This window comes from Balaenoptera ricei, chromosome 20 (assembly GCF_028023285.1).
Source record: "Balaenoptera ricei isolate mBalRic1 chromosome 20, mBalRic1.hap2, whole genome shotgun sequence".
Taxonomy (NCBI): Eukaryota; Metazoa; Chordata; class Mammalia; order Artiodactyla; family Balaenopteridae; genus Balaenoptera; species Balaenoptera ricei.
In genome coordinates this window covers 606,450-1,750,532 of record NC_082658.1, presented here as the reverse complement: position 1 = coordinate 1,750,532, position 1,144,083 = coordinate 606,450, and the positions used below count along the sequence as shown (strand labels likewise).

The following is a 1,144,083-nucleotide window of genomic DNA, read 5'->3' as shown; positions in this document are numbered from 1 at the left end:
GGGGTGGGTGTCATCTCCACCCACCTCCCATTGGCCTGTACTTGGTCACGTGGCTGTACCTGGGTGCAAAGGAAGCTGGGAATTGTAGTCTTTCATTAGTCCAGCTTGTGACTAGCTGAACTTCTGGAGGTTCTAATACTGGGAAGGAAGGTGGGGAGAATGGATATCGGTGGATACATAGGCACTCCCACACTGGAATGGTTACACTGTCGTGGTTGGGGGATGGGAAAATGGGAGGATGCAGGAGGTGGGGCAGGAGAGGATTGGAGTGCTGGTTAGTTTTTATGTAGCCAAATAGTTTGTAAATATCTATGAAATGCAGTCATGCTCTATTCCATGGCTGGGTGGCTTTTCATTCATTCAGATGGAATGCCTGTGAGGTGCCAAACACCAAGAAAGGGGGTAGGAAAGCTGCTTATCTATGGAGCTCTGTTCTTGCTCAGAAGAAGGTGGGGAAGTTGGGTCTGTGGGTCTTTGGTGGATTGTAGGGTTGTGAGATGCTTGAGCTCCCCCAGCCCCTTTCCAGCTTGGGACAGCTCCTTGATTTCTGTGAACCCAGGGTGATCATTTGACCTTCTTCCTAGGGTTATTTGGAGATACATAAAATGAGGTGATACATATGTAACTTTTTGTCTGTTCAGAACTTTATAGGGTGCAAGAGGAAAACAACTGTATTTCCCCACCAACACACACACACCCCATTCTCCCTTTAAACCTACACTGTGCATTCTTTCTTTTCCTAAACCCTGAATGAAAGCTCTGGCAAGTCCTGTATCTTTTCTGGTCTCTTTCAGAAAACAAATCCTCCAAGCACTGTCCGTGACAAAAACCATCTCGAGTTAATTCTGTTTGCACTGCAAATGTTAGCGTAATGAGCAAACTCAGAACTTCATCCAGAGGTCAAGCTCCTTCCTTCCTGCAGCCTGCATTGTTCCAGGCTGCGCCGCCTGGGGTGCCCGGGCTGCGGAGACAAGGGTCAGCTTCTTCTCTCCTGTCTGCCTTGCTCTTCTTTCCTTCCTTTCCCACTCGTTGTGGAGCCTCTGGCCCCTGGAGCGGGGAGGTGGGAGAACAGGGAAGCGCTTAGTTGACTGACGCAGAAACCACCCGTCCTGCTGACTCTTACTTGGGTGGGGGGTTTCCTAGATCCTTGAGGGCTTTCTGGCTTCGGCTTCCGTAGTCAGAAGGGACCACGAGTCCCCTTGCTGGTTGCATGAGGGCCTCTCTGGGCCCTTGAGCATCCCCTGGTCCCCATCTGAGTTGTGGTCACATCTCCAGTTGCCTGGGGCGAGATTCAGATGGCTGCAGCCACTCCCTTCCGCGCGCAGCCCCTCCGACACCAGCATCCTTGCCCCAACAGGGCACCTGGTCCTCCCTCCGACCCCTCTGCTGCGTGGCCTCAACTGACCTTCACTTTCCTCCGGTCCCGCCCTTCTCACTCCGGAGCACAAGCCAAGCCCCCTGAACGGCCCTGTGACACCCCCTCACTTAACTGAAGAGAGGGCACAACCCCTCTTCCCCAACAGGCTGGACGGCAAGGATACCTTTTGGTCCACCAGGTGGGCACTCCTGTCCAGCACCTTGTCTGGACCTGGGCGAGTGGTGGGCACCTACCGGTTTATTCTCAGTCTTTGGGGCCACAGCAGAAACAGAGACAGAATCCCGTTACCTTTGTCAGAGTTTTGGGAATGTGCTTATTTTCCTTCTTTTGAAAATTGACCACCAGGGCCATTTCTCCGGGAGTCCTCAGGCGTTTGTCCCTTGGCCCTCTGGGGAGGGGACCATTAGTGGCCCCCTGGAGGCTGTGAAGTCGTTTACCCTTAGAGGAGACAGTGCTGCCGGTTGCTAGTTTCAGGAAACGGAAGAAGGATCGTGACGTCTGCGTCAGCCAAGGTCTCCGGGGTCCCAGGGTGCAGAGAAGGCGAGCCGGGGGTCTGTGTGTCTGGGGACACGGGGCGTCCCTCTCCTCAGCCTCAGAGGCCCCGCCCTCCGCTCTGGGGACAGTCCCCTCCCCACACTTCACCAGAAGGGGGCGTCCCAGGCTCATGGATCCCCAAAGAGGGGCGGCTGGGCTTTCCCCTTAGGGATTCAGGGACCTGTTGTGGAGAAAGTCCTTTCCTTGTTGGAAAGCCGGCTTGGGGTGGCGTGGGGAGCAGAGGGGACCGGGCTTCCCCACGCACCCCGTCCTCAGCCCCAGGGCCCCCGGAGCCGGCGAGGTGGGAGCTGATGGTGGCGGGCGGTGGGGGGGGGGCGGTCGCCGCAGGGTCTCCTGGCTGCTGTGCCCTGGGGGGCTAAGGGGCCTCTGCCCTGTTTCTAGTGGCTTCGGATAAGTGTTGAGACTCTGCCGAAAACCTCAGAAAACCTCGTGCGGAAAGAAAACTCGCTCCCTGGCCTGTGGACCACGGCCAAGAGAATTCCTCCCTTTGAGGGTCATCTCTGTGTGTCCAGCTCCAACTCCTGGCACCGCAAACTGATCAAGCCCCCTTCATCTCCCCTCCTCAGCCTGAGTGACTCGTCAGCCCCTCCGCTGAGCAGGTGAGGTCGGGGCCTGGGGCGTCCGGGGGCGCCTGCGCGGGGTGATGTGCAGGGGGAATAAGTGGTGCCAGAAAAGAAGCTTTTTCCGCTTCTGGTGGGAGGGCGCTGTATGGCCACACGATAGGGGATTGAGGGAAGAGATGGCTCATCTTCTTCTCAAGAAGTGAACCAAGGGTCTCCGAAGGCCGCTGTGGCTAGAAGGAGCGTATTAGGGACGGCGGGGTGAGTGTACAGGCGCCAGTTTATTGGCGTCAGCCGCGGAGGGGAGGGAGCCGGCCCGTGTGCGTGACAGTGTGCGCGTTCACACGTATGCACGCACAGGGACCACATGCGAACGCCCTGTCCGCGTGTGTAGGGAGTGCCTCTGTGCTGCCCACATGGCATGCTGCGGGTGTGAGCCAGGTTCCGGCTGCAGTGGGCGCACCACGTACACCCAACGCAACAGCAACTCAGCGGTGAACTTGGAGACCACGATGCACGTGGCAAACATCACAGGATGTGTCCTTGAGATGTTGGTGACGAATGCCTCTGTCTTCCTTCAATTCTTTCCCTTCCGTCCCTCATTATTTAATTTATTTATTATTATTATTTTTATTTCTTGTGGCATGCGGGCTCAGTAGTTGTGGCTCGCGGGCTCAGTAGTTGCGGCACGCGGGCTCTAGAGCACAGGCTCAGTAGTTGTGGCGCACGGGCTTAGTTGCTCCACGGCATGTGGGATCTTCCCGGACCAGGGCTTGAACCCGTGTCCCCTGCATTGGCAGGCGGATTCTTAACCACTGCCCCACCAGGGAAGTCCCTGCCTCTGTCTTCCTGATCCCAAATATTTAGGGAGAGGGGGCACTGCATGTGAGACAGGGTGCTGGGGTCCAGTGAGATTCAACTGACCTGACCAAGCCCATGCTCTAGGCTGGTCCTGGGCAGAATTCCTGCAGGACTCTGCTCAGAACCTTGAGAAAGAAATCCTTTTTCCATCTTCTAACCGGCTCTTCTTCCTCAACCATAGGCGGCCACCAAGCTGTGTTGTCCTGAAGATCCCCGTCTCGGGGAATTAGGGATTTGGGCAACCCCAGCTTCCAGGCTTACACTGAAAGAGTCCCTCCATGAATTCTTGCTTCATTTCATTCTCACTACAGCGCTGTGGGGGGAGAGCATCTCTACCTTCATTTTGCAGGTGTGATTTCCCCACTTGTAACAGGTAGAAGCACTCCAATGGAATCTAATGCACCTTATTTTCTTTGTGTGTTAATTATAATTCAATTTTGGAATTTAAAAATACATAAAAATACAATGAATAACATAGCAAACATCCATATGCACATCACCTAGAATTAACTCATGTTAACTTTTTGCCCAAATTACTTCTAATACGTAATAAAAAAGCAAAACAATATTTCTATACTCCTGCCTGCATCCATCCTCCCTTCCACCTTCTATGTCAGCAAAAATGAACAGACAATAAAGATATGAACGGATGCTTAACATCACTAATCTTTATGTAAATGCAAGTTCAAACCACAATGAGATACCACCTCACCTCTGTTAGGAGGGCTACTATCAAAAACCCCTGAAAACAACAAGTGTTGGCAAGGATGTGGAGAAATTGGAGCCCTTGTGTATTGTTGGTGGAAACGTAAAATGGTGCAGCCGCTCTGGAAAACAGTATGGTTGTTCCTCAAAAAGTCAAAAACAGAGTTGCCATATGATCCAGCAATTCAATTTCTTGGTCTATACCCCAGAGAACTGAGATCAGGGATTTGGACAGATTTTTTTTTTTTTTTTAATTAATTAATTTATTTATTTATTTATTTTTGGCTGTGTTGGGTCTTCGTTTCTGTGCGAGGGCTTTCCCCAGTTGCGGCAAGCGGGGGCCACTCTTCATCGCGGTGCGCGGGCCTTTCACTGTCGCGGCCACTCTTGTTGCGGAGCACAGGCTCCAGACGCGCAGGCTCAGTAGTTGTGGCTCACGGGCTTAGTTGCTCCGCGGCATGTGGGATCTTCCCAGACCAGGGCTCGAACCCGTGTCCCCTGCTTTGGCAGGCAGATTCTTAACCACTGCGCCACCAGGGAAGCCCTGGACAGATATTTGCATATTCATGCTCATAGCAGCTTTATCCACAAGACCCAAAAGGTGGAAACAACTCAAGTGTCCATCAGTGGAAGAACGGATAACTGAAATGTGGTCTATCCATACAGTGGAATATTATTCGGCCTTATGAAGGAAGAAAACGCGGACACAGGCCACAACATGGGTGAACCTTGAGGACATTACACTGAGTGAAGTAAGCCAGTCACAAAAGAACAAATACGGTGTGATTCCAATTATATGTGGTCCCTAGAGTCGTCAAATTCATAGAAACAGAAAACAGAGTGGTGGTTGCCAGGGCCTGAGGGGCAGAGGGGAATGGGATAGAGTTCCAGTGTGGGAAGGTGAAGAAAGTTCTGGAAATGGACGGTGGTGATGGTTGTACAACAACGTGAATATACCTAATGCCACTGAACTGTTAAAAATTGTTAAAATGGTAATTTTTATGTCGGGTATTTTACCACCACACAAAAAAATGGAAAAACCATTTTTACCACAAGGGCCATATGAAAACAGGCTGTTGACTGGATTTAGCTCCAGGCTCAAGGTTTGCCAACCTTGATGTTATTATTAGTACCATTACGGTTTTAAACAAATGAGTCATTGTGACTGTTATTATTGTTTATTATAGTCAATGCTGATTTAGCTTCAACTGCATGTTTACCCAGCTCTTTGCTCACCGTCACCCCTAGGATCCCACTTCCTCCTTCCAGGTCCACTTTCTTTTTACTGGAGTGCATCTTTTAGTGATCTTTCATCAATGGCTTTGATTAGGAAACTGAGTTTTTTGTCTGAAAATGTCTCTGTTTTACCCTCATTCTTATTGTACCCTAACACTATTTTTTCCTTTGAGTATTGCTTTTGTTTTATTTATTTTTTATTTTTATTATTATTTTTTATTGAAGTATAGTTGATTTACAATGTTGTGTTAATTTCTGCTATACAGCAAAGTGATTCAGTTATGCACATATATATATATTCTTTTTTTTCATATTCTTTTCCATTATGGTTTATCATAGGATAGTGATATAATTCTCTGTGCTATACAGTAGGACTTTGTTGTTTATCCATTCTATTTATATATAAAAGCTTACATCTGCTCATCCCACCCTCCCACTCCATCCCTCCCCCAACCCCCTCCCCCTTGGCAACCACCAGTCTGTTCTCTACGTCCACCTGTCACGATTTTTATCATTACCATTAAATGATTATTTAGCTGGATAAAGAATAAGTTGAGAGTAATTTCCTCTCTGCATTTCAGATATTATTTCATCCTTCTGCCCTGTCTTGCTGCTGATGAGAAGTCCAACTGTTGTTATTTTATAGATTTTCTTCCCCATTTCACTTCCAAGAAGAGGTCTTTACCTTGAGGGTCCTGCAGCTTCCCTGCCGTGTGTCTAGAGGTGGGCATGTGTCTGTGTGTCCTGCTCAGGATGGTGCTTATTCAATCTGAGGAGCCAGGTCTTGTTTCCATTCTCAAAATTCTCATCCACTGTCCTTTGAATAACGTTCCTCTGTCCTCTTTCGGCAGCTCCTATTATATGTTTGCTATACCTTAGGGAGAAGTCCTGTCTTTTATCTGAGCCCCCTTTTCCTGTCCTGGGCAGCCCTTCAGGTATTCCAGCTTGATGGAGGGGACCTAGGTCTGATCCCCCAAGTCTCTGAGCGTCCTGTTGTTCTCCCCCAGGGCCTATGTAATTGTTATCTTCATTTAGGATTATTTCTGCATTTTATAACAGAAGGGAGTCCGTGTTAGCTCAGCTGTCCTGTTGCTGGAACTAGAAGTTCATCCGGGGTCTTCTTTTCCACTGCAACACAGCTGTCTGACATATATATATATATATACACACACACATATATATGATATATATGTATATATATGTATATATATAACATATATAATATATATTATTATACACATATATTTATAAGTATACATTTCATATAAATTCTCAAATTATACCATTTCCCTCTCTATTGTAGCTCCATTTAAACAGGGATCTCTGGCTCAAGAAAATGCATCTCCAAACTTAGAACTGTAGGCACCTCAGCAAGCTGTGGATGTAATTTGGTGGCAGGAGATTCATACGGAACATCTTGTGAGGCTGACTGTGGCTCTGGCCCTGCTGTAAAATGCCTCTTTACTCTCCACCCCAAACGCACAGATGAGTTTATACCATCCACTTTCATCATTCCATCCACCCATCCATCCACCCACCCACCCATCCATCCACCCACCAATCCACTCATCCATCCATCTATCCAACCATCCATCTGATAGTATCCACTTGGACCCACCAATGTGATATGAAGCCTATTTTAAGCTGAAAATATCTGAACAAACAGCAGTAGCAGCAAAAACCTTACCTGATTTTTTTTTCTTTCTGACTTAAAGCCTCAAAAATACAGCTGCCATAAATCCCCTCTCTGGGAGGTTTACAGCCAGAAAGGAGATGGACCACTTGCACCTGCATGAGAAATTACATAAACAAAACCTTATCAAAACTTTCCATACCCTTTGCTTGTTTCTCCTATTTGTTTCTCGTTAGTTTCCCACCATTTGCTTTCCCTTGAAGTCCTAACCTCCCTTTTGATTCAGATGACATATAGACCCTTAACTAGTTGTTCAGGAGGCATTTCTTTGTGTGCTCTCATGCTCATGAATAAACTTTGTTTTTTCTCTGTCAATCTGAGAATTAACCTCCATTCATTAATCTGTTAATCTGTCCTTTTGTCAGTTAATTTGCAGGCCCCCAAGCAATGGACATAAATTGGTAGAGGGAAAAGGTTTTTCCTTCCTATCATTTCCATCCATCCATCCAATTTCATAGAAGGCCAACTAGGCATTTGGTATGTTGCCATGAATAAAATTAGGTACTGCTCTCAAGAATTCATAGTTTAGTTGGGAAACATACTTTCAAACTAAGAATTAGAATACACTATATTAAGAGGTGGGGCAGAGCATGACAGTAGGAGCACACTGCCTGGTGCACAGCACCTCGGGGCAGATCCAGGTTCTACCCTTTCCTAGCTGAGTGACCTTAAACATTTAATAAAACTCTCCAAACTTGGTTCTCTCGTCCATAAAATTGAGATCTGTGTAATACCTGCCTCATACAGGGGTATGAAAATTATGGGAAATTTTATGTAAAAAAAAACTCAGTTCAGTGCCTGGTACCTAGTGAATGCTCGATGACTATTTGCAATTTTTACATGCAAGGTTGTATTGATGCAAAGAAGAGCCTTCATAAAGTCTTTCTGGCCCCAGAATGTGGCTCTCTGTGAGTTGGGCTTGTATGGGGAAGGATTTCATTCCCTTGAGGAACATGTGAAACATATCAAAATAATCTCAGAGCACTGACCTTCAATAAAATGCAAAACAATGTGGTGAGATGTTATCCATATAAAATGAGAAGGCATAGAACGAAGGAGACACCCATCTCGGTGAGGAGCTGGCATAAAACACCTTCTGGGATCCAGTTTCTAGAAGCCCAGGGAAGGAGGACAGACCAGAGCCTATTTCAGCCAGCAGGGAAGCATGACCACCTATTCTGGGAGGAGAGCAAGCTTCATTCCCAGTAGGGCGCAAACCTTTGACCCAAGCCGTTAGCTTCTATTATGTGTTGATACGTTATTAATTAGATGTTAGAGAGACCTAGGTTATGGATTTCTACTTTCCTTGCAGCCTCCCTGGTGCTGGTCCTTCCCTGTATTAATCCTCTATATCCTCTCACTCTTTGGCTTTGAGGCAAAAGGAGAACTTGAAGCATTTGTACTGCCCATTACTCTCACCTCAATCAGTTTCAACAAAGGGAACTTCTCCAGGGCAGGAGTCACGTCTATAACCTCATCTTTGTACAGACCCCAAGGCAGTACCACACTTAGTTTGGGGTTTAGGGGGTTGAGGATGTCGGGTCACCTATAAAAATAAAAATCTCCTGATTACACAGGAAACGTCCAAATACATCACTACACATTGCGACTAATACTGTGGATTGGTGGCCCTATTATTACCTCACTTTTACATCTCATATTACTTTCTATTATTTTTGGTGAAATAGGTGAAAAGTCAATGACTTCACAGCAGTTATGGGTGTCCAGATTTCTATGTCTTTTTTAAAAAAAAATCCCGGGACTTCCCTGGTGGTCCAGTGGTTAAGACTCCGCGCTTCCAATGCAGGGGCACTGGTTCGATCCTGGTCAGGGAACTAAGATCCCAAATGCTGTGCCGTGCAGTCAAAAAAACAAAAAAATCCCTAATGGTGAATCTACTGAAACGTTAGTCATGCTGGATTCGGTTGGGCCCTAAATCCAGTGAATGGAATCCTAAGAAGAGGAGACGATACACAGAGACACACCGAGGGAATGTGAAGACAGAGGCAGAGATTGGAGCGATGCAGCGACAAGCCAAGGGATGCTGTGAATTGCCAGGGCAACCAGAAGCTGGAAGAGGCAAACAAGGACACTCCCCAGAGCTTTCAGAGGGACACTCTGCTCTGAAAACAAGGACACTGCCCTGCCTGCACCTTGATTCCAGACTTCTAGCCTCCAGAACTATGAGAGAATGCATTTCTGTTATTTTAAGCCCCCTAGTTTGTCGTACTTTGTCACAGCAGCACTGGGAAACCAATACATTTAGTTTGTATCATGGTTTGATTATTCTCCTGTAGATGAACTTTAAGTTGTTTTCAAGTTTTCATGAAAACAAACAATGTTGCAACCAACACCGTGGTGCATTCCTTTCTGGGCACATCTGCAAGGACCTCTCCAGGACAGAAACAAAAAAAGAATCCCTGGGTTAAAAAGTATGCATATTTTAAAGACCAATCCACCATAACAAATTGCCTCTTTTTTTTTTTTTTTTTTGGCAGCGTTGGGTCTTCGTTGCGGTGCATGGGCTTCTCATTGCGGTGGCTTCTCTTGTTGCGGAGCACGGGCTCTAGGCACGTGGGCTTCAGTAGTTGGGGCGCACGGGCTTAGTTGCTCCGCGGCATGTGGGCTCTTCCTGGACCAAGAATCAAACCTGTGTCCCCTGCATTAGCAGGTGGATTCTTAACCACTGTGCCACCAGGGAGGTCCCCAAATTGCCTTTTTAAAACTCTGTACTAATTCAGATTTCTACCGATCTGAAGGTCTGCGGGCAATCATTTCCTTGCATGCTAGCTGGAGCTGATGTTGACACTGTTACATTGTCTGTGCTGCATCTGCTCAGCACTGAGATCACCTGGGCTCGAGTACTTTTTTCTAGAGTCTAGGGCAGGAGGCCAAGTGTGCTGGGGCCTTAGTCTCTCTGAGCACCCCTGACCCTTGGGGGACAGGACAGTGGGGACGGTCACAGACACTGAAGGACATGTGCCTCCCTGCCTGTCCTCTGGGGCATCCCAGCCTCGCTGGGGCTTTGGGTGTTTGTTGTTTGGTGTCACTGTCACCCGGGGTCCCAGCCTACAGCTTAACAGGAAGTGGAGGAGCCTTTATTATGACCTCAGTTACAACGCATTTTGTGTTGTTTCCATATGTGGTTTATTTTCCCTAGAAGCGGTGACGTCCTTGGGATCACGTACACGTCGGTCATCTTTGCATGGATGCAAAAGGTACAGAAAAGTCCGGTTCCTGGAGGGTAGAGAAGTGAGAATCTGTTTCCAGCCTTCTCTTGGGTGTTCTTCCCTTGAGGCTGCTGGTGCCTCCACATCTTCCCCAGCAATGAACTCTGTGTCTGGAGACGTAAGTGTGATCCGGACGTCACACTTAACAGGTCTCAGGATATCAGTTACCAGGTTGGGCCGCCCTGACCCCAGAAAGTGACTCAGGTCCCTCAAGGCCACCCGGCACGCTCACAGTGGGAAGACCCACCCAGGAGAGGCTGGCTCCAGGGCTGTTGAAATAGGAGAGGCGGGTTCTGCCGATGACTGCTTAAAATTCATGTTGCCATGGCAGCGTGGCATTAGGCCACGGGTGATCCCGGCTGCACAGAGCTTTCATCTCGGGGAAGGCAGGGTTTCTTCCGCTCTCGAGCTGGTTCCGAGGGGACTCTGCCTTGGGGTCAAGCTTTGGCTTTGCTCTTGCGCCTGGGGATTGTCCCAGAAGTGAAAAGCTGGGGACGAGAAGACAAAGAAAGAGGCCCTAAGAAGTCAGCTAAGCCCTGAGACTGAGATTCTAGTCTGGGGGTGTTGGCTGGAAACCCTCAGGGCAAGAGATCTGGGTCTGAAGAGAGAGCAGCTGGGCGGGTCTGTAATGAGGGATGTGTCTGCGCTGCTTGACTTGTGAGGAAACGCCAGTGAGATGGTGCGTGTGTGTGTTTAGCAGCGGAGCCAAGGAAGAGAGTTCTTTATCCACATATGTGGCCTGGCTCGGCAAGTCTCAACAACCTGAGTAACTTAAGGGTTCACTGAACACCCGTTATGAGGATTTACGCACGGCTGTTGCTGGAAGATGCAGGAATGGATCGCACGGCCTCAGCCCTCAAGGACTTTGTGGGTAGTCAGAGCGCTAAGACCTGCATTAAAATGATACAGAGCAGAATGTGATCAACTGCCTAGAGAGTACAGAGCTTCAGAGAAGGGAGAATCACCCCACTGGTGCCATCAGGGTTTTCATAGATGAGTTTAGGTTGAAACTTAAATGATGGGAAGGGGAGAAGGAAAGCGCTCCAGTTCTAGAGGGACCCACGAGGACAATGCGGTGGCCAGAGGATAGAGGGGGGGAGCATTCCAGAACAATGAGGAGCCCAGCTTACTAAAGGGCCAGTAGGGGATGATATTGTAGCTTAGGTTGACCCCAGAGCTGAGCTCAGGAGGATGGACGCAACTTGATAGGTGACGGGAGAGTCGCAGGAAGCTTTTGAGCTTGACAGTGGCTGATCAGAGCCACACTTTGGAAGAATAACTCTGGGGACAGGGTTTGGGATGGATGGAGTCACAGCAAGCTTGTGAAATCTCCATAGGGCTGGAGAGGTAAGGGGACTGCACAAGGGTGACAGCAATGGGACTAGAAAGGAAAGAGCAGCCAGAGGTCGAACAGACCTGGAACATGTCATCAGGGGAAAGGAGAGGGTGAAGGCGAAGGCACTGAGACCGGGGAATCCTGTGAGTTAGAGAACGGAGCTGCCTTTGATGGGACCAGGAAACCAAGAGGAGGGAGTGGTTTGGGGGAGATAAATTCATGACGTTGAGTCTGAAGACGCCGAATGGGTTCCTGGGAGAGGAGACGGGAAGGGTGATGTAGCTTTTGTGGGCTTCCTCAGAGACGTGATGGGAGCGTTGAAGGCCTGGTGTTCGAGGAGGATATTGAGGGACAGAGCAGAGGGAGAGAAGAGATTCAAGTGCAGCATCTGGGGGAGAGTGAAGTGAGAAAGGGCCAGAGGAATGCGGAGGGTGACTGGCAGCGTTGAGGACCCACTGGCGGTTAGAGACCATGAGTGCACGTTGATGGCGCCCAGGGAGGGTGTGTGTTGTGTGGCCACTCGATGTCACAAGCGTTTTCATAAGCAAATGCCTCAGCCCCACCACTTACTTATGTGTCTAAATATGTGTTCTTTAGTCCTCTCTCCCTGTAGGCTGACTCTCCATATTTGACCTCATCAGCCACATTTTTGGTGACCTTCAACTCTTTCTTCTTTTTCCCAAGACATAGTTGAAATTCCCTGGTGTTATCACTCCTATGTAGAATACAGAAAAAAATGCTTAGTCCTCAAACAACTTTTTCTTTCACCTTTCTCTTCACCCACTTGACCCACCATGTATGATGAGGGGTATACAGGTAATAATATTATTTTTTCCTTCCCTCATCGGTATTTATGATCATCTGTGTTCTGTGTGTATCTCAGTGGTTCTTAAACTTGGCACTAAATATCTTTTTATTATTCCATCACCATCCTGGTGTCCATCAACAGGAGAATGAATAAACAAAGTTTGGTATATTCATACAGTAGAATGCAATAAAAAAGCAATAAAAAGAAACAAACTATTGGTATATGCAACAGCATTTCTAAATCTTGATATGAATTTAGAGTTTAAAAAAATTTCTTACAAAGTAATTCCACACCTAGGAGTCTAGTTGGAGGAAATTATCTGAAATGCAGTGTTATTTCCTAAAGTAAAAACAAGCAAACAAAAATCCCCAAACAAACAAACAAAAACTCCCTAGCACTTTAAGTACTTCTGTAATGTTGCCATTAAAATTATTTTCATAGGTGACATTTAATGGTGTTAGAAAATGCTTGTGATAAATGAAAATAGAAGATAAAGCTGACTGTACAATATGCTTTTAGCAATAGAAAAATGCAGTTAAAAGGTAAATTGTGCGAGGTAGTTTTTTGGTTGGCTTATTTGAAGAACATGCCTTATTTTCCCCTTTCTATGCATTATTTCCCCCCGTAGAACAGTGGTTGCAAATTGTTAGTCATGGGTTGAATTTGGCCCACAATCATATTTGTTTTGCCTGGTGTTTTAAAAACAAAAAAGATTTCCAGTATTTAAACATTGAGATATTTTACATATAAATTCTGATTTTCAGGTCCTCTTGAAGATCTGGCAACAATGCTCCCACGTGGCAACTCCTCATTAGAGCTGTGTAGTGGCTCCTACAGGAAATGTGCCCTCCGATCATTTTTGTTCTCACTGGTGCCTTGTTTACACCACCTTGCCTCCACAGGCATCTGCTTGTGCAATCCCTGATTACATGCTGAATTTAAACCTTGGATTTTATCAGAGCATCAGAGCATCTTTTCCTCAACCACACCACTTCAGCTCTTTGGCTTCAGCTTATGGACTTTGTTACTATAATCACTGCAGGCAGTTGTTGAGGAGGTGGTTCTCTGCATGTCACAGGGTAAATTTTTCTCTGCACTCAATGCTAGAACATACCTCCGCTTCTCTCCAGCTATGTTTTGTTTTTTTTTTTAAATCCCATGGATGCCTTGAATCATGTGACCAATCATGGCTCTCTCAGCACTGGCTTCTGGGAAGGTCAGAGCCAAGTTGTCCATAAAGTACAGCGTGTACTTTCTCTAGATTCTCCCTTTTCACTCACCCCCAACCCCTCACAACCTGGTCACCAAACTCCGGGTTGGGGAGTTGGGGGTGAGTGAAAAGGGAGAATCTCTAATGTATAGAGAAAAGAAGGGAAGGAGATGCATTTGAGCATCAACAGCAACAACATAGCTGTTTTCCTAAAAGCAGACCCTGAGATGGAGATTCGTGTGCAGGTGATTTACTACGGAAGTGCTTCCAGGAGAACCTGGTCAGGGAGGGGGAAGCAGGATAGGGATGGGGAGGAAGCCAAGTCAGAATGCAGTCTCAGTATAGTTAAGAGTAGCTCCAGTCTCCTCCCACAGGGAAACTCAGGAGTGTAAATTATGCCTCACCGCATGCTCTACTCCTTCGCGTATAGTCTGCCCAGCCACCTCTCCCTCTCTGCACATTCGGGCAAAGCAGCTCCAGGATCCTGAAGGTAGCCCTTCAAAGAGAGTCACAGGTGCTCGTGGTGAGAAGCAAAGCCACACTGGACCCAGGAGAGGAGCTCCAGAAATGGTCGAAGGAATCCGTGGGCTCTCAGTGGAACACCAGAGTCCACTCCCCGGTGATCATTTCTGAGAAGCAAGCTTATGTGTGATGATTACACTTTTTGTACATTTTAGTAATGTTCAGATTTCTACATGATTAGAATATATTATTTTAGAATTGGAATAAAGACTAAAATAAAATGTTAAACCATCTCTTGATACTATTTTCCTCTAGCCACTGGCCTTTCTTCTTTCCCTCTTTGATAAGCTCCCTTTAAAGAACATTTAAGATAAACTTTATTTTTCTTATTAAAAGCACTACAGAAGGACTCCACAGTCATTGTAGAAAGGATAGAAAATACAGATTAGTAAAAAGAAGAAAATAAGTGCCCTTGATCCTACCACACAGAATAACCACTATGATCACCTTCAAATATATTCTTCAGTGTGTATGTCAAATATCAGTACAAATAAGACAGGACTGTAAATATCTGGTTTTTAAGATATTTAGACAAACTTTTACATTTGAGAATAGTTTTAGATTTACAGAAAAGTCGTGAAGTAGTACAGAGAGTTCCCACGTACTTTTCACCCAGTTTAATACCTACTTTTTTCACTTAATTTGTCATGAACACTTTCCCATGACAATAGATATTCATCTCAACATCATTTAAAATAATCAGATTGTATTCAATTGTAGGGAATATAGCATATTTATTGAACTAATCCCATTTTGTTGGCTATTTGGGATATTTCTAATTTTTCACTTTTACAGGCGTTTCTTACCAAAAAATTCCTACAAGTATTGCTTGTCAAGCACCAAAGAGTTTGGTGACCGGGTTGTGAGGGGTTGGGGGTGAGTGAAAAGGGAGAATCTAGGTGTTACTAATCAGTGTTCTCCAGAGAAACAGAACCAAAAGGAGATACACAGATAGGTATGTAGGTAGGTAGATAGATAGATAGATATCGAGAGAGAGATCTTAAGGAATTGGCTCACATGATAGTGGAGCCTTGGTGAGTCTAAAATCTGATGGGGGAGGAAGGCTGGGGAGAGCTGCAGTTTGAGTCCCAAAGCTGTCTTCTGGCAGATTTCCTTCTTGCTCGAGGGAGGTCAGTCTGTTCTTCTGAGGTCTTTGATTGGATGAGGCTTACCCACATTATAGAGGGCAATCTGCTTTACTCAAAATCCACTCATTTACATGTTCATCTAATCCCCAAACACCTTCACAGAAACATTTAGAATAATGCTTGACCAAATACCCAGGTACCGTGATCCTAACCGTCACGCAGAGGCAAGTCCTACTTCCTGACTTGGTCTTTGACTGGCTGCATGATGTCTTCCAGCTGGCGCTTTTTGCTTAGCTTTGTCTTTTGATCAGATCATCAGTACCTCAACGCCCTGATTGCCCACAGCACCAAGCACCATGTCGAGCATTCAGTAGGTGCTCAGTGATCCCCCCCCACCCCCGCCGTGGTTCATAAACTGGTTTCAAATTCAACTCACCCTTTGTTGAGTAGCCATTCCAGGCCAGCACTCTGCTGGGCTCATTGACCTCCATGGGCTTCTGCTGTGCCAACATCACTAACTTGTAAGGTAAATGTAGTAAGTTAGTGAATGTAGTTGATACAGAGCTTTCAAGAAAAGTCTAGAAGGCTTAAAGGATACTCTAGTGGTATGGGTGACGGCTCTCCTACCTTTATCTTCTAGGGCAGGGATGTTCAGACTGTTCTGACAGCCATCCGTGATACAAAATACGTCTTACATGGTGGAGCAAATGCTGCTGTGCTCCATGTATATTCCCTTGGTCTCCCCCAGCGTCCTCACAGACAGTTTCTCTGCACTCTGTCCCATCCCTCTGCCTGAAGGGGTTCTCTGGCCACGGGGGCATATTTGGTCTACGTATGGAACATCCTAGAAGCGACAGGGAGCTAATACCCAGGCGAGACCCTAACCGATGGAGGACAAGCCTTTGTGGACCAAGGTTTCAGCTCCCTCATTTTTGGTGGGACAACTCAGAATGTCCCCAGAGGGACGGAGCTCCAGTGGCCCATGGTGGCAGCCCAGTAATTAACATGCAGTTCATTGGCTTTCTTCCTTCTTCTCTCATTTACCCCGCCTAGCACAGAACTTTCTGGAATCACCCCCCCCCCCCCAAATAAGCGACTTGCCCCCAGATCCTTGTCTCAGGGTTTCTCTGGTGAGGAAGTGGTGGTGGTGATGCGGTAGTTGACCCAGGGCACTCAGATCTGAAGTAGAGTTTCAAGGAACAATACGTAGCCTAATACATCCAATGCATTCTGATCTTTCCTTTTCTTTTCTCTTCAGTTCTGCTGGACACAATCCACTACATTGATTAGATGACTCACTCATGGGTCTCAGCCTGGAGATGGAAAAATCACCATCCCAGAGGGCGGGTGTATTCAAAGGAACTGGGTCTTGATCAGAAGGGCGGTTTGATAGCTGACCTCTTCCTTGGGGGGTACAGCGGGCAGCTGAGGTCAGCCGGGGGGCGGTGTTCTAACAGCCTGGGGATGCCTCCGTTTCATCAGATTTCAAACCAACACTTCTTGTCAAGGGGCTACTTCACTGGCCTCTGCTGACCATCCTGGCACGAAGCCAGATAGAAACAATGCCCCTGTTTTCTCTGCAGTCCTTCGGGTCACCTCGAAGAGGACCAGGGCTCTGAGTGAGGGTGGGGAAAGCAATTAGTAAGGAGGAGGAGGAGGAGACGTGGATTTTCAAAGGTCAGCTGGAGTATGATTAGCAAACGCTTGGAGGTTTATTCCAAGGGCCTTTCCTGACTGGAAAAACAACAATAAAAGAAAAAAAAATGCCCCAAACCCACAAATGGGGTGGAAGTTGAAGAACACTTTAATTCATAAGGAAAAGGACTTGAATAATTGATGCTGCCGCCATGCCAAAGATAATTTCAGCTCGCTCTCTATCTCACAAAGACATTTAGCATTGATTGAGATCAAAGCACCTAGAACCCCTGCTGCTGAGCTGAATGGCAGAGCTCGCAGCCGCCTTTCTCCGCTCTGATAATGTCGTCTTTATGTAGTTAATAAACTGCACACTTCAGTCAAACTACATCATTACAGAAGACTTAGGGAGCTAATAATTTAAAAGCAAAGAATTGCCTCTGTTCCTCACTTTGAACTAAACAACATTCTGTTGAATGAGGAGCACATCAAAGTCTTGTCACTATTACCAGTGTGGATTGAGCAAAAGGCTGTACAGAGTGGGTACTTCAGTCATCGAGGGGGAGAGAGACAGAGACAGAGACAGAGAGACAGAGACAGAGAGAGACAGACAGAGAGAGACCGAGACAGAGAGAGATAGAGAAACCGAGACAGAGAGACAGAGACAGACACAGAGAGAGACAGACACAGAGACAGACAGAGAGAGAGACAGAGAGAGAGTTGGGTTGGCTGATCAACCCAAAGGCAGTGCCAGGTGTTTTATTATTATTTTTCCTACCATGCAAGCATCAGGTGGTTTGCTTATTCAATGAGCATCTTTGTTGCACGGATGTACTTGAACGAGGTCACAGTGCCCGTTTTTCACCTTGGCCCCGTTCTGGACTTTGTCTCAGCTGCCTCAGCCTGCCCACCCCCTCACCGCTCCTGGACCCCCAGGTTCTGTGTGCCGGCTTCCTCGGCCTCTCTCCGTGAAGGGCAGGGAATCTCCACGCCGCCTTCTCGTAGCGCTGGCTTGTTTGTTATTGCACGGCTTGTCTGCTCCTACTTCGCCTCGAGACTCACTGGCTCGCTGGGTGAGGGCAGCCCGTGCACGTGTGTTTGGGGAGATGCGTCCATTCAGAGCAGGGTGTCCTGGGATGGAGACCCCCATTCTACCAGCACACACGCTCGTGCTGCCTAGCTGTGTGGTCACGCGCTTTAAAGAGTGACAACCACACAATGCACCTAAGACCTCCCACCTGACGCCCCCCACTGCTATTGGATGGGTGTTTCAAGATGGAGTCTGTGGAAGGGATTCCCAGGGAAATGATCTACTGATCGAGGAAGGCTCTTGGGAGAAAAGCCTTTAAGGAAGTGAAGGAAGCGGGCTAGAGGAAGAAACTCAGCCGCGATGTGGTTCAGCTGAAGTCCGGTCTTAACCTGATCCCGTGGGGAGCTTGGGAGCAGGAATGGAACCACGGGTTGTGCCACCTTGAGGCCAGGGAGCTGGCCTTTGCAGCCTGTGTCAGTCAGCCACTGGCTGCGGCCTGCCCTGGGGGCGGGCTAACATGCCAGGCACTTCTCAGGTGGGTGGCTCCCATAGGCCAAGGGCGACGCTCCAAATGACAGTGCAGCTGTGAGCCCTTTGCAGTCAACGTGCCCAACAGGTGGGAGACAGGTGCACCAGGCTGGCAATGGGGTTCTGGGCAAGGGCCATGGAGGGTAAATCAAAATAGTTCTCAGAAGATTTTAGAAAATGTACCTATCGTTTAACCCAGCGGTTTTGTTTTCTTGGCCCTTGTTTATCTATTTTACATATAGTAGTGTGTGTCTGCTGATCCGAAACTCCTAATCTATCCCTCCTCCCCTCTCTTTCCCCTTTGGTAACCTTAAGTTTGTTTTCTTTTTTAAAAATTTATTTATTTATTTATTTTTGGCTGTGTTGGGTCTTCGTTGCTGTGCGCGGGCTTTCTCTAGTTGCAGCGAGCGGGGGCTACTCTTCGTTGTGGAGCATGGGCTCTAGGCGTGCGGGCTTCAGTAGTTGTGGCACGGGGGCTCAGTAGCTGTGGCTCACGGGCTTAGCCGCTCCGCGGCACCTGGGATCTTCCTGGACCAGATATCGAACCCATGTCCCCTGCATTGGCAGGCGGATTCTCAACCACTGCGCCACCAGGGAAGCCCCATAAGTTTGTTTTCTATGTGGACCTATTTCTGTTTTATAAATTAGTTAATTTGTAACATTTTTTTTTAGATTCCACGTATAAGTGATATCATATGATATTTGTCTTTCTCTGTCTGACTTACTTCACTTAGTATGATAGTCTCTAGGTCCATCCATGTTGCTGCAAAGGCATTATTTCATTCTTCTTTATGGCTGAGTAATATTCCATTGTATCTATATACTACATCTTCTTTATTCCTCTGTTGATGGACATTTAGGTTGCTTCCATGTCTTGGCTATTGTGAGTAATGCTGCTGTGAACACTGGGGTGCGTGTGTCTTTTTGAATTAGAGTTTTCTATGGATATACGCCAAGGAGTGGGATTGCTGGATCACATGGTAACTCTATTTTCAGTTTTTTAAGGAACCTCTAGCCCAGCAGTTTTGTTTTTAGGTTTTTATCCTGAGAAAAATAGAGATGTATAAGAAGCTGTGTGACTGTCACCATCACCGTCATCACCATCTTCATCATCCTTGAATGAACACGTTTTTGCTGGGTACTTTACACCTTTACATCTACTATCTTATTTAATTCTTCCAACGACTCTGTGAGGTAGTGCCAGTGTTTTATAAATCAAGACACTAAGGCTTAGAGAGATAATGAGCCTTGTGTTAGAACCCACAGCTGAGAGTGACCTGCCCATGGGACGTGCGTGGCAATGTTATTTACGGTAATAAAGATTTGGAGATTCAGACAGTCCCCAACTTAACAGTGGTTTGACTTATGATTTCTCAACTTTAAGGTGGTGCGAATTTGGATCTTTTCCTGGGCTGGCGATATGAGGTCCGATCCTCTTTTTTTTTTTTATAAATTTATTTATTTATTTTTGGCTGTGTTGGGTCTTCGTTTCTGTGCGAGGGCTTTCTCTAGTTGCGGCAAGCGGGGGCCACTCTTCATCGCAGTGCGCGGGCCTTTCACTGTCGCGGCCTCTCTTGTTGCGGAGCACAGGCTCCAGACGCGCAGGCTCAGTAGTTGTGGCTCACGGGCCTAGTTGCTCCGTGGCATGTGGGATCCTCCCAGACCAGGGCTCGAACCCGTGTCCCCTGCATTGGCAGGCGGATTCTCAACCACTGCACCACCAGGGAAGCCCCCGATCCTCTTTTGATGCTGTGCAGATGCAGCCGGGCGATCACGAGGGTAAACAACCAACACACTGACAACCACGCTGGATCCAGACGACCATTCTGGATTTTGCTTTCGGTCCGGTATTCAATAAATTACATGTGATATTCAACACTTTATTATAAAACAGGCTTTGTGTTGGATGATTTTGCCCAGGCTAACGTTAAGTGTTCTGAGCACTTTTAAGGCGGGCCGGGCTAAGCTATGATGTTTGGTAGGTGAGGTGATTTAAATGCATTTCCGACTTATGGTGTTTTCAATTTACAGTGGGTTTATTGGGATGTAAGCCCATCATAACTCAAGGAAAACGTGTCATGAATTTCTCCAACACTGGGTGCACTAAGGTAAGTGACTGCACCCCAGACAATGGCACAGCATGAAGTCAATAAAAATGCCATCATGACACAGGCATGGGTCCACAAGGCATCGCTACATGGAAAAATTAGGCCACAAAGCTGCGTCCTCCTGGGGTGCGTGTGTGCGCGCACATGTGTGTGCAGACAATATCTTTTCAACATTAAGGGATATTTCTGTATCTCCATTTCCTTTTACCCTTTGCTGAACTTCCTCCCAGACCGCTATCTCGGAATTAAAGTTCAGCTCTTTGGTGCTTATTGCCTCGGGGAAGGGATGTAAAACAGGAAGCAGTGGAAAAGGAGAGTCTCAGGGTTTGGGGCTTGAAAAACAGAAAGGTCTTGAGGGCTGCCACAACAGAAGGCACGATGGATAAACTTTCCCCCAGCTCCACCCCAGAAAATGTCCTCTGGGGTTAAGATCGGAGGCGGGGGAGGGACAGAGGGATGCTGGAGGGGGTAGAGGGAGAGAGGCTGAGAGTTTAGAGGCTGGAGGGTTCCTGAGAAAAAGTCCTGGGACTTCCGCAGTGGTCCAGTGGTTAAGACTCCACGCTTCCCCTGCCGTGGGCACGGGTTCGATCCCTGGTGGGGGAACTAAGGTCCTGCCGTGAGGCACGGCCAAAAAAAAAAAAAGGAAAAAAAAGAAAAAGTCCTGAGCTTTGCTCATCTCTTAGGCAGAGCCTTCCGGGGGGCTGCATGGAGGTGGAGGAACCTTCAAAGGCTCTGAGGACCAAGGGCGTCGGAGGCAATTCCCCTGAGGCCTTTGACCCCAGAGAGAGGGTGCTTTGTGGAGAGGATCCTGTGATGGGGCCTCAGACCGCCTCTGTGGCATGCCCCGGCTTGCCCCCAGCTCCAGGGGACCTGCGGGGCCTGCAGATGGGAGTGAGGGGCAGTGGGCAGCAAACCACATAGATGGATGCCCAGAGCCATGGACCAGATCCCCCGGCCCCCAGTTCCTCCTCCTTCTCTCCTCCACCCACCCTGAGAATTTGGATACGACTCCAGCGAAAAGAAGGGGGTTGAACTGATGGGGTGAATTCCTGCCTGCAGGGAGGTGGGCTCATAACAGAATTCAAGCTGAACTAGAGGAAATCAACATCTATTTCTTGCCCACCTGAAGCTGGGGACCAGGGTGTATGGACAGGAACGGAGTAAGAGGACACACCACAGAATTACGACTCGGGGGTTATCGCTGAGCGATTTCTGTCTCCTTCTGGGTGCGTTCCTGTGGTTTTCATGTGTTTGGCAATAGAACATCCTTAATTTTGAAATTAGAAAAAAACTTATTTCAGATCCTTTTCCAACGACAACAGTAAGAGTTCACATTTACTCAGGAAGTTCAATATGCCGGGCATGGGGCTGGCTACTTTATATCACCCCATTCATTCCTCACAACCGCTGGGATCACATTTTACAGGTGAGCAACTTGAGGCTCAGAGAGGTTAAGCAACTTACCTGACGCGGCAGAAATGTGTCAGTCGTCCAGATCTGACTCCACAGAAGCAGATCTGGTTCTCTGCTCTTTCCATCTTACCCCGTGGTCTATCAGACAACGTTTTTTCCTGCCGAACGCAAAATTAGCCAAAGCATCTGGGATGGGGTTAGAGGTTCCAAGCGAGCACAGGTGCTGAGCAGAGCTGGCCTTGCCAATAAACAAGATGAGTCCACACAAAGGGCCGGCCAGCATGGGGCCTGGGACACAGCTGTCTGTACAGTGTGAAAGGAAAGCTTGCCATGATGAATTATATTGATGCAACAATGAAAGAATCGTTTTTGAAAGAATTGAACTGTTTTTGAAAGACAAAGGCACATGAATCACATCAACATTGATCTATTCAGTGTAATTTTTGAGCCAGGCGGTCTTTTTCTTTTTTAAGGTACATTCTCACTGAAGTCTGACATAAATAGAGAGGCTCACACAGCGAACCAGGGTACAGCTTGATGGATTTTCACAGGCATTTCAAGAACCCCAGGAGCCTCCCTGGTACCCCTTCCAGTTTCCTGCCCCTTGATGACAATAATAACCACCCTGACTTCTAACACCTTAGGTTAGTTTTGCCTGATTTAAACTTTATGTGGATGGAACTTTCTGAACATTATATAAATGGATCACACAGTATGTTTATGAGATTTGCCCATGATGTTTATCTAAAGTTTGTTCAAGCTCATTGACATACAGTATCCACCGAGTAACTACATTTACAACTGTGAGTCTACACAGTAGATTTTACCCGTTCTCCTGCCGATGGGCATTTGATTGTTTCTGATTTTTTTCATGTTGTTCGGTGAATGTGTTTCTTTGGGGCACATACCTAGGAGTGGAATTGTTGGGTCACAGGGTCTATGTGTGTTCCGCTTTGGTAGATCCCACCAAACAGTTTTCCAAAGTGGTTGTACCAGGTTATGTCCCATCCTCACAGTGAGTAAGAGTTTCTCGTGCTCTGCTTCTTTGCCCACACTTGGTATTTTCTATTTCGATGGGCACGTAGTGGTATGTCATTGCCTTATTGAAGCTGAGTACCTGAATACCTCTTCATGTGTTTATTGGCCATTTGGATATCCTTTTTTTTTTTTTTTTTTTGTGAAGTCCTGTTCAAGTCTTTTGTAGAGAGTGCTATTTTAAAGAATAATTACTACAGTCCTTTGTGGTATAATTCTGGTTCTGTTGATAAGTTGAACACTGGGGTCTGTGTGGTATGATTTTTTATGTTTCCTTACTTAAAATATATGTACCAACTAGTCTTTTCACTAATGCCTGAAATGTCTACATCAAACTTTCTTTTGAGGTAAGACCTGCACGTGTTAGGCGGAGAGAAAGGTATGATAGGTTCTTTTAAACTGTATGGAACAGGGGTGCGTTCAGGCTGTGTTAATGGGGTTTATGATAAGGGGACCCAGGGAATCTAGAGAGACAGCAAACATCTTAGCAGCTGCATAGCCACGCCCCACAAAGAACGGGAACATCTTATACCATAACAGGAGTTATGGGATTTTTTTTTTTTTTTTTTTTTTTTTTTTTTGTTATCCAGCCACTGTTTTAATATTATAGTTATATGCCATTTCATGTTTTGTCAAAGAACAGTGTCAAATACATCATGGGAGAATTCCAAGTTATTTGGATCCTTTCAGATATTAGTTTCTACTTTTTTGAAACAAGTGTCCATTTTGGCAAATTTCCTATAAATAGACCAACTATAAATTCTTCTGTGGAAAAATGCAAAAAAGAAAATTTAACCAAGACTTAAAAAAGAATATTAAAATTTTATGAATTTTATAAATAATGACCTACATAAAATAATTCTTCGGTGTCAGAAAAACAAATCTAGACCTTGTTATAAAGTGTCTACCTGTAAGTGCCATTGTAACGTGCACTGCACATTGAGAATCTCTGTTTTCTTCTTCAATATAAATAAGAGATATATACAACAGAATGATACATAATACATTTAGATTCGTAGCCTATTTCTATGATTATAGGCTTTGACTGGAAAGACATTAATGTATACTTAATTGAGTGGGTGTTTTATTTGGCTGTCTATATTAAAAGAAATTGATCTTATTTCACCTCAGGATGTTTTTAGTCATGGTTTTTTTTTTTTGTTTTTTTTTTTTTCACACACACACTGTATTTTATTTTTACAAGAGATAAATCGACTGACACCAAGCATTGTACATGGATGACCACAACAAAAGCAACAATGATTGCAATTACCAAACATGAAACACACTCATACTATGTCATAGTATTGACATTCAGTCCAGTAATCCTCCACTGTAACAGCTCCTTTACTTTGCAGTGAAAATTGATTTGTATATTCTTTGCCTCTGAGTCCGTGTGGAATTTTTTTTTTTTTTTTTTTTTTTTTTTTTTAATTCAGACAGAAAGTCACAAAAATTATACTCATCCTCATCAGTTCACTCAGTCCCATGTAATTAATTTTTTTTTTCGTCTTGATCTTTTGTTAGCACTTTTATGAGTTCATCAGTTTTTCATTAGAGTTCTGAAAATGCTTATTCATTCAGTTCAGCAGTACAGTCCGTTACCAGAAACCTGTACTTGTCAGAGTCTTTTCCATGTATTTCTTGAAGATGAAACCCTTTTATAGGAACATATTTGCAAAATCATCAGAGTACACCCAGAACTGTCTGTAAATGACAAAAGACTTAAAAATGACCACGGTTAAAGATTTGATGACAGTTCATAATAATGCAGTTGACAAGAAAATTAGTTATTTCTGAGATATACATTTTAAAGTAATAACTAGGATTATTACTTATAACATTATACCAGAACATATAAGATTTTTAGAACTTTCATGTAATGTCTGAAACATTTATATTAACATATTTCCATACATATTTCCATACAAGTACAAATATAAGATTTTTAGTAATTTCATGTAATGTCTGAAACATTTATATTAACATATTTCCATACATATTTCCATACAAATACAAATATAAGATTTTTAGAAATTTCATGTAATGTCTGAAACATTTATATTAACATATTTCCATACAAATAACCCAATGAAAGTTTAGTATTAGTTGTTTTGTTTGTTTTTTTATACTGCAGGTTCTTATTAGGCATCAGTTTTATACACATCAGTGTATACATGTCAATCCCATTCGCCCAATTCAGCACACCACCATCCCCACCCCACCGCAGTTTTCCCCCCTTGGTGTCCATATGTCCATTCTCTACATCTGTGTCTCAACTTCTGCCCTGCAAACTGGCTCATCTGTACCATTTTTCTAGGTTCCGCATACATGCATTAATATACGATATTTGTTTTTCTCTTTCTGACTTACTTCACTCTGTATGACAGTCTCTAGATCCATCCACGTCTCAACAAATGACTCAATTTCGTTCCTTTTTATGGCTGAGTAATATTCCATTGTATATATGTACCACATCTTCTTTATCCATTCGTCTGTTGATGGGCATTTAGGTTGCTTCCATGACCTGGCTATTGTAAATAGTGCTGCAATGAACATTCGGGTGCATGTGTCTTTTTGAATTACGGTTTTCTCTGGGTATATGCCCAGTAGTGGGATTGCTGGGTCATATGGTAATTCTATTTTTAGTTTTTTAAGGAACCTCCATATTGTTCTCCATAGTGGCTGTATCAATTTACATTCCCACCAACAGTGCAAGAGGGTTCCCTTTTCACCACACCCTCTCCAGCATTTGTTGTTTGTAGATTTTCTGATGATGCCCATTCTAACAGGAGTGAGGTGATACCTCATTGTAGTTTTGATTTGCATTTCTCTAATAATTAGTGATGTTGAGCATCTTTTCATGTGCTTCGTGGCCATCTGTATGTCTTCTTTGGAGAAATGTCTATTTAGGTCTTCTGCCCATTTTTGGATTGGGGTGTTTGTTTCTTTGATATTGAGCTGAATGAGCTGTTTATATATTTTGGAGATTAATCCTTTGTCCGTTGATTCATTTGCAAATATTTTCTCCCATTCTGAGGGTTGTCTTTTCGTCTTGTTTATGGTTTCCTTTGCTGTGCAAAAGCTTTGAAGTTTCATTAGGTCCCACTTGTTTATTTTTGTTTTTATTTCCATTACTCTAGGAGGTGGATCCAAAAAGATCTTGCTGTGATTTATGTCAAAGAGTGTTCTTCCTATGTTTTCCTCTAAGAGTTTTATAGTGTCCAGTCTTATATTTAGGTCTCTAATCCATTTTGAGTTTATTTTTGTGTATGGTGTTAGGGAGTATTCTAATTTCATTCTTTTACATGTAGCTGTCCAGTTTTCCCAGCACCACTTATTGAAGAGACTGTCTTTTCTCCATTGTATATCTTTGCCTCCTTTGTCATAGATTAGTTGACCATAGGTGCGTGGGTTAATGTCTGGGCTTTCTATCTTGTTCCATTGATCTATGTTTCTGTTTTTGTGCCAGTACCATATTGTCTTGATTACTGTAGCTTTGTAGTATAGTCTGAAGTCAGGGAGTCTGATTCCTCCAGCTCCATTTTTTTGCCTCAAGACTGCTTTGCCTATTCGGGGTCTTTTGTGTCTCCATACAAATTTTAAGATGATTTGTTCTAGCTCAGTAAAAAATGCCATTGGTAATTTGATAGGGATTGCATTGAATCTGTAGATTGCTTTGGGTAGTATACTCATTTTCACAATGTTGATTCTTCCAATCCAAGAACATGGTATATCTCTCCATCTGTTGGTATCATCTTTAATTTCTTTCATCAGTGTCTTATAGTTTTCTGCATACAGGTCTTTTGTCTCCCTAGGTAGGTTTATTCCTAGGTATTTTATTCTTTTTGTTGCAATGGTAAATGGGAGTGTTTCCATAATTTCTCTTTCAGATTTTTCATCATTAGTGTATAGGAATGCAAGAGATTTCTGTGCATTAATTTTGTATCCTGCAACTTTACCATATTCATTAATTAGCTCTAGCAGTTTTCTGGTGGCAGTTTTAGGATTCTCTATGTATAGTATCATGTCATCCGCAAACAGTGACAGTTTTACTTCTTCTTTTCCAATTTGGATTCCTTTTATTTCTTTTTCTTCTCTGATTGCCGTGGCTAGGACTTCCAGAACTATGTTGAATAATAGTGGTGAGAGTGGACATCCTTGTCTCGTTCCTGATCTTAGAGGAAATGCTTTCAGTTTTTCACCATTGAGAATGATGTTTGCTGTGGGTTTGTCATATATGGCCTTTATTATGTTGAGGTAGGTTCCCTCTATGCCCACTTTCTGGAGAGTTTTTATCAGAAATGGGTGTTGAATTTTGTCAAAAGCTTTTTCTGCATCTATTGAGATGATCATATGGTTTTTATTCTTCAATTTGTTAATATGGTGTATCACATTGATTGATTTGCGTATATTGAAGAATCCTTGCATCCCTGGGATAAATCCCACTTGATCGTGGTGTATGATCCTTTTAATGTGTTGTTGGATTCTGTTTGCTAGTATTTTGTTGAGGATTTTTGCATCTATATTCATCAGTGATATTGGTCTGTAATTTTCTTTTTTTGTAGTGTCTTTGTCTGGTTTTGGTATCAGGGTGATGGTGGCCTCATAGAATGAGTTTGGGAGTGTTCCTTCCTCTGCAATTTTTTGGAAGAGTTTGAGAAGGATGGGTGTTAGCTCTTCTCTAAATGTTTGATAGAATTCACCTGTGAAACCGTCTGGTCCTGGACTTTTGTTTGTTGGAAGATTTTTAATCACAGTTTCAATTTCATTACTTGTGATTGGTCTGTTCATATTTTCTATTTCTTCCTGGTTCAGTCTTGGAAGGTTATACCTTTCTAAGAATTTGTCCATTTCTTCCAGGTTGTCCATTTTATTGGCGTAAAGTTGCTTGTAGTAGTCTCTTAGGATGCTTTGTATTTCTGCAGTGTCTGTTGTAACTTCTCCTTTTTCATTTCTGATTTTATTGATTTGAGTCCTCTCCCTCTTTTTCTTGATGAGTCTGGCTAATGGCTTATCAATTTTGTTTATCTTCTCAAAGAACCAACTTTTAGTTTTATTGATCTTTGCTATTGTTTTCTTTGTTTCTATTTCATTTATTTCTGCTCTGATCTTTATGATTTCTTTCCTTCTGCTAACTTTGGGTTTTGTTTGTTCTTCTTTCTCTAGCTTCTTTAAGTGTAAGGTTAGATTGTTTACTTGAGCTTTTTCTTGTTTCTTTAGGTAGGCTTGTATAGCTATAAACTTCCCTCTTAGAACTGCTTTTGCTGCATCCCATAGGTTTTGGGTCGTCGTGTTTTCATTGTCATTTGTCTCTAGGTATTTTTTGATTTCCTCTTTGATTTCTTCAGTGATCTCTTGGTTATTTAGTAACGTATTGTTTAGCCTCCATGTGTTTGTCCTTTTTACGTTTTTTTCCCTGTAATTCATTTCTAATCTCATAGCGTTGTGGTCAGAAAAGATGCTTGATATGATTTCAATTTTCTTAAATTTACTGAGGCTTGATTTGTGACCCAAGATGTGATCTATCTTGGAGAATGTTCCGTGTGCACTTGAGAAGAACGTGTAATCTGCTGTTTTTGGATGGAATGTCCGATATATATCAATTAAATCTATCTGGTCTATTGTGTCATTTAAAGCTTCTGTTTCCTTATTTATTTTCATTTTGGATGATCTGTCCATTGGTGTAAGTGAAGTGTTAAAGTCCCCCACTATTATTGTGTTACTGTCGATTTCCTCTTTTATAGCTGTTAGCAGTTGCCTTATGTATTGAGGTGCTCCTATGTTGGGTGCATATATATTTATAATTGTTATATCTTCTTCTTGGATTGATCCCTGGATCATTATGTAGTGTCCTTCCTTGTCTCTTGTAACATTCTTTATTTTAAAGTCTATTTTATCTGATATGAGTATAGCTACTCCAGCTTTCTTTTGATTTCCATTTGCATGGAATATCTTTTTCCATCCCCTCACTTTCAGTCTGTATGTGTCCCTAGGTCTAAAGTGGGTCTCTTGTAGACAGCATATATATGGGTCTTGTTTTTGTATCCATTCAGCCAGTCTATGTCTTTTGGTTGGGGCATTTAATCCATTCACGTTTAAGGTAATAATCGATATGTATGTTCCTATGACCATTTTCTTAATTGTTTTGGGTTTGTTTTTGTAGGTCCTTTTCTTCTCTTGTGTTTCCCACTTAGAGAAGTTCCTTTAGCATTTGTTGTAGAGCTGGTTTGGTGGTGCTGAATTCTCTTAGCTTTTGCTTGTCTGTAAAGCTTTTGATTTCTCCATCAAATCTAAATGAGATCCTTGCCGGGTAGAGTAATCTTGGTTGTAGGTTCTTCCCTTTCATCACTTTAAGTATATCATGCCACTCCCTTCTGGCTTGCAGAGTTTCTGCTGAGAAATCAGCTGTTAACCTTATGGGAGTTCCCTTGTATGTTATTTGTCGTTTTTCCCTTGCTGCTTTCAATAATTTTTCTTTGTCTTTAATTTTTGCCACTTTGATTACTATGTGTCTCGGCGTGTTTCTCCTTGGGTTTATCCTGTATGGGACTCTCTGCGCTTCCTGGACTTGGGTGGCTATTTCCTTTCCCATGTTAGGGAAGTTTTCGACTATAATCTCTTCAAATATTTTCTCTGTTCCTTTCTCTCTCTCTTCTCCTTCTGGGACCCCTATAATGCGAATGTTGTTGCGTTTAATGTTGTCCCAGAGGTCTCTTAGGCTGTCTTCATTTCTTTTCATTCTTTTTTCTTTAGTCTGTTCCGCAGCAGTGAATTCCATCATTCTGTCTTCCAGGTCACTTATCCGTTCTTCTGCCTCAGTTATTCTGCTATTGATTCCTTCTAGTGTAGTTTTCATTTCAGTTATTGTATTGGTCATCTCTGTTTGTTTGTTCTTTAATTCTTCTAGGTCTTTGTTAATCATTTCTTGCATCTTCTCAATCTTTGCCTCCATTCTTATTCCAAGGTCCTGGATCATCTTCACTATCATTATTCTGAATTCTTTTTCTGGAAGGTTGCCTATCTCCACTTCATTTAGTTGTTTTTCTGGGGTTTTATCTTGTTCCTTCATCTGGTACATAGCCCTCTGCCTTTTCATCTTCTCTATCTTTCTGTAACTGTGGTTTTTGGTCCACAGGCTGCAGGATTATAGTTTTTCTTGCTTCTGTTGTCTGCCCTCTGGTGGTTGAGGCTATCTAAGAGGCTTGATGGGAGGCTCTGGTGGTGGGTAGAGCTGACTGTTGCTGTGGCGGTCAGAGCTCAGTAAAACTTTAATCCACTTGACTGTTGATGGGTGGGGCTGGGTTCCCTCCCTGTTGCTGTGGCGGTCAGAGCTCAGTAAAACCTTAATCCACTTGACTGTTGATGGGTGGGGCTGGGTTCCCTCCCTGTTGGCTGTTTTGCCTGAGGCAACCCAACACTGGAGCCTACCCGTGCTCTTTGGTGGGGTTAATGGCAGACTCTGGGAGGGCTCACGCCAAGGAGAACTTCCCAGAACCTCTGCTGCCAGTGTCCTTATCCCCACGGTGAAACAGAGCCACCACTCGCCTCTGCAGGAGACCCCCCAACACCAGCAGGTAGGTCTGGTTCAGTCTCCCCCAGGCTCACTGCTCCTTCCCCTGGGTCCTGATGCACACATTACTTTGTGTGTGCCCTCCAAGAGTGGGATCTCTGTTTCCCCCAGTCCCGTCAAAGTCCTGCAATCCAACTCCCACTAGGCTTCAAAGTCTGATTCTCTAGGAATTCCTCCTCCCGTTGCCTGACCCCCAGGTTGGGAAGCCTGACGTGGGGCTCAGAACCTTTACTCCAGTGGGTGGACTTCTGTGGTATAAGTGTTCGCCAGTCTGTGAGTCACCCACCTAGCAGTTATGGGGTTTGATTTTACTCTGATTGCGCCCCTCCTACCGTCTCACTGTGGCTTCTCCTCTGTCCTTGGACGTGGGGTATCCTCCTTGGTGAAGTCCAGGGTCTTCCTGTCAATGATTGTCCAGCAGCCAGTTGTGATTCTGGTGCTCTCGCAAGAGGGAGTGACAGCACGTCCTTCTACTCCGCCATCTTGGTTAATCTCCGAGTTATGGGATTTTGATAGCCAGGTTTTTCAATAGGGCATTTCAAGAGTTAGGGTATTTCCATGGCAACGCCGGTCATCCAGCAGAGAGTGACTTGGTCATACTATTGCCCTTTGAGCAGAAGACATCTGTTAGCTGCCTGGCCAGTAGGTCCCTGCTGCTATTGACATAGTGGCATCAGATTTCTTTCTTCCCGTTTCCTGGATGTTGCCATGTTAAGCTTCTAAGTCTCAGACCATCTATGACATCTCCTGTCTTCTTCTCTCTGTGTGTCTTTCAGTGGCTTCCCCCACCCTATAATCACACCTCTCTCTCTTTTTCTCTACAAGCCTCATTTTTCAGTGAGAGAATCTGATTGGACGGCCACTGTAGGTCACTCCTGGTGAGTAGAGCTCTTCCACCAAAGCACCGCAAGGGCCACTGGCCAGCCAAGACCACTGCGCATGTCAGTTGGCTGTGCCAGCATCAGTTGGTTCAAAACACAGCAACACACGCATAGGCACCTCTTCTGACCACTCTGCTTGGAAGGAGACGGTGGCAGAAGATCCGATACACACAGATGCTTCTCCCGTAGGCCAAGACATCATGAGGCATAGATGCTGTTCCAGTTAGTCAGATCAGCTGGGCCCACAGGGAGAAAGACATGGCAGAAAGAATTCTTGTGAGGCCCTTGAGGCTGGGAGACTTTCCATATATGTTTATGTTATTTCTAATAACAATTACAGGTGGGAAACAGACAGTGCGTTATTTCCATTTGAAAAAGGAGGGGGTTAAATTCCAGTACATTTCAGTGGCTCCTGTAATTTGCATCTTATAAACGGTAGATCTGGGATTTGAACCCACATCTGTCGTATTGTCATCATTCATTCTATGGCATCCTTGCAATGGCTCGGGCACCTTTCTGGGAACTAGACACATCAGTGAACAAAGCTGACCTACTGGTTCTAAAAGAACTGAGCCCTGCGGAGGAGGCCAAGTCTAGGCAGGGGGCTGTATTAGTCAGCATTGTAAGTGACAGAAGCCAACTCGAACCAGCTTAAGGGAAAGTGGGTCTTGATTCGAAGGATACCGAGCGGGTAACAGGGCAGTTCTGAGGACCTCAGAGTCACAGACTCTCACTCTGCTCCCATATCTGCTTCTTCCTGGGGGGGCACCTCCTTTCTCTCAAGCAGAGAGCATGGCTGCCGGTAGCTCTGGGGTCCCGTTCATCACCATGGTATGGGGTCTATGATTAGACCATCCTAGCAACCGTGTCCATCCCAGCAACCAGGGAATTGGCATTTTTCGTGAGAAGCTGCAGGTAGGGAGCAATGCTGAGAAGACAAAAACTAGTTCCCCAGGTGCCTCAGAGGGGCCCCCCTGAGTAGCCGGGAGTAATAAGAAGATGGGATTCACAAGGGATTTGACTCCAAGATGAACTTGGTCTATATTCAGGCAATATTCATTGAGTTCCTTAAAATAGCAGGCCCTGGGTGTGCTGCTCCGAACAAAGGGGTAAATAAGATATCGTTCTTATCCTTGAAAAACTCAGTCCGGCCGGAAGATAGTGATATTTGTCTCACATTAAGTGATAACAGACAAAAAACTCTGTTGTGACCACATGGTCAGGACAGATGGGCCCCTCTCAGACCCAAGGGAGAAACCGTGATTGGACGAAGCCAAGTGTAATCCCCAGTTCTACGGATTGGCTTAGGGTGTGGTCATGTGACCAGATTTGGCCAATGAGACGCTAGGAGAATTTCGTGGGGAGACCTCGCGCATCTTTTTGACTTGAGAATGGTTGTGTATAGAGATGGCATTTGGAGAGGTAGCAGCTAGATTGGGATCAAACCAAGGATGAAAAGTCAAATGCCGAGTTTCACAACATGGAAAGAGAGAACCTGATTCCTAGCAGGCCTCGTAGAAATGCTGTGCCAATCCCAGAACCCCCTCCCCCTGGATTTTTTCTTAGGCAGGACGATCAGATCCCTTCAGCCACTGTCAGGCACTGTACACCTGGGAGCAGGACACATCCCAGACGTACAGAGGGCTGAGGACGTGGAGAAGGGAGTTGGGTGTCGAAGGTGGGACAGATCAAGGAAAGCTTCTTGGGGAGGAAATTTTTGAGGTGAACCCCGCAGTATAAATAGATGTGTTAGAGAAGTGTGGGGTGGGGGAGGGAAGAGAAGGAACACCCCAAAAGAACAAGGCAGAACTGCACGGCATTTCTATGACTTAGCCTTTGACATCACATGGTGTCACTTCTACATCCTCTACTGGTCAGGCAGCCCTCAGGCCCACCCTGGTTCAAGGGCAGGGGGATGCCAAGGTTCTAGAAGAGCATGTGGGGAAAGAAGACATTATTGCAGCCATCTTTGGAAAATGCCATTGGCCAGAATCCTTTACCCTGGGCCCCAGAACTACTTCACAAGTCCTAGGGCTTTCATGAAGGTAAACGTATCGGAGGGAGAAGTGGAGAAAAATACAGCTGCAGCCTGAGACAGAGCAGGTGAGTGGGTGTAGCGGCCAGGTGGCATTTCTGTGTTCTCCACATCTCTCCCTCTGGACATAGAAGCCACCTTTCCATTCTGCTTGTCCTCAGCCTCAGCTGCTTAACCTGGCCTGACCAATCACAGTGCTTATTCCATTTCCCACCCCGCCGCCATCACAGTGGTTGGTTCAGGAACAGTCAAGGGACCCAAGGCAGGCCTAGCAGAGTCAGCCCTGGGAACTTAGCTAGAACTGCTGGGCGAGTCCTACTCTTTTCACTGTGATCATTGGCTCTAAGGACCAAGCAGGCTTGGAGCTACTTGGGCAGCATCTTTTTGAAGGCTCCGTGTGTAAGAACCTGCCTAAGAAGGAAGCTGGAACTGAGGAAAGTAAGGCTGAGGGATGAAGAGAGAGAAAGATTTCTGATCACATCGTTTATGGACCTGGTTTCAGCTATAGGCAGAGGCAAATCCACCTCTGGAGTTTTGGTTTACATACACCAATAATTCCCCTCAGGCCTTAAGCCGGGTTGGGTTGAGTTTCTGGCACTTGTAACCCAAAGTGTTCGATTAACATAGTGAGCTTTGTACATAAGTATTAACATGAAGAAATTGGATCAGAAGTTTGCAAGATGCTCCTTGGAAAAAAGATTCAAGGTCCCAAGGAAATCAGATCACCTCCTCCTCCTCCGGAATGGACAAAACAGAGGCAAGGCTGGGCCTGAAAGAAATGAACCTACAGCTAAGTGAGACTTGGATGGCTAAAGAAAGATGGGACACATTGGGTTGGTTCTGCTGTGTTTCTGAACCTGATCATGTCTATTGTGACATGGAACCCTGGGCAGGAGAGAAAGCATCTGCTGGTCTGATAGCATCTCCATCCACCTATTCATCTATCCATCCATCCATCTCTGCATTTGCCCATTAATTAAACAAATATCAATTGAGTTTAAATAACTGGCACAAGAAAGTAAGTCAGACAGAGAAAAACAAATATCATATGATATCACTTATATGTGGAATCTAAAAAAAATGATACAAATGAACTTATTTACAAAACAGAAATAGACTCACAGACATAGAAAACAGACTTATGGTTACCAAAAGGGAAAGTTAGGGGAGGGATAAATTAGGAGTTTGGGATTAACATATACACACTACTATATATAAAATAGATAAACAAGATCCTATTGTATAGCACAGGGAACTCTACTCAGTATTCTGTAATAACCTATATGGGAAAAGAATCTGAAAAAGAATGGATATATATGTATATGTATAACTGAATCATTTTGCTGTACACCTGAAACTAACACAACATTGTAAATCAACTGTACTCCAATATAAAATAAAAATTAAATAAAAATAATAAAGCTAAAAAATAAATAACCGGCACAAGGTGTTATGAGGGAGGGGAATTGAAGCACTAAGTCATAGTCAAATAAGCCTTCCGTGCCTGGAGGCTGGGACTCAGTCAGATGCCCTCTTTTTCATTAGAAAAATGAGAAAATCTAACTAGATACTTGCTCACATCCCTTTGAGGCTATTCTATGACGATTCAAATGGTTTTCAAAATGGATGATAATTTAGAGGGTTATCTGGCCCGATTTTCTCACGTCTGGGGTGAGAACAACCAAACTTTTGGTACCCAAAGACCTGACACCCACTCCACTCCCTCATGACTTCATCACTTGCTGATGGCTGGTGGGCGGGGAGAGAAGGAAGACTGTGACAGAACCGCTGCTGGTTACAGGCAACAGGGCTGGTTAAAGACCAGTGGCCGCTGCTGTTGTGATGGTGCAGCGAGGGGCGGGGAGAACCCGCCCAGGCAGCAAAAGTGGAAGAAAAGAGCTGGGAGCCACAGAAAAGCTGCCTTGGGCTTCTTTCCCCCAGCAGTTGAAACACAGAGCATCTCTGCCTAGACTGGGAAAGGAAACGGGCCCAGCTGCCTTGCGGGACACGATTTCTGAGCGGTGGCCCTGGGAGCACGTGAAATGCCACTCTGGGCAGGCTCGCGGGGATGCCAGGCTGCTCTACCCAGTAGCTGTTGCCCTGACTCCCCTCCTTCAGAAAGGAAACGGCAGGCTTGTTACTGCTTTGCTCAGGACCGGGGATTATGGAGCTTAAACTCTCTCCTTCAAGCCACGTTCAAGTTTTTGACTTAAAAGGGAAATGTTTCATTTTAGGCCAAATGCATCCCCCTCTTTCCCCCTTCCTGGACCAAGAACAAAGCAATTCAAATCAGAAAACAGAGGGAACTCCGTGTGCACTGTCCACAGGGACCCGGCTCCCAACTGGATCTGACGGAATTTGATTGAAGTACAACTGAACCCCTCCGCGTTTGTTCAAATGTCATTTCAATAGAAACGTTTCAAATCTCTGCCAAGGAACTGCCCAGGGGGTGGCGGGCAGCTTGGGCCGGAGACCGCAGGGGCGGGACCCAGGCGAGGCTGACTCAACCCAGCTCAAAAGGGTGGGGGGGGGGGGGGAGTAGTGGGAAAAGGGGAGGAGGGGAAGGAAGGAAGGGGGTAGAGGTGGGCTTTCTGGGCAGCTCTTACACTGCAGAGGCAAGATATAAATGAGACACGAGATGCCTGGATATTGGCAACGTATTTTCCTTTTATTTTTTTTTTGTTACAGACAAATTCAAAGCCTGGAAGGATTCATATCAGAAGAGTGACGAGGCTTCAAGACTTGGCTAGTCACCCCCTTGGTCCACGGTGATCCAGCGCGAACGCACCACGCTTGTCAGTTTGGAAAGGGGACCATGTGTCTGGCTGGCCTGGGCTTGTCAAGGCAACTGAATAGGATTTTGGTTTGAGGTTGGGGCGAGGAGGTGGCTCTTGGTTTTCTTACCCCGCGTGGTTGGTAAAGGTGGCCGAGGTCAGGGGCTTGATAGACAAAATAATCTTTAAAAAGTAGACCTAGGGGCTTCCCTGGTGGCTCAGTGGTTAAGAATCTGCCTGCCAATGCAGGGGACACGGGTTCGAGCCCTGGTCCGGGAAGATCCCACATGCTGCAGAGCAGCTGAGCCCGTGTGCCACAACTACTGAGTCTGCGCTCTAGAGCCCGTGAGCCACAACTACTGAGCCCACGTGCCACAACTACTGAAGCCCACATGCCACAACTACTGAAGCCCGTGCGCCTAGAGCCCATGCTCCACAACAAGAGAAGCCACCGCAGTGAGAAGCCCGCACACCGCAACGAAGAGTAGCCCCTGCTCGCTCCAACTAGAGAAAGCCTGTGCGCAGCAACGAAGACCCAACAGAGCCAAAAATAAATAAATAAATCAAATCAAATAAAAAATAGACCTAAGTTGGAAGACTCATACTTTCTCGATTTCAAAATATAGAGTAAGCTACAGTAATCAAAAATGTATACAAAGCTATAGGAATCAGGACTGCTTGGTCCTGGCATGAGGATAGACCTGTGGATCAATGGAATAGAATTGAGAGTCTAGAAATAAATCCGTATACTTATGATCAATTGATTTTAGACAAATGTGTCAAGACAATTTGGTGGGGAATGAATAGTCTTTTCAACCAATGGTGCTGGGACAATGGGACATCCACATGCAAAACAATGAAGTCGGACACCTCCCTCATACCATATACGCGAATTACCTCAGCATGGTCAAAGACCTAAATGTAAGAGCTAAAACTTTTAGAAGAAAACATAGTTGTAAGTCTTTATGGCCTTGGGTTGGGCAACAGCTTCTTAGATATAACATCAAAGGCAAAGAAATCCCCCCAAAACTGATAAATTGAACTTCATCAAAATTAATTGCTTCAAAGGACACGATCAAAAAAGTGAAAAGACAACCCACCGAATGGGAGAAAATATTTGCAATTCATATATCTAATAAGGGCTTCATATCCAGAGCTCTTGTAACTCAAAAACAAAAAGACAACTAACCAATTTTAAAAATGGACAAAGGATTTGGACATTTCTCCAAAGAAGATGTGCAAGCAGCCAATAAGCGTATGAATGATGCTCAACATCATTAGCCTTTAGAGAAATGCAAGTCAAAACCACAACGAGGTAGCACTTCACACTCACTAGGATGGCTGCAATAAAAAAGACAGACAGTAACAGATGTTGGCAAAGATGTGGACAAATTGGAAGTCTCCTCCATTGCTGATGGGAATGTGAAATGGTGCAGCCATTTTGGAAAACAGTTTGGTAATTCCTCGAAAAGTTAAATATAGTGTTAGCATATGACTGAGCAATTCCACTTTTTGGTATATCCCAAGAGAACTGAAAACAAGTGTCTACACAAAAACTTGTACATGAATGTTCATAACGGGATTACTCATAATGGCCAAAGGTAGAAACAGCCCACATGTCCATCAATTGATGAATAGATACAAATTATTCCTACAAGGGAATATTTTTCAGCCAGAAAAAGGAATGAAGTACTGATACATGCTACAACAAGGATGAACTTTGAAAACATTATGTTATCTGAAAGAAGCCAGACACAGCAGGCCACATATTATACGAGTCCATCTATATGAAATGCCCAGAATAGGCAAATCCACAGAGACAGAAAGTAGACTAGTGATTGCCAAGGCCTGAGGGTTGGAGATGGGGTAGAAAGGACAAAGGGTACAAGGTTTCTTTTAGAGGTGATGAAATTCCTCTATAATTTTAGAGGAATTATATAGTGGTGATGGTTGCACAACTTTGTTAACACACTAAAACCACTGAATTGTCTACTTTTAAAGAGTGAATTTTGTGAATATGAATTATACCTCAATTTTTTTAAAAGGCCATGGGGATGAATTTGGGGCATGGCTTAGGAAAGCTAAGAGGGCACGTGAGAGCTTAGGAGGTAACAAGACTCATTTCTCTTGGCCACACTAGGGTTTTTCCTTAATTATCAAATATCAGTGAGGCATGCAAGAGGTCACTCATGCATAGTGACAGCGGCCCAAACTAAGTGACTGAGACATGCATGTTTTGGTCTCGTTTCTTCCACTGCTAAGGGACTTTAATCCGGTCATTGGACATCTCCTGATTTTCTCTTACACACGTAGGTGGCTCCGTACAGAAGAAGGAACTAGAGCTTCAAAGCCAGGCAAGGCTGTGTTGCATCTTGGTTCTGCCCTTTGCTCGCTGGGGGACCTTCGGCAGGTTACGTGGCTGCCTTCACCTGCATTTTCTCATCTCCAACGTGGGTTGGTGGGAAGATGCAATGGCAGCTCCGGGCACCTGCTGCATACCCAAAATGCCTTGCTTGTCCCTCCTCCTTATCTTCCCAGAGCCTTGTTTATACGTGACAGAGAAAGAGTACAGGAAGGCTGGGCGAAGGGACAAATTATACTCCCCCCGACCCCATGCACCCTCTCCAACAGGAGGGGAAGCTGATTACAACCAAATCCTCCAGGTCTACATTTTGTCTGAGGGCAATGTCAGAATTGGGCTTACTGTGCTATCTCTCTAGGGCTGCCCCCAAAGGATGGTGAAGAATCCCATTCCAAATCCCTCAGGTGTAGACTTTGAGGGCAACTTCCCATGAGTCCTACAAGAATTCAGCTGGACCACAAGGCTCGGGGCCGGATGGAAACCACTATAAACTAGGTAACACCCATGAGTTTTCAGGAACCCAAGCTTCTGTTGCCCCCTCTCCCCCCCCACCCCCGGAAAAATTCAGATTCCTTGTCAGGTTCCCAGGTGCCTGCACCACTGCAATGGCTGCCATGATGTCACTGGACTTGTCCTCGTGACCTCCCTGCCACCCCCTCCTTAACACCAGAGAGAGCCTTCGGTGGACGTGGAAACTGAGTCAGATGGTTCCTTCCAGAAGCCACTTCCCCCTCTCCCCGCCCTCCCTCCCCACTCTCTGACCCGCAAGCTGGTTTTCATTCTCCATCTCTCTCAAGCTGCGAAGGGTATGTCTTCCTAACACTTGTCAAAAATTAAAGCGAGACCTGCTTTCAAACGTTCTGTCTGTGCTTGCCGCCAGGAAAGCAAGTCTGTCTCCAAAGAATTTGCATCTACAGTTCCAAATATGCACTGGTGCTCAGACGAAAGAATGTCTTCCCGCTTTCAAGCTGGGTTTGGCGTGACCTCTAGGTTTTAATATTTTCAACAAAGTGTCATTTGACAATGCCACCGCGTTCAGAAAGAGGAGAAAAGTGAATGTCCTTTCATATACGTGTAGCCTGGCTTGAGAGTCAGATGAGAAGAATTAGCCCAGAGCCACATACTTGATTTTATCTTTTGCTTTCACCCTTTATTTAATTTAAAAAACCTGCACAGAAGCATTATTGTTTTCATTTCTAGGTTTTAACTGCTGTTTTGGTGAAGGGGGTCAACGTGAGTTTTTTTAAGAAGACCGAGGTGTCTGCAATTCCTAACACAAGAGCAGCAAGTCAAGCCCTTTCTCCTGTGTCTCCATCACTGACCTCACGCCCAGCCCCCTGCCACGCACCCTCTCCCCAGCTCCAGCAGGAGGGGAAGCTGATCGCAGCCAAGCCCCCCACGTCTAGATTTTGTCCAAGGGCAACGTTGCACGAGTCCTGCAAGAATCCGGCTGACTGAGCTCTCTCTAGCGCTGCCCCTAAAGCATGGTGACCGGTGGGGTTCCCGCTCAGAGTGGTCGGCTCTGGCCACCCCCAGACAGGGAGCCCCAGGGGCTGTGACAGCCGCAGTGCCCCGGGTGGCCAGGAGGAGGGCGTCTTGTGCTTCGGAAGGTCCTCTTTCAGGGCCGTGGTCCCCGGCTCTTAGCTCTTATCCCCCTGCCCTTCATGCACAGAAGGCTCCGTCTTGACAGAAGTGGCGGCCACCGCACGGCCCTGCCTGTCCATCAGCTTGTCAAAATAATCAGCGCTGCCCCAGGCCACGCCGCCCAGTTTGACTTAGAAGTCGGCCCAGCGGTGGGTTTCTCAGCTTCACTCAACACCCCGACAGGCCTGGGGGCCCAGGATGGGCAGGTTGACACAGATGTGGGCCTCTCGGCGCCCGAGCAGGTGTCCGATAACCTCATTCTCCACCCTCCCAGTGAAGAGCCCCCTCGTGCTGGAGGGAGGAGAGGCCGGTCTTTGGAGAAGACTCGGGGGGACCCATCCCCTGCCCGTGCTGCGGGCTGGCTGGGGAGTGGGAACTTGAGCTGAGGCTGGGGGGCCGTGGCTTCGGTCCAGTTTCGGGAGAGCACGTGCACGCTTCCCATAAACCCTTCATCGACTCATCGCGGCCGCCCCTCGAGGTGTTAGTTTTCCCATCTACACCCCCGAAGACAGGCTCAGATTCACGAAGTTCTTCGCCAGAGGTCACAAAACCAGGAGGTCTCGGAGCTGGGCCCGACCGGAGGCCCTCTGAGCTCTCGGCCCAGGCCTGTCCCCCCTGCCCCACCTGTACAAACAGACGTGACCCTTCGGAGGCGGAGGAAACAGCCAACCATCAACACGTGCTTTCAACCCGTAAGAGTCTTTCCGCATCTACTTCCGTTATCTTGTTTGCTTCTCCCGGGAGATCTGTGATGCCGTGGCGGGGGGAGACGGCAGTTCTGGCGCTGCCTCTCCTCCCTGCTGACCTCTCCCCCCCAAGGGACCCCACCCCCCGCGTCGGGCGGCCTGCACCCCGGAGTGTGTGGGCGGCCGCCCTCTCCTGAGAAGCCCGCTTGGGCGCAGTGGCCTTCGTGGGCCCCATGAACCGAAGGAAGATGCCCGAAAGTTCTTTGAAGTGTTCTATTTTATCTAAAGAAGAAATTTCCCGGAAAATTACATTCAACTTCATCACCTATCTGCTTCTCTTCTTTCTTTCTTTTTTTAAAAAAATTGTAATAAAACGCATATAACGTAAAATTGACCATATTAGCCGTTTTTAGCTTCAGTGGCATTAAGTACATTCACACTGTTGGGAAACCATCACCATCACTCACCTCCAGAACTTTCTTGTCCTCCCAGATTGCAACTCTGTCCCCATTAAACACTAACTCTCCACCCCCCCTCCCCCCAGGTCCTGACAACCACCGCTACTTTCTGTCCCTATGAATTTGACCCCTCTAAGTACCTCACGTAAGTGGAATCATACGGTGTGTGTCCTTTTGTGACTGGCTTTTTCACGTAATGTCCTGAAGTTTCATCAATGTTGTAGCATGTGTCAGAATTTCCTCCTATTTTAAAGTTGAAGAACATTCCAGTGTGTGTGTGTGTGTGTGTGTGTGTGTGTGTGTGTACACACACTACGTGTTATCCATTCATCTATACCTGTTTCTTTCAAATAAAATGTCTTAAAATTACTTACTGGTTAAGCAGATTATTCACACCGTAATAAAGCCTGGCAAATAGGGCCAGGGGTCAGCAGACGTTTCCCTAACAGGCCAGATAGTAAATATTTTAGGCTTTATAGGCCATTATGTTCTCTGCCGCAATCACGCTACTATATAACTGCCGTGGTGGTATGACCACCATGGACCAAGCAGAAATGAATGGGGTAGTTTGTGTTCCAATAAAACTTTATTTACAAAGGCAGGCAATAGGGCGGATTTGGCCTGTGGTTTATAGACACCTGTCCTGGGGGTCAATATGGTATCTCATTGAGATCACAGGTTAGTGGGATGATTGAGTTCACACAAAAAACTTCCCTCCCAGGCTCACATGGTCAAGGCCCGGCCAGCACGCTCCGTCCCGAGCCACCCTCAGCCCTGATCTTCAGGTTCTGTGGCCACGTCTGCCACCCTCTGGCCAAAGTCCTTTTCCCAGCGCGACTGATTCTCAGATGACCCAGGCCTTCCCAGCACCACTGCCCCACGTTTGCCAAATACATCTGCCAATGACTGAACGACCCTTGTGTACAAGATTTTCCCCAAGAGGCCCTCAGTCCCTCAGGTCCCAGATGGAAATAGACACCTGTGGAGTTGGGTGTTGTAGCTCCAGATGCCGGGAGAACCTGATGCCCAGCACTGGCCCAAACAAGAACCCTAAGTCACTGTGTCCCAGTGAAATCTTTGTCGTTTCTTGCGAAGTATCCCTGTCTGTTTTCCCTTCTTGGGAGGGGTTTCACCTGGGATACTCGGCCCCCGGACTAGGCCTCTTAGAGATGCTCTCTCTAAACCAGGAATGTCTCAGGAGCAGAACACAGGAGGCTGGGCACCAGGCAGATTGTGCAGCTGGGAAAACAAGATTCCAAGGGGAGACTTTCTCCTCTGCCTTCTGGAAAGCCTTAAGACATTTTAAACAACAGCTTTCTTAAGGTGTAATGGACATATAATAAGCTGCACATAAAATGTACAATTTGACAAATTTTGACGTACATCTATATCCATGAACCATCACCACAACCAAGAGAGTGAACCTCTCTCTGTCCCCCTAAAGTTTCTTCATGCTCCTTGTTGATATTCCCTCTCTCTCCTCCCCACACCTTTCTCCCCAAGTAACCATGATCTGCCTTCTGTCTTTATAGATTAATTTGCATTTTCTGGAGCTTTATATAAATGGATTCATGGACTTCTCTGGTGGTCCAGTGGTTAAGACTCTGCACGTCCACTGCAAGGGGCGCGGGTTCGATCCCTGGTCAGGGAACTAAGATCCCACATGCCATGCGGCATGGCCAAAAGATTTTTTAAAAAAAAAGGATTCATAAAGTATGCACTCCTTTTTGGTTCACTTCTTTTGCTAAGCATAATAATTCTGAGGTTCATCCATTTCATTGAATGATTCATAGTTTATTCTTTTTTGTTGCTGATAGCTTTTCACTCTAGGCGTATAGCACAATTTGTTTTTTCATTCCCTGTGGATGAGCATTTGGGTTATTTCCAGTTAATTAGGTCAAGATGGTTGATAGTGTTGTCCAAATCTACTACATCTTTGCTGATTTTCTGTCTACATGATTTATCAATGATATAGAGAGGAGTGCTGGGATCTCCAACTATAATGGGAATGCGTCTACTTCTGCTCTCAGGTCTATCAGGTTTTGCTTCATGGATTTTGAAGCACTGTTATTAGAAGCATAAATGTTCAGGACCATTACGTCCTCTTGATTCACTGATCCATTTATCATTATGAAACAATTTTGTTTATCTCTGGTGCATGGCCCAGAAGGCAACATTTTTGTTGCTTAAACTTGGTTTCACCAATCAAGGCTGCAGTGATTGAGTCAGCCCCTGATGGGAGGCTGAGTCAGTCTTGTACTTGGCCTGCCTTGATGGGCTGTGCGAGGTCCCATTTCCAGTTTCCTTCCCGTGTTTCTCCACTGGGAGGGGCTTCGTGAAAACCAGACCCAGGGTGGGGTGGGTTAGGGCTGGGGGCCCAGGACTTGGAATTTCTTGGTTTATCACTGGGCACGATCCCCAACCTGATGACGTATGAAGACCCAGGGGTGGCAAAGAGGTCATGATGACCCTGTCTAGACTCTGAATTTATTTTTAAGAGACAGTTTTGTTGGAACCAGGTCCCAGACTGTTCCGTGTGTTCTGAGATAGTGCTAAAAGGATCTCCTGTACAGGGGCCATGTCCTAGGTTTACAGTTTCCTAAGTCCGCCATAAACTTAACTGTCTTTTCTTGGGCTTTGAAGCCCTAAGACTCCCCTTTTGGCACGGGACTCCCGCCCCCCGCACACACCCAGATTCCTGGCAGGAAGCACCGGCTGAGGATCCAAGTGCCAGGGCGTTGGCACTCTCCCTCTTCAGGAGGTGACGTCAGGGAGAAGCCACGTTGCCAACAGCACGCTGGAGCGTTTGGAAGCAAGTGCCCGGGCGTTGCTGCTTCTAGGCCCTGCCCAGAGTGCTGTCTTTAGCACCAGGGAGTCCAGCTCATCATCTCGTCTGCCCAAGCCCACCCTTCTATGGCGCAGGAGCTCTGCTGAGTCTGCCAGGTCTTACCCATGTTGTCTTAGATCTCGTGTTATCCTCACTACAACTCTGGAAGCCAGGTATTAGTGTACCCATTCTACAGAGGAAGACACTGAGGCCTGGGTGAAAGTAAAGGAGTTGAGCGAAGATACACAGCTAGGAGGTGTAGAGCCAGGGCTCAAACCCAGGTCATCTTGTTCTAAATTCAGGGTTTGTTCCATTATGCTGCACACCTGTATCTGTTTCCTACGGCCGCCATGAAAATTATCTCGAAACTGGCGGCTGAAAGCAACAGGAATTTATTCTTTTCTACGGTCCTGGAAGTCAGAAGTCCAAAATCAAGGTGTTGGCAGGGGAGGTTCCTTCCAGAAGGAGATTCTGTTCCACGTCTCTCTCCAAGCTTCTGGCGTTCTATGGCTTGTGGGTGCCTCGCTTCAGTCTGTGTTTGTCTTCACACGGGTCTTGACATGACCTTCTTCTTTGGATAACAAGGAAATAAGTTGGAGAGTTGGAGGCCCGGTGGGAAAGGTAGTCCAAGACGTAAGGAGGGAATAGAGTCAGGGACTTCTAGGCCTGGGCAATCAACTCATGCTTTCCACGCCTGAGCCTCCTTCCTCATCTGTAACATGAGGCTAGTGATCTCACACCTCAGGGGCTCTTGTAAGAGTTAATTGTATGCAAAGTGCTTCGCCCCAGGCCTGGCACCAATGAATATGAGTTATGAAAAAAATAAGATTGATAAGATGGCTCCTATTTCCCTGCAAATAAAGCCCGAAGTCTTTGCCGTGGTCAACGAGACCTTCCATGATACGGACCCAGTTCTTTCCAACCTCACTTCTGACCCCTCACCCCTCTGTTCTTGGCATTTCAGCTGCTCTGACCTCATGGCTGTTGTTCCCTGCATCTGCCCAGGGGCTTTGCATCTGTAGCTGCTTCTGCCTGGCTTGAGTCTGGTCTCTCTTTAAAGGTCATCTGATCTGAGACCTGCCCTGGTGTCCCTATTTAAAATGCTACCCAATCAATCAATCAATCAATCAATCAAATTCCACCCTGGTCCTCCTATGTGTCCCCGTTTCCAGCACTCTGGCCCCTGTGGGCTGCTTTCTTTCTTCTTAGCACTTAGCATTAATTGATGTATTAAATACTGTTGACCCTTGAACAACGCGGGGTTTAGGGGTGCCACCGTGTATAACTTTGCAGTCGACTCTCCATATCCTAGGTTCCTTATTTGCTGACTCAGCCAACCGCGGACTGTGTTGTACCGTAGTATTGACGGAAAAAAAAACCCTGCATACAAGTGGACCCGCGCAGTTCAAACCTGTGTTGTTCAAGGGTCTATTGGATTTATTTATCTGATTATTTATTTCTGTCTTCCTCCACCAGAGTGCAAGCTTTTAGGGAGCCTGTTTTGTTCACTGCCAAATCCCTAGTGCCCATGATAGTGGTTGGCAGGTAGTAGCTCTCAATCTCTCTGTGACATGCATGCATGAAATCCGATTGGGCAGCCCAGTTGGTAATGTAATTCACGTATACAATCTTGCCCCACTAGCCATCTTTTGAAGAGGAAAATGACATTTAGCATCTACCACCTACTCCAGGCACTATACTCAGTGTCTCAATTCACCTCATATCTACTTTTGTAGGTGAAGAAACAGGATCAGAGAGGTTAAGTCAGTAGCCTAAGATCACACAGTTCATCAGTGGAGAGATGGCATTCATACCCGTGTCTGCCTCTTTCCTGCCCCCGGTCCCTCAAGCTGAGGTGTCCCTCAGCTTTTGATTCTAGAGGAAGAAACTGGGGAAAGATGGAATCTGCCCCCGTTAGGGGGCTCCCTGGGAAACTCTCCAACCTCGGCTCCCAGAAGAGGGTCCTGGCCTCTGGAATTCTTGGCAGGAGGCAGGAGATGTGCCTGGGCCCTCCTGTCACTGACCTTGAAGAAGTGTCTTCAGAAACTCTTTTAATCTAAAATCCCCTGCAGCTTCCAGCCACCCACATCTTAAGTCATGTCAGCAGAGCCTCTCATATTTGACATTCTTTCCCCGAGTTCCTGACCCCAGCATTCTCCAGCACTGCTCGCCTCTGCTTTCTCCCCTCCGTGGTTACTGGTGCGTCGGGGAAGGAGGGGTGAAGGCCGGGAGGGGCCAGACCTTAGCGCCCCGGCCCTATGGGGGACGGGCGGGGAGCCGCAGGTCCTCTGGGGCTGTGCCTCAGAAAGCCCACCTCTAGGAAAGACTCCAGAAGCTGCCATGAGAGGCTGGGGTCCTCCAGGGGATGGCTGGGGTCAGGGGCCATGGGCTTGTGGCTCAGCACGTCCTAGTCCAACGTCGGGGGCACGGGCCCACCGCGTGGGCCAGCAGAGTCGTCCTCAGACAGCAGGACCCGCACCCTGGGCCTCCGAGTCCACCCCGCACGGCTCCCTACCCGCCACGCTGTCTCCATCAGGACCGAACCGAAAACGCGTATGGACCCAACGTACAACTTGTCTGGGGCTCTGGGCCTTCTGTGCCCACCTTCCCTGCCCATCCATTGCCTGCTCAAGACCTAGCCCAGATCTCAAAACCATCCTGAAGGCTCCCCAGCTTAACCTGCTCCAGATTTTGACACCGATTCCAGCATGTGGGGTTTTCCCCCAACCACAACCGAGCAATTCTCTGCGACACCAGGGGGGTGTCCTGCAGTTCAACTCAGCTCTGACACTGTCTACCTGGAAACAGCATCAGATCCCACAGGCGAAGGGCTCAGTCCTACAGGACTGCCCCTTGCCCTTCAGACACCAGCTGAAAGTCCAAATTGTCGCCCGCGTGTCTGACCGAATTGCTATAGATCCGAGGGTCCAACGACCCCCTCCTTGGGTTCAATTAATTTGCTAGGGTGGCTCACAGAACTCAGAGAGACATTTTACTCGCTAGATTACCCGTTTATTGTAAAAGGATATGATTTAGGAGCAAACAGATGGAAGAGATGCATGGTGCAACGTATGGGGAAAGCTTGTGTGCCCTTTCCAGGCGCGACACGTTCCTCAGATCTCCACGTGCCCCAGATCTCCACGTGCCCTCCGAACCCGTCCTTTTCGGGGTTCTTATGGCGGTTTCATTACCTAGGCAGGATTGATTAAATCATTGGCCACTGGCGACTGATTCAACCTCCAGCCCCTCTCCTCTTGGGGTAGGGGGTTGGGGGATGGGATTGAAAGTTCCAACCTTCTAATAACTCGGTTGGGTCTCCTGGCAACCAGCCCCCATCCTTAGGTGCAGGTCCAAAAGTCATTTCATTAACATAACAAAAGACACCTTGATCGCTCTCATCATTTAGGAAATTCCAAAGGTTTTCGGAGCTCTGGGCCAGACGAGGGACAAAGACCAAATATACATTTCTTATTATAAATCATCATATCACGTTGCTCAACTCAGATCCCTTCAAACTGCAGGCCACATGGGGGCCCAGGTTCCCTCTAGAGCAAAGATCTGATGAGGAGTCTCGCTCCTGGGTCAGGCTAAGCCCCGGGCTTTCCAAGCTCCTGGGACGCCCGCTTGACTGTCTCTCCAGCCTCGTCTTTGCTCTTCCTGATCTCTGCAGCCACTTTCTGTGGCCTGGCTTTCCCTTTCTTCTTCCTGCCTTTTTTGCGTGCTGTCCCTCCTGTGGGCAGTGTTCCCCACAAACTTGTGTCCTTCCCAGAACCGCAGAGTGTGAACTTCTTCGGAAGTAGGGATGTAATTTGTTAAGCTGTAGGCCTACTGGAGTAGGGAGGGCCCCGAGGAGACCAGAAACACGCAGAAGAGAAGCCAGGGAAGACGCAGGCGGAGATTGGAGTGAGGCGGTCGCAAGCCCAGGACCTTCAAGGCTCGCCTGCCACCACGAGAAGTGAAGATAAGGGCAAGGAAGTCTCCTCCCTTTGAGCCTGGCCCTGCCAACACCTTGAGTTTGGACTTCAGGACTGTGAGAGAATAGATTTCTGTTGTTTCCAGCCATCCGTTTGCGGTGCTTTGTGACGGTGGCCCTAGGGAACTAGTCCTTGCTGCATGGACACGGCTTCTCCCCTCCCCCATCACACCTCACTTTCCGACCTCACCAGGTGGGGTCGTCCCAAAACGCATCGTGTATTTTTCCTATTGGAGCAATTTCCCTGTGGTCCCTGGAGGGCCAGATTCAGGACTGCGGCTCTCTGAGCCATTGCAGGCAGATTGCAGCCTGTTTCCCAGAGCATCTACCAAGAGAAGACTCCCCCTGAATGAGCTCTGTGGTTGTACTCGCCATGAAGCCATGGGCGCTCTCAGATCCCCTTGCCTGTCTTCTTCCCCGCTCTGGGCTGGCGTCCTTGCTCTTCTTGAAGACTGAGATGGAAACTCACACCTCCAGATATGGAATCTGGAATCACTGCTGAGGGGTCTGGAGAAATCCTGTGTGCCCAGCAAGCACACCTGCTGGACAGCCTCGTGGTCAAGTGGTACCCAGGGGGATGACGCATCGTGTGATGACGCTTTGCGCCTCTCCTCGCCCCCTTTCTCCTCCCTTCATCCTTACTGCCTTTATCCTCACAAATAAAGCATCAGCACTTTCTTCTTTGTCTCCTAGAGGGCCCAGTCTAAAACAGTGGTCAAATAAGATTAGGAAATACTACCTATTTTACCCCACTCCCTGCTTCCGGAGTCACGTAAGCACATAAGCATGTCAAAGACTGAGCAATTCTGCAGTAAAAAAAAAAAAAACAAAAAACAAAAAACAAAAAATCTGTTTACCTTCCAGGCTGACATTTATTGAACACTTACTCTGTGGTAAACATGATTCTAAGCATTTTACATATATTGACTTGTTAAAATTCCCATGGCCACCCTCTGAGGTAGGTATTATCTTTCCATTTTACAAACAGGGAAACTGAGCCACAGAGCATTTAAGTAATTGTCTAAGGTAGCACAGTGAGCCAGTAGAGAAGCCTGGCCCGAGTGCCTATGCATAGTCATAATGCTGTATATACTCTTGCTCTCAGTCAGAATTGCCTTTGTTTTTGGATGATGGAGTTAAAAAAAATCATATCACCTACGAACATCGACTGAGCCGGTTCTACCGAAAACAGTTTGCTCCAAGTTTATCTTAATTTCCTGCAGAAGTGTCGTTGCAGCCGGCAGTGATCCTTCTGCCTTGATCTGCTCAGAGACCTACCCCAACTCCCATGAGCTCACAACTTTGCCCTATAATAAATGTTTGAGGAAGGGAAGGAAGGAAAAAAGGAGGGAAAGTTGTCCTTATAAAAAAAGCAGGATCCCTGTCTTAAGAGCAGGAACCCTGGACAGAAATTCAGTGGTACTTTCGATTCTCAACTGTGGTTCCCACATGGAAAGAGACAGTCTTCTTCTATTACATACATCATCATCAGCTGCTCTACTACTTTGTGGCTTCTAAACGTGGGGATGGCAGAGAAGAAAACCAGAAGAGGCTGCTGCGATAATGAGACACAGTTCCCTGGTTTCTGGAAGTGGAGCTGCCTCGTACAGTCGTATAGGTTGCACACTGCACAACTGTAGGGGTGGCCATTCCCATGATTGTCCATTGCACGATTGCCCTGAGCGGGAAGCACACAATCCAGCAGCCACAATGCTGAGGTTTGGGTGGGGTGGGGTGAGGGTAATTGCAGGACTATAATCATTCCAAACACAATCTGTCTTATCTGAGTGGCTCAGGGTGTAGTCCATGCCATATCACAAAGCACCAGGAAGGTCTGACACTGGCGCCTGGAAGCCTGCCCGGTCTGAGGCGAGGCCTGAGCTCTAGCGGGAGTGTCTGCAGTGGCATCGCCCTGACAACCTGGCCTTGAGTGCCCACTTCCGCCCAGTGTCCTGTGGCCCCTATCAGCGGGTTGGGCCGGGTCATTCTTTGCTGTGGGCGTGCTGCCTGGTGCCTTGAAGGATGTTTAGCACATCTTTGGTCTCTACCCCCAGATACAACCAAAACTGTCCCTAGACATTAGCAAATGTCCCCTGGGGAAGAAGATCACCTGGGATTTGCAAAGCAATGCTTTCGAGGTTAACTCAGTGTTGTCTAGATGGTAGCAGCCGTGGCTCTCGAGCACTTGGAATGGGACTGGTCCAAACTGAGATGTGCTCTGCATGTAAAATACACACCAGATTTCAAAGAGTTGGTATTGGGTTGGTCAGAAAGTTAGTTTGGGTTTTTCTAACACAGCTTACGGACAACCCCGAACGAACTTTTTGGCCAACCCGTTACAAAACAAAACAAAACAAACTGAAGAGTGTCAAAGATCTCCATAACAATTTTCAAGCCTTGATTACACATTAAAATGACAATATTCTGGATAGGTTGGGTTAAAATATAACATTCTTTTCATCTATTTCTTTTTACTTTTTTTTTTTTTAATGTGACCCCTAGAAAACTTAAAATTTACATGTGAGTCTTGACTGCGCTTTCTGCTGGAGAGCGTGAGGCTAGCTGTTCCCCGCCCCCCCCCACCCCCCCGTCATCCAGGACTCAAGGTAACACTATGGAATGAGTGTCCTGGGCCTGCCTCTGTCTTACCCTGGCCCCCCTCCTGCCCCACCCCAGGGAACCTCCTGCTGCATCTGAACACCCAAAGACCATGCTCAGGCCCAGCCCCTTTAAAAACACCCGATGGATGAAGTGAGAGAGTTGCATGGACATATGTATACTACCAAACGTAAAACAGATAGCTAGTGGGAAGCACCTGCATAGCATAGGGAGATCAGCTCGGTGCTTTGTGACCACCCAGAGGGCTGAGATATGGAGGGTGGGAGGGAGGCTCAAGAGGGAAGGGATATTTGTATGCATATAGCTGATTCACTTTGTTATACAGCAGAAACTAACACACCATTGTAAAGCAATTACACTCCAATAAAGATGTTAAAAAAAACAAAACCAAACCAAAAACCCAGTGCTTGAAACTTCACCCTGTCAATAGCTCCAGGGAAGAAGGACCCAATAGGCCTGCTTCTCTATCCCAGCTGGGCCTGCAGGGACCTCCCCCTACCCTCAAAAGCATCTGCATTCTTGTGTCCCCCAGTCATGGGGTTCTACTATTTTTGCCATTCTGGAACCATTCCATCAGTTTCTTAACGCTTTTCCTGCTGCAATCTTCCAGATGCATTGCTCTGATCCTATTGATTCCCCCATTTAAGAACCTTCAATGGCTGCCTCACGACACCGAGATAGCCCAGACCCCTTAGCTGGGTGTTCAAAACCTGCTGCAAACTGGCCATAATCCACTCCAGGGGTTGGGACTTTCGGTCACAGGGTTTCCTTCCTGTTCCAAACAAATGGGTTTACTTCCTCGTATGTCCTCTGCCCTTGGCATGTCTCCTCCTGCCAAAGCCTATTCATCCTTTAAGACCCTTTTCAATCTCTCCTCCTCTAAGAAGCCTTCCATGTTTACACCATCCATGGTCACCTTTCCAATTGTCAGACCACATCTGCACCAAGTACTTGGGAACAGTCATCTGATTGTCTTGAGGAAACTCTGGTATCTATTCTTAAATGACTGTATCACTCTTTAGCTTTTCCTGGGTTTAGATCTTCTTTACGCACAGAGTTTGTAAATTCCTTGGACTTGCCTTCTAGGAATATACTCATGAGAATAACTAGACCCGATATTTAAATATGAGGGCTCTCCCTCTTACATTGGAGATGGATGGTGATTACGTTTAAGCCTCTTGCCATTTCCTGAAAGCCCAGTACTGTGCAAGGTGCATCTGAGTATTCACAGATGTTGGCTGGAGAATAAGGCCCCCATTTAGAAGAACAAATCAGTTGGGAGGGGTTCAGGCAGGAGAGAACCTTGGAGAGGCTTTGGGTACATGTATTGCCACCTCTTTGCTATGACTTAGATATGCGTGTGTAATCGCCCCACCTCTGATGTTCTTCTCTGAGCGGGGAGAGGGTCGGGGGGCATGGCTGGCAACGGCGTCCCACATTCTTTGACGGAACATCTGAGGTGCAGTCTCCCTGGCTCTCTTCTCGATCAGCGATTTCCTCGGAAGTGGCGATCCTCTCCTCCTGCCACCTTACAGCTCAATATCTGAACTGGCAAATTATGGCGATTAACCAGAATGGTGGGCCTCTTTTCTCTGCATCAAATGGTGCCGGGCCCTGGAGATGGGGCTGTAAACCCTGACTCAAAGGGAGACGGCCAGCCGAGGAGGACGGTCCTTCCTGAATAACACACTTCATGTACAATCGACCTGCGAGAGCCGTCACTGCCCCTCCATTTATATGACGGAAAAACCACCCTTTGTTTACCGGGCTCTAAATGCTCTGCCCTCTTCTTCCTGACACCTAAGCTGTGAGCAGCCTCTCATCATCAGGGGCCGATGCTTTGCCATAAAAGTTACTCCTTCCCTTTGGCTTTGTCCTCAGCAGGATTAGAGGAAGAGATCTGGGTCTTCCCAGGCCTTCTCGGGGACAGTCTAGCCTGGCCCGAGAAGGGGCAGGACAGACAGAAAACCCTGCCAAGTAGCTGTGTCCATCTGCCCTCTCAGGCCTGAGCCTGTTCCAGGGCCTGTTCTCAGAGCCGCCGGTAGGTGGCTCTGTGACACACTGATCACGTCCCCTCGGGTCCTGCAGGAGGACGGCCACCAGAAACCAGATGCTGAGAGGCCTTCCTCCCCCTCGGCCCAAACTGCATCACCCACCTTGCCCAGGGGACTCCTCAGGTCCTCTCTTCTTGGCAGGAAGCAGGAGAGGGCATTTTAGGGACTCGGAGAAGGCTGGGAGGACCAGAGCAGGCGTGACTCGATGGAGAGACCGGGGAGAGTGAGGTTTGCGCAGAGTGGAGGAGAAGCTGGGGGCGGTGGGCGCACCCTCAGTACCAGGCGGGCAGGAGGTGGGGGAGGAGGGAAGGGGCCTGGTGGAAGGGGGGTGCCATTGCAGAGGCGTTAATCACACAGCCCCTGGAGGAAGGGCTGAGTCTGGGTTTGTCTCCTAGCTTGAACTCCTACAATCTGTGTGGCTTTAGGTAAATGACTCAACCTCTCTGTTTCCATGGATTCATCCATAAATTTAAGACACACTACCTCATAGGGTTCTTGAGATAAGAGCCTGCATGAACAGTGCCTGCCATGTAGTAAGCACTCAGTGAATCTTAGCTATTGCTTTTTTTTCTTATTTTTTTCTTTTTGGCCACACCACATGGCTTGTGTTCAATCCATAACCAGGGATTGAACCCACGGCCCCCTGCATTGGAAGTGCAGAGTCTTAACCACTGGACAGCCAGGGAAGTCCCTTAGCTATTTCTTATTAAATAGAATAGGCAGGCTGGCGAGGCTGGTGCAAACTTACCCTCCCCCCACCACACACACACACACACACACACACACACACACACACACACACACACACTCCCTTTAAAGACAGGAAGAGGAAGGCAAGAAAATAGGGCAGGGAACAGGAATGATCCTTTCCCTTTGGCGGTACAGAGAGCTGATACCACCAGGGGATTAGATGAAGTCTCCGTGATAAAGGAAGGCTCCCCTGGAGACGGGAGAAAACAGTTGAGAACTTGGAGGCCAGATTTATTCAAACCAGCAGGACCTGTGGAGGTGCACCTGAGGGATCCCCGAGGGACTGGTGCATGCCCGGGTGGGCCTGTTATCCTAGTGGCATCACAGAGGACGGGAGGGGGGGCCCAAGAATGGGACGTGGCAAATGACTACCCACCTCTGAAGGGGGACAAGAGCAGAGAAGCCCTGTTACCCAGGGACCCGCAGGCTGAAGCTTTCCTGGGAAGATGCTAGAACTGACCAAAGACCATCTGGGGGGGAGGAATGGGGGGAGACGGCTTAGCGACAAGAGCAGGGGCCCTAGGTTTCAAATCCTAATTCCCGCACTGATTACATGACCACAGGGCAAGTGCATTAACCCCTCCAGTTCCTTCTACCTGCCCTGAGGAGGCTGTAAGGACCCAGTGAGCTAACCTAGGAAGTGCTAAATAAACGATGCCCGTTACCCTGAGATGGAGGAAGTAACCAGGTGACGCTGGGAAGCGCACGTGATCCCAGACCGATTTAACTTAATTCATCGTCGCTTTAAGGCGAAAACAGGGCACGCTGGGGTTACCAGGGAAATCCAAGCATTTTGCTAAACCAAGGCTCAGACAAAAGTAACTTATCCAAGGTCATAAGCTCATTAAAGGCAAAGGTGGGATCTGGTCTCCTGACTTTAAGTCAAGTGCTTTTAAGAATTATTATTACGCTTCATCCTGATGTCAAGACTTAATCGATAACAGCATTTCTACAAATGTTTCTCAAAGAAATAGTAATAGGTGTGTCTAGAAACAGGGTTTTATAGATAATTAAATTTGGGGAATGCTGAGTTTGAAAAAATTACATAGGATTTCTCTTTTTGTTTTACTGCAGGACTTCTCAGAGCCTTTACTATGTGTACACACATTGGGAATCTCCTAGAGGCCAGTATGGTGAAAAGCATTTCTCAAAGGAATTAACAATGTTACCCTTGTTTTCTTGGACCATTTCATGGAGGTATTCATGGAGTATACAGTTAACTCTTGAACAAGGCAGGGGTTACGGGGTGCCAACCCACCATGCAGTTAAAAATCTGAGTATAATTTATAGTTCGCCCTCCCTATCTGTGTTTCCTCCGTGTCGACGCCTCCTCCGCATCCCGGGGTCCTCCCATCCACAGATTCAACCAACCATGGATCATGTAGTACTGTAATGTTTACTACTGAAAAAAATCCTTGTCTAAGTGGACCCATGCAGTTCAAACCCGTGTTGTTCAGGGGCCAGCTGTAGTTTGGGTTGCACTCGCATGTGTGCTTGTGTGTACACATTACATATAAAAGCTTTTGATTTGGGCATGTCCGTGTAGTAGCTGAGCATGAATAGTAACTAGCTCTCAGGTCAATGTATACGATCAAGTTCGCAAATAAACACAAATGTGTATCGTTTAATCCCCGTTGATTAATGTGTGTGTGTGTATACATATATATAAAACAAGAAGGGCCCACACAAAAAGACAGCACTTACACCTGCATGGTGGGATTACAGGTTATTTTTATTTCCTTCTTATGCTTATCTGCACTTTGTAAATGTTCTACAAAGAACGCACTTTCTAGGGCCAGCAAGGAAAGCCATGCTTTATTGCATAATCAGTACTATGGCATCGGCTTGAAAGGCTGCCGCCCCTCTGGGGATTAAGTGCCGGGCCTATCTTTACTAATGACTTAAACAAAAGGATGGAGGTTGTACTCCTCAAATCCTCACATGATGCTAAATTTGGTGGGGTGACTCCCACTCAGAAAGCCAAGAATAAAATTCAAAACAACCATGACAAATTGAAAACACGACCCTACAAAAACCGGATGAAATTCAATAGTACAATTAGACAGGGATCTATTTCGGGCTAAAAGCAGCCACCATGCGGAGGAGGAAGAGAGGACCAGCTCCCAGTGGGTCACCGACACCAGGTGAGCACCCATGAGGCGCTTTCCCCTGAGCTACGGATCAGGGCCAGACACGGGGATGGAGAAAAAGGCCTAGTGGCGATCGCTGCCCAAGTGGCCACACTTTCCGAATACAGACTCCTAACAGAGTGGTCTGGCATGAAGAATAACTCCCGGTTTGCTACAGGGAAGGGTCTTTGAAATCTAGTACCGCCATCATGTGACCTCGCCACATGGGGATGTCATCTGTCCCCTGCCAGGCTGGGGGACACTTTAGTGTCACATCCCTGGGTAGGAGGCACTCTGGGGCCTGCAGGGTGGAAGCGGAAAAGTTAGAAGTTCTGGGACATTTTACAGGTTTATGGGGACCATCAAATAGAATATTTGAAATCTGAACCATCTCCAAAAAGCCCGTCCTGGAAACTCCGGGGCATCTGGTCGCAGTCAACAGAGCGCCTTGCCTTCTTCAAAGCCGGCTGGATTCCACACGCATAAAAGGCCCGTGACATGCCCCGGCCCCCAGGTTATCCAGTCTCTCGGGTCCGCATTAGTCAGCTCCTCGTTAGGCCGCTGAGCTGGGTCTGTGTCACCCTCCTGCGAGGGCTGGGGCGGCTGGAGAGTGTCCAGTAGGAGCCACAGAAATGATCAAAGCAGTGGAAACAAGGGCCTGTGAGGCAAGGTTAAAGGAATTGGAACCATTTCTCTTGGAAAAAGCTAGGGAGAGTCTGAATAACTCAACTCCAGAGACGAACCGCACAAACCCCACGTTAGCCTGACCGTCTTCCATCGATGGCTTTCATCCAAGGGCCCGACCGGAAGTAATCCCAAGAGCTCCTAATCCCAAGTAATCCCATGACCAGAGCTCCTCGTCACGCACGTGGGATGCTCCAAGCTTTCTGCTAAGAGCTCTGCATAGTCGTCATCTCATTTCATCATCACGACGGTCCTGGGACGGCCCTGCCTGCACATGAGGTCCAGCACAGAAGTTATGTAACTTGCTTCGGTTCTTGCTGGGCTCCAGCGCCAGCAGTCAGTCTCATGCTGTTCCAGACGATCTTCCGACAGCAAAGGTTCTTTCTGGTGCCCTTTACGAGAGTATCCTGATCTCCCACTGTAGGGCATGAGACGTGTGGGTGACTGCTAGCGAGGAAAACTTGTGAAATGACAGAAGGTACCAGGCTGTCGCCAGATTCGGTTTCAACAATGTATGCTATACAACCACGTGATAAATACAACCACGTCCCCCTACGTTACATCTGGAGTTACAGGCCGAATTGTGCCCCTGTCCCCCCGCCCGCAATTCGTATGTTGAGGTCCTAACCCCCAGGACCTCAGATCATGACTGTATTTGGAGACGGCTCCTTTAAAAAGGTCATTAAGGTAAAAGGAGGTCATTAGTGTGGGTCCTAATCCAACATGACTGGTGTCCTTCTAAGAAGAGGAGACTGGGGCACAGACACAGAGGGACGACCACGTGAGGACACAGGGAGAAAATGACCATCCGCAAGCCACGGAGAGGCCTCAGAAGAACCCTGGTGACACCTTGATCTTGGATTTCCAGCCTCCAGAACTGAGAGCAAATACATTTTTATTGTTTAAACCCCCCCAGCCTGTGGTACCCTCTGATGGCAGCCTCAGCAAACTAATATACCGAGAAATTCTCAGCCAACACCCTTTTCAGAAGAGGAAACCGTGTCTTGGAGGATCCAGTAACTTGTCCACTGTGACAGAGGAAGCCTGCAGGGGAAAGAGATTCAAGCCCCTTTCTGTGACCCGGGTCCCGCATTCTTTCCAGTATCCCCAGGAACACAGAGGAGAGAAAGAAAACACGCGAATATTACACAGCACACACCAGGTGTGGGCAGGGGAGGGTGTCAAACCTCGACTGGTCCAGGCTGTATTTCGATTCCACATTTCAGTGGATTCGCACAGAGTTCTTTTTAAATCAGTATATATCTTTAATTGAAGTATAGTTGATTTACTATGTTAATTTCTGCTGTACAGCAAAGTGATTCAATAACACACATATATATACATTCTTTCTTTTATATTCTTTTCCATTATGGTTTATCACAGGATATTGAATATAGTTCTCTGCACTCTATAGTAGGACCTTGTTGTTTATCCATCCTGTATATAAAAGCTTACATCAATTCGCAGAGTTTCAATAGCGGAGTTAAACGTGGGATGGGGCAACCCTGTTTACTGAAAAAAAAACAAAAAACAAACAGGAGCCAAGGACCTGGCAAGGCACACTTACAATGTAAGCCTGAAAAAGCTTCCCCGGCTCCTCTGTGGGGGGATAATACAATGGATCAGAGTGTGGAAACACAAACCTGGCCCATCTCGAACTCCAGCAAAGTTCTTGCAGATCAAAGAAGGACGCCCCGGCTATCGTCCTGCAAGGGAAAATGTGAATTAGGTGTTGGTAATCAGACCTCCACTTAGATGCAGGGCAACGATGACCACTGAGTAAAGAGAAATAGAGGAGTAATCCACAGGCCCCAGCTTGGGCTCCCTGGGCCAACGTGGGAGACAGGGCTGGTGGGGGAGAGTGGCCCAGAGGGCTGGGGGCTCCGAGGGGACTAAAAGGCAATCAGGATCTGGCTGCCCCGGGAGGAATCTGGTTTCTGAATGGGTTTTGGGAGGGGGCTGGGGGATTTGCTCACAGACCCTGGACCAGAGCAGCTGAGTTCTCTGACTTCTGCCCACTGAGGGTGCGGCCTATACATGACATAGTGATGGCTACCACCTATGGCACGTGTGTGAGTACCAAGTACTTTATATCTGTTTTATCTTGAGGCAGCCCTGATGTTCCAAGATATCCTTACTTTACGTGGGAAGAAACGGAAGCACAGAGAGGTCAAGTAACTAGTCAGAGGTCACACAGCTCATAAATAGCAAACCCAGGTCTTGAACCCTGGTCCACCTTATTCCAAGGGCCCTGTCCTCTCCAGTACGCTGTGTTTTCTCTTTCCCTACCGTCTCTTTGCTTTTCAGTCTTCCCAGTGTTCAGCCTGGTACTCGGTACTGAGCGTGGCACTCCATTCTGCCGGATCAGGTAATAGCCGTGGTGAAACACAAACCAAAGCATCCAACTCCCCTTTGGACCGAAGTATTACTGAGTGTTCCTCAAAGTATCTGTTTTGGCACACTGCTCCTCAAAGATAGGTTTCTGTGGTCAGATAGGAGCAGGGACTACGCCTTTGAAGGCACCCTCTTTGAGAACCACAAACCACTTTGAAGGTAAAAGGCACAGAGGATGCCTGCCGTCCCTGGTCCCAGGGCCCAGCCAGGCCCCTGACTCCAGAGGAGCTCAGCCAATACTACACAAGTGAAAGAATGAGTGACCGTCCTACTGGAAACTTCCACAAGGTTTAACACAGTAGGTTAGTCTGCTCAGGCTGCCGTAGCAAGACATCATAAACTGGGCGGCTTAAACAACAAAAATTTCTTTTCTCACTGTTCTGGAGGCTGGAAGCACAAGATCAAGGCGCCGGCAGGTTTGGTGTCTGGCGAGGGCAGATGGTCAGGTGGTGGTGGGAGGGGGAGGTGGGGGACAATGGAGAGAGAGAGAGGGACAGACACTGGGACGGAGAGACAGAGAGGGAGGGAGCAAGCCCTGTCATGCCTCTTCTTCTAAGGGCACCAATCCCATCACGAGGGCTCGCCCTTCATGTCCTAATTCCCTCCCAAAGGGGCACCTCCAAGTGCCTTCACACTCCAAGTGCCTTGGACATGAATTTGGGGGAGACACAGGTATGTGGTCTATAACACAGATTGAAAAGGATTCTGTTTTTTTTTCCCCCCCTTGGAAATTGAGAAGAAGGGGAGAGAAAGAGAGAGAGAGAGAGATTGATGGAAGATTGAATCAGCTCAACCTGGACACCGAGGGTAGGCACAAAATGACCTGACGAGGTGGCCACCTCCAAAGATGAGGGCAGGAACGAGGGAAAGCCAGTGGGTCCCTGTAAGGAACGAATCCCGCCGTCGCCCTGTGCTGAGCCCACGGAGGGATGGCGGGTCCCTCTGCGGCAAACTTGGCACCCCTTGTGCCCACAGAGGTTGGCAGGACGAAGGCTCAGGTCATGGAGGTGCCCACAGTGCCCTGGGTGACGAGAGCTACAGGATCCCTGGGGAACCCCATCTCTGGCTGCTGTTTCCCGGGGTGGGGAAAGCCTGGGATACCTCCCCCCAGAAAGTGCACTCAGGCAAGAGGGACAGGATTCTCTTCCCGCTTCTATGAACTTGACGCATCACGGATGCTCTGTCCTCAGAATTTCATCTGCTAAGTGACCCCCCCCCCATAAGTTCCCTTCAACAGTGGCATACGATTCCATGATTCAGCATGGATCTAGGGGGGCTTGGAGCCCATCTTCCTGGAAGCCAAAAGGTCTGGCTCGGTGGGAAGGAGGAACCCACCTGGCCTCCCCTCCCCTCTCCAAAGCGGGAGCCCCATCCCGGTGGGCCCACGGTCTCACGGCAGAGCCAGTTTGGAATATTTTTGTTCCATTCATGGGCCTCTAATGGAATCAAGACCGGGCTATTTATATTTACAGATGGTGCAAACTTCAGTGGAACATCAAATGTGCCAGATGTTGTCAGGACAGAGCAACATGAGGGAACTTGGCTGACAGAAATCAAAGAGCCCCCCACCCAAGACTTCTTTCTGGACCCAAGATACACAGGACCCTGAACAGGCAGGTAATGAGAAACGCCAGGATGCTGGACCCCTGGGATGGAGGGCGGCCCCTGCGACCTGGGGAGGAGAGTTGGACAGGGCTTGTCTTGCTGGAGGACAAAATGGAATCACTGTCTCTTCCATCGTTCCTCCCGAGACAACTCGGGGGACCAGGCAGCAGGCGTTTCCTCTCCAATTATTTTCAGCCAAAGGAAAAAACAGATGGTAAATAGCACTGGAAAAAAAAACTTTTTTGGAATTAATATTAATAAAAGATATGTGGGCGGCTCTGGCTGAATCCCGAGGAACCAGGGCGGGGTGCGGGGGGGATGAAGGGAGAAGAAGGCACGGGGTAGGGCCGAGCTGACTGCTCCCTGAAGGATCCCCAAGGGGCCAGAGGGCAGGGTGGGTGGGGCGGCACCCTTGGGAGCCCAGCATCTGGCGGGGGCTGGAGCCCTGCAGCCACGAGGCGCCTGGCCAGGCCCTGAGCTCCGGGGGGAGGACAGGACTGCCCAGTGCTCGCGAGGGACACTGGCATCACGGGGCCCCGCTTCCAGTGCACAGAGGGGGCGCGGGGGTCCTCACCTCCCCGGCCACGCCAGCTCCTCTCGGCCAGTCCCCGCGTCCACCTGTCAGCGAGTCCCATCGGCTGTCCGCCGGCTGTCCAACTGTCCGTCCTCTGAGAGTCTGGATTCCACGTTCAAGCAGAGACACTGATCGGGCTCCTTCAGGATTTGTAGGTTTCATGGGGGAGGAAAGAGTGACAGGCAGCGGGTCCTGGGTGCGGAGGGGGAAGGGCAGCTTCCTGGGGACACTCGTTTACTCCACGAAAGCTCTGGAGCACGGTTAGGTGCTTGGGATTGGTCTAAGGAACCAAAGAGATGAGGGCCCTACCCTGCGGGATCTTCCAATCCAGCCAGAGAGAAGCAGTCGTCAAATGCACACTCACGTGTATGTCAACGACTGTCAAGTTCAATTAATCCATAGGAAGTGACAAATAATGACAGTGTCGTGAAAGAAAGAACAAGAATGCTGGGAGAGCTTCCTGGGGGTGAGTCTGCGTCGTGTTGATTAACAGTGTCTCCGAGCTTCCTTCTCCCCTTCATCCCAGAGTTCAGGGTGGTATAAGCTTGGAGAAGAAGCTGGAAGAGGGTAGGCACCCTAGGCATTAACACTGAAAAAATAAAGTTACCCGACAAGACAGAAACCTCCACTTGGGACCATCCTGCTGTCTTGTCTCTCTGATCTTGTTTCTTTCTTTGCTTTGGCCGATAGAAAGCTCAAGATGGAAGCATGGTTCATCTCCAGCGACAACCGTGAAGGGTTTCACGCGATGTCTTTTTCTGAAGTAATCTCGTTCTCAGCTCTAGTGTTTCTTTCCTTCTGTTTCATTTCCTTCGTCGGATGTTTTTAATTTGTATTATATCTTATTATAGATGCGTGCCCCCTTTTTGGTATGCTGTTTGAAATCCTTTCTGAAACCCAGCAGAGAAAATATAAACAAAACAGGATGCATATTGATGGGGTTCAATTAAGACCAAAAAATCATCCTTGTTTTCTGTGATTCGAGATGGATCATAAACCAGAAGGTAAACGTTGCCAGAAAGGACATTATTGGGATAATTGATGAAATCAGAATATGGACTATGGACTGTAGATTAGGTAAAAGCCTTGTTTGAATGGAAATTTCCTAAATTTGGTAATTTACTGTGGTTACATAAGAGAATGTCCTTGCTCTTGGGAAATACACCCTAAAAAGGGTAAAGAAGTATGGTATCTGCCACCTCCTCTCAAATGGTCCAGAAATGGGGAGGAAAAAATGTATATGTATTTATATACATTTATATACAGACGTCTTTTTGTATGTATATATAAATGTATGATGAGAGAGAGAGAAAACAGGGAAAGAGGAAAGATTACAATCTCATCCTTGAAAAACGAAAGCACTTGTACATCTAAGTGAATTTGCCTTGCAATTTTAATTACAGTGGGTGTCCTTTTAAAAGGAGATCTCAAAAAACAGATTTCTTCTTGCTTTCAACGCTGCCTGTTTCCTTCTGCCCTCTCCCTGAGGACTCTCACCGCCCCTACCCACGAAATGCTAAAAGAAGACTGCATTTTGGAGTGATTCCGGGAAGAATTGTTTTCAGATAATTAGGCATGGTCTGCAGTTGCCTCTGGCATCGGTGTAGATACAAAAATCCCATCTGGATGATCAGCAAGTGTTTAAGCTTTGAAATTTTTTCTTCTGGAGGCTTTTATTAATCCACTGGGGAAACGCCTCCACCTTTCTCTCCCAGCCCCAACTTCTTGTCATTTGCAATCCAGCCACTTTGGGCTTCAGAAGAGAGAATGTTGCCAGCGTGGGTCATCGCAGGCTTTCTAGAATCGGAAATGAGCCCTTTCCACTGACTCAGTGGCACTCCAGCCCAGCACCGCCTCCCTCTCCCTCTCTCTCTCTCTCTCTCTCCCCACCCCCTGTACTCTGGGCAAGACGGGCTTGGGTGGAAAGCTCTGGCAGACACTGCTGAGTGCCCACCTGTACCTGTTACTCAGGAACGCTCAGAACAGGATGCTCTGGTCCTTCTCTTCACCCCCTGCTCCTACTCCTGAGCCATCAAGACTCCAAGACAAGGACACGACCCTTCTAAGAAGACCTTCCGCTCTGGCAATGTCCCTGCCATCCTCTCCTGTCTTCAGACCACGGGGCGGACACCCAGCACCCCCCGGGGGGGCTCAAGCCCGGTTCAGGGACTTCAGCCTGCGTCCGGCCAGTGGAATTGGTCCACTGGCCCCTCTCCTTGGCCAAGGCTTGGCAGGGCGGCCTTCTTACGTACCTGCCCTCCTCTGACCACTGACCCTCTCACCCTCCTGCAGGTCCTGCTGCCCTGCACTTGCCGGCTGGCTAGTGGGGTGACCCCCGTTCAATGACCGTCCTTCTCTCCGAGTCTCCAAGTCGTGGGCGTGCTGTGAACCTGACTTGTTTATTCCGCAGCCATGCCCGTGTGATCTGATCAGGGGTCAATATAGTCCACGTCCATGGGGAGGAGAGGCAGAGAAAACATGGTGATGGCAGGATGGCCTCCAGTGGGTAAAAACCGTGGTGCGAGCGCCGAAACACAACGCGATTTTTCTCTCAGCGCCCAGCAGTGGCTCTTTATCCCCGTGGCCCATTATTTTGCTCTTTTCAGCTCTCTCCTTCAAACCCCCTCTTTCCTGCAGTTCAAAGTGGCTTTTGAACCTGGAGCTCTTTAATCCTGACACTCAGGCAGCCGACAATGACCGTGATCAGCCCCGGAGCAGAGGAGCTGAGCCCCGGCCAAACCGGGGGGTTGAGCCTGGGACACGTGGGCCCCCCGCCCTACAGGAGCTCCTGGCAGGGGTGGGAGGGGCCGGCCGAGCAGGGCTTCCGGTTCAGGTGGAGAAATTGGGGGTGAGCCGGTGGGTCACCGGGGCTCGGGGTCTCTCCAGCCAGGGGCAGCGATGGCCGTGGGCCAGGGTCGAGACCTTGAACTTTGCTCCATCTCCCGGCCCAGCCCCTGGCTCTGTCCCCTCCCCACCCACCCTGCTCCTGACACCCTCATTCGGCTCTCAAACTGCCCAGGCCCTCCAGCAGGGAACAGAGGCCCGGGTTCAAGTCCCCTCCTAATCACCTGCCAGCTGGGTTTACTTGGATGTCTCTGGGCAGTTGGGGTGTCTGACCTTATAACGTGGTCCATCCTTGACCTGCCAAGCTGGTCCCTCTCCTACTCTTAAACCAGTGGGTATTTATTTTCCCTGCAGCCTCTCTGCTCTCAACCTACAACTTAACTTATATTGAGGTTTGTGTAGGCAAAGGGTGACTGTGGTCCCCCTTCCAGGGAAAATGTTTTCTTTTAATTTAGACCTTGTGGCGGTATGGAAGGGGCTAAGGGGATGACAGTCGGTATTTAGGAAGGGGGTTGAAGGATGTGTTAGGACGATCTACCTCCCACCCCATCATCACAGTGGCGACCAGGCCCACCAGAGTAATTACAATTCACTGCTGGCGCCAGGCTCATCCTGACCCAAACCATTTAAGATAGGCTGGCATTTCCCATGTTATAAATGACGAGTCTGAGACCTGAGATGCTGCAGTAACTCACCCAAGCCCCCGTTGCTGGTAAGCAGCCCAGCAGCATTTGCAACCTCAGTCCCTCAAATCTGCCCTAATCCTACATCCTGAATTCAAGGTACTTTGAAGAGCTCCCACAAAATAGTCCAGGGGCAGCATTTCATCCATCAATTAAAAAGTGTATATGTACATATGTCAACAGGTGCCATGTCCTGTCCTGGGACTTGGGGAAAAGGAGGGTGTCAGATGGACGCAGCTCTTGGGGAGTTTGCAGTTGAGTTAGTTTCCAGCCCTGTAAATCGGAGTTTGCAGTGCAGATGGTGGAAAAGGCCCAGAGTGAAGAGAGAAGAATCTGGCAGGGGAGAGGCCACTTTGGATCAGGTGGTCCGGGAGGGCTCCTCAGAGGAGGTGACTTTGGGTGGAGATCTGGAGGGTCGAGGGAGCTGAGAGAAGCAGAATCCGGGTGGAGGGGACCACAAGGGCAAAGGCTCAGAGGCAGGACCCTGCCTGGCATGTCAGAGGATCTGAAAGTGACCTGTTGTGGGTCAGAGAGACATGAGCATCAAGGTGGGCTTTGCAGATTGTAGGAAGACGTTGGGATTGTATCTTATTGGAGGGACTCTAGCCGGGGTGGGAGGCTCTGATTGGTGCTCTGAATAGATGGTTCTGGCTTCTGTTGAAGGGTGGACACTGGTGGGGGGAGTGGAAGCTGGGAGACCCTCCAGGAGTACCTGGGAGGAGGCCAGCGCATCTCACACTGGGGAGAAAGGAGTCTGGAGCCACAGACTTAGGAAAAAGAAATAGTGAGACCCCAGCACGGGTGCTGCTGCTTTGCTGAGGCCGAGAGAGGATGGACAGGAGGTATGAAGGCCCTTGGGATGGGGCTCCCCCTGGGGGTCTAACTCGAGGACAAGGCGCCTTAGAGGCACATTCACAGGGGTCAGCTCGGAGCTGGTGCCCGCCCCAGAGTCACTGCCAGAAGCAGCCGCCCAGACAGCACCCAGGCCCTCTGGGCAGACAGAGCCCCGAAGGGTGCCCGGCCTGCAGTAGTTGCAGAGCGAAATGTCCTGTTTCAGCTCCACTTTGGGCCCCTGGGCTGGGGGCCTTTGTGAGCTCCTGCCCCGCATCACACGGTGGCCGGTTCAGAAGATGAGCAAACCGCTCACACAGTTGTCAGGGGCACCAGCCGGGGGGCAGAGCAATGACGGCTAAGAGTCGTGCAGAATTTACCAAGAACCAGGCCAGTCCCGGTTCTAAGGCCTTCACGTGCATTAGCCCTTGACCCACCCTCAAACAACCCTATGAGGGGGGCACTATCGTTACCCCTACTTTACACTGAGGAAACAGGAAGGCGGTGCACAAAATGACTAAGCAACTTCCCCCAGGTGAGGGAGAGACAATGGAGAGACAGACAGAGACAGAGGGACAGAGACAGAGAAATAGCGAGACAATGAGAGAGAGAGACAGAGACAGAGACAGAGACAGAGAAATAGCGAGACAATGAGAGAGAGAGACAGAGACAGAGAGACAGAGACAGAGACAGAGAAATAGCGAGACAATGAGAGAGAGACAGAGACAGAGAGACAGAGACAGAGAAATAGCGAGACAATGAGAGAGAGAGACAGAGACAGAGAGACAGAGACAGAGACAGAGAAATAGCGAGACAATGAGAGAGAGAGACAGAGACAGAGAGACAGAGACAGAGACAGAGAAATAGCGAGACAATGAGAGAGAGACAGAGACAGAGAGACAGAGACAGAGACAGAGACAGAGAAATAGCGAGACAATGAGAGAGACAGACAGAGACAGAGAGACGGAGACAGAGACAGAGAAACAGCGAGACAATGAGAGAGAGAGAGAGACAATGAGAGAGACAGAGACAGAGAGACAGAGACAGAGAGACAGAGACAGAGAAATAGCGAGACAATGAGAGAGACAGACGGAGACAGAGACAGAGAAACAGCGAGACAATGAGAGAGAGAGAGAGAGAGACAATGAGAGAGACAGAGACAGAGAGACAGAGACAGAGAGACAGAAACAGAGAAATAGCGAGACAATGAGAGACAGACAGACAGAGAGAGAGTCAGGGGCCCAGCCAGCATCCAAAACCCCCGTCAGCTTTGGAGTTCTTGCTATTGAGGCCGACCCTACCCTGCCTCTCAGAAAGTTCCTCGAGGCGCTAAGAGCTCACATGTCCTTCAAGGTCCAAGCTCTCCACAGTAGCTGGCAGCAGCCCAAGCCCTCGCTTCAGCAGAAGACCATGGGGCAATTCAGCCTCAAAAAATAAGTCACCCATGAGGCTGTCCTCTGTGTCTGTGACTCTGTTTCTGTTTCGTAGGTACGTTGGTTTGTGTCGTATTTTAGATTCCACAGATAAGTGATATGTGGTATTTGTCCTTCTCTTTCTGACATAGCTTTGCTTAGTATGATCATCTCTAGGACCATCCATGTTGCTGCAAAGGGGAAGGAGGTTTGGGGGAGGGAAGGATTGGGAGTTTGGGATTACAAGGTGCACACTATTACATATAGGATGGATGAACAACAAGGACCTACTGTATAGCATGGGGAACTATATTCAATATCCTGGGATAAACCAAAATGGAAAAGAATATGAAAAAGAATGTATATATATATGTATTATGTATAACGGAATCACTTTGCTGTACAGAAGAAATGAACACAACACGGTAAATCAACTACACTTCAATAAAATTTTAAAAAAATAAAAAAATAAAGATCACATAAAAAGTGAAAAAAAAACAAGTCGATCAGAAAATGAAAACCCTTACGAGAGAGAGAAAAAGGCCGGGCGTTCTGAGAACCTGCAGTGGGCTCTACGGCGAAGCTGGGAGGGTCCTGGGACGGTCCGAGGAGAGATGCTCCTGGGTATCTGTGCCAGCCTGGCTTCCCTGGGGAGACGAGAGCTGGGCTCCAGCCCCCCCAGGGCGCCCCCGCTGCCGAGCGGCTGACACCAGAAAAGCCAAGCCCTTCTGTGGGAAAATCAAGGACGGCTGTGACTGCCCACCCTCACTCCCAGCAAGCCTATACTTACACGTGATTAAGTCCGCTCTGTGCAAAGGAAATGCCCCACCGTTTAGCCAAACATGGGGGCTCCCCCCCCGTCTCCCCAGCACCGTTATGGTGGTTTATGCGGCGGACTCTGTCCTGAACCAGGACCAAGTCCGTCAGGCCAAGTTCCAAGCTGGCTTTTTTCCAGCAGCCGGGGCCTCCCTGACGCCAAGGAGGAGCCTCCATCCCGGGTCACGCTCACAGCTTGGGGTGAGGGTGGGGGAACAATGAGCGCCAGTGGGTCCTTTGTGCCTCTCAGCTCCGGACGGGCTGACCTCCCAGCCGGCCTAGCTGAGCCTCAGAAACATTCAATTTCCCTTCTCCAGGGAGAAGCATTGGGAAGAACAGGATCTTCCTAGGTGAGGGGAAAAAAACCCCGGAATATATGTTTGTTCCTTGCTCATGTCAGTCAATTAAGGGAATCTGTAGGTGACTTGGTAAAACCAATCCCCTAGAAATAGAGATTATGGTTTCCAAAGTGGGCATTTTCCCTCCCCAGTGCGGTCAGAGGCAAAGCACTTCATTCTCTTAATCCTACGGACACCCACTCACATACGTAAATACCCGTACACGAGGTGATATTCCTGTGCAGGTGTGTGTGTTTGCACACCCTCACAATCTGCTTCCAGAGTGCTGTAATTAGCACCCCGTAAAGGACAATTCTACGAATTAGAAACCCCCAGCCTCCATCCTGGGTGACTGACAAGCCAGTAAACTTAATTTCCCTCCTTGTAGGCGAGATCTTTTAAGCTACTGTTAGATCGCCTCAACAGATTAGGCCAGTTCTGCACTGCTCTGGAGAAATGTGTTCCTTTACCCCAGCTCTCCCCACCCGCTGGGTGATAAGGCATCTGTAAACAGTCTCTGAAGCTCTCTCTCCAGCCTTCTTGGCTTTGCCACTTTGAAGTTGAACTGCAGGAGGGCCTCCGTAGGAGATGAAACTGTCTTGCCAACCGATAAAGAAGTGCGGACCCAGCTGAAATCCACTCGGTCACACGGATTAGCGAGCCTGAGAAGGTTTGTTTGGGTGGAAGGCTGAGTTCAAAACTGTGAGGTTTGGATTCAATCACAAACGAATGCAGACCCCAGTCACCCGGCCCCCACCCCCATCCCACCATCGGGGGTGCCCAGCCAGGCGCTGGGAGCGCACCCACCTCCCCGTTCACAAAGTCCTTCACGCTCATAGGACTTTCCCTCTGCACGGTGGTTCTTCGATTCCGTCAGGCGTGCACATCACCAAAGAGCGGAGTCCTCTCTGCAAGGTCGAAGGTGGGACTCGGTGAGCTGGATTTTTAGGATGACTCCGGGGCTTCTGATGCAGGTGACGACTAGAGTCTTACAAACACTGACAGTGGTGATACCGTACAGGCAGGGCTGTGGTCTGTACTGCATGCGGGGTGAAAGTATGGAACTCTGGGGGTAAAACGTTGATAAACAGCCCCAGCCTCTAGTCCTCCGGGTGCCGCTGGCTGCCCCGATTGCCCTCCCTTCCCCCCGGGACCTCCTGGACTCTCCCACCCTTCAGGCACCGAAGAGTTAATGCCTCCTGAGCCTGCTCTGACTGGTCAGAGTCTTGTCAGTGGCTACGCGTCTTATCCTCACACCCAGAGGGCTTCCTGGCAGGATCCCACCCAGCTCTCCGTGCGAGGCGGCCACTTCTCTCAGCTAACCCCATCAGGGGCATCACGAGCCACCCTCTCCTGCAGGGGCATCTTCTTCTGCCCCTGCCCTGATTGCTCTCCCGTCCACTCCTTGCCTTTGCTGCTCCCCCTTCCTTGGCTCCGCCCTCTCCAGGTTGGGTCCCTCCTTCCGTCCAGCCCTCAGTGATGACTTAAGTACCACCCACAGGTCAGTGGTAGCCAGTGTGTGGTTACCTCTTCCTGGAACCCCAGGCATGTTTCATCATTGCCTGACACATCCACCTGGATGGAGCACCTCCAGCTTCACAAAGACAAAGCAGAGCCCCTGATCCCTCCCCTCCTGCAACCCACCCCGTCTCTGCCGACGGCGTGTCTACACCCATTTGTTGACTCCTCTCTCTTCCTCATCGCCCACATCCAATCCACCGGCAGTTCCCGGCAACCTATTCGGGATCCACCTACCTGTTTCCACCTGCCCCTGCCACCTGGGTCCACCACCACCGCTTGCCTCCCATATCACCCCCCTTCCCCCACTCTTGCCCTGGCAGGCCATTCTCTGCCTGCCGGCAGGGTGGTCACACCAGAACAAAATCAGATCCTGTCACCACCTTGCTTCAAGTTCTCCGTGACTTCCTCTTGTGTTCAGAATGAGACCCAAATTCCCCACCGTGAGACACATAGCATCTGCACTGCTGACCTTCCGACTTCACGTCGCACCACTCTCCCTCTGGGCCGTGCAGCCCAACCTCTCTGGTCTCCTTTCCCATCCTCGGAACGACCTCAAGCTCATTCCTGCCTCAGGGCCTTTGCACTAGATGTGCTGTTGACCTGGGATGCTACGTCCCCGTGGCTGGGTTCAAAAACTAGCCCTGGTGTGCTCACACTTCACAAGCTTGGTAAGCACTAGCTTAGCGCACAGGCATGGAGACACCTAGTTCAGACGTGTGGGGAGAGACCTTCACTGCCTGCTCCCAGGACAGGGTTTCTCAAGGGCATTGCTATTGACATTTGGGGATGGGTGACTCTTTGCTGGGAGATACTGGCCTGTGCACCCTGAGATCTTTAGCAGCATCCTTGGCCTTTCCCTGTAGATGCCCTGGCACCTCTCTTCCAGCTACGACAACCAAAAATGTCTCCAGACATTGCTTCATTTTCCCTGGAGGGCAAGACCCACTGCCCCAGGGTTTCAGCTACGTTTTGGATAGCCTATAGGAGACCTCTGTAGTCAATGGTCGAAAAGATTCCGTCACCCAAAGTCTGCAATAACATAGGCAACCACTCAGAAGGCCAACTTTTGTTATGCTAGACAACTGCCTAAACCTATACATGCTTATGTGCTGGCTTTGTGTACCTGGAAATCAAGAACAGCTTTTAACTAATCCAAAAGAGATATCCTGGTCAAAGCGTATCTGAAGACTGCCATGTTTTAAAACTCGACGTGACTTAAAACAGAATCCTATAAGTTCCTCTGCTAAAATACTTTCAGGATATATTAGGTATAACAATAGTTCGCTACATGAAAATGGCTTTGAAAATCTTAAAAGTGTTTTAAAAGAAAAGGGACTTCTTTTTTGGTGCAAGGCGTTAAACTGGATGTGAATATGACAGATTTCAAAGACTGTCAAAATAACAAATTTACATCATAAATGCACCAGCTTTCTCTTTAAAGGCTTTTCCACCACTGGGGAAGGCATTTAATGGTGGGCAGGTTCAAAATGTCGCCAACTCCCACTGGTACAAAGGGGAGGCGATCCCCACTAGAGTCTCCGGGATTCAGATAATGTCTCTGCCTCTTTTCAACTTAATAAACTGCACTCCTGTCAAAATGCAGATAAATGAAAGAGACGGCACCATTGTTTTCTCCCACATCTTGCTAAGAAAGATATCCCCCAATATTTCGGGAGGACCAGTATGCCAAAAAATAAACCTGAAATAAATCCACCCCGCCGTGACTTTACCAGATCAAAGACAACAGAATTTCCACAGAGGCACTTTTCTGAAGTTTGCAGCGCTTTAGTTCAGAGAGCGGCTCGTTAAGAAGCTTCTAATGCGTTTGATTGTTTCAAAGTTAGCCATCTAAATTTTTAATCATGTGTGGGTGCAAGATAGTCCTGGGGTTGTACCCAAACACTGTAAAGCCTTTATATTCTGAAGAGTCGTGTCAATATCATATTTTCCTGAATAATCAGCAGGTGGCTCGGGGAGAGGGTGGCTTCAGACAGCTCCCTTCTTTGATGGAAGGGTGGACAGTTTCTGAAGTTGCCTTTGGAAAGAGAAATACGTCTGAGTGTTTGGAAATCTGGATTTCTTTCTTTTTTGAGGGAGTGAGGCTGCCGCTCTCTGTTCTCCCCTGTCTCCTTTTCTGTCCGCAGAGATGAAACTGCTATTCGTAATAAGGAGGAAAATAGGGTTTAGCTGGGAACCCAGCCTCTCCACCTAGAGTCTCCTGGAAAAGAAGCACATTCCCTTGTTCAGCACACTCGGGTTAAATCTCTTCCAGTAGGAACCACAGACCGGTTTTTTGTTGCTCCCTCCTCTTTGGGGACAGCCTGTCTTTCCTTCTCAAGAGCCTGATATTTGATGGGGAGCATACAAGGGCATGGGGGCAGCTGACCACAGCCCTTAGCTCTCGGGTGGCCCCGGGTACCAGCACCTCATGCTGACGGAAGTGGGAGTTGTACTTAACTATGGGCAAAAGGTGAAGGAGAGGAGGGGGCTGGAGAGACCCTGCTGCAACCACCCTGGAGAAGAGAAGGCACAGCTCACCTGGATGGGAAGGAGCTTGGGAACCCTTGAGATAGCTCTGAATCTGCTCCTTATTTCTTGAGCGTTTACTCGTCTCTGTTCTAAGCTCCTTATTTGGAGCCTCACATTTAATCATCACAGCAACCCTGGGTGGTGGGTTCTTTTATGATCCCCATGTTACAGGTGAAGAGGCTGAGACACAGAGCCAGTGAGTTGCAGAGGCAGGATTCGAACCTTGGTCCTCGGGGTCCAGAGCCTATGCTGGAAGTAGCTTCCTTGTAGCACCATCTGTAAGAGTGAAAACTTCCAAACAACCTAAATGTCCAAAAAATGGAATATTGCTTAAATAATTTGTAGCAGATCCACACCAGTGAATATTCTATGATAAACACATTACAGCCATTATATGTGACATGTGAAATAATAATGACATACAGCAGTAATTAACACAACACTGTAAATCAACTATACTTCAATTTAAAAAAAGTAAAAAAAATTAATGACACAGAACACAATTCATACTATATAGTTAACATAAGAAAGCAAAAGGCGGGAGCTGAGTGTGGCCGGGACCTTGGTAGATGGTGGCTTTTCTGCAGCCCTGTTCCTTGGAGGTAGAACGAAAGCACGTTAGGTAAGCAGTAACTTGAGAGACAAAGCCCCAAACCAAACGTTTGGGGCTTTGTCCAGAAGGACACCAGTGAATCCATAGCGCGAATATCTGGGAGGAGAAATTCACTGGACTGGAACAAACTACAAGGCAGAATTGCCATCGGGAGGCCCCGGCTGCAGCCCCCCACTTAGCACTCAGTCTCCACACCCCCCAAGCCTAGAAGCCGGGGGTGGCACCACCCTGCCAACCTAACGCAGTATCAGGGGCAAGATCTAGATTTCCATGTTTCTGAAAGTGTTTCTTTCCCCAAAGTTGAGTTTCTTTCTAACGTCCGTCCGGCAGACTTGAACTCACTCGCACAAACGTGCAGAAAGCATGAACGCTAACTCAGGTATGTGCAGTGGAAAGCATGACCTAAGCTGAGAGACCTGCACCCCAGCCCTCGTCTGCCAGTGACGGCAGGTGCAACTTCGAGCAGGCTGTTTGACTCGATTTTCACATGGGAGTACAGATGTGTGCCCTGCCTACTTGATGGAATTACTTTGAACGCGGGCTCTCTTACCACTGTACCCCCGGTGGCTTGGGCAGAGTCTGCCAACAGGATGGATTTGAGGGAAAAGAATCCCATGATTCAGAAATCGAAAGCCCTTCGGTAGCAGAGCAGAAGCCCAGCCAGGGGGTCTCTAAGTTGGACAAACATGACAGCAGAGAAGCACCCATGAGTGCTTCTGGGGGGAAGATGGGGCTTCAGAAGACCCCTCACATCTTAAACTCTTTAACACCCATTGAGGGCTCAACAAATATGTTCAGAGTGACCACATCAAGAAAGACTGTGAGCCAAAAAGAACAATACGACCACAGAGAAGTACTGAAACACGATGATGAAAGAATACTAACTGAAAATAATGAATATACAAAATAGTATTAAGTAAAACACTTTTCAAATTCTCTGGATGATGGGGTTGTAAATTTTTTTTAACTTTCTTATCGAAATTCTAAAAAACTAAATACATTTTTCGGAACCCTGCCAAAAAAAAAAAAAAAGAAAAATGTGAGCTAATCTCTATGAAAGTGGTTTTCAAAGTACAAAGAATATTACACTTTGTGACAGAGACGGATGCGCTGCTTACTGACTCTTTTCTCCCTGGGTTCACAGCTAGACAACATCTCCCAGAGTCTTGTAGGTCAGGCAATGCAGGAGCCACGGCCATCGAAACATCTGGAAAGCCAGGTGTTGAAGATGGTGCAGCCATAAGGCGGAAGGAGATTGGATCCCTGAATGAGAGGAAAGAAAGCCTGTGTCCCATTAGGCAAACCTGTTTTGACTTTATGTAAGTAAGTCATAAACATCAATTTTGCGTGAGCCTGTGTACATCTTAGGGGTTCTTTAGCATCTGGTGCTATCCGAACCAATGTACAGTCTCTGGTATAATTTACATCCAAGAAGCTCCGAGAGGCTGTGTGATGTTGGGAACAGAGCCCAGGTGCTCAGATCTGGAGTCTTGTACACAATTCCACTGCAAGGGCTGTGACAGAAACAAGCTTCCAGAGAGTGGGAAGCTTGCAAAAATGTCGTTCTGACAATGCAATTTCAAGGGGTCCCAACGAGGAAGCAAAGTGGGCGGGGGCAGTCTGAGGAGACTGGCTGCAAAGGGGGTGTCAGGAGAGCCAAGGTTCTAAAAGGACACATACAGCCCAAGATGGAAAGAAGTTCACTAGGACAGAGATACCGAAGTGGTCTAGAATTCGAAACATGATGTCTGCTAGCTGAGACTTCTGAATGGTACTTAGGATGACTGTATTAGTTAGGGCAAGGCTAGCCGCCAAAACCAACAAGGCACAACACTTCAGTGGTGGGACATCATTCAAGCTAGTTTCTCATCTGTGTGACAGTTTAACGAGGGTGTCTGGGTAGGCAGGTGGCCTTCCACACAGTGAAGCAGGAATCCACACCAGGAGTTGGTGGAAGTGGGAAAAGCAAAAATGAGGAAGAGCACTCATATCCTAAGCTCTTTAGCCCAGAAGTGATATTCATCCCTTCTTCCGTACTCTGCTGGGAGCAATTAGTCATACAGCGCACCGGGATGCAAAGGGGGCTGACAGTGTGGTGTCTGGCAGGCCAGCCCTTCCCAGACACAACCCTACAGTATGAAAGGGAAAGCATAGGAGTTCCCTTGCGGTCCAGTGGTTAGGACTCAGCGCTTTCACTGCCAGGGTTTGATCCCTGGTCGGGGAACTAAGATCCCGCAAGCTGTGTGGCGCTGCTGAACGATAAAAATAATTATAAATAAAAATTATTAAAAAAAGGGAAAGCGTAGATGGTTGGTGAACCTCTCACTGTCTCTACTACAGCAGTATAAAGGGCTTTTCTTTTTTTAAGTGATAACACAAGAAGATGAAAGGGGTGGACCTGCTCTTTCAATCTAATGGTCCAGTACTTATGCTGGAAAGGAGATGAAGTTCCTCCTCTCCTCTTGCTTCTCCGTGTGGATTTCTTTGGGAAGAGAATAAGCAGACTGAACGGAGTAGGACGGATGCTGGTAGAATAGGAGTGAAGCTCTGGAAGTGTCACTGACTGCTGTGGCCTGGCCGGTTCTCCGCCAGAGATCACAAGACCAAGACGAGCCAAGCTAATCTCAATTCATCTTCTTAATCTGGTAAATCAAGGAGGTGCAGGAAACCCTGAAAATAGAGTTTTGTACAGCATTTGGCAAGGCCTCTCATAAAACCCGAGGGAGACTCTATGGCCTGGGAGATGGTACAACTAGGTGGATTTGTAAGTAGCTGACGATCATACTCAAAGGGCGCTGGTAAATTGGGAGTAGGGCCTGCCAACTGAACAGCTTCAGGAGTAAGACAGATGTCATCGTTTAGTAGGACTGGGCAGGGTGCTTGATAATAGGCAGGGATGGGGACATAGACAGAATGGAGAGCCTTTGTGTTGACTAACGGCTGCAGTGGTCACTGCATACATCCAGGTGGGACGTGCAGTCTACAGCCCACAGAGCTACGCATAGCTGCCTTGGCCACGCCAGCTGGCTGTTGCCATGTTGGACTCTGGACCCAGTGTTGAGATATATTCAATCTTTGAGGAGAAGCTGAAATCCAGATGTTGGCCACTGAATCAAAGTTAAAAAAAAAAAAAGGAAAGAAAATACCATGCAGGCCAAACAAAACACATCTGCAGGCTGCATTTGGCAGCTGGACCATCGCTGTGTGATCTCTGACCCCAAGAAATATTTCTAATAGCACAGGGTTATATCGTTGGTCCGGTTCGATTCAACATTTTTAACCAATGACTTGGACTAAGCTCCAGAAAGCATGTGGATCAAATAGGCTGTTGACCAAAAGGCAGAGGGACCCCTGGACGGCCGACTCGGAATTCTGAATAACCTCAACAGGCTCGGACAGGGCCTGAGCTGCACAGAAGGTGCTCTCGGGTAGATATATATATATGATCATATCCTTGGGCCCCAAAATATCCAATATATATGATCATATCCTTGGGCCCCAAAATATCCACCATCCAAGTACAGAAGGGCTTAACAAGAGCACATGTTAAGAAAAACATGCTGTAGAGTTTCAGTTGCTTGCGGATCAATGTGAGACAGTAGTGTGATGTGCTTGCCAAAAAGCAAAGGCAGTCTTAGCCGGCATCAAAAGCAGCAGATCCTGCCCAGCTCAGGCCAACGGCATCTGGAGCTCCGTCTTGCGTTCTGGGAAACACTTGAGGAGGGACGTGCAGAAATTGGAGCACATTTGGAGGCCATCAACTGGCCTGGTGAAAAGACTGGAAACTCTTCAAATGAAGAATAGCTAAAGATGTTAGGGCTACTTTGCTTAGAGAAGGAAAGCCTTGAAGATACATACGTGCTGGGTTCCCACATTTGGGGGGTTCGTCATGTGGATGGGGGAATTTGGCTTTTTGCTTGTGTGGAGACTAATGGCGAGAGGGAAATGGTACAGAGAACCAGAGTTCAAGTCAATGTTCAGACGCCTTCAGACACATCTCTGGTGAGGGGAAGGGCTGTCCAGAACAGAAATTGGCCCCCTACACTATCCCTAAAGATAGAAACGTGGAAGCAGAGGGTGCGAAACCTTTGGGACAAAGTAGAGGGAACTGGACCATTATACATGTGGCCATTAGAACAGTGATGGGCACAGCCGAGATGGAAAGCAGACAGGGCCCAGGTGGGATATAGGGTTTTCCTAGCTCTTGCTACAAAGAAATAGCCACACAACAAACTTCTGGCAGGTAGAGCTGGCGGAAAATAGAACATCAAAGAAACTTATTGGGGTGGTCAGGGGGAAGCAATGACAGTAGGGATGTAGGAGAAATCTAAGTGTCAGAATCACTACAAGCCACAGTGTCAGAAAAATAAATCACGGTACATGGGGTTGAAGATGACATATCAGTCCTGCGGGCAGATTTGGGGACTGAAGCTTAAGGTGATATTTTAGTAATGGTCGTGAAAATGTTGGGTCTCCTCTTGGTGGGTATTGTGTATCACCAGTTGAACCACAAGTTCTAGAACAAAGGTAACTTGAATTCTTAAGCCAGAACCCTTGCGAATGAACTAGTTCAATCTCTTTGTTGTACAGATTAGGAAATTGACTCCCAAAAAAAGGAAGTGACTTGTCTAGGTGTAACCAAAAGTGGGGTCCGGCTGCTCGCCGCTCAAAAGCCAATAAAGAGGCTAGGTTGGTGGAAAGGAAAGTTTGCTTTTATTTTGGATGCCAGCAATGGCGGGGGGACAGGGGAGGCGGTAGGGTGGACTCCTGTGCAAAGGCCAGCCACAACCAGTGGGTGAGAGCTTTTAAAGGCGGAGGGAAGCGCCTACATATAGAAACAGCACAGTCAGCTCTGACAGTCATCACGAATTTGGTCATGCGGCAGTCTGACCAGCATCAATCTTGATTGTTTTAAGTACAGTTAGTCTTCAGTTCCAGGGTCAGTTTGTTCTCATTTCCTTGAGCCATTTCTCAGAATTGTGACAGCTTATGTCATGGCTACAGTCTGGCCATCATGTAGTTAACTTCTTCCATCTGGTGGGGTTTCAGTATCTACAAGACAGCTCACGGGACATGGCTCAGAATATTATCTATAGCCCTTGAGGAGGAACTAAAAGTCCTTGACGATGCTTGGTGACTAAACTAATATTATTTAGTCTTGTTGGACCGTTTCCCTTTGTTTCTGCATTTTCTCACCTCTCTGATTAAACTTATTCTTTGGCTAAAGTTTTTCCACAGACAAAAGGCAGGTGGAGGACATGGTGGGGAAGGACCTTAGGGCCCTACTCCATTTCATAGGGTCATATAGCTGGTAAAGGACAGAATTGCAACTTGACTCAGGTTTCCTGACCTAAGCTGTTTCCATGATGGTCATGCTCAGTGTGAATACTCCATGGAAAAATTAACCTCAGAATCATCTTTATTCTCAGAGTCACCTCCCTCCCTGCCTTTGGTGGCTAAAAAACTGGTCTTGGTAGTAATTATAACGGTCTCCAGACACAGAGCCTTCTAGAGCCTGAGAGCGGATCTTGACACACCCATTCTGGTTCCCCTTTTTTTCCCCTTAGGTAGGTTGGTTCCAAGATTCATCATATTCTTTCTATGCCATAGCTCACTCTTATCTGTGGTTCCTATGACATCTTCTTGCCCAAATGCAGGTGCACCAGGGTCCCTGGGGAGAAACTGGAGTCTTCTCGCTCCATCTGTAAAGACCAATTCCCAAATCCCCTTCATATTCTGTCTCTGAAGTCCAGCAGGCATGACGGGGCAGGCGAGGGCTGCCAATGCCCATCCTCCAGCCTGTGCCTGAACATAGCCCAGTGGTACAGACTTTCCCAAGCTCATTGCTGGGCCAGTCACATCCCTTGAGCTCCTCAGAAATGCTGTTGAGCTGCCTACTCAGTGAGAGATGCACAGGGGCACATTGATCAGGGATGAGCTTCCTCCTTATTGAGGTACCATCCCAGTTCAACAATTCTCCATCAGCTCCCCCTCAACTGTAGCCAGAACGGTGATGGAGCAATGCCCCACTGGGGAGCCCACGTGCCACCAGACCAAGATCCACTAGATAGAACCCCTGTCTTGGAGTCTTGGGGCTTTGGCTGTTATTCTGCTGAGGCGAGGCTTTCTGCACAGACCGGAAGTGGCATCCGTGGGGTTCTCCTCCCAGCAGGTCAGCAGACCTCTTGTTTCCCTCCACTGCCTTTCCCCTCTGTCTCACTGCTGCTCAGGGCTTTCATACTTTGACAGTCGTGATTCTCGCAACAAGTTCTTAAGAGAAGAACTCTCTCCCTTCCAAGTTCTGGAATGTAAGAAATCTGCTCCCTTCCCAGAACAGGCTTGGTCTGGACCCTGTAGGCTCCTGAGGATACCAGGCAAGTCTAACAAAACCACAAAGCCTGAGGGATCAACTACCTTCCTAGGGACAGAAGGAAATGTACATTTCATTGCAGCCAGAGGAGGAAGAGAACCCCCGAAGTCCTTGTGTACCACATCGCTGCAGTACAGACACCTCCCAGAGCAAGAAGTGAGATGGATTCTAGGTGAGATAGGGAACCTGAGCTACAGACCCACCTCCTGCTTCTCTGGTGTGTCCTATCCCTTCACACCAGCTGTCTTGTGGTAGGACAAGGTGGGCCTTCCATTAAGGACCGACTTGCTGCAGATCCTGAGCCAGAACTTGATTGTGCCCAGCAGGGACAGCTGTGGTTATCAGAGCAGTGATGCCAGCTCACAGTGAGCAGACGGGGTTTCCAGGCTGGGACCAGCCCCCTGTGGCCATACCTTGAAGGTGACCTTCAACCAGAGCTTGAGTGTCATCACAACTGTGTACCTCCACACCCCAGTCCTTCTCCTGGGCGTGGGACCTCTCATTTGATTTCTATCCTTAGCACTTGGCCTGGCTTGTTACTCTGTGAAAACTGGGCTCCATATGGCCCCCAGCTTTCCTCACCTTCTGGTATTCACAGCCTTGTGCAATTCCCTCCCACGTCAGTTAGAGCTGACCTGAATAGGGCTGACCCACCGCAGAAAAGACAGAAAGTGTGACTATTTGGGCTCCGTCTTAAAAAAATTACCTCTTTCTCGTCCGTCTCCCTCTGATGACTCACTCTAAGGGAAGCCATGGGCCATGCTGTGAGGATGCTCAAGCCGCCCTATAGAGAGGTCTACTTGGCAAGGAGCTGAGTGAATGAACCACCTGGGACTGGATCCTCCAGGTCCAGCCTTCAGATAACTGTAGCCCCAGCCAACCTCTGGACCGCAACTTCACGAGAGACCCCGAACCAGGACTGCCTAGCTAAGCTGCTCCTGGATTCCTGACCCACAGAAATAAGAGATAATATTTGTTTGTTGTTGTTTAAGCTGCTAAATTTGGGGGTCATTTGTGACAGAGCAATAGACAACTGATACTCCATTGATGTTTGGTGAATGAATAAGTGAGTGAACAAGGAATGAAGAAATCTGACAACGCCTGTACATGACCCAGGGGTCATTGCCACTCACTCCGATGGAAGAAGCAAAATGGCCATGTCCTACCACAAAAATACCTCAATCAATACAGGGGGAAGGAAGTTGACAGCTTAACAAGATTCCCATTCTAGCAAAAGAAACTCATTTCCCACTAAATCCCATTGGGTAAGGGATGTGCTAGTCCCCTAAGGTCACCCTAGATACCGGAAACCCATTCCCTCACCCCTCTGCACCATTGCACGGGCTCTCCACCCTCACTGCGATGGCCTTCCTTAATTCCTCCTCTGAATAGCTTCTACTCACATCTCACAAAATAAGAATACCAAAAATTAAAATTCCTGGAGGGAACATATGGTTCCCTGTGAGTCCTCAGGGGCCCGTGGACCCCGGTTTAAGAAACCCAGAACAATGGGACACCCATGTGATGGTATGTTATACAGCCACTTACAGGAATGTGGGAGGAGAACAATTCATGGCCGGGAGAGCTATTTATGATACACTGTTAGCTGAAAAAGGAAAACAGCTTACAAAGCAGCAAGCGCACTTGAGCAAATATATGATGTAATATTTAGCATCGCTTAGCAGTATGTGTTATCCAGTTGTATGTATACATTTGTCATTCCCGTGTACACACGGTGAGAGAGAAAGAAGAGAATATACATAAAATGTTGATAGTTCTCTTCTTGGGGTGAGGCATCACCAGTAATTTTTGATTTAATTTTTAATTGTTCTGTGTTATCCACGTTTCCACATTGAACATGTGTGCCTTGCTTATAATTAGAAAAAATGAAGTCTTTTCCAAGAGGGAGGAAAGAGGGCACAGTTGGCTTAGGGCTGCCTCCTCAGGCTTGGTGGGGGCTGGAAGAACAAAGAGACTCCAGCGCCCACGGGTCCTTGGGGATCTCCTGCAGCCACTGGGTCAGGTTTGAAGGGAGCTCGGGCTTGGCCGGGCTCCCACCAGCATGAAGAGCCAGGAGCGGCCCAGGGGCCACCATCTGGGCTGGAAGGTCAGCGTCTCTTCCTTCCAACACAGCAGGAGCGAGACAAAGGAGTTGTTGGGCAATCAGGAATAAAGAGCTGGGATGAGAATGTAGGTCATCAGGAAATCGAGGAAATAAACAAAGCGTTCCTGCGAAGGGAGGGCTCGCTTTGATCCTGGGCTGGGAGTGGGAAGGGCTGCCCCTGGGAAGAGGGACCGGGTTTCTGAGACATCCCCAGCCGACCTCAGGTGGACATGGTTAGAGTCTTAGCGCAGCACAGATGGATGCGGAAAGGGCTCCCGAGTCAGCCCACCGGCATCCTCGCGACGTCCACGTGCCCGCAGGCCACACGGCAGCTCCACGGCGGGTCTCCAGCATCTCTGCTCTGCCTGCCCACGGCCATAGCCTCACGCATCTCTTAATGGGGCCCCGCCTGACACCCCGCCCTGGCACAGGCTGCCCCTCTGCCCAGACTCTTCTCCCTCTATTAAGAGTTAGTTAAAAAAAAAAAAAAAGAAAAGTTAGTTCAGCTCCCCACTCTCCAGAGCAGAATTATCTACCCTCATTGCCCTGACCACCCTACCTGTCTGTCTTTCCCAGTGGCCTGTTGACACCCCTCTTATTCCTTTCCTGTCCCCGGTACCCAGTGGGGGACCCAGTACAGCATCCTTACTCCCTATACTGCTTGCCTACCTAGATGTACCTGATTTCCACCTCTCCCAAGGCCTTGGGCCAGCCTGACTTTGCTTGGTGTTCGGAGCAGCTTGTCCTGGGGAGTCCAGGTCACTCTGACATCAGGGCATTTTCCCCAGGCCGGGCAGAGCTGCCAGCTGGGGCAAATCACAGCTCATGGTTTAAATTTCTTGCTGGCGTATATCTCAGGCACATAAATCCATTATTTTAACGTGTACCCAAGTCTCCCTTACCCCAACACATCTTCTGATTGTTAATTTTATGTGTCAACTTGACTGGGTTAGGAGATGCCCAGAGAGCTGGTAAAACATTACTTCTGGCTGTGCCTCTGAGGGTGTTTTCGGAAGAGATGAGCGTTTGAATCGGACTGAGTAAAGAAGATCATCCTCGCCAAGGTGGGTGGACATCACTTCATCCGTTGAGGGCCCTAATAGAACATAAAGGTGGAGGGAGGGCAAATTCTGTTTCTTACGGAGCTGGGACATCCACCTTCTCCTGCCCTCAAACATAGGCTTTCAGGCTCAGATCACACCATTGGCCCCTCGATTCTCAGGTCCTTTGGATTTAGATTGCATCCCAACGCCAGCTTTCCTGGTTATCCAGCTTGCAGATGGCAGATTGTAGGACTTCTCGGCCTCCTAACTGTGTGAGCTAATTCCTATCACAAATCTCTGTCTATCTAACTATTTATCTATCTATGCATCCATCTATCTATCTATCATCTATATATCTACCTATCTATCCATCCCTCCATCCATCCATCCATCCATCATCTATTCTATTGGTTCTGTCTCTCTGGAGAACCCTGATTACTACGCACCTATATCCCAAAGATGTATCCATTAGATCCAGGAGGCTGGTAACATGTTGGCCTTAAATGCATAGCATTACAACTGTTTTTTAGAAAGAAATCCAGAAAACAAAACCCAAAATGCTGCCCTTGTCTATCACTGAGTTGGATTGACAAATAACAAAATTGAGAATAATAAGCTTTCAAACTTTCTTTTTCCTTCTGAGACTCACTAAACACAAACATCTGGGCTTATTCCGTGGACCTGCAGAGTAGAATTCCCCTGGACTTGGGAGAGTGGAAAGAGAAGGAGCTTTGAAATCAGACAGACCTGGATCCCAATTCCCTGATCAGCCACCTACCGGCTCCGCGACTTTGGGCAAGGCCGTTAGCCTGGCTGAGCCACGAGGATCTCATCTGTCAAAAGGGATGATGTTATTTATGTCTCATACTGTTGGGAGCGTTCGGGAAGCTAGCAACTGTCAAGCACAGCGCACAGGGCCAGGTACGGTGTAGGTGCTCATTAATGGCAACTTTTTTGGGAGTCCATCAGCGTAGTTCTAGTCTGAGCTCAAGTTGATGAATTTCCGGCTCTCAGTGGCTTTGTCGGTGAAGTGGGAGAGGAAGGGGCCAGACTCTGCCCCCCCAGCCATACTGACCTCCTTTCAGTTCCTGGTACAGATATTGCTCCCTCGTGGTGGGGACTTTGTGCTTATAATTCACATTAGTTAGGATTAGACTCAGCTGCATAGAGAGAAAATCCAAAGGAGGAGTGAGTTAATGAGATAGGGGTTTCTCTCCTGTAAAAGTCCAGGTAGACTGTCCAAAGCTTGTCTGGTAGCTTTATGACAATCGAGGCTCCTTCCATCTTATTGTTCACCATCCTCAACGCACAGTTGCTATCGCGCGGCTAAGATGGCTGCTGAGTTTCAGCAATCACGTCCACATTCAGTCAGCAGATAGTTGCAAAGACAAAGTGAAGACACATCCTCTCCCATTAAAGACATTTCCCGGAATGTGCGCACGGCACTTCCACGTATATCCTGTCAGGCAGTACTTGGTCACGTGGCCTCACCCAGCTGCAAAGGAGGCTAGGAAATATAGTATTCATCGCAGACAGCCACGTACACAACTACAATTTGTTAAAACTTTAGATAAGCTGAAATTTGTTAAATAGCTTCTCTTCCTGAAGGAGAAGCAGTAGATATACCAGATATTGGGGCAACCGTCTGTGATACGGTTTCTTCTTCCCTTCCCCTCCGCCTCCTAGTAAACTCCTACTCCCATAAGGAAGAATTACATCCTTCTCCCAGAAGCTTATTCATTTCCTTTAGAACACTTGTTTTGGGTGTAATTACACATTTTATTGTGATTGATCCCTCTCTCCTCCTAGAGTATAAGCATGATGGGAACGAGAATAGTGTCTAATTTTATACACCTTTGCACCCCCAGTGCCTAGCTTAAAATCTAGCATGTAGCAAACACTCGATAATGGCTGAGTTAAATAATGATGAGTCCTAAAGACCCTCCAGCTCTAACTTTCTGTGGACCTATGAGGTTTCTCACATCAGTGCTAGAGACTCCCACTTGGACCTCTCCAGGGAAGTACTTGAATTTCTCCTTCATGGGAACATACAGCCTCCCACGTTGTTCACGCCTCATCCCCGGGGCATACTATAAAGCTGCAGTCATTAAGACAGCGTGCTACTGGTGTAAGGAAAGATAAATAGATCAATAGGACAGAATAGAGAGTCCAGAAATAGACCCATGCATATAAAAACAACTGGTTTGAGCAAGGTGCAAAGTCAATTCAGTGAAGAAAGAGTAGTCATTTCAACAAATGGTACTGGAACAAATAGATATCAATATGCAAAAAACAAAAAAAGAACTCTGTGCCTCCCCAATACTGTGTAAAAAAAATTAAACTGGATCCTTAACTTAAATATAAAACCTAAAATTATAAAGCTTCTAGAAAAAATATCACAATTTTTGTGACCTTAGGTTAGGCAAATGTTTCTTAGAAATGACACCAAAACCCAACCCACTAGAACAAATTGTTAAGTTGGATTTCATCAAAATTATAAACTTCTGCTCTTCAAAATATACTGTTAATGAAAAGACAAGACAGGGGAGTGCAGAGAAGGAGGATTGGATAAAGGTGGTCAAAAGATACAAACTTCCAGTTATAAATAAGTGCTAGGGATGTAAGGTGCAACAAGATAAATATAATTAACCCTGCTGAATGTTATGTATAAGACACTGTATTTACTCAGACGACTCACAGTATCTGGAGCTCATGCAAATATGCGGCTGTTGAAATAATTCCATCACCATTAGCTGTCTGATGCCAACAGGTTGGGATCCACTGCCACAGAGGATTATAACTTTTGCAGTTAGTTGGACCAAACATTTGTCTCTTACATATTTTAATTCCTCTATAAGAGTGTGTCTTCTTTTCTTGCATTAATAGTGAGGCAACCAAAGCCTTCTGTAGACCTAGGAGAGTCACAATGCTTATCTCTTGGATGAGGTATATGGTGGGTGGCAAGATGCATTAGATGGGGGAAGGCAGAGTCTTTAGATCACAGATACTGCTTTTCATGTTCACAACAACTGTGTGAGGCAGGGACTGTTATTACCTACGTATTACAGTTAAAGAAACTGAGCCACATGTGGATAAGTCAACTTGCCCGAGGTCTCACGGTTACAAAGAGATGGAGCCCAGACTTAATCCAGGTCTCTTTGACCCTCTCATCCAAGGTCTTTTTATCCTGCTAGTCTGCATCACGACAAAAAGATGAGGATTTACATTGTTTTCTTTTTTGTTTTTTAAAGATCTTCAGATTACCACACTAAACAAAGATGACAGTCAGGCAGATAATTCAAATTGGTAGACAATAAAAACTCAGGGTCTCTTGAGTCAGACAAGGTTTGAAATCCTGTCCTGTCATTTTCTACCTGTATGATTTCCACAAATTTCTTAGCTTCCCTGACCCTGTTACTTCATTTATAACATGATAATTATAATAACATCAATTTTACAGAGTGGTTCTGAAGATTATTCGCTCATTAATTTATGCAACCGACGTTTGTTGAGCACCTGCTATGTGACAGGTACTGTAGTGCTTGGGATTCATCAGGACGGACAAAAATCCTGCCTTCATGGAGCCTGGAAGTAATGATACCTCAGTAGCCATGAGCACAGCAGCACCCAGATCTTAGTCTCAGTACCATTCTCCAATAAAGGAGACCAGGGCTCCTTGGAGAAATGGCTGTTTCTAGGGATTGGGCAGGGAATGGGCCAGATGAGTCTGGAACAGCTTGTAGTTCCAGAAACTGAAGAAACGCTCAAAAACCAAAATGATGAGGACAGGTCCCAGGTGCGTAGGAGCCAAGCGGAAAGAGCTCACAATGGCCAAAGCTGGAAAAATTTGAATAACAAGGTAAGTGACATCATCAGATTACGATCTAAGGCATAAAAGAAGTATCCATGAGCCCATGAGTCCATACTAATATAAAAAAAAGATTGAATAAATAACTAAATGAGGGAGAAGAAACAAAACCCCATGCAGAATAATTCCAAATAATTTAAGGAGGTACTCTACTCTCAGAGACCGGAGGCGGTTATATTCATTTTCTAGGGCTGCCGTAGCAAAACGCCACAGACTGAGGGGCTTAAACAACAGAGATGTATTTTCTCACATCTCTGGAGGCTGGAATTCCAAGATCAAGGTTTGGTTTCTTCTGGGGCCTCTCTCCTTACTTTCTTGCTATGTCTTCACGTGGTCTTCTCTCTGTATGCGTGCACGTCATGTCCAAATGTCCTCTTCTCATAAGGACGCCAGTCCTATGAGATTAAGGCCCACCCTGAAGACCTCATTTTAACTAAATTGCCTCTTTAAAGACCTTATGCTGAGGTGCTACGGGTTAGGGCTTGAACATATAAATTTTGGGAGAATACATGTGACGCATAATGGCTGTGTTTAGAGACCTGCTTCCGAAGACTAGACTATAGGAACAGAGGAAAGTGTAACTTCACAGTAGTGACAGCTGGCAAACCTTACTCCAGCAAGGGGATCAAGGTCAACTTCCTCAGTGCTAAGTCATGTTGATAGTCTGGGCCTTGGTAGGACCGCCCTTTGCCCCCATGGTCTTCCTCCCAAAACCCATCGTCCTGTTTAACCATGAGCGAAACCTCAGGTAAACCCAGACTGAGGGACCAGCACACCTCAAAACTGTCAAGGTCATCCCAAACAAGGAAAGTCTGAGAGACGGTCACAGACCAGGGAGGCGAAGGATGCGTGATGGCTAAAAGCAACGTGGGATCCTGGATGGAACCTTGGAACAGAAACCAGACATTTGGGGAAAATTAGTGAAATCTGGATAAAGCCTGCAGTTTCATTAATAGCAACATACCATTGTTTCCTTAGTTGTGACAAAAGTACATAGTAACGTAAGAAATTACCAGTAGGAAAAACTGGGTGTGGGGTGCACAGGGCCTCTCGGTACAACATTTGCAACTTTGCTGTAAATCTAAAACTATTCTAAAATAAAAAATTGTGTTTGAAAAAATAGCCCACCTTCGTGGACTTTCCTTCTTTTTATTTATTTATTTATTTATTTATTTATTTATTTATTTATTTATTTATTTATTTTTATGGAAGTATAGTTGATTACAATGTTGTGTTAATCTCTGCTGTACAGAAAAGACATTCAGTTATACATATATATACATTCTTTTTTCAAATATTCTTTTCCATTCTGGTTTATCACAGGATATTGAATACAGTTCCCTGTGCTCTACAGTAGGACCTTGTTGTTCATCCATCCTATATATAATGGCTTGCATCTGCTAATCCCAAACTCCCTATCCATCCCTCCCCCAGCACCCCCCATCCCCCTTGGCAACCACAAGTCTGTTCTCTATGTCGTGGACTTACATTCTGATTGTGGGGTGGGGACAACCAGCAATAAACAATAAATAAGTTCATTAAGTAAGTCAGGTGGTATGTTTGAAGGAAATAAATACCCTGAATAAAAGAGCAGGATAAGGGTGGGAAGAACAGGCCAGGAAGGCTGCTGCAAGGTTAAATCCTAAATCGACTGAAAGCATATAAAGGGCTGGCCCAGGGTTGCATGTAGTAGGTGCTCAGTAAATCAGGGCCATCTTTCTCTTTCATATTATCAGGCCTGTGGCAACCCTCCCTTGCAAGTATTTTTGTTAGGGTGATGTTCAAAGGAATTGCGTTATTTAAAGTATGAAAAACAGAGGACAAAGAAGAACAATTCTAAAGCTCTTTGGCAGCAACATGGATGGAACTGGAGATTGTCATACTGCGTGAAGTGAGTCAGACAGAGAAAGATGAATATCACATGATATCACTTATATGTGGAATTTAAAAAAATGGTATAAATGAACTTATCTACAAAACAGAAATAGAGTCACAGATACAGAAAACAAACTTATGGTTACCAGGGGGGAAAGGAGGGGGAGAGATAAATTGGGAGATTGGGATTGATATGTACACACTACTATATATGAAGTAGATAACTAATAAGAACCTACTGTACAGCACAGGGAGATCTACTCAGTACTCTGTAATGGCCTATATGGGAAAGAATCTAAAAAAGAGTGGATATATGTACATGTATAACCGATGCACTTTGCTGTACAGCAGAAGCTAACACAACATTGTAAATCAACTATACTCCAATAAAAATTTTAAAAATTAAGTTATATACCTTAAAAAAAAAATAAAGCTCATTGGGTGTCAAGCGGAAGTCAGATAATCTACAAAATGAGAAAGTAGAATTTAGCAGCACACCTAAGACCTAAGGCTGCCTGTCCTGCTAAAAATCTGGGAAGCAGTATCATAAGAGCCCTTTCCATTAGCTCAGAAGCCCAAGATTTGAGAGGATCGAGTTTAACATCCCCGTTATCAGTGATAAATAATTACAGGGGGAAAAAAAGAGCAACATCTACTTCTGGAGTCCCTTTGACACTCAGGCTGGGTGTCGTCATCCTCAGAATAATCCTGCAAAGGAGATGCTACTATGCCCATTTTACAGGTAAAGAAACAGAGGTTCAGAGTGCTTAAGGGAATTGCCCAAAGTCACAGGATTTAGCACCAGCCAACCCTCCCTGCTACTCTTCGACATTGGGGCAACGTCAGTCCGTTTGTTCTGTTCTTCGCAGCCTCGGAGCCTCAGCGCCCCACGCTCCCTTGAAGCAGGCTGGCCAGACGCTCCCACCCCAGCACAGGCCAAAGAACCAAAAAGGCCCCATTCATGTGGTCCCACAGGAAGCCGGCGTTGAAAGCAAACACACACGGAGCGGGTGATGGTGACTCACAACTTCTAACCCTCCTTCTAGCCAGTTGCATACACTTTTCCAACGTATTGAAGTCTGGTAGAAATCGTGCTTCCTGGGAAGATATCAAGGAAAATGTTCCAGGAACGAACCAGCAGGCCTTACTCTGAGTCCTCGGCCCCCTTTTTGAGGTTTTTCTTTTTTTTTCCCCTCAGCAATTCCTTTCAAAAAAAAATTTTTTTTTCCCCTCACCATTGACCTTGTTACAGTTGCTAGTACTTTTTCCCCTTACACTGTAGCACTTCTGTAAATGTTTTTGTTCTTTCTTCTACTTCCTGTGCTCTTTGAGCTTGGCTGTGATGTCTGTTCACTGGGGCCTTTCTGATCCCATTGTCCCTCGTCTGTACATCCTCTCCCCAGGTATCAAAAATGAGGGCAGCGGGGCCTGGGGGGGCCCTCATTAGAGGGAGGGAGGCTCGGGTCTTCCATCAGTCACAGCAGAGAGGGCAGCGCCAACTCCACGAATGACCAGTGTTGAAAAGAAATCTCCGGGGGTGAGAGAGACACCAACTGGCAGAGTCAGAAGCAGAAGGTTAAAAAAGACAAGAAAAGCCAAAAAAAAAAAAAAAAAAAAAACCCAACCCACAAAAGCCTCCTTTCTGACTGCCTAAGGTCCTCCCTTTCTTTCCAAAAAAACGTCCTGTGAAGAATAGGCCATTTCATGCTGCAAAATCTTCCCTCTGAGGGCAATGCCTCGGGTCCACCGGGTATTCGTTCCCAGAGTTCTTGGCCAAACTCAACTGTCTGCTCTGGAGAGGAGGGGTGTCTTTTATCTCAGCCAGTTCTGCCATGGGGATCAGAGGGGAGGTTGGTGGCCAGCTCCGACGGGAGCAGACTCCAGGAACTTTGCTGGGATCCACGTGAGTCAGCCTCCTTGGAGGGAGGAGCGGGGGTGGGCAGAGGAGCCCTGGAGAGCTGCCACTGGTGGGCGGGGGGTGCAGAGCTCTGCATCGCTGCGGTGGTCAGCGGGGGCACTGGCTCTCCGCAGGTTCGCGGAGGCTGGCCCTCTACAAGGGGCTCTGCTTACTCAGGTAGTGGAAGTGGTATTGGCCTTGGGCATCAGAAGACCTGGCTTTGAGCCTGTCTGACCCAGTGTGACCTTGAGCAAGCTGTCTCAACTCTCTGAGCTTTCCTTTTCTCTGAAATGGTGACAGTTTCTTGTCTTCATGCAGCATCGAATGTGCGTTTTCTTGAGCACCTACTATGTGCTGGCTGCTGGAAATAGAAAGGTATCAAGATGGTAAGATGCCTGTGGGCAAGGACCGCTCACTCTCTTGGGGAAGACAGACACACGAACCAATGATTAAAATCTGGTGTGATGCGTACAGTGAGAGAGGTACCACATGGGGAAGGCAGTCATTCTTTCTGAAGCTGCCTTTAAGCTTTGAAAGATAACTTCCCGGTGTTATAGGCAGGTGGGAGACAGAGAAAATGGCGTGACAGGCAGAGGCTGTCCTTGGTGATAAATGCTGTCGTCCACATTTGAATAATCTCTATGGAAACTGGATTGAGGTGATGCCATATTGGTGATGTTCCCTGGTACCTTGTTGGAGAAAATGAAAATTCTCTCTGGAAAAAGATAACCGCGCAAACACGAAATAAGAGAAAGCTCGTATAACTATATTAAAACAAGGTAGATTTTAAGGGGAAAAGAGCATTACTAGAGACCAAAAAGTTGAAAATACTAAAAGTTTCAATTCATAACCAAATTATATAAGAATTCTAAATTTCCATGCCGCAAACAGGATAACTTCAAAATACATAAAGCAACAATCTTCAGAACGGCAAGGAGAAATGGGTAAGTTCATAGCCATAAAGGGAGATTTTAATATGTCTTGAAGTTACAATAAAACAGACAAATAATCAGTAAGAACATAATAGATTTGCACAACATGAGCAGCAAATTTGACTTAATGGATATATATGAAATGCTGGAATCAATGACTTGAACTACACATTTTTCCCAAGCACTCATGAAAAAAGGGATTTAAAATGACTATATGCTGGGTCATAAGACAAATTTCAATAAATTTCAAACTATTGAAATCGTGCATCATAAATTCTCTGACCACAGTGCCATTTAGCTAAAACTCAATAACAAAACAGTATGCAGATAATCTCCATATGTTTATAAATTAAACAAAATATACTTCTAAATAACCCATAGGTAAAAGAATAAATCACAATGGAAATAATAAAATGTATTTTAAATGAATTATAATGAAATATAACAAAATTTGTGTGATGCAACTAAAGTGATGCTTAAAGGAAGCTACATAGCCTTAGTTTCATACAGTAGAAAAAAAGAAAGCCTGAAAATCAGTGATCTAAGTACCAAACTTAAGAAGTTAGAAAAAAGAACAGTAAATCAAACTCCCCAAAAGTAGAAGGTAACAAGAAATAAAGCTATTTGCAGAAATTAATGGAATAGAAAACAAACATAAAATAGACTCAATAAAGCCAAAAGGTGATTCTTTAAAATAACTAGTAAAACTGTAAAATTAATCAAATAAAAAAGAGAAGGCACAAATAACCAGTATCAGGAATTAAATTTAAAGGAAGACATCACTACAAATGCTAAAGACATTAAAATTTTAACAAAAGAAGATATTGTAAAGAATTTTATGCCAATAAATTTAAATGTAATGGATGGACAAAATTTTAGAAAAATTTAACTTACCAAAACTGACACTAGAAGAATTGAGAAATGTGAATAGTCCTAAATCTACTTTAAAAAATTAATCTGTGATTTACAAATTTTCCGCAATGAAAGATCCAGGTCGAGATGACTTCACTAGCAAATTCTTTCAAACAACTGAGGGAGGAATAACACCAATTTTACATAAACTCCTCCAATAAATGGGAAAGATAAAATGCTTTTCAACTCTATTTATGAGGATAGCATATCCTTGACATCAAAACCTGAAAGGAAAATTACAGGTCTATGTATCTAATGAATAAAGATGCAAATTCTAAACACAAGATTGGCGAGCCAAATTCTGAGATATGAAAAAAGATAACATATCACAACCAAGTTGAGTTTATTCCAGTAGTGTTAGCTTCATTTGATATTATAAAATTAATCACTGTAATTCACAATACTAGCAAAAAAAATGAGAAAAATATTTATTATTGTCTCAATAGATGCAGAAAATGTATTTGATACATCTGTATATGATAAAATTTGATAAATGTATTTGATAAAATTTTGTAACCATTAATGGTTAAAAACCGGAAGTCTTCATAAACTAGGGATAGAAGAGAGCTTCCTTAACCTGATAAACAGTATTTACAGAAATCAAAGCAAAACAAAAAAGTCTCTCAACTTATCACAAATATAATCTTTAATGGTGAAATGTTAAAATCACCCCCTGAGATCAGGAAAGAGACATCAGCACCTAGTACCAACACTTCTTTTCAGCATTTTACAGGAAGAACTAGCCAGTGCAACAAGGCAAGAAAAAGAAATAATGGTATAAGGATTATTATTCACAAACAATAAAATTGTATATGTAGAAAATCTTTAAAAATTACTGATAAACTCAAATAAATCATAAGGGAATTTAGAAAATTATTTGAATATATGAATTCAACATACAAAATCACTTACATTTCTATATGAGAACATCTAACAATCAGAAAATAAAAAATTTTAATTGCACTTACAACAAAATGTAAAATCATTAAATATTTAGTTAGGACTAAAGCTAGTAAAAATACTCAAGACCACTTAAAAAGTTACAAAAGATTATTGAGGGAAATTGAAGAGGACTTATTATATGGAGAAATATACTCTATTCATATATTGAAAGAGTCAATACTATAAAAATGTCAATTCTCCCAAAACTAAGCTCTAGATTCAATGAAATCCCAATCAAAACCTCGACAGATATTTTGTGTGTTTGTGTGTGTGTGTGTGTGTGTATGTGTGTGTGTATGTGTGTATGTGTATTGACAAGATGATCCTAAAATTTATATAGAAATACAAATAGCCATGAATAGTCAAGACAATCTGGAAGAACAATGACAAAGTAAAAGTACTTGCTCTACCATATATGACGATATTAATTGCTGTAATTAAGACATTGTGGTAAAGGTAAGATTTTAGCTAAATAGAGCAAAATAACAAAATAGAGTCCAGAAGCAGAAACTGATGTCTACATGTATGAAAACGTGATTTCTTATAAAGGTAGCACAACAGAACCATGCAGAAAGGATGATATTCTCAATAAACAGTGTTGGGTCCATTGGACAAACATACAGAACAAAATTAATCTTGATATTTTTTCATACAATATACCATAATCAACTCCATAAAGTTAGGCTCTTACCTTACACCATATTATTGAAATATGTGTTGTGCCTGGAAACCTGGGCTTTTGGGGACCCCTGTGTGTGTGTGTGTGTCTGTATGTGAGTGTGTCAGGAAGTGTGGGTCTATACATGGGTGTGAAAAGGTGTGTCAGTAGTGTATAGGTGTGTGTGAATGCACACGAGTGTGAGTTTGTGGGTGTGCGAGAGTGTGTCAGGAAGTGTGCCCGTGTGTGAGTGTGTCTGTGAGTGAATGAAGGTGCTCCTGTGTGGGCGCACGTGTTAGCATGTGTGCACACCAGCGTGGGATTGTCTGTGAGTGAATGCATGCGCGCGTGGGTGACTGAGCGTGTGTGTGCTGGGGTGAGGACTGGAGAAGACGGGAGAAAGGAGCAGGGAGCACGTGACCTGGGCTGTGCTGTCCGGGGTGGACGGGCCACCTCACCTGACAGCCACAGCAGTGAGCCCAGGCCCAGCGTCCAGGTTTGCCCGGGGATCCTCAGGTGTGTGACCCCCAGAGAGGAGGTCCGCGTGGCTGTCTGGGGAGGGGTCTCCACCACCATGGAGCCCCCCGGAGGCCAGCAGAGGGACGTCTGGAACTGGGTGGGTTGCATTATGACGGCTGCGTGTCTGGGGAGGACTCCGCATTGGGTGGAAAGAGGCTAGTCCCGTCCAACAGGCCAGTGGAGGCTGGGGCCTGAAGCCCCCATCTTTAAGTGCCCTCCCTGGATGCTGGGACATGGGCCCCGCCTTTGGGACTGCAAACTGTGTCCGTGTGCAAACCCAGTGTGCAGGCAACCCACCCGGCCCCCATCAGCTTCTCCAAGTGCAAACCTCCACGAACCTGGGGACACATGCTGGGAGTCGGGTCACCTCTCCTGGCTCTATCTCACCCGCATCCTCCCGGATCCACCTGAAAGGAGGGTGGGGCTGGCCCGGGGGCTGGGAAGGGCTGGGGAGGGAGGAAAACGGGGCTTTTCTTCAAAGGGGCCAGCCCTCCCCTCTGCACTGAGCAGGTCCTTCCTGAGGGGAGTCACCCCCAAAGTGATAAGGCCTCTCCACAGGGGGGCTGGCCCCCAGCTCCAATCCGTCTTTGAAGTCGGCCCCCCAGTGCTGGGAGGCCTTTGCAGGATGCTGCAGCCCCTCGGTGGGGAAGTCTTTGAAGTGTCTGGTGAGACAGGCGGGGAGGGGAGGGGAGGGGGAGACTGACAGCTCCTTGTCTGAGGTTGATCGGGAGCTGAAACGAGCCAGAGGAGAGCCCTCCGCAGGTCCCTGTCCCTGCCCTGGCGGGCGGAGCGCCCTGGCAGCTGATCCCCAAGACCCTGGGGACGCCGAGGCCCCGCCTGCTATCAGGGGCGGGGACCTGACCCCAACCCAGCCGCCAGGCCTGGGCCCAGAGCCCAGCATCCCTCTCTGTCTTGTACAGAGAGAACCACTGCAGGGGCGGGGTTCCCACCAGTAAGACGGTGGGCTCCACCTGGGCCTCCTACAGGGACCCCCGCGAGCACGGTCAAGGTTGAGGAGCACTGTTCCATGGGGATAAATAGCCAGCAACCCCCTGGCCTCTCTCTGGAATACAACTGCAGTGGGGGAGGGGAGTAAAGGGGGCATTCACGGGCACAGGACAAACACTGTTTAACAAAGCACCTCGACCCTCAGGATTGTGAGTGACAGTTAATAGCATGAGTCCTGCCGTTTTGGAGACAAGGAAATTCATCTGGGCTTGCGCAGGGGAAGGTTTACAGATGGGTAAACTGAAGCACAGATGGAGGACTGGAGCTCAGGCCTCCTCTCCCTGGATGCCACCTTTATACCTGGGCAACCGTTTAACTGGCCTGACCCAGTGGAAGGACGCTGGGCGGGATGGGGAGTCCAGAATCCTGAGGTTTATCTCCGGCCTGGGCTTGGCTGTGTGACCTGGGTCAGGTTGCTTAACCTTTCTGGGGGTCTTAGGCCACATGCTCTCAAAGAATACTTTCTGCTCTGCAATGAAGAATTCACCAGAGGATGTTCTCTTTGTAGATTTTAGAAGGTGACTCAAGAAGGTCAATAAGAAGGTGACTTATTAAAATTCTTTTTACATCCATCCATTCCGTAAAACAGGGCACTTATTTTATGGGAATGGGGCTTAGGCTCTGGTTTCAAGTATCATTAACGGGGAGGTGCCAGGCACTAAATGCTCAAAGCAAGGTCAGGAAGAAGCTGGACCTGAAGGAGAGGAGGTTTCGCAGGTACCCACGGGTTTACCCTCTGGCAATTACCTACAAAATAAGCATCACAGGTGGGAGGGAAGGCTCATCTCACCTCTCCTGCTTCTGTGGCTTTTGTCTCTGTGTCCTGCTTTTAAATTTTAAATTAATAGACTTTATTCTTTAGAGCAATTTTAGATTTACCAAAAAAAAAAAAAAAAAAAAGTGGAAACTACGAAGAATTCTCCTATTACTCTCCCTCCCCCACTGTTTCCCTTATTATTAATATTTTGCATTAGCGTGATACATGTGTTATACCTGGTGAGCCAGTATCAATGCAATATTATTAACTAAAATCCATAGTTTACATCAGAGTTTGCTCTCGATGGTGAACGTTCTGTAGGTCTGGACAAACGTCTAACGACATGTATCCACCCCGATAGTATCACACGGGAGTTTCACTGCCCTAAAAATCCTGTGTGCCCCACCTGTTCCTGCCTCCCCTATCCCCCGATCCCTGGCAACCCCTGATGCTCCCGCTGTTTCCATAGTCTGGCCTTTTCCAGAAGGTCATAGAGTTGGAATCACACAGTAGACTGTGTGATTTTCAGACTGGCTTCTTTCACTTAGGAATCTGCCTTTACGTTTCTTCCATGTCTTCTTGGAGCTGGCTAAGCCCCTTTCTTTCCAGCACCGACCCTGCGACCTGACATGAGGCAGGAGATGCTGCAGGCTGGGTCAGCATCTTCCCGGAGGCCCCCCGAGCCTGGCAGCACAGACCGTACACAGCGCAGGCCGGGAGCCCGCCCCTCCACCAGGCGGGCCAAGAACAGGGACAGGGGGGGCAGGCTATCGCTAGAGCCCACCCCAGACAGGTAGAAGTGGCTCCGGAGAGCCCTGCAGACGGGCTCTGGCTTCCTCAGACGCATTGATCCCTTCCCTGCGGGGAACACACAAGCCATCACCTGAACAGGGGATGCTGAGTGGTGGCCAGGTGACCCCTTACCACCTCACCGCACACCCTGCCCGATCCCGCCCCCTGGGGCAAGGAAAGACAACTCTGGGAGGAAAACGTTCACCCCTCAGCCACCTTACCCCTAGCCAGGAAAGCCACCGGCTGTCTCCTGCCCCCTCCATGGCGGGGGGGGGTGTTCCTAGGAAACAGACAGCCCCCCAAACTTCCCCAACAGACGCAGAGTCGGCTGGGTCTCATCCGTCTGCCCCCCTCCTGGGCCAAGACAGAAGTGTCTCCCTGTGTCTGACACCGGGCCCGAATCTCTCTCACCCCTGCGGTCCCGTCAATGACTCCCAACCTTCTCGGCCGGCTTCCTAGCTTTCCTCCTGGCCTGGCATCATTTAACCCCGCAAAAATGAACAGAGGAACGAACTTTTCACTCTGGGTTCCCCCTCTACCAGAAGAATTCATGCAAAGTTTTGCAAAACTCGGCCACCCTCGAGCGGCCACCCTCGAGGTCTTGCCTCTTGAATCTCAGTGAATTTCTGCCTGATGGATGGGGGGCGGGGGGGTAGGTGCTGGAGAAGAAACACGGAGCATATGGACCATCCCCCAAAGGAGAAAAAGTCCTGTAAACAGCCTCAGACACCTCGTCCATAAAGGGCTTCATGGAGCTGTTTTGAAGGGCTGCATGTCACCACACGGGGTACCCAGGCCTGTGTGTCTCAGGCATCACGTCTGAGGCAAAGGCTACAAAGGTCTCTGATATTTCTTCTCGCGGACTTCTTTTTTTTCCCCACAATATGACCTTTTTTTCCCCAAGGTCCCCCACTTTCCAGTGAACTCTCTTCCGTCTCTTTTCTTGCTGAAGCTGCAGATGCGCTCGATGGCAGTGTGGAAAAAGCTAATTAAACTGCCGAGGCTCGGCGGGAGGCGGGCGAGGCCCCGCCGAGCGCACGGCGTGATTGATTTGCACTGTCACACGGCTCTGCTGGGTGTCATAACTTGGTGACAAATCAAGGCTTCCAGAGGCCCAGAGGAACCGGCTCCCTTTGTTGTTCGGCAGACATCAAAGCAGCTGGGCATATTAGTGTTTCACATAAGTAGTTAAGTCAGGAGTAGCTTACAGTTTAGAATTTGTGTACAACTCAAGGTGTCGGGGCGCGGGGGGAGGGGAAGCACAAAACCACCCCCAAAATGATTCGTTGGGTGAAAAAAGATAAGAAAACCAAAGCAAAGCAAATGCGAAGGAGGCCACGTGGCAGGAGCACATTCTTAGCAGGGTTGTTGGAGAGTTTGCATTATTTGTCTAAGCCACACGGAGGTCTGCGGCGACGAGGCACACCTTCTGGAAATTAGGTTTTCTAGGGGGAAAAAAAATGACTATACATGCTATAGGGCTGGGGGGCTTCCTGAGCAAAGGGCTTTATTTTCATCAGCTCAGGAGGAGGCTGGGAGGGTCACAAGGATGTGTTTGAGGGTGAATATCGTTTTTTTTCCAACAATCAGTGTCACAAAATGTTTGGGGCACTCACCTTATCTTGAACGTGCACAGATCCCTGAAGACAGCTGCGGTCGATGCCGGATATTGACCTTCAGCAAGAGAGCACAGACCTGGAAATCAGAGCAAGGTGCGGAAGCTGCAATCCAGGGTTTCTCTCAATCCCTGGTTTCTCCAGGGCTAGGACTGAGCCCCTTGAGGACACTGCTGAGGCCTCTGATAAGGCTGGGTGGCCACCGTGCTCTGCGGGGGGCCTCTTCTGAGCAGATGTAGCCCCCTGGACAGGGAGAAGCTCTGCCGCAGTCCCACGTGGACACCGAAGGTGCACGGGTCAACACCCAGCCCACGTGGCGTGGGAAAGGAGCGAAGGCCCGGCTCTGCTGTGTGACTCTGGGCAAGTCTGTCAACCTCTCTGGGCCTCCGTTTCTTCATCCTGCGTGATGGGAAATAATCCTTTCTTCCTCACTCAGTGGGCTGTGAAAATCTATTCAGCAACGCTGGTGAAAATATTTCACAAATTCCCAAGCATTAGGCACATCGATCAGGAAATGGAAGCAGGGAACAGAGCCGTCTTCCCACGTGCATCGGGAGGTTGACACGGGTGAAGGAAGGCTATTATGGCATCACCCACGTGGGCACCGCCGGACCAGTGTGAATCTCCAGACGCACTGCCTCTGCAATTCACTTTGGTCTATATTGCATAGAAAACCCATTTGCAGTAAACAATGGCCTTGATTTTCTTTCGTGTGTATGTATGAGTCTAGGTATTCCTATTTGCATTCTGATGAGCAAAAACAAGAAAAATAAAAATCATAGTAGTAGATTTAGTTTTCATTGTTATAAACAAATGGCTGCAGGAAGAAGAGGGTGAGGGTGCGGGAGGCGGGCCTCTGCACACAGGGAGGCCCAAGCAGGTGGCTCACAGAGCAGCGCCCGTCGTACGCCATGGCCCCCAGAGCTGGGTCTTAGCCTGGTGGGCGCCAAAGTGAATTTTTGTCAGTGTGCTCAGGGGTCTGATGGTCCCACAAGCAAATTCATGCTGACTGAGCGGCCAGGGTGCCCGTCCAACGTGGAGACCCCGTTCCGCCTGAAAACTGGGCCCCAGCTCTTGCTTAGTGTGTGGGCAGCCCAACGGCAGCCAGGGTTCCCTGACTTTCTTTTTAGATCATAGACCCGCTCCTTCACTTTTTGGCATTATCTCTGACACATTGCAATTAAGTGCATCACAGTTTATTCTCCTTGGGGTATTCTAGTCTTTGATAGAAGAAGCACTGTATTAATAAATACATCCTGCAGAGTAAGCTCCTTCTATATACGTCCAAGCGCGTCCTGTTATATTGATTCTTATTTATTAAAACTGCAGAATTACTTTTAAGAAACTGATAACTTCCTTTGTAATGATCACAGAAGACGCTTGAGCCTCTCTAGACCTGGGTTCTGCTTCTCCAACTACAGAGAGCTTTCTTCAGATGAAATCTCCTATGGAATAGAGCTCTGTCTTATCTAATGAAGTTGAATCTGGTCCTAACCCTCTGAGCCAGCAATGCCACTCCTCCATGTATATCCTAGAGCCACTCCCACACGTGTCCCAGGAGACAGGGACAGGAATGGTCATTGCAGCATTTTTCACAAGAGTCAAAGATGGAAAACTGCCTTAGTGTCTACTGGCAGCAGAAGAGACAAATTGCAGCATGTTAATATCAAGAAATGCTATTGGTTAGAGAAAATGACTGAACCACAGATGTGGGCATGAACGTGAATAAATCTCAGAAACATAAAAAATGATGAACAAAGAAATGCAAGTCACAGAGGACAGTATGGGTGTGATTTTGTTAATAAGAAGTGCCAAAACAGGCAACAAGCAATACACTGATTAGGGATATACACATAAGTGGAGAAACTGTGAAAGAGGAAAGAAGGAAGACGGAAGGAGAGAGGGAAGGGAGAAAGAGGGGGAGGAAGAGGAAGAGGGGGAGGGGAGGAAGGGGGAGGGGAGGAAGGGGGAGGAAGAGGAAGAGGGGGAGGGGAGGAAGGGGGAGGGGAGGAAGGGGGAGGGGAGGAAGTGGATGCTCTCACTTTCGAGAGTGCGGCTGTGTCCTCCCAGCTCAAGGAGACTCAGGCAGGCAGTGCGCTGGGTTTGGGGGTAAAACGACTGAGATTATCTAGGATCTCAGAGTCTTTACTAGCACCATCAGGTGATATTTAGATACATGGTTAGTAGGTAGCAAGTGTTTATGTACCAGAATGCTCACGTGATTGGCATGTTTTCTTCTACAGTCTTCTGGAGAAACAAAAGAAGACAAAGGTAGCTCCCAGCAGGGATGTATTAAAAACAAATAGCATCCTGTATGTCTTCTTTAATGAGGTGTCTGTTCAGATCTTTTGCCCATTTTTAAATTGGGTTCTTTATTTCCTTATTGCTAAGTTTTAAGAGTTTTTTGTATCTTTTGTATATAAATCCTATATCAGATATTTTTGCAAATATTTCTTCCTAATCTGTGGCTTGTTTTTTCCTTCTCTATCACAGACTAGATATTTTAATTTTAATAAACTCTAACTTATCGAAAACAACAACAACAACAACAAATAGCATTTAGAATGAATAAAGAAGAACAATGGAATATTACTGAGCCATAAAAAAGAACAGAATAGTGCCATTTGCAGCAACATAGATGGACCTAGAGATGATCATACAAAGTGAAGTAAGTCAGACAGAGAAAGACAAATATCATATGATAACATTTATACGTGGAATCTAAAAAAATAATACAAGTGAACTTATTTACAAGACAGAAACAGACTCACAGGCATAGAAAACAAACTTATGGTTACCAAAGGGGGAAGAGGGAGGGATAAATTAGGGGCTTGGGATTAGCAGATACAAGCTACTATATATAAAATAGATAAACAACAAGGTCCTACTCTATAGCAGGGAACTATATTCAATATTTTGTAATAACCTATAAGAGAAAAGAACCTGAGAAAGGTTATATACATATAACTGAATCACTTCCTGTACATCCGAAAAGTTGTCAATCAGCTATACTTCAACAACAACAGAAAAGAAACAAATAGCTTCTAGAAAATGGTCCAGGGCTGGCAGATGTCCAGCTCACATCACACACTTTCTGTAGTGCACACACTGCTCAGGAACTCCTCAGACGGGATGAGGGCCTTGTGGAGAGGCCGGGGGGCCTGAGCGTGTCTTAGTTCTGATACCAGGAAGGGCGTGGGAGGGAACAGGAAGCGACCCAGATGGTGGGTGGTCTGAGTCTGCCCCCTTGACTCCATGTGTGAAGGTCAGTGTGTGACCGTGGAAGTGAGAGGAGAAACACACCTTGCGTCAGGGCAACTCTCAGCAAGTACCGCGAGATGCTGGCAGGCTGACAAAGATGGAAGGGGTTTACGAGCTGCTCCTATTATTCGCCTTAAAAGCCACCTCCTCAGAGAGACGTGAGGATGACCTCCAGTCACTCTCCAACACTTCACTCTAATTCTCTGCAGCGCACTTACCAGACTCTCCCGACTTGAGGATCTGTTGTTGCGTTTGTTTGTTGCTGCTCTCCCTCCCTCAACCTTCCCTGGGGTCCCTGCCCCTGGGGTATAAGCTTTGCTCCCTTCACATTTGAGTTGATCAGAGTAGCATCCTTTGAAGGTTCCCTCCACTAGGATAATATTCAGACATCCAACACCATAACCTCACACAGATCTGTAAGAAACAGCTTTGTATAGTTACCCAGTAAGGATACCTGAGATACTGGTAACTGTATTCTCTCTCTCTTTCTCTCTTTCCATCTCTCCACCCCTCTCTTCATTACCCAGAATAGGCATTTCAAACTGCCTCATTTAAAGTCTCTTGGTCCTGACTAATAATATTTCAAAGGTTCACCTCCAAGCCTCTCCTGTGCATTTGGAATTTAGACAAAATATGTGGATATTTTCTTGGATGTTTAGAAAACTTCCCTTTCTTTTCCCTGGAGGAGTCAGGAGAAATTTCCAGAGGAATCTTGGAAATGGTCTGCTCGTCTGCACACAACCAAGAGTGATGGCTGGACTTTTCAGGGCACTTGTTTGCTGGCACGGCGGGGCCGACCACTGCGGGATGAACACAAGCTTTCTCCTCTTACCTGCCGATGTCGCGCCGGGCACCTGGGCATCTCAGCAGGGCCTCCCCCCAGGGTGTCAGCGCCACCCCGCACCCCCTCTTAGAACCAGGAAGAGCTTCACTCCCACAGGAGGGACCAGGTAGAAGGGGTGGCCCATCCCCCGGGCCAGCTGGCTGAGTTCCTCTCTCAGCTAAACCAGGAAGCTCATAAAAAGACTTATCTCTGGGTAACCTGTGCCTCCCCAGTTTCCACCCGCCTGGCGCCTGGGAAAGGACAACAAAGGGGTGTCGAGAACAATGCCCTTCTGTGAGGCTGAGCCTACAGCAGAGCCATGGGAACCCCAGGGTCTCCGTCTCCCCCTCCCTTGGCCCCGTGCCCGGGTGGCCAGGCGTCCTCCTTGGTCCACCAGATGGCCCTGGCGCCCATTTGTGCTCCCAGCTTACAGCCTTACCCACACCCTTTCATACATGTTAGAACTCTTCTAAAAGAGCCTGGTGGGTGGCCCGGTTTTCTCCTTTCATTTCTTAGAATACACCTGGTGCCATGACTCTAGAATAACGGTGCCATTTCGTTTCGTGCCACCTCCCCCCTGGACGGAGCTGAAGACCAGCCCAGGCATAGGTCACATCCTGCCCCTCACCTCCATCATTCTTCCCAGGGGCCCCCCACCCACCCAGGTGGAACCCTCTGTCCAAAAGACCACCGCCCAGGGGTAGCAGGTGGCCATGGTCCACTCTGGCCTGCCCGTCAACACCGATGCATCGAGGCATCTCTCCCACGAGAGCCGGTCCTGCCAGACCCCCCGGCAGGTGCAGTGCCCAGGTGCGTCCCTAAGTTAGCCCCTCCCCCTCCCCCCACCAACCCCATCGCACCTCCGCTGAATTACCTGATGTTCTTTTCTTTACGTTTTCCGCCTGCCGTTTCATGGGTGTTTTGCCACCCACCTGAGAAGTACACAGATACGTTCTTTTCTGTCTCCTTTATGGGTAAATGAGCTGAGGTGCAGGCTTGTCTCCGGCCGTTATTGGTCACTGGCTGAGAGCGCCTCCGGTCCTGAGGCTGTTCTGTTCTATTACTGTATCGGAAACACCTCACAAGGTTTTGGGTCCTGATCCATTGTGAATCCCCATCAGAGATTATTAGAGCTGAAAAGGGTGTCAGGTGTATCCATGGCCCATCCCCTCACAGCAAAGTGAGCTCCCAAGACGGCCCCCAAGATTACACAGGTAGGGTGGCCCAGATTGGGTTAGGTGGTTGGGCGGGTGCCCAACTCGGTCTCACCCCAGACCTTCCCCCTGTTCCCAGGGCCCCCGGTGCTGGGGACCCAAAGCCCTTTCTCCCTGATTTCTCTCCTCCCTGCCAGGTGATCAGGCAGTCCCTGTGCCCTGGCTCTTGTATCCACCGGCATCCTCTGAGGAGGGCGGCCGCAGGAAGAGAACTGAGGAACTTGCGCACAGACGGGATGGATGTGGGGAAGAGAGTGACCTGAGAGAGGGAGAAGAAAAAGGCGAGAATCGCCATCTCCAAGGACACAGGACCTCAGGAAAATCCCCGTCGTTTATGCTGATTATGGATTCCATCTGGGAGAACTAATAAAGTGAGAAAAGAAAAAAAAAAAAAGTGTTGGTTCAGTAACGTCACCACAAATTACAGTTGATTAAGCAGAATGCTGTCACCTGGGTCTGATTACCACACGTCTCCTTGGCAACCCCGAGTGTCATCAGGAGTGCGAGAGACGGGACCCCGCTCCTCGTTACACTTTGTGAGGACAGGTATCCTGTCTGCTCAGTCTGGGCAGTGTGGCCAGAGCGTCAGCGCTAGAAGGGACTCGAAACGACCCGTATTTACAGCAAAACTAAAACATAATGAACACTGTTATTTGTTATACAGGAAAGCTGTTAAGACAGTAAATCCAAAGGGTTCTCATCACAGGAAATAATATACTTTTTTTCTTTCTCTTTTAGTTTGTATCTATATGGTGATGGATGTTCACTAAATTTATTTTAATCGTTTCATGACATAGTTAAGTCACATCATTATGCTGCACACCTTCAACTTATACAGTGCTGTATGTCAACTATTTCTCAATAAAACTGGAAGAAAACACACACACTCAAATGTAAAGTATAAAAGCACGAGCCATAGACTCAAAAAAAAAAAAAAAAAAACCTAAAACCAGACAATTGTGTCTTAAGTCCTGCCCGTGGTCCCTCCGTTTCTGGTTTCTGATGTGAGGTCACACCAAATAGCCACAGGGGCTGCTGAGGCAGCTGACCAGCCCTGGCCAAGTTCTAAAGAAGCTGGAGCAAGAAATGAGATGCTCACGTCACTTCCAGAGCAGGAGCCGAGGGCCACGCTAAACCAGGCCGCGGGGGACAGGAGCCCCCTTCAGCCAGGGAAGCAGCACCGCTGAGCTGGGCACGTGGAGGAGGAGAGCTTCCAGCTTTTGGCTTGGAGGGTGTGGGTTCAGTGGAACTGTGGGCCTGGGATCTCCTGACCTCCCTTTGATGGTGGGTGTGAAGTTGACATCTCCCAATCTCCAGCGCTCTTCCCCAAAGCTCCCCAGCGCTCTTCCCCAAAGCTCCCCAGTTATACCACCATGTAAACACACACGCTTGTTTTGCAAACACAGCTTCAAATCACCTTCCAGCCTTCCCTTCTGCCAGAATGATGCCCCAAAGTTCCTCCCATATGGAAAACTGGGAGGGACCCCATAAGTAGTGAAACCTGTTTCCCTATAGAGAGGGGAAAAAAACCTAACGAAATCTATGTATTAAAAAAAGCTAAACTTGGGAATTCCTTGGCAGTCCAGTGGTTAGGACTCCACTCTCTCACTGCCGAGGGCCCAGGTTCAATCCCTGGTCTGGGAACTAAAATCCCACAAGCAATGTGGCGTGGCTAAAAAAAGAAAAAAGCTAAACTTATGGTTGAACGGGAGTAGGGATAGATTTGGAGTTTGGGATTGACATGTATACACCACTCTATTTAAAATAGATAACCAACAAGGACCTACTGTACAGCACAGGGAACTCTGCTCAATACTCTGTAATAACCAAAATGGGAAAAGAGTTTGAAAAAGAATAGATACCTGTATATGTATAACTTTGCTGTACACCTGAAACTAACACAACATTGTAAATCAACTACACCTCCATATAAAATAAAATTAAAAAAAAAAGCTAAACTAGATGGAAACACTTGAATGATTAACCGTGGTTATCTTTGGTTGGTGGGACAAAGCCTGATTTTTTTCTCATGTTCTTTTCTTCAACTTCCAAATGTGCTCTAATGCATGTACTGTATAGTCATTTTATGCTGAGAAAAATATGAACTAAAATCTTTAGAGACACTGTGGCCCTCAAAAGCAAGCTGCTTTGACTGTCCTCCACAAGGATCGAGTGGGCTATCTCTGTGCAGACAGAGTCCCCAGGAGGAAGCCCTGCCTCCACAGAGGGCAGGTTCCTGCACGAGCCCCAAGAAGACTTCTGCGGGCACCCCAGCTCTGGCCCCTCCAACACTCCCTGACAGAGCTCTGCATTAAAAAACAAAAACACGCTAAACGGAAACAGAGAGGGTCATGTGAAAAAGCCAAATCCCATTATCTTCCAACTCAGCTAAATGGTGGGAAAATAGAGACACATCCAGGCATTCTGTTTCACTTTGAAGTCTGAACCTGTGCTTCTGAGTCTCTTTCTGGGTCCCTTGTCTCTCCCTCCTGTCCTTCCCACCAGATATAAAATATCTGCAGACAACAAATACGTATCTTGTGAGACAGCTCAGGTACAGTAGACGGTTTTCACCATCAGTGCCTTTCACAAGCTCTGATCTTTGTGTCTTTAACACATTCAAAGCTCTCGTGACCACATGAACCAGCAATTCCAGTTCTAGGTATAGACCTAAGAGAACTGAAAATATATGCCCACACAAACGTTGGTCCATGAATGTTTATAGCACCATTATTCATAAAAGCCCAAGGATGGAAACAACCTAAAGGTCTATCAATGGAGGAACGGATAAAGCAAGTGTGGTACATCCATACAATGGAATATTATTTGGCAATAAAAAGAATGAAGTACATGACAACATGGACAAACTTTGAAAACACGATCTTAAGTGAAAGGAGCCAGACACAAAAGACCACTTAACATATGATTTCCTTTATAGGAAATGTTCTGAATAGGGAAATCTACAAAGACAGAAAGTAGATTAGCAGTTGCCAGGAGCTGGGGGCTGGGGGCTAGGGAGCAGCTCAAGGCTAGCAAGTTTCTTTTGGAGGTGCTGAAAATGCTCTCAAGTTAATTGTGCTGGCGGCTACACGACTCTGTGAATACACTAAACATCATTGAACTGCAGGCTCTAAATGAGTGGATTGTATCACATCTGAATTATATCTCAATAAGGTTGTTTTTGAAAAGCTTTAGCTGTTTTATTCACAAGTAAATCAATAAACCTCACACACACACATGTACACACAGATGGTGTAGCAGCTCTGGGCTGGAGCAAGGGAGGAAGTCGAGGTTGAACCCAGCTTGGAGACAGCCAAGCCTGCAATCCACGTGGAAGGCAAACATCCGGGTCAGGAGCGCCGGCGTCTGGACAGGACTGCCAAGCTGTGGGTGCAGGCTCAGGAGGGCCCTGCTGGCCTCTGACCTCTGGTAACAGCCACTCGGTCAGGTGCAGGGGAACCAGAGGTCGCCACGGGAGCTGGACTCTGCCCTCGGGGGAAAGCAGCTCCGTCCTCTCGAGCTGGGCTGGCCCCTCTTTCCCCCCTGCTCCATCCCACCCGCAAGCTCACTGCCTGCTCTGGGGTTGTGCTCTGTGCCCTACCTTCCCGGTGGCCTGGGTGGCTTCCCTTCCCCCTGGATTGCTGACACAGGGAGAAGGTAGAACTCTCCGATCAGCTGGGTAGAGTTTTGTTAGCGAGGGTCTGCTCTATGGACTCCAAGCCCTGTACCTTGGGGCATTTTAGTCCTTGAACTAAATCGCAAGCAGGGACAGGAAGTCCTTTGTACCTGCCAGAGGCTAATCTGGAGATTGCCTATTTTCCTGCAGAGAAAAGAAGGAACAGAATCCCCTAGTGCATTGCTTCCGCACACCAAACCACCTTTGCATGAAGGTAGCTGTGATGGGGGAAAAGGCTGAGGGTTAGAATGAACGCAAACACTGCCGTCTATGCTCTTTATCGATATTAACTTATCTGAGCCTCCTAATTGCTGCATGAGCCTCCGTCAGCTCACCTGCACGGTGGAAACTAGCCCCCAAGTTACAAGTTATTTGAAAAAGTTAAGTGAGGTAATAATACCTGTGTGAGTTTCCAAAACTCTTAAAGTATCAGCCATATCGGGTCTTATCATCATGACTATTCTTTTGTAAGCTATTTTAGATGCTGTAAGCATGCTCTCATTTGACCCTGGCTGGCTGGTATTGTTATCCCCATTGTAAAGATAAGAAAACTGAGGTCAAGTAGCCTGCCCACAACCGTACAGTAAATTAACGGATCATGGTCTTAGCAACTCCTCACCTAGTGTCTCTCTCATCCCCAGGGTCTCAAAGTCTGGATGCACTTGAACCTCTCAGGCAAAGTCAGAGGCACAGAATCTACCCAAGACTCACAGAATCAAATTCCACAGGGTTGGGCCCAACCATGGACATTTTAAGTCTCCTTCAGGGGATTCAGGTGCACACCAGAGGTTGTGAATCTCTGCACTAAATCAAGAAGAGCTTGGAGAAAGGAAACCTAAAGGAAGAGGAGACATGTAACTAGAAAAATTAGAGGATAAAGAAAGAAACTAGAAAATACCATCTGCCTGTGTATTACAGTAATAGCTAACTTTTACAGAATGTTTACCTCAGGTAGGCACTGTAGTAAGCGCTTTTTATGCTTTGTATTTCTTCATTTGAATCTCAGAGCCACATGAGATAGGGGCCATTATTATTCCCATTTTACAGATGAGAGAACTGAGGCTCAGAGAATTTAAATTATTTGCCCAGTGTCCCAGAGCTAGTAAAGAGAGCCAGGGGAGAATCGTCACCACCTTGAAATACTTCTAGAGAGGGAAATAGGCCAGGATAATGAAAAAGAAAAAAAGGGCAAGACAAGAGGTACCACAAAACTCTCACGTGAAACAAAGCTGTGTCCAGGTTGCAATACGCTTCCTGCCTGAGTATGTTGGCAACTTTGAGAAAGGAACTTGGGCACCTGTAGGAAAGTCCTCTGTATGTGGAGGTAAAGCCAGTCCAAACGCTTCCCTGCCCCTTGACAGGGCACCTCACACTGAGCGTAATGGGTTGAATGGTGGACACCCCCGCCCCCAAAGGATGTGTGCAGGTCCTAATCCCTGGGACCTGTGAATGTGACCTTATTTGGAAAAAGGGTCCTTGCAGATGTAATTAAGTTAAGGACCTTGATTTGAGATCATCCTGGATTATCCAACTGGGCCCTAAATCCAACAACAGGTGTCCTTATTAGAAGAGGGGCACCGGACAGAGAGGAGGAAAAGACGTGTAAAGACGGAGCAGAGTTGGGAGTAAGCAGTCACAAGTCATGGAATGCCAACAGCCACCAACGCTGGAAGGGGCAAGAAAAGGGATCTCTTCTAAAGCCTCTGCAGGGAGCGTGGCCCTGCTGACACCTTGATTTTGGACTTCTGGCCTCCAGGACTGTGAGAGAATAAAGTTCTGCTATTTCAAGCCACCCAGATTGTAGTAAGTTTTTTCCAGCTGCCCTAGGTAACTATACACTGGGGAATGGACGACCAGTTTAATGGACATACTGTTTAAGTCTGCTCAGCATCCTTTTTTCTTTTACCCAGGTTACAACTCCTCCCTTCCTTTACAGACCTGCTCTCCCAGTCTCCTGCCATGTGCTTCTCATGGTCCATACTAACCCCAGACACAGGGAAGTGCCTAGCCTCCAGAACTGACCAATCAGAGAGCTGCATCTCCTCAGCTGCCAGTGATTGGTCCAGGAGTGACTTGTGACCCAAGCCTGACCAATCAGAGTCCTTCCCTAGATTTTTCTATTACTGAGCTGGTGAGAATTACACTTCTCTTTCCACTGGGACTGCTAACTTGGTGCATGAAGAATCCAGGGCACAGAGGGATGTGTTCTTGCTGTGTGGAGAAAGAGCATGTGCAGTAGGTAGGAATGAGGCCAATGTGTGAAAGGAAATAGAAGCAAGAGGTCAAGTTCAGGAGTGAGGACATTCTGAGAGTGTTTAAGTTTCTAGATCCAGTTGACCCTGGGGCCAGCTCCACTGTTCCTATGGTTTGTTATGTGAAGCTTAATCTTTCTGCCCAGGCTAGCTGCAGTTGGGTTCTGGCCCTTGCAACGGACAGAGCTCAAACTACCACAACAGATTTAGAGCAAGTGCCATGTCCCCAGGCAGAGCCCCAAGCATCTAGGAACAGGCTTTACTGCATTGCTTGCATTTTTTCCATTTCAGCAAACATTTGAGGACAAGATCAAGGACAGCAGTGTTACGTGTTGAAGAAAAGAAGAGAAAGGCACGTGCTTGAGAAAATGGGTCTCCTTGATCTTAGTAACATCAGTTAGAACGTCCAAAGGACTCAGTGGAGACCGTTTCAAGCAGGAAAATGTTTATTCCTGTTTGGTGGAGCCTGGGGAAGAGAAGAAAAAGAAAAGATTCAGACAGGGAGCCAAGTTGGGGTGGGCACAGAGGCCCCAAGCCCCTGTCATAACCCCACGAAGCCATGGATCCATCCCAACACTGATCCCGGATCACAGTGACATCTGAAATTTCTTTCAGGCATTTCCTTCCCTTTCAGGTCTTTTTGGGCTCTTCAGCCCATATGTTGCTGATTTTCCCATCTTTTCAAAACTCTCCGTTGCATTTCAAGTCAGAAGGCATCTTATTCATTGCTTCTGAATTTGAGGGGAGGAAATCACAGAGGTCAGCAGGTCTTTCAATATAGAAAATAAATGAGCCAAGCTGGGCATGAATGTGTGAGTGCATGCGAGCACACATGTGGCTGGTTCTTTCCTGCCGTTGTCTACTTTTCAGCTCCATCGTGCAAGATCGCGGGAGAGACTTGAGCAGCACCTCTTAGAAAGGCTTCTCACGTCTCCTTCGAGAAAGAAGCTTCTTCCCCAAAGTTGCCTTTTGTAGTTCACTGTGTCTGCTATGCAGCTCTCGACCGCGTTAATTACTGGTCAGCAAGTGGCCGCTTTGAACTGGTCACCCACCAGAGGCACTCTGAGGCTCCTGTTTGCTGTGCGACTATTTTCTTATGTTGCCTGTTAGGTTTCCAAGTGGCAGAGGGCTCCTCTCTTGCCTGAGGCTGAGCAGACAGGAGGCCCGGCCAACTAAAGCAGCGCCAAAGAAATGGCGGAAGGCTGGTCTTCCAACAAAGTTCAACAGCAAAGTTCAAAGCTCATGAAGAAATTAAATTTGGCTGCTGTTCTTCATCTAAAGGAAAAGCTGATTTAGAGAAAGAGAGAACGTGTGGGATGAGGGGGAGCCGTTGGATTCCTTCCTGCGCCACCATGAAGTTTCCAACCTGTCATGGTCCCCAGGGAGTGGTGTGTAGGCTTGGAAATAGACATGGATCCGACTCAAGAAAAGGTAGCATAGCGTGGGTGCTGGGAAAACAGAAAGGTAGCAGGGGTCATTCGTTTTCCTAAATAGGGCTTTTTAAAAGTAATACAGAAGAAGAGAAATAAATAATGGACCCCAAAGGGTTGGTGGTGCTCACATCCAAGCAAAGTTAACAAATTCATCATAAACATGACTTTAATTTCTGAACCCAAAATGGGGGCAAGTGGTCTTATGACCACTTGTATACTTTCCATGAGTATACATGGAAACTATGCCTTAAATCTGACTATCCCAGATATGATAAGATAGCAGTTTCTCAACTGAGGGCAGTTTTGCCCTCCCCTCACTGAGGAAAATTGGCTATGGAGACGTTTTTTATTGTCATGACTCGGGGAGGTCGTAGAGGGAGGGAAAGTGCGGTACTGGCATCTATTGGATAAGGGCCAGGGGTACTGCTACACATCCTACAATGTACACAACAGGCTCCAGCAACAAAGAATTATTCAGTGTAAGTGTCAATAGTGCCACTGTTGAGAAACCCTGAGTGTAAGTGATATAACCGGCACACCCATCGTCACCATCCAGGGCTACTTTAACCCACTGGCAGGTTAAAAGTGTTCCCCTTTCCTAAATTATGACTGCCTATCTCACTGAAGAACGTGGATACCTCTTCTCTTAATAGGAATATTTCTCCCTACAAAATCTCCTTTCTGAAGTGATGAAGGCAAGTCCATTTCAATCATGATTCATCTCTACCCTCATTACAGCTTATTGGACCAGAAGTCAACAACTGACCCAAGCCAGGCCACTCAGATTCTTCTCCCAACAATTTATCGTTAAATAGGAAACAGTCTATTAGTCAGGAAAGGATAAGACATGACACAGTAATAAATAACTAGAATCTTTGCCGATTTAAAAAAAAATACAACGTATTCCTTGCTCATGTGTTCATTCCTAGCATTATGTGCCAGCGTCTGTCGCCAGGGGCAGGGTGGGGCAGGAGAATTCTCTGTTCCACAGAACCTCTCAGGCCCCAGGTTGGCAGAGGCTCAGCCATCTTATGACAGAGGGTCACTGTCATCTCCACGCGAGGCTTTGGGGCTCCCCAGGCAGGAGGAGGACCCCCTGAAGAGGCTCACACAGGCTTTTAAATGCTTTGACTGGAAAGCGACAACTGCTGGATTCCTCTCACAGCCAACTGGCCAGGACGAGTCACATGACCCTACCTGACCGCAGTGCATCGGGTGCATGTCACAGCCAGTTAGGTGTCGGCAGCTGGGCTGCAAGGCCTCGGAGATCAGGGCTCCATGGGGCACTAGACGGAGACAGAGCTGACGTTACCGAGAGCAGATCTCAGGGGAAAACAGAGGAGGCCGGTCAGAAAACAGTGAGGCAGATGCGCAGAAAGAAGCAGAGTGCAGGAGGCTCCTTAGGGACTAGAAAGTAGGTGCCTGGGTCCTGGGCAGCTCCCTGCGCCCCAGGTGGCTCCACTGTGCTCTGTTGCCACGAGAACTTGGGGTCAGCACATCAAAACCCTGCTCTGCGCCGGCGTGAATGGATTTCTGCTCCTTGCTACCCAAAGAGCTTTGACTCATGCTTGCCAGCTGTACGTCTTGAATGCGTAATTCCCTGTGAAGTTTGTGGAAGGAAGCTGGACTCTCAAACATGTGGAGCTGCCCCAAAGATAACAAATCTCCCAGGGTGAGCGTTTCAGAAGAGCCCAACTTTCCACCCGCCCTGACCTAACACTGCCAATGACGCAGGCTGGCCCGGGCAGGCAGGGCCATGGATGCAACTTACGAGGCTCAGAAAGACCATCTCTACGTCCACATGTCACCCAGCGAGGCTGACTCAGGGGGTCTGAACTGCTTTTGTGCCACGGAGTCCTTCTCAGAATAATGTTTTTAAACGCTTTAACTATTTTTTTTTTTAATTTTTTAAAATTTATTTATTTATTTTATTTATGGCTGTGTTGGGTCTTCGTTTCTGTGCGAGGGCTTTCTCCAGTTGCGGCAAGTGGGGGCCACTCTTCATCGCGGTGCGCAGGCCTCTCACTATCGCGGCCTCTCTTGTTGCGGAGCACAGGCTCCAGACGCGCAGGCTCAGTAGTTGTGGCACACGGGCCCAGTTGCTCCGCGGCATGTGGGATCCTCCCAGACCAGGGCTCGAACCTGCGTCCCCTGCATTGGCAGGCAGACTCTCAACCACTGCGCCACCAGGGAAGCCCTAAACGCTTTAACTATTTTTAAAGGCAGAAAGTAAAATACATAGTATTGCAAAGGCAGCCGATGACATTGAAAACCAGTCATCAAAATATTTTAAAATGGAGACACAGTACTCTGTGTACTTGTTATTAGCTCCTTAAGGCACTCTAGTGACAGGTTTAATACTTAACCGTAATTTCAGAGTAGTGATGTGCACAAATGATACTGAAAGATATTTGCTACAGGGCTTCCCTGGTGGCGCAGTGGTTGAGAATCTGCCTGCCAACGCAGGGAACATGGGTTCGAGCCCTGGTCTGGGAAGATCCCACATGCCGCGGAGCAACTAAGCCCGTGAGCCACAACTGCTGAGCCTGCGCGTCTGGAGCCTGTGCTCCGCAACAGGAGAAGCCGCGATAGTGAGAGGCCCGCGCACCGAGATGAAGAGTGGTCCCTGCTCGCCACAACTAGAGAAAGCCCTCGCACAGAAACGAAGACCCAACACAGCCATAAATAAATTAATTAATTAAAAAAAAAAGATATTTGCTACAACTATATAACATGATATAAAAGTATCTATTCATTTTGTAGGCAGCAAAATGACGGATACCACTAATACTACTATGGTTTGTTGCCTACGTTTATAACTGAAGGATGTGCCAAAGGTTCGTGAAAAGAAAGGTATATTTTACTGTTTAGTAAAACTAAACACAGATTTTATCGTTAATGGAAATAAAAACATTTTCCCCAGCCATGTTCATGGACCCCTTGAATTCTACGATTGCTCAGTGGTCCAATGACCACAGATTATGAGTCTTTGACCACCAGGTCCCAGGCAGAACCCAGCTAGGTTTTCTGAGCAGGAAAACAGCTGGCGAAGAGGAAGCAGAAATCTTTTATTTTTCTAAGGCCAAGCAATGAACAGTGGTACATACTCAAGGCCAATGAGCTTATCGGCTTCGTTCTTATTACTGTGTAGCACCCGCAGCATGAACGGAAGAGGGAAGTTTTGACAGAGAACTTGGAGCCTGAAGACGGTCCTGAATCAGGAAACAAGAGCTTTGGCTCACTGGAGTGGAACAGCCAGTGCCCAAGGGAGGAGCGGGGAGGCAGAGGCTCTGTGGTCAGCGCAAAGGGAGAACTGGTCACCAACGCCCACTTGAGGGAAAGGTCTGAAATGGTCACCAGAGACTAAGCTGAGGACTGAGAAGAGAGGAAATGGGGGTCGGGACGGATGGAATTCAATTCGTGGAACAAAACTTGTGGGCGGGGGCCAGGAGCTGCAGTCAGATACGTCTGTTACTGTAAACCCGAGTCCTAGGTTCTTCCTGTGGCTGAAGGTGCCTGAGAAAACAAAGGTCGTATGTGTTTAGAGCAGAGCCACAATTGTCTAAATACGCTATGGTAGAAGAAGCAAGGGATGAAGACCGAAGGCCTGGGTTCTCATCTCCATTTTGCCTCACTCATCTGCTGGGCCACCCAAACCAAGTTGCTTTATCTCTCTGGGCCTTGGGTTTCTCATCTTTAAAATGAGAGAGTTGGAGTAGATCATCTCATAAGCAAACATTTTACAATGTCTGATCAGCCGTGAATACTCACACCAGCCCTGGGATTCCCAATCCTGGTTGCACATTGGGATCTCCTGGAGAGCTCTGAAAAATACCGATGCCTGCGTTCTATCCCCAGAGTTTAAATGGTCTGTGGTTTGAGCCTTCAGAGTTTTCAGATCTCCCTCCAAGTGAGTCTAATAGGCAGCCAAGGTGGAGAACTACCGTTCTAGCACAAATTAGTTTTTTTTTAATATTTATATATTTGTTTGTTTGTTTTTGGCCCTGTTGGGTCTTAGTTGCGGCTCACAGACTTCTCTTTAGTTGTGGCACGAGGGCTTAGTTGCCCCGGCATATGGGATCTTACTTCTCGACCAGGGATCGAACCCGCGTCCCCTGCATTGGAAGGCAGATTCTTAACCACTGGACCACTGGGGAAGTCCCACACAAATTAGTTGATCTGATTAGGGGATCAGATTTAATAGGACCTAAGAACTAAAAATCAGAGAGCTGCCTCAGGCCGTGGGAGGACCCAGGGAATGCGGTGGACATGGGGTAGGGGTGCGCAGAGAATGAGGTTGTTTGGCCTGGAGTACAAGGAGGAATTCTATCTTATTAGTTGGGTGATCTTGGGCCACTTACTTCCCCTTTCTGAACCTCAGTCTTCTCATTTGTAAAATGAGTCCTGTGTAAAGGAAAGAGAAAGAAACCAATATGTATTGAATGCTCCTTAAGTGGCAGATCTTACACTAGTCTCCATACACATGTTAACCGATTCCCTTCTCACACTGTACTTGACAGATGAGGAAACCGCTGTTTGAGGGGTGACCTACCCTCTCTTTCTCTACCTCACTGAGTTACACCAGGGCCCAAATGAGATCATGTGTCTGAGATAGAGCTTCTAGCTTTAGCAAATAAAAAGAAAGGGTACCCAATTAAATTTGAATTTTAGATAAACAATAAACAAAATTTTCAGTGTATGTCCCAAATATTGTTTTGACTGACAACCCCAAATTGAAACTCTTTTGTCAACCATGAAGCCTGATACACACATACAGTTTCATTGGGTTGTTTGGTTTCTTATTAGTAAGAGGTTTTTCTGTATTAGGAGTATTAACCCTCTGACGTGTGTCCTAAATATTTTTCCTATTTGTGTTTCACTTTTTACTTTGTTTATGGTGTTTGTCATACAGAAGTTTTTAATTTTTATGCTGTCACATGTTTCAATCTGTTTCTTTATTGTTTATAGCATTTGTGTCATGCTTAGAAGTTTCCATCCAAAGATTTACAAATATTCACCCATGCTTTCTTCTAGTACTTTTACAGTTTTATTTTTTACATTTAAAGCCTCTGGAATTTATTGTGAGGGTGATGATGGCATTTTTCCCCCCAATGTCTAGCCAGTTGTACCAATAGCATTCAATAAATTATCTTTTCCCCATTTGTTACAGAACGTCCTATATCATATTCTGAATTCTGAAATTTACATTGGTATATTCTGGAATCTCTAATCTGTTCCACTAATCTGTGTGTCTTTTCTCTTCCTAGTATGACACTGTATATACATCACTATAATTTTATAATATGCTGTATTTTCTAGGAGGGCTATTGACCCTTTGATTCTTTTTTTCTTTTGAAGGATTTCCTGATTATTCTCATCTTTCTGTTCTTCCTCATGATTTAGAATTATTTATCAAGTACCCCAAACTCTTTCTGAGATTTTAATTAGTGTTAAATTTTCAGAATAATTTAGGGAGAAAGGACCTCAACAGTATTGTATCCATGTATCCAAGAACAAAGGATGTCTCTCCACTTAGCCATCCTCTTTACGTTCTTCAGTAGAAGGTAAGCATTTTCCTCCTCTAAGCTCTGCACGGCTCTTATTAAATTTATCGCTAGCGTTTCATATTTCACTGATATTCATTATATTTTCTATTTGATTATTGTTTGTATGAAGTATTTTATTTTTTAATAAATTTATTTATTCATGTATTCATTTTTGGCTGTGTTGGGTCCTTGTTGCTGAGCGCGGGCTTCCTCTAGTTGCGGCGAGTGGGGGCCACTCTTCGCTGCAGTGTGCGGGCTTCTCATTGCAGTGGCTTCTCCTGTTGCGGAGCACGGGCTCCAGGCATGCAGGCTTCGGTAGTTGTGGCACGCGGGCTCAGTAGTTGTGGTGCACGGGCTTAGTTGCTCCGTGGCATGTGGGATCTTCCCAGACCAGGGCTCGAACCCGTGTCCCCTGCATTGGCAGGTGGATTTTTAACCACTGCGCCACTGGGGAAGTCCCTGAAGTATTTTACTAAAAAGGATGAAGACAGGAGTAAAGGAGAGAGAAAGAGACAAAACCAAATTTGATCACGGTTTTCCCTGAGCCTGTCTTCCTAAGAGATTCCAGAGAAGGGTCAGTTCATTATGGTGACGTCCCTAAAGGAAAAATCATATGATCAAGGACACCAATTTCAAGATAGGAGAGATGGAAGAAGCAGATACAACTCTCCCCACCATTCTAACTGACTGTTCTCCAGAGGACGTGAGACCTGGACCAAAGGACACTGGCCCCACCTTCAGGAAGTCCTCCTTCTTTGCCTGGGTAAGGCCAAGCCTCTCATTGGCTCTCAGGACAAGCCCCACCGCTTCCGGTGGGAGGGGCTTGCTGTTTGGAAATTGCTCTCTTCTCTTTTCCTCTCTGGCTATCTTTTATGATAATCTGCTTCTCTGAAGGGGGCCTGACAGCTCTCTGACACACACGTTTGCTTAAAGATTTACATTTTCCATCTCCTTGCCCATTTTCTGACTGCATGAAAGAGAATTGTAAATGTTTAGAAAAATCAAAGTTCTTCTTAGACACCTGCAGTTTCACAGAGATAGTAGTCTCTAGTTCATGCCAAGAAGAGGCTGAAGAAATGAGGCGGGATCACCTGGCAGTTTTCTTGCTGAAGCTTTATTTCCTCTCAGTCTTGGAGTAGCTTCAGGTTCTCAGGGCGGGTTGGAGGCTTGGGAGGCCGAGGCAGTGCAGGGAGCCCACGCTGGACTCGGCTCATGGAGAGAAGTGCTAGGGAAGGAAGGGCAAGGGCAGCAGACACTGCTGAGGGTAGGAGGGCATCAGTCTGCCCGATGTCGGGGCCAGACGCTGGGCAGCTCACCAGACACTCCACTCCCCACCACCCGCCACAGCACAGCCCTCTTTGCAGACCCAGCCTCTATCCTTCCATCCTTCTCTGCCTGTTCCATCTTTTCTGTCTGTGGGGTGACCACAGCTCTGCATAGGGCATTCGGCGCTGAGGCCGCCAGCTTTTGACAAATAGCAAACGTTTAAGTGTTCATTAACTCACACCCAGAAAAGCATGACCTGCGTTATTGTTTCTTTTTTTTTTTTTTTTTTTTTGAATGGGAAAAGGCAGATGCAAGGAATCTCAGGGCTATCCCTGAAATAAAATGTGGAAGTGGGGTGCACTTAATGATCACAAGTAGGGCCGGTCTAGACCCATGTTCTTGGCTCATTAGAAGAGAAACTTGCTATGTGATAGATGAAGACTGACTGCTAGGCTGAGTGATGCTTATCCATGGACCACTGGGGACCAAAGCCATAGATTCACATCAGCTGACCACACAATCCTTCACGGGTTCTCAGCCACTGACCTTCAAACCACCCCAGCCAGATGGCTAAGAGAGTGGCTCTCCTAGGTTTCAAGTTCACATTTCTTTACCTAAAGAAATCTATGCTGTTCCCACTACCACACCCAACACTTGCCATTGGAAATGGAAAACTCCGTCCCATGAAACAGGTTCCATCTTTTAAATGCTCCACCAGACCCTTTCTGAACTGTCTAAACTATAATGAATGAGATTTTTCCTGTCTCTCGCCTTCCAATTACAAGGCAGTGGGCCACAGTCTGATCTCCCTAGAACTTACCTGACCCATTCCTATTTTTTGCCTTCTTTGTCAAGAGAGGACCCTAGATGGCCATCTTCATCCTCTAGGATAGAAGAAAAGACCCTCCTCTCCGATTCTTTTCCCTGTTAGACACAGTCCTCTTGACTGTTCCAAGAATGTATATGCCAGCAATTCCTTTCCAAGAACTGAATTTGAACCCTGATTGCGTGTACTCTGAGAAGCTGCTGGCATCCTCAGCCGTCGGATTCACTGGCCAGTGCTCTCCGAGACCTTTAGCAAGAACCTGGGATGGTTTTGATTGTGTGGAGAGTTGAGTTGTGCAGTTTGGGATATAACAGGATCTCACCAGGGCAGGAAGTTTGGAAACAGGACAGTGAAAGAGAAGGGAATTCTGGTCAAGGACTCAGCTCTCATCCCCTGGACAGTTCACAGCGCACTTCCTTTCTGGGCCACTGACACACCATTCACGGGTCCCAGTTTAGGGGGAGCTTCTGATGCTCCAGCCCAGCCTATAAAAACAAGAACATCTGGGAATTCCAAGGTGGAGAGGTAGGGGAAGTGACTTCACGAGCCCTCTCTCTCTCCCAACCTCGTAACCTTTTATTGCTTCACAGTTCATTGTCTCACTCTTCCCCCACCTCTCACCACCACCCTTTTGCTCACACGCGTCCTGTGGGAAACTTCCTGTGGGGAGGGCTTCGTGCGCTTTGGGAATGGCCGCTGGACGGTGATCATCTCAAAAAATGCCCAGCTGGACCTATCCACGCCCACCCGCCTGGAACATTCCCTTCTCTGGCTCAATATGGAGTGATTTCCAGCCTTGCCAGGGTTTGGGATCTTCCCTTGATTTCTGCTTCTCATCTATTGCACTTTTCCCGGAACCATCTGGGGATGGGAGTCAGGTATAGAAACAATGCAGCGAGTTTCTGAGACCAAAAGATCATTGAAAAACCCCAGTAAGTCCGTTCCCTTTTGCCCCGAGTTCACATATGGTCAGCACATTAGGGACCTTGTCCAAAAGATCAGTTTGGGACACCAGGTGAGGGCCTGTCCTTAACTCAGACTCCCGTCCCCTAGGAATGGGGCAGTCAGCGCTCTGTACACCTCTGGTCTGTTTCAGGTTTGACCATGTCACTGGTTTTAACCCAAGCTGAAGTCCCTTCTAGAATGCTCCACACTCTAGCAGATAAAGTAGCTGTCTTCATGAGTGATTGCTTCCAGACCCAATGAAGAGAAACTCATATGTTTGAAATGCCTGCCATTCTTCTCCATTTCACCATAAAGTAGCCCGTTTAATTTTGCACAATACTGTTTGATAACAACCATGTGTGTGTCTTCCGTATTTGTATACTCAGGAAAGGACCTACTTGGTCAGTGTGAGATAAGTTCACAAGAAAAATGGAACCAGATGTGATTCCTTTTTATTTGGCTCTTCAGACTCCAGCAATCTAATTCTCAGGGTCAGTCTTTACTTGGGTTTTCAGTTACCTTGCAGAAGAGGATCCTTTTACACTACAGCGTTTGCTTTTCCCAGGTACCTGACAAGCAGGAATGAGCAAAAGATTTTAGGGAGTTGGTTCTCAGCTTAGCACTTTCCAACATTTCCACACTAGAGATCCAGTGGGATGGAAATTTCCTCTTTTGGAAGAGAACATGTCTGCCCAGTAGTAGGCTGATCCACTTCAATTAAACCATTCTTCCAACTACCCAGAATGTACACGCACTTTGGGCCTGAAACCCAAGGTCAAATAGTGCTAAGATCATTCATTTGAAACTCCAGAGCAAAGGAATTGGGCAGGACTGACATTACAGAAGGGCAGATTTTTCTCTCTTTTCATCTTATTTCCTCTTTTTCTTTTATTTCCATCCCAATTTATGTCACTAAGCCTGCCATGTACAGTGGTACACTTTGTGCACTGTGCAAAAGTACTTAGCCAAGGGAGCAAGTGGGGACTGAAATCCTGTCCCAAAATGCTATGTTTGTTAAGTCATGGACCCCAGCGTGGTGTACATCTACCCAGAGGAAGAGACACCTTTTTTTTCCCCCATAAAAGGACTAACTGCTCACCAAGTTGGTATCCCAGGGGCTGCATCTGTCCAGAAGAGGTACATTTTTCTAAGAAGCTGGATGTGCTACTGGTGCCCTTGCACGCACAATAGCCCAAAAGATGAATATGCAAACGCCAGAGTATGTGTCCTCTGTTCCTACCTGTGTGTATTAGTACTTTTCAATAGGCCACATTCCGTGTTCTGCCCTGTCTTTGGGAGGCCCCAAGGCAAGTCATCAGGAGAAGCTTTAGACCCACAGTAGCTACGTGGCCCTTGTGCCACCGCTCTTCCTATGGCAGACATCGCTAATCAGTCCTGGAATTCTTTCACACTAAACCCTGATAGGTCTCACAATCCTTCTCCCCCGAATGGAACACTCTCCGCAATCTCTACCACCTGAACGGAGCTGATGCACAAAAGGAACCCTATCTGCCATCTGTCTCAGCTAGCTATTGCCACGATAATGCTGCATAACAAGCACCCCAAACTCAGTGGCTTGAAGGGAGAATCATTTATTCTTGTTCACCCATCTTGCAGGCATCTGGGATTTGGCTGGTCTAGGGTGAATCAGGCCAGCAGTGCTCTCCTTCAAGCTGCGGTCCAGCTGGGCTTGGCTTGTCACCCTGGGTTGGGCTCAGGTCTGTTCAGTGTGTGTCCATTCTGGGGCCTGCGCTGACCAGAGGTCACTCTTCTCATGTTGACAGCAGAGGCTCAGAAGGAGAGATCAGCCACACGAGCACATTTTTAGTCTCTGCTTATGTCACATTCAGTAATATTTCATCGGCCAAAGCGTGTGACGTAGCAAAGCCCCAAATCAAAGGGCAGGGAGGGTGCCCTTCCCACACTAAGACCCACACAGCACTGTGACCAGCCACTGTAGCTACCACATCGTCTCCGTCCTAGGCAAAGGGGCGGGGGTCGTGTCAAACCACATCTGGCGCGCCGTCCCCTGCTTGGCTGGTGCCCCTTTAATACCATCGCCACATCCACCTTCCCTAGCCAGACAATCCACCTGTTGTCCCAGGTGGGTGGACAGAAGGGAGGGTTGAACTTCAGAGCCCAAGGAGCAGGGAGAGGGTGGCTCTGTATGCAGCCTGGCCAGTGAGCCCGATGATGAATGGCACTTACGACGGACCTGAGGCAGATGCCGACTCTAGGGAATGGGTGCACATCAACAGGTGAGAGGTGGGTGGAGCCTGGGCTTCAAGACGTGTGATTTGGAAGAAACGAGAGAGTGAAGGAGAAGGAGCAGCGGTGGTGGCAGATCAGGACAGAGGTACCCCAACCCGGAAGTAACCATGGGCGTGGAAATCCCTGCTTTTCATTTTCACTCATCAAGAGCAAAGCACCCCTTTAGGCCACAGCATCTTATCCCCACCATCAAAGGTGAACCCAGAAAATTAGAGAGCCTGAGGCTCTGCCCTCCAGGAGTTCACGATCTGAGACACACAGGCAACAACTCCAGGGAATAAAATATAAACAAAGAACCAAGATGGTGTGAAGCAGACAGGTGGCGAAGGGAGTTCCAACTGTAGATAAAGGAAAGCAGAAATCAAGCCAGGCGGGCTCCCTGGAGGCGTGGGCATTCAGGAGTTTCTTATGGAGGGGAGTACTGTCATCCCAGCCAAACGGCATGACTTCACGGAGGCTGTGGAAGTGGAAGTGGAGTGTGGGGAGAGAGGGCTTTGGCTGCGGGATAAGCTGAGGGGAGGGGAGGGCTGGGGGGTTGCATGGGAATGTCTGTGAGTAGTCAGGCTTGTGCGGCTCAATGGATGGTTTAGAACGTTGCACCAGCTTGACAAGAAATCTTTAGAAAGTCTTGTAAGGATTCCTCTTTAGAAAAGTATAGCAGCCTTTTTTTTTTTTTTCTTTTTTTAAACTTACAATGGTGGGTGTAAAAAGAAAGAGGTGATGGGAATAATTGTGACCTCCCAATCACACATCTCAGTTCAGGGGATTAGGAAGAGGAGGGGTCACCAAGTCTGTGTGCTCCCCCCCAGCCAAATCTAACTCACCTCCCCCGCCTGAGTATCCACTCCTGTGGATGGAGCTCCTGCCGGGCCAGGCGCTGTAAGTCCTTCACTAGGACGGCAAACCTGCGAAGTCAGGACTATTATTAGCCTCTTTCCCAGAGGAGGAGACAGTGTTGATGAAGCTAAATTCCTTGTCCAAAGTCCCATGTTGAGAAAATGACAGAGCTGGGCGTTGAACGCAGGGCTTCTGAGTTTAGAACCCACATCCTTCACCCCTTTGAGCTACTCTTTCTAAGAGGAGTTGCTTGCGTTAGAGACGCCACCGACATTCAGTTACTTTGGTCAGGCCCAGCCAGTGACTCTGGGATTCATTGACCAATCAGGCTGTGAAGGCTTCAGCCATCCAGAAAATTGACGTGGCCTCATTTTCCACATCGTACCCGAGAGTATGTGTCCCAGAGCATCCAAGCCCCTTGGGAATGCTCTTTGATCAAGTGGGTCCCAGGATCTTCCCTCCGTGCTGCAACGTCCCGGCATGTTTTCTTTCGGAGAGAAGTAAAGTGTTAGTGACAGCCAAGGGGAGCCTGAGAGAAATGGGCTCTTCCCTTTCAAGCCAGGTTAACCGAGTGTGGCTTGTAGGCAGGTCAGCCATTGATTTTCCTCTCTTCTCTGGAGAGCACTGCCATGGTTACGTGGATAAAAGCCGAGGAATAAAGCCAGAATTGAATGGTCCAGGTTGAAAGGAGACTTTTGAAAGAGGTTGGAAGATGCCAGTTGGGGGTGGGTTTGTAGTGGGAAATGCCTGTTACCTGAGCAAGATGCCCAAGTGGTTTACATGCGGTTGAGGAGGAAGGGGAGGCAGTGTAATTACCATTCCTTCCAAAAGCCGAAAGGAAACCGCGTGCTTTTGTCTTCCTTTTTGTTTCTTGCGGCCTGTACCCGCTGCTCTGTGAGTTTGGCCTTGAGCTTGGATTTTTCTAAAAGCATGTCAAGCTCAACACAGCCCACACTCAAATTGTGTTGATGCTAAGGCTTCAGTCTTGCAAAAACAAAAAAACAAACAAACAAAAACTGTCTCAAAATCATCCCAGAAGGCCTATCAGTGCTAGGACAGGTTGATGGAAAGGAAGCAGCATTACCTGAATGTGTGACATAAGCCTGCCCTGCTCTGGGCCCCCCAGGGACCATTCCTGGAAGATTGTCTCCCAGTAGAAATCGGCCCAGAGGTTCAGGGAAGGTAGCTCCTCTTTGGTAAAAAAGAAAGTAGAGGAAAATGGTAGAATTGCAAAATAAGTAATTCACATCCACATATATTCTTTAAGTGCCTCTAACGTGCCAGCATGTATGCCAAATAATGCGAAGAACCATGTCCTTTTAGCCTTTTATTTCTAACCGAGAAATAACATCAGCAAAAGGGAAAAAAAAAAAAATTGGACAAATGGGGTTCTTTTTCCAGGCCAGAGGACTAGAGGCCTTGAATGGGGTCCGTTAGGAGAAAGAGAATTCTATGTACAAAATTTTGTGACAGCTGATACAAGCATCCTTGTAGCCCCGTGTAACTTCTGGAATAGACTTTCCCGTTCACTGGTACTGTCAAGATAAAGATCATTCTATGGACCTACCATCAACAGAGCCAGACTAGGAGCTGATTTTCCATCGTGGGAAAGGATTGAATGGAACCTCCAGTCTGTCTTGTGATAAACAGGAGCAATTTGCAAGGTGGGCGATTGATCAAATTTAAAGATCTAGTCTGAGCAAAATGATCTGGTCCATCTGGGCCAAGGCAACCCCTCCATCTCGGCCTCCTTAACACTGTTCTCTCCTGTTAACCAGCTCAGGCATTAGTTAACTCACTGCTTTTTTCTTCTAGGTTTCTTACAACATAAAAGGATTTTCACTCCTAGGTCTTTCTCACAAGCTCCGTCGTGACCCCCTTTTGGAAAATAACAACTCCTTTTCTGCCCTTACTGAGCTGGAGAGACTCAGCGATGTGTCCTAAATCACAAAGGTCCCTCAAGCTCAGCTTTCAAGACCATCTCACGGGTCAAGCCAAGTTTTAGGGGTGAGTGAAAATTAGAGCAACATGTGCAGCCAAATGTGTGTGGGGAGGGGGGGCGGGCTTTGAGATACATGAGAGTCTCCAGGACCATCTGCCTGGCGTGGAAGGAAGGCCATCTGTGCTCTGCAGATGGTTTGTCCGCAGCTCAAGAGCAAGAATATTGTTTTTGTACTTTTCACCTGTAGCAGAGGCTACTAATAGCCTTTCTTGCCTACTTTCTCAGGCATAAGATCCTCTCCCCACCCCCTTTTAAACTGGGCTTGTAGCCTAAAGACTACATCCTCCCTTGCAGTTGGCTAAGGATTAGTAAATGAGGTACAGGAAGTGATATGTGCTAATTCTGGGAACATTCTTAAAGGAAGAGACTAACTCTTATCCTTCCCCCACCCTTTTCTCCTTCCTTCTGGCTGGAATGAAGATGTGATGGCCAGAACTAGAGCAACATTTTTGGTCCATGAGGACAAAGGTGACACCATAGGGCAGTGGTCTTAAACTTTTTGGCCACAGGACCCCCTTTACACTCTTAAACAGTCTTAAAGAGCACCCAAAAAGCTTTTAATTGTGTAAGTTATATTTCTTGATATTTACAGTATTTTAAATTAAAACAGAAACATTAAAAACACAAGTATACACAAGCATATAGTCCATTAGCCTTCAGAGCAACACCATCCTCACACATCATGTAGCCTCTAGAACCCTCACCCTTGATAGAATGAGAGTGAAAAGGCAAGTAACAACTTAGTATTATATAAAAATAGTTTTCATCTCAGAGATCTCCTGAAAGGGTCTTGGGGACCCCCTAAGGGATGGCAGAGAGTGAACTTAGAGGAATTTGTGGAGCAAGTGACCACTGTACCTGACATAGACAGTCAACCTCTAGACTCTTCATGTGAGAAAATTAAATTAAGTTTCTCCATCGTGAAGATGCTGCTATTTGGAGCCTTTTGTCCCCTCATGGGGACATTCTCCTTGAGGGTTTAGTGGGATGTTCTCTGTGACTCTGGTCCTACTCCTCTGATTTTCCTCTCCCCAGAGGCTAAAAATAGCACTTGCCTTCTCACGCAATCTGAGCAATTTTTTGTAAAGGCCAGCATTTTCTGGAAGGCATTCCTCTTTCTCCTTTGTCAGTTTTATAGCGAAAATATTGTCCTTGCTTCAACCTACACAATGAGGGGAGACATAAATGAAAAGTCCGGACCATGGGTTCATCTTGACACTACTTTCTAAACATTCTTCCTGAATGTGAAAGCGCAGAGCAGGTCAGAGCTCACACTGATCTCCCCGACACCCCAGTGTGGTGTGTGTTATTATCTCCGTTCTATGGGTGAGGAAGCTGAAACATGAAAGAACTTGCCAATTATTATGATATAATGTTTTCCATTTTCAAAGCATCCTTGTTCACTAATTAGCACATCCACTCAATAAGCCTATAAGGTAGGTAAGTGCACTTTGTATGCACATCCAAGCATCCCTAAGTCCTTTATGGATCCTAAACTCATTAACATTCTTCCGACATCCCCTGAAGCTTGCTGTGTGTGTGGAAGAGAGAGTAGGTAGGTGGGGGAGGGAAACAGCTTCCTCAAATTAGAATGTCCAGTGGGGACCCTTTCTCCCCACACCTCCTGTGATATCAGTTATATTCAGGGCAGAATTCACTGCGGTTATCTCCTCCGGGGTGTGTCTCACAAAAAAGGTCCATGAAACGTGGCTGCCAGGTCCGGTAAGCTTCCAGCCTTGTCCTGTGTTGCCGTGGAAGCACCCTTTCTGAAGAAGTATTAAGACCATTCAGCGGCCCCACAACCTCTCAGCAGGTCTGATCTGGACCAAGAGGAGGAAGAGCTCTCAAGCTATGTCAGCCCTCCTGTTGGCCGCAGATGGTTGGGAAAAGGGCTGCCCCCCAAATCCAGTGCTGGCTCCTGCTGCAGAACATGACCTGACACAGAGTTTGCAACACACTCTCATGGGGAACGCTCAAGTGTTATCACCCCTGCGTGCAAGTTCATTTTTGTAATGTTGGCGGGCAGGGCAGCCTTTGGGGGGCTGGGCATGGTATTTACGAAAACATTTTATAAGTCTGTAAGTAATGAAATAGTCAAGTTAAAGATACCAAAATTGGTCATATTCCAAGGGGAAATGAATAAAGTAGGCAAACAATTTTTCAGAATATAGAATATTTTTTTAAAATAAATTTGTTTATTTATTTATGTTTGGCTGTGTTGGGTCTTCGTTGCTGCGCGCGGGCTTTCTCTAGCTGCGGCGAGTGGGGGCTACTCTTCGTTGTGGTGCGCGGGCTTCTCATTGCGGTGGCTTCTCTTGTTGCAGAGCACGGGCTCTAGGTGCGCGGGCTTCAGTAGTTGTGGCAGGTGGGCTCAGTAGTTGTGGCTCGCGGGCTCTAGAGCACAGGCTCAGTAGTTGTGGTGCACGGGCTTAGTTGCTCTGCGTCATGTGGGATCTTCCCGGACCAGGGCTCGAACCCGTGTCCCCTGCATTGGCAGGCGGATTCTTAACCACTGTGCCACCAGGGAAGCCCTAGAATATTTTTTAATGAGTATTGATTTTTCTCCCCCATATCACTACTCCACAGATAATTTCAGTAAGGTGAGAATTATTATTGAAGAACAAGCAAAGATAAACTTGGTATTTTGGCTTAAAATAATACATAGAATTTACTCATTTTCAATGCGATATTAATAGAAATAACATCATTCCTGCTCACACTTTTTTTTCTCAATCCTTTTCCTCTTTCTAATTAAAAAGAAGAAGATGTGGTATATATATACAATGGAATAAAAAAGAATTGAACAGTGCCATAAAAAAGAATGAAATGATACCATTTGCTGCAACATGGATGGACCTAGAGATTATCATACTACATGACGTAAGTCAGACAAAGACAAATAACATCTGATATCGCTTATATGCGGAATCTAAAAAAAAAGTGATACAAATGAACTTATATACAAAACAGAAATAGACTCACAGACATAGGAAAAAAACTTATGGTTACCAAAGGGGAAGTGGGGGGAGGGATATATTAGGAGCATGGGATTAACAGATGCACACTACCATATATAAAATAGATAAACAAAGGTTTTACTGTAGAGTGCAGGGAACTATATTCAATATCTTGTAATAAACTAGAATGGAAAAAAATTTACAAAGAATGTGTATATATATATATACACATACATGTATATGTATAACCAAATTAATTCACTGTACACTTGAAACTAACACATTATTGTAAATCAACTATACTTCAATTAAAAGAAAGAAAAAATAAATTTAAAAAATTATTCATGGGCAAAAGAAAAAAGAAAAACAGCTCTGCCAATCAAAATCACAACCCACGAGCCCTCTAATGATTCACAATTGCCACAACTCTCCACGGGCCATCGATAAGATGAAGGGCTGCTGTGCTCCCTGCTATTACGACTGCCACCGCCATCAGCAACATTGGGCGTCCGTCTTACTGTAGGTAACCAAGTAACTGGTGACACATAAAGTAATAATTAAAAGGTCTGGAATGCCTGCTCTAGACCAGGGCACTTAAAGTGTGGTCCCCAGGCTTCCCTGGCGGCGCAGTGGTAGAGAATCTGCCTGCCAATACAGGGGACATGGGTTCGAGCCCTGGTCTGTCTGGGAAGATCCCACATGCCGCGGAGCAACTAGGCCCGTGAGCCACAACTACTGAGCCTGCGCGTCCGGAGCCTGTGCTCCGCAACAAGAGAGGCCGCAACGGTGAGAGGCCCGCGCACCGTGATGAAGAGTGGCCCCCGCTCGCCGCAACTAGAGAAAGCCCTCGCACAGAAACGAAGACCCAACACAGCCAAAAATAAATAAATAAATAAATAAATATTTTTAAACAATAAATAAATAAAATAAAGTGTGGTCCCCGATCTGCTGTCGGTTCAGGGACTGTTACTTCTCCTGATGAGGTAAGTACAGATTTTGAGAGTGAGCATTTAGAAACGCTTAGAGCGATGTGACGTTGCCAAGACACTCGAGCACAAGATCAGTGGGCTGGTCTTACTGAACCGTGTATAGATGTTTCTGGAACTGCTCAGCTCTCATGATGAGTCATGGTGGTGACAGCTGTCTGCTAGTCCTGTGCAGTAGGGCTACATGCTGTTTTGTGATGGACTGAAAACTAAAACAAAACAGAAAAATAAAACTAACCACAGAAAGTTTGAGAAGCACCACTGTAGCCTATTTAGTTGTGGGACCAGCCCCAGTCATTTATCTTCTACAAAGACGACTATTGTTGCTGCTGGACAGACTTGAGTGGAGAGGTTTGAATTCCTAATTTAAAAACGCTGTTGGGTGAACAAGTCTTTCCAACCTGGAAAGCAGGCATTTGGAGAGAATTGGAGTTGGTGGGCAAGAGCAGGATATGAGTCTCTTGCCCCGGTGATTGCCAGGTCAGCAACTAGAACATGAGTGGCCTCCATCCCATGCACTGAACACTAAGGCTGACAAATCTTCTTCTAATTCCTTAGCTGCATGCAGATCCCCAACTTCCCACTTCCAGAAATGTCAACGCAAGGCCAAACCTCTTCCTTTACACAACTCTTTATGGGCACTGTATTTGATCAAGGAGTGGATTGAGTCAGTCCTTTTGACACTGAGTTTCTCAAGACCATCCATAACTGGCTTGTTCCCCTAGAACAAGTACCTGAGGTGCTTAATGATGATATTGATGTGGTGGGGATGGGCACGAGAAGACCCCCATCTTCCTGACCCCCATCTTAGTCAATGGATTTCTTTGATTATTTCCTAGGTTTACATTTTTAAAGGTGAGCTTTTGCCCATATGGTCCTCTGGAGAACAAGTGACAAAAGGGTGTCCGGACACTGTCAATGGCTGGAGGTATGGTACCCGGTGCCATTCTCTACCCCCTCCCTTGGCCTCTGCTTTCGCCCCTGGGTCTCCTACCAGCCAAGTTGGAATCAAACACCCAAGAAAGAAATATTCTAAACCACAGTTCCAGAACAGTATGTCCATAATTAAGAAAAGGTTTTTGATTCTTAAACTGAAAATCCAACCCATGTGAAATGCATGGAGAAACAGACCAAAGAAAGCTGAACACTTGAAACATTCCATTTTTGAAAGTATGCAGATTTCTAAGAAAATGTCCCTTCTGTGGGGACCTTAAATATTTTGCTTAATATGAATTGACAGTCATGTCAGAGTGAGAAGAATGGTCTGAGAAAGATTTCTTCGGCCAAAGGACTACATGCTGCTTTGTTCTTTCATACTTTTCAGTAATTGTGAAAGAACAGTTAAGTATCCCTCAGTTTTGAATCACAATGGAAAGAATCAAAATTCAAGAATTATCTTACAGGAAAATGTTTGGATACAGCTCTGCCTAGAAGTGGGGATGACCCAGGAGATAGTAGCTCAGCGTCCTTCAAAGTTTAAACTCCCAGAACAACTAACTTTATTTTTTTTTTTAACATCTTTACTGGAGTATCAGAATAACTAACTTTAGATGAAGGATAAGTCGACTGATTGATTCCGATAAGGTTAATTAAAAATGCTTTTCCTAAATGTTCTTTGAACTTGAGTGAAGTTCGCCAGACCCTTCCTTGGAATTACTTACCAACGTGCAGGGCAGCAGAACTTTCCTCCCCTCCCTCCTTCCCCCTTGCCTGTCCTTCTCTTCCCATCTGTTTCCTTACCTTCTATTCTTCTTCCTTCCTTCCTTCTTGCTTTCTTGTCTCTTGGCTTTCTTCTCTCCTTTTTTTTCTTTCTCCTTTTGTTTCTATCCTTCCTGCTTCTCTTGAAAAAATATCTGACTTTCTCACCTTCATCTTCCTCTCTGTTTCTTTATCGTAAGTCTTTCTCTTTCTTTCTTCCTAATTGTCTTTCTTTTATTCTTTCTTCCCTTGTTTAATTAAAAAAGAATTCTAGATATGTGCTCAAAACTCTTTTCCCAGATTATTTCCATCCTTTCAGTACTTACTCATTAATGTTAAGTTCTGAAAACGAAGAAACACAGAAAGCTTACGATCGTTCCTTATTTCCAAGGCAATAAAATGTCTTGATAGAATGTAACTTGGTAAAATGAGTGCAAATGTTCAGCTTTGCCCCCGACTAGTGTTTCCTTTGCCCCCGACTAGTGTTTCCTTTGCAAAGTTGTTCTGTGCGAGTTTCTTTAAAATCTCAGAAACATTAAATCCTCATTACTAGAAGCCCAATGTATTTATGGTGTCAAAATATGTTTCAGAAAAGCCAAAAGCAACCGTTACACAAGTTGCCTCATTATCAATAATCTAGCATCATGCCTTTTGTGTGTCATTTCTTTACACAATATACTATCACTGATGACTTTTAGCAAATACATCATGGCAAAGGATTACTCTCATCAGAGGCAGACTTTGGAAAGGATATGCTAATTTCTAGGGAGACAGAAAACATCAAAACAGTGCCAGCAAATAGCCAAGGGACTTTTATGTCTTAATATCCTTCAGAAGTGCTTTATCTCCTAGTGCAACATGTATCATAGTATAAACAGGAAATGAAACAGCCACGGCATCAAAGAAGCGCTGCCGTGGCTGTAATGTCAGATCACGTTTAATAAAGGTTATCTACAGTAGGCTAATCAAACCAAAGGGTGCATGTTTTAAAGACCCATTTGATAATTTCCATTTAAGGAGCCCCATCCAAGCGATCTGACGATGACCCACGCCTCCTGCTGACTTTCTGTACCTTCTTTCCAACGGGACCCCTTTCGTTAGTTGCAAGGCTGTTTTGATGTCCTAATTTTTAGATGCTTCTAATTTGGTGATCAGCTTATCAGAAGTTGGCCTACTTTCATGCAGGCCTTGATTTCAAATATATATGTATAAACACAGGAATCCAACATGGAAAAGGGTCTGGAAAGGCACCCAGCCGTTCCATCCAGGTCTGCAGCAAGCAAAGGTGAGTCTACCTGCCTGTGAAGGCACTTGGTGCCACCAAGAGTGTCAGCCCACCCAAATCGTACTGACTTAGGACAGATCAGTGGATGACTTTTCCCCAGAGCGTGAACTTGGGAGCGACCCCGAGAAATAGTCCTGCCTCTACTTACTATTAAGTAGAACAGCCTTTGAGGTTCCGTTTTAGGTGCCAGAAATGGTTCTCGGTATTTCTGAGTCGGCAAATGACCAAGTAAAGGAACGCAGTCTTCTCCCTACATGCTTCTGACGGTCATGAGCCTGGAGAGACACAGACAGAGAACAGACGGCAGAGGCTTCAAGGGCAAACCCAGGCCGGCGCTGGGGGCCATTGACCTTCATGATGCAGCCCTGTGGCTCCGACACACCACCCTGGGCCTGCCCGTCCCCTGTCCACACCCTTCACCTCCCAGCTGGGAGGAGACCACTCCCAACCTTTGCAAGTCAAGTGTAACCACGTGACAAGTGTCTGTGCCCCTCCTTCTCACCAGGCGCGGAGGGGAAAGGTGACCGCCCAGCCACCGGGCCTGGCTCAGCCGGGGCCCAAGGGGGTCACTTGGATCACTCCTCCCTTCAAGGCATTTTCGACAAAATTCAGTAAGTGTCCAGCTGGGGGCGCTCGCAGTGTGCACTGCCCCGCCCTCAGTTCCCCAGCTCCCAGCCCCTCCAGCGGGGAATTCCTGCCTTTCCCCAGGCCTTGGCCCCGGTGTCCCCACAGACCCCGGGGAGAAGTGGGGAGGGGGCCCTCTGGCACACGGCCCCTGACCCATCCGTCTCAGCCCTGACGGGCAAGGCTGGGGCCGCGGCTCCCCCGACCTCTGCAGCTGCTGCCGTGACAGGCACTGGGGTTGCAGGCGAGCCTGACGCCGGCGGCCGGGGCAGGAGGGTCAGAGCCGCGGCTGGGGCGATGCCATATGCCAAGGCCACCGCTCGCGGCGGGACCAGCCAACAGTTGCCCAGCTCACTGTGGAAGCAGCTGGGGGGCGGAGGGCGATCTGTGCTTTGTTGAGAGAGATCCTGCCTTTTTCATCTCTTCTCTGGTCCTCCGCACCCCCGCAGAGGCCTCGCTGCCCAGCCCAGGGCACCGCATGGCTAGAGCCAGAGCTGCTACGTGAGAGGCGTGTGGATGAGCTCAAGCCACACAGCTGAGTCCCCGGTCCCCACGAAGGTCCACACACGCCCTGCCCCTCCCAGACCCAGAATCCAGCCCCACCAGCAAAACTCCGGCTTGACAACTTGCCACAAGGCCAGCAACCCAACCCCTCCGAATTCCAAACCTGCCCTGTAATCTCTCCACCCTCATATTCTGTGTGTAGGAATCTGATAAAAGAAAAACTCTGTCCCTCCCACGAATAATGCGGGCTGCACCGTCCATTCAGGATAGCAGATCAAAGGCACCAAGGACAGGCAGTCATAAACATCCATCTCAACCCCCCAAGACCCTTATCCATCGATCTGGACCCCACCCATTCCAAGCCAAGGAGCACACGTGTCATGTGCAGACTCTGGGATGGCTTTCAGGACAAGTGTCATTCCCATCTGTGAAAGCTAGCCATGGGAAAAGTTCAAGGGAAAGCAAGCTTATCCAAGTCCATTTGTAAAGGCTTGCCTGTAATTGGAGTTAAGCTTTTAGTTTTTTCCTTCCTTGTAACTTAACTTTTAGCCAATAGGGAGGTAGCCTGGCTAAACGGGCAAGGTTTGGGGGGGTAGTTAAAACCACAGGCCACTGTCTACTACTATTATTGTTAATTTCATTTACTCAACGCGTGTTTATGGAGGGACAGAGAGACACCTAACAGAGTTCAGAACCCACCCTGTTTTACATGAATATATTATTCTGCTCCCCAGACAGTTATAATGGCAGTTGATCATTCTCTAAGCTGTATCACCAGGTCAGTTTCTTTGGGAAGTCAAAGTGACCCAGGAGAACTTAGGTAGACCAGGATTTGGGTTCAGCTCTTCCATTTATTAGCTGTGGGAGGCTTGACTTCCTCTTCTGTAACACTCACAGGATTGCTCTGAGGATGAAGTTGTCAAAAACTGTAATGGCGGGACTTCCCTGGCGGTCCAGTGGTTAGGACTCAGCGCTTGCACTGCTGGGGTCCAGGTTCGATCCCCGGTCAGGGAACTAAGATTCTGCAAGCCGCGCGGCACAGCCAAAAAAAATATATTATAATGGTAAATTCACTGAGTACACAGTATAGACCAGGCATGGTGCTAGGAACATATGCTTTTTTTATTTAATCCTCTCAACTACACTATCATCATTTACATTTTACAAATGAAGAAACTAAGGCACAGAGAGGTCAAGTAAGTTGTCCAAGGTCACACAGCTACCTGATGATGCAATTGAGATTTGAATCCAGACAAACATGCATAAATATCAAATTATAATATGGAAGGGCAAGTAAAAAAAATCTAAACCCACGCTGTCCAGTACAGCATGGAGCCACAGCCACACGTGGACAACACACACATAGAACATATCCATCGCTGCAGGAAACTCCACTGGACAGCACTGACCAAGCAGCCGCTGTCAAACACTTTTAGCAGTGGAATTATTTTTCTCTAATAAAATCTTGCATGAAACCTCAATGTATCAAATAAAGAAAAAGTGCCATTTTAATTAAATTAGTATTAATGTATTCTCTAAAGTCAAATTAATAACATTAGCTAATTACACAATCAGTGAGAACCATCATGTTTTGTATGTGTCAATTTATATGTCATTTATTTTCAAACATTTTCATTGTAAAATGTTACGTATGGACACTCAAAGCAAAGGACATAAAGGTACAGTTTAATGGATAACTGCAAAATAGACATCCATGTAACCACCACCCAGATCAAGAACTTGAACTTGCCAGGATTTGAGACACCCTCTCCCCTTTCTGATCACATCCCCTTCCACCTCCCAGAGTTTACCACCATCATGAGGCTGTTTCAATAGATGAAAACAATATTAAATTGAGGGTTGTAGATACGAGATTGACTCATGAGTTGAGTGATTTCTACATTTTTAAATGGTTGGAAAAAATCAGAAGAAGAACAGTATTTCATGACGTGAAAATATATGAAATTCAAATGTCAGGGCCCACAAATAAAGCTTTATTAGAACAAAACCATGCTTCTTCTTCTATTTATTACCTGTGGCTGCTTTTGTGCAACAAGGCAGAGTTGAGCAATTGTGACAGAGGTTGTATGTCCCACAAAACCAAAAAGACTTATGATCTGGCCTTTTATAGAAAAAGTTTGCCTACCCCGATCTAGATGACAGTTCATTCTTAAGCCAGCCTCAGCGTCCAATGTGTAGATTACTTCCGTATTTTTGTTTTGGTTCTATAGTAACACGAAACTTCTGATTCACACAGATAAGAGGGTGACAGAGGTTTGTTTTTTTACACAACCCACCTTGCAATTTCAGAATACTGGCTTTTTTTTTTTTTTCTTATTGAATTCTTTCATTAATTTAAGGAAGAAATGATACAAATATTATATAAATTATTTCAGAGAATAGAGGAGGAAGAAACTTCCCAACTCATTTCTGAGGCAGTCATAACCCTAATGTCAAAACCTGACAAAGATTTTATTTTATTTACTTGTTTTATTATTTATTTTATTTTATTTTTCAAAAGAAAAAAATTATACAGTTATTTCTTATACACATCGATACAAGAAAACCTCTACAAATACTAGCAGATCAAATCCGGACATATATTAGAGGTATAATACATCTTGACCAAGTCGATTTATTCATGATTGCAAGGTTTGTTCACCATTTGAAAACAAGTGAATATAATTCACTCTATTAATAGCAGGAAGAAAAAATTATACAGATCATTTCAATAGATGCAGAAAAAGCATCCAGCAAAACTGAAACTCATCAGTACTTTTAACCAGAATACTCTGTAATTAAACTAATCTGAAGACTCAAACGAGAAGTAGCTTGAAATCTTATTTCCAAGCTGAAATGCATGCAAGATCTAACCCTGGCTTCCATTCCTTGCCATAGATACAGACGTGAGAGAGGAAACACTCTCAACTTAGAATAAGTGCAAAAAAAAAATCTATAATATAACACTATCAGGATGACATGTTATAAGTTTACTTATTGTTTGTGCAGCTGAAAATAAGGAAGTGCCAAGAACACGCGTGGAGAAGATGTGGTTCAGCCCTATCTCCATTTGCTGTGGCACAATTTTGTGTCAGTAATTTGCCAAGCCTGAATTTAGAAAAAGACCAGTTCATCCTTTCTACTCTGTGACACATTGACAAGAAGTTCAAATATATGCCCAGAGGCAATCAGCTAAGACACTGGTTGTTTCTGATATGTTACGATTTGGTAGGGAATGCCAGTGAGCAGACCTGTTGGTTTCAAGGAGGATTTTTAAAACAGTTTTAACTTTTTTTTAAAATTGAAATTGAATTAAATGGTTGGGGAACCCCCAATCACTCACATACACTCCACTAGAGTGTTCCTAGGATTAGGGGAAGAGTTGGAATTTGTTGTTAATGATTCTTAGGCAGTAATTTGCAAAAAGTACAAAGGTGGAAGTGGATCTGCACATTAGAACCGGGAAGGAACACATTCTACTCATAACACGGATGACACAGAGTCAAGTCCAACAAAGCCCTGGCTTTTTCTCAACCGAAAAATGTTGAGACGCTCTGCCCCAGGTTTGAGCCAGGTTGCAAGCTTAACAAAGGCGGGATAAATTAGCGCATGCAGGCAATGGTTTTTTCACCCTCCTCGAACCTTTGTGAGCAAATCCCAGCACTCTGTAGTCTTTCTCTTTCCCAGTGTCCATCACCGCCACTCTACCCTCTTACCCGCTACATCTTCCCAGACCTCCCGCTGCTCTTCCAGGTCCCCTCCCAGTGGGGTCATGAGGATGGAGCCCTTGTGGATGGGATCAGTGCTCTCTCTTATAAAAGGGCCCCCAGAGAGCTCTCCAGCCCTCTTTGGACTATCGGAGGACAGGACACGAAGTCTGCAGTCTGCATCCTGGAAGAGGGCCTTCCCCAGAGCCTGACCATGCAGGCACCCTGATCTTGGACTTCCAGCCACCAGAACGGTGGTGAGAAATCAATTTCTGTTGTTTATAAGTCACCTGTCTGTGGTAATTTGTTACAGCAGCCCAAACTGACTAAGACAGGAGTCTTTGGTGGAAGGTAGGTATCTCTCACTGTAAGAAAAATTCACCACCTCCCACCCCTCCAGGAAGTCCAGGCAAAGCCAGAGAGTCACTCTGCTGCACTGAAGGAGTGCACACCCCAGCCCTGAACCCGATGGAGCCGGGGACCAGGGCGCAGGATGTGCAGGTTTGCCCAGCCCAGGGCATGTGGACGTCAGAGACCGAGGAATCTGGGGAAGGGGAGGGGAGATGGAGGGTGCAGGCGTCGGCCGCACAGCAATGCATCATGGTCCGCACTAATCAGCAAACTCTAGATTATTAAACTCAAAGGCACCAGGGGTCTCCTATGGGTATCACAAACCACAACCCCCGTGATGGGTGCAGCCGGCCCGCAGGCAGACTGCTACGTTCCAGGGAGCACGCCCGGCCAGAGCAGCCAGACCCTGCTCTCGGCCCTGGGCAAGGGCTGCCACCAGAGAATGTGGGCCCAGGGGTGCCAGATTTTCTGAGATTTCAAGAGCAGCCAGAAATCTGGATTTTTGTATGAAATCTTCCCCATCTGAAGTGTCGGAAACAAATTCAAAATGTCTTGGATAATACACGAGCCAAACAACCCTCATCTGTGGGCCAGATGCAACCCTGAGTGCCCGTTTGCAAACTCTGATGTACACCCAGCCCGTGATTTTACAGAAGGGGAAGCCGAGCTGTTCCAGGGATGGTCAGGGACTTACCCAAAGTCACCAGTCAATGGCAGAGCTGGGGCTGCACTCCGGCTTGCCACCGCGGGCTGTTATATTTTCTGATCAATTGTTTTCACTCAGCACCCAAACCAGGGAGGACAAACTACAGCCCACTGGCTAAATCCAGCTGGCAGTCTGTTTTTGTAAATAAAGTTTTACTGGAACACAGCCATGCACGTTTGTTTACATACTGTCACGGCAGCTTTCCCGCTACAATGGCAGAATTGAGTTGTTGGGACAAAGACCATGTAGCCCACAAAGCTGAAAATATTTACTCTCTGATCGTTTACTGGGAAAGGTTGCCTATCTCTGCTGTAGACCCTTGACGCTGGCAGATGTCATATATCCTGTTGCAACTATTCATGAGCTATCCCAACAGTCCGAGCTATTATTTAGTAACACCTCTGAATCCTACTTGTGATGCTGCAGACCCGGGGCTGTGGTCCAGGGAGGATGGGGAATGAGCCCAGCCGCGGATGCTTATCTCATCCTGGGTGAGTTACTCCCGTGAGAAGATGATAAAGGAAGACCCCTACGTCCACCACTGCCAGCACCACCATCACCAGCTTCTGTTTGTGGGAAAGAGCCCTGAAAGGAAAAGAGAATTAAGTGGACTTAAGAGGCCTAAGGATGTGAAGGTTCTTACAAGTGAATAGAAATTGTAGGTAAATGGTAGAATGTTGGCGATAGCCGTGGACAGGACACACACACACACCTCTTTGGGAACCAGAAAATGTGATTCGTAAAGCATTTTCAGAGATTTCTCCAAGTAGCATAAACATCACCCATCCAATGAATGAGGCAGCCCTGGTGTGTTTGGCAAGGCTGATAACCCACGTGAGACTCAGCCAGGACTCCTGACACTCTCGGGAAATGCGAGCTCTGGAATATCTAAGAGACTCTGTCAGGGGACCCTCCATCCCCCGGCTTCATGCTTCCACTGGTGCGATGTCCCGGCCTCTATTCCCACGTGCCTCATCCTGGCTGCAGGGCTGGCTGGTCTGATCAGTGTGATTGATCAGTGAGGACCTGGGATGCTCAGCTCAGCCCCCAGGGCTCACCTTGGCCACAGATGGTCGTGGCGATGCATTCACATCCCTCCTCTGCCTCAAGGAAGTCTCTCGGCCGTGGCAGGAGGGGGTCCACAGCTCTGCCAGCGTCGCAGTGGGTAGGGATGTCTCACTCAGGGGGAGCTCTTAGCGAACCCATCATGGCCCTAGGGCCGAGCCACTCCTTCTAACCCAGCTTTCATCACTCCTCTCCTGCTCTCTGACTCTCCTCTCTCTCTCTCTCTCTCCATTTGGAACTTGGAAAAGAGAAAGAGGCGTTATTTATTCGAAGCAACTGGTGGTAAGATAGCAGTGTTCTATTTTTACAATGCATGTTATAGGGGAATTATCTGCTATAACTAAAGTCACGTGTTTGGGGATTTTGATGTTCCCTGCTCAGATGTCAAGCCATTCCTATTCTCACTTGGGCCCTAGCAATCTTCCAGGACCTGTTTGCTCTCAGTGCAGGATAAGAAGCCCACTCCACAAGATGTTTATCGTCTACCCAAGAGTCAGTAAGTGATCAGTAAGTGTGTTTAAGGTATATATATTAAATACATGATTGAACAAAACATCACAAAATTGTTTGGTACATTGAGGAGTACAGGCTAATCTCTACAATCTCTTAAATTCAGTGGATTGATGGGTCAGGCATTTGTTGTGTGTGATTTGAACCCCAATACAGCTACTGTCACATGTCTTTTCAGCAAGTTCGTTGGGAGCAAAGAAAGAGTTTCTTGGGTCTCACCAACCAAGGAGTAAGACAAGATTGCCTCAAAGGATAAGCGTGAAGGTGAACAACCAGAAAATAAAAGATACCTTAAAATACCTACAGATTCCTTGGACATCAAGTCTTTCCTGTTACCAAAGGACCATTCTTCACTTGGAGTCAAATTGTCAAAGCTCTAAGAAGCCACCACAATGCCTGGGAATTCTGGTGCTGATCATTCAAAAAGTTATTTCTTCTGGCTTTTCATTCTAAGATTAACTGAAACCAGAGTTAGAAGGCCTATCTGGAAGGATATCTCTGTGCGTGTGCACGCACACACACATTTCCATTTATATAATAAATATATATATATAAAACACACATAGATAGACAGATGATAGATAGATAGGATTTCATTTTTAATTTTTCTGAGCACAAATCAGCTGACAGAAAGGCTGATGACCAGGACTTTTCTGGATGGCCTAAAAGAAGTGGGAAGTATTATGGAGATATGTAAATTAGCAGCTAATTGCAGGTATATGAACTAGTTAAATCTATCAGGAGAACAAATTAGCGTTTTGTAGCAAGAGCCCTTAATACGGTCGAAGGCTTGTATCCAGTAGTATGCGTTCTAGGGCTCTAGACTGAGCAAAGAATCAGGATGCAGGAAAAGATGAACATGCAAAAATGTTCACTGCTGCTTTCTTTGTAATTAATAAAAGAGACTAACCTAAATGTCCAACAACAGCAAGGCAGCTAAATAAACCCAATCAATCTTGATTTGTTTGCATGGGGTGGGAGGCGGTCAGCCATGCTTCTTGGCTGGCAAAGCAATGTGGCGGAGTGGTGAGCATATGGCCTTTCAACCAGATTGCTGAGGTCCACGTCCTGGCTTTACCACTGACTCATAGTGTAATCTGAGGAAGTTGGCCATCCACAAGCCAAGGAGAAAGGCCTCGCTGCCCTCAGGAGCCAAGCCAGCTGACCCTGACCTTGGACTTCTAACCTCCAGACCTGTGAGAAAATAAATTTCTGTTGTTTAATCCACGCAGTCTGTGGTACTTTGTTATAGCAGCCCTAACGAACGAATACAGGCATGTACCTAAGAATGGAATTTCCAGGTCGTAGAGTATATTTAAGATTAGCTCTGGTAAATACTGCAGTACTGCACTCAGGTTAAATTTAAAAATCAGGAAAAATTATACATGCTTTATGTTTTCATATGTTGTGTGTATATAGATATAAACATAGATAGAGCTGTTTCTAGATAGGAATAAAGACAAATATATGATAGAAGGAAATGCATCAGAAAGTTAACTGTAGATATTTTTCTTCTTTTTGTCTGTTTGTTATAATTAACATGGCTTACTTATGTAATATAGAACCATAATAGTTACTATAATTTTGATAGAGGTCATTCTGGCCAATGGGATTATCAGTGAATGGTATTTTATATTATACTGGTTTCTATATTTTCCGATTTATCTATCATGGGCATAAGTTATTTTTATAGTCAGAGGAGGGAAAAGTTCCCAATAAAGAAAGGAGAGAAGTATAGAAAGAAATAGACTAACAAGCTATTGGCATTGATCTTTGAGTATTTATACAACGGAAATTGGCAAAGGCTATTGTTCTCTTGACTATCTAGGCTTAAGGAAGTAATGGAAAAAAATGTTAATAATGCAGGTTAAAGTTAAAAGTGTGTTATTTCTGTAACCATTACATTGTGAATAGCACAAAAAATTGAAACTTAGGATTATTGTTGCCATTTCTTTATTTTACTTATCTGCCTTTCCACATAATATAGTGCCCATACATTACTGTTATAATGGGAATGGGAAGAGAAGAGATTCTTATAAAAAATTAGCAGGAAACCAAATTTTAAAGACTTTAGTTATTTACAAAACAAATCATTTAGTTACAAGCCTGTGCTTATATTTATATACTTCAAAATATGAATTTGGATAATGATAAATTATATAAGGAAATATATATGAAATTTAGAAAATTTTACCAATTTCAGTCTTTGTGCAAAATTTTTCACTAGTTAAAATTTCATACTTGTAAGCTGATTTTGTTTTTTTTTTTTAATTTTAAATTTGGTGTCTATGAAGCTCAGACAATATTGCAATTATGAGATCCTATAAAATTATTCCACTTGAATTTTCTAGGTAGATTTCAATTTTTTATTTTTTCTGTGACACATTCTAGTATCTAGTGACTGTATTGTACTTTGTTGTTAACTTAGATTTTCTGGGCTCCTTAACTGAATTTTTTGTCAGTTTGGACTAATACAATCCTGAAGTAACAGTAATACATGCATTCATGTAAACACCTTTGGAGAAATAGAAGTTTCAGCACCTTAACAGCTAGGAATAAAAGAAAATGGAAGTAATAATTAAGTAAAAAAAAAATTAGCAGGAAATAAATCACAAAGCTGTAAGTTCTAGAGTGAAAAAACCATGTTTCAACACTGGTTGACATTTGACAATTGTATGACACACTATTATTTTCTGTACTGGTGAGGACAGCACTTCCAACTGAACTATGATCCTTCATCAGTTGTAAGATGTATACAGATTTCAGGGGTGTTCATATGTGAAAAAAAAAAAAGCATCTTAGAACTAAGGACATTCAATGGGTAGCACCACTCACACTATGAAAGAAGCAAAGTGGTTTCAAAGTCTGTGCAGAACAGAGGACCAGGGCCTGGGAAGGCGAAAGCCCAGGCTGGGCGGAAGGTTGCAGCAGAAAGATATGGGACCCTGGCTCGGACCCCACTCCCTGGTGGCCAAGGGACCGCATGGTCCCTCTCCAGAGGACACCCACTGACCGGGCAGGGACCTGTGTTGTGTAATTGGCTAATGTCTGGAGGACACTTTGAAGATGAGAAGTGCCAGGTGGGTCTCATCACAGCCACTTCTTAAGATGATACTTGGAATAATAATACAGTTCTCCCCCACCGGGCCTTTCATCTGTGGATTTCAAAGCACTTAGCGAGCCTTAATTAAGTCTCCCAGCACCTCTATGAAGTAGGCACTAATAGCCTCTTGCCTTAGATGGAGAGACAGAGGAGAGTCAGTGACTGGCCCAGGCCCTCAGAGAGGCAGAGACAAGCCGTTCTGAAGGCATTCATTCAACAGGCAAATGTGTGCTGAGTGTTTCCTCTGTGCTAGGACAAGTGCTGAGCTCTAGGGGACCCAGCTAGAGCTGGGCTGTCCATCGTCACATTTGCAGGAATTCTGCAAACCCATTGTGAAACAAAGCCATTATTTAAGGTTTTTTTGAGGTTGGAGATAGGAGTATTCTTTTTTTTTTAAATTGAAGTGTAGTTGATTTACCATGTTGTGTTAGTTTCAGGTGTACAGCACAATGATTCAGTTATACATATACATATATATTTTTAAATTCAGATTCTTTTCCCATATAGGTTATTACAAAATATTGAGCAGAGTTCCCTGTGCTGTACAGTAGGTCCTTGTTGGTTTTCTGTTTTATATATAGGAGGGTGTGTATGTTAATCCCAAACTTCTAATTTATCCCTTCTCCCCTCTACTTAAGTTTAAATTATATAAACTTATCATTAAATAAATTTATATCGCAAACAAAGGTAATCAGAACTTAAAACACATCTCTCCTAACTATTTTACTTTTACTATTATTTGTGCTCTTGAGGTTATTTAACCTGTGGTAATAACCACAGGTGGAAATAATATATAACAAGGTACTACTGTGCATTGCTCCCCAATTCCCTGTTCAGTGATGTCCCATTGGTCCCTTGAAATCAGCCACAGTGGGAATATTTTACGTCATGGAAATTAACAAGTGCTACAGACCAAGGCTTGATTTAGTGTTTTCTTGACTATATAGAAATGATAGAGAAATGTTAAGAATGCAGGTTAAAGTTAAAAGGGTGCCATTTCTGTAACCATTACATTGTAACACACCAAAAAATTGAGGAATTACTCCTCCAGCATTCAAAAACTATCATCCAGTTCAGCAGAGAAGTCACCCATATCATGGACAAATGAATGAAATTTCTACACACACGTTCCTTGTTTCACTTTCATCTTACTCGTTACATACGTGAAAATGTCAGTCAACTTTCATGTCAGAACTACACTTTCTTCAGTTGCAGCCATAGGTTGGCTACAGACATAAGAGTTTGACAAAGACCAATGAAGCATTCTAGGAGAATCAACCGGCAATATGGAACATACAATAAAAAGAATTTCTATTTTATTTGTACAGTTTCTATACATTTTACTATCAGTATGAATTATTATTATATATGCTTTTTTCCCCCAGAGAGCCTGTTGTTAAACATTCTCCAGCACCCCCTTGGTAGACCCTTGGATGTGCAAGGAAAGCACAGGTCCTGTCGTGGTGGACATGCCAGATCAACTGGTACTTTCAGTGCGAAGAGCTGTGATGGAGCTCAGCTAAGCCCGTGCGCCACAACTACTGAGCCCGCGTGCCACTACTGAAGCCCTCGCACCTAGAGCCCGTGCTCCGCAAGAAAAGAAGCCACCACAACGAGAAGCCCACGCACTGCAACGAAGAGTAGCCCCCGCTCGCCGCAGCTAGAGAAAGCCCACGCGCAGCAACGAAGACCCAATGCAGCCAAAAATAAATAAATAAAATAAATAGATTTTTTAAAAAATAAATAAATAAAATGATTGTCATATGAAGAGACAATCAAAGAGTGTGCAGATGAAGAGTGGCCCCCACTTGCCACAACTAGAGAAAGCCCCCGCACAGAAATGAAGACCCAACACAGCCAAAAATAAATAAATTAATTAATTTTAAAAAAAAAAAAAAAAAGGAGTGTGCAGTTGAAAATGTCAGAAAACATGTTACAGAGGTGGGTTGGGATGCTAATGTAAAAATATGTAGCATTTGCCAGTTTTTAAAAGTTTATATTTTTGTGATTTATTTAATCCTTCTAAACAAATAGTTCCATACCTAATACTGTATTCATCGTTTGGATTATTTTTCTTAATCTCCCCAAATTTGTATCATTTCAGGAGCCACAGAACTGGGGAGAGCCCCGGCTGGGGTAAACGCGGGGTTGTTACATGCGTCCCAGGGAGAGCTTAGTGGGGAAGATGCCGCCTGCCTTACCCAGAAACATTAGGGGCGAGCGGGACTTCAACAGGCAAAGAGGGAAACTAAACAAAGGAGATGGCTTGCCTGTGTCTCTTGTGCATTCTGTCTCCTCAGCCGGGCTGCTGACGCACACGTGGCATCTCTCTGTGGTCCTTCCATCTGGGCTAGTCCGAGCTTCCTTGCAGCATGGCGCCGGGTTTCCAGAGTGCAAAGAGTGAGTGTCCCGAGGAAGCGAAGCGGAAAGACGCGGCGTCCTTACGCTCTCACCTCAGAAGTCACAGAGCCTCACCTCGGTCATGCTCCGGCGGCTGAGGCGGCCACACAGGGCTTCCCTGGTTTAGGGGAGAGGACGTGGAGCCCCCACCGTGGACTCCTCCACGGGAGGATTGGCTGTATAGGAGAAACACGTGGGATGGGGGATAGCGCTGCGGCCCTTTATGGACCGAACAGCTTACCACAGGGAGGAAAAACACGTGAACAGAAAGAGCGTTAAAAGAGGCCTGAAGGGAACCCTCTTGCACTGTTGGCGGGAATGTAAATTGATACAGCCACTATGGAGGACAGTATGGAGGTTCCTTAAAAAACTAAAAATAGAACTACCATACGACCCAGCAATCCCACTACTGGGCATATACCCTGAGAAAACCATAATTCAAAAAGACACATGCACCCCAATGTTCATTGCAGCACTATTTACAATAGCCAGGACATGGAAGCAACCTAAATGCCCATCAACAGACGAATGGATAAAGAAGATGTGGCACATATATACAATGGAATATTACTCAGCCATAAAAGGAAACGAAATTGAGTTATTTGTAGTGAGGTGGATGGACCTAGAGTCTGTCATACAGAGTGAAGTAAGTCAGAAAGAGAAAAACAAATACCGTATGCTAACACGTATATATGGAATCTAAAAAAAAAAAAAAAAAGGTTCTGAAGAACCTAGGGGCAGGACAGGAATAAAGACGCAGACGTAGAGAATGGACTTGAGGACATGGGGAGGGGGAAGGGTAAGCTGGGACGAAGTGAGAGAGTGGCATGGACATATATACATGACCAAATGTAAAGTAGATAGCTAGTGGGAAGCAGCTGCATAGCACTGGGAGATCAGCTCGGTGCTTTGTGACCACCTAGAGGGCTGGGATAGGGAGGGTGGGAGGGAGACGCAAGAGGGAGGAGATATGGGGATATATGTATACGTATAGCTGATTCACTTTGTTATACAGCAGAAACTAACTCAACATGTAAAGCAATTATACTCCAATAAAGATATCAAAAAAAAAAAAAAAGAGGCCTGACTCTATCAGATACTCTGTTCCCAGAGCTACTGACCTTATCATTTGGTTGGGGGTGGGGTCCCTATTCTGATTTTGCAGATGAGGAAACTAGGGCTCAGACAGGTTCAGGTACTTTCCATTGCCCAGAAAGTGGTTCTCAAACTTTAGTGAGAGTCACTGTTGAACACCACTGCCCCCCAGAGATTCTGATTCAGTAAATCTGGGAGGGGGACCCAAGAATTTGCATCTCTAACAAGTTCCTCAGTGGTTCTGAGGATGCTGGCCCAGTGGCCACGCTTTGCGAACTGTTGGCGTATAGTTTTTGAATCTGCATCTCTGTGAACTTTCACCCCATCATAGAGCTTGCAGTGGAGGGAGATGATATTCCTCAACCAGGGTCAGAGAAACAGGATAATGACTTATAAGCATCATGTCTTTTATTCCAAGAGAAAAGGTTCCATATGCATTAAGATAAGATTTTCTTTATCCCTTGCCCACTCCTCTTTCCCTCTCTCCACTCACTCCTGGAAGCCTTTAATAAAACAGACAATATGGGCAGGAACTTGGCCACAGCATAGCAAAAATGGCTTGTCTCTGTTCCACAGTGTCTGATAACTTTGGTGGGGAAACTTTATCAGCAAAATAAGCTACCAAAGGAACGCTATGAGAGGCTGTCAAAAAAGAGCAAAAGAAAGACGTATCTAAGTTGGAGATGCTTTACTCTGAAAAACCAGTGATGTCCTCTTCCATTAGTGCTGAAGGTTGGAAGTAAGAGATGTGCCTAAAGCTAAAAACCCTAACCCTGAGCCTCCATGGAATGGGACCCCATGGAGAGACCAGAGGGGCCAAAAGAGAGGAAAGAATCCTGGGAGGAGGAGAGGATGCAATAAGTAGTCTTGAGGGCTTTTTACCCTAAATTTCCAGTTCTTGGGCATCTAAGGTTGTGTTTTCTGACCCTTTGTTGTTGGGTGGGACCAGGTAGCTAGTTCTTGCCAAATACTCCAAGATGAAGTGGGCGTTGCTTGCACGTGGGAGCGTTGAACTGCCAAAGAGAGATCCTCCTCCTGCAAAGCTCTCTTTTTCCTCTGCCCCAGGGGCTGGTGTGTGCATGATGGTGGCTGCCAGATCCACCTACCAACAGAGCAGAACACCTACCAACCCGTGATGGGCAAGTGGAGTGAGTGAGAAACACACATCTGCTATTTTTAGCCACTGAGATTTGTGGGCATTTTGTTACCACAGCACGAGCTAGCCTTTCCTAACTGATCCCCGAGAAAGGACAGAGAAGGGGTATTCAGGCGCCTCTCCCAGGAGCATCATGAATAGGCCAAAATGAGACGGTCTGGGAAAAATAAATAAATATGTGTACCATTCTCTGGCCACTGTGAAATCCGTGATGCTCTGATGGTTACTTTCTTCTGCATGTCTTCCAGATTTTGCAGCCTTCTCTCGGGGAATTTGGGCTGTAGGTCCTCTGTCGTTCCCCAGCCCCACCACTTTGCTTTAACCCATTCCAGGCAGATCTATTGCCTCTCACATGGATCTGGTATGAAGGGTAACTTCGATCCAGTGGCCTGTAGCCAGATTCCAGTCTCAGATGCTAAGACTCCCTCCCCTCACTTACACCCAGCTCCAGCAACGTGCTCTGTCTTCTGCAGGTTTGGCGGAGATGCCAAGGCTTTGTCAGTGCGATGCCATCAGTATCCCCACCACCTACTCCCTGACCACCCTTTGGAAGCCGCCCGGGGCGGCCAGCGCCGGCATTCATGGCATCTCTGACACTGTGTCCCGCCAGGCGGGAAGAAGGGTGCTGCGGGGTTCCCAGCTCCCAGCACCCCATCAACGACCAAGAGACCCGGTTCAGACCATTGTCCTGCCTGATGGAAGCAGAGGGACTGAGTTCCTGCGGAAGCAGCTGAGACCCAAGCCTGGGTGGTGGGAGCCCGAGCTACCCTAAGTCCCCACCCTGCACCCCACCATCTGCTCCTCAGTGTTTTTATTGCTGTCTGGTTTTTACAAATAAGTTCAAGAGGAAAAACGAAGCAAACTGGTAAAAAAAAAAAAACAATGTGAAGGATTGAAACAATTTCTATTTAGAGTCTGTAAAAAAAATAGTATGTTTTCACCACCTTTAGCTCTATAGTCCTATGTTCTTCATTAAACTTTGAAAAAGAGAACGCCCCCCCCCCCAAATCATGGCATGCTCTTAGTGCACTTGGGGATGCTCTAGGGGTCTCTGTTTAGTCCCTCCATGTCTTCCTAACATCATCTCAAATCCCACCCCAGGCTCCTAACAGACCTGAAACTTCCTGTATGGACAGTAATCCCCCCTTTTTTTAAAAGCCACCCGCTACCTTTGAGCGTACTCCCTATATTTGGGTTATTTCCCCCTAAATGATCTGCATTTCCCCAAGATAGAAGCCAGATACTTACTCTCCCATCCTTCTTGGCAGGAAGGGCCCGGTCGCGTGACGTAGGCTCAGCCAATCGGAAACACCTTCGTGGGATATGGATTCGGGAGTAACTCCATGAATGAGGCGCCACACAGAATCCATTTACTAAAAGATGGCTGTGTGAGTATCTGCTTTCCAGGGTAGACACCGAGCTGCCAGACAGAGGCTGGATGTGCAGTGGAGTCCTGGGCTCCGCCCGGTGTCATCCCGGGGAGTGGCCAGGGCGTGGTCGGGAGCAGTGCTGAGGGTCACCTGGACCTTGTGTCAGGCTGCAGAGCCCCCCGGCCTGGCCCTCTGGCCCCTCCAGTTTCTATGAATATCCTTTAGTAAATTCCTTTTCTGGGTGAATTTTGTTGGTTGCAACTATGAACACTGATTAATACAGTAGATCACACAGAACCCCCCCACCACCCAAAGTGCATGTTTCGCCTTACATTTCAAGCTTCACAGCAAAGAGAAAGATGCTTTTCCAAGGCTCTCCTGTCCTCTCCCATTCTGGTCCAGTCCAGGGAAGCATTTGAATTTGGAGACTTGGGAAACTTTATGGGTGGACAAATTCCTTCATGCAAACAATAGTAATTGAGTGCCTGCTATGTTCCAGGCAGGACATGATAGGTCCCTGCCCTCAGGGGGCTCACAGTATAGTCAAGGAGACAGACCTCAACCAAATAATCACACAAACAAATATAAAATTGCAATTGTAATAACAAGTGCTCCAAAGAAGAGAAAAAAAGAGTAAACAGGTGTGTCAGGAGGTAACAAAAGGCTTGCTTGAGGAATGACACTTGTGGTGGACACAATGCTGCAAGGTCATCAGACATTTGTTTTCCTCCCAAACACAGATGACTTCATTTTCTGGCCTTTCTCGCTTCTAGGAGGGCCCGTGTGACTAGGTTTTGGCCAATGGAATAAAGGCAGAGATGGGGTGAGCCATTTCCAGGCCTGGCCATCCGACATCCTCTGTGCAATCTTCTACACTCTTAACTTCCCCAATTCCAAGATGGCAGAGCCAGACGATGGAAGATCCTGGATCCCTGAGTGACTTCTTGAAGGAGTCACCAGGGAGAGCTGGAGACATGTCAGACTTTAATGGTTGTAGGAAACAGACTTTTATTGTATTAAACCATTGAGTCTTCAAGGGCTAATTGTTACCGCAGCTTAGCCCATTCCACCCTAGCTGATACACAGGTGGGCAGAGAGCTGAAGGATGAAGAGAGGTTAAATGTATAAAGAGAGAGGAAGTGAAAGCATCCCAGGCAGAGAGAACCGCCCTATGCAAAGGCTTTGCAGTGGGAGGGACCAGGGCCAGAAGGAGGAATTGGAAAAGACCAAGGAGGATGAATAAAGTGAGAGGCAGTGGGATTCGAGATAGGGCCGTGGACGTTGGCAGAGGTTATGAGACAGGCTGGGACCTGGGACCCTTTGCTGCAGGGCTTGCACCTGGACAAACGTCTCCTCGGTTGACAAAATACAAAGAAACTGTAAGGAAATAAAAATAACCGCGTGCATGTGCAGTTGGGGCAAAGGGTACAAAAAGACCAAAAAACCCAACTGCCACTTCTGAAGAGCTCGGAGCAAAAGCAGGGTGTCAGGAACAAAAGCAGAGTCCTGTGCAGGCCCCCTGCACTCAACACCACCTAAGGGGCGGGCAGACCACCTCAGGCACCCCTCCTGCCAGACCCCCGGACCCGCCCTGACCCTCACCTCATGTAAGGAGCCAGCTCGCCCCACCTCGGGGAGGGAGCAAGGGGACCTGTTACTTGTTCTCGGTCCCCCCGGCTGCAGCAGGGGCCCCAGTAAAGCCTTGCCTGAATTTCTTGTCTGGCCTCTGATCAATTTCTATTGATTGATTAAGGAGGCCAAGAACCCCCGTTGGTATCAGTTAGACCGTACGAGCCACGTAGGGACAAAGGGAAGGAGTTAGGTCGTCACGATTCCGGCTTCCTCACATTCCCACCGCCCGGAGACTCAGGCTGGGGGCCTGCCTGTTTGTTTTCAAGCCAGAGACCCTGGAGTTCTCCACTCTTAGCCCCACTCACTCCCAGATGAGGAAGGCTTTGAGAAGAAACTGTACTTTTCCCTACAGTAAGCAGCCCACATCAAAGCCCAAGAAGCCACAGGCATTCGGGGAGTCGTGGGTCAGATATTTAATTATTCTAATCTAGAAGTCTCTTCTCCCCACACTGCCAAGAACAGAAAGTTCCTTTTTTGAAAAATAGGGTAGTTTGTTGGAAGGGTTGAATCTCATCCTTGATCTACAAAGCTCTCAGACTCACCTCCAGACCTCCAGAGCTTGAGAGCACACAGACACGCTTCCTCCCCACAACCATGGACAAAGCAGGAGGCAGCTAGCCTTTGCAGGAGGGGAAGCGGAGGGTGGGGTTAGGTGTACGCCATTCTCATTTATTTTTAAGAAAAGCCACCTTTCAAATGGGGAGATTAGGGTGGACTTGTATTTCTAAACTGTGATATCATAGCTCTGATATCATCAGATAAAGTAATTACTCTAAAAATATTGCCTCATCTACAAAGCTTAGGACATTTTTTTTCCTTTTGCTCTCTCTGTCTCTCTTTTTAATCTTTGAGAAAGATAATGAAAGAGGAAGCTTGAAACCCCATTTCTATTGATGTTCGAACACACAACTGCTGGATTTAAGAACCAGGGGAGATCAAAGGGAATGGGTCCCATTTTGATAAAATTACAGCATCGCTGGCAGAGGGTGTGGGGCTCATTTAGGAACTCGGAGGCAAGGAGTTGTTAACACACCTTCATTCGAGCCAAGGACAGAAGGAAAAATGCCTGAGATTCCAAGGGATTCATTAGGAGTGTGGCTAATAAGGTTACAGCAGCTGCACGCACATTCGGCTGCTGCATTTGCCTCGGCAAAACCTGCGAGACCCCAGGATCAGTACCATCCGAAGGAGAAACAGGTGATAGTGACTCTACCCTGGTCCCAAATTTAACTGGTCGGGCATTCGATCTGCTCTTATTGGGATCTGGGGTGAGAGTCTGGGGGAGATAAATAGAGCTGGGGATAGAGTAGCAGGTAAGGAACGAAAAACTTTTCATATCCTCCGTGACTGAGCCTCTTACTGCTTTCCTCTGAAAATGGATATCCCGGTGGGTTTCCCTCCGCCTTCCACCCACCGGTCCACGACTCCAGCTGCAGTTCCCATTATGACTAGCTTCTGCCCCAGTCCCTTCCTCCCTCAGTCCCGGTCGGTCTTGTGCAAGAAACCACCACGCAGGCATCCTGCCCAGCGACCTGAGAGCCATCCTTGTCTTTGCAGCATTTGGTCCTACCCGCATCGAATGCACCACCGCACTCCATGGACTTTAATTCCATTCTCTCTCAGATGTGTCCCCTCCTCCCCTCCCCCAATGCCCACATTTGGACCTTCTAATAACAGACTAGAGGAATGTGAAGAAATCACCGACGAGAGCCTGAGAGATGTTAAAATAGCATTTATAAATGAAAACCACTTGAAGCAAAGCCGGAGAACTGCACGGGTTTAAAAATCCCCCATTATGGGCAGGAGGAAGAAAAAAAAAACCTAATAAATTTCGTTTTGAAATTGTGAAGTCTTACCCCCGCCCCTGTTGAGACATACTTACTCATCTCTTAGGGATACAAAAATTGATACAGTCATTTTGGAAAATAATTTGGCCATATACATCAAGAGCCATAAAAATGTTCATCTCCTTTGACCCAGTAATCCCACTCGGGGGAATTTACTGGAGGGAAATACTTCAAAACAAGAAAAAAAAGGAGGGGAGCTAGTTCTATATAGATGTTTATTACTTCCTTGTAATAACAAGAATCTAAAAGTAAAAGAAGTGTCCAATTATAGTGGAACATGAAATAAATTTCAGTATAATTAACTCAGTTTTACATTAGGTCATTGCAAAAATAATAAATATGGGCACGAGGTAGAACTTGGGAAGAATATACAGGAAATAATGCTCAATGAAATATATATGCTCCACAATTGCAACTACAGAAAAACATACAATTTTACAGATGAAAAAATGGAAGGGGCATTGGAAACGTAAATAATGTATACGATTGATTAGTGGGATTATGGACATGGCCTCTTTGATGCTTTCGAGTTAGATGGAAAATTTTCAAGCCCCTTGGAAGCGCCCTAATCAGGGCAGTGGCCGTGGCAGTGATGGGGGGGTCTCCGGCCCCAGCTCCGGGGAGGGAGGGGACTCCCTGCTGCCTGCGGTACCCCACGGAGGAGGCTGGCCAGCCCCCGAGCTGGGGCCACGGCTGCCCTGCGTACGGACAGCTGGCAGAACCCTGGGGCCTCCCCATCCTGAAGGCAGATCCAGCCCCACGTCCCCTTAGGTGAGCAGCCTGGGGTCTGGGTCATAGGCTGAGAGCAGTCAGGGTCAGGGTTTGGGTACCGACCCTTCCCTAAGGATAGAGCATGTCCAAGGTCCAAACAGTGAAGTCAAGTCTCCCAGCCAAGGTGAGGAGCACGGGTCGGGATTCTGCGGAGGACAGGAGGAGGGTTAGAGAGACGGATGGAAGCTCGAAGGGGTGGGCTCCAACGCCAGGGGGCACGCCCTTGGCCTCAGCACCCAGTGCCCATCCACAGCTGCTTCAGGGCGGCCCCAAACCCACTCACCCGGCCACCCCGCGTGGCACGGCCCCCTCCTTCTCGCGTTTGCCCCTCTCCCTCCCTCTGACCCTCCTCTTCTCTCCCCTCCTCCGCCCCAGGCCTGTCAAGGACACCCAAGGGCACAGTTCAGTTCCCCAGGGGCACCCAATGCTCCACGACTGTTGACCTCAGGATGGGTCGTTGTACATGCAGGGCCGTCGGTCTTGTCCCAGTTCCAGACCTGGACATTCGCTGGAGGCCTGGCCAAGGCGCTCCTGGGCCATCCTGTGTGTAAACCCCTTTCCTCACAAACGGGATGCTTTCCCCAGGCCTGGCTGTCGTCCGGCCGCACACAGAAGGGACGGAGCAGCAGGGCCCTGGCTGGTGGACACGCAGAGGGCAGCAGGCCAGCAGGAGCTCCTTGCCCCTCTGCACCGTCATGGACTTCCCGCCCCAGCAGCTGCCTTCGGCATTTGTAAACAGCATTTGTTCTGGGGGTGGCGGGGTTTTCCAAGACTGGCACTGGACCCAAAGGAGTCTGAGACGGGGCAGCGCAGAATCATGATGGCTCCTCGTCTTTGTTCGCTTGGCAGGTGCCGTCCGTCCACGAGGAGATGGACAGAGCCGGCTTCCGAGAGGCTCACGGAGGAGAGGCCAGGATCAGTTAGCAAGAAGACGTTGTTGTCAATGTTTTGTCTAGAAATGCACTTGTTACTTTCAAGCCCAAAGGTAAGTCAAGCCAGGCTAACCCAGGGTAGACTAGTAAGAATCTGTTTCAAGGAGGACAAAAATACGGACTCCCTGGCGGTCCAGCGGTTGGGACTTCTCACTTCCACTGCAGGAGGCCCGGGTTTGATCCCTGGTCGGGGAACTAAGATCCCACGTGCTGCAGAGTGCAGCCAAAAAAAAAAAGGAGAGAGAAGACCAAAATATTGTGCGTTTCTGCACATCACTTGTACATCAGTAGGTCCCCCTAAGTTCCCGAGGGCCTTTAGAGACTAAAAAGCAGTTTTCAATATTCCACTTTCCCTCCGAGATTTCTCAGTGTTGCGGCTGTTGTCACTGGTGCCTGGGCACTCCTGACACTGGGGTGGCCCGTTCCTTGCTGCAGGGGGGACCTGTGCATCACAGGATGTTTAGCAGTGTCCCTGGCCTCTGCCCACTCGATGCCAGCAGCACCCCGAGTTGTGACAACCAAAAATGTCCCCAGACACTGGAGGGGGAGGAGAGGGAAAGAAGGACGATGTTTGCTAATTCAAGGTGAAATTCATCCGGGCTCCTGCACAGATGATCAGTTTCTCGTGAAGAGACAGGTCTTTATGAATAAGATTTTGCTGTTCTCTAGGGTGGAACCTGGTTAGAAAGATCAAGTTTCTGGTGCTGTAATATCTAGAAAGGAGAATGTGCTAGAAAAGGCCCATTGTTGGTCACATGGCACATTCGAAATGTCCCTGCTTCTACAATGGCCCTTGTGTGGGCAGGGTGCTTACAAGCTTAACCAACGAAGTGAGAAACATCTTTCTTTTAAGAAGAAAAAAATTTGTCTCGTGATTCCTTGAAATGAACCCTCTCAGAACATTTCTAGTTGTGTTTCATGTTTTATTAACTTGACAGAGTGCCTGGGCTGCAGAGAACCATAGAAGATTAATCAGAAATGAAGAAAGCATTTCTGAAATTCTTACATATGTCAATTTTGTGTAAGGTGATTATCTACCCTAAATGTTATACTTGTGGCTCTTGGCGAAAATGAGGTTCATAAAAAAGTGATGATGAACCATTTGAATTCTTTCCCAGGGAATTTGCAATATAGACATATTTACCATGACTACAAGTCCTATCTGTGTATTAACAAATATATATAATGCTTACTATGTACCATGTGCTACCCTAATGGTTCATAATATTAATTCACTTAATATTCAAAACAATTCTATGAAGTGAATACTATCATTGTCCCCACTTTACAGGTGGGAAAACAGAGGCACAGAGACATTAAGTAGTTTGTCCAAGGATACACAGCTGGGAGGGGGCAGAGCCACTGTTGCTTTAGGGAATTTACAAAAGCAGGTGAAAAGCTGGAGCGAGGCTCCTTGTCCCACTTCTGTCAGTTTTGATTTGCCTTTATGTGGATTTCTTGGCTTGCTGGGCCCAGTTTCCCCCGCTGTACTGTACAAGGATGGAGTCAGATCAGTGTTTCCCAACGTGTGGGGTAGCTACCAGGGGAATGAGAGATTATTTTATGTAGTATATGGGTAGAAGTTTTTTTCATAGTTAGATATTTATTTTCATGTATATTAGAAAAAATATATGTGGTAGATAGAACATTAAATGTGTGTGTGTGTGTGTGTGTGTGTGTGTGTGTGTGTGTGTGTGTACATACATAAAATTCCCCAAACCTGTGACATCAAGGATAATATCAGCTGGGGTGAGACCCAAGTGGGTAGTAGCACCAGAGCTTGGAACCAAATTCAGGAAACAGAACCACGGACATCATAGCCCTTGATACTCACATGTCCCTGCCCTGCCTGGGTCAGCGTGGGTGGGGTGGGGATGACCGCATCCCCCATGGCCAGGTGGACACATGCCCCAGCCCGGCCTGCTTGTCCTAGGGGCGGGCATGTGATCCAGGAGGACCAGTGAGGCCTCCTGAGCTTTCGAGGGCACGATGGGGACGCCTGGCACTGCCGCCACCGGGAGGGGGTGCAGTCGAGACACAGGCGCAGAGAGGAGGCCTCAAGGCACCATCGGAGCCCCAGATCCGGCTGGCCAGTCCCCGGGTCTACCCCTGGCTCCTTCCGTTACCCAAGGCACGTGTCTCTCTTCCAGTCTGAGTTTGGTTTCCTTCCCTTTCCAAGGTTCATTTATCACAGGTATGAAATGTGATCTTGGGACTTAGTGAACAGCTGTCCTTTCTAGTACCAGGCGATGACAGCATCACAGAAGAGGGCACAGCAGCCTGGGTGTGGAGAAAGGAGAGACACGGCAGTCGCCTGCATGCTTCTTCTGGAAGCACGGCTGTCCTCTCTGCCATGTGTCAGGCAGCCTGGGGGGAAAGAAGAGGGGCCAACTTTGGTGTGGACTCCCCGAGCCCTGGTTTTCTCATCTGTCAAATGGAAATCATGACAGCCCCTGATAGGGCTTGGCCCGGGGCTAAGTGGCATGACACCAAGAACCTATCTAATGAAAGGCTCTGACCCCAAAAATGGTAGCAATTACTACTGGGTACCAGTGTTTTCTATAAATTATTGTATTGAATTTGATCTTCGCAACAATCCTATGCTTTAAAATCGTCATCCTTATTTTGCTCCGGTGAAACTGACATTCAGAGAGGGTAGGTGACTTGTCCACAATTAAATGACCAATAAGGGACAGAGTGGCCTTTCAAGTCATTCAAGCCAGATCTCAAACACCCCATCCAAAGTCTGCAAGCATGATCCCAAGAAGCCAATCACCAGAGGCAGAGCGATGTGAAGACCACTGGTGGTAGAAGGAAGGGAGGAAGACAAGAGAGCAAGGCAAATACTCGGAGAGCTCTTCTCACATCCTGCCCACCTTGGAAAGTTCCTTGGAAAACCCCGGGGTTAAGGCTCGGAGGAAAATCAGCTTCATGGAACAAAGGTATAGAATAATCCAGCCAAGCACCCAGTCCCGATGCACCAAGAGGAGCTGACATTCATACACGAGCACAGACCCCAGATGTTGTTATGGTTGGATTACACGGGCTTGGAAATTGTGGGCATGAAATGTCTGAATGATAACAATAGAAAACAGATCAAAAGCCCAAAGAAAGAAATCAGGAGAAATGAAAAACAGAAGGAACGGCAGGAGAAGATGAAAGGGGAGAATTACAATTTGACACCAAAGCAGAGCCAGTGTTTAAGGTTTTGCTGGCAGTTGACCCATATCCAGATGAGATTTTTGCAGCATTAATTGGAGGTATGAAATTACCATCTTTGAGCAGCGTTGTAGACTTCTGGGACCTCAGGGTCGAAAGAGTTCCTTGACAGTCTCCGAGGCCCACTTTTAAATAATCTAGAAGGTGATCAGTACCTGAATCTGCACAGACTCTGTCATTGTCAGCAACTCCACAAAGACCAGGGAGGTCAGCAAGGTATAAGAGGGGTCGAAAATACAATCTCCCTGGCCGAAGTCACCTCATTACACCACGGATCAGATCACTCTCAGTCTCAGTTCCGATCATACAGAACCCAATTTACACAGACTTTAGCAAAAGAGGGAAGGTATTGGCTCAGATAACTGAAAAGTGAAAAGACACTCTAGCTTCAGGTATGGTTTGATCCAGGGGTCAGCAGCACTCAGTCTCTCTGATCTACTCCACATTTGCTTTATTCTCAAGCTTCATATGGTGACATGATAGCAATTTTCAAGCCTATATCCTCCCAGGTTTGAGTCCAAAAAACCTCTCTCCCAAAAAGTCTCAGCAAAATACTCATCAAGACCCACTTGCTCTAACAGGGTCATATGCCCATCCTAGTGGCCAGAAGACTGTGATGCTCTGACTGGCCAGGCCTGAGTTACATGCCTGTACCTAGAGCACGTAATAACGCCAACTCCATCTCCAGATTGAGAACTGAGAATAGGAGATGAATGTTTCCCCTGAAAAAGTGGGGTCCCAGCATTAGGAGAAGGTAAACAGATGCCAGAAATCAAAACCAACAGGTGCTCAGGGACTTCCCTGGTGGTGCAGTGGTTAAGACTCTGCGCTCCCAATGCAGGGGGCCCGGGTTCGATCCCTGGTCAGGGGACTAGATCCCACATGCATGCTGCAACTAAGAGTTCGCATGCCACAACTAAGGAGCCCGCCTGCCGCAACTAAGACCCGGCGCAACCAAATAAATAAATAAATATTTTTAAAACAAACAAACAATGAGTGTTCAGCATTCCCCATCCCAACACTGTCCCCTAAATATGACTCCCTTTGCTTTTTTCTCACCTCACAGCAGAATAGGAAGCAACAGCATTGTTACTTGGTCCCTAAACATCAATGCCATACGTCATCCACATAAGAACCACCCACTGACACCTACTTTGACCATGCAGCATCCTACACCCTGGGGTACCCAAAGGGAATCCAAGCCCTGGTTCTGATCACACTCTAGTAAGATGGGGGGTGGGGGGTGGGAATATTGGCCTAAAGGGAAAATTCTAATCTGAAAAAAATCTCACGAAACGTCTTGGTTCTTTAGATAAGTCTCTTGGAAAGAGACCTGCCCTGCTCTCATCCTATCCCCCAAATGTTTACCAATAGCTTGGCAGTTAACAACAGACTTTCACATTTAATTTGTGAAAGTTCCCACCATCTCTAGGAGCTCTTCCTATTTCGTATTTGATGGATAAAGGGGGAAAGCTCAGAGACGTTGGTGATTTGCATGGGGTCACACAGCTCATAGGCAATGATGTCCAAACTTGAGATCTTCTCCCCCACTCCCACTCGAAGCCACACGGACCTACGGGAAGCCACAAACTTTGTCGCTCAGGCTGGATACAAAGGAGGCCAGAGGTTGTGCTGAGACAGAAGAACCAGAGCCAATGCCCTGTTGTTAGCTTGTGTTCTGTCCTACGCAAACGACACGTACGAAACTGTCAGCCTTCCTACAACTGAATTCATTCCATCGACAGCATTTGAGCGTTTGGCCTGTCGACTAGATGCCAGGCCCTGGACTAAACCCTGGGATTCTGGGGACAAAATGGGTCCCGGCCCTCCGGGAACATACATTCCGGGAAAGCGGAAGAGAATAACCAGGGGCAAAGCCACGTGATGAATGCAGTGGCTAAGACACGCGCAGACGGTTCAGGAGGTCTGGAGGAGGCCCGGGAAGGCTTCCAGGAAGAGGAGGCCGAGGAGAGAGAGCGTGGGAAGAAGAAAGAATGTCCACGTGAACCGGAAGTGGGGAGGAAGGAAGGGAGTCGGGAAGCTGGAGATGCTGGGAAGACCGACCTCTACCGGCCACAGGGGGCTCCAAGGTGGATACGGACTTGAGTTCCCTGCGGCTGCGGCACAGAAGGTGGGTTGGCTGTGGGCAAGTCCGAAGGCAGAGAGAGGGGCTGGGACACTGCTAGAGTCACCCCGTGAGGGCAGTGCCACCAGGGCTAAAGCAGTGCTGACAGAGGTGGGGCGACAGACTCGGGTTGGAGAGGGATTCGGGCGGAAGACGTGCCAGGGCGAGGAGGGCTGCAGAGGGAGGGGCCGGAGAGTGGAGAGTCGCAGGGGGCACCCGGGGTCCTGGCATCCGTATCTGTGCCTGGTGATGGTGGTCGGTGAGAGGATCGTGGGGCAGGTGGCAGGAGGACGTTGAGACGTTTGAGCTGCGTCGAGACTGCGACGTTTCGAGAATGATATGGGAGACGCCATCGGCTGCAGGCTGTGCGGGGGTGGGGCTTGGGGACCACTCTGGGCTGGAAAGAGAGGCAGGGATCATCCCGGAATAGCCACAGAAATGCCATGCGTGTGGGTGGTCGCTGGAGCTCTGGAATCGGATGCACCGCTCAGGAGGAGGCAATCGAATGAAAAACAGACCAAGTATAAAGTCCCATAAGACGATACTTAGGGATAAAAAGAAAACCAGGAGAGACAAGTATCCGGGGAGCCAAGGGAAGGGAAAACTTTTTAAGGAGAGGTGAATAGTCAAAGGTGGCAGGACATCTGGAGAGATGAGTGCAAAACAGTGCTTATGGGATTTTGCAACAGAAAATTCCTTGGCCTCCTCGGCAAGTGTGTCAGTGAAATGGTGGGACCAGCTGCCAGCGTGTGGTCCATGAAGAGGTGGAGGGGAGGTGATAACACAGCTGCCGTGGCTGGGGACAGCTCTTTCAAGAAGCTTGGCGGGGAAGGGGTGGAGAGAGATGGGGCCATCGGATGGAGAGAGGGTTTGGAGCCTGGGGGTTTAGGCTGTTGTTATTTTAAGATGATAAAAGGTTTGGGTGTGTTTATATGATACCTTAGGACCCTCAGCAGGTGGGTGGGGATGGGTTCAGGGTTCAGACGGCAGGATGAGCGTCTACTTTCCAAAGCTGCAGGGAACAAGAAGAGGGAGAGACAAGACAGAGATAAATGCGTCGGTGCGAAAGCAAGGCTTTGAGAGACGTCAGCCTGCTAACCTGGATTTTCTCAAAGAATTAGGGGGAAAGAGCATCTACGAAAAGTGAGGGGCCAGGCCTGGGTGGGCCAGGCTGGCCTCGAGGATGATGGCAGAGATTCTGAGCATCACCAGAGGGGAACAAGAGAGGCAGCCCAGCAGTGGCGGGACCACTGAACTTAGAAGCTCTGAGGCCCTAGTGGTCCAGAGCAAGCCAGCTGTATCAGGTCAGATCAGATCTTCTGACCTAGAATTTATGGCAAGGTCAACCGGGCTGGGCTGAAATATTTTACTGATGCAGAAAGAATTAGCTAGGCTATTAAAAAACAATAAAATACAATAAAGAGAAATTGTCTCATCTACTCCGGGGAACAACCTTTTCAAGCACGTTAGCAGCGCCTGTCTGCTGTCCAAGTGATGGGCTGATAGAAAGGACACTGATCCATTTGTGAAGGTAGGTCCGCAGACTCCTTCCCTGACAGCACTTCTTGGCGTGGACTGCTGTACTAAAAGCGCTTGAAAGTAAAACCTTCCCAAACGTACCCTGACTTATATTTTTCAAAATTCAGACTGGGCAATGGGAATGAGTCAAAACACATATTTTAAAATTTAATGGAATTTTACATTTTGAAAAATGAATGCAAGAACAAAAACACCGGCATATTGGAACGATGTAAGGTACACGAGCGGCACATTGAGTACGTGCCTTCAGCTTGGAGTGACAATGATCTTGGCGACGTCCCATTAAACCCAAAACAGACCCACTAGGAGGGACGGAGAGGGGGCGGGAATGGTTAGCCCTGGTCCATCCTCCCAGCTTTTAGGAGTCATATATCCTGTAAGGGGCTGTGTGCTGGGGCGTAAAGGACAGAGACCACTGAAAGGGACCACTGTGCAGTGGCAACCACCCGGGGTGGTGACACAAGGTACAAGACACAAGAACAAATATTTATTGGAGGTCCTCCTGGTCTGACTGCCCCGAAAGCTTTTGATGGACGGTCTCAGGCGACCCCATCGACAGCTTATGACACAGTTGCCATTATTCTTCTTTTAAGTTTATTATTTTTATTATTTGTTCCTTCCAGTTGTATTGAGGTATCACTGACATACAGCACTAACTATATAAAAGTTAAGGTGTACAGCGTCGTGATTTGACTTCCAGACGTCATGAAATGAGGGCCACAATACTTTTGGTGAGCTGTCACCATCTCAGGTAGATACAAAAGAAAAAGAAAAAATAGTATTTTTGCTTGTGATGAGAGCCCTTAAGATTTGTTCTCCTATCGACTTTCATGTATAACACCCAGCAGTGTTCATTCTATTTATCATGTGTACATCACATCCCCAGCACTTATTTCTCTTATAAGTGGAAGTTTGTACCTTTTAACCGTCTTCACCCAATTCCCCCTCCCTCCACCCCTTCCTTCTGGTAACCACAAATCTGATCTCTTTTTCTATGAGTTTGGCTGTCTGTTTTTGAAGTAGAATTGACCTAAATTAAAGGACCTATGTGAGTTCCTGGTGCACAACGTAGGGATCTGCTATTGCTATACATTTCAGAATCATCACCACGGTTAAGTCTGGTTACCATCTGTCACCATACAAAGATATTACATAATTATTGACTACATTCCCACACTGTACATTTCATGCCCATGAATCATTTTGGACATAGTTAACATTATTATCGTCTCTGTTTTGAGGATGGGAAAACTGAGACATATTGTCCAGGGTTGCCCAGCCAACAGCGGGCAGAGCCAGGATGGAAGCCCAGATGTGTCTGACTTGGGCCAGCGCTTTAAACCATAGTGCTTTCCTGCCCTATTTGTTGTTCAGCCTGCAGAGAAGATGATTTCAAATATAACACTTTATTATTGCCATGAAGATGTTAACCTGCTCGCATCTGTTAACAAATTCTTTTCAGCAGTTCTGATCTCCTGTGTATATGTCTGTTCTTCAGATTCTCTTTTGAACAGGTTGTAACATCTTACTGGAGTTCCCTCATTAATTAACTAGCTGAATCAAATCTTTGCTGTGCCCATTTTATATTTGCTTCACTATCACGATTTTACCTTTGTGACAATCATCCATGAACAGTTGGCATGGAAAGATGTTTATGCTACAGACCCAGGATTGGCAAACTATGGTTTGTGGACCAAATCTGGCCTGCTGCCTGTCTTTATAAGTAAAGTTTTATTGGAACACAGACACACCAAGGGCAGAGTTGAGTAGTTGCCACAGAGACTGTGCAGCATGCAAACCAAAATGTTTACCTTCTGGCCCTTTACAGACAAAGTTTGCACTGATCCCTGCTGTAAATGAAAAACTGGCACCGAGTAGGATTCCAAAAGTGTAGTCTATATACATGTGTACACACATACATAGACAAAACCAGAAGGGATGGTCATAAGATGCTTAATATAATATTATTCATTCAAAAATTATTCACGAAGCCTGCATGGAATGGTAGACTATGAATAGGGTGACCAATTTGTCCTGATTTTCCTGGAAGTTTTCCCGGTTTTCAAACTAAAATTCCCATGTCCAAAGAATCCCTGAAGTCTCAGGCAAACCGGGATGATAGGTCACCCTACCTGGAAATCAGACTATCCTGGCTTGGGTTCTGGATCTGCTTCTTATCGGCCTCTTGGGAAGACTATTTATCCTCTCTCAGCCTCACTTAGTTCAACTGCAAATATAAGACCCTCTGTTCTGCAGAGGATGGAACGAGATTAGCATATGAACATGTGGTTAGTAAACCATGACAGTCAACGCCAGGGGTTACATCACTTTGTCTCCAAAATAATATCCCACATTGGCTAGATTTTGTGTGATCTTATAACATAAGGAGGATGAGAGAACAATTATCTGGAAGGTGGTCATATAATTATAAGGTGACCATATAATTTGTTGTCCAAACCAGGACAGTATTGAGCATGAAATGGAATTCTTAATAATTATGCTGGGATAACAGTAGTAAACCAGGACACCCTGTCACCTGGTCACAGACCACAGAGTGACTTGGGAGCAGCGGGGCGGGCCTTGTGGGGATGCCACCTGTGCCATCATGCAGGCCCCCACATTCAGAGGGGCCTACGTGTGGGTTAAGGCTCTTGCTGTCGAAGCCTCGAGAATCTTAAAATTCTCAACTTTTGAACCCGGAACCCCATATTTTCATCTTGCACTGGACCCAACATTCCTGTACCTGGTCTTGGGAGGATCTTTCTGTGCAGCAAGGAGAGACGGTGTGACCTCTGAAACCCCTTCCAGAAGGCAGCTTAGCTTCCTGGCCCCGAGGAGAAAGTTCCAGTTTTAACCCCAGCGAATTCAAGTGAAAATAGCAGCACATAATGAGGCAAAGGATGGAGCCTGGGGTCCCGAGCGACCTTATCCCTCGCCTCTGCCCCACTCAGAGCTGGTGGCAGCCAGCACGAGCTCGGGGGTGTCCCCGGGAGCGACCTCACGCCTCTTTGAACTCTGGCTTTGTCTTTGGTTCACATCCGCACAGCCTGGTGGAGGGGTGGGCAACGCAGCGGTGCAGCTGCATGGACCCTGGAGGGCATTTCGTGTTACTCATCTTCCGAAGTTCAACCTCCTGATTTGGTGCCCCCATCCTTGCTAAGGGCTGCGAATGCCGTTTATGGGGTTTTCAAGGGCGATCGCTGTAAAATCCAGTTCAGTGTCTTAACAGACCAGAACAAAGGTGGGTGGTGAGGCCAGAGGAGTGCAGCTGCTCCAACAGTGAATAAGAAGTGGATCCGAAACTTGGGTGAACCCCAGAAACGACAGCAAGAAGCCAACCAAGCACAGCCTGTTCTAGCCTCATTTTGGAGACGGGGCTGGGGGCGGGGGAATGGAGACCGCTGTTTTCAGGTGGTACCTCCCAGGGCCCGACTGTTCCCATTGGTCCTGGCAGTTTCCCAGCCCTGGCACGACTGACATTTGGGCTGGATCATTCTTCGCCGTGGGACGCTGCCCTGTGCCTCCTCGGCCGTTTACCAGCACCCCCGCGTGCTACTCCATAGATGCGCCCCCTCCCCCTGCAGTTGTGACAACCCCAAAATGTCCCCAGTCTCTGCCCAATGTCCCTTGGGGGGCAAAATTGCCTCTAATTGAGAACCTGGGTTTATAGCATCAAAGAGGGTCCACATTTAGGGTGATGGTGCGGATTAGATGAGTTTATAATTGTTAAGAGCTTAGAATGATGCCTGGGGGTAAGCATTCTGTAAGATAAGTATTTGTTAAATAAATAACATTGTTGCCCTCCCACCCCCTGACACCACGTGGAAGCTGTTAGTCCCACTGTAACCGACCAGGGTTCTTGGCCTCCTTAATCAATAGAAATTGATCAGAGGCCAGACAAGAAACTCAGGCAAGGCTTTACGGGGGCCCCTGCTGGGGCCGGGGGAGTGAGAACAAACAACACGTTCCTTTGCTCGCTGGCTAAGGCGGGGCAAGCTGGCTCCTTACATGGGGTGAGGGCAGGGGTGCATCTGGGGGTCAGGCGGGAGGGGTGGCTGAGGTGGTCTGCCCGCCCCTTAGGTGGTGTTGAGCGCAGGGGGCCTGCACAGGACCCTGCTTTTGCTCCCGGCTCTTCAGAAGTGGCAGTTGGGTTCTTTTGGCCTTTTTGTATCTTGTTGTCCAGAATTTGCCCCAATTGTGCATGCACACAGTTATTTTTAGCCCCTTCTGTCCAGGTACGGGCACTGCAGCAAAGGGTCCCAGGTCCCAGGTCCCAGCCTGTCTCACCACTGCAGTGTAATTACACAGCGGGCTCTCCCTGCCCGCATAGCCTCCCACCCCAGGGTCCCGTCCTGCCTCTATCTGTGGCTCTGCCACTTGCTACCAGGATAGTAGCACTGGGTCCTACTATCATACGCCCAACTCCACCTACTCCAGATGCTGCGAAGGTAACCCTGAGTTTCTAGAAGCCTCCTCTTGGCAGATCTGGCCCCTGCAGCTCCTTCACGGGAGCCGGGACTGAGGAGGGGCTGCCCGATAGCAGGGTGACCAAATGTCCAGGTTTGCCCAGGACTGACAAGCTTCCTGGGAGGCTAAAATCCAGAAAGTTCTGGGCCCATCGGGGTGAGTTGGTCACCGTAGCTGAGAGTTTGGGCTTCTCTTAGACTCCTGTCTGGGGCAGAGCTCCACTGGCCGAAATGATCCGAACGTCTGTTCCCAGAGGGACCCATAAAGTGGGAGAGTGAGAGACCCTCCCCCAAAGCAAGCCCTGGGCCCCCCAGCTTCCCCAGGGATGCAGGCGCCATGCCCAGCTCCTGCCTTGCTCCCTCTCTGCCCCTTGCTCGCGCCTTGGGGTCCCCGGCAGCGGCAGCGTCCCCCGGCTGGGCCCAGAGCCTGTCCCTGAGCGGCCCCTGCCCGCGCCCCCCTCCCGCCGTGCCTGCACGCAGAGCCTCTGCCTCCAGCTGGGTGGCCCCTTCTTGAAAAGAACCCCTGGAACCAAACCTCAGCGACCTTCGCCTCCTTCCAAACCTTCCAGAAGGTGCACCTGTGGACAAGGCAGCAGTGAACTTACCCTCCATCAAGGACCAGAAACAAAACCCAGTGGCTGCTGTGACTCGTTAGAGCCACTTTAAACGTTTGGGGCAGCGGGGTTGTGCTATCTTCTCTGGTCTGGAGGGGATGCGGAAAGGAGCTGGATATGTACATACGTATGTAGGCGTATAGGTATGTGTACGTACACACATATGTATACGTGTATATGTGTGTGTATACATGTACACAACTGTGCCACTTTTCACATTTACCACTCCAGACCTTTCTCCTAGAGGCAGAGAACTCGGACCCCCTGGAAACAATATAGCTCGGAAATGGGCCACAGGGAACCTACCTGCGTAAAAACCCCGGGTGGGACAGACCCCAAGCAGCACCTGCGGAAGCGAGGAAAGAGGCTGAGGGGTCCCTCTGCAGGAGGCTGCCATGAGCCTGGAGTTCTAACTCATGCTGTTGAAACTGTGCCAAGTCCCCAAGGAAAAGGACAGAGAGCCTTCCACGACACCCACCAACACACACGCACGCATGCGCGCACACACACAAACACACACACACACACGCACACATGGCCCTTGCCCCATCCACACAGTAAAAGGACCTGGGAAAAATGAGGGGAAGAAATCCACATGGAGCGGAAGAGGCTGCTCAGAAATGGCCGCTTCTGTCAACTTGCGTTTGTCTGCAGGTGAATGCGGTGTTGATGGAAAGCAAGTCTGTACCAAGAGGGGGATCCCCCCTAGAAGAGTGAGCTTTGGAGCTCGTTCCTCTACAGCCAGAAGGACCTCATCCAGCCCCAGCCTGGTCTTGTACTAGTTCTATAGATGTGATGGTTCTAAAACCCTCAGAGCACACACCCCGCACCCTTAACAGTGACTGAGTGCTTAATAATGGCTCATGACACTTTTCCCGGAGATAATTTACCTCCCATCGGAGCCTCTGCTTTTCAGGCATTTTTCTGCAATAGCTCTGGGCTTTTGTTTAAAACAAAATCCATTAAATACGCTCATTCTCCAAAACGCCTTAGATCAGTACCTAAAACTTGAAACTCGTTTCCCCCCAGTGAAGAAATTACCTGGCCCTGATCCCGACTGTTCTTTCTTGCTCTCCTGGAATTGAAAAGTGCCTTTTGTGGGAGAATTTGAAAAATAATCACCGCCAAATACTTCAAGTGGAATTCAGATTGGAGCCCTTTGCACATTTCATGCTGTCGTGACATTCTTGCTCAGGAATGAATCTGTTATGAAAGGTCTATTTTAAGTCGCACCTTCCAGAACTTTATTTTTGTCTCTGAAAGGAAAAGGCAGAGGCAGGGGCTGAAGTCTCCTGACTCACCAGGAGCTCGCCCTGGCTCTCTGGGAAGCCGGTGGGCTCAGAGCAGAGGACTCTGGCTTTGCGCTCAGGCCCTGCCGTTTCGGTCCATCAGGCTCTTTCATTCAGCGAAAAACACCTCCCCGCCCCCCGCCCCACCGAGGACTTAGACACGCTTTCTCGGCTCTTGCCTGGAGGTGGAGAATGCCATCTGACCCTGGGCACCAACGGCCAGCCAGTCAGGTTTCTCACCTTTGCCAGGGGACAGCCCCTTCCCAGTCCCCCACTAACACCCCTCGCAGCCTGAAGGCTGATTCTGGGCCCTGGCAGGGGACCCGGGGTTGTTTCTCCAGGTGTGGAGGAGGGTTTCCACAGAGCGTATTCTGCCCACTCTTGTCTGTTCATGGATTTTTACTAACTCCCGTTAAGAAGGAAGAATCCCAAATCTTGGAAATAAGGCAAATAGAGGACATCATGCTTTTTCAAAGGCATCCTAGAGCACTGTTGAACAAACCCTCCCATCCTAGACCGGACACGGACACCAGAGCCTAAAGGCGGTGCATGGGGGATGCTCTCCGGAGACACACCTGGAAGGTAGTGAGGAAGGAAGAATGGCGCGAGGAGAGGCTGACCTGCCGTGTGGCTGCCACGGAAGCCTCAGCCCATCCCGTAGGAAGCTCTGGAGTGGGGTGGCCCTTCAGTGCGGTCCCACATTGAGGCCAGAGCCTAGGCTTTGTAACACCAGTTCAAGACACCCCCAGGGGTAAGGGAAGGAGGGGAGAACCTTGGGGAAGGCAGCACCCTTCCATCTCGGGCAAGTCCCAGCAAGCGACAGAGCTGGAAACTGTCAGCGGCTGGTACTCGCGGTGGCTGGGGGACAGGGCTGGGCCCTGAAGATACATCTGGGCAACACCACAGGGTCATTCGATACCAAGTCATTTTTTTTTACAAGATAATGTAATAGTTCCCTGTGCTATGCAGTAGGTCCTTGTTGTTTATCTCTTTTATATATAGTAGTGTGTATCTCTTAACCCCATATTCCTAATTTATTCCCCCTTCCCCTCTGGCAATCCTAAATTTGTTTTCTATGTCCGTGAGACTGTTTCTGTCCTGTAAATACGTTCACTTGTATTATTTTTAAGATTCCACATATAAGTGATATCATATGATATTTGTCTTTCTCTGACTTACTTCACTTAGTGTTATAATCTCTAGGTCCGTCCATGTTGCTGCAGATAGTAATATTTTATTTTTCTTTATGACTGAGCAGTATTCCATTGTATATATGTACCACATCTTCTTTATCCATTCATCTGTTGATGGACACTTAGGTTGTTTCCATGTCTCGGCAACTGCAAATAGTGTTGCTATGAACATTGGGGTGCATGTATCTTTTCAAATTCGAGTTTTCATCTTTTCCAGATATATGCCCAGGAGTGGGATTGCTGGATCATATGGTAGCTCTATTTTTAGTTTTTTAAGAAACCTCTATACTGTTCGCCATAGGGACTGCACCAATTGATATGAAGTCATTTTAACTTCTTATTTATTATTGATTAAGACCCAGACTCCAGGGAATTCCCTGACGGTCCACTGGTTAGGACTCGGCACTTTCACTGCCGGGACCGGGGTTCAATCCCTGGTCAGGAAATTACGATCCTGCAGGCCGCATGGCACGGCAAAAAAAAAAAAAAGACCCAGACTCTAAATGCTAACTTGTTTATAAGAAACTGATAAGTTGCCAAAGATGTTTGTCCAGTAGAGACGCAAACGACTCTTGTCTGGTGGAAAAGATAGCCCCAAAGGTAACAGTTTTATCGCCCTGTAGGACATTAGGCAGTTTTGACCTTAGCAAAGGTAACAGTTTTATCGCCCTGTAGGACATTAGACAGTTTTGACCTTAGCAAAGTCATTGCCAGCAGTCTTTATTTCAATGACGACATATGCTTTAGTGTCTCGTACACTCCTGTGAATCAGCTTTACCATCTGGGTCCCTCATTCATGAATTAAATACAGCTTGGACCCCTGCAAAGCTGGGATTCCGAGGAGGAAGGAGGAGCTCCTAGGAAGTGGTCTTTGCCTCGATCCCAGTCCTGGACCCGGACTCACTATACGAGCCTCAGTCATGTCTTTAATTTTTTGAAAGTTAAACATTGACACCTCTAGCACCTCCCATACAGGTGGTGTTGATGCTGCCCCACTCTGGTGAGCTCTGGTTCCTCGTCGGGGTCTCCACCTTGCTCCACAGAGGTCGGGGGCAAACAAGGGCGACTGTGTTCAGGGCAGAGCCTGAGACACAGCGATGAAGTCGCGAAGCTGTACGGCGAGGCCGGGAGGATCTAAGGCCCTGGGTTCAAATCCGTGACCTGCTGTAGCCATGTGGTCCCAGGCCAGGGACTAACCTCTCTAAGCCTCAGCTCCCACATCCTTAAGATGAGGCAACAAGCACCTCGAGGAGCTAGTGCACGTGAGGTGATTTGCCCAGAGACCGCCATAGAATAAGGATTCAATAAATGGCAGATGTTATTACTAGCCGTTCTTTTTTCATTGTGGTGAAGCACATAACATAAAATTCACCATTTTAGCCATTTTTAAGTGCACAGTTCTGTGGCATTAAGTGCAGTCACAAGTTGCACAATCATCACCACCATCTATTTCCAGAACTTTTTCCTCTTCCCCAACTGAAACTCTGTGCCCATTCACCACTAACTCCCACTTCCCCCTTTCCACAGCCCCACTGCTCTACTTTCTGTTCTCTATGAATCTGACTGCACCCGGGACCTTGTAGAAGTGGAATCGTACAATATTTGTCCTTCCATATCTGTCTATGTTACCTTGCATAATGTCTTCCAGGTTCATCCATGTTGGAGCCTGTGTCAGAGTTTCATTCCTTTCAAGGCTGAAGAGCATTCATTGTGTGTATGGACCACATTTTGTTTATTCATCTGTTGATGGACATTCAAGTTGTTTCCACTATTTTGGCTGTTGTGACTTAACGCTGCTATAAACATGGGTATAAAAATATCTGCTTTCAATTCCTTTGGGTATATAACTAGAAGGAGAATTACTGGATCATATGGTCATCCTATGTTTAATTTTCTGAGGTGCCACCATACTGTTTTTCCATAGTGGCTGCATGGAAATTTTATATTCCCACAAGTAATGCAAAAGAGTTCCAATTTCTCCGCGTCCTCATCAACATTTGTTATTTTCTATTTCTGTTTTTGTTTTTGTTTTTTTCCTGTAATAGCATTCTGATGGGTATGAAGCAATATCTCATTGTGGTTTTGATTTGCATTTCCCTAATGATTAGTGTGGTTGAGCATCTTTTCATATGCTTATTGGCTATTTGTATGTCTTCTTTGGAGAAATATCTATTCAAGTCCTTTGCCCATTTTCTTCTGATTTAATTTTTATCTTATATTGGAGTAGAGTTGATTTACAATGTTGTGTTAGTTTCAGGTGTACAGCAAAGAGATTCAGTTATACGTATACATGTATTCATTCTTTTTCAGATTCTTTTCCCATGTAGGTTATTACAGAGTATTGAGTCGAGTTTCCTGTGCTCTACAGTAGGTCCTTGTTGATGATCTAGTTTATATACAGTAGTGTGTGTCTGTTAATCCCGTTGCCCATTTTCTAATTAGGTTGTTTGGGGTTTTGCTGCTGAGTTGTAGGAGTACTAGCTATTCTCAAGAAGAAGAAAGCTAACCTGTGTCCTCCCAACATACACTCACCCGTGCACACGCACACACATGCGCTCCAGGCCACGCGATAGAGTTAGGGTGGTGGGACAGATCTCTGAAACACGGAGCAAGAAAGCGCCACAGCAGTGCACACAGACTTGCCTGGAAATCAGCCACTCAGGGCAGGAGTGCCGGCTGGCCTCAAAGGCGGACACTCCATCCAGCCCTGGAGCAAGTGGGGACACTGGCTTCATGAGGGCAGCTGCTCTAACTCGGGGAGGTAAGTGGCGCATGGGCTAGTTTGTCTTCTTTGTAGTACGTTGAAGGTGAAGTATGATGGGGAGAGAGGGGAGAAATAGCTGAGCAATTCCCTACCCCTGCTCAGCCTGCTTTCTCTCCCAGTCTCCCAGGAAGAATAGGGCCACCATTCTTGAACACAGCTTATATGTGTGGTCAGCAATCCGCAAGCCAAGGAACACATCTCCCGTTGGGCAGACGGTCTTCGATGGTTTGCTCAAGGCCAACAGCTCTGGAGCCACAGAGCCAGGATTTGAGTCTGCCGGGTTCCAAAGCCCGAGCTCTCCCCAAGCCCATATTCAACCTCCCAAAGCCCTGGGTCCACACTGCTGTCAGAATACCTGTGCAGTCCCAGACCGATCCGCAAGTCGTTCTGGGTAGCTGTGCACACAGGAGCCCACCACAATCCAGGGACACAGGTGGCAGGAATAGGATGAGCTGCAGACGTACAAATCCCTGCTCCTCCTCCCTGCAGCTGTGCGGCCTCTTGATATTCATTTCTTCCTACGTAAACAGTAAGAACACCCATCTCGAAGCAACTGACAGAGGATTAATCTCCAAAATTTACAAGCAGCTCACGCAGCTCAATATCAAAAAAACAAACAGCCCAATCCAAAAATGGGCAGAAGACCTAAATAGACATTTCTCCAAAGTAGACATACAGATTGCCAACAAAGACATGAAAGGATGCTCAACATCACTAATCATTACAGAAATGCAAATCAAAACTGCTATGAGGTATCACCTCACACCAGTCAGAATGGCCATCATCAAAAAATCTACAAACAATAAATGCTGGAGAGGGTGTGGAGAAAAGGGAACCCTCCTGCACTCTTGGTGGGAAGGTAAATTGATACAGCCACTATGGAGGACAGTATGGAGGTTCCTTAAAAACCTTAAAGTAGAACTACCATACGACCCAGCAATCCCACTACTGGGCATATACCCTGAGAAAACCATAATTCAAAAAGAGACATGCACCACAATGTTCATTGTGGCTCTATTTACAATAGCCAGGACATGAAAGCAACCTAAGTGTCCATCGACAGACAAACAGATAAAGAAGATGTGGTACATATACACAATGGAATATTACTCAGCCATAAAAGGAAATGAAATTGAGTTATTTGTAGTGAGGTGGATGGACCTAGAGACTGTCATACAGAGTGAAGTAAGTCAGAAAGAGAAAAACAAATACCATATGCTAACACATATATATGGAGTCTAAAAAAAAAAAAAATGGTTCTGAAGAACCTAGAGGCAGGACAGGAATAAAGACGAAGACGTAGAGAATGGACTTGAGGACATGGGGAGGGGGAAGGGTAAGCTGGGACGAAGTGAGAGAGTGGCATGGACATATATACATGACCAAATGTAAAATAGATAGCTAGTGGGAAGCAGCCGCATAGCACAGGGAGATCAGCTCGGTGCTTTGTGACCACCTAGAGGGGTGGGATAGGGAGGGTGGGAAGGAGACGCAAGAAGGAGGAGATATGGGGATATATGTATATGTTTAGCTGATTCACTTTGTTATAAAGCAGAAACCAACAGACCATTGTAAGGCAATTATACTCCAGTAAAGATGTTAAAAAAAAAAAAAAAAGAACACCCATCTCAAGGGTTTCCCATGAGGACTAAATTGGAACCACTCTGATAACTTACGTAAAGTGTCTGGAAAAAGAAGGAGCTCAATACATATAAATAGTAACTCTCTTTCTTTAGTTTTATCTAGAAATCCTGCCTAGTAAGCAATGTGCAGACGGAAATGGGGCAAATCTAAAGCATCCTTCCAAGTCATCCCCAAGCCCCTCCAGCCTCTTGCTTGTCAGCCTGGTAACATCCATGGAGATGAGTCACAAGACCAGCAGCCAGTCCTGTCTTGGCCACTTGCTTGCTGGGTGACCTTGGGCAAGAACCGTAACCTCTCTGAAGACCTAAGGAGATGGCACCCATGGAAGAATTTGATCAATTATAAAGGGCTGGATAGAAACGAACACAACATTGTAAAGCAACTATACTCCAGTAAAAATTTAAAAAAATAAAAAAAATAAAGGGCTGGGCAAACCAAGATCGTGGCCCCGAGCTCAGAGGCAGCCTGGGTGCAGACAGAGGCCATCATTCCACAGGTTTTCTCTTTCAAGGACAGCTGGACAAAGGACTCTCGTCCACAAAAGACTGGGGAAGGCAGTTTGGTTAATGGTCTTTCACCCAGAGGCCAAAAGGTGAAAGGTCACAGGGAGGCCTTGTCTACCGGGGGATTCCGGCAGAGAGGCCTGGGGGCTGGCTGCCCTTGGGGGGCCCAGAGCAACTGGCTCTCCAACCAAAGAAAGGGGCACTTTGTTCTCGAGATTCCAGGGAGGCTGAACGAGGAGGAGGAGGGTGGGCAAGACTGAGGCCGCCGGAGCTTCCCCCTTGCTTCCTGACCCACACGCTGGACACTCAGCAAAACCCAGTTGCTCTTTCAACGTCTCCGTTACTGTGATTAATTAGCATGCGTTGAACAGGCTCTAAAGCCGAGCCCTGTGCAAAGGAAGCAGGGCCCGAGGTAAGGCTGAGTTACATTTTTTTTTCTTTACTTTATATAGTTATTTTTTATTTTATTATTTTAAAAAATTTTATATTTGGGTATGGTTGATTTACAATGTTGTGTTAGTTTCAGGGGTACAGCAAATTGATTCAGTTATACATACACATGTATCTATTCTTTTCAGATTCTTTTCCCATATAGGTCATTACAGAGTATTGAGCAGAGTTCCCTGTGCTATACAGTAGGTCCTTGTGGATTACCTATTTTATATATAGTGGTGTGTATACGTCAATCCCAGCCTAAGTTTGAGTTACCTTTAACATCCCATTCAGCCAATCTGGTGACCAAGGTTCAAGGCATTCACCTGTGTGACCCAGAGTGCGTTCCATTCTCTCTGAGTGTCCACTGTACATCAAGCTGTGCTAGGGAAGGGTTGGTGGGACACAAATGACCCCAACAAGGTCCCCAGCTTGAAGCCCAGGGACCAGCAAAGGCTCAAGCAGAGGGAGGGCCGTACACAGATCTTGCAGAAGGAACACCAGCTCCAGCTCAGCGGGGAAACGTCCATCCACCTGGGATTTTAAGAACACAAGAATCAGGGTGTCCCTCATTCCCACCCCTACACCCAGCCACCGGTGCCGGCCAACCCGTCTGACCCAAGGTCAAGTTGCCAGTCCCGGGCTGGGAGTGACGGGGAACCTTCATCCTCTGTGTCCCATTCCCGAATATCCTGAAGAAATCAGCGCAAGTTTGGTTGGTGAAAAGGGCTGGTCATTCTAAACACCATTGAGCAATGCAGGCTTCTCGGCTTGACCTGTGATCTCACTAGTTCTTATTTCATCTTCTCAACAGCTCTGGGATGTGGTTCATGTCCCTACTTCACAGATGAGGCATCTGGAGATCAGAGAGAGGAGAAACTTGCCTAGGGTCACACGGCGAGGGAGGGGGCAAGCCAGATGTTCCCAGTATGGGCCAGCGCACCATCTGGATTTACCAAGCTGGGAGAAGGAAGCGACGAGTGGTGGCTGGAAAAAAAAAAAGACGCTTCCAGAAAAGCTTGTGAGAGGAGGGGATCTTGGACTTGGTCTACACTGAGTGTGGGCTTGGAAGTCAGGCAGCTTGGGTTCCAGTCTCATGTCCACACTCACTAGTCTCCTGACCTCAGCTTCTCCTGTAAAATGGAGGTGATAATAGTACCCACCACTTGGGGTGGTTGTGAAAATTAAATAAGCTAGGGAAGGGAAAGTACTGAGAATAATGTCTGCAGCACAGTAATGCAGGTGCTGTTCTCTCATGCTGGGGTAATAACACCACCCCCGCTAATCTTACTACCGAAGGATGACAATGATTTTTTTTTTTTTTTTTTTTTTTTAATTTATTTTTGGCTGTGTTGGGTCTTCGTTTCTGTGCGAGGGCTTTCTCTAGTTGCGGCAAGCGGGGGCCACTCTACATCACGGTGCGTGGGCCTCTCACTATCGCGGCCTCTCTTGTTGCGGAGCACAGGCTCCAGATGCGCAGGCTCAGTAGTTGTGGCTCACGGGCCTAGTTGCTCCGCGGCATGTGGGATCCTCCCAGACCAGGGCTCGAACCCGTGTCCCCCGCACCGGCAGGCAGATTCCCAACCACTGCGCCACCAGGGAAGCCCCACCATCATAAATTTTTTAAAGACTCTTGTTTTGGGGGTAACGTGTTAGCCAGCAAATGGTCTTGCAGACAGAGCATGAGCAACTGGCCTGTAGATTAACAAGGATAAACCCAGGGCTGTCTGGCTGCAGAGTCCGTGCCCGTGGCCACCACCTCCCGGAGGAGGGATGTCCAAAGCGGGCACGAAACAGAAGGAGATTCTGGGTAGAGCTCTGGCCTCCCCACGCCGGAGCCTCCGAAGCGGAGTCCAGCGGGTTGGGGAGGAACGGTGCCTACAGAGCCCCTGCAGGACGCTAAAGCCACTCCAGGCCGGTGGCCGCAGGCTGGCGGCCTCGGTCTGTATTTGCTGAGGGCCTGTGGGGAGGGGGGGGGGGGTGTTCAGCTCGTTTGGAAGCCCTGGACTTGGGCCACTGGCCACGGCGACCCTCAGCATCCAGAGCGCCCCCCGAGCCTGGCAGCCGCCTGGGGGGCCAGCGACTTGGGTCCGGACGTGTCCACCGGCATCCCAGGCCGGCACCTTCCTGCAGCCAGGGTTACCCCCAGGCTGGCAGAGCCGCCCCTGGGGAGGTCCACTGCGGGGACGCCGGAGCGTTTCCCTGCTCCTCAGCGCCCGGGGGCCTGGAATTCAGCCTCTGCCCTCGATCTCTCCAGGAAGGGCCTAGAACCCACCCGAACCAAGCCCAGCGCTCCCAGCTCCTTTTTTCCTGAGCCGTCCAGCGTCCCAGGCTGAGCAGGAGAGCTGGAGTGCCCTGGCGCTAGGAAAGGGTCCAGAGAGCTTTTGATCCCCTGCAAAAAAGAAAAAAAAAAAAGGGGCATTTATTATCAGAGACTGTTTGTTCCAGGTTTCAGTGTCCTCAAGAGACAAAGTGAATTCTCTCTGCAGTTGAAGGGGCTTCAAAATAGAAAATCGGAGGGTGGAGGGGTAGGCCCGGGCGAGAAAGCAACATCCATCACCCAGGAGGCCAGGGGGCGGTCACCATAGAGCCGCGACGGCTGCAGGGGCCGGGGGGCGGGGGAGGCGGGGAGGGGGACAGTGTGGGTGCAGGGGCGCTGGAGGAAAGGGCACACCCGCGGATGTGCCTGGGCCTCCTTCGCTCAGCTTCGGTGGCCGCGGTCTGTGTGTCCTGGTCTCCTGTCCTCACTCTCTGCAGCCCCATCCATCCCTAAAGACTCTAGTCTTCACTGGGGCAGAGACCGCGAGGTGACGCGGCTGTCACTTTGCACACCCCACAGCCCCCACGGAAACGCCACAGGCTGATCCTTAGGCTTCAGCCCGCATGCCCTGGTAGAAGGCCCAGCCCCGTTCCACCTAGAGCTTCTAAATCCATTCCCCAAGTGAGTCTCACTGTGAAACAGAGGAAAACTGAGGGGCTTTGGAACCAAGCAGACCTGGGTTCAAATTCTGACTCTCGGGCTACGCAGGACTCTCTGGGGACCCTGCGTCGGGTCCCTGCTGCCCTCAGCCCCAGGGTGCTGTTGGAGGACTAAGTACCTACTGTGTGTAGGGTGAGCAGTGCAAGGCCCGCGTGGGGTAGAAGCTCAAACACAATGGCTACGATTAGGCAGGATGAAGATGAAAAAACTGCAGTCCAGAGAGGGTGGGTGACAACCCCAAGGTCACAGAGCACTTCGGAGGCAGAGCCCAGACCAGGCCTTGGGCTCCAGATCCCCACTCACCTGGGTGTTTATTCCTCTAAACCAGCGAGACATCTCCCGACCCCATCTATGAAATGGGGCTGGGGCTGTACCTCTCTGTAGGGGATGTGTAGGGACAAAGGAGCAGAATGTGTGTGGACCCCAGAACCAAGTGCCTGGGTTCAAATCCCAGTTCTCCGTTATGAACTCTGTGACCCTGGGTAAGCTATCCGCATCGGGGCGCCTCAGTTCTCCCATCTGTAAACGGGACCTAATAAGGACCTACCGCATAGGCTTGTTGGGAGGACTCAATGGGTTCAGAGTCAGTAAACATCCCTCAACGAGAAGAACGATTATTCTGATGGCCCCCGGCCTGGGGGTGCCCACGCCACAGAGCTCGAGGCTCACCAAGCCCAGGGCAGGCTTCCGGGAGAAGGAAGGAGCTGGCCGCCACCCTGACCCCACAGAGGGCTTGGCAGGACAAGGACAGGGGGTGCCGGGCGCTGACCAGACAGGCCTGGGACGGGAGAGAAGACCAGGAGCCGTCCCCCCGCGCTGCCACCAGCCAGGCGTGACCCGACGAGGTCCTCCTGGCCAGCTCGGTGGAGCCGTGGGCATGCGGGCCAAACTCTTGGGTAACCGGGTTTTGAGCAATTCTCTAAAACAGCGCAAAGTCCCCAGGAGCCCGTGTCGGTGGCTGTTTTACATCCTTCAGGTTCGATCTCGTTGTTAAAGACAGTCATTAATCAGCCTCCATTCTATTTTTAGACAACTCATGCCTAGCCGTCTGCCAGACTCTGGCTCCTCTCCCAGACCGGACTCTGTGTTCTGAGTTGTTTTTTTTTTTAAACTAGAACCGAAGCGATTTCTTAACACTCCCTCCAGGAGGGGGAAATATACAGAGGTCAGTTCTCGGCATTTCAGCAGCTCGCAAACTAGGGAGAATCAGAGCTTGTTTTTTGGCTACACTGAGACAAAATTAGCCGTCCTGCTGACAGTGTGTTTGTTCCTTTTGGGCTTTTCACCCTGTCTTGTGATTGCGTCCTCAGGAGGTGGCTTCCCCTGTCAGATTGCGAAGGAATGGGGTTTTACTCCCTCACGGCTGTCATGAGTTTTTACGGGTTCCCAGCGGCTAGCGCAGTGCCCAAAGGCAAGGGTCTCCATGAACTTTGCCGGGTAAATGCTCCTCCTTACAACTCTCACCCCTCCGCCCTTCAGCGCCGTATGTGACTCACGGCGCGTGGCCTGGGGGGCGGGTGTTCACCGGCCCAGGTTGCTTTCCGCTCCCGCTTATGATACACACCCCTCTTTCCACTCGGGGCCCAGCTCATGTGGTTGAGATGAGTCTTGCTCGTGGAGTCAGACGTGCGACTCAAACCCAGGCAGGGGTCCCATCTCTGAAGGTGGTTGGTAGGCGTGTGGATGGGCCTGTGAGCTAAGAAGAGCCCATCCGAGCGCCCCCCAGAGGGCAAGACCGCTGTCCAATACAGCAGCCGCCTGCCGCGTGAGGCTACTTAAATTTAAATTAATTAAAGCTAAATGAAATTAAAAACGCATGTCCCCAGTGACACCAGCCACATCTCAAGTGTTCAATAGCCACACGTGGAGAGTGGTTGCCGTGCTGTATGTCCCCACATAGAACCGTTCATAGAAGGCCGTACAGGGACTTCCCTGGTGGCGCAGTGGTTAAGGATCCGCCTGCCAATGCAGGGGACACGGGTTCGAGCCCTGGTCCGGGAAGATCCCACATGCCGCGGAGCAACTAAGCCCATGCACCACAACTACTGAAGCCCGCGTGCCTAGAGCCCGTGCTCCACAAGGAGAAGCCACCACAATGAGAAACCCACGCATCACAACGAAGAGTAGCCCCCGCTCACCACAACTAGGAAAAAAAAAAAAAAAGGCAATACAGCCTTCACATGGCTCTATCTCCTGGGACACTCATCCATGGAACCCAGGCACCATGCTGGGAAAACAGACCCACAGGGAGAGGCCCGGGTGGAGAGGAACCACAGCCCTTAATCCTCCGCTGCAGCCGAGCATCCAGGTGAGAGCTGGCACCAACCTGCCAACCGTCTGAGCGCGCCGTCCTGAAAGTGGATCCTCCGGGCCCCAGTGAAACCCAGCCAGATGACACCGCATGCACAAGGGATGGGACTTCCCCACTGAGCCCCATCGAAACTGCAGCTTCAGAAGCAGTAAGCGACTACTACTGTTGTTCCAAGCCAGTAAGTTTGGGGGTGGTTTGTTCTGCAACCGCAGGTCGTTAGAACGAGATTCTGCCTTTGATTTACAAAAAGATAGCCCTGTGTCCTTAGAGCAAAGCCCGCTGTTGTCTTAAGCTACTTCGTGTGGATTTATTTGACTTGTAACTGAAGAGTGAAAGCTATCGAAGGCCTCTTTTCCATGTTAGACGGGAGTGGGGTGAAGGAAAGTAAGTGAAGGCTGTCTTTCCGATTGGCACCTTCCGTGTGTTTTCACACAGAATCCTGAGTCTTTTCCACACGTATGTGTGCATTCGGGCAGCTGGAACATCAAGCTTTTTCTTTGCCTTCAGAACTTGTTATGAGACGTCGCACATAATGGACACTCAACCCCAGACGTGACCGTCAGCCCCAGGGTAGTCACGAAACCGGAAGATGGCTTCGATTGAGAACAACGAGGTTTCTGAGCACACGGGCTCCCCCTCCAGCAATCTGCATCACTCCGCAGGTCCCACGCTGCGGCCACCCACCGACTGATCGGAAGAGAAAACAAAGACCTAAAGTCCAGGGGACTTGGCTGCTCACGTCCTTGGAGGTCAGATTCTGAACCATGGCCGGGACACTCACGGCTCCTAGGTGCCCTTGGGGAGCTGGGCCTTGAGCCACAGGTCCTTGGGATCCATCATCAGGACAGCGCTAAGAAACAGTCCATAAGAAGTTTCAGTCGATCAGGACGTGCCCATCACCTACGGTCACCACAGACCCCATCGCAACGAGACCTTGGTGTCATGTAAAGATGTCCAAGACGTGTTGGCAAGAACCAACGTTGGATTCATGCAATCCATGAATAGCAACAGGGCCTTGACGTCTGAGGCAGTGAGACTTGATCCAGCATCATCTCCAGGGATGAGGAAGTGTTGGCAGCAAAGGGGGAGAAGATGCAGCCCTTGCTCTGCATGTCCCTTCACCTGGCCGTGGAAGAAGGACTGAAACTAAGGCCCAGTACCATGTGCTGCCTTGACACTGGGAAACTGGGAGGGCGTTGAATGTCCTGCCTGTAAATTCCACCCCCCCACCCCACAAGCTACTCCCATAGGTGAGGTCCCTTAGCCACACGACCCTCCCCGTCAAGGGGCCAGGCGCACTTCCTGCTTGCCCCTGAGTGGTGCCTTTCAGTCTGCTGTGCGCCCATGGAGTTCTTCAAAGGAGCCAATGTATCCTTCCAGGGGAGCCTGGGGGCGTCTTGCCCTCTTGCTACTACAAAGCCCACCCGCCTCCCAGAAACCTTGGTCACTCAGGCTGTGCCTGAGTGCAGCCCCCGTGACCCTGCACCATGTGTGGTGTCCTCCTTCCCCAGGGTGAGGCTGTGTGACCCATGAGCGGTTGGTCTCATCGGTCAGGTGGTACGAATTCCTCCATCGCATAACCCTAGGGCATCGTGTAACCCTAGGCCAGGAATCCCTCCCTCACCAATGGGCTGAACAGGAGGCAGTTAAAACACTGGTCTCTAAAGAAGGTTCTGGGGTCTCCTCACCAGCAGCCTTGGTGGTGCTGGGAATATCAGTGCTCATCTGCTCTGCGGTCGGGCGCCTTTGCTCGTCTTGGCCCCGGACCCCAGGTGCCTTCTCCTCATGACCCTCTTGGACATGGCCACCTCCTCTCTCCCGAGAGCTCCACATCTTTTCTCATCCACTCTCCCAGCAGCCCAAGGAGTCACGAGGGAAAGTTAAGCACCAAGCCCTATTTGACAGGTGAGGGCCTTGGGCTTGAAGAAGACTGTGGTCTTGGTGGAGGCCACAGCCCTGACCTGGAGGAACTGGCCGTGTCTTCCAGGGCTGGCTCTGGGGACCCTTCATTGGTTCCTGAAGGGCATTTGGAGTTCAAGGCCAAGACAAGCAGAGGTGACTCATTCACTAATTCTTTCACTGTGGCTGCTCTTGGGGAATAAAGTCAGAGAATCTCACCCTCCTCTTCTTTTCAAAGTTCCCAGCCTTCCAGAAGGGAGGAAAGACTCAGGATTAGAATGCGTTGAAGCTAAAATATGGCTCCCAGTACCTTACTCTGTTCCGTTTACATTGTGTATTAGCTTCCTAGGGCAGCTGGAACAATCACAAAGTGGGCGGCTTGAAATAGCAGAAATGTGTTCATTCATAGTTCTGGAAGACAGAAGTCTGAAGTCAAGGTGTTGGCAGGGCCGTGCTCTCTCTGAAGGCTCTAGAGAAGATCCTCCCTGCCTTTTCCAGCTTCTGGTGGCCCCAGCGGTCCTTGGTGTTTCTTGGCTTTCAGCGGCATCTCTCCAGTCTCTGCCTGTTCTCTCTATGTCCTTCGCTCTCTTTAGAAGCCAGTCGTTGGATATAGGGCCCACCCTGATCCAGTAGTGACTTCGTCTTAATGAATTACATCTGCAAAGACCCTAATTCCAAACAAGATCACATCCCGAGGTTCTGGCTGGACGTGAGTTTTGCGGGGGACACGCTTCAACCCCCTGCACGTTGTCCTCATTGGTGTGGTTGATCAGCAGCTCTTTGGGTCACCCCCACTGACTCCAGCTAATGCTGCAAGCGGGTGTGCTGTTCCCAGTTCCCTGAGAGCATTCTCACCTCAATACTTCTTCTAAACCCACCCTCTTTCTTCACAAACCGCCCCTTCCCCTGCATTCCCTAGGTTGGCGCATAAAGCAGCCATACATCCAGATATGACTCAGGCCAAAAACTTGGAGATCGGTCTCAACAATTCTTACCCCTCACTTCCTCTGCCTCCAGACCTAAAAGCCACACAGTCTCCTGTGTGTTTATTCGCACACCTCTCACCTCCTCTCCACGCGTCTCATTTCTGCTTTCGGTCGTCATCACCTTTCACCTGGACCCTATGAACATTTCCCACCCCCATCCACCCTGCACCGGAATCAGCTAAAATATAAAACTGGCCGGGGCGTTCCCAACACCCCTTTGAAAACCCCTTGAAAGTGATGGACCCTCAGCTTTGGAAAAAATGCACATAGGCGTGTATCACACAACTTCACACGGAATTTCAAGGGCCTCACAAGATCCCATTACCCACAGGGCAAATCTTCTCAAACCTTACATCACCTGGGGATCTGGTGAAAACGCTAGTTCCATCTCGATGCAACTGGGCAGGCCCAAGAGTCTGCATTTCTCCCAGCCCCCCGCTGAGGCAGATGCTGGTCGTTCTTGGACCACAATTTGAGTGGGTGCATGATCACCATAGTGACCAGTTATTGTATCATCTTCTTTAATCCCTCCAGCAACGCTCTACGGGTGGCATTATTAGGTTAAAAAACTGAATTTTACAAACTTATGGTTACCAAAGGGGAAAGGGTCTGGGGCATAAATTAGGAGTATGGGATTAACAGATCTACGCTACTATATATTAAAATAGAATAGATAAGCAACGAAGATTTACTGTAGAGCACAGGGAACTATATTCAATAACTTGTAATAACTTACAATGGAAAAGAATCTGAAAAAATACATGTTCATATAACTGAATCACTTAGCGGTACACTTGAAACGAACACAAAATTGTAAATCAACTATACTTAAATTAAAAAAAAACTCAGAATAAAACTGAGTTTTAGCCAGTGTAAGTAAACTGCCTAAGATGGTACCACCACCATGAGCAGAGCCAAGATCTGAGCCCAGATCTGTCTATCTCTAGGTTCTCTGCCTTTAACCCCACACGAAAACGCCCCACAAACCTTTCCCGTCTCTTGTCACCAAGGCAGATGGACTGTCCTCTCCTTGGGTGCCTCTGGGCCAAGAACTTCCTTAAAGGCACCTGTAAGGTTTTCATCGTGATGACCTGTTTACACGTCTGTCTTCTGTGGCTTTGAACTCCAGCCCTTGACTGGGGCTCCACAAAGCTTTGAGTGACTGGGTTGGTCTTGCCCCCTCTGACCTGACCTCCTGCTGGGCACCCCCTCTGGAAACTCAGCCTGAGACTGGTTTTACCTTCTTGTTAGGTCAGCGGGCACCCCCTGGCTGCAAGAGCCCGGAGCAGAAAGGCCGGGCGCGCTCCATCCCGCCAGAGGTAACTGTGTCTCTCGGCCAAGAGCCGGGCCCCTGCTCCTTGCCAACCATTCACGGGGGAGAAACGATGGAAAAGCTGGAGGCACTGACTCGTGAGGAAATATGAAAAACGCGCAACAGTCCCCAACTGTGTTTAGCTTGGCTCGCACACAAAGGGGGGATGTGATAAGGGCTCCAAGTCAGAGGGCGGCTACATGGGAGAACCGTGAGCGTGCGGCTGGGAGGGACCCCGCGCGGGGGGCGGGAAGCGGGATGGAGGGGACCAAGCTCGGGATCCGAGCTCCAGGGGACCAGAGCCTAAGGCTCCCACACGCCCCTCCATGCTTCCTGCACGGGGGTTCTGGCCGGGAGAGTAAGTGTCTTCCCTCCAGCAAGCTCTCCAGCGCCCACCCTGGACCCGGCACCCCCTCCAGGCTGGAGGGGCAGCCGCTGAGGAGCCGGGGCCGGCTCTCAGGCAGCTTCTAGCCCACCAGGAAGAAGCGGTTCCTGCGGCCTCTGTGCTGGCGGTTCCCGCTTTCTAGAATGTTCTTCCCCAGATATCCAGATGGTCAACTCACCACCGTCGTGTTGGGATGACGCCGACTTTATAACCGACCCCCTTTTTAACATGGTCAACTGCACAAAGTCCCCCGCAACCGCGGCCCCCCAGATCCCACTCCTCCGTTCTGCCCATGTGCTCTGCGCTCCGGAGCGCTTGGCACTTTCTAACACAGGTGTAGTTACTTGTTTATTTTGTCTATTGTGTGTTTCCTGACTCGTCCCCCTGGGAAGGACCGGGGCCCTCTCACTGTGCCCTGAGGCTGTGGAGCCCTCAAGGCGACAGGACCACAGGGACCAAGGCTGGGTTCGTCCTCTGGCTCGGGGGTCCCTCTGGGGGTCCAAACACCCCTTCGCACCTCTTCCATCCTGAGTCACCTCCTCTGAGCCTCCTTTCCTCCAGCGGCCCGTCAGGCGGGCTGGGTTGCCCACAACTGTAAAGAAAGAATTAGAAATCACCCGGCTACTGGGGATGAGATGACTGGGGACTCCCCGCCACGTGACCAGCCGCCCACACTGATTTGTCGTGGGAATGACGCAAACACCAGTCTCTCCCCCGAGCAGGAACACGTGTCCGTCGTGTAGTAGCTGCTGCAAACGCCCCGTCGGGGGTTTCACACTCTACCGAGAGCAGAGGGGGCCCGAGAGGCCCAGGCTTCACCCCGAGTGAGTGGTGTTTTAAAACGGAGCAATAAAACCAATTAAATAAGCCCGAATCACCAGCAGGGGGTCAGTGTGAGTTCTAGGGGCAAAAACTCAGGAGGTCAAATCCCAACAGCCTCTCAGTTCTGTGTGACCTCAGTTGAGTTGTTTAAAGACGCTGAGCCTCCGTTTTCTCATCTGAAAATGGGTGCATGACAGGACCGTCCTCACTGGCCAGCGTGAAGCTCAGAAACGAGTGTCAAGTGCTCAGCGCAAAGCAGGCGTAGGGAGCGCAGTCGTACAGAGCACCATGAAGAAGAGGAAGGTGGGAACGACAGGCACCGCTACCGGGGACTCAGTGAGTGGTTGGGAAGACGAGGCAGGGCCCAGGGGCTTCGGGGGGTGCTGCCCCCCGCATCAGGGTACCCACGCCCTGATTTGGTCTTTGAGTCCGTCCGCGGCCTTCTCCAGCCCCCTGAGAAGAGTCCCCCCACCTCCTCCTGGCTTCACCCCGTCTAGACGGTCTTTCTCTTCCTCTGGGGCAGGGACCTCGTCTTATTCACGTCTTCCAGATCCAGATCCAAACCCAGCACTGTGCCCAGCAAGCATCCAATGCGTGTTTGTTAATGTAAAATGAGACCCATGTAGACAGCTCGCATGTACCACCTAAGCTAAGTGCTTCGTTATAGATGCAGGTCAGCTGAGGCCCCTGCAGGTTACGGGCCCAGCCCAGGACCACCCACCCATTTAGCAGCAGAGCCAACCTTGGCATGAGGCCCCTGACGCCTGGCCGCAGCCTCACCCACTAGGAGGGTTGTGCTGGTCGTATGCCCTGGCACCCAGTAACCCAACAATGGTGGGTTGTCAGGAGGATGGAAGGATGGGGTTTACTGGGAATGAGACAAGAGCTCAGTGGGAAAAGATCTACTGTCCTCTGAGCAAGAGAAACAGAAGAGAGAATTCTAGAGAACCCAGAAGTTCAGAACAAGAATGAAACGTTCGAATCTTGGTAAATGCTACGTGTTGCCATCCGGGCTGGGACTTTTGAGGCCTCAGGGGTTTGCCAGGGGCAGGTAGGGGCGGGGAGGGGGGACAGGAGTGTGTGTGAAGGAGGGGGGCCCGGCAGGGAGGCCTCCAGGCTCCCTCCACCCCTGCGCTAGCTTTAATCTGAGGGCTCTGCCTTTATCGCTTTTATTTGTGTATATTTCTGGGTACAATTTCCTTTGAACAAAGGGATCTGTGACTCAAAGAATGTTTGAAAACCACTTACTATTTCCAGTACAAGATCAAGGCGAGGAGCAATCGGGAATGGCTGGGAAAGACGGGGCAGGCTTCCAGGAGGGAGAGTTGGAATTCGGACAAGGAGAGGGAAGAAGAGAGGGGCCCTGGGTCAGGCCGATGACGATAGGAATGGGGTGTGGGGACCAGCCAGGTGACCGTGGGATAGCCAGGGGCCTTCTCGGATAAGAGCAAGAGTCGTGTTGATAAACGGCGAAGTGGGGAGGGTTAGAGGGCCTGGGGTGAGGGCTGCCCCGCTCTCACTTTTGTTAGGTTCCCTGAGTAGCAGGCCCAGGTTTTAATGCCTAGGACAGCAATTCCCGAAACCTGGTTCTAGAATGTTCTAGGCATCTCCCACCATCTTCGTGAAGTCTACAGCACATGGTGCCATTGGAGAAGTTCCAGCAGAGCCCGGTGCTCAGAAATATCCTCCCTCCCCTGCTGTGTCTGACCCCCTTGCTCCTGGGTTTCACGGCCTCTGGCTTCTAAGGCTTTCATCCATGTTCACATACAAACATCCAACCCAGCAGCGGTACCCTTGGGTATGCAACCCAGAGACGTGAGACTCACGTTCACCCAAAAACCTGCACCCGGAAGTTCCTAGCAGATGTGTTTGTAACAGTGCAAAACTGGAAACCACCCAAATGTCCTTCAGTGGGTGAACTGTGGTACATCCATTCCCTGGAATACAACTCGGTGATAATAATAATTGATGTGCAAACATCTTGGATGGATCTCTAGGGAATTATGCTGAATAGAAAATCCCCAGTTTTAACAGGTTACATACTGTGATTCCGTTTACATCACACTCTTGATATAACAAAGTTACAGAGATGGGGAACAGATCACTAGTTGACAGCAGTTAGGGATGGGGAAGAGGGTGAGCCTGGCTATAAAGGGGTCGGGGGAACACCAGAAAGCCTTGCGGTGATGGAGCGGTCCTGTATCTTGATGGAGGCGGTGGCTATACCAACCTACACATGCGATAAAATTGTACAGAACTACACGTGCACAAAGTGAATGCATGTGAAACTGGCAAAATCTGAATAAGCTTTATGAATTGTACCAACGTCACTTTTCTCATTTTGATATTGCACTATAGTTATCCAAGATGTGGTCATTGGGGAAAACTGGGTGAAGGGTACACAGGACCTTCTGTGGATTCCTTTCTTTCTTCTTTCTTTCTTTCTTTTTTTCTTTCTTTCTTTCTTCTTTCTTTCTTTCTTTCTTTCTTTCTTCCTTTCTTTCCTTCTTTCTTTCCTTTTCTTTTTTTTTGCAAGTTCTTCTGGATCTGTAATTATTTCAAAGTAGAAAGTTAAACAAACAAACAAAAACCCCAAATATCCCTGGGAGGGGTAACTCTTGTGCTTCAGTTAAGTTGTTGGAAATCGGTCAAATCTTCGACAGCAGAGGAGGTGGCAGGGAAGGGAGGGCCGCTGAACCTCAGTCAGCATCTCAACTGTTTGCCCTGGCTCCAAAGCTAGTGTCACGTTGCAAAACTAAAGCCAAACAGAACAACACCAGCAGGATGTATTCCTGAAAAAGAAAGGTCCAGTGGTGTGCTGGGCCAGTCTGGTTGCACATCTCCTCAATTTCATGTTCCTTGAGTCATGTTGTGGCTTAAAATCAGCCATGGTGGGAGTATTTACACCACAGAAATTGGCAAACGCTACAAATCGGGTTTGTTTTGTTTTTAATGCAGAAAGCCAGTTGTTAAATATTCACTGGCACCGCACTGAGAATACCTGGCCAGAACTGTCTTAGACATGAAAAGACACTTATCAGCATCTACAGAGAGGCCCTAAGGCAGGGTGTCCAGGACTGGTTAGTGTGGTAAGCTGAATAACGGCCCTCTGAATATACTTACGTCTGTGAATGTTGCAGTCATGTTAGCTATGTGAACTGGCCCTGGACGCTTAGTCCTCTGAACCTCCGTTTCCCGTTCTGGAAATAGGTATGGTGCTGATGTTGGCTGCCCTGCCTACTGCTGGCTCACTGGAATGAGACACGAGGTGTAGAAATGAAAGCGTTTTGTGAACAGGCAGGCTCTGCTCCGAAGTAGACCATCATTACCCGATGCTCTGCTGGTCCCACGCAACTGGTGTGTTTACGAGTGTGTTCCTGAGGATTCAGGGCGGGGGCAGACACTCCCCTCTGATTTTAAAAGCCACCCTCTAGAGATCCTAGGTATAAACTCAACAAAGAGGCCATAATGCAGGTGTAATCTATTTGATCTACATGACGCTGGCAAATCGTTTCCTGTCTCCAGACTCAGTTTCCCCAGGTGCAAAATAAAGGCGCCTGTTGGCTGATGTGCTTCTCGGCTCTGGCTTCTGTGAGCGCTGAGAGACACAAGCCGTGACGTCTACACTCACAGCCCCGTCTGGCTGAGCGCCACTGGATTGTCCCGGCGAGCACTGCACTCTGCCCTTCACCTGCTTCAGCTCCAGGGTCCTCCCAACAACCTCTTTCACAGGTGAGGCATGAGGGGCTCCGAGAAGTTAACGTTCCCAAGGCCGCGGGTCATAGACCCCTGGGCCAGGACTTGAACTTGGGCCTACTTGCTCTGACACCTGAGTGACTTCCACTTTCCAAACTTGCCATGAGATATTTTCATGCTGTTTTGTAGGGAAACCGGATATATTTTCAAAATACTTGAGAGGGTCAAGACTATGGTCATCTAACAGGGTGAATGGTGAAACCCCCGACAAACAACAGCCTGTGCATAAACTGCATCTGCAATCCAGGCCTTTCCAGGTGGAGAAGGAGGGGCCTCGGGGAGGATGGACAGACGCCCAGTGGCGCCTGCCAGACCTGTGAAAGAGAGAAGAGGTGGAAGAAGAAAGAGTAGGAAAGAGGTTTCTTCCCCCCTCAAGTTAGAAAGTGGGGAGAGAGAGAGACAGAGCTCGAAAACCACCGAAAGGTCCCTCCTGTCAACCTCTCCCCGTCTTAACTAAGCAGCTATTCCACACACCCCACCCTCAAAACTGCTTTGCACTCAGCGCGAGCCACTGCCCAGCAGGCCCCAGCTAAGCCTTCAAAGTCCAACTGCCTCAGGAAATGCCAGCAGCCCACAGGTGTGGGTAGGGGGCCCTTCCCACTCTCCTGCACCAGGCAGAACAGCCACGAGGTGGCCCGAGACGCTGCGAGAACATTCCCCAGACCCTCCCCCACGGGCTGGGACCCCCAACAGCATCCCACCGACGGTGACCACCCCCGGGGGAAATGCATTGTCCAGGGAAGCCCAGCCTACACCTGCAAGCACCCACACGGGTAAAACTCAAACAAAACCTCCTACACTTAGCACCATGATGTGCAACGCACACGTGTTTCCTACCCTCTTTTTTTAATGCTGGTGGCAGCCTTCGACATTCATTTTACTGCTCGTGGATGGCTTTTGAGTTTCATTTTTTTTTTTTTTTTAGCTGCGCTGGGTCTTTGTTGCTGCACGCGGGCTTTCTCTCGTTGCGGCGAGCGGGGGCTACTCTTCACTGTGGTGTGCGGGCTTCTCATTGCAGTGGCTTCTCTTGTCACGGAGCACGGGCTCTAGGCACGCGGGCTCAGTAGTTGTGGCTCGCGGGCTCTAGAGCACAGGTTCAGTAGTTGTGGCGCACAGGCTTAGTTGCTCCATGGCATGTGGGATCTTCCCGGACCAGGGCTCGAACCCATGTCCCCTGCATTGGCAGGCAGATTCTTAACCACTGTGCCACCAGGGAAGACCCTTGAGTCTCATTTTTGAAAACCCAGACCACTGGATGGAGGCACCAAGTCCTTTCTTTTCTTTTTTTTTTTTTTTGGTTAAATATAATTTTTATTTTTATTTTTAAAAAATTCAACAGCTATATTTATTTTTAAATTGCACCTAAGTTTGATTCTAAAAAAATGTTTCAGTTATGTGTACTTCCTTTTAACAAGTCAATCTGTAACTTTTTTTTAAAACTTATGTATACATTCTTTTTTAATGCATTCTTTTCCGTTATGGTTCATCCCAGGAGATTGAATGTAGTCCCCTGTGGTCTACAGTAGGAGCTTGTTGTTTATCCGGCCTGTATCTAATAGTTTGCATCTGCTCACCCCAAACTCCCACTCCATCCCTCCCGCATCCCCCTCCTCCTTGGCAACCACCACTCTGTTCTCTGTGTCTGTGAGTCTGTTTCCGCTTCACAGAGAGGTTCATCTGTGTCATATTTTAGGTTCCACATATAAGGAGGCGCCCAGTCCTTTCAAGGAGGCCTGGCCTGGTCTCCAGCCTCCTCACCGCTCCACTCCGGGGGCCCCGTGCTCCTGCAAACCCTGGCGGTTCCTGAATGTCTCCAATCCTTCCACACGTCCGGGCCTTTGCCCAGGCTCGTGGATGCCCGTCCTTCTGTCTGCTGCTGTGTCCTACAGTTGCGACCACCTTGATGAAGCCTTTCCTGAAGTCCTCATTTGTGCCATGGGCTGTGTGCAAGCGCCTCTGTTCTCCACTGATCACACAAGGTGTGGTCGTCCTATGGGGACCAGGCGTGAGCCCTCTGGGACCTGTTCCTCCTGCCTGGCCAGCGTCCCACAGATCAAAGTTTCTCCATTAACGCTTGTGAATGAGAGAGAGCAGTGGGTTGGAGAGGGAGGGCCGGAGGGGCAGGATTCGGACCTCCCCCAACGGCAGGTCCAGCTCCTAAGGAAGGAGAGCAGCATTTACGGGTTTCCTCTCTGTGTCACGGACGGCACCCACCTCTGTCTCCAGGTGGGGGCATGAGTCATCCTGCAGGTAAAATGTTTAAGAAAACCCTTAGAGATGCTTTGACAAACCTTCTTAGAAGAGAAAAGCACAACCCCTTGGCTTAATCCAGAAAGGCAGGAATGAGGTAGAGATAGGGAGATTTGGGGGCAGGGGGGAGCGGGAGAGGAGAGAGGGGGCCCCATTTCTAGAGCAGTGATGCCTGACCTTGAATTTAGAGCCCCTCCCCCATGCCCACCCCGCTGACAGCCCCAGCCTTTAGTGTCAGTGGTCCTTCAGGGGACAGAAGGGAGATGGAAGGGAGACCTTCCCACTGGCACATGACGATAATAATAGGACCTGTCTCACAGGGTTTTGTGAGGACCCAGCGCGTTAATAGAAATAAAGCACTTAGAAAATGGCTTAGCATGGAAAAAGTGTTCTGTTCATTGTATTTCACCATCACGTCAACCCTTCAAAGTGAATATTATTATCCCCAGTTTATAGAGAAGGAAACTAAGGCAGGGAAGGTCTCCAGGAGAATCAGCTCAAGGAGAAATACATCACAGAATCAGCTCAGTGACGAATATTTCGTTAGCATCTATCACGTGAAGGGCCCTGGGAGGGTTCCAGGAAACTAAAGGTCCTCCCTGCCCTGAAGGGTAGAGAAAACCCTGGGGGAAGGAAGGGGCTTGTGGCTGTCAGGGAGAGCTTGGCAGGAGGAACCACACCTGGAAAGTTCTAATCAGGGTTTGTGATTAGGTGGAGAGAAAAAACCATCAACAGCTCAGAGGCGGGGAGATGCTTTAGTTAGATTTACCTCCTCTACCCTCCAGCCCTGCACTAGAATGTGCTGATTACAGAGAATAAAATTGCTCTGGGTAAGAGCAGGTCAAAGGACCCATTTATCCTGGGCCTCAAAGTGGACTTTTGATCTCCAAGTGAGGATGCGTATCCCACCTCACTCCACCAGGGTGGAAAAAAGTATCCACCCCTCCATCCTCACCATTAAAGGTAAAGCCCTTCAACCTTGGGGGCACATTAGAATCCCCGGGGGGAGTCCCACCCTCACCTCAATTAAATCTGAATCCCTGGGGGTGGTGCCCAGGTATCAGCAGGTTTTAAAGCTCCCCATGGCTGCTCCAAAAGCAAGTTTGCAGCTCTGTTTCTTCGGCTTATTATTATTATTAATTATTATTTTTAATGGAAGTGGCCAGAGCCTCATTCCAGGCGAAGAACAGAAAGCAGGGAAGAACTGGCTTCTCCTTGTGATCTGGGTCCAAACCTCTTTTTCTCTTGCTGAGGGATTCTTCCCAGCAACCTCCAAGCAACCGGCCGAGAGACGCTGTCCTGCATTTTCGGTCCTCAGCTATAGAACAAAGAACCCTTAGCGGTTTAATAAGAGGCTGCTCAGCTCTCTGGCCCCTGGGCTAGTAAGATCTAGAGTGAGAATCGGGGTGGTCCCTTCTAGGACAGAGCAAGCCTCAGAACAGGGCTGGAGGACTCCGAAGGCGGCAGCATCTCTGCCACTACCTGCTGCCCACCTGTCCCAGCCTGCAAGGGAGGCCTCAGCAAAACACGGGGCTGCAGGATATAAAAGCCTGCAGCTCACGCCTGAGTGAGGGGTGCGCGGTGTTAGGCCCTCAGGCAGCGAGCCACACCCTGAACCCCAGCCCTTCCTCCTCTTGAGGGAAACCCACTTGAATTCAACTGGTTGGTGAGAATCTCTGTCAAGGGACTATCTCCCAAGTCTCCTGCTCCCCGAGCTTTGTTCCTTGGGGACGCGACTTCAAGCTTGTCTGAAGTGGTCCTGACCCCCCTCGGGTTGGGGGTGGGAGGATAGGCAGTGAGCACTGAAAAGGACTTGGGTCACGTGAATGCGGCGAGGGGTGGAGGGGACATCGCGCCCACCTTTTCACTCTCTCCAGGAGATGCTGTGTGGCAGTCAGGACAAAGTGGACCTCTCTGAGCCCTAGCGTGGGATCTGCCAGTCACGCCTTCTCACCCCTGTGGTTTCCACAGTTCACTCTTACCTGGGTCCTCTGCGTTTACCTTTGTGCACATTTGTGTCTCTTCAGGGTCATCCTGCCGGAACCCACATCTCCTCCCACCTCCCTTGCTCTTTCGGGGTCTTCACCTCCCGCTCCTGCCCAGTCCTTCCACTGGACTGGTCCTGTCTGACGACTTCCCAGACCTAGTCCACTCCTTTTGCCCAACGTCTCACAGCCTTGGGTATTGCTGACCACACAATGTAGCTGTGGTGGTAGGGTTAAAAATGACGATCTTGATACATAGATGGATAGATAGACAGATAGATAGATAGATAATTGATAGATAAATAAATGGTAGATAGATAAATAAATAATAGATGGATAGACAGATGATAGACAGATAATTGATGGATGGATAGAGAGAGAGATGGTAGGTAGATAGATACTAGATGGATAGATAGATAATAGATAGATGGTAGATAGATGATAGATAGATGATAAATAAATGATTGATAGATAGATAATAGATGGATGGATAGATAGATATAGGTAGATAGAAAGATAGCTAGCTAGCTAGATAGATAATAGATAGATGGTAGGTAGATGATAGATAGATGATAAATAAATGATTGATAGATAGATAATGGATGGATAGATAGATATAGGTAGATAGAAAGATAGCTAGCTAGCTAGCTAGCTAGCTAGCTAGCTAGATAATAGAGAGATGGTAGATAGATGATAAATAAATGATTGATAGATAGATAATAGATGGATGGATAGATAGATATAGGTAGATAGAAAGATAGCTAGCTAGCTAGCTAGCTAGATAGATAATAGATAGATGGTAGGTAGGTGATAGATAGATGATAAATAAATGATTGATAGATAGATAATGGATGGATAGATAGATATAGGTAGATAGAAAGATAGATAGATAGCTAGCTAGATAGATAGATAATAGATAGATGGTAGATAGATGATAAATACTTGATTGATAGATAATGGATGGATAGATAGATATAGGTAGATAGATGATAGATGATAAATAAATGGTAGAAAGATACATAATAGATGGATAGATAGATAGATGTAGGTAGATAGAAAGATAGATGATAGATAGCTAGAGATAGATAGATATAGGTAGATAGATAATAGATGGATGGATAAATAGGTATAGGTAGATAGAAAGATAGATGATAGATAGATATAGATATCACATAGTGCTTAAAGCATGTTTGTTCTTTTTCTCCCATTTCTGCCTCCCCTCTTGAGGGTTTATGGTGCTGAGTTTACCTGGGGGGCTGGTGCTGTGTGGGTCAGCAGTGGCTGAAGGGGGCTACAGGGAGGAAGGTGTCCAGAGACGACAAATCATTGGTCTGAGGCCCGATGGAAGTGGCCATCCCCAACCTTCTGGGGCCGCCATCGCTGGGGTGGAGAGAGTTAGCCAGATGGTCCCTGCTTCACCTTCCCATAGAAGCAGCACGACCAGAAGCTGAGGTGCTCTTGAGATGGAAGTGGCTGGCCCCAGTTCTCCCCGTGGCTGCTTTAATAAGGAGGCAATCTTTCTTTTTCTCTGTGCTTTGAAGATTTGGGTCTAATTTGCAAGGGAGCTGCTAGCCTGATCATTCCATTTTAAGGGCGTGTAGCCCTGAAGGAAAACACCAACTAAGAAAACGGATTATCTTAAAGAGGCAGACAAAGGAAAGAGAAGAAATGGCGAAATTTATAATTTTTTAAAATTTGGTAAGAGAAACAGGAAAAATATTAGTGAATAGTTATGAGGTCAGGTAGGGAAGCATTTCTAAGCAAACACATATTAAGAACATATAGGACTTCCCTGGTGGCACAGTGGTTAAGAATCCGCCTGCCAATGCAGGGGACAGAGGTTCGAGCCCTGGTCCAGGAAGATCTCACATGCTGCGGAGCAGCTAAGCCTGTGTGCCCCAACTACTGAGCCTGCACTCTAGAGCCCATGAGCCACAACTACTGAGCCCACGTGCCACAACTACTGAGCCCGCGTGCCACAACTACTGAGCCCGCATACCTAGACCCCACGAGCCACAACTACTGAGCCTGTGAGCCACAACTACTGAAGCCTGCGTGCCTAGAGCCCCTGCTCCGCAACAAGAGAAGCCACCACAATGAGAAGTCAAGCCACCACAATGAGAAGTCCACCCACCACAACGAAGAGTAGCCCCTGCTCGCCACAGCTAGAGAAAGCCTGTGCGCAGCAACGAAGACCCAACGCAGCCAAAAATAAAATTAATTAATTAATTAATTTTAAAATATATATATATTAAAAAAAAGAACATATAATGGAAGGAGTGAAAGATTTGAATACTTTTTTTAAATGTGAAATTTCTCTATGTGAAAAAGAACAATTTCTATTGGTAAAAAGAAAAGTGTGTACAATTATAAATTATATAGGTTAACAAACAAAATATTAGAACATATATGACAAAGTAAATGTCCTTCATATATAAAGAGCTCTTAAAAGTGAATAAGGAAAAAATGGAAAATTCCAGTTAAAGAAAAGTTCAATGAACATGTAATTTACAAATGAAGACATACAAGAATACAAAGTGTATCCTGTCTAGTAATAAAATAAATACAAACTAAAATAACAGTGAAATTCTATTTTTTTCACTTAAATAAATACTCAGTGTTGCTAAGAGTATGGGAAACAGGAATTCTGATTCAAAGCTACCAAAAATATAAATACATTTCTGGGGGCAGTTTGCTAATATGAATTAAGCTCTTCACATCCCTTCACTTAGTCACTCTCACTTTTAGGAATGTTTCTTAAGGAAATAAATATGAAGATTTGCATATGAAGATGTTAATCACAGAGTTCTTCATGATGATTTTATCTATTTTTAAAAAAATTTTATTGGAGTATAGTTGATTTACAATGTTGTGTTGGTTTCAGGCGTACAGCAAAGTGAATCAGTTATACTTATATGTCCACTCTTTATTTTTTCTGTCCACTCTTTTTTAGATTATTTTCCCATATAGGCCATTACAGAGTATTGAGTAGAGTTCCCTGTGCTCTACAGTAGGTCCTTATTAGTTATCTATTTTATATATCATGAAGATCTTAAAGTTAAGAACAACCTAAATGTCTGAAAATAGGAAATCGATTTAATATAGTTTAGCATAAATATATTGGATAAAATACAATACAGCCAACAAAACCCTATTTTCAAAGAATATTTAGGGATACACAAAAATGCTCACAATATAATATTAAGTTTTTAAAAAGGCAGGCTACATTGACTTCCCTGGTGTTCCAGTGGTAAAGAATCCGCCTTCCAATGCAGGGGACTCGTATCCCTGGTCAGGGAACTAAGATCCCACATGCGGCGGAGCAACTAAGCCCGTGCGCCACAGCTAGAGAGAAGCCCCCGCACCGAAACGAAGATCTCGCGTGCTGCAACTAAGACCCGAAGCAACAAAAAATAAATTAAATAACTAAATAACTAAATAAATAATACATCTTTTAAAAAAATTAAAAAGTAAATTAAAAAGGCTACACACTTTGTATGCATTCAAAGGCAAATATGGCTTTTTAAAACAAAGCAAACAAACAAACAAAAAAACAAGCTAAAGGAGTTTGGGAAGGTCTGTGTATCCCTGAGCCAAGCACGGGGCCAGATAAACTGAGTGAGTGTCCACCTGGACCCCTTACCCACGTCTTTGTCGGGGAGGAAGAGCCCTGTGATTGGCAGCTCACCAGAGTCACATGGAGTCGGGCAAGGCGATTCCCCACGGGAGGGACTTGGGGAATACAGATATAGCCATCCTGCCTACAATGACATTGACTGTGATGATGGCGGTGGTGAGAGGGGGAGGAGCTAGAGGGGCACTGAAGGGGTGCCACCTGCCGTGCTGGGGTTCCCAGGGGCAGTCAGTCTAAGCATGTACTTGGCCACTTACAAAGCCGGGCACCAAAAACTAATTTTTAAATGTTTCCCAAAAGCTTTGAACTAGAGAAAGACCAGAAATGATTGATTTCTTTATATTTATTTTGTAGCTGAGTATTATATTTAATTTGTCCTTGAGTATTGTTTTTCTTTTGAATTAAATAGGGCACGGAGAGGAGTGGGGCTCGTCTGGCCCTCATGATCACTCTGTGTCACCACCAGACTGCTGGGAGGGGTCTGATCTCCAGCCCACCCAGAGGAGGGGGGCGACTGGCTGCAGGACTGTGGCCCCTCCTGCCTGGGAAATGGAAGGCTGGGACCAGAGGCAAGGTCAGGAAAGCCTGTTGGTGGGCACCGAGGCTCCCAGACCAGAACTCAGCGCAGACCCTACTCACTGCATAAGACAATTGTGTACCTAGAAAATATTCAGGAAGCTGAGAGAAATGAGTGAGTTCTGCAAGAGCGCAGGATATGAGGTCCAAATTAACACTCACTTATCGAGACTGCCCTGTGGTCCAGTGGTTAAGACTTCGCCTTCCAGTGCAAGGGGTGAGGGTTTCATCCCCGGCCGGGGAGCTAAGATCCCACGTGCCTCGCAGCCAAAAAACTAAAACATAAAACAGAAGCAGTATTGTAACAAATTCAATAAAGACTTTAAAAATGGTCCACATCAAAAAAATCTTAAAAAAAAAAACTCAGTTATTATCTATGGACTATCAAAGAACAATTGGAAAGTAACATTTTAAAATGCCATTTATAATAGCATTAAAAGGGCTTCCCTGGTGGCGCAGTGGTTGAGAGTCTGCCCGCCGGTGCGGGGGCGCGGGTTCGGGCCCTGGTCTGGGAGGATCCTGCGTGCCGTGTAGCGGCTTGGCCCGTGGGCTGCGATTACTAAGCCTGCGCGTCTGGAGCCTGTGCTCGCAGCAAGAGAGGCCGCGATGGGGAGTGGACCCTGCTCGCCGCGGCTGGGGGAGGGGGCCCTCGCACAGGAACGGGGACCCAGCACAGCCAAAAATAATAATTAAAAATAAATAAATAAATATAATATTATTAAAAGAAAACCAAGAAAAACCTAGGAGTATATTTAACAAAATATATCCGAAATATGAAATATGAATGTTTTGAAAACAACAAAACATTACTGAGAAAAATTAAAGACCTAAACAAATGGTAAATTATGCTGTGTTCATGGGTTGGAAGACTCAGTTGTTAAGATGTTAGTTTTACCCAAATTGATCTATGGATTCAACTCAGTCCCAATCAAAATCCCAGAGTCTTTGGTTAGAAATTGACAAGCTGATTATAAAATGTGTATAGAAATATAAAGGACCTAAACTAGTCAAAAATATTTGAAAGAAGAATAAATTGGGAAGACATACCATCTGATTCCAAGACATTATAAAGCTACAGTAACCAAGACAGTGTGGGACTGGCATTAAAGAATGACAAATTTATCAATAGAACAGACTAGAGAATCCAAAACTACACCCACAAATCTATGGTCAGTTGATTTTTTAATGAGTGTGCTGGAAAAAAGTCAACAGGAAAAGGATAGCTTTGGAAAAACTGGGTATCCACATGAGAAAAAAAGAAATGAAACGTAAATCTAAACTTACACCATAGACAAAAATTAACCCAACATCAATCATAGAGCTAAACTTTATAAAAGCTAAACCATAAAAATTTTTGGAGGAAAAAGTCTTTTTGACTTTGGCGTAGGCAAAGATTTTTTTTAGAAAAAACACAAAATGCACTATCAAAAAAGAAAAAATGGATGTTTGACTTCATCAAAGTAAATACCTGGTCTTCAAAGATATTTCTTATTTTTCATTAAAGAATTGAAAAAGAAAGCCACAGACTGGCAGAAAACATTTGAAATACAAACATCTGACAAAGGACTTGTATCCAGAATGTACGAAGAACTCTTTTAACTCAATAATAAGAAAACAAATGACCCAATTTTAAAAATAGATGAAAGATGCTATCAGATATTTCCCCAAAGAAGATGTATTAATAACCAATAAGCACACTAAAAGGTGATCAATGTCATTTGTTGTCAGAGAAATACAATGGGATATACTATACAGGCACTAGAAGACTGAGAATTAAAAAGCCTAATCATTCCAAATGGTAGAGAGGACATGGAACTCTCACACATTTTCATCCATTGTTAGTAGAACTATAAAGTGACAAGACCACTTTGGAAAACAGTTTGGCCTTTTCTTATACGGTTAAAAACATACTTATATAAACGAACACAACATTTTAAATCAACTATACTCCAATATAAAATAAAATTTTTTAAAAAGGAAAATTAAAAAAAATATATACAACTCAATGATTTCACTCCTTACTTAAGTGAAAACATATGTTCACACAACTTATCAATGGATATTGAAAGGAGACATATGCATAATGTCCTCACACTGAAAACAACGCAAATGTCCATCAACAAGTGAATGGACACACAAGTTATGGTACATCCATACAATGGACTAAGCCTCAGCAATAAAAAGCAACGAACTAGACACATAACAGGGCTAAATCCTCAAAACTACCATGAGCAAAATAAGCAGACACAAAAGAGTACTTACTGGGTGATTCATTTATCTGAAATTCTGGAATTGTCAACTGTGGATGATTTTGCGCTCCCAGGGGACATTTAGAAATATCTGGAAACATTTTTGGTCTGTCCCAAGTTGGTGTATGCTACTGGCATCTGGTGAGTAGAGGCTGGGGTGCTGCTAAACATCTTAAAAATGCAAAGAATTATCTGACCCCAAATGCCCAAAGAAACCCGGGCAAAACCAACCTGTAGTGACAGAAAGTGGATTGCTGATTGCTCCTGGCTGGGCAGTGGGAGAGTGAAGATTGACTGCAAAGAGAAAAGAGAATGTTTTATATCTTGATTGCAGTAAACAGAAGCATTTCATTTTATGCAAATTATACCTCAATAAAACTGATTTAAAAAAATGACCCTGAACACTACCTTGAAATACTTTTCTGTTGTTCTCATGCACCAGGTCACTAAAAATGCATGGTTCTAAGTGTAAAGTACCCTGAGCAATCTCTTAGTACTGAAGATACCCCTCCCATCCTACAAAACTGAACCTATGTTTCCTAACCAGAATTTGAGGAGGGTGAAACCAGGAGGTGAGCAAGAACAAAGAAGTCTGTGGTCAATCGATAGTATTATAATATTCGATTATTACACACACACATAGATGTGGATACGGACACATACACACATCCATTTCCACAAATGCCGTTTGCATGGTGCCTGACATCAGGAAACTATATAACGTGTTAATAACCTTTGCCGCAACCCCACATTCTTTATGCTTTGATCTCTCCACCCATGGATGTTTTCATAAAGCCAAAAGACGCTTTAACCTTTTGGTGAGGGTGCAGGCTTTGGGAATGGAGGTAGGTGAGGAGAAAGCAGTTCTATGATGATCATCTCAGAAACGATCATTTTGGAGCCCTTTTCCGTGGTGTCCTGGGACCAGCTCACATAGGCTTGTGAAAGCTGACCTCAGGTTTCCGTCTCAAAGCAACCGTGGTGGGAGCATTTACACCATGGAAACTGGCAGATGCTACAAATCAGGGTTTACTCCCCGGAGAGCTGGTTGTTACACGTCTGCCAGCACGCCACTGCCTCTGACTCAGAAAGAAATGAAATTCATAACAAAAAGAGGATGCCCAGGGGGTGTGAACACGGACATTGCGGTTTGGAAATTTTTGCCTCTTAGGTCATAAAGACAGTTGCAACGGCGCTGAGGATCCGTCTTCCTGTAAGACGGAGGGTGGGAGTGGGAGGTGGGGAGGGGCCTGGACCACATTCCACGCAGAGGTTTAAGTGAAAATTGTACTTGGTAGCATGGGGGGCTTCTGGTTAAGCAAAACACCGTGTTTATTTTTAAAAAACCTGTTCTTTGTACTGTATTAAAGCTGGATGCAGCACAGAGTTGGGTGGGATCTTGGCCGTGACCTCAACGCGAGGGCAGAGGAGCCCCCATGTAAGGAGGGGCCCACCACAGCCTCTGCTCACTGTGCTTTCCGACGGTTCAGGATCCTGCAATGAGCCCGAGGAGACAGGATTGCTCGAGGGGCCACACGGTGAGCCCCAGGCAGAGCTGAGGCGTCCTGCGGGGCTTCTGGGGCCTGACTCACTGTCTGCTTTTCCACACGAGTAAGGCCAGGAAGGAGAGAGCGTCCCCAGGGAGCAGCTTCTGGGGAGCTGTGGCTCTGCCCCGTGCTGCCTCCGGCTTTCTGGGTGCCGGCCTGGCCCACGCGGAGAAGTTCATTTCTTCCTGGTGCGGGGAGCAGCGAGATGCCCAGACGAGATCCCGAGTCCGTGCAGTCAGTAGCAGCAGAGCGGAGGCCTTGGGGGCGGGACCCATGCTGTCCGGTGGCTGGAGGGCCCTCCTAGCATGTATTTAAATCACCTTGAAAACGTGACCTCTATTTTTTTCTCATCAAGGAGCAGTTTGGGGTCCCGGCAAGATACTGGCCCATGTCCCTGGGCTTGGAAATCAGACCTGGAAAGCTGAAGACCTTCCTGCCCTTCTGAGGGCAGAATGCCAGTGCCAGGTCCCCTCCGTCATGCTGGGACACAAGGAGGAGCGGAGGGGGGGTGCGGAGACGCCCACCACCAGCAGCCCTGCTGGGCCACCAGAGCTGGGCACAGAGTCTAGGCTGCCCCCCACCCCCGGCCTCCTAAAGGGCCCTCGGCTACTTGGGCTCCCGTGGGACCTGGGATGGGGGTGGGGAGTCTTTAGCTCCGTCCCCACCCTCCCAGCAGAACAGGACGGCAGGGCAACCTGCTCTCCTGGGTGAAACTGTGGGAGGAGACCCCCCCAACCTCTCTGCCGCTGTCTCCCTCTGATAGCGGGATTTTAAAAACTATATATATAAAAAAAAAAAGCAAGCAAGCAAGCATAAAGGATTGCAGGGGGGCAGGGGGAGGCGGTTTGAGGAGTGGGGAGCCCCTAGGTAGAAATCAATGAACCCTTGAAATCTTCTGCACTGAAAAAGCCTGCACTTCTCTGTTGTCTTTGGGAAGCCGCGGAATGGCTGGGAAACTGTTTTTAATAAACAAGAGTTCAAACGCTGAGGCTCCGTCACCAACAGTCACGTCTTAAACTCTAAACTTTACATGAAAACTCTCCCAGTCCCTTTGAACTGGCCTCCCCTCGCCGGCGAGCATTCCAGTGTTTATGCATTTTTCGAGATTGCTGGCAGGATCGCGGGGCGCTTTGAATACTTTCTCTCTCTTTAGCAATCGCCTGCTTTCAGAACCCATTAATGCTCCACTCAGCAACATCAAGGTATTGCTTTGAAGTCCCTTCTGGCTACAGGCCTCTCACACTCTTTGGTTACTGTGCAATCAAATAATTAAATGGATTCTCAGGGAAAAAAAAAAAATCATTCTTTTCCTTGGTAATTAAACACTCCGGGTTGAACAGGAGTGCCGCCTTGCCAAGGAAGTGAGGATCTATAAAGACTCGGAGCCCAGAAGTCTTTTCTCGTGGTCCCTGGGGAGAAAAATAATCACAAGCACTCAGCTCGGTTCTCACTTCCCTTCTGCACAAGCAGCTTCCCTGGGCTCCGGGCTCTCAGTCTCAGGACCTCCCTTCCAGGGTGGGGGGCAAGGGGATCCCCGCCGGGAGGGTCCCTTTGGGGGTGGGGGATGGCCGGGGTGCTGGGAGGGGCATCTAGAGGCCAAAACGGGCCTGTGAGAGATGGTAGGTGCAGGAGGGCAGGGACCGGGGCTGCCCCAAACCCCCTGTGAGTACTGGGAGGGGGAGACAGAAAGAGGAAGGGGAGAGGGGAGGGGGAGGGGAGAGAGGAGGGAGGAAGAGCGGCTGGAGGGAGGAGAAAGAAGGGGAAAAAGAAGGATGAGGAAGGGGCTTCCCTGGTGGCACACTGGTTGAGAATCTGCCTGCCAATGCAGGGGACACGGGTTCGAGCCCTGGTCTGGGAAGATCCCACATGCCGCGGAGCAACTGGGCCCGTGAGCCACAACTACTGAGCCTGCGCGTCTGGAGCCTGTGCTCCGCAACAAGAGGCCGCGATAGTGAGAGGCCCGCGCACCGCGATGAAGAGTGGCCCCCACTTGCCGCAACTAGAGAAAGCCCTCGCACAGAAACGAACACCCAACACAGCCAAAAAAAAAATTAATTAATTAATTAATTAATTTTAAAAAAGTACCTGAACCAGTAAAAAAAAAAAAAGGCCATTACATACCCTAAGCCTCTGGTTGCAAGCATCTAAACGTGGCATCCTCTAGAACTTGAACTTGAGATATCTCTTCATCACTCCATCCTGTTTCTCAAAGTGGCAAGTGTCCCCCCTCCAACCTCTCTCTCCCCATTTCGGACCATGTGGTGTGTGTTCTTGGTCTTGAGAACACATCCGCCCACTCCAGGGACAGGAGCTGTATTATTAGTCAGAAGCCTTCTGGTTGAGCTAAACAAAACCCAAGTCAAATTGAGTTAAGACAGAAAAGGGATGACAGGATTTATTGGCTCACAAGGCCAAGTTTTGGGGCCGTTGAATCCGAGGATCCAAGTGACGTCATGGAAGTTGGTCAGTCTTTCTCTCTGCCCCCCATCCCTTCCTCTGTGGCTCTGAGTTCTTTGTTGGTTTCAACCCTGGGGGTGGGGGTGGGTCACTCTGCACACTGTGGTCTCCAGGAGCTCAAGGATTCTGCGCCCATTGCAGAAGCCCCAGCAGAAGGAGAGCATTCTCTGAATTCCTGGCACGAGCCCCACGGCTGACTCTCACTGGATCCACATTAGTCACGTGTCCGTCCTCGAACCCGTCATGATAGCCAGAGGGATGGAATGTATTAATTGGCCAGATCCTGTGCCGTTTGTATAGCTGAGGGGTGTTCGCCAAAGGAAAACCAAGGTACTATTATCGGGAGACAAAAACATGGACGCAGAGCTAGCTAAAATAACAGCGGGGACAAATGCAAGAAAAACATCTCACCGGTGTCATTTATGGAGATTCTTGCAAGGAAGTGGGGCCCAAAGGGTGGAAATCAACCGGGATCAGAAACAAGACGTCATCAGATGTGGTACAAAGTGGGAGACGCAGAGCAGTGAAACCAGGCAAGCAGCTGACGAATCAAGCAGGTGTGACCCAGAAGAAGGACCTCCCAACAGGTAAGGGGTGAGGAGAGGCCGGCAGGAACCGCAAGCCATTCCGTCCCCGCCCAAAAGTGAATTCCACAGTTCCTGGGGAGTCAGGAGCCTCTGCTGGGCTTAGCCTGCCGCCTGCCTCCGAGCAGGAGAGGCTGTGCGATGATGGGCTCTCGTTGGAAGAGGAGGTACAGGTGGCTGGTCTTCACAGTGACCAGGGCGGTCTGCAGAATGGCCACAAAGTTTGCTTGCAGCGATACAAGTCTTCACACATGTAGGGATTTATCCTCAAAAACTGGGAGACGTTCAGAATACAGAGCAAGAGAGTGTGCCACATACTGGAAGGGAATGCACCGAAATATTATCAATTGCTATCTATGGGTAGTGGGATTATAGATGGATTTGGAGGGCCTTTTTTTGTCATTCTATGTATTTTTCAAAATTTCTACCATGACTATTTATTTCTGTGGTTAGCAAAAAAAAAAAAAAAAATTTGAAGGAAAAATCTCTAAATAACTCACATATCAAATGTTCTATAAGCCAGACTTTTACTATCATAATCCACTCTCCCATTTAATTCACTTTCTCACCATCTCTCTGTCCCTTGCCCTGGGACCGGCTATCCCTCAGTCTGGATAATTGGCCTCTGGCCGACAGGGAAGCAGGTGGCCCAAGCAGCCGTGGCCCCTAAAGCAAGGCTGGGAGGCGTCTCTGCTTCTCCAGGTGGCCTGGCGCTGCCGAGGGGACAGGGCTCAGATGCACAGCAGCTGCGTCCCTCCCCCGGCTCGCGCCCCTCCCCGTTCTCTCACCCCCTGGGCGTTTTCGGGCAGGAGGAACGGACAGCTAAGGCCTGCAGCCGTCTCATGTCTGCCAAGCAGTGGGTGTCATCTGGCGGCCCTTCCGCCCAAACCTTTTATGTTGACAAACCGTGTCCGTCAGAGGACTAATTGCGTCTTGCTGTCTCCAGCCCGGCCAAGTGCTCCACAATGATTCACAAACCATCTACACAACTGATGATCGCAAAAGACTTCACCCCCGTGGAAACAGACGCCCGAGCACGCACCGCCTGGTTGAGGATGGGAGCTGAGGCTCGTTTTACTGATGCAGGTCCCCGCCAGGACAGAAACCTCCCCCTAAAAGTCAGTAAGACCCCCCCTGCCACCAGCTCTACCTACCCCCATCCCTCCCAGCTGCCCCCCAGCAACCAGGGAGCCCACCGTTTCCCTTGGGAAAAATACAGTCACCCAGGCCCGTGCCAAACTCAGAATCCCAGGGAGGAAGAGACTTGGAAAGCTCATCTAGTCTAGGGCGCAGCCTTCGGGCCTAAAGATGACCACTGACTTCGTCTTCTCAACCTGGCAATCTGTGGAGACAGAAATTCCATAATTTCTCCCAAGGGTCTTACATCCTGGTAGCCAAGATGGTTTTGTGGAAAGATGGTGGCATCCTGCTTTTCGTCCTGTTGTACCTTCCAGGAGAACAGAGGGAAAACGCCCAGATCCTGGCTTCATTTTCAGATGGTCAAAGATTTGGACAACCTGGATTTTCCAGCTTGACCCAGGCTGAGTGGAGATGGAAATCAGAGGTGTGTGTAGTAGTCAGGATAGAGCGTGTGGAAGAAAAGCCGGCAGAGTCTGCTGGGGTCTGTGACAGCAGGCAGACTGGGAAGATGCAGTTACCAAGGTGACGGGCAGGCGGGGGGAGTGTGGAGGTCTTTCATGTGGTCAGAGGAAGTTTCTCCTTAAGACGATGCTTCAAGTTTTTCTCTTTGAAAGATTTGTGCTTTTCTTTTTCTGTTAGGAAAATGGTAGGTGTCCCCATTCTATCGGTCGGGAGACAGCCATCACTCTAGGTATTTGTTATGGGTTGAAGTGTGTCCCCCTTACAAAAGTTACAGGGAAGTCCTAATACGCGGTACCTCAGAATGGCACCTCATTTGGAAATAGGGTCTTTGCAAATGCAGTCAAGTTAAGATGCAGTGATGAAGGTGGGCCCTAACTTAAAATGACTGGTGTCCTTATAAAAAGGGGACATTTGGGCTTAGTCACGGACAAGTACAGAGGAAGGGCTGTGTGAAAAGACACAGGGAGATCGCCATGTGAAGACTGGGGTCATGCAACCACCGGTCAGGAGCACCTGGGGCCACCAGAAACTGAGAGAGGCAATGAAGGCCACTTCCCTCCAGGTTTCAAGGGGAGTCTGGTGCTGCTGCCACCTTGATTTGCGACTTCCAGCCTCCAGAACTGTGAGAGGATACGTTCTGCTGTTCTCGACTACCCAGTTTGTGGTATTTTGTTACCACACCCCAGACTAATGTAGCATTTTAACATAAAGTAAACTGATACAGGATAGGAGATGCTTAGAAATTTGGTGAAGAAATCAGCAGCAGGCCAGGTGGAGCCTGTGGTCATGACTTCCAAAACCCCGCAGAGCTCACCTGCCCAGGCAGCGTTCCGGGGTCCACTGCAACGATCCTACACGTCCTACACGTACTGCACACCCGTGAGCTGGTGGCCGGACGCCACCAAGGGGAGTCGGGCATCTCTCCCAGCTCCAAGCCCCTCGGGGACCAGGGAGCCGAGAACGGGCGCCCACGAGGCTGCAACAAGCCCTGTGTCTCCAGCACTTGGTAGTCAGCCGACGAGCCAGAGGGAAGACACCTCTGCCTCCTACTGAGAGAAACGAAGTGGCGGAGCCCACTTCACATCCAGACACAAAGGGGTCGGGAGAATGCGGCGCTCAGCTGTCCAGCCTCTGCCGTACAAGAGAGCACGTTAGCAGCAAAACGGGAGGAAGGCCAGGTGAGAAATTCACAGCCCCCATCACAACTGGACTCGCCAGGTTAAACGCCCGACGCCCCGTTACCTTTGAATTTCAGATAAGTTTTTAGTATAAGCATATCCCGACTGTTGTGTGAGATATACTTACACCAAAAAATTATCCATTGTTTATCTGAGATTTAACTGGCGTCCTCTACTTTTATCTGCTAAATCTGGCAACCCCGAACACAACACCGTAGGGATCTGACCCCCGGCTTCCTCTTGTTGATAAGATCACTTGGAGAGGGTAGGAGAGAAAGCCAACCCTCAACTTCCGGACCATAGGATTGTCCTCTGATCCTCTCCGTGCACCAAGTCTGACACGTCTGGGGCTCCCGATGACATAATTTGGGCCAAAGCCGAGTTTGGGAAAACAGAGCGAAGTCGGATATGGGGGGCTCAGGAGGGTGGTGTGGTCATGGGATGTCTGGATGAACTTGACCTCGCACTTTCTCTATCACTCGGGGTGACCTTCTATCTGTAAAGTTCTTGCACATTGAGGTCTGAGCCACAGGCCTTGCTCTCCAAGTGGCTTATAGCTCAGGGGAGGAAAAAGAAAAAAATAGCCGATGTGAGCACAGGCTGAGCGAGTTCTGGGGTTCTGAGAGGGAAGGCTGGGGAAGTGGGGAGCAACGGCAGGGGGACAGGGCTTCATAACAGGCAAGAGGAAGAAGGAAGAGGGCTGAGCAGAGTCAGGCCTGAACCCAGACGGCAGGGGACAATAGCGGCTGATGTGTACGAGATCCTTGTCGTGGGCCAGACTCTCTTCTGAAAACCGTGCAGACCTTAGCAACTGCCATCAGCACCCTGAAGGACGTTCATGACTCTCGTTTTACAAAGAGGCAAACCCAAGTAGAGGGAAACTCATTGCTCAAGACTACCCAGCTCGCAAGTGGAAATCACAGCAGAGAGACAGGCTGGGCTCAGATTAAGGCGAGCCTCGACTATCCAGGCTTGAGAGGGCAATTGAAGCCACAAACCCGGCTTGAGTGTCGCCCATGAGCCAGGCACTGGGGAGTCACAGTCAAGAATTCACAGACAGGATGTGGCCAAAGCCCTAAAAAGGACCTTCCATGAGCGATTCTCCACGAAAAACCTTCATCCTAATAATTAAAGACTGTTTAGCTCAGACTACCAATCTACTTTGCAGATTTCATTACAATGTGGCTTCTAATTGCACCATTTGGAAACTAGATAAATGTCCAACCATAAGTGATGAGTTAAATAAGGTAGAGTTCAGCCATACATTTATGTCATGTTGTAGAAGAATAGAGAAAAATATTTGTTGATATGGACATATGCCAAAGATGTTATTGAGTGAAAAATGCAGATTACAAAACTGTATATACTATAATGTCCTACGCTTGTGTGTGTGTGTGTGTGTGTGTGTGTGTGTATTCTAACCTGGAAGGATACTGCAAAGTGTAATAGTGGTTATCTGAATCTTAGGTGGTCCTACTATAGATAATTTTTATTTTCTCCTTTTCCTTCATTGCCTCAAATATTGAGGGCCCTCTAGGTGCTAAGCTCTATGCTGGGATGATTCTGGTAACAGCCAGCATTGACCTAAATGCATTTTTTGTTTGTTTTGGTTTTGGTGGTGGTGGTGTGTGTGTGTATATATGTTGTAAACCATATCACTACTACCCACTTCCTGGGACAAATACAGCAGCAGTTCACTCTCATAGCAGATTTTTAGAAAATCCGGTTGATAAAGTGAGACAATTGCTAAGAAAGATGTAAACCACTCTTTTGAAGCTTCTATGTAATTTTGGCAGTTTCTGTACAACCAAATTATTTATTAAAGGTAAAAAAAGAGGAACTTTTTTTTTTTTTTTCACAAAAGAAACCAAACAAACCAACAACCACAAAAAACCCAATCTTACTTGATTATTCAAATACACTGGACTACTTTCTTTGGGGTGATTTCCCATTTCCTTCCTTTTGACAATACGATTACGGTCCCTGAGGTTGGGGGAGAAGAAGACAGGATCCTTTTCCCCAAACCCCACATCTCCACATCAACCGTCCCCCTAGGTGAGGGTCCGCACAGATTTTCCAGGTACCGCGTAAGGTCAGACTTGATAAAGAAAAATTTAAAGATGCGCTGGGGCCAAAGCGAGGCTCCGGCTGAAAAGTCTCAGTTTCCGACTCCAGCAGCCTGCCGGTGCCTTGCCCCCCACTTCTAGGTCCTGTGCCAGGGCAGGAGAAGCCGGACGCCCGCGCCCAGATGTTGCAGCAGGAAGAGGGGGAGGCCTGGAATTTCCACTCGAGGAGCTAATCATCACCCAGGGAGCGAGGATGGAGCTGTAAAAGCTCCAACAAGCGCAGCCCAGAGAGGACTCAGCCCCGTGGTCTGTGCTGCTCCTGTGACGAGCTGGTCAGCAATTAATCAGGACAATGAGGCCGGAGCGCCTAGGAAATGAAGATGAGGTTGGTGGGCCCGATTTACAGCTGGGGTTTCGAGAGGGGAGGTGGCAGAGGCCCGGAGCAGTGAGACTCCATCGCAGCTAGGCCTCCCCGGGGCGTGGACGGGGGCTGGGGGCGGATCTGGGGTGGGGGGCGGCTGTGTCTCACCAGCTCCCCGCTGAGACCCGAGGGCCTGGAGGAGGGAGGGCTCGCGTTTTAGCTTTTTCTTTCGAATATGCTAGTAAAGCCATAGACCCACTCGTCAGAGGAAGGCACAGGTGATTCTGCAAACAGTGTCAAGCGTCCAGGGATCCCAGAAGCCCATCCCCGCCAGGTGAGGAGCCCCAGACGGTGAAAACAAGAAGCAGAGATACGGGCCCCTGCGAAGAGGTACAAGCACGAGTGGTCACTTCATCTGGTTTCTGCCCCACAGATGCTGCTGGGAAGGTGCCCACGGTCCCCCAGGAGGTGGTGGCACCGGGACTTGGGTTCAGGTTTGTCCGAACCCCAAGCCCGTATTAGACCTCATTATTCTCATGGGATGAACCCAAAGGCCTGAAGACGAAAAGCCATAACCACACCCCCCATGCCCCCCCCACGCCCCCCAGGCACAATAGCTTGAGCCTCTTCATCCTTCCGGATTGGAAAGAGCCTTACGACTCTGGGAGTGGGTCTGGGATACCCCGCTATGAGCCCCCATTCCAGCAGGAGGGGAAGGGTGCAGCCACCTGCATCCTGAGGACCAAGATCACCGAATCCGGCAGCCCGGACTCTCGCGGACTCTCGCCAGCTCCCCTGGTAGCCGCCCCACCACACTGCCACGGGGAGGCTGCGCAGTGCAAGGCGGCCCCGCCCCCATCCCCGCGCGGCCCCCCATCCCCGCGCGGCCCCCATCCCCTGCCTTCCTCTGCCTCGTCGGCCCTGAACCAGCTTACAGAGGAACAAAAAGTCAACCAGATCCGCCGCAGACCCCGCTCCTGAGAAGTCAAGTCCAACTGCCATCACAGACACTTTTTCTTAAATTTTATTGTAGTTGATTTTCAATGTTGTGTTAATTTCTGCTGTACAGCAAAGTGATTCAGTTATACACATATATACATTCTTTTAATATATTCGTTTCCATTGTGGTTTATCAGAGGATACTGAATAGAGTTCCCTGTGCTCTACAGGAGGAGCTTGTTGTTTATCCATCCTGTATACAATAGTTTGAATCTGCTACTCCCAAACTCCCACTCCATCCCTCCCCCACCCCCTCCCCCTCGGCAACCGCAAGTCTGTCCTCTGTGAGTCTGTTTCTGTTTCCTAGACGAGTTCACTGTGTCGTATTTTAGATTCCACATGTAAGTGATATCATATGGTATTTGCCTTTCTGAGTTACTTCACTTAGTATGACAATCTCTAGGTCCATCCATGTTGCTGCCAATGGCATTATTTCATTCTTTTTTATGGCTGAGTCATATTCCATTGTATAGATATATACCACGTCTTCTTTATCCATTCATCTGTCGATGGACATTTAGGTTGTTTCCATGTTTTGGCTATGGTGAGTAATGCTGCTCTGAACATAGGGCTGCATGTATCTTTTTGAATTACAGTTTTGTCCAGGTATATGCCCAGGAGTGGGACTGCTGGATCATATGGCAACTCTCTTCTTAGTTTTCTGAGGAACCTCCATACTGTTCTCCATAATGGTTGCACCAATTTACATTCCCACCAACAGTGTAGGAGGGTTCCCTTTTCTCCACACCATCTCCAGCATTTATTATTTGTAGACTTTTTTTAAATTAAAGATGAAAAATTTTTTATATTTTGAAGTATAGTTGATTTACAATGTTGCGTTTCAGATGTACAGCAAAGTGATTGTCATATATACCTTTTCAGATTCTTTTACATTATAGGTTATTACAAGATAGTGAGTAGAGTTCCCTGTGCTATACCGTAGGTCCTTGTTGGTTATCTATTTTATATATAGTAGCTTGTATCTGCTAATCCCCAACTCCTAATTTATCCCTCCCTCCCCCACCTTTTCCTCTTTGGACATTTATTTCAAAAAGGGTTCATCACAGGACTCCTTTACATGGACTTGCTCTCTGGGATCTGAAATGCAGCCCAGCCCTGAGTGCTCTGAGCACGGGGACGGGACATGTGTCTGTTGGATGAACAATGGCCACACGAAGCAAACTGTCGGCGAACAGTGCACTATTCTCACTGAACCGTCTGGTCTACCCAGCCATGGCGAGGGTGGCCGAGTAGCACCGAGACCGAGGTTCACTGACCCCACTGGGCATTCACGACCTGCACACCATTTTCAGTGGCTTTTCACCCCCGAGACACCTATTAAAACACAAGTACTCCTGGGAGGACCCCAGCCCAGCTCCTCACCACCTGTACCTACCTGGCCAGATGGCAGGCATCTGCCTGGGAGGAAGAGGCTGAATCCAGGTGGTAGACGGGGGGAGGACATCAGAGGAGACGCTGTCCACACCCGCTCCACGACGAGAAGATCCTCAGCCGGTCAGCAACCGGGTGATCCTGAAGACATCGTTTTTGGAAACACCGGTTGGGTAAGAAGAGCTTCCGGTCACATAGAAATGGGCTCGAGCACAGTGGGAAAAATCAAGCGAAGAATGTTCATATACAAAAGGGGGCCTCTAACCCACTTCCACCCCAGGGGGTTCAAAGACGAGGCCGATATTTTGAAAAATATAAAATTTTAATAAAGGCTACATCTCTTAATTACAATAATTATTGTACCAAGTAATTTTCCTTAAATGAACTCTTTATAATGCATAATTTACAGTATAAGTAGAACAAAATGCCATGGCAAAAGTCATTGAGTACAAGACTTGTAATAAAAAGGCATAAAATATATTTATACATAAACCCCTTTCAAAAAACAAGGGAAAGCTGGAGCCCTCAATATAGGGCGACACACGGCGTGGACACCGTGCAGGTACAGGTACTGTACTGATTCAAGGTCAAGCACTAGAGATAGTGGATTAATACTCTTCTCCGTACAATATATACAGACGTATGGTACAAGGAACGATGGCAAACAGAATGCACAGATTAAGTTAATGTAAAAACCCGAACGTCACGATGAAGGTGTCTGGAGGAAAGGTGCTGTCAGGTCTTCCCACAACTGTTCGCTTCTTTGCCGGGCTGGGCGCAAGGGGAGGGGGTAGTTTCCAGAATGGCTGGGGTCCAAAGACTAATTTTAGAAGACTCCCAAGTTGTTGTCATTTCAAGACAAGCACAAGTCGAACCACATGGTTCCAGAAGGCCTCAGCCATCGGGTGCTGGGCCCTGGTGGGGAGCTCCAGGAAGTCACGGGGTGAACCTGGGGCCCCGGGGACGCTCCCCCGCCTCCACAATGAATCATCCTGTCCGACAGGAGGGCCCCCAAATCAAACCTCAAGACCTTTATGACAAAATAGAGCAGCGCTGGGGGAAAAAGATGCACCAATTTCTGCGTGTGTCAACGGTAGGACACCATTTTTTTAAAAGTCTACGTTCACTTGGAGAAACGCACGGCACAGCTTAAATCCTCTTTCAGTGAAATAGAACCACGAAAACTTCTTCTCTCCCCCTTCCGTGTTTAAAGCAGCATATCCACAAACTGGGGGCGGGGGAGCCGACTGTCCAATAAATAGCAGGAAGGATTCCTGTCCAGGTGAGCTACAGCTTCTCCTAGCTGATGGATTTAGAGCCCTAGGAAGTCATAGGTTATGCACGGCGGTCTCTCCGATACCGTCAGCGTCCACAAGAGCCAAGAGCCGTCCTGTCCGAGGCCGGTGGCCCGAGCCAGACGCCGAGGCTCAGTCGATCCTCTCCACCTTCCCCAGGATCCGGCCCTCGTACGTGGGCAGCACCACCTCGTCGTCCCAGACCTCCTCAAACACGGCTCCACACGCGAACTCGTTGCTCGCTTTTTTGAAGTAATACCTTAAAAGGAAAACCCAACACGCGGCTTGGTAAAGCTGCATTTTCTATTTTCTACTCGGTTTGAGAGGACAGTCTGTCAGCGCTGGGGGCGAAGGGGTCTGAGAATGCCGCTACCGCGGGCGGCAGGGGACTCTGCCCGGGTCTGCTTCGTGCGGCTGGTCGGAGGGTAAAGCCAGGCAGGGACCCCGGAGGCGGCGGCTGGGCACCCCCCAGCTGCCAACAATGCCGAGGCCCAGCACTGTCACCCGACACACACGGTGAGAGGCACCCTTTGCAGAGGACAGCTGCTTCTTTCTCCCACTTTATTTTTTGGGGGGAGGGGCAGGGGAGCGCAAAGCATGCCTGGAGGGGGGGGGTCCCTCAAAGAGACCCCCGACTCAGCCCCCCGACCCGGCAGGAGTCTGCGGAAGGCTGGCACCGCTCATGCTCCCTGCCCTCCAGCGCCCAGGGGCCAGCCCTCCCGGCTGGTGTCGGGCACAGCTTGGGCTGGGGGGGCCAGGACAGGCTGCCTCCCCTGTGGTCACCGCAGGAGGCGGGCAGCCCACTGCTTCCCGGGGTTGCAGCCACCGAGAGCCCCGCTACTCTCCCCTCTGCCCCCGCCCCTTCCCTCCCCTCCTCCAGGGCTAACGCTAAAGGCCCCTATTCTGCCCGCTGATTAAAAAAGCTCCTTCGATCCCACCCCGGCTTCTTGCTTGAAGCCTGTTGAACTGCAAGGACGCAAACCACCAGCCTGTCCCAGGAGAGTCACGTCTGAAAACTGCTGTCCCGCTCGGCCAGGCCCACCCGAGCCCCTTCCCAGGACATGAAGCCAAGGCCTATCCCTCCCCGTCCCAGGCCAGGGAGACCCCTCAGACGCTCTCAACTCGCCCCTGCAAGCCGTCATCTTCAGCCAATAAAGGCCACTCGTGGAGGGAGGGTCACGGTCCCCTGGGGGGAGGGTAAGAGCTTCTCAAAAAAAAAAAAGTAATTGTGTCTCAGGGTTACAGTGGTTTTCTGTTTTTGTCTTTCCTCCTTAAAAAGTTTTTTTAAATTCCCCTTGGTTAGAGCTAAATTTCTTTCCTCTTTAATGAAGACCAGCCAAGTACTTCCATAGGAGATAAGGCTAAACCCAGTGAAACAGCTGCATTTAGTCAAGGGTCTGGGTTTCTGGCGTTCCTGGCTGGGCTAAGGCATCGGGGTGACTGCCCAGCTCGAGGGGGTCAGCGGCGCAGACGCTCTGGCGTGAGGCGGGGCAGAGTCCCAGGGGGCCCGATGAGCGCTGGGGGAGGGGCGCTGCGCACAGGAGACCCTGGGCAGCGGGGGGAGTTCTTTCCAAATGACAGGCTCCGATGCCTACACCACGCCAGGCAGGCCTCGGGCCCCGCACGGGGGCTCTCCCGGCCCCTCTGAGCAGGGACACGCAGCGAGTGACCCTGTTCCTGACTCCTCCCCGGCCCTGCCCCGCCCCCCCCCGGACTTCAAAGGCACTGCGCTGCCCTCAGCTTCTCTTCCACTGCGACCTGCTTTGTGTGGCAAACTCTGCTTCCTTCTGCCATCTGGCACGTCTGCAGGGGCTGCTCTGAAGCTCTGCCACGTTGAGATTGCTCAGCGCAGCCCAGGCCCCCGCTCCCCGCCCCGTCCTCGCTGGGCTTCGGATGGCGGGCGGCGGTGAGGGGTGCGAGTGCTGCAGTGCCCCCCGACCCAGCGGGCACAGGGTCCAGCTCCGGCCCGGGGAGCGGGTCGAGCCGCGCAAGGCGGCTGGGAAGGGCCGCGGCCTGATCCAATCAGCAAAGGATCTGCGAGCCGCCCGTTTGTGCGCGTCTGTGTGCATGAGAGGGGAGGCCGGGGCTTCAAAGCCAGGCTTGCTGAGTGTGCCTTAGAGAAAACTCAGAGCCAGATGGGGCTGGAGTGGCTGCGCGTGGCGCCGTCCCCGCAGCCTCTGCTCTGCGCCCCTCGGCCCTGCTCCCCTGAAGGTCACCTGCGGTTCCACTCAAAGTCCAGCCGAGCCAAAGCTGAGATCAAAATGAATCCCTGGAGGGGCACACTTGTGTAATTAGTTTCACCTTGTGTCTGTTCAAGATAAAAAAAGAAGAAGAAGAAGAAGAAGGAGCCAGGCCCGTTCCCCAGTCCCCTGGTTCATTTCCAGAACTGTCTCTGCCCGGGTGTAAAAGGGAAAGATCTCAGCCCAGCTCCAGGCCCCGCTGTCGGTCGCCTGCAGGGTCCCGGCCCTGAGCCCCGTCCCTTCCCTGCAAACAGAGTCAGTCTGGGCCACTGCCCAAAGCAGCCCCTCCCTGCCCACCGGCCCCGGTGGAAGTGGCTGCTCTGGAAGGGCTGGGGTCACGGGCCCCGGGGGTGGGCTTGCCGGGGGTCCAGAGCCGGCGTGCGCCCAGCAGGTGGTGAAGTGTGTTAGAGCTCTCCGCGCCATCCCTGCTTGGGGCAGCAGCAGGGGGGCACCTTCCGGGCCCAGGCTGTCTCCTCTCTAACCTCCCGCCTCTCCTGTCCCAGCCCTGCACACGGCACCCGGGACACAGCGGGATGGAACCCATGGGTTCCCTTGGGACGGAGGCCGCCGAGAAGGGGCAGGTGGGACTCCGGTCATCACCTGCCCCACGGTGAGGGGAAAGTGACCGAGAGACGCCCAGGGCCAGCCCCCGGCTCCTGACTCCCCTCCAGGGTCCGGCAGGCCAGGGTGGGCATCTGGACCGTGTAGAGGGGAGAGGAAGCCCGGAGGGAGGGCGGGTTCCGTCCCGAGGCCCCAGCAGGAGGGGCGGCCAGCCCTGACCCCGCCCCTCCCCGGTGCCCCCCCACAGGTCCTGCCCTTCTTCTGTTACAGGCAACCCTGCCCCACGTGCCTTGGGGCACGGAGGCTGAGGGAAGAGGACGCTGCCACAGTGCAGGCAGTGGTCTCTGCCTGTCCCTGAGCCTTCGGTGAGGACGGCCTCTCCCAGACGTGCCAGGAGGGCAGCCTTTCAGCCTCCTCATCAGGCAGTCTCTCCGTCTGTCTGTTCTCTCCCTAGCTTTCCCCTACACCCCTCGCCCCTTTCAGGCAGAGCCTCCGCGAGACGGCCCCAGCCCAGCTCTCCTTCTGGCAAAGCCAGCCGACCCCTTGGCTCCTAACCCTAACCCTCAGTCTCGTCCACCTGGTAAAAAAAAAGCCCACCCAGGTGCCCACAGAGCCCTCCCTGCCGCCGCTGCTGCCGTGTCATCTCGGGGAGGGGTGAGGGGACAGTGTCAGTGAGACAGAGCGAAGCATCGCGCAGCCCCTCCAGTGGCCCCTCCAGGTCTGGCCCGGCCAGGAAGCGACCCTGGCTCTTGCTTCTGAGCAAACCAAGTCCGGAGCAGAAAGAAGCCATGGGACGCTTACCTATAATTTCCCTTTTTGCTGAGCTGCTCTTTGAAGTGGCCCAGGGTCAGGCTCTGAGCCTTCAGCATCCTCCGGTACGGGATTTCCTCCCCGCAGAAAAAGTAGGTGACGACCAGCTCGCTGGCCTGGACAGCGTGCACCCCTGCCAGCTTCTTTGGCTCTTTGTGACTGAAAATAAGATGGAAAAGCAACAAGTCCTGCATTTGAAGGCAGCAAGCACGTGTGCACATACATGCACGTACACACCCAGGGGGGCTGCAAACACTGTCTCCAGAGATAAAGTCGGGCTGGAGCTGTACACCACAAGGGTGCGGGTCCCGTATCACAGAGGCAGCCATTGCTGGTGGACACACGGTCCTCCCTCAGGTCATCTGTGTGGGGCACACAGGAAGGGACCATCTCCTTCCATCCAATGGGAGAACAGAGTAATGTCCATCAGGGGGGCACCAATGGGGTGCTTGCCAAGGAAGATGAGAAAGAAGAAACCCACCCAGAGCCACAGGGACACTCGCTCTGACCAGCGTCTGCTGTAGGGACAAACCCAGGAGTGGCATGAGCCCGGAAAGCCAGAGCCCACTGGCGGGGGGTGGGGTCAGCCCTCAGTCATCTCAACTTCTGAGTTTTTGTGGAGTGGCTTAAAAAAAAAAAAAAAAAAAAAGATGCAGGCCCTGATAGCTGGTCAACTTAAGGTCCACCAATTGTTAACAGGATGGAGGTCTTCTCACTTCCAACACTGTTCATTGCTCACAATGAAGACACTAACAAAAAAAACTTTAATGATTTAGGCCCCTTTAGATCTCTGCAACCTAACACTTTTTCAACGCACCACCCTGGAGTGAAACGAAGGCTGGCTTCCCTGCCCAGTTTACAAGAGTGTAGGTTTAGGACAGGAATCGTGGGACCAGTGGGGAAGATGTGCTGCTCCCCCAGCAAAACAGCAAAGATGGTCCCCTCTCTGTGTCTGCAGCGGTGGAGAAGCATCCTCCGGCTCAGTGTGACACAAAGATGGTTTTCCAACTCGCTAACTTTCTGGGCTAGTGGGGACAACTTTCCCTCCGGCTTTGGGGTCCCTCTACCCATCAGCTAAAGGCTTCCCGTCTGAGCTTGAGTCCAGGAACCCTGAGCCATCCACCACTTCAGGAAGGAACACTTGTGTACAAGTCACGATGCGTTTCTCGGTACAGGTGGGGTTTTCCGAGATCCTAATTTACGGCAACATCTGAGTTTACTGTTCCTTGTCGCTAATATAAAAACGAAGGTGATTTTATAGACTAAAAAAAAGGTTTCAAAAACCACAGCCCCCGACAGAGAATACCCTGAAAGCGTAAAGCCTCCGGGCGGATCTCCGCAACACCAGGTAAAGATACTCACTCTTCCGAAGCCAGGCTTGGGCTGGAGAAGGGCGTGGCTCCTGGCGGACCGGTGGCCGAGTGGTGCCTGTCCCTCTGCTGACTGGCCGCGCAGCACCTGAGGACACCAAGGACTTAGACGGAAGCCTGCCGTCCCCGCGGCCAATGCGAAGCGGACAGAGAGCCGCTCTCCCCGGCCTCCGACTTCCATCCCCGCCGAGACCCAACCAAGGCCTTGTGTTGGCAGCAGCCCCTGGAGGCCTGGCAGAGCTGCGCTAAGCCGCCCAGGAGCCCAGCACTGGACGCTGCAGCCCAGGCAGAGGGCTGAAGGCTCTAGAAGCCCCATGGGTCACGGCTCCTCGTAAGCTCACCTCCCCAGCCTTAACCCGTCAGGACCTTCCTAAGGGAACGGGCGCTGTGGGGGATTCCTCCTCCTAGGACTCGCCAGGTCCGGGTGAGCCCTTCGGAACGACTGGAGCTCAGGGGGGCCGTCCCTAGAGGCCGGCAAGGGGACCCGCCACGGGCCGCCCCGTCCACTCACCGCTGCTTCGGGGGCTTGGACACCTCCGCCAGCCGGCGGCAGGCCTCCTCCAGCTGCGCCAGGGTGTTGGGTGGGGTCAGGGGAGGCACCGCAGGGTCCTGGGTGAACGGGTGGGCGCGGGGGTGCCCGTTGCCACCCGCCCACAGGTGGTGACGGCCGGCTGGGGACGCTCGGGCACACTCCAAGGGGTAGGCCCGCTTGGTGCTTTGGGCACTGAAGGGGCAAGGGCGAGAGAGAGCCGGGGGGAGAAACGGGATTAGGGGGCCGGAAAGCGTGGCTTCAGGAGACATCACAGAGACAAGGGGGGAAAAAAACGCGACGGTAACACGGCTGGGCACGTGGCCCCAGCGCGGCACTCCCGCGGGCCGCCCAGTCGAACGCTTACGACTAGCAGGGCAGGAGCCGCCGGCCGTGGTCACACTCGCGCGTGGCGCAGAGGACCACCCCCCCACACCCCCCGCCCCGGGCGGCGAGCCGGCCGTGTTCACCTGTGCGGCTTGGGCTTGCCCGGCCGCTCGCTCTCCAGCACCCACTGCCATACGTCCTGCGCCCGGTCTCCCTCCTCCCCGGGTGGCTGCAGCGGCCCCGCTCCGCCGGGGGCCCCTCCTTCCCGAGCTGGCCCGGCCGGGCCCGGCTCCGAGCCTCTCCCGCTCCGTCGGGGTGGGACGGCGCCTCGGCCGCGGCCGCTGCGGGGAACGAGGAGCGCATCCATCCCGGGGCCCCAGGCCGCCTCCGCCTCCCACTCCGGGGCCCCTCCAGGCGGGCGGGCAAGGGACACCTGCTACCCAGTCCCATGCCCCGCCCGCCCAGCCGCCCTTCCCGCGACCCAGCGCCCGCGACCCCCGACCCTCCGACCACGGGACACCTACCCAGCCTGCGCGGCGGCCGCGGGCTCCGGCGCCCCGGGGTGGCTCTTGCACTTGGCGCAGCAGGGGTAGTCGGCGCCCCCGGGGATGGGAACGGGGCAGGGGCAGCGCGCGCGCTGGGCGGCCTCGGCCTCCACCTCCTCCCGGGTCCGGGGGCCGGCGTGGTGGTGGATGTAGTGGTGGTGGACGTGCTTCGTCGTCTGCCTGCTCACGAAGCCCCGGGCCCCGAGGAGGGGGCAGCCGGCCGGGGCGGGGGCGGCGGGGAGCAGCGGGCCCCCGGGGGGCGGAGGCGCGCGGTGCTGCAGGAGATGGCGGCGGCGGTGCGGGTCCGGGGAGCGCGCGCGGGGGCTGTAGCGGCCCACGCCCGGGGACTGGCCGCCGGGGGTCTTGAGGACCCTGGAGAGGTGGTCGTCCAGGATGCTCTGCGGGTCCTCCTCGTAGCTGCCCGACGGCAGGAGGGAGAGCGCGTGCTGGGCGGGCCCCGCCTCCCGGGCGCTCAGCGCCAGCTCGGAGCCCTCCTTCTCCTCGTCCTGGAAGGGAAGGCAGCGGTCGGGGGGCGCCGGGGTCAGCAGGAGGCCCCACCCCCACCCCGGGCAGGGGGCGGGGCGGCGCCCACCTCTCGGATCTGCTGCAGGCGCTCCTCCAGGCTGTGCCGCGTCTCCAGCTCCAGCTTCAGCTTCTCCAGCCGGGAGATGAGCTCGGCCGCGAAGGCGGCGGGCTCCACGGGGGTCATCTCCTTGGGCAGGCGGTGGGTTCTCTGCGGGGCGCGGGGAGGACACGGGGCGGACGCAGTCAGGGGGCTGCCCGGGCCTGGGGACGGGCACCGCGGCGCATCCACGGCCGCGCGGAGAGTGGGCGGCGCGGGGCCCGGGCTGCTCGGGCGCTTTATGCGCGGGGGCCGCGGCCTCATGGAGAGCCATGGTCCCGGCAGCGCGCGCCGCGGGCAGGAGCAGTTGGCCGCACTGCGAGGGGCCCCGCTTGCTCTCCCTCTGGAGTACAACCAGCCCATCAGCCGCTACTCTGAACTAGAAAATCTTCAAAGACTGTTGTCAAACATCAAAAAAAAAAAAAAAAAAAAAAAAAAGGCAGCTCTCTGCGATGGGGAGGGGAGAGAGCCCACCTCAAGGAATAAAAAGTAGAGCCTAAACAGAAAGGGAGCTGGAAATGTAAAAAATAAGATTGGAAGGGAGGTGGGCGGGGGGGGAGGAAAAAGGGAAAAAAGGGGGAGGGGGAAAAAAAAGAGGAGTCACAGGGCCCAGATCAGACGCAGCGGTAACGTCTCTCCTGGCCGCACACTGCGCACCTTTGAGGCGGCGTTGTCTACCGCTGCCCCGGACCCCCTCGTGTTCCCCGCCCCTCCTCCTGTCTCTTTGTACAGAAAACGAAGCAAGCTGCTGCCGGCTAACAGCAGAACTGCTGCGCTCAGCTGCCTGAAGCGGATCCACCGAGGGAAAAGGGCACATCTCCAAACCGCGTATGGAATATAAACAGGCACGAGCACGCAGGCCAACGCAGCCAACAGAGAGGACCCCCGCGGCCGGCTTTCTGTCCCCCTCCCGTCGTCTGGTACCCGCAGCCCCAGCCCCTCATGGTTCTGCCTCCTACCCCTCGTTTGCCTCCTGCTTTGGCCCTTTTCTTTGGGAGGGGGCGGGATGGGGGCAGCAGAGAGCCAACCTGCAGAGGCCAGCATCTCCCCACCCGAGCCGCAGATGATAAAACGATCGCACACCCCAGGACAGAATCACATAATTCACAATCCTGGGGGGCTGTACAGCTTTCCTTAAACACACATACCTCCCCCCAGCGCCCCCACCAAGTCAAAAAAATATATATATACATATATACACACACACATATATGTATATATCATCGATACTGCTGTATGGGTGGGGGGGATGTTATTGAGGAGGGGGTGCTGGAGGTCCCCAGAAAAGCAAACTTAGTAGGCTAATTTTACAAATTTAAGTCTGCCCTGGACTGTCCGGGGGGCTTCAGAGAGAAGTCGCAACAGTTCGCACACTAATGCAACGTGGGATTAGCAATTCGATGTGTCCACTTCCGACATGTGACATCACCGACGGACAAATCGCATTCTCTGAAGCTGGCAGGAAGGACTCTAAGCAGCGGTGCTGCTCTAAGCTGGGCACTCTCTTCCCCTCCCTAAGGAGCAGCTGGACCTCAGGGCATCGCAAGAAGCACAGCTCCTGAGACGTAGATGGGGCGGCTCTCTATGTGCGGGGGCCACGGGCTGGCTGCCCCCCGGGACTTGGAAATCGTAGGGGAGGACCCGGAGAAGCCCTCCACGCCACGCTGGCCTCTCATCTCAATCACAGGAAGGAGCTGCTCAAGGGACGCTCAGACACTTATTGGGGGCAGATTCAACAAGCAGGCACTAAGCCACATTCTGGGGTTGGAAACAGACAAGAGGGACAGCCGACCTCCAGGGCTTCGGAGGAGAAATGGCCGAGCACAGAGATGAACGGTGACTGAAACGACAGAGCCACGCGGGCAACACAAGGAGAACGTCCCAGGACGTAACCCTCAGGAGGCAGATCCCTCCAGCCTCCTCATTCTCTCTCTCTTTCCTTCATTCAGTCGACCAGCAAGTGTTCAGGGAGCACCCACGACGTGCCAGGCACGGTTCTCGCCTCTGTGGTGGGATGGACTTAACGGGATAGCCCAACACAAAGCGCCGGTTCCCTCCCACCCTTCGCTGCTTCGCTTCTTTCTCATGGAGTTTTCTTTTTCGAATCGAGGAAACGGAAAAGGCCGACTAGGGCGTCGTGGGCACCCCTGCTCTGGGTTACACCTCGGTGAACCGCAGATCGCCCCTTGCGTGGCCCTCCCCTGCCCTCCCTTCCCCCAGGTCCCAGGCGCCAGCCCCCAGCCCCCCACTCTTCCTCCCAGAAAAGAGCCGCCGACCGTACTCACCGGGAAATGAGGTAGGCACACCTGGCCGTTGGCCTTCACGCTGCGATGCATTTCTCTCTGGAGCTGTTTCTTACTCCCCCCGAGGTAAGGAGGGATTCCATCTCTAAGGGAAAGGAAAGGGCAGAACCCACCGGCTCACGAGGAGGCCTTAGCGCACGGGCCGACTCACGCGCGCTCCTGAGACCCCGCCAACAGACAGGGCCGCGCACCTCCTGGGGCTGGGAGTGCCCCCCGTCCCCGGGCGCTGTGGCCGTCCTTGCAGGGAAAGTCAACCCAAGGCCCAACCGCCACACGTCCTGCCCCTCAAGCCTCTCTGGAAACGGCTCCCGCTCGGATGCAGGAGGATCAACCTGGGAAGAGCTCGTGTCTCAGCTCTTGTCTTAGAACTGAGCCCACCGGAGAGTAAAGGTCCCCCTATTTTACAGGTGCCCCAAGCAGGAGACTAAGACCCCTTTGGTCCCTCCGACGGTCTGTTACCACGGCAATCAGGGACCAGAGCCACAGGAGACTAGGCCAGGCACTGGGGGAGGTGTGCGCTATCCTCCAGCAGTCAACCTCCCAGTTGTTCCCAAGTGTCTCCTTTTTATCAGTCCCCGGCAGGCATCTTTGGGCTCCTTCCTTCCCTCAGCTCCAAACCCTACTACCCCCAACCAATGGATTCCCAGATCCGTGACCAATGTGGGCATAAAGAGAAAGCCCCTACTCCGTGGTATTCTGTGCAATTCCTGCAAATATTTGAGTACCTACTATGTGCCAGACCTTGTTCTAGGCTCTGGGCAAGAGAGCAGCGAAGGAAGGGGATAAAAATGCAGATGATTGCCCTGAGGAAGCTTGTGCTCTAACGGCGCGGAACAGGTAATAAGCAAAAATTAAAAAGCAAGATCTGGGGCTTCCCTGGTGGCGCAGTGGTTGAGAATCCGCCTGCCAATGCAGGGGACGCGGGTTCGAGCCCTGGTCTGGGAAGATCCCACATGCCACGGAGCGACTGGGCCCGTGAGCAACAACTACTGAGCCTACGCATCTGGAGCCTGTGCTCCGCAACAAGAGAGGCCGCGATAGTGAGAGGCCCGCGCACCGCGATGAAGAGTGGCCCCCGCTCGCCGCAACTAGAGAAAGCCCTCGCACAGAAACGAAGATCCAACACAGCCATAAATAAATAAATAAATTAATTAAATTTAAAAAAAAAAAAAAAGCAAGATCTATGGTGAGTTAGAAGGTGGTAAGCACTATGATGAAACACACGGCAGGAGATGGGGAGTGAGGACAGCGGGGGCATGGAGCTGCATTTTAAAAGGGAGGCGGTGGTCACTGAAATCCTCTCCATGAAGGTGATTTCTGAGCAAAGACCAGAGGGCAGAAGGGGCCCTTATGTTCTTCTTCATCACTATATTTTTAAAAAGCAAATGGAAGAAGTTTAAAAACAACTCTACCACCACCACCTCCACTCCAGCTAGTCTGCACTAAAAACAGGACCTGGAGTTGCTATGATTTTTTTTTTAAACTTTTGTTCTTGAAAGCAGTCAGACGGTCAAGGTGTGATTATTTTCCCATTGCTGTTCCTTCCAGAAGCCACTTATTTACAAAAGCCTCAGGGTTCAAACATTTCCATACTGAATCATCCTTCGAGGCTATAAATGTTGAAATTAGCTGTTTGGCTAGTTCCCTTTCCCTGGTGTTTTGTTCATCAACGGGTGGCTGGCTCATCAGCAGTTGGGTGACAATCAGCTGCGCCTAAAAATGCCAGGAGCAGCCTGGGCCAACTGGTCGACCTCCAGCTCCTCCGTATGGCCGCGGATTCCGGAAGGCGGCTGACCTGGGCAGGAGAAAAGGGCTGCCGCCTCAGGGATGCAATACAGATACAGATGAACTGACCTGTGAGCCAAACCTTGGAAAAGAAGCACATAAAGTCCGATCGTACTGAGGGTACAGGCAGAGAAGACAGATCAACATAAAGCAAGGACTTGCTCACGCGTGTGAGTCCTGTCCCAGGGAAAGGCTGAGGGGGGTCAGACAGCAAGCACTGTGGCAATGGTCAGCCCGTTGACCAGCGAGGTCAAGTCTCCTAAGCAGCCTCCTACTCACTAAGGCCTGGGACGGGACTGGGCCCACGAAGGCCAAGTAGGAGAAAAGGTTCTAAGTCCAGAAACTTCCTGAACCACCTGGAGCTTCGTTACCAAAAAACTTTTCACCCCAGGATCATTCACAAGACGTGGGCCTGTCGCAAGCAGGCCTGGCTTGACCAGCAACTAAGGGCCATGCCTGCCGACTCCAACCCAAGGCTGCCGGCCCCCCATGGACTGAGTGATGTATAATCCAACTGCACCCTCACAAAACCCCTAAATCACCACATTTTATGGAGGACCAGAGATGCTCCAAAGCGCTCCTGGAATCAGTCAGTAGGTCAGACCCAGGCTTCTAATCCAAGCCACCGGCGGACTCCAGAACAGGCATCCTTAACTCAGACACATACAGTCCAGGCCCAGCTGGAGGAGCCAAGCTTCCCAATGGTCTGAATGCGGGGGGCACCATTTCCTAAGCCCCACGGGGTCACCTGACATTCTGAAGGGGTGAATGGGGGGTTTGGGGAACATCCTGGAACGTCCTCCTGACCACTTAGGGCTCGCTGGCTATGGGGCATGCCGGCCCCCCACCTCCCACCTTAAATCCCTTGTGGGGTGTGGGTAACGGCGGGGAACCAACAGACTGGGTCTCACGATGGTCTGCGCAACAACTTCTGCTGCCCCAGGGCTGCAAGACAAGGTCCACGTCCCAACCAGCAACTCTTCCGGGGCCGTAATAAGAGGATGGCTCTGCTCCAGGCCTCTCCCAGGCAATCCTGGGGGTGTGGGTCAAGCACCCCATGGATCCCACCGTGACACACACGGGGCCGCACGAGTCCCAGGAGGCCCCCGCCCGTCCCCTCCAAGACTCTGACCTTGAGTGTCCCCCAGAAGCCTTTGCTCCTCCCCCTTGCCTCCCAAGATGAAACGGAGCGGTAAGGCTTTCACACCTCGCGCTCTGTCTCCGTATAAAGCAGGAGAAAGAAAAGTTAACTGGGGAGGCAGACGGAGCAGGTCCCTGGCCACCTGAAGGCAAGAGGAACAAATGCGTTTTAAACCACTCCTCCAACCAAGAACATGCATGCCCGCCACAGCCAGGGCAGGCGAAGGGTCCAGCTGCAGGCAAGGAAACGCGAGGCCAGCACAGGAAAGGGAGACCGACTTGCAAAGCCTCAGAGGCTCGACAGGCACCTTCGAGGAAATGTGCCTTTAATCCCACCCCACCCCCCTGACCCTCCAGCCAAGAACCTTCTTCCAAAACAGCCCCTCATTCCAGAAGGGGGCCTCTCTTCTTTTCATCCAGGCTCTGAAAGCCTGTGATCGGTTTCCTGGCTTCTCAGGACCACGAGCTGACCCGTGCCAGCGTCTCGGTCCCCGGACGGCCTCTTTTAATTGTAAACATTTTAGCTAACGCGCCCGCTGCCAGGCCCAGCTGTTTCTGGGGAGCGCTGGTTTTGAAGTGTGGACTCCACTTAGTCGCCATTTAAGCCGAGCCCATTAGTTTAGCCTTTCGACTCGGCCGTGCCCGGCCTGACCTGAATGTCACTTTCCGGTGGCTTTGAAATAGCGGGCTCACGTACACACGCGTCCACTCGCATGTTCGTTTGGCCGCCACTCCGAAGGCGGCCTCTGATCACAGCCAACATCAAAAGACCGGTTCGTAAGATAAGGCACTATTTGAAGTTTGCCCAGATGCTTTCCCCGGGGTCCAAAGTAAACCCATAAATAAGATATAAGGAAATAAAAATAAATATTATAAAATAACCTGGGCCACCCTCTGTGTGAAAGGCGACAAGAAGGTCTCGGGCTGATTTTGTGACACCCTCAGCAGAAGCACCCTCCGGATCGAGCGGATGCTGATTTCAGGAGCGGCTCTGCGCAGAGAGAGGTCAGGGCGCCGCCTCCATGCTGTCCTCCTAGCTTTCACTTCCTAACAGAGGCCACACCTGGGCGCCAGGAACCTGCTGCTTCTGATGTTTCTAGCGTGCCCCACCCCCCCCGCCACTGCAGTCCTCCTACAGCCCCCGCAGTCCTTCTGCCCAAGGGCTGGGGTTGAGGACTTGGCTGGGAGTCTAACTCTCCAAAAAAAAAAAAAACAACTAAAAAAGCCATTTCTTCTGAGAATGTAGGTTTCAGAGCAATGGGCTCGTAAGAGAGCCTTCTCAGAGGCCTTGTACAAAGACTCAACTCCCCAGCCATCTTAGACGGGGCTTTCTGTGTAGCGGGGAACCAGAAGTCGGCAGCGGGCCCTGGACTCGCCAAGGACAAGGCCCCCCAGCCCAGCTCTCCCGGGCCTCGTGCAAAGGCCCTGGGCCTTAACTGCTTCCCTGGCAAGTGAGACGACTGCTTGTGTCCGATGAACTCCATCCTTCTGGAGTCTACAGAAGGCGGCCCGTGACCCCCGCGACTCCCGCCCCCCCGCCCAGCTGCGCCCCTTCCCCAGCCCCCAGCGGGGCTGCCCGGCCTCTGTGCCCACGAGAAACGGCCAGGGCTCCTTTCATGCCTTACGGGGCGCTCCTATTCACTAGCGCCAGGAGGTTGCAAAGGGGCCTGCTGCCCTCTCGTCCCGCGAAGCTTCCCCGACGGACAACGGGCCGAAAGCGACTCGGTTCAGCTTCGCGTCCCCCCCGCGCTCCATCGCTCGCTCGGGCTCTGCTCTGCGCCAGGCCCCAAACTGGCCGAGCTGAAGAGGGCTCTAATCCCGGCCCAGGACCCCGGGGGGCCTGCCCGACGGGCCAGCCGGCCAGAAAGCACCTCGCCCGGCCCGGGCTTTCAGCGCCTGCCAAGCCTGCGGGCCCGCCTGCGCCCCGTCGGAGTGGCTCTTGTGCCGAGACCCCTTTCCCACGCTGATGGGAAACGCGGGCCCGGCGGCACCAACATGCCCACGTGGGGTCTGGCTGCGCCGGCTGCATCCAATAAGCTGCCCTAGAGGTTGGGAGGAGGACCAGAGGCCCCCCAGCCCTGGCGTCAGAAGACGGGCTCCAGCACACGAGCCCCAGGTCCCCAGGGACCCTCCCCCACCCCTTGGGGTCCTGGTTTACTCATCCCCAGCCCGAGGCAGCTGCGCCGAGGCAAGGGCTGGCCACGCCCTGAGGTTCTGCCACCTGGGACCCAGGGGTACCCGCTGTGCCCCGGAGAGAAAGCCGCCGAATGAGGGATTTGCCCTCTGTCTCGATTACCAACACGGACCCTCCCGGCCCACACGCCGACCCCTGCCGCCCAGGACAGCTGACTTCTCTGATCCCGGAACGCGGCTTCCCCGTGCAGTGAGGGCCTTAAGCCCACGAACGCTCTAGCTAAAGGCGGGAAGGGCGGGCGAGGGCTTTCAAGTCATCTCTCGATAGAACCGAGGGTTTTTCTTCCGGGCATAAAAGGGGGTAAAAAAAAGAGGGGTGAAGGCAGAGGGTGCAGGGGGGAAGTCCAAACTTGCTCCTCCCTCCCCCTCCCCGTTCAAAAGGAAAGCTGTGTGGTCACCAATAAATAAAACTAAAGGAGACTCAAGGTAGCTCAAAGGTCTCATTATCAACTACTGGGCCTGACATGCACGCGGGGCCGGGGGGAGCAGGCCAAGGGCAGGGGCCTGTCTGGCCCGGATCTGGGCTCCGTCTCTGACGGGAGTAGTTATGGGAGCGCTGGGCATTCCTCCTTCATCTGTAAAAGTCACAAGCGTCGGCCAACCTTTCTGACCGGGTCCTGTGAGGCTCAACCGGGTATGGGGACTACACCCAAGTTATCTCATCCTGAACCCAGAATCACACGTCCGTGACGGGGAGCAGGAGGCCAGCCAAAAATAACCTTGAAGAAAACTAAACAGGAGCCTCCTAGTCTAAAGGAAACTACCCTTGGCTAAGGAGAGTCGCTCGATGCCCTCGTTCAAGTCCAACTCACTCTTATTTTACACATAACGCTGACTACCACGTCATCCAAATACTAGTTAAAAGCTAGAGGAATGCTGCTGCTGGAAGCAAGTGCACACGAGCAAAAAAACGACAGCAGGCAGAATAACAGAGAAAAGAAAGAAGAACTATCTTAAAAAGGGGGGTGAGGCATCAATATCTCTAGGGGCAGAAAGCCTTATACAATTTCGAATTCTGTGAGATGATATTACAATGTAGAATGAAAACAGACCTTGGGATTAAATTATTTGAATCAAGAAACAAATTATGCCTTGTCTAATACTATTCAATAAAGACAGAGCAAAAACACATTGTTTTAAGAAATACGTCCACCAAAGAATAATATTTTTCAAGTACAGTAACTTAAAGAGTTCAGTCGATATGGAAAACTTACCTCTGTGGAAACCCTCATTTCTTCACTTTGGATGAAAGATGTGTTCCCTCCCTCCATTTTCACTCATGCCAAATTGCTATTCTTTTATTAAACTGGAACTTTTCACCTTAAACATCTCCCTCCTTTCACTAACAGGGGAATCTGAGGTAACACAATAAAAGCCACCAGGAAAATCAACAGTCGAGTCCCAAACCAACCCGTCAACTTTCCTTTCAACTGGTTCCACACCGCAGGCCAAGCAACGGATCACTGGCCAATGGAAACCAGATCATTTCAAACAAACTGGAAGAAGAGCCGGTCCCGTTTTGGGAAGCAAGCTAGAAGGAACAAACTCGACATGAGCGTGCCAGAACTTACAACGGCTCCACGGGCCTGCCTTGCAAAACGGTTCCCTTAGCAGAAGATCCTCCTCCAAAATGTTTGTAGAAAAGCCTCCAAAGACCACTTTTACAACGGTGCTTCTCAACTGGGTGCTGGCAGACGTGCCCCTGGGGAGTCTCGCCCAAGCCCAGGCTCCACCTCCTCCGAGCCTCCTGAATCAGAATCTCCAAAGTTGGCAGGAGACGGGGACGCCTGGTCCACCTCCCCGCCCCACTCCCACCCACCTGAGGCTCACAGAGGGTCACTGTTCTCCATCCACAGAGGTCACCACTGCATGACCTCAAATGACCTCCAACTCAAAGCATGACCCTGCCCCATGGCCTGCTGACCGCCATCAGACCACCCTGATGGCTTGGATTGCATCCAGAAATGCCAGCCGTCCATCTGCAAAAGAGCTGAGGTCAGAAACTGCTCTGGAGAAAACCCCCACTTAGGGGCAGAGCCCCGGCTGCAGAGGGAAGACGCCCGCCGACACCAGACGAGCTGGGTGACGGCCGCGTGAGCACATCCGCGAGGCAGCCTGGCACGCAGTGTCCTGGAGGGAACCCTGGCTTTCTGACCCCACCTTCACTGAGCCCCCAGACACATACCCTTCCCACGCCACCCCGCCTCCCCACCTGCTGGCTCTGCAGAGGGACACCCGGATTCAAGACCCTCTCCTGCCCACCGGGAAGGCAGGCGCAATGATAACCGGAAGAGGGGCTTTTAAACTCAGGGAATCTGTGGACATTCACCCTAACCTCCTACCTTGGTTTGGCTTTCTTCTGTGAAGGTACCATTCAACCCCCTTTCAAGGCTCTGAGCGTCACTCCACCCAGGCGACCGCGGGAGCCTCCTGAGCCAGACCAGGGCCACCCCTGCGGCCTACTCCCCTCCCATCCAACAAACGTCCACGCGGACACAGGTGGGATTGGCAAAGCCGGGCGAGGACCCTGCCCCGTGGCCTGGCGGGTCACACTGCCAGCCGAGTACGCGGTGGGGAAACCAGAACATACTTACACGCTACTGTCCGTCATGGACATGGAATCGTCGGTCAGCGCGTCACTGGATATCTCGCTGTCGTTGGCGCTGGCGGCTGGCGCGAAGACGCAGCCGGAACCCACGTGGTACGGATTCACCGGATCGCTCCTCCTGAAGGGCCACAGCACCGCATCACCGACTCTCGCCCAAAGCCCAGGGAACCGGGGGGCCCCAGGACAGCCCCACGACGTGTTCCAGGCCAGCCTGCTGCCCAGGGCTGGGTGCTCCTCTGGGCAGAAAGCAGGGGCCACAGAGGGGCCTGCTGAGCCGCAGCTCTGCCAGGGGACAGGGGACCCCAGGGCATCTTACAGAGTTCTCAAGAGTCACCTGGAGGGGGGACCCTGCTCTTGGAGGGGGGGCTAGGGAATGACCGATGGGGTGGAGTGTCCTCCCTCCCCGCGCCCCCCCCACCCCCCACCCCGAGGCCTGTATGGGGAGAAGACAACGTGCGGGCCCCAGGACACCGAAACTTCCACACTCCCCGCCCGGGCTCCGCTAGCGGAGACCTGAGAGGCAAACAACTAGCGGCTGGGCCTGGCGAGCGGACAGACGGACAGACAGGAGAGTTCAGGACGAGATCTGGGGCTTCCGTCCTGCCCCGAGCTGGGCCTCGGCCCACAGCCAGGCTGCCCCCCACCCCGGGGCCGCCGAGGGCCACCGGAGGGAGAGGAGGAGCACAGCTGTTTCCAAGGAAGGTCCAGGCCCTACTCCAGGGCCTCCGTCCCCTGTTCTGCCCCCCCCGACCTCCTCCCAGAAACGCCAGTGTGCCGGCCCAGCCAGCTGTGTTCCTCCTGTGTCACCTGCTGTGTCACCGCGAGGGCCTCAGTGAGGGAGGGAAGGGAGAGGGAGGACCCGCCGTGGCCGGTGGGCTGCAGGAGGGGCCCTCGTCTGCAAAGACCCAGGCCCACTCTGCCGGGGCCGCCGAGTACAAGTAAGGGAACTCACTCCACCAGGCCGCAGCCGCCGGTCTGTGAAGATGGCCTTGGGGTTGGCGGATGAAAGGGGCCCCTGAAAGGTGCCGGCACCTCCTGCCCGTGCTCACCGAGCCCCAAGCCTTTCGTGAGGTGCCCAGCCCCGGTCTCCGGTCTCCTGGCACCCATGGCCTGGCGGGCGGGTCCCCGTAACGGGGGTTGGGCAGGGCTACCAGGAGGAAGGCAGACGCGGAGCACAGGCCCACGAAGAGGCACCCCTTACACACGCCGTCTCATCCAGTCCGCACAGCCCCCTGGGGGAGGAGCGCGTGTGCCCACTTGACAGATGTGCCCCGTGGCCGGGCAAGCACAACGGCCCTGGATGTCAGAGCTGGAAGCGGCGGGTGGGGGCGGATGCGTGCGGCTCCCATTCAGCCCCTCTCTCTGCCTCTGTTCAGAGACCAGCCTCGACGCTTCAGACAGCTCTCGCGTAAGAGGCACGACGAGTGACCTGGAAGAGGAAGTCCTGGCCCTGCAGTGTCGGAGGGGACGGGCCGGGTGGGAGCAGATGTGAGGACCAGGGATGGGAGAAGCAGCGGACAGTCCTCCCCGGCCTGGGGCAGGAGGGCGTCAAGCTGGCTGGGGTGGGGGGGGCCTGGGGCTTCCCCAGCGGCACGAGGGGTCCGGGGGGGCCACCAGGCTGCACTGAAGTGGCCGTGGGGTGGGCAGGGAGCCGCTGCACAGTTTGGCGGGAGGGAGGGCAGCGGGGCTGGAATAGGGGGGAGAATGGCTCGGGCGGCTGTCCTCAGGGGGCCTGCCCTCTAGCTGCAGTGACAAAACAAACAAGAGTGACACTCAGAGGTGTACGAGTTGAGAGCCGGGAGGAGCGACTTAGGGCTCGCTGTGGGCGGGGCCTGGTTTGCTCCCTGCTGCACCTCCCCTGGCCCACGGCAGGGCCTCGAGGACTGTCTGCTGCCCGATCGTCTTCACGACCCCCCAGGGAGGAAACGGGCCCCAAGCGGGGGCCAAAAGCCTCGTCGGAGGCCACCCGCTGGAGGCCCGGCCGCGTGGAACCCACCTCCGGCCACCTGGAGGAGCTGATGGCAGCAGGGACCCCGAGTCTGTTCGTCTGAGCTAGGCCGGAACGTCAAGCCAGATCTCAGGGATGTGGTGTGGTGGAGAAGTGACCAGAAAGTGCAAACGAGGAACATGGCGCTTGAACCTTTTGAACATCACGGCCCAGCGACCTTGACCTGTCACCTGGACACTCTGGCCATTGAATACCATGGGCCAGTGACCTTGACCTTGTCACCTGGACACTCTGGCCATTGAATACCATGGCCCAGTGACCTTGACCTGTCACCTGGACACTCTGGCCATTGAATACCACAGCCCAGTGACCTTGACCTTGTCACCTGGACACTCTGGCCCCCCCCTCCGCCCCCAGGATTTTCTACGATGAGGCAGTGAGGCTGGTGAGCTCTTCCATGGCATAGAACTGGTCCCCACGTCCTCAGTGTGGGATTTCCAGACACCAGGGCAAGAGAGAGAGAAGGGTGGAGACAACCAAGGAGAGGCAGTTGGTTTTTCTGGAGAAGGGAGATGAGGGATGATTTAGTGAAGACAGTCTCCTAGTTGATAAGGAGGAGGGTGGCTCTGGGTGGTACTGCCACTGAAGGTGGAACAAGAGGAAACGGCTTACAAGCCAGAAAGAAGAAATCACTTCTCCATGGCCAGGGCAGACCCAAGGAGCGGGTGAGGGCAGGTCACGGGGTCGCCCAAGGCTTTAAAATGGCCCAAAGCCCGCAGCTGCCTAAACAGGCTGCTGCCTCAAAGCAGGATGGAGCAGCTGATGGGCTTCAGGAACCAAGTAACACAGAAATCAAGAGGCCGAGGGCTGGGGCCGGCTTGGCTCCCGGCCAGCTGGGTGACCCCAGCTGTCACAGCCTCCGTGGACACAGGGCTCCACTAAAACAACGTGCAGTTCAAACACGGCCACCTGCACGGGGTCCGTATGTTCTCCGAGAGGCCCAACGAGGGCACTGTTTACGGGGGTGGCATAGGAACGCTCCAAAAAACCACCCCCCGACAAAAGCAAGACTTCTTGGGTGGCACTGATCACGACAATTACATATCGTCAGTGCGTTTCCATGGTGAAGGCCTGTCCCGTGTACGAGACAACAAGCTCTACGAGGGCAGGGACAGGTCTGTCTTCCCCATCTGGGTCTCCCCAGCTGCAGGCAGCGTGGGGCTCGTGGCAGAAGCTCAAAGCTTTGTCCACTCTCCTTCTTTAAGGACCTAGGACCGAGCGGGTTGCTGAGGGGTGTTTTCGCCTAAGAGGCATAGCATGGAGATCAAAAGAACCAACATGGCCTTAAACAGCCTTCACACACTCTTTCCATCCCTTCAGTGTTGCTATCTTTGTGGTATTAACACATTAACAGTGCCCCAAGTGTGAGGGTTGTAACTCAGCCTCTACAGGGAGAAAATGACTCAACAGAAACCCCTCCCTCCCCAGCAGAAAAAGGCACCTCGCTCAAATCCCACGTGTGGACAGAGTTCTGTGCTCCCGGTCAGACACACGGGTCCCAAAATAAACTCGCCTCCCTCCCTTCCAAAATAGAGGGCTACTGTGTGACCAGTAATTAAAAATGGAATATATTGCTCTTAGCTCAGTTGCCTGCAATAAAGTATTGGGATTTTCCTACCATCATAACAAGACAAGGCAGAGGAAGGTGGCAGGCCTGTGGGGAGAGACAGAGACTCAATTTTTTAAGAACTCAGAACTTCGTCAAAATCATCACGTAATTTCAAGAAAATGAATTAGAGCTGCTTTCTTGTGATCGCTTTAAAAAAAAAAAAAAAAGAAGGGAAGAAACTCAGCCACACTACAGTAAATTGTACCCAGATGCTTTGAGGATTTCTTCAGGACTGTCGTGCTCCCAGTTGCTGCAAGGGTTTTAAATTCCTCTGGAGAGTAAAGGCCTATGTACCGATTCTGCACTGGGCGACCATCCACAGACCTGGTTTGCAATTTCAACATGCAAAGGGCTTTCAGCTGTCAGGTAGCAGAGGCTCCTGGGACCTTAAGGGAAGGGAAATGTCGGCTCCTCCTCTCCCCCCACCACCATTCTTATCTCTTATCTCGATGAGATGCTGCAGGCCCCCGCCTGCTCCCCAGACACCAGGGCAAAGCCCATACAGACAGCACAACAGACGTGACCTTTGGGACCCCCTTCTGGGTCCCCTCTCAAAACAATGCAACTTTGAGAGACAGGGGAGACCGCCCAGGGCAGGGCAAGGAGAGCATCCCGACCCCGGCTCCGAACTCCACAGCCCCTCTGCACACGCCTCCACACTCCAGGTGTTGTGTGTGTCTGTGTGTAGTCTGTGTATGTGTGTAGTCTGTGTGTGTACATGTGTGTGTAATCTGTATGTGTCTGTGTATAGTCTGTGTGTGTGTCTTGTGTAGGCTGTGTGTGTGTGTGTAGTCTGTGTGTATGTGTGTGGTCTGTGTGTCTGTGTGTAATCTGTGTCTGTAGTCTGTGTGTGTGTGCGTGTAGCCTGTGTCTGTGTATGTGTCTGTGTGTGTGTCTGTGTGTGTCTGTGTGTAGTCTGTGTGTATGTGTGTGGTCTGTGTGTCTGTGTGTAATCTGTGTCTGTAGTCTGTGTGTGTGTGCGTGTAGCCTGTGTCTGTGTATGTGTCTGTGTGTGTGTCTGTGTGTGTCTGTGTGTAGTCTGTGTGTATGTGTGTGGTCTGTGTGTCTGTGTGTAATCTGTGTCTGTAGTCTGTGTGTGTGTGCGTGTAGCCTGTGTCTGTGTAGTCTGTGTATGTGTCTGTGTGTGTGTCTGTAGTCTGTGTGTAATGTGTCTGTGTAGTCTGTGTATGTGTCTGTGTATAGTCTGTGTGTGTGTGTCCGTGTGTAGCCTGTGTGTTTGTGTGTGTGTTGTCTGTGTGTGTGTCTGGGTGTAGTCTATGTCTGTGTGTAGTCTCTGTGTGTGTGTCCGTGTGTAGCCTGTGTGTTTGTGTGTGTGTTGTCTGTGTGTGTGTCTGGGTGTAGTCTATGTCTGTGTGTAGTCTCTGTGTGTGTAGTCTCTGTGTGTGTGTCCGTGTGTAGCCTGTGTGTTTGTGTGTGTGTTGTCTGGGTGTGTGTCCGGGTGTAGTCTATGTCTGTGTGTAGTCTCTGTGTAGTCTCTGTGTGTGTCCGTGTGTAGCCTGTGTCTATGTGTTGTCTGTGTGTGCATCTGTGTGTAGTCTTTGTGTGTAGTCTGTGTGTATACTCTGTGTGTCTGTGTGTAGTCTGTGTGTGTGTCCGTCTGTAGCCTGTGTCTGTGTGTGTGTTGTCTGTGTGTAGTCTATGTCTGTGTGTACTCTGTATAGTCTGTGTCTGTGTGTAGTCTGTGTGTGTGTCTGTCTGTAGCCTGTGTCTGTGTGTGTGTTGTCTGTGTGTAGTCTATGTCTGTGTGTACTCTGTATAGTCTGTGTCTGTGTGTAGTCTGTGTGTGTGTCTGTGTGTAGTCTATGTCTGTGTGTACTCTGTGTATAGTCTGTGTCTGTGTGTACTCTGTGTATAGTCTGTGTCTGTGTGTAGTCTGTGTGTGTGTCTGTGTGTAGTCTATGTCTGTGTGTAATCTGTGTATAGTCTGTGTCTAGTCTGTGTGTGTGTCTGTGTGTAGCCTGTGTGTGTCTGTGTGTGTGTTGTCTGTGTGTGTGTCTGTGTGTAGGCTGTGTGCCTCGCCCTGGCTCTGGGTTATTTACAGGGACCATCAGAAGCCCAGGCCTCCTACTGGACCACTCGCCAACCAGAGCCCCTCCCTCTGAGGACCATGCCTGCTCTTAGGCGCCAACTCTTTACGTGAAACCTGACACCACGTCAGTAAGGACACAAACAAGTCATTAAAAACGAGGCTCCTCTAGGCGCTCAAGGAAATCAAAGGGCTTAACGACCAGCCATGCCCTTGGCATCCAGCTGCCGAGACTGCTCCCCAACAGCTGGTGAAAGGGACCGACCCCTCGGCAGGATTCAGGTTTCCTGCTTCGTTCACTGGACTGACTTATCAGGCTGTCCACAGGCCGGGCACCTGGCCTGACAAGTGGCGGGGAGGCCGACTTGACTTAGGGACGATCCCACATCCCAGAACCAGCTGCGAAAGCAGGCTCAAGTTCAGCAGGCAGAGAAAGTTGAGGCGTGGGGAGGGGACATGCTGCAACTTCACAGTGAACACGTGCTAGAACCCAAGGCTCACTCTCTGAAGGTGGGACCCGAACCTGGTTGGCCCTTCTCACACAGCCGGTGGTGAGCGCTGTTAAGTCAAGCCAATTATAATGCTTTACGTCTGTTCAGACATTTCCCTTCACAACGGGCTTTCCTGTTTATTATTTTGGTCCTAATATTATAGCAACCTGTGACATAAACTGAAGGGAGGGTTGCCCACTCACTTTACAGAGGGCACACGGGCTTCAGAAAGACTTCAACCCAGGTGGTAAGAGGCGGTCCGGGCTGCAGCTCAGGCCTCTGAATAACTCGGGGCAGCTCCTAATAACACACCTCAGGCACCCCTGAATACCTTGCATGTTAAAAAAATTATCAGGGTGTGTCTTAATTTCTCTCTGATGATGCCCAGGTAAGACATGTGCGGTCCAGGTAAGATATGTCGTCTCATCCCAACAGTGGGAGAAAACACACTCACGAATCTAGTATGGAAACCCCAGAGGCCAACGAAAGGTGTCATTTGTACACGAACACCCACAGTTCCCAGCCAAAAGCCGAGCGCTGACACACAAAGCACCCCAGGCCCTGCATCCAGGGTCCCCAACGCTCCGGAGAGTCACCCCATAAAGCCGAGTCCTAGAAGCATCCCAGCTGGGGGCTGTGGAAGGGGGAGGGGCGCGCCAAGGCTGGGTCCCACTGCCCGCCCACGAAGGGGAGGGGTCACAGCAGGGTCCCACCTGGGGAGCCTGTCTCGCTCCAAAACCACGCAGGGCGCTGTTTACAAAGGTGGTGCTCTGGGCCCTGACACTGGGGGACACAGAAGCCCCACTGTCTGAAGGCTCCCGGAGAAGCTGCCTGACCACAGGCCTTAAGTAGCCCTGGCGACCGCTGCCAACCTGGAGGGCACGGAGGCCAGCGGGGTTTACCCAACCGTCCACCTAACAGAACAGGGCAGGGGTGGCAGGTGGCCGTGACTACCAGCCACAGAAGCCAGAGCCAGTATCCTCCTCCAGAACAGCCTGAAGCCATGAGCTTAAAGATGCTGAAACAACTCCGCTCACGTGATCCTTGGCTCCCTCGCAAAAGCCAATCCGTTCCCACTTAAGGTGTAGACCAGATGTCTGCGCGCAGACGACCGGCTCCCGAGGCTGCAGGAGCGCCCCCTGGTGGACCCAGCACAATCCTTCCCTCCCTGCAGGGCCACCCCGAGATCACAGGCTTCCAGGCTCAGACCCCGCTCCTCTGCCCCTCCTCCTGCCTCGGACCCTACAGAGGGAGGGTAACCTCCAGAGAGACAGCCGCCAGATCGCGTCTGCCTTTCCGAACCCACGGAGCAGGTCACAATGGGCAGCGAGGTAAGCAGCTCCCGGCCAGCCCCTCCCCTGCACGCTGTCCACCACAACCCGGGATTGAGAGGCTCATTCTCTTTTTGGATATTTGGAAGGGGACAGCGAGAAAGAGACAGAAAAACTCATTCTAACAGGAGGTCTGAAGTTGCCTCCAAAGGTCAAGAACCTTGAGACTTGGCCATTCTATAAAGAACTATTTGTCTCTGAAGCCTTGAAAGAGAAGGTACTCTTCTCTTCTCCAGTCCTCTCCGGCCAAGACGTCTTCTCCATCAGCACCAAGCAACGCAATAATCAAGCGGGGTCTGATCCTCGGGCCAGAATAATGTATCAGCAGACTCCAAAGCTAAGGGTCCTGCATTCGGGAAAGTCACAGGGCCTCCCCTCCTTAGGAGGGTTTCTTGCAGGGTTAATATCTCATTCCACAAAGAGAACCGCAAGCTCAGCTGTTAAGCCAATTGCTGGCTCTTATCTGAACTTAAAGCTCAATAGATCCCACTTACCCCACGGTCAGTGGGCACACACGTTATTTCCTGGGGCTCCGCCACAACCCAGGTGCCTCCCCGGCCACGTTCATCCTACTCCCTATTGCTTAGCTGTGAACGACCCCTTCCCAAACCGGTGCCTGGTAGCTGGTGAGTCAGCGGCATCAAAAGCTGCTGTCCTCTCTCCACCACCCCACCCCAAGACTGGCCCAGGATAGTAAGTAACCCGCATTAACGCACACTGCCTGCCACTGGGTGAAGTCAGCACTGGAAAACTACAGGTATTTAGCCGTGTGTGCATCGCCTTCCCGCCCCTTTCAACAGCAAAACGCAAGATCGAAGGGTTCGTGGCCAGCGGTCCGAGCTCAAGACAGGCCTTTGTCAGCCTCCGCAGCACACGCATCCGGCCATCCACCCTACTTAACTCAAAACATCTGCAAAGGCCATCTCACCCTCCAAGCTCCCCCAGCCCCTCACCCTCCACCAAAGGCTCACCTGTATCCATTCTCGACAGTTTCTGTGGACCTCACACTGACTGTAGCCCTCAGAGTTTTGCTGGACAAGCCAACCACGGTGGGGGAGAGTTTGCACTTGAAGTCGGCGCACGTCCACTCCTCTTCCTCGTTCAGCGTGGGGAGGTAGCCACACACGAGCTTCAGGCTCCCCAGCCCCCCGCTGCTCACGCAGGCTGGGTTTTCACCCCCACTCCTCACGTATTCGAGGTATATATCAGAAGTCAGAAACATCTGGTAGGCATTGTCCTCCATCACCGCCTGGATCTCAGTCTGCGCCTGGTCAAACATGACAGAATCGATCTGCTGCTTCTTGATGCCATCTCTGATGTAGGTCTTGGTGGCAGGTTTCAGCTGCTTGGAGACAATGCTGTTGTTCTCGATGTACCTTTTGTAGATCGCTTTGGCTACTCGTAAAGTTTTGGCATCCTTCAGGTTCATCTGCCTGAATCCATTGCAGGCAAACCAGAAGTCTAAGGTATCCACGCATTTCTCCCTCTCCAGGAAAGTCCGGAAGAGATAAGCACCGTCTTGGTCACCCAGCAAGGAGTGCAGGGACTTGGTCCACCTGGTCAGAGGGGAATCCGGAGACGCCCGCCCCTCCGGCTCCCCCAACCCGTCCTCATTCCGCCTGGCATTGGAGGAGACAGGCAGGGGTTTGGCGACCGGGCCCTTTCCCACCCCGGGCTGGCACGGTGGGGTCTCCCCTTCTTCGCCCGGCACTGGGGGCCGCGGGGCATCCTCGCGGAAGCTGCTGCTGGGGTCTGGGAGGCGAGGCACCAACACAGCGCTGCTCATGGCGAGTGAGTTCTTCCCGCTGAGTTGAGGAATTTTTTTTTCTCCTTCCAGTTCCTCTCAGCAATCAGCGTGGTCTCTCTTTCTCTCTCAAGTCAGCAGGGACTCATCCGAGCCTCCTTTCTGGGAAGAAAAGGAAGGGGGGGGAGGTAGAGGGAGAGAAAAGGGTATTGATATAATCAAAACCAGATCTACCCAACATCAAAGCAAGAAAGTAAACAGGCTTTTCAACTCCTCAAATTCAAATCAAGCAACCCAGCTATCTGCGAGGTGCTCATCTAAAGTATCAGACGCTGCTTTTTCAAAGGCGAAATCTGAGCTCCCTGCACGCTTGGGGGGGAAGGGGGAGGGGAAGGGGCGGGGAAGGGGCCTGGGGAGGGGGGGAGGGGGGGCGGAGGGCTCGGGAGGTGGAAGACACCAGCTTCCAAAAACCCACCGACCCGGGCGCACGCAAGGCGGCCCTCCCCTCCCCTGCCCTCCCCTCGCCCCGACAGCATCCACTCCAAAGACGCGCACCCCGCGCCGCTGGGCTGTGTGCAGGTGAAACCAATTTCGGTAAATTTCCCCACTCGGCTCTCCGCACAGATAACTCGAGCTCCAAACGCGCCCGTCCCCGGCATCTGGTTCCCATTCCCCCCACCCACCCCTTCCCCCCTGCGCCCCCCCTTCCCACTCCTTAAAGATTCAGAAGAGCCTCGACCGAGGAGGAAAGCCCGCCCAGCACAGGGCGGAACGGGCGCCCGGACTCCCGGCTGCAGCCCCCGCCCCGCAACCCAGATGGAAGCGTTCGCTGCGCCCCCGCCTCCCGCCAAGAATCCGGCTCAGTCTACACCTCGGTCTTCCGGGCTCCCCCAAACCAGAAATCCACTCACTCAGACAAGGCTTTGATCTTCCAACTTTGCCAGGGAGCAGAGAAGCCTCACGACCCGTCGCCCCCGCGCCCCCCGCCTCCTGGAGCCGCAAACCCTACAAAACCGGATCAGAAACCGTCTCACGCTACCACTGCCTGTGCCAGGAATCCCAGACTCGGCTGACCTCAAGCCTCTTTTTCCCAAAAGCAAAAAGTCTTATCTAACCAGTAAACCAGCCGCTTTCCCCAGCAAGGGGAGGATCAAACTCGGGAGAGGGCAGGGGCGGGCCGGCGGGGCGGGGGGCGCGACCCCGAACCGGGGGCGGGAACCCTGGGCTCCGGGTGGGCGCGCGTGGCCCCCGTGCGGGGCCTCAGGCCGCCGGTAGCGCCGCGTTCCCCGGGCGGAGGGGAGGTGGGGCGGCCCCGTTACCTGGAAGACCAAGGCGGCCCGAGGCCCGGCTCTCATCTCCGCCGAGCCCCCCCGGCCCGCCCCCCGACCCCAATCCACCCCGACGCGTCCAGAGCCCCGGTGGGCGCTCGCAGCCCCCGAGCCCGGGTCGGAGGCGCCCGCAGGAGAAGCGCGGAAAGCGGCAGCCGGTCCAGCAATGGCGACGCGCGGAGGCTCGGCCTCTCCGCACGAGGGGCCGGGGCGGCCGGGGGCGCGGGGCCGGGCGGCAGGAGACACGCGGGGGACGCGGGCGCCCCGGGCTCGAGCCGCTCGGGCGCGCAGACTGAGCCTCGGCCGGCGCTCGGGGCCCCTCTGCGCGGACCGGGGCTGGGAGGGGAGGACTGGAGGGGAGGAGAGAGAGGCGGGAGGGGGCGGGGGGAGGGGAGGAGAGGGGGCGGGGGGCGCCGCCACCCTTTCATCCCACCTCCCAAAGGCACTCCGGCGCACTCTCGCACCCAGACTCCCATCCAGCACCGCCCCGGCGCGGCGCCCCCGGGGGAGGGGGATCTGCCCCCGCTCCGCCCCCGCCGCGGCCGCCACTCGCACAAGTCTCTCCGCCGGGCCCCCGCCACCCCGGCCGAGCCCCCAGGAGCGCCGGGCGCCGCGCCCGCCCGGAGCGCGCCCCGAAATAGCCGGCCTGCCCACTTCAAAGGGCCGCCCGGCACATCAAAGCGCGCGGGCCGCCCGCCGCCTCGGCCTCGCACTCACCAGGGGTCCGCGCGCGCGCTCCGCGCCCAGACCTCGCGGGCGCCCCGGGCAGGGCCTCGGCCCCGGCCCCCGGATCGGCTCGCCGCCACGGCCCCGGGCCCCCCCGGGCCGGTCCCGGCGTCGGGGAACATGGGGGAGTCGCACGGCCGGGGAGGGAGTGCGGGGAACCCGGCGGCGAGGGAGGGGGCAGAGGCGCGCCCCGCCGCCCCTCTTTCTGCGGAAGATCCGAGTGGGCCTCGCCCCCGCCGCGGCCGCCCTCGGCCCCTCCGGCCCCGGCCCGGCCCGGCTTTCGACACGGGCCCCGCTTCCAGCAGCCACTCCGGGCACCCAACGTCCTCCGGGCGCTTCCAACAAAAACTGCGCCGTGGATTTCACTGTGCACTTCAAAGGCGCGAGCCGGCGCACGGTCCTGAAAGGGAGGTACGCGCCCGCCGCGCTCCGGGCCGCCCCCGGGGCCCCCGCCGCCCCTCTCCGGGACCGTCCGGCTCGCGGCCGCCCTCCCGGCCGCCTCTCGGCCGGGCCGGACCCTCTCCCGCGCCCTGCGCCCGCGACGCGGCTGGGCGCGACCTCGCCCCCGGCCCGGGGGGGCCCGGCTCGGAAGCGGCTCGGCCGGGGCCGCGCCTCCGCCCCCACCTTTTACAGCACAGCTTTCGCCGGGGGAGACGGGCGCCTCGGACGCCCGGCGGCCCGGCGATCCATGACTGCGAGGGGTTATTTTTATTTCCCGGCGCTCGGGTGGTTACCGAGTTGCCAGGACCTTATCAAAGCGCAGCCGGCTCCAGCCGACTCCCCCGGGCCGGGCCCGGGCCGCCAGTGATCCCGCCGCGCCAATCACTGCCGCGCTCGGCCGGCCCGCGCCTCCCGCCTTAAAGGGACAGCGCCCCGCGCCCGCCCCGGCCCGGCCCAGCCCGCCCCCGCCCCCCGCCAGGCCCCCGAGGCCACCCGGGCGCTCCCGGCCCGAGTTCTGATTCCGCCTCTCAAGTGCTCTGGCCGTTTTGCTCTGGCTTCCTCCCCCGGCCTGCCCCGTCCTCCCCAGCTCGGGAAAGCAACAGTTTATTGTGGAATCCTAGCCATCGCAAGAACTGCAAGCAGGCAGGTTTTTTTGTTTGTTTTTTTGTTTTGTTTTTTGCTATCATCGAACACTTCTCTACCTCTGTTCAAGTTTCCCTGGGAATTTGGGCTTGGAGGAGCTTGTCAAAGGAGTGGCTAGTCCCGGGATGGGATGGCCAAGTGTCACAGGAGGGACGTGGACCTGGACTCAGAAGGCACGGGCGTGCTTGTGCGCTCCTGCCTCTGAGTGTGAGTTAGTGTGAGTTAGGGTCACGGTGCGTAGTTTGTGGATGTGTGAAGATGGGGGTGTGACTCCGCCAGCAGGGGCCTGAGTGCTGGAGAGGGGCCCTGACACCTCGCTGGGAAGCGAGCCTCAATTTCTTGAAGATTTAACCCCAAATTCCCAACCTGGCCATCAGGACTCTCCCAGCACGTACATCGTACATCGACCGTCTTTCTGTATCAACTGTATAGGCAACACTCTCTTGGAAGCATCCCCCCATCCTCCCATACGTTATGTATTAAACAGACATGGGATGTCTTCTTTCCCCATCGACTCTCAGTTTTAATGTATTGAAAACTCCTCACCCCACTGTCACCTTTGAATCCTTCCCAACATCCATCCCAAAATGTTTAGGAGGTACAACCTTCTCACTTAAAGTAATAAGAAAACATACCACAAACCCAGAACATTATTTACTTGTCTGTTGCTATAGAATGATCTCTCATATGATGAGCTAATAATTGATTTTTCCTCCTCTTAAAAAACATAAAGGTGGAGCCCAAATTTGTCCCAGAGGTGAGAGGAAGAGCTTGGCATACTCAGAGCTGTGGCTTTCAACTCTACTCACTTTTTCTTTATTTACTTCCCTAGTGAACTGAATGGACGACAAACCCTGTTCAATGCAGAGGTGCCTCGAACCTTCATTAGGCCTTTAGGACTTTAAAACATGCAAGAAATGTGTTTCTCTGTCTGTTTAGGTTTCCATAGGAAAAGGGGAAGAGGATGCACCACCCGTGGCCTGCTGGAACACGACAAGCAGCAGGGAAGATGCCCTCCCGGCTGTGACAAGGGACCAGAGCTCTGGAAAGCCACGCTGCCAGACTTGCCAGCTCCTGGGCACCGTAGGGGGTGGCATCTCCCTCCCCAAGACCTGCCTCTGTGCCCACGCTCTCCTCCTTGGGCTCACCTTCCCAGGTGGCCAGGCTGGCATAAAGCCAGTGGTCCAGGCCATGAAACACATGGCCACCTTGGGGCAAACCAGGAAGGCCAGTGAGCGGGTGTGGCCAGATGACTCAGCCCTGCCTTGGGACAGCTGCTGGGTGCAAGGAAACTGGAAGCCAGTCCACTTGAGGTCAGCTCCCTCCAACAGCCCGGCCTTTCAGAGTGCTGCACACCCACCCCCGTGGGTGACCCGGGAGAGCCAGGAGCAAAGCCGTCCCTGTGGTTCCCAGGAGTCTTTCAGCCACAGAGGGTGTGATCCTAGGGCCAAAAGTGTATACAGAAGGGGATGAATTGCCATAAAAGCGTCTGCAATATAAACAGCAACGGCATGTGTGTGTGCGCATGCGCACACACACGCGCACGCAATGTGAGGGAGGGGAGGTTGCAAACTCCAAACATCCAAAATCAAAATAAACAATGATCAGAAAGAGGAGGCTTTCAAAAAGGAAGTGGAAAGCTGGTCTTCATGGGTGGTTTTCCTCCCCTCCACTGCCCCCCCCCTCCCCCCCGCCAGCTCTAACCATCACAGGCTCGGCTGTAACCCAAGGGCTCGCCTTCTGCTGCCTCGTTAGCCCAGGGCTGTAGCGACAAGAAGGGCGGATGAAGATAGCGCCACAGGAGCAAGGCTGAGTTCAGTTTGGTCCTCTCAGTAATAACCCTTCGGAGAGCTTGGTTTCCAGAACAGGTGCTCGGTCACCTTGGGCCAGTGACTCCCCTCCCCCCAGCTTACCCCTCGCCTGTCCCCTGGTGGTACATTTCCCACCCAGCAGTGGGGCCCTCTCAAGCCTCCAGGTCTCCGACTACTTGTTGATAACGTTTCTGGAGGAGAATCCAAAGTCCTTTGCTTATACCCGGCCCCTTTCTCAAGATAGCACAGTTTTCCATTTTCCCCTTCTTCCTGGCAGCCGCAAGGTCATGTGACTTGTTGTAATCCTGCGCGGTTGCCTGGAAACTGGAAAGCAAGGTGATGGATTTCTGCACATGCTCGCTCCCGCCTCCTTTAAAGACAAACCCTACCGGGGATCAACAGCCCACTTGGCCTAAGTGCAGACAAGTTTAATAAAGCAGAGAGTAATTCTTTTCTGCAATTATGTACTGGGCTGAAATCCTAGAATCCCAGAAAACTCAGGGCTCCCTGAGAGGCATCTGGCCAGATCTCCAATCTTTAGTGAGCCTGACAAAAACCCCTCTGGTGGGGAAGTCACACCAGCTGCGACTTCAGAGGAGCTCGGACCCAGGACATCACTCTTTAAGACTCCGTGACCTTGTCTTTTATTTCTTTGGAAAAGTGGCACCTTAGACAATGTAGCTTTGTTTGGGGAGCGGGGTGGAGAGACACTCAGGCAACCTTTCTAGAGACTGCAAGTCACCTAACCGCTCTGAGGCCCTGCCCCGTGTGTTTACCTGTGAAGTGCAGGGAACACCCCTCAAAAGGCTGCTGTGAGGTAAACAGCCAGCACGAGGCTTAACACATCGCAGGAGCTCGAACATGGCAGTGATTCCTGCAGTCACCCCATTTCCCCAATAGCCTGCTAGCTGCTCTGGGAAGAAACTCCCATCTCCGCAGCAAAGATGCCCTCCAGATAGGAGTCACACTCTGGGCCGGAGGCCTGGAAGCTGAGCAGGGAGGTCCTGCAGAGGTGACACCCCCTCCCCCCCCCCCCCCCCCCCCCCGCTGACTTCCCGGGGGAGAGGAGCGGAGCCGGGCGGCACTGGGGGCTGTGCTGTCTGCCGGCTCCCAAAGGCATCCTATCCAGTACTCCCCAAAATATCAGCATCTTCCAGCCAGGGGAGCCCTTAAAATGTCATCTAACCCAACCCGTCATTTAAGAGATGAGGAAAATTAGGCAAAGAGGAGGTGAGGAGATTTTCCCAAGGTTTCTTGGCCCATTTCCCAGCTGAGCTAGAACCTCCGAGGGTCCTGACTCCCGCTCCATCCTCTTTCCCCCCATACTATGGTGAGGAGACCCAAGGCAGGGCTGTCTCAGACGGGGTCCTGAGCATCTTGAGTCTTTGGCTTCCATGGCAGGGCTGATAAATAGAATTTAGCTAACACAACATTGTAAATCAACTATACTCCAATAAAATTTAAAAAAGTAAATCACCAAGTTAAATGACAACAACAAAAAAAAGGCGAAAAAAGTCATCAGCCATCTTAATGATTACAATTATGAAGGTAATCAAGTATCCTCAAGTGAGTTAAAGAAAGGAAGGTTGCTACTTTAAAGAATAATAATAATAATTTGGGATGCTTTCCTAAAAGCATCATCACAGGGCTTGAGCTGGAAATTCCGCGGAAGCGTATGTCATTCAGCTCCTACCAATGAACCAATGAACGGCCTCGACCCCCAGAAGTGGGCTCCCTTCAGCCGGCTCCTGGGGGGTTCCACCAAGTCTTTAATGGTGACAGATGTTTCCAAGTGCATCTCAGTGGGGTTGGTGCACCTAAAGGAGAATTGGCTTTTACAGAGTCTGGGAGGAGGAAAAGAACAGGAAAAGATGGGTTCAGCTTCCTGCCACCCTCTCCCTACTTCCTCCCATTTGGAGAGGGGTGGGGGAGGAGCGGGAACGTCAAGGTGGAGATTTTGAAGCCACAATTGAAAAAGTGAGGTTTCCTGGGCTTCCCTGGTGGCGCAGTGGTGGAGAATCTGCCTGCCAATGCAGGGGACACGGGTTCGAGCCCTGGTCTGGGAAGATCCCACATGCCGGGGAGCAACTGGGCCCGTGAGCCACAACTACTGAGCCTGCGTGTCTGGAGCCTGTGCTCCGCAACAAGAGAGGCCCGCGCACCGCGATGAAGAGTGACCCCCGCTTGCCACAACTAGAGAAAGCCCTCGCACAGAAATGAAGACCCAACACAGCTAAAATAAATAAATAAATTTATTAAAAAAAAAAAAAAAAAAGTGAGGTTTCCTTAGGAAATCCCATCCCTAGCAGCACTGGGGGGGAAGCGTATTTTTAATAAAAATGATCATCTTCGGTCTCTTCAATTTAAAACACAGTTAAGCAAAACAATAATTTAAAACCTCCTAATCTGATTTACCTTCACGTGCTTTTAATATTTATTATAAATGGAGCTACAAACTGCTGGCATCGTTGGTGTCCCACCAGGAATCATTGTGGAGTTTGACTTTCAAGAGTTGGTCTGAGCGTGGAACAAGAGGAGACCATCAGTATTCAAACAAATCCAGAAAGAGGTTCTGATTTTTGAACTTATCTTCTCCAAAGTGTCAAGCAGATGCACACGCACACAAAGGTTATTTTCAGAAAAGGAAGTAAAAGGTAGATAGGAAAAAAAAAAAAAATCCCTGAAGTCAGCACTCCAACTGGCAACATGTGAAACTTTGCAAATAAATAGGTCTGTGTTCCTAAGTTCTCTCTCCATAGACATTTTTGTTCTCTGCTCCTGAGGTTTCGTCCTGCTCCTTTTAAACAACTTCTGGAAAGTGAAGTTGTGCCAGGCTTGAAATCGGTTCCTTTATTCTCTCACATCAGGGTTTCTTGACTTGCTCTCAGCATCTCTGCCAGCTACAGAGTGCCTCCCCGGCTCGAAGGATGGGCCACGGTGGCCCAGGACGCTTGGCAGGGTCCCAGGCTGCCCCAGAACAGCTGGCGAGGGTCTGGACTTCGCTCCCTGTGGACTCTTCCCTCCGCCAGGTCTGCGCCGATGCTCTAGCGAGGTCCTCATCCCCCGCCCCCCTGGCATTAAAGCACTGGTAGCAGAAGGTGGCTGGCAGACATCCTTCAAGAGGCGTCTACACTCGCGTCTACACTCCCTCCCCCTCACGGTCTCCTGCACCCGCGAAAACCATCGGCAGCCAGGTAAAAGGCGTCCCACGTGGAGTCACGTGGGCCCATCTGGATCTGTGTATATGGCCTGGCTTACCTGCAGCTCTCCTACTTCTCAAGTCCCTCTGGCTTCTCGGGCAGGACCCTCTACCAAGGACCGACTCCCTCTCCTGCCTCTCCGGGTCCTGCCACCTAAGGTGTTTTCTGGGCCAGTCTTCTGTCCCCATCCACGGCTCCAAGCCCCGCTCTCCCGAGACCCGGACCTCCCGGCCCTCTAGCTCCACCTCTTTCATGAGCCATCTTCATCCTGCCCGCTGTGGACTGCCGGCCACAGGTTCTCGAATTTAAGGCTCTTAAAACAAACGGAGCTTCCTTTGTGCCTCGTGGAAGCCAGGCGTCCTCCGTCAGGCAGTGCCCCAGCATCCCTGCCTCCTCAGCGAGCAACCCGGGCTGGATCCAGACTCCTTCTGCCCCATGCACCCCCATCCAGCGCCCAGCCCCGATCATTCTGCCTCCTAAAAATCGCCTAAAAGCACCACCCTCTCCCCATACCTGCAACCACCACTCGGCTCTGACCCTTCTCATCTCCTGTCAGGAAGATGGAACGTTCTAACCGTCCTCCCCCCCTGCAGTTTACAGCCCCCGGTCCCAGGGCCGCCTTATGTGGTTATGCTACCACAGACAGCGATCTGCACTCCCTGCGGCCTTCCTGGCTCCAGATCCTCCCCTGCCTGCACAGGACCTTCAGGATGGGGCCCAGAGCTCTGAGCGTGGCGCTTGGGGCGGTCGGCCGGGCTGAGCTCCAGCTCGGTCTCCTGCTGCCCCCCATGTCCACCGAGAGCGCCCCACACGGAGCGCCCGTTTTCCTTCCTCTGCGCCTTTACGCTCAAGAGTCCCCTGGCCACCCGGCCACCCTCTTTGGCTTCTTCACGCCTCGCCCGACTCCTGCCCAGACCGGGAGCATCTCTTCCTGCTTCCCTGGTACTCGGGCTGCACCTCTCAGCGGGACACAGGTTGTTGTGCTTCTGGGTCCACCACTCAACCACGAACTCCAGGACGAAGGGGCCGTGTTTTATGACACCTGCACCCTAGCCCCTGGCACAAGGTCGGGACTTAATAAACAGTTGAACTGCACTGTGGACAGAGGCGACCTGTGAAATAGCGAACAACTGGTGAAACACGTGCACGGGCCGAGCAGCGCAGATGCCAGCCTGGGCGCTGGAGCTGGGTCTCGGAAGCACCCCCGTCAGAGTCAGGCCTTTAGTCGCTGCGTCAAGGACAGCCGTGGTCGGCAGCCTCTAAGGTGGCCCCCGATGACCCCTGCGTCTTGGCCTTCATGCCCTGTGTAATTCCTTCCCTCCAAGTCCTTCAAGTGGGACTTACTGACTCCCTTCCAACAAATAGAATATGGCAGACGTGACAGGATGTCCCTTCTGAGATTAGGTTATGAAAAGACTAGGACTTCTGTCTCGGGTACTTTTTTAGGATTATAAGGCAGCCCTGTGGAATGGAGACGAGGCCTGCTACCTACCAACCTAGTGATCTTGGAAGAGGATTCCTACCCAGCCAAGCCTGGAGATGCCTGGAAGCCCAATTGGTAGCTGGCCCGTAACTGCGTGGGACACCTCGAGCCAGAGGCAGCCAGCCAAGCCGTGCCCAGATTCTGGACCCACAGACTGAGATGCGTCCTTTGCGAAGGGGAATGGCAAAAACAGACCCGCTGATAAGACTTTTGCCCTGTCAATCAACGTTGCTGATGCTGAGAACCGAGTTGCAATACACACAGGCAACGGGAATCTTTTTTGCACCTCATTACATAACAGCACATTGATGGGGGGCGGTGACCAGCATGAACTGGCCATAATTATAACGTGTTTGAAGTTCTTCAAAGGTCACTGGAAGTTTCTATAAGAAATATATCAAATTTCTCCAAGCAGTTTATGAAATGAGCACCAAAATCCTTTTGAGATTTTAGTGGGTTATGGGATAGTGACATTTGACCACACTCAGAAACATTTACTTTGCTGTCACATTTTCCCAAGAATGTTCTCCCCTAAATGGAGACACAGAACTTATTGGTCTAGAAGGTAAATATGAACATTACTGGTTAGTTATCACATTCGAATTTAGAAGAGGGAAATGAATCTTCCCTCTGGAGTGATTGGAACTTCGAAGAGAGATGCTAATGAGAATATCTTTGGGATTAAAAACGGTGCCAAAAGTAGCAGGGACTTGGGGCTAATTCTTTGAATGATGACGATCTTTAAAGAGTAATTCTCAGAATTCCTGTCGATGAACTTAGATGGGGGTGAGGGGCAATTCCTGAATGGCATGGCCCAGAACTACTTTGGAGAAGTCTTTTTTTGTTCTTTGATGATCATCTTAATGATGGGGTACCGTGAGGAGTAGGTCCCCTGAACAGACAAGGAGAAATTATCTGCATATTAGATATGGCTTCTTAGCAAAAACATTAGTATCCCAAACATAAATTAAAATGTGTGAATTGAACTTCACTCCTGTTACTAATGTTCTCTTGATAACCACTTTCCCCAATAACTTGAGCACAGAACAAGATACAGTAATGATTGAAACTGGGCAATCCGTCTTGATAATCTCGAGGAATCACCCCAACACTTAGAAAATGTTAGGGGAAAATTAAGTGGAATATTTGACCTTCTTGAAAAAAAAAATTCAATTCTGCAAAAAAGAAATACTCAGTCCAGGGGGAGGGGAATAGATATTATCAGCTACAGGATTGGTCTCCTGGCCTCAGTCTTCTGTTGAAGTTGGTGGAATCTTGCTCCCAATCTTCCTTGTCTGAAGAGTTGGGCCAGAACTGAATTTGTTTTTTCAAGATCAAAACTTTTCACATGAATCCATTAATTCACAAATCAGAAAATGATCAAGACCTCTTACAGAAGAGTCAATTTTAAAATGATCATTTGTAAGACCAAAATATAAACTAAAAGTTTCAAAAATCTAAAACAACAAAAAAGAAAATGATCAAGACCTGGTGGCTTGATCTGGGGGCCAGAAAATATGGTCACCAATAGGGAGAGAGTGAGGGGCTCCGTTCCCCCCCCCCATCTCTATTCCAAGCTCAGAGAAGACCTGAGAACAGTGGGCCAGGTGTTCCGGCAGGTGTGAGACGGCTGCCTGCTGAGTGGAGATGGGGGCGGACGGGAGGGGGGTGTCAGGGTCTTCCTGGTGGATGCTCAGCCCCCGGGAGAGCCCCCAGCTTCAGGAAGGCTTCCAGAGGCCAAGACCGTGAAACTGGCGAGGGCGAGCTCTGCCACCAGGGTGGGCAGGGCGAGGGGTGGCCGCCAGGGCTTTGTCCACTTGGGCTTTTCCTAGGCAGCCGGCGGCTTCGTGTAGGTCGGGCAGCTGCTTCACCCAAACTTGGCTTTTCTGCGACCGACCCGGCCCTCCCCAGCCCCCCACCCTGAGCTCCGACCTCTGCGGCCCCGACCTGGGCCATGCCCCTCCCCCCGCTCCAGCCCGCCCCAGGGCGTCCGGACTCTGGATTTCCCTGTGAAAAGGTGTCAACCTTAAACTCTACAAGACAATGGAGGTCCTGCATGCCCTTGGGCTGCCCCAGAAGCCGGGCCTGCTCTCAGGCTCTAGGACGGGAAGAGGAAGGCGGGCGTCCACCCCTGGGCACCGAGGCCCCAGAGTGGAAGGGAGGCCGTGGTGCCCGCCCTGAGCGGCCTGTTTGGGGGCGTTAGGAAGCGGAGGCAGACTTCATAACCCAACAGCTGTGTCGATATTTTTTGTGCAGGCGCCAGGCAGGAGAAACCAGGGGCACAAGATGGGGCTCTGATCGCCTTGGGAGGCGAAGCCGGGGGTGGGGGTGGGGGGGGTGGGGGGAGGAAGAGCCCAGACCCCAGAATCTTCCCCGGAGTCAGTGAACTGCAGCCCAGGGTTGGCTGGAGCTGGGACAGCTGGAGTGGGACCCGCACAGGCCCCAGGCAGGAGGATGTTGCCCTTTTCTGGAAACCCGTAGAAAGCAAGAGCAAGGTGGGCAGCCTGGCCTCCTGGGCCCCGGGGAGGGGGTTTTTCTTTAATCCTGAAGTGTCACTATGAGCCAGGAGAGTGTGGCTCAGAGGTCAACACGGAGGCTCTGAAAGTCCTCAGCTCCCCCCCACCGGAGAGCTGTCGCATCACCATGCCTCAGTTTCCCCAAGCATGAAATGAGAGGAACAGAAGTCCCAGTCATGAGGGTTAAGTGAGGCGATACAGTGAGGTGGTGAGAGCCCCGGTCGGGGACACTGAGCCCCGGCTGAGAATTAGTCCTATGGGGGGCTGGGGAGGGCAGCCTGGGCCGGGCCCGGCTCCCTGACCAGGACGGCCTGCAAGTCTTTGGGGCTGTTTGAGACTCTCTTCCCTTAACTCTAAAATGGGACTAAAATCCTGGCACAGGTAAGGTGGCGTTTGCGCGGACACATTCTAGCTGGCAAATGTAGCTTCTGAAAGATGTACGCGCTCCGCTTCCTGGCGCAGATGGTTTCCCAAGGCCGGCGGACACATCTCATCTTCCCGAGGATGCGGCTCGGGGCTGCAGCCAGCTGACCTCTTACTGCGGCGCCCGTGTGACTTCCTGGCGCTTGAAAACGGTCCATCATTCTTTGCGCAGCCTTGCACGGCATCAGTGCCCACGGCTCTGCCGTGTGTTGACGGGTTACCTGACTCTCGCTGCTCCTCCCAAGGGCAGGAAGGTGGGCCCCACGGGGTGAGGTCAGGGGAGCCCGGGGCCGCCTTCACACAGCGCCTTCACAGAGCTTCGCACACTTGGCAGCAGGTGCCCGCCTCAGCCTGCTGCTGCTCTCCGTTCTAACGATTTTTTGATGATCGAGGTGAAAATCCTGCGGGATGCTGTGTGTCATGGAACCTTTTCGGTGGAGATTCCAGCCTCCTTCATTTTCTGCATTGGCAAAAAGGCCTGTCTCACGAGAATCCTCGGGGTGAGCGTCTCGGTGGCCCCCGACGTGTCACGTCTTCCTGCCGGGGTGCGCGTCCTGCCGCTGGTGCAGCCGGTGGGATGCGGGTGGGTCTCACCCGCCCAAGGCCTCGAGTGCCTCTGGGGCGCGGCTGGGATGGCATCTTGGCGTTGCGGTGGGTCTGGTGAGGCGGGGTCGGCGGAGCATGACGGGGTTCAGGAGGGAGCCCCCGCTGCTCTCCGGCCCTCTGTGCTCTCCTCCTGCTACAGGTGCCTGCTCTACGCGTCCCGGAGGCTCCTGGCCCTCGGTTTCCCAGAGGCCTCTGGGCAGAGCCTCGCCCACAGACACCAAAGCGGGTACGCAAGCCCACCTGCATCTCCCGCCGTCTCTGAAGCCAGCCCGGCGCCCTGCGTGGCGGGCGTCTACTGCTGCCCCTTGGACGGAAGGGAGGTGGGAGGGAGGCCCTGGAGGGATGTCCGGCTGCCCGGCGGTGACCCCCGGCCAGCAGTTGTCACATTCCAGTTCCCTCTCTAGGGACAGCGGCTGGGTGACCTTACCGGGTGCCGTGGGCCCAGCACGGGGATTCCCTGTTTTCCTGACTCTGGAGGGACGTGCAGGGGCGGGGGAGGCCAAGGGGGACAGTTCTGGGTTTTCCACGCGTGGCCTTGCCCACGTCTGTGAACAGAGCTCAAAGACTTCGGGATGGAGGCGCTGGGAGGCCTCCTCGCTGACCACGTCTTCCAGCCACCCTTGTGGACACAGGCGAGCTCCGTCCTCTGCTGGTCAGCTGGGGGGCTGCGTCCTGGCCGTACGCCCTGCAGGGGGGCATGCTTGCCTTGCTTATTCCTCTAGTTTCCATGGGGGGGCCCTGGTGCCAGAAGATGATGGGGCTCTCCAGCTCTGCCCCTCCCTCTTCGGGGTGGACCTGCAGAGTGCCCCCGTCACCCCGTTCTCTCGAGGACAGGCCCGACGGGAAGGTTCGAGGTTGTCTCTCCAGCCCAGTGCCAAGCGGCGAGCGTGCCTGACGGGGACCTGGCCCTGGGAAGCCCTGTCGCTGGTCCCTGCTGGGCACCTGCGGACGCTTCACCTCCATCCGCCTGACCCTTGTGTCTGCTCTCCCTCCGCTGTGCCCTGGGGCAGGGGAGAGGGGTGCTATTTCTTAGCCCCCCCTAAAATTCCAGCACCCAGTTTAGAAGGTGTTTCCCCTATAAATATACTCTTTGAGGTGGGCCTTACCCAGGGGCACCCAAGGCTGGGAAGAGATGGGGACAAAGGGGGACACACAGAGGCAAGAAGCCACGGTCCCCCCATCACAGAAGTATTTTTTCCCACACTTCACCACGCGGCCTATGCTGGGCTGTTGTCTCACACATACAAAGTGCTAGATCTGTCCAGGGGTGCTCGTCAGGACAACCTGACCGACACGGCGCTCCCAAAGCTGCCAGGACCAAGCGTTCCATTTCTCCCGAATCCAACACAGTGGAATGAAGGAAGGGCCAGGGGAATTAAAGAACAGCACATTTTGGACTCAGCAGTCAGGAAGATAAATCAAGTTTCAAATCCTGACCCCACCACCATAGAGGTGTGACCTTGAATAAGCCCTATCTATCTATCATCTATCATCTAACATCTATCTATCTATCTATCTATCTATCTATCATCTAACATCTGTCTGTCTATCATCTATCCATGTATCTATCATCTATCATCTAACATCTCTCTATCTATCTATCTATCCATCATCTATCATCTAACATCTATCTATGTATCTATCATCTATCTATGTATCTACCATCTATCATCTATCTATCATCTATCTATGTATCTATCTATCATCTACCTATCTTCTATCATCTATCTATTGTCTATCTATCTATCATCTAACATCTATCTATCTATCTATCTACCTATCAATCATCTATCTATCTACCTACCTACCTATTTATATATCTTTTTGAGGCCTTCATTTTCCCATCCATAAAATGGAGCTAAGGACAAATAACTACTTGGTAAGGGTCGTTCATGACCTAATTTTCAAGCTGTCCTTTCTGGTTTCTTTGCCACTTTTCAGTGCTGGCACCTGATAGGCCCAGGATGTTATGAGGATCAAGAGAATAGGCCCAAAGCGCCTGCCACAGTGGCGGGCGCGGAGACAGCGGAGCGATGCTAGCGCCGGGAGTGTTACTTTCCTGCTCGGGGGTACGTGAGGCCCAGGAAGCCGGCCCTGGAGACGCGGGCAGGGTGACCACCCTCGGTCCAGCAAGTGCCGCCGTGGGGCCTCGCCAGGCGTCCACAGCCAGACCCTGCCCGGCCCCAGGGAAGCCAAGGCCTGTCCCCGTCCCTGTCCCCTGAGGGAAGGTGGGGAGGTTCCCTCCTTGGCGCCATCTTCCCCCACAGAGAGCGGCACCGTCTGAACCCTTGGGGCTGGGGCAGTAAAAGGGCCATAAAGACAGCCAGCGGCCATAAAGCAGAGACGGAGTCGTTAGCAGTTTCCTTTCTGATAAGGGCTTCAAGGGCTCCGAGGAGACGGCTGTGAATGCCACGTCTGGGTCCCTGTGCCCTAGATATTTGAACCCTTGGTTCGGAGTCCACGGAGATAGAGAAGATCAAGGAGGGGACGCCCTCCGCGGGCACCGGAAAGAACGGGAGCGAGCATCCTGCCCAGGGCAAGCGGCAGGTGACACCAGGAAGAGATGGCAGAGGAGAGGCGGCACCTCCGGGCGGCCAGGCCCCTGCGGGCGGCTCACCGCACTGAGCCCTCGCCTAACCGCCGCCCTTATCAGCCTGTTTCACAGAGATTATGTAGCGGGACCTGCCGCAGTAAAGACACAACTTCAGTCCCTGTCCGACCGTGCCTGTCCGACCGTTACTAGGAATTTCAAGATGGTGACAGTAGACCTTAAAGCCAGCGGGGCCCTCCCGTCACGGGGCCACGTGGCTGCCCAGATCACAGCCTGAGCAGCCATCCTGCCCAGAGGGTTCCAGACTCCTCACGAAGGTCACCCGCTCAGTGGTGAGCAGCCGGGGGGCCGGGTGGGGGCACAGCGTGTGGGAAGACCAGCCTCTGCGTCGGTCCCTCCATCCCCCAGCCCTTCTGCAAGGTGCACGGGGCTGCCGCCAGCCCAGCACAGCTGAAAGCTCAGAGGGGCTAAGTCAGCAGTTCGAGGCCGCCCAGCTCCCTGAGAGGGGGGCTCTGGTGAGGAGGCAGGGACTTCGGCGGGGGGGCCGCGGTCTGGGAAGATGCAGCCCCACTTGTTTAGGTGCCCTTTGGGGCCGTGGCCGTGCCCGGGCTGGAAGCAGCTGCCGCATGAACCTCCCTGGGGACGGTGTGTGGGCCTCTGCCAGCTGTGGCCGGCGCCCTTTAGCAGAGGGGCGTTTTCGTAAAAACCCTGGTCCAGCTTCCCGTTCTCTGAGTGACAGGAGCCAGGGCTCACGGGCCTGAATATCCGAAGGCATCTGCCCGGCGCTGCCGTCTTTAGGATGGGACCCACCAAACTGAGAGGACTTTATTCCTTGTCCAGTCGGCCGCGTGTTCTCACCCACTAAACGTGTGATTGGGGAGGGTGAGGGAATCCCCTGGCGCCCACCACTAACCCTCCCTAACTTTATTTTTTTTTTATATTTTTGGCCATGCTGCGTGGCTTGCGGGATCTTAGTTCCCCGACCAGGGATCGAACCCGTGCCCCCTGCAGTGGAGGCGCGGAGCCCTAACCACTGGACCGCCAGGGAAGTCCTGACCCTGCCATTCTGAAATGCCTTTTTCTACCCGGACAATATTTTAAATAAGCTTGGTCTTGCCCCATTTTTCCAGGGTTGCAGAAGAGCTGCAGTTCAAGGCCATTTGGAAGCCCAAGCAACCCAGGATCTCCATTTGTTGGGGACAACCTGACAGGCCAACAGGCCCTCTCAGAAATGTCATCTTTGAAAGACCGCTCGGCATCCTCTGTCCCATGCTGCTCGCACCCTCAGACTGCATCTGGGTCCCTGTACTGCCTGACGCAGACGCCCACACTCACACACACACAAACCAGAAAACGAACGGCTTGGAAATACCAGATGAGAAAATGGAGGAAAATACGTAATTAGTTTTACAGAATTTGAAGTCCATTTCCCCAGCGAGGGGACGTGTGTTGGTGAATCTGAACAGATAAGAGGGCTATGTTTCCCGGCCCTGTGATCCCTTCAGCACCTCTATTCGCCACACAGGCTTCTCCCTTGAAAGTTCTGTTCTCCACACTTCCTGCCGTCTCAGACTCCCGGCCAGGTGTGCAGACCTGAAAGGGCCCCAGGGCGGCTGCAAACGTCCTCTCCCCCTGGACAGAATGCACACAGCCGCCCTCGCCTACCTGTTAGCTTTGGTGAACTTGCTTCCTACCCGGTTGAAATGCGGATCTGCTGGGCAGAAAGGGCCCAGGGTGGGCGAAGTGGGGGAAGAGGAGGAGGGAGGGGTCCATGGGCCCTTCCTTCTAGGGCAACCAGGCGGGCTGAATGGTATCGCACCCACACCCGCACCCCAGGCTGCTGGGAAGGGGACAGGTGTGATGCAGCCAGAAGGAGACTGCAGCCTGGGCTCACGCCCCAGCTGCACCACTGAAAAGCTGTGTGAGCTTGGGCACAGACTTTGCCCTTTCTGAGCCTCCATTTTCTCAACTGTGAAGTGGGAATAAACCACCTTGTTACAGGGAGGGTGAAACAAGAAGGTGGACGTGAGAGTCCGTGTACACAGTAGGGGCCCCGTAGATGTTCACCTCCGCCTTAGAGAGCCAGGCTGTGCTGCAGCGCCCCGGCCTCCCCGTAGGAGAATGGCTAAGATGCTCCGGCGAGCCTGGTGCCGCTGGGCCTGCGGAGCTCAGGGCCGTCTCCCAGGCCAGGTGGGCGGCCCCCTTCCACGCTCCTCCTGAGCTGACTCGCTCCCTTTGCAGACCGCGTCAACAGGCGACGCCGCCCCAGCCCAGCGAAGGGTGAGTGGCTGCGACCAGGTTTGGAAACATGTGTCAAACCCAATTCCAACCAGGTGAGGCTGGCCTGCTTCCAACGGCGCCTGCCATCCGAGGCCACGCCAGGGGGAGGCCTGTCCAGCTGCCATGCCCAGGTAGCCAGGCCTGTTTGTCCCCCGCAGTCCTTGGGTCCAGACTGACACGCTCACCGCTCTGTGCCGGCGGCTCTGTTCAGGAGGTCTAAGCCGTGAGTCAAGGAGCTCAAGGACGCAGCCACGTCGGGGAGAACCCACCCGCCCACCCCCTAGCTGCATGGGCAGGGGAGGGAGCTGGGCCAAAGAAGAGGCCACGAGGTGCTGGGCAACCACCGTGACGAGGGGCTGGATGCACTCTGGCCTCCCCACCCCCGCCCAAGGGACGCATCCCCTGAGTAACAGATGGGCCCCGAGGCAACGGGCCAGGCAGCCGCTCTTTGCTGGTTTAAAAATGGTGGCTGAAAAAAACCCAGGCCACCACCACCCAAAAAACCAGCCCAGCAGAGAATGCGGCATTCCAGCAAGAGTCAAGAAGGAAAGGAAATCCAAATGTTTTGAGTTTAGCTATTAAGCATAGTTTCCAGCGAGTGTACTCATGTCTTGAAATGAAACAGATGAAAGCAACATGTGTCAATGGTTGTAGGAAGACAATAATGTCATCAACAGGAAATAAAGAAATTGAACACTGAAGCCTCAGCCCAGAACTTAACTCTTCCCCTGCCCTCGTCCCCAAAGCTTTCTGCGGGGAAGGCCGAAGACGTTTCCGCACGGCTGGGGCTGGGTCTCTGCCCCCGTGGGCCCTGGCGGAGCCCCCTGCAAGGATCTTGAGCACCGGACAAGGACTTGCTTTCTTAAGGGCTGATGGCCTTGGGTGGGGGGAGGCCCACGGGCCCTGATCAGCTGAAGGGGAAGCTACGCAGCCTCGCTCCCCATGAGGGGCTACAAAGCCTTGGCTGTGGGATCACCCTTACGAGTTCCTGGCAAGGGCAGTGCCCGCTGCTGGCAGCAAAGCCCCGGCCAACATGCTGGCACTGCAGGAGGGGGGCGCCCCCCTGGAGTCCTGCAGGCCCAGGAGGCAAGGGCTGCCCGGTGGCCAGGGGTGCAGATGGAGCAGGTGGGGTCTGGGAGACCCCTTCTCACCCAATCCCCCCACTCAAGACAGAGTAAGAAAGTGCACACCACCCCTCTGGCCGGCCCTCAGAGAACCGGGAAAAATAGGTGACTTTGAGCCTAGGAAGGTGAAGCTCATGTCCACACGCCTTGAGAGTGGTCAGAATGCGTCCTCCTCCAGGCTGGCCTCCCTGCCTTCATCTCTGAAGGATCCACACTATTTGGCTTTGGGGATACCTGCCTCCCTGCTGACCTCGTATATCACATGCAAATAATACAAAAAATTTAAAAGTAGAACAGGAAAGGGGGGTAAAATAGATAAGGTGGGATCATGGAGTGAGAGCATTTGGAGAGTCCGGCCTTAGAGTTGCCTTAGTTCCCTGACCCGGTGGTGCCAGACAGAGCTGCAGGCTGCACCTGTCACCGCGTCAGAATTCTGCACAGAGGCCCAGAGCTCTGCTCTGGAGACTCAGGAGGCCAGGTTTTGGGCTTGGTGAGCTAGTCCACTGATTTTCAGACAAGCCTGGACCAAGATACCCTAAAACAAATGGGCGGTAGCATTGTCATCATATGCAGATAAAATTAATGGACAGAAATGCCTTAATTTTTTCTCCTATTATTAAAAAAAAAAAAAAATTCTAGCAGGTCTTAATGCTGGATTCCAGTGCAGGTGCTTTTGTACTCACTCAGAAATGTATACATTTGGGTTGACTGTGCCGGGGTATTAGTCTGCTCTGGTTATCGTAACAGAATTCCATAGACTGAGTGGCTTAAACAACAGATACTTATTTTCTCACAGGTCTGGAGGCTAGAAGTCCAAGATCAAGGTGCCGGCCAGTTTGGTTCCTGGTGAGAGCTTTCTTACTTGGCTTATGGATGACCACCTTCTCACTGTGCCCTCACATGGCAGAGGGAGAGGGAGTTCTGTCCTCTTGCTCTTCTTATAGGGGCACTAATCCCATTATGGGGTCCCACCCTCATGCCCTCATTTAACCCTCATTGCCTCCCAAAGTCCCCGCCTCCAAACTCCATCACATTGGGGGTTAGGGGTTTAACGTATGAACTTGAGAGGAGACACAATTCAGTTCAGACCACCGAGTTTCAAAAAGCGTGGCCAGGTCAGCCCGACCCACATCTGCAGGTGACTGCCACGGGCCACGCACTGTCCTAGGCTCAGGGACAGTGTCGGAGACGGTCAGACACAGGCTCTGTCCTCCTGGAGCCCTCAGTGTGTGAGAGACGAACCCAGAAGCAGACGGTGTGACAACCGCAGGGTAAGGGCCAAAGTGGAGATGCCCGTGGGGTGGGGGTGGGGGGGTGGTGAGAGAGGGCGCTGAGCACGCCCAGGATGAGATGACATAGGGGCAGCCCTGGAAGGTGGGCCAGCAGCATCAAAGGCTTGGAAGCGAGACACAGCTGGGGGAGGGGCTGGTTCCCCGCAGGATCTCACCATAGGAGCTCAGAACGCGTGAGGCATGCGGGTATCCAGAGGGGAGTTGGCGTGGCTGGACTGAGGGCAAACCTGATCCTCTGGCCTTGACTTCACAGAGAAACACATCATCAGCTAGCGGGGAAGCTGTGTAATTGAGCCGCATTTTAGGAAGTGCCTTCTGTGGACTGTCAGGGGCCGGATTCCATGAGGAGTGGCATTCCAGATGCCGAGACCCCGATGGGACAGCGTTACAATCTAAGAGGTTGTCCTTGGTTAGATATTCATGTTGGACTTCAGCAACCGTCTCAGGTCGGGGTTCCCAGAAGCAGACCCTGAGATGGGCGTTCATGTGAATTATTAGGAAACAGTCTCAGGGAAAACCCGTAGGGGAGCAGGGGGGGCCTGTGATGTCCAGTGGTGTCTCGTGGAGGGGAACTTAGGTCCAATCCACAGGCCGATCTGGAGGCCAGCCCTCGTGGTCATCCTGGCTTGGGGAGGAGGGAGCTGGGGTATTTACACCCCAGCATGTGCTGGTCACTGGTTAAGGGCTGGGGTGGGGGTAGGATAGGGGACACAGACATGCTCTCCACGCTTGCGGGCAAAGTGGCTTCGAGCAGCTTCCACCAGAGATGCAGGCGGGAAAGCTGAGGGTGAAAGCAGGAAGAAGCCGGTGCCCGAGGGGGGTGAGGGCTCGGAGAGTAGACACTGGATGACAGTCACCTGCTCCAGTTAGGACACTGCCCAAGGACTCCTTGTGCAAACCACGGGCACCGGGCTCAGTCAGGCCCAGCCGGGAGCTCGTGCTTGGGAGGAACTTACGGGGTTCAAATCAAGGAGGTCAAGGATAGTCCAAAATCCATTTCCAGGATTACGGGGAACTGTGGCTGTAAAAGAGTCCTCCCAGCTGCGAAAGGGCAGAGGCCGTGGTGGAGAAAAGAACGCTGGGCCCACGCCGAGCTCAGAGCTAACAATGAACCACATCGGTGGCTACAACGGGCTTCACAGCAAGAATCGGAGCTGAGCTTCCGCAGCCCGGAGACCCTCCACGGGCTGCGCTGACTGCTTGTCTGAATGTGGGGCAAGGGCGGGTCCCCCTCCATCGGTGACTCAGTGCCATTTAGCCCCATAACCAGGATGGCCCTACCTGCCCTGCCCATCTGTAAGACTGTTACAGAGATAAAAACGGGAATCCAGTCTGGGAAAGTTCTCCAGGAATGTTCAAGCATATTCCACTTCCGAAATGGTGAGTAATGTCAGACTCAGGCAGGCAGGGAGGAAAGTGACATTTACTGAGCATCCCCTCCAGGCGCCCAGCTGCCTTTGCAGCCTTCACGCAAATGATGAGAAGGTGCACGGGGTAGAACTTTGACCCTCAGGCGGGATACTGACAGAGACCTTGGTCTGTCCCTACAAGCCGCCGATACTGCGAAGGCACGTGATTTCCACCCAGATGCAATTAATCAGTGAGCATCTGAGTTACCTCTTCGGGCTGGAAGATAAGAGATCAAAGTCGGCCAGTCGATAAGACTTTGATAAGCCTTTAACCCGGCCCGAGCCAGCTAGCTCGTCACCCTTCCTCCCAGCCAGCCAGATACACGCTGCCCCCCCAACCCCCTCTGGGGCCAGGCCAGCCTTCCACAGGGCTCTAGAGCCATTCAGCCCCAATCAACCTCTCCCCCGTTAGAATGCGGCGGGGAAGCCACTGCCCCTCTCCTGGAGACTCAGCACTCGGGCGATGTGCTCAGGGGACCCCTTTCTCCCCCTGCCCCTTAGCAGACCATCTGCACTCTCTCCCTGGCAGACTCGCAGGCAGAAAGACTCCCTCTAAAGCATCAAAATCCATGCTCCAGGCCCATTTACTACTTGTCTTGGACTCTTACGGTTGCAAGAAAAAAAGTCAAAACAGATTGTAACATCTGAACCGTCAGGGGCACCAGTGGAGCCTCGGAGAACGTCTCCCTCTGGCAGAGTTCGTGCCCCATCTCGCTGTGGGTTCTTCAGCGGGGCCAGGCCCTCCTGGGACCCCTGTGTCTACATCCAAGGCCTGTCCCACTGGGCGGTAAGGGGGCCTCTCCCCAGAGATCTGGGCCCGAAGCTCTTTAAGGGCAAGGACAAGATTCAGTCCTTTTTATCTGCCCAGAGCTGCACACAGGGCAGGTGCCTGCCTCACAGGGGACTGTACTTCGTCCCACGCCACTGGAGAGACGGAGGATCCGAGGGCTACAGGACTTGTCCCTGCCAAGCTGGGCAGTAAATGGCTGAGTCTGGACCTGAACGCACGTCTGTCTGCCTAACAAGTTTGGGTTCATAAAACACACCACACGTGTGTCTAAATCGAGACATCAGGCTTCCAACGTCACAAAGATCAAACGCTGGCGATGCTCACATTCCCAGCATCCAGTTTCACGCGTGGACTCGTTCTGTCTCAGGGCCGAGGCCTGTGACTGTGACCCCAGGCACGTCTCTGCTGACCAGGGGCTCTGGGTGAGAGAATGAGAAGCTGTCCACGCAGCTCCTGGGGCGGGAAGGCGGGGCTGCATGCAGGATGTCCCTCTTTCCTACGGGAGCACGCAGGCTGCAGTATGTAATATCTAAATGAGCAGATGAGTTTTAAAACAAACGTTGGATTGGATTCTGGAAGAAATAATATATATAATTTTGCACTACCGGGCTACACTGAAAGTTCATCACAATTTTCCAAGAACCAACCAAATGCAAAGAACGGATGGAGCACCCCCACTGGCATGATTCGGAGGGTGTGTGACCAAGGAGACGCTACTGGAGACCAGGTGACGAGAGATCACAGGTGTTAAAAGATGCTAAACCCAAGGGGCCACAGCTGGCTCCCGTCCCTGGTCCCACTCGCCGCCCCATCTCCCGAGGCAGGCGTTCTGCAAGGGGTGGGCAGCTGCCGGCACATGGGCCGCTGCACAAGGGCCCCCGGCTCGCTTCAGCCCCCGCCCCCAATTCTTCCACCCGAGGCCCAGGTATGCAATTCCACTGCAGGACTTTGGGCCGCAGCTTGAGAAGCTGCCAAGGTCCCTTTTGCTAGGGTAGCAGTCGTTTACACTTCTTGAGAGAAGGCTTTTGCGAGGACTGGAGTGAGGGCTGCGGATGGGCAGGCTGTGGTCGGTCGGTGGTCCTTTTGGGCCGACTGGGGAGCGGGGAAGGTGTTCTCGTAGCCCTCCCCCAGCCCCCAGCCTCGGCCCCCGGAATGTGGTCCGAGAGCCCTGCCCCCGGGTCAGCAGAGAGAGGCTATCGCTGCCGCCCAGGGCAGCTGTGCAAGTGTAGATCCATTTCAAAGGCCTTTTGTTCAACTTCTAACGGCCCAGAGGACAGCCTGAAGCCACGCAGTTCCAGTGCCCTGGAAGGTTACCGAGGCCCCTCCAACCCTGGGGGTTAGGGCTGGGAGCTGGGCGACCAGCCTAATGAACCAGGGCCGGCCCGAAGCGGCCACAGTGACCGAGAAGAGGCCCCTCTCACCTTTGGGGTTTACTGAAGGGGCAGCACGCAGTGTGCAGGGCTGGAGGGCGGCCTGGAGGCTCCGGAGAGACGCTAGCAAGGCAGGCTCCAAGGGTCCAGGCTAAACGGCAGGTCTGCCTTGGGCAGTTTTCTAGGTTACGTTCCCCGGGTCTGGTCTGTGCCGTTTGCTGGGTGGGTCGGAGCTCTGCCGCCGTCTTGGTGCTGCTGCTGCCGCCGCCGGTGAGCTGGAGATTGCGGGGCAGGTCACCTCCCTTTTCAAAACGCTATCTTCTCACGTGCCTAAATACATGGCGCCGGGTCGACGGGCCTGACTCTCTCCGTGGGCGCGGGATGGGGGTGGGTATCTCAGAGGAGGCTAGGAGTCGAGATGGGAGGCCCCTGAGGGTGAAGGAAGCTCTGCCCACAACCACTGCCTGCGCTCCAGACCAGCACGGGGTGGACTTGGGCTCCTGGGGTCCCAAAGCGGGGTCCCCAGCCTCAGCAAAGCCCACCCCAGAGCAGCGGACGAGGGCTCCCAGGCCTTGGACAGCCCTTGCGCTTTTTTGTGTCTTCGTGTGACTTGGACTCTCGATTTTGCCATCCTGAGGAGGGGGCCCCGCGGGGTCTTTGATGCCCGCTCGCCTCCCCCCGCCCGGCCCCGGGGGCGCTGGGTGTGCGGTTTGGCTAAGAAGCTCGGGGTTGCAGGCAATGCCGCCGTCCTGTGAGCGCAGCCGCAGGCCCGACGGATGTCAGGTTCCCGGCCGGCCGGGCGGGCGGGGTGTTACCTGGAGCTTTGAAGCTCAGAATGGCTCCAGACCGTCTTCTCAAGTCCGCGGCTACAAATGTTAATAAAATTAAAGCCACCTGAGAGTTCAGCTTGGCGATCCTTTGAAAGCAAGTCTGTGACGGGTTATTACCCTCAATTATCTCTCTGTCCACTCTCTTAGCTTGGGGTTAAACTCTTAACTCTTCTCTTTGAAGTCATTATCCTTTTATCTATGACTGGACCAAGGAATTTCAGGACAATAATCAGTGGAAACTTCATGAGAATAGAGCAGCCGGGAGGGGAAAGGTGCGAATATCCCTTTAACTGTGGGCCTGCTAGGGGGCGGGTAGGGGAAGGGACTGAGTCCCCAACTTGCAGAAGAAAAAGGAAAGGAGGGGAAAAGCCCCATAACAACATCCCAGGGAGCGATTTTCAGATCCTCTGAAAAATAAAGAAAAAGGGATAATTTGGGGGCGATCAGAGAGGTGCAGCCCTCATCAAAGGGGAAGAGAAAGTAATGAAGCAAAAAGACGCAACTAAAGAATGGGTTTAATTAGGGCTTTGATGTCTGTCCTGGTGCGTGACACTGGGTGAAGCACGCTGAGGGTTCATGCACCAGGAAGTGTCCCCCCAGGAAGTGTCCCCCCCAGGAAGTGTCCCTCCAAGAGGCTGTCGGAAGGCGGGACTTGCATCCCAGCTTCTCCCACCAAAGAGGAAAGTCAGGCTCACCCAGACCCTCACTGTCAGGAGGAAAAAAATCACAACTCTTTTTCTTTTCTTTTTTGCTTTTTTGCAAAAGTCTTCCCGGGCTTTCTGGGCAGAAGCTCTTTCAGGATCATTATGTGCCCTGTGTATCCCTGTTTAGAGAGAGAGAGGGAGAGACAGAGAGAAAGAGAGAGAGAGGGAGAGACAGAGAGAAAGAGAGAGAGAGGGAGAGACAGAGAGAAAGAGAGAGAGGGAGAGACAGAGAGAAAGAGAGAAGAAGAGAAAGAGAGAGGGAGAGAGAGAGAAAGGGAGAGAGAGAGGGAGCGAGGGAGAGAGATACAGAGAGAGATACACAGAGAGAGATGCAGAGAGAAAAGAAAAAAGAAGAAAACGGGGGCGGGTGCTAACTAACGTTGGCAATGTTTCATTTCTCTTTTTCACTGAATCCCATTTGGAACGCTCGTCTACCCAGAAAGGATGAAAACACACAGGGGAAGAGGCCATTTCTGCAGATTCCCAATTGCTCTGGACCAAGAGGCCGCCTCCTGCAAGAAGCAGCCCTGCCCCGTCTCTGACGCACGTTTCCAGAGTCGCCCCTCCAACGGGCAGCCTGACACACACACACCCCCACACGCGCACACGCACACGCCCCGCCAACGGAGGACTTGAAAGCTCACATTTTGCCCCTGTTATGACGCCCCCTCTCCTCATTAGAAAAGAAATAATAAAACGAAAACCCACCCTGCTGTGTCCAGCGTCTGGAAAGCTCCCTTCTCCCTGTGCCGGGCCCTGATGGTGATCTCAGCATCAGAGCCAAGCCCGGCCCTGGAAAGTGTCCCCGGGCTGGGGGCGGGCGGCCCGGGGGGGCTCAGACACACAGGTCTGCCCTTGGCCTGCCCGGTGTCAGGCCTCTCTGCACCCAGGGCCAGAGCTGGGGCCACAGTGCTCGAGTTTCAGGGAGGTGGTTGGTGGCCCCCGAGTGAGACTCGGGGAGCAAAGGCTGCACTCCTGTCCCCGGCCAGAGCTCAAGTCAGGCCCTGCTGCCAGGGCCAGGGGGCCGCCACACTGCTGTGAGACCCCAACATTTATGCTTATGATTCCATGCGAAACGAACCTGTCTGGGGTTTTCATTTCTTCCGTCTTATTTATACACAGACTCAGTGAGCACTCTGGGGAAAAAAAAAAGCAGCAGGTTTTGAAAAGTAGAGTGGTTTATGTGAAAAGATCAAAATGTTTCTCATACTTTCTCCAAAGGCCTAGGGCTCTTCTCTCCCAGGGACTGAACTTTTTCTCTGAGAGAGTAAATCCTTTAAAGCTTCAGCCCTCATTTCTTTTAGGTCACTCTTCCATTTCTTGGATTTAAAGGAACCAGAGGGGTCACAAATGTGGGCATGTCACTCAGAACGAGGCAAGGGCCTTGGGCCACCCTGCTTTGGGGGAGGCGGGTGGGGAATGGGCGTAAAGGCGGCCCAGGGGAGGGGGGGGCAGATTGCCCGGGCCCAGCCAGTGAGAAGGCGCAGAAATTCGGGGTCGCTTAGGGGGTGGCAGATGTCCCTGGCCGTGATCATCTCTGACGTGCTACATCTATGTCAACACGTACACGTCCTTCGACGTGAGCAGAACGGTGCTGCCCGGCCTGGGATGCGGCGGTACAGCTGCTCTCCATTAGCATCGATGCTAAAGTTAGCTTAACAGAAAACAAACTCCTTCAAATCAAGTGTAATTATTCTAGATACATAAAAGCTGCTTTCTAATATGATTTGTACAGACCCTGGAGGAACTTCTACTTGAATTGGAGGGTTTCATTTGCATTTTTGCCAGAACTACAACTGCTCAGACATTTCTACTGTGAAGAAATAAAAGGCTGAAAAAGCCCTGGAAGCCCACATTGGCCCACATTAGGGATAATCGCAATCGCTCCTCCTCACGGCAGGATTTTCCATTTCCTAGTGGTTTTCTAATCTTTGCACGTTGGAAAGTAAAGATGCTTGGGGTTGTTTATAATAAGAGGGGAAAAAAAATTTATGGCAGGCATGGATTTTTTTTTTTTTTTAAGCTTTTAAATGCCCTGGGTTGTTCTAAAATACTTTTGAAAACATTTCTTTCAATGTTCTCTCCTCACAAAAGGAAGATTTGATAGGAAGTTTATTTTTAATTATTGGTTTTGAGAAAGCCTAATCCTGGCTTCTGATATGTAAATCTGTGGGGCGGGGCTGGGCAGGAAGGGGTTTGGGGGGGGCCGTGGGCGGGCACAGAGGTGGTAAGCGTGGTCCAGCGTGGTAAGCGGGATGTTCTGGGGGAGCCGGGGTCAGGGCTTGGCTGGATTCTTCAGCATCCTTCATCCATCTTTCCCTTTGGGGTATGCCAATATGCCCCCTTTGTACCTTGCTTTTTTTTTTTTTTTAATGTGACAAACATTTCTGCAGCAGGAGAAAAATGGATGTTCATTACCAAGAGAAGCTAACCCTGAATTCACCCAGAGGGTTCTCCAAAAGATGCTGCAGGCCACAGAGACGGTGTTACTTTAGGAACCGAGTAAAAGGCCTTCCTTTCAAGTGGCTTTCAGAGAGGATGGCTGAGCGTGTGATGAGAGGAAGTGTCAGGAACAGGCCCTGTTAAAGGTGGCTTTGCTGGAGGCATGAGAGGGCCCAGAGCCAGGGACATTCTTTTTAATAAGCTTCCACCCGGCTCTGGCCTCAAAGCAAGAACGGGCCTCAGGTCAGCACTCAAAGGAGGCACAGCCTCCCTGCCCCGGCCCAGTGGCCCCCTGGAGGGGGCGGTGTGCGTGTGCAGAGGGCCCGCGCCGGGATGCCTTTCACTTTGGCGGAAGTAAGGAATGCCCTCAAGATCCGCAGGCCTCACTGGAAGTCACACCCACTGCCCCGTGCGATCCACCATTTAGCCTGAGTCTACAGCTCGCGCGGCCTCGTACCGGCCGAGGACAGCTCTCCCAGCCGCTCTGTGCCTCGACTTCCTCGTCTGCAAGGTGGGCGGGGCGGGACCCCGTCTCGGAACCACCGCGATCGTCAGAGGCAGTGCGGTGTCTTCGGCTCGTTGTCGCCGGCACTCGGTACTCAGCATCCTCCAGGCGTTGTCGTTCTGTGTGCACAGACCCAGGAAAGACGGGTGCATTTCGTGGAGCTTCTTGAGAGTGGGCACTGCGTCTCCCTCCGCACCCCCAGGTCCTGGCACGCTGCCTGGAACAGACGGGCAGCGCCGAGGGGTCGTGGCTGCCACTGGGACCACTGCAGACTTGCTTGGTCGGGAGAGGCGGCGGGACGAGGAGAGCCACAGTGGGCCTCGCTTTACACAAGCTCCATCTTGCAGGACTGCCCAGACCGGATGTGCACCGGGTTTACTCAAGGACGGGGCAAACTTTCAGGCCCAGGGTGTAGCCCATCACGTGTTAAACAGGGACACCTACTGGTCAGGCCTGGAAGCGCAACCCGATTCTATTAGACACTGTCGGCCATCAGCCCAAGGACCAGGAGAAGGAGGTTCTGAGTCGGGGATCCTTGGCCCTTGAGCAGCGGTCCCCAACCTTTCTGGCACCAGGGACCGGTTTCGTGGAAGACAATTTTTCCCCGGACGGGGGTGGGGGGATGGTTTCGGGATGATTCGAGTGCGCTGCATTTACTGTGCACTTTCTTTCTATTATTATTACATTGTAACATGTAATGAAATAATTATACCACTCACCATAACGCAGACAGGAGGCGGAGCTCAGGCGGTAATGTGAGCGAGGGGGAGCGGCTGTAAATACAGACACAGCTTCACTCACTCGCCCACCGCTCACCTCCTGCTGTGCGGCCCGGGTCCTAACAGGCCACGGACCGGTACCGCCGCCCGGGGGTTGGGACCCCTGACCCAGAAGCTACAGAAGAGGAGATGAAGGTGAAGGAGACATTCTTAACTTGGGAAGAGTCGAATGCTACCAAGTTCTCAAACTGCTGGCGACAGGCCACAGCACCCGTCCCCAGCAGACTGTGACCCTACGAGTGAGCGGCTCTGCTTGCCCGGCGCCGTGTCCGTCACCCTTGTTATCTCGTCTGGGCTCCGCGGCCCATCGCAGACGTGCTACTGACCAGGGCCAGATGGCTAATGCCGGCATGAGGAAAATAGGACGGGGCTAGAGGAGATCAAAGCCACGGCCTTGATGTTTGATCAGTCAGAGAGGTTCCCATCCCCACCAGGACGGCAGCAGAAGAAGTCAATGGGAAAACAGGATTCAGTTTCCGGTGATCTTTGCCAGAACCCACTGTTTCATGCCCCTGCCTCGACCTTTGCTCTCGGAAGGAGTCACGCGCAGGTGACCTGATGAGGCTGTGCACGTACGTGTTTCTACAACCACTCGCCGAGCACCTACTGTGCGTGACGGGCTGAGACCGTGCTGAGACCACTCACCGAGCACCTACTGTGCGTGACGGGCTGAGACCGTGCTGAGACCACTCGCCGAGCACCTACTGTGCGTGACGGGCTGAGACCGTGCTGAGACCACTCGCCGAGCACCTACTGTGCGTGACGGGCTGAGACCGTGCTGAGACCACTCGCCGAGCACCTACTGTGCGTGACGGGCTGAGACCGTGCTGAGACCACTCGCCGAGCACCTACTGTGTGTGACGGGCTGAGACAGTGCTGAGACTGAAGTCCTACTAGAGAAGAGGGAAGAGAGGACCAGAGTCCTTCAGTGCCGGTGCGGGATTGGTTCCAGGACCCCGTGCGCACACCAACATCCCAGGGTGCTCAAATCCCTCACTTTTAATGGCAGAGTACGGGCGGGCCTCCGTACGCTCGGGTTCCATATTCGCGGGTTCAAAGCCTCAGTCTGCTGATTCCGTGGATGTGGAACCGGTGAATACGCAGGCCCGCCTGCGCTTGCGTCTATTCTAGGGCTCACCTGTGTCAGGGCCGTCTGAGCAGCTCAGTCCTACTCATCGTTGCGTAGCCCTGTGGCCTTGGCCAAGCCACTGAAATTCTTAGTTTCCTCTTCCGTAAAGTGAGGGGTTGGACTAGGTCCTCTCCAAGGCCTCTTTCAGCGAAAACGCTGTGAGCATCACGCGCCACGTGGAGAAGAACAGGCAAGCGCCATCACTCTGGATAAGCGGTGCTGCTCCGGAGCGGTCACAGGTGTCCTCGCTGCCCGTCCCAATCACGTCCTGCCACATCACCTGCCGCTCACACACACGTGCTCCCCCACCCCGTTACCAACAGCCCGCTCCCCGCTTCCGAGAGCTCGCCGGCTTGGTGCCGCCCGTTCCTGGCAGGTGCCCTGTCAGCACCGCCGGGATGCCGTGCCTGTCCCGACGCCAAGGAGACCAGTCGGGGACGTGGCAGCACTTCCTCTCTGCTCTGAGTAGCCCCCGAAGGGCAGGAGGAAGGCAGGCTGTTTGAGGCGGAAGAATAAAGAGAGGCAGAGTGCTTTTTCTAGAACAGTCGTTGATGGCATGGTGGCAACGCCTCCCTGAAGTTCCAATAAGTCACCCTAATGCCGCCTTCACATCTGGGGAGATTTGTGGGCCCAGCAGAACCGCAGCCGTTTCCAGATCTTTTGAGAAGATGATCCGGCATGAGCCTTAGCGTCTTAACATTTTTGTAATTATTATTTCTCCATTGAAATGGAAATGTCTTTCCTCCTACCCTGATCTACTGGTAGGTCTTCTGTTGTTTAAAAAAAAGCCCAAAAAAACAGGAGGGAGACTGTTTGGAACAGTTTGAAATATCTTTAAAGGCAGACTCGTATCATCCATTCAACTAAATAGGAGTCAACTCCCCTACAAATAACTTATAAAGACTTCTTTGGAGTATGACATTTTCAAAGCAAAATTCTTTTCTTTTTTCAAAAATACCACAAGCAATGCATTGAGTTCAGGGAATACTGCCTGCCAAACTGCAATTTTTAGATTTAACCTTTCTTCTTCTTTTTTAACGGCTTGCAAAAACATGCTTGAAACTCTTCAAAAACCTTTTCGGCTTGAAAGTTTGGGAAAGAGTCTTAACTGATGAAACCCTCAGTTCCCAGCTTCCCTGTGTCTTCCCTTCCCCCTTTCCTGATTCAGGAGAGAAAAGATCACTGCCTGTTCACCGGACAAGGTTAACTCTAACCGGGCTGGGAAGGGCCAGGCCCCCGGCGCTGGCTGCTCCCTTAGAGTGACCGCACCACCTAAGTGCCTGTAATTAACGCACGGGTTCTTGGGCCATTAAAAGTGAGAACCCCTCCAACTGTGCTTATGTAGAAAGATGATATCAAATGTACCCCCTTGCCCTTGCCTCAGGGCAAATCAGCACTGTATAGTCAATTCTGCCAAAGAAATTGAAAATATATCTATAAAGTGGAACTAGTGGCTCGCCAGTATGAGAACTGAACTTTTAAAAAGGTGTTGATAAAATACTTGTTAGAACAGGAAAATTGGATTAGTGGTGGTGTTGTGGGTATGACGTCCTTTGGGCCGAAAAAAAAAAAAATCATCTTGTTCTGTTTTTCCTGGAGCCCAGAAAAGCACTCCCAGCCCAAACATCAGCCCTTAATCTTATTTTCTTTTTCGCCAGCATGTATTTTATTAACCCATTTTCTCATTTACCCACTTTGAATAGCTCAGTGGGTAGCACCCTTCTTAGAAAGTGAAAGCCTCCTTGGAGACGCTGTGCCGAGCAGAAATGCACACCCACTCCCAGGCCCGGTGCAGCGAAGAAAAGCCCCTCTGTAATCCTGTCTGGTGAATCCACACAGCGAATTCCAGCCTGCCAGGAGCGCTCGGGCCTTATTAAAACACGCGCCGTCAAGGAATGCAGCTGGGGACAGGCTGGCAGCCTGCGGCGTGGTTAATATCTAGGTGGGGGTGAGAAGCAAGCCTTTCCAATCCAGGGCCGAGGCCAAGGCAGCTGCTCCCCACGCATCTGCCCCCTGGCAAAGGGCTACCGTCCCCAACACAGCAGTATCAGAGCGCGTGGTGTCTTGGGGGCATCAGGTGCAGCTTGCCTTAGGCTCTGCGTCTCAGGAGACCAGCCTGGGGTTTAGGTTCAGCCAGGTGACCTGAGTTCTCACCTTAGCCGTGCTACTGTCTTGAGATGATGAACTTGGACACCACTTTCCTTCTCAAGGCTGACTTACAGGGCTAGTCCTGAGTGATCTCACTGTACGGGGAAGTCGTGAAGAATCGTAGGACGACGCCCAATTCTAGGTCCCTTGGAAGAAAGATGTAGACACACTGTCCCTATATTAAGGGCAGAGCCTTAAGGCAGGGGGTACTTTTATTTCCCCCCAGTTTCCCATTCTGACGCCTGCAGAAGTCTGCTCCACGGTCTCTCTGTGAGGCTGAGACAGGGTGGAGGTTGGTGAAGAGCTGCCACAATTCAATCCAGCCAGCACGAGGACCTACTCTACGCCTCAGTCCGTGCTGACTGCTGGGGTGACGAACTGGTACAGCATAATCACTCACCAGCGGCATGCAAATTATCAGTAAAACCGCAAGAGCTAACACCACACAGCCCCCAGAATGGCTTAAATTTCAAAGACTGACAATACGTATGTTTGCAGGCACACGAAGCACCAAGAACTCCTGTACATTCTGATAGGAGTGTAAATTGGTTCAACCATTTTGGAAAATCATTTAGCAATATCTACCAAAGCTAAGCCTATGTCTGTCCTATGTCCCAGTAATTCAACTTCTGGTACATGTCTAGGGGAAATGATTGCACACGTCCACCAAAAGGCATGTACGATAATGTTCATAGTAGTTACATTCATAATCACTCCAAACTGGAACCCAAATATCCATCAAAAGGTGAAAGGATAAATAAATAGGGGGGTATTTATACAATGGAATACCACACAGCAATAAAAAGGAATTAAGTACTAGTACAAACAGTAACATAGCTAAAACTCACAGATGTTTTGTTGAATAACAGAACCCAGGCACAAGAGGGCATGCTATATTCCATTTATATGAAGTATAAAACAGGCAAATTAACTTTGGTGATAGAAGTCAGACTAGTGATTACCTCTGGTGGTGGGTACTGACTGGGAAGGGGCATGAGAGTACCTTCCGAGGTGATGGATTTGTTTTACATCTTCGTCTGGGTGATGATCACATGTATAAAAATTAATCTAGCTGTACACTTAAAGTTTGTGTTCTTTACTGTATGCAAATTATACCACAATAAAAAGCTAAATAAAACCAACCAAAAACACTCCCTAAACATATATTTTAACTTTTCTTATATGTCTCCTTGGTCTTCTTAATCAGACTATAAATATCTATTAGGAAAAAAAAAACCCAACAAAATGAAACAAAATAGACACAGATGTGACAACATTGAATAGAACTAACCACACACATCCAGTGCTCCCAAGCCACGCGGTGGAAGTGGCCAGGCAGATAGGGAGAGGCAATCTGAAAGGATGCTCACGTTTTTTCTTTTCAGCACTTCAGAGATGATCCCTTGTCTTCTGGCTCCCAGAGTTTCTCATGAGAAGCTAGCTTTCATTCATAACATCATTTCCCGGTTATAATGTCTTTTTTCTTCAGTGGCTTTCAAGATTTTTTTCTTTATATCTGGTTTTCAATAGTCTATGATGTACCTAGGTATGGTTTCTTTGTACTGTTTATTCTGCTTGGGATTTGCTGAATTTCTTTGATCTGTAACTTAATGGTTTTCACCAAATTTACCAAATTTTCAGCCATTATTTCTTCGATATTTTTTCTTCCTTATTCTCTCTCTCCTGTGCTTCTAATTACACATATCTTCTAACCCACATTATTGTTCCAGAAATCACAGAAGCTTTACTCGTTTTTTGCAATATACTTTTTGTTTTCTTCAAATTAAATGCTATTGATCTAATTTTAAGTTTATTGACCTTTCTTCACTCTCTCCAAATCTGTTGTCAAGCTCATCTAGTACAATTTTCATTTCAGACACACTTTTCAGTTCTAGAATTTCTGATTAAAAATTTTTTTTTCTATTTCTCCTCTCAGATTCTCCATTTTAAAGTTCATTGTGACTATCTTTTCCTTTAAGTCCTTGAACAAAATTATAGAAGTTGAGTGAAAGTCGTTGTTTACTAATCCCAACATCTGAGTCATTTTGGGGTCAATTGCTTTTGATTGTTTTTTCTTTTGACTAAGATAATATTTTGTTTCTTTTCACATCCTGAAATTTTTAAATTGGATACTAGACATTGGTGCTTTAAACACTGTAGAGCTTGGATTTTATCTTCCTTTGACGATCACAGCTTTTTTTTTTTTTTTAAGCAGGCAGCTAACTTGATGGGACTCAAACCCTAACCTGTATCTCTCCTGTGGTAGCTGTGCTGAGACACTTGCTCCGCACTTGCATTTTCCAGCAGTTGCTTTCTGTGCTCCTTGGGGTCTCTCCACACATTGACAGTTCAGGGATCAGTCAAGAATTGGAGATAAGTTCATTTGCAGATTTTGAGGTTCCCCATCTGTGGCTCCCTCTTTTCCTAGATTTCTCCTCAATTTCTGGCCACCCTGGCAGCCCCACTGTGTCTTCTGATACCTCAAAGAAATAAGAGTATGGGCTTTTGCTTGAGTTCTTGTCTCCCCAGGTCCTGTAGACTGGAGACTGCCCTCAGGGGGAAAACAACAAAACTGCGGCTCCCTGTGCTGCTTCCTTCTTTCAGAGGTTGACTACCTCCAGATTATTCCTGATTTTGGCCACTCTCCAGTCTCTCCAAATATTAGAGTTTTTTTTTTTTTTTTTTTTTTTTTTAAGCTGTGCTGTGTGGCTTGCAGGATCTTAGTTTCCTGACTAGGGATCAAACTTGGGGCCTCGGCAGTGACGGCGCAGGGTCCTAACCACTGGACCTCCAGGGAATTCCAAAAATAGTTGTTGTTTTCTTTTTTTAATGATTTTGTCAAGAGTTTTTCACTGATCTCTTCCAGAGAGTTAGTTCAATACAAGCTGCTCCACCGTTACGAGAGCTGGAATACAACACACTCTTAATTTATTTTTATTTATTTATTTATGGCTGTGTTGGGTCTTCGTTTCTGTGCGAGGGCTTTCTCTAGTTGCGGCGAGTAGGGGCCACTCTTCATCGCGGTGCGCGGGCCTCTCACTGCCGTGGCTTCTCTTGTTGCGGGGCACAGGCTCCAGACGCGCAGGCTCAGCAATTGTGGCTCACGGGCCTAGTCGCTCCGCGGCATGTGGGATCTTCCCAGACCAGGGCTCGAACCCGTGTCCCCTGCATTGGCAGGCAGATTCTCAACCACTGCGCCACCAGGGAAGCCCACAACACACTCTTTACGCTTTTTATCCCCTAATCTTTATACAGTGAACATCCTCCTTTGTCCAAAGGAATAAGAAAAACTGTGGTGTAAAGAAGACTTTACATGACGTGTAGGAACACCTAGGGTACGCGCACGTTTCTGTGTGGGGCGTAGAGAGAAGCGACGGAGGACGGCCTCCAGGCAGATGGCCAGGCCCACTCCTATCTGGAAATTTCCTAAGCATCTGTAGGGGCAGGGAATGGAGGTAAACACCAGGGACCCTTCAGGACAGAGACCACATCGACCATACTTCTGTGAGGCACCAGGGCCAGCAAAGCACCTTGCACAAAATCAAAGATGTTGACCTGAACAGAATTCCTGCTCTCAAAGAACTTAACATGCCCTTAAAGCAACAATAAAAAACCCTTTTCACCCAGAAACACAGCAACCTATGGAAAATGATTCATCCCCATTTGGAAGTAGCTGTGTGGTAGAGAGTAAATTAAAAGCTTTACATCTAATCTTATGTCTATCCCTAACAGGCTGTGTAATATTGGGTAAGTTCTTCCCACAATTTGGTCTCGGTTTCCTTATCTTCAAATACATAAGGGCCCTGCCATGGGACCCAGCTCCCTTTCTGTGGTCATGAGCTCCAGCTCTGGGAGGAACTTTTTTTAATTAAAAAAATGTTTTTTTAATTTTTGGCTGCGTTGGGTCCTTGTTGCTGTGCATGGGCTTTCTCTAGTTGTGGCAAGCAGGGGCTACTCTTCATTGTGGAGTGCGGGCTCTAGAGCGCAGGCTCAGTAGTTGTGGCACATGGGCTTAGCTGCTCCGCGGCATGTGGGATCTTCCTGGACCAGCGCTCGAACCCGTGTCCCCTGTGTTCTCCCATCTCACGTAAGGGCAACTGTGTGCTTCTCGCTATTCAGGCCAAACATTTTGGAGCCATCCTGCATTTTCTCCCTCATACCTCACACCTTCTCCATCAAGAAATCCCTGCCCATCTGAGCTGGTCTCCAGGGCCTGTGCCTGGTCTGCACTTCCAGGGCCTAAGTCGGCCTTCTATAACAATAGCGGTTTGTCAATTTCCCCTTTTTAAAAAAATATTTATTTTATTTCTTTATTTATTTTTGGTCGCGTCAGGTCTTAGTTTCGTGCGGGCTTCTCTCTAGTTGTGGCAGCGGGTTTTCTCTCTCTAGTTGTGGCATGCGGGCTCCAGGGTGCGTGGGCTCTGTAGTTGCTGCACACGGGCTCTCTTATTGAGGCGTGCGAGCTCAGTAGTTCTGGCACGCGGGCTTACTTGCCCCGCGGCATGTGGGCTCTTAGTTCCCCGACCAGGGCTCGAACCCGTGTTCCCTGCACTGGAAGGTGGATTCTTTACCACTGGACCACCAGGGAAGTCCCAATTTCCCTTTGTTTTTTAACAAATGAAAGGAAAAGGCACTTCAGCTGCCTGCTGATTCAATTGACCAGATGAATCCCCAAGGTCACGGCTTCAGGTCAGACCAGGTCCAGCTCTGCAATTTTCTGGTTTTGTGAACTTGGGCAAATTCCTCCTTCATAAAGTCCAACATGGCAGCCGTACCCCATCCATCCCAACTGGCTTAGGCCTGAGGATCTCCCAAGGTGCCTCCAGCCCTGCGTCTTCTGTCTGCAAATCTCCGCTTCCCCACAGATCTCTGTCCTCTGCTTCCCCACAGAAACACAAGGGCCTGGGATGCTTGTCATTTTGTGGTCCCTTGGAATGGAATTCCTTGAACTCTGTGTCCATGGGATCCGTGGGCAGTGTCTCTTCATTCCCCGAGGAACAAGACATGGGGCTTAAATCTCACGTCAGTGGGCTGGAGGGTCAGCCTCGCCTCTCTTCCGCCACGCTGGCCAACTCCGTGAAGCCAGGGGCCACTGACGGCTACCGGGAAGCCACCACAACTCTCAGGTCACCCAGGAGAGAAGATGCCTCGGAAGACGATGCATCTGAATTGTCCACATATGTTGCAGATTTCATGCAACATTTGCTGCTTTTTCAAAACAGAACTTTGAAATGAAGTTTGAAAAGTCCAATTGATGTTCAACTGGAAAAATTTCATCTCAACCTCTTGTCTCTTTGGTCATTAGGAAGACACAGTGAATCGGCACGGTATAATGGGATCCTTATTTGAGTGAACTGGTTTATAAAACGCTCCCGAGGATCTGGAAACAGCTGGTGATGGGCCCTAAAGTGCTTTGCACTTGGAAAGAGGATGTGCACTGGACTGGCGGAGAGGACAAGCTGAGGTCGGAGGCGGGGGGGCTCTGAAGGGGAAGGAAGGGGGCGACTGCCTGCAGGACTCAATTTTAGGGGTTTTGATAAAAGGCGTCCCCAACCTGCCTGCCCCAGGCCTCTGCTCAGCCTGGGACTCGAGACTTCAGTGTTTCATCTGGGTTGGGGCACCGCATTGCCTCGGAGGGGTGACACATCAGGGCGATGGGGTGGGGCTGGGCTCGGCACCCCCCTGTGCCAGGTAGGCGCTCTGGCCCCGTCACGCGGGCGACCGGATGAAACCCACGCGCCCAAGTCGGCTCTCAAGGCGGCCGAGCGAGGAGAGGCGGGACCAGGATCTGAGGCCGGCTCAGGCTTCAGCCTTCCCTCCCTTCCTCACGCTCTGCCCGGGCCAGGCGGGCTGTTAGGAAGAGCAGCTTCCGCGGCCCCCATCGTCCCCTGCCTGGGAGTGAACCGACCTAGGTGAGCTGTGAGTGAAGGGGGTGATCAGGAAACGTCTGGCTGCAGGATGCTCTCGACAGGCAGTGGGCGTGGCCCTTCCCGTGCACTCAGTGCTGCTGCACGTTTTCCTAAGAGACGGCATCCAGACACTGGGGTGGACGAGGGGGCAGGACGCCAGGAAAGTAAACGCCTCTTCCTCCTCGTCACCGGGGCTTCCATCACCGTTGATGGGGTGCACGGCCCCAGACGGGCTCAGTATTGGTGTTCCTGCCTTTAATCCTATAGCTACCCTGAGGCAGGTTTCCACCCCTAACCCCTAGCCCTAAGCTAACCCTAAGTGAGGCTCTGCAGGCGGACGAGCAGGGGCTCTGAGGACAGTGCCTTTGCCGCCCTGCTGGCACCAGGGCTGGCAGAGGCGCTGCACGGGGCCTGGTGACAGGGGGGCCTCTGGGGAAGCCTCAGCTCAGGCTGCGAGAGGCAGACCCGTGGGCACGTGTGATTCGTTCCCAGTGCGAGGGCTCATGGGTGACATACAGGCATCTGCAGGGAAGATGACACCGCCTGGCAGCCCGTGGGATCCCCTGGTCGGCACCGGCTTTGAAGCAGTGGGCGGACAGCCAGACGGAAGCTCACAGGCCCCGCCTCCACGCGCTGATTCCCCAACCGCAGGCGCTGGGACAGCGGTGCGTCTCCTCCACGTTCCTCGGGAACCTCACCCCATTTCCATCCCACAGACAGCGCTTCAAAGCCCAACAGAACCCTCATCTAGCGGTCCGCCCCGGCACATGGCGGGGGGGCCCCTCCTCCCAGGGGATTCTCGTCTCTTTCAGGTCTGGGATTGGGAGGTCCTCCAGCAGGGCTTCGTGTCTGGGCCGTGTGTTAGAATAATCCAGGCCAGTCTCCCTGCTTTCACTCGCAGGCTCCAGCCCCGGCCTGAGCATTGTATCTAATTGGTCTGGGTGGGCAACGGGCCTGGGTGTGTTTTTTTTTTTTTTTTTTTTTTTAATAAATTTATTTATTTATGGCTGTGTTGGGTCTTCGTTTCTGTGCGAGGGCTTTCTCCAGTTGCGGCGAGCGGGGGCCACTCTTCATCGCGGTGAGTGGGCCTCTCACTATCGCGGCCTCTCTTGTTGCGGAGCACAGGCTCCAGATGCGCAGGCTCAGTAGTTGTGGCTCACGGGCCCAGCTGCTCCGCGGCATGTGGGGTCTTCCCAGACCAGGGCTCGAACCCGTGTCCCCTGCATTGGCAGGACGATTCTCAACCACTGCGCCACCAGGGAAGCCCCTGGGTGTGTCTTAAAAGCTTCTCAGACGATCCTAATGTGAGGACCACTGACCACTCTCTCCGGGTTAGAGGAAAGGTCCTCACCAGACAGGCCTGGGCTGGAGTCCCTGTTCTACCACCAGGATCGTTTCTTCTTGGCGAACAGCCTGGCAGCCTCATTTCTCCATCTGTACGGAAAAGCCGGTGACATCTCAGCTCACAGAAGGGTTGTGAGCATTCAGGGAGAAACGCCTGTCGAAGTGGCTTGCCCTCAGAACACAGATGATTTCCCATTAGCACTGATCCGTGCATGAACATTTTCAGCTCAAAGCTGGCATGTTTTAGGTTGGTTCAGACTAAACACAGCCAGTGCTCTCGAGCCCCCTTTTTTCAACCTGTGTGCAAACTATGCAAGAGATGAGGGCTTCTGGCTTATTCTGAAGTAACCCTGCCTCCTGATGAGTCCTGAGGGGTCCGGAAGCTGCTGGCCCCTGAGATATGATTTGCATATTATGCTGTCTTGGAGCATTTTATTTCAAGCAAAAAGTGAGATGTGATATTTTGAATCCATCTTCAGTGACAGGGAGACCCAAACTTGGAAAACAGGGGGCTCTGCTCCTTTCCTTCTCGAGGGATCTCTCGGGCTGCCCTGGAACCAGCAACACTCCATTTACAGCCTCAGCTGCGCGTCCATCCTCTCCAAATGGAAACCCAGAGACTCCAGCAACGGCGAAGCCAGACCCTAATGCGTCAGAGTCTTTCTGAAGGCATCCAGTTTTCATCCCGTCCCCACGTGAGGCACCCTGGCTGGACATCAAGGGTCTGTCTGGTCGCTTCCCACTTTTCCCTCCTCTTGCCCAAGTATAGCTGCTTATCTGCACCTGAGATTTTGTCACAGCATCTTGCAGTTACAAAGGACCCGCGAGGCACCAACCACAGGCTTGCACTATGCAAACTCTCATTCTCCCTCCTGCTTCCCTGACACCACTGCTCAAAGACTTGCAGGAATGAGGACCCGCTAGCTCCACAGGGATGGGAAGGGCAACCTCAGATGCCTCCTCTAACCATGCAAATGACGGGAAAGAAATGAAATTCCAGAGAGAAAGGATTTCCTTATTTGATTTTAGCAACAGCTGAGGTTGGAAGGCAGCAGCTTCCTCACGGACCCTTTGCCCACCGCCCAGAAGACCGTCTCCCTAGAGAAGAGAGAGGAGACCGAGGGCCCAGGTATGGACGGGGGCAGCTTGAGACCGGGGAGCATCTACAGCAATGCCAGGAGGCCCGTCTCCCAGCTCCCTCGCCACCTTCCACACTCTTGCCCAAGAGCGGGCCCTTGTACGTAACGCCCTTGGGCAAGTGCTGTTCTCCTATAAAATGTCATATCAGATGGTTTATGAAGTGAAGCTTTGATGCCTTATAGCACATTTTTAAACAGACACCATTCCCAGGATGAATAAGGGCTAGACTTTTTAGCCTTTCTCGATCACGAGACACGCAAAGTACTGAAGAAACTAGTAAATGGACATTGGCCAAGCGCAACCGTTGTGAAAAAGAAAACGGCTTGTTTCATCTCAGCACGAAGTTAAATTAGTGTTTCTAATGCTCCCAGTGTGCTGTGGGTGGGTGGGGGGGAGAACAAGCAAGAGGGGGCAAAGGGTGGGCTTTGAAACCAAAAACTTGGGTTCTGGACCTAATCTGGTCACTTGGTAGCTGATTTTGGTCTCAGAACAATCACTTTTGATCTCAGAAAAGATCAATCAAATTGAACACTAAATCATAAATGTTCCTTTTTGAAGGCTTTTCTTTAATGGAATTTTTTTGTAAAATTTAATTAATTAATTAATTTGTTCTTGGCTGCGTTGGGCCTTCGTTGCTGCACGTGGGCTTTCTCTAGTTGTGGCGAGCGGGGGCTACTCTTCACTGCGGTGCGCGGGCTTCTCATTGCGGTGGCTTCTCTTGTTGCAGAGCACGGACTCTAGGCGCGCAGGCTTCAGTAGTTGCAGCACACGGGCTCAGTAGTTGTGGCTCGCAGGCTCTGGAGCACAGGCTCAGTAGCTGTGGCGCACAGGCTTAGTTGCTCTGCGGCATGTGGGATCTTCCTGGACCAGGGCTCGAACCCGTGTCCCCTGCATTGGTAGGCGGATTCTTAACCACTGCGCCACCAGGGAAGCCCTGAAGGCTTTTCTTCATGGGGGGAGTTGGATGAGTTTTCTTAAGATACGAGTCCAATGATGTTGGACAGAAAAAAGGCATCTTTGTGTCAACCTTTTTCATTGCTCCAAGGGCCTTGGAACTGTGTTCAAAATCTGGGTCATCTCTAGGGAATAGTAACTGTGGGTATAAAATCCATTAATGGGTAACTGCTGGGGGAGAGTGGATTCTGTCGCTCCCTTTCATGAACTTCTCTGTGGAATTCTTTGACGCTTCTGAATAGGTTCTTAAAGCGTTCTCCTGTACTTTGACATCAAACCAACAAGTTCATTTCCAGAAGCAATGAACTCTGCTTTGGTGGTGCTGAAAAGGCCTTCCTATTCTTATGTGTTTAGGAGGGAAGTGGTTCTTTTACCCAAATTACTGCTTGATTCGGAGGCATATGGATTCATTGCCTCTGATTAGGTCATCAAATTTCTTCCTGCTTTATAAATGAGCCTATCACATTCTTTTATAACCGAGGAATTGGCTCTATACATACCTCAAATATTTTTGTGTTCTTCAAAATTGTGCTTACAATTAAATAGGATGTCTTCCTTTTGCTGAAATGCTTTACTTCTAAAACTATGGCCTTTCTTTCCTTTTGTCCATTCCAGAATCCGCCCATCACATTTGCTTTTCTTAGAAACACTGAAGCATGGAAACATTTTAGTACTTGATGAATTTTTTAAAATGAAGTCTTGCAAAAAAGATCTCTTTTTTCTAAGTTGCAAATGGAGTCAGAGGAATCACTAGCCACCTTGACCTTGAATGGGTAGACCGTACATCCAGCTGAGTTAGGCTGCGTTTTGAAGGTTAGTGGTCTTAACCAGGTTAAGAGAAGATGTTAAAGCAGGGCTGGTACCCAGACAGGCTGTTGAATGTGAAGGGTTGTTTACAGCAGCTGCAGGTGGCATTTCTCTTTCAAGATGGCCTAAGTGATTTCTGCATTGTGACTTCTATTATATATCTTAATTGCACCACTAATTTGATAATCCTATAGTCATTTTTTCTTGTCTATTTATCTTGATGGTGAACCTAAGGCACACAGCATTTAAGTGGCTAGCCTAAAGGCCATTTTAATCAGTGTTAGAAATTGAATTTTTCTATCAATACAAGCTCTTATCTTATAAATATTGTGAATGATACTTGCAGCAATAAAATAGTTAATAACTGGTCTGAAGACACAGTAGAATTATACTTTCTCTTCTCTGTGGTCAGAAGGTATAATGTAAAATTCAACTACCCTTAGAGGCATAGTCACAGGTAAAACCATTACCACCAAGTAGGCATTAAAGTATAAAATTTAACTGCATAAAATGGAATTATTTAGATGGTATTACAGTGAAGCTAATCTGAAATCAGACTCTGCTTATTTTTGGTCCAAAGACTCCTTTCAGAGGAAGATCAATGCTACTCCCAGTTTTACATACATTTCTGGGAACAAAGCGCATCCTATCCAGCAGGAGAATGATAAGTATTTGAAAATCAAGCTCCTGATAACTCGTGGCATTTCTCAGTTTGCTTTTAGCTGGTGCCATCTGGCAGAAGAGTGGCATCACTTCTAAGATACCAGCAGCAGGAAAACCCTGAGTCGCTGTCTATAAACCTCCCTCTCACTGTCTACACAGCTGATCTCTGCAACGGACAAGCCAAATACTGACATGCTTAAAAGTTGTGACTGGGTCCCAGCAGCTGGGATGGGCATATTCTATTACTGAAAGAGAGACCCACAGCTGGATTGGCGGAGGCACATTTAGGTATGTAGGCATCTCCAGACATTCCCAGTGGGGGACCCTGACCTCTGCACACGGGAGGGGGGACCACAGCCTGGCCAGCTTGAGTCGACTGAATTCTCCCAACAGCTCGAGGGCACTGGGCAGAGTTGGGTTCCCTTTGTCACTTCTTGGGAGGACGGTCAGCAAATCTAAAGCATTTACACCCTCCAAGACCTCCTAGAAATTATAAAGTGACCAAATGCCCTGTTCTCCATTTTCCTTAGTAGAAAAAAGTCCCTGCCCTCCTTCCCTCTAAGACAAGACCATAATCTATTTTGACAGAATTATAATGTCTTGCCTCTTTCTAAGTCCCTATTTATAATTTTTGGTGTTGGCATGAAGGAAATTTTGGTGCCAACCTACAAAAAAAAATAATAAGGAAAGGAAGACATTTATGGTTTCTAGACATTGCTCTAAACAAATTTACAAAATTTATTAAAGAAATTTTAATAAGTTTAAAACAACTTTCTAAAAAGTTGTTTCATCTCCTGGGGTTCAGTACCAAAGCCTGTACATTGTCCTTACTTCGCTCTGTTTTTAACGCAGCCTCCTTTACCCTCCCTGCCGCCAATGTATTCATAATCATTCGTCTGGTTTTCTTAACTATTGTTTGTTTTGGGTGGGGTGGCTGGACATTAAAAAATGTAATTTTGTGATCGAGTATACCAGTCAAGGTTAAGTTCTGCCTAAGTCTCAAGTTCAAGTTGAGTTTTTGTTGGTTGTTCTTATAAAAATAAAAATGCCTAAAAACCAACGATAATTCATATAAGTAAGGATCAGAAACAAAAATATTTGAAAGTAGAGGAATGTTCCTTGAGGATGATGATCAATTTTATTATTATGATTTATCTTAAGGGTTAGTTTGCAAAATGGCTAACTTCATTTACTGACTCTGCAAAATTTACCAATTGGTGCAGGTTGTATGATGAGAGAAGAGCTGAACTTTCACAAACATTTCTCTAAACTTTCATAGGTAATCCAGGCACCTATCCGCATGGCCAGGCCTGCACCTGTGCAGTGTTTTTGTGGGGTCCCTGGGTCCCCACCGCTTGTCTCAGGACCGTAGTGCCTGGCAGCCGCAGTGCCTGTCAGTTTGGACCCTCAAGGCATTTAGGTCGGTGCACTGCTTCGGGGCGCCTCCTGACTTCTTCCTCAAGAGCAAACTCGGTGGGTTTTCTTAGTCCTCCCAGCAGCCCCCTGTGCTTCACTGTGCAACCAGCCCTCTCCTGCCTCCTACTCCCCTTTTATGAACCTTTTCTTCAGCTTCCAGAATGGTGCACCCCCTGGGCCCCTCCCGTCCCTCTCCCCCTCCTTGCCGTTTCTCCAGCCTTTCCCCAGCAGCTCTCTCAGCATCGACTCTCACCCATGTGTCGCTGCTGGACAAGTCTCTGGGCGCCGACCCGCACTTCCAGTTACCTGGGGAAGCTCCGCCTGTCTAAACCCAAGCCCATCATTCTTCCTCCCCGCCCCAAACCTGTGCCCCGCGTCTTCTGAGGCTAGGAACCCTGGCCCCGTTTTTGCTTCTTTCTCTTTCACAATCATCTCATTCATTCAGGTGCCACGGTAGCTACTGAATCTTTGACCTACTTTCCATTCATGGAGAGAAGCCTCTCTCGCCGGGGATCTGGTGCAGCGGGTGGCCTGCGTTCACCTCCGGACTTCCCTCTGCTTCCAGCCTCTCGTCTCCTCTGAACTACCCCCCTCATGCTGTTGCTGGACAAACGCTCACCCAGCAATTGCTGCCGGGGTCACCCCCTGCTCACGACTCCTTCACTGTTCCCAAACCTCGCCTCTTCCATGGAGGAAATGCAATATAGTACAAGAAGCCAAATAAAAGTAGAAGAAGCAACAATGAGCGAATCAGAGAGGCACGAGTTCCAGTTCTGCTCTCATCGCATATTAGAAACGTGGCCTTGGTCAAATTTCCAAACTTCTCTTTCCTTCAGTTTCCTCAAGTATAAATAATACTTAGCTCATGAAATTATGGAGGACTGTCAGAAAATAAGAATAGCCTTCATTTATGGAACGTCTATTGCATGCTAGACTTTTTTTTTTTAAATTAATTAATTAATTTATTTTTGGCTGCGTTGGGTCTTTGTTGCTGTGCGCGGGCTTTGTCTAGTTGTGGCGAGCGGGGGCTCCTCTTCGTTGCGGTGCGCGGGCTTCTCATTGCGTTGGCTTCTCTTGTTGCAGAGCACGGGCTCTAGGCACGCGGGCTTCAGTAGTTGTGCCACGTGGGCTCAGCAGTTGTGGCTCGCGGGCTCTAGAGCGCAGGCTCAGTAGTTGTGGCGCACGGGCTCAGTTGCTCCGCGGCATGTGGGATCTTCCCGGACCAGGGCTCGAACCCGTGTCCCCTGCACTGGCAGGCAGATTCTTAACCACTGGCCACCAGGGAAGCCCCCATGTTAGACTTTTTAAATACATTATCTCCTTTAATTTTCACAACCATGTTCTACCATGTCCTCCATTTTTTTGGCCTTGCCATGCGGCACGCAGAACTTCCCCACCAGGGGATCGAACCCACGCCCCCTGCACTGGGAGCGCGGAGCCCAAACCTTTGGACCACCAGAGAAGTCCTCCTCCATTTTTTAAGATAAAGAAACAGACTCAGAGAGGCTAAGCAACTTGCCCAATTCCAGATCCTCTGACTCCGAAGCCCTTAAGCACGTGTGCTGAGGCCTGGCTAGCACTGGGGGTGGTCAGCTCCTTCTGACATCTGTAATCTGATTCCAACACACCTGTTAAACCATCTCTCACAGTACTTTTCTCCCAGGTTGCAGGAATCTAGATCATCCGAGTGACTCCATCTGGACCATCCTTCCCCACATCTCTACCAACTGAAATCTGACTCTTATTCCAATGTCCAGCTTAAATGTCACCTTCTCCTATGGGACTGGATTTCAAAATGTCACTACTTCCTTGGCATTCCCACAGTATTTGGCATTTCCCTTATACAAAGATCATGTTCTCTTTTGTATTATCTTCTTTTTTCTACGTATGTCTTATCATCCCTCGTGGATGACAAGCTCGTCATAGGCCAGGGGCAGGTCCCGTTCATCTTTGTATGTCGCCGAGTCCTGGCTCAGCCCCTGAGACAGAGGAGGCCCTCGGCAAGGGATCTGCAGGAGATTTAAGTTTGGAGCAAATGGGAGAGCTGAGCTCACTTTACAGTTTGCAGGAAGTGAAAATGCTCCTCATATGTCAGATGTGATGTCGCAGAGAGAAGGGTAATTACAATGTAAGATGGGGCCTATTCACCTTTCTCCTCTGCCCAGAAAAAGGCGGAGAGAGTGAACTGTACATGGTTTTAGGCAAAATACCTAATAGCAGGGGCAGTAGGAGGTCTATGTAGGTTTGTTATCTTAATTACCCAATTAAAAAATTCTGCAAGAAAAATACTACAGAAAAGAATCTGAAAAAGAATATATATATGTATAACTGAATCTCTTTGCTGTACACCTGAAACATTGTAAATCAACTGTACTTCAATGAAAGAAAGAAAAGAAAAAAGTATAAAAAAAAGAAAAATACTACAAGAAAAAAATGCATGGATAGGCCTTTGAAAGTATTTGGATTTACCACTACACACACACACACACACACACTCCAAATAAGATTGTAGAAAGCATTAAAAAAAAAAAAATTCCCTTAATCTAATTTGTATTCTAGCAGTTTCCAGATTCACATGCCCAACTGCATCAATAAAAAAACTGAAGAAAATCAGATAACATAAGTGGGAACTCGGTCAGAGAAAGTTTCCCTGACGTTGGAAGAAATATCACCCCAGGTAGAAGACTGCTACCAGATCCTTAACTCCGAGGAGAAGCAGGTGGGTCCAGGAGGAAGCCACCCGCCCAGGCTTCACGTGGGAACCCTGCTCACGGCTTGGATAAATATTTTTATTACAAACACAGTGACATGTCATGGGCCAAGTGATCAGTTCTGTAAAAGGATTTCACACGGGACTGTGACACGGCAGCAGCCGGGAAACATGAAAGTGTTCAGGGGAACCCGGACGGGAGCAGAGTTGACACAAAGCTTGAAGAGCAACCTCAGAATCAGCGCTGAGTAAATGCCAGCCCCAGCCAACCCGCGGGAAGCCAAGCTGGGAAACGCAAGCTGGCTTTCGAGAAATCTCAGTTGATGTCAAGATATTTCTGCAAAAGATGCAAGACTCTCAGGACCCTCTGCTAGCCTGTTAGGAAAATACTTCCTCTCCCGAAAGAAACGATGTTTCTTTCCTGTTTTCCTTTTCCGCCTTAAACTTTCAGGCCCTGCTTGCGGAGCAGAGCCAAACGCCATTCATACCAAGCGTTTAGATTTTTTTCAGAACACATGCTGGTCACCAGGGTGGCTGAACTGTCCAGTGACCTGCGGCAGTTGGGGAGATCCGGAGGTTCAGGCAGCAGGACGGCGGCCTCGCTCCTGTCCTTGGACGCTTGGCTGTCCTCGCATGTTCACGGCCCCTCCCTCAGGTCCAGGCTGGGAAGAGCGAGGCAGACGAGCTGGGACGGGTGGGATGAATGGAGATCACTTAGCAGGGGCGGGAAAGCTAACGGGCAGTTAGGAGGCTGATCCACCTGTTTACCCGGATGGTTTTGCTCTGCTTAGACGAGCAGTTTGTCAGTGTCCTGTGGCTCAGGAAATGTTCCCTCTCAGCCTCATCAAGTCCACATCCTTCCATATTTCCACGAAAGAAGGAAAAACCAGACTAAGCACAGGGTATGTGTTTTGGTGGAGCTTTATAATAACACGCTAGCCGAGATAATTACAAAAGACCAGGCGTACCAAGCCTCAAACAGAGAAGAACGGGAAGAATCATTCAACTCTGGTTACTACCATCTTCCTAAAGAATCACAGAGGAAGATATGGCTTCCTTGAATACTCCTAACCCAAGCAGCATTTCCAAATCCCTCATTTAACCTGTGGTTGTACAGATACAACACTGATTAACAGAATTTTTGAACAGGAAGGAACTTTTAAGCCACCACCTAGATCTGGACTTTTCTAATCAGTATCTCACAGAACTTTAAACAATAAAATATGTGGACCACAGGAAAACGATTCCATGGATCAAATCATTTTAGGAGATTCCAGAGGAAAGAATTAGATAGGATTCTTTAACAAAGAGACGGTCACAGCATCTCTGATATTGCTGGGGTCTCTGTCTTCTACCCTTGGCTCCAGGGGGCCTCTGCCTTTGACAGAATTCAGCAGGAGTGATGCTGGGCCGTTTCTGGGCCCAGGCCTCACGTGGCTGGCGGCTGCTATGGCTGGTCTCCTGGTGAGCTTGCTCCTGAGGGCTCCTCACAGCTGCCACGTGAGTGAGCCCTCGCGGGCCTGGGCAGCCCACATCTGACTGCACCTGCCGGAGGCCCACGTGAGGACAGCCTCCTTGAGCCTGGTCAACCCGTCGCAACCAGAGAGATGATGATAAGTCACTGTTTTCAGCCGCTGGGTCCGGGGGTGGTTCGTGTGCTGTCTAGCACGCAGCAGGCATCGATAACTGCTTATTAAATGGATGAGTGAATGGCCGGGCCAGCGATGTAAATGCGAACCTTGCAGAGGGCGCTCTAGTGGCGTGACGTTTCCTAAACGTGACTATCTGAATACCTGAAGACGAGTCATACACAGAACAGGGCTTGATGGAATGCTAGTTTGAGAAGCACTGAATTAGAGGCCTGCAATGGTACAGATTAGGAAGTACTGGTCTAGCTGTACCCTTGATGTTACAGATTAGAACAGCGAGGCTCAAGTCTCTGAAGAGAATTGCCTAAGGAAACAAGGCTCGTCTGTAGACTCCGCCTATGAACTAGTTTCCCTTTCTAGCTGGAGTGAAGGAGGGCAGATGAAACGGTTTCACTCACGTAAGCCCGTTTTTAGCTAATTACATCTACCAGGCTTCTCACTTGGTAGCCCTCTCGTTTTGCTCCGCGATAAAGTCTTTGTGTGCAACTAGCTGTTTTCCGTAAGACCTCTCTCAGACGGGAGACTCCCAAAGAGGATATAAGAGTATTTATCAGCCTCAGGTCTAGACTAAGCTCAGTTCTAAAAACAGCAGAATCTATAGGAACATCTTGGGCCTTTGGTTTTAAACCATTTGCCTGGTGGAAATCCTTGCTTAAAACTGAAATAACTGAAATGTCTAGAAGCACAGCTCTTCAGCTGCCTTAGAGATTGGTGAGGGATCCAGATTTTAAAATCCCTTCAATCTTATGTTTCAAGTTGCATTTTTCTTCCCCCATTGAGAGGTAAATAATATGATCTGAGGCTTGATTCAGTTCTTAAAACTATAGAGAAGAATGTTAATACAGGTCAAAATCTGGGCTCTTCAGTTTTTACTTTCCAAATACAGCCTATGCCACTACTCCCTAATCAAGTCTCCAAATCCAAGAACCACTTCAATAGTTGAAAAAAAGTTTTATCTAATTATCTTCTTTTCCTACTTTGAATTGACCAACCATGTATCTTTTCCTGGTTTTATCAAAGGGGCTGCCAGGGCAAAAGCACATCCATTTCTAAGTAAGCTTTAGTTAGCAGACTTAAAATCGATCATGCATTTTAGTTTCAGTAACTTGCAATTTCTACACCCTTTGATAATCCACTTTAAAGAGCAAACCGTCTCTAATGACAAGGCTTAAAAGAGACGACCTTTCTGAACAAAATATGAAAGCTGCGAAGAGATAGTTTTTTTAAAGGAAACTATGAATTAAAATGACCTTGTGTTCTGAAACTTTCCTCCCACCATTTTTGATGTTTTACCTTTCCTTTTTACTCTTAGAAAGAAAGCTAAGACACCCCTGCCTTCTGCAGATGGGCAGGCACTTCAATAAGAAAGCTGTTAATTGTTCATTCAAACTCACAGTTTCTTCTTTCTGCACTTTCTCTGCCGATGCCTTTAACGAGGTTGCTCGCCACAGAGCCACGTGCCTGCTTCTGAGGAAGTCACTGCTTGTCTGCGACATTACCGGGGAAGGCTCGAATCCCAGCTATTTCCCTTGAGTCTCAGTCAACTCTTTTGTACAAACTAGGAAGCAAGTCCGCCCCTTCTCCGTTCCCTACCTCTCTGTCCTCTTTTTTCTCCATTGTGCCCCTGGGTGGCCGCCCTCGGAGGAGAGCTGATCGTTGAGCGGGGATGTGGCCAAACCAGAGGTCAGACCCCTGAAATGGCTCACTGTTGGGTGACGCAGAAACGGTGGATCAAACGAAACCCCGACACGTGCCGATGACCGGTGCCAGCGCTCCTGTTAACCGTGCTCCTCCTGACCCCTCACTGGGCAGACGTGCACACCGAGGGCACCATGACCCCACAACTTTCCTCCTGCTCAGCCCGGCCAGCCACTACCTGTCGACCGTGGCATGTTGAGATGTAAAAAGCACAGGTGCTTGACTCAGGTGTAGTGCCCATAACTGCTGGCAGTGTAACTAAATTAGGTACTTGTGACGGGCAATTGATCTTCCACCAGATAAAAGAGAGGATGACATCTTAGATGATTTTATAATAAGGCACACTGTTTATAATTTATTCCTAAGCACTTGCTTTCTCTCCCGGTAGCCACTTTTAAACTGAGTACTCAACTCAGGAAGGAATTTTCAACACGCCAAGTGCAATCTTTCTTTCTCTTCCTTATCAGAGAACGTTTACAAGGACACTAGTGTCAACCACCTAACCCCTACCACACACGATCCGACTGGCCTGTACGACACGCCTCAGAAGGGAAACTGGATCTGGGTGATGCGCAAGGTCCACCCATGTTTGTAATTTCATAACCCTTGAAATAAGGAAAAGAAAGAATAGCAGGCAACTTCCCCAAATACCTGTTTACCCATGGAGAACAAATACTCCCCAGGCGGAGCCCAATGGCGGCGCACGGCGTGACTCACAAGGTATTGTCACTTCAAGCCGCTAAATAACCTTCCTAATGAAATCTGCTGACCGTCAACCCGTTTGCCACGGTCTGTACAGAAAGACTTAAAATTAATCTCGGTGTCGCAGTCATTCCCTACCGAGTGCTAAATCACAGTCTGAGTACCAAGTGTCTTTCCTTGTTAGGTAGTTTTAATAGCATCTGATACAATTTTGCTTTTTCTCCGAATAGTCTTTAAGCCAGTGCTATCATTTATTTCACATGCAAGAAAAACCCGATCTTTCAGAGCACAGAGACTTACATTCCTGGAGGAGGTGTTGGGTGAACCTCAGCAGGCAGCGTGGTGACCAGGCCGAGATGATCCAGTGCAAGACTCTGAGGCCCCTCACTGATGACCAGGCGGTGTTCTTGCTGACCCTGGCCTGGCTGTGGAAGTGGAAGGAAAACCTGCTCCTTCCTTCTCATCCCACGTCTCAGTTACAGTACAAAACAGGGTAATTAATCCTCGGGCAGCAAACAACAAAGATGGGCGTGGGAAAGGGAAAAGAACTTGAAACACGGAATAAACGTTCTGCCCTGTCCTTTCACAGCAAACTGGGTGATTACAGCCCTGCGCACGCTCCAGATCTTCCAGGAGCCTCCGAGGCCTGCGGCGGGCACCGCAGCACAGCCAAGAGAACACGACCATCCGCGGCGGTTCAAAGTGCCCTCGGCAAGTCAGCGTTGACCAATCAGCACAGAACTGCTTACTGGCATTCGGGCGGGGACTGAAACACCCAGCCTTGGGAGCCAACACCAAATTCTCTCCACAAGGAAAACGGGACCGAGCAAAGCTCGTTCTGTCACCACTGGCTGGTGTGCTGAGTGTCCTCCCAACACATCTTGACATTTTCAGGCTTCCTTAAGGAGCGTCAATGGATATTATAATTAAACCGCAACCATAAAATCAGAGATCAAGCAAGTAACAATAAAACCAGAGCTGCTACATAAAATTCATACCCTATCCTGCCTCTGGTCCCAGATGAGACTGACAACCAACATGACAAATGCTTGGACTGATGTCAGATGACTCAGTGACTTTTATTCTAAATAAATGCACTACTTATGGATTTGATTTTTGACACGACATAGGTATTTTTTCCCGTAGCACAATTTGAGATGGTCAGTATATTCTAGGGAAAAAAATGCCATGTCATATTTATTTTAGCAAACGAGGTGCAATTAAAAAGTAGAAATAAAACTGATAAGTACAAAGTAATATTTTAATAATATATGAACATGAACATGAAAACAATGTAAACGTTAAAAATTTTGATATGATACTACAAATGTGATTTTGATCAGCCGCAACTGGTAAAATTCTACATAAAGGCATTAACAAGGCATCGCAAGAAATCATTTCTTTTCCCAATATAAGCAGTTCTCAGTACACACTCAGATGCACACAGATATGGAAATCAGAAAAAAAGGAATGCTAAAAAAAATAACGTAGGCAGACACAAATAAAACCACCCTGTTAGTGTATGAGTGATGCATGTTTTTATGATCTTAATTACATTTAAGTATTAAAAAATGCCATTGATCTCACAGTTTACTTTACAACATCCAAATCTTCAAACCTGTGGGAAGAAATCCAAAGCTCTGTCCAGACGGTTAGATCCATCCCACGCTCCTGGGTTACTCAGGTACGTCATCATGTGGTTACCTGAAGATCAAAAACCCCAAAGTTACAACTTTCTCTAGGTTTAACGGGCATGTCCATAATAAAATATGTTCTAACTCAGGAGGAGCTGGAGAGAGGCTGAAAAGGATATTTGATATCAAAATGTCATCATTTACACCCATAAGGGATCAAATCCTATCTATACCAAGAATCTCTTGCAAAGTGAATGAGTCACAAAGTTTTTACTTTTTTAAAACTGAAGTATAGTTGATTTACAATATTGTGTTAGTTTCAGGCGTACAGCAAAGTGATTCAAATATATCTACGTACATATTTGTTCGATTCTTTTCGATTGTAGATTATTACAAGATACTGAATATAGTCCCCTGTGGTCCTCGTTGTTTATTTTATACATGGTAGTGTGTATCCAAAGTTTTTACTTTTAATTCAGTGCCAACTAAATGGCTCAGCCTTTCACTGTACTAAGAGGAGGGTTGTCAGAGCAGCTAAATGTGATCTACGTCAGCGACGTCTCTGGGAACCTTTGGCTGGAAGGGTCTCCTGCATCCCCGAGACGTGCCCTCTGGGGGCACAGTGTTTGGACGCCATGGAGCCATTTATCTATTGATATTTGGGGCTGGTAAACATCGGCTACAGAGCCAGGCGTCCGGGGATGTGGGGCTCTGGAGCTGCGGGTGACCACACTGAGGACCACGCCATCTCACTCTCTTAAGAGGAAGACAGCGTCTCCTTAACCCTGCAACTGGGCTTCAAGACAACGTCCTGTAGTGACTCTGCAGGTGAGCCCGGCCTTGTCAGGCGCTGGCTGACCCTCATCTCGTTTGGATGGTACTGTCGAAGCGCAGTGATGACAAGGAGGGGGACTTCTCCAAGACAGGCTCTTTACGAAAAGTAAGTCTTTTTCTTCAAAACTGATATGTTTACGCATTTTTATTCATTTATTTATTTATATTTTTGGCTGTGTTGGGTCTTCGTTTCTGTGCGAGGGCTTTCTCTAGCTGTGGCAAGTGAGGGCCACTCTTCATCGCGGTGCGCGGGCCTCTCACCATCGCGGCCTCTCTTGTTGCGGAGCACAGGCTCCAGACGTGCAGGCTCAGTAGTTGTGGCTCACAGGCCTAGTCGCTCCGCAGCATGTGGGATCTTCCCAGACCAGGGCTCGAACCCGTGTCCCCTGCATTGGCAGGCAGATTCTCAACCACTGCGCCACCAGGGAAGCCCTTTACGCATTTTTAATGAAGATTTTAACACCAAACCAGGAGACCCACAGGTGCAGACAGTACAAACTACTCAGGAGACATTCTGGCCACGACTGTACCTTCTGCACTGGTAGGTCGTCAGCTCCTCTTGAAGGATGGATGCCCTCTTCTGCAGAAAGTTAACCTAGAAAAGAGACCTCGTGTGAGAAGAGGTGAAGGTGGCTTACAGGGCGACACCTTGCAGATACAGTGTCTGGTCGGATTTTATTTAAATTCAGACAACTCTCTAGATAAAACGCAGAGGATCTGTTGAATGCTAATGCTGTGGTTTTGTATTTGATCACATCCCATCCCCACTGGCACTCCATCAGAGGCTATAGAACCGAGTTCAAACCCTGCACTGCAGAGCTGTTTGGACCTGGCCCTGGCCCACCTGGGCGCTTCATCTCTTCTCTTCCACCATCACCACCTTCTACCTCGCATCCTTCCTACTCTGCGGCCCTCTGACACAGGCCACCTGCCATTGTCTGCTTTGGAATGCTTGGCTAACGACCTCCTATTCACCGTCCACTGTTGGGTTCAAGGTCACCTCTGCTCCTGAATTCTTCTGCCCGCCCCCCCCCCCACCCTGCCCCTCATCACCTCCTGCCCCAGGCAGCCAGCGGCCCCCTCCTCTGTATTCTCCTGTTCTGTTATTAGCACTTTTCCAACTGCCTTCTGGTGATTTGTCTTCACGTCTCTCCCTCACACACGAGAGCTCTCCTGGGGCAGGGATAATGTTGGAGCATCTCTGTAACCCCAGTTTCTTTTTCAGGGCTGGACATGTAGCTGGCATTCCCTAGCTGTTTCAGGAATGAATGAGTGAGTGGAAACAAAATTACTGCCTACTAGAAACCTTAATCTATCCTGGGGATTCCCTGAGGTTGGAGAGGTGGTATTTTGTCATGGAAAGAGCCTGCGCTTTGTCTGGCGTTAGGCCAACTCGCGTTCAGCTCCTGACTTGGCCTCCATAGCTCTAGGAAAGTTCCTTTTTCTCTTGATGCCTCATCTGTGAAATGGGATGAACGAGAGCCAGTTCCCAAGGTCATAAGGATGACAGGAAGTGACTAACAGGAACTGCCTAGTCCAGAGAGCCTGGCAGGTACCACCCTGTGGCCCCCGCCCCTGAGGGGCTAGGGATGGGGGAAACTGAGCTGTCAAGTGTAATCTCTTCAGTCAGACCTTTACAGCATGGTTGGATTATCCTGAAGCATAAATTTCTATGCTATTAAAGACACCTGTATCAGGCATAAATTCAAAAGCACTTTACACAACCTACTAGAAGAGGTTTCCGGATAACTTACACCATGGCTTAATGTGATCAGGAGTCAGTGGCATTTGATCACTTTGGAGCTTTACTCTTGTCTCTTTGGTCTGAACTGAAACCATGGCAACGGTCGATTCTGAAACATGGTTATGCAAGACAGGACAGCTGGCAGAGGAGAAGCTGTGCTTGGAGACAGGCAGCACGGCTCTTCTTTTTTTTTTTTTTAACATCTTTATTGGCGTCTAATTGCTTTACAATGGTGTGTTAGTTTCTGCTGTATCCCAAAGTGAATCAGCTATACGTATACATACATCCCCATATCCCCTCCCTCTTGTGTCTCCCTCCCTCCCACCCTCCCTATCCCACCCCTCTAGGTGGTCAAAAAGCACCGAGCTGATCTCCCTGAGCATGGCTTTTCTGAATGGGTGCATATCAAAGTGGTCCCGCTGCTTTTCTGACTCGTCACATCACCCCGGTTTGAATTTTATCCAATTAACCCAGTGACCCACAGGACCACTGATAACTTTGACAGATGCAAGGACTACACTGATCCCACTTCCCTGCCTCCACCGTGCTTTGCCACTGGAATTCCAACAATTTTCAAAAAACACAGGCACCTGTGCTCTCAAACGAACTCTGCTCGCTCTGTGGTCTGCACCTCCTTCGCACAGCTGCCGATTCTGAGGCCCTCGCGCAGCTGGCCGCGCTCTCTTTCTGGGTCAACATCCAGTTTTAGGAGGCTGAGTGGCTTTTATTACAGTGAAATGATATGAATGATAACAGAAGCCCTTCAGGTGGTTATCAGATTTCTCTTTCTTTTCTTTCTTTTTTTCTTAAAAATACCTCCTCTGAAGGTGCTGGGTCCTACACAGCTGACCCTAAGGAAGCCCTCCTACAAAGTGAATGGGTAAGCCACACCTCGAGGAGAGCCTTCCACGTCAATAAAGACGACCTAACCCTTTGTAAGTTAACACTCTCCTGTCATACTTATTTTTACAGGTAGGAGTGAGCACAGCCAAACTTCTTAGCCTACAGAAGTGATAGCTAACAGTAGCATAAGGGTTGATGTAATGAACTTTTCATTTTCAGATAAGAGATTTTTGCTGATGGGAACAGAAAAGGCACGGCTAACATCTGCTCCACGTATCTGTCCTATACATTATAAATAGCTAACGTGAATTTCATCAAACTACAGCATTTGTTCCATTCGTAAATAAATTTATTGAGCACCTTCTCTGTGACAGGCATTGTTCTTGGCACAGAGAGAAAAGAAATCTTTCCCTTGCAGAACTTTTCCAGGAAAAAAAGTATGTTTTAAATTTCTAAGTGTATTAGAAATGGGAATATGTGAACTTCTTCTCATGTTGAGTTAAAACATTCGTTTTTTAAAAAACCAGTAATCTATAAAGCTAATGCTATGTAAAATATTTACAGTAATATATAAAACTTGTTTTAGAGAAAACTTATGTAGGAAGTTTTTAATTAATATCTAAATTGAAGTCAATTTTATCTCTTATAAACGACTGTACCAAGAACTACACGTTTCAGCAGAAATATCAATATTTAACCGAATTGTTTGAATACCATGTCATTATCCTGCCTCGATCCTAAAATGCATCTTGTTATCTCTGACAATCATATAAAATACACCAGAATAAAAATGCTTCTAACTTAGCCATGTTTTTTATTTCTCTGCACTTTCACATGATAAGGAGTTAGCAATGTGCTAACTGATGGCATTTTGGGCCTGGAACCAAGAATAAAAGGGTGAGTCTGTGTTGGAATGCGGACTGTAAATAAAAGTAACCATAACTGAGCTTTTCAATTTCAAGGATGCTTTTAAGAAAATCTTATCGAGACAAAGAGTTCTTAAGCTAGTAAGAAAAAATTCTTAAAAGCCCCACAAAACAAAAAACAATTCATCCTGGGCACTCGGTTATTCTGTGACACCACATGGATTTCTGGCATCAGTTCAGAAACCAACATTAATTAAGATATGCACATCATCTAAACCAGGGGTCCCCAGCCCCCCGGGCCATGGACCGGTACTGGTCCACTGCCTGTTAGGACCTGGGCCGCACAGCAGGAGGTGAGTGGCGGGCAAGTAAGCGAAGCTTCATCTGCCACTTCCCATCGTTCACATGATCACCTGAACCATCCCCCCCGCCCCCCCCCCGCACCCTGTCCGTGGAAAAACTGTCTTCCATGAAACCGGTCCCTGGTGCCAAAAAGGTTGGGGACCGCTGGTCTAAACCCTTGGAAAATTCCTTGATTCTAGAAATTACCTGTGACTTTAGGGAGGAGATAGTGTCTTCAAGTTCTTGCCTTAGAGATGCTGGCATCAACCCTTTAAATTTTGTTTCATATTCTTGTCGTACGTAAGTTATCTAAAGTGAAAAAAAAAAAGCGTATCTTTTTTACCACAGAAATGATTGTTTTGCGTTTAAGAAATCCCAGAATGATGTCCATTCATTACAAAGGTAAGTTTGTTACACGTGGTCAGAAACCAGACAACTGAGATGAAATAAGGAGAAACACAAACTGAAAAAGGTCCTCTGTCCTTGTCAATCTGGGAGAGAGAGTCCCTGTCACAGCACTTCATTTCTTTAAAATCCTCGTTGACACAATTTTTGGCATTGGATAAGGAAAATACCAGTCCTCTCTTCTCCACTCATGATGTACGCGGGATGCTAATCCTGCATCCTCTTCTTGATCCGGGTGCGGATTCGGATCACACTACGCTGTGTGTGAGGACAATTCGTGGTATGTCATCTGTTTGGCGAAGACACTCCCCCTGACCATCTAGGTGCCTGGGTGCTTGATATCATCATGTGATTATGAAGGTGCGAGTGAAGGAAAATCTGCACGGCTGTGTCTCCAGGCCTCCCCATACAGGTAACCAGAGGGCCCCTGTCGTCGTGAGCACCTCTGATTGATGAGTTTCCCTCTGCCTCTGCAATACACCCAGGCCTTGCTCAGCTAACTGATGGTCACTGGGCTGGTCAAGGAAAAGCTGGTGGCTCATCAAACCACAAACAGGTAAGGAAGGTGGAAGAAAAGTCTTTGGAAGAATATGCTTCAGCAGGATGAAGAGGTGTGTTTGAGGGTGAGCATGAATGTCAGTGTGTCTGTCTTGGTGCCTTTCTCCAGCTCTGTTTCTTTATTTCTCTTTCTCCTAATCTGAGCTGCTATGGAATTCAAAACTGTGTTGCATGTGCTGTGTGGGACTTAACTAAATATTCAAGCTGAATTGCAGTGTATCCCACAAATGATTCATTGGACACACCTGGAAATAAGGTAATAGGCTATGAAAATATGTGCAACTGAGTTCACTTAGACAAGTCTATGGATTTACTGAGGATAATTTAAAATTACTAGCCTTTAATTCCCAAATTTTCTTACACTAAACTAAATTAAGGGATAAACGTGCTCTAATAGTTTATTCTATTACCTACTAAAATCCCACGGCAAATGTTCTAGAACATAATTTTTAAATTTTTGGCAAAGTATTTTTTTGAGGTATGTTACAATCTTGTGATTTATGCCTAAAGGGTAAACAAAAATGATGAAAAATGATCTCTCCCACTGATGAAATATTTGATTTTTCCCATTTTATCTTCTTGGACGTAAGTCCAATAGTAACATCTGTCAGTCGACTCAAATGAAAGGCAAACACAAAGTAAATCACATGATTTATAAATCAGACTTTAGGGGGAACCTTTATCAAGGGCTTACAGGCTACTATATATTGACTATTTTTTTTCTATCACTCAACACTGGCTCTGAAATTTTGAGCTCCTACTCTTAAAAAGGACTCATGTTTGCTCTATTTTTTGTATCCCTGTTTGTTTAGAATGTCTGCCCTCTGCCTGTCCATTTGAAATATAACTTGTCTGGGTATAAAAATGCTTCTGTCCCATGTTCTTTCTCTCAGAACTTTGGAGGTGTTTCCTCAATGTCTTCTCGCATTGCTATGGTGAAGTCTGAAGTTAGGCTAATATTTTTTCCATGTTGAATGTGACTTTCTTTCTCTGCTTGGATGTCCACATGATTTTATTTTTCCCTGGATTAGGTAACTTCACTGGGATATGTTTTGGTATTAATGATTCTATATCAATTTTCCTGAGACAATGTGCGTGCTCTTTCTTTTTAAAAAAATATTTATTTATTTATTTGGTTGCACTGCGTCTTAGTTGCGGCAAGGAGGGCTCCTTAGTTGTGGCAGGTGGGCTCCTTAGTTGCAGCATGCATGTGGGATCTAGTTCCCTGACCAGGGATCAAACCCAGGCCCCCTGCATTGGGAGCATGGAGTCTTAACCACTGTGCCACCAGGGAAGTCCCTCTTTCTATCTTTATATTCAATTCTTTGAAGAAAAGCTTCTTCTGTTAGAATTGTTTTCTATTATATCAATAGTTACATATATTCATGTTATATATGATTTTTTTTCTATTTGTTCTCTTCTTCAGGAACAGAGATTTTGCATGTGTTGGCTCTTCTTTAACAATCTTCCATATTTACAATTTTCTCTAATATTTTACTTTCTTATCAATTTATATCTGTTTTATAATTTCATTTTATTTTGTGTGATCACCATATTTCCTTAGATGTTTTCAGTTATGATTTTCCCATTTTTGTTTCTTCTAATATGGTTTCAATCTCTGTAATCTCTTGATTTTGACTACCTTTCTTCCTAAACTCTGAGAAATCACTTCTCATCTTTGTTGAATTATATCATCTTTAAACACGTCTCTTTTCTTCTTCTTCTCTCTCTCCCCACCTTTTTCCTTGACAGAGAGATATGTCAATGTGTTTTGTAAATGCTTTGACATTATGAAGAACTGTTTTGGTTTCAAAGAACTGTAATTTGTCTGAACCCTTCTCCTTACTTCTTGGGTAATTTCCCATTTGATCTATGTTCTAATTTGCTTGTTGCTTCCACTCCTTCTTTCTCTCTCTCTTAATCTAGCAAGGCTCTTAACCTAGTTCCTTTTTCTTAAAAAAAACTAAAATTTCATTTTTGAAGGGAACCAGCAATTTTCTGAGCGCTGAGGTAGGGGGGAAGCTGGGGCAGCCACAGCTATGGTTCAGTTCTGTTGTCATCAACACCCTTTGACCAAACCTATTATTTCGTTTGTTCTTGGGGCCCACCTGCTCTTAGTTTTCAGCTACTTTGGAGGTCAGGGCCAAGCACTGAAGCCCTTTAGTTAATGCTCATAGCTTCTCTGGACTCTCTTTTTTTCCCACTTCACTTTTCACACCTGATGGTCTCCCTCTACTGGAGGCGAGTCGTAGACAGCAGAAAACTGTGTGTGAGCAAGGTCATTCATTGACCACCACTATCCCTTCCACCACTTTTAAAATTCAGTACGCTATATTCCCCAACTTTTATTGAGGATCTTGCCATTTCTACTTTCTGTCTATCCCTTTCTTCTTTGTTTTTATGATTTTGGTGAATCTGAGTGAACTTAAAATGAGCCCTTGGAAAATCCGACATTACCTCTCCTATGGTTGAGACTATCACTCAGAAAAATATTACTACCCTGAATCCTTAAACCCAAATCCTGAATTTAATCGTCATTATACCAAGAAGACGCCTATGACTTTAATAAAGTCATGGAAAACTTTAACCAGTCCGTTTTACTCTACCTATGAGGTTAATGACGTTACTACCAGCAAACGTTTATTGAGTACTTTCTATGTGCCGGTTACAATTCTGAGTATTTTAAGAAGTGTTTAATCCCTCTGACAACCCAATGAGGTAAGCACAAATTTGAACTCAAGCAGTGTGACCCTCCAGCACATATGCTTAGCCACTGAGCTCTGCAGTTTCTCACACAATCTCCCCACATGCTGACGGGTTTCCTTCACAGACACCACCAGCTAGAGCAGTTTCCTCCACTGCACAGTTGTGTTCTCCCTAGCGTAACAGGGGCCAGGGGACATCCTTCCAGACATCCAGCTTGTCTTTGCTCTATTTTTTTTTTTTTTAATGACAACAATAACAACAATTGGTTCCAATATGGTATGGTTTCCCTATACTTTCCCATTGGTTTAAAATTTTAATTTACCAAGCATTTATGATAAGACTAATTTTTAAACATCCATACAAATGCAGTACACATATTGACCTAAAACAAAAGTTCCGCAAATTCCCCACATAAGCACACATTTTAAAGTCTGACCAGTGAAGGATATATCTAAGTTTGTTCCACAGCAAAAGGAGAAAGGAGAAGGAAAGAATTCGCTTAGAGTCCTGTACATCACTTTTGACTCCTGCTACTATTTTTCGGTCCCCACCTCTGTCCCAGGATGCGTTTGAGGGGAAATAATGAGGGAATGATGACATTTGTCTACAGACTAAGTGCAGACTATTAACTGCTAACCGTGCCCCTCCCCCTCCTCCCTGCCTTCCCCCTTCGTGCTGTTAACCTGGCAAGAAACAAGGGGAAGTTGAATTGATCTAAGCAAAGGGTTTGATGGGCATACAAACTAAGGGAGGTCAAAATTGTTTACATGTAAATCTATTTTATTATTAGATTTGAACATTAAATCTTATTCACGTACAGTGTCCAATTGTATTAGTGAATGATGTTTATGAAATGCGGAAGAATTCAAAGATCATTCTCGCTTGAGTCCTTCTGGGAAGGAATTTCCATCCCACCTCACCCTTCCCACTGCCCTCGAGAAGCACCGTGTAGAACTATCTGCTCTTCCTCATCCCTCCAGCATCCCACCCAATAGACACAGCTTCCCTCTCTCCACAATGGTTACTTCTCTCTCCATTTCCATCTTCTTTCCTTTAGGAAAGGAAGATTAGGAAACTCAGGACATCATGACAAACAGTGACGCCCCTGTAACGTAAGCCGAGTGGAAACGGTGTATGTATAACCTGGTACCCACGTGAACAGGGAGGGCTGTGCTTGGCTCCTTGGCCACAGACGGCCCACCTTTCCCTCGAAGGCACAGCACTGACAGTATTTCCTTTGATTTTAAAAATGGACTATGAAGACCAAGAACCTCAGACCTGGGGTTCAGCATCACAGTGGAGTAAAGCTCACATCCTGTATAATCAGACAAATACTCATGTGCATAAATAAGAGTGTATGAAGTGGACTTGAGCCAAGAGGGCGTCTGCAGAGAAAAATTCAGAGTGATGTTGAAAAAAAGATTGAACCTTGGAACTCTATAATTTCATTAAAAATATGGAAGGGAGAAGTAACGCATGTCTGGTGGCACTATATCAATTAGTCATGTCAGGACGTCCAAACTACAGCAAATACGTCAACCTCCTATCGTGAAAACAACGAGACGGAAGTGAGTAGCTTTGTACAAACAACGTAGCGACGGTGTCTCACACACACGATATTTTATCACAGGTGCCAACGCAGCCAATACCAGACTCACTTTCCAAGAGCTGAGCCGCGGGGAGGCCAGTTGCTGAGTCGCCACTGGGAAATCCTGCGGGTTTTCACACGTCTCGGCAGAGTCAGCCGAGACCCTGCTAATTATTTGCATGTATTCGTGATTAGCCTGAGGATTCCATTTAAACCTCTTTTTATATTTTTTAGTATCTACTGACTGAGAAAGGACATCATGACAAAAAGCTTCTATAGATTCAGAATCAATTGCAAATGAATCTTCATTGTATAATCGAAATAATCTACACACATTTGGAAACACTACTTATCTGCTTTTGAGCCATATTATTTAGCCAAGCCACCAACAGTGACTGGTGTGTCCACGGGTTTTCTCAGACCCTTGCTGCAGGTGGGGAGCAGTGCTCCCTGATCAATGACTTCAGGGCGGGATCCCAGCTCAAGACCACCCACCCAGCCTGGATCTCTCCCAAGCAGAAATCTGTGGGAGGGCTAAGGGACACCACCAGGTGCTCCTATTGACTATGGGTTAGTTTATTCAGAACCCCGGCCTTCTATGGCTGCGTTGAAGGCCAGAAAGAAAGCTGAGTTTGACTGGTGGGGAGGTTGGAGGGGGTGAGGTGGGGGAAATAACGAGAGAGAACCTTGGAGCCCCGTCCACACTCTGAGGGAGGGTGAGCGGGGGCTGGGCACTGCGGCCGGGGGTCAGTAGAGAGCATCACAAAGACACTGGGCTTCTGAAGGGTCGGAAGGGGTCGGAAAGCCTGGGAGGAGGCGGGTGGAGGCGGGGTCTGGGGAGGTGGCGCTGGGGGCCCGAAATGCAGTGCCAACAGTGTATTGCATTCCCCCCTGGACTTCAGCGGGGGGTGTCACTCGGGTGTGACAAGCCATCTTGCTGCCCAGGAGCTAGAGGTGACAGAGTGGAGCCAGCCCAGAGGGGGAAGAGCTGAGACCTGGAGAGACTGAAACCGGCCCTTGTTCAGGAGTCAGCCTGTCCTTGGCCTCTTCTGCATGGGCTGCCTTTTCTGTCACCTGCAACCAAAACATTCCTATTGAAACAAGGCAGAACATGCAAAATATTAACCTGCATTTACGTGTTGCATCTGCTCAACCAGGGGTCAGCAAATTTTGGCCTGCAGACCAAATCCGGCCCACCACCTATTTTTGGTGAATGAAGTTTTATCGGAACACAGCCATGTGCATTTGTTTACGTATTATCGATGGCTACTTTGCCATGACCTCGCTGAGGGCTCTTCACAGAGACCCTATGGCCCACAAAGCCTGAAACCTTTTCTGTCTAGCTTTTTGCAGAAAGCAGGCCGACCCCTGCCCTAGACTGCGACACTGCAGGTCGGGGGCGGCGTCCGTCTGGCTGACTGCTTCAGCTCGGGCGTTCAGCTCACTGCCTGGCCTATGGCAGCACCTCCTTAAACATTTGCTGAGTGAATGAATGAATCAAAACCTCAGCGCACACAACTGTGGGTGTTAAGTCAGTCTTTGTCTTAAGACGACAGGACCTTCAGGAGGTCCAGAGTAAACCCTTTCCCGAAATACGAAGAGCAGGTTCTGTCATCACGATGCTGCAGTTCTCCATCAGCACAGCGGCTGTTAACAAGGAGACCAGCTCCAAAGCTGGGAAAATCTGAGGCAAACACCAGGGCCTACAGGGCTGCCCAGATCCAAAGTGATCTCAGAGATTCACCCGAAGGAGGGGAGCCCGTTTCACCCATGCCCGGTCTCTCCCCTCTGTTTCTTCCCCTTACTCACTATCAGGTTTTTTTTTTTTTTTTAAATAAATTTATTTATTTTATTTATTTATTTTTGGCTGTGCTGGGTCTTTGTAGCTGCGCGGTCTTTCTTTAGTTGAGGCATGCGGGGGCTACTCTTTGTTGTGGTGCACGGGCTTCTCACTGCGGTGGCTTCTCTTGTTGCAGAGCACAGGCTCTAGTCACACGAGCTTCAGTAGTTGTGGCTCGTGGGCTCAGTAGTTGTGGCACATGGGCTTAGTTGCTCCGCGACACGTGGGATCTCCCCGGACCAGGGCTCGAACCCGTGTCCCCCGCATTGGCAAATGGATTCTTAACCACTGCGCCACCAGGGAAGCCCCACTATCAGGTTTTTTACAGGGTTGGAATGTGAAATGACTCATGCTTCTCTCCTTTTTTTTTTCTCCTGAAATTAAATGGCAGCTCTTCTCTCACTAGAATGTGTCTTTTGGTTTCTACGTCTAATGTTTTCCTTCCTAATATTTTTCTTTACTTCACTTGGGTTGATACAGACCAAGAACACTCCCTGACTTCCCAGAAAGGCGAATGAATAGAGGACTTAAAGGGTTATGATCTGAGCAGACGTCCTCAAGGCAGGGGAGGAGCAGGGCTGACCGGGCAGCCCATGCGGTGAGGCGCGTGGGCACGTGGAGGGCAAGTTCACACGCATCAGAGGACGGCAAACTGTCCACTTTATGTCAAAAGGTACGTCCCTGAAAGGGTCTGGAGAAAATGCCCGCGGGAAGACACGCGGTTTTCCCTTTTGTTTACAGTCTGGATTTCCTCCCAGAGGGAGAGTCGATCAGCCCTTCCTGGAAAGGGGGTGCCCATCGACGGAGGAGCAAAACCCCAGCCAAGGGCAGGGGGAAGACACCCAACATGCGTAACTGACTTTGTGAATAAAAGGCCAGGAAGACCTACGGAGTGAGACTGGTATTCAATAAGGCGGACGCGGGGTCTGGGGTCCATTGGATGTTTCCTTTTTGTACCTTGAAGTGAGGCTGGAACACTTGGTACATGGTAGGTGCTCAGTAATACTGTCTGAACAAAGATGCGTTTGAACAGGGAGGTGGGACCCTGAAATCACGGCGGGCAGTAAAAGTCATGCAGTCAAGTATAGATTCAATGGTGTAGAAAATAGAAAAAGTATAAGAGAAACCACCACTTATGAACATCTGACAGACACCAGGCACTGTACTAAGGAGTTGATAGATAACCTTCCACATATCGTGAAGGTTGTATTTAATCCTTACATGAACTTTGGGAGAGAGATATTATCCTACCCACTTCACAGATGCGGACGCAGGCTCACAGCGAGAACCAGGATGGAAACTGCCATGTCCTCATTCCTGGGAGGAGGTTAGGGAGGAGGAATTATCTGGAAATATTGTAAAGAAACTCAGGAGGGGAGGTGGCCTGGGACTCAGGGGACAGCAGTGGTGGAGAGATCAGGAGAAGTTCTTGTTCTAGGGTGACGGCTATGGGGACCTCATATCACAGAAGCTGACAATTGGGTGGCTTGTGAAAAATAAAAGCAAGAGGTGAGTCAAATGAGAATTTACATCTCAGTCGCGCGCCAAGAAGAGTGAGGTTACTGTAGAGACAGAATCGGGGGAAGAGAAGGCCTGGTTTGGGTTTGCATTTACTGGGTTTGAGGTGCCCGGGAGACGGGCACGAGCACAGCTGATGAGGAGGCCGGGCCTGGACACCTGAGGACCACGAGCCAGAGGAGGACACAGAGGTCGGGGAATGGGGGCTCCTTGCAAGGGGAGAGAGAGACCAGGAATCTCCCAGAAGCCAAGACTGATGCACGGGAGGCAGCAACATTTAGGATGAGGGTGGCCGGACAGGTGGATGCAGGTGCGGAGGGGGGGCAACCAGGTGTCACATGCTGCCGGGAGGCCAAGGCCACCTGTCATCTGCCTGGCACGCCGTCACCGCGCACGAAACGGGGCCGTCCAGCTAGCCTGTCAGTCATCAGAGACGCTGGTGAGCAGCAATGCTACACGCAGAGTTCAAGAGGCAATTAGCGCTAAATACGTTGTTTCCTATTTTTAAAGCAAAAATTACACTAGAAGTGCCCAGATCTAACCTTCAGTTAGATATCGTGCAAAATATCCGATTTAGTCAGAGGTTTTTGAACTGGTTTGAGGGCATCTTTCAAAATCGGCAAGCCATGACTGCTTTCTTTTCTGCATTTTTAAACTCTTGACAATTATAAATAAGTTAAATCTCTCCCTCAAAGCACCAATTACCTCCTATGTTTAAGGAGGCCTGTCCTGCCAGATTCGGCGTTCTACACAAAACACAAAGTAGGAGCACAAAGGCTGTCAGTGTCCCACGTGCGCCCGGGACGCATGCAGGCGGTTCCGGTGAGCAGAACGGGATCTTGTGCACGAGTCCCCTCGCCTCCCAGCTGATGGGAACCGAGACCCCGCAGCCTCAGAGCAGAAAACTTCACAACACCACGTAAACAGTCACCGACTAAACTCCCGAGTGTTCGCCTTTACACGGCAGACGTACGAGGAATTTCCGTTCAATCAAAAGTCAGGGAATGTGGAGTCATGAGGACGTCGCACAGGCTTTCTGAGCGATGACGGTCAGGGTCTGTGTCCGGCCTGCGTGACGCCTGGCGACCCGGCACAGCTCTGCGTGGGGGGCAGAGGGAGCGTGAGACGGACTGTGTCCTCTGGAAGCTTACACTGTCCCCACGAGACGTGTAAAAAGGACACGACTGGAGTGGAACAGGCCCCGGACAGGAGCGGGGGAGACTGATCGCCTCTAAGCGGGGAACGGAAGTCTCTACAGAGGTGACGGTATCTGACCCGGATGCTTCCCAGGTGGACGAAAGGGAAAGGAGTTGCTGGCAGAGGGGAGAGTGGGAAGCACAGAGGTGACGTGTGCGGCGTTTAGGGACCACCGGCGGGGGCGGGTGTCTGCTGTGGATGGAGGTCGGGCAGGGGCAGGTGCTGAGGGAGCCACGTGGGGGCTGTACGGTCAGGGTTCATTCGGTAGACGATGGGAAAGCTCAAGGTTTCTGATTGGAGACTAATGTGTCCCGACTTCTACTACAGGACAGGGAGCTTACTCCAGCTGCCCTGCTGCTGGATTTCCCTTCAGCTGACTCTCTACGCGGTCGGCCCGTTTCCCTGAAAGGTGGACCTGACCGCCTAGCCCGCTCTCCCCCATCATGAAAGTACTTCCATGATTTTTTTAGCTGTAGGTGAAGGACAACGTCCCCAGCACGGGTCATCCAAGGACCTTCGCAAGCTGACCTGAGCCTAACTCCCCAGGACACCTGTGCTCCAGTAACGACCTGCGTTTCTCCCCAGAATCCCAGCCATTTTGCGCCTCGTGCCTTTCTTTGCGTACGTTGTTCTGTGCCCCTTCTGTTCCTCGATGTTCTCACACAGAACCTGCTCCAGGACACCTGTCCTCAGCCTTGCAGTCAAGGTAACCATTCCCTCCTCTAAGATGCCTCAGAACCTTGTGCATCTAACAGCTGTGACTGTCACCATCACCATCACCGTCAACGACTGACCTTTACCAAGTGTGTTCTACGTATCAGGTGCCATCTTGTGCTCTTCCGCATAGTGTATCATATGTTATTTAATCTCCCTATCAATCAACTCCATGTGGTCCATTTATGGCTTTTGATGCATGGAGAACTAGGCCCAGAGAGGTTCCTATTCTACCCACAGTCACACAGCTAATTAATTAGTAGCTGAGCTGACACCCATAGCGAGGTCTTCCTTACCCCAGCGCCTCTGCTTTTACTTCATTATCACATAAATTGTAATTATTGATTACATACTGCTTTTTCCCATAGGCTGTGGGTTCCCTGAGGGTAGGTGCTATGTTTTACTGGAGATTATAAAAATAAGATTACATTATTTACCTGAAGTTTGAAAATATTATATGGATTTTTTTTGCCAACATAAAGGCATCTTTGCCAGCCTCTTATGCAGGCTGGAGTTCGCAGGAAGCAGAACATACCCGAAGACATATGTCTGGGCTCACATGACCAGCACCACACCTGTGCTAGGTGAGATGGGGAAATGGCAGGCCGGAGAGCGGTCCACTTTCAGGCTTTCAAGAGAGGCTGGCATGGCGTTTCAGGGACTTCCCAGGAGGTCCAGTGGTTAGGACTCAGCTCTTTCACTGCCGAGGGCACAGGTTCGATCCCTGCTTGGGGAACTAAGATCCCGCATGCCATGCCGTGTGGCCAAAAAAAGAAAAAGAGGCTGGGGTTTCTATTTTTACAAATCAGATAAATCAGTAATGAATATTAACTTGGCTTGGTTCACTTGGACAGATGTGAAAGTAAAATTTCTGTTAGAAACAGTCCCATTAAAGTGTCTTTAAAAAACTTCAGTGCGTTGCTCCTGACTCAGACAAAACCACCACGGCCTTAAGAGACGGTGTGGGGAGAGCAGCAGTGTGTCAGGCTGAGCAAGAGGCTTCCTCGCCCAGTCTCTTCTCATCATGATTTTCAGTGTGCTTTTCCAGGAGTGTCTCTGTGCGTTCTTTGTAAAACTGTTGCCCAGATCTTTTTTAAAACACATCAAACCAACAAAGGTCAAATCAAGAGCAGGAAGGTTTTGTTCTTTCAGATATTTTTGCCTTCATATTAAAAATGTACTGAAATCTAGAAACATACTCTGATGATGTCTGAGAAGAATTCATGGCAGAGAGTAAAAAAGACAAAGAAGAAAGCTCTCCACCGTCACGGGTGGCAGAGGGCTGTGCGATCCTCCGTGGGACAGCTTTTTTCTTGACTTCAATGACAGAGAAAAATCACTCTCTAAAATTAGAAAGACCCTGAACATTGTGTTCTGATATTACGACTAATGATGACTAACACTGTCATTCTTTGTGTTTATTGGCCCTCAAGGTAAAACACATTATGGTGAAAACTTTAACTACCTTATTTATACGTGAAAACAAACAGAAAGGGTCTTTTCTTACTCGGATAGAATTCTCGAAGGTTCGTGTTTGCTTTATTTCCAACCATTGGAGGCTGCCATCAGAAGGATCTGTCTGTGCAGCTTGAGTGCCAAGTGGTAACTGAGGGCTCCGTAGCAATTCCATCCCCTCTCTTTATCTCCCACGTGGATTTAAAACCGACCTTGGCAGCTGCAAGTCTAAGATTTGGGGTAAGGATACTATTTTATCTTGCATTATGTGAAGGATTTTTTTGCAACTTTGAGAAAATCTTTTCCTCAAAGATTTTCTTTGAGAAAATTAATCTTGCTTCCTCTGGCCTGACGAAGATTTTAAACACTCAGACAGATGAGCCCAAGTCCCTGTCCTAACAGTGGCCTTGTGAGACCTTGGTCCAGTGATCTTGGAAATAGAAGGGACGTTGTGAATTTAGGCTAATATATGCTTTAAACGTCCCTTAAGGCAAGTAAATGTTTGATGGAATGGGAACTTTTGGAAGACTCGTCTGGAATTTTAAATCTAATCTATTCATGGTGTAGCTTGACTGTGTCTCTGGATCGCAGGTGGTGACCGTCCCCAGTAAGCTGGGAGAGGCGGGGGCCGGCACGCTGTCTAGGGACCGGGAACAGGATATCAAAGGGTGGCTGGTGGTAGGCGTGGAGGCCATGGACCCGCCATCTCAGGGTCCCTGGAGCAATCTGCTCTTAATGTAAAGGGTTCCAGGCCAGCGGGATGGTAGAGCCTGGTGGGCGGTTAGGTGGGAGCTTCCTAGGACGGGTGGGGCTGTTTCAAGGAAGACCAGCCTATGGCGTGCCCAGGACCGGACACACACCTCGCACCAGTGGGTTCCTCTTTACCTGTCCTGTCCTGTCTAGTGTCGAGCGCCTAGCAGGTCACCAGCGCTAGTCTGTGCTCTGTGTATGTGGCGGGGGGACAAGGAAGAATTAAACGCTGTCTTCAGAGAGTTTACCATTTCCTTGGAAACAAAATTAGCCCACAGACAGCTATGGGGAAACTGAGTATAACAGAAACTGGGGTCAAGAAGAGGCTCTTTGTGGCGTGGCACTGTTTGGGAAGGACTGAGGGAGAAGGTGAGCACCCGAAGGTGAACTGCAGTTGGATGCCCAAAAGCTCGGTGAAAGGAAATTCCAGGCGAAAGGGAAGGAAAGCACGAGCCAAGGGAAAAATGAGTGTGGCAGGTGTGGACGCCCAGAGCCCACCCAGCCGAGGGCCCGACTGGAGATGCCAAGGGATGCTTAGAAGAAACATTAGACAGTCAACTAACCCAGGCTACAGAGACCTTCAGACGTCTGGCAGAGAAGTCCGCTCAGCGAGTGGGAGCCAGGCATATATTTTCAAGCAGGGAAGGCACGGTGACAGCAGCATTTAAGGAAATTACTCAGAGGGGAGAGGCAGGGAGGCCAAGGAGGGAGAGGCTGTTTCACCTGAACACAAGGTGATCAGGGTTCCAACAAAGGTGACAGTGCGGAGGACAGAGACGTGAGGCGGATGGAAAAGATGCACAGAACCGAGGCGACTTTTGGGAGGTGAAGTAACACGACTTGTGATGAAATGGTTACAAAGTGTGACTGATGGAGAGTTCCAGCAGAGCCTTCCTCTCAGCCCCGCTGACGCTGTCAGGGCTCAGCGTCCACACAGACGAGCCGTCCTGATACCTTTGGCTTCTTGGTTCCCACCTGTCTTAGCTCAGGCTGTTGCAACAAAATCCTCGAGACGGGGCGGCTTAAACAACGGGCCTTCCTCTCTCACAGCTCTGAGGCTGGAAAGTCCAAGATCAGGGTGCCAGCAGGGTCGGGTTCCGCGAGGGCTGTCCTCATGACCCACAGACGGCCACCTGCTTGCCGGTCCTCACAAGGTGGAGAGAGAGAACGCCATTTCTCACCTCTCTTCTTCCAAGGGCACTAATCCCATCCAGAGGGCTCCACCCATGACCTAATCACCTCCCAAAGTCTCCATCTCCAGGTCCTATCACACTGGGGCTTAGGGCTTCAACATATGAATTCTGGGTGGATACGACAACCAGTCCATGATACCACCTCGATTTTAACGGCTTCTGTTTCCACACTACAGGCATTTCCACCCCCACCTGCTGTGTCACTTGGCCTTTTATTCACTGGCAAGCCCAGACCTCGCAAGCTGCTCAGACAACGCAGGTAAGGACAGCAGGCTCCTTAGTGGCCAAGGCCCAGCGCCTGGAAACGGCTGGATTTCTCTTACTTGTGCAGCCCCAGGACTAGGGCCCTCGGGCCCCAGGCGATGCTTGGCTTCACTAACCCAGTTCCCAGGCATGAGCTGCCTTTCCCTTGCCAACTGCGCCAGGTCCCTACTAGGACTGGAGTTCAGGCCAGTGACAAAGGAGCTGCTATGAAAGGAACTTTCTCTTCTGTGATTTGAGCCTGGACCAGGAACTAGCAGTCCTCTCGCAACCACGAGGAAGAAAACTTGCCGAGGCTGAAGCCGACGATACGGAAACGCAGCTTAAAAACGGAGCGAGGGCAGCCGGCTTCTGGTCACAGAACTTGAGTAACTGGGTTAAGCCTCCACTGCTTCTCAGTTACATGAAGCAAAACTTTCTTGTTGTTTAAACCAGTGTGAGTTCCCACCAGCTATTTCTAACGGAGTTCTTGGCCGGAGCCGAGATTCTCTGCCAGGGGCCTTGACTCTGCACCTGACAACCCGCTGGCCTGACCAGTCAGCCCGCGAGGTAACGACGCCAGGGGGAAACTGCCACGCCTGCCGCGAGCTGGACGGCTCAGCGCTGACCGCCCAAAGCTCCCTCCGCAGCTCCAGACACCCCACCTCCTCCTCACCCTATCACGATTCTGCCACCCGCAGTCTGCCCACTCCCCAGTTAACCGGTCAGCTCTCTCCTGAGCTCTCCTGCTGACCTAACCAAGACCTGATACGCTGACGTCTGGTACCGCCGGGTCCTCTGGGCCAGATCCCAGCTCTGGGGGCCCCCTGACACCTGCTTTCTTCATCCTGGGGCCACAGAGAGTAAACAACAACAGTAACACACACACACTGTCTTGACAGGGTCAGAGAGTAAACAACATCAGTAACACACACACACTGTCTTGACGGGGTCAACTATCAATTCACGCTATTTAACCTCGGTGGCCCTTCTCCGCTGCCGGCCTCTGTGTTACGTTGTACGGGCCTTTCCCACACAACTGCTATCTGACAAGAGACCTACGTACCTCGCAGCCGACGTGGCCAATGATCTGCCAGCGACTGGCCCTGGAATTCAGGGCCCAGTGGCACCTGTGCCTGGTGAAGCTTTTGGCGATATGTCGGGAGCGCCACAGAAAATAACTTTATTCAAAGTCAAGAGTTTAGTTCTCTGCTGTGTCTTAATTGATGCAGCCCATCAAAGCAGGCACTGCGGCGACCAAGGTATAAATCAATAACGCAAGTAAACGGAAGTGATTAAAGGACAGAGCCACTTGAAAGCAAGTGTTGCCCCATCTCCCCCAAAACATAACCAAACGGCTTTGCGAGGGAAGTTACAATGGTCTGCCTTTGTTTTTACTAAAAAGCACTAATAACAAATACTGGGAAATTCAACTGATAATTAAAGAAAAAGAACACTTCACTTCTGAGCTTTCATAAGTGAGGCAATGCTCTTTTCAAATGATTATAGTCTGGCAAGGCAGAGTCAAGGTACTTTGGTTTCTTTGTACTTTTCTCCCCTTTATTTCAGATTTTACACGAATGAAACACGATGAGTAATTCCTTCTCTTTGGATCCTTCAGGATATTATTTAAACACTGGCATCTGGTCTAAGGGAAATTTAATGCTAAGTCAGAGGAGTATTTGAAAAATAGTTTACATGTGCTTTTGTACCACCCACCCCTGAAGTACACAGAGCTAGTGGACAAAATGAGCCCACGGCTGGTCCTCGGGGTCCTGGCGCTGGCGGGGCTGGTGCCTTTGGTGTAACGCACACCCCGGCATTCCCTTTCATAAAGTGAGGGATTGGAGCCACCTTCTTTGTAGCAAAGTCGTGACCTCTATAATACTTCTTAAACTGAGGACAATGGTGGTCTCACTGAGCCTTAACACATGATTTCAATCTGATCCGACAGTACTTAAACCCAGAAGTCCAGGAGGCGAACGGTTGAGCAAGCTTGGGAAAATGTCCAGGGAACCAAGTGGAGAAGCCCAGTGAATTACGGAGAGTAATCACAACTTCAGGGCAATGGGGTGGGGGAATAAAACGATATTTTCTGAGTTGGTATCTGTTATCGGATTGACTAAAACTGTGGGCCCACTCGGATGTACTAGAAAGCGAAAACCAGACCCAAACCAAACCAAACCAACCCCCCCAAAACAGAAAACCCCAACCAAACAACTAGAACAACAAAATACCCCCCAATAAACCCCTTAAACTCCCAAATCCTATATTCTTTTCTTTTATCCCTCTATAATTTATTATATTAAGCACATGCATTTTAAAAACGTTCCTACACACACACACACACACACACACACACACACACAAAGCGCCTTTTGAAAAGGATCCAAGAGCGGCAAAAAATTAGCAGTGGGAATTAGGGTGGTAATTAATTTTAGGAACAAGTATATTTTAAATTTCATACATTTAGACAAAATGGAAAAAGGATTCAGATCAGTTTGTAATATTTGTATACTGAGGATAAACTTGCAGAACCTCGAAGAACGAAATGCACAAGAATGCAGCTGTCACAGAAGCCATGACAGGTGAGCAGTCACTTTTTTCCAGGGTCTCCCGTTGCCTGGGAAGGTTTGTCCCAGCCTCTACCCCTGCCCTTCAGACTGGGGCCCGACGCCTGGGACACTTCTGAGGGAGGTCACTGCATTTTGATAAACTAAAATTTGGTGACGAGGCCATTTAAAAAAAATTTTATTTTTGGTTTGTAAACAATTCACACATCAAAACCATGTAGGCTTTGTTCTCTGACACATCCCCGGGGCCCTGCAGGTATTCTGAGCTGTCCAGTATACACAGTAAGCCTTCGGCTCTAAGTCAAGAACTTTCTACCCACATCCAAGAGACCTTCTTACCCCAGTGACTTGTATTTCAGCATTTTTCTTTCCATAACTCCAATCCCCCACCTGGAAAATCCTCTGTAGTTAAGCACTAAAAGTCTATATAATTCATAACCACAAGGGCAGAGAAAACCCTAAAACCACCTGACTGCACGCAGCTTTTGGGGAGCAGCGTTCCTGGGATTACAGGCTGAAAAGGAATCAAAGCGCCTTCTGACAACAACACAAAGTCAGACCTACGTCTCCTCCTTTCCTGGGATGGAACAGAAGGGTTTCCTTTCCGCTCTAGTTTTGCTAAAATTTCAGTGGTTTCTCTTCTCCCAGTTTAGCACTACTGATTCACAGTAAGAGCTGGTGCCACCATCTCAGCCGAGGACAGGCTTGCGCCACGCAGAACCCTCGAGGGACACTTCCCCCTGGCCTCTCCTTTCTCCATCCTCCCCACCACGCGGAATCCCCCCTCCCCCTCCCTTCCCCCCCTCCCCCCCGTTCCGGTGCCCAGTACTGTCACGTGTTCTCACCACTCTCCCAGCACAACTGTCCTTAGGTAAAGATGCTCTGACAGGTGACCACTTTGAGTCTCTAATGGAAAAATATAGTTCTGGTCCCTGATACCTGAAATCCTGCCCCGGTGATTTCAGTTTTCAGTGAGTGAGTAGGGGAGACATTTTGGGAGAGAGGGAACTGACCCTTCTCTCTTCACTGAAATCACACCACCGGTTTGACTTTGCCTGGTACTAAGACTAACTGTATTATCATTGCCTATTATGATTGACTCATGTCTCTTTCCTTTCCAAGATGTTATGACATTGAGCCCCAACTGTTAGATCAACTGTAAAACCTAGATTTAGCATCAGGGAGTGTTTTTTCTCAAGACTTTGTTTTTAGATTCGAGAGGCTATCGTGCCACATTGAGGTGCGTGTGTCACCACACAGATATAAAGGCAGGACCTGAGTTTGAGAAAGAGGTGTGCCCTCGGAATAGAAATTTGGAAATCACCGCAGAAATGACTGTGGAGGCCCGTGGGGGTAGATGGTATCACTGAAGAAAAGAGAAAGTATAGCTGGAAGAAGTAAGAAATAGAGACCAGAAGACAGCTTATCTGTAATAAGGGGAAGTGCCAAAGCCCAGGAGTCAACAGAAGAGATTGTAAAGGGGGGTCTAAAACAGAGCAGAAACATAGGATAATGCAGATCAACAAGCCAATGAAAGTTAACTTTAAGAATCTCTGCTACTTGGATCTGAGCTCCTCCAGGGAAAGATTCTCTCACTCATGCTATGCTCCAGGGCTAATGGTGCCTGGCACATAGTAGGTGTTCTATACATGTTGGCTGAATGAATAAGAGCCTTCTCCTATTAAAAAATAACTTGTTTCTGAGGAATTATTTACAATTGCCAAGATATGGAAGCAACCTAAGTGTCTGTCAACAGATGAATGGATGAAGAAGATGTGGCTCATATACACAATGGAATATTACTCAGCCATAGAAAAGAAGAAAACTTTGCCATTTGCAGCAACATGAATGGACTGGGGACTTGGAGGGCGTTATGCTAAGTGAAATAAATCAGAGAAAGACAAATACTGTATGATCTCACTTATATGTGGAATATAAGAAATACAACAAACTAGTGAATATAACAAAAAAGAAGCAGACTCACAGATGCAGAGAACCAGCTAGAGGGAACCAGTGGGGAGAGGGAAGGGGGAGGGCCAAGGTAGGGGGAGGGGATTAATAGAGCCGAGATTTTATAATAACTATAAATGGGCTATAACCTTTAGAAATTGTACAAAATTTTTTTAAAATTAAGAAAAATAACTTGTTTCTCTCTTCAGTGAGGCATGCCTTCTTTGAGGTTTATTGATTTTTTAAATATACTCCAATCACACTCTAATATGGTTGTGTACGTATCTGAGATAGACTTTCCTCCCGGGCGGGTCAACTCACTGTTCGGGTCCCTTCGCTTTCTGTATGTTGCTATAACTCAGTTGGAATTAAAAAAACCTCGTAATTTAAAATCTCAGGACCTTTTCTGTTTGCTGGCAACACTTTGTACCCACAAATGCAAACATTTTTATCATTCTTTGTCACCTGTACCAAAAACCAAATACCAACAAGTTCCACCTTTAAAACACATCATGCATTCTTCAAGCTTCCACCCGACCTCGCCTCCCCCCAGACTTAGATGCTCCTAAATGCCACGGATCACAAAGAAGTGGAACTGGCAGCGATTCAGTAACGTGATTTCTGTGTGCGCTACAATCAATTTTTGGCAAGATTCACTGAAAAGGTCAGTGTATGCATAAACAAAAATCTAGCAGTTTTAAAGATTAATGAAAACGAAGTAGACATCAGTTCAGAATAATAAATCTGATTGTTAACCAACTTAATCCAAAAACGAATGGACTGTACAACTCACGTATTCACTGATGAAGCAGCAAGTGCCCACCCTGTGCAAAGCACCATGTGGAGGCTCGGGCTGGGGGCATGGGGCTGGAGGTACCAAGATTCAGCTTCATGGAAATGACTGAGGAACTAACTCACGTTACTGTCCTCAAAGGAAGAACTCACTCTTGTACAGAAACAAAGCAGTGACTTCCCTGGCGGTCCAGTGGGTGAGACTCCGCAATCCCACTGCAGGGGGCCTGGGTTCGATCCCTCGCTGGGGAACCAGATCCCGCACGCGCACCGTGACTAAGAAGTCTGCGTGCCGCAGCTAAAGATCCTGTGTGCCTCGACTAAGACCCAGCACAGCCAAGATAAATAGATAAATATTTAAATAAATAAGTAAATGATTTTAGAAAAGAAATAAAGAATACACACATAATAGATATAACAGATAAACATGTAAGTATATAAAGCATTGTTTACTACTGTTTCCAAAGGAAAATGCATTTCTCAGATGTCTTTTGAGGTCACTTGGCTGTGCAGAGCACGGGTAAAACAAACAGCATGCAGCTGGGCGAAAAGGGACATTCTCTAAGCAGGTTGCCAAAGGGAAAGCGGTGGTCAGTGAGCCAGGAATCTGAAGGTCAGACCACAGGGTGACATCGTAGAAAAGAGCCAAGAAGTCACTCCGTGATGGGTGGAGGGACATGTGGGAAGGGAGTGACGCTTCCATTTCACACATGTGAGAGGCTCTCCAGGTGTCACATACACACAACATACGTGCGTGTGTATATACACATCTATAGGTCATGTACACTGTGTGCATACACATCTACAGGCACATGTACACTTGTGTGCATACACATCTACAGGCACACGTACACGTGTGTGCATACACATCTACAGGTACACGTACACGTGTGTGCATACACACCTACAGGTACACATACACATCTGTGTATACACATCTACATGTACACGTACACGTGTGTGTATACACATACAGGTACATGTACATGTGTATATACACATATACAGGTACACATACACGTGTGTGCATACACATCTAGAGGCACACGTACACATGTGTGCATACACACCTAGAGGCACACGTACACGTGTGTACACACAACTACAGGTACATGTACATGTGCGTGTGTCTGTGTATTCCTACTACAATATACCCTCTGCCCTCAAAGGTGTCTTAGTCTAGTAGGAATGACAAAATGTATACACAAGTAATTATAATGAAGGTGTGTGTCTAAATCCAACAAAGAGGAGCTAGCAGAAACCCTCAGAAACCAGAAAGGGAAACTCCTACACTTGTTGGTGGGGATGTAAATTGGTGCAGCCACTATGGAGATCAGTGTGGAGGTTCCTCAAAAAATTAAAAATAGAGCTACCATATGACCCAGCAATCCCACTCCTAGGCATATACCCAGACAAAACCATGATTCAAAAAGACACATGCACCCCAGTGTTCACTGCAGCACTGTTTATAATAGCCAGGACATGGAAGCAATCTGAATGTCCATCAATAGATGAATGGATAAAGAAGATGTGGTACATGTATACAATGGAATACTACTCAGCCATTAAAAAGAACAAAATAATGCCATTTGCAGCAACATGGATGGACCTAGAGATTATCATACTAAGCGAAGTAAGTCAGAAAGAGAAAGACAAATGTCATATAATATCTCTTATATGTGGAATCTAAAATATGACACAAATGAATGTATCTACAAAACAGAAACAGACTCCCAGGCATAGAGAACAGAGCTGTAGCTGCCAAGGGGAGAAGAGGGGTGGGGAAGGGATGGATTAGGAGTTTGGGATTAGAAGATGCAAACTATTATATATAGGATGGGTGAACAACAAGGTCCTACTGTAGAGCACAGGGAACTATATTCAATATCCTGTGATAAACCATAATGGAAAAGAATATGAAAAAGAATATATACATGTGTACCCGAATCACTTTGCTGTACAGCAGAAATTAACACAACGTTGTAAAATCAACTATGCTTCAATAAAATTTAAAGAAACCAAACGTCTGAGCAGAACCTGGGAAGCATTCCCACTGGAAATGAGTAAGAGGCAGGGACGTGTTCTGTCATGACTCCTGAGCGCTGAGTAGAGACTGAGCCTGTGCACCAACCAAAACATAGGGGGATGAAAGCTGACACAGAAGTTGTCTCTGTTAAGGAATTATGTAATTACCTAGGTAGATAAATTTAAGAAATCAACAGAAAATTTACTTAGAAAACTTAAGAATTATCAACTGAAAAATCATCAGAATTAATATTGACAATAGCTCTGGTTGGCTGGATATATACAAACAAATGTGAGTATGTCCCTAAACAACAGCAATAACTGTTTAGAGACTATAAGGGGAAAATCCACAAAAGGAAAAAAAATGCCATAATATATTTTGAAATAAATCTAAAAAGAAATGTACACCATCCATAAAAGGATACATTTCAATTGTACTGAAGATACAAAAGAAGACCTAATGAAATTCAAAGAGATGCAAAGATGTTAATTCTTCCCAGACTAATTCGTGAAGGTGTAATAAGACAAATTCTAACCAATCAGTCATTCAGATTTTAAAACATGAAAGTTATTCTAAGATTCATATGAAAGTACAGATGCTTAAGAATAACTAGGACAGTTCTAAAAAAGGTGATGAGGGAAGATTTTCCCCTATAGATAATACGGTTTGCTGTGTACTAGTGCCCTTCTAAAGGTGTTCCTTGTAATAACTGACAATCCTCACAACTATTTTATGAGGGGGCATTATTATTAACCCATTTTCAAGACAGGGAAACTTAAGCAAAAAAAGGAAACTAATTTGTGTGAAGTTCTACAGCAGGAAGTGGAAGTGGCATTGGGATTCGAACCCAGGCACTGGTGCTCCAGAGTCTGTTTCTTCAAGTGCCATAATCTATGACTCATGTGGGCACAGGAAGTGGATGGTCAGGAAAGGATACAAAGTCTCAAACAGATCCATGCACACGTGGAAAATGTGATTTTTGACAAAGTAGCATTTCAAATAAATGGCGGAAGACTATCTCAGTCAGTAAGTGGTACCAATAACTGGGTATATGTTTAGAAATAAAATTAGGTAAGATCCCTGTATAAGCTTCTATCATTGCTGTAACCAATTACTGTAAATGTAGCAGCTTGAAACGACACAAATCCATCACCTCCTCGCTCTGTAAGTAAGAAGTCTGAGCGGGCTGCGGGCTGCGGACTCCGCTGGTTTCTCTGCTCTGGTCTCACAGGCCAAAGTCCAGGTGTGGGCTAGCCCAGACTCTTACCTGGAGGCGCTGAGGGAGCATCTGTTTCCAAGCTCATTCGGGCTGTGGACAGAATTCAGCTCCCTGCAGCTGCAGAGCCGACGTCCGCCCTGCCTTGCTGGTTGCCAGCTGGGAGCCTCTCTCACCCCTTAAGGCCCCCTGCAATCCTCCTCATGTGCCCCCCACCCTGGAGCACTGGACCCTTCTCACACCAAGAAGCTCTCTGGCCTCCCCTTCAGCTACCTGTCTTCTGCCTTCAACCAGAGAAAGTTCTCTGCCCTTAAAGCGGCCATGTGTTTAGACTGGGCTCACCACTTGCATAATCTGGGATAACTTCCATGTTTTAAGGTCACTGATTCTTAACTTCAGTTACATCTGCAAAGTCTCTTTTACCACATAATGTATATATTCACAAATTCCAGAGACAAGAGAATGAACCTCCCTGGGGAACATTCTGTTGCAATCCTTATACCACATGGTATATAGCAATAAATTTGAGGTGGATTAAAGTTAAATGTACAAAACAAAACTCTTAAAAGTAATGGAAGAAAATAAAAGAGAACATATTTTATAATCTTGGGTAGGGAGGACCTTCCTAAGCAAGCTTAGAAATCATAAAGAAAAACATGGAAGATAATGTTCTCAAAAATTAAAACATTGAATAAAAAGACTAAAGATAAGCAACTGGGAGTAAGTATTTGCAACTTATTTAACAAATCATTAATATACAGAATTTGTAAGAAAATGAATTTCTATAGCTCCAATTAGCAAAACAAATCAATAGAAGAGATTAGCAACGAATGTGATCAAGTATTTCACAGAAATGTAAATACAGACGGTCCCTGACTTATGATGGATCGACTTATGATGTTTTGATTTTATGATGGTGTGAAAGTGATACACATTCAGCAGAAACCATACTTTGAATTTTGATCTTTTCCTGCGCTAACGATACAATCTTCTCTCGCGATGCAGGGCAGGGGCTCCCAGTCACGTGATCACGAGGGTAAACAACCAACATACTTACAACCATTGTGTCCCCAGACAAACCATTCTGAAAAAAATTTCACTTTCAGGACAGTATTCAATAAACGGCATGAGATATTCAACACTATTATAAAATAGGCTTTGTGTTACATGATTTTTCCCAACTGTAGGCTAACGTAAGTGTTCTGAGCACATTTAAGGGGGGCTGGGCTAAGCTCTGATGTTGGGTGGGTGAGGTGTATTAAATGAATTTACAACTTACAGTATAGTCAACTTAGGATGGGTTTATCAGAATGTAACGCCATCGTAAGTCAGGGGAGATCTGTAGTGGATTTCCACTTCTAGTAACGGAAGCTTACATAATTCCCTCCCAAGTCTGCTTCAGGGTATTAGGGAACTAAGAAGCCAGGGAAGAACTATGGGGCCAATCCTGGAGATGGGAGAAATCAAGAGAACTTGTAAGTCTGGCATTTGGGGACATTTTAACACAGTGGCCTTTGCCACTTCTAGATTGGTTGGCGAGAGGTTGAGAAGCTGAACAGATCTTTTAACAGCCTCACAAAAGAAGTCAGGGGGACACAAACTGCAGTCCAGGAGTTCCTGGTAAAATCCCATGCTTTTGGGTGGAGCCCAAAGGGCTACACCCTAGGAGTAGGAGTGAATTGGAAACAGACCAGCCCTCTCCAAAACTGAAATCTAGCTCAAACAATCTCAGTCCCTGAAAATGGATTAAGGTTATTCAAGACGGCAAGTGCCGCTACCTGCTTACCTAGAAGCAAATGTAAATTCTCTTTGGAGACAATTATCATCATCCCAGGTCCCAAATTACTTCTATGAAGTTCTATATAAAATATCTGGCACACAATCAAAAGTAGCCAGGCTCACAAGAAAGCAAGACTATATGACCAAAAGCCAAGAGAAACAAATACAATGAAATGAGAACCATGTGAATTCCAGATAATGGTTATCAGACCTAGACTTTACAAGAACCAAGATAAATGTTCAACAAAATAAGAAAAAGAGTTGTGAACTTCGTCATAGAACAGGAAACTAAAAAAGGAACTAAGTAGAAATTCTCTCTCTGGAAAATACAATAACCAAAATTAAGAATGGGTGTAACAGCAGGTTAGACACAGCTGAGGAGAGACTCAGTGAAACAGAAGCTAGATTAAAAAATATCCAGAATTAATACAAAACATAGGAAATATAGTTAGAAGATCAGATATATGTATATATACTTATAGTCTCAAAAAGAAGAGAGAATTAGGCAGAAGTTAAAATAGGAAATCTGATACTATAACCACTAAAGAAAGTATATCCATAAGTAATTGAAAATATTCCAACAAAGAAAACTTCAGCCCAGATAGCTTAATCTACCAAACATTTTAAGGAGGAAATAATTATCAACACTGTACAAACTCTTCCAGAAAATAAAGAGGGAACACTCCATTTTGTTTTATGAGACCATCAAATTTTGATACCAAAATCTAGTAATATCATCACAATAAAAGAAAATAGTAGGCTAATCTCATTAATAAGCATAGATGTAAAAATTCTAAACAAAATATCCGTGAACCAAAATCCAGCAAAAGGTAAAAAGGGATAAGTCACCATGATCAAGTGGGGCTTATTCTAGAAATGCAATGTTGATTTAACATTAGAAAATCAGTCTATGAAGATCACTGCATTAGCACAATAAAGGACAAAATTCATATAATTATCTCAAAAGATGGAAAAAAGGCATGTAAGAAACATCCATTTACGATTTTAAAAAGAAAAAAAGACTCTTGGTAAGAAGAGAAAGAAACTTCCTAAGTGTGATAAAGGGAATCTATACAAAAGTCAATTGTATTTCTAAGTACTGCAACAAACTGTGAGAAAATGAAATTTTAAAAATAATGTCATTTAAAATAGCATCATAATTGTCAAATACACAGGAATAAATCTAACATAAAATGTGCAAGATATCTTTACATAAAATGATAAAAATACAACAAAAAAATTAAAGAATGCTTAAATAAAGCAGAGGGATATTCTATGCTCATGGACTGAAAGATTTACTAGAAACTGACAAGTCCAGTCTAAAATTTATAGAGAAACGCAAAAGGCTATGAAGAACCTATCGTTAAAAGGTAAGCTTCACAAGAACAAGGATTTTTGTTTGGTTTGTTCACCGATGTATATCAGGGCCGGTAAAGGGCATGATCTATCACAGGCGTTCAGGAAATATTTGTTGAATTGAATGGAAATGTCGAAAGTATGTATCACTTGGGAGTTTAGAAAAAGAATTCACTCTGAGCTGTCATTTAGTTACCGTGGCACACACTGATTTACCATCTCATTTACCTTCCTCTGTTTATCAAGTCAAGCAAAACCTCAAAATCTTATGTGCTGAATGAAGCATTTGGGATCATTCAGTCCAGTTTTCCAATTTTCTCCCATTCTTTCTGCAGGGGCATTCATTCAAATAAAACCTTAAAGCTGAAGGGCAGAAATATAAGAGAGACAGTGGCTCTGCTTCCATAGGGGGTGCCCGGCCTGACACACCACCCTTCAGACCACTGCCATCTTTCTGCTGCTGCCCCTGTGAGACCCAGCACAGCGTCCGAGCCTGGCGCCTGTGCCCTCTCTTGCCCACAGTGGGCTACCTACCGAGCAGGGAAGGGCCCCCCGCGAGTTTGTCAGGGCCCACAGCAGCGGGCTGCGAATTCCTCTCTTGCTTCTTAATCAAAAATGAGACAATCTCCTGTGAGAGTCTCCCCGCTGTTTCTCCTCATCCCTTCTGAATAAACCTGAGTGTAAATCTCACATACGAAACCAAGAATGGATCTTTAAACAATGCTTTCTTTTATTATAATAATAGAAGCTCCTAGAAGACACCAAGTTTTCCATGTAGATTCAGTACGCTGAGAGCTGAGTAGGTACTAGGTTGTCTGATTCGCAATCGGCCTTTTATTTCACAAAACTTTAATAATGCCAATGACGCTATATTCTTCACTAGTTCTACATTTTCCATTTGATTCAATAAATCATTCTTTGCCTTGAAGGTTTTATAATACTCTTTTTCAAATTGAAACTATGTCCTCTAATTCTGTGTAGAAATCCAGAAGGTGATTTACATGGAAAGTATATTCAAATGGCCTTTTAAACTTCTGAATTTTCCTTTGTATTAAAAAAAAATCACCTTTCTTTCCTTATTTCTAATTCAAATTGATATACATCTGATGTATCTAAAATGCCTCTGCTCTGTCATTTGTTTGACAATAAACAATTTCAGTTGCTTCTACCTCAAAATAGCCCTTCCTCAACAGGAAAAGGAGGTCTTCTCTGGCTGGACTATGGTAGAAAAGGAATTGCACGTAAGTGGCACCGTAGACTATCTGATACTCTTTCCTGAACGTGACAAGCACAGTAAATAGTCATCGGACATCTCTCCCTCTAACTGTGCTGACTCACCCACCCTCTTTACCATCTCTGTGTTTATCTCTTCTTTTACTTCCTCTTTCCAGCTGTTCACTCAACTCCATGAATTCAGCGCTTAGTAGTTGCCAGAAAAGCGAGCCCTAAAGACACGGCTCAGGGATACAGTCTCCCTTTTTATCTTCCTGGGAGACGATATCTGATTACCCAGGTTAATCCCTGATAATTTTCCTTGTCCTCCAATTTTAAAAGGTGGGGTAGGACCCAACTTCTTTTAAGCTTTTGTTCCTGCTTTTTTTTTTTTAAGGGCCTCCATAATTTACTGATTTGGAGTAAATCATTTGGATTAAATCATTTTTGGATTTTAAAAATTAATTAAAAAAAAGACTAAACTTAAAGCCAAAACTACCTCAAAAAAAGGAACAAACCGAAAGAAGTGAGAATGCACGAGCACATCACTTCACCCTGGGCAGGCACAGCCCGGCTCTGAACCTGGCAGCCCCAGGTCAGAGGTCAGATCCCAGCACGGCCGGCCCGGCAGCCCCCACCCCTGCTTCATCGTCCTCCCCTCCCCCCCACCTGTGTTCACTAACGTGCATGGACCGAGAGCCACGCAGAAAATGCTTTCTGGAAAAACAGCTGCAGTGATGCAGTGGGTGCTTTGTTGACACTTGGCTTTGATACGTCAGTGAAGCACAGGATTAAAACCACGAGGCGGGCGCCTCAGGGACCCGCCTGCTCTCTCCTCCAGCGACGTTCAAAACAAAGGGAATCTCAAGAAAGCAACGCTGGAACACAGAACCCATTCACCCCACAGGAGCTGCTGCAAGTCATCCATTAAAAATGGCTCTGTGATCATCATGTATAGTTTCTGGCGGTGGTTTTGGGTACAAGTGTTTGACTTGCTTTGCCACTAAAATCTACCAGAATAACTGATTTACAAGGAACGGTTTGATGAGATGTATGCTTCAAGTGTTTTTCAGAAAATAGGGGCAAGTATTCAAACTCTCATTGAGAATAAGATGTGGCCAAAATTGAATGTGGTTCTATCCCTCATAACAACTCAAATTTTAGAATGATGCATTCATACCAGCTGTCTGGGAACAAAAGAATTAGTCTGAATTTGTAAATAAACTGTGGTTATAAAAATTACTTGAAACAAGCCAGAATAATAACCATTAAACATGAAAAGTCAGTAGAAGTCTTTGAATTATACTTCCGTTGCAATTATTATTCCTGTTTTCATAATGTGCTTAGGGATAAAACATAGTTCTGAGCTGTTAGTACTTTTAAGTAAATTTCACTGCAGATGAGTTAGCCCACAGCAGCTAAGACTGTGAAGTTTTAAAATCCATTATGGAAAATGGAAATTAGAGGCTTGGAAATCTGTAAAAGGCGAATTCTTCCTTTTAACAATTGTCATGATTGTTGCTTAATTGATTTTCTGTCTGCATTGCATCTTCCTCCGTAAGCCTGCCTGTGACTGTAGATTTGTTGGTTACCCTTGATGCTGACCGAGGTGGTTTAAAGATAAGCGGTGCTACCCAATGAAAGCTTTACATATATTGATGTTGGTTCTCCTAATGTTCATGTTTCTCCCCGACAGATCACTGGGCTTGGTGGGAGGCCAATACATTCTTTGGGAATACAAATGATAATGTTGCAACAGTACAGCAGGCGGAAGGAGCTGAGATGTTAACATTATCCCAAAGCTACTGATACCAAAGGAACCAGGGAAGGAAGCAGCAGAAAGCTAAATTTCTCAGTAGAGAAAATCAAGGGCTCCATTTGTATTCATCCTGCTTTGGCCTTCTGAGGGCACCCCGTGGAAGAGACCTGCAAGGAAGGTCTGCCCTATTTCAGGGAAGACTAGAACGGCCGGCACTAGTGACAACATGGATGAACCTGGAGGCCATTATGCTAAGAGAAATAAACCAGGCACAGAAAGAAGAGCTCACTCATCTATGGAGTGAAAAAAAAAAAAAAAAAAAAAAAGTTGAATTCATAGAAACAGAGTAGAATGGTGATTGCCAGGGGCTGGAAGGTGGGGGAAGCTTCTGGTCAAAGGGTGCAAACCTCCAGACATCAGATAGTTCTGGGGTCTAAATGCACAGCCTGGCGACTACAGTTAAAGATACCGTATTGGGTACCGGAAATTGGCTAAGAGAGGACACTTTTTCCTTTTTTTTGTTTTTTTCGGCATATTATGCTTTATTATTTCAAGAAAGGTAAAAATGCAACTGAAACACAAAAAAAGATTTGTGCAGTGTTTCATGATTCAGTCTTGGTAGGTTGTATGTCTAGAAATTTCTATGTTTCTTCTAGATTGTCCAATTTTTTGGTTTATAATTGCTCATAATAATATCTTATAATCTTTTTTATTTGTGAGAATAATTGTAATATCTTCTCTTTCATTTCTTTTTTTTTTTTTTTCAAAAGGATTACATATCCTTTCGGTATAATTGATAATCTAAGAGAGGACACTTTAAATGCTCCCACCACACACAAAAGCAACCATGGGAGGTGACGGATTTGCCAATGAACTTCACTGTGGCAATCACTTCACAAGGCATGTCAAGTCATCACGCTGTACACTTTAAATACATACAATGTTATTTATCAATTATACCTCAGTAAGACTGGAAAAACAAAGACTGAGGACACACAGAGGAAAGGTGGGTCATGTGGCAGAGGGTGCTGGCATCCTGCCCCGCCTTGGTGTTCCCTGGACCACGGACCCTTTGGTGCCTGAGGCCTGGGGAAGAGCCGAGGGCCACAGATGAGCCAGGAGAAGTCTCGATAATCCTACTCACCCCAGAGGAAAATTACGGAAAAAATCTGTAACCTTTATTTCCACAAAAGTCTAGACAAGGATGTGTGTGGAGAAAGTCCATCCAGACCGCGTGCAGGACGCGCGTCACAAAGCCTCTGTCACCACTGCTCAGGCGTGGTGGCCTCTGAACTCTCCACCCTCCGGCTCCCGGCACCGTGCGATGCTGCTAGTCCTCCCTCCACCCCGCCTCCACTTCCTCCGTTCTTCCACGGATTCACTGAGTACCACGTGGGCCAGGCGCTGGGCTAAATGCTGAGTGTAAGGATGAAGGGGACACAGTCCCAGCTCAGGGACCCTCCCTCAAAGAGCAAAGTCTCCCGAGGGAGTCTGATGGGAAAACCTTTAATGGAGCTTCACAGAAAGTACGACCAGAGCACAGAGCAAAGGGGGACGGGGCAAGGCTGTCCTGAGGATGAGACTCAGAAGAGCAGAGGCTCCACAGGCAATTCAGTTCAACAACGAGGGCCGGGGATGCCGTGAAGATGACAGCTGGGTCCTTACCCTCAAGGGGCTTAACGTTCAGTGGGAAACCTTCTCTGGTTCTCACGACACTGCATTCTCCTGGCTCTGCTCTCATCTTTCTCACCATTCGTCCCCGTTAAATCCTCTCTGGATCGTCCCCTGCCTTCTCTGGTCCCTGGAACGTGGTCCAGCCCGTGGTTCTGCCCACGGCCCTCTCCCCTCTCTGCTCTTCCTTGTCAACATCATCCGCCAAGACAATTCAGAAACGTTCACACTTCTTTCTTAAGTTCTAGATCCAGATTTTCAACCTGGGCTCTTTCCTACATTCTACATTCAGACTTTCTTTCTGGGGTTCGAGTTCAGATTTTTAGCTACATGTCTCCAGAGGAACGTGCGGCTGCCAGCATCTCAGACTCTGCCTCTAGAAAATGGTGCTGTCGTCCACTTGGTATTATTTTTGACATATTCCTTTCTTTTACTCTCTAAGTCTGTGTTCTATGAATTTTAAGTGAGTCTTCACATCTACTCTTTTCCTCTTCTACTACCTTTGACAATATCCAGTTCAAGCCCTTTGGATTTCTCTTGTGACTAGTGATGTGAATTTAGCGTGATAACGTATGAATTCAACTCTTTTCATCTCTTTTTCATTTAATCTTCTGCTGCTGGATTAATCTTTCTAAAGTAAAGACACAATAATCTAACACTACCCGGTTAAAGAAAAAAATCCTCAGTGGCTGAAAACTGCTTTCTGACCAATGACCGAAGTCCCCGGCATTGTATCCAAGCTTGTTGGGCGCACAGTGCGGGGTAAGGAGTAGACAATAACAAAGATTTGATGCTATCACTATTTTTAATGGATAAAACGAAGGTAGCTAACTTCCCGGTCTTTTCCCCCCTCACTGACGCCCCCTCTGGCCAGGACGCCCCCAAGCCCACTCCACCTCCTAACCCCTCGTCCTAGCCCAGTGTCCCCTCTCTGCTGGCGACCAGCTCACGGGCCTTCTCCTCTGTGAAGAATTATAACCACACACATTGCACCCGCGTTACGTTCTCTAGTTTCTGAAGTGTTTCACATGCATCTTGTTTTGACATTCACGTGAACCCCGTGGGAGGTGTTATTACTGACATTTTAGGAGCCTGATATTTGGACCAGTTAAGTGACTTGCCCAAGACCACACGACCGGTGGTGGCAGAGGTGGACTTCTACCTGCAGTGCTTCCCTGCTGGGTCCTACTCGTCCTTGAGGCCTCTCCTGTTTCCCCTCCCTGTGTCTCACTAGGGGTCTCAGGACAACCTCTGTTCCCTCCCCAAACACACGGAATTACCAGATTCACCTCTGCTGAAGCATCTGCTGTGTCTAGGCCTTAACTGGATATAAAGTGCCTGCTGCAAGGCTGTGACTGGAATATATTTTAAGACACTTTAGGGTGACCTGTGCCTGCACAGCCCAGACCTGAATGCCTGGACACACCAGATAAGAACTAAACCAGCCGCTGGCTGAAACACGCTGGCCAGGAAACCCGAGAGGCCCCGGCCGCAGGTGCTGGAAACACTGCCTGCCTGTCAGCAAGCACCAGGCCCTGCCTTGGGTGGTGGACCCTTTCCTGCAGGGTCGGGAAGACGGCGGGCAGTACCAGTGCTGCATTCTTCCCGCACCTTGTGAGCTGAGCCTCTAAGCCTTTGGAAGAAAAGTAACGTCTTTTAAATGCCATGACTGCAGTCTACACTTTACACCCATCTCTGCTCTACTAGACTGTAAACTCCTTGCGGGCTGGAAGGAGAACTCATCCGTGTTTCTTCTCAGTACCTGTCATGGGCCAGCACAATATGCCTGTCAAAGGCATGCAATGTGGAGTAATTGTATGACACTGCTGTGAAATGCACGGCATTGCATTCTATTTATTAGGTCTCAAAGTATTAGTTCTTTTCACTAATTTACGTAAAAGAATCTTCTGGGAAACTGAGTGATCCATGTAATCAAAGCTATTCACACGTTCGAAACTGAAAAACCCCAGTTCAAAGCAGGGATTTTGTTACATGTATATTAATATTTATGTTATATATTATATTAGGTTCAAGTCTGACATTGTTTAGTGCCTTCGTGATAAATATATGCTTGCTTTGCACAGTGTTAGGAGCGCCAAGTAAAATTTTAGCCTGTTTCTTTTCTTCCCTCTCTTTTCTATAATTTATCAGACCGAATTATTTTGGCAAGGGCTAGCAAATCACCTAGTCTCGCTGTGAGAAATGAAACACTGTTTGTTCCCGAATAGGAGATTTATTTTTACCCATAACCTGAACCCGAGTGATACACGCCGTAGATGCATCTCACACTGTGGTCAATACAATGGAAAATCATATCCCAGGGTGGGCGGCCTGCCTCCCCCCGCCCCCCCGCCCCGCCCCGGCTCTGCCGTTGCCATGGTAGGGAAGTCGTGGCCTTTTCCAGTGACTCAGTTTCCTTACATAACGAGGAAGTCTGGTCAGAGCTCTGATCTCCCCTCCTTTGCTGCAACTATGGGATTCTTGCTCGGATCTTATCGGGAATTAGAAATTATTAACTCCTGGTATGGAGAAAAAGAATGATAGCTTTTAATTACTTTCCTATTTATGGATTACAGGAAAGATATGTTTCTATAAGGCTGACTTAGAAGGAAGTTGGTCTTTTCTAATTTTATTGGTGTTATCTTGATGCTTCACAAGGGGCAAATTAACCCTTTGTAACCACGGATGAACCAGCCTTCCCTGGGCACCCTGGTGACAGACCTGCCGAGGGTGTGGAGTTAGAGGAGAGGGTTGATGCCACTGAGGCAAGTGGTGGGCAGCTCGGGTACCACCCATCAAGACCTGATGAGAAGCAGCTTTTTGTGTTTAATTAAAAACACAACTTTTAGAATGCCTCATTCATTTTTTTGTTTTTATAGAATCAAAACACAGGAATTTTTCTTAAATGAAAAACAGAGACAGTTTCAACTTTTTTTTTTTTTTTTTTTTTAAGCAAGCAAGTTAAAAAAAGAAGCCCAGGAAATTGTCCTTTGTAATTCTGCCAGTTTCAATTTTGATTCTTTATGCAACTAGTATCAAGATAATAATATTTGGTTGAAACGAAAGAGAAGAAAAGTTCCAAGAAGCTGTTCTGCACACATTTTGGTTGTTTGATTGGCTGATGTCAGGCTAGCTACTGTTATTTTGCAATTGCTTTGACAGAGGCAAAAAAGAAAATAACAATTTCAACATTTAAAAAACCCTCAGTAAGTATATTAAATATAATCAGACCCTAAAAATTTTACATGACGATACTTCTATACTTCTAATTATTTTTGACTACCTCTATTAGTGTCACAAATGGAAAGGTCAGATTTAGATAAAAGTTAAATCAAATTAAATATAGATGAATAGTATTTATGAAGTGCCCATGATTTGTTCTTCAGCTTTACTGAAACAATTGGCATTTTTGCTTAGCTACACCCTAGGATCTCGTGGAAAGAACCCAACATTTCATGGTTGCAAAGATTATGAAATATTCAGCTTTACCCATGGGTATTTCCTGACATTTCTTTGGTGAACTGGAGGCTAATAGAAGATATCAGGAATTAGTGTAAGAAATAGTCTAGAAAGCTATTGTCACTACAAAGATGAAAGCAACTTTGATGATCAAAAAGAAGTCAATAAAATAAGACTGAAGTGGTTCCTGAATCCTTCCCTATTGTTCATTTGGGATTTCTTAATTTCCCTACTCTCAATATATTATGGAATTTTCTGTGTGAAGTTCTGCCATGAATTAGAGTGATGTCAACAGAGTTTTACCTTAAGTCATATTTTATCACAAACTGAAGAAGGCCCAGTCCTCCAGGGAGGCCTGTTTCCTGCTTTTAAGACGCTTGTCTTCTTTTAGTTCCAGGCACCCCAGCCAGCTGGGGGGTTGCAGGGAGGCTCAGCTGGCCTCAGTGACAACTGAGCCTGTGCCGGTCCCACCTGAAGGCCACACAGCCACCCAAGGAGGTATTTTCACCTGTGGCCACATCGGCTCTGCTTCCGTCTGCTTTGCTCTTTGCTGCTCTCTGCCCACAGAGAGTTAATGGCGTTGCCCGCCGTACCAGGTGTCTGGGGTGGTATTTTTTTCCCTGCCATCCTTAATAAACTCACTTTCCCTATCACTGCTAGGCAGCTTTTTAAACTAGAAATGCTGTAACTTAAAAACTGTCATGAAAGGAGCAAAAATTTGGAATTCAGCTAAACCAGGGTGTGAATCCACCTGTACTGTTTACCAGCTGTGTGATCTTGGACGTGTCACTTAACCTCTCTGGGTTTTAGTGTGCCAACTGGGAAATGGGAGGGTAATACTGGCCTTACATGGTTATTATCAGGATAAATGAACTAACATGTGTAACGTTTCTTGTACAGTGTCTCTCATCTTGTGGGCCTTCAATAAATATAGTTATTATTAGTTTTTCATCCTAGAATTTCCTATTTTGTGATCCTATCATGGACTGTCTGACATAGGCCCTATACAAGACATATCGTATATAGACGTGATATATACATACATGACACAAACATGACACGTATATGATGCAGGGCATACATTAGACAGTAGGAAGGAATTATAGGAGGTCAAGTCCATTCAGTAAGTATTATTACTTGGCATCTATTAGATGCTTACACCTGCCATTTTGTGCAATCCCTACCTTGGGGTCTTGTTTGTAAACAACTCCAGAGATGACAAAATTTCCTCTATTCGCCTTACTTCAGGGCTTACTCTTCTGACAAGGTCAAAATGACGTAACCCAATATTCCTGTACTGAATGGACTACGAGACAACCAAAGTATAAGCGTCTGCCAACACCTACGGCGGGTTCTGTCCATAAAGATTTGTGGCACTTAGAAGAATTTCAGCAATGCTGTATGCAATAGCTGAGGACAGTGCGTTTACAAAAGGTTTCCTTAAGACTCATGAAGTTTATTAATACACTGATGACTTTTCAATTTAAATTTAGTTACATTTACTTTAAATGTAAAAGAATTGGATGAAAATGATCCTGTGGTTTGAAAATAAAATAGGTCATTAGCTATTGTCAAAGCCAGATTATTCTGGTTATACTAGATTCGTTTCATTAACACACTGGAAAGAAGGAGGAGAAAATTAAAATTCAAAAGAAAACATGATCTATGTCTCTAAGTGCAACGATGTCCCTGTGTTCTGATATGACGACGCAGCAGACATCACTGGCTGCATCCCCAACACATTTCCCCTCTCCCTTGTCCGGGCTGTCCTTCCTCTTATGACTCCATCGCCGGCAGGCAGACCCTAAGTGGTCCAGCCTAGTTTGGCACCCTCCGTCCTCTCGCCAGGGATTGGACGTGTGACCTGCTCTGGCCAATGAGATGAGAAGGGAGCTGCGTATGGGGGTGGTTCTGGGAAAGGTCTCCTGACTTTTCGGAAGGGCACCCCGGCAACATAAGTCCCTTTTTGCCTCTGGATACTGCTAGATGTGCGCGGGATTCCTGGAGCTGCTGTGAGCCCCGCGGAGCTGGCTTTGGGATGGACCCTACACAGGACGTAGGGCCGGGGGAGCGAGAGAGAGGCGGAGCCAGCGACCCAGGGCTCCCTGCCCAGAGCCCGCCCTACCTACAGGCTTCGGGCGACAGAGGTTAACAGGTTGCGAGGCAACAGATCCCTTTGTTGCTTACGCGCAGCAAGGGCCCGAGGATTCTGTTACTCGCGGCCAAAGGACCCGGTGGAAACGGGACACACGTGAGCTCCTGGACCTGGAGGGAGTGAACGAGCAAACCAGCCGAGCGGGCAGTACCTGCTCCTGTGATTCCAGTTCCTTGTGCTGCAGTTTTTTCTCCAAACATCGTGCTTGATTCGAGCGCTTTTCTAGCTCGTCTTGTAAAGCCTGAAACGGTATAAGATAAATACAAAAACATTAAAAATTAGCAGCCTTGGAAAAAAGTTTTACCACCTGAACTGGTATCAAAAAGGCCTCAGATCTCTGGTCTATTATTGCTGCTCCAAAACCAGCCTTTCAGTATCAGGCCCAGATGTTTTCTACTTTAGGAATAACTAGTATCTAAAACTCCAAACTCACAAACCAGACACATTAGCAGGTGTCAATTCATCTTATAAAAACATCTCCTATTCCCAGCATAGACACACAAGCACGCAATAAAGCGCAGAACTATTGCTAATTAAAGTAGCTCTATCAGGACACCTGCGAGGTACACCTACACTCTGAAAAGTGTCCTCATAGCTAGGAATCGTAACACTGGACCGACATGACATTTTTCAAAATCATACTCTGGTAATTTGAGTATGTTATGGTAACCTTAAAGGCATTTTTTATTAAGCCATTGAGGATGGCATGGAATTTGAGGAAACTGTAAGAAACAGACAGAGATGAACACTTTCAGTTGCCAAGTAGCTGTTGGAAATCAAATTCAGGTTCATCTGGGGGAAGCCGGGAACGGAAAGATCGGTAAATATCATTGTATCAATTACTATTTTAAGTAAAGAGGTGAACTAGAAAAGAAACAGGAGCCATTCAAACAATCCGATGTAATTATAGATACAGCACATGGGAAGTGACGGCGAACAGAGCACACTCTCAGAGCGTGACCGCAAAGATGCTAAATGAACTCTCAAAATAAAAATTCATTCAATCAAGACTCCTGAGTTCCTGCTCTAGGTTGAGGACTGTGATAGTTATTCCAAATAAAGCAGCGAAAGAAAACAGACAAAACAAACTCCCTGCTCTCACGGGGCTTCTGCTGTACTGGGGCAGACAGTAAGCAAACAGTGAGCGTAATATACGTCAGTGGTAAGTGCGGAGGGAAAATAATGCAGGGGAGGAGGCTATTCCGGAGCGTGGTGAGGAGGGTGTTGCAAGTTTAAACAGATGGCCCAAGACAACCTAACTGAGCCAAAACCTGAAGGAGAAGAGCGAGCAGGTCACAGAGACACGTGCAGGAAGAACCTTCCAGGCAGGGACCCCTGCACGTAACGGGGGCCAAGTCACGTCAGGTCCCGTGAAGCCTCAGAGGGCAGGTGAGGAGTTCAGGCTTTATTCGAGGTAGACGGGGGCCCCTGGAGGGCCGTGGGCAGCAGGGTTGCTTTGGTTGCCGTGAAGAACAGACTGAAGAGGGACACGGGCGGAGGCAGAGAGGCAGGGTCGAGGCCATGAGAACGCACTGGGAAGGTGGTGGAGAAACTGGACCAGCCGGGGGTGAGGCAGTGGTCGAGGCCATGAGAACGCACTGGGAAGGTGGTGGAGAAACTGGACCAGCCGGGGGCGAGGCAGTGGCAGATTCGCAGTCTGTCTGCAGATAGAGACCGCAGCCCCGGGACAAGGATGCAGAACGTGGAAGGTAAAAAAAGAGAAGACGACTCCGGGATTTTGGCTTGAGCAGGTGGAAGACTGCGGTTGGGGAGGTTCGGGAGGGACAGGTGTGGGGGGAGAAGGTCTGGAGCTCAGCCTGGGGTATGTCGAGCGTGGGATGCCTGTTCCACATCCAGGCCGAGATGCTGGGTGGCAGCTGGGGAAGGGTCTGGAGTTCAGGCACGATGTCTCAGTTTGTATCCACTAAAAATTCCTTCAGTGCGATTCCAGTCTTTTCTCCACGTAGATAGAGACCGTGGTTCTTAACCTTCTTCTGGTGTTCTAGCTCCACTGGAGCATCTGGCAAGTGCTGTGTGGTCACTCCCCACGTGGAAAACAGCGCTTATTATTTTGCCTGTGATTTCAGGGAGTCCAGTTGCCTGAAGCCTGTCCACGGATGGACCCCAGGCTAAGAACCTCTATTTAAAAGAGTATAATGGTTTGAGAATGAGGGCAAAGGCTTTAGGGGCTTTTTGATATTATACCTGATTATAAAGTCCATAATTCAACCAAATCTTACAATGAGCTTAAAGCTCTATTTTTGTTTAAAATTCTGTTATTGTGGTCCATTTCCAAAAGGATGAATGCAGTTGTTCCTATGCTTTTTGACCAAGTAGCACTTTTTTTTCCTTTTGATAATCTTGTACCAATACGTAGGATCCTATCAGCTGCTCTTATGGCATAATCTGGGAGAGGAATGAATACAGTGCTGGGAAGGATGTTTGCACGTGTTTTTCTGTTCCCACTCTTTTCTGCTCTCCATCCTCATACTGCGGGCAGAGTGATCTTAAACCGAAATGTCACGCCATTCCCGCGCTGGGGTGCTTAGACACCACCGCAGCGCCCCGAGACGCAGCTCAAACTCCCCAGCAAGCGTGGGGCTCAGGGACCTTCGTCTCCCGGCTCTGGCCTCGCTGATGTCGCTGCTACGACCAGTAACAACAGGGGCTACCGTCAACTGGGTGGACTTTAGTTTTAACCCTCTTTGCAATCCTGCGCAGCAGGTAGTCTTTCATCCCCATTAGGAAGGACAGAATTGAGGCTCAAGGAGGTTAAAGACCTTGCTCGGGTCCGTGTGGCCAGAAAGAAGGCACCAGGCTGGAATTTCAACACACTGACCAAGTTCAGTACGTTTGTTCTCCTCCACGCTGCCTTTCTCCCCCTGCACCTGTCTTCTTTGCCTTGAAGCTGTCCCATCCGCTCTGCTCGCTGGTGTAACCTCGCTGACCTATCCTGAGAGCAAAGCATGGACGCCTCTGGGCTTTCATCCACCCAGAGTTTGAGGGACTCGATCTCTGTGTCCGCGTGAGGCTGGGGCACCTGAAGCGCAGGGCTCTCACCTCCTCACGTCTGCCTGCCTGGTGCCTGGCGCACGCTGGACACTGAATCCGTGTCTGGGAAGGAACCAGCACACATCTGAACTACTTCCCCAAGAAAATTTACTTCAGTCATCAGGGCTTCCAACAGTCCTTAATGTGGCACGTTAAACTAAAGGGTATTAAGTTTCTCAAGATACAGAGAACACAAATATATCTTCCAAAGGTCTCTATCTGTACATGCATGTTACATATGTATATACCTATGATACTATTATTTGCAATATAATATTGTCTGGTTTCTGCCACAATAGAAAACAACACTCTCTTGTTTCTTTGTTTGTTTTAGTTTTTAGTTTTACTTCACAGAAAAGAACACAGGAGACATGAATCTCCTTTTTCTTTTAAACAGAAATGTGCCCTCCCTCCGCCTGGCCTGCATTCTTCCCCTCACCAGCAGAGCCCTGGGAGCGGCCGCACTTGGGGGTCCCCGTCCTCCCCCAGCCTCTCAGCCCCCATCACCTGCCCCCCAGGGGTGACAAGGGGGTGGGACCAGGAGCTGCCAGAGGAGTGGAGGCAGAGTTATCCTTGACAAGCTGAGGTTAAGGTGCTGGTGGGGTCTCCGAGGGGACCCGTCACGCTGGGAGGGGGGTCTCGACAGTGGAGAGGGGCTTGGGCCGAGGTGCGGATGGGGACGCTTCCTTGGGGAAGGCAGTAAGAGGAGGAGAGAAAAGAAGAGGTCAAAAACCTGACCCTTGACCCTCACGGGACGCCCACACTGAGAGCAGGCGGAGGGCGGGGAGGCGAGAGGCCTGGTGAGAACGCACAGGTGCAGGAGGGCGGCTGAGGAAGGGTCAGTACCGTGAGGGTCCGGCCAGGGTCCCTACGAGAACAGGGAGCAGGGTTAGGCCTGATGCTTTCTCCACCCTTCACACGGTGAAGTGCTATTAATAGTCCTATTAATCCACCACACTTCATCAATACGATCGAAACAGAAGTGGAATTACATTTGCTTTTCAAAAAGGTACCACTTTTCAAATTTGCTCATAGTTTAAAGATGTAAAACAGAGAAAGCAGTGTGTCTAGAAATTCGTTTTATTATCTATTAAAAATCAGTTGGAACTAGTATATATTGTATGTCAATTATACTTCAATAAAAGAAAGAATACATTTTTAAAAAGAAAAAAAAAATAGGTGACTAATGAGAACCTGCTGTATGGCCCAGGGAACTCTACTTGGTGCTCTGTGGTGACCTGGATGCGAGGGAAACCTGAATAAGAGAGGATGTATGTATACGTATAACTGATTCACTGGGCTCTACACCAGAAACTAACACAACATTGTAAAGCAACTATACTCCAGTAAAAACAAGCAAAAAAACTAAAAAAAAAAAAATCAGTTTAAAAAAATGGAGAGTAACCAAGTAATATCCCACTTTCCAAAAAGTTAAAATGTATCAGACTAAAGGAAAAGGACAGCTGTTCCTGGTCTCATATTCTAAAAAGTTATTAGGTCATTAGATGTTCATCCTCAGTTCGCCAGAGGCCTGTGTGAACATGACCACAACTACTGAGTGAGCACAAGAAGGACCTTTCTTTTCAGTTGTGGCTTCTTTATTCAAAAACCTTCCAACGTGACATTTGACACACCCACAAAACACAACTTTTACTTTATTCCTGAGAAAAGCCCAAGATCATTAAAGAATGGAATGTCCAACACTGGGTCAAAAATCTAAAACAAAATCCAACTTGAACGGCTACGCTGTTTATTCTGCAAAAGTAGGCCCCGCCTCAGCTCTGCTGTGTGAACTTGCATCACTGCTGAAAGACAGTTCTTTTCTCCCAGTTAAACCTGCCTTTAACTGCCATGCAAGTGGGCTTGCTGGGGGTGGCCAGCCTCGGCCGGCTCTCAGAGCACATCGTGGGGACTGTGAACAAAGAATGACATTTTCCAGAAGAAAAGCGTACACGACATAAGCAGCTCTGCAAGAACAGCGAGGGCAGGCCACACGCTTTAAAAGGGAGCCAGATATAGGATATTTGATTTGTTTATTTAAAATAGGAAAGTAGTGAGAGCACATTAAAGTGTAAAAGATTTGACAGTTTCACGGACTCTCCAGGGTGAGGAGAAGCCAGGGTAGCTAATGTGCCCCGAGGGGCACCTGTGAGGGTCCCAGAGCTCTGCTGTTCGTCGGAGAAAGAGTCTTATAGTCAACGCTCTTTCCATAAAACTTATAAACATGGTTGGAGGCCAGCTGCTCAACCTGTAAAGCCACGCATTAGGGATTCTGTGGTCTCACTAAAAACCAAAGTATCGAGGCGCTTCCCTGGTGGCGCAGTGGTTAAGAATCCACCTGCCAACGCAGGGGACATGGGTTCGAGCCCTGGTCCAGGAAGATCCCACATGACGCGGAGCAACTAAGCCCGTGCGCCACAGCTACCGAGCCTGCACTCTAGAGCCCGCGAGCCACAACTACTGAGCCCATGTGCCACACCTACTGAAGCCCGCACGCCTAGAGCCCGTGCTCCGCAACAAGAGAAGCCACTGCAATGAGAAGCCCGTGCACCGCAAAGAAGAGTAGTCCCCGCTCGACGCAACTAGAGAAAGCCCACATGCAGCAACAAAGAACCAACGCTGCCAAAAAAAAAAAAACAAAACACCAAAGTATCTCTCATAGGTCTGAGCCAATTAAACAAACATGAAGTGATGGCAGGTACATGCCTTTTAATAATGGACACATGAAATGCAAGTTTGTTTGAATTATAAGTGGTTAAAAAGTTATTTAATAAAGGAAAACTTCATTGGAAAGGAGAAATACTGGGCTGTAATGATACAAAAGATAGAGTCAGAGTGTCCCTAGTGTACAAGGCATGACAGAGGCTTTCAGACTTAGGATTTAGCACAAGTTTTTCTAGAGGTTTCTGACCTTGTCTTTGGCCAAACTCTCAGCCAGGTCCTCCCCTCATCTGAGGGTGGGACTGGGGGGCGGGTGTCCACGTGGCCGGCCGAGCGCGCAAACTTGTCTCATAACCCGGGACACCTGCACCGCAGGGTCTCACCAGACAGCATGATCTCAAACTCCCCACTTTCCCATCTTTACCAAAAACCTCAGCTGTGAGAAATGTGGAGAAACCCGCTTGCAGATCGAAACGGAATCAGTAGTACAGGAGTCCCCTTTCTCCTGAATCACACATTCTACAGAACCGTGCCCTCCGCCTTTTAGGAGTTTTCAAACCGGTTCTGACCTGAGATTTGCTGTGTCTTCTGTGCACCCTGCCTCAGTCTGTGTTGCCAGGTCGTGGCTCATGCTTGTGTCTGGCTTTGTCACAAGTCACCACGAGGTCGGCGGTACATCTTCTGGGCCAGCCGTACGTTGAGGGCTGAAGCGTAAACGGCTCCTTCCCTGACTTCTGGCCCACAGAACATGTTCTCCCAGAAGTGGGACCTTGAACGGTACAGTGTTCTTTTATTTAAAGGGACTGGATTAAAGCAGATGTCAGCAAAAAAGATTACGGATGAAGTTTTGCCCTATATAAACATAAAACTGGGGTTCTCAAAGTCATTGATTTCGCGTTAAGTCTGCGGTCAGGAACCAAGGCAGCCGACGAGCCTCCGCGGGGTGAGACACAGAAGGGGCCTCACCAGCAGCAACTCCGCGTAGCCAAGGAGATGAGCAGGGAAGACAAGCAGGGCATCTGTATGAAAGATACTGCCAAGAAGAAGTCAGTCCCGCAAACTGCTAAAAACTGGTGAAGCCGGGTGGTGGGTAGATGGGGATTCTGCATATTATTCTCCCTACTTTCGCGTAGGTTTGAAAGTTTCCATAATAAAGAAAAAAAGAATTTTTAAAGCTTTTTCTACTTAAAAAACATGAAGTCACCATATCCTTCCTTTCATGAGGTTTGAATTTACTGTTTTACTTCAGAAAAAAACAGATGATTCATTCGTCCTTCAGTGAATAGGCGGGATGTGTAAGGATTTCCCCATGTATATTTTGGAAGCAGGGAGTGGGGTGTTCATATTTTGACCTAAGGAGAAGATAACAGGAAAGGGAAGGCTTACTTATATTTTTATTGAGATACAATTTACTTATGGTAAAACTCTAGAATTTCTTAAAAAAAATGGTGATGGTCTGTTTTCCATTTAAAACATGTAATATGATTTAAAAGTTTGTGTCATAAAATATCTGTTCAGATAATAAAATCTTGCTATAAACCGTCTTCCACTGATTGGTTTATCCATCACAGAGAAATGACACCTAACCTGTGACTACAGTGAAGAGACACAAATTATAAAAGGGAAGTAAGGAGAACTCTCATTTAAACCTTAACTGCCTTTTTAACAATGCCCAAGATTACAAATGGTGCTGACAATATTTCTGATCAGTAGGTTTTCTTTGACAGGTAAATTGACACAGAAACAGCAAATGTTTTTCTTTCTACTACTGCTAACCGAAAGTTAAGGGAAAATTAAATAAAACAATAAAATCTCATTACTTTTGTGTCAGCTCTATGGACTTACTTTTTTTAAAAAAAATCACATCTTAAACAGTTGGGATCCAGCAAAAAGCCCAAGCCCTGTGCCCCAGATGAGGAGATACAAATCTGGGGTTAGGGGAGATGACACAAGAGCAGAGAGTGATGTTTTGACTGGGTTGTCTCACTGGCTATTTACGCAGGCCCCTATGGCTCCTTTTTTATTTTATTTTATTTTATTTTATTTTATTTTATTTTATTTTATTTTATTTTTAAGTAGGCTAAACCTACTAACAAAAGCAACAAGTCTTCTTCAGCTGAAATGCCAGTCAAGATTTCTTTTAAAGTGGTTTCTTCAGACCTACCCAGAATGAATAACAAACCGTAAAAAAGTTTTATTAGTGATTCTGTAGAACCGAGAACAGGTTTGTACTCTAGATGTAAAGTTACTGAACTAGAACCACAGTTACTGCCGAGGCCACTAACATATTCAAAACACAATAGTATAATTTTTTTCCTTTAAGGCTTCCATTCAGGCTTTTAATTTTTTCACACTCCATGCAAGTACCTTTTTTTCTTTTTTTAACCCTCATAAGTCAGCCTCTTGTGGTACTGGTATGAAGAAAAGGGGTTTTAATACATATGACACTCTTCACATGAGGCAAAATTCCTTTCCGGTGAAAACTTTTTAGTTGTTGCAACAAACCGCATGAATGAGAAATTGCACTTTGATATGAGCTATTGTTCTAGTATTTGTTAGGCTACTGATCCAACAGAAAAGGCAAAAGTATTGCAGCCAATATAAAAAACAAGAGTAGCACTTTCACCAAAGAACACGAAAGTTTTCACTTTCCCTCTCTTTTCTTCTCTCTCTCACCTATTTTCAGGCCTTTAAAATTTCCTAAAAACCTCCCTTTAAAAGTCTTAAAACTGTACTTTTTAAAAAGTTAAGTGTTTCTCAGTCTTCACAGAGGTTCCAGGAAAAGAAATCATGTTATTCCAAAACTTGGATGATCTAAGGAAGCTGGAAGTTCCTAACACACCTCGTTAATGATCCCCAGTCACACAGAGACCGTCCTGACATCACCCACGTCTCCTCTGGGAGTGGCCAGTACATCTGTACTCAGGAAATTCAAAGCACATTTGCCCTACTGCGTCCCTCCAGACAGCTTCACTTGCGAGCACATTCTTATCTCGGGTGGTAGGAATCTAGGATCAAGTTCAAGAAGCCCGGCTACGACGTTTCAGGATCTCAGAGGAATCTCCTCATTCAGCCTGTGTGATAACCACCTGGACTGCAGTCAGTCTCTGCAGAAGAGACCACCCCTCCTCTGCAGGAGCCCAGGGAATGGGGAGCACCCCTAAGTCATTTGTTTAAATTCTTACTTACTTACATGGCTGCTCGTTCACACGTGCAATCCCTTGAGCCTGCACCATCATTCCAACCCCTGCCAACAAACGTGAATTTCTACCCTGTTAAACCTGAAGTCATATTTCTCACTAAGTCAGTATGTCCCCTCTATATGATAACATATTTATGAATTGTGAATTCATCTGACTCTCCCCCTGCATCTTAGACTATGAGCTTCACAAGGGTAACACTCCTGCCCATATTTTTAAAGTAATCTCTGAAATGCTTAGTAAAGTGTTGGCACTATGGTAATAGTAGTTACTGGTGACATGAACCAGTTATATAAAGAACAAGCTGCTTCACTGTTCCTGCTAAAATTTCTCCAGATTTCATTTCCCCCCTCAAATTACATAACTACCTTTCCTTACTGTGTCCCTAGATAAAAAGGTCTGAGGTTTACCCAGTCTGCTCCCTCACCTGTCCAAAGGGGTGCCCCTTCTTGTTTCCTCAAGAGAGTACATCCATCAGTGCCCTCATTTCTCTTTTCAAATTCTAAGGGGTTGGTCACAACTAGCGGACATTTAGTCCTGTCCAAAATGGCCATCGAGACATTGGTCCAGGCCAAAAGGTCCTTGGTGTTTGCTCCTATCAAAACGACCACTGGATTCAAACAGCCCATTACATTTCTTTATACTTTGGTTTATAGAATAAATGTATTAAAGATACTATCCTGTTTTATTCGTCCAATAGTTGTGCTGTGGCTGCAACTGCCAACGATAACCCCTCCTGCTTCGGTGGCCGGGCACAGGGGTAGGTAGATGGGCTGGGGTCCAACTCTTACAGAATTGCGGGGTTCGTATTAAGTATGTGCACCAAGAGGAGCCCTAAAGTTAGAGAAACGCGCAGAGGACGGCAAGTCGGAGCTGGGATCTCGTGGCGCGTGGTGTGTTGATACGTCACCGGGCATCTGGTCGTCCAGTAAGGGTGGAGTTTGAAGGGAGGAGCCTGGCCCAGCCTCCATGTAACACGGGCAGGGACAGAGCACTGGCTCTGGGGGAGCGAGGACAGGCGTGCTCTCCTGATACACGGCGGTCGCGTGTGACAGCCACCGTGAGGGGACACCAGGCATCTAATTAACCCGCCCACCGCTGCCCCATTGCCAGGGGTTAATGGGAGATGTTCTCTTGAATCAGTGTCCTGTAGATGTACCATCCTGGTGGGCCACAAGAAGCATCTGCTGCTCTTTGGAGGGGTTTCAGGGGGTGTGACCCCCATACGTACCTGCCAGTCAGCATGGGCCACCGTGCCCTCAGCTGATGGCCACCTACTGGCTGCCCCAGCCCAGCCAAACGGGGTGCGGAATCCCTCAGACATTAGTAAGGTTCCCCTACAAGTAAACCAGTGATCACGGGTCAGATGGCTACAAAAGAAAAAAGACAGCCCTTCTTCTGTTGCTTGGCAACATAACACCTTTATTTGAAAGTTCTCAGTGGAATATGGCAGCAATAGTATACTCACAAAGAGAAAAGCCAGTGCTACATGATGCTGGTTTTTGTTACCATTTCCACTCTTTTAACAGGAAGAAGAGTAAAAGGCACTGACACCACGAAGAGAGGGGCTCTGCAGTGCCTGAAGGACGACTAGTCGGGATCTGGATAACATGACAATCATTCCAGGTGGGACCAGAAAGCATCTGCACAAGGTCGATGCTGAAGGGGAGATAAGGAAACCCGACAGGTTAAAACGACATGCAGAGAAGAATCAAACGCAAAGCCATGGAAGAACTCTCGCCGTGATATTCGTGATGAAGGAGTCCTGATAATGCTGCCAGAAAGAACTCATTGAAGAGGCAAGTGAACCCAATTTCATTGCATGGAATTGAAATTCCAGATGAGTATAAAGTGACCAGATGCAGAAGACCATTTCCTGGGCACGATTCAGGTGCTCAAGACAATGAAAGAATTCTTATTTGCACAGCTTGTGACACTATTTGCTATTTAGGTGCCAGGCACACTATTCAGTGACAGCACCTTCAAGCGGCACCGACACAGGTCACGCAGGTACGGACCGTGCGAGCTGCTGTGTGAAGCTACACTGTGCCTCTGATGGACCCTTTAACCGTGAATAGGCAAAAGGACACTTACGAATACATACATGAGAACACACTTGCACTTGCACAGGGAAGAAGTCTCAGCATTAACCCTTCATTGTGCAGACGGGTTTCAAGATTGCAACTATGACTGCAATTCAACTACTCGACCCAACGCAGTTGTAAGAGGATGCCTGTTTCACTTTTCACAATCACTGTGGCGAAAAATACCTTCTTTGGGTCTAACGTGGGGGTGTATGACAACGGAAAGTAACACCTGTACACCTGTAAGCGTGCATGCGTGCTGTTTAAACTTCCACTTGCGCCTTTGGAAGATGAAAATGACACTTTGGAGTACGCTGTGGAGAAGGCAGAAGAAAAATCAGATGACCGAATAGATGGTGCTGAGGGTGTATGTCCGTGGAAGGACTGTCAGGGGCAGAAGACCAGACGCCCCAAGAGTGCAGCAGAAACCTGGAGTGTTCACACATCAGTCCTACACGGTGATCACAGGACAGACAGCCCAGCCGAAGCTGGCACAGCACATTTCAGAAGCTGGTCATAGCGCATCACCCTTCCACGTGGAGATTTACTGAAGCGCTAACAGACAAACGGCAAAGCCACGAGCAAGCTGTCACCCAGGTTCCTGGTGGTCACGCTCAAGTACAGCTCCAACTTCGCAACAACACTGACAAGATCAAATTCATACAACCGAAACTGTACACAGATATAACACATACAATGCCAATACGTACTTGAGAGTAATTGCTCATCGGTTCAAGAGTAATCCTGCTGACTTCATGATGAGGAAGAACAAGAATAAATGTAGAATCCAAAATTCACCATGAATGACAATAAAAATAACGTCAATAAAATTTTAACTAGGTTAGATGTTTGTACTATTTAGTGAATCGTGGACCCAATGGCCGTTCTGGACAGGACCACGTGCCCTGCAAGGCTCGGTCACACTGCTGACCCCTCCCTCTCTGCTGAACCTCTCTCAGCATCTTGTCTTTCCCCGCTGCGCGCTGGAAACTGGCCCCCTTGCGCGTGTTGTTCGGGAGGACGGACGTCAGCTCTGGGGAGACACTCTTCCCGGCCCCTTTAATCCTGACGCTCTTTTTTCCCCTGACGGCCACGTTTCTCAAGCATTTTACTCCATGACCCATATTCTCCCCCATCAGCTACCACTTTCCTCACCTGGAGCCTGACTTCGGTCTCCACACCTTATTAAACTTGCTCTCTGCAAGGGTAGCAATGAAGCTTTCCTTGCCAACCCAATGGCCCTTCTCGCGTCTCTATCTGCCTTGACCTTTCTGCTGCCCTGACCACTGTGAAAGCCTCTCCTTCCAGAGAGCTTCTCCTCTAACACCACGAAACCCTGGTGACCCTCCGCCCTCTTCCAGCTTTTTGCCCCTCCTCCTCCTCCTGTTCTTCCCTTTAAATTGTGGATCTTTCCCAAACCACGTTCTTATCGCTCCATTTCTCTCTCTAAACAGACTTCTTTAGACAATCCATTTCATACATTAATAAAAGTATGTCTATAATCTGAACGCATAACAGGCCCTGTGTCAAACGTTACCCTGGAAAAGCACTGGCTCCTGTGTATATGACAAATTTATAAAGGAAGAGTTACATCATGTAAACAGCACTAAAGAGAAGTCTTGGCAAGCGTGGAGGAAGGCAGGACGTGGGAAGGAAGACCAGCAGGGAGGTGAGGTGTGCCTGGGGGGCGAGCAGGGAAGGGGTCCGCACAGATTCACTGCAGAGGACAAGGCGTGGCCACGCGGAGGGCAGGCTGCTGGCGGCACAGGGGGCCTGGCAGGCGGACGGTGGGCCTGGAACCAACTAGCAGAGGCAGCCTGGGCTCCCGTGATGGGCCTCGGGGGCCGAGGGGACTATGGATTCTATCCTGCAGTAAAGGGAACCGCCAAAGGGCCCACGGTGACCAGCTGGACAGATCAGGAAGAACATCCAGGTGACAGTGTGGCAAGTGGTGGCACTGAGGCCCTCTAGAAGTGCTTTCAGAGCCTTGGCCAGACACACGCGCGAATCCACGGGACCAGCCGGGGAAAGAGCGTGTCTCCGCTCTGCCTGTCAGTGTGGTAGAAAGCTGTGCTCGAAGCCTCACAACCACCTGTGCCAAGGCTGGGCACAGGGATTTTGCCGAGAGTTAGGAATACAGAATGAGGCAGAATGGCAAGTTTCAGGTCAGTGAGAGATGTTGCGGAAACCCTAAAAAAATAAAAAGAAATTTTAAAAGCACAATTTTACAGACTGTCTAACATAAAATGTGCAGGACCATCTGCCTTGGGAGGTCCCCCTGTCAGAGCCGGGAGACCATCAGGAGGCCACCTCGATGCCACGAGGGCCGTGGGGCCGGCTTGGATAAGAGTTGGGGAGAAGGGATGGGCCTGGGGTGGTGGGGGGGGGGCACGCGGGGGTGGGAGAAGAGCCAGAGACAGAACCTCGGGGTTTGGTAAGAGCGCGCCGGCGCGGGTACGAGAGCGGAGGGTTAAGGCAGGACCCCAGCATCGGCGGCGAGCAGCCGCCACCCACCAAGGCGGGGAGCACGGTGGAATTAAAATGTACGGACAAGGAGAGAGAAAGATAAATTCCCCGGCGACACACGTTCAGAAGCAATATGACGGCAGGGGCCTGAGCATGAGAACACGGGGCCGAGGAAGACACAGCTCGGGGGCGGAGCGACCATGCGCGGACACGTGCCCGGTAACAGCGGGTCTACTGGGGCCTTCCTGCCGCCGATCCCCAAGCCCGGCCGCGCTCCCATCACCTCACGAGTCCTCCCTCCACCTGCTTCTCACCCGCGCGCACGGCTGTCAGCAGCGTCACGCCAAACCCACCAAGCTCAAGACGCAGCTCCGGGCGCCCCAGCAGCTCGCCCGCTGTCCTCTGGTCGGCGACGCAGCCGCCTCCCCGCGCCCCGGTTTAACGCGCGCAGTCCGCGGTGGGTCCTCCCCTCGCGCCCGCCACCCACCGGGGTCCCGGCCCCGCCCCGCCCGGGGCCTTGGCGCTTCTCCCCGCCTCGCCTGCATCGCTCTGCTTCTCCCTGTACGCCCTGCTGCCTCCCTTCAGAAGCCTCCAGTGACCTGAAATGACTCGGTTCAGTTGTGCTATGTTTAGACTTTAACGTGATCCATTAAAATGTAGGAAAAGCAGGAAGAAAAAGTTCCTAAGTCACACATTCAACAGTAACAATGATGCCAATGGTTTGCCTCTTAGAGTATGATGTCAAAAAAGGAATGATGGGTTGAATTACATCCCTGCCAAAAGACACGTTCAAGTCCTAACCCACAGAACCTCAAAACGTGACCTTGTTTGGACACAGGCGTGCTGCAGATGTAATTAGTTAAGATGAAGTCATACTGGAACAGGTGGGCCCTTCATCCAATCTGACAGGTGTTCTTAGAAGAAGAGGAGAAACACCCCGGAAGAGGTGGGCCACGTGACAATGGACGTAGAGACTGGAGAGTGAGCCACCTACAAGCTAAGGAACCCCAAAGATCACGGAGGACCCCAGAAGGGAACAGAGGCAAGGCAGGATTCCTCCCCGGAGCCTTTGGAGGGAGCCTGGCCCTGCCTGAGTTCAGACTTCTGGCCTCCAGAACTGTGAGACAACAACTTTCTGTTTTAAGCCCCCAGTTTTTGGTACTTTGTTATGGCAGCCCTAGGAAACTAATATACATGGCAAGAAAATTCCCTTGTTTTACATATTTTCTCTCTGAAACTCTACCCCGCCTCCACTCCTATCCTATTACCCAGTTCTACACCTCATTTCATCCATGTAAGGACCAAGAGTATTCCCATTATGAGACAATCTGGAAAACTGCATTAGGAGAGTATTACTGCTATTATATGTACTCACTTGTTTTCCTGTAATTTTGTGTACACAGTCCTATCAGGTTAGGAAGGAGCCCATTCCAATATCATGTTGGCACATTCCTACACGTGATGGAGAAAATTCCTAAGACGTGAAGGTAGAGATTGTTAGGTGAGCCTTTCCGGCACTCCCATTCAGAGAGGGGATGGAAATTATATATATGCCAGGTAAAGTGTTTTTCTTCTCTTTTTCTTTTTCACCCTTAGGATGCTGCAATATCTGGAGCCAATACATATGAAGGAGGAAGTTTAAAACCTTCCGTTTAAACCACTTAGAATGAGAGGGTTTGCAAAGACCCTGCTTAATGTTCAGCTGACACACTGTCAGAAACGTTTATCGTGCAGCCTTCTGAAGTTTCTTCCACTTCCTTTCGGTTATTGAAGCTTGGACTGCAGTTTGTTATCAGCAACAAAGCATACACATGATAGTGTTTTTACAGTCATTCTTTCAGTTTGATTTCTGAACTACTAAGCAAAAGTCAATTCTCTGATCAGAAAAATGATTAGTGACCTAGTTTCATGCTGAATGCACAACACAGCTGATTTCTGAGGTCACTTTTATATGGATCTGGAGACAGTGTAAGGGGCTTAGAGATGTCACTTAAGTGTTTAGCATCTTCGGATATAAAAATGTGCCACTTTACTTTAGGCTCTAATTCTTTCAGTGCAAATTAGGAAACAGCGACTTACATTATTGAGATTTCTCTGGAAGCTTAATTCCTAATATAAATATCTTGGCATTGACTATACCTCCAGCTCACATTTGTGCAAGAGGAAGCAAAACTCTTTCTAGATAATTCAACTGAATGATATTTTTAAAAATATATACAATGTGTTAGACATCATGTAGGAAGCAAAATGTGGAATAAGCCATGGTCTCACCTTTTAAGGCGCTTACACTATCTTGGAAGGTATGTGATAAGGACAAAAAGCAGGCGAGTTCTGTAAGTGTCTTAAGTGTCCAATTGAGAGAACAAAAGGAAAAGGAAAGGACACAGGAAGAAGTTCCACGACACCGCAAAGAAGCAAGCAGATCAATGCAGAAGGCGGGACATTCTACAGGCCAGCTGACTGGGCCTCTGCAGGAAGTCACCGGCGTGGAACAGAAAGCAAGGAGGGGTCTGCTTTAGACTGAAAAAGATACAGGATATGGAACAACCAAACATACTGTTCGGATTTTGTTTGGATCTTGATTAAGACAAATCAACTTAAAATGGCACTTTTGAGGAAAATTGGGGATATCTAATTATGAAGCAGGTATTAGATGATACTAAAAGATAATTGCTAATTTTCTTAGGCATGACACTGGCACCATGGCTGAGTGACACAGTGTCCACATTTTCCGAGAGGCATTCTGAAATACGTAGGATAAAATGACGGGATGTCTGGAATTTGCTTTAAAATATTTTCACCAAGAAAAAAAGGAGAAAATGTAAAACAAATATGGCCCAATCTTGATAATTGTTGAAGCTGCATGATGGATACATTGGAGTTCATACTACTAAACGCTCTACTTTTGGGTATGTTTGCAAACTTTTATAATAAAATTTTAAAAAAACCCACATACAATTAAATGACCTGGGGAAAAAGCACAAGGTGATGAGGAAAGTCTTCTGGTAGGAAGTGGCGTTTGGGAAAAACTTTGAATAACAGCAACAACTCTGACAGGCAGAGGTGGGGAAGGGGGAAGATTGTCTGCTAAAGAAACAGCATTTGCAAAGGTAAATAAGAGGAAATAAACCCACCCATATATGGTCAATTAATCTATGATAAGCAGGCAAGAATACATGATGGAGGAAAATAGTCTCTTCAATAAATGGTGCTGGGAAAACTGGAGAGCGACACGCACAAGAATGAAACCAGACCACTGTCTTACGCCACGTACAAAAATAAAGTCAAAATAGATTAAAGACATTCTTGAACGTAAGACCTGAAACCGTAAACCTCCTATAAGAAAACATAGGCAGTAAGCTCTTTGGTATTGGTCTTAGCAATATTTTTTTGGACCTGTCTCCTCAGGCAAGGGCAACAAAAGCAAAAATAAACAAATGGGACTACCTCAAACTAAAAAGCTTTTGCACAAGAAAGGAAACCATCAATAAAACAAAAAGGCAACCATCAACAGAATGAATGGGAGAAGATATTTGCAAGTCATATAACCAATAAGAGGTTAATATCCAAAGTATATAAAGAACTTATACAATTTAACATTAAAAAACTCAAACAACCCGATTAAAGAATGGACAGAAGACCTGAACAGACATTCCTCCAAAGAAGACATACAGGTGGCCAACACACATGAAAGGATGCTCAACATCACTGATCAATAGGGAGATGCAAGTCAAAACCACAATGAGATATCACCTCACACCTGTCAGAATGGCGATTATCAAAAAGACAAAAAATAACAAATGTTGGCGAGGATGTAGTGAAAAGGGAACCCCCATGTGCTGTTGATGGGAATATAAATTGGTGCAGCCATTATGGAAAAAAGTATAAAGATTCCTCAAAAAATTAAAACTAGAACTACCATACAATTCAGTAATTCCACTTCTGCATATGTATCTGAATGAAACGAAATAGTAACTCAAAAAGATATGCACCCCAATGTTCACTGAAACATTATTTACAGTAGCCAAGATATGGAAGCAATCTATGTGCCCATGGATAGATGAATGGATAAAGAAGAATGGAATACTACTCAGCATAAAAAAGAACGAAATAATGCCATTTGCAGCAACATGGATGGACCTAGAGATTATCATACTAAGTGAAGTAAGTCAGACAGAGAAAGACAAATACCATATGATATCACTTATATGTGAAATCTAAAAAAAAATGGTACAAATGAACTTATATACAAAACATAAATAGACCCACCCAGACATAGAAAACAAACTTATGTTTACCAAAGGGGAAAGTGGCAGGGGGGGAGGGATAAGTTAGGAGTTTGGGATTAGCAGATACACACTACTAAATTTAAAATAGATAAACAACAAGGACCTACGGTATAGCACAGGGAACTATATTCATTATCTTCTAATAGCCTATAAGGGAAAAGAATCTGCAAAAGAATATATATATGTATATATGTATAACTGAATCACTTTGCTATACACCTGAAACTAACATAACATTGTAAATCAACTATACTTCAATAAAAAAATTTTAAAAAAAAGAGAACTTGAAGGATTAAAACTTTTTGTGAGGGCTTCCCTGGTGGCGCAGTGGTTGAGAATCTGCCTGCCAATGCCGGGGACGCGGGTTTGAGCCCTGGTCTGGGAAGATCCCACATGCCGCGGAGCAACTAGGCCCGTGAGCCACAACTACTGAGCCTGCGCGTCTGGAGCCTGTGCTCCGCAACAAGAGAGGCCGCAATAGTGAGAGGCCCGCGCACCGCAATGAAGAGTGGCCCCCGCTTGCCGCAACTAGAGGAAGCCCTCGCACAGAAACGAAGACCCAACACAGCCAAAAATAAGTAAGTAAATTAATTAATTAAAAATGCAACTGCAGGAAAAAAAAAAACTTTTTGTGAGTTACTGAATTAATAGTAACTGTTTCCAGGTGTGTAAGCGTTACCCCTCTAATCACTAGGAGTAGCACGTGACAAATACAAAGAAAAGCCCTTAATAATGTTTTAACACCTTTCGCACTAACTTGAGTAAAAGACAATAATGTGCGAGACTTCATGAACTATACAAGAACTAGCTTGAATCAAAACACCCAGCACACTTAATGTAGGGATGCAAATGGTCAAAAAAATATTTTTAAGCAAAAACCAAAGCTGTTTCTTGGTAGAATGAAGCCAAAATATATTTGTTCAACCTTAACTTCATCAAAGGGTTGCTTTTACTAATGAATTATGCCTGTAACTAAAACCGTAAGGCTAGCACAGGTTTTTTGAAATGAATTGCCACCAACCAAACACCTACCTACAGCTTAAGATAAGGGTGGTTTCTCGTCAAAATTGGTAAAACTCATTTTAGTGCATTGCAAGATGTGGCCTAGGAAATCTGACTTTTTAAATAAATTTTTAAAAATTCTATTTCCTCATTGATTCACTAGCATGGCTTGTTGGCCCAACTTCAGAATAGCTAAGGCCTCTCAATCTCCCACTAGTAGATCCATCTCTGTTCTAGGACCTGACATCAATTTTAAAACTTTATGTTTTACTTCTTTTTATGTTTTTACGTTTTACTCCTGATTGTAAAATAATACATGCGAGTTGAAGAAAAACAGAAAAGCATAAAGAGGAAAATAAAATGTCCATACTCCCTGCACCCAGATACACCTCTCTGAGCCCAGCGTCTTTTTCCCGTCTCCTCCCCATGCGCACGAGAGCAGCACGGCTCACCGAGTGAGCTCATAAAGCCTCCATCCCCCTGTCTCCCACTGTTCCTCACCGAGTGAGCTCATAAAGCCTCCATCCCCCTGTCTCCCACTGTTCCTTTAATCTCGCTTCACGCACGCAGCTCTTCCACCCCTCGGTGAGAACTCAGAAAGGGCCTTGAGTTTCCAGGTCCCTCTAGTCCTACGGCCACTTTAAGCTGCACACGTGCTCTTGATCCACTTGGATCATTCTCAACACATTCAGTTTGTTCCTAATTCAATTTAATCTAAGGCAAGACACATTCAAGGGACTCCAGAACACCAGCCCATGATTTGTTATCAAGGCACTTCGACTTCCTGTTTGTCTTTGAACAGGGACAGCGGGGTGGTCCTGGGGGGGCCCCCGCACCCCAGCATCCCTGATGATGGCTGAGACGGGAGAGGATGTGGGGTGTCTCCTGGCCTCCTCCCCACGCTAGTTCTTCTAGGTTATGCTCCTCTGGGAACACCCCTCCACGTTTGCCTTCCCCTTGGCCCCTCGTGTGCTGCTCTCAGCCAGCTGGATGCGGGGGTCGTCTTGCCTCCCCACCCCCCATTCTGCAGAGAGCGGCCTGTGGGGCAGAAGTCTCACTTTCACCCAGTGCTCCTGCAACGGATGTGTATCACAAGCCCACTGTCCTCAACAGGACAATTCCCGAGATGCTGCAAGTGAGGGAAACTGGGGTGAGGGATGAATGGTTCTTGCCCTCATGGGGTAATTTTGATGTTTTTTCCTGTAACTCGCGGATAAGACACACAGAAGATGAATAATAGGACAAAAAATAAACACCTCTTTATCCACTTCTTCTGGGTCTCCGAGGAGACTATTCTGTATTTATATGTCAGGTGGAAAGTAGTCTGGAGAAAACGATGTCTAACATTGCTTATATCCCACGCAGGAATAGTTGCAAAGACTTTGGAGAATGGCGTATTAAAATGCTTGCGGCACTGACACGAAGCAGGGCCGGGTTACACGCAGCCCCACCCTCCATGTGTAGTGACCGCCCTCTTCCATCTGACCAGCAAAGCCCAGACCAACATATAATTTCTGCTGTGCCATGGGGCTTCAGAAGGGTTTTGAGCAACAAAAAAAGCCTTCTGCTTTCTCCCTAGCAAATGTAAATAGTGACCAAAATAGTACTAGAAAGTAAGCTGGGCTAGAGCTGTCTGGGCCCTGCTCTACTTTTCACTTTTGATGAGAAGATGTGAGTCTGTCCTCTGTGTAGGTGGGCGCACGTGTGACACTCAGAAGCAAGGACTAGATGGGACTCAGGGCTGTGCACCATGGAACTGTAACGAAACTTCGTTTATGCCAAAAATCACCTGTGCCAGGCTGAACTGGCTAATGCTGGGTCAGGAACGAGGTGAAAACTGGGCATAAAAACTAGGAAATGCAGACTCAAGGCACAAAACACATGGGAAGGGACTTCCCTGGTGGTGCAGTGGATAAGAATCTGCCTACCAATGCAGGGGACACGGGTTCGAGCCCTGGTCTGGGAAGATCCCACATGCCACGGAGCAACTGAGCCCGTGCGCCACAACTACTGAGCCTGAGCTCTAGAGCCCGCGAGCCACAACTACTGAGCTTGTGTGCCGCAACTATTGAAGCCCTTGCACCTACAGCCCCGTGCTCCGCAACAAGAGAAGCCACTGCAGTGAGAAGCCCACTCACCGCAACGAAGAGTAACCACTGCTCATCACAACTAGAGAAAGCCCGCGTATAGCAACAAAGACCCAATGCAGCCAAAAAAATAAAAATAAAAATCTTAAAAAAAATTAAAAAAAAACACAAACACACGGGAAGCACGTTCGAAGCATTCGCAGCCTAGTACACTGACAACCCAAACCCCACTGCAATCTCCATACATCAATCATTCTCACTTTTCCTGTGTTTTTTCTGGTTTCTGAACTTTATAGTAAGGTAGGTAGATGACATATGGCTCCCGAGTATTCTGGTAGCTTACGGAAACGCATAATGTAAGGTGGGAGTAGAGGATGGCTTTTCTAGCAGATAGTAGTGGTCTAGGGTGTTACCAGGTATGCAGACAATTAGAACCTGCTGATATAATTAAAATTATTACATAGCCTTCTGAAATTGCTGTTTTTATTTTGGGGAACCTCAAGTCCAAATCTGCAAAGGATACAAATTATATTAACTTTAGAAACAAAAACATAAGAAAATCTAAATATAGCCATTTAAGGAAAACCTATACTGTCTAAAGAACAATTTGGAAGTTATTTTAAGAGCCACGCCAAATTGTTGTGCTGCACGTTGGTTCCTAACAAAGCAAGTCCAGGTGGCAGCAGAATGCAAGTATCCCATGAATACAGAGTCCACTTCTGTCCCTCGAATCCTTTCAGAGCTGTGATTTCCTGCAGGCCAAGTCAGTTTACTCTCCTTCTGCCGTAAGCTCCCCTCCAAGGAGCTGAAGGACATGACACGCAAACTGCCTCTGCTCTCTAATTCTGGCCACTCTTCACACGCGCACACGAGCTTCCCAGCCACACTTGTAAAGGAGTCTTTGAATATCAGTTCTTCAAACCTTGAATATAATCTTCACCTAAGTTATGCAAGCATCTTCTACCTTCTCCTCTCCAAAAAGGATTTGATTTTTCCCAAGACAATATGTCCCTTTGAGCTTCAGTTTTCAAAAGTGAAAATTAGAGCAGGGCCCAGACAGCTCCACCCCAGCTCTAACACGCCCTCCCAGCCCCCGCCCACGTCTCTCTGTGTCCCACACGTTCGCATGCGTACCTATGTACATATATATATTTTTTCATTTCCCTCCCCACAGTGTAAATATGTGACATCTTTAGGTAATTCTGTTTGTCACATCTAATTTTCTTTGGGTTGTGATAACCCAACTGATCAAAGTGTTAAAAAGCCAACAAACCAGATATTTTACAATATTCTTTTTTGGGTGGAAGGTCTATATAGTGTCCAAATTTTCACCACTGACTTGGCAATTACTGGCCACTGATGTGAAGATGAACATTACCTAGCAGAATATGCTTCTGTCGGTTGGCTCTTCTCCCTTCACCTCTGGGTTCAGAGTGTGAGTGAGCGGCCCTGGCCGTCTCCCTCCCCGGATCCTACACTAATCAGCCACCTGTGTCCTTAGGCATGCTCTGAGGTCCTCCACTCCCTCTCCTCTGAAAACCTTAACTTCGCCTCCATTTTGTTAAATTAAGCAATCCCATATTCTGACCTGGTGAAAGAGACAATATCATTAAAGATCTATACACACGGAAACAGTGGGTATATTTAGGCAATAAAAATAGTCCCCTCTGGAAGCTTCTGAGTAGGGGAGGGACATGATTCGGTCTGTTTAGACATGGGGCTGATTTATCTGCTCTAGGGACACACAGAAGAGCTGGACGGGACGGAGCAGGGAGGCTCAGGAAGAGTCGGGAGAGAGAGGCAACAGGTGTAAATCGGGTAGAAAGCAAAGGGTGAATTCACGGCGCAGAAACAGCAGACTGTGCAGGAGTCAAGGAAGGGAAAAGGCAGCCGAGGAGCCAAGTATAGCTGGGGTCACGTGCGGTGAGAGTGGGGAGAAAACACACTGAGTTCTAGATTCTGAGAGCTCATCCACACAGGGGTGTCCACTCAGGGCAAACTAGGGTCAAAGTTGTGATTCTTCTGCAGAGCGATCCGAGGTGAGTTTACTGAGGGAAAAAATAGAGAAAAAAAATCATAGAGCATTGGTGCAGAATTTATATTTAGGGCTCCCAAAGAGAAAAGAAGACCCAGTGAGTACAACCATAGGGGATGTTTTAAGAGGAGTGTGGAGCAGTGGTTACCAGGGTCCACGGCTTCGCGACCGACAGCATCCATCCCATCACCAGCAACGTGACCTCGGTCACAGTAACCACCGCCATCCCCACTCTCACGGCTAATACGGAACACAAGTGGGCGGAAGTCGATCATTTTTAAGAGTGTGGTTTTATTAGCCGGTAGATGTAAATGCCAGATTCGTTTCTTCCTTCAACATACATTGAACGAGTGCTCACTATTTGCCATATACTGAACTGGACGCTGGGCATCAAGCAAAGAACCAGAAAGGAACGCACGGGGAGAAAGCAGAGACCAGCACAGCCCTGCTCTCCAGAGGGTATAAGAGGTCTAGAGGGGAGGCGGTCCAGGTGGCGGGTGGGAGGAGGGTACTCAGGGTCAAGTCAAAGTTTGTATCTGGGGGAAGAGGGGAACCTGAAAAAGCTTATTTAACCTCTATGTGTATGAAATATTATATTGTACCATTGTGAGACCCAGTATCCACCATTTATTACAATGTTTCTGTTGGGAAACGCCTTTCCATTTGGGTTGCAAGGGAGACATCTTCCTACAATAGCCTTGGTGGTGTGTGTAATCGATTCAAAATTTGGCGGGTAAAGGTGGGAATGAGAGTCGGGATCATGACACTATAAGGAGAAAAACAATTAGAGAATACGAGGCCACAAACGGGCATTTCAGGGGATGATGTGATTCTGAGGGCCTTGCTGGGAACCTGATGGGGCAAGAAAGTTGTTATGGCAAATGGCAGACTGGGAGTCATGCTGCAATCCCAGGTCTGGATTCTAGCAATTATTAATACTGCCATAACTTTTCAGTTAAAAATTGCACTTATACCTACAGAAGCCAGTCTCTAAACAATGGTGCAAATAATTCAAGCCTGAAGACATTCTCATCTGCAATGAAATGTATATTTACATGTTCCATTTTATTTAATTCCTAGAAAAACGCTGACCTTTAGGACTGGGCTCTCATTGGGAATTGTAATTTGCTCAGCTAAATAAATACGTATTATTGTAGGACTTCTGACTACACCACTCTTAAAAGCCTTTGCTGTGAATTTTAAACCTTCCCCAGAACCAGCCTCTGAAAGGACGTCGTGTACCTCAGGCAAGTGGCCAGATGGGCAGCACACGGCTCACTCTCTCTCTCTAAACTGTAATGATCTCACAGATAGGAAGGCAGGTTAGTCCCAGAAGACAGAGAAAAACTCCAACAAGACACCAGGAATAGAACAAAAATAAGGTTTTGAAACTGATCTGATGATTTTCAGAAATGCCATACTATGGTCACTGTACATAATTTTTACCTATTCTTTTGATTAGCGTTTTTTCCTCTCTGGCCTTTGAATCCTGGCTCTTCCTCCTGGCTCCAGGGCTTAACCTAAAAGCAGACATTTGGAAGTACATATTCTCATGCAGTATCCCCTAGCGCAGGAGCTATACTTTGTAGATGCCATATGATAAATACAAAGCACTGCTTTGAAAACTTTTTTTTTGGTCAAATCTCTTTTTCCAGACTCGCCTGGCTTTCAAGTTTTAATTTTCCTGCACACCATTTCTTGGAAAACTACTAGCTAGAGAATTTGTGCCCGATGAGGCATGGGTGGCGGAAGGTGAAAATGTTTCAAAGGGCCCCTGACTTCTTGGCCAGGAAGAAATACGGGACATACAAGTAGAGAAGCTGATTGCTCTGTCTTGCCCACTGATGGGCACTTGGCAGGCAGACCTTAGAAGCATCTGAAGCAATCTCACTCTAAAAACCAAAGGGAACGATACAATTTTTTTGCCTGTAGATATTTTTTTCTGACAACTTTTCTCTATTAATGTAAAATGTATCTATCTCAACTCTCAGTACTTGACTAAGTGAATGTCCTGGAATGTTAAGGCGATATTTTGCTATATCTTAACTGGAAGTTGCATTTACCATTTTAATTTCGATCAAATATTTACCAGTTTTCTCTAGAATATAATCAGTGATTAATTTTTTTGCAAAGCGCCTCTTTCAACTCATCCCGTTAGGAAGACAGCCTCTTTTCATGGACCCCTTAATTTTAATGTCTATTTCATTAGCAGTTAAACATGTATTTGTATTAAATTCTATTGATTTCATTTTGGGAGGATTTAGCTGAACTTTTGGGGGGGGACATATTTCTTTATGTTTATTGATAAAACATTAACAAATGTCATGAAACAATCCAGACTGAACATGCTGAAACAAAAAGTGGGATAAATATCCTAAGGAGAAAGGAAAGGAAATCCAGCTTTTCAGAACTTCTAGATGGTATAGGGGTTGATAACTGAAGGAGGATAGACCAGAAAATGTTCTTATCTTGGGGTAAAACCTGTAAGTATGATTGTTTTTTCAGCCCTAAAACTTTGTCAAGTGTTGCTGCATGAAAAATTCAGAGAGATGCTATGAACGATTTGCCCCAGAGAGGCGTACAGAAAACAGGAAAGAGGAGGGACTGGGCGGGGGTGTGAGGGTGAGTCTGAGGACGTGCCCCAGACGCGTGGTGGGGAACACAAGGGTTCAGGGAGGCTTCGGAAATTAAATCGCTTGCTTCCTCTGCGTGCCGGTTGCCATAAATGTAAAACATTGATACAAATGAACTTATTTACAAAACAGAAACAGACTCACAGACTCTGAAAACAGACTTACGGTTCCCAAAGGGGGGGAACGTCAGGGGTGGGGAGGGATAAATTAGGAGTTTGGGATTAGTATATACACGCTACTATGTATGAAATAGATACATATCAACAAGGGCCTACTGTACAGCACAGGGGGCTCTACTCAGTATTCTGTAATGACCTGTATGGGAAAAGAATCTGAAAAACAAATTTGTACATGGAGAACTGAATCGTACACCTAAAACCAGCACAACGTTGTAAGTCAACTACACCCCAATAAAATTTTTTTTAAAATTGTTTTTGAAGAAAGGAAAGTGCTTTCTGAGGGGCACTCTGTCTTCACCGATTCATACAGGCCACACTCGAGTGGACACTAGGCCTTTCTCCGCCAGTGACCATCCGGCGGGCCGACACACGAGCGCGGGGCGACCACGAGGTCCGGGCACCAGCCTGGGCTCGGGGCTGCGGCGAGCGGCCCTCGTCCTGCCGGAGCCCAGCGCCCAGCGCCCAGCGCCCAGCGCCCAGCGCCGAGGTGACGGCCGTCACCAGGCCCGTGCGCCCGCGGCCGGAGCGAGTCCGAGCCCGCAGGGGGCCGCAAGCGCGTGGCGGAAGCCAGTCCCGGGAGGCGGCCGCGGCCAGGGCAGCAGTCCTCGGGCAGAGGCGTCGGAGCCGAGCCTGCGGCGCGGGCGGGGCGGGAGCTGAAGATGAACGCGAGCCCGGCAGGTCGCAGGGGTGGCGGAGGAGCCAGGCTGGGGCGCCAGCGGGGCGGAGGCAGGAGCTAGTGGGTCGCGGAGCCCCGTAGGCCTGGGGGAGCCCGGGGGCCGGGGGAGGAAAGCCGGCGCGGGGTGCGCGGGAGGGCGGCGCCCGCGCAGCACCAGGACACGGGGGCGCCCCCTGCACGAGGGGGGCCGAGCCAAGGGGCCGGGAGGCCGCGGGACAGGCCGCCTGCGGCGGTGAGCGAGCAGCGGGAAGGAGGTCAGGGCCGCTAGCGGCGCCCGGGAGCCGGAGCGGGTGGACGGGGCCCGGGCACGCCGCGCAGTGTGCACGCGATGAGTTTCCGGCTCCTGCAGGCTACGCCGGGGTTCGTGTGGAAGCCCAGGGCACTTCCAGAAAGGTCTGGAATGCAGTGAGACCGGGGGCGTGCGGGAGGGACAGAACGCTGCTGGCCGTCCACGTCCAGGCGGCAGTGCAGGAGGCCGCGTGCGTCCCCCCCCGCCCCCCGAACCAGAAAAGGGGGCCAGAGCGGTCCCCGAGGATCGACGGGATTCGAGGGCAAGAGGGACACAGAGGGCCGAGCAGGGGGCCGCCTCCACCGCGCCGGGGGCTGCAGGGGCCGCAGAGCGAGGGCAGGGCTCCGAGGGCTGGGCGACGAGGACGCCGCCAGCAACGCAAGGAGCGGTTTCCGTGAGGGACGGGGAGCGAAGTCAGACTGTAAAGCGAGAGGAAGCGAGCGGGCGCGGAGCCCAGACAGTGGCCCGAGGGGACGGGGTCGAGAGGGGGTTACTCAGCAGGGCTCCACCTGACCATCCCTCAACTCTCACTGGATCGGGTCTTGAAACTCATGATTGAACAGTTACATATACGTAGGACTTCATAAGTGGAAGCACTGTTCTAAATGCTGTTCAAGCAATAATTCATTTAATTAATTCTCACAGCAATCCCTGCACATCTTTTGTAACTTCCATTTTTTGAAATGAGGAAACTGGGGCCCAGAGAGCCCAGAGAGTAACTTGTTTGAGGTCCCACGGTTTCTAAACGGTGGAGCGGGATTTGAACCCAGGCAGTCTTGGCTCCAGAATCCACGTTATTAAGCCCTGCACGTCTCTGAAATGCAACACAGGGGAGCATGTCTAAGAGGATGCTTTGAGCCTCAGAAAAATGAAACAGTGGTAACAAAAAGACGGGGTTTCGGGTAACACTTCACAGTTTGGCAAAGGTTGAAAAAATTACTCCAAGAGACCCCAGAGCCTGCCATTTTCAGACCACTGTTAGTGTCCTTCCAAAAATAAAGAAGGCTGCTGTACTGACGCCTTTTGTTCATTCATTGATCATTGGACATCATAGAAATAAAGCCATCTGAACGACATGGATTCTCAAAATGATCGGTTTCCTCTTGGAAAACGAATTCTTTGGTCTTCTCACAAACCAATCGTGGCGTGTCTGCCAAAGATCCACGTCTATGAGGCGGTGAGAGACCGTTATTCACCAACATTTCCCTCCTTTGAAATGCTCTTTAAATTAGGTAACGTGCTTATAAAGTTGCTTTTCAAATCATGACCTCTATTCTAAATTGGCCTTAAACATTTTGATTCCAAGGACAACTAGTGATAATTGTAAAAAATCACAGCAAGCAACAAAGCCAACTACAGAAGGAAACATTTCTTCAACAGTCCAAATAAGCAATGACTTCGCTGAGCCCCAGTCTAAAAGCCAAAGGGAAGTTCTACTTGAGTCACAGGGAACCGCATAAGATGGTGAGGGAGATGCTTCATCCATTTTGGCAGCTCACATATATTTTAAAGTAAAATACATTTTACTTTATTTCCATTTTCACGTGTGTTTGAATACATGGAGCACGAGGGCAAGACCAAAGACGTGGGAGCCTTGGGTTCGAGGCTTGACGCTGCCAACGGCTACGTGAAAAGGACCGTGCACGTCCCCTCAGCTGGGCTCAGGATTTTTATCTGTGAGATGGGATGAGGATGGGAGAATGGGAGGTTGGGGAGTGAATTCTCTAAGAGTCTTTTCAACTTTAAGATTCTATTAATCCATGAGATATAACGGGACTGCGATTTTAGCTGGTATAAAACGCAAGTTTCACAGGAACCCGCTAGATTTAATACTCTGCTCCTTAAACTTTGTTAAGAATAAAGGGAGGATGGATGAGAACAGGAAGATGGTGAACTCGAGTGGAAAACTCAGAAGAAAAGAAATCAGAATAAAAACTCAGCTTGAGAAAAGGTGACTCAGGATCTGATAGACAAGACGGTTATTTGAAATGACCAGCGCTCAGGATCAGTGTTAATGAAAAAGCGTCAGGCCAAGAAGGGAAGGCGGACTTGTCAGCAAGGCTGAGACAGGGCCGCAGCAAATCTGCTCACGCGGAGGAAGACCCGCTTTCCAGGCTGGGCGGGACTGCAGGTCAGGTGTACACCTCTGGCCTCTCCGGTTCAGCGTAACTACCTCGTAGTTCATCCTAGCTGCTCGTTGTGTTCAAGGAAGAAGCCGTGCCTGGTCAGATGGAGAACACGAACCATCTTGCGAGGTTCATCCTGAACTTGCTCCACATTCTAACAGGAGTCCAGACCGTTTCTGCATCCTTCCCCTGGGAGACATGAACTTACAACAAGGTGCTGTTTACTGAGTACACCAAAGAAAAAATCAGGTCAGACTCAGACTCTGTAAACAAGGATCTGCAGATACGATTTAAAAATAAAAGGAGGGACTTCCCTGGTGCCTCAGTGGTTGGGAGTCCGCCTGCCCATGCAGGGTTCGAGCGCTGGTCCGGGAAGATCCCACGTGCCACGGAGCAACTAAGCCCGTGCGCCACAACTACTGAGCCTGCGCTCTAGAGCCCGCAAGCCACAACTACTGAGCCCATGTGCTGCAACTACTGAGCCTGTGCTCTAGAGCCCGCGAGCCACAACTACTGAGCCTGCGCTCTAGAGCCCACGAGCCACAACTACTGAGCCTGTGTGCCACAACTACTGAGCCTGCCCGCCTAGAGCCTGTGCTCCGCAACAGGAGAGACCACCGCAATGAGAAGCCCGCGCACTGCAACGAAGAGTAGCCCCCACTCGCCCCAACTAGAGAAAGCCCGCGCGCAGCAATGAAGATGCAACGCAGCCAAAAAACTAAATAAAAACTAAAAAATAAAATAAAATAAAAGGAAACTAGATAAGCCAGCTTGGAAGATAGAAAAGTAAGTAAATATATCTCTCTGAGGAATACCGATATTCCTAACCAATATTCCAAATATTGCTAACATTTGAAATAGTTGGCTTTTTAAGCAACAATGAAATACTACTGACAAAAACAATTCACTGCAGGAGAACCAGCAGTCCAGCTGAGATCTGGTCTGAGCTTGATAGGAAGACAAGTTCACTGGAAAGAACTTGAGAAGGACCCGGTTCCCTGGATGAGGAAATGCAGGCTAGCATCGCTTTTGAACTTGGAATGAATCTGCCCCAAGGAATGGCAAGAATATAAGATGGAAAAAGAGCAATTGGGAAGAAAAGAAAAAGTAATGCTTGTTTCTAAGAATGCTGCTGCTTTGTTTTATGAACTAGTCTATTTGTTTTGGCTGCAACTAAACTCAAGAATGTTCTCTGCATATTTTACAGTGTAGTTTATACACATCAAAGGAACAATCTCTCCTTTCATCATTATTTACACATAAAAATAATGCAATTTGTGGTGCATGTAAGATGTTACTTCTTAAAAACCTCTCGAGTCTAATTTATTAATTGCTTGAGATTTAAAGTTAAACAAGGGTGAGATGCAAATCATATGTTACTCTGAAATATTTTACCACCAAATCTTGGTTTATTAATGAGATGTTGAGCAGCCATATGAATATTTATTTAGGTGGTTAGAGGGCTTTCTGAAGGATCCTGGAGCAAGTGACAGAAACATAAAAGCAAAAGGGTCTTGCCTCTCAAAAAAAATGGGGGCTGTGTCTTTGTTTTTAATTCTACTCTTTCCTCTGTGCTTCCAACATTAAAGCATTCCTGTAACCCACCAACCACCCCAGATCTCTTCGCTCCAAATCTCTAGTTTCAGCTGCTACTACTGCTGCTATGATAGCAAAAGACTCCTATTGACATCCCTGGAAATGACATTTTGGTCTTTTTTGATGGCATGACAGCATCACATGAATTTTTTCCAATTATATGCATTTGGAAAATATAATCTATGTATAAAAACTAGGTTTATCTTCATTAATTTATTGATTTGATTTAGTTCCTCAAAAAGTCTGTGTAAAGCTATAAGTTAACTCTCTGTTTTATTTCTTTAATGCAACAAATTCCCTAAAAATAACACTATATAAATGTAAAGCAAAGTAAGCAAGGCCTGTCTTAAAATTTTCCCATGATTTACAAGGCATATTTATGCAGAATCAGTTATGATAATACAACTGTGTATTCATAGCTTCACTTTTTTCTAAGAATGTATAACTGTTGGAAAATATATGTATATGTAGCTATGCACATATACGCATTCTATATTTTCTTGAAAAGTATATATACACACACATACACAAATACACACACACACATATATGCACACATTCCATTTCCTTTTTTAAAAGGGCACCTGTATCTCAGCCTGTACGTGTCAGTGTAGGATCATGTAAACCACAGTCACAAATACATATGAATCACTCCCCCTCTTCCACGGTGGCCCAACCTTGAAGCTGCTGGGCCCACCCCTGAAGACACCACCAGCTCTACTCCTCAGGCCCCTAAATTACCGTCTATGTCCCCCCTCCCCACTTCCTGCTCTAGATGCTAAGTCCTTCCTCGTCCTTCAAGTGAGATGAGCTCATCTAATTGTCGGGAAGAAAGTCTCTGATGAAACAATTTCACATTAGAGCAGGAACTTCTTCAAGTGGTTGAATGTGTTAACACATCAAGGATCTCTCATCTTCAGAGAGGAGTTTGCTAACCCAAAGGCTTAGGCATTTGATTGCAGACTGTGTGTGTGTGTGTATGTGTATGTGTGTGTATGTGTGTGTGTGTATGTGTGTGTGTGTATGTGTGTGTGTGTGTATGTGTGTGTGTGGATCCCTACTTCTTTTAACTGGAGGGTTGGTGCTGATGTGCTTAAAGCTGCCTTAAAATACAATAATAGACATAAAATTTAGCATATAATAATTCGAGATTATATGCTTTAAGTCAACTAAGTCTTTATTTTTGGGTGCCCAGTACTGTGGGTGCTATGCAGAAAGCAGAAACAAGAAGAGGATCACTAAGCATTAATGACAGAACCTCATGAAAGTATAAGGTTCCCCAGGGACCGGGGCAGTCAGAAAAACTTCCCAGAGGAGGCAGGGAGGACCCTGAGATGGCCTTGGCGACCTCAACAAGGCTGAGGACAGACCAAGAGGCTGCAGTGAGCACGGGTGAAGGCAGGACGCGGCACTGCCGTGAACGTGAGGACAGCGAGAAGTCCAGCTTGGCTAGAACAGAACGTACATGCTGAGGAATACCGAGAAACCTGGATGGGCTTTGAAAGCCGGGCACAAGAGATTGACCTTGTCATTAAAAGAGATCCTTTAAATTCAGTTTAGTAATATGACATTGTAAGAAATGAAAACATCATCAGAAGACATAAAATGAAAAATAAAAAGTCCTATTGCTCTAAAATAACCAGTTACCCATTTCTGAGATGCATTCAGGCAACTTTAAATGTACACAGCATTCTGCATTCTTTTCACTTACTAATGTCGGCAATCTTGTCTCACTTTCACAGAGAGGTCTACTTCATTCTTTTAAAATGGCCTCATACTATTTCATTGCTTGCATGTACCATAATTTATTTTTCCCTAGCTTTTTGCTCAAATAGTGCTACAAAGATATTGTAGAGCCTGGCAACTATATCCACGGAACACATTCCTATGAGTGGAACCAAAGGTTCAAAGGTTATGTGCACTTGAAATGGCAGTACATTCCCCCACACTGACCTCCAAAGAGGCTGCACTGATTTAAACTTCCAGTAACGCTGCTGCATCACTGGCTATTTTTTCAGGTTCAAAATTTATGCCCATCAAGTGGCAGCCAGGCCCTTCAAAACTCTGCAGTTTCGATTTACATTTTTAACTTTATTACTTTCTGTCTGTGAGTTCTGTGTTCATATCCTTTGCTCTTTTGGTCCACTGGCTGGTTAGTATTTTCGTATTGATTTCTAAGCACTCTTTGTAAGGCAGGGAAATCAGTGATTTAAGATTTCTCTGGCAGAGTTCTTCATGCTGGACCGGAGCTGAGAGCTTTTGGCAGGGACACCAGCTGAGGGAGACTGTTTTAAATCAATCGCAAGTTGAGAAGGGCTCTGAACAGGGTCCTATCAGAAGAATAAGAAATACATTTTAGGACTCTGGTGATACACTTGAGATAAACGGGGATGAAGGAAAGAAAGGACAAAGACGAACCCAAAGTTTCTAACAGGAAACAGAAAGACTGGGGGTAACCCTGATAGACTGGAAAGAAGAGCCAATTTGGAAGGGAAGATGCTAATTTCATGTTGCAATTACTGAGTGTGAAATAGTGGTGCCTTCTCCAAAAGAAGACGATTTACAGGCAGTGGGAGATACGCGGCCCAACCAGGAATCAGGCAAGGGTTCTGGGAAGCATCTCTATAGAAGTGACAGCTCAAGTCACAGGGGAGATGAGCTCACTGTGCAGGGAAAAGGAGAAGCAAAGCCCAGGACACGGGCTTGAGGACACCCACGAGGAGGGAGAGAGACCAGCAGAGGAGACAGGCCAAGAGAAGAGTGCGTTTCTAGAGCAGGGGTGAGCAAACAGTGGCCAGTGGGCCGTATCTGCCACCTGGCCTGTCTTCCTAAATAAAGTTTTATTGGGACATAGCCTCGCCCACTTGTTGACTGACTGTCTAAGGCTGCTTTCACACCACAACAGCAAGAGCTGGGTAATTGTGACAGAGACCGTATGGCCCCCAAAACCTAGAATATTTACTATCCAGCCCTTTTACAGAAAAAGTTTTCCAAGCCTTGCTCTAGAAGGAAAGTTGTTGGTCAATTCGGTCAAATGCCGCATGGAGTTGGAGGATGATTAGAAGTGGGAAAACACCGCCCAATTTAGACAAGAGTTAGCAGGCTACTTCAAAGACTGTGGCATTGGGATTAGAAAAGGGCCTTTAAAGGGACATTTGGTAGAGTTGACTCATACGCATCAGAAAAAGCAGAGCACGAGGTTGGCGGGTAGCTAGAAAGCGTACCAGGAAGGGTGGTGAAACGCCGTCCATCCAGCCATCTGTCCTTACACCACTTGTACTGCGAAGGCAGACGGTCCTCATGACCAGGGGGACCAGAGCTGGAAGGGAGCTTCATCAGGGAAGCGGGGGGAGGGGACCATGGGCAGCTGAAGGCTGGTGAAAGTTTAATAACGCTGGGAAAAGCTGGCTCTCAAGAAGCATGTGCAGCAGCGTGCCCCGATTTCCACGGTGCACGTGCTCCAGCTGGCAGCACTCCTGACAACGTACCAGTCGGCTCCTTCAAGCCAGCATACCAACTGGCTGATGCTGTCACCAGCGCTGAGGCTGGGGGATGGAGCCTAGGAAGACAGGAGCAGGGAGTGGAATCCTTTCCCAGGAAACCCTGGGAAGCAAGGGGTAATGTCATGGTAGCTGGAAGGAAAAGGCACGCACTTCAATACTGGGAAGTGGTGACAGAGAGGCTGGCTGAGTCACCAGACACTGAACAGAAGCTCAGCTTCTGCCAGAGTGAAGCAGCCATTTGTGGTGAGACATTGCCAAATTTTTAAAATAAAATTAGCTTAATATATTAAAATCATTATCAAGTCTTCCAATAATTAGGATCCTATATAACCCAGCGCTTCTGAATATACACATGTATGTAAATATATACAATTACCTGTATAAACACATATGTATACATGGTAATCATTCAGTCATTTTAGTTGTTGCTGCCTACATAATGATGAAATTATATATTTCAGTCCATCATACTGACATTGAAATAGCTTCTGATACAGTTCGGAATTATTAAAGATGAAAATATTTCCAAATAGTTATTTGCTAATTTTTTATACATTAAAAAACCTGAATGATACATCTATATTCCAGTGTCTGATTAGCCACAGCAATTCGTATTTTGGACGGGGCAGTAACTGAATTAACCGTGTAGAGTCGCTTAACGACTCCGCTCTTGCAGAGGGTACCGCCCACGCCGCCAGGGCGGGGAAGAACCCGTCTCACCTGGGCTCCTGCAGTCACTCGCGGTCAGTCACGCACTCAGCCAGCCAGCCCTACTCGATTCCTTAGTACACACAGGCAGGGTCCCAGGGGCTAAAAACATTTTTCATAGTGCTTGAAGGTTTTTTCCCACTGAACAAATCATCTTCAACTAGTCTTTAAATACAACAAAAGTCTGCCAGAGAGCAGACCTGGAGGAAAGGCGGGGGTCGAGCGCTTGGGGGGACCGTGCCTGTCCTCTCCGCTCACGCGCTGCCATCGCGCCTCCTTGCTCCAGCAGCAGGGCCATAGCTCACTGCCTCACTGTATCCAAGCCCGTCTTCTGCAGTGCCCTTCCTGGACAATGGCCCTCATGCTTTATGCTGCCGTGACTGAATGGCTGTCTTCCTTTCTGAGTGAGCAGGCAAGCCTTCTTGGGTGGGATGGGAAATACACCTCTCTTCTTAGCGTTATTCATTCCGATTCTGCGCCCTCCACGCCCTTAGGACGTGCAGGCAGGGGAGACGACAATTAAATCACGAGCGAGCGGGTCCCAAACAAAGCCATGTGATGCTAGGCACTGAGCTTTCTCTGTTTCCCAACGCTCCTGAAACCAACCCCACAATGAGGTCTGTAATTTTATTCTTTGAGAAATGGATTCCTGTAAGCTTTTAGCACAGTGAGAATTGCCCAATCTTATGAAATGTTCTTTTTTCCCTCCCTCAAGCCCTTCGGGTAACACAGACCAGATTTCTAGATGTCCTACTGGCAGCCGACCTTTTCTCGTGAACTCTAGTCAGTGGCCAAGGGAGAGGAGCATCCGTGCTTTAGAATCTCTTTTCTGGGCCTGCAAGCAAAAATTTGATGACATTTCTCCTTGATATGAAATCTCTGCTCGGACATCTGGCTTCACAGTGAGGAACTTTCAATACACCAGCTTCAAAGAAAGGGCTTAGCCGTGGTGGGGCATGATGCCAGAGGAATGTTCCCCGGTCTTTCCATACAACTATTTCTATCAGTTTCCCCCCCATGAACTTCTGTGAGTTCAGCGGAGAGCGCTCACTGCCGAGCAGATGACTTGGCTTTGGGGTACAGCCTGGTGGGACCTCCCCCTGGAGTGCTGGAGTACAGAAATTATGTGCAAACAAGGTGTAGGGTATTTTATTAGGATCTGCCTATTGGGCAAAACATGTTACTGTTACCACAAATCTAGTTATTTTTGCATATCTGCTATAGCATCACAAAACATTTACAAGCTTGCTGCCATCAATTAAATGAGAATAAAGTGACATGATTAAGTTTAATAAAGTTTAATAAAGTTTCCAGAGCCTTGATTTATGTGGTAACATCATTCAGTTACTCATCATTCAGTATGTTTCTAGAACTTCCACTAAGCCATGAACTTCAATAAGTGTTTGCTCTCAAGAGGCTTAGAGTCTACTTGGTGATAAAGAGAAGGAATCAAGTACAGGTCACAGTCTCCCCTTTGCCCCCAAACCCTCTTCAAACCATGAATGGTTTTTGAAAGGCTGCGGTTAACTTGTGCAGCAACAAAACCTGACTGACGCTGTGAGGGTGTTCAGAGTTCCTATCTGTCCCGTTTGGGGGATTCATATGCATCACTCTGCACACGAGTCTGGGTGCAGCGTGTTGTCCCAGACCCACCTGGAGATAAAGACAAGCAGTACACCACCTCCCTAGACCTGCAGATGCTGATTTGCAAAACACATTCTAGGTTTTGGATAAGGGGTTGGGGACCACCATTACAGTGCAGCGAAAACTTCACTAGAGGAAGGGGCAAGGCTGGCATGGGCTTCTCACTCAGACACCTCACAGAAAGATGACATTGAAACCTTAAGAGAAAGGACTCTACACGGAGCTCGTGTGATCACAGAGAGCGTGAAGGTTGAGGGCTGGCTGTTGATACAGTGGAGAGAAGGGCCACACCTAGACAAGTGGTTCTCAAAGTTATGGGTCTCTGGACCCCTTTACACCCTTAAAAAATCAAGAACCCCGAAGAGGTTTTGTTTATGTGGGTTATACCTACTGATATTCCCTATATTAGAAATTAAAATTAACTATTAAAACATTTATTAATTCATTTAAAAACACCAGTAATAAACCCATTATGTATGAACCTAAACATATATTTTTAAAATAAAAGTAACTCTTTTTCCAAAGCAAGAAAAAACTAGTGAGGAGTGTGGCTATGGTTTATACTTTTGCAAATCTCAACGCCTGGCTCAGCAGAAGGAGCTAGGTTCTCATCTCTGCTTCTGCATTCAGTCTCTTACGAGATGTTGCTTTGGCTGAAGTATAGGAAGACAATCTAGTCTCACACGGGTAAGCGGTTGAAAAGGGAGGGGTAGTTTAGTAACCTTTCAGATGACTGTGGGTATTCCTTGTGACTACATCAAAAATTGACAAGCGGTAGTTTCTTAAAAATGTTAGCTGCCATGCGGAATCTGAAACTCTATCAGTAAACTTTGTGTACTGTTAACATTAAAATCCACTGGTCCACTTTGTTTTTTGAATGGGTCTTTCACCTATGCGTGATTTTGTAACAACAGTGATTTGGAAAACACTGGTTCAGAGAGTTATAAAAATCTTCCAAATGTTGATACACTTCATTAATTCTTTCCTGTTTCTTCCCGTGCACATCATTAGTAATACCACTGATCTTGTCGGAAAAGTCTTCAAGTACTGGGAAGCTGTCAAGCTTGCAGTGATGGTATAAGTTTTCCAAGTTCCTAATTTTTGCTTGAAAGCTCAAATTTTATCATTAGCAACAATATAGGCAGTTGCTGTCCTTGAAGTGTCAGACTCACTTCCTTCATTTTCAAGAAAACCTCTGCCAGGTAGTCAGAACAGAATATGCGTAGTTTGCCTGTCAATCGTTCTTTCCAAGTGACTAGAGTTCAGCTCACACTCAAACAAATGCAGAGCTGCTTCTCCTCAAGAAAACCATCCTACTTCAGTATGCAGCAGGAGTGCTTTATGTGTACTTCCTATTAATGTTAGAAGATGTGTTCTCAGGGATTGAGATTTAATAAAATTAATACTCTTTATTTCAGTTTTTTTTAAAGCACAAGTATGTGGTGGTGAAGAAAACGACTACATACAGTAGTTTTTTCTTGCTTTGGAAAAAGAGTTACTTTTATTTTTAAAATATATGTTTAGGTTCATACAGTTCAGTGTCAATGCCATGTCTCATGATGAAACACCAGCAGTTTTATCCTCCACTGCGTTTATACCATCAGTGCAAATGTGAACACAGTGAAAAAGGCATCTGATGTCTTTGTCCTATTATGAAAGTAGTTTTGACCTTGCGGAGCCCCCGAAAAGATCTCAGGGGCCCACAGGGGTCAGGGGTCTGAGGACAACACCTTGAGAACCACTGGTTTAGGTGGTGAAGTGTTTCATATGCCATGCTACAAGGGTAGACTTCATCCCGTGGGCAATGGAAAGCCACCGACGGATTTTAAGAAGCAAACCACATACTCATATTTGTGTTTTCGAAAGGTCCCTTTATGGGACTTCCCTGGTGGTCCAGTGGGAAGGAATCCATCTTCCAACGCAGGGGACGCGGGTTAGATCCCTGGTCAGGGAACTAAGATCCCACATGCCGTGGGGCAACTAAGCCCGTGTGCCACAACTACTGAGCTCGCGCTCCTCAACAAGAGAGCCTGCATGCTGCAAACTACAGAGCCCACGCGCCCTGGAGCCCACGCACCACAACTAGAGAGAAGCTTGCATGCCACAACTAGAGAGACGCTTGCACGCCACAACTAGAGAGAAGCCCACGCACCACGACTAAGAGCCCGCGTGCCGCAACTAAGAGCCCACGTGCCACAGCTAAGACCTGATGCAGCAAAAAAATAAAAAATAAATAAAAAAAAAAGAAAGGTCACTTTATCAACAGTTTGAGGGACAGATTTGAGAGGGGCAAGCTATTGGCAGTGATTCTACAAAAAAGGGATTGTAACAGGCAAAGTCAAAGATGTGAAGGTCTAAGAAGGTAGGAGCTAGCGATTGGGGGATGGGGTGTGCATTTGGAAATATGCAGACGTTATTCTAGGAACTGACCTTGGGGAGGGAAGGGAGGCAAAGAATTCATTCAAGGGGGCTTCCAGAATCTGACTTGAGTGACTAAGTGGATGATGGTGGTACTTTAATTCTTATAATCAGTACAAGAAGAACAGGTTGGGGTGAGAGAAGAGTGGAAGGAAGATAGAGTCAGTTTATGGTGTATCTACTTTGAACAGCCTGAGGGTCATCCAAGTGAAACTGTGCAACAATACTTAAAAATGTGGATTGACCACCTGCCAATGCAGGGGACACAGGTTCCCTGGTCTGGGAAGATCCCACATGCTGCGGAGCAACTAAGCCCACGCGCTACAACTACTGAGCCTGTGCTCTAGAGCCCGTGAGCCACAACTACTGAGCCCACATGCCACAACTACTGAAGCCTGTGTGCCTAGAGCCCGTGCTCTGCAACAAGAGAAGCCACTGCAATGAGAAACCCGGGCACCACAACGAAGAGTAGCCCCCGCTCACTGCAACTAGAGAAAGCCCGCGTGCAGCAATGAAGACCCAATGCAGCCATAAATAAATAAATAAATAAATAAATAAAAATAAAATAAAATTTCCATCCTGTTAAAAAAAAAATGTGGATTGAGAGCTCAGAAAAAGTCTGGGTGGAGGTGGAGATTCAAAATTCATTTGCATGGAAGTTTGCATGAGGGGCTGGGATTGTCCAGGGACAGCAGATACAAAGAAAACAGAAGAGGCTTTGCTTAACACCAATATTTGAGTGTCAAAAAGAGGAAGAGGAGATGGGGGATGGGAGAAATGGTTTCAGGATGGTTGATGAACTGGGAAAGCAGTGCCATGGAGCTAAGGCAGTTTTTAGAGCCTGTTTATGTGGCAGATTAAGTCACTGTTCATAGATGCTCATGGTCCCAGACTAGAGAGAGTGTATGATTTCCCTGCCCCAGTGATGTGGATGGAAATGAAGCTGAGGCTGCAGGGACATTTTTCCTGCTCATTTTTTGCCCTCCTGTAACCCACCCTGAGGACACCCAGGCAGCTACTAGTCCAAGGAGACTGTACAGACGAGTAGCGTAGGCCTGAGCCCAATCTAAAGCCTGGAGTCAAAGCACACTAATGGTCCATAGATATGTTTTAAGAAAAACAAATATTTGTTATGACAAGTCACTGAACTTGGGGGATTGTTTGTTACACAGCATTGTGGCAAGTGCTGACTAACACAGGTTCCTCGTTAAATGTTACTGAGGAGTCAAACAGGCTTCTAAGATCACACAGGAGACTGAATTTCCCTCTCCCAACACCAAATGAAGTGAGTAAATACGAGTAAAAATGAGCAGAAAAGCACTAAGGCACTGAGATAGGGTAGTAAGGTGGACATTATAGGAAAAAACCCTCAAGGGCTTGTGGTGAAGGAAACAAACATGACTCTGGAGACACTACAGCGTTTCAGTGACTTGACTTCAGAATCTGCCCATGTCCCCAAATTGTTACTTTGTTAGGGTTAACAAAGCCCCAGGACTTCCCACTAATACCACCAACTTTGAAGACAAGGACACTGTGTGGGTAGCCTCAGCTTTCTCCTCTTCTGGCTGTGGGATGGGTGGGAAAACAGGTAGAAGTCAGGGCTGTCTACCTCTGAGGAAAGTGAAGGTGTCCAGCCTTCAGGAAGACACACCAAGTTGGGATAATTCAACCCCCAATGGATTCTATGATGCCCCCCCGCCCCCCATTAAGGTAGTGCAAACTCAGCAACTGAACAGTCAGCCCAACCAGACTGCAGGCACGCCTCTACTCCAGCTCGCCCTCTCCTTCCCTCGGGTTCCAGAAAATGCAGAGACACTACAAATGAGTGTTACTGATGCAGGGGAGATGAGCTGTGTTTCAGAAACATTTGATATGGGACGTTGAACGTTTAGAGGGGTCCTGGTTAACTGCTGAATGTATCCTGGTTAATCTATTAAACTTAACAGATAAGGAAAGACTGCTCCAGCAATCCCCCAGAAAATGCAAATCACTGACGTGGGGGAAAGCTCAAACCTTGCCCAGCCTTCTCCATAGCAATGTTAACTGCTAGATGAGCAACATATAAGTTCTCAGGGGAAAAAATGAAAACAAGTATATTGTGCCATCTAACATGTCATTCAAACATAAAGGTCATTGGCAGACATTCTTAAACATGGAAAAACTCAGGGAAGGTAGTACCGTGAATCTTGAAGGAACTACTTGACCATGAAATCCAGCCAGTTAAGAACCACATCAAAGTAAAAACTTCGGGAATGGAAGTGCAAAAGGCTGGGGTATAAAAGGCCTAGTGGTAAGCACCATGCCCTTTAAAGATAGCATGGGTATTAAACTAAGGGTTATGGTTAAAGACAAATTGTGAATATCGTAAACCCAGACGCTGTAAAGATACAACACAACCCCAGGCAGGAGGTGGTGAGGAGGGGTAATGGGAGCAACTGTGAGTATTCTAATCTACTCAGCTTTCAGCCCCAAATCAAATTCTGCCCAAAAGTTTAACAATTCCTCCTGTTTTAGTCTAGCTTCTTTCATCAGCTGAATTTAAGTAAAATTAACTTGAGATTTTTCTAAAACTAAAAAAATACCGGATCTAGAGTATTTACCCATTCTGTACGTCTCTCTGGCTTTCCTTCTCTTTTCTCCTTATATGTAGTCGGATATCTGAAATGATGTTCATCTTAATGCCAAGATGGCTATTTCTGGGTGATGAAACCCGTGGTGACTTTAAATATTTTTACCTTTCTGGCTCCCTGCATTTTGAATTATTTACGAGTATATCCAATTATCCATTTTTTTACAAAAATAGAGTAGATTTTCTTAAAAAATATGTCCTGATGTTAATGACCAATGTTGATTCTGGGTGGTAGGGATACAGACACAGGTTTTCCCTGTACTATTCTGTGCAGGTGACGGGCAAGGGGAGAAGGAGCTGGACGCTGAGCACAGACCACTGCTGGGATCTACGTGGCCTCCCAACCTCTTCCCCTCCCCCCTCTGAGAGGTGGCCACCATCTCCCCTCCCCCTGGTTCGGGGCTGGGACCTGGCTTGACCAATAGAATGCGGTGGAAGTGCCACCGTGAGTCTCCTACGGTAGCCGTAAGGGAAGCGCAGGTCTGCCTTCACCTACTTGAACCCCACTCTTAGACAGCGGCTTCCACGTACAAGGTCTGACTGCCCAGAGAACGAGGAGACATGGGGGGTCTGGACCCACCCTGGATGCCGCAGCCCCAGCCAAGCTTCCTGGAGAATGTATGCTGACGAGGCCCCCAAGCCCCAATGCCACACATGGAGCAGAAGACCCACCCAGCCCGACCCCGCCCACATCTCTGGTCCAAAGGATCGTGGGCACGTAACACAGCTGTGGCTTTAAACTACCAAGTTTTGGGGTGGCTTGTTCTACAGTAGAGATAGCTCTTTTTAGAAGCTTGAGTCTGAAGGTGAGGAGTGGACTAAAGCAGTAAATAAGTGATGAAGATTTTTTGCTCTCGAGATGGGGTGTACGACAGCATGAAAGATCTGCTCGTGTGACTGCACTTCTATTGCTCTACCTCCTTCTGCACTCCAGGAATTCCATTCTGCGAGGGGCCTCGCTTCTTAGCCACAAGGCTCGTGCCTGCTGTGAGTCTCGGCTGCATGACTGCCTTATGACCACTGGGTTCCTCTGGGCTAAGGCGCTTCCTTTTTTACCAAACACTTTTTGTTGTTATAACTTAAAGTATAGAGCTAAGATAAAAGAAGAAAATTACCACAAATTCCACCACTCAGAGATAACCACTAGTAAAATTTTGATATGTAATTCCAGTCTTTTTTTCTCTTTATATGCACTTTTTTTGGGCAAAGATGACCTCATATGTACCTACTGTTTTGTAAACTGCATTTTCATTGACAACTATCTTGCGAACATCTTCAAGATCCTTAAATATCCTTCTCCAACATCGCTTTCAATATTGCTTAGTTTTCAGCTGATGTGCTACGGTGGAAAAGGAAGTATAGCAAGGAGACCAAAAATGCCGGAGCTGTGGACGCCTTTCACATGACGGGAGATCAACGAACAGTTAAGAGATAAATGAGTGAGTGCGAGAATGAGCATCTTTCTGGCTAGCTAAAGCTCAGGGCGAGTCTTTAACTGCCACATAGGGCAAATTCTGGAAATGGGTCAAAGCCTAGGCACGTCTCTCGGGCAATGTAATAATGGTAGGTATTGCCAAATTATTCTCCAGAACTGTTTTATCGTGTTACACTACCCCAGACTGGTGGCCCTTTAATTGGGTTCCAGCGGCCTCCTCGATACCTCCGTTTTCTCTGAAGACTGACGTTCGTGAAAGGCCTCCTTACCCACGGGACACTCTGAGGCCCTGGCCGAGCGAGCGCGGGGCCTTCTGTGCCCTCTGTTCTCCACCCAGAAAGTGGGGTGAGGCACACTTCATAGTGAGCACGCACACTGTTCTTATAGTGAATACTTAAACACAGTAAGACGTAATACTACAAAGTACGAGGTCCATACGAGCTTACTTGAATGTACATGCAGGCAAATGTACTTGGTCTCAGAAAACCAAATACAAGCCTCGTGGTGACTCTGTCTCTCTCTGAGTATCTCTATCCCTCCATGTATCTGCGTGTACAAAACACTCAAACACAATTAGAATGTCCAGATCAAACAACTGTTGCAAAAGTGCTGTCATCATTCAGGCAGACAGGGAATCAGAGTGACGACACCCTGACTTGGTTATGCACTTGGTCACTGATTCACTTTCACAGACAATGTAGATGCAGGGGTCTGGTGTAATAGTTAATAGCTGAGGCTGTCAGGTCAGAAGACCGTGACTTGAACCTGGCTCTGCCAGTTATCTGGCCATCTGATCTCTGGCTGGTTACTTCACCCCAGAGCCTCAGTTTTTCCATCTGTAAGATGGGGATGATAGAAACACTCTTACTCATAAAGATTACTCATAAAGCTTAAATGAGACAATGGAACGTGAGTGAGGTGAATGAAAATGTTTGGTAAAGAGCCTGGTACATACTACTTGTTGAAGAAATATCAGCTATTATTCCTATTATTTTTTGTGACATAGCCTAAAAAAAAACGTGCAAGGCAACAAGTCCTAATACATTAACTATCTGATATAGGTTAGTAAAAGAAAAAGTCATTCACTTTATCCATAATCTACGTGAGTGAATCAAAACTTAACTATGTCTTATCTACATTGTGATTTTAATTATTTTCAGGTACCTATGTTTTGGTCATTATATGTCATAAATATAATATAAATATATATATGTACATATATATATACTGCCATCTTTTAACTTCAACTTCAGTCTTTATGATTTGACAGTCTGTTGGAAATTAGGGTCAGAATGTTTTTCCCTTTTAACAGGTGAATGGATTAAAACTGCAAAAAAATTAATTAAAAATAGGCAGTTATACTAATTACATTTCTTTCAAGATGTTTTAATCTTTAAGAAACAGTACTGGAAACTCTGTTGTTATGAAGTAAATGAATGTTCCCCTTTGGCATATATTAGGATTCAATTACTTATTTAAAATGTGGAAGTTACCTACCACTTGGTATTTGGGTATCAAGTGGAAAAGAAACTCACTTAAAATGAAATTTTTATATAGCAAAAGAATTTAAATAAAGTTGTCAGCTCAGTTCATGCAAAGCAAAACAGTTCTACAGATCAATGAGTACTTCCTCTGCATCTATAAATGAAGAGTTTCAAAGATTTGTTAAAATTACCAGAATACGAAAAAGAAACATCTGTTTTTGTCTCATCACACGTAGGGGGAGAAGACGCTCACAGATGGAAAAATACAGGGAAAATCTCATTAACAACAAAACAAGTCCTCACCTCTAAAGTGAGGAGGCTGGATATACTGGCCTCTAAGGTTCGGTCCATGTCTTAAGGTTTCTCTTCTATTCAGTGCTGTCCAGGCTTAAAGGGTATATACAACAAAGCAACTGACATTAACACTGACTTCTCCCTAACTTACTCAGATTGCCTACAATAGGCTACAGAAAAGAAAGATGGAGGGATTAGGCAGAAAAAGGCAGTGACCCAAATGTCTCTTTTATTTTTCTTTGCTTTGTATGATTACATACTTCAAGCATTGTTATAACAAAGTAAAATCACTGAAAAATAATCTTTTACTGGGAATTCTTTAAAAAATGTTTTGTTCTCTTTTAAATCTTATTTATAAAGGTTTCCAGATGCTTATCCTCACAGATTAAACACAGCATGATGTAGACACTTACAAAAATATTCACTGCTATGAAGCCAAGAAGAAACTACTTTGAGATCTAACTGCCTATCACCTAAAGAATCAGGGTCCAGGGGGTTTTCTGTTGCTATTAAAGGTGTGATCCTCTGAAGCCATTTGGAAACAACCTAGGTTCTCAGCAGCAACACAGTACGGTGTCAAAGCACATCAGATGGTTGGCATTCCAAACCTCAAACAGGTTCTTTCTCATTATGCGAATCCATAATGAAAGGATGTGGGCAGAGAATAGAATGTAAACTGGAAGCTGACTTCTGAATTTATTAGCCAGCAGTACTGGGCTGAAACAGTCATTCTGATTTCAAGAGACAGCTCCAAAGTGGTTCTCAAGAGAAAGGACAGGGTATTTTTCAAATATTTGTTCAATGTGAATGGACTGAGCTTGCCCAAAATGACTTTTTCCGCTGGCATGTGACCTTTTGGAGGGCAGGCAGCCTGAGTCACTGGCTGCGTCAAAGGCAGAGTCCAGGGGATGGATCACTGCAGGCTGTGTGAGCAAGCCAGACGCCTGCATCCATCCGCCCTCCTTCTAATCACATTAAAGCAGCCGGTACCACTGCTTACTGGGGTCTCCAGATTACCTTGATTGCTCGGTCATTATCTCTAATCAGCTGCTTCTTCTCATCTTCAAACTTCTGTACAACGTCCTGGAGCTGCCTTTCTGCAGCGAACCGCTGCTGGCTGCTCTCCTCTTTCAGAGAGGAGATGGTCGTCTGAAGCTCTGCTATGATCTAAAATGAAAACAGCATGCTGTAGCTTCAAATTCTTCAGTGAGAGGCCTCTATTTTATATGTATTTATGCTTCACAAAAGAATGGATTTGGCAAAACTCTAGTCCACAAACTAAATATTTTCAATTAATGTTATCACACACACTAACGCATGAAATTCCACACAATAAAAGACTATAATAAAACTGTGAATGGTGAACAACTGCTGAACCAAATATACTTGGAAGCCGTTCCCACTATAACATTCCACAATGTTTACTCATCAGAGGAAAGAACATCTGTGATCTCAAAAATATGAAATGTGTCAGGATTTATTTTACTGAGAAACATACTTGTTAGAGTGAAAAAAAACTATTTTGCCTTTCATAATACTTTGAACTCTAATAACCAAAGAAACTCATGAACAGAGTTCATGGTTCATAGTTACCTAATTCTACACAATGATTTTTGAGTGTTTACTAACGCTTGTGTACTGTGCTAAGCACTTCAGTTCCTGTGTCAGTTACTACTGTGTGACAAGCACCGCCATTGCCCATCTTTTATAAATGGAGAGACAGAGGCAGAGCAAGAGGTCAACCTGTGACGTTGCTGAAGATGCCATGTGACCAGGAGACAGGCAGGATTTGAACCCTGCAGACAGGTCGACTGCTGTACTAGTCGGTTCCTCTTAACTAGCTACTACTTTGTCTTCCCTTTAAACAAAGTTTTGGTATTGAAGAGAAGTTTATTATGATATAGTTCTAAATAGGTTGCTTTCTTCCTAACTGATATATATCCATGAAAGTTTATTTTTGGTTCAAACGAGTCATTTCAGAGGCTCCCGTAGTATTCTCTACATTTGAGAATCGGGTCTCTCCATGACTGGGTTCCCTCCATGGTCTCAAAGCAAATCGGATGAGGGACCTTTTCTTTAATAGGTTTACTTAGAGCACTGCTCTTCCTTTGGTTTGGATGTACCCATTTCCTTTCAAATTCAATAGTGATAACCTTTCAAAAGCAGGAAATGGTTGTGTCTTCTAACAAAAGAAGCAACCTTCGTCCTGGGTTAGAACTTTATGCTGTTGGGTCTACAGGAGAAGGGCTGGTTGGTGAGAAACACTGGACCAGTTAGTGCTATATGTTCCTTGAAGCTCAGTTTTTCAACTATTATTTGATGACAAAACTAGATTACAGTATCATAAGGCAGTAAATAGAAAGTGTCTGGAGTCTTCCAGATGCCAAGTGCTATAGAAACATTAGTTGTTACTACTGACATAAGTAGCATATTTACCCAAAAAAGGAACATTTAAGCTTTGAGAAGTGAGCAAACTCACTGTAACAAAGGTTAACACTTAGAATTTGTAAATAACCAAATATAAAACAAGTGTGAAATAAATGACAAAATATATGAATATTTTAAAATGCAAACTTGAACCTTCTGCAATGGGAAGAGGGATTCATTGACTGAGAATGAAGATATTTTCATCTGTTTTCTGAATTTTGATTAAGTGTTTCCATTCTGGCTGCAATTCAGTTAATTCTCATAGCCCTTCTATGAAACAGGGAAGGTTAAATTCTTAGAGTAAATGTCAAAAACTGAGGCGCAGAATAAGCAGCTCACTCACAGTCACAGAGCAAGAGGAGCCGGAGATAAGAAACAGCCAGATTTCCTTGGCCCAGCATGAATCTTAAGAGTGATATTTTATAAGAACATGGGGCCAAATAGTAAAAATAACTATTTCAACGACTATTGCAGTGTTTCAAGTTGAGTAAACTGAAACGTGGTAGAAGTGTTGAGTTTAATTCTGTAATGTGTTCAGTGTGTGTGTGTGTGTGTGTGTGTGTGTGTGCACGTGTGTGTGCGCGCACGTGTGTGTTTAGTTCTGTCACGCAATTTTATCACGTGTAGATTCGTATACCACCACCACGATTACACAGCGCATTTTTATGGTACAAAGTAATTTCGTGCCTTTAAAAATTAGTAAGATTTAGATTCGCTTCTAACTGACCAAGACTGAAGGTAAAAAATATTTGGGGGCTCTTCAAATGACCACAAGGACATAAGACATGGATCTCTTCTTTTCAGAAGATTTATGACAGCATACATCAAAAATAAATAAATGCAGGTTTTGGAAGGAATGATGGGTGAGGAGAACATGCTTGCTTTTGTGTAGAAAATGAAACCTTAACATTCTTTGCGGGAATAATGAAATTCCTTTGGGGAAATAATGAGATTATCTTTGGCAAGTTATATTTTAAAACTTATGAAGATGATATAGGGAGAGTGTCAAAACACTTCAGATGAAATACCTCATATAGATAAATGAATTGATAGACTGATAGATATGACGGATTTAGAGAGGTGGCTGAAATATGGATAATTCTGGAAGCAGATTTGAGGTTTACTTTAAGATTGAGAAATAATCACACTAACTAGATGAATTAGGTCTTGGCTGTAGACCTAGAGTATAAGACAACAGACTGTTCTCTCCTTAGCTCAGGGCACACAACTGGCACTCAATAGATATTTAAGTATTGGAACTATAATCATAGTAAATAAGAAAAAATAATTCCCTGGCAAATTATATTGAGATAATTTAGTCTTTTCATAGAGTAATAATGTAAAAAGTTTCTGAGAAAAAGAAAAACTGACCTGTACAATCATAATCAAACGCCACCGGGTTTGATTGAATCATATTAAAAATCATAAGACAAAATGCTACCACTCAACTAAATGTCTATCCTGTATTAGCTTCAGAGAAAGAAGTGGATAAGAACATTTCCATATGGATATTAAAAATTAATATTTGGGGAAGCAAAGGGGAAGTTATTTGGGGCTAATACTGTAAGCAACCCAACCAATGAAAGCTGTAATATTTCATCATATTGTTAAGCAATTTCTACTTTGCATAAATGTCAGTTGTCTTATTAGGTCTTAAAAATAACAGGATTCTAAATAGAGGTCAAGATTCCATTTTTAACTCTCTTGTTTTTTAGATCATAGTAGAGTTTGAGATTTTCATAAAACTCTTCTTTAAAATACAATAGACAAGGCATGCATGGCAAGGTTCGGCAAACACTGAAGATCCCTAGAAAATGAGTGGAAAAGGGGCACCCATGCCTTCTGGGTGGCCACCCTGAAGAGTGGCAGGGAGGGGGGCATTATGGGCACGGGGCATGAGCCCAGGCTCTGATCTGCGCCAGCGGGAGCTTGGGGGCCACGTGGGGGGACATCGGTCCCTCGGCGATGGGCAGGCTCTGCTAGCATTTCTCCGCAGCTACCTACATTCCTGCAAAAATGGCAATATTTTTCTTGAAAAATGGCCACCAGGTAAGTCAGATGAGTGGGGAAAACCACATGAAAGATGAAAAGGCAAGGTTAATATGTACTATTAAGATAAAAAAGAACAAATACGCGATTCTGATGGAAATTATATTTGGGAGTGTTCCCAGAGATGGTGCCACCGCTGCCATCAGGGTGAACACCGAGCGTCCCAGGAGGGGTGCCGTCCTGGGCCTGTGAGCGTTCAGAGTGCATGGTCTACTAGGTCCTAGAGCTTGATAAAATCTTAAAGGTTAAGTGACTTCCTTTAAGGGAGTAAAATGTTTAAAATATTTTCCAAATTTAACCTGATGCTGCCCTAGGTACATTACTAATGCATTCATCTTATTACTTTTTTTTTTTTTTTTTGAGAGAGGGATTTAAAAAAATCTGATAAACAGTTAAGCAGCTTTGCTTCTGGCACTCTCCTCAGCCGAGATATGAGTTAGAGATTCCAGCAGACTATCACTGGAAAACAGCAAAAGTCCATCCACAGTTCTGTTGTATAATGTTTATTTTCAAATACTCTGTTTCTCTGAACTGACTTGATTAGAGACAAGTGTTTCTCAAATGCCAGTTCGCAGATGTAAACATAAACACATACTTATATGCATATAAATAGCTATATTATTTAGAGGCGGGCAAACAAAATGTCTGTAACGTAAGGTCATCCTACTCTTATGAGAAGGGTGGACTATCTTGTATTATGTTATTCTACCCTTTCTAGGCTTTTTCTTTTCTGGTGTTGCACTGCCCTTTCATTTATGAACGATGGCCACAGCACATGGCAGCTGTCCCCAGCTGATGTCTGCTCCCTACCTCCTCCATGTCCTTACATGGGGAAATACCCAGCAACGCTTTCCCTCTCCAAAGTTTGGAGGGAGATTTGATCCGTTCTTGAACACCCAGAAATAAATTTAAAATCCATAAGTTCTTGCTCCTTGCATACAGTTTTCATTCTTTGCTCCCCCTCTCCTTTCTCCACTGAGATTTCACAGGCTCCTATAAGAACTAACAGCTGTTAAATGCTTTACCGTGTCCTAGGCCCTGTACTAAGCACTTTTCTGGCATTGTGTTACTTAATACTTAAAACTGTCCTATGAGGTAAGTATACTACTCCCCCATTTTACACATGAGGAAACTGGATTCCTGAGAGAGCAGGTAACTCGCTCAAGGTCATGTAAGTGGTGGGGCTGGTACTCAGACTCAGGTCTGCGGACTCCAAAGCTTAGGCTTTCTGCCCCCCAACTTACATTTAATTTGCTTTAATATGGACTAATCAGGCTTCTTCACACCTTCCTTTAGGTAAAACTTAAATACTCTCAGTGTTTAAGCATTTCTATCAGCTATTTTGTATCTCACTTTTGGTCTACCTCCGCCATTTAACATAAAGCAAAATAAGCAGGATGTAAGGGTAGGCCAGCTGGGGTTTTTTTCACGTTTTAGTTTAGCTTTTGGAGTAATAAGATTTCTTTTGATTATAAGAATCTTTCTCAGTGGATTAAAAAGGATATTTCCCCATGTTATTTCCTGGAATAATGGCCATTGAGACAGCACCGTCATCTTTTAGATAAACACGTTCATCTTCACTTAGACAAAGACTTTTTGCTTTCCTAATGGGATGTGAATTATATAATACATGCACATTTTAGAAATAACTGTAGAACCTAAGAAATTTCATAATTATCGGCAGAGTTTTGCCATATTAAAAACGTGAGGGGTTGGGCCAGACTGGTGGTGTCAGGTTAAGACCTTCCGTTCCAATGTCAAAGACAGGTTGGGTCCTGGCTTAGTCACTTGCTAACCTGCGTGACCTCACCTCTCTGAGTCTCAGTTTTCTCAAACGGAAAAATGGGGTCAGTAATAGTTTCTAATCCCAGAGTTCCTGTGAATGAAGACTGAATGAATCAATATGATTAGTGCCCCATAAAATTCTTAATTTCATTATCGTTTTGTTGTAGCGTTGCTAGTACTACCACTGTGTACATACATTTCAGGTGACTGCCACATCTCACTATACATGGCAAAAATACTAAGAAAAGTTGATTTTAAAAATCATCAGATATGATGTCCACAAAATGAAATGGCTTAATCTATCCATCTGTAAGATGAAAATTAGCATTTATTTATTCCACAATGACTCATACAACTAAGGAATGTTTGGAATTCCCTAGATGATGCCAGAGGACATCATTATAACAACTTGGGCAGAAGAAGGACTCCAAGCTTCAGAAGTCAAGTAGAGACAAGTGTTCAGTATCTGGCCTTCCACTACAACTACTGTAGTAACAACATCCAGCAAGATGTGAATGTTGGGCCTTGTAATTCTTCTTCTTCCCAAAAGGAGTCAACAGTTGAGGTGCTAATTTAACCCAGTATATTTGCCATTTTGAATCTTGTTGTTAAGCAGTCTTTAGGTGCAGCAAAATGGAATACTGCAAAAAAAGCACAGATGGTATCAAACCGCTTACATCACAAATGTAGGTGTGTATCTCCAGCCCTTGTGAAATATATTTCAGCCTGGACTTGTTCAAGTACACAGGCTGGTTTTACAATATCTGAGTGTGTGTGTGTGTGTGTGTGTGTGTGCGCATGTGTACGTGTGTGTCGGTTCAAATGGTTCAGTATGCCTGATTTTAAAAAGTTAAGACTGAAATATTAATAGCATCCGCATACTCATCAAAAATATGATACTAATCCATAAAAAACTGAAAAGAATCACGTTTAGCTCTAAAGTACAAATGCTTTTATGGTAGGTTTCTTTCTTGTTTGTTTTGGTTTTGCTCTTTTTTTCTTTAAAGTTCTTACCTGGGAGGATTTGGCAAGCTTCTGAGTGTATTCTTTCTCAATCTGCTTCAGCCTGCTGTTGGCCTGAAAAACACATGCAATGAACACACACACAGTGACCTGTGAGCTTGGTATCTCTCGCACACGCCTATCACCAGGCAGCTGGGATGGCTGCCAGCTGCACCGCCCTTCTGGGGCAGCCAGAAAACCACAGGGCTTGCCTTTGATCTAATGCCAACTATTCATCACTTAAAAAGCAAAAAGCAAAAGAGAAAAAAAAAAGATCTCTCCTGCCAATTATTAGACAAACACAGACTTCTGTGGAAAGAGAAAGGGAGAAGGAGAGACAGAAATAGACCCAGCAAACGTGTGTGAAGTCGGGGAAGAGAGGAAACAGAGGAGAAGGAAGAGGAAACGAGGGGAGAGGGAATCGGAGGTGGGGGAGGGAAGACGGTAAATTTAACACCCTTTCCCTTAGTTTAAAGAGAAAAGAACTAGACCCTCCTGGTGGAGGCTGATAGGAGATTTTAGACTCACTGAGCCAAGGTCTGAGCCCTACTCTGCCTGACACACAAGAGCTCTTTTTTTGAAGTGACAGATACATCTAAATCAAACAACTTCTATGCCCTGGAAGTAGGGTGGCCTTCCCAGAAGAAGTCCACATTACTTAGAACTCCATGATCTCCTTTGCCACCCGAGTTCCCATCCTTTGTGTGTGACCTGCTTTCCCTCTCCCTGGAAGCCTCAGGATCTTCACTTTATCCTCCGCGTTCGGAAATGTCGCGGTGACTTGCCCTAGCCGGGTCTTTTTTCTCATCCATTGTGCAGGCACTAAGCAGGCCCTTTCAATCTGCGCTTGGGTCCTGCATTTCTAGAAAAGGCTTTGGTCATTTCTCTCTTAATTTCCTTTTTCCCCCTGGTCTCTTTCTCTCTCGTCTCTCTGTCTGCCTGCCTGTCTCTGCAGCTCTGAATATTGGAGCTCGCAGGTTTAGCATATTTTTCTTATTGCTTCTATTTTCCATTACTTTGTCTTTTTGATCTTTTGTAGCAATTCTTGACTTTAAATGTTAAACTCTGTATTGGATTTTAAAAACTCCGGCCGTTCTGTCTGTAATTTCCAAGAGTTTCCTTGTTGTTCTCTGAACACACCATCACTCCCCATTTTTAACAGACGAGGACGCTGTGCCACAGAGAGGTTAAGAGAGTTGCTCAGCGTCGCATCTAGGAAGTGATGGAGCCAGGAGCCGAGCCCACGTGGTAGAGCACAAGCGCTTCAGCGGCTAGGACACACGGCACAGGGCGTCCCAGAGAATCCCAGTTCTCCTGAGGTGACTGATTTCATACACACCTATACAATGTCCATACCTACACACACACATTTAAATTTTCTTTCTGTTCTCTAGAGTGTTTGTATTTTTCTTAGTTCCTTTTATTTCTTTGCTGTTCCAGCCTGTTTTGGTCTCTGCTTTTCACTGTAGAAATTGTCCTCCATGTTTGGTGATCTTCGGCGTTCTTGCTTATTTAAAGCGTGGCCCTCTAAAACGGGCAGGCTTGGGGACAGGTGGCGTCATCACAGGGTATCACTAAGGCTCCTGGACTCTCTCACACCAGCATCTGACTGGACATCCTTCTTGGACCATTTTGCCCAGAGCTGTGTCCCCTGGTTTACAGCCTGGCGGCATACATCGGGCTGCCAGGGTGTTCAGAAGGGTGCCTAGATGTTCAGGATACCGATTCTTGTACAGTCCCGTTTTTATTTTAACCCTGAGCTATACCTGGGTCCCCCCTCTCATTCCATCTCTCCAGGGAGCAAACCAGGGGTGGACATGGAATAAATTCAAAGGCTGAAGCCCTAATACCAATGTGATGGTATTTGGGGTGAGGCTTTGGGAGGTGACGAGGTTGGGGGGTGGAGCCCTCATGAACGGGATTAGGGCCTTTATAAGAAGAGGCCACTGAGCTAGTTCTTTCTGCCGTTTGAGGCTACAGTGAGAGGATGGCCGTGTGCAACCTGGCAAAGGGCTCTTACTAGAACTGGACCACAGCAGCACCCTGACCTCCAACTTCCAGCTTCCAGAACAATCGGAAATAAGTTTCTGTTCTTGATAAGCCACTCAGTTTGTGGTGTTCTGTAACAGAACCCAAGCTGACTAAGACAACAGCCGTGTGATTTATGAACTTAAGTTCACAAGCAGTTCGCTAGAGTTTATCCCATAAATCTCTCTGCATCTATAATGGCGCTGAACACACTGGGTAGTTTTGTTTTTTCCAGACTAGAGAGGGCTTGTGACTATTGCTGTTTTCTCTAGTAAATCACCAGACTCTATTCTAGCTCCATGACTAATAAAGTCACTCTCTACTACAGAATCAAGGCCACACTGAGCCTCATGAGGGTTATTTGTCTTGCTTCACATCCTGCCAATGCTTTTTAATAAAAAAACGCTGTTGATAAAGTACTTGTTGCTTATTTAATAAATACTTGTAGAGCTCTTACCAGGTGGCACACACTGTTCTAAAGGCTTTAAAAATACTTACTAGAAAATATGAAAATTATAGTGTCATAAAGATTGTTACTTTTCCCCCAAAAAAGTTGGAGTCAGAGAGGCTGGTTAGTGTACGACGTCCTGTGACGCAGATGCAGCTACTCTTCAAGAGTCTGAGGCTACTTAGCTCCAGAACCCCACAACCTCAAATAGAGTCTTTTACAATTAACCACCCAATTCATGCATCCATTCCAGGCAACCGGGACTAGAGCAGCGGACAAAACAGACAAAAATCTCTCCCTACCCTTATGGAACTTCTAACCTAGAGAGCAAACATATAACTTATCAAAGTGATAATATGTTAGATGGTGCAAATGCTATGAAGAAGGATAAAGCAAGAAAGTGAGATGAGAAGTGAGGAATGGTAGGGGGTAGTTTACAATTTTAAAAACATAGAAGTAGGGAAAGCCTCACCGAGAGGGTGATATATGAGCAGAGACCTGCAGGAGACGAGGGAGCCATGGTGGACTCTAGGGAAAGAGCACTCCAGGCAGAGGGAGAGCCAGTGCAAAGGCCCCGAGGCAGAGGCATGCACAGTGTGTTCAAGGCACAGGGAGGATCTGTGAGCAGCATCTCCCTCGGACAAGATGAGAGAGAACGAGGGGCCACATCCTTCATGGTGTTGTAAGCAGCTGTAAGGAACGTGCGTTTTAATATGAGTGAAATGGAGAGTCAAGGAGGCGTTTTCAGTACAGGAGTGACATGGTTTCACATGAGTATTCATACGATCACTCTAGCTCTTGTTTCGGGCAAGAATCAGGCAGAGAAGCCAGTTGGGAATCTACCGCAAATAATCCAGATGGTGACAGAAAAGGTGGTGAGAAGTGGTCAGATTCTGAGAAAGATTTCAAAGTAGAACCAACTGGAAATGCTGCAAGATAAAGAGATGAATCAAGGATGACTTCAAGATTTTTGTCCTAAGCAACTAGAAGAATGGGGTTGTCATTAACTTACATCAAAAAAAACTACACGTGGAACAGATCTGGGGGAAAGATCAAGAGATTGGTTTTGGACACACGAAGTTTGGAGATGCCTACTGGACACCTCGTGTTGACGTGAACATTTGAATATGTTCAAATGTTCTGGAGTCCAGAGGAGAGGTCTAGGTTAGAAGTATAAATTCAAATGTCACTAGTATATGAACAGCAGGTAGAACTATGCTACTGGATGAGATCTCAAGGCATTGAGTGTGTATCCAAAACAGAAGTCTAAGAATCCTGAGCCCTGGGCCTGCAGATGTCAGGAGGCTGGAGATGGGGAGGAAAGTAAACGGAAGTAATGGCCAGAGAGAGAAGGAAGCAGGAGAGTATGGGATCCTGAAGCCAAGGGAAGAGAGTGCTTCCAGGACTAGTCAGCTGTGTCGGGTTCTATGGGGAGTCACGTGACATGAGCGTGTGGAGGACAGTGGTGGCCTGGACATGAGTGATTCTGGTACAGCACCAAGGAGGAAAGCTGGATCGGAGGGAGCTCAGGGTAGGAGAGGGGAACTGGAGAAGATGAGACAAGTTGTCCACAGTTTTGTTACCAAAAAAAAGGAGAGAAATGGGCTGGAAGTTGCAGGGGAAGTGAGTAAAGAAAGGGCTGATGCTTGTTTTTTTTTTTACAAGACAAAAGAGCAGCATGTGTGTAAGATGATGGGAAAGATCTGGCCATAGAGAAGGAAAAAACAAATGATGCCAGAGATCTACTGGCGGCATGTCCTGGAGTGAAGGCAAAGGGGTGAGTTCTAGGGCACGAGGGGACGGGGTGGCCTTTGCTGGGAGTGCAGGTCAATTATCCCTGGTACAGTGGTGGGAACTTCTGATCACGTCCAACTTCTCCGTGGAGTAGGAGGAAAGATTCCTCAGCGAAGCATGAGGATGGCAGAAGAGATTGTTGGGAGATTTGAGGTGTGAGGAAAGGGTATGAATAGCCATGTAAGAAGTGGGAAAGGGAAGAGGCTGAGGAATCCAGCATGAGCCCCAGGACTCCAGGAGGTATTAGGGCCCGCCTGACATTACCAATATGAGTTTAAAGTGAGGCCAATGGGTGAGAGATGAACATCTCTAGAACTTGCCAATAGCAACATGGAGCAGAATCAACACTTTGGAGAATAATGCGAATAATTGAAGAAATAAAATTAACTTATCAACCTTCAAGGTTTTTACTATGTATGTGAACCTAAATCACAGTTGTCTGGATTTCTGAACTCCTCTTAGATGAATCTAAAAAGCTCCAGTTTAGCACGGTTGAAAATTTATAGCTCATTTATCATGCGAACTGTCTCTAAAACAGTTCTGAATAATTTTATTCTCAGGATGGCACTCACTGTCCATTTTATTTCCATACATAAAGTTAGGTTCGGGTTAGTTCTTTTAATCCAAATCTTATTTTTACAGCTAGCATTACTACTTAGAAATACAATTTTCAAACAGTCATCTGTAGCATGACCTGAACAGATGAGAGGAAGATCATCACCCTGAAATGAGAAGGTTGTTTTGTTTTCTTATCTCCGGCTCTTTCTCTCTGCCCCGACGTGTGCTTGGCCTGCCCTCCCCGTCCCCCAAGCGCTCAGTCCCTTCTGCTGTCCTCAGGTCACTCTTCTCTGCTAAAGAGCCCAAGGTGTTTGTTTCTCTATGTAATTGCCATCAAAATCTTGGCTTTAAAAACCCTACTGGAAAGGAGCAAACCAAACAATTTTCACAAAGGTGTCGATGGTTGTTAATCATCTTAATTGCTACTGTATCTCTGCAGGTCTTAAGTCAAAAAAAGTCTCTCCTTCTTTTTTTTTTTTTCCTATCATTAATGGTGAAACTTCAGGCATTCATGATTTCCAGGAAGGTGATTTGGAGAGAAGAAAATTAGGAGACTCCTCTAGAATACTTATACTTAAGGCAGGCCCAGATCTTATAAAGAGAAGTTTCTTTAAAATATAATAGCATACATTTCTGAATTAAATATTTGTTTTTAGGATTAAAAAGAAAGATGCTTCCCAGATTCTTGAAACAGCATAAAGCTCAGTGCACTGTGCAGTATTTCCTGTTCAAAAGCTTTGCAGGCATTCATCTGAAGCTTCTTCAAACACTGTGAATACAGTTATGGCCAGCTGGTGCCAGATTTTAATATATAACTGTGTACTACCCTGTCAACAAAAATATTCAGAGAATTCATAACAAATATTTATATTTAATTTAATATATTTACAGAACTTTCAAACTTGAAAATCTCTGTATTTTACCTTAAAATAAAAGTATAAATTTAGAATCATCAACAAAATTCATGATTTCCATTTGGGCCATGATAGAGTAACTGGGACCATACTTAATCTGCTGTAGTAAACAGCCAGAAAACTGGACAAGACACAGGAAACACAGCTTTAGGATGCTGGGAAACAAGAAGCACAGGATTGTGACCCCGTGAAGGGAAGGGAAACAAATGTGACAAGCCCTATAATCACCCCTGCTTCCGTCACAGGGCACATTCTGGGCCTGAACACAGGAAAAGGGAATCAAAGCACAGCATAGCAGTCTTGTGAGTAGAGGAAACACAGACTGGAGTTTGGGAGTCTGAGGAAGCTGGAATTTGTGGGCACCAAGCACTGGACAGGAGGAAGCTGTGTAGAGAAGGAGCTTCAGAATCTACCTGGTTTCCTCTTGAGTCTGTTGCAGATACTCTGGGTACGTAAAGGGTTAAGTTCTATAAGGCCAAGTAAAAAGTGACTGGAGAGCTTTAAGATTAACAATTCCCAAAGCTCACACAAATCTGGGAGATATTTGAGTTCTAACCAGCCAGAATGAAGAGTCATCACAGAACATCCAGAAAGGTCACACTTTAGTCATGGGGTTAAACTAGCCTTAGAGTAAAGACAACCTCAAGTCAGTTCTAACAAAGTTCAAAAACAAGCTTCAGATGGGTCAAACTGGTCATCCACAAGTACTTAATTGCTTCCTAAACAAAGTCTAATATTTTTTAAAAGAAGTCAAGAAAACCCAGCTTCCAACAATATAAATTTTACAGTGTTGATCATCCAATAAAAGATAACTAAACATGAGAAGAAACAGGAATATGTGAGCCATAAGCAGGAGAAAAATCAGTCAACAGAATTAGACCTAGCAATGATAGAGATGGTGGAATTAGTGGACGAAGATCTTAAACTACCCATTAAAAACAGACCCAAATATTTAAACAAAAAAATTGAACACAGTGAAGAGAGAAATAGAAGTATAAAAAAGAACTAAATAGCCTAGAGCATAGTAATATACTATCTGAAAGGAAAATTTCACTGGTAGGATAAACAACAGATTTGGTATTATAGAAGAAAAGATCAGCAAATATGAAGAAAAAGCATTTTAAATATACAAATGAGTGTCAGAGAGACAAAAGACTGGATTTAATGAATCTCTGAGACTACATCACATCATCTAACATATGTGAAATTGTATACCAGGAGGACAAGGTTTGGGAAAATATCTGAAGACATAATGGCTGAAAATTTTCCAATATGAAGAAAACTATAAAACCACAAGTTGAAGATCAATGAACAACAACAAAACATAAACACAAAGGAAATCACATCAGAAACATCGTAATCAAATTGCAAGAACAGAAATAAAGTCTTAAAAGCAGCCAGAAAAAAAAAGATACATTAAAAAGATTAGAATAAGGATATTTCATCTGAAACTATGCTAGTCAGAAGATAACATAATGAATCTTTAAAGTGCTGAAAGCAAAAAAATCTGTCAATCTAGAATTGCATAATTAGTGAAAACATCCTTCAAAACTGAAGATGAAATACAGATATCTTCAAACAAAAATCTGAGAGAATTTGTTACTAGCAGACACGCACTACATAAAAGGTTAAAGGCAGTTGCTCAGGCAGATGGAAAATGGTGCTAAATGGAAACGTGGATCAACTCAAAGGGAGAAAGAGCACTGGACATAGAAAATATGTGTGTCAATATAAATTATCTTTTTTCTCATTTAAAATTTCTTTTTAAGACAATTTACTGTTAAAGCAAAAATAATAAAAGTATATCGTGGAGCTTACAATATAGGTAGAAACAGGTATAGGGAAATGGAAGTATATTGTTATTAAGATACTTACATTTTATGTAAACTGGTATAATAGTATGTGAAGGCAGATGTAACAAAGTACATGTAAAAAATGAAGAGGTATATCTAATATGCCAATAGTAGAAATACAAATGGCAAAATAATAGATTGAAACCCAACAACATCAATAATCACATTAACTATTATAAATGGTTTAAAAACTCCATCTAAATGACAGAGATTGTCAGACTAGATTTAAAAGAAGGTGTAGGGCTTCCCTGGTGGCGCAGTGGTTGAGAATCTGCCTGCTAATGCAGGGGACACGGGTTCGAGCCCTGGTCTGGGAAGATCCCACATGCCGTGGAGCAGCTTGGCCCGTGAGCCACAACTACTGAGCCTGCGCGTCTGGAGCCTGGGCTCCGCAACAAGAGAGGTCACGATAGTGAGAGGCCCGCGCACCGCGATGAAGAGTGGCCCCCGCTTGCCGCAACTAGAGAAAGCCCTAGCACAGAAACGAAGACCCAACATAGTAATCAATCAATCAATCAATCAATCAATCAATCTTTAAAAAAAAAAAAAAAGAAGGTGTAACTACATGGTAATTTCAAGATAAACACTTTAAATATTTTAAAATGTTAAAATTAAAAGGATGAAGAAAGATGTATCACACAAACAGCAATTACAAGAAAAGTAGAGTAGCATAGCTAATATCAAAGTAGATTTGAGAACAAAGGAGCTTAGCAGAAAATAAGAAGGATATTTCATAATGATAAAAAATTTAATTAATATAATATAAAAATCCTAATGTATTTGTACCTAATTTCAAGAGCTTCAAAATACATAAGGCAAAGACTGACAGAACTGAAAGGAGAAATAGGCAAATCTACAAATTACAATTGAGGGTATTTCAACCCTCTTCTCTCAGGAATTGATAGAAAAAGTAGATAGAAAACTGGTGAGGATATAAATGATCTGAAAAAGGCTGTCAAACAACTTGACCATTAATTAAGAAAGACCATATTCTAGACCATACAACAAATTTCAATAATTTTATAAGGACTGAAATCATACAGAGTATATTCTCTGACCACAATGAAACTAAATTATAAATCCATAATAGAAATGTATCTGATGTTCCTAAAATGTTTGGAAAAGAAACAATATAATCTAATTCTTATGAGTCAAAGGAGAAATCACAAGGGAACTTAGAAAATATTTTGAAATTAATGAAAATGGAAGCATAGTATTTGTGGAATGGCAGTCAGTGCCTAGTGGAAATTTTTAGCTTTGAATTATTTTATTAGCAAAGAAAGAAATTCTCAAATGAGTGATAAAAGTTTCCCCTGAAGAAGCTTGAAAAAGAATAGCAAATTAAAGAGAAAGTAAGCAGAAGAAAGAAAATACTAAAAATAACAGTAAAAAACAATGAAATAGAAAATAGAAAAACAAAAGAGAAAATCAATGAAACCAAAAGCTGGTTCTTTGAGAAGACATCAATAAAATCAATAAACCTCTAGACAGACTGATCAGAAACAGAAGAAAGAAGATATAAATTACCAATATCAGGAATGAGAGAAAGGGGACATCACTATCAGATCCTACAGACATTAATAGAGCAATAAGGAAATATTGTAAACATATCATCAAGTTTTCTTCTAATTTAGACAAAAATGCATAAATCTCTTAAATGATACAAATCACCAAAAGTAACTCAAGAAGAAATAGAAAATTCAAAGGGTCCTATATCCCTATATGTGTTAAAACACACACACACACACAAAACCCTACTTACCTATATTCAGGCCCACCTGGCTTTACTAGTGAACTCTATTAAACACCTAAGGAATAAATAATATCAACTCCACATAAACTCTTCCAGAAAATAGAAGGCATAAATTACATCATTACAACTGGTTAAAGGAGCAATGTTCCTTCACCGAAACATGGATTCTACCTCTTACCACAATCAAAAGTCTTACACCATCAGTTCTCCCCAGTCTCCCTTCTTCTCACGTCACCAATATTTTCTCCTACATCGACTTGTTACCATGTGATTATAAATAGGCTAGTTTTTCACACACACGCACCCACACCCCACAGCCCTCCCCGAAATCCTGGTATATCCCTGTGATGGCTTCACAAACATTTACTTGAAACACCTCCTCTGTGTTGGGCACAGGATGCTCACCATGGGACCCAGCAATTCCACTTCTGGGTGTACGCCCGAAAAAACCAAAAACACTAATTCAGAAAGATACATGCATCTCAGTGTTCATAGCAGCACTGTTTACAACAGCCAAGATATGGAAGTAACCTAAGTGTCCATCGAGAGATGAATTTGGATAAAAAAGATGTGGTACATACAGACAACGGAATATTACTCAGTCATAAGAAAGAACAAAATAATGCCATTTGCAGCAACATGGATGGACTTGGAGGGCATTATGCTAAGTGAAATAAGTCAGACAGAGAAAGACAAATACTGTAATGATATCACTTATATGTGGAATATAAAAATACAACAAACTAGTGAATATAACAAAAAAGAAGCAGACTCACAGATACAGAGAACAAACTAGTGGTTACCAATGGGGAAGGGGGCAAAATAGGGGTAGGGGGATAAGAGGTACAAACTATTATGTATAAAATAAGCTATAATGATATATTGTACAACACTGGGAATATAGTCAACATTTTATAATAACTATAAATGGAGTATAACCTTTAAAAATTGTGAACCACTATATTGTACACCTGTAACTCATAAAATATTGCACATCAACTATACTTCAATTAAAAAGTAAAGAAAAAGATCTAATGAAGTTGGGGAGGAGACAGATATGTGAGTAAATAAAATACAGCATAAGCGTCATGAGAGAGCTATGCACAGGGTGTTATTAGGGAAAAACTACCTGAGATACCTCACATCAGAGAAGGCTTTTGTAAGGAGACAAATATTAAAGGATGATGATGGCAATGATGATGATGATGATGATGGTGATGGTGATGATGATGATGGTGATGTTGATGGTGATGGTGATTATGATGATGGTGATGGTGATGATGATGGTGATGGTGATGATGGCGATGTTGATGGTGGTGATGATGATGATGGTGATGGTGATGATGGTGATGATGATGGTGATGATGATGATGATGGTGATGTTGATGGTGATGATGATGATGATCATGATGATGATGATGGTGATGTTGATGGTGATGATGATGGCGATGTTGATGGTGGCGATGATGATGATGGTGATGGTGATGATGGTGATGGTGATGATGGTGATGATGATGGTGATGATGATGATGATGGTGATGTTGATGGTGATGATGATGATGATCATGATGATGATGATGGTGATGTTGATGGTGATGATGATGGTGATGATGGTGGTGATGATGGTGATGATGACGGTGATGATGGTGATGGTGACAATGATGATGGTGATGATGATGATGGTGATGTTGATGGTGATGATGATGGTGATGATGATGACGATGATGGTGATGATGATGATGATGGTGATGATGATGTTGGTGATGGTGATGGTGATGATGGTGATGATGATGATGTTAATGGTGATGATGATGATGGTGATGATGGTGATGATGGTGATGATGATGATGGTGGTGGTGGTGATGATGATGGTGATAGTGATGGTGATGATGGTGGTGGTGATGATGGTGATGATGGTGATGATGATGATGATGGTGGTGGTGATGATGATGGTGATGGTGATGATGATGATGGTGATGTTGATGGTGATGATGGTGATGATGATGATGATGGTGGTGGTGATGATGATGGTGATAGTGATGGTGATGATGGTGATGGTGATGATGATGGTGATGGTGATGATGATGGTGATGACAGCAACAAGATAACTAGTATTTATTTTGCTCCTACTCTCCTGTTAAATGCCTTACCCATATTAACAGATCTAACCCCTCAAAACCTCTGTGAGGTAAGCACGATTATTATCCTCATTTATAGACAGAGAAACTGAGAGATGAAAGGGTAAAAAAAAACTTGTTCAAGGTTATCAGCTGGGAATGAATAGGAATCAACTAACTGAAAAAGAAAGAGAAGAAAATTCCAGGTGAAAGTGGTAACAGGTACAAAACGGGTCTCCAACATGGTATATTTGAGGCACCATGCTTTCTCTTCTTCCTACCCAGCCATATTTCCTGAAAAGATAATCTCTACCCTCTGCCTCCATTTTCATTTAATCATTAATTAAGGAGTATATACTTGCTTTATGTAGAAAAACAGACAGATATGTATTTCCTGTAATCTATCATCCAAAGTAACAATGTTGACATTTTAATGGTTTTTATGTGCTATATATTTGCATGTACCAGGATATTTCTGAAGTCTTTTATCCCCCTATAATTTTCTTCCTATAATATCCAGCTCATCTTTATTAGGGAGTGGTCGATGGTAAATCTTAACATAAGATGATGTTTTTTGTAAGGTTTTAACCTGAAGATTTTTTTTTGCTTTTTAAAAAATTTTATATTTTATATTGGAGTACAGTTGATTTACAATGTTGTGTTAGTTTCAGGTGTACAGCAAAGTGATTCAGTTATACATATACATGTACCTATTCTTTTTCAGATTCTTTTCGCATATAGGTTATTACAGAATATTGAGTAGAGTTCCCTGTGCTATATATCTTGTGCTACTGTACAGCACAAGATGATTTTCCTTTTTTAAATTGAAATATAGTTGACATACACTGCTTTGTTAGTTTCAGGTGTACCAAAGAATGATTTGACACCTGCACGCATTATGAAATGATCAGCATGGTAAGTCTAATAACCACCTGTCTCCACACAGAGTTACTACACTATTATCGATCCTCAGGCTGTGTGTGTATTACACTCCTGCGTCTCATCTATCTGAAGGCCTAAACTTGGTCTTTTTTCTACTCCTCAGTCCTTCCCAGCTTGGCATTCTACTCTTCCTACCTCAGAGGAAGGATGACACAGCAGGAGTACAGAGAAAGCAAACGAGGTGACTTTTGGCTTTGGCTGCTCCATAACCTGGGCCCGTGGGACTCAGGGCAGAAAAGTCTCTCAGCCAGGGTGGGTTTTCCTCTGCCTGCTTCCCCCACTGCCTCCCCACCCCCAGACTACGAACGATGCTCCAGGTTAGGAGAATGGTCTGAAGTGAAGGGGAAAACGTCTGTCTGAGAGCCTGTTCCCGCGTGGATGGGAGATGACCAGGATCGCAGGGCCCAGGCCTCGCCCCGCACACCAGGCCTGACAGAGCCCAGGCTTACATGGCGGCCTGGGTGAGCGGGAGAGTGACGACGTCTCAGGGACTGAGGACAAGCATCCGTTTTCGCCACGCAGCCAAGTGGGGACTCAGAACAGAAATTAAGATTATATTAGAAAAAATAGGCACGTCTGAATTTATGACCTGAGATTTGTCCCTTTTCAGGGATGCCTCCATTCAGGGTCGCGTGAGACTCTGGCGGGACCTGGACCAGACCCTGGCTTGCCATCTGTCCTCTCTCCACGGAGGAGATGCTTGCCAAGGCGGGGCTGCGATCAGACAGATGAGGCTGGCTCTGCGCCCCGCACCGCCCACGTGGTGGGGGGACCGGAGCCGAGGCCTGGTCTCTGAGCCCCACGAGGTCTGGACGCCCTCCTTCCCCTGACCCACCCCAGAGGGCAAGGACCTGAAGCCGCAGCAAGCTGGCCGGGGCTCCCCTGGGCGGACTCGAGTCTCGGCCCGCACAGCATGGCCGAGGGAACTGAGGGGGACAGAGCCAGGCAAGAGGGGCATCCGGAGGCTGCCCCCAGCAAACCCGGCCAGCGTCAGGACAGCTCCGTACGCGGGGAACGGGGGCGAGAAGACAGAGGCGCGGGGCAAAAGCACCGGGATCGGCTTTGCCGCTTTGCATTATACAGTAAGCGTTTTCCCATGTAATTAATATTTCAAAATATAATTTTTAAAAGCTTAATACTTGATTATATGAGTTGAGAATCAAAAATGTTCCCACAGGGCTTCCCTGGTGGCGCAGTGGTTGAGAGTCTGCCTGCCAGTGCAGGGGACGCGGGTTCGAGCCCTGGTCTGGGAAGATCCCACATGCCGCGGAGCGACTAGGCCCGTGAGCCACAACTACTGAACCTGCGCGTCTGGAGCCTGTGCTCCGCAACAAGAGAGGCCGCGACAGTGAGAGGCCCGCGCACCGCGATGAAGAGTGGCCCCTGCTCGCCGCAACTAGAGAAAGCCCTCGCACAGAAACGAAGACCCAACACAGCCATAAATAAATAAATAAATATATAAAATTTAAAATAAAAAAGTACCCCTGAAACTTAAAAAAAAAAAAAAAACTGTTCCCACAAATCTAGGAAAAGACGTTCTGTAGACACGTCGCAAGGAGTCTCCGGAACCGGTTTTAAACCTGTCATCTCACTTTGGTGAACACAGTTTTGCAGCCAACCAAGAGGGGCCAACCCCTCACTCCTGCCAGCCAGTCAGTCAGAGGCAGACCCACCCCAACAAACACAGCTGCGAGGCTCGGCCAAGCAGCACGTCTCACGTAAGTCACCGCGACGTCAAGTCAGGGCTCTGAAAGTCCCCACCCCAGCCCTGAGCTCTCCCCCCGAGCCCCTCAGCAGGTCAGCAGTCTGCCGTGCTCAGAGACTGTGCCTGACCGGCAAAGCTGTCCCTTATGATAATAAGCAACAAATTCAGCTTTCTCTTTTTATTTCAGATGCTGAAAGGATACAGCATGACTTATGGAACCATTCCTCTATTACTGGATATTTAGATTGTTTCCAATACCTTATCATTACAAATAACACTTCCACCTAAGGTGTCCCCCTGGCAACATCAAATCCAACATCTCTGCAATTCTGTACACTTCGGGGGGAGGAGCTGTGCTACCGTCGTTTATCCTCCCCCCCCCCCCCTCCAGCCCGCCCCACACCAAGGCCAAAGTCAAGTGTCTTTTAAAGAGCAGATGCTCAGTAACGGTTTGGTGATCGAAATTCTCCTCCTCATAGAGATTCTTAATCCACAGTCTATGGACAGACTTTACGAGTCCATGGACACCCCTAATATTTTATGCAAAGTTTCAGGTTTACTGTATTCTTCTGGAAGAGGATTTAAATACTTCAACAGGTTTTCAAAGGAGTACGTGACCCAGAGAAGACTGAACGCCTCTGTCCCTGCGGCCTCAGCACGTTTACCATGGAACCAATTCTGCCTCTCCATGGGTTTAAACCACTGCTTTTCCTTTAGTTTGTAGGTCTCTGGCGTCTCCTCTGCTTTAGCCAGTTCTGTTCTTTCTCAGTCTCACGCCGACAATGTTTTCCTGACTTGCCTCGCTGCCTCTGCTTCTAACCTACCCTGAACCCCTGCGGAAGAATCCTGCTTCCAAAGTCTGACCCCTTGGCCCGGTCCTCAAGGCCCTCCGTGATGCGGAGCCCATGTCTCTTTCCTGCTTCAACACCCCAAGCACTAACTTTACCCTGTTAGCGTAGCTCCTCAAAGACAGGAATCTTTGTCTGTTCTATTAACTGATATATCCCAAGACCGACACATAGTACGACCGATAACTGTCGAATGAGTGAATAAACATTTTCTAATATGGACTGATGGGGTTTTCTAGACTATTCTGCCGCTTTGTAGACTCCATCCCTCTACAAGCATAGCGTCCTTCTCCAATCCTACCGGTGTACACACACAGACTAGTTCAGATGCTGACGCTTTCTTCGCTCACATCCTTTAGAATTGATTTGGTTTCCTTCCTTTTGTACATACGGTCCTCATTCCTGGTAATCTGCATGACTGTACTATAGTCTTTTGAAAATATGTCTCATCTTTCCTAATGGATTATGAACAGAGTTGTGGCTTTGGCGTTATTGCTATGCCCTTAGTAGTTTCCTGGAAAATATTGTTTAATGAATTAATGAAGAAAAGAGTGTATATGGTTTGAACTGGCAAGATTTTTGATAGTTTTTGAAGAAAAAGATCGCTTTCTATTTCTTCATCTCCACTCAGCATATGAAAGGTAAGGCGGAGGAGAGGCAAAGTGAGAAGTTTCATGAGTATTTTTAAAATGTGGTTTACCATACTTTATTATCTCTTCTAAGAGGAGATAAAAGACATCTTGGAGCAGAATGGAAATTGAGCATAAATGTTTATGAGAGAAAGCATCCATACTATTTCTTGTCTTCGTAAATGTAACTTATTTTACATGCCACAAACATTTTAAGACATTTTAAGATAATTCAAATATTACAAGAAAGTTGATTATAAAAATAACTTTTTAAAGATATAATTTAATAGCAATTCAAAGTATTAATTTTCTAACATTGCAGTTATAGTGATAACTTTTTCCAAACATCATATTAAATGACACAATTTTACTTAGTTGAAAACATGAAGGCTAAGTGAGAGATAATATGTAATTATGTCTTGCAGACTATTATGCTTGTTCAAACAGAATATCCATGTTTTTAAGGAACTATCTTTACTTTCACTTCTACAACCTTCAATTTTCAGACTGGACTAAAAAAGTCAATGTAGTTAATGTAAATTAATTAATAAAATTAAAATTAATTAAAATTAATTAATTCAAATTACATTAAAATTAATATAATTAATTAAAAAGTAATGTAATGTAAATTTTCTATTTGTTGTTCATTTAATGAAATACTCATACTGCTTTGCCATTCATTGGACACAACGTTTATTGAACTGAATGTTGAAAAAGGTTTAATCCATCCATGATGTGATCATACTAATTCTCTCAATCATATGACAATCTCCAAGGTCAACTACTTAATTGAGGATTAGTGGGGAGATGGTCATTTACAAGACTTCTGATGATCACATTTCTAATTTCAAAGTCCCTCTCTGAAACAAATAATTGGGACAGGAAATGAATGAACATTTGTCAAATCCATACTATGTGCCAGGTGAAAATACCCATGTGAGTAAGAGAAAGTCCCTGCTGTTGCATCCTAGAACATCTGAATCTTACTTTGAGTCAAGGTTAAGGTCTCAGTTTGATACAATCATTACAAGAAAGGGTACTTTAATTAAAGACTCCTTTTTCTTTTCCATCATTATGTACAAATCCTAACTAGAGAAAATGGCGAACTAGTCTAAATTGCAAAACATTCACAAATGTCATATTTAGTGATTCTTCAATTTTAAGTCGCTTCTAGAAAACTGATTCCTGTCTTTGAGGAGTCATTTTATATGGTTGCTTTACCCAGAACAATAATCTAATAAATAGGAGCCCCAAGTGTTTTGGTTTTTGTCACTGCCTATTTTTTTGTAAGAATCCCATGGAGAAGTTACATCCTCTATTATAGAAGGAAGAAACTGGACAGTTTTGGAAAAGGGCTGTGATATCATTATCAATATCACTATTGATTATCTGCTCTGTAACTATTGGTGGATCCATTCTCAGAAAAAATGCCCATATTCCTGAATTTGGCCCTATTTCTGAATATGCCAAATTAGTATTGGTTACGTTCTCTGTACAGACTTAGTAACTGGGGTCAATACTGTGAACTAAAATAATGTGCATTTAATGACAGCTAAACCTAAAGAATAACATGGGGCAGCTGGTTTTCTGCCCTCGCTGTAACTCACAGGGGCCAATTTTCTCACCACTGCAACATATATCCTTACGTGGCCTTAACACCCATAAGTGATCACATAAGATTTACATGAACTTCCTTCCCACTACTGAATAAGAAAGCAAACTGTGAAATAAGCTTATGGAAATAGTTAAAGAATTAAGATCTAATCATATTTCAAAAGCTCACCCTTAGAGAAGCTCTCTGAAGCAGACGCCACAGAAACTGAAACTCATTTATTACTTGGGCAGAAATACAAACTTTAGGAGAACGAAGAGGAAAAAAAAAAAACTTTACTTTGCTCTAGGGAAGAAGCAACTATTCTCTGATGTGCAAAAAAAGAATTTATCATCAAAGACCAAATGTGAATGGGGCCAATTAACTTTTTTAAGATTTTTTACCTCCTATAATATTTTTATGTCTTTGCTACTGTTATGCTTTATACCAAAATCTAATGTTGCATGATTTGACAAATGCTAAAGGAAAATGACTACTGTATTTAACAAATTTCAACACACATAATACATATTTTAAATATGCTTAATATATTTATATATGAGTGGCACATTTGTTGGTATGGTATTTTTAGGAAGCAGATAGAAGATCTGTTTCAAATACGTGACTTCAGACATCAAAAGATGTTGGCACCATCCAATGATCAAATGATGTTAATTGAATTATTGGTCAAGTAATAAATTATTTCAAATAAGCTTTGAATCTAGGAGTTAGATGTCCTGATTTGGCATACTCATAAATCCCATTATTATTTTACTTATTTTGGAAATTTTTCTACTTTTTGGCTCACTTGGATAAGAAGAAATGTAATGAATATTAATTGGGAAGTTTATAAAATCATGTATTTATAGGAAGTTGCTATGTTAGGTTTGTTGGCAGTTCGATATAAAGCAGTAATCTCAATACTTAACAAAAGCTTTAGTTCCTTTCCCGGATAATTTGGAAGTTCGAAAAGGTGCTGAAAGGACATTCTTGAGATATAGTCATTAGATCTTCCTTATTAAAAAAGGCTTAGAGCTTATGTAGTTTTCTAGGGTCATCTATACTGAGAGAATTGCCACACCAATTCACTGAAAAATAACATCTGAAACATTTGACAACAAGTATGATGATGCCCTATCCCCCCTTCAGTCTGCACACAGAAGGTCTTCAGTTAGTTTTGTTGCTGTGCAGGTGAATTTCCCATCACCCAGACCCTCAGAGCTGCTCCAGCCATATTTTTCATTAACCCAAGATGCTTTGATTGACTAGTCCAACAACTGTTGCCAAATGGTAAGTGGTGGAGCATGGTGGTTAAGAGCCCGAGCTTTGAAGTTAAACCAACCTGGGTGGTGTGACCACAGGCAAATTATCTAACTTTCTTGGGCATTATTTTATAATATGCAGATAAGGTGGGCAATAAAGATTAAGCTGGACTGAGGTTTAGCCACGTAGGAACGGTGGACGTTCAAGATGGCAAGGGATCAGAGAGCGGCGAGTAAGCAGTGGCAGGAGGATGAGACCCGTTCTTTACGCAGGAGGGAGCAGGGAAAATAAAAGGCCAGGCAAGAGCGATCAAGAGGAGAGCTTGACAGACGGAGATCCTGACGGTGAACGAGCTGGGTGAGGTGCAGGTCTAAGGCACGGTTGCATCGTTTGATGGATAAAGTGGAAGCAAGACAGAAGTTACGTTACTAAAGCTGAGCCTGCAAAACTGTAAGGCCAGGTATTAGAAAAGTCAGCGATCAAAATCAGTCTTTTGTAGTCAATTCTCGTTACTCTTTCTTTCTCGTTCTCCCACTTGAAGTCCATAAAAATAACAATTTGCTTTACTGAGGAAGCAATTTTCTTCCTGACATGTCCCCAAGACTGGGGTGCTCTGCTGCTTTTGCCACTGCTAGTAATATTTGTCAATGTTTATAATAATTGACGCATACAGGACATATGTATGCTTATGAAACACGATAAAGAACCCTCTTAAAATCACCATAGAGCTTAATATCCAGCATTGCAAGTACTGGTGCTTCCTTCCCCACTGCACCCCCTGACTCTCCTGAGAATTAGCCACTCTCTTGAATTTTATTAATTGCCTGGCTTGAAAAATAGTACACGTGTAAGTGCCTCTAACGTATTATCTGGTTTTACGATTTTCAGCTTTATAAAATCCATGTAATTTCCTGAAATGTGCGGTTTCTCACACAGCATTGCTTCTAAGACTTATTCACGATGTTTCATTTGAAGCTGTATTTCGTCCATTTTCACGGCTTTAGTATATCCCACTGTGTGAACAGACAAAAATCATGCATTCATCTGTTAACGGGCACCTGAACTTTGCATGTTTCTTCCTCCATGAGCTAGACTGCTACGGACATTCCAGTACACGTCTTCTGGTGTGTATTTGTGAATTTCTAGGGTGTATGCTAGTGAGTTGAACTGATGCTTCATAAATCGAATGTTCAGCTTTACAGGATAATGCCACCAACATTTTGTATTCTCACCGCAGTATATGCATTCTTTTTGTTCCACACTTTCAACCACACTTCGCATTGTCAATTTCCTATTTTTAACAACAGCTTTAATAAGGTATAATTCGCATTTCATAAGGTTCACACTTTAATCTGCACAAGTCACTGTTTTCTAGTATATTCACAGAGCTATATATCTATCACCACTACCAAATTCCAGGACACTTTTATCACCTCAAAAAGAAACCCCACACCCATTCATGGTCACGTCCCATTTTCTCCTCCCCCAAAGCCACTGGCAACCACTAATTTTCTTTCTGTCTCTATGGATTTTCCTATTCTGGACATTTCACATAAACAGAGTCATACAACATAGGCCTTTTGTGTCTGACTTCTTTCCCTTAGCATGTTTCCAAGGCCCACCTATGTTGTGGCATGCATCAGTACTTCATTCCTTTCCACTGTCAAATAATATTCCCTTGTATGGATATACCACACTTGCTTATCTATTCGTCAGTTGATGAACATTTGAGTTGTTTCTATTTTTTGGCTATTGTAAAATGACACTGCTGTAAACATTCTTGTAAAAGTTTTGTTTGGGAAATATGTTTTCAGTTTTCATGGATAAATACCTAGGAGTGGGATTGCTAGGTCATATGGTAACTCTATATCAAACTTTCTGAGGAATTGCTAAACTATTTTCCACAGCGGCTGCACCATTTTTCACTCTCACCAGCAAAGTATGAGGGTTCTAATTTCTTCACATCTTTATTAAAATTTGTTATTTTCCATCTTTTTGATTATAGCCATCCTAGTGGTATGATGTGGTATATCACTGTATTTTTTGATTTTCATTTCCTTAATGACTAATGATACTGAGCATCTTTCCATGTGCTTGTTGGCCATCTGTATATCTTCTTTGGAGAAATGTGTATTCAAATCTTTTGCCCATTTAAAAAATTGAGTTATTTATTTTTTTATTGTTGAGTTCTAGAGGTATTTATATAGAATGGATACTAGACTCATATCCAGATATATGATTTACAATTACTTCCTTCTAGTCTATGAGCTGTTTTTATACTTTTTTGATAGTGCCCTTTAGAGCACAAAAGTTTTATATTTTGGTAAAGTCCAATTTATCTTTTTCTTTGTCATTTGTCCTTTTGTTGTCGTATCTAAAAATCCTTTGCCTAATCCAATGTCATGAAGATTTACTCACATATTTTCTTCTGAGTTGTATAGCATTTTCCTCTTTTATTGTTTCCTTCTAAGAATGTTACAGTTTTAGCTCTTATATTTAGGTCTATGATTCATTTTGAGTTAATTTTTTGTGTATGCTGTGAGGCAGGGGTGCAACTTCATTCTTTTGCATGTGGATATCCAGTTGTACCAGGTCTATCTGTTGAATTTCCATATGAATTTTAGGATCAACTTGTCAATTTATACAAGAAAGGCAGCTGGGATTTTGACAGAGATTGTGCTGAATGAGCACAAATCAATTTGGGTAGTACTGCCATCTTAACAAAATTAAGTCTACCAATCCATGAATGTGGATGTCTTTCCATTTATTAGGTATTCATTAAATTTTTCAGTGAAGTTTTCTAGTTTTTAATGTACAGTTTTTCACTTCTTTGGTTAAACTTTATTCCTAAGTAATTAATTTCTGCTACTTTAAATGGATTTTTCTTAATTTCATTACCAGATTGTTCATTGCTAGTTTATGAAAATACAATTGATTTTTGTATATTGATTTGTATTCTGCAACCTTGAACTCATTTATTTTTCAAGTAGCTTTTTCTTTGTTTGTTTTGATGTGGATGCCTTAGAATTTCTCTGTATGTAAGACCTTGTCATCTGCAAATAGGAATAGTTTTACTTTTTCCTTTCCAATCTGGATGCCTTTTATTTCTTTTCTTGTCAATCTATTATGTATAAAATGGTATCTCGTTAGGGTTTTTGTTTTCATTTTCTTGATTATTGATGATATGAGCAGTTCTTCATGTCTTTACTGGCTACTTATATTCTCACTTCTGTGAAACACAATCACATCTTTAGCCCGTTCTTTTATGGGTAATTTCTGACATAATATCAGATTTGCTTCTCTATTTCTAATTCTTATCCAGTTTATTTCTTTTTCTTGTGTTGTGATTAATGGCGTCTCTGTTACAATGTTGAACAGCAGGAGTGATAGTGGATATCCTTCTCTCTTCCTGATTTTAAAAGCAATCCTTCTAATATTTCACCATAACAGTGATGTTTGCTCTAAGTTTTGATTGCTATTCTTTATCACGTTAAGGATGTTCCCTCCTATTCCTAGCTCATTAAGGTTATTTATCACAGATGGGGGTAGAATTTCACCAAATGCTTCTTCTTCATCTGAGATGATCATATGGATTCTCTCCTTTCATCTGGCAAGGCAATGGATTATATTAATGGGTTTCTAACCTTAATTCACCCTTGAATTCCTGCATTATATCCAAATGACTGTCACAACCATTTTTATATGCTGCTAGATTCTGTTTCTAACTTTTTGTTAGAAATTTTACACTTAAGATTAAATGTGAGACTGGTATGTAATTTTATTTTTACTGTTTTTGGCTGATTTTCACATCAAGATTATATTGGCCTTGAATGGACTGGGGAATATTTCCTCTTTTTCTTTCCTCTGAAAGGCTTTGTATATTATTGGAATTATCTGTTCCTTGAAAGTTTGATAAGAACTTGAGTATAGAATTATTTGGGCCTGTTGTTTTCTTTGATGAAACACTTAAAACTAAATGCTCTATTTAATAGCTTATGGAACTATTAAGAGTTTTCTATGTCTTCTTCATTCAATCACATTTTCTAGAAATTTCTCCATTTTGTCCAGATTTTCAATTTTTTTTGGCATAAAGTTACTCACTGTACTCTTATCTTTTCTATCCTTCCTGGATCAGGAGCCCTTGTTCTCATTTCCTCTCTTGTGTATTTGTGCATTCTCCCTATTTTTCTGATTAGTCTTCCAGAAAGTCTGTATTTTACTAGTCTTTCAAAGGATCAAATTTTGATTTTACTGTATGACTTACTCACTTTTTATTAAAACTTCCTACTTGCCTTGGCATCCATGACATTATTTCCTTTTGATTCTCCAGGCACCCCTCTGATAATTGCTTATTGGTCTCAGCTGATTTTAAATAAGAATCGTCCAATGCCACCTGCTCTTCCCTGTCTAAACTCCACTCTTCTTTAAAATTTTAGAATCCACTCTTACAGTGTTAAGTCACCATTTTGTTGGTGTGAATTCCTACTCTTTCTAACTTCGACATCCCTTTGCACCCACACCCAGACCCCTGTCCAGCCACAGGTTAGATGGCACCGCTCTCCAAGACGTCTCACAGGCACTCCACTAATGTCCCAGCTGAACTCAATCATCTTCCCCGAATCTGTCCTTCCTCACCTCATTAACGGCACCATCATTTAGTCACCCAAACCGGAAACAGAAGAATTCCCTAGGATCCTTTTCTCTCACCCTTGCTTGTCTTGCCCATTTTCACTTTTCACTTAGGTCTTCACCTTTTCTCCCCTGAATTTTACAACAGCCTTCTCACTATTCTCTCAATTCTGTCCTATTCTTTCCATCCACTTTTTTTCTGTCTGATATAGATCCACCTACTGGTGTTCTATGTAAACTGTGAGTGTGATCCCATCGCCCAGCCTCCTCTCTCTGCAGCCTTAACCTCTCCAGTCCCCCACTCCTTCCGTTCCTTGCACAGAAGCTGTAGTAAACACACGAGCTCAGGTCATTCTCTGAAAGCTCTACTTGCTTTTGGCTTTTCACAGTGATGGTCTAAAATAGTGGCTCCAACCTGGGAGCCTTGAACTTATGAAGCATCACAACATTATCAGAGGACACGAGAAAAAGACCATTAGAAGTGCTCGGGGCCTGAAGAAAGAATCTCCACAATCTTCTGTGGAAGGGTTTTCCCCACCTCCCCAACCCCCATTACAGAGGTTGAGTTCTTCAGACTGTTCAGTTTCCTCCAACTAGGCCTTTGCAGAATCACGGCCAAGCCTTCCATCTTAGTCTAACACCCCCCTTAGGAATACACCTGATGCGCTCACTCACCAACTGGCCTTTTACTTCCTTTCAGACCAAAATCAGCACTGCAGGCCATCATATCTATATCCCAACTACATGTTATTCTGATCCCATTTGGAATGGGGAAGTCAATCCTCATATCAGTTTTGGGGGTGATTTGTTTATATCTAATGTCAGATTGATTTATTATAGTATTAGTGTAAGTCTGATTTCACTAGAGTAAAAGGAATCAATAAAAGCATGACAAGAGGAAACAAAATAAAACAAGGAAACAAAATCTTGAGAAATAATTTGCAAAGCTTAAATGTCTGTTAATAGTCTATAGCATTGAAAAGTATTTCCCCAAACAGGATTACAATGAAGGAGGAAATTAGGAGAAATGATATCAGTGTGAAAGAAGAAAAATGTTGAGACTCTAAACTTACTAAATCAGAATCACCAGGATCTCATAATCCAGGAATTTGTATTAAAAGCTCTCCTGTTACTTCTGATAATCAGCCCATTTGCAGAACCATTGTTCTAGTTAATTGAGGATATGACTGAGGGCACTTTCTTAAATAAAAGCATTAGGACAGGGACTTCCCTGGTGGTCCAGTGGTTAAGACTCTGAGCTCCCAATACAGGGGGCCTGGGTTCGATCTCTGATTGGGAAACTAGATCCTGCATGCCACAACTAAAGATCCCACATGCTCCAACAGAGAGCCTGCATGCCACAACTAAAGATCCCACATGCTGCAACTAAGACCCGGCTCAGCCAAATAAATAAATATTTTTTTAAAACAGCATTAGGACAATAATTTATATAAAGTGCATAATTTCAGCTTACCATTCTGCTGTCTCAATTCTACTGTGATTTTTTTTTTTTGTAAAAAGAGCCCAATAAGTTGAGATTGGTTGTTTTAAATGAATGAATATCATCAACTTTGATAACCCTGGAAGGGTTTCTATGGTAACACAGGACAAAGATAATAACCACCAAGATCTAAATAATCAAGGTTGCTTAGTGAGCTTAGGCTGGCTTACTTTTATTGGTTTTAAATGCAGTAAAAAGCAAACAGTTCCAAGGAGCCAGACACTATTACTACCAGAGTATGTGACTAATTATGTGCTCCCCCCAAACCCCAAACAAAAATAGACTGGAATATACTGTTTACTCATGAAAGCAATTAAAATACATAAATACAATTTTCACCAAGTCCACCATTCTCAGCATGTAGTTATTTATCTAATTCAAATCATGCAGCTAGGTGTTAGAATTAACGTCTCTGAGCTAAATACAAATATGGAAAGTCCTTTTGGGGTTTGATCCTCATTCATTTTCAACCAAATATCCAAATTCATTTCGAATTCACACAAGAACTGCAACAGCTTCACCTAAATCAGTTTTCTACAAGTTAAACATCCCTCCTATACTCAGATGTGATTGTGGAACTACTTTGATCTTTATTCCCAAATTTATTGCTCCATGTAATCCATGACAAAATATAATGTGATTTACTATATCTCTATATGACAGCCCAGCAGCTGACAGAACTTAATAATTTAGCATAAGAAAAAAAACCTTCTGGCACCAAAATATACAGATCATAATGGGGACTCTTTAGTACCAGTTTACAATGAAGCCTATACAAGCCGATCGTAAGAACTTCAAAACAATTCTTTTTTTCTCATGCATTTAATGAAGGAGATTTTTATTCCTTAAACGTGCTTTGTAGCTGCAAGCAAAAAATTTTGGAACATTTTGCTTTTGTTCTCATTAAAACAATGCGGGACTAGTCGCATACTAATGTTCTTTTCTCAAAGAAAAGAACTAAATTTCTCCATTTAATTTGAAATAAGTGAATAAACACAAACATGGGAATCTTAGGAGACTCTAAAAAAAAAGGAAATTTATATTTGGTTATGATATAGAAAAAGGATAGGTTAGGTAATTAGGCACTACTTATAATGAAATCAAGACCTGTCTTTGGAATTGCTAGAACTGAAGTTTCTCTGAAATTCCCGCCCTCTGAACATGCGTCTGCATTCAGGGCAGGAAATGTCAGACCAGAGGGTGCTAAGGTCTCTTGTGAGACTACTTTTCAGGGGGTCGTGGTGGCTCTGGTGCTGCGGGTGGCAATGGGCCTGAGGGTCTCATGCTCCTGACCGAGGTGGCCGAGCGGGGTTGCCCCCAGCACCCCCACCCCCCCCCCCCACCCAGCACCCCCGCAGAGGACGAAGCCTCGGCCACGTGGTCTGGCTGGGCTTCCGGAGCTCCACGCAGCCTCTGGAACCTCACTGGTTTCCTAGCACCGAGATTCTCAACAGAATCCCCCCAGACCCCTGCCCCTTGGACCTTTAGGTATTTGTCAGCCTATGATCCAGTCAGTGAGAAGTCACCTCCTGTCGCCTCTCCAGGTATTTGGTTATAAAAGACAAATTATATATTCATCACTTCAATTCAAAAATTTGACACGTCTTCTTACAGGTATTTGAATGAAAGATTCTCGCCTAGGTGAGTATATTGCTGGGACTTCCAAGACGCCATCCATGTGCTGCATCTATCTTCCTGAATCCACCATGGGCCACAATCTGATCCCCTGCTTTGCAGGTCCACACGCTCAATGTTGCCAGTGCCCCTGGGTGGGTTATTTGACTCGTACAGACTGAAGCCATAGCAGACCCAGGTTCTAGAGGGTGTTTTCTGTTATCCTGTCTTCTATCCTTTCTTAAATCTCCTTTAGATTTGCACATAACCTTGCTCACATTCTAAACCAGCTTCCTGACATGCTTCTACCTATCATGTGTCAGAAACACTCACCTCTAGTACTGTAATCTCAGAACAGAACTTGGAAAAATTCGAAGAATTTTTACTGTCTCTTCTTGGGAAAGGTTATAGTTAATTGCTTCAGAATGCAAAGCTACTAAAATCCTTGAAGTGCTTTTCTGATGAACTGTATGACTGCTTTTCAATTCATCCCAAATAAAAGAACAAATAAAACTCTATATGCAAATGTACCACAAGCCAGGCTTTGTTCCGGAGTGCTCTGGTGGACTCTTAATCTTTTAAAATGGTCACAAGCCTTCTGAATATTTAAATACAAAACAACCAAAAGACATGAACTAAATAATTTACTAGCCAAACAGGCAGAAACTAAATTTTAAAATTGTCTTGACTGGTCAAAGCTATAATACAAATGTTTCAACCCAAAATATACTCAAAAGCTGTTCCCCTCCATTTGGTTTACAAAGTTTAAATATAAAAATGTAGTATTTAATTCTCCAGTGTTGTTTCCCTTTTATTTTGAGGTGAAATAATGAGAAAATGTTTTCTATGCACCACCTCCTGAAGTGTTCTTTTCTTCCCCACATCTGAAATAGAATCTGTGGCTGCCGACAGAAGATCCTTAGGAGTATCTACCACTGAGAAACCCTATGTCCTTCACAGCTTAGACGAAAAGCTCCTGACGCCCCCAATACACTCACCTCTCCGCTCCACCCAGACATACCACATTATTGGTTAGCTCTACTCTCTTGCTTTTGTCTCCTACTCAACTCTGACTTCAGAGCCAAAAATTCAGGGTTTTCGCCAAATCAAGGGGTCTCAGGCCAAGGAATCTGGATGTTACTCTGGATGCAGTGGGTGCATCAGAGGTTTGTGAGCCGGGAGCGAGATGAGCTATCACGGGGAAGACGCATCCCCCAGGACTAAGGAGAAGGAACCAGAAGAGCAGAGCAGAAAACGGTGGCAACAGTCGGAGAATTGCTGCTTTTGTTTCAAGTCCTAACACAGCTACAATAATTGAGGAGACAAATGAAGTGAAATGGGGTTATCCCAGCCTTGTGCCTCTTTCTGAAGGAGAAAGTTGCATTAGGGGCAATCAGAAAATTAAACCAAAGGAAACAACAGCATTTTGAACTCTTTACATGTTATCTACCTTTCTACCATCTATCTTACAGAAACACGTGGGCACCCAAATGCTTGACACGCTCACAAACGGATTTTCCTATAGTAATTCTTCGTTTAAAGATGCTTAATTTTGGTATATTTTTCAGAGTGCAACTGGGATAAATGGAAGATGTATTGAGAGATCTAACTATGGGTGAATCATAAATAATCCCTTAGAAACTGAGGATGAGAACCTTGTCTCTGTGTGGATGTGAAGTCATCTCTCATAGCTGTTCCCACCTCTTGATATACTCTTCCCGGTATTACTGATGGCCTTTGCTTCCATAACCCATTTTCTTTTTTTAAATTGAGATATAATTTATTTACCATCTTATTCACCCTTTTCAAGTGTACAGTTCAGCAATTTTTAGTATATTCACAAAGCTGTGCAATTATCGTATTTGTCTAATTCCAGAGTATTTTCATCACCTGAAGGAGACCCTGTACCATTAGCTGTCGTTCTCCATCCCTGCCTCCCCTCAGGCCCAGGAAACCCCTAATCTACCTTCGGTCTCGATGAATTTGTCTATTCTGAATGTTTCATATACATGGAATAATATAATATGTGGTTTTTTGTGTCTGGCTCTTTTCACTTGCACAATATTTTCAAGGTTTATCCTTGTTGTAGCATGTATCAGTAATTCATTACTTTTTATGACTGAATAACATCCCACTGGATGGATATACCACATTTTGTCTACTTATCATCATTAGATGGGAAATGGGTTGTTTCTACTTTTCGAATAATGTAAATAATGCTGCTATGAACATTTGTGTACAAGTTTTTGCATGAACATGTTTTGAATTCTCTTGGGAAACACTCGGGAGTGGAACTGAGGGGCCCTATAGTAATTCTATATTTAACTTTTTGAGAAACTGCCAAATGGTTTTCCAAAGTGGCTGCACCTTATGTTCTAATTTGCCCACGTCTCTGACACTTCTTCTTGTCTGTCTTCTTGATTACAGCCATTCTAGTGGGTGTGAAGTAGTATTGCATTGGGATTTTGATTTGCATTTCTGTAATGACAAACGATGCTGAGAATCCTTTCATGTGCTTATTGGCCATTTGTATACCTAGTTTGGAGAAATGTCTATTCAAATCGTTTGCCCATTTAAAAATTGCATTATCTGTCTTTTTATTGTTAAGTTATGAGAGTTCTTCATATGGGTTTCTAGACCCTTAACAGATAGATGATTTGCCAATATTTTCTCCCATTCTGTGGGTTATCTTTTCACATTTTTGTTGGCTATATTCTCGGAAGCACAAAAGTTTTTACTTTTGATAGAGTCCAATTTGTCTATGTCCTCTTTTGTTGCTTCTGCTTTTGTCGTCATGCCTAAGAAACCATTGCCTAATCCAAGGTCCCCAAAATTTACTGGTATATTTTCTTTTAAGAGGTTTTATAACTTTAACTCTTACGTTTAGGCCTAGCAGGGTTGCTATCAACAAATTCTCTTAGTCTTCGTTTATCCGTGAATCTTTTATTTCTCCTTCATTTTTGAAGAATGATTTTACCGGATGTAGAATTCTTGGTCAATAGTCTTTTTCTTTCAGGACTTTGAATATTTCATTCCACTGCCTTCTGACCTTCATGGTTTCTGATCAGAAAACATGTTAGTTTTTAATTATGTTAATTATTTATAATTAAATAACATTATTTAATGTTAATATTTCCATTAGTTCTTTAGACATAGTTTCTTTAGTTCTTCGAGCATATCTAAAAGAGCTGATTTAAAGACTTTATCTAGTAAGTTCAACATGGGCTTCCTCAGGAACAGTTTCTACTGATTTTTTTACCTGCCCCTAGGCCACGCTTTTTTGTTTCTTTGCATGTCTCATAATTCTTTTGCTAAAAACTGGACATTTTGAATATCATAATGTGGCAATTATGGAAATCAGATTCTTTCCTTTCCCCAGGGTTTGTTGTTGTTGCTAAGGTTTTTTTGTTTGTCTGTTTTGTTTTTTAGTGACTCCTCTGAACGAAGGCTATAAAGTATGTATTCTCTGTCAGACGCGGTCACGGAAGTCTCTGCTCGGTCAGTGGTCTGCTAATGACTGGGCAGAGGTTTCCTTAAATGCCTGGAACCAACAGGTCTTCCAGATTTCACCAAGGGCTCTGTGTGCATGTGAGTGCACACCTTCCACACTCGAGTGGCAGATTACAACCCTGCCTTCTCTTCCCACTTGTGCAGAGGCTCAAGGTCAGCCAGAGGTGAGAACTGGAACCGTCTCAGATCTTTCCTGAGCACGCACACAGCCCTACGCGTGTACACGGCACGCTAGATTCCAAGAGATATACTGGAGATCACCAAAGCCCCCATGGACAGCTTGGTCCCAGCTTACACCTTAAGCTTTTGAGTTAGCCTACTGTTTTCCCCGACTGTTACACACCACCTCAGGCAGCTGGGACCCTAAACAATGATCTCTAGCTGTTTTCGAAAAGTGCTCCTCTGGTAAAAGGGTTCTCACACTGAGTGAGCTCCAAGTCAGGACAAATAAAGACAGCCTTGTGGGTGGGGTCTTCCTGGGACCCATCAGACAGGTGGGTCAAATAGTAATCAAATAATAGTTTTCAGGAAATAGGGCTTTGAAGGAGCTGCCCTGTTCTGCCCCCTCTGGTGGCTTCTAGGCTGCTGATTTTCTCCTTGATTGCTGGCTGTTGGTTTTCAACACTAATGCAGAGCTGGGAAGAAAGTATGGAAATAGGGAAAGTTGAAAAGTCACAAAGCTGGCTGTTCCTACCAAGATCCAGATTTTATTTTTGTTTTGTTTTTGAATGAATGCTCCTTGGATTGCTGTAAGCTTGGTTAATTTCCAGAGTTCTGAAAAGGTTATGATCATTTTTGCCTGTTTTGTCATTGCTTTTATGGAGGACAATTTTTGGAGGTTCTTATTTTGCCATTTTCCCTGGCATTCTCCCCGGAACACTCATTAAGTGTTGTTTTCCACAGGGTTACATCCTTTCCTGTTTTCTCTTCTTATTCCACAAACTTTCCTTGGGAAATACTATCCCTGCCTAGGCCTTCAAATTCTACCCAAAAGTCACTGACTCTCAAATCTACATCTTCTACACTAACATTCTCCCTTGGAAGACTTACTGGTGACCAATGGCCATTTCTGTGTGGGTATTTTACAGGTGTCTCCAGCCCAACACGTCTGAAACCACTCATCCACTTGGTTCCCATACCAGGAAACTGAGAGGCATCCTAGATTATTCTCTTTTTAAAAAAATTTCAAGTCTTCACTAAAACACCTCCTCTGTCAAATATTCCCACATCCCACCTCCCATCAAGTGAGTCATTCTCTTATCTTAATACACTTCTGCCCCTGTGTAACATCTGTTCACACGATGATCCTCTCCCTAGACTATCAGCATCGCGAGCAAGAACTGACTCACGTTCTCACCCCCAGGACTCATCACGGCACCCAGCACGTTAGAGTCAGGCGTGTGTTTTATCCGTGTAGCGAACTAGTTTCCAAAGATGGCCACACCTTCCCACGTGTTCTTCTCACAACATAGTGCCAACGTTCCTCCCTCAAGAGATGGGGTCTCTGCTCTCTCCTCTGGAGCCTGGGCAGAACTTTGTAACCACCTCCAGCAAAAGAATGAGGTGGAAATGACAGTGCTTGACTTCTAAGGGTAGGTCAGAAAGGTGATATGGATCCCACCTAGTTCTCTGTCTCAGGACACGTGTGTTGGGAGTCCTGAGCCAACACTTGAGAAGTCTAGCTACCCTGAAGCTGCCACGTGAAGAGACCACGTGGAGATGTGGAGCTGTTAGACAGCCTTCCCTGTACAAACCAGAAATGTGAGTGAAGAAGCCCTCAGATGGCCTCAGCCTCAGCTACGCCCGACTGCAGCCACAGGAGGAATCCAAGCCAGAAACACTCAGCTAAACAGCTCCCCAACTCCTGACCCACAGAAGCAGTTAAGAGATAATAAATGTTGTTTCTGAAGCCACTACATTTTGTGGTGATTTGTTTTACAACATTAGATAACTGAAAAAGTAATAAATGCAGAAATGAAGACGATGATAGAGAAGTATCTTGGTGCATACACAATATTCATCTTTGTTTTCTCTACCATGCATCATTTTTAAATGGAAAAAAAGTGGTAAATATGTGATTAAAAGAAAAGTATCTCATACCTGCATCAAAAAATGTCAAAATGTAATTAATGTGTATGCAAAATGAACTTGCATCCAGCAAGTAAGTCTTTTCCCAAAATACTTAGGGGTTGCATTATTTTCTCAAAATATAGTTTTTCAAATAATAATTTGCTTATTTAACCAAGTACTATATGGTACCCCAAAAGGCAAAAACCTTATTCTCCATTCCCTCCAAATAGATAATTTCATAAATATAACTTCTGGATCATAAAGATAACTTCTGGATCATTGATGTTACAATGCTTGACTGTTCTTAGTAAATTTTTCCTATATTAAATGTCTTAACATGTTTTTGTACTGTTCTAATCAAGAGAGTCCTTTTATAAATCATGGAGCACTTCTGTTAATTCTGAATTTTCACACATTAGTGATACTTAATGGATTTAAAATAGTTTATATTTATGAATTATTTAAGATAGCCTAGATGTAAACAAATCCACAGTGACAGAAATAATGATTCTGTTTTTAACACATATTTAACCTCAAGCTAATAGCTGTGAATATCTTGAGATTATAATTCTTTAGAACAGATGGTTACTTAACACAGATAAAAGAAATTAAACATTAAACAAAGCCTCATCCAAAAGAATTTGCCACTTTTCAATAACCTTTTAACGCGTTTTAAAAGAGTTGGGATTAATTACCTATAGTTTCTAAAAATGTGTATTGTCTGATTTATCTAAGCCAAAAGGAATAGCAATTTAAGTAAAAACAAGAAAAGCTTTGACTCACAAATATAAAAGAAAATTTCTTTGTATCATTAAAATTAAATGTGCAATCTATGCTCCTGATGCTGTTTTGTATTCTAAGTCTATAAAGCTTTTTTTACAAAACAAATTTTAGATATTTTTCCATTTCAAATGTTGGTGAAGAAATCTAATTATTTACTCAACACATATGTTGGGAGCACTATATAAACTGCCAAAATTTCCCTTAGAAGAGATATATAGTTTACAGTTAAATATCAAGAAAACTGTCCTCAATTCACATTTTTCTTTTTGCTTAGTACATTGAGCATAATTTTACATAAAGTATATTGCTGATGTCATCATTTAAAAGAATCCCTTATTTGAGTTTTATTTGCCAATTTCAGGCGGCTACATTCTGGGCTGAAGGAAAAAAATTAATAGTGCTTTGTGAATTATTTAAAATACTATATGTATATGGGTGAATGTATAATTTATTGTCAGAATTGGATAACTTTTGAGAGTGAATGGAGTGTTAAGAGTCACAGCGAGAAAACAGGCACTGAAACAGGAACCTGAGGTCACCCTGAGCATGAATTACATCTCCGCTACACTATTAACAGAACGAGATTAAACACCACCATGCTAGGTCAGCCCCACAGTCCATCTGGCCAAGTCCATTATGTACCCATAATCTTCACAGTAACAGGAAGAGTCATAAAGGTCTTCATCAACACCATCATTAATATATTTTATGTTAGTTTATTATTTCTGCTACCACCACAATACTCCCTTGCCCAGAGGTCAGAGTTCTAGGGACGATCATGTATATTATTTAGGAGCTGCCCTGCGGCCCCTGCCCATGCTATCGGGTGTAGAAAATCAGTCAACAAATTGAAAGCAGCTGCCACCAGGATAAAGTGACAACAGGAAGAAGAGGGAGCGGTGCGAAGAACCATGAAAGGGAGAGAGAACCAGAATGACCACGTGGGGCACATTTATTGTAGGGAGGTGCTGCGTGGCACCAAACGTTCAGAGTGATGACTCTGAGTCGTCAGGAAGGGGCATTGATGGTTTCGGCATTTTTTGTCTAAAAGAGTAGAGCGGTATGTTAGAGAAAGCCTTCAAAATGAACGTTTTGGCACATACGTGGTGATTACATTTTAGTTATTTGGAAACTGACACGTGGAACAATTGATTCCTAAGCAATATCTGATAAATGAGGCATTCCTGTACTTCCTTTTATTTGTCTTGAAACTATCTCTTTCAAGTTCTTCTAAACAGTGTTGAAAAAAAAAAATCAGAATTAACCCACTCATGGTATGAGAAGATTAGAGAATGTGATCATAGAATCTCTCGATCTTCTGCCTAAAATGAAAACTTACGTCTTCATGTCCAAGGTGCTTCATTCCCTTTATCACATTAGTTATCCTCTTTCAAAGGTTCACTAGTTTTGTGTTATTTTCATAATTTTAAGCTTCATTAAGTTCATTCAAATCGTATTTGATACAAAAGCAGAAAAAAATGTTTTGCTCTATTCCGTTTCCAGAGAGCAAGAAGTGTCTGTGTCAGTTTCACTGGTTGGTGAAACCGCGGCCCAAGAATTATTCTTTACGAAATCTTTTCAGTCTAACTGGGGAGCTAGAGTTGAAAAAACAATAAAGATCTATCCGTCCATCCATCCATCTGTCCATCTAGCCAACAAATTTTTATCGGCTGCCCACGATGTGCCAGACACTGTTCCAGACACAGGAGAAACAACAGTGAAAACTCAAGCAATAAAAATAATAAATCCCAGGAAGTGCAAAGTAATGTGGAGAAAGAAGGCAGAGTCCAAGCACAGAAGGTGAGAGGGGGCGCTACCATTTAGGCAGGAAGCAGCCGGTCACTGGATGCTATGAGATCTGGAGGAGAAATCCAGAACAATCTCGGCCTATTTACAAATGGCGAGAAAGCCCCCTGCTGGATCTGGGTGACGGGGGAGGAGCAGGAGGTGAGCCGGAAAGGTGAGGCCCAGATCCCACTGCACCTGCGGGCAAAGTGAGGAGTTTCCCTTCTGCCCTAGTAGTGCCGGAGAGCCGATGCGAGGGGCTGGGCAGAGGGGCCCGTGGGGCAGCAGCGCTCAGAGAGAGCAAGTGCGGAAAGGAGACCAGGCGAGCGCCGCCGCAGAGCCCGGCCGAGAGAGCCCCGGGCGCTCTAAACCAGGCGGTCGTGGCAGAATGACGAGAAGCCGTCTGACGTGGGACGTACTTTGAAGACAAAGCCAGGGGGACTTCCTGATAGGAAGGATGTGGCCGTGAAAGAACGCACTGCGTCGGGACGCCCGCGAGTCTTATCCCCTGACCTGGAGGAGACCGGAGGGGGACTGAGAGGCCTGTTTCAGAAGCGGTGAGTGCGGGGTCCTCGCATCCCAGCAGAATTCGGGGCCGACATCTAGGACGAGGCTGGATACACAAGTCCGGGGCTCGGGAGACAGACGAGGACGAGAGATGCAGACTGGAAGCCGCCAGCATGCGGAAGGCATTGAGGCTGTGGGGCGAGACAGGGTCAGCCAGGGTGAGAAGAGAAGCATGAAGGGGCGTGAGGGCAAGGTGGGGCCACTACCACAGCAGGTGTCCGACCAGGAGAAACCCCCGGGGAGTGTGACACCGCCTGTTAACGCGATTGAAGTCTGTCAAAGAGAAAGTGACCGGCGGTGTCGGAACTGCCGAAAGGTCGACTGAGATGAAGACGGAGGGCGCACACCGCGTTTAGTGCGGCGGCCACTTGATGACCCGACACACGTTCCAGTTACCGGAGCGGCTAGAGCCCCAGTGACTCGGGTGGAAGAAGAGACTACGAGGACACGGGGCAGGCAGGCAGCCAACCCGAGCTGCGGAGTCCGGCTACAAAGGAAAGCAGAGGAACGGTGGCTGAGGCGGGGTGCGTCACGGCAGCAGAGCATTTACTGCTCGTAGAGTACCATTCCCCTTCCCCACACCCCAGCTCCCTTTTCCAGCGCCTGCAGGTAAGTGGGCCCTTGTCTAGTGATATTCGAAATAGCGGAGTCTCCGCAGACTTCAAAAACAGACTTATGGTTACCAAAGGGGAAACGTGGCGGGGCAGGGGGCGGGGGGAGGAATCAGGGGCTTGGGATGAACAGACACACACTGTACCTAAACTACCTAACCAACAAGGACCTACTGTGTAGCTCAGGGAACTCTACTCAATACTCTGTAACAGCCTAAATGGGAAAAGCATCTGAAAAAGAATAGATGCATGTATATGTAGAATGAAATCACTTTGTTATACACCTGAAACTAACACGACATTATTAATCAAATACACAACACTATTAAGAAAAGAAATATAATTTGAGCCACATATGCAATTTTAAATCTTCTAGTGGTCATATTAAAAAGTTAAAAGAAACAGGTAGAATTTTTAAAAATTAAAAAGTTTAAAGACCTTTGTACTTTAGGACTATAAAAATACTTTCCTATGTTTTTGCTTGTACTCTTTTAAAAATATTTTAATATTAAATCTATACAGAATAAAAAAATATTAAAAAAAAGATAGTGGAGTTTCTTTGTCGAATGATACTGGACTTACGATCTGGGAAAGTATTAATCACATGAAATTTATTGGTAATTAACCAGTTTAGACCTACAAAAACAGTGCTTTTTTATGACTTAACAGTAAACCTTTGTTAAGCCACCGAAATCTTGGGGTCAATTTGCTACCACAGTATAACATAGCATAATTTGGTATAAGTGGTCAAAGAATTCTTTAACATATTATAGAATGTTTTTATGATTTGGGAAATAATACTGTAGAGAGAAAAATGTTGCTACAAGAGAAGAGACGAATGATTAAAGGAAAAAGTCCTTCGGTAGAGGTGAGGCGTGCAGTGCACCAGCGAAGTCCTTAGACAGAGGCACACACTTCCTTAAGTAAGGTGTCCATGCGTGTTCTAAGGAGGGAGGGGTGACTACACAGACACGGATGCAGCTGGAGGGGGAGGTGGGATGGGCTGACGAGGTGGTTCTCTTCTGTTGCTTCTACTTTTCCAGCAAAACAACAGTCGACAATGAGAGGAAGGAAGGAAAAGGAACTGTTGGAGGCTTGAGAAGAAAAGAGAGGTATGAAATGTTCCTAGAGAGCGGGAAAATGAATTAACTAGGAAGTGCTGAGGGCCCACTCGAGCTTTTTGGCCTCAAGTTTAAGTGAGACCAGTTAACGTAAGTGTGTCTTCTCTTGAACTGTGTTCAACTGTTTAGATACAAGAGTAGGGTCCATGAGAAATTGGTTTAACCACGCTTGGGGATTTGTAAGCAAGGGAGGGTGGAGGAAGTTGAGGGCAGTCCAAGGGGGTGGTGAGTGCACTGATGGGACATGAAATCTAAGCTGGGGAGTGAAGGCACAAGGAAGTTGATGGAATGTGAAAAATGGCGAGGTTCATGGATTAGAAGTCCCCGTGGGGCAACGATCTTAGTGAGGATGCTAAACTGAGTCAGAAAGGGGGTGGGCTAGGGACAGGTAGAGAGGGAGAGGAATGCCTGAAGCCAAGACTCTGAAGACGGTACAGGTATTAGAAAGGGCAAGGACTCTAGATCATAACCACGGGCAGGAGCTGAGGAGATGAGTGATGGGCTAAAGGAACCAAGAGGCCAGTGTGATGGGACGCTTCTCATCAGCGGGTCCATCCATCCCACGCCATCTTGGCTGTGGACAATTATGACTTGTGTCAGGACATGCTTTGTACTTTCTGTACACGTTTAATCACATACAAGTTACAGCCATGAAAGTCAAGCCTTATGAATGAGATAGTGTTTGAAACAATATCTAAATTTCATAAGAAAAGTGTCATTTAATTAAATAAAAGTTTAAAAAATTTTGCTCTTCATTAATCTATCGATAACTTAAAGCTAAAGGACAAGCCATGCATTTCTACAATAACAGAATGCCTTATTTTTGTCTACAACTCTAAATTGAAGTGGCACTTTACTACTAAAACATATGTAAAAAAAACATTCTTAATTTCTCTCCATGAATACCTATTTTTTCATTGCTGTTTTCCAATCATACTCATATGTACTGAAAGCACCTTTTTCTTACTGAAAAGTATCTAACTTGTCTGTGGTTTTCATTTTCTTGCTTTGAAGGATATTTATATGGAAAAATGGCTTCTTCCTCTTGTCGACGGTTCGTGTTTAAGAAAGGAATAGAATTCCTGCTCCGACACAGACCTAAAGAGCCCAGAGAAAATTCTTCCCTGTCTATCAAACGCAGTGGTCTAATGCGGCTGACAAGGACACCTAAAGGCAGCAAATGACAGTCAGCCATTTATAATGGAAGTGTTTTCATTGAACTATTTTTGGTTCCTATTATAAATTATCTCCAGATAGAAACCAACCAGATTAAAATGAAACATTACAATGCAACAACAAAACTTCAGTTTTATTTAGAAATAAAGCAACCTTCCAAACAAGCATCCCTAATCTCTCAAAGACAATGATAAGGCAATCTGGCAGCTTTCAAAAGTCGAAGTGACTTTCAAGCACGGCTATTTAAATGGACAGAAATTTCTGCAGTTGTCAATGCAAAATTTAAAAAGAGAACTAACACTTTTTAAAAGGAATGTATAAAACTTTAGAATTTATATGAGATAAAATCTTGTTTTCAACATTTTTAAGGTTGAAAAAAAGCAGACACTGCTTTTCTAAAGCTATTATTGAACAAAAAAGTTGAGAATAAAGAGTACATGGATGGGGGGCTCCCCTGGTGGCGCAGTGGTTAAGAGTCCGCCTGCCAATGCAGGGGACGCGGGTTCGAGCCCTGGTCTGGGAGGATCCCACGTGCCGCGGAGCAACTAGGCCCGTGAGCCACAACTACTGAGCCTGCGCGTCTGGAGCCTGTGCTCCGCAACAAGAAAGGCCGCGATGGTGAGAGGCCCGCGCACCGCGATGAAGAGTGGCCCCCGCTCGCCGCAACTGGAGAAAGCCCTCGCACAGAAACGAAGACCCAACACAGCCAAAAATAAATAAATAAAATAAAGAATTAAAAAAAAAAAAAAAAGAGTACATGGATGGACCTAGAGAATATTATGCTTGGTGAAAAAGTCTGAGAAAGACAAATATCACTTAAACGTAGAATCTAAAAATTACACAAATGAATCAATATACAAAACAGAAGCAGACTCACAGACATAGAAAACAAACTTACAGTTACCAAAGGGGAAAGGAAGAGACAAATTAGGAATACGGGATTAACAGATTCAAACTACCATACATAAAATCAGCAGCAAAGATTTACTGTATAGCACAGGGAATTGTATTCAATATCTTACAATAACCTATAATGGAATATAATCTGCAAAGAAATAGCTGAATCACTGTGCTGTACACCTGAAACTAACAATATTGTAAATCAACTAAACTTCAATTTAAAAAAAGGTAACGCATGAGTGAGCATTTCCTCTGATACCATAGGACCCAGGTGACTTGCAGGACATTATAGGAAGATTACACTTCTGGCCATCCTATACAAACACCAGGAAAAGGTCTGGTTCTTGTTCTGGGATCTGGACCAATAATTCTGCTTGAAAAGGTACATTAAGAGGATTCCATTGTCGAATGGATCTCAGATAGAGTTCAAAGTGATCAAATAAAAGCTAAAGATCAGTCAGGTACCAAATAGTCAAGAAGACCAATCAAGGTAGAAATAAGAAACATGGGTAATGGGCAGTTAGGAACCCAAATCAGAGTCTGGCTGGGAGTGAGGAATGTGGAGTAGGCATGAATTGGTTCATTCCCTGGTGGTCCAGTGGCTAAGACTCCGTGTTCCCAATGCAGGGGGTCTGGGTTTGATCCCTGGTCAGGGAACTAGATCCCACATGCTGCAACTAAAGATCCCGCGTGCCACCACTAAGACCTGGCACAGCCAAATAATAAATAAGTACTAAAAAAAAGAAAAACATTTAAAAAAAAACAAACAATGGTCTTGTGAAGCAGGATCTCCTTCTATCTTACGCTCATGGCGACTTGTCTGAGCCAAGAGACAGCTGGATTAGCTGGGTAATGGCATGGGAAGCAGACGATTCCCAGCGTAAGTTTTGGAGAAAGATACGCTGGAATCAGCATGCTGGTTCTGCACCTGTAGCTGTGTAACTCGGAGCAAGCTGCTTCACTCCTCTGAGCCGTAGTATCGCCAACTATTCTACAGGAATAATAACTTCAAGGTGTTGTGAGAGTTAAACAATGTATGTGAAAGTGCCTGGCACATGGAAGGCACACATAAACACCTTCCTCCATCGGGCCAATACATACTCTACATGCTTATCCATTGTTTAAATCACATAGATTATTTTCAGGAATTTGAGCACAAGGAAATGCAAATCAGAGGATCTGTGTTGTGTGACCTTAAGAAAATACAGAGATGATCATTTGTTTCATGACACTGGCAATGTCAACTTTTATAAGAACTATTTTAAAAAATCTTGCGTTTCCTCATCAAATTGTTGGCGTGGAAATGAGAAGGGAATAGAAGATAGTAAACAAACTTATTATTTGCAAACATAAACTCAGATAATAAATATCTTTATCCCCTAAAGGTGCCTATTTCTTGATATGCATGAAAAGCTGAAGCTTGAAAAGACAGGAGCCGTGTGAGTGAAGGACAGAATCTTGTTCAGGGAGATCACTGGTCTACACTGCCTACCCAGGTATTGACAAAGGCCTGGTTAGAACCCACTTGTCTCCCTGCATGTGTGTCTAGCGTTCATTCTCACCGAAGAAGAAGTGAAACCTTGTTTCCTGGGGAAAGTCTCTCGTGGTCCCACAGCTAAGTTGTCCACTCTGGCATAGTGTCACAACTCCTTGTGTTTCCCCTCGTTGCAAAGTCACCATATGGTTCATTTCCACGTGTATAACAGTAGTGAAGGGCACAGGTTCTGGAGTCCAGCTCAGTTTGAATCTCTTCTCTCCAAATTACTGAACCTACCTAAGCCTCCACAAAGACTAACAGTACTTACTTTGCGGTGAGAAGAGACAATAAGATGAGCCTTTACAACTATGCTTGACACTCGATGCAATACATGTGGGTCATTTTTTATTACTAGTCAGTAAGGGCAATTAGGGTAAAGAGTGTTTAATACCAGATGTCCACACACTCATGGTGTGGAGCTCTCCCCAGAATACTATAGGATGTGTCCCTTGTCTGACACTTAGTACAAATGAAAACCCATGAAATTCATAAACGTTGAAAGTAGTTGTGATTATGGTTTTAAAATATAGGTAGTCCTTGCTGTGCACCATTTTGATTTGCGTGCATTTCAGTTTTCATGGGTGGGTGAGATAAACCCAGTGCCTCAACAACATAATAGTTAAATTTCAATTACTACAGTACATCTTCTATGGTGAAGAGTCTATTAAATGATTTTCTGATTTTTTTAAAGTGCGTTGCCTCATTAACTTTATAAGACTTCTTAATATGTACTAGATACAAATCTTTTATACAAGGTACATATTTTGCAAATATTTTCTTCCAGTCCATGGCTTGCCTTTTTATTTTCTTAAAGCGTCTTTTGAAGAGCAAAAGTTTTGATTTGAATTAGGTCCAAGTTATCAATTTTTTTCTTTCATGGCTCACGCTTTTTTATTCCAATCAAGGAAAAATTTTGCCTGAACAAACATTGCTAAGATCTTCTCCTAGGGTTTCATACTTTTAGCATTCACGTTTAGGTCCAGGATTTATTTCACGTTTCTTTGGTAACAGTGTGAGGAGAAAGTAGAGGTTCGTTTTTTCCCCTTATGAACAGTCAATCGTTCCAGAGCCATTGATACTTGTGAAAAGACTATCCTTTCCCCATTCATTATAGCACATTTTTTGGTCAAAAAAAAATTAATTATAAACGTGCAGGTTTTAAAATCTAAGATTTCCTCAAGATTTGCCTATCAAAAATTGTGCTATTTCTAGCTTCTGAATAGTAAAGATTAGGTTTATAACCTTCAACAACTTTGACTTTGTTCTATTCCTGAGTTCTCAAACAGTATATAAAAAACAAATCTCAGTCGTCACATCTGGATTTTTTATTAAAATGCTGTCTAATTCCTTGGCCATATAAGGTATATTTTAAAAAGATGGTACAGGGCAGTTAAAAGTCAGGCCAAAGCACCACTCTGGCTGGAAACTTTTATAGTATTTTATTTTCAGCACATAACCTAACAAATGCAGATAACATGGAAAATCTATGAACCCTGCCAAATGTGGTCCACTTACCCTGGGTTATCTTTTTACCTAATTTGAGCTGATACCATGTTGGGGCTATTTTATGCCCAGCTACATTTTATGGGAAATAAACTGATTTGTAATTTTTTTAAAAATCTGTGTTAAAATATTTTTTAATCTTTCATGTTTTGATCAATAATGATAAATTTTCTTCTTTGTATCTTTGGTCTTTAACACATTCCCAAGCTCACATTTCAGGTACTCAACAAATGCTTAACTGGAATATGAAGTTCAACCAAATTAAACTGCTGATGTGGCAATTTGCAAAATAATCCAGAGATCCAGACCCTAACGGGATATACACTGAAAAAAGTAATTATGCATTTAGTGTTCCTTTACTGAAAGTTGTTCTAAATGTACAAATACACTTTGCATATCTCAGGTAGGCAGCCATTCATACAAATATCGTGAAAGGGGTTTTTTAAGTTTTTCTGTTAAAAATAGCAAACCTTCACTGCAGATCAAAAGTCACATATTTTAAGATAATGTCAAAATCTCAAATACTTCTAGCTCTTTGGAGACAGAAACACAGTGAGAGATAACCTAGGCAGCGTATGAGTGCCTTTTCTCTGCTTCCCACTTCTCTTAACACCCTTTCTCAGGGTTCTGTGCCAGTGGGTAAGATTATGGTCAGAAGCAAAACCTGACACTAATGCGGAAAGATACACGCACCCAATGTTCACAGCAGCACTACTGCCGACAGCCAAGACATGGAAGCAGCTCAAGCACTGTCAACAGGCAAATGGATAAGGAAGATGTGGTACATATAAACAACGGACTATTACTCAGCCATAAAAAGAATGAAATGCCGTTATTTGTAGCAACGTGGATGGACCTAGAGAATATTATGCTTAGTGAAATTAGTCAGACAGAGAAAAACAAATGCTGTATGATATCACCTATATGTGGAATCTAAAAAAAAATACAAATGAATATATATATATGCAAAGCAGAGACAGACTCACAGATATAGAAAACAAACTAGTGGTCACCAGAGGGGAGAGGAAAGGGGGAGGGGCAAGTTAGGGGTATGAGATTAAGAGATACAAACTACTATGTATAAAATAGATAAGCAACCAGGATTTACTGTACAGCACAGGGAATTATAGCCTTTATCTTACAATAACATTTAATGGAGTATAATCTGTAAAACACTAAATCACTGTGCTGTACACCTGAAACAAATATAATATTGTAAATCAACTATATGTCAATTAAAAAAAAAAGCAAAACCAGAAGGAAAAAGTCCAGAATTACAACAAATAGGGTGAATGCTTGACAAATGTCAATTTTGTTAATTTTCTCTTCAAGGTTAATATTGTGGTACTATCTTATAAAAAGGTCATTTGGGGACATCTCTGTTTAATCTGTTTTACATGGTTTGAGACTAAATGATTTCTACTCCAGAGAAAGTACTATCATGAGAAGATTTTGGTTACTTAGTACTGTAACATTTGAATAGCAGAAATTGAATTTTTGTTAAAGTGAAAACTATCTGGTCAGTAATTTGATCCCCAAGTAATTTCACAAACCTTAAAACAGTTTGTGAGTTCTAAGGGCCTCTGGAGTTCAGATCGACTTCTAATCCATTACACCTCACTCTAATAATCACTCTTTTAGAAAAGTTAAACGCAAAATAATACCTACTATACCTCCATTTTAAGAAAATATCCTATAAAAATGTCATGTTCCATGAGAATGTTTTGAGGATATTAATCACATTACATACTGTCTTCTTCGTTGAGAGCCCCTAGTAAATTTTTCTCTGAAGATTTCAATTCCAGGAATTTGAACAAATGACTTTTAAAATTATATTGCATTGAATCTTTTTTTTTTTTTTTTTGCACTGAATCTTGTTCTAATTGTGATGCTCTCTCTACATTTGTTCCTGAAAAATGTAGAGTCAAATTCAGGTCCCTCTCAAGGAGGTATACAAACCCTCCTAGCATTCATTGTTCTTTCATAAACCTTACCTCTAGCTTCATGTTTTTTTCTTTTACTTCCCTCTAGATTTGATTCCTTACTCTAAAAACACTTGCATTTAAAAAGCCATCTTTGAGTTCTAATATTTTCTCCCCTAAAGATATGGAAAGGTAAAAATGAAAAAAAAAACCAAAACACCCTTAGCGTAAGTTAAAGCCAGAAAATGCCAGAACTTCAAAAGAGCTCTTGAGTAAAAAAAAAAAAAACGCAGGCAAGATTCACCAATGGATGATAAAAGTAGTAGCTGAAAGTCTGAGGAGATACAGGATACTTAAATAGTCTCAGAATATCTCCTGAAGATATCTTACATATTACAAAGGGGAAACATAACTTTACAACAAAGAAACCTGGCAGATACCACCTAACCACACGATCAATGGTAATGTCACCACTAACACAGTATCTCGATATCACGTACTCCTCGATACTATTATGCCCTTGAGATGGGTACAACACCACTTCTATAGGATTCTCGCCAAAAATGCAGAACCTCAAACTAATCATGAAAAACATTACATGAATCCAAAGTGAGAAACATTGTAGAAAATAACTAGTACTATTCAAAAGCGTCAGGGTCATGAAAAATAAGGAAAAACCGAGGAAGCATCACAGACTGGAGGAGCCTAAAAAGGTAGGACAACTAAACACACTGTCAGACCCTTGATTAGGCCCTGTAACAACAACAAAAGAGCAATAGTGGGAACCTGGTGAGATTCAGAGGGGGTCTATGGTTGTTCACCAGTGTAAAGGGCAAGTTTTTTACCAGTGCTAACCGCCTGGTTTCGGTGACCACACTACGGGTAAGTAAGGTGCTGCAAGGGGGGAAGCAGAGTGAAGGACGTGTGGGAATTCTCTGCACTATTTTTGCAACTTCTCAGGAAGTGTAAATAAAAAGTTTAAAAAGCTTTACAAAGTCATCTTCTATCTTTTTATAAGTAGAGTTTTCATAATTACCGTTTGACATTCCCCCAATTTGTCCTAAGCTCTTAGCTTGCCATTTTTTTATCCCATTGGACTGCCTCAGAAAATTGTATTTAGTGTCAATTCAAATATTGTATTTCAAAGACCATCTTCTCCATAAAACAGCCTCTGATTACCCAGACCTCAGATTTCCAGCATTGTACCCTAATCTAGAATTTTACTATGCATTGTTATATAGATTTTTTTTGTTTTGTTTTGTTTTTTGTTTTTTGGCTGTGTTGGGTCTTCGTTTCTGTGCTAGGGCTTTCTCTAGTTGTGGCAAGTGGGGGCCGTTCTTCATCGCGGTGCGCGGGCCTCTCACTATCGCGGCCTCTCTTGTTGCGGAGCACAGGCTCCAGACGCGCAGGCTCAGTAGTTGGGGCTCACGGGCCTAGTTGCTCCGCGGCATGTGGGATCTTCCCAGACCAGGGCTCGAACCCTTGTCCCCTGCATTGGCAGGCGGATTCTCAACCACTGCGCCACCAGGGAAGCCCCTGTTATACAGTTTTTTAAGTTCTTTTATGCTTGTATTTCTCATGACCACCACTATAAGAAAAGTCTCCAGAAAGCAGGGACAGATTTACATTCCTTTTTCTGATCAGCACTGAGCTAAGTATACGGTAAATGCTTGTTAAATATATGTTGACTCATTCACCCACAAACTAAGGAAACTAAAGATTTGGAAGTTCACATCACCCATTTATTCCCTCTTTGGGCTATTAGACACCAAATACAGGACGAAACGGGCCATTAGTTATGAGCTAAGGATGGCAATTCTAATACTTTCTTGTTCACAGGAAGTCTCTAAAATGTACAATACTTCCTTCAATTTAATAAGGTGATCTGGGTTGAATAGACGTCATAATCCATGCTAGAATTGCAATAATTAGAAGAAATATGGGCCTAAATTATAAATCTTTAAAATCTTATTTAAAAATCTGTTAAAATTCCTCATCCAATAATAATATGAAACGTGTAATAGTAAGAGCAGCTGTCACAAATAAGATTCAAAGATACTGATGTTTGAAGAGACGTTTTCCATGACCCGTGCTGCTTCCTTAGAGTATTCCTAGGATCTCTACTGAGCTGCTAAATTCATGCAGTGGGAACAAATGTCTGTTTTCTTTGCCAAGAAAATACCATAGATGAATATTAAAAACAGTTCTGTTAGCCAAAATTCACATCTGCACACACTTAAAAGTGTAGCTTTTCTTTTTTTCCAATAATAATTTGTAATACATTGTGAACATTTAAAAAAATAGCATACAATACTCTACACCTGGCTGGTTAGCTAGTGTTTTAGCCATAAGTGCAATGATACAGCCTATACTATTACTGAAATTGATTAGTGTACTCTGTGGATATATGCACGCATATGTGTGTATCTATTAGTAACTGTTTTGGACATATATCTCAGTGCGCTCTCTCTGCCTCTCTCTCCATATGTATATATTCAGAATATAAAATTCAAAACATACCCTAATGTTGTAATCAATTTAAAAAAAGAAAATATTTTTAAGGGTATTATAATTTTAACACACAGGAGTCAGATTTTTCTACATAATTTGGGGATTCCAACACTTAAAAAAAAAAACCTTCTCAACTCTCAAAGTGATATTGTTTTTTTAAAAGGACATTCTTTCACTGGGAGTGACATATTACAAGCAATGGTGGGGTTTTTTTTCCACCAGTTTTTCGTGTGTAGGAGAAATATATTTTGGGCCTGATTTCAATATTGTTGTTTTTGCAAACATTTTATAGTTATTTAAGTAGTAGAGGTCCTCAATCTAATGCAATATTTAGAATATGTACATAAACTATTATCTTAAATCATTTGGATGTTTAAAAAGAATGATTAATATGGAGAGTCAAGACCAAGAATAACTTGTATCTTAAAAAGAGGCACTTAAAATATCTGTGTATTATTGTTATTTAAGAAATCACATGTGTGTCCTAGGACACACTCAAATAAACCAGGACCTCTGTGTCTCATAAGCATTTTCTCTGGTTAGTGTGACCTCACTTGACTCTTCATACTTTAGGTTTGTTTTGAGAAGTCATTTTCTAAAATTCATCAGCCTAGTGATAAAATATGCTAGTGCGAGAAATAAAATATGTTGACATATGTTTCTTCATTACATTAAAATTAATTCCCCCATAGGGAAAACTATCAAATACCAGATACTTATCTGATTATGTAGAAATTCCAAAGAATCTATTAAAAAAGTGACTGGAACTAATAAGTGAGTTTAGAAAGGTCACAGGATAAACAATCACTATAACAAACTTGATTGTATTTCTGCATATTAGTAATGAACAATTGGGAATTAAAGTTAAAAACATGAAATGATTAGGCATAAATCTAACAAAATAAATGCAACATCTATATGCTGAGAGCTATAAACACTGATGAAAGATATTAAAGAAAACTAAATAAACGAGAAGACAGTCTAAGTTCATGGACTGGAATACTCAATATCATTAAGATTTCAATTTTTTCCAAACTGAGAAATAGATTTAACACAATTAAAAAAAAATCCCAGCAGGATTTTGTGTAGAATTCATTATGCTGATTCTAAGAGCAAAGGAACTACCATAGGCAAAACAATTTTGAAAAAGAACAAAGTTGGACAACTCATATTACCAGTCTCCAAGACTGACAGACTGACTATAAAAGCTGCAATAATTAAGATGGTGCTGTACTGGAAAAGGAAAGACATATGTGTCCATAGAACAAAATCAGGGAGTCCAGTAGTGCTGCACACATGGACAGTATATTGATTTTCAACAATGCTGCAAAGGCGATTCAATACAGAAAAGATAGTCTTTTCAACAAATAGTGCTAATACAATTGAATCTTAATCTATATCTTGCACCAGTCCCAAAAATTGACTCAAAATTGAACATAAATATAAAACTTAAAACTACAAAACTTGTAAACGGAAACAGGAAAAAACCCCTGTGACATTAAGTTAGGCAAAAATTTCTTAGATGTGACACCAAAAGCACTATCTATAAAAGAACAAAATGATAAACTAGACTTCATAAATATTAAGAACCTCTGCTCTTTGAAAAATATAGTTAAAGGAATGAAAAGAAGCCATTGACTATGAAAAGGGTTTTCAAATCACATACCTTATAAAGGACTTGTATCTAAAATACATAAAGAACTCTCAAAATTCAGTAATAAGAAAGTAAACAACTGAATATAAAATTAGAAAAACACTTAAATAAACACTTTACCAAGGAAGATCTTCAGATGACCAATGCACACATGAAAAGATGCTCAGCATTATTAGTTATTAGGGAAATACACATGCACTGAGATACACCTATTAGGATGGCTGAAGTAATATTACAAACTCAAGAATACCCAGTGCTGGTGAGGATGCAGAACAACTGGAACCATTACACACTGCTGATGGGAATGCAAAATGATGCGACCGCCGTGGAAAGACTGTCTGGCAGTTTCTAATACAGTTAAAAAACATATTTACCAAATAACTCAGCAATCCCACTCCTTGTTATTTACCCAAGTGAAATAAAACATTTATGTTCACACAAAATCTTTACGTGAATGCTTAACAGTCCCAAAATTTCTCAACAAACTGGTACATCCATGCAATATTATTATTTAAAAAAAAACATAAAAAAACGAGCTACTGTGACACACACATGAATGAATCTCAAATGCATGATGCTAAAGGAAAGAATCAGACTCGAAAGGCTCAATATCGAATGATCCATTTATACGACACTCCGGAAAAGGCAAATCTATAGCTGCAGAAAACAGATGAGCGGGTACCAGGAGCTGGGGCTAGGGGAAGGAAAGGGGGCGACACCCAAGGTCTGGAGGAATATTTGAGCTGATGGAACAGTTATCTTGATTGTGGCGATGGTCTGTCAAAATCTGTGGAATTATACATAATCTGTATGTAAGTTATACCTTGATGAAAAAATATTTTTAAAAGAGAGCAATGAATGAAGAATTACAGGAGTATCGGAAAGAGTATGGTTTCTTAGGAGCTGGTGTAGGAAGGAGGAGATGGACAGGCAACGCGTCTGAACGAAGAGGATGAGTTTGGCAGGTCTTCCAGGCAGAGGGAACTGCCCGCGTGGAGCCAGGAAGGGAGAGTGTTTACAGCCTGCTTGTTTACAGAGCGAGTCGTCTGGCCTGGGCACAGCACAGATGTGTCTGTGGTGGGGGAGACAGTTAAAGGTAGGAGAAGACACCACTTCATACTCATTTTGATGGCTACTATAAAAACAAAAGAAACAAAGCAAAAACAACAAGTGGTGGCAACGATATGGAGAAACTGGAACCCTTGTGCACTGCTGGTGGGAATGTAAAATGGTGCAGCAGCTACAGAAGACAGCACGGCAGATTTCTCAAGAAAGTAACAACTGAATTACCATATGATCCAGAAATTCCATTTCTCAATATATACCCAAAATAACTGAAAGCAGCAACTCATACATCTGTATACCCATGTTCATAGCAGCATTATTCACAACGGCCAAAAGGTGGAAGCAACCCAAGTGTCCATCGATGGGATGAATGGGTAAACAACATGTGGTCTATACATACATACAATGGAGTATTATTCAGCCTTGAAAAAAAAGAAATTCTGATATATGCTACAAGGTGGATAAACCTGGAAGACAATATGCCAAGTGAAATCTGCCAGTCACAAAAAGACAAACGCTGTTTGATTCCACTCATGTGGGGTACCTAGAGTAGTCAGATACATAGAGACAGAAGATAAAATGGTGGTCTCCAGAAGCTGGGGGATGGGTAAATAGGGAGTTAGTGTTTAATGGGCATCATGTAGGTTTTGCAAGAAGATAGAAGTTCTGGAGATGGATGGTGCAGTAATTTAAATGTACTCAATGCCACTGAACTGTACACTAAAAAATTAAGGTAATTAAAATAAATAAGAAGGAAAAAAAGGAGAAAATAGAAGAGGAGAAATGAGGTTATATAAATCCTTGGTCAGAAAACCAAGGCGCTGTGGTAACTCACTTTGTCGTGGGCAACGGCACCCGGAAGTTTTTAAGCATAAGTGGGAAACGCCATTCGCTCACAATCTACCTTGTCCTGAAGGTTCTGCTTGATGCTGTTCCTTGGTGCTTCTCAGGGCAGCTGTCCAACAGATCTAGACAGAGGCTCTGATTTCAGTGAAATGGAATCAGAGCTTCATTCCTTCCATTGTCCCCGCCTCATTAAAATAACTCTCTTTGAGGCGAGAGGCCGTTTTGACGTTGCCAGGGCCTGATCCAACCCAGCAATGAGATCTGTCTTTTAGGAAGACCCCTGCCCTGTGCCTCAGTCTTACCTTCTTCTCTTTGAGGCCAGATGGTCCTGTGTCCCTCAGGGGCCTCAGACTACCAGCCTGCTCTGTCTCGGGGGTGTTACCATGTTCTCCTTTCATCCCTACCAGACGCAGGGCTTGACTTTCCTTGAGAGACAAGGAGTCTAACATCAGAGAAGCCCACGTTTCCTTTGACCCCCATGAAGATTCCAGAAGCTAAGACGAGAGCCTGAGGAACAGGCTGCAGGACTGCCCTCTTCGGTGCTCATGAGGGCACCGCCGCCCTGCCCCGACAGGAAGATGAGTCAGGGGACAGGGATTCAGGCAGGGGCGGGCAGGGGCTCCTGATGCCACAACCATGCTGCTCAGTGTCTGATGTCACTCGTGTAACCGCTCATGTAACTCCAGGGCTGAGGACAGCACGTCCCTTTCTGTGTGGCTCTGGTCTCCCAGGGGCAGAAAATGGAAGAAAGTTGAAGATGCCCTAGGGCCTACGGGCAGGGCAATAAGATAACTAGATGGTGACGTTTGTACATCACTGTTCAGCTTACAAAGTGGTTATAACATAGAACATTTAGAAAAAACTGAAAAATGTAATTTAAAAACACATATAAACCCATCACACAAAGAAATGAGCTAGCATATTTCCATTTTTCCCCCTAAATGTAAGTTTATCTATGGCTTACTTTTTCTTAGTCTCACATCCCATATCAAATCCCTCAGAAAGTCGTGCTGGCTCCAACTTTAAAATATATCCAGAACCTGACCACCAGCGCTGGTGCCACTCTGGTCTAAGTCGCCACCTCTCAGTAGGGTTACTGCAGTGCCCTCGTCATTGGCCTCTCGCCTGTGTTCTCACACGACTAGAACGACCTTTTCCAGCCTGAGTCAGATCACGGCACGGTACTCAGTTTTCTTCCATGCCTGCAGTTAAAGTCCTTACGACAGGCTCAAAGGGCCTGTGTGGTCAGGACCCCTGGGGTCCCCCAAACCTCATCTCCCATTTCCTCTCCCTGGGCTGCTCCGCTCTCTTCACACTGGCTTCCCTGCTGTTCCTTGGCCGTGCCAGCCATGCCCCTGCTGCCATGTCCTTGCACTGGCTGCTCACCCTGCCATAAATTTCCTCCTCCAAATACCTACAAGGCTGACTCAGCCCCTTCACTGACCTTATCAGTGAGGCCAACACGGACCACACTATTTAAGTGGTCCCAACTCTGGAACTCCAGGGCCTCCCTTAATTTTCTCTATCATTTTATTCAGTAGCACTTAGACACTTTAAAAAATTCTATGTATGCTGCTTACATAGCATGTTCTTGGCTTAAGGTCTGTCTCTGCTGCTGGAATGTGAGCTCTGAGAAGGCAAGAATATCTGGCTCCTTGTTCACTGCTGTAGCAAGCGTCTAGGACCACAGAATAGGCATCAAATGCTAAAAGCATTACAAACGCGCCATTGCCTGCTAATTCCCTTAGCATCAGTTCTCCTTTAAATAATAATCCCCCCAACTTGTAATGTGCACATGCTAACAAGTCCCTGCTTCTGCACGCGCAGCCCTAGGACTAAGATTTCTCCACTGGAATGTGAGTGGGGATGACATATGCGATTGCCATGGCACCTCCTGAAAAGTACATTACTTGTCCTCATCTTCCTTCCCTCCTTCCTGCTGGTTGAGAAATGGTGACAACTGGAACCATTGAAGGCAGAGGTGGAAGCTCCACATTGAAGATGACAGAGCCATTCCACCAGCCAGCCTGGGTTCCTAAATGACCTAGTGGGACGGAACCATTTGTTCCCACCCCTGAACCAGACTGTGATGAGAGAGTGAAATAAACTCCCAATCTCACTTGTCCACGGTTTTGGGGTTCTTTTTTTACAGCAGCTTAGGCTCACTGTGAAGAATATGGAGAAGACTATATACAATTTTTCACTTTTGATTTATCAATATAGTGAATTATACTAATAGCATTCCTAATATCAAGCCATCTTTGCATTCCTGGAATAAAACCCATGTGATCATGGTATACGATGTTTTAAATGCACTATTAGATTCTATTGCCTAATATTTTATTTCATTTTTTAACAATATTCAGAGTGAGATTAACTTCTGTTTAGAGGATATCTTTCTGGGGTTTTAGTATCAGTATTATGCTAACCAGGAAAGATTACTAAGTCAAAAGAGATAGATATTTTTAAAGTTAATAACTTAGGTTACTGAAGGCTTTCAGGAAGGTTGTACCAATTTATACTCACACTAACAGCATTTTAGAGTATTTATTCACTGCATGCTTGGTATTTGGTATTATTAATTTAAAACAATACTTGGTATTATTAAAATAATATGTTTATTCAATATATGCGAAGTAGCATCTTGTCTCAATTAGTGCTTCCTTGATTACTTGTGAAGATGCAGAAGTTTATTTAAGCCAACTGCACTTTTCCTAGTCATGTACATCATTTTTTTTTCTGTATCCTATAATGTATTCAATTCAACTCAGTTAGTTGACCACTTATAATCATTATTTAACCATCACAATATTGAATCAGGAAACCCTGCCTCACATAGCATGATTGCTTCCCTTCCATTATGAGCAATGGTTAGAACAAGACGGGACTCTCAGCCCAGATCTCTTCCACTGCACTATGCTCTGACACTCAACACCCAACACCTAACGCCCATCAGCTCGCCATCTGCCCTCCCCTCACAGAGACTCTCTAAGCAAAATAAGGCAAGAGTGTGGATAGGGAGGCTCTGTCTCTTTACTCCAACTTCCTTAAGTCTCCTAATAAACTTTTGAGCTAAGTGCATTGAATGCTACTGAAATGTTAGTCTGGTGTGGAAAAAAACATCAGTAAAGGCTAGTTGGGGTATTAAAATAACTAGAGTCTAGTTATCTAAACCTAAGTTCAGTATTACTGTCAAAAAGGCACTCATTTAAAATATATGTATTCAGCATTATAATGTTTAATAATTAAGGCATAGGATATATATATAAAAAGAAAAGCCTCCTTTACATAAAAAGTACCTTCACAGTTAGGGTAATCATATAACTTAGCACGCAAGCTGGGACATGTTTAAGAGTGAAAGAGGCTGGGGAAACGTTAAATCATACAGGATACTGGGACAACAGGTATAAACAGGGACTTTCCTGGGCAAATTGGGATGAATAGGCACATTATTTATGGTAAACTATCAAGATAGTGCCATAAATTATTATTTATGTTGTTATTTGTAATCATGTCATCATTGATGAAGATACTAATGAAACAGATTTTTTCATTTTATTTTCTTCAGTGTTATGAAAAGAAGATGCCCTGTCCAATAAGACTCCTATAAGTTTGGCCATGAAGCTGAAAGAATCAAAAAGGATTGTACAATTGTCATTACTAATCTTAAACACACACACACACACACACACAAAGAGAAACTCTGACAACAACAATTATTAGTAAGGAGATTGAATCATTAATCAAAAAACTCCCAACAAGCAAAAGTCCAGGACCAGATGGCTTGACTGGTGAATTCTACCAAACATTCAAAGAGATTTAATACCTATCCTTCTCAAACTTTTTCAAACAATTTAAGAGGAAGGAATCCTTCCAAATTCATTTTACAAGGCCAGCATTAATCTGATACCAACGACACCATAAAAAAGAAAATTACAGGCCAATATCCCTGATGAACATAGATGCAAAAATCCTCAACAAAATATTATCAAACCAAATTCAACAATACATTAACAGTATCATACACCATGATCAAGTAGGATTTATTCCAATGCAAGAATGGTTCATAAGGTGATGACACACCACCTTAACAAAATGAAAGATAAAAATCATTGATCATTTCAATAGATGCAGAAACAGCATCTGACAAAATTCAACATCCATTTATAAAAGCTCTCAACAAAGAGGGAATGTACCTCAACATAATAAAGTCTGTGTATGACTATCATATACAACCGTGGAAAGCCAAAAGCTTTTCCTCTAAGATCAGGAACAAGACAAGGATACTCACTCTGGTCACTTTTATTTAACATAGTATTGGAAGTCCTAGCCACAGCAATTAGGCAAGAAAAAGAAATAAAATGTATCTAAACTGAAAAGGAAGAAAAACTGTCACTGTTTACAGATGACATAATACCATATATAGAAAACCTTAAAGACTCCACCAAAAAATTGTTAGAACTAATAAATGAATTCAGTAAAGCTGCAGGATATAAAATTAATATACAGAAACTTGTTGTGCTTCTATACACTAATAATGAACTATCAAAGAGAAATCAAGAAAACAATCCCACTCACAATTGAATAAAAAAGAATAAAAACCTAGGAATAAATTCAGCCAAAGAGATGAAAGACCTGTACACTGAAAACTATAAAACACTGCTGAAGGAATTTAAAGAAGACACAAATAAATGGAAAGATATTCCATGCTCATGGACTGGAAGAATTAATACCATTAATAATGTCCATACTACCCAAAGCAATCGACATATTTAATGCAATCCTTAACAAAATTCCCGTGGCATTTTTCACAGAACTAGAACAAATAATTCTAAAGATTGTGTGGAAACACAAAAGATCCCGAATAGCCAAAGCAATCTTGAGAGAGAAGAACAAAGTTGGAGATATCATGCTCCCTGGTTTCAAACTATACTACAAAGCTATAGAAATAAAAAATAGTATGGTATTGGTATGAAAACAGACCTACAGATCAGTGGAACAGAATAGAGAGTCCAGAAATAAAACCACACATGTATGGTCAATTTAAGACATAGGAGGCAAGAGTATACAATGAGGAAAGGACAGTCTCTTCAATAAGTGGTGCTGGGAAAACTGGACAGCTACATGCACAAGAATGAAACTGGACCACTATCTTACACCACATACAAAAATAAACTCAAAATGGGTTAAAGACTTGAAAGACTTGTAAGACTTGAAACCATAAGAATCCTGGAAGAAACCATCAGCGGTAAGCTTCTAACATCAGTCTTAGCCGTGTTTTTTTGGATCTGACCCCAAAGGCAAGGACAACAACAGCAAAAATAAACAAATGGGACTGCCTCAAACTAAAAAGCTTCTGCATAGCAAAGGAAACAATCAACAAAATGAAACGGCAACCTACTGAATGGAGAAGGTGTTTGCAAATTATATCTGATAAAGGGTTAATATCCAAAATCTATATAAAGAACTCATACAACTCAACAATAAAAACCAAACTAATTAAAAAATGGGCAGAGGATCTAAATAGACATTTTTTCAAAGAAGACATACAAATGGTCAAGAGACACATGAAAGGATGCTCAACATCACTAGTAATTAGGGAAATGCAAATCAAAACTACAATGAGCTATCACCTCACACCTGTCATGATAGCTATTATCAAAAAGACGAGAAATAACAAATGCTGGCAAGGATGTGGAGAAAAGGCTACATGTGTACACTGTTGGTGGGAATGTAAATTGGTGCAGCCACTACAGAATATGAGAAATTAAAGATATAACTACCACATGATCCAGCAATTTCACTTCTGGATATCTACTTGAAGAAAATGAAAACAGTAATTTGCAAAGATATATACTCCTCTATATTCATTGCAGCATTATTTACAATAGCCAAGATATGGAAACAACCTAAGTAGCCATCAATGGATAAAGAAGATGTGGAATACTACTTAACCATAAAAAGAAAGAAATCTTGCCACGTGCAACAACATAGATAGACCTTGAGGGTTTTATGCTAAGTGAAATAAATCAGACACAGAAAGACAAATAGTGCATGATTTCACTTATATATGGAATCTAAAAAGCAAAACAAAACCCAGACCCATGGATACAGAGAATAGTTTGATTGGTTGCCAGAGGGGAGTGGAGGTTGAGGGGCGAGATGAAGTGGGTGAAGGGGATTAAGAAGTACAAACTTCCAGTCATAAAATAAGTAATAAATTAAATAAAATAAACAATGGGGATGTAATGTATAGTATGGGGAATATAGTCAATAATACTGTATTAACTTTGTATGATGACAGATGGTAACTAAATGTATCGTGGTGATCATTTTGTAATGTAGAGAAACGTTGAATCATTATGTTGTACACATGAAACTGATATAATACTGTACGCCAAGTATACTTCAAATAAATAAATAAATAACACTCCTATAGGTTTGGCCACGAAGCCAAAAGGATCAAAAGAACTGTACAGTTATCAATACTAACCTTCAACACACACACACACAAAAGGCTTTGGGCACAAATACCTGCTCATTTACTTGCTCCCGTCTCTCTTAGTTTGGGTATCAGTCTCTGAAGATGGCAAGTAAACTGCTCTACTTTCAATAACTTATCTATTACTATCACTTGCTGCACTGACCTAAGAGTTTTTTCCTTTATTCTAGGTAAATATTTTTCCCTTAAGAACGTCCAAAAAGTATAAAACCAACAACAACTGGTGAGTGGCAGAACTCCCATTTATACTGATGCGATTAGAGTATTAGAAGGTTAGGCTACAGAATGACAAGGGGGGTTAATCTTGGAAACTTTAAATGTTTACTTCAAAAATAAAAATAAACAATGATTCATTTATAATTCTAGATTTTATTTTCAAATAATCCCTAACATAAAATACACTGTCTTTTAATTTCCTCCTAGTAAAACTTAGTTCTCTAGCCTAGGAAAGCTAGCCTTTGAAGTGAAGCTACTGCTTTGCTCTCCCAGATCTGCTGGAAAACAGGAGCCCTCTGCTACAGGAAGCAGAGGTAGAGGGGCTCCAAGAGGTTCTCAGGGAAAGGGTGGGAGCTGTGCATCAGGCAGCAGCGCTTCTCCACCTCGTCCGCCCGCGACTCTGCAGCCCACGCAGGAGAGGGCGGTAAAACCTTGGCAACATAACTATTCAAGCATGAATGATGACAGATCCTCTGCTACTTCTGCTGAATAAGCAGACACCCCAGATAAGATTCCAGGAAACAGGTGCCTCGCATCAGAATAAGAAGAAGTGGGAGAAAGCTGGACGTTGATGTTAAACTGAGTCTCAAAGGAACACACAGTTCCTCTTGTTACACAGAGATACATTAACTGATTGAACTAAAATATTTGCCTTTGTATGTATTGTCAAAATGACAAAAAAGTCTTAGCTTTTGTATAAGACATAGCCCCTTTCACCATTCAAAGAAGGTTTACAATTGAGGCCATCTGAAGATACTTTAAAATTCTAAACCTTAATATAAATGAACACCAATCCATCATATTCAAATTACGAACACACCCAAAGTTTTCCAAGTTTCCATTTATGCAAGTTTTTTCTTTTCCAGATTAATTTATTGTTACTTTTAGAGGTATCATTAGAGTCCATTATACCAAGCTGTGGGTTACAAACCCAGAAGAAAACACCAACTTGAAGTTCATCAACATTTGTGGAATACTGTAAAAATCAAACGGGATGTTGTTTGTCAATCAATTTTTATAAATCTGAACTGTTTGAGAATCATATTTAAAAATTTAAGGATACAAACTTCACATTTTTAGCAAAGGAAAAACTCAGGGAAAAGATCAAAGTAAAAAGAACAGAATTGGGATTAGAAATCCATTTTAAGCCAAAATGACGTCTTCATAAGTTAATATTAATCCTTTAATTATAAATTTCAAAGGTTTAAGTAGTTTCTATGACCTTAGATTTGAATAATTGTACCATATGGAGCTTTTCTTAAATTTGAAAAAGATGCTGAATTGTTGCTCAAAGCCTTTTAATGACTTCAGGCTGGCAGAATTCCAGTATAATCCTTCAGATACCATTAAAATTACAGACCAGGAGCCCAAGCGGGTAAGTACTATGTCAATTTCATAAGAGCTTTTTACTTAGTACCGTGTGGAAAATGCTTGATGTGTTCATATATTTTAAAATATCAAATCGTGAAGCTTAAAACAACTACTTATACTGGAGATTTCACAAAGGAATTGATAGATTACACTAAACACAAATAAGAATTTTGTGTATCATAAAATTAAATGACAAAATTAAAAGGCAAATACCAAAAGTACCTGCCACAAAGAGCTTCGTCATCCTAAACATAAACAAGTTTATATAAGGTGATGAGGACACCAGGACATTAACAGAAGAGAAACGGACAAAGGAGGTGAACAAGCACTTCTCAGAAAATGAAACACGAATAACAAATCTGTTATATATGTTCAGTCTCACTCTTAAAAATGCAAATTAGAAACAATTAATGTTTTTCACCACCCCCCTCCCCAAATCAAAGAAGAGGTTTAATATTAAGGACTGTCTAGATAAAACAGATATTCTGTTGGGGAAAATACAAATTAGTACAACCGTTTTGAAAAGCAATTTGACCCTGTAATTCTACCGGGATCTTAAACTAAGGGGGAAAAAAATGGAAATGGTGACAAAATTTGATGTATGAAGATGTTAATTTTTGCATCAATTTACATAAAAATGTTTAAAGCTAAATGTTTAAAAATAAAGGAATTTCACAATAAATCATGCTACATCCATAAAACACAGTATTATGAAAAAAATGAAAACTACATTTTCAAAGAATTCCAAATGACATTGGAATATTATTAGCATAGCTCTTAAAAAAAGCAAAAGGCATAGCTGTTTATTTAGTATGATCTCAGTCAGCTAAGTTAATATAGCTATTTTATATACATATTAAATTACTACTATTGGTTATCTCTGGGTGGTGATAGTAACAGAGAATTTTACACCTCTCTATTTCCCATATTTTCTAAAATATCTTCTATTTCAAGAAAGGCTATTTTTAAAATAGCTGAATAGATTTCTGAAAGAATGGTAAATTTTAAATACCAAAGTTTTAATCAAACATCTGAGAGTTACCCACTACCATCATTTAGTAATAATGTTCTTTAATTTTTCAGAGGTTCATATTTTATGGACTTTGTTTCAATTTGGTTTGAAAAGATTTTAAAAGGCTGGAAAAGCAGCTTTCACTTTGCAAATGTCAATCATTTATTCTCTTGGATTCTCTATTTCAAGTATTTTGACCTTGTGGAGGTATTTCATGTTTCTCTTAACTCAGAGCCATTGAAGATATCACTGGGGTCTAAATCGCTGCTGACAGAAACTCAGGGAGATCTGGACTTAGGCATTCTTTTATAACCTTAACATTGTAAGTGCTACTGAAACAACCCAGACCCACAGGGAAGGTTACATTTAGATTATTTATTATTCTGGGGTTATTCTCTCCTCTTTGAACCTCAACTTTATACTTAATGAGAGAACATCAATTTCTAAATCCCTCAATTCTCACTGGATTTTGAAACACTAGCAAATATTTTAACTTTCAGATTTATTTAAAAATGATAAAACATTAAACCTTTTATAAGACTTAGTGAGAAGAATTCAAGTAACATGCACGATGACACAACAGGCTAGCAAGAGAATTATCTATCAGTTCATTAGAGCTAATTCAAATTTTTATAGTGAGAACTCAAATATCTATTAATTTTTAAAACTATCTTTAAGAAATGTTATGCTTTGCACTTAACTTACTAATAGGAAGGGAATTACAACAATAAAAAATGAATATTTGAATATAAAGATGTATCTTGTCCTACCCAAAGTACATATAATGGGTTGAAACCAAATTTGGATGAATCAATAGCAATTTTTAATTTATTCATATTACCATTCACAGTAGCAGAAACTGTAGAACTGAATTTCTAAGTTCATCACCATTCTTTTATTCACTTAACATTTATGAATGCCTACTTTGTACGAGGCACCATGCATGATCCTGAAGCTCTGGAAACGAATATTTCACAAGGACTGTTTCAGGGAACTCACAGTTCTGTTCTTCACTGCGTGGGGAACTCCTTCAACTAGTTAAGGAAAAATATTCATCAATGGGAAATGCAAATTACTCCTCGCATCAAGAGCAGAGCACTTGTATCTTATCATACGGACTTCGGAACTCATGGCACTAACATGGCAACTTAATGCTCTCCTCCTGTCCCCCAGACCCTCCTGATGCCACCAAGGGCCTGCATTCTAATTCATTATCCACGTCAGCTAAATTCACTCCACTTAAAGCCGCTTCTATCTTCCTGTATGACTTGTGTTCTCCGTTCAGTTCAGGGCATTCCCCTCTTCCAGACTCACCCCGCCACGCTCTTCTCTCCCTGCAGAACCCCGATCCCACCCGCGCACGCTCCCTCCATCCCCTTCCTGCAGCGGCGTCCCAGCCGGCTGCTCAGCCTGCAGCCTCGGGGCCCCACTCGTCTCGAAATTCCTCACTCTGCACAGACTGCGGTGATGCTCTACTAAGGGTCCAGATGACATCGGACAGAAGCTCTTCTCAAGTCTCGCCACAGACTCCTCTGTATCCTTCCCAATTCTCTCCTTCCTTCTTCCCCCGAGAAAGTCACGGCTCCTGCCGTTCCCTCCTTAACACACACAGGTGAGCAGCTACCACGGGCCAAGTTTTCTAGACCCTGGCAGTACAGAAATGAACGCGATAGACAAGGCCCTGCTAATGAGGTTATGCTCTAAGGGGGGGTGGGCGCTGAAAATAAACAAGTGAAAAACTGAAGATGCATTCAGAGAGTGAGACGAGCTGTGAAGACCTCGGGAGGAGCTGAGGAGGGAGGGGGACAGGACGTCAGCCAGAGGTGGGGCCGCAAGGGGAGCGGGGGGGGGGGGCGAGCGGGAGGACGACCACGAGGAAACGTGAGCGAGGGCATCCCAGGCGGGGGAGAGCGGGGCGCGACCCCGGAGCAGACCCCTGCCAGCTGCGCTCGCGCCCGCACCGCCCGGGTCACAGGCGTCGGTGCTCCGCTCCACGCGTCTCTCGTCTTCCCTCTTCCTCGTCCTCGCATTTCCAGGCGTTTTCCGCCTCAGCGCCCTCCCTCACTCCCGGACGACACCTCCCTGGAGCGTCAGGCTCTCCCTCATCTCCAGCTCCTCGCTCCCCGCTCCCTGACCCCTGCAGCCGGGCTCCGTCCACACGTGCACACCGTCACGGGCAGCGCTCCGTCCAAGGTCCTCAACGATCCTCAGTTTCACATCCTGGGGCCCTTCTTTCACCCTCCTCCTTCCGGGTTTTCTGTCTCGTTCTTGGCAAGCCTCCTTTCCAAATACTCTCTTCCTTCATTCCCATGAAAATGCCTTCTTCTCGCGTCCCTCTTACCTTAACGACCCTTCTTGGACTGTCTCTCCGACTTCACCGATGAAGCCCGCCCCAGCGGCTGGTTTTCGGTCTGTACTCTCCCTGCGCAGGCCCCATTCTGGAGCTACTCCCCCGGTCCCGCTCTTCCTAGGATTATCTACAAACGTCCCTTCGATCGCAAGGGAAGGTCACAGCTGGGTTCAAACGCAACTGACCTCCATAACCGACTTCATCCTCTTCCCCAGACCAGAAACTGCGACATGCCCCATTCATCCAGGGCGGGGTTTACACCTCGCAGGTCTAATCGGTGCCCTGGCTGGGTTGACCCTCAAACACGCCTCCTCTGGCCCGTGCTCACCACTAGGCCCCCACCACATTCCCGTACCTCTGAGGGGCCCTCGGGGACCTGTCTCCTGGATTAATCCAGTCCCGCCAACTACCTCTACTCCACGGCACCTTAGAAAGAGTCTCCGGATAATCGCTTGGATCTTGACACTTCATGGCTTAAAAACCTTCAGGAGCTCCTCCCTGCTACCCCACGAAGCCTGAACACTCAGCACAACTTTGGAGGCCTTCGGCGACCCCTGGCCATCTTTAGGCTCGTCACTAACCACCCTCCCTCGTTAACCGCTGTGCCACGTAAACGGGCTTGTTGGCTCTCGCTGTTGTTATTCCTGTGGCTTAGAACCTACTAGCAAAATCCTACACAGTACCCGTGTCCAGTTCACGTGACATCCATCTCTTCCAGGTAATTTCCCCTGACTTCCTTAATAGAAAATCATTTCCCCCCAGTTCACACTCTACCTTGCATTACAGTTATCTGTGTACGTGTGTGTGTCCCGCAGCCACTACTGTTTTATAATCTCCTTAAGGACAGTGCCTTTTTTTCCCTTTTTCTGTGTAGCCCCAAAGTGCCTGGGATAATGCCTTTGAGATACAGAAAATATTCAGGAAATACTCGCCAAAGAAATTTCCAATGGCTTCTAATACTAATTTCTTTTATTATCTGTAACCTGTCAGTTCGTTAGTAACACATATAAACCTATACTTGAAAAATTCATCTCCTATTAAAAAGAAACCTTTAGAGCTTCCCTGGTGGCGCAGTGGTTGAGAGTCTGCCTGCCAATGCAGGGGACACGGGTTCGAGCCCTGGTCTGGGAAGATCCCACATGCCGTGGAGCAACTAAGCCCGTGAGCCACAACTACTGAGCCTGCGCGTCTGGAGCCTGTGCTCCGCAACGGGAGAGGCCGCAACAGTGAGAGGCCCACGCACCGCGATGAAGAGTGGCCCCCGCTTGCCACAACTAGAGAAAGCCCTCGCACAGAAACGAAAACCCAACACAGCCATAAAAAAAAAAAAAAGAAACCTTTAAAATGTGACCACGTGATTCAAGAAAATGAAGGCCTAAACTGTGTGTTTTATAAGTCTGGCTTTACTATGTCCAGTGTTTTAAAACATCGAGGTGCATTGGTATCCGTGCCATTTAAGCACACTTACTTGGAGACACTTTGAACTTCTGGCGGCAGCGAGCAGAGCTGAGGTGCGGGGTGCGTCAGCTCCCAGCAGCCTCCCCGTCGGCCTCTCCTGGGCGCTTGTCACGGGGCTAAAACTGCTCGGTATCAGGACATTCCCCACTTCCTGACACCTTGTAGCCTTTAGCATCAAACAGCATGACTCTGCACTGCTCTGATGGAGGGACCACTAGCATCCTCACCGGGGGGACGAAGGCCCCTCAGCCAGGTCGTGTCCCTGTGGCCTGCGCAGCTCTTGCCGTCTCTCTCAGCAAAGGGCACGTAACTCCGCTTGCTCCGTGGCTCCAGCAAGTCGCCTTGGAATCACGCTGGGCGACTCACTCACACGTTCTCTCTCCCTCCGCCTCTCCCCCGACCCCCCACTCCCACGTCTGAGCCCAAAGCAGATCCCGTCAGCTCTGCCTGCAGACCATCAGACCATAACCCAGCCGGACCCGTGTACCACCTTCAGTGCTACTGGCCAAGCCCAGCATCTCTCAACTCTGGTCTAAGTCACTGCAATACCTTTTGAACTAGTCTCCCCACTTCCACCTTCACCCTCGGCAGGTGGGCGTGGTCCGAGAGCCCGTGCAAACGCGTCGGGTCACATCAGTCCTCTGCTCCAAACCCGCCAGGCTTCCTCTACTTATGGGGGTCAAAGCCAAGCCCTTGCAGTGGCCTCCACAGCCCTACGGGGCCCAGTCTGTCCCCAGAGGCCTCGTCCTTGACCTCAGCCCCTCGTCCTCAGCCCCTCGTCCTCCCCTCCTCCGTCATCTTTCCCAGCCACACTGGCCTCCTCGCGGTCCCTCCAGGAAGCCAGGCTCACTCCTGCCTCTTCACTCCTGCCTCTTCACTCCTGCCTCTTCAGAGCCCTCTTCCGGTTTATCCCTGGGTTCAGAGCCAGGCTACCACGGGCCCAGTCTGCTGAAATCTGACCCTCAGGTAAATGACGGTTCTGCTGCAAAGTGAGCACCTTAGGGCCACGATCCAGGTAAAATCAGCAGAGCAGCACCTAGAATGGCGTGGTATGCTCTATGGAGGCTTCATATTTAAAGATCAAGAAGAGGTGGGACAAAAATAAAATTAGAAGATTCTTAAATTACCCTTTCCAAGTGTCTTGATCCCAGGATAGAGGCTGGTCTTAAAGAACTCAAGGGGCAGTTGACAGTTGTGACGATTAATAGCAATTCACTTTTACTACCTGATTAAAATATTTACACTTTTCCAGAACATCAAAAGAACAAATATTTGAGGCTGTCTCTGGAATATAAGTCAACTTAAAATGTGTAAACATTATATTGACATATATTTCAAAAATGTGTAATTCTAAAGAAAGTTCTTAATTTGAAATATCAATCTGGGAAAATATGTCATCATCTATGGGACACATAAAAAACTGTAAAATCTAGAAATGACTATTAGACAACATAAGAAAGATCTGAAACCTAGTCTTACCTGAGGAAAACTCAAGGTTACAGCCCCAGTACTCCTAACCAGTATAATATTTGATAATATTATAACACTTCTCACAATGTATATTTAACAGCTATGGAAGGGATATTCCATACAATCCCCTCCACAAAAGTCAAGGGAAAAGTCAGGAAACTCCCTGAGACATACAGCAAGACACTTAGATTGCTCATTTGAATGGTTTACAAACTGGAGAGTAATTCTAAGTCCACCACCTCTTGGAGATTAAATATAACAGTGGCATCCGTGGATTTCAAACACGGGTCTCGACTGTCTATAAACCATCCAGGTGGGCACCTTACCTCTTGCAGCGCCATCTCTGTCTCAGCGGCATGAGTCTGTTTCAGCTCTGTTTTCATCTTTTCTGACTCAGCCTTCAGTCTGTTGACAGCAGCCGCATGGTCCCGAGCAGCCCTTTGCTTCTCCTCTTCACGAAGAAGACCGAGCTCCACCAGCTGCTGCTTCCGCTGGGAGTTCACGCTGATCAGCTCTTCTCTCAGCTTGTGGACTTGTGCCTCCATGTCAGCAATAACCTTGTTTTTAAAAATGGGAAAGTGGTCAGAGGATATGACTAGGAGAGCCGTAAAAGAAGAACTGCAAAAGGCTACCAAACAAAGAAAGTTCACTGCTTCCTTCCTGCTTCCCTCCTTCTGCAATCCCATGCCACCCTTCTAGCTCAGACAGAGATCCTACCTAAAATCGTTTACTATATACATCGTTTAGTTTTATTTGTTTCAAATACCTATGTAAATGGAATATTACATGTATTCTTCTGCAACTTGCTTCTTCAAATAGGCAACATTATGTTTCTAAGATTCGTCTAGTACTTGCTACTGTATTTTTTGTTTTTATTTCATTGATTTCTGCTCTTATGTTTGTTATGTCCCTCATTCTACATTCTTGGGTTTTTTATTCTTCTAACTTCTTATCTTGGATATTTAACTCATTTATTTTTATCCTTTCTTCTTTCCTGATTTATAAACTTAAGACTATAAATACCGCTCTACTATTGCTTAAGTTTAATCTCTTAGGTTTAGATACACGACATTTTCATTACCATTTAATTCAAAACATTCTGAACTTCCATTTTTATTTTTTTCTTTGACTTATGATCTACTTAGAAGTATGTTTCTTAATTCCCAAACCTATGGGGTATACTAGTTTCCTAGGGCTGTCCCAACAAAGTACGAAAAGCTGGGTGGCTTAAGACAACGTTTACTCTCTCAGGGTTCTAGAGGCTACAAGTCTGAAAGCAAGGTGCTGGCAGGGCTGGCTCCTCCTGGAGGCTCTGAGGCAGAGTCTCTCCCAGCTTTCGGTGCTGCTCGCCATCCTTGCCTGCTCGATGCATCGCTCCAGCCTCTGCCCCCATCTCCTCGTGGCTGTGCTTGTGTGTCTGTATCTCTGTGTCCAAATTTCCCTCTTCTTATAAGGACAATGGTCACCTTGGACTTAGGGCTCCTCCTAATTGAGCATGACCTCATTTAACTTGATTACATCTGCAAAGACCCTATTTCCAAATAAGGTCACACTCCCAGCTTCCAGGTGGATATGACATTTTAGGGGGACAACCACCAGTTTAGGACGTGAAGTTCAATGACTGTCGTTTTGTTATTCACGTCTAAGTGCACTGGGGCCAGAGAATGTACTCTATACTACATGATTTCTTTGAAAATTTTTGAGATTGCTTGATGGCCAGTTGTACAATTTTTAAAGCTTCATGAATGATTGCTATGAAATATATATTGTATACATTCAGAAGTTGTTGGGTGCCGTGTTCCACACAAATCCATGAGCTCAAACTTGTTTATTATGTTGTTGAAATCTTCTATATCTTACTGACTTTTGTCTTTACTTGAGCTATTGAGTATTTAAAGCTGTGTGCTACAGGGAGGGGGAAGGGTAAGCTGGGACGAAGTGAGAGAGTGGCATGGACTTATATATGCTACCAAATGGAAAATAGATAGCTAGTGGGAAGCAGCCGCATAGCACAGGGAGATCAGCTCGGTGCTTTGTGGCCACCTAGAGGGGTGGGATAGGGAGGGTGGGAGGGAGACGCAAGAGGGAGGGGATATGGGGATATACGTATGCATATAGCTGATTCACTTTGTTATACAGCAGAAACTAACACACCATTGTAAAGCAATTATACTCCAATTAAGATGTTAAAAAATAAAATTAAATAAAAAATAAATAAATAAATGGGGCATTTAGTCCAATGCAGTCCATTAGTTTGTACATGCTAACATATTTGCCTTTATTTTCTCTCTTGTCTTGTGCTGTTTGCCCTATGTTGTGCATGTTTTGTTTTTCTCCCCCCTCTTCCTCCTTTCACTCTAATGAACAAACGCCTCCTCCTCAGCCCCCTCCCCCTCTCTGGCGTGGCAGCGACGCCTGTACTTCCTGTCGTGCTCACAGTAAGAGGCTCAACACCCATGCGCCACTTATCAAACTGTAAAGTGAATTATTCTTTATATGCTCTTAAACAACGAAAGAAACTTAGGACATTTTAAGTCCTGTGGCAGTCTCCCATATTTATAAGCTATAGTTGTTATTTTCAGTTTATTTCGTTTTTATCAACTCAGTATTGCTAATTATTCAGTAGCTGCTTAGATATATCCACATATTTCCCCCTGTCTTGTCTCCTCATTCCTTCTTGCAACTCTGACCTTCCATACAAGCATTTTCCTTTAGCCCCAAGTGCATGCACCCTTTAAGTTCTTTAAAGAAGTTTAGTGGCAAGCACTCTCAGTTTTCACTAATCTGAACATATTTTTAGGGGTGTTGTTGAAAAGTCAGCTGCTATTCATTGGAAGATAATTTGTTTTTGTCTCTCTGGCTGCTTTTAAGATCTTCTCTTTGTGTTTTGTATTCTCCAATTTTTTAATTTCTCGAAGTGTAGATATGTTTTTATTTATTCTGACTGGGGCATGCTCCTCCTCTGGATCTGGTTTTATAACCACTGCAAAACTCTCAGGCTTAACCTATTAATTTAATGTCTCTGTTCCATTCTCTCTCCACTCTTTATGAACTCACATGATGTACACAGATCTTCCCATTCTTTCATTTCATCTAACCTCTCTTTCATAGTTTTCCTCTTTTCCTCTCGCCTACGTTCTAGACATTTTCTGTGTGTAATCTGCTCTCAAATCCATTCAGATTCTGAATTTCAGTTGTTTTGTTTTTATTTTTAGGAGTTTATTCTTTTACAAATATGTGTGGTAATTTTTAAATGCCCTTGCCATTTTAGTATTTTCAATTCCTTTAAAATCTTTAACTTTACATCATATACTAACTATGACTATTTTCTATTCTGTGGCTGATAATTCCAGCATCTCAAGTCTTTGCAGGTCTCATTCTGCTGTTCAAAAATTTTTAAGACCCTGGTTCATGGTACTTTGTTTTTTCTCCTACTGTTTTGCATTGTTGTTCTTTTTAAGTGCAAGTTCGTATCTGTTGGAATTGAAAGTGGTTCTCTGGCAATCATGTGACTCTGACAGAGCCCTGGAGATGTCAGCATGTCTGGACGACTTTAGAGTGGGCTCTCAGACTCGTTTTCCAGGACACGGTGACAGTGCGAACTCAGGCATCAGACATCCACGAGCACCGGCTTACGGTTATGAATTTTCAGGGGCACCCCACTCAACGTTAAGGTTGTTTCTAGTTCACTTGCACATGGTGGGTGTGGCCCTTGGTGTCCCAGCTTTATGCACAGTAGTAGCCTAGATCCTCTACCTTAAGCAAACCCTGGACTTTGTTTTTCCCCTGTGCCCAATAAGTGGCCCCAAACTGAAGTTCAAGTTCACTCAGTTTTAGAAAAGGTCCTCAAGGTGAGAGCTGCCTCAGTGCTCTGCTTACACCTCTGGATTTCTGTTTTCATTTAGATGTTGATATCTGAGTATCCTACCTAACTTAACAGCTTGTGAATACACTCAAAAAGATGTTCTTAAAAAAAAAAAATTGTATCTAGCCTTTTTAGTTGTTTTCAGAGGGAAAGTAGATCAGGGAACCTAGCATGCCAGGCTACCAGATGAATAGTTAGTTCAGGCTAAGGGGACTTGCTGCTGCTGCTGTTGTTGTTATTATTATTATTATTGTTGTCTATGCATTAGCTAAGAATGCAGCATTTTCTGAAACACAATGGTAACTGTTCTAGGTACTATGTACTTCAACAAGCACTGTATAAACCAACGATTCCTTGACTGGAAACTAGAAGACCCAAAAGTGACAGTAAGGACACAAGTTACATTGGGATGATGGGAACAGGACACAAAGGCAAATACTGAGAAGTTGCTTTAAAAATCAAAATACCTACAATATGAGATTACCCCGTTTTCCATAAAAATCCTGTACTCACTTATTTTGAATGCTAACAATTTTACAATTTCTATGAGCTAAATAATAATTGCTAGCACTTTGAGTGTTGACTTTGCACCTGGCATCTGATGCAGATTATTTCATTTAAGATGATAGATGCTAAATAAGCCAATATGATAGATACTGTTAAAATCCAAAGTCTTCCTTTACCTTGGATTGGGGTTAGTTCATACTATTTCAGCTACTGGCCCTGCCCGCTCTCGACACGAGATTAGAAGAGACAGGAATGACAGATGGCTGGTCAAACGCATTTATGTTGGAGGAGAAGAAATGGCTGAATGATAGCAAATCTGAGACTGGGAGCTGGAGGTGACAGGGTGCTCCACTTTTATCCTAGAAAAGCTGATTTGAAATAGATGATCCCTGGGAAAAGTGTAAGAGGACTTTATATAAAAGGCTTTTTAAGTGCATTTGCTCCCCTGTTTCATGGATGTATTGATACCTGGATATTGGTACACAGCTCTAAACCAATTCTCCTGAAAACAAAGTCTCTTGCTTTCTACTCCTTACTTTAAGACTCCTCCCCTTTGAACACAATATTTGGGCGTAATAAGAGAAGAGACGGTCAATTTAATCACGTTCTGAAACAAAAGGGAAATCTTCTAAGAGCAGATAGGTGTAGGTAGTGACAACAGTTATGTTTTTAGGGGACAAAATAATCTTTTAAAAAACACTCAGTGACATCGATACGGCAGAACAGTCTGGGCTGCTGACCCTGTTTGCCAGAATCAACCATGGAGAAACCACAGGAGGCGTGAATCTGAGATATTAAGAACGACGACCACCACAACAATAAAAACAACAGAAAAACAAACTCCAAGGAGCTCCCGGGGAGGACAAAGGCTGTCCTGGACTGCAGACCATGCGTCTGCGGAGGGGAAGGGGTTGCAGCCCGGGAAGAAAACCCGGAACCCGTAAGCTGAAAGAAGCGGGACGGCAAGAAAGCTCTGCTCTCTGCTCCCGCCTCTCCCTGCTTAGCCCTGGGACAATCTCATCTGTCCCGCTGCCATGCTGGAAGCAAGAACCCAACATGGTGTTGCTCTGAGTCTGGTCAAGGCAGGCAGATGCCTTGCTGGGGCGAGGAGCTGAAGAAAGCAGGTGCACACTTAGGGAACTTCTGGGGCGCTCACGCTTCTGCACTGTCCCTTCCAGCTTCCAGAACTAATGACATTCAACCTTAGAAAACTGCGTCCCCCTACTGCCATTCTGCCCAGGAGGTTAAGGTGAGCTCCTGGGCAGCAGACTTTCCCGGTGGAGGAGTCGTGAGTGGGGAGGTGCAGCAATGGGGGTGCTCTGCCTGAGGGTCCTTAACCTCTTTCTCCTCCTTCTAGGAGCTCATCCAGCAGGTCGGGAGCCTTTTGCTCTTTCAGTGGAAGTGACCGCCTAGACTATCTGATAGTCCCTGGGGAATATAAGCTCACCGGCCAAACTCAGGATCCCTGAGGAGCAGAACTACTATAAAGAAGCAACAACAACGAGTGGCACGTGTTATCTGAAGCGGTATAACTGGAACAGGTGCATAAATATTTTTAAAAAGCAAAATAAATATATATATATGTGAGTATATATATGCATTAAAATATACTGAAAAGGGTAAGCAAAGAAATTAGAGACATGAAGCCAAAATAAGAAGTCAGAAAAGAATGAAGAAGTGGAAATGATGGGAGAAAGAAAAGGTCAGCTACAGCCAGAGAAGAGAACTGTATATTGTACATATGATCAGATGGAAGAACTCTCCCAGAGGCACCAGGAAAAGGCCATGAGACAGGAACTGTGAGAAAGAAGTTGAGATCTGTGGAGGGCAGAGGAAGTGACGACATTGGGATAACGGAGTACTACGCTCTGAATGCCAGTGTCCCCACAGAATTCACAGGCTGGGGATCTAACGCCCAGGCTGATGGTTCTAGGAGGTGAGGCCCCTAGGAGGTGATTAATGCCCTTATGAAACGGGACCGGGGCCTTTATAAAAGAGACCGCCAAGAGCTCCCTTGCCCTCCGCCGTGAGCACACAGTGAGAAGGCACCGCTGCAGACCAGAAGGCTGTCCCTCAGAACGCGACCACGTGCTGCTCTGACCTTGACCTCCAGCACCCAGAGCTGTGACAAATTTCTGTTGTGTATAAGCCACCCAATCTGCGGTATTTTGTTGCAGCATCCCGGGCAAACTACGTCATGGGGTCTGAGAAAAAGAGACGCGGACAGACTGTATCCAAGTTCAGTCTGATTCGAAAGCCTTTGCTTTTTATCACATACTACACTGTGTCAAAGTAGTAAGAATTTCTCATGAAGAAGGATATTCATAAGCAGTATAGTATGTATTTTATTCATTTATTCTTACTGTGCACTTCTAATCCTTAACCTTCACTATGATTAGTACAAAGTTAACATCCAAAAGGCACAAGGTCATTAAATCTTTACGAAAAATAAAAAGAACAAAAAAAGCTAGTTTTCCACAGGCACTGACACCACTGCAAACTGAATTTCAATGTTTGTCAATGTACATAAAAACATTTTTAATGGTATAATCACTGAGTAGATACCGTTCTACCTTTCCCCACATCTAATTTTTTATCTTCAGTCTCATTTATGAGTGTATTTGTTATTTTTAGTGGCTGTTTGGTATTTCATCATTACAGTGTATCGTAATTTACTTAACCATATTATTCTCGAATATCTGCTTTATTTCCAATTATTATTACATAGGCGACATCAGTGAATGAATTACAATATTTTGCTTTTAGGTTATAAAAGCCTACAATATTAGGCTTCTAGGCTCACAGCAGTCCTCCAAAATTATTTGGAGAAACTCTAAGAATAACTTTTTAACTTTTTTTCCAAATTGCTCTGCAAAAACACTGAACCCACTTCCAATGTGAACAACATGTAGATGTGTACTTGTTCCTCCACACCCTTCCAGGGCTGCACTTCATCATTCTGTGTATTTTTATCAGTTGACTAGGTAGGTAATGGTAACTTAGAGGAAGGCATTTTAAATTGCTGGCAACACTGATATGAACTGGCTTCAATCCAATGGTGATTTTCAAATAGAAAAACTATGCTGGAAAATGTATCAACTAATTATGGAAAACTAAACATTAAATGAAAAAACTTAATGCCAAAGGCTTCCCTTAGGTATTTAATATTTCAATCATTAGCATGTGCTGATAGCTAGAGTGATGAAACTGCCAAGATCAATTTGGAATAGATGTGTCATTTTTCTTTAATATTATAAATAGTAAGCTATAAAACTTCATCTACGTGACTGATATGAAAGAGCAGATTTATTCGAAAAATTCAAAATCTAATAAAGGTTGTGTCTCTAAGAGACAAACCGTCAGGACAACTTTTAGTCAAGCTGACTCTCAATTAACAGTTTAAAAACATATAGACCAGAAAACGTGGAAGCAAGCCAAAAGTCCATTGACGGATAAATGGATAAGCAAAATGTGGGATATTATTCAGCCTTAAAAAGGAAGGAAATCCTGCAATATGCTACAATATATATGAATCTTGAGGACATTATGCTAAGTAAAATAAGCCAGTCACCAAAACACAAATGCTGTATGAGTCTCCTTATATGAGGTACTTAGTCAAAATCATATATATAGAAAGTACACAGTAACTGTCAGGGGCTGGGGGGTGGGAAGAAAAGAGAGTTATTGTTTAATGGGTACAGAGTTTCAGTTTTATAAGACGAAAAGAGTTATGTGATGGATGGTGGTGATGGTTGCACGACAAGGTGAACGTATTTAATATCACTGACCTGTACACTTAAAAATGGTTAAGATGGCAAATTTTATATTATGTGTATTTTACCATGATAAAAAAATTTATTACAAAAACCCCCCCAACAACCTAAACCAGTTTCCTTAGAAAGTTAATGACTCTTTAAACCACCCTGAATCTGACAAGTCTTAGCAAAAAAAGTGAGAGGTTGGAACATCTTATCAAGGATTATGGATTGCCAGGATTATCATCCCAAACAAACATTTTAAATGCACTTTATGAAAGCAAAATGTATTTAAGTTGAGGACATGTTCATGGTTAAGAAATAATCATTTAGACTATTTTCAAAATTGAAAAATTATTCTACAGGCACTTCTGGAATAAAGACACATTAACAACTTAGTGATATATTAGGTCACCTTTGTACATTCATAGAAAGTTTATGGGTAATCATCACCGCAAGCTGAAATATTTTGTTTGTGCCTCTCTTTCATTTATAGTTATGTATAATTCACTATTTATTAAGATCTATGATGTGGAAGCCACTGTGATAAATGACTTCCAAAAAAAAATCTTCCCTAAAATACTTTAGACTATAATACATAAGCTACACATACATGTACACACACACACACACACACACACACACACACACACACAAGGCATGAAGACAAAGGGCCATAAGAGGTCAAAAGAGGGAGCAGTTACTTTGAACTTGGAAGGATTCTGGAAAACTGAATAAAACTGAATGCATCTGAGATGGACCTTAAGAGATAAATTAGCACCATTTGGGGACAGGGATAGATATAGGACATTTCAGGCAGAAAGAATGAGCCACATGCAAGAAGAAAAACAGAGCATTAAAGAGGAAGAAGGGAAACTCAGAAAAGACAAAGTTGGTGAGGTTATTGAAGGATTTCAAATGTTAAGCTACATGGGTTGGATTTCAGGAACTGAAGAAGCAGCGACGAGATTTAACTTGGTTGCTGGAGAGGGAATGGGGGCCAGTGAGCCAAGCGATGCCACTGCATTTGTACCAGGAAAGACTAACCCGGAGGCAGTTTACACAATGATTTGGCACACTCAGAGGCAAGAAGGCCAGCAGTGGGGAAAAAGTGGAACAGACGGGAATACAGTCTTAGAGGCAGAATTAAGAGAACTAAGCAGCTAAGTGCATGTGGAAGGCAAGGAGGAGTGAGGCATGCTGGTGACTGAGGATGTTTGTTTCAAGTAGTTTGCCAGACTAGATACACCCTCATGAGATGAAACAACTAGATCCTGTATAAAACTCAATGCTTCTTTCTTTGCTCATTGGAAGTAAGAGAAACAGTCAAAGGGAAAAACAAAACAACAAAAACCACATACATGTAAAACTGCATGTGCCAGAAACAGGGTAGTGAGCAGTAAGCACAATCCAAGGCCAGGTACCTTTAAGGGAAAATGCCCTCGTCTGCTTTGCTGCTTCAAGGGAAAGCGATGTGTGAGCTGAACATGACACCACTGACCAAGGTGGGGAGCCTGGAGCAGGACAGAAGTGGCTTCAGGTCTGTAGTGCTATCAGCTCCCACCTGAAGCTAAAACAAATTCCCTCCGGGGAAAAGCTTCTTCATTTTAATGTCTCCAGGTTTCCACAAATTAAGATAAACCAAATATGAGCTCCTAATAAAAAATTACTAAGTCCCCCCAAAAAACACCATTGGTAAGAGTCCACAGAAACAGATTCCCACAAGCAAGTTCGTCAGATATGGGAATTATCAGAAAAAGAATATAAAATAAACATGTGTTAAGTGTTTAAAGAAACAAAGGATGGAGTCACAAAATGAGTAAACCAGAAGAGATTAAACAAAAATTCCCAGCTTTGAGAAAGAACCAAACATAATTGCCAGAAATAAAAATTTTGTATAAAAGATAGAATGGATGAGTGAAGGCAGCTTGAACAGAGCAGAAGTGAGAAGCAGTGAAACAGGAGATCTTAATAAACCACCCACAATACAGCACAATAATATCAGAAAAACAATAGTGAGACATTTAAAGCTACAGAAAAGAAAATAAGATCTGATATATACCTAGAGTTCCAGAAGGAGAGGAGAGAGAAGGGAAGATAGGGTAGACATGAAAAGATGATGACCGAGAACTTTCCAGAACTGAGGAAAAGCAAGACTCCACAGAAACAGTGAGCAGGATAAACATCAAGCAAGATGGAAAAATAGAAAAAAAAAAAAAAAAGAACAGGAAAGAAAGAAAGAAAAGAAATGCACATTTAGATACTGGGTAATGAAATGGCAGAACATGAAAGACAAAGTGAAAAACTTAAAAGCAGACAAAGTGGGTAGAAAACAGATTACACTCAGTAAGTGACATCCCAGTAGCAATAAGCACACCAAGTCCCAGATTTTGGTTTCTCATACCATCCTCCAGTGAAAGGAGCCAGTGGTCCTTGGGCAAATGGGCAGAAAATACCTGAGCTGAGCCTGGAACACCCTGCTGTCCTAGAAGTGCACACTGATGGAGCCCAAAGCCCAAAGCCGGAACAATGTGAGAAACTAGCATCAGATTCTATCCCAAGGTGAAATAAATATCCATGAGTACACACTGATATAATGATTTCATTAATAATAGGGGAGAAGAGACAAATCTTCCTTGCAAAAGAATTCCACATTACTATAGAAGGGCATTTTACAAATTCTGATCATCAGAAGATCATCAAAAATAAGGGAAATCTGACAATCACAGTGAAGAGGAGACTAGGGAGATATGACAACTAAAATTAATCTGAGGGCTTCCCTGGTGGCGCAGTGGTTGAGAGTCTGCCTGCTAATGCAGGGGACACGGGTTCGAGCCCTGGTCTGGGAGGATCCCACATGCCGCGGAGCGGCTGGGCCCGTGAGCCACGACTGCTGAGCCTGCGCGTCTGGAGCCTGTGCCCCGCGACGGGAGGGGCCGCGATGGTGAGGGGCCCGCGCACCGCGATGAAGAGTGGCCCCCGCTTGCCGCGACTGGAGAAAGCCCTCGCACGAACTGAAGACCCAACACAGCCAAAAATAAATAAATAAATAAAGTAGCTATAAAATTAAAAAAAAAAAAAAAAAAAAAAAAAATTAATCTGATGTTCTGGGTGGAATCTTGGAACAGACAAAACGCATTAGGTAAAAACTAAGGAAATCTGAAGAAGGTATGGATTTTAGTTAATGACGGTGCAAAGTTGTAAGCAGCGTACCATCCTAATGTAAGATGTTAATAAGGGGAAACTGGGTGTGAGATAAATGGGAGTTCTCTACACCTTATCCTCTCATTTTCTCCATAAATCTAAAACTGTTTTTAAAATACTCTATTTTAAAAACTGGGGCAAAAAGAAGCATAGAAAAAAGTGGGAAAGATGAAAAAAGTAAGATGGTATATCAAAAATCACAATACACGTAAATGGACCAAAATTACTAACTAAAAGAGTGTAATAGTTTAAATTTTTTAACACTAAAATTCATCTATGTTTTTTACGAGAACAATGAAAACATGAAATTGAAACCAAAGGGATGAAAAAAGTTATACCAGTAAATTATTAATGAAAGGTAGTCTCAAAATAGAGTATCACTAAATGATTTTTTAATGTCATTTACCAGAGAGACACATCTAAGTTTGTACACATGTGATAAAACAACCTTAAAATATATACAACAAATTTAGCAGAACTACAGGGGAAAACGGCCAAATCCACCATTCCAGTAAAAGAGTTCATCATACACATGCACATACACATGCCAAATTCAGGTGTCAACATATTGCAAGAAATTGGTGGTATCAAAGATATTCTTTAACAAGATTGCAACTAAATTAAGAACCATGACAAAAATAGCAACAACAAAGCCAAAATAATATCCCATATACTTCGAAATTTAAAATATACACCTTAAATAACTCATGCTTCAAAATGAAGTTAAGATAAAAATTAAATGTACTTAGAAATAATCTCTGGAAGAAGACACACCACTTTTTACATTTGTGCTGTTTTAACTGGGAATGAGGGGGTTAGTGCTGACGGGCGCATGGGAGATATTTCACTCTATTTTTATGACTTTTAAATTCTGATTGGTGTTAACACATTTCCTAATCAAATAAATTCATAACATTTAAATTCTGAGAAATGATTGATAATGAAAATATTCCTTATCAAATCCTGAAGGATGAAACTAAAGTGAAGGAAATAAGTGGTCTTAACGTGCTACTTATTTCTAAGAGGCGAATTATTAGTGAAATAGGCAACCAATTTAAGGAATTAGCAAGATAGAACTATTTCTGGTAAGACTGATGAAGGAAACAGGAAAGAAGGCACAAATAAACAAATATGAGAGATAAAAATAAAGTATGGCAATATTATCTCGAAAAAAGAGATAATAACTAATATTAAAATTTAAGAACGACATAGTACAGATCCATCACAGATCAAAAAGATAGTACAGTGATATCATAAAAATATTATGCCAATAATTGGAGATCCTAGGTGAAACAGATTCCTAGGAAAATACAGAATGAAGAAACAATCAACTAAAACAATCCGATTAAAGAAACTGAAAGAACAGTTAAGAATCTCTGACACTAAGAAAACACTAAGCTCAGATAATTTTATAGGTGAGTTCTAGAAAAATAACTCGGGAGATGGATCATTCTAATCTTTTACAAACTTTTCCGGAGAATAGAAAATGAGAAATATACACTGAAACTATTTCAGAAGTCATAATATTGATACCAAAGGATGACATGAATAGGAAGAGAAATAAAAATTATAGGCCAACTCAGTCATGAACCAGACATAAAAATCTCAAATAAATTATTAGCAAATCAAGTCCAGTAATGCATAAAAATAAAATATGTAATCAGCAAGTTGCAGAGAATGCAAGGGCAGTATAACATTTATAAAATTCTATAAATGCCAATAAATATCAGATTTAGATGAAAAGAAAGAATTCCTAAACTATAAAATTTTTCCAAAACTGACTAGAAAAAACTGCAAAATGTGAATCATCCTATAACCACTAAAAAAATTTAAATAGTAGTCAAAAATCTTTCCAGAAATAAAATATCAAGCCCAGATGGCTTTATTGGCCAGTTCCACCAAATATTCAAGAAACAAATCACTCACTCGTACACTAATTCTTTCAGAGAATAGAAAAAGAAGGATTATTCAGCAACTCAAATTATGAGACTAGCACAACATCAATGAAAAACACGTCCAAAAAAGAAAAATCTCAGGTCAATCTCTCTCAACAATTATTAGCAAATTGAATCCAATGATATTACATCATGAAAAAACTGGATGGTACATAATGTTGGTTTAATGTTAGACAATAACCTATAATATGATTTATTCCATTTATGCATTAAAAGAAAAAACCTTATGATTATCTCAATACACAGAAAAACATTTGATAAAATTCCACCATAGAAACTCTTAGCAAAATAGGAATAGAAGAGACCATTCTTAACCAGATAAAAGTATTTACCAAAAACTCAGCAAATTTTATTCATTCTTTATTGTGAAGTTTCAAAATAGCTCTTTTAAAACCAGGAAGAAGCAAAGAATGCCTGCTACCACTGCTTGTATTCATAAGTGCACGACAAGAAAAAAAATATGAAAACAAAACTGTCTTTAATCATGGATGTTATAATTGTCTATTGAGAAAAAGTAAAATCAATGCACAAGTTACTAGAAATAATAAGAGAGTTTACAAAGGTATCTGAATCAAAGACCAATGTTTAAAAATCATTTGTAATTTTTATACACCCGAAAAAATTATAAAACACCGTTTATAGCTATGTATAACAAATATAAGTTTCTCAGATATAAGTCTACCAAAAGATGTGCAAAACTCTGAAGAAAAAACTGTAACCCTTTTTGAACGACATTAAAGAAGCTCAAATACCCGAGAGGTACATCGCAGTGATGAAAAGTCTCTCCATCAGCTCTCCCCGAAGTGGTCTACAGAATCAATGCGAGTCCAACTGAAGTTTCAACAAAAGCTTTCCAAAAACTTGGCAAGTGGGATCTAAAATGTACAGGAATGAACACAGTACCATGCTGTTCCTAAAGAAGAACAGGTGCTGTGGCATTCCACCCTGATATCAGGACCTAGAATAATGTTACTGAAATGAACAGTGTTGTATTATCACAGAGACTGGGGAGCCCAGAAACGAGCTCCCGTGGGGCAGGGCTGGCGTTGCAGCTTAGTGGGGAAGTAATGAGCTAGCCTCAAAACTGTGCTGAGACCATAAGTGATTCAAATGGGAAAAAAAGAAATCATATCCCCATCTGACACGATAGACAAAAATAAATCCTCTCCATTCCTAGCTACATGTCCAAGAGAAATAAAACATATCCCCACATAAACGTGCACAGAATGTTCAAAGCAGCATTATTCATAATAGCCAAAAAGTAGAAACAACCAAAATGTCCATCAACGGATGAATGGACAGATAAAGTCTAGTATACACAAACAACAGAATATTATTCAACAATTAAAAGAAACTGAGAACTAAAACATGCAACAACACATGTGAACCTTGAAAACATACTGAATAAAACTGCCAGTCGCAAAAGACCACATGTTGCATGATTCCACCATATGAACTAGCCAGAACAGGCAAATCCAGAGAGAGGATTTATCAATAGATTACCTGGTTACCTGGGGCTGGAATGTTTGGGGGAAACGGAGAGTAACTGTTAACGGCTATCAGTGTTTGGAGAGGAGGTGATAAAATGCTCTAAAATTGATGGGTGATGGCTGCACAACTCTGTGAATAGACTAAAACTCAACGAAGTGTACACTTTAAATGGGTGAATTGCATGGTATGGAAATCTCAACAAAGGATCACTTTAAAAATAATGCTTACTGGATTAGAGACCAAATGTGAAAGACAAAATTTTTTAAAATATGGGAGATGGCTTTTTTTTTTTTTTTTGGCCGCACATTATGCGGGATCTTAGTTCCCTGACCGGGGATCAAACCCAGGCCACGGCAGTGAGAGTGCTGAGTCCTAACCACTGGACCACCAGGGAATTCCCTGGGAGATGGCTTTTTTACTTCAAGGTAAGGAAGGATTTCTTAAACATAACTCAAAGGGCACTAACTTGAAAAGGTTGATAAATTAGATAAAATATAATTAAGAACCTTCATTCATCAAAAGACACCACAAAGCTAATGAAAAGATAAATCAAAACCTGGAAGGGGAGATTCACAATATAGGTAATTAACTAAAGAATAGTATCCAGATTTTGTAAAGCATACCAATAAATAAAGATAAACAATCCAATAGAAAAATGAGGAAGCAACATGAACAGGAACTTCATAAAAGGCAAAATTTTAACGGTAAACGTATGAAAAAGTATCCTACTTTATCACTCTTCAGAAAATGCAATATCATTTTACAATCACTATATCTGCAAAAATGTAGAAGTCTGACAGTACCAAATGTTGGCAAGGATGGTGCTCTTACACACTACTGATGTGAGTGTAAAGTTGTAAAACCCCACTGTAAATTAATTTGGCTTTACCTAGAAAAGCTGAACATTTTCCCAAGCTATGTCCCAACATTTTATAGAGAAAACTCTTCATGTGTACTCCAGGGACATGTTCAAGAATATACATCGTAGCTTTCTAAAAACTACATAACTAGAGATGGCTCAGGTTTCCATCACAATTAATTGACTGCTGGTCATACAATGGGATATTATATCCAGCAAAATGAATAAACCAGAGCTACACACGACAATGGGTGAATATTACAAATAGAATGTAAGTGAAAATGCAAATAACAGATTACCTATAATGTGTAATCATACTTATAAAATTAAAAACCAAGCAAAAGTAAAGAGTATGCTTCTTAGAGAACATACACGTGATGAAGCTGTACTGAAAACCATGTAAGGAAGCCCTCAACACACAAGAACAACGGCTGCCTCAGGGGCAGGGATGCCAAGAGTGTGGAAGGAAAGAAGAACACAGTAGAGCCGAGAGTTTGAATAATAATGTTTTCCTAACTCTTAACACGGGTGGTTGGTTCATGACGTTCGTTTTGTTTGTATGCATTAGTTCTGAAGTGTTATTTATGACATATATTCTTCGTATGTATCAAACACAACATAATAAATAAATTTTAAAAGATGTTGCAGGGGTTTAAGCCCAGGTGGCAAGGAGAATGCTTCTAACAAGGAAAAACTTCTTGTTGTTAAAATAAATTTTAACAACAATTATTTTAATATAGTCTTTCTATTTATTATGAAAATTTTAAAAATCCTATGACAATTTTTCCTTTTGTCGGGGCTATCTCATAGGGAACCCTCAATTTCAATCATGTCTTCAAATACCACATTGTTTCCTTATTCTTTACTTTTATCATGAAAAAAAGTTAATTTAAAATATTATCGTTTCTTCAGAACAACATATTAAGTGTTCTAGAATATATTTTAATACTTTATGGTTAATATTAAGGCCACTAAACATTATTTTAAGTCATACAAAATTGATCAAAAAAAATTTCTCTATTTTCATTATGCTGGACACAATAAATATATCTTTGGATTTAAGCCTACAGATTAAAGAAAACATTATTTTAACTTACGGTCTTTTAACCTTCTAAGATTATTTTATAAATATCATATGCAATAGAATGTTCTCTTTTTGTTGTAAACAACTCTCAGAGGAACTTTAGCATAAAAGACAGTTTAACCTTGTAAGAAAACATTGCTTTTGTCTCCCAAAGAAAAAAGTATGAAAAATAATGATAGATGATTCGTGTGTTTCTAACAAATTAAATACAATAATTAAACACCAATCAGCTCTGTTTTGAACCAGGACAACTGGTGTGTAATGAACACCACGGTTCAGGCAGTGGTAGGATCAAACAATATGGATTAGGGAGGACTAAAGAGAAACAAACAAAATGGTAAGAAGTCAGGATCAGGAGGCTGGAATCCAGTATGATCTGAAGCAGAGGTGCTCACAGATTGGTAAGCATCTCTAGAGGACTCTCGCGTTGACTTAGGTCTCAGGTCTTTCGAGACGTTTGATCCTCAGGTAGTTCAGAGCTCTCTGGTCAGCTGTGTCAGTCACTGGTTTGTCTGTCCATCTATGAGCCCATCCATCTCAACGGCCGTTACCTCATCACATCCTATTGTAAGCAGCTGGGTTGTCTATATCTATTAATGAGCCTCAGCGTCCATTTCTGAAGAGCTGTGTTCTCATTTATACACAGGGTTTATCAAGGAAGCAGAATCCTCAGAGGGACTGCATTTCAAGAGAACAGCCCATGCTCCTCAGTTCCTACTCACTGCAAGCGTCCTGCCACAATCAAGGGTGAGGAACCTAAGAACCGGGCCCTGACGCCATCCTCCTGCCTTGCATACACGTTCTTTGTCTGGTCACAGAGGTTAGAATTAGGACAGAGAACAGTATGGAAGTGCTTTAGAGTCTATTAATAAGTAGGAGTTCATTATATAACTTAGCTTTATTTATTAATATATTTCCTGTTCTAAATGTGCTTTATGTAAACATTTAAAATTTGTCCTCAGTTAGATGTCTCTAAAACTTCACTGAGCTCTTTGTCAACAGAAAACATTGGAAGATAACTTTCAGTGTTGGCAGCTGCCAGCTTACGAAAGAAAAGGGAAAAACTTAACCCAAGGATGTTTTTTAAAATAATTTTGTGGGGAAAACAAACTGATGACTAGTAAGATTTTTGTTAGTTATGATATATAATCTAAATATATAAGATACTTGCTATAAATTTATATTATTATATATTTTATTATTAAATATTGTATTTTAAAAATTAAAATACAGATAATAGATTCTTTCTGTTATACTCGATTACTGATCACTCCTTATGTCAGTTATTTTCGAAGCAACTTCAGACTCTTATTCTTCTAGAACTTTCATTTTACTCCAAATGTCTCATTTTATTTTTGAATAAAAGGAATACCTTGAATGAAACATGAATTTGGGGGATTTGATTAAATATATAGAATTGATGTGAAAGTAGATATTCAGACTTCAAGGAAGGATAGCATCTATATTAAAAAGTCAATACAGCAGAAACTAACACAACACTGTGAAGCAATTATACTCCAATAAAGATGTTTAAAAAAAAAAGTCAAGAGTGGGATATATTAGAAAAATGCAGTTGGATCAACAAAAAATAATATTTTGGAAATATCTATATCTATTTTACAGACATTAAATTTATAACAAGCATAAAACTATATCTTACATGAGATCCAATGTTGATTATAATTTAAAACCTGAAGTTCATCTAAATAGTTAAAATAAAAGCCTATTTTACTGTATAATTATATCCTACAACATTCAATATATCTTTTAACATATTTTGGAAATTAATGATTTCAAATTAAGCCAAGTATTATAAAATTACTTTACATGTGAGTTAATTTTTTTCCTGAGTTTTAGAATAAAAGTTTATATTTTTTAGTGTTTTTATAGGGCTAAAAAGCTTTTAAAGTGTGTTCCCATAAGCCATAGGAAAGACAGGTAGTTGATAAAAGCAGAAAAGAGAAACATTAAGAGATGCAGGGAAAGTCACATAAAAGTCTGGGTAAGAAACCAGGTCTTCAGATTCCTAGGGCAGCATATTTCCTATTTATAATCTGCTGCATCTAGGCTGCAAACAGAACTTTCTTGACTCATAATGCCTATGTTCTGTCAAATGGAAAACATTTAAAAAAATCCCTTCAATGACTCAGAGATATTTAGAAAAAAGAGTCACCAGATTTACCTTATGGTTATTCAAAAATTTCTCTAAGATCCAATATGAATGTTTAGGATATTTAAAGTACATTTGTATTTCTAGACTCTTGTTCTACAGTTATTAGACCCAGTAATTAAAAATATAATCATTTGCCCACCTTGCAGTTCAGGAAAAATATTACCTCTGCAACTTGTAAAGATGAGAAAGGAGTTTAAACTGCCCCAAATTCCAAATGAATAGCTTAGCTCTAGAAGGAATTCTATACACAAAATTAAAATGTGGTATCGTTGACCACAATGACACTACTAAATTACATGATGAAGGAGAGGATAGAGCCTAACATATAGGAAAGGCAAGAAAAACTTTAATTTGATTAAAACTTTTTAGAACAATTAATACTCAGTTTTGGAACATACTACAAAGGGCTTACGTCAAGAAATAAATATATTTTTTACCTGCAAAAGAAGAGAGCACTCTAGGTGGAGAATAAAAAAGAAAAAAAGAAATAGGGTGAAAGTACAAGAGAAAAGCACTCATTAATTTACATGCCTATCTGGAGAAAAAAAACTTCAAAAGGAGAAGCAGAACATATAATGAGTCACATGAACTGGCAAATATTATGTCTGCATTTGTTTTTTGTGAATAATGATGATACTACTAAAAATTCATAACTGATATTGAAATTTATAGTTTTATTCTAAAAGAACCACCCAAATCATCTAATTGAAAATAGGTCTTGAGGAAAGTGAGTGAAAACCAACAGCAATTTGCTTTTAGGTTAAGTTACAATTAATAGGGATAAAAGGAAGTTCATATCGCATTGGCCTATTTTGGAAACTTGCAAATGAAATGTCTACTACCCTTAAAATGACTGTGTATGAGCATTTATTTTATAGATTAAATATATTAATAATGAACAGAAGCACAAAATATAAATATGTATATATTTTCTAGACTCGCATGGAATTACAAAAGTGGGAATAGTCCCCTTGAGAATTAGGACACTACAAAGACACTATCTTCAAAGAGCACTTTTAATAATCTCATCTTGAGAATGCAAAATAAAGTATTAAAGAGCAAACACGGACATATTATCCACAACTCACTTTGGTACAATATCAGGGCTAACGAACAGGAGGACCACACGTCGGGAACATGTTATTTGCAGCATCTAGAAACACTTAAAGCTATTCCTTTGACAGAGTGTTTCCAGGAGCGACAGGTAACCTATTTGGCCTTGGAAGAAAAATAAAATTCAGGCTAGGTTCTTCTTCACTAGAAAACTTCTTCGATGAAGAGTGACATTCAAGTAATCGGAAAGCAGATTTTCAGCATTCTCTCCACTTACTATACTTCCCTTTTCCAGGAAAGCAAAGAACCAGTTTTCTGCTGGTTCTCTATTAGCCTCTCTATCCAAACATTCTATATGCATTAAGGTCACAAGAGCCCAAATGTTATACTAGTGCCATTAAGAAAACACTAATTACTGTGCTAATAACCAGTTGACTTGACTAAAGCAGGCTATTCAGAAGTTTTGGCTGCTTAATTAAATATAAGAAAATCTAGAACACTCTGAGCTTTAAACAATGAGCCAACGGAAGGGAGGGCCGCCTGCCTCCGGTGAAAGTCCAAGCTGCCTGCAGGTCTGCCGCTGTCAGAATGGACACGGTGCGTGCTCTCTTATTCTTATTGTTTCTAACAGCATTTCCTCCCAGTCATGTGTACTTTTGTGCATTGTGTGCACTACATACAACCAATTCTTTAAATCTACGCAGAAACTAAAGCAGAAAAATCACATGATGGGTTTTAAGTCAGTACCATGTAAACACCAGGATTTCTAGCATAATATTCCTGTCCTCTCACTCACTGCAGAAAATAGTGTAATTCTTGGTAGATCTACCTCTAGGAATTTTGAAAGAAGCTCAAAGTAAGTATCCTTTTAAAGCCATGAAGGCGTCAGTAGTGAATATCTCCACACAGTAGCACAGTATCCTCCTATGTCAACTTGACCTTAAAAGACAGCTTTGAGATGGAAGTACAGTTACTGCCAGGTGGGCCTTCCCAAGATCTCTTAGGTGTTAGAATACCTTGTATTAGGTGTAGGGTAGAGGGTCAGAAGAGAGAGGGAGATTACCTCACTCTTAATCCATCCCACTCAGGAAAGCATCCTGGATCATTCTGATGTCCATACAGCAACCCCAAGAAATGGTGAAAAATAACTTAATTTATTATAATAATTTGTACTTTTGTACATGATCTGCTACTTGCTGCTTTTACTTCTCTATTCATAAATGAAATCACTTAATATAAAAAGAAATTGTATGGGTAAAGCCAATGCAAATAACTAGGGAAGGGCTTCCCTGGTGGCGCAGTGGTTGAGAGTCTGCCTGCCAATGCAGGGGACACGGGTTCGAGCCCTGGTCTGGGAGGATCCCACATGCTGCAGAGCAGCTGGGCCCGTGAGCCACAACTGCTGAGCCTGCGCGTCTGGAGCCTGTGCTCCGCAACGGGAGAGGCCGCGATAGTGGGAGGCCCGCGCGCCGCGATGAAGAGTGGCCCCCGCTCGCCGCAACTAGAGAAAGCCCTCGCACAGAAACGAAGATCCAACACAGCCAAAAATTAATTAATTAATTAATTTAAAAAAAAACAAAAACATTACTGTAAATAAAATAAAGTGTTCACTACCTACCAGGCGCTGTGCTACAAATGCTCTAAATGTAATTGTACCATTGAGTCCTCAGAACCTATGAGGATAACTATTGTCCCTATTTAAAAAAATAAAAATAAAAAAATAAAAAAATAACTAGGGAAAAATGCACTAACTAAATCCAAGGTGATATTCTTTGCCTCTGCTCATAAACATAAGCAGAGGCAAAGAATATCGTTGTTAATTTTTTCATAATTTAGGATTTTCAGTTTAAAATTACTTTCAAACACTTTTGTAGGTTTTTTTTTTTTTAGCTGAGACTCAATAAAAGTATAAAAAAGGTTGTTCTTAAATATATTCAAGTGTATATTCAAAAGGTATACATAGTTCTATCGTAACTGGCATACCGACATTAGAAACAGGATTCATAACAATGATATAATATAAAAATAAAGGCTTTCAATGAATTTATAGATAGATCTTACTATCTTACTAAATATAATGTTAAACTCTTTTCAACATTATATTCTTGCATCTGGTAAAACTAGACAGTTATGAGATCTCAGTAGTTATACATCTTAGACATACAAACACAGCCTCAGGCACACTGATCCTAATTATAACACTTTTAAAAACAAACTGAGGAACAAAGGCTACCTAGGGTCAAGATCATGGATATCAATAGTTTTTCAAAACCCAAAGGAAAAAGTGCTATGAGTAAATTTAGAGATGAACATCAACAAAAAATAAACGTTTCAATTCGCTTAACATTTTTTTGATAAATATGTGAATTGAGTTTTTTCCAGTAAATACTAATCAACATCCAATGGATTTTAAAACTGATGGTTTTGTTAAGAAAAATCTTCTACTCAATTTAATGCAGAGCTCTTCCAAAACCACTCTGTAATGAAAACGTCCATGTAACCATCTATAACTTCCACTAGTCAGTATCCAAGCTCCCAAGGCCTGTTAAACTCTTGGTAGCCGACTATGTACTCAGCGCAGAGAACAAAGTCACCTGACAGCTTATGAGACATATGATTTACGAGATTATTGTCCTTTTTGTTAACCTAAAAGGTTCAGCAAACCCGCCTACCTTGTCTCCCCGATTCCACTTCAGGCACAAGCTCGCGCTTGCCCCGTCCACTCACCTGCCTGTCCCCGTTGAGCAAGCGCTCACCTACAGGACACGTGCCAGAACGCAGCCTGCCTCCAAGCCAGGCTCGCAGCCACGGACCTTGGTTGTGGCCTGTCAGGCTCAGCTGCCTGACTAATCCTCCGTGTTACCCTCGATCTCGGATACTTATTTGCTTCATAATCTGAGATTTGGATTCCTGATTTCATGCATGTTTCAAAATTAAGGTTACTACTCACTCACTCCCCAAACCTGCTGTCATGATTAGATTCTTGACTTTATGTGATTACATCCTTTTTATCTCTTGTTTTAACTGCCTGGACTTCTGAAGACCTTTTCCTGACCTCTTGATCTGACTTCATTCTCCTAAAACTGATCTACTTGAGTTTCCGACCCTCCCAATAATTTAACGGTCCATGTTAATACCTAGCTACCTAGGTTTCTGGTCTCCTTCCCCTGTGTCTTCTAGAATACGGAAAATACTAGATTTATTCTCAGGCCATTCATTGAGACATTTATCCCCAAAGAAACCAGCAAACCCTAAGAAAGCATTAGGATGAAAAGAAATACCTGCAAAGTGTTGAAACAGAAATACATGTTGCTATGGATACAGAACTCTATTTATGACCTTAATTTTATTCTATGCAGTTCCAAAGCAAAGCAGCCAATAAGGAGGCAGAAACTTAACTAAAAAAATGTGATCAAAGAAATCAGAAAGTACATTATTTTTATTAGCAGAAAATTAAATAAAGTGGTTTTTGTTTGTTTTAATTGTCTGTTCAGTACGAGATGACTTGAATGTCGGTATATGCCATATACTAATTTCATAAGTCAAAAGGAAAAAAATTTTCCCAGTTCTGTATGATTACAATTGAATGTATGTAATAAAGTGGATGCTGTTAATTAAAATGTTATGCATAAGGCAAACCACTTGCATTTCAATTCTACATTTTAGAAAACCATTGTGTGCGTACTTGTGTGTGTATGTGTGTGTATTCCATATGCTTCAAAATTTTACAGGCAGTTTCACAGATTTATTTGGAATCCTTACAATAAATACATAGGTATTATCATTTCCATAAAAATGATTAAATGGGCGCTCTAAAAGATTGGGTTAAGGTATCTGTTTTAAGTTCACAAACCTTGCCAGCCGCAATCAGGACCGTCTCCCAGGCACCTGGCTGCCCTCACCTGCTCCGTTAGAGAGCTTGATTAAACTGCCCTCACCTGCTCCGTTAGAGAGCTTGATTAAACTGCCCTCACCTGCTCCGTTGTTAGAGAGCTTGATTAACACCTCCTGCTCTAGAACTCAGAAAGTCTGCACAGAGGCTTAGACTCAAGTGACTGAGGCACTTAAATGTTTAATTAAATGACCATTAGTTATTTTATTTTTCAAACAGTTGCCTCCTTCCTGGATCAATAAAAATGATTCAACTAACATGTCAATGCTAAAGAAATCTAAAATAACATTAGCAGGACAAAGCATATGTTAGAGTCTTCCCCATGGAGTGATTTCCCATGCATTAGTGAAATTACCCATCTGAAATAATACTATTTTATTACAGTTTGATATTTTGCTTCTCACCTCAGATTTTACTGCATCATGAAATTACATTTTAACACGATATTCAAGATTTATTAAGAAAGTCTTGCCTCAATCAGTCTTCTATTTATTTCTGCTAATATTTCAGTTTTTCATGCAGTTTCTATTTCTCAGAGCATTCTTATAATCCTTATACTTGGATTTCGTATCTTCAACTCACTACAACACTGACTACTGTATCATGGGGCCTGTCTAATGCACTTTCTTTTTTTAATTTTTATTTTATATTGGAGTATAGTTGATTAACAATGCTGTGTTCGTTTCAGGTGTAGAGCAGAGTGATTCAGTTATACACATACAGGTACCTATTCCTTTTCAAATTATTTTCCCATTTGGGTTATTACAGAATACTGAGCCAAGCTCCCTGTGCTATACAGTAGGTCCTTGTTGGTTCTCTATGTTAAATATATTATAGCAGTGTGTACACGTCAATCCCAAACTCCCAATCTATCCCTCCCCCACCCCGGGCACTTTCCCCCTGGTAACCATACTTTCGTTCTCTAAGTCTGTGAGTGTTTCTGTTTTGTAAATAAATTCAGTTGTATCATTTTTTTAGATTCCACATGTAAGTGATATCATATGGTATTTGTCTTTCTCTGTCTGACTTACTTCACTTAGTGTGGTAATCTCCAGGTCCATCCATGTTGCTGCAAATGGTAATGCACTTTCCATGCTGATGAAACTATGCCTGTGTTCTGTTTTTCACCTTGGCATCACTCTTATTTGAAGCACCTATGACCACCACTGTGGAGCATGGATAAGGTTTCCCTATGCAACCTTAAGTTATCCATCCCAATTATTACTCCAACTGATGAGTATCCTTGTCTTCTTAATTCTAAAATGTATATAACTTCGTTGCACCAATGACAGAAATACTTTACTGGCCATTCTTATAAGAACACAGTATGATGTTACCATGAGATGTTTCTACAGGATGCAAGATAAATGCATTCCACAACATCAGCAACAAATTGCCAATGTCTTCTGACCATCTCCAAATTTCTCTGAAAAAGCGCATCATGAATTAACTGGTTAGGAATCTGCCCAAACCTTTTGTGAATCTGTTTTAATGGAACACCTCAGAAAACAAAGATTAAATGAAAATAGAAAAAGAAAAATTCGGCCACTGCATTGGCAAAAGTGTTCTTATGAAATTTTTCACTCAAATGCTTCTTTAAATTTTTAAAATACACATAATCAAACAAACCAAATGGTATAGAACGGCTCTTAATGAAAACAGTACTTCACTGCTTTTGACTTCCCATCTCCAATCCCCCCCTTCGCCCCCCCCCCCACCAGGAGGTAGACACATTTAACTCTTTCAGGTGTGTTTTTAACTCTTCCGATAATGACCTTCATATCTTTATATCTTTCATGAATTACTACTTATTCACTACCTATTTACTTCCTGCTATGAAAGATAAAGATTGAGCTTCCTCAAGCCATCCACCTTCACTCCTTCCCATCTCTGAAACATGGTTGTTTTTAGTTCCTTTATGGTTTACCTTTATAGCTTTTCTCCAGTTTCATTCAGATATAATTGATATATAACACTGTATAAGTTTAAAGTATACAACATAATGATTTGATATACGTATATATTGAGAAATGATTATCACAATAAGTTCAGTTAACACCGTCACCTCCACAGTTACAATTTTTTTTCCTGTGATGAGAACTTGTAAGATCTACTCTCTTTGCAACTTTCAAATCTAGAATACAGTATTGTCAACTCTAGTCATGCTGTATATCACATCCCCAGAACTTATTTATCTTATAACTAGAAGTTTGTAGCTTTTGACCATCTTCACCCAATTCCCCCTTTGGCAAACACCAATCTGTTCTCCGCTTCTATGACTTTGTTTTTTTAAGGTTCCACACATAAGTGAGATCATATGGTATTTGTCTTTTTCTCTCTGACTTAATTCACTTAGCATAATGCTCTCAAGGTCCATCCATGTTGTAGTAAATAATAGGATTTCCTTCTTTTTTATGACCAATAGTATTCCATTGTGTATCTATACATATTTTCTTCATTCATTCATCCATTTATAGACACTTAGGTTGTTTCCTTGTCCTGGCTATTGTAAACACTGCTGTAATGCACATGGTGTGCCAATATCTCTTCAGGATAGTGATTTCGTTTCCTTCAGATATATATCCAGAAGTGGAATTGCTAGATCATATTGTAGTTCTATTTTAAATTTTTTGATGTGGAGAAAAGGAAACCATTGTGCACTGTTGGTGGGAATGTAAATTGGTGCCGCCACGATGAAAAACAGTATGGAGGTTCCACCAAAAATTAAAAATACAACTTTGAATAAAATAATTAAACCTTCCTTTTCCAGCAATTATGGGTGGTGCCTTTTAATTCCCCACTTAATTCGATGAGTACATTAGTACTGCCTAATCTTCACTTAATCATGCTCTCATAACCTTGACTGAGTTTTTACTTCTATTATCTGTGTTTTTGTTAAGGTTGGTAACATTTATGTTGTATCTGTAACCATGAATAAATTTTCTACGCTTTATATAAAATTGATTTCAAAAGGCGAAATTTAATAGTCTAATTATTGTGCAAAACAACCAGATAGTATATTACAAAACAACTACATTTTGCTTCTGGTAGTTTTCCAGCCCTTTCCCCTCCATGCCCCAAGGTTTCTAATTCACTTTCTTTTTTTCCCTTTCATTTTCTGCTTTTATTGCCTCCTAACACTAAGAATTCTCATGGATAGAATCTAGATTTTTCCTCCCGTCACCCCCCATCCATTCTGATCTGGACTGGGTATTTTCTGGATTCTTTGTGCAGCCATTCTCTGGGCCTTCCCTTTTCTTCTCTCCTGTCTGGATCCAATGGTCCTTGAATCCTTTGCATTTCTCTTTTGTATTTGCTCCTTTAGTTTACTGAAGAACACCTCCAAGCAACTTCCAAAGAAACGCAGGAAATAAACTTTCCAAATCGTTGCATGTTTGCAATGGCTTTCCCCAATATGACTGATTGTTCACTTATGTATAGAAATCTTTTGATTTGAAAAATCTTTGGTTTGAAAAATTTCCCTTTCATGCTTCTAATGAAGGCATTACTATATTTTACCATTTATTACTGGAAATACAATGCCAATCCACCTTGTTCCTGTGTAGAACCCTGGAAGGCTTTAGGATATCTCTTTTACTCCTTCTGTTCTGAGGTTTAGTGGTGATGTGTGCAGAGGTAGGTTTTTCTTCATTCATTATGTTGGTACTTATTAGCCTTTTCAATCTGAAGACTCACATCCTTCAGCCTTGTGAACTTGACCACTATGACGACACTGATAATTCCTCCACTCTTTATTTCTTGAACGTCAGTTAACTATTGAGCATCCTGGCTTAATCACCTATGTCTCACCTTTTAAAAACACATTTTTATACTCATATTTTTGTCTCTGCTTTTTGTTCCTGCTTGTGGGAGATTTGTTCGACATTAGTTTTGGCAAACATTTTAAACAATTTTTAATTTTCAGACCCGTTTTTATTCCTTTGATTGTTACATTTTCATAGTAGCCTGCTCTTCTTTTATAAATATAATACCGTATTTGGTATTTCAGTCTTGCTCTCCTTAAATTTACTTTTTGTTCCCTAAAGTACCTTGTTTTCCCTGGAGTCATCTGTTTGTTTTGTCCTTCTCTTTCATGCCTCAAATGTCAGATGATGCAGGGTTGTCTGTTCATACTCAAGACTGAGGAGGTAAAACGCAGAGTGGAAGCTCCGTGTGTGTGTCTGGAGCCCAAGTCTGTATCTTACAGGGCTCACTGCGCTTGGCGGTGAACAAGAGGAGAGGATGCTGTTACGGTAGAGACCCCCAACGTGTGCTGGTGCAGGCTTTGCCCCAAGCCGTCACTTCCCACACTGGCTTCCTTTCACTCTCCGCAGTTGCTCCATTTACTTCCCTCAGCCTGGGAATAAATGCTGTCCATCCTGGGATTGTGGTCGACATAAGTCGCCTATTCTGTATGCTGACTTTCAACGAATCCTGTTTTTCACCTCACATCTCTTCTGCTACCCTTCCTTCGTGGCACCTCTCAGTCCTGGTCCTCTCCTGGGTTTTATGAGGAAGACAGGCTCTCTCCGAGGCTGTAATCGTCTTCATGTGTAGCTAGAAGCTGGCCATCTCAGCACTGCTTCCAGAAATGTGTCTAAGTCTCTTGTCTGCTGATGGCCACCCTCGTGTTTTCTTTGTTGTGGTAGATTTATACCTTTGTTATTCCATTATTGTCATTTTAAAGGGGCCTAGTGAGGGACAGGAAGTAAACTCATGTAGCCTGATTACTTGGGGCTTCTTTGCTATGTTTTAAATAAACATGATTCAAATCTTTGAAAGTTGTTTTAATGCAGTTATGTAGGGAAGACTCTATTGTGTAAAAAAAGATGCATCTCTATTTCTGACCCACTTTCACTGTTTCCATTAAATTCTAGATGCTCCCAGTGTCCTGGGCCACATATTTTTGACCCGACTGATTGCAGCCCAGCTAAGGCAGGCAACTCATAGCCGATTCCACCTCAAGTGGGCTGTGGTACAGCTCAGTTTTCCACCTCGAGCTTTCTTCAAAGCCAGGGAAGGCCACTCAGTCCAGGTTCAGGTGACGCTAGAAAGACAGGAGCAGGAAGCGCAGGAGCAGGAAGCGCAGGAGCAGGAAGCGCAGGAGCAGGAAGGAAGTGCAGGAGCAGGAAGCTCAGGAGCAGGAAGCGCAGGAGCAGGAAGCGCAGGAGCAGGAAGTGCAGGAGCAGGAAGGAAGTGCAGGAGCAGGAAGTGCAGGAGCAGGAAGCTCAGGAGCAGGAAGTGCAGAAGCAGGAAGGAAGTGCAGGAGCAGGAAGTGCAGGAGCAGGAAGGAAATGCAGGAGCAGGAAGTGCAGGAGCAGGAAGGAAATGCAGGAGCAGGAAGTGCAGGAGCAGGAAGGAAATGCAGGAGCAGGAAGTGCAGGAGCAGGAAGTACAGGAGCAGGAAGCTCAGAAGCAGGAAGTACAGGAGCAGGAAGCGCAGGAGCAGGAAGCTCAGGAGCAGGAAGCGCAGGAGCAGGAAGCGCAGAAGCAGGAAGGAAGTGCAGGAGCAGGAAGTGCAGGAGCAGGAAGCTCAGGAGCAGGAAGCGCAGGAGCAGGAAGCGCAGGAGCAGGAAGTGCAGAAGCAGGAAGGAAGTGCAGGAGCAGGAAGGAAGTGCAGGAGTAGGAAGCGCAGGAGCAGGAAGTACAGGAGCAGGAAGCTCAGAAGCAGGAAGTACAGGAGCAGGAAGTACAGGAGCAGGACACTCAGAAGCAGGAAGGAAGCACCGGAGCAGGAAGTGCAGGAGCAGGTGCCCTTTGGGAGCACCCTCAATCACAAGGAGCCAGAATTCCAGGGATAAATGCTCCAGACTCACATTCTTTGGCAGGACAATTCTGTGGTGTCTTCTGAAAGACCATCCAGGGTCCTCAGTGGGATGGAGACCCCCTTGCTCTTAGTAGTAATTGATCAATTGGCTTTTCCCTTCCCTGTTTCATTCTCCCCATTCCCTCACCTCAGAGTCCTGGAATTCCCTCCCCAATAAACTACCTGTATGCTAATTCTTGTATCGGGCTCTGTTTCCAGAATAACCCAAACCTCAACAATACCAAGCACAGTTAAGCTCCTAATGATGTGCTCTGTAATTGCATTACTTTATAATGTGAAATTCCGAAGGCAGTGGCAGGCTGCATGTCTATTAAGGTGTCTAGGGACCCTTCATTCCAGTCAATTTCAAAGGCCATTAGTTTAAGAAGTAATATGTATCAAATTATTTTGTTATCAGATACAAATTAGCAAAAAGTTTTAACCAGTATTCATTCCTTGAATGCACTATTTTCGTCATTGTATCACAAATATTTTTACATCTTTAAGTGAATATTGTGATATGTTAAGAATCCTGCTTTTAGTGACCTTTAACCCATTTAGTGAACTGCTAAGAAGCGACCTTGAGTAAAGGAAAAGCTGTAGATGTACAAACAAAGTCACTACAGGCATGTTTGGGAGACATTCACCAATCAGGAGCTTTCGGTGCATCTGCAGGTTAGAAAGTAGTTAAGAGAATATTGAGATGTTTGAGGATAGAATGAGCTGTGAAAGCAGAGCCAATGGGGAAGCTTCAGCCGAGCCAGGCCTCCATCCACCCAGGCCCCTCTGGGTTCTGAGCTCGCGTGCTGCAAAGATGGTAAATACACCAGCGAGAGGTGAAAATAACAAACAAGCTCCTGAGGTACTGTGTACAGGGGAGGGGGGCCGCATGCCAATCTGTAGATTGCAGGCAATCTGGGTGAGAAACAGAAGGCTCTTACCTAAAAAAAAATTGAATGAACAATCCAGGGAAACCTAAGGCTTCTAGTGTGGATTCTACAAACCCAGAATAAAGCCCTCCTCAGTCTAGCATTTAAGGGACCTGGATGCTAACACATCTTTCAGTCTAAATGTCACCACTACCCAAGAACTCACTCTGATTTCCCACCCAGGGAGAGACATATTAGGAGGTGGGGCAGGAGAGAAACTCTGTTTATACAAAAAAAACAGTTCTCCTGCCATCCCGTCTGTGGCAGGTTGAATAATGGCCCCTCTACCCAAAGATGTCCATGTCGTAACCCTCAGAACCCATGACTGTGTCACCTCACATGGTAAAAGGGGCATCTTTGGGAAGAGATGTGACCAGGGACCCTGGCGTATGCATGTGGGCCCAATGCCATCACAGGGTCCCTATAAGAGCGAGGGAGGAGGGTCAGAGCCAGAGGGGACAGCTGACCATGGAAGCACAAGAGGGGGCATGATGTGGGGCAGGCCCGCAGCAGAAAGGTGGTGGCTTCTAGAAGCTGAAGGGGCAAGGACGCAGGCTCTTTCCTGGAGCCTCCAGAAGGGACCACCCCGGCCCACAACTTGATTTTAGTTTTGTGAGACTAATTTTGGATTCGTCACCTTCAGAACTGTAAGATAATAAATTTCTGTTGTTTTAAGCCACAAAGTTTGTAGTAATTTGTTACAACAGCAACAGGCAACTAATACAATATTCATCTTCTGTAAATATGAATAGAAAGCAAAAACCATCAAGCACAAAAGAAGAGCCAAGAGAAATAAATACAAAAGAGAAATTAAAAGATAAACAGGAAAACAACCCTGAAGGAAAGCGATAATTCGGGGAACAGTGCTAAAAATTCTAATTCATAAACGTGGGAAGAAGAAATTTTATTACATCTATAAAATGAAAACAAGAGGCTCTGAAAATAAATAGGAAAAGTACAACAAGATTTTTTAGAGCTTGAAACTATCATTCTTGAGCATAAAGGGAAAGAAATCTGACTTCCCAAAGACACTGACTGAAAAGGCCAAATGAAAAATTTGAGAAAACACTAAGAGTCAGGAAGACCTTCTGAGGGCTTTGATTTAGAGTTAACAAACTTGTGACCGTGGGGTGTAAAGGACGCACCCCTGAGGGTGAGGCTGTCACCCCTCTGACCACAGGACAAAGGTGGGGACAGTACTCAACGCCAGGTAATTGTCTTAACGCTTCTTATTCCAGCGATAAAATCTCCTGATGGTTCAACCTCCAGAGTTGCCTAAAAAAGGAACAAAATGTAATAATTCCACACTCTTCATCTCAGATGAGAAAGTTTATGATTATGGTAAAAACAAAAAATAGAGATAGGAAGTCAAAGGCCCTCTGGAGCATAAAGCAATGCTACTTCATTATGACTGATGTGTTTTTTTCCCTTCTGTCATTTTTATGAGAACAGATGCAGCCAACTTCACACATGAACTTCAGAGGCAAAGCAGAAGAAAGGCTCTGTGTGTGTGTGCGTGTGTGTGTGCATGCGCACACTTGCATGTGTGTATGTTTTCCCCTTGGCCATCAGACATAGCTTCAAACAACCGTCTCATTATTTTACCCCCTTAAAAGTTAATTTATTGCCTGGAAAAGAGCTAGAGAAGTTCCTGAAGATGATCTCAGACTATGTTCCCGTTGCCAGCTAACTACCCTTAATTACAACATCATACCCATTGGACGTGGATAAAAAGAACAAGCGATGTCTCTATGGTACCGCAGGACCCCATGACACAGATACTGCATTTGTCCTCAGAGTAGCAACACTCAGTGATAGGAAAGTAGGATTTCTACACGCTGAATTCAGTTTATGTACCAGAGGAACACTCAGAAGGCCTCTAAGATAAGACCAGATCAATCTCATGGTTGCTACCAGTAGACAACAAAATTAAAGACATTCTCCCACCCTTTTGAAGATTTTAATATAAATTATGGAGAGGAAGACTAAAATATGTAGGAATATTGTTCTAACACCACGGAATCAGTAGCGTAATTCACTCCTCAGCTGGTTGTGATGGCTTTCAGCAAAGAACTGAAAAAGGAACTTTTATAGATTATGTGCCTGCACCTTCATGGTCACGGCAGCCTCTGCACGGAGACACCATACAGAGATAAGATAGTTCTGTATTTACTAAAAAAGTTAAAGAAATGATAAAGGAGGAAAGTTACACTCTTTTCAGTTGGGAGAAAAGAACACATGAGCAGTGCCCAAGGCACACGCATGCTGGAGAGACGGCACTACCGCCCTGCCCGAGGACCCCACCTGCGATGGCTGAGGTCTCCTTCCTCCTTCACAGCTCACAAAGTCCCATTAGGTCTCTAACGCTCTGCTTACATTTATGTTTCTTGTCTTTTCCCCCTAATGATTAAGTGTGTGCTATTCATTTTTTACATCTTCAGCAGCTAGCAATGTGTCCGAAACTAAGGAGGGCCTTGGCATATGTTGGATAAATATTCTATAATTTTAATATTACCCAAGTGGCAACCAATTCTCTGAAGTCAATACGATTTGGAGATTTAATAAAGAAATTGGCTGCATATTTTATAAATCTGAAGGTTAAAAAATATGGGAACAAGCAAAGCCCAGACCTAGACCAATCCCTGCAAAATAGTTAAATTTATTGATTTGTGTTCATTCATTCACTGATTGGGCCAGGCCCTCTGGCAGGATCTTTGGATGCAAAGACATAAGGTGCAGTCCCTCCTCTGGAAGACACAAACATGTATACAATAATGACGTTACGGTGATTATGGGCTAATCCTACACACGTATTTTTGCCATTGTAGATTAGAAATTTTGTGAGAACTCAGAGATGGGAATGACAATACACTGATGGTGCCATCCCCCAAAGAACAAACACACACAACCAAAACACGAAAACGAACTGGCGGCTTGCTGAGAGCCTGGCGACCGTCGCCTCTACCCCTGTGACCTAACCCAACTCTGAAGCCACTGCCGGCTCCTCAGAGGGAGCCCAGCTCCGCTTTCCTGTGGCTCCTATTGCTCAGTGACTCTGCCTTTGTTGACACAGATGCTCACAAATGTTTGCCGAGGCCCCGGTCTGCACCAAGAATCTTTTCAGTAGAGGGTATACAGAAGTGAGGAAAGTGCAGAAGGTCCATTTTCTCAGTCCATTGGGGGAATAGACAAAAAAATTAATACATATGTAATATAACCTGGGAAAAGTGCTATGAAGTTCACACACAAGGTGCTTGATAGAGGAAGCCCTATTTATGTGTTTGTTTATTTTTATTATCTATCTATTTATTTATATTGAAGAGTATACGATTCACAATATTGTGTTAGGTGTACAGCAAAGTGATTCAGTTATATACATATATATTTTTTCAGATTACTTTCCAATATAGGTTATTGCGAGATATTGAATACTGTTCCCTGTGTTATACAGTAAATTCTTGTTGCTTATCCATTTTATGTACAAACTACTGTTTGCATCTGTTAATCTCATACTCCAGATTTATCCCTCCTCCCCCCGCCTTTTCCCTTTGGTAATCATAAGTTTGTTTTCTGTTTGTGAGTCTGTTTCTGTTTTGTATATAGATTCATTTGTATTATTTTCTGTACTCCACACATAAGTGATACCATATAATACTCATCTTTCTCTGACTTACTTCACTAAGTATGATAATCTCTAGGTTCTTCCACGTTGCTGCAAATGGCAATATTTCATTCTTTTTCATGCTGAGTATTCCATTGTATATATGTACCACGTCTTCTTTATCTATTCATCTGTTGATGGGCATTTGGGTTTTTTCCATGTCTTGGCTATTGTAAATAATGCTATGAACATTGAGGTGCATGTATCATTTCAAATTAGAGTTTTCATCTTTCCCAGATACATATCCAGGAGTGGGATTGCTGGGTCGTATGGTAGTTCTATTTTTAGTTTTTTAAGGAACCTCCACACTGTTCTCCATAGTGGCTGTGTCAATTTACATTCCCACCAACGGTGCAAGAGGGTTCCCTTTTCTCCACACCCTCTCCAGCATTTGTTATTTGTAGACTTTTTGATGATGGTCCATTCTGACCAGTGTGAGGTGATACCTCATTGTAGTTTTTATTTGCATTTCTCTAATAATTAGCGATGTTAAGCACCTTTTCATGTGCCTCTTGGCCATCTTTATGTCTTCTCTGGAGAAATGCCTATTTAGGTCTTCTGGCCATTTTTTTACTGGTTGTTTTTTGATATTGAGTTGTATGAGCTGTTGGTCTATTTTGGAAACTAAGCCCTTGATAGTCACATCATTGGGAAATATTTTCTCCCAGTCTGTAGGTTGTCTTTTCATTTTATTTACGGTTTCCTTTGCTGTGCAGAAGCTTGTAAGTTTGATTGGATCCTATTTATTTATTCTTGCTTTCATTTCTTTTGCCTTGGGAGACTGACCTAAGAAAATATTGCTATGATTTATGTCCGAGAATTTTTTGCCTATGTTCTCTTCTAGTTTTATGGTGTCATGTCTTATATTTAGATATTAACATTTCAAGTTAATTTTTGTATATGGTGTAGGGAGTGTTCTAATTTCACTGATTTACATGAAGCTATCCAGCTTTCCCAACACCACTTATTGAAGAGACTATCTTTTCTCCATTGTATATTCTTGCCTCCTTTGTTGTAGATTAATTGACCATAGGTGCGCCAGTTTTTCTGGGCTCTGTATTCTGTTCTGTTGATCCATATGTCTATTTTTGTACCAGTACCATGCTGTTTTGATTACTGTAGCTTTGTAGTATTGTCTGAAGTCTGGGAGGGTTATGTCTCCAGCTTTGTTCCTTTTCCTCAGGATTGCTTTGGCAATTCTGGGTCTTTTGTGGTTCCATATAAATTTTAGGATTATTTGTTCTAGTTCTGTGAAAAATGTCATGGGTAATTTGATAGGGGTCACATTAAATCTGTAGATTGCTTTGGGTAGTATGGTCATTTTAATAATATTAATTCTTCTAATCCGAGAGCATGGGATAGCTTTTCATTCTTTGAATCATCTTCAATTTCCTTTATCAATGTTTTATAGTTCTCAGCGTAGAGGTCTTTCACTTCCTTGGTTAAGATTATTCCAAGGTTATTTTTTTTGGATGCATTTTAAACAGGGTTGTTTTACTTTCTCTTTCTGATATTTCATTATTAGTGTAAAGAAATGCAACTGATTTCTGTATATTATTCTTGTATTCTGCTACCTTGCTGAATTCATTTATTATTTCTAGCCGTTTCTGTGTGGAGTCCTTAGGGTTTTCTATACACGGTATCATGTCATCTGCATATAATGACAATTTTACCTCTTCCCTTCCAGTTTGGATGCCTTTTATTTCTTTTTCTTGTCTGATTGCTGTGGCTAGGACTTTCAATGCCAAGTCGAATAGAAGTGGTGAGAGTGGGCATCCTTGTCTTGTTCCAGAATTTAGCAGGAAGGCTTTCAGATTTTCACTGTTGAGTATTATGCTGGCTGTAGGTTTGTCATAAATGGCTTTTATTATGTTGAGACATGTTCCCTCTATACCCACTTGGGTAGAGTTTTTATCATGAATGGATGTTGAATTTTATCAAATGCTTTTTCTGCATCTATTGAGATGATCATGTGGTTTTTGTCTTTTCTTTCACTGATGTGGTTTATCACTTTGATTGATTTGCATATGTTGAATCATCCTTGTGACCCTGGAATGAATCCAACTTGATCATGGTGTTTGATCCTTTTTATGTATTGTTAGATTTGGTTTGCTAATATTTTGCTGAGGATTTTTGTGTCTATATTCATCAAAGATATTAGCCTGTAATTTTCTTTTTTTGGTAGTATCTTTGTCTGGTTTTGGTATCAGGGTGACGGTAGCTTCATGGAATGACTTTGGGAGTGTTCCCTCCTCTTCAATCTTTTGGGAGAGACTGAGAAGGAAAGGTATAAGTTCTTCTTTGTATGTCTGGTAGAATTTCCCAGTGAAGTCATCCAGGCCTGGACTTCTGTTTGCAGGGAGTTTTTAAAATTACAGATTCTATTTCACTTCTAGTGATCCGTCTGTTCAATTTGTCTGTTTCTTCTTGACTCAAGTTTAGCAGGCTGTATTTTTTGTATTTCTGTAGTATCAATTATTATTTCTCCTCTTTTATTTCTTATTTTGTTTATCTGGGTCCTCTCTGTTTTCTTCTTGGTGATCCTGGCTCGAGGTTTGTTGATTTTGTTTATCCTCTCAAAAAATCAGCTCTTGGTTTTATTGATCCTTTCTATTTTTTTTTTTTTTTGATCTCTATTTTATTTATTTCCTCTCTGATCTTTATTATTTCCTTCCTTCTGCTGACTTTGGGTTTTGTTTGTTCTTCTTTTTCTAATTCTTTTAGGTGATAGGTTACGTTGTTTATTTGAGATTTTTCTAGTTTCTTGAGGAAGGCCTGCATCGCTGAAAGGAAGCCCTTTTTAGGGAAGGCCCATTTGAGGAGTTAACTATTAGGCTAAGACTTAAAGAATGAGAAGAAGCTGCTCATACAAAGGGCCAGAGCAAAAGCTTTCCAGTCCCAATAAACAGCACGGGCCAAAGTATGAAGGTTAGAAAGAGTCTGGTATATTTCAGCAATGAAAAAGAAGCTGGTGTCGCTCAAGCACAGTTAGCAAGGGGAGAAGAGTGGGAGAAAGTGTTGGGAAGGTAACAATAGGGCGACTTCATGCAAGGTTCTGTAGGCCATGCTAAGAAGCTTGGAGTTTATTCTAAATACAAGCTATTGAAGGATTTTAAGCAGGGAGGTTTTGTAATCCAACATGTATTCTGAAAATGATCATTATGGTTGCTGAGAAGAACAAGAAGGAAAGCAAGACTATCAGTTAGGGGACTACTGTGGAGGCCTGGGTGAAAGATGGTGGTGTCCTGGACTAGGGAGTGGCTGGAAGGGAAGGAAATGAATAGATTAGAGATCGATTCTGGGGGGCTGAATCTATGGTATTTACTGACGGATTAAGAGAAAGGTAAGCCATTCAAGAATGACATCCAAGTTGTGGCTTGAGCACTGAGCTCATAGACACAGACAAGACGGGGGTGGAGGTTTCAGTTCTGGACATGTGACATTTGAGGCGTCTGTGAGCTAAGAGAAGGGGCCAGGAAGCAGCTGGATATCTGCGCCCAGCCCTCACATGAGGGATGGGAGCTTTAAGTCATTAGCACATAGCTGTTATTTAAGGCCACTGACATGCAGACGGCTGCTTAACAGGAGAATTAAAGGAAAAAAAAGGGCGGGGAGACCACAATATTTAGTGTAAGGTCGTGGAGCTGGTAGAGAAGTAAGAAATTCAGATGGAGAAGTGGGAGAAGCAGGGGAAAACTAGGACTCACTGGAAAGACACAGACGTAATTCAGTAGGATAGAGCAAAAGGGATGTATATAGGGATGAAAACTTAACTACATGGTTAAAAGCAGTGAAAGATTGGCTCGCCACTGCATAATAAAAAAGGGGGAAGCTAAAGTAGGATTCCAGAGTGAAAAGCAATGATGATTATACTGAGAGAAATCCAACTTCTTCCAAGTAACTCAGTAAACTTATAAATCTACAAAAATATGTTAGGGCTAGGCAAAATGTACTTCCTGGTAAATCCTATATCAAAGTGCATTATTCCATGTTTTCTTCTAAAGAGAAGGGACGAAAAAAAGAAAATGAAACATTCTAGACTATGAGGTAGACCACAGATTGTAGTAAGAGAAGAATTAAAGTACTGCTCCTCTAACTGACATCTGTTTTGCCAGATTAAAACTATGCATGTTCAGAATTTCTTCAAATACGGTTTGGATACTAATTTGTAGTTTAAAATAGAAATTCTATTTGAAGAGAATGAAAAATAATTGGTGCAGAATGATCAAATCTGTACAAGTAAATGGTACCAAACCTTCCAAGTAAATGGAAGAACCATTTCTTTACTCTGAAAAAATAGCACATTTCTAATGTAAAACAGGTGCGCATGATCTTAAGAAAATTTCTAATGGATTAAAAGTACAATTTACCCTGAATTATTATTAGAAAAAAATTTTAAAAAATCACTTTTTACTTTAAAGTGGACTTAGATCTATGTTCTAGGTTTGCAATTATCCTAAACGACTTATCTAGTTACTGAACGGTCTGGCTCAAAATAACGTTTATCATTCAGTAGTTTACTGAGCAAAGGCAATGTTGAAGTCTGCTTTCAGAAAGGATTTGTTTTTCAGATCAATAATTGGATGAGGGGAAATATCTGAAGGCAAAATAAGTCATTGTTTTAGTTACGTTGTTTTCCTTTTCTAAAAAAGTGGTCTGAGTTAACTGACTACACTTCATTCCCCTGCAATGCACTCGTGCACATTAACTCTGCAAGAAGCATATGAAATAAAGGAGAGGATGCATCTTCAATCCTTCTTGTCAAGTTTTAAGAGATACCAATCAGCCAAACACCCCGCTAATAGTCATGAGACTGCTGTCTTAATTAGCTGGTGATATTTTTGACTAAGAATCTCAGATGATGAAACTGTTCTTCCCTGTGTGGAACCAGCTTGGCCCAGACTAGCCTGTCCCGCAGTGACATGTAGACTGAATACAAATCAGACAGCACAGCTTTAAATCTGTGTTGCAGCTCTCATTTCCAATTCGAGAACTGTACTATAATCATAAGCTTCTGGTGGATGAAAGGAAATCAGCTCTCTGAATATTAGCTAATGCCACATTTGCAAGTCCTGAAGAGATCTGTGCTGTTAAAAAAAAAATAGATCATTTCGCGTGAACCTATATATATGAATTGCTTTGTTCTGCTCAACTGATAGACGCAATGCCTGTGCTGGGATTAAACCCTTTTCATCATAAAACCTCATCTGGTTCGGAGTCCAAGTCCATCAAACCTTTTTCCTTTAAAGTCCCGCCTTTGATTCTACATCAATTTATTCAAACCGCAGCTGGGTGGCTGAAAACGAAAGGACAGCATCATTTAAACCAACCATGTTCTCGACTTGAAAGAAGGGCTATAATTAAAAAAATGGGCATAAAAGAATGGAAATGGGATAATATTTTTTAATGGTAGTTCAAAGGCCGACAGATGTCAGAGTCTTTGAAGATGTCAGTACACTGAGCAAGGAGTTGCCATGAAAGAGCCTGCCTGAGAGGTGAAGCAGCTTTTTAATGGCTGAAAAAACCCTTGCAGACACATCCTTGTGTTTTTAATTTGTCAGAGTTTCTGCAGTATTTTCTGATTAATGACACACGATTATAACTGCATAGCAGACATATTTTTATCCTCGGTTAAATGAATCGTTTACTCCACATTCTTTTAGAACTAGATAAGAATAGGGACACTTTCCTAGGAAGTCCCAAACTGTTCTGATCGCTTCACATATTTATGCTAATTTTGTGGGACTGGCGAAATCCAGAGTTACTGTATGTTGCCAGCTTTTGTTCTCTTAATAGTCTGTTGCTGGTAACATTATGATGCACATGTGGTAGTCAGAACGCGGCTCACTACAGTTCCATTCTTTTCATGTACGTGGAACAATATGTGCTTGAATAATTAATTTGTGCACCAAGTCATGTCAAACCAAATTAGTGTTTAAAAACATTCCTGAGCTCCATCTAAACAACCATGGGCTGCCATAGGATTTCAGAAGAGAAAGAGGTGCTTAAGGGGAAAAACTGCAGCCCTAACTGCAGTATGACGTTGATGCCACTCGAAAAGCCAGGGCCCTAATACGGCGTGTAGGACCCTGGGGCGCTGCGCTGGGTGGGGAGAGGCTCCAGGTCGTCTGACTCGCCGACCTGACTTGCTCTGCGAAGCGGCCTCACGGTGTTCCCGGGCAGCAACCACGCGCCACCAGCGGCAGCAGCAGAGAAAGGCTTTCCCACCGAGGGCCGGCCTGTAACCGATACCACGACGAGGTGCAGCGGAAGCGCTCACAGCTCTGAAGGCACACGACGTGGGGTCAAGTCCCAGCCCCTCACTCAAGCGCCGCCCGGCCGGGTCTGCCCGCCTTCTGTCAGAACCGAGCTCACACCTGCCCGCTCCCAGAAAGCCGGTGCAGGTGTCCAGCACACGCGCTCTGCTCAATTCTCCTTCTCAGAATAAGCGAGACTCAGGAACAAACAGAAGCAGGCCATTTCTAGGTGGAAGCGTTCCCCTCCTGCACGGCTCTTCCTATTTCCACAGCTCGGAGCCCGGGCCCTGCCCTCCGCCGTCACCCTATGCGGCCACGACGGGTCAGGCCCTGGGCACACCCCTGTCCGCTTCGCAGAGCTGACCTCCACGGAGGGGGCCCAGCACGCGGGGACCAGGGCCGGGGCTGGGGCGCCCCGGCAGGCAGAGGGCGGTGAGCGGCGCGCCCACGCGGCGGGAGCCCCCGGGGCCCTAGAGGACAGGGGCTCCTTGGGGTTGTTCTCCTCCTCCGGGAGGGGCGGCGGCCTCTGCCGTGTCTCTAGGTGACGCTCGGGGCACCGCTGCCCCTGGGCCTGACTTCGAGGCAGCTGGGGGTCCCACCTCGTCGTCTGCACCTCCTGCATCTATCTGTTCCTGCCCCTCCCTCCACCGCCAGACGCCCGAGTCTCCAGACCACAGCTCCCAGCCTCGGTGCTGTCCCACCAGGACAGTATTCCTCTTCCGTCTCCTCTTCCCCTCTTTCCATCCATCAGAACTCCCGCTTCTTCAGTGTGACGGACTTCACTTTTTTTTTTAATTTAATTTTTAATAAAGATATAATTGACATATAACATTGTATTAGCTTTAGATGTAATGATTTTTAAATTGAGGTATAATTGACATACAACATTGTATTAGTTCAGGAGTGCAACATAATAATTTGACGTTTGCATATGGTGTGAAATTATCACCACAAGTCTAGTTAACGTCCTTCACCTCAGTTACAATTTTGTGTATGTGATGAGAACTTTTTTTTTGAAAAAGCCTTATTTTTTAAATTATTTTTAATAAATAGGTTTTTCTTTTTTGTTTTTTTTATATACAGCAGGTTCTTATTAGTCATCAATTTTATACACATCAGTGTATACACGTCAATCCGGATTTCACTCTGATGAGAGCCATTCAACGAGAAACAACTTCGCGATGCGGTCGCACGACGCTTACTCTCGCCTCCACCGCAGGGCGGTTCAGGCCGTCCCTCCTCTGGGGAGTCCCCTGGCTCTGGCGGGCACTCGCAGCCTCCTGGCCGGGAACGCGGGGCAGGCAAGCAGGGAAGGGCGATTCGCTGGCTCGCGGTTTCTGCGGACTCGCTACATTGCCTGGCGGAGTGGGGGCTCTTCCAGCGAGGCCTGTGTCTTGCTTTGTGTCCCTTCTCTCAGCGCGGTGGCTGGCGCATGAGGGTGGCTCCGCAAATGAGGAACGCACAGAGATAAGGGAAGGAATCCTCGGAGGCACAGTTCCATCTTAAGAGAAATCACTTGTTCCTTTTTCCTCCGTGCATTTAAAGTGTAAAAGCGTTCCGAGTCACCTACTCCAGAAGTCGCCTTGCTGTGTGCTCTTTACCCGTTGTGAACACTGAAACGCACGCATGAGCGAGGCAGTGAAGGCGCGCGCGTTGAATAAGGAAGAGGGCCAAGGAGACGCGCGCTCCGCGGCGACTTCCAGCAGCATCGCCGCCGGGGCCTCTCAGGGCTGCGGGCAGCCCGCGCTCGCCTACCTCCCGCGCCTCGACCTCGGAGGCTCAGACGCTGAGCTCCCGTGCGGGCCAGGGCACACCCTGCTCCTCTGCGCCTCTCTGGCTGACCTCCAGGGCGGCTGCGACGCCCTCCTCTGGCCCCAGCCCGGCGGCTCTCCGTGGACCCCAGCCTGCCGGAGCGGCAGCGGGACCGGAAGTGGGGCCGGGCGGGAGCCGGGCTGGCGTGGGTGCGGGTCAAGCGCGACCTGCCGCTCCGGGCCGCGCGGCGGCTTTCCCCCGGGTCTGCCTTCCCGTCGCTGGCTTCCCTGATCTCAGGGCCCGCGTCCCGCGGCAGGCCTGGGCCACGTGGAGTCGGCCCTTGCGCACTGCTGCTCATTTGGTGCAGCCGTCTGTTTACGTCGTGTGGCCACGGTTCACAAATTGAAATAAGTCAGCTAACATTTATAGGGTCATTTGAAAATATTTGCCCATCTCAAACTCTCACAAGAGCCCAGGAGTCAGGCATCATGGCTCCTGAATTACCACTTTTTCTTGGTTCCCTTGCCCTCATCCTTGACCCATTTCCCCAGTCTTCTTGTTCAGGGCTATGTCCTCCATCTTCTCTTAGGCAATGAGTGTGGTCACCCTCATTCCATTCCCCTCCTCGGAGGAGCTCATCCTCACAGCTGGTACCTGTTGCCATCCATCCTGGTGACCCCCAAGCCTTTATTTCCAAAGGAGAGCTCTCCTCTGAACTCTAGCCTTATATTTCCAGGTGCCTAAGTGACATCAACACCTGATGCCCTGTGCACATGGACCACAGCTCCGGCCTCCTCTCCCTCCCTCTCTGCCACATCAGCTTTCCTGTCGCCAAAGCCTTGGCTAAGTCCCTCATCACCTGTCACTAGGATGACTCCCAACGAGCCACCCAGCCTCCAACCTCACTGCCTTACGACTCTTAATCCTCTGCTTCAATTCTCCAGTGACTTCTGATTGTCGACAGTTACAATCTCTCCACTTTGTACTGGACACGCCTGTCATAAAAAAAATGGAGCATGCAACCTAGCATGTATATGTGTAAATCTGTAACACGACCATATTAATACATTCTGCACATGACAAAACCTTACACAAAATACACATAAATGGAAGTTCTTTTCTTTCTTCCTATATCCTAACGGACCCTACTTGGGGGAACACTGCTCTAAGTAATTACCAGGAGGGGTAACAAGTGTTGCAGGAAGGACACTGAGGTAAGGAGATGGAAGACACAGAAATGGCAGCACAGAGAGACAGTATAAACCCCGAACTGGAGACCAGCGTTCAGGGAGAGCTGGTCCTGACGTCCCAACATGGTGTAAAGTACTTCGCAGGTACTGATCATGCTACTCCTGTTTAGAATGCTTTTCCTATTCTAATTTGCAGAGCGAATTTCTAGTCACTAAAAAAAACTCCATGCATATGGTATCAACCTTTTCTGATCACCTCCCCAGACCCTATCTCCCCACACTCCATAACTCCATCTCTTCTTCACCTGGGATCAAGGCACCTTCCTCACTTCATTGCACTTTGCTATACACACGTGTGTAACTCTAGAAGGCCTAAAGGCTGGGTCTGCTAGAGGAGGCCCCGAGATAGAACTGTCCATTTCCACGCTGGTACTGTTACTAGTTCCTTACACACAAGGTGGGCAAGGCGGGCATGTAGGCAAAGTTTCCAGTGAGTAGAAAGCAGCCAGGAGGGTACCGACCTCCCTCCACCCCAAAGAAAGGGGAGCTAAGCATCCTAAAGGGCCCGATTAAATCATCACATGGATCAGGTGGCAGCACCAGCAAAAGGTGCCCCACGGGGACCTGTGGGCCAGGGCAGGTTGTCCTTCTGACCGGGGTGTTACTGTGTCTCTGCTCTATGCAGCCTGGATGTGTCCTGAGACGCACCCTCCGTCTATGTGAAAGGAAGGTATTCTTTGCCCCCACCTGTGGAAGGAACCATACTGCCCTCCGATCATGACAGATGCACAAATGCCTGCTTCTCCATAGACTATACGAGCTGGAGGGCAGGGATCACTCCGTTTTGAATACTCCAAGGTTGACTACGGTGCCTGACACGTAGTGGGAGCTCAGCAGAGGACACCACTGAATGAATGACTGAATATCACAGATGTGGAAAACAATGATCAGAGATATGAAGTTGGTTACTCAGGTTTATAAAGCCAGTAAGTGGTCGAGACCGGTCATGAACCAGCACCTTTGTTTTCATATTCGAAAAGAAATTGATCACTGCATCTAGGCCCATACGTTATTTATCACCTATATGCCAATGATGTCCAAATTCGTATTTCTGGAGTCTCAACCTGCATTTCCAACTCCCTGTCTGACGCACCTCCATCTGGATATTTAACGTGCAGCTCGAACTTAACTTGGCAACAACAGAACTCTTGTTTTTATTCCCTCCTAATTGTCCTCATAGTTGGCACCATCATCTAACTAGCTACTCAAACCCTAACTCTAAAGAAGTCCTCTTTCCCTCACTCCCCATAGCTTACCCATCAGCAAGTCCTACTGACAAACGGACACATCATACAGACACCCAGGACTGTCCGCAAAGCCTCAGTGGCCTTTTAGAAGCGTGAGTCAGATCACGTCCCCTTCCTGCTCAGAAGCCTCTCCTTGTCTTCCAATCACATGCAGAGTCAAACCCAGCTCCTCAGAGGCCCTGCCCTCCCTGCACCTGCTCTGCTCCTGACACACAGGCTTCCTCTTCTCTGCTGCCAGCTTAGACAGCTCGCCCTGGAGCGGCCTCGCTGACGGCCGGCGAGCAGTCACCGGTCACGGTGCCACAGCTCTGCACCTAACAGTGACTGCCACGCGATGCTCTCCTTGTTAATTTGCGATTTGTGTTATCATCTGTCTTCCCCCATTCAAGTGTAAGTTCCTTTAGAGCAGAGGACTGATCTATCGTGTTCTCTTCTGTAACCCTGAAAGGAACCCTCTTAGGGCCAGAGAGACCATTCCCTACACAACTTGGGGCAACATTCATGTGAAAGCCACCTCCTGAAGGTGTATTCCTCCATCCCCAGGGCCTGGCACAGAACTGCACTCAAAATATCTTTATTGAGTAAATGAATCAAGTTGAAGGAAGTCTGTGTCATAGCAAATTCCATATACATAATTCTGCCTAATTTTGACAGATAGGAAAACGTATGTGGAAATAAATTTGATTTATACATTATCCAAAGAGTCACAATTATAAAAATGTTCAAGTCACAGAGTTCCATTTTGTCAATATCGGTATGGAACAATGAGACTTCAAAGAGCTATCAGAACAGTCAACAGTAATTATGATTTTCCTGAGAAGATTTACTCTGCTATTCCTATTTCTGAATTGAATTTTGTTAAGAAACACCAACTTTATGGCAATAGATTGTGATGTTTGCTGCATGTCGTACACCTCCACGGCTCACAAAACCCGAACCAGCACAGTCACACAGGCTTTACAGGGGCCGGGGACACACGGCACCTCTTGAACTCAGGGCTTTTGTCTAATGACAGCCTTGGCAGCAATTTTTGAATGAATGAAGAACCAAAAGTTTTCCACCCTCACACTCTACTTCTCCTGTTGCACATGCCAGCATCATTTTATCTGGAGCTATTGTAAAATTCGCCTAACAAGTGTGGATAACATTTACATTACAAAAATTAGCTTTTCAGGAAACATTTGGTAAACACATGCATCTTGTACGTTAAATGACATCTTTGCAAATAACGAAGTAAATAAGGTCCCACTTGACCCTAGAGATCTGGGGTTTGTTTCATTAATAAAGACTGACTTAAGGAGTAAACTTAAGATGAATGAATCACCAGTTTAATCTTAACCTTTTTAAAGACCTACAACTTTCAAGTCCTTACCGGAAAATTCCCTCATTTAAGACGCTAGGCCTGGTTGGTCCATTGCTGCATGTTCACTGAAAGCTCCTCTGTACCACAGAGCGATAATGTCACTGGGACACAAACACACCCATGCGTGCGCAAGCGCACACACACACACACACACACACACACACCCCGAGAGCACTGCTGCATTGCAATTGCCCTCACTAACAAGGAAAGAGACCCCAGATCCAGGCCACAAACTTCAGCAAACTTCACTCTCTGAGGACACCATTAGCTCATTCTCAAATATTACTACTACTTTCAGGCTTTGACTTCATACCCGAGCAAAACAAATCCAAATGAACAGGAAAAATAACACACATTTTCAAACCCTGCAAGTCTAATTGTGTATTGTTTCTTTATGATTTCTTGTCATCTTTCCCCAACCTCTCAGTATACAAATATGCAAAAGTACTTGAGAGGTCAGGTAACAATTTAAAATAATTGTTAAAACAAGTGAAGAAAAATAACTTTCACTAAATTTTAATATTTGTTTCAATGGAAAAATATTATCTCAAGTTCCACATTGATCCACCAATTAGGTCTCAATGAGGCCACTTTTTATTATCCAAAAGTTTCCTTCTAGCGACAATATTTTCAAAGGTTTTCTCTACACAAATATTAAAGTAGTTTGAAAATAGACAATTATTTTCATGTAATGCCTTGCTCTCCTCCTCAAACAGGAGTTCAAGGTCTCCCTAACAGAAATTTCTGTGACTTTTCTCATGGAAAATGCTCAGGTGTTAAATATCTTGCGTATCATGCAACTAGGCATGATTCCAATTAGTCCTGAACCAAAGACAAAATGACAGTTTAATGAGCTTCAATTTGCCAGCTCTTTGAACATTTGATGATATCATCATTTTGCCAGTCATTTCTTGCACTCTGGCTTCAACCTCTCCATCCCCAAAAATTACCTCAAATATACAAATGAAGACATCAAGGATGTCTCTTAGGGAACTGAGTCAAAAACGCAAAAATGACCTTTCCAAGACATCAAGGAAGAAGAGTTATTCGTCCCGTATTTCCTCCCAGATAACTTCTGCCAACTTCCTCAGTAATTTCATTTAGGCAGAGGTGAGGAGAAGGAAGGGCAAAATGCTAAGGGCAAAGGGCTAAACGAGGGCCTTTTTCCGTATGTCAACGGGAATGACATCCCTCATGTGGAATAGTGATTTATTGCTGGAGTATTTTATGTAAAAGAAAACCCTTCTGAAAGTTTTTCATTTTGGCCAAAATTACTCTAGAATTCAGCTCAAACTGCATCAACATAATTTGTTTTTGAGGATTCTAAAAGAAACACATTTTCTAATTGTTCTTTGTATTTCTATCAAGAAAGTCTCCAGGTTTGAACTTACTAAACCACCTCGACCTCACTTCTAGAAGGTTTTGACTAGCTGTTGCCATGTGATAGGATTCTTACAAGGATTCCTTTAGGGAAAAAAATGCCAACATTGACGTCTTTGAGCTTTAAAAAGTCACTCCATTAAAAGGAATGGATCATATGTAATATTCCAAATTAGTATGTGAATATAACAGACATTCATCTATAGTAAACCATTCACAACAAACCATATTTCACCAATACTAAATGCAAATTCCTAAGCAATATTTTATAAAGATTGGTAGGTCCCACTGACCTAAAAGCTTACTGGATTCTTACTCTGGACATATCTTCTTATTTCAGTAATAATGTGAAAACCAAAAGTGAACCCATTTCAAAAGCACATTCATTTATCCATTCTACAAATTCTAAAATTTGTGGGAAGGAATTCTATTCCAAATAAAATATTAAGAAATGCATATCTCTTCAGAGTTTAATTGGTTTCAGAATAGAGACATAGCCATGGCTGTCACTTGGGAGAAAGACTGAAACTACTGGCTAAGACCTGACTTGGATTTACATCGCCTGAGTTATGAGTATCAGTGTTTAAATCTAGCAATGCATTAAGAATCCAAAATTGAAAACGTAATGGAATTTATGCAGAATAAATGAAATTCAGAAACAACGAGCTCCTCCATAAGCAGGCGAATGGGCAGGGGAAGTGGTCACGAGCGCCAGCTACACTACTAGCTATGTCACCTTGGGCAACTTACTGCACTTTCAGAATCTTTCCTCATTGATAAAATGGAAATACACACAAGTCATTTTCTGACCCAGGCAAGAAGGTCAAAACCATTTCCAAATAGGAAACTTAACCCTGATGGGGGACCGGAAGGGCTGGGTGAGGTAATGCGATGGAAGGGACCGAGCAGGGGAATTCAGCACCGCTCCAGAAGGCACTGTCGACTCAAAGCGGGCTCGAGCAGCCCAGTTCAGTTACGCCTGGCCGCACCGTCAAGGACAGCGACTCACTGAAAGAAACGCAAATTGAGATGAGAATCTCAGCCTGGGAACAAAGGTACCAGTGTCTCTCTCCCATGCCCGGCAGAGGTTCACACAACCCTCTCCCTTTTTTGCCATGTCCAAGTCTCTCCAAAAATCTAAAACCTTTCTTGGAAGAGGCTGTGAGATAAAGAGCACTGAATTAAGATTAAGAAGGCCTGGTTTGCTAGTTCTGTGACCTTGGGCAAGATAATGACCTTGGAACCACAGGTTCTTTATGTGTCAAATGAAAATAATTGGATGCAGTCATCTCTCGTGATGACTTAATCTGACAACATCATTGCTGGATACTCAGACACTCGATATGACTAAAGGCTTCTTATCTGTCGGAACACACTGTGTACACAGACTTGTGTTCCCTTGCAGTCTCCCGGTTTTCACCACTGCAGAGTGATCACATTATACCCTCCCCATTGTAAATATCCTCAGCATTTAATCATTAAGAACAACTTAATGTTCTTCAAAAACAATTTAAATATTTCTTTAAAAATCCATTAAGTATAATGAGAACATAGGACAGATTTTTAAAGCAATCATTAATGATTGATATGAAGTTGTTATTGCAAACGGAATACTTTATATGTTATTATTTGGAAGGCTTGTCTTGAAAAGGAATATTCTTTATCTAAAAGTGGACCACGTGCCATAGAATGTGGTTTCCATGGTAACTGCCACATTTTAAAAATATGCACAGGACTAAAGATACATTGTATAATACTTCAATAAATGGATCATTCTTAGAGAAATCAATTTCCTTGTCTCAGCCTGTTTTTGTTTATTAAACTTAATATAATTTTTTCCACAACGAGGACCAAGTTGAATTATTTATAATAGTTTAATTATAGGTAGATATATGCTACTTTTGTGCTTGTAAGATGAAAATAATTACAGTATTTTAGAATTATTATGGAAAAAGAAAGCTGGTGACCTACCAAAAATGTAGACTTTACTTGAAAGGGCATCTTTCTCTATTTTCTCCTAATTAAGTACCTAAGAAATAGTATTCTTCTACACAGTAATATATACAATAATATATTAATGCAAATATGTTATTAGTTCATATGTAATTCTATTAGACACATCACCATTGGATACTAATAAAGTGAGATCTTTGCATCAACGCATCTATTCAGAATATAAGAAGGATTTTTGTCCTATTTGGAAAATTCTGAATAACCTACGTTTTTCACATCAGAAAAAGAATATTTCCCCCACAGTCTTTTAAAAATGGCTTAGTTGGGAAAAACCTCTATTTGTATTTTAAACAAACACCAAAAGTTCTTGGGTTATCTTTTTTTTTTTTTAAAACATCTTTATTGGAGTATAACTGCTTTACATTGTTGTGTTAGTTTCTGCTGTATAACAAAGTGAATCAGCTATACGTATACATATGTCCCCATATCCCCTCCCTCTTGCTTCTCCCTCCCACCCTCCCTATCCCGCCCCTCTAGGTGGTCACAAAGTACCGAGCTGATCTCCCTGTGCTATGCGGCTGCTTCCCACTAGCTATCTATTTTACATTTGGTAGTGTATGTATGTCCATGCCACTCTCTCACTTCATCCCAGCTTATCCTTCCCCCTCCCTGTGTCCTCAAGTCCATTCTCTATGTCTGTGTCTTTATTCCTGTCCTGCCCCTAGGTTCTTCAGAACCATTTTTATTTTTATTGTTTTGATTCCATATATATGTGTTAGCATACGGTATTTGTTTTTTTCTCTTTCTGACTTACTTCACTCTGTAGGACAGACTCTAGGTCCATCCACCTCACTACAAGTAACTCAACTTTGTTTCTTTTTATGGCTGAGTAATATTCCATTGTATATATGGGCCACATCTTCTTTATCCATTCATCTGTCAATGGACACTTAGGTTGCTTCCATGACCTGGCTATTGTAAATAGTGCTGCAATGAACACTGTGGTACATGTATCTTTTTGAATCATGGTTTTCTCACGGTATATGCCCAGTAGTGGGATTCCTGGGTCATATGGTAGTTCTATTTTTAGTTTTTTAAGGAACCTCCATACTGTTCTCCATGGTGGCTGTATCAATTTACATTCCCACCAACAGTGCAAGAGGGTTTAGGGCGTTAACTTTTAAAGCACTTCCGATCTAAAGATGTTTTGTAAGGGTTTCTGGAAGAGTCATATAGTGATAATACAGAAATGTAGGCTTACGACTTAATATATGCTTTCTTTTGATTCGTAATATCCACTAAATTGGATCTCCCAAAGCAACTGCATTTTTTGATGTTGAGGATAATGGCATTACCCATAAATTAAAATGAAAATTTGGCACATTAAAATAAACATGCTAATTACATTTTGTGAAAGTACTTAAAGAATCCTAGGTTTTCCCACTGGATTTTATTCCCAAATGTTTTAACATATAGAGAACATCATCAATTATACTGGTCAGCGCCTTTTACATTAAGCCCCATGTCATATATTTCTCTCAGAATTGAGCGTTAGAAAAAAAATGAACTGGTATGATTTCTTACATTAGATATTCAGAATTACACAATTCATCATGTTTCACTCTTCACTGTGGCTTCTAGGCAAGCTCAGAGCTAAAACTTGTACTTAACTGGAGCATTTTCTTTAAAAGTATGGATTTTCTGATGCGGTTAATATCATTTATTGCTTAATTACTATTTTCAGTTATATTGCATCTGTATGTGTTTATCATAAAATGCTGCCTCAAATCCTTTTTGAAAGTGCTTGGAATATAAAGAAATTAAAATCAAACGTTTTCAACACAAAAAGTACTAGCCCCCCCAAAGCCCAAAGACCACGTATAGGTTCAACAATAGTGTTCAGAACATACATATTGTGAAATTCACCCTTTGAGTAATCTCTGAAGAATAATAACCCATACTTAATCCACTGCACACATGTACACACCCAGTTTATAAATGGACATTTAATCTTGTGCCCAGATTCCCAAATTCATGGAAAATAAAGTAATGTTATCAAGATATCGTTTTTATAATTGTCCTATCATAAATATCTTTTTTGGAAAACTTTTTTTTAAGTGGAAGAGAGAAAGAAGAGGGGCTCTAAAAATCCCACATTTTAGAATCGGCGATCGATGTAGCCTCTTACTGTGAGTCAGTACGGCAAAATCCAGATGATCTGTCTTTATTGTGCAAAACTGTTCATACTAGAATCATGATTCTCAGTTTAGGGAATCACGACAGGCATCAAGATGCCAGCGTTAGGCAAGACCCACCTCACTATACACAAATTCCCAGTGAAATGTATTTTCAGACGCTGCCGATAACCCTGCCCGCTCTACCGACGGCGGTTCCCGGTGGCCGCAGTGGCTCCTCTCACTGCTCGAGGCTTCTGAACCTCAACAGCTCACGGACAGCCGTCCCAACATGGGGACACCACCTCTGGGGCGGATCACAGAGGTCCTCTGGAACAGTCTCTACAGGGCTCATACACACCATTCACTCCAGCAGCAAACATCAAAGATCAAGCAATCTCTGAGTGGTTCAGGGTCCTAAAAGCGCAACCAAGGGATCAAGGAATCTAAGTTCAAGTTCGAGGCGATAAACTGCAGAAATTCTTTCACTACATTTTGCAGTTCAAAAGCAAAACAAGAATTACATGAGGACTACCATGTTAGAAGAAGCTTTCCTAAGATGATCACAACAAAACTATAAATTTCCTTTATGTTAAAAAACATGATGGAATCAAGCAAATCATTCTCCAAAATAACTTCAATAAGAGGGATCTGGCCAATGAGAAATATTTGATAATGAGGTTGCGAATTTCCATATGTCTTGAAATCTACTGATCTGGATGCTTTTCCTTAAACATTATGACCTCAGGTACATACCAGACTGAACATCTTATATGAAGGCAGGAAAATTTAATGTGCATTTTAGCAAATGTAAGTATCACAACATAAACTCTCCCATCGTTGAAAATCAAGGAATTATGGCAAAAATATAATGTATGCATAGAGTAATTAGCTAAATGCACCAAATAAAAAGAGAAAAATGGTTAATTGTCCTTAGTTGTATTACTGTATCTTATCGTTTCTCTATAAAACAGAAATTACTTGAGTAACAAAGCACCTGTAATAATTATATAGCATATTCACCAAAAGGGAGCTCCCAGTTGATATGATTCACCTTAAGGTAGGTGACTATACTTTATAACAATGGTTTTATTAGTATACAACATATTACATACTCGAAAGAAGCCAAAAGTAGATTTCTAGTATATTGCTTGCAATGAAGAATCTGACAGAAGAAAAGCAGCAAACAAAGCCATAGAATAGATATTACACTGGTCCTCTTTTGCTTAAATATTCCAACTAGTCCTTTTTACAAAATGGCCTCCATTGCTAAACGGGAGCAGCCGGGCATGAACTGAAAATCAAATGTCTCCCTGGAACTCAAATAAAACATTACACAATCCAGTATTTAAGATACTTGTGTTTGTTCTGCATCAAACCACAAAACAGTGATTTTTAAAAAGGCTCTTCTATTTTTAAAAAAATATGTCACTTTGTTTTTTTTGAAATTTGTGAATGGAATTCAGAACCTAAAAGGTATTATGCATTAGATTATTTAGACCACAATCATGAAAAGACATATTTGGAAAATTTAGGACTTACCTGAGGAAACTGTGAATTAATAGCCCCAATAAATAGCCAAAAATAAATACAAGTTGTCAGCATTTTGGTATACACGATAAGATTTTTTAAAATATAACTTACTGATAAGAGTTTTTTAAAAAACTATGTTCTCTAAAAACAACTTAGTATAGCGTCTGCAGAAAATCATTTTCATTTTGATCAAGAATGCATTTAGCCTAAGTTTCCATTGCTTACTAGCATTCCCGGGACAGCAATTCCAATTGTTCCAAGAAAGACAGAAAATCTCAGAAATATAATCATATGCTACAGCATTTGGAGAGGTCAGATTAATACTTCAATTAGAAGGAATTCAATTAATAACTTCATTATACTCTCCCTGTGGCTTAATTATATGTAATAATTCTAAAATTTCCCTTTTGTTATCATTGGATGAACCGCACCCAATATATGGCAGATACGACATATGCAAAGTCACAAAGATTTCCTCTAAATTTGGCCTCTGTCTGTGTCAGCTTTCTACAACACCACGAAAATAGTTAGAAGTTGTATAAATTAATGTATTTAACTGTATCGATTATTCAATTCCACCATGCAAACAGATCCTACACTGATTCAGAACCCAAATATCTTCTCAAAGAAGACAATGGTAAGGCTTAACATCATCTTCGAAGGAGAATGTAAGTTTGAAAATATTCTTAACAAATTGTATGACTAACAATTAAAAGATCAGAATATATTTTATAAAGGCTCTAATGAGGTTGGTGGCAAAAATATAACACACGTTGATTTCACAGGAACCACCTGACTATTCTGGTACCAGGGCTACTACAACGACTACCTCTTTAATTAACAAACCCCCATAAAACAAATTTAAATAATTCTCCTAGAAATGCGTGTGACTGACAAAAAAGCCTGTGCCTCCATCTTTATCCGAAGGTAAAACACAACCCAAGGTCAAATGAAGATGACCAACAGCCCTATTCTTTGCCTTACCGTCTCCCGCCTTCCACTCAAGACATAACATCTATTTAATCAGCAGTACTTTTATGTTTAGATAATTATGAAATTGCTTAAACACATATTATAACAAACAGACGGTCTATTTCGTTGTTTAAAAATTATGTTATTTGGGGAGGAAGGATAACCAGGAAGAAGCTCATGTGTGGTGTGGATAATATGGCTAGATTTCAATGGGAGAGAGGTATTTAGACCTAGCAGATGATATGGTTTTATTAGAAAAGAAAATTATCTTTTTATTGGTATCAATTGCTCTTCAATTTTCCTTTAATAAAATTTCACAGCAACCTCCTCAGGAGGAAACACTAAAGGCCTCTGATTATATATACCGTAGAGAATGTATTGCACCACAAAGAAATACACCCGATGAGATTTTTTTCCATCTGAAATTTATAAAGGTAATTTTCCATGCTGACAGTGCTCATTCCATCCCTAAGTTTGAAGAGTCAAATGCTGCCACAGCTGGGGGTTATTCTGCAAATGGCCTCCAGCAGGGACTGCAGGGGTGAGGCAGGAGGCGTGGCGTGCTCATGGGGGGTAGCCCTTCTCTTTATCAGTTACCATCTCAGTAACCTAATCAAATATAGAGTCCAAAGAAAAAAAGCAACACTAGGAAGGAAAAGCAAATATTAAAACAGCTGCCTGATTACCTACAGAGATTAAAACAAAAAGCAAGGAGTGAGGCTGATATATTTCCTGGGGATTTGCTAAGGCTGAGGGGAGGGGTAAGGGGCAGATACCTTAAAAAAAATCCATCATGAAAGGAACTGAGACAAGATTATAAAAAAGGGGCCAAGTTATAGCGCGCCATGGGATTTTTAATCTGGCTACCTGTGGTTTCTGTAGTTAAAGCTTTATTCATCCCCCAAAAGGGGGGGTGGGGACAAAACAAAAAAATCACATTTATTTGTCAGTTTTGCAAATGATCAAACAGCGTGCATCAACAAGAATAATAAGAAAACATGAAACGCTGATGACTTTTTAAAAATAGGTCCCCGTTTTATCAAATATTATTGATAATTACCTGTGACTCTCGATTCTTGAACTCTTGGATTTGATTTTCGTGCTCCATATTGGCAGTGTGGAGCTGCTTCTCCAGGTCTCCAGTCTCCCGTGCGTGGGCTCGGACTAGGCTCTCCTTCTCTGCGTTATGCTGCTGTAATAGGTGCGTCTTCTCCTGTGCGTGCTCCAGCTTCAGCTCTACTATCTGATTGGACAATGAGGACAGTTCATCAACAGAACATCCTTGTCGTCATGACAACTCATGGCCAGCTTAATTTTTCTCTAATTTGCCCAAGTTGAAAATTTTATTTTTTGCGTCATTATTACCTCACCCTTAAAATACTCTCATTTTTTTTGGGGGGGGGGTGGATTTTATCTAAACCTCCTAATATTCAAGACAGTTGGGCATATTCAGTAAATCCTTCTGCAATCTGTTGACACAAATGCCTGAAGCATTGAAAAAAATTATGTCGCATGTTAGGTATTTCCTCCCCAAGAATTTGGGTATTACTGACCAGCAATGGTTATAAACGGTTAATAGTCAGTACGCTCTGCTTTTTGCTGAAATATATACAATGTAAAAAGCAGCAATTAAATCGGTCAGTTTTCTTTATGGTTTTCAAATAAAAGATCGAAGCTAAATACGCATCTGGATTATTGTATATACAGTTGTCTTTCTAAAAATAAAATGATAAATTTCAAAGCTCTATTATCTCGTTGTCAGCTACGGTAGACCAACATAAACAGATGTTATGTGTTCCAGAGGGGCACCTGCTGTGCTGCAGGCTTGCGCCATGATTTCATAAAAAGCATTCTATTCTCAGGATCCTTTCCCAGTCCACTCCACACTGGAGACTGTGACCTTGGCCAGTCTTAGCCTCTCCCTGCTAGACTGAATGGCAGCCCGAGACCGAGGGCCTGGTTGCCGCAGCTTTGATACTAATCCTCCCAGGCTGTGCACAATGGCACCCTACCTGGCCTGCACACTATAGCCAGCCAGGCTGTCTTTGAAGCAGGTGATGAATAGGGACTGCAGGAAGCCAGCTTCCCCAGTGAACTCCAGGCCACACAGCTGCTAAGAACAGTCACTTGGATTTTTCTTCAGTTTTGGTGGATTTCAGGGGGAAAAACTGCTGTTATCTAGAATACGTTGTGTTATTTTCGGCGTGAGAATCCATCTTCAAAAAAGCTAACAGTAGGAGCCTGCTCCAAATCGATCTTGTTTCGTGCAATGAATCACCAGACTACCTTATCTTAAAGCTATAGCATTCATTTCTCCAGGCATGCATGCTGCACCACATTTCAGAAGTTATTTTCTCTGGAGATTTAAAACTCTCATCCTCTAATGGCAAATTAAGAATGAGAACACAGATTAAAATTGCTTTTAAATTTAGGTTTCAAAATGTTTTCTTATTGTGATTTTTCTTTGAGGGTGGGCAAATCAACAATAAACTCCTGACCACTCATAAATTTACTACATTATTTAGAAGAAAGAAAAGTATACTAACTCTGGAATATACACACTTATCGGAACAAGATAGTATAGAAGATAACATGGAAAATTTTATTTTGCATCTGAGAACAAAGACGCATTCTAGTGAATTTATGTCTGTTTAAAATTTAGGGATCTTTCTTGCATATTATTCTACTATAGGCAATATACAGAAAAAATGCATATAAATTTTCTCTTTATATACTATGCCAAGTAGAAAAGTTTTCTATGATTATTTAAAATAAGTGTGCATGGTTTTCTCTGTGATTCACACAACTACAATGTCAAGCCCAACAAAAAAGAGAATTTAAAATTTTATTGATATTACTGCATCATTTTCAGGCAGCCAAGTATATGAATTACTGAGTTAGGATATTTTTAGAACAGTCTTGGACACATTATTATTTCTACTCAGTGTTATACTATCAAGCATTATAATAATGAAATTATAAATTTTAGTAAAACATTTAAACATGTAGCACACTGAAAGGAAATAGAAAGAGGTAAAAAGTTCTACTGAGATCTGATTCTCAAAACCCTCAAAAAAACTGGGAGAATGGTGTGATTTAAAATTGACAGAAAGCAAAATATTTTACAATACTCTAAGGAAAAGTAACCGATTGACCTATAATTAAGGCAGAAGAATTACAGAAGTTTTCCCCCAAGAAAAGACACAAGACCAGGACTGGCTGTGAGATCATTAGTAACAGCGCTGCCTTGGTCTAGGCTCTAGAGCCAACACCCTTCCATAGAAACTCTGAGTTATCTGAGGAGTTCTGACACTTGGACCAGTGACCCTGCTTTCCGTCCATTCATTTTAAAAAGTCAGGAACAAATGAAATAGAGATAATGGCATTTGAAGCCTAAAGATAGATGTTCATAAATTAAGCTATTAAAATAGTTTGCTATTTTGTCAGGGTCTGTTGCTCAGTGATCCTGGTTAATGAACAAATCTCAAGGTTGCCAGAGCCTTTTCAAATGAAATCGCTCAGCCCTGTCTGCTCGATCCAATGCTGTTTGGCCAACTTCTAGAGGTTACAAGCCCTTTCTAGTCTTTGCCTAGGTTTCCTCACTGTCAGCAATTTCAGGCAGGGGTGTCCTCTCCAGATTAATGGTAGGGTCCAGGAGAAAAACCCTAATGTTCTGGGAACATCTTGATGATGATATTCATAACCATATTCAATGCCATCATCAAGGTGGATCTGTGTTAAAATTCAACCTAGCCCCTTCCAGGTAGATAAATGTCCTTTACATGTGGGTGCTTCTCAACAGCAAACATGAAGTAGCATATTCTCTTTACCTTGAGCTACTAGATACTTTTAGTTGACCACAATAATGTGCAATGGAGCTAGTGGTTACCAGGAGGTGGTACGTCATGGAGAGTGTGGAGGATGGGACAGCAGACAGCACCCGCAAGGGTGAATGATGAAGTGGTCAGTGGGGTCTCTAAGTCAAGGTGGTCCAGAGCCCATAATCTATGCTCCAGGGGAAAGAGGAGGCCCCATCACCAAGGAATTCTTAAGTAAGGCCAGGTAAAGAGCTCCCTGTAATGCAGGAGGGAAGGCTTTAAGCTCCCTAATCCAAAAGCATGGAGCTGTGGGCCAGGTAACTATGCTTGTAATGCCACTCGACTGGTGTGAAAGCAGACTGGCATTTCTCCCAGGACAAGGGGAGTGATTAGGCCTCACGTTCAAGCGCCTAGGAGCACCTGCCAGCCTTTGTGACGCTGGACTTGATAGCCTGCTGGTTGGGGCCTGCGTGAGAAAATGGCTTTATTGCCTAGAAGCTACTAGGTTGACTCACACGAAATTATCCAACAGGAGATGAATAAGGGCCCTGCCCCACCCACTATGCCACCCCAACACATTCTGACCTTGAGGTTCTGAGATCCCTGAAGGCACAGCCCTCCTCCCAGACCAGATCCTACCGCGTTTGTCGATGGCCTCCTCCCTCGCCTGAAGCTCCATGCACGTGTCCTGGGGTAGGAGCACACCCAGGCCCTGAGACGACAAGATGCGGGTGCTAGACAGCAAAGTCCCTGAGGGCCTTGGAATACACACGCTAAGTTCTCCTAACTGTTTTACAGCAGAATTAGTGCTAGCAAATATGGCCTGAACATGCTTTGATAATCTTATTTTTTGAAGTCATTACTTCTCCATACACAGTATATAGAAGATCAACGCATCCCAGTAATACTCCTCAAGGTCAGAAATTCCAAAACCAGAAGAGTAAATTATAGACGTAATAGAATGCACCCAACACATAAAAAAGGAGGAATTGCAGTACAAAAATATTAACTGAAATAACCTCAAATGTAACCAGAAGACAAAATCTATATTCTGCAAGCCCCATCATTCTGGAGGGGAGGAAAACATACCTTAAAAATCAGAAACAACTAGAGTGATAGGAGAACTTAGTAAGAACATGAGTGCAATGAAAGAAGAACTCAAAGACAAGAAGACAAAACAACAGAATTAACTAAGGATCAAATAACTTCATCACAAAATAAATTCTAAATTAGAAACGAGTTGAATAAACAGGGCTAAAAATGGAACCACTGATATAGACGAAAGACTGGAGATAATCACAGTCAAGGTCCATGAAGGACACAAAGAAAAGATAATATAGAGAGAAAGTGGAAAAAGAAAATCCGTGTGTGGGAAATTCCCTGGTGGTCCAGCGGTTAAGACTCTGCACTTCCAATGCAGGGACGCGGGTTCGACCCCTCATCAGGGAACTAAGACCCCACATGCCGCGCAGTGTAGCCAAAAAAAAAAAAAAAGAAAGAAAATCCGTGTGTACACAGGTACGTTATCAGAAGACTTCCCTGAAATGAATGAAGAGTTAAATGCCTATATCAAAAAAGCAAACTGTATACCAAGAAAAACTGATTTAGACTGAGGAAAAGAAAGGCTCAAGAATACTATAACTAAACTCAAACATGGAAAAACTCAAAGATTATAGAACCTAAACCACTCTTGGAAAAAAAATACTTGAGGACGAAATTTAGGCAACCAAGAGATGACTGACAAAGCTGTGTTAAGAGCAACCTTTGTGCCAAAAGGCAGTGGGTCAATGTGTGCAAGCTTCAGGGAAAGAGAGGAGGAGCAGAGACTTTCATGCCCAGCCGAACTATCCTTCAAAATAAGGGAACAAATGGTGACTCTCAGGCAGGCAGAAACACAGTGGATACGACAGCTACATGCCCTTCTGGGAAAAAGGACTTGAAGAAATCTCAGCAGTCAACAGATGAATCAAAATAAAGGACTCAGACACGAAAAAGCTCTGGTGGTGTGCATGTCGTCGATTTAAACTTAAAAAGCTAACTATATGACTGTGAGAAGCATGGTTATGGAACAGAATATAAATGTTATAAAAATCAACAACGTATAAATAATACTATAACTGATAGAAGAAAGGTAGGGGTGGATGGAAGGAAGTGGAAGCATGTTACTTTTATCTTTTCATAACAGGGAGTAAAAACTGAACCATAAAATTCAAAAATGCCTCTAATCTCAATGTATTTGTAATCTTTATTTCTTAACTTTCTAAGAAATCATTTCTTGTATGGTAAAGAACCAATTTTCTAAACTTCAGAAATTCCTTCAGTTTCCCCTGCTTCTTTACTTTAACTGATTTCACATAAAATTAAGTATTTTAGTAAAAGTGACAAATATAGCATGGTCCCATTTTTTAAGAACTGCTCTTGTCTATATCCCTATCTATCCTTCTACTACCTCACAGAAGTGTCTGGGATGATGACCATCTGAGATGAACAATAGTCATTTCTGGAAGATAAGATTTTGCTAGAATTTTTGCTTCCTTCGTAGTATGCATTTATCATGTCAAATGGCTACAGCTCCCTTTGGGGGGAATATTAACTTGTCACGTTGCAAGAGCCTTTATCAAGAGACATTGTCTCCCTTCAAGCACATGGATTCTGGGTCTGTGAACTTAAATCTGGAAACTTGAATCATGATTTTCCATTGAAGTGGAGAACTGTCTAAAGTTCACTTGCCAGCTCTTGACTTTCTTTCTTGATATTGTACAAGTATCACTCCCGTTGGTCTCTGCCTTATCCCTCAGAACTCCGTGCTTTATTCACTATCGCCACAGACCCCTGCAGGGCAAGACACCTTGGTGGCCACTCCCGCCATGCTGCCCACTGCAGCGGTCACTCCTACCATCCATCTGATGTTCAGGGCCCCACTGGCAGACCCCCAGCAGCCCACTGAAAGTCGGCCGCCCGGCTCCAGCACCAGCAGTGCCTACGGTGGGCCTGGCACACGGTGGAAGCCAGCCTGGAGCCGCTCCGTGGAATCAGGGGCCCATCACCATGCCTTCTTCAGCACCTCCTAGGCCCTCCCTGGGTGGAGGGTGTCTGGCCTAAAGTAACAAATTGCTCTAATATTCTCATTCTCCTGAGACTTCGACCTCGTCCTCAGCACTATGCCAAGGCAGTTCTGGCATCTCCACCTCGGATCAACATGGCTGGAGTAGTAGAGAAGACCACTACCTAGTAAAATCGCAAGCTTCGTTAACATGCTACATACTTAAAAAAAGCGATGAATGTCAGCTCAAAATTGTCAATAATTATATACGTTAGACTAATAACAGTTCAAAAGGCACTTTGATATAAAGTGCTAGCCATTGAAAGTCGAGGATTTTCTGTAGGGCTTGCCAGGTGACACTCCCACATCATCCCACATCCTACTCAAGGGATCCCTGTGAAAATTTTTGCTTCTTGGTTGTGAAATTCCGTACTACTTTTGTGTCGTTGATAAGACTCATTAAAATCCTCACTAAAAGGCAAGTGTATCACACCCTGTGTTTTTCCATTTAATGAAGTAGAGGACTTAACATCATCAGGCTATGTATCTGAGCAATTTTCCATTTGCATTTGCAAAACAGCACAGTTGAAATGTCAAAATAACTTACCAAATTCTCTAGAGCTCCAGAAATCTAGGTCCAGTGAGACAGAGTCTACTGTAAAGATAGCACCGTTTCACTAGACTGATTCTTTACTAAAAGATGTTCAAATCTTTTCTTTATAAATTGCAGTTATATGATATAAAATGTGCTACTGGACATTACATTTCATGACCAATAAAGACTCCAAGCCTTTGGAGTCAGAGGAAAAAAAATTTTAGCACAGAAAATACTACAATATGGTCTGACTTTCTGAACATGTTAATAGAAACAGGCACCAAAAGAAAACAGTAAAAAGTCAGCAGTGTGTCAAGAACAGAAATAGAATTTGTCACCTGTGGAGAGCCTTGTGGCTCCAGGATTAGGTATTTGCTACAACGAAATGAGCCATCCACGAAATCTGTCAATCAGCAATTCAGTTCAGCACACAAATTCTCTTCCTTTGAAAGTTTCACAGGACTGTGCTAACCGCTATGAGAGATACAGCGAGGCTCTGCCGGCCTGCACTGCTTCTTCACTCCTTTTCCTCCAGAGTCAACCTGTACAGCCGGGGACCAACGCCCGCCGGAGCCCCAAGCTTGGCATGGCGCTGAGGGCTGAGGGCTGGAGGCTGGAGGCTGGAGGCTGGAGGCCCAGCAGAGATCAGCCCATCCGTGCTACCCGGGCAGGAAGCAAGTCCTGTTCTCGGCAGTTTTCTTTCCCAGTTAACACTTCAAAATACTTACCCCCCACCTGCAGGTGATGAGTGACAATAAGTACCTGGAGGGTTTAGAACTTTTTGAAAAATCAGCTACGATTTTCTGTGTTTTTATCTGGCAGACCTCACTTAAAACCCAGGAAGGAGCCAGAGAGTCGAATGTTTCAAGAAGATTTTTCTTCGTGGTTTAATGATCGTTTACTCAAGCCACTAAAATTGAGATAACTAAGAATATACCCTCTTAGGCAGAGTTCAACACTGTTGAAAAACACATGTCTTAACTGTATATTTTAATTTTAATTTATTTTACCTTATGTCCGTTTACCTAAAACACATTCAGTTCGTCTTAATCTAGTAGATCCCTGCTGTAGAATAAGAAAAATAAAAACCATCAGAGTTTCCCAGTTAGTATAAAATTTAGAAGGACAAACAGATCAATCAGGTTATAAACTCCTCCACCATATGGACGAAGGCTTTATTGTCTTCATACTGTCCTCACACTGACTACAATGCAGCATAATTATTCAACGTTTTGCGTGGAATGAGTGGCACTCGGGAGCAAAAATCAAAAACTAAAAGGTGAGCTGGCCCTCCACAGATTCAACCAACCGAGGACCGAAGAAAAAATTCCAAGAGGTTCCAAGAAGCAAAACTTGAATTTGCAGCGTTTCAGCAACTACTGACACAGCACTTACACTGCATTAGGTACTGTAAGTCACCTAGAGGTGATGTAAAGTGCACGGCAGGATGTGCGTAGGTGATACGCACACACGACGCCATTTTATATGAGGGGCTTGAGCATCCGTGGATGTGGGTATCGGATCCCCTGTGGAGACCGAGGGACTCCTGCAGTCAGAAGAGAACGACTTCATCTTCCTTATCACCAAACTGACTTGTCACCTGCACAGTCTCTGCCCTCCTCTGACGTGAATGCCCGGCTGGCCCTGTGGCCCAGGGAGTCCTTCCTTCCGTGCGCTGAAGCGTCTGCTCTCGCCAAATTAAGCCCGTCTCTCTCACAGTGACCCCATCGCTCTCTGCCTCATCAGCACTGTCTTCTCCCCTGGACCATGCCCATCAACACGGATGTCTTCACTGTATCCTTCCCCTGACCCTACATAACCCTCCAGAGACCACCCCACTTCTCCGCTCCCCTTTCTTTCAAAGTCCCTCCACGGGCTGCTCACACCCTGTTCTCTCCCTGCCCACATCACTCGGGTTTTGTTCCCACATTCTACCGAAACTGGACTTGTCAAGGTGGTAAAGACCTTCTTGCCAAACCCAGTGGTCAGCTGTCAGTCTCCATCTAACTTCCCGTCTCGGCGACACCTAAACAACAGGTTACTCACGTCCTCCTTCCTGAAACACTGGCTGCACGTGGCGTACGGGAAGTCACACCTCCTTGGTTTTTCCTTCTACCCACCAGCTGCTCCTTCTCAGGCGTTTTTGCTATTTCCTCCATCTCGTCCCCACGTCTAGCTGTCACTGCGTCCCCGGGCTCAGCCCTGGCACTTCTTTTCTTTTCTCTCTTGCGTGTCAGTGTCTGTCACCACCATTCACCTGGTGGCTCGGCGGGGAAGCCGGAGTCATGTTCGAGTCCCCTCTTTTCTTCACGCTCCATTTCCCTTTCATCCACAAGTCCTGCCTGCAGAGCACAGCCCAAGGCTGACCCCCCGCCCTGCACTGCCCCGCCCCGGTCCAGCCACGGTGACCTCTCGCAAGCCTCTGACTATCAGACTCCGGTCGCCTCCCAACCACCCTCCCTGCGTCCTCTGCCACCTCCTGTACAATCAGCACTCCACAAAGCTGCGAGAGGAGCTCTTTCTAAACACAAACCAGATCTTGGTCAAATGCTCCAGTGGCTTCCCGCCACTCGCAGAACAAAATCCAAGCTCCCAGCACAGTCGACAGGACTTGATAGGCTCTGCCCCGCCCCCGCTCACTCCATTCCAGCCATGTCCCTGCCCGTTCCCTCTGCCTGAAATCTCCTTTCCTAATCTCAGGTTCTGTAAGGTTTCTCCTTCACTTCATTCAGGTTTTAATTCAAATATCACTTCTTTAGAGTCCTTCACTGACGACCTTCTCTAAAATAACGTCTTAGATGAAATGACACCCTTCTGTAAAATAGCCCTTCACTCACAGACACCCTGTCCTGCTTGACTTCACAGCAGTGACCATGACCTTACGGAACAGTATATCCTAAGGCTGGGGGACTGTTGTTTCCTCCACCATCAGTACAGACTCTCCTGTGTTCACCCACATCCTAAGCGCCCAGAACAGTGTTTAGCACAAAGTAGGTGCTCAGTAAACATGAATTAAGTAATGAATGATTGCAAAGACGTGATTTGACCTTAGATTTTTAAGGTACCTGGAGAGTGGGATCATCGCTTAGCCATATCACTGTCTAGGAAACATTTTTTAAAATGAAGTATCCCTAAAACAAATCATCTATGCTTCATATTACAGTCACTGAGAAAAACTATGTTCATCTTTGCCCTTTTCATTCCCACGCTAGGTAAAGGTGCCACTTGTTTGAACCTTGACGAGAAAAGCTTCAAGCCAAGAGAAAGAAACACAAAAGGAAGAAGAGGCCCTGCCTGAAGTGCTTTTCACCAAGTGTCAGCGCACGTTCCGTGAAGCCAGGCTCCCGAAACTTGGCCTGGACTACAGGCCCGGGCTCTGCAGCTTCAGAGTCTGGATCTCTCATGCTGGACCCTAAGACACCAGGAACCTGGCTCTGCCTGCTGCCTGTAAGACCCATCTGTGCCCTGTAGCACGGCTGCACGCCCTGGATCAGGCAGTTATGGAAAGAAAGAATTTGAAAGACTTAGTGCATCATTGGATCAGGGATTGAATTTGTCTTGATCACCACCAAGGAGTCCAGTGACTGCAGTTGAGGCTCAGAAATGATTACGAACTGAAAAAGGAAAGCCAAGCAAAAAAGACTTTTAAAAAGAGTGTGACAAGGTGAGCAAGAAGAATAAGGCAAAGAGAATAACAGAGGTGTACTAGATGCAGAAATGAATAAATCACGCGAAAATCCATTTTGAAGAAGTTTTAGGGAGGCTCACAGATTCATGGTCATCCACCTCATCTGCGACCTCAGTACCAAAAAGACATTTTACCAAGTTGTTCTAGTCTTATCAGTCACGCCAGCACCAAAATACTTTCAAACAACCCCCACTTCCGTCAGCTCTCCTGTCCACGTGCTTCCTTCAGCGTCAGCAAATGATCTTCCCTCTTGTTTCACAGAGAAAACCCTCAGGAATAAGAACGTCCTCGTTTTCCCACTGCAGATCGACAGGCTTCTGTGCCGCGTCCACCCTTCCCCTTACAGCTGAGGCCTCGGCCTGTCCTCCCAGGCCAGCCACCCCGCCTGCGCTGGGAGCCGGTACCCTGTCTCTTCTCTCTTGCTTTCTGCTATGTCCTTTCCCAGTGTAGACTGAATGGTCTAGTTTAAAAGAGGTCCATGTCTTCAGGCTATATTACCTAAAAAATCTAGAAAACTAAAAACTAAAATACTTACAGAGAAAAAACTGGGAATTGCACGCTATCTGCTTTTTAAATATCTCAACTGCCCTTAAAATTTCCCAGTTGCTTATCTTGTACAATTTCTGACTTGTCTTTGCTAGTAAAATATTTTGTTTCAAATAACGGCACTGTGTAAGGATTTGGCCCTTCAGTGATTTTTATCATCATCAACAATAAGTATTTATTCTTTCTGGAGAATTTGACCACTTGTTTATCTGTTGAACTACATTTCCCTTTAAAGGCTTTGTAGTGAAAAGAGAAGATATAAAATATAAGATGGAAGAATGATATGATGGGATTGCCAAAAAAACTCTCCATAGTTCAGGAAATCCTAGCATGCCTGCTTTGTTCTTTGTTTCCAACTTGAATGAGGTTTGTGAAAAAGACAATTAGAATTGTCTTTTTGTTCCAATGGGTTATACAGGAAAGAAACAGGAAATCTTGATGAAAGCTTGGGCTTTACAGGATATTTGTGTGAGTGTTTATCCCATGTGTTTGATGTTTTTCTCTCCACATCTGCACGCTTTATGCCTGCATTTTGGCTAAAATATTTTAAAATACCACTTTGCTTTTTTCACTTCATTACAGTTCCTGGCATGATGCTTTCTAAATGGGAGTGGCTCACAAATTGCACTGAATAAGGAAATTGAGGCCCAGAAGGCACAAGTCATTCATTTCCTCTGGATGTGAGTTCCCTCATTATAAAATGTGAGGATTGGACCGGATAAGTGCTTCTAAAACTTTTCCACCAAAGCACCCCTCACAGCAGTGAGAATGAATAATATCCCCCTGGGGGATCTGAGGGCATAGCCTGAAGCAGCCTCTGCAAACTGGAAGTTTCTTTGAAATGTCCTATTTTATCTTTAAAATTCATGAGAATTTTGCATTTTACAAAACAGGAAAAGTCTATGTTTGTTTTAAAATGAATGTTACCTCAATAGTAAAACCACTTTGCTTTCCCACAAAGTAATCAAGTGAATCCAACACTCCAGGAAACAGGCATCAGGGCCCTGCACCCCAGCGCTCACGCGCTGCCCCAGGGGCCGCCTTCCCCGGTTTGAGAAGCAAGGGCCTGGTGAACGGCATGTAAATCCCCTTGCAGGGTGAAATGCTACACCCGTAGCATTCAAGATTTGTGGACTCCTAAGCAAAGACAAGACAATAGAAAAGTTGTCACCCTCGCACTTGAGTGGCAGGTAGAGAAGGCAGGTATGGACAGGTGTGTAAGTAAGTTGGAGACGCCTACGGCTGTCAAGAGGCACACGGGGCCGGGCGGGAGGCTGGGGGCGAATCAACGAAGGCGCAGGTCACAGAACGTCGGATCTGGGAGGGACATCCAGACATCACCTCAACACGCTCAGGTGGGCAACTTACTTTGTCACGAGACGAACCACTGCACATTTGAATAATTCTTTAGGAAAGAACCACCTCGAATTGACCCAAAATGTTCCACACCCAGAGGCTCAATTTCTGCCCCCTGGAGCCCCCTGGGGGTCCGTTAGAGTGAAGTTAAGAGCGTGGCTCACATTCACGTCTGATCTCATCACCTATTAACTGTGCGGCAGCTTCGGCCAGTGACTTAACTGGAGGTGCTCAGTTTCTACAACTGGAGATGGAATAATAAACAACGGCACTGCCTCGCGAGATGACTGTGAGGACGGGAAGTGGCTGAAGTCACCTAAAGCAGGTGGAAACGGTAGCCGGCTCAGAGTGTGACCTCCTGACTGTTGGCTATTATGACTGTTATTACACAAACCAATCATAAAATTTCCTCTATTCCAGACCTTGGAGTTAAAGATAGATATGCAACCCTCCTCAGTCTCGTCTTCTCTTGGCAAACACCCTTATTCCTTGATATATTCCCTCTGACCTAGACCCAAACGTTCCCGTATTCTGGAAACTCTGCTTTGAACATGTTTGAGTTTGTCGGTGTCCTACTTAAAATGTGGTGACCAGAACTGACTTAACTCCTCATACAACCTGATGGGAAAACAGTACAAGGAGACGGTATCTTTTACCTTCCAGGATCCATCGCCCCAGGGGCTTCTTCCTGTCTTGCTTGTCACCCGCCACCTAGACAACCTTACCTCTCCCCCACCGCATACTTTCTAAGGATGATTTTCTGAACCAAAGCATGGAATTTTATATTCAATCCCAATAAACTTAATCTTCTTAATTTCATCTGTTTAAAGCTTCAGAAAACTGATTTTCATATCCCACATGTTAGCTACTCCTCTGAACTCTAAGGAAGCAGGAAACTAACCTCTTATGTCATTACCCAGTGTGACACATAGAAATCTCACTTAGGGTGACAATCGTCATTCAGAGATGGCCCTTTGAACTATCCCTTAACCCCGTAAATGAACCAATGGCTAAACCATATTTCCTATTCGGCCTTCAAGAAGGACTTTGTCAGACGGCTCAGTGAAGTCCAAATCTATCACATCTATTCCTCTTTCCTTATCTACCAGCCTGGCCAGTCTGCCCAAAGAAGGGAATAAGCTCAGTTTAATCGGCTTCCCTTTCAGTGAACTCGCTCGAGCTGGCTCGTAGGGACCTGCTACCATATGCCTATCTTTTCTCATGATAAGCTTTCACAATAAAAACCTCAACAATTTGGAGTGGTCGGGGCAATGCTGTTCCAGTTAATAGAATTTTCTGCTTAAAAAAAGAGAGGTTTTAAAAAGTTCGTATATTATCACATCAAAAAATATTCTCCTAAAACCTACTAGCTCATATTCCTGCTTTTGTATTTCCTTTCCAGGTTACTGCTTGGGGTCTTCACTCTCTGCACGGATTCTAGTGAACAGGCCTACAGACACAGGAAGAATAAAAGCAGGTGAACCCTGCAATGACCTCAGAGACCTTTGTGTGGTTTCTAAAAAATTCCTATTATACGCTTGTATAACATTTATATCATTTCTCTCTTTCTCATGAAAATGAAATACAGAAAAATTGATGCAATAGTGTATGGCTTCCATTAATAGTATGAATTCTTTAAAGAATCAATTTTCCTTATTAAGTATTTTTGCTCAAGACTTAAAAGCCAAAAATTTGGTACAGTTTTAAATCTATCACTCAGAGAAAAGCCTATGAAGCTTAACATTCCTTCAAACGAGTTTATATAAATTTACTTTTACACTAAAAAAGTGACTGTCACGTTACAAAGACACTATCACAATGTGAAAGCAGAGCATGTGAGAAAAGAATCAACCATGATTCCACCATCTGAAAAATAATTATTCCACCATCTGAAAAATAATTAACATCATTGTCTGAATATTTCTGTCTGATTTTCAAGGTTAAGGATAATTGGCCAGAAGAGGTAAACAAACTTTATGACTCTTGGTAGATACTGCCAAAGTCCTTTGGGCTACATTAATTTATAACGCCACTAGCAATATATGAAAGTACCAGTTTTACTAAACTTTGGCCAGCTTTAGATGGTACATCACTATTCTAATTTGCATTTTTCTTAATACCAAGGCTGAAGATGTTTCTACATGGTCGTTTACTCAATTTATTTCTTATATGTTTCTTTTCCTTTGCCAGGTCATTTATTGGAGCATTAATGATTTTGCTAAAATTTATGCTAATTACTTTATATGCTAATTATTTTTATTGGTTATACATTTATTAATTTGACAAAGGGAATCACTCTTTGTCTACGATATTTGTGGCAAATATTATTTCTTTAACTTAAAATAATTTATATTTAGTCAAATGTTCATTTTCCTCAGTGGTTTTACTTGTTACATCCAACTTTAAGAAGTCAGAGCTGTGCCAAAATGATCACAGAATAAATGCAGATCAGGCCCTGAAGTGACCTGGCCACACTCGGTTATAAACTTGTCATCCACACGGGTATCATCAAAATGAAAACAGAACTTTAAAAACGCTCAGAGAACTTCTCAACCCCTTACACACACTCACCCTGCCATACAATAGCTTCTGATGAGCATAGGTGTCCTAGAAAGAGTTTAAAACTTGGTTTTCTTCTCTCCCCTGTTCCTTCATCAGTTTACATGGAGAAACTGACATTTTTCTTGTTTTTATTAGTGCTTCTATACAGCTTTTAATCCAAAAGTCACCTCGGTTATACACTATATCTTGTTAACAAGCCCTCGTTAAATATTCTTATTTATATTTGATGAATTATTCCCTCAGTTTCCCTCTGACCCCCACCTCTTCCTACTTGTGGGCTCCACTTCTTATGTAAGTTTCTATGCCTGGTTTCTAAACTAGTTTCCCGAGCCACCTCCACTCCAGTACTAAAGGCCCAGAAAACGTCTTCCACGGCTATTTAGAGAAAGTGTATGTCAGTGGAAATACATGTTTTCAAGTTGGTGTATGTCAGAATGACTTTCACTGCCATCATCTATTAATCAGAAATTAGATACTTCATTCTCACACCATTGTTTAAAGAAGATTCTGAGAAAATAATGCTATTGCACTGGGTTTGGGAGTTAGAAAATCTGAAATTATCCAGACTTTCGGTACTTTTGGTACTTCTGAAATAATCTGCTAGTGCTCTTTCTTCTGTGTCTTTTCTTATCTTTTAGGATTTTTCACCTCTTATGTAATTTTATGTATATACAATTTTATGTGTAATTGCTTGAATTGATTTTGTATTGCATCAATCCAAATTTATTACCCACTTAAAGTACTAGAGATATAATATAAATGTTCTATATTTATTCTATTCTATTGTTTCTTTACATTCATAACTTTCATATTTTAACTATGCAAGTAATGCATGATATATGCTCTTTGTGAAATTTTAAGTAAAAAAGTTCATTTAAAGCATACAGTGAAAGTGTCAATTTATCATAATCTAACCTATTATTTCACGCCCATTCTATAGACATGTGTAATCTTCTAGAATTTTAAAGCTAAACTAACATATCTAGCTATATGATACAGACACATATATTTTAATTTTACATAAATAGGATCATAATATAACAATTGTTCTGTGATGTGCTTTATCTCCCCCTTAACACTGTGTCTTAGAAATCTGTGTCTGTTGGTTCCTACAAATTTATATCAATCTTTTCAATAAGTACATAGCATTCCATAGTATAGATTTACAATAATTTAATCATTGGCTTTATTTATAACTTTTTTTCATTATTTCAAATAATCTTCCAGGAGCATATATCATCTTGCACATGTGAAAATATTTCTATAGCAATTGCAGATGAAGGACCCACTTAGTAAGGGATTAAAAATAAAATAATGAAAGAAAAAGTTATTCAGATTTCCAGAACAAAAAGGTTCAAATACTGTCTAGGAAACAATTTTAACTGAGTGACTAAGCTAATCAATATTTTTCTAGATGTTAAGGAAACAAGGCAAGCAAATTAGACAAACAAGTAAATATTAATAGCTGCCTTGACTATTCCGAGAGTCTGCAGGGATATATTTTTAAAAAAATAAAAATAAAGCCTTTTTTATTAATAAAGAAGAGGCAGGGTACTGAGCACAGAATTAAACTCATTTTGCTGCCCCCGCGTCCTGGTCCCACCCAGACCCTTCCCCTCGGTGCTCCGGCCAATCCAGCCCGAGTGTCGTTCGCTCCCCGAACAGCCCCCGCCTGCTGCCACCCCTCCAGCCTGGAACCCTCCTCCTCCAGAGCCTCCTCGCGGCCCCTCCCGTCACCAGGACTCTCAGCACCAGGCCCCTGCCCACCTGTCCGAGCCGGTCAGGCCCTTCCACCCGCCGCCCGGCCAAGTCTACGCACACGCCCTCTCTTCTGCTTCCCAACTCACTCCCTGAAATTATCTCATTTTTAACTGATGGACCGGCTGCCCGCCAAAGTCCAAGCTCTGTGAGGAAAGAACCCTGTCGGCCCTGCTCACCGCTCTGCCCGGGCTCAGCGACAGTACCTGGGCCACAGCAGGTGCCCCAAACTATTTCCTAAATAAATAAGTCAAACTTGTGCTCTGACAGGAGGAGAACTCAAGAACCACAGTAAATGTTTCAATTAAACGTTCAGTTTAGCCAACTGTCAGAACAGACTTCAGCGGAGAGTTAAAGTTCTCTGTTTCTAGATTCTAGTGAAACAACCATTACGTTAAATATGTCAAATATATTGGTAATAACGTTCTTATAAATATTTTCATTGTGCAGAGATTTTGTGACATAAAGAGATATTTAGCAGAGAGAGTACAGGCGCGTGAGAGAATCAAAGGCAGCCGCCAGATGAAGGACCGACCTGCTGCTCGTATCTTTGCCTGACGTCCTCCAGCTGCCACAGAAACTCCTTTGACTGCTCCTCACGAAGAGACTTGGATCTAGTTAGATCGGCTTCCACTTTTCCCATCTATAAAATTTAAAAGTCAAATATTAAATTTTTAAATGACAAATTGTATTCCATATTTTTGTCACTTGTCCATCATTAAAATGACAGATTTTCAACACCTCACCAATCATAATGCTGAATTTAAAGATGATAAAATAATGAAGGATATATCCATTTATTTTGACAGGTTTTAATAGTTTTAAGTCAGGGAAATTATAATTGGTATGCAATTGACTAAACTCTAAAGCTACAATGACACTGCGATGGAAATATAATTTTGAACATCCAAATACTTATTCAACAAGATTTTATTAAGGCCTTGTTATGTGCTGAACAGGAGAAAATATTTGCAAACCATCTCTCTGAAAAGGAACTTGCATCTAGAATATGTAAAGAACTCTTACAGCTCAATAATAAACGGGCAATTAAACCTGATTTTATATTGGGCAAAGGAACTGGAAAGACATGTCTCCAAAGAAGATACACAAATGGCCACAAGCATATGAAAAGATGCTCTACATCACAGTCATCAGGCAATTTCAAATTAAAGCAGCAACATACCACTTCACACCCACTAGGATGGCTATAATCAAGAATACAGATAATAACAAGTGTTGCTGAAGATGTGGAGCAATGAGAACCCTCGTACACTGCTGGTGGGAATGTCAAGTGACGTAGCCACTTTGGAAGACAGTCTGACAGCTCCTCAAAAGACTAAACTCAGAGATGAACCACATGAACCCATATGAATTCCATATGATCCAGGAATTCCACTCGAGGTGAGAAATGAAAACATAACATCCATACTAAAAAAACTTATATACAAATATTCATAGCAGCATTATTCATAATTGCCAAAAAGAAGAAACAACGCAAATGTACATCAACTGATGAATAAACAAGATGTGGCCTATTCATACAATGAAATATTATTCAGCCATAAAAAGGGATGAAGTACTAATACACGTTTCAACATGGATGAACCTTGAAAACAGTATTCAAAGTGAAAGAAGGCAGTCAGAAAAGACCATGTATTGTGTTATCCCATTTGTATTAAATTTTCAGAAGAGTCAAATCCATAGAAACAGAAAGTAGACTAGGGATTGCCTAGGGTGAAAGCGGTTTGGGAGGGTATGGTTTCTTGTGGGGTGATGGAAACCTTCTAAAATTGATCATGATGATGGTTGCACGATTCTGTGAATATATTAAAAAACCAATGAATTGTACACTTACAACGAGTGAACTGTTGGTATGTGAATTATACCTCAATAAAGCTGTTACTTAAAAAAAAAAGTCAAAGAGTGGACCACAGTCTATGATCCAATCCCAGTACCTCTCTCGGCCCATCTCTAGGGCTCTGGACCTCCCCCATCACCACCACACGCCAGCCCACCGGCCTCCTTGCTAGGCCTAAAACGTGCCAGCAAAGCTCTCATCTTGGGGTCTAGAAGCCCCCCACCAACATTCATGTAGCTTGTTTTTCAAAGGCTTCAAGTTCTGCTTAAATGTTACCTTTGTACTGAGGCTTCCCTGACCACCCTATTTTAATTTGCAGCCCTCCCAGCCGCCCTTTCCTTGCCTGAATGATTTTTTTTAACCACAGGAGACAGCATCTTTAGGTATACTATATAATTTACTTATTCATTAGGGTTGTTTGCAATGTCTGTCTCCCCCAGAGGGATGTAACTCCACCTTCACTCATGTATCCCAACCATTCAGCACACTGCCTGGAGCATATGGCGACTCAATAAATACTGATCAAATGAAAACAAAACAAAAACAAAAACCCCAAAAAGACACAGTGCACCAAACTTGGTTTGAAATTTGCTGAATGAACAATTTAAAAAAAAAAGACAATTTTCAACATTTTTAATAGGGCCAAATTCTTTATAACACATATAAAATAAATAAAATAGTGTTGAATCTAATGTTTTCTATCACTTAGAAAATGAGATAGACGATATATTATTTTCCTTGCTCTTTTACATGTGACAGGAAAGAGAGGTCCTTACGTAATGAGAAAGCTATTCAGCTAGGTGACATGAAAATGGCACCTTTCATTCAAAGTGGTGCAAGATTTAATTTGTCTTTCTACCCCAGTTTAATTTTGAAAAATATTTTTTCTGAAGCACCTGTCAGTTCATGTGACAACCATTCTGTCACTGGCTACTTTGTATCACTTCTTGCTCTGCTTTGCTGATATGCTGAGATATTTCTTCTTTTCAACTTGCACACAATGTCCTCTTTCAGGCTACCTTTTGGTAGGTGCTAAGATTAGATAAAACATGAGGAAATAAACCATGAAAAGGCTCCCTTCAGTTTTTCATGTTAGATTTTGGGGGGAAAAAAAAAACCATTCAAATACATTTATTCAGACACAGTTAAACTTTAAGGTTTGAGGAGCAGAGCTGTTCAGTGAGAAGCAGACAGTTTCACTGGATGAGAACAAAAGGCATATTCCTGCCCACGAATTTGCTATTTAACACCAACCTTTCCATTTCTGGTTCTTACACGGAAGTCTGGAGTTCTAGATTATGGCATGATGTTTAGTACCTAAGTATCTCTTTGTAGATGCCGGAGACTGCAACCTTGATAATACTAAGTCATCAGCTTCCAAATTCAGTGATCAGAGTTCGAAGATGACCAACCCATAGGCCATCAGTCTCGTGGTCAAATCTGCTAAGGAATTTCTAAAGCAAGCACAGTCGAGCCCACGTTGTTTTCTTCCGTTTCTAACTCAAGACGTGGATTTCAAGGCTCTCTCTCCTTCAGTGCTTTTCACATTAGACCTCCACCCGAAGGCCCCTTAATTTGTCCTCGGCAAGCTCTGCCCCTACACACTCTGATTCCCTTGGCTATTCTGGATTCGCCTTCGCTCCTCACACTATCTGAAAACCCCTCCGTATATTTCCTCATCCAACAATCCATCTTCAAGGTTGACTCAAGCCTCCTCTCCTCTCTGTGGGGTTCTCTGATCCACCAACTGGCGTCAACATCTCCCTTCTCTCTGTGCTCTAGGACCTAACATCTTCATTCTCCTGGCACACTGTATGTTTCTCTAGAGTATGGGAGTGTTTCAAATGTGTGAGCTTTGTCTATTCATCTAGATCGTGAGCTCCCAAATAAAAGAAATTACAACTTATAATTCTTTTGTATCTTAATTATTAACTAATTGCCATGGTATGCAGAATAAACATGTATTAAATTCTTAAGGATGAATGGAGGGTAGGCAAAAGCAAAAGAGAAAGAAAACAAGAGAAGGTAAATCAAGGAGGGAAGACCTGGTTTATTCAGTACTTTTAAGACAGATCTTCATATGAAATTGATTTTTGGTTCTTATTCTACTTCAGCACAGATTGACTATTAAAAATAAATAATAATTATTCAAATATTTTTAATGTAATTAAGAGCTTTGTGTACTCAACATTCATAAAAAGTAGGATATCTTCCTTCAAAAAACTGACTTATCATCTATAATCAAAATAGAAAACAATTTAAAGCACATGAAAGACCTTTTATACCTAAACATTAAGAAAAATTCAAAGTAAATAATAACTGCTATAAGAAAATGTTATTTTATACTGACCGAAAATGCAAGACCCCACTCCATTCTCCTTCCACAATTTAACCAAAAAAATATAAAAACAAGTCTTGTAAAATACTTGAAGTCTGTGTAGAAACGCAGCGTTCTCAGTTGCCGTAGATACAAAAGATTCTGCTTGATCACACATCATTCCATATTCCATTTAACTTCAAGGGTAAGGAAAAACAAAAAAACAAAAAAAACCCCATTCCTTCAGTGTGTAACTCTGGCTTCCAAAAAATCCAAGAGTGGAACTTGATGATCAAATTAGGAGCAGAAAAGGGCTTGGGGTGTATTTCTGTGAATGTCTAATGTTTACAGGTAATAGAGAGAGGTAAACAAGGGTGTTGGCTTTTCCTTAGATGCTGCCTCAAGCATTACTTGAGCTACATGTAAGAAAACACCTAGTATCCAGAGCTTAAGCAACACAGGCCCTTTATGTTTTCCTTGGGTAACAAAACATTCAGAAATAGGCTGCGACCTCGGCAGTTCAAAGATGTCAGGGTGAAGGTCTCTGCGATTCAACTTCCAGAATGGTTGCAGGATGGCTTCTGCAGCTCTGAACACCTGGGAGAGGAAGAGCAAAGGGTGACGGGACAAGGGCAAAGGGTCCATATTCGCTGAGTGGAAACCCTTTTAAGGGGCTTTCCTGCAAGTTCCTGTCAAAAGCAAATTAATTATGCTGTTTGCATCGCATTCACTTAGAACTACATTAAAAGCCAAACTCCACCTGCAAGGTAAGAGATTGCAATTTTAAAACTGTGTCTAATGTTGCCCTAAATAAAATCAGGGCTGTACTGTATTACTAAGAAAGTGGGAATGGGCACTGGGCCAAGATCTGGCAGATTCTGTCAAATGTGGTCACAATAAGTTACTGTTCTTTCTGTAGTAAAGTACTCTTGTGTTACGTTCTGAGTTATTTGACAGTATAATTCATATGAGACAATTATACAATTCTATAGAAATATACAATTCAAAGTGTATTTTGCTGTATTTAATACATATTTAGCTAAACTATAAGAAACTGTCTTTCAAATATTTTCATATATATATATATAGAGAGAGAGAGAGATAGACAGACAGACATAAATGGCAGAAAGACAGATAAATAATTATTTCTGTGCTTGGCTAAAGACTCAGTAGAAACTAATATCCTTAACAGAGAAAATTAATTAACACATGTGTGGTGCCTTTCCTTTTCTTATTGATTAGTAGGAGTTCTTTATCAATTCTGGATATGAATTTTCTTGTTCAATATCTGAACTGCAAATATCTTTTCCCACTCTGAGTTTGCTCTTATATTATCTAGTGGTCTCTTTTGATTAACAGAAGTTTTTAATTTTAATGAATTTAAATTTAACAACATTTTGTTTTTTATCACTTTTTGTTTCCTATTGAGAACATCTTTACCAAGCTCCTACGTTTTCTTCTGAAAGTTTTATTGTTTTACCTATCACTTGCGTATCTACAATCCTGGAATTAATTTTGCGATGGGATGTAGTGAGGGGCAGGATTCTTTTTCCATCTGGCTACGCAGCTGACACAGCGGCATTCACTGAAATGGCCCGTCTCTCCCTGCTGCGCTGCAATACTTCCTTCGACATGAATCAGATTGGTCATCTATGTGTGAGTCCACTTTTTGGTCTCTTTCCTGTAAAACACTGGTCATCCTCGTGCCAAAACCACACTGTATTAATTACTATAGCTTAATATTAGTCTCAATATCTGGTGGTATAACGTTGCCATAGCTATTCTGAGCCCTCTGTATTTTCACATCCATTTTAGAATCAGCTCGCCAGTTTCCCTCACTCCTCCCCCCAAAAAGCACTGCAACATTTTGATTTTTAGAATTGTGTTGATTCTATAGATTAATTTGGGGAGAACTGACATTTTTATAACACTGAGTCTTTGAATCCATACACGTGATATATCCCTCAACTTGTTCAGGTCTTCTTTGGTTCCTCTCAGTAATGTTTCCTAGTCTTCAAAACACGGGCCTTGCATTTCTTTTGTTGCATTTATTCTTAGGTAAGAGAAGCTTTCTGGTACCACGATATCTTTTTCAAAGTTTATTTTCTAATTGTTGGTTGCTAATATATAGAAATAAAATTGAATTGTATATTTCACCTTATATTTAGAAGCCTTGCTAAATTCACTACCAATTACATTTTAACAGTAAACATTTGAGAAATTCATTGTTACACAAAGATGCCACAATTGCAGATCCCCGCATAATCTACTGGGCTACCTTAGATGTGCCTCCTCTGAGTTCTCCTAACGACCTATTAATTCCACTAGTTACGCCGCCAATTACAATCACACAGCTACGCATCAGTCTATTGCACAGGCCACAAACATGGCTTAACAGTCTCTGAATTCCCAGAACCTACAACAATGGCTGATATAGAGCAAGTATTCATAAATTTTTTATAAATGAATGAAAGAAGAAATCAGGTCTGTTAAATCCTTGGCCAGTAAGTCAATAAAACAGTTTGAAATATTAAAAAATAATAATGCTACTGTTTTCACAATTAATAACCCTTCATATCAGTCAATTATAAAAAGAATGACATATTTCCTGGTCCAATGTTCTCAGTAGATTTTTTTTTGGCTTATTTTTCTTCTGCAAAAGAGATTTGATGAATATTATTAGGAAAAGTTTCACTTACTACTCTACTAAGCATTTAAGGATGAGAGTTAAAGATTCTTTTAATTATTTGTTTGATTTTTTGTTTAATTTTATTTTTCAAAGCCAAATATTTATACATAGTCTTTGGATGTTGTCATTTGGAATTGATTAATTAGCACAATAGGCTCTATTGAAATATTTAAATATAGTTCTAGAATTTTACCTCTGCTACCTAATCTCATTTAAAGACAAAATTTCAAATGTTAAAAGGTTAGACAGATTTCTCCATTATCATCAAAAAGTAACTGAGAGAGGGGACTTCCCTGGTGGTCCAGCGGTAAAGAATCCACCTTCCAATGCAGGGGATGTGAGTTCGATCCCTGGTCGGGGAACTAAGATCCCACATGTCATGGGGCAACTAAGCCCGTGCACCACAACTACTGGGCCCGCACGCCTCAACTAGAGAGCCCGCATGCCGCAAACTACAGAGCCCAAGTGCTCTGGATCCCACACACCACAACTAGAGAAGCCCGTGCACCACAAAGAAGAGCCCGCATGCTGCAACTAAGACATGACACAGCCAAAAATAATTAATTAGCTAATTAATTTTTTTAAAAACTGAGAGAAAATGCTTCTATTTACATTGGATCTTTACCTTAAAACTGGTCTAAAAAAGACTCATTTAACATTACATGAGCCTGGGCTTCCCTGGTGGTGCAGTGGTTAAGAATCCACCTGCCAGTGCAGGGGACATGGGTTCGATCCCTGGCCCGGGAAGATCCCACATGCTGCGGAGCAACTAAGCCCGTGCACCACAACTACTGAGCCTGCGCTCTAGAGCCCACAAGCCACAACTACTGAAGCCCACGCGCCTAGAGCCCATGTTCCGCAACAAGAGAAGCCACCACAATGAGAAGCCCGAGCACCACAGCGAAGAGTAGCCCCCGCTCGCCGCAACTAGAGAAAGGCTGCGCACAGCAACGAAGACCCAACACAGCCAAAAATAAAATATAAAACAAATAAATAAATTTTTAAAAAAAAACATTACATGAGCCAGCATGACCCTTAAAGGACAAGAGGACGAAGGTACAAGTCACGATGAGTGGTCTGTATGATGGGTCTTTCTAAGTCTGTTTGTTATCCATCTACATTTATAGAGGCACAAATATATTCAGATGGCATTCTTCCTTCCTTGTACCTTGAGAATTTTTTCATTAATTCAACAGCAATAATGAGATGATGAGCTAAACTTATAATCCCTAAGAATGTAAGAAACTGCTAATCAGTTTCAAATGTACTAGCAACCAGAAGCAACCTCACTAGTCAACAGCAGTGTTTCTGAATTTTGTTTTCAAGGCAAACCACTGGGTTTTCCAAGTATAAAGCTAATATCATGTAGCTGACGGCTGCAAAGAAAAAGGAACAGAATTTAAAGCCAGATATTAGCAGCAAATACCAGTTAATGAGGATGAATTTTCAAGAGGAGAAAAATTAACTAGAAAAGTCAAGTGGTTAGTGGAAGCCCCAGGAGGAAGTAGTTATCTGACATTCATTCAGTCGGTTTTCAAGATGAAAAAGTTTCACTTTATAATTGCTGCCAATACTTCAAAAAACATAGCTGTCTTTTTCAGTCATTTATTTGTTTCACAGAGAATAGGTAAATATAGAACACTATTTCTTTAAAAAATACAACTATATACATATATACAGAAATAATTCTAACAGAGTAATACACTTTCACAATTAAAATATGTATATTTTCACAACTAATTGCTGACAGCTAACACATATAATGGATTTCACCATTGCAGTAAAAATTAGGTTATTTAAGCAATCTTAAATGAGATAAAAAGTTCTTCAAAGTGAAAGAAACAGTGTGAAGCAATTTTTTAAAAAAGTTTAAGTCTGTTTCATTTTCTCTCATGGGCCTCAAACAGCAATTCACTTTCAAAAACAAACTCAAAGCTTTTATTTTTTAATTCAAATTCCTGTTGTCTTCTATCTGCAGCTGTTTCCAAATGGAAAAAGATGCCCTAAGCTCTGCTGGCTTTTACACAAAAGATTTCAGTGAGAAGAGAGAAGAGCAGTTCAAAACAACAATAAAAAAGGAAAATATGGACTATGGAAAAATCTGAAAACATTATGATTCTCCAAATACTAAATCTGCTGATTGACTTTCTTTTAGAATTTGAGCTATATCAGAGTCACACTTTTTAATCAACTGACAATCTGGAATAGAGGATATCTAATTTATCATGTTTTGACATATACATTTTATTTAATGTCTGTTCAAATTTGCCATGTGAGAATTATTCAATTTGCAAATGAGCCTGGCTATAAGAATTCCATTATAAATGGGGTTCCTTATTATTATACTCACACCAAAGGTACTTTATTTCAGAAACTCAACTTCACTTGGCAAAACTATTTATGACTGAAACCACAGAAGAACTTTTCTCCAACAGAAAGCAATCAAAACATTTCCTGCTTGTCAGTTGCCATCACTATCAGTTTTCACTGAGTCTGAATCTAGCACCACTGGACAGATCAGTGAGGACTGCTGACAAAGACAGGACACAGGTGTGGGGTATGTGGGGGGGGGGGGGGAAGGGGACCCTAGATGCGTGCACCAAAGAGGGTCCTCCATCGGATCATCTAACCAGTCCACAGTGATGTGACACCTCCATGGTAGGAACACATGGACTCTTTTAAGGTCAAGAAATGGGAGAGTCAAATGGGTGGGCAGAGCTGGTGAAGGAAGACAGACAGACTATGACCCTGCACAGAGCAGAGCAGTCAGACGTGAGGGTGGACCAACTGGAAGGGTGGTTCCAGAATCAAATGCACAGATACTGTCTCTCATCCCTGGCTTGCCTCATTTTATGGCAGTCTCACTTTGCGGCTGGGTAAGGTTCTTAATTTAATGATTCCCAAGATCACATTCTCTCCAGGGCTTTCCGTTCCGCCACACAACTCTGAGACTTCATTTTTTATCTTTTAAAAAAAGATTATCAGTTTTTACATTCTTTCTAACTTTTTTGACGTACAGTTTCTAATTTTTTACCATTAATAAATAACATCACAATAAACATCCTTGAACACACATCTTGCAAACCTTGGAGTCCTGAAAAATAAAGTCCTAGAAGTAGAACAGGTAAATCATAAGCACAATGTTAAACCAGTCCTCCAGAAAGGTTACATATCTTTACTCTTCCTCCTGAAATGTGTGTCTGCCCGTGTCCACAGGCCTTCATGGATTTCTACCTATGTGTTAGTTGGAAAAGAGCTCAGTGCTATTTTAACTTACTTTTAACAAATTTACTAGTGAAAATAAACATTTCTTATTGCCAATTTTTACCCAAAAAATGTATTGAGATTTTTTACAGTAATTACATTGAATTTATACATCAATTTGTGGAGAACTTTCATCTTGACAATACTGAGTTTTACAACCTATGAACACAGAATAGCTCTCTTTAGATCGTTTAAAATTTCTCTCGGCAACCTTTTATAGTTTTCAATGAGTAAGTCTTCACGTTGTTTCATTAGTTTATTTGTAAATATTTTATTCTTTTGGATGCTTTTGTAAATTAAATTGTTTTCTTAATTTCATTTTCAGGTATTTCATTACTAGTATATTGAAGCATGACTGAATTTTGTATGTTGATCTCGTACCCTCCAAACTTGTTTAAATCATTTATTAGCTCTAGTATTTCTTTTATGGATTTTGACCATACAGAATCATGTCATCTAAAGACATTGGTAGTTCTTCCTTTCCAATCTATATGTCTTTTGGGGTTTTTGTGTGTTTATTTGGGTTTTTTTTTTGGCCCTGTTGGAGACTGGCTAGAGTCTCCAATACAATGTTAAATAGAAGTCACAAAAGCAGACATCTTTTCCCCGTTCTTAGGAGGAAGAGCATTAAGTCTTTCAACATTAAGCATATTTGCTTAGGGTTCTCATAGATGTACCTTATTAGGGTGAGTAAGTTTGCTTCTAGTCCTAACTTGCCAAGAATTTTTTAAAAATCATAAATGATGTTGAACTTTTTCAAATGCTTTTTCTGCCTCTGTTGGGACGATCGTGTGGTTTTGTCTTTTATTCTATTAATGTTCTGTACGATATTAATTGATTTTTGAATGTTAAAAGAACCTTGGATTCCTGAAATAAATCCTACTTGGTCCTGGTAAATAATCATTTTTATAAGTTTCCAGATTCAGTTTACTAAAATACCATTAAGGGTTTTTGTGTCTACAGTGATGACAGATACTACTCTAGTTTTGCAGCATCTTTGGCTTTGATATTAGAGTCCTACTGGCCTTAGAGAAGAAACTGATTAAGTGTGCCTTCCTCCTCAATTTTCTGAAAGAGTTTTCAAAGAACTAAAGTTTTTTTTTTCTTCTTCAATATTTGATGAAATTCACCAGTGAAGCCATCTGGTCCTGGGCTTTTCCTTGTGAAAAGATTTCTAATTGCTAATTAAATATCATTATCTATTATAAGACAATTTGGACTTTCTATCTCTTCTTGGTTTTCTCTATTTTAATGTTTTCTTTGCTTTCTGCATGTATATAAAATTATCTATTATTTCCTTTCTTCTGCTTCCCTGAGCAGAAGCTTGCTTTTCTTTTTCTGGTTTCTTAAGATGAAGTTTAGGTTACTGATTTGAGAACTTTCCTTTTGGAGATAGATGTTTAAAGCTACAAACTTTTCTCTAGGTACTGCATTAGCTGCATTCCATAAATTTTAATATACCATATTTTTGTTTTAATTAAAATATTTTCTTATTTTCCTTGTAATATCATCTTTGATCCATGAGTCATTCATGTGTGTTATTTCATTTCCAAATATGTGGGGATTTCCCAGATTTCTTATTATTGTTTATTTCTAATTTATTACCATGGGGGTCAAAGAACACATTTTGTATGATTTTAGTCCTTTTAAAATTTGTTGAGAGTTGTTTTGTGGCCAAACATATGGTCTACCCTGGGGAACGTTCCATGCGTGCCTGGGGTTACTGGGTGGACCCAAGCCTAGACTCACTCCTGAGGGCACAACACAAACAGGCCCAACCCTGCAGAGCAAAGGCTTGGAAACTTAACTGAAACTGGAACCCACCCATAGAAGATGAGACAGGACTTTTGCTCTGAAACAAACTGGGTTGATAATCCACTAAAACAAACAACTTGACATTATCTAGGGAATTCTAACATCACTCAGAGAGTACACAACATTCAGTCATGTACTCTTTTGTTTTTAGCTCCTTTCATTCAGCAGGACTTTGAGACACATCCTTTGTTGAGGGTATCAGTAGTTCGTTCCTATTTATTCCTGAGTAGTATTCCATCATCTATACTGCATTTTGATTGTCCTTTCAACTTTTGAGGAACATTCGGGTTGTTCAAGTTTTAGGCTTTTGTGAATAAAGCTGCTGGCAACTTTTGTGTACAAGGCTTTGTCTGGATCTGGCTTCGTTTCTCTTGGTTAAACACGCAGGAATGGAACAGCTGGCATATGGCGGTGGATGTCTTAGCGGTTAAGAACTCGGCAGTTTTCCCACCAGCAGTGGAGAAGAGCCCCATGTGGCCACACCCTGGCCCTGCACCGACATTTGGCACTGCCAACGAGTCTTCACAGTTCTAGCCATTCCAGTGAGCATGCAGTGGCATTTCATTTTGGTTTCAATTTGCATTTCCCTGATGAATGATGATATCAAACATCTTTTTATGTGCTTATTAGTCTTCTGCGAGGTGTCCAAATATTTCGCCTATTTTTAGCTGGGTTGTTTGTCTTCTTATTATTGAGTTGTAGGATTTCTTTTATATTTTAGATACAAGTTCTTGGAAATATTTGTGAATCTTTTCTCCCATTCTCTGGCTTGCCTTACTTCCTTTTGTTGTTTTTTAATGGTGTCTTTCAAAGAACAAAAGGTTTTAATTTTGGTGAAGTCCAATGTAGCAATTTGAATTGAAATTTAATTTCTGGTTTTACTAAGCATTGTGGTAAAAAATACGTACGTGCTCTCTGTCATGTCAAGTTTCAGATATATATTGAGTGTTTCTTTATGGTCTACTGAGTTTTGTAACTGCTCCATGGGAGTAGGAATTTAATATGTCATACTTAAAGCGTAGAAAGTAGAAATATAGCTGTTTTATAAACTGCTATTTAGATCTCCTATTTGTTTAGGTTTTGCCCCCCTGAGCAGTCAAATATGGAGAAAAATTTACTAAAGCACCCCATGACTATTTATGTAAATTTTTTCATATATTCCTAACACCCTTTTCATAAGGACTCTTGGCTTTCTCATGCAAAAATATATTCCTTTGTCCAGTTTATTGACTTGCATTGATGTTAATTTATATGATAGTACTACATTCTTTCTTTTATTCTGAATACAAGTGATAAAATATATTTTCCACAAATAATTTTTGTGTAACTTTTAGTTGTGTCTTTATTATAAGTAGCATATACACAGATTTATGTCAGCTAATCAATACCTTTTTTTAACCTATTAAAATGTATTACTACAATTATATACTCTGTCTTATTTTGGACATTTTGTTCTGTTTCTACTTCTGTTCCTTTGGCAATATCTTGAGTTTTGCTTTCATCGTCTCAAGATTTTGATGAGAATGTAAAATCTTGTTAGTTCTATTAATGCTTATGTTTATGCATTTAAAAAGTATTTTAACCTACATTTCCCTAATTTTAAGAATCCTTTGAATCTCCCCTTTTCATGGCAGAGTGTTAGTTACTGTACTTCCCTCTCTCCCTATCCATCTGCTTCTTGAACTTTATTAACATAACCTAAGGATTTAGATTTAAGTTGTTGTTATATCACATTTGTATTTTCTATATTCTGTACCTTCTGCTTCAAGAATCGGTAAACATTAGCATTCTATCTTATAACTAGACTTGTAGCAATTAGTTAAATTTGTTTTTATTTTGTTGGATTCCATTGTTCTCTACTCATCCTTCAGTATGATATTTTCCTCATGTGTGGGATGTCTTCCGCTTCATCTCTGAATTGACATAATTTTTCCAAAAAAGGAATAATCAGTATACATTATGTGAGCTCTTAGTAAGAAATGTTTTTCTGTTTATGTTGCAAGTGAAAAACTCCTTGGTTGTGCGTGCAATTGGATCACTGCCTTTCTCCTTCAGAACTCTGACGCATTACTCCATTATGTCTCTAATTTCTTTGCCAGTTGCATCCTACCTAGAAACTTGGTGGATCTTCATTTTATTCTTGAGGTTCAACACTTTTTCCAGAACGTATCCAGGTTTAATTGCATTAATTTTACTTAATATATGTGGCCTCTTTCATATAGATCATGTCTTCTTATTAAAGGTACTACTTTTCTGAGTTTTTTTTTTCTGAAGTTTACAGTAAACTGTTTTTGGAAATATGCTTTTATTCTGTGACTGCTGAATACAAACGCCTTTTTCTTGTTCTACAAAATGTTTTCACAAGTCCCATGTTGTTTGCTTGTTTTTCTCCTTACCCATGAATTCTGGGTAATCTGTTAATATTACATCACCAGCCCCAAAAGGTGCATTTATTGAGCCAAATGTGCCTGTCATAGTCTCAGCTTTTGTCAGAAAGTTGTACTGTTAGCCTGAGCACTTTCAAGAGCCCCCTTTTTAGCCTTCTTTGCGGTATACTTAAAACTTCTTGCCAGGGCCCCTCCTTCAATATTTTCTGTATTCCTTTAAATGTTAAGCTGATCAAAGAGTTTCCTGTGCAGCTCCACTGCACGTTTGGACCATATACACTTTCTTGGATCTGGGCTCTGCTCATAGCAGGGAGCTGGGAAGAGATGCACATTCGTGTAGCAGGGACTGCAAGTCCCCACCTTCCAGCCCAAAAACTCTCAGCAGGAATCTAGCTTTTGCCCAAGGCACTGAGTGGGAAAACAGACAGAAGGAGGGGGGTCTCAGACCCTGCTCTCGGGACCCAGATCCGCACAATCTGAATCAAGAAAATAACAAGAAAGCACAGTTCCAAACTCGTAAACCCCATGGGGCTCTGCCATAAAACCTTCTATAGAGATGTTTCTACCGCCAGTGTGTGCTCAGGACTCCTGAGGAGGATAACTCCAGCTGAAAATGAAATCACAGGCAAGCACTGCAACACTCTTCATCATCAAGAAAACTTGAAAATAAACTAAATGCTCTTGAATAGCGGAGCTGATGAATAAAATAAGGTATATTCATACGATAAAATACATTCAGTGTTAAAAGGATTGCACTAAATCAACACAGATAGGGCACAGATATATAAAATTCAACGTAAAAGAGCAAACAAGACTAATACACAAAATCTGTAGTTCTTATCTCTTTTTAAATGGAAGCATAAAAACTATATATATATATGTATATGTAAAATATATGCATATATAATACATGCATATAATACATATGGACATTACGTATGCATATGAAAGTATGAAATAATACACACTAAATTAATTATAGTGGTTTTTCTTAGGAGAGGAGAGAGTAATGTGATTAGACATGAAGAGCAAAGCAAACTAAAACTACATCTGTAACATTTTAGTATAAATAAACAGTGTTGACAATTGTTGATTCTTCCTGATGGGTACCTAGGTGTTTGTTCCCTGTATTCTTTTATAAATTTTTTAATTTTTCTCAAAACTATAAAACATACCACTTGTAAAAGAACTGGAGACAGCCTCTGTCCTCCTGAACTGCCACTTGAAAACAATTTGCTGTAACTGATCAATACAACACGGTTTATGGCACATGAACAAACACAGACAAGGAAAACTTGAAGCCTTGCTCTGGAGAAAATGACTGGTCATGGGATTTTGCCTGTAAACTGACCCATGCTTCCAAAGCCTGACACATTCTGGCCGTGACCACACTTGTCGACAGGACTTTGAAATGGCCATTCTGGCACTGCTCTGAGGGTGAATCAAGGCAATCCTGAAGGAGGAAGGAGGACCCCTCTCCCGGTCCACCGTGCTCTCTCCACTCACTGTCACCAAGGAGCTGCCGACCGGAGCCCACCCAGAGACCCAGGAGGGGCACAGAGTCAGCCCTGCCCTTTACACGCCCTGTAGGGAGCAGAGGGTCTGCGGGCGGAGCCCTCTCCCCCCGGGCTCTTGCTCTTGGCCGCGAGGAGCCTCCCCTTCCTTTGAGGCCCTGGCGGTGGTGTGTGTCCTCCCACGCCAGGCCTAGGACCTCTTTCTCACCTGAATCCCTGATCCAGCTGTTGGGCTAATTCTGAACAAGTAAACATGTTGCTGTCACACGTGAGACCAGAACGTACCTCCCCCCCGAGAGAAGGGCTCTCTACAAGGATGGCGCGGAGGCCTCTCACCTGCTCTTTCATTTCCGCGTAGACCTTCTCCGAGTTCAGCTCTACCTGCCGCTTGAACTCCTCCAGTGCAGCATCTGCCTGCTGTGCCTGCAGCCTCTGAGCCTCAGTCACACGGGCGAGCTGCCCCTCTTTTTCCCTAGAAAAGTTCAGACAAGCCGCAGAGTTAAAACATAAAATAAAAGAACTTGGCTTGGATCAAAGCACAAAATTTAACCCTCTCTAAAATAAAATTCAGATTTCCATTTTTTGATCCAAATTCTATAAAACTTCCCTTTAAAAAACTGACAATAACATGATTTGCCTCAGGAAAAAAAGGATATAAACCCGTAATATGCGTTCTTATGAGGACACAACTACTTCTGATGACTTCCCTAAGAACGAAACTGTTTACAGCCAGGTGCCTCCATCACCCAATGAACAGATAAGCAAAATGCGCCCATCCTTGCAATGGAATATTATTCAGCCTCAAAAAAGGAATGAAGCTCTGATGCACCCTACAACACGGACAAACCTCGAAAACAGTGTGAAAGGGAAAGGGCCAGACACGAGGTCACATATTGTGTGATCCTATTTAGGAGAAATATCCAGAATAGGTAAACCCATAGAGACAGAAGAAGCAGATTAGTGGTCGCCTGGGCCGATGGGACGGGGGGATGGGGAGTGACTGCTCATGCATAGGGGGTTTGGGAGGGGGTTGGTGATGAAAATGTTCTGGAATTAGAGAGGAGTGATGGTCACACATCCTCGTGGATATACTAAAATCTGCTAAACTGTACACTTTGAAAGGATGAATTTAATAGCATGTGAATTATATCTCAATTAAAAAAAAAAACAATGTGCCATAAGAATACCTCTAACATGCACATCTGGCAGAAGCTAACCTGCAGGGCGACAGGTGCAACAGAGCGATGTGACCGCCTCAAATTATTCTGCTGCTCTCTAGTAAGCAGACTTGCCTAAAAGAACCGATAACTATCTCGTTTCTTTATACCTTGAACTAAAATTAAATAGTCAAAAGGGTCCAACAAAAGAAGAGAAATCTCTGCATGTTGCTAGAAGAAACAAATAAAGGCTTTAGGTTATAAGCACACGAAAGTTACTACTGACTTCTATTGAGTTCTACCTAGGTACTAGGCACTGTGCAAACTAGTTTAATATGTCTTCTCTCCTTCATTCTCACAGTCAACTTGTATAAGACTATTTTTATATCCCTAGTTTTACAGAACAGGAAACTGGGGCTTAGAGAATATTTCCAAGGCTACACATCACTAATAGTCAAGGCAGGACTCGAGTCCCGGCCGTCTGCTTCTAGAGCTCCTGCTGTTGACTACTCTGCTGTGCTGCTTTCCTGATTTTCAGATGCCATATGCTATGGTCTGAACGTGTCTCCCCAAAATGAGATTAGTGCCCTTATAAAAGGTACCATGTTGGGTACCACCGCCTAGATATAGGTTGGCAAATGTGATGGAGAGTTGTTACAAACGTTTGAGGGACATCTGTTCTGACCAATGGACCCAACTGACCGGAAGAAGTTGCCTAGAATGCTCTATGCAAAGGACCGTGAGGCTAGAGAAGAGGCAAAGGCCGCTGCGGTCGATGCGAATGTCCCCACGAGGGGTTGAGGTTAGGAGGCGCAAGAGCTACTTCTCTGCCACACACTCCATGACTAGTTCATCCCATGTTGCTCTTTAATTTCTGAGGCCCTCCTAAACACACTTGGGAAGACGATTCCGCAATTAGGATTACAAGTTTTCAAAGGTTTACCTTTGCTTGCTCAGTCTGTCTATAAATAGAAAAGAAAGTACATTGGACAATATTTGAAAACTTTAAAAATTTATAAATTGTATAATTTAAAATTACGTATCATTAATTAGCCAGGAGAAAAGTCTGCTAACACAATTTATAAAAATATATGACGTATGGCTGAAATTATCAACTTTTTATATAAATGTTGAAAGTCAGTTGTTTTACATTTTTTGTCCAGTAATTCACCTGAGCTACTTAGTTACTGTAAATACTTTCAATTTAATAGGACAAATATTTTCTCTATATTACCTCATTCTTACCTACCAAGTTTAGTTCATTTACTTTATAATTGACTTATGACTACATAAATCAAAGTCATAAGCTTTACCCATGATCAGCTATATATTGAGACCATATTAAAAATACTGTTTGTTAAAATATAACCTAGTGCAATGAGGCACATTGCTTTTGACCGATCATTTCTAGCCTGATTTACAAATAGCAAATATTGTTTTATATTAAATAGCAGACACAAGGAAATGACCAAAACCTTCCAATTCATTTTAAGTCCCACCACACCTACGAAGCTAATTTAGTGGTAAAGCTAAATACCAAAGAGTGGTGAAGGCACCACTCAATGTATCAATGTTTCTGTCCAGTTAAACTGTGAAAATACATTGAGCTCCACTAATATTTAGAAATCTTCTGTCTTAATATAAATAAAATATGTCTTATTTTAAATAAAGAGATGATATTCATTTTAATGAGGGATCCATTTTAATTTCTATCAAAGTAATGAAATAGAAGTGGAAATTTTCAACACTTGAAAAAGAGAAGGGTCTGCTCCTCACTAATGTAAGAACAGTACTTGCTTTTACCATGATTCCAAATAACATGTCCTGTAAGAAGCAAAAAAAAAAAAAAGTGACTTTGAAGATTATTTTTTTCCGTGGAACTAGTTGTGGGACCGAGTATACATGTATCACTGAAAGGCCTTAAAGCTGGGCCTCCATGAGGATAAAAAGGTGGGAAGAAAATCTGCTTTTTAACTCTGATTTATTTATAAAATGCAGTAAATTTTCCTTGTCTGAGTATATAAAGCATAAAGAACAAAAGAAGCTGCATTCTTATACAACCACAAGCCAGTTCAGATTAAAGGATGTTCTGAAGTACATGATTATTCCAAACACGCAATAAAATGCAGGAGACTAATGGACTACGATTTAGTATTTCTTGAGCTTGAAAAGCTAACATTTATATGTACAGGCCAACCTTAATTTGAAAATCTTCCCTTTGCACATTTCTGCACCAGCACTTTTGATAATGATGGCAGGGATCCAACACATATTTACAAGGCTTCACGTTACAGTAGACTTCATTTGCTGCCAGCTTGGCATCTCCACTGGAAACTCCAAGAAAAACAAAACAAAACAAAAAACTTCAAACACGTCTGAAAAACAGCTAGAAGAGTCTCCACTCCCTTTCCAGCTGGGCTGGAAGACAAGACTTTCAAGCAGCTATATCATCTATATTCATGGCTGCTATTGGTACTTAAGTTGATTAAAGTGAGTCAGTCAAAAACATTAAGATACAACTATGACTTTAAAGGCACTAAAAATAATACCTTCACTAAGCATGATAAATAAATAGACTTCTTTTGCCTCTTCTTCACGTGACTGCTAAGACTAATGGTCTCTGCTAAATTCTTGCTAAAAATGGTAAACACTGTGGACACATCTAAACATTTAGATACTTCAAGAGTTAGAAAGGAATACCAGTAAAATTGGAAATTAAGTGGTCTTAATATCAAAAAAATGACAATATTCCTCAAATTGATGAACAGATTCAACACAATCCCTGTCAAAATCCCAGATGGCATGTTGCTGAAATTGACAAGTTGATCCTAAAATTCATATGGAAATGCAAAGTACCCAGAATAGGCAAACCAATCCTGAAAAAAAACGAAGTTGAAGGACTCACATTTCTTGATTTCAAAACTTACTACAAAGTTAGGGTAATCAAAACAGTGTGCTACCGGCATAAAGATTGACATATATAGAATAGGATTAAGATTCCAGAGATAAATCCTTACATTGATAATCAGTAGATTTTCAGCAAGGATGCCAAGACAATTCAATGGGGGAATAAAATAGTCTTTACAACAAATGGTGCTGGGACAACTGGACATCCACGGGCAAAAGAGTGACGTTGAATTCCTTCGTTACACAACACACAAAACGAACTCAAGATGGGTCACGGACCTCCATGTAAGAGTTAAAAACACAAAACTCTTAGAAAGAAAATATAGGAGTAAGTCTTTGTGACCTTGACCAAAGCAAAGCCTTCTTAGATATAACACCAAAAGCATAAACAAGAAAATGAAATATAGATAAATAGACTTCAGCAAGTTAAAAAACTTGCCCTGCTAGGGATATTATCAAAAAGTGAAAAGAAAACCCACAAAATGAAAGAAAATATTTGCAAATCATATATCTGAAAAGAGACTTGTATCAAGAATATATAAAGAACTCTCATAAATCGATAATAAAAAGATAAAGAACACAATTTAAAAACAGGCGGAATCAATATTGTTAAAATAGCCATACTATTGAAAGCAATCTACAGGTTTAGTGTGATCCCTATCATATTACCCGTGACATTTTGCACAGAACTAGAACAAACAATCCTAAAATTTATATGGAACCACAAAAGACCCAGAATTGCCAAAGCAATCCTGAGGAAAAAGAACAAAGCTGGGGGCATAACCCTCCCAGACTTCAGGCAATACTACAAAGCTACAGTAATCAAAACAGCATGGTACTGGCACAAAAACAGACATATGGATCAACGGAACCGAATAGAGAGCCCAGAAATAAACCCACATACCTACAGTCAATTAATCTATGACAAAAGAGGCAAAAATATATAATAGAGAAAAGACGGTCTCTTCAGCAAGTGGTGCTGGGAAAGCTGGACAGTTGCATGCAAATCAATGAAGTTAGAACACACCCTCACACCATATACAAAAATAAAGTCAAAATGGCTTAAAGACTTAAATATAAGACATGACACCATAAAACTCCTAGAAGAGAACATAGGCAAAACATTCTCTGACATAAATCGTATCAGTATTTTCTTAGGTCAATCTCCCAAGGCAACAGAAATAAAAGCAAAAATAAACAAATGGGACCTAATCAAACTTATAAGCTTTTGCACAGCAAAGAAAACCATAAACAAAATGAAAAGACAACCTACATACTGGGAGAAAATATTTGCAAACTATACAACTGACGGACAAGGGCTTAATTTCCAAAATATGCAAACAGTTCATACAACTCAATAACAAAAAGCAAACAACCCAATAAAAAGATGAGCAGAAGACCTAAATAGACATTTCTCCAAAGAAGACATACAGATGGTCAATAAGCACATGAAAAGATGCTCAACATCACTAATTACTAGAGAAATGTAAATCAAAACTGCAATGAGGTACCACATCACACCGGTCAGAATGGCCACCATCAAAAAATCTACAAAAAATAAATGCTGGAGAGGGTGTGGAGAAAAGGGAACCCTCCTATACTGTTGGTGGGAATGTAAGTTGGTGCAGCCACTACGGAAAACAGTGTGGACGTTCCTTTAAAAACTAAAAATAGAGGGGACTTCTCTGGTGGCACAGTGGTTAGGACTCCTCCTGCCAATGCAGGGACATGGGTTCAAGCCCTGGTCTGGGAGGATCCCACATGCCGCAGAGCAACTAAGCCCGTGCGCCACAACTGCTGAGCCTGTACTCTGGAACCCACAAGCCACAACTACTGAGCCTGCGAGCCACAACTACTGAAGCCTGCGTGTCTAGAGCCCATGCTCCACAACAAGACAGGCCACCACAATGGGAAGGTCACGCACCGCGATGAAGGGTGGCCCCCACTTGCTGCAACTAGAGAAAGCCTGCACACAGTGACGAAGACCCAAAGCAGCCTAAATAAATAAATAAATAAATAAATTTATATAAAAAACTAAAAATAGAGCTACCATATCATCCAGCAATCCCACTCCCAGGCATGTAGCAGAAGAAAACTAATTCGAAAAGATACATGCACCCCAATGTTCATAGCAGCACTATGCACAACAGCCAAGACAAGGAAGCAACCTAAGTGTCCATCAACAAATGAATGGACAAAGAAGATGTGGTATATATATATATACATATATATATATATATATATATATATATATATATATATATACACAATGGAATATCACTCAGCCATAAAAAGAAGGAAATAATGCCATTTGCAGCAACATGGATGAACATGGAGATTATCATACTAAGTGAAGTCAGACAGAGAAAGACAAATATCATATGACATTGCTTACATGTGGAGTCCGAAAAAAAAATACAAATGAAGTTATTTACAAAACAGACACAGACTCACAGACTTAGAAAACAAATTTATTGTTACCAAATGACAAAGGGGAAAGGGGGTGGGGTCGGGGGAATAAATTAGGAGTTTGGGATTAGCAGATATGAACTACTATAATTAAAATAGGTAAACAAGCAGGTCCTACTGTATAACACAGGGAACTATACTCAATATCCTGTAGTAAACCATAATGAAAAAAATATGAAAAAGAGTATATACATATACACACACACATATATATATATCTGAGTCACTTTGCTGTACACCAGAAACTAACACAACATACTTCAATTAAAAATAATAATAAAAAGAAGATAAATAAAAATAGGTGAAGAATCCAAATAGATACTTCTCCAAAGAAGATACACAATTAGCCAATAGGCACATGGAAGGACACTCAATATCACTGTTAAGAAAATGCAAATCAAAATCACAATGAGGTACTATTAAACAACCTCTAAGATGGCTATAATCAAAAGACAGATAATAACAAGTGTTATTGTTTTGTTTTGGTTTCCAATAACCCTGCTTGGGCTTTATTGAGCTTCTTAAATTAGCGTAATTTTGTATTTCATGAAAACTGGAAAATTTGGGGCCATTAATTATTTGAATATTTTTCTGCTCTATTACTCTCTTCCCTCTGCTTCTGTGACTCAAATTAAATATATTTCATACATTGTCATTGTCCTGCAAGTCTCTGCAGCTCATATTTCTTCTAATACATTTTTTCGTTGTCCCCAGATTGACTTTCTATTCATTTATCTTCATGTTCTTCTTGTAATCTCCATTCTGTTGTTATATTCAGTCTACATTTTAAATTTCAAATGTTGTATTTTCCACTGTTTTTCTATTGAGATTTCCTAGCTTTTCATTCATTACTACCAATTTTTCTTAAAGTTCTTTAAATAATTATAATAGCTACTTTAAATTTTTATCCACTAATTCTAGTATCTAACTTATCCTGGGGTGGTCTCCATTGATTGACTGCATTTTCTCTTGAGAATAAAAAGGCCCTGTTATCCTACTGAAAATAAGTAGGTCATGTGTTATCCTGATTCTTCATATGTCAAGTAATTTTCGCTTATATCTTTATGAATGATACATAGTAAAGAGTCTGGATTCTGTTTTTTTCCTCTGAATAGTATTGATTGGTAATTTTAATTATTTGTTTATAGCAGGCAGTTAACTTGGCTGAATTCAAACTATAAATTCTGTCTCCCCTGTGGGATACAGAAGCTCATATATAAATTCAGCTTTTAGCTTACTTGGGCTATTTGAGTTTCAGGGGTCAGTCACAAATACGCACCAAGATCACATGAAGAATTTGGGCTCCCTTCTCTGGCTCTCTTATTTCCTGGGTGTCTCTCCATCTTAGTCTGCCAGTGGTTATAACCATCCATTCTTTCATCAGGTTCTTCAAGCACTAAGAGGACAAGTTATCTACCCAAATTCTAGCTGTCCCACATGGCATCAAATGCGGCCAGATAAATGCTACAAAAATGGGAAGCTCACCTTTACTTCTTCCAAGTGTGTACTGCCTTCCACTATCTCTTTGTGCCTATTCATTCTCCAGGGTCTTCAGGTAGTGGTATTTTATACCTTGTACAGAGTTTATGTTTGTGAGAGGATCAGTCTGACTGGAGCTTTCTCGGCCATCATATGAACTGGAAGCTCCCTTCTTGGTTGTTTTGATGGGCAGATTACTATTCATTCTTTAGGGGCTCAAATGTCAGCTCTTCAGATAGCGTTGCTAGCTGCTTCTTTCATCCTTGTCAGTGCTTTTTATATCCTACTACTATAGCACAGCACTTTATATACACTATTACAGCTGTTAATTTATACATTTATCTTTTTCAGAGTAATCAGATCTCTTTGAGACCAGGGGAATGGAGAGTGTGAGGACAGAGCAGTGTCTTCCCCTTATTTATATCACATACCTTTAGCATATTACTTATATGGAATTATTGCATATTTGTTGGATAAATGTATATCGTCTAGATCAGGGATTCCCCAACCCCCGGGCCACAGACTGGTACTGGTCCATGGCCTATTGGGAACTGGGCCGCACGGCAGGAGGTGAGCAGCGGGCAAGCGAGCAAAGCTTCATCTGCCACTCCCCATCGCTCCCCATCGCTTGCATTACCACCTGAACCATTGTTTGCATTACCACCTGAACCATCCCCCCCCGGTCCGTGGAAAAAATGTCTTCCATGAAGCCGGTCCCTGGTGCCAAAAACGTTGGGGACCGCTGATCTAGACGGAACCAGAACAAAACCATGGAACAGAACCAAAACGCTGACATTTCAGGCCAGACAATCCTTTGCTGTGGGGACATGTCCTGTGCACTGCGATACGCTTAGCAACATCCCTGGCCTCTCCTCTCTAGACACCACTGACAATATCCCTTCCCCAATTCTGACAACCCCAAAGTGCCTACAAACACTGCAAATGTCCCCTGGAGTAGCAAAATCACGCCTGATTGAGAACCACTGGGCCAGAAAGTATGGCCCAAGGGTCAAACTCCAGTCTTGAAGAACCGTATTTGGTTAAAGCATGATAGTTATGAATAAGAATGAGGAATCTTCTTCAACTATCCAAAAATCTCTTAAGAAGATATGGACTTCAGCTAGGCAGTCCATAAATCCTTTGAAGTCAACTGGATTTGAATCATGATTCAAAAGAACTGATCCTGGCATCAACCTCCTAGCCAACATTCTCGGTAACTTAGTCATGTTCCAGGAGCTGAGGCAAGGGTCCTGGCAGCAAATTCTAAGAGCTACTCAGTGAAACACTGCAGAAAACTTAGACAAAGTGTAAGAAAAGGTTCTTATATTGGAGAAACTACAGTCTGATTAGGGAAAGAGAAAAATGCAAGACAAAATCAAATGGTAGGGTAATATTATGTATATTTTGTGACAAATTGTAAATACTATAGGAATACAAAAAAGGGAAAGGGGCAGTGAGAGTCTATATAAGAAAACCAATGTCAGAAGATCAGAAGATTTGTGTGTAAAGTGAAAAATAAAGCAATATAGGTAAATGTAATGAAATATTTAAATAGTTTAAAGTTTCACATAAGAATTTTGTGCCAAACTAAGGTCTGCCTATAATATGGGTCTATTAATGAGTTAAAAGAACTCTACCTCAGCAAATAAAAAAGCGATTCAAATTTTTACGGTGAAATAAGAAAACCCTGAGACAACGATCCTTAAAGACAAAATGGCTTCAGTGTACAAAGAAGAAAAATTCCTTTAAAATCTTTAAACACTTTAAACTTCAATATAAACCCCAAATCTAATGCTTCCTTTTATGTTTCCTATATTTTAAAAAGTACTGATTAAAAGTTCCATATATAAATTATACATCATACTTGCAAAGCTACATATGTACCCACCAATTCATCCTACTTTACAGGCAGTAATATATCAGTAAATAATAAGGAAATACATGTTCATCCTATGAAATGACAAGGCCTAAATATTTTGAAATTAGGTGCAGACCACTTCTTGTTACTATGGAGAGGAAAAAGGCAGTGTGAAGTCATTCAAGCAGAATGATAAGTAAACCAAAGCCAGATCAAAGGAATAAAGAAGAAAGGCTGAAATGTGAAGCTGAAATATTTATTTCCTTCAAAACATCATTCATGCCTTGTCCCTGGGCAGTTCAATATTTCAAAGTAGCTGGAAAATATTCTCACTTACGTTCATCACTGTGCACAAGTAGATCAAATTTTAAGTAGGCAAATTTTTTCTTTATTTACCAAGTATAAATGTAATATTTATCACTGAGAGAAGTTTTTCTGCTTACCATAAATGATTTCTAAATTATGTGAAATATATTTTAAAGTCACAATAGATATTTTCTAGTACTTTTACTGAATGATGCTGCTACAAACTGTGATGTTTATAGTATAACCATAATTTTTAATGTCCTTGCAAATGGTGAAAAAGAGTAAACATTGAGTGATTTCTATGCTTATTACAGTTTAGAGAAGTTCATATATTATTTCATTTCATTATTATAACTATAAAAATTATTTATTTTTTTCACAAATGAAAACAATGAAATTTAGAAGAGCTAAGTGATTTACCCAGGTTTATGTAGTAAATGACAGAATGAGAAGTTAAACCAGCCCATCTGACTTCAGAGTCAAAGTTGTTTTATTTCTTTAAATCTGTATGTACATACATATATATAATATATATATTTAATGAAATCACTGATTTAGTGAATTAACTGAAGTTACAACTAGGTCCTTACTATAATTTATTCCTACATAACATTAATATTTGCACATCAAATCACTTTTAGAACATTTGAAAGCTAAAATGTTCATCAAGCATTTACTTAACACCTGTATGCCAGGATCTGAGTTTGGTGCTAGAAATACAAAAATAATCAAGACACTGTCCCTGCTTTCAATATGGAAGGAAGATAGATTCTATACTGTTTTCAATGTGATAAAAACTACACAATGATATGAACACAATACTATGAACAAGACCAGAGGAATCCATTGTGGTATGGAGTAAAAAGCTTCATAGAGGGCGTGCCATTTTGGTAAGATCATCACTAAGAATGTTTAAAAGGTATTTCATATATATGTATATATAATATGTTAACTATATGTATGTGAAATGTGTATGTATTTGTAAAATATATTTGTATTTAATATTTATAAATTATCTTTTATTTTCCTCCTTACCATCATACTTCCATGAAAAAAGCAAATCTCCATCAGAAGATTTTTCTTTCAAGAGGAAGATGACTATGGTAGGGGCAAAAAATTTCTAAAGACAGGATTAAAGTTTTCTTTGAGATATAATAAAATATAGAACAATTTTTACTGATTATAAAACACTCTATTGATAAGTACATAAAAGTATGTTACCTGGATTTATCTTGGTTTTAAGATACCAATCTATTTATAAACATATATCCATGTTTCACTGACCATTTCTTCCCACCTCATTCTAAACTCTTCCAAAGACTCCAGTGATGATCTTACATTTGTGTAATAATAAGTTCAGTCATCTGCTAGTCTGCTACCATGTGGTATTCATTAATTCATTTACCATTAATGTGTTAAGTACCCACTATGTGCCAGGCACCTTCTAGAGGTTGAGAAAATACCACTGGACTAATCACAACCAGTTCCTATGCTAAGGAAGCTTTCAGTCTAGCAGGGGAAAAGACCATGAATTAATACATCACTATTAATGAATATTCAATTCAATGAACAAAGGAGAAATATAGGGTATTAAGGGTTCATATAACAGGGAGAAAAAAAAAACCTTACCTAGGAGTTAGGATATAAGAAAGTGATGTTCTAGTTAACTGAAGGATGAGAAGGACTGGGTAAAAGAAAATACAGGATAAGAGCATTCCAGCATAAAGGATAATAAACGGAGAAGCTGTGAAAGGGAAAGACTGTTGTTAATTCAAGGAACAGAACAGGAGCCAACAGGACAAAAATACAGAGAACAGAGAAAAAGGGCTTGTGATGATGCTGAGAATTACCTTCTCATACTGAAATTCTAGAGAGAGAATTTTTGTAGTTTCACAGAAAAACTACAATGTTTGAAAAATATAATGGATGAGACTAAAGGCAGATTATACATTGCTAAAGAAAAGATTAGTGAACTTAGAGACATAGGAATGGAAACTAACCAAAACAAAGCACAGAAAGGAAAATAAAAAAGAAATGAAGCATCAGTAACACCTTTCAGCAACCTAACATATGTGTACTTAGAGTTCCTAAAGGAAAAGAGAGAGATGGGAACAGAAAAATATTTGAAGAAATAATGGCCAAAAGCTTTTCAAATTTAGCTAAAATTATAAATTTACAGATCCAAGAACTCAAAGAACTTCAAGCACAAGAAAAATAAAGAAAACTACACCAAAGGCACACCATAATCAAATTGCCCCAAAACCAGTGACAAAGAAAAAAAGAATCTTGAGAGCAGCTAGAAAAAATTAGAGGAACAAAAATAAGAATGGCAGCAGACTTCCTGGCAGAAACAATGTAATCAAGAGGACAGTGAAGCGACATCCTTAAATTACTGAAAGAAAAATCTTAAAATTCCATAGCCAGTGAAAATATTTTTCAAAAAAAAGGTGAAATACTTTCCAGACATACAAATAAATGATGGAAGAATTCATAACAGGACACCTATAGTAAAAATAATAATAATAATAAAGGAAGTCCTCAAGCTGAAGGATAATGACATGAAACAGAAATATGGATATACACAAAGGTATGCATATAAGACATTTTTTATATTATTTAAATATCTGTAAAAAATAATTCACTGTTTGAATAAAAATAATACAATGCAGTGTGTGGTTTATGACATGTAAGAGTAAAATGTATGACAAGAATAACACAAAGTCACAGGAGGAGAAATGGCAGTAAACAATTGTAAGATTCTTACATGTGAACTAGTATAATATCACTTGAGGGTAGACTGTGACAACTTTAAAATGTATATGCTAAATTCTAAAGCAGCCACTAAAATAACAAAGCCATTAGTTATAGCTAACAAGCCAATAAAAGAATGAAAGGATTCATTAAAAATATGCAACAATCCAAAAGAATGCAGAAAAAAATAAAAAGGGAAACTAACGGACATACAGGAAAAACAAATAGTAATATTCTATATTTAAAATTCACCATATCATTAGTCACATTAAATGTAAATGGTCTAAATATCTCGAATAAAAGGCAGTGATTGTCATACTGGTTGAAAAAGCAAGCACGAACTACATGCTGCCAATAAAAAACACACCTAAAAATAAAGAGGCCAATAACCTAAAAGTATTAAAAGAATATACCATACCAACACTAATCAAAAGAAATCTGGAATGGCTATATTAATATCAGCCCAAGTAGATTTCAGAGCAAAGAATACTGCCAACAATAAAAAAGTCATTTCATAATAATTACCCAATAGACCAACAGGATACAAATCTTCTAAATACAAAAAATAAAAACTTATGGAACTGCAAGGATGAATAAAGACATGTAAAATTTTAATTAAAGATCTCAATATTGCTCTCTATCACTAATTGATAGGAAAAGCAGACAGATAAGGATAAACAGGATTTGAACAACATTATCAACCAACATGATCTAATCGAATTCCACCCAGCCACAGCAGAATACATATTAATTTCAAGAGTGGAACACTTACCAAAATGGACTATATTCTGGAACATAAAACAATTCTCAAAAAATTTAAAAGGATTCAAGTCATGCAGTGCATACTCTCTGATCACAGTGGAATTAAATTTAAAAGCTATATAAGAAAGATTTCTAGGAAACCCCCAAATAACTGAAAACTAAATAACACTCTTCTGTCAAACCTATGAGTCAAAAAAAGAAATAAAACAAGAAGTTAGAAAATATTTTGAACTTAATGAAAATGAACATATATCAAAATTAAAGAGATGCTGCTAAAGCTGTACCTGAGGGAAATTTTATAGAATTGAACACCTGTATAGAAAAAATTTTAAATATACAGATTTCAAATCAATGGCATCAGCTTTCACCTTAACAAGTTAGAAAAGGAATAGAAAATTAAACACAAAATAAGTAGAAGAAAGAAAAGAACAATAATAATCAGAATAGAAGTCAATAAACTAGGGGCAGAAAACATTAGAAAAAAATCAGTGTAACCAAAAGCTGGTTCTTTGAGAAGACTAATAAAATTTATAAAACTGTAGCCAGACTGATTTGGAGAAAGAGACAATACAAATTAACAATATTACGAATGAGAGAGCTTACGTCACTACAGATTCTATACTCTTGTATTAAAAGGACAAGAAAGCAATGTCATGAAATAAACAGAAAAAAAATTCAATTCATACTTCCCAGCATATACAAAATTAACTTAATAAACAAGTCATATTCCTAAACGTAAAACCTAAAACTATAAAATTTCCAAAAGAAAACAGGAGAAAACCTTTGTGACCTGAAGTTAGGGAAAGAGTCCTTAGCTATGACACTAAAAGCACAATCCATAAAAGAACAAATAAATAAACCGGATTTCATCAAAATTGAAAACACCTGCTCTTTGAAAGAAACTATTAAAAGAATGAAAAGAAAAGTCACACACTGGGAGAAAATATTTGCAAATCTATCTGTTAAAGGACTTGTATCCAATATGTACAAAGAATTCTCAAAACTCAATAATAAGAAAATAATCAACCCAGTTAAAAAATAGACTAAAAATTTGAACACTCACCAAAGTAGATATACTTATGGCAAAAAAGGACATGAAAAGTTTTTTCAACATTAGTCATTAGAGAAATGCAAATTAAAACCACAAAGAGATAATTGTACATACCTTTTGGAACTGTGAAAATAAAAACACTGATCATATGGAGTTTTGGCAAGGATGTGGAGGAACTAGAGCTCTTACACACGCTGGGGAGGATGTAAAATAGAGAACAGTTTGGCAGTTTCTTAAAGAGTTAAACACCCACCTCCCACATGACCTAGACATTTGACTTTTAGGTTTTTATCCAAGAGAACAAAAAGCAAGGTCCACACAAATACTTGATACTGATGTTCAGAGAAGCTTTACCCGTAATAGCCCCCAAAGTGAAAACAGTGTGAATGTCCATCAGCAGATACATGGATCAACAAATTATGGTATATCCATACAATGGAATATTACTCAAAAATAAAAAAGAATGAACTACTGATATACAGTACAACATGGATGCTTCTCATAATCACTAAGCCAAGGGAGACAAGTGAGACCAAAAAGTATACAAACAATATGCTTCCATTTACTTAAAATTCTAGAAATTAAAATATAGTGACGGGAGATTAGTGGTTGCCTGCATATGCAGAAGGAAGAAGGGTGGGCAGGAGAGATTACACAGGGGCAAGAGGAAACTTTGGAGAATAATTAATGCTCACATAGACATATTTTTTGTGTTGATAGTTTCACAAGTGTATACATATGTCAAAACATGAATGTACTGTATTTCAATTATAACTCAATAAAGCTGTTAAAATGGCCCTTAAATATATGAAAATATGTTTACTCTCGCTTATTATAAGAGAAATGCAAATTAAAACTATACTGAGAAACTATTTATCACCAATCAGATTTTCAAAACATTTAAAATACAACCACACATTCTACTTGGGAGGCTGTGGGTCAAAAGTCACCCTAATACAGAGCCAGGAGAGATGCAATCAATGCAACCTTCATGAAGGGGTCTTTGGCAATACACAGCAAAACTACGTCTATGTTTGTCTTTTCACCCAGCATTCTCATTCCTAAAAAGTTACCCTGAATATGTATTTCAAGCAATGCAAAAATATATACCTCCTAGGTTATTCATTACAGCATAACCTGTCATTGAGAATACTGGATACAATCTCTATGCCCATAGGTAGGACAGCAGTTGTATAAACTATGATTCATCCACATATTAGCATACCATGCTGATGAAAGAAGAGTGACTGACTTCCAGTTTACAACTAATGAAAAAGCAAAGCGTAAGAATGAAGAGAAAATCATGAGATATACATGTACCTGCTCATCTGTGCAAAAACAAACACAGAGAGGATGAGACTGACGAGATCAGCAATCTACAGGGGAGGCTGGGAACGGAGAGGAAAGGATGGAAGGGATGGAGGTGGGGAGACACTTCTCTGAATACACATTGATTTTTAAAACCATGTTAATGTTCCACCTACTAAAATGTAAAAAATAAAAATAAACAAGGACAGAGGAGGGAAATTCTAAGATGAAACAACAACAATAATAAAAAAAATCTAGTGGCACTTCAAAAGATTAATAACATAATCATGCTGAAGCAGGAGAAGGGGGAAGAATAACCAAGTTAACTTTTGAACACAACGCTTGGATTGAAGGCTCAAAGGCTAAGGACAAAAAGAACTCAAAGAAGAATTAAACTACAGCTTTAGGTTTCTTTTTTCACAGAGTATGCTTTATCAATTCAAAAACCACTTCCTGGCATTCAAGGTTTGGACAAACAACTTTACAGATATTGGAAGTCAGACCTCTCGTTGTCAGAGAAGGGAATAACAAATAAGGAAAGGGAAAAAACAACGCTGTGGTATCTCCCTGGAACTGGAATTAGTGTGAATTCATGATTTTTATACATTTAGCTAGATATAGAAATAGAGGTAGATATGTGTATTACTGTATGTATATGAATAAAAACACACGTATATATATACGTTTATATATGTACGCACATATATGCATGTCGAGGTATACATTCATCTGTTTCCTATCTCTGCCTGCTGAGAGGGGATAAAGGTCATTCCTCAGGAAAGCAGAAAACACACCATTAGGTAATTTCTAACTGTCTAATAAGAAATCATACTGAAGGTCAATGAACCACAAGGAAAACACGACATATAAAAATTGGTAGGATACAACTTCAGCATTTCTTAAAACAATTTAGAGCTTTAAATGCACAAGTTAGAAAAAGAAAAGCAATTGAAATCTGTTTTCGAATTATGCTGTTCTACTTTAAAGTGCATATAGTGGGAGTCATAATTTGGGACTAACTTGTGATTTCAGTTGTGGGTGGGATTCATACGTGTCCTGGTCTGTGTGAGAAACTGCTCAGTTACGACTATCAAAAGTCTACTTGCATAAGGGACAGACAATTCTCCTTGAAGAGAATTCATCCTAATGAAAATCAGGTATCTTCTCAAGGAAGTAAACAGCCTTTAAAAGACACGGTAAAAGCATAAAGTAGGAACAAGAAAGGCGTGATTACCTCTGGAGAAGGAAAGAGAGAAAACCCATACCGACGACATTTTTCCCGTTAATTACAAGGTGCGCCCTTTGTTAAACGTGCACCCGCGGTCTGCGTGTGTGATGCTCTCCTCCGACCGCATGCCCCCCCACCCCCAACTTGGCCCATAAAGTAAGCACTTCAGTCAGTTCTTCCTCGACAAGAAGAGGACCTCTGCCCTTTCCCGCCCCACCCTCTCCCCAGCACGCCACAGTCCTTGGCCTTGGGAGGGGCACGCCCCTGAAAGCACTGTTCAGCCCGTCCTCTCTCTCCAGGAATCCGTGCACAGGCTCCTGCTGGCAGCTCTGGCCGTGAGCAGGTGAGCACACTCAACCCGATGCGGGAGGATTATTTATTATTTATTTAGTGGTCTCCAATCTCTCTCAAATAAAAAATGTTACAAATTTTCAGATTTTATACATGTTAACATTAAGAATTTATTTCTACTGAAAAAACCCTAGATGTTGCTAAAAAGTAGTATCATTAATTTCATTTTTTATGAATAATCTTCCTTCATATTCCTAAGGAATCTACAAAAGCATGCCATACCCATAACTAATTCAGACTTTGTTAGCACGAACTTGTGATAATTTTGACAGGGGACATTTAAGTTCGCCTTTATCTATTCTAAGATAAATGTATTTTTTTTAACGTATACATGTTGTATATAGGTCACATTTTGTCTATTTTTAAAAATAAACATAACTATTTAAATAAATTTTTAAAATACCTTCCAACTCACACCACCTAAAATAAAACAGCTGTACACTGCAAAGATGCAGGATCACAGCGAAGTGTCTCTCCTGAGAAGGAACGGGAAGAGACAAAGCTCTTCTACACATGGGCTGCATTTCTTCAGGCGTCTGGCCTCTCTCGGTGCATCTGGCTCCATTTTCCTGTTGGCATCAACTAACTGCTCAAACTTCAGCTCACATATGGCCCATCGCGGCTGCCCAGCCAACCTTCCTCAGAGTAACTTGGAATGATTTTAGCTTCTGCACTGAGTTAGTCTCTTGGTTTTCCAGCTCCAAATTCCCCAAGATCAGGGAGAAGGGGCAGCGCAATATAGCAACATAGCTAAGATCAGGGCTAGAGTCAAACACACACAATTTCAAATCCTGGCACCTCCATTTACCAGCTGTGTGACCTTGAGCTCTGTGTACCTCTGAGTAAAATGAATTTGCTGCCTTTGGACCAGGTGTCCACACTAGACCCAGTGAGCATGGCAGAGAAGGGGAGGTGGCCCTATGCACAGAACATGGTGGGCAGTTGTCAGAAGCTGTGGGCAGGGCATGTTCTCCCATTTGGGAATTAAGCCAAGAATAAGTAATGACATAGTATATGTTGTCATCATTTGGAACAAGTCATTAAAAAAGCACAAAAGGAAATCTACTGAGTGACACCAAAGGTAAAAGCGCTCTATCAGGAAAAGAGCATTGAATCAGAAATCTAAAGGCCAAGGCTGAAGTCCCAGCTCAACCACATCCTAGCTAAGCCACACTGGTTAAACTGCTTCACCTCTTTGAACCTCAGTTTCTCCCTTTAAAATGCAGATAATAATAAACAACCACATAAAACTCTTTTGAGGATTAATTAAGAGGGTATCTATTAAAATCATTTTGGTAACTATAAAACATTAAATAAAGAATTGCTACATTTTATTAGTTTATTAACTCCCACTGGATATTATTTCACCACATCTCATCGCCAAAGTCAATTTTGATTGTAGTAAAACTCAAGAAGCTAAAAAATACGAGTTTTGCAAACTCAGTTTCTAAAGAAAGCATCCAATAAACCTAAAAATCTCATGTTCCAAATTAAACCTATTGTGTAAAATGGTGTCACAACTGTCTCTGTCAATAAGAGGCCTCCTGACTGTCATATTATACAGACACTCATTTAAAGCAGTGAGAAGAAACGCAGAGCTCTGTGAAGACGTGCCCACAAAGAAGGACTTCATAGAATAGAAATTTCCTTTTCAACTTGAAACAAGGTCACCGCAGATTTCTGTCCTCCCTTCGAGCTTTCCATCGTGCTTCTTAGAGGCAGGGTTATGTCAGCATGCTCACTGGGGCTCAGGAATGCTTACAATAAACTGGAAGCTTTGCTCTCCATCTAAAATGGTTTCAGATGCTCAAGCAGAGTGCAGAAAAGAGAACAGATGGGTCCCTACCACCACCACCAGTGACACTTAAGAAAGCTATTTTTGAGATGAAAATTATATTCAGAGTTTTTAGGAACTTTTTTCCCGAAGCATAGGGCTAACTTGGCTCAAGACGACACAAATGTTGGTATCAATGCAAAGTCGAATCCTTTTTAACACACCTAACAAAAAAGAATGTAAAATTTTCATAATGCCTTCTACGTATTTATCCATAATTTCCAACTTCAAATACGATGGTACCAGCTGCAGGAAAAGCAAACTACTATATTCCCATTAATTACTTAGAAAATCACTAAAACGAAACATCTTAAGTATATAATAAAGGTATGTTCACATCATAGCCACAAGCTGCAAAATGAATGACTTCCCATTAGCTGTGTGTGATAAAACTCTCATGACGAATTGGAACTTTCTCTACTGCACAAGGTGAATCTCCTTAGCAGTAATTTCAAACACCACTACCATTCAAAACTACATGATTAGTCATGGCAGAGCAAGTTAAGGAGCAATTAACTTCCCAGGTAAGGAACTTGAAATGTTTCTAATTATAATCACATAGTATCCCTTTAAAAAGAAAAAGCCAAATCAAAGAATCAGACATCAAAAGGCCATTAGGTCTTTCAGTGTAGACCATTTCCAGACCTCGTTTACTCCACATTAAACCTCCTTTGGGGTGTTTTCATTCTTCACTAAGAATACAGATATATGGTTGAAGTCACTTAAAGTTTCTTCAAAGTTCCTTGACATCTGTGTATTCCACACCTAACACGAGTAAATTTTATATCAAGTAATAAAAAACTAGAGGATCTGAACTTTAGCAAAGCCACCAATTTTTAAATTCTCTTGTTAAATTTCATGACATCAACCCTCAGGGACTATGATTTAGGGAAAGAATAAAGGAAATTCAGTAAGGAAATAAAAGCATGTTTTTCTTAAGGATGGAAATGTTTGACATTTACTTATCTATTGTTTATTATATTCTGACAGAATCTTTCTTCCAGAAAATGAGGTCTGTTTGCTTTACTCCTAACCTCATGGCTTGTACATTAACATGTTACCAGATTCACGCCTTTGAAATACTTCACCCCATCTGGCAGGGAAATTCTCTCCTCTCCACCAGCTCATTTTTCGTCCTTCCCTCAAAAGCTGGTTTATTGCAGAGAAACATTTAGGAAAGTAAGTCTTCTTCCAATGTCACTGTCATCACAGACCACACAGCTACCAATTCTTCCCCGTTCCCTCTTCCCTCTGGGGAAAGGTATGGCCTTCCGCCCCACCCTTGGGGGGATGTCGGGTTCTCCTCCATCTGGACCATGAGTCTCCTGTACTTTCTGTCCCAGGTGGGCTCATCTTCACAGGTTTCTTCACATACACTCTGCACTCTCCATCCTAGACACTGGTTCACACTCATGCAACTTCCTGGATGACTCTTATTATATATAAGAATAAATACATCAGGTATATAACCCATTGTGTTTAGGATACTGTGGACACCATTGGAAAGAGATCTACTACCAAAATTAATACCAGATTGAGACTTAGGATATACAGATTTATTACTGATAAACTTTATTTTCTGAGTCTCTATGAAAAAACCAAAGTATCTGATAGTTAATGACCAACATAGCCATGAGAAGTTACCATCATTGAGGATGTTTTTCCAGTGTTTCAGATGCATTATTTAATTCTGCTTTCTTCCTTTATACTTTAACACACAAGCTTAAGTCCAATGTGAAATTAATTGAGCATTGCTTTCAACATGGCTAATGATTTCTATCGTGTCACAATTATGTTTCCTTCATAATATTTGATTTCCTATCACTAGCATTGGCACTATTTTTCTGATTTGCAAAAATACAATCAAATATTAAAATTACTGTATAAACAAGCTATTATAGCAAAAGGAGACAACACCCACATACTGCCCAACAGCCAGCAGGTGTAATAACCTAACAATTCTGTTGTAACTCCCCTGGCACAAGGTGGTGATGTTTTCAGTTTACCATTTTTTATGCGGACGACTATGCAGGGATGAATCTGGAAGGTAAAAATCCATCAGAGTACTTTCAGCACCGATGAGCAAAGAAAAATTTTGCTTATGAAGCCTAGCAAAGGAGATACAGGCAAAATACCCACAAAGTAGAGAAGGGTAAATTACTCAACTTAACTGCTTACCCTAATTTAATAGAAAAACCACTTGAGATCACCCAACTCTCTTAGTTATAATTCTATGTTATCAGATAATGCTTTAATCAATGGTTTGAATTCTTTAATAGGCTAGTCCACTAAAAAAGAATATTCTTACCAAATGCCTAGAAGCCCTTCACATAATTTGCAATGACTATTCTCCTTCTGTGAGCTATAGTAGCAGCTGCAACAAGGGAAAAAGGGAAATACGTGTGCCATCTGCCAGAGTATCATTTTGGAGACCAATAACAGAAGCCAAATACAAGAAAAAATAGCTGTCCCAGCAACTCCACTCCTAACTATATACTCAAAGAATTAAAAAGAAGTGCTCAAACAAATATTTGCACTTGAGTGTTAATAGCAGCGCTATTCACAATAGACTAAAGGTGGAAACCCAAATGTCCATCAGCAGTTGAATGAAGAAAAAACTATAGTATACACACACAATGAAATACTATTCACCCATAAAAAGTGAAGCAATAATACATGCTTCAATGTGGTTGAACCAATGAAATATTATGCTCAGTGAAAGAAACCAGACACAAAAGGTCACATACTGTGTGATTCCATCTGTACGAAACATCCAGAATAGGTAAATCCACAGAGACAGGAAGCAGACCGCTGGTTGCCAGGATCCGGGGGAGGAGTGTAATAGGGACTAGCCTGTTCAGTGAGGACAGAGTTTTATTTGGGGGATGAAAATGTTCTGGAACTGGGCATGAGTGGTGGTTGCACGACATTGTGAATGTACTAAATGTACTAAACTGTTCACTTTAAAACTGTTAATTTTATGTTATGTGAATTTCACCTCAATTTAAAAAGAAAGAAAAAGCAGTAACAGCGGAGCAGGGGTCTAGATCAAAACGTCCGCAGGGTCCAGGCAACAAACATGAGAAAAGTGACTCGAAAACAACTTGTTCTGCATGCAGTTATGTTCCCAGATGGGAGTCTTTTTTCCTTAAAGTTGTTTAATTTTTTCCTTTTAGTCTTTTGTCTTCTTTTCTTAGCCAGTCTAATAGAGACCTGTATAATTTATTAACTTCTTTTCAAAGTGGTTTTGGTAATATTCTGCATTCTGTTTCCAATTTCATTAATTTCTGCCCTTGGCTTCATTTCTTATGTTTCCTTCATATTTACTTTTTTTGTGTTTATCTAGCTTCTTGAGGTGAAGGCTTGGCTCATTTCAGTACAGATACTGGATTAGAGATACTTTATAACATTTGATGAGTAATACTTTCATTATCTTCAGTTTTAAGTATTTGGAAAATTTTATGATGATTTCCTTTTTAAACCTAATTTACTTAAAAGTACAATTCTAAGTTTCCAAATGTGAGGGTTTAAAAAGAAAACTGTTTATTGTTACTAATTTAATTGCACCAAGAACAGAAAATGTGGTCTTGATAACAATGATTCCTTGAAAACTATCCAAGCACTATCCAATCAGCTCCAGCCATGTGTTGCCATGCAAGAAGATGGCTGACTGTTGCCAGAGATCACGTTTTTCAAGACAAATCAGAACTCCAAATTTCATGTGAAATCTCCTGATTTTATAATGTTCACAATTAATTCAAAAATTTTCAAAATGTTGTGCAGGCCAAACTGAACACATGTGTAGAATGACTGAACCTGCAGCCCAGGAATTTGTAACAGCTGCTGGAAAGCATGAACTCAAACAGGAGAGCAACAAAATGGACAAAAGCACAGAAGCAGGATAGAGAAGAGCAGCATGTAAGAGAAAAAATGAAGGGAAAGGAATGGCTTATACGACATCCTGGAACTCTGTAGAAAATGAATTTAAAAGTGGAATTTAAAAAGAAATAAATAAAAATATTAAAATACCATATAGTAAGAGTGCTATAAAGAAAATAAAGGAAGAAAACGGTCTGAGACTAAGATATACATTTGTAAATCATCGCCATAAGGATGGTATAGAATAATGGTCTCTAACGCCATGGTCCTGCATTGGATTGTCTCAGGACAGAATCTAGAGTGAGTACAGAGTAGAATGGACATGCACAGGAGATGGACCGAAAGGAAGAAAACCAGGAGAAAGTATGTCACAAAAGATGAAGAAGAGAATGTTGTAAGGAAGGGGGACTGAACAAAATCCAGATTGGAGGTCACTGAAATCTTGGAAGAAGTTTTGTTGCCACTTGGGAAGAAGCCAGACCGGACTGGGCTGGAGAACAGAAGTGGAAGATGAGAAAACAGAGGCAATAAGTAAAGCAACTCTGAAGAGAACTGACTATAAAAGCAAAGAGGGAGAAAGGATCACAGATGAAGGAACAGGAGCTGAGGCTGAGAAAGGAGGTTCTGAGATGGATACCTTCTCTTGTCTACATGTTAAAAGGACCAGTGCAGCTGAGACCTGCTGGGGTCCTGAGTTAGATGGCACACTGGGAACATGCAGGAAATTGTGAGGGGGCAAAGGACTGGGGCGGGGAGGATGGCTGCCAGGGACACACCTTGTAGCTTAACAGAATCAAGAAAGTAAGGGTTTAAAACAAGGACGTTAACGAAACTGGAAAGAGTATCTGAGACTGGAGTTGGCAGAATAGAAAGGGACCAGTTTTACATGTCTTGGTGATAGGAGACTGGGGAGGCGGAGCAGGTGATGACAAGTGAGGACAAAGGCTTCCCTACGTGCTCCACGAACAGTGTCGGGAATTTTTAAAATAAGGATAAAAGCTCAGAAGGAGTTGACTGTGTTCTATTATATATAATAAAGCATATAGCACTGGTGTGAAAAATCAAAGAACACTCATGGCAGCAAAGAATATGATGATTTTCTGGAGTTAAAAAAAACCATTTGGGAGATGTGAGCCAGCCTTTGCTTCACTTACTAATTTTGCAGAAAGCTAACAGTGTTACAGAGCTCAGGAGGTCACACAGCTCCACATGGCTCACTGTCCTCTTGAAAAAGAGGCAAAAGACCACAAACCAAGCTGAGATCAAGGGATTTTTTAAAAATCAAGTTTCAAGGTCATGAGAAGGTCACTGTGTGTTTAGATTTTAGTCACACAAACTAATCTATAATTCAATCTACAGAAAATCACAATAATTGATTCCAAAAATGATGATGCCAATTTACCATAAATTGTTTTCATTATGCAAGGATAAAATGGATGGGAGTGTATATATTACATTTCAAAAAGAATTCTATCAAAAAATAAGTTAAGAATAGTTCCAGTCTTCATACACAAAATGACATCTGGCTACCATCTCCTGAATAGCCTCTCTCAAATATGCACTAAAATACCTAGAAAGAGAAAGAGGAAAAAAATCGAAAAAAAAATCTCAATAACAAGAACTGAGATGAACAAACAACAAAAAACCCAATTAAAGAACTTGGGAGGAATCTCGAATAAAGAAAAAGCAAATGGAAGTGGACTGATAAAAAATATCTATATACGTCCACCTGAGAGCAAATGTAAATTGGTCTCAGGAAATAGAAGCTCAGAAAAATGAGGTAGGAAGAAACCATCTTCCTCCCTCAGGTCAAAGATTCTGTGTCTAAAAAAATCAAAAATTTTGGTAGCTGGGATTCTTCCATAAAGAGAAGACAACAGAGTAATTTCTAATGACATTTTACATACATCCATTCAGACCAAGGAACTCCCAGAAAATATCTGGATTGGGAGGAAAGGACAAATGGTGATGTCCTGTATGCAGAAAACTGTAATTTCCACAGATAAAGTCATATAGATGGACACAAAAAGAAGAAACCTGAGTTCAAAATATACTGAGAAAAAAAAAAATATATATATACTGAGAACTATAGGATTCACATCTGTTCAGAAAAGCAGATACTCATCATATAGGTTATGAAAAAGTATCTCATCAGTAAAGTAGAATTTCTATAGGTGATATTTTCCTAGAAATTTGGAACTTCACTGGCAGCTGACAATTTTTTTCTACCCAGCTGCATATCTTCAAGAGAACATGAAAATTATGCAAGTCAACATGGAGCAGAGACAATTCATACCCAAAATGCACAGCACACTAATGTCAGATGGTATTTACAAAAGTGCACACACAGTAGAAATTCAGTGTGTTTGTTAAATAATAAAACATCAAGACCAAACAAAATTTACCTTGTTCGAAGTTGAGTAACAATGTAGATAAATATCAATTACAGTCTGAAAGCTACTGCAGAACTTAGGAATAGAAGCAGGGAAAAGAAAATTCTAGATACACTGAAGAAAAAACTACCATCCAAATGATCTAATATAATATTCAGAAGAAAATATCAGAAGAACTGTGAGGTACCTGAATGACAGAAGAGAGTCTCAATGAAATAGGGGGTAAAGCCTTAAGAATTATCTAAGATAAAAAAAATTCAATAATATTAAAAATGAGGAATGATTAAGATAAAGAAGGGATTAAAAAAAGAAAGAAAAATTTAGAGCAGAATAAAAATTCATAATAGAAGTAGAAAAGAGCAGAAATTTAGGTGCAGAAAATAAAATCATAATGTTATAAACCATCTTAAACATGTACTCAGAGGACAAAAAAAACACAGATGAAGATACAGTAAAGAAAATGATAAATATGAAGGAATGATGAAAGATTAAAAAATGGATGTGGAAAGATGCTAAAAAATACAAAATAACTCAATAAAGATGTTGAATAAAAGAGTTTGGAGTATAACAGACAGATCTGAGCCAGAGATAAAGATGTGACATTTACTAAATACATGGTACTTGAAGCTAGGGAGCTTGATGAGATCACGTAAGAAGTGGGTGTAGACAGAGAAGAAGAGATGGTCAAGGATTGAACCTGGAGAACTCTGAAACATAGAATCCCGGCAGAAAAGGAGGACTCAGTTCAAAAGAGATTGAAAAAGAGCACCCAATGAGATAGGGAGAAAACCATCAGATGCTTCTGGTACCAGGGAAGCACAGGGAGGAAAGAGTTCCAGGAAGAGGAAAAAGAACTTCAAATGACAGGATGTCAACCAAGATGATAACACAGGAGGCCTCCTCCCACAGACACACTGACTGCACAGCTACACATGGAGTAATTAACTCTAAAAGAAACCCAGAAACTATCTGAGAAACTCCTACACACTGCCTGCCTCTGACAGTCAGCAGGGCTTGCATTTACGAGTCCTGCAGGACTGCAGCAAACAAAGCAGCGGTCCTGAACAGGCACAGGGGCAGCCCTGGCTATACACCAGGGCTGCCCCTCATAGGGCAGGAGACAAACTCTGCCCCCGTGCACACAGTCCTCCATGCAGTGCCACATAACAGGGAGGAAACTCTCGACTCCCAGCTTCTCCCTGAGGAGCAAAGGGTTTGGACTCCACAGATACACGAACACACACACACACACAAAATGGAATATTATTCCCTTTTTAAAAAGAAGGAGGGGGGGACCTTCAAGATGGCAGGGGAGTAAGACGTGGAGGTCACCTTCCTCCCCACAGATACATCAGAAATACATCTACATGTGGAACAACTCCTACAGAACACCTACTGAATGCCAGCAGAAGACCTCAGACTTCCCAAAAGGCAAGAAATTCCCCACGTACCTGGGTAAGGCAAAGGAAAAAAGGAAAAACAGAGACAAAAGAATAGGGACAGGACCTGCCCCTCAGGGAAGGAGCTGTGAAGGAGGAAAAGTTTCCACACACTAGGAAGCCCCTTCACTGGCAGAGACAGGGGGTGGGTGACAGGGGGGAAGCTTCAGAGCCACGGAGGAGAGCGCAGCCACAGGGGTGCAGAGGGCAAAGCGGAGAAACTCCCGCACAGAGGATCGGTGCTGACCAGCGCTCACCAGCCCGAGAGGCTTGTCTGCTCACCCACCGGGGCGGGTGAGGGCTGGGAGCTGAGGCTCTGGCTTTGGAGGTCAGACCCCAGGGAGAGGACGGGGGTTGGCTGTGTGAACACAGCCTGAAGGGGGCTAGTGCGCCACAGCTAGCCGGGAGGGAGTCCAGGAAAATGTCTGGACCTGCCTAAGGGACAAGAGACAATTGTTTCAGGGTGCGGGAGGAGAGGGGATTCAGAGCACCGCCTAAACGAGCTCCAGAGATGGGCACAAGCCGCGGCTACCAGCGCGGACCCCAGAGACGGGCATGAGACGCTAAGGCTGCTGCTGCCGCCACCAAGAAGCCTGTGTGCGAGCCCAGGTCACGATCCACACCGCCCCTCCCGGGAGCCTGTGCAGCCTGCCACCGCCAGGGTCCCGTGATCCAGGGACAACTTCTCCGGGAGAACACACGGCGCGCCTCAGGCTGGTGCAACATCACACTGGCCTCTGCCGCCGTAGGCTCGCCCCGCATTCCGTACCCCTCCCTCCCCCGGCCTGACTGACCCAGAGCCCCCTAATCAGCTGCTGCTTTAACCCCTTCCTCTCTGAGCAAAGAACAAATGTCCTCAGGCAACCTACATGCAGAGGCAGGTCCAAATCCAAAGCTGAACCCCAGGAGCTGTGTGAACAAAGAAGAGAAAGGAAAATCTCTCCCAGCAGCCTGAGGAGCAGCGGATTAAATCTCCACAATCAACTTGATGTACCCTGCATCTGTGGAATACCTGAATAGACAACAAATCATCCCAAAATTGAGGCGGTGGACTTTGGGAGCAACTGTAGACTTGGGGTTTGCTTTCTGCATCTAATTTGTTTCTACTTTTATGTTTATTTTAGTTTAGTATTTAGAGCTTATTATCATTGGTGAATTTGTTTATTGATTTGGTTGCTCTCTTCTTTTTTTTTTTAAATATATATATATATTTTTTCCTTTTTCTCTTTTTGTGAGTGTGTATGTGTATACTTCTTTGTGTGATTCTGTCTGTATAGCTTTGCTTTTCCGTTTGTCCCAGGGTTCAGTCTGTCCGTTTTTTTGTTGTTGTTGTTTTTGTATAGTTTTTAGCACCTGTTATCATTGGTGGATTTGCTTTTTGGTTTGGTTGCTCTCTTCTTTCTTTCTTTCTTTTTTATTACTTTTTAAATTTTTTTATTTTTAATATTTTTTTATTTTTTATTTTAATAACTTTCTTTCTTTCTTTCTCTCTCTCTCCCTCTCTCCCTCCCTCCCTCCCTTTCTTTCTTTCTTTCTTTCTTTCTTCCTTTTTCTCACTTTTCTTCTGAGCCGAGTGGCTGACAGGGTCTTGTGGTGCTCCGGCCGTGTATCCGGCCTGAGCCTCTGAGGTGGGAGAGCAGAGTCCAGGACACTGGACCACCAGAGACCTCCCAGCCCCATGTAATATCAAATGGCAAAAGCTCTCCCAGAAAACTCCATCTCAATGCTAAGAACCAGCTCCATTCAACGACCAGCAAGCTACAGGGCTGGACACCCTATGCCAAACAACTAGCAAGACAGGCACACAACACCACCCATTAGCAGACAGGCTGCCTAAAGTCATAATAAGGTCACAGACACCCCAAAACACACAACCGGACGCGGTCCTGCCCACCAGAAAGACAAGATCCAGCCTCACCCACCAGAACACAGGCACTAGTCCCCTCCACCAGGAAGCCTACACCACCCACTGAACCAACCTTAGCCACTGGGGACAGATACCAAAAACAACGGGAACTACGAACCTGAAGCCTGTGAAAAGGAGACCCCGAATACAGTAAGTTATGCAAAATGAGAAGACAGAGAAACACACAACAGATGAAGAAGCAAGGTAAAAACCCAGCAGACCAAACAAATGAAGAGGAAATAGGCAGTCTACCTGAAAAAGAATTCAGAGTAATGATAGTAAAGATGATCCCAAATCTTGGAAACAGAATGAAGAAAATACAAGAAACGTTTAACAAGGACCTAGAAGAAGTAAAGAGCAAACAAACAATGATGAACAACACAATAAATGAAATTAAAAATTCTCTAGAAGGAATCAATAGCAAAATAACTGAGGCAGAAGAACGGACAAGTGACCTGGAAGATAAAATAGTGGAAACAACTACCACAGAGCAGAATAAAGAAAAAAGAATGAAAAGAATTGAGGACAGTCTCAGAGACCTCTGGGACAACATTAAACACACCAACATTCGAAATATAGGGGTCCCAGAAGAAGAAGAGAAAAAAAAAAAAGGAGACTGAGAAAATATTTGAAGAGATTATAGTTGAAAACTTCCCTAATATTGGGAAAGGAAATAGTCAATCAAGTCCAGGAAGCATAGAGAGTCCCATACAGGATAAATCCAAGGAGAAACATGTGAAGACACATATTAATCAAACTGTCAAAAATTAAATACAAAGAAAAAATATTAAAAGCAGCAAGGGAACAGCAACAAATAACATACAAGGGAATCCCCATAAGGTTAACAGCTGACCTTTCAGCAGAAGCTCTGCAAGCCAGAACAGAGTGGCAGGACATATTTAAAGTGATGAAAGGGAAAAACCCACAACCAAGATTACTCTACCAGCAAGGATCTCATTCAGATTCAACAGAGAAATTAAAACCTTTACAGACAAGCAAAAGCTAAGAGAATTCAGAACCACCAAACCAGCTTTACAACAAATGCTAAAGGAACTTCTCTAAACAGGAAACACAAAAGAAGGAAAAGACCTACAATAACAAACCCCAAACAATTAAGAAAATGGTAATAGGAACATACATATCAATACCTACCTTAAATGCAAATGGATTAAATGCTCCAACCAAAAGACATAGACTGGCTGAATGGATACAAAAACAAGACCTGTATATACGCTGTCTACAAGAGACCCACTTCAGACATAGGGACACATACAAACTGAAAGTGAGGGGATGGAAAAAGATATTCCATGCAAATGGAAATCAAAAGAAACCTGGAGTAGCAATTCTCATATCAGACAAAACAGACTTTAAAATAAAGACTATTACAGGAGACAAAGAAGGACACTACATAATGATCAAGGGATCAATCCAAGAAGAAGATATAACAATTGTAAATATTTATGCACCCAACATAGGAGCACCTCAATACACAAGGCAAATGCTAACAACCATAAAAGGGGAAATGGACAGTAAAATAATAATAGTAGGGGACTTTTAACACCCCATTTTCACCAATGGACAGATCATCCAAAATGAAAATAAATAAGGAAACACAAGCTTTAAATACTTTAAACAAGATGGACTTAATTGATATTTATAGGACATTCCATCCAAAAACAACAGAATACACTTTCTTCTCACGTGCTCATGGAACATTCTCCAGGATAGATCATATCTTGGGTCACAAATCAAGCCTCAGTAAATTTAAGAAAATTGAAATCGTATCAAGTATCTTTTCCGACCACAACACTAAGAGACTAGATATCAATTACAGGAAAAAAATCTGTAAAAAATACAAACACATGGAGGCTAAACAAACAATACACTACTAAATAAACAAGAGATCACTGAAGAAATCAAAGAGGAAATCAAAAAATATCTAGAAACAAATGACAATGAAAACACGACGACCCAAAACCTATGGGATGCAGCAAAAGCAGTTCTAAGAGGGAAGTTTATAGCAATACAATCCTACCTCAAGAAACAAGAAAACTCTCAAATAAACAACCTAACCTTACACCTAAAGCAATTAGAGAAAGAAGAACAAAAATAACCCAAAGTTAGCAGAAGCAAAGAAACCATAAAGATCAGACCAGAAATAAATGAAAAAGAAATGAAGGAAACGGTAACAGAGATCAATAAAACTAAAAGCTGGTTCTTTGAGAAGATAAACAAAATTGATAAACCATTAGCCAGACTCATCAAGAAAAAAAGGGAGAAGATTCAAATCAATAGAATTAGAAATGAAAAGGGAGAAGTAACAACTGGCACTACAAAAATACAAAGGATCATGAGAGATTACTACAAGCAACTATATGCCAATAAAATGGACAACCTGGAAGAAATGGACAAATTCTTAGAAAAGCACAACCTTTCGAGACTGAACCAGGAAGAAACAGAAAATAGAAACAGACCAATCACAAGCACTGAAAATGAAACTGTGATTAAAAATCTTCCAACAAACAAAAGCCCAGGACCAGATGGCTTCACGGGCAAATTTGATCAAACATTTAGAGAAGAGTTAACACCTATCCTTCGTAAACTCTTCCAAAATACAGCAGAGGGAGGAACACTCCCAAACTCATTCTACAAGGCCACCATCACCTTCATACCAAAACCAGACAAAGATGTTGCAAAAAAAGAAAACTACAGACCAATATCACTGATGAACACAGATGCAAAAGTCCTCAACAAAATACTACCAAACAGAATCCAAGAGCACATTAAAGGGATCATACACCATGATCAAGTGGGATTTATCCCAGGAATGCAAGGATTCTTCAACATATGCAAATCAATCAATGTGATACACCATATTAACAAATTGAAGGAGAAAAACCATATGATCATCTCAATAGATGCAGAAAAAGCTTTCGAAAAAATTCAACACCCATTTTTGATAAAAACCCCCCAGAAAGTAGGCATAGAGGGAACTTACCTCAACATAATAAAGGCCATATATGACAAACCCACAGCCAGCATCATTCTCAATGGTGAAAACGTGAAACCATTTCCACTAAGATCAGGAAGAAGACAAGGTTGCCCACTCTCACCAGTATTATTCAACATAGCTTTGGAAGTTTTAGCCACAGCAATCAGAGAAGAAAAAGAAATAAAAGGAATCCAAATTGGAAAAGAAGAAGTAAAGTGTCACTGTTTGCAGATGACATGATATTATACATAGAGAATCCTAAAGATGCTACCAGAAAACTACTAAAGCCAATCAATGAATTTGGTAAAGTAGCAGGATGCAAAATTAATGCACAGAAATCTCTTGCATTTCTATACACTAATGATGAAAAATCTGAAAGAGAAATTAAGGAAACACTCCCATTTACCATTGCAACAAAAAGAATAAAATACCTAGGAATAAACCTACCTAAGGAGACAGAAGACCTGTATGCAGAAAACTATAAGACACTGATGAAAGAAATTAAAGATGATACAAACAGATGGAGAGATATACCATGTTCTTGGATTGGAAGAATCAACTCTGTGAAAATGACTATACTACCCAAAGCAATCTACAGATTCAATGCAATCCCTATCAAACTACCAATGGCATTTTTCACAGAACGAGAACAAAAAATTTCACAATTTGTATGGAAACACAAAAGACCCCAAATAGCCAAAGCAATCTTCAAAAAGAAAAATGGAGCTGGAGGAATCAGGCTCTCTGACTTCAGACTATATTACAAAGCTACAGTAATCAAGACAGTATGGTACTGGCACAAAAACAAAAATATAGATCAATGGAGCAGGATAGAAAGCCCAGAGATAAACCCACGCACATATGGTCACCTTATCTTTGATAAAGGAGGCAAGAATATACAATGGAGAAAAGACAGTCTCTTCAATAAGTGGAGCTGGGAAAACTGGACAGCTACATGTAAAAGAATGAAATTAGAGCACTCCCTAACACCATACACAAAAATAAACTCAAAATGGATTAAAGACCTAAATGTAAGGCCAGACACTATAAAACTCTTAGAGGAAAACATAGGCAGAACACTCTTTGACACAAATCACAGCAAGATCCTTTTTGACCCACCTCCTAGAGAAATGGAAATAAAAACAAAAATAAACAAATGGGACCTAATGAAACTTCAAAGCTTTTGCACAGCAAAGGAAACCATAAACAAGACGAAAAGACAACCCTCCGAATGGGAGAATATGTTTGCAAACAAAGCAACAGACAAAAGATTAATCTCCAAAATATATTAGCAGCTCATGCAGCTCAATATCAAAAAAACAAACAACCTAATCCAAAATTGGGCAGAAGACCTAAATAGACATTTCTCCAAAGAAGATATACAGATTGCCAACAAACACATGAAAGGATGCTCAACATCACTAATCATTAGAGAAATGCAAATCAAAACTACAGTGAGGTATCACCTCACACCAGTCAGAATGGCCATCATCAAAAAATCTACAAACAATAAATGCTGGAGAAGGTGTGGAGAAAAGGGAACCCTCTTGCACTGTTGGTGGGAATGTAAATTGATACAGCCACTATGGAGAACAGTATGGAGGTTCCTTAAAAAACTAAAAATAGAATTACCATATGACCCAGCAATCCCACTACTGGGCATATACCCTGAGAAAAACCATAATTCAAAAAGAGTCATGTACCACAATGTTCATTGCAGCACTATTTACAATAGCCAGGACATGGAAGCAACCTAAGTGTCCATCAACAGACGAATGTATAAAGAAGATGTGGCACATATATCCAATGGAATATTACTCAGCCATAAAAAGAAATGAAATTGAGTTATTTGTAGTGAGGTGGATGGACCTAGAGTCTGTCATACAGAGTGAAGTAAGTCAGAAAGAGAAAAACAAATACCGTATGCTAACACATATATATGGAATCTAAAATTTTAAAAAATGGTTCTGAAGAACCTAGGGGCAGGACAGGAATAAAGATGCAGACATAGAGAATGGACTTGAGGACATGGGGAGGGGGAAGGGTAAGCTGGGACGAAGTGAGAGAGTGGCATGGACATACATACACTACCAAATGTAAAATAGGTAGCTAGTGGGAAGCAGCCACATAGCACAGGGAGATCAGCTCAGTGCTTTGTGACCACCTAGATGGGTGGGATAAGGGAGGGTGGGAGGGAGACACAAGAGGGAGGAGATATGGGGATATATGTATACATATAGCTGATTCATTTTGTTATACAGCAGAAACTAACACACCACTGTAAAGCAATTATACTCCAATAAAGATGTTAAAAAATAAAAAAAAATAATAAAAAAGTAAAAAGAAGGAAATCTTGTCATTTGCTACAGCATTGATGAACCTACAAGACATTATATGCAAAGTGAAATAAGCCAAGCAGAGAAAGATAAATATTTCATGGTATCACTTACATGTGAAATCTTAAAAAACAAAAAAAGTGGCCCTACTGTACAGCACAGGGAACTATATGCAATATCCTGTGATACACCATCATGGAAAAGAATATAAAAAAGAATGTACACATAAACATAACTGAGTCACTTTGCTGTACAGCAGATATTAACACAACATTGTAAATCAACTATACTTCAATTTTGTAAAAAACTGAACGCATAGAAACAGAGAATAGAAAAATGGTTGCCAGGAACTGGGAGGTGGGGGAAATAGGGAGAGATTGGTTTTTAAAAGAGCACAAACTTTCACTTAAAGATAACTAAGGTCTGAGGATACAATGATAACTAGAGTTGATAACACTATCATATAATTAAAACTTGCTAGGAAAGTAGAACTTAAACTTTTTTAAAGATTTTTTTAAGTTATATGATCATCTCAATGAAAACAAAAACTTTTTGATATACTGTAACATCCATTCATAATTTTTTAAAATATAAAGAATTCTTAGGAATGAAAGGGAATTTCCTTAACCTGATACAAGGTGCCTATCAAAAGCCTTCAACCAAAAATTACACATTTAAGTTAAAGTATTCCCTATACGTAACGATGCCCACACTCACCACAATATTCAACATTTTACTGGAAATTCTAGCCAGTTCAGAAAGGTAAGGATGATGATAGAGAAAACATAAAAATTGAAAAAGAAAGAAAAGTCATTTACTAATTATTTAATTGTCATTATCTGCACAACAAATCCAAGATAACTTGCAAACCCTGAAAATAAATTCAGCAAAGTTGCTAGATGAAGGACTTCAGTATTAAAAAAATGTATTTTTGTTCAGCTACATCCATTACTTAGATAAAAAGATAAAATACAAAATGGTAGCATGAACTATAAGGTACTAAAGAATCAATCTAACAAAACTATGTAAAACATATATGGAGAAAATTGTAAACATTTATTAAAAGACATTAAAATAGATAAATTAATGGAGAAAAATACTATTTATGGAAGACAGAAACCAATACAGTAAAAATTTTAATTCTACTTATATTAATCTATAAAAATAATGAAAATATAATAAAAATCCCAACAAAATTTTAGTAAAACCTGATTCTAAAATTGAAATAGAAGACCAAATGGCTAACAATAGTTTGTTTGGAGATAAAAAGGGAATGGGGGAGGAAAAAAGAATCTGGAAGAGGATATTCTCATTCTCTGAGAGCTCAAGATTTAATCTGTATTAAAAGTAATTAAAATGGCATAACAGATTCCACATATAAGTGAAATCATACAATAGTTGTCTTTCTCTGTATGACTTATTCCACTTAGCATAACGCCCTCCAAGTCCATCCATGCTGTCAACAATGGCAAGATTTCATTCTTCTTTATGGCTGAGTAATATTCCACTGTGTGCAGGTACCACATCTTCTTTGTCCATTCATCTGTCAATGGACACTTAGGTTGCTTCCATATCTTGGCTATTGTAAATAGTGCTGCTATGAACACTGAGGTGCACATATCTTTTCAAATTAGTGTTTTCACTTTCTTCCAATAAACACTCAGAAGTGGAATTGCTGGATCATATCATAGTTCGCTTTTTAATTTTTGAGGAACTTCCATGCTGTTTTCCATAGTGGATGCACCAATTTACATTCCCACCAACATTGCAGGAGGGCTCCCTTTTCTCCACAGCCTCACCAACACTTGCTATTTCTTGTCTTTTTGATAACAGGCATCACAACAGGTGTAGGGTGATATTTCATTGTGGTCTTCTAAAAAAAAAACAAACAAACCAACCAACAAACATAACAAAACAGAAACAGACTTCATAGATACAGAGAACAAACTAGTAGTTGCCAGAGGAGAGGGGAGTAAGGGGATGGGTGAAACAGGTGAAGGAGATTAAGAGGGACAAACTTCCAGTTATAAAATAAGTAAGGCATGGGAATGGAATGTACAACTTAGGGAACACCGTCAATAATATTGCAATAACTTTGTATGGTGACAGGTGGCACTAGACTTAATATGGTGATCATTTTGTAATGTATAAAAATATCAAGTCATTATGTGGTACACCTGAAACTAATAACTATGTAAGTGAATTATACTTCAATAAAACATAATAAACTAAAATAGCAAAACAGTAGACAGCTCTACTGAAGGTGATCATAAGCTATTTTGATTTTCTTATTTGTGCTCTTCTGTAATTTTACAATTCTCTACAGCAAGCATGTACTAGTTTTGTGATGCAAATAAAAGGAAAGAATAGATACTTTGAAAAGTTTTCTCATTGTACAATGTCAGCATCCTCACCCTCCAAGGGCCTTAGATAGGTTCATTTTAACATAAGCCCTCTATTATGATGGTAGAAAAAAGCCATTTCTCTTTTGGATGAGCCCAGAACTTAAGCGGCAGTGACATATAATAAACTTTTTAACTCAACTATAAAATAATTTATCAATTTCTGGTTCCATTTAATCCTGTTTTGACATAATTAATCTAATTCTAGCTACATAAAATCTAAAATGATTTCACACAGGTCAAATATCTTCCTGCTACCCCAACCCTACACAGTACCAAGGTTTTTAGTGGTAGCGTTAAAGGCAGATATGAAAATCTGATATATTTTAATTGAATAATGTGTTATAAATTGCATCTGTTCTTAATTTTAGTCACAATAATAATAGAAAAAATACTGAAAATATACAAAGTTAATCAATTAGTCTTTAAATTTATATATTCTTGGCTAAAACCAACACCACGTCTTCTTTAATAAGTACCATAAGCTACAGGCTATTTTTATATTGTAGTGGAACCCATTTTTACTAACTCTTCCAAGAAAACTTTATAAAGTAAAAATGTGTTTTCTACACAGAATAAAATTCCTTTTCAAGGTGACCCTGTAAAGATGTTTTCATTCACTTCTTAGGCACAGAAATCTTTAGACTGAGTATTCAAGTTTGCAGGCTTCCTTTAGCTTCTTTCTAGGTGGCCCCATGATTCCATTTTTTTCTATTTTAAAGAATATATAATTATTAATTCCTTGAGATTATTTTTCACCAACCTTACAAACAAAATGACCAAGCTACAGTTGCTCAATTTGGCAGTATATAAAACGAAATGTGGAGTTATACTATTTAGCTGCACTTTAAAATCCCTACACAAGACTGATTTAGCCTAGCTCTCACTTTCTACCAAAATTCAAAATTCAAGCCCCTGGGCAAACTGCAAGGTTATCTGCTTTTAATGCATCTTCATCCAAGTTTCTGCAGTATGCAATGTTCCACTGAAAAACAAACCTAATCAGCATGTAGTCCACTCCCTCTTTGAATAATCACAAGATGGTTTAGTGTTCCATTTAAATCTTCTTTTAAGATTAGTTTCTAGCAAATAAAAGTACAAAACACACTGTCATTATAACTTCCCAGTTTCACTATCTTTACTCTAAGGCATTCTTATTTGAAGATTAATCCCTGTTCCTACTAATATTATAAATGTTGATTTATAACAACAAACAAGCAACCAAAGATAAATGAAGGAGATTTAAAAGAACCTTATACGAAAGCTTTTCCATCTGTGTTTAAAAATAAAACTTCTTTAAAAATATAATTGTAGGGGTAAATAATGTATTTTCCACTGTAATGGGAGATTATAAATACTATGTATATTGAGCAAGAAAAAACTGTGTTTTTTAAAAGCTATATCTCAGTTTGTTGGAAAAATAACACCCCAAAACTATTTCATAAATTTCCTCATTTTAGACAAAACTGTAGATAAAGCCAGTCAAAAGAAGAGGTGCTAACTTTTGTATAAATAAATAATTTTATAGAATGACTTTCAATAAACCAGATGGTGAACATTTGCTGAATATCACTATTATTGAGAGTTGGCTTCTAAACAGGTCAAATAAAAACATAATTCCAGAGCATCGTGAATCACTTTAGAAAACATCAGGCATTTTTTCTAACAATCTATGTGCAAGTGAAATTGTACTTGTAAATGCAATGGTATATGAAAATAAAATTACACATTTCCCATAAAAGCCGGCTACCAATAACAGAAATCTTTATGGGAGGGAGGAATATTTGTAAAAATCAAGAATATGGTAAAAATAAGCCCATAAGAAATATTCACATTCTCTCCTGGCTCATAATGCTTGCTCAGTTAGCCTATAATCACCCATTCACCAACTAGCAGGTCCATGAATCAGATCACTTGTGTCTTAGATCCTCCTAAACAAATAAAGTTGATATAATGACTGTGTCCTCAGAATTAGAGGTTCAGAACTACACCAAAGTAAAATAACAGTGAGGAAAGGCCTCCAATAACTTACCTTTGGTCCCAAACCAACCCTAACCCCACTAAGTTCAGCTGGCGCTGTGATAACGCCAGTGCCCAGGCTACAGGCGCATCCTCCCCGGGCTGGTGCTGCACTTGGCACAGCGTAAAAACTGGGTGGACGTTATGTATACCTAATAATAAGAATGTTCACAGCAGCACTGTTTATTGACAAGAGCCAAGACACAGAAACAACCCAAGTGCCCACCAACAGGTGGATGGATAAAGAAGATGTGGCCATGGAATATTACTCAGCCATAAAAAATAATGAAACTCTGCCACTTACAGCAACATGGATGGACCTAGAGAATATTATGCTTAGTGAAATCAGTCAGAGAAAGACAAATGCTGTATGATATCACCTATATGTGGAATCTAAAAAAAAGCACAAATGAATATATATATATATATATATATGTGTGTATATATATATATATATATATATATATGTATATATATATATATATATATATATATATATATATATATGCAAAACAGAAACAGATTCACAGGCACAGAAAACAAACTGGTGGTTACCAAAGGGAAGAAGTAGTGGGAAGGGACAAATTAGGGGTATGGGATTAACAGACACAAACTATTACGTATAAAATATAGAAGCAACAAGGCTATATTGTATAACACAGAAAATTATAGCCTTTATCTTATAATAACTTATGACGGAGAATAATCTGCAAAAATACTGAATCACTGTGCTGTACAACTGAAACTAATATAATACTGTAGATCATCTATACTTCGATTAAAAAAATAGAAGCTAAAAAAAATGAGAATGAATGAACTACAATGATGTTAACAATATAACTCTGGAACCTGAAAGAAGCCCACCTCTCTGTCACCCCATCCAGAGTACTGAACCGAGAACTGCATGACGAGGGGCAGGATGAGGCTAGGAGGATGGCAAACAGGACCCCTGGAGAGCACTGAAGGACGCAGATCCTACCAGCTATGTCCTGGGCCCCATCAAGAAGCCTGCCATGGGCCACTAGGCACACCCGACGCAACAGGCCCCCAACAGACAAAGGCTCACACCCAGCATTGGGTGCACCTCACCCACACACACCCCAGCCCGAGTCCATCTCCCCGTGTGTGCTCCCAACGGGGCGGCCAGAGCAAGCTTCAGCAGATGGCTAGTGAGAACACATACAAAGCCAGCCCAAGTCTGAGAGTCAGGGAGAGAGCACAAACTTGAACTTTGGCACCACTGTTGTAAAGACAAAAGAGAAACTGTCAGCACTTGGCCTGATACATTGCAGGATCGAAAAAAGGCAAACAAACCTAAGAATTCTGCCACAAGAGGGAGGAAGAAGCAGGGAGCAGGTGTCCCAGAAGGTCTGAGAAAGCCTCAGAATAACCAGCAGACCTGAAGAGAGGTCCTTTTCTCTTCAAAGTCACCCTTGTAGGTGACTGCTACTTCAAATGTGAGGACAGCAACGCACAACTTCAAAGAACGTGAAAAATCAAGGGAACATGACACCACCAAAGGATTACAGTCTTCTAGTAACTGACCCCAAGGACATGGAGATCTGTGATTTACCCAATAAAGAATACAGAATAGCTATTGAAGGAAATTCAATGAGATACAAGAAAGACACAGAAAGACAATTCAATGAAATCAGGAAAACAATATACAAGCAAAACAAGTCTAACAAATAGACAGAAATCATTAAAAGAAAAAGATTCTGGAGTTTAAGGATACAGTGAATGAAATAAAAAATGCAATATAGAGCATCAACAGCAGAATGCATCAGGCAGAAGAATCTGTGAGATAGAAGACAGGAACTTTGAAACTACCCAGTCAGAGGAGAGAAGAACAAAGGAAAAAGACTGAGGAAAGCCTGCATGGGCTATGAAATACCATCAGAAGAACCCATTTGTGTATGAACACCAAGGGGGGAAAACCGCGGTGGGGTGGGGATGGTGGTGTGCTGAATTGGGCGATTGGGATTGACGTGTACACGCTGATGTGTATAAAATTGATGACTAATAAGAACCTGCAGTATAAACAAACAAACAAATAAAACAACTAATACTAAACTTTCTTTGGGTTATTTGTATGGAAATATGTTAATATAAATGTTTCAGACATTACATGAAATTTCTAAAAATCTTATATGTTCTGGTATAATGTTATAAGTCAAAATTCTAATTATTACTTTAAAATGTGTATCTCAGAAATAACTAAATTTCCTTGTCAATTGCATTATTATGAACTTTCATCAAATCTTTAACCGTGGTCATTTTTAAGTCTTTTGTCATTTACAGACAGTTCTGGGTGTACTCTGATGCTTTTGCAAATATGTTCCTATAAAAGGGTTTCATCTTCAAGGAATTCATGGAAAAGACTCTGACAAGTACAGGTTTCTGGTAACTGACTGTACTGCTGAACTGAATGAATAAGCATTTTCAGAACTCTAATGGAAAACTGATGAACTCATAAAAGTGCTAACAAAAGATCAAGATGAAAAAAGAAATTAATTACACGGGACTGAGTGAACTGATGAGGATGATTATAATTTTTGTGACTTTGAATAAAAAAAAAAATCCCACAAGGACTCAGAGGCAAAAAATATACAAATCAATTTTCACTGCAGAGTAAAAGAGCTGTTACAGTGGAGGATTACTGGACTGAATGTCAATATTATGACATAGTATGTTCTGTGTTTGGTACTTGCAATCATTGTTGCTTTTGTTGTGGTCATCCGTTTACAATGCTTGGTGTCAGTCTATTTATCTCTTGTAAAAATAAAATCCAGTGTGTGTGTGTGAAAAAAAAAAAAAGAAGAAATCAATGAAATTGAAAACAGAAAATTAACAGAGAATCATCAATGAAACCAAAAGCTGCTGGTTCTTTGAAAATATCAATAAAGTTGACAAACCTCTGGCCAGACTGGCAGAGAGCAAAAAAGATACAAACTACAAATATTAGTAATGAAAGAAGAGACATCACTATAATCCCTAAAGACATTAAAAGGATAATAAGCAAATACTATCAACAATATTTGCCCATAAATTCTACATTTTGGATGAAACAAATTACCCCCAAAGCACAAACTATCAAAAATCACTCAAGTTGGCATGGACTTATATATACCACCAAATGTAAAATAAGATAGCTAGTGGGAAGCAGCCACATAGCACAGGGAGATCAGCTTGGTGCTTTGTGACCACCTAGAGGGGTGGGATAGGGAGGGTGGGAGGGAGACGCAAGAGGAAGGAGATATGGGGATATATGTATACGTACAGCTGATTCACTTTGTTATACAGCAGAAACTAACACACAATTGTAAAGCAATTATACTCCAATAAACATGTTAAAAAAAAAAAAAAAGAACCCATTTGTGAATTATTGCAGTTTCAGAAGGAGAAGATTGGGAGAAGGGAGTGGAAAGCATATTTAAAGAAATAACAGCTGAATTATGGGAAAACGGTATGAAGGATCCTGAAAAAAATTTAAAAATAGAATCATATGATCCAGCAATTCTACTTCTAGAAATATGTGCAAATGAAACAAAAACCCTAACTCAAAAAGGTATCTGCATTCCCATGTTCACTGCAGCGTTATTTAATTATATTTAACAATAAGTTAGACATCTTTAAATTTGTATCATCTGAAATCATGAAACAGTATTTAAAAATTCAGTATTAATAACTTCATGTTTCCTTTTACTCAACAATCTTAAGTTACTTCCACATGGAATAAAAATATAAAACAGTGTGTGTAGCTTTTCCATCAGTATATATACCTTGGAAATTACTTGTGAAAGTTGACTCTGACTCTGAATGAAATAAAGGTGCTGAGATGAGACAGTGCTTCCAGAGAGGCTGTTTCCCTGCAGGCTGCAATTACTCTCTTCCTCACTGACTTGCCACCTGCACAGGGTCTGCTTTCTCTTACATGGACTATTACTGTAGCCTCATCTTCCTTATTTTCCTGCTTCCTGTTTCTTGTTACTCAAGCTGATGATATCCTCACTCCCGCCAGCATAATCTCCCTAAAGAACAGCTCAAGCACCGTGAAATCCTAGGCTACCTCGGGGTCAGGCAAGGCAGTCTCCTGCAGGCAGTCCTCCAAAGCCACTCAGCCACGTAAGGATGGGCCTTGGGCCGGAAGGCTTCCTTACTGAGAGATAAAGAGCCCACAAAGCCTGGGCTGGGCTGATCACCTCGTGTGCGAATATCCTTCCCTTCAGCTCAAAGAATGCTCTTTTGTCTTGGCTTGAAGTGTGCACATCACAGGGCACCCGTCCAACCCCACTGTTTTCTGTCCTCACAGGGAGGGGACGGAGTCTCTCTAGGGAGCACAGGAGGGGCAGGCAAACTGCCCTGTGTCTTGTGTCAGCAGACAAGAGAGACCCAGTGCCCCGGGGACAGACGCCCACCGCAGAAGCTGACCTTCTGTGCCTCTTTCCGTGCAAGTGAAGTTTGTTCCACTCAGTGCTGGACTGCAGTATATTCTTGGTGACTCCATTACTAAGATGCAGTTGGCAGAAATGTTTGGGCTTCTATTCCTGGTGCCTGGCATTGTGATGATCTTTGCCTTCCTCCAGATAGCGATGCTGAAAACTTGGCCTCTGTGCACCGGTGTCGAATCGAATCTCGGAGATAGAGTTTTGGGTGAAGTGGAAAAGAATAGCTTTATACCTTTGCCGGGCAAAGGGGGGACACAGCGGGCTCATGCCCTAAAGAACTGTGTGTCCCAACCCAAGGGGATTGGTGAGGAGTTTTATAGCAATGGTTCAAGGGCGGGGTTTCTGATAAGGGTCAGGGTGTGTGCAGGGCCTGCATGCCTTTAATCTGGTCTCAGATGGTCTCCTGATGAGCTTCAAGGTTATCAAACTGTGACCCTCCCTCTGGAACATCTTCCATTTGGCTGGGGTTTTAGTTCTGCAGAAGAACTTAAAGATACTGTTGTGTGTATCCCTGGAGGGGGAACCAGGACCCGCCCCAAGGCTGCACCGCTGTTTCTTGGCCGCAGCTCCCTTGTCTCTGCATCCCCTCCCTTCCCTGATTAGCAACTCTTCGAATCTGCCCTTTGGGACTAGGGAAGGTCATGGAGGCAACAAACAGGGGACAGAAAGGCTTCTGTGCCCGGGAGCCTCACAGGGTCCTGCGCGGTTTCAATAGTTGGGAGTCGTCCCCAGGAATCAGTAACCAGTGCACAGTGCTTTACTCTCTTGGGATGGGTAACCAGTGCACAGTAACCTGCTCTGACATTAGGAATCAACATATATGTGCGAAAATCAGATTCAAGTTTACAAAAACAGACTGATAAATTAAACGTGGAAAACGAATCTATGAATTTCATGTGAATTTCCACAGTAAGAAAACATGAAGCACATTGAAAATGTAATATAACCTTTCATGGAAAATACCTTGTACTTTCATTTAAAATATCCTAATTTTACACTTACTAGAAAGCTGTATTTTGTAGTCTGTATTCTACTGACCTCCTAATACCCTCTCCTAAAATGCTGTGGCAGGGTGTCCTTCCATTCTAGGTGAGAAAAATTCTCACCTGTTAAAAAAAAAAACAGAATATAAACCTTATCACCTATCGATTTATTATAAGACATACATAAAAGGTTTTTCTGGTCAAAACCCCAAAATAATTAGAGTTCAGGTATTTCCAGAAACTGTCTGAATTCACAGCCTGCCCCACCCGGTGCTAAGTGATTTGAGACAAGTTGAAACTCCTCAAGACTCTGAGGAGTTGCTGGACTCAGTTATTTTAGAATATGTAAAATGCAGAGAAAATTTTTAAAATCCCATATGCTCCCAATTAAAGATAACCATCATCAACGTTTGTAATTCTTCCTTTGAAAATCTTTATTGGTTTCTTTTGTCTTTACTATTGTTTTAAGATACAAAAGTAACATACAATATTCTTATTGGAGAAGATTCAAACTATACAGAAATATAAGGAGGAAACCATGGACATCACCCCAACACTTTGGTATATATGTATTTCCAGGCCCCTTTCAGCACATTTGCACACACACACGTGCGTGTGCACGCACACACAGAATCTGTTTTCAAATTCATCCTTGTATCAAAGTTAAAACATCAGACAGTCAACCTGGAAGCAACATATCAGGGCTACATTAGCTCAGGTCTCCACAAAATGCCAAAACACATCTTAATATTATGATTTCAGCTTTCACTGAGGGTCAGAATGAGAAGTGGCCAGTTAGCATTTTCTGCAAAATAACTATTGAAGATCCTGTCCCTTATTACTTATTCCTTTTGGTCAGAAAAAAAATCAATCATGATAATTTCCTTCTGAAATTTGGTGCCATGAGGGATCTTTCTGAGATGATGGAAATGTTCTAAAATTGAACTATGGTGATCATTGCACAACTCTAAATTTACTAAAACTCAGTGAGCTGCATGCTTAAACTGAGTAAATTCTATGGGGTGATAACTAAATCTCAATAAAGCTGTTAAAAAAAAAAACTGTGCCAGGAAAAGATTACTTCTTCTGACGAACTTGTTTGTATCCTTTATAAGATAATGAGAAATAAAATAATAAGTGCTAATATACATATACAACAAGCACTGTTCGAAGTGCTTTATATTAAACATTCTAAGCCTCCTAACAATCTTAGGAGGAAGATATTATTATTATCCTCATGTTACAGTTGTAAATACTAATCACACAGATTGAGCACCGTGCCCAAGGTCACACAGCTAGTGATTTGAGCTGGAATTTGGACCCGTGGTAACTGGATCCAGAGTCCATGCTCTTAATGTACACTAAACTCAAATGTCTCCCAAATCCACCTGAAAGAGTTCAGGTCAAGGGAAATCTAGAGTTTAAATACAGAAATAATTTTACTTCTGGTACAATAATATCCACCCTTCTTTACATGCTTATGATACATTTTAATTTCAATTATATGTTAACATTTGCTTATACTGTAAACCATTTCAGTCTGTTTTAGAAATACAGATATTTTATGTTGTTTCTTGTAATAAGTTCACTGTATCTATGTATTATAAGTACAGGAACTATTTACTTGCTGAAATAAACTCTAATAAAAATTACTGTTATTGACGTAGAGAATGGACTCGAGGACACGGGGAGTGGGAAGGGTAAGCTGGGACGAAGTGAGAGAGTGGCATGGACATGTACACACTACCCAATGTAAAATAGTTAGCTAGTGGGAAGCAGCCGCATAGCACAGGGAGATCAGCTCGGTGCTTTGTGACCACCTAGAGGGGTGGGATGGGGAGGGTGGGAGGGAGACGCAAGAGGGAGGAGATATGGGGATATATGTACGCATATGGCTGATTCCGTGTGTTATACAGCAGAAACTAACACACCACTGTAAAGCAATTATACTCCAATAAAGATGTTAAAAGAAAAACAGTGACAGCATTCAAGCTGGTAAGGAAGCAGAGCAGCAGCACTCACGCATAACCAATGGGAAGCACAACGGCGCCGCAACTACGAAACCGCTGGGCAGTTTCTTATACAACTAAACACGCAGTTCCTATACAATTCAGCAATTCCGCTCCTGGGCACTTATCCCAGAGAAATGGAAACACATGTTCACATGTACACAATCTTCATAGCAGCTTTATTCATAATAGAAAATACTAAAAACATCCAATATTCTTCAGTGGTTTACTGGTAAAAACTAAACAAAACAGAAACAAAACATACAAACAAAAAACTGCTGTATCCATACAACTGCTTATTAGGCAATAAAAAGATGTAAACAACTGATACAATGACTTCCATGAATCTCAGGAGAACTATGCTGAGTGATAAAAGTCAATCCCAAGGGGTTACATAACTGTGTGATTCCCTATATATGATTCTTTTGCATAACATTTTTTTTTAATTGAAGAAAATAGAGATTGAGAACAAATTACTATTAGTCAGTGAATCTCAAGACAGGAAGGTCAAGATGGGGAGAGGGTAGGAAGGATATGGTTATGTTTATAAAAGGGCAATACGGGCAATACAAGGGATCTTTGTTGTGACAGAACTGTGATGTTGGATATACCAGTCTACAACTCTGATAAAATTGCATAGAACTAAGCACACACACACACGTGCACACATGTGCAAGCACATAGATGAGTACATGTAAAACCAAGGAAATCTGAACAAGATGGGTTAATTATGTCAATGTCACTTTCCTAGTTATGATATTGTACTACAGATTTTCAAGTTGTTACCAATGGGGAAACTGGATAAAGTGTACACAAGATCTCTTTGTATTATTTCTTACAATTGCATGTTAACCTAAAATTATTTCAAAACAAAAAGTTTAATAAAAATGAAAAAAAACATTAGTGTTATTTACTTTTCCTCTATTCACCTATTATTTAAATGATATGATCCTGGAAGCATTTAAAACTCACAGTGCTATTTGGAATCAGAACTATAAAAAATCAGTAGCATTCTAAAAAATTCTGGATAGAAATTCCATGATGAAAATAAGACTTTGTATTTAAATCCCTAAGATTTTTTTTCTCCAAAAGGAAAAGTTGAGTAGCTGTAAAGACATTCTATTAGGTCAGCCTCTGGAAGAAAAAACACTGATTTTCATTCTGCATACAGGAACAGAGAAAAAAATTACTCAGAGGCGGAACACGGTGCACTTTGAACATATGAGTCGATGGTAACCAGCTGAGGGAGAGCCAGATGGCAGTAAGATGAGGAGGAGGCCCTCAGGCGAGTGAGTTTCAAAAAGGATGTTACGGACACAGAAGGTCAAGCAGACTGCTTCTGGACCTCCTGTAAGTTACTATCGGAACTCCTGAAACAGTGGCTGGAACACTTCATTGTTTTTCCCACATTACAAAGTGTCTCCTTTTACAAACAATGCATCGCTCAATAGGAGGCAAAATACTTATTTTACACTAAGTAAATAAAATAAAATCAAGAATATCTCATGTTACCAAGTGAAGCAGGGAAAACGCACCGACCGTCACCCGGGGTCCCTGTGGAAGTGCCCTGCGCTCTGTGGGGACCAACACCCAGTGTCCTGCACTAATACACTGACGTCGTGGGCTATTCAACAGGAAAGCTGTGCAGCCACGTGCTGTGGCCACAGCAGAGGCCTTGCCTGCTTTCTTAGGCACTTTATACTCAGTACCAACAAAGTTCCGAGAACAAAATAGATGTTGGGAGGAATTAATAAATGAGTTTGATTAAAATGACATATTAAGGCATTCAATGGCTACAGAAGTATAAACAAAACAAGTGATACCTGCAAGAGTTTTACATTCTTCATTCAAAAGTAAACGGTATGACCAAAAGTACAGAGTTTAAAATCCACATCCCAAACTGTATGAAACTTCAAACCCAGAATATACAACTCCCTATGTATTTTAAGCTTCACAACACATACCCTAATAGACAGTCAAAATACACACTTAATATAAAAGAACCAACTTGTGATAGTTAAGTAACACAAATTCCTTGCAAACTGTCGGTTTCAAAAACAGGATCTAGCTGTAGAGTGGCACGGAGGCAGACGGGAACAAAGCGAGGCATATCATGTTGTGTGTGGAAAGATTCAACATTAAAAGACGTCAGTTCTTCCTTCGTTGAACTACATCTGTTCAGCAACATTAACAAAAAGACTAATGGTTTTTCTTTTTTAACTAGACAAGCTAATTATAAATCTCCAATGGAAAAATATAAACAAGAAAAAAAGGAAGATTCTGAAAAAGCACAGAGTAACAGGATACGAAGTCTGACTAGACACTAAACATTACCTTTAAACGGTAGAAATCAGCAGAGTGTGGGACTGGCACAAGCATATTCAGATCTCTCAAACAGAACCAGAAGTCTAGACCCAAGTCCAATGATAAAGGTTCTGTAGCAGAACTCCGATGAGGGAAAGGCTAGATCATTAAATTAATGATGTTGAAATGATTGGGTAACCATTTGACAAAAAGCAAAAACAACAGGATCCATATCTCCCAACCTACACGGGATACATTCCAAATGGGTCACAGATTTAAATGTTAAAATCAAACCATATATGTACTAGGAGAAAAATGGAAACATTTTCATCATGTGTTCATCTATAAAGAATTAGTGAAATAAAGTACATCAAATACATAAAACAGAATGGGGAAGCTCTTTATGTCCTTACATGAAATAACCTCCAAGATATGTTAAGTGAAAAAAATCAGGATATAGGTAGCACATAAGGGGAAGAGATAGTGGGGAAAGAGTATCGATGCTGGGCTTCCCTGGTGGCGCAGTGGTTGAGAGTCTGCCTGCCAATGCAGGGGTTCGAGCCCTGGTCCGGGAAGATCCCACATGCCGCGGAGCAACTGGGCCCGTGAGCCACAATTGCTGAGCCTGCGCGTCTGGAGCCTGTGCTCCGCAACAAGAGAGGCTGCCATAGTGAGAGGCCCGTGCGCTGTGATGAAGAGTGGCCCCCACTTGCCGCAACTGGAGAAAGCCCTCGCACAGAAACGAAGACCCAACACAGCCATAAATAAATTAAAATAAATAAATAAAAATAAATAATTAAAAAAAAAAAAAAAAAAAAAAAGAGTATCGATGCTTCCATATGAAAGGATACACAGGGAATTGGTAACACTGCTCCTTCCCAAGAGGAAAAATGTATAGCGAGAGGGCTCCTATGGAAGGGGACTTTTCCCTGTATGCTCATTTTTCCTATCTTTCATATTTCAAACCACGGAACTCTATTACCTAAGCTTTAAAAAGTTATTTTTAAAAACTGTAAGGGTACAATAAGCCACTGTTTCACTTTTCCTTATATTTATTGACAGCAAAGTCTAAATGAGAGCAAACTTAACAGACATTTCTAAATATTTATATAATCAAATATCTCATATATCTCCATTTTGTATATTATATAAATTGGCAAAAAGTCAGCTAAACATATGTTTCAGGGTTATAAAGTAATTGTGACAAAAATTCAAGATAATGATTTAAAAGGGGACTCATAAAATATCCAGTTTTCATGAGACACCTCCTATTACCAAAAATGCATGTTTGTTTGTTTTAGTAACATCAAAGCCTCTGGCCTGAGAGGTTAGGGCCCAGATTTAAATTTGCCTCATCTCTCTGTATTTTTTTAAACCCAGTAAAAGTTTTATTTGTGGTGGATACATTCAGACACAGTCACGTATACATGTACATGTATATGTTAGCAACTACAACAGAAAGAATATGTTTTAGTTAAACAAGGGCTTGCTTCCTGTAGGGTCATTCATAACCATATCATCTAAAGACCGATTTTGTAACATGTTCTAGTGAAATTACCATTACTCACTTTCAGTACTAACTGAAAAACAGAAAGCTTATATATATTAGTGTCAGAGTAGAAATATTTATGATGTTTACAATTGACAATACAAAAAAAGTTAAAATGGATCGGAATAAATGTTTCAAGACAGTTTTGTATTTTACTGCCAGAGAGGAGTTTGAAAAAGGTATCAGTCAAAAAGATGGGGCTTCCCTGGTGGTGCATTGCTTAAGGATCCACCTGCCAATGCAGGGGACACGGGTTTGAGCTCTGATCCGGGGAGATCCCACATGCCGCAAAGCAACTAAACCCATGTGCTGCAACTACTGAGCCTGCGCTCTAGAGCCCGTGAGCCACAATTACTGAAGCCCACGTGCCACAACTACTGAAGCCCACGTGCCTAGAGCCCATGCTCCACAACAAGAGAAGCCACAGCAATGAGAAGCCCACGCACCACAACGAAGAGTAGCCCCCGCTCACCACAGCTAGAGAAAGCCTGCGCGCAGCAACGAAGACCCAACGCAGCCAAAAATAAATAAAATAAAAATAAATTTTTTACAAAAAGATGACTTTGGAATGTCTCATTGAATGCTTTAAAATAGTCAATTTATACAATATCTCAGAACAATGCTTTATTATTTTTATAGCACCAAAAACTTAGAAATCAAATTTGGTAAACATATAAATATCAAAAAAGGGATTAAACCAAATCTATACTATCTACATCTGTTGTTCATAGGTTTTAATTCCTCCAAAAAAATAACACACTTTTTCAGTGTTAGTCCTTCAAAGAGTTACACCAAGTTATTTTATTACCTATGGTAATTTTCCATTCAGTACTATGTTTCCCATTTACTTTAATTACCTATCTTTGAAAAATGAACACATAAAATTCATACCATTTACAGTTATAGTTTCAGATAATTTTCAGTTACTGGAGGTTATTAAAATATTTTCTGCAACAAAAATGAAATAGGAAGCAAAAAACTGTTTAGGATATGTGTAGAATAAAAATTGTAAGTAGTAGCACAATAATATTAAACTGTTCTTTTTTTTCTGAAAAACAGTAACAAGTAGGCAAATTAGTTTTAGGAGTTACATTTACAGTGAGTGCTAACTTCAAATCAGTGTCCCTCTTAAACACCGGTAGGATCTTAAGTATCAACTTGAGCTCTAAACCAAAGATTGAGTTGAATCCACTTACGTATTTATATGTACATTAATTCACATGTTAATTCCAGCTCTCTGACATCCTCCACTATACATTCAACAACCCTACTGAGTGAAAGAATGAATGAATAAATGAATGAATACTACCACATTCTAAAAGTGAGATTTTTTTCACCTTTGTGTATATTTTTATTACAGAAAAAAATTGCTAATAATCATGGCAAATTTCCATATCATATACCTGTCTTTTAGAAAAATGGAATTGTCTCTGGACCAACTGGGTCTAACACTATTCTTAGGTTGAAAAGCAGTAGCAGTTGCCACAGAATATTTTCCTCTGGGAAAACAGCCAGGTTGTACTGTTTACTTTGAAGTTCAGACCACACAATAACTTATGCTGCTATTTTCAGACCAGATTGCTCCTGCTATACCAGGTGCTATATTGTTAAGGTCATACCAACATTTAGTGTCAATGAAGACATCATCTACACAAGGAATGGAAGAAACAGATCCACAGGGGAATGTTATTAACAATCTAAACTAGCTTTTTTTAACTCCAAGTAAAATTTGGTATTTTGGTAAAGACCTCTAAAGCCTTAAATAGATTATGTTGCATATAGCAACTACAGAGGGTTCAGGGTTTTTTCACCGTCCACCGGTGAACATTAAAAGACCATGCTGTTTTACACATCGACTCCCAATTCCCCAACTGCAAACAGTCTTTCTTATTCCAATTGCACTTATGTCAACAACTTGATACCTAACACTCCAGGGACTTCAAATGCCTACCCTGGACTATAAAATTGTTAAGAACAGGGTTATGTCTTGAGCTATAGTTTCTAATAAACCTTCGATTTCCTTTCGTATGATAATACAGTATATAGACACTGTAGGTATTAAACAAATATCTGTTGATTTCCTGTTATTTGAAGGAATTACCTCTTCCTTTATGGATATAAAATACACATCAACAAGCTAATGGAAAAAGTATAAAGAAATTACAAAAAAAAAGAGACAAGGTAGAACAAAAAAGAAACGAAAGTGTGGTAAGTTGAATATATGAAGAAAGTTGTGAATCAACATTTTAAGGAGGAAAAAAAATGAATTAATGAGGGATAAAGGGAGGGCATCCCATCCATAAAGCAAGAATACCCTAGTTGTGTCACTATTCAAGTTGGGGTGTAAAATACAGTTATCTGGCTTAATGTTTAATGGACATTACAGTTCTCCTCTAATTTCACCTAATTCATATGTGGTGATGTGAACAAATAAGCACCAATCCTCGTATAGATAAGAAACTGATATCCTGTGATGTCACAGCACGTAGATTATTTTAAGATGTCCTATTCAGCAACCCTTTCAGGACATTTTACTAACAAGCAGAGTGAAGGAGAGGGAACCGTTATGCAGTCTTCCCAGGAAGAATTTGATACGAGGTTTCTTTGATCCTAGATATTCTTTTTGGCCTTTCTCTAAATTATTCCTCTTTGGAGGTTTGGAAAAGCACAAAAAATGGAATTTGCTGATTCACTGGGAGTTCGCTAGATATACTGTGCCCAAGTAAGCTTCCCTTCCTAAATCACTTTCTTGGGGCAGGAACCCTATTGACTTTTATCCTGTGAAAGTTCTCATCACTCTGGACTGTAAGTGCCGAAGTGCATGAATATCCTCCCAACTGGACTGTAATACAGGTCCTCCGGGAAGGAGTCAGACATTGCCTGAAACATGCTGAGAACGCAACAGCTATTAAGTAAATCAATGTTCTCCTGCCAAAAACTGCAGGATAATACCTAGCGATAAGTAGGGCCTAATCGACTTAGCAAATGAATGGAAAAGACAAATAAAATATAACATTTTAATGTGTATGTTTACGTACCATAAGACAAAACCTTTGCTAAACAATGCCTGTATAGTAGTCCATTTTTAAATTTAACAACTGAAACATTTCATTACCCAAATTCCTCCCAAAGAAGCTACAGAGGAATCTCTAAATGTCCTAGATCTAAATCTTATTGTTGTTATTGTTGTTTTTAAATCTGTTTTCATTTAAGAGGAAGAAAGCATCTGAAACCACTAAGTTGTCTTTCTTACCTTCCTATTGTTTAAAAACAGCTGAACTGATATTTTTCCTTTACTGGCTAGTAATAAAATTCTGAAAATAGAGATTGATGATAGAAAACTGACTCAAGCTAAACCACAGCACAGCTATGATAAAAATATTATAATGTTTGGGTTTTAGTTACTTAATTTGGCTCACAGTTTAGAATAAGAGTATTTCTTTTAATTAACTATATTACAATTTTACTCACTTCAAAGCCTCCTCAAATTTATGGATTTTCTTTTGAGCATCTTCTTTTTCTTTATCAAGTTCAGTCTGCAAGTCATGAACCTGCCATGACAAAGATGTAAAATTTACTAAAAGACAAGTCAAGTTTACTCAAAGGAGAAATACAATGAAACAGTAATCTTAAATCTATTTTTAATATAAAACTAGATTTAGATTTTTCAAGATAGAGGCTTGGTTAACCACAATCGTTTACCATAGAATTATTTTAATAGTATTCTTCCAGTAATAATTTTCTGGTCAAAGGTAATCATTGTTTAAATGTACCTGCATGTGGATTCCCTGTAAAATAAACTGGTATGTAAAAAATTCAAAAAGGGAGGAATCACTTTGGAATTTTTTTAACATTACGTATTAACCAAAGGAAAGTAATCCAACAAGACACAGGAGAATACAATAAATAATGTGTCTATATTCCCCAAAAACAAACAGGTTATGATGAAACAGTCTTCCACTTCTGGGAATGATCTATATAACCATCTACCGAGTTTGGGGGGAAGTCCCCCCACCCTGAGAATCTCTTTACTAAATGTGGCATCCTCTGAACAGGTGGGATGGCAGCAAGAATAATGAGGGTCAAATAAATATTCCTCTTCACAGAAAGCTCTTCGTATGCAAATGCAGATAAGCATACCCAACATGGACCCATTATATGGATCTAAAAATAGGAAAAGGAAACTGCTACAGCTGGAGGGAAGGGGAGAGTAAAACAGCAGCTATGGTCCCACAGGGGAGACAACTGAGGGTGCAGAGCCCAGCTGGAAGGTAAGGGAGCTCAAGTCACTTAGCGGGTGGGGGTCCCGGGCACAACCTGCTGGCAATCCAGGTGAGGCGGGCAGTGCGTCTGGTGGGCACAGGAGATGGGAGAGGAGTGAGAAGAACGAAGTCAACGAAACGCACACACACACCCCCCACACAGTCACAAACCTTTTCAAACACTGAATCAGTGCTCCTAAAAAATACCTGTATTTAGTTAGCTATTTATTCGTTTGGACAGAGAACTATTTAGCTCAAAAATTCTATGTTCTTTGGCCTTTTCCTATTATAATTCTCTTATATTTTTTTCCTTTGGTGTTTTAGTAAAATAGATAAATAAATAAAATCAACTGCCTGTAAAGTGAAAGAGTGAGGATAGAGAGGAGCTCTTCCATGACAATATTTGATCAAAAGTGCCTACTGGCTGCTGTGACGGCAATCACCAAGGTGTAAATTATCTCCATTTCCACCTCAGCCTTTTCTTTCCTTATGATACCTGTTTCTCCTTCATGGACATCATGTCTTCTGGGATTCTACTGATGAATTTCTTAACGTTTTCTTTTGAAGAAACTCCTTTCTCTGAGTCGCCTGTATCGCGCTCTCCTCCCTTTGCTCCACAATATTTCTTCCACAGACCCCATTTTGGCTTCTTCCTCTTACTCATTCTTAAACAGAGTATTATCTGTTCAGATTTGGTGCTTGACAAAAAAAAACAAAAAATACGGGGGGCATAACCCTGCTCCTGTCCACGTGCCCTAGGGAGGCCTCCTCAGAGCTGCAGGGAGACCCCCAGGAGGGGTTGGGGGGGTTTCCCCTCACCCCACAGACTAGGTCTCGGGTTCTTCGAAACCACACATTACATGGAAACCTCACAGGAGCCGCGATCAGAGTCGCTGGCAAGTCAGCACCTGACACGCTGGCCTCCAGCCGGCTGCACTAGCAGGGATTCCCCTCGATTTCCTGCTCGGTTTTCTTCTGGGACTCAGGACTCTCTGCACGCTAGCGTAATTGAGATTTACCCCCTTTGGTGGAAATGTCAAAAACTGAACCAACTTTGAGAAAAATCGATCAAGGTTACACGGTGATTACGATCGCGAGCTCTGGAGCCAGACTGCACAGGCTTCGCGCCTTCGCAAGCTACTCGAGACTCTGTGCCTCAGTCGCCTCTTTGGAAAATGAGGACGGAAATCAGGATGAGCACGCTTTTCAAAACTTGTGACGGGTTAGTAAGTGGCTCCAGGTGAAGCTCTTAGAACGAACAATACTGGGGACATGACAAATGCTCAGCTGTGTTAATTATCATCGCCTCCTCAGACTGAATACTCTACACACAAACATTTTCTCGAAACTTCAAGGTCATTATGAACACCCAAAACCACAATACAGCATGCCACATAATGGAATTCCCTGTGGACTATTTGCCCTTTCAGAAAACGGATCCTGAATTGCTAAGAATTTTGAGTTCTTGTAAGCACTTTTTACCACTCACGATTCAATCTTAACCTTGGTCAAGTTCTAGCTGCCACTTCCTGATTGTCTTGTGCTACCCAAGCACCTTGATCTAATTTATCGCTTCTCAACTACTAGGACCATTTCTAAAGCAGGAATGAGACTATCTGGGTGGGAGAATGAGAGCCTTCCCTCTGAGTGAAACATGCATGTGTCAACGCACAGGCTTCTGAGCTGGTGGCTCCTCAAAGCGAAAAGCTGTTTCTCATTTATTTTTATATCCTCGGCACTCAGCACAACACTTGGCCCGCACTAGAATAGTCAATAAATGCTGTTCTGGGTTTTCTTTTTGCTTATTTGTTCTTAATTGAATATATTTGTTTTGAATGCTAAGGGACTCCTGGGGTTATACTTCTGGTTTTTACCTATATTCCAGATAGCTGGGGGTAATAGCAATAATGCTACCGCCAACCTTTGCTTCTGAATGTACTAATGGCAGTGGGAAATAAGCCTTAAACTGACTTGCTTACAATCCTTTCCCTACTATATAGTTAGCATCAGAAATGAATTTTAATAATTTAAATAATGAAAACACAAACCAGATAGACAGAGATACAGCATATATTCTCCAACATGGGCGTTTGCTGTAAATGAGTGAGTCAGGTAGCCAGAAGCACATTTATCGAGCATTTAGTAAAGGTAGATTTCATTCCCTTGCACCCTAAGAAGTTAAGTTATCAAGAAAGGTGTGCTTGTATAAACAAGAAAGAGGTTTGCTATGTGCAAGGAAACAGACTGTGGCAGACATCACAGCATAAAGAAGAGCGTGGAACCGCGGCCAACTCATACACGGACCAGCCGACGGCCCCACGGCGTCTCGCAACCACACTGCCCACTCTGCTTCTCACCACGACAAATACGGGGCATTGCACGCCATGATTTCTATAGATCATTTCACTGCACAATTTCATTTTTTAGAACTTCACTCAAGACACCTGTCCTCTTAGAGAAAATTAGGCCGGTAGTAGTTGGAAAACACTATGCAATACACATAAAATTGTGTAAATTTTAATTTTTTTTAACTTAATTAAAAGAATTATATATAAACACTAAAGACTGGAATAACTATTCCTAATAATTTTGAACTCCATCAGATCTCCATCAGAGATCAGTTGAGATCTCAACTGTGACACAGTTACATCAGAATTATTATAAGTAGATATTTCAACTCCAGCACATTTTAGGATATACATGCTTAACATCTGTCTCGTGAACTTCTTTCGGTAAACAGCACCATCTTTTAACTCTCTGGTGCCTGTCTGGAAAACAGGCAACAGGTTATTTGTAGGAGGCAGGTGTTTCCTTGCTAGTAAAATCATTTAGCCTAACCGTTTCCTGATTTAACAGATTAGGACACTTCATCAAACAATGAAATTTAGTTTTACTACCTATTATTTGTTTGATGTTCAAAGATCTTAAGAGCAGGCAATAGCCACCAGAGATCAATAAAGACCATTAGATAATGTGCGTGTGCTCAAATCAGGGACAGCATCTGATGCTAACTGTTTCTCTTACCTCAAAGACAAGTTAGACTCTGATGCTGCTTTCTTGTTGGCATGAGGAAATAATGTCATTCAGATGGCATTTCCTCCTCCTGAACAGATATTCAGAACTTAGTTTTCTACCAAAAGTTACTGAATGCACACACCTGTAACACTGTCTAAGACACAAACAAAAGCGGTATCCATCCCACTTGGCTATCCAGTTACACAGTCTGGCACTAGGTAAGATTTATGTCAGCTCTCTGAGCAGTCAAAGAGGATATTCCCTGAGGGGGGTACAGGACATCAAATCTTCAAGGACTGAGCTCACAGCAGGTTTAATAAAGAAAGAAGAACAGATGTCAATTTAAAAGGGGGAGATTATGGAATTAATTGTAAAACAAAAAGTGGCACTCTGAGCGCCATTTTCTTCCAATACAAATAACGTTAGAACGTACGCAATATGTACAACTACACTTATTTTTCTTTACAGATGGCTGCTATTTTAAACACATCTTATTTACACTGAAAACAATTAACACTCTTTAACTAGTTACGTTATTTAAAAGTGAGACCACTTGATAGTTCACGGAAAGGGAAAAGCTGTAGTTATGACGCCTAATTAAAAGGATTTAGGTCTGCTCCCTGAAGTGAAACAGAATAGGATGGGGGAAGGTGGCTGGCTAGGGACGAACTGAGCTTTAACATTCTGTTTCTTGTGTGTGTCCATCAGGCAGAGGGGCTGGTGCAGAAACCTGAGTTTACTCAGCGGCCGAACAGCCAAGAAAAGACCGTGGTAGGAGAGACTGTCTCTCCAGCCCCAACTCTGTATGTCACAGCCCACAGCAGGACTCAACTTTGGGGTAGGAATACAATCTTGTATATTAGTCAGTGTGCACCTTCCTCCTGGTACCACACCCTCTGGGGCTCACAGGTAAGCAGATACCATCACTCAGGAGGAGGGCTGACCACGGAGTGTGAGAGAACAGGAGGCCAGGAAGGTGTCCCTGAGGGATGGGGAGCCAGACATCTGCCCAAAGAAAGAACAAAGGACTAACAGGTACACCCAGAGGATGCGGACGCCTCAGGCAGTGGGGGGCAAGGCTTATGATCGTGCATGGTCTGCTCTGGGTACGTCAGATTGTTAAGCAGCTGCGTGCCTCAACAGTAGAAACCGAAAAAAGTCTTTATTTCAGGGAAAGCAGTATTTCTCCCTCCTGTTCAGACATCATTTTGTAGGCATGAAATATATTCAGTATCTTGCATTGAACTGTATTAAAACTGCAGGGGAAAAAAACTTTAACAATAAGAAAATTAATTATAATTTTAAAGAGCACATATTTAGGTCAATGCACGTCAGAAGAAATACTCACTTTTCCAAAGGACAGAAACCTTCTTTTTCCCAGACATGAAGCTTCTGGAGAGCAGCGTCTATGGCTAGTTCACCCTCAACCCCTCCCCTGCATCCAGTGCCTGGTGTGATACCTCGCCCCGTGAAAGCATTTAATGCATGTCTGCTGTGACGATATGCATAGATAAGATGCGGTATTGCAACATCTTTTAAGAATTTTGTGCTATAAAATCTGTCTAATTTTAATTTGTATGTATTTTAATTAGTTGAAGGGGTAACTTTTTTCTTATTTTCCATTATGTGGGTATTTTACAAGAGGATTAATTTCGTGGATGTTAGAACTGTAAATAATTACAAAAGCAGCAACAAAATCTTTGCTATTTCAATTACAGTTATACAGCAAACAACAAATTCAAAACTCAAGTTTGAAAGTCACAGACATATAGAATTCTATACTTTATCACCGAAGGTGTCAACAGTGTGGCAGTGACCCTAGTTGTTACTGGTAACAAGGACACCAGCATGCACCAGTAGAAATAGTCACTACAGTCACTGCTCTAAATCACGAGAGACAATGACTAATCCATTTCTTACTAATCGATCATAGTAGACAATGCTTTCACTGTTTCATATTCTTTGGTTAATTTCTTAGAGTTCTTATTACACATATGATACAACAGAAAAAAATAACACCCAACAGTTACATCACATTTTTACTAGTAGAAAGAAAATATAATTTCAAAAGGTTATTATGAAAGGTGAACATAATAATACTCTTCACTCAAATATAACATAGAAGTGGTGTTTTAATGTTGATATAATTAAAAATCAAACTGAAGAAGCTGTTTATAAACATGAAAAAGAAGAAAAACTTGATTACTAGCTAACTGAAATGAACTCAGAAATAAGGGCTGGAATGCACAGCTGTATAAAAATCAACCCTCGTTCTTAACTGCCTCATGTGCTATTTTAAATGTCACAGCTTCCCATGAAACACATTACCTTTTTCTCATAGGTGCGTTTTAAGTGACATTTCTCCATTTGAAACTTATTTTCTTGATCCTGTGAATAATAAATATTTATCTTTATTATACTTAAAATTGCTTCTAGGGTCAATAAAACTGGTAATCTAATGAAACAAATCAATCTCTTTGAGGACAAACCTTATTTGAGTTTTGCATATTATTAAGAGAGCCCTACCTGTGCAGTTTTCTAAACTACAACTAGAAACATGCATAGCTTTATGTTGGAGGCCATAAAACCTTAGTTATCTGAAGATGTTACCACTCTCAAAAGTACATACTTCACAGTGAAAGAGAAACTTTCTGACCCTTAGAATTAAGAGATCACTTAAAAATGACCAAATGAATCAACGTGAAAATAATAAGTTTGAAGTTGTATCATATAGAAGTGCTTGGTACTTTTTGACCATGAGAGAAAAGGCAAGATCTAAAAGGTGTGAAAGAGGGAGTTTCCTGGCGGGCCAATGGTTAGGACATCACGCTTCCACCGCAGGGGGCGTGGGTTCAGTCGCTGGTCGAGGAACTAGGATCCCACATGCCGAGCGGTGCAGCCCAAAAAATAAATAAATAAATAAAAGGTGTGAAAGAGAAAAAGAGAGAGAGAAGTTATAAAGAATGGCAGATAATAATTTAAAGAGAGGAAATAATTCTAAAATAATAATATATTTAAATAAGGTTTATACTTTTAACTAATCTCAAAAAAAGTAGATTGTTCAAATTAAAATTATTGTTCTTTTTACTCTATATCCCATTAGCATCTACTTTTGTTAAAGTAAATAAGATGAAAAATGATACAGTGCAATAAAAGAATCAGAAATGGCTACCTGCATTTCTGAGTTTTTTTCATCGATTCTCATTTATATGCATACACCAAGAAAAGGAAAGGTGAGTTTTAGCCATTATTCTGTGTAAAAATACAGGACTCACCTTTAATTGTTGCTTTCTTTGAAGTTCTAATTCCTGTAACTGCTGTTTTAATTGACAGATGTTCTGTTCTAATTCTTTAATCATACCAGATGCCTAAAAAGATTTTAAGAAAATAATAAAAAAATGAAACTTTGATTTTTCTACCATCCTACAAACTTCTGATTGAATAAATTTAACTTTTTCCCCCCACCGGAAGCTTCAGTTAGAATTAAAATTACCTATAAATCTGAATTTTTAAAAAATTTTAAGTTAAAAAATCTTTTAAAGTAAAAAGATAAATTACGTACTGCATGGCATTTAAAGTTATGAAAATATAATACTGATGTAAAAAGAATAGATATACAGAAAACTTTTTAAATTTTTATTTTAAAACCAAATCCACTGGAATATTTAATTCATGAAATATCAAGTAATTGACTATTTTAGTATTGAGGCTATAGGATTTTCTTTGCAGAAAGTTTCAATTATCTGACACAAAAGTGTGTGGGTGCCCCGAGGGTGTCTGTGGGCTCATATAAGCGTATGTGATGGCAGGAAAACTAAAGCATAACCAAGATTTCAAAATAATAATAATAATGTATAGAGTTACTCCAAAATATGTATTATTAACACAACTGAACATTTCTTCTTGGACTTTTATGTTTCCTCCTTTAAAAACTTTGGTAATTAAAAGGGTTAATTTATAGCAGATTTTAGTTTATTAAATATTTGTGTTATGCTATATATTAGACACTTACTATTAAATTAAGCAAAGGAGAGACTAATTTAAATGCCAGATAGTAGTCAGCTTCTATCACCTTTGGCTATATGCTGAGTAAAGGAAATAAGTACTTTGTAGGGCTACATCTACCAGCATCTATAATACCTTAGAAGCTGAAAGAGCATGTTCCTTTTTCAGAAGGTTTACATCGGCATCATATTTGGTTTGTAACAGTTTCATGTTTTGCTCATAATCATTTACAAGATGATCCTTCTCTTTATGCAGTGTGTTGTGCCTAAAAGCAATCCGAGAATAAAATGTATTTCCAATATATTTATAATCAATCTCTAAAATGGAATTTTTTAGTCAACCAAATCCAAATGCATTATCTTTCAATATATCAAATAAGTATCCACATTTTTATCAACTGTTTCTGAACAGTATGCTTCTTATATTAAATGGTACTTTAAAAAATTTAACAAATGGCAGCATTTAGACTGGAAACCTCCCAAGTCAAATGCACAAGTGTGATTAATTTTAACAGATAATTTAATAGAGTTAATATCAGTACTTTATAGCCACACCTGAGAGATATCTGACTTCAGACAATACCTTGCCTTTACTTCTTGTAATTCATTACATGTTATCTGGTAACATCTCTCAAGTTCCAATTTTTCTTGAATTAATTTCTGCTTCTGTGTATTACTGTTCTCTGCTTCTCCAGTCAGCTGCTGGACACGGGACTCCAGTTCTTTGATCATCTGGTTCTAAAATAATAGGTCATTGTTAAGAAAGCCTCTAACTTTATAACAATTCTGTATCATTAAATAGCCTGAAGAAAAAATACAATGTTATGAGAGATAAGAATATGAAAAACAAATGTATGATAAACCATACTAATAAAAACTAAACCAACCTCTAAATTAACCAAGTCTTTTTTTTAAAAAAAGGAGTGCTTTCTACCATAAAAGTAAGGCTAATGTGTTTATATGCTTTTAGCCATTCATTCATTCACTGAACGAATATTTACTGAACCTGGCACTATTCTGATCTGGGGACATAGCAGTAAATAGAAGAGGTGAAGTCCTTAGCCTCCGGAAGGTTATATTCTCCTTATGAAACTTAATAAATCTGTACTTGTTAGGTGAGTACTCAGCAGTTATTTGCTCTTCATTTGAAGATTTAGAAAGTTTTTGAATTATAAAAGCAATGTAATAATATGTTTAAAACAGAAATTCATAACCCAAATATTTTAATACAGAGGTTATAAGTGACACATGTAGTATCACGTAAGTGTACAGGAATATTTTACTACATAGCTGCAGTGTTTGTGCATAAATTTTTCATTCATTTTTTTATTTACTTACCATTTTATCAAAAGCATTTCATTTTTCCACAGTCTTCAAAATCATCACATAATTAAAACATTTCCTTATTATTTGATATTTAAGTTGTTTTGAATTTTTTATCTTTATGGAACTAGATAAAGGTGTTTATAACTAGGTACTTTATCTAAAATTAGGGTAAGCAAGCATTAGCTAAAAGGATAATCAATTTTCATTTTAATGATTACACTTCCAGTAATTAGAAAAGGTTATTAGGATGATGTTCCAAACAGTATCCTTTTATACTCATTCTAAGATAAACATTTAAAATAAAGTTTAAGCATTAAATAATATTACAGCCCCAACATCCTGTATTCATTTCATTTTTTATTTTAAGGTTTATTTATTTTCTTATTAGTCATCCATTTTATACACATCAGTGTATACATGTCAATCCCAATCTTCCAATTCATCCCACCCCCACCCCCCTGCCGCTTTCCCCCCTTGGTGTCCATACGTTTGTTCTCAACATCTGTGTCTCAATTTCTGCCCGGCAAACCGGTTCATCTGTACCATTTTTCTAGGTTCCACATACGTGTGTTAATATATATTTGTTTTTCGCTTTCTGACTTACTTCACTCTGTGTGACAGTCTCTAGACCCATCCATGTCTCTACAAATGGCTCAATTTCGTTCCTTTTTATGGCTGAGTAATATTCCATTGTATATATGTACCACATCTTCTTTATCCATTCATCTGTCGATGGGTATTTAGGTTGCTTCCATGTCCTGGCTATTGTTAACAGTGCTGCAATGAACATTGGGGTGCATGTGTCTTTTTGAATTATGGTTTTCTCAGGGTATATGCCCAGTAGTGGGATTGCTGGGTCGTATGGTAATTCTATTTTTAGTTTTTCAAGGAGCCTCCATACTGTTCTCCATAGTGGCTGTATCAATTTACGTTCCCACCAACAGTGCAAGAGGGTTGCCTTTTCTCCACACCCTCTCCAGCATTTGTTGTTTGTAGATTTTCTAATGATGCCCATTCTAACTGGTGTGAGGTGATACCTCATTGTAGTTTTGATTTGTATTTCTCTAATAATTAGTAATATTGAGCAGGTTTTCATGTGTTTGTTGGCCATCTGTACGTCTTCTTTGGAGAGATGTCTGTTTAGGTCTTCTGCCCATTTTTGGATTGGGTTGTTTGTTTTTTTAATATTGAGCTGCATGAGCTATTTATATATTTTGGAGATTAATCCTTTGTCTGTTGATTCTTCTGCAAATATATTCTCCCATTCTGAGGGTTGTCTTTTCGTCTTGTTTATGGTTTCCTTTGCTGTGCAAAAGCTTTGAAGTTTCATTAGGTCCCATTTGTTTATTTTTGTTTTTATTTCCATTACCCTAGGAGGTGGATCAAAAAAGATCTTGCTGTGATTTATGTCAAAGAGTGTTCTTCCTATGTTTTCCTCTAAGAGTTTTATAGTGTCTGGTCTTACATTTAGGTTTCTAATCCATCTTTTTGTTTTGTTTTGTTTTATTTCTGGCTGTGTTGGGTCTTCATTTCTGTGCGAGGGCTTTCTCTAGTTGCGGCAAGCGGGGGCCACTCTTCCTAGCAGTGTGCGGGCCTCTCACTATCGTGGCCTCTCTTGTTGCGAGGCACAGGTTCCAGACGCGCAAGCTCAGTAATTGTGGCTCACAGGCCCAGCTGCTCCGTGGCATGTGGGATCTTCCCAGACCAGGGCTCGAACCCGTGTCCCCTGCATTGGCAGGCAGATTCTCAACCACTGCGCCACCAGGGAAGCCCTCTAATCCATTTTAAGTTTATTTTTGTGTATGATGTTAGGGAGCGTTCTAATTTCATTCTTTTGCATGTAGCTGTCCAGTTTTCCCAGCACCACTTACTGAAGAGACTGTCTTTTCTCCATTAAATAATATTACAGCCCCGACATCCTGTATTCATCTCATTCTTTCTTCACTACAATAAAAATTAGGTATATAATTTAAATTTTGGTGCCATAACTTCCAAATCTGAGCAATGGAAATAATTATGTCTAATGTAAAAATATGGTATGTAGATTAACTTTTAAAAGTATGTACAATTTCTAGCTCAAAGCCTGACACATTCAGATGCTCAGATTTCTTCTCTATACACCCGATTCACTTTGCCTCTTTGTTAGTGATGCCTCCGCTTTAGGAGTTTCTTTCAGAAGAAAGTTTCAATTTTTCAATATATATCCTAAACTCTCCCTGTTTCCTAAATGTTAATTTACTGGAAGAAATAAAGAAAAGAATATTTCTTTTGTATTCCAGTTTTAAATGGTGCAAAAAAGGTGATTTGCTTTCCTTCTCTTGGAAATTACCAAAGAGAGACAAGATATACTAGAAACATAAATGAAACTCCATCTTAATAAACCCTAGGAGAGGAACTTATATTTCCGACTATGAAGAAGTAGCTTGCAACACGTCATGCTCCCACTGAGAACAACTGAAAACCCAAAAAGATACAAAAGAAATCTATTTGAAGGCACTGGAGAACTTCCAAGGCAGCTAGGACTTAGGGGGCCAGAGGAAGAAACACCAGAGAGGTGAGTCCACATTGTGTAAGCTGCTTTTACCTTTGAGGCATTTTCCAATCTTGAAGGATGAGAATGGGGCAAGGAAAGCAGAGCGGAGCAGAGGGTGGCCAAGCAGCCAGAGCTGGGGAACCAAAATCCCTGAGAGAAAGGAGCTCCACACAAGCAGCTCCTCCTCAAGGCATCTGGCAAATTCTTAACATCTGCAGGGCAGGAAGCCAAGAAACCAAGATAAAATCCTCTGAAAAGCAGACTAGAGTTTTCAGCAGTGTCACTGTACTCAGGAGTAAGAAACCGTAGATTATTCAAGGCGGGCCCTTAGTAACATCACAGGCTTTCATTTGGGACCCGTGTTGATGACTACAATTAGGACTGGAAATGAATCAGCGGAAGACCAAAGATTACAAAGACTGCAACCCAGCCTTGAGTCAGCTCAGTCCGTGAATGGATCAAGGTGAGTTATCTCCATACCAGCTGCATCTCAGAGTTTAGGGTGGAGCCTCTCTGGAGGAAGAAAACATCATCCAGAGCATTTATTATTTTTCAAACACAATGCCTGGCATTCAATCAGAAAATATCAGGATTCCAAGAAATAGAATCCAGAGGAAAAAAATAGAAATAGACGTGCACATGGCCCAGATACTGAAATTATAAAACCTATGAGGAATTTGTTATCCTAACTCAAAATATATGAGGATGGCCAGCAAAATTAAATGATCAAATAGAAATGCAGGAATACTCCAGGAGAGAATGACCTATGGCTGGAGATCTTAGAAAATATCATCAGAACACAGTTATCCAAACTAAGTGGCATGCAAAGAATCTCTTCCTTGGTTCAGTGATAACATATGCACAGGTTGTGGCTGGAAACTCTGAACCCAATCTGGCATGAAAAAGAAGAAAGAAAGGCTGGACTGAATGAAAAATCACACAAGCCATATTTTCTGGAAACAATCTATGGCTAGGGCAATTAAGGGAAAGAAATGACATTATGAGAAGCATTACTGCAGCTATTAAGCAATAAATGCTCAAAGAATTCTCTCACATACATCCCTGCATAGTAAGAAATTCATGCTATGATGGAACATGGCCCTGGTCCTATATACCCAGAAACTGTCTTCAAATAACTGGCCAAGGAAGAAATCTGTATATTGAAAGATAAGTAATAATCAAAAATGGGCCAGGATTCAATCTATATAAATATATGGTAAGGAAATGAGAGGAAAGGCAGAAAAAACAAAAGACAAATGAAGAATATTCATTAAATAAAATCGCTTACATGTGACAGATTAAAATCAATGCCAAATGTATCACAAGGAACATCTTTTACAATATGCAAAAAAATCACATATCCACAAAAACTTAATAAACCTCACCTCTATAAAAAAATAAGTCAGAGAAAAACTGTAAGATCTCAGGTAGTTATACTGAGAAACAGGAAGTAATGAAACATGAACACACAGATCTTAGGAAAAGGAAAACTAAAATGAAAATAGCTCCAAAAAAAGAATGGGTAGGTGGGAGATACAGTTTTTTTAAAAAATGAAGGAAAAGCTTGTGGAAAGCAAGCAAACCAGAATGGACAAAACTTAAACACAAGAGCAAACAACAGATGCAGAAAAGAGAAAAATGATAGTTCAAATTTACATCATTGGTGTACCTAAAGAAAATAAAAAACATACTGTAAGAAAATTGTACAAAGGGCACACCATAAAACTGACACAGATGAAAAATGCCACAGTTATGGTAAAGTTATTGAACTTCAAGGAAATGATCTTTTCAGAACATTAATCAAATATCACTCTCCTGCTCAAAACCATCCAATGACTTCTCTTCTACTCAGAGAAAGAAGGGATTATTATGGCTTCTCTGTTCTCATCTCCTACCACTCTCCTTTCTCTTTTATTAACCTTCATTTTTCTTTTTAGTACTTGTCACAAACGTATATATTTATTTGTTTGTTTATTGTTGTTGTTTATCTTCCCCAGTAAAATGTAAGCTCAAGACACTGCTCTGTCCACTATAAATCTCTTGTTTCTAGAACAGTGCTTGGCTTGTAGTAAGCACTCAATACAAATTTGTAGACTATCAATATTTTTTTAATTAAAATAGGATAATTGTTAAATTTTCAAAATCTCCACCCTACACATCTGTTCTTCATAGAATATACCAAAAAGTTTTTTGTGTGTGTTATAAAAGGTAAAGATAGAACACAAGAAATTCAAAATAGGGATAAAGATATTCCCCCTATATTCAAACTATTTTTGAAAATCCGTTTTTTTCTTTTTCTTAATGCAAAAAGAAACATGTGATCCTTATAAAATATTAGAAATTGTTAAAGAAACCAAGGCAACGAGTATTGAATTGATATAAATAAGTAATTCTCCAGAATTTGCTAAGGAAAAAGGGTTTCTATTAGCCAGAAAAGCAGTCAGCCATCTTTCTGCAATATGAATATCGAATACAGTGGACATGAGAGAAAAGAATAAAAGTACTAGTTATATGAGAAAGAAAAAAATAGGTGAGAGGAAAACACACCCAACAAATCAGAGAAGAAAGTCCAGGATGTTGAAGCAATATTTTGGTCTCAGTTGTCTGTATATCATTGTACAGAGTAACAGTGATTAAAATATATATTTTATATATATATATATAAAATATATATGATAAAATAGAAATAAAATAAGTAAAATAAAATACACATTGTACACATACCTATACAATCTGCCCCTCTAATAGGCAGTGGCAATGCAACTGGGTATCATACGATTACCTTCTGACGCTTGCATTCCAAACTGCCCTGAACAACTCTAACCTTTTCCTTACTTTGCTCTTTACACCCATACCAGCAGTATAATGGTGAGTAATGATCAAATCATCTCATTCAATAATATGTATATGTAGTCTTTTTCCCACTTGAACAAATTAAACTGTCCATCCTGAATTTTATGATGGAAGACTTTTCTAACTCAACAAGATTATGCTTCTCTTTTTATAACAACAACTCCTACTCTAGCACCATACAAGTATGAAGAGTGCACTCCCAATTACTTCATCAATAATAGAAATAAAGAGAGTAACTCTCACCCAGGTATGCAAAGCTGTTTCAACATTTGAAAATCAATTAATGTAATCCATCTCATCAATGGCTAAAGAAGAAAAATCACATGATCATATCAATAGATGCAGAAAAAGCATTTGACAAAATCCAACACTGATTCATGATAAAAAAAAAAAACTCTCAGTAAAATGGGAATAAAGGGGAACTTCCTCAATTTGAGGAAAAAATCTCTACAAAAAACCTACAGGTAACGGTTAGAAGCTAGAAGCTTTCCAACTAAGATCAGGAAAAAGAAAAGGATGCTCTCTCTCTCACAACTCCTTTTCAGCATGATACTCGAAATCCTAGCTAATGCAATATATAAAAAAAGAAATAAAAGGTATACTGATCGGGAAGAAAGACATAAAACTGTCTTTGTTCACAAAAAGATGATCCTCTATGTAGAAAATCTAAAAGTATACATCAAAAAACTCTTGAAAATAATAAGACATCAAGAAATAATAAGACACTAGAGAATATTATACTTAGTAAAGTAAGTCGAGAAAGACAAATATTACATGATATCAATCATATGTGGAATCTAAAAAATAATACAAATGAAGAGCAGATCTATATACAAAACAGAAACAGACTCACGGACATAGAAAACAAACTTATGGCTACCAAAGGGGAAAGATGGGGAAGGGAAAAAAAAAAAAAAAACCCTTGGAAATAATAAGACACTATAGCTAGGTTGCAGGATACAAGGTTAATATACAAAAGTCAATCATTTTTCCTAGTAATAAACAAGGGGAATTTGACATTAAAAACACAATACTATTTACATTAGCACCCCCCAAAAAATGAAATACATACCAATATAACAAAATATGTACAAGATCTACATGAGGTAATCTACAAATCTCTGATGAAAGAATGAGAAAAATCAAAGAACTAAATAAATGGAGAGATAGTCCACGTTCATGGATAGGAAGATTCAATAACGTCAATGTCAGTTATCCCCAAATTGATCTACAGATTTAATGCAATACCAATCAAAATCCCAGCAAGTTATTCTATGGACAAACTGCTCTTAAAGTTTATATGGAGAGACAAAAGACACAAAATAGCCAATACAAAATTGAAAGAGAAGAACAAAGTTGGAGGACTGACACTGCCTACTTCAAGACTTACTATAAGGCTACAGTAATCAAAACACTGTGGTACTGTCAAAAGAAAAGACAAATAGATCCATGGAACAGAACAGAGAGGCCAGAAAGAGACCCCCATAAATACAGTCTGCTGATCTCTGACAAAGGGGCAAAGGCAATACAATGGAGCAAAGATAGACTTTTCAACAAATGGTGCTAGAACAGATGGACAACCATGTGCAACAAAAAAGAATCTAGACACATCTTACAAACTATCTCAAAACAGATCACAGACCTAAATGCAAAATGCAAAACTACAGAAATCCTAGAAGATAACATATGAAAAACCTAGATTATCTTAAGTTTGGCAATGACTTTTTAGACACAACATCCATGGCACAATGCATGAAAAAAATAATTAATAAATTGGACTTCATTAAAATTAAAATTTTCTATTCCATAAAAGATAATATGTATTAAGAGGATTAGAACATAAGCCACAGACTGAGAAAATTATTTTCAAAAGACACATCTGATGAAGGACTGTTATACAAAATATACAATGAACTCTTAAAATTTAACAAGAATAAAATAAAAAACTAATTAAAAAATGGGTCAAAGACTTAGACACCTCACCAGAGAAGATATACAGATGACAAATAAGCATATGAAAGGATGTCATATCACATGTCATCATATACCATCATGGAAATGCAAATTAAAACAATCAGATACCACTACACACCCATCAGAATGGCCAAAATCCAGAATACTGACAACAAATGCTGACAAGGATGTGGAACAACAGGGACTCTCATTCATTACTGGCAGGAATGCAAAGTAGTACAGCCATCTTGGAAGGCAGTTCGGCAGTTTCTTATAAAACATACTCTTACCATACGATCTAGGAATCATGCTCTTTGGTATTTACCCAGATGAGTTAAAAACTTGTGTCCATACAAAAATATGCACGCAGATGTTTTGTTTTGTTTTAATTAATTTATTTATTTGGCTGCGCTGGGTCTTAGTTGGGGCACACAGAATCTTCATTGCCTCACGCGGGATCTTTAGCTGAATGTGGAATCTTTTTTTGGTTGCAGCATGCGGGATCTAGTTCCCTGACCAGGGATCGAACCAGCACCCCCTGAATTGGGAGCACGGAGTCTTAACCACTGGACCACCGGGGAAGTCCCTGCACACAGATGTTTATAGCAGCTCTGTATTCATAACTGCCAAAACTTGGAAGCAACTAAGATGTCCTTCAGTAGGTGAGTGGATAAACTGGTACATCCAGAGGATGGAACACTGTTCAGCACTAAAAAGAAATGAGCTATCAAGCCATGAAAAGGCATAGAGGAAATTTAAATGCGTAAGTAAAAGAAACCAATCTGGGACTTCCCTGGTGGCTCAGTGGTTAAGAATCCGCCTGCCAATGCAGGGGACACGGGTTCGAGCCCTGGTCCGGGAAGATCCCACATGCCGTGGAGCAACGAAGCCCATGCACCACAACTACTGAGCCTGCGCTCTAGAGCCCCCGAGCCACAACTACTGAGCTGGTGTGCCACAACTATGGAAGCCCGCATGCCTAGAGCCTGTGCTCCACAACAAGAGAAGCCACCGCAATGAGAAGCCCGCGCACCGCAACGAAGAGTAGACCCCGCTCGCCACAACTAGAGAAAGCCCACGCACAGCAATGAAGACCCAATGCAGCCAAAAATAAATTAATTAATTAATTTTAAAAAAAAGAAAGCAACAAATCTTAAAAGTCTACATACTGTATGACTCCAACTATATGACATTTTGGAAAAGACAAAACTATGGAGACAGTTGCCAGGGGGTGCGGGGAGGGGAAGGATGAACAGGGGATTTCTAGGGCAGTGAAAATACTATGTGTAATACTGTAATTTTAGACCAATACATGTCATTATACACTTGTCCAAGCCCGCAGACCATCTAATACCAAGAGTGAACTCTAATGGAAGCTACGGACCTTGGGTGACGATGCAGCACCGCGGGTTCATGAACTGTGACTGCTGCAGCGTCTGGTGGGAGGTGCCCACGGCAGGAGGCTCTGCCTGCCAGCAGCAGGGACAGGGGTACACGGGAAATCTCTCTACCTTCCTCCTCCTCAATTTTGCTGTGAATAAAACAGCTCTAAACAATTAAGTCTAAGAAACGTAGGCCCCAAAACCATTTCCTTTACCACGCTATTCAACACGTTTCCTCAGGCTCATGCTACGCTTGGAAATGGATTGTATGTATGAGGTCCATGCTAATTCCAACAAACACAGACCAAATTGTCAAAGATTTACTTCTCCTGAGAGTCACTTACCAACTAATTCAAACAGTTTACATGTTTAGCACAGGAGAGACGTAATAAATAAAGAGCCCATGAAATGGGCCAGAACAACCTAGTTGGTACCGTCTGTGAAGACTGGCACGAGGTTAGGAAGTCCCAGCGCTGTGCCAAACAGAACAGCCACCAAAGGGAAGACAAAGAGCGGAAGTTAGGAAAAGGGTTCGGGAGTAGAAAAGCAGGACAGCAGCCAATCAAACTAGAAAGACAAGGCACAAGAGGGGTGAGAGTGACAGCAGAAGAAACAGAGCGAGGCATGAGCAGCCTTAAAACAAAGAACAGAACCGTGCTGATACCAAGCCTCAACCACTGGGCACCTGGGTTTAACACCTGCACTGCTGGAAGCTGGCACGGTTTCCGGTGCAAGGATACTATTAAATGTGGCCCTACTGGGCAGTCAAGTATTGTATGAACTGAAAATGTGGCTTCTGCACTAAGTTCTATATTTACTGAACAGATACTTGTATATATACTGGTACAAACTTTCTGAAGCAAAATGTATGATGACAGTTATTCACTTTATTATTTATTTACTATTTTATATTTCTTTTTAAAAGCATTTTCTTAACACATTGTGTCTTAGACAAAATAAAGTAAGCATAAAGTAAATGAAAGAAATTTAAAACGTATAATGGGACTTCCCTGGTGGCACAGTGGTTAAGAATCTGCCTGCCAATGCAGGCGACACGGGTTCGAGCCCTGGTCCGGGAAGATCCCACATGCCGCGGAGCAACTAAGCCTGTGTGCCACAACTACTGAGCCTGCACTCCAGAGCCCGCGAGCCACAACTCCTGAAGCCCGGGCGCCTAGAGCCTGTGCTCTGCAACAAGAGAAGCCACCGCAACAAGAAGCCCATGCACCGCAACGAAGAGCAGCCCCTGCTCACCGCAACTTCAGAAAGCCCACGCGCAGCAACAAAGACCCAACGCAGCCAAAAATAAATAAATAAAATAAATAACTTAAAAAAAAAAACTTATAATGTCAGGGGAAACCCACAGACATATAGGAAATACCTAAATAACATGTGGCCAAAATAATCTTTAAAAAATGAATACAAAGAACCGAGGGGACACAAAATAGTGAAGGCCTCAAAATGGGGCAAAAAGTTATTCAGATAAAAAGATGCTGTTGTAGAATCATGAAAAGATGCTGATGTAGAATCTCATTTTTCAGGCTGTAACAAACAGTGTGGGAGGGGAATTCCAGAGTTTATAACTGCAGGATCAGAGAAGGAACAAACAGATTACCTTGGGTGCAAAGAATATCTTCCCACATTGTGAACTCAGAGGTGGCACTCGGAAGACGAGGCTGGAGTTCTTGAAAGGACATGGCTTGTAGACAGAAGTTATAATAGGCATTAGATTAGTAATTCAAGCTCTCGGTCACAGGAAAACAGGACAAACTGCACTTGTGGGATCTGGAACAAGAGGAGAACAGGAGAGCGACCGGCAGGCTACTGGAAGATCCCAGAATGAGGCAACAATGGCCTGGGCTCAAGTGGCAGCTGTGGAAACAGAAGGGGAGAGAGCAGGTCCAAGGAAAATTTTCAGAGAAGTAAATAGTATGATTGAGTAAAATACTAAACGCAGGAGATGAGAAGTGGAAAAATCATAAATCTTCCAGGTTCAAAATCTAATATGCCAAGAGAACTGGCACATTCTTCCCCGGAAGAAATGCAGGCTGTGAAAAAAGAATCTAGTTCTATTACAAATACATAAAGAGAATCTAGTTCTATTACAAATACCTAAAAGAATCTAGTTCTATTACAAATACATAAAAAGCTCATTGAAGGCGTAGCGGGAAAGGTGATGACCTACGCAATTTTGAAATGAGTGGCGTCTGTGAGACCAAAGGCAAAAGGAATTGCACGTAAGCGCTGTTCCCTAGGTGACAAAGTTGGTTCCCATGGGGATATGGACCAACAACTCTGACTATATCCATTTCTGTGCGCTGAAATTGAACAATTAGAAGATGATGGTGGAGGCCAAGTTTCCAATGTTGGATTGAGAATTTACAGAGGGGAGGAGAAGGCTAGAATAATCCATGTGGTAATGGTTTAGAGTTACAGACATCAGTAAGAGATTATGTTTAGCTTAATACAGATACAGACGGTTACATATACTAATGTTTACAGATATGCATATATATACAGGTTTATATATACACAAATACTCTGGTGAGAGGACATAAAAGAAATGACACCCCAGCAGTAATAAGTACACCCAGCACACAGATCTTGGCTTCTAATACCAGTCTCCATATACTCCACACTGATGGGGTGGGTCAAAGGGGCAGAGAAGCCTACTGGAGTCTCTCCCAACGGCTGAAGCTGGAACAATTTAAGCAACAGAATAAAGGAATATTGGATTATAGCCCAGAGCATAAGATAAATAATATCCATGAGTCCATACTGATAAAAATAAATGATTCAATAAATTAATAAATGAGGGAGAAGAGACAAATCTCCCACGCAGAAAAACTCCAAATAATTTACATAGGTACTCCACCCTCAAGTATGGAGAGTGTAACTCCCCACTTCTTACGCACAGGCTGCACATAGGTACTTCCTTCCAGAGAGGACAGTATGGAAAGGCAGGGAGGGAATGGCTTCACAGTGGAAAACCTAACAAACACTGCCTCAGCCAGATGATCAAGGTTAATATCCACAGTAAGTCATCAGTAGCATGTACCCTTGATGTGATATGCTGAGAACAGCACTTTACCTCCGTGATCTTACTGCCTCAACCCATAACCCCAGTCTAATCATGAGAAAAACATGAGACAAATTCCAATACAGGGCATTATACAATATTCCTGACCAGTCCTCCTCAGAAGTGTCACGGCTATTAAAAACAAGGGAAGTCTGAGAAACTGTCACAACCAAAAGGAACCTAAGCAGAAAATACAATGTGGTATCTGGATGAGATCCTGGAAAAGAAAAAGGACATTAAGTAAAAATTAAGGAAAACTGAATAAACTATGGACTTCAGTTTATTAACGTATCCTGTTGATTCATTGATTGTAACAACTGTACCAAAATAACGTAAGACGTTACAAAGAGGGGAAGTTGGGTGTGGGGTATATAGGGACTCTCTGTACCATCTTCTCAAGTTTTCTGTAAATCTAAAACTGTCCTAAAAAATAAAATCTATTTTTCTAAATGGTCATCTTGTTCAAAATGATGAACTGGTGCTCTTTGGGAGTTTTTTCTTTAAAATTGTGAGGCTGGGAGAAAAATTCTGGTGGCGACTATAAAATGACAACTCCGGGCCATCTCAGAGAGTGATGAACTGCTGTATGAATCACCACATGCCACTAACAATAATAGCTAATAATAGTTAACACAATACTTCACGTGTCTAGGCCCTTTTGATACTCTTTAAACTTGATTCAGGTCCATGAATAGAATTCAGAGTGTCAGGGACTTTGAACAGAAAAAAATAGCTCCTCTTTATTTTCAGTCCCCTAACTGACCTTCAGCATTTCCCTTTAACTATGAACACAGTCAACAGACAAGTTCGTACTAGCAAGACCTACGAATAACAGAAACAGAGATATTTCCACAGACCATACAGTGTCGGATAATCACTAATATTGTTTATCCTCCTCATTATTCATAAATTACAATAGTTATTAGGCCCACTGCTAAATCTTGATATTTACTGCATTAGTTTAGAAGCATATGTATTACTTTATCATGACTTTGATTTATTAATATTTTGATGACTGTAACTGAATATAATTTCTTTGCAATCTCATATATTTTATTAAATTTTCAAATATTATTCTGGGAAAGGGCACATAAACTTCACAAGATTGCCAGTGGCATCCATGGTACAGAAATGGGTAAAGAATTCCACTAATAAAGCCTAAAATCTCAATAAAACTACTCACAGACTTTGTGTGTCTAAACCCTGGTATGAATAGAGCCCTATATTTTACAGCTGTCACCTCCCCAAGCATCTAAGAATTTTGCTATCATTTTCATATTTATAAGTTCTAATATATTGTTTTAAAAACCCAGTGTTTAAGGGACTCTGTTTAAGACTAAATAATGAAGAATTACACATCTTATTTCAAAAGAACTTGGAATATTTCCAAGTAAAAGAGCAGTGTAACATGCTACTCCTCACTGATTTAGTTATAAAAATGTCACTTTTCTATCACCATCATTTTGTGTTCTGTTTATTTAAATTTAATACAGTTCAAAACTAAAAAAAAAAAAAAAATCCAGTGTTTACATGTTTAATTATTAGTTTCACACAAGAAAATCCCTGCCAATACCAAAAGACATGAGTCTAGTCATCTATACAATTGTCTGCTTACGATAAATGGCACGGAAACAGAATATGTCCTAACAAAAAAAAGAAAAAAGCCTGAAAGAACAAAACACAGGAACTAATTCTCAGTGACAGTCTCGTCTTTCATCTTAAACCATGCCTTGAACTCTACCTTGTTTAATTGTTAAACCAGGAGCGGCTCAGCAAGATCGGTCTAGTTTTGATGATTCTTAAATTCAATGCTGCTGGGGCTTCCCTGGTGGCGCAGTGGTTGAGAATCTGCCTGCCAACGCAGGGGACACGGGTTCGAGCCCTGGTCTGGGAGGATCCCACATGCCGCGGAGCAACTGGGCCCGTGAGCCACAATTACTGAGCCTGCGCGTCTGGAGCCTGTGCTCCGCAGCGAGAGAGGCCGCGATAGTGAGAGGCCCGCGCACCGCGATGAAGAGTGGCCCCCACTTGCCGCAACTAGAGAAAGCCCTCGCACAGAAACGAAGACCCAACACAGCCAAAAATAAATAAATAAATTTAAAAAAAAAAAAAATTCAATGCTGCTGACAGACTCTGCCCATTTTTCTCTATACTTACTGTTACCTAATGACAAGGTCTGAATGCTAATTTTTAAATTCAACTTTCATTAAAAATATAATGAAGTTCCTCTAACAGTAACCTCTTGGCCCCAAAGTATCACTTTACTTTACATCCCAAATTGATAAAAATTAAAATTCCACTGTGAAAGCTATTACTCTCTTAATGATATTTAACTAATGAAATATAACAATGCAGTAGGCATTTTAGACAATCAATATGTTTCATAAATTTCAACCCTAAAATTACTTAATATATTTATTCACTTTTGTGAAAATTTAGGATGTTGAGATGACGAAAATGTATTGCAGATATAAATTAGATTTTTGTTCATGGCTTTGAATATCATCACTATGCTGATTATCCAGAAAATAAACCCTTGGTTTTTCCCCCTAGTAAACCTGATCCACTTTCAGGCTTCTCCATCCCAGGGAACAGGAGCAGCACTTGGCAGTTCTCACCTCTGGACTGACCCCCAAGGCCAAGCCGCCCACCTCTCCCGCCTGGACCTACGACACCAGCGTCCTGATTGGTCTCCCGGCTCCCATTCTCGGCCACCCAGAGTTTGTTCTCCGCACAGAGCAAGACAGATTCTTTAAAAATAATAGATGGAACCACTTTCATGTGCTCAATCCAATACAAATTCAATACAAATGTACCAGAAATTCACTGAACTGTACGAAGGATTGTTAACAATAATCCACTACAGGGTTTTCCCTGATTTGCCCACTGACGAATTTTCCTACCACGCTCCTTTCTGCTCCTTTCTGCTCACAGGGCCCCGTCCACGCCGCCCCTTGCTCTGCTGAACTTGCCGGACAGTCCCAGCTTTCGCGTCTTTGCACTGGCCATTCCTTCTGCCCAAAACGCTTTTCCCAGAGGACCACACGGCCCCGGTACTTCTCAAAGGCGCTGTGTAAGCATCCCGCCTTCAGAAGAAAGGTTCCCCGGCACGTGTCGGCGGTACGCTCGCTTCTGCTTTGTTCCTCGTTCCGCTGTTGCTCAACCGTGTTAAACAATTATTGCCGTTACTTAATTAACTAAGAAGCCACTTTAGATATTTTCTTCTAATCATCCCCTACTATGAAATTTTAATACCACAGTCTTGCTGTTTATAAACTATGCCCACTGGAGGGTCACAATCCATTATAATATCTACATTTTTTAATCCCAAGAACCAACTTCCACCTCCTTGAGGATGAAATCACGCCACTGATTTTTCTTCGGAATTTTATTTATTTTTTATACAGCAGGTTGTTATTAGTTATCTATTTTATACACATCAGTGTATACATGTCAATCCCAATCTCCCAGTTCATCCCACCATCACCACCACCCACCCCCACCGCTTTCCTGAAACCCTTGGTGTCCATACGTTTGTTCTCTACATCTGTGTCTCTATTTCTGCCCTGCAAACTGGTTCGTCGGTACCATTTTCCTAGGTTCCACATATGTGCGTTAATATACGATATTTGTTTTTCTCTTTCTGACTTACTTCACTCTGTATGACGGTCTCTAGATCCATCCACGTCTCTACAAATGACCCAATTGCGCTCCTTTCTATGGCTGAGTAATATTCCATTGTATATATGTACCACATCTTCTTTATCCATTTGACTGTCGATGGGCATTTAGGTTGCTTCCATGACCTGGCTATTGTAAACAGTGCTGCAATGCACATTGGGGTGCATGTGTCTCTTTGAATTATGGTTTTCTCTGGGTATATGCCCAGTAGTGGGATTGCTGGGTCATATGGTAATTCTATTTTTAGTTTTTTGAGGAACCTCCATACTGTTCTCCATAGTGGCTGTATCAATTTACATTCCCACCAACAGTGCGAGAGGGTTCCCTTTTCTTCACACCCTCTCCAGCATTTCTTGTTTGTAGATTTTCTGATGATGCCCATTCTAACTGGTGTGAGGTGATATCTCATTGTAGTTTTGATTTGCATTTCTCTAATAATTAGTGATGTTGAGCAGCTTTTCATGTGTTTCTTGGCCATCTGTATGTCTTCTTTGGAGAAATGTCTATTTAGGTCTTCTGCCCATTTTTGGATTGGGTTGTTTGTTTTTTTTAATACTGAGCTGCATGAGCTGTTTATACATTTTGGAGATTAATCCTCTGTCTGTTGATTCATTTGCAAATATTTTCTCCCATTCAGAGGGTTGTCTTTTCATCTTGTTGGTAGTTTCATTTGCTTTGCAAAAGCTTTTAAGGTTCATTAGATCCCATTTGTTTATTTTTGTTTTTATTTCCATTACTCTAGCAGGTGGATCAAAAAAGATCTTGCTGTGATTTATGTCAAAGAGTGTTCTTCCTATGTTTTCCTCTAAGAGTTTTATAGTGTCCGGTCTTACATTTAGGTCTCTAATCCATTTTGAGTTTATTTTTGTGTATGGTGTTAGGGAGTGTTCTAATTTCATTTTTTACATGTAGCTATCCAGTTCGCCCAGCACCACTTATTGAAAGAGACTGTCTTTTCTCCATTGTATACCCTTGCCTCCTTTGTCATAGAGTAGTTGACCATAGGTGCGTGGGTTTACCTCTGGGCTTTCTGTCCTGTTCCATTGATCTATATTTCTGTTTTTGTGCCAGTACCATGTTGTCTTGATTACTGTAGCTTTGTAGTATAGTCTGAAGGCAGGGAGCCTGATTCCTCCAGCTCCATTTTTCTTTCTCAAGATTGCTTTGGCTATTCGGGGTCTTTTGTGTTTCCATACAAATTGTGAAATTTTTTGTTCTAGTTCCGTGAAAATTGCCATTGGTAGTTTGATAGGGATTGTATTGAATCTGTAGATTGCTTTGGATAGTACAGTCATTTTCACAATGTTGATTCTTCCAATCCAAAAACATGGTATATCTCTCCATCTGTTTGTTTCACCTTTAATTTCTTTCATCAGTGTCTTATAGTTTTCTGACTACAGGTCTTTTACCTCCTTAGGTAGGTTTATTCCTAGGTATTTTACTCTTTTTGTTGAAATGGTGAATGGGATTGTTTCCTTAATTTCTCTTTCTGATCTTTTGTTGTTAGTGTATAGGAATCCAAGAGATTTCTGTGCATTAATTTTGTATCCTGCAATTTTACCACATTCATTGATTAGCTCTAGTAGTCTTCTGGTGGCATCTTTAGGATTCTCTATGTATAGTATCATGTCATCTGCAAACAGTGAGTTTTACTTCTTCTTTTCCAATTTGGATTCCTTTTATTTCTTTTTCTTCTCTGATTGCCGTGACTAGGACTTCCAAAACTATGTTGAATAATAGCGGCTAGAGGGGACATCCTTGTCTTCTTCCTGATCTTAGAGGAAATGCTTTCAGTTTTTCACCATTGAGAATGATGTTTGCTGTGGGTTTGTTGTATATGGCCTATACTATGTTGAGGTAGGTTCCCTCTATGCCCACTTTCTATAGAGTTTTTATCATAAATGGGTGTTGAATTTTGTCAAAAGCTTTTTCTGCATCTGTTGAGATGATCATATGGTTTTTCTTCTTCATTTTGTTAATCTGGTGTATCACATTGACTGATTTGCATATACTGAAGAATCCCTGCATCCCTGGGATAAATCCCACTGGATTACGGTGTATGATCCTTTTAATGTGTTGTTGGATTCTGTTTGCTAGTATTTTGTTGAGAATTTTTGCATCTATATTCATCAGTGATATTGCTCCGTAATTTTCTTTTTTTGCAGTTTCTCTGGCTGGTTTTGGTGTCAGGGTGATGGTGGCCTCGTAGAATGAGTTTGGGAGTATTCCTTCCTCTGCAATTCTTTGGAAGAGTTTGAGAAGGATGGGTGTTAGCTCTTCTCTAAATGTTTGATAGAATTCACCTGTGAAGCCATCTGGTCCTGGACTTTTGTTTGTTGGAAGATTTTTAATCACAGTTTCAATTTCATTCCTTGTGATTGGTCTGTTCATATTTTCTATTTCTTCCTGGTTCAGTCTTGGAAGGTTATACCTTTCTAAGAATTTGTCCATTTCTTCAGGTTGTCCATTTTATTGGCACAGAGTTGCTTGTAGTAGTCTCTTATGATGCTTTGTATTTCTGCGGTGTCTATTGTAACTTCTCCTTTTCATTTCTAATTTTATTGATTTGAGTCCTCTCCCTCTTTCTCTTGATGACTCTGGCTAAAGGTGTATCAATTTTGTTTATCTTCTCAAAAAACCAGCTTTTAGTTTTACTGATCTTTGCTATTGTTTTCTTTGTTTCTATTTCATTTATTTCTGCTCTGATCTTCATGATTTCTTTCCTTCTACTAACTTTGGGTTTTGTTTGTTCTTCTTTCTCTAGTTCCTTTAGGTGTAAGGTTAGTTTGTTTATTTGAGGTTTTTCTTGTTTCTTGAGGTGGGCTTGTATTGCTATAAACTTACCTCTTAGAACTGCTTTTGCTGCAGCCCATAGGTTTTCAATCGTCGTGTTTTCATTGTCATTTGTCTCTAGGTATTTTTTGATTTCCTCTTTGATTTCTTCAGTGATCTCTTGGTTATTTAGTAACGTATTGTTTAGCCTCCATGTGTTTGTGTTTTTTACGTTTTTTTCCCTGTAATTCATTTCTAATCTCATGGCTATGTGGTCGGAAAAGATGCTTGATATGATTTCAATTTTCTTAAATTTACTGAGGCTTGATTTGTGACCCAAGATGTGATCTATCCTGGAGAATGTTCCATGTGCACTTGAGAAGAAAGTGTAATCTGCTGTTTTTGGATGGAATGTCCTATAAATATCAATTAAATCTATGTGGTCTATTGTGTCATTCAAAGCTTGTGTTTCCTTATTAATTTTCTGTCTGGATGATGTGTCCATTGGTGTAAGTGAGGTGTTAAAGTCCCCCACTATTATTGTGTTACTGTCAATTTCCTCTTTTATAGCTGTTAGCAGTTGCCGTATGTATTGAGGTGTTCCTCTGTTGGGTGCATATATATTTATACTAGTTATATCTTCTTCTTGGATTGATCCCTTGATCATTATGTAGTGTCCTTCCTTGTCTCTTATAACTTTCTTTATTTTAAAGTCTATTTTATCTGATATGAGTATTGCTACTCCAGCTTTCTTTTGATTTCCATTTGCATGGAATATCTTTTTCCATCCCCTCACTTTCAGTCTGTATGCGTCCCTAGGTCTGAAGTGGGTCTCTTGTAGACAGCATATATATGGGTCTTGTTTTTGTATCCATTCAGCAAGCCTGTGTCTTTTGGTTGGAGCATTTAATCCATTCATGTTTAAGGTAATTATCGATATGTATGTTCCTATTACCATTTTCTTAATTGTTTTTGTAGGTCCTTTTCTTCTCTTGTGTTTCCCACTTAGAGAAGTTCCTTTAGCATTTGTTGTAGAGCTGGTTTGGTGGTACTGAATTCTCTTAGCTTTTGCTTGCTTTTGATTTCTCTGTCAAATCTGAATGAGATCCTTGCCGGGTAGAGTAATCTTGGTTGTAGGTTCTTCCCTTTCATCACTTTAAATATATCGTGTCACTCCCTTCTGGCTTGTAGAGTTTCTGCTGAGAAATCAGCTGTTAACATTATGGGAGTTCCCTTGTATGTTATTTGTCATTTTTCCCTTGTTGCTTTCAATAATTTTTCTTTGTCTTTAATTTTTGTCAATTTGATTACTATGTGTCTCAGCATGTTTCTCCTTGGGTTTATCCTGCCTGGGACTCTCTGTGCTTCCTGGACTCTCTCTTCTCCTTCTGGGACCTCTATAATGCGAATGTTGTTGCGTTTAATGTTGTCCCAAAGGTCTCTTAGGCTGTCTTCATTTCTTTTCATTCTTTTTTCCTTATTCTGTTCTGTGGTGGTGAATTCTACCATTCTGTCTTCCAGGTCACTTATCCATTCTCCTGCCTCAGTTATTCTGCTATTGATTCCTTCTAGTATATTTTTCATTTCAGTTATTGTATCATTCATCTCTGTTTGTTCTTTAATTCTTCTAGGTGTTTGTTAATTCTTCTAGGTCTTTATTAAACGTTTCTTGCATCTTCTCGATCTTTGCCTCCATTCTTTTTCCGAGGTCCTGGATCATCTTCACTATCATTATTCTGAATTCTTTTTCTGGAAGGTTGCCTATCTCCACTTCACTTAGTTGTTTTTCTGGGGTTTTATCTTGTTCCTTCATCTGGTACATACTCCTCTGCCTTTTCATTTTGTCTGTCTTTCTGTGAATGTGGTTTTTGTTCCACAGGCTGCAGGATTGTAGTTCTTCTTGCTTCTGCTGTCTGCCCTCTGGTGGATGAGGCTATCTAAGAGGCTTGTGCAAGCTTCCTGATGGGAGGGACTGGTGGTGGGTAGAGGTGGGTGTTGCTCTGGTGGGCAGAGCTCAGTAAAACTTTAATCTGCTTGTCTGCTGATGGGTGGGGCTGGGTTCCCTCCCTGTTGGTTGTTTGGCCTGAGGAGACCCAACACTGGAGCCTACCCGGCTCTTTGGTGGGGCTAATGGCAGACTCTGGGAGGGCTCATGCCAAGGAGTACTTCCCAGAACTTCTGTTGCCAGTGTCCTTGTCCTCATGGTGAGACACAGCCAACCCCTGCCTCTGCAGGAGACCCTCCAACACTAGCAGGTAGGTCTGGTTCAGCCTCCTATGGGGTCACTGCTCCTTCTCCTGGGTCCTGATGCCCACACTACTTTGTGTGTGCCCTCCAAGAGTGGAGTCTCTGTTTCCCCCAGTCCTGTTGAAGTCCTGCAGTCAAATCCCGCTAGTCTTCAAAGTCTGATTCTCTAGGAATTCCTCCTCCCGTTGCCAGACCCCCAGGTTGGGAAGCCTGACGTGGGGCTCAGGATCTTCACTCCAGTGGGTGGACTTCAGTGGTATAAGTGTTCTCCAATTTGTGACTCACCCACACAGCAGTTATGGGATTTGATTTGATTGTGATTGCGCCCCTCCTACCGTCTCATTGCGGCTTCTCCTTTGTCTTTGGATGCAGGGTATCTTTTTTGGTGAGTTCCAGTATCTTGCTGTCGATGACTGTTCAGCAATTAGTTGTGATTCCAGTGCTCTCGAAAGAGGGAGTGCTGAAATCACCCCATTTAAACTCATGTCTTACAGTGGCTTCTTTTTCATCACACCACTTATCACTACTGGACACCTGTAGCTGTTCACTGGCTGTCACCCCATGGAAACATGAACACTGTGGAAGGGACTTGTTTACTGCTTTGTCCCCAGGGTCCACTGCAGTGCCTGGTCATGTTAGGTGCCTGGTAAATTTAACCTCATGAGCCAAAAACTACTTAGGCTTTTTCACTTTTATACCGCATGCTATGTTTGTTGTTAACTTATACAATAGTTATGGGCTGAATTGTTTTCCTCCAAATTCATACACTGAAGTCCTAACTCCTTAGCACCTCAAAATGTGACTGTATTTGGACAGCCTTTAAATAGGTAACTAAAAAAAATCATATATCTGATAAGGGACTGCCACCCAGAATATACAAAGAACTCCTACAACTCAACGACAATGAAAAACCAAATAACACAATCATAAAAAGAGCAAAGAACTTGAATAGACATTTCTCAAAAGTTAATATACAATGGCCAATAAGCACATGAAAAGATGCTAAGCATCACTAATCATTAGGGAAATGCAAATCAAAACCAACCACTATGAGATACCACTTTGTACCCATTAGGAAGGCTATTATCAAAAAAAAAAAAAAAAAAAAAAAAGACAACCAGGTAGGAAGAGGCAAGCAAGGATCTTCCTCTGGAGATTTCAGGGAGGGCAGGGCCCTGTGGACACCTTGAGTTCAGACTTCTAGCCTCCAAAACTGTGAGACAATAAATTTCTCTTGTTCTGAGATAGCAGGTGTGTGGTCATTTCTTACAGCAGTCTAGGAAACTAAGATGCCTATCAAATTGGCAAAGTTTTGGTTTGTCTGTCTGTTTTTAATTAAAACACCCATTGTTGGGCCCAAAACGTAGAAGAATGGGCACTCTCACACACTTCCAATAAGAGTAATTTTATTATGTAGACGTTCATTTTTTTTCTTTTTGACTATATCACTTTTCTAAATTTTCAATAATGAGAGTATATGTATATTTTTTCCAAAAGAAAAAAATTTTATTTTTAAATCCACTATCATCACCATTATTTAACATTTTCTGCAAGTTCTAGTCAAAGTACAATAAACTATAATAAAATATTTATTACATACATGTTAAGAGTTAAAAGTTACGACATATACGTTTATTCCTGAGTCTTTTATACAACAAAAGTATAAACATTTTATTATGACAAAAATATAAAAGACTCAGGAAGAAACATTACAAAAGGAGTTCAAGAGACCCCTGGGTTTTATTTTCTATATCAACTTGGAAAGCTGATTCTAAATGTATATGTAAAAGAAAAGGACTCAGCATAATCAAGACCCTTCTGATGGACAAGGAAGAAAGGAAGGCTTCTCTATCAGACATCAAGAGTAATCATGAAGCTATAATAATGAAGACTGTATGATACTAGCAGAGGTAAAGAAATTAGCCAACCAACAAGAAGAAAGACCCTCATATATATGGAAGTTTGACAGCTGACAGCATGGCAGATCAATGAGCAAAGGAGGAATTAGCCAAAAGTAGGAATTGGGGGAGGAGGGCGTGTGGGGAAGAAGGTCATCCAGGTAGAAAATAATGAAATTAGATCCTCATCTCATACCAGTCACAAAAAATAACTCCACATGGACTAAGAACTCAATGTTAAAAACAAAACTTTAAAGCTTTTAGTAGAACATATAGGTGAACCTTTCTGCACTTGTACTAGAGAAAGATTTGTTTAACAAGACATAAAGGGCTTCCCTGGTGGCACAGGGGTTAAGAATCCGCCTGCCAATGCAGGGGGCACGGGTTCGAGCCCTGGTCCGGGAAGATCCCACATGCTGCGTAGCAACTAAGCCTGTGTGCCACAACTACTGAGCCTGCGCTCTAGAGCCCACGAGCCACAAGTACTGAGTCTGCATGCCACAACTACTGAAGCTCGTGTGCCTAGAGCCCATGCTCTGCAACAGGAGAAGCCACCGCAATGAGAAGCCCGCACACCGCAACGAAGAGTGGCCCCCGCTCGCCGCAACTAGAGAAAGCCCACGCACAGCAACGAAGACCCAACGCAGCCAAAAATAAATAAATAAAATAAATAAATTTATATTAAAAAAAAGACTTAAAAAGCATTAATTATAAAAGATTGATAAATTTGACTAAGTTAAAAATAAGACCTTCTTTCATCAAAAGATCATCTCTCTCTCCAAAGCTTGGGGGCTGATATACTACAATCTAGGGAGATGCCCTCCCTCCAAAGTTGCATTTTCCTTAGGGTTAAAGAGGTTTGTGTGTTACAAATGGGAAGTTGCCAAGGAGAGTTGAGCAGTGGTCCCATGCTTTCTGGGGCTCTCTGCCCTGAGGGTCACCTCCTCCTCACTATTTAAAGTATAACTAATCCGCACAAGGATCTGGTCTTCCAGCTTTTCCCCAATACACCTTAGAATAATGGATAAACCCAAAGGACATGAGCTCACGGTACAAAATAATTAGACACCTTCAGACAACTATGAAAGAAAGCCAGCAATACATGTATATATAAATAATATACAGCAACTATAATTTATAATACATATATAATGTAGTAATATGTAATATATAATATTCTGAAGGCAAATAATTAAACAGATGGACCAAGAATTTCAAATAAGCCTAATAAGTATATTTAAGAAGATAAAGAATATATTAACAATGTGAAAAACAGGAAATTCCTGAAGAAGAAAAAGGAGGAGGAGGGGAGAAAGAGAAACCAAATTAAAATACTGGATATGAAAAAAATCATAATTGAAATAAAAGGTGTAACAGATACAATTAGAAACAATAAAATAAATACAGCAGAAGGAAATCTACTAAAAAATTAATTGGTAAGAATAAGATCAGAATGGGAAACTATCCTAGGAGCAGAGGATAGGAAGAAAATACAAGGAGATAGAAAACATAAAATAAGACCCAAGGGCTTCCCTGGTGGCGCAGTGGTTGAGAATCTGCCTGCCAATGCAGGGGACACGGGATCGAGCCCTGGTCTGGGTGGATCCCACATGCCGCGGAGCAACTGGGCCCGTGAGCCACAGTTACTGAGCCTGCGCGTCCGGAGCCTGTGCTCCGCAACAAGAGAGGCCACGATAGTGAGAGGTCCGCGCACCGCAATGAAGAGTGGCCCCCGCTTGCCGCAACTAGAGAAAGCCCTCGCACAGAAACGAAGACCCAACACAGCCATAAATAAATAAAAAATAAATAAATTTAAATTACTTATAAAAAAAAAAATAAGACCCAAGGAGTAGGAAGGATAGATCTTTTTGAAGAAATAACGTATATAAATTTCTCAGAATTAAAGAAAAATGAAAAAACACAAATTTGAAGGGCTCAAATAATGCCCCCAATACTCATACCTAGAGACACTGGAGTGACATTTAACACATATAAAATCAAAGATATTTGCTGATGTTTGAAACTGCTTGTGTCCCTCACTTGAAAACCGTCCTAGGCCACACGCTTTTTCTCAGTGTCTCTCTTGGTGCTGCTCCACTGTCTTCTGGCAAGGAATGCTGAGGTGAAGACACCTGAGGACAGCTCAGCACTTTTCCCTTATAACAAGTGACCTGATTTTTTGCTGCTTTCTCTGCGGTGGGAAGTGGGGAGAGGGTTACAACCTGGCCCCTCACGGGCCCCCCCAAGGACGCACTCTCTGCACACCGAGAGCTGCTGCGCTAAGAAATCCCAGCTGTGCCCCCGTGTCCCAATCCAGAGGCTGCCGTTCCCTCCGGAGGGTAACCTCCTGTCTTCCGCTGAGATGGGTGAGAAGCAGGAAGTGGGGGAGAGGATGTAAAGAGCTGGCTGGTTTTTGCTGTTAATTGTATCATTAAAAAAGTTTTGCTATGGGACATTTCAAACGTGCAAAAGTAGGAGGAATGGTGTAACAAGCTGGCTTGTGTTCCTCGCCCCAGTCCCACATCTAGCTGCGTCTTAAACCACCCAGCTCTCCACGTGCTGAAGCAGCACCTGCACCCCGTCTTCCAGAGGCGAGCAGTACAACAGGTCCTGAGCCCCTGGGAGGTCCACGTGTAACTCGGTTTGCTTCTTAGACTCCCCAGTGCCGAGGCAGGGTCCTGCTTTCTTGAACCGGCTGGGTCAGCTCATCCACTGCCTTTCCAACTCCAGAATTTTATCACTCTCACACTCTCTTTGTCCTTCTGGTTATGCCTTTTTCTTTATCCCTTTACTACCATTTTTGTGGGAGGGAATGGAGGCCAACACCAAGTTCAACCTGCCATCTTCAAGCAAACATCGATTAACTTCTTGAATTGAGTACTTTCTCATGTATATGGCTCTCTTGATTACTTTTCTTGTATGTTACATTTTCAAAGACATTAACAATTATCTATTGAGCACTTATTAAATAACTTATGCATATTAATTTATTTAATACTTTCAACGACATATATTACACTTTATTACTACTGTTACCCTATCTGACAGATGAGGAAACTAAACATTTGAAGAGCTCGCATGGTACTCAAGGTTTTAAGGATCTGGGATGAGCCCAAGACCTAAAGCCCAGGCTCCAAATCACTGTGGATCCTGCATCCCATTTCTTTAACCCTCTGAGATAGGCCCTTCAGCTGGTCTAGGGTCTCCAAGACATGCCCGGGTAATGGACTCTTGCTCAAATTCCACAGCTTTAAATTCAAGGAAGCACTCTGGACCAAGCCAGGCTGGCCTGGGTGAGCTAAGTGGTCAGGGAAGGACACAGGGCTCCATACGCCACAAAGCCGCATCATGTATCAGAAACAAGACTGACAAGGTGCACTTGCCCCAGACGTGAGGAGCCCTGGCCCAGGGGCCCCTCAGCCCACCTGCCCAGGCTTTTGTATCTCAGGAAGTCAGCTGAGCTTCTAAAGGCTGACAACATTCACACCCTCAGACGTACCCTCTGCAAGCAGTGCTCACTGAGGGGGCTCTCAGGGGTTCCCTGTCTTCCCTTGGAGAAAGTTACTGTCTCCTGCTGTGCACTACAGTGCCCTCCCTCTGCATCCTTTTCGGAAGGGGACTCTGGGGCTTACCCATGTGGTATCCGTGTCTGGCTCCTCGGTCAAGACAAATCTACTAAGAAAACCTGTCTTCGATCGCTCACACTACTCCTATCTCCAATTTGACTGTCTTCACACTAGCATTAGATGTTTTCAGAAAAACAATCAAGTCTTCAGTTAAAAAGACTGAAACAAACAATAAAACAGAAATAAAGAAAGAAAAGAAATTATCTCTAGGTTGAAAGTCAGTGAAGAAAACAAGAAGAAAGATTTGTTAAGGCTTCTGGGGGTTTAAAAAAAACAGTGGCATCAAACAATCCAGAGTGAAATCCCACGGCAAACTTCAAGAGACCGTCCACTGTCGCACATAAACCCGTGTCGAGTGGGAAGGTGAGATGTTTTCTTTTCATTCTGTAACATACTTATTTATGCACTGCACACATCCTGGAAGCATGGGGACATGCAGATGAAGAGGACAGTTTATAAACGCGACAAGAAAAGAAGAAGAAGAAAAAACACTTACTGTGGACTGTGTCTGGGCCATGTATTCGCCCTCCATTTTGTTCAGACGTGCGTTTGTGTCCTCTAGCAGTTCTTGAATGTTTTCAGTGTGCCGCCTCTGAAGTTCAAACTTTTCCTTTTCCATTTCTGCTACAGCATTGTGGAGCTACATGGTGAAATCAAAAACTGACTCTTTCACTACTATTATAGAATAGACTATTTTGCAATTCAGAAAAAAATGTTTTCCTATATTTCTCTATTTATTTATATAGTGACCTGAACAACAAAAGATATAAAACTCATAAACAAACATTCAAAGTAAAGATATCAGGTAAAGAGCATGATTAAGAAACAATTTTTTGTTTACTTTTCCTGAACTGAAAATTGTAATGGATAAACAAATATTAAAGGGAATTATCCACCTCAGGTAAGAACAGTACATAAATCAGACAGATAATACAATGCATCAGCTAAACAACACTAGTATTAGCCTGAAATCAGAAAACAGAAATATTTATAATACTGTTATTGTTTAGGAATATTATCTCACTGTCTGTATTTTCATCTTATTTGCATGAAATTTTGCACAAGAGTAATGTTAAAAATGCTTTATCCTTTTTTTTTTCACTTACCAGAATACTTATGTTTATGTGCATATTCATTTGACAAAAAAAAAAAAAAAAAGCTTTATCCTTCACCCTAACCCCCAATGAGAAACTATTTTTATCCATCCCATAACCTATACAAAAGTGGACACAAAGATGGTATTTATAAATCAAAGAGAGTTCTCTAGGGAGAACTCTATGTCCTCATGCATACTGATCTTTTTTTATGAAGATTATGTATACATGTTTAAACGGATGAAACTCTAAAATACCGATGTAACTGAGGTAAGGAAACCAAAGTTCAAAGGACAGGTTCCAAAGGGAGTTGAACACCTGTGCTCCCAGACTTGTGGGCGTTTGTTCATTTATTTTTCACGGGAGGGGAATTCAGAATCTAATTCCTCTCCTCTGCATCCAATCCCAGACTCATTCAAGGTTGGGTGGGGGGCAGGAGCCCAAAATAGTCTAAAAGATACCCTTTACTTCCCATTCATGAGTAGGCGAGACAGACAAGGGTATGACACATGCACAGAGACCTTATTTGACTAGGAAGGTACTGGAGGGACAGGGAAACCCCTGAGAGGTGGTGGAAACGAGAGGAGAAGACCGGCCATAACGCCGCCTGTTAGTGGGAAGGGTCCCAGGAGCTTTCCTTCTAGTTTCTGGCTGAACGGGAAGAGCAAGGATGGCTCCGTAACAGCCGTACAGAAGATCCTGGGGTTTCACAAATTTAACAAATGCAATTTTGACTATTTGTGAGTGGTCTCCCAAATCACTGTTATGGTATATTTCTTTGCCAAGGTATACGTTTTAAACCGGTGTCATGTCTGGTCTTCAGAAGTCAGTCACTTGTCTGGCACGGGACTGCAGCCAAGCCCACAGCGCCTGCACCTCAGAGCTGCTTCGCAGCTGCTGACTGACGTGCACAGCAACACTGGTAAAGGGTGTAAAGGAGTCACTTGGAAGGTCGCGGTGGTTTCCTCACGTGTGTGGTCCCCCACACGTCCCACGCCACACGCCGCCTGAACGTCAAACCCCTGCGGTACACAGGGGCCCACGAGTGCGGCGCCTTCTCGGGGGCACCGCCGTCGCTTTCTCAAGCCGGTGCCTGCTGCCCCTGGGGCGTGTCTGCAGCCAGCCTGAGCCCTTTAAAGCTCACCCAGGAGTTTAGAGCGGAACCCACAGGGTGAGCGCAGCCAGCGCACAAGTGTGCTAGAACTTGCTTAGCCGTTTGAGGAGGGGACAGGCGCACTTGGCCTAGCGGTCTGACTGGGGACTAATCGCGCGCTCCGTCGGCCCTGGGCAGCCACCGGGTGTCTGCTCCGGACCATCCACGGTGCTCAGGCCCCAACATAAATGGTGTCGTCCAAAGAATACGGTCGGCCCTCCGCACCCGCAGGTCTCACATCATGGACTTAACCAACTAAATGCAGAGCGAATTTTGACTGCATCCATCCAACACGTTTTATTAGCATCTACCATATATCAAGCAAATGCGTCACCGAGAGCTTCCCCAAGCCTAGCAATGAACTGGAGTCCAGGTCACTCAGCCCAGGAGCCTTTAGAGGGCAAACATTCCCCTGAGGCATAAACTGCTTAAGCAGCAAATATTATTAGGCATGTTCTAAAGTACAAACCTTGCTAAGCCATAGGATGCCATCGTGGCCCTGACAATAAGGGGATCTATAAACCCACAAGGAGATATTTTAGCCAGGGTTTGGCAACGGGTTCAGGGGGTGCAAAGGCCCTCTCAGTATCCTACAGATTGGTCTATAACCTGGACATTTGACCACGTACTTGCCTCACGCCAGAGGAGGCCCAGAGGAACCAGGAATCTGTCCAAATAGAAGAAAAGGTATCGTAAAAGCCAACAGGTTAATGGTATAGCCACTTTGGAAAACAGTATGGGAATTCCTTGAAACGTTAAACACAGAATTAGCACATAACCCAGAAATTCCACTCTTAATTATATACCTGTGATATAACAGAAATATACATATATATATATATATATATATATATATATATATATATATGTGTGTCTCTGCCCCCAATTCCTGGGTCTGAGGTCCTATATCCCTTGGGATTTCCTGGGTGACTGGGTGGGCTCCTGGGCAGCTCCAGGATGGGGGCTGGTCACCCGAAAGACCAAGCCATCCATGATCAGAACCCAGGAACTTTCAGTGCGCCCCCATCCTCCAGGAAGGGGAGAGGGGCTGAAGATTACATTTATGATCAATCATCCCCATATAATAAAGCCTCCATAAAAATCCCAAAAGTACAGTGTTTGGAGAGCCTCCAGGTGGGTGAACAGCTGGTGCCGGGAGAGCAGTGTGCCAGGAGGGGGCAGGGAAGCTCTGCGCTCCTTCCCACATACCTGGCCCTGTGCATCTCTTCACCTGGCTGCTCACCTGCATCTCTTATATCCCTTACAATAAAATGGTTAAATGGTAGAATGTCAGTGAGCGCTTCCCTACGTTCTGTGAGCCATTCCAGCAAATCATGGAATCCAGGGAGGAAGTGGTGAGAACTCCTACTTACAGCCGCTTGGTCAGACGTACAGGCAACAACCTGGGACTTTCGATTGACGTTGAAGTGGGCGCACTCTTGTGGGACTGAGACCTTAACTTGTGGGATGTGATACTGATTCTAGGTAAATAGTGTCAAATTTAATTGAATTATAGGACATCCAACTGGCGTCAAAGGGAATTGCTTGATGTGTGCAAAGCCCACACATTTGGCACCAGAAGTGCTATGAGGGGTGAGGAAAGGAAAATGCAGGCCGTGCTTCTCCCTCTTCAATAGCCAAGACAAATGAAAACACAGGTCCACACAAAAACTTGTACACAAATTTTCATAAAAGCATTATTATCCAGAAAGTGGAATCAAATGTCCACCAACTGGTGACACGTGGTACATCAACACAATGGAATATTATTTGACCATAATACGGATTGAACTACTGATTCATGCTAAAACATGGAGGAAACTTAAAAACATTATGATAAGTGAAAGAAGCCAGTAACAAAATGCCATGTATTGCATGATTTTATAGGCCAAAGTGTGGAGACAGAAAGTGGATGAGTGGTTGCAGAGGGTAGAGGAAGGGAGCGTGGGAAGAGAGCGACAGCGGGTACCAGGTACCTTCTGGGCTGACAGGAATGCCCTGGAAACCATACAGCGGTGATGGTGGCAGGACCTCATGAACAGACTGAAAACCACTCAACTGTACACTCTAAGAGGGAAGATTTTATGGCATATGAGTCGTAACTCAATTTTTAAAAAGGCCCATAGATTAGAAACAGCATGGTAGAGCCGGGTAACTGGCAAAGCTTTGTGCAGCTAGTAGCAAAGTGTAAGGAGGGGAGCAGGGCTGCGACAAAGGAGGAGGCTTCAACGGTGGCCAGCGTCTCAGTCACGAAGAGCCTCGAAACCTAAGGGCCGCTGTGAACCCCTGGGGTGATTCACGGTGACGAGGAACACCAGATCTGTGTTGCAGAAAGACCGTCAACATGGCTGTGTCATGGGGCACAGACTGAGGAGGTGCCGAGGGTCCAGTTACAGCGACGGAGGCCAGAGACACGGTCTCCAGACCTAGGGGAGGGACAATGCGAATAAATCACAACAAACAGAACAGAAGCACGAGTGACCAGGCGTGAGAGGTGAGGCAAAAGGAAAGTGTGCAGCAGCCGAGCAGACGCCACCACGCCCGGGAACAGGGAGAAGGGGAGCCTTAGGAGGGGGCTGCTTCGGCGACAGAGGAAGAAGATGGAGTCTGGGGAGAATGATGGAATTTAGGTCAAGGAGAGACCCATCTTTTTTCAACAGCTTTATTAACATTAGCAGCTTTATTCACATACCATACAGAGCACCAACTTAAATCAGACAGTTCAAGGGTTTTTTGTATGTTCACAGACTTACGCAACCATCACCAAAATCAATTTTATCACCCCAAAAGAACACATGTGCTCTTTAGCTATCATGGCCCTCGTCTCTCCGTCTCCATAGATTTGCCTATTCTGGACATTTAATACAAACTGAGTCATAGAATTGGTCTTTTATAACTGGCTTTTTTCACTTAGCATGATGTTTTCAAGGCTCACCCATGGTGTAGCGTGTACCAGTCCTTCATACCTGTCCCCTGCCCAGCAATATTCCATTGTATTAATATACTACATTTTACGTATCCACTCAGCAGTTGATTTCTACTTTTTGGTTTTCATATGAATAATACTGCTATGAACATTCATGTATAACTTTTTGTGCAGACACGTGTTTTCATTTCTCTTGGGTATGTAGGTAGGAAAGGCATTGCTGCGTCAATCATAGGATAACTCTAAAAAAGCTAAAAAGGAGAGATCTTAACTAGGTAGTTGGATACCTGTGCCTTAAAGTGAGAAATGTAGGATGGAGATTTCTGCAAGGGAGTACACACACACATACATACACACACACACATACACACCTCACCTCACCTCACCTCGGCGGTACAGATACTTCACATTTTCTGAATGGATGACCACATAAATCACAATGTTCATCTATCCTCTGCTTATTCATTTTTGGCACCTACCCTGCTTGCACCAGGCATTCATCTCTGCCCAGATTTACATGCAACTGTACTTCACAAAAAAGACCTTTTACCACGTTCGCGGTGTTTCACATCCACTAATCACCGTGTAACTTTCAGAAAGAGCTGCTGGTCCAGCTGAAACCATAAAATGTACCCTTGCGCACGGCAGGAGACAGAGACTCTTCTCTGCAAACACCAGACAACTTAAACTGGGGAAGAAGGAACTAGGGGAAAGGGAGTCAGGGGCTACTATGAACACAATGGACCTGATGCAAGCAGAAAAATATGCCAAATTCATAGAAAAGATAAAACCACTCAAATGAAAATGCAACTAGAAAAGAGCTAAGCCTGCCCCTCTGAACACAGGCCCTTCCCAGGCTGGCACTGAAGCTGCCACAGCCAGGACAGATCAGACCTGTGTCTGCCTGGGGAGGCATCAGAGCTCTCAGGAAAACAGACTGAACCCAGATTAATCGGGGACTATCCGGAGGAGGAGTTAACTGCAGATCTTTATCACAGAGCTCCTCAAAAGAAGTAACATACTTCTTTCCTCTTACATACATACTGTGATGTCGACTGATGGCTAAGGGCTCCTAATGAAAGTCCTACACATAACTATGTAAGACTCGTTCATCATGAGCATTTTTTACATTACTCTTGGCGTTGCTGAATTTTATGAAAATATTTTTCGGAATTAAATGCTCCTCCAAGAATAAGCCATCCACTACTGATTTTTGTTTACATCAAAAACAAATTTATGCTACAAATATTGTGTTACCTGAGATTCCAGAAAAGAAATGATCCAGGGCCTACATCCAAAGTTTAAACAGTTTAACTTCCAAAAACTACCTGCTGTTACATCCCTGCTAATTTTGCTTAAAATCTACTGGCTCTGACAAAAAATTCAGAACCTTAATTAAATTCAAGAATTCTTAAAAGTAACCTTTCTAAATGAAAACTAGTTTATAAACCATTAAACTTCCAGAAAAAATATACCAAAACACGAACAGCTATTTCTAGTTAGTCTAGAATATTAAGTTATTTTTATTTTTTCAAACATTTCTGTATATTTTGTGAACACCCATTATTTTTATAATTAAATTTGTTCCGTTAAAGTATAACCCTTTATATTTTTCCAAAACTATTTTATTTTATGTAGCTTACCTTTTTTTCCCAATCATTATTCAGAGATTCTGTACTTTGTTCACATATCTTTTTTAACTCTGCAATCTGGTTATCTTTGGTCTCTCTGATAACTTGACATTCACGTATGAGGGTCTGAACTGTCAAAAAGGATGAAAACATAGTTAAACCAATTCTAGCTACCACGTTAAGAGTCTGATGATAATAAAAACATAGCGCACCAGTTAACAGATCATTCCGTTTCCCTCCAAGTCTTATCCGTTCTCTGCCCTAAACTCTCTCGTACTCTTTCTTCTCTTCTTCTCCACTTCCACCACCACAGCCTTGGCTGAATCCCCCGTTACTCACTCCCCCGACAATGTGAACAGTGTGCTGGCCTCGGCATCATTCCCCTCCAGTGGATCCTCCACTGCTGTGAAGAGGTCCTTCTACAGTGCAGAGCCCGTAACGCCACCCCCAGACTCAAAATCACCCCGCAGCTCCCCCCCCCCCCACAAGACGACGGCCAAAAGCCTCTGACGTGGAGATCAGCTCCTCATGATCTGGCTGCTTTCTGGCCACATCTTTTGCCACTTCCATATGTTTAAACTCATGAACGTACCGGCCTATCTGCAGATCCCTGAGGCCATGTCCGCTCCTGCATCACGGCCCAAATGTGATCACTGATCTACCTGGCATGCCCCAGCCTTCCCTGCTGCAACACTGCGCATCTCTAGTCTCAGCCCAAGTCGCGCCTCTTTATGGACCGTTCACCAACCAGGCTCCTCCTCTTGCAGGGGCAGAGAGAAGCTCCTCTTTATTCCCAGTGAACCTCATCGATTTCTCCTCTAAGTCACTTATTACATTATGTGTTATAGTGGTTTACTTGCTTATTTCCTGAGGAGAAAGATATTTCAACTTTTTATCTACAGAGCAAAAGAGTGGCGCAGAGGCAAGTACTCCCAACTATGTGTACTGAGTGCATAGATGAAGGGCCGTCATTACAACATGCTGCTGCTGGACACACTAAAATCGCTGCCAAAGTTTGTGTGACTAAAACAAAATACGCTTTAAATTATATAAAAGATTTCCCTTATAAATCATTTAAATTTCTATCCTCTTTAAAAATGCTTTCAACTGTCATTGATTCAAGTGAAAATGTGTTTAATATATTCATGTCATCTGGATGGCAAAATAAATTCAGCTGTGTATTTGCTTGAATGCAATATTTTCTTAGCTTACTGAATATATTTTTATTCACTTACTTCAAGATAGCAAAATTTTCATAAACATTTACATAGAAATTCCTTTCACTCTTATATCTCAACTGTGCAACAAATAAGGTGAGAAGAAGAAGAATCCAAGTTAACCTAATATTAGTCTAGCATCTACAACATTTTGCTTCACAATTCCAAAATTAAAACTAAGACCTGTTTGCAAGTCAAAAAGCCTTAGGAAATAATATTTTTAAACCTTAGGCATGTTTAAACTGCCTGGTTTGAATCAGGGTGAAAAATGAAAACCTAGAAATAAATTTTAAATATCTCTATAGCCACTGGAATTTGGAGCTGCTCAAGGAAAACCTCTCCACTTTCCTCTTACTCATCACCTACCTCTTATCATTCACCAGACCCTTCAAATTTTCTTCTTCCATCCCATTCTCACTACTCCAACTGCCATCGTTCAGATATTCTGGGTCCTCATCACCTTACACACAAAATTCCAGAAGCATGGAAGCATAACATCCTTGAGTTGAAGGGACTTCATATATATTACTTATCTAATGGTGCCACTTCATAACAAGTAAGCCGAGGCGCAGAGACGTGCTGATGTGACACAGCAGACGCTGAAGAGCAGGTCTGGGATCAGAGACCAAGCTTCCTAATAAGTGGGGTGCTCGCCTCTCTCTCCCTCTCTCGCTCCCCCTCTCTCTCTCTGTCTCTCTCTCTCTCTCTCTCTCTCACTCCATTCTGCCTCTGATTATTAGAACAGACTGGGAATTGGCCTCACCATGTTTTTCACACGCCCACTGTTACCAGACTACTCCACCCAAAATATGAGGTCCTAAACCTCACCTCTCAAAAATCTTCTCTGACTCCCCAGCATCTATGGGATAAACCTGAAACTTCTAAATCTGAAATTCAAGGTCATGCTTAGGTCACGCCAAGTCACCTATCTTAATCTTTTTCAGTCTGTCTCTTAATGTATAGGATCCCCACTCTAGATACATGGTTTTGCAGCACCCCTTCCACAACTTACCAATATCACATTCCTACCCCAGTCCCTGGAACGCTTCTCTCAACTAATCCAATCTTACAAAATATTTTCAGCATTCTCCCTAACGACTGTCTGTTGCATTTCAATGTTTCAACCTATAGTCATAGTCAATTTAACACTTGATTACATGCTTTCTTTTCCTTCATAATGAAAGTGTAAATGGGGAATACTTTTTAAATGTTTGCTCTGTCGATCATAATACTAGCATATACTATAAGGCATAAAGTAGATACTTAATGGAATGAATTTTATTAGACCAAAAGGAGTAATTTCTCTAGACTTCCTTGTGAAAGCCGGTAAGTTCTAATTCTATGACTGACCTATGGCAGCTCCAGCCCAGGGAAGAGGGAGAGAATTAAGAAGGAGTGACAGTTACAGACTCTTCCAAATCTGTAACCAAACCAATCACCATTGCTACCATACACACACACACACACACACACAGTTTTTCTTAAGTCCTATAGAAGCTCACATCAACAGATCAACTGATGGAAACCCACATAAACATTCCCTTCTCATACTACAAAAGGTCAGAAAAAAAATTTTACTTTATACAAGCACTAAAATAAAATGGAAGTGTTATTAAAAGGTTTATGTAACAATACAACATCACCTTTCTTTTCAAGTTTTCTAATAGTCTCCTCCATTTCATTTTGTTTCTTTTTGTATAAAGTTTTCATTTCTTCTATTTCATTATTCTTTCTTTCTAAAATCTGCAAACGAATTTAAAATATTTTAGTATACGATATTGTTTTATGTATGGAACACATTTTTTTTTAAAAATAGCACAATATTTTTGCAAGTCTATCTCAGCTAATCCCATAAATGGCTTCCCAAAAAAAGATGAAAAAATTATACGTTAATGCATTGACAAAATATTAACTACACTAGAATAACTGATTACCAAAAGAAATGTTATCTGCTTTGAATTTTCATGTATCAATTCTTAAGGAGACTGTAAATGATAAATTAGGTGATCCTCTAAAATATACTTCAGAGATTAAGCCGTCACAAACTAGCAGAGAGAAGCCATCAGAAACTTGGTATGTTGATACAGTACAACTCACCTCCCCACCACACTGGGATAGAACATCTGCAGACACGCACATCCCTGAACCCTCCCACTAGTGTTCTTCTATCACTTTCATGCACAATAACAAGAATTCCCAGACACATGGGAACATGCAATGCAATAGGCTTCTTTTATATTTAGTTCTGCTACTGGGAATCAAAAAAGTCAGCTCAAAATATGTCAAAAATTGCATGGATATTTTACATCCTTAATTTATATTGTGTCAGAAGTTTTTAAATGAATCATTTAATAAACTTAATTATGATTATATGCTTCTAAGTACATCTACACGCAAAAAAAAAAAAAAAAAAAACTAGAGAATAACCAAAGAGTAAGAAAGTTTGCAAGCAGAAAAAAAAATGTGCTAACCAAAGGGAAAAAAGAAAACCAAATTGAGGCAGAAGTATGAATATCCACGTTTCTTGTGGTTGACGTGTATTTCCTATATACCCAAATTCAGTTTTTTAAAAAAGGTTATTCATCAATGTCTAACCAACTTTTTCTTAATTGCCAGCATTTTACTTTACCTTTCATTGTTTTAGTCCCACCTCTAAGAATGATTGGTAAATAAGAAAAGGAGATAGTTTGAGCCCAATGTCCATAAAGAAGCAAAAAAGAAAAAGAATGTATGCAAATAGATAAAACACTCTCAATTTTATTCCTTCCCAATTCCTAACACTTAGAAAATGGCATACATGCAACAAACTGATGAATATACTTTCCAAATCTAGCATGAGGTCAAGGATTTTATTTATATTTTACCTGGCATTTCAAACTAGTTGCATTGCTTTCTTTTTTCATGCAGAATTTATTTTAAAAGAGAAATTCCTGGAAAGGATTCTATTATTAAATGTTTTTCTTAGAATAGAGCTTTGTAACAGACATACCAAGAAGCCTATTTCAAATTCTATTACCATGATTTTCCCAAATATATTTCTATATTTATTTATCTTATACATCAATAGGTTCTATTTCATTTGGACATATACATATGCTATATTGAAATTATATTACTGAATCTCTAACATATCCATGAAAGAGAACAGTTTTTCTTGAACCATTTAAAGTAAAGTAAAATACTAGTAAGAGCAGAAAGTAATATTTGCCTTTAAAATTTGAATGGAAAAGAGGAAAGGAGAAGGAAAAGGATTCAATATTTTTTCTCTTTCTAATTTTCAGCCAGTGGTTTCTGTCTTGTTGCTCTGAAAGAAGGTGAGCCAGACACGCACCTGACTAAATACTAGCATGCTCTCAGCTCTACGGAAGCATGGGCACGTGATGCTGTGGCCTCAGCTCCCTGTCTCCACCTTTGTCACTTAACTCTGTGAAGCAGGGTCACAGGCTTAGTTCCAAAACAGACAACACCAGGTTTCCATCTGGATCAATTTTCATGAGTTACAAATTCATACATCATATATTAAAATTATATATTATATACCATTACATTTTTAAAATCAATACTAAACTATAGTTATAAATTCAAATTCAATGTACAATAATTATAAATTGATGACTTTTGCTGTGCTCATTAAGAAGAAAAATTATACTTCAAAGTACAAATTGAAATATTGTAAGGCATAAATCCCAACGAGCTACTGAAAAAAAAAAAGCCTACATTGGCAGTGCTAGCATTACAATGCACGCAGTCTATACCAAAGAGAACTAAATGCAAGGGTTTCTTTTTAAATTAAAGGGGAAATTTTAGGGACTTCTCTGGTGGTCCAGTGGTTAAGACTCCGCACTTCCAATGCAGGGGGCGTGGGTTCGACCCCCAGTCGGGGAACTAAGATCCCACATGCCGCGAGGTGCGGCCATAAATAAATAAATAAAAAGAAAGGAATTTTTAATTGCCAGAAAACTGAAAGAATCTTAGACCAAAACAAACTCTAGTATTTACAGTTGATGTCTTATTTCGGCCTTTATGAAAGGTAATGATAGAATGTAAAGGACTATAAGAAGACCAGCCTTCCAACAATAGATGAAGAAGAACTAAAAGGTCATGTAAACTATAAGGATTTACATAAATACATCTGTTTAGCAAGTGAAGTTTAAAGATCAACTTTTGCTAGGATATTAATTTAGCAAATCCCATTTATAAGATAGACTCCCATAAGTACATAAATAAGTGGATGGATGGATGGATGGTCGCAAGATCTAGAATATTTCAAATATTCAATATCAATAAAATAATAAATTGTATATACCCTACCTTCTGAACATCAGCATCATGTTTCTGTTGCAGTTTAAGTTTCTCTTCATGATACTTAGCTTCCATCATTTTTGTTTTCATGTCCAACTTCAAGGAAAATATTTCAAAGGTGTGATTAATTTACTTTTCCCTTTGGCAAAAATACACAAATTAAAATAACTACCTATATGAAAGAGAGTAACATTTTCCACCTTTACCTTATAGCCACTAGTCCAGCAATCATACTACATATACCAATATGTTGGTTACATTCTTTGATTACTTCCAAGCTAATTAAAAGTCTTTTGAATAAATCTCACTTGACAGGCAAAAGTGAAAATACCGAACTCAGATTCATCAGTGATCCCCAGTCCACTCCACCGCCAAAAAGCAGTCATTTTAAAGTGATATTTTGCTAAATCCACTTGGTATTTTAGCCGTTGTTTATTATTTTTCAATTGAGTAAGTCTCTATTCAACTTTTTACTTTTTTCTTTTCTCATATCTACGTACTCATTTCTAAATGCTCTTATTTACCTATATACTTAAATATAACAATTTGTGAATGAAGGTCCATATAGGCATATCACTGATAATGCACAGATTTTCCACTTCTCTCTCCTGGAATTACAGACTCCCACTACCTCAGGGCAGTGACTTTATCTCCTTCCAGCATCCATCAACAACTCCTAGCCTCCTCAGACTGACACCTAACCCACCAGTGTTCTGAGCAAAGCCAGCAAAAATGTAACCAACACTTGTTAATAATAATGAGTGCATCTTAGGATTAAAAGAATAATAGTGACAGGTTTTAAGAAGAACAGAAAATTTATCTTAAATGTGAAAGTATTTGACCTGATTCCTTACTATTTAAAAGAGTGTGTACATTGGAGTCTGACAGGCCTCATTTTTAACTCTAATTCTAATCCCACTAGACATTAACTGTGGTGACTTTGGGCAAGTCACCATTCTGAGATTCTGTTTCTTCTTCTAATAGTTAAGGATAATTATCTTACTTCAGTGAGTTGTGAAAATTATATTCAATGACATCATTTAAGTAACCATAGTCAGTACAATGATTGGTACAAAGTAGGTATGCAAAAAAAATCAGTCTACAACCTTCAGGAAATTTTGCTTTTAAAATATTAGAAACGTACTGTAAAAACATTTTCTTGAAAATTTTTGAAATATATTTCATATTTTTCAATTACTGTTTTAAATAAATAATGAATCTGAACTAATGATAAATGTGCATAATCAAATAAATATATCAAAATGAAATTTTACAAACAAAAGCTAACATAACATAAATTCATGGCATTTGCGACAACATGGATGGACCTAGAGGGTATTATGCTAAGTGAAATAAGTCAGACAGAGAAAGACAAATACCCTATGATCTCACTTATATGTGGAATCTAAAAATCAAAACAAATGAACAAACATGACAAAACAGAGTCATATATACAGAGAACAAACAGGCAGCTGCCAGAGAGGAGGGGGTCCGGGGAGGAGAGAAATAGGTGCAGGAGATTAAGAGGTACAAACTCTCAGTTACAAATAAGTGACTCAAGGGTATGAAAGGTATGATGTGGGGAATATAACCAATAGTTATGTAATATTCTTGTATGCTGACAGATGGTAACTAGACTTATCATGGTGATGACTTTGAAATGTATGTAAGTATCAAATCGCTATGCTGTGTACCAGGAACCCACATAGTGTTGTGGGTCAATTATACCTCAAAAACAAACAAACTCATAGAAAAAGAGATCAGATTTGTGGTGACCAGAGGTGGGGGTGGGGGGAAGGAGGACTGGAGGAAGGTGGTCCAAAGGTACAAACCCCCAGTTACAAGACAGACAGCTGTCAGGGATGTAGTGAGCAGCACGACAAAGAGAACGGACACTGCTGTGCGCTACAAATGCAGGTTGTTGGCAGACTGAACCCTGAGCATTCCCACAGGAGGAAAACAAATGTTTCTGTTTCTTTAACGTGTCTCTGTGAGATGACAGATGCTCACTACGCTTACTGTGGTCGTTGTTTCATGATGTGTGTAAGGCGAATCATTATGCTGTGTGCCTTACACTCATACAGTGCTGTGTGCCAATTATATCTCAATAAAACTAAAAGAAAAAATAATAAACGTTATGAGTGGCAGTCAGGGAGGGAGTTGTCCAGTTACTACGCAAAAGGATGAAATTCTGAACGTTTCCATCCTCTGGCTTCTAAGTCACGCAATAATCCTTCCTCATTTTAGCAAAAAGGGGGCTGGGTGATCTACGTCCACCTGAAGATCCTCAACAGAAGCACTGGGGGTCTACCGTAGAGGAATCTAACTCAAAAAGCAACATGACAAAGCTGGGCAGATGCCGGAGACACAATTCATTGCTGCAGCTTTCCACAGCACCTCCAAGAGAACGTGTCAGGCCTCAGCTTCCAAGGTCCAGCCCTGAACACCACGTGACCGTGCGGCCACAGCCGACACCACCGCCTCCACCCGCTCTGCCTCAAGCTTGGTTGACCCGGTTAGGAACAGACGCCTGGCGCCTGCCTCAGGAATCCACAAGCTAGAGAAGAAGCATTCAGATTCTCGCTCTCAGCCAGTCAGCTACGTTGGGGAACAAACCCCAGTTCTCGAGGGGCAGCAACCAAGAGAAAGCGGATGAATCCAGGAAACAGAAGAAAGCAAAGCAAATACACAAAACAGCACAGACTAGAAGCCACACAGCATCTGAAATAGGAAGGAAGCAGCTTCAATGGTCTCCATGAGACGAGCCTTACTTGAATTCAAAAGAATTTCTGTATTCCTGTTTACTTTAGGTAGCTTCACGAATCTCTGTTCTTGTAACCAAAGAGATCTATCTAAATTCTATTTTTCTGGTTTAACTTTTTACTTTGGTATAATACTAAACTTAAAGAAAAGTTGCAATAAGAGCACAAGGAGCTCCCGTATACTCTTTAGCCAGATTCACCAACTGTTTACATTTTGCTTCATGTGCTTTATTATTTTATACGTATATCAACATATATATAATACAAATTATTTTCTGAACCATTTGTGAGGAAGCCAGAGACATCATCCCTAAAGACTTCAGTGTATGTTTCCTTAAAACAAAGACTGTCTTTTATAACCACAGCAGTCATCAAAATCAGGAAATGTAACATTAACACAATAATATTATCTGATGTACAGTCTATAGTCGAGGTTTATCAGTTATCACAATAATGTCATTTATATCTATTTTCTTCACAATCCAGGATCCAATCCAGGATGACACATTGTCACTAGTTGTCATATCAACGTATCTCCATTAACTGGGAAAAGCCTTTCTTTGTATTTCTTGACCTTGACATTTCTGGAGAGTACAGCCAGTTACTGAGTGTCCCTCAGTTTGGATTTGTCTGATGTTCCCTCATGATTAGACTTACCAGATTTTGGCAAGAATGACACGTGATGCTGCGTCCTTTTTCATTCCATCTTATTAGGAGGTCGGTTTGTCCCAATATTGCCAATGTAAGGTTTAATAACTTGGTTAAGATAGTGAACATCAAGTTATCACAAGGTGGTATAATAGAGAAAGTTTCTCTACTGACATCCTTAAAAAAAATTTTTTTTTTAACTTAAAAAGAGTTATCTCGGGCTTCCCTGGTGGCGCAGTGGTTGAGAATCTGCCTGCTAATGCAGGGGACACGGGTTCGAGCCCTGGTCTGGGAGGATCCCGCATGCCGCGGAGCAACTAGGCCCGTAAGCCACAACTACTGAGCCTGTGCGTCTGGAGCCTGTGCTCCGCAACAAGAGAGGCTGCGATAGTGAGAGGCCCGCGCACCGCGATGAAGAGTGGCCTCTGCTCGCTGCAACTAGAGAAAGCCCTCGCACAGAAATGAAGACCCAACACAGCCAAAAATAAATAAGTTAAAATAATAATAATAATAATAACAAATGTTCAAGTACAATTGGTGTCTTTAAAAAAAAAAAAAAGGGGTATCTCTTCCCTTGACCTCGACACCACAGAATAGCTCTATCTTTCTGCCCTATACTCTACGGCATGATTCATGATAAATCATCAGGATTACAACATGGAAACAATCTAACTAGTACAGTATATAAAGGCAATACAGGATACAGGATATAGATATAACTATAAATGTAGATAGCTATACATATGTGTGCATCTTTATACACATACCCACAGGTGTATGGAAAAGACATTAAACAGCCTTCCTTAGTTTAGTTTAAGACAAAAGACTGAAATTGAAAGACTGACTATAACACCTCTAATTTGTTTGACCTCCAAGTAACTCGATTACAAACAACATTTAAGTTTTCCTTAATTGAGCTCAGAATATATGCTATCAATTTCAAACTTAAGAAGAAGGGAGATCTACTTCAGGCTGTAATGGAGTAACTAGTACCGACCTCACCTCCCACTATTAATAGCCATCAAACAGGATAAAATTTGTGAAGGAACCATTCTCCGGTATTAGAAACTGGGCAGTGCAGTAAATCCTGGCGTCCTCCTAAGCCGAGCCCCACTGTCATTCAGGCTCTCTGCACAGACACAACAGCCAAAGCCCAGCTAGAAGTGCAGCCCTACTGAACCAGGATGGCAAAGGCAAAGAAACAACTGAGCCTCAATGACAGAATCTTCAGTGTCGGGCTAAGGCAGAGGGAGCCACGAGGAGTGTGAACAGAGAAGCCCCTCGTAAAGCAGTGCGTAAGAAAAGGGAGCGCTCTCCTGTCCCATTTTAAAGTCCTTGCAGACTTGCTCTCACCTTGATAGCAAGCCTCTAATGCCAGAGAGGTTTGGTTTGGAGCTGACGTATCCCTCTGGGCCATCTGCCCCCAATAAAAGTATTTTACCGTGAGAATCATTGGGATAAATGGAAGAGGAAAGCCTCACCTCACTGGACCAAGTCCCTAGGCAATATGACCAGAAGGTCCACTCAGACAATGACTGGAACCACACCAGGGCTAAACCACCTACTTCTAGAAAAAGAAGTAAAAGCCACCAAGAGATGGTGACAGCCCTACAGGGTAAGGGGAGTGTGTGACAAGCCATTCTACGGATAACCGGCCGCTAAAGCAAAGGCACTGCAATTGGGCAGCTTCACTTTGAAGTGGGCTTTCCCACGAGCTTCTTTAAAGAGAACTTCTGAAATTTCTGCTTAGAAAGAGCTTAAAATATTTTATTTACAAAATCCACTGGGCCCCATTTTCTCTGAAGTATTTCCTTCAAAGAATAGCTCTGAGGTTGGACATTCCTACCAAATGAATAAAGCTGATGAAAATGCTCACTTACTTCACGTAAAAGTATTTCCTTGGGTTTAAAAATATCCTACTTACAGTGTAACTAATTAGATTTTAGGACTATTACCAATGTCATTTTACTCAACTGAATATTCACAAATTTTGGATTAAGGGTTTTTTTAAAGGAACACTTACCAATCTATTCACTCAGATAATCAACATTCCCTCTTACAGAGAAGCAGGTTTATTCAAAATCCTACTTTTTACTATTACTAGTTTTCCATATGCAAGTTATGTTTAACATTTGAACTGAAATTAGCAGAAGGACAAAATAGCATAATAACCTTTAATGAGTTTGTAAGGAAAATAATGTATTAAGGTTACTTAGATAGGAATCACTACACACTTTAAAATACCAAGGAACAACCTTTAATGTTATTTCAAGGCTTTAATGTTGACCGACTACCTCAACCATGTCTAAAGGAACAAAATGTACAAAACAGCATGACTTATTTTAACGCAAAGAATAACTCTACAACTTGGCAAGTTTTAAGTGATGCATAAAATGTAGCCATTGTAATATCACTGAAATATTTTGTGTGCCTTATATTGTAAGGCATAAAAGGTCAAAGCATGACTGAAGCCAACCATCTCTACTGCATGGTCAAAGCATGACCGAAGTCAACCATCTCTACTTCCAAAGTATTATCAGCAACACAACCCAACGATGTGTTTGCTTAGTCACACTTTCTTTCTACATCTCAACAATCATCACAGCAAATTACAGAAGAAGTGATTTATAAAATAATCATCACTCTACTTACTCAGATACCTAATTGTTACAATCATCTTTTTAGAGAATTCTATTAGTTACTAGTCAGAGGAAATTATGGTGTCAGTGATTAAGATTCTTCCTGATTAAAATCTCCAGTGTATCCTACTCTCAAAATGTTCATTTGTAATATTGCATAATGCCAATTGTTATTCATTGTGCTTATTTATAAGCATAGCACAAATAACAATGTGTCTCCTTCTCTTGTTATCTTACCACTGGGGCTTAGAGATGTATGAAATCTTCCTAAACAGTACTTTTTAATCTCCTCGGAACTCATCACATTAAGGGAAGAAGTGATATTTAAACATACAGAGTGTATGCTGGTATTTTCTTTTTAATTTTTAAAATTTTGTTCATACATCATACATGAACACAATTTACATGAAACATAGAGATAATCATATTACATACTGAGTTTTTGTTTATTTTGTTTAGCTCCTCTGTACTCCTTGGTATTCCTTTCCTTTTTTTATTTGATTCTCTCCCTCTCCTCCATCAACTCCTGCATGGGGTATGGAATACGGACATTAACAACGGAGTATATTTTCGTAACTTCCGCCATGCTCACAGAATCATATATAACTATAAAGGGGCAAAATGCATGCACCAGTATGGGGGTTTGTGGCACAGACTAGGCGGATCCCCAGACATTTATTTTCCTCTTCTTCCTTTGGGGCCTCACTAACACCACCAAACTTGGGCTGGGCAGATGGCTGCCCCACATGTAAGTATGGTCAAGGGGGATGATGGGACAGAAATGATGCAGGCAACTTTGATGGACGTATTTTTTTAGAAGTGGCTTTCTCTCCACCCTCTTTCTTTCTGAAGGATCACACTTAAAAGATAAGGCATTGGTGAGCAACCGAGACCTCAGGTGCAGAGACTGAAGCTGTGTGCTGAGGATGGAGAGGTTCCCCACCAGCCTGGGTCCCTGATGACATCATAGAGCAGCACACTCCCGATATGCCCTGCACTGTTGTATGAGAGCTAAGTAAATTCTCTTCTTTAAACTGTTATACCCTTAGCGATATATAATTTTTTTTATTATGAATGTTTCACACACAAAAATACATGTTTTCTACACCTTGTTTTTCTCTCTGAACGATATCTCATGGAAATCCCTCTAAAAACACCTGCTACAGTTTTTTTCATTCTTTTAAATAGCTACCAACTATTCCTTAATGAGGAGAAAACAAAATTTGTTCAACCATTCTCCTTAATGCATATTCACTTTATTTTCAGTCTTTTTCCACTTCAAATAACACTGTAAAACATTCTCATATATGAGTCCAACACACTTGAATTTTGATTTCTATAGGGTGGATTCTCAAAAGACATGCCAACGGTTCAATGGTGGCTATATCTTAATAGGTTTTGCCCTCTGTTATAGGCAAATTCACATTTCCACCAAGAGTAGATATCTCACTACTACTCTAGTTGCATTTCCCTGAAAACTACTGTGTGTTAGCCCCTTTTCACATGTTTTGGAGCCTTATGAATCTGGTCTTCTATGAAATGCCCTTTCACAATTTTAATCCATGCTTCTGTCTGTCAATCAGTAAAACCTGGTATGCTGTACACATTAAGACAGTCTGTCTCAAATATTTTCCCCAAATCGATTATTTTTCTATTGATCTTTTGTTGTATTTTTTTATCTTACAAAGTCTTTATTTCACTTGAGTCAAATATTTCTATCATTTCTTTTATACATTCTGGGTTTGGAAAGGTTTTTGGGTTAGAAAGATCTTCTGATGTCAAGATTTTTGTTGTTTTGAAACTTTTTTTGTCTGGGCCTCTACAGGTTAAAGGTACATCCAGAATTTGTTTCTGTTTATTTTTGTTTTTAGAGGAGAGGACCCAATTTTATTTTCTTCCAAGTAAATGAAAGGTTGTACCAGGATCATTTACTAAATAGAAGTCTGTTCTCAATGTATTAACAATGAACTTCATTACTACGTTTTTATTTTTACGGGGACTTGATTTTTTTCTTGGAATGTTCTTTTTGGTTTTAACCATGTCGGGACTGCCTAATAAAAGCAGTTGAGAAGTATTCCCTCCTCCTCCACAATCTCTAAGAACCTGTGTAATACTGGAATATAGTTCTTCCTTAAATGTTTCCTTACAGAAATACGTAGTTTGTAAAGTAGAGTATTTTAATACCCTTTCTGAATAATTGTTGATATTCTTTTTAAGTAAACCAACACTCATAAGTGCTAGGTTTTTAAAGTTACTTGCATTGTAGAATATGAAACTTTTCACACTGTCACAGTAAGTTCTATTGGTCTATCTTGAACGTGGAATGGCTCTTTTACCTATGCGTGATTTTATAACATCATCCATTACTCATTTGGAAAACATCAGTTCAATGAGTTATAGAGATATCCAAATATTGAAAATTTCATTACATAATATAAAAACTTCACACTGTTTCATATCACCACAGATCTCATTGGAAAGGTCTTAGTATTGGAAAGTTCTCGAGCTCACAGTGACTGATACAAGGTTGCCAAAATTCTAATTTGTATTAAAAGGTCAAATTTTATCACCAGCAGCAAATATGGTCAGTTGTTCTGCTTAAAGTGACAGGCTCAATTTGTTCATTTTTGAGAAAATGTCTGACAATATCCAAGTCCAAATAATCATATTTTGTCCCTCAGTCATTCTTTCAAATAAAAATGATATTCCACAAGAACAGCAGCTATTGCAATTCATAACTGAAAAAAAGCACACAAGGGTTTTGCCTCTGGCACGTTGATACGCACTTGGATATGAACCGTAAGTTCTTTATACATGGTTCCATTTCGTCACTCAGATATCCAGAAGATGCATGTTTGAGGTACAAGATTTAATAAAATTAATAATTTTCTACTTGCTTCATCGAGGACATTCTTAAATAAGATTGGTAATTTTTTCCCTGTGAGCATGTGACAGTGAAGAATATGCCTACCAGTACAATTTGGTGCCACTGCCTTGATGTGGGTTAGGATATAGTTTTACCCAGCACTGTGTTTCCAACTTCAATGCAAGTGTCAATACAGTAAAAAAATAAATAACATTTTTAAATTATTACAAAAATAATTTTGACCTCATAGACCTCATGAAAGAGTCTTGGGGACCACAGGGTTCACAGCCCACACTCTGAGAACCACTGCCCTAGAGAAACTCTTGTACATGTGTGTCAGGAAACATGTACAAGATTGTTCATAGGGTTATTGTTTGCAAAAGTGAAAAATCAGAATAGATTCATCGACAAAACGGTAAGAAACTGTGGAAGATTCACTGAATAGAAAGTAACGCAGATGAAGCCAACTATAGCTAAATGGCGTAACAAGGATGAACGTCACCCACATACTATGGAGCAAAAAAATATGTGACGTTTAGTTTCATTTAAATGAAGTTCAAAATCCACTAAAACAGAAATATTTTCATTTTTAAGAATGCAGGCATTGGTGGTAAAGTCAAGTTTAAAAACAAAGGAGGGAAATTACCAGAGAAGTCAGGATAGCGGTTACTGCTGGGGGAGATGGATGAGGTAAGATGGGGAAGAGTCAGACAGCAGGCTGCTGACGTCTTGGCAATGAGCTCATCCTTGCCTGCATGCACTTTCCAATGGTTCTCCTTTGTATACTTATTTATTATAGTTTGTAAGACTGCGTGTATCTGAATGCTATATTCATAAGAAATGTTTTAAAATATAAATTCTCTCATTTATTACGTCAGTGACTGTAGATTACATCATCTTGGATTTATTTAAATTCTACATTTAACTAGTAGATTTGCAAAAGGAAAAAATGCCTAATTGGCATTCTGTGTAAGAAAGAAGCAACATCCCTTTTTAGGCAATGGGTGGGAACATTCAATATGGGTGGAGGTGAAGTTCAAAGGAAATACTCTATTTCACAAAAAGAGCAGTTTCTACTGTCTGTTCTCTGAAAACTGATGGTTGCTCTGAAAATTGATCTCCCCTTGTGTTGTCTCTTCTTTCATTTTCAGTGACAACAGTTTTCCAAATGTCTTAATCTATGTCAGAAATCTTTTTTAAGAATACTAAAAAAAAAAAAAAAAGAACCCCACTGCTTGATGGTACTCAAGGTCACACAATTCTGTGATGTGGATATCACAGGAAATGTGTTAGCAATTACAAAGGCAAACAAGTCCAAGTATGTTTGTGAATGACAGGTTCACAAGGTTAAAATAAAGGATCACGGTCACCGAACATCTTCCCATAATGCCAAATAAATTGAGAAAAACTTCTAATCTTAAAATATTTTATAGGTGTGTTTTTACCAATCAAAAGAAAACTACTACAGTTCTTCAACTCTAATAAAATAATATTGCAAATATTACTCATTTAACATCTAAGGTATTTTCCACAGTTATAAACTTAAAATGCAAGTTGTGTTTTATAAAGTTTGATTTCCAAAGGCTAATTAAATATTTTAGGACTCTCTAAAGCATCAAAAGAATTAAATCATTTATTAAACACAGACAAACTCTGTAATCTGTATAGAATTTCATGTCACTCAATTCTCTCCACACTTACTGCATTCTTAAACTTAAGCATTTCAACTTCCTAAATTTTGATTTTATAACATTAAGAATTGACTAACCTAGATTATCATCACTACTCATAGTAAAACCCTGTGAAACAGATCTGAGATTTAAATACAAAAATAAGATTTAAAAAGAGACAAAAATATGAATTTTTTCCATAATCTTGGAATAAGAAAGTCTTTTCTACAAAACACAAAAACCAGAAGCCATAGAGAAAAGACTGATAGATCCAACTACTGAAAAGAAAACTTCTATACATTAAAAAAATAGAAATAAATCAAAAGACATACAGAGAAAAATACTTGTAAGATATATGACAAAGACCTGAATTCCTTAACATATAAATTGTTCTTAGGAATCACAATGAAGACAAACAATTTAACAAAAATATGGAAAGGTATAAGAAAAGAAAGCTCACAAAAGTGAAATTAAAAAGACAATAAACAGACAAAAAATATGTTCATTCTCACTTACAATAAAAGCAATGGAAATATCAAAGCAGCAAGATGCTATTTTTCATCTCACAGATAATCAAAAATGTTTATAATTCAGTGTTGATGATAAAATGGGAAAATAGACCCTCTCATACACTATTGGTCCAAGTACAAATAGACCTAACCTTTTTTAATAGTTTATTAAGATATACATAATTCACATACTATAACATTCACCCACTTAAAATATACAATTCAATGTCTTTTAATACATCAGAGAATTATGCAACATCACCACAGTCTAATTTAGGACATTTTCATCACTCCAAAAAGGAACTCTCACACCCACTGGCGGTCACTCCCTGCTCTCACCCAAGCCTGCAGCCTGAGGCAGACATAACCTCATTTTAAGGGCAATCTGTCAATGTCAATCAAAAACTTAAACCTGCAACCCTGTTACTGGGCAATTCGATTTCACAGAATTTATTGTATAAGAAGAAATATGCAATACATAAAAATATACACAGGGATATTCTTGAAACACTATTTGTTGTAGCAAAATACATAACCTCTATCCCTCAGTAGGACTCTATATTAATAAAATGTGGTCCATCAGTAAAATAAAATACAATGCAACTATTTAAAAAGATGATGCCATACTACTGATATAAAAAAATCATCAGAATATATGTTAGCATTTAAAAAGCAAAATGGGGCTTCCCTGGTGGCGCAGTGGTTGAGAATCTGCCTGCCAATGCAGGGGACAGGGGTTCGAGCCCTGGTCCGGGAAGATCCCGCATGCCACGGAGCAAATGGGCCCGTGAGCCACAATTGCTGAGCCTGCGCGTCTGGAGCCTGTGCTCCGCAGAGAGAGAGGCCGCGATAGTGAGAGGCCCGCGCACCGCGATGAAGAGTGGCCCCCGCTTGCCACAACTAGAGAAAGCCCTCGCAGAGAAAGGAAGATCCAACACAGCCATAAATAAATAAATAAATAAATAAATAAAATTAAAAAAAAAAAGCAAAATGAAACAGTATATAGAGTATGCTCTAGGATCTTATTTGTATTTTAAAAATGAGATATTCCTGGAAACTTTTAAAGAGAACACACATTAAATTTTCTGCAATGATTACCTTGAAGAGAAAAGATCAGGTGTTGAGGAAATGAAGATTACTATTTTATTTAATATTTAATACTTAATTTTAAAATAAACTTAACTCACTTGAAACAATGCTATTTCTTATTTTTAAAATGCCACCCAGCAACAACAAAAGCATTTGTAGATAAGAACATGTACAAGACACATCAGGGTTGTCTGATGTGAACATGCAAGAGCCTGCTGAATTTCAAAACAGAAAAGCATTTATCCTCATGCCCATAAGTATATGTCTAACAAAAGTGACTTAATCAAGTAGACATAAGATCATCCTTCTAAAGGATAACTACACACATCACAGTGTAACTATGCATTTAAGTTTAGGGAAAAATCCAAGTTAGAAAACTATCTCTTGAAAACAGACAAAAATATTAAAGCGGTATGGTTGGTATTTTCTTTTTCGTTATTCTTTTTTTTTGGAAATGGACTTTATTTATCCATCTATTCATGCACCATTCTAGAAAGAATTTGAGACAGTTACATAAATATTGATATATACAAATATAATAAGATTAAAGTACATAGACAACAAATTGAAAAGAATATGAAATAGAAAGAGACCACTAAGGACAAAGATTTAAGACAGCACACAAAAGTACATGTCATAAAATATCACAGTTGCTGAAAATATGCTGTGGAAGCTCTGATCTTTCTAGTGACCAGAACAGGGGAAACACCATGATCTCTAACAGTTATATTATGTTTAGCATAGAGATACACATGTAATTCAGGAAAATCAATGTTTTTCCTAAAGTCTGAATATCTTTCTTTTAATGATTAGTATTCTCTATTTCAAAAATGAAAATATTAAAGAACTATCTCCTGAAACTGAAAAAAACTTAAAAAAACCCACATGTTCTGTATTAAAAATATAATTAGTCTTTTTATATTTACAAAGGCAATCTAAACTGCTACCTTCCTCTGCCTTCAAATGGCTCCTAATTATCTTTGCCTTTTTATATTCATTCTCATTTTTGCATATAATACAACCTTTACTTGTACCTTATAATCACATACAATGTTCATGGCACTTCCAAGCATTAATTTTTATTTTAGAGGTTAAACTGTTTATGATACTAAACTTACAAAAATCCATTATTTCAATTTACCATGTAAGACATAATTCATTACCCCATAGAAATATTTAGAATGCATATAAAGACAGACATATAAGGACATTCTTCCCAGAATTATTTATATTAGTAAAAACTCAATCTCAATACCCAACAATAGGGATAATTTAAATTAACTGGGGATAATTCTATAATATGAACTATAATACAGCCATTGAAAATAAATGCTTAGGAACAGTATTTAGTAGCATAAAATACGTGAGTTATACAAAACAATGTATATGATATCATCTCAATTTTCTAAAGAAAAATAACATGTTTACAGGATACATAAAGAAAAGACTAAAAGACAACCCAATGATATTTTACCAGTGTTTTTATTTCATAGATGATTTTATTTCCTTCTTTACATACGTCTATATTTTCCAAATTTTCTTTAATAAAAATCCACAAATTATTTTATAATCACAAATACTACTTTAAAAGAAAGATGAAACTAAGATAATTCTCACACTGGGGCAACTCAGCATATACTTTTAAATATTTTAGGATGGAGAAAAAATATGATCAAAAAATTTCATCAAAAATAGTCAGACTTGAGGACACAGGGAGTGGGAAGGGTAAGCTGGGACGAAGTGAGAGAGTGGCATGGACATATATACACTACAAACTGTAAATAGATAGCTAGTGGGAAGCAGCCGCATAGCACAGGGAGATCACCTCGGTGCTTTGTGACCACCTAGAGGGGTGGGATGGGGAGGGTGGGAGGGAGACGCAAGAGGGAGGAGATATGGGGATATATGTATATGTATGGCTGATTCACTTTGTTATAAAGCAGAAACTAACACACCATTTTAAAGCAATTATACTCTAATAAAGGAGTTTAAAAAAAAAGTCAGAAATGACTATGTAGCTATACAAAGAGTTATTTTAGCCAAAATATACACTGGATATATTTTAAGATATGGTGTAAGTTGATGTTTACATGCAAACATCTCAATGATGCCACAAATATTTTTACGGTATGCCAGAAAGAAAAACAAAAACATAAGGGTGCGGAAAAAAATAAAGCCACACACATTTAAAATTATGAATCTCAAATGCAATACACAATAGCTTTAAGTGTTTTCTCTTTCAACACGTATGTGGGGAGCCTTGGTATGTTTACCCCTGACCCAAGATGTCATCATAAAGAATAAGGACATTATTTCACGAAACACCAAAAAAGAAATTCAAAAAGACACCAGGTCCTTTCAATTATTTTAAATATTCTATGGTAAGCAGTCTCAACAGTAAAAGGAAAAGGAAAAATAGTTGGTAATGACTTAGAATGACGTGTAAAAACAATTAATGACAATTTTTTTAAAAGGAAAGAATTTCAAAACAAGAGTTCCAAAGAAGGTGCATCTGAATGTAAGTATTACCCTCAAAAACGCTTTTTAGAGTGTAATTTCTTTTTATTTCAACAGGTTCTTCAAAAACACTAGCAGTGCACTAAGAAACAAAACCCTGCATGCCTTAAACTGGAGCTATAAAATCACGGAATATTACTGAGACCAGCAGCAGTCACTCCACCAGACTGAAATTTAAAACGGGGGGGTGGGATGAATTGGGAGATTGGGATTGACACATATACTCTACTATATATAAACTAGATAATTGATGAGAACCTACCCTATAGCACAGGGAACTCTACTCGGTGCTCTGTGGTGACCTGAATGGGAAGGAAATCTAAACAAGAGGGGATATATGTATACATATAGCTGATTCACTTTGCCGTACAGCAGAAACTAACACAACATTGTAAAGCAACTATACTCCGATATCAATTAATTAAAATAAATGAATACTTTTTTTAAAAAAGAAATTTAAAAGAAAAAATAGCGCTTCCTCCTCTGTTATCAACAAAAATAAACTTATACGCTCATGATATTGTATGGGATATCTAAGAAAAATATCATTCTGTGATATTTTATAAATAGGATGGTAAGAAAACTCTATCACGTTGAAAACACCCAAATTGAAATTAAATTTCAGAAATTCTTAGAAGCCTCCCATTAAAATGAAAGAAGAAAATGAAAGATAAAATTATTGAAATAAATTAATTAGAACCATTAATCTAAGTCCAATAATATTTTTCACAGTTTGCCCATTTAAATAGTGCATTACCATTTACAAGTTACATACATACTCACTGTTCTCATTTGACTTCATAACAACCCTGTTTAAACAAAAATTAAACTAATATTCTTGACTCCCCTGGGTCATATAACTAGAAAATGGTTAAGGCAGATTAAAGACATAATTTTTCAGGTTCCTAATCTAATTGTCTTTCGTCGTACCACACAGATGACCGGTGTTTCATTGGTGTCATAAGCAAAAATAAAATAATAATGATGATTTTTAAATTTTCCAGAATAAAAGTTTTTAAAAGAAAATAATAAAGCAAATTAATGACTACTATTATACATGTGGAGTACACAGGTACCCAGACTACAAAATCTTCCTACTAATCCTGTAAAGTAGACACCTCCCAAGTAAGATGAAGAAACTGAGACTCAGGGAGGATAGGTATCTGCCCATTTTCACGTAGCTGGTAAGGAGGATTTATATCCACATATTCTTGACTCCATAGCCTTTGCTCCTAACCAATAAACACCACTGCCTCTTTAATAATTCTATTTTCAAATGATCAAAGAAAGATAGTACATTGTGTCCCATAGCAGCTCTAGCATAGCTGAATTTAGCAGATCAATTTAACATAGTAGAAACAGTAAAAATAGTGAAATTAGAAAGATACATTATGAGGAAGTTGAGATAAAGAGAGGATGAAGGGATTCACTGAGGTCAAAGATACTGCTTCTAAAACCTGCCATCCCCCCCAGGCCCTGATAATCAGGAATTGATAGGCCCTGATAATCAGGAATTGATAGGCCCTGATAATCAGGAATTGATAGGCGCTGATAACCAGGAATTGATAGGCCTGATAATCAGGAATTGATAGGCCCTGATAATCAGGAATTGATAGGCCCTGATAATCAGGAATTGATAGGCCTGATAATCAGGAATTGATAGTCAGGAGAGAGCCCCTCAGCACAATCTGTCCCGCAGGCCTGGAGCCAGGACACACAAAATGGAAGACGGGCATCACAAAGTTGAAGACAACCCTGCCTTACCTGCATCAGTATTTTATATCCGTACCAATGACAACCTCTTCCTACCATGCATCCTTATTCTAACCTGAAAATTCACATTACACAAAATACAAAAATTGTTTAATAAATTAGATATATCAGAAATATCTCGATCCTACCTCCTTCTCATGCATTCGAGACAGTAACTGATCATCCTGGAGACTGCTGGATTTTCTCAGGCTGAATCTGGGAGTCATCTGTTGAATGAGGAAGAGTCATTCAATACTTTTTCAGGCCTGGTTTATCAAAAAGTAAACTCTAAATTGGCTGAAGTTCATGCCAAAATAACACCAATATTGGAGAAAAATAGTGATTTATTCACTTCCAAGTGATAGGATTAATAGGACTATTATGCTTCATAATGTGGACTTGTATTATTTTCTCTAAATAACTTGAGGATTATTTTCTTTTAAAATATCTGACCGTAGGAAAAGTTCAATGCATTTCTCACCTACCAAAGTAACTGGGATAGGCTTCTGTCTCAGGTACCGAGGATTTTCTATCTGAAAATTTTAAAATAAAATAAAGACATTAATATTTGAGTTTTAATTAAACTATAATGAAAATGTTTTCCATATGCCTTAATATTTAGTATGTTTCTTAAAATGGGTATTGCATAATATATTTTTAGTGCCCCATGAACAAATAAAATATAAAGAATAAACTCCTCTGTGCCATAAATGCACCTGCATGACCCTCTCACAGCCTAACCACCCAGCCTCATCCCCACTTCTCCTCACCTCACATTTCATCCCCCAGGACCCTGAATGATCTACATCACCAGAATACGGTAGCTCTTCCTGTGCCTCTCTACCTCTGTCTACCCCTCTGACCCCTATAAGTACCCTCCTATCATCCTTCAAGTCCCAATTTAATCGCTACACTCCCAGGCAGATTTGATGTATGAATCCTTAACTTCACCTCCATAATAAGACCTGGAATACAAAATTCCTTTCGGATTCCTCCTACATCTACCTTTCTATCCCCCAGCATACCCTATGTTCCAAGGACACCGAACAACTTGCTTTACCTTGAAAGTACTACACTCTCTCCCATATCTGAGTCTTTGCAACCTGTGAAATCATTCTCCCAGCTTCTTCATGTGGTTAACTTATTCCAGACTCTCAGTTCAGGAATGTCTCCACCAGGAAATTTAGTTAACTTCCTACTACTGCAGCAGTACCCTGGAGGTTCATCTCCTTTTTGTGATCTAACATCTATCTTCTGCAAAAGATTGCGGACTCTGAAAACAGACTATGCCTGTCTTGTAACACACCTATCCCGACATCCACCACAGGACCCAGTAGGTAGTGGGTGTCCCACAAATATTCAGTAAGAAGGAATAAAGGAAGGGAGGGAGGAAGGATGGAAGAGAAGAAAGAAGGAAAGAAGAAAGAAAAGAAGGAAGGAAGGGGCAAACTGCACCTGATCCCACCCTCTTATCATCTCCTGAAGTACGCTGTGTGTCTCTCATGGCTCTTCTGTTATATTTACGTGTTTATCAGTATGTCTCCACATCTGTCTTTAAGCTCAGTGAGTGCAAGGATGATGACTTCTCAATTTTGTATTCCTGGAAGCTAGCATAATACTTAGCATGTAGCAGGCTTTCAATGAAATATTTATTGAATTAATGTACTATATGATCAATTAGAAACACTGATTGTTATCTCAACTATTTGATCCACAAATGAAGTGATAATTAAAAATCATTATCATGGAATTCCAATCTCTTAACATCATAAACTCACAATTTGCTACATGGATAACCTCAAAATGTACAAGAATATAAAGGTAACACTAATTATGACTTCAACCTAGGATAGTGGTTCTTTCCCTGAAGTAAACCATTAGCATCAACTGACAAACTTTTTCAAATATATATTACTGGGCTCCACTCCTCCAAAATCCCACTGTGTTTTCAAAAAGCTTCTCAAATGGTGTATTATAATTAATAATCATGGAAGATGAACAATCCATACTCAATTTGACAATAAAGTTCGGGGTAAAGAATCAATTAATCAAAGAATATAGTGGCAATGAAATTAAAAATAGAACTTAATCAAAAAGAATTTTAATATAGGATGGATAAACAACAGGGTCCTACTGTATAGCACAGGGAACTATATTCAGTATCCTTTAATAAACCACAATGGAAAAGAATATGAAAAAGAATATATATATGTATAACTGAGTCACTTTGCTGTATAGCAGAAATTAACACAACATTATAAATCAACTATACTTCAGTAAAATTCAAAAAAAAAAATTTTAAGCCTCTACAGCAACAGATAGGATCTGAAGAATAACTATATTTCTGCACCTAGATTAGAAGAAATTTACAAAATAATTTCTTTCACCTGGAGGCTGGTTCCCATAAAGTAATGGCAACTGCCTGAATTTAAATTTCTCTCCCCATCCTCCAAAAATCCATACAGATGAACAAAGAGAGCATTTATTTTTATTAATACCCATCACCCATGCCTACATCACAACAAGGAGAAAGAGATTACAAAAAATTCGAATAACATATAAGTGGCCAAAGAAAGATCACAAATCAGCAGAATTAGATCCTAAGCCAAACCTGAGTGATAACGTGGAAAAAAAGCAAGTCCTGAGGGTCCTACTAGTGGTGGGACATAAATGTCATCAAATATTGACCTGTAGAAGGAAAGTGGCTTAAGTGGGTCAGACAAAAAGCTGAGAGATGAGAGTGCTGGAGACAGAGGAGTCAAAGAGGGTCACGGGGTGTGGGCCAGAGAAGGCAGTCTCAGGAAGCGAGCACTTCTGCAGTAGAGGGAGGGCCCTGGAAGGAAGGCTGTCCATGACGAAAAAAGAAAAAGGGGCTACAGAAAAGGGCCCTATGGAAACAAGAAGAAATCAAGGAATCTGAAGACAGGCCAAAATGACAACCACAGAAGGCACCATCTACTAAAGATACTGCAGTTCAGTGGAGCAGGAGAAGGCAGCCTTCCTGAACTAAGAAATAAAGTAAGCTACCCAAGCCACCACTCTCATATGCTCACTGGCTATTGCTTGTTCAGAAAAACCTAATAGAAATAATCATGAACAGAAAAAAGAATCTGATGTCCATAAAAGCTTACTATAAAAAAAATAGAACATCAAAATCAAAACCTGTCAGCAGAAGGAATCACTTTTTTAAAAATCCATGAAACAGGCTTCCCTGGTGGTGCAGCGGTTGAGAATCTGCCTGCCAATGCAGGGGACACGGGTTTGAGCCCTGGTCTGGGAAGATCCCACATGCCGCGGAGCAACTAGGCCCGTGAGCCACAACTACTGAGCCTGCAGGTCTGGAGCCTGTGCTCCGCAACAGGAGAGGCCGCGACAGTGAGAGGCCCGCGCACCTCGATGAAGAGTGGCCCCCCGCTTGCCGCAACTAGAGAAAGCCCTCGCACAGAAACGAAGACCCAAAACAGCCAAAAATAAATATAAATAAATAAATAAATTGGCACTTAAAAAAAAAAAAATCCATGAAACAGAAGAAAACTGTCATACAGCCCCCCTTTTGACTCCCCTGTCTGCAGTGCTCTGATTCATCAGGCTTTTTTGGACAGCCCACTTAAGGTAGGCCACTCTCCTGCAGGTCAATATTTGATGATATTTACATCCACTAGAACAATACATATTCAAGTACAAGTTTTAAATAATTTCAGGAAGTTCATAAAGAACACAACAAATAAAGACAAAAAATAGAAAGATGTTAAGCAGAGGCTGACCAAATAAGAGCTTGGCAAAGTTGCCGGATGCCAATATGTAAAAGTCAGCTGCATTTCTATAAATTAGTAAAAATCATCTAGGAAAAAAAATGATATTACAAAGACATCATTTATAATCATAAAACAATATATAACTCTTAAAAGTAAATCTAAGAGGGCTTCCCTGGTGGCACAGTGGTTGAGAGTCTGCCTGCCAATGCAGGGCACACGGGTTCGAGCCCTGGTCTGGGAGGATCCCACATGCCGCGGAGCAGCTGGGCCCGTGAGCCACAATTACTGAGCCTGCGCGTCTGGAGCCTGGGCTCCGCAATGGGAGAGGCCGCGATAGTGAGAGGCCCGCGCACCGCGATGAAGCATGGCCCTCACTTGCCACAACCTAGAGAAAGTCCTCGCGCAGAAACGAAGACCCAACACAGCCATAAATAAATAAATAAATAAAAATAAAGTCAGACAAGAGAAGTGTCTGATTATTAAAAAAAGAGAGAGAGACCAGCAGTTCTCAAAGCTCTTTGTCTCAGGATCAAAATTATTTAAAAAAAAAAAGAAAACATTCATAAACCCTTTATGGTGAAAATAATTAAGCTTTTTCTGAAAGACATTAAGACTGAAATAAAAAGAGTTTGAAACCATGTTTTTGGATAGCCTCAATATTATAAAAATGTCAATTCCCCTTAACTAGATCTAGTGACTAAATTTATCCAAACCAAAATCTCAATAGGGTTTTTGGAAAATTTAATAAGCTCATTATAAAATGTATATAAATAAATAAAGGGACAAGGATAGCCAAGACATGCCTGAAGAAAAAAAATCAAGGTGGGTTGCCTTACAAGACATAACAAAACTATAGTAATGAAAATAACTCAAAGGAACTAACTGGAAAGTATCAGAAATTCAAATATATATAAGAATATGATTCATGAAAGATATAGCACTGCAAATTATTGAGAAAATAAGGATACGTTCAATAAGAGGAAGAAAATAAGAGCAGATCCCTTCCTCACACCATGTACAATAAATTCCCAAAGGATTAAGTACTTATAATTAAAAGCAGAACTATAAAAACTTTCAGAAGACAACTGAGAAGAATGACTTCATGGTCTTGGAGTAGAGAAGATTTCTTTAAACAACACATAAAAAAAGTATAAACAAAAAAGAAATAACAAATTTGACCACTTTAAGTAAGAACGTCTCTCTAAAAAAAATACTATAAATAAATTGAAAAGGCAAGCCGTAAACTGGATGGAGATATTTGCACAGTTAGTCTACACAATGTGTAAAGAAGTTCTTTTAAAATAAAAGAAAGGGGGCTTCCCTGGTGGCGCAGTGGTTGAGAGTCTGCCTGCCAATGCAGGGGACACGGGTTCGAGCCCTGGTCTGGGAAGATCCCACATGCCGCGGAGCAAATGGGCCCGTGAGCCACAATTGCTGAGCCTGCGCGTCTGGAGCCTGTGCTCCGCAACGGGAGAGGCCGCGATGGTGAGAGGCCCGCGCACCGCGATGAAGAGTGGCCCCCGCTTGCCGCAACTAGAGAAAGCCCTCGCACAGAAACGAAGATCCAACACAGCCATAAATAAATAAATAAAGCACACCTAGTATAGTGTAATTAAAAAAAAAAAAAAAAAAAATTGATTTAAAATAAAAGAAAGAACAACAGTCCATTAGAAAAAAAAAAAATGGGAAAAACTTGAGACACATTTCACTGATGAGGAAATCTGAATAACATAAACATGAAAATATGCTCAATCTGTTTAGAAATATGAAACATGTAAAGTAATACCACAAAGAGATGGTATTTTACAGCCACTAGATTGGCATACATTAAAAATTTGACAATAGAAGTGTTCCAGACGTGGAGCACTACTGTTGGGTGTATGAATTCGTGCGTTTACTTTGGGAAACATTTATTAAGTAAAGATAATAATAAAATCTACTGAGATATCATACCAGAGAAAGAGGCATCATCTTTAGTAAATAACACTGTACTACATACACACAACTTTCTGAAAAATAGAGGCAGCAAATTTCCAGCAGGGAGCAAAGTACACTCAATAAATATTTATTGTCTGAAGGTATATATATGAAAAGTAAGTAGCCATTCTCTATTTTTGGAATGGAGAAAACCAGCATAGAAAGTAAGTCCTTCAAAGACACATGCATATAAAACCCTAATTCATGAAGCAGAATTAAATATAAGGGGGAAAATAAAGGAAGAGGGAAACAGAGAATTCCCAAAGATGCTCAAGCTCTAATTAAGCTTAAAATTTAAAACCAAAAGCCAAGAAAACCATCTGTGACTTATTTTTACCCGGCTCCACATTTATAAGCAGGGTACAAAATATTGGTTTAGCTAATTACAATGTAGCCTCTCAACTATGCAAAAATAACTCCTATTTCATCCTCTTCATCTTTAAAAGCCATTAAATACAGAAATTAAGGACTCATCCTGTTATCATAAATTTCCTCTCTCAAGTTGACCAAAAAAAAAAGTCTATTCTAATATTTAAAAGCAAGAATGAACACTATAAACAAGTATAAATCTCCTGTTGTTGTTATTCATTTACAATACATTGAGTTTGTCTCATACCCACTTTTAATATGTAATGAGAACTATGCATAGTAGAGCATGTTCTTTAGTCTATTTGAGGGAAATAAGCAATCTATTTTCTGATTTTATACAGCAGCCAGACGTGCTTTGAAGTTAAATGTTCCCACTTTCTAATCCACAAGTAACATGGACTTGCAGCAATCTGTAAAGTCTTAACATTTACTTTCTTCATGCTCTTTTAGAAGACTTCTTGTTCCCTCACAATACCTCAAGAAAGAATACCACAATAAGGAATGTCCAAAATGGAAGATAAAAAGAACTTATGTGAAACATTAAAGTCTAGCAAAATATTATACAGAAAGCAAAGCCAAAAATAATTTAGTTCCAATAGCATGAATAAATCACGTGACAGAACATTTCTTGTTTGAAAAACAGAGTCACAATAATAAAATAAATAAAAATTTAAACTAGACATAAATACAGATATCTGAATGCTCTCTAATGAAAACTGGCTTTTAACATTTTATTTTGTTAAGTTTTTTAGCAGAATTGTTCGGTTACAAAGAGTTCTGTCAGTTTGTTTCTTCAGATTATTCAGGACTTGGTCAAACTGACCTCCTTATAGACTAACTAATGTTGATCAAATAGAGATGCTCCAAGGTTCCAGAAAAATAGAAGGACACTTTATCTGACATTTAAGCTGTCTTAGAGGAAAGGACATTCTCGGGCAATATATTACTAGCAGCACAACTAGAATAAGCGTTTTTAAGTAACAGCATCCGTCAGAACTGCCAAAACTCTTTCTATAGCATAAAATAAATTCAGTCATCAATGTCAAATCAATTATGCTCCAAAATAATGTTTTTAAGTCAATATTTTAGAACTTGAAAAATGTTTTCCACAGAAAAAATACTACAAATGAAGGTTCATTCATTGGTTTACTTACATTTCAACAAACATTTAATGAGCACAAATGAAATACAGATATAGACATCAATCACTGCCACAAGGAAAAGCAAATAAGCCAAAGGAACAGAATGGAAACACACATGTACTGTCACCTGATTTATGAGACAAGTAACACTGCAGCGCAGCAGGAAAAGAATAGTCTGCAATAAATGTGAGTGTCACCTGGATACTTATAAGGGACAAAAACAAATCTTAACTTCCTATCTTACAACATATACTACAATCGGCCCCAGATGGCATGTAGATCTAAACAGAAAAAGTAAAACAATAGAGTTGTTAGAAGAAAATATAGGAGAACATCGTCAGGAACTCAAGATAGTCAAAGACTTTAAACAGGACAGAGAAAGCATTTTTTCATGAGATGAAAATGTGAAAATGAACAGCATTAAAATTTAAAATTTCTGTTCATCAAAGACACCAGTAAGAGAATGAAGGAAAGCAACAAAGTGGAAGAAAATATTTACAATACTATATTCCAAAAGTAGTCATCCAGAACAGATACAAAGCTCTTACATATTCAGAAGAAAAAGGCAGACAACCCAACAGGAAAACTGGCAAAGTCTTCAGCAAGCACTTCACTCTGAGAGGCTACCCAAACTGTCAGTCAACATATTAAAAGGCATCTAACTCTATCAGTCATCAGGAAAATACATATTAAAAGCACACTTGGCAATGTCACTAACCACTGTCAAGAACGGCTAAGTTTTATAATTAAAAGAAAAACTAACTGACAACACCAAGTATGGAAGAGAAAGTCGAGGGGCAGGAACCGGTACACGCCGCATCCCGATGAGGGTGCAGAGCGGCACAATCACTTTAGAAAACCGTTTGGCAGCATCTACCGTATGCATTAGCTTTGAGCTCCTTGGCTTCCAACTAGCCCACTTTATTTAGCCCAGGACCCCGAGGCTCGGCAGCGTGGGCGCGCCTCTCACCTGGACTCGCCCGCGTGTCCGCTCAGCCGGGGGACAGCTGCACCCGGTGGCCGAGCACAGTTCTGGACCAGCCCCGGCAGGGCGACCACGGGGAGGACAGCCAGGGGTCCCTCACTCCTTACAGGGGGGGTTCGGGGGCGTCCCCAGCTGCCGAGGGCTTGCAGGTGCCCCCCAGCCGTGGACAGGAAGTTCTCCCCCATGGGCTCTGCCCTCAGTGGGGCCGCCGGACTAGGGTAGGGGTGCTGTCCACCCTCGGGAGCTCCCCGCGGGATCGGGGGGCCTCACTCCCGCTGATCTCCCCCGCTCCATCCTCCGCCGGGTCCCATTTCCTCCACTGCCTGTCCTGGGAGATCTCCCGCACAAATTCTGAAGAGACCTGACCTAAGGGCGTCACCTAAAGCGTCCCCTCTGTTTGTTTGCTCCTGACGGGAGCGAGGCTCTTAGTCAGCACCTAGGCCCCGGGTGGGAACGGCTGGGGGGCTGGTGACCCGATGGAAGGCCCGGGAGAGCCCTCCCCCTCCGGGTCTCCCAGCCGTGCTCAGGAAAAAAGAAAAGACTTTTACATAAAGACAGTCATGCATGAAATATATGTTAACAAATCAAGAAAGCTTCCCAAAAGCTAAAGGTTAAAAAGGTTAAAGAGTAATTAAAAAAATAATACGGGAGGAATTGTATTATTTAATTGCTAGCTTTACCAAGTAAGTCTCTACTTGAATTATGCATTCCTAGGGAAAATATTAACACACTCCTAGGAAAAGAAAGAATACAATTGGGGGAGAAATATATTTTTTCAACAATAACTAGAAAATTAAAAATCTAGACCATCGAACGAATCAGAAAGTAGGTGCTGACAGGCATGCCAGCAATATAAAACGTGTGCCCCTTAGTACAGAGCACAAAGTTAACTGGCCATAAACTGATCATTCAGAGGAAGAAACAAAAGTGCACTTGCACATTCTCATACAAAACTAAAATCAAAGCAAAATCGAAGCTTTTGAATACACTGGGTATTTAAATTATTCCACTGTGATCAAGAGATATAGTTCAACCTGATTAATGCATATGTGTTATAAATATATAAAAATGCAAGACTTTCCTATTTTACACTGTTAGTGCATTCTTCGAACAATAAAAATGTGAAACAAAACCCAAGGCAGTCCTAGTTTTAGGGCATTACCTCAAAATATTTTAGATGTTTTATCTTAATTTTATTATATGAATGAAAACTTTAATCCTCTGAACAGTTAAATAATCGTGAAAAGTACTTTATGTGCTAAGAAATGTACATCAGAAGTTTCAAATGGCTAAGGGCAAAGCCAAGTTTAAAAGGACAGCCCAGAATTTTATTTTTCTCTTTGATACTGCGCTCTGGCAAACAGAAGGGGTCTTTCTGAGGGACTTCCTGTGCCCCTCTCCCACACCAGCGACTCAGCACTCCCCTCCAGTGGCGGCTTCCCCTACCCCTTCAAAGGTGAAAAGGGTCTTCTTTCGACCTCCTAGTGCCCTCTCAGGGTCAATGTTTTCTTCCCCTTCATTAGCATACTCCCCAAACGCCTGGGAGGGTCACACTGCTTCAAGTCCCGCCCGGCCCCTCCCCTCTAGCTGTGGCCGCTGCGCAGCCGGCCCCCTCACTCTGAAGCCCCTGAAGACAGAGCTGTCCCAGGCCCTGGACACAGCCGCCGCCTACAGCCGTGCAGCTGTGAGACAAGACGCCAGCCCTGGAGGCTCACTCGTGGAGCTGGAAACCTTGAACTCCCCAATTAATCTTAGCGCCTCTCTTAACCCTACCAGTCTAGAATAACACGTTGAATCCCTTGAAGTGTTTCCCCCATCGGACAATCAATTAACTGACAGAGAGACAACCTTCCCATTTTCCTGGAACCAAACCTTCAGGCGCCCTCCTATTCAGCCCACCAATCAGCCACTAAGCATTCTTTATTCTCTTTGAAATGTGTTTCTTTCCTATCCTTTCCGTCTTCACAGAAATCACACCACTGTGGAGTCCACCACAGACACCTAAAGGAGGGTTGGCTCCCTTTCTCCGTGTCTATGCACACCCACTGTGACCTTCTTAATACCACCTAGTCACGTGTCCTAAAGTACTGCTTTCATTAAAGGTCGGTATTAGTTTGGGGCTTCCCTGGTGGCGCAGTGGTTAAGAATCCGCCTGCTTCCCTGGTGGCGCAGTGGTTAAGAATCCGCCTGCCAATGCAGGGGACACGGGTTCAAGACCTGGTCCGGGAAGATCCCACATGCCGCGGAGCAACTAAGCCCGTGCGCCACAACTACTGAGCCTGAGCTCTAGAGCACACGAGCCACAACTACTGAAGCCCACGCGCCTAGAGCCCATGCTCCCAACAAGAGAAGCCACCGCAATGAGAAGCCCGAGCACCAAAACGAAGAGTAGCCCCCCCTCACCACAACTAGAGAAAGCCCGCGTACAGCAACAAAGACCCAAAAGCAGCCAAAAATAAATAAATAAATGTATTTTTAAAAAAAGAACATTATTAGTAGGAAGGGTTTTAGGTTTTTTTAAAAAAATAACAACCCCTGATGTCAGTGAAGAAGTAAGAAATAGACAGTCCTATATACTTCTGGTTGGAGAACAAATTGGTATACACCTTCTGGAGGGCAATGTACCAAGATCTAACATAACCTAAGAAAGCAACCAAATAGGTATAAAAGGACTCTTTTATGGAATTTTATTGCAGTATTACTTATATTAGCAATAAACTGGGAGCAACCTACATGTCCAAAAATGTCAGAATGTTTAAATAGGTTATGAACTACCTACCCAAAAGAAAAATTCGTGCCACCATTAATATTCATGCTAATAGAACTATTATAAACTTATACCAAATTTAAAACAGCACATAATAAAATAGTAATTATAATATGACCCCAATTTTGTTTAAATCTTAATTTTATAAATACACACAGAAAAAAATGAGGGAAATATATATATAACAAAATGTTAATACAAATTTTATTCATCTGACTTTATGTGTTTTTCAAATTTTTCAAGTTACAAATTATTTTGATAATAATAAAGTGGGATTAAAAAATTGATCAAACCCCTTTTCACTTCCTGAAAGCATTTAAACAGCATATATGTAAAGTGGAATGTGGAGGGGAAAAATAATTAATCTCACTACTGCCTAAAATTTAAAAGCTAAACTTCTCAGTTTAGCATTCAAAGCTCCAATACAACCCAGCCTGATGGCACTGCCCTCTAACCCTACCTGAGTCCCGGTCATGGCCACACCTTTCTTCACGCCTCTTTCTGCCTCTAGTTCCTGCCCCCTCCTCCCTATCCACCCAGAATCATTCACAGCCAGCCTCTGAGCATGAAAACCACTATCCACGATGGCGGCTCATCCTGAGGTCTCCTGGAGAATATTTTTAACCCAACTGACCTTGCTTCTCCAAGTCCTCCTCCTCTCCCCTCCACCTCAGGATTCTACTTTCTATATAACTCATTTTGGTTATACAGTTTGATCATACACTATCTTAAAGCTTATTTAACTGTTTCATGTGTATATCTCTTATTTCACCAACAAGAAAGTCAGCTTGTCGAGGGCAGGGACCATTCATGCTTCTTTGGAATGTTATTTCTCTTTCCTGTTCCCCAAGTCCTTCCCAGTGCTCACACAGTACTCAATGTCTAACAGCCAGTAATAGTCATTGTTTAGAATTAAATTAGTGCAGATGTTTTCCAAATACAACATGATTCTGCCACATCAACATACATACATGAAACAAATACTTTTTTACCCCAAGATTCCAACTATTAAGGCGAGCTTCGATGTCACTGTCATCCAAAGAAAGAGCAGATTTCTTCGAATGAATTTCCTGAAATACAAAAGAGAAAAAGAAAAACAGGATGAAAAAAAAAGACAAGATGGAGGGAAGAAACAAAAGAGGAAATGAAGGAGGGAAAGAAGGGAGTGAGAGAATGAAGGAAGGAAGGGCAGAGGGGAGGGAGGGAGGGAGGGAGAAAACAGGACAAAATATATGTCATTCAGAGTAATGAGAGTTTTGTGTGCCTTTTTTAGTAATGCGATACTACCCTCAGAGGAAAGGATTATGTTACAACTGAGTTAGTTCTCAATTCTAAGTAATGACTGTTTATTACAGCTGCTTAAGGCTATGAGATGCCTTCACAATATATTCACACAGCAACTAGATTTCAAAAAAAAAAAAATCAAAAGAATATTTTAAAAAATAATCCAGACTCTTCTCTTTAAGTTCTTTCACAAAAAGTTTTAATTGTGGTATACCACAGTAGCTTTAAAGGTAGGTAGGGGAACACTTGGAAAAATGAATTATTTACTCTCGTTAAAATTAGTTAACAGGGAAGTTTGTATTGCTGTCCAAGAAGCTCTTTGTTCTTAAATTAATTCTCATTCATACACTGTACATAAAGAAAAATAAGCTTTGGATTCACATCATGAAAACATAATTATTTATTATGAAAAAGTAATTCTTTACTTCTTAAAAAAATTAAGGGACTTCCCTGGTGGCGCAGTGGTTAAGAATCTGCCTGCCAATGCAGGGGACATGGGTTCGAGCCCTGGTCCAGGAAGATCCCACATGTCACGGAGCAACTAAGCCCATGTGCCACAACTACTGAGCCTGCGCTCTAGGGCCTGTGAGCCACAACTACTGAGCCTGCGCACCTAGAGCCCGTACTCTGTAGCAAGAGAAGCCACCACAATGAGAAGCTTGCGCATTGCAACGAAGAGTAGCCCCTGCTTGCCACAACTAGAGAAAGCCTGCGCACAGCAACGAAGACCCAACACACAAAAATAAATAAGTAAAAATAAATAAATTTATAAAAAAATAAAATAAAATTCCATGCTCTTTTCCCTCCCATATAATTTATTATATTACAAACTTATCAAACCAGATTAAAATTATAATTAACTGAGGAGCGCCAAAGACCTGTACCCAGAAATGGACAATGATCTGAAAGCCCTAAAAACTTAGAAAGGTAAGTCTGTGTAAAATAATAATGTATACCCTACAGTACAGCCAAAATATTTTATTTTATTTAAATTTAAATTTAATTTGTTGGTATAGCATTTTCATGCTTTTAGAAAACCTCACTACTAACAAATAAATCTATTTATCTATGGTCATTTAAATTATCTGAAGTGATGAAAAATACATTTATATGTTCTTCAGACACAGATGTAGAGAACAAATGTATGGACACCAAGGAGGGAAAGCCGTGGCGGGGTGGGGATGGTGGTGTGCTGAATTGGGCGATTGGGATTGACATGTATACACTGATATGTATAAAACTGATGACTAATAAGAACCTGCTGTATAAAAAAATAAATAAAATTAAATTAAAAATTAAAAAAAAAATGTTCTTCATATTTTACTGAATCCCCAGATTTCTATTGAACAAAATGTTGGGTTTATTATATACACTATATTAAAATTCATTATTGCCTCTACTATTGGTCCCTTGCTTTTTGAATGTTTGTGTGTGTGTGTGAATGAGAATGTCTTTTAAAATGTACCTCCCTTATTTATTTTGAGTAAATATAATGATTGATAATAAATTCACAAATATCTAAAATGTGCTGCTCTTTATATTAAGATATTTATGAAAGTTCCAAACTGGAACGCTCCATCACTGGAGAAAATGGAAGGAGTTATGTTCAGAGCAAATGTGCTAAAACAGTCATGTATCACATACGACTTGCTTGTAACTAAAAGTCTCATCACCCAAGACAAGCAGAGTTATGCTGTAGGAAGCAGGCAGAGTCCTTCTCTTTATCAAGCTGACTGGAATGCTCATTAGCTCCACGGTCAAGCCAAATCTATGTTAAGTAGTTAAATGCAAGACAAGTATTCATATTTCAAGATAGGAACAGTTCACCTTCATCAGGAAGGCAGTGTTCCCTACTTCACTACAAACTAATCCCAATTTCTTAAGTTTATGACCATTGTGTGTCTAATCATTTTTAGATATATACTGAGTAAAAGGGGAAAAATAACTAAAAAACAAACCTTTTCAAAGTTATTCTTCAATGCACAGGAAAAATGATAGACTGATTAACACGATGCCTCAGAATCTTTGAGAAAGCAGAAGGAACGCTATGGAATAGACCAAATACACCACTTTCTTTGAAACCAGTATATTCACCAAAACCTTCAGACTTTATTGTTTGTAAGTAATCGTTGGAATTTAACCATATGAAACTAAAAATGTGTAGAGATATTTTAAAACAAGAAGCAAACAAACAAAAAAACCAAAGTAGAATCTGATCTTACACAACTCTTTGGGGTAATAATCTGTCCATCTTCTCTGTAGGTTGGACTCACAGACTGTGATCTGGTTTGGAGCTTTGCAATGCATTGTTCCCTATTAAGAGATCAAAACAGTCACAATCAGAATTGGGGGACTTCAGAGGACACAGGGGTATTCAAATCTAGGATTACAATTTTTTTTTTCTTTTGGAAATGAGATGACTGTTTATATTAACAATGACGTTTCAATAGCAAAGAAAAAAGAATACGAATAATAACCACTTGTATTTATTAAACTATAAATAAAATGTCACCTAAATGCCACATGCTTGCTTACAAACAAATGCTACTGTTAAGTGGGACTATAATAAACCACATGTATTTCCCCTTTTCCTAAGTGTAGGAAGAGAAAAATTGAAGCATACATTCTCAGAGAAGATAATTGTTTTAAAAGGTTAGCAAGTTTTGTTGGATTCATGTTTCACATCATGATGAAGTCTTAAAATATATGAAATAACAAAACTTTCACACAGCTGAAAGTCTGAATTAATTTGAAGCCATCTCAGAAACCACAGATAAATCAAAGTCCTAAATTTAAAAATATGCCGTGTTAATTTAGGTAAAACATGATAAGTACAGCATAAATAGGAAAATAGTTTAAGCTTCCAGATGAATTAGAACAAAAAGATTTTTCTCCAATATAAAATATAGTACAAAAAATGCCATTCTCAATATTCTACTTTAGCCTAGAGTCTCCCATATATTTTTTTCTTTTTTAAAAAAGAGCTCTATTGAGGTATAATTGACATACAAAGAACTGAACATATTTAATGTGTGCAATTTGATGAGTTTGAACATACGCAAACACCTGTGATACCATCACCACAATCAAGGTAACAGACATATCCAATACTTCCCAGAGTTTCCCTGTGACCCTTTGTTTTTGTTTTTGTTTTTGTTTTGTTGTAAGAACACTTAATATGAGGTCTATCCTTTTAACAAATTTTGAAGAGCACAATACTACATTGTTAACTAGGCACTATGCTGAAGATATGGAAACAACCCAAGTATCCATCAACAGAGAAATGGATAGAGCAAAAGTGGTATACGCATACAATGTGATATTGTTAACTCTTTAACTGAATTATGTGGATGGCACTTGGTGCAATCATCTTCCTGTACTGCCATATTTTTTATATTACCAGGGATAATGGATAAATTACTTTAACCATTATGCTAGGGAATCTAGTTTCCTAAGAAAATATTTGACTTCCCTTCATGTCCACTTCTCTCCCATATATTTCTATTCGAGCTACTTCAATGAAAGTTCCATGATTACAAATATCTATTCTCTGAATGGTTACTTCAAGAGACACAAAATGAAAACTAACCATTATTTAATGAATTAAAGCCACTGACTTTCAACCACTAGACATATTAGGATTTCCTTCACAAGTTGTGGGTCATACTAAGTATTCTCAAAAGACAGAACAGTAGCTCAAAAAGACAAGATTAAAATTAATGTGTTTTTTGGTAGTTAACACTGACAGAATAACATTCCTTAGACTAGTTACTAAGTAATTTAGAATGTCTGAAAGTTATTTTAAAGAGAGCTGTGGATTTTTTTTATACCCCTACTCAGTAGTCCAGATATCCAAATACTTAAAAATAAATGAGAAAAGGAGATAAAGTAATATTTTGAGAATAATCTCATCAGCCAGTGTGCTTGAGCTGATATAAAGCATTTAAAACTTAGTATGTGGGAAGAGACACCCTGATATATCACACTAAGTAGTGGCCTGTTCTTCTTTAAGAATAGATTAAACAATCATAAAAAGAGCGATATTTAAAAATTGAAAAATGCTTAAATATTAAAAGTAATTCTTCTCATAGAAAATATTAATAAAAAAGAGGACTGAAACATTTATCTATTTATTACACAGGGTGCATACATAAAACAACACATCCTTTTAAGTCACATGTAGCTGTCTTCTGTACCGATCTACCTCTTTCCCTTCACAGTAAATTTTCAAAATAAGTTATTGAATCTATGTCCTATCCTGCCATGTCCTTTCCAATCAACTCCAATCTGACTTCCACTCATCCTGAAAGTGCTGTAAGTAAAGTCAGCATTGATCTCCTAGGCGCCCAAGCAAATGAGCCGTGATCTGTTCTTACCCTGGCTGCTCTCACTAAAACATTAGGGGTGGTGCTTTAAAGACGCCACATTTACTGGCGCCACAGAACCATTCTTTCCCGGTTCCTATCCGGTCCTTTAGAAATCTCCTTCACAGCTTTTTCACTAGCCTTTCTTTCTCTACCCATCTCATACATGCTATAATCCCTGGGGTTCTGTGTCTAACCATATTTATTTTCCTTTTATGTGCTTTCCCTGGTCAATCCAATATACTATTAGTTTTTCAAATAATAAGGAGAAGCTCTGATTACCAATCTACATCTCCAGCCCAAACTGCTCTCTTGGCCTCCAACCCCATTGCAAATACAAACTGAATAGCCCTACCTCCAATTCAACATGCCCAAAACTAAATTCATTCTATTTCCCCTGAAACATGCTCCAGTGCAGGCCAAGTAAAGCAGAGGCATTGCCGAAGTCAGCTTCTTGTGAAGGCAGTTGAGCCAACTAAAGAAGGAGGTCAGTATCATTGCTAAAATCCAGCTGGCACAAGAAGCACAGGGCATTAAGCACAGAAGTTTCATCTCTTGCCACTGATAATGACTCCAGCTGGAAACACAATTAACTGGAACTCTAAGGAGGTACAAAGACGGCTCAAATTCACAGTGACGGGGCTGGAGGTCAGGGTGAACAGGGAGACAGAGAGTAGGGGGCAAAGCTTAACCCTGTGTTATCCTTTAGAAAGAACAGCAGGTGCTGCCTGCCACAGAGAATAAATAGCAAGTCATGGAGCTTATAAAGACAGCCTACAGTTAGTACGGGGGACACAATTACAGCGAGGTCAGGATTACGGAGCTTTTGCCAGTGAGGAGGAGGGACTGCGGCTCAGTTCACGTGTGGGTGTCAAGCTAGCCCAGAAAGCAGGGTCTCAGTGTATGAGTAAGATTCCCTGACGTGCAAGTGCCTCTTTCCTCCTCTTGAGGAGTAAAACTAGAGGAAATATAAGTTTTTCCCTTTCGCTTTTTCCTAAAGCTAAAATATTTCAACGGCAATCCAGAAACATTCTCCCAGCATCTTTGCTGGTTCCAAATACTACAGAGACACAGACTGGTCACTGCAAAAATAAAGAGATAAGTAATGAGACATATAATAAGCTTTAAAAGCCTAAAAAAAGACTGACTGAATTTCTTCCTGCAAAAGAAACTTATATATATATATATGGAAAATTTCTAAAATGTCTTTTTAATTTGTGTCCGCAATGTGATTCAAGTAGACATTTCAGATATAAAAAGGAAATAAACAATCTGTGATCATAAAAATGTGCTTAAAAATGAAAAACATGATTACCAAATTTTAAAACCACAATGTAAGAAGAGAATGGCAGATAAAATATAGCATAAAATCAAATCAGCGAACTAGAAAACTACTTCAAGAAATATTCTGAGAACACACAAAAAAATTAAGGGATGAATATAATAAATAAAAATTCAACAGATAAGGAAGATAAATTCAAAATCTCTCACATCAAAATAATATGAATTCCAGAAGGCATAAATAAAACAGAAACTGGGAAAACAATAATTAAAGAAATAGTAGTGACAATGCCCGTCAAGACTACATTGGAGAAAAACCTAAAGGAATAACCTAGAACATCTCTTTTAGCTTGGACAAAAATGCAATGCCCAAAACAACCCCCAAAAATGTAACATCATGCTATTGTCAAAAAGACCACAAATAAATGTTGGTGAGGATGTGGAAAAAAGGAAAACCTAGCACCCTGTTAGTGGGTATGTAAATTGGTGGAGCCACTGTGGAAAACAGTAAGGACGGTCCTCAAAAAAACTAAAAATAGAACTACCATATGATCCAGCAATTCCACTCCTGGGTATATATGCAGAGAAAATGAAAACACTAATTCAAAAAGATACATGCACCCCAATGTTCACAGCAGCACTATTCACAGTAGCCAAGACATGGAAGCAACCTAGGTGTCCATCAACAGATGAATGGATGAAGGTGTGGTACATATATACAATGGAATACTACTCAGCCATAAAAAAGAATAAAATTTTGCCCTTTGCGACAACATGGATGGACCTAAAATGTATTATGCTAAGTGAAATAAGTCAGACAGAGAAAGGCAAACACTGAATGTTATCATTTATATGTGAAATCTAAAAAATAAAGCAAACAAATATAACAAAACAGAAGCAGACTCACAAGCTAATTGTTACCAGTAGCGAGACGGGTAGGGGGAGGGACAAGATAGGAGGAGGGGATTAAGAGGTACAAACTACTCTGTATAAAATAAATAAGATACAAGGATATGTTGTACAGCACAGGGAATACAGCCAATATTTTATAATAACTTTAAATGCAATATAATCTATAAAAATACCGAATCACTAGTTGTATGCCTGAAACTAATATAATATCGTAAATCAACTATACTTTAATTTTAAAAAATGTAATGTCATAAAAAGGACAGGAACTGAAGGTCTGCCAGGCTCTGGTTTCAGAGACAGCTAGAAAGAGCAGGAAGTATGACTCTGGACAAGTATGAGAGAATCAAAGTTCCTCTAAGTAGAAGGACAAAGTCAAACTCATCAAGAAACCAGAAGCAGGGATGGAGTTCCTTGTTCTTGAGAAGAAGCTGAAAATCAGTGCTGGTGACCACTTCGGAAAGCTCTGGCTTATAAGAAGCTTTGTGCCCGGGAAAGGTAAGGAACAGAGACATGGCCTCAAAGCCAAGGAACTAAACTCGTCGTATGAAAGGACAGAGTTCAAAGTGAAAAGAGGGGGACTTCCATGGTGGCACAGTGGTTAAGAATCCGCCTGCCAATGCAGGGGACACGGGTTTGATCCCTGGTCCGGGAAGATCCCACACGCCACGGAGCAACTAAGCCCGTGTGCCACAACTACTGAGCCCGCGTGCTACAACTACTGAGCCCATGCTCCACAACAAGAGAAGCCACCGAAATGAGTAGCCCCCACTCGCCGAAACTAGAGAAAGCCCGCGTGCAGCAATGAAGACCCAATGCAACCAAAAATCATTTTTAAAAAATAAATTAAAAAAAAAAAAAAAAGTAAAACGAGGCATTTGGTTCCCCAAACTCCTATAAACAGGAGGCAGGCTGAGAAAACTACTCAGCTTAAAACAAATCATTGCTTCTGTTAAAAAGAAAAAGAAAAAGATAATTCAGAAGGAAAAGTCAAGAACCCAAAAGACAGAGCAGAGAACCACGAAGAACACTTCCAGGAAGCAGCACTAAGCCCTAATCAAGAAACTGGCAACCAACACCTGCTAGATTTCAGAATTTCTATAGAACTGTCATTGGTTTGTGTCTCCCATTTTCCCTGTTTTTTAAATGGGAATTCTCCAGTGCCTCTCTCACCACTGGGAGAGGGGGAGGGTATGTTGGGGGCAGTGGTCGGGGGAGATAACTTACAACTTTAGTTCACAGTTGTTTAGAATGGAAGAAGCCACACCAGGAAAGTCTCACCTACACCTAGATATGATTTTTTATTAGGTTTATTGAGGTATAATTTATATACTGTAAAGCCATACCCATTTAAAATGTAGAGTTTTGACAAATGTATACACCTCTGTAACCAGTACAATGAAGATACAGATTCTTTCCATCACACCCAGAAGTTCTCTTGGCCTCCTTGGCAATCAATCTACTCCCTCCCACACACCCAGGCAACCTGCATTTTGCAGACCCTCTTATATATGGGATCAAACAGAAGGCACTTCTTATGCCTGGCTCCGCTCACTGAGGAAGAGGGATTTAGCCATGTTGTTGCATGTATCAAAAGTTCATTTCTTTTTATGGATTAGAAGTATTCCATTATATGCATGAACCTTAATTTCCTTTTTGATTCATGTACTGATGGACACTTGTCTCCACATTTGGCTATTATGAATAAAGCTGCTATGGACATTCGAGAATTTATGTGGACATACATTTTCATTTCTCTTGACATGTAGGAATAGAATTGTGAGGTCATACGGTAAATTATCTGAAACTTTGTAAGAAACTGGTAAACTGTTTTCCAAAGTGGTGGTGCCACTTTATATTCCCATTAACACTGTATGAGACTTCCAGTTTCGTCTCATTGTCACCATACTTGGTTTTGTCTTTATCATTTTAGCCACTCTAATGGGTGTACAGTGGTATCACATTGTGCTTTATAATTTTCATTTCCCTGATAAAGGATGATGTTGTCCATCTTTTCATGTGTGTACATTAGCCATTTATTTATATATACATTTAGTGAAGTGTCTGTAAAATCTTTTGCACGTTAATTGGGTTGTTGTCTACTTTTCCTTGAGTCGCACATATTCTAGACACAATTCATTTATCAGATATATGTATTTAGAATATTTTCTCTATATGCGGGGAGCACCATCTATCCATGATATAATACCCTTTGTATATTTTCTGGATACAATATGCTAATTAAGAATTTTAAAATCTATATTCATGCAGGAATATTGGTATGTAGTTTTACATTCTGGTAATGTCTGTCTTCTTTTGAAAACAAAGTAATACAGACTTACCAACGTGAGTTGGGAAGCAGTCCCTCTTTCTCTATTTCCTGAAAAAAATTCATGTAGGATAATATCATTTCTTCCATAAAAGCCTGATAGAATTCACCAAGGAAGCCATCTGGGCTTGCAGATTTCTATATAGGAAGGTAGTTAATTATAAAATAAATTTCTTTGGTAAATATAGGGATACTCAGATTCCCCATTTCTTCTTGTCTTTTAAGGAATTCTTCTATTTCATCCAAATTTTCACTGATACAAAGTTGTTTATAATAGCCTCATTATATTCTTTTTTTTTTTTTTTTGGCCATGCCATGTGGCTTGCAGGATCTTAATTCCCTGACCAGGGATCGAACCCAGGCCCCTGGCAGTGAAAGTGAAGAGTCCTAACCACTGGACCACGAGGGAATTCCCACCTCATCATATTCTGAATGTCTGTAGGATCTGTGTGGAGCCTCCTTTTTTATTCATTCCTGACATTGCTAATTTGTGTTTTCTCTCCCATTTTTAAATTTTTAACTGTGGTAAAATGCATGGAACATAAAATTTACCATCTTAACCACTTTTAAGTGTTAAGAGTGGTTGGAAGTACAATCACAGTGTTGTGCAACCACCATCACCATCCATCTCTAGAGTTTTTCCACCTTCCCAAGACTGAAACACTCTACGTATTAAACAATACCTTCCCTTTCTCCTCTCCCCTCAGCCCCTGGCAAACACCATTCCACTTTCTGCCTCTATGAATTTATACTTCATATAAGTGGAATCATACAGTATTTTTCATTTTGTGACTGGCTTATCTGCCTTAGCGTAATATCTTCAAGGTTCACCCATGTTGTAACATGTGTCAGAATTTCCTTCCTTTTTAAGGCTCAATAATATTCCATTGTATTATATGCCACATTTTTATGCATTCACCCATTGATGGACACCTGGGATGCTTCCATCTTTTGGCTACTGAAAATAATGATGCTATGTACAAGGGTATACAAATACCTGTTCGGGTCCCTGTTTTCAATTATTTTGGATATATACACGGAAGTGGGATTTCTGTATGATACAGTAATTTTTTTTTAATTTTTTTGATGAGCTGCTGATGGTGTTCAACCACAGCTACACTATTTTACATTCCCACCAACTGTACACAGGGGTCCAACTTCTCCACATCCTTGCCAAACACTTGTTTTGTTTGTTTGTTTGTTTGATAGTAGCCGTCCTAATAGATGGTATCTCATTATGGTTTTGACTTGCATTTCCAGAATGATTACTGATCATTTTTTTGGGGAAATGTCTATTCAAGTCCTTTGTCCACTTTTTAATCAGGTTGTTTGTTTTTGTTGTTGTTGAATTTTGGGGTTCTTCACATACTCTGGATATTAACCCTTTTTCAGGTAGGTGATTTGCAAATATTTTCTCCCATTCCACGGGTTGCCTTTTCACTCTGCTGATTGCGTCCTTTGATGCACAAAAGTTTTTAATTTTGACATGGTCCAATTTATCTACAGCTTTTTTTGGTTGTTGCTTGTGCTTTTGGTATCATATCCAATAAATCAATGCCAAATCCATCGTCATGAAGCTTTCCCCCGATATTTTCTTTTAAGAGTTCTGTAGTTGTAGCTTTTACCTTTAGGTATTTGTATCCATTCTGAGTTAATTTTTATATATAGTAAAAAGTAAGAGTCCAACTTCATTCTTTTGCATGTGAATATCCAGTTTTGCCACACCATTTGTTGAAAAGACTGTCCTTTTCGTATTGAATGGTCTTGGCGCCCCTGTCAAAAATCATTTGACCATATATGCAAGGGCTTATCTCTGGGCTCTCTATTCTAATCTATTAGTCTCTATGTCTGTCTTTATGCCAGTACCAGACTTTTTTATTAATTTATCCAATCATTTATTTGTTCATTCATTCATATTCATTTAACAAATAACTGAGTTATTAACTGTGCTTCATGGTACAGTGACAGGCCTTAGGAATGTAATTGGGAGCAAGACAGAGTCTCTCTCCTCAAGGAGCTTTGTGAAGAGGAACTGCAGACTGATATCAGAACAGACTACACCCCTTCTATAGTTTGTTAAAGATCATTCCCAACAGTCTTTGCATCATCTTCATAAAACATGAAGTCATAAGGGGAAAAAAACGCTTTATTGATTGCTACCTAGAGGTACCTAAGTACCGTGGCCTCTATATCATTATTACTGACAAATCGTGGTGCCTCCCTTACCAAATTTGGTCAGTGTATTATGTGTTAACAGGCACACTCACATTTACAGTGGTGTCTGTCCTTTGTATAGAGGTTGGTTTGGGTACATTTCCTCTTTGTTTCAACACATACCGAGTACAAAGAACATCTAGAATCTCCATAGGTATGTGTGGACTTATATATATTTTTGGTGCTCTCTCCAAGTATTTTTAGCATCCCACTGTAGCCAAGCAAGAAACTTATTTAATTCAAAAACTGCTAGTTATTTTTTATTTAAAATGCAAAAAAAAATATGTTCTTTCATTACAAAAGGTAAATAAAACTGGCAACAGATCTAGCTTCCCACGTTTCCCAGCACAAACACCAAACGTGAAAGTGAACTGTAGGGTTGTGTACAGTTCTCTCTTTCCTTCATGTGTCTTAGACTAGCATCAGCATTGACTGTCCTGCAAAATAGCCTTGTTTCCCAGAAACAGGAAGACTACTACACCTGGGTTGGGAAATCTATCCTTGCCAGATCCAAAATAATAATGATAGAAAAGTAGATTAAAAATATTTACATGGTTGTAACATTTCTGATGGGTTTTTTTCAACTCTAGCAATTTTATTTATTTATTTATTTATTTATTTATGGCTGTGTTGGGTTTTCATTTCTGCGCGAGGGCTTTCTCTAGTTGTGGCAAGCGGGAGCCACTCTTCATCGCAGTGCGCAGGTCTCTATCGCGGCCTCTCTTGTTGCGGAGCACAGGCTCCAGACATGCAAGCTCAGTAATTGTGGCTCATGGGACCAGCTGCCCCGCGGCATGTGGGATCTTCCCAGACCAGGGCTCGAACCCGTGTCCCCTGCATTGGCAGGCAGATTCTCAACCGCTGCGCCACCAGGGAAGCCCCAACTCTAGCAATTTTATAGCCACTTTTTACCTCTTCTTCTTTCCACACCTCTTTAATCTCTATTATGAGGTGCTAGCTACTAGAAGGGAGGTAAGATTAAAACTGCACACTGGTGCAGAAAGCTCACTCTATCCTTTGAGGATAGCACGACACTGTTTAGATTACGTGGCACTGTAGGAAGTTTTGAAATTAGAAAATGTTAGAATTCCAAGTTTTGCTTTTCTTTTCCAAGACTGTTTTAGTTATTCAGTGTCACCTGAGATTCCATATGACTTTTAGGAAGTATTTTTCCTTTTCTGAAAAGAAAAAAAAAAGCCACTGGAATTTTGATAGGGATTGTATTGGGTTGGCCAAAACGTTCATTCGGGTTTCCCATGTTACCCAACCCAATATTATTCAATATATCACTTTGGGTTGTATTGTACATCTTAACAATATTAAGTCTTCCAATCCATGAACACATGTCTTTCCATCTACTGGTGTCTTTTTAAATTCCTCTCAACAATATTTTGTAGTGTTTTTAGTGTACAAGTCCTTGGTTAAGTTTATTCCTAAGTATTTTATTCTTTTTGACACTGTTGTAAATGGAACTGTCTTCTTAATTTCCTTTTCAGATTGTCCACTGTTAGTGTATAAGATTGTGACTGATTTTAATTTGTTGGTTTTGTATCCTGCTACTTTGTTGAATTTATTAGTTCTAATAGTTTTTTGTGGAATATTTAGTTTTCTGTATATAAGATCATATCATTTGTGAACAGAGATCATTTTTCTTCTTTCTTTTCAATTTCAATGACTTTTCTTTTTCTTGCCTCACTGCTCTGGTTAGGACTTCCAGTACTGTGTTGAATAGAAGTGATGAGAGTGGGCATCCCTGTCTTATTACTGCTCTTAAAGGTAAAACTTTTGCTTTCACTCTTAAGTATGCTGTTAGCTGTGGGCTTTTCATATACGGCCTTTATTATTTTGAGGTAGTTCCCTTCTATTCGTAGTTTGTCAAGTATTTTTATCATGAAAGGGTGTTAAATTTTGTCACATGCTTTTTCTGCATCAATTGAGATGATCACGTGTTTCTTTTCCATCATTCTGTTAATGTGTACTATAATGATTGTTTCATTTGTCAAATTTTCCTTGCATTCCAGGAATATATCCCACTTTGTCATGGTGTATAATCCTTTTAATGTGCTGTTGAATTGTTTGCTAGTATTTTTTTCAGGGTTTTTTCATCAATATTCATCAGGAATATTGGTTTGTAGTTTTCTTTTCTTGTAGTGTCTTTGGCTTTGGTATCACGGTAATGCTGGCCTCATACCATGAATCTGGAAGTATTCCCTCCTCTTCAATTTTGGAAGAGTTTAAGGAGGATTGGTGTTAACTATTCTTTAAATGTTTGATAGAATTCACCAGTGAAGCTATCTGGTCCTAGGCTTTTCTTTGTTGGAAGGTTTTTGAATACTGCTTCAATCTCCTTACTAGTTATAGGTCTGTTCTAGAAATAGAAATAGATTTTCTATTTCTTCATGATTCAGTCTTGGTAGACTGTGTCTCTAGGAAATTATCCACTTCATCTAGGTTACCTAATGTGTTGGTTTACAACTGCTCATTGTACTCACTTATAATCCTTTTTATTTCTGTAAAATCAGTTTAATATCTCTTCTTTCATGTCTGATTTCAGTTGTCTTTTTTTCCTAGTGGTTTCCATGATTTTCTCTAATGTTTTCCTATTTTGTTTTATTTCCTTTCTTCTACTAGCTTCAGAGTTTGTTCTTTTCTTAGTTCCTTAAGATGTAAATTTAGGTTGTTGATGTCAGATTTTTCTTTTTTAATGTAAGATTTTACAACTATAAATTCCCCTCATAGCACTACTTTCACTGCATCCGATAAGTTTTGGTATGCTGTGTTTTCATTTGTCTCAAGATATTTTCTGATTTCCCTCTTCTTTTTTGACTTCTTGACTATGAGTGTGTTATTTAATTTCCACATATTTATGAATTTTCCAGTTTTACTATTGATTCCTAGTTTCCCTACATTTTGATCAGAAAAGATACTCTGTATGATTTCAATCTTTTAAAATATATTGAAACTGGTTTTGTGGACTATCAAATGGTTTTATCCTGGAGAATATTCCATGTGCACTTGAGAAAAATGTATTCTACTGCTGTTGGATGGAATGCTCTCTATATATCAGTTTGGTCAAATTGGTCTGCAGTGTTGTTCAAGTCCTCTGTTTCTTTATGATCTCCTGATTGTTCTAACCATCACTGAATGTGTGGTACTGAAGTTTTCTTACCACTATTGTAGAGCTATTTCTCCCTCCATTCTGTTGATGTTTGACTCATATATTTAAGACTTCTGATGTTTGGTGCATGTATGTTTATAACTGTTATATCTTCTTGGTCCACTGACCCTTTTATCATTATATAAGTTCATTCTTTGTCTCTTGTAACAGGTTATTACTTAATCTATTTCTTATAATACAAATCCACTCCTGCCCTCTTTTGGTTACTATTTGCATGGAATATCTTTTCCATCCTTTCACTTTCAACTTGGATGTGTCCTTAGAGCTAAAGTGAGTCCCTATGCTCAACATCACTAATTATTAGCATATAGTTGGATATCATTTTATTCAACTGCCTTTGTAATCCTATAAAAAATTAAAAGTGGAGTTATAAACCAGAATTACCATTCTACAGGTTTTTATATTTGCCAATGTATTTCTTTCTTTTTATTTCATGAGTCTAACTAGAATTTATCAATTTTATTTAACTTTAAAAAAAAACCAAAGTTTGCCTCCATTGACTTTATTGTTTTCCTTTATTGTTTCCTGTTGCATTGATTTCCACTCTTATCTATTTTATTTCCTTCATTCTGCTTACATTGGATTCACTCAGCTCTTATTCTTCCATCTTCCAAAGGGAGAAGCTGTGACCACTGATTTTGGATTTTTCTTCTTTTCTAACACAAGCATTAAAAACTAAATTTCCCTTCAAGCTGCATCTCATAAATTTTGATATGTTGTATTTTCTTTATCATTTGGTTCAAAATTTCTATAAACCCTTGTGATTTCTTTCGTGACAAATAGGTTATTTAGAAGTCAGTTTTTTTAATTTATAAACGTTTGACGGTTTTTCTGGATGTACTATAATTGTTTCTTTCTTATTAAATTCTGATGAGATCAGAAAACATGCTCTGCGTGACGTCCATCCTTTGAGACCAACTGAATTTCTTTTACAACCCAGATATGACTTATCTGGATGAACATACCATGTGCACTTGAAGAATGTGTAATCTGCACTTATTGGATGGGGTATTTCTTAGATGTCAACTAGGTTGAGGTAGCTCAGAGTATTGTTCAAATCTTCTATATCCTTGCTGATTCTTTGGTCATGTTGCTCCATAATTCCTAAGAAAGGGATGTTAAAATCTGCAACAGTAGCTGCAGATTTGCCTATTTCTCTCTTTAGCTCTTGTTACTTTTTGCTACACATATTTTTTTTAAAAACAGATCTTTATTGGAGTATAATTGCTTCACAATACTGTGTTAGTTTCTGTTGTACAACAAAGTAAATCAGCCATATGCATACATATATCCCCATAGCTCCTCCCTCTTGCATCTCCCTCCCACCCTCCCTATCCCACACTTCTAGGTCATCGCAAAGCACCGAGCTGATATCCCTGTGCTATGCTGCGGCTTCCCACTAGCTAATTATTTTACATTTGGTAGTGTATATATGTCGATGCTGCTCTTACTTCGTCCCAGCTTCCCCCTCCCCCTGCCATGTCCTCATGTTCATTCTCTATGTCTATGTCTTTATTCCTGCCCTGTCACTAGGTTCATCAGTACCATTTTTTTAGATTCCATATATATGTGTTAGCATACGGTATTTGTTTGTCTCTTTCTGACTTACTTCACCCTGTATGACAGACTCTAGGTCCACCCACCTCACTACAAATAACTCAATTTCGTTTCTTTTTATGGCTGAGTAATATTCCATTATATATATGTGCCACATCTTCTTTATCCATTCATCTGTCGATGGACATTTAGGTTGCTTCCATGTCCTGGCTATTGTAAATAGTGCTGCAATGAACACTGTGGTACATGTCTCTTTCTGAATTATGGTTTTCTCAAGATATAAGCCCAGTAGTGGGATTGCTGTGTCATATGATAGTTCTATTTTTAACGGAGATGGAGGAATCAGGCTCCCCAACTTCAGACTATACTACAAAGCTACAGTAATCAAGACTGTATGGTACTAGCACAAAAACAGAAATACAGATCAATGGAACAGGATAGAAAGCCCAGAGATAAGCCCACTCACATATGGGCACCTAATTTACGACAAAGGAGGTGAGAACATACAATGGAGAAAAGACAGTGTCTTCAATAAGTGGTGCTGGGAAAACTGGACAGCTACATGTAAAAGAATGAAATTAGAACACTACCTAACATCATACACAAAAATAAACTCAAAATGGATTAAAGACCTAAATATAAGACCAGATACTACAAAACTCTTAGAGGAAAACAAAGGAAAAGCATTCTTTGACATAAACCACAGCAAGATCTTTTTTGACCCACCTCCTAGAGTAATGGAAATAAAAATAAACAAATGGAACCTAATAAAACTTCAAACCTTTTGCACAGCAAAGGAAACCATAAACAAGACGAAAAGACAACCCTCAGAATGGGAGAAAATATTTGCAAATGAAACAACAGACAAAGGATTAATCTCCAAAATATACAAGCAACTCATGGAGCTCAATATCAAAAAAACAAACAATCCAGTTAAAAAATGGGCAGAAAACCTAAATAGACATTTCACCAAGGAAGACATACAGACGGCCAAGAGGCACATGAAAAGATGCTCAACATCACTAATTATTAGAGAAATGCAAATCAAAACTACAATGAGGTATCACCTCACACTGGTCAGAATGGCCATCATCAAAAAATCTAGAAACAATAAATTCTGGAAAGGGTGTGGTGAAAAGGGAACCCTCCTGTACTGTTGGTAGGAATGTAAATTGATACAACCACTATGGAGAACAGTATGGAGGTTCCTTTGCTACATGTATTTGTGAAGCTCTATTATCTGATGCATACACACTTATAACTGTTATGTCATGCTTATGAATTGACCCCTATATCATTACAAAATGATTCTATTCATCTCTGGTAATTCTCCTTGTCTTAAAGTCTATTTTATCTGATATTTAATATGGCCATTCCAGCTTATGTTTGTTGTTCCCATTACACATCTCTTTACATTCTTTTAGTTTTAATTTACTTGTCCTTGTATGTAATGTATGTCTCTTACAGACAACACACAGTTTGTTTGTGCTTTTTTATCCAATCTAACAACTGCTGCCTTTAGATTAGAGTGTTGAGTCCATTTACATTGAACATAATCACTGATATGGTTCTATTTAGTCTGCCATTTTGCTATTGGTTTTACATTTGTCCCATCTTTCTTTGTTCCTGTTCTTTCTCCCCTACCTCCTTTGACTATTGTGTTCATTGTGTTCAGTGTTCATTGACTATTTCATTGTATTCCATTTTAATCCCTCTAGTTATATTTCTTTCTAGCTATATGCCTTTCTATTATGTTTTTAGTACTTGTTCGAGGTATGTGCTAGGCTACCAGTCCCCAACCTTTTTGGCACCAGGGACCGGTTTTGTGGAGGGCAATTTTTCCATGGACAGCAGGGTGGAGGGGAATGGTTCAGGTGGTAATGTGACCAATGCGGAGCAGCAGATGAAGTTTCGCTCGCTTGTCCGCCACTCACCTCCTGCTGTGCGGCCCAGGTCCTAACAGGCTGCGGACCGTTACCAGTCCATAGCCTGGGGGTTGGGGACCCCTGTGCTAAGCAATATCTAATATGCCTCCCAGTTATCCCCACATCCCTTGTGTAATGCCCTTTTCTTGAGTGTGGACTGAACCTAGTGACTTACTTCTAATAACCAGAATCTGGCAAAAGTGATGGATTATCACTTCGAAAACTACCTTACGAAAAGACTCTGGCTTCCATCTTGCTTACTTCCTCTGATGGAAGCCAGCTGCCTTATTGTGGGCTGTCCTACAGAGAAGTCCAGAAGCAAGTAACTGGATGAGGCCTCTGGATGACAGCCATAGAAGACTGAGGGCCCCAAACCAAGAGCCCACATATAACTGAATCCTATTAAACATATAAGTGAGAACAGAAATGGATTATTCCCTCAATTAAACCTTCAACTGAGACCACAGTCTCAGCCAATACTTTGATTTCAGCTTTATAAGAGAACCTGAGCCAGAAAACTCAGCTATGCTCATGAAATAAATGTTTGTTGTTTTAAGCTGCTAAGATTTGGAATAATTTGTTACACAGCAATAGATAACTAATAATGATTTGGGTACATGGAAGTGAGGTGCTGCCTAAAAATTCGCAAGTGTCTTTTGAACCAGGTAGTGGTCAGAGTCTAGAAGGATTTTCAGTAGTGTGCCAGAGAAATACAAAATTGACTTTAACAGGCTGTTAGTAGAAATCTGGAATTTGAGGACATTGCCAGCAAGGGCTCAAAAGGAAGTGAGAAATCCTTTTTATACAGTGGTAGAAAGCCACACCATCATCTTCAATAACACGAAAAATAGAAAACATGCCTAATGAATTGGGTGAGTGCTATAGCTAAGTAGATTTCCAAGCAAAGTATGTCTTGCTGCTTACAGTAAAATGCAAGAGGAGAGTAATAAGTTAAGTGAAGGACAATTAAAGAAAAAGGAACTGGGGCTTCATGGTTTTAAAAATTCTTAGTCTCTCCAGAAGGCAAAATATGAGCAATTAAGAAATGGCACCCAAGCTAAGTTTGCGCACTGCCTAGAGATTAAGCCAACAGTATAAATCAAAAAACCTTTTGTTAAGATCAAAAAGATCAGGGCTTCCCTGGTGGCACAGTGGTTAAGAATCAGCCTGCCAATGCAGGGGGCATGGGTTCGAACCCTGGTCCAGGAAGATCCCACATGCCGCAGAGCAACTAAGCCCGTGCGCCACAACTACTGAGCCTGCACTCTACAGTCCGCGAGCCACAACTACTGAAGCCTGTGCACCTAGAGCCCGTGCTCCGCAACAAGAGAAGCCACCGCAACGAGAAGCCCGTGCACTGCAACGAAGAGTAGCCCCAGCTCGCCGCAACTAGAGAAAGCCCTCACGCAGCAACGAAGACCCAACGCAGCCAAAAATAAAATAAATAAATTTATTTAAAAAAAAAAAAGATCAAAAAGATCAAAGGTGGTACATCAAAGTACATTCACACATAAAGACCTTTAAAAAGATTAAGGGTGTGCATCTCAAACAACAGGGCTTCTGAAAAACTTAAGGACGCTGTCCTTCAATCTTCTGAGAAGTAACCCAACCTAAAAAGAGATTAGTATATGTGGCTTTTGTCTAATGGAGTGAACACACATAGGATTCATAGGAGGTCTACAAAGGTTTTGAGAAAATTATATCAGCAAAATCACTGCCCTTGGACTGAAAGGGACAGAGTACAAAATGAAAAGGGATCATTGGACACCCAAAATTCTTCTGGAAGGAAGCAGACTAAGAAAACTACTCACCTGCAAACACAAACTACCCAACCGCAAACACATACTATTTTTCATGAAAAAGAAAGGATAACTCAGAAAATGGAATCAAAAACCTAGTGGGAGGAGCCAGGAGACATGGAGTATTATACCCAGATCTTGAGCCCTAATTAAGGAACTTCCAAAATTTGCCCAACTGGATTTCAGAATTGCTATGGACTTCTTTGTACCTCCTATTATTCTCCTTTTTAGAAATGTCTATAGTAATTATTGTATGTTGGGCGTGTGGGGAGCAGCTAACTATTGGAATAGACATTTCTCCGAAGAAGAGACACAAATGGCCAGTGAGCATGTGAAAAGATGCTCAGCATCATTAGTCGTTAGGAAAAATGTGAGTTAAAACCACAATGAGATACCACTAACATGCTCATTACAATGGCCAAAATCTAAAACACAGAAAATACCAAGAGTTGAGGATGTGAAGAAACTGGAACACTCACATTGCTAATAGGGATGTAAAATGGTACTATTTTGGAAAATGGTTTGATTCCCTAAAAAAGTTAAAAATACACTTACCACACAACCCACTGCTGGATATCTACACAAAAGAAATGAAAAACACATGTCCAAACAAAAAAACGTATATGAATGTCCATAGCAGCATGATTCAGAATAATTAAAAACTGGTAACAATCCAAATATCTATTAACTAGTCAGTGGATAAACAAATGTAATATATTCATCAATGAAATACCATTCAGGAATAAAAAGGAATGAATTACTGACACATGCCACATGAACTTCAAAAACAATAACCAGATGCATAAGACTACATAATTCATGATTCCACTCATATGAAACTTCTAGAAAAGGCAAAACTATAGTGACAGAGAGCAGAGCATTGCTTGCCTGGGGCTTGGAGTAATTCCATATTATAAAGATATTAATTCTTCCCAAATTGATCTACAGACTCAATGCATTCTCAATCAAAATCTCAACAGGGGCATGTGTGTGTGTGTTATTAAAACTGGCAAGATAATTCTAGAATTTATATGGGAATGCAAAGGACCAAAAAGAGTCAAGGCAGTCTTAAAGAAGAAGAAACCTGGAGGGCATGCACTACACTACCAAAAATCAAGACTTATTTTAAAGCCACAGTAACTAAGGCAGTGTAGTATTAGTACACAGACAAAGAGACCATCGGAGGAGACAAGGGTCCAGAAACCCACACAAGTAAGATTTTCTAGTTTACAATAATGGTGTCAACTATAGTAGTGGGGAAAAATAGCTTTTTTAAATGATACTGGGTCAAATGGCTATCATTTATCCACAGGAGGGGTAGGGGGATGACCCCTACATCACTTCATACATAAGAATCAACTCCAGATATAGCACATATCCAAATGAGAAAGGTAAAATTAGGAAGCTTCTAGAAGGTATCCCCATGATATTGAGACAGGCAAGGTAAGAAATCTTAAACAGGACACACGCAAAAAAGAATATCAGAGATGACTGACTAAAAATAATATTATAATTAAATATTGTTCAACAGAACATACCAGTGAATGTGGGAGAAGACATTTGCCATACATGTATCAAAGAATTTGTTTCCAGAATATATAAAGAGTTGCAAAAAATCAATGGAGAAAAGACTGACAAACCATTTTTATTAAAATGGTAACAAACAGGAACTTCACAAAAGAAGATACCCAAATGGTCAACAAGCATAGAAAAGTGTGCTCAATATCATTAGTCATGAGGGAAAATGCAAATTAAAACTCACATCCACCAGCCTAGAACTGCTAGAGCTAAGAGAAACTGACCAACCAAGTACTGGTAAAGATGAGGAGCCACAGACTTTGAAAGCCTTACTGGTGGAAATGTAAATTGCTATAACCATTTTGGAAAACTCTTTGGCAGTATCTACCGTAATTACACTTCCAAGTCAACACAGTATACATATGTGCACTAAGACGTGTGAAAGAATGTTCACAGGATTATTTGTAATAGCTAAAAGCTGGGAACGCCCCAAACATCCAACAATGGCAGAATGGACATAAAAATGTGATATATTCACACAGTAATAAAATAAAAAGAAAAATCCATTGCTAAATGCAACAACACGGATCAATCTCACTACATAATGTTGAACAGAAGAAGCTGGAAAAAAGTGAAACCAAAAACTAATCTATGTTGATATAATGCAGAATAGTGGTCACCTTTTTATGAACCAAAAACTAATCTATGTTGATATAATGCAGAATAGTGGTCACCTTTTGCGGGGACGATAAATGATTGGGAGGGAGCGAGAGAGGGGTTTCTGGAGAGCTGGTCATGTTCTCTATCTTGATCTAAGCAAAGAAATGATCAACACAAAATGCAGAGCGCTGGCCTTTCAGGACAAGGGGGAGGAGGCACGGCCGAAGGTCTCCTGGAGTAGTGATGTGCTATCTCTTGGCTGGGTTAGCAGCGTAGGGATGTTTATTTTCTAACTGCTCTTTAAACTGTGCCTGTCATTTTCATACACTTTTTACATATATGCTATGCTTCACAGAGGTAAAACTTCTTAAGAGTAATACAACTACTGCCTTATAAATCAGAAAACTTAAATGAGAACTAACTTTAGATTTCACATCTTTGCATTCATCTGAGCGGCAAGTAATACTGTTATATACCATCTGCAGAATAGTTTTCTTACGGTATTGCTAAATATCAATGAAACATAAAAATAATTAGCAACAATTAATACCGCAGTAAAGTATCAAATAACACGGAAAGTAAGAAAATGAAAGTAACTTCCACGGATCCACAATATATTTAGTTTAATATTTCAAAGGGAACTTTATTAGGAATAAAAAGAAAAACAAAACTAAATTTTAAATAAATGAGAAGCTTGACAAAACCAAAAAATGACCAGAGATTCATAAACATTTTAAGACTTCATATTTTTCCCCATTTCCTACTTTAAAATAACACATTTGATTTTAAAATTAAAAACCAGCTTTAAAAGTCACTCATTTAAATCAATGTTTATTAATATATCTCTGGTTTAATAGTATCAACACTCGAGAGTATTTTAATTCCCTTTAAGTTTTACAACACACATAAGCTTACTGTCATCCTTTTTTGTTTAAAAGAACAATCAGAACTAAACTGTTCAATATTATGATCTCACAAAAAGAAACTTGCTTGTGAAACAAAGAGATACTTATTACAAAGCCCCACTCATTAAAAAATTTTAAAAAGGAAGAAGTGACTAAATTTGTCAAAAATCTGACTCAATGAAAAAAAAAAAATCTAAAAGAAATGCAAGGCCATTATTTTCAAAGCTATTCCATCTCAGTTACAAATTGTTGTCACTAGGCCGTGCCTTGGTAAATACCTAAGAATGATACTTAATTAGCACATCACTGTTGAAAATTAATGAGCAGCTAAGTGGTCCCATGAGTGTGTGAAACATACTGTTCTATTGAGGACCCTAAGAAACAGTTTCCACCCCTTGTTTATGAAGCAGTCTTACCCCTAGAGCTCAAGGTTAAACGTCTACCTAACAAGTGTCCATTCTGGCAAAAAGACCAAGTTAATCCTATTTGTTCCTCACTAAACGTTCTCTCCAAACACAATGATGAAAAAGATTGACTTTTCTTTCATTAATTTAAGAAAAATGATTAATTTTTCTTTCTTCCAAAAAGACTTGTTGGGGAGAGGTCCTCTTAAACCTTAGACTGACCAACAGGAAGCTACTAGATACTGATCACGGGCGATCCTCACCAAAGAAGGGAGATACCCACGAAGTGCAGTAAGCACACAGCACAGGTCTCTCCCGGGGGCAGAGGCAGTTTAGATGCACCAACACTCACCTCCCACTTCCCACCTAGACAGCAGCTCTCCACCTGGCAGGAAGACCCAGGACTAGAACTCCAAGCCCCACTTGATAGCCCCTAATCACATATGGCTACTTGAACTAATTAAAACCCAAAATTCAATTCCTCAGCCACAGAAGCCACACTGCAAGTGCTCAGCAGTCACATGTGAATAGTGCCTGCGATACTGGACAGCACAGCTGCAGAACATTCCCACCACTGTGGGGTGTTCTATTATACTGCTGCAGAATATACGTAGCATATGTATGGAATGAAGATACGTAATGTACTACTGCAGAATGTATCTTTGCCTAATCAACAGGGCAATTCTTAAATAAAATGAATGTACTTTTTGTGAATAATATTTAAGGATGTTTTACTACGTGTAACCCTAACCATAATTATTTATGCCAATGGACATAAAGAATCCCTAGGAAGGAAAGGTAATGATAAGCTCCCCCCCATAAATTCATCCAACAATTTAGAAGCAGGAGCTATTTATAGGGCAGTGCCATTTACATATAGAAATGGAGTTTAACAAATTTAAAAGATTCTATCTACTATAGTTGTTTGAGTATACAGACTAAAAATTAAATCAATATTTTTAAAGTGAAAAATGTTTTTTCACACAGATCAACATACTCAACCATAAGTACATTTTTTCATTATACTTGGTCACCATCTGCTGGCGATGTTCTTAAACTGCACCAGCACATGAAACGCGGGCTGTACTGGGAGACATTTTTAAAGGACACAGTCTCAGCTCTTCGCCACAATGCATTCCTGGAAAACCACATCATAAAGAGGCTCATTGTAAAGCAAATCATATTTTCCACAAGGGCAGGACTATAATTAGATTCTTCATGCCAAACTAAAATCTGGCATCAACCCATGGAAAGATCTCATTAAAGCAAGATACAGAAATTATAGTCCTCTATACTCATTTAAAATAGGATAATTATTCTCCAAGTCCTTTCTTAAAGGTATGAACATATTTGTTATTTGAAGGACACAACATAAATCAAAAGATAAAACTTTAATTTATATAAAGTTAACCTAAATCTAATATGGTAAAAGTAATATATAATAAATAATAATTCTGCTTGCATGCTCCTAGAATTCTTAAGCAATCTGGATGATGACCTTTATAAAGTGGCATCTGAGGAAATGTAAACAACTGCTGCCTTCTTTTTCAGCAGTGAAGTCCTCTAAAATAAGCAGCATTGTCTCTCCTCCACCGTGAAGCAGTGTTTAAAGGTCTGCATTGATTCCACATCTCTCCTCTTTGCTTTCTCCTAACTCATAACTCTTAACCAAAGTTTCCAGTAGAAATAATAAGGGGTATTACATCATTCTTTTTCATCTTCCCCTACCCAGAACCTAACTACACTCTGGTGATAAACTACCAGACCACATCATACTTGACTGAAAAGTTATAAAAATAATTACAAGCCATTAAAAAGAAGCTTCAAAACATTTTTCACAGTACAGGAGGACAAGAATAAAACCTATTATCTTTGTGTCCGTCTTTGTGATAATGCACAGAAAAAAGCACACAGAGATGACAAGAACTGAAGTCTAATATCACTTAGGCAGCTTCTAACACACGCTGTGATAAAATGTTTAAAAACAGGGCCAGCCACACTGTGTTCCCTCTATCCTGGAAAAGGGGGCTTGCTGAGTTATCTAAATAAAGACTGATTCAAAGCCTCTTTTATTTTATTTTTACTTTATTTATATTTTTATTTCTTTGGCCGCGCTGTGTGGCTTTCGAGATCTTAGTTTCCTGACCAGGGATTGAACCCGGGGCCCCGGCAGTGGACGCACTGAGTCCTAACCACCGGACCACCAAGGAACTCCCAAAAGCCTCTTCTAAAATACTATTACCTCTCTTTATTCTGAGAGTGTGCAGGATTCATACTTACAATCAGAACTTTTCTGCATAGCCATTAATTTCTTTCTCTCAGGAACACAGAATGACTTTTAGGAACTGAAAATAATTAATGACCAATGGATCTTAAGACAATACCCTTTGGGAAGATTAGATAACGAGAGAAGCAAAAGAGCAGTCACTCTAACAAGCAAGCCCCTGTGTGGCCTGTTAAAGTAACCATCCCCGCACCATTGATGATGGCGTTAGCAACAGCCAGCACTTTGACAGGTCCCGTGTCAGAGGCTCGACGTGCAGTATTCACTTCACCCACACGACTCTGACGTTAGTACTACCCCCATCTCCATCTTACAGGTGACGAAACTGGGGTTTAGAGAAAGTAAGTAACTTGCCTGAGGACACATGGTTGCCAAGTGTCAGAAGTGATATTTGAGCAAAGGCAAACTGCCTCATTTCAACTCAACCTAGAAATAACCAAGAACAAAGGTATAGTCGCCCAAGATTGCTAACACAGCTCAAGTGGAGAAAAAATGGATTATAGTGAAGTTTCCATATTTGCTGCATAAAGTACTCATGCCTACATGGAACACCAGAAAGAATATGGGGTCTGGAATCACAAAGACCTAGATTCCAATACTGAATCCATCACTGGGAAAGTTTATTGACCTTACTGAAGCTGTTACCTCATCAATAAATACAAAGGGCAATTTTGCCAACCTCACAGAATTACAGAGAGGATGAAATCAGATAACTTACAAAAGATTTCTAGAAGAGTATTTAGCATACAGTAGGTGCTCCATAAACGTACAACTTGCCTCACTTGGTTCCTATTTTAACGAACCAGAAATACAAGTGAAATCCACAAACACTGAGATTATTTATTGGGAAAATTTCATTCTTATGTTTAAATCTGTATATTTGCTATATATGGTTAGATTTATTAATGTGCATCACTATTGTAAATAGTGTGTATGCCCAAGCATTTTAATAGGATAGTGTTTTGGAACGCAACTTGACACTATCAAAAAACGTGTGATTATTAAAAATAACAGAGACACGTGTCCAAAAAGTTTTGAACTTTTCACACCAGATTACTCCCACTCCCTAAAGGTAAAACAGTTTCGTACGTGGCACCCAGAAATATTCCATGCGGGCGTACCCATACGTATCCATAAATTCTCTTTAAAATACACACATACACACACACACACACACACACACACACACGAATGGAAGCTTACTACACTTTCATGTACTTCTTTTGAACTTTATAAACCTTAGAGATCATTCCACACTAGCCCATATATTTTTGTTACCATTGCACAAGACGCTGAACCTACAACTAATCCCACCAACAGCTCGCCCATTAAATGTTTTCCTGTGCCCAGCCACGGCATCAGTAATAGCCCCCATACACACAGGCGCATGACGATACATGGACCAGAATGCCAACTAAGGCGTTCTCTATAACACTGAAGAATCAAAAGCAACGAGACGGGTAAGGTACAGTAAACCTACGCTACGGATTATTACCTGTGATGAAAAAGATTACACAGGTTACATGACACAGGATTAAGACACAGTTAAGTGGCAAAAGAACACTACATGTAGTACAAGCCAACTTATCATTTTTAATTACATACGTGTGGGTATGTGTGTACTATAGAATGATACACACCAAACTGTTGATGCCAACTACCTCTCGTGAGGGAAGCGAAGTAAGAACATGGAGAGAAGGGCTCTTTTTACTCTTCATAGTTCTACATTGAGACTTTTACAAAGAGCATGTACCATACACAGACTGTATAATTTTCTAAAATGAGGATAAAAACTGTATCAGTCATCTACTGCTGCATAACCAATTACCACAGACGTAACAGCTTTAAACAACACATACATTTTCTCATAGTTTCTGTGGGTCAGAAGTGCAGGTGCAGCCGAGCTGAGTCCTCTGCTTAAGGCCACACAAGGCTGCTGCAATCAGGGTTTGCCCAGAGCTGGGCTCTCATCTGGAGACTCAATGAGGGAAGAATCTGCTTCCCCACTGTCACGGTTGTCAGCAGCTTCCGTTCCTTCTGGGTATGGGATTCACGGCAGCCTGCTTCTTCAAGCCAGCAAGGAAAAAACAGCAAGCCTCTAGAGCCAGTCTGCCAGCAGGGCAGAGTCCTATGTATCGCAATGTATTCATGGAAGTGACAGCCCATCACCACTGCCATATTCTATTGGCTAGAAGCCACTCACAAGTCCTGCCCACACTCAAGGAGGAGGGACTGTACAAGGCTGTCAACACCCAGAGCAGGATCTCGGGGCCCCCTGAAACTCTGTACCACAAAGACAGTTAGGATCTTTACCGTCTCTCAATGGTAAGCACCTGAAAGATGACCGGGGAAGTAATTTACATGGATATATCTCACGGTTGTCTAAGTGAAATTAACCAAACTGCACAGGGAGGAGATCTATGTCTACCGTCTCACTAGTAACATTTTGTAAAACCATGCTCCAAATTCAAATATAATTCAAGTATTTCATTGTCAAGAAAAGCAGCAGCTATTTGACATTAAATACAATAAAATATCTCTAATAAAATGGCAAGGCAATTTGGAAAGTGGTTTTTCTAAAATAAACCATGGGTAATAACATAAGCTTACACCAAGAACTATGAAAAAGGAAAGCAAAGGATAAAACCAGGACAGGACTAGTTATGTGTTGAAACTGTCTGAAGTGAAATGCTAAGTTTACTAGTGTGCAATGTGTATTTGGTGGAAAAAAGCATGATGATAAGCCTGATAGAATATGACCTCATAATACTTCTAATGTGTCTAGAATGAGGCTACATGCCATATCCTACAGGAAGAATAAAGGTAAAGGAAAGGTGCCGTCTCTATTGAATAGGGAGTCCTAACAAAGAGGCTTCAAAAGGACTCTGCATCTTTAATAATATAAAAAGGCTAGGACACAAACAGCATAATCTAAAATGCCATTAGAAATACTTCACATACAAAAAGGTCTAAGTAAAGCAGGATTTTATAAAGTGATCAAAAAAGAAACACTAAGGGGGAAAATCTTTTAAGATTAAAGGGGACGTTCAAAGGACAAGTTGAAGTGGTTGTAACATTTATGAGGCAGCCTTAAACTTCAGTTCTAAGTAACAATCAATTATTCACTACAGAAACATACATGTGTCAAATATTATAAGCCTCTTAAACTTTTTAAACAATGTCTTGCAGAACGGAGGAGATGTATTAGGTCAACACGAGCAGATTCTAACTTCTTCAGCAGCACAGTATGACCACTCAGAGCAAAGGAACAACTTCAGAAAAAAATATGAAGACAGACCATCAATAGATTCCACCACCACTACTGATCTGATCTCACACATTTTGTATCTGGTCTTAAATCAATTGTATTGCCTTTAGATGAAGTAAATGTTAGTTTTATTTTTAAGTGCCTTCATGTACGTAAAATTACAAATATCTGTTAATTAATGTATGTGCAAATTCAAATTTTTAAATAGATCAAGTTAAATTAAGAGAAGCATGTAAGTAAAGATACCCCTGAGTTTTGTTTTTGCAGCCCTACTTGGCCTTGGCCTTAGTGAAATTCTAGCACTCAACTAGAAAGAGACTTACCTTTTCCAGTTGCTTCATTGTCTTTACTAATTGCATTGTTAAAAATATAAAAAGGTTAGGACACAAACAGGGCATCTCTGTAGCCTATAACCATACATCTCTTAACTTCTTCCAAAATTTATCCTTCCCTCAACTTTTTCTAACAGTACTTTTTGCAAATCCTTGTGAGCCATTCTCTCTGCCACAATATGCCTGTCTCAGAGGGGTTGTGTCCAGAATAAATTCAATGTGTGGCAGTGCCTAACAGCCCATTCACTGACTCGTGTACGCACTCACCAAAAACTAAGACTCATGCCGTTTGTCACAGGTGCCCGCCCAGGGCCAGGCACTGGAAATACCGTGCAGACAGGAAGAACACTGTCCCTGCCGCAGTCTCTGTAAAGGGACCACAATCTCCTTACACCCCCGCTTACTGCTACAAGGCTAACAAAAATTCCACAGTCACACCTCTTCTGCTTCTGAATCTCCTAGGAAGGCAAAAATTAGTATTTAACACCACCTGCTATGGACTCATCTATTCATTCCTTTTCACTCTTCCGAAACATGTCCTTAATTATACCACCTCTTCCTGTTCCATATTAATTTGTTTCCCCTTTCTAATAAAAAAATTTCATATGGACTGGATCTCTTGCTTTATGTTCACCTGTTCTTTTCCACCATAATACCTGAGGTCTGAAAAACATAACCAGACTATATCAACTATGAAGACATTGCAAATTATTAATAAGATTTCTGTATCTTTCAAGGAATAAACTAAAGAAAATTATAGCAGAAAAGAGAGATTACATTGTTAACCTAATCAAATTCCAAAAATTAAAATTACCAAGAGAATGGTGAGGAGTGACGTATGAGTTGACACTGTCCAATATTTTAACATTTCAGGGAACAGTGCCAAAGGTAAAACTCAAAATCTGATAAAAAGTCCAATTTAAATCTATCCGTCCTAAAGGCCAAAAGTTATACTACAGCAACAATTGTTTTATTGTGTACTTAAAAAACTCAGAAGTTCACTTTTATTTGTTCTAAAAATCCTATTTAAGCTTAGTACTCTAGTAAGAAAGCACAGTTTAATAGGGTTTATGTTTGCATTCATTATTTTATTAAATCAAAACGAATACTGTTCAATGAGGGGGAAAGGAGAAAAATTCAAGCATAAGCTTCAAGATGGATATGGAGGATGTTATATTTGGTTGAAGTCAGTGAAATATTCTTAATTCATGCTTGTCATAAAGGAAAACAGAGAATTGTGTCATTTAAAGATTTTCAGGCACCACTTTCCAAGCAATGGAATAGATAAAAATATTTAACATATATCCAAAAAGCAGCTAAAAACATAATATAATCTTGAATATACAATAAATGGAAAAGCAAAACTGTTATTTTACCTATACAACATGCCTTCATAGCCCTCAACTTCACAGCAAAAATATAAAGTAAACCAACTACTTACCATTAAAAAAAAACATGGAAAAATGGAATGTATTAACCAGTTCCAAAGACAGGCTAAATAATGAAACACACTTGAAACCCCAAGTTCATGGCGTACCTGTGGACATGGGTCGGCGACTGTACCAAAGAGCAATCTTCTCCAGAAGAAAGCGTCCGTGATTCGCTGAATCTGCGCTCACCGTTCCCCAGCTCACCCATCACCCAGTCTGGTAATCCTTCTGGGCTGGTCCCTTTGGCTTGTGCTGGATTTGGTTCATCAAAATAGATGGACTGATTTTTAAAAATTAGAAAAATTATTCTTTCAAAATGTACTATATGAGATAATCAGTTAAGATTTCCATCAAGTTTAGTGACAACCTTTCAAATACTCAAATTCAATTACATAAAAATATATAAAAATGTATCATTCAATGAAATATTAAAATACATAAAATGGATAACTTATTTACATTTTAGTTGTGCTGTATAAGAAATCTGATAAATGATAAAATTACATGACAGATACATCTAATAATAATGATTTATATTACAAAAGGAATATTAGCTGTATGAAAAGATAAGTGAAAAGTTCTTTTTAAATCTTGTGCTCTCCTATTTCTTTCTGTGATCATTAACTACTCTGCACACACACACACACACACACACACACACACACACACACACACACACATCAGTAGGCAGAGAAACCAAAATCAATAAAAATCAGAAATAAAAATTAGGAATCTCTTCATCTAGGAACAACAGACTTGAATACCTAGAATTTAGTTGCCACAAGCTAGCTGAAAAATCCAAGACAGGTCTCTAGGCCTTTACATGATTAACATTTGTAAAATAAAGCCCTTTCCTACAATTCCATAAAATGAGTGTGAAAGGGAAAGCATGATACAATACACTCATATTTCAACATCTGAATCTGTTTCAGAAAATGTTCTACCTTCGGTCATTAAGAATAGATGGACCGGGACTTCCCTGGTGGCGCAGTGGTTAAGAATCCGCCTGCCAATACAGGGGACACAGGTTCGAGCCCTGGTCCGGGAAGACCCCACATGCCGTGGAGCAACTAAGCCCATGCGCCACAACTACTGAGCCTGCGCTCTAGAGCCCGCGAGCCACAACTACTGAGCCCGCGTGCCACAACTACTAAAGCCCGTGCACCTACAGCCCATGCTCTGCAACAAAAGAAGCCACCACAATGAGAAGCCCGCACACCGCAACGAAGAGTAGCCCCTGCTCGCTCCAACTAGAGAAAGCCCAAGCGCAGCAACGAAGACCCAACACAGCCAAAAATAAATAAATAAATTTTAAAAAAAACTTTAAAAAGTCATTCAATCCAACCTCTCATTACATTAAATAATACATATAGAAAAGCTTAATAAACTAGAATTTACTGACATCCATAAATTATTACATAATCCAGTGAAAATTAGTGGGAAATTAAGGCTCAATATTTAAAAATTCATTTTAATTTTTTTAGAAATATTGTAGAATACTGCAGGATGACTAAATCAATTAAGTATGGTTCCATTAGAGCTCAATATCTGATTTCCATTCAAGGTGGGAAAAAACAGAATCAGGGAGCAAAAAACTAGTTTTAGCTAACATATTATCTAGGACTTGTAACTTAATAATATGACCATTCCCAAATGGGATGATAAATTGACACTTCTAGAGAAACAAACTAACGCATCTTTTGGTCAAAGACACCTACCATGTACGAAGGTAAAGTTTTCAGCGTCCCTGGCTCAGGGCGGTGGGTGAAAGGGCCCTCGAGAGCCCCTCGCCTGAGCATGTGCAGTAAGAGCTTTGCGTACAGATTCCGATTCCTCCTGCCTGTGACTCCCGCTCCCGTTCCTGAAGGCTCACACAGTTTTCTAATCCAAAGTGCACACCTCTGCCGCTCTAGAAATACACAGGGGCTGTTAGAGACTTGAGTTCTCAGAAAATAAAACATTACATTAAAGACCCATAAAACATCCGCTCTAGCCTGCAGCAGGGGTTGGCGGACAGCGAATATTCTAGGTTTTGCAGCCATATGACATCTTCCCAACTCTGCCGCTGCAGCATGAAAGCAGCCACACACCATTCACACCACACGTCACCGAATGGTTATGGCTGTTTTCTAATAAAACTTTACAAAAAAGGCAGCAGACTGGATGTGGCCCAGGGGCTACAGTTTGCCAACCCCTGGTCTAGAGTTTAACTTTATCAATTAACTAGTAAAAAGATCTCAGGATTGCTACCAAATAAATCTCTGAGACAAAAATTTTGCTGTAAAACCATCTCTAAAATAATTTTAGTTGTGTTGAAAACTCTGTAATTCTCATTATACAAACCAAGAGAAAGAGAACGCAACCTTATTTAGCATTTTAAACCTAATCTAAAATTGAATCTCAAATGTTTTATTTATTAAAACTGGTAATCTTCAGGGATTTGTGGATGATTTATTTAGGAATTTCTTTTAACCTCTCTAAAAATAATTGAGGGTTACATATTTACATGTAATTTTGAAAAATAATTATCCCTTTAAAAGCTACCTTAAAAATGTAGCACAGTTTAATCCACATATAATGACCTATTGACTATCTTATCTTACCTCAACACAGAATTGTTTTTAGGTCTCAGGAAAACCATTTTGACGTTAATCTTTTATCAGTCTAACTCAATTTGAGGATTATATATCTAACACAAATCACAAATCTGCTTCAATCTCTTAGTTTCTAAAGGTCATATTCATTTATTGTTTTACCTACAAAAATCCCTGGGCAGATTTACCACTTTGCTCATGCTGGATTTATCACTACAGGTATGAAAGGTAGTCTCTAAATAACTTTTGTATTTTTAGCTTTGAAAATTATATAGTCACGAAACAAACTTCTTGAAATATCGGACATACTTTGGGCAAAAAGAAAATACAAACTAAAACTGATAAACTTAAGCAAACAGTTTTTCAAACTATGTATTTTTATATGCCCTGCAGCAAACTGAAATCCATATAATAGTTGATGAATAGATCTTAGTACAACAACTTGGCTAATGAAAAAAATTAATTCCTCTATTTAAAATAATGGGGAAAACCATTATCAAAAGTAGAATTTAACTATAATGAAATTTAAGTTATTATGAATGTTCAGGTTCTTGACTGGGATGTGAGTTTCTGAGCATTCACTATGAATTAATTACATAAAAGAGGGTCAGGGATGTACCAATACATACTGACAATGAGTCATGAACCAAAGATTACAATTAATCCAATTCTATGTACCCCAAATCCTTTTTTAAAAGAAGATGAGGGACTTCCCTGGTGGCGCAGTGGTTAAGAATCCGCCTGCCAATGCAGGGTACACGGGTTCGAGCCCTGGTCTGGGAAGATCCCACATGCCACGGAGCAACTAAGCCTGTGTGCCACAACTACTGAGCCTGTGCTCTAGAGCCCACGAGTCACAACTACTGAAGCCCACGCACCTAGCGCCCGTGCTCCGCAACCAGAGAAGCCACCGCAATGAGAAGTCACCCCAAGAAGCCCACGCACCACAAGGAAGAGTAGCTCCCACTCACCCCAACTACAGAAAGCCCACGTGCAGCAAAAACGACCCAATGCAGCCAAAAATAAATTAATTATTTTTTAAAATTGATACTGCATCTTAAAAAAAAAAAGAAGATGAAATATGAGGATAGTTTGAAGTACATTTATAATGAGAGATTTTAATATACATTTATTCTAATCAGCAGATCTAAGACAAGAAGGAAAAAAAGGCAGTGAGTATCAGAAGAGGACACGGTATAGAAATATCATTAAATACTAATTCAACTAATCATGAATGAGCCACGGGACAGGAAATGTTCATTTTAAGAAAAGCAGAGGAAGAAAGACGAGGTTACCATCGAACAAGGCAAGAGAAGAAGGCAGAGGAAGAGAAGTGAAGGGAAGACCACGCCAAGCCACCCTCGACTCGGACAGGCTGCAGGCCCTGTCTGGTACGACGGGTGACCACAGAAAGCGTTAACTCATACGCTACGCTCCCTTTTCCCAACGCAGCTCCCTGGAATAAAGATCTAATATTGAGCTGGCTCCTCATGTTGAATATGAAGTTGACTCAGACACCTCACAGAAACAGGGAACTTGGACAGCACTGGGGTAAAAGCCAGTCTCCTGGTCCCACTCCGAACCCTCCTCGCAAAAGCTCCCAAATCAGATTTACCTTTATGGCCAGCCTTGCGCCTACTATGACTCAGAGAATCTTCCTTGCTCCTCAAACTCTCTTCAACTGCTCTCTGATAAACCTTAAATTACCTGAACATCTTTTACTTGAGACAAAGACTCACAGAGGAGAACAGGATAGGAACTGCAGACAAGTTGGCAACAAAAACTCATTCACACTTGATTTTATTCAGTCAACCAATGAGCATGTAAGACGAACAGATTCTTTTCTGCTTTGATAAACAAAAGGGTCAGAGACAGGTGGACAGCAGGCTCCTGAAACAGGAACCATCTTCATGGTAGGAGGAAAAAGACGCAGGAAAAAACAGTTTCAGCTAACTTTAAAGACCCATGCAATTTAAGCTCATGACGTGTGAGAAGTGGTCTCACAGTAATAATACCTTTCCACAGTTCAGTAGGACATCATGACTAAATTTGTTTACCCTCCAACAGCTCAAGGTAAACAATCCTTTATCAGCTTAAGATGAAAACTGTTATTAAATGAATCTACTTTTCATTTTGAACGTTCATGGATTCGACTAAATAATACAAAGAAAAAAATTAATTTTAAGAACGTAATTTTCAAACATAATCTTACCTGACCTATGGGGTAATTTTAGAACAAAGGGCTTCATATCTACCACAAAGTGATCAAATTCCGCATCCAGCTTCTCCCATTTTTCTTCTTCACTTCCCATTTCCATAATTCAGCCTGTAAAAGATTTAAAATTAAAATATTAAGATCTGTATGCTGAAAACTACAGAACTCATGAAACAGATCAAAGGAAACTCAGTAGTATTAAACACCCCCAAATTGATCTATAGATTTAATGCAATTCCAATCAAAATCCCAGCAGTATTCTTTGTAGATATACACAAGCTGATTCTAAAATTTACGTGGAAAGTTAAAGGAATTAGAATAGCAGAAACAATTCTGAAAAAGAAGAACAAGTTTGGAAGACTCACATTACCTGATTTAAGATGCACTATAAAACTACAGTAGTCAAGACAATGTGGTATTGGTGAAAGGATAAGACACATAGACCAATGGAACAAACTAGAGAGTCCAGAAATTGACCAACACAAATGTGGACAACTGACCCTCGACAAAGGTACAATTCATGGAGAAATGATAGTTTTTACAACAAATGATGCTGTAACTATTGGGGATCCATATGCATAAATAAATTTAAACAAACAACCTCACTCTGTATACAAAAATTAACTCAAAATAAATAACAGACCTAAGTGTAAAATGTAAAACTATAAAACTCTTAGAAGAAAACATAGACGAAAGTCTTCATGACTTGGGGTTAGTCAAGGATTTCTTAGACATAACACTAAAAGCACTACCTGTAAAAGAAAAAATTGATATTGGACTGTATCAAAATGAAAAATTTCTGTTCTGCAAAGAACTCTTTCCAGGAGTTGAAAAGATAAGCTACAGCCTGGGAGAAAATACTGCAAATCATTTACCTCAGAAAGGACCTATATCAAGAATACATAAGTAACTTTTAAAACTAAACCATAAGAAAACGAACAACCCAATAAAAGTAATCAGCAAAAAAAAGTAGTTCCTTTACCAAAGAAGATATACAGTTGAGAAGTAAGCACGTGAAAAAGATGCTTCACATCATTAGTCATTAGAGAAACGCACATTAAAACCACAGTGAGATATCACTACCTGCCTGTTAGGACAGCTGAAATTAAAAAGGCAAACGCCAGCAAAGCTGCTGCGGGCGCAGAACGAGAGGCCTTCTCACGCGCTGCCGGGGGGAACACAACGCGGTGCAGCCGCTCCGGAGGACAGGCTAGCCACTGCCCACCCGGGCACACATACCCCTAGCGGGGGAGCCAGAAACCCCTTCTTGGGCATTTATTCAGGAGAAGCAAAATCTCTATTCGCACAGAAACCCGGATGTACTGTTTCTAGCCGCTTTCTTCTTCTGTAGCCACCAAACCCTGGAAACACCCACGTGTCCCTCCCCCGGGAAATGGATAAACCGCCGTGGCCTCGCCACACAACGAAACAGCGCTCGGGCAGAGGGAGGAAGGAAGCGCCCACGGGCCCCGCCATAGGGGGGAGCGTCCACGCGCGACGACGCGACGCGCAAGGCGCCGTTCCCGGAGGGCCGCGTGCCGGACAGCGACACCCGCTCGAACGGCATCCCCGAAAAGGCAAAAGCCGCAGGCATACGGAACAGCTCGGCGGCGCGCTGGGGCGCACGGAGGGCACACGGGGCGCTGCGATCGTCCCGCGCGCCTTCTGTGCCCGAGGTCATCAAAACCCATTCTGAGTCTGTGTAAAACTTCATCACACTGCACGCCAAGAAAGCGATTTTAAGCGTACGTAAATGTAAAATGTTTAACTTCCACCAAAAAACGTAAAATACTGGTCCTCGTACTTCTTCCTAATCAGGAAGAAAACCACTTAATATGAAGGGGGTGGACCCCCAAACTCAGGCACAGAGCTTCTGACAAAATGTCTTCCGTTTAAAATATACCCAACAGCCCACATGTTCCTCTCAGGTTCGAAATGCCTTGGTAAGGATGCGCACCATCTCCACGCCATGCACGGTCCCCAAGCTGTCATGTGTCCGGTTTACAAACCACATGTTTGGGGAAAGGCTCCGGTGTGCCCCGTCGGCGGCCCTGCTCCACAGACGCCCTCCCTCTGCTCAGCGGGCCCCTAACGTTCCCCGGGGCGCCCACCTCAACACCAGCAGCCCCTGCGCGGACGGCCCTGTCCCCGGCCCCTGTGCGTCCGCCCGCCGGCCGTCCCTCGCAGCCCGCGGTTCCCTCGGGGACCAGCGCGCCCCGCCGGGGGTCTTCCCCCCGCTCCGGCGGGCACCGCCCCCAGCCACGGCTCTCGCAAGCCCGCCCCCAACGCCCCTCTCATGAGGCCCCCGCCGGCGGACCGGACGCAGCGCTCCCCCCGCATCGCTGCCGCCCACCAAAATCCCCTCTGGCCGATCGGGCTCGTTTCCTCCCTATTCCGCACGGCAGCGACCGCTCGACACCGTCCTTCACTCCTCAGCTGAAGGTCTGCTGGAGGAAACGGGCACCGCCCTGAGGTCCCACCGGAATCCTCCGTTTTCTCCCATTTCGCCCTCCGCAAGGCAGCCCTGAAACTTTTACCAGCCCTCTCCAAGCCCCTAAGCCGTTCCAGCTCCCCTGACCCTCCACGTGGGAAGCTCACCTCCTCCTGGGAGGAACAAGGCCTGCTCTTCCCTCCACCTCCCAACTTGCCTCCTCGGGAGCACATCCTCACGTGCTCGGCCCCGCGTCGGAAGCGCTGAGCGTCCGCCCTGCCGCCCAGACCTCCATCGCCGTCAGGGGCCTCGTCGCTGTTTCACACCGACTCCTTCCCCTCCGCCGTCCCCATTCGCTAAGCCCCGTGAGCCAACACAGCAACAAACGCTCCGAAATGTCTCAGAACCTGCCCGTGGGCCTCTTCTCACCGCCGCCCTCTCAGAGCAAGCCCTCCCCACCGCCGAGGCACCCGAACTCGCCCTGCTGCAGACCTCACTGGCACCAGAGATGTCCCAAGTACAAAGCTCCGCTCATCACTTCCTGTCTCCACCGCCCACTGCCACGGGACAGGATCCAAACCCGAAGTTAGGCCTGCCAGGGCCTTTGCCTTCTGAGCTCCCTACACACACACGCACACGCACACACGTGCACACACACGCGCACAGATGACCATGCCCCACCGGTGAACTCCCTGCCTTTCTACAAACACTCCAAGCCCTTCCTTACAGGATCACACAGGCGGTCCCCCTGCATGGAGACATCAGCAAATGCAGCTCAGACACCACTTCAGAGTAGAGCTTGCCCCACACATCCCAGACTCATCTCTCCATCTCAGTGTGTACTGCTCACATCTGCGCCACGGCATTCATCAGGCTGTTACCTTTTTCGTACACATCTGTGTACTATTCACAGGTCTGCCACCATCTGTGAGATGCTCCTGAAAGGCAGGGACCGTGACTGACACAACTTAGTAGGTACCCAGCACATTCCACGGCACATAATAGAAGCTGAAGAATCGACTGGTAAATAAAAGCTAACTAAAGGGATTAATGTTCTACTTTTACATGACTAATACAGGCAAACCTCAGAAATATTGCAGGTTCAGTTCCAGACCACGGCAATGAAGCAAATATCGCAATAAAGCGAGTCACACGAATACTGTGCTTTCCCAGTGCACATAAAAGGTATGTTTATGCTATACTATAGTCTATTAAGTGTTCAATAGCATTATACTAAAAAAATGTACATACCTACCTTAATTAAAAATTACTTTATTACTAAAATAAAAGTTATCCATCATCTGAGCCTTCAGCAATTCATAATCTTTTTGGGGGTGGAGGGTTTGAAATATTGCGAGAATTACCAAAATGTGACGCAGAGACACAAAATGAGCAAACGCTGTTGGAACATGGCACTGGTAAACTTGCTCAAGGCAGGGCTGCCACAAACCTTCAATCTGTAAAAAACGCAAAAGCGTAATAAAGCAAAGCGCAATAAAATAAGGTATGCCTGTGGTTGTTTTTTTTTTAAAAAAAAAAATTCTGTTCTGAGTACCAAATAGGTCCTCTAGAATAGAAATACTATTGCCCTTAATTCTATTTACCAAAACTGGTCGTTGTACCTTCTGCATTACAGTAGAAGAAACATATTTCAAATTCAAGACTTGGGTAAGATAAATTTTATTTAAGTGCATTTTCTGATTGGTTAGTTGGCTTGGTGTTATTTGGTTGCTAGGTTTTGTTTTGCATTCCTACAATAACTAGCTGCATTCATACATAACTCCATCAGTTATGTACCTGGTAACAGAAGGCTATGATACCACTGCTGGATGTTAGATCATAAAGCTGAAAAGCAACTATTCAAGTGGATGAACAAACAAATGGAAACTCATAAACCCAGAATTTTAAGCACAGCTTTGACCTGGAAGTGTACTTCCAGGCTTAAACAGTTCATCCTGCCCACGTACTCTAACATATGCCTGAGAGCACCCGTAGCTAGGGCTAAAACAAAAAGATTCCTAATAATCACTAATTCTCAACAAATCTTTGACACAGGCAGGAGATGTTAGTGTTTAGAGGAAATGAAAACTCAGTAAAAAGACCCAAAGTCGTGAAATTAAACATAAAGCTCACACTAAAATTCTGAAACCATTAGCTCTCAGATCCATCATATCTGACCTCTTGGCCATTTAAATATGAATCAGCAATATCTCCAAATAATAAGGAAGTTGGAGAAAAATAAAAGACAATCATAATTGCTATAATAACATGCAATACTAGAGTACACATTTTTTTTAAAAGCACAATAAAAAATCAGTGTGACACTTGGTAAAAGCTAAAACTCAGCTTTTCCTTATCCCTTATTTATTCTCCAACAAAATGAAAAAAAATTAAGTTATCGTTCCAAACTTTCAAGGAATTCTTGCTACACAAATTACATCTTATAAGTAGGTTATATCTACTTAGTCCCAGCTAATCAAAAAGTTTTATTACGATTTATTAGAATTGCAGATTTAAATTATTAGAATTAAAAACTAAGGAAAGCTGTATCTTTGACTTAGGTTTAAAATACTTAGAGCGTGCCTGCCAGTCACATAAATTAGTGCAAACGCAAAAAAGAAGTAAACTGGGTGAGTCTTGCTTATAGCGATGATACAGTTGGATCATGTCTTTTATCTAACTCACCGGCACTGTCTCGTTTTAAACCTGTGTCTATGTGGACAGCTACAAAACGGGCTCAGACCTCCTCAAGGTGCTGAGCAGTCACAGGGGTCAGCAAAGCATAAGCGGGCCGCAAACACTAAAGGTCCTGGGAAAGCAGCCACACCGCTCAGCAAGGAACCCACCCCACATACATCAGGCCCCAAATAAACACACCCCTCAAAGTTGCATAAAGTCAATTTTGTTCAACCAAGCCATACTTTAAACAGATGGCGGGCCATTACACAAAACTTGAAAACCGTCCTCCGGTACATGAAGCTGGTTTACAGGTGCCTGTTTCACCCGGCTCGCCCTTCTGGGTGTTTGGACAGTTACCGAGCACTGACCGCGCCCCGGCATCACCCTGGAGACGGGGGAGCACGCCGAGGCCTCGGGGGGCCAGTGACGGCCCGGGGGCCCCAGAAACGGGCGGCTGGGCCGCAGCCTGAGCCCTGCGGGGCGGCTCGTGCCCCCGCACCGGCCTTTTCTATCCCGTGTCCACGCCCCTGTAAACAGGGAGGGCGCACGACCCTCACTCAGCACACAGGCCGCTCGCATGGACGTCCCTCGTCCCTCGAACACTCGGACCCGGGACACTGGGTCGTGCCCGGCGGGCCGGCGGCGGGCCGGGCCTCCCGGGGGCCGCCCCCCCACCCCGAGGGCCCAGGACGCCGTCCGGCTCCGGGGGGAAGTGCTCCCGCCGGCCAGAGACCAGGGCCGCGACCCGGGTGAGGCGGGGCGGCGGGGGGTGAGCGGGGGGACCCGGGCCGAGGCCCCGCCGCGTCCGCGCGCACACGTCTCACGGGCGCGACCCCGTCAGGTGCCCGAACCCCGACATGCTGACCCGCCCCAACTTTCTCAGAGCCTCCCCGCCCTCCTCGGCCCGGACTCCAGTCCGCCCGCGAAGCAGCGGCCGCCCGCGCCCAGAGGCCCCCGCGGCGCGCGCCCCACAGGCCTGGAGAGAGGCCCGGGCCCGCCCACGCAGCGACCGCTCCCCGCGCAAAATTCCACCCGAGAACCCGCGTGTGGGGACCCCGGAGGGAAAAATCGGAAAAACGAGAACCTGGCGCCCCTACGTGCAAGCTTTCCGAGCGGCCGCCGCCGTCGCCGCCGTCGCCGCCGCCGCCGCCACAAAAAGGTTTCAAATCCGTGCGGGCGCAGCGGTCGCAGCCTCACAGCAGGCCCAGAGGGAGGGGGGAGCCGGCTGGGCGGCGGGACGGGGGGAGGTGCTCAGCTCACAGGCCCCGCCCCCTTCCCCACGCCTCCGGCCGCGGCCGCGCGCGGCGCCGTTGCCATGGTGACGCTCGGGGCCTCTGCTGCCCCGCCCAGCCGGCCGGGGGCGGGGACTTCCGCACTCGCGTTTCCCCGGCCCCCAGGCCGCGCGGCGCCGTTGCCCTGGCGACGCTCCGGGCCTCTGCTGCCCCTGCCTAGCAGGTCGGGAGCAGGCACGTCGGCGCTCGCGTTTCCCCGCCCCGCTGCGCCGGGCGGCGTTGTCATGGCGACGGCTCGGCCCTCAGCGCAGGCTCCGGCTCGCTTTCCAGCCTGGCGGCCCCTAGACCAATCCCAGGCCTAGACTCCCGGGATGACCCGACCACGCACTGGACACTGCTGCCTTCGGGCATCCCACTCGGACAGTAGCTTGTGAAAACTTTAGGGGCTGTAGAGAAAGAACGGGTAAAGAGCAAAGAACATGGGGTCGTAGTAGGATATTCACAGAGGGTGGACAGACGACATTGAAAGAATCTAAAGAACTGAGAATTTACTGCCTGGTATCTCACAACCCAGAGGTGAATACCGTTGAATTAAAGGAGAAAATGAACACTGCTTTTTTTTTTGCATTCATAACTATCCAAGATCTAAAAAAACTTACCCCAAATTCCGAAGATGCTGAAATAATATGAAAAGGCTTTGTGTTTACCAATTCTGGATAGAATAACAAGATCAAGAGGAAAATGTATTTTTGCTGCTCCCAGGAAGTCTCATCCACCTCGGGGCGGTCTCCATGTCTGCATTGCTATGTTGTGGTTTCCTTTGGTCTTCTGTTACATTTCTGGAAAGGCTCTGAACTATATATATATATTTTAAAATACCGAACAGAAACAAAATTTAAATTGTAAAAACACTCACTTAAATGAAATTCAGTTTACCACTGTTTTTCATGTAATTTCACACAGGATTCCTTCTGCAATATCTGCAATACACGCAGTGTGATGCCAAATCTAACATAAACACAGCTTGAAGCGTCTTTTCAATTTTCCAAAAGAAAATAGAAGGTTCATTCATTTGTAACTAGTTACTTTCAAGCTTCCAGAGGGAAGTCATATTCTTTCCAAGGTGCTTTTTCAAACCCTCCCACTGGAAGTAACAGTTTTTCCCACCAACGGTTTTTCATGGTTTCAGTGACAAATTATGAAAGCTAAGGAAAAGAAGAGGTATGAAATACTTTTAGGAATGTTTAGTTTCTCAAAAGCATATTTGAACATGTTTATAGCTAAAGAATGATGGGTAATTCAGTCATTTGCACAGAGAATCTGGGGTGCAAAACCCACACATGCAATTGCGGGAATTTGACCACCCAATGAAGAGGTTCAAAACCATGCTGCTGGAAGAAAATGAAATGAATTTTACAAATGACATCTAAATGAAGACTAGCAGAAAAGTAGAAGAAGAAAAAAGGGGATTGAGGGGAAAAATGTAACAAAGTCAAGTTCATCTAAGAAAAAATTGCAGCAGAAAAAAAATACATGACTTAAAAGGTTAAAAAAGTTAAGAAGGTAAATTTCTTAAAATAATTTCTGTATTTAGGTGAAAGTAAGAAGAGAAAATCTTTTACATTTTCAAGAACTAGGAGGTTGTCACTATATATATATATATATATATATATATATATATATATACACACACACACACATATATATTAAAAAATTAAGATATGCACATAGGATTTTTATAGTTATTTATGTAATATATATGTAGCTGGGATGCCAACTGGAACCTGAGCTGTGTTGACCATTGGATTCAAGCTTATGTGTCATGTTTAGAGAACAGGTAGACGATGTCCATTGGAAATCTCCTTCCATGACAACCAAGGAAACTTCTAGAAAGTAACTCACCCTAGGTGACAGTAAGCAGATCTGGTTCAATAACAGTACACAAACATTGAATGGACAGGTGGTTCCACATAAAGTACTAGCCATGGGTTGACTTCCAGCTCTCCTCCTTTGCTTGTAACAGAGTGATTCCCGATCTTTTAAGGTGAAGACTTTCCTTTGAGAATCTTAAAAAGCTGTACCTCTCCGGCCCCCCGTACTTCACCACCACTAAATGCCCACATGCCCAAAAATATGAGTACAAATCAAAGGGTTCCCCAAATTTCTCAAGTCCATCCATGGAACCTAGGTTAAGAACTTCTGCCCTATGGATTCTATATCCATTTAAACATTGAGAACAGAAGCTATAGCAGCACTCTTGTCCTTAATTTCAGAAGATATTATGGACAAACTCAGTACACACATCACTGCGCTCAACTCTTGGCTCCAGCGACCTCAGGGCAGGCATTAGTAAAAAGCAGCAGCCGCAGGGATGCCTTCAGCGAGCATCAGAGGCAAGAAATGAGAAAAATATCCTCACAGCTACACACACTCGGAGAAAACCAGATGATGCCCACCGTCTGGTGGTTTAGGAAGATGCAGAGCGCACGTGAGCCCCACCCTGGGAATACTTGGGAGGAAATATCTGGAATCGGAGCCCCTTCAGGGACCCCAAGGGTGAAGACAGGTAAATACTCTGTTGTAAATGTTCCAGTGTAGCCAGCCCCAAGCTTGTGTGGCCTGAAAAATACTGTTTCACATGAAGGTTTTATGGCCACAAACCTATGGCAACCAATTAATATGACTTCTATGTCTAGTTATTTCATAAAGGATAATAATTTGTCACCTCAATATACATTTATTGAACGTCTAGTATGTGTAGATATGTTTTAACGGAATGTTTCTTCTACCACGAATGTTCCGGCAGCTCAACCTAAGCGTCACTTTCTCAGAGAGGCCATCAGTGCTTCTCAAACCACCCCTTATTCTCTTTCAAAGCCCCCTGCTCTTTATCTTCACTGCCTTTATCGAAATTTGTAATCAAATATTAACTGATATTAAAGATCTATTTAAAATGTCTATAGGACTTCCCTGGTGGTCCAGTGGTAAAGAATCTGCCTTACAATGCAGGGGACGTGGGTTCGATCCCTGGTCAGGGAAGTAAGATCCCACATGCCACAGGGCAAATAAGCCTGCATGCCACAACTACTGAACTCGCGCACCTCAGCTAGAGCCCCCGTGCCGCAAACTACAGGGCCCACGCGCTCTGGAGCCCACACGCCACAGCTAGAGAGAGAAAACCCGCCGCCACAACTAGAGAGAAGCCCGCGCGCTGCAACGGAAGATCCCACATGCCTCGACGCAGATCCCGCGTGCCGCAACTGGGACCCAACGCAGCCAAAAATAAAAGTAAATAAATAAATAATAAATAAATCTAAAAAATTTTTTAAAAATAAAATGTCTATAGGATCCATCAGGACAAGGACCATATCTGCTGGATTTTACCATGGCAGACCTAGAGTTCCTAGCACTGAGAGGCAATCCATACATGTTTATTGAACCAAAGAGTTAACGCAGATGGGTCTTTCGTGCTTCTCTCTGTACCTGGAGTGGAATATGGCCGCCCCATAGCTCCCTGCTATGGGAGAGTCCAAATTTCTTTCTAAGCGAGTGAGTCTGACTGATCTAATGTGAATCAGGAGACCACACTTAGTCGGATCAGGTAAGGTCAGGAGACTGGGCATCCCAACATATAAACATGACTTTGTCAGCTCACTCTTGTGCTTAGGGGACAGTAGCGGGGGTTTTCTTCTCAGAGAAGGGGATGGATGAGTTACCTCAAATGGTTCCAACTATAACAGAGCTTCAAGAGTTGGGAGGACAGAGGTGAGTTTCTTCCCTCCAAAAGTTTACAGTATAGTAGGAGGTAGTAACACAAATACCGAATAACCATATTTAGAGTCAGATTATGCCACCTGGTTTAAAATAATATGTTACGGGAATAGAGAGGAGATTAAGAAAACACATTACTGTGATTATAAAGTTACCATATGGAAATATATACTGAACCTTGTTTTATCTTTGGTTTTAAAAAGGTATTGAAATTGAAACATTATTTCCATTGGAAATGTTATTTCCTATCAGCCACAAATGACTTAAATAAAAATAGAAGGTTTGTTTCAAAAACAAATTAATGGTTTGCCTCAATATTTAAAAATCAAATGGTAACATAGTTGATAATGATAGGATAAACATGACCCTGAAAACAATTTTTCTTTCCCAGGTGGGAAGTTAATTATGCTATACTTCTCAAGTTGAAAGGGATCTATTTTATTTTCAAAATATAAACTTAAAATTAAGAATTAGTCTAGATAATACTGAGCAATGTGAAGTCAATGATTCTCTACATGAAACTTGGGACAATGTGACTTTTACTAATTAGAAAGATAATTTTTCATAGATATTTTGAGCTAGGCCTGCATTTTGTTGTAAGTATTAAATCTGATTATCCATATATTTCAAAATCCTGTTCTATAAAACTATAGTAACTGTAGCAGAGACTAGAGGTTACCTCCATTTTGTTTAAGCTACTGTTATCTGAATTTTCTGTTTATATAAAGTCAAATTTAAACCTGATACAGTAATTTACTTCTCTCAACTTTAAATTATATGCATATAAAACATATGTTTCCTAAAGGCATTCTTTCATACCTTAATTTCAATACCAAATGTATAAGTCTACAGTAATAAATGTATTACTAATATTACTCACAGAAAATGAATTACAAAATAGTTTACAAGCCATTCTACCAATTTACACACGTACCATACACACAGACAAGGGAAAACAACTTGTAAGGATGTGAATCAAAGGTGGACAAGGATTCTCTAGGAAATGAAATTAAAGATGATTTAAGTCCCATCAATTTTACTTCCTAGATACCCTCAAATCTCTCCAAAAAATAGCTCTATTTTTAGAAGACGTTGACTTAGACATAAAATTATGAAATTCACCGTAGTCTTCTCCTCTCAAACATTTTGGGTTTGTTTTTTTTTTTCATAAATTTATTTATTTATTTTTGGCTGTGTTGGGTCTTCATTGCTGCACGGGCTTTCTCTAGTTGCAGCGAGCGGGGGCTACTCTTTGTTGCGGTGCGTGGGCTTCTCACTGCAGTGGCTTGTCTTGTTGCAGACCACGGGCTCTAGGCGCGCGGGCTTCAGTATTCGTGGCACGCGGGCTCAGTAGCTGTGGCTCGCGGGTGCTAGAGCACAGGCTCAGTAGTTGTGGCGCACGGGTTTAGTTGTTCCGTGGCATGTGGGATCTTCCCGTACCAGGGATCGAGCCCGTGTCCCCTGCATTGGCAGGCAGATCCTTAACCACTGCGCCACCAGGGAAACCCTCTCAAACATTTTGGAATCGAGGTTACAATAGCTTCAGTGTGAAGTTATCCAGTAGTTTGAAGGATTGTGAATAATAAACACATTGCAAAGCAAGTACAAGACACAAAAACAAATGTTAGTGACTTTGGATCACTGAGGTGGATTATCAGGCAGTTATTTCCCCTTACTATCAAGAATAATCAAGAGTTAACTGTAAAGAGAAACAAAATTTTTCTTCCTCAGCTGAGATTTTTGAATTGCGTATTTTTTTCAGGTTATAAAAGTTTTGATGATATTATACGGAAATTGGAAAACACTGAAAGGTTTAAAGAAGAAATAAAAATTAATTCTACCATTAAGGAATAGCCACTATTAACAACTATAAATATATTCTCAAATCTTATACATATATATATGATCGCTTTAGTGTCTATTTTTGCATCATTTGGATATAACATAATTTGCTTAATTATTTTCCTGTGATTGGATATATGTTATTAGCAACTTTTGGCTCTTATATAATACTGCAATAATTATCTTTTAATATATACATCTCAGTTGAAGTTTCAACTATCTCCATAAAAGATATTCCTACAGGCATGAATGAAATTAAAGCTTTTGATCAGTACTGCCAAATTGCTTCCTGGAAGTGTTTTGCAAATTTGCAGTTCCACTCAAACAGTCCCTGAGAGTGGATGTCTCACATTAACAATTTTTCTAATCTGTGCTAATTGTATATATAAAAATAGTATCTCTTTTTAATTTGTGTTTTCTGCTATTAGAAAAGCTGAAATATTTGAACATCTCTATTAGTCCTTTTTTAAAATTCTTCCACAAAGTGTCCTCTAGTCCTTTGCCCATTTTGGGGGGAAATTTCACATGTTATACATATCTTCCATATCTTAATCTATTGTTTCAAAATCAGCAAATGGCTCTGTACACAGTACTGATGCCTAAGCTGATATTCTAAATAACCAAATTTCAGTCAGTGATTCACCATTTTGCATTATTAAGATTCTCTGTATCATTACATTGAAATACATGAATGACTCAGTCATCTAAATGGAAAGCAATTTATAAATACAAAGAATGAGTATTATTATTGTTATGTAAAGACATTAGAGATAAATAACAAAATAATCCTGTAGCCAGTAAAGTCCTTAAATTGGGTAGGAAATAATTCAGAACTTTCTATTTATAGGTCACAGAAGAATAAATTATACCACAAATAGATGTAGTTTAAGGAGTGTAGAAACCAAGAATTATGGGGCATATTTTCTTTTCATCACCACTAGAAAACAGAGTTACAACCTGTAACACAATGATTCTGGATTCCTTTATTTTGCCAGAACTAAGCTGAATTCACTGCTCCATCCCTACCTCCGTGGCTTAGTCTATTCTGCCTTCCCAGGCAATTGATCTGTGCCAGAGGCTATTAACAGAGATAAACTGGCTATTCTTCCCCCCTCCCTTTCAATAACACAAACAAGTCCCCCACTTACAGTGGTTCAACTTAAGATTTTTCAGTTTATATGATGGTGCGAAAGCAATACACATTTAGTAGAAACCGAACTTTGAATGTTGCATTTTGCTTTTGTCCCAGGTAGTGGTCTGAGGTCAGACGCGCTCCGGTGATTCTGGGCAGGGCGGCAGCCAGGGCCCCCAGTCAGCCACGCGATCAGCAGGACAAGTAACCCCTCCACGCCAACCATTCTGTACCCAAACCATTCTGTTTTTCACTCTCAGTGCAGTACTCAATAACTTACATGAGATATTTGACACTTTATTATAAAATAGGCTTTGTGTTAGATGATTTTGGCCAACCGTAGGCTAATGTAAGTGTTCTGAGCACGTTCAATGTAGGCTAGGCTGAGCTATGATGAGCAGTCGGTTGGGTGTATTAAATGCATTTTCAACTTACAATGTGTTTATCGGGAGGTAACCCCATTGGACATCGAGGAAGATTTGTAGACATATTGCTCTAGCCAGCGTTCATGCAAATAGCAACCACCTACTAGGCCACTTCCTAGCCTCACCTATACAAAAATCTCTCCACCACCCTGTTTCAGCACCCCTCCCTAGGCTGGAAAATTCCAGCTTTAGAATTCAGTTATTTCCAGGAAGCCACTGGGAAATGCGTCACTTCACTAGCAGTGTAAAAAAAGGGAGGAAAGACACAGTCCTGAAGTTTGGCTCTCTAGCTCCGTCACTTGTGTAAACCAACTTACATAACCTTCGTGAGCTTCAGTGTCTTTACCATCCTTATGGGATGATTGGGAAGATGGAGTTAACACAGGTGAGCTAGATGGGAAGTGCTTCCGGGTGCCTGACGCGGGAAACGTCAATCTTTTCCTTCCAAACTGTCTGTCATGAACTTTCAGAAGTGGCAGGTGCCACTAGGAAGCAGCATTAGCACACAAAGAACTAGGTACGCTGCACACACACACACTCATGTAAACACATTCACACATGCATGCTCACATGCACATATGGGCACAAGGAGCACACACTCGTACACACACTTATGTACACACATCACACATTCGCACACACGTGCACACATACTCGTGCTCACATTTACAAAGAACACACACTCTAACAGCATACACATTCACGTACACATGTGCACACCAACCACACACACTCTCACATGTGCAGACATATACTCACACCCATATGCACAAACCCCAAGCTCTCCTTCCTTCCTTCCTTCCTTCCTTTCTTCCTTCTCTCTTTCTTCCTTTCTCTCTTTCTTTCTCTTTCTTTTAAATCTTCTATTTCAGTGTTAAGGTGGGGAATGACCCTCGGGCTACTAGATGGGAAATTTTACTGATAAATACTTACCATTGAGTTTGGGGACTCAGAAATCAGATCCTACATATTGAAAGATTGGTCAATGTCTTAGAAATGAGAAAGTTCATTTTCTATAACTTCTTGAAGAAACATGTTAGAGCACGAAATAAAAGTGACGACCTGGATCCCTTTGTGTTTAGAAGCCCATCTGCCATAATAGCTTACAGGGTTCCATGGGTCTGCAGTTGCTGGTTAAGCAACATTACATAGCATGGGAAGACCACATTCAGCCTTGTTAAAATGTAGGTTGATAACCATCAATTTGTGATTATAATTTCACTCTTTCTGCACCAGGCTGCCTGTGGGGGAGAAGAATAATACTTCCTGGTATCTCAGCCAGCAGGGAAGGTCACTGCACTCTGGCTGGGGAGGGTACGGCTGAATTTTGATGACAGGCAACCTGGTGATCTAAGCATTTAAGAAGAAAAACATTTCAAATAGAGAGGCTACTTATGGGACTAAATGGACCACATAATCACTAAATAGAGATGCTGCAATTGGGCAGTTTCTTCTGATGGGCTCCTCTAATCCAAATTGCCTCTTCAGAATGAAAAATAGCAGATTTTTCTTTCTGTGAAAATATCATTAGAGGAATCAGTACTATGGCCTAAGTTCTAAAGTCTACTCTGATTGATTTTCAAGGACCCAAACCTATCCAGTGGCCTGAAATGCCTTCAAAGAAAAAAATGATGCAAAAAGCCATCCTCAACAAACTTGCCATATTCCAGGAGTTTTTTATGGAATAGTCTATTAAAAGTTCAATCTGGAGATTCCTTATAAAAAGTTCCAGCAAAACAGATTTGGATACAGCAGCAACTAACACAACAATGTAAAGCAGTTATACTCCAATAAAGATGTTTAAAAAAAAGACAAGGAATTAAAAAAAAAAAACAGATTTGAAAGAACATATATGGTCAGATAAATATTCAGGAGTGAAATTTCTGGGTCATTTGGTAGTTCCATTTTTAGTTAGTTTTTTTTTTTTTTTGGCCACACCGCACGGCATGTGGGATCTTAGTTCCCCAGCCAGGGATCGAACCCACACCCCCTGCACTGGAAGTGCAGAGTCTTAACCACTGGACTGCCAGGGAGGTCCCTATTTTTAGTTTTTTGAGAAACCTCCATGCCATTTTCCACAGTGGCTGCCCCAATTTACATTCCCACCAACAGTGTAGGAGAGTTCCCTTTTCTCCCCATCCCTGCCAACATTCGTTATTTGTGGTCTTTTTGATGATGGCCATTCTGACAGGTGTGAGGTAATATCTCATTGTGGTTTTAATTTGCATTTCTCTGATAATTAATGATGTTGAGCATCTTTTCATGTGCCTGTTGGCCACCTGTATGTCTTCTTTGGAATAATGTCTATTCAGGTCTTCTGCGCATTTTTTAATCGGGTTGTTGGTTTTTTTGATGTTGAGTTGTATGAACTGTTCATATATTTTGGCTATTAAACCCTTATCGGTCATATAATTTGCAAATATTTTCTCCTATTCAGTAGGTCTTCTTTTTGATTTGTTGATGGTTTCCTTTGCTGTGCAAAAACGGTTAAGTTTAATTACTTCCCATTTGTTTATTTTTGTTGTTGTTGTTTTTAATTTATTTATATTTTATTTTTGGCTGTGTTGGGTCTTCGTTTCTGTGCGAGGGCTCTCTCCAGTTGCGGCAAGTGGGGGCCACTCTTCATCGCGGTGCGCGGGCCTCTCTCACTATCGCGGCCTTTCTTGTTGCGGAGCACAGGCTCCAGACGCGAAGGCTCAGTAGTTGTGGCTCACGGGCCTAGTTGCCCCGCGGCATGTGGGATCTTCCCAGACCAGGGCTCGAACCCGTGTCCCCTGCATTGGCAGGCAGATTCTCAACCACTGTGCCACCAGGGAAGCCCTAGTTTTGTTTTTATTTCCTTTGCTTTAGAAGAAAGATTCAAAAAAATATTGCTATGATTTCTGTCAAAGAGTGTTCTACCTATGTTTTCTTCATTAACTGGAAAAGATACATGCACCCCAGTGTTCATAGCAGCACTAACAATAGCCAAGACATGGAAGCAACCAAAGTGTCCATCAACAGATGAATGGATTAAGAAGATGTAGTATGTATATATATATATATATATACACACACACACAATTATATACAATAATCAGCCATAAAAAAGAATAAAATTTTGCAATTTGCAACAACATGGATGGACCTGGAGAGCATTATGCTGAGTGAAACAAGTCAGACAGAGAGACAAATACTGTATGATATCACTTATATGTGGAATCTAAAAAATGAAACAAATGAATGAATATAACAAAGCAGAAACAGACTTAACAAATATAGAGAACAAAGTAATGAATGCCAGTGGGGAGAGGGAAGGAGGGAAGGGAAAGATAGGGGTAGGGAATTAGAGATAAGCTACAAGGATATATTGTACAGCACAGTGAATATAGCCAATATTTTACAATAACTTTTTAAATGGAGTATAATCTATAAAAATATTGAATCACTATATTGTACACCTGAAACTAATACTACTGCAAGTCAAGTATACTTCAATTTAAAAAAAAAACAACTTCACTTACAGTTTTAGAAGTCTATATATTTTAAATTTTTGAAACAATAAAATTAATTAGGAAAGTATCTGCAACAAAAGGGAGGATAATAGAACAATATATTCTCTCCTTTTCTGGAGCAAACCCAGCGATCCAGTCTGGGGCAGGGGAAAGGCTCTACAATTTTTACTGCTTTCTTTCCATTCCTAGAGCTGTGAGATAAGATGAGGAGGAGGTCCATTTTTAAATGAATAGGTGAGGAGTTAAAGAAAACAGTGGTTCTAAAACTTAGTGCTAAAAGAGGAAATCCAGGGTGGATGGTTTTTTGTTCAGCAAAATGCCTAAATAGGGCTTTTTGGTTTAGAAAGGGGAGTAACCGCCCACTCTCAAAGCTGACCCTCAATACACGACATGGAGAAAGATAAAGGTGGGGGGGAAACAGAAGAAGGAGAAGAAGAAGAAGAGAAGGGGAAGGAGGGGGCAGGGAGGGAGGGGGAAGCAAGAGAGGTTGAGAGAGAGGAAGAGGGAAGAATATCGAAGGAAAGGATTGAGAAAGAAAAAGTAAAGCTGTTTTTTAAAGTTAAGTAATGGGCATTTGGAGCTCTTGAATGACATCCTGGGAAGTGGGGGGCACACTGATTTCTGTAAAGGGGGGAGGAGTAGAAAAGCATCTTGGAGAAAAGATCGGACCACACCACGTGAAAGCAGGTGAATCCTGAGGAAGACGCATCCGGGAGGAAATACCTCTGCGGAGACAAAGTTTACGAGTCGTGATGGGCAGTACAGAGTGGAGATGGCAAAGTAAACAACTCTTTCTGGGACTTTTTAAAAAAGGGATACAGAAATGGAGCAGTAGCTAGAAAAAGATGTGAGGTAACAGTAAGGTTTTCTTTTAAAAACAGTGGTGACATTATTGCATATTTATATGCTGATAGAAATGCTCCAATAGAAAGGGAAAAAAATAAACATGGAAGATCATTCATCAGAGGAGCAAAATCCTTAAGTAGGAGACAGAAGACGGGATCCCGGACATGAGTTTCGCCCTTAGATGGTATCTCAGAGAAACGAGACGGAGGGCAGAGACCCTGGTACAGACACGGCTGAGATGGTAGACTTGGTCATGGGAAGATTGAAAAGGGTCTTTTCTATTTTCTCTGCGAAACAAGGAGCAAGGTCATCGGCTGAGAGTGAGGACAGGGACGATGGCTTGAGAAGGGCTGAGAAGAGAAACAGCCGTGTTGGGGAGCTGGGGAGAGAACAACCTAGTGAAATGCGGTAGGATTGCCAGGCACAGTTGAGAGCGTATGTGAAGCCCATGTTCATGAATCAAAGTGGGACCTATTAGCATAATTGTGAGGTTTTCTTTTTTTCCAGCAACGTTCAGCTGCTCTGGTGCAGGCACAGGAAAGGCAGCTAGAGGCTGGGGTGGGGTTTGCCAGCAGGTACTACAGAAGGAGAAAAGGCCAAGGAAGTTAAACATAAACAAAGGAGCAATGTCAGTGATGGGTCATGGAATTCTGGTGGGTAAGGAAAGCTATTGAGGCATTTTGTAAACCAGACTTTAAGGGTTCAGATCCATTTCTATTGGCCTGAAAGTCGATGCATTCCTTTATGGTGATGCTTCTCAAACTTAAGAATGCAAAGAATTATCTGGGGACTTTGTTATAAATGCAGATTTGGGGGCCATCCTCGGAAATTCCAGGACACAGCATTTTTTTCCTTTGTAATAATTACCAGGCGATACTGATGCCGAGGTCTGTGGACCATTCTAAGAAAACTGTTGCATCGCAGTTGTTTTAGGTGAAAGCGTTTAGGAGTAGAATTAGGGAGAAGGTAACTGGGTTACCTAGGTAATTGTTTACACTTTCCATTTCACATTGCAAGGACAATGTTCCAAATATTTGGGTTTCTTAACCAGATAATTAAAAGTAAGCTACCATGGAGTAACACTGCAATGGCTGATGCAATAAATTCAGTCACTTTATTTTTCCATTTCCATTAGGTTCCTTGGACAAACACATACAAGTATGACATTTAATTTTGAATCAGAAAACCAACTTAGCATGGTTTTACATCAGATGCTTCTGTTTTCCAGAAAGCGAAAGAACTGTGCTCTGTTTGGGGAGAAAAAAAATAAACATTTAAAGAGAAACAGTCATCTCTTAAATCTGTTAAATAGCCAAGACAAATCAAATACATTTTATAAACGTGTAGAGTAAATCTAATTATGTGAATGAAGCATTCAGTGTGAGGTTTAAGTGATTTGAGAAAAATCAGGGAAATGATAAGGCACTCGTTTCCAAGAGAGAAAATAAAAGGTTATGTATAATTCTGACAGTCAAGATTAAAAGAAAAAAAGGTGTATCAGCCCTTTATTTATTCGCCGATGCACCAATAGTGCTGCATCTGTCTGAAGACTGTAAAAGAGAACAGCCTGAAGAAGTGCATTAACAAAGCTCTGTTTGGTTTTTTTTAATTATCTTCTGCTAATATTTTTTCTGCTGATCTGTGCTAGGATTACTGTGCTTTGTCAACTTGAGTATTTAATGTCTCACTAGGGCTCTTTTGGACAATAACAATTTATCCAGGGCATTTCTAACTATTTGTAATTATAGTGATAATAACCGTCATTATTATCATTGTGTACTTACTCCATGTCATGTATAATATTTCTAATCATCAAACCTATGAGGTGGGTATTATTTGCTAGTTATCATTTCCTTCTCTCTCTCTGGCTGGCCACTTCTCAGACCCCTCTCTCCTCTAATCTGCTCCCAACTCTCTCCTCTACCGGCTGATACAGGGCTGACAACATTCTTGAAGCATTTCTAAACCTAGAGGCAATAATAGCTTCAGTCTCTGGCTGGTTCCTCCTTTGTAGAAACAAAGGTATGTAGACCTTAAACCTGAAACTAATGCTCTGTGATGACCTAGAGGGGTGGGATGTGGGGGGAGGGCGGCAGGGAGGCTTAAGAGGGAGGGGATGTATGTATACATATAGCTGATTCACTTTGTTCTACAGCAGAAACTAACCCAACATTGTAAAACAATTATACTCCAATAAAAAAAAGTTACTGTAGGCAATGTTAAAAGAAAATCACATTCTTGGAGAAGATATTTTCATAGCTTGTAATTAAAAAAAAAAAAAAGTTTTGTGTCCAGAATTTATTTTAAAAAATAAATTTTCAATTAAAAAAAAAAACCTGAAACTAATGGCTTAAATGCTGCCTATTATACACTTCTTTATCACCCACAAACACAATATCATCTTCCTTAAAATGTTTTGCTCTAATGAATACTTTGCTCTAATGGGTACTTTTCAAACTCTAGGAATTGCCGAAGGAAGGAAAGAAATGTTAGAAGATCTATAAACCAATGACCATTGACATGAGTTACTTTGTAGTTTGGGGTGAGTTCTTTATCATTTGGGACCAAGAGGTGGTCAATATTATTATTCAATATTCCATTCAATATTATTATTAGTATTCAAGCATAATCTGGAATTATACACGATGGCATAATTCAACACTCATCAAATAAAACCACAACCCTGAGTTTTAAGGAAAAGAATAGGAAAGGAAAATGTGGGGAAACTCAATGCAGCTTACTGCTTCATCTTGCTATTTCCTCCTGCCCCACTCTCTTTTTAAAAAATCCAGTGGCCACATTAACATGGCTTCTTTTAGTCATCAGGTAATAAAAGTACTGATTATGGCGAGGGGCAAGCGGAAGTGCTAGCTAAACGTTCCAGTGTTGAACTCACCCTTGAAGCATTTGGGGATTTGAATGTTGCCGTCTATGCACTGGGCATCCTCTGTATAGCTACACTTCTTCTCCTTATTTTTGCAGAAGAAAGAAATTTTTTGGCCATGCAGCATTCCATTCTTAAATTTGTCTTGGATATTTACTTTCTCTCCTTCATATATCACGGTAGCTCTTTTAACAGATAATTTACAAGACGCTGAAAGAGACAATATTTGTAGTCAAGACAGGACTTCATTTACTCTTTCTTAAAGAAAATGTAGCATTTGAACCAGGAGATGTTCAGACCTGAAACAAAGTGCTCGAGACAAGAAGTTTCTAAGATAGTGGGTAACATCAGTATAATTGCTAACTGTTGTTCCTTATCAATAGAACCTTTAATCATGGCTTCCAAGATCGCCTTTTCTTCCCCTGGAGTAGCCACATAAGAAGGTCAGAGCAGAAGCGTCAGATACTAGGCTTCTGTGCAAAAGAACTTCTATCAGATACTGCCATTTCAGGTAAGCCTCCCCGCCCCACTCAGCTCCCATTTATTGAGTTGCTGCGCCACCCACCAGCCACTGTGAGTGTTGGCTCATTACAGCTCATAAATGCTCCTTTCTCTGAACAATGGCCTTCAGCCATAAGAGAGCCACCTCTCCAAGGAGAGTATGCACGTCGGTCCACAACCCCAGGGTCAGGGAAGGGAGCAGCCCGCAGCCTATGACAGGCTGACAAGGGGAGCAAAATAAGCAGGTCCCCTTGCCTCTCGATGGGATCGACTCCCATGGTCCAGAGCTCGCAGGGGACTAAACTGAAGTTAGGCTCTAGCTGAGACCACATCCTCGGTCAAAACATGGTCCCTGGGTTGACAGCGTCAGCACCACCTGGGAACCTGGTAGAAATGCTAGTTCTCAGGTCCTACTGCAGATCCAGCAAATCAGAGACTCTGTTTAAACAAACCCTCTGGGAGATTCTGATGCACAGTGAGGTTTGAGAACCAGTGTCCAGCTCCGTCCCACCTGCCTCACACTCTTTTTCCTGAGACTCACTTAATAAACCAACTGCATTTGAATCCCTGTCTCAGGCTCTGCTTCTAGGGGACCCCAACCTAGTCATATGTCATTTTGCCTGTTGTGCCTAATTGCCTTTTCTATTTAAACTGTCCAACCCGGACTTCCCTGGTGGTGCAGTGGTTAAGAATCCGCCTGCCAATGCAGGGGACACGGGTTTGAACCCTGGTCCGGGAAGATCCCACGTGCTGCGGAGCAACTAAGCCCGTGCGCCACAACTACTGAAACCCACATGCCACAACTACTGAAACCCACATGCCTAGAGCCCATGCTCTAGGCATGTCCGCAACAAGAGAAGCCACAGCACTGAGAAGCCCACGCACCATAATGAAGAGTAACCCCCACTCATGCAACTAGAGAAAGCCCGCGCACAGCTTCAAAGACCCAACACAGCCAAAAATAAAATAAATAAATTATTTTTAAAAAACAAACCTGTCCAGCCCACAGCAACTTGAGCAGAAATACAGTGCAAAGTTGGTGTTCTTTGCATAAGCATGACACGGACCAGATCAAGGATAGACACCTAACTCAAAAGCAACCAGCATCTCAGGGAAAAGATGCCAGTGAGTGATGAATCCTTTAGTTGAGAGGTCCTGGTGTAGAATCAAGCCAGGTTCAAGGTGAGTAAGCAGAGAAACAGAGATATGAGGGAGACTGTGAGGCCAATGAGACATGGAAAGAGTAGCAATAGTTCCCAACTTTCAGTTGCAGTCCTCAGGAGGACCAGCTGTGTTTCATTTCCTCACATTCAATGTCCATACGCTTGCCTGTTGCCTGTTTATAATTCATCACCATTTCCTGGAACTAGCTGGAACGTGTGGTTGGGTTTTGCCACAGTGAGAAGGGTCTTGACTAGAACAAAGCAAAAAAGGATGCTCATGGGCCAAGACTTAAAAGCAATTACAGGAAACCCACACAATCTTCCACCATATTATCAAGGCTTACAACAGATATGTTTATTTCATGCAGTTCAATCTCAAACAGGATTGCTAAGCGTGAAGTTTCCCCATGCTCATATAAATCCCAGTAGCTGTGAATCAAGTCGGAGAAACAAAGTAGAAAATGACTGGAACAAGAAAATGGCAAGGAAAGGTGATCCACTCGATGAACTGGGAGGCAGTTTAAGAACTTACCCATGTTTCTTACCTTTACAGCTTGGCTGTGCAGACCAGTGTCCGAATTTGCCACATTCTACTTCTTTTGGCCCATCCAAGGCATATGTATCATGGCAACCATATGTGGCTTTATCCTTGTAATAAAGTACTTGCTTTGCAGGATAGTTCACAAATCCATTGTCTGGTCTTGATGGGAACGGGCATTTTACTTCTAAAAAGTTTAAGCAGTAAGACGTATTAGTATAAATAGCTTGGGGTCCAGTGATTATGGAATATCTACGCACTTGTCTCTCTTATACCACTGAGTCACTGGGTGTTCCTGTGACTAGAACACAATTTCTGGGGACCTTGGTGCTTAATTCTATCCCCTTTATCTTATCCTCGTGAGACTCTGGATATTAAAATAGAAACAACAACACTTTGAAAGTAAATTAATGAGTTACCAAGTGCTTTGGGCTTTCACATAATCACAAGGTAGTATTTATTGCAAACTTCATCTGCACACAGTCTAAGATGGTGGGTTTGAAAGACGGAAAAAGTCTGACTCTTTTAACCAACAGACCATGAAATTAAAACACAGAGATTCCTTCTATGTACACTAGAACAGCATTATTTGGATTTTAAATGTTAAATCTAATTCTTATGACTGTCTTCAGACTATACAAGAAGCCAGCATGAAATATGAAGGAGAAAAATGAAGGCTTCCCGGCCTTCTTTAGATCCTCAGCGGTAGAGGCCCAAACCCGTATCCCTATTTACCCCAGTAAAGAAAGCCAAGCTGGAGGGAGGAGCACAGAGCTCTTGGGAGGCAGTCTAATGAGATGGTTCAAGAGTACCAAATCCAGTGTTGGACTGCTTGGATCAGTTTTGGCTTCCACAAATTGAGTGCAAAAGAATCTATGAGTCTATAATAACGCTAAAAAGAAATAGTTCATGGAGGAAAAACTCTTCCCTGCAGAAGAATTCCAGCTAATAAATATAGAAGGAAAGATAAACTTAGAAAGCCACCATTTTGTAACCACCAATGTCTCAGTTGACTGAGTTCAAGGATTATCAGTGGATGCTAAAATGACTGCTAGAGAATGAAAATTCTCACCGTCTCAAACTATCACCCACAGGTTGCTTACTAATTCAACGAGAAAGAGGTGCCTTTACCAAGAGAAGAGGGGCATACCGCACCTGACCAAGGGATCAAATTAAGCATGACAGTGATCGACTGACACCATGTGCCTTCTGATGTGATGGAGTGTATTCTTAAAAAAAATGTATTTAGGGGCTTCCCTGGTGGCGCAGTGGTTGGGAGTCTGCCTGTGAATGCAGGGGACACGGGTTCAAGCCCTGGTCTGGGAGGATCCCACATGCCGCGGAGCAACTAGGCCCGTGAGCCACAACTACTGAGCCTGCGCGTCTGGAGCCTGTGCTCCGCAACAAGAGAGGCCGCGATAGTGAGAGGCCCGCGCACAGCAATGAAGAGTGGCCCCCACTTGCCACAACTAGAGAAAGCCCTCGCACAGAAATGAAGACCCAACACAGCCAAAAATAAATTAATTAATTAATTAAAATAAATAAAGGAATTCCTTTAAAAAAAAAAATGTATTTAACTCAAATCCAATCATGAGTGAATAATCAACCAAATTCACATTGTGGAAACTTCTACAAGACTACTAGCATGTACTCTTCAAAAATGTCAGTGAAAGACAACTGAAAAGGCAGGGGATAATTCTTAACTAAAGGAGACCAAAGAGCTAAGACAACTAGATAGAATATGTGATTCATGATTAGATTTCACATAGAACAAAACACGTGTATAAAGGATACTTCTGGATCGGCTAGGGTAATTTACATATGAAATAAATATTGTTAATTGTATATAATATAATTGTTTAAATTATTATTGTTAATAATTCCAAATATGTTAAATGTCTTGGGTACAGTGATAACATATGACAATGTTGTTCTTAGGACATTCATGCTGCTGGAGTATTCATGGGTAAGTGTCATGATGTGTACAACTTATTTTCACATGATTCAGGGGGAAAAAGGTATGTCTATAGAGAGAAAGAGAGAGAATGTCACAACATGCTGACGGCTGATATATCTATGTAAATGGCTGAAAAAAAGAAAAAAAAAAAGAACCCACTGCTTAGAACTTGGGAGAATTAAATGAGATGACACATATATAGGAGGAGACCAGTGCCTGGCCCAGAGTTTAGTCCCCCAAAAGGTGCTAGGTATTAGAAGTAGTAGTAGTTTCCCTATGCTAAAAAGCACTTATGTTTGAATCATTCAGTAGATATCTGTAACACCCACTGCGGGAGAAGGTAACAGTCCTTAGTATAACTCCTGGTGTGCATGATAAATTCTACTTGTTATGCAGTTGACAAATTCAAAGAGTAATGATGAGTCAAATTAAAGGAGAAAGAATTTTCATATATATTTTTAAATCAAGTATTCTTGTGATTCTTAGATTTAGGTAAAGACTACAAAAGCTTATATCAATCTGACTGCAACCTAGTTTTTCACCTCAGTCTCGTAGGACTCCCCAGTTTAATCCAGCCTCACAGTAATACTCAGCTGTCCATGCACACACCCTGTTCCTTCACACCCCCCTGGCTTCCCCCATCCTGCGCCCTTGTGTGGTATGCTATGCTGTTCCCCCATTCTCCACTCCTCCCCCAAGCCCTTCCTCTGGGAAGCTTTCCCAGGCAGCTCCAGACGGTCCATTGCATCATAGCTCATCTTACTGAGCTCAGAAGTCAGGTCTTATTCATCTGGTATTCTCGGTGCCTGGCAGGTGGCAGATGCCGATAAACATTTGTTACACAAGGTCATTTGAAACACTCCATGATAGAGAAATTTTCAATCCTCTTCAAAAAAGAGATTCCACACTCCCGTGATTATTCTGTCTTATCATTGCACTCACCCTTACATTCTGGTAATTCTGTCCAGTTTCCATGTTCTGTGCAGGTAATGGTGTCGTTCCCAAACATTGCGTGCTGTGGCAAGCATTCAAAGACTGCCTTGCTTCCATACAGGGAGTTGTTCCCAGACAATGGCTGATAAACACTAAGTTTTGCAAACTTAGGTATGGGTGGTGGAGGGCAGGTTGTAGCTGAAAAAAGAAGGAACTATCATTTTAATGAAAATAGTTGAGTCTTTTAAAAGTACTCTTTACAGAACAACAAAAAAGAAATCCAGAGATTAACTTGGGAAAATGCAAACTTTGATCAAATGCCAGGGTAAACACAGTCAACTGGAGAAGCCAAATAAGAAAATATGATCTGGAAATCAGATGTCTGAACCAGTCAAAAAACTAAAAGATGAAGGAAATTTAAGTCTTGCCACCACTGATTTGCCTGTTAGAAGACCACGTGGCTTATGATACCATACGTCTTGGATCCAAACGCTACCTTGGAAGACGTTCCTGGGAGTCAGAATTGGCGAAGGACTTTGCTGAGGGAGCCTCCTGCAATAGTTGCTGATGACAACAAGTCATTTGTGACATCTTGGTCCTAGTTCAGGTTTGTTTGTTCCTGTTGAATACCTCCTGCTTTTGTACTCTGTCTGTATGGAGCTTACACAAGGAGCTTCACACAGAGACTCAGAAGTGGGTTGCCATCCTGACCTAACTAATCTGGAGTTTCAGGGTTAGAGTCAGGGTCAGGGTCAGAGTTTGTCATTCCAAAGCGGTTGTTTCATCTTCCAGAGTAAGATATCAGGATGAACGGTCCCCAGAAAGGTGACCAACCATCTCATGGAGCTGGGACTGAGGGGTTTCCAGGGTGTAGATCTTATAGTGGTAAAACCAGGAAAGTCCCAGGCAAATCAGCTGGTCACCCTCCCTATAACTGGGACCCACAAACTCACGAGCACAGACAGGAAGTTTCTGACTCCATTCTCCCTCCTTAGTGCATTGAGCAGAATTAGCTCCTTTCAGATAAAACCTGCAAAGGGAAAATGTAATCCACTAAATTATAAAATAATCCACCCATGGCATCTCAAATGTCTTTTCTGTTAAGCATTGCTGCAGATTAATACTATTGGCTTCTCGGGACTGCCCTGGTGGCACAGTGGTTAAGAATCTGCCTGCCAATGCAGGGGACACGGGTTCAAGCCCTGGTCTGGGAAGATCCCACATGCCACGGAGCAACTAAGCCCGTGCACCACAACTACTGAGCCTGTGCTCTAGAGCCCGTGAGCCACAACTCCTGAGCCCACATGCCACAACTACTGAAGCCCGCACGCCTAGAGCCCGTGCTCCACAACGAGAGAAGCCACCACAATGAGATGCCCGCGCACCGCAACGAAGAGTAGCCCCTGCTCACCACAACTAGAGAAAGCCCGCTTGCAGCAACGAAGACCCAAAAAAAAAAAATACTCTTGGCTTCTTTTCCACCTTATAATACTGTTTTCCTGAGAGGCTTAACATTCCTCTAAGGCTCATCAAGTCTCCCAGCCTACGGCTGCAGGGAACTGCTGAAGAATGGGAAGGTTCCAAGTGGGTATGGAAGCCAACCCTACCCAGTCCCCAAACCCCTTGTCTCCAAGCAGCTGGTCAGGTTAACTGCTTCCAAGCAAAGAACCACCTCTTTTTCAGGATCACAAAAGTGAATCAAACTGAATAATCTCTAATATTCCTTTTCTGAGAGCCTGCGGCCCCAAATGTTTAAAAACAATGCAGTCTATTTCCATTGCAAATGTACCGTTGTCCCTGAAGCCAGTTTGTTCAAGGTCATTCATCATGAAGCCTACCAGTCAATTGGTGTTTCAGATGAAAGGACTGCTTCTCTCTTTCACACACAGTATTTCTTAATCTCTAAGCACAAACAAGGCTCCTCAGGGAAATTTTGCCCTGCTCTACAGCCGATGAGCTATGGCCAGTGTCACTGATGGTGTATTTGCTCATAAGGCAGGTAAGTCATATGACCAGCCAGAAGTGCTTTCCTCTGGGGGTGCTGTGAGGAGGAAGATTATGTTCTACATCTATACACTCAGCCTTCTCCATGGAATTCTCTTCCCCGAGGTCACAGTCGATGAAATTAGCCTCATAACTAAAGCCCAAGTTCGATTACCAAAATATTTTAATGCTCATGCCAAGATTTGGCCCAGAGATCATAAAGAATTATCACCCAGTTTCAATAATTTCAATGTACTCCTCAAATAAGTAACTAATCAGGAGCAGAAAAATTAGAACGTTGACTTCATATTTCACTAGCTGCTGTATTCTCCACCCCTTACCCCGCCCTCAACACCACTGTGGATTTGTATTCAGTGATTTGCACTCAGCAAGTCCAGCCTAAAGACTAGAAACAGACCAGCCTTGATGATTAGCTTAAGGGCGCAGGAATGGGCTGCATCTGTGAGCCAGAAGTCCTTACCCGGTATTGCAAGAAAAACTGATCGTGTTGGGATATTCAAAAGTTGTATAGCGTACAGTTCCGTTTTCTAAGATTCCAGCAAAAGGACATACTCTGGCTGTGATTTAAAGATATAAAGGTCAATTTCCATTTATAGAATTTACTATTAAAATAAAAATGTATAAACTCATTTCTATCCTTTGATCCAGTAACTCTCCTGGTAACTATTCTAAGAAGATAACTCAAAATAAGTCAAATGATATATGCACTAAGGCACCCGTTGTATTGTTTGCCATGCAGCACGCGGGATCTTAGTTCCCCGACCAGGGATCGAACCCTCACCCCCTGCAGTGGAAGTGCAGAGTCTTAACCACTGGACCGCCAGGGAATTCCCTGTATTGTTACTTCTAATGACAAAAACCAAACAGTCTAAATGTTCACTATCATGGTATTATTTTAATTAATGGTAATTAAAGGGTAAATCCACCTGAACTATGATACGACCAATAAAATATGGATTATGAAGACTACAGAGATATAGTCCATGTTTCTGATATGCTAGTGAAAATAGAAAAACACAAAATGGTATCCACTCACTGCAACGAGGAAAACATACATGCGGAAAATAGCTTGAAAAAGAAAGTTGTTAGTGTTCCAAAGTTTTGGCTGATTTCCGGAAAAATTTTCCCTAATGATGTTACAGTGGTTTTTCATTAGCAATTACGTTTTGTCTTTTTTAATCAAAAAGCATATTAAAATCACTGTATGAACATGTATAGTTTTCACAAATGGTGCCACCCATACAACCAAAATAACCAGAGTTTGGATAGGTCCATATAGTTATTTTTACTGCTTGACTTCTACATAAAATTGCCAGAAATTCTCTCAGGTGGATTGCTCAGTAGTCGACTGTGAAAAAATAATGCCAGCATGATATCACAGAACCACGTTCTGAAGAATAAATAAAAGCAAACCATCGGGAATTCCCTGGTGGTCCAGTGGTTAGGACTCAGCGCTTTCACTGCTGAGGGCGAGGGTTCAATCCCTGGTCGGGGAACTAAGATCCCACAAGCTGAGCCACGTGGCCAAAAAATAAAAAAGCAACCATCTACCATAAAGTCAGATATCTGTGAATGTATATATACATATATAATTGTTCTATTACATATGATATATTATTACATATAATATTCCTGTACGTTATTAATTTAATATATTTATATTTTATTATAAATATAATTTGTGATATAATCTCCACTTCTCTCTTCACTTCGGCAGCGTTTTCCTCCCCTTTTATCGTACCAAGTCTCTTTTTAAAATCTCCCCTTGATCCAGGCTGTGCTGCAAATAGCATTTACTGTCCTTAGCCTCTTCTCCTGAGGAACTCCCCACAGACCCTCCTGTTTCCTCACAGCCCTCCACCCCACAGTTCTGCTGGCTTTCTGTACCGCGGGCATGACAAGGTAGGTCACCTCCCCAAAATGTCCAGAACGTGAATGACGGGGAGAATGCGTGAGATGGAAGCTGACTTACGCGCACATCTCAGAGTGTTGATGGGCCAGAGTCCTGTGAGCGGGCAGATAAACCTCCGGATCCCTCCCCGGGACACGTAGCCTGGCTGGCAGGTGTACACTATCTCCTCCCCGGGGGCGTAGGATGTTTTTAACGGAACAACTCTGGCAAATGGTAACTCATCTGGCTTGGGACAGGCTGAAATAAAGCACAGAGCAGTTGGCTGAGAAATCTGTATTTGCATTTTTAAGTTCAGCTAGCACACACAAATGAAAAATATTTCATGCTACCAATAATATGCATGCTGAGTTCTGTACCAAATACTTGACTTATGCAATACCTCATCTAATCTCCTCACCAAATTTTGAAGTGTGCTATTGTCATCCCCATTTCACAGGTCCGTATCCTGAGGCTTAAACAAGGTAAATATCTCACGCAGGAACTTTAGGCATGGCTATATCAAAGAACAAGCACCAATCCACTCTCTCAAGCATCCACCCTAAAGAGAATTTAACTAATCATTATGGATCCCTGGCATATACAAGGGGGATGGATATATGACTTATTATTTTCAAAAGCAAAGAGTACTTACTTCGTCCTGCAAGAGCAACATGGCAGAGAAAACTTGAGAACAAGATGAGCACGGGAGGAATCATTGCGGATGGTTCACACTGGCACTACCAAAGTGGCTTTCCTCTACTGAAAAGAGAGCTGTAAATATAAAAGTGCTTAAATATTAACCATTTTGGGGTGTACTTTTATCTCTGTAAATAGAAGATAAAGGATCATGGTTTGAAAGGAGCTCCAAGACCTACATTCTTTAATCATTTACTTTTCACTTTGGCGGGTCTGTTGTGAAATCTTTGGTAGATGGTCTCTGTCTTCGCGACATTTGTGTTAATGGCACACAACAGCTTGGTCTTGCCTCTGATACAATCCTGGTAGTTCCAGATTGCCCGGCCTCTGGTCCAGACCTCTTGCTCTCCATCCTTGGTTTGTGTAATGGTGGATGGAAAACGCAAAGGCTGAATTACCTGCTCCACCCCCAGCCTTGGCATGCAAACTGAGGACCATCGCTTATTTTCAGGTCTCTTCACCTCTAAAATGACGTTCCAGGTTCCAGATACCTGAGCTAAAGAACATCTTCACAGCAGTATCTAAGATTATAAAGCCTAAAACACTGAGGTCATCATCTTCTCTCACAAACTGACTGCTTCCTCTCTTACCTGCAGCGAATAACACAACCCTCCTGGTAGCCAGTTCCCAGCCTTAGCACTAGCCTTGCCTTCTCCATCTCCTCCCGCACCAGATCAACGCAAAGTCCTGACCATCCGTTCTGAAGACTTCTTAGGTCTGTCGAGCCAGATTCTAGATCTGTTTGAGGGATTGGGAAGTCGACGTGAAATTACAAGTTAGGACACTAAGAAGTACAGAAGTCGAGTAGGAGAGGATGGGCCAATGCCGATGAAGCTGTTTAAAAGGGCTCAGAGCAGACCATCCAGGACCCTGTAGTTCTCCTACATATCATTTGCTCTGAGGGACTGAAGATACAAATGGACAATGGCTAGACAACATGTAAAAACAGAACTCTGACCCACAATCTCTAGCAATCGGCCAAACTTAGAACCAACCAGAGAAAACCAAGTGTGTTCCTCTAATCAATCACATAGGACGCCCGGCTTCCAGTCAGTCCACATCCAGCTTCCCCAAACCAACACCCTCCCATCAGGGCATACTTGAGGCTTTCCCTCTTCGTCTGCAGTAAAGTTTTCCCATCCTTTAACTGATTTGGGGTGTCTGCCAAGCACAAATGATGATGGATAACTGCCTTCTGATAGCAAGCTCTGAATAAATAGCATTTGCTTGTTCTCATTTGGGTGATGGTGTTTTATATCCACAGGTCTAAAGTTCCTTGAGACACATCAGTTCGAGAAATGTTCTTGTCAGACAGAGATTCTTAATGATGCTGCTAATGAACATGATGTTCCGTGATAAGGAGAACGGTGTCCTGCCACTAACATAAAATAAGGCTGGTCCTTCCCCTTTGTGATTAAATCACAGTCTTCACACACACACACACACACACACACACACGTGTGCACACGCACACACCACCTTCCTTTTCTAAGGAGAAGGATTTATGCTTGATTGCTCTCAAGCTCTGTGTTATTGTGGAGAATTCCCTTGATGGGTGGTAAAAAGAGAAAATGAATGAAAAGGGACCAAGGTGCCCTATGTAATAAAGACGTGAGGTAGGTGGCGAAATAGAGAGAAAGCCACGGGCTGCACAGCAGGAAAAGAAAATCTGGAGGAGTTTGAAATTGAGAAGAGAACAGTTTTGGCAGCAGCTGCAAACTGAACGATAGACATTGGGAGGACCAGTGACGAGGAGGGGGGGTTTTAATGATGCTTGCTGATGGGTGTACTTCCTCACATGAGGGAACTTTCTGGAGAGGGTGGAAACAGTCTATATTTTATTTTAGGTGGTTGCTACTTGGGTACATGAAATTATCAAAACTCTTCCACTAAACATTTAAGAATTGTGCATTTTGTTATATATTAATTATACCTCAGTTTTTTTTTGTTTTTTTTTTGTTTTTTTTTATAAATTATTTTATTTTATTTATTTATTGTTGGCTGTGTTCGGTCTTCGTTGCTGCGCATGGGCTTTCTCTAGTTGCGGCGAGCGGGGGCTGCTCTATCATTGTGGTGCGCGGGCTTCTCATTTCGGTGGCTTCTTGTTGCGGAGCACGGGCTCTAGGCGCGGGGGCTTCAGTAGTTGTGGCGCACGGGCTTAGTCGCTCCGCGGCATGTGGGATCTTCCCGGACCGGGGCTCGAACCCGTGTCCCCCTGCATTGGCAGACGGATTCTTAACCATTGCGCCACCAGGGAAGCCCTATATCTCAGTTTAAAAACAATGCACTGACTTCCCTGGTGGCTCAGTGGTTAAGAATCTGTCTGCCAATGCAGGAGACATGGGTTCGAGTCCTGGTCCAGGAAGATCCCACATGCTGCGGAGCAACTAAGCCCGTGAGCCACAACTACTGAGCTTGCGTCTATAGCCCTCGAGCCACAGCTACTGAAGCCTGAGCACCACAACTACTGAAGCCCACACGCGTAGAGCCCGTGCTCCGCAACAAAGAGTAGCCCCCGCTAGTGGCAACTAGAGAAAGCTTGCGCGCAGCAACAAAAGACCCAACGCAGCCAAAAAAATTAAAATATATATATACATTAAAAAAATGCATGTCTCTCTCCCTCCCTCCCTCCCTCCTTTCCTTTTATTCTTCCTCCCTTCCTCCCTTCCTTTTTCCTTCCTTCCTTCCTAATTCCATTCCAAATTCATGGGGTGGACATGAGTGGAGCATTCAGGGTGGCCCTTGTGAGAATGGCAGCCCAGTGGTGTCACGGGAGTGGCATATACAATGGATTGAGCAAACAAGCACATATCTTGAGGCTAATGGGAGTCAGTTTCCTTACTGATGAAAAGAAGTAGCAATACGGAAAGAACGGAAGCCCAAATAAACCCTGTGGTGGTGTATTGCAAGTGGATATATCAGTACAAACTTTACTTACATAGAGACAGATCCAGAAATAAATATAGATAAGAAGGTGCTTGCATGTGTGTACGTATGTACATCTGTATACATGTAATTCCTAGCTCTGTCGACTAAGATAGCCTGGGGATGGCAGTACACCCAGTAGCAATGAGCACACCTAGTGCCTAGACCTTGGTTTCTAAATACAACTCTCCACTGAAAGGTGCCAGGGCTCCTTGGAAAATTGGCTAGTTCTAGGAATGGGGCAGGGTAAGTGCAAGATAAGCCTGGAACATCAAGGGGTGAAGAACAACGCAGGTGATGCTCAGATAATGGCAGGCACCTGTTAGAAAGACCTCCGAAGTCATTTGGAGGGACTCTCATTAGTCAAATATGGGACAATTTGAGTGTAAAATAAATAATCATAGTAACAAATTAAATCCATTGACCAAAACAGGAATCAACAAGTCTACATTGATAGCAATAAACACATTAATAGATGGGAAGATAAGAAAGTTCTTCCTGACAGTAGAATGCCAACTAATTAATATAGTAGGAATATGGAATTAGAAAATCACAATTTGGAATTCATCATAGAAATATTTAATTCTGGCAAAAAGAAATCAATGGATGTTAAAACTAGGGGTGTTAGTAGGATGTGAAATGAGATGCTCAAATAGTCTTAAAAGTGTCATCACATAAATTAATAATTCATTACAAAGAGAGGAGAAAGGAATAAACTTATAGTGGAGGAACCTGGCAGATACCACTTGAATCAAGTAATCAAAATTAACACCACCATTAATGGGACAAATTGACACTGTGTGCCCACCACGCTCCCCCACAATAGGATGCAATGAGAAGAACATAGCATCTCTTCTGAGATATTCCTGCCCCAAACCTAATAACCCGGGTTGTGTCGTGAGAAACTTGAAGGACACCATGCAAAACAACTGCCCTGTAATCTTCAAAAAGGCAAAGGCCATGAAAGGAAATAAAGACTGAGGGAGCCTGGGAGTCAGGAGAAGTGGCTGGACCACATGATGCTCTCGCTATCAGAGCCTGAGGGGACATTTGGTGAAACTCGAAGGGGGTCTCTGGGTTAAGAGTACATGCAAGTTTTTTGTTCTATTCTTGGAACTTTTCTGTATGTTTGAAATTGTTTAAAAATATAACTAAAAACAGGAAAGAATGCATGTCCTTTTGGTGGTTTCCTTGAGAGTACTTTTAAAAAGATACTGGTCTTAACTGGACCATATGAGGCCTCAACTTTTATTTACATCACTGCCTAAAAATCAATGCAGTGGATAGAACTTTCTCAGTTTTAGGTTTATGTATATATTCTATTAATATAAAATATATACTATATATATTAATATATAATACATGAGATTATTATATAAACTTTTTTTTGGAATCATCGACAACCAGCTCCTATTTGCCAGCTATAGAACTTTGAAAAATGATGCAAAAAATAGTAGTAGCAGGAAAATGAAGAAACAACTAAATCAAACTTAGTGTGACAGCTTTAAGGGAGAGTCAAGTGTTTGTGGTTTTTAAATTTTTTTGGCTAGTAAAATTTTCCCTTCTTTGTAAAATTAGATACAAACATAATGGATGGTAATCTGCACAATTTATAAATTATAATTATTATTAGTCCTGAGTGCTTTGCCACTTGAACATGTCTGAGAATTACAAAATGTTCCCAGAACCCTCACAAACACACACATGGGTCTAATGAAAAATCTTTGTGATGAGCCTTAAGATGAGATGCAATCATTCATCTTCCAGGTTGTGATGTATTTTCACCCATAACTTCAGCACCAGCTGGTGGTTGTGTAGTCTGGTCTATCTTCCTCTCCACATGGTGCAACTCACACCCCAGTAACAATAATATAATAACCAAAGAGCTGGCTGATAATCAATGTTAAATGACATTTTAAAGACACATTTAAACTTGCCATTAAAGTTTAATTTGGCAGGGCAAATGGAAAAACCATTAAGATAAAAATCCAAGGAATTTTGACGAATCAAGTGCCTGTTTTGTATTGTTGGGGTTTATAATCATCACTAAAGAGTAGCCAACCCTTGGATTTAATGTTGCACTTATGATATTATGTTTTATTAACCATGAACAAGGATACAGAACCACATAGACACTTAGGTTGAAGAATACATGACAACATTTGTTTCACAAGAGACATAGGACCTTGTACTTAAAATTCTTAATGACTGGGGAGGGGGGTAAAATAGGTGAAGGGGATTAAGAGGTACAAACCTCCACTTATAAAACAAACAATCCACGGGGATACAGCGTAAGAAATATGGTCAACAATATTGTGACGACTTTGTACGGGGACAGACAGCTACTAGACTTACTGTGGTGATCGTTTCACAATGTGTGCAAATATCAAATCATATGTGATACACCTGAAACTAGCATAATATCATACATCAACTATATTACAATCTTTTAAAATGGGGAAAAATTCTTACTGACTTTATATCCTTTCCTGCTCTACTTTGTAAATTCACTAGAGAGACCTAGACTCAGAGTCCAAGGTTTTGCAGTCCTGAAATCCCATTGCATCACATGTTCAAAAACTTTCTTATTTACTTCACAAGCAGAGACTTTGACCATAACATTAAACATTTAGCAATGGTTTAGATTTAAAAAAAAAACAAAAAACACTTTGAATGTTGTCTCTTTCTGGATTGGGATTCTAGCTAATATCCACCAGTAAGCTCTCAGTGGAAAGATGCAAATGCCTTTGCTCCTATGACAGCAAAGTCTATCAGGAGCTGTGAACACATTTGCAGAGGGGATAAAGGAACGTGTCACGGGGCTTAATGGGCATGATTATATACGTCTAGAAATGCACAGTCAGCCTAAGTCTGCACTGAGACATCTTTGTGCAAATTCTGGGATCCCCTACTTGCAAATAGCTTTCACCTGGTAGAAACTAATACGTTTATATACTGCAATTTCTATTTTTATCTAGAGCAGTTATTCTTAACTTTGGATGCACAGTGTAATCTCTCAGACTGTTTTTTTAAAAAAATAGAAAAATTCAACAGAATTTCTGAGGGAAAGGTCCAGGCATTGGGCTTCTTTAAAGTCCCCAGGTAATTATGACTGCAGTGGGGGGTTAAGACCCATTGATTCAGCATGTCAGTATTTACCTAAGTTCAACTGATAAGGTTCCACCACATAATTCTCTCTCTTGCCAACGTGAGATTACTTTTTATACTTTCTATAGTGTGTGATTCCTTGATCTCTTGTGAATTACTTCCCGGGTTCCACATATTCATTCATTCTTTTGCAAACATTTCCTAAGCCCTTGTTAAGCTGTACTTGCTGGCTGACATTGGAATTTCAGAAATACACAAGACTTGACTGTTGCCTGTAAGGATCACAGTTTGCTAGGACTGAGATACGGTGCTACAAATGAAAAAAATGAAAGTCCAAGGTTCTTAATTTCCTTAGAAGCATCTGCCGACATTTCACAGAGGATATATCACTAGGATTATGTCTTAAAGAACCTTGAGTTTAGCGGTTCAGAGGGCATGAGGTGGAGTGGGGTGAGATGGTAAGGATGTAGGTGTTCAGGCAGCTGTCAAAGCAAGAAGGCGTAAGACAGCAGGATGTGTCCCCAACAGCAGCAATACAGCCGAATGTTGCTGGAGCAGAACATTTCAGGTGAGGAATAGTGGGAAGTGAGGCTGGGAGGGGGTAGGACCTGGATGACGAAAGCTCTTTATATGCCATGTTTAAGAGTTTGCAGTGAAAGGGAGGACCAAAGTCAAGTGTGTATTTCAGAAAGAATATTAACAGCAGCATATACGACAGATTGGGGTAAGTGGGCAGAGTGGGAGAGAAAGGGACTGAAAAAAGAAAACCCTTGGTACGTCTCACACTGATCCTATCTTCCATTCTCACTTTCCAAACCAACCTTGCACAACGTTGCATGTTAGTGAGCGAGGGACATTTTTATGCAATTGCCCACGTGTACACCTGGCCGTGATGACACGGGAGATGTGCTGCTCTCCTGGAGCATGCTTTGGAGAGAAGACTTTTATTTCCCAAATCATGGCCTGCGATGCCAGAAGAGTGCAATTCTAGCCAAGGACTGAGGATATTACTCAGAAACTGGAGGGAATTTTGCTGGGAGGATTCATCAACCACATGTTCAGGTTTTAAGCTGGATATGAAAAGTGCCTCTAGTTGGGATACAGAGTCTGTGGAGGAGAATGGGAAACAAACAGAGAAAAGGAGCACATTATTTGGTTCTTCCTAGGATGACTCCATCAGGGAAAGAGGAGAAGCCCACCACCTTGGAGGAAGTGTGGTGTCCTGGTTGGGGCCAGAGGCTTTAATCAGGGAACACTCAAGTTTGAGTCATGACTCCGCCTCTTACTAGCTGTGGCCTCTTGGGCAAGTCACATTCTACGGTCAAGTTCTCATCTCTAACATGGGGGTGAAAATAAAACCTACTTCACATGCTTGTGGTCAGGATTAAATTAGAATGCATGCAGAGTACTTACAAAGTGCCTGGCTTAAACTGAGTGCTTGATGAAATTTAGCTGTCATTAACATTCTTCTTAGCATTAATATCAATGCCTCAGATGTCTTACACCAAAGTCCTGGAAATTCCTGCACAAAAGCATAATTTTTTGTGCACAAAGGCACCAAAAAACTAATAGATTTCAATGAGACTCCGTGAATTGGTACTCATTATTAGAAACAATAAAGAACAAAAGACAAAAAGAAAGAGCTACATTCCGTACCCTACTGCAAAGTGTGAGTAGCAGTTATCTCTAGGCAGTGGAATACGGGCATTTACTTTCTTCCATTTTTTTAATATGTCAGATTTTTGTTTTATTTTGTTTTCACTGATTTTTAAAATCTTATCAATAGATAAGACAGAAAATCTATTTCCACATTTGGGGAAAAAATAAGATATGTCTGTATCAGGAATTCCCTGGTGGTCCAGTGGTTAGGACTCAGCGCTTTCACTGCCAGGTTCAATCCCTGGTCAGGGAACTAAGATCCCACAAGCCGCGCAGTACGGCAAAAAAAATAAAAAATAAAAAAATAATAAGATACGTCTGTATGAAAATCCACAAACACAAAAGTAGGGATGTAATTCCAATATGTTAAATGAGCATTCCTGGGAGCTATTTACCAAATCATCAGACTCCCCTGTTTCAGGAACTCATATTTGTATAGAAAACACTACAGATGTTTCCCCCAAGATTCAGTAGAGTCAAATTTTCACGGAGGTAATGTCTAGTGGTCATTACAAACCCTGGCCAGGCCCTGCAGAACTCAGTCTCCTCAGCCCTCCGTCCAGCCCTGACGTGTGGGTTGAGGGAAAGCTCCCAGCTCCCTCCCTATTCCTGCTTCACTCGAAGTCCCAAGTTAGGACAAAAGGCCATTACACTTTGGAACACAAAGAAGAGAACCCTGGGACCCTACACACAAGTGTCATACACTATGTAGAAAAACATATTGTAAGAAATCCAAAGAAAAGATCAGTATGATCTCATCACTAGAGATTCTAGAAGGGAATGAGGGTTAGCAGATGAGGGCCTGAGAATAAAATGCTGAAAATGCATTCGCTGATGAACTGACGTAGAAGAAAATGAAAAGGCAGCCCAAAAAACTAATATGACTTCCAAGAAGTTCTCTGATGAGCTCAGATATAAAAAGACCATGTTAAAAAATAAAAATAAAAAAGGATGGAAGAAGGGAAATATTACTCAGAATGAATCCACGTGCAGCATAAACCAAGTCTGCAAAATGTCAGGACCTCAGCTGACTTAAGTGCAGGATGAGATAAGTTTGTCAACGCCGCAAAGACAACCAAGTCAAAATCAGTATCATATTCAGAATACAATTTTGTGTTTTATTTTCATATCATAAGTGCTTTCCTAGATCATTATCTTATGCTTTAAAGACATGCTTTTTTAAAAGTAACTACATAATCTTCCATCATCTATACTTTAACCATCTCCTTGCTTTTGGACATTTAGGTGGCATCTTTCACCATTATGAATAACACCACAGTTAAGTTCTTTTGCAAAATCTTTGAATCAGTTATTTCCTTAGGATCTTATTTCTAGAGGTGGAATTACTTGGACAAAGGGCAAAACATTTTTAAGGATCTTGATACATATATGGCTTGACTGCCTTCCAGAAAGGTTAGCCCAATTTATGTTCCAACTTGACAATGTGTGAAGGTTCTAAACACAGTGTAATGTTAACTGACAAAGAGGGAACTGAATTATTTAATTTTTGGTTTTCTTCTGGCTTATCCAGCAAAGAAAATTATACTCACACCGAAAAAAGTAAAATGGACACCATGAAGAAGGAATTGAAGCTTTGCTAGAAAGTAATATAAGTAACCAGCCGTCCCAAATGCATTTCGGGGCTATAAACCCAGGAAAATATATCCCAGGTTGCATGAACTTGTAATTGTGACCTCAGTGTCACTGTCATCAATCTTTACATCATAGGACGTCAAGGAAGACCATCTAGTACCACGGACATTTTATTTTAAAACATATATGTACAACATTGTGATCTGTGAAAAGAAAATATATAGAAAAATGCTGGAAGTCAATGCACCAAAATATAAAGAGTAATTCAGTTAGGAACAGATTTTTTTCTTATTTTCTCTATCTACAGATTTTATGTAGTGTGTTTGTATCACTTCATGGTGGAAGAAAAAGGAATTTTTTAAAACGATAAACAAGAGAGAGTGCTCCAGAATCACAACTGGCTGCTGGACAATCACTGACAGGAAGCCCCTGGACTTCACCAAGGAGGATACCCCACGTCCAAGGACAGAGGAGAAGCCACAGTGAGACGGTAGGAGGGGCGCAATCAGAGTAAAATCAAATCCCATAACTGCTGGGTGGGTGGCTCACAGACTGGCGAACACTTATACCACAGAAGTCCACCCACTGGAGTGAAGGTTCTGAGCCCCACGTCAGGCTTCCTAACCTGGGGGTCTGGCTACGGGAGGAGGAATTCCTAGAGAATCAGACTTTGAAGCCTAGTGGGAATTGATTGCAGGACTTTGACAGGACTGGGGGAAACAGAGACCCCACTCTTGGAGGGCACACACAAAGTAATGTGTGCATCGGGACCCAGGGGAAGGAGCAGTGACCCTGGGGGAGACTGAACCAGACCTACCTGCTGGTGTTGGGGGGTCTCCTGCAGAAGCGAGTGGTGGCTCTGTTTCACCGTGGGGATAAGGACACTGGCAGCAGAGGTTCTGGGAAGTTCTCCTTGGCGTGAGCCCTCCCAGAGACTGCCATTAACCCCACCAAAGAGCACGGGTAGGCTCCAGTGTTGGATTGCCTCAGGCAAAACAACCAACAGGGAGGGAACCCAGCCCCACCCATCAACAGTCAAGTGGATTAAGGTTTTACTGAGCTCTGACAGCCACAGCAACAGGGAGGGAACCCAGCCCCACCCATCAACAGTCAAGTGGATTAAGGTTTTACTGAGCTCTGACCGCCACAGCAACACTCAGCTCTACCCACCACCAGAGCCTCCCATCAAGCCTCTTAGATAGCCTCAACCACCAGAGGGCAGACAGCAGAAGCAAGAAAAACTACAATCCTGCAGCCTGTGGACCAAAAACCAGTTACAGAAAGATAGAGAAGATGAAAAGGCAGAGGGCTATGTACCAGATGAAGGAACAAGAAAAAACCCCAGAAAAACAACTAAATGAAGTGGAGATAGGCAACCTTCCAGAAAAAGAATTCAGAATAATGATAGTGAAGATGATCCAGGACCTCGGAATAAGAATGGAGGCAAAGATTGAGAAGATGCAAGAAATGATTAACAAAGACCTAGAAGAATTAAAGAACAAACAAACAGAGATGACCAATACAATAACTGAAATGAAAACTACACTAGAAGGAATCAATAGCAGAATAACTGAGGCAGAAGAACGGATAAGTGACCTGGAAGACAGAATGGTGGAATTCACTGCTGCGGAACAGACTAAAGAAAAAAGAATGAAAAGAAATGAAGACAGCCTAAGAGACCTCTGGGACAACATTAAATGCAACAACATTCGCATTATAGGGGTCCCAGAAGGAGAAGAGAGAGAGAAAGGACCAGAGAAAATATTTGAAGAGGTTATAGATGAAAACTTCCCTAACATGGGAAAGGAAATAGCCACCCAAGTCCAGGAAGCGCAGAGAGTCCCATACAGAATAAACCCAAGGAGAAACACGCCGAGACACATAGTAATCAAAGTGGCAAAAATTAAAGACAAAGAAAAATTATTGAAAGCAGCAAGGGAAAAACGACAAATAACATACAAGGGAACTCCCATAAGGTTAACAGCTGATTTCTCAGCAGAAACTCTGCAAGCCAGAAGGGAGTGGCATGATATACTTAAAGTGATGAAAGGGAAGAACCTACAACCAAGATTACTCTACCCGGCAAGGATCTCATTTAGATTTGATGGAGAAACCAAAAGCTTTACAGACAAGCAAAAGCTAAGAGAATTCAGCACCACCAAACCAGCTCTACAACAAATGCTAAAGGAACTTCTCTAAGTGGGAAACACAAGAGAAGAAAAGGACCTACAAAAACAAACCCAAAACAATTAAGAAAGTGGTCATAGGAACATACATATCGATAATTACCTTAAATGTGAATGGATTAAATGCCCCAACCAAAAGACATAGACTGGCTGAATGGACACAAAAACAAGACCCATATATATGCTGTCTACAAGAGACCCACTTTAGACCTAGGGACACATACAGACTGAAAGTGAGGGGATGGAAAAAGATATTCCATGCAAATGGAAATCAAAAGAAAGCTGGAGTAGCTATACTCATATCAGATAAAATAGACTTTAAAATAAAGAATGTTAAAAGAGACAAGGAAGGACACTACATAATGATCCAGGGATCAATCCATGAAGAAGATATAACAATTATAAATATATATGCACCCAACATAGGAGCACCTCAATACATAAGGCAACTGCTAACAGCTATAAAAGAGGAAATCGACAGTAACACAATAATAGTGGGGGACTTTAACACTCCACTTACACCAATGGACAGATCATCCAAAATGAAAATAAATAAGGAAACAGAAGCTTTAAATGACACAATAGACCAGATAGATTTAATTGATATATATAGGACATTCCATCCAAAAACAGCAGATTACACGTTCTTCTCAAGTGCGCACGGAACATTCTCCAGGATAGATCACATCTTGGGTCACAAATCAAGCCTCAGTAAATTTAAGAAAATTGAAATCATATCAAGCATCTTTTCTGACCACAACGCTATGAGATTAGAAATGAATTACAGGGAAAAAAACGTAAAAAAGACAAACACATGGAGGCTAAACAATACGTTACTAAATAACCAAGAGATCACTGAAGAAATCAAAGAGGAAATCAAAAAATACCTAGAGACAAATGACAATGAAAACACAACGACCCAAAACCTATGGGATGCAGCAAAAGCGGTTCTAAGAGGGAAGTTTATAGCTATACAAGCCTACCTAAAGAAACAAGAAAAATCTCAAGTAAACAATCTAACCTTACACCTAAAGAAACTAGAGAAAGAAGAACAAACAAAACCCAAAGTTAGCAGAAGGAAAGAAATCATAAAGATCAGAGCAGAAATAAATGAAATAGAAACAAAGAAAACAATAGCAAAGATCAATAAAACTAAAAGTTGGTTCTTTGAGAAGATAAACAAAATTGATAAGCCATTAGCCAGACTCATCAAGAAAAAGAGGGAGAGGACTCAAATCAATAAAATCAGAAATGAAAAAGGAGAAGTTACAACAGACACCGCAGAAATACAAAGCATCCTAAGAGACTACTACAAGCAACTTTATGCCAATAAAATGGACAACCTGGAAGAAATGGACAAATTCTTAGAAAGGTATAACCTTCCAAGACTGAATCAGGAAGAAACAGAAAATATGAACAGACCAATCACAAGTAATGAAATTGAAACTGTGATTAAAAATCTTCCAACAAACAAAAGTCCAGGACCAGATGGCTTCACAGGTGAATTCTATCAAACATTTAGAGAAGAGCTAACACCCATCCTTCTCAAACTCTTCCAAAAAATTGCAGAGGAAGGAACACTTCCAAACTCATTCTATGAGGCCACCATCACCCTGATACCAAAACCAGACAAAGACACTACAAAAAAAGAAAATTACAGACCAATATCACTGATGAATATAGATGCAAAAATCCTCAACAAAATACTAGCAAACAGAATCCAACAACACATTAAAAGGATCATACACCACGATCAAGTGGGATTTATCCCAGGGATGCAAGGATTCTTCAATATACGCAAATCAATCAATGTGATACACCATATTAACAAATTGAAGAAGAAAAACCATATGATCATCTCAATAGATGCAGAAAAAGCTTTTGACAAAATTCAACACCCATTTCTGATAAAAACTCTCCAGAAAGTGGGCATAGAGGGAACCTACCTCAACATAATAAAGGCCATATATGACAAACCCACAGCAAACATCATTCTCAATGGTGAAAAACTGAAAGCATTTCCTCTAAGATCAGGAACGAGACAAGGATGTCCACTCTCACCACTATTATTCAACATAGTTCTGGAAGTCCTAGCCACGGCAATCAGAGAAGAAAAAGAAATAAAAGGAATACAAATTGGAAAGGAAGAAGTAAAACTGTCACTGTTTGCGGATGACATGATACTATACATAGAGAATCCTAAAACTGCCACCAGAAAACTGCTAGAGCTAATTAATGAATATGGTAAAGTTGCAGGATACAAAATTAATGCACAGAAATCTCTTGCATTCCTATACACTAATGATGAAAAATCTGAAAGAGAAATTATGGAAACACTCCCATTTACCATTGCAACAAAAAGAATAAAATACCTAGGAATAAACCTACCTAGGGAGACAAAAGACCTGTATGCAGAAAACTATAAGACACTGATGAAAGAAATTAAAGATGATACCAACAGATGGAGAGATATACCATGTTCTTGGATTGGAAGAATCAACATTGTGAAAATGAGTATACTACCCAAAGCAATCTACAGATTCAATGCAATCCCTATCAAATTACCAATGGCATTTTTTACAGAGCTAGAACAAATCATCTTAAAATTTGTATGGAGACACAAAAGACCCCGAATAGCCAAAGCAGTCTTGAGGCAAAAAAATGGAGCTGGAGGAATCAGACTCCCAGACTTCAGACTATACTACAAAGCTACAGTAATCAAGACAATATGGTACTGGCACAAAAACAGAAACATAGATCAATGGAACAAGATAGAAAGCCCAGAGATTAACCCACGCACCTATGGTCAACTAATCTATGACAAAGGAGGCAAAGATATACAATGGAGAAAAGACAGTCTCTTCAATAAGTGGTGCTGGGAAAACTGGACAGCTACATGTAAAAGAATGAAATTAGAATACTCCCTAACACCATACACAAAAATAAACTCAAAATGGATTAGAGACCTAAATATAAGACTGGACACTATAAAACTCTTAGAGGAAAACATAGGAAGAACACTCTTTGACATAAATCACAGCAAGATCTTTTTGGATCCACCTCCTAGAGTAATGGAAATAAAAACAAAAATAAACAAGTGGGACCTAATGAAACTTCAAAGCTTTTGCACAGCAAAGGAAACCATAAACAAGACGAAAAGACAACCCTCAGAATGGGAGAAAATATTTGCAAATGAATCAACGGACAAAGGATTAATCTCCAAAATATATAAACAGCTCATTCAGCTCAATATCAAAGAAACAAACACCCCAATCCAAAAATGGGCAGAAGACCTAAATAGACATTTCTCCAAAGAAGACATACAGACGGCCACGAAGCACATGAAAAGATGCTCAACATCACTAATTATTAGAGAAATGCAAATCAAAACTACAATGAGGTATCACCTCACTCCTGTTAGAATGGGCATCATCAGAAAATCTACAAACAACAAATGCTGGAGAGGGTGTGGAGAAAAGGGAACCCTCTTGCACTGTTGGTGGGAATGTAAATTGATACAGCCACTATGGAGAACAATATGGAGGTTCCTTAAAAAACTAAAAATAGAATTACCATATGACCCAGCAATCCCACTACTGGGCATATACCCAGAGAAAACTGTAATTCAAAAAGACACATGCACCCGAATGTTCATTGCAGCACTATTTACAATAGCCAGGTCATGGAAACAACCTAAATGCCCATCAACAGACGAATGGATAAAGAAGATGTGGTACATATATACAATGGAATATTACTCAGCCATAAAAAGGAACGAAATTGAGTCATTTGTTGAGACGTGGATGGATCTAGAAACTGTCATACAGAGTGAAGTAAGTCAGAAAGAGAAAAACAAATATCGTATATTAATGCATGTATGTGGAACCTAGAAAAATGGTACAGATGAGCCAGTTTGCAGGGCAGAAGTTGAGACACAGATGTAGAGAATGGACATATGGACACCAAGGGGGGAAAACTGCGGTGAGGTGGGGATGGTGGTGTGCTGAATTGGGCGATTGGGATTGACATGTATACACTGATGTGTATAAAATTGATGCCTAATAAGAAAAAAAAACAAAAAAACAAAAAAAACAAGAGAGATGCCTGAAGACACAGGAGGAAATCCAATAGACTGTGAAGACCAAGCTTCAGTAAGTTTGACATAAATCCACAGCCTGGTGGTAAGAATTGTTAACCAAGATGGTTCATGTGCACTTCGATGAATGGGAAATGATCGCTAAAAAACAATGTGTGATCTCTTCCAACAGGTTGCAACAAATTAAGCCTAATTCTAGTTCTGACTTCGTTTTAGGTTAGTAAATAAGGGGAAATGCTTTAGCAATAACGTGTCTCCATTTTAGCAAAGCATTTGAAGACTTATCTCTTGATGGTACCCTTGGGAGTGAGATGCTGAAATGTGAATCGGGATACAGTATTATTAGTTGGCTTAGCAGCTGCTTATACAAACTATATGTGGAAAGCTCTGCTCAATAGCTATAATATGAAAAAAACCAAACCCCAGGAGGTTTGATTAGCTCTGATAGGTCTAAATTATATGAAAGTAGGGACTTCCCTAGCGGTCAAGTGGTTAAGACTCCTCACTTCCACTGCAGGGGGCACGGGTTTCAATCCCTGGTCTGGGAACTAAGATCCCACATGCCATGTGGCACGGCCATAAATAAATAAACAAACAAATAAATAAATAAAATGAAAGTAAAAGAAAGCTTGGGGAATGGTTTACTATTTTTAAGAGAATAAGAAGCATAAATGTTCCCCAGCAATATGACCTATTGCTGTTTATTTTATTTTATATATTTATTTTTAATTTATGTATTTTATTTTTGGCTGCATTGGGTCTGTTGCTGCGCGCGGGCTTTCTCTAGTTGCGGCGAGAGGGGGCTACTCTTCGTTGCGGTGCGCAGGCTTCTCATTGCGGTGGCTTCTCTTGTTGCAGAGCACGGGCTCTAGGTGCACAGGCTTCAGTAGTTGTGGCTCGCAGCCTCAGTAGTTGTGGCGCACGGGCTTTGTTGCTCCGCGGCATGTAGGATTTTCCCAGACGAGGGCTCGAACCCGTGTCCCCTGCATTGGCAGGTGGATTCTTAACCACTGCACCACCAGGGAAGCCCCTTGCTGTTTATTTTAAATTTAAATCTTCAAACTTAAAGTGAGTGTGGACACTCAACAATGTTGATTTAGATGGACCGCTTAAGAAGATCATGGATTTTTAAGAAACATTCTTTAAGCATCTCATTATATGAATATATACAAATACATCAAGCACCTTTAGGGATGATTTCCCTGGTCTCCTAGGTAAAAATAAATCCAACTGGTTAATTAACCTGTCAACAGTATTTGTGATTTCCCTTTGTTTCTACGTGCGCTTATGTTAGTTTCTTCAGCATAGAATGAGCCCATTCTTATATTTGCGCTGCTCCAAAATCTTTCATTTATTTACCAAAACCTTAGAGCCAAGGGTCCTTGCACTACACACATAACAATACACTCTTCTATCCTCTCAGGTCATTTTATGAAAAGCTGGTAATTTAGAGAAACTTTCCAGAAGAAAACTATAGAATTTTGTCCCCAGTCCTATTCTATTCAATACTTTCAACAAATTGGATGAAGACTTTTAAAATTTCATAAATTGTTAGTTGTTGCACAGAGGAGAAAAGGTGGACAGTTGATCTCAAAAAGAGCTCAACACATCGGCCAGAAAACGCAGGATAAATTTCACAAGATCTCTGTAAATCTCAGCTTGTAGGTTGATTAAGTAGGGGAAAGAGCCGTTCCAGCTTGAAGAAAATCCAGATGCTTCCACAGAGAAAGAAGTAGAACTGAAATTCAAGCCCAGCGAGCCTTGGGCAACCCAGCGAGGGCTCTGGAGCAGGCATCGCCGGCCCTAAAACGGCTGGGCCTGTGTGTCCCCTTCTTGCCCATCACGGGATGCAGGCTGCACAGACAGGGTGTGACCTCAGGTCAGGCAGTCTGCAGTGAGGCAGCCCCAGGGGAGCTGACGGCGGAGACCCTGTGCTGGCCACCCTCCCGTCAGGTGGGCAACAAGTCCTTCTCTGAAGGAGAGTTTTGGGGGTGCATCTCTGTGGATGCAGAGACTGCTAGAGTTTCTCCCCTATTCATTTTAGTCTAAGAACACCCCCAAGTTTAATCAGAGCCCTTGGCTGTCCCGCTGGATGCTACGTTTCTCAGACTCCCTTGCAGCTAGGCTTGACCATGTGACCACGTTCTGACCAATGGGATGTGAGTGGAGGGATACAGTCAACTTCAAGGCTGCTTCCTTACAAAGGAAGCGGCCCTTTCCCTACACACTCAGTCTCTCTCTCACTTCTTTCCCTCCTTGTCTGTGGACTGGAATAGGAGTGGTAGTAAGCCTGCTTCAACCATGAAGAAAAGAACAATACCTAAAGGAATACCAGAGACACACGATTGAAAGAATCTGGTTCTCTGATGATCTCACAACATAGAGACTTCTACCTCTTGGCTGGAGAGAAAAAGACTGCTATCTTATTGGAAGGACCATCTTTTTAGTTCAGCATCTTAGCCAGGATGATATTTTTGTTACAGCACCTCAGCCAACACCCTAACAACTGCTGAGGCGATTGCAATAATGCATCTTTGCACCAAGGTGGTAGTAATGAAAGTGGTATGTGGTGATCAGATTCAGTTCCATTTGAAAGAAATAGTCATTGTTGTTTGTTGATGGATGTGATGTGAGATTCCAGAAAGAGTCAAGAATGACCCCAATTTTAGGCTTCAGCAATTGAAGAAATTAAGATGCCATTTATTGAGATGGGGAGACCTGAAAAGGGTTGACTTCGAGGTTGGTTTTTACCTGATAAACTTGGGTACCTACAAGAGCCAAGTTGGGTAGAAGAATCTGGAGTTGAAGAGACACATGTAGGCTGGAGAGATGAATCTGGAAGTATATACAGTCTTGTTTCTTTCTCTGAAACTCACCAGAGTCTTTGCATTTGTTCTCCGTGCTTGGAGACCCTTCTCCTGAATGTCTGTGCCATCTTCCCTCTCATCACCTGGGGTTTGTGCTTTCTACAAGCCCGGCTAAAAGACCACTCTGTCCCCCATTCACTCGGCACCACACGGCCCTGCTTTATCTCCTCTGCCACTTTAATGGACACTTGAAATTACCTTTGATAATCTGTTTATCATTGTCTCTCTTCCCACCTAGAATGCAGACCGTGCCAGGACTAACTCTGTCTTTACCTGTCGCACCCTCAGCACCTAGGACAGTGCCTGACACACAGTCCGTGCTCCATACATGGCTGGGGGCTGAGGGATGGGAGAAGAAAGGAGTAAAGTCACAGGACAGCTCAAAGCCATTTCCCCGGCAACACTCACCAGCTTGAGGTTCAATTCTGCTAATAAATCTCTTTGGAAATTTCAAGTGCTTATAAATTTGCCGTATGTTAATATAGATTTGCCTTATTTTTTTTCCATTTTATTTTATTTTTTCAAAGTTTTTTTTTAAATTGAGATATAGTTGATTTACAATGTTGTGCTAATTTCAGGTGTACAGCAAAGCAATTCATATACATATGAATACAATACATATACATATATGTCTTTTTTTCAGATTCTCTTCCCTTAGAGGTTATTATAAAATATTGAGTATAGTTCCCTGAGCTATACAGTAGGTCCTTGTTGGTTATCTATTTTATATATAGTAGTGTGTATATGTTAATCCCAAACTTCTAACTTATAACCCCCTCTTTCCCCTTCGGTAACCATAAGTTTGTTTTCTATGTCTGTGGGTCTATTTCTGTTTTGTATGAGTTCATTTGTATCATTTTTTTTAGATTCCACATATAAGTGATATCATATGATATTTGTCTTTGTCTGACTTACTTCACTTAGTATGATCATCTCTAGGTCCAACCATGTTGCTGCAAATGGCATTATTTCATTCTTTTTTATGGCTAATATTCCATTGTGTGCATGTGCCACATCCTCTTTATCCATTCATCTGTGGATGGGCATTTAGGTTGTTTCCATGTCTTGGCTACTGTGAATAATGCTGCTATTGCACATAGGGGTGCATGTATATTTTCGAATTATGTTTTTTCTCCAGATATATGTCCAGGAGTGAGATTGCTGGATCACATGATAGCTCTACTTTTAGTTATCTAAGGAACCTCCATACTGTTTTCCAGAGTGGCTGAACCAATTTACATTTCCACCAACAGTGTAGGAGGGCTAGCCTTATTTTTCAAACAGCTACATGCTAGACCTATTGTGTGGGTATATCATTATTTATTTAACCAGTACCCTAGGGATGGACATTTAGCTTGTTTCCTGTTTCCTGCTATTATATTCAGTGCTGCTGAGACACCTTTATACCAATTTCCTTGTGCACATGTATAAACATATTCATAAGATGAATTCCTAAAAGTGGAATCACTAGACTGAGGGTGTGTGCATTTTAAATTTTAATAGATGTTTTCAAACAGCCTTCTACCAGAACTTGGCAGAGAGGATGGAATTGCCTTTCACTGAGATCGTAACAATTTCACAGCCACCAATAATGTATGAAACGCTGGCAGTTTAACTTCGTTCGCTGAACGTTTCCTTGCATGAACACCAGATGGCGGAACAGACTCTGATGTGTCTGCCACAGGTGACTTGCAGATCAGCTGCAAAGACTTGAAGTCTCATTTTGGTTCTGTAGATTCAGTAGGTGAATTTGGAGAACCAGTTGTACATTATTGAATCTCTGTCGATAGAGATGTTTCAGTTCATCTGTAATAGCAGATGGGAGCCTGTGCTTTTTTTCCCTTTACTTGAAAACACCCTGAAAAGATCCTCATCTTTTGCTCCATAATTCTTCCCCATTACCCAGACACTACCTTTTCTCCAGCTGAATGGAAAATGTGTGAATGGTACAGAGAACACAAGTTAGTGATCATAACTCTTGGAGTTGTATTGATGTGTGAAAGTGACTTACTTAGTTCATGTTGCTGCAACAAGGGAGTGTAGGAACATATGTATGTCACATAAGAACATTTCTTCAAGCAAATAGAAATGAATAATTAAAGTTGATGTATTTACTACGATAAGGCTTCCATTTGGCAGGACACCAGCAAACCAATTTCACAGCAGAAATGTTTTCCTGGAGAGCGTGTCATTTGAACAGAATAAATCCAGTTAGAGTTGTACCTGCTTGGCCACTGTTGAGTACACTTTAAGATGGGAGTTTAGATAACTGTCCCCAACCTACAGCCCACCGCACGCACATATCCAATGGAAAAAGTACTCATTGATGTGTATGTACCCACCTGCAAAACATTTTCTAGTCTGTAGGGGGAAATATTTTGTAATCAATCCATCATTCCCCTAAAAGGTCAGCAGGTGGAAAACTGATCTCCTGAGCTACCTCGACAGGACCCATATTTACTACTTATTACAGAGTCGATTTTTGCTCCTCCTGAGAGAATGACAGAGGTCTTGTTTGTAAATTGTCTAAGATGAGATGTACATAATTTTAGGGACAAAATCGTCTAGTTGTGGTTGTTCCTCGGGACACTAAAGTCCTTAAGCCAAACAGGAAGGGATCCTGCCTCAAAGAAGGAAAAGTTAAGATTGATGAAGACCTATTACATGCTAGGTATCTGTCTCAAACCTATGAAGGGCTAGGAAGTCATGGCCCAGAGAAGAAAAATGACTTGTTCAAATGCGCATAACTACTGAGTGGCCAAACAGAATTTGGACCAAAGTCTGCTGATCTCCTGGACCAGTCCTAGGTTCTCAGTGTGTGCCCACTGTGCCCTCCCTGCCCAGACCAGCGGCCTCAGCATCACCAGCATAACTAGAAATTTCTTCAGAATGCAAGTTCTTGAGCCCCAACCTATCCTGACGGAATCAGAAACTCTGGGGGTGGGGTCCAGCAACCGGTATTTTCATAAGCCCTCTAGGGGTTTCTGGTGCAAGTTCAAGTTTGAGAACCTCGGTCCTAGAGGCATTGTCCTTCCACAGCATCGTGTTGCCTGGGAGTGATGCCTGGAAGGGGGGAACCAGTGCTCATCAAGGCACCATCGTGAGCCAAACACTCTGACAGGTACGTGGCATCTTATTTCTTTTAATCCTCACGGCAGCCATGGAAGTTAGGTGTTATTATTTTTATTTGACATTGAGGAAACTGAAGCTGAGTATGATAATGTTGAAGCTCCCAATACCAGTAAGAGTCAGAGAGGCAATTTATACGAGGGTCTATCTGATTCCACAGCCTAAAGATTCTTCTATTATCCACTAGAAAGTTCTATCCTAATAGCAGTATTGATCGGCTAAGTGTTTATCTATCCTGAGGCTACTCTTCACACACAATTGTAATAAGCTTGATTGTGTGGTTTCTCAGCCTAACTCTAGATCAAAGATAACAAATAAGAGGGATGTTGCTACAAGCAGATTAAAAGGAACCAAGAGAAACAAATGGACAGATGAATAGTCTGGAAGGAGATAGTAAAACTATTAAAAAGTGAGTAACTTAAAAAAACTGTTTTTTAACTCTATCACTTCATAATCAGAGAGAGCAATACAAGTTATTTATAAAAAGTTGAAGGTTTGGGGCTCTTTTGTATAAGAGTCAACACTTCCAAACGTCTTGAACGTCTCACTATCATAATCAACATCCTAATGGTGGGTTTGCCATTGAAAGTAGGTTAGGGGGGCTTCCCTGGTGGCTCAGGGGTTAAGAATCCGCCTGCCAATGCAGGGGACACGGGTTTGAGCCCTGGTCCGGGAAGATCCCACATGCCGCGGAGCCACTAAGCCCGTGCACCACAACTACTGAGCCTGCACTCTAGAACCCGTGCACCACAACTACTGAGCCTGTGCTCTAGAACCCACGAGCCACAACAGCTGAGCCCACGCACCTAGAGCCCGTGCTCCGCAATGAGAAGCCACCGCAATGAGAGGCCCACGCACCGTAACAAAGAGTAGTCCCCACTTGCCGCAACTAGAGGAAATGTGTGCAGCAACGAAGACCCAACGCAGCCAAAAATAAATAAATAAATAAATTTATTAAAAAAAAAAAAAGTAAGGTTAGGTTTTCCACACAGCGATGTGTGAAGTGCATTTCTGACAAATCTGCGTAAGAAACAGTTCAAGTGAGAAATGCTTTGGCTCTTGAGGCACCAGGTACCCGTGCAATTCTTCCATATGGAATCTTGCCATCATCAAGTCCACCATTGCCACAAACCAAGCTGGCCTTGGACTCCTGCACCTGCCTTTCCTGTTGGCTCATTTTTATTGATAAAGGACCCCTTGCTGCACCCAGCCGTAGACTTCCACCCGGAGAGACGGAGGCCCTGACGCGAATCCAGTCACATGGAGGAGACCTAAAGCTCAGATGTAAGTTCTTAAGTCTCTGAAATAACAGGTAAGAATCCTGGAGGAGCTGACGCATCCCTTCATCCTTCTCACACAGGAAGAAAGGCCCCATGAGACTGAAGACACTCCAAAGACCTTTATTTTTTCTTTTTTTGAATTTTATTTTATTTTATTTTTTTATACAGCAGGTTCTTTTTTTGGGGGGGGTGAATTTTAGCATTTACTACTATAGCATAAAACTTCATTTTCAGTGTCTCTCTACATTCAATCCAGATAATTTTTAAATGATAATTATTCTATGGAAGCACATTCAGTTCTAGCTAGGAAACCCAAATACATAAGTTTAAATATCATAATTATATGCATTGTCATGTATATATATATTACATATAATACATATAATTTATATAATATAAATGATACACGTTGAATATTATACTTTTCCTATCATTTTCAATTTGTTTTGAATTTTACTTATTTCTTATACAGCAGGTTCTTATTAGTTATCTATTCCATACACAGCCATGTACACATGTCAGTCCCAATCCCCCAATTCATCCCACCCCCCACCCCCCTCCCTGCTCTCCCCCCTTGGAGTCCATACGTTTGTTCTCTACATCTGTGTCTCTATTTCTGCTTTGCAAATAGGTTCATCAGTACCATTTTTCTAGATTCCACATATATGCATTAATATACAATATTTGGTTTTCTCTTTCTGACTTACTTCACTCTGTATGACAGTCTCTCGGTCCAACAACATCTCTACAAATGACTCAATTTCTTTCCTTTTTATGGCTGAGTAATATTCCATTGTATATATGTACCACAACTTCTTTATCCATTCATCTGTCTATGGGCATTTAGGTTGCTTCCATGTCCTGGCTATTGTTAACAGTGCTGCAATGAACATTGGGGTGCATGTGTCTTTTTGAATTATGGTTTTCTCTGGGCATATGTCCAGTAGTGGGATTGCTGGGTCGTATGGTAATTCTATTTTTAGTTTTTCAAGGAACCTCCATACTGTTCACCATAGTGGCTGTATCAATTTACATTCCCACCAACGGTGCAAGAGGGTTGCCTTTTCTCCACACCCTCTCTAGCATTTCTTGTTTGTAGATTTTCTAATGATGCCCATTCTAACTGGTGTGAGGTGATACCTCATTGTAGTTTTGATTTGTATTTCTCTAATAATTAGTAATGTTGAGCAGGTTTTCATGTGCTTCTTGGCCATCTGTATGTCTTCTTTGGAGAGATGTCTGTTTAGGTCTTCTGCCCATTTTTGGATTGGGTTGTTTGTTTTTTTAATATTGAGCTGCATGAGCTGTTTATATATTTTGGAGATTAATCCTTTGTCTGTTGATTCTTCTGCAAATATATTCTCCCATTCTGAGGGTTGTCTTTTCGTCTTGTTTATGGTTTCCTTTGCTGTGCAAAAGCTTTGAAGTTTCATTAGGTCCCATTTGTTTATTTTTGTTTTTATTGCCATTACTCTAGGAGGTGGATCAAAAAAGATCTTGCTGTGATTTATGTCAAAGAGTGTTCTTCCTATGTTTTCCTCTAAGAGTTTTACAGTGTCTGGTCTTACATTTAGGTCTTTAATCCATTTTGAGTTTATTTTTGTGTATGGTGTTAGGGAGTGTTCTAATTTCATTAGAACACTAATTAATTACCTCTAATTAGCTAATTAATTAACACATTAATTAGCTCTTCTCTAAATGTTTGATAGAATTCACCTGTGAAGCCATCTGGTCTTGGACTTTTGTTTGTTGGAAGATTTTTAATCACAGTTTCAATTTCATTACTGTGATTGGTCTGTTCATATTTTCTATATCTTCCTGGTTCAGGCTTGGAAGGTTGTACCTTTCTAAGAATTTTTCCATTTCTTGCAGGTTGTCTCAAACACCTTCTAAGCCATGGTTGAGCGTGTGGGATTGGTCACCTAGGAGAGATTTTTATTTTATTTTATTTTATTTTATTTTTTGGCTGTTCCACATAGCATGTGGGATCTTAGTTCCCTGACCAGGGACTGAACCTGTGCCCCATGCAGTGGAAGCTCTGAGTCCTAACCACTGGGCCACCAGGGAAGTCACAGCAGAGATTTTAGTTTTTTGTTGCAACATTCCTAGCCTGGATTTTTTGCTCACTGAGTTACACGAAGTTTTGATAGTTACAAAGAAAGAAAGATGAGCTAGCAGCCCACCTATCACAGTCTTGGATGTCCAGGAGAAACTGGACAAAGAGGTGTATAGCTGAGGGTTCTGCCCCCTGAGCATCCTTTGGTACTCACTGCCAGGGGCCAGCCAATGGTAAGCCAGAGTTGCTAACAAGATCAGGATAATTCACAGCTCCCAGTGGGTCTTGCCTGGGTAGTCAATGAAATCTCACTGGGGGAAAGAAAAGAATACTTCTACCTGAATCCCTCATCAGTCTGGACTCATTACTGGCTTCTCTGTAGTTGGACTAAAGCAACAGGATAGCAGTTTAGGGATGGCTGATCTGAAGCACATCAGGCACGGCAGCTGGGCAGATGCAATGGCACCGAATTCAAGGGAACCCCGTAAGTGGCTTCTACCAGCAACGTGGGTCTCAATCAGCACCATCCGAACAAGCCTCATAGAAAGTGCAGGTGATAAAGCAGCAGCAGTTTCCACAAGCTCTCACAAGTGGTGGAGTCTCTGAGAAATGGGGTAACACGTGGGGTGGGGAGGAAAGACCTCAGAAGAGACAGCGGCACCCAGAGCCCAGCTCAGCTCCAGTCCGGAACGTACCCCACCTCCTCCCAGCTCTCGCTCCGCTCACAACTGCCTTTCTTCAATCCGCTTATTAATACGGGTGCTCAGTCCCCACCACGTGCCAGACACTGTGCTTTCCACACCTTATGTAATCCTCGCAATTCTATGACATATACAATTATTTCCCCCTTTCTCAGATGCAGAAACTGAGGCTCTCAGAGGTTAAGCATCTTGCAGCTGTTATGACCTAGAGCTGGGATTCAGACCCAGGCGTTCAGACTCCAGAACCTACCTCTGAACCCCCTAACCCTTGCTACTCAACGTGCGGCCCCCCGCGCAGGGATGTGGCAGCAGCAGTGGGCGCCGGTAGTCACCTGGGAGGTGTCAGGGTGCAGAATCTCTGTCCCTCTGCCACGCCCGACACCGACTGAGAATCTGCCTTTTAACAAGATCCCCAGGTGACGTGTGGGTTTATTAACTGTAGAGAGGGAGCCTGGCGCTGGCTTCCCTCTGCTGTGCCTCTGCCCGCACTTCTCTCCAGGACCCTGAGGACAGGCTAGGGGCTGGACAGTGCTGGAGGGGGCCATGGGGATGGGGCCAGCGCACCATAGGGTCCAAAGGGGGGCTGAACTGGGTCCCATGACTTCCGTAGACACGGAAACGGGATTATGACCACTTCCCAAGCCTGGCAATATTTCCTGAGGTTGAGGGGTTGCAGCATGCACCATTCTAACGTTTCTCTTCAGTGCTTGAGTCATTGTCAAGATGCCACCGCCCGCCACTGAGCTCTGTTTCTCAGAGACTTTTTTTTTTTTTTTTTTTTTTTATGGCTGTGTTGGGTCTTCGTTTCTGTGCGAGGGCTTTCTCTAGTTGCGGCAAGCGGGGGCCACTCTTCATCGCGGTGCGCGGGCCTCTCACTATCGCGGCCTCTCATGTTGCGGAGCACAGGCTCCAGACGCGCAGGCTCAGTAATTGTGGCTCACGGGCCCAGTTGCTCCGCGGCATGTGGGGTCTTCCCAGACCAGGGCTTGAACCCGCGTCCCCTGCATTGGCAGGCAGACTCTCAACCACTGCACCACCAGGGAAGCCCTCTCAGAGACTTTTAACAGTCTTCAGAGCCTGTTTCAGGGAAGACCTGGTCCCTTTCATAAATGAGTTGGAATTTAAACACTCCGGCTGAGAACGATGATCCAGCCCTAGAGTCAAGAAGATCTAGTGCTGGGGTTGGGGGGTGGGCCCTCAGTCAGTCCAGGGGTTCTTAACCCTGGTGTACATCCCAGGTCTCCAAAGCCTCTTCCGAGACCTACCCCCTGAGTCCTCTCCAGATTCAGCAAATCGGACTCTCTGCAGGGAGGTCCAGGAATCCTTTCTACAAAAGCTTTTCAAGACGAAAACTCTAATTCGAAAAGATACACGCACCCCAGTGTTCACTGCAGCACTGTTTACGATAGCCAAGACGTGGAAACAGCCTAAATGTCCAAAGACAGATGAATGGATAAAGAAGATGTGGTACATATATACAATGGGATATTACTCAGCCATACAAAAGAATGAAATAATGCCATTTGCAGCTACATGGATGGACCTAGAGATTATCATACTAAGTGAATTAAGTCAGGCAGAGAAAGACAAGTATTATATGATATCATATATACGTGGAATCTAAAAAGTAATACAAATTAACTTATTTACAAAACAGAAACAGACTCACAGACATAGAAAACAAACTTATGGTTACCAAGGAGGAAATGGGTCGGGGAGGGATAAATCAGGAGTATGGGATTAATAGATATACCCTACTATACATAAAATAAACAACAAGGATTTACTGTATAGCATAGGGACCTATATTCAATATCCTGTAATAACCTATAAAGGAAAAGAATCTGAAGCTGTACACCTGAAACTAACACAACATTGTAAATCACTTATATTTAATTTTTAAAAAAGAGCTTTTCAGGTGATTATAGAATAATCTCAGGAGTAGCAATTGAAAATAGTTATTTCTATTCCAATCCCACCCCACTTCCAACCAAAATCCTGAGCAGTCAGAGGGCAGAAGGGAACTTTAAGAAATCAGAATACAGGGGGCTTCCCTGGTGGCACAGTGGTTGAGAATCTGCCTGCCGGTGCAGGGGACACGGGTTCGAGCCCTAGTCTGGGAGGATCCCACATGCCGCGGAGCAACTAGGCCGGTGAGCCACAATTACTGAGCCTGCGCGTCTGGAGCCTGTGCTCCGCAACAAGAGAGGCCGTGACAGTGAGAGGCCCGCGCACCGCGATGAAGAGTGGCCCCCACTTGCCGCAACTAGAGAAAGCTCTCGCACAGAAACGAAGACCCAACACAGCCATAAATAAGTAAATAAATAAATAAATAAATAAATAAAAATTAATAAAATAAAGAAATCAGAATACAAATGAGTTTTAAGACAAAACACCAGGCTTCAAGGCATTTCAGCTTGTGGACAGTTGAACTATGGACCCAGACTCTTCCCAGAGGCTCCTGGCTGGTTCTCTTCTCTTCTGTGGTTAGGAAGTGGGCAGCTTGAAAATCTCTGGCCAAGACAATGGTCCCTGAACCTGGCTGTACTTCAGAACTGCCTGGGAAGATTGTTAAACACACAGATGCCTGGCCCTCCTCCTGAGCCTCTGAGCCAGGAGGGCAACCGTTCAGGACCTGGATGGATTTTTATGTTCCTCCAAGTGATTGCGATGCATTACAGGAGTGTGGATCGCTGGGCTGGGGACCTGTAGCTTCTTCGGATGCCCAAGTAGATCAAGTTTTGATCTGAGGGCTGGGACACAGTCCTGAGTTCCCAGAAGGCCCCCAGGAAGCCAAAGAGAGCGGACCACCCTCACCTGGGAGTGATGTTGGTTGAAGCACCAAGGAAGGGGTCTCAAGCAGCCAGAAAGAGATGACAGCAAAGATCCAGCGGAAGAGGGAATCCAGGGCTACGGACCTGCGTCGAGCTTAGATGGAGCTCCGTTTGCTCAAAAACACGTCACACGGCTCTGCTGTAGAGTCTGCGTGCAGAGATGGCTTCTGCGACGAAAATCATCGTGCACACTTGACTTGGCTGTACAATGACTGACTACGGTGAAGGCCGGAAAGTGAAGTGAAAAAGTTATGTGTCAAGTATGGATTCTGCACCAGAGGTCCTATTACTTTATGTCTCAAAATCAAGTTTAAATTGCTTTGGACCCTTACCTAGTGACTGGCAGAACATTCAGTCTCAAGAGATTCTGGAGGGTCCATTCTTCCCCTTCTTGGTTATAAAGTCCCCCAACTTCTGTGGCGTTAGAAAACTGGGCAGGGGCTGGGGCTGCAGCCTGCGTTCAGGATGGCCCCCATCTCTCAAGTTGTTCTTTGTGCTCCAAGATGCTGCCGATAAGCCCTGGTCACTGCCAAGAGATGGTCCTTGACTCCCAGGCAACACTGCTCTGGGCCAGGGTGGGGCGTCTCAGCAGCACCCTGCACGGAGCAGCCCTCACTGGCCAGAAGGTTCTACAGGCCAGGCACCCAAATGCGTGCTCCAAGGGGACAGTGCTCCCCTCTGGCCATTTCTGCCTTCCATACTCCCTCCCAGCTGCTCCCATTTGGTTATTTCTCCAGCTGCCCCAGCAAAGAGCTTCTGGACGTGCCATGCTGGCCCTCCCTTCCCAGGGATGGGAACAAGTGAGGAGTGGCGAGAATAACCCTAGTTAAAGACCTATGTTTTTCCTAGTAACTCTCCCCGATCCTGCTGTGAAGTCCAGGCTGGATTTTAGGAGGCCAAGATGGCTCTCTTCTCTTTTCATTACTTTCAGCATCTCTGGGACACAGACGGATTTGCCAGCCAGTGAGGCAGCCCTGCGGTCAGAGCAGCTGCGTCATCTACACGCAAAGGGAGAGGAGGTGGCCCCCCGCCCCCGCTCCCACCTCCACCAAGAACAGGCGTCGCTCAGAGCACACTTTTCTTGAATCACCAACTGGACCTGTTTAATTTTGCTGTTAAGAAAGGCCGAACCTTGCCTAAGAAGTCACATCCATACTAGGAAGTCTGGCCCTAGGATTTGTGTTAATACATGGCTGTAGTCTAGAGTACCCTGAAGCCGCTGCTCTGCCAATTCTAGTCCAGATGTGTGTCAGTCAGGCTGCAAGTGACAGCAAGTGACTCTGGCAGATGGGAGCACCCAGGAATGTACTGGAAGGACACCAGGGAGCCGCGGATTCTTTAGGAAGACTGGAGACAGAGGCCCAGGAGGGGAGGCAGCAGGAAGCCCAGCCGTGGCATTTGCGGACGAGACCACAGACCGCCCACTCTGCCCCTGAGGGTGGCACGCGACCACCTTGAAGAACCCCTCTCCGCCTCAATATTTTTTATATGGAGAGGTATCACTTCCAAATAAGAACAACGTTCTGAGGTAAGATAGAAAAAAACCAAAATAACAGCACCACCAAAATAAGACAAACCCAAACGTCCACAGCAAGGTGATCCCAGCGTGGTTGGTACACGGAGCGCTAACGGGCCCCGCGCGCCCTTTCCTAGTTAATTCCCACCACAGCGCCCAGAGGTGAGCGCAGTCAGAGAGGCTGGGCATGTGCCCGGGGCTGCCCAGCAGGTGGAGGAGCCCAGGCGGGCAGCGGGTTTGTCCGTCCCGGAGGCTGGTCTCTTCCCTCCCCCAGCCGTTCCTCCCGCTCCCCTGGCCAAGCTCTGATCCCCTAATTGCACTGAAGTGAGAGTGTCTTTTTGGCTCCAAGCCTCCTGCAGATGAAGCCAGCTGCTTGTCTTCCAGCCCTGTGGACTTCCCAGCCCGGGGAAGTGGCTGGCTCTCCTTTTCCCTGGATAGAATGTAATTTCCACGTGCTTTTCAGCAGTTTTATTGATTGAACGTGGTTCCAAGCTTTTTCATCCTTGACACGTCAGCTCCAACACGGTCCTACAGGACAGGGGACATCCTTGTTAAAGAGGAAAGTCCACGATAGGACAGCCTTTCTCATGTAAGGAGCTGCTTTAGCTTATTCCTTGGTTAAAACTGAGCGTGCCTCGAAGACAAACACTAAAAAACCAGCCACACCTGCAGTTTCTGGCTGTTCCCTGGGGTGGAAGTGATAAAGCCTTTCAACTTAGGGACTTGGCAGTGAATCAGTCACCTCATTAAAGATGTATGGCAACAGGGGAAAACCTGCCTTCCTATTAGTTTATAATAACAACAAAAAATGACATCAGCCGTATTTGGTGGAAAGAACGCCAGCTTTGGGGTCAGAAGACACGCATTTGAGTCCAGGCTCTGCCACTGGCCAGCGGTGTGAGTCTGACCGAGTTACTGAAGTTCTCTCAACCTCAATGTCTTCATCTGCAAAACGAGGTTTTGGGGGCTTCCCTGGTGGCACAGTGGTTGAGAATCCGCCTGCCAATGCAGGGGACATGGGTTCGAGCCCTGGTCTGGGAAGATCCCACGTGCCGCGGAGGGACTGGGCCCGTGAGCCACAATTATTGAGCCTGCGCGTCTGGAGCCTGTGCTCCGCAACAAGAGAGGCCGTGACGGTGAAAGCCCGTGCACCGCGATGAAGAGTGGACCCCGCTTGCCACAACTAGAGAAAGCCCTCGCACAGAAACAAAGACCCAACACAGCCATAAATAAATAAATAAACAATACTTAAAAAAAAAAAAAGTACATGTTGGAACCATCAATGATGTTGAATTTAAGAGATTAATTTAACTTAATATTTAAAAACAAAAAACAAAAAAAAACCCACGAGGTTTTGGTGAAGATCAAGTAAAAGTATACTCGTGAAAGTTTTGCACAAATATTAGCTTTGGTACTATTACCCCTAGAAAGACCACACTATATATAGCTACTTTCTTGCAAACCAGGATGATCTCATAAGGATGGAGCAATTATTAATAGCATGTGCGCCAGAACCCGATTCATCAGTCTAAGCCTCGTGTTACAGACTCCCATTGCACGAACAGGAGGAAGAAAAGGCACTCGTGAAAACCACGTGTATAAATCTCCAGAAGAGCCCACAAGTTTTCCAGCGGGGGGTCCTCGAAGTGCGACCCCCAAACAGCAGTAGAAGCATCACCTGGGAATTTGTTCAAAATGCAAATTCTCAGGCCCCACCTGGCCCGATTCAATGAGAAACTCTGGAGGTAGGGCCCTGTCATCTGTATTTTAACAATATTTAAAGATTATTTATAATTTAAAACATTTTTTTAATTTAATAAAAATTTAACAAGATGAACGCCCTTCAGAGGGATGAAGTTTGAGATCTGCTACTTTACACACCTGACCTCAGTTAGTCGTTACAACAAAGCTGCTTTATTATTCCCACTTTAGAGCTGAGGAAACTGAGGCTCAAAAGAGAAACAGAATTTGCCCCAGTTCACAGGCATTCACCCGGCCCCTGCCTACTCCCCTGCTCTGCTGCGGATTATCTGGTAGAGGTGTTGAGACAGTCTTTCCTGTGGATGATTAAACAGCTGGTGCAAACTTCCAGGTCAGCCAGTGGAGTGACCACAACATACCAGGAAGCTGTGTCACTGAGAAAACCCAGCCAGCAAGGGCTGTGCACAATGCCACAGTGACTCATGGAAGCCCGGGTGGCCTGCTCTGAGGATGAGAGGTCCCCAGTGACCTTTGCACATCTTACTGAGTCTTTCCTACTTGGCTCTTGTACACGCGGTACACTCATCCCCAAGCCCCCTCCCAGCCGGTCCAGCCCCGCTGATGGAGCCAGCATCCTGGCCCTGGTGGAGCTTTCAGGCTGGCTGGCCTCCCCACCCTCCCAGCCTTCCTCAGACTCTCCAGGTAAGGGCAGGAGCCTGGGCTTGTCCATCCTGTCTTAGCTGAGAGGTCCCCCCTTCCAGCCGGACCTCTGCTGCTTCTGAGGGTGGGGTTCTTCTACGTCTGGCTCCCCCTCCCCTGCTCCTGGCAGCTCTGGATGTGTCACCCACCACCAGGAAGGACACCAAGGGTCATTCCCAAGCCTTCACCCAGAAACCCTCTTTTCCCAAATGGATTTTCCATTTCCCTCGTCAGGTGCCCCCAGAGTGGAGCTACACCCTCACCCACCCACTCAGGATACTCGCTCCACACCTGGGCTAGGGACGAGGGAGAATTTCATCAGGGCTGAATTCATGTAAGTCCTAGGAAAATGTTTCCTTAATGATCTCAGGTCCCCCAGGTTTGGGTGGAAAAGGAGGCTACAGTCAGGGTTCAAGCTACCAGAAGACTTGGCTGATGACCTTCCAGGCTGCCCTTCCCTGTGCATAATCTTGCTTACATCTCACTGGACGCTTTTAGCTGCTGAGTACGCTGGGATGTGCTCTCTCAGCTGGGCGCATCGCCTCCAGAATAGGATGGCAAGGAAGAAGAGGCAAATGGAGTTGGGTGGACTACGGCATCCTCAGAAACTTAGGAGTGTAGTTAGTTGCAGGAATAGCCATGCCGGTACCACTCATGGACTAAGAAAATGCTGCATGATTTCACAACCAGGAGGTGGCTAATGAGCTCTGAAGGGGCAAGCTCAGCAGCTCACTGGATTGGGAGTGGAGCGTGATTGAAGACAGGTGACAAGGGTTAAACAATGAGCGGACAGTGGGGAGGTGGAGATGTAGGACCCAGACTTCCCTACAGAGCCCTCTGAGTAAAGAGAAATGAGAAAGAGAGAGAGAGGACACATACACACAGCTCCCAGCCTTCATTTTGACTGTGTTTTTTCTTCTCCCGGCTCAGCCTTGACAAGACTTAATAACTGTAAAATTGACGGATCTGAGCTTCGGTCTCTCTCTCTTCTTCTTCCTGGGGAAAGTGCTAATGAGGAACGGAATGGCCAAAGGCTGAACCTCAGGAGGGATAAGCAGGTCCCGAGAAATACGTACCAGCTGAGCGCTGGGGATTTTCTCCATGACAAAAAGCTGTTAAGTTCTTACTCTTTCTCCTGATGGTCCTTGCTCTCTCCTTCCTGTCTTCTTTTTATTCTTCCTTTATGATCCTTTCTTTCTTCCATTCCCAATATATGTGTCTTAAGTAGGGAACTTATATTTCTTGACCAGCTACTTATGTGCCAGGTACTGGACTTGGGGTCTCAACTACATTATCTCAGTTCTCCCAGCAGCCTTTGTAGGGATGTACATTATTACACTCATTTTACAGAAGAGGAAATTGAGGCTCACAGAGTTTAAATAATCTGTCAAGGTCACACAGCTAAGTGAACTGCCGCTGGGAATTACAACTAGATTTGTTGGATTCCAAAGCACTTTTTCTCTCTATTATTTTCTGGAGGGTTTGTGAAGTGCTGTCAAGGGGCTAAAGAAATGTCAATTACTCACTTGAGTCCAAGGTCACAAAAGAGACATGGAATTCCTGTTTGCTTTTTATAAAGTTCAGATCTGTCTTTCTATCAAGTACCACTGATCTGCTAGTAGAAATCCTCACAAGGAAGAGCTTGAGGAACCCAGTGCTTTGCTGTCTGTCTCGGTTTTCCAGGGGCTCAGGCAGCCCCCCACCAGCCAGGGGCGCTCAGCCAGACCCCACCAGTCAGGGGCTCTCAGCCAGCCCCGCACCAGCCAGGGGCGCTCAGCCAGCCCCCCACCAGCCAGGGGCGCTCAGCCTGCCCCCCACCAGCCAGGGGCGCTCAGCCAGCCCCCCACCAGCCAGGGGCGCTCAGCCAGCCAACCCCCCACCAGCCAGGGGCGCTCAGCCTGCCCCCCCCCAGCCAGGGGCGCTCAGCCGGCCCCGCACCAGCCAGGGGCTCTCAGCCAGCCCCCCACCAGCCAGGGGCGCTCAGCCTGCCCCCCACCAGCCAGGGCCTCTCAGCCAGCCCCCCCCAGCCAGGGGCGCTCAGCCGGCCCCCCACCAGCCAGGGGTGCTCAGCCGGCCCCCCAACAGCCAGGGCCTCTCAGCCAGCCCCCCCCAGCCAGGGGCGCTCAGCCGGCCCCCCACCAGCCAGGGCCTCTCAGCCAGCCCCCCCCCAGCCAGGGGCGCTCAGCCGGCCCCCCACCAGCCAGGGGCGCTCAGCCTGCCCCCCACCAGCCAGGGCCTCTCAGCCAGCCCCCCCCAGCCAGGGGCGCTCAGCCGGCCCCCCACCAGCCAGGGGCGCTCAGCCGGCCCCCCACCAGCCAGGGGCGCTCAGCCGGCCCCCCAACAGCCAGGGGCGCTCAGCCTGCCCCCCACCAGCCAGGGGCGCTCAGCCGGCCCCCCACCAGCCAGGGGCGCTCAGCCTGCCCCCCACCAGCCAGGGGCGCTCAGCCTGCAGGCAGGGTGATGGGGACCAGCAGCCACATGCTCCGTTTATAGAATCTCTCAGACAACCGATAAAAGAGTAGCAACTTTCATAGCAACTTGACATTGGTGGAGTTTCTAATAGATAAAGCATTTTCCGCTGCTATTGCCCCAAGATTTTTCATAAGAAGTAAAAGAGGGTTTTGGCCCTTACTTGGATTATTAGCAGTAATGAAACAGTAATAAATTCTGGAATGAATCCACTGGCGGCCTTTCCAAGAACAAGCCTCAGCTTCTCTGTCTCTCTCTTCCTCTCTCTCCCTCTCTCTGGGCCACTTACATTTCTGATCATGCAGTGAGATTCTTTCATTTGTGGAAATCTACCCCAGAACATATTTTATGTGGTAAAAGAAGGCAAGAGTGATGGCTATATGCTTATTTATTATTTTCTCATTAAATGGCTCTTTAGTGAACCAAAAATAATCTCTTTGATCAACAAACACACATTGATCTCTTCCGAGGCTGAGTGAATGTGAAAAGACATGATCTGATGTAGTTAGAAAAAGGTATCCTGAGCTGCGATACTGGTTAATCTTTTCATTCCAAATGTCTGGTGGAACCAATGGCTGATATTTTCAAAAAGAGAAGAGCCTGAGGTATAGCAGTGGTGGCAGCTCCTTGGAAGCATTTGTCCTTCACTTTTTAAAAACCTGGATCCAGACACTGGGCTGTGCAACACGAATATTTTTCTTTAAAAGGCAAGTACATACAGAGGTTACCCGTGGGGAACAGGAAAGGAGGGGGCAGTGGGGAGAAAACACTTCTCTACTATTTGTCTTTGACCACGTATCTAACCGAGCCTTCTTTTAAAAAACAGAAACTAGTTCAATAAAAGCAAAAAACACCACCCACAAAAGAGGGGGCACGAGCAGAGACTGTTTTTGAAAAACTCACCCCCTTGGCCCAGATTCACCAGAAACATATCGTCGCTGTTTCCCTCAAGCTGATGTACCTATTGTAAATGCCCAAGCACCTTTGTCATCAAGAGCACCAAGTGGAAATGCCGATGGCAGGGTTTCGGGGGTGGGTCCTAACTTCTGAGTTGCTCTGTTTGGTTCTGGATGTCACAGGTACCCAGCAAGCATGAAGGGGAAAGGTGAGGCATTGGTCCTGTAAATTTGAGGGGAAACAATTTTGGTTGTAATTAGCTGGGTGCCCCAGGAGAAATCATATTGACTTTACTTTGTGTTGTTTGAGAACCTCTGGCCCCAGCATCCCTACCTGTCAGTGGAGATTTTCCAGCTCAGAGACTGGTTCATTCGGAGCCCCTGCCTGCTTCTGCGTGGATGGGTAAGCGCCCCAGCACCTCGGAGGCTGCAGCTGGAGCCCACGTGGAATCTGTCCTGATAACTATGAATCCGCTTTGCATGTCCCTCCAGGCAATCTGGCTGCAGCGAGAAGAGAGAATAACAAGAGATGCTCTCTCCGTCTCCTGCACGACCTTCCTGAAAATACAGTTGACCCTCGGACAATGTGGGCCGTGCGGAACCCACCTCCCACACAGTCAAAAGTCTGCAGACCGCTATCTCTGCCGCAAGAGCAAAGGAACAGGTCGATGACTCACCATGGGCGGGAAGCTGGAACGCTTTGGATAGAGTCAGGACTCAAACCCTAGTTCTTTTGATTACACATCCTGGGATCCCTAATCGAACACAAATTTTCCCCACACTTAGTTCATTTAAAGATCTGTAAAGTATGTATATATATGTACTATATTTATTGGAAAAGAATCTGAGAAAGAATATATATATATACACACACACACACAGGTATATGTATAATACATATATATATATGAATCACTTTGCTGTACACCTGAAACTAATACAGCACTGTAAATCAACTATTCTTCAATAAAAAGATTTTAAAAAATCTATGTGTAAGGGCTTCCTTGGTGGCGCAGTGGTTAAGAATCCGCCTGCCAATGCAGGGGACACGTGTTTGAGCCCGTGTCCGGGAAGATCCCACATGCCATGGAGCAACTAAGCCCATGAGCCACAACTACTGAGCCTGTGCTCTAGAGCCCGTGAGCCACAACTACTGAAGTCCATGCGCCTAGAGCCCGTGCTCTGCAACAACAGAAGCCACAGCAACGAGAAGCCCACGCACCGCAACAAAGAGTAGCCCCCGCTCGCCGCAACTAGAGAAAGCCCACGTGCAGCAGGGAAGACCCAATGCAGCCAAAAATAAATAAATAAATAAATAAATAAATAAATAATATCATTAAAAAAAGAAAAAAAAATCTATGTGTAAGTGGACCTGTGCAGCTCAAGCCTGTATTGTTCAAGGGTCAACTGTACATATATTTACTTATTTCTCATATGAAGTGACACGAGGCAAACTGGTGATTGTTAAGCTATTTTCTGTCACCAAGGGGCTCTTTAAAAAAAAGTGGTTGGTGTTTGATAGTTTAGCCCAATAATCCAGTGTTTTCTAGATACTGGAGTAGGTAGAAATGGATATAGTTATACTTTTTATTTTTATTTGATTTAATTTTTTTGGCCGCACCGTGCAGCTTGTGGGATCCAACCAGGGATCAAACCCGGGGACTGGCAATGAAGGCCGCATCCTAACCACTGCACCATCCGGGAATTCCCGAGTTATACTTTTTAAAGAGACCCTATATCTGAAAATTCAATTTCATAAAAGGATAAATTAGAAACATTAAAAATGTTGTGAACGGTTTTTACTAAATCCTTTTCTTAATTCCATAAAGAATTTCTTCAGGTAACGGCTCTTCAAGTTCACCTTAGCATTTGTTTAAAGATGATTAATTGGTTGAATTGGGAATCCTAAGAACTTAAAACTCAAGTGTGGAAGACCATTTATGGGGAATCAGTCAGAAGTGAAGTTAGAGCATCTTCGAAAGATCATGAGTCATTGGACAAAAACAAGTCAACCCTGAGCTCCTTGAAGACGGGAAGCTTGGCTTCCATCTCTGATTCCAAAGACCTGGCCAGATGTCCAAATAGAATCAGGACCCTGAGCCGCGGACTCCAGCCACGATGCTTGAGACGATGGGGCACAAAGGTGCCTTCCCTGGGGGCTATTGGGGCACATTTGGGGTCTCAGGGACATGGGGGCAGGGAGGCAGCAGAATGGGGGATGGGCAGAGCAGGTTCTAGAGTCTGCGACCTTGAGCACGGAAAGGGAGAGGCTGGACAGCCTCCCTCAGAAACCAGCGCTCCCTGAGAACCAGCCTCCTGGAAGAGGCAGGAACAAGGAAGTGGGGGGAAGAGGAGAGAGGCTGACTGACACCACCCCCCCGACAATCTCCCATTTTACAGGCCCCAAAGGTGGGACTTACTTCCATGGCCCTAATCAAAACTGAAATGATGCCAGGGGCAAGCAGGCCTCCTGTCCTCCCGAATCTTCTCCCCCTTTCCTGCTCAGGCAGCTTTCTCTAAAAAGCCAGAAAGACTCCAAAGATGGACCAAAAAAATTTTTTTTAATGCAAATAAGATCAAGTGAGGGGCTTCCCTGGTGGCACAGTGGTTGAGAGTCTGCCTGCTAATGCAGGGGACGCGGGTTCGGGCCCTGGTCTGGGAAGATCCCACATGCCGCGGAGCGGCTGGGCCTGTGAGCCACGACTGCTGAGCCTGCGCGTCTGGAGCCTGTGCCCCGCAACGGGAGGGGCCGCGATAGTGAAAGGCCCGCGCACCGCGATGAAGAGCGGTCCCCGCACCGCGATGAAGAGTGGCCCCCACTTGCCGCAACTGAAGAAAGCCCTCGCACGAACCGAAGACCCAACACAGCCAAATAAATAAATAAATAAATAAATAAAGTAGCTATAAAAAAAACAAACAAACAAACAAACAAACAAAAAATATATATATATATATCAGTTCCTTTAAAAAAAAAAAAAAAAAAAAAAAAGATCAAGTGAGGAAGTTAACAAGATATGAAAGGTTTGGGTCAAAGTATGGAAGGCTGGTAACAGATTCTGTTTTGGGTTCTGATGGTTGAGTTCAGCCCAGCCCACTCGAATGGAAGCCTCGTAAGAGAAGGGACTTTATTTTGTAACCGCTGTATCCCCAGTGCTGTGCATGGTGGCACCTCCAGGGGTATTTATTGGCTGCGGAATGAACAAAGCTGCAATGTGCTAGGTGCTATGCTACAAAGCAGGAAGTTTCCAAGAAAGGATTTTACGAAGCTCGCGGTTGGTGAGACTAAATATGAAGAGGTGAATCCCCAGAGTGTATGGAAGCAAAAAGGAAAAGTTAGGGATCAGGACAAGGGAAGTGCTTGATAGCTGAGGGGGGAGTCGGCCGCTACTGATGTGGAAACGAGGAAGATGGAGACACACTCAGCCATCCCAGTGGTCTGCCCAAGGCCTGCCTGGTTATCTTTATCCAGACAAAGCCCGACAGAAACTGTTGCAGAGGAATTTTTGTCTTAATGGTCAGACATCTAACTCCTTAGAAGGAGTAACAGCAGATTTCATTTGCAACACGTTACATCTATGGTAGAAAGCTAGGTGTATCTGGCTCAAGTCTTTCTACAGTCTCATGAATAGTACTTGAGATTCTAACGGTTGCGTTTAAGACTTATCCGTTCTAGTGAATTTGCTAGTCTGTGTTTAAGAAATGGCAGAGGAAAAGCAATTAAAAACCATAAAACAAACTTGCCATTTGTTGCTAACTTTGTCAGAGTCCGTAAGATCACCTTTCTTTACCATGTTCTGTTCATAAGTTAAATTATTGCCAATAAGAGAAGCACCCTCCTGGGTCCATGTTAGACAGCACAGAAAATGACAGAACACAGGATAGTTCCCAGTCACAAAAGCTTATGCATGTCTCCGTTCTTAACTTGCACAGAAGAAATGATGATCCTTGGTTAAAACTGATATTGCTGTGGAATTACAAAGTATCAAGCATGGGAGTTTGTGTTCATTTACACCATCTTCCTGTAGAACAAGTGCTCTGAGCTAAATTATACACTCTACCAAAGAAAAAAAAATGTAGCAAATAGATGGTGACTCAGCTGCCTTGAAACATTTGTTTTGCTTGTTTATTCCTTCTCTGAGCTGCATGAGGAAGCTTCATGTTTAGTCACCAAAAGCCATTCCTGCACCACTAGATGGAAGACTGGCTTCTCTCTGACTCTTTCAATATTTACAGTGTCAGCAGCAGCGTTCGTTCCTCACCCAGAAGATCTCCTAAACTGGGGGGAAAAAAAAAAATCCCACTCTACAGTTGAGAGGACCGACCTGGGAGAATTCCTCTTGTGTAGCCATAAGAGTTGACATGAAAAATGATGATGGCACTGGCCATGGACCGCAGGCCATTTAGCGGGTGGGTGTAGGGTATGGGCTGCTGGTCGGTCAACCAGGGTTCACATCTCAACTCTGCTGGTTGCTACCTGAGCAATAGTAGATACATAACTTCACCTCCTCTCGGCTCAGCACCTCTTTGTCCCTCATAGGTTGAATGGGGATAATACCCCTCAAAGGATGTGGGGATTGAAGGAGTTGACACTTGCCTGTAAAGAGCTTAAAATAATTCCTGGGACATAGTCAGGCCCTTGGTAAATGTTAAATGCTTTTTTATTGTTGTTTCTCTCTTGTTAAACTTTATAAGTTATTAAATCATTTTAGGTCAGCTATAGAGAGCTAAATTATCTTACTGTCAATGAGAGGTATTTATTAGAGACAATGTTTATAAATTTCAAATTTATATTTCATTGGTCCAAATGAGCCAGGAGATACCATCATCTGACTTTACCTCAGCAGACCTCCTCGGGAGCTGCCTCTGGGACAGACCAGCTCTCGTCAAACGGTGTGCTTTCTGCATTCACGTCTTCGAAATTCCACTAAAAATTTTTTTTCTAAGGCTATGGAGCAATTGGTAAGCCAGTTTTATCAATATTGAACCTTCATTTCTCTCTCTCTCTCTATGTATATATGAATGGTTTGAGCTAAATATATATATTTATATTAATATATTTATATTTACAATATATTTAATAGATATTTAAATAATATATTTATATTAAATATATTATATTGTTTATATTAATAATATATTGATATAGTTAATATATTTAAATAATATATATTGATATTAAATATATATATATATTTAGCTCAAACCATTTTTCAATCACTGACACCCAGACCGTAAGAGAAGCACCCAATTTCAAAGGTAATAAATCAAGATTTGACAACTTTAGTCCAATTCACTCTGAACATGTGTTTGATACTTTTAAGAAAGCAACTCAAGCATTCTTAGAAATGTATGTGCACACGGTACCCCAACTATGAAACTTGGGCTTCCTGCTGGTTCCGAGACCTTTGTTAAAAGGACGGAAAAAAATCCCTATATATAAATGTGGGTATAAGATAAAATTATACAGAAAAGATAAAATTAACACAGAAAGCTGTTAATGTGAGTTTTTATGACACTGAGGGTCACTTTTATCATTCTTTTGTCCAGAAAAACATTCAGAAGGATATATTTTTAACATTCATATTTAATTAACTGAAGTTAGATTTAAAAATATAGTTCTTCCTTAAACTTTTAAGTTTACAAATGGTACTCTTTTATTACTAATCACTTCTTTTAAAAAAATATTTATTTATTTATTTGGTTGCACCGGGTCTTAGTTGCAGCAGGTGGGCTCCTTAAGTGTGGCTCGTGGGCTCCTTAGTTGCGGCTCTAGGGCTCCTAAGCTGCAGCATGTGGGCTTCTTAGTTGCAGCATGAGGGCTCCTTAGTTGGGGCATGCAAACTCCTTAGTTGGGGCAGGCATGTGGGCTCTAGTTCCCTGACCGGGGATCGAACCCAGGCCCCCTGCATGGGGAGCATGGAGTTTTATCCACTGCGCCACCAGGGAAGTCCCTACAAATCACTTTAGAGACGCTTTGAGGAAAAGGATAATAAACAATAATAAACAGAATTTGCCAATTCTCTGGCAAACAAAGGTCCCCTTATTAAGACTTAAAACTTAAGTAAGTCTTATAAATCTAGGGAATTCAAATTATAAAAATGGTGCTAAATGAGATGCTGGATGTTGCCTAAACTTCCTGTGGTCGTCGTTTCACGATGCGTGTAAGTCAGACCGTCGTGCTGCGCGCCTTACACTCATACAGTGCTGTGTGTCGATTACATCTCAGTAAAACTGGAAAGGAAAAAACCTGGTGAATCTTAAAATTCTCTTAGGTGTTTTCATGCTGCTTACAGAGTCTGTGAGATTTCAACTTAAAATCACAGCCCACATCCCTTACTCAATTACACATTTTAAATTAGAATCTGTTAAATCCTCTAATATGCCAAATTTTCTTGAAAACGAGTATACACAGTTTCTAAACTTAACTCAAAAATACAAATACTGCAGGTTTAATTTACCATTGATAGAGCTAATTCTAGATCTCTCTGAAGTGAAGGACATTTACCCACTGAAGAGAAGACATTGAAACTGACCTACAATTTGAGGTGACCATTTCAGTTAGCCAAGGTCATCCCCAGACATTCCAAAAGAGAAGAAATCTGGAACTATGACCCCAAGAATGACTTTTCTCCTGAATGCCTGTGGAGTTCGGCTGTTTTTAATAGACGCGCTGCCACAGACTCCAAAATATGGACCACACCACTGTGGCATTAAAATTATTTTGAGCTGAAGTCATTTGAGAGTCACAGATGCAGGAAGAGGCTTTTTCTCTGAACTTCCTTATCTATCTAAAAGCAGATCCTTGCAAAAGGACTCAACTATCATAAATCCCCTCCCTGGGAGTTTCACAACTTTTATCACTGGAGATGGAATCAATGGGGTAAGAGATCACCTAAACAGACCTTGTCACAAAAATACCATATTTCCCATCTATTTTCCTAAGGGCCCATTTATCTTTGACTTTACATAAGTGCCCTTTGGTCCCCTTCTCTTCTCCTATTAAGACGGAATATGAGCCTCAAGTTCTAACCACCCCTTTGAGTAACATTTTTCTCTTTGCTTCTGTGTACATGGGAAAAAAATTGGCCTTTTCTCCTCTTAATTTCTTTTGTCAGTTTAATTCACATGCCCCTGTCACTCAACCTAAGAGAGTAGAGAAAAAGGTTTTTTTCCCCAATACCTATCAACCGTATTTAGTCAACATAATTATTTGACATACCTGTTTACTATTCCCTCTCCAGGGTCATTCCCATGATCATAAAAACATGAGGTTATCTTCCTATAAAAAAATGTATTTAGATTTCAGTGACCACCCTCCACTTTTTAAAAACTTTTGCTTGCAACAGTACCCCTTAATCTCTGACTTCAGTTTCTTCCCCCGCCCCCCACCTTTTTTTTTTGGCGGGATCTTAGTTCCCCCACCAGGGATCGAACCCGCGCCCCCTGCAGTGTCTTAACCAATTAAGCACAGAGTCTCAACCACTGGATCGCCAGGGAAGTCCCCTCCCCTCTTTAAAGGGCCTCCAAGCAAGCTTTGACACACTCCCACCTCTCCACTGAAACTGTCGTTCTGTTCACTGTTTATCCCCAATATCCTATAACAGTGCCTGAGCATAAGTGCTCAACGCATATTTATTAAATAGTGTTTCTGAATGCTTTTTCTAGTCTTCTTTCTTGGTAGAGTTATATCTTGTATGGAAATTTGAATGACATTTGAAAGGATTCCAAGGCTTTGGGAGGTATCACCATTCTAGTTCTAAGGCCACGCCAACTACAGAAACAATTGCAGATTGTACAGTTTGCCAGAAAAATTAAGCGTGCATTCAAAAGAAGCAGGCTGTCATCGCTGCACTGACTCTTGTGAAACAGCCCCTCCCAAGGGGAAGTTGGTGTGCCACGTCACTTACTGATTTACCTAGATAAACCTCGTGGGACAAACCTTCTGAGCAGCTTCTCCAGGTTTTCCTGGAATCTTTGCCCTATGTCGATTGGTGGGAGATGTGCTATTTTTACTCCATGACTGAGTACAGCAGGAAACATCCAAACTAAAACAAGATCAAAGTTTTGAAGGTAGTCATGCCTGTGCGTTAAATAAGAGCTGTCATCAAAATAGAAGTGAGAGTGTGGATGAGTTAAATTTTCCTGGGTGGAAGTGTCCACAGACTTCCCTCTCCCACTCAAATCACCAAAGAGAAGGTAAATTACACAAAGGCAGATATATATATATATAGTAAACACAAGATATGAACATTCCAGGGCCCAGCATTCACTGTTAAACAAAGGCGTTGAACCCAGTGATTGCCCGCACTCTCCCTCTGCTCAACCACCCTGATGCTCACTTCCACCCCAAACTACCTTTTTTTTTTTTTTAAAGAGGACACAAGTGGAAGCAGTTAATTTTTTTTTAAAATTTATTTATTTATGGCTGTGTTGGGTCTTCGTTTCTGTGCGAGGGCTTCCTCTAGTTGCGGCAAGCGGGGGCCACTCTTCATCGCGGTGCGCGGGCCTCTCACTGTCGCGGCCTCTCTTGTTGCGGAGCACAGGCTCCAGACGCGCAGGCTCAGTAGTTGTGGCTCACGGGCCCAGTTGCTCCGCGGCATGTGGGATCTTCCCAGACCAGGGCTCGAACCCGTGTCCCCTGCACTGGCAGGCAGACTCTCAACCACTGCGCCACCAGGGAAGCCCCCAAACTACCTTTTTTTAAAACCGTTGGTTCCTAGACTTTCTCTGATGCAAAATCATAGAAGGAGGACGGAAGGCCTTACCCTGAAGGGAAAGGTAGAGGGAGGTTTTGTTGAAAGTGATATATAATAAAGAGTACAAAAAAAATAGTAAAGGAGAGGAGGAGTAAAAGTCCCTCTAGCTGGGGGCAGAGGAGGGGATACCTTTGGGGGTGGGTGGCTTCTGAGAGACTACTGAGAACGTGGAGGGTTCCGAGTGAATGTGGCGGGTGTGGGGGGGGAGAAGAAAAAAAGAGGGCTTGAACAGTCTGCTCGGAAGCACCCACCGCACACATGGAGCCCCTGAGTGCTGTGGGGCTGGAACTAAACTTGACTCTCACACCTACTGGACACAGCATGCTTGTCTAGCCTCCGGGCAAAGGCGGCTGCGCGCCCTGCGGGAGGGCCCACGGGCTCCTCCCCTCATCTTCGAGTTCACCTGTTTATTTGGACTAGTGGACTTAGCTATTTAGCTTTAAACATGTTCACAGTTTTGTTGAGTACAGGATTGATTTAAGTTAGCTGTACGCATATTTATTTATTTTATTTTTTGACCGAGCGCCACATGGCTTGCGGGATCCTAGTTCCCCGACCAGGAAATGAACCTGCGCCCCCTGCAGTGGAAGCGCGGAGTCCTAACCACTGGACCGCCAGGGAAGTCCCTGTATGCATATTTAAAGTCTACAGTTGGGTGAGTTTTGATATGTGAATATCTGTGAAGCCAACAAATAATGAACATAACCACCCCACCCCCAAAGTCTCCTCCTGGAGTTGATATTTTGGCATGTTTTGCCTTGTTTTAAGGTTTTATGGATATTATCTAGAGATCGAGAGATAAGGTAGGGGACAGATGAAACAGGATTCGTCATGAATTGATAACTGTTGGAACTGGGGGACAGGTACATGGGATTTGTAGCTTTGTCACTTCCATGGGCTGATACGTCCCCCAGGCAGGTTCAGGGAAGCAACTAAGTAACTGCTCCCATTCCCATTAAATTCTAGGTGAATGGAAGACTATGAGAGTTGCTTGGGTCCTCTTGCAACTAGTTTTTTCAAAGAATCCAGGCCTTTCATAGAAAGCACTTTAAGGGTGAGGGTGGCGGGAAATGCAGTAGGTTTAAAACATGAACGCCAGCTTACATTTTTGGTACTCCTTCCGCGGGTCATCTCTTGCTTCCTAAGTCACAGCCACTGGGAGTGGAGGGAACGGCATCTGTCACTTCTGGAGGAATAACGGGCCCCGAAGAGGGGGGTCTCACCATTCACTTTCTCCGAAACGCATGCTTGGTAAAGCTGAGACCCACCATCCTACCTTGCATTTGTAGGAGACTTTAGGATTTACTACCCACCATCTGGTTTTATTTATATTTATATACATTTATATACATGTATCATAGGGTTAAATGCTTAAGAAAATCCTAGGATAGTTATCAATATCTCCGTTTTTAGATGGAGAGAGAGAGACTTGAGAAGTTAATTTATCCAAATTACACAAATCAGTTAGTGCTGAAGCTCGGACTCGAACCCAGGTTTTCTGGGTCCTCCATCTGGTTTGTGCCATGGCTACTGGAGAAAACCTGGGAGAAAGTGGAGGAAAAACACTTTGTGGAGGAAGCAGAAACCTTGGACCCCTAGAAGCTTCCTTGGGCAGTCCACTCAGGAATTTAACTTCTAGTTGTGGATTGGGGCTAAGGAGGAGGTGAGGGTCAGCAGCTGAAAACACTTCCCGAGCATTTCACATGCAAATTAGTACCATCTCTACTCCACACAACAACAGTGAATTTCTGGCAATAAAACCTTTTGTGTTAAAAATAACAAATACCTCCTTTTGGCGACAACATTGAAAATTATGGTTTCCAATGCCCTTTCAAAATGTGAGCCCTAGGCCAAAGGCTTCTCTTCCTGCACAGAAAAGCATTTATATTCCCACCATCCAGAGAGGGTCACTTAAATGAACATTTTGCCATGTATACCTTTGTATACACCTGTGTATACATGCACAAGCATATTTATATCATATAGATGTGGGTGTACATACATTTTAAAAAATGGCATCTCTGAATATTGTTTTACATCCTGCTTTCCCTTTCCAGGGAATTATAGGCTTCTTATAATACAGTATATCTAATTAGGGATCGATGATATTTTGCTTTGAGGTTTTCCAAAAGTCTGGTCCAGGCAGCACCTCTGCAAAGAGTGCTGGGCTTCCTCCTCAAAGTCAGGGGTCACAGAGGAGGGCTCTCACAAACTGTGTGTTCAGTCTACCACATCTGCTCTCCTGCACTTCCCCCAGGAAACAGCAGACTCTAAAATCATTGCTAACGTCCATGTCTGACTGACCACTCCACCTCCCCAGGGGTACCCCTTTCTGGAATCCCCTCCATTTTAGTGCCACCATGGAGATCCTTCTCAGGTGGGCTGCCGGGGCTGAAGCTGAATCTGGCCTCTGTACTTGGATGCCAAATTAAATCTCGGAGACAGGGTTTTGGGTGAAGTAGAAAAGGATAGTTTTATTTTGCCAGGCAAAGGGGGACACAGTGGGCTCATGCCCTCAAAACTGTGTATCCCGACCTGGAGGGGGTAGCGAGGAGTTTTCTAGCAATAGTTCAAAGAGCCCTGGTCAGCTCGTGGACGTTCTTCTGATTGGTTGGTGGGGAGGTAATCAGCAGTCGGCATCATCAGCCTTCTGGGTCCACCGGGTCTGGGGTCTACGTGCTTGTGGGCAGCATGCAGTTAACTTCTCCCACCTGGAGGGGGTTTCAGTATCTGCAAAACAGCTCAAAGATATTACGTGTGTATCCTTTGAGGGGGGACCGACAACCTGCGCCAAGGCTGCACTATTGTTTCTTGACTGCCCCTCCCTTGTCTCTGCATCCCCTCCCTTCCCTGATTAGCAACTGTTTGAACCTGCCCGTTGGAACTCAGGGAAGGTCCTGGAGGCTGAACGAAGCCTATTTCCTGTAATTGAGAAGTGGGGGACACAGAAAGGCTTTTGTGCCCAGGAGTGCCCAGGGTCTGGCTCGGTTTCAGGGCCACTTGTGGCCCACACTCTCATCTGTCCTTGCCGGGGGTGGTGTTCCACTGCCCGAGGATTCCCCGCCCCAGGTGTATCCCCACACCCTGCGCCACAAGTGAGCTCATCTGTAGGCAATAGAGCACTCAAGCTCAGCCCAGCCATCAGTCAACAAACTTCCAGTGAGTTCTCGCCCTGCCCATAAGGAACGACAGTAAGCACTGAGGCAAGAGAGCAAAACCACAACCAGAAAGAAAAGAGATATTGTCTCTCTCTGGTCTCCCCACTGCTGAGATCAGTGGCTCCACTCGCACACAGGTGATGGCCAGGCTGCTGCCAAGGTCCACTTGGTTCTTAGCTCATCTTGCCTGTCAGTGTGCTCAGAGATCACCCCATCTGCAACTCCTCCCTCCAGCTCTCCCATATTTTTCTTCTGTCCTTATATCAAGGTTTCAGGGAAACAGAAGGAAGCTTGTCTTCATAAAAGGTGTGAGGACCTTGGTCTTAGATGCAGAGACGGCTGTGAGGCAAGAATCTGTGTCTCTTTCTACCGTGTTCCACGTGATTTACAAGTATTAAGCCATCAACAACCATGGTGTGAGACGCTTATGGTGTTTTGTGGAGAATTTGCTCAATATTCCCGACATTCCCTGCTTTTCATTCCTTTTTTTTGCCCCCTTGGACTGGAGGGGGCCACCACGACTGGCAAAATTTCTGACCAGAATAGCAAGCAGGTGCAATCTCTTTAAGCTCCAAGTACATTGGGGGGAGAGATTGCAAGTGAGCCAGCAAAGTGCATGCCCCATTAAGGGCGGGTCAATAACTAACACGTGTCAAAACATAAAAGACAGTCCTATCATCACGCGTTCAACTGGGCAATCTTAAAAAATGGTAGCCCTATTTGGTCTATGTGATATGCTCTAAGATAGTATAGATTTTAGGAAAGCTTTCTTGCTTTTTTAAACCCCTCGAAGGATTAAACATGTTCCCTTTCTCGCTGTCTTCAGTAGATGAAGTTGTTTTGTGAATTTAGTGAATCTGACGACGAAATAAAACAGTAATGAAACATTGTTTCTCTCATGTATTTTAGCATCCTCCAGGCAGAACTAATGAATATTCAGCAAGTGATTAGTTGGTACAACCCCACGTGCGTCCCCGAAGACCCATGCCAGCCACCCTTTCACAAGCAGTTTTACTTGGTAATTTACAAACGTACTGGCTGCGCTCTGCACCTGCCGGTACTGCAGTTGTTAGCCTAGGATGCAAAACGATTTCTAAATTAAGGTTCTGGACTTGTAAAATAAAGAAAGCCTGATCACCCACTATTTAACTGTGGTAGCCAATGAGTAACGGGATAAACAACCAGGACGAGTCCTTTAACCGTCCTAACATCCAAATAAGACGTCTACACAAGACGCAGGTGAAGCACAATTCAATTGGAGACATGTGAAAGGGCCCGTGTTCCCTGATTGAAAGTAGCTCCTTTTCTCCTGCGGTGTATAATAAACAGCGTGGTGGCCCGGGAGGGGCGGGGCTTGCATATTGGAGCCAGGTGAAACCTCAAATTGATGCAAGCTTATAAAAGCCGGGCTCTTGTCCCAGTAACACGGTGAGTCTTGGAAGCCGGAGAGGTAAGTGGGCGTCCGAGCGCGGCGAGCGGAGGCTGCAAGAAGCCGCGTCCCGGGACGCGGGGCTGCGCTGAGGAGGAGGAGGACGACAAGCTGGACGGAGTGAGCGGTGGACGGAGAGGAGCGGAGCGGGCGGCCCAGGGGAGGAAGGCTGGGCGAAGGAGGAGGCGGAGGCGGCGGCGGCGGAAAACAGGCCCGCCTCCGCGGCGTCCTCCAGTTCACAGGCCCGGGCGGCCCCTCTGCTTCCCCGGCGGCGCGGAAAACGCGGGGGCGCCGACTCCTCCAGCGCCGGCGCGCCCCCGCCCGCCCGGGCCGCGCTCGGAGCATGCGCGGTGGGCGGGCCGCCTCCGCCGCCCGAGTCGGAAGCGCGAGCGCCGGCGCCGCTGTCAGTGCGCGAGGGGCAAGCAGCGCGCCCGCGGCTCAGCTCCGGCCCGACTCCTGCCGCGCCTCGGCCGCCGCCCGCGCCCCCCGCTCCCGGCGGAGGCAGCAGGCGGTGGGGGGACCATGGCTGACGTCTTCCCGGCCAACGACTCGGCGGCGCCTCAGGACGTGGCCAACCGCTTCGCCCGCAAAGGGGCGCTGAGACAGAAGAACGTGCACGAGGTGAAGGACCACCGCTTCATCGCCCGCTTCTTCAAGCAGCCCACCTTCTGCAGCCACTGCACCGACTTCATCTGGTAGGTGCGCGCGGGAGGGCGCGGGGTTTGGTCGCCTCTCCCGGGGAACTTGGGCAGCCGCTGGGAGTCCCAACTCGCCCGGGACGCCATGCGCGCCGGGCAGAACGCACGCGGGCAGGACTCCCGGGAGTCGCCGCCCGGCCGGCCGCCCCCCGCCGCGGCAGGGGCGACACGGAGGCCTCCCACCCCTCCCCGGCGCCCGCGGAACAGCCCGGGAGCCTCCGCGGGTCAGGGCCGAGCGCCGTGGAGAGTCGGAGGGCGGGTCCCCGGGGAAGAGCCTGGGAGGCGGCAGGCGGCGGCTGCGCGGCGCGGCCCGGGCGGGGGGCGAGGCGAGCCGGGCCGGGCGCCTCGCGGGTGTGGATGCGGCCTTTCCCCTCGGGCTCGGGCTCCGGCTCCGGCTCCGCTGCAGCCTTGGGTCCTGCCCGCTGCAGCCCGTACCTGTTGGGCATGGAGTGGCTCCGGCTTCCCTGCGTGAGCCCGGGGAGAGCGGACAGGCGACCAACTGTTGAGAGCGTGCGGGGGAGGAGGAGCGAAAGGGAGCCGGTAAAGGGCAGAAGGGTAGAGGGAGTCCTTTAAAATAAACCCCGTCAACACGGGGTCACGCTGGTAAAATCCAGCGTGTGAGGATAGAGCCCTTATTTAAGAAAAGTGCTGGTAGGCCTGAAGGTGCCAGAGTTCTGGTAACTTTCAATGAACGGAGACAGTAACTCGGGAGTCCCCGGGGGTTGACGGGGACTGGGTAAGTGGTGGGCTTCAGAGGGGGGTCTGTGAATCCTGTGAAACTTAAAGGAAATCGCGTATGTGCTTTCTTCTGATGAGAGAACTAGCTTTTATTAACTGTTTCACAGAGGTCAGTGCCCCCCCCCCTCAATTTTTTTTTTTTTTTTTAAGAAAGCTGAAACTAAAGGCAGTCTAAATGCTCCAGTTGGAGGAGCAGTAGTTTCTTTTCGATTAGGTTGCTAGCCACCTTGCCTCTTCTACTTCTTCCAGGATGTAGGACGCCCGCCCCAAGTCAGATATGTCTAGGGTTCCTTAACTCCTACCCCCCCCCCCACCCTCAGACTGGGGAATGGCACCAGGGTGACAACACAGAGTGCGCCCTGCCACCAGCCAGCTGGCATATGGATCTTGCTGGGGCCCTCTGGAGAACGCTACCTGGATGCATCACATCTGGGGGAAATCATCTCTAAGGGCAAGTCCCACAAACATGGTGCTAATAGGTGTTTAACTTTTCCTTTGTGCATGGCTTTATCTGAATCCATCACACCTGGGAAAATTATCTCTAAGGGCAAGTCCCACAAACGTGCTAATAGGTGTTTAATTTTTCCTTAATGCTTGGCTTTATCTGAATCTATCACACCTGGGAAAATCATCTCTAAGGGCAAGTCCCACAAACGTGGTGCTAATTAATAGGTGTTTAACTTTTCCTTTATGCGTGGCTTTATCTGAATCCATCACACCTGGGAAAATCATCTCTAAGGGCAAGTCCCACAAACGTGGTGCTAATTAATAGGTGTTTAACTTTTCCTTTATGCGTGGCTTTATCTGAATCCATCACACCTGGGAAAGTCGTTTCCAAGGGAGAGCCCCACCAATGTGGTGCTAATACAGTGCTTAATTTTCTTTTAGAAATCAGCTCAAAAGTACACTGATGAAAAGCACAGCTACCTCCATGAATGGTTTCCAATGTGTAGTCAGTGTATGAAGCAGTTGTGCTCCAAGGAGCACATAGGTAATTGTAGATAAGACTATTTAAGTTCTTGGAGCATCAGGGCAGAGAGGAGATTGCTGTTTAGTTAAGGGGAGGTCTTCAGCCTCATGTATCAGCTGTGAAATTCCATTAAAAGGGAACAGCTAGACTACTGATTACTTTTGCAGGAAGTAGGTAAGGTAGAAAAGGGACTTGCAACATATATATCCAGGCTAGCTGAAGACTTTCCACTATCAATTGCTAGCCCCTGGTGAACTGATGTGGCATGTCAGGTCACCAGGTGTAACCTGAGTGGAAAATAAAGATCTCCCCGTCCTCTTTCTCCTGGAGTAATCCCTGAAACAGTTCTCTGCTTAGCTGTAAAGCAACCCCTTGGAAGTTCCAGGAAAATATTCCCCAGCATTGTCGAGCAGTGGTTTTAATTTTTCAGTTTTCTTCTTTGGGTCCTTGATTTACAAGTCATTTAAATAATAAAGCACTGATATTTTAAAACTAAGTGCGTTTATTTTCTGGGTGGGGATGACTAAGTTAATTATAAAGATATGCGAAGTGCTTTGTAAACTTAAAATGCTATGTAAAGCAAGAGATTATGACTCATAACCTTCTGAGAATTTTAATGTAGTTCATCCTAGTTGGAGTGGTGTTTGTAATTTAACGTCCACGTCAGGGTTTTCTGCTTAGAAAGTAAATTCTCTAAAGTAATTTACAAGAATAAAATAGTTCCAGAATGTGCTTTGGACGCTATTGGTTCTCAGTAAAATTAGATCATAATCTCACATGCAAAACATAGGGATTGATACTTTGTAAAATGTGGCTCCTTTTAAGCCAAAGTTTAATGTTAAGAGTGGTGCTGCTTGGTAATCTCTACACAAATAATGCTTAAATTCAGAACAAATGATGAAGCTGCTTTTTAGTTATCTTCAGGGAGAAACAATTTTCAGTTGGTCTCTAGGGACCAAATTCAGCCTTTTTTTTTTTTTTTTTTTTTTTTTTTTAAAACCATAAGGTCAGGCCCTTCTTGTTACCTGAATGTTGTAGCCAACAACTTTATAGTCATGTTCTTGTCTTGAAATTTAAGTATTGGTAACAAAGTGTAAAAAAAAAACAAAAAACAAAAAAAACAAACAAAAACCCTTGAATACGTTGAAACAGTGAGCCTTTGGAGGCCAGATTTTTTCAAAGTTGCATTGACCCTGTGCTCTGAGCTATTTAGGCATGTTTTCCTGTCACATCATTGGGTTTCATGTACAAACCTTTAACTCTAGAAAGCTTTGTTACATAACTGGCTTAAGATATGGTATCCAACACAAAATATGTTAAGAAATCTTCTTGTTTGTTTTTCAGGGGGTTTGGGAAACAAGGCTTCCAGTGCCAAGGTAAGCTGCCATGTTGGATTTTATTTTCGAGTACAGCATGAAATAAGCATTCCAGACAGGAACGGTGTTTCCAGTCATCTTTTCTTTGATCCCCCCCCCCCAAAAACGTTGTTTAGATGTTCTGAAAATATGAGGGCTGTAAATTTGGGCCTTAAAAAAATTGTTTGGTATTGCCTAGTAATCTGCATATAGAGCTGCCTTTTCCTTCAAGGGAGAAACCTTCCTGTAACTTATTTTTTTTTGCCAAGAACATTCTTGTCAGAAATTGCTGTCTTTGTGTGGGTGTTCAGAAAAAAATGAAATCACTCTGTGTGTGGCTTTTCTTTCTTCCTGTTTTTGTTCATCTTTTACCTAGGCATTGGGTTGGACTCCTAATTTTGGGCCGTACAGCGCACACCAGTAAGTTGTTTCTGGTTTTTGATGGCTGATTGTCATCTGGAACAAAGTTGGCACGTTTTAAGGCGGCTGCAGCATGAGGCACGTTATTTCATCTGATACTCTCCATTGCATCCACAAAGAAATCCCTTTCCTCCTCTGATCTGTAGTTGCATTTTACACACTCCAGATATCTAACTTTTCATATTCTGTTGAAACATTTTTTTAGAATGCCTTATTGCTTGTGAAGGCATCCCAGGTTCATTAGCCCACCTTCTGGCTCTCCTCACTGTCTATATTATGTTTACTTAGTTCTGGTTACAATTTGCTATCTGGGCTTCGGTTTATTAGGGCAAGTGGAAAGTACATTCTAGCCTGGAAAATATTATCCTAACACTGTTTAATATTAAGTGCGTTAGAGACACACGGGGTGTACTTCCTGTAACTTTAAAATTGTGCTCGTTAAGTTGGTTACCATTTAAAACCTGCATGCTTGTGAACTTGTTATATGCCTTTTCTAAACACTGTTAGATGCAGGTATTTTATGTATAATCTATCAGTATTCTACTTTCCTTCACATTGTGCTTAACACCCCGATTGAATAAATTTATTTGGAGAGTCACATTGAGAAATCAAGTTGAGTCCTTTGAAAAAGAATGAAAGGCGTGTTTTCCAGTCTCTTTAAGAGATGAAAGGAAGATGTGACTCTTTCCACTTAGAGTTGTGGACCTGAACTTCATAGGCAACGTTTGAAGTCTTTGAACATGATTTTAGGAAATTTAAAGACGTAACCTTGTGATTCTGGGCTAATGTGATACCTATCTCCTGTCATTCTTGGTAATGTGTTTGGGTGGAGACCTAGGGAAACTCATAAGAAAAATATTTACTAAATGTTCTAGATAACGCACAAGAGAAAGGAGGTAGTTATGTAGAAAATGAGTTTTTTAAATACACAGAACCTAGGATAAGGTTTGTCCCTTTGAGACCTGCAGGTTTTGTTGGTGAAATCGGAGAGTGGCCATACTGGGCTACAGCAGCACCTGAATGGTTTTCTCAGCATCTATTGAACTTTCAGTGGATGAACAGGTTAATCTCACGTCGATCACTCCCTTTTACCTTAATTATATAAAAGTGCTACTCATAAATTGCCCCAACACTATATATAAAAGTGAAATCTTGTTTCCTTTCCCACCCTCAGGAATAACTTCTATTTAAGACATCCATTCATTCACTTATTTACACATACTTTTTAAAAAAGAGATCAAAATTTTCAGTCATTCTGCACCTTTTTTTTTTTTTTAGCAGTAGGTGGTAGGTATCCTTCCATATTAAAACATCAGTGCTTCCTTATTTGTATGTGTGGAAATAGCAAATTGATTCACCTGTCTGAGACATTTTAAATGTTTCTAAGTTCTCTACTATTGTAGTACAAATATAGCTGTCAATATCCTTGGACTCTAGGTATTTCTGCAATAGATACATAGAAGTGTGTGGATACCTTTTAAACTGCAATGAGCACAGCTTAAGTTGCTCTCCAAAAAGGTTCCAATTTGTTTTTTCAGTATCAATATGAGAGTACCCCTTTCTCTTCACTCTTACCTGTATTGGATAATATAAATCTTCATTTTTGCTCTGGTAGGTGAAAAAGGGCCTCTTTCGAATTCCATCTCCTGTGTAAGGTTGAGCACTTCTTCCAACATGTTTTTAGCCCCTTGTATCTGTCCTGTGAATTTCCTTATATTTGAAATTCAGGGTTTACAAACCAAACTCTAGCAGTGAACGTGTGCTCTATGCAGTATTCTTTGCTTTGAAGAATTAAACCCGATCCCTTGAATGAGTTCCCTTATTGCATTTACAGATGTTTAATTCACAGAAAGCATGTCAAGTATAAGCCTGTTGGGCGCTGCTTGTTACAGTTGTGTAGTTATGTGTCATCTGTAGTTCCTGACTTCCGAGCAGGCCTGTGCTAAACCCGTTATCTTATTGTTGGTTGTAACTTAGATAATGTTAGCTCAGGGCAATGCTCTTAATCACACAATGGTTACCCAGTGTTTCCTATTTTGGTACTTGTCTCAGTCTTAACATCTGACCATTTAAGAATATATTTAAGTTTTCTCTTGATGTTCTCTAACTCAACTTTTCCTGTTGGTTTGGTTTGATAGGCTCATTCTTAGAAGAATGACTCGTCCTCGTGTGCCCTTGGCAGCCCACCCTCTAGGGATGACAGCTGGAGGCTGAGGCTGCTTCTAGTACCCGTACTTGTCACCTGATGGAGGGGGTAGTGCTCCAGCTCTTAGTATGTAGCGTGTTGCTTTGGTCAGAAGATAAAATACCCGTAGCTGAGTTTACTTCAGCTTAAGAGGGGCAGATGCTCCAAACGAGTCACATATACATGGACTCGTTTAGCTTTTAAACCTAAAATATTCACCATCATTTTACTTAGTGTTAAGTCAGAATTGGAAGACTAAAGAATAAGCGAGTTTTAGTCCTTAAAACCGGGTTTGTAATCTGTACCATCTAGAAAGCATATTTTATAAGGGTGTTTCTAAAAGAAATATGTAAGGTGATTTTCCACTTCTTCCCTTCCCCCAAGATATAGCATAAATATGGAAGCAGGAAGCTTTTCTGAGGAGATCTGGGTCATTCCCACTTTTACCTGATGGACTCTATTCCGTCCTTACAGCACACGTGGTACAGGGGTACAACCCTGAAAATGTGTTACCAGGGCAAGTAACACAGGATGAACCTGCGGTGAGAATTTGCTGCCTGACATGGTTGGAACCAAGGACCTTAAATGTTGGGGAGGAGGGAGGAGGACAGGGTAGATCTTGAAGCCGTGGAACCTTCTTCAGGTTCTTAGAGATGAAGACAAGCGTGTCCATTTGTAGATCCGAAATGACAGGACTCGAATTTGCTTTACTTTTGTTTGGCTTATTCTGTGGGTTGGCTTGATCTGTTCTGTGCTCATTTCATCTCCGTGAGGCTGCTGGAGAGCTTGGCCCTTGCCTACTTCTTAAAGAATACAAGTCTGTCCCTGGTCATTGTTTGGCCCTGGTCATTGAGGAAGTTGAGATTCAAGCCCGGAAGGTCTGTCCAGTTGGGGTCTCTGTCCTGCTCAGGCTGCTTCCACCAGCAGCTGTCCGAGAGTGCCGGGCTTCTCAGATGCTCTCCATCGGGGGCCGTGGAACCCCAAAACAGCCTTATCTCCTACTTTCTCTACTGGGAAAGGGAATGAGCCAACTTTTTTTTTTTCCCCCCTCAGTTAGCAAGACCCATGCCCTTCTCTACTTAACAGCGATAGAAAAATAGCCTCTCAAAAAGTGACCTGCTTACTTGACGGGCCAAATAGTCTGTTACATCTGGCTAACCTGCTTTCTTCTGTTTTCCCTGCTTTTTCTATTCCTTCCTTCGTGGTGAAACGTCACAAGTGAAAATGTACTGTCACCCACGCTCTCTGAATACACGCTGGAGACAGCATCAGTATGAATTCCCACGGATGACTGGGACCTACTGTTGTGGCTCTTTGTCCTGGCTGGTCCGCCTGGCACGTTTAGGCCGTCCGCAGGGAATTCATTCACGTTCATGTGCTTGCACAGTGCTGCTGAGCCAGGTTTGACTTGAGCCATTTCCCTGCTGAGTACACATCAAATACTGTACGGAACCTGTGAGGCTGACTGAAGCTCTGTATTTTTCCATCGTTGAGGGTGAAAAAATCAGCTTTCTCTACCCGTTTCCTAATGATATTCCATCTTGAAGGCCCGTTTCAGGGTCGATATTTCGGCTTACCAAAGTAGGACAGTGCTTGATATTCCTTCTCTGAGAACGAAAGTTGATGTTTGAAGAAAAAAGAATGGTTTCCCCCCTTTGGCTCTAGGAGCTGAGGAATTCCAGAAAACTGGGCCCATCCTAAGGGAGGGTGGCCTTTAACAGAAAGGGGATTGAGTTGGCAGCTTTTCAGAAAAGGATGCCGAGTTACTCATCACAAGCCTCAGGGTTCTGAGCGCCGAGCAGTGTGGACAGCGAGTGCCAGGAGAGGGGTGGGGGCGGGGACCCGGGCGGGGCTGCGTGGTGAGGCGGGCCGCCTTTGACAAAGTACCCATCCTTTCCGTGTACTGGGTTGGCCACCCCTAGACTCCGGGGTGGTCCATCGATTTCCGAAGTTGATGCCAGAATTTTCCATCTTCAGAACAGGTCAGCGTGTCAGGACCCTGCTTCTCACTTGGTTCCCCTCCCCCCAGATTTAGAAGCCATGTGGACTATAGATGAGCGTCTGGTTATCTGTAAGTTCCAAAGAGGCAGGTCCAAGTAAGAGTGTAATTTCGAAACTGGAGGTTTTGCACTGAGGTCAGACTAAAGGGTTATTTCAACTTCAAAGATGAAATTGTCCGTAATCCCTAAAATGCAGGAAAGTGTGACTGAGATGGGCAGTTGGAACTTTCTTTTCCTCTCAGAAGTAGAGACGCATGAAGAAAACTTAGTATAGGGGATTCCCATTTGGTGCAAACTGTTACGAAATGATTTCTGATTAATGGCTTTCTGAATTGCTGCTCTTTCACTCGGTACATTAAGTGAAAGTGCTTTTATTCACACGCATACCCCCACCCCCCGAAGTTGATGCTGAGGTGTGTGGAGTGGTTATTCCTCCTACTTAGGCAGTAGAAATCTCAAATATTTATTTTTGCAGATGAATCTGACATGCAGATTTCCTTTAATTTTACCATGTGTCTTAGTGTCCTGAGTGTTTCACTCTCCTGGATGATATTCAGATTTAAGTTTTCAGTCACATTGACCCTTAACATGCTAATTTTTTTCCTTCAGAGTGATTTTCAAAGTGCCATTAACTGCCTGCAGAGCTTCCCTGTATGGATGGAGTCCGGCTCCTTGCCAGGACATTGAGTCTCTTCAATCCCGCCGCCTTGCTTTTTCTGACTCATCTTAAGGCTGCTCTCCTTCCTCCCATCCTCCTGTCACTTGAAGTAAGCTGTACTTTTCCAGAAAGTGTGTTCTCTCCATTCTTTCTCCAACCTTTTTTTGCCCAGATAGTACACTTTGAGTCTTAGCCTGAAGTTTAGCCTGGACCTTTTCCGTCCTCCCTGCCATTCTGGACGCTCTCCCTCATAGGACCCACCCCCCGCAGTATTTCCTGTCTGTTTCCTCTCCCAGCCTCGGGAGCAAGGACTGAGGCTTATTTTCTCTGTCTTCCATGTTTAATGCAGTGCCTGGTGCTTGGTTGATACTACGTAAATATTTGCTGGGTGTGAGATTGTATAAATATTAGAGGTATGGTATGAATGTTCCTAGCTGGAAGGATCACAGTGACTTCTGCCTGCCTACTGTTTTTTTTTTTTTAATACATAAATTTATTTTTGGCTGTGTTGGGTCTTCGTTGCTGCACGCGGGCTTTCTCTAGTTGCAGCGAGCAGGGGCTACTCTTCGTTGCGGTGCGCGGGCTTCTCATTGTGGTGGCTTCTCGTGGAGCACAGGCTCTAGGCGCGTGGGCTTCAGTAGTTGTGGTTCGTCGGTTCTAGAGCGCAGGCTCGGTAGTTGTGGCGCACGGACTTAGCTGCTCCGTGGCACATTGGGATCTTCCCGGCCCAGGACACGAACCCGTGTCCCCTGCATTGGCAGGTGGATTCTTAACCACTGTGACACCAGGGAAGCCCCTGCCTATTTTAAAGTCTAGTTTATAATCCAAAGTTATGTCAGCGAGGGAGTAGATCTTGAGATGGCATAAGAGAAAGTGATTTCTGAAGCTAAGCATACTTAGTCCAAAATATAGAACAGAAAATTCTAATTTGTATCTGTAATAAGTTCTATGTCATGTTAAGCTTAATGAATTAGTATGATAGGAATAAACCACTTGGTGTGCCTGCCTTCTAACTTTAGAGAAGTATCTGGACATCAGAATGAATCTTTCTGCCACAGATAAAACAAGAGCATGGTATGGGCCACAGCAGGAGGGGCGATGCCTTGGGTGTACAGGGGTGAAAAGTTAAAACCAGTGCCAGGATGTGTTTGGTACAGTCATTTAAATGGTCCTTTGCTTGGAGATTGCTAATGGCTGAAACCAGATGGTAATGCTCCAGAGGGAGTAGTAGCTCGACTTCATTCTGGTGTTTTTAAACTTCTTGTTCCTGAAAGGTTTCTGCACCTTCACATGAGGAGTGGAGGGGGGGACAGCATTGGGGGCGCAGGGGTGGAATGGTTGTCACCCAGTTGCAATCCCTTGACAGGCTTCAGTCAATTGAAAGAAACTCGTGTTAAATGCTGCCTCATGCCAGACATCCAGGAGCTTTCTCATTTTGTATACTTCTTTGCAAAAACGCCCCATTAAGCACAGGATATGGTCATTTTTAAAGAAATGAGTGCTGAAGAATCTGCCAGGCTGGTGGGGTGGAGCTTGTGGGGTGGAGCTCGGGTTCAGATTCTCATCGTTCTGCAGAAAGCACTTTTCAGAGCCAAATGGAAACTTTTTTGGTACTTACAGAGCCTGAATTTATATTAAGGGAGGAAAGAATGATGCCATTGAGGGAGACACTGAAGCATGTCTTGGTGACATAGAATGAAGGCCTCCCTGTCCTCATCTGTCTGTCAGAATTCCCCCAACAAACCCTTTGTCAGGTCTGTCCCATCAAACTGAAAACTCATGTTAGACTTTAACCTGAGGCATACGAACGTTTCAGGATTGGCATGGTTTTAGCAGTCAAATCTAGTTGAAATTTCTACAGCTGCATTAAAAGAAACCCTCTGTTAAATAATACAAAGGGGAAAATGGCTTCTGGAAATAGATTTCTATCAAGAACGGAATAGAGGGGGGGAATGATTTGATTGTCAGCACAAGATAAGAATTATTTTAAGAGTGAGTTCACAAAGTAAGATTAGCATGAGAGCAGTTAATCTTTGATGCCTTCATTTGCTGTTTTCCCCCGAATATCTACACACCTCTAGTTTGGGCATGTTGGGAAATACAAGATCATTTATTAACTGGGGTGATTTCAATAGGTAAGCAATAAGAGTGGAAGCCCAGGGCCGGACGGTGTGTACTATAAACAAACTTAGATCCAACTTGGACAGACTTGTATGAGAACATGGGATAAGAGCATGATCCAATCAACAGCTGAATTGTGAGCAAAATTCTATTTTAGAGATGATCTAACTCCTGAGTGCCGGTGATCCTGTTGGTGAAACCATGATGCTTGGAGTGACGAGGCTGGTACCTCACGCACTGTAGTCTGCGGTGGAGAGGTTTTCCTGCGTTTGAGACATGATAACAAGCGCCCATGTCGTGCTTACTCTTTTTTTTTTTTTTTTTTAATTTTAACAATTTCATGTATCTTTATTTTATTTATTTATGGCTGTGTTGGGTCTTTGTTTCTGTGCGAGGGCTTTCTCTAGTTGCGGCGAGCGGGGGCCACTCTTCATCGCGGTGTGCGGGCCTCTCATTATCGCGGCCTCTCTTGTTGCAGAGCACAGGCTCCAGACACGCAGGCTCAGTAATTGTGGCTCACGGGCCTAGTTGCTCCGCGGCACGTGGGATCTTCCCAGACCAGGGCTCGAACCCGTGTCCCCTGCATTGGCAGGCAGATTCTCAACCACTGCGCCACCAGGGAAGCCCCGTGCTTACTCTTAAATCCTGTTCTGAGCACTTTTTATTCCTCATTTTGATCCTCATGACACTTCTGAAAAGGTCCGCAGTGTTATCCCCATTTTACAGCTAGGGAAACTGAGGTACAGAAGTTTGGCAACTCGCCCAATGTCACATAGTTGGGAAACGGTGGAGCCTGGGGCTCGCGCCAGGCAGTGAGGGTCCAAACTCCGTGCTGTTGCCCCAGGTGCCCCGCTACACAGTTCCTCTTGCTTTGTTAGACTTTAGTCCCCTCACCGGATGGTAGAGGTACGCAGGGATGAAGTGGTTCAACTCGGGAACGCTTCTGTGCTTGCTGCCGGTAGTGGGAGATTGTGCTGGACGCTGCAGGGCAGAAAGCCTGGCCGTGCAGATGGAGAGAGCTCGCCGTAGTAAGTCTGAACCCGGCAGGGGTCGACTGACATGACGACGAAGATGGTTTTTGGGCTCCTTAGGAGGTGGCTTTCGATTTGGGCTTTGTAGGATGCGTGGGATTTCTTTCAGTTGGGGAGCTGGGGGGAAATGCTCTACTGTGAGGAAATAATGGAGCAAAAGAGCCTGAAAACGACTTTGGGGCTCCGGGGAGGCTGTGGTGCTGGCGGTGTTGCCAGCCCCGACCCCCAGACAGGGCAGATGGAGAAATGTACGAGGGTCTACCCCCCTGCCTGTCCCCACACGTGCGTGGGCTCTTCTGCGCTAATCCCTGACTTCCTCTTGTAGTTTTTAACTGTCATGCTGACTTTTCAGAAAGATGTTGCAGTTACAGGAGATAACAGTATTATACCCATGTGAGATATGATGTATTAATATTTTGGAAAATGTGTTTTAGTAAGGGTGCTGCTCTGACGCTATTCCGAGGGCCTTTGTTCTGAAGCTGGTACTGTTGGTGGCAGCTGGAAGTGCAGGGTGTTTTCCAGCCTGGAGATTAGGACTGGAGGTGATAACAAATGCTGAGTTCCAATAGGCTTATACACATCAATAAGGGAAATAATAAGAAAGAAAACATTCACATATTTAAAACTGGCAGCACATTGTTCTTTAAAAACTGCACACTGGTTTATTCTGCCAGAATTTCTGGTTCATTATCGGTAGTTATTTCTTCTCCACGGGGCTAAACTCTGGGAAAGTGTTATAACCCTAATCAGAATCCTTGGAAGGTAAAGGGGTGCTGCAGAGCACCTCAGGTGGGGACATAAGATGGGCTTTCATCTGGATTTCAGCTTTGCGAAATCGGAACTCACGGAAGACTGCTGCTGCGCTGGCATGTGCTTGGCATATGCCCCCCCCCTCCCCGGGGAGCTGGCGTTCCCGTCCCCGCTCTGCAGGGGTGGACGCTGGGGCAGAGGCTAAGAGCTCGCCCACTGTCCTGCAGCTTTGAGACCAGGGTGATGGGGTGTCTGTTTCATCGCGGTAGTTCCTTGTTGGTATCTGAAGCTATGGTGATAAGTAGCCAGTCCCTTTTACTCACCTTTTCACTTGTTTTTCCTTCTGTCAGGTTTTCTAATAAAGGATGATTTGTGGTGCTGTTTGTAATTGGAATAAAACTCATTGGTTCAAGAAAGCTACGCTCATGCTTGTAAAGGTTTGCGTTAGTTTCCATTCAGATTTGTTTTGAAGTTCAGTGGCAGTAAATGAGCTTAAATTATTTTCCTCCTTTTGAATTACTGCATACAACTATACATAACTATCTTAAAATGTGAAAATGGGAGATGGCTCACTTTTAAAACTTTGGAAATTGCAACTTGATTCTTAACTGTTTTACAGTGTAGGGAGTAGTTTAAATCATACTTTTTTCCTCTAAAAGGTGCTTGATGCAGTTGTAATCATGAAAAGTTGTAAGTTGACATTAACAGGTGGATGACAAAATGATCCTGTTGTGAATCATATGCCTAATTTTGAAATCTTGAGTGAATCTGATGTTTTCACATGGTGAGTTTGATCACTAAAGGGATTTTTATCACTTTAGTTTTACATTAGTTTCTTCGATCTGAGTGGCTCATTAACATGGAAAACTTGATCATTCTTCTGTTTTAATTTCAGTTTCTAACAGTTGAGAAGCACGCAGGACTGATTCTTATTTATTCTTTAGGTTCAAAATCAAGTTTGGGTTAAGGGTTGAGATGCATTGTCTTACTTTCTCTTTCTTGCTTAATCAGTACCATCAAGCACCACAGCACCTGCTGGTTGAGTTGAGTCTGATCATGTGATGCAAATTAACTTGCAAAATCACAATTTATTAAAGATTAGTTGTTGGGTGGGAGCTGGAACAGTTTATTGCTTGAGATGTGCCGTGGTGGTCTAAAACGAACCTAATGCACTGCTGTCAAATAATTAACATAAACGGTAAAGGTATTGGAGATAAGATAACTCATTGGGCGAGGCTCTGGGCTTATTCTTCAGTTAATATGACGGTGAGAGGTGTAATACTAATGCTTTTCATGATTAAAGCATAAACTTGGGGAGAATACAGCATTCATGCTGTTAACGTTGATAGGCTCGTTCGTGAACAAGGTGCTTGGCTAACTTACCTGTTGGTGGAGAATTAATGAAGTTTTATCCCAAAGTTCTGAAAGTGCATCGTCAACTTCTGGCTCTTGTTTGCATTTCCTGTGTGTCCCTTTTATGTCAAGTTTTAGTTGATCTGTATATTTTGTCCGAGCAGCCTGAAACTATGTGGAGACTTAGGATTAAAAAAAAAAAAATTGAACTGGTAGAATATATTCACGTCAGATGGGCGAGATTTTAGTCACTAAGAAGCTGGATAGCTCTCTTAACCATTAGATTTAATATATCTGTAGGTAATTAAAAACATGCTTCTATTTATAAATGTAGGTTAATCATCTGAATTCATGTCCATTTAAGTACTGACCTTGACCTCCTTGGTGAAGTCTGTAGTCACAGGATCAAGAAGAGCCATGGTCTTGGAATTTAAAGCAGGAAGGGACTGTGGAGGCTGTATAACTGAGGTCCTGAGTTTACAGCCTTGGAACTGGCCACGAGGGTTCCGTGATGTGTGCTGTAAACCCAACCGCAAAACTGTGATGATCTTCATGCCCCAACTCCTGTAAAGTGATACTGTGCCCACTGCCTCTTCCTGCTTCCTGGTAGCTCATAAACCTTTGTACTTACATGTACTCTGTAGTCTTAAATCTTAAGTTCTATTGCCAGTGAGTCTAGGTGCTCATCCCATAATCTCTGTATTAAAGCCTGAGGAAATATGCAAACAGAACAGGCACTGAATTCCTTTTATTGCCTTTGAAAAATGGCAGTGCCTTTTAGAGACAAATGTGCATCTTGCTCTAAAGCCTAGGAGGTTTACTGAGTAAGGATTGTATGTTCATCTTTCATAATGTGGGTTACCAGTCTGGTAATAACATAAAGATCTTGTTTAAAATATTAAAAATGTGTAAGACTTTGAATTTGGATGGGAATTCACAGGCAGGGAAAATGGCTCTGCTTGAAGTTACATATTCTTTGACTTTTGTCTTTCTAATTTTAGCTCATGATTCTTTGGGAGCAAGCTACATCCCTGAGCTACTTAGTCTACTATTAATCTTACACTGAGATATTACAACAGAGCTGATTTTGCATTTTATATGTTAACTAAAATACGTATGTACAAACCCACTAGTATTAATCTACAAATGTACATATTTTTGGAGGCCCCCAAGCAAGATTTGAAGGGTTGACTAAATATAACCATAAAGTTTATGTGGCTCTGCCTTCTGTAGTACAGTGACCTGTTCTTAGAATTGAAATTATTTCTGAACAGTGGTACAGCCAAATATAGACGTCAAACCTTAGTTTCAATGTTGACTTGAGGTTCTGATCTTAGAAATACATAAATATAGAAAATATACAAAATGACGGAACTGAAGTTAAACCTGGACACTTATGCATACCTTTTTCAGCATTTTCTATTTAAATCTAAACACAACATAAGTCTTGTTAAGTGTTCCTTGGAGAATTTTCTTTCCTGTCCTAGATTTCTAAGTTGCTTTAAAAAATGAGCCAAAAGTGATGGTTCCTATTTTTTTCCTTGGTGAGTTTCCCTCCCATACGCTTGGACATCTTTATTGCTCCAAGAGTCTTTGAACCAGATTCAAAGTTAGGAAACTCAAGGTAAATTATTACTGCTGACTTGATATATATGAATAATTTTGAAGATTTTATAGGACTTGTGTTAAGAGTAGGACGTTTTTTCTTTTTAAAAACTTTTAAATTGAATTGTAACACAACTGTATATTGTGTTATAATTACAATATATATACAGAAACATGCATTGATCATAAGTGTATAGGTTGATAAATTTTACACCAGGGTCTCCTGTGTAACCAGCAAGGAGTGGGAAGTTTCTAGGCCCCTTTTTTTTTTTTTGCTCCTTTGCACCTGCTGCTATATGGAAGTCATTACTTGCTTTGAATAATAGCCTTCCTTTTCAAAGTCAGCTCACTTTCCTGGGAAAATCTTTGATTCTTGGGTGAGGCAGTGAGTGGGGACTTTCATTTCTATGAACTGAAACTTACACCAACCTCATTTCATCCTCAAGTGATTGAACCATCCTTGGCTCTAACTGGAGTTTTTCTCATCCAGCTCCTTAAATCTTTGGAAGAAAGTTTTCCTTCACCCTTTTATTTTGAACTAATTCTGGTTCACTGGAAAGTTGAAAAATGATACAAGGAATTTCTGTCTCTCTCACCCAGCTTCCCCCAATGTTAACATCTCTCATAACTGTAGTATAATTAGGAAGAACAGGAAATTAACATTTGTACAGTATTAACTAAACTATAGATCTCATTTGAATTTGCACCAGTTTTTCCACTAATGTCCTCCTTCTGTTGTGGGGTCCTGTATGTGGGATCCCAGAGTGCATCTAATTTTTTAGTCTTGGAGGTGAATCATTTTTTATTGTATCGGTATGGTATATCTAATCATGAATTGGTGCAAGCAGATGTCTTCCTTGATTAAAAAAAAAAATCAGACCACTCCTGTTTTTTATTACTGTTAGTTGCACTGGAGTAATGCCAGTCTGGGTGGGGTCTGCCTGTGGTCACCGTGGTTGCTGGGTGGTTGTCAATGAGTTTTTATTGCTTGTCACTGCCAGGAATCTTATTTACAAGCAGAATAATAGGAATGGAAGCCACTGAAGGTTAAGGATCCCATGCACCTGCCAGGTTTTTTCTGGAGAGATGAACTAGAAGTTCAGAGCTTGTTGTTGTCCGATAGAATCTTGTGTGACGCCGGGGATGCGCCATAATCTGCGCTGTCTTGTAGGGTAGCCGCTGGTGCCGTCTGGCTATTAAGCCCTTGAAATGTAGAACCGAATTTTTTGTTGCGTTTATTTTTAAAGTTAAATAGCTACATGCAGCGGGTGGCTGTATGGTATTGGAGAGTTCACCTTTAGGGCATCCTTATGGAGGAAAATTGGATCATACCTTTTAAACCTTTCATTGTAAAATAAAATGCAAATGTATAGAACCACACAGAAAATGTATGGTGTAATGAATTACCATAAAGCCTGCATTGCTTGTAACTGCTACCCAGGTCAAGTCCTCATTTGCTTCGTTTCTTCCCCCAAAGTAACTACTTCCGTGACTTTTAGACCCATCACTTCTGTGTTTCGTTTAGTTTTATCATGTGGTTATCCCCAGATACTGTAGTTTAATCTTGCACGTTTAAAAATAATTGGAAATGTCCTTAAGTCTCTCTACAACTCCCCATTTCGTTACAGCTTACCTGGAGGCGTCCCTGGGTTTTTGGACCTGTAGAGTTTCCCACAGTCAGAATCTTGGTAACTGGATGCTCATAGTACATCCTTTTCCCTTGTATTTTCTGCAAGTTGGCAGCTGGATCCAGAGGTTTGATTGGATTCGAGTTTAATTTGGGTTATATAGTTTAAGATGCCTTTATAAGGTCACATGCATGTTAGTTACATGTATATTAATGTGGAAAGACCATGAATAGGGTTTTTCTATCAAAGTATCCAAAACTGAGAAGTGAACATAAACCAGTTGAACTAGTTAAGTTTTTACAGAGTATGGTATGCAACCTGGGAACATCCTACTGCATGCTACTTGTGGGAAAACTTGGTTGTCAGAGGTTTTTCTAAGTGTGCAGTGTTCATTACACCTCTATGCAAATTTTACTTTTACCCAGTACTTCTGTGGGCAAGAAGTGTGTGTGTGTGGATGTGTCTCTGTGGGTGGTGGAAATAATTACTTAATTGAACTGTTATATAGCCATTTGCTTGTCTAAACCTCACCCACATGACTGTCTATTACGTCTTCTTGTTCCTGGTCTTGACGTCCAACCTAAGATCAAAATTGGGTTTTATAGTTATTTTTCTACACTGGAACATGTGGGTGCAAAGAGGAGAAGCGTGTGAGGCGAATTCGGTGTCGTCCTCTTTGGGGAAGCAGATTGTCACCTCCTGGATCTGCTGTGGACAGAACCATGTACTAGCTATTGATATGGAAGAGGGTTTTCATAAGAGTGAACAGACTCTGAGTCTTATTAGGGAGTTTAAAATATAACTGGGTAAGGATGACTTAGACACATAGAGCACTAAAGAGTACTTAAAAAAAAGTCAACGTGTATAAGTTAAAGTGTGAAAGTTAAGAGACCTTCCAGTGATAAACGAGCACTAGACTGGAAGATAGGTAATCTTGGTTTAAGTCCAGTTTAGGCCTCTTCCCTCGTTGCAGTGGGGGAGTTGGGTTCTATTTTTGGTAGCAAGTATGTAACATGCTTTGGCCAGCTGCTGTGGCAGGTAACATTGGTCTCTTTCATGGTCCTCTCAACTTCAGCATCCTCAGGTCGGGGCTCCAAGTAGCTGTTACCTAGCAGTTGATGGGCGTTGACGTGGGAGACCAAACCTCATTCCTGGGCTGCCTGCTTTCTAAGCATCCTGTCAGCTGTTGATCTTCTGAGGCGAGAGATAGGAAGCACTACCTCACCTTGCTCCTGGGTGTTTGTATATCCCCCTTCTCTTAATTATTCCATTGAAGCACAGTATCTCAGAAAAATAATCTATGGTACTGAATTTTTTTTCTAAAAATATTATCATTGAAATGCTGAAAATTTCATGTAAAACAAACCCCTGATTGCTGGGAATTGGCCTTCAGCCAGGAATTGAGTCGGTTTTGGATGAAAAAAAATCCCCTGATCCTCCCTTGATGTTTTTCTTTATTGGCAGCAAGTAAAATGTTAAAATTTTCTGACTTCTGTTGGGTCCAAGCCAATGTTTTTTTACTGTCTAACTTATGTGAACTCCTTACGGTTGAAATCTGGTATTTGTGGCCTTTTACAGAGCTCTGTGACCCAAATAATCACTCTGGAGCCCCTTTCTAACCTGGAGAGGAAATAACAAATGCTCGGAGTAGAACTTTGTGTGTTACCTTGTAGGAAGCCATAAGGCTGAAGTAATGGTACCCTGACCCCAGTGATGTGTGGTGATAGTGGGATTCAGACATGCATAGGAGAGGAAATCATGGTGGACGCAAATCAGGATGCAGTGTTCCTAAAACTGTTTGAGAACAGTTAAGGGAGAGGAGAAAAGCCCTAAAGGGTGGGTAATTGTGATTTTATTTTGGGAAAGCTTGCTTACAATCCTTTGAGCTAGATAGAGCCCTAGGATTACTGTTGAGTTTATAGGACTGCATGCTTTTGCATGCACAAATCCTATTTGTGCAAATTTGACCTTTTAAAGTTTCCATTACTGTCCCCATTCTGTCCCCCCATCCCCTTAAAAAAGCTGACCTTTGAAGTGTTATGGTTTTATGGCTGATAAGGCTCTGAGACCTACATCTATGGCTGGCTACCATCCACCTACTCAACTAATCATGTAGTCAGAGCGTATTCTCTACCAGGCACTGGGCTACTGCTGGGAATCATAGTACCTAACATTTATTGAACATGGCCTTTGTGTGGCCCAGTGCTAAGCACTTTATACGTAACTTTTACTATTTAACCTTCATAACCGCTGAGGGCAGGTGGTTTTTATCAGGTTAAGTATTGCCTGAATCTTACCACTAAGTAACTGGGGTTAGGTTTATATTTGAATATAGATCTTGATCAGTGATTTACTTTTTTCTTCTCTCACATGGATTTTTCTGATATTTCATCCAGAAAGTTTTTGAAAGTTCTTCATGGATTTGTATATTTAAAAAAAACAAATCCCCCATTTTTACAACTTGGATCCAGATGTTGTTTTCCTTCCCCACTACCCTCCCACCCCAATCCTTCATAATAAAACGTAGAAAAATCTGTAAGAACATGCTTTTTTTTTTAAATTTTCATCATCTCTTATGAATGATGAATTGTATTTACTCTTTGGAAAGGGCTTGTAGGGAATTAAAGTCTCCATATACTTTTTTTTTTTTTTTTAAAGGAATGTAGTTTATTTATTTATTTCTGGCTGTGTTGGGTCTTCGTTTCTGTGTGAGAGCTTTCTCTAGTTGCGGCGAGCGGGGGCCACTCTTCATCGCGGTGCGCGGGCCTCTCATTATCGTGGCCTCTCTTGTTGCGGAACACAGGCTCCAGACGCGCAGGCTCAGTAGTTGTGGCTCACGGGCCTAGTTGCTCCGCGGCATGTGGGATCTTCCCAGACCAGGGCTCGAACCCATGTCCCCTGCATTGGCAGGCAGATTCTCAACCACTGCGCCACCAGGGAAGCCCAAGAACATGCTCTCTAATTTCCTACCTTATATCCTGGTGGTATGTGATGATGCTATAAAACAAATGCAGTCAAACCTAGCAAACATTCAACTGAGGAAGTTTTAAAGATACATGGAATAGATTTATATTTAAAATAGTAATCCAGTCATTTTACTTTCTAGGAGCGTCCTTTTCTCTGTCCTAACCTGAGGTTGGGAGACCAGTTTGTCATTGTCTGTTTGCTGTTCTGCCTGTCTGTCCATCCTTCTGAGCTGCTGGATCAATTCTGTTGAACTTCCCCAGAGTTGGGCGGTGTCTGCCCAGCACCAGCTCGGCTTCTCTTAGAGTTGGCGGTGTGTCCTTGTATCTGTTCACCAGACTCGAATTTTGGGTTTCTATTTCGGTGGGCCTCTAATTTCAGTATTTGTAGATTCTTGATAAAGTTTGAAGGGGAGATTCGCTGAAAGTGATATCAGATGGCACCTTTGTTTTACTATTGATAATCAGTTTGTTGGAGAATACTCCTGTAGTAGTGTGTCATCTCCTTAACTTCCAAATACTTGAGATCAGCTCTGTAAACTTGTGTGTCCTCCACCCATGTGTCTTAATCTCTATGTTAGTTCCTCTCTGCTCTGCCTTCTCTCGCTTCGTGTTTTTAAAATTTGAAGTCATCAGATAGTTATTTGAATATTAGTATGACAAGTTTTGGGGAGAATTCTCTTAAAATGAGGTACAAAAATTTAGGTGACCGTTTACTCCACGGATACATCTGCAAGGAACTGTCTCTTAACACTGGAGATATAAACAAGCCAGACTGAGACTCTGCTCGAAGCCCTCTAGTATTGGGCCCAGTAGTCATGCAGACGCTTATGGAAAGGCCATGGGACTCTGGCAGTGGATGACAAAGGGTGGGGACTGAGTCTGGGGGTCAGGAAAATCTCCCGTGAGGAAACATTTGCGCTCTAATGGGTGTGAAGAGCTATCTAGGTGAAGAAAAAAGGGAAAGCCTTATGGGTGAAGTAGCCGGCGTGAACAGAGGCCCTAAAGGGGGGGGAGCCCTGTGTGCTCTAGGAACCAGAAGCAGCCCTTGGTCACTGGAGTGTTTGAACACGGAGTGAGAGAAGGCTGGAGAGGGAGGTGGGGCCACCTTGCCAGTCTCGGACCAAGTTAAAGACTTCGGTCCTTGAGCCTAAGAGCCATGGTGGGAATCCATCACAGGGCTCTCAGGAAGGCGGTGGCCTGGTCAGAATTGCCTTGGGAAAGGATCATGCCTGCTGTTCCCTGGAGAACTAATTCGAAGTGGGCAAGACTGGATGGGGCAGCCCGTGGGGAGGCCCCTCCTCACCCCGGTGAGTGATCGGGTTCCTGCAGCTGGAGAGAGGTGGTGGAGAGATGTTTGCAAGCCCAGGGTCTGTTGAGGAGGTGGTGATGAATTGGGTGTAGGAGGGAGGGGCAGGTGTGGACAAGGGCAGTGGTGACACTTGCTGTTGTGTGACAAGCCAGGAGACCAGGCTTCAGGGAATAGCACGTGGCTTTGAACCTGTGGAATATGAAGTCCCTTCAAGGTTTTCAAAGGGGGAGACGGGGGCTTCCCTGGTGGCACAGTGGTTGAGAATCTGCCTGCCAATGCGGGGGACACGGCTTCGAGCCCTGGTCTGGGAGGATCCCACATTCCGCGGAGCGACTGGACCTGTGAGCCACAATTACTGAGCCTGCGCGTCTGGAGCCTGTGCTCCACAAGAGAGGCCGCGACAGTGAGAGGCCTGCGCACCGCGATGAAGAGTGGCCCCCGCTCGCCACAACTAGAGAAAGCTCTCGCACAGAAACGAAGACCCAACACAGCCAAAAATAAATAAATAAAAATAAAATTAAAAAAAAAAACAACAAAAAAAAGGGGGAGACAGGGAAGGGTGGCAGCTGGATCCCGGCTCTGGGACTGAGGGTCAGCCAGAGCTGGGAGCGGCTGCGCGTCACCTCCTCACAGGTGGGATTGGACGAACGGCCGGAGGAGGGCGAGCGGCCAGCAGCGGGGAGCTCTGCCCATCATGGGCTGTGCAGGTGAGAGCAGCCCTGCGGGGGGAGGGGGGAAGGGGGCAGGAACTTAGGGGGTTAGGGTGAGGCTTACAGGCGGGGGCTGGGTTGATGGGCTGCTGGGGCTGGAGCTTTGATTGTCCTGGGGCAGGGAATAGAGGAGAGGGAGGCTACCGCTGTCTGAGCAGTGACCCCTGGACGGTTCCTGAGGGTCGTTCAGTGAAACGCTTCCCGTTGGTCTTTCCGTGCATTGTCTCTGAGGTTATGGCTCCCTAGGAATGTTTGTTTCAACCAATCAGGGTTTTAAAAAAAAAAAGATGTAGTGACCCTGCTTTCAGTCTTTAGAAAGACAAGGGTGAAATTGGGTTTTTTAACTCTTAAATCTGTACTCAGGCAACACCCAGTCTTCACTGAGCTGGGTCTCATCCGCCCCCTTGTCTCCGCCTCACGGGTGTTCCTGCAGAAGGGAGCGTCTGGGAGGGTGAGCGTTTTCAGAGATGCTGACCAGCTCGTGCGTGACCTGGGGAGGCGTGCACCCCAGCTGCCACCCCTCTGCCTTTAATTACTCAGGACGTTCGTATTTATCAGTAAAAGGTTTTGTGTTTTCTTCAGTCATACAGCTATAATATCTACTCATCCTATCAAAGAGATAAAACGGATCAGTAGGCAAGCGAGCATTTGGTGTTTGAGAGAGATTTTTATTAAGCTAGAATATTCTATTAGAGACTGAACTCCATTTCCATGTATTTGGCTAAATGGGTATTAGCGTGATGGCAGGAAAAAGGGTATTTGGAGGGTCACGTGCCCTGGCATTGACTAGATTACGGAATTTCATAAATACTTTAAGACGGACTTTAAAACGGCAACAGGAAAAATGATTTTGGGCTCATCTGTGCGTGTGGGTGAGAGTCGAATGGGGATTAGGGCTTCCGGCCTGGGGGGGCGGTGCTCCTGGTCAGAATGAAGGACGCACACCCTGCTTGTGCTTCGCTCTCTCTGCTCTTGGACCGTTGATTGCGCTTTTCTTCCTAAGACATCTGTGTTAGTAACTGCTTCCTATTTTGTATCCCTGGAGCAGCAGTCCATAAGTTACCGAGGGGGCATGCCTGCGGTGCTGCGGACGCAGATGGCCCTGAAGATAAGTTGTGACGGAGTGCTTTGGGTTGATAGGCAGAGATGTCAGAGCAGTGTGCAGTCGGAGCGCGCTGCTTCGTGGACTTGGGTCACCAGGGAAGAGAGTCTGGGTGTGCGACTCTCAGCTGTATCGTGACAACCGAGTCTCCGTGGCTTTGGCTGACTGTGTCCTGTGCTTCCTGCCCTCCTAGCCTTTCCCTCGGCCTTGATTCACTCTTCTGCGCTTTCAGTTTCACTTGGACCCCTTTGCGTCTCCCCTCTGTCACCCCTGGAGACTCCCACGTACGTTTATTTTGCTCTCCCACATGGGTGGTGCCACATCCCGTACTCCATCATCGTATCGGTCGGGATAGGCAAGGTTTTCTGCCACAGCAACATGTTCGTCCCCATACCTGTGGCTTGGTGGAGGTTTGCATCTCCTCACCGCACCTCGATGGAGGGGCTCCTCTCCACAGTATTGTAGGATCTTGCCATCGAGAACCCAAGGCCACCTCCTTTGCGAGGAAGAGACAGCATCACAGGGACTGACCTTTCAGTGCGTCAGCTCGGAAGGGACTCTTGCCCATTGCTCATTGGCCAGAGCAAGTCATGTGACCTTCCAGTGGGGATGGGGAGATGGCCACACACAGGGAGGAATGGGAATGTTCGAGTGTTTCTGCCACATCTGTATTGTCAGATTTCCTTCACAGAAATAAAAACTGTTTGAATAGAACCTCTCAGGTGGGAGATATGTTGCTTATAGCCTGTCCTTCATGGAAGCTGTCTTAAAGGCAATAGGAGGAACACACAGTCAGGTTTGTTAAAGGACTTATTTTTATAGATGTTTCCTTTTATTTGAGCAGTATTTTCCTTTTGAATCCAATGTAGCAAACCAGTTAACTTTTATTCAGAGTATTACTAGAACAAGGGAACTTTTGCTCCATTTACGGGAGGATGTATAAATCTGATCCATCTTGGAGTTAGACCATCAGGATTCTGGTGATACCCAGGGCATCTGAATAGTTTCATAGCCTCTGCTGTAGGGTTTGGCGGGGGATGTGGGGAAATTAGGGGAAGGGCGACATTAGCATCGAACAGTGACACCCAGGCTGGATCTCTTCCATTTTCAATGAGGTCTAAAATAGGTTCCTGGCATTTTTTAAAAGATCTCTTTCTGATTTAAGCGTCTGGTCCTTTTAAGGAGACTTCCATCTTAGTTTAGGTAAAATACAAACTACGTTTTCCTCCTCCAGACGTACTCGACCAGTACCTCTGTCCCATGTGCCCTGCATGGAAGTAGCTCTCCAAGAGAAACCAGTGTGGAGGAAGGAGGTCTGCATTACAAATAACTAAATGTACTAGGTTTACCTAATAGCGAATCTAACAAACTATGAGAAATGAGAGATTTTAAAATGGAGATGGATTCCCCTAAATGCTGAAAGTTTTGTATTCCTCAAAGCACCCAGTCTTTACTCGTATTGTAGGATGGATTGTCAAGCTGCTTTCTGATGAATGTTCACGGATGAGATGGTCTAGGCGGAATAGTGGGACTGGATAGAGTATCTATGCTAACATGATTTGGGGCACAAAGAGGTGATCAGTTGTCTTTTATATAATGATATTCTCTTGTCAGTTAGGTTCACCTTGTCTGAACTAGTTTTTAAGGTCTGTGAGGAGAGGGGACGTTTCTTATTCCCCAGTGCCCTGTACTTGTTTGTGGGCTGAGAGGAAGGAGTCTGGACTCTGGAAATGGAGGGAGTGAAGGGGATTAAGGCCTGGCCACTGCAGGCATTTCTGTGGTCAGTATCCCCCAGAGGATGCGTGGCCCCTTGAGGGCATCTGTTCCACACCCTGAGGGGACAAGTAGAAGTAGGTTGTCTTTCGTCCTCCTGGAGGCTGACTTCAGAAACTCTGTAGGATGACGCTCTTAACTAAAACCTCGACTTTGTGTTTAGGTTCAGGTTTCTAAAGCTCTTAGTGTCCCCTTCCCCCTGCAGTGTAGGACGGAGTCAGCGTCCAAGCCTGCATCTGTACTGGGGCCATCACGCAGTCCGTTCCTGTCGGGCCGTGTGCTGGAGCCTGGCCGCTCGGCTCTGGTGTCTTTCTCTGCTGCCCCTGTCCCTCGGGCTCTGACCCGTGCTCACTGTGTCCTTATCCCGGGAAAGGGCGAGATCCCTTGGATCCCAGTTGGGTCCTTCTGTGGAGCCGGAGATCCGGGCATTTATTGCCCTTCTTCCTAAGTTTGATTCTGATGGGTAGGTCTCCTTGGTTCTTTTTTTTTTTTTTTTTTGGTGGCCGCACTGCTTGGCTTGCAGGATCCCAGTTCCCCGACCAGGGAATGAACCCGGGCCGCCCTGTGGTGGAAGCGCTGAGTCCTAACCCTTGGCTCGCCAGGGAAGTCCCTCCTTTCTTGTCTGTCAGCATCTGTTAAATTGGAATGGATCGTCAATTTCACTTCCTCTGCAGAGTCAAACTCGCAAATCCAGGGAGGAAGGGAAGCAGACTGGGGACAGGAGGCTATAACGGGGACCCCAAGATGGATGTGAGGGAAGGGGTGGAGAAAGGAATATAAACCATTGCTGTCCCCGAAGACCAAGCACCCTCTCCTGTAACCTCAAACCTCAGTCTTAAGATTTGCCCACTTTACAAACTAGGAAGCCACCTCTTGAAGAGGTAAGTAGCTTGTCCAAGCTCAAAGAGCAACTGTGCATGGTGAACCAAAGGTGTTTATACCTGGTTGTTTAAACTCTTACTGCTGCGGTGTGTAAATACCATAGATACTTGTTGTTGGTATTTTTCTAACCCGGAAGTCTTTTTTTTCCCTTAAAGTCCCAACTGTGACAGGTGATTTGTTCTTGGGGAGGCAGTTCTAACCCTGTGAATTCCTCCAGAATGACTCCCTAAGACACTTGGAAGATGCTCTGGGGTACCGTTTTTAGCCTGGCCTCATGCTGCATCTCCTGTTCAGGGAGTGTTTAGGACTTGGTACCATGCCTGGGCTGCCAGGTCTTGGTTGCAATCACCAGAAACACTGGCTTTCCTTGGTTACTGACCAAACTGATCACTCTTCAGTTCTGCCTGCCTCTGAACTGGAGACTTCTCGACGTGCTGTGCAAAACCCCACTTTGGCTGTGAACCACGCTCTGCGCGTCGGCATAAGCGCCTGACGTCGCGTCACTAGGTGGTTACCCTCCAGAGAGGACGAGCGGAGGCCCTGGGAGCACCGGCCAGGCTGTGTATTTTCCTTGTATTGGTTTCCCGACTTCCAGGATGAGTCTCATGATGCAGCTCTTCAGTAAACAAACTTGTGCTAAGGATCTGCCACTCCCCCCGGCCCCCCCACTCATTTTAACCAGATGGGGTTTGGAGTTGTGCAGGGCTGTCCTCTAGACTAAATTTAAAATATACATGAACAGGAATTTTTAAATTGCGTCTGGGCTTTGACAGGGTTCTGAGGATGTTGTAGTGGAAAGAAGGGAAAAACATTTAGGAGAATGGACTGTAATCAACAAATAAGGTGTTCTTGTAATTTTTAAAAATTAATTTATGTGGCTGCGTTGGGGTCTTCGTTGCTGCTTGCGGGCTTTCTCCAGTTGCGGGGAGCGGGGGCTACTCTTCATTGCGGCGGCTTCTCTTGTTGCAGAGCACAGGCTCTAGGCGCGCGGGCTTCAGAAGTTGTGGCTCGCGGGCTTCAGAAGTTGTGGCTCGCGGGCTCTAGAGCGCAGGCTCAGTAGTTGTGGCGCACGGGCTTAGCTGCTCCACGGCATGTGGGATCTTCCCGGACCAGGGCTTGAACCCATGTCCCCTGCATTGCAGGCGGATTCTTAACCACTGCGCAACCAGGGAAGCCCTGTTCTTGTAATTTTAATCGGCTCTTCCTGGCACAGGTTTCATATAGCTGTTTCTCAGACACAACTATTTATGGGAAGTAGTAGTTGTAGATAGTAGCAGAATGCACCAGGCCATTGTGTCACTGCATTTGGAAATGTGTGTTTCCTGATCTCAAGGTAATAGAAGGAAATGAAAAGGACATACTTGCGGCCACCATCCTAAGCCCACTTGTCTAGGCACGTTTTAGTCTTCACTTTCTGAAATGTTAATTGCTGCAGTGCTAGATCAGGCTTGAATCTATCTTGCTGGTATTCCTTAGACATTTTATTGAAGAGTTTCTGCCCGTGTGTTGGAAAGAAAGTAGTTTCGGGGGGGCGGGTAGATGATCATTTTGGTTCTGATAACTCTTCTGCTAAAAGGAATGGAATTAGGTACAGAACTTCAAACGGTTATAGTATCAGCTGAGAGGGGATGGCTGCAGCTTTGGAAGCTGATTTTGCAACACTTGTATTGGCAGTCCTAACCTTCCAGAGTGTTACAAAGTCTCCATGCTGACTTTCCTACACCACTGCCTCAGTGAGCTAGCACTGTGGTCCTGCTGTTTATTTTCCCTAGTATTTAATTCATCTTTTAAAATTGGGCCTTCTGAAAACAGTGGCTGAAAAGGAAAATGGATTCTTTTGAAAAGCCCAAATTTCTTAAGTTCCCACTTGGACTAAGATCCCTTTCATTAATTCAAGGATTTTTTTCTCTTTGCAAACCACTTTGAAGTGAACTTAAACTCTAGCTTAGGCTTAAATTTTTTTTCTTACGTGTTTTCCTAGAGTTATTGGAAAAACATCCCTGTAAAAGGAAGTTTAGTTTCTATTCTGTTGGTTCAAAAACCTAATATTGTTTTGTCATTATTACTTGAGGGGAGCTCAGAAAGAAATATAACAGCTGCTTGGAGTACATTTAAAGAACTGTACTCCAGAATCTTGTTTTTCCTTGACTCCTTTCTCTTCCCCCAAAGACCTTTAAATAGAAGCTGTTTCCTTTTGCTGCCTTAAAACACCAAACCCTATCTATCTGATTTCTTCTGGTTGCCGAGTAAGGAGTGGCAGCTTTGAAGGCTACCAAAAAGGACAAAAATACTTTATGGAAATAGCCTGATGTTAGCTTAGGTCCTCAAACTTAGAAAATTCCCCCAAAGGAACAAAATAACCCCAAGTTAAGAGTCCATCTTGAAACCTGCCCATTGCTCCATGCTTAGATTTTCAAATGCTTTTATAAAATTGTATAATAGAGGTGAAAGTGAGAGGTCTGAATTTATAACTTCACTGTACAAGCTAAAAGTGTAAGCCTTAACGTTTGATGTGCACTTCATTTTAATTCTAGGCTTAACAGGAAGGACTGTTTTTGGGTAAAAATGGTGTGGATTAGTTCTGTGCTAAACATACATACTTTCCTCTTGTTTATGAATTGCATTAAACTCTTTGGGGGAATGGAAAAAGGACATTTAAGCCTTACAAACAAGCTGTGCACCATAATATGTTTGTATCAGGCAAAAGCCGTGGACTTTTGCTTAAAGATAATCTCAGTAATGGAAAACAATCACCAGGGCCTCAGGGAACTAGAGTTGGGTGGGTGATTTGGGCTTTGGCTGGGGGAGTCCTGGTCTCAGCAGTGGCAGATAGTTTGTCAGAATGAGGCCCCAGTTTGGTTTAGGTTGTTAGGTTGTGAACGTTCCAGAAGCTCTTGTAGCAGATGGATCAGCAGAGACTTGCTGCTTCTGCTGCACAGTTTGTCCGAAAGATGAATTTGGCCTAAGTATAACCAGCTCCTTAGTTTCTTTAGGATGGGAGCACATAAACTACCTTCAGGGGGAGAAAAATGAGAGCATAAATATTAATATTAGACTATTTAAAATGTTCAGTGGAGGGCAAAGAAAAAATGTCACAGTTGGTCTATTCAAAGCAGGCAAAGCCTATCTGAATTTGGGTACCTCAGAAATCCTTTATTTAGAAGTCATTAGTTATTCATCACTGAGAAAGCCACTGTGTGCTGTTAGGCCAGAAGCCATAATTATGGTAAAATTATCTGGCAATTAAGGTATGGGAGCCAGTCCTTGTCCTGAGGAGGGTGCAGGAGGAGCTTGACAGTTCCTGTTACAAGGTCCAGCGCCCAGAGTCAGGGAAGCCCAAGGCCAGTTCTGTGAGAGTCCGAGGAGGGGAGGGCAGGGAAGTCAGCCTGCAGGAAGGATGGACACATGATTCTTCTGAAAAAGCACTGGCATGGATCGTTGTATTTTTTTTCTTTTTCTTTCTTTTTTGGAGAGACAAAAACTACAAACCTCACAGCACCTTGCTGCATTTTATTTTTTTTTGCCAATGGTCCCAGATCTCTGTCCAGAAGGCTACTCGCTTCCTGCTCTTTGACAAAGAAGTTTTGGGATCTGGCAGGCCTCTCGGTTTCTTCACGTTACTGCTGCTCGCTGGCAGCAGACAGTAGATGTTAATTAAGCAAGCTCTTCAAATTAGGTTTCAGTTTATCGGATCCGTCACATTTTCTTCTGCATTTTACTGTCGAAGGTGCAAATCTGATGGGTATTTAAGCATCTTTTAAGAACTTAACATCTGTTTCATGTGAATTATCCTTTTAGAGGTGCAAAATTGAGTGAGGCATATTTTGAAATACGTGCTTTGTGATTCTTGCAAGGTGGAGAGGTGTGCTTTGTGTTGTGAGTGCTTAATTCTGAATCTCCTTGAGAGAAGTTTGCTGAAGGATAAAAATCTAAACGATTTAAAGTTAGGGATTTTTGAAAAGTACTCAGAAGGAAGGAACTATTTAGGTGAGATGAGTTAACAATGGTAATCAGTCATAAATAATTAACTAGATACTTGACCGTGCCAGTATGATCCTAGCACGGTGTGATAGTAGCTTGGAATTTGAAATTGAACTTGACCTGGTTCTCTTCTGAGTATTAGTTTGTGTGAATGAACACCTTTTTTTGCATGTTGCCCTAGACATTTATATAGCTTTAAAAAGCCACCTTGCATGTTACTGCAGTTTATTAAAGAAATGTCTCAAACAGGAAGGCAGCTTGTAAAACTGTGATAGATTTCTAGTGAATTGCTTTTTTATGACTCTTGTACAAGGAATTCAAGATCTTGGATTATTTTATATGGGCCACAGATACAATATATGGTTTAATAGGCTGTAAGCTACTGTCACTGTTTTGCAGTCATAAATGCCATCCAAGGAATGTTTTCTGGACCACTTGTTATATGCAGGATCCTATGCGTGAAGCACTGACTAAAATAGATGTGGCCCTATTTTTTTTTTATTTTTAAAAAATTATTTATTTTTGGCTGAGTTGGGTCTTTGTTGCTGCGCACGGGCTTTCTCTAGTTGCAGCACAGGCTCGGTAGCTGTGGCACTCGGGCTTAGTTGCTCCGCGGAATGTGGGATCTTCCCGGACCAGGGCTTGAACCCGTGTCCCTTGCATTGGCAGGTGGATTCTTAACCACTGCACCACCAGGGAAGTCCCAGCTACTTTTATTTATTTTTGGCTGCACCACCAGGGAAGTCCCAGCTACTTTTATTTATTTTTGGCTGCACCACATGGCTTTCAGCATCTTAGTTCCCCGACCAAGGATCGAACCCCGGCCCCCTGCAGTGGAAACTCGGAGTTCTAATCACTGGGACCACCAGGGAATTCCCAGATGTGGCCCTACTTTTCAGGAAGTGCTGAAATCCATCCAATTAAAAACTGAATGAAAACAAATTCAGAGATGGAGATACTAGGGGAGGTGCTTGAGCATCTGAGCCCGTTTACGTGTAGGTAGAACTAGTGTCAAGCAATTAAGAGAATTATGAGAACAGGACAGACTGTAAAAGTTACAAACCTAGATACTATAAAAATAATGTAAGTAAATGAAAATCTGGAGGTGCAGATAAAAATGAGAAGGAAGTATTAGCATGCTGGCATCCACATCCTTCAGAGTAGAGTCGGACAATTCTGCCCCAAACTGAAGCACATCCTTAAACTGAATTTTTTTTTTTTTTAAACAGGCTTCACCAATTCAAAATCACAATTTTGTTTTGCTATAGGCAAGCAAATTTAAGTTTAATAAGAATGAATTAGCATATCAAATACCTCATTTTCATAAAATTTGTCTCTGTCCATGTACACAGGAAGATACCTAGAATGTTTTTTTGCCTAATGTTAATGATATATCTGTGGTGTTTGATTTATTTTTGCATTTGTCTATTTCTGCATTGCATACATTAACATTTTGGCATTTTTTAAAATATATTTAAAAGTAGATAGTTTTGGATGTTAGGGATATGAATACTTTTTTGTAGTTTTAATTTCCGAAATTGGGGTGGGTAGGGAGGTAATACTGTCTGCCATACTGAGCATTGGTTGTATGTCACGTTATACACACGGACAAGTTTCCTAAGTAACTGAAAACATACATTGGGGCTGTTGATATTGTTGGTACTTAATCCATCTCTTCCCTGCCATGATTTACGTTTTTTCCACATGACTTTCTTTTTCCCCCTAGCCATTCTGGGGCCATACAACTCTTTGTTATCAGAGTGCTGTAGCTTCCTTTCTGTGAAGAAACTTTCCCTCTTTGTTTGCTTGTTTTCATGGAAAGCTATTGAAGCGAGAGAAGTGGGTGTGTGATGGGGAAGATGGTGCTAAGGTCAGTTTTAGGCGTTTACTCAGCCCGCTGTGCGGAGGTGAGACTGGAGGGAAACCAGTTACAAGGCTCCTGAGGTACTCCTGCCAAAGGATGATGGTGACTTGGGTAGAGGAGGTGGCGGTAGGGGTGGAAATAAGAGGCCACACTTGAAAAATGGACGAGACTTAGTGGAGGATTAGATAGGGAGGGAGAGAGGGTGCAGGGAATGTCCAGGGTGCCTGCCAGGTTCTGAGCTTGCACAGAGGATGCTGGTGGTGCCCTTCCCTGAGACAAGGCATGTTGGGAGAGCGGCTGGACTGTACATCTGATTCCTGAGGCCCAGGTGACCTCGGGCTTCATTTCAAAATCAGTAGCCTCAGAATGTCTGGCATTGTATGTCCAGCTCTAGGGCCTGTGAATGCACTTTGCGGGGGGCTCGTCTCTCCCGAACTTAAAAAATTGTCAGCATTTTCTGGGGAAGAGGTTCCTTGTGTATCTTAGACTCAGGGGAGGGCCATGACTCAGAAAGGTTAGGAACCACTGACTAAGTGTGTTTCATCATGATGACCATTCAATAGGTACGTGTCACGGACTCATGAAGCACAAGAATCATATCAATGAATGGAAATTTCCTGCTCAGCTTTGGAGCAGGGAATTTGAACTGCTCCTCCTAAGAGCCATTGTTTCGGGACATCTTCTCTGACCTGTGTCTAAAAAAAGTTTTTTTTTTTTTTTTTTTTAATTTTTATTTATTTATTTTAAATTTATGGCTATGTTGGGTCTTCGTTTCTGTGCGAGGGCTTTCACTAGTTGTGGCAAGTGGGGGCCACTCTTCATTGCTGTGCGCGGGCCTCTCACTATCGCAGCCTCTCTTGTTGCGGAGCACAGGCTCCAGACACGCAGGCTCAGTAATTGTGGCTCACGGGCCCAGCCGCTCCGCGGCATGTGGGATCCTCCCAGACCAGGGCTCGAACCCGTGTTCCCTGCATTAGCAGGCAGATTCTCAACCACTGCGCCACCAGGGAAGCCCCACTGCTTAGTCTTTAATAGTCTCACCTAGTAATCATTAGCATTTCCCTGTGCTAGGTAACTTAGGTAATTACTCCCTGTGAGATTGGTATTAGTGCTTCCATTTTACAGATGGGGAAACTGAGGTTTAGAAAATGTAAATTAATAGTAGATAGTAAGTGGCGGAACTGGGGTTTGAATTGTCTGAGTCCAGTCGCTGCTTTCCACTGTATTTCCTGTTGGTTGACAGAAGTGACACCTGTTCTTTGTATCTTAGTGCTTTGTCCTCAGGTCTTTACTGAAAGAAGCCATAAGCATACTGCAGTCTGATCGGGTCTCTTATGTAATGCCCCTGCAAAGGCCCAGAGTAAGATTACCCCTTTTATTTTTCTAATTTGTTTTTTTGTCTTTTCTGTAAACTAAATGCCTTTTATTCTCTACAGCTGGACTTGGTTAGGAACTCTCATACCTTGTCTTGCTTTGAAAACGGCAGAATACTCAGATTCACAGAATTATTGTACCCACATCAGATTTGCTATTTGCATGACCATCCTCATCTCCCACATCTGTTTTTCTAGCCAGTTCTTACGTTTGTGGTGGTACTGTTGGTTTTTTTAGGTTGTGATTGAATTAAACCTTGTTAGGATGTTGACTTTTTGAAGTGGTCATTTATGTTCAGCTGGTGTGACTGATGGACAGTTATCTTTCAGTTTCCTCTGGAATCTTTACTGATTTTGAGAGTAGTATTTGTTTATGCCATCACTTGCCTGATTAGCTTTAGGAGGAAACCCATGCAGTCTCGGATCATCTGCCAACAGGGGAGCCTCTGCTTCCCTTAGCACAGTCGGGTGGTTTCTACGTCCCCCTTCTAATACTAGAGGCGGGCTTTCCCAGAGCTCTTGGGGGGTGGGGGGACCACTCCTCTACCATGGAAAAGAGAAAGTGTCAGAGGGGTGTCTGAGTGTACCGTGGTCCTTCTGATAGTCAACAGATCTCTTCCACTTACGACATTTTTATCATGAAATTGTGGACAGGAAAAATGAATATAACAATAGCCTTCAGATTTAAGATGAAGAAATCTCAACTCCAAATTTGGAAATGAGCAAAAATTGAACATTAGAATTCATAGCCCTCATAAAGAATGCAACTGAGGGACTTCGTTGGTGGTCCAGTGGTTAAGACTCTGTGCTCCCACTGCAGGGGTCATGGGTTCGATCCCTGGTTGGGGAACTAAGATCCTAAATGCTGCATGTTGTGGCCCCCCCCAAAAAAAAATGCAATTGAGTATGTCAATATTGTGATTTTGAGAAGGCCAAGTATAGTGCTTGGCATATAACAGATGTTTAATTTTATTGAATGAGTGCGTAAGGAGACAGGTGGATGAATGCCACCAGAATGGAAGCTCCTTGGGGGCAGAGTTGCTATATTTCTAGCATCATCTAGAAGGGACTCAATAACTATCAATACATTGGGAACGAATACCTAAATGAATGCTAGTAAAAGATAAGTTGTTGGATTGGTTTTAATACAAAAACTACAGACCCTAAGAGATAAGAGCAAAGTATATATTAAAAAGTCAAACTTTCAAGAAATATCACTTATATCTTATGATACCAGAAACCCATTTTTATTTGGAAATATTAAATAAGAGCTAACATTTTGAGTTTAAATATAAATTATATTACGGTCATAGTTCTTACACTCTTAGGTCTCAGAACCCCTTTATACTAAAAAATTATTGGGGACTCAAGGGCTTTTGTTTATGTGGATTTTATCTACCAATATTCACCTTTATTAGAAATTTAAAATGAGAAAATTTTAATTTGAGAAAATAAACCCTTTACATGCTAACATAAATTACATAATTTTATGAAAAGATATTTTTCAAAACAATTTAGAAGAGTGTTAACCTACTGGAAATCTGTCTGACTTAATGAAACACATTTGGACTCTCAGCTCCTTTTGCCTTTAATCTGTTACGTCGTGTTGGAAGTATATGTCGAACATACATGTAATTGTAAAAAGGAAGAGTATTAGCCTTCTCAGAGAATTGGAGTTCTTGATTGTGATAGCTGGCAGGTGAGTTTCTCAGGTTGGTTGCCGTATAGAATATGAAACCATATCTGCATCCATTGGTCTCAGGTGTTGAATGGCTCCTTTAAGTTCTCGTGACCTCTTCTGGTTTGGAAAACACTACTTCACTTAGTCCTGTGGGTCTTTTAAGTGATACATTTCATTATAAAAAACCAATTATAGTTGTTAACATCACCATCCATCTCATCAAAAAAAACCTTTAGGTCTTAGGAAGCTGTCGAGCTCGTGGCAGATGCAAGTCTGAAAATGCTTTCACTTTAAAGCGTGACTTACCACTGGTGATAAATATTGTCAGTTATTTTCCATGAAGTGACAGGCTCACGTCATTCATTTTCAAGAAAGTATCTGCCAGATCTCCAAGTCCGAATAACCGTAGTTTGGTAGTTCTTTCAGGTAAACGTGGCGTTCCGTGGGAAGAGTGGATGTGACAACCATCATATGCTGAATGCAGCCGAAGTGCTTTATGCATCACGTAGAATATGAACGTGGAATTTTTAATGCGTCATCAAGACATTCTTAAATATGAAACTGGTGTTTAGAGGAGACACTGGGAGTTGGCGGGACGAGTGTCATGCCTGTTGGCACGGTGATTCATCCTAAGGCTCCGGCAGTCTTATTACCACAAATGCTCTCACACCGTTGGGGCAGATGTCAACACAGGAAAGAAGGCACATAATGACTTCATTAGTATCAGGAAAATAGTTTGGTTCATGTGGACCCTTGGATGTCTGTGGCTCACACTTTGAAGCCAACTTTAAGGGTTTGGAAAGCCACATTCAAATTCCTACTTTAATAGACATTGTACCCGTGGTCCAAGACGATCCGTAACTGAGGATTCATATTTCTCTCAGAAATGCACGCAGGGCCTACAGATCACCACCTCACTCTGTTTCTGGTGTGTTATTAACCCTGGTCTGTATACGTGAGCCTATAAACAGCAGACGGCTGACAGCTTATCGGAGCAGATCGGACAGCAGAGGGGGTGGGCGGCCTGAATTTAGGATAATCTGAGGAGTGACTCACCCACTGTGGATAATGGGGTTGTAAAATGACTCTCCGCTTTAGTCAGCGGCTTAGTTGAAAAGCCAAACTACAGAGTTAAAAATTACAGGTCTCTAAAATAGATACTTTGTGCAAACTTTTAATGTAGCATTTAGCTGAGAATGTATGTGGGGTTGGGTTGAGAATTTTCACAGATTCTTTGTGTTTTGGAATGTAGGGTCGTTAAGAGCATCAGTAATGTCTCTCTGGAAGTGCTGGACGTGCACCAGGCACTTGAAGAACTTGAAGGGCTGAGGTTGCTTCTCTCTAAGGAGCATCCTTCAAGGGGAGGACAGTTCAGTTTCTCCTCCTCCTGTGTGTGATTCCAGAGGCCCTTTTAACTCCTCGTGGATGGTCTACTAAACGACTTCATACCTGTGGCAGCACGTGTGGAGCAGGTATTTTACTGGTGCCTCCCATTTAAAGTTTGGCGATAGTTTTTCTCACGAGACCTTTATTTTAGAAAGGAGAGAAGTTAACATTCCCGCAGCTGCTGGGTTTCTGCTGCTCTCCCTCGGGGTTGACTTACCCCTCTGTGTCTGGCAGGGTTATGGGCTCCCCAGGAAAGGGCTGGGAAACCAGGAGCTGGTGCGAATCCCCGCCGCGTGGGCCTGTCCTAGTGAGTGCAGGGCCCCTCCGAGGTTTGCAGATACGTTGTCACGTCCTTTGTTCCCTCGCTCCTGCTTCTCCTTTTCCGCTGGCCTGGGGGCTGGGAGGAGTGAGTCGCCCTCCGCTCACGGCTGGGCTGTGGAGCGTCTGCCCGCGTGGTGGACTCTGGCGGCCCAGGGAGGGTTCCCCGGCCTCGTGGTCGTCCAGCTGCTGTGTCCTGCACCTTCTCCAGGCTGCTGGCCGTGCACAGGTACTCAGCTCGCTCCCCCGGGAGGAGAACGCTTGGCCTGGCTCCCAAAACCTGCCGGAGCATCCTCACTCGCAGCTTTGATTGGTGTTGGGTGTCCCTTTGGCGGCCTCCAGCCCTCTTATTTTTAGGGCCTTGGTTAACGTCTTCCGTGTGTGAAACATGAAAGGTGAGCCACAGCCGCTAGAATTGGAAACTCAGGGTTTTTAGGCCACTCTTCTCTTGTCACACGGCCCTGTCGGGTTCTTCAGTTACAGAGGTTACAAAAAAAAATCCATCCTGGGAGCCGGTGGGTGGGTGTGGGGGAAGGAGAGGAGCAGCGCCTGATGGGCAGTGAAAAGAGATACTGTCACTAAAGCTCGGGCCAGCGTCCTGGGAGCCGTGGCCTCTCAGGTGCTGGCAGGAGTCTGCTTACAGCTCAGCCCGGTCACAAGTCGGTGGGGGGGGGGGACACTTGGTGATAACGGGACTTCTCTCTCTGGGGGGAACTGGCTTGTCACACGTTGACGTGGTCCGGGGGGAAACGTGTGTGCCCTGTAGGCGACGTACGTGTCTGATTTGAGAGGGAGGGCTCGGGGGAGGGTGGCGTGGGTGCTGGAGAATGGGGGTCCAGCCAGCCCAGGGCACCCCGGACAGGGAGCTGGGCTCCTGCTCAGGTGAGTGTCAGGGGACCTTCTTAAGAGACAGGGGAGGGTGGTTACAGGGGAGACGGTTTCTTCCTCTTCCTGAAATAAATAGAAAAATGAACCGAGGTGAAGATGGTTAAACTTGTTCTCCACCTTTGAAGGCCAGGCGTTCTCACCGGGGCTGGGTGGTCACTGCAGTGCCGTGAGCATCGCAGGTAAGTTCAGAGAGTCCCGAGGCCGGTGTTCCCTGGTCCCTCCCTCTGTGCCCGGTGTGCTGACAGCTCGCGCTCTGCGGTCCTACAGTCGACCCTGCTTCTCTTCCTACCTCGTCGTATACTGCAGTACCTTGTAATTGTGGATCAGCGCTCTCACTAAAGTGTAAATGTTTGATGGAAGAAACCGCGTGGGCGGTGTCCGTGCTAATGGCCCCTGTTCTCCCCACCACGCGGTACCCAGCCTGGGAGGAGGTGGGGCTGGTCACCGCCTTGTCTGGAGTGGCGTAGGCGTGGCCAGCTCACGGGGCAGGGGCGGTGAGGACTACGTGACTCCCGCCCTGAGCCGGGATGAGCTTTCTCGCCGCCGTCTCCGCTCCTTGCTCTGTGCTTTAAGCCTGTGAGACTCTTCCGGAAGACTTGAAAGTAAAGCCTTTCACCCAAGGCTTTTAGGTTTTCACAGCTTATCACTTAGGGCAGGGGCAGTGACTCTCTTGATACTAATTTAAACTTCCTCCTGTGCGTGCGGCCATGTTTTAGAAAGGACTGTGGGGAACTACAAAATGTTTTTGAAATTGGAAACAAGTGTATCCTAGTACATGCTGCCAAAGAGTCTTCTCAGCTCTTCTGGGGTTATAAGTCATCAGATGCTAGCTTTTAAATGATTAAACATTATGACTACATCATATTAATTCCAAGAAGCATAATGCCTACTCAAACCAAAAAGGTAGTTGAAGCCATAAAGGTAGAATTTTTATATAAGGGCACTTTATGGGGGCAAGGATAGGAAACGTGGCCAGGCTATGAGGGATCTTGGAACCAGGATCTGGTTGCACCAGGAGCCAAGCCTGAGGTCCCTGGGGGCTGACGTCCACTCCCCTCCCTGAATTGGCTCATTCTTCTCTGTGGTAGCAATCGGGTTTTCTGCACTTCCACGCTTACAGGTTCTCAAACGGCCCCATCAGGTCCGGAGTGTGCCAGCCCGCAAGTTCAAATGCTAGTGGACAGTCTCGGCTTAAATTCCCAGCAGAGAGGACTTGGTTGGCCCAGCCTGGTCAGTGCCCAGCCTGGTGCAGGGAATTCCACCCCAGGGAAGGAGTCTGGGGAGTGAATAGCTTAGGGGGCTGACCTGAGAGCCCAGCATCTGGGAGCTGCAAAACCCAGAGGAGGCCATCGGGTGGGTCTGATACCACCTTTGTTCCTCATCTGCAGATTGTTTTCCACCACTTCCTGTGGTGGGGGGGGGGCCCTCGTGTCTTCCTGAGGCCTGGAGGCCCATCCTTGTGCATGAGATGGGATTTTCAGAGCAGGGCACGGGTTATGTAGACAGCCCAGACGGTGTCTGCTACGGGCTTGTTGAAATAGTAATTTGGTCCAAGTAGTAGAGTGTCTGTGGGCAGCTCTAGAGCACACGAAAGGAAAAAGAACGTTTTGAGTTGGGTCTCTGAGTTGTACTGCTGTCGGCTGTGAGGGAGGATGGAGGTGGTAGTGGAGATGATCTGTGAGGGATGCTCTTCTGTTTTCTTAGAGGAAATCGTTTTATCCATCCACGTCATATTCCAGAAACATTTCTTAGCCAGGGCCCTTCAGTAATCTGGTTTTAATACCAGGTTAGACGTTTTACTTGGTCAGAGATTACGGTTTGCTGTCAACCAGCTTTACCTGGCTGCACTGAAGACAGTTTCGTTTTCTTCGTGCCGTGCTCTCCAGAGACCTAGTTCACAGCTGGGTGCCTGTGATTGCGTTAAACTGATAAAGTCCCCTGGTTAAAAGGGTATGTCCTAGATCTAACATCTGAAATCCTTTCCATTAAGCATAGTACAAGCAGATCTTCGCATTTAGGTGAAGCTTAACCATTTTTGGTGGCTCACTTTGATCCTAATCTCTGTTTTAATTTTTATGATTGCTCTTGGCAACCACCCCTCTGGGCTGCCGGCTGAATTTTATGACTGGTGTCCCTTCCTTTACACGACGGATATAATCGGCTCATTTGATTCAGAAAGGGAGTTTGCTTTCCCTTCTGACTTCTGTTATGAAAGCACTGAGGAATTCCCCAGTAGAAACAGTGTGGAAAATATTCGGAAACGAAGAAATTAAAGTGGTGTCAGGTTGTGTGGCTGGCTGAGTTGTTGTAGCCCTGGTGGACTGTTTCCAGAACCTCAAAGCAAACGCTAGGATCTCCCCTCCGTTGCTGGGAACTGTTTTATCAACAGGACTTGGCTTGTCTTTGTCCTGAGTTACGATGCCCAGCAGAGAGAGGCCCCTTCTTTCTTTGCCAGGATGTATTTTACCATCGAATGAAGCACGCAGTCCATCTGGAAAACTTCTGGGTTTTGGGCATCAGGTTCTTTAAGATGTGTTGTCTGCTTTGTGGAAAGAGCTTGTGGCTGGGATTACAGACATGAACATGGCCTCTTTCTAGATTGTTAATATATATCTCTGGACTCTGGAGGGTTTTTGCGGAATGAAAGAGTCCACAGTCATCTGTAAGATAACTTCCAGCCCAACGCATCAGGATCCAAGTTTGAGAAACTCAATTTTGTCATTTAGGGTTCTTAATAGGTAGAATGAGTTGCATTAACTCTGCTCCCTGCAATGTAGGCTCTGGGTCCTGAGTCACTCCATAACACAGTGCCTAAAATGGTAGTTGCATAATAAATACTGTCAAATAAAATAAATGAATAGATGTGTGGTGACTGTTCTGAAACTCTTGTAAGATAAAATTGTGTGTTGAGGCAGCCGGAGTCCGACCTGTCACTCAGGGTCTGTTTTGAAAATGGAGGATTAAAACCCCTCTTAGGTTAATTGTAAATCTAAAGTCCCGGACCAACCTTGGATCACTCTGGTTTCTTACTCTGCAGGGCATTTAGCCACAGAAGACTGGGCTGTTTCTTTTTCCTGCTTGCTTGTCTTAGGACTGCATACTTGACTAATCAGTTTACGCTGTCCCTCTTAGGCCACTAATCCTATTTTTCCAGCCGAGAAGCAGAGAAGCAGCAGGGTAATAGCAATGTGTCCCATGGCTATTAAGAGATGATATTGCCTTGTACGTAAAGTACTTATTTTTTCTCTGCAAAAGGATGATTAAGCAGAAATTTAATTTTCATTTATGCATTTGCCTTTTTTGTGATGTTTCTTTATCTTCTAGTGTAGTCAGGGGAGAAACATAATTTTTATTGTCATTGCTGATTATGTAATTTTCAGCATCTTAACAGGGTGCTTTCTTGGTCCTACGTGCTTGCACTTCACCAACCCATTATGAACTCCAGTTGCCGGGGGCGGTGGGGAGAAGACACTGAAAATTGAAACGATCCTTGGCATGTGGTATTTTCTGAAAGATTAATTTGAAATAAGCACATTTTATGGTATTTGCTAACAATATTCTCAGTTCCTACAGGTCAAATTTTCTCATTGAATACGTTTTTTCCCCCCAGTTCATATATGCAGAGAAAGCTTCATTAAAACAGACCATCCTAATTCAGTCTTAAGCAGGCAGCCAACCCAGATTCTTAAAAACCCCTGCTGTGAATGTGCTAATGAAAACCAAGAAAAGTGCCAGTGGAAAGGGAGGTGGTGAGATGCCTCTTGTTGCCTCTAGTTTTAACCAGTAAATTTCTAGGATTTTGGAGTGAAGTATTTTAACTGCTGGTCCAGTGGTGATGGGCGTTCCTGATACATTACTGCTTTTGCTGCTGGGTCTTGAATTCCTACAACTAAGCTTCAGTCTGATGGGTGCATAGATGTTATATCATTCTCTGAACTTTTTTCTAATGTCTAGAGTATCTTATCACCATTATCATGGCCATCTTCATTTTGAGTCATCCTATCCTCTGGTTCAGCTTCTGAGAATCATTCCTTAGGAAGTAATCTTAAATATGGACGATTTTTGCACAGAAAGCTTGCCCATTGCTGGTTTACTTAAAATAGCAAAAAATTGGAAGCATCCTTTATGTCCAGTTTTTTTTAAAATTTATTTTTGGCTGCATTGGGTCTTCGTTGCTGCGCACGGGTTTTCTCTAGTTGCGGTGAGTGGGGGCTATTCTTGGTTGGGGTGCCGAGCTTCTCATTGAGTGGCTTCTCTTGTTGCGGAGCACGGGCTCTAGGCGCGTGGGCTTCAGTAGTTGTGGCACGTGGGCTCACTAGTTGTGGCTCGCGTGCTCTAGAGCGCAGGCTCAGTATTTGTGGCGCTCGGGCTTAGTTGCTCCGTGGCATGTGGGATCTTCCTGGACCAGGGCTCAAACCCGTGTCCCCTGCATTGGCAGGTGGATTCTTTTATTTTTTTAATTTTTATTTTGTTTTAAGTTTATTTATTTTTGGCTGTGTTGGGTCTTCGTTTCTGTGCGAGGGCTTTCTCTAGTTGTGGCAAGCGGGGGCCACTCTTCATCGCGGTGCACGGGCCTCTCACTATCGCGGCCTCTCTTGTTGTGGAGCACAGGCTCCAGACGCGCAGGCTTAGTAGTTGTGGCTCACGGGCCTAGTTGCTGCGCGGCATGTGGGATCTTCCCAGACCAGGGCTTGAACCCATATCCCCTGCATTAGCAGGCAGATTCTCAACCACTGCACCACCAGGGAAGTCCCTATCCCCAGTTTTAAGGGAGATGATTTAGTGATGATCAGTACTGTACGTACATTCAAGAGGACTAAATTTCTTTCAAATTGCTGTTTCGGATGAATAGGAAAAATGCTCACGGAAATAGACCCTGCCACTTACAAGAAATTAAATATTATTCACAGAATGATTGGTGATTAAACAAATCTCCAGGTAAAACCTGAATTGTGATAGCTGATCAGATGATAGTTGACTTTTCATCTTTTTGTTTTTTTTCTGTATTTTTAGTTTTTTAAAAGGAACCACATTTGTATAAAGAAACACCATGTAGATACTTTAAAGTGAACAAGACATAGCTAGAAATGGATGCTTTGGTAATAAAAGTAACTCTTAAAAGGAATCCTCTTGGGTGCAGAAGTCTCTTCTGTATGTTTGGGGGCAGGGCTGCCAGGAGGTGAAAGAGGTCCTGGTTAACGGCCCCAGTTGTGTCATAGCTCCTGAGTAAAGGAATTGGTGGAAAGAAGGGGAGGGGAGGGTGTTCAAACAGGTAGGAGGGCACCAAAGGCACCTGTGGTCTCAATCACAGTCTTGGACAAGTGCTCTTGCATTTAGCTTTGTTTTTATTACTACAGTATTTTTTAATGCTGTGAGCTGTGGATGCAGTCAGCCTTGATTAGAATAGTAAGGTCTGTCCTGATAGTAAAGGCAGCAGAGGCAAAAACAAATCCCAATAAATAATAATAAAGACTTAGAATGCATTATGGCCTTCCTAGAAAATGTGTATTCCTTATTAATATTTGATTAAGGAAGGTGGAATGGCTACAGGGCTTTGGAACCAGAGTAAGGCTGAACACTGGTCTTGCTTGTCCGTTTTCTCATCTCTAAAATGGAAACAAGACCTTTCTCATAGGATTTTGTGCATATTAAATGAGAGAGAATGTACTCGCAAGCTCACTGTAGTGAGTTCATGGTGTGTAGTTGGTAGGTGATTATCATGAACTAATGAAGTGTAGGTGGTGGTGTTCAAAAACCCGCCGGATGCTGGGTTGCGGAGAATAGTCTGTTACACTAGCTTGGAGTAGAAACTTGGTCTGAGTTCTAAATGGTTCCTTGGAAGCGCAAGTGAGCCAGTAGCATGATTGCAGGTAAGTTCCTTTGGTGGAGAAGTTGTTTTTCTGCTGAGCTTGAAGCGGAGAAAAGGGTAACAGATTAGAGTGTAATATTATTTTGAATTAATTTGACAATTAGAACCTAATTACCTTGTTTTGCTCTCCATTTCATATTTTACAATCTGATCTCTTGAGCATTTTGAAAAGAAGAAATTTGGTAAAATGTACTTGTTTGTGTCAGTGGAGTTCTTATATTTAAGGACTGAACTTAAGAGTTCCTCTGCCTCCCTGGGAATAATGTTTAACTGTCATTGGACAATCCATGTCATCCTGGGTGCTCACGGGACTTAATGGTTGCTTTGTGTCAGTGGCTGCAGAATGTGTAAGCTTCTTGGAGCGAGAGACCAGAGTTGTTCACCTTCACCCTTCTAATACCTAGAATGTTCTTTGCATATAGTAATGAGTTAGATGGTAGATGACTCATCTGCCCAATTCCTTAAAGAGTCAGAGCCTAAAGCTACCCTGATGATAAAAAGAAACATAACTACTTTGCTCTTCCCAATGTGACAGATTTAATAATTTGTGGGAATGAGTAACGCTCTTCACCCACCGGCAAACAAAACCTGCACCAGCACCTTCTTGTTCTTCTTAAACTCTTTTTTCCGTCTCGCAGGGATGGCACATTTGCTCTGCTCAAAGTCAGGGTCTCCTGGCCGGCTCACTTGGTGAATGTAGTCTAAACGACCCCACTCACACAGAGAAAAGCCGCCTGTTTTCATACCAGCAGTCGTGTTCTTCTGCTTGATTTCCATAGTTGCGTATGTTGCGTTAGTCTGGGGAGTTGCAAAGAAATTGAACAGGGGATTGGGATGAGAGCACCTCAAAAATTCCGCTAAGGAGATGTCTCACCTTGAATAAGGAAATGAGCCTAAAACAGGCCATGGGATACTGGCTTTCGGCACAGCCTGTCCTCGTATTTCATTGGTTGGTTGCCTTTTGTCCCAGCTGGGCTCACCTTAAAACTGAAAGTTGTTTGGAAATTTAGTATAAAAATTTCTTCAAAATTTGCCATTCCCAAAATGCATCTGGGAAGAGCCAAGCACATTTCAAAACGTGAATTTAGATGTTATGAAACTTAACGTGGCCCCCCTGATAAAGAGAACTTCCCAGATCGTTGAGTGGCCCCAACACTCATCACTAACAGCCCACGGACATGCCTCACTTTAATTCTTTGAAAACCTGCACTCATCAGAAACGGTAAGTTTGTAAGTGATTTTTTGAACCTGCCCCACAGGTCTCTCAAAAAAATTATGGTTTCTTACTTATGGAACTGGATTTGATACACAGAAAACTGGCCTCCTTTGGAATCTGTCACACCATGTAATGACATAAACCTCTCAGTAGCTGTAGCAGTGACAGGATTAAGGCCTCCTCTCATTTACAGAAGAAGCCATGCCTGGCCCTGTGGGTCTGAAAGTCTGGAGGGCTTTTATTCTTGGGCTCATTGTCATCTAATGAAGACTTGGTTTTATTTAGCACAACACCTGGGGGGGGGGTGTGGGTGTGGGCGCAGAGTGTGCAAGGGATGAGCTGAAGGGTGCTGACGGACGACTCAGTAAATTGTGTCCCAAATACTAATAACAATTCATTCTTAGGCCAACACCAAAAATATTTCAGATTTTTTAGGCTTCTCTCAGCAAGTTGGGAACAGAATAGGATTATAGAAATATTTATAGTAGGCATAAACTTGCACATAAAGTACTTTAAGCAAGCATGTTGCAATTATTCTTTTAGAGAAACTGGAATAAGTATTTCTTGTAGCCTCTGACTTTTTAACTCCTAGTAAGCCATGCACATTGTCTAAATGTCTCAACTCTGTTTCTTCACCCCTTAAATTTAATGTTCCCTAGACCAAAATTCTAGCAGTCACGGCCTGGATGTCTCTGGAGACAATTCGATTTTGAGAGGACAATTCATATTTCTTTGTAGAATTGAGACTATTTCATTATCACCCTGGCAGCGGTCGGAATAGCCCCAAAGCCCTTCTTTCAAAATAACTTTTCCAGGGACTACCCTGGTGGTCCAGTGGTTAAGACTCTGTGCTTCCAATGCAGGGGTGGGGCGGGGAGCGGATTCAATTCCTGATTGGGGAACTAAGATCCCACATGTTGCTAAAAAAAAAAAAAAAAAAAACCCCAAAACTTGGCTGGGCATGGTTACCAAGACCCTAAATGTATTTTGCTTCTCGATTGTATTTGAGGTTGGAGGAAAAAAGCTTTTTAGTTTCTCAAACTTTGAGAGCCTGTCACATGGGCTGAAGGTGAGTCTTAGGAGTGGGGTGGATCCAGTGAGGCCCCCTTAGGTTGAGTGGGAGCCTCTTTCAGTACTTGGGGTGCAGAGACTGGAAAGCATCATCCCTCCTTCTGGGTTGCAGTTGCTAACAAGAGAAATGCCCGCTGGCTCCTTGCAAGCCTTGCCAGAATATTCTGTGTGTGTTTCTGGCAGGCATGGCCCGGTCTGGGTCCTCTTCCTCAGCTCTGCTCGGAAGCTGGGAGGTGGGACACGGATTGGAAGAAACCTGAAGGTGGGTGAGGAGCAGTTAAACATTGGCCTGTGGCGGCAGGGAGCGCGGGAGGGGATGGAGGACCGGCGCTGATACAGGCGGTGCGGGAGCCCACAGGCAGGTCAGACCGCGGGGTCAGTGGGGCTTGTTTCGCAGCGTCTTCCCTGTGCGCTGCCTCAGGGGAAGTCTCAAAGCCACAGTCCGTCATCTGAACTGGATGATGCGGTTTCTTGACTCTCTGCTGAGTTGAGTCCAGGGCTCGGACAGCTGAGCTGGCGGATGGTCAGTTCCAGGGTGGCACCTACGAGAGTCTCGGTGAAGTGCTGAAGGAGATGAGGGACTGAGTTTTGGAGTATTTTCCTTTTCTGGTTAAAGTAATTTAGGGTATAGTCTGTATGTTTTGGTTTGCATTCCTTTTTGTTTTGGGTAGGTGATTAAAAATAGGGAAGAAGACAAAGTTAGGTTACAATAAGCTATCAATGACCTGTGACTGTGTTGTTTTCATCGAGGATTATTTACAAGACTCCGAGGCGTGAACGGCGGCTCAGCTGGGCCCAGGGCAGTGGGCCAGGAGAATCTTCCCAGAGGGGGCCTAGTCTGAGTGAACTTGTCCTTGTGTATGTTGGTGACTTCATTCCGGGGCCCAGCAAGCAACATTTAGCATGAAGCATCCGTTTTGGATCTTGAGGCTTCAGAGGCCAGAACACAATCTCTACCTTTCTCTTGTAGTTCTTTCTAGAGGTATGCACGTTGATTTTCTTCCTTTTTTGGCTAACAGCATGGAATCTACCTAGTCTTCCTTCTGCTTTTTAAATAGTTGTATTTTATTAAAGGTGGTCCCTGCTTCTTCAACATTTAGCCGTGTAGACTGACCTTCGTTTGCCCTTAAGAAATGGAGTAAATCAGCTGTCCCTGGGTGAACACGGTGATCCGGGTAGCGGGGTGGGCGGCGGTTCTCTGCGTCAGACGCTAAGTCCTCAGCACAGCCCGTGGAATCTGGTTCACAGAACGGCGTGGGCCGTGTCCCCACGGTCTTGCTGTAGAGGCTTCACCTCCTGGCGGCCTCCACCTCCTGCCCTGCTGGCCCCTGGCGCGTTCTAGGAGTCAGGTGCTCTCGCCTCCTTGCCTTCTGCCGCTTCTGCGTGGGGTCCCGTCTCCCCCTGGAGCCTGGCTGACACCTCTTGGGTCTCAGGTTGGGTGTTTTCTTCTGTCCTCTGCCTAGTTGGCCCGTGACCTTCAGTGTTTCAGCTGTGCCTCTGTGTTACAATTGTCCCGTGTTTGCCTTCACTGGATCCTTGCGCGCTCCTTAGGGCAGAGAGTAAGTCTTTGTGTCTCGTGAGCCTGGTAAAGTCTGTTGCCAGGCTGATGGGGAAATATATCTTTCTAGCCCCAGCAACTAGCGTGGTGCCTTACAGGTTTGTAGGATCCTCAAGCAGGTTGTCTTGTTTTGTAATGATAGCATCCTTAGAACCCTGATCTCTGGAGACAGTCTAGATGTGCCCAGCAATTGTGTGTTCTTTGTCACACTAAGACTCACCTTGTTTTGCTTCTGCAGATAGGTACATTTAGATGAAAAGACATGGCAAAAATTGAGTACCAGCCAGCCCAAGGTGCGAGGTAAACATTGCATGACTACTGTCATGTGTTTTATTTTTGCTCAACCCTGGTATTTTACCAATTTTCATTACATAGGACCGTCTTTTCCTATTGCAATTGCATGGAACAAATCTTAGAAGAAACGGTGAATAATAATGGTGTGAAAACAGAAAAATGAAGCAACAGCTTGCCCTTTTTTAAAGAAATTTATTTTTGTGTTGGGTCTTCGTTGCTGTGCACGGACTTTCTCTAGTTGCGGCGAGCAGCGGTGCGCGGGCTTCTCATTGCAGTGGCTTCTCTTGTGGCTCACGAGCTCTAGGAGCACGGGCTTTAGTAGCTGTGGCACACAGGCTCGGTAGTTGTGGCTCGCGGGCTCTAGAGTACAGGCTCTGTAGTTGTGGCACACGGGCTTAGTTGCTCCGCAGCATGTGGGATCTTCCTGGCCCAGGGCTCGAACCCGTGTCCCCTGCGTTGGCAGGTGGATTCTTAACCACTGCGCCACCAGGGAAGCCCCGGCTTGCCCTTTATACTTGGTTTAAAGAAAAAAAAAAAACTAGTTGTCTGAATGTGAAAAACATCTCCCTACATTCCATAAGTAATAACTCATGACTTAATGAGGCAAACTGTCTATAATTTAGTGAATTCGTAGTGTTTGTTACAAGTAAATTCATTAAGAAGGAGCACTGTGTTTGAATAAAGCCGATTCAGTTTCATAAACAATTAAGGGGCATCTTCTGTGTGCTCTGTACCGTGCCAGGCACAGGGAGTGACACTGCCGTGGCCTAGGCCAGGGATGGGCTTTAAAAAGAGGAGTTTCCTGGGAGGGGTAGGCAAGGGAACGGCCTACAGCCAAACGGGGGAAGCTTGATAAATGCCAGTGGAGAGCTGACACCAAAGGGGCTTGGCGCCGAAGGACAGGAGCTGAGGAGGTGGTGTCTGCATTTGGTCTTAAAGAACGGAAGCGCTTGAACAAGCGGGCCTGTGAGGAGAGGGGTGTTGTGGCGTGTGATGGGGGCGCGGGTGGTTTCTCCGTGATGCGAGGAGTTTCTGCTTCTCCTTCGCTGCTGGTCCCTCCACGCACACATCAGCGTACTCAGCCAGTGCTTGCTGTGTTCTCTTATTTCCGCTTTCCCATCCATCGTGGTCTTCTGCAGACCTCGTCTTATTTTAGACCAGTCCGTGTGACTTTTTCTCCTGCATGGGTGGCTCAGTGAACCCTTTATTTTTTATTTTTATTTTTTAACATCTTTGTTGGAGTATAATTGCTTTACAATGGTGTGTTAGTTTCTGCTTTATAACAAAGTGAATCAGTTTTATATATATATATATATATATATATATATATATATACACATACATACATACATACATACATATGTTCCCATATCTCTTCCCTCTTGCGTCTTCCTCCCTCCCACCCTCCCTATCCCACTCCTCTAGGTGGTCACAAAGCACCGAGCTGATCTTCCTGTGCTATGCGGCTGCTTCCCACTAGCTATCTATCTTACATTTGGTAGTGTATATACGTCCATGCCACTCTCACTTTGTCAGTGAACCCTTTAAATTTTTCGCTTGCAGATTATTTCAGAACTGAAGAATAGAAAATCTAATCACAGCACGTGTTTTAAAAGCGGTAGTTTCCATTGTGTGTGTGTTCATGACTCTGAAGGTCTGTCTGTGAAGCTTGTGTCAGAAACAAATACATCCCAACGCTAGGCGAAGAGGGGGCTCAGTGTTTTATATAAAAGCAGTGTTTATCTTCGCATCTGGATGTTCCCAGAATAGGTTCTTGCTTTCATAGAGCAGTTTTCTTGAGGCTTTGTTGGGGAGTTAGGGCAGACTTTCTGGAAAGACCCCACATTCAGCATTCTGTTGGATTTGAGGTATCTGAGCGAGACAGCCGGGCTTTATAGGTCGTGGCATTAAATAGCCCCGACAGGGGAGAAGGGGGGAGGAGGGCTTACAAGCCTTGCCGGCTTCTTAAAGCTGGAACGGGTGGGTGTAGGTGACCCGGCCCTGGACTAAGCGCTTTACGTACGTGATCTCATTTAATCCTGTTTCATCAGAGAAACTGTGTTGGATGTATTTGACTCTAGAATTTATGCTCTTAACCACACAAAACGCTTCCATTTACTGACTACTCTGCCCTTATGGTTACTGCTCCTTGCTTTCCCCAATGGATTAGCTCTTTGTATACTTCATGGTACCTAGAGTAAGTCTCGTGTAATCCTAGATGCCCAATAAATTCTAAAATGAAGATGATTCTCCTTGACAGAAAATCGGTTTTACTCAGTGTATGTCCACAGAACAGTTATGAATGGTTAATACGCCCCGATTATCTTACACCTATTTAGGCAGAAGTATAAAGCTCGTGCCAAAGGCTCACATGAACGATAGATGAAGCACTGTTTAACGTTATCTGAGCCATGGCTTTTCTTTGTGAACTGAGCACTGACAGTAACGCAGCCTCCACGCCACTTCTGTTTATATGCAGAACGCATTTGAAACAGGTAATTTATCTTTCCTGAGTGGTCAGAGAAATATGGAGACATTTGTGAGATGTGTCCATGTCATGACTGGGATACTCTGTGCTTTCTAAGCTGGCTTTATAGTTAAGATGTGGTAGCTATTCATTTGCCACTGAAACGACCTCCACAGATTGTCATAATCTTCCCACCTACAAAGAGCTCTGTTTCTGCATTTCTTGATGTAGAGTATTAAAGGCAACGATTGTAAAGGTCACCTTTTAGATGTTAACCCAGAGGATCTTTTTTGTTCTTGATGCAACTGTAGTACTTTAAACAGACAGTCCTTCTGAAGCCAAAAGTTTTATAAGGTCTTCAATACCTGAAACGTGGATTGCTATTGGTAGAAAATGTACTTTAAAGCAAAACTTAATGACTCTACCTTCTGAGTAACTTTCCCAGCTAGGCTTTCCATAGTGACATGCGCCTGACTAGCTTATTAAAAATAAATTGCCTTTGTGTTCTCATTTTCAGGGCCTGGGACTAAGGTTAGAAGCTGATTGGGCAGTTTTCTTTTCTCCGGGGATAATACCAATAGTGACTATGGAAGAGACACTAGTTGACCCATTATAACTGCGTTGAGAATATGAATTAGTTGTAGGGAGTTTGTCAGAGTTAAATAACAGCCATGAATTTGAAGAGGTGTGAAATAGCAGGACCAGAAGAGAAAGGAAGAATGATGAATGAGAAAATGCACTCACGGCGCTGGCTGGCTCCGCTGGCCCATTTCCTTGAAAGGAGGGGGGGGGGAACCCTCTTTACTCCAGTAATTCTCGTGTGCATCTCTTGTAGATTCAAGAAATTGCTGTTGACTCGATGATTGAAGAGCAAAGCCAAAGACCACCTACAAAATAGCAAAAGTCAGTCTTGAAAAAGCACTTCATAACAAAAATTAAACCTTTATCTAAATTATTCAGTGATTGAAGAGGCACTTTTGGGATTTTTATTCCATGTTGGCCTTTGTAGAATGGTAATTGTCATGTCAAAGTGATCTGTTCAGGTTGACCTCTGCCCCTCCCATCTTCAGAATTATTTTTTCAGGGCAAAACTGAAATCTTGAAAACCTTGCTTTCAGGGGTACCAAAAGTTAAAGTGTATAACGGGACTCAATTTGCAGACAATTAGGAAGTTTTACATTTTTTACAGGACCATACTGAGTTCATGGCATCTGATTTCTTTAAAGGAAAAACAAAAAGGGTCCCAGTGTTCTTTGGTGCCTGGGCCCTTGGCCAGGAATTCCTCAGCCTGGAACGGGAGCCAAGAAAAAGCTGCTGGTCACACTGGCGGATAAAAGACTTCATGAAGGCCTGGAGCACAGGTGGAAAATGAGTCTGGAAGCCAGAGGCCGTTAAATAGAAATAGGGGTCTCGAAGGTGTCCATACCTAAAACAGTAGTGAAAAATGAATGCAACGTTTGAGGGCTTAGAACTTGGGGCTTTGCTATTCTGATACCTTTCTGCTCTCCGTCCTTCAGAAGCTGATAAGCTGTTGTCGTTCTGAAAGTCTTGATAGGGAGTTTTAGGGTAAAGTGGTCTTGTTGAGGTCTGTTTCTCTCTCCTGGTTGAGTGACTTATCTGGGTTAAGTGAAAGCAGTCGGAGTAGTCAGATATTACTAGGTCTTGGTTCCTTCAGACCAGACTGGGACCTGAGCTGCGTCCCTGCTGGTCTCATGGTGCTCTGCAGGTTTTCAGGGCTCAGCCTCGTCCTGTTGCCTCATTTACCAAATGGGGATGACGCCGATTTGTAACACGATAGTCACTCAGTCACGAGACGATGAGTTGAAATGAGGTGGGAAAGGTCCTTGTGCAGAACAGGCGTGTAAAACTTCACTGCCTGCTCACCCTGCAGGAGTGCCTAAGAGCTACGCTCACAGGAGTCCCTGTTGATAGAAGGGCCTACTGGGAGGTTCCCAATCTTGGGGGAAAACCTGGAATTTAGGGTGCTGCACTGACATGCTTGGCAAGTTGTCCTGACTGGTCATTGTGAACTCTGACCTCCAGCCACGATGTCCGAACTGTCCATTCCGTGGTGTTTCTGCCAGTGTGTGTTTAAGGTAGTGAAGCTCGTTTTGGTGATTCTTACCTTGTACTGAATTCCATGACTTGATTTAAATTATCGTCGGTGATGGGGCACTTTGAAAATCTAGGTTCAGTTTTTGACTGTTCCAGGGACTTTTGGCCTGGAGCAAATCCCTTGGCATGTTTCATGTTTCTTATTCATAATAAAAGGAGGGAAAGGGTGCTTCTTTAAGGGGAGACATGTAAACACAACTCTTTAAAATAGCAGGTTCCATACAAACACACAACACTGTGATTTGAGCTTCTGGGTGCTTTAGTTGGGTTTAGAGTAAAGGGGGCAGGTTGGAGGCTGGGTCCTGCTCCCTGGCCTGGCCCGGCCCAAACCATCTAACCCAGGGAAAGTCTCGCTGTCTCTACGTTTTAGTTGCCTCATCTGTCAGTTGCGGGGGTTTTGGGCAGCTTGACTCTGGGCCCTTTGTTCTCAAACATCCCATTCTGGTCCCTCCCATTGATCACTGACTGGCACCTTCTCCCTGAGAGGCTGTGGAAAGGTGGCGGGCAGGCGTTGGGTGAGAGCTGTATTTTATCTTAATTCAGAATACAGTGTAACTCAGCTTTCATTGACCAGAAACTCGGCCTAAGTGAAGGCCGAGGCAAACACGTGAAGTGCTGGGGTTTCACCCCAGACTTGCTGTCGCGGAGACGCTAAGATTTTGCCTCTTAAGGAGCTTCTGCGACTAGACCCGTCTTAACGAGGTCCAGGATATCCTTGTACTTTATGGAGGAAGTCCGTGTGAGGATCGTCCTCAGGTCCCAGGATTCCCTCATGAAACAGTGTGTGCGGGGGGTGGGGGGACGTGGGAGGGGAATTGGAACCGTGCAGGTGGCTCCTTTTCCTTAGTAAACGTCCCCGAGGCTGACGGCAGCTGGGTGGCGATCAGGTGACAGCCACGTATGCCGAGACGAACGATTAATACGCTGGGATATTTTTAACTTGGGGGCCTGGAAGTGCTCAATCTCCGAGTATTTTCCACCTCCCCCCAGATAGTCTAATAAAATTTAATGGACTCATTCAGCGGTAAACAGTCACCTGCACTTTTTTAGCGGACGTGGTGCAGTCCACTCTTCCGGGAGAACAGGAGGGCGGGGCGGCAGCTCCCCGAGTGTCGGTTGTCCTCACCGTCCCGCTGAGCTGGCCGTCCCCCTGCCCTGAGTGTTCTCCGTCTCACCTGGAGGCCCCGCTGAGCCGCCCGGCGCCCTTCCTGCTGCCCACCCCCCAAGAGCCCACGCAGCTTGGTGGCCTCGCTGCTGTGGGACCTATTAAGCACTGCCAGGTTTTCTTTTTTGGCTTGTTCTAGTCTTATCGCTAGTGTGCACGTGTAATTTTTCATCCAAACCAAGACACTTGTGACAGTGAAGGGGAAGCACCATTAATAATTAAGCTAGCACAACAGGCGTGAGCCGGGGCTGTCCAGACAGACCAGGACACGCGGTCGCCCTGCTTGTCACCTGTGCTTGATCAAAGCCACCTGGATGGTAAGGACGTCTCTACCTCAGCCTCTGAAGCTACACAGGTGTAATCCGTTTCCGAAACAATGGGATGCATGTGGGGCAGGGGTGGTAACTAGGGTGGGTAACGGTTACTGGGCACTTCCCAGGTGTCAGCTGTGAGGTCGGCGCTTCAGAGGCTCATTTAATCCTCGTGATAATTCTGGGTACCCTTTTCTGTTCTGTACGGGAGTATATGGCTGCATAGAGAAGTTAAGTATTTGCCTGAAAGCAGTAAGGTGGGGTTCAAACCCAGAGTTGAAGCTCACAGCCACTGTTACACAGTTAATACAGATGCAGGGGGAGAATAATAGTATAAAAGAGTGCAGATCGTAATATGTTAAACATTTCCGTTAATCGCAGAATCTCAAAGATTTTCTGTTTATCTCCGACAAAGTACAAATTTGATTATAGGATTACAGAATACAAGCAACAAACAAAAAGTATGATTATGCATTTATTTTTATTCTCTCCAAGTTCCCCCATCTTTGGTGAAAATAATTACATTTTAAACCCATGAAGATGTGATCTGGCTTCATTGTTGATGCCAAGGGAATTCTCATCTACTGATCAAACTGCCTGCCCTGCCATCACTAATGAGGTTAGGAGTTGAGAATGAAGAGGGATTGACTCTCCTGAAGTTCAGATCCACATGAGATCCTTTTTGAAAGCAGTCTTCCTCTGTGGAGACTGGTGGTGGGCTTCGAACCTTAGAGAAACAGACTAGCCTGGTGGCGAAGGGTGCAGCCTGGAACCCAGACTGCCTTGGTTCAAGTTCGAGCTCTTCCACTTCTAACTTTGATCTCAGGTAAAGCACGTACCTTCCTCTTCCTTTGTTTCTTTGTAAGGTGCAGATAATACCACAAACCATGTTGGGATTGTCAAAGGAATTAAATCAGTATATGGAGTTCTTAGAATAGGGCCTGGCAATACAGCAACAGTCTAACCGTTCTATCTATATATGTTGCCTTTTAAAAGGCCGCAGGTAATACAGTAGAACAAAGTTACCCCCTAGTGGCCCGTGTCTTTGGGACATAGGGCAGTATTGCCTAGAGACCGGATGACGGATTTTCTCCTTAAAAGTGCTTCCTGGGGCAGAAGGCAGTCTCTTTTTTTTTTTTTTTTTTTTTCTTTTTTAATTTTTTTAATGGCTGTGTTGGGTCTTCGTTTCTGTGAGAGGGCTTTCTCCAGTTGCGGCAAGCGGGGGCCACTCTTCATTGCAGTGCGCAGGCCTCTCACCGTCGCGGCCCCTCCCGTTGTGGAGCACAGGCTCCAGACGCGCAGGCTCAGCAATTGTGGCTCACGGGCCTAATTGCTCCGCGGCATGTGGGATCCTCCCAGACCAGGACTCGAACCCATGTCCCCTGCATCGGCAGGCAGACTCTCAACCACTGCGCCACCAGGGAAGCCCAGAAGGCAGTCTCTTGAAAGTGCCTGCCCCAGGCCTGGCACGTAATAGACATCTAATACTTCATGTTAAATTCAACTGAATTTTAAAATGCCTGGTGTCTAAACAAATGTAGGAGAGAAAGACGTGGTACCTCAGAGGCTGAAGTTGGAAAGATGAGAATGTGGATAGAGGCTGAGGGGTGGGTATTCGGAATTGCTTATGCATCATTTGAAGGTAGCACCCACTGTGCTTTACTGTGTATAAGAATCTCCTGGAGCCTCATTTAAAAATGCATCCCCAGCCTGAGATTCTGACTCGGCAGGTCTGGATGGGACTTGGGAATCTATTTCTGTGGACCAGACATGGAAAAATGCTGTTTTAAGTCCACCTACGTACCTGTGCCCTTATAGACCCTTGGCAGCTGCAAAATAGAAAACGCAAAACCACCTGAAAGATATGCATGCGGTGCACATACAAATGGAGAGGCCCTCCGAGTCTGCTGATTGAGGGGACATTTTGGAGCCACATTCATAGGTGTTTGAGTGGCACTGATGAATTTTCTAAAACATAAGCAGTGATGATAAATTTATAAACCCCTTGTCGAGAGGTGGTAACTTCAGTTACACAGAATTTAAGAAACTTTTACTCTTAGCTGAATCTTCGACTTTGTATAAATAATAAATATACCTAACAAAATATTCTGAAATCATTAGATTTTGATCTAAAAAAAGCCAAAGCCCACGTAACTATGTAAATATATTCTTTTTCAGCAATTATTTGGAGAGTTTCCCTAAGAAATGAATTGGGTGGGTGAGCAGTAAGGATGCTCCTGTCATCTATCAGGGACAAGCTAGCAACCGTCGAGAAGGGCAGCAAAGGGAGATGGATCAGTTCTGGCCCCCACGTCGAGTAGATATGCAAAGCTATTAACTCTGAAACGGTAGAAGTCTGTTTGCTGTCATGGGAAGATAATCTATGGGTAAAGAAGGCAGCTGAAGGAACATTAGTGTAAACACAATCCAGCTAATATTTACTGAGTACTTACTGCGTGGCAGACACTTAAAATGGATTGTTTCCTTACACCCTTCCACTAAACCTATGAGTTTGCGGTGTTATCCCTATTTGCTGATGAAGGACATGTGGCCCAGAGAGGGAACTTGACTTACCAAGGTCACACAGCCTCTAAGCGGCCACCTCAGCTCTTGTGCTTTAACTGGCATGCGATTCTGACCCTACATCGATATAAAGGCCTATGAGGATATACACCGCAATGTCCACGATACCTATTTGAGTGGTAAGAATATGGTGATTTTACTTTTTCTGCTTCTTATCTTTTATTTTCATTTTTTTGGCTGTGCTTCGAGGCTTGTGGGATTTTAGTTCCCCGACCAGGGATCGAACCCTTGCCCTCGGCAGTGGAAGTACAGAGTCCCTAACCGCTGGACTGCCAGGGAATTCCTTTTCTGCTTCTCTTAATTCTCTCGTTTTTTCCCCCCAGCCACTAGCTTAGTAACAATACTGAAGTAAACTGACAAAATCCCAGTGGCTTTCTAAATGTGTAAAGTTGGTGATTAGTATTGTGTTTCCCATTCGGGGATTTACCTGGTGGCCATCACAGAAGCTAAACCAGTTGCTGCAGAGAAGGCGCCATCGAAGTCTTTCCTCCTGTATTCACGATCGGTTTCCATCCTGCGATGGGGGTGGATTATCTCTTGGTTCGTAGCATCAAGTACTCAAGGCTTGGATGTAGGTAAGAAGCCAGATTAAACCGTCCTCAGGTGTTTAGCATCCGATCAGTAAACCCTAGGCCTTGAGCAGCCCTCAGTCAAGGAGAGCAGTGTGTCACTGGTTAGCGGCTTTACTTCCAGAGCTGAAGCGTGGGAGCCGGGCTCCTGCGGTGGGGGGCCAGCCCTTCTCCTGCCCCCCCTTCTGCACGGGGTGAGTGCCCTGGATCGCCACGGGGACGGGGCTGTGCTGCCAGGTCTGTCTCTGGGGTCGGGGTGTGGGCAGGTGGGAGCATCCCTGCACGCTCTGCTTCGCCCGGGGGCTTTCCCACCCGCCGGCCCCTCCAGCTCCCACCGCTGGACCCAGCTTCCTCGTCCAGCGGGTCTGCCTGGTCGCCTGTTCTGTGCTGAGTGACAGAGTGCGACGTGTGGCCTCAGCATCCTGTCTGGAGGAGCTCTGAAGGGTTGGTCCTCCGAAGACTGAAGGCCCGCTTCTCTCCGGGTTTGTTCTCAAGGTCGTGCGGACGTGGCCGCATCTCCTCCACTGTTTCCATGGTACCAGTGCAGCCTGGAGGGTCCCCCACTTATCTGATTTCCTCCTCATCCTCCAGCCCCCTCTGCGCCTCAGCCCCCCGAATTAATCCAGCAAACAAACGAGTCTTGGTTGGCCTTGTCAGAGCTGGACTCCAGGGCCTGTGGGGATTCCTGTAATGACGTCATGACAGCTGCCGTTTCACTGAGTGTCTAAGTGCCCGGCACCCATGAGTTGTATTCTTTCTGTGTTGAACCTTCCTTCCTTGCGCGCGGGTATGGCCCCCCAGGTGGGTAATGGCTTCGTAGGGGAGCGTTCGCCATCGGATGGAGGGGTTGATCGTCTCCCCTGTGTGCTCTGCCGGGGGAGGGGGGTGTCTCTGGGCTGCGGTCCCGGGAGGATCGGGCGTGGAGGGAAGGAGGTGGAGCAGAGTTGAATTGGAATTTGTTGTAGGTAATCAGCGTATGAGGAGAAGAAAGGACCTAAGTCTGGCTAACGAGTGTTACCTGTCACCTGGAGGCACCCGAGTCCTCAGGCCTGCGGGGCACCGGCTGTGCACAGAGGGCTGCGTTTCCGCTAGCCTGGCTGGCCGAAGAGGGCTAATGATGCAGAGGCCGCGCAGACGTGGGTGGTTTGTGGCCCGCCGCCCCGCCCCGTTTGCCTCTTCAGAAACGGAGCCAGTGGCACTTCTGCGCTGGTCTCCTTACTGTATTTTGTGCTGTGAGCCGATGACTCCTTGGTGAAGCTGGTTTGAGTCTTTGGGAAAAGCATCTCATGCATACAGTATTTTAAAGCTTCTGTGTAAGCCATACATGTTTCTTTAGCACGTTGTGTGCTATTAAAGCCTGCGGTGGGGGGCGGTCAGTTCCTGAGGTTGGGTGTCTTTTCTATCCTATTTAAAATAGATTGGTTTCCTCTGGGCTTATTTTACCCTTCAGGTCAGCTACCAGGGAAATGCTAAATCGGGGAAAACCAGATGCAGTGAAGAGATGCATAGCGATGCGGAGAGCTCAGGGTAGCTCTTGTGGAAACCTCCCCGTCCCTGGCTTTTCAGGCTAGTCCTGCCCATCAGAACCATATGGACCTGGTGCGTTGCTTAATCCTGCTAAGCCTGGGTTGCTCAGGCAGCTTTGAAGGGTGGGATACTGGTACCTGCCTTGCTCATGTGTTGTGAAGGTCAGCTGAGGTCATGGATGATGAAGTGGGGGGATAGTTAAACATGATATAGACAACGGACTATCTGCTTAGGTCATCTATGTATTCATCGACTTCCTACATGCTGGGCACAGGGCAGTATACCAGCTCTCAGGGCACAGTCCCAGGACAAGCAGCCTCAGCTTGATGGAAATGCCAGTTCCCAGGCCCCACTGGAACTTGCTGAATCAGAATCTCCAGGCTGGGGCCCAGGAATCTGTTTTAGCAAAGCCTCTTGATGACATACACAGTCACATTTAAAGCCCTGGTACAGTTAGGAGGGAAACAGACAAATGAGGAGCTGAACCTCAGGGGCAAAGCCGGCAGAGGTTGGAGGTAGAGGAGCGGGTGGGTCTCTGGACTCGATGCTCCAGCCCTAAGACACACGAGTCTGAGTGGCCCTGGGTGTGGTGGGAGGAGGCCTCTTGTAGAGTCTCATCCCGGTGTAACTCCTACAAGCTCCTCACTGTGGGGCGGGGGGAATGGCACAGGAGGCAAAGAAGCCTTCCATGACTGAGACAGAAGATGCTGGAAGCGCACCAAGCCAGTTCAGCACTTGAGTTCAACCTCCTGTAAAGGGCTGTTGTTTTTCCCTAAACACTTAATTTTTTAAGAGCAGTTTTAGGCTCACACAAGAATCGAGAGGAAGGAACAGATTTCCCGTATCCCCCTGCCCACCTCCCCCATCGTCAACATGCCCCACCCGAGTGGTCCATTTCTTGAAATTGAACCTGCATTGACATACAATCCCCCAAAGTCTGTAGTTTACATTATGGTTCACTCTTGGTGTTGTGTAGTCTATGGGTTTGGACAAATGTGTCATGATGTGTGTCCATGATTATAACAGTATTTTCTCTGCCCTAAAAATCCTCTTTGCCCTTTCATCCCTACCCTCTCCACCCACCAAAAACCACTGAACCTACTTACTGTCTCCATAGCTTTGCCGTTTCCAGAAGGTCGTAGAATTGAAATCATATAGTAGGCAGTCTTTTCAGACTGGCTTCTCTTCCTTTGTAATCTGCGTTTAAGGCTCCTCTGTGTTTTCATGGCTTGGTGGCTCATTTTAAGTTCTAGATAATTTCTATCCTCTGGACATATCACAGTTTATCCATTCACCTCCTGCAGGGCATCTTGGTTGCTTCCAGGTTTGGGCAACTATGAATCCTGTAAAAGGTCGGTCTTGACTTCTGCTGTCCCACAGCCCTGGTGTCAGCTCTGTCAATCCTCTTGCTGTCTTGTACTCTCAGGAAACTGAGACTGAGGCACAGGCATTGTCCCAGGTCCACAGTGTGTGAGCTGGCGTGGGATGTGGAACCCAGGGACACAGGTTCTTATTTCTGTTATTACTGATCGTCACTGTTCAGTGTGAATGGGTAAAAGGGAAAGTTAAGAATCATTGATGGACTCAGAGTTTTACCCAACATATTTGAATGTAGAAGTTCTGATTTTTTTGCTCTGCCACACATGGCGTTGTTAAATAACAGATTTATTGGGATATAATTTGTATGCCATAGAATTCATCCCTTTAAAGTACACAGTTTAGTGGTTCTTAGTATACTCACAGAAGTGTGCACCTATCCACACGTAATCTTAGAACATTTTCATCCTTCCAGAAAGAAACTCCACAGCCCTTACCAGTTCCTTCCCACCCCACTCCCTCCCTTCCTGGTAACCAGGAATCAGCTTTCTCTTTGGATCTGCCTATTCTGGACACTTGATATAAACGGAATTATGTAATATGTGACCTTTTGTGTCTGGCATCTTTCACTGAGCATAATGTTTTCAACGTCCATCCTCTTATTGGTGACATGTATCAGCCCTTCATTCCTTTTTACGGCTCAGTAATATTCCACTGTGTGAAGTATACCGCATTTTGTTCACCATTCATCAGCTGGTGGACTTTTGATGGTTTCCACTTTAACTGTGGCGTGATGCTGCTCAGAGCGTTTGTGTACAAGTCTGTCGTAGCTGTGTTTTTCATTTCTCCTGGGGATTTGCCTGTGGCTGAGTTTACTGAGGGATGTTAATTCTGTGGTTACCGTTTCATGAAACTGCCAAAGTAGCTTCCAAAGAAGCTGTCCCATTTTACAATCCTACCAGCAAGGCAGAAGGGCTCCACGTCCTTGCAAACACTTGTTATTGTTTGTCTTTAGTCATCCTGGTAGCTGTGAAGTAGTGTCTCCTTATGGCTCTGACTTTAACTTTCCTAATGACTAACGATGCTGAGCATCTTTGTGTTTATTGGCTGTATCTTTGGAGAAATGTCTCTTCAGATTCTTAGGTTATGTGTCCTTTGACTTGTAAGAGTTCTCAAATAATGTAGATAAAAGTCCTTTATTAGATATGACTTGCAAATATTTATGGGTTGTCTTTTCGCTTTCTTAGTGGTGTCCTTTGAAGCACAAACATTTATAATTTTTGAAGTCTAGTTTATGCATTTTTCCCTTGACGCTTATGCTTTTTGGTGTTATATCTAAGCAACCATTGCCAAATTTAAGGTCAGGAAGATTTATTCCTATGTTTTCTTCTAAGAATTTTATAGTATTAGCTATACTTAGGCCTTAGGCTCCATTTGAATTAAGTTTTGAGGCTTTTCTAATTTTTGTTATTAAAAGTAATCTTTGGTTAGGGTTATTGAGATCTTATAATAGATTAAAAAAAGCTTTTTTTCTAAAAAGGATTGATGCTCAGCTGTCTTGTTGTTGAAATTACAAGTCACAGAAAACCAAAATTAGAGGTTTAGTGTTTTGAAGGAATAAATAAATGCCTCAGTCTCAAATCAGTTTTTTCTAAAATTGAGCTGACTGCTAGGACAAGGTCCGTTTTAGGAAGTGTTTTGACATTGATCCCAGTGAGCAATTCAAGAAGCGCATACAACAAAAATAAGATTATAAACACTCACTTGGGCTGCTTCCTAGGGAATTGAAGAGAATTGTGCTTTATGGGGAAAAACTTGAAAGCATGTGACCTGGTGGTTTGCCCATAGTTAGGTACATTTAGGCATGTAAACGGACTATAGTTTTAGTCAGGGAGGAGGTAACACATCAACTCAGGTTCCTCCTGATTGCCTATTTTTAAATGAGGAAATTAATAGTACATACCTCATGGGGTGGTTGTGAGGATTAGGCGAGTTGATATATTAAAAGGCTTAGAACAGAGCCTGATGGTTAGTAAAGGCTCATTAAGTGCTTCTTAAATATTCCATTTATTTTTAATATTTTCAGTATAGTTGGGTCACCAATATAATCTGTACTTCTCACTTGAATGTTAAATACTATAACATCTTTGAATTGTTGTGTAACTATATGTTAATTATTCTTGCCCAGAGTAGAGGAATAATAAATAGTGCTTATGAATAACTTAATGAGGAGTCCTAATGTTTCCATTGTTTTACAACCTATTTTTCACTTAGTTATAATAACCTAGATTCAGAACAGCAGTTGTAGAACCAGGTGGCAGGATTGATTGATGTGAAGTCCCTGTCCTTATATCAGCGTAAGGGATGCTAGGCTACTCAGTGCTCGTGAAGCCGCCCCCGTAGATGGTAAAAAAACAAACAAAAAAAACCAGAACCAAACAGGCAACAACGTCTCTGAGGTGGAGTTTATGTTTGTTCCGTAATTTAAATAAAACACTCAGGAAAGAATTCTCTACCGACGTGTTCTCTTTCTCCCAGCCCAGACGTGAGAAGTTGGGACTTCTTTAGAGGAACTGCAGGGCTTCTGGAGATGGCTTTAGGCCGTTATAGGGCAACACGTGCAGCTTGGGCTCCATCTCTGTCCTCAAGGAGTCCCTGCTCTAGTAGGAGCAGGCAGGTGGGTTTGGGTGGGCGCCCCGTGGAGGGAGTGAGTTCTTCTGGTGGAGGCTTGTAGGTGAAGAGCCGGCCTCTTCTCGCCAGGAGGGAACCACCCCCGGGAAGCTGCCTGAGGAGGGAGGAGGGTCACGAAGTTTACATTGGGGGTGGGAGGGTGTGGGGTGCTGGAGAGGATGGGGAATGACTTGGCAAAAGTAACCTGAGGCCAGTTTGGACTTTGTCGTACAGGCCATCAAAGGGGTTCACCATTAGATGTAATTAGTGCGGATCAGCAAGATAGATACAGATTTTGCTAATATATGAAGTGAAAAGAAAATGCCATAGACTGTCTCCACTGTCTTCCAGTTTTGAAATTTTACTGCTTGGCTTGCTGAGATGGTTTAACCTGTTTTGCCCTCATTTTTAAGGAAGTCTGATTTCTTTCTGACCTGTTGACTTGAAAGCAACAGCTTGTGGCCAAAAATATTGGGTTGGCCAAAAAGTTTATTTGTCTTTACCCGAACCCAATACTATTTCCTTTTCTTTGGTCGAGCTCTGTGGTCATTAGGAAGAATTTGAAGCTCCTTTTGAAATCCAGGCTGGGGATGTGATTATGCGTTTTGTGCTTTCTCAGTACAGAATAAGGTTCTCCAAGAGCGTGGATGCAAAACATTGAATGTTGAGAGAGAGATGGGGCATTAATCTCCATTACAGAGAACTTGTGGATGTGGGTTTTTTTGTAACGAGACATGTGCAAAGCAAGAAAAGCTGTGCTGGGAGAGCTTTTCTGGAGAAAAAGCTGGAATGAGTCACTAAATACTGCTTTCTACTATTACCATTCCTACTTTAAAAGATCAATTAATATATGTAATAGAAAAATTAGAAAGTAGAAAAAGAAGTAGCTTAAACACAATGGTTCTCTATCAGGGGTGATTTTGCCCCCCCAGGGGATATTTGGCAAAGTCCTGAGACAGTTCTGATTGTCATAACTAGGGGTGGGGCCGCTACTGGTGTCTAGTGGGGAGAAGCCAGGGGTGCTGCCCAGTATCCTACAGGCACCGGAAAGGATGATCCAGCCCCGAATGCCAGTGGCGCTGAGGTTAAGAAAGTCTGCACTAATCCTGCTCGTACGCAATAATCCACCTCTAATTGTGTCATCTTGGTATATTTCCTTTCATTGCTTTATGTGCACATTATACCTAATTGTGTGCAGTTGATGCTTGAACAAATCGGGTTTGAACTTTGTGGGTCCACTCATACGTGGACTTTTTCAGTAGTAAATACTACAGTCTGCACAATATGCGACTGGTTAAATCCTTGGATACGAAGGAACCTCGTGTGGAGGGCTAAGTCATACGTGGATTTTTGACTTCAGAGGGGGTTGCTTCTTCTCCCCCCTTCCCCCCGCCAAGGGTCAACTGTACCTAGTTTTTGGTATGGTCTTCAAGCATTGTATCCTGATTAGAACGGTCACCTTAGTCTTCCGAATTTTGCGTCCCGGGTTTCTGTCTATACTGTAAATATTCTAATTTTACTGCTCTTGTGAATGACCTATAATGAACAGCTTTGTGCCTTTGCCTTTTTCTGATCTAATCATTTCTTAAGGGTAGGATTTACAGGTGTTCATATTATTTTTTCTAGGGGGGGATTTTTTAATGGTTGTTGGCAAACATTTCCAAATTGCTTTTCAAAGGCATGGTACTAATTTCAGCGCCATCAGCAATAAATGGCTTCCTGTTGGCCTGGGCTTTCGCCAGCATGAAGCATTAATGTTATGGAAAAAAACTTTATCTTTTCCTAATTCTGTAGGCCAAGAAGTGGTATTTCTTTGAGTAGTCCTTCACAGTGTGCTGTTCTGGGGGAGAAACTGTTTCTCCCAAACCTTGTGGAAGACACACGCCCTTAGAATCGTCATCACTCGCATTAGAAGTTGTTACACGACCATCGATGTCTACTCAACACGACTCTTGTGAAAATAATTTTAGATCAGTAGAACGATGCCCGTGCTGACTACAAGGAAATTTACTAAGAAGATAAATTGCAGGAGTTCCAGCTTTCTTGGAAGACTTTTAAAAGAACCAGAATCATTTGAAGCATCATGGCAAATCCTGTTGAATTCTAAGAAAGAAAAATTATTTTTGATGAAACGATTATAGTTAAACTATTTAGATATAAGTAGCGTTCTATTACTTCCCTATTTTTGAGTTTTGTGTGCTTTCTGGGACACTTAGCACTCTTTAGCATTTCATAGAGTATATTTGCTTGGCACATAGAAGAGTCAAATATGAATTAAACACGAGCGAATAAATTTATGCCCACACTATAGGGCTTGGAGTATAATTTTCTACTGTAATGATTACAGAGGGTTATAGCTGAGTGTTACCTTTTGATGGGCTGTTGGTCTTAGTTTTGATTTACAGTACTTGATTTTAAAATATTAATTAGGAATAAAACCCCCAATTGAATTACTTTTCCAGTAGTAAACCTGTCGTATGACATAGTAACTTGTTTTAGAACAGAGGTTCAGAAACTCACTGTCAAAAGCAAGGATGTTCTCGTCTGTTTTCTAACAGCTGTACAAAAAATCTGGTTTCTGTTTTATTCCTTTTTTGAATAAAACATTTGTCATACTTTCATATAATGTGTCCTAAGCTTTGGTGGTTCTTTAGGGGGAACCATTCCAGATTTTAAAAGTATTTTAAATAGTTGGAAATGACTTTTCCTCTTCAGTTCTTCCAACACCTTAAATTATTTTAAGGCTAGTATGTGTAAATGCCGGACCTGGGGTTTTGACAACTGCCTTCCTCTTTGACTTTTAAAACTTATTTCTTGTCCAGTATCTTTCTGAATTACGTAGCGGTTTTGCTTCATTCGGGACTATGTGGGCTCACCTAGGGTGAAAGCTGTGTGGTGATGTCCAGGTGGGACACAGGCGGGGACCAGCACTGTCCCCAGCGACTGTGGGTCATTCCCTTCTGTTCTTCTGTGCTGTTCTCTGGCTGTTCGGCTGCTCTGTCCTCAGCCCATCAACCTAGAATTTAACATTGCAGGGATTTAAAATGCTCTTGATTCATTTCATATTCGCTATAGGAGACATTTGAAGGCAGTATTTATGCCGTTTTTGTGGGAATCAGGTGCACAGCTTCATCTTGAACCTGGGGTTAGCTGGTTCTGTATCAGACGCACATACACGTGGGATTTGGTCGTGATATTTTATGAGGCTTTGCCTTTTTCCTCTGCTCAAAATAGTTGTAACATGAAGCCCAAAGTTCTGTTCTTCCCTCCTTGGTCATTGATAAATTTCCAATTCTTTTGGTAAAAACACTTCTAAAAATTAAAATGCATTCGTACTCTTGATTTAAAAAACAAAAAAACAAAAAAACCCCCACAAAACAGATGGAAGGGCACAGTGTTAAAATTCCCTTTCCCATGACCCAGGCCTGTTTCACAGATGGAACCACCGTTGAGTTCTCTGGTTTGTCCTTTCAGAACTTCACTTTTGACATCCGTATCTTACTCTCCCCTTTTGGTTTAACCCACACTGTTCTATAACTGTCCTACAGTTTGCTTTTTTCACCAACAGTGTAGATCCTGGACCTCTTTCCACATCAGCACGTAGACAGAACTAACTTTTGTTAATAGTTGTGTAGTGTTCTGCTCCGTGGCTGTGCCGTAATTTACTTAGTTTCCTATGAATGAGCTTGTAAGTTATACACTGTGTGTTGCCTTTTTAAAGAGAGCTTCAGCGACCTCCTTAGACTGTCTTTGCATCCTGCCCCACCGGTTGCTGGCTCTTTGACTTTGAACACGTTGCTTTGCCTCGGTCCTTGGGTTCCCCTCTGTAAAACGGGGGTGGTAAAAGTACTGCCTCGTGAGAGGGTGCGGAGTGAAATAGCTGTTGCGTGGGAGGCCCTTAGCACAGCACCTGGGGCCTGGCGGGTGCCCCTGAGTAGCCGTTGCTCCGGCTGGGGCTGTGTGTGTCTGTACAGACGAGAGTGTCAGTGCAGTGGATTCCTTAAAGCAGACTTGCCGGACTGCTAGTTACAGAAACGTGCAGCTCAGATTTTGAGAGGTGTCCCCGGTTGTGTGAACAAATGTGGCACCAAGTTTCTCTTCCACCTGCTAGTGATTCACCTTCTCTCGTTTTGATTACATAATGACGCGTCTTATGAAATGCTGGTGTGATAATAAGTGCATTGTGCAGCTCTCCCGTGGAAGAGTTGATGATGATGTGAAGAATCTCAGTGGTCTTTGGACTTGGGGTTAAAATTTTCTCCCTCGTTTCGCTACCGCGTGCTTGCCCGGGAGAGTGAAGGTTCCTTCCTGCGTGTTTAGTGTTCCCTGACATTTGCGTGTGAGTGGGTCCGTCCTGCTTGATGCACAGCGTGGAGACCCGCCTGCATGATAGACATCCACTCGTGATGAGAGAGGAAAACAGCCCTGGATCAATTTTCCTTCTCGCTGGGCAGGTTACAGGGCACATGCAAGTGAGATGCCAGGCTGCAGTTAGAGGCGTTGACGGATAAGAGAAATGGAGGTTTCTGCGTGCAGTACCTGGGCGGGAGCCTCGTTAGCTGTCGCAGGGCAGGGCAGGGCTGGTAGCTGGCCATCCCCGCTGCAGGGGGAGAGAGGGGCAGCGAGGGGCTCTTGGCAAAGCCTGGGAAGCACCCGGCTCCTATCTCCTCGAGTGGGTGATACCCCCTCACCCCCTCTTCTTTTTTTTTTAAGCGACTCCCGACGGTCCAAGCAAAGGGGCCCTTCACTTTGACCTTCCTGCAGGGCTGAGGGGGTGGTGGGGTCATTGGGAAAGTGGCTTCTAGCAGAGGACAGCAGAGGTCACAGGCTGGACCCGCGCTGGCTTTGCTGCTGCTTACTTTGTAATCACCTGCAGGCACATCGCCAGCTCTGTGTGCTGCAGGAGGGCGCCTTCGTAGGGTTACTGTAGGGACTGGAGAAGAGTGTGTGTGAAGAAACCAGGGTAGTGTCTGGGTCCTAGTGGGTCCTCAGGAGAAAGGTGGCCGACCTCATGTTTTATCGTCACCACTGCTGATGTCATTGTCATCCTGAGCAGGGATGGTTAACTGAGTGTGTCTGGCACCCCCGTGGGCTTTGCAATGCTCTGGTCCTGTTTTTGAAACATGACCGCTTTTGTAGATCCTGGCCCGGGAGCAAAGGTGGTACAGCACCCCGACCTTCTGTGATCAGGCTGATTCGCCGGAAGATGGCCCTCTATTTGACACTAGTCGACCCCAAAATTTCATTTCTATATGCAGTCTTGAAGTCGGAGATGTAAGGATTTGACTCCTGTGAAATGCACACGAACCATGCCTGATCCATTTGTAAATAATCCAAGTGACAGTGAGTTGCTTGGAACGGTACCAAGTCATGAGGGTGGACCATTTTGCGAGAGATATTTCCCGTCTTCTAGGATGCTTATAATCGTGACAAATGGTCCCGTTCATAGTTGTGCATTCCTGGACTCCTTGGGCTACAGCAGCGGAAATCAGGTTATGAAATAATTTTCGAAAGAAAGAGCCCTGACCCAACAGAGAGCAAACAGGAGGAAAAGGGAGGACGTGCAGTGAGTCCCACTCAGCTTTTTGTTTAAGGAACACTGCTTTTTATCTTCAAAAGAGAGAAAAAGGCTAAACCGTTTCCACAGATGTTTCTCTGAGTCGTCAACTGTGCCTGCAGAGATTTTGTGGAGGGGAAATGCTGTGAAGTTTGATTCCAGCGTTTCCGTGGGGTCATATCGACACCGTAGGTGATTGATCCCACCTTTGGTCCCATAGAGGTTATACCTTAGCTGCTGCTTGTTCAGATGACCCATGTGTAGGGGTCCCCAAAAAGAGTTTCCCGTGGGCTTCCCCGGTGTTAGAAACTGTCGGCATGACTTGCAAAGCCTTCAGGAGCTTGTTTTCTTGGATGAGCGCAGCCCCGAGTCTCCAAGCAGAAGGGAGGGTGGTCTCACCTCTGTCCCGAGGATCAGTCACGTAGCCAGGAACCAATTCCGGGACCGTTAGCACTCGGAACCAGAGAACCAGATCTGCACGGCAGAGGGGGCGGCACTCTGCAACGTCTGGGTGCTTCAGAGAGAGGATCAGACCCTCCTGAGGCCCTCTGGTGGAATCTGTGCCCGGGGGGAGAGGGGTATTTCCCCTTTGGCAGATCAGATGGGCCCATCTCCCGCCAGCCGTTCAGCAGGGAATGAAAAGTGCTGGTGGGGGCCTTCAGGAGTGTCCCAGCATCTCCGCTCCACAGGCCAGTAACCCGGGCTGCCCCTGGCGCTGCATCGGTCTCCTGAGTGGTAGGGTCCCGGGACGGGGCTTTCGGGGCAGCCGGTGGGAGGAGTGTCCTCTGTCCCTTTGGCTTTGCCGTGGCCTCACTCTGTCAGAATGGCTCACCCATCCCCACACGTGGACAAGTTCTGCTGGGTGCTTCAAGACACGGTTCCACTTCCTACTGCTTTGTGATCCGTTCCCTGGTTTGTTCCATAAACACTGATGGGTTGTGACGTACCCTTCAGTGCCCCCGGCTCCCTCTTCCTCCCTGGTGGTCGTGGGGTCGGGGACAGGCTGCTTCGTGGTTCAGTCCCCTGCATCTGCCGTGGTGCCTGCTGGCGCGAGCTTCGATGCTTACTGGATGAAAAATTCCCAGAGTCCTCTTGGCTCGATTACTAAGTGGTCATTTAGTCATTAAAAACCACCACAGTTCTTTATTCAGCAATGACTGAGCTATCGTTACTTCACTTTAAATTTTTAATTTTATTTTGAAAACTCTTAGAACTTGAGAGAACAGTGAACATTTTTGTTAATCGGGGTCTACTGACTTGCTGTGCTTGCTGTATCCATCACACACACACACACACACACACACACACACACACACACACACACACACACACACACACACACACACACACACACACACGCCCTCGCCCTCGCCCTCGCTCTCGCTCTCGCTCTCCTGCTGTAGCACCTACAACCAGGCTGCAGACCCAGAGGCAACTGAGCCAGCCCTACACATTGCAGTCTTAGGAAAGGAATCAGAGGCGTTAGAAAGGTCCTTACCAAGAGGAACACTGCGCTTTGGGAGCACAGAGCAGGGAAATGACTGTTAAACTGGAACAATTAGATTTGGTTTCATTGAAAAGGTAACACCTGATCTGAGCTGCCTGCAGAGATACAAGTTCAGGTATCTGTCTAAAATTATAACGGAAAAAGTTCAATCTATCAGAAAGCTTACTATCTTGAAAAACTTCAACTTTACCATATTTGGAGCTTTTGCGATTCCTCCGAGGTTCTGTAATAACCACACTTATTTCCTTAGCCTCTCAGGGGCTGTCATTGAAGAAGTGCCTTGAATTTCGCTTGCCTTTCCTAGTAGGTGTGTCAGCTTGCAGAGGGGGTCGTGTCGACCCGTGAGGTGTCTGGTCTGCTGGGACCTCCTTGCTGTGCGAGATGCTTCTCAGAGCTTGGTGACTTCCAGCAATGAACATTCTCATAAGAGCCATGGCTTAATGTTGCAATTATGCTTAACAGTTGTATACATCTGTAAAAAGGAGATGTAGGCCATTCCCAGAAGTCAGAACTTCAGCTATTTCTACCTTGTAATAGAGGGTTTCACTAAATCTAAATGTGTCCTTGAAGCTGAAAGGCTGCCTCTGAAGCATTTTGGGGGGGATGTGACCCTTTGTAAGACCTAGAGGTGCATGTGATGTGGGCAAGTAGCTCAACCCCAGACCAGCGAGAGAAAGGATCTTCAGTCCTCTCAGGCATCTTGTTGGCTACGTAGAAGGAAGTTATGGAAGGTAAATGCTCAGTACTGGTTTGGAGTAGAAGCAGCGACAGCTTGTGTGGAGTGGAGAACTGCAGGCACAGAGCAGTGGGCTTCCAGGACACGGGCAGCGTGGGAAGCAGTGGTCACCCTCGGCCAGCTGGGGTCTTAAGCCGCTTCTCCATAAAGTAAGATGAATTTCTGTTTGGTTTTGTCCAGCATCCTCACGGGTGGTTCTTCACTGGGAGAAGATACATGGCAGGTCTGAAGACCTGGGAAAATGTGGGCTGATGGCAGAGGGCGTCTTAGTACAACTCTTGCTTCTGGTTCTCTCATTCCTTCAGGGTGTCCGGCCCCCTCTGGGTCTCAGGCACCATCAGTGCTTCACTGATGTGTTTCTCCTAGACACAGTCCCCATTATCATCCAAATCCAATTCGTGATCCTCTCAACTCAGTAGAGGATCAAAAAAAAGTGAATCCCCCCTCCACCCCACTTACCCAAGAGGAGCTCTGATGGGCAGGAAGGGGCCACCGTCTCCTGACCCCGGCTTGAGCTGGAGGCCCGGGGCCTGGGCTCATGCAGGGCGTGGGTGGAGGGTGGATCGGAGCTGCTGGCCTGCTGTCCTCCACAGCCCTGGGCCGGTGATCTGGGGCAGGTGTGCAGCCCTCCAAGGTCAGCTGGTGAAGGTGCCCCGGGGACCCCTCCAGGCGCAGGGGTGTATCCAGGTTTGAGGGGGGCCCTCGCTGGAGGGGGGAGTTGGGCCTGATTTTGTATGTCACCGGTTTTTAGGACCGGGCAGCCCAGGAAGATGTGTGAGCAGGACCTTGCGGTGCCGGGTGTGCGGCCCCGGAGCGCGAGGCTGTTGAGCACCGTGGGAGACGGCGGATCTTGGTTGAACATTTTACTGTGAACAAAAGCGGGTTCCCCCCCCCGCCCCCCGCCCCCGGAAGCTGAGGTCTACGGAAGCCATGACACGACTCAGCTCAGAAATCCTGGGTCAGGATTGGAGCTGAGCCCTCGGCCCACACCCAGCCCTGGCCCATCCTTGGACCCGGGGGTGGGGTGGGTGGGGGAAAGTGAGTGAGTTTTCAAGGAAGGACTTGCGCCCGGAGTACTAGGAGAGGGGCAGGCCTGCCGTGGGTGAGCCTGACGAGCCCTGGTCTTGGTTCCTGGCTCGCGTTCTTTCATGATTCGTTCATGGTTGTGGCGTGGGGCTCAGCCCCTGGGTTCTGGGTGCTGAGGAGTTAGCAGACAGGCTAGGGGGCCCTGTGCTCGTGGGGCTTCTGTCTCACGGGGGCCCGTGACAAATGAGCACGTCCCGTCAGCGAGCAGGGTCAGGTCGCTGGTGATCCTGTGCTCTGAGGGAAGTAAGCAACTTGGTGGCGAGAGCAGTGCTTCTGAATGGATACGACGCAGATCTCAGCTTCCTGGTGGCCACGCCGAAAGAGGGAAGAGTCACCTTGCTGTACAGCAGAGATGGGAACAACATTGTAAATCCACTATACTTCAATGAAAGAAACTGGAAAAAAGAAAGAGGGAGAGGGAAATAAGTGACACTGATTTCAGTGTTTAATCCAGTATATCTATGTTGTTGTTATGACATATGATCAATATAAACAGACTTTGCAGTCGTCTTAGGTCTGGTATGTATGTCACACTTGGAGCACATCTCTGGACTGGGACCCATGTCACGTATTCATTCAGCACCTGGGTTCGCGGCGTGGGTGGGGCAGGTACGCTATGCTGGGGGCGGTGGCATGGGCCCACTTGAGGTTGGGTGGCCCCTTTTAAACAGCATCCCATCCGCTGAGGGTGAAGAATGGTTCCTACAATGGATCTGTTTTGTTTGCTGTGGGTATAACCCACACATCGTGGTAGATTGTTTATCTCGCTTCTGATGGTTCAGACAGCTTAGTTTATTCAGGCGGTCCTGTCCTGGGCACTGGGATGCCCTGAGGACGGGCAGTAAGAGATCCCTGTATGTTCTAGGAGGAGACGGTGTTCCTCGTGAGAAAGCTTGTAGGTCCTGTATTTTCCGCTGCTTTCCTTAATGAGAAGGAATTCCACCAACGTTCACGTCTAACCTGAAAAGTCTCCCACTGGGACAAGTCACTGGTGCTGGCAGCGTGACTGTTTTTAGCATCATTTCGGTACAGGTTTAAACTGTTACTTTATTGAATATTGCAGCTATTAATTTCAGACTTAAGGACATGATTTCTAAGTATAGTTTTCGTGCCACCTACTCAGCCTTTTGGCTGGATGAAATCCTACTTGTTGAATGGAATTAAAATAATTTCCATCTGAGTTTTTTCTGGTTCAGCTGCGAATCAAGGCATCGGTTTAGAGTTGGTTTATGAGGGAGGTCTTGGAAGACAGTGGGAAGAGCTGTGAGAACTTGGTGGAGGGATGGAGAGAGTGGTAGGACCTGCTCGCAAACGCAAGGCAAACAGTCTTTGCAAGTCACCTCCCCGCCTTTGTGTATAAAAATAATCTTTGGAGCTAATTTGAAAAAAGACAAAAGAATAATTTGTAATCCCCTATCTTTTCTCTCTACCTCTCGTCTATTCTGCCGTGTTATTTTATGTAGTTTTTTTATATTTAGCGTGTATTTTCTCATTCTGAAATATTTGTCAAGAGTGTATAATGACTGTAATCTACCTTACAGCTCTTCTGTCATCAATTTAACTTCAGTTGACCGATGTGCCATTTTTCGTTACAAGTAGTGCTGGGATGAACATCTCATATACATATTTATATGAATATCTGACTATGACAGCGTAAGTTGCTAAAAGTGAAGCTATTAGGTGAAGCAATATAGGCATTTTTAATGCCTTTTAGGGCTGCCAGATTACCTTCCAGAAACACGGCACAAGTTCACATTCTTACCTACAGTGTGTGTGCCTTCCCCTCCACAATCCAACCCATGCTGGGATTTATACTTTTCAAGGAGTTTATTAAGTTGACGGTAGGCATGCCATTTTGACGCAAATTTTTAAAGAAAGAAAGAAAAGAAAATACATTTAAAGACACTTTTTCTATTTTTTCCTTAGTCTCTCTTTGGAGCCCTTGTCCTTGACCGACGAGGGGCAGATGTCTTTCCGAGGCGTAGCTGAGGGGTGCTGGCGTGTGGGTCACAGATGGTTGTCCTCAAGGTCTGCTCAGCACGAGCAGCTTTGCGATAAACCCTTATACCGAGGACTTGATGCGTCAAGGTGCTCCAGAGCTTTGTGGTAATGTTAACACGTGTCATTGGTAATACGTCATAGGGTGATACTAGGACCCCCCTTGGGGGATCGTTCCTGATGCGAAGTTGACGGCTACATCCTGAAGACACCACTGTGGTCCAGCTCCTGAGTTTTGTGACATTTCCCATGGTCTGTGCAGAATGTAGGAGCTCAGAAAAATGCTGTGACATTGTCTAAACTCCAAAGGATTGTAGCCAGTGTATTTCCTTCCCCAGAGGATCTGGTCCCTATCGCATCTTTTTCAGTTACTCTGTACCAGGCCGTGAACCTCAGCACTTTATTTCTGTGATTCAGCCTTACAACAGCATACATGGCAAGTACTGTTTTCTTCAGCTTATCGATGACACAGTGGAAGCTCGAAGTGGTCAGGTGACTCCATTGGAATCACAGCTATGAATGGGGATTGAATTGACCCCAAAGCCCAAGTTGCAGAGTCCAGGCCCAGTATCCTTAAACTGGGAGGGAATGAAGCAGAGAGAAAACCAGGGTGACACTCAAAGCCACTGAGACACCAGCTCAGACGATCTCTAGCTGTCACCCGCAGGCAGTGTATACCCACTGAGGACCCACGGTGGCTGGTCCCACAGCAGTGTTGTGACCCAGTTGTATTTGTCAGGTAAACAGGGGCTTGGGGTGCCTTTGAGATGTCTTGGGAGAAATATCAGGGTTGATGTTGGGCTAATTTGGAAGGTGAAATGAAAATTAGTGGGTAAGAAGTAAGAGCTGGATGGAGTGAGGAAGGCACTTGGGTGTGGAGAGACCTCAGGTGGGGAGGGAGAGTGCCGTGCGGAACCGTCGGGGACTAGAGCGTTAGAAGTGTTGAATCTTGCAATTAGGATGCAAGACAGGGAACATTCTGCCATTTGGAGGATGCGTGCGAGTGTTCGGGGAAACCAGAAAGGAAGAATCGCAAGTGTCTGTAATTAATGAACAGGAAAGGCAGATGGATGATGTGGAGGTGGGTGGCTTTACGCTGCTCGTATGTTTTTTTAACCTGTAAAACTATAGCGTAATTTCACCCGCTCGTTTAAAACAGGCTTATGTCTTGCTGTTGTTAAAAGCATCCAGAGAGTTCAGTGCACGAGGCAGACAGTTGTTATGTCTGCTTTAAAAATCAAACTTGTGCTGTTTCCAAAGACTTAATTTTATTTGCTCAATTTTTGTGTGTACTGGTTCTGCATTTTCTCATGTAGATTCAGATCCAATTTAGAAATACACAGGCGGCTTGACTGTGGAAAGCACAGAGGACCAATGCTGTGGGCATGAGCTTCTGGTCGGGCAGCGTTTTCATATGGTCAAGTGGAATTTTCTTATGGCTTTTGAAAGAAAATGATAGTTTTGGTCACAAATCAGAAAAAACCCCTATCATTTCTTTAAAGCTGTAAATGAGATTTTTGGGTGTTCCCTTTGAATTTGTCAAATTTTCAATCTGTAGTTCCTTTTTTATGATAACATAAAAATGGTTAAGATGGTAAATTTTATGTTAAAGTATACCATTCAGTAGTGCTAAGTATATTCACGTTCACATCCACCCCAGCCCCAGGAAACCCCCATTCTACATTGTTTCTATGACTATGACTGCTGTAGATACTCTTAAGTGTAATCATAGAGTGTTTTCTTTCTCTAACTGGTGTATTTCATTTAGAATAATGTCCTCAAGGTTTATCCATGTTAGATGTATCACAACTTTTTTTTAAGGTTGAATGCTATTCCTTTGCATGTATATACCACATTTTGTTTATCCATCCATCTGGATGGACAGCTGGGTTACTTTCATACCTTGGCTATTGTGAATACTGTTACTGTGAACATAGATGTGCAAATATTTCTTTGAGACTCTGCTTTCAATTCTTTTGGATATATACCCAGTAGTGGGACTGCTGGATTATTACGGTAGTTCTATTTTTCAACTTTTTGAGTAACCTTTATACTGCTTTCCATAGCAGTTGCACCGTTTTACAATCCCACCACTAGTGCACAAGGGTTGCAATTTCTCTATATCCTAACACTTCTAGTTGTGGTTGTGTTTTTTTTGTTTTTGTTTTGTTGTTTTTTTTTGATAACCATCCTAATGGCTGCGAGGTCAGTCTATGGTTTCTTATCTATTACACCAAACTTTTCCTCATAGTTATGAACAAATCTTCAAGTATCATTTGAGATTTATCTACATTTGCTGCTATACTACTCGGAAGGAGAATGTTTAAGACATCTGTGTGTCTGAGTACTGGTTGCCCAAGGATGTTCCAGACATTGCTCCCCTTTAGGTATTATAACTAAATGGAGCAGCCCTACGTTTTTACTTATCATTTGGTGCAGACAGTCCTGTAAATACTGAGCTCTGCTGAGTACCAGTTGAGAACACGAAGATGAGCAGGACGCAGACCCTCAAGGGGCTGATGGTGTGGGAAGGATGAACAGAGTGACAGAGGGAGGAGCCCAGGTGAGGAGGGGAAGGAGACACTAACTGGGGCCGTTTGCGACGGGAGGATAAAGAGGGCTCCTTGCAGATAAAGCTGGAGCCGAACTTTGGAAAGTAAGTGGTTCCCTTGCTAGCGGGGGTGTGAGTGGGGTCCACGCAGCCAGGCCCACGGAGCGGAGGGCAGCTCCCGCCTGGTGCAGGGTGGTCAGGGGGAGGGGAGGGGAGGCTGGCCTGATGTGTGTCTGGAGCTCGGCTTTGACCTGATCAGAGGTGGGAGCCGGCGAGGCTTCGTGGTCAGGTGAGCGGACCCCTCTGCCGGCCGTGAGGAGATGAGGTCACTGGTGTTTGTGAAGTTTCAGGTGAGACAAGGGCTGGGCTAGGGCAGTGGTCGTAGGGATGCGGAAAAACGAGGGGGCTTACAGAGTCCTTCGCACGGTCAGCAGCCGTTTGCCGATTTGTGTGTAGCTGCTGAGGAAGAAACTTTTGAAGACTGCTCCCAGGTTTCTGGCCATTGGGCTATGGTCTGAAATCAGGACTATGGGAGGTGGAGCCTGGGGGCAGACACCACCGATTCTGTCTTAGATGTGTTGAGGTCGGTGTGTCTATAGGACAAACACGTGGTGATGCCCGAGGCTCACTTAGCAGAGGCCAGGGGTGGAGATGCCCTCCGAGGGCTCATTAGATGCAGACGGTGCTGAAAACTGAACGTGGGTGAGGTAGTCTCCCAACGGGATATAAGGCAGAACAGTGGGCCTTGGGCCACACTGTTGAAGGAGCTGGAGGGTGAACCCTCAGAGTGAGGGGAGACCAAGAGAGAGTATAGGGTCACAGGGGTGAAGAAAGTAGGTAGGCATCTCCCAGGAGGAGCGGTCAGTTACTTCAGATGCAGCGAAAGAGGCTTCGAAATGCAGCTGAGTCACCTGGATTCGGTTTTCATGGCTGCTGGTTGTAGAAAGTCATTTCAGTTAAATGGTTAGTGAGGAAGGAATGTAAAGTATTCTTTGAAGAAGCTCAGATGGAAAGAGAAGCGGGAAACATGGGAAAAAGGAGGTCAGGGGAAGCTTTTTTAAAAGGATGGAGAGACTTGAGCGTATTTTAGTGGAAGGGAAGAGGTCAATTATCATTAAAACAGTTCACATGATAGAAGGCTTGCTCTGTGTCAGACTCGTTCTGTAGCTGTACGTGAATGAACTTGCCCAGTCCCTACTACAACCTTAGGAGATGGAGAGACAGTTATTATTCCCAGTTTACAGATGAGAAAACTGAGGCACAAGATTAAGTGGCTCCAGGTGGCAAAAGCAGTAAGAAAGCCCCATCTTATCTGTGTACATCTCACTCTTGACCACAGCACTAAGAATGCCTCCTGGTATTGAGGGAGAAGTTGAAGATGTAGGGCAAAGAGGGAGTAATTAATAATAGAGCTGGGATATAGAAGACCTTGGAGAGAGGGTGGGCTGCCATCTTTGTGGAATTGGTATTTTTTTCTTTTTGAAGAGAGAAATGAAAGATGAAAAGCTTAATCATACGGGAAAGACATTTAGGGAAAATGTACAAAATCAGAAGAGAGCTCCTAAATATAGATGGACTTGGTGCTAAAGGAGGATGCTTGAAGGATAATTTTTGTGATGAGTTTCATGCATGACTTACCTTTTCATCATCAGCGATATCCCTGGCCCCTGCATCGACTTGAGACCTACTTTCTGCCTATCATGGTCCTGTCCTCTGTAGGAACAGTGGTTTTGATTTCTCCTGCTGTATGTAGTGGTCCTTTGATTCATATTTATGTATTGATTGGCTTCTTTACTCAGGAATTGATCTGCCATTGAGGATGTGGCACTGTTATTTTTAACTTTTTATTTTACATTGGAGTATAGTTGATTAACAATGTTGTGTTAGTTTCAGGTGTATAGCAAAGTGTGGCACTTATTTTAAATGGTTGTATCAAGAAGAACCTACTGGGGTTTTCTGGAGTCTGGTGACACTTGCTGAGAAATCTTATGTTGGGAGTACATTGAAATCATTGTGACATGGTTTAATATTACACATTTTAAATACTAAGACGTGTACCCTCTGAGACACATCTGCATTCCAGTCGAGCCTGCAGAGGTGTTATTCCTGACCCTGATTTGGTGGGGAAGAGAAGGTGGTGATGCCTGTTTATGACTTACTCTGCCCCACACACCTGCCCAACTGGACCATGGGGTGCTTGCTGTAGGAGCGTCTCCGTAATGGGCAAATAGAAATCTCAATTCCATATTGCATGAAAGCTCCCAAGTAAGATACTAGTACTATTTATTTATGAGTTTACCCTGTGAGCTATAATTCACATCCTTGGCCAATCAAATGGAAAAATGAATCACTGCGAGTAGTGTTTTACTTAGAACCCATTAAAGCAATTTAAGTGAAAGTTTTCCAGGTATGAATACCCAGCTCTCTGCAGGAGGGCAAATGCAGATGTCAGAATATCTTTATGAATGCTCTTGGTGAGCGAATGCCTACAATAAGAACTCAGCAGCAGCCGTAAATCCATTTATGAACCATTCAAATAATAGAACTTGGCAGCATAATGCTAGTTTCCCATAATGATGTTACTTAAAAAAAAATTAGGTTTAAATGGAATGCAGGGAGAAATGGGGCTGTGTAAATTCGAATAAGTACTAATTTTTAGTGGACTCAGAAGATTCCCTTATTTATTGTGCAAGTTGTTGAATTTCGGTTACTCAGAAAATGAGGCGTCGTCCAGAGAAAAGTCCTTTGCTTATGCTGTGTGGTTTAAGGATTGCTGTGGCTGTTCCGAGGCTGCATGCACAGTGCAGGAGGAATTGTAAAAGTCAGCTGCCTGTTATTGCAGGCAAGCACCACACTTGCTGTTCACCCTGAATTCTGACTCTCAGCCCCCGTCTGCTCCGTGCGCTCACGTGCTGGAGGCCTGGAGGGAGAGCGATGGGTATTAACTTAGTTACGATGCCCTGCATAGGACTTTGTACCGAGATGCCCAGGAACTGTTTGGTGGTGGTTTTCACTTTGTCCTGCTAGAAAAGCCTCTGCAGAAAATCCTCTGGCCTGTACAACATTATCTTTCAAGTAATCCTGGCAAGGTAGCTGCTTCCTACTCTCGACTTCTCCAGAAAAGACAAAAATCTAAAAGAACTTCTTGGGGCTTCCCTGGTGGCGCAGTGGTTGAGAGTCCGCCTGCCAGTGCAGGGGACACGGGTTTAAGCCCTGGTCAGGGAAGATCCCACATGCTGTGGAGCGACTAAGCCGTGCGCCACAACTACTGAGCCTGTGCTCTAGAGCCCGCGAGCCACAACTACTGAGCCCGGGTGCTGCAACTACTGAAGCCCACGCACCTAGAGCCTGTGCTCCGCAACAAGAAAAGCCACCGCAATGAGAAGCCCGCACACGGCAATGAAGAGTAGCCCCCTCTCGCCGCAACTAGAGAAAAGCCCGCACGTGGCAATGAAAACCCAATGCAGCCAAAAAGAAATAAAATAAATTTATATAAAAAAAATAAAAACTTCCTTTGATGGGTTGCAGCACTACACTGCCGACGGTGCCAGGGGCGATTGTGTAATCGTCTTAGTGTCTGTCTGTGTCTTCCAGTTCTTGTTCGTCTTTTACTTATGTGTTTTTGGCAGGCCACAGTTCCCAGGCTGCTGGAGGTTAGCTGCAGTTTTGTCCTCCACAGCAGTAATGCTGGAGAATTGCCGAGACCTGTTGACCTTGTTATCACTGCCCCCCTATATCACAGGAGCTGGCAGGCCTCCTTCATGCAGTTGAAACCCATCTTCCTGGAATTTCAGCTCATCCATTTCTCTCCCATCAGGCAGGAGGGAAGGTGGAGAACAGCAATCATTCCTATGTTGGTCTTTGGTTACTTTGTGAAGAGGAATTTGATGCACACTTTTCAGAGATTTGTATGAGGCAGGTGTGAGGATGAAGAGACACGGAGGGTTTCACAGCTGGCAACCCCAGGGTCCCTGAGGTGTCATTACTGAGGTCCCTGGTCTTGCTGCGCACTTCAGGTTTTCCTGCAATGGCCCATAGACGTGGTGATGAGCATTGGTACTGTTGTCCTTGGATTTTACATGTGGACCGTCCTCTGCTGTGATGCTTTCTGGATCAGGTCCAGCTGTCGTTTCACATGGGAAACATCTGCCTATATTTAGTGTCACCACTAGATCTTCCAGCATCAGTGTTCTGTTACTGCATATTCATTTATAATAGCGGGGAGAAAACACACAATCCTCTGTAATTGCTATTTGAATTTCACAGTTAGAGTAGACATTTAAAGATTTAGTTAGCTTTAAGATGTAAATTTAGTAGTTCCTGGTAGGCAAAGCATATTTCTCTTAAGGATTAGTAATCCAGTAATTCAACCCCTGCTCCTTTGAATGTAAAATTAATCTTTCCCAATAGGTACTAACGCCTGAATGGGAGAAGGTTGAACATTCTTGGCTGATGGCTCTTCATTAGCATTTTATTTTTTACTTGAAAAAGTTGAGTATTTTGGTGGGAGAAAATATGTATTGCTGGGCTGTTGCCAGGTCTTCTGTGGCCGTGTTCCCATTACTGGGTTTCAGGGCTTCCTGTGGACAGTATTACGGTTGGCACAGAGAAAGACTGGCATATATTATTCTCACCTCTCTACCAAAAAAAAAAAAAAAAAATTGTGGCTTCCTTCCCTTCTCTCCAGCCAGCTGTCAGATTTGAATGCCAGCCCTAGTTTGCTCTGTCAGACGCTGAGTTAGTGGGTGAGTGAGAGCTGGCAGAAGCCCCGTTAGTGATTACCAATCACCAAACACACCCAAAAAACCCTCGCTGCAGATGTCTAAGAAAACTGGGATAACAGAAATTTGCCTCTGGGTTTCAGTACACTGATTTTTTTGTTGTTGTTGTTCATTTTGACTACAGATCTCCCATTAAGAAAGAAAAGCAACATTGAATTAAAAATGATTTCTTTATGGGATATAGTCTCTTAACTAGTATGACTTGCTCAAAACAACTCGTTACTTTCAGATACTTTGTATCAGTTAAAATGGCAGCATCTGTACAATGGGGATAACACTCTGAACAAAAGACTCTTGTCTGGGTCACCTCAGGGTATGGCTGGAATCCGAAGTACAACTGGCTCCCAGGTGGCTAATTACCACTTTCTCGATCACGCCTGGAAGATATGCAGGTTCTCTTGCCAGGAGTCCCTGGCGAGGCTGAGGACGCTGAAACTTTGTAGAGCTTTTCTGGGTTTTTCAGTGTCATAGAAAAGATGTTGGTGGATCCGAATCTGTTGTGCTGAAGTTGGGCATGAATCTGGCAGTTAAAATGTCAAATTTGAAAAACACGTTTGATCCTTTGGACGGATTTTTGTCCTTGGTTGGAACCCGATACCAAAGGGGTCAAAGTAAAGATCCTCCGCCTTCGCCCTGGTCCCCTCGTTTCGCATCCCCTGCGTCGTCCGCCAAATGAGAGGGGGCAGAGCTCAATGAGGGTTTCCATCCTGCGTCTGCTCCTGTGAATTCTTGGCAGCTTCATCTGTGGTAGACACTTTATTTCCAGGAAATCTAATTTCAAGACTGAAAGCCTTTCCCAGGTGACCTCTAGATAGTCTTCCTGGCTTTGAAAGTAAAAGCCTGGATGTTAATATTTACACCGCTGTGTAGACTCAGTGACACTCATCTTGTACGTGTCCAGGGGGCATCCTGTTGAAGTCTTGAGTTGAATGTGTGACTTGTGGCCTTACGTTGTCTCTGTTCATTTGTTTTATCCCCCCACCTTTGGACCCAAACACGTCCCAGGAATGGTTAGACTTCGAATCAATGCAGTTTGCATATACACATTTGAAGGTGGTATGATTCTGCTACTGAGAATATTTTGCATTTCTTGTTTAAAAAAAAAAAAAACGTTCTTGCTTACAGTTAAATGAACATGTTAGCAAAAGTGTTGCATTTTACGATACATTAACAGAATTTTACTATTAATATGCCAAGGATTATGGTGTTCCTTGAATGTTGCAAGCAGCGTTTGAAGTCTGTCTTGAACACAGGTGTACGCTTGCGTGTGTTTCTTAGGAATGGGCAATGGGTAAGCAGCTCAAAATCGTTGTTTTAAAAGCTTAAATTCATTTTGAAGTGGGCTGGATAATGGTTTAAGCATTTATCTCATTTGCTGTTAGAACCACCCATGACACCAAGAAGGTTACGCTCAATTATGTATTATGAAAATTGGCATTGACGTTAATTCACTTTCTGTACCTCTTTTGTGGTAGATGGATAATATACAGAATAAGAAAGATTTACTGGGAAACATGCTGTAATCAAAATAGACTGTCAAAGGCAACTATAGGTTGATGACATGTTATTTGCAGGTAAACTTGAAATTATGCAAGAAAAAAAATATTGGGAAGGAAAAGAATTTCAGCCTGATTATTCAGTGTTTAAAAGACCTAGCTATGAGATTGTGTTGACTACATTCCATTGATTGTTAATTAGTACCTTTATAATGGTATGATTTATTCAAATCTTTAAGGCAGCATTTTATGCTGATGGTTGTCAAACGTTTTAGTATAAGTTGAGCTGTGAAAACTAGCTTGTAAAAACGAGAAACCACACTTATTCCCTGACAGCTCATCATTTGCATCAACGATTTAAAATGCAGCTTGTGGGGGACTTCCCGGGTGGTCGAGCGGTTAAGAATCTGCCTTCCAGGACTTCCCTGGTGGCGCAGTGGTTGAGAGTCTGCCTGCCAATGCAGAGCACACGGGTTCAAGCCCCGGTCCGGGAAGATCCCACATGCCGCGGAGCAACTGGGCCCGTGAGCCACAATTGCTGAGCCTGCGCGTCTGGAGCCTGTGCTCCGCAACAAGAGAGGCTGCCATAGTGAGAGGCCCGCGCGCTGTGATGAAGAGTGGCCCCCACTTGCCGCAACTGGAGAAGGCCCTCGCGCAGAAACGAAGACCCAACACAGCCATAAATAAATTAAATAAATAAATAAATAATTAAAAAAAAAAAAAAAAAAAAGAATCTGCCTTCCAATGCAGGGGACGTGGGATCGATCCCTGGTCGGGGAACTAAGATCCCACATGCCGCGGGGCAACTAAGCCCGCGCGCTCTAGAGCCCATGCACCACAACTAGAGAGAAACCTGCGTGCTGCAACTAAGACCCGATGCAGCCAAATAAATAAATGTAAAAAAAAAAAAAAAAAATGCAGCTTGGGTGTTTCATACTAGATATGTGTCTGAATGTGCCCATCCAAATGAGAACATCCTGACCATAGCTTGTTACCTGATTATGCGTGTTTTGGTTTATCTGGTTTTTAAAAAATTGGTTTTAGACTTACTACATCCATTTTTAGTGAAAACATTCATTTTACCTTCATCAGTGATTAGGGCTGGAGAAAGAGAAGGTCAGATACAAATCAGTTCATTTGCTTCTTGTTGGTTTGTTGTGGGGGAAGTCTAGCACTTTTCATTGAGGTGTAGTATATGACAGTTATCAGAAAACCTTGATTTTTGGCAAGTTTTTGACTTACCACTTAAGTTATGGCTGGAGCAAGTTTAGAAAGCATTTTGAGGTCCACTTGTGAAATATGAACACTCAAGAAATATGGGAGGGGGGAGATGGGGTAAGAAAGGCTCAAGGGTTTTTTCTTTCCCCGTTCTCTGCTTCATTGGTCGAAAATCTGGGACGCTTCTCTAGATCTTGGGGTACCATGCTGGTCTTCTGCTTTCTCTGTTGCATTCAGGCAGGTAACACCTTCATCTTGATATCCTACTGATATTGTTCTATTGATGAATGAAAATTTTTAATAAAGGTTATTCCTCTTTGTAGGGAAGGGAAAACTTAGGAAATGTCTCATGCCTGCTTAGTATATCCAATAGCCCTAGACAGTGTTATTCTCTTTTTCTCAGGTATATTTGGGACTATTAGAAATTATTTGCATCTCAGGAAGTTAAATATTTGAGAATAAGTTTGTATTTAGATGTTTTCTCTACAATTTTTTTTCCTTTTTCTTTAAAATTTTATATTGGAGTATAGCTGAATAACAATGTTCTTCTAGTTTCAGGTGTACAGCCAAGTGGTTCAGTTATACATATACATCTGTTCTTTTTCAGATTCCTTTTCCGTTTAGGTTATTGCAGAATATTGAACAGAAGAACCCTAACCCTAACGAGATGAAATCCGAAGTCCTTAGTCTCCTGAGGTTTCCGGATGGAAATTGGATTCAGCTGGCAGATCTACCAGTCAGTCTCCCATCCTCTGTGTTCCTTCCTTTGTTGTTCTCATTCCTTCCTTCAACTCACGGGTACCATCCGGTGCCTTCCGCGGTGCCCTCAGCCTGCGGGCTGTGAGGGCTGGTCAGCATCCCACGTCCCCTGCACAGAGGTCCCCAGTGCAGGCGTGAGTGCGTGTCTGCGGTGGGAGTCTCTTAGTTTTGCAGGAGATATCAAGAAGGAATTCTTTAAAAATCACTGAATCATATCTATCCATTATCGGAGGATTTTTCTTTATATCAGGATTATCTTTATATTATGTATGTGGTCAGCATTGCCACAAGACCTCCCAGTATAATTTAACAACTTCTGAGTAAATTCACAAATGGAGACTCAGAAGTGGCTAGTCTGTAACTTTGTCACTGAAAACTGTACGAAGTTTTTCATTTTCCTGGTTTGAAGGACAGTTTACAATTGCTAAGACTGAAGTACCCTAGTACAAGGACACAGTATCTTGACCTTTTAAAAAAGTTGATATGTTGCTATTCTTGGTTTCTGAGAGCAGTTGTATAAATTTCGTTCCAATTCATCAACATTCTTGAGTAGCTGAACTCTTGAACTTGAGCAGAAAATGACTTCCTCAGATGCGTTCTCCTCTGGACTCGGGGCTTTCTGTTTTTCTTGGCTTAGATAGAGATGCTTCTACCTCTTACTGAGGCTGAGTGAGCTGGTCTATGTATAGTGTTAGTATTTTCTGTGTTTGATTATTGTTGGTCGTTCAAGAATCCTGAAATCCTTAAAAATGAGCAAGCTTTTTCTTTTTAGATACAATTAGACATTTAAAGATTATTTATGTCCTTATTGTAAAAATAGAAAGTGAAAAACTGTCTCGAAGTTGATTTAGTTTTCTTGCCCCCTGTGCTGGTGGTGCTCAAAGCCTGGTCTGTGGATCCCTGGGGGTCTATAAGAATTTTTCCGATGGTCTTCAAGGTCAAGCTTATTTTCTTGGTAAAACTAAGGTTTTGTTTGTTTGTTTGTTTTTTTTTTTTTTTTTGCTGTTTAGTGGCATTGGTATTTGTCCTGATGGTGCACAAGCAGCGGTGGCAAGACTGCTGGTGCTTTGGTGTGAGACTGCCCTGGGCCAGCACTGGAGTGAAATCCACCTCCATGTGCTTGTGGGGATTACAAAAAAACAGCTCCGCTCAGGAATGTCCTCAGTGAAGCAGTAGACATGATTAACTTTATTAAACTTCAGCTCTTTTTCTTACTGTTTTTTGATACTGTGACAAAATGGGCAGTGCGTGGAAAGGCACCTCTGCTGCATGCTGACGGGTGGTGGCTTTAAGAAAAAACGTGCAGTTTGGTGTTATCAGCTTAACTAACAGCTTTTCTCATGGGACATCACCCTGGACTTGAAAGTGACAGATCAGTATTCACACTTGGGCGTTTGTCGCTTGTTTTCCGTAAAATGAAGTTAGACTGTCACTTCAAGGACTAACTGATCGGATTTACCCTGAGCCCAGGAAGTTTGAGAGCTGCTGCTCTAGGAGGGCTGGGGACCCCCACCAGGAACTCGATGGCTCCCTGAGCTGCTTCGGGTGCCCTGGTCTGAGCCATGCTCTGTCTGCTTCCTGGTGCCCTTACTATGTGAACTGGCTGAGCACACCTTATTTTAGTGGCAAGATGGATGGTTTTGTGTTTGGGTTAATTTATGAAAATGCCACACCCCTACCTTTCCCTGGCTGCACACGTACGTAACCGGGGACGTTTGTTTGCATTTACTGAGTAATGTGACCAGCTTGGCAGTGATTCTAGTCTTCCAGAGCCTTTGCTACCAATTCTGTTTTTTCTGTTGATGGGCGACAGTGTGATTCAAGCAGATGTTACAGTTCGTGGACACCAGGCATTGTACTAACAAATAGAACACGTAGGGAGCTGATTTAATACATTATGACATAGTATGAAGCCACTGAAAATTGTTTTTAAAGACGAGTTAGTGACCTGGTTAATAAGAAAATGGCAGGGTACAAATGTCTATATAAATAGACCACAAAGGAAGTATATTTACGTGTACCCAGGAAAAAGACCGGGAGGAGGGAACATACCAATGTGATAACACTTATCTCTGGGTGCTGGCCTTACACATTTTCCAAATTCTCTAAAATGAGATTGGATTACTTTTATAATCAGCAGTGTAAATAAACTTTTTTAAAGACCAACTTGTCTGTATATTGTAGTGAAGTCCATATAATTTCTGCCGACTTTAAATTCAGCAATATTTGTATTTAACCATGACTGAGAAAGGATGCTGTCACTTAAATTTTGGTGTGATTTTCATTTAGAAAAGAGCAAGGTGGAAAAGCACCTCCTATGGATTTTCCTCCTCAAAGAGCAGTGTGTCAGATTAGCGCAAGGCTGATTCTGGGTTGGCTCATGTGTGAAGTGGGGGCGCCCGCTGTAATTTTCTGTGGCCCGTTAGAGATTACAGGCTTGCTGTAAGGCGGCGGGGTTTACCTGCACTTGCTCAGCTGTAAATTATTAACTTTTGGCCCAAAGGTATCCCTGAGAGTCCTAGGTTATTCATTCAGGAATACCTTTGTCAGAGGTTTTAAAACCACACCACTGGATTTCTTTTTTTTTTTTAAATAAATTTATTTATTTATTTTTGGCTGTGTTGGGTCTTCGTTTCTGTGCGAGGGCTTTCTCTAGCTGTGGCGAGTGGGGGCCACTCTTCATTGCTGTGCACAGGCCTCTCACTATCGTGGCCTCTCTTGTTGCGGAGCACAGGCTCCAGACGCGCAGGCTCAGTAGCTGTGGCTCACGGGTCTAGTTGCTCCGCGGCATGTGGGATCTTCCCAGACCAGGGCTCGAACCCGTGTCCCCTGCATTGGCAGGCAGATTCTCAACCACTGCACCACCAGGGAAGCCCTGGATTTCTTTTTCTTCCTTTTTTAAATTAAAAATTTTTTTTGTTTTTGCCAAGCCGCAAGGCATGTGGGATCTTAGTTCCCTGATCAGGGATCGAACCCGTGCCCCTTGCATTGGAAGTGCAGAGTCGTAACCACTGGACCGCCGGGTGAGTCCCCTACCAGATTTCTAAGAGTACTCTTAAAGCATTCTCTTTGCTTTCCATAAAGGTCAAACATTTTCTTAAACTTTCTGCAGCACTTCCCTGGTGGCGCAGTGGTTAAGAATCCGCCTGCCAATGCAGGGGACACAGGTTCGAGCCCTGGTCTGGGAAGATCCCACATGCTGTGGAGCAGCTGAGCCCGCGTGCCACAACTACTGAAGCCCGCACGCCTAGAGCCTGTGCTCCACAACATGAGAAGCTGCCGCAATGAGAAGCACGCACACCGCAACGAAGAGTAGCCCCCGCTCTCCGCAACTAGAGAAAGCCCGCGCGCAGCCACGAAGATCCAATGCAGCCAAAAAGACTTCCTGCAGCACTAATTTATCTTCAAAGGGGGAAAAAAAAGCGCTCCCTGGTCCCGCCTCCACCTGCCCCAAGGGTCAGGCGGCTTCTGTGTAGATGGGGTGACAGGGACTTTGGTTGCTGTAAACGACCAGCCACCAGCGCTGTCAGGTTGCGAGTGCTGCCCCGTCCTGGGGGACTCCTTGGGACCTGGTACACGGCGGGCCTTCCCTGAGTGTTGAGTGAGTGAATGGCTGACGAGACTGCTCCCTGGTTGTGGCTTTTTCTTGATCATCTGTGCGTATTCGCGACGTCTGCTTCATGGCAGCGCCTGCACCCTTGGTACCTGCCCTGACGGAGGTGGGGCACTGAGGCTGGAGGCCGCAGGTGACTGCCGCTTGGGCGGCGTCATCCTCAGCCCCTGCAGGGTGGGCAGTCACTGTCCAGACCAGCTGGGAGTGGACGCCAAAGAAAGGGGAGGGAGGTGGGCTGTGCAGGAAGTGGGGCAGAGCGGCGTCGCGGCAACCCCATGTGCGTTCCTGCTGGGCTGGCACGGGGCAGGGGCAGGAGGAACGGGGCGCGTGGTGGGGAGTTCAGGCTGGCAGAGGCAGCCGGGGGGTGGACGGAGCCGGGGGCCGTGGCCGCCAGCCATGGGCGGATGTGCAGAGCCAGGTGTGCCGGTCTGTCGCGCTGTCCAGCGTGGCCTTTGAGCCTTTTTACGGACTGACCATGATTATAACAGCAGCTCATGAGTGCTTATCACGTGCCAGGCGTTGTACAGAGATTAATCCGTTCGGTCCACCTGACAGTTCTGAGCAGGCACCGTTGTCACACTCGTTGCACAGATGAGGAAGCAGGTGACAACAGTTAGACAAGCCGCGTTACTACTGGGAACGGAAGGTGCCGGGCCTTGATCCCCGGCTGTCTGAGTCTCTGAAGCCCGCTTGACCTTCCTTCCACTGTGCAGGGTCCCCGGCTCCCCTGTACTGCCGCTTCGGGTGCCGGAATCTTTGCTGTGGTTTGTTCGCTTGGGATCACCTTTGTCCCCATGTCACAGCACCTGAACACTGGACCTTTTTTTTTTTTAAACAAAGAAAGTAAAGATTATTTGAGAATGGTTAAATCCATATTGGAATTTATAGCATCATTATATGTAAGCGTAACTATAGACTCACAGCTGCCACCTGTGCCACAAAGCAGTCTGGCTAACCCTCCCCGGAGTTCCCTACCTGGCGCAGAGGGTTTGTCGTTGCCTTTGGTGGCTCCTGTCCTGCGTTGCCCAGGGACTGCCTTTGTGGTGCATCCTCTCGTCAGCTGCGAGATTGCTTCCGGCCACCGTCACTTGTGGAGTCTTGGAGGTGTGTCTCATTGCTCCGAGCTCAGGTTTGAAGTCTAATGAGAACTCAAGCAGCCGGCTTGCAGAGAGCAGCCCCGGCTCTCTTCCTGACTGCACGCCAGCCCAGGGGAGGAGGGTCCCCCTGCTCTAGTGCTGCTGCAGAATGACAGCACCTGTGTCCTCAGTGCGCAGGCGTGCGTTTGGTCTTTTGCTTGGCTGCCTCTTGGGTAGAAGAAGGTGCAAAACATGACTTGTCCTGATAGAAATATATATTCCTCTATTGAATTCCCGTTAAAAAAAAATTGCTCTCTTCGTGGCAAAAAAAAAATGTGGGTTGAAGCCTGGGCTATTCTTTGTCTTAGGCCCCAGATTGTAAGCGGCTGGGATTTTTTTTTTTTTTTTTTTAAAAACAACCAACTTAACTGTTGTTTCCATTGTAATTCATAGGCTAGAACACAAATCACATTGACCTGCAGACACTGCACACACACTTGCTGTTCCCCAAATCAGCCGCGTTTGAGGGTGGCCCCCTTCACAGGTGGTGCAGACAGCACAGCACACGTCTGGGGGTTTCAGTAAGATTGAGTTTTACTGTCTTCTATGGAAGCAACAGCCCTCCATTTGGAAGGAAGAGCCGGAGTGAAGGAAGGACGTGGCTTGTTGGAGAAGATGGGGGATGGCTGGCAGGTTTCTGTGGGTTAAGTTCTAAAAGCTCTGAGAACTTCCTACTTGCAAATGAGCCTAGTTTGATCGTCGTGGGAGATGGTGGGAAAGTCTTCAAGGCGCATACCCACCCATCCACTCCTTGTTCCCAGCACTTACTGACCTAGAGAGGCTTGTAGTAAATGTACTGTGTCTACAGTATTTGTTGAATGTGTAAAACTGCCCGTGTCCAGGGACCCTGTTCCTGAAGATTGTGAAGCATCTATCTGCTTTGTCTAAACCTTGGGGAGAGTGAGAACTAGTTACAACAGGGAAGAGGAGGCATTTGGAGGATTCTTGACGGGCCGTTTTGACAAAGTCTTTAAAATTTGAGACCAGCTTTTGACCAGGAAGATAGGCAGGTGGTCTCTCTTGGCTCGAAGTTCTGGAATTCAGTGCTGTCGTCGTGCCCCACCTTCCTCCCTTTCCTGGAGTTTCAGGATCTTTTTTTTACAGGACAAATTAGCCCTGAAAGAAGGATGGATCGGAATGTCTACTGGCTTACTGATAACACGTTGATTTTGTACCAAAATGGAAATATTCTTGGGTTCTGAGCTAGATGAACATCTGATAGTCTTGGTCAAAACATAACGCAATGAATTCTGCCACAGGATCCAAAAGAGCTTGTTATACTCTATTTTTCTGCCCTCAGTCCACAGGCAAACCACCTTCTGCATTTAGTCAGAAGAGAAGCGAAACCAAAAGGATCTGGTTGAGCAATGTAGAGAGGGAAAGAAAATAAAATGGAACTTTGGCATCTGGGGGAATTTGTCACACCAGTTCACAGGCTTTTCTAATGAAGCACTTTGGGGGCCAGTGTCAGCTTTCATGCCTCTAAAAGGAACAGTCTCTTTTCTCTGAGCACTTACCTCTATTGTCAGTTCGTATACATGTGTCAGAATTCAGCCTGGGCAAATTTTTGGTAGATCTGTTGAGTGTTTTTCAGCCTTAGAGGGATGGGTATTACTAAAATTCCTTTTTCTTCCCTCTTCCGCTTTTTACTCTTCTCACTTTTTGCATCGTGACTCTGTAGTTCTGGATTCCTGATGTTGGACTCTGTTTCTGAAGGTTCAGTTTATGGTGATTTGATGTGTTGTGAATTAGAATGTACACAGCATGAGGCAGGGGTTTTGTCTGTTTTATTCATACATGGATGTCCCCGTCCCTGAGAGCATGGAGTAAACCCTCAGACGCTGAAGGTTGCTGGACACGTGCATGTCAAACATGTCAGAAAGTTACAGGTGTGCCACAAAGGCATGTTAGTTTCAAGTTCATAAAAAATGACTGAAAGGTAGTGATGATTTAATCCTTAAGTAGAGAGACAGCAGACAGATTTCTCCTAGCCAGTCTTAACTTTACAGTATCATCATGAAGTACAGGACATATAGGAGATTTAGTGTCAAGTCACTTCTGTGTACTGTGATACTATATTCTTAAAGCAGTGGCTGGATTATTTATAACCATCTTAAAATTCACCAGACACAGGTGAGACAGTGCTCTGACCTCACTGGATTGAAGTGATATTGCAGAGAAAGAGGCAATGTTAGAACTCTGGACCCTGTTAGCAATGGTGTTGGGGATTTATTGTGGAATTCCCTCTTACCCATCATGAGATAATGGTGCCCGCTCAGAGAGCTGCAGGGATGTTGGTCTTGTAGTTATCAAGCTAGTATTTTTTTTTTTTTCCCCCAGATTCCTGCTTGATGCAGCCTTTTACGCACCATGATAAATAGCTGTGCCTGACATGATTGGGATTCCACATTTGGAAATCTTTGATTACTTGACATTTACGGGTTTGAAATTTTGATTACTTTTAGTCTAATTCCTGTGAATTATCTATAAACGAGATTTACTGATCAAATTAAGAATATGGAATGATGGTTAAGAAGGACTTGGATTTCTTCCAGGTATCTTTAGAAGCATCATTTACATTCCATAATTGCTAACCCAACTCAAGATGGTCCCCTAAGGACCACTGCCTGCCTGCCTGTCCTGGTCTCACCCCGTGTACTCTCAAGTAGGCTGTTCGGGAGGACTTTAATGCATCCTGGTTTCCTTCCCAGGTAATCTGCAGTAATAATTACGGTTCGATTGAATGGCCTGCCCCCAGTTGAGCGACACAATCATATTATGCAGTGAAAGAAACACTTAGAGTTCCAGAATCTTAGCATAGATAGCTCTAATCAGGCCGGGAGCACTGCTCTGGAGCGGAATGTGTTTAAGAATTCAGTCTTCTAAGTGCTGGTGATGTCAGTTTTTCAAACACAGCACGCTCTTCTCTTTGTGAATCCTCCTCGAGCTGCAGTGCACTTGCGTTAAAGCGAATCAGGTGCTCGTGTTCAAGTTTTTTAAGAGCATAAAAACCCTGTTTATGAAAACAGTTCTCTTCGGCACTTTGTGGCATTATGATAACGCAGGAATAAAGGAGGGCGGGGACCTCCTGTGGGGAGGCCCGGGAGGATGCTTCTCCCCGCTGCGTGTTTTTGGGAGGAGCAACACCGTTTCTTAGCCCGGGGCTGTCTCTCCGCTTGCCCTGCACACTTTCAGCATCTCTTGGGTAAGAAGGAAGAGCAGATATCCTGAATATTGGCCATGATTTTGTGCTTATGTAATAGAAACTCTCACTCTTCTAGAAATTCATTGGTTTCTAATATATTATTTGGAATAAGAGTTGGTGACAGAGGAAAGGAGTCTTCTCAGAAAATCGATTTATGGAAGATCCGTAATGTCTGAATTTGTCGCATTCTTCCTGTGTACACTGCCAAGGTTTTAGCCATATGTTTCTTTGCTATTTCTACGTGAGAGTCTAGTAAAATGCCGTTCATATATGAACATCCAAGTGATGATTGCAGGTCCCCTTGTTCGAAAAACGATGTAACTCGCGTGGTTTTTGAGTTGATGTCAGTCGCGGCTTGCTGACCGCTGAGTCCTGCTGGGTCTGTCTTTCCTTCCCTGACTGTCAGAGAAGTGGCTTCTCTGAGACGCTTCTTTCCTGCATCAAAGCCGTGACCGCTAAGCCCTCTCACTGATGTTACCGTGCCATCCAGGCTGGCCGTGCTCACTTTCTTCCGAGTGTGGTTTTGCTTTCTCTGTCCTGCCCACCCAGGCCAGCACTTCCCACGGTGCTGGGACAGGGGACTTGCCATTTGCTGCTTATTGTGTGAAGGAATTTTGTTGGTTCCCTATCAGCCTGTTACTTGAGGACTTTTGTTTTCATTGTCAAAGGTGTCAGTGATGGTACCGTGGTGGTCTCACTGCAGAATCACTTGAAGGGTATGCTCGCAGTACGTTCCGGGATGAGAATAAAACATGGTGTTTCTGTCCGGCTGCCTGGTCCTGAAACACTGTTGCATGGGAAGTGATTGACTGGAGCTCAGAAAAAAGGGTTTTGTACTTCGCAAACCCAGTGATTCTGAGTGGCATATTACGCATTTGTTTGCATGTCGCATGTGTTTTGAAAGCCCTAAGGTTAACCCCCGTGTAAACAACGTTAATTTGTAGGGGCGGTGGGAATGGCCCTAGAAGGACTCTGAGAGGTGGTGTGATTCAGGAGGGGGCTGTCGGTGCCAGGCCTGGCGTCACCGACGCAGAGTTCGTCCTCCCGGTGCGTCTGAAGTGCCCGTCGTTGCTGAGGCGTCTCAGTGTGGCCAAGTCACCGCCGCAGCAGCCGGGGCTGAGCGGGTGGGCGTCCGACCCCGACCGCCCCGCCTGCGTCTGCCGGCTTTGCCCGTGTGCACAAGAGGGCAGCCAGGTGAGGAAAGCGGCAAGGACGAAGGTGTGGAGGGGAGAGAGGGGGGGGTCCAGAGCCAGGAGGTGCAGCTGAGTCCCGCTGGGGGGAGGTCAGGCCCGAGCGCAGGGGAGGAAGTGGCTTCCACGGCCACTGAGGGCCTTGGTGGGCTCTGGGGAGGGACACTAGGCCGGCTTCGAGCGGCCTTCTGTCATAAAGGTCAGTCCAGACGCGTGATGCCAAGTGAACAGGTCAGGAGCCCCATGTCAGGTGGCGTCCACGGGCCAGGCGTGCAGTGAAGGGCCAGACGTGGGAGGTGGCAGAGCAAACAGAAGTGAATGGAAAGTGGGAGGTCCGGGCGCTTACAAGGGCGAGGTGGACCGAGAGGGGCTGGTTTGGGGAGGAAGCTTACTGTAGGCACCGTGTGCCGTGCTCCTCTGTCCTGGCAGAGCCCAGTTCCCGCGGGGCTGGGGTGTGGGGAGCGAGGGCCTTACTTGTGTGGCTTTGTATTAAGTCTTGATTAATCTAAGACAGTTATGGGAATTCCATGGGGGGTGGGGGGAGAATGTGAGCCCCGTCGGTGGGACAGGGGGCTTCTGGTAAAGGTTTCCTACCCTAAAAAGGGACGCAAGGAAGAAGCCGTCTCTGCTTCTGCTGGATGTTGCCTTGTGGGGAGTTGTGGCAGCTGTCTTGTGACCATGAGGACAGCTCACCTTGTCAGATGGCAGAGGGTAGAGGGAAATAGGACCTTAGTACATGGGGTTGGGTGGCTAAGCCAATCAACCCTGGGATTTTCCTGCCTCAGGCTTTCCTTGTTTTGTTAGATAAATATGCTTTATTGTTTAAGGCAGGGGTTGGCAAACTGTGGCTCACGGGCCACACCACCTGTTCTCCCTAAAGTTTTATAGGAACACGGCAATGCCATTATCGTTTCCCTATTGTCTGTGGCTGCTTTTGCCTTGTAACAGCTGAGCCGAGTAGCTGAAAGAGGCTTTCTGAGCCACGTGTTCTAAAATATTTACTCTCTGGCTCTTCAGAGGAAAAGCTTGCCGACTCCTGGTTTAAGTCATTTTGAGTTAGATTATCTATTTATCTGTGCTTCTGCTGTGAAGACACCGACCTTGTTTTATACCTGTTGGCTGGAGATCATTGCGTAGAAAAGGGCTTTGTAGGTCAAACATGGAGTCTAGACTGAAGATATGCTTTTGGGGGTCAGGAGCACGGAAACCGAGCAGGGAAGTTTCCAAGAATTGGGCAGCCAGTCATGTCAAGTTCAGGTGGGTTGCAGTCTCAAAATGGTAGTTGAGAAGAAGAAGAGCAGGAACCCGATGGCAGCTGCTTAGAAAGAGGAAATGAATCGGAAGAAAGAGCCGAGGCGGGGAGACTAGTTTATGGTCTCAAATTAAAAGACCCAGACTTTGCAGCTGTGAACGTGAGATGCATCTTGATGGTCTCAGGTATGAAGATTCATGTTTAATCTGATGGTCCCAGACAAGGAGAAAGTTGAGTAAAATTATTTTATAGCTTCTGTGATACCTGCTCCTGTGGCACTGGGCACAGAGTGAAGGGATACCTGAGACCCTCAGCTTACGACTGACTGATGACCCTTTGCTTTGGTAAATAAGACCATCTCTTCTCTCCACGGTAACGGCCAAACTCGTGTTCTTGGCTTCAGTCCCGCTGTCTGGCGGACGGTGCTTGGAGCCTGTGGCTCTGATGCCCTGAGTGAACAGGGATTAAGGAAGCTGGTAAGATGGATTTGATGGGGAGGATGTATGATCGGAAGGTGAACCTGTGGGCCTTGCCATGAAGCAAAGATTGTAGCAAAGGCGTAGAGCTGTCTTCAAAATACCAATGAACAGGTGAGATGAGGTGTCAAAGGAGGACAGCCTGGGCCAAGGATGATTTATTTGAACAATTCTGGGGGAAAAATGGCTGGTGTCACACCAGCCAGCATATAGGGGAAACCGCACAAGACATTTCAGAAAAGCCTGAAGGGTATTCCAGAAAAGTTAAGCTGAAAACTTTGAAGAGGAAGCCTACTCCTCACAACAGGTATTTAATTTTTAGAGGTTTTTTTGTTTTGTTTTGGCCGCACGGCATGCGGGATCTTAGTTCCCCGACCAGGGATCGAACCCGCGCCTTCCGCACTGGGTCTTAACCACTGGCAGCCAGGGAAGTCCCAACAGGTATTTAATTTTGATGAAACAGAGGGAATAAGGGATTCTTGAAGTGACAGTAAAATTAGACTTCTGCTAAAGCTTGGACCACCTGAAGACTTTGCGAGCCATCCGTACGCATGCGTGTTGAATCAGCATTCATGCACATGGAGAGAAATTGTCTTATTCTAAAATGTAGTTTGAAAGTCTGTTGAGGGTGATAAAGAATATCTTTTTGTTATTGGGGATTAATTTGTGTGATGGCTTTTCTGGCTTTTCTACCAGGTCCAAACTCCTTGAGAGTAGGGACCGTGATATTGGTCAGCTAACATCTGGCATAGCTCTTGGTATACAGTAGGTGCTCCATAAATATGTATAGAATTAAATGTGTCTTACTCCTGATTTTACAGGACTTGTATTTTGAGATGCCCAGTCAGTCTAGCTCTGTGTGGTAGTAACATCCTCCAAAATGAAAATGGATAGCCTCGTTTTGTTGCTGTTGGTTTCATGAACCTAATAAACGTGTGTAAATGTATATATTGGGCTGTACTGTCTTCATTTCTTGACCAGTTTTGATATATTTAATGTATGAAATGGGTTTCCAGGAACAGAACCCCAGTTTATATCATTATGGCTCTAGGGAATAAGGATTTTCTACTTTACTGTGGTTTGATTCGTGATTATCATCTAAGAACCAGTTAGAGGTGGCATGTGTGTTGCTAGGCTGTCAGGACTGGGAAGGGGTCTTGCCGATGGTTGCCTCGTTCCATTTATTTTCTAGAGGAGGAAACCAGTGTTACCTTCCGTACCCAGGTCCAACTCCTGATGATCTTTAGGGCAGGAGGCTCCCCCGAGTCTGGGCCCTGCTCTCCTCACTGGAACCGAGTACCTGTCTCCTTGCCCCTGCCCGTCCCTCCCTGCAGAATTTCATAAGAATATACATTAGAGATCAGAGTGAATGCGTCGTGGATGGGGAAGAACTATTATAGACATGTTGGGGGGTGGGTTCTATGTGGTTTTGTCCTTTAAGATCTTTTTCTGAAGTGAAACTTTTATTCTGGGCCGATTGGGGGGCTGTGGATATAATTATATACTTATGTTTGTGGGCAGCATGTCTTTGTTCTGTAGGACAGAATACGTACTGCTTTTCTCTGCATCCTTCAAGGACCCCCGAGCTACACACTCTTCATTTTATTTATTTAAAACAATTTATTTTTTGGCCGTGCCGCATGGCATGCGGGATCTTAGTTCCCCAGTCAGAGATCGAACCTGCGCCGCCTGCAGTGGAAGTGCAGAGCCTTAACCACTGCAGCGCCAGGGAAGTCCCGTCTTTATTTTTTTTATTTTTTAATTAAAAAAATTTATTTTTGGCTGCATTGGGTCTCCGTTGCTGCGCGCGGGCTTTCTCTGGTTGCGGTGAGCGGGGGCTACTCTTCGCTGCAGTGCGCGGGCTTCTTACTGCAGTGGCTTCTCTTGTTGCAGAGCACGGGCTCTAGGCACACGGGCTTCAGTAGTTGTGGCATGCAGGCTCAGTACCTGTGGCTCGCGGGCTCTAGAGCGCAGGCTCAGTAGTTGTGGCGCACGGGCTTAGTGTCTCCGCGGCATGTGGGATCTTCCCAGACCAAGGCTCTAACCCGTGTCCCCTGCGTCGGCAGGAGGATTCTTAACCACTGCGCCACCAGGGAAGCCCTTTATTTTATATAAAGATATAGACACCTGTATCTGTGTTTGGGGCCGTTCCCTTTTGTCCCCCAGCAGGGTCCCTGATGAACGCTGCTCTATGGCAGCAAGCCAGCCCTCACCCTCCTCCTGCTGTCATGGTTGGAAGCTTTGGGGTGAAGTTCATGCAGAGAGAAACCTCCTGCCTGCCTTCACGACAAGTGCCTTGACCTTCTAGGCTTTGGGGCAGCACAAGTGTACAACGGCCTCAGCCTCCCGGCAGGCTGCAAAGGCCCCCGCGCTGTGCCTCAGGTCCCGGGGCTTTGGCTGCAGAAAAGCCAGCATCTTCCGGGTGTGGTCAGAAGCTGGGCTTGTGAGCTGGCCGAGGCAGCTGCCGCGTCCCTCCTTGGTCCTTCAGGAAACGGCTTCTGTCGGAGGGGTGCAGCCTGCGTCTGGGGCGGAGCGGGTCTGAGGCGTTGGGGCGCCCTGAGAGGCGCTCCGGGTGGGAGCCGCTTCTGATCCGCCTCCAGCAGAGCTGGGTTTTCATTCATGGGGTAGAGAGCTTGCAGGGGCTCAGTCACCTCCCACGCCTCCACCGTTGCTCTTCTACCTTGGTCCGCACAGTGAGAGGTGAGCTGGGCTCAGGAGACCTGGGGCCACAAGGAGGTGGCCAAGTGCTCGGGCGCAGAGTCGAAGGTGGCTGTTTTAGATGACTGATGATGGCTTGGGTGCTTTTCCACGGATCCTTCACCCGCCGTGCAGAGAGGAAACGTCCAGTTTGCCGCCTAGCACAGGGCTTTTCAGGGAAAATCGCAGGACCTGGGGAGAAGTGGGGTTTTAATTTGCTTCCCAGGGTGAAGCTGCTTTGTGGAGCGGTGTCTGGGCCTTGGGGCTGTAATACAGTCACAGCGGCCGTGAGTGTTCAGGCTGCAAAATGTATTCCCGTTTGGTGTACCACTAACAACCAGCTTCCAGAAGGCTGGGCTTTCTTGCAATGGTCCCTAATTTATTGTCTTTCTGATGGGAGGGAAAAATAACAGTGGATCTGAAGTCAACACTGCTCCTTGAGCAACTGGGTTTATTGTTTTCTGTACTTTCAGATACTTCAAACAGGGACCTTTAACGTGCTTTATGTGGTGCGATATTCATACTTATTGGGGCCGTCTAATAGCAAATGTAAATGAGTTACATGCAGCTGTGCTGGACAGTAGTCACGAAAATGAATTCTTCTGCCTTTTTTTCCCCCCTTTTCCTTTGATACTTCAGATCTCTTCATATTTTTCTTGCTGGAACAGACCACGTTCTTCAGGAAACGTGCCATCGTGTTTTCCTTTGCCTGCGGGGAAACTGGCTTTCATTGCTTCCTGGGGTCCTTGACCCAAGCTGGTCAGAAGCAAAATTGATGACACCAGAAATATTTTGCCTAAGTTTCATCTCAGCCTCCGGGAGGCCCACGGAGAAAGCTTTGCTCTGGGTCGCTGAGGTTTACCCCTCAGAGCACCCACACCGTGGCGTCTTCCTTCATGGACCCCCTGCCCCTCCCTCCTGTATGACACTGAAATCCCTCCCGACACTGAGCAGTGGGGAATAAATGGGGAGGGGTCCTGAGCGGGACTGGCGGGGCTGCAGCTCTGTTCCCCGGTGGCCGGCTGCCCCAGCTCGCTGCCCCACGTCGTTGGCAGTTGTGAATCTTCAGTGAGCCTCAGAAGCCAGTAGTTAAGCGTATTAGAATTCAAGCCCAGCCGAGGCCACGTCGGCCCTGGGAGGACCCGGGACCCGTGCTGTGGAAACCGGGAACAGCTTCCCCTGCGCTCTCCTCCTCTCTCCATTTGTGGGGCAGTTCAGCATTTCCAGGGCACTCAAGTCCATCTCTCGTTTCCTCCTTAGACGCAGATGTAGCCTGGAAGGTAGGTGGGAGCCTCCCTGTGGTTCATGGTCCAGGGAGAGACCACCCACAGTGTCGGAGGACCGGGGGATCGATCCCCCCTCACAGGTGGAAGGGGCGGAGCTTTTCTCGGAGCCGTGCTGGGAGCCGATCCTCTGGAGGCTTTGGGGTGCAGGGCTGGGCAGGCTTCAGGAGGAGGTGGGGCTGAGCGGACGGTCACTGTCAAGGTCACACGGGGGAGCCTGCTGGGGGCGGCAGACACGTGTGTCCTGATGCTGTGCTGTCATCCATCAGTTCAACGGATGGTTTCTTGTTACCATGACTACAGATCAGCTCCCCCTCAGGTGCTTCCTGAGACGAAGCTGCAGGAGAGCCCCACCCCCAGGGAGAGCCTTTCCTACCGCGTTAGTCGTTCTCCTTCCTGATGAGGCTTCATTTGCAGGGGTGGGGTTTTCATAGCACTAAATACTTGAGGAAACTCAGGCTTCAGGAGGTCATGTAGCTTGTCCAGGTTCCCACGATTGTCCTTGTGAGGACCTAGGCCTTCTCGGTTCTCTGGATCTGAAGCATCTTGCTGCTAGCTACTGTGCCTGCCTTCTGTGGGTCTGTGCAGTCCTTCTCACATAGTAAGTATGCAGTAGATGTTTGTTGCTGGAATAACATGAGGCAGCCGGTGCTGCTGAGTAGGTCAGGTTTCCTCTCCGAAAGCCGGGGGCCAGCCACTGTGGATGCAGCCCTCCGCCCTCCACCTTTGCAGTCAGCGTAGGATGCGCCTTCAGTAGGTGCGGGGGCGGCTGTGAGATGCTGAGGCTCGGATGTGTGTGATGAGCCCCGGAAACCGCGGGGGGGGGGGCGACCAGAATTAATAAAGAATTCCTCCTACTTTGGATACATCGTCACTGCCCCCTTTTCTTTGAAGCAGAGGACGCTGGAGGTAAAGTGTTCCAATAACGGATGTTTTTGGGAGGCTGTTCCCAGAAGCACGTGCCCTGGAGGAAACCCTGGTGCCCAGAGCTGCCCTCAGCCTCGCCTGGACCCTCGGGACATCTTGAGGTGTAATTACCTCCATGGAAGTTTCCTGTAAACACAGTCGAGAGCAGCCTCTCTCCCTGCTGAGTTAGTTGCAGCCTCTCCCTCTTCTTTTTCTGGTCTGTTCTCTGAAACACTGCGTGACTTGCTTATTCAGAGCACAGGAGCTGGAGGAGAGGCACGGGCTTGGGTTCCCTGGGCCAGAGATTCCCCCCGGGGTTCACATCCAAGACGCCCAGGGACTCAGACCCTCCTGCAGTGAGGCCTGGGCCCTGGGTTGTCCTTGTAGAGCTTTCTTGGGGACCTAGCACCCCTCGCGAACAGGCTCTGTTCTGGTCGGGCTCCCTGGATTTGTCGGTGGAGCAGGCAGGGCGCGCGAGGTGGGGCCGGGTTGGAGCCTGGCTTCGGGGACCCCTGGGTGCCACTCTTTCTCCCCTCACCAGACTCTTCTGGGGCTGTCGTTAGCAGCCTGCGGAGCTGGGTCCTATTTGTGCTTGAGCCTTGCGGTTTGGGAGACGAGGCAGGAGGCTGATCTGTACGATGGCTTTGCTTTCCCCGTGGACGGTGGCTGTGTTGTCCCTTCTCATCCCTTGAGCCCGTTAAGGGGTGGGCGGGGAGTGGGAACCAGCCCCCTTGTACGAGGCTTGGCGATGGGCTTACTGACCGCAGTCTGTGTGGGCCTTGTGAAGACATCACAGGCCTCACGGTGCGAGGGGACCCGAATAAAAGGAAATCGATGGCTTGAAATGATGACTTTCAGAAGGCAGAGGAGGCCCTGAGCTGGTCTTGCGGGGCCCGTCCAGCCACTGTTGCTGGAGACCCCCTCCTGTGGGCTGCTCTGGCATTCGATGGTTCCCCCTTTGCCTTGCTGATTGGGAAGTGCACAACCAGGTGTGTGGTTGCCCCTTTGTTCATAGGGAGCCCCCCGCCCGTGGCTTTGGAGTCAGATTGTCCGTTTCAGACTTTGGCTTTGTGTGGCCTTGGACAGGTTGCCTTGGTTAAGTTTATGGCACCTGCTCGTCATAAAACAGTCCCTCAGTTTCAGGAATGCTGTCTACCTCTGGGGTTGTTGTGAAGTTTATTAAAGTACAGTAATTGGAGCCTCCTGGCCCTTAGGGCCTCCCTAGAACACAGTGCATGTTCAATTAATGTTAGCAGCCGCTGCCACCAAGAAATCCTAGCTTCAATAGCTCTGTTACTTGTCTCCCAAACTTGACTTTTTGGTTAGATCCATACTTTTCCTAATGCTGATTTTCAGAGTGATTTGTACTTTGCTGCTTGTATCCTTGTGGGTGACCTTTGATCAAGTGTGAAGGGAAGCAAAAGATATTTACATTCAGGTGCCAGGCTTCGGCCATGGCGTCTGGTGTGCCTGAAGCCGGAGCGAGAAGGAAGACTTTGCCGAACACCGGGGCGAAGCCGGGCCGGTGCTGCAGCCCGAGTGCTGTGTCCTGACCGCCTTTCCGCCTCAGGACCGTTGCTAGACCTTCTCTGTGCTGGCCCTTCCTTCCCAGACCCGCTCAGGGGCCTGGCACCGTACCTGCTGGATGGACTTCCTGTGACATAAACTGAGACTCTCCCTTTCTTCCTCTGAGTTCTTTATAAAGTGCGGCTTATGTTGTCAAAGGAAAGCCCCACATGTTGCCATAATAGGGCTCGGTGCTCTTTACAGCTGGCAGTGTGTCAGGTGGGCACAAGGGTGCACGTGTGCTGCATTCTCATGGGCATCGTAGGTGTGTGCACGGGCGGAGGGTCACAGGCCCCACCTGCGAGGGGAAACTGCCATTAAAAACAACTAGACCGGGCTTCCCTGGTGGCGCAGTGGTTGAGAATCTGCCTGCTAACGCAGGGGACATGGGTTCGAGCCCTGGTCTGGGAGGATCCCACATGCTGCGGAGCAACTAGGCCCGTAAGCCACAATTACTGAACCTGCGTATCTGGAGCCTGTGCTCCGCAACAAGAGAGGCCGCGATAGTGAGAGGCCCGCGCACCGCGATGAAGAGTGGCCCCCGCTCGCCACAACTGGAGAAAGCCCTCGCACAGAAATGAAGACCCAACGCAGCCAAAAATAAATAATAAATAAAAAATAATAATTAAAAAAAAAAAAAAAAAACTAGACCGTTAGCACTGGATGAGGGTCCTAGAGAGGGGAGGTGGAGGTGTACCAGAGAGCAGTCGGCACCCTCTGAAATAGGGGAAGTAAAAAGTCAGAGAAAAAAGACGTGAAAAAGATGTATTTAAAACAAGATGCATTAAGTGCAAAGCCCAGGGAATGGTTCTAACGAGCTAACGTGGAAGACTAGGAGTCGGTGATTCTGAGCTGGATCCTAAAGAAAGAGTGAAGAGAGCTTTTCAGGCAGAATGGCTAGTGTTACATCGATACGGTGTACGGAGGTGAGAACGAAGAAGGTGCATGTTTGACACGACTACGCTGAGGCCCCGTCCTGTGCTGAACCCAGTGGGAAGTTAGAATTGGAGCTGCTGAGTTGAGATAAAGGATGTAGGTTCGTCATCATGGGTCAGGGGCAACGATCCCGGCTCTGTGGTGGGAACGGAGGCATCATGTGCAGCAGACGTTCCATGAGGCGGGAAGCAGCAAGAAGCACCTGGTGATGCAGGAGGAGACTGAGGGCCAGTCCGGGATGCCAGCAGGGAAAGGTGAGGTCACATTTCCAGGCAATGTGGGGGGAAGTCACCAGGATTTGCTCAAAAATTGTGAAGAAGAAGAGGGAAGAAAATTAACTCCAGGTCTGCAAAGCTTGAGGGCTTGGAGGATGGATGGCACTGGTGTTGGGCGAAGATCATGTGAAAGCCAGAAACTGATCCCTTAGGAACTCCTCAGCTCTTTTCGAAAGAGGAGGGGGAGATGTATGTCCCTGGGTTCAAACCCCAGTTCCACCTGTGGTCCGCTGTGCAGTTTTGGCTGACTCTACCTGTCTTAGTTTCCGCATTTATAAGATGGGGCTGATATAGCACCTGCCTCATCAGACGGTTCTGAGGACTAAACGAGATAACTTACGTAAAAGGCTCAGAACAGTGTCTGTTGTGTAGTAAGCGCTCAGTAAACGTTGGTGCCGTTTCACTGTTAACTGTTCATCATGCTGAAAATCAGACGTGTGTAGGGCATCAGATACCAGGATGAGGATGAGCAGTCTAGATTTGGGGGATGCAGATGGGGTGACACTGAGAATAAAGGCTCTTGCTGACGGATGCAGGCGGAGGTTGCTAAATGGGGGATCGTCACATGGGGCCGGACGCGGTGCTGCGGGGACACCCCTGGATCAGTGAGCAGATGACGAGGAATCCAAGAGACACACAGTGAATAAGTGGGGAATTAGGAGGCAAATCAAGAGACTGTTGTCATGGAAACAAAGGAAGGAGAGTAGGTTTTTTTTAATGTAAAAAAAAAAAAAAGATGTCATGCAAGTCAGAGTCCTTTGAGAGTTGGCTGAAAATTGAGGAGAAAAATAAAACGCTGATTAGGCCTGGTTATTAAAGATGCTAGAGCAGTTCTGTAGTGGGATAATTTATTGTAGAAGCCGAGATCAGGGATACGGGAGCTGTGGATGAAGAGGATGAGGCTGCAGAGTGAATGAAACCCCTGCTTCCCCAGGGGAGACTTGAGTGTCTTAAAAGACGTACGAAAAGCAACCAATAGAGGGCAAGATAGTAGAAATTTCTGTGGGATGCAGAGAGGGGTTGGCTGCATCCGGCGTACGGAGGAGGAAAGGAAGGTGAGCAGGGGAGGGGTTTCCTGCCCAGGTCGAGGCGGTGCAGGTAGAGGGCTGGGGCCGAAGCACAGGCCTTTGGGAACAGGTGTTCTCCGTGGGAGGAAAAACCTGCTTTTGAATTGTGTGCATGTTGGTGCTTCTCAAACCTTGAACTGCAGTTTCCCCCTTTTTGCAAATGATAGGTTTCTTATTCATCAGGCTTCTAAGCATTGGGAAAGAAGTAGCTCAGAGCTTTAAAAGCTCTTATTTTCAAGCTGTCATTTCCCCTAGAAAACATGAGTTTAGAGACAGTTCACGGAGGGATTTGCTCGTTCCCATCGGAGACGCCGAGTCTGTGTCTGGAGCAGCGCCGTTTACCTGCAGCCCCCGAGCAGGTGGGATTCGGGAGGAGGAGACCCCAGGGCAGCTTGGGTCAGGATGCTGTGAATCCGAGAAGTAGGTGGACAGTTCTCTAAGTTTTCCTTCTGTTAACTTGTAACAGCTTAGCCAAGAGCAGGATGTTTCCTTAGCGGGTCCAAACCCACGTAGGCGACCTGGTCTCCCACCCTGATCTTCCTTCGTTTTCTGAAAATCCTTCATCTGTTGGTTCTTTCTAAGAACTGACTCAGCGTCTATAAATATCTTTTAACAGGCTCTCTTCCTATTTAGACACCATGAATAAATAAATCAGTGATTTTACAACTGTACAGCGGGCTTCTGGTTGGGATGCCTAGGTGCTCTTCAGATGGGCTTGGAGGTGAGGGGCATGGAAAACAAATTCCCAAACTTTCAGAGACAGCAGGGAGCCAAGGGTCCCCTCCTCTGCGGGTTGAGAAGAGCCCCAGGTTTGGAGGATCGGGTGGCCTCCGGCTCCTGGTCTCCCGAGGCCGGGATCCTGATGCTCTTCCATTTCTCCATCTCTCCATCAGCAAAGCCAGCTCTACGGACAGAGGGCGAATCCAGGCGTTTCAGTGCCTCTGGCCGTTGCCTGGACACTGGTCCATGTGAGATCAGGAGCCCACGTCTGCCACTGTCCAACTGGGCTCTTTTCTGGCCACAAAAAGTTCAAAAAAGGGACCATTGTAGAGAGGAAACAGGCTGTCTGGAGAACTTTGTCAGGCCAACTTCAATCATCTGTGGGAAGTCATTCTGTTAGAACCAGTTGCTTAATTTAAACCAGACCAGGAAGAGAGGATTTAAGATGATTACAGAGAACCAAACATCCCCTCTTGATACTGGTAATAATAGTTGTCATTATTGGCAGCAGTAAGTGCCAATAATAAGTCCTCCTTAGGGAAGACCTCGGTGCACGAAGAATTATGCTCATAAGCACTTACAGATTGTGTCTCATCGGATTTCCATTCAGTCCTCCCAACAACGTGTAATAAACTAGATGCTACTGTACCCACGCTTCATGGGTGAGGAAACTTGCTCCCGCCCTCTGGACATATGGCCCTGCTGGCCTGTGCTGTCCTGTTCCGGAGCGCATTCCCTTAGGTAGCTAAATAGTTCTCACAGGGTCTTTTGTTGTCCCTGTGTTTGTACCCAGTGGTTTGAGATCCTTCATGTCTGAGGCTGGCGGATGCCAGAAGTTGGGAACAGAGCACAAGGGGTCTCTGCCTCTCTGCATCTTTGCCCAAGGCTGTGAGAAGCCTAGGGGCACACGATCGTTGGCTGATGCTCTTTATCGGCAAGAAGCACCATTTTTCATCACTCGAGGAGAAGACCTTTCCTGCATTTGACCTGAAGGAGCCCTGATCGGCATACGCAGAAAAAAGGGAATCAGTTTCTCCATGCTTTAAAACAATTAAGCTGTAAGAAATTTTTTTCTCTGTCATCCCTCCCACGCACCCTGGAAATCCCGTAATTAGCGCAGGAGCCTTCTGCTGCTGATGGATTTCCTGAACCGCTCCCAGAAAGACCTCAGGCGACGACATGTGCCTGCCTTTTAAATAAAGGGTCTTGGTTCCCCCCTCACCTCACAAAATGTACTTTTCCTATCAAATACCGGGGACACTGACTCCTAAAATATCAGGTCGTTGGCTTCTAAAGTGATGGTGATGGGCTCCGTTGAGTGGAGGGGCTCAAGTTTCTGAGAATAAAAACAGGAGCTACAAGTAAGTCCAGGACCCACGGTTGTAAGTTCCTTCCCCCGAAGCTGCAGGATGGAAAAGACTCCCGAGTGTCTATGGTTATACTTAGTTTTCATTTTTTAATTTTTAAAGATGGTCAACTTGGTTACTTTTGACTAATTTGGCTGCTTAAGAAGCCAACAAATGCTTATCAGACTCGGTTCTCTTAAGCCCCTGGTGGATGTGGAAAACGGAGGAGGGCCTCTGCCCCACGGAAGGTAGAGGCTGGCAGGGAGCTGGGCCTTCAACCGTAAACCCCCAGTACTTAGGGGACCCTGACGGCGGTGAGTGACGTGAAGCAGCGCCGGGCTGTGGAAGTGCTTCCCGCCCCCCCCCCCCCCCCCCCTCCTGTCCCAGGCCTCCCCCGGGCTGGTCCACGGGCCTCCAGTACTCTTCCCCACTGCTCACCTGGTTATAGCTCCTCTTCTCACGGCTTCCAGCCGAGACGTTGTTGTTCTCTGTAAGGCTTTTCCTTGGACCCCAGACCGTCTCAGGTTCCCCTGATTTGCTCTCACATCCCCACACTTTCTTCATAATGTTCATCCTAGGTATGATGTATTTAGGATTATAATTACTCGTATTTGTCCTGTCTGTAAGCTTGGTGAGGCCAGAGGCCACCCTTTTATGTACGTCTGAACCCCAACATTTAGCACGTAACCACTCAGTAATACTCACTTTAATATATGACTTGACTTTTTCTCGCATAGACACATGCTTGCTTTTCTCTTTCGGGGTAACTCTTCCGGAACTGGGTAGTTAACGAGCAGGTCCTGGATCCCTGTCCGTCTACGAGCAGTAACTGTCCTCACACGCGGGGAAAGAGGGCACTGGAGTCGCTGACGTGAGCAGGAGGACATCCATGCCAGCGGCCCTGCCCCCATTTCTGGTGGGTGGTCACCGCTTATCCGTGTGCCGCTTTCCCAGAGCCGTTCCACATGGTGTCTCCTTAGAGCTCATGGAAGGCCCGTTGGTTGTTAGCAACTTTTACTTTATCACACCAAGAGCGGAACCTGAGGTCACTAGCTCACCCCTGGTTGCGGGTGGTGGATGAAGGTGTAGCACTGAGATTTCCCGCTCCCAGCTGGATGCTGGGACGGCCCTGTCTGAGCTGTGTCCGTGCGGGTCTGCCGGACGTCATAATGATGCTCAGGTCGGTCCCTCGCCAGCTGCCCTCTGGCTTGAGGCTCGAAAATCATGGATGAGAAGTAACTTGGGGACAGCTGTGGTGAGGTGGTGGGCTTCTGTTAGTCCTGCAAGGAAGTCTAGCCTAGGTTTTGGAGACAGAAAGAGTCAGACATCTTAGATGTCGTGGTGTAGGAAACGTGCTCGTTTGCTCTGGCGGCAGGGAATCCCCACGCAGTGCAGGAGGAGGAGGTTGAGTCTATAACTCGGTAAACGGGTTACACCCTTTCCTTCGGCTGACGTCTTCAATCTGAGGAGTGATAAGTCGGGGCGTGTGGATCCGGGAAGCTCGGCCGGCACTAAGCCTGCGTGCATCCTACCCCCCGCCTCTCCCCACCCCCGAGGAGGCAGGGACTGGTCCTCGGCAATGGCTCACTGCTGATGGGGGTCCTGCTGTGACGTGGTGCCCATTTAACAAGAGGAGTGGAGTGAAGGTGTGTGGAAGGAAGGGCAGGGGAGAGGTGAGCTGGTTCCCGACCACCCACAGCCGGACGCGGGAGACGGCTTCCTGGTTGCCGGCAGCCCTGGACGGGGCTGGAGAGCCACCGAGTAGGGGGCCAGCGTGCGAGAGGTCCCTGCTCCACCGGAGACGGGCTTGTCCAGGACGCGGCGGGAAGGGGGCATGGTGCGGCGGGTTTGGAGCCCAGACAGCCCTGGGCGGGGGCTTGTGCCCTGCGGCTCGCCGGCCTCGAGCAGGGGTTTAGCCTTCGAGTCTGTTTCCCTCTCCGTGAAGGGGACCGACGACCGTGATGCCTCATCGGGTAGTTGGGATTCCAGGGCCACACGTGCACGAAGCTCCTCCTGCCGGTCCCAGCACAGAGCTTGGCGGATCCGCTGGGGAGTGGGGCCGAGGTGCAGGGTCGTAAGGGCGTCGTGGGGCCTCCTGGGCGCTGGGGCAGCCCTGCAGGCTTGGTTCTTGCGATCCTGGAGTTCTGAGGGGAGCTGGGCCTGTCTGGTGCCGATCTCTCCCCTGGGGTCTAAGACACGTGCTCTCCCCTTCCAGTCCTGGAACCACCTTACCGTCGATGGCCTGTCGGGGTGTGATTAGGGGTGGTCTGTTCTCTTCCTTCTTAGAGGCACGTCTTAGGACGGGTGGCAGCAGTGATCTGATTCTCTCCCCTGGAGGGGCCCTTAGAAGCCGGCTGCCTGGCGGGTGGGACCTGGGGCTCAGAGCCCTCCTCCTGTGGCCTGCAGGGAACACCCTTTTTTCTGGAAGGTAAAAGGATTCGTGTGCTGTTAAACTTGTCGGTTCAGCGAGTCCCTGGTTGGGGGCGGGAGGGGGGTGGTGGAGAGGAGAGGCTTGCCTTGAGCCCAGGGGTTCTGTGGACTCGTCTGGAGGCTGTTGGCAGTGCGTCTCGGGGAGGATTTTCCCCTTGTTGCCTGTGTAGGCGTTTAATTTTAGCACTTGAGGTTGCACATTACTTGTTGAAAGGTACTCCCACCTCTGAAGCCTTTGTTTGCACCTGGTGGAGAGAATAAAGCTTTTGAGAGCAAAACATAATTTCCTTCCCTACTTGTTTCTTTCCTTAGCATTTTGGAAAATCCCACTCAGTTTCTGGCGTCCTTGAGCACCTTCCCCACCGCTTCGCGCGCGTGGTGCACACGGCACACCTTGCCCGGCCCAACGGGGCCTTAACGGGCACTGAGGTTCCGGTGACACCGAGCTGCCCCCGAATCTGCCGCCTGGACTGGGACGCTGGCCGGGGTGGGCGGGGGCTCTGAACAAAGCCCTGCGTCCTCTGGTTGCCTTCAGAGGGCGCTTCCGTGTGGCCGAGTCCCCACCCGTCCGGGTGCTCCCTAGGCCGCACCCCTGGGGTCGGGGCGCGAAGAGGCAGAGGGAACACGGAGCCCTGTTCCCGCAGAAGCGCGTCCGACACGGATGCCTCCAGCCCGGGGGCAGCGGCTCCGGAGCCCGAGTGTTGGACGCCAGAGGCCACGCGGAACAGTGACCACGGAGGGGAAGGCGTCTGGTGGCCCGAGGAGGAGGGAGGCCCCTGCGCCCCCACCCCACGGCGCAGGCCTGGTTGGAACCATCCTGGCGGAGAGTCGCTAATGTGGTGCGACGCCTCAGGGGACGTGCTCGGTCCTACGTAGAAATGCTCACTTTGCAGCCCTGCACGTGGCTGGGGGCCTGAGACGGCGCGCTGGCACATCTGCTGCCCCTGTGCCGAGCGCCCAGCCTGGCCCTGTGCTCCCCGTGCCTGGGGTAGGGGATGCTGAGGGGCTGGCCTTCTGGCGTGCGAGGTGGTGATTTTAACTGACGCCATCAAGGCTGGGCTCACCTGTCCCTGAGGAGTTAGGGTGGACTTTTTTTTTTATTTTATAAATTTATTTATTTTTGGCTGCGTTGGGTCTTCATTGCTGTGTGCGGGCTTTCTCTAGTTGGGGCGAGGGGACTTCTCATTGCGGTGGCTTCTCTTGTTGTGGACCACGGGCTCTAGGCACGTGGGCTTCAGTAGTTGTGGCTCTTGGGCTCAGTAGTTGTGGCTCTTGGACTCTAGAGTGCAGGCTCAGTAGATGTGGTGTGTGGGCTTCAGTAGTTGTGGCTCTTGGGCTCTAGAGCAGAGGCTCAGTAGTTGTGATGTGCGGGCTTCAGTAGTTGTGGCTCATAGGCTCAGCAGTTGTGGCTCGCAGGCTCTAGAGCACAGTCTCTGTCTGTAGTTGTGGCGCACAGGCTTAGTTGCTCCGCGGCATGTGGGATCTTCCCGGACCAGGGCTCGAACCCGTGTCCCCTGCATTGGCAGGTGGATTCTTAGCCCCTGTGCCACTAGGGGAGCCCCCAGGGTGGACTTTGGGGCCCTTGGGTTTCCTATGACTCCAGCAACCTTGGCTCTCATGAAGGCACTGCTTCCTGGTTGTGTTCCTCCCCCAGCAGTGTCCCCAGCCCCTTCGTTAGCCCGGGGGTGGGTGTGGGGACCCAGCCCCCTCACTGGTTCCCCTCCTGATGCCCCTTCATCCAAGGTGGAAATGGTTTCCATGCTTGTCACTCTGACTCAAGACAATGATGCCAGACGTTTCCAGCATCTCTTGACTGGACCCTGATAGGGATACAGTCTTAATTCTGCTTTAAAAAAATACAGATTGGGCTTTGGTTTTCCCAAGCAGCTGTGTTTTTGATGTGACTGTGGTCCGACAGACCCTCATCTGGATTCTGGTAAAGGGCTGGTATGGAGAGCTGACTCCCCCCGGGCCCTGGGGTTTGCGGCCACCGTGACTCGTGGCTGCGGTTTTGGTGTTGCGTGGAAGCCGGGGTGTAGGGGCCGCACACAAGACCCCCAGAGGCAGCGGCACTGGGTTCAGCCTCCTGTGAATCATCCCCGGAAGCCCAGAACTGGGACCCTTGAGGACTGAGGGGCTCTCCTGGGGCCGCGGGGAAGGAGCATGTCGGGGTTCTGTTGATCCCCCAGATCCGCAGAACAGAGGCCGCTTAGTGGAGCGAGGACTGGGTCAGTGTGTGTGTGCGCGTGTGTGTCAGGGAGAGCGTCCTCCTGCACTGAACTCGGAGGAGAGGAACTTCTGGCTTGTTTTGCTTTATCACACAGCTATTTCTGAAGGCACGCAAACCCTTTTTAACCATTGAAGAAATTCCCTCTTGGCTCCCTTTTATTTATTTCTTAGTGAAACAGGCTTTTAATAATATATATGATCCATGTGTGAAATTCTTAATCAGTTTTTTCATTAAGTTGGCACCTAGCCCAGTGCTTTTTCCAGAAAGAACCAAGCAGGCTTTGGCTAGAGCAAGTTGCAGAGGTGGCAAGGCTGTCCCTGTGGGCAGGGGAAGACATATGGGTGGACATGGGTTCTCCAGGCTCTTGAGTTGCTCCCTAGGAGCGGAATTGCCGCAGCACATGGTGGCTCTGTTTAAACTGTGGAACTTCTGGAAGTTGTTTTCCAAAGCACCACACGTGGCTCGACAGTCCACAGGGTGGGAGTCCCAGCCCCTTCCCACCCTTGCTAACACTTGCTGGGTCGTTTTGATCATCGCCATCCTCCTGGCTGTGAAGTGCTATCTCACTGTGGTTGAATTTGCATTTCCCTAACGACTAATGGTACTGAGCATCTTTTCATAAATTTATCGGCCATTTGTATGTTTTCTTTGGAGAAAATGTCTATTCAAATCCTTTACCCATTTAAAAAATATATATTTATTTGGCTGTGTCGGGTCTTAGTGTTGTGGCACGTGGGATCTTTGTTGCCACGTGTGGTATCTTTGTTGCGGCATGTGGGATCTAGTCCCCTGACCAGGGATCGAACTCAGGCCACCTGCATTGGGAGCTGGAGTCTTAACCACTGGCCCACCAGGGAAGTCCCCTTTACCTATTTTTAAATTGGGTTCTTTTTTACTGAGTTGTAAGTCTTTTTTAATATATTCTGAATATAACTCCCTTATCTGATAATATTATTTGCAAGTTTTTATTTTTCATTTTGTGAGTTGTCTTTTCACTTTATTGATGTTCTTTGAAGGATAAAACTTTTTAACTTTTGATGGTCTGATTCATTTTTTTTTCTTTTGTCACTTTTGGTGTTCTATCTAAGAAAACCTTGCCTAACCTGAGGCCATGAAGGTTTAATGCTTTCTTCTAAGTTTTATAGTTTTACCTCTGACATTCAGCCAGGCAGGTGATCCATTTTGAGAGTATTTTTATATATGGTGTGAGATAGGGGGTCCAACTACATCCTTTTTGCATGTGGATATCCAGATGTCCAACACCATTTGTTGAAAAGACTGCTCTTTTATTTATTCAACTTATTTAAACAAACAAAAAATTCACCCATTTCTCCCACCCACCACCTTCCACTCTGGCAACCACCAGTCTGTTCTTTGTATCTATGAACTTGATTTTTCATATGGATTCCGCAGAGAATATGGTACTTACTCCGTAAGAGAGCATATGGTACTTATTTCTCCGTTGACTTACTTCACTTAACAAACGACTCCCTTTCAATTTAAAAGTTTACATAGTCTTATGTTCCAGTAGTTTACCATAGACTTAAGTTCCAGAATTGCTTCAATATCAAGCCATCAAAAGACAGGCTAATAAATCATTAAGAGGGTAAGTGCTGTATTTGGAGGACTAGCTCCCTGAGAAAGTTCTGGCAGGAACCTGAAGATGTTAGTAATGTGTAAAGGGTAAGGGAAGTGCCATACCCTCAAGATGTATGTGGAATGGTGACAGAGGTGACAGAGCTGAGACAGAGGTGACAGGGATAACTAGAGTGAGTTTTGGAAAAAGGGAGCCATTAACGTGTATCCTTTTCAAGTCCCATACACTTTCCCCCGTCAGTTCTGCCCTCAGCCTCCTGAATGCAGCTTTGGCTAGCTGTCTGGGCGTGGCCAGGTGAGTTCTGAGTAGGAGATTTTCAGCCCTTTGCTCAGTTCCCTTAGGCAGCTGACGTTGTCTGAAGGCCTCAGCAGAAGTGATCACTTCTCTGCCTACTTTCCAAAGCACTGTGTCTATGCGCCTCACATTGTGTGGGTATCTGGTTATTTTTTTGCCTCTGCTGGGCGGTGAGCATCTAAAAGGTGAGGCTGTCTCAGTCACTCTTGTGTCTGTAGTTTTGCTGTATATAGGGCTCGGAGAAGATGCTCAATAAAAGTTAATGGATCAAATGTAATTAAACCCTTGAATTAACACCATAAAATTTAGGTTCTTCAGAATGAAATCTTGGTGGAAGATGGCCTTTGTGTTCTGTTGCATTTTGTGCCTTTTTAAAAAAATAAGTTGATGTCATGCTGCTGCTTTGTTTTGTTGGTACCAGAGTGCATACCTAGTACCTCTTAACTTTAGGATACGTGGATCATTAGTCGTTTTTGGAATATTGCAATTTGTCCTAATGTGGTATTGCAAAAGCAAGAGCTGGTTAAAGGGGACGGTAAATTTTGCCGCTTTGGAGCTCCATGAAAGCCGAAAGTTGGTTTTGAAAATCAGCATGCTGTTTCAGCTGCATTATGTTCTTTGAGGCCTGTTAGGCTCAGGGCCATTAAACTGCTCTGTGTAATGAGGGTGGCAAGCTGGGAAGGAGCTCCTGTCCTCGTAGGTGCTTTTGTCTTTAGAAACACCGTGTATCTGTACCGACCCTTTATTTTGAAAACTAGTTGCACAGAAATCTAAATTTCGTGATCAAATATATTAGGAGTGGGTAATTCAGGCTGTAATAAAATCTGTGCTTGGAGAACTCACTGTGGGCTTCCCTGGTCCTTTGATTTGCTAAAATGAAACCAAGTAACGCCCTTCCCCCATCACAAATCCCTTTAAGCAGTCTGAAAATCCTCATACAACCGTACCCCCAAAGTGTGCTTCTGAAAAGTGAGGTGGGTGTAACGTCCTCTGATACCTCTGTGGGCAGGTAGGAGAGAGATTCTGGCCAACAAACCAGATCCAGTCGTGTTTTAAATTTATGGGATCTGTCGATTTTGCGTATTTTCTTTCTGCATTGTTTATAGTGTTTTGAAAGAGGGGTTAGCCCAGCTTTCGGGAAACACCACACATAAACAAACAAAAACCAAAACTGTTGTGTATGAGTTTTAGAGGATGGATAGATGGAGAAACTGAGGTATTATTACCTTTGAAAAGTAACATATATGTAAAGTAGCAAACAGACCCAGCCCTGACCTTGTTCACGGCCTCTGAATCCAGTAGGCCCCAACCCTTTTTCTCCCCCAGAACTCACCCTCTGGGTCCCTAACACTGGGCTGAAGTTTGTCCATTGTTCAGATTCAGTTTGGTCCAGAGAAAAGGCATGCGGACACAAAGCTGTGACCTTTGTAAGCAGAATGTCAGGTGCCACGTGAGAGGCTCGGAATAGAAATAGGCCAGGACGGGGGCTTGTGGGTTTGGGGTGGCTGCTTTTACTGGTTGGGGCGTGTTCCTACAGCCCGCTGTGTCGGTGGAGGTGGCGGCAGAGAAGGGAAAGTCCCCCCCCCCACACCGTGACGCTCCCTGGTCGTCCTTGGATGCGGGCTGTGAGTGCACTTTCATTACCCAGGAGCTTCACCTTGGAAGCATGTGTTGCACTTGTGTACTGATGACTTTTAGGAAGTGATTCCTCACTGTTGTTTTGGTTTTGTTTTCAAGGAGGGTGTCCTTTGGAGAGATTTTTTTTTTTTTTTTCCTTAAAAGCATCATTTACAGCCTCGATGGGATTTCACTGAAAGCCTGGGAAGACTAGAGACTTTGGAATTGCGTTTTTGTCCCTTATATACTGGTGACCTTTGACAAGAGTTAATTCTTGTACTGAGTGGGGTGCTTGTGTTATGTGCTGGGTACCACGCTGTGCCCTCAGAGACCTCGTGTTGCAGAGGGACAGTGGGGGGACAGTTAAGGGAAGCTCACAGGACTGACTTTTAGCGCAAGATGTCCCACCCACTCTGGCTTTTGGAAGAAGAGGACACACCCCCCTCTTGGTCTCAGTTTCCTCTGAAGCGGGTATTACAGTGCCTCATCGGGTTAGTCCCGAGCACTGAATAGAGTAAGTCAGGTGAGCTGCCCGCTCCCAGGGTCGGCCGCCCCGTCTGCCTGTCCTGCCTCACCTCTGGGACGGGTCGTGAAGCCTGAGACCCCCAACTCATCGTCCCCATGTGCCCCCTTCTCTCCGAGGAGTCCTTTGTGCCCTCTGCATGTTGCGGACTAGTTGTGTTGGGAGAGTCTTGGAGCATCTGTAACTGTGATGGGTTCACATAAAGAAGTGATTTTTTTTAGAAATTCACGTTCTTTTATTTATTTATTTATGACTGTGTTGAGTCTTCGTTTCTGTGCGAGGGCTTTCTCTAGTTGCGGCAAGTGGGGACCACTCTTCATCGCGGTGCGCGGGCCTCTCACCATCGCGGCCTCTCCTATTGCGGAGCACAGGCTACAGACGCGCAGGCTCAGTAATTGTGGCTCACGGGCCCAGTCGCTCCGTGGCATGCGGGATCCTCCCAGACCAGGGCTCGAACCCGTGTCCCCTGCATTGGCAGGCAGATTCTCAACCACTGCGCCACCAGGGAAGCCCAAGAAGTGATTTTGATTGGGGGACTATTGATTTGCTACACACGAAATGGGAGTTAAAAAGAAAAAAAACGAAATCCGAAGACTCTGTAATGAACTATAAAGCTTTAATGATTTGTATTGTGTATAATGAACTAAACCTTTTTTTTTTTTAACATCTTTATTGGAGTATAATTGCTTTACAGTGGTGTGTTAGTTTCTGCTTTATAACAGAGTGAATCAGCTATACATATACATATATCCCCGTATCCCCTCCCTCTTGCGTCTCCCTCCCACCCTCCCTATCCCACCCCTCTAGGTGGTCACAAAGCACCGAGCTGATCTCCCTGTGCTATGCAGCTGCTTCCCACTAGCTATCTATTTTACATTTGGTAGTGTGTGTATATATATATATGTCCATGCCACTCTCTCACTTCGTCCCAGCTTACCCTTCCCCCTCCCCTGTCCTCAAGTCCATTCTCTACGTCTGCGTCTTTATTCCTGTCCTGCCCCTAGGTTCTTCAGAACCATTTTTTTTTTTTTTAAGATTCCATATATATGTGTGAGCATATGGTATTTTTCTCTTTCTGACTTCACTCTGTATGACAGACTCTAGGTCCATCCACCTCACTACAAATAACTCAATTTCGTTTCTTTTTATGGCTGAGTAATATTCCATTGTATATATGTGCCAGCATCTTTATCCATTCATCTGTTGATGGACACTTATAAACCTCTGTAATTTTGTACCATATGTGCCTTTCCATCATATGACCAGCAGCCTCTAAATAAAACCAGATGATTTCCTGCCTTAAAAAAAAAAAAAAAAAAAAAAAAAAAGACGGGCAAAGATGCCTGCTGCCCAGTCTGCTACCTGAGTGCTGTTTCCTGCCCACTGGCCCCGGGGAGGGCCCGGGTCCCATGGGGGCTGGAAGGGGGGGAGGGTGCTGAGTCTACAGGAAGGTTCCAGGATGGAGAGGAACAGACAGATCCCAGGAAGTGGAGGCACTGAAGGGAACAGAGCTTGGCATTCGAGAAAGGTCCCAGGCAAGGTGGCGTTTTCTCCGGTGTCCTAGTTATTACCAAGATAACCTTCAGCCACGCCCTCCCTGCCCTGCAGGTTCTCGGGGCGGGGGTGGGGGGGAAGGCATCTGCTTTCACACACACAGTGATGGGGGGCCAGGCGGGTGTGGGGCCGGCATCCGGGTTGCCCAGCGATGGGATCCTGCCCTGTAGTGTGTGTGTCTTCAATAAATTGTGCTGCATTATTTGTGAAAACCTACTAGCAACTAGCAAACTCATGCAACTAGCAAAACATTTTGTTATTTTCCGTTTGAACTTTTGAAGAAAATGGTATGGTTTGGATGGAACTGCAATGAGGAGGTTTCCTGCCGAGTAAGATCTTAGAACTTTGCTGAAAGTAGACTGTGGCCCACTCGACGGCTCTCACCTTAGAGAACGTGTCCGGTGACGGGGAAGGAAGAGGAGACGTTTCAGTTCATTCAGAAGAAACCACAAAGTGAATGTCGTCGTCGCCTTTAATTCTTCAATTCATTAACCAAGTGGTATATTGACTTAAAATGATGAAGTTTAGAAAATCAGACCATTGGTATTCATCTTTAGAAGGAAATAAAAGGTGTACGTGCCAGGCTGGTAAAGCTACATATTACATCTGAATGTTTAAGCTCTGAATATTGGTTTTTTCTAGATTTGGTCTATCAATGGAGAGTCTAATGATAGAACATAATAGAAGTTAATATCAAGGAGTGATCTTTAATTTCAAAAAATTTTAAAGTACAGAATTAGAGATACTTTTTTTTTTCCCTGGGGCAATTTCAGTGAAAGATGCTTTTGTTTGTTTTGGCTTGTGTGTTAACATGCACATCCATATACACTTTAAATTTTGTGATTTCATAGAATAACATAATGGACTTTTTTTCCTAATTAGAATGCGTCCACAGGAGATGATTTTAATTGACATGTTCTAGCAGCATTAGAGGGTCGAACAGGTATTTGGGCGGAGTTGTACTTGGGTTATATTCGTATTTGTGTTTCTGTTCCCATTGGAGCCTGGGCGGGGCTGGCCTGGGGACGGTGAGGAGGGTGGGTGGGGCGGGGCCGGGAAGGTTAGGTCAGCTCCCCCCACCAGGGCACAGCCCACCAGCCCCAGTTCCAGCCCCAGTTCCTGAATCTTGTACCCCTCTGCCACCTCGAGGGTGATCTCTGACAGAAGCCAGGGGACAGAAATTTTGTTACATGGCTCCTGGCAGATACCTTTTTGATTCTGCCTCAATTTAACTGTCCAGGAAATTGGATGGAGAGCAGGATGTTGTCGGGAAGCAAGCCTGATTACGGTTTGTACCTTGCTTGCTTCCCACCTTGCTTGTATGAAGTCCTTTACGGCCCCTTGGAGAGGGAGAGATACTCCCCCAGACTGACTGAGGGAACCGAGGCGTCGGGCGACCTTTCCAGTCCCCGGGCCTGGATGGTCCAATTTGCTGAAGATACTACGACTGGGTCCAGTTCGTTTGAAGTGTCTCCGCCGCCTGCCTTCTTGCGTGGGTACCTCCCAGCACCTGGTGGGAGCGTCACCCCGTCCTCATAGCCCAGGAGACGGACCCTGGCCCGGGCGGGTGTGGGGACGTCGGTCCGGGCGCAGCAGGGTTTCCAGAGGTGGGCCTCTCGTTGGGCCGCCTTTGGAAAGGATGCTGTGCCCTTGCGAGGGTCCCCAGGGAGGTGGGAATGGTGGGCGTCGGGCGAAGAGGGAGCACCGCCGTGGATGGACGGTAGGATGAGGAAGGGCCCCCTGAACTGTCCGTCTCCTGAGACGGGGTGCCTTCCAGGAACCTCAGCGCTTCCCTCGCCACATGTGGGCCCGCGCTGTGCGTTCCCCCGGTGCCGAAACCTTCAGGAATGGGGCCCAGGCACCCCGGCTGAAAGGATGTCCCCGAAACCCCTAGTGGGCTCCGAACTTGACTTCTGCTGTCACTGAACCCCGCACACAGGTGTCCCTCAGAAATGCTGGGACTCGTCATGGCTGGGTTCCCAAAGCACGGGGCCCGTGTCACCCCTGCTGCCCCTGAAGTACCGAGTCGTGCCCCTCACCACGTTTAACCACGCTTGCGTGGGGTGCGGCGTTGGGGGGTCCCCCGGGGGGCCAAGGACACTTTTCCCATCGAGGCCTGGGAAACGGACCAGGAAACTCTCCGTCCTCTCGCTCCCTGTTGGCTGGGGGGCGGGGGAAGTGGAAACGCCCCAAGTGGGAAAGGCCAATGGCTCCCGTGGCTTCGGGCAGGGGCTCTGGGCTTGGCGGGGATTGGGGACTTCTGGGGTCCCAGGAAGAGACTGGGGGCCCATCCCCACTTACCATCACGATTCTACACCATCTCCCCTTTTCTCTGTTCACGATCTGTTCAGCGGACTTGGGCAGCTCCTCCCTCCCCATGGCCATCGTCTGTTTTGGGGTGAATTGGATTGAAAGCAGGACATCACTGGGAAGAAAATCCGATTATGCTTTCTCCCACACTTGTGGGTTTCTTCTGCTCAGACCTAACACTGGTCTCACATGTTTTCGAGGTTTTCAGTATGACCCGTTCAGCTTCAGTGGAGTCAGAATACCTTCTCCCCATCTCCCCCACTGCCACAGATCCCATAGCAGGGACATCGGGTTTTTTTAAAAATTGTGGGACATGATCTCTATGTATTTGAGATAAATTAATTTTTTATCAATAACCCCAGTTATGCTTAGTCATCAGTATTGGATATGAACCCAGTACTTAGAGACTTTGATTTCTTTCTGAAAATAATTCTTCCCCAGGCCCTAGTATCATGATGTGCTTTTAGAACTAATCTGAAAGGACTCAAAATTATACAATTAATTGCATTCAGCTTCAAATTGGTTTGCGCTCTCCGAGCCAGGCCCACTGCACCCACCCACCCCACCCCCCCGGGGCGGGGGCAGCTACCACAGCTGCTAACTCCTAGTCAGCGTGCCGGCCCCCTAGGGAAAGCGCTCTGGGGGGGACAGCCTCAGATGTGCGGTGCCTGCGTGGCGGGCGAGCGCCAGGTGATGGTGAGGACCAGGAGGTGAGTGCATGGACTTTGGGGTGACTGGACATTCTTCTCCCTCTTTTTAAAGTAAACCAGCTTCCGGTGTTTGGGGTTGGGGGACGTGGGGCCCGGGCAGGCTTAAGGTTTGCAAGGTAGCCGAGCCCCGAGGCACAGAGGAGCTCCTCGTGGCGGGTGGGGTGCGTTCCTTTCCCTCCGTCGTCACTGTCAGTGGTGCTGCCATTGATGCTGGGCTGGCCAGGTCCAGGAGAGGTGCCTGACGGGGATAGAAGGGGGGCGACGGTGGGCCCGGGCAGCGGTGGGGTTTGCAGAGGGAGGAGGGAGTTGGGGGGGCAGTGGCAGAGGATGCTGAGTGGTAGTTGGAGGGGGCGTGTCTGGTGGACTCAGCTGCGGGCATGGCCTCAGTTTTCTCAGATGAGGAATATCTTCAGATCGGCATGAAAAATTTAGGGGCCACCTGTGTTCAGCTTCTCCTTTGGAATGTTCTTATTTTCTTCTTCACAAACTGACTTCATTCACACTGTCTATTTGACAACACAAGACTAATTTTGGGGCCTAGTTCTTTTTGGCAGGAGAAGTTCCTTTTAGGCGGCTCTCCACACATTGCACAAATGTGCTCGGAACAGTAAAGTACCTCTCATTGCTGCACAGACACCATGAAATTGCCGGGAGCAATGAGTTTTCCGAGAGAGGTTTTGTCGATGCCATGAGGAAAGAGTCCCCCAGAGCATTTTGAATTAGAGCTGCCAGAAGAACGTACAGTGCCGAAGCACCTGTGAGGCCCTGGACTTGATCGTTCCCGAATTCCCGAAGGTTATCCTAACTTCCTAGGTTCTGTGAACACCCATCAGGTTTTCAAAGTGACGGAAGTGTGGCTGTACGAGACTTACTAGGCGGCATCTCAGTGCACTGAGAGGAGAAGCCCTGCTGCGGTGCTTTGATTGACTGGGCTCTGACCTGCATGGCCCTTTCCTCCCCTGGATCCGTGACGCCAGAGGTGGGCAGAGGGAAAAGGGCCTGCCTTCCCCTCTGCTCCTTCCCTGCTCTGTACGTGCACGTCTGAGTAGGGGAGGGGGGGGGGGTTTGCGTAAGCCGCCTCTGTTGCAGGCCCCGCCGCACACTAATCTCCTCCCCTTTGCTCCTTCGTCCCTGTGCTGGCTCTGGATGGTGTCCCCTCACAATTCATATCCACTTGCAATCTCACAAGGTGACCTTATTTGGAAATAGGGTCTTCGCAAAACGGGATTTAAGACGAGGTCATGCTGGGTTGGAGCAGGCCCTGGAGCCGGTGGCTGTTGTCCTTACGAGGCCGCATGACAGCGAGTGGAGGGGATCTGTGTAGCGCCGGGGTTGCTGGGGACACGAGGGGACAGGCCTGGAGCACGCGCCCACAGCCTCCCGAGGGGACCAGCTCTGCCAACACGCTGATTTCAGACTTTGGGCCTCTAGGATCCTGAGACTGAGCTCCTGTCGTGTTAGGCCACCTGGCTGGTGGTGTTTTGTTAACGCAGCCCCAGGAAACTCGCCCACCCACCACTGTACATCTGTGTCTTCTCTGTCCGCTTCACACAGGCTGTAGGCTGCTGTTCACACTGGCTTTCCTCTTGTCCTGCCTGATTTAGGAGCTGCTAATGGTTTCTGCTCATTTCCCTTCCTGTCCAAGGCTCTGTAGGAGGCCTGTGGCCCCAAACCCGGAGTGTGGGATGGTCGGAGCCCCTGCCCGGCTGTGATGCCTGGTCTTTTCCACAGGGGATTGGGGTGGATATTGGGCGTCTAGGGTTCTTGTTGACCGCTCAGCCAGCTTCTGGCCACAACTGCTGTGCTTGCTTCAGGTTCCCTTCTCTGCTGTTTGAGAAGAGTTGTCAGAGAAGAAGGCAAGCCAAGAAATCCCTCTCCTCCTCCCCCAAGCCCTGGCTTCCTCGATGAGGGCAGGAAGCAGCTTGAGCCTGGGCAGAACTGGACCCCCCCGGCTCTCCCTGTAGCTGTTCTGCTGAGGGGCAAAGGCCAGCCTTGGAGGAGCAGCCTTTTGTGCTTAGAAGGAGGGCACAGGGTGGGGGTAATAGCAGCTGGGGGAGTTCAGGGCTTCAGGCTGGCTTAGTGATTCCACTGTGGCCTGGGGAGGGGGCTTGGAGGACTGAGATGGAAAACGTTTTTGTCTGTAGTGATAAGGGCAGAATGACTTAGTATTTCACCAAGAATTTGAGTTACCTTGGAATACTCTCCCTGACTTACAACCTTGCCACTGTTTTAGGTGCCCGTCCAAGAGAAGAGTTGAGTTCTTAGCCATGTATTTTGGGCCTGTGTGGATCAGAACGGTCCATATTTGTGCCTCTCCTGAGGGTAGGAGCTTTGTTTTGGGGGACAGAGTCTGGGGTTTCCTTGGTTGGGGGCCTTGTGACAGCACTCCTGTGGAAATCTAGGCGACCCAAATGGCTCACTCGAGTCTTGGAGTGACCTTCTGTAAATGGTGGCGATGATGGTGCCACCTCCAGGGGCTGGTGATGCGTGCTGAGCCCCAGCACAGCACCGAGCTCACCCCGAGTGCTCAGGGAAGGTCATTGCTAGCTAGCTGAGTCACCTGCTGGGCCCTTCTAGGCCTCAGTCTCTACAGAGTGAAGGACCGAGGCCTGGTGCCTTCGTGGGTTCCTGCTGAACATGGGAGTCTGTCATCTCTCATCCATCAAGCTGGCTTGGAGCAGCAGCCTGACAGAAATATTACAACCTTTACAGAGTCACATCCTGAAGGCAGTGATTCCCAAAACGAGGTAGACGAGATGAGTACTCCACGCTGCTTAGTGTCTGGGGGTTTACTGACGTCAGTTTTCAAAATTTGAGATGTTTTTGAACCACGAAACAGAACCTGTCTTGCAGAATCACACAGTGATGATTCTTTTGTTAGGATATTTGTGTGAATTAATCTCTTTTCCATTTAGGCCACTGGAATAAAGTGATATCTAAAACATTGATTTAAGGCTCAAAGAAAGCTGCAACTTTCTGGAACAGAGCCTAGACTCTGGAATTAAACTGAGTACTAGAAACAGCTACCATGAAAACCCCCTAATGGAACATTCTCATGCTGCTCGGGTCCCTTTTAAGGACGCTTTCAGAATCTTCTGAAAATCCATTGTAATTTTTCTTACAAGTTTGGCTACTGACTTTCCCAGTTCACATCAGATTAGAGAAAACAAGGGGAGAAGGAGGGAAGGAACCTTTATGAAAAGCCTGCTATGTGCCAGGCACCTGGCGTGGGCTTCATTATCCCCATTTTACAGATGGGGAAGTGTAGAGGGTCAGAGAGGCAAGGTAATTTGTGGAAGTTTACCCAGCTATGAAGTAGTGGAGTTAGGATTCGAACCTGTGTTTGCTTGTCTGCAAAGCTTTCCCACCCTTGGGTGTGGACACCTGCCTGGTGACAAAAGGCAGTCTGACTTCAGAGGGTGCACTAAAAAGCTCATTCGCACCTAGAACCTAAGACCATATAGGATACTCACCGGAAGATCAAATTGTGTCCCATGCCTCCCCTTTGAGAAGGCGAGAAAGTACAGCCCCTCCGTATTTGCGGGGATGGGTTCCAGGACCCCCTCCCCCCCCCACCGTCGGATACCAAAGTTCACGGCTGCTCACGTCCGCACACTAAGCCCTCTGTGTCTGCGGGTCCATGTCTGCGGATTGTCAAGCACACATACGGAGCGCCAACTGTATATGCTACAACATTTCAGAAATGTTGGTGGTTCCAAGTTATTTTATAAGTTTTGGTAGTTGTGGGGTGTTTCTGTTATCTGGAAAGCTCGTCTGGTGGAACACCTTGTCTTCTAATGGTGCTGGGTGAATGGGGTTTGGCTGTGTTTCATTTTGGTTCTGACGTGTCCAGTTCTTCCTTGGTGACATTAAGAGGCTAGGAGAGAGGCATGGTCGTAGGCTGGGGGTGTTTCTGCTCATTTTTATGGTGCATATTGATCTCATTCTCTTGGGAGTGCTTTTAAGCAAATCAGTATTTGGGCCATTGCTGCTGTTTTTTTATTTGGGTGTGTAAGCGTTGCTCTCTGCCCATTCCCTGACTTTCTTTTTTGCGGTGCTACCGAGTGAAAGCACGCAGCCTGCCGGGTGGTAGTTGTCAGTGTGGTCGGGCACCTGTGCAGGAGGGGTCACGTCCACCGGCTTGGAGTAATCCATCCGCAGTCTCTACGGATGAATCATTCATGAAAGCGGTTTTCCATCCCGCTCACTGGATGTAAGCTTTTCTTGCACAGTTGATTAAAAAAAAAATTTAACCTTTGCTTTCTGCCTGTTTGCCACTGTTTTGTATGAACTCCAGTGTTGTCTTTTTTTTTTTTCTGTAAATTCAAAGGAATAGGCATTCCTAGCTGAATCATCATGTGATGTGATGAATTCTGTAGATGAAATTCATGAAGATCATTGATTGTGGACTTGGAAATGTCTAGCAGGCTTGAACGTGGCGTGTGGGTTGGGTGAGTGTGTCTGTATTCATGCTTCGTATAGTTGAGGTCCTGGTTCTTACTGCTATGTAGGTTTTAAACAATTAGCTCCCTTGAGATTCTATCCAATTTAAACATTCAAAGTATGTTGCAGTGTTTGTGTTTGAGAGGAGAAAATATATGTATCTAACATGCAGGGTTGGTTAGCTAAGGCATGCTGCCCTTTCCAAGCCCACCTGTTTGATCCCTTACCCCCATCTCTTGAACAACTTTTTGGGGGGTGTTTTGTGCATTTCTGTTGTTTCTAACTTTTAGCCACGCAGAAAGGGAGAAGTACTAAAATCATGCTAGATCTGGCCTATGGTGCTTCTTGAGGTTTAGTGGAATGAAATTTTGTCTTGTCCTCCCAATGACCCATTCTGCTAAGGCTTTGGAGACCCAGCTGAGTTGCACCTTCGGATGTAATTGCGGGGTTTTGTGCCCTCCAAGGTTCCCAGGATTTGACGTCGGGGAGATGCTGCAGGTTATCAAAGCAGCAGCTGAAGGCGTCACATGTCCCAGCCCTACCCTGGGGTTCACCCCAGTGACAGGTTTATGAAATAGAAATACAGATATATAGCCTTCTCCGAGATTGCCTTGATATGTCTGTCTGTTCTTTAGAAAAGCACATCCAAATACTTTTGAAGGTTGTGTGCCCAATTAAAAACTCAACTGCTAAAATCTCATCTGTATATAAAAAATATATTTCCAACCAGATTTCCTCCAGACTTGTTTTGATCAATCTCAACGGGCCTCTGTAATCTTGCACATGAAGTATAAGTAGATAACCATGTAGTAACAGTAAAGTGTCCTAACAGGGGGACACCAGTGTATAGCATGGGCTGTGATGAACAGTTTCAGAAAGCCTTCATTTTCTGATACTCAAAATGAGAAAGTGGTCTCATATTCCAGTACAGCAATTGCCCTAATGGTTTTCTGTGCCCATTTCCTCATGCAGTAATTGAGGTTCAGAGAGCTCATGTGCTGGACAGCTAGTGAGTGGCCGAAATGATGTAAAATTTTCTGGGGAAATATATCCAAAGATTAACCAGTGTGCACTGAGCCCCTAGGGTTATATTAACGATAGTAGGTGCTAAAGCATATTGACACAAGAACCTGTTTGCTTGATGTAGAAGCATTTTGTGGGCATAGTGGGAGCTCTTGAATTAATGGGCAGCTGGAGTGTTAAGAATTGACACCTGCTTAATCTCCAAACAGTTCATCCAACTCAACAACCAAACAACCCAATGGAAAAATGGGCAGAAGACCTTAATAGACAGTTCTCTAAAGAAGACATACAGATGGCCAACAGGCACATGAAAAGATGCTCAACATCATTAATTATTAGAGAAATGCAAATCAAAACTACAATGAAGTACCACATCATGCTGGCCAGAGTGGCCATCATTAAAAAGTCTACAAATAACAAATGCTGGAGAGGGTGTGGAGAAAAGGGAACCCTCCTACATGGTGGGGGGAATGTAAGTTTGGTGCAGCCACTATGGAGAGCAGTATGGAGGTTCCTTAAGAAACTAAAAATAGAACTACCGTATGACCCAGCAAGCCCACTTGTGTGCATATACTTGGACAAAACTATAATTCAAAGATATATGCAGCCCTGTGTTCATAGCAGAACTATTCACGATAGCCAAGACATGGAAACAACCTAAATCCATTGACAGATGAATGGATAAACAAGATGTGGTACATGTATAGAATGGAATACTACTCAGCCATAAAAAAGAGTGAAATAATGCCATTTGCAGCAACATGGATGCAACTAGAGATTATCATACTAAGTGAAGTAAGTCAAAGACAAATACCATATGCTATCATATGTGGAATCTAAAATATGGCACAAGTGAACTAATGTACAAAACAGACAGACGTGGAGAATAGACTTGTGGTTGCCAAGGGTGGGAGAGGGATGGAGTGGGAGGTTAGTAGATGCAAACCGTTACATTTCAGATGGATAAACAAGGTCCTACTGTTTAGCAGAGGGAACTCTATCCAATCTCCTGGGATAAACCATAATGGAAAAAAAATATGAAAAAAATTGTATATACGTATAAAGCAGTCACTTTGCTGTACAGCAGAGATTGGCACAGCATTGTAAATCAACTAAACTTCAAATTAAAAAGAAAAAGGCACCTGGAGAGAACGGGCATGTGATGAGGATTCCCTGATGACAGAGGGTGTTTTGCGGGATTTCATTGAGGTGTTTCAGTTGTTCATGAACAGTTTTTGGTGTTTCTCTTTTTCAAATGTAACTTCATCACTTTTAACAATGAACCCTTGGTTGTGGACCAGGGGTGTGTTATGGGCTCTGTGACGCTCACTTTCAGGTCTCTCCACTCTGGACTCGGGTAGGCGGGCAGGTGCTTCCCGCGATGGAGGCTGAGTGGTGCTTTGCAGCTTCTGAGACAAGCACCCGACTCAGCCAAGCCTGGTTTGTCAGTGTTTTTCATTTTCTTATGAAACATCTTCTCTCTGAAAGGACACAGAGGAGGAAATGGGAGGCTGGAAGGCAGCGTAAGGTTCTTCATTCCAAGCAGCAGCCAGTGGGCCCCCCCCCGATGCTGCTTAATGAGAGAAGAGAGAAGGGAGAAGGCCATCCGATAGCCAGCGATTACCTTCAGGTGATGGCTCATCTCGGTGTAGAAACTCCATCTGCCTAATATTTGAATATCTTGTTTTTATTTAAAAATATTAAATGGATTTTATTTGCAATTTTTTTATAAGTAGATGAGGGATTGATTTATTATCTTGTTATACAACAAACCAAGGTGTCTTATTTTTTAGTCTTACCTGTAGTGTCTATAAATATCTTCATTATGTCAAGTCTCTTTCTCTGAATAAGACATCAACTCTCTTAATTTATTAAAGCATTTAAACAGGTTTTTTTTTAACATCTTTATTGGAGTATGTTTTTGTGTCCTTTTAAGGAAAATTCTTTTCTAAGCCAAGATACAGGTCTTCATTACTAATGATGGTAGCTTTCTTAGAGTCAGTTTACAAAAACACAAACACCCCTGAATACCACCTCCAGTTTTTGCTTTCCGTAAAAATATTGTTTCATGGCTTAGGGGAATAAAATGTCATTTTTAAGAAAAATTTCTTACTAAAAGCGCATAGATTGATTGCTGGTACAACCTAGAAAATATTAAGTGTAGGTGTGAAGGGAGAACCGCACATACATACATTCATACATACATATACCTGTGTCTACACACGTATAGATACTCATTTTTTAATGAATCACTGGCAGTTGTGAGACATTATTTCCACAAAGTCGGTTTTAACCTGGGAACTTGAGCAGGGCTGCCCGCGTGGCCTGGAGCACTGGGGGCGTGTAGGTCAGGCTGGTCACCGTCCCCTTGGCTCCCGGGGCCCTCGGGTCCTCACTTCCGTGTGGCGCCCCGTCATGTCCCCGTCACAGGGTGAGAAGCAGCGTGACCGTCCCTTGGGTTAGGTCTCCCAACTCCTAAGCAAGAGAGAAACTTGCCGGAGTCTTTGAGGGAAAAGCAGCCCCAGGATCTGTTAGTTTCCATGAACTCAGGGACCTGTGAAGGAAGTGTGGTTGCAGCTTTCTATCGGGAAGGTCAAAGACGACTTGGAAAGGTCCTGCTCCTGGGCCCACAGCACGGCCCGTCGGTGCAGGCCGCGTACGGTCACTGTTTTGGGGATGGGCTCTTTGGGGGGTAGGGGCAGGGGGAGAAAATAAAGTTTGGCTGCACATCCCAGGAAGAAGCCAGAGAAATGAAACCTCGGGGTCACTTGCCCAGAAGGAAATCCCCCGACACGCGTCAGGAGCGGAACCACTTTGCCAGCTTTGTTCAGGGCAGAGCCAGCTGTGGTCAGAGCTCCCGGGCCAGCTGGCTTTGGGGCCCCGAGCTCTGCAGGCACAGGGATCCCCCGTGTGTGTTTCAGTTCAGACCAAGAGCCCCTCACGTCAGTACCAAGAATTGCCCTTTGGGAAATGGCCTTGAAGGACTTGCCATTCGAGGAGTGAGTTACTAAGGAGCCGAGCAAAGGCAGTCGGTGAGCGAGACTCGGAGACCAACGTGAACGACTTGAGTGAGAGAGGAAACGGGGAGATGCAGACGTGGAAAACACCCCCCCGGTCAGTCCCCTCCTGGGCCGAGGAGGCCCCTCGCACCTCTCAGTGTCCGTTCAGTTAGCCCTGTCGACTCTGTTTCCAGTGAGAGAGGAAACACAGGCTTTTCTAAACACTTAGGTTTGGCCTATATTTTGTTACCCGTTTTTTTGGCTTCTTTTGTTTGTGTAACGTGTTGCCTGAATCCTAGACCATGAGGATATATTGAATAAATAACCTTATTTTGGACGTAGCCTCTAATTTCTGCAACTTCGGTCTCGCTTTGCGGTTGCTGACCTAATATTTATTTCATTGCCCTGATCTTGTTGCCCCATGAGCAGCGTTCATCAGAGCGGAGTTTATTTTGTGCTGGCGGCATCCGGAAGCGATGCCTCCGAGAAGGAGTGGATGGCCTGCTGCATCAAGTAGGTTTGGCACTCTGTTCTCGGGCCCCTTGTCTGTCTCTGAGAGTGTGTGTCATCGCTGACTGTGTGTGGTCTCTGCGCAGGTGAGCTCGCGTGTCCTGGGTTATTCATCCCACCCAGGGCCCGTGTCTGGCACATAATAAATACCCAGCAACGGGATATTGAATGGAGTTGGGCTGCAGCGATGTGTCACAGATAAGACATTCACAGGAAAATACCGTCATCACAGAGCAGAACTAGGCTTTTCAGCCCTCCATGATTTTAGGGCAGAACAAACATAAAACACATTTTCAGACTGGTGAATCCAAATAAAGTTGAAATATTGAGTGGACTGTTTTCTAAGCTTTATGCGTCTTGAAACACAAAACAGTGAAAGTTATTTTTTTAAATGGGGTGAAGAGCTGGAAATTGGATTTCTTACATCCCCAGAGGGAGCTGTGTCTGGCTGCATTCTCCTCTCATCCAATCCCTACGTGCTTTCATAAAAAGGTCTGGCAAAGTCGGCTTGACCTTTGGGGAGAAAAGGGCTTACCTGAGGGGTCACCGAACAGCTTGTGGGTGTGGGCGGGGCAAACTCAGATTCAGTGCCTCGGGGGGGTTTAGAGAAGAAAGATGAGGAGTCAGAAGAAGCAGAACTGCTTCAATCAGGTGGATAAGTAAAGCTCAGGGGGCTTCCCTGGTGGCACAGTGGTTGAGAATCCGCCTGCCAATGCAGGGGACACGGGTTCGAGCCCTGGTCCGGGAAGATCCCACATGCTGCGGAGCAACTAATCCTGTGCGCCACAACTCCTGAGCCTGTACTCTAGAGCCTGCGAGCCACAACTACTGAGCCTGCACTCGAGCCTGCAAGCCACAACTACTGAAGCCCGTGCGCCACAACTACTGAGCCTATGCTCTAGAGCCTGTGAGCCACGACTACTGAGCCCACATGCCACAACTACTGAAGCCTGTGCACCACAACTACTGAGCCTGCACTCTAGAGCCCATGAGCCACAACTACTGAAACCCGTGTGCCACAACTACTGAGCTTGTGCTCTAGAGCCTGTGAGCTACAAGTACTGGGCTCACGTGCCACAACTACTGAAGCCCGTGCACCTAGAGCCTGTGCTCTGCAACAAAGACCCAATGCAGCCATAAATAAAATTAAATCTTTAAGAAAAAGCAAGCTTAAAGTTTGTTTACAACCGCTGAGGCAGCCTCCTCGGAGCCCAAGCTGGGCGGTAGCCTCTGGAAGCCTGAGCTCCTCCCGCCAGCCTCGGGCGGACGTCCCTGCGTTTGCTCATTGCGGGTAACAGGGTGGAAATAGTCTAAGTCATTACTTATGGCCCAGGAGTATTGTTAGTATTTCTCCAATTTGCTCTTGTTAAGGGAACAGAAATTCATCATCAGGTGTTTCCACAAAATTGACTTCATATTTCCTTCCCGGGTTTGCTGCTCAGTTGCCAGAAAGTAGGCCCCAGCATCAGATGTCCCTGACTGCGCAGGTGGGCCGCGCCCTCTGCAACCCGGTCCTGAGACCTAGCCGTGGGGTCAGCGGAGCTGTGGTGCCCGCACCTGCTCCGTCTGCCCGGGGCCGGGACTCCCACTCCGCCCGGCCTCCAGCCTCAGCGTCCTTGCCCCCGGACCCGCTGCTCCGTCACACCTGTGCACCTCGCAGGGCTCGTCCCGCTTTGCTCACCTGGGGCCCTGCCGCCCGTCTGCTGCTCAGCTGGAGCTGCTCGGCCCGGTTCAGGCCCGTCTTCACACCTGGGCCCCGGCACACCCAGCCGTTCACAGAGGCCCTTGGTAACCACGGGGTCCCTCTGTGCAGCTAGTCTTTGCCTGTCTTACTGCTCAAATCCCAGCGTGATGGTCGGGAAAATCAGAGCATTAGAATGACTACACCAGCGCTGAGAATGAGAACCCCAGGAGCTGCTGTCATGGGGAGATGACCAGCCCCGAGGCTGGTGTCCTGGTAAAGCTCCAGCCCTCAGACCAACCTGCGGGGTTGGAACGCAGCCTCCCAGGGATTGACTGACTGCGACTTCCTTCTCTCTGCCCTGCTGTGTGCTCATCCGTAATAAAATCACAGAGCGAGAGTATCTGGAGACCGTTACTGTTCCTTCTCTTAGGTGACCGATCCCGTTCAAGTGTGAGCGCTGTACAGCCTGACCGGGAGATCCTTCTGCAGCCTCGCCCCCAGGTTAGGGAAGCATAGCGCCCGCCGCGTGAGTGACGTTATCAAAATCTCCGACGACATCGTGTCTCTGTCTCCCCCCCCCCCCCCTCCCTCCCTCCCTCTCTCTCTCTGGCTCTCTCTCGCTCGTGTGTGTGTGTGTGTGTGTGTGTGTGTGTGTGCGCGTGTGTGCGCGCGTACGCGTGAGGGCTTTCAGCGGTTGAGGTGGACCCTGGGCCGCCGGCCGCGTGGCCCTCCTGCCGGCGCCCCGGGAGCTCCGTGTCAGCGCCGCGGTCGGTGGAGGAGCTGAGCCGGTGGGTGCTGATGCCGCTGGGGCCGCCGCGTGCACTTAGCAGCCGCAAGGAATCCCACGGGGAAGGACCCAGGTTGCAGCTTCCGACTTCACGCTCCGCCTTTAGGTTTAAAATGTGCCCGAAAGTAAAGCTCCCCCGGCCCTGCCGGAGAGTCCTCTTCAGATGTGTTGATTGTACCAGAAGTTTATTCCTTTCAACTTAGGTGGTCAAGAGTGACTAAAACTTTTCCTGAACAGGATTATTGCAGTGGATGGCTTTGGTGGAATTCGGTGGGTTTAGGATTTCGAGGTGGATACGCAGACTCTACAGGTGATGTGGAATCTGTGTCACGTGGAGTATGGGGTGCCTTCCCCAGGATTTGCACCCACCGGTTTTCCAGGCTCCGCCTGAACAGCCCGCTGTGGTGACCACTCGGTTCTCCCCTCAGCCGCTTCCACTCCAGCAGCCCTTACCTCATCTTCTCCTGTAGGTGGCTGACATCTGATACCTGTGTCTTCCACGCTTTGGTCCTGTAGCGTTTCCGACCTCTCAGGACAGACAGAGCTAGCTTAATCCCTCCTGCGAAGACCAGACGTTCAAGTGTTTGCAGACAGCTCCCTGGAGGCTGAGCCTGCCTTTTCGGGCAGATGCCCGGCCCCATGAGGGTGGGGTTCTGAGTCTCACTGTCTTCCTCGCCTGGAGACAGCCTAAACCAGGGAGTGTCGGGACGCAGGGACGCAGGGCCGCGGCAGGAGTACGGACTTGTGTGGCACTCTCGTCTCCTCCATCCTGGATCGTCTGCCTCTGTTAGTGCAGCCCCTCCTCCTAGTAGCTCTTGGGACGGCCCCACCTCATTGGTAATTGTCCTAATTCAATAACTTTTTTTCATCTGTGGTCCTTCTCGGCACTTCTGTAGTTTTGAGGTCAGGTGGGGGAGTTTGAATTACCCTTATTACTTGATGGCATCTTGATAGTGTCCAGCTTGTGAACCACACTGGTCTAGCTTTGGATTTGGGGGGGATTTGTTTGGCCAGCCAGGACATGTCCTGTCTTTCCCAGTTTCCCATTTTCTGCCCATTTTCCCACCTGGGAAGCTTGCCTGATGTGGGTTCACCAAGGTCCAGAAGGTAAAGCCCTTTGTCTATCTCTGCCTCTCACGAGCTGGTCTCCCTCACAGCTCTCATCAGGGGATACATTTCCCCTCTCCTGCTTGTCAGAAGGTCTCTGTACAGGTACAGGTATTTGCTAATTATAGGTATTGATTAAGGTCCATGGAATTGAGCACCATCACACATAATTGTGGAACAAGAGATTTTGATGGCTGTTGATGAAAATTTAAAGGAAATGCATGTAGTTGCCCGTGGTGGGTTTAATTTTATCGGCTTTTCCAGCAGCCCTGGACTGGAGAGGCCGTGGTTTCTGACCCTCCTCCGTGGCAGTTGACCCGTTTTGAGACCAACACGGTCACACTTTGGGGGTCTTTGGGGTTGAGAAGGGGGGCAGGCTGAAGCTCTGTCAACTTGTCCCTGGGGCCCTGTGCCTCTCTGCCCTCCTGTCCTGCCGGGTCAAGAAGCCTTTGTTCTGGATGCACGCTCGGCAGAAACCACCCGAGAACATATTTCAGATATCCACAAAGAGAGCCATTTCAGAGAAAATTCAGAAAAAAAAAAATCCAGAAAATCTAGGGGAAAACACATCTCAGAAGAATAAAAACGTTTTAATGTTAAGCAAATTATTTTAAATTTGGAAATAAGGCATAATGGGAAAGGCGTGGCCTTTCAGTGTTGTTCAGAGGCTCTGGAGAACGAGGCCAGCCAAGGACTGTTTATTTCGGGGGTTATACTTGTTTTTGTTCGATTTTAGCTTTTTTAAAATAGCTAAGTTCTCATCACATGGAAAGTTTTTTTGTATCTATACGAAGTGATGGATGTTAACCTTATTGTGGTCATCATGTCACAATGTTAGTCAGTCATTAGGTTGTATACCTTAAACTTATACGATGTTGTATATCAGTTGTCTCAATAAAATTGAAAGAAAAATAGTTTGAACACAAACAGGAAAACAAAAAAGCTTTGAGATATAATTCCCAATACACAATCATTTGAATTCACATGATATACAATCGCTCAAATGTCATTTGAAGTCTACAGTGCAGTGGTTTCTAGTATTTTCAGAGTTGTGCAAACACCAACGCCATCTATTTTAGAACGTTTTCATCCCCCCAAAAGAAACCTGTTAGCGGTGACCCCCTCCCCTCGCTAAGGCAGCAGTGCCTCTCTTGGTGGACTGCAGTTCTAGTTTGAGCCGGCCCTACGGACTCTGTGCCCTCCTCATCAACGAGGTGGACAGTGCGTGCATTTTCACACGTACACCATTCTCTTGTAGCCAACTTTCCTTCTGTTTCGTGCTGTGTCTTAGGCATTTACCCACTTTAGTAAGTTTGTGTGGCTGCGGAGTGTTGTATCAGGTGGACACCTGGAAACCTACGTCTCTGTTGTTAGACTCTCAGCTGTTTTCCAGTTTTTAGCTCTTGCAGATAATGCTGTTATAAACCTCTCTGTGCCACACATCTTTGTGCATATCTGATCATTTAAAAAAATTAATTGCAAAGTGTGGAATTGCTGGTATAAAAAACCAAAAGTTTTTAAGCAGATGACAAGGAGATGTTATCGCAGGTCTGATTGTTCTTTTTTGTTGCTTTGTTTGTTTTGTTTTTTGGTTCTTGTGCTTGTCTCTGTTACTGTCCTCAAGCTTTAGAGAGTTGTGTTTTCTCATTTCTGTGTAGACCCCTGCGGCCGAGCGCTCAGCATCATGAGTCATGGAATTGTATTAAATAAATACCTGATAGGTCACACTATAGCAAGACAAATTTAATTCTTTTTAAAAAAATTTTTTATTGGAGCATAGTTGATTTACAGTGTTGTTTCAGGTGTACAGCAAAGTGAATCAGATATACATATCATATATCTACTCTTTTAGATTCTTTTCCCATATAGATCATTACAGAATATTGAATAGAGTTCCCTGTGCTATACAGTAGGTCCTTATGAGTTATCTGTTTTATATATTGTAGTGTGTGTATGTCAGTTCCAATCTCCCAGTTTATCTCTCCACCCCCCTTTCCCCCTTTGGCAACCATAAGTTTGTTTTCTACATCTCTGACTCATTTCTGTTTTGTAAATAAGTTCATTTGTACCATTTTTTAAGATTCCACATATAAGCGATATCATATGTATTAAGACAAATTTAATTCTAAATATGTGCTTACTGATTTCCTCTTACGACGATTCAAAAAGCATTATGTAGAATAGATAGCTAGTGGGAAGCAGCCGCATAGCTAGCACAGGGAGATCACCTCGGTGCTTTGTGACCACCTAGAGGGGTGGGATAGGGAGGATGGGAGGGAGATGCAAGAGGGAGGGGATATGGGGAGATATATATATATATATGTGTATATATATATGTATGTATAGCTGATTCACTTTGTTATACAGCAGAAACTAACCATTGTAAAGCAATTATACTCCAATAAAGATGTTTAAAAAAAAGCATTTCAGGATCTTTTAGCTTATTACTATGAATATCATCTTTAAAGTTATATTTTTAGTTAATGGTTGAAAAATTGAAATAAATGTAGATGAACAAAAGGGGGAAAAGTGAAATAAAATCTTCCCAAACACCATCCCTTTACCGGTTTGGTCTGTATCTTTGTAGACTCTTCCCCGTGCACAAACATGTATATCTTTTAAAATCAGTAAGTAGATCTATATCACGATTGTTGTCAAATGTAAGTTTTTTTAAAGTATTATGTATAAGTGTAGATTAAAAATCACTCTGGTGTCAAAATTCTGGATAACAATTTACCTTTTTTTTTTTTTTTTTGGCTGCGCTGGGCGGCTCATGCAGTCTTAGTTCCCGACCAGGGATTGAACCCAGGCCCAAAGCAGTGAAAGCACCGTGTCCTAACCACTTGACTGCCAGGGAATTCCCAATTTACCATATTTCTAAATTTATTTTGCCTTATATTTTCTGGCATGCAATTTGGAAATGTAATACTCGTTTTGTAAGGTTGACTTTTTTTTTTTTTTTTTTTTTAATTTTCCTTGCTTCTGTGCTGCTCTCTGCCCAGTGTCCTTATTTGTATGAAAACGTTCCCGGTTCCTTTGTCTCGAGTCTTTCCCCAGCCCTCACCATTTACTGGTGGGCATATGGAATCCCTTGGACACCTTCAGATTTCCTTTTTGGAAACTTCTGGCCTCATTGCTTTGTAATTATGTTGTGTTCCACATCCCTGATGCTTTATTAGTTCCTGACATACTTGATAAAAGAGAGGTAATTAGTGTATTATGGCTTCTTGTGAACTGTTGTCCAAGATAAGCAGAGGGAAATACTTGATGGGTAAAAATTTACATCATAATGTGGACTGATTTTTTTTTTTGTCACGTAAGCTCCATGTAATCTAAAGAAAGTGAAAGTTTTATTTAGGGAAACTTTCTGCCTGTATTTATCTCTAAGAATTAAAAACTGCCACTGCCTTGGGGCCGCCCTCTAATTTCAGAAGTACCATTGTACCGTGTTTGCCGTTGTGTCCTACAGTTTCTAACTAAACTTTAATATCCTCCTTTCGTTTGGAGACAGTTCTCACCCCCATTCCAACATTGATTGAAATCAAAGCCAAACCAGAACATTAAATATGAAACACTTTTTCCCTAACTTTACCCGCAGGAGCTTTGTAATCACGTCATGGCTAAAACAAACAGACGAAAGAAAGCGCTGGATTCTGAAATGAGAGTGTTTACTGAAGGATTTGGAGCAACTTCATAACTTCCTTCTGTGAACCGTGACCCAAAGTAGTGTTTTCTTGGTTGATATGAATCATGTTCCTTTCCGTCAGTGCTAGAGTTTTCCTCTGCCCCCTACCTGCCCCATAGTGTACATGAAGTGGCCGAAGCCTGTTTTCATAATTTCACATAGATTTAACTGTAGACTCCGTCACTCACATGGGGGGGAAATGTCCCTTGACCTTTTGTCTTTTTTCAGCCTCCGCAACAGTATGATTTCTACCACGAGTCTTCTGTGCACTTGAGGCCTGGATCAGAGCCCTTCTGTAGGCTTCCCACACTGGGAAGGCTTGACTTTACCTACTTCCTGATCTTGAAATCACCTATTTGTGACTCTTTTCCAAACTAGACTCAAAGCTCTTGGAGAGACCTGAGCCTTATTGATCTTCCCCATCATCAGGGCCTGGCGCCCCACGTGGGATGTAGCTTTTGCTCAGTAAATCTTTGTTGACCAGAATTTAACTGAACTGAATGCTTCTTGTCTGCTGCCTCTCTTTCTTTACTGCCTGCTTTCCTGCTACCCACTCTATTTTATTTTTAAATTTTAATTTTTAAAAAAATTTTATTGAAGTGTATAGTTCATTTACAATGTTGTGTTAGTTTCTGGTATACAGCAAAGTGATTCAGTTATAAATATATATATATATATATATATAAATACTCTTTTTCATATTTTTTATTAAGGCTTATCACAGGATATTGAATGTAGTTCCCTGTGCTCTACAGTAGGACCTTGTTGTTTATCCATTCTCTATATAATAGTTTGCATCTGTTAACCCCAAACTCCCAATCCACCCCTCCTCCCCCCGCCCTTGGCAACCACAAGTCTGTCCTCTATGTGACTCTGTTTCTGTTCCGTAGATAAGTTCATTTGTGTCGTATTTTGGATTTCACATATGAGTGATATCATATTAACCCCTGTATTTGATATCTCTTTTTACCGCCGCCCAAACCAGGACCTGTGTGTGACAGTGACCCTCCAGTCCCTGACCTGGTAGACTTGCCTCAGTCAGCTTCTTCCTGATTCTTTGTGAGAGTGACGCTGTTGAAAACTTCCTTTTTGAAACGCTCCTACCTTACAGATTTCAGGGCTTCAGGCTCTGTTTGCTTCTCTCCGAGGCCAGTCTCTGCTCTTCCGCTGATTCTTCTTCTCGCCACTCAAGCACACCATCTTTCTTGAAATGGCTTTCAAGATTTTCACCATCTCTTCTCAGGTGGTCTCCCGCATCTCTTGTAGGCAGGTGTCTGCAAAGCACTGTACTTGATTAAACCCCAAGTTCTTCCATGCCTTCCCGGCTTTTTACGGGCCGCTTCACGGGTATTTGTGGAAGGAGTGGCCAAATGGACGAACATGCAGCTTTATTTTGAAAGATTGATATAGATTATGAAATTTACGAACACCGGAGAGATAGACACGGTTCTTGGCTTTACCCCCACCTTCAGCTCGTAACCAAGTGGCTTGTTTACTGAACAAATATGTGCTGAAGATGTTGACTCTTCGTGAGGCTGCTGGGATATCAGAGCTTTCACTTAAGGATGAAATTGTAGCCTAGGATTAAACAAGAGAAGAATCGAGGTGGGGAGAGTCATGACCTCATTACCCACCTGCCCAACCTCCCGCCCCGCCCAAAAAAAAAGCTTCCAGAGGGCACAGTTTGGAAACTACCGCAGTAGAGTCTTTCTGAACTCTCCTCTGTTTCTGTTATTCTCAGATACTCAGTGATGTTTACTGCCTTTTAAGAAGGTGAATGCTAAAGTTTACTTCCCTGAGCTCTTTGACCCTTGAGGATGCCAAGTGTTTGTTTTCTGGGCGGTTTAATACTTGTGTGGGGAACGTGTGTTATATCACCACTAAAGACTGAGAAAGTACTTTACATAATCAGCAAGTGTTCTACAAATAGTATCGTTGTTACAGTTTTGATTGCAAATACTAGCTAATGTATAAAGCAGGACATAGGAAAAAAAAAAAAGCCGATGATTTTAATTTGGGACTTCCTATTACACTTCTGTATTAAACCCTTTAAGAGTTCTGACTTTATTAAACTCATGAGCAAATGAGTCTGAACAAATGCCCCCAATATTTTTGAATTGCACCATTTCCATTTCACCAGCAATTTAGGTTTGAAATAACTTTTTTTTTTTTTTAACCGACAGTCACCCATAATCTTTGTGGGCCCTTATTTTTCCCTGTGGAAGTGTGAACAGAACCCTAACTCACGAGTTTGTTAATTGCTCACTGCTGCTTTGGACTTAAAGCTGCCCTCGGTGTTCACCGGTGATGCAGGTATATTTTATAGACACAAATGTGCCGTCCTGCGGAGCTGTTACGGCCTGCTCTTGTTCATCTCCCTTAGGTGAAATCTGAAGTTTATTTATTTATTTTTAATACATAAAGGCATACATTTATTTATTTATTTATTATATTTGGCTGCGTTGGGTCTTCGTTGCTGCGCATGGGCTTTCTCTAGTTGTGGCGAGCGGGGGCTACTCTTCCTTGTAGTGCGTGGGCTTCTCACTGTGGTGGCTTCTCTTGTTGCGGAGCACGGGCTCTAGGCAGGCGGGCTTCAGTAGTTGCGGCTCGCGGGCTCAGTAGTTGTGGCTCACCGGCTCTAGAGCACAGGCTCAGTAGTTGTGGCGCACGGGCTTAGTTGCTCCGCAGCACGTGGGATCTTCCCAGACCAGGGATCGAACATGTGTCCCCTGCGTTGGCAGGTGGATCTTTAACCACTGTGCCACCAGGGAAGTCCCTGAAGTTGATTTCTGTACGAAGCTTTACCTGGACACTGTAGACTTACCTTCTCTTAGTAACCTGGGTTCCATTTGAGAAGCACAGTGTTGCTATTTTCTTAAACACACACGCACCCATCTGAGTACAGTTCTCATTTATTGAATTATTTACTTTCTAGATACTGCCTTGGTTTATATGTGTGTATATATAAGTTTTCTAGGGCTGCCATAACAAAGTACCACAAACTGGGTGGCTTAAACAGAAGTTCTGGAGGCTGGAAGTCCAAAATCAAGGCGTCAGCAGGGTTGGTTCCCTCTGCGGCTGAGAGGGAGAATCTATTCCATGACCCTCCTCTGGTCTGAGGGTTTGCTGGCAATCAGGCACTTCTTGGCTTGTGGAAGCATCACCTGATTTCTGCCTTCATCTTCCCAGGACATCCTTCCTGGGTGCCCGAATTTCCCCTTTCTATAAGGACACCAGTCATATTGGATTGGGGCTCACCCTACGTCAGTATGATCTTAACTAACTATATCTACAACAACCCTATTTCCAAATAATTTCATGTTCTAAAGTACTTGGGATTGGGGCTTCAGCATGAATTGTGGGGTATAGGAGGACACAGTTCAAGCCATGACAGTATGGCTAATGCCTGAAATGTTGAGATGACAGACATTGTCATTTGGCAATTCTGGATAAGAGAGATGGGTAGAAATGACAATAAATTCCACTGAGTGTGCTTCAGAGACTTGAAAGACAACTGTTGCAAGATCGTAAATCCTATCCTATGAAATTGCCTGATTATCCTTGACATACTAGGTATAAAAGAAACTTATTTTACACGTCTCTGCTCCGGTTTTTCTGATTAACTCTTCGTCAGTATAGTGACATAATTTATTCAGGGCCTTTGACCAATGGAGGGAGAAAAAGACCTTGACCACGTTTAACTTATTTTTTAGCCTTTTATTATGTATGTTTCCAAATATCTGCAAAAGTAGAGGGAATGAAGACCGTATACCCATCTCACAGCTTCGGTAATTGTTGGCTTTTGCCAATCTTGTTTCATTCATCCTTTTTTTTTTTTTCTTGCTGGAGTCTGTTAAAGGAAATTGAAGACATCCTATTTTTTAAAGATAAATGAAGGAGGTTACAGTTTGTGACTATTAAAATTAAGAAAGAGAAAGGTAAAACTGCTCCATAATATAAAATATACCCTGGTTTCTGCATTATAACTGAAGGAGAAAAAAAGTGGGAGATAAAGGGGGGAGGAGCGGACAGAGAAGATGTGAGAGACACCTCTTCCTTTACATGTTGTTTTTCTTAACTAGACTCTGTGCTCCTTAAGGGCAGACACCGTCCTTGAACCTTCATGCCTGGGGAGTGGGGCTAGACAGTAGATGCTTGATAAACATGTGCTGAGTAATTGAATAAGAGTGAAGTTCCCCCAAAGCCTCGCACAGACCCACTGAGAAAAACACATATCTGGCTATAGAGCCAGAGAAAAGGAGAGATCCCCCAGTTACTTTCCCTGACATTCACTCCCAGTGCAGCATTTTCACAGCCCTAGCGAGAGGTAGGTTTCTCCCTGCTGCGTGCTCGTGCCCCAGGCGAGATGGGATTAGTTAGAAGCCAGAGGTTTCGTCTACACTGTAGGAGATCATTCTTCCTTTGCGTTGAGAATTGAAGCATGATTCCTAAGTGTATTTACCACCTTCCATCCTCCCAGGATTCTGGAGCTGCAGCTTCTTTTGCCCGCCATTCTTGGAAAATTCGGGGTGCTCTTAAAACAAGTGGCATGCATTTTGCTGAAAGAGTACAGTCTCGGGTGTCCTTACAGCAGGCGGACCTGTGCTCTTGGAAGTGAGTTACCTCGGTGCAGAGGAGACAAGTCCTGTTCTGCTAAAACAAGGGGGTTCTAGACTGGAAGGGGAGAGAGAAGGCAAAGCCTGTGGTTCTAGAGCCCAGTTCAACCTTACCTCCTTGCAGGTCCCTCACAAACCCCAGCTGAAGTCATTCCAGACTGAGAAATAAAAGACTTAAAAATACTGCAGTGAGAGTGAACCCCAGCGTTAACTATGGACTTCGGGTGGTGATATGTCAATGTAGGGTCGTCCGTTGTAACGAATGCCCCGTTCTGGTGGAGGACGTTGGCAACAGAGACAGCCGTATGTGTGTGGGGACAGGGGGTCTGCATGGGAAAGCCCTGTTCCTTCCACTCAATTATGCTATGAACCTAAAGCTCTTAAATTGTTAAAAAGTGTTGTAGAGAGAAGTCTAGTATCACGGACTTGATAAACCCTTGTGTAGAACGTGTGCAGTGTTTAAGCATCAAAACAAGGAAATCTGAAGGGCGTCCTGGGTTATGGGTGTTCAGATAGGGGCTCTTGTTGCCAGGGTAGGAAGGCTTTATGCCCTTAAGAAGTTACAAGGAAAGTTGGATTTTTAGATGATGTTGAAGTCGGCACAAAAGCACTGCAGATTTGAGCTTAACCATCAAACCTTAGGGTTTCCCTTCAAACACTGTTGCATGATTTGTTCTCTACTTTAAGGGAGGCTTTTGGTTCCATAAAGCAGATCAGCCTTTATACTACAGTTAAGGTAGTCAGATTTTATTACTGTATATTGATAGTTGGCATCAGAAAAGGCCATTCCATTTCAGTTCTGAGTTGAATATGGGAAGAAGTTGAAATAAGTAAAAGAAGGAAGACTGGCTAGCAGCTACCTGTCAGCATGTACAGGGCTGTCATCTACATTCTTCCATGACGCTGGGGCTGTGATGGGCCAGTAATCATCAAAGCTTAGGTTTATTCTGTGGCTGCAGAGGGAGCTTCTATTCTGGAGACTCCTATAAAATCCTTTCTTCCTTCAGCCCCTCCAGGCGCCCCGCACTCTCTCCTCTCGTACCACCACCTCCTTTCCACGTCACCTGCACAGGTGGGTGTCCGCAGGACCCCCCCTTCCTGGAGTCCTCACTCACCGCCTTGCCTTCAGTTGTCAGCCAAGTGATTCCTCTCAGACCGTCGTCTGCGGTCGCCAGCTGTCCTTTGACCCCCAGCTCTGAAGTTCTCTTGCTGCCTGACGCTGTATCTTGGTGACCCCCCCAGGACGTCATGTGCAACTTGTCGAAACCCGAGACCCTTGTTTAAAGGATGGCACAGGGAAAAGTCTCTCCTCCTTCAGCTAGCGTAATTCCTGTGAACGGCTGGCCCAGGCTGCGGGTCCCCACGTCCAGGTCGGTTCTTTCTTGCCTCTTGGTCTCCTCCGTTCGTCTCCACCACCTGCCGGTTCTCCCTGTGTCATTCAGGTCCTTCAGCTGCAGATGCAGACAGCTTGGGTCCAGCTGGCGTTAACCATAAAAAGCATGCATGACGCGCGCTTCTGTATTCAGATGTATTAAATTAGATGGGATGTACGAAGGTACAGGTGTATATGAAGGAAATGAAGAATTTAAAGGGTGTTCGACGGATCACGGACCTGGAGGGCGAGTGCCACGCCGACGCTGAGATCCGGTCTCTGTGTGTCTGTCTCTTTCCCCTTGGTCTTCTCTGCGCTGTTCGCCTCAGGGCTCTCCTCTTGGCTGTAGCATGGCAACACTGTTGGCCTAGACCCTCTGGCTAAGAATGTGGGGACCACCTCTGGCTCCCCTTCCTTCACACCTCGGGTTCAGCTCCTCAGCTCTTTCTTCAAAATACATCTCAGTTCCAGCCAGGGAGGAACGCAAACGAGGAAGCATCCGTGGGACTTGGTGACGTTAGAGGGAAAGTTGAGAGGACGTTAAAGGTGATTCTTCTGGGGAGGGGGAGAAGGGGGCTGCCTGGTCAGAAATAGGAATATTAGGGGGTTTGACAGGGTCTATTTGGGAGAATGTGCACAAAGGCATAGGGGCGGAATCAGTGTGCCGGCTGAAGAATGGCATTCCTTATACTATGTGATAAAGCACATTGATCTGATTTGTTTTCATACAACTTTAATGTGTATCACATGAGAAGACTGTTCGCATTGTTACACATCTGAAACCAATAATTTTCTTTTAACATGCAAATATAATATAAGCTCAGTTTTTCGTTACTTTCCCTACAAAGCTGAAAGCAGCTCGCTCGCCTTAGAGATTTTCATTTCACTGCGTTCCGACGTGACGTTACCTTCCATTAATCCCTTCCAGCTAAGCAAAATTTAATTAAAACCATCTCACATGATGACAGCCATTTATGTATTTAAAAAAAGGAACTCACAGAAGCTCAGCTACCCATCTTCTGCTCTAAATGAAGTCAAACTATTAAATTTAGTAGGTTCCTTTTTTGAATTCGGGATTCGTTACATAATGGCTTTTACCCCATTAATTTTGGACAACAAGGTTTTTATGCATATGTTCCATGTTACGTGACTGTGAACTGAATTTGAAATGATATGGTCTTAAGACTTGAAGGTGAAAGGGAATTATTGTTTAAAAAGAGATGGAAAATGATGCCTAAGTATGTATTTTTCCCCCGCAATGAGCATGGCGATCTTTGTGAAGTGTGAACAGGGATGATCCCATTTTGCGTGTAATGAAGTGACAAAGTATCTCAAGGATTTGGTAGGAAAGCCGGGCTCACAGGGTGAAGGTCCTTGTTTCCATCGCTGGTACTGACGCCGACTATTCGCATGTGAGACGTGAGAGTCAGAGGAGCCCATCTCTAATCCTACACGATCGTGTGAGTCCTTGGCTCTGAAACTCAGTTTTCCCCATGTCCCCACTCTGATCTGGCGTGGACTTTGTGTAGAATCTTATGAAATGGAAGTAAATACTTCCTTGGTTTTGGAGCTGTAACTCCACTGTGAACACAAGAAAATCATAAATTCACATAAGCAAGACTCTACAGCTGTGCCCCTTGTTTATAACTTCATAAATGTCAGTCACTCTAGTTTGACGCATTACTTAAATTATATCGTGGTAAACTATACATAACATAAAATTTACCATTTTAACCATTCTTACGTGTACAGTTCAGTGGCATTTAGTATATGCACAAGGTTGTACAGTCATCACCACTTACCATGTCCAAAATCCTTTATCATTCCAAACAAACTCTGTACCCACCCACACCCCGCATAACCTCTGTTCTACTTTACATCTCTGCGAATTCTAGGGATCTCATATGAGTGGAATCATACGGTATTTGTCCTTTTGCGACTGGCCTACTGCACTCTGCATAATGTTTTCCAGGTTCATCCATGTTGTAGCAGGTGTCAGAATTTCCTTTTTAAGGCTGAATGATGTTACACTGTATGTATAGAGCACATTTTGTTGATCCATCCATCTCTTGATGGACATCAAGGTTGTTTCCACATTTCACTACTGCAGTTAAGTCTGTTACGAACACCAGGGCACAAATCTCTGTTTGAGATCCGCTTCCGGTTCTTTTGGTCTTATACCCAAAAGTGGAATTGTTGGATGGTAGGGTAGTTCTATGTTTAATTTCTTGAGAAATAGCTGTACTGTTGTCCACAGGGACTGTACCATTTTACATTCTTACCAGCAGTGGACAAAGGTTCCAGTTTCGTCTCATCCTCACCATCACCTGGTACTTTGTTTTCTTCTTTATTTTAATAATAGCCTTCCTAGTAGGTATGAAGTAGTGACTCATCACCTTTTTTGTGTGTGATCGTGTTGGTGGCATTTTTAAGGAGGAATTTGCATTGATGAGCGAGAAGCACTTAACTGCAGCTGATTCCTTGTTATGTGGCATCAGTTCACCATGCTTTTTTTCTTTTTAAGTAAAGCTCTGTGCATGAATGGAGGATGGAAGATGTTTCTGGGCTTCCCATTTGCCCACGGTCACTCTAGGAAACATTGTCCAGTATGACGAGCTCCCATTTGTCCATCTGTGTGACGATGACATTTGACACAGAGACAAGCACTCAGGTCCACCCGGTGTGTGTGATGGGCCAAGACTCGTTACCGCTGAGCCCGCTCATATCAAATTCGTGGGTGGGGGAACAGAGTCAGACGGGGGTGTTGTTTCTCTGGGTGGATTTCAGCCCACCCTCTACTGGTTTTTGTTCTCTTGAAACTAGCAATCGTGATTGAGAACCGCTGTGAACATCAACAGGTCAGCACCACCACACACACCTCTATTTTTTGGGGGGGGGGGTGTGGATTTTTACGAATTCTTGAGTCAGACATAGGTGGCTTATTTGTTCTGTGTCTGAAACGTACTTTTGACAGATGGCGAAAACTCGCCTTAATCTCCATGCATTTGACTTCCGTAAGTAAGACCAGCCTGCAGTACAGATCAGGAGAGTGAGTATTCTCAATTTTAGAACCAGGTGACATTAAGCATCGCTGTCTGTCCAGGCCTGTGGTCTTGATGATTTTTTGTCCTCCGTGTCGTTTGCTCAGTGCCGTGTGTCATCCGTCACTGCCAGGCAGCAGAAGTGCATCACAGAGGATTAGAGGAAAGCCATTTTGTGCTCAGAAAATAATTGAATGAAGATTTACTTTGTGGCTTCAAGCTGCAGGATAGCGTCGTATTTTCAAACCTCTCATTTGGTTATGTAAGCAGAGGTGACCCAAAGTCTTTGAAAATGAAACCCCATCCGGAGTCATATAGGCCAGCCTGGGCTGGCTTCAGCAAAGGCTCCTTGAGGGGCCAGGGGTCCAGCTCCAGGACACAAACCATGGGGCAGGAAGAAGCTGCCAGGCCCTGTGTCTCCACTTCTTCCTCCTTGCCTGCCAAGGTCAAGCAAATATGTATGGAAAGCATCCTGTGTGATCTCTCTGACCCTCCACGCTTCCCGATTCCCTTGCCCCACAGAACGTGGTGAGATGCAGACTTTCAGAATTCCGAATAATAAAGGATAGAAACAATAGCACCTAATTGTTAGCCCAAGGAAGTCTGTGCTCACCTGGTGAACCCAGGGCATTCTCTTGTTTTATTCAGTCCTTTCCTCATTCTTCAACTGCACTAGCAAGACTTCTCAAATGTTGGTGTTTTACTGTCTTACGAAGTAAGAATTACCCAACTCAGTTTAGAACCTGAAACCAGAGGTCAAGGCCAGCTGTCCGGGAGTTTGGAGCGTGTGGCCCTGGCTCAGTTTCCCAGGCAGCGCTGCTTCCGGCTGGAGTCAGCTCCGGCCCAGCTCCTCTTCCTGGCCGCCCAGTCTCCCCGCGGCTGGGGCTGGGGGTGGGCCGAGGGGTTCTCTGGTGCTTCCGCTCCTTAATCAGCCCCCCATCCCGGGCGTGGGGGCTGGCATGTTCTTCTTCATTAGGTCTGAATCGTGAGTCTTTGAACAGGCCTTGCAGGGTCTTTATCCCCTGATAACTCTCCTGGGGGAGCAGCTCTCTGGACCCTTCTCCCCGCCCCTCCCGTTGGGGGAGTGAGTACAGGCACTTTAGATGTAAGGTGGGGTGAGAGGGGCCGCTGAGGCAGGTTGGGGAGAAGTGATTTTGGGGTGGGCGGGCGTTTTGCTGCCCTTTCGGATTATATTGTGCAGTGAGGGTGTGGTTCTTTTCAGGATAAAATTGGACGTGCGATTTAAGGCGTGCAATCGATACACGGCCAGCTGGAGGGATGTAATTGCACTGACAGGTAAAGGGGGATTGAAAGGACAGGTGCAAACACCGAACTAGCCAAAGGGATCTGATAAATGTGGATTTTCTTCAGCGTCCACCTGAATGAGATGGACAGAAAAGAGATGAGAGACGCGACTGTTTGAATGATTAAGTAGGGAATCAGAATGCTCCTTCTCCCTTCAAAACACCGCATCCATAATAAACTGTGATGAGGAAATAGGGCTCCCGTGGCCCTCTCCCTTTAGTGGCTTATCGTCCTAATCCCAGCGAGTGAAAGCTGACTGTGTCTGGGGAGAGCAAGCTGACGGGATTAATCTGAGCCCATTATCCATCCTTAGGGAGCGTCGCGATGGGGGCGCTGCAGCAACACCGGGAAAGCCCGCTGCTCCGAAGGCTGTTAGGAGTGAAGTGCTGCCCTTTTGCAGCGTCTGGGCCCTGCCCGGGCAGCCAGGGGCTCTTTCCTCTGCGCCCTTACAGTACCCGCTCCGGCCCCAGTGGTGCCCCGTGGGCAGCAGCCCGAGAGAGCCCCTCCCTCAGGTCCTCTCTGCTTCTGGAAGGATGCCCCTTACGAGATCTTGAGCGCTCACCTTCCTGTGGGCGGTCCCCTCACTTGTCCGATTCTGCCTGCTCATGCCGAGCCTGAAGTTTTTTTATAAAGGATGTACTTTTACAGTGACCTTGTATTTTGACCATAATACTTACTTAAAATAAAACTGTTTAAAAAGAAAACAGTCATCCTTTATCCTGCTTCCCTGACGTGGTTTACCCCCATCTTTATCCTCCAGGTTTCATATGTATACGCCCGCATAGATACACACACACTTACACATATGTACGTGTATATATTTATTAAGTATACTTAAGATCATGTTTTCATGTACCCATTTTCCTGGCACCCACGTGCGGAATCTCGGCATCACCCTCAGCATCTTTTGCTCTCTTGCCCACCAGTGTGGCGTGGTGGCGGGAAAGGGCTGTAGGGTCCAGCAGACCTTAGGTCGAGTCGTCGCTCCACTACATGGAGGAGGGTGACTGTACCTAAGGCCCTTTTCTGTCTGCCCCGTCCGTCTCTCCGTCCGTCTGTCCTCTCCCACCGTCTGTTCTGTCTGCAAACGCTGTGCCCTTGTAACATGCTAGACGGCAGAGATCAGTACAGCGTTTTCCCTTCCGTAAAATGTAGGCGTCAGAGCATATTGAGTAGTGTTATGAGGATTCAGTGAGATCGTGCAGGTGAGGTGTGACCCATCCAAGTGACACAGAGCAGGAGGCTCGACAGACGGTGTCTGTGGTCAGCTGGCAGGTCCCATCAGTTCTTCGACTTCCCTGACATCTCTTACCTCCATCTCTTACAGACTGAATAGTGGTGGGTGATCACTTTCATTCCCAGACTCTACAGGGGGCTTCCACCGGCCCTTACGGCCTGACCTGTTCCAGTGCGTTCTTCCCATCACCACCATTGGCCCTTCAAAAGCACTGCTCTTGTCTGTGTTGTTCTGGTTCACACCTTTCAGGGCTGCTCATGCTGATCACAAATATCCTGAATGTCTTGCTGGCCCCTAAATGCTCCCTTAGTTTTAGTGTCTTGGCTCTGGGCAAACCTGCCAGCCTCTCCCACCCTCTCCTGGGCCTGACCCTCTTCAGTTGGCTTTATCTACTGACACACGTGCAGGAAGGTGTACTGATAGTATCGCTTGTGGGAGTAGACGAGAGCTAGGAACCTGGGAATTTCTAGCCTGCCTTCTGCAGTAAAGACTAAGGACTCACCCCGTATTTCTGAGGGAATATTGTTTCTTAGCGTGCTGTTCAGCAAAGAACAATAGAGTAGTGGGTTATGCCCTTTGGAGCTGAACCGGAAGCTTTTAAGGAAGGGTGACCTCAGTCATTTATTTGTATCCTCCATGTTATGCTTTTCATAAAAATCTTAGGTTACTTATTAATTTCTGTAACTAGTGATTCAGTTACTGATTCATCTTCGGGAATACTTAGCAAACCGTGCTGAGTTTGGAAAACGCTTTGTGTCGTGGATTTGGTAGATTTGTGGGTCCCCTCCCAGCTAGTGCCGAGCAGGCATAGACAAGAGGGATGTGAGGATGCACCCTAGCTTTTCTTCACTTCAGAGGGCTGTTTTCTGTAGGTTGGGTTTGTGTCTTCAGGAGTTCTTGACGTTCAGAATTCTTCTAAGGAAGTTCTGCACCCACAGTTGGGGATATACACGTATTATTTATAATAAATTATTCTCTTACTAATAGGGTCTAGTGTTTGTCAACGTTTACACACCTCTGTGTTGGTGGAGGAGAGTGCACAGTACTTTACATATTGCTTCCTGGTTTATACCTTGGGAGAACTGTCTTACAATCCCTAGCCCTTCCCCTCAACTTTAGAGAAGAGGAACTAAGGTTTAGGTCTCCCGGGGCCCTGTCCGTGCTGGCATTTTGTGGTTCTGTTATGTAGGAGTCCAATCAGTACCAAGTGTGGGGACTTCCCTGGTGGCGCAGTGGTGAAGAATCCGCCTGCCAATGCAGGGGACACGGGTTCGAGCCCTGGTCCGGGAAGATCCCACATGCTGCAGAGCAACTAAGCCCGTGAGCCACAGCTACTGAAGCCTGCACACCACAACTGCTGAGCCTGCGAGCCACAACTGCCGAAGCCCACACGCCTGGAGCCCATGCTCCACCATGAGAAGCCCACGCACCATGACGAAGAGTAGCCCCTGCTCGCTGCAACTAGAGAAAGCCCGCGTGCAGCAGCGAAGACCCAACGCAGCCAATAATAAATAAATAAATTTATTAAAAAAAACCCCAAAAACCACATGTGGCTGAGTCTCGAGTGAAATGCCTTCTGATTGCTGTTTGTGAGATTCTTTCTGTAGTGAAATTAAACTGACTTCTGACAGCATGTAGCCCTGTTTGGAAAACGAAGCTTTGTATATTCAATCTAGACTTTACTAATTTTAGTTTTCTTTTCTCTCCACCAGTTTGCTGTTTTGTGGTTCACAAGAGGTGCCATGAATTCGTTACTTTTTCTTGTCCGGGTGCGGATAAAGGACCTGACACTGATGTAAGTAGCCTGGAAACTATTATTTTATGTTGATGAGGGTTTCCGAGTTTAATTTTTTTAATGCCTGAACTACTGTTGTTCTGGCACATACTGTTAACGGGAAGACTTACCAGTTCGTTTTGTATAACTTTGGCTTTTACTAATGAAAGATTTATAGTCCTTTTGAACCCTGGCAGGACTATCCCAGGCTCAGAGGAGAATTTCCTGTTATCTTGTTTGTACTCTTCAGCTCTGGGTGGTGTAGGCTAAATCTACCAAATTTATAGTCGTAGCTTTCACAAACACAAGGCAGTTCTTTTTGGAAAATGTTGACACATTTTACAATGAACATAGATGGCCCTTCAGTTTATTTGTAACGGTCGATTAACTAGTAGGGCCCTCACTGCTTTTGGCCGAGGTAACAAACTGTCCCTAGTTTGTTTCATGGGATCCTTGCTGCCTTTCATTAGGTATTATAAGTGCTCCTGTTGACTTGAATAATTCAGCGTCTGTTTCGCTGAACAAATGATCTCTGAAACTGCCCACATGTGAATACCTCATCTCTCTGATTTGTGTCCTAACTCCGCCCGTCTCTGCTGAGTCTCTCCGTTGCATCCCTTGTTGGCTGAAAAGCGAGGTCGGTCGGCAGAGCAGAGTGGGAGTTTGGGGGCGGGGGAAGCACCAGTGCCTAAAATACATCCAGTGGAGGGGAACTTGAGCTGTTACATGGAAAGTCATATTTTTAACTGAAAAAAAAAAAAAAAAATTGCAGGGTAGGCCCGGGAGAGTAGGCATTTCTGGATGGCGTGAGCTGGACCTCTTTGGCCACTAATACTTAAATGATTTGCTCCAAATGATTCCTACCTTTGGTGCTTGTTCTGATTGTTCTGGTTGGTTTTTTTTGGTTTTTTTGGTTTTTGTTTTTTTAAGGCATTACCGAGTGGATCATCTTGCCTTGAGGGAGATTACAGAGGTAGAAGAAAAGAAGTTAGAGGCCAGGAGAGAGCTCTGAGCTCCATCCTGCAGATCGGATGGGAGAGGAAGGCAGGGAAGGGGACCAGGAGGAGGCCAGGAGGGTGAGAGGCCAAGTTCACGATTCCCTAACGGGCCTGTCGGCCAACGCTGATCACATCTGTGATCTTGTTCTGAATCCTCTGTTGGCTCCTAATATTCCACGTAGATGGTAACACACATCCGGGTTTGCACTTGCTTACCTAGGGAAGCCTTGGCTGATGCTTGTTTACGGCTGTTAATTATCTTCAGCAGCTCCTTTCCCGCTCAGAATTTTATCCTGTTGTGGCTGATGGCTGTGGCCACCCTCCTCCCAGCCAGGGGCCAGGTGCAGAGTGTTAGCAAAGAGCTTTTCGCCGTGAAGCATAACGAAGGGCACACCTGTGATCTGCTCCCGCTCATCTGTGTGTGTGCTGACTTGCCTCTCATTGTAATATACTCAACATTTAAGTTACGAGATGAGCTTTTTTGAATCTGAGAGAGAAAGAAGTGGGCGAGGTACTAAAAAGGTACAGAATAATCGGCCAGTCCTGCCTGTCTGATCAAAAAGGACCGTGCACTCTTTTCCAAGGGGAACTTTTGCCTTTTGGTCCTTGGCTTCCAGAGACTGTGATTGCAGGGCCCGGTCGGTGGGGGCTTGAAGGCCCAGCTCCTCCTCAGGCCCCTTCCCTGCGCTTTTAAAATTTCCATCTCGAAGCCTCTTTGTCCTTCAGACTGGAGCCCCTCCCTGTCCTTAGGACAACCTCCGTCCCTCGAGAATTGTGTCTCCGTGTGACTCCCCTCCCGCCAGAGGGAACACGAGGTACCTGGGTTTCCAGGGTGTGTACGCGTGCTTCTGTGTGTGTGCGCGTGTGTGCGTGTATGTTAGCGCTTTAAATCCTTGTTTTCCATACTTTGTTTTCTCTGCGCCTTCAGTGAGAAAAGCCACGAAGCGTCACTTTTAGAGAGAGGCTCACACCAACCTCAGTCCTGCTGTGAAGGATCATGTCCGGACGCACCCCCTTCAATCTGTAAAAGAGTAGGGAGAGGAGAGTCTTATGTGACGTGTTTAAGATGACACAAGTGCTCAACAACTCTTTAAACGTAATCTTTGGGAGGTTTGCCCTGTCTGCTGGGTATGTGGACATTGGAGAAGGTGGAGGGGGGGGTCTGTTGAAAGGCTTCAAGCCCTGGAGGTCATCGGCTTCCCGGGGTTTGGTCTGCATTTTGCGCAGTCTCCCTGCCTTTATTCACCTGACGCATCCTCACCGGCCGGTGCCCCTGGCCTGTCCAGGGAGAAACGATTCCTGATGGGCTTTGCTCTTCTTATATCTGAGCCGTCCAATTGAGTCGAGTTCAGGGGATTTAAAAATAACCTCCGGGGTGATTACTGAAGCCTCCCGGGTCGGGGGGAGCCCCCTCCATGCAGGTGGCATCGGGAGGTGACTGCAGCCGCCTGCATGTTTGCAGGAGCACAAGTGAGGAGGTGAACCAACTTGTTACAAGGTGGGGAAGCTTGCTTCTGATCTGGGTGCCCCTTCAAGTCTGTGAAGCCCGTAAAACCGAGCCATCTGAAGAAGCTGAGAGCATCGACCGTAAATGACTGACTCACAGCCAAAAACGGGACCCAGTGCACAACTTGCTGCAAAGCAGGAGCAGTGTCTGGAGGGAGCTGGACCCCGCGGGCAGCCGTGTGTCCAGAGAACGGAGCTGCCTGCTTTGCCTTTTGACAGCCTGCGAATTCTTTTGTTCTCAGGTTCTTCTCGGTGTCTTAGAAACTGAGCAAAGGAAGAAAGACTGCTAAGTTGTTTAAATTTCAACCTTTCAAAGCTGCATTTATAACAAAACTTGAAACATGTAAAATAAATCTAGAAATAAATTTAATTAGTGGATCTTCTGTTTTCTCAAAGTGTGCTTTTACATGTAATAGGGAAACAAGACCATTGTGTGAGAAAACCCCTGTTATACCCCAAACAGTTTTTACATTCCTGAACCAACAAAGTGTGATTTGTAAAAGGTGCAGGTGCTAAAAAGTGGCATTTAAAATTCAGCAGAGGTACTTCCCGGGTGGCGCAGTGGTTAAGAATCCGCCTGCCAATGCAGGGGACACGGGTTCGAGCCCTGGTCCAGGAAGATTCCACATGCCACGGAGCAACTAAGCCCATGCGCCACAACTACTGAGCCTGCGCTCTAGAGCCCACGAGCCACAACTACTGAGCCCGCACACCACAACTACTGAAGGCTGCGTGCTCTAGGGCCCGTGCTCCGCAACAAGAGAAGCCACTGCGACGAAGGGTGGCCCCCACTCGCCGCAACTAGAGAAAGCCCCGTGTGCAGCAACGGAGACCAAACACGGCCAAAAATTTTTTAAAAAAAAAGAAAAGAAAAAGAAAATAAGGAGAAAGATTTCCCTCCCCTTCAAAAAAATAAATAAATAAAATTCAGCAGAATGAGGTAAAAAGAGTCTCAGAGCAGGAACTGGGAGCCTTGCCCTGCCAAGTCACTGAAATGAAAACCTTTCTAGATCGTGCTTTTCTTATTCATCAATAGGGAGATTGAACTTGGTGGTCTTTACAGTTATTTTCAGCCCTAAATAATATTTTGTCACCTACATGTTTACCGAGGGCTTCAAGCTGTGAAGAGAAAAAGGTGACGACAGGTCCTGCCCTCCCAGTGCCTCCTCTCTGATGATGAGGATGCAGAGCCTCACGCTCTGAGGTTGCATGTGACGGCCGCCGTCAGTGGGGGAAGAAACAAGCTGTTGTTGAGTTTGAGTGGAGGGGAGAGTGCATCTCATGGAAGAATGAGGGAAGGCTTCCTGAAGGTGGTGACATTTTTAAGATTTATTTCAATTTTTTTTTTTCAAAACGTTCTTTTAAAAACAAGTAGACCAGTATTTTCCTGTTTCTCCTGCTGGCTTAAGGGAGTTCATCCCTCGCCAAATGCTGCTACCCGGTGGTGTGTAAACTCAGGTGACACATCATTGCAAGAGGACCCGTTAAAAGAGCACAGGCCAGAGAGACCCGCCATGTTCTGCAGATCCCCCCAGGTGAACCTCTGAGTGGAGGCCTCGCCGGTCCTGAAACCCCGCTCTGCACTCCTCACGTGCCATGCTGCCACGGGAAACCTGGGAAAGAAGATATTTCGGGGAAACAAACCCAACCCAAAGCTCCCGTGCTAATTCTGTTCTTCAGTGGGTGGATTATTTTATGTACCAGATTCACAGTAACAGAAGTATTTCCTGCAAGGGAAGGGACTCCTGCTACTTTTGCACCAAATTAATTTAGCTGAGAATTAAAAATAGCCTCCAACACTTGCATCCCCATCTGCAGTTCTGATGCGCTACAGGGGGCCGCAGAGGGTGGGACATCCATCCTCTTGATGCGCCAGTGAGAAGAGGGGGTGTGTGTGGTGTGAAAATAGAGAAGGTGCCCTGTGCGGGAACCAGGGGGCCCGGAGACCTGTTCTTGAGGGGGTCACCCCGGGGGCTTTTCAGCTTAATCCAATGGCTGAAGTTGCCACTGCGCGAATGTCTTTGAAACTCTTCGCTCAGAGTGGCACGTACGGCCAGCAACTCATTCTTTTCAAAATCTCTCCTCTTGCCCCCTGTCAGCCTTTGAGAGTGTGGTGTGATTGTTTAGGGGCAGCAGTCAAAAGCCCAGTGGAGCCGGATCTGAAAAAGGGGTGTGATTAAGGTGGGTGGTGCCATTTTTTGGTCAAAAAGGGGGTAAGATGATAAGGTAGACAGTGATTTTCTTGGGAAAATTATAAACTGTCTCTGACATCAGATTTGAAAGCGACTTTTGTTCCTGAAGCATGGAAAACACGTAGGAATCGTTGCGTAGGTTCTCACGGACACTTTTAGTTAATACCCATTCTAGAAAATTGTTGTCTTCCTTGATGGTCATGCCTACACAGTGAATTCTTCATGGGGCTGTCCTCTGTCGTTTCCCTTTGGAAACCAACAGCCCGGTGCAGAGCCTGGCACAGAATGGGTGCACAAAGAATAGTTGTTGAACCAGAGAATGAGTGGATGAAGGTCTGATAACCTAATTTGATCACCAGTTGTATTTACGTGATCTTGAATTACTTGGCTAGTTTTAGCTACGTGTGAGATTGTCACTGAACTTGCCCAGGACTTAGGAACGGATGTTTCATCAGCATTATTATGTCACCTCGCAGGGTGGAAGCCACACCTGATGGGCTTTCCTTCTCTTTACAGTAGTCATTTCAAACCATGGTCTCAGCTATTTGGAGTTTAGTTTAAAAAATGGTGAATTTGGACAATAGCTTTTGACTGATTGGGGTCAAAAATTGGTATGAAGGCTTCCTTATTGTTTTTTTTTTAAAACATCTTTATTGAAGACTTCCTTATTTTTTCTGACCCATTCCAAGTGACTTAGTAATATCAGACAGTTCATGATGTACAACCAACCAAATTAACCTGTGCCTGAGAACTGAAGTCTGGGGCCACTTGTGGCTCAAATCATTGGGAGCTCAGAGCTAGAGGTTCTGCTTCACAAGTCATGACATCTTTATGATGGTACCTGATGTGTACTTAGCATCTCTATGTCTGGTGCTTTTTCTGTTATTATTTGTAATTGTTAACTGTTTTTTGAGTGTTTATTTCATGCCAGGTGCTATGAGATGCAAAGGTTAAAAAGAAAACATGGTCTTTGTCTTCAAATAGCTTATCCTTAGTGGGAAGTCATACACACGAATCATCATGATTATTTATTCAGATGATTACTTCCGTGGATAACCCACATAAATGCACACGTTATTATCTTCATTGTACAGATGTGAAAATGGAGGCTTGGGGGTGGTTAAGCGACCTGCCAGAGTCCAGCAGTAAGTGGTGAGCTTTGACCCAGGTCTCTCTGCTTCCAACCCTGTTCTTTCCTTGGTGCCGCATGGTTGGTTAGTAGAAGCCAACTTCAGGGGCAGGCTTTCTGTTGGCGAAGCCTCTATTTTGGGGGTCGGAGTCTGGGGTCAGTGTGTCTATGAGAAATCTCAAAACAGTAAGAAACTTGAGATGATAAAATCCCAAGATGTTAACAGTAAAAGCGTTCACCAGGAGGACTGACAGTGCCCACTAGTGAAGACTACAGCATGTGATGGGACCAGCTGAGAGCCTGGAGCCATTTGGAGACTTGATTCTGGTTCTCCTCAAGAAAATGGGAAGGTAGGGCTTCCCAGGACCCTGGGTTTCTGGAAAGATTCATTGCAAGTGGGTTCACGCTAAGCTGAAAGCCAGCCCAGAGAGCTCTTTGGCTTATGCCAGAGCTTGTTCCTGGATTTTAATGAGTCACTCTTTGATAAACTGAAGTAGGAGTCCCATTCAATTAGCTAATACCTTCCTCACCTTGGCTCTGTTTTTGCTGTGACATTTCTTTATTTACAGTGAGAGCAAGGGTCCAAAACAATGACAACAGTCAACGAACCTACTTAGTAGGAATTCTGTCTAGGCCTTCGACAGTGGCCGAGAGAGATGAAACCAGTGGGAGAGTCGCTTTGCTGACAGCTGTTTATACTGTGTTGCACCAGAAGCTGTGAGCAAACGCCCTCAATCATAGTCTGTTATGAGCAGGAGGTGAGATGGACAGAGGGAAGGTCGATTGTTCTAATCATTTTGTTTCATTCCACATTTCTGTTTATTTTTATAATCCAGCCTGTTCCCAAAACGCATTTATTTTGAGACTGATAGTCCAAGGGTGGAAAGCCAGGTTCTAAGAAGAATGTCACTGCCATGACACGACTGTGCCACTCTCCTGCTTCACATTTTCCCAGGTTTCTACAGGGTCACACACGATGACTCCACTGGCTGTTTGCTGTGGCTGTTGGCCAGGAAGCCTTGGTTCTCCTCCACCTTGACCTTTCCAGAGGAGGGTAGCACAGGTTTCTTACATAGTGGTGGCAGTTTTCCAAGAGGGCGAGCCTTAGCGCACTTACACGTTATGTGTCCTGATGTCTCGCGACCAAAACAAGTCACATGGCCAAGCTCAGGGTCCCTGTGAAGGTAGATTAGTTCGGGGTTCTCCAGAGAAACAGAACTGATAGGCTATGTGTGTGTGTGTGTATTTGTGTGCACAGGTGTGTGTGTGTGTGTACAGGTGTGGGTGTGTGCACACAGGTGTGTGTGTGTTTCCCAAAAAGAGATTTCTTATACAGAACTAGGTCATGAGACGGTGGAGGCTGGCAGGCATTTAAATGTTAATCTCATCCAAGAACACCCTCCTAGAAACACCCAGGATGATGTTTGACCAAATATCTGGGCACCCCGTGGTCCAGTGAAGTTAACGCACAGCATTAGCCATCGCAGAGGGACGGGGCACAGGTGTGGGCCCTGGGAGGGCTGGGTCGCTCGGGCCATTACTTTAACAGGTTACCACAGGATGACTTACTGTGGTTGTGTTGTGATGTTTTCTTTCCCCTGAACCTCACCCATCTCTGTATTCCCAGTGCCTCGTAGGATTTCTGACTCACAGGTGATCGTGAACGTGTGTTGCAAGAGTGAATGGAAGAAAAAATGAAGTCTCTGATCCCAAAATGAAATAAATATCTGTAAAATGTTTCATGAGATTCTCTCAGATCAATACCGCCGTTTCTTGATTTTAAATTAGTCTTTAGGAAGTGAATTTCCTTTAGAAAGTTGTTTTTCTTCCTGTGTCGAGAGAATCGTCCATGTTGGAGGAACTTTTGCAGGATGCCCATTGCACTGTGCTTTGCTGAATGTATGACCAGGATTTGTAACTTGGTGAACGTTTTTCGGCTTAAATGTTGGTGGGGAAAGAACCTATTAAAAGGAAATGCTTGTTTTGTCAACTGCATGTTTTGGATTTATATTCCTTGAAGTCACTGCTAATTTGTACAGTTAATCTGGAGAGGTTTATAACAAATCACAGTTCAAGAGGAAGAGAAATGATAAAGCTGAGGAGTCAGGAGACTTGATTTCTTTCCAGTTTGAAATCAGAGGTGCGTGCCTAAGACATGCCTCATTGTGCCAGGATAAATAATCCATGCAGAAGTCATAGAGGTTGTTATTCATGCTCATGAGAAGTATGTGTTGTTATGAGATTGCTATATGAAAGAATATTTTGAAATGCACAGCCTACACACTGTTTAACAATGGTTATGGGTTTTGTTTTTTTTTTTCATGTCGTAAACATCCCTAAGACAAATACCTTCCAGAAGGCAGTGTGCACGTCGCTTGCTGTCTGTAACCTCAAGTCCCTAGCCTGTCCCTCCCCACCTCTTTTTCAAGGCAGGAAGCTTTGGAGAGTTAACATGGGGTAGAAATTTCATACCTGAAAATGATATTTTCCGTGCAGGAGGGTGATTTTAGGTTTCTAAGATATGAAGCTGTATCATGACTCATTTGTTCCTAAGCAGGTCGTTCTCCTGTTTCTAAAATTAATCACAAAAGACCAGGGAAGCTTGAACAAGGAGAGTGCACACAGCAGGTCTTAGAATTAGAAAGGGAGGCCTCTCTTCTTTTGCATTTGCGAAGTTTGAATGATGCACCAAGGTTTAGGTAATTCATGTTACTCAGGTTTTTTTTTTTTTTTTTCATTACAAGTCTGTAATTTAGAGTAACTGAAGGTACAGAGCTGGAAGTGAGGAAGAAAAGTGACAAGTAGAAGATTTAAAAAGGAATCAGGTGCATGTGTGAAGCAGACCTTCCTGCAAGTCCACATGCCCACCGTCTGCTGGGAGCTACGTGCTTTGGTTTGGTCATATTCTCACTTACTAAACGCCTGGTCATCCAGGAGCCCAAGGATGGGGGAGTCCGACGAAATAACCTCTGGAAAAACGTGCAGTTTGCCGAAGAGCATCTTGCTTTGTCCGCTCCTGTCCCCTCCTGTCCCCTCCTGTCCGCTCCTGTCCCCTCCTGTCCCCTCCTGTCCCCTCCTGTCCCCTCCAGATTCTCCCCTAGGCAGCATCCCCAGTGGTGTTTTGCATGTATCGGGCAGATCACATCATTGCATTGCTCTGTCCACACCCTGCAGTAGCCTTCCTTGGCCATTACAGTGAAATGCAAACGTCTTACTCTGGTCAACAAGGCCGGTGGTGATTGGGATCTGGTTCCCGTCCACCTCACGGACAGGACAGGCTACTAAGCTCATTTGCACCTGAGGGCTTTAGCACTGGTGGATTCTGGTGCCCGGATCTTCACGATGCTCGTTGATACCATTCCGGTCTCTGCTCAGGTGACTCCACAGAGAGGCCTCTTCAGCTCCCACCCTCCCCTCTTCATTGTCCATTAGCGTGTCCTCCTTATGTACCTTTGATGGTCCTTGTCACCCTGGAAACAGTGCTATTTATTTGTCACTCGATTGCTGTCTGTCTCTTCCACCAGCGTGAAGCACCGTGCGACCAGGGCTGTTGTCTCACTCACTCTTCTATTTGACTTAGAACTGTGTCTGCCACGTACTAAGTGCTCAGTTAATATTTGTTGCCCAGATGAATGTATGTGACTTTTACAAGAGAGATGAAAAAATCTTACAGGGTTTTGTTTGTTTCCTTCCAATAATGTAACTATAAGGAACTGTCCTAGTAGCATCAGTGGAGATTTTTCCTTTTCTATGACTATAATGCCATACCATATGATAGTCAACTGGCCATGCTAGTTGAGCCTAAGGCCTACTGTGTGATTGGACGTATCTCCCCGACAACCAAAAAAGCATGTTCTTCATAATCTTAACGTTAGGACTATATGGTCTATAAAATTCATTAGAAAATAAAATGTATACGATGAGTCTTACTGAAGCAGAATACCCAACTACCCACCAGATTCTGAATGTCAGCCATTCTAGATAACTACCATAAGTCTTGAATTTGAAACCTTGAGAATAATTTATACCTAATAGGATCTTAACATTGAAGATTAGGGTATGGCTATATATTGGCTTGCGTGCAGGGTCCTCTTAGATTTCCCTCTGCAGTCATCAGTTTCTTTTACTAACAATCTTGTGGGCGGTAGGGCGTCGTTAAGTCAATTGTGATACATCCGTGCGATAGCATAGGTGCAGCCATTAAGAAGGATGACTGTAAAGACACGGAAAATGCTTGTATGGTGTCTCCATGCAAAAGCTTAACGTAAAGGTATTACTGTGATTAGGACTATGACCGAATTTATGTACGGAGGGGCAGGGACTAGAAAGGACCCTAGGAAGCTGAAATCATGATAATTTGATTTTTAAGATGAGTTGACATAGATTATTTTTCTGGATTTGATCTTGTTGGAATAGTACAATTTTTGAAAAGCTCTAATTGGCATATTTGCCCCCTCTTGAATCTCATCCACTAAATTCTTTTGAAATGTGACCAAGTGCTGTGGTCTCCGTCTCCCAGGACGTCATCTGAATGGAGCAGACCCACCCACCCGAGAATAATTCTTTGCCCAGCAGTGTGCTGGCAGAGCTGTTTGCTGCAGACGTCTAGGCTGCCACGGGCTAAGTGTATCCGTTTGCAACACGGGTAATAGAAAACCTGGCCAAGCGATGGTTTGAACTAAATAGGGGTTTTGTTCTCATGTAACAAAATGTCCGGACTGGGAAGTCTGGGGCTCATGTGGCATCTCCAGGATTCCATAAGGACCCAGGCTTTTAGTTCAGCCTTCTCATCGTGTGGCTTTCGTCCTTTCATCCTCATCTTTGTTGTCCTGGGTGTAAGAGGGCTGCTGCATCACCATCCCTTCCAGGTTCCACACGGGAGGAAAGAGAAGGGTGAAGGTCAAAGCACAGATGCCTGTTGAGTCTACTCCCTTTTAAAGGATCCCCCACGAAACCCAATCTGACAACCTCATTTACATCCTATTGGCCAGAACTGTATCACACAGCCACTCCTACTTGGAAAATGTGGGAGTTTTATTTTGTTTCGTTTGAAGCTGGCTGTATTTCTGCCCAGAGCAAGGTCAAGGTAGTTCAGTAACAAAGAAGAGGAGAATGAATACCAGATAGGCAGGTAACAGTGAATTCTGTGTTGAAGTTGCCGAGGGTACATTGCCTTCTAGATGTAACTGCCTTCACCACTCTGGGTGCGATGTGCCACTGTACCACTGTTGCTATGACTTCATCTCGGTGGTACAGGAAGGCTTCTGTTACTGACATGGTGTCATGAGGGGTTTTCAGATACAGTCGAATTAACTGAGTTTCTTGATCTGTTGATGATAGGAAAAGGAGACAGGAATGAGGAAGTCTTGTGATAAGTTCTTTTTTTTAGCAAGACTTTTCTGAAAAACAAAACAAAACAAAACTTGTTCTTTCTGTTGGTGACAGTACTTCTAAGTTATCTTGTGAGGAGCATTTTTTGTTTTCATAATGAAGTATTTTGAGATTCCATCATTGTGTTTATTCCGTCATGACATTCTTATTACATAGTGGTTTCTGACGGTGAATAATAAGGGTTGAGTGGCGCAGAGCGGGTATCCCAGTCGCTCGCTGTCTGTTGAAGCAGCTTTGGTCATTCAAAGCGGCAGCAGCGTCCTCCGTGGGTACCAGACATCACTTGGAGTATGAAGTGCAGGATGGACAGCAGGTATTAAGGCAGGTGTTGAGAAACGGGTATGGTCAGGAAACCACAGGACAGAGACCCGAAAACCAGTCAGGAGTGTTCAGCGTGAAGAAAGGGGTAAGTTGTAGGCGCTGACGAGCACTGGCTTCTAGCCTAGAAAGAAAGGTGGGCTTATCTTTGGGACTCCAAGGGACAGACCCACCCCGATGACTAGGCGTTAAGGCAGAGTGGAGTGTAAACTCCAAGAAGAACTTCCAAGGAGCGGGCGTTACTAACCATAGGAGAGCGACCTCAGGGCGGGGAGCCCCAAGAAGGGTAACGAGGGCTGCTTGTCGTGTTCTTCCGAAGGAGCAGTGATGGCTTCCACGCACGCTCTAGAGTTTGCGATGAGACTCGGAAGGATGCTGGGTTTTCTCTCTGGAATGCCTTCCCCCATGGCACCCGGCCAGTCCTTAGTCTTCCTGTGAGGACCACACTGGGCATCTCTTCTCTCAGAAGCTTTCCCCGACCATCCCTTCTATCTCCATGGACTTCCCACCGCCCCCCGCCCCCCGCCCCATTCAGCTGCTCCTTTAGTTCCCCCTGCACATCCCTCGCTGAAGACATTCACAACCCTGTGCTGTCATTGTCTCTGTCTCCACCCATAGGTGGCTGTCCCTTGAGAGCAAACCCATCTTTTACCTTCCTGTCTTCTGTGCTTACCCAGAATCTGGCGGTTTCACTGGCTCTCAAACACTTATTGAATTAGCAAGTCAGTGAGTAGAGATTAGTGAGATTGTGCTTGAGTTAGCCTTGACCTTACAGAGAGTGTCTGTTTCGACTTTATTGACACTGATGCTGTTCTCGCAGGTGGTGGTTGAGCCAGGTAGCATCATGGATGGTTACTGAGGACAGTGAGTGATGCACGGTTCTTTGTGCAAGTGCCGCCTCGCTTAGACGTCTGACCTCCATGCTTGTGGTGAGGTTGAAAATTGCGCACAAGCTGTGTTCTCAAAGTGCTTTGCGCATTCAGGCTTACGGGTGCGAGTTCCGTTCTGCATCTCTGTTGATGGTCAGGGGGTGGACCGTGGAGCAGCTGGGATGCTGGGAGTGAGTACAGGAGGCTGCCAGGTCCCCTCTTGTGTGTTGAAATAGAATAAACAGAGAGGAACACGGCAAGTTTTTAAAATAACTTGGTACGCATGTAGGTGAAATAACCTTAACTCTCAGTAGCTGAGAAAAAAATAGGTCCCAATTCTGGCTCTTGTTCTGGGATATTTTTAGTATGAGAGGGCTCTTTCTTCTTTGATCAATGAAGGAAAAATCATGGTAGAAAAAAATTAGGTGGGGAGAAGTCTACTCAAGCTGTTTTATTTTATTTCCACCTCATCCATGAAAGAAAAGCAAACATGAGCAGAGGCTGGTCACAAGCACCATAGAAAAGGACAGCGTAATGTTTTCTTCTCTCATATTTGTTTATAATATGATTTAGTTATAATACACACCGCTGTGAGTTGTTTTCGGTGTGTGGCTTGGTAAATTATCTGAAGGGCCTGCTAAAACTCTTGTTTCATAAGATAGTTCCCATTTTAATTTTATTTGGGGGAAATTATGGGTTTTTGGAGTTTGTTTTTAGCTTTTAAATGAATGTGATTTATTTACCATAGCATTTGAATTATGAGCATTTCCCTGTTATTACCCCCTGAAAGGTTTGGTCTATTTCTACTAGAATCTTCTAAGGGAAATTGATGAACCTAGTAACCTAATTTTAGACCTCCTGAAATTTGGCAGATGGACGGTGTTTATAGTGTTCTGAATCCGTTCCTATTGGACGTTTAAAAGTAGTCACGTCATTAGAGAATACGTTCAAGAAAAAAAGATTTTAACCCCATATCGAATGCCCAGATCATTGTTTTCAGTCTCTTAAACTGGGTATGCATTTTGGTAGCAATTTTTGAAGAGCCTTCTGTACTCTCTTCCTTTTCTTTCCCTGTGCCATGCTGCTGTTGTCATGGAAACAGATCTTGGAGTTGCTTTGTTACACAGTGTAAGGGACTCCCTGATATGGAGTTACTGCAGGTCATATCAACACAGAGCCTTTATTAAATGTTGTGCTACAATGCATATTGTATAAAACATGGAGCTCTGTGTTCCTTGGAGCTTGCACTAAAGAAGACATAACTCTGACACCCCTAAAACACAAAACAAACATCAGAGTCCTAAGCCTCAGGAGCTTTGAAAAAGTACAAGCAACAGGCACACGTCATTTCTATTGTAGGTGATGTGTTATGTCCGTGGTCAGGACAGGTCATTACTGGACGTCCAGTTAGGGTTAGCTTGTTGAGGAAAGAGGCTTGGGAGGTTTGAGTGGTCCAGGAAAGGCGCAAGCCAGAAGTTAAGAGGATTGTTGGAAATTCCTGGCAACCGTTTAGAGGTAGAAATTGGATCCTGAGATGAGAATCAGCTGCGCCCAATGGTCTGAATGCTTGGAGGCCTCCAGGTTGTAAGGTAGCCCAGTCAGGTGTCCCGAGAGGGTATGTTCACGATGTTTGTGGTTGTGTTGATTGGGGTCGAGGGGAGCGAAGCAGTTGAAGGAGCGGTGGACTCCCATGGCCCTGGGTGTTTGTCTCTTGCCTTCTCGCTTCCAGCAAATACCATCACCTCCCTGGGCCTCAGGTTCCTCGATCACCTTTCCATTGGTCATGCGCCCATCAGATGTACTGAGGTTGAACTAGGGGGCTGATGACAAAGGCCCTTGGCCCTTGTGCTTAGTTCCTTCTAAACTTCAGGTGTCCAGATTTATTATTTTTAAATATACTTTTTGCTTGGGCTACAGAAACAATTAACCACGCTCTAACGCTAGTATCCTGCATTCTTATTCCTAAGTGACTGCTGATTTCCCAAGAGATTTGCCCCTAGACTCAACAGGAAAAGTATAATGATTCCAGTACCACTTGCAACTGCTATTTTAGACACACTGAAATTCTCCTGGGTCTGTCATGACCAATTTTGCCGCTTTAAAAAAAACCTGCTATGGAGTATTTTTTTTAAACTGCAGTGATTTAAAAGTCTCACACCAGGGCATCCCTGGTGCGGTAGGAGACCGGGGCCTTAATTTATGAGATGCTTCAGATACTGTGTGACATGCAGCAGAGTCGGGACTCTTGGGGGACCTGCCCCCTCGGTACAAGCCAGATTGTAGCTTCAGCTAATTTTGATTTGGAAATTGCCCCCTTAAAAAGAAAAGTCCTAAAAATGTTTGACATTTACAGGATTTCTGCAGCAGTTGGCAGTTTCTCTAGCAAGTGTATTCACAGACCTTGAAAGAATTTGGCAATTGCTAACTCATGTTTTTATATTGTGTAGGAGTACAAATATAGTCCTGATGGTACATTGTAGTGATGGGTATAGAGAGTATAATGGCTATCAAAGTCAGAATTCTCATTTTTTTAGTCTATAAACATGTTTTCAGCTTCCAGATATAAACTCATCTATAAGGATAATAGTAGTGCGTGACCACAGAATTTTCCCTCTGATTTCTCAATTGCTTTTCACTTACTTTTTCTTAATAAGTACTGTCTCTAGGATCTCAAAATGTGGTATAAATTGACAAGATGAGATTCAACTTTTTTTCCTCTGGAAAATTGAAATGTGATTCCCCCCCCACTCTTTTTTGGTTAATCAGGACAGCTAAAAGTAAACATCCAATTATGCAGTGATGAATCTAGTCTGGCTCAATCTGTATCCTTTAAGAAGTCCTAAGTTACAGGGATGTGTTGGAAAGAAGGCCAGTCTGAGACAGATTTAGGTTCCATGTAAAGAGCCAACTCCTCTCAACTTTATGGACTGATATTATGTGTGTAAGAAAAGAAACGGGGTCAAGAATTGTCTCGTCCCTTTACTCTGAAAGGCGAGAAAGGAAACGGGGAGACCTGGTTTCTACTTTTAGATCAGTCCTCAAAATACGGAATGTTCTTTGAAATAAAATATTCAAGTGAAGAAAGAATTGAGGAACTCAGATTTAGCTCCGAAAGAACCCTGCTTGCAACTCATGGCCCCTTTAGCTGCATTCAGTCTCTCATGCCTCCCTTGGCCGTATCTCAGCTCCCATTACGCGTGACCGGGACACGGGGGCTCTCTCTTGGTCTGGACCAGAAGGTCCCTCAAGGTGTCCAGTAGGGAGCTGCCGGGGTCCCGAGGTGGGCACCCTCCCGGTGTTGGCAGACTGGGAGCCCGAGGAGGAGCACAGGCCGCACGCTTGGGGGGAGATGACGGACGTCCCAGGACAGCGGGCGCCCTGGGCCCGAGCCAGTGAGGCCGGCCGTGGCAGGACAGAACACCTACACTTGATAGGCCCCCTCCCCTCCTTCTTCTTGGCTGCTTGCAATTTCTGTGCTTATTTCCTTTTAGTACCGTTGAGTGATGTCCCTGAGTCTGTCCCAACTCTGCTAGGCAGAAAGGAGCTCTTGCTATTGGTGGAGCCCAAAGGAGAGAACAGCACGGGGTGGAGGCGGAGAACAGGAGTAATTGAAGCAGGAGAGACAGCCCCGAGTGGCATGAGGCTCGGGGCCGACTGGGAGCGCGTGCTCGTGTCCTCCTGCAGAAGCTCAGTCCTTGCTAGGTATTATATTTTTTAATTACAGAGGGGCTGGATTAGTCCCTCACGGGTGGTTTGTGCTAAACCCCACGGGGCCCTTTGTAGAGGGAGGGGGACCAGCTGCCCCAGGTGAACTAGAAGGGCTGCTGCGGGTGTTTCGTGACGCCCGGTCCGCTGGGCGTAGCCGTGAAAACCGTAGCTTCTCTTCGGAACTTGGGCGGAATGGTGTGAGCCTGAGTAGGTGGGTCTGTCATGGGCTGACACGTGTGGGTGACTCACTGAAGAAACAAGTCAGGCCCCCAGAGAAGGCCAAGAGCGTTTTTCATTCGTCAGACCCGCTGTGAACTTAGTGGGGCCTTGAGCTCTGCTCCCGGCCCGGGCTGTGATGTCAGGACCCTTGGCACCGCTTCCCCATGAATTCCGTCACTGCTCCTGGAAGAGCGATCTGGTGCCCTCTGGTTCCCATCAGTATCCAGAAGTGGCGGTGGAGGGTTCCAGCGGGCAGGATTGGGTACCGGAGAAAGGGCAGCACTCCCTGTGGTGTGGGCGGCCCGAGTCGCCTGAGCAGAGGTGGCCGCGTGGGTTTGGCTCGGGTTCTAGGCTCACCACCAGGCTGGTTTCAGTCAGTCAGTGTGGGGCGGTGACCCCAAGCCCGGCTGCACATCTGGATCACCTGGGGTGCTTTCCAAAATGCACTTCCTGGACCCCCTCCAAACTCCGGCAGGTCTTAGTTGGGAAGGACCAGGTCTCGGGAAGCATATAAACTTTAGAGGCAAAGAGTCCTGATGTTGAACCTCAGCTCCAGACACCCTTACTAGTTGTGTGACCTTGAGCAGGTCAGTGAACCTCTCCAAACCACCGTTGCTTTATCTGTGTGCAGAGGGGAAGTAATCGTACTTGATCTATAGAGTTTTGGGATGAATTCAGTGAGAAAATGCCTGTAAAAAGCTTATTAGCTCGTGGCCCATCACATAGTCATGATTCAGGAGATACTAGCTGTTACCGTGCTTCACCAGAATGTGCATCCGCTGCTCGGTGCTGTGGGAATGTGCAAGGGAATTGGGAAGAACACGCCGCCTCCTCTGACGAATACTCGATGCAGGTGGATGAGACAAGCAAACGCACACGCATGTTGGGTGAGCTTTGGGAGAAGGGAGTACTCTGTGATGAAGTTCAGATTGCTGGAAGATGCTGGAAGGAGAGAGTCTGGGCCTGGGGGTGGGGTGGGGCTCCGGGGTGGTGCCAGTGGAAGCAGAGAAGGCAGTGACTCTGGAGACATTTCAGAGTGAGCGTCAGAGGGGCCTGTTACCCACAGAAGTGCCTTCTGACGGTGGCACTGTATCTAATTCCAGACTCTGACTAATTGCTATTTTTAGTTGCTTGTATTCAAAAGCTTGTTTATACCTCTGAAAACTGTCAGCTGGGTGTAGTGCAAGGAGCTTAAAGCTCAGTCCAAACTCCTGAATTCTTGTCCCCTCCCTGCCCCTGACTAGCTTCTGAGGCCTCGGCTTCCTCGTTGTGGGGACGGGCAGGAGGACCAGACAGCTGTCAGGAGTCTTGGGGCTCCAGCACGAGCCATCATTCAGCAAATACATCTACCGCACTTCCCTTCCAAGGCATTTATTGCGCATCCTTGCTTTTCAGTTCCTGGTGCTACGGACCAACCATTGTTCGGTGGAAGACTTACGTGTTTCGCTCATTTGTTGGTTGAGGTTCACTTTCCTTTAGTGTCCGCAGAGATGGACATTTCCTCTTAGAAAAGCATTTTTGTTCAGTTTGGATTATATAGAAAGTGTACGTCATCATGCTTTTGTTTGGTGTCTAGTCTCAACAAGCTGTGACTGTCATTTTGGAAGACAGATGTGGGAGCATCCTATCGTGTCATTTCTCTGCTCTAGTTCTAACTAGTGGTGGTCCCCGACTTCTAAGCGGTTGGCTCCAGCTGACCTGTGTTTATAAGTCAGTGTCATCCTGGGTGTCAGGGTCTAGTCCTTCTCATCTCCCACTGCGGACCTGCTCAGAGATGTTCGACTCACACCCCCTGGGAGGCGCTCCCTCTGCCTTCACAGATCTTCCTGTTTGTCTGCTGTGGACCAGGCACCCCCCGTGCACAGAGGATCCATCAGTGAACTAAAGAGACAAAAATCCCTGTGCTCGTGGAGCGTCTGTTCCAGTGCTGTGAGCCTGGAGGTGTACCTGCCCTGTTGTCCCTGGTGGGGGGTGACCTGTGACAGGTACCCAGATCCTTCTTCCTTCAGCCAAGATTCCTTGCCTCCCAGTTCTCCAGAACCTCCCTCGTGACTGTGCAGGGAGACTGAGTCATGGAAATGGCAGTGCACTTTCGTGTAGAAACAGTGGACCATGTGATCATTTGGTATGCGTGGTACACTGTGAAAAATGGCCACGAACCCTCCCACGCTTGTCTCGAGCTTCCTCGTAACACGGTTGTGCAGACCTTCGGTCAGCAGGCGGAGTCCATTTCTGCACTTTGATGAGTCCAGACTGGCTCCATGACTTCCTGTGCCCAGTAGATGTGGCACGAGCAGCATTGGGGGCCGTTGTGAACCAAGGCACTGAGGCTTCGCGGCTCCCACTCCCGCTTGCTCTTTGGAACGTCTGTCGTAGGAAGGAGCCCTCATTACACTCCTTGAGGATGAGAGGCCATGTGGAGCAGAGGGGGCTCTCTGGCTGAGGACCCCAGGCCGAGCCTCATCCCCCCAGGCCTGTGACTGAGGCTGTCGTAGACCATCTAGACCCGGTCAGCTGCCGGATGGACGCAGCTGCGTGAGTGTCCCCCGGCTTAAAACCCCCAGAGGCTCACCATCAGCACCAGTACTAATTGTTTTTGTCTTCGATAATGGGAAGTTGTAAACATTTATGTATTTTTTAGTATAGATATTGATATATTTGCCATTTGTTGTGAATGACACAGTCTTTGGAAGGTTGGCTTTGGACAGTGGCTTTCATGTTTGAAATCGTCCACTTAGAGACGAGCTTTCTCAGCAGAACCTCCTGAGACGTGGTGACCGGATGAGTGTGTGTTGTGAGGAGAGAGACGAGCCCTGTGAGTGTGGTGCTGCGGGCGTGGATGGGAGAAGGTTCCTGGGCGCGTGACCTGCTCCACGTGGCTGCAGATGGACAGGCGGGGGTCTGAGGTGACCCTGGCCGGAATTTGCACAAATACGATTTCAATGAACTGAGACTTGTCTCTTTGCTGGAAGTGCTGATGAAAGTGATGACTTGGTAACATCAGTCCAAAGTGGAAAATGGGCAACTGCCGCCATCCATTAAACAGAAACATGGCAGGGCCGCTCCACACGCTTTTCCCTCTTTTCCAAAAGTTGTCTTTTTTGCTTTGTTTTCTCGTTCAGTTCAGAAGGACATCTGGGAATATTTTGTTTATAATTGCTTTATGAATACCGTTTTATTTAATGCCCTTGCTAATCATACTTCCTGTATATAAACAGTCGAAGTCAGCGTGGTTCCACATTGCCTTAATAATGATGACAAGCCGTATGTTTTACGAAGTGGTCTGAAAATGATATACCACCGGGACTGAGAAATTTTGGAAATTGCTTAACTGTGTATCTGTTCTGATCCGTAGATAAAAGCAGCTATACACTACTGTAAGGAAATACTGAGAACATTTATTAATAATGTAGTCAAACAAGTTTTCAAGTAAACATATATCTGAGATATATAAATATATAGCCTAACTGTATATGTCACTATATATCAATCAGCCTGTTGTTCCAAGGCTTTCTACAGAGAAGATTTCTGGGGATATAATTGGGTGGGTTTGAAATAAAGAGGTAGTTTGCTTTATGATTGGTGTACCATCCGTTATCAATTTGCTGGGTGACCTAACAAACTGCCCCAGAAGTCGGTGGCTGTAAAACAACCCTGGTGTTATCATTTACGTAATTTGCAGGTCCCAGGAGGCCTGGCTGATGTCACTTGGGCTCAGCTGGGCACCCCGCCTTCTCATGGTGGGGCTGGGGGTCCAGTCTGCACTACACCCCTCTCATCCTCCTTTGACCTGGGTGTGTCCTCCCAGGGCTGGCAGAAGCCCAAGAGGGTAATAAGCGAACCCCAAGTTTGCTTCCTTTAGGGTTGGAACTGGCACATGGGCATTTGTGCCTCTTTCTGCTGGACCAAGCAAGCCACTTGGCTGAGCCCAAAGTCAGGAGGCAAGGAAGTATATTTGACCTTTATGGGAGGAATTCCAAAGTCATGTGGAAAAGGGCATGGATATAGGGAGGAGAGAGGAGTTGGGGCCAGCAAGGAGATACACCACCTTATCTGACTCTTAAAAACAGCCAAGACTTGCTAAAGATGAGCAAAAAGGTAGATTAGATTAGCAGTGGTAAAGAAACAGTTTGGGGATACTTTCGTCTTTGAAAGTATCCCCAAACCGTCCTCCTTCGATACCAAGGGTTGTAAGCGACAGCTGGTGGGTCAAACCCCATGCGAGGCTTGTTTTGTAAGTGTTTCCCTGGAACCCAGCCATGCCCGCGCACTAATGTGTGAGCTGTGTATGGCTGCTCTGGCCCTGTAGTGAGTGCTTGTGACAGACCGACCGGCCCGCGAAGCTGAGAGGTGTTACTCTCTGGCCCGTTACAGAAGAAGCTTGCTGACCCCCGTTTTATATTATGTGCCTGTGAAGCAAATTCAGTTGTAATCTCTGTCTCCCTCGGCCCCCTACCACACCGGCCCCGCAGCTCCTTTTAGGGTTTTTCTGGTTTGCGTGGCATTCTGATTCTTGTGTGTTTCTGTAAAATAGGGAGATAAGGTAATCCTGGCTCCGGATTCCAATACAATTTACATCCACAAGCTCTAATCCTTCAACCAAAGTTTACGAGCTGACAAATTAGACTAGAGCACCTACAAATGAGGGAGCCGTGGCTACTCTGTTGGTCATTCATGAGGTTAGACAATAGGGTGATTGTGTCTGTCCTGCTGAAAGACAATCTGATTGTCTTTTGTGTAGAATAAAGTACAGACCCGAGTACCCTCCGCCCAGGAGAAATACTGCAGACCTCTGTGTGCTCTGACCTCCTCCTGTCGGCTTCTCTGTTGCCCTGCGAGCTCCGAGCCTCTGGTCAGCATGTCTTCATGCTGCTTTTCATTTCCTCCCTCCTTTTTTTTTTTTAATTAAAAAAATTATTTTTTTGGCAAAATACTACAAAGAAAATTTAAAAGGAAAAAACTATTCATTATATTATACCTATCGCCCCCTTAGTATATATTTATAATGGGTTTTCTCAACCGGATGGGACTTTGTATGGTTTAAAAACAATCTTGATGACTGTACGGAAATATGGGAAATGTTTGTAATACAGTGTTTCATAAAAAAGATATGAAATTGCTGCAGGTACACTGTTGGAACCATGTAATAAATACGTATCTATATGTAGCAGACAGATACCCTCGTCCTAATACCCAGAACCTGTGAAAAAGTACTCTGCAGAAGTGATGGATCTTGAGATGGAGAGATTATCCTGCCGTTATCTAGGTGGCCCTTCGTAGTCACAGGGGTCCTTATGAGAGTGAAGGGAGTCAAAGTCAGAAAAGGATAAGGAAGCAGAGTGTTTTGCTTTGAGGATGAGGAAGGGGCCGTGAGCCACGGAGCCTAGGTGGCCTCTAAAGGCTGGAAAAGGCAAGGAAACAGATGCCCCCGGAAGGAACACAGCCCTGCCACCACCTTGATTATAGCCTTGTAAGGCTCGCTCTGGACCGCTGACCTCCAGACCTAGAAGATAACACATTTGTGTTGTTCTCTGCCACCAAGTCTGTGGGGCTTTGTTATAGCAGCAATAGAAAGCAAATCTAGCACATACAACTGAAGGGAAGATGCTTCAAAAAGTTACGAAGAGGTTGTATTTTACTTGGCTAGTGTATTTTGATCCAGCCTTGGTGAGTTTATTTCGGTTGAGTGGTTAACACTAAGAGGCAGCCAGTGACTTTTAAATGTTAGAGGAGAAGGAAAGTGGTTGAGTCTGAAGTTCCAAATCAAATGATACGCAAACCCAGGAAGCTGTTACCTGGTTTGTGTTTTGTTACGTCAGGGTGGCAGATGACTCCAGCCTTAGAAGGGAAGCCAGTCTCTCTCTCTCTCTTTTTTTTTTTTTTTAAGGCTCTTTCTGGTTTTCAACAGACTTTCTTTGGGCTGAAATGTTACCTTTCATAACTGGGTATTCTTGTAATTAAGATCTTTGCGCAAGGTTAAGTGCAAGCATTAAGCTAAAAACATGTTTACAGACTCTCATCGTATTCTGTAAGGTGACACTAGCCTTCTGGGACATAGATGTGTGTGATGCACCAAGCTTCCTCTCCACCCCTGCTCTGTCCTAAGAAGCTGTCGTGATAGGGCTGGCCGCTCGTTTCCCCGGCAGCTTGACCTTGTGGGCCTTTGAATCCAGTGAGTCATTTCCTCGTCCTGCCCGCTCTGTCCCGCGGTCCTGTGACCTTGCAGAGCCTGGTTCTTCACTGGTGACAGGAGCCCCTGCCACGCCTGGTGGAGCCTGATAAGGGTCCGTGCACCTGCAGGTGGAGCCACCAGCGCTTGACCGTCTCCCCCTCCTGGGGGGTGGCATGGCCCACAGGGGAAATTCCAGAACCTCAGAGTCTTGGCATTTCTCTCCACAGGTAAAACGAGGATTTGGACATTTTTCAGTTCTTTTTATTTGTCCCAAGGCTGGTTTTACATGTTTTGAGCCACTAGATGAAGATCATTATGGAAATGTCCTCACGGGGTCCCCTGGGCGGTGACTCGGTTAGGTGACTCGGTGACGCTGTTACCGAGTCCAAGCCCGTACTACTCGCTGCACGACAGGCCAATAATCGAGAGACGAGTTGTTGGGACCAAGGAATAGCAACTTCATCCAGAAAGCCAGCTGACCAAGAAGATGGTGGGCTCGTGCCCCAGCGAACCATCTTGCCTGAGTTAGAATGCAGGCTTCTTTTCTACTAAAAGGGGAGGGAGTAAGGTCAAGCATTTCCTGGTTCCGGTCAGACTCTGGACGGGTTGTGGTCATTTCTTCCTTCCTGCAGCCGTTCACAGGTGGGCCTGGGCAGGATGTTTCCTGTGAGCTGAACAAAGGTATTGTAGCTTCACGCTGATCACCTGGGAGGCAGGGTTCCCAGCGATGGGCCATTATGTAGAATTTAAGCTTCTCTAGGCAACATCCCTTTAGTGATGAACTTGTAATAGCATACAGGGGTTCTTCCCTGTTACAACGTGAAGTCCCTGAGTGTTGCGGTCCACGGCGTAGCGGATTCTCCAGGGTCAGCTCTTCTTAGGCCTCAAAGCAAGCCGCTGAGGGTACTGCCCGGTGGCGTGCAGGCCGGGCAGATCGCCAGGACCTCTCAGCCGACTCACTCCACGCACTCTCCCTGCTCCCTGTCTGTCCTCCCGGGTCTGCGAGGTGCAAGGGCAGCGGCGTCGGGGAGGAGAGGGCGCTCCAGTCGCTGTGAACCGAGTTAGGAAGCGTGTGCTTTGGGCTTCGATCCGTCCATCGAATGCGCCCTTTCAAAGTTCTTCGAGAGTAGATGATATGAAGTTTGGCCCCTGGCCCCCTGGGTTCCCTTCGCTCTGACCTGCAGCTCCCTAGTGTATCTGAGCCTTATTGTCTCGAAGGTGATCAGCTATTCTGAACTCTGAGTGGAGATGTAAGCTGAGTACGTTTATTCCAAATGAGACCATCTTTTCATTGGAGAGATGGAAGGAGGGATAAACACATCAAAATATTTAATTAAGCCAAAGAGCACGACACAAAGTCTTACTGATGCACGCAGACGTGCATGGCAGGGTGAACTTCCCATCCTTTCACCAAGGGTCCCCCCCAAACAGGGAAACTGAGAAATACTTGGGTAGAAAGAATCACCAAGTAGCACATCTTTTCAGCTGTCGAGGTGGCTGGATGTAAACAGCAGGACTGGACCTGTGCCGTTTGTTACCTGTTTCACCATCCTCAGTTGGACTCTGTTTCACCGTCCTCAGTTGGACTCTGTTTCACCGTCCTCAGTTGGACTCTGTTTCACCGTCCTCAGTTGGACTCTGTTTCCACGAAGGATAAAATGGATGTTTTCCGAGCGTCTTCTTTTCTCTGTTCCACAGAAGTTTGGGGAGGTGTCGATTCCCAGACCGTCTGTATTTTTGTTGTTGTTGGAGCGATGGACTTCCTGTGTCTGAAGCACAGGGAGGCAGGCTCGCTGCCCTTTTTACAGACTCGCTCTAAGCTGGGCACAGGTATCCAGGGATTCCTTATTCAGGTTTCTGCCGCCGTTCTCGTGCAGCCATACGGCTTGAAACACCGATGTTCCTTCTTTGCCTTTCTGAGGGGTTAATACAGGTGGTTCCCTGTATCTGCGATTCAACCAACTACTTCTCCGTTTTACGTAAGGGACTTGAGCATCTGTGGATTTTGGTATCCGAGGGGGTTCCTGGAACCACTCAGCCATGAATACCGAGGGGCCGTTGTGTTGGGGCGAGCGGTAGAGATTTAGAAAAATCATCCTTGTGTTCCCCTCCTCACCCTGGCCAGGCCCCTCATCTCTGCCTCTTTCTCCCTCCCTCCCCTGGGCCTTTCAGGTCCTTCTGACACCACCTCCAATTGCTTGATTACCTGGATTTTTGATAATTAGGATCTTTTCAGTAACATCCATTGTCCCAGCAGGTGCCTGGCTGGCTGCTGTATACTCAGCAAACACCTAAGTGCGGGGCTCCAGGAAAACCTGCGATGGGGGAGGCCAGGGGACCGTGCGGCGCGAGGGCAGAGCCCGTGCCCAGCGGAGTGGCAGCCGGCCGGCCGGAAGGCGGGGGGCTGCGCCAGCGTCCAGATCTGCAGGCCGGAGGCTGTCCCCGCCCAGGGCTCTGTGGTCGGTGCTGCGTGGCTTGAGCTGCCCCTGAAAACCGCCCGAGGAGCTTTTCCAGGGGGGCACGAGGAGGCCTGGGCGTCCTCCGGATTAGTTAGGTCCGAGGCCCAAGGCGGGAGTGGGTGGCCTCCGCGTGCAGGCGGCGCTGCCCGCGTGGTCCCGTGGGGGCCAGGGCTGAGAGGCTCTGCTTCGCCCGATGGCTTAGGAGTGTAGATCCCTCTGTGCCTGTTGTCAGGAGACAGAAGTAACGGCTCTGGGTTCCCCGGGTCTACCCTGTGTTTGCGACGTGACTGTGCCAGGCGAGGTGACCTGGCCCACGCTTCCGCAAGTCGCCCTGCGGTGGCCTCCCGCCCTTGCCGTCTCCCCTCGGGGGGAGCCCTCTGCCCATCCGCAGGAGCCGAGGCTCAGACTTCCCTCCTGACCGCCTGTTTTCACACCCACTTCCTCATCAGCTGGTCTCGACCTTTAGCTCAGCAAATGGACCCGCTGGGTACCACACATCACGGATGTCTGGGCGTCCCAGTTAGCGGCTGGGACACAGAGAGAGCGGACTTCCTTCTGAACTTGATTTTCTGAATGCTTAGCTCACGGTCTGGAACCCGCGTTTCCAGCGGGGGAGTTTGATTTCCCCAGAGGGGAGCTGCGTTCCGGCTCCAGGGACCAGGCGTCCATGCGTCGTCACCCCCCCTCCCCACGGCACATGCAGCCCTGTATCCCCCGAGCCTTCCCTGGCTTTGCTCCCATGCCATTTACTGCCTCCTGCCCTGGAGCGCCGTGTTCCGCTTCTAAGCAGATCAGGGTGCCTTTCCCAGAGGGAACACTGCAGATGGCGTCGCCCGTGGGGACGGGTTTTCTCCCCCAAGTGACTCACTCCTGCTGAAGACCAGGCTCTGGCTCGAGTACGTCTCGCCCACCTCTGTGCAGAAGGAAGTAGAGCCAGCAGAGGGCTTTGAAGAAGTTACGTGGTGGGCTTCCCTGGTGGCGCAGTGGTTGAGAATCTGCCTGCCAATGCAGGGGACACGGGTTCGAGCCCTGGTCTGGGAGGATCCCACATGCCGCGGAGCAACTGGGCCCGTGAGCCACAATTACTGAGCCTGCGCGTCTGGAGCCTGTGCTCCGCAACAAGAGAGGCCGCGATAGTGAGAGGCCAGCGCACCGCGATGAAGAGTGGCCCCCGCTTGCCGCAACGAGAGAAAGCCCTCGCACAGAAACGAAGACCCAACACAGCCATAAATAAATAAATAAATAAATAAATAAATAAATAAATAAATAAATAAATAAATAAATAAATAAATAAATAAATAAATAAAAAGATTAAAAAAAAAAAAATCCGTGGACTCCCATACGAAAAAAAAAAAGAAGTTACGTGGTAATTCCTCCTTTCTGATGGCTGGTTTTCACCAAACGGTCTCAGTTCTTTGAAAGTGTTTGTTTGTTTGTTTGTATCATTGATGCTTATTTTTTTCATAAGCGTCTCTGTCTTTTTAATTTAATGGCACGCTCATTGCCCTCCCTTCCTTGATTGGGGTAAGACCGTACGCTAAGGGCTGGCTTGGACCCACGTTCTCGCCCACGGGTGACGTGGCTGTGGACAAGCCCCCCGACTGCCTCGCCCGACAGTCGGTTAAAGGACGCTCTCCTTTGAGGCTGCGTGAGGCACCGTTCACCCCCAGCATCTGACCTGCTGCGTGGTGGGTCTGGTTTGCGCACACGGCCTGCGGGGGGGTGGGGGGTGAGTGGCACGGCGCTTTCTTAGCACAAGACAGACACGTCTGCTTTCCTGCCTGCGCTGAAGGGAAATCCACGGCTGGAAAATACCTGAACCTTAGGCGGTCGGCAACACTAGCCCTTTGAAGATGAATTTGAAGGCAAAAGAGACGTCAAACGTTAGAGCTTTTTGTGGCGTGCCTCTTAGATACAACCTTCCCTTTCCTACACTTCCTCCCCCCTTACCGGGTGGTACTTAGGGGGGACATCCAAAAAGGTGCAGAAGAGTGATAGAGCTCTTTTTTTCGTTTTAGGAAATGAGCTGTTTTTCTACCCCCAGCACCTTCTCATAAGCAGTGTAAGTGCCTTTGGTTTGCCTAAGAGAGAAAACATTTCTTCTGCTCCTTTGTTTGCCTTTCCCTCAGGTAAGCCATGCCTCTCTAGCCTCTGGAAGGCAGTGCAGCATTTGGCCACGTCCCTTGTTTTCCTGCCTCCTTTTCCGGGGCTCAGAGTTTACCTGTCTCGATCCCCACTGGTGTGCCTCGTGCTATCAGGCCGTGTGTCTTGAAACACATAAGCGCCCGAGGCTGGGAGTTTGCACGTTAACCGCTTGGTTTACGATGAATTGTTAATTTGGCTACGCAGAGGAGGGCTGTTTTGAGGGTCAGCCCTCTGCTTCTTCCTCTTGCATTACAGACCAGCCTCACCCATCAGGTTTTTCCATCTGAGGCTCTAATTGGATACCTAGCGGGTCGGTCAGAAGCAGCCAAGGAAAGATCCAGGGAAGATTCTTCACGCTGCCCTCCTACCCTGGCCTGGGAGAATCGTTTCCTCTTCCAAGGGTCGTCCTGAAAGAGAGGCCGCTGTCGACTTTGGAGAGCGGCGTTTGATGGCTCGGGCTTATTTGTGCCGCTTCAGAGGAATCTTCTCCACTGCGGGGGCTGCTGCTCGGGCATTAGAACAAGTTGTCTGAAGGTTGTCAGGCTCCGTGGGGCAGAAGTCAACCCTTTCCTTCCTTCTTTTTAGCACAGAAGTATTTGCGGAGCACTTCCTTTGGGCGGTGGGGAGGGAGCTGGAGCTTTCAACTTCCAGTCTGTTTCTCTGTCATTTGAGGCAATGTGAGGATCCTTTGCTGGTCCCGCCCCAGCCCCAGCCAGTCTGAACATGATTAGTTTTAATCGCGTTAACCTTTACTGTGTGAGTGGCGCTGACCATGATTCTGTGTCAGAGCCAAAGATGCATATTCACGTGTTCCCCTCGGATGGAAACTGTGCAGGGGCTCAGTTGGTGTCTCCGGAGCATGAGGGAAATTCTGTGGTCTTCTGTGGATTCCCCATAAGTCTGATGAAAGTTGCATTTTCTCCCTAGATGTCCGGCTTCCTCTTGAGTTTTGTATTCTCAACATTCAGAGTCACAAGTTGATCTCTTTGAACTTCCAGGCCAAATGTATTTGAATAATAAACTTCCAGCATGAGGGAAATGGTCAAATAAATGTCAAGACTTCTAGTTTGGCCCATACCTCTATTATTGATTACTGACAACGAAATGAAGGAGGATCCCTTGGGGCAGACTTGGGCTAGCTATGCTGGTTTTATTGATCCAAATGATTATGATTTGAATATGTTTCAATTTGAGTGAGACCAGGCTCTAACTAGTGCTTTACTGTCACTATTTACTTGTACCAACAGCATCATAAGTAACAGTGGTTAACATCAACTACATACACTTTAAGTACCAGGTACCATCCTCAGTGTTTTACATGAATTCATTTCTCGAATCATCCCCAGACTCTGAGGTTACACTATCATCCTCTTGGCTTTTCAGCAAAAAGAAGCTGTGGCTTAGAAAAGTTCAGTAGCTCATCCAGGGTTTACTAAACGTGACAGCCGGGATCTGAACACCTGCGGCCTGATCTGCGAATTCACACGTGACCACTCCTCACCGCCCATCTCTCTTGGCCTCTTACACAACACTCATATTTTGCCAGATGGAGAGAACTCACCAAGGATGAGGCCTACTTAAAAGATTCTTGAGAATAATTAGGCATCTGTTGACCTCCGTGCCCATCAGGCAACCCATGGCGGAAAAAGAAATATACTGCCGTCTTGAGGGACAGCTAACGAAACACGCACAGGCAGGTTGGCTGCTTTAACCCGCCCCATCGTGGACCCGGAGCCCCTGCTGCCCTGTCGGTGGGCGTTCCTCGCTGCTCGGGGCTGGCCCCGGACCAGGGCCGACAGCGCGGCTCTTGAGGGGCTCCTGCAGGCCCCTCTGTGGCTGCTGCCCGCCACCCTGCTCTGCCCCTCCTGCCTCCGTCCCTGTGCGCCCCGCGCTGTGGCGTCACCGTCACCGGCTTCTCGGTCTCTCAACAGGAGCAGCAGCAAGCAGAGTCCCGGGATCCCAGGGTGCTGTGAGACCCCAGGGTCCTCTGGCCGTCTCCCCTCATTCTAACGAGGGGGTCACGCAGCAAGGTAGTCATGTCCCCGGGCCAGGTCTCCGGTTTCCTGACTCGCCTCTATGCTAACATGCCTACATTTGAAATCAAAGTGAAGACTAGGGCCCAGAAGAGCGCCATGCCTAGCGCGTGTCGGGTGGTCGGCATTTGTTTTCTCTCCTTCCCCTACCCCGTGGTTGCTCATCTGCCCAGTTCTTGGACAGCTGTTGCCTTCTGCCCTCTGGTATCCATATACTCATGATTTCCGTCTCTTACCTGGGTTTGACTCGTTGCCTTTTAGGGACATCTCTTTTCAAAATTCTTATTTTTAAATGTTTGCACGTGCCCCACTTTCCTAATCCTGGCGTTTATTTCTGGCAGTCCCCTCCGCCTGCTGCCCGTCACAGGCCTGGGCGGCGGTGCCGTGTCGTGGTGTTGAGACGTCCTGATGGGACAGTGGTGTCTGAGAGACACGGGCTGTTCCTCTGATGGCTGTGACCTTGGCGTGCTCTGGCTAATTCAGTCCTTCTGAATTCCGCTGCATATGGATGGATCCTCCATGAGTCAAGGAAGGCTCATGCACAGAAGAGTCACGGAGAGACACACAGATGGGAAAATAAAAGCCCTAAGGAGATGCTTTATGAGGTTACAGTGTGTATTAGATTATACAGTCTGGGAAAAGGAGAATAATGCAAATTAAAATATCTGGGATGCTATTAGGACAGCGTTTAACATGGTTGACTCTTCAGAGTAGGAAGACCTGGGTTGCAGTGGCTTCTCCCCTTCCTGGTTCTGTGGCCTCGGGCCACCTGCTTAACCCCTGTGAGCTGTGGGATGGCGGATGCAAACACCGTCACCCTCAGCAAGGGCACCCTCGGGCTGCTGAGAGCACCTCCGGTGCTTGTCGTGGGGCTAAAAAGGGCAGACACGTGTGCGTGTGCCCTGCGCAGGGCTTACTCACAAGAGGCCATGGACTTAGCTCTCCTTTCTCTCACTGCCTCCCTTTATCCTTTTAAGTGGTTGTCACTATCAGAATCCTTGTTAACAGGAGGGGCTGACAAGACAGGCTCCAGCTGCTCCTGGAGAGCGTGTGGCTGGCCAGTCCCCAGTCAGTGCCTCCCTCCTCCTGGACCCATGGGACTGAGTGAGAACCTTGGGGGCCGCGCCCTGGGCTGGGTGCTGGACAGACAGAGGTGAACGACTTGGACCCGCCTTCCAGGAGCCTGGCTCTAGAATCCCTCCCCCACAGCTAATGCATGAACCGAGGCATTCTGTCTGCAGGGGTCACCCCGCTAGGTTATCAGCATCTCTGTCGTAGGTTATCAGCATCTCTGTCGTAAGGGCTTCAGTAATTCATTCTCTGGCTCCAGCTCTTCCTTGTGAGTGTTACTCTCGGGGAGGCTCCACCGTGTGCCTAAAACTCTTTTTATGCATACTAATTTAGCACGCATCCAGGCGTTGAAAAGTCTGGCTGGCCCTAGATCAGAGGGGGCAGAAAGCTACAATATTCCAATTTTATTTTTCTTTTTGACAACAGTAGTTCACCAAAGCTCCCTCAACCAGAGTAAATTATTACTGTAACTTATGGCGAAAATTATTAGAGGGCCACAGGTATCATAGTCTTGCAGGGAGGAATCATTGAGAAAATAAAACGAAATTTTGAAACAGACCCTAAACTTGCGTGGCTCTGTTGCTCCAAAGATGAGTTTTAGGAGGTGGTGGTGAGAATCACAACTAAATCCTTAAAGTCTAAGTGCATTTGATGGGGTCTGTAGTTGAGATGTTTTGTATTGCATATGTGGGGCACCACTTAAAAATGAATGTTCGTGGGAAGATTTTGTACTGACAGGTTTTCCCTGTGATTAAGTGACTTTTGGTCTTCATGTCACACTGGAAAAGTCACGAGGCACGGTTCTGATAGAACTCTCTTCAGTGTGCATAAGACTTATATTCTTATCTCATCTCTGCTGTAGAAAAGTTGCCCTGAACAGAATTGCAGTATTCTCTATTTCCCCATTTCTGGCATCGTCAAATGTTTATCTTTCTGCTGATTAAGAGATTGCCTTCTTATCCAGAGGCCTCTCCACAGCGCTGTTCTTGATGTTACTGAAGACTATTTTGGGAGCAGCGAGGCCCGAGGCCCCGGAGCTGATGCCTTCTGGAGATGTGTGAAGAGCACGGCTTTGGAATCCTGGCTCTGTCGTTTAAAGCTGTGCATCTTTGAGAGCTACTTAACCCTCCTGAGCTTTAGTTTCCCATTTCTACAAAATGGAAGAAATCATACATACCCTGGGGTGGTCTTGTGAGGATTAAACAACAGATAGACCCAAAGCATCTGGTGGAGTGTCCAGCAAGATAGCACGTGGCCACTGTTATTTTTGCTTTTCAGTCTCGTCCGTTGTCGGCAATACTGTTCTGGTCCAAGAATGGACGTCAGTGGCGTTTGGGACTTGAGTGTGACCTTCCATAGGCTGGAATGGAAACCACAGCAAAACAATTCTCCATTTAGCCAGAAGGCATTCAAGTTGGCAAGTCACCAGACAGGGTGCTGTGCCCAAGGGACCCCAGGAGGGCCGTGCCAGGGAGAGCAGTGCAGCCGTTGCTGCCTACGGTGTGCTCTTCCTGGGCCTGAGTCCGAGGCCTCATTCCAGGCACAGCCCCATCAGTGACTAAACTTTGTCCTTTTATCATCCAAGTGCCCTGAAGAGTCCACCCCCTCTTGACCTCTTTAACACTCAGCTGATTTATGCACAGGTAAATGTGGTGAAATAATTTTGATTGGAGGCAGTTTTGTGTTTTGCCGTCACAGTATTTCTGTGTCGCATCCTCAGATTTTCACTGTTGGCTTTTTTGGTTTTTCCCCTTGGCTGTCTCTGCCTTCTTTGAAAAAGCTGCTTTGCACTCTTCAAAGCATCAGGCTGGGTGTGGGTGCAGGGTGTACTGTGTATATAAGGAAGTGCTTTAGGTGGAGAGTATCTTTCTGTCATGTGATCAACAGTTAAACGGTGCAGCAGGAAAGAACGCATATTTGATTTGCAAATTATTCCTACATTTCCCCCTTCTCAAGCCTGACAATTCTGTTATTGAATTTAAGCTTTCAATCTCAGTAAGAATGGCTAACTTTGCATGAGAGTTTTACATCAGAAAACCACATTGTGCCCGTGGATGGGTTTTTTAATTCAGATTTGAAAGCATGGATTCACCGGCTCACTCAGATGCACCAAATAGACGTAACCCGAAGTCTTAGGTGGCACCAATTAGAGGAGAGTGAAGGGCATAAAACAGCTGTAGAAAAGGTCGCCACACTTAGAAATAGGAATCCAGCGTTGCTTGTGTAACCTGAGGGATTTGACAATAATTTTTAAAAATCAGTTTAGACGTGTCAGCCACTGGCCTTGTCTTGGAGAAGCGCAGCTGGCGTCTCTTGGTGTCAGGAGAGCTGCTACCTCTGATTCCGGGGAGGCCAAGTTTTCCCCACCGGGCGCCCCAGGCCAGCAAACTTCTGGAAGTGTCTGTGGCAGCTTGAATGCTGCTATTTAAGGGCTGATGAAGAGGCAGATTGGAGAAAATCTCAAAACTAAATACTCTGATTCATCACTGTTGTTCGGGCTTTCCAGCCGTCAGAGCCTGCCCCGGGCTTCTGAGACAAAGGGTGACATTCAGCCCAAGTCAGCAGCCCCGACGTGGGTGAGGGGGTGGGAGGAGCCGGGAGAGGCCGCTGGGAGGACAGTGTGTGCTGGGTCGGCTTCCTGGGGAGAGGAATGAGTAATCTATGGAGTGAAGATGCAGCCCCCCTGGAGGGGGGCCTGGCTCAGAAAGAGCCCGGTTGGTGGGTCCGGAGGGGATGCAGCCCCCTGAGTGGGGGGTTCCTGCAGCCCTGGGGGCTCCAGCACGTTGCTAGGGCCGCAGGGCGGGCGTGGAAAGCCAGCTGGGCTAGAGCATCTGGACTTCCGCCAAGGGTCTCTAGTCGCAGAGAGGGCTCTGGCCGGGGAGCCTGTGAGACCTGCTGTCACATCAGTCCCGCCCCCGTCACTCTGACTTCTTTGCTTGCCTGCATCTTCTGTCCGTCTGGGAAGGAGGGTGGCGAGCCTCCCTCGTGGAGAAGGAAGACGAGGCCATGGGACCAGCGCGTGGTCCAGGGTAGCTGTGCGTGCATCGTTGGATGCTCACGCGTGTGTATCCCTGTGCATCTCGCCTCAGACCCTCTGACCCTCCGTGCTCCCCTCCCGCCACCCCTGCAGAGAATAACCAGATAAGGCAGGGTGTGTGCGAGCATTTACTGACACTCCACAGAGGTAGGAAGTGGCTGTTTCTCGTTGAGCCTCGCGTGTATGTCCTCGGGCTGCTGGCTGGTGACTCTTCTTGCCACATGGGAAGGCAAAGGTCTTAACTGGCTCTCAGAGGAGTTCGGCTTGTTCTTTGCAATAGCTCTGATAAAAAAGTTTGATGAACAAAGATGTGAAAGTGAGGGTTTTTTCTTTTTTTTTAAACTAGATTTTAATCTGTCGTGTGCTATATTTGCAGAGATAAGCAAGAGTCAGCTGAAGATTACCGTTCAGTGAGACGGTCTAGTGGAAAGTGCTTCTGCCAGCGCCCCCCAGCGGGGCTCCTGTCTCTCCTGTTCTTAAAAGGTCCTGATGGAGGCCTCCCCGGCGGTCCAGTGCAGGGGGTGCAGGTGCGATCCCTGGTCCGGGGGTTAAGATCCCACATGCCTCGCGGCCCAAAAGCCAGCACATAAAACAGAAGCAATATTGTAACAAATTCAATAAAGACTTTAAAAATGGTCCACATCCAAAAAAAAAAATCTTGACTGATGACCCTTTGCAGAGCCAAGGGAAACCAAAAGATTTTGGAGGCTTAGCTCCCTCATAAGTTGTTATTTTTCCCTCTGTGGCTTAAATTAATTTCTGCAACAGGTGAAGCGCATTTACCTGGGAATCAAAGCGAGTTTACCCTCCTGGACTTGGATGTGGGAGGAGAACTAATTCCACTCTCCAGACAGAGGCCACTGCAGAGGCAGCGCATGACAGCTGTGGTCTCGAGGGCAGGAATTACACATGCAAAGTGGAGCTGCCTTCAGCCCCTGCTCAGGGCCCCTCGGCCATGCAGAGGACGCCGAGTGCCTGCTACACACAAGAGCCGCACAAGGAGGGGGACCACTGATGCTGAAAATTAAGTAACAGTGTCACCTCTTTATACCACATTTACTATTTGGGAGGTTACAGAAAAACATGTGCCCTGTCGAAATGTGTAATTACGTGGCTTATAAGTCTTGGGGGTCTGTTGAGATTTTCCATCTGTGTATGCTTCCCAGTTAACAATTAAATGTCAAAGTCCTAAGCTTGTATGAGCCCCTAAAACATTGTTGGGTCCCACAGCAGATTTTTACAGATAGTTCGACCACGTTTGTTCTGTGTGAGGCTGATAGCCCACCATGTGGGATCCCGTAGTGGGAGCTGAGTATCAGGCATTGACAGAGGCCTTAAACTCTGGCTGCTGTTGTTCTGGGCCTGTATAAAACCACAGGGGGAAAAAGTCATTTCATGCTTTTAAAACTTAATAGTTAATGTTTAAAGATCTTATACAGAGTGGACGAAGCCAAATATTTTTTCCTTACCTTAAAATTATTAGAGAGGTTATGAGACTGTTCTGTATCAGCATTAAAAATAGGATCTTTTTCTTCTCTTTTTGTTCTGCCTACAGTTTCCATAATACAGTTTGCAGTTAACTTACTGGGGTCACATTTCTCAGCATCGTTATGTGCGGGAGTTTTGTGCCAGTTTCTCTGGGCATCTAGTGGTGGTCCTTGGGTGTGGATGAGAAACGGGCATCCACGGTTTACCCGTGGTAACTGCCCGTGGTTTGCCAGAGTTTAAGGCCTCTGGTAAACCGCGGGCAGGCTGGTAAATAAAGCTGGAGCATGGACGTCCCGGATGAGAAGCACTGAGCACGTGAAGGGGAGAGCAGGGAGGGATTATTTATGCCCAAAGGAGGCTTCTTGGGAAGATGCTGCCATCAGACTTGGGTGCCCAGCGGGCAGAGCACAGCATTAGAAAGTTCAGAGGCTATTCAGAAACTAAGAGCTGGGCAGGATTCCCCGGAAGAGGCCTATGGTAGGACATGAAGCCTGGAGAAATAAGTGGGAGCAGATTGGAGAGACCTGACCATCACCTGCCATTGTGTGTCACGTGTTGTGTTTCTTTCCCTTGAAAAAATTATCATCATGCTATTAAATGACAGAGTACAGATTAATGCATATTTTTGTTTTACCAAATTAGAATTACATTATATCTGGCAGGCCATTTTATTCTAGTGTGTGCATGTACTTTTCTCTGATGGGGGTAGCGTTTTAAAGGTAGAATTTGAGGAGCCATTGAGGCCTTTCCAAATAAAATACTGTACTTGGAAAAAGTGATCATTATAAAATACCTTGGAATCACAGCTGAAGAGTCAATTATTGTTTCAATTATTGTTTCATGTCCAGGAATCCAATTAAAGTTGAGTTAGGCTGTTATTTGCATACAATTTCCAAAGCTACACACTTCCGTAATTCTTACTCTTGTGTATAATCAGTAAAATATTTAATACTGTGTGCTTGAGTTAGCACCTGAACTATTACAAATGGCCTCATAAACGGTCATCTGCTTGTTTCCTTTCTGTGACGGCAGATGTCTTTGAAGTGAATGAAGCTGAAGATGTTTACGTAAAATATAATTTGGGGGGCATTTCCTTACTAATAGAGTCTTCAGAAGAATGCCAATGTTTCTTGTCTGCTTGGCAGTCTTTAAATACCACGCGTCTCTTCTTTCTCTTCTCACCAAAGCCCTACTCCATTTCTTATTTATATAATGAGAAACTGTAAGACAGTAAAACGTATAAGTGACTGTGAGATAAGGCTTTTGATGATATCAACTTCTCATTTTTTTTTTTTTTTTTGAAACTGACTGAAGGAAATCTATGCGTTCTAGCTTGTCTGCTGGTTAATACGAAGCAACAGAGTGCAAAGTAGAAGTAGGTCTGGGGCAAGATGAGACCCTTTGCAGTCTTGGGAGCCGGACCCGACACTGCAGAAATGGCCACACCCAAAGTCCGTTTCCCAAAACAAGCCTGTTCTCTGGCTTCCTGTGTCCAATGTCAAAAGCAGAAAATGGGAGGACAGGGAGATAGTAGACTCATTGACAGCAGGACTGAATTTCAGCAGGTCCAGTAATTATACAGAAGAAGTGGTCAAGGCCACTTAGTGTAGGAACAGAAGCCCCATAGAGCTCGGGAACCCAGTGAAGTGGACCAGAGTAGTATAAACACTGATTTAGGCTCATCGTTGGGAAGATGTTCAATTATATTGATTTATTCTGTTTAAGAAAGCAGAGTACTGGACAATACATTTTAGAAATATTTATACACACACTAGCTTTAAAAAAAAAACAAACTAAAAACAAGACTTGGTACATAAAAAGAGACCATATAATTATCTAGGAAATGTGGACATGCTCTTATAACAAGAGTTACATGAAGCCTGGTCATAGTATTTTGGGTCTTTATTCAAAGATAAATTCCAGTATAATTTTTAAAAAGTAAATTCTCACAACTGCCCTAGGTGGATTACTATTTTCTCCATTTTACAGATAAGGAAATGGTAATTCAGTTGCCCAGGATTACATGATTTGAGTCAATCAACAAATATTTATGGATTGCCAGACATTTGTTTAGGCTTAAGCAAACATTAGAAGATTTTCCTCTGTGAGCTTTCAAAGATGTTACTTCTACTTGTCATTGCTCCAAGAGTTAGGGAGTTTATCTTCACACTATATGTCTTTAAGAAAAAAAAAATTTCTTTCCTTATATTAAGAGTGTTATTTTTTAAACTCCTACATCACGTCGTGTGTTTCTTAGTACAAGCTACTAGTGTTTTGCATCTCTAGTTAGACTGCCAGAGCTAAAATAAAGAAAATTAATGAGAAAAAATGGTTTAACCATCTCAGGTTCTGTCAGTGGCAGTTGACTTTTTGTTCAAGGAAGAAAGTGAAGCACAACTTTTTAATGACAAACAGAAGAGGAGAACATTTTAAAATCTGATCATTCTAGGAATCACATTCAGTATGGAACGTGTCCTGAAAAATCCTAAAAGTCAACAAATGCTGATGGAAAGCATGAAATGAGTAATGTGTAATGTCATCAGAAAATACAATAATATACTGCATTTACCTTTACCTAAAAAAAAGAAGTAAAGTAGATTTTGTGTAATAATACCTTATTCAGATGTGTTAATTTTGCTCTGAACTCTATTTTGATGTTAGTATAGCCATTCTGGCTGTCTTTTGATGAATGTTAACATGGTTTATTGTTTTCTGCCCTTTTACTTTTAACACTTCAGTGTCTTTAAAGTGGGTTTCGTGTAGACAACATGCAGCTTGGTGTTACCTTTTTACCCAGTGTGACAGTCGTTGCCTTTTAATTGGAGTCTTTGCACCATTTACATGTAATAGGATTATCATTCATTTACATGGGATTGTATTCACATTTCATGATCACTACCATCTTTCTATGGTAGTGCATTCAGTTTGTTTTCCTTCTTTCCTATATTTTTTGGGGGGGGGGATAATTGAGTATTTTAATCTGTTTTATCTTCATCATTGGCTTGTTAACTCTATTAGTTTCCTAGGGCTGCCAAAACTAATTACCACAAACTGGGTATCTTAAAGCAAATTCATTCTCTCATAGTTCTGAGACCTAAAAGCCCCAGACTCAGGTGCTGGCAGGGTCGTGCTCCCTCTGAAGCCTTTAGGGTCCTTCCTCGCCTCTTCCAGCTTCTGTTAGTTGCTGATGGTCCTTGGTGTTCTTGGCTCGTAGCTGCTTTGCTCCAGTTCCTGCCTGTCTTCACACGGCCATCCTTCCTCTGTGGGCCTGTCTCCAAACCTCCCTCTCCGTGGAAAGACACTCGTCCTTGGACTCAGGGCTCATGCTAACTCAGTATGACCTCATCTTAACTTGATTCCATCTTCAAGGTCACATTCACAGGTACTTGGGGTTGGAGACATCGTCCTGGGGGACACAGTTCAACCCCCAACTTTAGCTGCACCTCGTTGGGGTTTGTTTGTTAGTGATTGTTCTGGGGTTTATGATATTATCACAGTCTGCCGTCCAATAATATATCACATCACATATGGAATAGGTCCCTTACAATAGTTTACTTCCGTTTCCCCTCATTTCTGTCAGGTGCTATGCCTTTGGCCCCTATAACATCTCCCATATCTGTCCCTTCTCTACTGACTAAGGCAAGCCCCTAATTTCCTGCCCTGTGTCTTCAGGAGTCTCAACTTGCATTATTGACCGTGGCATTCAAGGTCCTCTGTGATCTTGCCCCCGCCTGCCTCTCTACCTTCATTTCTCATGCAGGTACTATTTCTGCGCCTCAAAGTAAGCAAGGACGTGTCACGTCTGTACTTTGGCTCCTGCGAAGCCATGAGCAATGCCCTGCTGTCCACCTCATCTACCTGTCAAGCCGTTACTTCCCTTTCAAAACCTACACAAACCCGTCCTCTTCTGTGTCATCCAGTGGTGCCAGCTGTGCCTCGTGTACCTGCCGTGAGGGACACACACCCCACTCCTAGCTCCTGCCTCTTTTCACTCTACAGTCTGTCGTGCCCCCTCCCAGGAGGGCGTGGACCCAGGAGTCACATCCATCTCTGAACATCTCAGACAGCACCAGACTTACCATCACCGATCAATCAGTATACACCGAGTAAAACTGTGAAGGAATCATTGAATGCTGGCTTCACCCATCCTTACTGCGTAGACTTATTTACAGACCACATGTTCCCATTGTAGGTGCTGCGATTAATTCTGTCCGCCTGGGCTGAGCTCTTTGTCCGTTCACTGTTCCTTCATAGAAAGTCACTTGAGAGTCGAGTCATTTTCATCGTCTCAAACAGTGACAGAACATGTGGATATATATCTTCCAGGCACCTAAAAAAATACGGTGATTTTCCACATCGTTGTCGGAAATAATGAACCGTTACTACCACAGATTTGATTTGCATATTTGCCTTGGCAGGTGATTTTTTTGCAAGCAGAAAAACCATCTTAGGGAACTTTATCCTCATGCATCAAAGCACGTAAGATTCTGTAAACATCTGTAAGATGATCATGACTGGTAACATTCAGAGACGTTAATGACGTATCGTGGCCACTTGGAACTTTGTGAAACGTGTGGCTTTGCCTCTGCACAAACCCCAAGTCGTTCTTGAAACATCGGAATGTTCAAAGGGTTTCATTTTCCTAATTAGAGAAGCCAAACCAATTCTAGCTGTCATAGTGGGCCCGAGCAAGCAGAGGCAGGAGCGGATCCTCTCCGGAGCCTCCAGAGGGGGCACAGCCCTGCTGACACCTTGGTTTTGGCCCCGTGATGCTGCTTTCGGACTTCTGGCCTTCAGAACTGTAAGGGAGTCCATTTCTGCTGTTGAGAGCTACCAGGTTTGGGGTAGTTGGTTACAACAGTGGTAGGAAATTCGTGCAGGCGCCATTATTGCCTCATTTTACGGAGGTGGAAACCGAGGCTTACAGAGCTGGATCAACTGCTGTGAGTCAGAACGTGGAGCCCAGGTACAGCTGGGATCTGCACCCATTCCTCTGGCTGGAGACCCCTTTGTCCGGAAGGGATGCTCATCTGCTTCTGTGGCCGATGCCAGCAGGTGGGCGGGGCCCAGCCAGGGTCTCAGGCGGTGCTGCAGACCATTTCCTTCTGCTTCGCAGTAAGACCCACTCGAGGTCCAGACCCCTCTCAGGAGACTGAGTTCTTGGACGGGAGAGAGTGATCCCTCTGGAGACCACAGGAGGCCACAGGCGCCAGTGTTATTTGACTGTGTTCATCCACTTTTTTTTTTTTTTTTTTTTTTTTTTTACGTGGACCATTTTTAAAAGTCTTTATTGAATTTGTTACAACACTGCTTCTGTTTTATGATTTGGTTTTTTTGGCCGTGAGGCATGTGGGATCTTAGCTCCCTGACCAGGGACCAAACCCTCACCCCCTGCACTGGAAGGCAAAGTCTTAACCACTGGACCACCAGGAAAGTCCCTGTTCATCCACTTTTAGTCAGCGCCAGAAAGGGAGCAGAAACAACAGATTTCATACAAATTGGTGTGTAGCATCTGTATGGGCTCCTCTGGTGGTGATTCTGACCCAAATTATTTCAAGTATGTGGTAGGAATGCAAACCACTTGCCAGTGAGAGAGAGAGGCTGATTTTCCATTCTGAAGTTTTATTTTTTAATTACAAGAAAGGAATCCTGAATTGTCTACTGTGTTGCCGTTTCTCCCACCTCCCTTTATTGGCAGTGGGGTGAGCGGGGTCTGCTCCTTCATGGTGATGGTACAGAGAGAATTCATTTTGAGCACAAACAAAAAGTGAAAGGGGCTTATGAAATCCAGAAAGAAGTTTACGGCAGCAAAAGCCACCTCTCCCCACGCACCGCACCCCCTCCCCCAATTAAATTCCTCTGAAATTCCCTACATGTTTCTCTTTAGAGAGACTCTTCAGATCTCTGTGTACTTGCGTCTCCACTTGAACAGCTTGAAAGACTGTCCTGGCCTCTTGTAGTCCGTGTATTTTTCAGTGTCTCGTGTATAAACAGACACGCATTTCTGACCTGTGCTGGGTTTCTTTCTTTCTTCTTGGGTGTAGTAGTAGCCAAGAGGGGGAAGGAGACCATGGGACTGAAACTGATGGTGTGAGACCATCATCTGGTCCTGAATCACGATTCTCTCTTGGAGCCTGATGTCCCTGGTCGTGGGTCCTTGGGGAACACGTGCTGAGTTTCTGCACAAACCGTCGATTCTCCTGACAGTTGAAAGTTCCCTCGCGGCCTCAGGAAGGCTCTAGGAACAGAAGTGGGAGAGATTTGTGCAGGGTGGGTCGGGGGGGTGGGACGCCTCAGCCCTCACGGGGGCCTCCGGCCGACCTCAGCCACCTCCACGGTGCAGGCAAAGAGAGACAGACCATCAGCCCTTCTCACAAAGAGCAGGCCGTTTTTTTCTTTTCGTGTGTGTGTGTGTGTGTGTGTGTGTGTGTTTCATGAAAATATCTTTTGTTACCAAGCACAGCTCTTGTTAAGTGGCACCTTCTATTTTAATACATGTAAATTATGAGTTATGTGGGCAGTTATATTAATTACACGTTGGGGTATAACACATTACCCCAAAACATAAGTGGCTTAAAACACTGAATGTTTATTGTCTCACAGTTTCTTTGGGTCGGGGTCCGGACCCAGCCAAGCTGAGTATTGGACGCAGGCTGCGGTCACGGTGAGGCTGGCCTGGGGGGTCCACTTCCAGGCTGGCTGTTACTAGGGTTTGGTCCCTTGCAAGCTGTTGTCTGAGCCCCCCCCGCCCAGTTCCGTGGCACACGGACCTCTCGGCTTCCAGAGCACAGCTCACAGCTGCCGTCAGAGTGAGCAGGAGAGGGCAAGCAAGCTGAAACCCAAAGTCCGTTTATAACCTGACCTCAGAAGTGACCGCAGCGATCCCATCACTTTTGCTGCATTCTTTACGTTTGAAGTAAGTCTCTGGGTCCAGTCCACACTCGCAGAGAAGACAGTCCAGGAACATGTGGACACCAGAGGGTGGGGGCTGCCGTGGAGGCTGTCTTTCCTATGGGAGCAGGAGAGTGAGTTTCCCTTTACGCAGGCCCGTTCTATGAAAACCCCCGTTTATACATGAGAAGAGAAATGAGAAGAGAATTTTTGTCCTTCTTTCCTTTATTGAAGTGTATCTTCCATGTTATGAATGCATAGACCTTAAGTGTAAAGTGTGATGAGTTCTGAAATATATATAGGATTTAAATTTTTGAATAGCCTGGACCGTGAGGCTTTTTAAATGCCTAGTACTGTGGATTTGTATTAATGCTGAATGTATTAGTCATCTCTTGCTGCATAACAAGTCATCCCAAGGCTTAGTGGCTTAAAGCAAGAGTGTTTATGGTCTCACGGTTTCATGGGCCAGGAATCCAAGCAAAATGTAGCTGGGTGGGTGCCTAGACTCGGGGTCTCTCAAAGTCTGTGATTCAGGACTTGGCTGGGGTCTCCTCGTCTCAGGCCTTGGCTAGGAGAGGGTCTGATTCCAGGCTTACGTGACTGTTGGCAGGGTCGTTTCTCACGGCCTTAATTCCCCGCCTCACGGGTTTCTTGCTTGCCTCCTAAAATTGTGCAGCATCGAGAGAGAAATGCCAACAAGAGGAAGAAATGGCAGCAAGATTTCAGTCAGTCTTCTGTAACCCAGTCACAGAGATGACAGCTCAACACATTGCCCTATTCCATCAGTCAGAAGCCGGTCGCTAGGTCCGGGTCACCCTCGGGGAGGGGAGACCCTGCAGGGCGTGGACACCAGGAGGGGGCCTCACTGGGAGCCTGTCACAAGCTGCCCACCACGGTGCAGAATAAAACGTGCCCCTCGGTTCTCTGATCCCAGGTGTGTCTTTTCAGTGGGACATCTGAATATAGAGAGCTGTAGGAAAAAACCTAAATTCCGTAAAATCTGATGAGTGATTTTAGTTTGTATTTTTATTTTTTAAAAATATTTATTTATTTATTTACTTTGGCTGTGCCGGGTCTTAGTTGTGGCGTGCGGGATCTAGTTCCCCGACCAGATATCGAACCCCAGCCTCCTTCGTTGGGAGCTCCGAGCCTTACCCACTGGACCACCTGGGAGGTCCCTGATAAGTGATTTTAAATCGTGACTGCTTTGTTCTCAGATGCGGTTAGGTCAAAGAATTGTTGTCCCGAGAAAATGAATGAAATAACCACGCAGATATGAAGACAGGTTGGTTGAGTCATTTGTCACCTCCTGGTTCCCCCTTTTCCCCTGCAGGTCTTCTGGGCTCCCCTACTGTGATTCTGAAATATTTTCATAAATTCTTTTATATCCCTCCCGTCAAGAGGCAGAGCTTAACGCCCATCCCCTTAAGTGCACACTGAACTCAGTGATTTGCTTCTAATAAGTGGAAGATGGTGGCAGTGACAGTGTGTGGCTTCTGAGACTAGATGTAAAAGGCGCTGTAGCCTCCTCCTTGTTCTTCTGGAATCTCTCGCTCTGGGGAGGCAAAGGGCCCCGCCGTGGGGACACTCAGGCAGCCCTCCAGGTGTCTCCTGGTGAGAAGCTGAGTCCTCCTGCCAACAGCCATGGGCATGAGGCAGCCTGGAGGCGAATCCTTTCATTTATCAGGTACTGTGTCAGCGCTGGAGGTGATACCAACAAGTGAAGGATACGGTCCTTCTTAAGTTGCTTCGGAACTTGTCGAAGAATGCACGCAGGAGAGCTTGTGCTGCCTTGTGATTCGGAAGCTGAGGTGTGGGATGGTGACCCGAAACGGCTTACTGCACGTACAGGGGTGATGAGCTTTGGGCCTGGGATGGAGCTTAGACAGGCCGATGGAGAGCCAGAGGGGTCCACAGGCTGGGGTATGGCCTGAGGCGATGGAAGTTACGAAGGTGAGAGGCCGCAGGCCTGTAAGTAGAGGCACCCGCGTCGGGATGGGGCCGAGGAAGAGGACGTTGACCACATTCTGAGGGGAGCTTGGAGAGCGCCCGCCAGGGCAGGGCCAAGACGCTTCTCAGAAAGCAGATTTGAACGTGTTCAGATTTGGAACAAGCGTGAGTGTGGGGTCCTGGAGCCCCAGGTTGTAAGAAAGAAAGCCTGCACAAGGCATCCTTGACCCGGAAGATTCTCAGGGCTTCCATCAGCAGCCGTGCTTGGGGCCCATGTTTCAAGCCCTGGGCTGGAAGAAACCATTTCCGTGACTGCACATGCCCTTCCTGCCCCCTGGATGCCCCCTTTCTGATACCAACGGACCCACCTTTACCTTTCAGCATCCTACCTCTTCTCCAAAGGTGAGACCATCTTATATTTGAAAGGACTTTTTTTTTTCTTTTTTTTGCCACTAGCAAAAAAAGTAAGTACATGGATGTGAAGGTAGTTTGGTTGTGACACCTGCTGCCCTGGTATCAGCCTTCTCCTCCCTCCTGGGTCCCCAGGCTGTGGATTTTTATCCAGGGGGAGGCCTCTCCTTGCTACAGGGAGGGACCAGCCAGCTGGGACTCTCTGTTGCTCCTGAACACTTACAGTTTTGTGTGGATTCTGTCCCATCATACTTCGGATCACACAGTTGTCTCCTTGGTAGATGGTCAGGCTCTTTGAAGGGAGGGATTGTGTTTTGCTGAGCAGCCGGCATGACAGGTGCTCAGGAAGGGCCGTCTGCCTTTCGGAGGGTGGAGGGAGCTGGGTCGAGTGTTGTCGCTTTTTCTTTTGCACAACCAGCCTTCTCGGCTGCAGCGCACACGCGGCCTCCTTTATGGAAATCGCCACCGGCAGGTCCCTCGCCACCGAGGACGTGCTTTTCTACCGTATTCCAGAATCTCGTGGAGGGACGCACCCTCCCCCATGTCACCTGGGCATCTTTGAGCAGAGAGGCAAGATTGCTGCTTCCTCACGGAATGTGGTAGAAACTCTTCACAAATGGCTTTATAAGGCGTCTTCATTCGAGTACGGGGACAAGAACCCTCGGGAGGGTGGTGATGATGATGGTGATGATGATGATGGTGATGATGATGGTGATGATGGTGATGATGATGATGAGATGATGGTGATGATGAGATGATGATGATGATGATGGTGGTGGTGATGATGGTGATGGTGATGATGGTGATGATGATGGTGATGATGGTGATGGTGATGATGATGAGGTGATGGTGATGATGATGGTGATGATGATGATGAGATGATGGTGATGATGAGATGATGATGATGATGGTGGTGGTGATGATGGTGATGGTGATGATGGTGATGATGATGGTGATGATGGTGATGGTGATGATGATGATGAGATGATGGTGATGGTGATGATGATGGTGATGATGATGATGAGATGATGGTGATGATGATGAGATGATGATGATGATGATGATGGTGATGATGGTGATGATGATGGTGATAATGGTGATGGTGATGATGATGAAGATGATGGTAATGATGGTGATGATGGTGATGGTGATGATGGTGATGATGGTGGTGGTGATGGTGATGATGGTGATGGTGATGATGGTGATGGTGATGGTGATGATGGTGATGATGATGATGAGATGGTGATGATGGTGATGATGGTGATGGTGATGATGGTGATGATGATGATGGTGATGATTACTGGCACTTATGAACCACCACAGTGGACAAGCTTAGTTCTGTAATAATTTTAGGCTGTCCTTAGGGCAAGGGTTCCCCCCCAGATGCTATTTAAGATGAGAGATGCATGGAATCCAAGAAGAATTCATAAAGCATTTCGTTTGTCAGACCTTGGCAGTGAACGCTGCTAATTATTTTTTGTTCCCGTCGTTAAATACAGAGCCTTCCCGTTTGTTTTGCCAAATGAATTTTCAGTTCTCTACCACTTTTTCTTGAGAGAAAATGTTCAGTGAAAAGGCAGGCGCTCATCCAGCTCCGCAGGGGCGAGCGGTCCAGGGCGCCGCCTCTCTGAGGCCAGGCCAGGCGGCTCTGGGGCTGAGCTTCAGCTCTGAGGACACCTTCGGGCATCGAGTTTCTGTTTACAGCCTGGAAGCTTTCCGTTTTGAACACATTTGGGTCTTACACTGAAAGGCCCTTTAAAAAATTCAAGGTTTACTTTTTATCACCAGAAAACATCTATTAAATATGCATCTGCACCCGGAGCCATATACCAATGAGTCAATGCCTGTGCTCCGAGGTCTGAGGAGGACCCTTTTTTTTTTTTTTTTTTTAAAGTCCAGACAATAGTTCTCATGGGCATTGGGTGGCAAAAGCTATCCAATTCCATTTTAGTCCATGATACATTATTTAAAGAGAAGATTGAAGAGAAGATTGGAGCTATGGAAATGGGGATATTTAAGCAAAGGGAGAGGGTGCGAAGATCTCAAAACTGTCTTTAGACATTTGAAAGGCCCTTGGGTGTGGTGGCGGCGGGGCTCTTCTGGTGCCCCCTAGGGACAGGCCAGGTGGGACCAGGGCTGGGAACATGGAGGCCAGCCTGAGTGACTGCAGGAGCAGACCTGCCAGCAGGCCGGAAGCTGGACTCAGTCCTTCACAAGGTTGTAAACCTCTGGTCTCCAGAGACACTCAGAGACTGGGTGACTTCCTTCCCCCTCTGCTGCAGGGGGATTTGTCCACGGGTGGGACTCCTTTAAGGGGTAGCATATTATCTACAGTATCTCTGATTTGGTTTTCTTTAGAGAGACTTGGGTGCGGACGTAATGAATTATTCATAGACTCCTCTCTGTGAAGCAAGTTGCACAAAGACAGACAACTTGGTACAAATTACGATTCTAAAATTGTTAGTAGCATATTTTATTCATGCACTCTACTTACAAGAGCAGATTACCTGCTTGACACTTTTTAGCTCACTGATGGTCCCACAGTTACTCTTTGAATGGGTACAAAATCTGATGCAAAAAAAAAAAAAAAAGATGTGTATGGTCTAATGGGTATTCAAGTCTTAAAAACTGGGGGGAATGCATTAGGATTTTCGAATGCATGTTTTCAGTATGATCATTGGTGTGCCAGCTCTCTCGTGTAACAGGTACTGAAATATGGCTTATGTTTTCTATGGGGGTGGGGCTTTTCTGAACCGTTTTAGTGAAGGGCCAGTTGTCTCTTTTTAGGTGCTTTGTGGCAGAACCCACAGAGTGCTTCAGTAGACACAGGGGTTTTTCTCCCCAGACTTCCAAAATGTGGAGAATTCTTTTCCAGCGTTTTCCCACAACTTTCCCTAATGAACGGTGAGAGACCCACCTCGGTAGATTTTCTGAGGCCTGTGATGGGGCAGTTAGCCAGAGAACCATGTTTGAGTTCATATGCAAAACAGATGCCATAAGGTGCCAGTCTGGATGCTGGTATATATGCCTATAATATGCCAGATAATTGTACGAATGTATTTCACTCCACAGTTCTTAACGAGTTCACCCACCTACGTGTTGTAGGTGTTTTATCTTTTTCACCTGCAGTCAGTATGTGGGCTGCTGAATGAAGCCCACAGCTGCCAGACTCTGAAATATTTAAGGACTTCACAGCCCGAGCCAACACGGGAACAGCTGTGCATTCAGGAATTCTCCTGGGACACGGCAGGGCCCCCTAACTGCTAGGTTCGAAGCCCAGGCTAATGATTATTGGTTTGATTGGTGGTTCGTTCACGCACCAGATATTTATTTAACAGCAACTACATGTCAGGTGTCTGGTAGACACTGAAGAGCATAAACAGACATTTCCCCTTCTGGAGCCGATGGTCTAGGTGACAAGACGACAGTGAACATGTACACAAACAAATACATAATTTAAAGTCGTGCTGGGTGCCACAGGCGCCCAGAAGCCATGGTGGGAAACAGGAGGAGGGTTTTCTTCCTTTGGGTGGTGGGCACGGCTTTGCTGGGGGTGGCCTTTACGCTGAGCCTCCTGGGAGGCGTAGACGGGCTCCAGGACAGGGCAGCGGAGAGCACTGCGGGGAGAGAGGAGCTTGGCCGGGCAGAGAGGGGTGAGGTGCAGGCTGAAGCAGGGGTGGGGGAGGCAGAAAGCGCCGGCCTCCTCGGCTGTGGTCAGGGACTCGGTTCTGGCCGAGCTGCAGAGGGAAGCAGCTGCAGAGCTCTAGGCTGGGAGCGAGATGATCAAAAAGATGGCCCTGACTACCGCCTGGAAAAAGAGAGAGAGGGAGATGGGGGAAGGGGAGAGAGAGAAGAGCAGCGGGGCGACTGCGGTGGCTCCGGGGAGGGTGATGAAGGCCCCACCCGGGTGGTGGCAGCAGAGGTGGCAGGAGTCGAAGAACTGCCAGATGGTACCTTGTGGGTCGTGATGGGCTGCCTCAGGATGGCTGGATTTTTCAGCTAATGTCTGAAGCGTCTTGCTAGAGGCAGGTGGATGGGTCCAGTGCAGACAGGGCGGGAGCGGCGCTGGGAAACCGTGAGCACCAGGACGGACTCAGGGCTGGATGGAGGGGCTCTCTCCCCCCTTAACTCGCCAGCTGAACAAGCACGTGGTGTCCCTCTGGGCTCGGGGGGACCAGCTCAGGGACCCTCACATCTGGCCCCGTTATGGCTCTTGCATCGGAAGGCTTGGGCAAAGGAGCCTGTGAGTCCGACGGTTCGGGGGCGGGGGGACGAGGCTCAGCGGCCTTGCCTTAGAGTGGAGGAAACCGAGGCTCAGAGAGCTTGCGGCTTATTCGTCCAAAGACACGCGGCCGGTTAGGGGCAGAGCTGCAGAGAAGCTACCCGTCAGAAGCAGCGCTTCCTTCTTTTACTGAGAATTTTGAGCAATGCTTTTGGAAATCTTCGTTAAATCCTTCTCACGTCTAATTTTTTTTTTTAACATCTTTATTGGAGTCTAATTGCTTTACAATGGTGTGTTAGTTTCTGCTTTATAGCAAAGTGAATCAGCTATATGCATACAAATATCCCCATATCCCCTCCCTCTTGCATCTCCCTCCCTCCCACCCTCCCTATCCCACCCCTCTAGGTGGTCACAAAGCACCGAGCTGATCTCCCTGTGCTATGCGGCTGCTTCCCACTAGCTATCGATTTTACATTTCTCACGTCTAATTTTTAAAAATCCTTTCACAATTAATTTATTTAAGGATTAAGCCAGTCAGAACCCCAGGACTGTTTCAAGTAGACAGCTTAAAAGTAGAATCTTGCTGTTACCAGGATCATTTCCTGTGTGTGTGGATTGCAGTATTTGGGCTCCGGTCTCTCTGTGAGAAGCCGAATAGCTTCAGATCTAATGAGTCCTGGCCGCTGGGGCAGATAGATTTTGGAATTCACTCTTGGTGGCGTTTTTAAGTGTCACTTTCCTCCTTTTCTTTTAATAAGCCCTGAGCTGTAAGATGGCCCCCAGAGCCTTGGAACATCGAGATGGGGGCTCTGAAGGATTGTGGTGGGGATGTCAGATTTGGAGGTGAAGGTTTAATTTAGGGTGTCGGCTAGTCTTCGTAGAGGAGGATGTGCTCTCCCAAATACACGGCGCGTCAATCATTTACAAGTTGTAGAGATCAGAAGGTGGGTGTGCGTGGCAGAGGCTGATTCTTCCTCCAAAGATTTGCAGAAGGCAGTGGCATTGTGAATGCCCAGCAAAGGTGTATAATGATTAAATCCAGGGTATAAAGAAATGGTCAGGAGGGCTTTGGCTGGGCCCAAAGGAAATCAAGAAAATGAGCAAATGAGAAGGCAGTTTAAAATGTAAATACAAACGGACATTGATGCCATTTCTGTGAAAAATAAGGAACATTCCGTGAGTATTGCTAGTCAGGTTCAGGAAAATAAAAAAGGTGGTCTGTGTTTTTTAGAGGGGGATTTGGTTCTTTTGGGAAGCTTTCCCAAGCTGTGAAGCAGCACGATGTAGTGGGGAGAAGGAGAACTCTGGGCTGGGACTCTGCAGCCCCGAGTCCCCTGTGGGACCCTGAGCACATCATCTGACCTCTCAGAATCTGTTTCCCCATCTGTAAAGTAGGAATAATGGCATGAGTCCATCTAGCCGCATGGAATTGTTGAGAATCCGCTGAGATAATGTACAGAAAAGGAATCTGTAGGCTATGTAACGCCATCGAGATGAAGTCTGAATCTCCTCCCATGCTCTGTTTTTTAAATTCAGGCTGTACACTCAAACCACTTTGGAGAACTTAAAAATATGACCAGCCCCACTTCCGGCGTTTTTCTTCCACTTGGTCTGGGTTGGTGCCAGGCCTTGGAAGTTTTCGAAGCGCTTAGGCAATTCTGCTGGGCAGGCTTGGCTGAGAACCTCAGACCTGACCGGTAGGAGGTGGGTCTGAGGGCCCATCCTGGCCTCGGCCTTCAGGGGGTCGGTCATAGGTCAGAGGAGGTTGTCAGCTGTCTCCTCCTCACAGCAACTCTGCTTTCCCCTCTGCTTGCTTTCACCCTTCTCAGGGCTTCCCTGGAAGTTTTCTCATGCAAATGTCTATTCAGCCAAAGCCTGCTGGGTTTTGAAGTGCTAATGAGACAACTGCCTGAGAAGGTGGGCCTGTGGAGAACAAGAGCTATGATTTTTCTCAAAACCTATCATTTTAAATGATTTCGAAGCCTGTTAAATTAGACTGGTGAGATTAATCTTATAAAGCAGTAGCAGGGTAGATGTGCAGAAAGGATCGTTTTCACATGTTTTTTAATTCAGTCAAGATTAATAAAAGATCTTGTGTTTACCAACGGAGCTAGAGTTTAAATTTTTGAGTACAGAATTCATTAGGCTGTTTTAATGAAGAAACCCAGCTTCCTTGTCAGTGTGTCAGCTGAACTAGAGAGTACAGCTCGGTGCTGCTTTGAGTTGTAAACATCACAAGCCAAGAGGCTGAGGAAAGTCACATTTTACCTTGAGGCAGGGTTAACCCCACGCTTTGATCGTGCCACTGAGAATGTATGTCCTGTAGTCAGAAGAGAGTGAATCCTTGACTTGATATTGTCTTTCAGTGTGTGTCATTTCCACACCCAGGGATGATTCCTCTCTCAAAAATGAGGTGTATGACCCAGCAATTCCATTTCTGGGTATTATACCCAAAAGAAGAGAGCCAGAGTCTCGAAAAGATGTTTGCACACTCATGTCCATAGCAGCATGAGTCACAGCAGGCGAAAGGTGGAAGCAACCCAAGGTGTCCATCAGCGGATGAAGGATAAACACAATGGGGTCCATCCTTGGGATGGAGTATTATTTGGCCTTAAAAAGGAAGCAAATTCTGGGACTTCCCTGGCGGTCCAGTGGTTCAGACTCCACGCTTCCACTGCAGGGATCACGTGTTTGATCCCTGGTCAGGGAACTCAGATCCCGCATGCCGCACGTCGTGGCCAGAAGAAAAAAAAGGGAAGCAAATTCTGACACATGCCGTAACATGGACAAACGCTGAAGACAGCATGCTAAGTGAAAAGCCAGTCACAAAAGGACAAGTACTATATGATTCCACTTACTGGAGGTCCTTGGAGGAGTCAGATTCATAGACACAAAGTGGAACAGTGATTGCCGGGGGCTGGGGGTTATGAGGGGTTAGTGTGAGGTTGAGAGCAGAGTTTCAGTTGGGAAGATGACAAAGTTCTGGAAGTGGATGGTGGTGACGGTTGCACAACATTGTCAGTGCCCTTAAGGCCACTGAACTGAACACTTAAAAATGGTAAAGTTTGTTATATGTTTTACCACAACAAAAAAAATTGCAAGGAGAACAACAGTGAAAAAAATAGGTGTATCAGCAGGCCTTCTCTACCCTGGTTCAGGAGGGTCCTACCCTGGAGATGTTGGTGAACTCTTCAGTATTTTTGCCAGCCTGGCAACCACAGTGCTTTTTCTTCTTGCTCAAAGCTGTGGATGGGAAGTAGCCGTTACTGAGATACATTTAGGGCAGCCTGCGAGGGAGACCTTGAAGGAACCCAGAACGTGATGGAGACAAACAGAAGGAAAGCCGCGACTGGTCCGTGGCATCCGTCACCAGCGAGGCACCTGGCGTTTTTCTAGGGCCCGTGAGTCCTTTGTGCCCACCAGCTGGTGTTCTCAGATATTCCAGTGTATGTGAAAATATTTTTATAAAACTTAATATATGTCCAGTCCTGTGAGAAATGCTTTACATAGAACAACCTCAAAAGGTTTATTATTATCCCCATTTTAGAGATGACTGAAATGAGGACATAGAGAATAGTTGTCCAGGGCACTTGGCTGGTAACAGCATCAGAGGCAGGATTTAACCAGGATTCGGCCACCTGGGATCAGTGTGGGTGAGTGCTGTGTGTCCCTCTTGTGTATGTGGTCTCTGTGGGTAGAATGAGTGCCCATGAATCAGCATGGGAAATTTTTGTACAGAATGATTTTCTTTTCTTTAGTTCAGAATGGAATGATGATTTCTCCCCCATGATTTCTGGTGAAAGCACCAACAACTATAGTATGTATTTCATACTGTACGCTATTTTTAAAAAATTTTTATTTATTTTTGGCTATGGGCTTTCTCTAGCTGTGGCGAGCGGGGGCTACTCTTCGCTGCGGTGCGCGGGCTTCTCATTGCAGTGGCTTCTCTTGTTGCAGAGCACGGGCTCTAGGCGCGTGGGCTTCAGTAGTTGTGGCTCGTGGGCTCAGTAGTTGTGGCTCGTGGGCTCTAGAGCGCAGGCTCAGTAGTTGTGGCGCACGGGCTTCGTTGCTCCGTGGCATGTGGGATCTTCCCGGACCAGGGCTCGAACCCGTGTCTCCTGCATTGGCAGGCGGATCCTTAACCACTGAGCCACCAGGGAAGTGCCCATACTGTACGCTTTTAAAAAAATTAATAGTCTATTTTAGGAGCAGCGTTTTCAGGTTTATAGAAAAATTGAGTGGGAAGTAGTTTCCATATTACCATCCCCCTCACACAGTTTTCTCCATTCTTAATATTTTGCATAGTATGGTACATCTGTTATAATTGAACCAATATTGATACATTATTATGAACTAAAGTTCATAGTTTGCATTAGGGGGTCATACTGTGTGTTGTATCATTCTGTGGGTTGTGACAGACGTACAGTAACATGTATCCATCATTGAGTATTTTCACTGCCCTGAAACTCCTCGGTGCTCCTATTCACCTCTCCCTCCCCTTAACCCCCCCCCCCCCCCCCCCCCCGGAAGCCGCTGATCCTTTTATTGTTTCTATCATGTTGCCTTTCCTGCAAAGTCATAGAGTTGGTATCATAGTCGGGAGCCTTTTCAGATTGGCTTCTTTGACTCAGTGACATGCCTTTAAGGTTCCTCCTTGTCTTTTCATGGCTTGATAGCTCATTTCTTTTTATCCCTGAATAATAATCCATTGTCTGGATGGGCCACAGATTATCCGTTCACCTACCGAAGGACATTTTGGTTGCTTCCAAGTCCTGTAGGCTTTTAAAAATTTTCGGCTTCCTACAGATTTTACCCTTGAAGTCCTGAGATGAGAAGGGCCATGAAAAGTATTCTTTTTGCCCTATTGTCTTAGGGTCTGAATAATCCAGACTCTAGGGCTGTGTTGGCCCCTCTGGGAGCTGCAGACCCACGAGGCTGGCGACACTTGAGGTGTGGCTGGTCCGCATGGAGATGTGTGTGCTGTCTGTGAAAGATACTCATCAGATTCCAAAGACTTAGCGTAAACAAGAATGTGAAGTATTATTAATAGGTTAACGTTGATTATGTATGGAAATGATAGTATTTTAGATATACTGGATTAAAGTACATTAACATTGTACCAGTTTCTTTTTATTTTTGAAGTGTGGCTACTAGAAAAATCTAAATTATCTGTGCGGCTCACATTATGTTTTTCGTTATGTTTCTATTGAGCAGGTCTGCTAGAAAAATAATGCTTGGCCTTGATCTACCATGCCCCTTTCAGAAAGTCATTCAGCTGATCTTTATTGGGCCCCTACTGTATGCCAAGCACTGTCGAAGCTGTTTCTTTCCCTTTCGGCTTCAGCTTCCTGTCTGTAAAATGGGAGTAAGTCGTTCCCCTCTGGTAGTGGGAACTCAGTAAGTCGTCCTTCCTCAGCTTCGGTCCCAGGGCGAGCTCGGCAGCTGTGAGGTCCCAGCCCAGCTTGCGGGCAGCTCTGCAGCCTCGAGGGCACTGGGGTGGGGGGCGGGGGTGGGAGGGTTGCTCTAAAGTTCCATGTGCACTGTCTTCTCCGTTTACATTTCTTGACCTTTCCCTTTCTCAGCCAGCAGTCCCCGGGGAGGCTCGTTTTCTGAGGCGCCCACCTGGCCTCTTCCTGAGTTTTAATCCCAAGCTCCCGCTGAAAGCCTTAAAGCAAAATCTGAATTGTGGCCGCAGAATTATAACGCGGGACTTTCTGTACAAAGTGAAGGCCAATGCAGTTGCTCTAGCAGAAAGCTGGAGCTGCAAATGAGTCGTGGTTTCATGATCTGCAGCCTCATTTTGTACCAGGAGGTCCCTTTTTCTGCCCCGGGGGTGGTATTTCTCTCAGTGGTCTTCCCAGTACCTTGAGAGACAAGATAGCAGTACCTAGAAACTTCTGGAGCCTGTTTACTGTTTCCGACTAAGGCCTTGACTGTAACCCACCGATTTGCTCACTAGCTGTATGCATTTTAAGGCGTTTTTGGAGACCGTGGACTCCGGGAATTTAGATTTGGCAGCCCCAGTCCTGGTTCCCAGGTGGTTTATGATCAAAGAGGTTATGTGGTCATACTAGAGGGAGTGATAAGATGCAGGGGCTGGAAAGGGAGCCCCAGGAAGGGTCACGGGCCCACCGGCTGTCGGTGGTGTCACCCTGACGATGTCTGGGAAGCGCTACGGTCAGATTTCAGTCTGAGATGAATTACTGCAGCGGGAGAGGCAGAGGAGGGGCAGCCGGGGGGTGAAGTGCTTCCATCCCGCCTCTGCCTGGCTCACCGGCACTGCCCTTGGGCTGAGGTGCACCCCTGACCGCCTCTCCTTTGTGGCTCCTCTTAGATCTGTGGATGGCCCTTGGAGTCCTTCCTTCACAGAATGACCAGCCCAGGCCCAGCAAAGGGGCAGATGGGGCCTGTGGCTCGTGTCAAGGTGCCCTCGCTTGGTTCTCTGTTGAGGTTTGGTAGGTGCTGAAGGGGGTGTGGGCACTGTTTGTTTCAGGACCTTTTGTTGTTGTTTATTGTTTATTGTTTTTTTTGTTTCGTTTTGGCTGCACCACATGGCATGCGGGATCCTAGTTCCCTGACCAGGGACTGAACCTGCGCCCCCTGCAGTGAAAGCGCAGAGCCCTAACCACTGGACCGCCGGGGAATTCCCTAGGAATGTTTTGTATTTTAGGGAGAAGGAAGCAGAGAACATACTTTCAGATGCAACTTTATCATTTGAGTAAAGTAGACCACTTGTTGGAAGGAGAGCATCGTGAAGACAAGAAGAGCTGGTTTTTAGGGACAGCCTTTCCCACTTGGGTAACAAGAACTTTCTTCCCCCCTGAATGTTATATTTGATGGGCCTTAGGTTAAGGGGGTAAACTGTTTAGAGGGAAAGGTAATCTGTCTTACCAACAGGAACTATGATCATTTATTTGACTGAAACTATTTGTTAATTCAGCAACGCATCCTAAATGAGAACCACCCTCAAAATTGAAGTACAAATAGCTTCTTCAGTCTTCTCGTTTGACACCAGGTTTTCTTTGCTGGCGTCCGTCCGGGCACCCTTGCTGCTCAGTATTTGGGGCCCTGCTTCACAATAAGGCCGGGAAACCCGGGCGTGTGGCGTATCAGCTGCATGCCTCACCAGCCTCCCAGGGACTTGGAGGGGGTACGTTTGGGGGAAGATGCTTAATGAAAAGATGTTTTGTAATTTAGAAAGTTCCCACATAGATAATTGAAGCCTAAATGGAAATATTAAAAAGCATAATCGTCACGTTATATAATGTTTAAACGTCTTCCATTGTGAGTGGGGGGTCCATCCTGTACCTGGTGTGTGAAACGTGGAAAAGGCAAGCCTTTCTGCTGTCACTGGTAACTAACTGTCAAGGGGAAAGGAGGCCGCGTATGCAACACTGAACTTGTCATTCATTCAGTTCAGTATGAAAAATTCAGGATGAATGTAAGCAACTAATTTCTCTGAGTATCAAAGTTCAATATTGAGCAAATAGGAAAAGGGGTGCTGAGGTGACGGAATGAAAAGACAAGTGGGCTGGACGTGGTACAGCATCACAGGTAGCTTCCGGAAAGGTCAAGAGTGTGACTGTGGCCTGAGAGGCCGCCTGGCTGTGATGGTGAGTGAGCCTGACCCCTGCTGGTGAGTGGCTACCAGATTGTGGATGTGAAGGAAGCAGGGTGTTGGTCCCTAAGGGGTCAAAGATCCTACCAGGCCACCTGCAGGTCTGTCCCCGAGGCTGAGGCCAAGCCTTACACCAGCTCTCAATGCTGCTGCCAGAATTCCGCGTGGGAAGGGAAATGGACCTGGCCGTTGATAGGTTTTTGGTTTCGACCATCCATCAATTCCTGCCGTTTCCCAAACCAGGACTTCACTGCTTCCTCTTGCTGCCCTGCCCTCTGTTACCTCAGGGTTTCACGGAAATGAAAGGTGGTTCCTCCACAACAGCACATAAAGGTTGGAATTCCAGGTTACCTCGGAATTAGACACTTGACAGATTGATGCCAAGGTATGCTGTGTTTTGGAAAACTTCAGTGTGATGTTCATCTCAGAAATATTTGAAACTCTTCATATCTTAGAAACGACAGTCAGATGGGAAGAAGTCCAGAAACTTGAGTTCTTGCCTTGACGGTGATATCAGCAGAGTCTTAGTGAGCCGGTGGACACGGAAGGTGACAAGTGATGACGTCACGGAGGACTCTTGTTTGTGTGTTTCTTGGAAAAAGTTATTGATAGAACATAAAAAGCACTAAACGTAAAGGAAAAGATTAACATATTGGACTGCATTAAGAAATAGAAAACCAGAGTCCCCTTTTTCTGTAGAGGTTAGCGTTTTCCCCACTGGGCTCTCGAGCTTATTCTAGACGATGCCATTGGGTGCTGCAGGTGAGAAAGGAACCCACGGTTTAAGGAATGGGAATCTGGCTCTCACTCAGAAATGCCGTTTATGTGAGGGTATCAGAGACCAAGAAGGCTTGCACTGCGGTAGTCTGATTATCTTTAACTCAGGCAGCCAACTGCGGTTGCCCAGGACGGCTCTTTGGAATAGCTTTTGGGGAGTTGATGACGTAGGGATGTTTTTCAAATGAAATTTAAGAAATAGGCTTTGAGATACATAAGGCATTCCCTGTGGTACAAAACAACATTATAATCTCTTCATTTTGAGATGATTTAAAAATCATTTCCTTGTGTTCTGTTATCTAAAGCTTACCAGTCAGGAAAAAGAATAACTTCGTATAAAGTGGCAGAATTGAGAACAAAGGCTTTCTTTCATCTTTGGGCTTCTGCTTCTAAATTCCTACAGGGATTGGGCAGGGATATTTAAGTGAAAACTTGGGGTCTTTGGGAGTTTTTTCTGTGTATGTTTAAGGTCAACATTTTCATGTTAAAACTATGTCTTCAACTGCTGAGCTGGGGGAAAGGGATGGTCTTTTTAATAAATGAGGCTGGGCCAATAGGATATCCCTATTAAAAAACATCTCACCCTCTGTTCCCACCCCCCACCAGGTCCCACCCTCCAGAAAACCCACTTCCAGGTAGATGGTAGATCTAACTGTACTTGTAAAACAGTAAAGGTTCTAGAAAATGAAATGACAGAGGAGAATGTGTGTTTAAGCGGAAAGTAAAGAGCACCAACCAGAAAAAGGAAACGATTAACATATTGGACCACAGTAAAATGAAGAGTTTCTGTTAATTAAAACATTGAGAAGCCTTCCCTGGTGGCCAGTGGTTAAGAATCCGCCTGCCAATGCAGGGGACACGGGTTCGAGCCCTGGTCCTGGAAGATCCCACATGCCGCGGAGCAACTAAGCCCGTGCGCCATGACTACTGAGCCTACGCTCTAGGGCCTGCGAGCCACATCTACTGAGCCTGCGTGCTGCAACTACTGAAGCCCGCGCGCCTAGAGCCTGTGCTCTGCAACAAGAGAAGCCATCGCAATGAGAAGCCTGCGCACCGCAACAAAGAGTAGCCCCCGCTCGCCACAGCTAGAGAAAGCCCACGCGCAGCAACGAAGACCCAACGCAGCCAAAAATAAATAAATAAAATAAGTTTTAAAAAAAACAATTGAAATAATTGTTTTTTAAAAAAAAAACAACATTGAGAGAATGAAAGGCAAGGTGGGAATCGGGGAAGATGTTGCTACACCTGTAACTACTGAAGGGCTTGTGTCCAGAATAAAAACTCCTGCAGATCAATAACAAAAAGAGGGACAATTCACTTACTGCCTGTTTAGGCAGTAAATCTGCACACTTTGTAAAAGAAAGTACAAATGCACAACAAGCCTATGAAAAAATACTCAACCTCACTCACCAGGGGAACGCAATTTGAAACCGTAACAAGGTACCTGTACCTCTCATAAGAAAGAACAAAATAAAAAGGCCCGTAGTACTGGGTCGGTACCGCCGCTTTGGAAACCTGGTCAGTAGCCGCCCTTATGGCACGGCAATTCTGCTCCTAGGCGTCTACCCAGAAGAAGTACATACATACGTATCCCGGAAGTCGGGTACAAAGTGGTCATGGCAGTGGTGTCCGTAATGGCTTGAACCTGGAAACAACCCAGACGCTCCTCGCGGGTAGAACGGAGTTCATCGTGTGTGTCACCCTACAGTGGAATAGCGTGTAACGTCGGATGGAAAACCTGTTACGTGCTACAAAAACGTGATTCTCTCAGACATCATGTTGGGCTAAAGAATCCAGGCCCCAAGTTAGGTGTTGGTTATGACTCCGTGTATACAAAGCGGAAAAAGGCAAAACTCATCAGTACTGCTTGCGGGGGAGGATGGCTGACTGGAAGAGGCCCTTGGGGTTCTGGACTATCCATTGGGCTGTGGCTACACCAGGAGGGGGTTCATGGGATAATGCGTCAGGCTGTGCGTTATAACGTGTGCGCGTGGAAACTTTGTTATACGTGATGAAAAGGAAGCTTGTTTTAGAGATGCCCTCACACACCCAGGGGACCGTGCGGTTTGCAACAGTGTCTGTCCGGTGCCCGGGAAGCACGGGGAAGAGAAAGCTGCCGAGGAGCCGAGAGCGAGATCGCAACATTGCCAAGTCCCTCGTGGCTGGAGAGACTCTGCTTAGCTCTTGTTTTGGGCTCTCCCTCCATCCTTTACTACTTCGGGCAGTTTTCCTATTAAAATTCCATGTTGCGTCTTGATATAGCCACGCTTGTCTGGAGCTGAGTGCTTAGTTTAGACACTTCAACCCGAATGGTAAGGGTTAAATTTTCATTGCAGATTGACAGCAGAATCCAGTGGGATAGACTCTGGGGACAGGTCACCTGGCCCTTCTCTCTAGGTATCCACCCCACCAAGTTAGTGACGGTAAAGCCACATGAAGAAATCATGCCCCATCTCTGAGGTTGCTAGGAAGATAAAGCGAGGTAATATCTGGTAATATCTGCACACAATTTGCAAATTGTGACAGTGGAATAATAAATCTGCTTGCGTAATTCACACATCCAGGGAGCTGCTAATCACATCTGCATGTTTCTTAAATTTCCTTATTAAAGTCTGTAGACACATGAGGTGTGAAAACCAAAACACAGTTAAAAACAGTCAGCATGATGGAGGAATTTTGGAGAAATCTTCATGTGTAGAATTTTCTTGTTGCTAATCCCTGTCGTATTGAAGAATTGCACACACCTATTTCTATGTTTTCCAGTTATTAGTGGACCACAGTGGATGGCTGGATGTACAGGAGACGAGCTGGTTCAGGAAATGATGGGGGTTTTTCACCTGTATTTCTGGAGTAATTTTTGTCGGTATATACAGATATGTTCAAATTTAATTATTTGCCTGTTAACAAATCATTATGCCACATTAGGAATAAAGTTTCACACCATGTAATCATTTTAACTCTTATCACCGATACTTGGAATGTTCTCCTTGATGGAAGAAAAAGCTAATTTGGAACCTGTAGTGAAATTTTTTAAGAAAGATTTATTTATTTTTGGCTGCGTCGGGTCTTAGTTGTGGTGCACGGGCTTCTCTCTAGTTGTGGCGTGCGGGTTTTCTCTCTCTATTTGTGGCGCGTGGGCTCCAGAGCGCGTGGGCTCTGTAGTTTGCGGCATAGTGGCTCTAGTTGAGGCGGGTGAGCTCAGCAGTTGTGGCGCACGGGCTTAGTTGCCTTGCGGCGTGTGGGATCTTAGTTCCCTGACCAGGGATTGAACCCGCGTCCCCTGCATTGTAAGGTGGATTCTTTATCACTGGACCGCCAGGGAAGTCCCTAGTCAAATAAATTGATCAGGAGAGATATATCTGACTGAGGAGAAGAAAACCCATGGGTTAATCAACTTCATTTTAATTGAACAACCTTCCTAAGTGAGTTCTTTGGAAATTGTTGTTCTCAGAAAATCGACTATTGATCTAGGCCAGTGGTTTTAAAATTGTTGTTTAGCAGCAGATGTATATTCTTGCAAATAAAAACCTTCCACTGAACCTCAATAGATAGGACGGATGAACGGGAGGTCGCTGTGTTTGAAGGAGCATGTGGGGCGGATAGGTCTATTTTACTGAGATTTGGAAGGACCGTTGGGACGAGTAGAAAGCTGGGGAAACTATTACTCCGTGTTAGGACGTGAGGAACATTCCTTCTGTGTGCTGTGGCGTGTCACCAGGGAGCTGTCTGTTCAGTACACTGATGAAGGTGAAAGCTGATGGAATTCAGTGACTGTGGTCCAGCCGTCCTGTGATCCTAGACAAAATTGGTTAAGCTCCTAATACCGCTAGGTGCTGATAGATTAAACGTCCAGTTGAATTTATACAGTTTCCAGAACAAATATTGTGCTTTGAGCAGCTTTGAAAAAAATTAATAACGACTTCAGGAAAATACCCAGCATGAATCAGCTTTCTTGAAATTCTAACCCGAAGTGTAACATCTCCTCTCCACCACGTTGGAAAAGCTTTTGAGAACTGCTGGCCTGGGAGCTTTAAAAAGTACACGTTTGTTTTTATGAGTTTGGGGAAAAAAACTGTGTTCTGTCTGCAGAGGAACTTTTCCATGAATCTCTCAAGACATTTTATATAGGAACACTCATTCATAGCTTGAACCAACAGCATAGCTGGGAAATGAGAAAATGGTTAAAACACACACGTGCAAACATTACGTCTTCCTCCAAGGTGAGCTCACCAGTTGTTGGTTGATGTAAGAACCCTGCCATCCGCAGCTTAGCCCACGCTTCTGAAATGCCCTTACATTATAGACATGAAAGGTAAAGGAATTTTGAACCAGTAAACAGAGAACAACCTTAAAACTTCAGACTGTATATATTATACCTCCAAGAACTCCTGATCTCTTCTCATTCAGCTAAAATCAGGGATACTTAGGTCATTACTCTATTCAAACAGAAAGCAAAGCGCATTATGTATAATAAATACAGCCATCTTTTTTTCCTGTTTGAAAAGTGTCTGTGTTTTTAATTGTGCTCATTACAGACAATTCTAACAATGTCAAATATGAAGAATAAATAAAAAGTAACTCCAAATTCAGGGGATGGATTGTTAGAAAAATGTGTACAAGCATTTGTAACAAAACATAACACTCCTCTTTGACTTTATGCTTTGCTGAGTAATATCTAGCCTCCTAAGTAGTAGTTTTCATTACGGAGGACCATATCCGCCCACCAGAATATATACCCGGCCCATAAAAGTATTCCACCTTCTCAGAAGATGAAATACCACTTGTAAATAAACATCTAGAAAAATGGACTCGAGGGTAAGAAAACTGTGTGAAACAAGACCCTACTTATTAATGAAATCATAGCGCCCTGGATTGGTAAGGGAGATGAAATACACATCTCATCTTGTCTGTGGCCTGTGAGTTCATAGGGTCTTTTTGGAAATGAATTTGGCAAGATGTATCTATAAGCTTTACTATTTATAACCTTGACTTAGTGACTTCTGTGTTGATTGACCTGAAGAAGGAATCCATATTTTAAAAGCTATTTTATGAAATGCTCTTCCCAGTTGAGCGATGGTGCAGTTGGCTCTCCGTATCCGAGGGCACGGAACTCGGGGACCCTCCGGGCCTTGAGCATCTGTGGATTTTGGCGTCTGCAGGGGGTCCTGGCACAGCCCCCGTGGGTACCAGGGGACGACAGTCACACCATACAGAGGGCAGCCGCACATCAGTTAGACTTGCTTGCAGACGGCTGTCCACCTGCTCTGTGCCTCGGCAGGTTACTGAACCTCTGAGCCTCTAAGTCTGTAAATGGGAATGACAATAATCTCTCCCTCTGAGTGTTTTCGTGAGGATTAAAATGAAATTTTAATGTGCAGAGCACTTAGAACCTTGTCCGGCACATAGAAAACACGCAGTAAACATGGACTGTTATCACCTTATATATGGTTGTGAGTGTGAAATGAAGTAACGCTTGAGGACAGTGTCTGGCTAGAGTAAACAAGCCCTCTGCGTCAGGGTTAGTGTTACCATTCGTCCACAAAGTTAGACCCACCTCATCATCCGATAACTGGAGGAGAAGCAAAGTAATTAGAGTGGTTCCAAAGGGTGGCTTGCAAGACTCTCACAACATAGAAAATCAGTTACAACCCATGTTAACATCAGGATACCAGTTTTATGTGCGCCGTTGTTGTACCTAAATAAAGGATATATGCATCAGAAGATGAACTAGAATTCATTTCCCAGTTACAGTACCAGCTTCTATGGTGATTGACAAGGCATGAAGCAGCTTGGATTCTGGCCTTATGAAATTAATTTAAAGCATGAGAGAGACTTAACCCCCTACTTATAGATATCATTATGATGAAGGAAGAGCTTGAATCATTCCGGACCAGTCTGTAATTTGAAGTAAATGCCTTTTGAAGTGCCAAAGCCCATGGCTCTTTACTTTGGCATGTAATTTGCTTCCTGTTGATTTTTGCAAGGTGCTTGAGGACTTTTTTCGTGCTGAAATTTCATTTCTGCTGTTCACAGGACAAGAGAAATGTGATATCCATGTACAACTTGACCAGGCTTGACATCTCATTTTATTTGACTGCTGAACTCGCGTGTATAAATGAGCAGATTAGGGCTTCAAGAGGGAAGGCAGGAGGGCAGCGCTTGGCTCCTGGGCCTGGAGCCCCTTATGAAGGGTGTAGGGAGGCTTCGTAGGCTCTCGTTTCTCCCTTCTCAAACCCAGGAGTCGTTCCTCTGTAGGAGGGCAGTGCTCTTCTGATCTTAACAGTCTGTGGTCAGAGGGTTTAAAAGATGGTGAAGCAAACAGACCCCTGGGTCCGGAGCACTTGGCCGTCAGAGCCCCAGAGACGGCGATTACTTCTGCATCCCTCAGAGCAGTCCTCGGGGCCTTTGTTTCTGCTTCTGAGCTGCCCTCCTGGTTGTGGCCTCAGAAGTGAAGCTCCTTTTCCAGAGGAGAGTAAAAGCAGGACCTGGCCTGGGCAGGGGGCTCTCTGGGCGGCAGGGGGGCGGGGCCTCATCACACCCAGATGCCAGCATCCCCCTCGCTCACCCCACCCTCAGCCTCCGTCTGCAGGAGCTGGGGCTGCCCATCCTGGGTCTGCTTTGGACCGGGGCCCGGCAGGCCTGCAGCTCCAGCTCCCGTACAGCTTTGAGTTTCTGCTCCGTTTCTCACCCACAGAGATGTTTATTTTCTAGGGGAGTAGACTGTATCTTTTCAAATTACCTTTTTTTCCCCTGTATTTCTTTTCATGTGTGTGTCCATGTATTCGGAGCTGAAGGAGGGGGGTGTCGTGGGTGCAGATGCAGGTGGCAGGGCGTGGGAGCTGCTCCTGGCGGGTCCCCTGGTGCCGCGTGAGTCATCATTCTTGATCCTGAGAGCTCACTTCTTAGCCTGCCGCCCCACCGCCCCTCGCGAGCTGCCAGCTCCCTCCAACCCCTGGTCCGAGGCGTCGCCCAGCCCCGAATGCAGGACTGGTGTCCTGTGCCCCCCAGCCCGGCTAGCTCTTCCTTTAACCTTTCCCCTCCACTTCCCCTTGTTACCTGGGAAATGCCAGGCTCCAAAACTGCTTTTCTTTGCATCTGTGAGGGAGGAAGGGACCGAATTTTTTAAGAAGTAAAAAACAATCCAACATTCATTGTCTCCCTTTGGTATTTGCTGTTCATCTTACCCCAGAGTCAGGGTACCCCGCCCCCCAGGTCAGCACTCCTGGAAGCCTCCCCACCTCTGGCAGGTGGAGCCCTCCGGACCAGCTGGGGCTCCCACCTGCCAGGTCCACGTCCAGTGGGGTGTCAGATCCTTGGAGGAGGACAGAGTGCAAGAGGAGTTTAGCATGGAGGGTCTGTGTCTGTTCATCATCTTAACATGATGACGACCCAGGAAGCGCAGCTCCTGGGCAAGGCGGACTCAGCAGCCGTTCAGCCGCCGGGTCAACAGGACAACACGTCTGTGAGGCCACACACACGTGGGGTTGGGCTGGTTTGCACACTGTCCCTTCCTCCGAGTGGTGTATAACTATGAGGAAGAAAATGCGTGAAATTGATTTCCTTCTACAGAAGTGGCCCCGTCTGTGAGCCACCAAGTTCCAGGCCTTGTACATCTTTTATTTTAAATCCGCCCCCCCTCTCCGTCCGAGGGGGTTGGCTCGTGTGCTCGTCCAGATCTGTGAGAGTCTCCTAACTGGGCCAGTCTCCCCCGGTCCCCAGGGAGTCATGCCAACAGTTCAGGGGGTGACCTGATTGAGTCTGCATGTTTAAGGGGCCGGTTTACTTGCTTGGTAGGCGGAGGGCTGAAGGGGGAGCAAGGAGAGATCACATGCTGCTGATCCTAGTTTAGGTAGAAAGGAGGGTTGGGTTTCCCTCCTCCCTTCGGCTACTCCCTTCATACCTGCCCGTCACAGCCCAGTGCAGGTCACTCTCTTTATGTGGGTCTCCGTCCTCTAAGCTGGAGTTCCTTGGTCACCCTGGGGAGACCAGCATCTCTCAGGGTCCCTCACCCAGTGGGCACTCAGTAAATAGGTTAAAGGAATAGAGGGAAAATGCATTTACAAAGCTAAGAAGTCAGGTCTCTTACTGTGTAGTTGGGTTTCTCGAGTTCACCTTAGAAACTCTGATGTGACTTCTGCGCTGTAACCTCCTGTGGCTTTGACGAAGGTTCTCTCCTCGGCCAAAGTTTGGTCATCCCCTGAGCGCTCTCCTTGGCGAGGCCCTGACTCCTGGGCTCCTGGCTTCGTCTCTGCATTGTCAGGTCTTAGCAAGAATCCTGCTGAGTCAACTTAGCTGGAAGCGCCCCCCCCCCCGCCTCCCCACCGGAATCTGATCCCCTCGAGGGCTGATGGAGGCCCTCCCTCCAGAGTCTGATCCCCTCGAGGGCTGATGGAAGCCCTCCCCGCCGGAATCTGATCTGATGGAGGCCCTCCCTCCGGAGTCTGATCCCCTCGAGGGCTGATGGAGGCCCTCCCTCCGAGTCTGATCCCCTTGAGGGCTGATTGAAGCCCTCCCCCTGGAATCTGATCCCCTCGAGGCCTGATGGAGGCCATCATCCCCCACCACCCCTGGTGACGTCTGGTCCCCCTGGCCCACCTTCAGCAAGAATCCTGTTAGGTTGGTTTAGCCAGAATCCCCTCCCCTCATCCTTGATGTTTCTCCTGGTCGTTTTCCATCCACTGACCCCCACACCTGCTCCTCGGCTGTAAGGTCCCCTTTGCCTTGTTGTCCAGAGTTGAGCCCGGTCTCTCCCCCGCCCGCACCTACTTCGATAGCCCCCAGGAATAGTCTGCCGCACCAGCCGTACCAGTACTTCAGCAGCATCATGAGTAACTCTAAGCTTATACCCGAAGTAAAGTCAGTTCCTCGTGGGGTACCCAGGGTCTGTTCTTAAAAGCTAAAATTTCCGTTCCCCTAATGGGCGAGTGGGCAGGACTCCTGCGGCCTCAGATTCTTGAGCAGTCTGTCTGCACCGGCCTGCTGGCGCCCTGCGTTCCCGCTCGGATCGCCAGCCCCGGGCCGTGCTGCGCTCCGAGCCGGCGGGGTTTGGACCCAGGTCAGGGAGGGACCAGAGTGGGAAAAGGCTTACCCTCCCGGCTCTCCCGGTGGGCCTTCTCGCCCCTGCCGCCTGGCGGGAGACCACGGGGCAGTGTTCAGGCTCGGACCCCCAGGGCTCCCTGCATTCTTGGCCCTTCAGAGGGCTAAGAACAAGCACGTCAGCGTCTGCAGAGCCAAGTAGAAGAGGCCCCCCACTTATATATATATAAGCCTTTATAATATTCAAGCCCACGCATTTCGTATAAAGTGCAATTTCAGCGTGCAGCTCGGTGGGTTTTCACCCCGAACCCACCCGTGTAACCTGCACCCAGGACACCCCAGCACCCGGCACCCCTCCCTTCGCCCTCTGCCCCCCCAGGAAGGTGACGGCTCTCGTAGCCTGACAGCCTGGATTAGCTTTGCCTGTGTTTGCACTTTATACCAATGGACTCATACAGTGTGTAGGAGGGCGTATGGCTCGGATGAAATTGGGGGGTTTAAGGAGTTTTTTCTCTAATCCTCAGTTTGTCACATGTTCCTAGAAACAATAGAAGGGAGTGGAAAGTCCGTCTATTAGAGGGTTGAACACGCTTGGTACAAGCTACCTGCTAGAACTCACAGAACTTAGTGATGATATGACTCTGCTGCTGGCAGATTGGTTTATTAGTCCTTCACTGCCTTGTGTATTCTATCACCAGAGAAGGGGTACTTCTTTGAAATAGACTGTCTAGATCGGCGGCCGGGGCACTTCCTCCGCAAAGGGCCAGACCGTAAACATTCTCGGCTCTGTGGGCCAGACGGTCTCCGCCGCCGCTGAGGCAGAAGTGGCCACAGACGAGGCTCACGCGTGTGGCCCTTGTCCAAGCAGCGCGATTTATGGGCCCTGAAATGTGAAGTTCACGTGATGGTCGCTTGTCACAAAACATCATCCCACCTTTTGCTTTTCCTTAACCGTATCTGAGACGGGATCGCTCTGAAGCTTTGAAACGTTTATCTGCCTTCTCGGAGCAAGCAGACGACGTCCTCTTGGTCAGCTTGGGCGACGTGGTGCAGGAACCAGGCCCGTCCTCTCACCGTGTCTCCCTGGATGAGTTACTTCTCTGGTGTGTCTCCTCCTCTGTGGCGTGGGGACAGTAGTCAGGGAGGACGTCCAGCTGGTCACACCGGCTGTGCCAGGTGTTCAGGGGCAGAATCCAGGCCGACTGACCGTGGAGAACCAGCGCCCAGGTGGGCCGGTTAATACTTCGGATGTCGCCCTCGATGCTGGGTGCACCCTACAGAGGTCTTCTGTGTACCTTCCCGAGCCTTTGCCTGGTAGATAGTCATTGCTCTTATTAAAACTAGAGTCAGAGGAGAGAATCCCTGCCTGAGACCCCCAAGCTGGTCCCTTAAGAACAAGAGCTTTGTGGAATGTGCAGGTTAAGTGCATGGACTTTGGGGCAAGGCAGCGTGATGGAGTCCCAGCTCTGCCACCTAGAAGACGTGTGTCTCGGGCTGCGTCACTCACCTCTCTGTTCCTTGGTTTCCTCATCTGTAAAATGGGGGAAAATAGAATCTACCGCATAGCGCTGCTTTGAGGATTAAATGAGTGAATACGTGTTAGAACATTTCAGACAGTCCAGGCACAGAGGGAGCCCTGTGTGTTTGCTATCATCATTTTTTGTTTTCAAGTAGTGAATACATTATTGCTGGGCTCTGATGCCTGGTAAAGATAACTGAGGTTCCCAGATGTATGACTGCTGGATAAGTTACATATCAGATGACAGATTAGGTGACGGATTGGGGAATATCTCATGAGCATTGCTTTATGATTTGATGATTTCCTATCCTATCTCATTGTTTTATTTATTTATAATTTTATTGGAGTGTAGTTGATTTACAATGTTGTGTTAGTTTCAGGTGTATAGCAAAGTGAATCACTTATACATATATATATATACGCATATACCTATTCATTCTTTTTCAGATTCTTTTCCCATATAGGTTATTACAGGGTACTGAGTAGAGTTCCCTGTGCTATAGAGTAGAGCCTTGTTGGTTATTTTATATCTAGTAGTGTGTGTATGTTAATCCCAGACTCCTAATTTATCCCCCCACCCTGGCCACGTTTCCCCTTTGGTAACCATAAGTTTGTTTTTGAAATCTGTGTGTTTCTGTTTTGTAAATGAGTTCATTTATATCATTTTTAAAAATTAGATTCCACGTATGAGTGACATTGTTTTATTTTTAATAGCTCCAGGCATCTAATCCTGAACTGATCTTTTTCTGTTTGGGGACTGATAAACACACCAAAATGCAAGGGCTAAGAAATGGGTGATCGAGTTTTAAGCACTGGCAAAATGAATATACTTCTGTGAGACTTGAAGTGGCTTCCTGAAGGAAGTCACAGTTAATGGTTAGTTTCCTTTGGGGAAACATTCTTCAAGAATTATAGCCCTGGTCTTGCATATCCTTGATGGAAATCGAACAGCTCCTGGGTTAATGTTTAGTTAAATGAGCCAAAAAAAAAAAAAAAAATCACTTTCCCTGGTTAGGAGCAGAGGAAAATTATTTTAATTGAGAGATTTTTCTTTAAAATGAGAAATAATTCTGTTAAGGTGGTAAGATTATGGGTGGTGAGTATTTTTCTTTTTTTTTTTTTTTTTAAGATGGATTTGCCTTTTGGAAAGGGAAGGGGACAAAAGCCCAAAGCTATTATAGTCTCTCTCCAAAATAAATTATCTTTATTGCAACACTAAGATTGCAGAGGTGTGTGTCATAGACCCACAGCCTAAAGCCTCAAGAATATTCTAAGAAGCTGGTGATACATATTCTAAGAGTGCTGGCATTTCACGCTGTTAATTTCTCTGGTTGATCTTGGTTTGCGTTCAAAGCCGAAGTCGGTTGGGTGGGCAGAAAGGGAAAAAACATCACGTTTGGGCACAAGTTCTGCATCCCTCAACTCCCCTCTCCTCCCCTCTGCGTTTTCCTGTCCCCACTTGGTTCCGGCTTGGCGTCAAGCAAATCTGCAAGGTGAACTGGTGATCGGTTTCCTAGGATGGCTGTAACAAATTACCGCAAACTGGGTAACTTAAAAAAGAACAGAAATTCATTCTCTTACAGTTCTGGAGGCCGGAAGTCCAAAATGAAGGTGTCAGCAGGGCCAGGCTCCCTGCAGAGGCTCTAGGGGGCACCCTTCCTTCCCCCTTGTAACTCACGGTGTTTCGATGCTTGTCAAGCCTCACTCCGGTCTCTGCCTCTGTCCTCACAAGACCTTCTCTCCTGTGTCTCTGCCAGATCTTCCTCTTCTTTCTGAGAACACCCATCATCAGATTTAGGGCCACTGAGAGATCCTTAATGACGTCTGCCAAGACCTTATTTCCAAAGAAGGTCACGGTCCTGGATGCTGGAGGTGAGGATTCAGACTGACCTTTGAAAAAGTTTGAGAGCCAGTTTCCCCGTTCACCAGCCTTGAGGGCTTAACATCTCCCAGCCTTGGCTCTTTTCTCGTGGAAAACGGGGATGGTGGTATTTACCCTGCTGGGTCCCGAGCAGCACATGGGAGCGTGTGAAAACAGGGGGCAGAGCCCGGAACTCACGGCAGGAACTCAGAGAATGTGCTGGAATCTGGACTCGGACTCTCCTTGACCTCGTGAGCTTTCTTGTCCTCAAGCGGATTATGTTTGACACCTAATCTGTTGGGTGAATCCAGACAAGTGGGGGGAGCCGACCTCTCTAGATGACGCAGGTTGTTAAGATTCAGTGAATTAATGCAAAGAGTTTACACGGGTACCTGGCCCTGCACTTGTGGCTGGCTGCTGTGGCACCACGACCCTGTTGATCTGAATCGGCAGAGGAGGCTTCCGGAGCCCCTGGAGATCAACCCTGAACCCACCGCAGGGTCCACAGTGCAAGTGGCTCCCACTGGCCTGTCCTAGTTTTGGGGCTCCTTTAGCCCAGGACTCAGTATCTACTTGGCCTCAAAAAATGCTCTTGGTTTTTCACTCCAGGTGTTCAGGTAATGAGTGGGATTAGCATCACCTTCCCCATCACATCTTTAGCTGATGCGATGAGAGGGGAGTCCCAGCAGCGTTCCCTGCAGAAGACACAGGGCATGCGGAATTCATCGCCCCTTGTATCAGAAAAATGGGCTCCTCCGCCCTTTCAACCCTGGACCAGTATCTGGTCCCTTTAGGACTTAGTTTAAAAGAAGCCCATCCACCTTTGCGGCCTGAGGTTGTGCCCTTACTGGAGATTGTTGCTGCTGTGTGATGCTGACGTCAGGATACGGCTTTCAGCTTGAAAGGATCTTTACTAAGTTCCTCTGGCGGCTCGCTCCCCAGTGACTCCGTGTTTTGACGCGCCTGGAGCTGTGTGTGCCTGGTGACAGTTAACGCTCATCCGTTGATGGTTAGTACCCGCAGCATAATGACATGTGAAGGAGACCCCGTCCCTGCCTGCAGTCGTGGGCCTGGAGCCATCGGAACCCCAGGTGGACACACAGTCGCGGTTGAGGGTGTGGGCACAGCAGAGGTGACAGCGAAGGGCCTTTTTAGCCTCAACGCCGCCACGTTGTTCAGACGTTGTCATCGCGAATGGTCTCTGCAGGTCTTCTCGGCAGTTGGGGTTCCATCCTCCTGGGGTAGGAAAGGAGCGAAACGCTGGACTGGAATCGCGGAAGTTGAACGTGACGGGACATTTCCTTAGTGTCACTGTGGCCGCATCTCTCCCCGCGTTCCCAGTCCTGTGGGAGTGTCTGTCTCAGGGAATTCTCTTGTGTCAACTTGTATGTTCTTGCACCTCCTCCCTTCTCCCTCCTCCTTCCTCCCAAGGTCATCACTGTTATGAGGTGGATGTGCGTCATTGTCACATTTTCAACACGTGTTTAAGTGTCTGTCTAGCTAATTGTCTAACATCACTGTGTGTTTTAAATGTTGCATCTGTTGTTTTACAGGATACACCATTCTTTTATAACGTGTATTCTCTTTGTTCCAGAGTTACAGATTTGAGGTTCATCGCCATTGTTTCACGGAGATCTAGTCCCTTCACTTCCCTTGTTACACAGCGGCAACAATTTATCTGTTGCCCTGCTGGGATTCAGCTGGGTTGCGTCTGCCTTCCTGCTCTTTCATTTTTTTATTTGCTTCATTAATTAATTTGGCTGTGCCGGGTGTTAGTTGCAGCATGCGGGATCTAGTTCCCGGACCAGGGATCAAACCCGGGCCCCCTGCATTGGGAGCGCGGGGTCTTAACCACTGGGCCACCAGGGAAGTCCCCTTTCCTGCTCTTTTAAACAGAGCTGCAGTGTGCACTCTTCCACTCAGCTTGCACACACCTGTGAGAATTCCCCAGGTCTGGTCACACTTAGAGGGGAACTGCTGGTCCAAAGGTGGACTTGTCTTGTCCTGGGTGTTTGGCGACTTGCTTTCCAAAATACCTGAACCGATTTGCCTTTCTGCAGAGGTGCTGGAGGGTTCTGTTGCCTCAGGTCCCTACCAGTGAGTGCTTTTATCAGATTGAACAAACAGTTTCAACCTGACAGGTGTGAAGTGGCAGGCATTTGCCTCTCTGTGATTGCTGGAAAGGTTAAGTACTTTTTCATATATTTGTTATATGAAGTATAATATCCTTGGCATATTTTTTTCTCTGACTCTTAGGGATGTGGGAGAGAGGTGGCTCTTTTCTCATTGATTGTTAGAAACGCTACATATTTTAGATACTCATTTCTTGTTACAAGTCACAAGTGTCTTCTCCTGGTCTGTGACCTTTTAGCTAAAATATTTTTATGAAAGAAAAAGAAGAAATGGGCAAGAGCGATAACAGCTTTAAGAGAAGCATCTGTAAAAGGGTCTGTTTATTCTGCTTCTGAGACTACAACTGACCCTTGAACAACACAAGTTTGAACTGTGTGGGTCCGCTTAAACACGAATATTTTTCAACAGCAAATGCTACAGTACGTACTGCATGACCCGTGGCTGGTTAAATCCTCGAATACGGGGGAGCCGGGGATGAGGGCTGACTGTAAGTTACACGTGGACTTTCGGTGCCCCAAACGCCCTGCGTTGGCCAAGGTCAGCTGTGGTTTGTGATGCGCTAATGAGCTAATGGATCGTGGCAGTTCTTATTTGTTGAGATGGTGTCAGGACAGGGCTTTCACACATGGTTTTTTCTTTCTGAGTCTCTGTTTTGCCCTCTTAAAGCATCACCTTTAGGAACATGCATTTGTTCCTGGTGGGTCTCCAGGCTCAGTTGTTTGAGGCTTCAGTAGTGAGTTGCTGCTGCCACCACCCTTGCCCAGGAGATCACCACCTCCCACTTGCAGGTCAGAGTGTCCTGTGACCTCTGAAAGGGTTAGACTCGCCTGCTAACACCCACCAGCGTACGGTGATTAGCTGCCATTCTCCCAAAGTGGAGAGACGTTCTCGCTAATACAGAAGCAATCTGTGTTCATCACACACCCCACCAAAAGCATAGTTCTACCCACCAGGGGGCACCTACTGTAAGTACTGTGGCATATGTCCTGCAGAGTCACACGTGTGCGGCTGTGTGCCATGTAACAGCAGAAGCGATTGTGAAGTACATGTTGTTTTAGGTTGTTCCCTTTTCACTTAATAAGTATCTTGGAAATCTCTTTCCTGGCTAATGGATATAGTCCTACAGTGTCAGCTCTAATGGTCGCATAGGTTTCCTTTGCATCTTGAAGATTTGGAAAGATTCCTTATTATTAGATACATTGGTGCTTTCCTTTTTTTTTTTTTTAAGCAGCCTTGACGTGAACATGGATATTTGTGAATATCTTTAACTACTTCCTTGTGGGGGAAAAAAAAAAATCCAAGCCTGGAATTACTGGATCAAAGCCTTGCTCATTTCTCAGACTTTGGAGTACAGCCCCAAATTGTTCCTGTGCCAGGCGCGTCCTGTGAATCGGGGACAGGGAGGTGGCTGAGGTCCTGGGTCTCGGGTCATCCTCTGGGCGCAGAGGCAGCCAACGCCAGACACGGGGGCTGCCCTCGGGGGCAGGAGGCCGGTCTTCAGCTAAGGGAGGTGGGCAGGACAGAGGCTCCCTTGGGATGGTCCGTGTAGCTCCCCTCACCACACATGGTCTTCTGTCTAAACCACGTACAGCGCTGACCGTGACGCAAGGTGCAGCCCCACCTGTGCTTGACGTGAGGCGCATGTCAAGCACACGCGACCCCTGTCCATCCGGAGTAATAAGATACCAGCCTCACCTGCCTCACAGACGTGGGATTCAAGCCACAGGGTGGGTGGAAAAGTGGTTTGCGGACGGTCAGGTTCTGTTACAAATGTTGTATAAACGGCATCACTGATGCTGTGCTCGGGTGCGCACAAGGGCGTCCGATGAGTCACAGCCCCCAGAGGACGTTACAGAGGATGGTGGTCCAGGAACGAGAGTCTCCCGACGAGCAGGGACGGGGGCAGCCATGAGACCCCCACTGGGGTTTAGGTCCATCCTCCGCCGAGCGCAGCGGGGCGAGCACAGCTCTGCCGTCACACAGCCCAGGTTCGAATCCCCGCCTGGCCACGACCAGCTCTGCGACGTCGGCCCAGTGACCCCACCTCCCTGTGCTGAGTTCCTGCGTCTGTGAAATCTAGATGCTTCCAGAGTCCTTGTGAGAATCAGGGAATAAGGCCTATAAAGTGCTTAACCCAGGATCTGCGGCTCAATTTGTATAGGCTTTTATTATTCTTTTTTTTCATCTTGTCAATCCTTATAGGGAGACTGTTAGAACAGAAAAAAAAAATTTATTCCCTAGCAGTTTCAAAGCAGCCTAAAATCAAATTCTACTTTTAAGATTCAGTTTTCATTCATCATTCTGGAACTTTCTAAATAGCTCCTTCCTAGTAAAAAGTGCCCACTTTGGGGATTTAATTATGGGCCATGAGGACTTGCTTTCTCTAAGGTTTGAAGAAAGATCTGGTTTGCTCTACAGGAAAATGAGTAGAGGCTCCATCTTTTGGCAGCCTCACGGGGGCCCTGAGGGGCCCGTGTCCAGGGCTCCCTTCCAGGTTGGCTGGCGCTGGGCCACGGCTGGTTCTTCAGGGAACAGGGTCTTTCTCTGTAACTCTGAGCATGTCAGCGAGAGAGCTGTCATCTCTGACAAACGTGTTTGTTTTTGTTTTTGTTTTCTTAATTGTCGCTGAAACATCAGTTGCCTTTTCTGAGTTTACCTTTGTGCACCCAGAGATCACAGAATGTCGTGGTGTGAGGGTGACTGGTCCTAGATTCAGGGGTTTCGTGGTCTAGCAAACAATTTTTTAATGGATGGGATGAGCATTAGAGTGGTCAACTTTTAGTTTTTTTTTTTTTTAAGTAAGGCTATTAGTAAAAGTTACTATCACGTACACCACCATTTTGTCAAAGAAAGCTCTTTTAACACCACCTGGCTACAAAGGATAAAAAGGGGGGAGTGGTAAGAGGGGAGAAAGAAAGGACTTACGCTGAGAATGTAAAGATTTTGCATCAGTTAGTTTCATGAAAAACTTCCTCTTTTGTTATTTTTTCTCTTGTGCATCCAAGGAATCAAGAGATTGCATCCACACAAAGGAAAGGAGATCAGATGACTTGCTCAGGGTCAAGTAGCAAATCATTCTCGGGCAAGACTGGACCACGGTCCTTCTGAAGCTCCCTCCGAGCCTTCTGGGCTGCTGGTCACTGAGCTATGTAAACTGACTCTGGTCCTTATATTCATGTGACGCATGAATTGTGATTTGTAAATTGTTCGTAACCAAAGAACACTGTAAATAAAGAAGCGTGTATTCAGTGCTTAAATGCCTGATCCTGAGGATGAGTCTGGGCGAACGCTAAGCAGCTGCATTGAAGAGATGCCAGCTCCCAGTGGCTGAGCTGAGAGGAAAGTCTGTTTTTCCCGTTATGCAGCAGTCCTGAGGCTGGTGGGCAGCTCTCTCCTCGTGGTCACTCAGGCACCTGAGTTTCTGCCATTGTGATGCTCTGTCCGTTGGCTGGGATGCTTTCCTCGTTCGCGTGGTTGAAGCTGGTTTGCATGGAAGTGGGAAGGGGAGGATGGGGCACTTCAGCGTGATGTCTTGAAGGCGAGACCCAGAGGAGTCGGCTCCGGCCTAAACCAGTCACACAGCTACATCGGACCGCAGGGGGAGGCCGGCAGAGGTCATCCCAGCTGAGCAGCCAGTGAAAACTTTGGGGGTGAAGTGGGGAGGGGTTTCCATCACTGGAAGAAGAGGAGGTTGGGTCCTGGGGGTCAAAGAGCAGTCGTGGTTATAGACGTGAAGATGTTTTTGGTCCTTATCCTTTTTCTCTCTAACAAAATGGGAAAGAACGTTCCTGCCGGGGCTTCCCTGATGGTGCAGTGGTTAAGAATCCGCCTGCCACGGCAGGGGACACGGGTTCAAGCCCTGGTCCGGGAAGATCCCACGTGCCGTGGAGCAACTAAGCCCGTGCGCCACAACTACTGAAGCCTATGCTCCAGGGCCCGCGAGCCACAACTACTGAGCCCTTGTGCTGCAACTACTGAGCCCGTGTGCTGCAACTACTGAAGCCCGCACGCCTAGAGCCCGTGCTCCGCAACAAGAGAAGCCACCGCAATGAGAAGCCCGAGCACTACAAGGAAGAGTAGCCCCTGCTCGCCGCAACTCGAGAAAGCCCGCGCGCAGCAACGAAGACCCAACGCAGCCAAAAATGAAAACAAGAAAAAGAAAGTTCCTGCCTCTCGAGCTCCTTCGTTTTCAGTCCACCTTACTCAACACTCCTGTATGTTGGAAGGCAGATGCCCAGGAAGGCGTGGTTGATGTGAGAGCTGGTCTGCCCCATCTCACTTAGTACCCCCAGAGGTCTGGTGTGAGGGAGGGTTGTACGTCTTTGCCCCTTTCCCCAAACACGAGTCGCCTAATTAGAGTATTTTCACGGGGAGATCCAAGTGCCCGAACCTGATGATGTCACCCGGTGTTAAAGGTGACGCCCGTCCTGGCAAGTGCTAGTAGGGTGGGATGGTCTGAGGACTGCAGGCTTTAGACCTGTGTTTACCAGCACTCAGCTCCTGCTTGATGACGTGTGACAGAATGGACAAAGCTGTAGATTTCTCTCCCAGATGGCTTCCTTATTTTTAGTTTGGCAAGAAATTGCTGGAATCTATTTCTTCACGCCGATGGTCTGAGTGCCTTGAGCGAAGGGCAGACCCAGGCGCCCCAGGAAAGAGATGTTACTTAGCGTGTTACCGCCCAACACGTTCAGGGAAATCACAGGCAGAGGATGTTTGTTCATAACTTGTGTTTTCTTTTTCCTTTGGCACATTTACAGTGAAGTCCCCCAAATCCAAAAGAACAGTCTCCTGGTTCCAGGGGAAAATAAGTAAATTAGAGATTAGATTGGAACCCTGCCCCTCTCCTCTGCAGAGAACCTCGGACATCCTACACTCCCCTCAAAATCGCATCATCCTGAGCGGGGCCCTGGAATTGCTGGCGACTCAGGCACCTGCTTTCCAAGATGAAGGACCAAGATGGAGACCCTTCTAAGCACCCTGACCGCAGGAATTCACATCTGTATTAGTTTCCTGGGGCTCCTGTGACAAATGACTGCAGTGCAGTGGCTGAGAACAGTAGAGATGTGTTCTCTCAAAGCTCCCGAGGCCAAACGTCCAAAATCCAGGTGTTGGCAGAGTTGGGTCCCTTCATGCCGTCACTCTCTCCGGATGGTGGCCGGCCGTCCTTGGCGTTTCCTGATTTGTAGAGACGTCTTTCCAGGCCCTACCTCTGTCTTTATAAGGCTTTCTTCCCTATGTCTCTGCATCTCAAACCTCCCTCTCCTTTTTCTTATAAAGAGTTCAGTCGCTGGTTTTGAATTTAGCCCCCTGCCCCCAAATTCTAGATGCTCTTGAGATCTTCAACTTAATTACATCTGCAAAGACCCTATTTCCAAATAAGGTCATATTCACAGGTACTGGGGGTAGGACTTGGGCATATCTTTCTGGGGGGGGGGGGACGACGACACAGTTCAACCCCCAACAGTATCATAGCAAACAGGCATGAAAAGAGGTTATATCTATTACCACCTGGTCCCCTGGTTGGCTGAGTGCAGACTTACAGCCTTGGAAATGCAGTAGGCCTGTTTTTCACAGCTGGGAAATCAGAAGTGGCAGAAAGTGAGCTGGCTCTCTCGTATTAAAATACTCACCCCAACGTGGAAACCACCCAAATGTCCATCAACTGATGATTGGATAAATAAATGTGGTATATTCATACAATGAATATTATTGGGCAGTAAAAAGAAGTGAAATCCTGATTCTTGCTACACTGTGGATGAACCTTGAAGATATCATGCCAAGCAAAAGAAGTCGGACACAGAAGTTCACGTTTCCAGATCCCATTTACGTGTAATGTCCAGAATAGGTGGAGCTATAGAGACAGAAAGTAGATTATGGACGCCTCGGGCTGGGAGCAGGGGGGTGGCTGCAGGGGATTGGGGAGGAACTTTTTATGAGTTTGGGGTTCTTTCTGAGGTGATGAAAATGTTCTAAACTTGATTGTGGTCGTGGTTACACAACTCTGTCCTAAAAACCATTGAATTGTATACTTTAAATGGATTGTGTGATATATGAATCATATCATATTTTAAAGAAAAAAAAAGGAACTAATGAACAACCTTGCCCCCTCACCAGTCCTCACGATAGTACCGAGCTGACATGACGTTGTACAAGCCTGGTCGGAGGCATGCTTTCACAACACTGCCTTCGGGCTCCTGCTTCACTGCGGGGACCCATCAGGGTTCATCCGTGAGTGGTTAATGCCAGTGAGGAGGCATCACAGAAGCCGTGCTAATTATCAAAGTCATTCACAATGACTGTATTTCTTTTTCATCCATCTTCATGTCCCCAAGGGCTCTGAAGACTCCTCTCTGATGGCCTTTCTCGGGGGCCCTTTAAAGAGATCCTTTCTGGGAAGCAGGGAGTCACGGACTGGAGATGGACCCATGATTCTAAAGCTTCAGGTGGGCAAGGGCTCGAAGCAATGCATCGTGTGGCCCAGCCGCTGCCACCATCCTGTTCACACTCAGTCTCTGCCACAAGCCATGGTCGTGTGCTCTCAGCAGACATAGTGGGGAAATGGAGCCCTTGCTTCTGATGCTTTCCTCCCCCCACCCCACAAACCCCTGAAAGTCCATGCCCTGTTGCAGAGTTTCACCAGGAGTCTCTGGGTCATCTTTCCGTCCCCGTTGAATAGCTGTCTTTATGGCTGAGGTGCGAGAGCCCCCAACCGCCAGCCCTTGGTCACTCCTACGTGCGCTGAGTTTTCCATCAATGGCTTTCTCACCACTGAGACGGTTCTTAGCCGACCAGCATGTCCCCAGAGGCCATTCGAGTAAATGTGGGTTTTTCGTAGACGGGATATTGGCAATGCAGTTCAATTGCCTTTTAAGAAGAGACTCCCTGAGCGTCTTCCAGGGACCAACTCATTCACGTAACAGATGTCTAGCGCTGCTCTGGGTCCTGGAGAGAGGCTAAGGTCATGGTACCCGTGTGTGGACACCTGCAGCAGAGGATGAAACAGCTGCACAGGGATGCAGCAGGAGCTGTGATGCCCTTGGCAGGGACCCAGAGTGAGGGAGACGTCCTTGTGAAGTGGAGGTGGTCAGAAAAGCTCCTGCCGCTGCGTCCCATCCTGCCTCCCCCTCTGTGGTCCAGGGACACTTAGATGCTGCTCTCGGTCTCCAGGACCGCCTTGATTTTCCACATTACAGGTCACTCTGTTACACTGTCTTGTTTAAGGGCATTGGGGTGGAGGTGGGGGTAGGGGTTGCCATCCGCGTTAAAGTTCGCTGAGGACCAGGGTTCTCAGTGGGCTCGTCTCCCCAGCACTTATCAGCGTTCCTGGCACATCGTAAGCACTCAACAAATATTGAGTCAACAAGCAAAGGAACGTCAAGGCTGTAGTCTCCAGTAGGGAAGGAGAGAAATGAAGGCCAGAGGAACAAGGAAATATTTCAGGCATTGAGCTAAATATCTAAGACAGATAAATAACAAATGTGAATTAACATGGTGCAGATACTGAAATCAGAGGGCTGTGTGTTTCCCCATCTCACCACCAATTTGCTCTAATGGTATTGATCAGACCCAGACCGTGCCCTGATGGTCCAATGTCAGCGCTGGTAAACACAAACGGTAAAAGTTAGTTCTCCTCGTAGCCACGTCTGGTCCCTTAGCCGACTCGGGTGGTTCCGTGTGGATGTGCCAGAGCCTTAGCTGCTGTTTCTGGGTCCCACCTCCTGTTAGCTGGTCACGGGCAGCTTGGGTTTTCTTGGGTACTGTCATCTGATCTTAATGCACAGGGGTTGTTTGGGATGCCCGTAGGATCAACCAGGTTTCACTTACGGATTTACATTTAATTTAGTGGACATTGTCATTTTGATTGTACAGAAGTTAAAAACAATATTTTAAACTGAAAAGATTCATCATCAATTTGGACAGCTGTGTGGTTCCTAATGTTCCTTCCATTTTTAGGATTTTGTGATCCCATAGCCAGAATGCAGCATGAAGTCTTTCTCGCTAGGGCTCTCTGTGTTGTAGTTGGGAAGCTGAAAAAACGGCTTTTGAACGCAGCAACCTATAAAAATCTGGATGGTTTCTTCTGAACAGAATGCTGTCAGAAAGTTTGGATTAGTTTGAAAGCTAAGATGGTCATAGGGAATCATCTTAAAGATAAAATTGTCAAAGTTTGGATTACTTTGAAAGCTTAGATGGTCATAGGGAATCATCTTAAAGATAAAATTGTCAAAGACAAAAGTGTTGGGACTTCCCTAGTGGCGCAGTGGCTAAGAATCCGCTTGCCAACGCAGGGTACACAGGTTCGAGCCCTTGTCTGGGAAGATCCCACATGCCGCGGAGCAGCTAAGCCTATGTGCCCCAACTACTGAGCCTGCACTCTAGAGCCCATGCTCCACAAGAGGAGCCACTGCAATGAGAAGCCCGTGCAACGCAATGATGAGAAGCCCGTGCAACGCAATGAAGAGTAGCCCCTGCTCACCCAACTAGAGAAAGCCTGTGCTCAGCAACAAAGACCCAACATAGCCAAAAATAAATAAAATTAATTAATTAAAAAAAAAAAAAGAAGACAGAAGTGTTTACCGAGTCAGAACCCTCTGCCTGGCTAACAAACATGAGAGTTTCCGTGGTGCCCGTGATTGTATCCGCATGGGGGTGCTGATTTCCGTCAGCTGCTCGTGGAGTGTTGTGAAGCACGTCAGTCTAATCTTGAAGTTTGGATGCTGTGCAAAATTTCCCTTTGGTGGTGGACTTCACTCTGGTTCCAAGCAAGCAGTAAGAATGATATGCATTTTTGCAGTTCTAAATTCTAGAACACTGCACTGAGCAGAATTTTTCTTTCTTAAGGGTCCAGGTCTATACTTAAATTGAAAGAATATCAGCTTCTTCATCAATGGCTTAATGTACTGTAAAGTTTATATACTGCACATAAAATATTTTTTATAGTTTCATAAACTTGACCTCTGGCATTTGTTGCTTCACACATTCTATGCTGATAGAATTTTGTTGCTGGAAAGAAATTTAAGGGTCTTCCAGGCCATTTGTTTCCGAAGTGACTCTTTAGGGGGGAAGAAAACATTCCCCAGTCCCATTATGGACCTGATCAATCAGAATCTCATGGGGTGTGGCCCAGAATTTGTCCTTGAAAAGCTGTCCAGTAGAGTAGGAAGGAGGAGGGAAGAGTTTCTCACTGAAACAAAATGGGCCAATAGATCATTGCTTAAGCTGGTAATGGGTACTCAGGATTCATTGTTCTCGCTACTCTTTGCATGTGTTTGAAATTTTCCACAGTGAAAAGATTTCTTAAAAGTTTCCCAGGTGGTCTGATAATCAGCCAGGCTTGGGAGGTGCAATCTGCTCCCCTCTCTAAACAGGTGAGAATCTATAGGTGAAGGTGCCATATGGTTCGTTGGTGGCATCTAGAACTCATGTTTCTGCCTCATTGGCCTGAGCTCTTCATGCCAGATTGTCTGCTCAACTAATCGTTTTGCTGACCTTCTTGGAATTTAAAAAAGCATTAAGAAATCTGACGGGTAGGATTCAACTATTTTTTTTTAAGCACGGGGGAATTTTGCAAGATTTGTTTCTGCACACAAGTTCTTCTTTAAGATGCATTTACAGTCGTGCTGTGGGGCTGCAAGATAAACATGGGCTTTTCTTTTTCTTTTTTTCTTTGTTTTGAAGTCTTCAGGGATTGCATCTTTTTTTTTTTTTTAATTGAAGTCTAGTTGATTTACAATGTAGTTAGTTTCAGGTGTACAGCAAAGTGATTCTGTGTGTGTGTGTGTGTGTGTATGTTCTTTTTCAGATTCTTTTCCCTTACAGGTTATTACATAATATTGAGTATAGTTCCCTGTACTATGCAGTAGGTCCTTGTTGGTTATCTATTTTATATATAGTAGTCTGTATATGTTAATCCCAAACTCCTAATTTATCCTCCCCCTTTCCCCTTTGGTAACCATAAATTTGTTTTCTATGTCTGTGGGTCTATTTCTGTTTTGTATATAAGTTCATTTGAATCATTTTTTTTCGATTCCACATAGAAGCGATATCATATGGCATTTGTCTCTCTCTGTCTCTGATGGACTTTTTGTGAATAATGCTGCTGTGAACATTCCAGGTTTTGTGTACATAACGTGTTTTTGGTTTTCTCGGGTGTATACCTGGGAGTGAATTGCTGAGTCACGTGGTAACTGTGGTTCACTTTTCTATGTCCTGGCAGAGAGTTTTTTTTGAAGCAGCTGCTCCATTTTACGGTCCCATCAGCAGTGTATGAAGATGCCAGTTTCTCCATGTTTTTGCCAATGCTTATTACTGCAGATCTTCTTGATTCTGATTACCCTAGTCGGTGTGAAAGTGGTATCTCACTGTGATTTTGATTTTCATGTCCCTAATGGTTGATGATTTTGAACATCTTTTCATGTGCTCATTGGTCATGATATGACTCTTTTGGAGAAACGTCTATTCAAATCCTTGACCCGTGTTATACTTGGGTTATCTTTTCATTGTGGAGTTGTAAGAATACTTGTTTTATTTTAAGCATGTCTCCGTGTGAGTAGAAAAATGAATGGAAAAATAGTAAATATTTTAAACACCAAAGACATATAAGAACAATATGCTTGACTTAAAATATTGTTCCATGTAACATAGTTTTAGGAATCATTTTGGTGGCTGGAGAAATCTGATATTGATTGTATAAATATGTTAAATATAGCACACATATAGAATCCTGAATCCTTTTACAGCCTGTTAGGGTAGGTGCTAAGTCTACTGAGGGGAATGCTGAGTTAGTGGGGTAACTGATTTACTTTGAGAACATTTTGATATTTGTGAATTTTTCATAAATTTGTTATATAAATTTGAGACTCATACATGCAATTGAGACTATTTCACTGATTCTGTTGGAGGTTTTTTGTTTTTAACTAAGTTGTATGAAAGCTGAAGAGATAAGTATCTTATTTGTGGTATTGTGAATTCTTCCAGGGGGAGCAAACCTTTTTTTCTTAAAGACAGTTGCAGGAAATTATTGTTTCTGTCTTTAAATTATCATAATTGGGTTTCTTCATCACAGGCTTGTAAAACTATGGAGTATGTATGAAGTCATGTTTATTCATTTGATATTCCAAACATAAGTATACTAAACTTGATTATGTTAATTTCAGAAGACTAGAACATAAAGTTTAGAATTAGGCAGATATACACAAGTTGCAGTTGTGTACCAGGATTGCTTATAGTTCCAGGGCAAAATCAAGTCTTATTCCAAAATCTGATTAGTGGCCGTTTGTTGGTGTATTTGACATACAAGTTTTCTCACCTCAGTAACAGGTGGAATACAGCCTTGGCTCCTGGAGTTCTCAGCCAGTGTCCTGGAGCCTACGCAGGCTCCTAGGGGTTGAGTCCAGGACAGCACGGCAGTGGTGGTCAGGGTCGAAAACTAGAGGTCAGATGCATAGCAATCTACAGGAGAGAGAGACAGAGAGAGAGAGAGGGAGCGAGCGTGCTATTTTTCAGATAGACAGAACCGGACCTCAGCATTATCCTTCCATTAGTCGATGCTCCTTGATGCTTTAAATCTGTCCCCAGACTGCTCATTTCCTAGGGATGCTGTGACACCTTACCACAGACTGGTAGCTTAAAGCAACAGAAATGTGTCCTCTTATGGTCCTGAGGCTAGAAGTCCAAGATCAAGGTACTGGCAGGGCCGTGCTCCCTCCGAAGGCTCTTGCTCGCTTCTTCCAGCTTCTGGCGGCGCCAGCAGTTCTTGGCGTGTAGCTGGTGGCCTGTGGCTGCATCACCCCCGTCTCTGCCTCTGTCTTCACATGGCCACCTTCTCTGTGTGTGCCTGGGTGTCTCTCCCCTTCTGATAAGGACACCAGCCATTGGATTTAGGTCCACCCCTAATCCAGTATGACCTCATCTTAATTTAACCAATGACGTCTGCAAAGACCCTATTTCCAAATAAGATCTCATTATGAGGTTCTGGGTAGAATTTTAGGGGGGAATGGAACACCATTCGACCAAGAACACAAACCTAGCCACTTCATTTTTCAGGTACAACTTTTTAAATTAAATGATTGTAGGTTTCCATGTATGTTACCTCCCACACAAAATAATCTGATAAGACATATCTTAGAAGTGAGGGGGGCAGGTATGTATTTGTGTGTTTCAGGAAGGGCTTTTTAAAAATCCAGATGGGAACAGGTACTTTTGGAGTATCTACTGCATGGTAGGCATCTTTACGTGTATTATCTCATTTAATTAGATCAAGGTACCTTCTTTTTATTCTAGCTTCTCACGTAATTGCAATTTACTAAATTAGTTGGCAAGATCTTAAAAACGTTACCATTTCCTACCTGTTACCATATCTATGTCTATCTCATGCCAAGTATGTAACTCTTACTTGGGTATTTAACAGCTGGTTTGGGACAGATTCTTAAGCTACTTGAACCTCAGTTTCCTCATCTGTAAAAGGGGGGGCAGTAATTCACAGTACCTTGTGCAACATTGTGATGGCTAACAAATACTATGTTTGTCAAATATGAAGTGTCCCACAATGTCAGTTCCCACTATTATGCTTTTTTTTCTGGCTTTTTGGAGGTATGTGCATGTTCTTTTTGTCATTACTGCCACAGAGGGTTTAAGGATAGATGTGTAGCAGACATCCCATTTTCCCATGAAGACATTGTTATTCATGGGCGTACCAGTTAAGAATTGCATGCAGCTGTAGGCATTAGAAAAATCTCAAATAATAGCAGATTAAATAAGAGCATTTGTTTTTTCCCCGTGTGAACAGAATACAGAGGGAGTAAGCAGGGCTTATGGGGCAGCTCCACCACCATCAGGAACAAGATCTCTCTGCTACACCATCTGAGCCCATGGCTTCCATGCACGGTCCCCTCTGCCCCAGAATGGCTGCTGAAACTCCAGCCCTCATATTTGTTTTTTCCCCATGTGAACAGAATACAGAGGGAGTAAGCAGGGCTTATGGGGCAGCCCCACCACCATCAGGAACAAGATCTCTCTGCTACACCATCTGAGCCCATGGCTTCCATGCACGGTCCCCTCTGCCCCAGAATGGCTGCTGAAACTCCAGCCCTCATATTTGTGTTGCCTGCCCCCCAAAGGGCAGAAAGGGCACCTCCTTTAAGCAGCTTTTCAGGAAGTCCACGTAACCCTTCACTTGTATCTCATTTATCACATGACCACGCTTAGGTGCTAGAGAAATGTTTTCTTTCACTGTAGATCTCAGTGTGTCCAGCTAAAATGGGGATTTTGTGACCAAGGAGAGAGGAAGTGGGTGTTGGGGTAGGTAACCAGCATTCTCTGGTTTTTGTAGTGGTGGGATTATGGTCTGCAGGGCTCTGAAGATAGCACTTGGGGATTGAGGGTCTGATCTGGAAGTGAGCCATGTACGGAGCCCTATTTCTGGGGTAAAAACATCCTGCTTTAGAACAACAGCCTTGCAAATGATTTTTCGAACAACCCATTGATAAGCGGAGAACTGTCTATGCTCCAAGCCTGAGAGACAATGAATAATTTACATCTCTGTCTTGTTCATCTCCTGCTATAGCTGTCGGTCCTTCGAGGCCTGCATATGCTCTGGGAGCAGGAAGCAAAGCTTAGTGAGAGCTGCCTCCAGTTTAAAGGAAATCCACAAACTGTAGCTATCAAAACCAGAGCATCACAGAGCATGACAAGAGCACCGTCAGAGTCATGACCCTGGGCCTAGCCGGGGTTGACGTGAGGCCCCCTCCCGTGTGTCACTCTGACCTCCCTGCACTTGGGACAGGAGTGGAGCTCCAGGGTCCCCTTAAACTGCTTGGACTTGAACATTCAGTGTTTTACTTACAGATCCAGAACTAAGAAAAATTACCCAATGCCTTTGCTCAGCCATCTTGCTGAGTGAGATTTTAGGCTATAAGACATTCATCACTGCTCTGAATCTAAGTTTCAGATGGGAAGAAAAATATACCTATCTTTTGATAATTCACAGTTTCCTGAGGGCCCAGTCAGGAAATCTGGCTGGGCCCTGGCCAACCATTACTTGCTAATTGTCCATGAATGTTAGTTTTAAAAAGAATGAAATGAGAAATAAAAATAAGTAGAAATCCACCTAGTGTGTGGACTTCATTTAGCACATGGAAGTGGCCGTGTGGGTGCTGGTCCCACACCTGCACCCCCGTAATGATGACAGAAAGAACGCTGTACAGTCGACCATCAGACTTGGACTCCAGCTCAGCACCAGCGCCAGCACCAGGCAGCTGAACGTCTGGATCAAGTCCCTCCTCAGACGCGCAGCAAGTGGCACGCAATGACGCAGAGCCTTGTAGCACTGAGATTTACCACCTCGTTTACGTGCTCAGTTCACTGCCCAGATGTCTTCTGAGCGCCCGCTGTGCGTGGGCCCTGGGGGCGCACGAGTGAATCAGGCACAGTGGCCGGTTCCGGTCCCTCCGTGACTTATGCCCGGCCCGGGCCGGGAGCTGTGTGCACCTGTCCCCGGCCACCAAAGCCCATTCCCAGGAAGACGGGAACCACCGGGTGGAGTCTGCACTTTAATGAGAGAGATTTGCTTTGAGCCGTCGTCACACAATTAAGTAATTAGTTACAACTGTGGTAGGTGCCATGCGCTTATATTCCAGAGAGATCCATCTGGGAGAAAAAGAGCAGAGCGGCTGGAAGTTTAGGCAGGAGAGAGGGGGCCTGGGGGTCGTGAAGAATCTCGAGGGGCCATGGGAAGCTAGCAGAGGGCTCTAAACGGTAGGGCCACGGTCGGCTTCTCGACAGGAGCAGGAATTCTCGCTTCCGCACGGCTGGATGTTGAGTAAGGCAGGGACACAGGCCTGAACAGCTCACGATATTAAAACAAATGTTTAAAATTAAGCTCCTCATTTATGATTCTGATTAACACAGAACATTTATAAACTACAGCCTCTGGAAAAGTGACACAAAATGCATTACAGCGTGTCGTTCTCAGCCTCTTCCTGATGAAATACGCGAGGAGCCCAAGATCAAAGGGCACAGATGTTCTGGAGCCGTTTCATCTCCCGGCCTGATGGGGACAGGATGAGGGGCTGGGTTTGTAATGCGGAATGTCTGGTCCCTTTCATGTCTTTCAAGCTGCCTGGGTTTGGGCTGTGTTTCTTCATGTTTGTAATCTGGTTCTTGGGTGTTTTCCCCTCCTGGCTCACTGGCTGGGTTTGAGGCCCATCTTTGTTCTTCAGAAGGGCCCTGGTCCATCTGCCCCCAGAAACCTCATGTCATTATGTGACTTATACCAGTGTCCCTGATATCAAAGGGGGAGGATTACAGGGCCTCAGAGATCAAAACAGAGACCAAATTTGGTGATAAACCAGGGGAAGTAGGCCAGGGTTTGTCCCCGATGGGCCTGTTCCATCCATTTGGGTGAATTATGCATGAACTGGCCTGGAGCTGCCAGCACAGGCCGTCTCCCTCCAATTGCCAAAACTGGCTCCAAATAGGGAAGAAATCTCCAGGCGGCTTCCCGACCGTGGCCGCAGATGGGCATGTCCTTAACCCTCATTTTTTAAAAACCATATGGAAATTGGGTCAGCACTCCACAGTCCGTCATGAAGAACGTTAAGGACTTCTGGAAATAAAGCACCTTTATGACCCTCTAGTATAGCAGGAAGCTCTTACATGGCAATGAGAGAGAAACTCTCACTGTTTTGAACCGTTATTGAGATTTTATCAGGCTAAGAGGCAGCGGGCTAATTTCTCAAGGCCGTTCTGGTGCCAGAAACATATTGTGTCATGAACATTTAGCTGGTCCAGCATGGTCCCCAGGGATCAGAAGAAGTCCTGCGTTAATTTTAATGCCAAGGTACGACGTTGAAGGAGTCTTGTCCTAGAGATGCTGAGATTGCCTCCTTTAAACTTATTTCAAGTATTTCACTTATAAAACAAAAGATTAACTATATTTGGACCGACTATGACTTTAAAAATATCATGATTAAGGGGGGGAAAAAAACCCTTAGATTAATTCCAGGTACAATTTTGAGAAAGTTCTGGGCATTGAGCAACTTGATGGCTCCCAAAGATAAGTCGCAGATGTCATGTAGTGGGGGATTGCAATATCTGAGACTTGACTCATGAATTTAGATAGAGGAATCTTTGACTCAAGCGATTTCACATTCTGGGAAATGCTCGCATTCTGTCCTGCGTGTCTGCCTTCCCCAGGGACGTGGGCTGGGCTGGGCTGGGGACAGAGCCTCTGCTGAACAGCTGGAGTCGTAGCTGGAGAGCCCGGGCCCCACTGCTGCAGGTGTAAACTCCTCCCGCCTCTTCCCCGCTCCCCTTCCTTCCACCCCTCCGCCATCTTAGTCCCCTCTTGTTTCTAGAACCTTCCGATTCTCGCTAGGAAATGGGTGAGGAAGGGGAACCCGTATGAGTGAAGGCGACCCCGTCGAGCACAGCGAGCCCGGAACATCGCGTCCCCGTCCCCCGGGAGCTGAGAAAGGAAGGCTGTGTGGGCTTACGCAGTCTTCCAGAGCTGGCGGTTTCTGAGTCGGCTGGAGGACCGAGCGAGGGGAGAAGAACGTAGCAAAGTGGCAAAAGCCGTGGTTTCTCACCGAGGTGGCTGCAGCTGAGTGTCTCTCACGAACGGCTGGATCATGGAAGTCAGGACGGGCGGTAAAAGGAAACAAATGGGCCTCTCTCCTTCACCGACTCTTTCCTGCCGTCTGGGTAAACTATTCCCAACTGGCCTGCTACTCTGGCAGGTGTCAACCCTCCCAGGGCCGGGGGTCTGAGGAAGCCAACTGTGTAGGCAGAAGCGTTAAAGCTTTTAACAGTGCGAGCCGTGGCTGGCTTCGTCTAAGCAGGACTGTTGGGTTTTTTTTCCTTTTTTCCCTGGAAGGAAGTGACAGTTGAATGCCCTGGCACTTTCACATGGCCTGTTTTCCCTGTGGGAAATTTTTTTAAATATCCATTAAGTCTGGTTTGTATATGCAGCACAAGGGCGTACCCCTCAAACAAATACCATTATCTTCATCCACGAGATAGAAGCCTTCTGGAGACGGTGGCTCTGTGCCCGTTCCTCCAAGCCGCAGGTTTGGGCAAAGCTCAGCCCTGTTGAAGCCCATCCTTCTCCTCCCCCACTCGGCGTCTCAAGGCGAAACCTCACTAAGCAGACATCTTAAGAAGTGTATTAGAGTCCCTTTTAAACCTCTGAAAGGGAAGGAAGGAAAGAAAGAGAGCGAGGGTGAAGCTGCCTGTGTAATGTCCAGAAGCCGAGGGCTTTTTGTAACCCTTCCTTTGCTTTCTTAATCCCATTCAGAGGCTATAAAGTAAGGGAGGGGGCTAGATTGAGACGCGGGTAGTTGTTAGAGACAGCCCAAAACGTCGAAGAAAACAGGCAATTTTGGGTAATTAAAAAAAAATTTCAAGTCAGCCAGACTGTCACGGGTCCCCTTCAGTGGCCACAGCGGTGGCTGAGAACACAGACCCGTAAACATGTGTCTTCCAGAGCAGCCCGTGCTGCTTTCCGAGCCTCCGAGGACAGGCCTGTCACCCTGTCACGTGACCGGCAGCGAGAGAAAGACGCAGAAGCAACCGGCTCTGCTTCTCCCCAGCTCGGCGCAACCTTGATGAAACGGCTAAAAGCCACAGAGCTGCCCAGCCGCTCCATGGACGGCCTCTCTTCGCTGCTGCCTGGCTTCCTGAGCCCATGAAAAACCCAGCTCCCTTTCAAGAGCGTCTCCAGAAGCCTCCACCTTCAGAGAGGGGAGGGCACTGCGTCTGGTTGTAAAATAAGCGTCCTAGCTCCAGGCAGGAAGACAACAAAGGAGAGGCGGTGCCCAGGCAGCAACATCCCGCCGTCCTGGAAGTGAGCAGCGGATGGACGCGTGTTCCCGTCCGAGTGGCCGGGGCTCTGTCCCACCGCTGCCCCTGTAGCTGCAAGAGAGGCCGGCGAGGGTATTCTGTTACTCGCCAGGGTGTCATTCCAGCAAAACCCAGAGACCTGTTCGTAAGGGGAAGAAGGAAGAACGGACCTCGGTCAGGAGCCTAGAGCCGTCTACGGCTGGGAGGGAGTTCAGGTCCCCGGCCGTGGGAGCTGAGTGGTTCTGCGGGCAGTGAGCGGGCTGTCAGCAGCCCGCGGGCACAGTGACGGGCTCGCGTCCAGGCTCCTGGCTGTCAGCCGTCCACAGGAAGTGCGCCCGCATTTACTGCACCTCGAGAGCCACGGCTTCGGCCCAACTGCTCTCCTAATTATTCTGTGCCTGTTTTGTACGGGGAACTAGACCTATCTGGCAGCTAACAAAATAGCCTTGAGGCTTGGAATCCATTTGATCCTGGAGCACCTGGTAGGAACTCGGCTGTGTAGTTCCTTGACGAAGGTGTCCCCTGGCAGTGGAGGGGGATGAAGTCTATCTGGTCACCAGCACGAGTTTAGCTCGGCCCTTTCAGTGACTACGTTCTAGCTCACGCATCTGCTGCTAACAAATACTAACCCGTAGTTAACCTAATGAACCCCTGTCTGCAGAGGAACTGGAAGCTCCCTAGGGAAAACTCAGGTTGATCTGCTGTCCAAGTAAGGTGGCCTCTCTTTCCCAAACTTCTGGGTGGACTGAGCTGTCCAGCCAATGAAATTGTGGGCCTGCAGGCTTCAGAGACACGCCAGAGCCGACCCAGGAGACGCCTGAGTGTTCGAGGTCCACGGGCTGGCGTTTCCTTTTTTTAACAACTTTATTGGAGTACAGTTGCTTTACAATGGTGTGTTAGTTTCTGCTGTATAACAAAGTGAATCAGCTGTACATATACATACACCCCCATATCTGCTCCCTCTTGTGTCTGCCTCCCACCCTCCCTATCCCACCCCTCTAGGTGGTCACAAAGCACGGAGCTGATCTCCCTGTGCTATGCAGCTGCTTCCCACTAGCTAGCTATTTTACATTTGGTCGTGTATATATGTCCATGCCACTCTCTCACTTCGTCGAGCTGGCGTTTTCTTGATAATGGTTTCGCAGTTCAGGTGTGTCTTTAAATATTTCTGTTAGAAACTCATCAGAATCGTGACTTTATCCATCGAGGCATTTAAAAATGTGATCATTTCTTCTCCAAGGACCTACAAACCCTATTCTCCTCCTGTGTGCTTAAAGACGTACTTTGCTCTAAATTTACTCTCGTAAAACTTGGTACGATCAACTAAATTATACCACCTGTTTTGACCACGTAGAAGTCAGCTGGGAGGTTCATTTGTTCCACTTCGGAAATTGAAATCTTTTCACATCTGCATTAGAAACAGATTTCTTTACAAAGACTGTGGTTCTTGGGGTGAGAGTTAAGTGAAAACATTAAAAATCTATGCTTTATTGATGGACTAGGAAGCACCTGTCAGGAGGACAGATACTTGTAGCTGATCTGGTGTTTGTGTTGATGTGTTTCCTTAGAAAATGTCTCAGAAACCTCAGAGAATGGCAAGTAAGGGTACAAACAAATACCCCCTCTAGCTGCACATAGGTTCCAGATATGTTCAGGAAAATCGCATTCAAAGCAACGTTTCATGTGTCAGAATAACTTCTGATCCTCACATGTGTTCGCTGCATTAAAACTTGGCAGGGATTTGAAACTAAATTCAGAGTCCATATTAAGAAAAAGTTCTCTAAAAAGAGACTTAATAACAATCATAACAATACATTGGCAGCCCGTATGAATACTGAGTTGTTCATAGTTACTTGCATGCAAACAATGCCCATCTCCATCTGTAATCTGAGAAACAAAATTAGTAATAACAGAGGAAAGCTGATTACAAACAAGTATGTTTACAACCAAAATTTTAGCCCAGCAGAGCAGATCCAGTGGCCCAGAGGATGGCTCACTTCTTTTAATCGGTGCTCAAGGGCAAAATAACAGTATAACCAAATAATTTTAAAGTGAGTTGTAATGAGACTTGACTTATGGTCTTTCCTTAGGACTGTGGTTCACATTTTAATGTGCGAGACCGACATCCCTAGAAAATAAAATGTCAGAGGAACATTTGTCAGGTGATTAGCTCCATAAACTGGAAGGCACTGACCTTTCCCAGGAAACTGTTGGTTTGCGAGGTTTAATGCCGAGACCGTGACCAGGAGTTCTGTTGCATGTTCAGCCTTCTCTTCCCATTTCCTGAAGGACAGACGGTGAAACAGTTTTTTTCCCGTCTTGTCCTGGTGCCACATCTCGTTTCTTTGGTAAAAGAAATTGAAATGCTCCCTCTTCCCACCAAAGAAACCTGCGTCCTCACTCTCAGTGGTATAAACTCACAAGTGCAATCAGCTATAAGTTCTAGAATTTTCCTAAACGGGTAACAATGTAACTGGTATTTAATTTTCCATCCTTAAACGTATGACCTTAGCTGGGTCTTTTTGCCTAAACTTGAGGTTGGCTTTTTGAGAGAAAGAAATATATCAAAAGGTGCTGTGTCTGTTTAGAGACCCTGGGAGGTTCATTTGCAAAGCACCTTCATTTAAAGGCGTGTCACCTGTGGAGGAGTTGGTTGGAGGCTGTAGCGGGGATTAAATGTCACTGTTGTCATGACCTTCAGCAAACACGTATTGAGCTCCCAGAAGGTAGAAGATACGGTCTCTGATCTCTAAGAGTTTTCCATCCATAGGGAGGGATACAGGATTCATTCCTTCATTCGACAGATGTTGGTAAAGAGTCTGCTTTATGCCGGGCCCTGTTTTGGGTACTAGTGGTTCAGCCATGAAGAAGGCAGCAGTGAGGTCTTCTCTAATCATGGAATTCACATTTTAAAGACAAAGAATGAAGAGTTTAGAAACAAGTAAAAACTAAATAAGGAAAATAATTTCTGATCAAGTGATGAGAAGAAATAAGCTACTAGAACACGGAGTCTCTGGGGGACTCCTGGAGATGGGAGGGGGGCTGAGCCCAAGGAAGGGGCGTCCACATGGAGCCCTAGTGCCCGGTCTGGGCAGAGGGATGGCAAGTGCAAAGGCCCTGAGATGGGGACAGAGCAGCAAAGGTCCTTTGAGAGCCCGCAGGAAAGGGTGGGTGGGCTGGGTGTCGGTGGGGTGGGCGCATCTGGGTGCAGCTGGCGCCTGCGGACCCCGGGCTTCTCCCCGAGGGGGGAGGCAGGCGTGAGGGCGAGCAGCGGCCTGGGGAGGGGTGGGGCCGGTAGGGGCGCCGCTGGGACGCTCTGAGCCGAGGAACGTGTGCCAGGCGGTGGATGACGACAAGTAATGTGGGGGGAGGGGGGACGGTGGATGGGGAGGAGCCCCCAGAGAGCAGATGAGTGCCGCCCGGCGTCGGGTGGCAGCCTTGGGGGAGCGTGAAGGGCCGGTCCAAGGGTGAGGCGCAGCCCGAGGCACAGGCCAGCTCGGCCGGCTCCCCGCAGAGCCCGAAAGCCCCTCCCCGTGTCTCTGCTGTCAGGGGCTTTTGAGGAGGAACAGGAAGAAGGTCGTTGGCTCGAACACGGTGTCCCTGCGGAGGGTGATCTCGGGCTGCTGGCCACCTGTGGCTCTTTAAATCTAAACGGATGAAAAGTAAAGGAAAAGTGAATATTCAGGTCCTCAGCAGAAGGCACACGGCTCAAGTGCTCAGCACGCGGCTGGCAGTCAGTGCAGTGGACGCTGCAGCGGGTCCGCTGGGCAGCGCTGGGCCGGGCCATTGATTTGTCTGATGAACAAGCCCTCCGTCTTCCTACACATCGTGGGAACGTCTCCCGGGGGTGCATCTCACAAACTACCTTCCCTGTAGAAATTTCTGTTTGTACTTCCGGATACCAGTTAGATTCTTTGTGAAGTGACATCGGTTTGGCTGTCAAATGCTGTGGGCTTGATCAAGAATTAGAAAAATTGCGTTCCGGAACGAACAGAATGTTCAGATTGCACGTATCGTAGAGGCTGAATACAATTTCAGCCTGATTTAACTTCTCTGGAGTCTCCGGTCGTGAAGACGAGGGCCGCACACAGGCTCTGAAACGTGGGTTCGTCGGCAGTGCAGGGGCGGCAGGAGTCCTCTCTGCTCTCAGGGTGACAATCCTTAAAAGTCATCTGACTTCCCATCCCCGATGTCATGCTGGTCCCCTCTAGTGGAATCCAAGGGTATCTGTCTTTCTACTCCAGCTTGGAGGTATTTGCAATAGCAGAGGAGATGTTAATCCAGAGATATCTGGGAATAATAGTAATCTGGGAATCTGGGAATCTAGACATATTAAGGATGGAAGGTGCCATTGTCATTTATTTCTGCTTTAGGATAGGCGGCTGCTTTACATTTTATCTTTTTTCCTGTTCTTGTGGGAAAATAACCTTCTGCCCTGGGTCCATTTGAGTTACTTGGGGGAAAGAAAAGTTTGGGCATCTGTACAGTGTATCAGATTTATCCTGATACCGGAAGGAGCCTTCTTGCCAAACTGGTTCAGCATCCAGCCCAGAGTCAGACCCATCACCTGAGTCAAAGGCCTGTGTTGAAATCCTGAATTTTACCACTTTTCCTAGCCATGGATCTCGCTGAAACCTTTCCCAAGCCTCAGTTTCTTCATCTCTGACTGTCCTCCTTTGACTTTTCCTGGCTGTTTCACAAGAGAAAGGAAATAATAAGCTGGATTCTGTGTGTTTATCTGAGCTCTTCCCCCCCACTGTTTCTGGCAGTATCCTGTTAGAAAGGATGGGTAAACAGGTACACTGGAAATACGTTTCTGAACCCTGCGTGTACAGGTAGAGCAAGGGGGTGGGTCGGTCGGGGGCTGCCTTTAAATTGGTTACAGGGGACCACAGACTGCCATCTGGTTTGGTTATATTTCCCCTTTTCTTTTAAATGTTGAATTTTTCTAAAGTCAAGCCAGTGAACAGGGGGAAAAAGTCATTTTTAGAATACTAGCAATCACAGTATTTCTTTATCCTCAAATACAAAGACCATCACTTAGAGACATTTGCACAGATGTCTTTAGATAGCACCCCTCCCTCTTCTGTTTGCTCCGTCTCCACCTCGTAGCCTCCCTGGATGGGGGTGGGCAGCTGGGGCGGTGGAAAGAGGAAGCACTGAAGATTAGACGTTGGGATAAACAACAAGGTCCTACTGTGTAGCACAAAAAGTTATAGTCAGGGACTTCCCTGGTGGCTCAGTGGTTAAGAATCCGCCTGCCAATGCAGGGGACACGGGTTCGATCCCTGGTCCGGGAAGATCCCACATGCCGCGGAACTAAGCCTCTGCGCCACAACTACTGAGCCTGCGCTCTAGAACCCGCGAGCCACAACTACTGAGCCCTCGTGCCACAACTACTGCAGCCCGCGTGCCTAGAGCCCGTGCTCCGCAACAAAGAGAAGCCACCGCAATGAGAAGCCCGCACACCTCAACAAAGAGTAGCCCCTGCTCACCACAACTAGAGAAAGCCCGCGTGCAGCAATGAAGACCCAATGCAGCCAAACATAAAATAAAATTTAAAAAAAAAGTTATAGTCAGTATCCTATGATAAACCATAATGGAAAAGAATATTTTAAAAAAAAAGAATGTATATATATGTATAACTGAATCACTTTGCTGTATAGCAGAAATTAACACAACATGGTAAATCAACTATATTTCTATTAAAAAAATCATCATGTCTTAACCAAAAAAAAAAAAAAAAAACAAAAGAAAAAACTAAATGTTCGTCAGGGCAAACAATGCTGAATTTCTGCTTTAATTGTAACACAACTGTTTGCTGTGAGTAGAAATATCAGCATGTTCTCAGTGATATTTTTGCTAGGTATGTTTCACTTAAATAACAACAAAAAAGGTATTCAAATGTGCATAGTAGGTTTCTGCCACACTAAGGGCAAACTTCAGATGTGCCAGGGGTTTAAGATGTGGGATTGAAGAACTGAACGAGTGCTATTTTTGTCATTACCCTTACGGCTGAGCTCTGGGAGGAGTTGCTTGGGATGCATTAAAGTCACAGGGGGTGGAAAGTGCATTAGTGTGGCCTCCTGTTGTTTAAAAAAAAAACAGAAAGGAAGGGATACATCTGCTTGACGCTGGTGCTCGAGAACCAGCGGCGCACAGCGGCCGAAGGCAGAGATGCTTGGACAGAAATGAGGAGGGACTGTGCGCTTTGCTGCTGCGGGACCACACAGCAGTGCCTGTGACAGTGCTTCTCAAGGGCGAAGGTCAAGGTGGAAGGGTCACACGGTCACATCTGTAAAACTGAACCCAGTGCGTCAGTGTGAAGCTAAGTGCCAGAGACTTTGTAGCAGGCTAGAAATAGAGATTTTTTTTTTTTTTTTAATTTGTAAGGTGTTCTCCTGCTTTATGGCTTTAGACCAGCCATGCTTAACTGACAAATGGCTGGAGATTTACTGTCCCCCAAATGATTGAACCTTCACTGTTTCTCAATTCCCAGTTTTAGAAAGGAACAAAAACATATCGATAGAAAGAACAGTAAATCCTTGAGGAGATGAGCTGCAATTGGAGGTAAGAAAATGTCAGCCAGCGTTTTGTGGAGGCTCAGCCTTCAGGGAGCAGACGGGGAAATCCTAATTCAAGGACAAATACCTGCACGTAACAGAAATCGAGTAAAAGCCAGGAGTTACATATCACTCTTTTTTTCACCAAGATGTGAAACTGGTGACTTGCAAGCTTATCCAGGAGGCTCAGCAAGCGGCCAGCCCAGCCAGAATGTCTTGATCAAAAACAGACCCCTGGGGCTTCCCTGGTGGCACAGTGGTAAAGAATCTGCCTGCCAATGCAGGGGACACGGGTTCAAGCGCTGGTCCAGGAAGATCCCACATGCCGTGGAGCAACTAAGCCCACGCGCCACAACTACTGAGCCTGTGCACCTAGAGCCCACGAGCCACAACTACTGAGCCCACGCGCCTAGAGCCTGTGCTCCGCAACAAGAGAAGCCACCGCAATGAGAAGCCCGCACACCGCAATGAAGAGTAGCCCCCGCTCTCCACAGCTACAGAAAGCCCGCGTGCAGCAACGAAGACCCAACGCAGTCAAAGATAGATAGATAGATAGATAGATAGATAAACTTATTTTTTAAAAAGATTTAAAAAAAACCCAGTCCCCTGGCTTATAATGGATGCGTAGCTTTTCATTTTACTATTTCATGTCTATCCCTTTGGCCCAAGATTTCCACTTCTGGCTTTTTTTCCTGAGTTGCTGATAAGACGCTTGCACCGTGTGTGCTCACAGACACCTGTCGGTAGTGTTGTTTGTAATAGTGAAATTGGAAGTAACCTCAATGTCCAGGAACTGGGGACTGATTAAATCAAATATGGTTTGGCCATATGATAAAATATCATACAGTATAATGAGATACTGCTTATATTTAATGACATGGAAAGATGTTTGAGATGAACTGTTTAAAAAAAGTAAAAAAATCACAGACCAACCTATTTAGTATGATTCCTAAGAAAACACACACCTCCACACTCTCATGTCTTTCTTGAATGAAGCATACCCAAAATATAAGATTTTCCTCTCTACTTTGTGTTTTCTAGTCCTATTATGACAAATACGATCTCACCTACATAAATGAGCCTGTGAGTAAACAACTGAGCATTAATAATGGGTGATTAATGTTTACCACAAGGTTATAATCAAAAAGATCACTGGGCGTCAGGAAGTAAATATCTGACGTAGCTCGGAGAGGATTGCCACTTGGGAAATATTTTTTGGGAGTAATAAGCAATCTGGGGAAGGAATCAGGCATCTAGAGAGAGGAAGGATCCTGCCCACTCTGGATAATCAGTTGAACAAATACCAGCTGCTGGGGAATTCCAACATGATAGGGAGGCATGAAAGTCAGCCTTCCTGCAAATAATGTTATACTTTTTCGAGTCCATGAAAAAAATCACGGCAGCATCCCTGGCATATTATCCACCCACCAAATCTTAGGTTTCAGATCTGTCCCATCCCACCTCAGAGTGTCAGCCAGGGTTCCTCATGCGAACAACAACCCAATTCTGTCTTTACTCCGTGAAACAAAGATGACGGAATCTTGGAGATGCTTGAATAAATATGTCTCCATTTGTCTCTGATTTGTTCTCAGAGAGTCATATAAACTTGGCCATGAATTTTTTTTTTAGGAGACAAATAACTGTTGAGGGCTGGCAAGGGTTCACATAATTAAGATGCTTCTTGGGTTCCTGTTTTGTTTTCCCTTCAGACTGGGGCATTGGAGCTAACGAAATCTCTAAGTAGCACAAATATTATTTGGTGCTTTCAAAAATGCTATAAAAGTTTATCTAATAGAGAAGCAGATGGGTGGTTGCCAGCGGCTGTGGATGAGGGGAGGGCATGGCTCTAGGGGGGCGGATAGTACAGGGGCTTCTTTGTGGGGCTAGAGTTCTTCTGCGTCATGACCATGGATGTGATCAGTCTCATAGGAACTACACACGCGCGCACGCGCACACACACACACACACACACAAAACGAGTGCACGTAAAAACCAGTGAAATCCATATAATATAGCATGGTACCGACGGCCATTCCTGGGTTTTGACTGTGTTACTACGGTTTTGTAAGAAACCATCCTCAGAGGGAAGCTGAGTGAAGGGTTCCGTGGGAACTCTCTGCAGTTTTATAGCTTGTGAGTCTAAAAGTAATTCAAAGCAAAAGCTTAAAATGGAAAAAAGTAACGTTCTTTTAAATGTGAGATTTTCCAGAGAAGATTGTCATTTGCAAGATTTATCATAAATCTAGTTAATTAGCTCACCTGATTGAACGGACAAAGAAACATAATATTTGAATGGTTTTTTTTCCCTCAGAGGAGTCAGGTTGACTTTAGGAAAAGGAAAAATGATGATATATCCTTGACACAAACTTTCATGAACTCCTGGGTATAAAGTATAGATAAAGAGGTAAAGGAACAGGTGTGGAAGATTGGGTTATTTCCCCCGCCGTTTGCTCTGTCACCTGTGAGAGGATGATGGAGCCACCCATCGCCACCCATCACCACGTGGCCGGCAGCTCCCCGCAGAGGACAGCCAACTCCCCCAGGGTCGGCTTGCCCTGTGCTCGGACCACTGGTAGCCAGCGGCTGAGAAGTATGCCTCTTGCAGGAACAGATTTCGTTGTTCAGTTCCTACCTCTTGCTTTTCTTCCCCTGATACTGGCGTGTCCCCAGGAGTGGTGGGCTCTTAATCCCTTGGTCCCAGGATGAGCACTGCTAGCCTGCAGCACCTGACATAGAACGTGAGTGAGACACAAAGGTTTGTTGTGGAAAGCCAATGAGATTTGGGGCTTTTTCATCACAGCTTTGCTGCTAAGCTAATGTGACACCTAAAAGGTAGATGGTTTATTTGACATCACCAACTTGAAACTATCTTCAGTTGACCTTAAACCTACAGGATTTCACAGTTGGAAGCTCTTCTGTTGTTCTTGTTCAAATAATATAAAATGGCAAAAGACTTTGAGCTCTCCGTGGGTCTTTGTAGATTCTTTTATTATTCAGTTCACTGCCCCTTCCTGGGGAGGATTTTACACCCTTGCCCTGTTGACTTTGGCTTGGCTGTGTGTCTTGCTTTGGCCAGTGAAGTGTGAGCAGAAGTGATGGCACCATTTTCAAGTGGGAGATTTAAGAGCCATTGAGTGGTTCTGCCATTTCTCTTTTTCCTTTGCCATGAGACTGGCAATATCCCAGGGAGGGGCTGCTCTCTTGGGTCCCAGGGTGAAGAGTGAGAAATAAGTGTTTACGGTGGTGAGCCACCGAAAGTTAGGGACTTGTTAACGCAGCAAACGCAGCCTCTCCCACATGAGGCAGGACCTGAGCCAGACCTGGAGCCTCCACCGCTATGGACGCACCACCTGGCACACAGTAGGTGTACAATAGACAATTTTTGACGTATAATGAAGAAATTGATAGCTAACTAGGAAATACCTTTTTAAAAAAAAAAAAAAAAAAGTCTATTCAGCTCTTCTACACATTTTTTAAAAAATATTTATTTATTTGGCTGTGCCGGGTCTTAGTTTGCAGCCTGCGGGATCTAGTTCCCTGACCAAGGATCGAACTCGGGCCCCTGCATTGGGAGCGTGGAGTCTTATCCACTGGACCACCAGGGAAGTCCTGGAAATACCTTTTTTTTTTTTTAATGAATAATAGTTAGGCTTTGTGGTTTGAATACTTGCATATTTCAAGCATCTTATTTTAATATCAGAATTTCATACTAAATCATCAAAGATTCTTTTGGAATTTGAAAGCTGTAATTGATAAGATGTTTATATATGTCAAGTTTTCCCGAGATGTTAACATATAAAATTTATTACAAAGTAAGGAGATGCTGGTTATATGATAGCTTTTAATTAAGATTTCAGTTTTATTGATGGCTGGTGGGACCAGATATCTGCACAGTGGTCTCATGTAGACACCTTCTCAGCAGGTTGCTGGGGAAGCTACAGACAAAGCCGTTTACCACCAGATATAACAGTTGTGCCCCGAATTCCTTCACCATGTGTAGGCTCTCCCTCTAAATGGTCTCATGAACAGGGTGAAATAGAACCAAATAAATTCAGCTGGGATTCCTGGTAATTTGGATTACGTAGATAATGTATGAATTCATTTTTTTTTGACTTAAATCATTTCGATAGTGTTTAGGGCCTCCTCTCACTGTTACCTCTGAAACTAGTCAGAGGTATATTTTACTTATATATACTTATAAGGTATTTTACTTATATATCTATCTAGAGAAAAGCTGTTTTATCGTTCTCTATCCGAGGGTTATTTTTTATTCTGTTTTTTATGTAAATGTCATTATATTTTATGTTTCCCTCTGTAGCTTGCTGGGTTTTTTTTTTTTGTTTTTTGCTTTTTGTTTTAAATTTATTTATTTTTGGCTCTGTTGGGTCTTCATTTCTGTGCGAGGGCTTTTCTCCGGTTGCGGCGAGCGGGGGCCACTCTTCATCGCGGTGCGCGGGCCTCTCACTGTCACGGCCTCTCGTTGCGGAGCACAGGCTCCAGACGCGCAGGCTCAGTAGTTGTGGCTCACGGGCCTAGTTGCTCCACGGCATGTGGGATCCTCCCAGACCGGGGCTCGAACCCGTGTCCCCTGCATCGGCAGGCAGACTCTCAACCACCGCACCACCAGGGAAGCCCAGCTTGCTGTTTTCATTAGACAATATATCTTGGAGATCTGTCCATGTAGTTACAGAAAGATCTAGCTCATTTGATTTAACTGCTACAGAGTATTCCAGAATTTAAGTAAATTATGGTTTATTTAGCCTTGCTGGTAGTGATTTATATAGAATTTTTTAAAAAGAGTCTGTCGCTTCTCATTTAATGATTACAGCATCTTACGTATCAGGGCAAAGAACCCATAAGGGTCTTTCTGCTAGCAAAGCTGGGTTTGACAAGGTAGTCCAACTGTAAAGGTAAATGTTACTCATCAGAATAAAATGGGGTTACATTAAGATCAAAAATTAACTGTCACCAGAAATGGAAGATCCTTAGTTCTGTTTTAGAGCAGGCCACATTCAGCAAGACCGGTATTATCAAAGGCAAAGCACACTTGAGCGGGCTGATTCCTCAGCCTGAGGAGGGCTGTCGGAGCCTTGCTTGCTCAACACGCGATGTCCAATGTAATGATTAGAATCGTATCCAAGTTACATAAAGTCACCCTCATCAGATGATCTGGTTTTGGTCATACTCTGGTGTTAACAAAAAGTTTTAAATAGGAATTTTTAAAATCATAGACCTTAAAGAAACAAAACAAAACTTGTTCCCAAGAAATTTAAGATCACAGAAATAATGCCAGATTCGCCCTCGGAGCAATGTTTTCGGTGTTGCTTGTGTAGTCAGCACGTGGGTGACATTTAGACCCAAGCTTGGCTTACGAGTGTGCTTCATGGGAACACATCAGATGGTGAAACAGGGACCTTTCCTGGTACGTGGAGGGAGCAGCTTGAAGGAGCCACGCTGCTCAGGGCGGCTGAGGAAATCACACCCCGGGCTTCAGTGAAAAGCAGTCTTTTCCAGAAACTCCTAAAGCCTGAACCCCAGCCCTCAGTGACAGCTGTTTCCGTCCTCCCTCTATGGGAAAGGTGTAGGGCATTTCGAAGACATTCACGTTCAGGTAGAAAATTCAAGCCTGGATGACCTCTAGCCAGAAGCCTGCCGTTTTTTTAACTCATCCAATTAAAAGGGCATTTGGGGCTTCCCTGGTGGCGCAGTGGTTAGGAATCCACCTGCCAGTGCAGGGGACGCGGGTTCGTGCCCCGGTCCGGGAAGATCCCACATGCCGCGGAGCGACTAGGCCCGTGAGCCACAACTACTGAGCCTGCGCGTCTGTAGCCTGTGCTCCGCAACGGGAGAGGCCGCGATAGTGAGAGGCCCGCGCACCGCGATGAAGAGTGGCCCCCGCTCGCCGCAACTGGAGAAAGCCCTTGCACAGAAACGAAGACCTAACACAGCCAAAAATAAATAAATAAATAAATATATTAAAAAAAAGAAGAAATCTTTGGAAACTCTAAAAGTAGGCATGGGGACCAGGAAGAAAGAAAGACCAGGCACCCAGAATCAAAACATAATAATCATGGAAAAAAAAAAAAGGGCATTTGAAGGGATGTCTATTCAGATATAAACATCCTTGTCAAAGAGCATCATTGATCGCCCGCCTCCTGGGGTATGAGGGTTTGAACTCCTCTAGAGGTTTCACATTGCATGCTGCTGGATGCGTCTCCATCATGGAAGCCTGCAATTTAAACCTCATCTAGAAGACGTCTTCTAGATGCTTACAGACAATACAAGAAGATGTCTAGGAAACGCAAGGCCCATCAGTATCAAAATATTGCACACTGCACACCCATGGGTTTACTACTCTGAACATATTACAAAATGATGGTGATGATGGTGAAAGACTTTGAAAAGTCCTGGTAGAAATGCTGAGATCTGTTTCCAATTAAGTTGCTGTATTATAAAACTAAGAGAGGAAAAGCAGGCTAGCAGATGCTTCCAGTAGAACTTGAAATGTTCACGTGTTATTTTTTTCCTAAGCAGCCTAGATTTAGATTTGTGGGTTAGACTTCATTTGTGCCTATGAAAATTGGTTTAGTTCAAAAACTTTTTTTCTCCCCCAAACGTGTAGACGACAGAAACGTCTAAGCTGAGTGTTTCCCGCTCTCGTTATAACATAATGTCAGGCTTGTGACATATGACAGCAGGTTTCACACTCCTCTTAATGAGAGGTTGCCAATGCCTAGAGAAGTAAAAGGTAAGGTTTGCACGTATTGCACTAAATGAGAAAGTGTTACCAACTTGGGAGTAGTGCAGATGTGGTATGTAGACCAGCCATGTCACTGCGGCACCAGGTGCAGCCAGACTTACCCTAACTTATATGTGGGACACCTATCGTGAATCCCCAGGTGAACAGGGATGGAAGTGTGCCCTGTTAAAGATTCGGAGGTCCCTTTCACACACGTGTGTGGAGGTTCACCATGTATGAGACAAAATGCCTTTAGACGACGCTAAGGCAGGTTTCTGCATCCAGGTGGCTTTGCGGTCCCAGAGGAACCTAATATCATGTTTGTTTCTTTTCCCTCCTTGCTTTGGTTTCCAGGAAGCCCAGAGATAACGTGAAAACTTACTTGCCAGCCTTGGTTCTGGTCCAGCTGCAAATTCAGCAGTGTGCTTTAGGAAATCTCTTCAAAGCCCTCAGCGTCTGTCCTCCGGCGGGGGCTGGGGGGCTGGTGATAAATGATGAGAAGATGGAGGGGGAGGAAGGTAGAGGAGTAACTGTCTGCATGAGTGGCAGGTAAAAGAAATAGAACACTCTGGAAGGCCAGAGGAAAGAAGGAAAGCGTGCCTGGTCCCGGCATCTGGAGCGGCTTCCTGGCAGGACGAAGCAGCCTTCGCTGTTGCTTTTTTAGGTGTTTCGGCAGATGGGGTGTTGGCAGAAGATGGTTAGACCATGAGTAGGGAACACCCAAGACAAGGTGAGAGGGGCAGGGGTGCTACCTGGGGCTTCCCCAGTGGAAGGGTTGGACGTCGAGGTTTATTGATGTCAGAAAAACCCCTCGGGTCCCACCCGTCAAACGCTGCTTCTCACTACCCGAGGGCGAGTGGCACTCGGGCACCTAAGGCTCAGCTCCTCTGCGCACACCTCCCTGGCCACACGGAGCCTCTTGGGGACGCCACGGCAGGCACTGTTTGTGTGATTCACTCAGCAGCTGTCAGGAAGCCCATCTTGGAGCCCACGGGACACAGCTCCTGCCTTGGGGTCCTATCTTTCCATCCGGGTTACCAGCATCACCTGGAAGCCATGGCTGACACACCTTTCACTGTCCCAGGCCCCGTGGCTGGTCCTGCACTTCGGGGGATCCCTCAGTCGGCCTGTGCCTCGAAATGCTTTTGTTTTGAAAAACTGATCAGAACATTTTAGAAACAGCACATGCTTCCTATGCTTAGAGCAAAGCAATCTGATTCTACTTTTCAGATCAGTCTTGACTCATTCTCCCAGGACTCCATCCCTTGAGATCCAGTGGGTTACATATTTGATGAACCAACAACAGATGCGCCTTTAACTTAATGTGTCCTGCTTGACTTAATGGTATTTACCCAGCAAATATTACTGTATTCCCTATTCAGTAAACAGAGTATTTAATTCGTAAGTTGTACAATAAAAGTACATGCATTGGAATTATGCACGTAAGACCTGGTGAAACTCTCAAGCCTGTCGTTTAGTTCATGTCTCTGCAGCAGTGTCCGTGTCCCGGCTTTGCTGACGTACCGCGGTCGCTCGTGTAAGATGTTGTCAGTGGGGGAAGCAGGGTGGTGAGGGGTGCATGTGGACGGTCTGTACTTTGCTTGCAAATTCTTGTGAGTCTTCGATGATTTCAAAATAAAAGATGAAAAGTTGGTTGTTTTCTTTTTAAAAGCAAGACAGGATCAGAGATCATCTAGTCCAGTTGTTTTCAAATTTTTCTTTTCGCAGCAGCCTCCCTCTCCCGTCCTCATCCCACGGGACCTCCCGACACCTCTGTCGGGCTCCCCAAAATCCCACAGGAAAGGTCCCGATCCAACCAACACCCTCGGGGTCCAGATGAGGAAGCTGGGGCCCAAAGAAGTTACTGGCTATTGATGGAAAATCAGAGATCCGGGAAGTTTGATTTTTAGAGCAGTTGCTCTCTGCAAGTCTCCATTAAGTCACAGCCCTTCAGCTAACACTGGTTTCTCTTGTCAGACAAGGTGAGATCGGACCAGGAAGAGCATCCGTGCTCCTGAGTTCACTTCTGCGCTGCAGGAGGTGGTCGCGGCCCCTCACCGTGATGCCCGGGCAGGTTGTCTCACAGGCGCTGCCCTGGAGGGCGAGTCCAGGGCGGAGGGGAAGGACTCAGGGCCACAGACAGAGTCCTCTGCCTTCTTGCCAACCTGGCCTCCCCTCTAGCCGCCTGTGGACACCGGAGCCCGTTAGCTTTCTCCTTCCTCCCCTTGCGAGCTCAGGTCCCTGAAGTATTGCTGGGAAACCTTTGACACCTTGGAGTTTATGATGATTATGTTATTGTTGGAAGTAATTTTCTCTTGCCTTCATCCAGGGATTTTTCAGGTTGCAAAGCCCCTTCTCATATGTTCCCTCACCCTCACCCTCACCCCGCGGCTAGGACATTGGCAGACTGGGTTTATTTCTGCTTTGTAAATAAATGTCATGACTTTTCCAAGGCTGCTGAGTTTGTGTCAAGGCGGGGTCAGAACACAGGTCTCCAGAATCCTGGTAAAGGCTCTTTCTATAGGAGAGATGTTGGTTTTCGTAAAGCTCCCGCACACAGGGATGGTCCACAAGCAGGTGGTGTGTTTGTGTTGTTATTGTCATTGTTACCGTAGGCACCGTCCTTGGCACAGTTTTAGGGTGTAAAGACTCCAAGAACCTGGTCCTTCTCCAGCCACATCCAGGAGGGGCAGCTCTCTTCCTGCACCTCCAAAGGCGAGAGCCTGAAGATGCCACATGGGCTTGGATGAGTAAGCCTTAGATCCTCCTGAGAAGTGAAGCAAGTTCCCCGTGTGCCACGTCAACAGAGATCGATGTGACAGCCAACTGGCAGGACAGCTGCCCTGGGACCGCCTGGTGCGCCCAGGCTCCAGGAGCTGTGTGGGAGCTGCCACGCTGGATTTATTTCACGCCGACGCTTGATGCTGTCCTTCTGCAGGGAGAACAGGCAGCCCTTCCCCCTGGCCTCCTCGTTGCCCTCCACGTGGTAGGACACGACCTTTACTATCCGCACTGGGAACTTTTAATTGGTACTGACACCAGCCTGTGCCCTTGACATTTTGCCCAGCATCCTGGAATACTGGGGAAATTGGTGGAAGGCTAAGCCCGCACTTCAGACCACGTTCACAGCTGCTACTGGATGGAAAAGTCACCTCCCAAGGAAGGTGTGGATTTTTCTCACCCCAAGAGACATTTCCAAAGTAAACCAGTGACCTGTGTCGATCATTTACACATGTAGGCACCTGGCACCCAATAAGCACTTACTAAATATTTGTGGAGGAACCTTCTAAAGCAGTGGTTCCCCACCTTCGTGTACCTGCCAACGTCAGGCTCACCTGCAGGGCGTGTTGAGGCCTCCTCCGCAGAGTTTGATTCAGTTGGTCTGGGGAAGCGCTAAATGATTTCATTTCTAACAAGTTTCAGGTGATGCTGGTGCCGTGTAGGGACCATACTTTGGAAACCACGGTCCTAGAGCAGAGATTGGCAGACGTTTTCTGTAAGGGCCAGTTAGTATTTTAGCCTTTGTGGGCCATGCAGGTTCTGTCACTCAATTCTGCCATTGTAGCCACAGGAAATACATAAATGAATGAGCACGGCTGTGTTCCGTAAAACTTTATTTACAAGAAACAGGTGGTGTTCTCATTTCAAAAAAAAATTGTGTTGCAGATATAAAAAGATTTTCAAAAGGTGTTAGGAGGCAGAGCCTCATTCTGGGTGGATTTCTGAAAGCTCTCGGATGGGAACCAGTGTTAGAGTCTCAGCTGCTGGTCAGATCCCACCTCTGATGTTCACTGGCCACAGGACTTCGAAGAGCGCTAGCATCTCTGTAGAATGAGGGTAATAATAATAATTATTATTATTACAGTGATTAATACATTGTATTAATACAGTGATAGATCGGAGGAAATGCTAACATTTATCAGGTTTACATGAGCGTTTGGCTTACTATTCTTTATACTATTTTAATCTGCATGATTAAAATATTCCAGAATTTTTCAATTTCTATCTTTAAAAAGTAGTCAAAATAATTCATTGGTCGGTATGTGTCTTAGATTTTAGGTTCCAATGTCAACCAAAAGGTCAGTTATCTTATGAAGTCAAGATCACCTTTGGAATTCCCTCACATCACCAGCACCCAGGCTCTTAGGAAGTCAGAAGCCAAGAATATCTTTCTTTGAGTACCTTTGCATTGGAGAAGCCCCAGACTAAAGGACACCTCAGGGACACCCCAGGCTTCCCTTGTCTGTAGTGGAGCTCGTGGTCTCTCCTCCCCGTAACCCTGCTCCCCTGGCATCTTCCTTCATTCAGACAGTGGCACCTGCTCAGGCCACAGAGAATGGTTTGGGAGGAGGAATTGAATGAGGAAGGGTTCTGATGTGGCATGTTGAGGATGAAATTGTTTCATAGCTCAAATAGGATGTGTTGATCTTTTAGCTCAGTGCTCGACTTTACGTATTAATAAACAGAGGTGCAGGAAGCAGAGGGGCTACTGCTTTACGTGGGTTTTCCCTTCTCAGCATCTCACTGAGATTGACTTGTTTTGTCTTTATATCAACCACATAAGACAAGTCCTGTTAATTTCCCGGTGTGTAGATGGGGCAGAAAGGATGAGTAATTTGCCCAAGGTCATGCCTCTGGGAAGGAACGGAACGAGGATTTGAGCACAGGCAGTCTGACCCCAGAGCCCCTGCTCTGTCGTTACTACTGTGTGCTAGGTGTGATTTTTGCTTCCTTGTCTATAGTCTATCTGTAGGTTGAGGAACAAAACACTGCTTGGAAAAAGGCTGCCTAGTTGTCCCTTCAGTAATCTGCGTGGCGCTAGAGGAGATGAATTGCCACGGGGGCTGGGGGAGGGGGCTTCCAGGCATTTCCAGTGTTCATCGGATTACACTGAAGTTTCCCTCCGCAAATGCATATGATGCTTTGGAAATGGTGCAGAAGCAGGAAGACGTCCCTGTGGGTTTGGGTGCATATCTGGTCTTAGAGTATATTCCTGGAAACCTCGCCCAGAAGGAAATGGCCCAAAGTCTGCTGAACGGCTCCAGGGTCACTCAGCTCAGCTTAGCTTCACAGATACACCCTGATTTTGTGCCTGCTACAGCCCACGGTGGGCCCTGGGGATGCGGCAAGACCGCGGTGTCTGAACCGCTCTGCGTGCCCTCGGGCACCTTGACGGCTCTGGGTCCAGAAGCGGTAGCTTTGGGAGAAACCCCGCTGTGTGCGGATTACACCCGGAAAGAGAGGGAACGTGGGCATCCAGTGCCCAGCCCGGAACGGGCAGCCTCTTAAAACACGGTGCGGCAAAGGCGCCCCCCGCCCATTGTGTGACCTCAGACAGCGGTGCACACACAGCCTGGCGCCTGGAGCCTTGCTGTGGGGACGGGAGGGGCGGGCCTGAGCCGGGCCTAGCCCCCAGGCGAGGTCTCCCCGTGACTGATGAGCAGTGTGCTGCCTCTCCCCTCAGGACCCCAGGAGCAAGCACAAGTTCAAGATCCACACTTACGGAAGCCCCACCTTCTGCGATCACTGCGGGTCGCTGCTGTACGGACTTATCCATCAAGGGATGAAGTGTGACAGTAAGTAAGTTTTCTTTTCCTAGTAGATGGTGAGGCTCTGCAGATGCGGCCGGGGTTGACAGGGCCCTTCAAGATGTAGTGACTTTTCAGCCCGTCAGTAGAATTCGTTCAGATATGGACTCTACTGAAGAAGTAGAGAATCTCTCCGCTCTCGAAGTTCTGGTTTATTAAACTACTTAACTGCCTACTTATCAACCCTCACCCCAAAAGCACCCGATTTAATGGAGTCGGTGCTGCCCCGGTCTTCCGTGGTAGAGATCTTCAATCGCTGTCGCACGCAGGCCCGTCAAACCCCACAACGAATGCCATGTGTCCCCACCTCCAGATTCCATGTTTGGTTCGGCTTCAAGATGAGCTGAGCATTCGTACTCCTTATCTTCCCGGGTCTCTAATTAGTGGGTGGACTGTGGAAAACTCCAGTAGGCTCTCCATAGCGCTGAAACCGCAGCGAAAATGAAAACGGGGAGGGCATCTTACTTTTGAAGTTCACTCGCCCTGTGTGTTTCTGGACAGATCAGATTCCTACCAGGCCAGTTAGAGATGAAATCCCGGAAGACATCCGTCCTCTCCCCTTCCGCTTTCTGCTCTGTGTGTATCTCCACCAAACACCAGGAGGAAAGAAAAACATCTCTTTCTTTCTGTGGAAACTCTCTGCTTTGATTACTGTCATGTAATGAGATTCCCCAGGCTATTTATTTGTTTCAATAAAATTTTATTCTTAGGACATGAAAAGGTACTTACTGAGCCGGTTTTTTCTAGTAGAAGGGGAAGGGTCATGGGAATATAAGATGTGTCATTCGTTAGTGACGGCTCTTAGGGCCCGAGCCTCATCTGTGTGTCCCCACACGGAGCAAAGACATAAGTATGTCGTCTTCCCTCGGTATCCGAGGGGGGTCGGTTCCAGGACCCTCCGCAGACGCTCAGCGCCCACAGTCAGCGGATACGGGGGTGTGGTTTGGGGCGAGCAGCTGTGGAGTTGTTGGAAAGAAATCGTGTCTGAGTGGACCTGTGCAGTTCAAACCCGTGTCACTCAAGGGCCAACTGCACATAAACATCAAGCTCTATGAACTTTATGGAGTAGACGGATGGCTTCTCAGAACACAGGGCTGCTTCACCTTCCCACGCTGTAGAATATGAGAGCTTCACGGAAGCTTCGTGATTGGCAAGGCCAGTGGCTTCCTGCATTTCGGGAAACGCTAGGATTCCAAAGACACCGTTTTCAGAGGCTCTGCAAGTGTGGATTCTAAGTGCACTTGTAAATACACTTTTAATTATTTTAAAACTTGGAACAAAAGTGAATCCTCAGCTGTGTTAGGCACTCAACCTTGACGAGTTGAAGGTGACCTTGCAGACTGATGTCCCCAGCTTCACTCAGTAGGCAGAAGGGGCCCTCCCGTTTCTCCTGCTACATCCACTGCAGAGTCAGCCGGGGTCGTGAAGGGTGCACTTAAAGAAGGGCACCAGCTGCCCGTCCTCTTCTGGGTGAACCAGGGTTTGGGGATGCTGTCCAGCTTTAACACAAGACAGAAATAAATGCATCGCTGAGGCTGAACTGAGTCTTCACCCGGCATCCTTAACGGCTGGGTGCAAAGTTCTGTTTGCATCAGAGGCCTTTCTTGGTTATCCAGGAATGTCTTTATAGTAAATAAATGGTATAGATTTGAATTTATTAACCAAGTGTATGCTAATGAAATAACACTCATCTGGTTTGTAGATTAGGATCCTGCTTATTAACATTTTGGTTGTAAAATGGGTTCTGTTAGTAAACGTTTTGAAAACCCTGACCTAAACCAGTGTGTTTTGTTTTAAGCCCTTTGCCTTGGAGTCCTGGGGTTTCTGGGGCTGCTGCCTGTGCTTCTTCCTGGGGGTGTAGGAAAATACGCAGATGGGTGCCAGGACCCAGACCACCCCCCAGCCAGAGCCACTTGTGCGGAGAAGAAGCCTCTTCCTCTGCCCTTACACACAGTAGGTTATGATGCTGTAGACATTTCTGCTCGGTGGAAAGAACGTCAGCAGCCACTCGTGCAGGCCTCTTAGTTTGCGGAGTAGGAAAGGGAGTTGGAAAGCAAATGAGCTTCCCAGGATGTACGTACGATACAAGCCGCGGACGGCAGCGCCGAGACAAAGATACAGCCCAGGGCCCTTTCACCTCCCACGCCCTCCCTGAGGTCCACGTCCTTTCCAGAGGCTCTGGCATTTATTCCCCTAAGTTGCACGTTCTGCCCAAGTACTTGAACACGTGATTTGGTCAATGCGGGTCATAGCACAGCTTTTCAAGAGGCTTTGTATTGGCCGAATCAAGGTACATGATTTTGAACGGTTCCCTTTGGGAATGAATCCACATTAATCGTTCTTCCCTCGTTGTATCCCTTTTCCTGCTTTCGGTGTTTTATAATCGTAGCTGAGATCCGTTGTTCATGATGCTTCTTGCTATTTAGTTCACCGCGTTAAAATTAACCATTGAAAATGAAAGGGGCACGAAGGCTCAGAAGAGTCTTGTAGCATTCCCCTGGAGGATTCACAGGCGTTCCAGGGGCCACCCCTCCTTCTGGAAGCCTGAAGGTACAGGGCCGGTAGAGCTGAAACACCTACGCAGAGTCTTCTGTCTGTGCTCAGTGCCCTGGACTCTCTTCAGGGTCCCTTTAGTCCATTACAGTAAGACTGATCTTTCTTTAATCCTCCCCCTGTCTCGCCCACGTAATGTCAGCTGCTGAGAAATGGCTTATGCCAGGCGTATATTTGTTTTACTCAGAATAATACTTAAATATCTGAAGACAGGTTTAAAATATCAAGCACAGGTTCTTTTAAAAACAACAACAGCAAACAAAAGCAATGCACTTAAGCCTCCTTGGAAATACAGAGTTTACTGAGGAAAAGAACATTTTCTGAATTTCCTTTACTCAACCCTGCAAATCTCAGAAAGGCATAAGAAATTCTTTGGCAGAAAGAATCCTCTGTTTAAAATGTGCATGTTATTTGCCTCTGTGTACATAAAATAGTAATTAGTCTGCGCTATACATACACTTACCTATGTGAATTTTGTATGCTGTTATATATTGGAAGCATTCACAGAAGACAGGGGGGTGTCTTGCTTCAGTTAAGACTGGACAAATATGGATCGAGTATTTTAAGGATATTGTCACTCACATGAAGCCTGTGCTGTAAGGGACATCTGCTAACAGTTCTTTATGTCACCAAAAGCGTTATAGCAGAGTATCGAGTTAGAGGGTGGCTCATTTTCACTTCTGTTCATGCAGCCAAAACACCGAGGGAGGGATGCTTCCAGGCCACACGCCCAGCCTCACCCTTTGCTTTCTTGACTCACAGCCTGTGATATGAACGTGCACAAGCAGTGCGTGATAAACGTCCCCAGCCTCTGCGGGATGGACCACACGGAGAAGAGGGGCCGGATCTACCTGAAGGCCGAGGTCACCGAGGAAAAGCTCCACGTCACAGGTAAGGCGATCTCGGATGGGTGTGAGGCGTGTGCTGCTCCGTGGGCTTCGGCTCAGGGGCGGGCCGAGACCCAGGCTGCTCGGACGCAGAGCCACGGGGTCTCGTGAACATGCCTCCCGAATCCCCAAATGCTCGGCGGCAGTCAGGGTCACCACGGCCGTGTGGATGAAGTGTCCTGCCAGCAGGGCCAGCGGATTGTCCCCCTGGTGATGGGCACACCAGAAGCCACTAAGCAAGATGCCACTGGTGAAGGTGGAACCCGGGCGAGGGCAGGCGATGGAAGATCCAGGTGTTTAAGGGTGTCGGGCTGCGATGACCTGATGGGCCTGCTGTGATGGTAACAGCAGCTGCCTCGGGTATTTACACCTCCTCTGAGTTGGGTGCGGTGCTGAGAAATCCACACAGATTATCTGCTTCTCACAACTACTAGATCATTAGCCTCATTTTCCAGAAGAGGAAACCGAGGCACAGAGAAATGGGAACCCTGCGGTGTCACAGAGTAAGTGAGGACTCCAGACCCTGTGCTTCTAACCATCACACCACCTGCACCTCACAGACAAGACGGCTGAGGCACCAGAATTCCATGTCCCCAGGCCAGGCGCCCCTCCTCGGGGCCATGTCGGGGTGCGCACTGTCACAGCACAGCTTTTCCTTTGGTTTCCCACCAAATCCACATTCAGCTGAGGGTCCTCACGGTGGCGCCCTCTGTGCTGAGTACGGTTTAAGTCTCAGGCGGCAGCGTCGCGTCCTTGCTCTGGAGGCCTCTCGGGTACCACCCGCGCTGCACGCTCCCTTCTCCCGGACCAGGACATTTATTCTCATCAGATCAGCAAACGTACTGTGTTCCCATTTGTATTTAAACGTGGAAAAACTGACTTAATTTTATTGTAAATGACAAAAGATATTATAGGAATAAAAGACTCGCAGGGTCTGTTTAAGGAGAAAGCGGGGGTGGCGGGGGGAGCCCAGAGAAAGCTCACTTTTGGGAACACCCTCACATTTTTTTTCTTTGGAAAACAGTCCAGTTTTCCACCCAGTGCTGTCCTGTCAGGTAGGCATTCAGGGAGCATCAGACAGCGTTTTGAGGTGTTGCGAGGAGAGGGTCCACACGCTTTGCGGCTGGCTAACCTGATGAAACGAACCACACACGGCTAATGGTCAGAATGGGATCGTGCATAAAACCCCCATCACAGACACGGGACCCCTGGCGCCTTTGTGTTTCAGAGAAGTTCCTTGATTTTCTCAAAACCGTCCTGCCTGCCCCCTTGCACTTGGGGCTGCGGTTCTCGCCTGCGTTCCCTTTGATTGGACGGATGCTGCAGCGGGGCCACAAGCGGGTCTGCACCGTCGCAGCCCCACGCTTATTTCTCTCTTTTTTACCAAGGCTCCCTCATTGTCACAGTCCCGTCCTGGGGGCAGGGAGCGTGCAGTTTCAGAGAAAACTGCCATAAAAGAGAGACTGAGCAAGTGGTGAGGGGTCGCAGCAGAACGCCTGCTGGCTGAACGGGGCAGTGCTTCGCCCTGGCTTTACGGCGGCCCACGGCCACGGCGATGTGGACACACAGGGGAGGGTCAGAGCTCAGCCGAGAGGGTCACGGCTCCCTGAGGGCTGGACTGCCTGGCAGGGACCCCAGCGTGCAGCCCGCGCCCCCCGCGCCCCCCGCGCCCCCCGCGCTCCCCGCGCTCCCCGTGCTCCTCGTGCTGCCGAGCACAAAACAGCCTGTGCGTGCGAGCCCGGCCCGGGCCTTCTGCGTGCGGCGCTGCCTGGGTGTGCCAGGCTCTTCTGGGAGCCTCAGGAGCCTTGCAGGTGTGGACTGCACAGAGGGGCACAGGTGCGCTGGCTGGGGCGGCACACGGTACGCGAGAAAGACCCACCTTGCAGGGGACAGCCAGGCGTATCCTCCTGGGACTCCTGTGCTGATCACTCCAGCATTGCCAAGAGTTGGACTTGACTCACAACTGTGGAATCATCTTAGGGGAAGACACCCTCCCTGAGTTCGAGACTTTTCATGCATGAAAGCCAACCAGTGTAACCTATGGCTGCAGTCTAGGTCATGTCTCTTGAGAACGAGTCTACACATTTGTGCAGAGACGTAGCTCTGCTCTAGGACTATGAATTCAGCAATACTTCCATAACAGCAGCAACAGCAGCTCACAGTGACTGAGCACTTCCCACAAAAGGGCCACCTTCGAAGCACTTTACATAATTAACTTATTTAAACCTGTGCGGAAATTTATTATCCGTATAGATGAAGAAACCAAGGCACGAAGAAATTAAGTAACTTGTCCAAAGTCACACAGATGGTCACTTTAATGGTTACATATTCAACTGATAGAAGTAGAGATATTTTAATGACAGTACCAGTAGGAACTGGAATCTTATCTTAGTTCAGGCTACTATAATAAATACCACGGACTGAATTTCTCTTGGTTCTGGAGGCCAGGAAGTTCAAGATCAAGGTGCCACCAGTTTGGTTTCTGGAGAGAAATCTCCTCCTGGCTTGCAGGGGCTGCCTTCTGGCTGTGTCTTCACTTGAGAGAGAGAGAGAGAGAGAGAGAGGCTGGAAGTGGGAAGAGGGAGGAAGGAAGCAAACTCAGTGGTGTCTCCTAAGGGCACTGATCCCATCCTGAGGGCCTCACCCTCATGACCTCATCCCCTCCCAAGGCCCTACCTCCTGTACCATCACCGTAGGGGGTTAGGGCTTCCACATACAAACTTGGGGGCACAAACATTCAGTCCACAGCAAATCTAACTTAAAAATACAGTAGTTATTTGTGTGCAGGAAATTCAGTCCTAAATATAGACATCCAAACTAAAGGAAATAACCTGTTAGTAATCATTTCCTTAAGACTTTTAGAGTAATTTTAGATTTGCAGAATCAGAATTAGCCTGGCTTCAAGGAGAACAGAAATATAAACAATAAACCATAATGAGTAGAGCTTATGGTACAAAAAAAGTCACAAAAGTAACACAGAGTTCCCTGCACCTTTCACCCAGCAGCCCCTGATAATCACATCCTTACATAACCATACTTTAGGCATCAATGTAGTCACATTTTTAAATAGTACCCGATAAATTTGTGAACAATAGGTACCTATGTTAGTCACTAGAAATTGTTTTAAAGAGTCAGAGAGAAGACCTCAGGCTTCCTTATTCCAGTAGAAAAGGCCAGCAAGGAACACCAGCCAGAGCCCCTCCCTAGCGGTACCTGCCACCCCTCCTTCATCACCTGCCTGTACCACTCCTCACCCAGCGGATCTGGCACTTGTGTGTGTGTGTGTGTGTGTGTGTGTGTGTGTGTGTGTGTGTCTTGACAGACGGTTTCCGTAACAACAGCTGCCATTGACCGAGTCCTTCCCGTGTACGTACTACTGTCCACAGGACTGGACCTTTCCCCATGCTGAGTGCTTTCATAGCCATTGTTTCACTGACCCCTCAAAAACTATACCACAGCGTACTGTTCTTGCCCTCATTTTCAAGATGAGCAAAGGAGCTAAGAGGGGGGAAGGAAATTGCTCCGAGTTACGAGGCAGAAAGTGAAGGGAGGCGGCCTGAGCCCAAGTCTGACCCCTGCACCCAAATGCTGTCAGTCTCCCGGGTCTCTCTTACTAATTAAAGAGTCTCCTCTGGATAAATAGCAAACCCATAACTAGTTTCTAAACCCACACTCAGCACCCCACAGCTTCTTTGAGGTGACAGAAGGTCTAAACGTGGGACGTAGGACCAGGGGAGAAAAGTGTAACATGAGGAGGAATTAAAGAACAAGCCAAGGCCACGTATAATTAAGTGCTCAGTTATGTAGGTGACAGAAGGTCTAAAGGTGGGACGTAGGACCAGGGGAGAAAAGTGTAACATGTGGAGGAATTAAAGAACAAGCCAAGGCCACGTATAATTAAGTGCTCAGTTATGTAGGTGACAGAAGGTCTAAACGTGGGACGTAGGACCAGGGGAGAAAAGTGTAACACGTGGAGGAATTAAAGAACAAGCCAAGGCCACGTATAATTAAGTGCTCAGTTATGTAGGTGACAGAAGGTCTAAAGGTGGGACGTAGGACCAGGGGAGAAAAGTGTAACACGTGGAGGAATTAAAGAACAAGCCAAGGCCACGTATAATTAAGTGCTCAGTTATGTAGGTGACAGAAGGTCTAAAGGTGGGACGTAGGACCAGGGGAGAAAAGTGTAACACGTGGAGGAATTAAAGAACAAGCCAAGGCCACGTATAATTAAGTGCTCAGTTATGTAGGTGACAGAAGGTCTAAAGGTGGGACGTAGGACCAGGGGAGAAAAGTGTAACACGTGGGGGAATTAAAGAACAAGCCAAGGCCACGTATAATTAAGTGCTCAGTTATGTGGGTGACAGACAGTCACATAACTGTGACTGGGGAGGTTCTGGGGCGTACGGGGTGGGGAGGGAAAGACCCCGCGGAGGAAGAGGCTGAAGGACTGTAGGTGTTTGAGAGGCCAGAGGGAAGAGACCCGCAGCTGATGGCTGAGATGGGGTAGTGGAATTAGCCGGCCTTAACGGGAACACAGATGTAAACAATAAACCATAACGAGCAGAGCTTATGATACCAATGCAAGTGATTTCTTGGAAAACGCACTTAAACCCTAAGTACCTGTGTTAATTGTTAGATTAGTTCCATTTCCATTTGACCTGTGCAGAATCACTCAAATTGAAAATAATTCCCAAAGTAAAATAGAAATTCCCAACGGACTCCTGGGATGGAAATCACCCTTTTGAAATCAGAGATCAGTTTCCTTTCGAGATTGGTACAGTATTTCTGGGAAAGGCCTGTGCTTTCGTGGTATATTTTTATTTTTTGCCTTTGGGCAGTGGTGCTGATGTTATCTGAACAGTGTCATTTTTATTTCTTCGTTCAGTATGCGATTTTAATGGGTTTCCTACATTCTTGTGTACCTTTTATCTGGTTTGGAGGAGTGGTAAAGAAAAATAATCCCTCGTGGGAACGGATTTTCAATTTAATGTTGTAAGTAAATGGGAAAAATATTGTATGCTTTACAGCTGTTTCAGGAACACATCTCTTCCCCAAATAGATTATTCTGCAGAAGAGGCTGATTTTCTCTGATACTTTGGGGTGTTAAGTTATGGAGATGAAGTTCTAAATCGAGTTCCGGGGTTGGGGGACACTTCCTGCAGGTCCCGGCAGCCTACAGATTGCGTCCTCTGTCTCTCTTCTAGCTCTGTGTCGGGACTTTGCCCTCATGCTGTTGTTGGCTTAAAGAATACTAGTCCCTGTGTGTGTTCTTCCACCTTTTAATAGCGTCATTGGGATGGAGTCAAGGCAGTGAGACTCAGCCTTGCATAATAATCATTCATTCTTTGATCCGACTGTTTGTTATCCATTTATAAGCTGTGTGTCAGGCTCTCTGCGAGGCCCTGGGGATGCTAAGATAAGGAAGACATAGTCCCTTTCATGGAATGTGTGGTCTCCAGGGGGACTTAGGATGTGGAAAAGAATGACAGCGCCCGGTGCCCGTCAGCGTCAGCGTGGAGGGCGCCTGGGGGCAGTGCCCCGTCTGCACCGAGGAAGCTGCAGGTGGCAGTGACGTAGAGCCAGGAGCACAGGTGGGGAGAGGACACTTCAAGGAAAGATGCCGGGCCGCCGAAGTGCTTGGTGTGTTCAGGAAGCTCGACCCAGTCCAGGATTTCAGGGATTTTGAGTGCGCCGTGGGGAAAGCCGGGGGGAAACTTCTCTCCATTTTCAAGGGGTTAGGGCTACAGTCATCACAGTTTACAGATTGCACGGGACTTAGGAGTCACGGGGTAGTAGCTCCCAGTTAAATACTTCTTTCTCAAGCAGGAGCATTTACAGTTCCGGGTGGCTGTGTTTTCAGCAAGGACAGAGCGTCACCCTCACACCCTGAACCCCAGGCATGACCCCGAGGTTCACTGTGACCCTCGACTTTCTTTGTCGATTCCGGGAAAGGAGGCGTGGCAGGCAGCCCACTGGTCACCTGAAAGCTTTGTTCGGATGCTCTTCCCCCCGGCAGGAAGGCCTGTGGAGTAGAGTAACCTGTTTGGGGCTGCCAGCAAGGAGCAGTTGGACCAAGCCGCTTGCAGAACAGAAAAGGTATTAGTTGGAGGTCATTTCTATTAAATAAAAGCTTGGCTGTGGGAATCAGATCCAGCTCAACAGCACAAAAGGTGACGCCGCTGCTGTGGCTGGTCCTTTGCTTTGGGATAGGGAGGGATAGCAGGCAGCTGCTTCCCCTTGAGTACATCCAGATTGTCCATTATCAGGGATGCTACCTTTGACCACCTGGTTAAGGTATTTTCATCAGATCCCTCCACTGCAAAGGTACCTTCTTTAAATTTATAATTAATGAGGGGTCTGGGTGTTGTACTTGGAGACCAGCAACTTTTTGTCCGATGGTTTTGGCAGCCGTGGACGAGCCTTAATCAGTTATTATACTGACGGTTGCAAAATGGTGATTTTCTAGTTCTGTAATTGCTTCAACGTTCAGTAGCTGGCATTCATCTGAAAGAAAAGCTTTCCCTTTATGTCCCCCTACAATTTTTTAAAGTAGCAATTTGAGCTCACAATTTCTTTTTTAGTGTCTTTTAAAAATGTTCAAATTGCTCAAAATACGGCCAGCGGGAGCCCCTTCATGCTGGCTCTGCGTCCCCTTGACATGACCCATCCATTTTTTCAGTACTTCCTTTCTTTTTTTTTTTTTTTAAATTAATTAATTAATTAATTAATTTATGGCTGTGTTGGGTCTTCGTTTCTGTGCGAGGGCTTTCTCCAGTTGTGGCAAGTGGGGGCCACTCTTCATCGCAGTGCACGGGCCTCTCACTATCGCGGCCTCTCTTGTTGCGGAGCACAAGCTCCAGACGCGCAGGCTCAGTAATTGTGGCTCACGGGCCTAGTTGCTCTGCGGCATGTGCGATCTTCCCAGACCAGGGCTCAAACCCGTGTCCCCTGCATTGGCAGGCGGATTCTCAACCACTGCGCCACCAGGGAAGCCCAGTACTTTCTTTCTTTCTGGAGCTTCCTTTCTCTGAGGAACACTGGAGTTTTTTTAAAATGGGAATGATAATAAGAATCCAAAGTCGGGGTTCTGGGGGTGCTTGGGGCTCCCGGGGTGCTACTGCCTCTAAGCTCTTCCAGTAGACAGAGGCAGGGGTTTTTTTAATGACCTCCCACTGCTGCCTCTGGCTCTGATCCTGGACCAGAGTTCTTCTCCACCTTTCCCAGTCCTCGCTGACTCTCCATCCTCCCTCAGTAAGACCCCTGGTCCCTGATGATGTCAACATGCCCATTTGTTTGTTCTACCCCGCATTACGTGCAGCAGTTTCGGAATCAGTATACCAACACCTGTACCAAGAACAAGCCTACTCCATAAAGCTCAAGAATTTATTGCCATTTTAAATAAAGCCTCAGGTGATGCCCCGTCGAGGGTATGTAGTCAGAATGCTGTTTCCTGGACTAAATGTTTTCCCGTGTAGCCATGTTGCCCATTTGGTACGTGGCACCTTCCCGATCATCCTCAGCCTGCTCCGTAATGTGACAGACCGAAAGGGTGCTGCTCCTGACGGGATGTAATAGAAAGCACACACTGTCATACGCCTGTCCAGTACAGTACACACTGTCTTACGCCTGTCCAGTACAGCACACACTGTCATACGCCTGTCCAGTACGGCACACACTGTCATACGCCTGTCCAGTACGGCACACACTGTCTTACGCCTGTCCAGTACGGCACACACTGTCTTACGCCTGTCCAGTACGGCACACACTGTCTTACGCCTGTCCAGTACGGCACACACTGTCATACGCCTGTCCAGTACGGCACACACTGTCTTACGCCTGTCCAGTACGGCACACACTGTCATACGCCTGTCCAGTACGGCACACACTGTCTTACGCCTGTCCAGTACGGCACACACTGTCTTACGCCTGTCCAGTACGGCACACACTGTCATACGCCTGTCCAGTACGGCACACACTGTCATACGCCTGTCCAGTACGGTACACACTGTCTTACGCCTGTCCAGTACGGTACACACTGTCTTATGCCTGTCCAGTACAGTACACACTGTCATACGCCTGTCCAGTACTGGGGCCAAGACTGTATTGCCTGGATCTAATGAGGGAAAAAACTAACAAATCCAGATATTGGGACATTCTGCTTGGTAACCGACTGGGACTTTTCAAAAATGTTAGTGTTGTGAAAAACAAAAACCGTCAAGGGGACTATTCTTGACTAAAGGAAACTAAAGAGACCTGATAATCGAGTGCAATCTGTGGCCCAAGAAAATAACGATTCTAAAGGACGTCTGGGGAGCAGGGCAGAAATCCGAATCTGGACTACCCTTTAGATAGTGGTTTTGGATCCACACGACACTTCTGGGTGGTCATGGCAATGTGGCTATGGGGGAGATGCTGAAATAGTTTAGGGGCGATTTTCCCTGACGTCTGAAACTTACTTCCAAATGGTTCAGCAAAAACAAAACACAAAACGCTGAAGCACGTGTGAAATACACACGCACACACAAAGCCTGTGCAGCGAATGTTAATCAGTGAAAATTTTCAAATCAACCAAACCTCCAAAAAGTTGAGCTCTGTTAGGTTGGAGCTTTCTGTTCTAGTGGGTACAGCACTTAAATGCTCTCTGTAGAAATCCCTGTGGGCTGGAAGGAAGCCCCAGATGAACCAACCTCCGAGCTCCTGACGGGGTTGCTAACAGCCAGCTGGTCAGAACACGGGGAACAGCTGTGGGAAAGGGGGACGCAGTGCACACCACGGGAGCCGTGGGCGTTGCCGGAGGGCCTGGGTCCTATGAGAGGAGAAACCAACGCTTGTTAAGCCCCTTCCATGTCCCGAGCCCTGGTTGGATGCTTTCCTATCTGTTATCACGACGACCCTTCCGGAAGAGTGCTCTCATCCTCGTCGTCATTCTGTCCCACAGACACCGGCTGTGAGAGCTTGTGTGACCTGCCCAGGTCACTGGCTGCTGAATGGAGGCCGTCCTGACCCTGGTGCCCCAGCCCACGCCTCCCACCCCCTTACCCTGCCGGCTCCTGGCTCTGGCCGAGGGGAGATGTGTGCCCGTCACAACTCCCTCCCCTTACTACAGATAGGCCCACACCGTGTGGCTACAGTGTTGGCCATTTCATGTTTCCATCCTGCAGTGAACAGGTGAGGCTACCCTGAGCTGGCCCTTGGCACTGTCATCATGACCCCCAGAGCCCCCATTTTCCAGGGTTTAGATGACGGCTAGCGATAAAAGTGGCAGCAGGGAACCCAGCCGAACTCCTGCCTGCCTCAGAGTGAAGACCTGAAATGGGCAAGAAGGATGGACACGAATACCCGTCAAGATGTGTGCTGACCGATCACGCAGGAGTGGGCCAGATGTGACGGCCGCGTCCTTTCTCCGCCTGCCTCGCCGTCGCAGCCTCGCCCTTGCTCTCGAATTCTCAGTCTTGGAAGAACCCATCTCTAGCTTGGCCGGGGCTTAACATCCAGGCACAGCCTTTGCAAAAGAAAACAGGAACTGCCTTGGAGCAAAACACACCTAGCAGCCTGCTTGTCCCAGAGGAGTGCTGGCACACTGCCACATTCAGATGCGTGGGCTTCCAGCTCCCCACTGGTGTGTTTCCCATGGATTTATCTACTCTGTCTTCCTTCGTGGTTGGCCATTCCTAAATATCAGGTGCTGCACGTCTGTGTGACCCCTTCAGCAGCCGGTACCTTGCCTGCCTCTGCAGTCTGGTGCCTTCCGCCCACCCCGCACCTTGGCACTCCGCATTCGCATCGTGAAGAAAAGCTACGTGCCGTTTCCCCAGGGGGCAGGCTGGTTCCCACCTGCTCACCTTTGCCTGTGCTGTTTACCCTGCTCCATCAGGAGTTTTGTTTAACCCTCAGCCCCAGTTCCCTTCATAAAGCCCCTCCTACCATTTTGTGCCCCGCCTAAAATGGTCCACTTTCTCCCCACACCCTTTCTAACATTTATTATGTGGTTATGTGTTTATCTGCATGCTGATCTCTTGCTACCAGACCATTAGCCCTTTGAGGTCCGAGACGGCGTCTTATCTCCTGTACCCAGTGCCTTGAATCTGTGTCTAAGAGATGGGTGTTGAGTAGATGATGATGACGTTAGAAGAACCCAGCGAGCACAGCGTAAAGAAGACCCAGCTTTATACTGTGCTGCTACCTCCCAAATCCAAAGCAACTCTTCCCATTTTAGCCCTGTATCTGGATCACATGGAAATGATCCTGTTTTAGCCGAATTCATAAAGCCACATGACTCTTGGGATCCTTCAGAGAGACACACATCCTCCAAGAAAGAGGTTGCACGTTCTCCAAGGGACGTGTCATTATTGACATCCTGACTGTGGTACCTCATCCTGACCTATCTGTGGCAGAGCTGTCAAATGTGTACTAACTAGCAGTGTGTCTTCCTGTGGATTGTCCCTCCTGCAGGGCTCTCTGTGCAGTGATTTGAACGTAGCTTTCTATACTGAGTGCACTGGGTGCTTGTGGGAAGCAGCAAGACCAGGATGAGGGGCAAAGGGTCGCCAGTGTCATTTCCTTAAGGCAAGAGCACCCTGCTCTCCAAGCTCAGAGTGACATGGCTTCTTCCTCCTGCTTGTAAACTGTGGTGGTTTAGCTGCGGATGGCAAGTCCCCTCCCCATTGCATCCTTGCCAGAGCACTTAGATCTCAAATGCCCACCTCCTAAGACCTCGCGGGGAACGGAATCTTCACCCCGTGCACGGGCTCTGGCCTGAGGGTCCTGCCACACTGTATATCTGCCCGTTGAATCTCTCTCCACCTGGCAGTTTTGTCGAGTCAGTGGTGGCTCAGTGGTGTACGAACAGCTTGCTTATTTCACCAGATTAAGAGTTTTACATCCAAGATACTTGGCCCCCAGTCTTACCTCTTTCGGAATTAATTTAGTCTCACATTAGGTTCGATGCACGTGGTCGCCTTGGGAAGGTCTAAAGTGTTGACAGATGGGCTCAGTCGGAGAAAGATCCCAAAGGTAATGAGAACATCCAGATTCTTTTAAAACTGTGGTTGAGGTGATAAGAGGCTTTTTCAGGTGAAAATCTCTTAGTCCTGACATGGGAAGTTTAATTAATGTTTATCTTCAGCTTTGTATTCTCAGATTCCAAGACTGTGGTAGAACAGTAGATAGAGGGCCGAGGGGAAATGGCTTGTTGTTATGTTGTCTTTCTCTCTGAGGACTGTCGTCTTCCAGAAGCAAATACTAATACCAATCCCCTGTTGGCCCGAGGCCTCCGGTAGCCCCTGACGAGTCCGCCCCCTGAGAGAATCAGCTCTGAGCCCATCTCTGGTGACCAGGAGTGTAGGGGAGAGTTGTTGGTCTGGGACATTTGAACCCTTTCCTACCAACAGGTGCAGGGCCGTCTCCGGCTAAGCGGGTGTCACACATGATGCTCAGCCATTGCATTCCTGGTGGGGAAGCCCAGCAAAGGCCTCCCCCCGAAGATGGGGCTCCCTCAGCGGAGTCAGCAAGAGCACGTCCTGCTCGTAACCTCACGTAAAGGTGATAGAAGGAAGGCTGGTTTCATTGGGCCTTGTCTCTTGAGGGTTTGGCTACTTCAGTGTGGGGAAAAAAAAAAAAAGAGAACCAGTAAACATTTTTGTCTTTGTCTGCCACACTGATTAGAATGCTTATGATTTCATTAGCAACTGCCTGGAGCCAGGCCTGATGTAATTTAATTGAATCTCCTCGGTTATTTTCAGTTCAGCTCAGTCTGTTTTCAGCACAGATGAGGGGAAGTCATCAGGTGGAGGGGGGCGGCCGAGGAGGGGGCAGGAGGAGGTACCTTCCACTCCCCCCGGTTACTCACGTTCCCCCTCTAGTTATTCAAGCTTAAGCCTCCCTTCGTGGAGATGGGTCCCCAGACCAAGTTCTGGTTCCCACCAAGTTCCTCTTGGGTCTCATCACCTTGTTCCTCTGAGTAAAGAAATGTTCTGTCAGCCCCGGGAGAGGCGCGGCACAGAGGAGACGGTAATCATGCAGCCAGAAACGCACATGGGACAGTTCTCTCTAGTGCCAGGAGGGAGCCGAGGAATGACACCGTCCCCTCTCTCCTTCTAGCCACCTGCGCTTACCGATGTGTTGCTGTAGCTCTTTCTCTTTGCGGTACTTTGATGCTCTGGGATTGGAAATTTGGGAGGCGGGATGCCAGGGTTCTCCCAGTTTGATGGGTTTCGTCTCAGTCCCTGTGTTAGACAGAAGCTCCCTCCTCCACGCCAGGTGCACAAAGCCCGATGCTGCTCGGTACACAGCCCGCCGCACCCACCCCAGACGCCGGCATCCGGTTCCCTAAGAGCGGAGCCTGCACGCGGCTTGTGAGTGAGCTCTCCAGGGTGATTCTCATGCACGGTAACGCTGGAAAACTGCGGCCCTGGGTGTTTCTAGTCTCGGAGTAGATTCCATTTTCTTATAACAAAGCAGGGGTTGGGGGTGGGATGAATTGGGAGATCGGGATTGACGTAGATACACTAATATATATAAAATAGATAACTAATAAGAACCTGCCGTACAGCACAGGAACTCCACTTCGCTGTACAGTAGAAACTAACACAACATTGTAAAACAACTCTACTCCAATAAAAAAAATTTTTTTAAGTCCAATGTTGAGATGGTAAAACACGATTTAAGAAAATGTCAGTTGATTTGTCCAACTGCTCTGTTTCTAGATCCTGCGACATTTTAATTTTTATTACTTTTCAATAGAGAAAAATTTCTGTGTCAAACTGAACAGCTGAAGTTTTGACAAGGGCAGAGAAAGGCTTTTCTCTGATTTCTAGTGCAGTCAGCAACACAAGAGGTTGAAACAGTCAGTTGGCAAAATATACAGACCCAGGGAGGTGTATTGCAAAATCAGGAAAATAAAATAACAGGGGGAAAATTAAAAATAAGTAAATAAACCAAAAAAACAAAAAGCGATGTCTGTATGTTTGGGATGGGGTTGGGGGGCAGGGAGTTATTAGAATCAGAGCCCTCCGTTCCCCAAAACAGACGCACATGTGGAAACGCGGCAGGAGCGGGTGTTGGGAGGGGGGTAGCTGCTGATTCTGGCCTTCCTTCCTAAGGCTCCACGGCTCACGCAGAGGCGGCCCCGCCCCAGCCCCTGGAGACCAATTCCAGGGTAGTCCTGACTGAGTAATACATCAGGATGCCAGTTAATTTACAGAGAAAGAAAACTGTCCATGTGTCTGTCAACTTGATCAGAGCAATCTCTCCAGTGTAGTCAAGATACCCAGAAGGCAACTCGTAATGAACCCGTTTTATTGATTTGCCGTGTGAAACACTGTACCATAGACTGTGAACAGCAGAAACCCCCTGGGGAGGTGCCTTCTTTCCCAGTAGACAGATGTCAGGGGGCTCAGGACACTGCCAAGTGAACGTGGAATTATAACAAGGGAACTGGGTAAATGTTTCATGGCAACAGGCTGAGATTTAACATTTATCTCGGGACAGAGGCCCTTGAGGTTAAATTAGACGCTTCTCTGTGGGCCTTTCCGCAGGCATCCCTGGTGTTTGCCTCAGCACCTCGGCTTTCTCTGTCTTATTTGAACGTATTCATGCTGGACACCGGCTGGTCTTACACGTCTGGGAACCTTCTGTCTTCTCAGGGGACTTTGCAAAGCTCTCTTCTGATCCAGTATTGAAAGAGCCTGGAGTTTGTTGATTCCCAAAGATGACTTGTGCTTCCCTCAGCTCTTTGTTTCTGAGGGACAAGAAACCACTTCATTTTAGCTCCGAAATTCTACAAGTCCCTTTATCCTAATTCTTCGCAGAATTATCTTCCCCTAGTCTGATTCTGTCTTTCCAGATGATCTGTATGAAGTACCTCCGAGTAGTAGAGGAGGAGTGTTGAGCTCGACTTCAGACCCGTGGCCGCACCTACAGCCTCACTCCCAGCCCTTCCCCACCCCAGCTCTCGGGGGTCAGGGGAGCCTCCAAAACTATGTGCAGAATTTTGTATCTGCCTTCTGGGAGGGAGAGCGGCCACAGCTGTCATCTTCTCCATGAGGTCCTGTGACCCCCCCCCCTCCCCTATTTAGGAATGATTTCCGGGATGAAGGACAATGAGAAAGAAGCATCACTTAAAGAGTTTGGAGAATCAAAGTTTTCCCCGCAGATTTCTCACCCAACCAAACTGTCGTTCGTAGCACGTATTCTCATCTACGCGAGGGCTCAGAAGATACACCACCCACATGCCTCTCTTGAAAACAAGTTATTTAAAGCCCAGCTAAAGAGGACTGCAAGATGAGGGGGAAGTAAAATTTAAAGTTCCGGAATGGGAAGGTCACAATGCATAAGGATAGGCAGTAGCATTAAAATCGGTTGGACATCTTGATGTGAAAAATATGAAAAGCTATAAATCATATAAAAATCATAACAATGATTAGGAATCCCAAAGTCTAGGTAATTTTATGGTAACAAAGATGGAAAATGGGATGGGTGGTGATACGTGAGGGATGAGGTAGTAGAACGTAGCACGCACAAGTCTTCAAACACGGGAGGGAGGTGGGCAGAAGATCCTGTTTTACTCTTTGACGGACAGAGAAATGTAGAATTTTTTAAATGGGGCTGAATCTTTAAGACGGTCATCAGTAGAATTAAAGCAAGATTTATAGTTTCTAAATTTTCTGGAAAAGATTAAGGCAAACGAAGCACCGTATAACAGAGGACTGAAAATAACAAGTGAGGCGAAAGAGTGATCGATAACAAAAGTGGGCAGAGGCCGTTCAGAATTGAGGTTAAGAACGTGCTGGAATCCCCCTCTCCCCACTAGCTGGTAACCCATGCCAGGTACCCCTGAATCCCTCCCAGTCTCAGCTTCCCCGTCTACAAACTGTGGATTCCAAGTAGGGTTATTATGGGGGTTTTAATATGTCCAAAGTTCTGAACGTTTCGTCAGGCACAGACTTGTGCTTAAAATACAGTTTTAAACTTCCCATAGTTTTCAGATTTAAAAAAAACCAAAAATTCAGCTATCCATATTTCTATTAATGAAATTGACACCTTGTAGGAGAGGAGAAAAATCTTTCTCTTTCTACCCTTCCCGGTTCTCGGCTGGGGCTCTGTAACGAAAGACAAATTAACAAGAGGAAAACAAACCCATTTCTTTAATGTAAATGTTACATGACACAGGGGCCTCCATAAGGCAATGAAGACCCAAAGAAACTGTTAAACCGCAGTGTTTTTGTACCAGGTTTAATGAAAAGTGGAAAGTCGTGGAAAAATAAAGGACGGAGGAGATGATCTCAGAGCAGTGAACTGGGGGTGGAGGTGGGTGCTTCGTGAGGCCTGTCCGTCCACATCCCTCCCAGTGGTCCACCGTCCGGAGGTAAGGATGCCCCTCTCCTCCAGGTTTGGGGAGGGCACTTCTCACGTGAGGGTCTGAAGACCTGCTTCAGGGGAGACGGGAAAGGTCAGCACCCCCTTCCTGCACCTGCCGTTTCTCAGATTCCTTCAGCTGGAAGGGTGCAGTCTGCCAAGGTGTCCTTTTTTGGGGGTGGGGTGTCCTGAACCCCATCAGCATAAAGCAAAATGACCCATGAACACTAAGAATAAAGAATGGACAGAAATTTATCAGGCAGACAGAAAAAGGGCAGCTGAAGTGGAATTGCCCTGAGTCAGGAAACGAGGCACCTGGATGCGAAAGGCTGTATTTCAAAACGTGTTGGAAATCTCGAGCAATTTAAAGTGCAGGCTTGTTGCAGGAATTACCAGAAAGTTGAATATGACACAAGAGATGGCCTAATATCAACAAGCAGAAGCCACTTGATCCAGTGGAAAAGAGATGGCTCATCTCACGAATGTTGTTGGGAAAGTTGTCTAAATGCTTGGAAGAAAAAAGTAAATTAGATCTTGCCTCACACTGTACACCAAAATAAATTTCCAATGGATTTAAAAGTTGAATATAAAAAAAGAAAATAATAAAAGAAAACGTAAGTTAATATTTGGCTAACCTCAGAAAAGGCAAGGATTTTCTGAATGTGAAAGAAATGGAAGAAATAAAAAAGGAAATTTTTGACAGATTTAACTGTATAAAAACTTAAGCTGCTGTGTTTCTAGAAGCATGAAATCTAAATGAAGTTTGCAGCAAACATGACAAAGGGCTGTTACCATTCCTTCATGTCTGAAGAACTCTTCTGACCTGGTAGGAAAATTCTTTAACACCCTGTAGGAAACTTGAACAAGGAGGAAGTCAAAGAAAAAGAAACACTAATGGCCGAATAACGTAGCAAGGGAAAAAAGTCAAACCTCAAAAATAACCAAGGAAGCCAAAATTATGATGTTATTTTAAACTTCTGTCCCCACAAAAAAAGAAATATTAATGGCCAAATAACCGTATCGGGGAGGGGGGGAGTTAAACTTCAAAAATAAAGAAGCCACAATTACAGGGTTATTGTTAATCTTTATCCCCCCACCCTTCGTAAGACCTTGGTATGACTTCGGGGGAGTGATGGGGCAATACGTGTCAGAGTCTCGAATGATTTTATTCCCTTTGATCCACTTCTAATAATAATGTAGCCTGAGGAAGAAATCAAATTCAGATGGATATTTATGCATGAAGATGATCTGTTGACATGCTATTTATACAAAGGAGAAGAACTGTAGCTATATAGATGGCCTGAAACAGGGAATTGATCAAATAAATTATGATATAGCTGGAAAATGGGGTGTCAGGCATTTAAAATGCTTTCAAAACAGGCCTTGTTATGTTATAAAGGCAGTTTCTAAAACTGTGTTCCTAGATAGGAATTCTATAAAAATAAATATTTCAGTATAGATATATGCAGAACAAAGAGCCTGGCAGTAAATATGCCAACAGCAGTGCTCTTTTACAGTGGACGTATAGGTGATGTTAATTTTCTTCTTTATACTTTTATGTATTTCAGTTTTTGAACGATGAGTGTATCCATTCTTCTCATAAGAAGGAAAATAAGTGTTTCTTAAAACCTTCTGACATTGTTTATACAGAATCATTTGGGGGCTCTCATAACCTAGAAAATATTATTTCTCTCGCAACCAGATTCCATTTCCTTTGGGAACATCGGGGTTATAGAACTTTAATAGCAATTATTTTCCACTAACCAGAAGAAGAAAAGTAGTGAAATACTTATGATTCTTTTCCAGGGACGAAAAGTTGCTTTTTCTCTTCTCACACCAAACTCCTCTAGGTTTTATGGGATTTTGGTTGAAGAGTTGCTGACTCGAGTTTTCTGGTATTGAATGCCAGTGGATTTCCTGGGACAGAAATTACATTCTTATCACCAAATACTGAGTCTCACCAATGAAACAGAACATTCAGTGAATGGGTCCTGAAGTGGGAGATAGTGAGGGTCCCAGAATCTAGATGTATGTACAGATTGGGGGAGAGCTGAGCAGCTGTATTTTTAGTGTAACTCATTTTTCTCGCCTTTGTCTTTGGCCATAATGGAAGCAAATAGGACAAATCGTATGGGTCACATTTTCTTAACATGGAAGAGATCAGATCCGGAATTGTGCGGGTTTTGACACAGACGGTGTCAGCAGACTTGACGCGTTGTAATTAGATCAGATGGAGCAAAGCCAACAGCACCAGGAGCCCAGTTTGTTCACAGAATCACAGTTTTGACTGTTACCCAGTCAAAAATGGTTCGTTGTGGCTGATGACACCTTTGCCTTTTATTCCTGAAATCCAGAGAAGTTCTGCATGAGAATGGCCCTTTCCCGAGTGTAAGTGGTCCTTTCCGGTATGTTTCCCCTGAAACCTGGGGCCGTGTCATGTCCTTTAGCCTTTGTGGCTCAGTGACCCTTTCTTCAGAGCAGTTAACGTTTTCTGAAAAGTGCCTGCCTCCTTTTGGCCCGGCTTTATTCTCCATTGAAAAGACCTGTGAGGTTTTTCCTTGTCCGAGAGTCCCTCCAGATGGACGCGTTATGAACTGCAGCCCGGAGACGCGGCGTTTGCCAGCGTTCCAGTCTGCTTCAGCGTCTCAGCCCGACGAGGACCCCCGGGGCTCTCGCAGGTTGTGCTGACCAGGTGAGGGGGACACCAGGTGGGGCTTGGTGCAGCCCCTGCTCTCGAGTTGCTGCGAAGTCTGTAGAGGTGAAGCTCCGGTGGGCCGGGCGGGCGGGGGAGGGAAGGCCCGAGAAGATGGGTCTGGTGCCCGGGTCAGGGCTGTAGCCCTGGGAGGGATGGATGGAGCGTGGACCCCGGGTGGCCCAGGAGCACGGGGCGAGGGTGGCGTGGAGATTCGACAATTTAGGAAACAGTTACTGAGCGTGTGTCATGGAGCTCCTCTAGGCAGTAGGGCTTCAAAATCATCAGGAGCAAAACGATGGGCCTCCTCGGCGTGGAGGGAGTATCATGGTGGGGTTAGCGGTAAGCGTGATGGGTTGGGTGTGGTTAGCTGTTTAACAAACTCAACAATCCACCCGTCCGGACCGGGGCCAGCTCCAGTCTTGTCACCGTCACCAGGTGAATGTGGAACCGGGTGTGGAGTGTCCCTAAAACTGAGATAGAAATGTTAAAGTAAAAGAGAATGGAGGCTGTGGACCTCTTTTCTGGGTTGGGAGCCTCAAAAATAACCGTGTCACTCAAGCTGTGATTGAAAATCTGTCCGTCCTGATCCGTTCGTGAGGGCGTGCTGTGACTCCTGTGTGTCCTCGTAAGCCGCCCTAGTGACCAATCCCATGAGTCCCCGTCAGCTCCCATCCACCACGTCTCCACCCTTCACTGCTGGGGAAATGGCCTTCTTCCGCCAGATCAAGCTCGGCCACTAGGGGCACCCGTGAGTTCATGGAGACCCGTGCGGCCCGTGGGCAGCCCTCCCCACTAAGGCCTCCTTCCCGTCCAGGAGCGGCCCCAGCCCGTCCTCACTGCCCATCGCGAGGGCTGCTCCGGACCCCTGCCCGCCCCCGGCAAAGTAGGAGTCCCCCCCAGAGGGACACTCCCTCTCCCTTAGACACAGGTCCTGAGGGGTGTGGAGAAAGGAAGGTCCCTCTGTCCTCGGGACACTGACTCTGAAGGCATCCAGCAAGGGTCCCCAACCCAGGGCCCATGGGTGCCCGAAAACTGTCGTAAGACTGTAATCCTGTGTTCAGGGAGCTTGTGGCTTAAAGAGAAGGAAGACTCTGGTCCAGGGTGCTGTCAGGTGGCCGTGTCACCCAGCACCGTGGACACCCGTGTGCGCCAGGGAGGACTCGGGCGCTTTCGCCCTCTGCGCCCGCCCCTCGTGCCAGCCGAGCCTGCCCTCGCCCTGCCTCCGCGGTGACCTTCTGGGCCACCCGACGGCCTATGGCCTGGCGGGTCCTGGCCCTTCCCGGGGCCCCGAGCTCCACCTGGGACCTGTCCACACTGGCCGGGGCTTATCCCCCTGACGGCTCAAGAAGCTCAGATCCTGGCCTGGCACCGTGCCTGCTGCTAGACAGCTTGGCCGCCCCCGAAACGTCTCGTGCAAAGGACGTTCGGTGCATCCTGTTCCGGAAGCAATCTGTTGCCCACCAGTCTCCCCAGCAGAATTTGCCGCGAGTTCTGGCTTCTGGTGCAGAACTGACAGACTGAGACACGGCTTCTCCTCTTGCAGCAGCGTCAGTGGAGGCCCGAAGGAGAGGCAAAAACAAGCCTTGGGAACAGGGTGTCCTTCCTAGTTCCGTGACCGGGGAAGGAGCTCTCTGGTGGGTCTGGGCTTCGGAGCTGCTTGGCCTGGTGGGAGGGCTTTTCCCCTTTTTCTATCTGATGCGGCCCATTGGTGCTTGAGACGCTCCTGAACGAGGCCCCCTGGGCTGCCGGGAGGGAGACGTTCTCAGCAGGACAAGCCCTTAGCTCTGCGAGCCCAGCCCGCTGGAGTGGGAAGCCCAGGGGCCTGTCCGTGCTGGTCGCTCCTCCACTGGATCCGCTGGTTTGCATCCAGGGCTCATGAGCACACATTCCTTTAAAATTCCCACTTCCAGAGGAGCTGTTGCCTGATTCCGCAATGGCCCCATTGATGTCTTATCACGCTCACTGTTTGCACGGGGGTGTGACCGGGCTGGGGGGCGGGGCTGGCAAGTTGCAGCAGGTCAGGGCCCCCAAGGAGGCTGCAAATCTGGTTTGTCTAGGAGAGCAGAGACTCCTGTGCAGACCTAAAAGCCTCCTGCAGCCTGGGCGGGGAGGAAGCAGGCACGCGTACACGTGAGAGATGTCGGCTCCCAAGGTTCTAGGACAGGACGTGACGAACAGAGGACACAGGTGAACTCTGGTTCCTGTTAGGGGACACGCTGTCTCTCCTCAGCCCCAGCCCGGGACCCTCCCAAGCTTTAGGACGAGGTCAGAGTTCACAGGGCTCAGAAGGAGCCAGAAGGGACCAGAGGCTCCTCTCCCGGGTCAGTCTCTCGTCAGACATTCGCTGTGTTGGTGGGGGGATGGTGGCCTTGGCTCTGTGTCAGGGATCCACGAACTGTGGCTTGAGGGCCGGATCTGGCCCACAGCCTGTTTCTTTTAAATAAAGCTTTATTGGCACACAGCATCGTTCCTGCGTGTGGGTGGGCAGAGTTTCCCCTGTGGCCTCCTCAGTGTCATGAGCGCTGGATGCTTTCGGGCCCCAAGTCTTGGGGACATTGTGGTCTTACTTGGTCCAGGTGCTGGCCTGTCAGTTCTTAGGCTGATGTCAGCCTGTCTCAGAGGCCCAGCTGTAGAGACCACTTAGTAACCAGAACACCCCAGCGTACTAAGTGATTTTACAATTGTACCCTAGAAAACCACTGCACTCACATCTTTTAATCAGGTGCCACAGCCGCCTTAGCTAAGGTCAAGGCACCAAAGCAGAAACGGAGTCGTACAGCTTTACTCTCCTTCCCACCAGCCCCTCTGGGCCATGTCCACAGCTCGACCCTAAGTGTGTTCACTTAACCCTCCACGTTCGGCCGCCTCCTTCCTTCCAGTGGAGGCCTCTGTGGTCTCTTTGCTTCCTCCCCATCCTCCTGGGAGAAGCTGAGGCCAATTTTACTACCTCTCCCCTGGGACTTTGTCTGGACCGAGTCAGTTTTATCCAATAACAAGGGAAAGCTGGCTTTTACACGATCGCGAGCCATCCCCGGCTTGGCCGCCTGTTGGCTTTGTGTAGCAAGCAGGTTGTAACACCTCTCTCTGCCTCTGAGTCCCCGTCTACAGATGGGCTTGCGGGAGCGTGAAGGGCTCACACCAGCGCCTGCCGCGCAGTGGTCTCCCCAGGGACGCGGTCCCTTCCCATCACCGCCATGTCCACTAGCTTCCTGGGAAGCAGAGAGTCAGGGACCAGCTACACCCTGCATGCCATGTGGTCAAGGCCAGCCGTTCTCAATGGAGAAATGACAGACCACGCACACCCCCAGACCCATATCCGCCTTCTCATGCCATGTGGTCAAGGCCAGCCGTTCTCAATGGAGAAATGACAGACCACGCACACCCCCAGACCCATATCCGCCTTCTCGCTGAAGGCGAATCTCTTAGGAATGAAATAACCCATCAGATTTCTCTGTCGTTAAACTTACTTTCAAGTGCGATCATATTTTTATAAGAAATTAACTTACAGGTCTAGAGCTCTCTGGAAGAAGGCGCTATGGCTGTCTAATAATTATCAAAGTTAGTGCTCTCTGTTTGAGGACGTGGTTCATGGATTTGGGGGCCTCCGTCCCTCTGCTGCCTGATGGCAAATGACGCCAGGTTCATGTGTCCACAGACGCTGACCCTTCACCTGTTTTCTGCCCTTGCCTGTCCCCCCGGCATGTTTGCATGCACATCTCTTTTGCTCTTGGTAACTTTAAACAAAGAAGAGTTTGTGGGGGGTTTCTGGTAGTGTCGGAAAACATAACTTTTGCTTTTACGTGCTATGGGGTAGTATTATAGAATTTCGTTTACTCTTGCCTTTGCTGTGGAGCGAGGTTGGAGGTGGGAGGGGGTCACAGGGTCCGCACACACTGAACAAGCCTGACGTTCACAGCAAGTCCCTGTTGTGAACCTTTGTGCTTGTTGGCTTTTTAAACAGATGCCATGAACAGGCGTGTTCTTAGAGGGAGGAAAGAAGGCGCTAAAATCAGAGAATTATTTTCTAAAGCAAAACAGATCATTTGAAGGGCTGCGTGGTCCTTGAATCTGAAGGCACCTCTTTGTGCATCACCAGTGTCCCCGCCCAGATGTGAACTCTGTGATGGACAAGGTCACTGTGCGTCAGTGAAGACCAGTCCCGTCCGCGGGCGCAGGGGATGCAGCTGTGTCCTCGACAAAGCTTTCGCTTTATAAGCCTTTAAAGCCTCCCCTTACCCCGGGCCCGGCCGGAGTGCCCTAAGGTGACCTCAGCGTGAGGTTAAAAACCCCCAGGGAGGCAGGCAGGTGGGATGGGGGGGCTCTAGGTGGGTTCAGGGGTGTTGGCTTTTACGTTAGGTGATGAGCTTGTGGGTGTCTATTGTATTACCACACTTGATAATTTACACTGCATATATTCTTGGGATCAGGAGACCATCTGGACCATTCTCTGAATGGATCAAGGATTGCATTGAATTGGGTTTTTTTGTTTTTTTTTGTTTTTTTAATGCCAAGCTATTTTGGAACAACTAAGAGCTGACTATTGAACTTTGGCCTGACCCAGAGGTCTGGAAACTCCATGCTCTATGAACTGTCCTTTTAGGAAGCTTGGTTTCTTTACCCTGGGGAGACAGCCCTGCTTCCTGGACTGACAGGAGGGCCAGGTGGCACGGTGGTGGTGACGATGACGTTAAAGGTAGCAAACACCGTTTAACACGAGCAGTGATGGCCAGTGCTTAGGCCACAGCTCCCACGCTCCGGGTCCTCTTCTCTATACTTTACGCATATTAACTCACTTAATCTTCACAGCAACGCTGTGAGACAGACACTATTATTGTTCCTGTTTTGCAGATGGACAAACTGAGAAGTGGGGTAACTTGTCCCGAGTCATACAGCTAATCAGTCCTAGAGCACGGGTGTGAAGCCAGCTGCCCCCGCTCCTGGCCGCCAAGTTATCCTGCGCCTGAGCGGTCAGCCACCGTCTGCGGCCTCTGCGCCAGCACGGTGAGCCTGACCGTCACCGTGCGTCCTCAGACGTGCCTTAGACGATCCCTGGCTACGGGTCTTTGTGGGCATGGCTTGCCTCTATCTGAGAAAGCCTGGCGGTCACTCCTCCTGCCCGCTGTCCTGCATCCTCACCTCTGCTTTCCCGTCAGGCAGGTGCTGGCTCCCTTCCTAAGTGTTGGCTGTTCCGTCTACGCTGGGACACCTCCGATGTAGACTCCCGAGTCTGGCAAGGGCTGTCCGGTCCAGAGCTCACGACGAGACCCCCCCCCCCCCATACACCTGGACGCTTGATTCAAAACTCACATGTCCTGGGCTCACCTGGCCGCCTATATCAGGCATCTCTGGGGCGCCGTGGAGGTATTTCTCAGTCTCCATCATCTTATTTGAATGGATTTGGTCCAGAAGTGAACTCTTAACATTATCAGGAAATTATGTAATCTTTCAACCCCAGGTTGCTTTTTCTCAAGGCTGGGCTTGACATCCAATCCTTTCACAATAGACACCTCAAGCCAAAAGATGGTCATATAATTATATTCTATATTTCTATTAAAGTTCTAGAATGACAACAGACTTTCATTCTGAAACAGCGAATGCCGAGGCATCACACAGTTCTTCACAGCATTCGCCTGCCTGTTCACAAGCTCTCAGGCCAGTTTCTGAACGTCTAAGCGTTCGGGGTTGTGTTCTCTGCCAGAAACTTTCATCAGCAACAACAAGGATAATAATCATTATTGGGTTCTTACCGTGTGCCTGTCACTGTTCCAAGCACTCTATATGTAGGAACGTATATAATTCTCATACTTTTCCAGATGAGGAGACCGAGGCACGGGAAGGTTAAATCTATTGCCAGGGTTACACAACCACAAAGCAGCAGAGCCAGAACCCAAACACAGGCAGCCTGGTCCCCGAGCCCACATTCCGAGCAGATGGGCCCCCGAGCTAGTGGCTCCCAATCCCGATTCAGGCGTCCCGGCAGGTGGGCTGTTCTCTGCTGCGCTAAGAAATTGAAATTTGGACCCACCGTCTACTTCGGTGACAGCTGGAATTGATGACGCTGTTTGTTTTCAACTTAAATGATAGTATTTCAGTAGGAAGCCCACAGCTTTAATCCCATCGAGACTTTAACTCACCGCCATTCAGAAGACACAGGCCGTAGATGACTGCGTGTGTGCCGGCCGTCAGGACTGTCACTTCTGGATGGAGAAGCCGGGGCCCACACTCACTCTGCAGCTGGCAGGACTCCTGGCAGCCTTGACGGTTCCTCGTTAGTTGATCCGGGATGTCGCCTCCGTGTTAGACGTTCCGGAGCTTTGTTCTGCCTTTTAAAAAGCATCTGATTCTCATTCCAGTGCTCGATTGGAGGGAACCTTTTGGCCCTTCCCATTCTCTGTGGGAGAACTTCATTTTTATGCTCAAGTTTTTCATCTTTTTTGATACTCGGGTTGCTGTTTTATTCTGCGTTGCGTTAAAACCTCTATGAGCTTGGGGGGATTCTCAGGTGGCCAGGGCCCCTGGAGACCTCCTACCTCACTGAAGATTTTGAAATTGTGGGCAGAGGGATGAGGCCGAAACACTGCGTCTGGGGCGTCGTACGCGCTCACGTCGTGCAGTCTTTTTCTTCCTCCACCATTTTCCAAGTTGCCAACAGTATGAGGCATTTTATGTACATTGTTTCATTCTCCCAACAATCCAGTACCACTGGAAATATGCCCCTGTTCACTTTTCTAGATGAAGAAACAGAGGCTCATGAGCTTAGGTTTCCAGTACTTGGGGTTACACGATGCAGGTGGGATTTGGAAGCAGGTCGGCTGAGCTACAGATCCCAGGGCGCATACTTGCTTCTGTTCTGTCCCCTGCCAGCTGGATGAGGTTAGGTACTGTCTCATGGGGCAAAATCCTTGGAGGGTGTAAGTGGTGTACGAGGAACACACAGCCGGCTTCTCTGTGGCTTGTCGCCCTGAGCCAGCTCACTGCCCCTCAGACCATTAGAATACGGTCCCAGCTGTCACCTTCCTGTGCCAAGGCTTCCAGGCAAGGAAGGTGACAGCTCTCAGCGTGTCCCCAGGCGTTCGGGCAACGCTCGTCTGTGACTTCTGCCCTTAGGGCTCTGCCCGGAGACCCAGTGTCTTTAGCACCCTTCCATCCCCCTCTATCCCTGCCCACTGCCAACGCTAGCACCTTCTTCTGAAATTCTTCCGAACCCCTCATTGAACAATCAAAGTAAGCTGACCGTCTATGCCAACGGGCTGGAGCAGTGGTCCGCCAGCTTTCCCTCAGAATCCCCCAGAGGCTTGGTAGGCACAGGTCGCCCGACCGCACCCTCCGCCCAAGTTCTGACTCAGCCGGTGATGCCGGCACTGCTGGTCGAGGAGCTGCACTGTGGAAGTCGCTGGCCTGGAGATCCTGGTCCCAGGTGCATGTGTCCCCACGGCAGCCGGCTCGTCAGGGGCCCGGATGATGGGAGATCTCAGCCACGCTGGGGAAGAGGGTGAGGAAGACGTCGGTGTGCGAGCTCCGGCCTCTGTCCCTTCTTGTCAGAGCGACGGGTGATTGACAGGCAGGGGCTTCAGCCCTCCCACCGTCACGAGCCTCCGCCAGCTGCGCCTCTGAGCCTGCCTTCCTCTGCGGGTGAAGCAGCCTTTCCTCCTCCTCGTTATTTTGCATTTGCACATGAGTGCTTCTCAATCTAGAATGTACGTTGGGGTCACCTGGAGTCTTAGGAAACGCTTCAGAGTCTGAAATTCTGGAGTGGGGGCCGTGAGTCTGTGTGTCTCCTCGGTGCCCAGGTGCCGCCCCAGGTGCTGCTGGAAGGTGGGCCTGCCCTTGGTGTCAGGCTGTAGCCCCTGTGAGGCGCCTCCTGCGTCACTGCCTGTGCACCGGTGGCTCTAGCCTCTGCTGCACAAGGGTTCACCTGGAGCGTCTAAAAACTTGCCCCCCCCCCGCCCGCCAACTAGAGAGTCTAAGTTAGCTGTGAGCGTTGGCATTTCCAAACCCCCTCCCGCGCGATTCTAACGCACAGCCAGCTTAGAAGCAACCAGCCTTTACAAAGGGAAGAGATGACTTCTTCTAGGAGTTCAAGTGCCGCCGGGCCGTGGACTGGTCTGCCGGTCGCTTGGGTGGGGAGGCGGGCCAGTTCCCCCGGAGGGGGGCTGCCAGTGGCCCCTGGGGGTCTCACTACGCTGCAGATTCTGCTTCACTAGGTTTGGGGTATGACCCAGGTGTCCCAGGTGCTGCCGGACCAGGCTGATGCCGAGTCTCAAGGCTTGACCACAGGGGCCTCCCCAGCGCCCGTTCCCCCGGCAGGGGCGGCCGTGGGCAGCTCCGCTCGTGTTGAGGGTCAGAGGCTTTGATCCAGACCTCCCCTCCCTTCAACACCATCTTGACGTCTCTCGATCAGCTGGGTTCTGACGCAGGACACCTGGCAACGAGGGTCTGTTCTCTTTTTGTAACATTGGATCTTTCTTCCTTCTCTCTTCACAGTACGAGATGCAAAAAATCTCATCCCTATGGATCCAAATGGGCTTTCAGATCCTTATGTGAAGCTGAAGCTTATTCCTGACCCCAAGAACGAAAGCAAACAAAAAACCAAAACCATCCGTTCCACACTGAACCCCCAGTGGAATGAGTCCTTTACGTTGTAAGTTGAATCCTCTCTTCCTGATGGCTTTCCTCCCTCACATTGTTAGCAGTGATGAGCTGGGCTTCATAAACGTCTTTAAACATTGCTTCATCCCTAAACCCTTCTCCTACGGCTGCTAGAGAGGTAGCTGTGGTCACCCCTGTCTGATGGATAGAAACTCGGTTTACCAAGACTTACATGATGCAGGCCCCAAATTACCATCAGTAACTTCTGTACAACAAAATTCTCTTGCATTACAGATGATATAAAAATGTATAGTGTGTCCCACCTCTTGATGGACTTAGGTTTTTTTTAAGGGTTAGAAGAGGGTGTAGGTAAGAGTTTAAGTAATAATTTTAAAAACATGGAGTAAGTGAGTACCATAGAAGCTGCTGTTGCCACTGAAATGGGAAGATTATCCTTATGTCTAAGCACGGAAGACTTCCTGGAGAAGGTGCCATTTAAAGTGGATGTGAAAGGAATGTGAGGATTTCAGAGGCAGAGATGGGAGGAGGGAAAGGTGGGAGGAGGGGGTGGGAGGAGGGAAAGAAGGTAGTGGGGGGTGGCATAAGCAAGTCAGGAGCAAGAAAGCACTGAGTGCAGCTGAGCACAAGCAAGAGGTCCTCTTTGTAGAGGAGAACACAGGAAGCATTTGTGCACAACCGGAAGGTAGCTGTCTAGGATATAGATCAGAGGCTGTCCAGCTTTGCTCTGTGAAGGGCTGGATGGTAAATAGTTTAGACCTTATGGGTCACACAGTCTCTGTTGCAGGTATACAGCTATGCTGTTCTAGGTTCAAAGCAGCCGTAGACAATATGTGTCTCAACAAACGGCCATGACTGTATTCCAATAAAACTTTATTTACAAAAGCAAGCAGTGGGCCTGATTTGGCCCTTGGCTCATAGTTTGCTAACCCCTAGTCTAGAGCCTCGTTTACCAAGGGGCTGGTACTTTGTTGATGATGGAGAACCACAGGAAGAGAATTGAATACGCTATTTTTTTGAATCTCAGGCTCAGAACATGAGCATGCGATATCTCCCCCAAAATCATGATCAAGGTAACCGTGTGTGTGTGTGTGTGTGTGTGTGTGTGTTCTTTCGTAGCAAATTAAAACCTTCAGATAAAGACCGACGACTGTCCGTAGAGATCTGGGACTGGGATCGAACCACCCGGAACGACTTCATGGGGTCCCTTTCCTTCGGAGTCTCGGAGCTGATGAAGATGCCGGCCAGTGGATGGTGAGGAAGCCCGAGTGTGTCTGTGTGAGCCAAGAGTTAATTGTCTGAGATATTAGCGCGTCTAGAGGTTCAGGAAACGGGCCGGTTTAAGTCCAAAGTGACTGTTGATTATGAAGTTACCTGGGTACCGTCTCCCCGGGGGATGCATTTCAGAAACAGCTGGACTAGAGCCTTGGGGTGCGGGGTGAACCTGGGTGGTGCCAGCGTGGGGCTCACCCCCTCCTCTCGCCTGTCTCTGAAAGGTACAAGTTGCTGAACCAAGAGGAAGGTGAGTACTACAATGTGCCCATCCCAGAAGGTGATGAAGAAGGAAACGTGGAGCTCAGGCAGAAATTCGAGGTGAGGAGACAACACAATGACTCAATCACCTTTCCGTTTAGAAAGCTTCACTCCAGGAAGGGCCAGATTTTTGTGATCACACGTCTGGAAGGCAGACAGTCATTTAAATGTTAATCTTGTTCTTTATGTAAAGGCATAAATGTTGCGTAATCACCTTCCTTTTGCAAGCTGTTGACATTCTGTGGCTTTTATTGTTTAGAGAAAGGAGCTTGGAAACAGCCCAGAAGTGAGCGTGGTTGGTTCCTGTGTAAGGAATCGGTTTGGTATCAGCGGGGAGACGGCCCCGGTCTAGCCTCCTCCAGGTGGGCAGGAAGTCACCTGGGCCTTAACCTGGGAGGCTGTTCAGGTGTCATTATCAGGCCAGAAGCTTAATTTTCGCTGCAGATCATTGGGAAAGGCAGCTCTTTCTCATCCTCCCCTTGAGTGTGTGTCTGCCTTCTGTCCCGGTTTTGTCACCTGCCACCCCCCACCTCCCTTCTTTCTCCTCCTGTCGATCCCTGCTTCTCACTACTTAGCAGACGTCTCGGCCTTTCGTGAGCGTTCTTTCCTCCAAGCACCCGCCTTACGCTCCAAGTCGCAGCTTTTCATTTCCCCCGTTTCTCTGATCACCTGCGCTGGCCGCGTGAGGGACTCGCTCCGGCAGCCCCCGGGGCCCCTGTGCCTGGCCCGTCCCTCGGGACGCGTTCCCGTCCTGGGGCTCGGTAGGGTGCCCTGCAGTTCCCCCACCCTGAAGAGGTGCGCGCGTGCACACACGCGTGCACAGAGACCGCGCCGTTGGCGCCAACGGGCTGATGCTCCCGTGTGCCTCCTCTTCTTGCTCTGGTTTTCTTCTTGCAAATAAAGTTCCGTCCCAGAGACGCATACAGGTCATACCCAGAGAGACTGAGTTCCAAAGGACGTAAAACACAAGAATGTTCAAAGTGCTTCGTCACCGATACCTGGTCAAAGGGCTGTTGATGGCAAACACTTAAGGGCAGGGGCTGCGAGCCTGGGTGCTCTTGGGAGCGTAAAGGGGTGAAATGGGTCCCCGAGAATATAAATAAACGGCGGTGACGGCGGGCCTCCGGGCGGGTGGGACAGCGCAGGCGGCACCCCCACCCCGGGCCCCAGCCGCCGGCGGGCCGAGCTCGAAGCGGGTCACGTGCTGCCGGATTTTCCAGTTCTTCCAGAGAAGCCACAAGGCCAGATTTTCACATGGCATGTTCTGATCTGGTTTAGTATCAGCGGCCAATTACAGCTTGAACTTTGTGTGAGTCACACATGTGTCTATTGCCTTAGACACAGGGACGATCCAGCCAGTGAGAACCAGCTTGTAATCTCTGCTCTCAAGAAACAGAGGTGAAGTTCTTTGCAAAGAGGCTTACGGAAGCTAGAGGCATTGAAGCGCAAGGCTGCCCGCTAGGGTCTGGGGGCGCTTCGGGGGCCTCTGCGAGGCGTGGCTCTTGTCTGACTGCTTCTTCCTTCCCGCCACCATCCATCCCCCGGCTCCCCGCCACAGGAGCACAGGCGCCTGGAACGCTGCCAGGAGGGCTGCTTCCCTGACCCTGACCCTGTGCTCCCCGCCCCCTGAGAAGGGAACCCTTCTAGAGAGAGTGCCGGGACGGAGGGGAACCCAGGGGCTAAGGAGACCCCGCCTGCGTCCCGCGTGGCGTGCAGGTGCAGGTCACGGGCCGTGGGGCTCAGGGCCGCGGGAGGTGCGGGGCGCACCTGGGGGAGGAGGGTGCTGGGGCCTCGCGCCGGCGTCGCTCGTGGCAACGTCTGAGGCTTCTCTTTGCTGGTGGAAAAACACTGACGCACGTTTCAGGCTTCATTTCCGTGGCTTCCTGGTGAGTGACCTTCCTGTTGTTCTGGGCGGTGAGTTTAGCTTTTTACAAAGGTCAGCGTTCCAAACTCAAAACAAAAACAAAACGACCTGGGCCAGAGGGCTTGAGGCTGGAGGGCAGCGCTTCTCTCCGGGGGCGGGTTAGGGGCCGCGTGCCCTGAGCCTGGCGCTGCCCACCGTCCTCGGCCCCGGGGGTGTGAACGTCACAGACCCGGCGGTGGCGTCGCGGGGTTTGCTGAAGGGCCTCCCCCGTCCAGCTCAGTGCACGCTGTGCCTGGGGCGCCCGGTGGACCACGCTCCAGCCTTTCCTCTCAGCGCCCTCCGGCTGTGTCCCCAGGCTTTGCCAGTCACCGCGGCTCACTTAGGGCATTTGTAAAGCGCTCTGCAAGAGGCTGCGTGGGAAGCCGCTTGACGGCGTCACCGAGATGCTGAGAGTCTGGGGACACCTCTCGTGCGGCCGTTCAGAGTGGGCAGATCGGATTCTAGGCAGGGCCTCGATCGTCCAGTGGTGGGGTCTGGAAATGGGGAAGTTGCGGGGCTCCCCCGGCACCAGACTGCTGTGAGCCAGGCTGTGAAGGCCAGGTCCACATGGGGGCAGCCCTGGGTGACAGCCAGCCTGCCCGGACGGGCCCCAGTGGCATCAGGCTGTGAGTTAGGACGCTGCCTCTAGGCGCCCCCGTTTCGTGCCTCTCAGCCCGCAGCCGCAGCGGGACCCCCTCCCAGCGTCTACAGAATCCCCTCTGTTCCCTTCCCTCCATGTAACACGCGCCGTCGGGCTTGCTTTCCACCCCACTGCTCTCCCCCACTCCCGCTCTTGTACAGATACTTTCCCAGTGTGATTCAGCTGAGTACAGTTTTCTTTAAAATTTCAAGTTCCATGGTGAGTCAGGATCGGCTGAAACACAACACGACAGTTAGTCTTGTTAGGAGCAAGCCTTCCTCAGTGGGATTGTAGAACCTCTAGTCTGCAGGGTTATTCTTTCCGTGTCCAGCTCTGTTTTCTAGGAAGAGTTAACTCAACTCTGGTTTTCGAATCCTTCCCCGGAAATCAAAAGTCATTGTCTTATGAAAGAAAAATCAAAACAAATGAGCGTTTACAACTCAGCCACTGCACTAGTATTTATCTGGTCATAATATGGGAAAAGATTTCAAGTTTATTGTTGATTCTAGAGTCTTGGCAAACAGAATGATCAGTGAGTGAAGCTCTTAGGAGCCCAGGAGAATCCCAGGACGGATGGAAATGACCTTACTCTGTAATGTGTTGTCCCACTGGAGTTCGTCTGCCTAAAAGTCGAAGCCAGAACCTTGACTGTGACATTCATGGGCAGCGCATCCGTGGCCCTTTAACCTGTTCCGTGTTTGTCTTCAAATAAAGTACACGTGGACCCCGATTCACAAACATAAATTATATATTTGTTCATTTGTTCAGTAATAAGGTTTCCAGCAATGAATAAAGCAAACCGTCCCCCCATCTGTGGAGGTTAGGTTCTGTACCTGTGAGCCTTGCTTCAGATATTTTTGGGAATGATGCAGGAAGCGTATTGGGAAATCAACATAACCCCCTGTGCTGGCCAGTGACCCCCTGGACCTCCCGTCGCTGTTGAGGACATCCAGGTCTCCTGTTCCTTCCTCCCGCTTCTGGACCCCGCTCCCCGTGGTGAGGCTTGTGGTCAGAGGCCGGGAAGAGGGTCTGCTTTCCCTCAGAGGTGATCCAGTGATGGCTTAGCCGTGCTCAGCAAACTTTCCGTGAAGGGTCCCATGGTAAATACTTCCGGCTTTGCAGAGCACGGGGTCTCTGGCACAACTACTCACCTCTGCCTTCGTAGCATGAAAGCAGCCTCAGACAAGATGTCAACAAATGGATTTGGTTGTGTTCTAACAAAACGCTATTTACAAGAACAGGTGCCGGGCCAGCTCCGGCCCGTGGGTTTCCAGCCCCTGGCTCAGCCCGTGGACCCTAGAATCAGACCTGGTTCTACCATTTATTAACCATGTGACCTTCCTGTGTGTGTCCTTCACTGTAAATGGGAATAATAGCTGTATTTACTTCACAGGATTGTTTCGAAGATTAGTCAGTAGGGAAGTTCTAAAAGCGTATTTATGCAGTGTTAGCTCCTAACGTCTTCCTCCTCTATATGTTTCATTGCAAAAACTAGGTTATCGAGGGCACTTTTTTTTTTAACTTTAGGAGCTTCCCTTAAAAAATTTAATTTTCATGTTGCAATCATGCTGTAAATAATGGGCACGTTCTAAGTTCTGTAGACCAGCCGTATGATGAAATAGAGGCCTAATGGTAAGAACTTTATCGCCATTTAAGAACATTGTTTTTATGGAGAGATCTGTCCTCTTTTACATTGACATGGATTTCTGGAACGTAATGTGTGTAAATTGGGAACTTCGTGTAACTGGCAATGGATCGGATCATCCCTGGACAAAACAGGGCTTCAGCAGTTTTCAGGGGAGGGGAATTCTCACGCCGAGGAGTCAGTCTGCGTGGGCGCTTCTTCAGGGGCTCGGTTGAGGGTCCTGGTTCAACACTCCAGGTGAGCACATCTGGAAGATGCTGGCCGTAAGCCACCGGGAAGGAAGGCAGGATAATCACCAGGAGGGTGGCAGCTAATGACTCATTAGGTCAACAACAGAAAGGGCACGTCATCCACTCCCACGAAAGCCCAGCATCTCTGTGGGTGCCATGCTGCTGTTCTGATCTCTTACAAAATCTGGGGTCTGAACCTTTCGCATCTTGAGCTATGCCTGGGGACTTCTACACGACATTCACCTTACCTGTTGGAAGAAAGGGTATCTTCTGACCACGCCTGTTCCTCGTTGAAAACGTTTTCCGAGGACCTAATGGCATTTGTCCGTTTCCCCGGTTATTAGTGAGCTGGAGCATTGTTGCCTTGTGTTTGTCAGTCGGCTGACTCTTCCCCGCAGCCAGCTGGGCCATGTCTACCTGCAGAGTTGGGTTTCCCCCAGAATCAAGAAAATGGGAGGAGGAAAGGGGAGGCGAGGAAGAGGACCACTTCCCTCCCTAGGGTCTGATGCAGAGGCCTCTCCTAAGGCCTGGCCCCTCACCCCTGGGCAGGGCATTCTCACCAAGACCAGCCCTGCTACCCGGGGAGAAACCGAGCCAGAAGAGCTGAGAACCTTCCTCAGGTTTCCGTCCAGTATCACTGCCACTGCCTCTCATTTGTATTTTGATGACTCTCAGGTACCGATGGGCTTTAAAGGAACTCATTTCTACCTGTGGGGTTGCTTGTCTCCCACACATGTCGTTACAGTTATTGGAGAGTCTGAGGTTTAAAAAAAAAGTCAAGCAGCTTTCCTCAGAGGAGGCCTCACCCTTCCCTTCTGCCTGATTGTCGTGGATTCATCACTTTCATCATTTGTTTTAGATAATTTAAAAAACAACATAATCAGAAGCTAAAAGCACCTTCGTCTCCTTCTCTACTTGCTACCCACCTTGCTCCACTCCGGCGTAAGTGAAAATCTAATATTAAAAAAAAAGTTAAGAAGCAAAACAGACGCACCCATAGCGGAATTAAGACAGCTCAGAGGCCACGCGCTTTGGGCTTTGTCTGCGTCAGAATATTTCTGTTGTCAGAAAATAATGGAAAGTAGTGCCCCAGGAGAAAGCTGGCAGGTGATATTTCATAAATAACTCCGTGGAGTATAAGGATTCAGGAAAACAAGATGAATTTATTTAAATTGCAGTGTGTGAGCTCCCTGTAGGGAAATAGTTTTAAAGTGCTATAGAAGAGAGAGAAATTGATGACCATGTGTGAAACAGGGCAGTTGCTCGTGGGGTGTGGTCTTGACCACCATCTCCCATCGTGTCCCTTCAGGGAGCAGGCGATAATGGCTACGCTGCAGGCGTTTTCTGTGTTGAGCACGGGTACCGCTTTCCTCTGAGAAGTGGTATTGCCTCGTGTGGTTAAGAGCCCAGCCCTGGAGCCCTCCTGCCGGGGTTCACGTCCGCTCATCTCCATCCCACTTGTCTGAACTTGGACAGGTTACTCAGGGCAGGGTATTCTAGGAAGAATATACAACTTGGAATCGTTCTCCAGGCCTTCACATCCTGGCTCTTCCACTTACTAGCTCTGGTGACGTCGGGTGAGATTCTTAAACTCTCTGATCTTTATAGTTTCCTTGTTCATGAAACAGGGATGATAGTAGTACTACTTACTGAATTGCTCCGAGGATGACAGCAGTTCATTTGTGTAAGTTGCTTAGCCTGGTCCCTGACACAGAGTGAGTACTCAGTAAGTGTTAGCTAGGACTCCTTTTTGCTTTTATCAAAGCTGATTATATGAAAAAGACATTACCTATTCAAATTGAATTTTGACTTACGTTTATAAAACTCCGAGACTATATTTATGTGTGCAAAAGAGGTGCTACCAGAAGGCAAGAGCGTTCCAGACCCCTGTTTGAGTATTAGAAACATTGTCAAGGCCTCACTCCTGAGAAGAGACCGGTGCATTGATTGTGCCAGCGTTCACAGCTCTCCGGAGGCTGAGGCTGAACTCTCGTTCTCCCATCTTGATGGTGTTTTCAGAGGACGGGCTTCCCAGGCCGTCTCTTCTTCGGCTGTTTCCTGTGGCACGTGGCACGTGGCACGTGGCTGCACTTTCCCTTACCCTGAAAATCCTCTAGGGCTGCACTGCCCATTTCAGCAGCCACTGGCCACACGAGTCCATGGAGCATTGAAAATGCGGTCCGTCTGAGCTGAGACGTGCGCGCTGTAAGTACGAAACGCACCCCGGATGTCAAAGGCGCAGTAAAAAGAAGAGAACGTAAAATAGCTCATTAGGTCCGTCTGAGCTGAGACGTGCGCACTGTAAGTACGAAACGCACCCCGGATGTCAAAGGCACAGTAAAAAGAAGAGAACGTAAAATAGCTCATTAGGTCCGTCTGAGCTGAGACGTGCGCGCTGTAAGTACGAAACGCACCCCGGATGTCAAAGGCGCAGTAAAAAGAAGAGAACGTAAAATAGCTCATTAGGTCCGTCTGAGCTGAGACGTGCGCGCTGTAAGTACGAAACGCACCCCGGATGTCAAAGGCGCAGTAAAAAGAAGAGAACCTAAAATAGCTCATTAGGTCCGTCTGAGCTGAGACGTGCGCACTGTAAGTACGAAACGCACCCCGGATGTCAAAGGCACAGTAAAAAGAAGAGAACGTAAAATAGCTCATTAGGTCCGTCTGAGCTGAGACGTGCGCGCTGTAAGTACGAAACGCACCCCGGATGTCAAAGGCGCAGTAAAAAGAAGAGAACGTAAAATAGCTCATTAGGTCCGTCTGAGCTGAGAAGCGCGCGCTCTAAGTACGAAACGCACCCCGGATGTCAAAGGCGCAGTAAAAAGAAGAGAACGTAAAATAGCTCATTAATAATAATTTTTATGTTGATTGTATATTGAAATTATATTTTGGATCTATTGGGTTAAATATACATTTAATAACTCTATTCTACTTTGTGTTCTATGCGTTTATATGTTAGTATTAAATATAATATTATTGGAATGAATTTCACCTGTTTATCTTTTTAATGCGGTTACTAGAAAATGTAAAATTACGTATGTAAGTCACATCTGGACAGGGCTAGTCTAAGACATTCCTCCCAATGAAGAAAAACAGTTCCTTGCAAGATGGGGACTGAAATGCAAAACCCATGACTTTCTGATGTACAGTATTTTTCCCGGGCTTAAGAAATCAGTTGTTTCCAAGAGACTTAGATTTCAGAAAATAGATTCCCTCAAGATTCTGAGCCCATTATTGGGTGCAGATAAGTCTAATTTTTTTGCATGGCCAAGTAACTATATTAGAGACAGGGATATAACAAAGCTGGGGTGATATTTGAGTTATCTAGTAATTTAATAATACACATTTCTAGTAATAATCTCAAAAGTCGCAATGAAATCTATTGAGATTTTCTGGTTAGTTGGAAAGTTGTGAGCGGAGGTCAGACGTCCAGGGAAGTGAAGGGGCAGGGCACCTCTGGCCTGTCTTCTGAACACAAGGTTGTCTTACGTCTCGGATTGTAGTAAACATGTGACCTGAAGACTGGGATCCCGGAGCTATGTTGATTTTAACAGGTATTTTGGAAACAGGTGACACTAGCTTTTTGTGGCTGAAATATTTTATTTGGAAGACTTGTTTGAATAGATTCTACAGAATGTCCACTGGTCAGAATCTAAAGCTGGATTAGCAATGGCTTCTGTCAAAATAATGTATGAGGTTGTGTCTTCACAGCTTTTTGTATTTGTGACCATTTGGTCTAAACCCAAAAAGAAGCCAAGATAAACTTGATCCCCATGGTGCACGAGAATGAACTGCTTTGCAGGATCTGTGCTAGAGCTCCAGAAACCAGGATCACCCTGGAAACTCTGCAGATGCCTCAAGATCACATATGTATCTGTTCTTATTTATTCTGGGGAAACGTTTTGAGATTATCCTTGTTACTGATTAACAACACGTGCTCCGATTACGATTAGAGTTAAGGTATTTAAATCACCAAACATGAGACTCAGTTGCTAGGTTATATGTGGAAAGAGCAACAAGGATTCTTCTGTTTACTGTTGTTGAAACTGGATTTTCCAAAAGCCTCCATTGTCTTTGAAGACTTTAGCTAATTCAGGATATTCTTCGGATGGGAAAAAAATAGTTCATTGGAGACCCTCAGATAAATTGTAGCTGTTTGTTGATTTGATCTGGCCTGCCACTGTTACTATGGAAACCTGAGTACTTTCAGATGACCTTTTGGACACAGAACAGAAAATCTAAGTGCCCTGATACGGATTCTGCTTTTTTCCCACCTAAATGGCTTACATAATTACTTTCTGAGCTGTGTGATGTTAAGAGGGGGAAAAAAATCTATAAAATGTACATCAGGTAAAAGAGATTTTATTTTAATCTTTGAGCTTCGGTTCTGTCTTAGGAGTAAAATCTTAAACTAAAATGGGACAAGGCTTAGCGCTGGAAACCGTTTTCACCCCTCCGTTAGATCATTGTAATGGGGTTAGCCCTGCCCCTCAGCAGAGCAAACTCCAAGGAAGCCTCTGAAAGCAACTGCACAGAATTTTTATTAGTCTGTGGGGGAGGGTGAATGCACTTATATTGCAGCATGGCAACATGTTTTCAGTATAATTTATCTTATGGAAGTGATTTTGTTGGGATACCAAAAGAAGACAGTACACCCCGGTCATCTGTTCCATCCTCATGAATTCCTGAAATGACAGAAAAGCTTTGTGTTTGTAACCGTGGAGGTGGCCTTGTGGCCTTGTGTTGCTGGTTGAAGAAACAGGGCAAACCTAGTACTAGGAAGTGTTAGCAGCAGTTATCACGTGTCCCCAGGCCCTGGTCCCCACAGGGGATTCGCGGGTACCAGGATGCTTCCCCCTGTTGACAGGGAAGGGAAGGAGGGAAGAGAGAGCCAGTGTCCGTCGACATGACGTAGACATGATGCATGTCTTTATCATGCAGTCTCGAGCACCTGATGAGTGCAAGGCCCCTAGAAGAGAAAAGCTGGAATAAGGATAACAGCACACTGGCCGGTGTTTGCTGTCTTTCCCAAGGAGCATAGCCTACAGGGAATTAGGATTGTGGATCCCTAGAGACATGATCCCAGGGTCTCTGAAGGGAGAGGTGACACCCTGGCGCTCTGGACGCTGGCAGCTCCACCTCTGCTCTGTGGACCAGCAGCACGTGGGGGCTTTAATGTTAAACACGTCCACGTGCGGGATCTAGGCGGCTGCTGGGGGTGAAGAGCACAGCTCTGGGTCAGGCCGTCCGGGTTCGGAGCTGCAGAATCTCAGACCCCGTCCTGGACTTGCACTGGGTCAGAACCTGCATTTTTTTTTTTTTTTTAAAGAAATTCACGTTCTTTTATTTATTTATTTATTTATTTATGACTGTGTTGAGTCTTCGTTTCTGTGCGAGGGCTTTCTCTAGTTGCGGCAAGTGGGGACCACTCTTCATCGTGGTGCGCGGGCCTCTCACCATCGCGGCCTCTCTTGTTGCGGAGCACAGGCTCCAGACGCGCAGGCTCAGTAATTGTGGCTCACGGGCCCAGTTGCTCCGCGGCATGTGGGATCTTCCCAGACCAGGGCTCGAACCCGTGTCCCCTGCACTGGCAGGCGGATTCTCAACCACTGCGCCACCAGGGAAGCCCCAGAACCTGCATTTTAACCACGTCCCCAGGTGATTCGTGTGCCCGTCACAGCTTGAGACACGCCGGTGGAGAAGACGTGACCTGTTGACTAACAGGTAAACACGTTCAGATTCCAGGGTGTTTGCGGTGAGGGCAGACTCCAGCACCCCAGTATCCATAGCAAGCAGCACGGGGTCACAGCCAGCCACGTGTCCGCTTCTTGTCTTTAGTATCTCATTTTATTTTATTTTATTTTTCAATTTTATGGAAGTACAGTTGATTTTCAGTGTGTTAATTTCTGCTATACAGCGAAGTGATTCAGTTATATATGCATATATACAAGTATATATATGACCTTTCTGTGTATCTAACCTGTCCACTTTTAAATGGTGGGGGAGGGGCTTCCCTGGTGGCGCAGTGGTTGAGAGTCTGCCTGCCAATGCAGGGGACACGGGTTCAAGCCCTGGTCTGGGAAGATCCCACGTGCCGCGGAGCAACTAGGCCCGTGAGCCACAACTACTGAGCCTGCGCGTCTGGAGCCTGTGCTCCGCAACAAGAGAGGCCGCAATAGTGAGAGGCCCGCGCAACGCGATGAAGAGTGGTCCCCGCTTGCCACAACTAGAGAAAGCCGTCGCACAGAAACGAAGAGCCAACACGGCAATCAATCAATCAATCAATCAATAAGAACGTGAATTTCTAAAAAAAAAAAAAAATGGTGGGGGAAAAATCAGAGAAGAGTAATATTTGTGATACTTGAAAACTAGGTGAAATTAAAATTTCAGGGTCCACAGACTGTTAGCGACACAGCCACGTCCGTTCATTCCCTTGCTGGCTGTAGCTGCTTTCAGGCTACGACAGCAGAGCTGAGTCATGTGACAGAGACTAAGACCCACGAAGCCTAAAATACATGTTGTCTGGTCCTTTGCAGAAAAAGTTTACTGACCCCTGGAAAGATGGAATAATGGAATATCAGAACTGGGAGGGGTGTTAAAATCATCTTTGTTGATGGGAAAACCAAAGCACAGAGGAATTTAGTTGAGCTCGTGAGTAGCAGGACCCAGCTCCCATCTAGCGTAAGGCTTCTCTCCCCTGTCCTGGTCCTGTTCCCCCCGCACCCATGACGCCCTCCCCCAGGTGTACGCCGTGTTCTTTCATGCATCTCAGAACCTGCTACGTTCCCTTGGAAAGACCCTCCCTCCTCCACTTGCCTGTCTCCGGCTCATCACATCCTACCCCAGCCCTTATATAATCCTCCAGCCTTTTAAACTGGCCCGACGTTTCCTTGTGCAAACTAAAGGCCGTTCCCTTGCTGGACACACCTGTGAGATGTGTCACCTTCAGGTGTCCAGAGTAAGAACCTTGGGTCCTGCTCTGAATGCTTTGAAATCTAAACGTCAGGCCCGCGAGGAATCCACCTTTCCCTGGCTTTTGTCGACGTCGCAGGGAGGGCGTCTGAGCTCAGGTGTGTGTCTGGGAAGAGGAGGGAAGCCGCCCAGGGCCTCGGCCGTGCTGCAGCCCACCATCTGCCTCTGCTCACACCCCGGGTCCCTCGAGCACTGGGGCGAAGGCACACGTGCGATGAACATGGTCACCCTTGGAGATGGACCAGCTCCTTTCCCACCCCGCTGGTGGGCTCCAGAAATGGGTAATTCTGGGCATTTCCCGCTGGTGAATCCGGCCTCTCCTCGGGGATAGGGAGCTAAGACGTGAACCTTGTTGCTAAGGACGTTGCTGAGTTGTAACGGGATGTGAAAGCTTCTACCGTGTCTCCACTCTGTGGGTAACAGTCCTGACCCTCTCTCCTTAGCCCACGCCCGGCAGCTAACCTAGATGACTCAGGCCACAGGTCAGTTCTTTGTCCGGCTCTCGAGACGCTGATGCAGCCTCACCACTGAAAAGATGGTGACTGGCTTGGTGTCACGTGGCAGGAACGAGGCCTGGGGACACGGAGGCTTCAGAGGGCTCACCACGGTGGCTCCCAAAATGAGGCCCAGGAGCCTGTGACCGGGGTGCTCTCGGGAGTTTTGTTTTGCTTTTGCTGATGGTTTTGTTTCCATGGATGCGGTCGCCTTGCCTTTCAAGACCTTGGCCTTGGTTGTTCCTCTTCCCAGGCGTGAAACCAACAGACAGGTGGGGTCACGGAGTGTCCTCGCTCAGGAGCTGAGCGAATTCAGCACTGCTGTGTCTTCAGCGCTTCATTGAAAACCAGGTGGTTAACATTTAGGCTAATTGCAGCCGACACTGACCGTGTCCACTTTGAGCAGGGACACTTTGCTTCCTCCCCGCCCACCCTGACATCCAGGCGTGCGGTCCAGGAAGGCTCCCTCGGGGCTCCTGCAGACTCTCTGGCTGATTGACTGCATAAGCCTTTCCTTTTATTTTTCTTTTAAAGGAGATTTGGGTTGGTTTGTTATAGCCAAGCTTGAAACAGCTTAGAGTTCTTTCTGGGTCCATTTAAGTCTAAGAATAACTGCCCGGTAGCGGCTGGAAGGCTGCAGGCTGCACGACGCTTGCACAGAAGGGTCCCTGCTGGGGGATTTTTGTCCGCTGCCACAGATGGAAGTTGGAGGTGTGACCCCCTAAAGCTGTGTCACAGACGTCCCCAGGCATCTCAGCCAATCTGGAGACCTCGCTACCTCGAGGTATTCAGGCAGAGATTGGGCAACTCTATCAGAAGCTACAGGAGAGAAAGGCAAGCTTGAACTTCATCCGCAGCTCTTTCCAGCACCAGGATTCCAGTGAGAATGTTTTGTTTCTCTTGTTAGTTCCTTTTCATCTTGATGTGGATTAAGATCTCTAGCCTAAAATAGAGCTTTGGGGATTGGAATAAAATGCCCTATTTTGAGAATAATTATAAATAGATTTGTGATTACAGATTTAAAGGGCCATAATTATAAGATGTAATAGAAGATCATTGATCCAGACCTGTCGAAAACAGGTGGGAAATTCACAAGCTGCCCAGTGTCCTGTCTTTGTGGGCAAAGCCTTCCGAGCACAAAATATCATCCACTTGTCTCTAGTCTCCTCTCTGCTCAGGATCAGGGCTGTCGTGACCCTTTCAGGCTGCGGAATTTGGGTTCAGAAAATCAGCCTCCCTCACATTTTCTCCCAGCAGCTGACCCACACGCTGTATGAACTTGGAGAATGAATCCCATGACTGTTTGTGTAGAATTCTCTGTTAAGATGGTCTCAGCTTGCTTTTCTCACATTAGTACTTGAGAAAAGTAAAGTTTTCCAGTCATGATGGGTTATTTTAGAAGTTGAAAGGTGAACGGATGTCCGCCTGAAGAGTCAAACCTGGTGGATACCTGGCATTTGGTCAACCAGAACTTGGCTAACGAGTTGCCCAACGATTTTATGTTTCGCCAGTAACCTTGGGCCTTCTGAATCACCAAGAAAAAGTGCATGTTGTTACACATAGTTTTAGTGGCAAGTGGGTTTGGTTTTATTCTTGTTGATGGAGTAACAGCGATCTGTGTATAAAGCGACCTGGTAACTGGCTGTTAGCACCGCAAACACTCGACTAACCAGCACCCCTGTGTCCCATCACCCCGTCCCGCGGATTGGCCAAAAGCAAAGGAAACACGTGAACATTGTGGAGCTGTTGCCATGATGCCACGTCTGGCCGCACAGGCGCCGCGAGGAAGAGGAGAGAAGGGTCATGGCCCCTGTGGTTTGACACGGTTCACCGGGGAAGGGTTAGTTCCCGGCCCTGCAGGGGCCACGGCAGACCTGCAGCCACAAGCACCGAGCGCTGCGCACCTGCCTTCCCGCCGTCTCTCCCCTGCTCTTTGTCTGCGTCGTCGGTGGGGCCTGCGGTGCGCGGTACTCACTTTGCCGTCCTCCTGTGTAGCCAGCACTTGCCCTGCTAACCCCGCGGTCTTTCTCCCTCTCCTGCCTTTCCCTGGGCGTCACATCCGCCTCTTAGAGATAGTGCTTCCGTCACCCTGTCGTCTCCCGCCTTCCCTCCCACAAAAACATTTGCCCGCTTTCTGTGGCCCCCCTGCCTGCGCCCCCAGCCGTGCCCCCCCCTCTGAAGGATGCACTGTGTGTCCTGATAGCTAGAAACTCGTGCCCACTGTGTCCTGTCCAGACGGCCACGGCGCCCCAGCACGGAGAACGCTTGTGTGTCGACCACCCAGAGGATACTCCAGTCCTCCCCCATCTTCAGATTAGGTGCCTTTAAAGTTTTGCCAGGGAAATAGTGAAATCTCCTATGAGTGATTCATGAGAAGTTCAAGCCAATTTGGAAAGCAGCACATGAACGGAAAGAGTGCATCTGTAAACTGACAACACATTTTCCTTTCTTTCTGGTAATACATATTTCTAATCACATATCAAGACCCATTTCCAATCTGATCTAGGCATACACCTACATTAGCATGCAGTCAGTGCGACGTACTTGCACTACGTGTGTGTGCCGATCTGCAAGATCAGTGTAAATATGTCATGGGCTGAAATCATCAAATTGTTCTGATGTTCTGCATGCCTGGCTTCATACTCCTACCTCTATTCCATTTTTTTCTCATTTCTTCCCAACTCATTTAATTGTTGTAACCTAATCAACCATTCTGTCCCCAAAGGATCCAATGGAATTTTGCAACTTGCATGTAAATTATTTTAAAAATCTGCTCTATTGTCATTTCTGACAACACCGCTGTCTTTTGGGGAGCTGGTTAGGGCCACATACCAGCTGTGTTCTCAGTGTATTGCTTTTGTTAATAATTTAAATTAGCCTGAGATTGTTACAGCATATTCATATTAGAAGCGAGTGGAAAATTTAAACGCTCGAACACTTGGGTACAAAATTTGCAAGGAGAAATCCCACCCCTACCTGAAGCTAGAATCAACATTAATAGTCTTTCAAAAACACTGTACTAAAGAAAACATCTGATAAATCATGTTTTTGAAGTTTCTCATCTCCAGAACTTGTACCTGACACTACAGGCATGTCTCCTGAAGGGGCCACAAGAGATTAGTGACCCAGGTGACTGGAAATGGGGAGGAAAACAATATTCTTTGAGGTTTCACAGGTCTTTGCAGAGTGTGGTAGCTGTCATGTCGCTGCCGTCCTGTTGTGTGTGTTTTAAAACCTTGTCACACGACGTGGCGTGTCCGCTTCCGAGGAACATCTCCAGAAGTCGGCCACTCCTGAATATGCTGAGCCCCTGGGCGGTGTCACCGCCCCCCCACCGAGTGAAAACACCCTGTGTCCTCAGAGTAGGCAGACGCCCCTGGATCATCCCGGGGGCGGAGTCAGCTCCTGCTCCCAGACAGACAGACAGATCGCCTGCTGTCTGACATCCGTCATTTCAAATGAGGGCCCCTCTCCCTCCTCTGACGAGCTGGACTCACACTTGGTCCTCGGATCCTAATCGTGACCCAGAGGCCTTCTGAGTGCTGTGACGTGCCTGAACAACGTGGTTCTGTCTCTGTTACTATACTGGAAACTTCGTTATTCCACGGAGAAATAATACACAGATTACGGGGCTGCGTTTCCCAACGGACAGGAAAAGCTGGTGCGAAACTCAGATGTGGCTGGAAAGGGAAATAGAGAGAAAGGAGAAGAAAGGACTAGAGTGAGGGCTTCACCTCCCTGGGCCCCTCCTGGCCGGTGACCGAGGCCCCTCCAGCTCCGGGGAGGGCCGTCCCCTCCAGAAGGACTGTCCTCCCCCGCCGGCTGGCGGCACTGCTCTCACCCAAACTTCCGGAGCGCCAGGCTGCCCGGGTTCAAACCCAGCCCCGCCAGCCCAAGCCACGCGGCCATCCTACTCCCCTCAGTGTGTCCAGGTCTAAAATGGGGACGATTCAAGTACCACCTCCTAGAGTCGGGCAGAGGCTTAGACGGGGAAGTGTAACAAGTGCTCAGAACGAGGCGCACCGAGATGTGCCTGCCGCCGCCGTCGTTCTCGGCATCCTCCCTGCGTCCCGCCCTGGGCTCAGGGCTCAGGGCTCAGGGCCCCGGGCTCAGGGCTCAGGGCTCAGGGCCCCGGGCTCAGGGCCCCGGGCTCAGGGCTCAGGGCCCCGGGCTCAGGGCTCTGGGCTCAGGGCTCCAGGGCTCAGGGCTCAGGGCTCAGGGCTCAGGGCTCCGGGCTCCAGGGCTCCAGGGCTCAGGGCTCCGGGCTCAGGGCTCAGGGCTCAGGGCTCCAGGCTCCAGGGCTCAGGGCTCAGGGCTCCGGGCTCAGGGCTCAGGGCTCAGGGCTCAGGGCTCCAGGGCTCAGGGCTCAGGGCTCCAGGGCTCAGGGCTCAGGGCTCAGGGCTCCAGGCTCCAGGGCTCAGGGCTCCAGGCTCCAGGGCTCAGGGCTCCGGGCTCAGGGCTCAGGGCTCAGGGCTCCAGGGCTCAGGGCTCAGGGCTCCAGGGCTCAGGGCTCAGGGCTCCAGCCCCAGTGGACGTGCCCCTGTGCATCGCTGTTCCCTGAGAGGCTGTCACGGAGTTAAAGGAACCTGCCTTTGTTGGACTTTCTCAGCGGCTCGTGGGCCCGAGTCGGGGCCCCAGGTGCATCCGGCACACGGAGCCCTTCCCGGGGGAGCGGTGTCGGCCCCCGCCTGCAGCTGAGCAGGGAGACCCTCCTGCCCGGAGGTCACCTAAAAACAGGGGCAGGAGGTGCCGGCCGCAAAGCCTCTTTGCCAGCTCGCTTTGCGCTGGGTGTGTGTTTTATGTTTCCTGCACCTTTTGTTATGGGGTCTTAGGACAAGAAACCCAGATGACTCTACCTGAGAAGGGAAATGTCACCTGGATGTGGGGAGGTCACCCTGACCCGGCGGTGGCAGTGGGGTCCCGTCGCTCGTTCACATCTCTTCTCATGGCAGCAGCCTCGCTGGCTCGTGAGCCGATCTTTTCCTTGTGGCTTTTTCTGAAAGTAGCCCTGTCGGTAGTCAGTCCACGGCTGGCACCCGGGACCAGTGCCCTCGGTGGACGTCTGGAGAGAAGCGTGCGGCCAGCGGCCCCGGAGAGGGGCGGGTGTAGGGGGGCGACCCAGCCGCGATCTCGGTCCTCACCGGGCCTGGTCCTTTTTCGAGCTACATTTCCCCGGGTCCCGGCAGCCTGTGGGGACCCCTGGCGTCACAGTAACTGAACTCACTTACGTTTACTGGCTCTCCCCCGGCCTGTTGACACAAGAGTCCCGTCCGCTTCCGGGGCAGAGACACCCTCTCCCACGAAGCTCGTCCTCAAGGGCCTCCTCCGGGCCTGGAAGCGAGACCCTCAGAGCAGACGCCCTGGGCTGCCGGCCGCGTCTCCTGAGGGTGGCTGGGAGGTCCCAGTCCCTGGGGAGGCTCCTCCTTGTCCCCTCGCGTCCTCTGTGCCATGGCCTCGGGGTGGAATCCTCCTCCTGGTACAGCAGCTCCTGAGTAAGCGGGGCAGGGGTCCCCACACAGGAGGAGGTGGGGAATTGGAGTCCGTTTTACAGATGAAGGAACCGAGGCCCCGGAGAGGTCAGCAGAGCCGGAGCTGGTCCTTCCCATCCGGGTCGCCCCCCAGGTCCCCTGTCAGCCGATTACCACGTGGGGCGGTGGCGTGAGGGGACAGCCCAGAACAGCGCAGCTGCAGCCCCTCTTGGAAGCAGGTGTCCCATTGAGCTATAATTAGGTCCCTCCTTTTCAAAGACTGGTGCAGTTTAAAACGCTCAGCGAAGCTAGGATGAAATCAACGATTATGGAAATGCTGTGCTAAATTTAATTGCAGTCGGTCCCGCTTTCAAAATGCTTGCTGCTGTCAATTAGAGGCGTCTTAGAAAAAATTTAAGTTGAGTAATTGAGCAAACTTATTCAGCGTTTTAGGGAAAGGATCATATTCTTTTCTTTCTTGATCCCTCCATGGGGATCAAGTTTCCAACCTCTTTTGCTAGGTGCCCAGTCCTTCCCACCTTGCCTGCAGCAGCTGAACGGCGATGAAATGTCTGGAACTCTCCCCAGGGATCTGGGCTTTATCGCTAGTTACGGTTTGGGTTTTTGTTGTTGTTTGTTTCTCGGGAGCTGACATTCTGTGATCGCTTAACGCCAGTTGAATTTCCCCAGGGGTGGCCATTTCACTGAATTCTGCCCTCCTGTGACTCTCCTCATTTCTTTATTTCCCAGGTTATTCTGTGCTTCTGCCTGTAAGATAGACACAGCGGGTCTCGGGGGACCACACCCACCACCCCCCTTGACCCTCACAGCCTCCCTGTCACCACGTTTTGCATCTGTGGTTTGCAGAGTCTGGGCCCAGTCAGAGGTTTGGCAAGAGATTCAGGACACAGAGACGTCTAAAAGTGGTTGGTTTTTGTTGTTTTCTAGAAATCATGCACGTGGCGATTCTGAAACGTACTCGGGCATCAGCACACGTTTCCATAGGCATCGCGCAAAGGCTTTGTTCTCACATGAGAGGTCTGAGTCATCCTCTGTAAAGGTAGAGCTGGGAAGGTAGAATTTGCAGCTTATTTGTGCCATTTTGCAGCATTTAAGGGAACTTTACCTCTGTGGGCCAGACTAGTCAACTTGGGCGTATTTCTGCTAAGGGTCCAGTCAAAATGCAATCAGTCCAGAAAATAAATACCACAAGAGGGCAGTAAAGATTTGCAAATAAAGGAGTCCACAAAAACCTGCACCCAGAAGATAGCAGTGAGCTTTACTGCACCTCTTTATTTTTTGATGGGCGTGAAGATGAGGTTCCCTCTTGGGGCTCCCAGCTGTTCCTTGATTTTAGGGAATTGTCATGGTCCTGCAAAGGGGAGGGGGCCCGGGGTTCCTCGAGGTCCCAGTGGTTCCTGCAGCCCCCTCTTGCCGAGTCCAGCCCGCTTCATATCTACTCTGCTTTCTTAGCACAGAGAAGGCTCCCCAACTTCTAAGCAATGTTGCCGGCAGTCTGGAAAATCATTTACTTTGATGGCATCATGAGTTCATTCGGTTCTGACCCTGCCCCAGCCGACTTACAAAGCCAGCGCCCTGTTGATCCCAGAGGGGGGTGCGTTTTTAGCAAGAGAAGGATACAGGTTTCACAAAATTACTAAGTGCCCCAAATCCTCTACCAGTAATATGCTGTGGCTGTGAGCACTCCCGTTAGGGTTTCCTCTGAGGTTGGCATTAGACGGGTGTGTGCCCTCAGCTCCCTGGTCAGAGAAAGACGGTCTTTTTCCAGACGGAACAACTTAGAAAGGATAAAGTCTTTGGTTCCAGCTCCTCACGTAAGTCTGGATCCTCAGCCACTGGGGAGAACTAAGGTCGGCAGCCTTTCCAGGACCTTTGTAGCAGGTGAGACCAGTCGTGCTATCACAACCTGATGGTCGTGGATGAGCCTGCCTGAGGTGTGTGTCGGCAATCGACGGACGAATCTGGGAGACGGGGGGGAATCTAGGTTGCCCGCAGAAAAACAACACAGCCGGACACTAGAGAGAGGTGTGTAACACTCGGTTCCAGATGAACCAGACGCTTTACATTTTCCGCGGTGGGCAGAGTGCTGATGTGTCACCGGTTTTGCTGGGCAAAGTGCTGCTGTGTCACCGGTCCGGCGTGTCTCCCGAGAGTGTGGCTCGGTTGCCGTGACAACAGAGGCCTGCCGGCTGCCTGCGAGTCCGGCAGCAGCTACAGCCTCAGTGGATGTGTCCGTTAAAATACTTCTCATTCAGAAAATGACTTAATGTGGTCTCCCCAGAAATTTTTGCTCTGCCGAACAAGTAACTCCACTCACTACGCTGTTTGGCCGCAGAGCAGCTTTTTCCTGTGCTGGTCGTGGAAGAGGCTGAGTAGTAACGTGATTCAAGTGCATTTGAGGTCCTTAATTGTTGCCGTTCTGCTGGCTTAGCAAGGAGCGAGACGTTGTGTTTAAATCTAACTGCAAATGAGGATGAGCGATTTGGGAACCTGCGAGATTGAGGGCAAGAGTAGGCAGACTACGGCCCACAGGCCAGATTCTGGCTGCTGCCTGTTTCTGTAAATAAGGTTTTATTGGAGCACAGCCACGCTCGTTCACCCGTTCATTCACGTAGCTCTCACACTGCAACGGCAGAGCTGAGTAGCTACGACGGAAACAGTATTTGGCTTGCAAAGAAAATACTTACTGTCCGTTCCTTTGTGGAAAACGTTTGCCTATCCTAGATAGATATAGGAGGATTGAACACTGAATTCAAAGACCAGAGTTCTGGATTCAGAAGCCAGGGAGGAAAATTGATTTAGACACTTCCACCAGGCCCCCTGGCCTCAGCCTCCTCAGCTGTAACACGGTTGGCCTTGATGAGCTTATTTCCAACTTCCTTTCAAATACTAAAAGCTGCCTCAGTCTTAGCGCCGGGGGATGACCCTCTGCGGGATGACCCAGGGCCCTGTTTCAAGGACTGATGTAGAGGAGGGTAGCATTCTTCTCTCCCCCCGCCCGGAGCAGTCACGACCCAGCTCCGTGGCCCTAGGGAGCAGAGTTGGCTTTCTGGGCAGAAGCATCTTCCAGTGGACCATAGGCAGGTCTGACCTTTTCAAGGACCTTCCGTGGCTGCCGGGCTCTGGTTCTGAGGCCCCTGCCCGCAGCTGAATGGCACACACCTGTGATTTGCTGTCTCCCCGTGATTCCCAAATCCAGGAGAGAACTCCAGTGGGCAGATGTCGACACAGGTGTGTAGGAGGACACAGGTTGCAGGGAGGTTGCAGTTGCAGTTTGGATTGTACTGCCGTGATGGGGAGGTGGGGTGACTTGAGGGGTTCGCTTACCTAAGAACCACTGTTAAACCCTCTGAACCAATTAACTTCTCTCCCAAGACTGCTCTCCATGTTATCTGGAGGTGAAGATGTGCTTCTGTCTTGGCGGCTGATATAGAGCACATAGACCAAGCCAAATCTGAAAAGGAAGTGCTATTAGGGATTCCAACCACGGAATTAGGCACGGGACCTAAAAGAAACCAAGATCCTGCCTTCAGGAATGAGTCTTCCCTGAGGCTTTGGGTTTCCCCCCTTTCTCTCTGACTTTCCTTGGCCAGATTTGAATGTCCGGCCTTGTGTACCAGCCTTTGCAATACCAGGACCCCTTGACCTGGCAATTCCACAGCAGGAACCTATCCTGGGGAGATTGGGGTTGTGCACAGAGATTTGGATTACAAAGTTGTTCATCTGCACGTTGATGACAGTGAAAATTGGAAACAAGCTAGGTGTCCAACAGTAGGGGACTAGTTAGATCAAGTGCAAGAGAGCCACACGGTGATGCGGGGGGCATCATACAGTCCCTAAAGCCACACGGTAGAAGAGCGCCTGTAGCTTAAAAAGGTCACATCATACACAGGGGAAAGACAGGTCACAAACAATAGAATTGTGTGCAGGTCATATAAGAAAACACGAGGAGAGAGGATTAGAAGCGTATCTCACAAAATGTTCACAGTGATTATCTTGTGGTAAAATAATGGATATTTTAAATTGTTTTTTTTTAACTTATCCATGCCTATTAAATTTTCTAAACTGAACACATATTACGTTTATAACAAGAAGCAGCATTCTTATAGAAATTATTTAAAAGCAAAAACTCTGCCTTTTATAAAGTTTTATATTAGAAGGAATTGCCTTCCCCAATCCTTGCATTCAGTCTAGAAGTATTTGAGGATCACCCCGCCCTGGACTCCCTCCTGGGCACTGGAGACACATCAGTGAACAGAACAGATGCGGTTCCCGCCCTCCTTCTGACAAAGGGAGGAAGAGAAATATATAAACAGGCAGTGAGAAGAGCTTGAGGGACGACAGGTTGCCATGTTGAAGCCTTGAGGTTCAAGCGTCACGTGAGCAGAGATGGGAGAATGCCCTGCCCGTGTGGGCAGAGAAGGAGAAAGTGCAGAGACCCTCGGGCAGCAAGCATGCGTGCCATGTTCCAGAAGATGAAAAATTATTTAGCCAGAGAACAGCAGGCGTTTTATTTACTCTGACTGTGCCACCCAGGAGGCTGTAATGCCCATTAAGTAACATCATCTTAGCCCATTGCCCGCTTACTGAGTCGAGGTAATAGATGTGACTTGTGGCTTATGAGAAATACACAGGACATACTCCGTTAACAGTGTCATGGAAAACGCTTTCCTTTGTGGTTTTCTTCTCCTGAAACCACTTGATTTCTCTTTTTTAAAAAAAAAAAAATTATTTTATTAAGGTATAGTTGATTTACAATGTTATGTTAATTACTGCTGTACAGCAAAGTGATTCAGTTATACATATGTATTTTTTTTTATGTTCTTTTCCATGATGGTTTATCATAGGATATTGAATATAGTTCCCTGTGCTCTACAGTAGGACCTTGTTGTTTATCCATCCTCTATATAATAGTTTGCATCTGCAAACTCCCAGTCCCTCCCTCCCCCACCCCGTTCCCCTCGGCGACCACCAGTCTGTTCTCTGTGTCCGTGAGTCTGTTTCTGTTTCGTAGATAAGTTCATTTGTGTCGTATTTTAGATTCCACACGTAAGTGATAGGTAATTAACGTTGCTCTGGTTGCGGGGAACACGTCACCTTAGAGGTAAGACGCTGTGTGGGGCCCGTGGTTATACACGGCCTGGCTCTTTCTGTTACCCACGGAGCCCGTGGTTATACACGGCCTGGCTCTTTCTGTTACCCACGCCCTGGTTGATGGAACAGCACCAAAACACCATCAGTCTTACGTTGCCAAGGGTGTTCAGATGCACAGATACAGACACAGAACATTTTTATAGCGGAAAAAAAAAACTGTAGAAGAAATTTACAGTTATTCTTCTGCCCCTACACCTGGTCATTGTTGGCCTGTCTGCCTTCGGGATCTTAGAATAGGAAGAACCTTCTGTCGTCAGATTCCTCTCTCTACACTTTGCAAACATCTACGATAAATATATTCATCAAAGCCATATTTTCTACTATGCTAACAAATACTATGTGTGTTATCGAAAGCACGTTTACCAAATAGGAACGACTAGAATGAAGTTAAACGTGAAAGCAAACTTCAGAGGGTTCCCCAAAGGCTGTGTGGTCGCAGGATGGACCCACTGGGAGCCTCTACAGTATTCCTACTCACTCTGTGTGATTTACAGAAACGCCACACTAGGAGTCCTTTACATTGTGAACCCCTTCAATGATGGCAAACGGTTATGACTTTACCAGAGTATGTCTGTCGCGTAAAATGAGACACATGTTGGCTATTAGTAAGTTTTCCGATGGGGAAACAGTGCTGCCTGGTCTCGAGTCCCGGTAATCCAGTTAGCACCATGACGCCAGGCCGGGCCTCACGCTGATATGCCATCTTTCAAGGAGCCTGAGGATCCTGGGTTCTCAGTTGTTTAATCATAGCCAGTAAACCATGCTGTGTTTCAGTCTAATTGAAAAAAAAAAAAGGGCACACTAAAGCTTCAGCATTTAAAGTCACTATTCTATTCTGCAGCACTATACATAGTTTCCATTTTTATTTCCTCTTTTATAACTTTCTATGCCGTTTTAATAAGTCGAGGTCTTTTCCTGCACCTAGTCCTGGCCCAGCCTCTTCGGGGGCTGCATAGGATTCTCCAGAAATCGGGCTGAGCAGTTGGAGCTGAGACCCGTTTCCTGTCCTGCCCACCAGGAGGGCACGGAAGCCCCCGGGGACGTGCCTCGACCTCCCCGCAGGTCCCGAGCCCCTGGGGAGCCTGTCTGCAGCCCCGACACATACCCACGGGGCACAGGGTTTCCGGCCCATGCACCAGGCAGGCAGAACCCTGACCCAGGCGGCCTGCAGCTGCTCACAGAGGCCTTCGACCCGCCGTCAGGGAGCAGGTGTGTGCCAGGAGCCTGGGGTCAGGCACTGACAGTGTCTCCCTCCCGGGGCAAAGGAGAAGGGTGTGCTGTGCGGAGCTGCGGTGGTGGCTCTCGAAAAGGGTTCCTCGTTTCATCTGCAGCATCGCCCAGGGATGTAGAGGTCTTCTCGCCCCCCAAGCCCCAGAGAGGCCGTGTAATCTGCCCAGGCTCACACAGCGAATATGGGATAAGGCCAAGATTTGATGCAAGCTCTTTAGAATCCAAGTCAGGGGCTCTTTCCAGAGCTGCCCTTGATTTATATGATAATTGAAGGTTTTTAGAGGTGAAAACAGTCTTGGGATCATTGAATCTGGGGGAGAAACATTTCGATTGTCTTAGATCAGCACATCTCAAGCTTTAAATATGTGCAGGAATCACTTGAGGGTCTTGTTGAAAAAGCATGTTCTGATCCGGTAGATCTGGGGTGGGGTGGAGAGGCTGCATTTCTGACAGGCCGCCTGATGGTGCTGATGTGGCTGGTCCACGGACCACAGGACCTTTGCACTGCAAGTTCTTCAGAGGAGAGGCTACTTATTGCTCTGGTTTCCTCAGCACCTAGCCCCCATGTCTGAGGCATGACGGACACACAGATACTTGTGGAATACATGCTACCGTGTTCTGAAGTCACACACGAGGACCCGGGGGTTCTGAGGACCCACCGTGTGCTTAGCAGAGACTCTGCGCTGGGGCTCCACTAGGCCCTCTTGGGAAAATGGAGGTGACTAGGAAGAAGAATGAGAGGTGCCACACGTCGAGCCCTTGCTGGGTACCAGTTACCGTGCCAGACGTCCTGGCATCCGCTCCTCCCAAGAGCCCGGCGAGAGGAAGGCCAGCAGGATCATGCCGTCTTACAGAGGACGGACCAGAGGCTCCGAGGGGCTCAGCGGCTTGTCCCCGGCCACACGCTGTGTGTGCTGAGCTGGGACTCAGGCTGCGAACTCTGGGCTGCTGCTCGCTAGAGAAGTTAACACAGGACGTCAGGGCTGCGAGGCGCCCCACGTGCGGGGGTGGAGGACGGCGCCTTACTGCAGCTCCATGCCATCGGCTGCGGCTCAGAGCCCGGCCCTCCGTCAGCTTTCTTCGCTCAAGATCTGAGCTTTCTCAGCAGGGAGCTTCAGCAGCCCTGGTGGTGGTCTCTCTCCTCTGAATCTCAGCCTTCGGGAGGCAGCCGGCTTTCTCGTCTCCGTGATTTGTATTCCCAGCTGCTCACGGACCCCGCAGGGCATCGGACTGGGCCGGGTCGTGTTTACGTTGCTGTGAGCGAGAGATGTCAGCACGATTATTCTGATGCCTCATGGGTTTGCCCACAGCTCTGCCGTGAGGCCCTCTCTCGCTGGACATATATTGATTTTGCTTGCGCTCCTGGTGGCGTCTGAATTACGTTCCTGACAACCGGAGTTCTGTCAACAGTACGCAGGCCGGGAAGGGCAGGTCTCTCTGTCCTGCTGGGAGGCCGGTGGGGCTCAGAAGGTCATTGCTGTTCTTCAGTCCAGGATCCCAGCGGGTCCTCTCGCTGGAGGCGTGTCCCTGCAGAGAAGCTCTTGCAAGGGCCTGCTGGCCGGGCTGGCGTGGCCTTGGGGGAGGGTCACCACGTGGTCATGCTCCCTGAAGGCGGGGACGCCCTCGCGGCCCCTCCCTGTGGCTGCCCCAGCCGGGCCAGCGACGCCTCGAGGGAAGGAACTGTGACCACGTGTGGACGTCCAGACGCACAGCGTCCGGGGCAGCTCTCGGAAGCGGCCACCTGGTAGCCGCTGCCTCTCTGTGTTGACGTTTGTCATCTCCCCCACGAGCCCCAGCTGCAGGCTGACTGTACAGCTCACGGTTTGGCCTCGTCCGCTTCTGTCAGTCTCAGTGCTCCCCGTGAACTCACGTGTCTGAGTGAGTGAATGAGATATTCAGTGAGTGTGGACTCACGGGCCCCACGACGGCTGGGCCTGAAGATACAGAGATGAGTAAGATGGTCCCTGTCTTCCAGGGTCTCACAGTCTAGTGAGGAAGACAGATGAGCAAATCCAAGAAGAAGGTACAAGTGTGTGTTGAGGTTCTCCCGGAAGCCGACTGTGCCACAAGGTTTTGAGAACAAGAATTTCAACTGGGAACGGGGCTCAGCCCTGCTGGGGAGATGTGACATGACGTGACATCCGTGACAGCAGCTGTGGGGCAGTCCAGGCAAGCACAGGGGTGCAGAGCCAGAGGCTCAGGGTACGTGGACCGGTCACAGACCGTGTCGGCCCCAGGTTGGAGATCCCCAGATGGAGACATCAGGAAGACACAGGGGTGCCGCTTGAGCTGGATTTGGGGACAAACCAGACAGCAAGGCCCCTGTGGGAAGGACAACCAAAGACCCGAGGCCGGACAGACGGCCAGAGGGGTGGCGGTTAAGGTCCGAGGTATCCCGGCCAGGTCTCCTCACCCACTGGGAGGGCTCGGCCTTTCTCTCCGCCAGACGGGATGTCGGGGACCAGGACAGGATCCCCTGGAACAGGATCCCTGCAGGCAGCAGACGGGGGGTAGGGTGGAAGCGGGGAGACCAGCGAGTGGCGAGGGGGGGATGGTGACCGGATTGGCCAGAGAGGTCGAGAAGGAGGCCCTGAGGAGAGGGCGGATCCTGGACGAATCTGAAGGCGGATTTGGCATGACAGGTTAGCTGTCGAGTGAGACATTAAACACATAAAGACGCAGTAAAACATTCACCAGTTGCCCTGGGAGCTGTTAGGAGGAGACCAGGGCGCCATGGGGGAGAAGAGCAGGACGATGTGACAGGTGAGCTGGACCCTGGGGAGGGGACAGAGGCCAGGGCGGAGCCGCACGCAGACAGCCTGGGGGGAAGGGTGAGAAGGCGGGGGCCGGGGCAGTGCCCACGCCCCTCATGGGGTCCTCCGCCCTCCGGCCCCCAGGCCTCGCTGCCGCCCCGAGAGACGCGGCGCCCAAGGGGCCCACCGGGGTCTCCTCCAGCCCCAGGTCAGGCCCGCCCAGAATAATGAGATTCTGAGCTCGTGGGGTTTTCTGCCGTGCGGAGAGCCGCTTTGAAAGCTCAGAGCTGTGATGGCCGCAGGGCCTGGGGGTGGGGGGGCAGCCTGGGCGGGGCGGGCTGTGGCCGAGGGGTCTGTGGGGCGAACTGCACTCGGGGGCAGGGCCGCTGCCTGAGGGCCCCAGGCCGCTTCTTCCTCCGGCCGCCTGGGGCTGGGGCCTCCCTGCGCTGGGGGCCGACCGTGGCCGCGGGCTCATGGCCCGTCTGGGCGTCAGGGTCGCTCGCGGCCAGTCGTCCCTCCCAGACCCCACACGCTGATTTCAGAGCAGCATCCGGGCTTCAGAGGTCTCCGAGCGCCTGACAGCGGGGTGTCCTGTCCCTGGAATGAGACCAAGGCCGCGGCCCTGGTACAGGCGTCAGGTTGGAGGCCTCGCCGCATCAGCCCGTGTCCCCTCTTGCACTGGGGTTGAAGCGTCAGAGGAGGGAGGAGCAGGGACGGTCGGGCAAGGCCACTGGGGCCACCGGGGCGCCTGCCCAGGGCCTCCGCTGCGCTCGGCGGCAGCAGGCATGTTCCTGCTGCCCCTCAGCTGTTCCGGCACCTCAAAGCACGAGGCCATTTGGGCCTTTTCAGACATCATCATGAAGTTCCCGATGAAATTGAAGTCTCTGTACCTCTTTCTGATCCCTTTTTTCTTTGCATCCATCGGAAGAACGGAATAGAGGGGCATAGTCGGTATTCCCATCTTGAACTTCCTGATTATCTGTCTAAATTTAGGCACAAACCAGAAGGCTTATCAGGTTGGAATCATTCTTGGGCCGATGTTTGGAGGACAGGGCTGGTCCTGCCGTTGAGGGGGGTGAATGTAACCCCCGTGGTTGCGTCCTGGCTCTTTCTCGCAAGTGTGTCTGAAAACACCTCCGCCCGTTGTCCCCGGCGAGGCCCGCTGAGCTCTCCTTCTGGTTTTGTTGCTGTGGGGCATCCGTGTTTCCAGCGGTCCCCAGTTCACACGTCTTTCCCGCCACCTCGCACGTGCGCTGTCACTAGGGCCCCAGTACAACTGCCTTAAATACTTCCAGCCTTGAAGCAAAAGAGTTGGGCCATCTTTCCCCCATGTTTCAGTGCCTCTACTTAGATGGGTTCACTCAGTTCGTCGGAGCTGGCACTCAAGCCCCAGGGTTTGATCTCTCCACAGATGGGTTATTTTGATCAGAGAAAAGCGTCACCCAACAGCCCAGCATGTGCTGAGCACGATCGGGCCTCATTTCTCTCTTCCTTCGACCGGAATGCTGAGTGCACAGCTCGTGCCGAGCGCGGGGCTGGGCCTGGGGCTCCGCAGGCGGCTGACGGCTCGTTCTGCAGACGCAGATCCTCCCAGCAGTGCCGGCTGCGGGCAGCTCACTCAGTAACTGCGGGTGAAGGGGCTTCCGCGCATGGGGAGTGTGGATGAGTCCTCGAGAGCCTTCTCTGCTGCTAAAGGAGTAATCCCGCGTTTCCCCCCAACGGCTGGGGCCGCTCTGGTCCTACACGAAAGCTCTCGAGAGCCTTCTCCACCTCCTGCCATCGTCTTGGGAGCCAAAGCTGCCCTTCCTCAGATCTGCTGGACCCCCTCATCAAGAACAGGGCCAGAGCAAGAGCCTTTGCCGTTTGGCTCCGGGCTGCCTTTCCAGCTGCTGGCCGGCGACCGGCCCCTCCCTGGCAGGAGGATTTCAGCCTGTGGGGAAGCCCGCACCTGCGCCAGTTCTCCACGGGCTCCTCCACCGACCCAGACGTCCCCGTGTGACCCCCTTGCCTTGCCTTCTCTGCACCTTTCACCTCTGACCTGAGACTCTAACTCCCCGTGAGAGCAACGAGGGGTGGTCTTTACGCAGGATGAGTCTAGTGGGTGAGAACTCCTTTGGGTAACTCATGGGTCACGACCCAGGATTCTTCAGGGGCAGAGAGCACTGTGGGCTTCGTGGGAAACCAGATGCTCTTACATGTCACCATTCTTCATGAGTCCAACTCTTTACCTAAAAAAAAAACAAAACAAAAAACCAACCCTCTGTTCTTCTTACTGTGCCTTTTAAAGTAGCAATAAATCATGCCCACAGCCTGCCGTTTAAGCGGTTTTCTCCGGAGGACACACTCTCCCTTTTTGCATGGGTTTCTGCAGATTAATCTTAAATTGGAAAATCTGCAAATAAGGAAAGCATCAGTACACAGTTTATTTCTTTTATTACATTGACTGTCACAAAGCCCCGTTTTCCGCAAGAAGTTAACCTTTCCATCCCTGGATGAGAATTAACCCTCCCTTGCCAGAGTCCTGTGACTTGATTCTCGGTTAAAGACATAAAGAGTCAGGCTTCCCTGGTGGTGCAGTGGTTCAGGAATCCGCCTGCCAGTGCAGGGGATACGGGTTCGAGCCCTGGACCGGGAAGATCCCAAATGCCACGGAGCAACTAAGCCCATGCAAGACAACTACTGAGCCTGTGCTCTAGAGCCCGCGAGCCACAACTCCTGAGCCCACGAGCCGCAACTACTGAAGCCCGCGCACCTAGAGCCTGTGCTCTGCAACAAGAGAAGCCACTGCAATGAGAAGCCCGCGCACCGCAAAGAAGAGTAGCCCCCACTTGCCGCAGGTAGAGAAAGCCCGTGTGCAGCAATGAGGACCCAACACTGCCCCAGAAATTAATTAATTAATTAATTAATTTTTTAAAAAAAGACATAAAGGGTCGTCTTGTGATAGGTACGGGCAACTCTTTGCTCCTTTGAAAATGTTGCCCTTAGGGTGAGTGTAGCCACGGAGGTAGGAAGACGTGTTTCATCACCCTGGTTCCTTTTCTCACCCCATCCCATCTCCCACACGGTATCCAGCTCCGTCACAGAGTTTTCTATCACTTTTTTCCCTGGGAGAACGACTGACGGTTTTCACATGTGTGCTTGTTGTTTAGAAAGCCAAGCTCGGCCCTGCTGGCAACAAAGTCATTAGTCCTTCTGAGGACAGGAGACAGCCTTCCAACAACCTCGACAGAGTGAAACTCACCGACTTCAACTTCCTCATGGTGCTGGGCAAGGGCAGCTTCGGGAAGGTAAGAGAACCGGGTCCACGACGGGGCCGGGCTTTGGCAGAGAACGCTGGGGTCAGTCCTGTTCTCCCCGAGGATTCCAGAGCAGCCCTTTAGATTCCCTGTGCTCTGCACACGTTTCTCAGTGGTTTCCCACTTCCATTTCTTTAAAAACAACTGTATCCAAAAAGCCACACAAGGCTCCCGGTGTGTCTCCGTTCCTGGGTGCGTGACGGAGTGGGTGCTCCAGAATGTTGGCTGAGTAGTTTTCACAACTAAAAAGTAAATGTTGACTTGCGGTAAGCAAACGTGATCATTAACAGATGCTGAACTGGGTTTCTTCAGTGGTCGGCCTGTGTGCCTACGTTTGCTGCTCTGGCCCCACATCTCATGATAGAGCCAGGAACTGAGTTTGATCCTGCCCCCTTTGTTCTGGACTGGGCTCCTGACTTGTGAGAAGCGTACAGAGGTCAGTCCCGTTTCTGCTCGGAGGATGCCTCTGTAATACGTGCCTGATGCGAGACCCCTGCAGAGAACGCTGAGTACCCCTTCGGCGGCTGCAGTGGCGCCCTCGTGTGGCAGCAGCCCACACGGAGCGTAAACCCTGGCAGCTTAGAAACTGGGCAGCCTGAGGAACGCCACGTGCGGCGATGCGCAGTATTTCAAACCCGGCACATGAGGTGGAGCTTTATTAACACTGACGAATGGGCACGAACGGCCTGAACGGCCGCCCGACCCGGCTCCCCGCCCCCGTGCCGGCCGTGGGCCTGGAGCGTTGAGGTCGCCCTCGGTCTGCCCGCAGGTGATGCTTGCAGACAGGAAGGGGACCGAGGAGCTGTACGCCATCAAGATCCTGAAGAAGGACGTGGTGATCCAGGATGACGACGTGGAGTGCACCATGGTGGAGAAGCGGGTGCTGGCCCTGATGGACAAGCCCCCGTTCCTGACGCAGCTGCACTCCTGCTTCCAGACGGTGGTACGGACCCTCGCGGGCTGCCCCCAACCACACGGGGTCCTCGGAGTCCGAGCCAGCCTTCCGCCTGGGAAGAGACAAAACGTGGGGACCTCTCAGCCCCCCACCCTCCTCTGCCGAGCGGCCTGGGTACCACTGGTAGATTCGGGGCACCCCCCCGTGTGATGTGCCCTACTTAGAGACTTAGCGTTAATTCCGTTTAGTTCCGTGAATGCCTAGAGCAAAGGTTTCCTTAACACACACCAGGCAATATGTTGAGACTTGGAGACACAAAACAGTAACTCACAGTCCTGGCTTGTTAAGACCCCCGGTCCAGCTGTCAGAGCATCAGGAGACCCACTGTCGTGACAGAGTGTGTTCTTGAACGCGCACGGCAGTGGGTGGCAGCCTGGCCTGCTTTGTATGGCCTGTGAGCTCTGAGAAAGGTTTAAACAAAGTACTGTTTTGTAACGTGCGAACATTAGATGCAATTCTGATTTCAAGGTCCATAAATAGTCTTCTTGGGACACAGCCCTGTCCCTTCACTTACCCAGCATCTACCGCTTTCATGCTACAAAGGCAGAGCTGAGTAGTTACAAGACACACACAGAGCCTAAAATATTCACTGTCTGGCCCTTTACAGAAAACATTTGCTGAGCCCTGCCATACAGGTTAACTAAAGAGAGGACAAAATAATTTCCAAAGCGCTAGTCAGCCGATTATGGGGCCCTGGCGTGGTGCTTGCGAGTAACCTACAAGAAATATAAATGTGTAGATGGCACCACAGTGAGGCCATTCCCAAAGATGGGCCCTGCACACCTCCGCGGCTGTCCTCCTGCAGACGTGGCTCAGTGCTCAGTAGCCGTCGTGGCTACTAGCAGAGCAGCACCCTGGAGCCTCGGGCGGACAGTGGGGCTGCAGGGTCGGGCCCCGGCCACCGCGGGTCAGCCTACTGCCGGCAGCCGGCCGGCCCCCTGCTCCCAGCAGCAGCTCCTAGGTAGCACCAAGGCGGGAAGTTAGCAATATGCAAAGAGGAGAAAGAAACCCAGCCCAGATCCCGTAACCCTGGTTACACTGATCAAGCTCTGGAAAGCTACAAAGCAGAGAGATAAAATTGAAATTAAAGTTTGTAGCAGGAAAGCGAGAGATTGAAGCTCCCGGAGCCGTTTCCCTGGCTGTCAGCAGCAGCTCCATCATTTTTCTTTCTCCCTGTGCACTACTTTAATGTGTAATAACCTCTGTGAAATGGTGGTGTTTTCTGGAAGAGAGCAGAGGTCAGCTTTTACCTTGTGCTGTGCTGTTACTTCCTCTTACACCCGCTCAGTCTCCCCATCTGTCCCAGCATATTGTCCTCATAAATATGCAGATTTACTTAGTTCTATGATGTATGCGCTTCATGGGGCCAACACTTAGCATGTCAGTGACAGAGAAAATCAAAAACACCATTTGGGCATAAAGAGAACATTGGATTAAGCTCTCCACGTACAGTCCCATCCCTCACAGTAAACATCATTGGGCATCTGTAATTCACAAGCCCAGCCTCACCCATGAGGTTTGCTCTCAGGAGCATCTGGGTAAACACATTACTGTACATTACTGTGGCATGCCTCCTAGACATCGCAAACCAGAACACTGGTTAAAATGAAATAATTGGCCCATATGAATTCTTCACGCCGTCCCCAACTTAGAAGCGTATTCTGTGTGTAGGAGAAGAGGGAAGAAGGTTTGAGGCCATGCCTATGATCGGGAGTGGCAGCACGTAGCCAGGGAGCAGACAGGTTGACATAACCCGTCGTTTCAGGGTTACGTCGTGACTCTATACGTCCCAGGCCCTCGCGCAATAGGGCTTATTACTTATTCTTTATTTGGGGGAGAAAACCGTGACCGGCTCTACTGGGCGAACCTGCCAGCACGGCCCACGTTTTACTAGTGAGACAGCAGAACACAGTTGGGAGAGTGGAGGCCGCCACCCTGCTGCTGTCAACCTGCTCACCTGTCAACCTTGGTCCTCAGGATCGGCTGTACTTCGTCATGGAATACGTCAATGGCGGGGACCTCATGTACCACATCCAGCAAGTGGGAAAATTTAAGGAGCCGCAAGCAGTGTGAGTAGTTTGTAAAGTCCCCGAACGTAGACCGCGCAGCCCTCCCACCCGGGAACCTCTGCTGGGGGATCTGGAAGCGGGGCTCTGCCCGGTTTGGGGTGAAGCACTGCTACTGTCCCGGGGGCAGGTTGGTTGACAGGGTCCACCTGAACGTCTCCCCCGGAGCAGTTTCTTCTACTTCCGGCAAGTTGGAGACGCAGGTGTATAGGTGCCCTGTCGCCCCATTCCACCCTTGTCGATTGAGCCATTCACTCATTCATTGAACAAATCCAGGGGCTCTGGGTGATGGGCCGAGCAGAGGGCCTGGCTGGGGAACAAGAGAGCCTGGAAGGGGCCTCGGGGGGGCCTGACAGCATCAGGTGATGTTTCCACGGGGCCCTGGCCAAGAGGAGATGGAAGGATGGCCGGCGGAGGCGGGGCAGGTGACAGTCTGTGTGGAGGACAGAGGCTGGAGCCTAAGACTAGCCAGTGTGTGGAGAGACTTTCTGGAGGAAGAAAACCAGAACTGGGTGCCTGGGGTGAGGAGGGAGAAGCCTCCCCAGGTGATGCCCCTGAAGCCTCCCCAGGTGATGCCCCTGAAGCCTCCCCAGGTGATGCCCCTTCGTAGACTGGGGAGGGGCAGCCATCCAGGAGGAGGAGGTCGCAGGGGACCACGTAGAAGGTCTCGGTGGGATGCAGGAATCGGCAGCCCCGGAGAGAGAGGTGGGCTCCAGGGAAAGACAGAGAATCATCCATCTAGAGGCGAGGCTTTGAGACCTGAAGAATCACCCCATTTTCCAGGGGCCAGGAAGTCACGGGAAGCTCACAGAAGCAAATCTAAACACACAGCTCTTTTGCCCCCGGAGTGAGGATGCCCAGTGCGCAGGTGCCCTGATGAATCGAGTGGGCAGACGTTAATCGGGTTCCGGCTGATGTTCAGTCTGAAAGATAAACCTGGAGCACTTCCGGCCCGTGTGGGGTGAGCCGGTCTGGGGAAGACTCACTGGAGACAGAACAGGGCATTCTTGGGTGAACGCTCAAAACCGGAGGGGCGGGTGGCCCTGTCTCTCGTGTTGTTAGTTACAAAGCATTAAAATGCACAGGTTACAGAAGGAAGCCTGACAACACAGAGCTGTACAGAGCAAAGAGCAGAAGAGCCGCCTTCCATCATGAGCTAACAGGCCGTCCCGTTTAGTACCATTCCCTTGTATTTGTGTTGCTGGAAAGTTTTTCACTTTAAAAATATAGAAAAGCATGAAAGAATCATATGAAAGTCGCCTGTGACCCCGTCTCTTCTCCCTCCTCCGCTCCCTCCCTCTCCTGCCAGCCCTCAGAGGTGCCCCCCTGTTGAGAGTTTGGTGTTGTTTCTCTGCTTGTGTAAACACGTGTGCTTATTTGAAGCCTCCCGGGTATGATGTTTACACAGGCAGCATCTTGTGTCTTCTTAGACGTCAAGAGCTCCTAAACGCTGTGCAAATTTTAAAACCTCCTTCAGCACTTATTCGGAGTTTCAGATATTGACCCATGAACAATTTTGAAGCGAAGGCAGTAACTGCTTTTTATTATGAATTATTTAAAAGGGTACATCAGGGGGCTTCCCTGGCAGTCCAGTGGTTAAGACTCTGCACTTCCAATGAAGGGGGCACAGGTTCGATCCCTGGTCGGGGAACTAAGATCCCACGTGCCTTGCAGCCAATAAATAAATAAATAAATAATTTTTAAAAATTGTAAGAATATCGTAAAAATGAAAAAATAAAAGGGTGCATCAGGTGCAGAGGGTTGACGACACATGTAGGGCAGTGCTGATCTCTGCTGGTCCAGGGTCTTCCATTCTTTTGCCATTTCGATGCCCGGTCTTGAGGGTAAAAAGTATCCAGGAGGCCAAAGAAAGCAAGCCAGACACCTGACAGATTTTTTCTTTTGCAGGTTCTACGCAGCAGAGATTTCCATCGGGTTGTTCTTTCTTCATAAAAGAGGGATCATTTATAGGTGTGTATCGAAGCCCTGCTGGCCGCAGCACTGTGGAGGCTTTGCTGGACCTCTGGGCTCTGTGGGTGTGAGTTCTGTGATGGGGACTTACACCCACCACCATGCCCCGGGTCACGGAGACCTGCGGGGACCACCATTCTTTCCGCAGCCTCCGGGCAAATCCAAACCACCTTCTGGTTTCTGGACCTCAGAAGATCGTTTATCTCATTTCTGCTTCCGCGAGAAAACATGCTTTTCTTTTCCCTGCCAGCTCCTTCCTCTGCCTTTGACTTGGCACAGAGGTGAGGGGCCAGTGAAAGCTGCATGTCTGTTAGCCATGCTCAGCAGAGGAACACGGGGAGCTGGGAGGGGAAGGGGACAACTGTTGAATTCGGTTCCTCCCGTTGTTGGTTACAATGAAGGGAGAATGTTCTCCAGTATTCAGCAGAGAGTAATTAGAAGACCATACGGCACGGGGCAGAATGGAAGGGACGCGGGTGACCCAGCGAGGTGGTTCTGAGCCTGTGATTTGCACACCTGGCTGTGTGTCTGATCCCTCCGGGTGGGACACTAATAAACCGGTGACTGGGGTCTCCTCAGAGCTGCTCATTTGGGATCTCTGGTGATTCACCTCCACAGCCAAGGTCGGGAATCGCTAGCTCAGTCATTTAGTCATTTGTTCAGTCTGCATTTCCTAAGTACCTGCTGCATGCTAGGCACTACACTGGGCTCTAGAGATGAAAAAATAAATAAGTCATAATTCCCGGTCCCAGCACTCCCGCGACTGTAGTTAATGTGCCATTGGGACGCAGCCACTCACGGGCGCTTCTGTCTCACGAGCAGCAGAGCAAAGCATGTGACATTATGGGAAGGACGCTGATGCCACCCACTTCTTTGCAGAGACCTGAAGTTAGATAACGTCATGCTGGATTCGGAAGGACATATCAAGATTGCGGACTTCGGGATGTGTAAGGAGCACATGATGGACGGGGTCACGACCAGGACCTTCTGCGGGACCCCGGATTACATCGCCCCAGAGGTAGGACCCCGATTGGCCTGGCTTTTTAGACCAGGGCTTTCCAGCTACAGACACAGCCCCCTCGTGGGATGTAGAGTCATCCCTGAGTCACCGAGTCGATGTGTGGGGAATAAATAATACAGAAAAAGAAACCACGAGAGCTCCCCGCACAGAGGAAGGGTACGCCTTGGTTCACGGAAGTTTTGTTTTTGTTACACGTACGTGTGAGATGTGTGCATGGTAGAACGTATTTCTTACATGGTCACCAGCAAACCAGCTTAAGAAACACTGTGGGGCAAAGAAGGGAGGATCTTGCTTGTGAGAGGGCTCTGCATGGAAACACTGGGTCAAAGGTGGTTCCGATGATGCCTCTTTAGCAAAATCAGAGTGATTTATTTTTTGTTTTGTTATGGTTGGTTTATTTTTTTATTGAAGTGTAGTTTATTTATAATGCGTTAGTTTCAGGTGTACAACAAAGTGATTCAGTTATATAAATGCGTATATATCGATATATATATATATTCAGATTCATTCTCAGATTTCCTTTCCATTATGTGTTATTACAAGATATTGAATATATAGTTCCCTGTGCTATACAGTAGGTCCTTGTTGTTTATCTCTTTTATGTACCGTAGTGTGTATACGTTAATCCCAATCTCCTAATTTATGCCCCCCTTCCCCTTTGGTGACCATAAGTTTGGTTCCTGTGTCAGAAAATCAGTGATTCGTGCTCTCAGCGGCACACTGCAGTGGATCACGGGAAGAGCATACCCATGTGGTTCTAAGCAAAGTGGCTCCAAGATCTGTGTGTTGACAGCAGTGGCCATGCTGCATGGTCTTGGTCGTAACACATATTGAGCAGCTTTCTTCCTATTTTACGAAGCTTCCTACATGCTCGTGATGGGGTGGGTTAGAACCCTGGGTCACTGTGTAGCCACATTTCTGTCCCCGCCCCACCCTGTGGACGGCACCGTCCCTTCCCCACTGAGCTCCAGCAGGGAGGGGGTGATGGATTCCACGTTAGGCCAACCTTCAGCTCTTTGTAGAGCTCTCGTGTTAGCCGTCGGTGGCTTTGTGGTATTTATTCAGCATAGCGCCTCATGCATTTATCTCCGAGGCAGTAGCAGTAGTCAAAAAGACACGCGATTGGAAATCCGACCAGTGTGAGCTGCACTCCTGACTTTATTATTTACAGGCTGTGGGAACTCAGGCAAGTTTCTCAAACTCTCTGAGCCTCCGTTTCTACAGTGGCAGGTCAGGGATAATACTGTCCGCCCTGTAGGGTTGCTCTGAGGACTAAGGTTCTAGTACAGTGTTTGCACCTGGCAACCCTCGTTACACCCGTTATTCCAAAAGGGAAGCTAATCTTTATCCCTTTGTTAAGGCTTTTTTTGCTTGTTATATTCCTAGACAGTGTAGGAACATAGGCTTAGAACATTGACTTAGAAACTTAAACTCTGAATTACGTGGGCAAAGATGGGATGTTCTCTTGATACATAACCTACGTAACCTCTTTTCCTGCAAACTCACACCTTAGTATCTCCATGCATATAATGAGCTTAAATATTTTTCAAACATGAAGGATAGAGAGACGGTACAGAAAAAATTACAACCTCCTGCTGCAGTATTTATTCTGAAGCCTTCTACTGGCTGACATGTATTAAGCAGGCTGTGATTATTAGCTATGCCCACTCTGTGTGACACCCACCAGTTGCTGTCAGAGCTTGGTGACAGGGAATGGCAGCAGTCTGAGGGGTAAAGGTGGCTTTGAACTTCATCAAGACCAGGTCCCTGCTAATCAGACAGATAGCTTCCTGTGTTCAGTGACACCTCAGCCGTCTGACATCACCAGGAGTGACAGCGTTCCACATAGATGAAATTGTCCAAATAATTGAAGTTTGTTGAAGTTTTTTTTCAAGGTTCCTCGCGGTGCTAATTTCATATGGCTGCTATAACAACCACCAGCTTAGTGGATTAAAACAGTGCAAATTTATTATCTTACGGTTCTGGAGGTCAGAAGCCCAGAGCAGTCTCACTGGGCTAGCGCCAGGCTGCCGGCGGGGCTGCACACCCTCCAGCAGCTCTGGGGGGAATCTGTGCCTTGTCCAGCCTCTGGGGCTTGTCTGCAGCCCTCGGCTCGTGGGCCTTCCTCCATCTTCTGTGCCGGAAGCGTAGCATCTTGTAATCTCTCTCCCTCTCCTAAGGACCTTTGGGATTACATGGGGCTCACACAGATAATCCAGGGTCATCTCCCCATCTCAAGGGGAGATGCCTTGTCGGTCGCAAGGCAAGTTGGTCCTTCGTTCACTTGACTCACTTGCCACATTGGATTCTGAGCCTCTTGCAGTCTTCCAGAAGCCTGTCCTAGAAGACCCTGGCCATTGCTGTCTCCCTGGTCACTTTTTTGGGCCAACAGAAACTAGGTTGGCCTGGAAAAGACCCTTTGAACTGAGAAGTTGTTTGCCATTTAGGAGATCGGACCTGTATGGGGCTGGCCATGTCATGCTAAGAACCTGAGGACGTGGTATCAGAGAGAGGGATGCTGGGAACATCCATCAGGGAGAGGGATGCTGGGAACATCCGTCAGGGAGAGGGATGCTGGGAACATCCGTCAGGGAGAAGGGTGCTGGGAGCAGGCTGTCAAAGAGGGCTTTATGGAAAACCAGCTTTGGGCCTCTTAGTACACACTGGATCCCATGTTCTGGCTCTGGACACCCTCAGGGTCTGTAGCCTCCATTCCTCTCCTTATACCCACTGTGCAAGCAGTCAAGGCGCACCTGCCATTTATTGAGTGTCTGTTGTGTGCTGGGCACCTTCTGTACTTCATTCTCATCACAAACCCTGTAGAGGAACAGGCCAGCAGGCCTGTCTTTCAGATGAGTGTCCGAGGCAGTCAGTAACAGGCTGGGGCCACGTTTGCTAAAAATGCTGGAATCCAGCTGCCTCCCCAGGCTCAGGCTGCCTGCAGACCTTCGCACTGCCTACCACTCTGAGCCACTCAAACCCGGGGCATTTTGTGTGTCCAGAGAGCATCCTGCATGCTTTCTGTACCAAGCGTGGCATCGTGGGGACACAGAAGGAGAGCACACGGGGCCTTGCCCTGGAAGTGCTTCCCGTCTAGAGGAGGTGATGTAAACAGGAACCAAAATCTATACCTAGATGCTGGTTGACTTTCAGTGAACAATAATCTGCGCTCCTTTGGGAGCTCCATCAGGAGTAACTTTTGGTTGTTTCGCCTTTTGCTAGCATTTTCTTCATAAGGGTCCAGGAATTTGGCATATTTCACCCAAGGAATCATTGCAGGGTAGAGAAAAGACCATCTAGGTTCCAAGTTTCTGAATTTGCTCAGAGGTGAAAATAATCTTGTCCTCTGTGTAAATCTTTCTGTCAGGCAAAGGCAAAATAATTATCTTAGGTGGCATTTTCCTAAATAGGCAAAGCGGAGGCTTAAATATTTATGGCTGTTCGTTAAAAGCCTTGAAATGGATTGATACTGTAGCATCTCCTTAACCGGTAAAGATGAGCAAAGGCAGAAAATGTCACTAACACGTAAGTTTGGCACCGAGATGGACGCTGGGAAAGGGGCACCGATCAGGAACTAATCCCTGAAGCCGACGTGAAGGGGACTTTTCGCTTTGACATAGAAAGGATCCTTCGAGGCCAGCGAGAGAGTCCTTGAGGCTTCACCTGGGTTTCATCCCCCATCTGAAAGTCAGCTGTTCCGGGCGAGCGAGATCCAGTCACAAGGCAGGTTCTGCCGCAGCCGAGCGGCAGCCTGGACACTAGTATCGCCCGCCCTTTCCTGGGAGAGCGAGGCAGCGGTAGGGGCGAAGCTCTTGGAAAGTGCACCACATGGAACCCTCGCTCTCGGCCTGGTCGTGCCGGGGTGTGTAGCCCACACGCAGAGGGCGTCACCCACAGTGTGGGCAGTGCCTGTTCCAGACCGAGCCCTCGGAACGCAGCTTCCGCTTGGTCACGCCTGATACACGAGCAGAGGCTGCGCCACTTGGTAGGAGACAAAGGTGGGATTTGCAGCCGAGGCATTCCGACCCCAAAGCCCGTGTATCCTGTGCACGTATCACAGCACCTCCAGGGAGATGAGAAGACTTCCCCGAGTGAAAGAGCAGAGAGAAACGAGCACTGACGTGTTATAGACCACTTCTTCTTTAACGTCCGAGGGGTCTGAGTCGTGACCAGAACTTTCCGTCTCTGGGGCAGCGAGTCAGGATTGTGGTCCAGCTGCCCATCCTGGGCAGACCTCTCAGAAGCCGGGGTGAGCCAGCAGCTCTAAGCCCCTCCCCCTCAGGTGCTCACCGAGGGTCCACCAAGCACCCCCTGCCAGGAGGGTCAGGGGCTGGAAGCAGTTAGGAGCAGGCCACTGCAGCCCAGGGGAGCTTGGAGATATGAGCGAGACCGTGTCCCCGGGTGACGACAGACAGCCCTCCAGCCCGGGACAACCCCAGGGGGAGAAGCCTGCGGGTCCCCCCGCCACCAGCTGCCCGCAGGCAGACACGCACACTTCCGTCCGTGTTGGGCTGGATGCGTTCGGAGAGCTGGAGACCCGTCCCGGGGGTCCCGGCCTCTCCTTTCAGCCCTGCGAGAAGGCCGGCACGGGATTGCCCGTGACGACAGCCAGAAGTCTGCATTTTTATGTAAAATATGCCTAGTTCTTCTCTCCTTCCCTCTACCTGGACCCTCCTTCCCCGGGGATCAGCCTGCTCCCTCCTTCTCCTCCTTGAAGCCTGAGCGCAAATGTCACCTCCGGGAGGTCACCTTTCCCGGCCACCCTGGTTCAGGGGGCAAACCTCCAGCCGCGTCCCTGGTCCCCTTCCGCGGTGCACGTCACCCTCGGATAGACCACGTCGCATGCTCACGTGTTTACTTCTTTGTCTCCCACTGAGCTCCAGGCAGCAGGACCCTTGGCTTTTGTTCACGGGTGGGCCGCTACCCCGGGGGCAGGAAGGATGTGGGATGCGTGGGGGGGTGAGGGGCAGGCGTAGCGAGCTGTGTGTCTGGCCGTGGCCGTGGCCGGGCAGATGGGCCGAGGCTCCGGCACTGAGGGGTCGGGAGCTCCGGGGCTGGAACCCAAGGCTGATGGCAGGTGACAGAGCGTGCGGGGGCAGGGGTGTGGCCCCGCGCCCCCCCTCACCCACCGCCGGGGGTCCCCAAGGGTCCAAGGTGGAGGGAAGTCAGCTCAGGACCCGAGGGGCCAGAATACCGACCTCCCCGGAGCGTCTCCTGGCCCCTGGGGAAAGGGCTGTAGAGAGGGGCCGAGGACACAAGAGGGTCTAGACGTCAGGTGAGAAAAGACCTCATTCGGTGCGCACAGCCCGGCAGCCAGGCGGCAACCAGCCCCTGCCAAGCTGGGAAGAAACGGGGAAACGAGATGGGAAGAAGCCGGTGAGTGCAGCAGTGGCCGCTCTGAGATCAGCGCCTCTGAGCCGCTGACCCCAACCCAACCCAGGCGGGCAGCCGCGGAGAAAGCCCTTGATCAAAGAAAGAGAGCGATAAACCAGAAGACGCTTGCTTTCTATCAAAGGCCAACTTCCCTCTGCGTCGGGTCACGGTCCAGTGACTCCAGCGTCACAGAGAAGAGGAAGCAGCCGCGTTCCCCCCAAGAAACGTTTAAAGAGCCCAGGCCAGGCGTTTTGGGGGGGGAGTTCTTCCTTAAATTATATAACTCTTCTCAGATCTTTTCGAGGAATGATGTTGGTTTTATTAGCTCATATATTTGATTGTCTGCCTGCAGCTCTTTATCTGTCTCATGATTTTCGTGGCGTCAGACTTTAATGAGTTCAGCCTGTTCTCTGGAGCATTTGACCCCTTCTGGGATATTGTGGTCCATGAGACAACCCCAGTCTGTTCCTCCCCTCCCCCTCCCAGTCCTCCCTCCACAGATGACCAGCTCCTGGTGACTTAGCTGCCCCTTGATGGATGCCCGCTGCGTGTGAGACCCAGGCAAGGGCACCTCATCGACGTGAGTCTGTTTAATCCTTCAGTCGGGTCTGCAAAGTCGGTGTTATTGGCCCTGTTTTCCAGATGATGAACCCAAGGGGCAGAGATTTCGTTCATTTTTCCCGTGCCCCAGATGCAGGGCAGGCCTGGGCTCTGAACCCCGGGCTGATACGCTTCTCCCTGCAGCAGCTGTGGTCCGGGGAGGAGGGCTACCCGGGGACTGACCACCTCCCTCCAGGGGTGCAAGTGAGCCTCCCTCCTTCCAGGTCCCCGTCTTTGTTCTCCAAGCACCAATGACGCCCTGATAAGTCTTTACTCCAGGAATTCCATGTCTGCATGAGTTGGCCCTTCAGTTGGGGATTTGTTTAAATCTTGTAAAAATGGGTGAGAGATCACTGAATTCCTTTTCACCTTGCCGTGGGGAGGAGGGGGTGGGTGTCTGGACGGAGATGACCAACCTGCTGTCATTGCCGGTGTGGACCACGCACTTGCCCCTGTTACCTCGTTTCATTCTAACAGCAGTCCTTGGGTGAGTGGCGTTGTCCCTGTTCCCAGACAAGGAAGAGGAGTCGTGGGGAGGAGAGGAGCCCTGTGCAGGGCTCGTAGACAGCAGGTGGCGGGGCCGGGACCCTGGGCTGCCTGCCCCAAAGTGCAGGCCTGTGGCCCTCATGCCACACGCATCTGTGAAGACCCACCAGGCTGAAATTCTGGAAGATTTTTTTATTCCAGCCGATGAAGGACTTACAGGCACAAAATGTGTTCCTGACTCCCAGTTCGTTGCTTCACTGCACGAGTGGTTATTTTGTTCAGACGCACAGTGAACAGTCTTGAAGAGCTCCCTGCTCAGCAGAGGAGGCTGAGATAAGGGGGCTCCAAAGGGGGCGCGGAGCAGTGAATCGGGCCCCGCTCGCCCCCGCCTGCCACCGCAGCCTAGACCAGTGACCAGGGCCACAGTGGGCGAGCTTGAGAACCGCTCGAGGAGAGACTAGAGGCTCATGGTGGCGCATTCGATTCCGGATTAATTCAGCTCGACTCTACCTTAGCCCCACGCAGACGTGACGTTTCTGAGAAGGAAAGACTTCCTGTTTGATGTCAGGTGGCTTTTTCTTTATCGTTGTGTAGTCAGCTCTGGCTATAGTTCCGCCCTTTTAAGAACTTGGGGTGACGTCTGTGAAATGGGGATACGACTTAGAGGATGAAGTCTTGCCCGTAAGAAGCCTGGCCGCCCCCAGGGAAGGGCTGCACACATTCGCGTCTGTTACGTGACGGTTGTTTCAACTTGCTGCTGCTCTGTAACCACCCGAGACTTAACGGCTTAAAACCACAGCCACGTTATCGCTGGGATTCTGCCCGGCATGTGCCGGCCGCCGTGGCCCTGCTGGGCCCTGGAGGGTGGTCCACGGGGGCCCCGGGCTTCTGGCTCATGGCCAAGACCCACGGGTCCTCCTCTCCGTGTTCTGTCCTCCATGAGATTTCTCCTCACGCAGTAGTTTATCCAGAGCATCTCGCCACGGTGACTCCCAAGAGGGTACAACACTGAGGCCCCCCAAAAAGTGGAAGCCCCTTAAGCTTCACCTAGAACGTGATTACTGTGTCATTCCCACCACCTTCTCCAGGTCGGAGCAAGTCCACAGCCAGCCCGGCGTCTAGGGGAGGTGATGTAAGTACTAAATCCTGGTGGGAGGCGTGGCGCTGTCACGCTGCAGGGGCCATACAGGATGGGGGCGGGGGGCACTGTGGCCGTCTTCGGGGGCAGTCCCCTGCACAGCTGGCTTTGAGCTCTGTGTGGCCAGCGGAGAATCGTCAGCACAGCACCCTGCAGGGGCAGGTCTCAAAAGCGCCGAGGACCCAGGCAAGAGGGGCCCCTGCCCTGGGTCACGGAGCCGGGATCAGCAAGCTTTTTCTGCTGAGGGCTAGAGAGTAAGTGTTTCAGCCTGTGCCTTCATCTAAATTTTAGATTTCTCCAGTTTGAGCAGCTGTTCCTGCCTAAAGGCTCCAAAGACTGATAGTCTTTGTTACATGCTTTCTTTCGCATTCAGGAAACTTAAAACCATGCTTAGCTCCCAGGCTGTACCCGGCAGGGTCGGACTGGATTTGGGCTGCAGGCTGAAGTTTGTGCCCCCAACGTTACAGGGCTCACGTCGGGCCTCCCCAGCCTGAGCCCTCCTCACGGGCTTGGGGTCTGTAGGGTCAAAGGGGCGTGCCCACCTGGGGTCTGAGAAGTCCCTCCCAGGACCTGCGCAGCCTCTCCCCGCAGCCATCGGCCCGCGGGGTGCCGCCCTGCTGGCGCAGACACGCCTGCGTCCGACGGGCAGGTGGGACAGAGCTGGGACGTGCGGGAGGCTCGTCGTGGCCGCGGTGGAGGCGGGCGGCAAGAGCAGTCAAGCGGGCCACGCCTCCGCGTCCGGGGGGCCGTCTCAGGGGCCCCTGAATCCTCCAGTCGAACCTGGCCTTCTGGTTGTTGGGAGGAATTACAGGTGGAATCATGTTCCCCTGAATTTGGTGTGTTGAAGGTGACGCCAGTGTGACTGTCTATAGGGTGATCACAGCCAGATGAGGCCATTAGGGTGGGGCCCCCTCGGAGAGCACTGAGGTTTTCGTGAGAGACTCCAGGAGGGCAGCTCGCGGAGGACAGACCGGCGAGAGCTCAGCGAGGCGGCCGCTGCCCTCGCGGGAAAGCAGCCCCGCCGGCAGCTTGGCCGTGCACCTCGACTCTCCAGAAGCGTGAGAAGTGGCGTCTGTTGTTGAAGCCGAGCTGTCACGGCGGCCCGAGCAGAGCGCTGGGGGCCCGCGTGCACGGTGGTAGGAGAGGGCGGCCAGCTAATACCGCGGGCTCAGCCTGTAGCGCGTGCGTTTAGGCGGATGCTCTGTGGCCTCCGTCCCTGCGGCCCCAGCGCCCCAGGCCCGTACGGAGTCTGCGTCTCGGCCACAGGTAAATGACGCTGTAAACCAGGATGCGTTTTACCTACTCACAATCAGTACCATCATCTCTCACCAAGCAGAGCAGGAAGGAGGGGCGGGTAAAGGTCCCAGGGGTCGGGGCAGTTCCTCAGATGTCCTCACCCCGCTCCCGTCCTGCTCACATACAGCGGGCACCGTGACACGGTCGAGTCCTGGCTCTGCCCCCCCCCCCCCCCGCGGTGTCACTGCCACCCCCGTGGGAGACAGGCACCGTGCCCAGTGCAGTGTGGCTTAGGTGGGGTTAAAACTTGGCCCCTGTTACTGTGGGTATCATATTCTTAGTGTACCTCGCTATTGAGGAGGTTCTTGAAAATATCAGGTTGGCAGAAGAGAATCCAAAGAGGTGTTTAGTTTTTTTGTTTTGGGGGGGTTTTTTTTTGATGTAACAAGAAATTATGGAAGTTAGTTCGGCCTTGGGCTGAAGAGGTTGGGTGACCCAGGTCAACTGGGATGGTGTTTTCCCAGCCCTGGTCGTTTCATGGTCACCTTCCTGACTTATTCCTTGATAAGCAGATGGTACCGAGGAGCTGGAGGGAGATCAGCCCAAGTAAGAGATGAGAGCTTTGCACAAAGCCTTGAAATGGGAATGCTTTCTCCCTGTGTAACTCCATGTTGTTGCCTCATCTGAGGACCACAGACACTCGCTAGCGCACATCCCAGAGTCAGACAGACACCAGGTGCGGGGGCATCTTTCTGCCTGGTCAGAAGTCTGGTAGGCGATTCAGAATTTTACTCGTGGCTCTTTCGGAATTATTAGCACAGCCACCGTGGCAGAGAGTTCGGCAGTGTCTTACGAAGCTAAACATGGTCTTTACCAAATGATCCAACAGTCATGCTCCTGAGTATTTACCCAAATGAATTGAAAACTTATGTCCACACAGAAACCTGCACAAGTGTTATAGCAGCTTTAGTCATAATTGCCAAATCTTGGAAGCCACCGAGATGTCCTTCAGTAGGTGAATGAACAAATAAACTGCGATACGTCTAGACAATGGAATATTATTCAACACTAGAAAGAAATGAGCTCTCAAGCCATGGAGGAAACCTCGGTGTGCATGACTAAGTGAAAGAAGCCAGTCTGAAAACACTGCACACTGTAAGAGCCCGACTGTTGACATTCTGGAAGAGGCAAAACTAGGAAGACAATAAGACAGATTGGTAATTGCCGGGGCTGGGGGAGGGCCGTGTAGGCAGAGCGCAGAGCGTTTTGAGGGCAGTGGAACTATTATGTACAATAACAGTACAGTGGTGGGTACATGTCATGATACATTTTCAAAAACCCATAGACTGTGCAGCACCAGGAGTGAACCCTGATGTAAACCCTGGGCTTTGCGTGATAACGATGTATCCATGCAGGTTCAGCGATTGTAACTAAGATACTGCCTCGGTGTGTTGAACTTGGCGGGGGGCGGGGTATATGGGAACTCGCAGATTCCACTCAATTTTGCTCTGAACCTAAAACTTCTCTTTAAAGCAGTTTATGAATAAAAAAAAAAAAAAAAGAAGAAGAAGAAGAAGAAATGCAGCCTGGGTGGCCTTTCCCTTCCAAACAAAGGTCCAGGATAGAACTGGGAACGGGGCCTGTAATCACCAGGCTTTGGAAGCTCTGCTTTTGCCATCCCCTCCTCCCTCGCTCTCTTTTTCCTTCCTTGCTTCCTTCCTTTTCCTCTTCTGTGTTAATTGCTATTTAAAGCCAGGGTCGGTCGTTGCAAACCCTCTTTGTGCCACGTGATCCCCTTCAGGTCCTCGGGTATCAGGGAGGCAGAGGGGTGGTTACTGTAACTGGACCTTAAAGCACCTGTGTTGCCTTTAGAGACGTCGTTTTCTGTTCACCCCAGTCCGGGCCACCGTGTTCATCTAAACGGGAAATACGTAGTGCAGACTCCAAACTTTCCATTCTCATCTTGTGCCAGAATTCCTTTATACTTACATTATGCATTTTGTCCAGAGCTTCCAAATATTGCAGGTGTTTCTCATGTGATGTACTGAGATCCTCGACGTGTAAGGTATCACGTTTTAGTGTATTTATCCATTTTCGTGTCGTAATCCCTGTGCCTCGCAGGGTGCCTGGCCCCAAGAAACGCACGATTAGCCCAAACAGTGGCAGTGAAGGAAGGGGCAGGGGAGGGTGTGTTAATACCACAGAGAAGAGAAACCGGAAGTTTTGCTGCTCTGGTCAGAATTAATTCAGTTGTATGAGAGGGGGATTTTTTAATCTGTTTTATTCACGTCTGTGCCCCGTGCCTGGAACAGCGTCCGGCCCGTAGGCAGATGATATTTGCTGGAAGAATGAACAGAAGGTTCATCGTTGACAGAATTCCCAGGTGCTGACAATCATTTCAGAGTATTTAATACATGTTATTAATCCAGCCTCTCATCCAAAACGTTTCCTTCGTCTTCCTGTGAGCCTGGGTTAGTTCATTGCCTTGAGTCCCTTTCACCTGCCCGCCGTGCCCGGGGCCCTTCCTGCTCCTGACGTGAGACCCTGTGGAGTTACGCATATTCAACTCACCTGCAATAAACATGCGTTTCTATACATACCACGTACTTGCCAGTACGTGGGGTGCTGGGGTTCCAGTATCACAGATGAAGCGGAAGCTCAGAGAGGCCAAGCGCTTTGCCCAAGGTCACACAGCTCCCGCGTGGCCGAGCTGGGCTCCGGCAGTCAGGTTCGGAGCTTTCTTGCCGCACTCTGCGTCCTGCAGTGCTCTGGGCTGGGAGGCACTGCCCCGAAGTGGTTTGACTGGGAGCATCTTGGCTGAGAGTTGGGGATGCCTCGTCCATACCCCACCCCCGATGTGCTTCCTCTTCACCACGCTCTGGTCCAAGCCTGGCGCTGCAGGAGGTAGACACAGCTGGGAGACCTTGACGCCCACCCAGCGACCTTCCAGCAAGCCTCTCGGCTTCCTTCTCAGAACCCTGAGGATGCTTTTCCAAACCGTCTCGAAGGCCCATGCAGCCTTAGCAATCTAGCAGTCTGACGAGCATTTTGCATTTTGCGCTCAGGAGGTCGGTGGTGTCCGCGGAGCAGGCTTGCACCAGGTCCACTGGCTTCTCCAGCCTGACCTTAGGGAGAGTCTGCCGTGCGGGGTGCTCGGGAGGGCGGCCCGGCCCCTGGGGGGAGAGCCTTGGGTCGAGTGGGGGCAGATAAGCAGCCTCAGTGTAACTCACGTGGCAGAGGCTTCGGGATCTGTGTGGCCCTGGGCCGTGGGCCCCGGAGCAGGGAGCTGGGGAGACGCTGACTGAGCTCAGGGCCCTGCAGCTGTGAGAACAGAACACCCGGAAAGCACCCCCAGGCACGTCATCTTTCTTCCCAGATGGTACTGTTTCAACAAGTCAGCATTTCCACCAGGTCCGTGAAGAAGGCCTCCAGTGTCCCATGTTCTAGCCTGGGGGATTTATGATGTTTTTCGAAACAACCATAAGTTTCCCATTAAAATATTGTTATCGTTGATAAAAGGAAGAAATGATAGGCTTTGTTTCCCTGAGACAGTCAGAGGACTTGAGCGTGTTTATGGGTAAAGGCCAGCGTTCTTTTGTGCTGCAGCCTGGCAAGGGCGGTCGACAGCCGGGCCGTTTACTCCAGCGCGGGCACTGGGGGGTCGGCCAGGACACACGGCGGGAGAGTGAGAAGCAGAGACCAGGAAGTGCGGCCAAGGACAGGCGCGCGAGTCCCCGGGACCCTGGGGGACGAGCCTTCGGGGCCAGACTTGCTGATCCACGTGGGCACCTTCGCCATTTGGACCCTGTTAAGCATTTGACCCCTTTTTTGGCAAGAGTCCCCCGGCTGGGCCAGTTCCCGCCCTAGTGTCTAGGGAGCCACACTGACTCAGGAGCGGATGAACCTTCGGTTCAGAAAAATGGTCCAGATCGTGGAGGCCAAGGCCAGACGTCCAGGGCTCAAATGCCAGCTTTGCCGCCTCTGGCTGTGGAGCCCTGGGCAGGCTACTTAACGTCCCTGTGCCTCGTTTCCTCGTCTCTGAACTCGGACGCTCCTACCGCCAGGGCCCCGCGAGGGCCCCCCGAGCTAACAAAGGCCCTGGCACCTGGTGGAAGTCCGGGTGGGGACACTGGCTCCGGTCCTTGTTGCTGTCGTCAGTGGCATCTGAAGCCTCACCACGCTGCCCCCCGAGTTCTCCAGAAAAGCTTCAGAAGCCCCGTCCGCTTCGGGAGGCCTTGGAGTGTGTAGCCCTGCAGAGGGTGGAAGGGTGGGTGGCCCTGGAGCGACGTCCTTCCAGCCGGCCCCCACCCTCTGCCCGGGTCCTGTACCCAGGCTGCAAGGAGGCCACTCACACCCCACTGTACAAGACAGGCAGCCACTTGTAGCACCCTGACAGCCCCCGGGCACCTGGCTCAGGGAATTATAATCATGATGATCGTAGTAACAAGAAGCAGTGAAACTGGATGACAGTGGCCCCCCGGGGGTTCTGTCTCTGGCTTCCCCAGTGCCGGTGCCGCAGGGAAGGTTGCCAGCCCCAGCCCCTCCAGCCGAGCCTGCCTCTCCTTTTGTGAGTTTCTCTGCGGTGGGAACCATGTCACTGGGGCAGCTCCTCGCCGGGGGGCTGCAGGGGGACAGGCATCGCCCGGGTTGGCTGCCAGCTTCCAAGTGCCAGAGACATACCTGCTCCCGTGTACGTCGGGGATAGACCCAAGACAGCCTCCCGTCCGTTCTGTGGTCCCTGAGCTGCTTCCTCAGCCCAAAGCTGACCCCCTAGGCCAACAGGAGCCGGGGAACTGGAGCGGGTAGTAGGAGCCGGTAGAACTCAGTCTAGACCAGCCCTGAACAGTAGAAATAAAATGCAAGCCCAAACTACATTTAAGCAACCACGTTTTTTAAAAACTTAAAAAAGAAACAGGTGAAATTAATTTTAATATCTGATTTAACCCGGTATATCCAAAATGAAAAATTAGCCATGAGATACTCTGCATTTTGGGGTACTAAGTCCTCAGAATTGGATGTGTATTTTACACCCAAAGCGTTTCATGCCCGTTTGCGCTGGCCGCGTGTCAGAGGCTTATAGCCGCGCGTGGCTCAGTGGCTCCCGTATGGGACGGTGCAGGTCTACACAGCTCACAGGGGACAGTGTCACCAGCACCCTAAATCCTGTGCTTCTAAATGTCCAGATCTTCAGTGGGGCTCTCTCTTCAACACTGCTTCCCCTTTGCAGTGAGGTTTGGGGTAATTTGGAGGTATTTGTTAACAGCAGCTGATGGTCGAGGGGAAGTACGCTTCGTGCTGAACATGCGTTTGCAGCGGTGGGGTTGCCCCATCTCTTGTAGCTTAGATCTGTGAACCGTCTCACTTCATCCAGGGCGTGAGCCAGGGGTGACAGACTGTGAACGTCTCCAGGAGAAAATGCTCCAGCTAAGTCCTAACCCCCGTCCTATTATTAACAATTAAAGGCGAAACCTTGTAAGCTCAGTGCAGGGTGAGCTGGCCAGCTCCAGGGGCTGACCAGTGCCATCGCCCAGAAAACAAGCCATTGGCACTCAGCCTCCTGCTGTCCTAAGCCTTGGAGGAAGCATCAGGTGTTATCAGCACAAGTCAGAAGAGCTTCATGGACCCTGAGAAGCAAGTTGGACCAAAGCTGACAAAGAGTCAAAACAAGCGAACAAACAAAAACTTCCCCTGGGCCTGGCTTTCAGGGTTTGTGAATCATTCTGACCAGAATCGGGGTTTCCACACCCTTGACTTCGGACAGTTCTCCAAGTGGGTGGCATCTTCCAGCACCCGAGCAGAGGGGTCTGGCCGGTGAGACTGCTCCAGTATGTGTAGAAATAGAGTCTGGAATAAAGCGTGGTCTCCCTCATCCAGCCCCCACTGTTCCTCAGCCTCGTAACTCGCACAGCAGTGTGAGGCCTCATCTCAGCCTGTGTTCAGAACAAGCGGAAACTAAAATAGGTGAACAACAGAGTTTTACTGTAGAGCACAGAGACCTATATTCAATATCCTGTAATAAGCTATAATGGAAAAGAATTTTTTAAAAAGAATATAGATACATACGTGTATATATGTGTAACCGAATCACTTTGCTGTACACCTGAAACTAACACAATACTGTAAATCAACTATACTCCAATATAAAAAATTTTTTTAAAAACCCACTAACACACTGATTAATGAGAACAGATTGCAGGGCCTGGTTTTAATATAGTTACAAGAACAAATTTTACTCAAGTGCTTTTGAAATATAGTTACGACAACTGAAGTGATGATTTCTAATCTCGTTAAACTAATTCTCAAAACCCTTTGATTCATACTTTATTAATCCCAGTGCAAGTGATTCCATGTATTTGAAAGCCATAAACTGTAGTTTTAAAACATACATGTCAGTTTTCAGAGCACCACTTATTACCTGATTGGCTTCGGGCGAGTTCCATAAACTTCTTGCATCTCAGTTCTGTCCCCTAAAAAATGAGAAGAAGAAGAATTTCTGGCTCATTGGGTTACACACAGTGTGTGCAGAGTTATCTGATACATAGTAGGTGCTTGGTGGGTGTGTCTTTCCTCTCCCAAAGAGGATTTCTGTTCTTCTTCTACTTGTTCAAGTCCGGCTTTGATGCAGTCATTTCCCGTCTGGGGACTGCCGTGGCCGCCACCATTTCATGTCATTAGGGAATAAATTAGAGGCTCATTTTGGTAGGGTTTTTTGTGCTTTTTATGTTTTCAGAAAAGAGCAAATGTAGTCTTCAAAAGAAATTAAGGCCTCTTTGTAGGTTCCTTTGGTTATCATTTTCTTGCCAAGGAAACGAGCTACAAAGCTGCCAGATTCAAACGTGCGCCCCCTTGTTTCTGCCCACACCGGGGTAAGTCAGAGGAGCGTGCATTGCTCGTGCCACGGGGAGAAATACTGGGAACATGTTGAAGGCATGGGGGTGGGCAGACGCACAGGAGGTTAGCTGATGTCCCAGGACGTTTAATGAGACATAGGGGCCATTTGGAAGATACCCTAGAACACCCCAAAGTCCAGTTTTTCTGCGGAATGGCAGGTGGTTGTGCTGAGTATCTGTTAGTTACGTCCTGGCCTCGAATCCCGGGGCAGATCCACGGGTCTGGAAAGTGTGTGCCTTTGGCACACAGCCTACCTGGGACGCAGCCGCTGTGTTGTGATAAGTCATGCCTCTCTTAGATATCCGAGTCAGTATTACCCCCTTCCACAGGGGGCGGGGCGGGGGGGAAGGTGTAGAGCCACCCTAGCACGTCTGAGAGTCTCTGGGCCCATCCCCAGCTGCAGACTACTCGTTTCATCGATTCCTCCCCCCGCCCCGATTTTACTGACGTATCTAAACCAAATCTAAGCTATCATGCCGTTTCACCCCTAAATACTTCATCTCTCACGCACGTCACCCGTGCATACACTCCCCTCTAACTGAAAAGGACACTTTGTAACTAATCATCCGGCCGTTTATCCCACGTGATGATATTAGGAACAATTCCCACAACGTCATCTAATTCAAGACCGTATTTTAATTTTCCCAATTTCTTTCTACGTTTGGGTGGTTTGAATCAAGATTCAGACAAGGTCCACATCTTACACTTGATTACTGCATTTTTTGTCTCTTTCAAAAACATTTCAAAACGTCAGTCCTTCAGCAGGTGCCCTTGGGCCTGTCGTGCAGCGCAAGGAAACCAGCATTTTTCCTTTAGTCCTTCCTCCTCCTCCTCCTCCTCCTTCAGCAAAATTCTGTATCATAGTTTGATCGTCTTGTTTATCAGACCTTTGCTCTGAATGGCCTCTGGCTTTTTCCACAAGTGAAATCCACCTCAGTGCCCAAACCTTTTTCACCCAAGAAGATACTTCCATCTACCTTCCAGCAGTGCCGTGGCATCTCCCGGTGGATTCAGAAGAGGAATTCCAAAATCGTGGGGCGAGAGTTCTCTGTGTGTCTGATTCGAAGGGTCCCCTTCAAAACCCAGCGACAAATGTTACCATCGCCTCGTTTGCACGAACGGAGTGTGTAAACGCCTACACGCTTGACTTCCCTGTTCCAGCACAGGCTTCCTGATTGGCCGCTAAATGTAGTTGACGTGTTTGTTTTCACACAGATAATCGCGTATCAGCCGTACGGGAGATCCGTGGACTGGTGGGCCTACGGCGTCCTGTTGTACGAAATGCTGGCCGGGCAGGTAACGTCCCCGTGCGCTCGTGCTTGTGTGTTGCCACGTAGCATGAAGGCTTCAGCGCCGTGGGACCGCGAGAGCAGGACCTGGCCGTGTGCAATGGCTCATGCTGGCCTGACTCCCCTCATCCTGGTGCAAGAGGGAGAAATTGTACAGACATTATCTTCTAGTCCTAAAGACCCAAACTGAAAGCTACACCCTGGAGTGTAGACGATACAGCTTTTGCATCACCCGCAAAAGGTCCCTGCACGTTGAGGACCGTGGTGGCCTTTTGTTTTCGGTGTCTCAGCCCTGGGGTGGGATTGGGCTTCACTGCACGTTTCTCTGCAGAAATCACCCCGGCCGCTCCCATGTGTAGAGCCGGTATTATTGTAAAGGAAGAAGTTAGTTAAACTGGAGGGAGTGTTTTAATAGCTTCTCTCGTCTGCCCTTATCTCTCCCTGGGCAATTCATTGTAATTTTCACAAAAGCCCAGCGAGGCTGAACTTCCAGTTAAGAAAAGGCAGATTAGGTTTCCCTTGGCTGTGTGACACGTGTCGGGTAACCAAGGGCATCGCTGCCTAATGTGACACTTTCTAAGGTGGTGGCCTTAGTATCTGTATTACTAGGGTAAGTCACACTCGCTGCTGTTGACAAGCAGCTCCCACCCCCAAATCTCAGTGGATTAAGAATGACAGCGGTGCATTTCACACATTTCAGATCTCTGCCATTGTACCTACTAATGATTCTGTCGTGGGCAGCTTTTATTAACTCTCAGCCCTCAAGTGCGCCCCTCCCTAGCCAAGAGCCTTTGTAAGAGAGAACGGAAAGAAACACCCGCGTCGAGTAGCAGAGCTGCCCCCAAAGAAATCTTTGCATCTTTGTTCCTGGGGAAAAGTCAGCCTTTCTGACACGTTGCGTCCATTGACTCCTTTATGATTCATTCAGTGCGCGCTTACTGAATGTGCCGGGGGGGGGGGGGGGGGGGGGTGGCTGTGAGCAGAACAGACAGAGACCCTTCCCTTCAGTAAGCTCGTGGTCCAGAGGAAGACAGCGGACAGGCAGATAAGGAAATGATGGGCGGCCCCTCCTCGGCATCCTTGGGAACGGGTTCCAGGACTCCCACGGGGTCAACCAGAGTCCTTGGAGGCTCAAGTCCCTTGTGTAAAATGGTGTGGTAATTGCGTATAACCCAGGCACATCCCCCCGTACACTTGACATCATCTTGCTGTTACTCAATATACCTAACACAATACAAATGCTATGTACCTAGTTGTAATTGCAATATAAATGTTATCTAAGTATTTGTTGGTATGTGGCAAATTCAAGTTTTGCTTTTTATTTATTTATTTTATATTTACTTTTGGCCACACCGCACGGCTTGTGGGATCTTAGTTCCCTGACCAGGGATCGATCCTGGGCCCCTGGCAGTGAAAGCGTGGAGTCCTAACCACTGGACCACCAGGGAATTCCCAAGTTTTGCTTTTTAAAACATTTTGGACTTTGATTTCATTTTTGATGTGCAGTTGGTGGACCGTAATAGTGATAAGTTAAGAAGAAAAGTAACAAAGCAGAAGAACACAGAGTGTTGGGGGAGGGTTGAAATTTTAGCTTGGATCCCAGGGAGGGCCTCACACAGAAGATAAAGTTAAGACCAGAAGGAAGTGAGAGGATGTCCATGTGCACATCTGGGGGGAGGAGCATTCCAGACAGAGGGAACAACCAGTGCAAAGGCCCTGGGGTGGGAGTGTGCAGCTTTACACTTAAGGAACGGAGAGGAAGCCGCCCATGTGGCTGGAGTGGAGTAGGAGGCTGAGATCAGAGAGGAAGAGAGGGCACCAGGCCCCGGGCCGTGGAGACCATCGCGAGACCACTGGCTTTCCCTCTGGGCTGGGAGACCCCCGTGGTCTCTCCTTTCTCTCTTTCATTGTGTCTTACATCCTATAGATACTAAAGTTGTCTTTTAAGTATTAAAAGATAAGAGGTTCCACCTATATTTGGTCTTTATTTCTCCATGATATGGAGACTTGATATTTAAAAAGTGGTTTGTGTATTATTTATTTAGGTTTCTTCCCCCAAGGAACCATTCTTCTTAAGGCTATATACCTCCATGTGCAAACACAGAAAAGCCAGTTCCGTAGAACCGCTGTCAGCAAGACAGCTGCTGGCAGAACACAGATCGCCTGCACCTTAAGTTAATTTCCCCTCCTTGGCATTTTGACAGTAAAATTCGACTGAATTGTTTGCCCCCGTGGGAGCTATCTATTCGCAAAGGCGCAGAAAGCTGAGTTCCCCTCAAGACCCCACTCAAACGTTCTGACTCTGGAGTCCAGGAAACAAGCCCTGCTTTCATTCAGAGTCACAATTGCGTAGGCCCACACAGGCAGTTGATGGGTGGAAGTGGTCCGGATCCATTTCCAGGTCCGGCGCACGTCACAGGACAGAAGAGGGGCTGACTCTTTATTGGCCCGGGGAGACTAGGATTTCTGCACACGGGCCTGCAGCCAGCTCCGCCCCACCATCCTCCCTCCCCAGGCCTCTGGGGACTTCCTTCCCCGGGAGAGCTTGGGAAACATCGCTCTCCTGCAGGGACGTCCCCTTTGGGGTGCATGTTGAATTCCTGCCTCATTTGCAGACTGTCCCTGAGGCCTTGGACTTTAAGATTCCCACACCCAGTGGCTCCAAAACATTCGGCACATTTTCGTTATTTCCCCGCCAGCTTCTCGGAGTCACCATGCCTGCCTGATGTGAGCCCTTAAAGTTTTCATCATCTGTTGGAAACGGTGACACTCTTTAAATACGGCATTTGAAAAGCAGCCCACATTCGGATGCAGTGTCGGGTCCAGCTGCTGTTCCTCTAACTCTCCACTGTGCCTGCCACAAACACGGGGTTTTCATTTCAGAACCCCCTTCTTAGTCCTGCTGACTCTTCAGTGCAAATTTAAACATATTCCTGGGCCGTGACTCAGCCCAGAGAGGATAATGAAGGCTCTGCTCAGATCACCCCCCCCTCAAGCTACAGGGAATGGATGTCGTTATTGAAAAGGGAGATTAATTATCAACTTGTTGATGGGGTTGAGGTCTAAATTTATCCTCTTTAATCACAGAGGGCTGAAGATGAGCAGGGAAAAGAAGATAGTTTATTGCAATTTTCTTCTCATTTGGTTTATTTACTGTCAGCAAGGAGGGGGGCAGTTGAGTCTAAAACAGCCTGAGTCTTTCTTCAGTTCCTGGATTGCTTGACAACTATGATTACTTTCGAGCATAAATAGTGTTTACCCGGCCCTCTAATGAGCATCTCGCTTGTCAGAGCGTCCCGGGCACTCATCATAAAGGGCCCAGCCCTCTCCTCTTTATGTGCCTTCCCGCCAGGGTCATTTATGCTTGGTCTTCATTCCTGGTGACTCGGTAATGAGTCCTTTATCCCAGAACTTCAGCTGGAATTGTCCCTGGGTACTCCCCCCCCACCCCACATCAGTGATCTGCACATGACCATGGCAGGGCCCCCATGACCACTGACTAGTAAGTGATTCCGGAATCATTCTGGGAAGCGTGAACCATCACCCCTCACTTGCCTATTTAAAATCCACAAATTACATATTGCCAAGGAGAGCACTCCCCGTTCAGAAATTTTTTACACCAAGCCAGGTCTTTAGTTAACAGGTAGCTTAGCTTGAAACAGTGAGTCCAGATCTGTAGAAATCTAAAAACGGTCACGAGGATGGGGGAAAGAGGGAAGGGAAGCCATCCAAAATGGTCCTGTACTCGAGGACTGCATCGCACATCACCCTTGGGTCCCCAGGCTCAGCCGCTGGGGAGGAAGGTGCATGTGACTAACTCTCCACCGTTGACCTGCCTTCACCAGGACAGAGAGGTGCCCAGGGCACGCTAAGCCCCCGTCACCGCCACCGTGCCAGCGGCAGGCCCCCGACAGAGCGGAGGGCCCGGGTGTGGATTCCCGGGCCTGGGGAGAGCCCTCTTTGCCCGTGTTCTGCGTCCCCTTCACCCCAGGTTCAGAACCCAAAGGCATCTGCCTTCTCCAGCCTCCCGCACCTTCTGAACGCAAGGCTATCTGTAACCTCACTTGATCGTAGTGAGATTTTTTAACACATAATTACAAGATTAATGGGTTAATTGTAATTTATTTGCAAATCCTTAAAAACACTACTCAAAAACATTTTCCCTGGAGATTGTTTGGGGTCGCCCAGAGCAAGGCAAGGGACAGAGGAGAAAGTGAAAAGCACGCCCGACCGCCAACCTAATTGAAGACAGCCCGCGAGGTAATCGAGCTAAGTCTGCAGCCTGCCGCGTGCATGCGGGAGAAGCCCGCGCTGTTTCCCGGTGCCGAGTTGGGTGTGCAGGCGCCACGGTGAGGTGAGGAGTTACTCAGCCTAGACACCCCCATCTCCCTCTTTTCCGGAACAGCCTCCGTTTGACGGCGAGGATGAGGACGAACTGTTTCAGTCCATCATGGAGCACAACGTCTCATACCCGAAGTCCTTATCCAAGGAGGCCGTTTCCATCTGCAAAGGGGTAGGTAGACTTGGTTCCTCTGATGGCCGTGGACCGAGAGGGTCCGTCGGAGAGATGCCATCCAGACGCTTCTAAGAGACACGGTGGGGGGACCACATGCCCACGCCACTGGGTGTGCAGTTAACTCATCACCTCTCTTGTGACGGCATTGGTTTTTCCGAACCATGAGTCTTTGAGAGTATCTTGGTCCGGGCAGTAAATAGGCACGTGCTGCTTGTTATATAGCATCCTATGTGACACTTCTGGCACACACAGTTTTTAGTGATAGCGTGCCTTTTTATGTATGTGTTCTTAATGCACATACAGAATGGCAGCTCCTAAAACAGTGTATAAAGACGGCTATTTAAATTCTTCTTGTGTTTGGCTGTGGGTCCAGATTGCTTCCCCGTTTCCTTATCACACAAATCACTGCAGAAAGGCCCGCACGTGCCCCCACATGTCCCCACGTGCCCCCACGTGCCCCACGTGCCCCCACGTGCCCCCACGTGCCCCCACTGCGTGAGTCGGCGTCACGCAGAGCATCCTGAGATGTGGTCCAGGCAGCCCTAACGTCAGGGCTGGGGGCAGAGCAGCAAGAGGGCAGGCGCTGGGCCTGGCGTTCCCTTTTTCCCCTGGTTTTTGAGGGGGTCTTTCTGTTTCTCTTTTTTTTCAGCTTTATTGAGGTGTAATTGACAAATAAAATGGTAGCATATTTAAAGCACACACTGTGATGATTTGATGTATGTGTACAGTGTGAAAGGACTCCCACAGCTGAGTTAATACCTCCGTTACCTCACATCACCATTTTTTTTTGGTGAGAGCGCCTCTGTCTGCGGTCAGCGGACGCAGCTGGACGGTCCAGGCCTGTCAGCCACGGGCGCCAGGTTACCGAGCTCCGCGTGAGAGCTCTCTCCCCTCCCACTTTCTAGCTGATGACCAAACACCCCGGCAAGCGGCTGGGCTGCGGGCCCGAGGGAGAGCGGGACGTGCGGGAGCACACCTTCTTCCGGAGGATCGACTGGGAGAAGCTGGAGAACAGGGAGATCCAGCCGCCCTTCAAGCCCAAAGTGGTGAGTCGGGGCCGCGGCCGCTCCCTGAGCCCTGTTTCCCCAGATCCCGGGGGGTTTGTCGGCAGAGAGGGGGCTGCTGACCGCCGGCCTCTGCGGGCCCCAGCCTGGCCCTCGCTCGTGAGGTCTGAGCTGACCTTGAGCGTCAGGGGAGCCTGTGGCACCCGCGCCCCCCCAGAAGGCAGCAGGGTCCCCCGGGCGACGCGAGGACCCGGGCAGGTCGGCCTCGGGGCCCGGGCCTCGTGCGCCCCGCGTGGCTGTCGTCCTTGCGCTGAGTCCTCGGCAGGACCCCCGTCCGCTGCGGCTCTCCTGGCGTGGCCTCGCCCGACGGGAGCCCTGCAGCCTAACCGGGTCTCAGCTGGCCCCCGGCGGCCCGGACGCGGTTCCCACGCCGGCCAGCCCTGCCGCGAGGGCCGGGTGCCCGCTCTCATCGCTGGCACTGCTGCCTTTGTTCAGACGCAGCCTGACTCACTCCCTGGAGACTCCCATTTGTTTGGGTGTGGGGTTTTTTTGCATTTATTTGGCAAACACTACGCCCCAGGCCCTCCCTGCTCTCAGTGCTTTACAAATTAGTTCATTTAGCCCTCACAGCGACCCTGTGAGGGGGCTACAGTTGTCCCCAGTTTACAGTTGAGAACCCTGCGGCACAGAGAGGCTGAGTCACTTGCTGGAGGACACACAGCCGGTGGGTGGTGGAACCAGGGTGCAGACTTCGGTGTTGTGGCCCGGGATCCTTTCCCCATTGCGCAGTGGCTCGTCTTCACGTTTATGCCTCTGGAGATCAACCGAGAGTCTGAAAGACGTCTGCCCCCTCGCTCACCCCACCTGCGGCCCTGCCGTGCCTCCCAGGACGCCCCGCTTTGCCCCGCACCCCGTTTCTGAGGGCCGGGCGGATCCCTGCCTTCCGGCTCCGCCGCGTCCCGGCCAGGATGGGCTGGGCTCCCGGGAGCACCGCGTGGCAGCGTTGCACCACAGTCGGCTTCGGAAGCAACCCCGTGGTGACTCGGCCCAAATCTGTCTCGTCTGACAGGTGCCCCGTGAGCTGGCCAGGGGGACCCTCCCGGGGCACTAGGGTGCCGGCTGGGCGGCTCAGGGCTTTACTCTTAGAGCAGCAACTTTCTCATCCAATATGCTTATGTGGCCTCTCCTCCAAGAATAAAACTGCTGGTGGCGAGCCCACGGATTTTATTTTTCCAAGATACTTTTAGCACAAACTGAAGAAAACCTAAAACTAATCGGGTCAGTTGACTTGCCCCTGAGTTGGCGTTTCAAGGAGGGCCCTCACGTCTCCGCCGCGCCGTCTTCTCTGCAGCTCGTTCTGGGCGCTGAGTCGGGAGGCTCTCCTAGGAGAGGATGCCGGCCCTCCAGGGTTTCAAGAGGCCGACACCTGGTTTTAAGAGGGAGGAAGATGAAGACAGTGATTAATGGCGCTGCCGGCGGTCTCAGAGGAATATTGTTAGGGACTTTCTTTCTTCCCTCTCATATCTCTTTAGCTTCTTAAGTTAAGTATGAACGGTATACAGTAGCAGCCTACACACAGCTTAGTTTCTGTACAGGAACAACGTAGAGACGCACGCTGGCCCTGCTCTGCCTGTCGAGCGAAGCGCAGCTACTTGCCAGTCACGTTCCAGAAGGAGACTCCATGCGGCGAAGTCAGCCATGATACATCCATCTTCCTTTCCTGTTTATTCCCGCCTCACTGGCAGAAGAAGTTGTGTCTTCGCGTAGCTTCCCACCTATGGCTACGGTGGCCCTGAACTCAGACGGGGGGAAGCCAGAGGGCCCTTGGCTCTGACAGCCAAGAATGCACTGTTCCCCGTGGGCCACAGAACTCACTGGACGCGTGGTCACAGCCCGTGGCAGGCAGTTGAGCCGGGAGCCGGGTCGGGGGCCGGGAGTGTATTTATTTATTCCTGGAACGCTGCTGCTGTCTGGTCATTGTGTAACCGAGTGCTGGTTAAAATTTTAAAAAAAGAATAAACTGCTTCTGCCTGTGAAGAAACAGCCCCCGAACTCACAGACGTGGAAGTCATGGACCGAGGCCCTAAAACGGACGGATTCGTGTGAAGGGCCTGTCCGGTGAGAGCTCATCTCCTCGCGGTGAGACGGCCCAGGCAGAAACCCACGTTGTGCCAGGGGCTCTGGGCACAGAAAAGGAAGAAGCTGGGGAAAAATGCAGAAGGACGGGGGATGGGAGAGGCGGGAAGCGGAAGCCACAGTGGGTGCGAGCGGCCACAGGAACAAGCAGCAGACTCTTTGTCCCGAAGCAGAAGAGCGTCGAGGGCATGGGGACAGGTTGGGGGGCTCTGGTCCCTGGAGGGCTCATCCCCACAGCAAGCCCCCCGCACGGCCGCAGCGTGAGGCCCTCATCTCAGGGGAAGGGGCACCTCAGCGGTCTCCCGGGCACCGCGCTGGGGCGGGGAGACCACGTGCCAGGAGTAGCGGTGGCCGTTTCCGCCTGCAGGAAGCAGCGTAAGGCACGCTGCCGTCGAGGCTGCCAGACGCACGGGGCTTGACCCGGCGGCCGCAGAGGAGACCCGACGGCCTCTGAGTTACTCCGCGAGGGGGGTTCCCGGCTTTCTCGGGGGAAAGTGGAGTTCCCTCACCCAGAGCCAATTACAAAGTCAAAAGAGTTTCTAGATAAAGCACGGAGCTGCGTACTCTCTGACGGGCAGTGTTGTTATTTAGAGAGAGTTGCAGTGGTACCAGCCTGGCTTTCGCTGCTGAGAAAACCATCAGGCAAATATTTCTGCCGGAGGCCCTTCCTCAACGTGTGCAGTGAACGCGATTCTGAGAGCAGCTCTCCTCTGAGCAGTGTTTATAGCCCCGGCTGGCTACCGTGTCTGGCTCGGTGAGGTCTGCTCGGTGCGTTTGTAGCACATGCTGGAGAATCAGTTTCCCTGAGATTTATCGTATTAAGGACTGTTGGCCCCTGGTTCCCCTGAAATCAAGGCCTTGGTTATTGTAAATGCCAACAGGAGGTGCCCGCAGTTATCCGGAGATCAGGCTTTCCCTGGAAGCTTGGGAGTCTCATGTTTGTTTTAGTTTCCACTTTCGTTTTGGACCCTCCGATGAAAGCTTGTTTCAGAGTCACTGACTTCCCTCAGAGAGCCGAGCTACCGTATCAGTGGGCGGCCAGCGCTTCCCTGGAGGGTCGGGGCTCCCACGGTGCCCTGGCTTTGCTCACCTTCCTGTCTCCCTGAAGCTGCACCAAAGTGCCTGGAAAACGTGGGGTTCCACCGTCCCGGTGTGTGGCGCGATGCACTGGGTCCTCGAAGAGGCTCCAGCAGAACGTTCCATCCGCGGCAACATGAAGGGCGGATCAGCAGTGCAGCGGCGGCCCGCGTTCTGTTCAAGGCCGCACGGGAAGGAGGGCGGGGAGAGGGGTGACGGCGTCAGGTGGGGGGACTGTGGCCGTCCCCCCGAGGGGGGCGAGTCTGGGGGCTCAGGGGTGCACCAGCTCCAAGAGGGAGTCGGGAGCCTGCCCTGCGGCCCCCCACGGCGGGAGAATCTGTGTCCCGTGTGCGACTGTGACGGTGAAGATGACTTGCTGGAAAGCGGGCCCGTCCTCGCGAGCTGGTTTCTTTGGAAAAACCGAAGCCAAAGCAAAACCGGACAGCTGTGCGGTGACGCTCTCCTGGAGAGTGTTAGCTACGCAGCTTCCCTTCCTCCCTGTGGGAAAAAGCACAAAGCAAGCTGCTTCCAGCTTCCTCTTTACTCGCCTCTCTGTAAAGCAGGAGGTACCACGAAAGGACGATGGCCCAGCCTCCTGAGCACTCCCTGAAGAAGGAAAGCTCTTTCTGTTTGCTTTTCCTGAAACCATAAAAGGCCTGCGTCTTAGTCCCTGCAGGCTGCCCTCAGAGGCACACGCGAGCCCGAGATCCTGAGCCAGTGTCACTTTGAATTTTGTAGGCGTTTATCCTGACTTATTATTCCTGTGAATAAAATGCCCAGGAACAGCCTTCACATCTCCATTCAGCCTACCCACGAGAAATAACAGTCTACACAAATATCGGAAGCAGAGAGTTAATTGGTGCTTCTGTTTTTGAATTCTATCCATTGGCATCAAGGAGCAGGAGAGCTCGTTCACAGGCCGGCCAGAAGCGTCCACTGTACTGAAATGGTTATTAGAGATTAATCTACAAAGAGAACACTGAGAAATGTATCCAGGATTGGTGGGTGAGCAGAGCACTTTAGAAATAGGCCTGTCTATCTCAGGTGGGCTTTCTTGGGAAATTGCTGTCACTATTATATCAAAAAGAGACAGAGAAAGGAAGAGAAGGACTTTCCTCGGGTCTGCGGCGAGATGCACAGTCAGATTCATTTTCCTGATGGCCTCAAAGTCCTTTTTCTCACAGGGTCATTAGTTTGTTTAGATAGTTTGATGATGGTTTGATGATCAAGGTTAATGCAGTATTCTTTTTAATATTTGTTATTTATCTTGAAATAATTATTAATTTCAGACTTGCGGAAGAGTTGCAAAGGCAGTGTAAAGAACTGCTGCATCCCCTTCACCCACATTCCCTCAGTGCTCACATTTCGGCACGTTCCCTGTGTCATTCTTCCTCTGCATCTCTGTGAGGGCGTGTAGGCAAGGACACACATGTACATATTTTCTTTTCTGAACCATTTGAAAGTAAGCTGCAGACGTACACCTAAATAATGCCTCTTTACACCTAAATAATTCCATGTGCCTCTCCCTACAACTAAGGACCTCCCACGGCACTGTATTCTTTTGATAATTGCTCTGAGAAGTTATTTATACGGGGTAGCAGCTCTCCAGGTAACAGGAGAAGAAGACCCCGGAGTGGACAGCAGCCTTGGGCCGCACCTAATCAGTTCTGCCAGGTGGCAGGTGGGGTTCATCCTCTGGACCTTTCCGTGGAACCAGCAGCAGTGATGCTAATTAAAATCAAGATTCTCAAGGCTCAGGGAGCTTCTCTGACGGCACACAGACACTGACCAGCCCTGGGAGACTAGAACCTGCCATCTTGTGAGGCGCTGAGGTGGGATTTAAGCCTTGGAACCCGCCTAAGACAGCACCTTCTCCTTGGTCAGTTAGAGGCAGGATGTCTTCCTATTCCTTGGTAATTATGCTCCCAGATGCTCTTCTGCTTGAAAGAGAAATGGGAAGAAATGAGACTTTTAAATAATTATCAATATGAGTAAGTGGCGCTCTCGCAAGGCTCAGGGAGCTGCCGGCGGGGAGTCACGGGGAATGCAGCCCCTGGGGCCTCAGGCCGAGGGAAGGGACCAGTCCGGTACCCATGGTCCGGGGTGAAGGCCCCGTGATGCTGGGCATGACAACAGCCACTCTTGGAAAAGCGTCCTTGAACGCCCTGGAGCTGGCCGTGCGTGTGAAGAAAGACCAGGCAGTGTGTGCGTCCTCGTTCCATCGGATACAGGCCACGGCAGGCCAGAGCCTCTGCCCTCAGACACACGGGGCTCTCACCTGCACGAACCTAATCGTTCAGTGTGTCTGTCTTCACAGCCGCCGCCAGGCCAGAAGTGGCCTTTCCTGAGAGGCGCGCTGAGGCGGCAGGTGAGGGGAGCCCTGTTTAATTTTGTCTGAGAAAATAGGGCCTGTCTCCAGGGGACGCTGGCAGGAGGTGAAAGAGGCCCCAGTCCCTTTTTAAAAAGTTATTGTTAAAATACAATCTCCTTGCGGTGAAAGAGACAGTTAAGCAGTAGAGAAGGATATAAAATGAAAAAGCGGGATCTCCCTCTCCCCAGGGACCACTCCCGCGGCTCACTTGACGTTTCTGTAACCTTCCAGAAAGCTGTACGCGTGCGTGAATCTATACACTTTGTCCCTGCGTTGCTCACGTGGGCGTGTGGCCTCCTTTGCGTGGGGGCCGCTCCTTTCCTTTTGTCCCCAGGCCGGGCACTGACTGTTTTCCACATCCTCTCCTCTGCCCATTCTACTTCTCCAGACTTTCTGCACCAAAATGCACTGGCTTCAGTGGGCGTCCAGGCCTTCGGTGAGCACATCTCCAGAACGTTGGGTGACGCAATGCGCAAACTAACCTCACTTCTTCCTAACCCTTGGCGTGTGCGCCTGCTTGTGTTGGTCGTGCACGGAGGCCCCCCGCCCAGCATGCTGATCGTAGGAAGGGCAGACCCCCGGCTGCCGCCCGGCGGCCCAGCCCGCTCGCTGGACAGCTCCGTGGTGTGGACGTGACCTCCCAGGAGGCGCCCGCTCCTTTCTGCCTCGGGTTTAACGCCATGAAGGGTCCGGGAGCCGAGCCCATCGCGGGTCGTGTGCTCGCCACCCTCCACGGGGGCCACGGCGCGGGGCCGAGGTCAGCTCCCCAGCCCCGGGGCTCGGGACGCGGGGACAGCCCCCACCCTGAGAAGCTTCCTCTCTCCTTCGTTGCGCTGCGCACCTTTACTCTGGCTTCGTTCTGCACCCTTCGTGCTCTCCCGGGTTCGGTCTGGAGTTCTGCTCTAACGGCAGCGTGTTTGAGCTACTCACACTCACCCTAAGTCCCGCGCCGGTGACCATGAGGTTAATTTCTACGTCACCGAGACAGCAAGGTGGACGGGACGGGCTTGAGACCAGCACATGTGTGGTGCACTCTCGGTGGCCTCTGCCAGGTAAGCGTCACAGCCGGAGGCCCACAGCCCGGCTCAGGCTCCGTCCCTTCCCCACGGCGCCCCGCAAAGATGCGGAGGCTGTGAGCCAACTGGCTGTGCGCCATGCGGGGCTCTGGGTGGGGAGCAGAGCATCCCAGATCCCGCCCGGGGCTTTGCCACACGTCTGCCATCCCGATTTCTCCTGGATTCATTTTACTCATCGATGATTTCACCGAATGGGTGGGAGCGTTCAAAGAGCAGAGGAGTGAAGTCCTGAATCCAGAGCTGAGGCAGGAGATAGACCATTAATAGTGTTCCACTCGTCCTCCGCCTGTAATCAGTGGCCGTCTCCACACCGGGCACGTGCGCTGCGTGTGGCGTCGTAGGTCTGTACCAGGCCTGGTCATCTAGAAAGGGTCGCACACATGCCGTCCCTCTGACCTCACAACAGCCGTGGGAGGTGGGTGTTTGCGTCCCTGTCTGTACAGAGAGGCACGTGCGCTGCCCGAGCCGACCCGGGCTCCCGGCCTCTGGTCGGGTGCTTCAGCCCCACTGTACCCCCCCTCTTCCCCTGGTGTCAAGTGCGTCACCGCGAACACGGAGGTCGCCCGGTCTGGGCGCACGTGCTGGCCCAGCCGTGCTTGGGCCACTTCCTCCGCCCTCCCCCCCACTCTTGTCCCAGCCAGTCGTAGGGACCTCACGTCCCGCGGGCATCCTGGCAGCTTCAGTTGGCAAAAGGTGTGGGTGGCCTTCGGAGCTGGGGCAGCACACACCCAGCCGCGGGGTCCTGCTCACAGCCAGCGAGTGCTGCCTTCACCTGCTGTGTCCTCAGGTGGCCGAGAGCCCTGAGGCCGGGGACACCCCAGCCTGCCTGTTGTCCCCCGCGCCCCCCATTCAGTCCCCGGGCCTCTTCTGGCTGCCTCTCAGATCCAAGGTGGCGCCCGAGGCCCATTCCCCGCCAGCTGATGGCCCCGGTGAGACCTGCTCCCAGGTGGCCAGAAGACTCTTCTCTACCGTAAAAGACGATAGCTGGTTAAAGCCGTTGTTTGTCTTTTCCCCAGGGATCCAAAGGGCCCTAAGTTTCATTATCCCGTTCAGTGGGTGGTGGTGGCGTGGGTGGTGGTATGAGGACAGTTGCATTTTTTGCACAAAAGTCTTGATAGTCAAGCAGTTCAAGATCTTCTCCAGTTTGACCTAAAGGAGGCTGTCTATTTCTGGTCTGACTTCGCTGAGTTGTGGAGCGCTCATTTTTAAAGCAAGTGCTAATTCTCATCGAGCCAAACCGGTGGTAAAACCAGCCGAGGTCCCCCCGCCCCTTGGGGGGAGTGTCTTCTGTCCGGTGGGATCTCCCTCAGGGTAAAGTATCCTTCTGAGCCTTGGATCTCAGCTCATCCTCAGACCCCGCCTTCAGCTCTTCCAGACCCTTCCCCGCACAGCTTGCCGAGACCCACTCATAGTCACGGAGCTTTCATTCTTTGCCTCCGCCTGCCCGCTCGGGGTTGGGTTGACCTGGTCTCCGCCATCCCCCTCGGCCCCCGCCAGCAGCATGGTCACGGCCCGCAGCTTACACGCCGAGGATTTCCGTTCGTGCGTCGCCATCCCGGGCTTCGCAAGCTGCGCTGCCCTTTAGGAGGCGCCGCCTCTGGACGCGGCTTTAGAACTTAACGTCCTCAAGCTTCATGCCCATCCCCAGGCTCCTCCGTGTTGATGGTCACGTGGTCCCCCTTCCGAGACCTTGGGATCTCTCTGTTTACTTTGTTTTTTATTTTTCTTTGGCGGTGAAGCCCTGGCTTTGAGAGATTCCCGTTGGAAGGTGATCTGTGAGTACTCTGCAGAAGGGGCTCAGGGGAAAGTGTCAGTCTTTCCTTTGAGCCTTGTGGTTGCACAGAGGCTGTGTGATCTGTTCACAGGACAGATGGACGGACCTGGAGCTGCAAGGATGGGTCTCCAGCTAGCGGAGAGAGATTTCACCATGGCTCGCCTTCCTCTTCCTCTTAGGGACTTCACCTCCTTTTATTTTTTCCCCAGAAATTCCTTCTTGCTCATCTTTGCGTAGTTAGTGAATATCGGGAATCAATGAAGGAAGTAACCTCTATTTGAGGAAGCACACGTCCCAGCTGCTGGGAGCACCCGCAGTAGATTTGCTTGAAACCTTCCAGGCAATGGGTGTTGATTACTCGGGGTCCCGAAGGGTGTTCCACTCAAAGCCAAGTCCACCGAGGCTGTGACACTTGCGTACGGGACTTCTGCCTTGAGCTTCTGCAGCTTCTCCGTTCTCTGCTCTCAGATCTGGCTGTTTTGCCTGGTTTCCTCGTTTGGCCTCCACTTTTGCCCTCACACTGACCTTGGGACGCACTGAGCCTTGCTTCGCAGTCGGAATATTCCAGGTTCCTCAGCCGCAGCCCTGTGGATCTCGGGGCCACCGCCTCTTTGTGGTTACCCATCCCAGTCATGACAACCAAAAAGGAGCTCAGACGTTGCCAGATGTCCGCAGGGCAGGGGCAAGACCTTCCCTGGTTGAGAGCCACTGGTGTCTCCAAAGCAGGGCTCTTTCTTCCGCTGGTGTCATCTTCACCGCGGGGTCTGAGTGTGGTGCTCTGTGGACGTCGGTTGGTTTCACTGATGTATCAAGTACAGAGCCTTGCTTAGTTCTTGGGGAGAAACATCGTGCCCTTCCTCCTTGAAGAGTCCCTTGACTGCTTCACGGTGGCCTGTGCCTGTAGGGGGTGCAGGCCGCAGGCCCTGCTTCTGCTGACCTTTGTGCTCCTTGGAAAGGCGGAGTGTGAAGGGAAAGCCCCACCGTCCCACGTGCAGGCGGCAGGACCCGAGGGACGAGCGGGACCAATAGCGTGACCCCTGCAGAGTGACTGGAGGGGCCCCAGACAATCCCCCAACTTGTTCCCCCGCGTACCCACCCAGCAGTCACTGCTCTGAACTCGCCTCCAGTTAAAAAGCAGGTGGTCGCTTACGAAAATAAAAACCACCCCAGAGGGCTTCCCTGGTGGCGCAGTGGTTGAGAATCTGCCTGCCAACGCAGGGGACACGGGTTCGAGCCCTGGTCTGGGAAGATCCCGCATGCCACGGAGCAAATAGGCCCGTGAGCCACAACTACTGAGCCTGCGCGTCTGGAGCCTGTGCTCCGCAACAAGAGAGGCCGCGATAGTGAGAGGCCCGCGCACCGCGATGAAGAGTGGCCCCCGCTCGCCGCAACTAGAGAGAGCCCTAGCACAGAAACGAAGACCCAACACAGCCAAAAATAAATAAATTAATTAATTAATTAATTAAAAAAAAAAAAAAAAAAACACCCCAGAAAGGAAAGGCATCAGCTAGGAAGACCTTACCTTGAAGTTATGGCATGCTTTCCACCGAGACAGGTTATTTGATAAGAGGGTGGGGAAAGTATAACGAAGCTAGATTCTCGAGGAGAGCTTCTAGAAGATGGGGAAGGGATGTGACAGAGGAGGTGAGAAAGCGCAGCCCAAGACTCAGCTGCCATTACAAACATAGCAGCAGTAGGTGTCGTGCGCTCCCTCACGTGCAGGGCTCTGTGTGAAACACTGTACGTTCAACCTTCGTGGCAGCCCAGGAGGGGGCCCAGCTATTCTCCCCATTTTACAGATGAGGAGAAGGGGTGGACCCCTCTTCGCAGTCTACCTAGAGCCGTGCTCTGTTAAAGGTGCAAGGACGCCTTCGGCTAGCTCAGGATCATTTCACGCTGCCTCGTAGTACCGGCCGGGGATGGAGGAGGAGATGGGTCACTGTGTCACCAGAACACCTCCCAGCACTCTGTCTCAGAGTCACCTGGGATCCTGGGACCCCAACATGCCACAGCCTTCCGGTGGCTGGGAAAGCGAACGGGACACCCCTTCCTCGTATTCGGGGTCAGGCTCCCAAAGCAGTGCTGCTTAAGCGGCCGGGTTTCCAGACCGCCCCCCGCCAGGGCAGCTCTGCCCACAGCCCATCTTCACGAGGTGCCCTGGTGGACCCAGGGGTGAGGAATGAGTGTCCAGGACGGAGACTTTGCCTTCTCGGGGCACCAGCACAAACCTCGTCCAGACCAAAGCCACCGGCGACGCGTGCCACGGCGACCTGTCTGCTGGTTGACCAGACGTACCTAGACCGCCAAGCCCAGGAAAGAACGGCCCAGCCTTGCCACTACGCCGACCCCTTCCTGGTTGAAGATTAATTTCGGGGCTGAGATATTCTAGAACCTCCCAGTTGGAAGACAAGAATAACACAGCTTTTACTGTATTACAGATACGTTTGCAAAGAACCAGACGTGGGACAGTATCCCAGCCTCTCAGTTCAGGGGTCCCTGCCCTCATTTCCACCCACATCCCAGCCGTTCAGCGTGGACGTGTGCCCTCTGGCCCCGTGCCTGCGGCCTCGTGCTCGTGGCTCTGTGACGGGACGAGAGAGAAAAGAGGCCGTCGTCGCTGTCGCCTTCCCGGCAGCACGGCCCTCCCGCCTGGGGTGTCCGCCCCGAGGCTGCCGGATGGTTTACAGCTGAGTGGCTCTCTCTGATTGTTCGGTCCGCCTGGCTTGTGAATCCCGTCGGCCTGCAAATCCTCCGGAACTCCTCCCGCCTAGGCAGCCCCGACGCCCCCAGCCACGCTCCTCCCCGCAGCGGCCCAGAGAGCCGCTGCCTGGCTCTGTAATAGCTACTGACCTCTCCTCCTTTCTCTTTTCTCTCCGCAGTGCGGCAAAGGAGCAGAGAACTTTGACAAGTTCTTCACGCGAGGGCAGCCCGTCTTAACGCCGCCCGACCAGCTGGTCATCGCCAACATCGACCAGTCTGATTTTGAAGGGTTCTCGTATGTCAACCCCCAGTTCGTGCACCCCACCATACAGAGCACAGTATGAAACTCAGCGCCAAGGGCAGGCGCCTCCCCAGCCCCGCCCCTGCCCCCAGCCCTGGGAAATGATCCTCAGCCCTAAAGTTTGAAGGCCACCGCCTTGCTTCCAGGTGGAGGCCTGAAAACCGTAGGGTTATTAGTCCACACGTGATCAGCTGTTCAGAGTCTCTCACGACCAAGAGCGTCACCTTGGCGGCAGACGATGTCATGTACAGCATCCAGTTTAATTGTGTAGAGGTCACATCTGGCGGTAGGTTAACCCTTCCTGGAAGGCAAACAGACTCTGCCCCCCCCCTTTTTTTTTTTTGGTACAATTTGACATGTTTTCCAAACGCTCTGTTGATTTTCACCATCCGGATCCCCCAACCAGACATGTTCAAAGGAACCCGCCCCAGTCCAGGGGGCCGGAAACATCTCCACCCAAGACATCTTTGGAGTAAAAGAACGGGGAGCCCAGAGAGTGAGCAAGGCGGGACCTGGGGGCGGTGGGATTGGGGCTTCAGAAAACCCGCTGCTTGTGTTCTCTGCCTCGATGGACACGGTCCCTAGAGCCCAAGAGGCCGGGAGGAATCTAGTCCCGTCTGCAAGCTCACTGTTCCCAGATGCTGACATTCGTAACCCACTCACGGTAACGGTCCAGCGGTTACCAGTTCAAACAGAGAGAGGAAGAAAGCCTCAGATGAGTGTTGGGGGCATCTGTCATCTTGTACCCTACTTGGCTGATAACTGTCTTGATACCTGCATTTCTTTTTAAGAGGCCAAATCTTCTAAGGACTCCGGTAAACGAGCATGTGAAATCATTTCAGATCAAGGGTAGATCAGTGTGCGTGTGACGTTCATTTTAATCTCTGGGAGATTATTCTGGATCCAGGGTGCCATCAGCGATCATGCCACTACTCACAAGTGTTGTTAGCCAACCCCCCTCACACCGATACTTCGCTGCCTACTTCCTAAGAAGCCGAAGCGTACACCTCCCACCCCTTTTGTACTTATTTATTTAATAGGCTGCGGTGTTTATGAGAGTACGATGTACAGTAAATTAATCCAAGTGTTGACTCTAACTTCAGCCCCTAGAATTGATTTCCCTCACGTCTCCAGCCCTCGACATCCTCTTGGGATGAACAATACAGTTTTGGTCCCCCATTTCCGGTTCATGTTGAATGACACACCTGAAGCTGTAGAACAGGAAACCTGGATACGTATCAGCTCAAAGAGGTTTTATTGCTAGAAGGATTTTAATATGTTTTGCAAAGGCATCATGCAATGAATTTTGCATGTTTAGAATAAACCTTAATAACAAGTGAATCTATGTTATTGGTATAATCGTATCAAGTACAAAGAGTATTATAATAATTTTATAAGACACAACTGTGCTGTATTTGTGAAGGCTCTGGTTTCTAGTCTGCTTTCATGATTAAGTGTTAGCTTTCTTCTGTGCCGCTGTGCTTCCTCTTCCCCACCCCGACTCGGTGTGTACCCTGCATTGGCACTGTGTCGGGCGTACTGATTTTTTATTGCAGTAGATCTAATTTTGAAGGTGAATGGCTACTTTGCATGATCAATTAGGCTTACATACACATATACATAAAAATATTTGATTCTACCTGCAAACAAAAGTTTCGTCGGGGGGCGGGTTACTGTCGAGGCGAGGCTCCCTCTTAGCCTCTGAGCCCTGTCGCCTTCATCACGCTTCCTCCTGTGGTCGCAGGACATGTTCGGCTCCCGTGCCCCCTGTGCGTTCGTGCAGATGTGGTGTCGTCACGGCCCCCGGGCTGCACTGTGTTCGCTTAGTTCTTCCCTTCAGCCTTGTTGCTGTTGGAGACTCGGGGCAGGGGGGACGGGAGGATACCCTTCCTGACACGGTGTGTGGGTGCCCCGGAAGCGTGCTGTCCGTCTCACCGTCCCCGGCACGCCCCGCCGTCCACTCCCGCACGTGCGGACGTGGTGAGGCACAGCCAGGCCCTGGAGCTGTCAGCAGACGCTCTGGGGAGGCTGCAGAGGCTCTCGCAGATGTTGCTAGAAGCGGCCTTCCCTGTCCTGCAAGGAGCGCTTCCGTGGGACACAGCATCACAGCGCGGGGTCCTGGGGGGAGCCGGTCAGCAACAGCAGAAAGAACGTTTACGAGGGACACGGTTGTCAGTCCTTACAGGGGGCTGCTCTCTTCCCCCTTGTTCCCCAGAAGCGTGTCCCAGCGAAGCGTCTTCTCATTTTTACTCTCTGGCTCTTTGCCTGATTTTCAGCTGCCACACGACCGCTGAGGGGTCTTAGGGATGAGAGGCCTCGGCCGTCCTGGGAACCCTTGACTGGAGGAAGAGATGGGGTAGGGAACAGGTTAGACCAGAAAAGAGCAAATTCTTCCGCCACCTTTTATGGACCGTAGACTGAAGGGCTCCAGGGGGGCCCCGGCTGCGGAGCTGTGGCCCCATGGGTCCGTGCACGTGCGGGGGCCACACCTTCCCCAGGTGCACCTCGTTTGCTCTGCTAGAAAAGGGGCCCAAGTACAGAAAGAGCCTAAGAAGCAGAAGAGCCGGTCCTCTGCCCCGGAAGGGCGCAACAGCAGGACGACAGGTCCCCAGCGAAGCCCCAGAGGTGAGCAAAGTCCCAGAAAGGAGGCCACGGGGTTGAACCACGTGTTCCCGAGCCCCTCGCTGCCTGCTCGCGCTAAGCCCCGGGCAGGTCACGCGGCCCTTCACACAGCCGACACATTTCCAAACTATTCCTCTTTCTCTAGGAAACATCCCAGCTGGTTTTTATCCTTTCTGAGTGTGTGGCAAAGTTTTAAAGGAAATACCATGTCTGGGGGGCCCTGTACGCTGCGTGAGCGACTGCAGGCTTGAGGACAAACTTGGGGGGAAAACAGGAAAAACTCCGGTGCCAGCGAAGTGTTACCGTGATGGGGCGTGTTGGTACGTTGCCATGTCCCGAATGGAGATAGAAGCTAATGCTTTTTAAAAATCTGAGCAACCCGAGACGGTGCTGCTGAAAGCACGCGGCATGCTGGTAACCGTTAGCAGAACGGATCGATGAAGGTCTGTGGCTTTATCCCCCTTCGTGGAGGTCACGTAAAATAAAGCCGCAGGGAAGGGGCTGCCGTTTCAAAGGGGCTGGGGTAACGAGGAGGCCCTGAAGGGCCAAGTCACTGAGGGACTCGGGAAGGGCCAGCCCCGGGCACGGCCTGTGTCGCCGGGGCCCGTGGAGGTCCAGGCCCGCAGGGGAATCCAGCCCGAGCTGGGTCCCCGCCAGACACTGCGACGCCAAAGGCCGTTCAGGTTGGTCCCGTGACCTTCCCCTGGGAGGCGGGACGTCCCTCCGAGGCTGCGGCCAGTGGGCGGGCGGCCCTCCTCGGCATCTCGTTCAGACCCACGAGGGGCTTGGTTCGAAGGAAGAATCCGGGGTGTGCAGCCCACAGAGGTTAATGGGGGGTTCGCTCGAGGCTGGAACGATTCAGAAGGTCGATAGGAGACCCCGGGAACCGAGCGATGGCTCTTCATCACGTCTACTCCTATTTTGTTCACGTTCATGCAGAATCTCTGCCTTGTCGTGTCTTCAGAGATGGTTAGGCTTTCTTACTAGGATTTGGGGAGGAAGCCAGAGGGTTAAGAGATCTCCGGAAACTTGGTCTGAGATGGTCAGCTAGGAGAGCGTGAGGACCCGGATTAATGCGATTCGGCGAACGACTGTCGAGCCCCTCTGAGCCGTGGTCCTTAGCCGTGGTCGGCAGGGAGTTTAGGGAAGAGCGGGTTTGAGTGCGGAAGGGCTGGCGGACGCTTGCAGTAAGAGGAAGCCAGGAGGGAGGGGAGGCGAGGGCGTCCGGGGCGGGAGCTGCAGTTCCCGGAGGCCCAGCCGTCGGGCGGTGTCGGATGCGGGTGCTGGTCCTCCTCCGCGAGCACCTCCCGAGCGCCAGCAGCAGCCTTCCTGCCCCCTTGACGGGGCTCCCGGTTCTCTGGGCGGGGCCGAAGCATCCGGCAGGTGGGTTCGCACCCACTTTTCCCCTGTGACTTCCTGTAGCTGGGGGTCGGCGGGGGGGAGCGGGGACAGAGCAAGAAAACTTAACACTGCTGGTCCCCCCCCACCTCCCCGATTCCCCGGAGCAGGCGGAATTGGAGTGTTTTGCTGCGTTTGTTTTCTCAGTACCGAAGGGAAGGACGAAGTGAGGGTCTTACCTTTTTAAAAGCCTCAGAAAGGAAGCACCATCTGACAGTCATCTTCTCACCTTGGTCTTAGGAAGTCGCCTATTTCCTGTACCATTTCCTGCTTCTTTAAGCCCAGCAGGGGCAGCGCTAAACAGTCATGATCGTGAGCCTGACGCGGGGCAGGGACCCAGAGAGGGAGACTCTCAGGGCCACGGGAACAGCGAAGGCCTGACAGCCACAGGAAGCAGAAGGCATTCTGGCTGTTAGTGACCACACCCTAATTTGACAGGGAGTGTTGGGAAATATTTCTAAAACCTTTTCCTTGGGTTACTTGGGTTACATTTTATGAAATATACTGACTGTCAACATTTCTGTCATTTCCCGTCTGGGCTGATGCAGCAAATCTAGGGAATGCTGTGTATTTCTGTTGTGAGAAAGGTTCCCTGAGTTACGCGTGGGTGGAGGCAGCCGTGTAGAAATGGTGTTGACCGCAGTTCTGTTAATCCCGTCACGTCAGGGGCCCGTCGGGAGGGTTCAGAGTGGAATGACTAGGTCCCCAGTGCCTCGGACCTGTGTGATCGGCTGCCAGTTAATAGCTGTGTAGGTCTAGCTCTGTCATCAAACAGCCTTCAAATGACCCACACTAAGGCCCACAGGTTCCAAGACTTTTCTGAAACCTTATGGAAGAAATTAATCTGTTAATTCCAACAGAACATCTGAATATACTGGGCTATTTGTACTTTTTTATAGAGAACTTGATTAACTCAATTCTTCCTTAGAAATGAGTTTTTAAAATAAAACTACTGTCAATTTCATAAGATTGCAATCACATGGAGCCTGTAGGAGGACTCAGCTGGGGTCGGCTAGAGCGCCCCCGTCCTGCAGCCCCCCTGCAGGATTTTCCCAGCCAGTGGGGTATGGGGTCCTCATGACAATGACTGGCTGGGAGTCCAGGTGGAACGTGTTAGCAGAATGATGCCCTCCGTGTTTTTAATGAGACACTGGGGACAACTGTCTTAAGTCTAGAAACTTTTGGACCACGGGAGAGATGGCTTTATTGTCGCCTTTCCAGATGCAGCTCTAGGATAGCTTTCCCGTTTCTTGCCCTGCGAGGCTCTGCGACCCTGGGGCCCGTTTCCCTGCTCTGTGAGGCTCTGTGACCACCTTTTGGCATGGGGGTGGGAGGCGCCTCCTCAGCTCTGTCTCCCGTCCCCACGGGCCCCCAGGTCTCGTGTATATGGTGAAAGTTCAGTGATGCCCTGTGAGAACTTGGTCCCTGGGCGACTCAGAACTACCCCGACGTCCCCAAGAAAGAAGCAGCAAATGTGCCCATTGGCATCATCTCTCATGAGTGGACGGGACCCTACTTGTCAAGGCTACTTTATAAGAACCTTTGTTTTCTAAAATAAGACAAAAGGTGGCTTTGCATTTTCTGATTAAGCAGCTCTGTCTTTGTCCCCTCTGCTTCACTTTAGGAGTATTTATTCCTGTGATTGTTGGTAGATTCTTGTTGATACTCTTCCTGGAAAAGTGTGATTCTTTTCTTGAGGGGATTAGTGGACTATTCAAAATCATCCATGAAGGCTGTTATCCTTTTGAGTCTAAAAATTCACCTCATATCTCTTCTATTAGGGTCTTTTCGAATGTCTTTTGTAGATGGTCAGAAACATTTGGAATCACTGCTTTGCTACATGAATTTGGGGGAAGGGTGGGCTGAAGGACAAGCCGTGTCTAAAGCATTCTTGAAAAGGATCCTATATCAGACCCCAAATTTGTATGGAGGAGGAAGAGGAAGAGATGGAGGTTGCAGTTTTCCCTTCTGTCAAGCACCTGCTGGCAAAGCGTAGAGGCCATTCAGCTGTCAGATCACATTTGGTTTATCGCAGGTGAAATGGATGTACAAATTACTGCATTGCTCTAATTCATATAACCTCCAATCTTTGTTTGCATGATACGCTTTGTTAGATACATTAACTGTAGTTTGGAAGCAAGTGTGTATGAATAAAGACGATGATCATTCCTTCGTGTCCTCGGTCTCATTTGCATCCCTCTGTGGCATCACAGTTATTTTTCATCGTGTTCACCTGGCAGGTGTGGCATTTGAGTCTGGGTGCACCCTGTGGACGCTACTGTCTTTTCACCTGTGTCGTGTGTGCCTCTCCATTTAGGGTCACTGTCTTTATTTCCTAAAATACTTCCTGCTTTGAATTGAAACCCAAACAGTTAACAGGGATAAAAATAGTGGCAGGTCATTTAGTCTTTCATTTACGGAGGCCAGGGCTTGTGCCAGCTGGGGAACAGCGCGGGCGGGAAGGTTGGCGTGGCCCCCGCCTGCCAGGTCCCTGCACCCCGGAACCGCACGGGACACGCAGCAGCTGGTGAGGGTGTCGTCCCAAGACAGAGACCCACCCTGGAAGAAGGGCTGCAGAGGAGTTCAGTTCAGATCTTGGGACTTTTTCTCCAGGAGCAGACACTTCCCACGCTTCCTGTGGGCTGCACGGCGCCTTCAGCTTCAGGATTCCCCACGTTCAGGGTCAGCAGCCTTCACCCTGGACTTACTCACGGGTGAAGAACGGGGGGAAATTTTCACATGTGAACCAGGGAGCCTTCCAAAATACGCAGTGTCTTAACACTCAACACTCTTGAGGAGATTAGCCTCAAAAAGAATTAAAGACCAAGAAAACAAAACGAAACAAAACACTGCTTCTGAAAGCCACGGCCGTCTCGGCTTGCTCGCTCACCTCCTTTTGGGGGGCTGCTCCCCACGCACGCTCTCGGGGTCATCCGATCCCGCCCCCTCCCGACCTGCTCTGCCCTGTGGTC

General features: G+C 45.5%; 4 protein-coding genes, 1 long non-coding RNA gene and 1 other non-coding gene across 26 annotated transcripts; 2 read left to right on the top strand and 4 right to left on the bottom strand.

The window, feature by feature from the left end:
• Positions 1–210,272: 210,272 nt before the first annotated feature.
• AXIN2 (axin 2) lies at positions 210,273–289,538 on the bottom strand. Of its 5 annotated transcripts, none has more exons than XM_059907166.1 (11): positions 289,383–289,538; positions 236,789–237,723; positions 228,318–228,449; positions 220,588–220,690; positions 218,273–218,413; positions 217,660–218,186; positions 217,279–217,476; positions 216,791–217,003; positions 216,272–216,367; positions 214,901–215,068; positions 210,273–211,557 (listed from the first exon to the last, which is right to left on the bottom strand). In XM_059907166.1, the coding sequence occupies exons 2-11, from the start codon at positions 237,601–237,603 to the stop codon at positions 211,431–211,433; spliced, it is 2,520 nt and encodes an 839-aa protein (XP_059763149.1). In that variant the 5' UTR covers positions 237,604–237,723; positions 289,383–289,538; the 3' UTR covers positions 210,273–211,430. The 5 variants fall into 5 exon arrangements, with proteins under 5 accessions (XP_059763149.1, XP_059763148.1, XP_059763146.1 ...); XM_059907165.1 differs by lacking the exon at positions 289,383–289,538 and adding an exon at positions 240,240–240,329; XM_059907163.1 differs by lacking the exon at positions 289,383–289,538 and adding an exon at positions 239,607–239,949.
• Positions 289,539–290,408: 870 nt separating this feature from the next.
• CEP112 (centrosomal protein 112) lies at positions 290,409–706,011 on the bottom strand. 12 transcript variants are annotated; one of them, XM_059907770.1, is made up of 28 exons: positions 705,827–706,011; positions 699,630–699,743; positions 696,542–696,732; positions 694,931–695,103; positions 666,689–666,779; positions 664,154–664,252; positions 652,673–652,720; positions 652,337–652,414; positions 635,745–635,831; positions 633,077–633,176; positions 630,229–630,347; positions 623,909–624,052; positions 607,725–607,808; positions 596,646–596,800; positions 596,199–596,328; positions 595,334–595,426; positions 594,387–594,446; positions 588,253–588,332; positions 534,998–535,133; positions 519,353–519,460; positions 502,512–502,694; positions 447,663–447,893; positions 383,222–383,284; positions 376,964–377,113; positions 331,609–331,698; positions 295,553–295,654; positions 292,081–292,145; positions 290,409–290,786 (listed from the first exon to the last, which is right to left on the bottom strand). In XM_059907770.1, exons 2-28 carry the CDS (start codon positions 699,733–699,735, stop codon positions 290,783–290,785), a joined length of 2,970 nt encoding a protein of 989 aa, XP_059763753.1. In that variant the 5' UTR covers positions 699,736–699,743; positions 705,827–706,011; the 3' UTR covers positions 290,409–290,782. The 12 variants fall into 12 exon arrangements, with proteins under 12 accessions (XP_059763753.1, XP_059763759.1, XP_059763754.1 ...); XM_059907776.1 differs by having other exon boundaries at positions 664,175–664,252; XM_059907771.1 differs by having other exon boundaries at positions 705,840–706,011.
• On the bottom strand, positions 462,436–462,507 carry TRNAE-CUC (transfer RNA glutamic acid (anticodon CUC)). Its single transcript has one exon. It is a non-coding gene; the product is annotated as a tRNA-Glu (tRNA).
• A 7,400-nt stretch (positions 706,012–713,411) lies between the features above and the next one.
• LOC132355213 (uncharacterized) lies at positions 713,412–724,300 on the top strand. The gene is made up of 3 exons (XR_009499564.1): positions 713,412–713,529; positions 720,752–720,879; positions 723,665–724,300. It is a non-coding gene; the product is annotated as an uncharacterized LOC132355213 (long non-coding RNA).
• On the bottom strand, positions 718,676–730,123 carry APOH (apolipoprotein H). Its single transcript, XM_059907448.1, has 8 exons — positions 730,008–730,123; positions 729,437–729,613; positions 727,925–728,021; positions 726,414–726,490; positions 725,470–725,658; positions 722,578–722,757; positions 720,381–720,578; positions 718,676–718,731 (listed from the first exon to the last, which is right to left on the bottom strand). The coding sequence occupies exons 1-8, from the start codon at positions 730,069–730,071 to the stop codon at positions 718,676–718,678; spliced, it is 1,038 nt and encodes a 345-aa protein (XP_059763431.1). The 5' UTR covers positions 730,072–730,123.
• A 49,360-nt stretch (positions 730,124–779,483) lies between these two features.
• Positions 779,484–1,143,280, top strand: PRKCA (protein kinase C alpha). Of its 6 annotated transcripts, XM_059908847.1 has the most exons (18): positions 779,484–779,804; positions 782,860–782,891; positions 927,730–927,812; positions 1,035,552–1,035,663; positions 1,038,991–1,039,119; positions 1,065,649–1,065,805; positions 1,066,891–1,067,025; positions 1,067,268–1,067,364; positions 1,096,964–1,097,101; positions 1,097,880–1,098,053; positions 1,100,043–1,100,134; positions 1,102,040–1,102,102; positions 1,102,982–1,103,120; positions 1,120,063–1,120,143; positions 1,124,542–1,124,649; positions 1,125,558–1,125,698; positions 1,131,629–1,131,676; positions 1,136,970–1,143,280. In XM_059908847.1, exons 1-18 carry the CDS (start codon positions 779,632–779,634, stop codon positions 1,137,132–1,137,134), a joined length of 2,067 nt encoding a protein of 688 aa, XP_059764830.1. In that variant the 5' UTR covers positions 779,484–779,631; the 3' UTR covers positions 1,137,135–1,143,280. The 6 variants fall into 6 exon arrangements, with proteins under 6 accessions (XP_059764830.1, XP_059764826.1, XP_059764825.1 ...); XM_059908843.1 differs by lacking the exon at positions 1,120,063–1,120,143 and having other exon boundaries at positions 779,537–779,804; XM_059908842.1 differs by lacking the exon at positions 1,131,629–1,131,676 and having other exon boundaries at positions 779,537–779,804.
• Positions 1,143,281–1,144,083: the final 803 nt, after the last annotated feature.

Coding starts and splice junctions, on each gene's coding strand:
- AXIN2 (XM_059907166.1), bottom strand. CDS start 237,603: ATGAGCAGCGCTGTGTTGGTGCCTCGCCTCCCAGACCCCAGCAGCAGC. Junction 220,691..228,317: donor TCCATGACGGACAGTAGCGT/GTAAGTATGTTC, acceptor CCTTTCCCTTAG/AGATGGAATCCCTCCTTACC. Junction 216,368..216,790: donor TCCAAGCCCCCGAAGCAGCG/GTGAGTGGACGG, acceptor TGGTGTCCTCAG/GTGCTGCGCGGCCAGTCAGC.
- CEP112 (XM_059907770.1), bottom strand. CDS start 699,735: ATGGAAATGGGAAGTGAAGAAGAAAAATGGGAGAAGCTGGATGCGGAA. Junction 695,104..696,541: donor AAACTTTACCTTCGTACATG/GTAGGTGTCTTT, acceptor TTTAAAAATCAG/TCCATCTATTTTGATGAACC. Junction 447,894..502,511: donor TCAAGAATCGAGAGTCACAG/GTAATTATCAAT, acceptor TTTAAAAACAAG/GTTATTGCTGACATGGAGGC.
- APOH (XM_059907448.1), bottom strand. CDS start 730,071: ATGATTCCTCCCGTGCTCATCTTGTTCTCAAGTTTTCTCTGCCATGTT. Junction 728,022..729,436: donor CAACACTCTGAGATGTGCGC/GTAAGTCAGCTT, acceptor TTTAAATCACAG/CCAGAGTATGTCCTTTTGCT. Junction 726,491..727,924: donor AGTTTTTCTTGCAATACCGG/GTAAGGACTTCT, acceptor TTCCCTTTGCAG/GTTTTATCTGAAAGGAGCTA.
- PRKCA (XM_059908847.1), top strand. CDS start 779,632: ATGGCTGACGTCTTCCCGGCCAACGACTCGGCGGCGCCTCAGGACGTG. Junction 1,100,135..1,102,039: donor TTTAAGGAGCCGCAAGCAGT/GTGAGTAGTTTG, acceptor TTTCTTTTGCAG/GTTCTACGCAGCAGAGATTT. Junction 1,120,144..1,124,541: donor ACGAAATGCTGGCCGGGCAG/GTAACGTCCCCG, acceptor TTTCCGGAACAG/CCTCCGTTTGACGGCGAGGA.